General features: G+C 39.7%; 31 protein-coding genes, 4 long non-coding RNA genes and 1 other non-coding gene across 117 annotated transcripts in view; 19 read left to right on the forward strand and 17 right to left on the reverse strand.

The window, feature by feature from the left end:
- Nucleotides 1–20,258: 20,258 nt before the first annotated feature.
- LOC108002185 (UDP-glucosyltransferase 2-like) lies at nt 20,259–33,327 on the forward strand. Its single transcript, XM_017063718.3, has 8 exons — nt 20,259–26,889; nt 28,241–28,311; nt 28,385–28,483; nt 28,820–28,959; nt 29,307–29,620; nt 30,624–30,843; nt 32,465–32,684; nt 32,776–33,327. Exons 1-8 carry the CDS (start codon nt 26,710–26,712, stop codon nt 33,104–33,106), a joined length of 1,575 nt encoding a protein of 524 aa, XP_016919207.2. The 5' UTR covers nt 20,259–26,709; the 3' UTR covers nt 33,107–33,327.
- Nucleotides 33,328–42,141: 8,814 nt separating this feature from the next.
- On the forward strand, nt 42,142–54,836 carry LOC108002041 (dicarboxylate carrier SLC25A8). 4 transcript variants are annotated; one of them, XM_062087178.1, is made up of 8 exons: nt 42,142–42,365; nt 43,593–43,780; nt 43,895–44,101; nt 47,018–47,583; nt 48,205–48,326; nt 50,436–50,545; nt 52,191–52,406; nt 52,836–54,836. In XM_062087178.1, the coding sequence occupies exons 4-8, from the start codon at nt 47,464–47,466 to the stop codon at nt 53,213–53,215; spliced, it is 948 nt and encodes a 315-aa protein (XP_061943162.1). In that variant the 5' UTR covers nt 42,142–42,365; nt 43,593–43,780; nt 43,895–44,101; nt 47,018–47,463; the 3' UTR covers nt 53,216–54,836. The 4 variants fall into 4 exon arrangements, with proteins under 4 accessions (XP_061943162.1, XP_061943163.1, XP_061943164.1 ...); XM_062087179.1 differs by lacking the exons at nt 42,142–42,365; nt 43,593–43,780; nt 43,895–44,101 and adding an exon at nt 45,607–45,746; XM_062087180.1 differs by lacking the exons at nt 42,142–42,365; nt 43,593–43,780; nt 43,895–44,101 and adding an exon at nt 45,646–45,821.
- Nucleotides 43,099–43,172, forward strand: Trnai-aau (transfer RNA isoleucine (anticodon AAU)). The gene has a single exon. It is a non-coding gene; the product is annotated as a tRNA-Ile (tRNA).
- Nucleotides 54,837–56,884: 2,048 nt separating the features above from the next.
- LOC108002038 (cytosolic carboxypeptidase 1) lies at nt 56,885–89,122 on the reverse strand. Of its 10 annotated transcripts, none has more exons than XM_017063398.3 (20): nt 88,675–89,122; nt 86,983–88,354; nt 84,964–85,109; nt 82,430–82,512; nt 81,625–81,736; nt 81,329–81,471; nt 80,616–80,760; nt 80,380–80,511; nt 80,080–80,223; nt 79,532–79,703; nt 79,196–79,262; nt 78,859–79,034; nt 78,174–78,765; nt 77,522–78,028; nt 77,187–77,365; nt 59,160–59,412; nt 58,347–58,471; nt 58,102–58,254; nt 57,855–58,006; nt 56,885–57,125 (listed from the first exon to the last, which is right to left on the reverse strand). In XM_017063398.3, exons 2-19 carry the CDS (start codon nt 87,078–87,080, stop codon nt 57,880–57,882), a joined length of 3,354 nt encoding a protein of 1,117 aa, XP_016918887.2. In that variant the 5' UTR covers nt 87,081–88,354; nt 88,675–89,122; the 3' UTR covers nt 56,885–57,125; nt 57,855–57,879. The 10 variants fall into 10 exon arrangements, with proteins under 10 accessions (XP_016918887.2, XP_061943135.1, XP_061943133.1 ...); XM_062087151.1 differs by having other exon boundaries at nt 86,983–87,125; nt 88,675–89,061; XM_062087149.1 differs by having other exon boundaries at nt 57,855–57,991; nt 86,983–87,125; nt 88,653–88,787.
- LOC108002040 (uncharacterized) lies at nt 68,303–77,125 on the forward strand. Of its 3 annotated transcripts, XM_017063408.3 has the most exons (6): nt 68,353–68,480; nt 68,589–68,932; nt 70,626–70,979; nt 73,155–73,512; nt 74,189–74,344; nt 75,244–77,125. In XM_017063408.3, the coding sequence occupies exons 3-6, from the start codon at nt 70,934–70,936 to the stop codon at nt 75,953–75,955; spliced, it is 1,272 nt and encodes a 423-aa protein (XP_016918897.1). In that variant the 5' UTR covers nt 68,353–68,480; nt 68,589–68,932; nt 70,626–70,933; the 3' UTR covers nt 75,956–77,125. The 3 variants fall into 3 exon arrangements, with proteins under 3 accessions (XP_061943158.1, XP_016918897.1, XP_061943159.1); XM_062087175.1 differs by having other exon boundaries at nt 74,189–77,125; XM_062087174.1 differs by having other exon boundaries at nt 68,303–68,480; nt 68,589–70,979; nt 74,189–77,125.
- An 18-nt stretch (nt 89,123–89,140) lies between the features above and the next one.
- LOC108002043 (uncharacterized) lies at nt 89,141–92,932 on the forward strand. Its single transcript, XM_017063413.3, has 4 exons — nt 89,141–91,066; nt 91,628–91,789; nt 92,280–92,402; nt 92,514–92,932. The coding sequence occupies exons 1-4, from the start codon at nt 91,061–91,063 to the stop codon at nt 92,640–92,642; spliced, it is 420 nt and encodes a 139-aa protein (XP_016918902.2). The 5' UTR covers nt 89,141–91,060; the 3' UTR covers nt 92,643–92,932.
- Nucleotides 92,933–93,331: 399 nt separating this feature from the next.
- LOC108002039 (uncharacterized) lies at nt 93,332–95,236 on the forward strand. Its single transcript, XM_017063407.3, has 2 exons — nt 93,332–94,408; nt 94,607–95,236. Exons 1-2 carry the CDS (start codon nt 93,332–93,334, stop codon nt 94,940–94,942), a joined length of 1,413 nt encoding a protein of 470 aa, XP_016918896.1. The 3' UTR covers nt 94,943–95,236.
- On the reverse strand, nt 94,657–102,929 carry LOC108002042 (uncharacterized). 2 transcript variants are annotated; one of them, XM_017063412.3, is made up of 3 exons: nt 102,587–102,929; nt 97,516–100,070; nt 94,657–96,146 (listed from the first exon to the last, which is right to left on the reverse strand). In XM_017063412.3, the coding sequence occupies exon 3, from the start codon at nt 96,144–96,146 to the stop codon at nt 95,457–95,459; it is 690 nt and encodes a 229-aa protein (XP_016918901.1). In that variant the 5' UTR covers nt 97,516–100,070; nt 102,587–102,929; the 3' UTR covers nt 94,657–95,456. The 2 variants fall into 2 exon arrangements, with proteins under 2 accessions (XP_016918901.1, XP_061943169.1); XM_062087185.1 differs by having other exon boundaries at nt 97,516–100,357; nt 100,481–102,800.
- Nucleotides 102,890–106,110, forward strand: LOC107995258 (protein phosphatase methylesterase 1). Its single transcript, XM_062087177.1, has 8 exons — nt 102,890–103,804; nt 103,975–104,167; nt 104,232–104,341; nt 104,414–104,647; nt 104,890–104,955; nt 105,036–105,361; nt 105,440–105,572; nt 105,664–106,110. Exons 1-8 carry the CDS (start codon nt 103,731–103,733, stop codon nt 105,680–105,682), a joined length of 1,155 nt encoding a protein of 384 aa, XP_061943161.1. The 5' UTR covers nt 102,890–103,730; the 3' UTR covers nt 105,683–106,110.
- Nucleotides 105,740–109,880, reverse strand: LOC108001992 (kelch-like protein 5). Its single transcript, XM_062087173.1, has 9 exons — nt 108,570–109,880; nt 108,261–108,422; nt 107,846–108,159; nt 107,664–107,759; nt 107,382–107,571; nt 106,931–107,318; nt 106,648–106,860; nt 106,322–106,493; nt 105,740–106,230 (listed from the first exon to the last, which is right to left on the reverse strand). The coding sequence occupies exons 1-9, from the start codon at nt 108,793–108,795 to the stop codon at nt 106,153–106,155; spliced, it is 1,839 nt and encodes a 612-aa protein (XP_061943157.1). The 5' UTR covers nt 108,796–109,880; the 3' UTR covers nt 105,740–106,152.
- A 282-nt stretch (nt 109,881–110,162) lies between these two features.
- LOC108002158 (mucolipin-3) lies at nt 110,163–113,260 on the reverse strand. The gene is made up of 4 exons (XM_017063669.3): nt 113,109–113,260; nt 112,764–113,025; nt 111,940–112,219; nt 110,163–111,812 (listed from the first exon to the last, which is right to left on the reverse strand). Exons 2-4 carry the CDS (start codon nt 112,901–112,903, stop codon nt 110,346–110,348), a joined length of 1,887 nt encoding a protein of 628 aa, XP_016919158.1. The 5' UTR covers nt 112,904–113,025; nt 113,109–113,260; the 3' UTR covers nt 110,163–110,345.
- On the forward strand, nt 113,255–204,221 carry LOC108002058 (BTB/POZ domain-containing protein KCTD16). Of its 2 annotated transcripts, XR_009833431.1 has the most exons (4): nt 113,255–113,410; nt 113,608–113,795; nt 168,533–168,638; nt 201,460–204,221. XR_009833431.1 is itself a non-coding variant. In XM_017063448.3 (2 exons), exon 2 carries the CDS (start codon nt 114,626–114,628, stop codon nt 115,376–115,378), a length of 753 nt encoding a protein of 250 aa, XP_016918937.1. In that variant the 5' UTR covers nt 113,272–113,410; nt 113,608–114,625; the 3' UTR covers nt 115,379–120,358. The 2 variants fall into 2 exon arrangements, 1 of the variants encoding a protein (XP_016918937.1); XM_017063448.3 differs by lacking the exons at nt 168,533–168,638; nt 201,460–204,221 and having other exon boundaries at nt 113,272–113,410; nt 113,608–120,358.
- Nucleotides 149,483–157,851, reverse strand: LOC108002057 (DNA damage-regulated autophagy modulator protein 1-like). Of its 2 annotated transcripts, none has more exons than XM_017063447.3 (7): nt 157,435–157,851; nt 156,415–156,766; nt 155,609–155,730; nt 155,029–155,255; nt 154,414–154,552; nt 154,147–154,298; nt 149,483–153,650 (listed from the first exon to the last, which is right to left on the reverse strand). In XM_017063447.3, the coding sequence occupies exons 2-7, from the start codon at nt 156,498–156,500 to the stop codon at nt 153,639–153,641; spliced, it is 738 nt and encodes a 245-aa protein (XP_016918936.1). In that variant the 5' UTR covers nt 156,501–156,766; nt 157,435–157,851; the 3' UTR covers nt 149,483–153,638. The 2 variants fall into 2 exon arrangements, with proteins under 2 accessions (XP_016918936.1, XP_016918933.1); XM_017063444.3 differs by having other exon boundaries at nt 149,483–153,654.
- LOC108002056 (DNA damage-regulated autophagy modulator protein 1-like) lies at nt 157,458–163,071 on the reverse strand. Of its 3 annotated transcripts, none has more exons than XM_017063441.3 (7): nt 162,649–163,049; nt 162,080–162,175; nt 160,834–160,955; nt 160,514–160,740; nt 160,055–160,193; nt 159,819–159,976; nt 157,458–159,548 (listed from the first exon to the last, which is right to left on the reverse strand). In XM_017063441.3, the coding sequence occupies exons 1-7, from the start codon at nt 162,756–162,758 to the stop codon at nt 159,477–159,479; spliced, it is 924 nt and encodes a 307-aa protein (XP_016918930.1). In that variant the 5' UTR covers nt 162,759–163,049; the 3' UTR covers nt 157,458–159,476. The 3 variants fall into 3 exon arrangements, with proteins under 3 accessions (XP_016918930.1, XP_016918932.1, XP_061943167.1); XM_017063443.3 differs by lacking the exon at nt 162,649–163,049 and adding an exon at nt 162,247–162,408; XM_062087183.1 differs by lacking the exon at nt 162,080–162,175 and having other exon boundaries at nt 162,649–163,071.
- LOC108002055 (monocarboxylate transporter 2-like) lies at nt 163,840–215,079 on the reverse strand. Of its 5 annotated transcripts, none has more exons than XM_062087159.1 (9): nt 197,494–200,009; nt 194,960–195,564; nt 168,541–168,726; nt 168,054–168,201; nt 167,662–167,938; nt 167,265–167,508; nt 166,963–167,100; nt 166,568–166,855; nt 163,840–166,386 (listed from the first exon to the last, which is right to left on the reverse strand). In XM_062087159.1, the coding sequence occupies exons 2-9, from the start codon at nt 195,294–195,296 to the stop codon at nt 166,001–166,003; spliced, it is 2,004 nt and encodes a 667-aa protein (XP_061943143.1). In that variant the 5' UTR covers nt 195,297–195,564; nt 197,494–200,009; the 3' UTR covers nt 163,840–166,000. The 5 variants fall into 5 exon arrangements, with proteins under 5 accessions (XP_061943143.1, XP_061943141.1, XP_028524640.2 ...); XM_062087157.1 differs by lacking the exons at nt 194,960–195,564; nt 197,494–200,009 and adding exons at nt 172,491–172,666; nt 173,125–175,722; XM_028668839.2 differs by lacking the exons at nt 194,960–195,564; nt 197,494–200,009 and adding an exon at nt 212,277–215,079.
- Nucleotides 215,080–220,039: 4,960 nt separating this feature from the next.
- Nucleotides 220,040–229,515, reverse strand: LOC108002048 (uncharacterized). Its single transcript, XM_017063425.3, has 3 exons — nt 225,662–229,515; nt 221,684–221,963; nt 220,040–221,190 (listed from the first exon to the last, which is right to left on the reverse strand). The coding sequence occupies exons 1-3, from the start codon at nt 225,795–225,797 to the stop codon at nt 220,083–220,085; spliced, it is 1,524 nt and encodes a 507-aa protein (XP_016918914.2). The 5' UTR covers nt 225,798–229,515; the 3' UTR covers nt 220,040–220,082.
- Nucleotides 229,516–229,691: 176 nt separating this feature from the next.
- On the reverse strand, nt 229,692–282,148 carry LOC114578070 (uncharacterized). 2 transcript variants are annotated; one of them, XR_003698681.2, is made up of 5 exons: nt 282,079–282,146; nt 281,663–281,779; nt 281,314–281,418; nt 281,038–281,087; nt 229,692–229,997 (listed from the first exon to the last, which is right to left on the reverse strand). It is a non-coding gene; the product is annotated as an uncharacterized LOC114578070 (long non-coding RNA). The 2 variants fall into 2 exon arrangements; XR_009833432.1 differs by having other exon boundaries at nt 281,038–281,418; nt 282,079–282,148.
- Nucleotides 282,149–282,182: 34 nt separating this feature from the next.
- LOC108002049 (uncharacterized) lies at nt 282,183–365,695 on the forward strand. Of its 2 annotated transcripts, XR_003698682.2 has the most exons (6): nt 282,183–282,318; nt 282,763–282,973; nt 324,407–324,547; nt 325,045–325,209; nt 361,549–361,812; nt 365,215–365,695. It is a non-coding gene; the product is annotated as an uncharacterized LOC108002049 (long non-coding RNA). The 2 variants fall into 2 exon arrangements; XR_009833433.1 differs by lacking the exons at nt 324,407–324,547; nt 325,045–325,209.
- Nucleotides 299,794–318,189, reverse strand: LOC108002047 (glutamate receptor ionotropic, kainate 2-like). Of its 8 annotated transcripts, none has more exons than XM_062087163.1 (16): nt 318,129–318,189; nt 304,712–304,795; nt 304,322–304,480; nt 304,061–304,242; nt 303,671–303,828; nt 303,475–303,616; nt 303,055–303,357; nt 302,736–302,966; nt 302,443–302,649; nt 302,268–302,352; nt 301,906–302,182; nt 301,593–301,791; nt 300,606–300,831; nt 300,423–300,538; nt 300,189–300,338; nt 299,794–300,070 (listed from the first exon to the last, which is right to left on the reverse strand). In XM_062087163.1, exons 1-16 carry the CDS (start codon nt 318,172–318,174, stop codon nt 299,888–299,890), a joined length of 2,748 nt encoding a protein of 915 aa, XP_061943147.1. In that variant the 5' UTR covers nt 318,175–318,189; the 3' UTR covers nt 299,794–299,887. The 8 variants fall into 8 exon arrangements, with proteins under 8 accessions (XP_061943147.1, XP_061943144.1, XP_061943146.1 ...); XM_062087160.1 differs by having other exon boundaries at nt 303,671–303,900; XM_062087162.1 differs by lacking the exon at nt 318,129–318,189 and adding an exon at nt 307,375–307,628 and having other exon boundaries at nt 300,606–300,849; nt 303,671–303,900.
- On the reverse strand, nt 310,022–501,387 carry LOC108002046 (glutamate receptor ionotropic, kainate 2). Of its 4 annotated transcripts, none has more exons than XM_017063419.3 (18): nt 501,247–501,387; nt 459,624–459,810; nt 456,614–456,769; nt 409,064–409,248; nt 386,445–386,602; nt 352,618–352,759; nt 341,615–341,782; nt 334,395–334,415; nt 333,771–333,923; nt 328,914–329,135; nt 325,862–326,153; nt 325,055–325,193; nt 324,227–324,364; nt 320,880–321,078; nt 319,676–319,907; nt 318,961–319,076; nt 318,129–318,284; nt 310,022–313,385 (listed from the first exon to the last, which is right to left on the reverse strand). In XM_017063419.3, exons 2-18 carry the CDS (start codon nt 459,694–459,696, stop codon nt 313,191–313,193), a joined length of 2,745 nt encoding a protein of 914 aa, XP_016918908.2. In that variant the 5' UTR covers nt 459,697–459,810; nt 501,247–501,387; the 3' UTR covers nt 310,022–313,190. The 4 variants fall into 4 exon arrangements, with proteins under 4 accessions (XP_016918908.2, XP_061943153.1, XP_061943154.1 ...); XM_062087169.1 differs by having other exon boundaries at nt 310,142–316,293; XM_062087170.1 differs by lacking the exon at nt 324,227–324,364 and adding an exon at nt 322,651–322,788 and having other exon boundaries at nt 310,142–318,284.
- A 1,107-nt stretch (nt 501,388–502,494) lies between these two features.
- LOC108002045 (glutamate receptor ionotropic, kainate 2-like) lies at nt 502,495–597,019 on the forward strand. 3 transcript variants are annotated; one of them, XM_017063415.3, is made up of 17 exons: nt 502,495–502,631; nt 529,499–529,603; nt 556,962–557,075; nt 581,910–582,065; nt 583,006–583,217; nt 585,220–585,519; nt 588,494–588,601; nt 590,637–590,810; nt 590,993–591,211; nt 591,357–591,572; nt 591,651–591,735; nt 591,822–591,960; nt 592,191–592,328; nt 594,547–594,745; nt 594,824–595,052; nt 595,137–595,402; nt 595,787–597,019. In XM_017063415.3, exons 3-17 carry the CDS (start codon nt 556,970–556,972, stop codon nt 596,021–596,023), a joined length of 2,784 nt encoding a protein of 927 aa, XP_016918904.1. In that variant the 5' UTR covers nt 502,495–502,631; nt 529,499–529,603; nt 556,962–556,969; the 3' UTR covers nt 596,024–597,019. The 3 variants fall into 3 exon arrangements, with proteins under 3 accessions (XP_016918904.1, XP_016918903.1, XP_016918905.1); XM_017063414.3 differs by lacking the exons at nt 502,495–502,631; nt 529,499–529,603 and adding an exon at nt 548,925–549,208; XM_017063416.3 differs by lacking the exons at nt 502,495–502,631; nt 529,499–529,603; nt 585,220–585,519 and adding an exon at nt 548,925–549,208.
- An 18,484-nt stretch (nt 597,020–615,503) lies between these two features.
- Nucleotides 615,504–639,071, forward strand: LOC108002181 (palmitoleoyl-protein carboxylesterase NOTUM). Of its 4 annotated transcripts, XM_017063706.3 has the most exons (9): nt 615,504–616,437; nt 616,641–616,892; nt 633,950–634,316; nt 634,770–634,830; nt 634,926–635,149; nt 635,226–635,435; nt 635,625–635,901; nt 636,231–636,538; nt 636,894–639,071. In XM_017063706.3, the coding sequence occupies exons 2-9, from the start codon at nt 616,875–616,877 to the stop codon at nt 637,229–637,231; spliced, it is 1,803 nt and encodes a 600-aa protein (XP_016919195.1). In that variant the 5' UTR covers nt 615,504–616,437; nt 616,641–616,874; the 3' UTR covers nt 637,232–639,071. The 4 variants fall into 4 exon arrangements, with proteins under 4 accessions (XP_016919195.1, XP_028524656.1, XP_061942202.1 ...); XM_028668855.2 differs by having other exon boundaries at nt 615,504–616,892; XM_062086218.1 differs by lacking the exons at nt 615,504–616,437; nt 616,641–616,892 and adding an exon at nt 626,272–628,001.
- Nucleotides 639,072–639,766: 695 nt separating this feature from the next.
- LOC108002169 (PI-PLC X domain-containing protein 1) lies at nt 639,767–643,288 on the forward strand. Of its 2 annotated transcripts, XM_017063687.3 has the most exons (7): nt 640,185–640,212; nt 640,499–640,619; nt 640,756–640,929; nt 641,204–641,435; nt 641,500–641,850; nt 642,191–642,378; nt 642,559–643,288. In XM_017063687.3, exons 2-7 carry the CDS (start codon nt 640,568–640,570, stop codon nt 642,918–642,920), a joined length of 1,359 nt encoding a protein of 452 aa, XP_016919176.1. In that variant the 5' UTR covers nt 640,185–640,212; nt 640,499–640,567; the 3' UTR covers nt 642,921–643,288. The 2 variants fall into 2 exon arrangements, with proteins under 2 accessions (XP_061942238.1, XP_016919176.1); XM_062086254.1 differs by lacking the exons at nt 640,499–640,619; nt 640,756–640,929 and having other exon boundaries at nt 639,767–640,212.
- Nucleotides 643,289–643,442: 154 nt separating this feature from the next.
- On the forward strand, nt 643,443–645,580 carry Accmgst2 (microsomal gluathione S-transferase 2). The gene is made up of 2 exons (XM_062086257.1): nt 643,443–644,302; nt 645,100–645,580. Exons 1-2 carry the CDS (start codon nt 644,186–644,188, stop codon nt 645,442–645,444), a joined length of 462 nt encoding a protein of 153 aa, XP_061942241.1. The 5' UTR covers nt 643,443–644,185; the 3' UTR covers nt 645,445–645,580.
- Nucleotides 645,581–646,319: 739 nt separating this feature from the next.
- Nucleotides 646,320–651,466, forward strand: LOC108002062 (NPC intracellular cholesterol transporter 1). 4 transcript variants are annotated; one of them, XM_017063458.3, is made up of 10 exons: nt 646,320–646,477; nt 647,425–647,535; nt 647,613–647,859; nt 647,943–648,016; nt 648,121–648,562; nt 648,950–649,195; nt 649,307–649,609; nt 649,698–650,262; nt 650,351–650,833; nt 650,926–651,466. In XM_017063458.3, the coding sequence occupies exons 2-10, from the start codon at nt 647,435–647,437 to the stop codon at nt 651,327–651,329; spliced, it is 2,865 nt and encodes a 954-aa protein (XP_016918947.1). In that variant the 5' UTR covers nt 646,320–646,477; nt 647,425–647,434; the 3' UTR covers nt 651,330–651,466. The 4 variants fall into 4 exon arrangements, with proteins under 4 accessions (XP_016918947.1, XP_016918948.1, XP_061942200.1 ...); XM_017063459.3 differs by lacking the exon at nt 646,320–646,477 and adding an exon at nt 646,833–646,926; XM_062086216.1 differs by lacking the exon at nt 646,320–646,477 and adding an exon at nt 646,855–646,926 and having other exon boundaries at nt 647,010–647,535.
- LOC108002061 (plexin-A4) lies at nt 651,348–914,440 on the reverse strand. Of its 7 annotated transcripts, none has more exons than XM_062086171.1 (13): nt 913,780–914,440; nt 912,004–912,979; nt 859,834–861,074; nt 734,587–734,769; nt 659,933–660,664; nt 659,680–659,805; nt 659,138–659,599; nt 657,293–658,971; nt 657,010–657,223; nt 656,722–656,905; nt 655,937–656,647; nt 655,705–655,850; nt 651,348–655,613 (listed from the first exon to the last, which is right to left on the reverse strand). In XM_062086171.1, exons 3-13 carry the CDS (start codon nt 861,010–861,012, stop codon nt 655,440–655,442), a joined length of 5,790 nt encoding a protein of 1,929 aa, XP_061942155.1. In that variant the 5' UTR covers nt 861,013–861,074; nt 912,004–912,979; nt 913,780–914,440; the 3' UTR covers nt 651,348–655,439. The 7 variants fall into 7 exon arrangements, with proteins under 7 accessions (XP_061942155.1, XP_016918946.2, XP_061942149.1 ...); XM_017063457.3 differs by having other exon boundaries at nt 914,283–914,438; XM_062086165.1 differs by lacking the exons at nt 912,004–912,979; nt 913,780–914,440 and adding an exon at nt 886,539–886,807.
- LOC133667456 (uncharacterized) lies at nt 904,018–917,949 on the forward strand. The gene is made up of 3 exons (XR_009832991.1): nt 904,018–904,478; nt 910,256–910,447; nt 911,543–917,949. It is a non-coding gene; the product is annotated as an uncharacterized LOC133667456 (long non-coding RNA).
- Nucleotides 917,950–918,492: 543 nt separating this feature from the next.
- On the reverse strand, nt 918,493–920,659 carry LOC108002154 (putative GTP-binding protein 6). Of its 3 annotated transcripts, none has more exons than XM_017063657.3 (3): nt 920,277–920,659; nt 919,018–920,062; nt 918,493–918,940 (listed from the first exon to the last, which is right to left on the reverse strand). In XM_017063657.3, exons 2-3 carry the CDS (start codon nt 920,023–920,025, stop codon nt 918,512–918,514), a joined length of 1,437 nt encoding a protein of 478 aa, XP_016919146.1. In that variant the 5' UTR covers nt 920,026–920,062; nt 920,277–920,659; the 3' UTR covers nt 918,493–918,511. The 3 variants fall into 3 exon arrangements, with proteins under 3 accessions (XP_016919146.1, XP_061942226.1, XP_061942233.1); XM_062086242.1 differs by having other exon boundaries at nt 919,018–920,099; nt 920,277–920,613; XM_062086249.1 differs by having other exon boundaries at nt 919,018–920,099; nt 920,183–920,287.
- A 46-nt stretch (nt 920,660–920,705) lies between these two features.
- Nucleotides 920,706–925,287, forward strand: LOC108002153 (dynamin-binding protein). The gene is made up of 9 exons (XM_017063656.3): nt 920,706–920,845; nt 920,946–921,123; nt 921,234–921,352; nt 921,467–922,891; nt 922,991–923,140; nt 923,238–923,858; nt 923,929–924,111; nt 924,238–924,843; nt 924,919–925,287. The coding sequence occupies exons 1-9, from the start codon at nt 920,756–920,758 to the stop codon at nt 925,105–925,107; spliced, it is 3,561 nt and encodes a 1,186-aa protein (XP_016919145.2). The 5' UTR covers nt 920,706–920,755; the 3' UTR covers nt 925,108–925,287.
- Nucleotides 925,288–926,620: 1,333 nt separating this feature from the next.
- LOC108002132 (uncharacterized) lies at nt 926,621–941,255 on the reverse strand. 2 transcript variants are annotated; one of them, XM_017063624.3, is made up of 3 exons: nt 941,131–941,255; nt 929,839–930,564; nt 926,621–929,126 (listed from the first exon to the last, which is right to left on the reverse strand). In XM_017063624.3, the coding sequence occupies exons 2-3, from the start codon at nt 930,552–930,554 to the stop codon at nt 928,709–928,711; spliced, it is 1,134 nt and encodes a 377-aa protein (XP_016919113.1). In that variant the 5' UTR covers nt 930,555–930,564; nt 941,131–941,255; the 3' UTR covers nt 926,621–928,708. The 2 variants fall into 2 exon arrangements, with proteins under 2 accessions (XP_016919113.1, XP_016919112.1); XM_017063623.2 differs by lacking the exon at nt 941,131–941,255 and adding an exon at nt 931,141–931,507.
- Nucleotides 941,256–942,792: 1,537 nt separating this feature from the next.
- LOC108002155 (huntingtin-interacting protein 1) lies at nt 942,793–950,850 on the reverse strand. Of its 7 annotated transcripts, XM_017063658.3 has the most exons (20): nt 950,725–950,850; nt 950,339–950,618; nt 947,990–948,174; nt 947,812–947,875; nt 947,327–947,684; nt 947,171–947,232; nt 946,217–946,491; nt 945,890–946,086; nt 945,677–945,815; nt 945,516–945,603; nt 945,307–945,395; nt 945,011–945,214; nt 944,750–944,930; nt 944,387–944,674; nt 944,083–944,324; nt 943,809–943,961; nt 943,616–943,716; nt 943,324–943,553; nt 943,087–943,247; nt 942,793–943,013 (listed from the first exon to the last, which is right to left on the reverse strand). In XM_017063658.3, the coding sequence occupies exons 3-19, from the start codon at nt 948,032–948,034 to the stop codon at nt 943,087–943,089; spliced, it is 2,877 nt and encodes a 958-aa protein (XP_016919147.1). In that variant the 5' UTR covers nt 948,035–948,174; nt 950,339–950,618; nt 950,725–950,850; the 3' UTR covers nt 942,793–943,013. The 7 variants fall into 7 exon arrangements, with proteins under 7 accessions (XP_016919147.1, XP_028524659.1, XP_016919148.1 ...); XM_028668858.2 differs by having other exon boundaries at nt 944,393–944,674; nt 950,339–950,837; XM_017063659.3 differs by having other exon boundaries at nt 950,339–950,837.
- A 2,076-nt stretch (nt 950,851–952,926) lies between these two features.
- Nucleotides 952,927–955,149, reverse strand: LOC108002172 (ras-related protein Rab-2). The gene is made up of 4 exons (XM_017063691.3): nt 954,853–955,149; nt 954,086–954,225; nt 953,576–953,932; nt 952,927–953,478 (listed from the first exon to the last, which is right to left on the reverse strand). Exons 1-4 carry the CDS (start codon nt 954,896–954,898, stop codon nt 953,377–953,379), a joined length of 645 nt encoding a protein of 214 aa, XP_016919180.1. The 5' UTR covers nt 954,899–955,149; the 3' UTR covers nt 952,927–953,376.
- Nucleotides 954,221–954,977, forward strand: LOC133667483 (uncharacterized). Its single transcript, XR_009833044.1, has 2 exons — nt 954,221–954,580; nt 954,718–954,977. It is a non-coding gene; the product is annotated as an uncharacterized LOC133667483 (long non-coding RNA).
- A 579-nt stretch (nt 955,150–955,728) lies between the features above and the next one.
- On the forward strand, nt 955,729–967,008 carry LOC108002143 (tyrosine-protein kinase Abl). Of its 8 annotated transcripts, none has more exons than XM_062086370.1 (16): nt 955,729–956,130; nt 956,877–957,030; nt 957,167–957,276; nt 957,432–957,730; nt 957,804–957,945; nt 958,035–958,165; nt 958,271–958,533; nt 959,324–959,495; nt 959,572–959,827; nt 959,898–960,020; nt 960,196–960,331; nt 960,577–960,704; nt 961,113–961,324; nt 961,432–962,486; nt 962,580–963,077; nt 963,249–967,008. In XM_062086370.1, the coding sequence occupies exons 1-16, from the start codon at nt 956,004–956,006 to the stop codon at nt 963,757–963,759; spliced, it is 4,317 nt and encodes a 1,438-aa protein (XP_061942354.1). In that variant the 5' UTR covers nt 955,729–956,003; the 3' UTR covers nt 963,760–967,008. The 8 variants fall into 8 exon arrangements, with proteins under 8 accessions (XP_061942354.1, XP_061942367.1, XP_061942360.1 ...); XM_062086383.1 differs by having other exon boundaries at nt 961,161–961,324; XM_062086376.1 differs by having other exon boundaries at nt 960,577–960,683.
- Nucleotides 966,240–969,740, reverse strand: LOC107992645 (NTF2-related export protein). 5 transcript variants are annotated; one of them, XM_062086426.1, is made up of 6 exons: nt 968,411–968,606; nt 968,263–968,310; nt 967,588–967,674; nt 967,364–967,508; nt 967,188–967,233; nt 967,030–967,128 (listed from the first exon to the last, which is right to left on the reverse strand). In XM_062086426.1, exons 1-6 carry the CDS (start codon nt 968,438–968,440, stop codon nt 967,116–967,118), a joined length of 369 nt encoding a protein of 122 aa, XP_061942410.1. In that variant the 5' UTR covers nt 968,441–968,606; the 3' UTR covers nt 967,030–967,115. The 5 variants fall into 5 exon arrangements, with proteins under 5 accessions (XP_016904148.1, XP_016904147.1, XP_016904150.1 ...); XM_028664240.2 differs by having other exon boundaries at nt 967,030–967,233; XM_017048659.3 differs by lacking the exons at nt 968,263–968,310; nt 968,411–968,606 and adding an exon at nt 969,676–969,740 and having other exon boundaries at nt 966,240–967,233.
- LOC108001991 (PHD finger protein rhinoceros) overlaps nt 969,088–979,183 on the forward strand; it is a 17,182-nt gene continuing 7,086 nt past the window's right edge. For 5 of the 12 annotated variants that reach the window (XR_009833011.1, XR_009833008.1, XR_009833010.1 and 2 more), the window contains exons 1-10: nt 969,088–969,265; nt 970,875–970,924; nt 971,001–971,515; nt 971,958–972,114; nt 972,431–972,583; nt 972,661–972,948; nt 973,039–973,212; nt 973,450–973,622; nt 973,700–973,823; nt 974,237–979,183. The exon at nt 974,237–979,183 is cut by the window's right edge. Coding sequence is in view for 8 of the 12 variants with exons in the window: in XM_062086304.1 (XP_061942288.1) it covers nt 971,058–971,515; nt 971,958–972,114; nt 972,431–972,583; nt 972,661–972,948; nt 973,039–973,212; nt 973,450–973,622; nt 973,700–973,823; nt 974,237–979,183 (6,474 nt within the window). In the remaining 4 variants the exon portion in view is untranslated. Of the gene's footprint in view, nt 969,823–969,850; nt 970,178–970,874; nt 970,925–970,990; nt 971,516–971,957; nt 972,115–972,430; nt 972,584–972,660; nt 972,949–973,038; nt 973,213–973,449; nt 973,623–973,699; nt 973,824–974,236 lie in introns of those variants that run through there. The other 7 variants (XM_062086354.1, XM_062086330.1, XM_062086315.1 and 4 more) reach the window with 7 other exon arrangements.

The raw sequence follows: 979,183 nt of genomic DNA on the forward strand, positions 1-979,183 counted from the left end.
AAGTTGTTTGACGTAGCAAAATACGAATCTAAATAATATTGCTACGCGATGTACGTTAAGGGAAATAATTTATATATTTGTTAATATTGGTTTTAATATATTAAAATAAAAAATATATGTATAGATTTCAAGTAAATTTAAAAATTTTCTGATAACGATTTAAAGGTTTAACGATTTACGGAAAAAAATGATGAAACTGTCTTTCATTTTTCTATTCGAATCATTTTTCTATTCGACTGTGTCTCTCTACTTTTAAAAATATCTTCGATATTTGAGATATATTTTTCTTAAAACATTAAAATTGTAAGAATGAAAGTATCTTTTCGGCAGGTTTCCAAACTTTGTAGTGGAACACGAAACGATATTATAAAATTTAGTCGATATATATATATTCATATACCTTATTACTTAGATCAACGATCAAAGTTCATCGTTCACCATCGTAAACTTTGCCTCGAGAATCTATTTCATTTTCATTTTGCACGGGAAGCAAAATTAAACAGTTGCAAATGAAAGGATACAAGGAAAAATATGAAAGTGGTGTAACATGTCATCATCCGATTCGATCAAATTCGACCTTCGCAAACATTACGTTAAAAGTTTCATTAAACTTGTGTTATTATAGTTGGAATAATATATGCCTTTCCAGAATACGTATTCCACCTCATTATTCCCACACCTTGATTAACCCGGGGTTTACCTAGTCAGGTTGACACAGCCATCGTTCAAAAATCGTCACGTGTCGCCATTACATCGCTCGCCGATTAAAATTTCGAATGGCCAAACGTTATTGATCGCTGTCAATGTTTGCCAACGTATGACGAACCAACGATAAATAAAAAAACTTTCATAAATATTGATTCTTCCATGGATCATTTGTTTCGTTTATACCGATCAATATTTATATCGAATAAATTATTCATAGCGAGATTGCCACGATTGCCTCGATGAACATTCCAAACTCGATCCCGCAAACTTCGAAATACCGGTCTATCGATAATAAAATCAAACGTGGCAAAAGTTTCGACGGAAATATCGAGACCGATTTCACCAATGACCAAAGATATTCGATGATCCAACGTGTTCTGGAAAGTGCAACATCTTCCAACTCGTAATCCACGATGATAGCGGCATAACAATGTCGAGCACACGCTCATCCGGTTTGCGCACCCGCATCCTCGATACGCTTCCCCAGCGCCGATCGAGCGTAACCCCGACTCGTAAGAAATTCCTTGATACCTACCTACCTACCTACCTACCTACCTACCGAGGAAAATGCTTCGCCAGCAGTCCTCCACGAACCAACAAAATTCCGAGACGTCCCCCAGACGCGTATATTTCGCGATAAACACGAAGCAACGCTGCACCACCGTGCAATGAAATAGCGAGATCGTGCATCCGCGCGATTCAGAGATGATCGTGTCTTCCGAATTGGCGCATTTTCTTCCCGGGCTCGTCAAATTTGACCAGGTTTAATTGAGCGATTGATGAAAGAGATATCTCGATTCTTTGGTAATAAAAGATGGGATGCTATCGACGAGATATCTCGCGATGTAATTTTCGTTATGCGATACTACGGGCGAGATACTTGGCATATCTTTTATTTAATGCGTATATTTTGAGAAAATATCTAGTTCCCGTGTTGTCCGTTATTTTTGCAAACTGCACACACACACACATACACATTACTGTTTTGTCGAGCCAGCTTTTTTCGTGGGATGATATTTTAGTTTGGAAACAAAAAAAATGTTTCATTATGTGTTATGTCGTATTTTTGTACAAAATGAAAGTAAAAAGAAATAATTTGTAAAAATATAGTTTATTCTTTTTGATTCTTCCTCTACGAAATGTTTCACAGAAGAGAGGCCGTATCTAGTTTTCGCTAAATATTAACACTTTTACGTGCAATGACGAGTGAATATAATAACAACCATTTTATTATATAATTATATTTTTTAATCTGTAAATTCAATCCGCTAGCAATTATAAATTAGAATTAGTATTTATCCATCCTCTCCTCCTCTATATTTCTGTCCCAAACAAAAAAATATCTGAAATTCCTAAATATATCGGACACATCGATAAAATATGAATTTATTTATTTCTACTATAAAAAATTTGAATAAAAATTTTCTATTTCAACGGGACTAATTATCATTTAAATTTGAAAATTTATCAATATCTCGCCCGCATTGTTGTCCACGAACGCAAACATCCGTGACATATTCTCCGACAACGAAAGGGTTAATTTTCAGAACCAAACTCAATTTCCTTCACACAATTACACAACTGCTCTTTAAATCCTCGACAAATATTATTTCAATTTATTTTCGAGGCGAAATAGTACCGATAGAAAAAAATATTGCTTCGAGAAATGTGAATCTTCTTGTGTTTATTTTCGCACGGGGGTGGTTTCATACGGGACGAACGGCGCGGGATTTTCCCTCGAACTTTCGCGGTGATCGATGCCTTTCGTCAGCTTCGAAAATTCTCGCGTTGAAAACGCGCTCGCCAAAGTTGCAAGTTCGATAGGGGATAGATATCGGGGGGAGGAGGGTGCGGGTATCTTTCTATTTACCCAGAAATTCTCCTCCGTTCCCGTTGTTCACGCAACTTCACGCGAGAAGAAGAGCGGAATATATCTCCTCCTGGGCTCTTCCACCCCTGGCGCGGCCGCGATATCGTATTTATCCGCCGTTGAAAATTCGCCTCGTCCCGATCTTCAACCCGTAACCCGAATAACGGGTAATACAACTGTGTATAAACATGGATACGTATCCTTTATGTCGTTCGCATAATAACGTTTCCCCGCCGCGCGAGACGAGACGCGCTACTTTCCTTTGAATTTCCTCGTTTCATTCGCGAATCCTCTTCATCCGAACAACCAGTCCCGTAAGGTATAATAAACACGAGTAGTTTTGCTAGTTAAATATCCTCGATTGATAAACTTTGAATGTAAATCTTATTATTATTATTATTAAAGGGTTCGATGCGTTAAGAATGAAGGATTGTGAGAGAACTGGATTTCTTATGGAAGTGGATATAAAAAATAATAAATATAAAATACATCGATGGTGATATTTGTGATTATTGTATTACTATCGAATAATACTTGTATGGCATCCAATGCATAATGGGCTGAGGATCCGCTCTTCGTGCGCAAAATTGTAAAAATATCTTTGTACCGATATTTTTCAACGATATGATTAACCAATGAATCAGTAAGTAATCAATATAGAAGTAAAATATTATATATTTATTTTAATTAGTATTGATTTTAATTCTCAATCGTTCAAGTATATATATTCTGAATCAATATATATATATATTTATCCAAATTTTGTTCATTATCAATTGATGCTATTATAATTGTAGTAAATATATGATTCTAATTTAGCAAATAAATATTTTATCATACTTGTTTTCTTGCATTTGTTTCTTCTGTATCTTTTTCTCAATATGTTGATAAAATACAATGATAAAATATATTGCTTTAAAATTTGTTTTCTATGTATTAAAATTTTACGTATAATATGGGAGCATGAGCATGAGTACCATGGACATATTTCCTTAAATATTTTATCAGTGTGAAAATAGACTTTCAAACTTTTTTAAATATACACTTAAGAATGCAATCTTCTTTTTTACAATTCTTTCAAGTTTTTATGTGAAAAAAGTCACATCGCTCTTAATCATATTTCTATATGAATCCTTTTCAAAATTGAAGTTGTTTATTGCCACCACAAGCATCGAAAAATACTCGTTAAAATTTATTATTCGATGTTCCATATCGAGTGTTTAAAGTAGATAGTTTCGTTTGAAATTTCAAAATTTCAAAGAATTATCTAAAATGAATTATATTCTGAATTTTGAAGCCTTGGAGGAATCATTTTATACGAAAGAAAAATGTTCCAAAACTTAACTTTCGACCACTCGAAAAGCTGGATTTCAAATCCATTATGCATTGTGTAATCCCTTACATTCATCTTTATTGAATGTTGATTAAAACGTGCTCTCGAAAAATCAAAAGTTTATATAAAATCGAGGTAACAAAATGTTTAACGATAAACGACGTTTCCGAGGTAAAGAACCGTGAAATTATTTGAAAACGTTGGAAAGAATGGGTTTCCAATTGAAAGGCGCGTGCCTCCTCGTGGAGCACGTATTCTCTAAATATACAAAAATAGAAAAACGGGAGGAGGACTTAGAAAATCAAAGGTGTGCAAAGGGTGGGCGAGGTGGGAAAAGTTGCGCGAAGAAATTCAAGGGGATTGCCAAGTTTAATTGGAAGAAGAGGATCCAAGTTGTTCCGGCTAGCGCGAAAATGTATTACGCCGTTTTAACTGACGTTGCAAGTACTTAAAGTAGCATTATCTATTCATCTGGAATAATGCGCTAACTACGGAGAGAAACCTTCAAAATGATTGATCTTTCCTGACGTCATACATCTTTGCATAAGTCCCATCTTACAAAATTAATATCGTTCGGCTAACGATGATCCGTTTTAGAGATTCGCCCGCGTTTCTCGATTAGAGATCCCCGTTTCACGCGTATCCAAAATACACGATTAAATAATACATTTCGCATTATATCCCGTATTATATACCTTTCAATGCATGTTTTAACATATTCATATTTTATTTCGCGTCATAATTAATAAGTAGTAAAATATTTGAATATCCAAATACGTAGAAGCATGTTATTTTTAAATTATTTTAAATTACACGTAACGATATAATAAACGAAAAAACAGATTTCGATTAACACGCTGGCATGCAAGTTTCATACATCTGCCCTAATTTCTGAAACACAACTCCAAATTTATTAACAAGTTCGTATTTTTTTTTCATATCGATAACGCGTTCATCTCGCCGATTCGATTACTTTTAACGATATGCTGTTCTTTTCGAAAACTAATTTGTATAAATGTACATCTACGTTACAGAAATTACAGAAATCATACGAATCCTACGTGTTCAACGTACAACGCACAAATCGCAAATCACATCGATGAACAATATTTATCGTCGACAAATTCGTGATTCCTAAATGAAACGTGAAAACGTAGTAGTGAGACACGGGACGAATGATGGAAAGTCGCTGTGTTCCGGTATTTGGTAAGTAGTAAAACCCAAAGTTCGAGCCGACAAGCCCCTAAACCGCTCGTAATTATTTCCTTCGGAAGCAAATTGCCTGTCACAGAACCGCTTGGTTCAAACCTTAACGCGCACAATCGCATCAGGTATGCTGGAAGCACTTGGAGACACTTCTCTGGAAATACCGCGTGCACACCTGGCTCTGTGTCTACGTTCGCAGCGGGTAATGCCAATTTGTGACACGTAATCCTTGCCTCTCCCCCTCTCCACCGCTTTCTCCCTCCCACTCTCCTCCCCCGTGCGTAAGCACGCGACGCGACACGCGGAGGAAACGGAAAAGCAACCGACGTTTGTACGTGTCTACCGCCGTGTCTCGACAACGTTGCCTCGGACTCGGTATCTGTACACCGCCGTGCACCACGCGTTGCATTCAATTCAAGACCAGGAGAGAACGTGTATGTATGTATATATATATATATATGAGGCTTGTAATGAACGCGGCTTCATATACTCCAACTGCAATTAAATCTCGAAAGTGAATCCCGCGCTCAAGGATGAATTAGATGAGAAACCGAGTGCCATTGTCGATGTAACGTGATCAATGTTAATTCGATCGAGAGAAGCGAGAACAAAAGAGATTGAAGGAATCTAGTTGTTCGAATGGATTTCTCTTTGGATCGCGAATTTTTTAAGAAATTTTTCAAGAAATTTCTCTCTTTTTTCTTTATTCCATCTTTGAAAGGATCGATTAAAAAAAGGGAGAAAGATTTGAAAAAGACTTATCCGAAAGCAATTTGCCATAGTCTTGATCCAATCTCTATTAAAGAAGGTACTAATTATTGGATCCATCTAACGTTCCTATCCAACACGAGTGGCTGTCTGGAAATTCTCAAAGGGTCTGCGTGTGTACTAATATGAAACGAGGATAGACAGCAAGTTACGCAAGTGTTCTTGAGTACGATTTAATGAGATCATAATTATTACGCGGCTTCGCTGGGCCAACGAATTTCGTTTCGACGAGGCGAATATTCTATTCTTTCTCTTACGATATCTAATTTACATATGGAAGGAACTGGTGTTCGCAATCTGGTGTAACAATTTCGTGGGAAATTTCAAATGGGAAATCACAAATATCTCGTATGCGCAAGTCGGCAATTTAAAATTCTCGCTCGTTTCGACTACGCGCACGCGATTTAAATCAATTTAACGCTTCCAATGGCCAAGAACCGTTCATTACCGATCGTTACTCTTTTCGTGGGAACCGTTTTACCTGTATTCCTTGCAACGAATTTTCATTCGTCGAATGAAAAAACAGAAGAGAAGCCATTTCGAGCTTCTTCGTTCAACATATTTTCATTATTTCAATGCATTAACGATGCGATGGCGCTGGACTATTTCCAATCCTTTTTTTATTTTCGTAAAAATTTCATACCGCGATCAAGAGAATCTCGAGAATATCATGCGATTAAATAATATAAGCGTAACAGACTACTCGAAAGAAGTAAAATTTTATGTAACGACGACTTCGTGTATCAGAATTAGAAGAAGCAAGAAAATTGGACGATTATAACTCATGATATTAAACACACAATCGTGAAATCGTTATTCTAAATTCTATCTTCGATCAGAAGATTAAAACTTAGCTTAGTAAATAGTTGATATAGGTTGTGCGTGTCTTGAATACCCAAGAATTCATATACTCCAAAAAAAAAAAAAAAAAGAAAGAAAAATATTGTCCTTAAATGAATACTTGGCAATAATCTGTCTACTATCGGACACGAAAAATTGTTCAAAGTTATTTCGCAACCGTTCGTTCATCGAGGTCGACCCCTTCGGAGCAGCAAAGGTGTAGAAAATTTCGACCGTTTGTCGGCCATCGAGCAACCCTCTGTGCCATTTCAGACTCGGTCAATAATTATACTGTCGAGTAATTAGCTGATATGATCTAAGGAAGATAGGTCGTTCCAACGAGACAAAAGAATGTCAAGTACTCCATTATACGTTGTCACTCCTCCTGTTTAACCCATTATTTTTATATCACCTCGTAAACTGTAGTCTCGATTGTTTCACTTTTATAAGAAGTACAATGATCGGATGAAATGACGAGAAAAGTTTCTTCTTTCTTCTGGAGAGGCTTCTAATTTCAAAGCAACGACCCCTACTTTCTACGCTTTCCACGAAACATGTCGCAAAAATTATTCAAATATTTCGTAAATTTCGTAATCGTAACGACAAACGAAATGTTTACGATTCTTCTTAAAAGTTTAAAAGGAAAATGACTTAGGAGACTGGTCTGCCAATCTTAGTGGACCAAGCGTAGTCCAAGTTAAAGATAATAAAACGAATTAAGATTCAAAGCGCATGTCTGGAGGTGAACTCGAGGCGAACTCGAGGCGTAACTATACATTGTAGTTTCCACGAGTAGAACACGAACCACCCCAAAACCTGACACCCTTACTAAAATCCTACGCTAATTTCAGATCTTTCTCTCACGCGCCTACTGAAAATTTTAACAACTTCGAATATCCTCGTCCAACTATCCGATTCGTAACGATTAATTATGCGTGAAGCGAAACCTTTTTGGTTTAAAACGATAGAAAATAATTATTTTAATCCCTCGAAATGCTCGAAATGCTTAAGTTCGACACATCTTGTGTATTCTCGAGTTTCGATAGAACTCGATGCAAAATTTACGATATTCTCTGTAACGTTATTTTCCACGTAGCGCGGATCAACGAGCATGAACAAATCCACGAATATTTCCATCGAGATCGGAATATTTTTTTTAATTTCTATCTAAATCAACGTACAAAAGCTTCGATGCGTTTATACGAAAGAAGAACTGAAAGAGATTGATTTCATCTCCTCGAAGAGATTTCTCGTCGAGAAAAAAAAAAAATTGCTGCTTTATATATTCCGCACAAACTTTCGTTCAAATCAAGAATTTTCGGGATTAGATGAATTTCTCTCGCGAAAAGTAATGTCCAAATATTTTATATAACGAATTTCGTATGGAACGACGCGATTCGCGGGGATGACGCCTAATAGAACAACGAATAACAGGATGGATGTTAACGATGGGAAGGAGTGGCGTTCGTTAATTATTTACAAGTTTATCGATGCATCGAGTGCAGCGTCGCGTAAACTAAAATTGATACACGAGTTAAAAATTGGCAACTGCGAACCAATTTCTTCGTTCTGCAACGATAATTTTCAGATAAAGCCAAGTGGGGGATTGGCGTTGAATAAATATAATAATTGAATCCAGCTTGACAGATATCGTTCCACTTTTCCGCTCGAGAAATTTTCTTTCTTTCTTTCTTTCTTCTTTTGGTATTTCATTCGGAAGGGATCCATTTATTTGTCTAAGACGAAATGATAGAAATGGCGAATGCTAATGCTTTTCCATTGTTGAAACGAATATTTATCATCAGGAGGAAGACTTCGTAGCTACGAAAGTGAAATTAATATCGCTGTGACGCGGGATACAGCTGATGGAAGTTGAAGGAGGAGGATAAAGAAAAGTGAAAGAAAGAAAAGAAAAAACAAAGGAAGCGGGGAGGAGGGGGGGAAAGAGGAGGAAATTCATAGGATGAAAAATGCCGAACTGTGCGGGTTGTGACGTAAAGCTGAGGCAGTCTTCAAAACCAAAAGGCCGTGGTGGTTGCTGACGTTGTTATAAGTAACAGATAGGTCTGGGTAATTGCTTCACTTAACGAGAAACACGTTCGACCCTTGCGTTCGTTCCCGTTCCAACAGAATCCAATATTAACCGTCGCGCTGTTTGATATAGTTCGGTATATTCCGTGCTGCGTGCATTTTGTAAGCTCTTTCGTCGTTCCTCGTTTGTCTGACTCCTCCTGGCCTCCTGGAATGTTCAAGGGTCTTCGTTACGTTCAAGGAATTCCTCCTGTGGAACGTGCCCTTTCGCTCTTTCGAAATCTCGCGATGCACAATTTTTCCTCATCTTCTTCAACTTTAATTATGCACGTAACGCGCCGCGATGGAAGCGCGAGAAATTATTTTTCACGGTTAACATTCTACTCGTGAAAAATTGACGAGAACGTGAAAAGCAAGAGAATACAATACCGGTTTCGAATTAATGAAAATTGTTTTAAAAGCTATTATATTACGCTTTTGAATTGTTCTAACAACTACGTTAAGAAGAATTGTTGAATCGCGAGAAATACCGGAATATTATTATAAAGAGAATAGAGAATATGATTTTATTTGTACGATAACGAAATAAAACCGATATTTTGAATCACATGATTATACAACTATTCGACGAACGTGTATATAGAATTTGACAAAGCTGTCTAAATTAATAAACTCGCAATGCAATAAGCTATTGACGCATGTAATAAAATATATATTTACAAGAAAACAGATTCGCGAATAGCAAATTTTAATAAATAAAAATAGAAAATTTAGTAAAAATCAAAAATTAAATATTTTATTATTGATCTCTATTTTAATTTCTGTTAATTGTAAAATAAATACTCGCTAACCCTCTTTCAATTTGTCTCTTTTTATTATTTTATTTTATTTCCCCGAATAAATATAATCGCGTTAATCACTGCTAATTACAATTTTAATCGTGATTTTCTAATAATAAATTTTAATCGAACAATTCGGTTTTCGAAAACAGCACTCAACTATGTAATAAATATGAGAATTACACAATTCATAATCCATGAATTAAATCGATCGCATTAATATTTTTGAACACAAAGACATAAGGCATTCGATACGGTATGAAATCTTCAAGCTGATGTTCAAACTCATGTTCAAACTGATTACAATTGGCATCGATATAGCCTAGTATTCTCTTGCCTATCCGATAGCTTTCAGTTCGTTAACATGAACGGATATAGGTCCTCCTTCTACCTCGTTTTAACAGAAGCATCTCAAAACCGTATTGACCTTTACTCCTTTTAAAACGATCTTATGATCCATTAAATATAATATTACTGAATAAAATCCAAACATATTCTTTCTAATATTCTAAACTTTTTCAATGAATGAAAATTTTTCCATCGATCCAGATCCAAAACAATTTATCCTCAAAAAAAAAAAAAAAGAAAATATTACGAAATAAAAATAAATTTCTTATTTCCACGAATTAATTGTACCTTCTTCTGGAAAGAACAAGAGAGCATCGTCTAATTTTTAAGATGGAATATAACTCAAGAGAGTATATATAAAAATTTCATTTAAAAAATTTTTAACAGCACCACCACTAAATCTGCATTACGTGCAGGGCCAATCTGGTCCCCATCTAGGCCAGATTTCTCGATTTCCGCAGTAATGACGATAATGATCTAACTATGATCTCTCTTCTCTGAGCGAAAGGCATCATGGATCGACAGGATAACATTTCATCCGGTTCCCGTACCAGAGATCGAAAAGCTCGAACGGCAACTGAGAAACTTGCAGCGATTCCTGCGAGTTGAAAGATATTCATTTGCATTACTTTTCCTCGATCCAATCTTCAGTTAACATAGATTTTTTAATTAACAATTTCTTGGTTATTTCTCAAGCGAATGATTTTCGAGTGAACTAAAGAACATTGTACATTTATTTGTGCATTTATATCTAGCGCGTTTTCACCATTGTGCCATTATTCGAATAAATTTATAATAACATCAAACGCAAACGTTATTTTATCATTGATAGTATAAACTATCTTTCCTTTTCATAGGTAGAATTCTAAAATAAATTTTCTTTCCTGTGAATTTTCTTTTCCCCGATACTGTTGGCGAAACTGAGCGCGGTTGCATGCGATTTTGCTTTTAGAATATTAATGTTAATACTAGGGTTGCAAGATAAATATCATGCATCACATTTTCTCGCGATTTTTCATCTTTTAATATTAATATCAGAGAAATCATAATGCATCGCGCATTTATTGTAAATAATATTGAATGAATATGGAATTATCCAATTGCTTTTTTCACGTGTACAGAACGAGCATTATTTTCAATTAATATTATGATTAACCGTGATCACTTGCGATATTATAGGATACATCATACTGTCCATTTATGAAAGGAAACATTATTTACTGAAAAATCCATTTGTGCTAATCAATATAAATCTTGATGGTTTCCATTAACATTTTCAGAAATAATAACTTATACTTGCAGTTATCTCTATTCGTCTAATTTTTTTCTTCTTATTTGCTATATTTTGTTCAAAAAATAATGTAAGAATGATATTTAATTTTTTTTATTCAAATCCAAATTTAAAAAATTAGTTGAAACGTCGACAAAATATCGAAATTTCTTGGAAATTTGTCCAATGCTCGATCAAATTATATCACGTGCACGCAGATTTATGGTCAATCGCAAATTGTTATGATTGTAGACTTGGGATATTATACTTCTTTAGACTTATTTAGATCCCACTAAATTTAGGACCATCATACGATTGCAAACTCATTCCCAGCTCTTATCCTCTAATTTCAGGTTAAAGCCGGATTTTCCGGTTTGCTCGCGCAATCCGTTTTGACCTTATTTATGCAGTGTAACTAAAATTGATTTATTTAAATTAACTTTTCCATGATTCCATGATTCTGGTTAAAGAATAGTCCAGTTAACAGGTTAAAATTAGAGTTGCAAATTAAATAATGAGTATGATGGTTGTTCGTGATGTTTTAAAATTAAAGCTGCAGATTTTGAATTGAAATTTATTCGACCGTTCAATACAATTTTTTCATTTCATTATTATATATCATTTTCATTTTTTAACGTTTCCAATGAAAAGAAAGAATAAGTTAAGAATATCGAACCTAATCTCTTCTTAATAAAGGAAATTAAAACGAAGTTATGTTAAACCCGCGTAAATGGATAACATTTAACATTTCTTTTCTACAAATTCTAAAATTAATATTCCTCCTAAGTGCAATTTATATTTAAAACACTCGTACGTATAATGACTCGTATCGGTTTAAGCCTTATAATGAAATAAAATTTTATTAAAAGAGAAAGAGATGAAAGGTTATTGATATTCTATTCATCGAGAAAAAAAAAAGTATTTTATTTATTTTAATTAAATCTATCTGAAATATATATATATATATATATATATATATATATATATATATATATATATATATATTTAAAAAGTAAGAGAATCGTAAATATAATCGTTAATATTTGAACATGTTGAGCGATGAAGTATAAAATTTATCATTTCGAACTCTTTCATCGTTGTTCAACGTTGGTAATTTAAATAATTTAAATAATCAGTAATTTACTCCCAGGAGTAATGAAAAAACAATTTCTATAAATTTTATTTTCATTCCCAATAAATTTTGGTCTTTAATTCTATTAATTTTGCTTTCAATTATATCTTATATTCCAGAATTAAAAATAACACGTATCAATTTCGAATATTTTTATCTCGCTTATTAACAAAGCTGGAGGAAATTTGAAACAAATACTAAAATATTGGACTATTTCCATATTCGAAAATACTATTCCATTTAATATCTAAATCATGGATCACTTACTATTTAAATTGGATTCGACATAAAACATTTTATTCCAGTTTGATGGAATCGAAATAACTGTCGAACAGGACTAAAATAGATTGAGTTTTTTTTTATACGTTATATTATATACAATAATATATATTTTCAATATATATATATATATATATAAAATGGAATTTAAAAAAATGATACAAATTTTTTTTTTTAATGAAACTTTGGATTTCTTCGTCATCTTATTAAGTATACGTAACTTATTTAATTTTCTTATTAGTTCATCATCGATCAAAGCTTGTAAAAAAATAAAAGTATATCGTATCCTATTCCATGTGTATCGCGCATTAAATCATGGATTATTCCTTGATACCTTTCGAATCATTTCTACAAGTCTGTTCTGGGATGTTCTGTTCTCATGGTCTGAAAAGTGTCGCATTTGGCGCTGCAGAACGTTCGAAACATCTTGACCATAGGGTTAACCAAAGGCACTTGATACTCATCCACAGCCACAGTCGATTGGTATCCAACACGACGAATACTCGACTGCGGGTAGTCTTGTACATTGGACACGCCTGCGGTTAGTCCCCATGGGACGGTCCATTGACTTCTCGTCCTTAGAGCACTGTGCGTCTTTCCACTAGATCTCGTCAGGTGAATAAGTACTATTCCAAGATTTAAACTGCCTGTCCTAAGTGTTTTCTGTAAGATGAAGAAAAAATTTCTTCTACGGAAAGAGATTTTTCTCTCACTTTTGTCAACTCTTTTCTGACAACTCTTTATTATCCAGCGTATGGTCGAACGACTAGTTTTCACGTCGAAGCAGATTTAACTCAGAATCGTGCAGAGATTTTAAGAAATTTCAACGTGTATCGCGAGTGATCTTAATTCTTCCTTATATTCGATCGCATACGCATCTTTTCGTTTCATCTTGACAAATATCGCTTGAAATCTTTAACGAATTTAAATTACACAAAAAAGAAATGAGAAAATAATTTCACAGACAGATTGTAAGAATCGAGACGTCGAACAGCCGACCAAGGAACATGATAAAACCGTTACATCACGTCAATGCAATTATATTTCTCGTCCAAGAAAGGGATCCGACTCTGGAGAGTGGAGTGGTAGCATCGCCGTGAACGGCACTGATCTGGAAGTAACTCGGCAAAAGAGGAGAAGCCTCGTAAACATATGTCCCTCATGGGGTATTTAATTCAGGAACACAGACAGAGCTCGAATTGCCGAGTTGGCCCGCCTCGCCGCCGACAAAGGAGGACGTGGGAAAATATAGAGGGGTAGGTGAAGGAAGGCTGCCTTCTAAAGGAGCGGCCACGATCTTCCGCGCCACCGTTGCTTTTTCCTCGGACGCAGTAAATACTGGAAGTGGAGGCTACCTCAGGGACTTTGCTGCTACTCCGCTGAGTTTACAGACCCTTCCACCTACTCCTTGCTCTTTCTCCCTCTCCCTCTCTCTCTCTTTCCTCCTCTCTTTTCCCCGGCTGAACCGATAAGGAGTCAAGAAAAGATTTTACACTTGGACGGAAGGTAAAAAGCGACAGGAGTTGGTACGACGGTCTTGTTGAACCAACGGAATCCTTTTGTTAGCACGGCTTCCATCACCTTCCGTTACAACTTCGATCCGATAAAACTATCGTTGAAATACATAAACCACCAGCTACAATCGTTCGATTCAGAAGCCATTGGATATCTTCTTATATATAAAATCGTGTAATCGGGATTTTCCTCCAAAAATTTAATTTCACCTTCTGAATTATCTGCTACATTTTTATCCCCGTCTACTCTGTTAATTCTCCGTACGGTTGTACAAGTGACGATAACTAAAATTAAAAAAGGACATTTATCACGACACGTTCTTTCTAACCTTGCACCTACTATTTAAATTTAAATTTCGATGGCTTTGAATCCCGCATAAACGGAAAATCCAATCTTAATCGAAACCGCTGCTCTTCTTAAACGCCAATAAACGTGTCTCTATCCCCCGTACACAACAATATCGGGTATCCAATCTAGTGGCACGGCGGCCTATCTGGGGGATCGAGAGATTTGTGTATCCTTACGTGTTCCCGTCGCACGATCGAGCACGTGGACGTGCTCGCGCGGGAACCGAACCTTCGAACCTGGACCCCTCCCTCCCTTGTTGCATATATAAAGGCCGGGCGCACACCCGTTTGAGCGAAGGGAACACAGTCGGCCAAAGAGGGGAATGATGAGAGCGGAAACGCGGCAACAGAGGAGGGGGAAGGGGGTAATAGTGCCCTTAATACCGGAGCAGGAGTTCAAAGGTGGACCCCGCAACAACGCATCTAATTACTTGCTTCCTCCGTGGTCCGTGGCACAGCGAATTTACATCTTGTTTGTTCAAGCACCTGTAGCAAGCTATACCATCACCATCACCACCACCATCATCACCACCATTCATCCACCCACCCTATATCCCCCCTCCTCCGATCTAGATTGGATACTGCCTATAAACAAGCAATTGCCTTTGACTCTGAATGCCCTGATAGCTGCAGAAAGTCTAACCACCGCACAGTGGAGTAGCAATATCTTGGGCAGTTTCGTGCCCGCCAATTACCATCGTTCTATACACACTTTTAGGCCTATCGTGAGATTCGTGATCCGATCTGAGCACGGAATAGCAATATTGTGGGATGCGTGGCCTGTGTCACGTTATCACGGGGTCCTCGCGTGATCATGATCGTTTAATTACTTTGGTCACGGATTAAATTCAAAGTTCAAGGGCGAACGTCGCTCGGGCCACGTTATTATGGGCAATCAAGATATTTCTTTTCGTCGTGGAAAATAAAAATGTATATATAAGATGTAATAAGATGGGGAATCGTTTGTGAAAATCGTTGTTCCTCGGCTGATTATTCATGATTAAAAAAAAAATTGATGATGGATCGGAAGAAGGATCCTGTCTGAAAAATGCAAGATACGTTAAATGAAAATTATTACGATATAATTCCTGTTAATCTGAATAATTAACAATTTTTAAAAATAAAAAATGGAGAATATCGAGAAGAATTTTTTTACATCTCGACTTTGAGCAAAGAATTTTACCATTTCTTGTACCGTTTCTTCTCTTTGAATCGATTGAAACTAAAATGTATGTATGCGTTTATTTATAATAACGCTTTGATATATTCGAATATTCGAAAATATCGAAAAAAAAATTATTATTTCACGACTATAAATAAATTTATAATAACGCGTATCGATTACGGACGAGTAATTTCGATTTAAAAAAAAAGATTACGAGAAGACGGTGTTTTGATAATATAGACCGCAAATGAACAAAATCCTTATGCCAGCGGCTTATTTTCCGACCAACCCTTTAGTTTCGCCCCTCAAGGAACGGTGAAAGCTCTTAGCAAATGTAACATCAATGAAGCTTCACGCTCGAGCGAAGACGCGCATTTTCTTTATTTCTATATCTTTTTTCCTTCTTTCTTCTTTCTCCTCTTCGACGAGAAAGAAATTATTCCTAGCTACGTGAATATATATATATATATATATCTTTCTTTCGTTTCTACGATCATAAATCTCCATAAGTATATTCCATCTGATCTATTCAACTTATTACTGGCTTCTCAACGATCTATCAATCTCCTCATATTTTATAATTATTATTTCCATGAGCGTAATTTAAAAACGAATATTTCCAAATAATATTATTCAAGTGAATCTTGAAACGAATCTGTTTGCAATTTTTAATTTAAACATTTGCCGCAATCGAAGCTGCAGCTATTATTACGTTTCGTCATCAATTACGAAGTTCAATGGAAGGAGGCGGCGAGTCTCGGATTAATATTCCTAAAGAGCAACTCTTCGCAGATCAGAAGGGCAGACTAACAGCGCGCCACGCTCGGAGACAGAGTGTAATCAGCGTGAAATGTTTCTTTCACGACGATCTTGCTCATACATTTGATGCAGCCCATGTACTTTTGTCCGGTGAGCGTGACAGTGGCGTAGGCAAAAAAAATGGCAAAAATAACAAAAAACCTTGTATCGATTCCCCGATCATTATCGTCACGCGTTCTTTATTTTCGTTCCATCTTCGAATTTCAATAACACGCGAGCGCGAACGAATGAAATATGACGAGGCCAAATCCAGTTTCAGGGGGAAATCTGCGTTTTCGAATAACGGGGTCGAATAACGGGGGAATTTAATAAAGAGCGAAGGAAAAATAATCCGGCATTAACTCTCGAGTTTTCTTCCAATTCAAAACAACAGCCGCGCACTAAACGACTTTCTATCGTGCCTCGATCGATGAGCGTATGGGCATACGGGATTTATCGAGTGGTGTTCGAGCAGAAACGTATACAAAACGTGTACGGTTGTTCGATAATGTTATGAACGGTTATCGGCGTTCCCGACACTTTTTATGCCAACGATCCGCTTGATTTTACCTCCTCTGCTTTTTTTTTTTACATTCGACGAATCTGCGATCGACTCGCATCGAGTGTAAAAACCTACGATGAATAATTGAGAATTTTGCGACAAGAGGAGACGGATTTATTTTCGATACTTTTTGAGTTATCACGCGTAAACTGTGCGAAAAAAAAACTGTCAAAAATGGATCTGCCTCGCGATAAAAAGTAACTTTACATCGCATGGCGTATAAGCTAGATTCAGATATCGATAGAAAACAAAAAATTTATTATAGATTTTTCTAGTAGCTTGTTTTGTGTACAAAAATATAGATGCACTCCTATTTTTCTCTTGCGTTTAAGAAAGAAAATTATATTTTTAATAATACGTCAATAAACCAATAAATTGTAAATTTTATTATTTATCGTTAATAAAAAAAAAGTAATCTTTCCTTTTGATATTTCGATATAAATTGAAGACAGTTATTAAATTTGAAAATCTATATTTTATAAAATATTCATAAAATATAGAATTATTAATTATTCTTTTAACAACTAATTATTCCTTTTCAATTATCCATTGTTTCAATATTTTATAAACGTTACCTTTGAATGCAGGCTACGCCAATGCCCAACTACTACTCTCTCTCTCTCTCTCTCTCTCTGTTACATTTTTATATCCCGAAAATGTAAATACGCGTATTGGACGTGGCAAGATGCGGTCACTTCCATTAGACCAGGCGCAGAAGTTGCAAACTATTAACGAGAAAAAGTTTATCTTTGATCCGTTCTTTATCTTTGATCCTTTCCCCTCTTTCTCCCCCAGCTGCTTTGAAACGAGTATGAAAAGAAGAGTAATGCTCGATAAGCCACTTATCATTTTCTCTGAAGCCTCTCGTCGCTTTATGCTTAATTTTTTAGCATGTGTCCGCGTTAAAAGTAGAAAAATATGCAAATTCATATCCGGGCCGGCTATTAGCAACGAAAATTAGTCGGCGTTACACCGACGCGTGTGCGAACGATGAGCCCATGACGGGGAGTTACAGTGAAATCATTAACCTGAATTGACTGCACGAACGTGAACTCGATTCGGCCATAATCTCGGCCGGCCAAACACATGACTTCCAATCACATTAATGCAAACGGGGATGCACCTAAATCATTGCAATATATAGAATAATAAATTCCAGAACGGTCAATGGATTTCGTTTTCCATCGAGAGGGGTCACACCGCGCGTATTTCTAGAACGACTATAAAAAAAAAAGAATATCACAAATTTGACACTCAGGAAACAGTTATTTTTCATTCGTGTTCAACGTTCGATCGTCCTTTCCAATTCCAAATATATACGACCGCACGTATGATATTTCGTCGGGGCTAGAATTCAATTGTCATTCGTTAATTAACGCGAATAAGTAATGACTTTCTCTCTTTCTCGAATGAATATTGTATTTAACCTGGGACCGTTCGAATCGCGGGGGTGATATTTAACGAACAGACATTTGGGAAAGGGACGTCGCGCGAAATGGATGAAAAAGGTGAAAGGTCAGAGAGATGGAGGGGAAAAAAAAATGAAGAAGAGAAAGGTATACGTAGATGGAATGCAAAATGGAGTCCAGCGGCGGAAATTATGCAATATATATTACCTAAACCGTTCCGCGAGACGCGTTAACCAATTATCACGTATACGAATTATCATTTCGTATTTTAACACTTTCGTACGCACGCGATCGTATTTTCAAACAATTCGACGAAAATAAAATCGCGTTGGATCGCGCCACCGAAGGAATGATTAAATAATTCTGACATGATTCTAAGCGTATTTGCGATAAATTTTTACGATTTCATAAATGAGAAAATAATATCGATGCTTTCAAGATAATGAATCTATTTTTCATTGGATTCGTTCATTTATACCTTTCGAAGTGATCGAAAAGGAAAAATGTACATTAGAGATACGAGTTTAGGACCGGATTGGCGATGAACTCGTTTCAAGTTAAGGTTATACAGAGCCTGTATAGCTTTACACTTTGTTAATCGATCATATAGCCGCAGGTTTCGATTATAGTTTAAGTAGATCATGCCTATCATGCACAGACGCAGCGTACGATGGAATAGAACTTCGTTTATTAGTACGAAATTTTCGTTTTAGCTCCATTAACTGAATTCTCCTGATCATCGAATCCACTTATCTCTTAACGCGAGCTTCTATTATTTGAACGAGAAATTGTAGATAGTGGTGGAAATAATTGAATTGCTAATGCATTCTAAAAACAAAATTCGGAAGCTTAAATAATCATCGATTATCGATGAAACCAGCTCCCGATTTCCTCGAATTAAAAACGAATTAAAAATACAAATTACTCTCGATTGTCATATCAATTCTCGCAACAGATCATTCTTTCGAAAGTTTGGATTTCAAAAATTCGAATCTCCTCCAATTCTTTTCCTTTTTTGTTTCACATCCCCGATTTTCGCGTTATAACGATTTAAAAAAAAATTACGGGACAATTAAACATTACACGGTCAAAAGAGAACCGGTATTCCAAAATTGAACAACGCGCCGTTTTAAATATCTCCGCTGCAGGACGGTAATTCTAAGATCGATCGTCGGTTAATCTGATTTCCACGCGAAACGATATTTCATTTTCCAAGCGAGTGGCTTTCCGCGATCCTCTTCGGCGCTCGCTCTTCCATCCGTCGCTGTTGAATTCTAATGCGGAAACTGACACGCGAATACGTCTGAAGAAGTTCCACCGCCCTGGAAGAACTCGGGGAGTTTCGTTGAGAAACGGAATTAAGACGTTATAGAAATGGATTAAGGAGTTTAATTAAGTTGATTCAACGAGCGCGCCACAAAATTTCACGTCCCCTCCCGATGCCAGAATCTACAGATTACTTCTTATCGCCGATTTGTCGCGTATCTAGAATTCTACTATTCACTTTTCTACCGTTAAGATTAACGGTGTTTCGTTCCTTCATTTTAAGAGGAAAGAAAAGGAAACGAGAATATTTGAGAATCTTGCAGCATATGGGACAAATTCAAAAAAATTGCTTATATAAAACTATCTATTATTTTTAGCTTAAAAAATTGTTAACATTAGTTAACAACGAATAATAAACAATGAAATATACAATTGATCCATTGTTGTTTTATCAATTCTGCGAAATGCGAGAAAGGAATTGCATTCTTTCGCACAAAACGTTTCAATTAGTTTTCAAGTTACACGTAATAACTCAAAAACTATGAAGAAAAATAAAGTGGATCCTAGTCCCCCTTTCTGTTGCAAGGTCTTCGCCTATTTTACGATCGCCATCCTTTCCTCTCTCGTGACACGTATATCCACGTAAAACGGTTAAATGCGATCCAACGAAATTACAATCGGAATGGCTGAAGGAAGGCAATTTCGGCGATCTCGTATCAAGGTTCCCGCGATACATACGTTGTAGGCTTTTCGTCTATCTTGCGTGACGTGAAGGAATATCTTCGACGTTTGGTTCGAAGCTAATCTAAAAACGATGGCGATGCTACCGGTGTAACGATCACGGATTTTCTTTTCGGTTTCCCCGATTTACCGGCCGTTATATCCTCTCCCTGAACGATTTCATCTTATATCCACCGGGATTAGAGAACCTCTGTCCCTGACCGTTTCATTACTCATCCTACACGTTCCCTGGAAACTCTACGTGTTCGTTCTGTTTGTCGCCCGTTTTCTCTCTCTCCCTCTCTCTTTCCCCGACCCGTATCATCACTCGTCGTTCGTTCTCCCTTTCTTTCGTCCTCCTTTTTTTCTTTCCCGTTTTTCTCTTCTCTCTTTCTCTCGCTCTTTTTTTTCCTTTCCTTTTCTTTTCTTTTTTTTCTTTTTTTTTTTTTTTATATTCCACGGTTTCTTTTCCTCTCTCCGACTTTTCCGCGTCACTCTCTTTCTCTCGGTCGCGCCGACAGTTCGCAATATTGTAATGCGAGGCACAATGTGATGCACCCGAAGAGATACGATAAAGAGTGGGAGTGCATCGAGCTTAGAGAAAGATTAAAAAAGGGAGTAATATGTCTTGCGGGATATTTCGCGAATAACGAAGCGAGAGGACTGTATACACGAGATATTTCTTAAGTGAAATTAATTGATCGATTCGTTGCGCAAACGATCCTTCCTCGCAGTTTAATGGCTATTATGGATATTAAATCGACCGTTATCTTAACGGTCTGAAAATTGAAAAATTGGCATCACGGAAATATAAATATGCTTTTTTTAATACGCACTTTCCGCGCACGGTCCAAACAAAAAACGTTAAATTAAAAGTAATTCGGCATAAATTGATTCGATATGAAATTTATAAAGACATATGAATTGATAGATTGATCGTACAATTGTAATTCTTTGAATAATTATGTACGTCACAATTTCGAGATTCGTTCTACAGTAATTGCTTATATTTATAAAATTCAAATTTATATATATATATATATCTGTTAATAATCCGTTGAAGGATTTCCTTTTTCTTTTTGCCCCGTTTAAATGAATAAATTAAACGAAGATTAATATTAAATTAAACAGCGAAAGATCCTTCAAGAAATTGTTTCCCTGTGATTCGAGACTCGAAACACTCGAAAGTTGTTCGCAGGAAGGAAGTTTCTTGAATAAATCAAAATTTCCGCCAAGAGACAAACAGAGGAGAAAGAAGAATAAAAAGCATGCAAACGGACAAATCCTTTAAACTTGATTTAATAAACCTCTCGACAGGGACGGACGAAAGAAAGATGAAAGAATAAAGGAAATGAGCAAAAGGAAGCTATGGGATAATATTATTCCTTTCCGATTGTCCCCAACGTTTTCTAACGACGTCCAACAATAACAACGTTATACCGTCTTTGCAACCGATGACAATAACGATTCGGGTATCCGAACGGGCATACACCCTGAATTACAGAGTGCGGTTTCCGCTCTTGTTTCCTCGTTGCCGTTATCGTTTGCCCCAACGGTCTTCGTTCCCGTAACGTAAGAATCGTTCCAACCACATTGCCCGAGTTTAGACATGGTTTACAACAAGCAACGATATAATGATGAACGAAGAAGAAGAAGAAAAAGAAGAAGAAGAAAAAGAAGAAGAGGCGTTCCATCGATTTCTTATTTTTACTTACGCCAAAGAGATAGCTCATCCTGTAAATGGATCAAGTGCACGGAACGTTTCCTTCGATCCAACTAGTATCGATAAAAGTTCGACACTAGTTGGAAAGTTTGGGTTGCGCTTTCTATGCTGCGCTCGAGGCGCATCCCTTTGAGATTTGTTTCGTTTTCTGATTAGAGTCTGGCGCACAGGCGAAAGTAGCCACTTTAAAAGGACGAAATCGGATCGATGTATCGGAGGAAAAAGGGGAGGGAACGCGACGGATAACGAAGTTTTTCGAGGACGACGTCGAACGCGATCCCGGTGCTTAATAAACCATCGAAAGCACGGAAAGTTGGCGGATCTCTCGAGGAATCTCGTCGTCGTCGTCGTCGTCCCTCTTTGTCCGTATTCGAACAGGTTTAGAAAGGAGCAAAGGGACTGTATGGAATACGTAAACTCATCCGGGGGAAAATTTCTGGATTCGTGATCGTGTCAAGGAAAAATGTTGGCGCAGTGAAGAATGCTCGAACTTGGCGGAAATAAATTAGGAGAGGAAGGAGTTGGTCAAGTGGTGAAAAAGGAAACGGGGAGTTTAAAAAAGCAGGGAGAGCGTGGAAGCGAATACGGACGGATGGTTTGCTCGCAATGGGCCCGGCAAAATTTGCCAAGCGGCCAGGAGAAAATCGCGATGATTATACGGGTCGCGCGGCGCGATGCGACGCGATGCGCGAGAGAAATGAGAGAAGGGGGAGGGGGAGAAGAGGGGAAGAAAGGAAGAGGGAAAAAATATTCCATAAAGCGTAATGGAGGGCTCGCAAATATTTATCTTTGGGTAGGTCGGGAGCTGCGGGAGAAGCGCAAAGAGCCATGCGAAAACGTTCCAAGCCGGATGGCTCTTGTCGCGGCACAGAAACGTGGAAAGTTCTCCTGACACGATTATGGCGCTCGGTGACCAGAAATAATTTCATTAGTCGCCCCGTAAACTCATCTACCAGTTCGTAAAGAAACCATACGCGTGGGAAATATGTACTTGGGCATATATAATCGCGTATCCGCGGACGCCTTAAGCCCCTTCCACGCTCCCACGAGAACTCTAATCACGGCTACTTAAGTTCCCGTTGAATGTACACGTGTACATGGAGAACGGGCGCCTCTATCAGCATCCGCGTCTACTATGCGAGTGCACGCCGCCCGTTCTGTGTCGGAGATCGAATGAAATGATTCGCGCCACTGAGCATACTTGTTAATGAGCGAAACGACGCTTTCCACGCTTAATGGGATATATCGTCGACGGATATTTCGCTTGACATCGACCTATCTCCTCACGCCGTGGATTGTCCGAAAAAGAAAAACGTTGCTCCAACTTTTCTTCTCTTTCTTTCGAGCTCTCGATTTTTCGAAGAAGCAGCAAGATAGAAAATCGAAAATTTGTTCACCTACGGAAAATATGTAGCGCAATATATCGAATATCCGCGCGACGCTAATCTTCCACAGGAACAAGAACGAGAAGAGGTGCAAGAAAGACGGAACAAAATTTCTGACGAGCGAGCGTTTCTTCGAGGCTCGTTGCGGTTACCGAAGTTAACCACGGATATCCTAAATTTCGGTTGCATAAGCTTAGTCGCAAAAACTCTCCCTCTCTCCCTCCCTCTTTTTCTCCTGTTCCTTCTGATCCTTCTCCCCTAACCCAGCTGGATGTCGTCTAAAAGGAACGACAAGGAAGAGAGAGAAAACAAAGAGGATTAAGGCAAGAGATCCGCAAGTGGATGCTGTACAATCGTACGATAGAGTACAAGGGACAAAGAGATCGTAGACACTGTTCTGGAAGGAAAGAGATCCGAATAGGGGAGATAGAAGATACAAGAGAACCGTAGAACGTAACGAAAAGAGACGAGAGAAACCGAGGAGGAGGGATCTTGCAAAACATAACACAGCTGAAGCTGACACATCCTCCGCCAGTCTACTGGCTTTTCCGGAAGGTAGAAAAGGACGAGCAAATCTAGACGCTTACTTAGTGACACACGCAGCATTTTGCTGTCGGGGTGAACTCTTCCCCCCTCTCTCTCTCTCTCTCTCTTTCTTTCTTTCTCCGAAAGCCCATTCCCTTCCAATCCCCTCTTTCACCGTGTTAAGCCTCTATTTCACTCTTACCACCATTCTCGCATTGTATTAAACCATGGCTCGTGTTGCGACTTGACACGAGTTATCTTGCCTTCCTTCCATCCCACTCCCTCCCACAATGTTCCCCTTTAAGCTTCCATTCTCTTTCTATTCCCTGTCCATCCCTCATCTTCTCATATATTTTACTCATAGAATAGATAGAACACGTTGGATTATTCGGAGAGCGATTTAAACTACGGGTCACAAATTTCCCAAGTGTTTCAAATTGATCGATCATCGATGTCCACCGAATTTCCATCCTCGGTCGCACTATCGTTTATCATTTCGTACCATTGAATAGATGCTAATATCCTCACTCACGATAACATCGAGCATCGCGCGTCCAATCGGCCCCGTAGATTCCCTGAAAATAAATCGTTCGCGAATACCCTTTATATACCCTCCAACATTTGCCTCTCACGTGTGTCTTACAAACCCCCTTTTATACGCGAACAGAATTTCTCCAAATATGGATTTTGACGCGGAGAAGTTCTTTCAAATCCTTTATTGGACTCTGTGTCCTCCGTGCGCTCGCCGTGACGAGCCCCTTCCTCGTTTCTGACCTGTTGTCGAGTTTCAAGATGAGCTCCCTTAACTGTCAGCAACCGTTTTCAACCCTTATCAGACGCATCTGATTCTGACACGCGATTCGAATTTTCCGCCTTCCCGTCGCGCCGTCGTCCGGGATGATCTTTAAGATCGTAACGTAGCTTATTATACGCGTTCAAGAATCCCCAACTTGTCAACATTCACGAGCACGGAATCCCGGACCACTTGCAAAGGAAGAAGAGAGCGGATCGTTCGGAGGGGTATTTTGTCACCTTGTCGGTTAACGAGACGTTTCGCAACGTCTTGCGAATGTCGTTAAAATTAACGGTTGAGAACGATTATTTATACACGAGGACGGTTGTAAATAGGAAGGGGACCGATTAAAAAGACGAATCCTCGTGACTTTTTCAGCCGGCGCAAACTATGGCCACCTTCGCGATGAGACGGTGCACACAATATCTCGAATTAACGAGGCTCTTCTGTGTATACAGGTATTATTACGACTCTAAGTAATGCGATGCGTTTAAGCCCGCAGTTACGCCAGCCATGCAAAAATCTTTTGTTTTCGCCCTCAAGCGTTTATCTGCGCGGCGTTTAATGACGTAACGTTTCAAGTTTTTAATTAACGATTACGAGATACATTTACACGCCAGTGAGTCAATTCTTTCGTCCGTTAATCTTTTCTTCCTTGCCTATTTTTTTTATTTCCTTTTCAATTTCTTTTTCTTTTCTTCATTTCTTTTCTTGCTTTTTTTTTTTTTGAAAATTATGAGAGCAAAGTTGCAACGGATACAACAACTGGTCGATGGCACGTAAAACAGACGTTGCATACGATCGTCGCTTACGTATTTATATGCTCGCGATACTGTGTAACACGAGCGAAATCAGCAAGAAAGAAAAAGTGGCATAGTTCTCGCGAGAACAGATGATATTTTTCTCGGTTGGAACTTTTCTTTAGAGACGGTGGACCAATTTTTCTCCAACCCCATGCGACCGCATCATTCCGTACGCTGAACCGAGCGTTATTCTCTTGACGGTGAGGCAAAAGCGTACATCGAAGCTAATGGCGCGATTCTCGGCGATTCGTCTCCACCCCGACACGTTTTTCCTTCTCCGCTTTTCCTTTTTTTTTACCGCTTTCCGCGCCGTATTTTAATTTAAACGTGAATTTCGAAACGTAAAGTTCGAACAGAAAAATCCCCACGATGTTTACTCTTTCGCGAACAATCGATTCCTTTATGATCCTATCCTATTTTTACCAATTAAACTTTGGCCCAACCCATCGTTTTATGTAATTTTATTTTTCGCCAAATTACGAATTCGTGCACAGATTCCACTCTCTTCGAAACATCTCAGTTATCAAATTGTTCGCAAAAACAAATACTTCGTTAAATTCTTATTGGCATCATCTTGTACGAAGACGTAACAATATTATTACGCGATATATACGACGACCTTGAAAAAGAATCGCCATTTACAACGCATTAAGCAAAGAGATAAGGGAATAGATTCTATGAAATGCTCCATAATCTCTGAATAACGCCTTTATGTTTCATGTGATGTATAAAAATATCTGTCACTGGCCGAAACGGGAGGGTTTGCATTATTTCTCCGGCAACCCGTGCGAGAAACACGCGACCGATGCACAAGCGGTTCACTTATTTATCGTGGCCCCGAGCAAACTGATCGTGAAACATGTTGTGAATTTTTCACGGGAAGATCGTTCTCTCCAATCCTCCCTCTTCCACCCCACCCTCCGCTCCATCCTACCACATACCTTTAGAAATTCCTACAAAAGGCGTAACACCAGCAACCTCGATTCTCGTTTAAAAAATTGAAAGACTATTTTCTCCGTGGTTCTCGAGTGCCTCTCGAAATACACGTCGGTTGAACGGTTGAAGCGGAGCAAGATGTTGTCTCTGCCGTTGGTGCTTTTACTCTTTCGTCAATTCTCGCCAGCCATTGGGTTCAACATTCTCGGAATTTGTCCCAGCGCGAGCTACAGCCACCAGCAACCCTTTCAAGCATTGATGAAAGCTTTGGCGGCCCGTGGACACAACGTTACCATGATATCAACCATTCCGTCAAAGGTAAGTGCGATTTTTTCCCCTTCTCCCTTTCTTCTCTCCCTCTTTTCTTTCTCTCTGCATTTCATCCCCCGTCGTTCTCCGCGTCGTTTCGTCTCGTCGTTTTCCCCAACGACACCACTTAATCGATCTTCCAATCCCCCACATTTTCGATTCTTCTCTCTCTCTCTCTCTCTCTCGATCGGACTCGAGTGAACGGAGAAATTTTAACAGTTACCGAGTTGCAAACAGTTTTAACCATTAACGGCAAACTATGGCAATTTACACGCAATACAATCGCGTTACAACTTGCGTCATTTATCAGCGGTAGAGAAAGTTGGTAAGAAAAAAAAAAAAAGGCGCGAAAATACTTCTAACAAGATTATAACGACGGTTTAATAATTCAATAATATCACCGTAGACCGTGGAGAAAAGTTGGAAAAGATATCCTTGGATAGGTGTTTGACTCCGTGCTCCACTTGGGCCACGCGCACCTCTCGTGCCTTCTTCCCACGTTCACCCGCCAGTTCATTTTTACTTCTCTTTCTCTTCTTGTCTCGCTCTACTTCCACTTTTTCCCAGACCCGATCCCCTTTCGTGTCCCCTCTCTTTTACCTTCTCCATAAACTCCGGTTCAAAGTTACGCAAACTTCGTTCGGCTTCAATTTACCCTTACTAACATTTCTTCTCGTTAAACGCATCTCTTTGTGACCCGATGCTCGCCGTTCCTCGCTCCCTTTTTTCTATTTTTTTTTTTTCCTCCCCCATTCGTCCCTGCCGAAAAGAAATCAACAATTTGACGATAGATCGAGTAAATCGAGAATATACGAGAATTTTCGAAAGAGAGAGAAAGAGAGAGAGAGAAACATTGGAATTCATGATTTTACCATTAAATACAGAATTTATGATCGCTAATTTAATATGCTATAATTTAATATGAGAATAAGAATTGGAAAGTAGAACAATCTTTGAACTTTTTACAATAAGTGTGGCTCGTGAATTTAAGAATATTCTGTCGAATCGTATGCATTTTTTAAATTTTCTTAAAGCTACAATTCCAATTTTGCCACTGTAGATCTGATCAGCAGAATTTGTGATCAAATCAATATGTCAAAACGATAATTTAACCCTCGACGAATATTTCCAAACGACAACCATGATCATTTTGATCTATTATCAAAAGATTCGATTTCAAAGCATCATGGAAAATAACTAATCGTAACTATTGAATTAATTATTGAATTAACATAATCCGATATGATTGATGATTAATATTTTTATTAACACCTAATAAACCAATCGGATCGCTAGATTAAGAATCTCGTTTGTTCAAAGAGTGGCAACCACAAATAAACAAATAAACGTAATCTTGCAGAAGTCAATAAAGAATTACGAGGACGTCGATTTGTCGTTTTCCTATCGAAAACGAGATTGCACCGGTCTAAGGTAAGGTTATTTCGCACGTTACAAGAGAAATATCCCGTAATGCTAGATCCGTTCAATTATCGATGTTTCACAGGCACATGGGGGCGTTCACCCTTTTGCACAAGAACATGCGAGAGGCGAACGAGTTGTGCGAGGAACAACTGTTCAGCACGGCCATCACGCACCTAATTTCGTAATACAAATATTCTCATTCTATTTAAGACGGTATATAGTCGGTAGGGCGTCGACCCTACTACGAGAACAAAAACATTCATTTCGTAAACTCGTTAAAGCTGGTGTAGTAGTCGAAGAAAAGTGCGCCAACGCAATTTTCTGCCTTGAGCCGTAGGAAATTACGGAGTCGCATCGACTGTTCCCCGCCATTTCCATTTACGCTTAATACGGAAAATAAAAACTGCATCGAACGAAATTATAGTAATTCCATCGCGTTGCAACTTTATCGATTCGAAATCATCTAATCACGAAATCAATGGAGAGGCGTTCTTTCTTCTTTTTTTTTTTTTTCCAGAAGAAACAAAACCTTCGACGCTGTGATTATAGAACAGTTGTGGTACCAGTGCTATTACGCCCTCGTCAAATATTACAATTCGCCGGTTCTAATCGGATTCTTGAGCGTCGGCAATCTTCCCTACGTGATGGACTCGGTTGGTAAGCGTAACACTTCAATAATACAAAAAAAGAAAAGAAAAGAAAAAGAAAAGGGAAAAAGTTAATCGAAACGGCAAAATTCGAATGTTGGAGTAGCAGAGTGAGGCGAACGATCTGACAATCGTTCTGCTCGCTTTCTCTACGGTTTTTGTGCCCTGCTCGGTCGGAATGTCGTTAGTGAGCCGGAAATTGACATAAATTGTCGATAAAGTAGAAAATGCGAGCAATCGGAGGTGACCACGCGTCGTAGAAAAGAATGGAATACCCCGATAGTGCTTTAACCTGTACCGATTTCGTATCAGATGAGAATTAAGGAGATACATTATCCGACTATTTCTTATTTTTAGGGAACCCGGACGATCCCCTGTTAAATCCCGACATGGCTTATCCTTTCACCAACAAAATGAGCCTGAACGAGCGTATTTGGAATATCCTCTACACAACGTGGACCAGGATATATTATAAATACTGGCATTTGCCTAGGGCGCAGGAGATCGTTAACAAGTGGATGCCTGACGTTTCGATCGAGGACATGGATAGAAACTTCAGTCTAGTGATATTGGGAAATAACCACGTATTCGGGTACCCGAAACCGCTGCTGCCAAATGTAATCGAGGTTCACAGCCTCCAAATCACGGAAAAAAGCGAAACTTTGCCCAAGGTAATCGATCGTATTCCTAAATTTCTCCATCGAATTAAAATCGTAAGAGCTCGATAATGATTTGACACATAACCTTTCCAATTCACGTATCACCCCTATATTCGCGGAATATAAAATAACACCGCGGTTTGATTCATCGATCGTCCGAAGGGCGGATCAACAGACGATATTGCGAAACTTATATTCAGTCAACGATTACAAGTATTACTCCTTGCGGGACGCGGCAACGTTATTTCACGCAGTTTTACCACGGCAGGGGATTGAACGCTATACCGCGAGCAAGGAGAATGATTTCTCCGGGGGAAAATACGTAGCGCTCTCGCAGGGTAACCGATATAGGGGAAAGTTTACCTACGGCTCGACATTGCGACGCGAAAGTAAAGGTCATTGCTATTTACCCTCGCTCTACCCTCCACCCACGTGACTACGAGGGAAAATATTTTTCCACGGGTATTTTCCAGCCTCCCCCGTCTTCTTTCCCCAAGACAACAAATATCTTTCCGGATCTTTTCCGTGTCGTTCCTACGCCACCTACGACGATTCTTTCCGCTTTGCCTAACTAAAACTAACTAACCTAGACTGCCACGATTAATCATGAAACATCGATCAAAATTATATATCCGGACGAACCTTGTTCGGATGTTGGAACATGTTTTACACCGATATCTTCCGAAATGGAATTGCACCCGCGTCACGTGGAATTAATGCGAGACATGAGACGCAAAACGTGATCGCAGTGCCACGTGCGCGTCCACTTCGCAGGAGAAACTTGCGGTTCTGCGCAATTAATGTGTAACAACGTCTTGTATTCCACGTGAACTGTACATAGGTACAATTTAACGTGAATATTCGAACCATTTATATCTCATCTCTCTTTATATTGTAAAAGAAAATCGATCAAACCGAGCAAACACGCGACGATAAGAATAAAAATACATTTCACTCCGCTTTCATATATCGTTCGAAAGGGTTAACATCTAAATTGTCGTGTTCTTGATCGCAGGATATTCAAGAATTCCTAGACAAGGCGGAGCACGGGGCGATCTATTTCTCCCTAGGCTCGAATCTGCAAACTCATCAGCTGTCAATCGGCTCTTTGACCGCATTGTACAAGGCGCTCGGCTCTCTCAAGCAAAGAGTTCTATGGAAACACGGCGAAGACGTGGCCATTCATCCAGCCAACATCAAATTTGTGAAGTGGGCACCCCAGCAAGCGATTCTCGGTAAAGTCATCCAAGGCTAACCCTTCGCTTCCACGCGGCTCCTTTGAACGGAACATAGATTGACCGCTTCGGGATACGTTCATTTTATTAGGCCGCCTCTTGGAAATCGTTCACGTGAACGCACGAAGAATCGTTATTACCCGAACGATAAAACGCCTCGATCCCCGTTAATGTGGGAATAAAAATGAAACGACACGGTTTAGTCGCGTTGTAACGAAAGAGAGAGAGAAAGAGAGAAAAAGTAACATCTCTCGATGAACTTATTCGTTTGATAAACCGATGAACGATGAATTGTGCTCGCTATTACATAATGCTTTCTTTGATTTCTTCCTCGAGAACGGCGAGATACAAGAATTTTCTGAGATCATGATGCTTCCTCCCCCCTTTTCTTCCTCTCTTTCTCCCTCCTTACTTTTTTCTGTCTTTCCAAGATAAAAAAAACTTCTTACGTAATTGTCCTCGTTGCTCCTAAGTACGTGTTTGTTCGTTAATTATCGCATTTTCGTTTGATTTACATACACAACTCGTCAAAACTCGTCGCGCGACGGTCTGTTCGTTAAACAGGATTCACAGGTAAGCAGAGGTTGGTGCAAATACTTAATGAAGTTGCCGCCGACTTTGCAGGCCCTTTCATTTGGAATGGATGTTAATTTTCTCGGGCAGCCAAGTGTTCCATAACGACCTCGTCCACGCTCATTTTTAAATGATCAAATGTAAAGTGTGACTCATATGCGATGTAATTTCATCGCGCATTCTCTCTCTCTCTCTCTCTCTCTCTCTTCTCTGTCTCGAGTACAAAAATTTAATCCTTTAAACACATTCGTGATTCCAGAAATGGAAATCAACGGTGCGAAATATAGAATGCGGATAAAAATTTGTATCGATTAATTGGGAAACGAAGCGAGAAACAAGAAAAAAAAGTATATGGAGCGATATCGTTGTTACAATAGTTAATTGGCACACGTGCAAGCCGGGACAAATCTTCGATAGTTGGAAAAATAAACGATGCTCTATTGATCCGGCTAAAGGATCAATTTAAACAATTCATAGAGTAACGAAAAGATAACTGTGACACGACGGGAAAATTCTCTCGGGAAATTTTGACAAACTAGTCCACATCGTTCGCGCTAACGCTCGGTCTCGATGCAAATTCAAGCAAGGGAAAACTTTTGTATACATTGATAGACAGTTTATGTTCGCCATTCTATTCGCCCTGCTCTAGAAAATCTATTAAAGAGGTACGAGAAATAGGATATAGAATATAAGTGGACGCCTTACAACAAATAATGAAAATTTCGATTCGATTATCGCGTAGTTTTGAAATTCAACGAATGAAACATTCCTATCACCGTTTCAATGACAGAATTTAACTTGAAGAAATTTTCCACGTGAAATTATACGATTATATATCGATATTGTAACTGTACTTATATATCGTTATATGCTAAACGAGATGATAAAATACGCGATTCTTGTTTCAATGCTATTATTCCACTGTTTACTTCCTTTGAAATTCCACTCCCTTAAATCTTGAAATTTGTAATAACTCTGGGGAAAGGATAATCTATAAGGGCTTTATTTCACCCAAGATCTGCGATATTAACGTTACTTTTATACACAGCACATCCGAAAGTGATGGCCTACGTGATGCAAGGTGGATTGCAGTCATTGCAGGAGGCAGTGCACTATTCTGTGCCGGTAGTCGCCATCCCCTTTTTCGGAGATCAACTTTTCAATGCGCGTAAAATTCTAGATACTGGTATCGGGCTTACGTTGGACATCGATACCATCACTGAAGAATCCATCGTGCAAACCCTTACCAACGTCATAGAAAATAAAACGTGAGTGTAACCCGTTTCATAAAGATTTATGCAAATTTTCATCGAACGCTTTTAAAACAACGGGAAAATTTAATTGATACTATTTTTACAGATATTACTATAACATCAAAGCGATGTCGGAGATTATAAGAGATGAATTGATAAAACCAATGGATCGTGCTATTTGGAATGTGGAACATGTGATTAAATTTTCCAAATCAAAACATTTTCGTTATTACGGTCACGATATCCCGTTGATCGATTACTATGGAACAATAGTAATCCTTAGCTTGTCTTTAATTTTGATAATAAGATGCTGTTATTTGATAATTAATGTTTTTCGATTTAAATATTTCTCGATTAAATATATAAGAGACCGGATTAAATTTTTTGTAAAATCGAAATATTCGAATAATTATGATATCCTCGATAAAAATAGATAATTATATTCTAGAAATTTATTATTACCAAGTTCAACGTATTCTTATTTTTTTTTAAATTTTCGAATGAATATTGTTAATAATCGTTTGTAAGAATTCTATCTTATTATCTGTTGTTAAAACATTCGGAATGATTCGGAATGTTAAAAATATCATCAATAGATAAGAACGGAAAATTTGTCCAAAGTTACCATCATACGAGAAATAAAAACTATAATATCGACTATTTGAAATTATTACTACCCATAGATGAAAAATTGAATATCTATTATTCCATATAATTCTCCTCATTAGAAAGAAAGTTTTCATTATGAATCCTGATGTTGACATAAATCATAGATATAAGATAAATTTATAATATCATCTTATAGAACTTTGTCTTATGTATTCTGAAATACCGACTTTAAAAAGAATTAGAATTCTTATACCCTCTGTAATTTATTACATTCAGCATTCCTATCTTTCATTAATTAGAAAAGCAAATTTTTATCTTCGATAATTTAAAACTTTTAAATTACAATTTATTAAACCTATATAAAAATTAAATCCCTATTTATCAAAACAGTTTGATCTAGAAAATTAAAACTTGATTTTATCTAGATGAAAATCTTCTATAATGGACAACTTTTGTTAATAAAATTTTTCGAAACTAAAAATAACGAAGTATTCCCCTTTAAATGCTGTGTCCTATCCTATATCCTGTATACAACGAAAAATCTAACTTCGATCATTTCTAATATCTACCAGAAACCTAGTTTTTGCATGTAAAAAACAAACTTCATAAATTTCAACTAAATGTTTCTAATAAAAAAATAAAAAAATTACAATTTCATATATTACAACCTATAAAATGAAAAATAAGATTTCATACCTTTTTCTTTGACGTCTGATTGGTTTCTGAAACAAACTAAAGAAAGATTTAATAGAATTAAATAGAAACAAATTTGATTTCGTATGATATATGGTTCTTTCTTCTTTTATTTTCTTCACAGCATATCTGTAACAACTCAGATATTGGATTAATAATTAAAAACTAATTTATACTATATAAATATATATATATATATATATATATATATATAATTTTAAAAAAAAAAATTAAATTATTAAAACATTTATGTAATTCATAAATGTTTTATTCATTTATACTTTTTTAATACCAAAATAAAAAAAAGGAATCAATTCTACAAGAAATAAAATACTCATCAATAAAAAGCAAATTTATTTTTTAACAATATTTTTGAAACAAATATTTTGATAATAGGGGATATTGAAAGAGAGATGAAAAAAAAGAAAAAGAAAAGATCGAATCCAAATAATCATCCACTCAATCCGAAAAAATCGATAGTGGAATATCTTTCTTTTTTCACGTTAAAATATTAAATTCACAAAGTATTTTATTATATTTGCAAATCAAAGAAAAAAAAATTGAAAATATCCCTAGTAGGATATTTTGCTTATTGCTAATAATTAATAATTATTAATTTATACTCACTCATATTTCATTAAATATATAATTATATTAATAATAAAATTGCAACCATGTTGGAGGCTGCTGTCATAAGACCACGGTTCTGCAATTCTTCTTCTGTGGGTGGTCCAGGATATATTTCCACAGTTTCAGTGGAAAAATTTTGGGCATTCTTTCAACGCAATACTATTATAAAAAACGCGATAATTTATTAACGCAACACTAATTGAAAAAACCGCGATGTAACAATATCGCAACACTAATAGGATGAATTTAATATAAATTTATGATGAAAGGAATGAAAAGTTACTTCAAACTTATTGATATTACAAATAAGAATAATAAAAAATTTAAAAAAAAATGAAATTTTTCTAATTCAAAATTAAATATAATTAAAATATTTAAAGATATATAATCGCGATATCTTTTACAAGGCAACATTATAGCAAACGCGATTATCATTTTATCGCAACACTAATTCAAACCGTAATTTCTTTATCGCAACACTAATGCAAAAACCGCGATATGCCCATGATGACTGGACGAACGATGGGCCAGCATGCAAATTGGCCAGACGATACAACATATACTACGTATTATTAAAACGAGCACAATGACAAAGTAGTAACAATGACTTCCCATCCTTTGAACCCTGAACAAGATTCAAAAAATGAGAAGCCATTCGTTGCAGCCCTCTTCGTGACAGTTTGTCGGGCCTCTTCGGTCTTCCTCCTTCGGGCGCAATGCCCGCTGAAACTTAAATCTAGGCTCGAGATTCGCTAATCGTAAGTCAAGAAAAAAAAAAGAAAAAAAAAAGTCTAAATCGCGGAAACTAAATACACATGAACGACCAACGATCGCAATGATCGTTCTCCGTACATGTGCGAAATCTCGAGCGCAACGTTCGTTTCGAAAGCAAATCACGACCGCGACCGCGAAATTCAAAAAATCGATGAGCGAAGCCAGAGACGAATGGCAATAATCGTCCATTCGTCTCAGCTTTGCCCTCGATTTCTCAAATTTTATTTCCTGAAACAGATTGTCACGCGAAAACGCGCCTACCCGACCAGAGACTGTGACAACCCGCCCGGCCCTACCTACTTATAATTAAACAGACACACCAGAAGTATACTACCTATCCTACCTAACCCTATATTTAAAAAATGGCAAAGCAGGCACACCAACACACTCATTCCACGATTCTCACGCATAATACTCGGGCGCAAAATGCCTACACTAGGGAAAACGTCCCGGGACGCCTCCGACACCCGAGCTTGGCACGCTACTTTCATACTCTAATTTTACGTACCATTTCTCTGAAATCAACTGACGATAGTTAGCGACCATTGCGTAAATCGTGTTAAAGCATGTATCTCAATTATTTATTTGTATCTCATTTCTAAAGAAATAATTATTGGACTAAATGATATGAAAATTTGATACCATTGTATAATTTAAGACTATAATTTAATAATAAGAAATTATTATTTATAATTGGCATTTAATAATAGATGAAATTATTACTGTAAATTTGTTATTGATTATTGTGAATAGGATAATAATTGAAACGACGCATTTCCACAGCCTAATCACACACACACATAATGTGGAAAATACGTCGTGCACGATACACTAACGCATCGTCAGTCGCTAAATATTTTTATTAATTTATAAACTAAGATCATCATGCTCATTGCCTTTCTTTCACCCAAGTAACACCTAGGTCCGTGAGTGAATTCCTGGCAATGAGCATGGAAAGGGTTAAATCTGAAAATCCTGAGCTAAAAAGAATATTAATAATTATTAAACGAGCTAATGTTCTTTAATATCTATTTTGTTTCAATTATTATATTTTTTATTTCAATTTTTAATAGATCTTTGAGAATCTAATAAATTACTTTTAATATTAAAAAATACATAATATTAAATATTGAATATGTTGAATATTAAATAAGAAATTTACTTATGATAATTAATAATAAAGAAAATAATTGATTCTAAATAAAATATTAATAATCTCAGGCAATCTCTTCATCAAAGCGTATTTTCGAAAATAGTTAAAGCAGGATTTAAAATTTATTGCTTTGATTCAGAAATTTATCTGTCGCGAAATGTCTTCTTGCACAATTATTATATTTCTGTACGAAAGGACTATAAAATGTCTTTATAATTTAAATCAAATTTAAATTTATAATAAAAAATCAAATAATTAAATTATACAATTGTATTACGATGAAACAAGAGTTAAAATTAAATATTGTTCATTCATGTTTCAATTATCAATATCATTTTGTTAAAAACGCGATGTGCAAGAAAACCTATCCTTATTTAATAGATAAAACACAGAAATATGAAATGTTACTACTCACGAGTATAATAAATACCCGTGGTCATTGTGCTCGTGCAAAATTCTACGTATACAACCAGTCATTCGTGTCGATTCGGACCTTTCATCCTACGACATGATTGAATGACCAGAGGAACAGAAATGCATGCGACTCACCATTGATGCGAAGAATTTGCATTACCATCTATGGTATCGTGATTTATAAGATGTCATCATGTAAGAAGATGTGGAAGCCTTACAATATCTGTAACAAAAAATGGAACAATAATTTAAAACATAATCCAGATTATTTAAAAAAATTCAAGTAAGAAAAAATAAAACTTTATTAGAATAGATAATAATGATAACAAAGAAATTCTAGTGAATATTAATAATAATAAAAATTGAAATTTGAAATTTAACAATTAAAAATGTAATAATTCTATTTCAAAATTTGAATAAAATAATGGATAATTACCTCTTCGCGTGATGGATGATCGTTTATCTTCTTATGAGAAACACTGACTCTAATATTTTTAGCAAAAGAAATATTTAAAAAAAAAAGAAAATAAAAGACTATTGTGATTTATAATTGGCGAACAAACACTGATTCTAATTTCGCGAAAAATTATTATAATTAAATTTTAAAACTATTATGCACTAAACAATGTTAAAAAAAAACTATTACGAAGCAAACACTGACTCTACTGATCACATTGCGCGCGATCACAAATATTCTCTGAAATTAAAATTGAATTAGAAATAAAACAGAAAAAGAAGTAAAATATTTTTTTTGATATTTTTCTTCTTATTTCTATTAAACATATTGTTCAAAAATATTGTTATTTTTTTTAGAATTAATTATCAACTAATTATTTGAATTATAAATAAAAAAATTATAAAATAAAAAAATTATTTGAATTATTATGAATCATAAATGAAGACATATTAAAAAATTTATTAATATTAATATTTTTTATTTCTTTTCAATTTAGTATTTTCAATGATTAATATATTATTTAACAATGTATTATTATTAATTGTTTCAATAAAAAAAAGAATAAGAATGTACAAATTTAAAATTTTACCACTTCTAATAATGGCGTCCATATTGAAATTTTTCCCACTTTGTACGTCACTCCATAATCAGCTAATAATTTCTATAAAAAAAAATTACAACTTTAAAATAAAAAAATAAAATTAAATAAAATATGATATTAAAATTAATTGTATTAAAATAAAGTAATAAAGCTCAAATTCTATTTTCTAAATTCTAAAAAACTCGTGATATAAATTAGTTGTAACATTAACCTTCAAATAAATGAATAAAGAAAAAATTAATAATTAACATTTAAGCGACTGTGATAATAAACGAATCAATTGTAATAATAAACAAATATTAATTATATGGTAATATATGAACAATAAAAAATCACTATGAACATACTTAAACAATTATTTCACAGAAAATAAATCACACACCTCAAGAAAAATGACGCGTCCGAACACTACGAATATCGATAGAAGAATGATACTCTCGTAATAATTTCGAGTATCGAATCGTGAACTAGAGAGGGGATATGTTTACGTTCGATACAAATCGAATGTGTATATAAATTTTCGGAAAGGTCGTAACGAATGTTTACAAGAAATGTTATAAGAAACGTTACACGAAACGTTTCTGAATCATAACATAAGTGAAAGACAGAAACAAATATATAAATACAATAGTACGCAATATAATAGTACGAATTTAGAAAATGTATTACCGAAATATTTTAATTGAAATAAAATTAGTTTTATTGTTCGTTCGTTTCAATATCAATAAAAATGAATAAAAATCTAATTCAAATGCGTATTTTTTTATGAAAAAAAATAAAATATTATCAAATTTGAATCTTTTCGATATATAAATTCTTGTACTACGTGCACGAAAATTATCCATAATAGAATACGATAATCTATACATAAAAATCGAAACAAAAACTATAAAATAAATATATAAAATTAAAATTATATTAAAATAAAATAATAATTCTTTGTTGAAATAGAAATCTTTGTTGAAAAGCTCATAATACGATACAAGTTATTGGTAACCTCAAAAATCAAATAAAACGATCAAAAAAGAAACTCAAAAAATTAATTAATTTTGTTATCCCAAGATTTCATTATCAACATTGAATTATTAAATAAACGAAGCTAAGAATAATTTATAAATGAGATAATAAAAAACGAATTACTTACTGCGTAATAAAAATCACGAAATTCAAGCCGATGCAACTTGTCACGATGACTCCTGCAGAAGAATGACACCGCAGGATTATTTAGGAATTTTCTAATTGGCTGGAACGGTATGGTTCCTATTTACTTAAACCGCGCGAAAATCGAACTATTATATAACAGATTTTAATTATCTTATAACATAAAAAGCCTGTTTATTAAAAATACAATAAAAAATAAATTATCAAAATTAATTTAATATAAAAATTAATTAGATTAAAAAATATTTAAAAAATAAAAGACTTTAAAATAAAAATTATCTCAAAAACTATATTCATATAGAAATTAAATGTCAAAAAATAAAAAAATGTACTTAATACAAAAAAAATTAAAAATTTAATAAAAATAAGTAAAATCTAAAAAATCTAAAAATAAGTAAATCTAAGAAATATCAAATATTTATATAAATATCAAATAGAAGTATAAATATGAAAATTTTAATAAATCTAAAAAAGTTTAAGAATAAAAAAGAAACTATATAAAAATTAAAAACATATATATATAATAATTAAATCTAAAGAATTGAAACATAAAAAAGAGATAAAATTAAAAAAAAAGATTGAAATATGAAAAAAAACAAAATATAAATATTATTTGAAATAAAATACAATTAGTCTTTATAAAGAAATCTTTTTCATTAGATGTATTTTTTTTACCAATCTATGAAATGATAATTATTTATCTATTAAATCATATTAAATCATGTAAAATTTTCTCATAATTATAATAAATGCAATATTTATAGTTGTTCAACATTAACCTACAATTTATGATATTGTCTCATTATATACATGAATGAGTGCATAAATATAATCATATTTGTAGAATAATTTAGAATATAACAAAAAAGCCAAAAAGAATTTTGAATTTGAATGAGAATTAATTATCAAAATTAATTTAATATAAAAATTAACTAGATTAAAAAATATTAAAAATATATTAAAGATTTTAAAATAAAAATTATCTCAAAAACTATATTCATATAGAAATTAAATGTCAAAAAATAAAAAAACTTAATATAGAAAAAATTAAAGATTTAATAAAAATAAGTAAAATCTAAAAAATCTAAAAATAAGTAAATCTAAGAAATATCAAATATTTATATAAATATCAAATAGAAGTATAAATATGAAAATTTTAATAAATCTAAAAAAGTTTAAGAATAAAAAAGAATCTATATAAAAATTAAAAATTAAGAATGTATATAATAATTAAATCTAAAGAATTGAAACATAAAAAAGAGATAAAATTAAAAAAGGTTGAAATATAAAAAAAAACAAAATATAAATATTATTTGAAATAAAATACAATTAGTCTTTATAAAGAAATGTATTTTTTTTATCAATCTATGAAATGATAATTATTTATCTATTAAATTATATTAAATCATGTAAAATTTTCTCATGATTATAATAAATGCATTATTTATAATTGTGTTCAACATTAACCTACAATTTATGATATTGTTTCATTATATACATGAATGTATAATGTGTATAAATATAGTCATATTTGTAGAATAATTTAGAATATAACAAAAAAGCCAAAAAGAATTTTGAATTTAAATGAGAATTAATTATCAAAATTAATTTAATATAAAAATTAACTAGATTAAGAAATATTAAAAATATATTAAAGACTTTAAAATAATTATCTCAAAAACTATATTCATATAGAAATTAAATGTCAAAAAATAAAAAAATGTACTTAATACAAAAAAAATTAAAGATTTAATAAAAATAAGTAAAATCTAAAAAATCTAAAAATAAGTAAATCTAAGAAATATCAAATATTTATATAAATATCAAATAGAAGTATAAATATGAAAATTTTAATAAATCTAAAAAAGTTTAAGAATAAAAAAGAAACTATATAAAAATTAAAAACATATATATATAATAATTAAATCTAAAGAATTGAAACATAAAAAAGAGATAAAATTAAAAAAGATTGAAATATAAAAAAACAAAATATAAATATTATTTGAAATAAAATGCAATTAGTCTTTATAAAGAAATATTTTTCATTAGATGTATTTTATCTATGAAATGGTAATTATTTATCTATTAAATTATATTAAATCATGTAAAATTTTTTCATAATTATAATAAATGCAATATTTATAGTTATGTTCAACATTAACCTACAATTTATGATATTGTTTCATTATATACATGAATGTATAATGTGTATAAATATAGTCATATTTGTAGAATAATTTAGAATATAACAAAAAAGCCAAAAAGAATTTTGAATTAAATGTACTATTATTAATTTTATTTTCCACAGAATAATTTTTTCAGAAGAAAAATTATCTAAATTTTAAAGGAAATTAATATAAAATTATTATATGTTCCAATTATTATTGAAAACATAATAAAAAAAAAATGGAGATAAATATTAAGACTGATAATATTATTTTTACATTTCTTTATATATTTGTTAATTTATTTACTTATTTAATTGTCAATTTATTTATTTTTTTAACTATTTATTCATTTATTCATTCATTCATCTTTTTATTAATTTACTTTTACTATTAATTATTTAATTATTATTATATAAAATAAAAAAAATACAAATAAAAAAATAAATGAAAAAAGATAAAGATAAGATGTTATAAGAAAATTTATTACTATTAATTTCTTGCATAAATGACAAAAATATTTCTTTGCAAGATAAAATAAGAATTAAAGATAAATGCCATCTTTTGAATATTTTCGAAAAGATAATCAAAGATACTTTTAAAATCTTTCAAAAGATGGCACTGATGATCAATTCTTAACTTCTCTCTATCTTTTTCTTATTATTTACTATCCTTATCTATATTTTAGTTTCATTTACGGCACACTAGAGATGGCGCTGATTTCACAATTTTTACCATATTTCTATCCTTCTCTCATTGTTTGTTTTCTTTGTCTATACTTGCTCATGGCGCGTGATCATAGATCAGATATGGAATGTTAGTTAAATATATTTTTATCATTTTTTTAAACTACAATACACTTCAATCTTTGATAAAAAAATATAGATATTATATTCTTAGCTTTAATGTAGATTTGCGACAGTAACTTCGCAAAATATAATATGTATACTCTAATGTAGGACGTGGTTTTTTAATGCGAGACACCGCTCAGCAACAGCGATGGTATGTAAATAAACGAAAGCCTGGCCTAGCAACAAAGGTTAGAGGAAAGAATTTTTTTCTATCGAAAAAAGATGCTAAGATTCGTTTGTCGAATCTTGTTTAGCATTCCTAACGCATATAGTTCATCGTTTAAACATTAATTGTTATTATTAATTGTTATATATATGATAACAAGAATAATGAAATTGCTTTTTCTTTCTTAACAGCTCTTTATTTTATCTTTCTTTATCTAACATAAATTTAAATTGAAAATTAAAGTTTTCATTCTCAGACTTTATAACTCCGCAAATTAGTAAATATAAGATAATATTTATCATAAAATAATTGGAATAGAGTAATGGCCTTTTATTAACATGACAAAGTGCTCTTGTTAACATATCTATCGATGTATATCATAATATTAATATTAACTCCAATTGGCTTTTTTTCTTTGTCTATAAGTTTAAACTCTGTGAATACAGTTTAAACTATAAAGTTTTAAACATTTCATTATTGTTTCTCATAAAATGACTTATACCATGCAATAAACAAAATATTTAGTTATTGAAAAAATTATATTATAAAAAAAATAAAAATTATTATATATACAATTATATAATGTGAATTTAAAAAAAAAACATTTAAATTATAAAGAAGAATTATTAATTTATATTATATTTATATAATAATTTATATATTTTTATAATTGTATATATTTAAAATAAATTAAATTTTTTAAAAAATAATATATTGAAAGAAAAAACTTCTAAATTAAAATGTGCTGTTAAGTTGGCCCATTAGCTCAGTAGGTTAGAGCGTCGTGCTAATAACGCGAAGGTCGCGGGTTCGATCCCCTCATGGGCCAAATTTTTTTTTATTATTACAAAATTATATATTTAATAAAATTTTTATTCTCTTTCTATCAATTCTTTCATATAGTAATATTAGTAATATTATCGAAGATCAAGATCACAAGATGAATTGCACAATTTATTGACTAATTATTATTAGTCATATTAGAAGAATAGATAAAAATAGTTATACTAAATCTTTATTATTAATATCATTATTAACAAAGTGATAAACCTATCATAACCTTGAAGTAATAATACTTGTTAAATCAATAAGTATTCTGGAAAAGTCATAGACATCAATCAAATAGCTTTCAATTGCTTATTTAATTCCTATCTTAGATCTACCATGACGGCGGAAAAAATTTTATTATAGTATTTACGACAAAAAAAAAGGGATAATAAACGATTTATTGAGAAATGATCATTTACAGAACTTGTGTGCAGCAACTAAACATACAATGAAACGCATCGATCACACACTTGGACAAGAACACGTTCTCGAAGGACATTCTTTCCTTCAATTGTTCATGAAGCGAATCGTATGCGGTTAATTGCAGTTTGTTATTGCAAAAAATTGTAATGAATGCGATAAAATACATTTATTCCACAATGAAATATGGTAATTTCCTATGATTTAGTATAATATATTCTTCAATAACCTTCTCTCATTGAAAGGGTGTCGAGTGTATTGCGCCTGTCCTAAACCGGTGCATATACGTGTGTCTGTATGCAGCTATGGGGGCATTATACCAAGCATGTTCCTGGAACTTATCGATCTGGCCGCAAGCTGAGCTTCCTTTGGCTAAATCTGACGTCACAAGCGGCAGCTGATAGGTAGAATTCAACTGTGGGCGATCCGCATTGGTCGACGAGCCGGTATAAACGATGCTTTCACGGTAACCTGTTTCAGTTGTGTTGTTATCCACTCACTGTACACTTGGTAAGTACATTTTGCTCCAAATTTCATTGTTTTCCTTTGTTCTATCATTATTTATTTATCATTTTTTTTTACATTTTTAAATTTTATTATTTTTTTTTCATTTATTCGTGAAAATTTTCAATAAATTTTTAAATTATTTAATTGATATACAGTTTATAGTTTTCCAATCAATATAATATAACAAAGCAATTGTTAATCTTTTTTTTTTATTAAATTCGACTTAAATTTACATCGTGAATATTTAAAAAATTTTACATGAATTATTTTTATTCAAATATTCTATTAATTTTAACTAAATTTGAAACATTTGCGTCAAGACAATCGTTATTATCTTTTATCATTTTACATAATATTGTATAATAATAAATAAGAAGTAACAAATAATAAATTATCGTTAATCGTTAATCAATTTAATGCAAAACTATCGAAAACGCTTATTTCAAGCCAATAATTATAAACTGTAATTGTAACCATCGAATGTTATAGCATTTACATAATACAACAATGTATAGATTCAAAAATAATTTCATATTGTCATATTAATATTATTATTAATGGAACGAATGGAAGTTTTAACATTTTGCTGAATTATATATGTCCGATGCGTTTGACTGCAGTCTGTAGGTGCAATGCATATGCGCGAATAGTTAATGGTTGGTAACATCGATTTGTCCTTCGCGATACCTGCTAAAAATTATTATATTTCCACGAAGACTTAGTTAATCTGTTCTTCGTTCAAAAACTTAAAAAAAAAAGAATTATACGAAAATTAACGAATTTGAATGACAAAAATTCGAACGTGTTATTATTTTTATCTTTAATTATTTATTCATAATATTTTTTTAAAATAAATCTTTTGTTCCAAATTCATTATGTAATATAAAATAAAATATACAATATGTAACGATTGGCTCTGGTTTGTCGAATGCTACACTGCATTCGTGTTGAATATAATCAATATATCAGGACCTTTTTAGTAACTATCTCCGTGCGCAAGGATATCATAGGACTCCGCCTCCTCAAGGCGTCAGAAATCGTTAGAAAGGGAGATAGCATACTCGAGATATCTTGTTTACATTCTTGTTTCACAATTCGTGATTTATCTTTTCGCATTCGACTCGGATATTTAAAAAAAACCTTTGAAAATATGAATATTTCACTGGATATTTAAAATATTCGATGTTCGATGGAAAAAAATTTAATTATTTATTTATTTAATCAACGATTAATATTCAATTATTAAAAATTATTATTACGAATAATAAAATAGCAGAGCATGATATATTGATTTGCAATAATATAAAAAATAATTAAAAAAAAGCTATTCAAACGACACATTGATTTTAAATTTTAAATCTTTTAAATAATAATTTATAAGAGAAAAGATTTTTGAAACTTGATACATATATATACATACATATATATATATATATATATATATATATATATATATATATATAAAAGATATGGGTGCAGCAATTGGTGCAGGCGCATGGCCGAAGTTTGCTATCGATCGCATTGTTTGCAAGCGCCTTTCATAGTCTTCCTACACAACGGAGTGAATACGTATTACGCATTCGATGGAGAAATCGGGCATCAACGTGTGGAATAAATCAAAGTTTGTAATAGAAATCAGTGATCGAAGGTTAGAACGAGTGTTTTTCAATGTTTATTATTGTAAATTTTAAATAATAAAATTCATCATGAAATATCGTCAACGGTAAATCCATCGATTCTTTGTTCTTCTTCGTGTTAAGTTCACCTCTAGTCTGGTTTAAATTTTTTACTCGACAATTGTCAACTGAAATTACTCTGTTTGAATAATACAATTATCAAGGACAAATCTATCGATCTTTTTTTTTTTTCTTTGCCTCAAGTTCACCTCTAGTCAGATTTAAATATTTCAATCGACAATTTACAATGAAATTACACATTGATTATATTCGATAAAAATAAAAATCGTAGAAAATTAAATCGTTTCACAAGAACGACGGGAATTTAAAGAGGAAAGAGCAAATGGAACCTGTGCTAAATCACGACACGGACTTTGCCCTGGTCGAGTTTCAGCCAACGGTACTCTTCTCATTTTTTTTTCTTCTTCGTATAGAACGTTCTTCGTATGTCTGGGCTTACGGATAAAAATCTAGAGAACAAAAAGCATCGTTTTCAGGCCCAACCGCTTGAGGTCGTTACCTGTACAACATTTCTCTTTAGCAAAAATAGCCTCGCCTGCCTTACGGCCGCAATAAAGCGTTACAGATATAACTGGTTTCGACATTGCGTTTCGAGCAGAGCTCTTCTGCTTGATAAAAACGGAAGATGAAATAACGTTATCAATCATTCCAATGATGTTCTAATTTATTCCGGATATATAATAGGCCGAAAATTTTATTAGACGAGATGAAAGACCTAGTAACATCTTTTCGCATCACTGGCCATCTTCCAATACTTATCTACACGATCTATTTTCGCGTTATTTGGTCCACGATACACTTCGACTGCCCACGTGCATACGTCGGATAAAAAAATTGTTTTTTGTGCGAATTTGCATGTGTAGCTGCGTAAAAAATGTCGCGTAAAAAATTATGACGCGATGAATTTCACAGACTAAACAATTTTATTAGTCGTTCCGGCGTATGAGTCGTCGTTCACGCGACTGGGCCGTGTTTCGCAATAATCTCTCATGTAATCTCTCGTGTATTCGATAACGAATTAATTATTTTTTATTAGTATCTCATGGTGTGATCGTTGACTGAAACCACTTAAAGTTCACTCGACCATTGAACTTTGATTATCACGATATTTTTTCCGAATTTAATGACAATTTAAGCGATTGTACATATACTTGTGTTTCCATGAAACAGAAAAGAAAAAAAACATTTCTCATTTGTTCCTTCATTCTTTCGTCTGTTACAGAAGAATAGTATGTATAAAGTACTTCACAATCAAGACATAAAACACGAGTGCTCGCGGTCAGGGGGACTGCACGCTTATCCTGATCATTTCAGGGAACCTAAAAAGCTTTACCTCTAAACCAGCCGTCTGCTAAATGATCATTTAAAGGTTCCTGTCCTCTGGTAGGACTTTGTATATAGTGTAAATATCGCTTTTCTAACAAAGGATCTCGCTCAAATAAAAAAAAAAAAAAAAAACGAGCAAGCTCGAAGAATCGAAACAAGTCACGCGGGGATTTCAAGGAGTCGAGAGAATTCGAAAGATTGCACTATTCCAACTCCCATACATCCGACGCATGCATCAACTTAGAACGCACTGATCAGTCAACTAGTTCAAAACGCAACAAAAGAAAAAAAGAAAAGAAGAAGATTGTTGGAGAGAAAGAGAGTGAAAAGAACGAGAGCACGATGAAGCAACAAGCGTCGGAAGAATTCCCTTTATGGATAAAGTTACTTTCCGCAGGCACAGCAGCCTGTATCGCTGATTTAGCGACGTTTCCTTTGGACACCGCCAAAGTCAGAATGCAGGTAAATATACGCATGTTTAATTTATCGATCGAAACGATAAACTTTTGTTCTTACGAATAAAAATTATGTAATAACAATTTTCAAAGTGTAGAGATCTAGAGATATTCTTCATGTTACTTATTGCAACTTAAGTTCAAATATTTCATTTAAATATTTAGTATAAATTTCTACGTTTTATTTGTAGTGTGCTTGCATAATTACAATATTTTTCTAATTTTCCTTAGGCTATAGTATATTATAAAACAGTGTAAAATCATATGTGGCGTATCTTATATCATTTTTAAAATTCACGTTTGATTATACGTATTAATAATCTTGATATCCTTTTTTAGAAAATTTCCATTGTTCCTTACACACGATTAATATTATCATAAATGTATCGTATAATGAATCAAGCCATTTCTTTTTGAATTCGTTACATCTTTTCAGGATTCATAGTGGAAAGAATGTTTGTACAAATATTCCATATGCCTTTTGTTATGTACATAATATTTGTACATTGTGAAAGAGTATTTCTTATGTGCGAATAAACAAAGAAAGAGATGAATAAAATATTCCTTGAATATTCATTTGATTTAAATGTTAAACTCGCGTAAAATATAAACGATCTATATTTTTTAGATTGCCGGAGAAAGTCGTCCTCTTCTATTGGCGACTGCGGATAACTCCATGCTCGCGATGCGAAATACGCAACCAGGATTATGGAGGACAGTAAAGAACATCATCAGACTCGAAGGAGCAAGGTACGTTATTCATGATCCTATCCGTAATTTAAGAACAAGGGGTAGGTAAAAACCGATTACATTATTGTACATAAATAATATAATTAGCGTATATATATACATATTCTTCCGATTCGAATCAAAGTTTATATACACGGCGGGCACTTTTTCATGCCCGCTCGAATGATAATTATTTGATTACGTAATTACTTCAACTTGAAAAAAAAAAAAGAGAAAAAGAAAAAAAAATAGAAAAAGAAAAAAGAAAAATTCCGTACTGGCTGATCATAGGGCTGTTCGTTTAAATAACTTGAAGTCAATCGCTAATTGAATAGAACGCACATTAACTCTTTCTGAAAGAGCTTCTTGGCATATTCCATGACTCGAGAATTTCTTTAATTCTCTGCACGTGGCCTCGCGATTCGATTGTTCTTTCGATCTCTATAACTATGCATTGGATCGATCGATGCCATCGACGTCGTTGCCGTGCACCGTGAGCTAAATCTAATTATAATCAAATGCACCGCACGATCTTTAAAGATCATGGTACGCTGTTCGTTTCTATATACTTAATTGGAACCAATTGAACGAAGAAAGTACATTGATCGAAGTTGTATAATTCTTTTTTTTTTTTTTTAAATTTACATAAAGAGCATCGACGACGACGACGGACGAGGATCGAGATAACATAATGGAAGTATTACGATATCGCGGTTATATAAAATATCGAAAAATCGCTGATGCATTGGCATTTTACTTATCATATCTTTACTCTTTTTTCTAATGCTAATTGGGTTTACCTGTCTTTTTTCTTTCTTTTCTATATACGTATTTAGCTTCGGTTCGATCTTATCGAGTGCTATACATTGTTCATTGAACTAACACGTGATTGCATAATCAAGCACGTGCTTGTATACTTGATAATTGTATTTATTCGAAGAGCGAACACATCTATGGCACTCGCCTCTGTACTTTATTTTTATACTTTCTCTCTTTGACACGAGATGCCTTTCCTATGCTTGAACGAAGTCGACAATAAATAACGATTATCCCTCGTAATTATTACTTATTTATCTATTTATGTAAGATCAATAATTGCCTTTGAATACACGGTAATCGATGTTACGATCGTTCTTTAATGTCGGATGTCTCCCCACAGGAAAGGAAGGCATCGCGTGACCACTTCAAACTCCCCACCCCCCCCGTGCAAAACTTTTTTCTTTTCTTATCTCTTATTTCGATTTTCTTATTTTTCTCTGCTTCCATTTATTTTGCCTTTGCTCAGCCGCAGTTTTCCTTTTTTGAAAGATTGAAAATAAATAAAATAAAATAAATAAATAAAATAACATAAAGTAAAGAAAAAAAAAAGCAGAGTGGCGTCTCGCATGGTTGCGCCTCCTCTGCGAATACGATTTGTCATAATCGTGTCCAGCTCTCTCAGCGCAAGCTCTCTCCCGACTTTTCTAGCTGATCTTTTCTCTCGTACTCCTCCGATATTGTCGATCAGAGACTCTATTGGCTTCCCTTCCAATCTTTTTACATAACGAATGTTATAATTATATAACATTTTCAAACGAATGTTTTTAATAACACGATACCCATCTTTTTTTATCTTTTTTTTATCTTCTTCAATTAAAAATAAGAAATAAGGGAGAGAGAGAGAAAAAGAGAGAGACGAAATTCACCCTTTGCTGACTAATATTCTTTCAAAAATAAAATGCATTCGATAATTATATTTTGTGTACTTAATTGCATTATTAAATATATCGATATAACGATTATTCCATCGTCATATCGTTATTAGTAGCTGCGATTTTTCGATAAGCAAGGATCTAGTTCGCAAAGGGTTAAAGAAAAAAAAAAAAAAAAAGAAAAAAGAAAAGGAACGAGAATTGAATTAAGTATTCGAGTTTTTCAAAAAAAAAAAAAAAAATTATTCGATTCATTCGAAGGGGAGCAAATTAGAGAAAAAAAGAGAGCGAGAGAGAGAAAAAAAGAAATCGAAAAAAAAAAGAAAATAAACGAAAACTTGTAAAAGCAAAACAAATCAAAAAAAAAAAAAAATATTACCCTGGGCTACGTTTGAGGGTAAATTGTGAGGGCGGTGAGCTTGAGCGAGGGTGGTTACAGGAGCCTGTACGGAGGTCTGTCCGCGGGACTCCAGAGACAGATGTGTTTCGCCAGCATACGGTTGGGCCTCTACGACGGGGTGAAGTCACGCTACGCTGGAATCATCGACGGTACATCCAACAAACTCCTAACTTTTTGATTACGTAATCCTCCTATACGATATAACCGGGTATAAGCGCGAGCGCGAGCGAACGAACGCCGCGCACGTGCTCTCCATCTCTCTGTTACATGAATGAGTGACACACGCGTAAGTAACGGCTGGTTGGTCGATCATCGACCACCATCGGCTACCGCGTGCTTTTTACTAGAAGAAATTATACGAATTTTATATATATATAGACTTATATATATATATACATATAACAAGAGAAAAAAAAAAGAACTCTCGCAAGGGTACCCTGTCGAGTTACTTTCGATATCGCGAGTCAAAATGCAGCAGTCTCGGATCGTGATGCTGTACCGTATCTCCTTTTCTTTCAATTTTTTTTTTCGTTTTTTTTTTTTTTTTATGCCATTCAATCAATTAACGCAGATGTTAATGTAGACGTCTCGCATCGCTGATCGCCGTCATTTCTACGATCTAGAGTCGACCGTCGAAAAGGAAGTAAAGGAAGAAAGAAGGCTTACAGATAATCACTGCCTCAAGAGTAGTATGTCGTTTGTACTCTTCTCCTGCAATTTGGATTATTTGTAAATTAATTTTATGTGCCACTGTTATTTATTGCGTGTACACGCGGACGATCGATATTTTTGTATCGATAAACGGTATTTTTTTTTTTTTTAATATTTTTTTTTTCTTTCGAAATTTGAAAACGATAGTAAAAAAAAAAAAAAAGGAAAAGAAAATGCGCAGTTCGATCTCGTGACCGATACAATTTCCCAATTGAATTCCATTCTATTAAACTTTTTGCTAATCGCGTGTAAACTAATACAGCATTATATCGATAAGAAAGCAAGCATGTATGTTTCCGGTATTTTTCATGTATGTATGCGTGGAGTCGATCGTGATAATTTTATTATCGGTTATTTATAATTAATCTCTTATCGAGGATAAAATATCTTAATCAGAAGTTAAACGGTCGTAACGCGAATTTCGAATTTGACCCTTCATGGCATGTTGTAAACTATTTCCTTGCGTAACTTATCGGCGTATTTGTAACCGAACCTCTTAAACGGATCATTTTACTCGAACCAAGAAAGTTGCTAAGATCGTATAAAGTCGATGACGCAATGATACTCGAGATCAACAATACATTTCCATCATATCTTTGCGGACAATACACTTTGGAATACACTTTTCTTTTTTTCGAAAAAAAAAAAAAAAAGAAAAAGAAGAAGAACGAAATAACGAAAAATAAAATCGAAGTATACCATTTATAATAATTATAACGTATTCATCGTTGATCTCGAGTATCAGCTTCGTATCATCTCGTATCAGTACTTGACCCAGTTTTTATCGCAACACATTGTACTCTGGTAGAATGTGAAATCGTGGTATTCCGTTTGAGAAAAACCCTCGTGACGTGAAAATTATTTAGACTGAGCGTTGATTGTAACGTGATGATAATCAATGAGCCAATAAACGTGCTGTTACCGCGCAGAGCGCGATCTTGTCCCACCCTGCATCCTAATTACTTTTTTATCGATTTGAGAACCGTGAAACGCAAAGCGTGTAACGTGCATATCTCGAAACAAACCCAGACAAATAAACACCGGGACGAGCCGTTTTTTCACCGTATTCTTTTATCTTGACAGGTAATAACAGGAGCGCGAGCGGATCGAAGAGTATCTCCGTACGAATCGCCGCTGGAATCACGACGGGCGCCCTGGCGGTGCTCTTTGCTCAACCGACCGACGTCGTCAAGGTACGCCTACAGGCTGGAAGTAATGGACGATCGGTGAGATATAGCTCCACCCTACAAGCGTACAAGAATATCGCTGCCGAAGAAGGAACGCGGGGCCTTTGGAAAGGTACCATCGTTCAAATTGTATTACTCCAACTTACGCGATATATATATACGATATTCTTTCGCTCTAGGCGAGTATGCGGACTCGTTGCGAATTATGATCTCAACATTCGAAACATAAAAAGAGAAACTTTGTATGCAGCGTATACGTTGATTCGCAGTTGATCGAATCTTTGAAACAGCCAATAATGCGCTTTAAGCGATAAAAAATAATTTATATTCTCCGATTGTATTTTCTAACCGTCGTAAAAAAAGCATAGCAACATGGATTGATTTAAAGTTTAAATTTTTATTCGCGAGCTGCATTGATAGAGAAAAATTAATTAAATATTTCTAGCGGCTTATTAATCGATTCTAATTTCGAAAATTTCAACACGAAACTTTCTCTCTAAAGATCGATTTAAAATTAACCACGAATTGTCCCTTCATTCAGGAACTGTGCCCAACATCTCGAGAAACGCGATCGTGAACGTGGCGGAGATCGTTTGCTACGACATCATCAAGGATTTCATCTTGGAATACGGATACCTGCGCGATGGGATTCCCTGCCACATTACGGCCGCGGTGGCGGCAGGGCTGTGCACTACGTTGGCAGCCAGCCCTGTGGACGTGGTGAAGACTCGTTACATGAACAGCGCCCCCGGCGAATACAAGGGCGTCAAGGATTGCGCTGTTCGTATGATGATGAAGGAAGGGCCGTCCGCGTTTTACAAAGGCTTCGTGCCCAGCTTCACGCGGCTCGTTTCCTGGAACATCGTTCTCTGGATCACCTACGAGCAGTTCAAAGTCTACGCGAAGAAGCTGAACCAGTAAACAATCACACATCCCTCTACGTCGATCGACTGGGGTGCATCGATTCACTAAATACACATACACATACACACTTACGCACACACAACACTTATACACACACGTATACACGCGCGACAACCGTGTTTTAATCAAACTGCAGCTTCATAATCTGTATTTCGATCGTGTAGCTTAGGGATGGGAGGATGTATGTAATCGTGTATCGGTTTAGATTTGATCGTTTCGAATCGTAGAGAATATCTTAGCTTGCCGTCGTTCGCATTATTTATTTACATATTTCACGATAACACTTTGACGCGTATATACATATATAAGTTTTTTTTTTTTGTTTCTTTTTTTTTTCTCCCTAAGTAGATAGTGCATGTTACAGATTCATCGAGCGTTACTTTGTATTACTTTGTATTATCGAGGGTAGATCGGGTAATTTTGATAACGTTTTAGGGATGTTTGTATCTATATCGCTAGTTTTTCTACCTAATACGTATACGTATGTAACGATTACTCGTAGAGACTCTTGCTTATGCATACGTAGAGGGTGATTATGATTTATGATAATGAAGCTGTTGCTGCTGATATTTTGTAAGATGTAATTAATTGCTCGCACGAAATTAGATGTATATTAGTTATTTTCTTTATCTTTACTAAAAGATTTAAGTCTAAGACGATTTATAAGCACAATTACGTTGATATTATTATAATAGCTTTGTTGCAAACGACGGCAATCAATTCTCCCATCATATCGTTGTATTTTCACCTTTCTTTCCGGTAGATACGACCGCTCGTGCATTCTAATTTGAATAAAAGAAAAAGAAAGAAAAGAAGAAAAAAAATCTATTGAAAAAAAGTAAAGAAACGGAAAAAAAAAAAATTGTCCGTCCAAATTGTTTGAAACGCGAATTCGAATATTGCACTTGTAATTGTAATTGATGAATTTTTAAAATTATCGATCGAAAGGAAAGAAATAAAAATAAATAAAATAAAATAAAATAAAATAAAATAAAATAAAATAAAATAAAATGAAAGAGTGCACGTACGATCGAGAATATCTTTAGAAATCTGTCAATAATCCATAATGAAACATTTTTGGCTACGTAAGTCAGCTTTAGAAACATTTAGTAGGACAATAGAGGAAAAGAAATTTCTCCCCTGATAAAAATACTTAATATAAAAATCACGCGCATTACGATACGCCAGACAGACAATAAGGTTTCAAAATTGATTTCGAGTATTTGCGAGATCTGTTGACACGAGCTACACACATGTACGATGATTATTCGACTGATTTTCATTTTTAATGACTACGATTAATTCTTCGATATGCTATAATAACAAACGCCGAGCTAAATATCCTCAGCTATATTTGTGTGTATAATTGTAATTCGTTCTTTTAAACAATTATGTTTACGCGAAATTTAATTTTTTTTTTCTTCCAACAATTGCTAGAGGTATTTAAAAGAAATACGGGCGGATATTTAACAATCTGATTTCGGGTCAATTAATATTATATACAGGGCACAATTTTTATCGAATTTCGATCGACGACTTGTAGTCTGTTTTTTAAAGCTATGTTATCATCTATTGATGTATGTTTCACATTAAAGAGCAATTCTTATTATCTTATTAATTCCGATTGTGTCATCTATCCATTATATCGTTCTCTCTCTCTCTCTCTCTCTCTCTCTCTCTCTCTCTCTCTCTCTCTCTCTCTCTTTCTCTCTTTCTCTCTCTCTCTTTTTTTAATTCATACTAACAATTCTTACTAACTTATTAATCACGTCCATCGGTGAAACGAAATTGAATTTCTTATTTCATTCATCTTTTAGACGACGTACAACTTTTTAACACAACACAATCACATCGATCTTCGTGAAATCCGTAACTGTAGCTCGGGTATATCATACAGTATTACTTATTATTATTATTATTAGATTTAATCAATATCAATTTAGACCACTTCGTTACTATCGTTACGTCATTTGATAGATACAATTTTCTATTGGAGGAATTTCTCTTTTAATATGTATACTATGTAACGAAACGATTTTTACTGCCTCTTATATATTGCGTAACTGAGAAGCTGCAGAATTGGATGAAAATATCCAACCGAGAATAATATTTACCGATTTCAAGAAGAACGTTTATTATTATCTCTATCCTATATATATATATATACTTTGTATTAAGTCTATAATAAGTGTCTTTAATTGTATAACGAAATAAGTATATTCCACGATGGGCACCGCTTTAAGAAGTATTTTGCATGTGAATGTTCTGATCGTAGGCGGATTACTGCGCAATTATTTTATAAGACGTACTAAAAAAAAAAAAAAAAAAAATAAGGGAGATACGAATTAAATTGCGCGTTTCACAATTTGTTGAGCTGGTTTGTTGCGCGCGTTTAAATTTAATTAACAACTTCATGGCATAGGTCATAGACTAAATTATCTTTTATTACGCCCATGAGAATTTAAATAGATCTGATAAAAATATTGCTATCGCGCGTTTTAATTTTGCGCGTTTTTGTTAGAGTTTAGAAAAAAAACAAGGAAGAGAAAAAGCTTTTTCTCGATTATTCTTTATTCTCTTCGTTCTCTCTTTCCTCTGTTTTATTGCAAAAATTTTTTTCGCGAATTGCAAAAAAAAAGATGATTTCTACTCTTTCTTTTCTCTCTTTTTCAATATACTTTCTATTCGATACGTTGCACGCACATCCCATCGATCGAGCTTCGATTCAACACAATTGCGTCGAGCGCAATATATGTTTTACCACGTTTTTAAACGAATCCTCTCTTTATGTTTCCGTTTTCGGTAATTTTTTAGATTGAAGATTATATTCTGATATCGTTCTAAGCATTGTATATGTATCGCTTGTATGCAGCTTGTATTAAAGATTGAGCAACACAATTAATTAAATTTGTCGAATTTGGTAAAATTTTCGTGTAATGAACTAATTAAGCGATTAATGACTGTATCTTAACGCCTTGTAGAAGACTGAACCAATTAATTAAGGATTAGAGATTATAAAATATGCGAGAAAGGATGAAAGAATTTCAAATGCTTGCGAGCTTTGGATGAAAATTTATAGCGACGTATATTTGCTGTATTATAATAAGTAAGCTTTATTTTCTATGATCACATTTTGATTAAAATATCATGTAGAACATGTAATGTAAACAGTGAGGTATATATAGCGAAACAGGACAAAAGTTTTTTGCTTTATTTGAATTATTTAATTTCACGCTTTAACTAAACACGTTCGTAGTTTTTGCAAAAAAAAAACAAAAAACAAAGAAGTCGAAATCATTTCGACGATTTAACTTCTTCGAGTTACTTTCTTGAATTTTTTTTTTTTTTTTTGAGTCTTCTTTTGAGTTATTCGCGTCATTTAATTTCGAAATTAATGAATTCTCCTTGATTTGTTCTTGGCGTTAATCGTTGCTTCATCGAACGAAATTCTAAGAAGTGGGCGCACCTTCCGCGCATGGTGAGATTTCTCGCACGTTTAACATGCTCAAATTTAATAGAAGTTTCAATTTACATTTGTGGCAAGCGAGGCGTTCATTTTCGAAATTATATATACAATGGAAGAGGGGCTTTAATTTCTTAGATAGGTTCTTCGTAGGAAATAGCTTGACATTTGTTACGAGTTTTAAATAAAAATTCTTCAAAGTGTACAGAATCCTTTGCCCGATGTTCTTTCGTTCTTTTTTTTTCTTTTTTATTTCGCAGCCAAAAACCTGTACAAACCTTCCGATCTATTTATAAAGAAACTACGAATCGTCGATATCGTTGTCGAATCCGTAAATTAAAATTTAATTAAGTCTCAAAATCAGATTCGTCTGACTCGCAGCTAGACGAAATGTCATCTTCCATGCATCCTGACTCCTCGGGAATACCTTCTCCCATAGGAATCCTACGGAAGAGAAATAAATATGTCATGGTAAGAAAATAATAATATTTTAAAAGTTTTCTAATATTTGTTATTTGTTAATTAATTGATTAATTAGTTATTCGTCGTCATTAGAAAGGTGATCAGGTAAGATTTAGTTTGAATTTAGTAAAATAATAAGTGTATTATATACATAAATTTTCAAAATACGAAAGAAATATTAATACGGATTGTTTTAAAATATTAAATGTTTTTTTTTATTGAAATGAGAAATATTGAGTTGACAAGAAATTGCGAATTTTTTATTTTCAATTTTCACCAATATTAACACAATGTTCGTATTAAATATATTTAAAATAAACGTAGCGAGTGAATTTTACATATTAATAAACGATCAATAAAAAAGTTCTATTAATCTTGAACAATTTAATTACGATTCGATTTTAAGAAATTTTAAAAAAAGTTTAAAAGGAGATAAAAAATTATTTAATAATAGAATGCTCGATACTTGGATTCTTTAGATAAGAGTTAAATTACGTAAATTCTTGGCAAACATCTCGAAAGATATATAAAAAAAACACCAATGATATTTTCGAGTGATTTTAAAATAGAATGTACGAACACATAATAATAAGAATAAATCGATTTATAAAAGCAACGATAATTTCTAATCAACTCAACAAAAATTCAATAAATATCACAGCAGAGTTAGTCGTATAATTTTTATACATAAAAAATTCTATCGAATCTTGCCTCAAATCGTTTGTTTAACCATTCGTTAAGGAATTGCGGCAAGATGAAGGGCCGCAGGCTTATCCTGAATACATTTAGCAACGGTTTTTGATTTCTGCGAAATGCATTTTAGCGGGCAACATTCCTCTTCCAACGACCTGCGCTCACAAATCCTTCACGTTCATTTACATTTATCATTATACCTCCTCTTCCAATCAAATTTCCCGCAAACTTTCTTATTACCAAGATTATTCATCTGTCAACCTACTTGTCAAGACTCCAATTCTCGGTATAATCCTTCATCATCGACAGAGCCTGACAGAAATCCTGGCCGATGGCGTTCAAGTGTTTCGTGTCCAGATGCAAACCCGCCAGCAATCCCTGGTCGCATCCGCAGAAACTGCTCTCCATCGTGTAACTTCTGCGCAAAATCGCAGAGAAAAGGGATCGAGTTAAATGCAATCTAATCGATCTTGAACGAAGATAAATCGGTAACAGTCGTGTATGCAATACCTCGAAACACCTAACTGCCGCCATATGGCTACCCTAGCAGTGGACTCCTTGTGCCTCTCGACCTTGAACGAGCACAGTGGCAATGCGAACGCTGGAGATATTTTTTGCATGAGATACGGCAACGTCTGAAACGTGTATTGCGGCAGATATATCTCACGAGAAGATATTTATTATCATCATATATCGTTTAAGATTTTAACGATAAAATTATAATTAGAATTCGATGCGGATGCGATTGATAAAAAACTTGAGGTTGCTGAAAACGTTTCTCGAAAAACCCGAAGAATATTCTATTTCTAGAAACTTTCTTGAACTCAGGCTTAAACTCGATGTATAATAACAACAATCTTTCGTTATATATAAAGATAAGATTTTTACAATATGATCTATCTTGAAATTATTCAATTTTTATTAACTAAATAAAATATTCATACGTTAAAAACTTCGACGAGTTTAAAAATTCCGATGCCTTAAAAAAAAAAAAAAACAGAAAGAAGAAGAAGAAAAAAAAGAAAGAAACGTTTCATTAATCGAATCGAAGCGAAGGGATCTTCATTTTCGTGGGGAATATCTAAAATTGGAGCACACGGAATCGATGTACCGATCCTGTCCGCCGTAAATTACATCGGGCGAGGCGAGTTTCGCCTCTGATGCTTCCCCTCTTGGCGGAGAACCGCTCGCTCGTAAATTGACTTCGATAGATCGCGCTAGATTACCGTTCGTAGTTCTCGTTGCCGGTGCATGTAACCCGTACTACCGCGCGTCTAAAAATAATACCCTAGGCTTCTCCTCGCTCCTCTTTCGTCCCCTTACCAAATACTGAGACGGCTGGTCCGGTTTCGCCCTGTCCGCGGCACTCCAAGAACCCGACCTTGAGCAACCGAACAGAAACACATTCTTCCTCCGTGAATGGCCGTGATAGTCGACGAAAACATAGGGAGGCCTTTGCAACACCCTCGTGCAGTACTCCATCAGACCCTTCGTGTGATAGATCACAGGATGGAGAACCTGGTTCGGATTGCTCCACCGCCTGTTCAGATCTTCGTTCGTCAATCCGTATCGATTACTGTAATCAATCGAAAATAAACGCCTTTAACGCACTGTTTTTTCCACACACTGGATCCGAATACCAATCGTTCTTTATTATTATTATTATTATTATTATTATTATTATTGTTATTAGCTTCTTCTTATTTAGATACGATCAAAATCGTATCCTCTATTTATTTCTCTTTTTATTATAAATAATACGTTTATTACGGATACGAATATTTAAATTTGAAAGTTAATAGAGTAAATGAATATGTTATTAACACTCGTAAATTTTATATAATGCGAACGAAATCTTTGCTTTCTTTGTTCTCAATCATTTTCCACAACAATAATGGAGAAATTCACGGGATTAATATTTTCGATAAATATTTTATATGTAGAAGGAGGTAAATAAACATTTAAGATTTATCTTAAAGTATATGTAATAATAATTTAATTACTTCCTGTTTCTGTTGTAATTTTTTTTGAAAAATAAACTAATCGTCCGGTTCTAACTGGACCGGTTCGCTCCGTAATATATAAGAAACTTCTGAGAAGCACGGTTTTAGAATTTCCTGTCAGTTCGCACGTCGATGATGCACGTCGAGAAGGAGAAGGGCCTTGTCAGAGATCGTCTTCATTTAAGGATTCAGCCGCGGTTAGAAGGACGTTTCCGGCGACCGGAAGTCGGGCCGGAGGAAGTTACGCCTCCGCGTCTCGCATAGTTAATAGTGGGACACTGTGGACCCCCGGCTTACACACCGAGACCGCCATTTTGCTTCTACCTGTCGTTCTAACATTGTTTCGAGATGTACACAATGCTAGGTACTTGGAATACCAAATATATATATCCGTCAGACGTGTCCAAATATTTCTTCCAGCTTGCTCTGCCCGAAACTTGAATATTTCACGCTTGAACTCATGACGCAACGAGATTAAAATTCAAGGTTTCCTCGCATTTTTCCAGCTTTATTCTGCTAGCAAAACTCGAGATACTCGTAGATATAGAAGGAGCAATAAGACATCGAACGGAAGATCGAAATAGAAACGAAATAGAAATAATTAGCGGTTACAACAAGTCGCTCACCGTGGGATTAAGAATCGGTACACGCGTAACCCATGGACAGGAATCTTCGATCGTTCTTCCGATCCGAGACATAGGCCACGTAATACAAACATTAGCAATTTGACGCCTCGTAATCGCTTCCGGTCTTTAAGGTAGTACAGACAGACGTGACACGGGCTCAAGATAGCTACGTAACGATCGATATCTCGCGACCGGCAGATGGCGAGGAATAATAAGAATAATGGATAATGGAGGAGGGGGAAGGGTGACGGTGCACCTGTGTGGATGACGGTACGCGAAGAAATGTTGCTGCTCGTCGTTGCTGACATCGTTGTCGTGTCGTGTCGTGTCGTCGTGTCGTCGTGTCGTCGTCGTCGTCGTCGTCGGGGAAGGGGAGAAGGAGGAGGAAGAGGAGGGGGAGGACGTTCACCGGCGGACATTCGCAGAAAGCGACGAAAAACAACAGTCATCGGAGATAATAGATTTCGTCCGGCGTGGCACGAGAAGGAACGGAAGAGGGTGGGAGGAGGGAAAAAGAGGCGACGAAAAAAAGCGGCGAGAATTACGCCCGAACGCGTATTAAAATGAAATCATCGTTGATGAACGGCGCCGACAATGTTGCTCCGCGGACGTTAAAAACACGGAACTCTAATGCTTCTCGAAACTGCCACGGTGCCGTTATTCCTGACTATTTTCGAGAATCTCGAATTAGAGTCGTTGGAGGAAAGAACGCGATCATTATCGTGAGAGACTTCTTTCTTCTAGTTCTTTAATCGCGATGTAACGATCCTCGCTATGTTTTTTCTCGAGGGTGAAAACGGTTAAGTCAGTCTTCTCGAGAAAAGCGTGGGAATGGATAAAATAATCTATCCGCGTAATAATATTTTCGAGTTTAATCAAGTTAAACTCGTCTCTATATCGATCGAGATATAAATAATTGCAAGCAACGAAACTCCCTGCAATTACGTTTATTCCGTCGAAATGACAAATCCCCTGTGGAACGACGATGAATCTTTGAACAATTCATCGGCACTCACAGCAGAGAAGAAAACGAAATGGCAGGAGACGCGACGTACACGCGAGCGACAATGAAGCAATTGTACAACGAACTTCTTTGCAGTTTTATTAGCAGGCCGATGTAATGGGCAACATCAGTCTGTTCGTGCTAGCAAGCGATGTCAATGACTTGAACGGAGGAGCCTTGACCGCGAACTTCTCTCACCTTCTCGGAGATCCTGTACAAATTACACTTAACCGGCCGCTCATCTCGAGCTGGCTGCGCGCCTCACATTTTCAAAGGTGCACCGCCGCACTTCGTACACCTGGCAATAGTAAAAAAATCACACACGGCGAATTGCACCGCTCGATTGGATTACGATTAACGAGCATCGATCGTATAACGATTTATATCGTCATAATGCGACGATCGATCGGGGAATTTCGTCCGTTATTTTCCTTCCACGCGCACGTCTTCTCGCCGCCGATTCTATTCGTCGACCGTTTTTCACCGAGCCTTCCTAAAAATCGTGAATCGAATTCCGACATATCTGTGACAATGCTACCGCACTGCATTACCGATGCGGCACGGTGCAGCTGCGGTCTCGAAAGAGATTACATCGAAAGTGGTTGTACGTGTTCTCTTTGGTTTCACTCTCGCCAAAGCGGACAGGACGATTATCGTGCCACTAAGGGAATCGAAAATGCGTGCGAATCGAGGAATTTAAACGTGATCGAAAAAAATCTCGCTCGACGAGTCCTCTCTCCCATTGGAGCGCGCAAAAAGACGAGCAATTCCTAAGATGACGTCAGAAACAGGTTATTTATACTCCTATGCTATAAGTCCCTAAGTCACCAGACATTCGCTAATTTTCACATTAACCTAATATATATATTTTTTAATATACCACGTAGTTCGTTTCTACCTTAATTTCAGACAGATTTTCAACAAATTATCGCGCAATCCGAGCGTTAAAGAGTTAAAATGACAAACTTTACCTATCCTATCGTGCCAATTGAAATTAACCGAGATGAGATGCATTGTATCGTAGAGAAGCGGGCGGGCAGATGATCGATCCCGTTACGCCGTAATTTTTTGCCACTTTATCACCGAACGATTCCGTCGTTTATCTCGTCCTAGCGATGGATTGCGCCGTTCGAGAGGAAATATAGGCAGAAGTCACGAATACTTCGGGGAAGGAGGCAGGATCGAAGAAAAGAGGCGGAGAAGCGAGTAAGAAAAATTGGCGGATCGTTCTTGCAATCGTAAAGCGAAATCCTTGGGCACCTTGGGAACGTTGGTTTCTTCGTGGTCGCCTTCCACGTATCACGCGTTTCTTCCGTGAACTTTACTACTATCCTTGCCCGGCTTCTCCCTCTATCTTTGTTTCATCTCTTCTCGCCTCTCGCGGCATTTTCTTCGAGGTTATCCCGGGGTTTCGATCGTGTAACCGCCGCTTCTGAACTCCTTTTCCCCCTTCGCCCCCTCCCAACAAATCTATTTCCCCAGCCTCCAGCCGCGTTGAAATATCACCGAGCACATCGAGGGAGCTCGCGCGCGGTTTCGAATCTATCTTCGCGCCGTATTTTCTTTTAAATCGAAACGACGATCGAAACTTGTTCCTAGCCTATCGCGCATCTCCGTTTCGAGCAGTTCCGTTGCTAAATTTTTCTCGGGGGAGAAGAATCATGGATAAATAGGAGAGGAGATCAGATACGTGAATTTGATTCGGAGCTTGGTACGCTGTAAACGCGCGAAATCTACATATCTGCGACGAATGTTAAATTTGTCACGATACATCCTCTTTAAAACGTGCGAATTACCACCTGGTGCACCTTGTTGTAAGCTGCCGCGCTTATCTCGAATGCCTTGGCGCGGCGGGTATGGAGGGCAGCCTTTAAGGCCTCCATACGTCGTCGTTTCGCGCAAAACAACGATACTAACGACCAGCAGCTCCCCGGTATCTTTATAGCGTCACTGATATCGAAGGGATGTGTGACGTTCGTTTCGCCCGATCCCGGCCGGTCTGAAGGGCTCGGAACGATCGCGCATTAGAATACTCGTGACCAGTCCCCGATTTGCATTCCTTCGCGAAACCAACGTCTCTTTTTCTTTTTCTCCGCCTCTAAATCTCCTCTCTCTCTCTCTCTCTCTCTCTCTTCTCCTTTCCCTTTCGCCTCGTTCTTTTTTCTTTCCTTTTTTCTTTTTCTTTTCTCTCTCGTTTCCCCCTCCCCTCCTTTTTCCCCTCCTTTTTGCGTGCGTCGAGGAACGGTCGAGAAAAGGGTGAAATATTCGCTGATGAATTCTCGGCTCGCTGACGTTTCTTCTACGCCCTGAACGATCGTTTCTTCGAAGCTGATGCGGCAAAAGTAGCCCTTACGCGGCGCGGCGTCGCGTAGGTCCCTTCCACGAGGAGGAACGAAACGAAAGAATGTCCATGGAGCTTTTTACTATAATGTAATTCGTCGCGGTGAACCTCGGTCCGCGGGTCTCGTAAAATTCGCGTTTCACAGCGTGTCGTTTGCGCCATGCGTAAATAGAAACGGCTGGAACGACGGATTATTGTTGGATTAATAAAAGACCGACTGGTATGTAAGTACATCGATTCTGATAGATTATTGTCTTCTTGCAACATACATGGCATTTAACTCGTATTCCAGTCTAACTCGTATCACTGTATTACCTCGATACCCCCCTCCTCCTCCCCCAGAGTATCTTCCAACTTTTCTTCTCCATTTTCGTATAACGATATTTCTGAATTTTCTTATCTTTAAATTTTGTTTTATTTTATTCGCCATTTATTATACGTTATTATTAATTAATATGCGATGAATTGTAATTTTTTTCAGTAGTAAATTAAATTTTTATCTCGAAAGATAATTAATTTGCATAACACGCAAATACCGAAACGTATATTCGTGTATAACTTATTCGAAAAAAAACTTTTAAATCTTTCGCTCTTATCGTCCGAAGAGAGATAAAGATAAAGTTCGATCACCGATTCGAGAATATTTTGCCAATTCCTTTGCACGATTTCGATCGACCAACAACAACAAGTAGCAACGAGACAATAAGGAGAACGTGATTAACGGTATTCGTCGATTCGACGAGAACGTTTCAAGGACGAGGGACCAGGAAATTATCGGATGTTGGTCCGTGAAGGAGCGAACAGCGATTTCATGCCTACGTCATCCCTGCTCTGTCATTGGAAACCGATTTATCCGATATGTAACTCCGATGCTTCGCCGATACGATGCAAAATATTCATCGTCCAATCTCGCTCCTGGCTAGTCCAATAAATTTAAAGATTTAATTTCGCGATTCGACCGGAGAAAGAGAGAAAGAGAGAGTGTGTGTGTCTCTGCGCGCGCTGGGAATAGATTTCTCGCCTATCCCGCATCGAGATTTAATTTAGAGGCTTGGCCGGCTGGTCTACAGGCATAGTTCCCTGGAATCCTTCCTGGTAACTACACGCAATACCGAGAACCTATACAAACCGACCGTCCAAACGGAATTAAGCCTCGAAATGGGATAAGAAAGAGAAACCGAAAGGAATAACAAGATCCGAACGAGACGAATTTTTTTTGACGCGTGACTCGAAGATGGATCAAATTGATAGCGACTGATATTTGGGAGGAGACGAACTCGAGTCTCTTTTCTCTTTTTTTTTAAATCGTTGCGCCTCGTTTACGGAATAATAATCTCGAAAGAGCGCGTGGCGATCATTAACGATCGTTTTCGAAACGAACGTTTTCCCTTGGACGACGACCACGAACAACGTTCTCTCCACTCTGTTAATAATGTAAATCAACGCGTCGTAGTCCACGAATATTAATGAATTTCCACGTAACGAAGAAGGTATGTAAACTCAGTTAAACTCGCGCCGTTGAATCCACGTTTAACTTTTGAATAATAATTTCCAACGTTGGTTAATTGAAAGCGCTCATAAGAGATGTACTCATTCGATGATATTTCAATATCTTATCTATACGTCTTATATTTAAAAAGAAAAATTCCGGACATTTCATAAAACGCCATTGCAGAGAAGAGCAATCGTAATATACATATTATAAAAGAGAAAAGAACTTTTGGAAATAAATTAATGGGGTCGAGAAATAAGGCATTACTCTTCCGCCAACCCAATAAATTCGGTAATCCGGTAAAACTGTCGAAACGGTCGTAAATCTGGCCGCAAAGCAGCACGGTCAATTATATTAAATACAACGGGCACGCTTGTTTCGAGAGTGTGTAACCGCAAGCAGAAGCAGAGGTTCACGGTTTCAGGTTCTAGGTCAGGCTACGTCGTGGCCGGGGCACGTAACAGCGGCAAGAACAGGGGGCCCAAGTAAAACGGTGGGAGCGCAAGAGGCGCATTTAATGGTCGTACGCCGCCACGGCTGTTATTATCATCCATTTCTGCATTCTATCGGCGATCACATGCACCACGAGCCGAGTCCATGATTCGTTCGTTCGCTCTCATCTCGGGAATCCAACCACAGGGGACAGCGAGAGAAGGGGAGAACGAAAGGAAAGAATGGAAAGAGCTGTGTACGGTCCTCCCGATGACCATATCAGATGATTTAGGGAACGCGTTAGGATTACGTGTCTCAAGCGACACGAGTTTCCTACGGCGATCCCTGAAATCGTGTGATCGCGTTACATCCCAAGGATACGCCACCGCGTTTAAATATGTGTATAGACGGGAGACATCGTGCGTATAACAAGGCGTGGGTACGTAATCGATGAGCCGCGCATACATCGAAGATACGCTCGATAGCTGAATCGAGTTCTCAACCCTTTTCCCGTCGTTTCCAACGATTCCAAGGAATTCGTTGATCGTAGAATCGACGAAGGGACATCGCGTATTCGTCATTTCAATCGAGTTTCATTGCACGAGGAAAATTCGTTCGAGCGAGTTACGATGCTTTAGTATCGATTCGTACAAGGATACGATAGGATTTTTCGTTTCGACACGTAACGATTCGATAAGGAACGCACGTATGGTAAGTGAGGATCACTGTTGACCAAATGATCTCAGACTCGGAGGAAACTGCCCGGATGCTAACTGAATTATAGCTCTGAACGGTGAATCGGAAAAAAGTGTGCAAGGCCGTTCGACCCTTTCGTAGTACAAAGTCGCTTGACCACTTTGCGCGGATTTAATTGGATTCTTTAGAAAACGGGCGGAATCGTGGATATAAATCCTATAAATAATCAGGAATTCATATTCCCTGCGTGGTGTAACCGCGCATGGTGCTCGTAAATCGTACGGAAAGATCGGATAAATGAACGGGAACAAAGTTTCTTGTCAAGAAATTGCATCATTCGAGGAGAGCGTGGAGTTGATACGGAGAGAATATTGCCGAAGAAACAAAGATTTTTCGACGACATTTAACGCAGATGTTGTATAACGTGGTATAGACGGGAACACGGACGCGGACAGATATATGACGTGGGTAGAGGCAGAAAGTGATGAGGATCACTGTCCTAGAAATGGAATATCGAAATGGAGGAATCGACGGCGTAGAAGGGTCGGGGGTGGGGGCAATATGGCTCCTTCGATCGTCTCGAACGTGGAGGCTATTCGCGGGTTAAAAACGGAGAGTTGGTTCCATGCCCGTGGAACGAATGAACGAAAGAGAAAGAGAACCTCGGGTGAAAAGGGACGAGGGTTAAGCGGCGAAGAAGAGAGGAGCGCTCCTTAGGGAGTGGAGAGAGAGATAGAAAGAAGAGGGGCCTTACATAGCGATTGCTGGCAGGGCCTGAAATAGACCTCGAGAATCCCCCTGTAGCATCCTCGCCTCTCTTTCTTCGCCTCCTCCACCACCATCCTCCTTCTCCTCCTCCTCTTTCCACTCCTTCTCTTCTACTTCTACTTCTTCTTTCTTCTTCTTCTTCTTCTTCTTCTTCTTCTTCTTCTTCTTCTTCTTCTTCTTCTTCGTCCAACAGCAAGCATTGCCTCCAGCTCTCGAGAGCCTTCCTTCTCTTTGCTTTTGTTTTTCGCAAAAAAGGACCAAGTGGCTCGGCTCGGCTGTGAGAAGTTGTTCCTAGCGTCTCGTTCACGCAGATAGGACCAACGCGAAGGTGGGACGGAGAAGAAGGAAGAAGACGAGGAAGGTGGTGGAGGATCGGTTGTTTATCCAGGATCGAGCTTCTGCTTTCGTTTCACCCACCGATATATGGCCACGAACGGAGAGACCCCCGTAGGCATTGCCGGACCTAAGTGCACTCTCGGCTTGCATTCCCATGGGAATACGCCGTTCAGAGAATCCGACCTGTTAAACTGACCTGCGCCAATGTACCAGCAAAACGTGACCCACGCAACCAAGCTACGAGCACGCCTCCAACATACTAGATTCGAATGTACCGCCTGTTTTTTATCAGCCACCCGCCCTTCTTTTCTTTCTCTCTTTTTCCAAATCTCGCGAAATCCTGTCTCGTTTGTTAACGAACCGCCTTGTCGTAGTAAATTCGAAACTGCCGCGCTTCGAAGCGATAGAAAATTGTCTCGCGAGTGATTCGATACGACGAATGATGTCACGTTCGATAAATTCGTTAAACGGGAGAATTCCTCGCTCAAACTTTGTTTACAGGATTCTACAAACGTAAGAAGAAAAACTGATCGGCAAAGTTGTGAACGGGGAACTTATGAGACTCTTTACGTAACAAAAGGTTTAAAAGTAACGAGGCTCGGTACTCGTAAAGTAATTTAAAGGCCAAAGGAGGCAAAGGGACGACAGTAATTAGAGAGGAGCTCACGCTAAGCTCAAGATGGATATTTTTAGTAGGTTGTGTAAATTTAACTGCGTAATTACTCATTTCTATATACGATCGAGAGCCGGCATTGGCCTCCCTCGTGATAAAGCACGCCACGATATTCTTCTTCTACCTGACGCAACCGTATCGCGGGGGAAGCTTTAAATAGATCGTGGTATACGGCTCGTTATAAACGTAGTGAATTCGTTTAAGCGTGGCAGATCGTGGCGCTTTCGTGCGAGCCGAGGAGACGAGAAGAGGAACGGCGATCGAAAGGGACGCGGTAGGTCTCGGATGTCACGCGAGTCCCTTTTTGTTGGACTGGTCGCACACCGCGTAACAGAAATAACACGTCGCCATATAATGAACACCGATCCGCCAATGGTTACAGGATATCGAATCGATCGGATACGGCCCGGACAAAGAACAGCTAGTGGAAAAGAAAAGAGGAGAGAAGAAAGAAGAAGAAGAAGAAGAAGAAGAAGATGAAGAAGAAGAAGAAGAAGATTCTTTACTGGGATTTCGCATTGGAGATTCTTCTTCTTCTTCTGGTACCGGTTGCGTATCGTAATCGAAGTAACTGGGCCTCGACGGGCACGGACAATAACCACGTATTCCGCAGAAGCAGGTGATCTCTCGCGCGAGAGCAGAGGACAGGACGTTCAGAAATCAAGCCTACCTTGAGAGACGAATCTTTTTGCCTTGCATCGCGCCGCTGACAAGACACGATCCCCGGTATATATATATATACACGAGAAATCTCTTCCAGAGATATCGCCTCCTCGTTTTAAAGAGTTAATATCTGTTCGACGCATTAAGACGAGCCTGCCGAGAGATTCTCATAAGGATCTCGAAACGTTTCGTTCCTATCTACCTTGGTCGGGTCGTGGTATATATCTCGTAATAGGCTCTCCATGACGCGTCGATCGAGGTAATTAAGGTGGCGTACGTCCCGCGAAACATGTGGACGCTTTTAAAATGATATCCACCTCTATTTCTCATGACGGTAGGTGAGCATTAAACTGGTTAAAAATAGAACCGAAGCGTATTTGAAAGCGTATTGTGAAGCGATTACGAGTTTTTTCATTATACGATACGGAGGAGATACTCTCCCCTCCCTCTCCTTCTTCCCTTACTCCCCTCCCTTAATGGGGGCCGGTCAATGTCGGTGCAGAAAAAACTAAGCGCGGAAAGAGCGAGGAATAAGAATAGACGGCGCCAAAGGCTTAACAAGGAAACCGGTTCAAAACCTCCTGCGCCTGTGTACCGACTTTCATGAGAGATTCCACCGAGTCACTTCGACCACCGTGCGCAATATATTGGACGTGTGTATGATTCCCGTAATTCCTTCGACTACGATCGCAACCGTGCGTTCCCTTCGCCGGGCAATTAGCTATTTCTACGTCATGTCAAGAGGTATTGGCGAGTCGGAACGAACGTTGAATCTTGACCTCTTCCCCGGAGAAGAAGGAGGAGGAGGAGGAGGAGGAGAGTCGAGAAAGAGAGAGAGAAATTCGACGAAGAAGGAATATGTATGTATTTCGAAGTAGGAAACGTTCGCGGTCGATTCGAACGGCGTCTCTCAAAGCCGCAATTTACGTCCATCGGCGACAAACGGCAGATACGATAATGCAGATACGATCCTCGAATAGAAAATGGTGATTTTAAGGGATGGTATGCGGCGCGTTCTCGCAGCCACGCTCAGAAATGAAGTCTACCTTGAGGTCGGTGTCTTTTTTGCGCCTACCCGTCGATACAATTCCATTCAGGACGATGAAGACCGTGAAAAGACACCAAAGAGAAATTCCATCCATTGCGACCGTCAGCGTAAAACAAACTAAACGATGGAACAACGTTATTAATAGCGTGTACCGCCACTCGCAAATAGATCGGGACGCCGAGTTCAGCGACAAACCATCCTGACCGCTGTCTGCTTTCGCGCTTCGTTTTCCGTTTCCAATACTTCTCAAATCCAATCCCATAATTCTTGCTCCAATCTTAAATCCAATCTTATTCCAATCTCATCCCAATCTTCCGTTTCGTTGTATATTCGTTGTGTATACTTTGACGCGAAAAGGAAAAAGGAAAAAAAAAAAAGAAAGAAAAAGAAAAAGAAAATTTTTATTATTCGCGTTTGCTCGATTCTCGTTAAAACGAAGCATCCGGTTCGCCGAGAATCTTTCCTCGATAAGGAAAAAGGAAGATGAGGGAGAGAGAGAGAGAGAGAGAGCGAGAGCGCACGTTGGTACGCTCGCAAGTGTATGGTGAAAAGTTGGCCGAGAGAGTAAAGTTCGCGAGGGGAAGGAAGGAAGGAGAGTACGGGCGCGAGAAGCCGTGTCAACGAACGCACCGCATCATCCTCTCTAACCCTCCGGCAGCGCGAGGGTCTATTGTGGCTAGTTTTTTCTCTGACCTTGTCACCTTGCAGGTTTTTTGCCGCGGCCAAGTCGATTACATTTCGGATCAGTTCCTCCGTATCCCCCGTCCACGTCTCGCGCTATCCCGCTCTCTCGTGCCCGCTCGTCCCTTCGTGGGCTCCGCTCGTCCTGCTCTAGGTTAGTCAGTGAATCATCTTCAACGACCCCCTCCTCTGGGATCCGGGCAGAAGACTCTTAAGGGGGCCCACAGCGCAGCGCGAGGCCAGTCCGAGAACGCGACCCTAACACTAACATCCGGTGTATTCCGAGAGTCGGAAACGGAAACGGCTGCTTGATCGATTAATCGACACACGCCACCATGAAGATCGCTCTACTGCTGCTGCTCGTCGCGGCCTTCGCCTCAGGTTCGTAACTTTATCGATTATCGATTATCCTTTTGTCTCTCCGATATTATTTCTCTCTGAAAAATTCCCATTTTCGAAAGATCTGCACCCGTTGCGATTTATAATTAGGGTGTATATGCCGATATACGCGGTGTATTGGCATCGAGTATCGCATTATGCTTTTTTTTTTTTGATTTAGAATTAGATTATTCTCGCGTTAGATCTTCTCTCGATAATTGATTCGACAAGGATGGATTGGTTGGAACAGTGCCAATTCTTTTCTTTTTTTTTCGAGGCTCGAGAATTCGCGTTGATTCGTTTTTCAACGAGTCTTCTTTGTTCGTCGACGCTTCTCGTCCTCGCATTCTCGTTTCCTTGGTGGAAACGTCGACTACGACGTCCGGTGCATTCAAAAGGGAATTCGCGGTCGCTGATCACGCACGCGTGATTTCAAGATCATTCGTCCGTCATTCTCGATCATTTCTCCTTCGTTTTATCTACGTTCACTGGAACGTTTTCTCGCGTTTAAAACCGGATATAATAAAAATTCATATTTTAATGAAAAATAGAATCGTTCGATTCTATCGGTCGCGTTTTCGAATATTTTTCAATAAATGTTTCTATATGGCGTGGAAATTTTTATTCGAGAAATTTTTATGCGGCCAATACGAACCGTCATTGAGCTGCTCGCCATCATTGCCACGTTAATTACGATGCAAGTGGCGTAATTCGTGAATGGAATCGCGTCTCGTAGCAAGCGTCTTCTTTCTACAGAACGTTGGCGGCAGACGTCTCAAGGTCTTCAGGTCGTTTACCACCACCTGCGCCGCCGGCTTCACAAACCGGAGCATTTTTACGCACCCTTTGAATCTCTCGTGCGTCAAACCACTTCAAATTATCTGTCTATGCTTTTCATTCGACGTTCTTCTTCCACTTGAAAATTTATTTATTTATTTATCTATTTACTTCTTTACTTTTTTGCTTCATCTTATTTAAAATCACACAAAAATCTCAAAGAGAATTTTGATTTTTCAAACGATCGACAAATCGAAATGTGAATCCGATTTTCAATAGGCTCGAGACGAAATTTCTAGATTTTTCACAAATAAAACGATCACTCGCGTCGAGACTATTCGGAAGCCTAAACCGGTCACAACTTAAAAGTACAGTTAACCAAATAATCGTAAAAAGTCAATGAACTCGCACGGTGAGTATCGTGCGAAACGGCACTTCCAACAAAATACGGAGTCACTCTGTGAAGTTAATTAAAACGAACGGTACCGATGATGTGTAAATACTTTACACGTTCATAGATGAATTAAAATCGCGTTGAAATGATTTACTACAACTGTCAATTAAGCCGAACACAATCGACCGTTACACAATATAACGCTTCGATCTTATTTACGATTCTTTTATTATCGCAATTATTATCGCGCTTCATGAAATTTAATTAAGAAGGAAAGAAAGGAAGTGCTGGAATACAATGGAAATTGGTAGATCCAATGAACCGGATTTCGTTTAAAATCATTGAAGAGCCATAGAGTTCCGATGTGAACGTTCGTTCGATAACTCGGATGCATTTTTCTTCCGTTTGCGTTTGCATCTAGGTATTAATGAATAATTAAAATATTCATAGGCAGATATAACGGTCTGCCCACAATGACGTTAAACTGGGACATCGGGTAGATTAGAATTCACGGGATGATTTTTCCCGCGTCCTGAGGCGTCTTGCCATTTGTGGTCTGGTCGGAAGTCAATGGCGGAGACGTGCCTCGATGAGATAATACGAGAGCGAGAAAAGGGAATTTCCTTTTTTATTCATCAATTTACGCTGATGTATAACTTTTTAGCATTTAAATTGATAGGAAATATGTTGATTAAAAATAAAATATTGATTAAAAAAAAATGGGTGGAATATATGAATACTTAATTTCGAATTTATTCAAATAAATTCATTCCATTGGTATATTTTATCTTGTTAACGCATAAAAATGGAGATGGATCGTTTAGAGATGGATCAATTAAACCTTTTGTTATTTTTATGATTTAAAATTCGATTTTTTTTCGAATCTTAAAAATTAAATTTCAATCCATGTTTAAAAAAAAAAAAAAGAATTACAAGCATCAGAAATTTTTGGACAGGACATTGTCTGTGTTCGTCTGACGAGTAAATTAAATAAAATTGATTTACAGGCCAAAGGATCACGACGATTCAATTGGATGGCGTGCAATATTTCGTTTCAAGGATGAATCCCTACAGTCCCGAATTGAACTATTTCCTGGCATATCAATATTGTCGTTCACTGGGTCTTCAGTTGGCCTCTTTCGAGACAAAGGAAAAAGCCGACACGATGACGCAGTATTTGAAAAACGCCGGCTACGTTAAATACGACTTCTGGACGTCCGGCAACAAGTTGGGCACGGACATGTTCCTGTGGATGAGCACAGGTCTTCCCTTCAATGCCACCTTCGACTACATGTTGAGGCGACCTGGCAACAGACCTGCTGACGTCCCACCCGGCACTGAGCCTCAACGAGTGGCGCGTGAAAGGTAATATGCTCTTATTAATTCCTTCACAATAGAATTGTACCGTAATATAATTGTAAACCATATTAGGTCATCTCCTTTTCATCTCGTTTTTTATTACTATTATATACTTTCGGAACATTGATTAAATATTTACAAATTTTCAATTTTTCACTGAAACTTTCGCTATTTCGTCGCGTTCCAAAATATCTTTAATTCATTTCAGAAAAATACTACTAATTAATTCAAAGAATCAATTTCCGGAATGGAAATTCATCCAATACAATGAATTACCTTTCTACTAACTTGAATAACCACGCGATTGAAAAAAAGAAAAGAATTTCCTCCCGTGTCCTTTCCTTTCCTTCGTTAAAAAAAAAAAAAAAAAAGAAAATATCTCATCAAAACCGGAAACCGCACAGAGAGAAAAGACACGAAGGGAAAGGAATGAAACGTCACGTATATATATTGTCTATCTGAAAGTCAATCTAAGACGAGTAGAAAAGCATAGCGAACCTTGTACGAACCGATGAGGAAGACGACGAGGCCCAAGATCAATTCGTGGTCACGAATACTATAATTGTCGGCATCCCTTCCGCATCCGTATGCTCGTATCCCTACCCGGAAACGCGTGCATCGAATCGATAAACGAGCGGCCAACGATTGAAATTCTAATCCCGGAATTTGTCCTTTCCACAAGCGGTGACAGCGGGAGCGCGGACGGATGCGTCGCCATGGTGGCACCCACGTTAGCCTGGGAGGCGCAAGATTGTACCCTGGTTAAGGACTTCATCTGCGAGCAAACAAGATGCTACTACTACAACTACGGAAGCATTCCAGTCTCTGCGACTCAGGGGTAAGAGGTGAGATAATACTTGTTACAAAAAAAGAAAAAAAAATACACGAAACCGCCGAGAAAAAGGGGGGAAGAAATAAAAAGAAAGATAAAGAGAGAGAAAGAGAGAGGGGGAAAATGAGATAGATAGAGGCAGGCTATTGTCATGTAAGACGTTTCATTTCATCGAGGTATAGCGAGGTGAATCTTAAAATGGCGCACGGACAAAAAAATAAAGAATGATAGAGAAGATAGAAAAGACACGATGATATTGGCCCATCCGCGATTCTTAATACTGGTAGCTATATTTCGAGTGCAAATCATGTGATACTTCCGTCAATTATGTGAATTTATCGATTCGAACGTTCAATCATCGGTTCAACGATTCAACGATTAATTAAATGGATTGTCGAGAGATAGGCATCGAGTCCCCGGATGGATTGACGCGTTGGCAAATTTTTTTCTCCGTGCAGTATACACGAATTTAACGAAACAAAGTGATATAAATAACGCTTCGCTGAATAATTTAATCCGTATAAACGAGTATAAGATAAAAATGGTAATTGGGGAAATCTCTTGGTGTCGTTCGTAACGCTTATCACGGCTTGCAATTATTATTAACGCATTCTCTCGCAAATATCAGACACACATGAAAAAGCTACTACTACGATTTTCTTTTTCAAAAAGAATTACACGTACCTCTCTGAGCTGAGCTAGTGGTGCCACACCTTTTCCCTTCAACGTCTCTGCTTTCAATATACGCACAGCCGACTAACTAATTGCCAACTAATCCACACTATAAGAAACACGATTAACTTGGCGTTCTCTCTGAATAACGAATCTCTCTAATCCCATTCGCTTCGATACGAAAAGAGAATCGACGACGAGAATCTCCCCTGAAACCAGTGCGCGATTTGCAGAAATCGCAGACCCTATATAACAACGACCTCGGCGCCAGCCAGCGACGACCAGGTCGACGAGCACGAGGAAGGCAACGCCGGCAAGAACGACGAGCAAAATGAGAGTAGCGTCGACGAGAAATCAACACCGGAGGAGGAGGAGAGCTCCTTTGAAGAGAAATCGCCTGAAGATCCGGTCGTCAGCAGGCTCATTACCACGGCCGTTCCCGCGTCTGACAAGCAACAATCCGCGTTGACACCGTCCACGCCCTCGCCCGCCGTCACCGAGGATCACGAGCAACCGACCGACGCCGATCCGGACAACGCCAGGCCCGAGCATCTTCTCGACATAACGAGCCTCTTCACCGATACACCAGGCCCCCAGGCCAGAAAGGACAACGTGTTCGAGGGGCTTCAAACCCGCGAGGTTCACCGCTCCTCTCTACGCTCGGCCTCCAACATGAAGGCCGAGCATCGAGAGTCACCGGATTACTTCGAGGTGCGCGGCGAGACCGAGGCGCCCAACAACGGATTGGAAGACGCTCACACGGTCGGCCCTTACGACAGCGTCCAAGATTACTACGTGAACGACCAGCCGGAGGCGGGCGAGTCGTCTATGATGAAAGATCAGGACGACGACAGCAGCACGATCCTGCCAGAAGCGGAACCGGCCTACAGGTACAACATCAAAGTGCGCACCAACGGAAAAGTATTAGACCCTCCGTCCAAGTAACGCTTTACAATTTAGGCAATCGTCACGATTATTCGTTGATAAGTGATGAATAAGGGAGATTCTCGAAGGAACTAGATATATTAATGTACGTTATTTTATGTGTATATCGCGGACAAACGAGACAATCGCGCGACCCCGTCGCGGTGATTGGTGGGGAGGCTCCGTTCGTCGCCATTCATCGCTCATCCATTCCGTTCTGATTTCGAAACGAATTCCCGGTAGTGCTCGTCGGATTTCTTTCACGCCACGTTCATCATCGTCGTCGGGGCTCCCGCTCGACAGAAGGAAAAAGACGTTTTTACATTTCGTTTTCGGGGATACGTTCGTTTGCTGCTCTCTTCCATTCTCTGTTCAAAACAACCGTGAATAATAACGATTACTTTTTCTAAAACGAATTTCGACGAAACGTTAATTCTTTTCCTTCTGGCCCCGATCCCCGACGATTACCGACCGACGTCGTTCTCGCAAGGGCATTCACTCCACTCCGTTCAATTCGATCTTTTAATCGTCCACGAGAGTGGCACCGGCGGACACGTAACGCGTGACGGCTCGCGCTCCATTCTCCTCCTATCTCTTTACCCGTCTTTTCCTTTGTTATCGAGCCACGTATCACTTAATATCGACTCGCCGTCGTAGACGATAATAACGCGAACGTGAGGAGGGGGATCATCCGCGTGGGATCTCAGGCATTAAGCTAGCAATGGAGGTTGAATCATCGTTCTTCTCTAAGGGTAATAGAATCGTCATCAATCATGTAGGCTTGGTCCGCCAGTGTCACGAATAATAATTTCATTATTCGTATCGGTGAATAATCATCTTAGTTCTAATGTAATCATATTCGTACGTCCGCAAGATGAAACGTTTCGCGTTCGAAAGCACGGCTCCTCTTCGTAGTTCGGGTTGAATGGAATGTAACGGAACGAAGAATATCATCGGAAAAGGGGAACGAAGGAATCGAGGAGACGCGTTACGAGTCGCGTAAACGTTTCGGTCATCCAGACGTATGAGAATTGGCAATACGCGTATATCAACATCTCGAAATGATTTTCTAACTATTACGGTAGGTATCATCGACACATGGATCTTGAATATCATTGCGTAAATACGGCGCGAATGTTCAACTTGTGTAATTGAATATTAATAAAGGTAACGAAACACATTCTTACGACAGTCGAGTTCTTTCCTTTTTCTCATCCCTTTCGACGTGCCTAATTTTAGATATAATACTTACCAACCGTTCACCACACCCTCGATGTTCAACATCGGCACGATTTTGAATATGTAATCGTCGCGTAGGCCCGTCACGTAAGGATTATTACCCAGCAACGCCTCCAAAGTGCCGTTCATCACCCACGATGCGTTGCTCTCGCCCGGATGAACCCTCGATGTCAGAAATATCACTTTGCGATTCTGCAAGAAAGATCGGTAGAATTTCGCTTTTCAAGCCCAAGTTATTCCAGAGAAAAGGAAAAGGAAGAAGAAAAGGAAGAAAAGAAAAGAGATCCTTTCTAAATAATTTTTTAAACCCTTCCCCTCATCTTCCTTATCCTCGAGGATGATCCTCACCTGTATGGGATTGCTCTTGGAGTCGAGAGACGTGATAGTGAGCAGAGGGTTGTCATTGCCGTTCAACGTCTCGCAAAGGGTCTCAACTCTGAAATACGTATTGGGTGGCACCCTCTTGGTCCACTTCCAGATATTGGTCATCAACAGGCTGTACGTGTAAGGGAAATGGTAGGCCAGATAGCAGACGTCGTACGCGTGAGGGAAAGTGACGGTGAACGAGGTAGTGAGATAATTCTTCCCCTTGGCGGGCCGTTGATAACAGTTTCGATAATAGCATATGTCCGCCCCGGTTCTCACCCAACCCGGCCTGCCAAGCTGGGCCTCCGTCACGCTGAACAGGATCGGTTTCATCCCGAAATTGAACTGCGAATTCGCTTTCTCGCAGTTGATAATGTTAAACGTATACGCCAACGCCTCCATGTTCGACACCTCGAAATAGAACCATTGGTGCCTGGAGCCGCTGTTCACGTCCGGCGTCAAGATCAGATCGTACTCTCTCACGCCTATCTGTAAGGAAGCGAGTTGGAAAGAAATGACGCAGATTTGCCGCGGAAACGGGAGCCGAAGGAAGCGCGCGTCCATTGTTTGGTAATTTAACAAATAACTTTCTTTTTTTACGAACAACGCTTGAAATATTCATAGAGTTTTGTACCTGAATAACTTTTCTCAGGTTCCCGCTCTCGAATCTGGACTCGAAGTGCAAGTGTTTGTTGTCGAAGGAACGCTTTCCTATCCTGTTCTCATCCCAGTTGCACAAGTGATGGTCGACCAGTTTCTGCTCTTCCGTGGACGCGTTGCTGGACGAAGTTATGGCGTCGAGATCGTACACCACTTCCGGCGTCAACAGGCTACCGTGGAGGCCACGTTCCACGCAGGTGAGAAGTTTCGAACGGCAGACCCTTCTGTCCTTGCTGTTCAAGGGCTCGTCCTTCCCTAGGCCGTCGCCACCGATCAGATCCGGGTAAGCCACCTTCACGAAACCGATGACGCTTTTCACCCTGCTCGCTATCACGCAATAAGCCTGCTGATCCGTCAAAATCGAAATATCTTTGAATATTTTGATCATCGTCTCGCTGTTCGTCATTTGGCTCGTCTTCGATATCCCCTCTTTCAACAAATCCTTTATCTTTGTTCTGCTACACCCTTTCGTATCGATCGTATCGATGATCTTCTCCGTCGATAAATTTGTGCCGCATATTTGATGATGTCCAAGGTTGTCCAATTCTTTGAAAAAAACGTTGTATCTAGAGACGAATCGGGGGTCATTCATTGGTCGATCAGGTGGAAAGTTTGAAAAGGAAAAAAATTCGAAACGAAGATCTTGGAAAATAACGTACTCGGCCAACTCCTCCTCCGATCTTTGAGACGTGAATACACCGGCAAAGAACTTGCTCTCGTCCACTTCGTCGGTCGCGTTCATGGTTTTCGCATTCGTCCTTGAGTGCTGGCTTTCCTCTTCGTCGCCCGAATCAAGATCGCTGTACATCCGTCCAAGAGAGGCGACGCTGCAGGGCTGCGAAACAAATACATAATTTTGCACCTCGCGTTTTTCTTTTTTCTCCTCGCGTCCATGTATTTAAACGATCGGAGAAAGTTTTTTAAAAAAAAGAAAGATATATCCATTTTACGATCTCGAATTACGTTACATCATTCCGGCCGAGGAAAAATACACACCTGACTATCGATGTCGCTACCACTTTCAACGCTGTTGGGCCTGTTCGTTTCGTTCGGCAGCACGAATCTGTAGCAAAGTTCGAGTCAAATTGGCACGCTCGCTCTCCGGTTACGTTATAACTTTATTAATTTTTTCACGCGTCATCGAATATCTTGTTCAAGAATCGCGAAGAATCGGTTTCTTTTCGTGAGAAGAACAAGTTTTTCGGATCGAAGCTGTTTTTTTCTTTTTCGAGATAATTCGATCGATGATAAAACTACCAAGTGCGACAAAACGAGTCGAGCTTCGATCCGGCGTTGAAACGAATTTCGAACGACCTTGAATGTTTCGTTCACCTTGCCGGAGACATTTCGGGCACCGGCAGCTCCTTCTTCTCCAGACATTGATTGATTATCCCGCAAATACGCGATAGCAACGAATCGTATGACTTATCCTCCGGGCAATTGTTGCAGAACCGGTACAGTAGTTGCAAACCATTGTTCAACTTGATAGCCTTCCTGCCGGCCTCTGAAAAGGACAAAAAAGATCAGCGTCGTAATGGCGACGTAAAACCATCGTCGTGGTGTAACGTGGACATAAATTTACATACGCGATGTTTGTTCTAAATAAGGAAATGGTTACGGGACAGGGAAGAAGAAGAAGAAGAAGAAGAAGAAATTTGTATAATCTTAATTATTAACTATAGTTTGAACAAAAAAGTAAATAATCGAAAAACTAATTATTTTTCTTTCTTCACGAGCAGGAATAAATTAATAGGAGAGAGTGGAAGATGAATTTAAAATCATCGGCGTAGAGCCGTTCTACCATACCCTACAGTATCAACTTCCGGCCGGTTATTATCGTTATTATAGCAACGCTTAAAGGTCGGCACGAATAAACTCACTTATGACGCATAAGTGTTGTAACGTGATCAAAGTGGAATTGCAAATCTTCAGTCTCATCGGCCCGTCGAATCGGTCCCATCTCTCGAAGATCCTCATCAGCAGATATACCAGACCCACCTTCACGAATTTCATGCAACAAACTTCTACGAGCAAAAATTCGTACGTTCGTTGTGTAAGTTGTATATATATGTATATATATATATATTTATATGTATACGTGAATTAATATAATCGTTTAATGTTCGATTCGTTAGATAGGCAATTGTGAAAACGATGAACGAGAATGAAAGTTTACGTACTGCTCGTTGTGAAATATTTCAAACACTCTAACAACGATTTGAGTTTCAGATGAGGCATGTAACCGATACTGACGAATGTTTTCTCCAACGTGGAAGCTATACCGTCCTTCATCAATATCTGAAGCGAGAATGCTGAAAACGCCAAAAAGAAAGAAAGAAAGAAAGAAAAAAAGATTAAAATAGGTACGACATATATCGAGATTTTTTAAATTTGTCTACGAGACTTATTTACTCACAATTTCTGGCGAGACATTTGATGATCAACAACAAAGGCAACAACGTTTTGCTATTATTGTAATGTTGCTTCAAGAGCGTGTGGAACACTTTAACGGTATTAAGCATCTTTATTTTTAACACGAACTTCTGGTCCCTTTGGGCTATCTGCAAATTTTATCGATCAAATTCGAAATTGTTTGAACGAGATTGTTAAAAGTTATGTCGGTTTTCATGTCTGTTGAGAATAAATAATTGCAATTGGTTCATTCATTCGTCATCGTATAATAATAATAATAATAATAATAATAATAATAATAATAATAATAAACGATAGTGTGCCAGAATTCTACGTTTACAAAATATTTTAACAATGTTCCCATAAATATTTTCGTCTCAAACAATAAACTTTAGAACTTGAAGAATGCAGATTTAAGCAATTTTAACTCGTTAGACGTGAGACAAAACAATTCACAGTATTTTCAGTAGCTGGTATTATATATGAATGTTAAAAAATATATAAAAAAAGTTTAAATGCGATTGTTTTTAAAAGGAACGATTATTTCTTCGTATCATCAAATGGCGAATGATAAAATTATCAATAAAAATGAGTATCTCGAATTTATTCAAAATTCGAACGATTTAAAAATTGGATTTATGAGTAAATTATAACAAATCTATTTTCGCAAAACCGACATTACTTTTCCAATGAAATAAAAGGACAACTATGTCTCACCTGACCCAAAAGCCAAAGCACCTCTCGCGTGAGGGCCTCGCTCGAAATACTGTCCGTGTGTTGCAGATTAACTAAAAGTTTAATTAGAGCTTGCGTGATTCCTAAATTGATCAGCTGCATCACTGCCATTCGGCTGCTGGATACTGAAAACGACAATTATCGTACGCTTTCGTCAAAAGAATTACATACTTTAGACAAAATAGATTAAAGTAAATTAAAGCTTCCTTAACGACACATGTGATAAAAGCATATTTTTCTCAAAGATTGGTCGAAAGAAATTGAAAATTGTTCGTTACTTGTGGCACTTTTGTTCTTGTTCCCTTTGGTCTTCCCCTTCGCGTTACGGGGTGATATGCACTCGTGTAGTATGCTGGCGATGCTGTAGTTTATCACGTGATCCTTGCAATTCTGGGAAACAAAGTTTACGAAATAAATTACGATTTTAACGTGTCTCGAATTATAGTAGTTGCTCGGTGTAAACGAAGTTCGAACGATCGAGAGATTTTCGATTCGCGCAAAATGCCACGGAAATAATTATTCTCTGTTCTGCGTGCGTGCAACACTTAAAGGAAAATGGGACGAACGGATTTCCAGTTTTGCATGCGGCAGGAAGCCCCCGTAGACAAGACGTACGATGGGGACCGGGCCGTTGATGCGACCTAGCCACGCCATTCCGTGCAAAATGTTAATCGTGACATGGTTATTCGCATCCTTAATTGGATCCACAATGTGTCGATTAAATGTCCGACCTCCCCGAATACACATTGTTCAGTCACGCCTCTCGAAAATCGAGTAAGAGAATCGTTACCACCTCCATCTACGATTTTAACTCATCTAAAGGATCGAATCCAATTTTTCCATAATTTGTTGTATTTGATATTGTACAATTGTTGATCAAAATATATCGTTTCTGTTGCATATTTATTATTTTTACTCGATCAACGAAATACGTCACGAATAAACGAAATATCAAAGTTGGATCTTAATGGTTGCATTTTAATGATAATATCAATAAAGCAATAAAGAAATTCGATTAAGAAAGAAAGTGGCAAAGTTCGTTCCGTTTCACGACTATAATAAAATCTTAAAAATTCAACTCACCTCCAATGTTGCGATGAACATTTCCATCGCACCGGAATTCTTGCGCCATAATTTGTCCAGCGTGCGTTCGCGCACCCGTCGATCTGAAGAAATATCAATTATTTCGTTTTTTAATTGCGCAAATGAACAATGAAATTGTAATTTTACGAAGCTTAATAAGACACGAAGGATAATAAGACAGATTTACGAATGATTTCGCCATGGCGAATCATTAATTAAATTCGCGTTAATGCGCGAGAACAAATGTGCAATTCGAATTTTAAACGGATGGCAGTTTCCTGGTAACAAAGGCTATACGTCGTTGCCATAATGAGTAATCCGACGAACAGGTGTGGACAACACCATCTTCCATACGATACCAAACATACTTGGGACATTGGCAAAATGCGTGGCTTCCATTTCAGAATTGACACAAGGCCAATCGTTCCCAATGCCATGAACACTATCCACAAAAAAAGTGATACTCTAATGTTTTGGCCCAACACGATAACTTGCGAAATGAATCGACAATGCGACATTTGTGCAATTATTTTTCCCTGAATCGAAATTTATTTTAAATTAATGATCAAAAGTCACTTCAAATAATTATTATAATTCGAGTAAATAATTTTTATAAGAGAAAATAGATTCTTAATTAAAACAATCGAGCGATAATTTATCTCATACGTTGATAAATAAATCATTGACAAATAAAATTACTATTCGTTTAATTTATATCGAAAAGTGTAATTCGAAAAAAATGAATCCTGTTCAAATACAAAAATATACATGTAACGCGAGCATAGCATTCGGGAAAAAAAAAGGTCATTTGAACGCGAGCCAGTTGAAAGAATCTCAACTTGCAAGACCAGACACTAGGAATCGAGCTATTCGTAGTATTTACTTTCTTGAGCTAAAAAAAAAAAAATTCAACGTGCGATCTATCATGATCTATCGTAAGATGACAGCGTAAAAGTATGAGAGAAGAACATTTTCCAACGAATGGTTATCTTGTTGTTCGAAACGAAATAATTTATTAGTGCAACGACACCACAGGCGTCTCAAAGTGGAGAAATATCGATCGACTCCTTATCAAATTGGCACGGCCGCGATTCTCTTCGAAGCGATCTAACGTTATATCGTTTCGGCTTTCTTGGATTGTTTCCAAAGCCGATCCATCAGCGTTACCGAGACCTCTTATGTAATCGAGTGACAAGGTGGTCGGTTTTTCGAAAATAACGAATGACGCTCAACGTTCCTCGGATAGCACACCTGTTCGCCAATATACGCGGCTAAGAACCGCTATCATCATAAGCGGTTGTCGTTCGTGTCGTGGAAAGGAAATATCCGTCCGAATGAAACATCGATCGCGCGTTTGATCGAAACGTTCGTACATGTAAAACCGAGTTTAGATTCGTTGCACTCGATAAAACGCTCGAGGGTTGATCGTTTGATAATTTGCTGGCATGCATGGGAATACTATCGTGAACGCAACGTGTTTATCTAGAACAATATTTCCCAGCAATGTTTAATGGAGATCCTCTTATTACGATAATCTAATAAAAATTGTAACGATCTTTCTTACGCAACTACAATGCGATATATTTTTAAAAATAAATGTTCTTCATTTTTATGCATCCAGTAAGACTGATCGAAATATACTTAATATTTGTAATCCCAAATAAAATGAATAATAGTAATAATAGGATCGAGAAACCAATTTGCGACATTTCTTGAGAATGAAGATTCGACGAATTGGGAAACACTGATCTAGAATCGTGATCCAGAATCGCGGATACGATTCGTCTTTCGCGTCCGTCACGTATTTTTTCCCCGGTTTTAATAACAATTTTTCTCTTTTCATAAGATAAAATGTAACGAGGACAAATATATATATATTCGAAAAGGATCTGAATTTCAATTCGATGTCCTATTTCCCCCTCTCGCACGAGCATTCTTTGTCCCATTCTCTATCCTATTTCTTGGATCAACTTTTCGTCACGAAAGTCGAAAAGTTCCGTTTTCGTCTGGATCCGTTCATGCAGAAGAGGTGCAATTAACAGCGGTCGCGAAAAGAAATTGGGAAATCGAAGGGACGGAAACGTGTGGAGCGTTTCTGCCGACTTCTGGCCAAGGGGTGGTCGCGCGAACAACAACCTCCCTCACCAAGCGATACGAATAATAAATTGTGCAAGTTTCTGGTGATTAGCCCGATGAAACAGGAGCCAACGTTCGCGGTAAAAATAGCAATTTACCGGCACAAGCCCGTGTCTTAAACTGTCCAATCTTGTTTCGAGTCGAGTTAAAAACTTTGTTGCCGATATTCGAGACTCGGTGATCGTCTCCGAAACGAGTATAAAAAGAGAAACCGTGACAAGGGGCATCCGTCTTTTTAATATTCCGTTCGCAAAACTGTTCTTACGTGTCCGCTCTTCGATTCTGCATCCGTCAAGCTTTCATTGTGGAAAAATGAAATTCTGAAGAATCGTGGTGTGAAAAACCGAGTCATATGTAACGCAAAAGAAGTGAAAGAATGGGGCATGAACGTGGGTTACCTGTGGACGTGACCCGAGCATGTATCTTAGCTGCGATGTTTCTGAATGTATCGACCTCCTGTGGCTTGGACACGCAATTTCGGAGCTTCTCCAACAACGCATCGTTTACAGTCTCGTCCGTGCCTTTGCTGCTCGGTGACATCACACTAAACCGACAAATAACCGACAATCAAATTTCAATTAATCGGCCAGAGTTAGAGGAGGGTTACGTACGAGCGTGAAAGGTTTTTCTAAGTGAAACGGCACGCCTTTATCTTGGCAAACCGGTGTCGAGCATGCAATCTCGTGCTACCAAAATGCTACGCATAACAAAGGGGGGATCGCACGAGCCGAATGACGTACATTGTACCGATGATTGGGTGACAAAAAAAAAGAAAATATATATATAGATATACGCGTAAACGATAACTCGCATCGTCGAGAACGAATGTTGTTAATTTATCGATCGAAAGGGAATTTTTGAATTTTTCTGTCGCTCGACTCGCACGAAATCAAAGAAAAGGGTAAAATTTATCATCATCTTTGTTACGCATCTGTTGATGCGGAAAAACACAAAAATCACGATTCAATTTTTCACACTTGAGAGGAGAAGGAACTAGAGAAGAGAAAGATAGTACGCGAGAAACGTAGCGTCATTCACAATCAGGTATCATCAATCGACTGTCCATTGGCATTGCGCCAATTTTGCGCGGTGCGTAATGCGCATTAATCTCCTTTCACATTCAGTTGGTCACGACACTGTTACCCAATGTCGTAGAAATGAAAATCGAACGTCGCCTCGAATTCAAGGTTAATTAACACGGCCAAAAAAGCAAACGGTACTCGAAATAAACGGCGCGTGGATCATGGTGAAAAACAATCGCGCGGACTCGATCGATATTGTCGTTAGCGATTCCACTTCCTCTCTTTCCACGATATATCTTTCAAAACGCACGATCTCTTATTCTTCTCGAGCGTTAATTGCAAGTTTCGTTTCGTCTAGAATCAGTTGTCCACCGAGCTCGAAAGTGTCAGCTACTCGAGGCGTTAAATTTAAATCGATAAGAAGATAAAATCTTGGTACGAACAGAAAGAAATTTATTTTTAGAAGATTATTGTGGAATTAGCAGAATTTTTCTATATCTATAAAGCGGCGACAATTAAAGCTTGTTATTAAAAAAAGTGTAGGTGATCGTAATCGAATCGATAATGGTTTAAAATTTAGAAGGAGAGATTTCCAATCGCCTACACCTTTTTCACGGCAACTACGACTCGTCCACGTTCTAAAGACACATTACAGAGCGCAATTAATCTCGTAAAATTTATTACCCTCGATCCAATTGTGAACACCACGAGATCTAACAATTTCACATTCCGCAACGAGGAGTTTATTGTTTATTTGGCAGGAATCGTATCGCTCTTGGTGCCAATGCGAATTTTGCGATTGTCTTTCCAATTTCTCCGCCAAACAACAATGACCAATCGTGCTTTGCGAGATCCGATATCGAGTTACTTCTTCTTTCTTTCAAAAAAGGAAGATTGAAAAGAAAAGAATGGATCGCTAAGCCATTGAATCCGATGAGATGGTACAACGTGTACATGTACAAAGTGGAATCGAAAGTTATGTACAATCGATGTTATTACTTAAATTTCATTGGATTGTTCGAGTACATCTTTTAAAGGCGATATCGAGAGCATTGCTGCATTTACTATCGAAGAAAACATTCATTAAGATGAAACAAAAAAGCACAGAAGCAAAATTTTTGTTTGCTATTAATAATTTGTAATAGCAAAGAAAAAGTTGCAATTATTTCCTCAAAAATTAAGCTTCCCGATGAAAAATTTCTGTTTCTCTTTTTAACGTTCAATCGTATCCTGAATACATGAAAAAAACAAAAAGGAAGGAAAAAGCGTGCGAGCATCGAAGCGTCTCGAAATGTGCGATCAGAACGAGGACCGGAAACCTGGCGCAGAGCGACGAACACTAGCAGCACGAAACGCGGAGGCAGGCGTTTTTGTTAGTGTGGTGGCGATTTTTACTCTTCATCCTTGGCATCTTGCGCTCTTTCGTTGTCCCCGTGGCAGGTATCCATCGGCCGTTGGTTCTCCTTGTCGTGCTTTTCCAACACACTTTTCATTTTATTTCTCCTTGGATTCCCAACCCTGTCCTTGTCCTCCCCCTCCTAGTTGGAAAAATAAGAAGGGAATCGTCGAAAACGAGAACCAGATTGGTTCTTCGATATCTTATCAACGAACGTTCAAAGTCAATATCGAATTATTCCTTTTCTTTCCCTCTTTTTTTTCCAAACGTCCCTTCAAATCGAAATTTCAACACGTTTCATTCGATTTCACGTTGTCGACAGACTTCTCTATTTCGCTCTCGTGACGAATGGACAAAGGCACGGATAATTTTTTTGTTTTCTTTTCTTTTCTTTTCTTTTTCTTTTCTTTTTATTGCGATCACACACACGGTGTCACATTTTATTCATGGATACTTTGTAAGATGTCACGGTATTTGGATCGGGACAAATATTGCAGAGAATGTCCGGCCAATGCTTGAATTTCGCGAAACGATCCACGCGCTTTGCCACTCCGAGGCGGTTTGACGTTTCGCGCTGCCAAAACTATGTTTAAAAGCATAGCACGCACGCATGAGGCGCCTCTATTTATAGTGGCGGCCGCTTTCCGAAAACCGTCCCCCTTTTCCCACATTTTCCATGCCACCCTCCTCGATCGCATCCCTCGATCATTAATCGATGCATCGCGAAACCTCGTCACTCGAAAGCACAAAAGTACACGGAAGAAGAAAAACACCGCCCAATTTCTACACACTCGTTAAATGTAATTTTTAATTTAGTAGTTTTCAATTTGATTAATTTTCAACCGAATATGTTGTATTTCGTTTTTATTCTCGTTCGTCGCTCGTGTCGTTTGAGACTCGACGATCCACTTCACTTTCACAACGCGTTTGTAATAATCCATGAGAAATTGAGAATAAAAAATTCACTGACCATGTTTAACTCGCTCGATTGGGAAAGAAAATTTTTTCTCTTTCTCTTTCTCTAGATTTTAACGAGATTATGTTTCGTTTTAAAATATGGGAACTTGTTTCGAAATTAACGGATTTCAACGCGCAAACGTGTGTCGAAAGAGCGTGGATTATTATAAAGATGGCAACACCGGAATCCGTTTGCCAAAAGATGGAAAACGTCGTTTCATAGTCGTTTTATATGAGATCGTCAATCCAATGGAAATCTTTGGACGCTAAATTATAATAAACGGACGAGTTATTATAATAGTCTCTTTTTATGTCTCTTTTCATGAGAGCGATGTTTACGGCACGAACACGAAGAAATTTTCAAAGACAATTTCGAAATATATCCTTAAATAAATCGGCGTATAAATGAAATCACTGTAAATATTAATAAAACGTGATTGAAGAAGAAAAAGAAGAAGAAGAAGAAAAAAACATCATCCAATAAAAACGGATATATTTTTCATTCCAACGCAATTGTTTGGAATGAAAAACGATATCAATAAATAAAAACGACAAAAGAAAGAGAGAACAAGGAAACAGAGCAAGGATTTTAATAATATCCTTCGCTTAATTATCTCGCAGCCCAGCTCTCTAAATCTTAACCTCTTTCTAATCAACTTATTTCTTTCACAACGATACGATCTGATCACGAGAACATAAGAAAAAAAATCACCATTGAAAAAATTCATAATCACCACTGTTCGTCCTCCAGCTTCAGGAAAATCTCGCGAAAAACAAGGCTCGGTGAGGAATCAGCATCGTGCAACGACACGACGATCGCGGCGTTATTAATAGTCGAATAATTCCAATGAACTCACGGGAGCGAGAAAATGGAGAAAATGGTGGCGAAAAGCGAGGAGAGGAGGAAAAGAAGGCGGAAATATCGGAGGAGGAGGAGGCGGATAACCTTCGACGACGACGACAACGAGAACAATCGCACGATATGTCACGCAGCGAAGCGATGGCTGCGCGAGGACAGGACGGTTCGGAGTTTTAGCCTCGTCATACTTCGACGCACGATTCGAGACGAGCACCGATGACGAAAGGGTTGTGTTGTCACCCGGATCGTGGTGACGATCCCCGAACGAGCCCGTGCATCGTCACGGAAGCTGACGCGAACAAGGCCAGGTGTATGCGGCACTTGTTGATAAACACGAAACCTCCCGCGGATTGATTAGTGGCCGTGCGAACTTTCACGAGCGTAGTCGACGCCTCACGAACTTCTCTCTATCGATTTTCGAAAAGGCGCTTTCGTTCAAACTTCGGTCCACCGGGCTGCCTCCCCTAGATTCGCGCGGAATCTTTCCCCCTTTTTCTATCCGTTCGAGCATCCCTGTTTTTGCCTTAGCTTGTAAATTATCCTTCTTTAAAATCATTCGAAAATATCGTGATCGAAATTAGAAGGATATTAAAACGATTTGAATCGCAATACGCACGTATTCGCGCGTGTATAGAAATTTACGAACGCACGCTTTATATTTGAAAAGAATTATGTATTAAATACGCGCGTCGAAAAATGAAGGAACTCTAATTTTTTACGATTTGATCCAATGATCGATGATTTGATAATTTTAGGTTTACTCGTGGAGAGTGCGTATCGCGTTGATTTTTCGTTATTCGAATAAATAAAAGGAGCATTGTTTCGCCCGATAAAGATATTCATCGTAGAGCAGATTATATCGAGCGACGTATTTTCATGAATGGAAACGAATGGAAATATCGGTTCAAAATAATATAACCTATTCAAAGATGGATTTAAACGTGGATAATACATACCTCGAAACGTTGTCGGCGTGACATCTATTCACATCATTTCTACTGGCTTCATTGTCAATGCTACACTTCGTGTCGTGGCACCTCGCCATCGGAAGTTGTCTTTTGCATTTTCGGTTAAACAATCTTGAGAGCCATTCTTCGTCATAAGCCATAACCAGACCGAATCACGGCGAAGTTAAATACTTCCGATTTCGTGAATTACGTTGGGCAACCATGATTAAGCGGATAAAACTTTGCCAACTCCGCGATTTTTATACCAAAATTGCCAATCGTGCGATAGTGAAATGAGGTTACTTGTAAACTTTAAGAGAAATGTCAAAAACATTTTGACAGGGACACCTTGAAGTCAACCTCATGTTCCTCATCCATCGACGTACGTACTGTACAGTTATCGTTTCGATTACGTATGTTCCAATAACGTATGCGTTCTTTCTTTTTTTTTTTCCTTTTTTTCAAAGTAATTCCATTTCGATCGAAGGAGGGAGGAGAGAGAGATCGTACGTGATTCGCGCTGTTCCCTCGATCTCGATTTCGATCTCGATCTCGCCAAGAGAAACTCGTGAATGGGTCACGTTTGATATTCCGCGTAATCTAGAATCAAATCGAAGAAACGGTGACAGGCGCGCGAGAACATTAGAAATGTAGATTCGGGTGTCAAAGCCGAAGCAGGCCACACCCTTCATTCATATTCTAAACAACAATTTGCCAACGTTAACCGGTTCACGTATATCTGTCCTTCAACGATCTCACTTCGTCTTGCTCATTCTCCTCGAGACGACAAATAAATCTCACATTTATACCGTATTTACGGTATACCGTGCTCGACCGTGTTGTACCAGATACAAACTCGTACAACAATTTTCTTCCATCCATTTTTCAAGCTCCGTTTCGAGAAAAAAGAAAGTTTTCGAAAAAAAGAAAGAAATTCTCGTGATTTTGAACTTTTATCATTTCCTAATTTAACGATCGAAATTGCAAAAATTGCATCTTATAAATTGCTCGCGAGTTGGATTTGCGAACAGAACAGTGAAAACAGTTTTGAAGCGAAACATGACGAAGCGTTTGTATCGCGAAAAAATATCAGGTATCCCGTTGTCGGATGATCGGAGAGAAAACGACGGAAGAAGAATTGAGCGTAGGAGCAAGAGAAAAGAAAAAAAAGAAAACAATCGCAGATGATATTGGAGGAGAAGGGTGGGAGAAGTTTACTCTCCACGAGGAATATATAAATGGGTGGGCAGGGCTGAAATTTCTAGTTGGTGAAGATAGTTTGCAAGGCCTATAAGAGAAGTTGTGTATCGCACTATGCAGGTAAGCAATAATCCGTTCGTGTCAATTACTCATTCGTAAACTTTACGTTTGCGAGTTTGCATCGGCAATTATTTCCTTTTTTTCTTTTTCTTTTACACCTTTAACAAATACTTACACAATGCGGGATGGTAATAATGAAAGGTTAAGGATTTAATATTTTTAAAAATTTCTTTCTCTTGCGCGTGAAAGCAATTGGGCAGGCTGGGAAGGGTTGAAAGAGTAAAGAGAATCGACTGGTTTTATAAATAATTCCCAAGACGCGAATAACCGTTACATCTCCCGACCAAATCTCTTTCCGTGTTGCCTGCGAATTGAGATCATTGATATGCGAGCCACGTGATACTGCGCATCGAGCCAAAGTTTTGTATTATCAAAAGCCCGAGCTACTACTTTATTCGACGCAGAGAACGATCAATCTGTGACTAACTGCCGCATTGTTCCTCGTATACGAATTGAAGTATTCCTCTCGAATTGCAAGAAATTCCTATTGATTGAAATTCATCGCAATCTTTCTACAATTTCTTTTCTTTCTTTTTTTTTTCTTTTTCTTTTTTTTTCAAGGTCCACGTGACGTCGTTTGTCTTCGCTGTGTTGCTGATCGCTTCGATAGAATCGAAACCACTCTGGCCAAGCGTACGTTCGGACAATCGATACCTTTCTACAACCACCAACGTGGACAGAGGATTTCTTCAGTACCATGATTTTCCTTATTATGTTTATAACGTAACGTATTATGCTAACACGTAACGCACAATGTACGAAATAATCGTTCTGTTGTACTCTTTTCATAATTATACGAAGATTTATTTTTAATAGTTTAAAACAAATATAAACATTTAAGGTATATTAATCAAGCATAATCTGGCGAGAATATTAATAAAATATTGTGTGAAATATTAAAAATCTATCATCGTAGCGGGCATAAAATATTTATTATATGATCATAATATTTTTCGTAATAGCTCATAAATCACTTTTATTTATTCTTTTATAGCTATATCGAAATAAATATGTTCTTAAATTATCATAATCGTAAAAAGAAGTATAAAAATTATAATTGGAAAAAGGTGTGGTCAATTCAAAAACCATTTCGTGATTTCGTTGCAAGTTGCGGTATACAAGTTGGAAAAAAACAATTGGTTTAATGAATGTAACGCTCTTTCATACTCATTTATTCACTCATAATATTTGATATTTTCGCTTATCTCGTTAGGTACATTCCGAGGTAAATGCGGCTCCTATCATAGCACATGGGAAACTGCCTGCTTCTCATTTACCTGTTTATAGCTTTTATTATGGAACCCCGACTTACGACTTCCGGCTACCATTGAATCCGGTAAAAAGAAAAGAAAAAAAAAAAAAACATCGACTCGTTTTGATTAAAATTGAAATTTTAAAATTCTTCCATACAAGATCGATTTCTATTTTCGATTAATTTGTTTTTAAGGTGTATCCGTTATTACCTGCTCCTCATCCAGGAGATCAACCAACTAGCGCAAAACCGATCGATGAAGATGGTGATGGTATCGAAAAGTTGGAGACAAAGATCGAAGAGGGAAAAAAGGAGAGGAAATGAAAAATTAAACGGAGAAAGCATCGATGATAACGTTTATTGTATATTTAATCGAAATAAGTTTTGTACGTGGTGGAAAGAAATTTTCCGAAATTCTTTTTATTTTTTATTTTCATTAGTTCTTCTGAAATCTGAATTTGACAAATCTTTTTTATACATAGTGCCTCGAACCATTTGAAAATTCAATGACACTTCATAGTCGTTTAATTATCGAGAAATTTTTAAGAAATAACGTTTCCTTCCTGTGTAAAAATTTAAAACTTTAATCAAATAAAAACACTTTTATATCGCAATTTACAACTCATAATGTAATTCATCCTTACGACTGTTAATTTTAGATCGTCTACTTATTGAACGATTGTACTTATTGTACGTATTTCGTTACAAGTTCTAATTATGTCAGAAAATACGATAAAAGCAATTGCAACTTTTCTTCCGAAGGCGCTTCGACTACAAAATAATCGATTCTCGACAGAAGGCAAGCAATTAGTCCACTTTCGTGAATAAATCTTATTAAATGATTTTCTATAATTATGCATCAGAAGGAAAGAATCGCTCGTCCAACCGATGAAAAACTCTCCCACCCTACATAAGCATAAGATAAACCGGGGTCAAAGATACCGTGTACGCTGCGTATTCGAACGTGTTCATTTCCTTTCTTGGTGCTCGGATCGTTCGCATCGATCGCGAATATGAGCGTGAAAAATATTTGGTCGGTCGGTGTTTTCGTACTGGTAGTTTTCGTGATAATCGGAACGTCCATCTTGCACGAGAAGAAAACCGTGAGACGGGATTATCAGGTAGCCGTCGAACCGTACGACGTAATTAAGATGAAGGGATTGAAATTAAGAAAAATTGAAACTACCGATGGGAAGGATTCTCGAATCGACGATTTCGAAATTAAGGCAGCGCCAAGTTTCAGGATACCTCCCCATCGAATGTGGCACGTGGTTGGGATACATTCTCCTCGTGATAGGGAATATCGTTCGATCGTGGAACGTGAAACGGATAAAGGGATCGATGGAGGAGGTTTATCGTACAGGGGCGCAGCGGAAAGAAACACGACGGAAGTATCGAACGAGTTGAAAGACACGAAGAAAAGCTACAAGAAATTGAAACTGATCCGAACTCGGGCTGATTACAAGAAGGAGTGGAAGAACAAAGAACAACAGTCGACCTACTCGAACGGTGATAAATCCATAGGCGTGACGAAGAAAACAATCGGCCGGCGTCAAGCCAATTATTATTTCGCGAATACGGACGAGGAGCGAATAAACAGGTCGAGGCGTTGCGCGATGCACGCCAAGAATTTGAAAGATGACAAGTCCGATTATTACTCGATGAGGAAAGCGGTTATGGACAAATTTTACGCTCGACAGAAAGAGATAGCGAAGAAGTACGCGAAAAGGGTAACCGCTGCACCCACCATTACCACCACTCCCAAGTACATATCCTATAATTTACAAGAAAAATTTAATAAAAGTAGTACAACTAAAATTGAAACGAATGATATTCAAAATGTATCCGCTAAGATTCCAACGAATAACGTTCAGAAAATTAATAAGACGCTCGACAAGGGTAGACGAAATTTCGTCGATGACAATGCCATTTTAATTCTTCCTACGACAAAAAGTAATAGAACAAAAGTAATAGAAACGTCAACGATATCTAATGATACGGATCAAGTCACAAGTGACACGTCAAACGTATATTACGTAAATCATTTGAACGGCGAAGTTGACAACGAAAGTAACGAAAGTAACAAAAGTGTAAGTACGAACATAGCATGCATATTCGACAAACTTCCATTATATTTTCGCTACAAAATACTTAACAAAATTAAACTTAATAGAATCAATATTCTGTTAGAGATAAGTTGCAAAAGATGAATAAAAAGTTAATAGCGCTCTTAAATTTCTGTTTCTTTTTCAAATTGATTTGATAAATAACCTGAAAAATATTTTCAGGACAAGAAAGAGAACGACAATGTTCTGAAATGGGGTACTTGCTCGGGTAATTTAATATATCAGCACAATTTAATCATCAATATGCAAAATTCGATACAGAGTAATATGGATTTAACAACGACGGTGGAGGGTTCAGTGTGCGTCACTTGCATAAGAATCATACCAGTGAAGAACAGAAATATCACGCTGAATATCGATGTAACTCGTAACAAGGATGGCGGTATAAACTCCTTAATATTTATCGCTGAGGGGTTGACGAATATGGAATTTTTATACGTGATAAAGATCTGGGCCGTGAGAAAGATAAACGATCGCTGCGATCATGTCGAAACATAAATCTATATATATATTTTCTGTAATGTTTCCTGTAACTTTTTTTTTCAATACAATTGCCTTTCTATAATAGGCAAATTAAATTTGCGACTCTCTCTTTCTCTTCTCGTATAAAAAAATATATATTTTTAATAAAGCGAATATAATATTTTATTTCTAGGGATGTGTATGTCACACGAGTAAAAAAAACCGATAAAATAAATCTGCCATAGCGAATATAAAATATATATATATATATATAAAATATTAGATATTAAGAGCATAAGTTAGTTGAAATAAAATGTCATTCATAAATAATCGTGGAAATAAAAAAAGTAACTGTGTACCATCCCTCCAAAATCATCCTTATCTTGATCGATCCACGTTATTGCAATTTATATACAATGATCGTCGAACGGATCAAATTAATCGTCTCTCGTTAACTTCACTTCGTCTATCTCGTGGTCTCGAGAACTCTATGATGACAATCAGTCTGATCATGGGCTTCAAAACGTGACCTCGTCGGACCGGTTCCGCTTCAAGAACTTTTCGGCACAGCTGTTGGAAGAGGTGGTGGCGGTACATCCGGTATTTTCTCCTTCTCATCCTTTCCAGGGAGTTTCTTCTCCTCGTGATAGGCTGGGAGCAGATGTTCTGTGAGCCCGTTTCTCGGTGTGGTTGCAGGGATAGGTTCGAGGGTGCCGTAGGGTTGATAGTCCACGTAATAAGTGCCGGGAACCAGGTGAGGATTGAATCCGCTGTACGTGTAGAAATAAGGGTCGTAATACAACGACTGATAATTGGGATAGAAGCTGAGAGGCTCCTGGTCCCCGCTCTTCCCCTTCGATCCCGAGACACCTTTATTACCCTCTTCTTCTTCTTCTTCGTCGTTCGTTGGATTTGTCGATTCCGTCTTGTCGGTTGACTTGGACCGTTCGATGGACGACGAGGGAGCGGTTTGAACGTCGTTCGGCTGTTTCGACACCCGTTGAGAAAAATGCACCACTTCCGGCCCGGCTAAGTGAGGCGCCACTTGGGTGTAATAAACAGGTGGCACGTAACCGATCGCCGTCCGATGAATCACGGGTTGAATTACCGGGTATGCTCTGGACGGGGATAAATTTTGATTGCTCGTGATCACGGCGTTGTACACTTTGGGAACTCTGAGAAGCCCCCCCGGATCCCCCGACGCCAACTCGATCAAGGCGAGGACGAGGAATAGATTCATCTGAAAATAATTGAAGCAAAGTAAAGCTGGTGGAGTGGTGATAAATGGAGGGAACAATGAAAATTTAATGTAACGTTATTGTATATCGACGTATAATTGAAACGGATATGCGATGCCGAGTAAATGGTAAGTGTGACGGAGAAAACGATATGTAGTTCAAAGTCCCTTGTTCGGGTTCACAGCCGATAAATCTAGCACAAGCACGCGTGCACACGACAATAAAGAGATTTTAAAACCAACGTGCGAGAGACAGTTGCGGCTATCAAACGTTGATGCAAGAACAAAGCTATGCAGAAATACTTATATATTGGGTTAGTGGAAAAGCAATGTCGGCTTTATGAGTGTATAAAATATATCCGTTTATTACGATATGTCTGCGTATACTGTTTTCGAATCGTTTAAATTTTGCATCAATGTATTAATCATCTGATTACATAGTCTACTGACAATTTCTTTTTTTTTTATTTACACGTGTTAAATCGAATTAGAATTCGAAATTTAAAAGAAAAATAAACGAACAATCCACCTTCTTTAAATTCATACAACGTAAACGATTGCGAAGTAATTATTCTCGTAAAATGAATTTAACATAAACTCGTCGCCAATTTAAATTTTAAATTTGTTATCATATTAGAATCAAAAATCAACGGGATTTAATATATAATTTCTGAACGGGGATATAATAATATCTCGTAAAAGTTTAAATTCCGCTTGATTTCTGGTTTATTATTTTTAACTTTTATTTGTGTTTGAGTCTCTTGAGAAGAGAATCAATCACAATTCATCCAAGTTTCGAAGAAAGGAACTCGCATGATCCAACCGCGTGTCGATCAACTGACCATTGTTTTTACATGGAAACGTAATTGCCATCCACGAGTAAAGATCTCGCGTGTGCTCGATCGAACGATCGCATACAAAAGAGGCGAACTACGCGTGCACGGAATAAGAATCTTGACTGTTTTCTTCGTAGGTGTGTAGCCACAGTCGAGTTGTCGCGCCTAGTGAAATTCTTGCGTTCCTCTTGATCTTCAAATAATCTTTAGAGGGAACAGATCTCACCGACGAAAGCGGTTACTTCCGATAAAAAAAAAAAAAATAGCTAGTCAAAATAAAATACCGTTAATAAACTTAATCGCTATTGCTTCGACGGAAATAAAATATCTTTTACATAGATGATGCAAATGATTCATCTCGTTAACACGCGCGAATCATCGTATTTTTTTCTTTTATCAATTGTGTTCTTTCTTTCGTTCTTGCAAAACAAAAGCGATACCATTCTGACGAGGAAAATGGATGATTTTTCATGGCGTAGGTCAGAACGCGATAAACGATGATGATCAACCGATGAAATGAATGAAACGTCGCTTACCTTTTACTAGATCTGTCCTTCCTCTCGATGGATCTCCCCTGTGAAACAACAAGGATCGTCGAGAAGCTGACACTAAGTAGCAAGAGAGCTGCATGGAACCGTAGTATATATGGCCCATGGGTCTCAGGGTTCAAGTCCTACCTCCCCCACTACACGCCACTTGGCGAAAGTACTCCGCGATCGGTACTGCAATGTTCAACATGAGGCCCGTCTACATCAACTACTGAACTGGAGAAGGACAGGCATTTACCTGTGCACAGGATCCGTGCGATACACTGTGCACGATTGATGATCGAACCGAATGCCCAATTGTTTAAACACTAAATAAATTTTAATAATTGTTAAATTTTAAAAATTTTTATTGAATACATTCTTCGGAAATATATTCTTCGAGGTGGATAAATAATATCTAGCTTTTTATTCGAGAATATTTCAGTTCTCTTTTTTTTAATCAATATTATCGTTCCTGTATCTCAGAATTTCATTAGAAAGTTAATTAGATTCGATATTCAGTATATTCAATTCTTTGAGAAATGAATTTTTGATTCTGTCAGGGAAAAAATATTGCTTAAGTAATAAATAATGTATTAAAAACCAATAATGGTGATAAAAATTGACAGTGAGAATATACTAACGGTTCTTCTTATACAGCTACAAATGGCAAAAAAAGTTGGATAATAAAAGATCTAAACGTGTCCTATATATAGAGGATACTCTTTCATCGATCGAGCATTTATCAATAAATTGATTGATGATACGTGTGCTCAGGTATTCGTAACTATGAACTACGTTACACTATTTTATTATCTTTTTTATTTTTCTCGTGAATGTGCAATAGTTAGAAATGTGCATGGCATTTAGTAATGATCGTGGAACATAAATTCCCCGAGTTGATTGAAACCTTTCGACGAACGAAAAATAAAAAAAGAGGCATAAGGTCTTCGATCGTTATTAAACTTATCGATGATTGGCCCAACAAGTGACGTATGTTACTGTATACGTTTCATGTATGTACGAAAGTTTACATCAACAACTTCGAACTGACATGTATTAATTATCCAATCTGGAATCGATCGTAATGTATCATTTATGAAAAAATATTATATGAAAAAAATAATTCGACCACGATAATTCCAAGAAAAAGAGGCCAACAAGATCAATGGTGAATGTTCAATGACGCATATTCCCGTTTACGTAAAAAATATGAAAAAAAAGAAAAAAATTAAACAATACCTGGAGAAAATTTGCGAGACAATCGCTCTTCTCAGAAACAGTTCGATCTTCGCACGTTTGTATGCGAAAAATGCTTATCTTATGATAAACCAACTTAAAATGACGTCAGAATCGACAAGGTTGTCTCTCGAAATTTTCACGATTTATACTTTGCGAAACTCTGTTCCCGTTATGTCGGTTTTACATATCGGTTCTTTTACTCGTTTCGCGCGCGAATCATGGCGAAATCTTGGCAACGAAAGATGAAAGAATCGTGAGAAGGAAATAACCAATTGAGGATTCGAATCGTGTGCGAAAAGTTACAACTTGGAATACTAACGGTTCATTTATAAATAAATAGAGATTTTAATGTAAAACGTTTTATAATTAAATTCTAGTTAATCATGCAGGATGTAGGTACTTGGTTATTCCAAGATACATCGTAATTTTAATATAAAATGAGAATATTTGAGCGATACGAGTGATGCTCCTAATAAACTTAAATACACAAAATTATTAATTAAAAGTTACATATCGATGGATGTTGACTTTATCATTAATTTTGATTCGATTGAACAGTGTGCGGAAAATATGTATACATATATAACAATCAGTATATTCCATTCTCATTGTCATCGGTATCATCCCGCACACCATATTTTCTTACAAAATAATAAAAATAATTTCGTAATTATTTTAAATTTACAATCTCTGAATGCTCGGGAATATAATTTAAAACTAACTATATAATTTTATAGAATCATCAAAGACTATCGTAACTCTCTTCGTTTATTGTGCTTTCGAATTTCACCTTTTCCTCCAAGAAGCAATTTCTTCTACAATTAGAAGGATATCGAAATTCTTTCTGCATAATTTTGTGGTTTCGAGATTTTACAATTATCTTCCTTGTTAAAAATTAACTTACTGACCTTCTATACCGTTGTATAAAATTCTAAACACGATAAACTTAACGAGAGATGTACGATCTCTAAGAAATGAACCTCGAATCGATGAACTCGATTTCGTCATATAGATTCTATCGGAATATAGCACATTCTTCTGAGCAACAGTATCGGGAAATTCGGTAGGAATACGATGAAAAGCAGCACCAAGGGCGACAGCAGCAGCAGAACACTGGCGTACATCACCAACCACCATACCGTCGATATTCCAAGAACTGGATCCAACATCGTGACTCCTCCTAATTGGCCAAAATGTCAGGCACTCAGAAATTCTGAAGCATCTGCGCCTCCTTCGGATAATTCGATTCCACGAATCCAATACGTGTTTAGAATCATGATTGATATATTCCTTCGTGTTTAATTGGTTAAATCGAACGATTCCTAAAAATAGAAAAAGTGTAAGTGAATGTGTTCAATTGGAAAAATAGAATTTTATGAAATTTCTATTCTAAGACTCAAGCTTATGAATATTTTCCTTTTTTTATAAATCAAATCCTGATTCTTGAATACATTAAACGACTAACTGTCCACTGTATTTGTAAGAATATCGATGATATTCAGGATAGCGCACGTGACACTTCGTTAATCGGTTAGGTTTGTCTTGTCTTTTTATGACGCTTACTTTTCAACTGTTTGAAAGACTTCAAATATATAAGAGCCTGGACATCCTGCATAATAATACATTTTCTTCGTTTCAATATATTCAAGTGAATAAAAGTTTAGTAGAAGAAATATTTTTTTTTCAATTTCTTTTAAGATAACTCATTGTTGAATCTTCTTTCTTGTCTTACTTTTTATTTGAAAACAGTTTTTCTCTTGTTTGCAAATAAATGAATATTCCAATCCCTTTTCTTCCTTATTTCTTCAAGTAAGAACATTGTGATTTTTTCTTGAACTGCGTCACTGCATCGTTTCGAGTATTAAGAATTTCAAGGATCTTCATCCGTTACATCGGATTTTATTTTTCATAATAACGAGTTCTGTTGGAAAGGTGATCCACTCTTTCGTACGATATGCAGAACAATGAATACCGGATTGCGCAGTTAAACTACAGCCGACAAAACATTGTTCGAATCGATTATTTTTACACTCTATTGAAACAGAGAAATGAAACAATAGAGATGACAGGATAGAACGAAACGTAAGAGCAAAATTCTTTTGTATTTAATCGCAATTTCTACTGGATTTTTAACAAATGAAAATTGTCTTCTACGGTAAAATCCATAAAATCTGAATTTAATCAACAAATTTTTCAAGCTAACGCTTTAAAAATTATTGCTTTTACCGATTTTATAATAAAAGTTTTTCTTTTTACTACTAAAAAAATAAAGTCCAATTTTTTTCATTCCTATTATTCAATGCATAATTATGTCTTAAACTCGCTGTATGAACGAATTACGTAGTTCATCCGGTTATATCGATTGCGCAATCGTATATAGCATATCATTTGTGACTGTTGTGTAATCCATTGTGATATCTTGAATTTCATACATAATGAATAATGGAAATAAAGAAGAGACTCGATTCAACTCATTCTCGATTCTTTTAATCGAAGGAATAAAAAAATATCGTAAGAAATTTTAGAAATTGTATTTCCCTCTAAATTTTTGGGATCAAAAATAAGTTCCAAGAGGTGCATAAAGACCAATGTATCAAATTCCAAAAATACCATCCATTGCTGAAGAAATGCCTGCATGCAATCTTGTATTCGATTAAGTACACTTGTTTTGATTGGCCTCATTAGTTGACCGAACAGTGTCAAACGAATCGGATAGTCAAATAAAAAAAAGAAAAAAGAAAGAAAAAAAAAGTATCGAAAAGAGAGAGACGATGGGAGCACTAACGCACGATAAAAAAATCCACGTCGATCTAAAGGTAACGCGTATACGCATGCAAGCGAGTTTGCTTGCGCGCGCGCGCGCGATCACACCGCGGAAAGTGAAATTTTCGCGATTGCGTAATGCTAGCATAATAGTATTATCCGACGAGTAGATCGTGAGCTACACTATTACGAAGTATACCTCTAACGAAGGTATACGATTGACCTCGGTTGCGGTTCTTGAACCTAATATCGAAATACTTGTAATTCCTCCCTCTCTCTTCCCCCTTTTTTCGTAAAATATATTTTTGATCGTATTTATGGTTTTTATTAGTAACGTATCGCATAATTGATTTCATTCTTTGCATGTATACTTATGTAAAAGTTTCAAAAGAGATCGGTAGCATTCAAGGTTCTTTAATGTTCGTACATATCTAAGATGGAATGTGAATTTTAGATGTTGTGTTTAAACACATCGATACACATCGATATTCGTGATAATTAAATTATTCGTGGTAGAAAAAAAAACTCTTAGTTGTTAATTTGAATTCATTTTTTAGGTCAAAAGAACAGAATGAGTATGGTTTGTGAAGGACTTCCAGATTTTCGATCCCTTCTCCGATATCGTGACGTCCTTGTTCCGTGAAAAATCTGACTGGTATACACGGTATATCGAACAAAATACACGTTTATCTTATATCTTTAACGTTCCACGAGGTTCCTCGTGAAATAAAATACGGTTTATTTCAATCTCCGTTATGCAAACAAAAATATCTTCTATCTATCTAAATTTTTTTTTCTTTTAATAGACTTTGAAAAATTTTAAAAGTTTGATTTTTCAAAAAAGTCACAACAAATTCCAGTAAAAATTTAACATAAATAATTCCTGTTTGATCGTTTGATCTTCGAATTATTAATCGTTCAAAATTTCAAACAAAAATTTCAAACGGTCATCGATAACCGGTTAAATATAAAAAAATGTATTTCAAACAGAAGATGTATAACATGTAATATATATTATAAATATAGAATATTTACTAGAAAAAATTAATAAAGATAGACGTGAATCGTTCCTTACCATTTTTCGATCTGGCATGATCTGCGTCATAGAAAAATCTCACCGATCAGGACGCAATGTCCTACGAATGATAATTCCAGCAGTGCACACCACGAATCTCGATCGCGATTTCCACGAATACGCGACAGATCGGAGGATCGTTTCTCGTATGCGTTCAGTCGCTTTCCGCGGACTGAGAGCATGCTAGGCTTCCATGCTTCGATGTCTCGGGTACTTTCCCTTTCTTTCGGCGCTTTGAAACCGACGTACGCAAGTTGAGTCACCAGGTAAGGCTTCGTCGACAGCGGATGGCCCCTCCGCTTGTGCGACTATTTGCGCGTCTGTCATAGTCGGATTCTCGATGGCATTGACGATTTCCAGTTTCGACCTCGGCTTCTTCGTTTCATGGACAGGAGGTTGGGTAAGATTTAAGAAGAATAGAAATATTGCGTCAGGTCAGGTGATGGTTCAAACGTCGATGGTTCAAACGAATATTCTCTAAATTATTTTTTTTCGTCGTTTTTATATATTCTTCTAAAAATATATGAAATTAAATGAATTATTTTTATTTTTGATCTCTCAAGATATCTTTGACAATTAAATTTATCGAATCGCCGAATTGATTAAATTTTTTGAATAATGACAAAAGAAAGGATTAAAAAAGGGAAATCATGTAAAATATATATAAGGTTATTCATTTGATGTGTTATACGATTAAAAATTTTAATATTTTGTTTGGCAAATATGAATGTATAACTCAATAATACAAAATTAAATATTTTTTTTCTTTTAACGCGCCATAATTTGTTGTAACACAGTAGTGCCATGCTGTTAAGTTTAACCGAAGCTCTAACTCGTGATGCTTTAATCATTTGAGTCTGTTGTATATATCGACGTAAGATAACATTGCACAAGAGTATCGATAAAAAAGAGGGAGACGCTGTATCAGCAATAAATTTTCATCGGAGCGCTTTATATCGAATATAGAAATACTGAATTCAGGTAGTAACAAGCTAAAGCTGTCAGAGAAGTTTTGGTATTCCGTTAATTGTGAATAAAACAACGATACTATAATTTGTGATGTATCTATAAAAACAGTGAACATAATTATAATTGCAAATAGTATTATTAGAAAAACAGAAGAATTTGTTGAATACATACTAACATGTCTTCCCTCCAAAAATCGATTTTGAAATCAAAACTACCACCATCGGGTGTCAATTTTGGAATTAGCTCTAGGTTAGTTTATTATGACTTATATAAATTTAAGTTATTAAATGAAATCCTATTAAAGTCAAATTTTTTTCATAAAAATAATTTAATAATACGAACTTTTTAACGTGGATTTTTAATAGAAAATTTCTAAGTTTACTGTTAAATATTTTTTTTTTTTTTTTTGTAATGAATAGGATTAATAAATCAAAGGGATTTCAACGTAAGAGAGATTATGATCCAGTTCAATGGACTCCATATTTTGATCATTCTCAAGATGTGAAAATAGGAGATGACATATTTCATATTTATACTAAGGGTACAGATGGTCCGACATTAGTATTGTTACATGGGGGTGGTTACAGTGCATTAACATGGGCAGAATTCACTGTAGGTATTAATTATTAAATATTTGAAATATAAATTTATAATTCTCATATCATCTATGTTTCAGAAATCAATTATGACTATGATAGTATGTAAAGTTATGGCAATTGATCTTAGAGGACATGGAGATACTCAAACTTCAAATGAAGAAGATTTATCTGCTGATACCTTAGCAAAGTAAATATAATTTTTTTATAATTACAAATATAAAATCAAATATCATATTATTAATGTTTTTTTAATTTTTAGAGATGTTGCAGAAATTGTAAATGCAACAACAAAAAATAATCCTGTCATCCTAGTGGGCCATAGTATGGGTGGTGCAGTAGCTGTTAGAGCTGCATCATTAATCACAAATTTATGTGGATTAGGAGTTATTGATGTTGTTGAAGGGACAGCCATGGATGCATTAGCATCTATGCAAAGCTTTCTAAGATCAAGACCGTCTAGTTTTAGTTCTATTTCCCAAGCTGTGGAATGGTGGTTAGTACTTTTAAATTTTAAAAAAATATAAAGTAATTAAGTACATCTTTCTGTGTCTTTCATGTAGTTTTTATCAGTCAAGAAAACTTGCTATTCTAAGTACATTTTTCAGAAGGAAGGCACATTTTTGGCTGATCCTGTACAAACTAAAATGTTATTTACTTCTTTAATATATTACATATTTGTGTTGTATAATCAAAAACGAGATTATAGAAGAATGTCTCTAATTATCCACATTTTAGTGTACGAAGTGGCCAAATCCGTAACATACAATCAGCTAAGGTGTCAGTTCCTGGACAAATAAGAAAGTTAGTACATATCGATATATTCATATGTCATCACTGCTCAGCTCACTGTTCTAATATACTATACTTTTGTATTGCTGTAGCATCGAAACTAATAAATTAGCCACTCATGATATTGATTTGTTGTCACAATCATCAACATGCCAGTGTATTTCTGAGACTACAATCCCACGAGAAGATATTATTCAAGAAGAGGAACCAGTAAATATGCCACCACCATCTACTCCAACCGGTACTACTGCTACTAGAAAATATGTTTGGAGAATAGACCTATCAAAGACTGAACAACATTGGCTTGGATGGTTTAAGGGTTTGTCAACAGCATTTTTAAATGTACCAGTTCCAAAAGTACTATTATTAGCTGGTGTCGATAGATTAGACCGAGAACTCACTGTTGGACAAATGCAAGGTACAGTATTATCGATATTAAATTGTATATTAAGTATATTAAATATTTCTAAAGTTTATTTTTTTCTTTTTTTATTAGGTAAATTTCAAATGCAAGTATTACCAGCATGTGGACATGCAGTACATGAAGATGTTCCAGATAAAGTAGCAGAAGCAATTGCTACTTTTATGGTTAGACATAAATTTGCAGAATCAGCATCTGATTTTCCACGGTAAATTTAATTTTAATTATTAAATTATGAGAAGGAATAGAAGATCACAATACGAATTTTTACATGAATTTATTTTTTGTATATTTTTCAGAACATTTCCTGCTTGTTAGGATTTTATGAAAAATAACAGATATTTGTCAAGTAACATGATTATAAAATTCGATAAATTAGTTAAAATGAGCATTTTATTTATTTAAAAATATGTTCACAAAATATATATGAATACATATGTAAATAAAAACATTTTGTCGACAAGAAAAATAAATTTGTTCGACGTAAAAAATGTATTTGTTAAAAATAAATTTGAATATGTTTATACAAAAGACATAGGTATAAATATGTACAAATTCACGATAGTATATGCAACGTATCAAATGGAGTACAAACATTGCTTTGTCTGTGTTGAAACACTATGTTTTAAACATATATTTATAGACAAAAATAATGTTACTTTTATGATATAGTAACATCTGCAAATATCTTCTTCTGTATCTACCTTCTGATGTAAGATTTTTAATTAAAATACTTTGAAGTTCCATACTTGCTTTTGAAGTTCCATACTTTGTGCAGAATTTTATCATTAATCAAATCCGAAACCTGTTACGTTTTTTATAACAACACATGGAGCTCCCGCACGACCAGCATTTAAGGGAGCAACCTTAAAATGTATTAATTTTATGATATAAATAATATAAATATCTTAAATTTTATTTTTTTTTAAATATTTTATAATTAAATAATATTCTTACTGGTTCCCATTCATTAAGATGTGGATCATATGCTTCAACAAGAGTGAGATATTGTTGGCCATCATAACCTCCTACAGCCATAAGTCTATCACCAAGTACACAAACACCAACTGCATCTCTTGGTACACTCATTGGTGCTACCATAGTCCATGTATCTGTCTTAGGATCATACCTATACAATTGTAATATTTATATTATAATCACTAACGTTTATATATATATATATATATATATATATATATATATATATATATATATATATATATATATTAGTCTAAAATTAATAAATAAATAGACTATTATATATTTTTTAAACATATATATACCTTTCAACACAATCAAATCTGCTGGCATTAGGATTACTGGAAGGTGCATCATGACCACCTAATGCATAAAGACATCCATTTACGACACCTACACCTACACCACCTCGTCGTTTTGACATTGGTGCACAAGGTGTCCATTTATTTGTATGGGGATCATAACATTCCACAGTATTTAAACATGAGCTTATATCTCTTCCACCTACAGCATATAATCTGAACATACACATATAGGATATATAACAATAATAAAACGATTGAATACATACCAAATTTGAAAACTTACTTATCATTTAATACAGCAACACCAACTGTGGATCTTTGTATAGACATAGCAGAAACTGAACTCCATTGACGTGTGGCTGGATCCCATCTTTCAACAGTATCTAGAAAACTCCAACCATCATGACCACCAACTGCATATAAAGGTCCACCTAATACAGCTACTCCTAATCCATGCCTATGAATATTCATAGGGGATAATGTACTCCAAGTAAAGGTTGAAAAGTCAAAACATTCTACTGTATTTAATGTTTTTAATCCATCTCTTCCACCAGCAACTATCAATTTTTTATCAACAACAGCAGCACCAAATTGAAGTCTTCTACCACTCATTGTAGCCATAGATTTCCAAGCATTATCACGCAAAGAAAATGCATCTATTGAAGTAGCACCTATAAAAAAAATATTAAATATATTAAATATCCATTTTATCATTTCATATTCAATTCATTTACCTTTATTAGCATCCATTCCTCCAACAGCTAACATATGACCTACAGTAGCTTTTCTAGGTTTTGTACGTCCTGATTGAAGTAATGGTCTACGCTCTGGTAAAAGGTGATATTTTAATGCTTCCATAACTAATTCTTGTGCCACTCTTTGATCTTTGAACATTTCATTACTTTCAATATTGTCTGCTATAAACTGTGTGAATATAATAAAGTTTATAGCAAATAATTACATTATTTTCTTAATATAAAATAATATTTATTTATTACATATTTACTAATACTTACTGCAGGAGATAATAAAGGTAACTTTACAAGGCTTAATAACTTGCTTGCATCTTTCTGTCTATTTTCTGGATCATATTCCAACCATGTCATAAGTGTCTAAATTAACAATATTAGTAATATAAATCAGTAGAAATTATATTAAATTTTTTCTAATAATTTTCTCTATAAATATAAAGTCTTACATGAAAAATAATTTCTTCTGAAGGAACATTGAGATCTTCTGATTCTAAAAGTTTGGCAACTTCATTTGCAGATAATAATAAAAATTCTTGATTCTTTGTAACTTCCATAAAATGTTTAGTTGTATATGCATGAGCATGATCTAATAAATCTGAACAACCTTGTGTATCAGCAAACATTCTTATTCCTAAACAATTACTTGGATGAAGTTGTTTTCTAAGAAATTGACAACATGCTTTAACAACTGGATTTAACTGTAGTAAACGTGCTGTTGCTAAAAGAGTTTCTACACTATCTTCCCTTAATTCTATGCAACCTATTTTGTTTAAAAATATAAAAAAGAAAATTTTCAATATTCCCATAATTTATAAAATATATTTAAAATTTCTTACATTTTTTTTTTTCATAAAATTATACCTGTGTAACAGTAACAGACTAAAGTCCATAATGCATCTCCATCTACACCCATTAATTCAACTTCATTTTGTGCAGATTCTCTTAAAGAACTTGTAAACATGGCAGCAAAATATTCTGAACTTGCACTAAGTACTAAACGATGTGCAGGAATGTGTCTTTTTCCTAAATAAAAATTGAATTATTGATGTAATTTGTATATTAAATAATTATAAGTTTAAATAATTATAAATCTTTTGTTTTAATTTAGAATCAAATGATTCACAGTTGATTAACTAGTAGTATTTGAAAACAAAGAAATTCTCTATTTACCTGCAATTAAAATGACATCTGTCAATTGTTGTTCATGTAAATATTTTTCCATAACTCTAAGACTATTTTCCGCATGCTTCGACACGCGAAAATTTTCATCTTGTGAAGAACTATTAGATACCATACTTGAAATACTATGTTCACTGGCAGACGCTTCTTTGTTTGAGAACAAATATTCAAGCTCAACTTTATTCGATCCTACTCCGGTATGGCTCGTTCTTGACATTTTCGTGCGAATAGGTTTTGACAGATATTTTCGTAAGAACACTACGTTTTATTTTCACAAGGCACTTTATTTTGTGAAAGTATTTTAATTCTCATACGATCGACACTCTATTGTGCACTCAAGCTTGACAATAACGGAGTGTTGACGCCGCGCTTCACCTTGACAGTTTGAGATGTAAAACTGGATGTAAACAGTGATTCGCGTTTAGGTACGGTCAGTGACCAGCTCTGTTCGTTTCTTGGGTCAGCGTACTCCATTTACCAAAGTTCTATATGTGATAAATTCAAATAAAAAAAATAATAATATACTTCAAAGTAATAAACGAGCCATTTATGATTAATACTGTAAAATAATCATGTATTAATATCTTGTACATAAATAAAATTATATTTTTTTTATTCAATAAAAATAAAATGAAATAAATAGCATTTCTTTCGTAAAAAAAAAATATAAGATATTTCGATGATTAGTTTATAAATTTAAAAATAAAAAAAATTTATGTATTTTTAAATCTATTGATGTTTATAGAATTCGTAAATTTTTATATATAATTTTTAAACACAAGTTTTAGGTTATAAAATTGTTATATTTTATTTTATTATATGCACAATATTTTAAAATTCATATCACATATAAATAACTGTATAAAAATAATCGATTTAATTTATTATTAACTATCATATTATAGGGAAAATATAAAAAGAAGAAAATATTAAATATTTAAAAAATTACAATTTTATTATTTTTTATATTATATTATAAACATATTTCACTTAATAATTATATTTGTTTTTCCTAAATGAGGCACGTTTTTTTTTAGAGATCACATATAGATATTACATAGAATGCATATAATATAAAATATACAATATTGGAAACATGTACATTAAAAATTTTATGACATATGTTAGTTATTATATTTCCTTTTTTTCACAACCCTAAATTTTATTCTATTGCATTATTAACAAGAAAGTAATTTTTTTATATTTATAATTATATAAGTTTAAAATTAATTTTATCTAATCTTTTCAAAAAATAATTGTAAATTCTTATATATACATATATTCTTATATATGAAACTGTGCATTATTGACTTTGGCATGCTATAGTTTTGTTTATATATGTAAATGATGTTTAATAAGAAATACGTGTTAAGTTTATATATATTTTATATTACAAAAAGTTACTGACAGGAAAAACACTTTAATTATTTTTTATGCACTAATACTTTATATACATAAACAATAATAACGTCATTGCTATTATTATATGTCTAATTCTTAAATATTGACATTTTTAATAAAATATTCCATATATATATATATATATATTATATATATAGAGAGAGAGATAAAATGAATCATTCATTTTTGTTAGTATTTACATGATACATAAAAATGGTAGCATTTAATTGTAACATTTAAAAAAAAAAATGCAATGTTGCATTTGTACAAACAATACTTTACATGATAAAATTATCATTATAATAATACCGTCTATCTGCCATAGAACCATAATCTTTATTCAAAACATTATTGTCCTTTAATGCACTATATACAGATTGCTCCTCCAAACGTTTGTTCCGATTTTGTTGAGAATTTTGTACTTGATTCTGAGAATGACCCATAAAAGGGTCTTTTCCGACAACAACAAAAGCGATCTATAAATTCTGATAAATCACTATCTTCAGAATCATCTTTATAAAGACCACTAGACGCTTCGTCAGTACATGCCGCAATAAAAGTTTGCAAATCATTTTTTGGGAAACCATCGCGATAATAAATTTTGATCGTATCGTAAGCATCCATTATCACAGAAATAAATAAACTTAAAACCACATATATATATAATGAAATAAATGTATATAAATACATTCTAGAATACCACCATAACATCGGTGATTTACTGAATGACGTTGCCGAAAATGTAGCAAACATATCATCACCATTAATGAGTGCGAAAAGACATTCGGAAGTTGTAGCAAGTGATCTAAATTTCATATGATATGGTCCTAAAATTAACCAACCGCAAAATGTGAAACCAGCATAAATAAGAATTGCACATATTAAAAATCGTGCTACTTTAGGGGCTGCTTTTTTCAACGTTAGAATAACAACATTATATGTTTTAAAGAAACCAAGATATCTTAATACGCCGAACCAAACGAGTAAATTTCCTGTACCAAGAAATATGCTGCATATATTCCAATGATCACTGCCAAATTGTTTTCGCTCAATTTGTTCTTTTATAGCTGAACCCATAATAATTAAGAGATCATTCACAATTATCATAACATACCAGAGATTTAAAAATTCTAATCTTCCTTCAAGACTTAATATTTTACCATATGCCTTTTTGAAGAAATTCATAGTTTCAAATTTTAATAACTGTGCTCTATATATTGCTCTTGAACATAATATAAGAGATACAGTACAAATTAAAATTACAAATAAATTTAATAATGTTCTTACAGCTGATTCAATACGATTATCTGTTACATAACGTGTATCACCTTTACATTGCAATCTTTTTGGTTCAGCATCTAATGAAAGTAACATTTGTCCATCAAAGTCACGATTGTCAAAATTAATTTTAATATTAAATTGATAACAATCAGGAGGTGTCATAGGTCCTGCAGCTTTTAAATTAACTGTTTTCAAAGCAAACATTAAATGAGCTTTAACAAGTGCTGAAAAATTCACTTTAATATTTTGCTTAAATAATAATAATTTTGATTTACTAGATTCAATATAAGTCTTATTAGTTATATTTATGCAAGTTTCAATGATTTCTTTATCAAAAACATAACTTTCATTAAAACCGAATATAATACCTTCTTTATATTGATATAAACATAGAATAACTGGACCAACTGAATTGTCTTCTGCAATGTATGAATAAGATCCAACTGCGTTACTAACATTATAATAACCATCTAAAGCATAATCAATCGTATTATAGAAATCATCTCGCTTATAAATTGCCAGAGGACCTGTTACTGGTGGATAAACAGGTACCTAAAAATAAAAATAATCAAACATATAATTTTTATTTATATTTATTTATTTTTATATAAATTTATTAATATATTTTAATATTAATTTTTGCAATATTTAAAAATAAATAGATTGAATAATATCTTACCTCTAAAGAATTATCCCATCCTCTGAGAAATAGATGCGAGAAAGCTATTCGATTATCCCAAGTATAATTTACATGAATGTAATTATTATGTGCAAACAAACACAGTTGTATCGTAACTAACAAAATTTTAATAACTTGTACGATAAATTTATATGGAAAACGACGCTTTGCTTGCCACTTTTCAATAGGATTCATAAAGAAAAATTTTAATTTTCTACGCATTTTTTCTTCGGTAAACAGGGACATATTACTGATAGGCTGATCTGTTATAGTTGAATGACTATAAATAAAAAAGATTTTAATAAATATCATGATCTTTATAATTTTAATATAATATAAAAGTAATATTCACTTTTACATAATAATTTTAGTACAATAAATTTCTAGCACAAAAATTATGGAATTAATAATTACATAAAAAATATAAAAAATTTTATATAGTTATTATATAGTTTATTATATTAAAAGTATAAATAAAGTAAAAATAAAATTCTTTTTAAAAAATACTCTTTATTTTATCGATAATGAACATAATTAAAAGAAAATATAGATTTTATTATTACAAATTACATTTACTGAATTAAAAATAACTTTTCAAAAAATATCAATATGATATATCGTGCAATATTGTATCTAGAAGATATGATACAGAATGTCTCATGATTTGTACAACAGATAACAAAGAAAGAATAAAAAAAAACATAAGAAAAATAAAGAAAAACAAACAAACAAAAATAGAATAAATCTAGAAAATAATGAACGAAATTAAAAAAAATAATTATTATAAAGAGCGTATCTAGGAATAGTGAGATAAAATTACGAACCTTGAACTGACTGCTTCATTAAGTAATTCATTTTCACCAGCTTGTTCGTTTTCACTGTCGGATCCATTACTCCAGGAATGATTTTTAAGAATATTTCCTCTGGATTCATCTTTTACAATCCTTTTTCGTGGCTCCGACATTTCGATTGTTTCTTGTCTCGACAGTTCGATTTAAATTGTCGATTAAAAATAATTTATCCCGCGGGATTATCGTCCCAGTTTCCGAGAAATGATGAAAGGGAAAATTGTTCACATACGTTGATCTGTATAGCAATACGAATAAGATTATTATATGACATCAGTTTTTTTCATAGAACTATGAATAAAGGAAAAACAGCGTATATACCGATTTATTACACACAATGAAAGACAATAATCCGTCGTCGTTAACAGTGGCCATCGCAGGCCATCCAATGCATGCACTCAATTTGACTGATCAGCGCGCTATTTCGGCCATTTGTGAAACCAGCTGATCGTAGTAGTGGGGATAGAGAGGGCGCTAATCGTTCAGTGGTAAAGTGAGTGTTCATTGCAAATATTCGACGTTACATTTTTAACGTATTTACAAGAGTGTATAGCTTTTATTATGTGAAAAAGTGTGAAAACATGTGGGAACAATAGAAAATATTTGAATAAACTGCTTACAAGGTTGGTAAATATTTATCGATAATTCTTATCTATCAATAATTACGGCATAGCCAACGTACGATATCAATCTATCTAAACAATAAAGTATAAATTTACTTTAAATATCTATGTACAATGTACAAAGTTTTATCACTAATCAAATAACATAGCAAACATTCGTGTAGAAAACGTATAATTAATATCTATATGGAATTTAGGTTTACAAGAGTGGGACAATGAGCAAGCATTTTCCCGCGCATTTATCCGGTCATTATAACAATATGGCGGAACTTCAAAACACGAAGAGAGAAAAGAGGGAGGAAGAAGGAGTGATAATCAATTATCAAAGGCCGAGAGAAGAAAAATGTAATCATACGGAGGAAGAAAATGGATTCAACGTTCAAAGGTAAGTCGACGACGATATTGTTTCTTCTTTTTCATATTACATGGTTCGTTCGTGAGCGAAACAAATGTGCGATACACGATTGGCGAAAATTCGAAACGATCGAAATAGCTATACCGAGTATGATGAGATCGAATCGGGGCACGAGTGGAAAAGAGAAATTTCGTTGGTATCGTAACACGCGGACAGTCCGCGTGCAGTGATCGAATGACGACAGGGGGATGGTGCGCGCGTTCCTCCGTTCGAGAATCGGTGCGCGTTGCACCCTTCTGCGCCAGCGTATCAGAGTTCGCAACACACACGAGTAGCGTGTCCTGCCGCGCGCGCCAAGTGTCTAGGAGAGGAAACGCAGCGACGGAGCCGAGCTAAACTCGGCTTTCCTCGACCGAGCGTAGGCGCAGTCTCTCATCGTCAGTCTTTCTCGCCCCCAGCTTCGAGGGAGCACGCTTCCGGAGTCAGATCTATCTTGGAGTGTGTCCACCTCGTCTCAACCCTTAGCTGTCCTCGGTCACTGACCCGATACACATATCGGCCCGTTCTCGCAATTCACGCGATCTCTCACAGTTGTGCTGCGTGCAGTGTGGTCGCGAGAAGTGTTGTTTGCGGGGTGCTGCATTTTCGGTATCGCTGCACAGGCAAGAATAAATAGAAAATATTTCGGTGCGAATATACCGTTTTGTTCCCCCTTTTTTCCACTGGTCGTTGTCATTCCGTTCGTACATACCACCCCACTCCGAACTTTATCGTTCTCACGAGTCGCACGATTATCGGTGGCTCGAGTCGCAACGCGCGACTGTACGCGAGACGAGTCTATCAGAGAAGCGTCGGGAAGCATGGTGGATCAACAGCAGCCGGAGCAGCAACAGGAAGCCGTGCCAAGCGTGGTGGAGTTGAACGTGGGCGGTGTGTTTTATACCACCGCTCTGACCACCCTTACCCGGGAGAGCGATTCTCATCTGGCCGCATTGTTTTCCGGGAAAACGCCGGTAGAGAAAGATGCGAAGGGGAAATATTTTCTGGATCGAGACGGGGTACTGTTCCGTTACGTGCTTGATTTTCTGCGCAATCAAGCGTTGGTTCTGCCGGAGGGGTTTCGAGAGAAGGAGAGATTGAGGCAGGAAGCAAATTTTTACGGTCTGCCTGGATTGGAACGTGCCATTCTGGAGAACGGCAAGTCTTCCGGTTCCCTGACCTCTTCCGGGAAGAGAGCATCCGGACACATAACTGTCGGTTATCGCGGAAGCTTTGCATTCGGTCGCGAGGGTCTGGCGGATGTAAAGTTTCGGAAGCTGTCGAGGATCCTTGTATGCGGTCGTGTGACCCTTTGTAGGGACGTGTTTGGGGAAACTCTGAACGAAAGCCGTGATCCGGACCACGGCACTACGGATCGTTACACCTCGAGATTCTTCCTGAAGCACAGTTCCATCGAGCAAGCTTTCGACATGCTTCAAGAGCAAGGTTTTAAGTTGGCCGGTAGCTGCGGTTCCGGTACAGCTGGCGGCAATTCGGAACAACTCAAGCCTGGAGTGGATTTTGAGGAGAATCGTTGGAATCATTACAACGAGTTCGTCTTTGTCCGCGAGTAAATAGCATACTTCGTTCTTCCTTGGTCTGAATTAGATGAACAAGTGGGAATAGTTGTTGGGAATAGTCGGTTGTCCTTTCGACACGATCGACCAACATCCAATTCCAACGAATCGAAATAGAATTCTCCGATCTTCTCCGTCGCTGACGACGGCAAAGAGGGAATTGGCTTCCTCCAGACTTTTCTTCCTTTTCGAACCGAGATCGCAACCGGTAGGATAAAGAGTAGATGAACATTTTTTTCGTCGTCAACACACGACCATTGTGCATGTATTATTCGAATTCGTCGAGCTATTATTGCAACGATAATGCCAATCAATTCCTCTTTCAAATGTTCTTCCACGAACGAGATATGGAAAGGATGTTGATCAAAGAGGCACGTAACGTTATACGTGGATGGAACCGAACGGATGAAATTCGTCTGCGAGCGGGGGAGTAGAGATCTTTATTGAAATTAGCAGACTCGTCTCTAACGCGTGTATTTCGACGCGTGGTGTTGAACGTCGGTTGAAATACTTTGGGGAGGGGTGAAACAAAGCGAAGTTCACTTTGCTTAATTTTGCGATAATTGGCGGTAGAGACAAAGGCCAAAGAAACTTGGAAGACTACGAAGAGAATAACACCGGATCGTCGGGTTTTTACAAGTTTCGTTTCATCGTTTCGCTAGTTATAACGAAGAATGTATAAATTTTATCGATCTGTGAAAGATCTCTCCTTGTTGCATCGAAGAGGAACACGAAGGATTTTGAACAATAAGGAAAAATCAATATTTAATCGCCAGATTCGGAAAAAAGTATGAAACGAAAATCCCTTCGCTCTTCTCTTCCCCGTTTCTTTTTCAAGATTCAAATATATTCACTACATATTCTACGATTCATTCTTCGCGCTTAATCGTTCGCTCGCTGAATATTATATTCTCCCAGATTGAATCGAAAAAACTTTTTTCCCCTCGAAAAATACGATCTAAAGTTTGGTATTGATGATCGGAGAGACACGTTGAGAATGCATTCTTCTTCCTTCATCGCTCGAGAAGAACAAGGCGGGATATTTCCAAGGATAGAACGGAGATGGAATGCGTCTTTTCCGATTTTCCACTCGCCACCGATACAAATCAAAGAGGAAATTTCAAATAAGGAAAATTTTAACAAGACCAAGTAGCGTAAAGCCAATCGATAAAGTATCTCACATTGAAATTATTTTAAAACGGGTATCAAAACTTGTTGTACGAAGAATTGTACGATTCCAAGAATTAACAGGGTGTACACCTTAAATTTCTCTACTAAATGATAAAAAAAAAAACAATTCATTCATCTCTATCGATACATACTATTATCATCTCGACAAAGCTGAAAGGAGAACGGAGGAGGATTGGATTGAAGATTCAGCTTCAGACAACGCTGGTCGACTGTTCGAGGTTGAATTTGATATTGGACAGTTTGCGGGTGTTATATTGGAACAAGCCTCGTGCAACGTAAATTGTGTGTACGTACAAGCCAGCAACGGTGTTGAACACATGTCGAGCGATTTCGAGTAACGCTTATATCGAGAACGCATCCCTTCAATATTCGTTCTTTGTTAGACTCTTTATTACGCGCGACTGGCCTTCGTTTTCGCGTGCATGAAATTGTGCAGTGTAAGTAACACAGAAATTACACTCGCTTTCGACATTTCCGTGTAGCACGTATTTATTTCTTACTTAACACTTTAGACAAACAATAATTGAATTATTAACTTCTTAGGCGGCGTGTTTGCAAACGTGTTCTCGCGCCTACGATCGTGCAGAAATTCGATCGAATTCGTCTCGTCTTGATCAGAAAACTGCTCGAACGATTAATTCGTAAGAACGCTCGATGATCGTTTTTTGAACGAGTTTAGCGGCGGGAAAAAAAGAGAAACGGAATTATCGTCGACAAGACGTATGGGCGGAACTTTGATTTTTAGACGAGTTTTCCTTTGCTTCTTCTTGCGGTTTACATTTCGTGAAACGAGTTTTAACTTAGGAAAACCAAATCTTCTGCGTTTTATCGACTAGTCAGATTTATTTAGTTAGTTAGATTATCGCGAAATAATTTCTAAAAGGTATTCTAATATTTAAAAAAATTCGTTCACTGGAATGAAAACAATTTACGAATTACGTATTGGAAATAAATTGAAAATATTTTTGCTGGAAAAGAATTCTGCGTTTCCAGAGAATTTCGCAGAAAAATTGTAAAGTTTCTGGATTGGAAAAGATCGAAACGCACAGGTATTCTTCGAAATTCTTTCGAAACGGCCGCAATTTTTCAACATGAACGCTTGCGATCGAGTCACGATTAAGTAAATTCTCTCCGCCCGAAAGGATTCAAATGCCGAATCCATCCGAAGATTCGCAAAAAATTTTTTTCACCCTTCCTCCTCCTCCACCCATTTTCCCGTTTTCCATTTCAATCGGCACGCACGCAACTTGAATTGATCACAGTTTCCGCGCGATCGTTTTCCAGCGAGACAATCTTATCGCCGACTCACGCGAACACAGATTCCTTTCTTCCGACACACTAGTTCTTATTAGATTCCGGATAGAATTATTTACGACGTCGTGTTGCGTTCGCTTCAAATCGACTGCTCGCCACCACGGATGCGAGTAACGGCGCACGGATCGTTTAGATAGCTCGAATAGATTTGCAAAATGGTAGAACGTAAAACCGGATATCGAGAGCTCAAACATTTCGAAGTTAAATCGGATAGAAAAGAAAAGAAGTAGCGATCGATGCGATTCGTATGTTGATTTATTATTAACCCATTTTTTGTCCTCCTAGGATATTTTAAATAATTGTCAAAATAAATCCAACAATATTACGCCGCTATGTAAAAATTAAAACTGCGGAATATCGGGTTAATATTTCAGAATTACTTAAATCGATCTCCCCGCTTCGAATATTTTACGCCCGCCATTACATTAAATCGATTTTCGAGATTTTCTTTTCCTTCTCGATTTTTCTCGACATTGTAACCCTCCATTCTCGATACCGCACAAGTTCAGTTGCACGTGGAGGCCGCAAAAAGCCTCCGCTTTCGGTACGCGAGTCTTTCACCCGGAACATCGAAATTCGGCAAGAACAAAGACGATCACACGGTTGATCGGCAACACGGCGTGTCAAAGGACGCAAAGGCACGGGCGGCCGAGCCGAGAATTGGTACAATTCGACGAGGAATCGATGATGTAAATCATCGGCTCGCCGCGAAACGCGAAAACGGGGCCCCGTCGCTCTCCACAAATGCAAAGTGTCACTTGCACGCCCGGATAAACCGCCCGCGACCATTCATGAGAGGATCGATGAAATGGCACGCGTGCACCGAACGTTGTTTTTCGTTCGACGGGACGGGATTCGTCTTCCTGTAGGATCCGCCTTTTTTTAAACTTCATTTCGTTCGAGACGAGAAACGTTCGCGCGAAATATATAACAGGCCAGCTGCATCGGAAATGTGAAATGTCCAAAGTATAGGCGAAGCTACGTACTCAAATTTGACATATCATTGTCGATCTTTTTATCGGATTTAGTAGGATATTAAATTATTAGTAATTTAGCGTTTAACGAGATTGACGTAGTTTCGCGTTTGATCGAATTTGGAGTATACAAAGTATGCATCGATTTTGGAAAAGTAAATTTTTATTAGCGATTGTCTTTGAAACATTCGAGAGAGCGTGGATATTTATGTGTGAGAAATGAGAAATTTAAAAGTATATATAAAAAAAAAAAAAAATAGAGGGAATGCACGTAAATACGTATAAAGTATTTAAAAGGAAACAAAATTTTGAATTCATTTTTTCGAGTATATCCGGATAAAAATATGAATTTACGTAAAAGAAAGAATTCATTTCATACGAATTAGAAGCACCATCATCGATCATTTATCGTTTAAAATTTCGTTTCTTTTGTAGAAATCTCTACAAATTTTACGTATAACGACGTATGATCGATGGATAAAATCTAAAAAGGTACGAAGTGGAACTTGAGATAGGTCAGTGGTCAGATATCGCGCGGGGAATTCCACGAATCATGCAAATCCAATTGGCCACATTCTCAATCCTGATGTACCTGGCGTGTCGGGCTAAGCTCGAAGGATCCTCGAATACATCTCGACGGTATCGGTTACCTCGGATTTATCTCGTTCGAGCCGTTTCCGTTCCATCAATTTTTGCAATTCAAAAGTGAACGATCTGGAACATCACGCGGATGTACGATCTTCCGACGAAAATGGACGAAAAAAATCAACGAGGAATTGAAACTTCTACACTAATTCGTAGATTAAAGGCGGTCTACTCGAAAAGAAGTTTCGAAAACGAGTAAATCTAGAAACAATGGTTCAACACGATTCTTGTTCGCTCGAACGTCTCGTCTCTTCTTTCCTTCTGGTCGAAATAAATTCATCAAGTAGAGAAGGATTGCCTCTGACGAACAAACGTGAACGCTCGAGTGGTACGCGAATTTTATTGCACAATTATTACGAAGCCATGTTACGTTATTCGACGGACATCCGTCGATCAAATTTTTTCGTAAAATTTCAATTTGGAAATGGCGTAACGCTTCGAGAGATATATTTAAATTTATGGCTCGTCAAACGAAAATTGGAGGGGTCGGCCAAGATTAAATCGAAAATAGAAAAACATCCTATCCTTACATTCTCTCTCATCCGATCCCTTGATTGATCTTTCCGTCTCATCCACGTGTTAAAAATCAAAGAAAAAGAAAAAAAAACACGCGATGTCTTCGATTGAACGCCATGAAATTCGCGTTTCCTCCTTTATTTCCACCTACGCTTGTTTGCCGACGCGAGAATCCACTTTCGAGCCGCGTTTGTTCCTCGGGAGAGTATTGCGCGGCTTCACACAAGGATGTTACGGATGTAGCGTGTAAGACGGATGCTACGTTGTGACGATACTGGATCATTGTACATGTATATATACACAAATCGAGAGAGGAAAAATAAAAAGAGTAATACGACGAGCGAGTGGAATTACTTCTCCTCGGGATTTGTCCCTCTTTCTCATTTGTCTCCCTCCCCTGCTTTTCCTGTGGATTCAACGTAAGCCGGATCGTGAATTAGAGTGGATGATAACACTTGGTACTTGTGCTACTTTCAACGTATGGAGCAATTTCAAACGCGATGAGGGTACCCATATGCTCGGATATATATTCTTAGTTTCAATTGTTACTTTAACTTGCAATCTTACTTACGATTTACGATCTTGCTACGATGTTCAAATTGGAATAATAACGCCGCTTTAATTAAATTTATTTTAAAATATGAATTATATTTATAGATCGATTGATCTGAGTTAAAGTTATTTATGCGTATTTTTTTATTTTAGATAATAAAATAATTTTCTGCATCGTTTACTGTACGCTAATCATAGAGAATAAAATCATTGTTTGTGAAATAAACATAATATTATCTTTAATGGTTAACTAAATACCAAAGATATTTCTATGGTAATATGATTATTTCGTTTTATGTGCTTCATTCATGTACAATAATTTTTCATTACACTTTTATTTAATTCATTACATCACGGGCGATTTCACGCGTTAATAGAATTTTCTTTCTTTTTAAAATTATTTTAATACATCGTAATATCTATTTCTCCTTACCTTTTATTGATATTTTATAATTAAAATTAAATACGAAAGCAAAGAGAATTAAAAATATTATATTAAAGAACGAATTGTCGAAATATTCAAAATAAATACTCATAATCTGTTATAATTATATTTTTAAATCGCAGTTCAATATTCATTCGTTCATTTTTTTTTTCTATTGAAATAATTTAATGTCTCTGTCGAATATCTCTCTGCAAGAAAGAATAATCTAGAATTTCAATTTCACAGTAATACGCACGATATTGAATTATCGAGTGCGAGTGCAAAATGATCAATATCTCTCGGAGAAACATTATAACTTAATTAAAAAATGGTAAACTCGACACGTTTTACTATCCGTAAAGAAAATAATTTCGATCCATCGAAAATTGGGATTAATTTCTAAAAGAACGTAGCATTAAAAGTTTCTATTATAATAAATGCAAAATTTTCAATCGAGATTTCTTGAGTCCATTTCTCATAACTTTCTTCATATTATCCGACCTCTCTATTATCCTAATCTTTCCATACATTAAGTTACTAATTCCTGAAGTTTGCTTTGACAAAGCGTTCCACCTAAAACTTTCATCGTTACGCATAATTCTAAGCTCTATTTAGCTTTAGGCGATAATTACTTAACACTTTCTGCGTCGATGCTTCTAAAAAGTTAAACAAAAAAATAATAACTTTCTAATTCCTGTACGAGGGAAACGAAAAAAAAAAAAAGAAAAAATAGAAAATTATCAAGAATAATTATATAACGTTCTCGAATAGTTACGTAACGTTTATTAAGTGACTCGATTCCATTATAAATTAAATCTAGAGTTGTGATAAAGAACATTGTATATAAAAAAACAATTCTCGTTTATCTTCGTATTCCATAATTAACCCGTTTCCAGATTTTTCTATCGATACATTTTCCTACATCAACCTTCCTAGTATACTTTCACCACGAATAGACAACCCTCGTTGATCATTTGTCCCGTACGACGCTTGATACAGCCTTGAACTCTGAAGAAGGGGTTGGCGATGCGAAAATATCCTTCTCGCGGCGAAGGATAAATCGTGAAAGGGGAGAACGCGCGTTAACGAACGACTCGCATGACGGTGTAACTCGGATGTAAACTCGATTGGCTTGTCTGAATGAAACGAGGCAGCCCATGGTGTAGACTTTCTGAAACCGTGGCTCGCGAACTACTGGAAGCAATCTGTTGCTTATGCTTCCCATTCACAAGTCTAGCGAGTTCCACGAGAACGGAATAAATATCATCGACGTATAAATGACACGAGCAAGCTCAGGATCCTTTACAACGGTCATTAGTTGACTATTGTGTTTGCTTCGAATCGAGCCGGAATATTTCCCGGTTTTACAATCGACCGACTCGAGATTGCAACCAGTTGCGTTAAACAAAAGCGATTCGCTTTCTCTCTCTCTCTCTCTCATACGCGAAAGTTAATAAGGTTGGATCTGTTCTTTACCGATGATTCGACCAATTGTTTTCCCAGTTTATCCCCTTTTGTCTGCTAGATGTCTGTTTACACGTAATCGCATGAAACCCTTTGACGAGTGGAACGATCGATGTTCGACGTGTGATTAATTAAACTGCACGCGAGAACGCTTTTTATTTTTTTCACTTTTTTCCTATCCAATATGTTATACGATATCTTTATTTTCGAATTATTTCGTTCGACCGTTCATCGTATCAAATTTTGTTCAATCAACATGGGAAAGTATTTATTAAATTATGAATTGAATATATTTGGACCAAATTAATTAGCACGTAAATTAATTCTACAATAAATGCAATAGCGCATAAGTACTTTGTAACGATTGTTTTGTAATTACTAAAGAGGAGGGATTAATATGCGCGATTTATCGAAATTGATCGAGTTTAGCACAGAGGAAGGGAAATATTCGATTTTTAAATCTTCTTATAAAATTCGGAGGAATTTTCATAGATTAGGGATGGATCTGGTGATGATCCCCCGGATCCATAAAATTTATAGCCGTAACACCTTTGGCACGCCTGCGGCCAAACAAGATTTTATACCGATATAATAAACATTCTCGAATTACCAATTTCACAAAGTAATATCGCACGATGTATATAAACAATATTTCAAAGGAATGAGCGGAAGTTACGGTAATCAAAAATCGTGTTACGTCATATAAACATAAGGATCAATATTTTATTATCCGTCAATTGGACAATATTCTATTAACAAACCGTTATACCCATTATCAGGTTTATCCTTGCGAGCGTTCAGATGCGAGCTCGCAGATCGGAAGCGAAATATTCGAAATTCCATTTCTGCGGGTACCCCCGATTCATTACCTCGAATTTCCTTGGTCGATCCTATATTATCCCCTTTGGTATCTCGAATGACGTCCCACGCTGTTTCTCCAGCTGTGCGCATCGATCGAATCGGATAATTATATCGGTGCGGTTACCGGCTGCGGTTCCAACGACGATTAAGACGATTAAGAATGTCGTGGGTACAGCCCCGGTACAACCAATAGTCGTACTCGCTTAATTAGTCATAAAATCGTAGTTATTAGTTAATCATTGGAATAAACTCACGTGCGCGAAGTTACGAACAGCGTTTATCTGAATCGAATCGATCGATTTTCCTGTGTTAATTGGCGCGACATGCACGTGGATCAGTTCCGTTTCGCGCGATTGTTCCATTCATCCGTGATTTAATTGGGATGCGCATCTCCATTCATATGTTTTTCGAGTACGTATGTAACGTCGAAAGGGCATAGTTTATGGATGAAAATAAGAAGGAAAGGGTGATATTGATATTTTTCTGCAAAGATGTAACCAGCGATAGATAATTTTATTATGACTTAAATTAAGACACGATCAATATGTTATTTATTTATACGTGTTCTATTTATTTCATAGTTTTATTAACGTTTTTTATCATGTTTCGATTAAACACGCGAGTTTTAGATCGACTCGCGAAGATTAAAATTCATTCGCATGCTCGATGAAAAAAGAAGCGAGTATTAGTTTATTTTCAACGATTTTTCGATATTCGCCATGATCGAGAATATATGAATTTTCATCAAACGAATATATAATTTTAATCTCGAGAAAGAAAGAAGAGAAGAATTAACTAAAATTCGACTCAAATTAAAACCGTCGCGTTATTAATTCCCGATAGATTCAAATTAAAAACTAGAGAAACGGGATAAATCAAATTTTTATTTTTTCCCCGTTGATTCTTCACGTACGCGTCACAGGCCAGTTTTCACGAATAATAATCACGGAGAAATTGGTTGTTCAACTGTGTCCCCGACCAAACGATAAATTATCCTCGGGATAATTACATTTACTTTTGACCAGCATCGCTTCGTTAATCGCAACTAAAAAATTGGCGCTGAATTATCGCGTGGGCGGTGGATATCATTTCTTCTCTCTCTCTCTCTCTCTTTTTCCTTTCGTTCCCTATTTTCAAAGAGAAATCAACTCCGGTTTTAACATGGTTTGACGCGTAAAAAAACGGGGACAAAGGTGTTGGCCGGGAAACGAAGGCCGTAGGGAGCGAAGCGTGCATGAATCTAGAGAGGAAAAGAACGGTGAACGGCGGGTTGACGCGTATTGTCGTAGAAGTAATTGTGTTTCGGTTTGCTGGATCCGTCTGGTTCGATGGTTCGAATCAGACTGAATGTTCGTTCGGTTTGATCAATAAAAGTAACGCGCAAGCGTGCTCGTCGGCTGGCACGTGAAAGCCTGCGAGTCCTTGCCCCTGCATCTGTGTCTGATCAGGGAACGAGTAGATGATAAAGAAGAGGGTGGATCACGGCGGCAAGGGATGATGCACAGTGGTGGATGATGTACAGTGGTGATGGCCGGGGCTGAAAGAAAGAGGGATCTTTGACGCTATCGTCGTGCAAGAAAAAGGTTGCTTGATTTCTTTCACATTGTCTTATCACTGTCGGTGTCTCTTGTGCCTTTTCCATTTCCCACCCTCCTCTGTTTCTTTATCGTCCATTTTTTTTTCTTTTTACTTTATCTTGCTGAAAAAACGCGGTTCGTTTTATCGCCGAAAAGACATTTTGTTTATATTTTCGCTTTATTTTTTCTCTATTTTTCTCTCTCTTTTCGTCGCGAATACTAACGACGAGTACCGTGATATCACAGTTAATAATATCGCGGCGAGTTTTCATTAAATTTTTCAATAAGAATTCAATTTTATTTCCCGTTTTCCTATTTTCTCGTTCTCTGTTGAGAAAATCAACAACAATATACTTTCATTTTTTTCCATTAAGAAGAGGAAGAAGATTGTTGCGCGATTGTTATATATTTTTATTTCAACGATCCGTAAAGCTTTTCCTTCATTGTTCAAGTCGCGAAAATTCGAGGCTAAAAAATATTCGAGACCGCCTGGTGACCTTCTAGAAGTTCATTTATCATTCAGAATACTTCCTGCTAAGTTTCGCTCATTTATTTTCCCTTAATTTAACTCTGTTTCTCTTTGTTTCATTCTTTTCTGGTACTCTATTCCAAAAATGTTAATAAAATTATTTACCAGCGGCACGCTCATCTGTTACAACATTTCTAACTGAAATTAAATGTCGCTGAACTTTCGTTCCATACCAACTAGCGACGGTTTATTTAGAATATCAAATCTGTTTGCAAGATTGCAATTTCGCTTCTCTCCAGTCGTTTGGATTTTACATTATCCTATTTCCCCTTCCTCTTGATCCTTATAAATACTCTCAACTGCGAAATTATTAAAACTGTACATTCGTCATTACAGGAAGAGATTATATGTATAAACTTTCATCGAACAATCGGGGAAAAGTTTCTAAAAAAATCGCGCGCAAATTAAAAGTAAATAAAAGTTCTCGCGTGAAATAAATTACCTTAAAAAAAAAAAAAACAAAAAAATAATAAACCAAAAGTAAAAAAAACACACCCTCCAAATTGATATTACATAAGTTAAATAATAAATTAAAATATTGATCACACCGTGGCGGTACTTTAACGAACTCCGGTTAAAATTGAGCATACACGATTGCCCGCCGCGATAAAGTCACTCGATGTAGATAATCCCTTAATTATTTTCGTCAGCTTGGCTCGAAATTAATTAACCGGCCGGTCGATACGGTTTATAGTCGAATTACCGGTTAATAAAATTTATATCCAAGGAATCCATCTGCAACGATGGACCCGCGAATTCGCGCAACGAGCGAGTGATAATTGCAGCGGTTGGATAACGGGTGGTTCCATTCACGCGGCTGTATTCATCCACGCGTGATGGCGATCGATGTTGATAAAAGGATTGTTGATCGCGATAGGGGTCAATGGTTGACAATCGACGCAATGGAGCAACGAAACCACGCACGATCATCCATCTTTGCGCGTTTCCACGCATATATTTTCGCCGAATTCCAGCTCCTCTTCGGCTTCGCTCGATCGGGCGGCTCGAGTTGTCGCGTTATTTGCCTCCGCCTCGATGGATGTTGACTTTTTCTGTAATTCCGCGCTCTGTTGAACCGTCGAGATATTGAAAGGAAGAGGGCGCCCCTTTCCGATCCGCTGTCACGGAGACAAATTCCAAAGAGATCCGCGGAATATCCAACTTTTATTAAAAAAAAAAAAATCTCGCTCCCTTGCTCCCCTGTCGAAAGTACATTGTTGTCTGACTTCGGGGACAGGTTGCAATGGGAGGGGCAATTAGGAGGGGAAAAATGATCAGCGATATTATGCATGAGAACGAAAGTCGAATAGAAAGTTGCGCGATTGAATGCTGGGGGCATTTTAGAGGGATGTTTTACTCACGTTGATGTGTGAAATGGGATTGATGGGTAAGATTGCGATTAATAGGATAAATTTTGAACAGCTTTAGGGCATTAAGAGAGTGTGAATTGGTGATTTGATGAATAAGTTCTTCTTTGCTCTATTTATTCGTCATTCCGTTTATTGCGTTTAGTCGTTGAACCAATTATGAATAATAACGTTTCATTGATACGAATGTGGACTATAATATTTGAATACTCATATATTTAACAAAGTTTTATCAAAATTATCTTTTCTCTAACGCGATATCGTTAATATCAACAATTCAAAATAAATATTTGCAGTATCAAAGTTCGGTAAAATAATCATCCTGTTCCCCAAAGTGCTGGTCAATTAATATTACAACAGATAGAATATTGTTTCTCGCTTGCAATTATTGATTATCTGTCATAAATAATATCTTTAACCTGTTTAGATCGGCACACGATAAATAATAATCTGTTAAATCGTGCTTACGAAGGGGGAATTCAGTTTTGAATCAAATGAACCGCGTCGAATCGATTCGATAAACGGAAGTGGATGCTCGGTTTACCTCGCGAAGCACGTGGATCGCGTGCAAATGGATGCCACCCCGAAATGAATAATAAACGTATCTACTACGCTCCCATTATTGCAAAGATTTGCGACGAGATCGTTCAACGTAGAAACGTTTTCAATGTTCGAGCTAAGGATCGGACAAAGTGCTCCGTTGGAATGAGCAAACCTCGTGACTTCGTTTGATCGATTTTCACACCGGTATCCCATTTAGATGTGCTTCGACGTTTCCCCTCAAATTCTCTCCCTTTTATCCATTCGCGCTTGCTTCTTGAACAATATTGAACGTTATATAACTGAATCTTTTGCCCAATAATGTCTCGTGCAAAGCTGATTTTTCATAGGAAAATCCTTCTTTTTTTTCGATACGATTCTTCGAGACGAACTTAATTTCTGAGACAACGATATCGATGGATTGCCGCGCAAATGTTCGATCAAAGAATTTCTTAATCTAACATATCCACTTTATATAAATCGATCTGAACTTTTCTTCAAAATTTGCTCGGTCGAGGCATCGAGTATGAGACATCAGAAGAAAGGTGGAATTTCTCTTAACGAGCAATCCCCCTTATATTTTCCATCCGCGTCCGGAGTAAATTCAGAGAGAAGTAAGATTAATTAAGACGATTAAGGTAAATGCGAATCGATGAAACGGACAAGTTGAAGTAATTTCGCGAGACGGAGCTGGATTGCAATTTCTATGCCGACCGTGCTAAAAATGAACGTTATCTCCGCGAATTATTCCCTGTCACGATTAAAATCCATCCCGATATTTTCCATGGATCTGATTTAGGAAGAAAAGAAAGAAGGAAAGAAAGGAAAAAGTAAAAGGGAGAAAAAAACTCGGTGGGCGAAATAAATTTTTTAATCCCTCAAGTCGTGATGCTAAGCTTCAGCTTGCTTCTCCACCAGCGCGCATTGTCCCTCGTGTAAATTACTTTCTTCGTTTCCATACCGTGTTCTAATGCCTTCGGGGGTATATAAATAAAGAAGTGTCCGAGTGAAATTGACGTGAAATGTATTTTTAACACGCTTCCCTTATTATCATATACTGCGCCCCAAACGTATATTCCAGAGTTACACATTTTTTTGTTTCATATAATCTCTTTTTGAAGACATTTTTTTATTTGGCGGATTTGGATTTGGTATTTTGTTTCAAACAAAGAATAGAATTAAAATTACGAGATATTAGAAGCGTGCTTCTTTTATTTCATAAACAACTCGAGAAAAATAATTATATTTCGTAATAGAGTTATACGACTGCTTCTTTTTTTGAATCGATATTAAACCATTTCAGAACACATTTATTCAAACACGAAATATTAAATAAAATTCGATTACCAAATAATTTAAATAAGTCATTGTTCAAATAATTAATTTATTTTGTTTTCTCGGGCGTAACTCGATGCAATTCAATCCATTATCTCGAAACAATCTGTCAATTTCACACAACACGTGCACACATTGCATAACGTAGACCAAGATAAGCGTTGCTTCTACGATTTCAGGTTAATGCTCGTTACAAATTAATGATGCACTGCGTGACGTGATTAGCCTACCCTATCTACATTATGCCACCTGTTTAATTATTTGAATGTCGGTTAATGTGACGTGACCCCAAGAGTAAGGTTCTTCAGCAAGTTTACAATGCTCGGTATATTTTAGTCACACAATCAAGAAAATTAATTCATTTGCCTTGGTGATGAGCCAACCATAATGAACCGCGCTCAACTTCTTTTCCCTCGATTTATATTACTAGGGCAAATACATATATTTAAATAAACGATCCGGGATTGTGGTTATTCCATGGTGAATGTTCACATTTAACGAAATGGTCGATAAAAGAAAAGGCTCGGATCTCGTTTTTCCTTAACCGAGTTCACTTCACGAAAAACAATGCCGCGTCGCGTTTTACTAGGCTAGATTATTCAATACGACCTTTATTTTATTATTATTCGTGGATCGTCCGTTCAAATTTTTACAATCGATTGAAACTAAAATCGATACTTAAAATCTTTTTGTTTTGTTAAATGAGATTTAAGAACGAGGATTTAGAGCGGATTTTACGATGTAAATCAGGGACAAATGTAAAAAGACAGGCGTGGATACTCAGTTGTCAACATATGGGTCAACAGGTATCGAGGCGAGTGCTGTGGCCTCGAAAAGGAAACATTTTTTCATCTAATGAAAAAAAGATGATTTTACTTTAAAAAAGCCGGATGTGTCGGATATCATCACCTCGACGAGAAAAGAAAAGAATTTCAATCGAATTCCATCGTAAATAATAATAAATAACGTAACAAGCATGCCTTGTATTTCCAACCTTATTTCGCGGAATTTAAAAGAAAAGAAAAAGAAAAAATCTCATCGATTGGACGAAATGTCCTCATAAAAATAACCATAACATCGTTATTACGGTGAATATTTTCTGTTTGGAATTTTTCCAACGTGTTATTCAACGTGCTTCCTTACCTCGTCCCATCGCCACCGAAGTCCTGAAAAACTGCAATTCCCTTTGAAAATTGGCGGAGGAAAGTGTCGTCTCGTGTCGAGATCAAACTTTTAACCTTCGACGTTCTTTGTGCTCGTCGACTTTTAAACGTTGCGAAACCACGTGTTAAATTCGCGAGAGTCGCCAGAGCATCCAGCGCGGGAATCCTTGAAACGTATGCAGAGTAACCGACCAACCTTGCGTTATTTGCGTCCTCGTTGTTGCTCGTTGCACATGAAAGAAAAAAAGGGAGGAAAAGAACGAAAGAGAAAGGGACTAAACATAGGGAGGAAGGGGGAAGGGAAGAGAAAAGAGACAAAAGCGAGAAAAAGATAATGTACGGGCTCGCTGGCAGGGGTGGTTTTTATGTAGCTGTGGCTGTGGATGATTTACGATTTTTACGCGTAACCCATTCCGCTCGTTGCATGACAGAAACGTATAAAAAAAAAAAAAAGAAACAACGCGCGGCTTTAAGGGCCGTTAAGAAGTTGTTCACGGCGACCTACATTATTTGATACGAGAGGGATCGTAAATGCCGTGCTTTTACGGAATCGTCACGTATATCCTTCTTTTCGCCCGCGAAACGTGAAGTGGTTCGCGATGAAGTCAAGTGTGGCCATAAATCCCGCACCCGTAAGAAATTTCACATTCTTCAGATTTTTTTTTTTTTAGCATACGTTAACTTAATTCGAAATGCGGCGATGGTAAATCGAAATTCTAGAATCGAGAATCGAGAAACGGATACGTAGGGCGAATGCAATAATAATAACTAGGAGGAGGAGCGAAAGAGGGATGAAATCGAAATCGATGTTGGTTCCCATTCAAATAAGACACGGTCGATCGGGTTGCGATGACTGGAATTTCTGTTTCCACGATTCGATGCACGCTCTTTTTCGATATTATTTACGTGAAAGCGGATTCAATTGGACGGAATGCCAGTCTTTACAATTAAAAGCAGGGATCGCGCTTGAGTCGAGAAAGGGCGGATTGTTTTTGGATTCTAGTTTTGCGAACTAGTAAATGTGCTATTAGTTAAAAGGGGAAAAAGCGTTATTGAAGTGGATTGCACGTTTGGGATTGAGACGGAACGTTACAGGTGTTCGACGAATAATGATAGCTCCGAGTTTCATTATGGAGAGTAATTTAGGAGAAGAAAGAAGCGTCTCTCGAAAATTCGCGTGTCGAGAAACGCTTCAACTTTAACAGGGGATATTTAAAAAAAAGCATTTTATCTTTCATTAATCAAGATCCCATCGTGTTCTAAATAAACTCTCTCGAACGAAGATTATATTTAATTACAGTATTTTCAGTTTCATGTTTCGGATCAAAGTAATGAAATTTGTTATTAAATGTTATGTTGGTATATTACGGGTGTATTAAATTTAATGGAGAAACGTATGAAAATCTGTTACATCGAAGATAACTATCTTCGTAATATATAGGGTCTTGTAATAAATACCGCGGAGCTAATTCCTCATACTGCAACTTGTTATGTTAAACAGGAAGGTTTCGCGTGATATATTTTCTTAACGGTAAATGTAAAGTATCTTCAAATTCGTATATTTTTTTATATATTTAAAGAAATATTTCCACTAATAGTATAATTACTTAAATTCCAAATTTATGTTATTTCATTCTAACCAATTTCCACGTACAATATTTCCTCAATGACAGCATCGCTTAAATTCATCATCATTCCCGGGACGAATACTTATTTCGTTTCTCTTCTCCCGATCGGAGGGCTGTATCCGATCCAAGTGTTTTAAAATCCAAAAAGGGACGAATAAATCGCGCAATTGGAATGCAAAATTAAATCACGCTAATTCGAGTCTGTTTCACGAACGCTCGATACGATGATGGATTACTCCCCCATTCTCCATTTCCGATAATGCGTCATAATTCCTTGGACGTGACGTGCAGGAATCCTCCCCCTCCTCGTGCGAGTCAATTTCCCGTGAAACTTGAAATACATGGCGAAAATATCCGAAAATACCCGAGGTAATCTGTGTAAGAATCCGAGCCGCGGATGTGGCGGTGCGGGGAGATTGAATGCACATCGATTTCCTATCAACGGAGATCGAGTGGATCCATGGAGAAATATCAGAAATATCGTGCCATCATCTCTGAACATCCCAGGCGAAGGGATGTAATCTCGTAATGGGGCCATCCCAGTTTCATCGAGTATCCCTTTCGTTCATCGGATTCAGCCGATCCGATGTTCGTTTGTCGGCCCTCGTTCGCCTATCTCGCTCACTCCAGTTAACATTATTCTCCCAACCTCCGTTCGATCATCTTTTGGCAGTCGTCGCCACCGCTTCGAGGACTGGCCAGTTCGAGGGCCAATTTATTTCTCGATCGAGCGACCAGCACGGGATTATTTTCCACGGAGGATTTTCTTCCAACATGGATCCCGCTTTCGTTTCTTCTATACACACCTCTCTACGGGAGCTCGGCTATTATTTATCAATCTATCGGTACACGGTATATACTTACATGCATCTGTTGCAGACGAGACGAGGGGAATCGATCTTTCTTCTCTCTTTTCAATCTTGTCGTGCCCCGTTTCGTTCGTTTCATTCTAGAACCGGCTCTTCTATAAATCACCGGATCTCGTTAACTCTCGTCCTCTTCTTTCCTGGCTCGTTTGCAAACGTCGATATTGCGAAGTCGAGCTTGCTAGGGAGGGACTGGTTTTTTTTTTCTTCTTTTTTTTATGTATCGTCTCCCTTGGTCGAGTATCCGTGTCGAGTAAGTAGGTATGCCTTCTTTTGAAACACGAGGGATGGTAATTTGCATAACACCGCTCATGTAAGAAACTGATTGTGAACCGGGGAAAAGTTGAAAGACTCGCCGACGCAAAGTCTGGAACTTTGAAGTTTCACATTGCGCCCACATTGTTATCGCTTGAAAGTTTCAGCTTAGGGGGAAGATGAGATGTTAATCAGATGGGATGTTGCTGTTAATTTGAACCCGTTCCGCGGTATAGATTTTTCTTCTTCATTATTTAATGCGCTTATGTTTGCATTGCATTCAGGATATATTTGAAATATAGAGAAATCTTCTATGAAATAAATTCATTTGTTTTCCGAGAAGTAAATTAACGTTTAATATTATTTATCTTCTAATATTTTTTTGACCACTTTTTGATATTTAATTAAATCGTTTCCTCTTTTTTCTCGTTTTTTTTTTTTAAATCAATAGATCATACAAAGCGTATCTGAAATGAAAAAAAGTAAAAAAAACTCAAGCGGAAGTTCTTAGAGAATGTAATAATGTGATTGATGTATGAGATTGAATTAATAATAAAGTATATTCTCGGAATATTAGAAGCGTTTCGAGGCTTCATCGATTGTGAATACGTACAGGAGGAAATCATATTCGTATTTTACATCGAATTTCTCTCGTTTCTCATTTTTCTAGTTTCATTCGATCCTCTGTATTGTATAACGTTCGAATAATAAACGCAAAAATAAATATCCAACTAAAATATAAAAATCATTATATTTCATGCCAGATTGAAGGAGAATTTATCACGATTTGTACATGAATGAACGATGAAATTCCTCGTTCGTGAATGGATTCGTGGAAAAGAGATATCATACTTGTCGTTTAATAATATAATATATATTATATAATCCTTTCACTTTATTCACTTTTAATTTGCCAGCCTTTAATTATCGTCTCACGTTCCCTTTCTTCTCATTCAGTTGATATTTTTGAATGCAAATTGGTACTGTAACGTGGACATTGTCCAGGAATAGATTAATAATGAATTATGCAGAAATTTAATCATTTCTCTCGCAATGGTACAAAAGTGAATTTTATTGCTAGGAAAGCACTGTGGAAGGTGCACAGACAATACCGCGAGTCCTTAAAAGGATGAATTTTCCTCCTTTGTACTCGTTTTAATACTTTCCAACCGATTTCGCTAAGCAGTGTCATTTATTGTCGATGTATCTTATTTTATCGTTCCGCTTTAATTTTCTGCTTGCGAATTATTAATCGAATATGTTTACGTCTATATACGTAGTCACGTAGTTATCACGCACGATAAAATTTATTATTGGCGCATGCGAAATTTGTAATATTTTGGGTAAATTATATCACAATAATTTGAAGGAATTTAATTTAACTAACCAATTGACTTATACGTGTACAATCGATATCTATATAGCCTGCTATAGTTTGCATTACAACGGTCAAAGATAATTTCCATTTTAATCTTCAATTATTTTATCGATCGCTAATTTTAGTATCTGCGTTCAAGCAAGTTGATTCTGTTATTCACACACGTTTCAACAATAAACGAAATTAATCTGTTTGACGGATAAAAGTTGTGGAAAGTAGATAGCAATTTTATCGTTCGCACATATTTTTACAAGCTTTCCAATCCGTCTCACTTAAATTATCGAATATCTTTTGTTAATTATCTTATCATTCTCTCTTATCGCCTCTTCCTCGATATATTTCACAACGAATTGTACAAATTTCATTCTATCCGTTCAATCTCGGAAGCTATCCCTCTCATATCATCCTTTTATGTCTCGTTTTATCGCGATTTGATATTTGATATTTCATCGAGAGCTTACCACTTTATTTATTCTTTTCACGCTATCGCGCGATTTTTCTTCTGTTCATCGCGATTCAGGATCCCACCTCCTCCTCCTCCTCCTTCTCCTACAAGCGACTCGATATCTCCGGTTTAATCCGGAACAATGGAAATCGGTCACGATAACGAGCTGCTAATGAATTTTCAATATTAAAGTGAAATTTCCAGGATTCGAAACGTGGCGCGGCCGACGGATAAACGATACAGAATCCAGACGAATTTCTACCGGTCACGTAGCACCCATATGCGACGTCCATATTTGGACAGCTCGGTTAGACTATTCGATAAATTCTTTGGGATTTTATGGAACTCGATCCTGTGCAATCAGACGATTATGGACATTCGAGAGATTGCACGCAAAACGGAAAACGTGAATATTTTGCGACGTTTCGTATTTTTGGATAATTCTTAGATGAAACGAGGAGATTAATATTGTATTAGGTTTAGCAGATTTTCTTTTTTTTTTTTTGAGAGGGAAGATTTAAAAAATGATAAAATAGAGATTGGTTAAGGAGATCTTAAGTGGAACGAATTTTATTAGTTATTATTGAGAGTTAAATTTTTCTTTAATTCCAAAGTTATTTGGAGATATTCAAAATCTTGTTCGTAAGCGAATTAAATTCGAGAATTTATCGAGTACGCGTGACTTTATTTGATAATTCTAATCAACTGTAAATTGCAAGTGATTGCAATTATATAAGACGAACAGTAGCGATAAGAGTAGAGCGGAAAATTGTTAATGATAGCGCGGTATAATGTCCTTGGAAGAAAGGGAGTGAGATAGTGGTTAATGATAAGTCGATAAGTCTAAATTTGTGTAACGTGAAAGATAAGGCAAAGGTCAATCTGAAAGAGAAATCATTTGATTGAAGAATACGAATAGGTCAAGGTTAGCTTGCAAGAACAGATATATTAATTTAAAAGGAAATTTTATGATTCATCGACTCGACTCTCTTATTGCTTCGATAAAAAGAAAGAGAAATATCTAAACCTTGTCATACAAACTTGTCATTCTCTTTCAAGTATACGACTATCGTACGAATTCGATACGATTTTTCAAGCAGGCCTGTGTTTTTTTTTATTGCTACAATTTCTTTTTAGAACTCTCTTACACCCCTCCATTTTATATTACTAAAATTTCTCCTTTTATAACCTTCTTTTACTGCTAGAATTTCTTGATATTTTGTTTTTATCGATAGAATATCCTTTTTAGTATCCGCTTTTATTAGTAGAATTCCCTCTTTCCGGATATTCTATCTTTACTCGTAACAACCTCTTTTTCAATATTCTATATTTATTAATAAGATTTATTTTCTTCGATTCTCCAATCTCCTCGAAAAGTTTATTCCATCCTTCGTAGAATTATTTTTCTCCACTCCTGTAACTGTGGAAATTTTTCTACGAGATCCAATTTCTTGTTGACAGTTTATTTCCCACCAGTGATTTACGACGATGTTGCGTGTGAAATTACACGGAACCGGAAGAGGGAAACTGTTCGAAATAATCATTGGACACGATTTTGGGGAAAGGAGTAACTGTCGTCGACTGGCCGCAGTTGGTCGACCGGAAGATAGTTAAGGACGGTGTTGTTGGTTGGATTCGAACACTTCTCTTACTCGGGGAAATCGAAGGCGTAGGAATTAATTAGAACTCCTCGTGAAACATGAAACAATGGCGAAACACCCACTCCTCTGTAAACTTCACCGATGTTTAACGATGTTTAATTTGGAATACCAACTGCTTGTCGATAGTCGACTTCGAATTCGTGTTCGATTTTAATGAGATAGATAGATAAGAATAATATTTCCTTATTGGATATTTGATATCGATAATTAACTGTATCATCTGATTTTTTATGGTAGAAAGATAAGCGATGTAATAAGTTCAATCATTAAATAAACCATAAATCTCTCTATTTCTACGAAATTTAAAATTCCTGCATACGAATCCGCAATTACAAATAATTTAATAAAAAAAAATAATATTCGCGAGTTAAATCTCAATTTTCATTTCAATCGATCAAGACACTATTAACAACTATTCCTCGACTCATCGTTTTAACATACGTCACGTGCAAGAGTACGAATGCAAATTAGCCCGACAACGTCCCTCTTTACGATTCGCTCACCTCTCGTTTTATTTACCCGTTCCGTGTTTACCGGTTAACTACGAAATTTCTCGGTACGTTTCGCGGACAGTGGTCCAATTTGGTATGTGGACAGCAAACTGGGGTTGTCAGGATGAAGTCACGTTGCAATAAGTGTATCTGCGTTGTTCTCCTTGTCACGAGAGCAAGAGGAGGAGGAGAAGGGAAAGACAGAGAGGGAGGGACGAAGAAGAAAGGGGACGAGAAACCTGGTTTTCGTGGCACGAAGCCCTGGAGCAAGTGTTACGTGAAATAATGCAAAAGGCGGCTTTCTTTACATTTTACATGGGTGAACACGACCACCTGCAGGCATCCCTCTCGCGCATTGGCCGCGCTTCCGCCCAACAGAGGATAGGAGATGAATGGATGCGCGACAGAAAGTCTCAAAGCACGGGCTTCCATTTTTACGGATCGATAGATTTGGAAACGAGTTAACGAGCGGCGCGATCGAGGCAGAGACGAAAGTCACGATTCGAGAATATCGTTGTGGCAAAGGGTTTCGTGATTCATTAGTCGTGGCAAGTGCGTTGATTTGCACGATAGTTTTACGAGTTATTAGGAGATTGATTTCGATTTTCTAAAAGTGAATTTTCGCTTCTGCAGGAGAATTTCCTTCTACTATTATTATGCTCGGAGATCCTTCGAAATTTGATGGTCGTCTATCGCAGCTGTGCATCGAGATATTTCAAGATATTTCTCCCACACAAATGACCAGAATTAGGTCACTCGATCCTCGGTCCTTATCATTTCGTTTAATTTAATAATCGAGTTTAATAAATTCCTCTCTCTAATTATCTCATATCACAGCCGAGAAAACGCGTTCCTTCCTTTTACACGTTATTAATTATCATCCCGATAAACCGTTCCCCGATATCGAACGAATCAAACCGGAAGCGACTGTGCATCCAGTATGCGATATATCGAAACCCGTTGATTCCACGTTTCGTTCATTATCTCTCAGTTCTGAACAATATATTGGCTCCGTACTCGATATCCTTGAACTTTGGCGTTCCACGTCATTCAGGTTTAGCAGGGGCCATTTGTGCACGCCTCGTGCTAATTGCCGGAGCAAGGTGACGTATTTTAAGGAACGTAAACGTACGGATTATCTGGGAACGCGCGGCATACTCGAGGACGACTCGAGAGCCGGAAGGACGAGTTCCACGCATTCTTCGAGAGTTTCTTTACTCTTCCGATGGCTGTCCTCCATCCTGTCTCCCGTTGCGCGCCAACGATTTCGTCGCTTCCGGCATTCCTCGTCCTCCTTTTCCGCTACCCTCTCCCTCCATTATTATCCGACGAGAGACGAAGGCTTCGTTTTCGATGAACGTATTCCTCTTCAGCTGCCCCCTTCATCCCCCCGCCGAATCGTCCATCCTCGTTTTTTAATTCGACATCTCGTCGCGATTTCCCGTTTCTCTTCCCCCGAGGTTAATCGGCTCGCTTCTCGAGGAAGGGGACAGGTGGCAGGCAATTAAGGGGCGGAAGTGTAATAGAAACGGCCCTTGCGCCTGTTCTATTATTGTAATTAAAGTCTGGACGAGATATCTCGCGACGCAATCCTGTTCGCACCGTGTTTTCGGAGAGATGTCTCGCGTGTCTCTTCATTAAACCTTCGCGTTGTGTAATTAGATTGAGAAGCCTTGAAAACTAATTTTAGAAGAGTTTCTTAAGCCTTTTACGGGTTTAACGGCACTCGACGTTCTTTAAAAGCTTTTCCCAATTTGGATATATATATTTTATATAGGTATTCTCTAAATACAAAAAATTTAATAAATAGAGTAAATTTAAAAAAAGAAGAGATAAAGTTATAATAATCTCGCTGTAAATAAATGAAGACCGAATTGATAGTCTCGTCACACGTTCAGTTCAAAAACATTCGGTCGAAGTACAAATAATCCTTCTTTTACAACATTTACAGCTTCTGTAAACTTTCGTCTAATCGAATAAAAATATCGCGGGTGTACACATTTCCCCTTTGCAACTATGTTATTTATCAAGCCATTCTCGCGAGACTTGCTCGCCTTGTCTTTTCGATACCTTTTCACTTTTTTAACTTTCTTTCCGTTTCACGTGCACGGGAACAATTTCCAATTTTAACGTCGATTTTCCCTGGATTTTCCTTACTCCTCGTAAACCCGTGAAAGGGCTCGCCCTCCTCGACCGGTTTTTCACCATTGTTGAAGTTTCGATTCAGGATAGGAGGGCAGAAATTTCATGGACGTCGTTGAGGGAACGTCAGGTTGAAGAACGATTTTAGCTGCGCTTCGTGCCGGGGCATAAAGCAGGCTCGAAAATATGCGTCGTAAACACTCGAGCGGCTCTTTGAAAGGATGCTGCGAGCGAGGGTTCTCGTCGTTGGATGGCTTCTTACCGTCCCTGAAGAAGGATCGAGGCTTAAAAGGTCTGCGGGTAACCGGTTATTATGGGCCTCGTAAAGGATCGTAATCTGTGCTGATTGCAATTCAAACTTTTTTAATTATTATCCCTTTTCGAGATGGGCAACGGTCGATTTCATCTTATTCAAAAGATTCGATATCGGGTCAATGTTCAATGGATTTAATTTAAATAATGTTTGATCATTGATTAATATTTCTGTTAATAACGTTAATGTATTAAATTTAACGTTAAAAATTACGTTTTATGTATCGAGGATAAAGGGAATGGAATGACACAGGATATTGAGTGTACTTTGATATAGAACCGCAAGAGGTCAACCTCTTAACCAGAGAAGACGAATTAATTGGTCACCCAGTCTTGCTAATATCTTGTACCTAATTAGTTGTTTGTCCACTGACCCACTTATAATTATGATTCTGTTACGCTATTAAAAATTTTTATTTACTTCTTTTTTTTCTTTTTTTAATGAAATTTTACTTTACGAGTTTGTAAAAATGTATAAAATGTTTGCCTTCCTCCTTTTTTTAATTTACGTTAATTATTCTAGTTTCGTATAACGCTCTAATTACGAGAATATTGCATACTTTCTCTCTTGTTACGCGTATAATAATAATAATAATAATAATAATTTATTTTGTTTACAGTGTTCATTTATTATAAATTTATTGCACGAAATTATACACGTGCGTATAATTAAAGATTATATTAGATATTATATTTTCTATATGCAAAGTGAAAAAAATAATAATTACAACAACAAAGTAAAAATAATTTTATTTAATCAAGTGTAAATGAATCTAAAAATAAATTCTACCGTAAACTGTAACGTACTAGTAATCTAAATAATCTACTCTAACAGCTGCATAAAAATGATCAATTAGACGACATATGGCTGTCGTGTGACGATATATAACACTCGATACGAAACATTCACGTATCGATATTGTTGGGAAATCACGAGAACGAACAATGTACAATATGCAGAACAATCTCGTTCTTGAGGTAATTTCACAGAATTACAAACACTTTCGAGCAACAATTCCAATTGTGCAAAGATGTCTGATAAAAGACATGGAACAATTATTCGCAGCTTTAGCAACTCGGACATTCTTGGCTGCGATGAAAGGATCGAACCGCTTATCGAGCATCATCTCGCTTTAAATATATCGTGCGTGTTCTACGTTATATCGATTGGAAAAATATATCTCACTGTTTGCCTTCCTCTATATCGTGCTTTTATTTTTTATTTTTTTTTTCAAGAATGGAAACGATTCCGTTTCATTATCGATAAGAAATATAATCTTCTTTAAAGCCTTTGTCGAAGGTTTTTATATACGAATGCAGGAGATTTCGATCCTTTTGAGAGGGATAGACTCGTAGTTCGATTAAATAAATAAATAGCATTCTATTCGCATCGCGCGTCGTAAATATCTTGTATGAAAAGAAGATTGGAAAAAGTTTCTATTAAAACGTTCGATAAATAAGTCAGCTCCGTTTTTTTTTTTTTTTTGATAAAATTGATTTTTCACTTAACTGCAAGAATAAAATTCAATTTTTCAATCTATTCGATTTTCCCACTGGTGCAGAAATTGACAATTTGATATCTGCATAAATTGTCGAGTGTCGATTGGCGAGATGTACAATTTAATCGATCGAAAATATAGAAAATGTTTTTTTCCCCTTTCTTTCTTCGGTACATGTATATGCAAAAATGCCGCAGAAAATAAATGAACGCAAACAAATTTTCGTGAAAAGTTTTTCCCATACTTCGTCTATATACAGCTTTTTTTTCCCTTCCCAAAGTTTTCATTAACGTAGCTGATTGCTCGTTCCATTGAACCGTTCAATTTTCATCGATCCTAATAACACTCAAAATCCTTTATCCCGACAGTTTTAGTTTTTAAAATCCAATTTCCCTTTGTACAGCGTGCGCACGATACGGCTCGGCTTGATGGTTTCTGTCACAATACGCCCATCGAAACGATACCGCGTCACGTGAAAAGAGACTGGGTCATTATTCAAAAGGTTTCGAGGCTCTTTTCTTGTCGGTCATTTTTAAATTAGTCTTCCCTCAATGGATGCGCATATTTTAACGCAGAAATGCATTCGTCGAGGGAAAAACGAGGGCTGAAAATAGTCGGAGGGAAAATCGATGGAAAGTGGTATCGGGAAGAAATAAGGTATTCGCGGCATTATTGCGATCATTTAAATAAAATCAAGTTCTCGTACATATTGTAACTCTTCCTGAATTCGCGATTTTTTTCGCGATATCCCCTTCTTCCTTTCTTGCCTTTCCTTTCGTTTGTTGATAAGAGTTATCCATCGAGATGTCGGCGAAAGCGTGTATCGATTTCGTTCTTCGGTCGTTAACGAGAACTTTTCGTCCGTTTTTTTCTTTTGTCATTAGCCGGAGCGGCGTTGAAATGACACTTTTTCCATGGTAAAAGAAAAGCTGCCCACGTAAAGGTAAATGAGAATCTCAAAATGAGCGAAAAAGAGAGAGAGAGGGAGAGGGAGGGTAAAAAGAGATTGAACGAAAAAGAAGAAAAAAAAGAAAGAATCCGAAAGCTTTAATTCTTTCGATACCTTTTTATTCCTTCGATTTTTGCGACGTTCGTTTACTTCACTGTTGGTTGGATGATTAGGTAATGAGATAATGAATTGCAAATTTTAGAAAATCATGAATAATGTATCTTGATAAGGTGATTTTAGGAAAATGTGGTAGAATGGCTATCGGATAATGGCACTTTGAAACGATTCTAACGGAATCTAATTTCGATATTTATAACGGTTACATCTGGTGTTCCAATGTAGACACGTGTGATAAGCCATGAATAATCGATCGTGTAATAACGACGCATAAATCATCATTAATATTTCATTATTATTTTTTTCCTATTGACAAGTTGACAAGTTTAAAAAAAAATCGCATTTGCATTTGTATAAAAAGTAATATATCCAATGTAAAAGTTCAGCAAGCGACAAAATCATTAAGAAAAAGTGTCACCGAGAATTTCGGAGAATTTTGAAAACGAAACGAGAAAAAAAAAAGAAACTCAACGTTGTTGAAGACGATTAAACGTGATAATGCTTTCAACTTGGCGAACGACCATTCATCGAAGAGAATAACGCGAATTTATCAGCGTAGCTTTAATTCTGCGAGATTTCCAGCATACCGATGCATGTTGGATGCATGCATGCATGCACGGAACGGTTGCAACAAAGTATTCTCGGATACATGCAATGACCGGACACACTCGCATTCCCTCCCCTTTGCAAAATATTTCGGTTGGTTGTCGCGGCTATGCTCGTTATTTCATCCGTTTGTATGCGTCATGGGCACAACAATTGGACAACGAGACGAGAATCACGATCCTGGCAAAGGCAAATGGTAACGCGAAATTAGAGCGGATGCGTTAGAAAAGCGGGAAAATTTTTAATAAAAGAGATATTGAATAAGGTGGAGAATTAAACTTTAGACGCGAGGTGAGGGAAGGCAGAAAATGAAGGATATTAGATTGATTTACGTGAAATTTTGTTTCAAAGTTTTAATTCGATAATGCTATTATTAAATTTTCTCTCGTTGAGAATTGCATTGATTAAAACATTTTTTATGATACTTTATTTGAATATCTTATTATAAGGTCTATTGATCGTGCATTTTTAAATATATATTTTTCATCTTATATATAAATCAAATTCGATTAAAAAATTACGAAAAAACCGTTTGATTAATCAATATAATTAAAATCTGAACCGGTCGATTAAATAAAGAAAATCCGTTTTACGTCAAACAAAAGAATTTTTAATTTAACTACTAATCTTTTTATACTCGATATTTTTTTCGATCGAAGTAAATATAACTATTAGATAATTTATCTTAAATCGCGATTAGAAAGATGCGTTAAAAATCAGGAAAAACTTTGAATCGTTATAACTTGGAAGATAACGAATTTCGAAAAAAACGTTTTTTGAATTATCTTGATATCACTTTCGATCCCCAAGATATCGTCGTGTAAAAAAAAAGGTGATTTTTAATCGTTTACCATCATCGTCCTTGCTTCTTACTCGGGCCTCTCGCTCGCACCTCGTCTCACTGACCTATCCCAAACTCCAGACAAGCGATTCTTAGAAAAACATAAGACGCGATTCTCGGAAGGACGTAGACGCGTTTCCAGGAAAAAATGTAGGTCACTCGATTGCCCATTCATAATCCTTGCCTACGTCAAGCGCCATAAGATCTTTGAATCCTTATATCTCGACAATTGATCGAGATATCAGGATGAATCGAAAAAAGATTTTCATGGTATGATTTTCTCTCTCTATTTCTTTGATATCTTTTATAGAAAATCAAAGTTTCATTCGTGACTTTGTGCGAATGTATTGATCTGTTGTCGCGAGTGTAAGATATCTATAAATCTACGTGATTTTTCTTTATATATATTAGTCGAATAATAAGAATATTATCATTCGTGATTTTCTTGTATGAATTTCATACGTTATATTCGTAATTCTATAAATTGGTATTCACTTTGAGAATTCTGAGGAAATGAGAAATCTCTCGTTTTATAATTTATCGTATTTTTTAATTTTACCTATTCCTCCATTTATTTCCATTCTTTGACTCTTAATTTATTTTTCTTGAATTTTTATTCTCTAGAGCATTATTATACTTTGTTCCATTAAATTATTCCATTAAGACATTCATTGTGTTCTAACCGCTTTTGTGAATATATAATGTATATGACTTCTTGTATGATATTCTGTAATTCCATACTTCACTGAATTTTGTCGCGTTGCATATTATTTCGTGTAGTTTGTTTCTTCGGCTGAAAAGATCTTTGAAAGATAATATCTTTCATTTGATACCCGATTTCTGGATTATACAGTCTGGATTATACTCGAATCTCACTTCTGATAATTCTTTTTTAGCTTAAAGACGTGAAAGGCTTCGATGAAAAGTTCTTCCTTCTTTAAATTCCTTCTGTAAATGATACAAACAACGGGGAATGAAAGGCAGGCCGACTTTGATCACAAACGTCTTTCTCTATCTGTGATATCAAGATAGAGAGGTCGTAAATTGTTCTTCTCTTAAAGATTCTCTCATTTTCTCTTTGTGAATCATTAATGAAAACGGGATTCCAAGTTTTATATATCTAAACTCGGATGCGAGAAACCTATACTTATTAAAATTTTCATTTCCTTGATAAATTTAACAATCTATTTACATTTTCTTTTATAATTAATTATTTCAAAAGGATTGCAAAATTAATATTCTCAGAGAATACAATAGCAATTTCGAGATTGCAACAGCTTTGCTTTTTCCTTTCGCACGTTCGATTCAGAATGGATAATGGTACGTCGGAACGATGCTTCAAAAATTGCTCTCTCGCCAATTTTCGCCAACTAATTCTAGCATCTGAATTTGTTGCCAAAGATGCTTCCTGTTAAACGAGCAAATATTTGCACCGTGTAGCGAGACTCTTTAAAAAATATAAAAAAAGAAAGCACCATCTCAATTACTCCGTTAAACAGCAACCATGCGAAACATCAAAGTGTCTCATTCATACATTTTTTTTCCCCTCTTCTTCAATTTCTCTTGCTGATCGACTTTGAAAAGCTTGATACACGAGGTATTTCTTTTTTATTTTTTTTTTTTTTATTTTCTTCCTCTTCTTATTTTTTTTAAAAGAAATCATTCATCGCTTTCCACCTTCAATAATGCAAAGAGTAAAATGCAACAGAGACGTTTTTCTCTGATGAATATTGCAAAAAAACACAATTAAAAGAGCTCGATGAAAAACCGATACACGTCATATATGCATCAATTTCAGTTCTTGGTATTTTATTCGCTTGTTCATTTCACAATCTTCTAGTAGTACAATGTCGTGTATTTTATTGAATTCTATTATTTTGATTGAATTTTTTGAATTTGCTTTCCTCTAAACTTCTCACGAAGGCGTAAGCCTATTTTACTCGACCACTTATTTGTTTTTTTGATAATTCTGGAGGAAACTATCTTTTGAAAATAACATTTTCAAAAGAGGAGAAAAAGATTGTATCTTAATATTGTTCCTCTACAATCTCGAATCTAGAGAAAATGTATTTTCGCGTTTTACACAGATATGTATCTCATTGGACTTTGAAAACTATTCTTGCGAAACACTATTGCGCTTGTAAATGTATAAGTACACCAGTTTGCTATCAAGTTTGTGCATATTGTACGCGTTACGAGCTGCTCGTTGTAATTTTGCAACCACTATCGTTGAAGAATTTCTTCGAATTACTCTTCTAAGTTTCTAAATGTGTTATAACAACACTTTATCAGAATGAGAATCGTCAATTTATTAATCGAATCTATTAAATTTTTTGACAAATTGCTTGTCATCGAAGATAAATCTGTTAATTGGATTCTCTTGTCTTCATATCTTTCAATGACATATAAAGAATTATATCTGAAGTATCTCTCGTAAATTATTTATTTATTCAATGATCTAGGAAATATTTAAGATCCAGCTTAAGATTAATTTTTAATTTCACGTGGAAAAAAATTTTTTTGATCAAAGAAACGACGAAATTTGAAGACTGCTATCTTTTTTTACCGAGATGTGTAGTCAAGTTTTAGGCTTGAAAAAGGCCTATGTGAGTCATGAAAAAAAATCTATTTTGAATATTAAGAAAATTCTATTTTTTCGATAATTAGAATGCTCGATTCAACGAATTTTCTTTTTGACATGAATATTAAATATAATGGTTATTTCCTTCTAAAATTACTGGTTTAAGTTTTTTTAAGTTTCATGCAACACTAAAAGGCAATTTATTTTAGAAAGGAAATTCCCTTTTTCGAATATTTACATTCCTGAAACTACGCATCCGGGATACATTTTTAAGCTTGAGAGAGTATCAACGCGTAAATCAGCCCAGAAACAGGAAAAAGTAGAACATTTCCTAGGAGGAAGAATATTTTTAAATTGTGAATGTAAAGATATCGATATTACTCGCTATCTTGTTACGTAATATATGGTTTGCAACTCAATCATATCCTCAGTTCAGTTTTTATAATTCTCCGTATTTTAAATTCATTTTTTATCGTATTACAATTCTGAGTATTATAATTGCATTTCTATTATAAATCATGAATCTATTTCCTGGTCAAAAAAAAAGATTCTGGAATAACAATCGCGCACCTTTTACCGTTTTTTTTATTTATATAATATATAATTTCGATATCAAACATATTAAATATAATTTATGATTCTCCTTTAATTAACTTTTTAATTTATAGAATGCGAAATGGAGTGTTGTCGATAGCAAGTTGAAATCACGGTGGAGTGGAATATATTTTGCATCGCATAACGAAATCTCCGCGTTAACTAATCCCGCGAAGCTATAGATTATAATTGAATAAAATACGCTTTGATTCGAGGTGGCGAATTCTCGGGTCGAGCTTAACTTAAAATTGGACATATATAGTACGGGGTAAAAAGACTTGTTGGGTAATAACATTTGAATAAAAATTATATTTTTCCAACGTAGAAATATAATTTGAATTGAAAATCAATTGGTTGGAAATATAATTTTTTCTAAACACTTTATAGAATAATTCTTAACATACGTCTCGCTAAATAAATTTCCAGTTACACAACAGGATACACTTACTTATTGTACATGTTGCTCTCTAATGACTTTTGCGATAAGCTCGTTTGAACTTCATCTTGAATCGTTTAATCAATTATTGGCGTAGAAATTACAAAATTCCTAATAACTAAAAGAAAAGAGAGAGAAAGAGAGAGAAATAAAAAAATATAAATGAAAAAAACGTTATATAACCAGCATTTACAGCCAATTTGCAACTAGTTGCAAACTCTGGAATGCTGTTTGCATAACCGATCGTGCAACGTTTTCCAGCTTCGCATGGACGAAACGTAGACACAAACTTTCATCCTCTTAATCACCAAGTCGGTCGAGTTGAATCGGTGCAATCAACTACCAAGCCAGATGATAAAGATGTCTTAACTTAAAAAGCATATCTCGATTCGGGCGCAACAACTATACAAACGATAACCCCGAAACGCACGACTAATATACAACCATACACATTCACACGATATTATCTTTCACAATTTTCGAAACAGTTCAACGGTCAACTTTAAACTATATTAAATAATCGAACGATATCGTTGCACCTCCTTCATCAATATTCATCGTAGGTATCTAGCTTTCCAAAATATTCAACAATCGAGGAATATCTCGATAATCCATCCGAGTTTTACCTCGATCCCATTTTCCATTTTCACGACAGTCATCCTTATTCATTCTCTCCTTTCTATCACAATTTCCAAAATACCTCGCGCTGCAAAGCATCCAACGTGCGTTTTCTCGAATCCGGAAGCCCGGAAGCTAGACATTTGGACGTATGTACTACTCGCTTCTTCCACCACGATTTTCGCTCGTGATTTATCCCCAAACGGGAGCTTCGATTTTATCGTATACACCGAAGCTATATATTTCATCGTTACTCGCTCCCCTCCCCATAAATGCTCCCTTTACGTCGCTATCACGAATCCGCGAAAACGTATCGCACCAACGTCCTCCCCCTAAACGATTGATACTCCACGGGGAGGCGAGTGCTAAGAATATTATTTGTCCTTGTCGCGTCGACCACCGGTAAATATCCCGGCGAAAATGGCCTCCCTGTCACGGACGGTATCCGATATCCAAGAGGAATAATCGAGAGAAAAAAAAGAAAGAAAACGATCGAAACTGAAACTGCTTTCTCGCTCTTCCTCTGTTCTCGCGTCCAGTTTTTTAACGTATTCACCGCTGCTCCTCGAGTTACGGATCTTAATTGAAAATTCTAGCGCGAGAGGTGGTCCGCATGAATATCAACCCGTCCCGCCTTTGCCCTGATCCGAATCCAAACGTGATCGGATTACTGTCCAACTGTTTTCCATTTTCCGAAAACACCTCGGAACCGCCTCCTCCTCTCCTCTCCTCCGAGGATTCGATTAAGTCCCCTCGGATCGATTAAAAAGCTGGCGTGTCGAAGAGAACGTGTCTCAAAGCGGGTCGATCGTTTCTCATATGTTTAGGATATCCTTTGGCTTTGTTCCGAGGGTGTATATCGGTAATCGTTGGTGGATTGAAATTAACGATCTCGAGGACAAGGGAAGAGGGAATCGACGGGAGATCCTCGGGAATAGGATGGGTGAAGGAGAATGAGCGCTATGCGGGGAATGTGTGGGTGTAGGAGTTCGATTGCCACAGCCTCGACCCCCGTTGTCGAACGAGATGAGCGGTTTCGCGATCGATACGCGGCTCTTGTCCCGTGCGTCCCTTGTCGTGGATGCGAATTGGCAGAGAGGCTGTGTGCAGTCACGCGAGCTCGTACGGGATGATATTCCCGTGGCGACGAATCGGGGGCTGGTTCTCTGGCGGAGGTAAAAAGACGCGGGGGTAAGCGATCCTCGCTCAGGGTGGTGGACGGAATTCCGACGGAATTCTGAGACCAAATGTTTTGGTGGGTCCTTCTAAGATTTTCTAACTGATGTATAGAATAATGTGAATTAGAATAGAAAAATTCGACGATCAAATTTTCCGATAATTTCATATGTATTCTATAAAGTTTGATTAATGAGATATATATATATATATTTATATATAAAATTTGATTTAACTGCTTATCATATTAGGTCGATCTTATAAATAATATCGCCGTTTTGAGATTAAAACACAATGGAAATTATCGTGATAAAAAGAGAGGATAGTAGGAAAAATTTTTAATTGGAAACGAAAGGGATTGATTCCCCAAATTATATACATCATCGAATAGTTTTAATTCCTTGATATCGATATTTAAAAAAGAATTCTATATTATATAATCCAATAAAAATTAAGATATTTAAAATATTTATTATTTATTAATAACTTATCTCACGTCACTTTCCTCGGGAGGACGATTCCTTTTTTTTGTGCGGCTACGCACGAAAGAACAAACGAAACGGTTCTTTGGTATTCCCAAATGTATCCCCTTTCGACGATTTTCAAATACACCGAACAGGGTTTAACTTTATTCGAAAAGTAGATTCGCGAATTCCTTGAAAAAGTTTCTTATTAATTAAACTCTCTGTTGTAGAGAAATTAATTTTGCCTAAACTTCGGGTCTAAACTTCGACCTTTAACGCCTCTCGCCATGCGGAACGATAGGAAGGGATGAGAACTAGGGGAAAGGGAGAGGGGGCAGGGATGAAGTGATTCACACACAGAGAAGCGCATCCAAACGCGTTTCTAAGCGTTCTCGCCAGTTCTTTTTTTATTTTTTCCTTCGCTTTCCTTTATTATTTTCATCTTTTCTCTTTCTTTTCTTTTTTTTATTTTTTTTATTTTATTTTATTTTTTCATCTTCCTCCTTTTTTCCCGGCTCCTTCCTCCCAGCAACGTGTTACACCTTGAAAAAACAGGCTTACGATAGGGATAGTAGTAAGTAAGATATAAGTAGCGTTAAATCGTTAGATGGAAAGTTTTAATCAATTAGACAAATATGCAACTGCAACTCGCGTTACGCGACGAGTTTTTTTTTCTTTTTTCTTTTTTTTTTTTTCTTTAGGCACTTTAGAACGTTACGTACGCGGTGCTAAATACCGTAACATGCTTAGCCCGTACTTTGCTCCATCGATAAGACTTATCTGCGAAACTTCTTCTTTCTATTATCGTGCACTATCGTTTTCGCGCGCTACGTCATCGTCGTTTCTGGCACATACCCGTCTAGCGATCCGTAAAACATCTTCTCTTGGAAGCTCGTGAAAAATGTTTCTCTTTCTCTCTCTCTCTCTTTCTCTCTCCGACTTCGTCTCATCCACGTGACACGCTTTCGTTTCACGCGAATTATTCGCGTCTCGACGGTTGCACGCGGTAGCACCTTTTATATAAATATGTATATACACATATATATATATAAAATAAATTCTTGGCGATGAATTAAAGAGTAGAAGAAAAAAAAAAAAAGAAAAAAATAAGGAAAAATATAAGGAAAAATCGCACGTCTCGTTCCTACGCCGTCATCGTTGCGATTCTCTGTTAAACGATCTCCTTATAAACGAGATACTGTGTACAAGTAACGAGTGTGTGTACTCCTCCCCTACGATTAAACTTGTTGTCTTTTGGTATTGTAAGCGTACCGTGTGTAAAAAACATAATCGTGGGTCGTAAGCAATAGCGTTTATCACAGACATCAGCTGTAGCTTGTGGACGTTTACGGTTGCAAATCATAAGTTCCTCGGTGATCGGATGTCTTTGGATGAACTTGTTTCCCCCTTGTTTCGCGGCCTCCAAGAACCAGTTTCATTAGGCGCCTTCTGAAAAGGTGACCTCGGTTAAAAAAAAAAAAAAAAAGAACGGAGCGCAAGAAGAATCGGTGCGGTAATCGATTTTTTATGTGTCGTTTAATTAGAAAACTCGGTACTCGAAGAAACATTTATGATAATTGTTGAAAGTGTCACGATTATTATATCTTTTCAATTCACTGTTTATCTTGGTAATAGAATCGCGTTGATCGATAATGTGGAACGACGTTCTATCTATTTTATTGTTCCTCAACCGTGATTAATTTCTGTATCACGTAATCATATTTATCAATGAACGATATTATTCTTTCCAAGTATACATTTTTCTTTCGTATTATTCGTACGATTAATTATTTTTATACTCGAAGAGAGAAAAGAAAAAATATTCCACGAGTTACTGCAAGCCCTATTATGAATCAATTTTACGCACGAGAAAGAAAAACTTAATCATCTACAGATTGTCAAATCTCTAGTCTCAAATATGAAATCCATTGCAACGCTAATATCCAGAAGAAAGAAAAGTTCTGGAATCGGATCAGAAATTTCTCATCTGATCAAAAAAATGTTGAGAAAAATTCTCTCGAATCGGTTGAAATTGCGGCCACCTCGACAGAAATCTGGTCTTGGACGGGAGACGGTACGTATTTGAAAACGAAGTGGGAGTACAGCGAAGAAAAATAATAGTAATAATGTGTGTGTGTGTGTGTGTGTGTGTGTGTGTGTGTGTGTGTGTGTGTGTGTGTGTGTGTGTACGTGATTAGTGCCATCTAACGTTACCATTCATACGCGATAATCTCGTTGGTTGTTGCCACGTTCTGAACGAATGGGGTCTCGTGCCGGACGAGAACCGTTCGCGGATGCAGCGTTATTGCAATAGGCCGCTTCTGTCGCAGTTGACAGATCTGAACGCGTCCTCGACGAGGTCCGTAAGACACCTGACCGCTTGTAATAAAGCCGCGAGAAGAAGAGACAGCGAAAGAGAGATCAATTTGCTAGGCACTAACGCGTTCTCCGAGGAACTTTGACTTCTGCTCGATATCTTCTTCCGTTTCCTCTTGTTGTCCGTGCATTTCCCGGACTCCTTGTCCTTATCTTGAACCTTGTCCGCGGAGATCGTGCCTCGCCTCGTCCTGTTCGGTGACTTTTCACGAATCGGGCGTGGCGCGTTCGCGTTCACCGATTCCTTCGAAATTTTCGCCCTCTTCTGCTCGTTCGACGCGTTCGCGAAACGACGACTCGAGGAAACGGGCTCGAGCTTCCTACGAAAATCCTCCGTTTTCGCCTGTTTCTCCTTCGACTTTTTTCTACTCGCGTTGAAGCATCTGTTCCGAGGCGTCCGAGGCAGCATTTCCTCCGACCTTGCCTTCCCGGACCGATCGAATAAATTCCCGTTCGCCGATTCGAACAGCAAGTTCTGCAAAGAGCTTTTCCCCGTCTCCCGTTTGTCGAACGAATCGAAATTCGAGAACGTGGAATTTTCGTCCAACGAGTTCGTCCTGCTGTGACACTTGTCGCGACAGAACAACTTCTTCTCGGCGCAGGTGGTGTTCAAATTGTAATCGACCGTGGTCGACTCTTCGGGTTCCGAGGAGCAAAGTCTGATATTCTCCTTGGCTCCGTCGAGAATGATTCTTCTGGGCAAGGTTTTGTTTAAACTGTTCGGGATGAAGTTCATGGTCTTTTCGTTGCAATTCGGATCGACGGATACGTCCTCGTGGAAGATGGTCGAGCCGTTTGTACAGTCGGTTGTCGAACAATTGTCCACCGATCCCGATCGATTGTTCTCGTCTATGTTAGCGGTGTCGGATGATTCCTCGTTCGAGGCATCGAAGGTGCCAATAGCAGCGTCGTCGTCTTCGTTGTCGTTGTCTTTTACGGTTATGTTACGACCTACCCAAACTTCCTCCTCCTCCTCCTCCTCCTCTTCCTCTTCCTCTTCCTCCTCCTCTTCCTCCTCCTCCTCTTCGTCCTCTTCCTCGTCTTCGGATATAAGAGTCGAGGATTTTCTCTTATTGATTACAGGAACAATACCGTCAGCGTAGAGGAGGTCCTGAACCTCGTAGAGACTTTTCTCGATGCTTGGACTTTTGTACAAAAGATTCCTCAATTCCGGTATGTCGAGGTCTTGCACGTGAAGCAAATTTTGTTCGATGTTCAACAAGCTTTCCTCGATCTGGACGAGGCATTGCTCGATGTCGCATGCTGGTTCGGAGCCAGGATCGCTTTTCGCCTCCGACCGACTAGTTTTCGTCGATTCATCGTCCCGGACGAGTTGCCCTGCGTTCTCAGATTTCTGCTTCCGCTCCTCCACCACGTAATTATTGGCCATTAAATGCTCCCTCCAAGACTCTATCGACCAGCCGCTCGTCCTCAACAATTCTCTCTGCTGCGTCTGACTGTCGTAGAACACTCTATAATTACTGTGACTGTTGGCCACCTCGTAATTCGTGTGCTGTCTCGTGTCCCAAACCGATTGATCGTTCTCCGCGTTCTCCCTCAAACTTCGTTCCCTATTCTCCGACGACACGCTGTGATCACCGTGGCTGTTGGCCACGGAATAATTCCCCATTTCTTCCCGATTCCCCTCCAAATAATTCTTAACCGCCAACTCGGAATACAACTCGGTGTACCTCGTATGACTGCTCGACTCTTTGTAAGCGTTGCCGTGACTGTTGGCAAGCGGATAGGTCGAGCTTAGATCGAACTCCTCTCCTCGAAGCCCTCTCCTCGAGATCCCTCTCTTGGCGATGCTGTAAATCGAGCCATCGTCCTTACCGTGGCTGTCCGCGTCCTCGTTCTCCTCGTCCACCTCTACGCCCCCCTCCGGGTACGGAAGCTCCTTCGTTTCGTCCGGTATAACGCCGGACTCGAGGCACGAGTCGTCTATCAGTATGTAACCGTCCAACACGTTCTCGTCCAGATCGATCCAATTCCTCGACCGATGATTCCCCCCCCATTTCTGCACTCGCTCCGTCTCGTCCTCCTTGTCCATCTGTCTTCGTCTCTCGCGTGCCGAGGGGTCGTGCACGTGTATCTGTACAGGGCAGAGGACGTCGGTCCTTCCCTCGATGTCACAGGCGGCTGGTGGCGTGGTCGCGATCAGGGGCGCGGCCTCGTCCAATAGGGGTTCGCGGGATTCACGGTACCTGTAACCGGGACACGGGGTGTTCACTGGTGAATGCGAGAGGAGGTTGACGTAACCACCGGCGCCTCTGCCTATGAGCGATCAGGTGATCGTCCTTGCGCTTTCGTTCTGACCCATCGAATCCTGGCTCTCGTTCAACGTCTCGTTGCTCAATCTCGTTCGGCTCAGGGTGCACACTATCTGAATCAATAGATCAATGTTTCGAATGTAAAACAATCCGATTTACCCCATCTAATTTAATTTCTTAATCAGTATCCGTACTTTAACGTTACGTTCTTTCTAATCGCGGGGACCATTTTCTTTTACGATTTTTTCGAATTTTTCAGGGGAAAATTGTTGTTGTACAATCTTTTCTACAATTTTCGATCGACGTATTCGATAACAGTGTTCGAACGGACGGATGGATGTTAATTTATCGATCATTGATTGGATGCAATTGAAAAAAAAGTTGGTTACTTGATTGACTCTTTTTCACCCCTTATATTTCTTGGACCGTACCGTGCTGTGGGATAGGAAATATTCACGATCCATCATCCGCAACTGAATATATATTAAATAAGTTTTATTTCGGGATACGATACGAGATTTGATGTGTTTCATATTCCACTTATCTTTGTCACTTAGGTAAATTTTATTACGTTATCTAACAACGACACTTTTCTAATCATCTACCTTCGGATGGATAACTTTGACATCGCGAAATTCCTCGGAGAAGGTCAAAATGTACACGGCGAATGCACCGGCGCACAGCCATTCCGTGATCGTGCTAGCCACGTGCAGCTCCCATCCACCGTCCTCCCTGTACCATTTTCGGGGATTCGTGCCTGCGAAACGAAACGAATGATCAAGATGTTGAGAAAATTGAAGAAATTACGCGAGAGGGTAGGGGGAGGTGGGGGAGGGGGACGCGAAGGGAAAGAGGAAACGCAACGAACCAACCCTTGTAAGCCAAGCGTGCCAGCACACCGGTGATCAGAGTTACGACGAAACAAACGGTGCAAAAGGTTGACAATGCCGTTCGTATGTGAGCGAGTCTCAACGAACATCCGAGCGGATGAAGGTAGAACGTGCACACAGCCTGGAAAAATAAAGCGCGCGTGGAATTAGAACAACGCGTGAGAAAAAACGAGGGGGCAACGAGGGACGATATATTCTCGTGGATAAACCAGCAAGTGGTTTCCAAGAAATTACGCAAGCACAGTTATCGGTTTTCTACAATTACGCGACGTTTCATTTCGCAATCGATTAAGTAATTTTAATTCCCTGGTCACTCTTTTTCTTTCGCAGGACGAACGTTGAATTCTTTTTTTTTTCTTTTCTTTTGAAAGTGAATTTCGATTTCTAAAAAAAAAAAATCGAAAGTTTTTAGAAAGTTTTTAGAAAGAGTTACACGGAACTAGAGTTACGTGAAATTTAAATTTGTTGAATTTTTAATTTTTAAAGGAATTAAGTAAGTACGTATGTTTTAAAGATGTAGATGCGTTTCACGATTGCGTATACTTTTTTTTCCTGTTTTTTTTTTTTTTTTATCAAAGTAACATTTGTCTTGCATACCTGTGTCCAAAAATATGCGGTACCACCACCGAAGCAGAGCAGAGCGCCGATAAAGTGCACCACGAGAACGGAGGTCTCTTGAAAATTCGCAACGACCGATAGGCCAAAGGTCGACAATAGGCCAAAAATTAAAGCCCAATGATTCCATTTTGGTAGGGAGGTTTGCAATCTAAAAGTGCTCGAACATTCTTTTACTTGGGAATACCTTATATAGACTACGAACGACACTGGAATAAAAACAAAATTAAACGATCATCAATTATTATTAAAATTATTTTCATCTCAGTGATTATACGATTATATCTTATCAATGATCGATCGATTAAAATTATCTTTATATCAAACAAAAATATTCGATGTTTGCGCAATATTTGAATAACGTTTTATCCTCTTCTTTAAATCCAGAAAAACAAATTTAACCACGTCGTTCTTCCTCGAAAGCTGCTATTTTTGCCCGATGAAACTCGCTTACTTCCAGTAGAACGTAAATCGAGGTAACTGTACTACGTGCGAAATGTCAATCGATTCTCTCAGAATAATACAAAATTTTCATATACTTTTTTTTTTTTAATACACTCACTGAGCATCGCGAACATGTTGATAAATTGAGAGAATATACAGCTTTCTGGTGCATAAGTGGCTGTATCCGAGATGTAAGGAAACCCGGCTTCCACGTGGCCCAACATAACCGCTATTATATAACTGGAAAACGGGAATAAATGTACATTTGTACAATGTATATTTGTAATAAGTATAATGGAAAATGGATAGCGTTTATTGTACTTAAAAGGGAAATGCAATAAAGAGGAAGGTAAGCTTAAGTTATGAATGCAAGAAATCTGTTTGCATATTCAAAAGTATATATGTAAATTTACTTTACTTGGAGGATCAGCAAATGCTAATTCAATATTTTATCTGCTTATATTATAACGATCAAACATATAAATAATACATACATTATATTTTTAATTCATTAAATCATCAATTTTAACAGTTTGACGACTATCTGTTATGTCTTTGATATAAAATATTTTTATCAATGTGAAGATTTTTGTTAAACATCGACCAGATAGGCGGTATTCACATCTTGCATTAAAGTGTAATGTAAGCATTCGCGGTTTATTATGCAAATTAGATGCAATTTGCAATCCAAATTACGAATCGAAAGATATTTACTTTGCATACAATCGCAATACTTTTAAATTCTTTGACATTAAAGGAAGAAAGCACTTTCGAATATCGAATTTAATTTTAAACATTGCAACTAATCGCGTGCAAACAAAATTCTTTTCCTTAGCGAAATAAGTAAACTGAAAGAATACTGCTTTCTAATTAAAAAAATACATGTATATACGCATGTGTGTGTCGCACAAAAATTTCGCTTACGTCAAAATAAAGACGGAAGGCAATGAAACGAAGAGGAAGATCGGTAGATAATGGAGGTTGACGAGCACGTCTTCCTTGTCCACCATGTTTCCAATGTGCGTTTTTAATTATTGTCGGCTTTCCCGCCGGAACTAATGACGTCAGACGACGACGTCCGCGGCAGACGCCGCTATCGAGAAGAAACACGCGTCGTTGCACGCGTCCACGAGCCACGAGCACTCATGCTCGTCTGTTCCAAGAGGCTGGACCTCTTATTCCACTTCCTTCCCAGGGGAATCACCCGCTACGATGCATCCAAGCCGCAACCGCACTGCAGTTCGACTCCCATCAACGTCCCTCTTCGATTTAATACCTTTAAAGAAACAACAATCATGAATCACGTGGTTGGATCAAATGTATTCCGCTATCTTTCATCATTTCTATATCTATCGTCATGATTCAGCTATTATTCGAGATTCGAGATTCGAGGATATTATAAATAATTTTAAATAAGTCCATATATACGTATATACATTGTTGTACAGTATTGTTTTAGAAAATTCGAAATTTAAAAAAAAAAAAGAAAAAGAAAAAAAGAAGAAGAAGAAAATTAATCAATTCCAAATCGCATATCATATTCGCAATGATATAAAATAACGCTTGCGACGATATTTTTCTTCTTCTTTGGAATAATGCAAAAATTCCTTTTCAACGAGAAACACTTGGCGTGAAACGGAATTTAATCCAAGCAAGCTGCGCGCCATAAATATCGTACGCGATACCCGAGCAGGAAAACTGCGGCACACACGTCACCGTGAATATTTGTCCACGGCAACGAGCGACACGTTTCGAAACGTTTTCGCGAGAAGTCACGCGCAAAGCGTGCGACCATTCTCACGCGGGCGTTGTCTAGGGACAAAGGAAAGGGAGACCCTTGCAGCGAACTGCAAGCCTGGAAGCCCCACTGCGTACTTAGCAACGGCAAAGCAGTCGCAAAACCGAGCAGAATCGATCCGATAAAATGAAACAAATTGTTTGTACCTTCGACGTTTTATTTCTCGCCGTCTCGTCAACGCTCGACGAATCGTCGTCGACGAGGTCGAGCCGTCGACGCGTTCCACCGAAACTGGACACCGTTTGGAAAGGGTGCTGCACAACGATTGAAGGTCTTCTTATCGTGGACAACGCCGAACCGCACCGTTTGCAATTTCCTCTCCTCTCGATGATATTTTCGAGCAACGAAATCCACGAAATCCCACCTAGCTTCGTTCCATCGCGATTTTGTTTGTTCCTGCGCAATTTTCGTGCTTCGGTCCGCGAGGCCAGGGTGAACAACGTACCGAGTTACAGAGGTTATGGCCGACTGTGCGCGATCGATGTTGTGCCAACGGCGCTCTCAGCAGCTGCGCCACGAGACTGACGCGGACGTCGTTCCTGCCAGACGTTCTCCAAGGAACGTTTATGCCGATATTTATGCCGCGAACGTGTTTCGATAATATACGTATATACGTGTACACAGTTATCGATACCGGATTACCGCACCTTGCTCAGATAATCGGTGTTCCGCTTTACGACCCTGCACGATGAATTTTTTTCTTCTATCGCATGTTTACGCTTCTTCCTTTTCGGTTTCTCTTAATTTTCCTTCAACTCCAACTTCCAAATACCGGAAATACAGTGTTCAAATTAAATCGTACTTATTACAGTGATACGCCTCGTTTTCTCCCTTGATATTAAATTGTTGGTTTAGAGAAAGCTGTTTTTTTTTTTTTTTAACGAATTTTAGTTGAGTTACTTTTGAGTTAGTTTTTAGCTACTAACATTTTTGTCCCCTCCATGGAATACGAACTAGAACACGATGAATAGGTTTGATACGTTAGTTTCATTACGTTAGTTTGGTTAAGAAGATTTTTAAATTCGGTTAGAAAAACTATCGATTGATAAATATCGACAACGTCAGGAGTGCAACTCGATATCTTTGCATACTTCAGAGAAAAGGATTCCAGACCAGACAAATAAATATACGTAGTTGCAGATTTAGCTTAATATTTCGTGAAGGAGTTGCTAATCAAATCTCTGAATCGTTCATTCGAATTTGTTCACGTTAATGTAATAAATTTCGGTTAAAATTGCGAAATTTTATTTATTTATTTTGAGACAAATCTATCTCGCTTTTTAAAATGTTTTCTTTGTCGTTGACGCAAGTAATAATAGTATTTTATTAATTCAGCATCCAATATCGATGATTGCACGTTCAAAAGAAAATTAAATCTAACAGATCGATACAAAATACGTATTATTAGTCGTCTCGTTAATCCAAGGGCTTCTTAAGATTTGTGCAACGCTTCTGCATTTTTCAAAGCAGCTTCGATCGAGCGCTAAGGAAGATAAATCACGATTCTCGACACTGTACCATGCACTTTGAGTCAAGTTTCACTTTAATAGGTGTTACATGTTATTTCTCGTATTTAATTATTAACTTATTTCAAAGTTTGTTCGCGTGACTCTTTTTTTTTTGCAGAAATGACACTCGTACGTCGATCAATCGGGTATTATTATTATACGCTTTAGGTTTCATCGATCGCAAAAAAAAAAAAGAAAGGACGAAACATCGACATTATGCATGGTAACGAAGGTATTAAACCAAGATAATTTTCGAGTAAAGAAATATCTAGACGAAATATTATCTTATTGTTGATTATCTTTTTCTTTATCTTTTCAATTTTTGGTAAAATCAATTGATTTACATTATCTTAAATTGAAACTTGATATTAACAAAATCTATTAACAAATTATTTTTAATAGAAATAAAAAAATTTTGTTTTTTTTTTACAACAAAGAACGTAACACGGTTTAACTGGAGTAATAATCGGCAGATAATTAAGTAAAACTAAAAGATAAACGTAGAAAGGTACGCGTACTGTTCACTGAATAACTTTTAAGTGACTCGAAAACGTGATATCCGACGAAGTTATTATTACATTTAAAAATATTATTACTTGGAATAATCATTATGATGCATACTTTTCAGAAGAAATATAATTTAAATACTTAATCTTTAGACTTTATATATCCGAGGGATCTCAAGACTCTTGAACTTGTGAGCTCAGCTTGTGCGACAATTTCAAGTCTTGGTCCTTGTCTAGATATATCAGCTGAAAATAGAACATTCGTGTGTCATTCGAGAAATTGATTTAATCGGTGGGCTGATTTAACTCCGCCAAGATAAGATTAATCGAATTGTAATCGACTCGTAATCGTATTGTCACGCGATCACAGTTTGAAATTTTAAACATTCCATTGTAAATTATGATTCAACGTATTATTGATGTATACGTGCTATTAATTACCCTTATCTTGTGATGTGACAAATACGCTTATAACGTTATTGCTAAATTATAATATTACGTAGGAATGCGCCGTACCGTAACCACTGGATCCTCGAAGTTGATCAATCGAAATTCTGGCACGAATGTGAGGAGGAAGCAACAATAAACAATGGCCAGAACCCACTCGGAAATCGCACTAGCGACGTGCCAACCCCAACCACCGTCCGTTGGCAGCCATTTCTTGTAATCGTTACCTGTTCAATCACATTGGGAAAAAATCGAATCAGTCGTCCATATCGTTTTCATCCTAAAGATATATCGAGAAATCTCACCTTGAAATTCTAGCATTGATATGTAGCCAGGTATGATGGTGGTGATGGTCAAAATTAACGTTAAAACTGAGAGTCCTGCGCGAATGAAAACCACGATCTTTCCGTTCACAGCCGGTACCATTTTGTAACTCAGATACGTCTGAAAAAAATATCAAATATCAATTATCAACGTACATACGAGTCATTTTTTTTTTGTATAAATTTTATAAAAATGTTTTACTTCTACTTCGAAAACTACGCTCGTTAAAACGGAGAATAGTTCCGTTCTCTATTCCATTTTTCGGTTTCTAGAAAGTTTCTAAATTTTCCGTACAACAGTTTGGCTATTTAGCACCGTTTACAGATCGTATTTCTAGAAAGTTTCAAATTTTTCCAACTTCTCCCTATTCATCGAACTTTTCCTCGTTCCACGATTGTGCGCGCGAGCGGATGGATGGTAATCTCGGCAGTGTCTCGTACCTGAAGGCAAAAATAGATAGTTCCAGCCGTGAAGCATGTCATTGCCCCGATCATATGAGCCCCTACGACACGGGCTTCTTGAAAGTTGGCCAGAATATCGAGACCAAAGCAGGCCAGAATACCGCACCACGCCGTCACAACAACGATCCTCTTGCTAACCAGATCGTTCCCCCTTTCCAATTGCCATTGGGAAACTTGTCGATGTCTGATGTACACGCAACAGGCGACTAAAATACACGTTACTATCGTTAGTCGTGGTCCCATCAATCCCGATATGGTTTACGTTTTTTAAATGTAAAATAATTCCAGACGAAATTTACGGAGCAACGCGGCTATATTAAGGAATTGGGCAAATATACACGATTCCGGTGACAATGTGCCTGTTTCCGATATGTACGGGAATCCTGGCACCACGTGGTCCCACTGCACCGATATAGTGTACCTGAAATGCGATTAATATGAAAGCGAAAGCATGTCAAGCATGTTATTCTATACAGAGAATCACAATTATCACGTGTAAATTTCGTGAAACGTTCTAAAATTTCGATTTTAATTTATTCTTGTTATTTAATTCTTGCGTCAAGTTTAGTATCCAGGTAAAATTTACAACTTAAAAGTTTTGTTAAACCTTCCTAAAGAAAAAAAAAAAGTAGCAAAGGATTATTGGATTAAAAGAAGATGAATGTCGAAAATTGTATCGTAAATGTTCGTTGTAAAAGTAAAAAAGTGGAGAGAGAATAATAATTCAGAATCAGAAATTTGAAACAAATAACTGCAAAAAACGAAGTAAGCGATTAATTAAAATTGATCGTCGATAAAAATAATTGTTTGCACATTATATTTGCAAATTGAATTTAAATCCTCGACGTGTCGGTTTAATAATAATAAGATTAATGCATAAGATAAGATAAATATCAGATGCGTAATATCTGGATTAATGTTTTCTATAATTAATTTCTAACGAAAAAAGAGATTTCGAGCCTTAGTACGCTGCATTTCGACGTCGCGAATCATTCAATCGGTGATCCACGATTGAAAGCAATCTTATTTACAGAACAACGATTCCCGCGAAGCGTACACAGACGAGTATAATGAATCAAACTAATCGTGATTTATATCATGCCACCAGGAACAGAATTCGCGTGGCAGTCGTTGTTTCTTATTAAATGGCCTTGATCGACCGCAGAACTAACCGACAAGCATTAGTTTTCCATTATGATTTAATTTTCTCTCTAATTACTTCTGATCACGACCTCACCGTAAATTTTCCAATCCGAATCTCCGATCATTTTTTAATTAATTTTTTATTCTTAACAAGCTCGAAGCAAGAGATGAGAAAGTTTTGAAAAATTTTTATCAAGAAATGAATTTCACCTGGTTACGCGTAATAATTTTTGAAAACGTGTAAAAATAATTTTAATTAGAATTTTAATTGGACACAGTTAAAGAATCGACGCGACAAAATAGAAGATGGATGATGGCAAGAAAAAAGACAATCTGGTAAAAAGTGTTCGATGAAATTTGAGAAGAAGGAAAAGGCGGTTTTGCATCGACTTGCAAACTTACGTAATTAGAAACGTCACCGGGATCAGGATAAAGAGGCTCAATGGAAGAACGTGCAACTTTCCGTAGGGCATTCTCGTACTCGTTTGTCCCAGAGCACTGAAACGTAACGTGTTCCTTATCAAATGATACTTATCGCATTCCAGGCGTCTCGATTTTCATAATCGTACAATTGCCCACGATTAGGTTACTTTCGAGATGAAACCCAAGCGAAAGCAAAAATGCGAATAAATCGCGATACGCGATAAATCGGAAGTTGACGGAAATAAAAATTTCAAAAGATCATTTTCTCTCTTCCCCCTCCCTTCTTCCTTATGAAAATTCTTCTCCTTCGAATTAAAAAGATTAAAAAAAAAAAAAAATCAAACGCAACAATGGCAAACGCGTTGAAAATTCGATACGACGCGTCCCTCGTAGAAATTAAATCATCAAATGTCACAATGCTGAGTTTCTAATGGACACACCACCATTTTGAAAACGATCGGTTCGTGGAACAGAAAATGAACGGAAATCTAATCCGTTTCACGAATGCAGATTCGCTATCGTGTTCAACGAAATCGTGATAATCTTACCTCGAGAATATGATAGCGCCGTATGTATTTGTTATGTGATAAGATGGGAACGCCAAGGGGGCACCTTCATGGGGCGCCTTGGAGCGACTGTTCGTAAGTGCTGCTAACATACCTCTTGCCCTACGCAACCTGCCGATCACTGATTAACGCACACGATTACGTTGCACTGCAATTAACGCACCGTCTGATCCCATTCTTAACTTCGTGCTCATTTCGTTTTCAAATCGAATCGATTTCCTTTCCAAGAAAAATCACTTTGTATTCTTCGTATTATAATAGAATCGTAGAATTCCACACACTGATTCGGGGTTTTTTTCCCCCCCTCCATTGAAATTCGAATGTATTATGTATAATGAATTTGTGAAATATTTCTTCTCTTCTTTTTTTCGAGAAAAGAATAATCGTTTCAAGTTTATATATAAATTTATTTAAACGACTCGAATAAACTCTACTCGATTCGAACATTTCTCTCACAAAATTATACGAATGTAGTTTTACTCTTAGTTTTTCTTTTTTTTTTTTTTGCAATCTCAAAACTCATCGTCAATATTTCTCGATTCTTTCTATCTGTCAAACGACTTGATGAATCGTCGCGTGAAGATCGGAAGAAATAATTAGAAAATAATTTCAATACGAATCGTATTCGTTGGTTAATGGGTATCATCGAATCGTGACTAAAGCGAATTAGAATTTATCGATAAAGTATGGTCGGTGCATAGTGGGCCGCGCTCGATATTTCTCGCATGCCAATGCACGTAACAAACGTTCAACTGTTGGTTACCAAGAATTCGTAATTAATATTGCATTATCAGGGTTACGTGAACCGATGTCGTAATGGAACATTCGGCGATACGATAATTGTATCTAATTGTATAATTGAAACTTCGAACGTAAAACTTTACGATTGGAAAGAAAGCGGATTTCTTCTCCACGAACGAGAGAAATCTTTTACATCTTTTCTTTTTTTTTTTTTTCTTTGACACGTTTATTCGTTCATTTATTATATTAAGAAAAGTATCTGTACAAGTCAATTAGATTAATCATTTCGAAGATCTTTTCTTACAATTTTATCTAAATTTTTTGAACGATCAAAAATTGTTTCTCATCTTTTATCGTCAAAGGACATATTCTATCGTTGTTTAATCTCAAATAAAGTGGACGAATCAGATTTTGAAATAATTGCAACGCATATTTATTTAACGTCTTTGATTTATTTCCATTAATTAAAACATTTTAATTAAAACGAGAATATCAATGAATTCGTTGACACAAGATTTGCACGTCCCGTTTTGATTCATTGTGTAATGACTTTGGAACACAATTGTACGAGTGTTAAGAGAGATTATACGAGGAATACGTAAAAATAGTCTGAAGATATAAAGTCTAGAATCATCTTCCATTCTAAGAGTTTCTCAAATAAGTCACGTAGCTTTAGATGTTTGAAGAACGAAAGATGTAATGTATGTTTTGTATCTCGAAAAAAAAAAGTTGCAAGTCTTTGTGCAACCTTATCTCGGAAGTTAATTGCGAAGAGAAATGTGTATGGATGAAGTAGGTTAATGAAGGAAAATATAACTGCGTCGAAAGGACATCGTTACACATTTTGATTCTTTTTCTTTTTGTTTCGCGAAACGTGTAGTAAAAGAAACGACTAGAAATTATTTGATAAAATCACATTTCTGTATTAACAACGTTACAATATTACAATATATATATATATACTATATATAGGCAGTTTATTCGTGTTGTATCTTTTACTGTGGCGTGTAATAAATTTGTAAGTTATTGTTCATTCGCGTCGATCGAACAACGCTTTCGACTAGTAGCCATCTGTTATCATAATGATAACAATAATACGATAAATATAACTTAAACACGTGGTTACGTAGGCAAGTGTCGAGTCATTGGGAGTCATGTCTGGTTAAAAAATAATTTATGATTCATTTTCATCTTCGTCAAATTAAATTCGCGAAATTTTTATCTCCATCTTCGATTTATCGACGCGATCGGCATATTTTTCAAAAAAAAGAATTCAATGATTCGTAACACCAGTCTAGTTTCCCTGTACAAATATTCTCTTCGGTATTCGATTAGCTTCAAATTATAATCTTAATCGACTAATCTCGGAGCATCTTAATACTAATCTACGTTATAACATCATACGCATGTGTATACGCCTTACAAGTGTATATGTGTATGTGTATATGTACATGATATGCGTATGAATAATTTCTAATATAAATAGTTTGATAAATAAATAGTGTCGTTATCTCTTTGTGTTTTTCTTTCTTTTTTTTTTTTTTTGTACCGGCCACGATCCGCGCTCGAATCATTGAAAGAGAATAATATTCGTCTCGAAATGCCTCGAACGACGGTACAAGGATAAATTACTCTCGTGTGCTAATATTTCCACGTATCGTTATACTATATACCATTTATCACTGCAATACGAATTTCGATTCGGACTAGTTTCAGTATCTTTAGCTAGCAGTGCCTACGTAATAAAGCGGTTCCTTCGATAAAGGCTCTAGATCATGACTTTTACATGGACGTGAACCGGACGATCTTCGTTTCCTTTTTTTCTTATTATATACATTTCAATTGGAAATTAATAAAATCGATTTCATGATTTATGACGTTCGAAATAAATTGGACATTAAAAAAAAGAAAAAGATATTTTTATTTTGAAAAGGAATATTCGATTACGCGATATTCGCGCGATAATTGAAAGATCGTCCGATTCGTGAATCTACGCGTGGCAGTGAACTAGCACGAAGCTTAAACAAAGACGTCGACGGGAGTCGAGGTTATCTCCATGTGGACGGAACGTTTCCGTGGTTCCTCTCGTCGAAAGCCGACGTTATTGTCCTTAATTGCACCGCGAATTAAGTGACCCAATACTGGACTCTCTTACGCTTCTATGGGAGCCAGATTAATGGGCGCCACCGTGTTCGCTATTATCGTCAACAACCATCTCTTAACAATATCTTAAATCAAAGGCCAACAAACGAGACAAAAAAGAGAAAAAAGATCAGCCTCTCAATATAACAAACTCTTTCTTTCCTAATTCATGATTTCCATCCATTTTGTACTATTCCGCATAACCATTCCTAAAATTCAATCCACGTATAAAATTCATAAAAATATTTTTCCAATTTCTTCGCACTCGTATTTCATTTACGTAAGAAAAACGTTTGCTTCTTCTACGCTTCTTGCATATAAAATTGTGGTATAGCTTTGTTAAAAAAGAAGAAGAAAAAGAAAGAAAGAAAGAAAGATTGATTTAAAATATCCATTGAACGCACAGGAGTGTTCGATCTACGAGGATCTCGCGATCTTAGGTACGATCGAGCTACGTGCTTGCCTCGTCGATCACGGTGATCACCCTGTTATTAGGAGGCACATTAGGAGCCGCGTGCCATTTAGGCTTGGCTTCGGTCTCCTCGTTTTGAGGTTGTGGCGCTGAGGGACGATCGAGGTTCGATTGGCCACCTTTCGAACGAGCCAGGGACCACCTTCGACCTCGGCGATCCGTGATGATCGGTATTTCAGCTATCAGATTGTTCTCGAACTCGGACAGCATCAGATAGTTCTCGACCTTGTTGCACGAGGTTATACAATCCCCGATGTAATCGAGGTCCTCGAGCATGTTGTCTGGGAGGTCCATGTCTGCGATCCCCTCCTCAGAGATGCACGTTAACTCGGGTTTCTCTGGGGCAAGACCGTCGACGTATTCGCCTGAAACGAGATTTTTCATTGTCCTTTTCTCCTTGTCCTTGCCGTACAAATTTTATTCGAACGGTTGGATTTAAAATTTTTTCCTGCTTAATTTAAAGACACGATGGATGAAGGATCAAGCAATCGGATCCTTTCGATTCGATCTCTTGCGAATCCATGGGTAATAAGATATTAAGCACACCTTGATTCGGTGCAATTTCAGCACCAAGCACGAGGGCGGCTGCAGCAGCCCCGGCAGCAGCCACGTGCGGCCCATCGTTGTCCGGTTCCTGGCTGAACGACAACTTCCTCCGTTGCGGACAAGTGTCTGAGACGCAGAGGTGCTTGGTCCCGTTAGACCTGACGTGTTTGTGCCTCGACAAATTTCTTCTGTGAAGATCTATGAAGAAGAGGGTGAAGCTGCCCACCAGTACACAGGTCGAGCTGAAGTAGTAACCAGCTTTCCCGCCACAACTGATGTTCATGTATCCTGCAAAATCTCTCGCACCCTCAACTTTCTTTTCTTCTCGTTAACACTTCTTTAATCCTTAAACCTCTTAAAAACATTTTGAAACGATTCGAGGCCCGTTCTTTTACCTGAAATTGGGACTCCAATCGCTATTGGTATGGCTTGGGAACATTGAACGAAACCCCACGTTCTCGCGAAATTCCTCGCTCTGACTCTCTCGTATGTGTACATTTTCAGGCTGTAATGGTAGCCGCCGCAGAAGATGCCTGTGAAACCACGATTTCTTAATTTCTTGGTTAAAAATTAGAATCTGGGGGTTTCAAATTTCATTTGTTAAAAAATAATTGGGAAAAATTCGGGATTCTTATTTCGTAAGAGAATATCTCGTTGTTTTCGAGAACGCACGTGCGTTTTTATATGGATAACGTACCGTATATCCAGGCGAACAACACATATCCGTGATAATTTCCTTGAACGGCGGTGAGGGCCAGAATGCACAATCCGCATACAAATACCGCCGCTTGCGTGAGATACTGACGCGCTATCCTGCATTCGACGCTGCGATGCACGACCAAAAGGCCAAAGGCGACACAGCCGAGGGTCCAGGCCAGACCGAGATAAGCCTGAAGCAGGATCACCGTGTCCCCAAGGCCTTCTTCTTCGGCTTGGTGCGCCTTAAAAAAAGACTTTTTTTTCGCAACATCCAAGGAAAATTAACCGTTTATATCGTGTCTTGAAAATATATACATATATAATGTTTGTTTTAAGAACAACCGTAGATATTTAAATTTTCTAAGGTAGATGTTTTGTTTCGTGCTGCATTTTACCAGGTAAAATATCGGAGTGTTGATCCCGAAGGCAGATATCCCAGTGGACACGAGCAGTATTCTCACCGTTTTGCTCTTCAGCGTACTGAAGTCGAAGAACGGTGGACCATCGTCCGTCTTGTTCTTATCCTTAATCTTACGCTTTTGATTTTTCAGATGTAGAATAGCTCTACGTTGCGGATGATACAGGGATGCGCTTCGATAAAAAGTGCCTAAGATGAACGTGAGGAATACCACACCGGTCACTGCTTGAAGGCCTAAGCGCCACCCGATCTTGCTGAAAATATAAAGAACGTTTTTCAGTTTTTTAACTTTTTTTTAAAAAAATTTTCATATCACGTTTGATGCGAAAGATAAAAATTTATATTATACATATTATATTATAACGTTACCTAATCATTCCCTTAATGAAAGCCGACATGACAGCGATGCCAAGGCCACTTCCGGACACGATGAAAATCTCGACCAGTTCTCGCCTCCTCTTAAAATATTGCGCCACCATTAAAGTACTACAATCCCTGGTCATGCCGACTCCTATACCTGTGTAAAGTAGTTAATAAAAACTCCATAATCTCATCGCATTATCCCAAACATTTAACGTTTTTGTTTAATTTATATTTTTAATTATATAATAATTTTGAGAAATCGTACGAATCTAGCGAATCTCGTTTCTTTTCAAGATATTTAGAGATAGACGTGCGTAAAAAGTCCAATTATAATTGCGTAACTGAGAAAGAAAAAAGGTGAATGATGATTTAATCCATTAAAAAAGGAAACGTTTCTACAAATTATGTTATGCAACCTCTTGTTATTAACTCTTCCCTTCAAGAAAAAAAAAATTGAGAGTAAAGGAATTGATAATATTTTACAGTGACTCACCGACAACGGTGCCATAGCTGATGAACAATTGGTGGAACTGCGAGGCGAAAGAAGTGAAAAGGCAGCCGAGTGCTGTAACGAGGCCACCCAAAACCGCGGTGAGTCTTGTACTTTTTCTCCGACAAAACGCTATTGTTACCGGTGAAACTAGTAGAGCCACTCCTGTCGACATTGCTCCTAGCCATCCTATAAATAGATCAAACTTTCTTAATCGATTTTTCATACGTTGTTTCGATTCAATTTTTGATAAAAATAGACTACAGTTAAAAAAACGATGGATAAATATTGTTATGCCTTGCATCTTGAGTGAACCTAATCTCCTCTTTCGATTACTTCACACTTGTTAAATTTTCTCGAAAAAGAAAAACCGTCTCTGATCGATGAGAGGAATAAACACGACTCGAATATGTCTTGAAAAAATCAACTGAGGATTCTTTCGAAATCTTCGCAAACTCGAAATCGAATCAAATCTCCCCATAAGTTAAATCTTTATAAATGGATTTTATCGTGTTTATAATACCTGATTTAACTGTCTAATTATATAATTAGATAATATTTAGTCGATTAACCAAAACGGAAAGCACTTCACGCCTCATTGTTCACTCGATATTCAAATTCTCTCGAGCTTCATTTGCACCGGTTTGCTGTACGATTTATACGTTTCATATGCCGGATTCGAGTTTCACTCGCTCGTCGTTCAATCTCTATCCGGCCATATTTCACCTTTCTAGTTTGCGATCGTAATAAACGTTTCACGTAACCGGGCTTCCCCTCAATTAAAATCATATCGCGGCAAGATCGATATCCCTATCTACGTGTTTCGTCCTAGTCATCCGTATTTCCATCACACTGTATTTCTCTCTTCGTCCAATTGGATCATCGTTAAAAGATCGAAATGATAAATTGATTTCGAGTTGGCCAACCTACTTGTCACTTTCCTCTATTTTATACAGATACTTATTCGGATACACCAAGTGGATAGAGAACATATGTATTGATTCTAAGAGATTAAAACGAACAAAAAAGAGTACACAGATGTACAAAAATTTTGTACGATCATTCAAAGTTTGATCTTTCGTTGGATGAAACGAAAGATCTCGTTTCATTTTAATTAATTTAATTTAATTTAATTTTGCGCACAAATGGATAAAGCGAGGCCGTTTCATTCACATCCCTTTCAGGACAAAATTAAATAACCTCGTGTTTGCTTCAATTCCTAAAGTTATCTCTTCAATTTTTCACCTAATTGTTTGGAACACCGGGTATACCTTCGCGATCCTTCCACCCATCCTCCCTCTTCCTCGCGTATTCTTTCACCTCGGTCTTCTTAAGACCGCCTATTAAACACCATACCTATTTTCTGCTAAACAGAAGTCAGACTTCTCTATCGAGGTTAAGACCGTTTTAATTACAAACAGCGACGAATAGCCAGGCCTAGTTGTTGCAGGCCTGCCGCTGGGTCGTTTAATTAATTTTCACCGTTCCACGCGAACGGAGCCGCGGATGCTCGGGCAAACAGACTCATCGATCAAACGGAGAATGCCGTCCATCGCTGAAGATGGGGGACGCAGCGCCGCTCCAAGACAAAGGGAAGGCATTCGAAGGATAAAAAGAGTGGTTATTAATCTCTCGCGAGTCGCTTTCGACGGATCTATCGTGGAACTCGAGGCTCGAGTTACTTTGATTCAATAAGTTCGTTGTTGGGTCGAGGTGTCGGGCTTTTTTGCTTTTATTGAATTAATTGAGAATTGAGATTTTTTTAAAAGAGAGTGAAATAGGACGTTTAGAAAAGGATCTTATTATTATACAAATGATGGAACGGAAGATTGAATGGATTTTTATATAAAGGGAAGAGATATCAAAGGATAAAGAGAAATTTTTTTTTTTTGGTAGATTTGGAGGAATAGAAAAGTAGAAGAGACGAAGATTTGTTCCATAAGAAACAACTGGGACGAATTTATCGATCATCCTGTCCAAGTAATTTTTTTTACGGTTTAGTTACAGAGACGCGGAGTGGATGACAAAAAGGTTCGGTTATCAATCTCAGTTGAATAGTCGGAGGCATGATAAGCGTTTAAATGTCCCACGCTCGTCAGGAATAACTTATTACATTCGCGGGGAACTGTCTTTTCTTTTTCACTTAATTCTTCCTTTTATTTTCGCTCTGCGTGACGATTTCTTTCTGAAATTTTAGCGGATATAAAGGAAGATATGTTTGAGATTAATTAAAATATACGTTAGAAACAAGTGAAATGATTCTATTGAAATTTTTTTAATAAATTTTTCCCAAAGAAAATATTTTAACATCTTTAATTTCAAATTAACTTGAAAATTTTCTGGAATTTCCTTCTTTCTTCACTTTATAGAAATAAATTATGTGATTATATTAATATAGGAAATAAAAGTAGAGAGGGGAAGACCGTCAAGAACTTGCAGATCGTTCGATACACAATGCCTTCCCCATTATGTACCGTTTCCTCTTCCATACTCTCTCTCCACCCTTATCAGGATCAGGAGTCTCCAACGAGAATCCTCAAGGGTACTACGATCTCCACCCTTGAATTTCGTTTGAAGCGAAGAAACGAACGAGAGGGAGAGTGAATTGGCGAAATAGCGGGTCAACGGCCCTTTGAATCGTAACCTCGTGACAACTCTATCCAAACGAGATGCTAGACGATCCCTAGGGGCAATGTCAACCAACGTTATAAAGTTTACGATCGAGGATAGTTGTCTTCTTCTCTACAATTTTTCCAACGTTTTATTATACCGATAAAACTATAATGTGAGAAAGAAAAAAACATACGAAGTTTGAACAAACATCACATCTTTATCTCTCAAAATTCAGATGTTTCCTTCGTGTTCACGAATTCATCTTAATCTAAAATTAACCTCCGCGCATCCTCCATGTTCACTCGATGTTATTTAAAATTAGCAGCCTAATGTCTCTCTTGGAAATTCCGCTTTTTTCCTCTTCTTCGATAAACGCGATAAAACGAGAAATCTCGGGAGGTCGAAAAAAATTCGTTACAATCGAAATGTGCTTCGTTTCTAAAACAACGGCCCTCGTAAATGAAGGGCGAGAAGAGAGAGGACGAGAGCTCGTTAGCGGCTCGAGGTGACGTGGCGAAGCGAAAGCGTGGGAGGAAAAAGAAAAACAGAAGATGACGGTAACGTCAGAACGGGACGAACTCGGTTTTACGGGAACGGCGATAAAGAGAGGCGTGGTTCTTTTTTCCTTTTTCAGGATTTTTGCTCGTTGAATTATAATAACGCTCGATAACAACTCGTTTGTAGCGAGACGTTTCTGGCGTACGGTTATCGTTTCGAGGCAAATTGTCCTTCTCTCTTTTCTCCGTACCCCTCCCCATGAAATATTCAAGCGATATCGTATTTTTCTTCTCGTTGTCAAGGCGCCCGCCTCACAACTTCAGACTCGATGAGTTTCTCCGTTTGACGCTGCTTGTCCGCGATAAATTTTTAAAAACGAGCACCGAGCACAGAAGATCGGATTTGTATTCTCCCTGCAGATTTAGATACGACGAGTCGATATGCTCGGTGCGCGGCGCGATGATTTAGAAACGTGAGTTGAATCAGGGCAGATATTTCTACGAGGATTTAAATATGCGTATGAATTTTTTTAATAGCCCATAATAGCCAATTTTACGACAATTGTAGCGCTTTTTATATTTTACGTATCCCTTTTCTCGTTTCCTTTACTTTGATTTACCGAAGCATTGTGAAATTAATTTTGAAATTAAAATAATAACAATAATAATAGCGTCGTGATCAACTCAGCCTCTCTATGCGTGTTCTTTTATAATATAGAAGGGGTACAGGAATGCGAGACGTCACTCGTATCTTATATCGAGCGATTCAGAGACGAGATTGAGCTCACGATCAAATATTGAAATTAGAAAATGGGATGGTCGATACCTCGCATAATATCGTACCTACGTTAAGGGGGGGTTGACGATATCGTTTCGATCCTTCCAACAGCAACCACACTCCAACAGCCCCGTGAATCCCCGCGGCAAGAATTTGCACCATAACGCCGGTCACTACGACCACCCATCCCCAACCACTCTCAGGGTAGTAATGCTGCCTTATGGTGCATCGCGCGATGTATCTACGGACCATGAAAACCAGTTAGACGAGAATAGAAGAACGCTTGTTTCGGTCTTACCTGGCTCTACTCGTCTGGCATTACGCTATATTCGATTTAATAAGCTCGGTTAGAATTGAATCAATGAATGGATACGACTCGAACTAGTCTCTATTTGTGTGTAAAAAAAATATTTCGAATTTTCAGTTGTTCCACGAACCGATTGATTCCAATTAATTTAGAAATTGTTTGGAAGAATAATCTTAAATTCATCCTCGGACGAATTGATTTCCTACTTTTTACGTATGGGAAAAAATATTTCGAATGTTCGATCATATATTCCTGGATTCCAGTTGAAAATTTAAAAAATGAATTTTATCTTTTACCACATTGAATTAAAGTGAAATTTAGATGGAAATGAAATTTTTCGACCTTAAATTGCCAATTTAAGGGCTACGTAAATTGTATCCATAAAGTCAGACCTAGGATCTTGATTTTCATCTCCTTCGATCCCCTTTGGTCCTCTTGTTTCTCGCAGACAAACGACTCCCTCGCACTCTCCCGAGAACGAAAGTTCACCTATATCGCCGGAAGTCGCTACCCCACTGTCCTCGTGAGTGGGACTGAGAACGACAATCTTTTCGTCGCAGTCTCGAGACTTCATATCTTGACCGATTGTCACCAAGATACACCGTCCATGTTTACTATCTTCTCCCTCTCGTTACACCTTATTATAAATTTATTTTAACAATTTTTTAAAACGATTAAGATTTGCGCGTTGTGCGAGAAATTTGCATCTCAATTTCAATCGATTGTGTATTTTCAAAGTATTTACAAAAGAATTACTTTTATGCTTTAAACGAAAATTGTAAAATGTCTTTATCATATTTTACAACATCTTTTCGTTTCTTTTTTTTTTATACTAGAAGGTGGATAAATATGAAAATATATTCGGTAAAAACTCGAGGGACAGATGAGGAGAATGATAAAGATACAGAGATAGAATGTTCGTTTAAAAATTATCCTATATAGAAATATTCCCCGGGGAAGATTCATCGTTTTAGAACTAATCGTGGGCACTTCTTTTTCTACGTATATTAATAATAAAATCGAAATTCGAAAGATAGACGAATTTTAGAGATACAGGAAGTTTTAATAAAATTCTTGAAAGGAGAATAGTTTCAGATCTTTCGATAAGCATGTAAGGTCAGAATGTAGAATTATGTCGGGATTGAAAATATATTCTGAACTTTATTCCAGTCACGGTGGAGATTAAATTCCATAGCTTGTGGCAGATGTAAGATAGCCACGGATAGATAAAGTTGGCAAACCGGAGTGTCCTTTCCATTCTTTTATTCCGAAACTTTCGCGGGGAAAGTTTTAAATCGAGTCAAAAGTTCCTCTTCAAAACAAAACTGAATTCGAGACTAATGCCTTTCTTCCACCTACCATCTTCCACACTTATTAAATGAAATAGAATTAAACGATACTTTTTTTCATTCCTTTCTTTCTCTGATCTTAAGAAAAAGAATTTAATATAAAATCGTTTGAATTTAATATAGAATCATTTTGAATCATCCTTTTTTTAAATATAATAGCAATATGGAGAAAAGTATCGATATAAGTATAAATAGAGTGATCACAGGACAAAATTGAGATTCTTCTAAACTCACTCGTTTAAATCTAACACGTGCGTATCCAGGTCACACGAACCAGTGTTTTCGTTGAATTACGTTAAAAGCTCGATAAACAGGGGAATGCGTAAATGTGTGTAGAGATTCATTGTAATTGAGTGGAGGAAAAATGTTCAAATAAACGAAAGTAAAAGCTCGTGAATATATGAAACAACAGAATCCCCGCCATTTCGAAAGATCGAAACGAATCCGTGACAATGGAGCCAATATAACAATAATCTAAAGCTTCTTTTCTCGTATTTCATTTTCGAATAATTTTTACGGAAATTTATTGCAATATTTATGTCGCTATAATTTAGAACGAAACAATGAACAAATTTGGTTTAATCGAAACTGGAAGATTTTTCATTTCTATTCGTGCTCAATATTACCGTAAAAAAGATTCATTGTTCGTGTATTCTCTATTTTCGGTTATTATTGATTTTCATAACACAGAGAATTTTCTCTGGAATTTTGATAGAAATTTGTCCACTTGTCGTCACGAGGACCACGAGATAAAAATTTTCCAAAAATAATAAATATCCGAGCGAAAGGGGGTCAATACCCGTTGCTTGGAATAATTGAAAAATTAAAATACCAAAAAGTATCGCATCCTCTTCTCATCTTTCCCTCTTCCTCTACCCTTCTTTTAAACGTCAATTCCTCGAAACCATCATTTTTACATTCCTATATAATTTTTCCTATCGACTTCTCCTATCATCGACAATTACACAAAAATTAAAAAAAAAAAAAAAAGAAAATTTTTTTCCTATGCATAAATTCTCCAACCAAAAATGCAAAAGGAAGAACAATGATAAATCAAACGTTCGCCCATCGTTTGTTGTCTAAATCACCGGTCGAAACAACACTCGAATCCACGTGCACACCGAGCCACCTGCTTGCTCGAAATAAATCGAGCGCGATTCTTTCCCCCGTTTCGATTGAAAACTTAACTGATTGTTCCGTGAGAGGAATCGACGGTGGAAAAAAGGACACAACACACGAAGGCAGACGAAGGGGGCGCGTTGTCGAACGCGGACTGGATTCGGTTAGGTGGTTCAGAGAAGAGGACCGTCGCAAGCTGAGCTTGCGTAGGGGAAACCGATGGGCCAATCCCCTCGTTTTCCAACCTCGCCACGTGCTTTCATGGCTGTACAGTTTTGCGTTTCGATTCGTGGTCGGTGAACAGATAAATCGTATTTGAGAGTTGATTGTACACGTGTTGGTCGAACCGCTTATCGGTTTTGCATACACGAATTGGGGAAGAGAAATCTCGATTTCTTAGTGGGGTTGATTGGGGTGTAGATTGTTTGAGATTGTTCGCCCTTTTTGGTCGGTTTGGAGGGTGATAAGAAACGAGTCGTTAATGCTTCGTATCGTATAGGTTTAGTACAATTGTGCGAATTTAAGATTTTGTATGTTAGAGAATTTTTTATTGGAGAATTTATCCCGTTTATTGGAAATTTTCAATCATGAAAATCATTCAAGGAACTTTAAACTGTTAAACGTAATACGTTTATTATTCAATATTTTTATATCTTAATATTTTTGTTAAGAAGTGAATTGATATTGAAATTGAAATTGAAATTTTCGATTAAGAATTGAATTAAAGTCATAACTTCGTGCTTTCTATCCGATAAGCGAATCGATAAAACGTTTAACCGATCTCTCGCGTAACTATAAATCAGTGTCAAGCGGAAAACTCGAACGATCGTGCGAAAAAAAAGAAAAGAAAAAGAAACTGAAGGAAAAGAAATGGTAATGGAGATAAGCTCCAAAAATTTAATATGGCGAAACGTGTGCGCGGTAATAATTGGTAGATTACGAGTTCTAACGTAATTTAATATATCACTGTCGACTCAACGATATTTCATTATTTTTCTTCTCTATCGGATTATTCTGCAATAATTTGCATATCGTTTCGTAACACGAACGATTTCATCCTCGTATATTTGCACTTTTAATTTTCGTGGTAATTTAATTATGAAAGAATTACGAAAAATATAGTTAAATTTTAATATCTTTATAATATAAATAAATTCCTTATTTATTTATCCAGAATGATAAATATAATAAATTTTAATCGATATCGTGGCGTTTTATTAACTATTTCGAGTATATAATTTGAAAGAATTCATTTACTCTGTTGCATTGAAAAAAATATTGTACTCGCTATTGTAAATTTATCACGATTTATCTCGAGTTAAATCAAAATGAAAGATGGAATTTCAATTTTCGGTCGTAAATTCGGAATGAAAAATCGAGGTCGAAAAAAAACTGCACCGTTGCGGGAAATTATGCAGATAAGGGATGTGAATCGTTGCAAAGCTCTCCTCTAAGATAAGGCGCGTGAACTGCTTTCAAATCGTTGGTTGAATACAAAAGTAGAAATAAATCTACCGTACAACAGAGTCAACCGTCTTCCGAAAGGAAGTGCTTTATTTTCTTCAATGCGCAACGGTAAGCGAAGTTTTCGATTGAATCCAAGAAACATTCTTCGAAGACGTCACGTAATTCCTCTAAAGCTTCCTTAACTCAACAATGATCGATATATTTATTTATTTTGACAAATTTCTCTTTTCGTCTTTTTTTTTTAAACTACCATAATTGCATCGCAATCAATATATTTATCGTACTTTGATCGATCGAACGTTTCTTTATTAAAATTTTAATTCTCATAATCGTTGAAGAGTTGAATTGTTAACTGGAAGAGACACGCGAATATTCGACATCGAATTTCGCGGAATCGTGTGTCGTAAACTTAGGTGTCGCCCTATTTTTATCGTGCTCTCCGTGTTGCAGCTGTCCAATCGTCAAATGCATATAAATCTCAAACGCGATCATCCACAACATTTTAACATAAACGGTGTTATAAAATACAATTTGGAGAGATATTGAAAATAAATGTGTAAGCAAAATTTGTAAGGATAAAGTCGCAGCTTGTCTGTGACATCGCTGTATCCCGAATTTTCGAATTTAATCGACTTGATGTAATGGAAGATTCGTGTTCCATACGATCGGCGTTGTGTCGCCAAGGACGAAATATATAACGGCAGATACATTGCCATCCAAATTGTCCGAAGTCGTTCTTTTGGACAAATGGCTCCGGTTAGTAGATTGCTCTTCTACTTCGTCTAACCAATTTTGTCGAATTCGTCGAGTAAATGATCTATAGAGACAAGAGACGATCAAAACAATTAAATTTTAATTGAATGTGAATTTTAACGATTACTTTCTTGTACGATAAAAGATGAGATTCCAAGATCAGAAAATCAGAAAATTAACCTCATCAGCAAGTGAAAATAAAATGAGAAAAGGAAGAAGAAAAAGTAAGAGGCAAATGATTCTTTAAATGTGACTCACTCGTGCAGTTTTTATTCTGTTAGAGAAAGAAATCTCAATGGATTCTAATTTTTTTAATCTTTTGCTTTCGATTAAATCATTCTTAATGAATTGCAAATTTTTTATCTTAATATCTTAGTCACTAATTAATCAAATTATATTAATAAATAAAATCAAATAAATAACAGATATGATTTATAATATGATTTATAATAAGTAGATAAAAATTGAATGTTATAGCAGATAAGAAAATTGCGGATATCGATACAAGGAAATATATATGTATTTGACCATTTCAATTCCAACAATTCGTGTTTACTGACATGAAGAATAATGTTCTTAATTTGCCAAAGAGAAAAGCCAAGAATTTCGTTTATTTGTGTTTGTTACATAAGAAAAGCTTCTTTTCGATGTTTGCTCAACCATTTGTATAGCTTTCAACCCGTAATGTAGATATCCTTTGTTTCGAGATTATCGATTTATGCTAGTTCGTGGATTAACTTGTCACTCTCTCTTTCGTCGTAAGCAAAAGTTTATCGAACAAATCTTCTAAGTCAAAGGAATTGTTATATTGTCATTGATATTAGAAAAAAAATTATCAATCTAACAATTAACAATATAAGGATGAGAGAGATATAATTAATAAAATTAATTAACATGATAGAAAAATCGTTTATTTTAGCATCAATTGTATACTGCTGCGTCATCTTTCGAAGACAGCAGTTACAGTCTATATAAAGATTGCGAAATTGCAATGCGAACTCATTTATCGCTCTGATTTATAGACGTATCGGAGGAATCGTGAAATCAATTAGATCCCGAGATACGAATAAGATAGACAAGAATTATCGAGCCTGGGATATTAGCTAATAAAATTAATTCTATCTGCCATAAAAATTGAAATAAAAGAGAATTTTTAATTATTCTTTATGATAATAATTATACAGAGAATCGATAATCGGCAATATTTTCTTTAAAAAGCAACTAAAATATCGTAATCTTATTACTGAATCGATAATATTGAAAGCAATGTTGCTCTATCATTAAACAAAAATATATTGTTGGCAGTGTTTCACGTATCTCTCTCCCTGCTAAATCTGAATATGTTAAACTTGCGAGCTTTTACTGTCGATAAAGAAGATTTCTCACGTTGATCTCTGCTTTTCAAACTTATCTAAACCAGATAAATCTCCGAGGATAGATATTTTACCGAAAGCTGGCATATCCCCCTTCTTCTCTCATACAACAATCTCTCGATCAATATATATATTTTTAATATATCTACAATAAAATTATTATCGCTCTAGATATTTTCAAAATTTTCAAAATTCACTTTTCCCGATTAATTTCAATTCTCCTCCAACTTGACGAATAAAAATTACCCACATTTCCAAACTTTTTATCACGCAACCAATCTACCTTCTATATCTATATCCTCGCCAAGATTCGCCTTCTAAATCCAAGCACGCCTATCTTCCCCGGACGGATGGAAACATCGTAAAAAAAACTTCTCTCCCTTCGTACGGAGAGAGAAAAAAATTTACGCGCCGCGAGAAAAAAAAAAGGAACTCTTGTATAACAAAAAAATCGATGCAACTTCTATCTCATTCCACGAGGACGGTTTTCCACGGAGGAAAAACTCGCTCGGATGACTCAAGCCGCGATTTCCACGGGGAACCAACCGGTTGTTCACAGAAGGAAACTCCCCACACTCGTTCGTTCCATTCAAGGAGCTCTCGAATCTTTCTTTCGCGAAAGAAAACGATGACTCGAGAACGACTGACTCGTCTCGTTTACGCGCCGAGTCTGATTGCCGAGTTCCTGCAGATGAGAAACGGCTGCGATCCTCTCTGTCGATGACAGCCACGAAAAAAAAGAAGAGGATCCTCGCCCACCTTTTTATTCCTTAGGCGCTCGAGGGTCGCGCACGCCACTTTTTGCCCTTGATCCTTGATCGGCGAGGGGAAGAGTGATAGAATGCTTTTGACAGAAGGCGTTCGTACCTTATGTACATTCGATGACGAAGTGATCTGGTAAGGGGAATCACGACGATACGGGGAATCCCCTTCGATTCTGACCGAGGAAGATGCTCGCTCGTGTGATATATCGGCTATGGGGGAAGGAAAAAAAATTCTTTGATAATTTTAATATCGTTTTTGTGATAATGGGAGGAATCCCCCAAATGCCGCCAGTATCTCTTCTTCTCAAAGAATTTATTCGTGATGATAAATCGCCAAGATTTATTCTTATTCATAATTCTATCTTTTCTTTGCAATTGTATTCTCTATTGCGGGTGGTTGACTTTGGGTTTAATTTTAATGATTTCGTTTTTGTTCTGTTTTTTTTCTTAACTAATCTGACTACTCAATCAATTGATCGAGAAACAGATCTTTTATTTCTTTTGCCAGACATATTATTAGATATAATATTTAGAAAATTAATTTTTAAATGTTGCAATTTAAATGTTGTACATTAAGCAATATCCAATTTGTTGATTTAATTCTATAAAATTTTTCGATTTTGAATCCAACTTTCAAGACAAGATTCGACAAGATGTTTTGTACTCTGGATTCTCTAATAATAAACTTCTTTAACATTTTTTTCCACGACACAATACATACAACAGCAAACGATCTATTCGAAATTAATTTGTTCGGGAGAAGAACAGCCAGTTGATTCTAATACACTCAAATATAAATATCGCCAAGCAAATTCTTCGTGTCGACGAACGAAATCAGGGAATGAATCACTGTCAACCGAATAAGTTTTCCCATTTCGAATACGATCTAAAATTATAAACACCATTCGAAACATACACACATGATCCGCTATAATTACGCATCGTATTTTTCATTCACGAGGGCACGAGTCCCGTAATCGTCGAAGCTTGTCCGTCGACTTTCCTCTCGGTTTAACAGATCAGTCACTCGTGAGATCGATTTTTTTTTCTTTTCACACGATCTACACCACGAGATACATCGTATCGAGAATTTCACTTTCCGATTCCGTGTTCTTTGTAGATCACTCTTCGAAACTCGTGTTTATATTCATCGATGAGAAGCAACGAGATGGTAAAGAAAAACCATTAAAGAAAAATAGTTGCATTTTCAGTTGCGTTGGTTACAAATATTTATACGTAAAAAGAAATATTCGTTTTTGTTATTAATTTAGAGAAAGGAGAAGAATTCGTTAAAATTGCATAGATTGAATAAAAAAAGAAAATAACATTGTGTTAACGTTGGCCTTTAATAAGATTAAGCGTACGATTCATACTCCCAATGGAATTAACTCCATGAAAGAACGAATTTCTATTTCGAGATTCGTCAATTGGAGCAGTCAATGACGTCGATGTAGATACTTGTGTACTTCAAAGCGTATCTTCAATAGTGTATCTCCTTTGATCAATATACGTTTCGTTCTTTACGACTTCTTTTATCAACTTCGAAACGAGAAAGAGAAGTATTTTTAAATTCGATTCGATAGAAAAACGTAAGTTGAAAATTCTTCTTGCTTCTTCCTGATACCTGTGTAAACATTAATTTTTACAATGTAAAATTATAAAACTAATTAAAAAAATACTCACGAATATTATCCACCGTTTCTCGACTCGTTTGACTCAATTTTGTAATTTTTACACGGAAAATAATTCAAAATGAGCGGAAAAATCGATCGATACCAATTGCCGTGGTTATAATATTCCGATATTAACAACGTTTCGCCTTATCCAGGCAGGAAGGTAAGCGGCAGGGTGTAACGATGATAACCGGAAATAATACACGGAGACCGGTGGTAATCTTCGTAATGCGTTCCAATTTATTTAAAGATACGAGCACCTGGGTGCATCGAGAGGGAAATTTTAGTATTTCACCGAAATGAACTTAACTACACTCGGGAGGACAGACATAATATACCAACGGTGGAAAACTATATTAAAAATTATTTACGAGCAAGGGCGGGTAATAAACTCGGCGAATGTAAATCGAGTACGACCGTGGTAAAGTGTATAAATGTCAAAGGGAATAAAAATTCGGTTTATCACGGTTGACGGCCATTTTTACGGCGTTTTAAAAACGGAGGTGAACCGTTCGCTTGATACACGAGTACTCTCTGAACGACGTCACTGTCTCTCAAGCGTGTTTTTCTTTTCTTTTCTTTTCTTTTTTTTTTTTTCATCTCAGTTTTTTTTCTCGCCATCGTTTTAATCCAGTTTTATTCTCGTTCGAGAATGTAAATCAACGATGTAATTCCCGGGAAACAAACTCGATTTCTGCGCTTTGCAAATCTGTAGGGCTTCAATTGCGAAGACAAGCAAGATATTTTAACTGCGATTTTGCGATCGCGAGATCTTGGTTTTAAGATTGGATTCGGGTTAATTAAGTCAGATTAGTCAGTGATCATCAGATTAAAATTTGAAGAATTTAATATTGGTTTCTTATATTCTCTTTTTCGAATAACACATTTCTCTCCTTTCACACTTCCATTTCCCCCAACCATTTCCAGCTCTTTCCAGAACTTCATTTTCGAGTTCTTCTCTCGCAAAAGCATCACGCTTCGTTTAACGAAGGTAGCTTACGAATATATGATCGGAGGAAGTCTGGAAGGTATACTTACAATTAGTTTAAAATCAATTACACGGTCGCAGTTGGCACAATTGTCATTAGATCGGGTTCCAATTAAAGATCGTAGCCCCTTAATATGCTCACATTTGCGAGATTCTAGATTGCAACGAAAAGGAAACTTGCGACGAAGGAGAATTGCGATACAGAGATGAAAGAACGAGAGCAGGAAAGTGGGCGAATGTTCTTATGACTGGCAAAAAAATAAAGAATTCGAGCCAAGTCTGCAAATCGTCGAAATTTGAAGGATTTACGAATGCCTTCTATAAATGGACGCATCTGGCCAGGATGTCTCGAGTGACAGGATGTAACTTTATATTTCTTTTTACGACGCCATAATAGAATTTTATTTCCATATGTCAGTTAATGATAAACTTTTGTTATTATTTTTCTTTGCAATTCTTAGTTTAAAACATTTTCAATTCATTCTTCGTTCGATTATCCGAATTTAATTATTATTCCGCGATAAGAAATTTCTTTTAACCGCAAAGTATTAAAAAAAATAACAGAACAACAAATCCTTCGCGTAAGTTTTTGTTCGTCGATCCGAGCGATCTCGAATATTTCCCTCGTTCCAAGGGAAATTTCAAATAATCGCGACGTCTCGCGTTTCAACAGGCATTTCCAACGTTTCTCTCCGCCGGTGTAGCACATCTCTTCGCACTCGAACGCCAATTTTTCTCGTCATCTTCACGCCCGTTCCCCGATAAATCTGCCTCCCTTTCTTTTTTCCAAACGACTCCTCTGTTCCATCGCAGCCTCGATTCTCCAACAGTCTCGTCCCTGATATTTTTGCGCCGCCCGTATCTCTCATTATTTTACGGCGGCCAATTTGAGCCGCGAATATCGCGCGTGTGCATCGTCGTGCGCGTAACCGTTGACGAGGAGAAAGAAGATAATGGCCGCTAAATTATATCTAACAAACTTGATTCGATCATACGTTCACGATCCTCCGCGATATCCCGGTTGATGTTCACAGTTGTCAGTAACGTCGTCGCGATACACTGTGAGTATATACGGTGAGTATACGTTACGATGTCAGAAATTATGCGCGGATAAAACGGAGCGATCGTTTCGACCGTGAAAGTAGATCTGGACGAAAATGTGCGTTTAGACCGGTCGGGGAGGAGAGACTCGTTTCACTTTTGAATCTACTCTTGAACGTAACGTTTCTTTCAAAGATTTTTAGGTTAAGTTACTTTTTTTTGCACGATATAAAGATAGTAAAAAAATATGCAAAAATTAATACCTTACACTTTTTTTAATACGCATTATCATCTTCGTTATAATGTAATAAAATTTCAGGAAAATCTGATATTTGTCATAAAGAACGCGTATTGATACAATTGAAAGTTCTGTTATTAAATAGAAAATCAATACAAAAATCCAAAACTAGCCATCTGAAAGTAATAAGTTTTCATTATAAAACCTATCCAATCGTTTTCCAATCTTCGCTCGTCCCAGTACTTCTTACCTTCAAGTTTCTCTATCAAATTCGCCTCGAGATAAGGAGACGCAATTATTGCAACTCTTTCCTCCTTCGAATCTTATCTACCAAACCTTATCCACCATTTTATAGTACCACTTCTCCACCGAGACCTAGAAAAGCAATTTCGCTTTTTCTCTCCTTCGCCTCGTATCGTATCGTTCGCAACCAGTGCGACGGAAGAGCAATATTGCGAGATGGATCTGTGCAAGAAGCGAGCAAAAATTCGCGAGAAGGGGGGAAGGGGAGAATGGATCCTCAGCCAAGAAGAGATCGAAGAAATTCCCGACCGATTGTCAACGTCCTTGGTCGAAGAGGATGCCAGAATCCTCTTAGCTCGGATTCTCTTTTCTCTCTTCTCCCCCTATTTTCTTTATCTACATTGTTACAATAATCCTCGCCCCCTCCTCGAACTCTTCACGAGGCGTTTGAACCTTGGAACAACTCGACTCCTTTAACAAGCGGGAATTTTCAAGGAATTTTCAACGCGAAGGAGGTCGAAAAATCAGCGAATCACTCTCGCGATAGAGGGGCGGTCTCAGAGAAATTTTATCGCCCTCTTCTCATCTTTCCCCCTTGCTTATTTATTTCGTTTCGTTCTTGGCGGCACTTGTTTCCTCTTCGTGAGAATTTCAACAACGCGTGCGTCTCATCGAAAACGATTTTTGATCGAGAGAAGGAGAGAGGATTTAAGAGGGATTTTCAATCTGATATCTGAATTTTAATTCGAATTGAATGCAAGAACTTATTTTGCACACTTTTAATATCGAGTATCAGTGTTAAGTTATGTCAGACTATGAATCGTAATGAATTACGTAAAATTATAATACTTTTTGTATATCTTGTATAGATTGTAAGTTCTTATTTTGTTTGTTCTCAAAGTTTCACTCGTCTTATTGAAATCTTCTTTCTTAATGCTCATCTCCATGATACACTCGTACCTGTCACTCAACTGTTCTGATTTTCCTCTAACTTTCTAAATAACGTGCTCGAAAAACTCTCTCTCTTCAATGATATTTACGATCACAACGATTTGAATGAGATCGTTTGGATAATCTTCCACGGAAATTAAGATTATTCGATAGAATTTTTTTCGTAAAAAAAATAAAAAAGGATGAATTTGTATAATAATCTTGCGCACTAAGAGAAAGAATTTTATCTGAACTAATACCAATTCGATTATTTTTTCGATGAAAGAAAGAGAAATCTATCAGAATCAAAGACGAACGAAGTTTCCATGGATTCGGTAATTGATCGAATTCGCGATCGAAGTTTTTCTTATAACCTGAGCTGGCCTATCTAAACCCATATACTTGTTCCGTATGTGGTTAATACTTCGACAAAGAATGCGACAGCCTCGTTAAACCCCGTATCGTGTATTTAGATGCGTGCTCTTTTTCCAAACTAGTTCTCGTTACGTGGAATTCGGCGACAGTTCCGATATACGAACTCAAAAGATTTTCGTTCCACGCGATTTGATCGATAGTTTTGAACGCGCGTGGGTGGCGATCTGTCTACCCGCGTCGTGAAAGTTCTCGATATGATGGAATAATAATGCCGAATTAATTTAGCTATGAATAGGAAATCGTGCGAATCCAACCGATGAATACTTGAACCGACATTATTAGCGATTCAAATTAACTCGTTTGAAATATTACGAGTCTTTGAATTTTCTTTATCGAAGAGAAAGAATATATCATTCCCAAAATTTCCATATCTTTTTATCGTTCCAAACTCTAATTATCTATCTATATATCTATATTATATAATTAATTATTTTAAACGTATAAACATATCGACCATTAGCCTTCGTTTTCACAATGAGATCGCGTGGAGCATAATTGAAAATAAAGAGCAAAATCATAATTCGTATTATCTATCTCTCATTTAATTTTCTAGATAACGAATGGATCTATCTTTCACGAATCTCGAACAAAGAGCCGTGGCAACCAATCGAATCGACCCATCGAATACCCATTATCGATTTTTTTAGTTCTGTCCACGAGCAGGAACTTGGAAGAGATAATCTTTTATACACCTGCTCTCACGTGTCCACGTGTTCTCTCGACCTGGATCAATCTTCTACCGTGACATCACTTTTAAACAGTAAATCTTTGAATCGTTTCACTGGAGTACGATGCAAAGATAAAAGAGAATTTATTAATTCGTATTTATTCGATGATTCGCAAATCAGATCCAGGAACGAATAAGTAGTGAATAAAAATTTCACGTGTAAAATCCATATCGAAGATCAAGTTCGAAATTCTCTCTCGACTCGGATAAAATTATCATTGTTACCGATCCAACATGTTTTTGTTGTGATCGACTTAACGCGATAAAACGAATACTCTGAGAATTGCTGTCAATTTTGAATGAATTTGAATGAAGGAAGAGCATAGGAGGCGAAGTTTCGTTTCAGTTCCTGTCCGCTTTACGATAATTGAATAGCCGACTGCTTTCCAATTCGGTTTTAGCTACTGTTTCGATAAGGAAACGGCCTGCTTCTCTTCCGAGAGATAACCGGGCCAGAAACGTGTGAGAAACGCTACAGGAACAACGCCGCCATCTCCTTAGAATTGCGAATATTTTCCAAGGATTATTAGACCGGCCGGCACCATCCTTGCTTTATATAGATTTTCCCAGCGGTTTCGTCGAGACGTCGCTTACTAAATTATATTGGGAAATTTCTGTATATCGATATACAAATGGAGTATATTCGAACACGAATCTAGATAACAAAACGTTAATTATAATTAATTAATCGACAATAATCACGATTATTTTTATTTTTCATTGTAAGATCCATTTGGAGATTCGAATTACTTGCGATAATCAAATGTCTTATAATTAATAAAATAAGGAGTTTATATTACTCCATATTACTCTTTATTAATTATTAATTTCCTGCGAAATTTTGTTGACTGATCACGTATATTAAAAAGAATAGTTAGCCTCATTACGCTTTTTAAAAAATTTTAAAAATTTTTAAATTATTTTATAGAATGTAAATACATTTAAGAAAGTTTGCTTGAACCAAGATTGCATGCAGAATTTTACACAAAAATGGTATAACTATCGTTTTTTCCGCTTACAGTACAAAAATACAGAGGGAAATATCGAACCAATCGTTCCCCCATAAACCGCGACTATTCCACGCCAAGTGCAGAAAAACGCAAACTAAGGACACTCAGAAATGATCCCACAGCGGCACAAACTACCCGCTGTTATAACGGGCCATATACTGGCCGTGATAACTCATCCGAGGCTCGTGAAGTTTACCAGCGACAAGGGTGGAATGCTTGCCAAGTGGCGCTTCCACCCTTTTCCTCTATAGCCGCTGTAACCGCGAGAACCGAAGTGAAATCCTCCCGCGGGGGAGGAGAAGGTGTCTCGTATAATTAGCGCGATTCGTATCTCGTTTATTGGGCGGCAGATGTAAGAGTATTGGGAAACACCGGCGTCAGATCTGGCCCTCCGCCAGAGAGATGGTGATATCCGCCACGAGAGGCGACGAAACGAGGGAAACAAGCGGACAAAGCGATCGAGCGTGAAAGATGCATTTCGCGATTTCAGCCTCGATTTCACACTGCTTCCCAGCTGACGCTCTTTAATTTCACCGACCGATCCCCACGAAGGAAATTCCTCTATTCCTATTTCCGCTCGAGCCGTTTCCCGCCCTTTTACGAGATGTTTCATCGAAGAGAAACCTGGAAACTGGCGTGGGACAAATTTTATCGACGATCTAAATTTAAACTTCTCGTTCTTTTTTCTTTTCTTTTCGAATTCCTCTCTGTTGATTCTAATGTACGTTTCGAATATATGCTAGAAATTTGTGATTTACAATCACGCGATGTATCGAGAGACTTTCTATGCTATCCAATTTTTTGGAGAAAGATCGTATCTTGTCGGTATTGTCTCATTTGCGAGATTATATTATTTTTTCTTCTTTTCCCTTCCTTTTTACGAGCATTTCTAATGATCAGGTACGCACCTGTGAATCAAATCCTGGGAGGAAAATCGATGTTACGAGTAGTCGATCGATTCGTTACGCAAATGGTTGATCAAATTCGACGAGCGGAGGATTATGTATTTGAAACTTGTCGATAGATACCCGTATATCGCTCCGTGCTAACACGAGGTGGTGATACGTATCGTATCGTGTTTGAATAGTAACAGAACTCCTGTTTAAAACACGTGCACGACGGTACACGTGTTACCAGAGTATTCAATTTGTAAATACGATTTGCGCCGATTTCTCGATTTCTCCGGTAACACGATACCATGTCGAGCGATCCGATCGTAACCACCTATATATATATATATAAATAAAATAATTTCGAAGAAAATCGAATCAAAGTTCGAAAGAAAGTTCCCTGCACGACTAACCTGTCTCCAAGTAAACGCGTTGCCCAAACTTGTCAGCCACATGCCGCAACAAGATCCCGCTGGACCCGTGCACACCGTGGGACAGCATCTGCACCAACATCCCTACGAGCAGCACGACCCATCCCCATCCACCCTCCGGATAATAATGTTGCTTCAACGTGTGCAGTTGCCTGAGATCGGCCGCCAATTGTTGTTTCGAGTTGTGATGGCCGGCGGCGGGCGATTGCTCGTTCCCGCTGCACGCGACACCGCTGTCGTGCACCGACAACCGTGGCAAAGATCTGCTGCGACACAGCAACGGGGGTACTGGGCTCTCCTGCTTCCTTCCGAGTTCCCTTCCGTTCGCCTCCCTCCCGCGTTTCTCCTCGCACTCCACCACCCCGCAACACTTACGCGGATAACTCTTCTCGTAGGAAGAAGGACGAGGGGGCTCTCCGCGGTTTTCCCAATCTCCCGTTCGATGTTTTCCAACTTCGTCGCGGACCGAGGATCGAGATTCGCCTAGACGAGGGCTGCCCGTTTTCCAAAATCCAAGATCTCCGCAAGAATCGAGTTTACGAGGCGCTTCCGCGTCCCGAGAGGTTCCGTAGCTGGGTACTATCCTCGCGTCGACGACGATCAGATTCGCATGATTTTCCGATCTGCACCTGTGTGGCGAAAAATCGCGCCGTTGCTTGTTAGAAGGAGCGACTAGCTTATAGATCACCTTGGCAGAGATCGATCCTTGCTTGATGTCCGCTTTCCTCCGTGTTTTCGCTTTCTTAATCTGCCCGGTGTCGTCGGAATCGACGCTCGCCCGCTTTTGATCGGCCGAGCACTCGTACGCGTCGTCCCTTTGTTGGAAACTTCTCGCCCCCTTGATCCCCGCGTTCGAAGTTTTCGGTTCCCGGCTGATGTTACTATTCTTGCTCGTCTTATCTCGAACGGGGGGGAGCGATTTGTTCTTGCAAGTTTCGTCGGCCGTCGATTTTCGTCCTTGAATTTCTCGCTCGCCGGCCACCCTTCCCGTCTTATTCTCATCGTTGACGATCTTTCCTGTCGGTTTGTCGCTGACGACACTCGAATCCTGGAAGGAGGGACGGGTGATCGGTGACTTGGCGGTCGTCGTTCGATCGTCGCCGATCCCCAGATCCCCGCGGGAGGCAGCCATTATCCGGCGTTCTCAAGCCTCTTCTTCCCATTCGCCTCCTCCTCGCCGTCCTTTTCGCCGTTTTCGTCCTCGATTCTCCGCCTCCTCCGCCGCCTCTTCCATTTCCTTCTTTCCTCGGGGATCTCGATCCGTTTCTCCACCGGATGACGAAAACGGGCGGTTAAATCTCGGCGATGGGGTTAAACGGTGTCGAATCGCGACGATTGTTCCACGAGTCTCATCCGATCGAGGATCTCTCGACATGGATTCGCTTAACCTCGTCGTTCCACGATTCTTCCTCGATTCTCCAAACCGTCGTCCCTCCCTCCTTCACACCACCAAACCTCGTACCACGATTTCCCCCATTTCCTCCAACTCCGATTTCGTCGAATGAAACTGGCGAGCAGAGATGCCGAGACATCGTTTCGAAACACGAGACAATCAAGTTATTACATTCTTAACGAGCTACGACGAGTTCCCTTGTTATTATATATTACACCGTCCGGAATAAAGAAAAAGATTCCCTCGTTCCAAGGAACAGCGAAAAATCGGGACGACGAAATTCGGCGTGAAATGTCGCGAGCTCCGTGTCTGTATGGTGGCGATCTAGGCGATCCGTCAGAGGACAGGACGAACGACAGGGAAGGAAGCAACCGAGCGCGGCACGCTCACCACGCGAACTGGCCAGGAGAGCCCGCGTCGGCCAAGAATCGTGCGGCTGTCCGCGCGGCCACGCTCGACAGCTGCGCTTCTGGACCCGAACCCGATGGAATCCCTCTCTCTTTTTCTAAACCCCTCCTCCCTCCTCCGCTCCCTCGTCCGCACACTTTGTTCTGCCCGCGTAAAATGTGTCCAGGTAGGCCGTTGTTCCCGATCCCGAGACCGATCTCGAGAAATGCCGCTTTTTCGGATCGGCCATTGTTGCATAAGTGACGTTTGCCGATTTGTTACCAGGCAACGGTGCCGATTGTTCCTTTGAAAGCGTGCTCGAAAGAGTTCCGTATATTCGGGAGAGTTGGCCGAAATTGGTAATTGTAGTCGTTCGTTCTCCCCTTGCCGATTATTTGGCATTGTTGTTTAATTAATGGAGTTAATTGTGGAGGAGCGGTGTTGGATAAACGGTTGGCGCTTGCTCAAAGGCTGAATGACGTTGGATGCGTAATGTCGTTTCGAGATGTAATTATTTCTTCTCAAGGTATTCGAATGATTCGTAGAATGTGAAAGTAGATGGAGTAATTGTTTGTGCAGTTGGTAAATTGTTTTCTGTGTCTTTTGCCTGTTGGATAATTTATTTTATTTGATTGTAATTTTTATCGAAAGTCGTTTTCATATCGACGGCAGGAGAAATTTTTTCCCCCGTGGGAAAAATGTGCGTTAATTGTAATTGGAATAAAGGATCCCGTTTATATTTTTTATATATAATATAACGCCATGAATATCTTACCTTAGACTATGTCTAATATCCTGACTGATCATTAATTGCTTCAAAGATCAATTTTAGTCAATTTTGATCTGTAATAAGTGAAATGAACGTGAATAAAAGGAGATTGAGATACGAAATACAATGAAAAATAATAATAATAATTATACGATAATTAATTTGGTCGACGGAAAGATTGGACATTGTGGGATAAGCGCAAAAAGTTTCTCTTCTTTCTCAAAGAAGTGTATTTAAAGTTACAGCCGAAGCATAGATAAGATATCGCGTGGCGAAAAGTTTCTCCTTCGACTCGATACATTCTTTTCACGTAGCTGTACTTCGATTACTGGATACATCGTTAGTTGATATAGTCTTTTCTTGCGATATACTTCCTTAAGAGAGCGTGATGTAGCTTGTAAACACGTTCTAGATGCTTTACACACTCCAAATATACTTTGACTGGTAACGTATTTTATTAAAATTTTCAAGCTTGTTAATGAAAAGAAACGAATCGCAATTTTTATGGAAGAAACACCGAAAGATCAATATCTTAACGAAGAATAGAATTTTCTTTCGCATAAAATTTTTAATTTCAATTCTGACTTTAATCGCAAACTAAAAATGCAAATTGTAAACAATATCTCGATGTTACCATTCAACGCTGACGTCAACGTCTGCAAAAAGATTATGGCCATCAAATTTGTGTGAAAAAAAAATTACAACGCAACCAACATCCTCCTTAATTTGCACCATTTCATCAAAGAAATTTCATCAGAATATTCAAATACGCGCGATACTACTCTTAGTACATTCCTGCCAATTCCTATAATTTTCCACGTTTCTAGCAATGCAAAATTGCCGAATCTAAAACGAAACATCATTCCTTCAAAACACGCTCATTTGGCCAAACACTCGAAAGCATCTCACTCGACTTTAATCTACCCCGGATAGATCTCGCCCAACCCCCTAGTCTGCCCTCACTATCATAGAATTATGCTAGGATGTCTCGGAGATCGCGAGTAATTTTGTCAGACTGAGAATAAGAGAAAAAAAAAATCACCGCGATGATCCTAATTTTTTTATTTTCCTCGGAAAGCCCTTTCATTTCGTGGCACGTCCCCTTTTCCTTGCATCCCAAAATCTCTATTCATTATAATCATCTTTATTCGCATCATTTCCCTCTCTTCTTCTCTTGTTCGCGTGTACACATTTCATAAACGATAATCTTTGTAACGATTGATTCAGGATATTAATTATCTGTATCAGGATGTAAATTATCTGTATTCTTCTCTGAAAAGAATCGATGTTAACGTGTTAATAATCATCGCACGGTATTACGATAGAATGTATTTTGTCTAAAGAATTTTTTTTTCTTTTTCTTTTTCGACGATGCGAGAAAATTTGATCGTCGAGAGTCTTAAGGGATTTCTTTTACCCGGAGTATAGTTTCCAGAAATATTTTATTTTAGAGGAGAATAAATTCTCTGAGAATAAATAATCGAACGAGTTACATACATTGCGAATAAAAATTTTTCATACGAATATAGATTAGAATAAAAATTATAAATAACAATTCGAAATGTTGGTTATAATTTTTTTGATAAAGCCAACGACTTTTCTTACTTTCTTTCGTAATAGAGAAAATATTACGCGTATATCACGAAAATATATATTGATTAAGTAACTAAAGACGTTTAAATTATAATGCACGGTTCATTGAATTACAGTAGCTTTGCATAGATAACCGAAGCTGGCAATAGAGATAGCGATCGATCAACAGATTATCGATCGACGGATAATACAATGCCTCGAGATACATATATCCTCAGTATGTAATTAATGCTGTTTGTAATCTGTATGCTGCCAGGCCTCGAACGTTGCTCCGATTTTCATGCTCGAATCCATATACAACGGTATCTAGGATTAAACGTCGATGTAATATGAGCGTTAGGCAGGGCCGAATCGTTCGATCAATGTTGGCCGATACCATCGTGAGGAAAAGAACCGGCTGGTAGCTATTACACGTCAAGATGAGGTGTTCAGCAGGTTTACAATCTTTGCAAAAAGTCGTTCCAGATTTTTGTCACGGGTTTCACAGATTATCGTGTCAACGATGAAACGATACAGTCACGGTACATTATTTGCTGGTTTTTTCAGTTCTTATTACTTTGATAAAAATCAAGTCGAAGTTTGTTTCGATTGCGCGATAGATGAAAATTATTAGAAAATTTGGAAAATTTTTCTATCGAGATTCCTAATTTTTTTATTCCTTATTCAGCGATTCTCGTATTTTATTATTCGCGAATATAAATGACTGACATTTCGGTAAGAAGGAAACCATATTTCCAATCAGCTAAAACTTTGATCCCTCGTAAAATAAATATTCCGTGATTCATCCTTCAGAGATGTTTTATTAAAGGACGAACGTGTAGAGAAAGTTTTTCCAAATCGGAGAAAACTATGGACAAGACGCGAAGCAAAAAATTGAATATAAATATAAATCTAAAAGCAAATTAATGAAAGATAAAATTTTTCACTCTATACCGACTGTTTTCTTTGAATCGTACACGATTCAAACCACCATAGAGTGCGCTATGATGTTAAGTCTGTCCTAGTCGGTAATTCAGATTGAAAATCGTAAAAATTCCCTAGAACGTTTAGAACGTTGAAAGATGTCACTAGACTGTGCCCGAAGCGATAAACGCAACGGGATATGAATGTTACCGCGGGCTATGAAACTTTGTACGAATACTCAGCGTTTATTTTTAGAGACAAAACAGTCTTTGCATTTACTGTGTCGTAATATTATACGAGCTTCTAACGCGTTTTATTGCTAAGAAAAAAAAATATTTTTATTATCGACTTGAACTAAATATGGGATTATTAATCTTTTCGAATCTAGAAGAAAACATTATCTTAATTTTTCATGAGTAATGATTTGATATTTTTCTTGTATTTCTGATTGCATAAGACGCTCGTTCTTTATCGTGCTGATTGATTCCATAGTATTAACGCTAATACACGCGATGAAGTTTGAGAAGTGTGACAAATGCCTTTCATAACTGCTGGCGTAAGTTCTTCCCATAAAAACTCTCGTTTCATATGTTGCCTCTAGAGCATCTTGAAGGAAAGATATGTTGAGAAAAGAAAGACAAATCGATATGAAAAAAGAAAAAAAAGGAAAGGAAGAAAGAGTTTTTATCAGCTCGAACGAATATTCAACGAATAATCAATAAATACATTTAATGTATCAAGTATTTCAAAATATTTAGAAACTCGCTGCTATATCATAAATTGTAAAAAAAAAATTGAAACTGCTGTGAATTTTCGACTGTATACAAGTATCTTTTGGGATCGCAAATTCTCAATATCGCCAAAGTTGGAAAATTGTATCGTCGGTATCCCAGATTGGAAAACCACGTTTTCCAACTGTCTATTAAATTCTACCAAGAAACAGAAACGCGATCGCGAGGACTTTGCCAATTAAACGACGGGAAATTGTACCCCCAACTTGATCAAAGTTGCGTAACTAGCAAAACCATACGTTTCTCGTAAATTCTAAATAATATACTTCAAGCTTGAACTTTCATAAAGAGATAGCTGTCTCCTTTCATCTTTCCTCGTCAAACGCAAGCGAAACGTAGCGATAAAATAGATCACGCCGAATCTCTCTAATTAAACATTTTTCGCGCGTTGGAACGATACAGGCGGTCCAATAAAAGGGAATTTATGAAAATTGCTATTATCTTTGCGCCGCGAGGAAAACCTGTAACGAAAACGTACGCTGTACGTCAGAAACATTACCACAAACTTCATCGAAAATACCTCTCGGTTGGTCCGTCCTACCTCCTATTTCATTGCACACACAATTTCTGGCTACACAACACCGTTTGTGCGTATTATCTTTCCGATATAACCGCCATAAAACCTTAAAAAACATTTATAGCTAATGAATATTTCAATACGACAACGTAGAATGAATTTAAATACATTATTTTAATAAATATAATCGTATTTCCTACACAAAACGGAAAACTTCCATCTCCCTTTCACCGAAACGTATTCGTAACGACCATCGAAACACATGGAATTAACATAAATTCCATAACATACATCCCTGTTCCCCTAACTAACTCTATCCCTCAGTCATCCGATCAACCTCTTTTACGATGAACCATCGTACCATTTGAAAAAAATCTACGAACGAACAAAACTCCCCATATATATATACTTCTCTACGCATTCATGCGTGCAGAAAAACTCACCGGCAGTGTGAAGAGGATGATGATAAAACTTGACGGTTGCCGGGAAGGCGAGGGTCGCCGGGATGGAGAGTTGCAATCCCGGCCCGAGCAAGTGCACCAACGTGCCAACCACCGTCACCACCCACCCCCACCCTCCTTCGGGATAATAGTGCCTGGACAAAAATCGTCTGGCCTGCACCTGAGGGCTGCCGTTGTGCGGATGGCAGGTCTTCTCCTCTTCCACGGCCTTCTCCTTCTTCTCCCCCTCCTCCTCGCTCCCCAAACGATCTTGCTGTTCGCGCTCCTGCTTCGCGCGCGGGTCCAGAAGCGGCCAGGATCGCGCTCGCGATATCGACATCACACGCACGCTCCTCCTCACCCTCGGGCAGACTACGTGCCCGTGTCGTGCACGCTCGTTCCTCTCGCTCGGCCAACCCTTGCCCCGTGCATCCGCGATTCCACGGGCCACCGACTCCCCGCTCTCGTCACAACCATGCTGTCGATCCTCTCGAAGGCAGCGTACAACCTTGTCGCTCGTCTCTTCCTCGTTGCAACACGCGCGCCGGATGACTCCTCCTCTTTTCGAATCGCAACACCACCACCTGTCACGCCTCACCTCGATTTATCTGTCAGGATTTCCAACCCTTTTCAACCTCTCTTCGCGCCTCTTTTTACGACGGGATTGCCCCGAGACCGGTCTTTTACGACGATCCTCGTTCCTGGCAGGTTTCTGGATTTGGAATTTCGAAGGATGGTCAACCTCGCGACGAGGTGCTGCTGATGAGTTCTCGAGCGGGGAAATGATGGAAAGGATGGTTTTTCTTTCTTTCTTTTTTTTTTGTTCGGATAAGAAGAATATGAAGAAATTCGTGGAGAGAGGTTGGTTCGAATTTGACGAAATTTCATATTGATAATAAACGTTGGCTTTTAAGGTATCGTCCATTATGGATGGATTCGTCATTGCGTCATCGTGTTAATTACATATGTATTCCATTTCGGAATCTCTCGGATCTTAAGAAATTTTTTACTCCATTCGAAAATGAATCGAATTTTATTCCCCCTGAATTTTTCTCCAATTATGTACACTCTCGACGAATTTGCGAATTGAATTACGTGATATTACGAGTCGAGTTGCTTTATCTCGACATTTTTTTATCGATGTTGATCCTCGTACAATGTTGAATGCTTTCTCTCGAAACGTTTCTCTCGACCGACACTTGTGCAACTTATCTTGCGGTTATCCTTTACATTACAGAAAAATTTCATTCTACGCTCTTTTAAATTACAGAATTGCGCAATTGTGTTTCTCCTACGCGTCCAAAAAAAAAAAAAAAAAAGAGAAAGAAAAAAGGAAACGTATCTACCTTTATCAATTCGCAATGGAATATTTATTCCCCAATGATTAAATCCACCCCGATTCCCGTGACAAATTCATTAGCATAAATCATAATAACGGCAGCACGGATTCGACTCACGCACTCGCCAACCTATACTCGCCGACCGAAACGAATAAAGGAGAAGGGCATATCGGTAATTTGCGCAATACTGCGGAGGAAACTTTTCGGGAAAGTTGCAAACGTGAATTAACCGGCCACTGTCGAAACTGTTGCCGTGGTAAATTACGTTTCGTGGCGTTACCTTTTGTGTTGCATCATCGATCGGCCAATCCAACCGATGATATTAATATACGCACCGATCGACTAATGTTCGATTTTTAATAAATTCGTTTCGTTTCGTTTCATCGGAGGGAAGAGGTGAGGACACGTGAGATGATTTATCGTTTTTCACAATGGAGAACGTCGGTTGTTGTTACGGCAAAAAAAAAAAAAAAAAACACACAAGTGGCAAGCGATGAAATTCGCGAAACGAGTTCTGCGCTGTGAAATCGAATCGAGTAATTTTCCTGATCGTAACGAATTGATATGTATTCCGTACGAGTGAATATCGTAAAAATTGGGTTAATCGACGAATTTTCTGTACGAGACTCGAGACGATTGAGTTTTATGAAATTAATGAAATTAAAGAGAAGTTTTTCTTCTTTTTTCCCCTTCCGATAGAAATTATTCATCTCTTGATTTTGTCGCCTTAATGTAAGAAGGATTTATATGGAAAGATAACGGATGGAATATGTTTTTGGGATTTTCAAACGGATGATTGGATAGCTCGAGTCGTTCGCATTTTCGAGTCGCGTTCATGAATTGCGTGTCGAGGAAATATTTAAAAAATTTGAACGCACATTGCCACGAGGATCGTGTAAATCCATTATAATTTCGATTATCGACTGGCAGTTTTCGATTATACAGGAAAATTTTTAAAACACCAATAATACGAAAGATTAATTTGTTATTCTCTACAATTCGCTTCAATTCGAATTTTTCAAAGGAAATCACAATCACGGACACAATTTTCCTCCCAACTTTCTTCCCAACCACGATTCAAACTATCCCACTGAAAACTGCAATCGATAGATCCTTACATAAACTTCGATTCCACTCGTCATTCCCCAATAATCGACTTCCCCCCAACTAACGATAAAATAAAATAAAAACAATTACTCGTTTCTTCCAACTTGTTGCTACTTCTCCGACTTCTCAAAATTCCGTGGATACCATTGTCCTCGACTTCTCAACCCCGAATTCTCCAATGATTCGCGAAATACTCGGATCACGATCGACGCACGATCATTCAAATTCGTTCTCGAACTTTCTTCTCGTTAAAAAAACAAAAGAAAAAAGAAGCAGAAAACTAGCTGAGGTTGTTACGAGGCACGAAAACGAGACTAGAGGTACGAGATAGAGCGCAGTGTATCGCGCGATGCCGGCAACTGATGCCACCACGAGCGAACCCGGCCTCTCTCCCTCCCTCTGTTTCCATCGTTTGCCCCTTCTTGTCCTGAGCCCGCACCACCGCCGCCCGTTTGCCGCCTCCGTCCTCCTGATCCTTGCGTGGCCGCAGGTATCGTTCGCCAATTTTGCACCTGTGCCCCCCTCCCCCTCGACAACGGCCCGATTTTCCACTCACCTTCTTTCCAATCGCGTCGCGGGTGCACCGCTCGCCTCCAGCGATTGTTTAACGATCCCCGTTGCGGTGACGGATCATCGTTCCGTGATTGGTTGTGCGAGAAATATCGAGTTGTGGATCGATACAAACTTTTCCTCGTCGAAGTGAACATTTTTGATTGATATAATAGTCGGGAATCGAGGGGAAAATATTCAGTTATGGCTTCGATAGAGAAAGTGTGTGTGTGTGTGTGTGTGTGTGTGTAATATTTACTTTCTTTTCGTGTTAAAGTCAATTCTTTCTATATTTCTTATAAGCTTGTTGTAAGATTATTAGAAAGGATTGTTAGAAAGAGCAGTAGTGCGATCAAGATTCGAATTTTCAAGGAACGAAAGGATTCGAAGCGTGAACGATATAATTTCTTTTTTTTCGTACCAAATACTCGAAACAATTTTTTGATATCGAGGCTGGAGATCGATATCAAACCACGTAAAAAAAAAAAGAATGTATAAAAATTTTGATTCATCGAAGCTTTAAATGAAAGGCAATAAAATTCGAAACTTCTTAAAATAGCCCGAAAAGTGAAGTTTCGCTTTAAACTCGAACAACAACCCCTTCCCAGTATACCTCTATTTACAGAATCATTCCCCGTTTCTTGTCGAAAATCCTCTCTCTGAACTCGTCGCGCAAGTGATTTTTCGCCCGTCCCAGTTTCCCTTGGATTCCAACGCGCATTCTTCCAGACAGCGAGCAGCACGATACTATTTTACATCGTGGAGCGCACGAGGGAGGAAAGTCCATCATCGGGCGGATCCCGATGGTGGCGGTGGACAATTAATAGATCGGCGGCGCAGGAAGGAATCGGCGACGAGAGGTGAACGGCCTAGCTAAGCGGCCTAATTCTATACTTTTTAATCGTGTGGCGAGGTATCGCGACGAAAGAGCCGCGACCGACACGTCGTACGTTATATCTTTGCCCGGCCTTCCTCCTGTGAAGAGAATCGCGCAAAGAGAAAAGGAAGAAAATGAAATGAAGGGGAGGGTGGAAAAGGAGGCGGGTTGAAAAATATGGACGTCGCTTCGTAATTCGTTGCTCGTGCATCGAACGCTTTAACTCCCCGGACGAGCGGGCGAGCGATGAGACGTGTCCACGTCGTTGCAATTTCGCGCGACGTGACATCCTATGTTTCTAATGGGGTAGATCGGTACCTCTTTCCTTTTGAGAAAAAAAGAAAAAAGAGAAAAAGGAGGAAAACATCACTTTGAGAACGAACGAGAACGACATTGAAAAGTGAGGGAATCTCTTCGGATCTTACCCTGGATCGTCAAAAATAGAGATCGGGATCGAATCGAAACGGGAGTTTTTAACGAAGCGCGATTTTTGGAAATTTATTCCACGTCTCGTCTTTATGTCTCTCTGTAGGATCTCTAGGATTTAGCTATTTATCTTTACGGCAGAAGGGGTGAGTCGGCTGGTGTTGGAAAAAGGCGGGAAGGAAGGCGACACACGTCACGGAACAGTCACCGTTAGCTTTCCTCTATGGTTATAACTGGAATTCTTTGCTCTTCTTTCGATGCTCGTTTTCTTTTCGTAGCGAACCACGCGCGCACACACACATACACACACACACGTGTGCCGCTTGATGATCTCCATGCACAGTTGGGTATCCCAAAACGGTTCAGGAATCGAGGTGCAGGTTGCTAGCTTCTAAACGAACCGGAAGTTGCGCCCAGGGTGGTCTTAGAAACGTCGTGGAAGATTTTAATGTGTGTTTCGGCCGAGAAAATTGACAGGAGAATCCTAACGCGTTAAAAGTTTGATTAGGAAACATTTAGATCGTAGATTTTAGGATAAATTTTTATAATTTTAACGTCTTCGAGATATTCGAGTAATAATATGACGATAAACGAACTTTTGATGCGGAATATACGATGAAATTGATGTAAAGTATAATCTAAAAGATGACGTGTAAGAGATTTTTAATATATCTGATTACGCAAAGATAAGGAGCAATTAATCGAGGATCGTTAATGATAATACAAGCGAGAGACTCGTTATTCATCAAGATTTCCCCGTCAATTTGAAATTCGAAAATTACGCGTCCGTAAATTTCTTCTCGCCACCGTTCAAGATAAACATCTTGTATAAATCGAACGAGAAAATCGTATTGCATCCTCTCGAGATGATCTCGATTTTTACTCGTTTACATCAATTATTATTTCGGCGTAAACGTGTCTCGCGACTATTAACGTCTCATAAATATACGTACGATCGTTTTAAGGTAATTGCGTGCGTGCGTCTGAATCATCGATCGTCGATGATGAAATCGTACGATCGTACGATCTCTCGATTAGGGTAAATCGATCGCAGGTTTGGAAATAACGCGTTGTAGGTGAAGAAAAAGAAATATCTGGATATCACGCGTGGTCGTGGTCGTCACGGTTTTAAACAGTATCCTGGTTAAGAGGCGAGTAATTAAGAGAATGTAGTTTTAAGCTGTTTAAAACCAGTTTCAGAAACGATTTTATACGAATTTATTATCCATTTATTAAGTATGTAAAGAGAATTATATCGCAAAGAAAAGTATCGTAGAATTGGAAACATAGTGTTCCTTGGAATTCGTATTCGTAATTTTTAATTAATTTTCGTCTTATTGTAAATAACCCGTTGTAAAATTTTGTTCCACGTATAAGTTTGTGAGAGTTTTCTGATCTAAGAGATTTTCTTTTTTATTATCTCTAACTCCAACTTTGTTTTCATCTCGAATAAAATAATAATAAATTAGGGATGTTTCGTGGATTCGTCTGTATTTTAACAAATCCGTTTCCGTGAAACGAGAGTTTGAGTAACTAATGGGTACAGTTTCTTACGAAACGGTGAACCCGATTTCGTTCTCATGGAATGTCAAGCTGCCATTTGACACGCACGAATTCCCAAACTTTGAACAAGTCCAAAAGTGGAATTCCCCGTGGGTAGAAATATTTAATACAAACTAACGAAACATTCACCGTAAAAGTTTTAATTCCCTTGGATAGCAAACGATCAAAGTATTACCTTTTCATTCACGAACTACAATGAAATCATATCTAGATAAATCTCTTACATTTCTATTTCAAATTTATAAATAAACTTATACTTTGTTTGGAAAATAGATCATTTATAGAAAATTTTTCAGATAAATCCACGAAATATCACGCACTATCCTATCTATCATCTAGAATTCAAACTTTCTATTCAAGCTTGATTTCCATCCCCTACTATCGAGGGTTAATCGCATCCTCGAAAGCCTGCAACTTTATTCCCTTCGAAATCTCTCTTTCTAAAAGACAAGCAACCACTTTTTGATCTTACGATCGTTGTTGTTGTGACTCAAATCATGGTTATTTTTATCAATTTTTAAAAATTTTCTTTAAATATTAAAAAAAAAAATAAATAAAAATAGCGAAAGAAACAATTCTATTCGATCCACGCGAACATCGCGAAACAACTACGAAAGTTTCATCATCTGAGATGCTTGCAGGTAAAGCAGAGGACCCAGATGGAATGAAGATTTCATCCCAAAGGAATTCGTCGAGCGGATTTCATCTAAAATCAAATGAGCCTTGGATTAAGTCGTTTTCCGACGCGAGTAATTAGTAGCATTGCGTTACACGTATTTGTTTACGTTTCTTACACGTTGCTTCCGGTTTGCATCTCATTCCAATTGTATCTGATCTAGATTAGACCAGACTGAAAAGACCAAACTATAAACTGATAAGAATTTATTTTTTTTTTCTTTTCCTTGAAATCCATTTATTAATTGTACTTCAATCGCAGATTTCTAATTTGCATTAAAATTAAATTTACATGCGAGGTTTGTTTGTTGTAGTGATAAATTTGAAAGCAGGTGTAATTGCGTGTATAATTTAATGGAATTTTTTTAAGAGTCCAAGTAATGGTTACGTATTTAATTATACCTTTAGGTATTATCGGTTTAACCTTGTGCTACGGTCTTTAAATTTTTATGTTTCAATTTTCGTTCTTGTTACGAATATTAATGTTTCAAGAAAAAGTTTAACACGGATATTAAAGCGGAAAATCGTGTTGATAATTTTTCTTTTTTTTTTTCACTTTCTTTAAACATTCTGAAATTCTCTTAATATAACGATAAATTATACAAGTTAAAAGCGACACGATTGTAAACACGATTAAGGTAGAATATATAAATTTTCTAAATTTCGTGGGTATTTTTTTCCATCTTCCATTGTAACTTTCCTCGTTTTATTATCCCCTGTAACGTGGCACGTCGCAAAAGCCTTAAATACCCGTTCAACAACCTCTCGATAAAATTTCTTATTACAAAGAATCTTCTCAGATCCGAATCTTCTTTTTTCTTCAAATTTCATCTTCAAATTATCGTGCATTAAAAGAACACGATTACTTCATTATCTTCGGTCGAGAGTTAATTTTACAAATATTTTAATCGCAACTACCAACTACCTTCCGCGATAACGCGAAAGACAAATCTTCCTTTATCGAGATAACCAGTTTCCGTGGTTAATCGTGGCTGATTCTCCCTTCCAATTCCCTTCGATGCACGCCTCAATGAGACCAATTTAGCCGCGTCGCGACCTAATCCACCCGCTTAATATTTAACCCAGCATCCTCTCGCATTCACGAGCCGCGCGGCGGACACGTATTTACATTTCTCGCCTGATAAAGAACTCAAACTAGAGGAGCGTAATAAAGAGCAACGCTTTATTGCGATTCGCGCGCTTGATACACAGCCTGTTATGCTCGTAAACGAAAACGAAGGAAGGAAACAAACGGCTTAACGCCGAGAATAAAAAAGAAAGGAAGAAAAGCAAGAGAGAAGAAGAAAAGAGGCAAGAGAAATAAAATGGAATAAACATATATATATATATACATACGGAGAGAAGAAGGAGGAGGAAGAAGAAGAGAAAGAAAAAAGAGAAGAAACGTAACGCTCACTTACTTGGTCGGTGAACCAATAAGGAAAAGAGGAGAGGAACGAGACTCGTCTCGAGGCAAAGAGGTTCCACCGAAACGAGATGCTCGGTGGAAACGACTGGTCTGAGAGGGGTTATGGGGAGAGCGGAATAAGAATAAGAAAAACGGCGTACGTCTGATAAGCTGGTGTTCCTCGGCGTCGGACAGCGGGAGGGAAGTGGGGTACCGCGCCACTTTCACCCGAACGAAAGTAAAACTCGATTCACCCAACCCACCGCGGAGGAGGAACGCTCGCCGTGCAACCGTAAACTTTTTCTCCTGGATGGCGGCGCGTGCCTGCGCGTGGAATGTCATTAACCGACCTCGCCTCCGCTTCCATTTCATCTTCCTGCTCCACGATCCAACGTCTGATAAAGATTCGCCTCGGATTTTACATGACGTAACCCCCTGCAATTCCCACGGAAGATTATCGTCCGTTTGGGTCGAAATTGTTCCATCCGATCCCTCGCGAGTTTTCGAATATTTTGTTTTCCGGACTTGTGCCGATTGTTTCGTCGATTAATTTTAATTAATTACATTTATGTCGAGCGTTTGTTGCGTGGTGCACAATTTGTAATTTGCGAGCGAAAGAAATGTTGGGTTCAGAAGCATAGCGAGATTCTAAATCGATCGGTCCCGAGTAAATATCTCCACGTCTTCTAGAAAAGAAACGAATGTGTACGTTGAAACCAGACGCGCTGTACACTAACAATCAGCGGATGTACGTTATTTCCAGCCAGTATCGTGTCGTTTCGCAAGGGCATGGAAAATTTACGAGGATTCCCGCCATGGGATCGCCTAAGTCGCGTGAATCGATCGTCGTGCATCCTCGATGAATGGATTTTTCCATTTAAATGCGTGGAATGCTGCAATTTCTTTTTTTCTTTCTATCCTTCTCGATTGAGAAAGTTAGTAAGAGGTATAAAAGAACTATATCCGAGCGTTCACTATTCTTGCTTCTCTCATTTCTGCTTACGATATTCGAGTTATTATTATTATTTCGACCGCGCGTTTGATTTTAACGGCAATACTTGAATCGATCAATATCTTCGTCTCATCGTTGATTCAAATAAAATATATTATCAATTGTCAATTATTCTGGCAAATTTAAATTAATGGATGAAAATTAATTTGTCCGTACAATAGCAGCGAAGATCGATTATCTATACCGATAAAAATGGATACTAATTTTATTAATAATGGCAAAATAATGAGAAAATCTTCAGTTTCTCGAAACCGTTTTTCTTTAACGAATTTGTATTATTCGTATTAAATAAAAGAAATTTAACGAGATCTCCATCTATATTGCAATCTTAGTTTCTTCCTTTCGACGTTTGAGCCTTCCTCTCCCCATCTCCGAGATTCCAATACTAGAATCCTTTCAAAGCCACAGACAATGGCTTCTGTTTTCCCCGCAAATCTTGCGAAAGGGAGAACTGTGCCCTCGGGGGTTGTGAGTGCATCCACTCTCCTCGCCTTTCCAGCCACCATCTCGAATTTTTTCCAACCACCTGACTCGTGGAAGCAACGATACGGGACAAGTTGCAGCGGTCTCGGCTGTTTCGAGGATGCTGTCTCTCGGATGTCTGTGACGCACGGTCGCCCCTGGACCGTAAAAATCTATCTTTATGGTTTACACCTTGTGAAAGAATCTTATTCGCGTTTTATTACAGCTATTATTAACTTTGAATTCTTTTTTTTTTTTTGGATAAGTTCGATAGAATCAGAATCGACGCGAAATCGACAGTTTCGAGGCTTTGATTGGGTGAGTATTTTTAAATGTATATTTTTATTTATATTTCGATTTAATTAAAATTTAAATATTCGATTCTTTTACTCTTATAAGTATTCACAAGCGTGGATAAAATTATTTAATTAATCTGTATCGAGTTATGGCAAATTCGATCCTCGAGAAAATGAGATTGTTCGAGCTCGTTGATCGCGTTTCTGCGAAACTAGAAGCTAGAACTAGGTTTATTTCCCCCGGCTATTTTGCATTCATGCCGACTAAACGGCATTTGTCACTCCGTGATTCGGTCAAGTCGAACGATTTATCGATCTGTCGAACGGATACGCGATTTTCTTACACAAAAGCATTAGTCACGTACGTAATAAGATTCTCGCCAATTCTTTATATAAAACCATCTCCAATCGAAAATCTACATTGCTCGTCACGAATTTCAATTTCAAGCTTCTTTCTTCAAGCTTCGACTAACTAATGTTTTAACGTCTCCTTCATTTTAACTACTCGAAGTGAACACTGTCGATTCCGTTTTATTGTTTAATTTTTTAAAAAAATATAGAATAGAAATATGTTGGAAAGAATGGTGGAGATCTTGAAACATCAGGGAAGAAATATGACGAGCGAAGAACAGTGAATAATATCGTTGTTGCGGCGAGATCCAAATAAGGATTCGGATTCACGTATTGCAGACGCATGGAACTCGGTGTAGCGGAGAATTGCAGTTTGGTCTAAGAAAGCGAAGCGATGTAACAGCCCGAAAAAAAAAGATAGAACGAAAGCTCTCTGGTGGCCGGAGGATTTCATTCCTAGCGTGGAATTATCCTTTCCACCGAGCTGATAGCGGTCCTTGCCCTTTGCCAGTGGCAATCGCTTTTTACGGATTTTTCGTCGTGGCCAGAGTCGCAGTGAAACAATTCGTATTTTTCTGTCGCCTTCCCCTAGCGAGACGCGATAGATGATATCGATAAGATAAAATTTCTTATTTCAATAATTTCCCTATAGTTTATTAAAGAATGATTTCATCTCTCTGTCATGATATTTCTTATATCCTTCATCGTTGTTGATTAAAGCTTGAAATTTATGTTATTATTACTATTTCTTTCTTTTTTTAATTGAAATATTCCACGTACATATTATTTTCGACGTAATTACTTAGTCGAGTTGAAGTGAAAATTGTATTAATTAAATTGCAAATAAATAAAAATATTTCTCCGATATTCATTTTATTAGCTATTGTTTAATGTTTAAAGATGTATAAAAGTATACGTGAATGTGAAATATACAAAAAGAAAATTTATTTATATTTATATAGAATATATGTATTTGATACGATATATTCGATAAAAATTGGAAAAAAAGGTTTCGTTAAGATTTTTAATTAATAGGATAAATAAAAAAAAAGAAAAAAAGTAAATTAATCAAGTATCGGAATCGTTTCTTAACGCGTGTATTCGTAAGCTAAGGATAGACAAAGAAAGTAAATAGTGCGAGAAGGACAGAGATAGGACAAAATATTGAAATCAGCGCCATCTTCAGTGTGCCGCAAATGAAACACGGAAAGGAAGGACAGCAAATAATAAGAAAAGGATAGAGATAGAATAAGAAATAACTTTTAGCGCCATCTCTGAGATATTCTTCGAACTTCTTTGTTGTAAAAGTATTTTTAATATTCATAAGATGGCACTGACGGTTAATTCTTATTCTATACCGTCAGTGCCATCTAGTGAGTACTAAGGACATCGTTTCAAAAATAAATTCCAAAGGTATTTAAGAGATGGCGCTAGCAGTTCGTTCTTGTACTATTTCTATCCTTTTCCTATTATTCGCTGTCCTTTTCTTCTATGTTTCATTTACGGCACTCTGAAGATGGCGCTGATTTCAATATTTTTATCATATCTCTGTCCTTTACCTACCATTTGCTCTCCTTGTCTACATTTGCTTTTGGCGCGTGATCTCATACGGGATATGGAATATCAATTGATGATCACGCTTTCTCTTTTAATAATAAATATTACAATGTGTTAATCTTTAATATAAAAAATATAGATTAAATTCTTCGTTTGACGATAATTTACGTATTCTAGATCTCTTTCTAGATACATAATTTCTAATTACGTATGAAATTTGATAAATTCATTTACAACGTTTTCTCATTTGCAACATACGCTGCAATATCCAATATCCTTGAATAAATTTAAAAATAATCAATTAGAGTTAAAAAAAATAAATACATAGGACATAAAAGCTAAATCCTTTGAGAATTAGAAATAAATTATACAAAATTTTTTTTTTACGACTTTTCAAATGTGATTTCGGCTCATATAATCGTCGTAAAATACGTTCCTGATTTTCCTGAAGCTTTCTTAAAAATTGGAATAACTCATTTTCCAGATTTTTATATCTTCCTATAAAAGATTTCATTCCATCGATTCTGCTGCTACAAAGAAGAAATATTGATCCTTCGAATTTCTTCCCAAACAATTTTCTATGTTAAATTTCATCGATATATCACCATACATATCGACACTTATCGATCTGCATTTTCATTGCTATCAATAATTACGCTAAAAATCTCTTCAACGTTTAAACACTTCGAAACGAAAGAATAAAAAATGATCAGATATCTCGAATCGATCGCCGATGGATTAACTTTTTTTCTCCGAGAGAGATAGAAGAGGAATGGAACAAATTCTCGAGGTTACGGTAATTCTCGAGATTCTCGTGTTCGATCGACGCGTGTTTGTACGAACTCATGTAGGTTAAGAGTGTACGGTCGCGTGCAATATAGAACACAGGACTCGTGCGCAAGCCGCGAGTGCGAGTTACGGTAGGTAAGTACCGTTCTCCGGGACGACAGTTGCCGTGCAGGTGTATGGAATCGCGGACACTGCGCGTATCTCGATTCTCAACTTCCTCGTCCCGGTGAAAAGTTTCGCTTCTTATCGAATCTTGCCTCGTCCATCACGTCCGACGTTTGTCGTTTAATCCCTTTCTTTCGAAATTTCCAGTTCACGATAAATCGAGAAATAAGTTGTTTCTTGTCTTTTTGCGCGAAATGTTTGAAATCCATTATACAGAAATGTGTAAATTATCAAAAATACATATATCCAAGTTCAAGAGTTTCTTCTATTCCTCGTAAATTTGTTTTCAATGGTCGCAGTCATACGAAAAGAAAGAGGTAATAAAATCCCATTCTACGCTACTTCCAGAGCAACACTTCAACGACTCCTACCTGTATGCTTCGCATCGCGCGGAAATCGTTCCACCATCGGATCGAGCAACACGCCCGAGCCAAGTTGAACTCCGTGGCATATCAGTTGGACCAGAATCGCGACCGACACGATCGCACGCCCCCACCCGCCCTCGGGATAATAATGCCTCCTGAGAGTGATTCTCTTGCGAGCGTTCGCCGCGGTGAGAGACTCCTCCTCGGCCCCCTCCTCCGCTCCCTCAACCAGATCCTCGTAATCTTGAACGCTACCCAAACCGCCCTCGAGTATCAGCTGCTCGGAGAACCGTCTCCTCATCATTTTCGGCGTAATATTCACGCTGCTCCTACGACGCTCCATCGAGGACTCCCTCGAACTTTCCTCCTTCCTCTCCCTCCTCCTCTTCTGCCGCCACTCGCCCCAACCCCCGCCCTTCTCCACCACCTTCCCTTCGATCAAAGCCTCGACCCCTTCGCTTCCTCCGTTCTCCAAGGATTTGCACCGAGCTCTTCTCGGGCCTTCTCCATTCTCCGCCGACTCGGAGGAACGCGGGCACGTTTTAAACGCTCTGCCCTCTTCTCCGCTCCTCCCAGCTGCTCCCTCGACAACTCCCCCCAACCCTCTGGCTAACGTCTGCTCGGAGAATCGGCGATTATCCACGCGGCCGATCTTCGATCCGCACTGGGATTGACTTTGATCCGAGTGGCGACGCCTCGCCACCTCCTCCTCCTCGTCGAGCGTCCCGCGTCGAGGACCCGCGTCCTCCTTGATCTCGTGGAGCAGACTGGCGACCGAGTTCCTGCCGGAAGAGGGTGGAAGGATGCTCTGGCAGGTGGACACCGAGTGGCCGGAATCCTTCCTCTTGTAGCCGAGGAACGCGTGATCCCTGCTCGAGCACGTGGAGATCTTGCGACGATAATAATGGCACTGGCTGCACCGACACTGGCAGAGCCACTGCCACCCATCGGGCGGTTTCGCGGTCGGCAACCACTTACTGGTCCCGAATCTGGCCCAGAGTTCGGGATGGGACAGGGAGATCTCGACGGGTATCTCTACGCTCTCGTTCCAGGACCTGCTCGTGTCCGTGGACGAGGTCCTGGTCAGGTCTCGTCTCGCAAACGCGCAACTTTCCACGGACCACGTTTCACACTGGTCGAAATTGGCCGAGTCGTCGGGCGATTTGGACTTTTTTGGTCGGGCGGTCGGCTGTTGAGGTTTCGCTGCCTCTTCGCCCTTTTCCTTCTCGCCGATCTCGGTCTCGTTAATCATCGCCGCGCTGTAAGAGTCGCGACGTATCCTTCGATACGTATCACCGCCGTTCCAACGACTCGACGAACCAGCTCCGACGTCCATTTCGAGGGAGGGTTTTTCGAGATGGAAATTACGATTAGCCGAGGATCGATATATCGTTATGCACTCTCGTACTTGGCGTCGAATAGGGGTTCACCGCGGGCGGAATAATTCGCACGCTATTATTCTAACGCATTTTTACAGGGACCAGTCTTCGAAAGGCGTTCTCTGATGCAGCCTCGATTAGGAGGAGGAATTATCTATCCCGATTCCACGCCGGTAGTTGGCGAATCGAACTATTCGCACATCACGAACATCTCAGAAATGGATCGCTCTAAAATCCGTGCACCGTTCGAATCTTGGTGCGAGCAACCGGAGGAAGGAAATCTTTCGAACTGGCCCACGTGTGCGCACGATGAGAGGTTATATTAGAGCAAACTGATACATTGACAGATTACACTAAAATCCATCTACGAGCACTATCTTCGAATCTTGTCGCGAGCAACCACGAAGAAGATGTTTCCTTCGTTTCCAAGAGAGAGAGAGAGAAAGAGAGGAATTTCTCATTTGCACGATCGTTTCGCGGACGCGGATCATTTCGAACTGGCCCACACGACGAAAGGCTATATTTTGTCGGTGGAGAGCGAGCAAATTAATGCTCGTCCCTCGAAAGAAGGCTCATCGGTCCTTCGCTAAGTGCATCGTGATGCCTTGCACGTGTTAAGTCGTACGTGAGGCTCTTACTACGCGGCCAGACTGTCGATAATACACCATCGTCCCGATTTTTCCTCTTCTCGGCGTCGCCACACGTTCTCGTGCCAAATTAAACAGCTCGGAGTTCTCTGGGTCCGCTCATAGTCGGGCCCCGTCTATTTCATATTTCATTCCCTTTCTTTCCTTCCCCCTCCTCTTCTTTTTTTTCTCCTCCTTCTTTATCCTCGATCAGACACGTAATCTCGACCGTCTGAAATATTCCGCGCGGCGTCGATGAAACGAAGCGAAAACGTTTCATTTGCATGCACACTCGAAGGAGTCGAGAAACCTGTAAACGCCAACCCTACCGTCGTTTCTCTCTCTCTCTCTCTTTCTCCCCCTCCAAGATACGAGAATCACCTTGGCCCGATATCGGCACCACCGATTTATCCCTTTTATTATCACCATGGTGGAGAGCGTGCGAAAGATAAGTTGATCACCGGCCAGAATTATTGACCACTCGATTCGTTTCGCGAATCTGATAGCTGGGTAAGAGGGGCCAAAGCGAACCGAGGACGGTATTACTTTTTTTAAACGGGTCTCTACTCGAAACAGATGATCGGTGATGGTGGTTAAAACGGGGTTTCGAGGACCGTTGATTGGGAGACGCGACGAGTTGTTTATTATAGTCGTCGTTTCGTCTCGTAACACCGTGCTCCCTCTCTGGCTTTGAAAAAGAAAACGCTTTTATCTCTCTTTAACGATACAAATTCCCATTCCCGGAGACCTTTAAACTGGAACGTTGCTCGACTTGATTTTTCGAAAGCTCGTCCTTTAAAGGCTCGATCCTCGAGCTTGAAACCCGTGTTAATAATAAAACACGACCAGGTAAGCAATCCATGTGTGGGAATAATTTATCTGTTTTCGTGATCGTTGTTACGCTCGTTGAAGTGCGAGAGAAAAAAAATAAAATTGTGCCACTTCTTTTCGACGAAGGAAAAAGAAGAAGAAGAAGAAGAAAAAAGGATACTTTCGGTTTTAAAAATCATCGCATAAAATTCCTCCTTACTCTTACTTCGAGCATCTGCAAAACTCGCACAAGGTCGAACAACTTGCACAATACGTGGATAAGTTTCAAGATCTCGAAAGCGTGAACTTAAATATTTGGCGAAACCATGTTCGCCATTTCGAGTCAAGAACAAAACGATTCGTTCGAATAAAGCTATATTACTTCGAGCGATTAAACGATTAATCTTCCGATCCGATTAGCGTCATCCAATAACCTCGTTGGATGAATTATCTTATCTATGAAACTTGAACAACAACACACAACGCGGACAGAGAAATCTGAAGAAATCAACGACTCGCCAACAACGTGACTCAACGTTTTCAAATTTCACCTCCACCTCTTTCCAACCTCCTCGCCTTCCCTAACCCTTGCCTCGACAGGATCGCCTTAACGAAAACATGACTCAACGTATCTGAAATTGCCAATCCGAACAACGCCAACAATCCAACCGCTCCACAACACTCGGCCACCACCTGTCGGCGCGCCTTATCGCCAAGCCTCAAAGGGTAATTTCGCATCTCGAGGCAAGCCTACAGGCCGCGTGCATACGTAAAATACGATGGGAGCCGATCATTGGCGCCGACCGAAGGGAGGAGAGAGAGAGAGAGAGAGAAAGAAAGAAAGAAAAAAGTAAAACGTTTGATTTATGAACCGCCGCCCAAGATCGTATCTTGGGACAAGAGGTTTTCATTTAGCGCAATCGGACGATTGGTCGGCTCCCGAATTCGCGAGGTTAAAAACAACCGCCGTTCCACGATATCCACCGAATCGACGTCGCTTCCGATTAAGATAAACGATCCCCGGTTTTCGATTTTAAGCAACGGCCAATTAAGGACTACCGGGCGAACGACGCTGTATCGTTGCAATTTCGTATTCGATGTCGCATTTGCACCACGGTTTCATATTTTTGGACGGAGTCTTATTTTTTTTTCTTTTTCTTTGCGCATCGATGTGAAACGTTTCTTTTTTTTTTTTTTTTTCGAAATGTAGCTTCTGTAGTTTCTGTAGTATCGGAGATAAATGCCGAGATTTTTGGCATCGGCATTCGGACTATAAATAATATAAGCTCGCTATATAAATAAAATAGAATTTATCGCCTGCGAAGAGAGAGAGGATATTTGGCACGAGAGATTTCCGCTACTCCCCCATTCGCTCGAAATATAAATTTCCCTAATCACGGCAAGATCATCATTGCTACAAAGCGCCATAACAAGGAACGAATCAACGAATCTATTGAAAATGCAAATCTCGAGCTCAACCAAGCTTGGTAAAAGTTGGTTACACTCGTAGCCGGATAGGTCCTCGACGCGAGGCGAGGATAGAGAAAAAAAGATCAAAGTTACCTGCGCTGTGAAGGGCAGGTTGATGGAAGACGAGCTCGGCGGTGAGATACCAGCTGCCAGGCGCCGCGAGCTGCAAACCGATCCCGAGGAAATGGACGAGCGCCGAACAGGTCACGATCACGTATCCCCAGCCTCCCTCGGGATAGTAATGCCTCCTCAGGGTGGCCTCTTTCCTCACGTCGTTGATCGGCCGGCAGAGAACCGGGTTCCTCCGCCCGCTCTTCTCCTTGTTCCTGCCGCCTCCAATTAGACCTCTCGCTCCTATTCTGCGCCAGCTGTTCCTCATTTTCCCCTCGCCCGCTGAATATTTACGGCTCGTTTCCGGTTTGTCGCCTCGGCCCGCGATGCTTTTCCTGCTCGAGGCCGGGGAACGAAACGGGTCCACGCGTTCACGGAGCAAGCCCTCCGACGTGCACTTGGGACACGCGTGCTCCATTCGAGCCGGATGACTCGTCACATCGTCGTAATCCACTACCTCGATCTGGGGGTTGCCCGCCCTTCCGGCGACAGATCGTTCCGACGAGCCGCCCGTTTCGTCCACTCGATTCCCCGCTGCCTCTATTCTCACGACAGCCTCGAAAGGAGGCAGAGAGGCGTCGCGGCTCGTCCAGCCTTCTCCATCCATCATCCGCACGGTGGACGAGTCCGGCAACGATCGCTCCCTTTCCTTCGATCTCGTTCCGAACGTTTCGTTTCTCTCGCGCTGCGCCGCGGAACCGCATTCCTCGCCGCTCGGACAGAGCTCCGCTTTGCTTCCCTGCTCGGTCGCGTGCCGATCGTCTGGACGAGTCTCCACGCACGAGGAAACTCCCGGAGGCAATTTTCCCTCGCTTTTACGAGCCTCGCCGTTCCTTCCATCCGAGTTCACCGCTGTTCCGCAAGTTTCGTTCATAACTTGGTCAGGTGGCAGGGCGCGCAGTTCCAAACTTTCCCCTAATTCATCGTCGTGGCCGTTCCACTCGATTGGCCTGGTGCCGTCCACGAATCGTCGCTTCGCCTCGACCGAGGACCCCGTCGAGGATCCGCCATGATCGAGGAGGACGATCTCGTCGATCCAGTCGCTCGAGCCGGACAACAACGGGTGCAGCCTCCCGCCAATCGCCGGGATGATCGTGAACGCGCGCGACAACGGGTCCACGCGCACTTTCACCGTCTGCGGCGCCCGATCCGGCCACGAGCTGCTGTGTCTCATCTTCTTCCGCTCCCCCTCGCGCACTCTCATCTCTCCTCCAACGTTTCCTCATCGAATCGAGTCGACCATCTGCCTACGACAGACGATCGACCGATCTACGCATCTCGATCCCGCCCGATCTCCTTCCGATATTCTCCCCTTCGACGATCACCCATCTCGAAGATGAAAACGTTGTTTCTTCGTCCGTACAAATTTCCTCCGCCTCGAAACCGTTATTCTTCCCGTAATCTCTGTCTGCGTGAGAGAAGCTCTCGCGGGACGACTGCATTTTTTCCTTTCAACAGCTATCCCCGATTTCCACGGAGTTGTTCCACCTTCGCGCCCGTTCGAGATTCGAGGCCAACGATCGCGAAGAAGAATTGGAAAGAAAAAGAAACGAGAGGAAGGGGTCGTGCTCCACTGGACTGGTTAATCGAGAAGAAATGGAAGGAGGTATCGGCAACACGGAAGAGTAAGATCGTTTGAAAAGGAAGAAGCGGTCCTGGCGAGTGCGCCAGGATGACTGCTACGCACGTGCTGCTCACTTGCGAGCAACCCTCACCTCTCTCTCTCTCTCCCTCCCTCTCCCTCGCTGTCTCCCTCTTCCCAATGGCGGGCGCATGCGATATTCGACGAATCGCGAGGCCACGTAGGGTTCTCTCTATCGTGCGTCTCGACCACCAATTTCAAACGATCGCGTGCCAATCAGAAAGAAAGAAAGTTAAAGAATCGGGGAATGGAATTTTCTTTTTTTTTTTTTCTCAATCTCTGCTTTTCGTTCGAATCGAAGTGAAATCACGACGCGGAAGATCGTAAAAGGAAAAAAGACGCGCGTTTCGCTTCCTTCGCGATCGTTTCTCGTCGCGCGAGAACGTTTTCCACGATCGTTATCCGCTGTCTTTTATACGTGTTTCCGAGGGTATCAACGGGATATTTCCGGCTTTGACGAAGTTCCGTGATTCGCAGGCCAAGTGATGCTCGAAGGAATAAAGTTCGTATGTAGGTTTAAGATTCGAGATCTTTACGATCCGAGCGATGCGAGGCGCTCTCCGTTTCGTGAGATTGATTTAAAGGAATTGAAGGTGGTAAGAAAGTTTTAGTATCCCCAGTTTAACGACTGGGAAATTAAATATAGCGAAACGGAATGTAAATTGTGCGAGAGGAATGTGTATCTCCCGTTTCCTTTATTATTCTGTTTATTCATCCGTATATTACGATCATTAAGTTAAAGACACGCGACGAGAAATAACATCCGTTACCCTTCTACACTTTTTTCGTTACACAAATTTTCACCATCTCTTTTCCTCTGTCGAACTCTCGCGCCACGACTTCGAATCGAACGTTCATCGACGAAGAAAATCACTTGTTATGTATAAAATACGCGATGCAAAATCTTTTGATCGAATTTGACCGAGAATCGAAACGATTCATAGATCAGGCGCGACGTGAAGAGAGGTTGAAAATCGAACGGCGGAAATCAATCCGTGCGTGCACGATCGATTACGGGATTCGCAAGAGTGGATCCGACCTGCCCTCAGGACTCGTGGCTTGCTCGAGGGCGGCTACCTACTCGATTCAAGAGTGGGACGCGGCACGAGGACAATGAGTTATGAGAGGGGAAGGTCGTTCCTCGGTAAATGAGGCGAAAGAGGGTGAAGAGAAGATCGACGTCGAGAAGACACACGCCCTCGACATCGAGCGACCTGGATTTTTAGTGGAAAAGTCGTAAAAATTCTCGCCCGCCGGAAGATTGGCCACGATGATCTTATCGCAGTTTTAACGTTTGTTGTCGTGCGATACGAGTTTGATACGTTGCTTGATCTACAATGACGGATCTATGCGAAAGTTTTATATGGATGATTCCGCGAGAATAGTAAGTGTTGTTGAAAAGTCAATTTTTAAACGAGGATGCGACTGGAGGAAAATTAACAAACGAGTTGGGTGACAATGATTTTCTACTTTTCTAATTAAGCGCGCCATGTTGCCTCGCATGATACGGTGGTTGCGCATTATTTAAATTTCACGAGAAAGAGAGAGAGAGAGAGAGAGAGACACGATATATTTCGCCAAGAGACAAATTGGAGAATAATGGTTCGGACGATATAAAATTATCTAGACCATCGCAACGTATAATTACCGTTTCTATTTAACGCAGGAGGTTGTGATTAAGTACGGTGGTTTAGTAAATTGCGTGACTCGTTCTCCTTTAATACGTCTTTTCCTTTAACGAACTGAGTATTTTATATTCCGTCACGTCCTATATTCTCTTCAAATCCGTTAAAACGTAATTACGTATAATAAAAGTTGCATTGTAACCTCTCTCGAGGTCGTCATCATCAAGCTGCTTCCTGTAAAGCTGCGCTATAACGTGTAACACAATTGGACTTTTCACCTTCTCCCTCCATTTTCTTTCGAATTTAATTAAATTTAAACAAATTGATAAAAAAAAAAAAAGGAAGAAAGAAGAAGAAAAAGAGAGAACAAAAATTAACTTTCTTCCCCCGCTACGAAAATTCTTCATTCAAAATATTTTGACGAGAAAACGAAAAAATCGAAATACCTTTATAAATTTTCCACCTCCGGTATCCCCCTCCCCCCGCCCTCCAACTATCGTTTCTAGAAAGACTTCCCACCGCGTTCAAATTAAAAATCGTCGCGAAAATTACGATCGTTCGAAGCGATAAACGATCTCTGGCCAACACATTACCGAGGCTTGATGCATACGAATTCCACGTGTGATGATGCCGCGTGAAGAGAGAGAGGGAGAGAGAGGGAGAGGAGGGAACGCGAGTTCGAAACACGCGGGGGAAAAGAACGGACGTCTGTCGCCGGTGTTGCTTGTCGTAAATTGGCGCTCGCTATGCTGTCTAAATGCTCGTAACTAACGCGACACGAACTTACGTTACGGAGAGGGAAGAAGAGGGAAAGGGGGAGAGAGAGAGAGAGGGCACAGCGCGACTCGTTTCCTGCTTTACGCATCGAGGATTGATTTACGCTCGTATTAATTTAAGGAGGGCCGGTTCGGCGACGAAACGCGCGTATCTCAAAGGAATTCCTATTAAATTGAAAATGATTCATAGAAGCAGCGTGGCGGTCTCGTTCGTAGCCTGTTAAACGGTTTCGTTTGATGCGAGGACGCGATTCGACGATTGGTATCGCGCGGATTTGCCGCGCGGAGCTGGAAGCAATTTTGGGAGGATGGCCCGAATTTTTTTTTAGCAATTTAATTTAGAGAGAAGAGGGAGAGAAATAAGGGAAAATCGGGAGAATTCTTGGTAAAATCGAAGGAAATCTTACGCGATTATAATCTTAAACGATTAAAAATAAACGTCGGTTTGATTAATCATGGATAAGTACTATGATTTTCCGAGTATTTATCTAGAGGAAGATTTATTACGATCCCCGTGGCGATATTTCAAGCCCGTTTTCTCGCTCGTATAATCCACTGATCGCCTTTCTAGATTTGTTCTCCATCCTTTCGGGATAGCAACTTTTCCAATATAATATCCCTTTGTCGACCTTCGTAGGATTGTTGTTTCTCGTCACTCGGTGATTAATTCCCTTCTTTATTATCGCAGACTCGTGAAAACTCGCGATTTAGTTGCGTTGAATGTTTAAACAGTTTTGTATCGAAGCGCAACTACAGAAATACTGGAAAAACCTGGTTCATCGTTCCTAATAGAAAACATAGTTGCGGCATCCTCTGTACAGCTCGCATTATACACAGCGTCACGAAAAACGCGTGTGATCCGTGCGACGTGATCTTGTCAAAGGGTTGATCAAAACTCGAACGAGTCCGCTCGAGGCTTATCTGGAGGCGGGCAAAAATTAAGAACGGGATTTAAGAGAGCGTGCGCGCGTTAACCTGGCTCGCGCGTGTTACCCGTCCTCTTTTTACCTGCTATCTAGCGGTCATGGTTACGACCGCCTCGATAATACGTTATCCGGCCAATCCGTTCCACTTGCTGCCACGGAATCGGGTCGATCTTGATGCGTGCCATTCTCTTAACTCTTTCAATTTCCCAACAAAACTTTGGACGAAACGTTTTATCGATGAATTGCAGAAAGAGACGTTGGCAAATGGTTCTAAGATTTGTTCAGGATTTTTTGAATTCGTATTGAAAATAATTAAGATGGATAAACGAAAATGAACGAAAGATAAAATTTCTTTCCGTCCCCTTCTCGTGTTTATCGTATTAATCGATGGATGCGATTTTTTACAGTTGATTATTTATGGATTACGCGTATATCGAGAACGAAACGTGAAATCCATCGTAATGGAAATAATTAAGATGGATAAAAAAAAAAGTAAAATTTTTTTCCATCCACTTTTCGTGTTTTAATCAGTGGACGTGGTTCTTCGAAGTTGATCGATTGTTTATGAATCATATGCGTATATCGAGGCATTAAATGAGTCTAAATTGAAGCGTTGACGCGGAATAAACACCGAGGATTTATCTACTATCTTCTTCATTAGTTGGTACCGGCCATCACACCAGGAACGAGAGTAAATAACTTAGCTTATCTCGATAATGCGAACTAAACACGTAGCGCGTGTAACGTCGTTGCTTTGTAACGATATGCCAGAAACATCGCACAAGTTTGTCGTACATGCATACGCTAGATCTTGTCGCACAGTTTTCAAGGGGCGCGCTTGAAATGATAACTCTTCCCTTCGAATATAACATGCTACGTGTTCCCATGATAAATTACGCGCTGTCGCAGACACGTATAAAAGACTATTCTTTCGTTTTCTCAGATTCTTACATATTATACTCGCGATAATTCTAACGATTGTATCACTTGGAAATTGTTTCCTTTCAAATCACCTTCCTTCGATAAAAACGCCTCAACTCATTTCTATTCACCGGAATAGAATATATTTGCCTTTGGTCAATTTCACTTGAAGAGAAAACTCATCGAAATCAAACACCATCCAAAGTTCGCGTCAAATTGTATTTTTTTCGTGAAGCGTACAACAACATCCACCCTCTAATTTCGCGCCACAAAATTTATACTCTCGAGTCCAATCGGTGAATATCTCTAATCCCAAAAGGATCTCCGGCATCTTTGGTCCACTCTAGAAATTCTCGTGTAGTATCCAACGATGAAATGAGATAGAGTGAGAGAGAGAGAGAGACCGAGGGAAGCTCGAAAGTCACTTATCTCCTCGCCGAATAACATTCCCTCCTCTTATCTACACCTCGGTCTAACAACCGAGCAGGACACGCTTTGCTCGTGAACTATTAAACTTCGTTATGACCTTGCCGGTGCTTCCAACGTCGCTTTATGCGCCTCGTAAAATTTATCTGGATCCGTGGCTAGCGCGGATTTCGAATTCGACCCTTGTTTACCGCTCTCTAAACGCTTGCTTTCAAGAATAGCGAGAAGCGCTCCCCCTCCTCCTCCTCCTCTCCACTTCCCGACCCGACTTCTCGTGTCGCCGTTTGAAGAGATTTCGTTGGGAATGCGAGGGGGATAGGAAAAAAAAGGAAAAAGGAAGCGTGATAAAGGGGATGATTTTTATTACGGAGGGACGTATATTCCTGTCTACAATATCGTTATAGCTCTTCCTGGCACGCTGAGACGAGTCGAAAAAATTTGATTAGATAGTCCGCTTGTTGTCAAAGTATCGAAGGCTGAATTGCGAATGCCAGTAATTATTATTATTATTATTATTATTATTATTCTCGTTATCGATTCGCTTATCTTGCGTTGTATGATTTCTTAGAGTCGATGAAGAAACAATAGGGATTTCCAGGTGAAAACGTCGTCAGATGGATGAGGCATCGAGATGATAAATAGAAATTCTTGTGCGCGAGATAAAAAGTGTTAAGGAAGAAGATCGAGTGGAAAGTTGAAAATCTGGATACGCGATAAAGTTTCGTCGCGTCCTCGTCGATGAGAATGAGGATACGGGGATAGATTCGCCCGTTTTGGTCTGGCAAAGAAATTATAATTGGAGCACATTGCGCTTAAATAAGGCGACGGGGCATATCCGCGTATACACGGAGGAAATTTCCCACGAGCGCATTTCATTATCGTATCACCGTGTTGTTGTTCGCTCGGAAAGCTAAGTGTGGAGAGCTAGTTTTTATTCTAATTAAAGTTGATATTTATTCTTGAGAGCGGTGTATAAAAATGTTGTTTACGCCGCAAGTAGGCTTCGAAGAGCGTTTGATCTTTTTAGGAACGACCGCGATTTACAAGTTGCAAATACCGCATTGTCCTCTTATCTTATTTCCCAGAGGGATAAAAGCGGAAAGTGCATCGCTAAAATAGCTCGTACGTCCTCTCCGGTTTTATGCAATCTTCCGTTTTAATTGCACAGATTTAATTTCGCGGTAACATCATCCGTTAACGTTTAATGTTTATTAATTTAAATAGCAGCTGTACTTTCCATAACTTTGTATAAAAATGCAGAAGGAGGAGAGAAAGAGGAAAAAACGAAGAGGAAACTTTTCTCACGGAGAAAAACATAAATCCAATTCGCTCCATCCCCTAATTTCCTTCTAATAGGAAGGAAAAGACTTACCGCGTCACGATCCTCATCTGAAACAAAGGGTATGTCAATTAATCACACTGCGATCGATTTCATCCTATTTCATCCTTTATTATGTACACAAGTTGTCCGGTTACGCGAATGTTCTCAGATCGGCGAAAACCACTCTCATCCTCCTCTTAAGTTCGCTCGAGTACCTCAACGCGGACTCGTCGATCCTAACGTCCTCCATCAAAGCGTCACAGTCCAAATGCGTCTCGTCGCAAGCCCTGTGATGATGCTTCAAAACGTCCCCCGGATCGAAATGGTGCGCCCGTCTCGTGGACGGGTTCAACGCGGTCAACGCGTAATGATTGTGCACCGTCAACGCGCGCCTGGTCGAGACGAAACTCTTCACCGAGTCGCCCTCGGGCGAGATACAGGCCGTCCTCACCGTGTCCAGATAATTCAAGTCGGTTGGAATATCGGTGGAATTGTCCTCGACGGTGTCGCCACCGTAATCGCTCCTGTTCCTCGCCTGCAGCTCGGGGAAAAAGTAAGCGTTTCTCACCGCGTAAGATGCGAAATCCTTGAATCCCCTCCCAAGCTTGATCCTCTCGTCGAGCAACAACTCGTGCCAGCTCTTCCTCCTGGACGGGACGATCGCCTCGTCGATGTCGATGGGCACCACGAATTCAGATCGATGAAGATTGTCGTAGAAGCAGTGATTGTACGGTATCAGCTCCATGCGTCTCTTGATCCAGATATTCTCGGATAGGAACCGCCTCCTCGACACCTTCTCGTTCGGCAGATCGCCGGGAAGCGTGAGATTGAACCATCTGATCACGTTCGACCGCTCGTACAGCCTCAACACCCTCAACACGTTCTCGTGAACGTTCAACACGTAGAAGTAGAAGAGTTCGGCGCCAAGTATGCGGTGGAGCTCGACGAAGGCGACGATTTTTCTCGAGATATCCTCGTCGAAGTCCAGACCCTTGATGCACAGGGTGAATTGACGGCGTCGCGCCTCAGCTTCGCTCCTGCTGTCCTCGTTCTTTATCGCTAAACTATGACTAGCATTCTGGTGGCAGGGCTCCAGGCCTACGTACACCTTGGACGGCTCGATCGCCGCGTCGGGTGGTAATTGACAACCGACGAGGATCCCCGCGTAACTGTCCACCGTCTCGCCCCATTCCTCCAGCCAAATCGTGGACACCAGTGCCTCCACGCTCACGGCTCTGCCTCGATCCTCCTCTTCGTACCTGGTCGAAAGAAAATATTTCACGATCTTAATAAATTTCTCGAATGCGGTTAAGTGCGATCGAAATAGGCCGAGTCAGCGTTTCTTCTTCTCCTTCTTCTTTTTTTCTTTTCTTCGGTAAAAGCATAACCCGGTTTCGCGACTCGATTTGCATAATCGTTCGAATTATGAAAATCGGATGCTTTAATAACAGGGTATAAAGAAAATTTGGCGAGGAACTTTGGATAAGAAAGTTAGATTAAAGCGACCGCTCTCGAAGCAAAGGAACCTGTCGTTAACCGAATAAAAAGCCGAAACGTTCTCACAACTATGTTTCGTAAATTTTTAATCACAAGAATACTTATACCTGATATTTTTAAATTCTCGAGAAGAAATTCTTCCAGGATAGAAATTTAAGAAATGAAAAAAAAAAAAGAAGAAGAAACACGAAGATACAAGTATAGAATACGAAAGCGAAGGATCGGGGGGGGAATCGAAGGGGCGAAATGTCTCACCAAACGGTGCAGAAAAGGGCAGAGGTCGGAAGAGGTCCACGTTTAACGCCAATCACCCTGAGGCTTGGATAACCGGCCACTCTCAGGTCCAAGTGGGCGCTGTACAGGAAGAGCTGTCCAGGGATTGTCTCGAGCCACTTCTCGTCGGCTAACTTGAACGTATTTAACGTCGTTCCGTACGTTCCATTACCGTCGCACTCCTTGGAGGGTCTGTAATCGAGTGCCAATCTCCGCGCCCACGAGTAAGCCACGATGCTTCTTGTGCCCGGGGGTACGCCACCTGGAAAATGTGTCAGAGAGATTGAGACCGTGCGATAGTCGCGTGACGCATTCTACGCTCCGCTCATTAACAAGGAAGCGGCGGAGCACGCTTTTCGGCTAATTAATTCGAAGGAACGAGGAGGTGGGAAGGAGGAGGAGGAGGAGGGGATACCGCTTATTAAAGCTACGTCGCGTGAAAGGCGGACAGACATGGCACCCATTCTCGATGTTCGAAGGAACCGGGAAATCGTATCCGCCGGTGGATAATTGGATTCAATCTTCAATGTTTAGATAATGTTTACGGATAAAACGTTTTAGTTTAATTCTTCGAATGTTACGCACACGAGTTATATTTGTGCGCGTATTCAAATGCGTATTCAAATGTAGGAAAATATTTGTATTTTAATAACGCGATCATTAAGGAAGTTTTCGAATTTTTTCGACTGTAAAGATGGACGGTACATGATACAGTTAATATTTTAATTGTTGGTAATTACGTAACGCAACTGTAACCTTCATTAATAAATCTTATTTTCCGTTATTTTCGGTTTTTATACACGAGTTGTACGAATTTTATTTCATGCTAGGTATCGAAAGTAGAGACGTTGTCAACCGTATCGAATCACTGGGAGCGATAATTATTGGTAACGCGATCGTTCGCTATGAATAGAGCCTAGACGACGAGGATCTTAAACCGGACGGAAGTATTACGTCACGAACGAAGCCGGACGTCGTACGTATCGTGAATACGTTTACGTGTCAGTGGACGATCGTGCCACGTTCGAATCGTTCTCTCTCCCCTGTAATTTCTAAGCAATCTCCTTAATCCCTCCTCGGTCCCAAGAGACGTCGAAGCGCGTCACCGGCCGACCGAGCGCGCATTCGATTAGTTACGTTTACAGGATTTCAATTACCTCGTTTGTTAATCACCCTCTTTGGCAGCGAACACGGAACAGAGAAACTCGTTTCCCGCGTAAAAAAAAATCGCAAATGATCGGGAGTCACGACCTGGTGCGCTCACGTATTACGTATAATATTAATTCCTTTCACGAGACTCGTTCTTCCTAGATTTCCTTCTTATCGCCTTATTATTATTTCGTATACGCCTATTATTAATCGAACCGCAGTTGAAAATCTTCTTCCCCGATCCCCGAAACTGTTTCGTAATTTACGACACTCTATACACGGGGATTCCACTCTATCATCGGAATAAATACGTTGACAATCGCTAACAAATCCGTCCACTCATTACAAGCATTAATCACCGTAACCGCAAAGCCCGAAAGGCAAAGGCGAACGACACGTTTACAGCCGATATTTCATTCCTTTCCTCGAACCCTATCGCTCGCTTAATCACGCGCAAGCCTCCAATTTTTCAACCGCGCACTCGCGCGCCCATAAAATATTAATTTTTCGTTAATCCTCGAATCAAAGCGGCATCGATTAAATCCTCTCCCGATCTTCTTTTTCTCCCCCTCCTTCTCGTGCAAAACAATTTGTTCCGATCGAGCGGAACGCCGCACAGCCTCCACGCATCCTGCACACCGTATCCTGCCCGTCCTTAAAAATTGTGTCTACGCTTGACCCAACGACCAATCGTGTTATGCCGATGCCAATCTTTCACCATCCTCGCTTCCTCCTTTCCCTCCACGATTCCACCACAGGTTCACGAGAAAGAGAATCTTTCTGCGAGAATGAAGAATGAAGATGGTGGAAAAATTGTCGATGAAACGTGCGGGCAAAAGTTTTATATTGCTCGAGTTTGAATACTTTTACGAATAATGGATTTTCAGTCGGGTGGTCGTAAGTTATTGCTCTCAAGAGTCGTTTAAAATATATATATATATTATTTTTTCAAATCACTAAGCGAAACATATTCGAGGTAACATATTAGTTTCCATTACATAAATTTTCATTAATTATTTCCAAGATTCAGGGTTTAAGAGGAGTTGGAAAATAAGGAAATGGGCAATGTGTACGTGGCATTACGTGGAAGTCGGAGAGCGAGATCGGTAGATGAATCGAGCTGTAAATTACATCACCTAATGAAGTCGCTACCGCCAAGGAACCGTGTAAAGATTTGTGTCCACGATAAGCCCGTGTCACCGCACCGCGGTTGATTTATGGTCCGAGGTGGGGTGAGGTTTTTGCACGCGATTCCAGTCGACTCGATTTCGACGGTTTTCTCCTCGAATTACCTCCACCACTCGACGCGATGGAATAGTTGTTCTCCATTGATTTCAATCGGTCGACGAGGTGAAACGAATTGGAAAGACACGATTTAAAAAGAAGGGAAAGAAAAGAAGGAAAGAAATTCTCTCGCGATATTAAAATCGGTTAAATGTTTAAAGGATTGAAATTTATCTCGTCTCTCGGAATAGAAGAAAGTTTAGAATTCCTTAGGGGGATTCCAGTCGTTCGACCACATTGGTCGTGAACCATAACGTTGAATCCACACGTTCAACTTCTCGCGGACGTTTCTCTCATTGGTTACAAACCGTAACGTATTATACGAGCCACGTTCGCATCCTTCGTCGAACAACTTATTCAAAGGGAATCCAGCGTGTAATTCGAAGAGAATTACGCACAAGCCTCGTTAGAATTGACGCGATTAAGCGTAATGGTTCCAACTATGAATCGATGGTCGGCACGCTTGGAATTTTCCTATTCTTTGTCGGCCGCGTCCAACATTGGGAAAGTATTCGTAGACGGGGAATAGTAACGAACAGTAAAGTACAAATCTTCTTGCTTGGAACTTGGAACGAGCAAAATTATCACTTGTATGAGCACGCGAGAACGATCCCGCTGTTTCCTTTTCTTATCGATCGGTCTGCGAAGAAAAATTTTCTCGTCGCCGTTCCTCCTCACTTCTATTCTCGCTCGAATTTTTCTTCTTTTCCGTCGTGTCACTTCAGGGGAATACCTCCCTCTGAAATTATGGCTGGTAATAAAATGTTTACGATTTCATAAAGACGGTGAATAATTACGTTACGACTCGGATGTATAAGAATGTGATGCGACATCGACGTCCCATAAAGTTGCATAATATTTTTAATAGAGAGACTTAGAATTTATTAAGAGTCGGAGAGAAAGAAATATTCTTGCTTTATTCTATTTACGAATGACGAGATAATATCCAACATTTCTTCGAGAAATGTTACGCAAATCTTTAGATTAAAAAAAAAAACGATTCGATTCATCAACTTAAAATTACTTCGTTCTTCGAGTCAAAGATCTTCAAAGAGAATCAATCGATAAAGAGACTGCAGATATAAATCTCTCATAATTTATTCAGCTTTGATATACGCAAATACGCGTATATAAGGAAACGATAATAGGTTGAAGCTGTTCAATCAACGATCTTTAGATCGTTGGATAGAAAATTTACTCGACCTTCGCGTTAAGTTCTCGAATGAGAGAGCGAGCAACGAAGAAAGAAAAATGCTCTGTCCACGTGTATCGGATCTCCTTTGTACCAAAAAAAAAAAAAAGATCAAGAAAAGATACAAGATCAGACGTGTCTCTAATCGTTTTCCGCGTAACCTATCTAAGATACGAAGACGGAGAAGGAGAGGACAGGGGAGAGGAGGAAATAAAAGCGGGCATTGTTAGGTGGCAAAGGAGCTGCGGGTTGCGAACCGTTGAGCGATAACGAAAGGGCAAAGGTCGCGCGCTGCTGGAGGCGAAGGAGCGCGGGCAGCGGAGAAAATTGCTTACCAGGCGTGGGAGGAGGATCCGCCGGTGGATCCGGGAGTTGTGGCGGCGAATCGAGCAGAGTCAACACGCACAACGCTGTGACCAGCACCGCGATCAGGCCCACTCTGCACAGCCTCCTCGTTCCCGCGACCGACATATTTTCACTTCGTCCCTTCGTCCACCCCCGCGTGATCGGCCGGCCTCTCAGCCGTTCCACTTTCGATCGCCTTCCTCCTCGAGAAACTATTTCTCCAACCTATCCATGCCCCGATCCTCGCGATTCGATCCTCGATTGGGGATCCTCCGAGCCCGAGGAATCCCTCCTCCTCTTCGATGGACAATCGAAGATCTCTTTTGTGGAAAAGAAAGAAAGAAAGAAAGAAAGAAAGAAAGAAAGAAAGAGGGGGAAAAGTATTCTCCCTCCTCCTCCGTTTGGCCTAGAATCGGCCTAGATTCGGGCCAAACGAGACGACGACGCGACGCGAAAGCAGGAAGCGTTTAACGTCATTTTCCGATATCTTGCACTATCTCGATAGGCATGCGCGAGGTTCAGGTTTCGAACGTCACACGATCGTTGGCAGATCCGTTACAGGAATGAAATCGATATCCGCGCCCAAGTGACGCATCACTCCTGGCTATCGCCTCGAATTCGCGGTGAATCGATCAGCGGGATCAGGCTTTTCTGGTTCACGCTGCTTTGCATAACACGCTCCGCTACACTTTCATCGCTCTTAACGCTTCTTCGCGCTGCTCTAATGATCCGCCGGAAAAATCAAACGACACACACACGCACATATGTATATATATATACACGTGGCGGACTGGTTCACTGGAATCGCGGAAATCTGGAGTTATAGGATGGTCGTTTAAACGCGATGTTGGCGTGCGTAGCGGTCGTTCGACATCCGAGATTGAAAGTTGGCACGCGATTCGACTCGACGCGTGGCTTTCCACTTTCCACTTTCCACGATCGACTCGAATCCTCGAAAACTCGAATTATCTTTCTCCTCCGTTCGACTTTCTTCTTCTTCTTCTATCTTCTATCTTCTGTCCTCCATCGAGAGCTGGATCGATCGATGGACGACGAACTCGTTTCGCTCTCGAAATCTCGAAGATCGGCGATCATCGAGCGTACCGCGAATCGTCAGGAATGGTAGGGATCTTCTCGGAAAAGTGATTCCCGCTCGTAGATCGACAGACCGGTACCAGGACGTACGGGACGAGGCGCGCGACCAGCCTGTTTAATAGTCGCGCCCGCGTGTGTGTGGCTTCCCCAAGGCGAGCACACGAATCTGTCCGTTTCCAAGCTGCGTAAAAACCAGCGTGGAAGCTGCACGACCTCCCACGCGACGCTCCCCCGCTTCTCTTCGTAGAAACGGTGGACCATGTATGGTCGCGTTGCCTATCCCTGCCGCTCCCCTCGCTCCCTCGATAATCTAATTAACCTGGTATCTCCGTCGCTTCCAACGTTTTTTGCTGCCGCCACCAAGTTTCTTCTCTGTGTCCCGTCAATCCTCGCTCCCCTACGCTTTGCTCGCCTTTTTACTCCCTCCCTCCCTCTCTCTCTCTCTCTCCGTTTTCTTTTCGCTCAACAACCACCGTCAGCTTCTTTCCCCGCCGCTTATTTGTACCACGGATCACGGGATCAATGGATCCGTCTCCAGAAGGGATCGTTATCGAGTCCGTGGACGGAGATGGAGGGACGCGTATCGCGATTCAGGCTGGCGTGACCATTCCAAATTCATTCGACATCGGTCGGGTTCGCCTTCCCCGGAACGATGAACGTGCAACGATGGCGATGAGATTGCGTTTCTTTGTCGCTCGATCTCTCGGTTCCCCCGACGCGTTATTTCGAACCGTGAGAACCGATCGCTTGATCGACGTTCCTATTTACCGACCGAACGAGGTAACGGAGTAAAACGTTCCCTCTCCCAGCTCTCAGCCTCTTCGCTATTGACCACGCGTTCCGGCGCGTCACGTATCTGGAACAGTCCCTCCTAGTTAACCAACCGTTCCACAGAGTTTGAGAGGCGTCGTAATATTCGCGTCGCTTGCCGACCACTCGTCCACTCCCGTTTCCCGTCTTCTTCTCGTTTTTATCGATCGACTCGTTTCCCGATCGGGACGAACGTCGACGGCCAGAACAACGCCACTTCCGCTCTTCATAGTCTAACGATCGGAGGATCTAAACTCCTGTGTTTTTCTTCCAACCACCACCACCACCACCGGTAAAATCGTATTCCGTATTCACGGTAGCGGATCGCTTTAATGGAACCGGCACGTTGGGCGGAGCTGTGCAGCGAGGAGCGTTTTATTAAAATTCACCTTTCTGCCTGTGGCCAGAACACCGACGCTCCTCGTCTTCTCTCGTTCCCTCGCCTCCTTTATCGACCGCTCGTATCCTTCGCTGCTTTTCCCACTCGCTCGCATCGCATCGCGATTGGAAAGTTGAAACTGGTATCGCCTCTCCCCGCGCGATCCATGATCATCGCGAGCAAGAGGAACGGTACGCGGGCTCGAAATTAATCCTAGATTAATACCCGCCGCATCGCACCGCGAATTATATCGTCGTTCCTCGATCAAATTTCCTCCTCGCGATCATCGCCCCGCCGTAGTTAACAACCGCACGCTCCGTCCCCATCCTCCTCCTTCAAATTAACACAACACGGGGATCGTTAATTATAATCACTGTCCGTACGACGAGCCGAGTAACCTTCGCACCTTCGTAACCCTTCTCCCCCGTTCCACGATCGAACCAATCTCAACCACACACCTCGTCCCAATCCTCGTCCCAATCCTCGTCCCAGCGGAAAAGCGTAGAAACGGACGCCGCGAAAAGCGGGTGTTGGAGCGGGAGAGGGAGAGGGGAGAGGTGGAAAGAGAGAGAAAGCGAGAGAGCACGTGGTCCAGCCCCAAAAAACACAGCCGATGTAAACGTACGTGGGCGCACGTGGTCCGCGGATCGACCGAGCGGATTGGTGCAATCTCGCCTGCGCGAGAGTCCGGAGCGTACTGCGTACGAGCGGGAGGTGAACGCGCCACCAGAGCCAGCTCGAGTCCCGACGACTTTGGACCCGTTGCCTCGCCGTTTGCCAACGCCAATGCGCCTTCCCTCGCCCCATCCCTACTCGCCTCCTCGCCACGGCTACGACCTACCTCTTCCTGCCTCGTCGTCGTCGTCGTCGCAGCCGCTCCTCGGCCTCTGCCTAGCTGCTGCTGCTGCTACTACTACTCCGTTCTGCTTCTCCTCCGAGACCGGATAGTTAGTTGACTTTACCTTGTCGCAGCCTTGCGAACCACGCCGGCGAGCCTCCTTCGAGCCTCCGTTTCCTTTTCGCGTATTCGCGGTGCCGCCGCGGCTTCAAGATCCGCCATGCACGATATTAACGCGCGACCATAACGTGTGTCCACGCGATCCTCGTCTCATCCTCTCCCGTTTTTTCTTCTCGCCGTGCAAGTGCTTTTTCCACGGTTTCTCCGATGGTGTAAATCGATCGGACTTGCGCTTTCGCTTCGGAAGTCGGTGAAAGTGGCTTGCACAGTTTCGACAGGGGGGACCAAAAAGTGAGTATGCAAAAATTACGCCTCCGAATATCTCTTGCCACTCTTCGAGCATTCTTCGGTTGTTGTGACCGAAAGTTGGCGAGGCAAGAAACGATCCTAGAAATACTCCTTCTCCCGTCCGAGAATGATGGAAAGAAAACACGTTAGACCGATGAATTTGGTAACACCGGGGAGCGCGCCCGTATACGCTTAATCGTTCCCGCTTTTTCCCATCCGCAAACAAACCAGGGGATCCTTTTTCCCTCGGTGTCCCTGGTGATCGACCTCTCTCGCTAGATAGCTTAACGTCTCTTTTTTCCACCGTCTCGCCGACCACCGTGAAGCCACTTGTTGTACTTGTCAAAGCGTATTGCACGTTGACCGATGGCAGCTGTGGCGGCGGCGGCAAACCAACCGATCGAGTTCATTCCCAAGCCGTTCCGATGCTGTTGTTCGTATACGCGGACAACACACGGTGGCTCGAAGAGAGAGAGAAGGAATGCTGCGTATATATATTTTTTAATAGAATAGAAATAGAAATGGAATGTTGAAAGGTAGGGCTTGGAGATAGTTGGAGATGGAATACGCGAGGGAGTTGATTTCATTGGCCAAGGCAAATGAAATTCGTAGGTGCGAACGATTTGGCGGAGCGGTTGCCGCTTAATGTTTGCTCCGCGAAAGAGACTGATGACTGCAAGAACGATTCGAGACGGTTGTCCGTGAGCAGCGTAATTATTCCGTGGCTACCCGGGGACGGCGAGGATCCGTGTTTCAAGGGCATGGAAATTGTACTACCGCCATTAGGATTTAAATCCTGGAATTATACATTTCACGCGTACTTGCCTTACTTTCTTTTTGTTGAAAATAATTAATGTTGGTGAGATATTAAAAAAAGAAAAAAGAAGAGAAAAAAATAATCTGATCAAGCCAACAGAAGAGATTTAAAAAATTTTAAAAAATTCCTTTCGAGAATCTTTCGTATTCTTGATTTCTTCTTATTACGTTTCTTCTGAAAAAAAACTCGAAGGTAATCAAAATTTTAAAATATGTTGGAGAGAAGATTCGTTCCCCGCCAGCAAACGAACTCCGTACAGCGAGTAATTCGAGAATAGAGTCGACTGAAGATAGTGAAAACAAATGGAGCACCCTGTACGCGCAACCAGCATCCATACACGCGCACGCCAATTTATGAACTACAACTATAAAACAGGTCTAAAGTCTTCTAATAAATGACGTGCATTCGAGGCATCAGATACGATCGTGTCATCAATCCCGGATGAAAGCGAGAGGTAATTAATACGACATAAACGTAATCGATACCACGTACCATTTGCACGGTTTCATTTTCTGAATGAAAGAAGATATAACAGATGCAATTTCCTGGATCTGTCGTTCCTCGTCGAGCGCTCGACGTGTGTACGTGCTCCCCCGTACGATACGATCGTAATCATCGAAATGGGCCAGGAATTAACCAGTCGGGGATACTGATCTTGGAGAAATGAAAGGGCGTGATGCATAAATCATGAAACGGGAACAGGAGAAATCAATCAGAAGCGGGGGGATCGATTTCTATGTTTGCAATTACACGTTGGTTAATAGATAACGTTTGCAAATGTCATACATAAGTTTTCTTAAACTTAAAATTCTTAGACATTACGACATGCTCGTGAAACACGAATACATACTTTCTTTTTTCTTTCTTTCTAGTTTTATTTCAATTAATCGCATGGTGTGCATACGCAAGAGAAAGAGTAACAGGTTTCTTCTTCAGGCAGGAAGAATCTTTTCAAAAAATAGGAATTCGAAGAGTGTCGAGAGCTAATGAATTATATTACCTAGAAAATTTCTGTTAAATGGAAGATCGATATTGCTTTGTTTTATTACACTTTTAAATTTTTTAAAAAATTTCCAAACCACATCTACAAAGAGACATTCAACATTCCGTTCTTTCGAATAGGAATACTTCCAACACCGGTTCTCAAATATTTCGAGAACTTTGCCTCTCACGGAAAAGCAATTACGTAAATAAAGCGAGAACGTCACTCCGCCTCGAGGTGCGAAATAAAATTGGTCCAAAGAGTCTTCCTTCCTTCTTCCTTCGCCTAGCCTTCCTTACGTCTCTTACACTTGCTCTTATTTACAAGACGATAAGTAGAGTTGAACCAATAGGGCTCGGTCGCCTTGGCCAAGAACACGATTGCGTAATCGAGCTGGCGTAAGATCCGTGGAACGACGTGCGAAGAGGAATCGGTGACGGGACACTTGTTTCTGTTCACGGTGATGGTAATGCACCACCGTGCGCGCACGAGAGAAAGGCGCGCGTCGCGTCGAAAGAAGCGGGCCGAAGCGGGCCGAAGCTGTCTCGTAAAAAAGGCTGCACGCATCGGTGGAATACAAACGACAATCATTCGAAACTTATTACAGCATGTAGAAGAAACTCATAAATGCTTATGACTTTCATCCCGCTTTTTACGCGGAGCTTCGAACGATCCAGTTAAAGGGTCATTGCGTTCTGATTGAGTGCGGTCGAACAGAAAGAGAAACAGAGAGAAAGAGAGAGACGAATAAAGGTTTGTTCAGTCGCGTCGTTTGAATTTCTATCATATATTTCAAGCTCGAATATATTTCAACTCTTTCGCTATTGCCGTTCAAGGAGATTCGTACTGAATCCATCGCTTGAATCGATATCACTGAATATCATTGACAACAAGAATTTTTTTCTCGATCGACGAAATCGTTACGAATCAAATCGTTACGATACGATTTCAACAATTTCCTTGAAACGAGAACAAACGAGATGCTCGCGTTAATAATCGAAACACACAACGATTCAAACGATTCAACTTTCAAACTAAACATTTCTCGAATCGACTGATCTTCCGTGTAACGAGAGCAAACTCGAGAGGACATTTCGACTCGGCCAACTAACGAGTTCGCATCGCTTCCAATTTAAATCGGAATCCTCGGGAATCGGACGCGAAGCTGGGACTAATCTGAACGAGGCTTAAGAAAGAGTTACGAAGGGAAAGGAAGAAAAATGCATAAGGCGAGGGGGAGGGGGAGAAACGACTGGAAACGTCGTCGGGGGAGAGAAAGGAAAGGACAGATGGAGAGGCGCAGATAAGAGCGAGGGAAGCGAACAAAAGGAAGAGAGAGCGGTCGCCGTGGCTTCTTCTCGACGTCATTTGTAATACCGAATGGCCTAATGATGGGACTGGTCGTGACAGGACGGGGAGTATAAAAGTGGAAGCGTGCGATTGCAAGGATTGAGCGCGGAGATGTCTGTCCGTGCCTTCTTCTCTCTCCCTGAGAGAGAGAGAGAAAGAGAGCACGCTCGTTCAGCCGTGGCCGATGATTGTTAAGGGCCCAATCTCGGTGAATACTCGCAGGCGCATAATGGTGATTCGCTCGATCGTAGAAACGGAGGCACTCCACGCGACTTAATCGCGAGCAATTTTTGCACGCCGGTTATTACCGGAGGGAGTGATCGAAGGGAGTGCACTTACGAATACATATTATTCTTTGGAGAACGTATCAGGGGCTTCGAGTCGGTCGAATCGTTAGCGGAGCTACTTCATTACGATGTCAAGTTTTTCTTTTCTTTTCCTTCTTTCTTCTTCCCCTCTTCGCGGTTTCTTTTTGGTAAGGAGGTAGGTTAACGAAGAGTAATTTTACCGTCCCCCCGCGGGATACGTATTTTCTTGTATTTTTCTGATTAAACGATCGCAACAGGCTTCCATAAATTTAGATGTTTCGCGCAAGAAATTCTTCGTAGGACGTGTGACCGGGAATGATTCCGTTCTTGTTTAACTTGCAATTACACGGTTACGGTTAATCTTTTCTTTTGCCCTTGTGTAATTGCTCGCTCTGAATTATCAGTTTAGTGGTATGGAAAAGAAAAATAGATGTGTACATACATATCGTCGTAAGTAAGTTTTACGCGTATGCGTAGGAACTGATCCAATCGAGATTTAACGAAATTGAACGTTTATTAACTCTCAGAATTAATAACGAGTTCTAAGAAAATGATTTCGAGAGACATTGTAAATTCATTGTTGAAGATTCGCGACGTTCTTTCTCGATTATTTAAAAATCACTCTTCGAAAATCTTTCTCACACTACTTTATCAATTCTTTATTCTCTCACCGTAATATATTACACTCTCTCGACGAGTTATAAATTGAAATTCGTTAGAAAAAAAAAAAAGAAAAATTCATCCTTATCCTCGACATCGAAGACTCGCAACAAGCGGGGAAAAACGAGCGTGAACGATCGCGCAACATCTCAGCGCCGAAACTCTCGTTGCAACAAGAGCAACGCGATGAAACACGATGGCAAGCATTATCGATTAAGAATATCAATTCCACTACGCACCGCGGGAGATTCAGTGTCGCGTAAATCTCTGGCAAAGTAACTCTGTTGGCCAAGTGTAAAAAGAACACAGTTCGGGGACATTATTCACTCGGTAATCCGGCCTTCGCGCTCTAAAACGCAGGATTTATACTTACAAGAGGCCGCGTGTCAAAGCAACGCGAAAAGAAACCTGCCCACACAGGTAGTATCGGTAAGAGATTGCGCGGTATGTTTTACCGTGTCGCAGCGTGAAATTCTACGGGCGGCGAGGCGGGCACAGGCGAAACTTGCCAATCGCGAGAAACCTCGGGCAAAAAGGCAGCCGTGCGCCAAACGTGGAACAAATCTGAGAGTTTCTTCCGGTGCGAGGGGACAGTTTTCTCGCTCGAGTTTACGCCAGTTTTGCAGCTATAACGCTGTGGGAGATGGCGTAATGTCGAAGAATCGAAAAAAAAAAAGGAACGTCGAGAGTTATAACGCGAAACCACGGAATTATTCTGAATTTTATTGGAGTATCGGAAAAGAATCAAAGGGAAGGAATCGAGAGGTCATTTTTTTGAATGTGAAATTATGAATTATTCTGAATTTAAACTTCTTGAACCAAACTTTCAAATACCGCGAGATCGATCGATTTTGAAAAACAATGCAAGAAAGGAAAATGAATAATCCCCGTCGAGAAATGATTTATAATTTTAAGAGTTTTATTTATGACTAGGATGTTTAAGTAGACGTTCGAGTTTCGATCGAATTTTACGCACAGCAATAAAAACATACTTACGACATTAAAGAGCGGATCGAGGTTCGCGTCAAGTCAAACTCGTTCAAACATTTAATTACATGATCTTAAAGCTCTTTTATCTCGTAATATACCTGGCTATCTTATAATCGGGATTAACCATGAATCAACAATAAGTTATCCGTTAATATTCGATCAGTCAAGAATGATTTATATTCAGCTTCTCGTACAAGGTATGCAACAATCAATCTCCAAGTAATCTATATCATAAGAGATTGGACACGAGTCCAAACAGACCCGACTGACTGCACACTTCGACAATATCATCCCCCATAAATTCATTATAGTAACGAACCGAGTTAATGGTAGGAAAGTCATCTTGAATAACGATCCTGACACGAGTGGCTATATTTTACGCAAAATTTTGAAAAAAATTTTTCTCTTTATTTAGAGAAATATCCGTGCCACTATTCTCATTTTAAACTTCGTTCCGAGAAATATAAAATGTTTTTATTTATATTTTGTGCCTTTTAACGACGTTCGACATTAGAATTTAAAAATATGAATTTTAATTCCGATACTTCTTTAAAAAAAATGTACATAATCAGATTTTCTTTAATAAGAAGAATATTTTAGGATAATTTTATCATTTGCACAAGCTTTTTTAATGAATGATCAGCAATGCTACTGAATAATATTGTTGTATCGCAACGTACGATTAAGATCTATGATAATAAACTGAATTAAGCGTATAAAATTCTTATGCGACCAATAACTTCTCCGACATTTACATACATTCGCATTTCATATGCATCTCATGTGCATATCCCATAACGATGATGTATACACTTTTACAATTCCAATGGTATATTCCGATTAACCCGCTCTCTTCTTCTACGTATCGCCATATTTATATTATTCAAAAGCGATCCCTCCCTGAGAGAAATATAATCTCCTCCCTTAGGGAGATAAAATCAGTTGTAAAATAAAAGAGAATTATGATCAGCCAGAGGACAAGATAAAAAACGGGGAAGGAACAAACAGTACAAAGCGTCTCCTCGGTCTTGGACTCTCCATAAATCCAATTATACCTTTCCTCGAAGCGGAATTCGTTGCTGTTCGTCATTCGTCCATTCGCAAAATTTCGTCCTCCACAACTTATATTTATTTCCAATATTAAAATTGTAACAAATCTCTTCCATTATTTATTTACCACCTTTGCTCTCCTGTTCAAACCTGTTAAGAAGTGATCTTCTCTCTATACTTATAATTCCATAAAACTGGACATCGAGCACCATTATTATTTACCTTATTCTCCTTCCTCCGCTCTGCTACTCAACCACCAAGAATTAATCTTCGCTATCTAATTACACGAAACCTCGACAACATCAACCGCAACGTCATTTCATAATCTCAACGTATTTTCTACAATGCGCCGCGATCATCTTATACATCCTTTTCTTTTCTCCTCCTCTCTTCTACCCAACCATTAAGAATTAATCTTCGCTACTTAATTCCACAAACACGACGACACTATCAACCAACCACAATTATCAACCCCGTAATCTCAATATAAACTCCTGACCACCAACAACAATCCTTCCCCAACCTCAAACAATCCGCAATCTCCTCGTCGGCTCTCCATCCACTCTCCCTTTCCCATTTCGGATCATCTAATAACTCACGCGTTTTTCCCCGCGAACAACAAGTGGTGGTAGATTAAGGACGATTTAAAAACACCACTCCCTCGCGCCAATCTTCTTCCATTCATCGGAAAATAGAATTCCAAGTCCCCCTCCGCGAGCGATCGTGACCGCTACGTCTCCATCCCCTCCACGGGCCTCGACCGCCCGTCGATTTACCATTTCGTCGACTCGTCGATACATCGGACGCAAGATGGATGCAAGCTGGCACGGCGTACCGAGCCGCCTGGCCACATTACCGCCGTTAGAATCCGTTCCTCGTGGTCGGCTACGTGCTCGGGGACGGTGAATAATGCGCCCCCATCTAGCCGACCTCCTTGAGTAGGATCCTCGGTCGGGGGCGCAAAAGGGGCACGAGAGGAGGGAGGGGCGGGGGAAGGAGACGGATAGGATCCCGTTGCGATTCTCTTTCGCATCCTACGTATCGATCCATCCGGCGAGAATGCACGCGCGTACAGAGTCGGTTGATCAACGGTGAACGATGAAATTGCGCGGAGGAAGATCGATCGCGGCTCGGGGGACCGAGCGAGCTCTTTCTCTCTCTCTCCCTCCCCCTCTTCTTTTCTTCTTTCGTGAGGGGAAACGAGGCGAGGTAATGGGACCCGACACGTCTCGACGCGATGCCAATTTGCATCGTGTTTTGCGAGGAATCTTGCAACCACCTTTGGGAAATTTCCAGGGATTTTCTTTTTTTCTTTTTTGGAATCCATGGTTGTGATATGGACGAGCGAATACGTACGTCGCTTTAGACGAGGAAGAGGAAGGAAAAGAAAAAAATCCGTGAATGTCCAATCCCTGGGAATTGTAAATAAAGGCTACCTCGATCTCAAGTGATTTTTCAAGAATTTACAAGAATCAAGAACAGTTTTCACTTTTCGCAAGCTTCTTCGAGGAGATCCGACCGTGTATCTGAAATTTTTCATTCCTATACTCTTCTCTAATTTCCCCACCTTGACTTTTTCCTTTTACCTCGCATAGATTTTTACCTTGATTTACTTGGCTTGGGTTTAGATCGGGTGTTTGTTTTACGGCGCAGAGAAACTATCCGTGCGGATAGCGATTGAATACAAATTGATCGTGACACGCGTGCGGAATAATTTTTCTTTTGACGAAAAGGGACAGAACGAGCAATCCTTTCTCTTGCCTAAAAGTAGTATTTACGCATTCGATCTATCTACTTACAAAATTGTATATACGATGTTACGTACAGTTAATGTCCCGTTCGAGGTTTGTATCCTTTCACAAGGAGCGCAACCGTTAATCCTCGCCCCACTCGATTCGATATGTCCACGCAGCATGATGCGTGGCGGTTTATTAAATATGTGCTCGTTCTCGAGCCGTTCGATACCGCAATTTATATTGCTAATTAAGTAATTGAAGAGGAGGCGAACGTTCGAGGATAACCGCTTCGCCTTACGTCCTGATAATCTCTCCGATCCCTTCCTAGTTTCCCGTCTAACGTTACGAAAGTGTAGAAAAGGAGAGGGGAGGGGGAAAGGAAATGTGGAAGACGAGAAGAGAAGGATGAAACGTGGGAGGAGCGTAGAGTAAGTACGTGACATCGGTTCACGATTTAGATAGCCTCGTTGTAACGAACCTCTTACATCAGCCCTGCCAGATTTATGCATCGGTAATTACTCTCTGTATTACGATCGGGATAATAAGCGATCGTGGCGAAGGACGAATCGTTTGGTGGTTGGATGGAGCACGATCCCGATCTCGTGGAGCGGAGTGTACAAGGCCGCCCGTAGCGCGATATCCATTCGTGTGCCGAGTGATAAAACGGGCCGTGCACCTGATAATCACGGCCACGATTAATCGACGTAGATATCTGGAGCTCTATCACGGAACTATTTTGACCGAGGGATATCGAGATAACGAGGCCAACGACGCCTTTCGTACCAGATACCCCTCGCAGCGATGATGGTATTACAACGTTGTTTCACGTGATTTATCTTTTTCCTTCCCTCCTTTAATTGGGTCCAAGATTTCTATTTTTATATATATATATATTTTTATATATATATATAGAAAAGCTGTGCAGACATTTGTACCGTTTTAAGGGGAGTTTTAAGAGGAGTTTTTCTTGGTTTAACCGCGTTTTCCATTCAAAATGATCGCGCTCATTAATATTTAAATTTTTGCCGACGGTTGAATTAAACCCCTATGAAATTATGATGCGAGGAAAAGTGAAATTTCTACGAGTGAATAACCCACTCGAGGAGCAGGAATTCCTAGGATGAAAACGAGTTCTATATCCTTGGAAATATCCCGCGACTTCGAGAACTATATGCCATACATCAGCAATTAAAGTATAATTAAAGCACAATTGTGGACTGGAAGAACAGGCTGTAATAAATTAGACTCTCTCTCTCTCTCTATCAATCGCTTTGCTACACTTATCACTTCTCGCATCGAATCTTAAACTTTATTTTTTGCATTTTCTTTCTTTCTTCTTTTCCTCAACAAAAATATACCGTACGCGGCGCAACGAAAACTGGGTACACGCAAGAGCAACTCGTTCCCTCGCTCGAAACCTCATTTTCCACGTACGTAATATCGCGGCCGTGATTTTTTTTTGCCTCTAGCGTCTCCCCCCAAGCGTTTATTAAGACGCGATAAGTAAAAAAAAAAAAAGTTATCAAGGTAATTAAGGGCCACTCCTTGCCACGCTAGACGCGTTGTATTCAATTAACTATGAATGGTAACTACGAACGTTTCTACGAAGTGGAACTCCGTGAATAGAAAAGAAATAAGTAAATATTACCCTTTCGTCGAAGAAGGGGGTGAAGAAGGGGTTTTCTTTTCTTCACGAAATCGAATCTTGCGGTCGTCTCGATACAAATTTAACGCGGCTCGCAGGATATAAGTATCGGCCAAGCCTCGGCCACGCCTTGTCCAACCACTCGAAACGCAAAAACATGTCCCATTATCGACCCTCCCTTGCGCTTGTTTTCATTCGACCGATTTTCATGTTTATTTAAATCACGCGAGAGAGCCGGCCGATCTGTGGGCGGCGGATGGAGAACGGGACGGGCAAGCAGGCTTCTTTATACGTTTCTTCTGTGTCGTTAGCTCGAAGGGGGGTTGTTAACTATTTGCGTGAAATTTGCGGAAACTGGCGGAGCAGAGTATCATCCCATTATCGATGTTCGTACACAAATATGATAATAAGGATAAACAGAAATAAAGGGAAATTGATTTGAAAAACGACGATCCGCGCAGAATAGTTCGACGATGCATTTTATATATGTAAAAATTATTGAGTTTATATATATGCAAAAGTGCGACTCGTGTATTATTACTGTCGTGACGCGATCGTTGATTCGATTCTGCGTCGTCTGTTCCCCTTTTTGAATCGCCGTGCGACGCGACATAGCGTGCTCTCTCAACGTGGTAGGACAAGTGAGGTATCCACGTAATCCACGTCTACAATAACATAGTTTATTCCTATTTCCTTTATTAAATTTTATATTCTTTCTTGCTGTTGTTTTTCGTCGAATCATTTCACGACCTAATAAATGTATTTTTCCTTTCATGAAAAATAGAAGCACGGCGATGAATCGTAAAAATTCTATTTCGTATTTTTTCTTGTAGTTTTCGAATCGAGTCGAAATTTCTGAATCGAATTCTGAAGGTTAAAGATACAGAAGGAAAATTATTCTAAAGGAATTCTGAACATGGTTCAATATCTATTTTTAGTTAAAAAAGTATTCCTTCTCGCTAACAATTTCATTTAAAAATTAAAAGGAAAAAAAGGAATTTGAATATCAAATCGAAAATTCATTTTCAACAGACTTGGAAAAAATTAAAATTCACGCGTATCCCGCTTTTATCACTCCATTCAATGAAATATGGATTTGCGTGGGACTGACGCGTGTGGGAGAGAGCGGAACACGAGAGAGAAGAACAATAACGTGTAACACTTAAGGCAGAACGGAATAACGGTGTCTATTTTTATCATTTTTTCTTTTTCTTTTTTCCAGAAATTCATCTCTCGACAAAGTAACTGTAGTGTCAAGCGTCTCAGCTTCGTACAACGGTTATAATTATTCTAATGTCAAGCGTAACCAAAGCGAACCAAAAGCAAAGTCATGCTAGTTATCGAACATTGTAATCGTAAAAGTTAGATCGATAATTGAATTCGTTTTTCTTTGTTATGAATCTCGACATGCGTGCGAATTTTTATTATTACGCGAATAACTTTTACCAACACACCGTTAAATTTATTGCGAATAAAAACCACCGTTCGTTCGTTCCGTCCAACTCGATCGTTTGCAAATAGAAAACGACGCACCCGTGTATAATTCGCAATATCGATTACTTACACGCGAGGAATCGCACTTTTCTTCTAAATAAATCGATCGATAACGAAAGAAAGAAGGGGGAGGAAGCAAAGCAAATAATCTACGCACGAATTTCTAACAAAGATTTCTAATAAGAAAGAAAATATAGAGAAGATAAGGCATATTGCGAGAGAATAAAAGGTCGAAGCGAGTCGTTCCAACAGCGATAACGAAAAAGTAGCAAAAGTAATGGCGATCTACGCGATCCTCTGATGTGCGTGATATGTGGGATGAAGAGGGAGAGGAAGAGAGGAAAAAAAACAAAGAAGAAGCGAGATATCACGAAGGATGAAAGATTCTTGAGAAACTTGAACAACAATGACGAAAATCTGATCTGTATGCGAAGAATGAAATAAGAAAAGGAAAGAAGAAAGGGGATATTACGAAGAATAAAGGGCGAAGAGCAGCGGGGTTGAAACGAGACGGAACGAAAAAGGTATTGGATCGACAGGCTCGATTTGAAGAGATCTCTTCGAGCGTGTAACAATGAAATCGTAATGTGGCTCGGTTACGCATTCAACAGCCTCAATGATGACGCGAGATTGTTGCGGTCGGATATTGTGTGCTTAAAAGTAACGTAACGTGTCCGGTATCTCGATCATTCGACAACCAGAACGAATCGAACGAGGAGCGGAACGAGGAAAAATAGAAAGGAAAAATGAAATTCTCTTCTTACCGATGGATATTCCATATTTCATACTCCCCTCTCTCTCTCTCATACCTGTTAAACATTATGTTAATGCATGTTCACGGGAAGAAATCGCCGTTTCTTCCTTGTCGCAATTTTGTTTTTCGACGCGTTTCCATCGAGACGCTTCGATGAAAGCGTAGAGTAGTTCGCGTTTCAAGAAGAGAAACGGGAGATTAATTTTAAATTCGACCTCGTTCGCGTTATTCGTCCGCGGGCATTAAAACGATTCTAAAATTCTGAGCTTGCGAGAATCAGATTTTCGTTAAATGTTCCTCACGAAATATTATTCCGTGAGGAAGCGGTTTATATATTATAACGAATTAGCGATTTGGCGGCAACTATAAATGCGGGTCGAAGCGGGTTGAACCTTGCAAGCATTGCGAGAGTCAAAGGTTGATGGCTTACGATCTCGGTATCGCGCTCGTTACACTCGCTCTTTTCCTTTCACGTTTTTACTCACGAACGAAAGGAGGGGAAAAAAGGGCAAATACGAAAAAATGAAATCGGCGAAGAAAGAACGGATAACGATATTTCATATTAAAGCGGAGAGATGGATAATCCTCGGTCTCTCGGGGATGCGTTGAAGTGCGATTGGCGATGATGGGCGCAACGATGATGGGAAGAAAAATGCAAGAATAAAAGGAGGTAGGTAGTTGCGAGTAAAAATCGACTCGAGCGTACGCGTAATCTCGCGCTGCTCCCCTCTTCCTCGAAAGAACCGTCGAACGTTACGAGCGCGAGCGTCCGTGCGCGCTTCGCTGTGCCGGGTGATTACCAACTGACAAGGCCATTCGTGGCTATAAATTTCCAACTACAAAGGTATATACGGCCGATGCTTACGACCTTGGGCAATTCGAGCTCGGGGATAAAAAGGAGGATGCACGATGCCACGCGATGCAAATGCGCTTATAAAGAGTGCTGCCATGTATGCGGGTGTCGTTGTAAATCAAACGCGTCATTCCCCCCTCCTCTTCCCCCTGTAAAGGGTACACGATACCGTACACACAACGGGTAAATAATGGAACTTTTTCGAGCGAGATGTATCCTTCGATGGGGATCGCTTCGTATAACGCTGCATGCGTTTTCTGTTATAATGTTCACCGACTTATGGGGTTTAGCAAGGGGATTGCGCGTGTAAATCAAAGCGATTTACCCGTTTTGTCTTGCGACACGGCCACGTTTAATTCTTGCGACGTGGATAAACGAAAATTAGATTTATATCGCGACGAGAGAAGGATCATCGTTTTCGATTATCTTTTTCTCACGAATTTTTAGATTCATTGAAACGAAAGAAAATCTACAAGTTTATAAATCTATTGCTATATTGTTGGTGTTGGGAAAATGTTAAGCTAATTCGTTTGAGATTCGCATCGACTCGATCAAAATAGGGGATTAGCTCGATAAATTGTACAACTTGGATAAATATCTTGGACAAATAGGGTCGAAAAGTTGGTCGAGATAAGATATTTCGAGTCGGTATATAAATTACTTCGAACGGAGCTGGTGCTCGATCGAAGACAATCGACGATCTAATTTGTTTAATGTATCGACACGCCATGCTACGCGCTCTGTCGTCGAAATCAAGAAAAGCAACCGGTGGCCAGTGGTGTTCGTTCTGCGCTTAGAAAGCAATCGGTGGTGGATCTATCGTTCCAGCCGAGCACGTTTCGGCCCTCTCGAGCATTCTCCCCCTCCAAACGATCCAAAGTCACGATAGTAATTCAGCCGATTCACGATTCGCGATTCACGTCCGTCCTTCCACCGTTTCCTTCTTCCACCGATCGATCCACAGATCCAGCAACGATACACACAATTTCCTCCTTCCTCTTTCTTTTCTTCCGCGGCGTTGACTCGAATCGGGATCCTCCTTCGCCTTGCCCCCCATCCAAGAGGAGGTTTCTCTCCGTTGTTCAGCTTCAATGTGAGCCACGATAGAGTCTACACGGGTAATTTATGATGCGAGTATCGTGATTTTGCGGTGGATAATCGAAGAAGCGTTATCTCGGCGGCGATCTCGCGTGTCGTTCGTCCGAGAGGCAGAAACGCCCCTTACGATTCTTTATTAATTCCCGTTCCCCTTCGACTCTCTAAGATCGATCGTAGATCTTATCGGCGAATCGTTGCTCGGCTGATAATGCTTCTTTCGTTTCGCTTCGAGGTGTGGATGCTTCGTGTTCATCGCTGGACGGGTAATGTATTCACGTATTTTTATTAGCGGAGAACGTTTGAGGATCGGCGCGACAGACCTCTTTAAATTACGCGTTCGCGACAAAGAAAAATATTGTATAATTTATCGTTCGATGCAAATGATGGGGCGCGATGTTGGTTTCCGCCACTTCCCAGTAAAATGGATGAAATATATTTGAAACACGCTCCTTCTCTTTCATATGTACAGCGGCTCGTTGTAAAATCATTGCGGTGGAAAGGGTAAAAATGTTTCGTTCGCCGTGTCATCAAATGGCTGTGACGAGGGGGAAAAATATGTCGTGGTATTTATTCCCGAATTTGAAAATGAAACTCTCGAAATTAATCCATCAATTATAAATTCTCTCCTCTCCTCATTTCCACTGTAGACCACCCACGAACAGCCGGCCAACTGCGTAATTATTTTTCCGCCAGTGGGCGAAAAAGTGGGGAAAGACGTACGAACGCCGTGCGGAGGAAAGACTAAGTAATAATTAAACCGATGGTAGCTGGTACTATACTTCTTGCTCCCCTTCTTCCCTCGATCTCTTCCTTCCCATCCAGCCATTCCTCTCTCTCTTTCTTCGCAGCCAATCTTCTCGCGAAGGAAGAACCTTTACCTTTCCTTTGTACAAAGAAACACGCCTATGGGACGCGCGTAATCGTCGTGCTTTCGGTCGAACTCGTAAATCGCGGTTCGTTGAATACCGTAACAACGGGAGAGGCAAACGTTGAAATAATAAGAGTGTATATACCTGAAGAGAGAAGAGACGGTAGAAATCGAAACTGGTGTTCGGAGAGGAAAACCCGCCTGTTCTCGACGGTGGATCCGTAGCCGTTGTGAGTCGGTGCGGCGCGAAACAGGGCCGCGGTCGGATGGAAAACGAGAGATCGAGGAGAACGAGCGTGTGTGGATGGAGGAGGCGAGGAGGTGTAGAGGGGCGAGAAAGGTTGGCGCACGGTGGCTTTAAGCATGTAGAACGCGAGAGAGCGGCCAACAAGTAACAAAACCGCTAAATTATCGGCTTGTCCCGCTTCTTTCAGAATGCTGAGCATAGAGAGAGAAAGAGAGAGAGAGAGAGTGAGGGGGAGGGGAGGTCGTTTAACGCGGAGGATAGTGGTAGGTTGGAAGGTTTGGAGAACGGGTAAGACAAAGTCGGTCCAGAGTTTCCAGATATCCTGTAATTACGGGACAAGGGGGATGATGGGGGACGGGGGAGGGTGTTGAAGAGGGGGAGGAAGGGGAGGTAGAGAGATAGGTTCAATTGCTTTCAGCGAGTTTCTATTCCCTGTCGTTCGCTCGGTTCGCAGCAAGCTTGGTTTTCTTTACCAACGTGAAATTACACGTTCCGCGATAGCGGTCGCTCTCCGCGCACCGTTTTCAGATCGCGAGCACTTGATTACATTCTATACATTGATTTGTTTGCCGAGGATCTACGCGTCCCGTGTTATCCAGCCCGTATTGTTGTAATTACGGCCACGGCTTGTTAACTCGATGCCCTCTCTCCCTCCCCCCTCGTTGCCTGTCGATTAATCCACGTTTTATCCTTCTCCCTTATTCGCGTCGGATCAGTTTTTTGCCTTGTTATATTTTCCAACGATTATTTACGCGCTCCAATATATCCAATATATCTTTCAATCCAAATTTATGAATAAATGAAACACGCACAGGACGTAGAGTAGAATTTTTGCACTCGAACCCAAAATTTTGTATCTCGTACATCACACGCTAATTCTATTAATTCTATACATTCTGGCGTTCGAACGAATAACTTGAAAATTTAAAAGAAACCGGAGTTATCAGATTAATTCAGCAAAACGAATTCGAGGTCGTAAAATACTAATTTTCTTTCAGACTGTAACATCTGCATGAATTTATCGAGCGAGGCGCGATCGTGCGCGTTGTTTTTCGAGGCGGCCGATTACAACGCGCGTCTCGATGCCTTTAAACATCCGCCGTAATGTCAGCCATCCACGAAAGTACGATCATTTATATCGCGTGTAACTGCATCCCTCGATCCTTCCTCTCGACGGACGATCGGCTCGTCGAACGTGTCCGACAATTTTCAACCGTGGCTCCCCTATCGCGTTTCGTCCTCGTCACCGGTCGGACGTGCGACCCCTCGATCGCGGCAATTCTCAAGGGATTACTTAAGCAGGCATCGTGTCTATGACGGCAATCGCCAAGAATCGTGACGGCCCTCGCGTTCAGTCGTCAAGTCACCGCGTAGTAATCTTTGATGATTCCCTATGGGACGTGACTTTTGACCGAGCTGACGAGTCCACCGTTTCCGCGTATTATCTTATTCTGGCCGAGTGTTTTAAATCCGTGCCACTCGGTTCTGTTCTCCAAAAAAAAAAAAGAGGGGAGAGTATTCAAGCAATACGATGAGAAAATGGTCAATTGGGAAAAATTTAACAGTTAACTGTATTATATCGTATTGTATTTGCAGAAGAAACAAGAGATACGAATCGTAATGATACTTGATTGATTTCGCGCGATATATTGTGTAATTAGTTAGAATGGTAAACACCTTTTGCTCACGAAATTTCACTCTGTTGCGCTATGTTCCATCCAGAGATATCGTTCGCAAGTTGATAGCAATAGATGGCAAACCATAAATCTAGATGATGAAACGTGTCTCGATGAGTGAAACATGATCTACAACCGAGAAGATTGTCGAGCAGATGTCTCTCGAGCAGGAAAAGTTTCTGCCGGACGTGTTATATCGCGACAACGCGATGATCGTGCGTGATTTAATTTTTCTATCGATGTATACAACGTCCAAGACGAAAAAAAAAAAAAAAAGAAAAAAAGTCGTGAAGCGTACGTTTGATATGCGACGAAGGGATACACTTTCCTTCATTTCTCACATATCGATGCTACCTGTTGGCACGAAGAAGCGCATCTTCGAAGAATCATCGAGGCAAACAACGTGCGTACCCGCCGTTCGAATAAATTCCGCAGCTGAAGGGTGAAAATTAAAAATCAGGAACCGACCAAAGCACTTTTCTTCCTACTCGCTTCGCTGCTTGCTTTTCCAACTTACGAGGTGCATGCTGGAATCAATGACTCTTTCTTTGTCAGGTTCATGACTAAGCAGCATTCGAGTCTCCCCTTGTAAAAATCAAGTATATACTCGAAAAGTATCGCGGTACAGGGTGTTCCATGGAGAAGAATCGAAACGAAAATTTGTCGATACGCACAAATGCAATTTTCATCGACGATTCAGAACAAATCCTCCCCCTTTCGCGTTTCCCCCGCGAATCACGAATCTTAATTCGCCCATCATTATCAGGAACGAAGGGGAACTATCACGATCGGCTTACAAACAACGAGACACCCTATACACACGTAAAATATCGTTGCGAACGCACAGTTTTATTACATCACACTCATCCCACACCAGCACCACGTGCATCCTCCGCAACTCATCCACTCGTCCTAACGTTCTGCCCGGCCGACAGCGTTCCGACCGTGCTCCACGGAAAGAGAATTTTCCATTGCAAACCCCGCCCAATCGTAATCCTATCAGAAAACAGCCCGGGGGATAAGCGAGGAGCGCGAAGCGAGCAAGGACGGAGGAGAGGCGGCGGATCCTCGAGGAGGAAGAGAAGCCTCGGCCGATTTTTCCGTTCTCGGGACGGAACGATCGTTTCGATCCCCAAGGTTCCCCGTCAAATGAATATAATTAGAGCGGGAAGGTCAGCGTGGCTGGCGTGCAGCGGCTCGCTCTGCACGCTAATAACCACCGAGAGAAGGGTATCGTCTCGCGCCTGGACGCGCATCGAAGGGCACAACAGACTGACGGGCTACGCGGCGGCGGCGCTCGATTAATTGGCGGATAACCTCCTTCCCGGCGGTCAATGTCATTTGCATGAGAGACCGCCGCTTCGTTCTTTCTTTCTCTCTTTCTCTCTCTGGAGACCGATCCCCTTCTGCTCGCCAAGGGAGAAGAAAAGCCCTACAAACGAGGCGGGGACAGGAGACAGCCGCGGAGAGCCCATTAAAGCGCCCAGAGCCGACCGCCATGTCGCCACGTCACCCTTTCCGCACTTTCCGTTTGTACCGGCCTCCACTGCTCCAATAACTGCTCCTCTATCCTCCAGATTTTGCCATCGGGTTTTCTTTTACTTTCTTACCTTCGTGGGAGGGAAATTTTTTCACTTCGTCCATCATTGTCATCGTTTTCCTGATTCTTTCGAGTTTCCAATCGAAGTGAAAGATGCCAGCGGATTTTTGGCGTGTTTGCAGATTGATTGAAACGATTAAACATGGGAGCAGCGACGATGCGTGTCGCAAGGTCGAGGAACACGGTGTTGGACGTTGGACGAGAGATGGCAAGGTCGCGTTTGCATAAACGCACGGGTCGTTCGACGTGGAACAAGTTCGATGTTGCACGCTCGAGCCTGTGTTTCACCCGTCGCTGAGAATAAAGGGCCTCTCTTGTTTTATTGCCGGCTCGAGCGGACGAGATTCTCGCGGCGCGGCGCACGATTCATTCGAAGCGACAGTTGTCCAGTCAGGGATTACACGCTACTCCCTGCGAAACTCGATATCGCGCCGATAACACCGTGACAGGGTGATGAGAGAATCGGGAAGCGGCCAACTGACTCGATTCACGATAACTCGACAATTTATCAATACCATTAGTTAAATTGTGTTTCGATCTCCCTTCATTAAATATTTCACCAATCTTTCACGAACCTTTCGATAAGACAGATAATAACGAGATAATAACGTCACTTGATCGATAAATTCGTTCGTTCGTTGAATTCACTCTCTAGACTTTCGAATAGACATAAAAAAAAAAAAAAAAGAAAAGAAAAGAAAGAAGAAAGAAAAAAAACCCCACCCACGGCGCAATACTTCAGCAGAAGGCAAAAGGGTATTGTGAACGAGTCGCACGCGTAGTTTGCTTATCGAGCGTGGCGATCTGCGTCGCGTTCGCGCCGCTTTGTTCGGATTATTCCTCGCGCGAGCACGGCCGACGAGGAGGACCATTGGCCGCGTATACCGTTTTTACTATTGGTCGAAGGACGCGTTGTTCCGGCGCTGGAAGAACGGGATAGCGGGAGGAGGGAAGGAACAAGAAGCCGGGAGAAGAAAACGCAACGATTCGACACGCGGTTGGACGCGATCGTGGCACGATCGATCCGTGGAGGATCCATCGATCGGGACCTTCCTTCTTCTTCTTCTTCTCTTCTCTCTCTTTCTCTCCCTCATCCGTGAATAACGTCGAGAAAGCGACGAACCGCGACGCTCGGCCGGCCACGTTCACATTGAATGACGTCTTACGATCGGCCGATCGGCCGGCCCCGCTCGCTTTGCATACAAGGAGCGGCGTAATAACGACAAGATTAATTAAACTCGTTATACCGGGGGAATATCGGGTACCGCGTGCATGGAAATAGGATGGGAACGCTGTGGGAAATAAAAGTAGAATAAGCAAGAACCGAGAAAGTTCGCGGAACAAGGTTGGGGGCTCGATGGTGGACGGGTGCCCGGTTTAAAGGATGATAATGAAGGCGTTTTCTCGGGGAGTGAGGGACATTGATCGATGCGCTCCGTTTCTGATTCCTGTTGCTCGCTGTTCGCGAGGCTAGGGATTCGGTAATGGAAGTTGTTCGGAAGCGTGCGGAGAGCGAAGTGTAAAATTAATCGAATGTTGCAACGAAATTTCGATTCGACGATTCTTGGACGAGACGTTTTTTTTTCCTCTCTCCAGGAAATTTGTATTCTGCGTTCCACGATATTCATTATCGATACGACGTATGCGGATAACATTTAATCCGTACGGAGCCGAGTGTCGCGCCAACTGTGATATTCGATATCGCGTCCAAAACGTCGTATCAGAAAATAACACCTATAAACAAAACGACATTGCGTATTCAGGATATCGAGACAGGATCTCGAGTGTAAAAGGATCGTATAATGGTCGTATCATCCCTTCAACTCGTCGACCCTTCTAATGTATATACATATATAACAATAACAAACGAAATCATAAAATTGATCCATCTCGCCAAACTTCTTCTGCTTCCAAAACACGAATGGAAAAAACTTTATTCCTCGAGACGGAGAGAAAGGATTTCTGGCGCGTCGAAAAGCTGTCACTCGAGCTTCTGCTCGGCCTCTTATATCTCTTCGTTGCGCGTCTTCCATCGCATAACACGGGCTGACGTTGAAATATCGATACACGAGCCTCCCCCTTCGAAACTTAAAATAACCTCTGCCTCTGACCAGACACAAAGGCGGCCCAGAAGAATTTCCGCGGCGCCGCGGTTGAACGCGGCAACCACCGTGGAATTATCCACGCTCGTACGCCGTATGGCAAATTGATTTATCAGAACGACTAATAGGTATAAATCGCGGCCCTGATTAATGCGCCCGCGTGGGAAACACGCGTAACCGTGTAAACTCGCGACGAGCGTATACGCATACATACATCTCTCGGTTAACGGATATCCCCTTGGACGGAGGAATCGAAGGGTGGAAAAGGCAGAGAGGGAGGGGGGAACGTATATTTATTCCTGGACGAGATACGAATCTAGTCGGCGGTGGTACGACAAGAATGATCCGCATAATTGACGAACGTTGCTCGGCCTAATAGCGAGCCAACCTGGAAAACTTGGCCGCTCGATCGTAACATAAATCCCGACGATAATGAGATGGGTAAATATCGGTTGCCACGCACGTTTAACCGGAATACCTTGGAAACTTTCTACCCAACCACTCCGGTACTTGAGCCAGAGTTATTGAATCCGTCCAGTCCCGGTTAAATCGATCTAACGTGCCTACTTTTTCTCCCTCCCTATTCTCCTTCTTCATTTTTCTTCGCTTTCCAAGCATCCTTCTTCCTATCCTCTTTATGCTCCCTTTTCTCTTTCCAAATAATTTTAATCCACGCCAAGGTATTATTTCGCGATTATACATTATGCGAGCCGATTCCGAGGATCCCGAGAGTCTTATACGCCTCCTTCTTTCCTCTCCCTCTCCTTTCCTTTCTTAATGTTTCATTCATATCTCGGGACACTCCTCTACTATTCCTTCTTCTTCTTTTTTTTCTTTCGATTATCATACGTTCCTCTCTATTCCCCCGTTGCTCTATATTTCCATGCACCCGTGTATTGTCGTGTCCCCGCGTATCCTCGTATCTCTCTATCGCCTCGATTCCTCCTTTTTTTCCTTTTGTCTTCCCCCCCTTGTCCTCTGTATTCAACGGTCCCCGCGTGTTTTATATTCCTCTACCTCCCCTCCCTATTTTTCGATATTCCAGCCACAGGTCCAACCATCTTTGTGCCTCTCGTTTCTGTACGGCCTACCTGGTCATCCTTGCACCTACCTTCTTCCTTCCTCTCTCCTAAAATCTCTCGTTCTCCCTATGCGTACACGTATATATTCCACACTCTTCATCCGTTCTCCACCCAATCCTCGTCATATTTATCTCGCATAAATTTAATCCGACTAGCCTTCGACTAGCCCCATATACGTTTCATTGCTCAATTAAACGACCCACGCGTATATGTACACGTGTATACACGATGAATTCTGTCGTCGTCCAGAAGGCAAATCGAATACGCGTCGGACACGATACTTCGTAAATATGGACGATCCTGTCCAGATCACAGAGTGCACGACCGACGATTGACGAGTTACACGAGACCTGGATACGCGATGTGGGTTGGATCGAGCTGGGAGACTGGAAAAAAAGACAACTCTGCAAGCTCCACCCAATCGTGAAAGGGACGTTTTTTCCTCTTCCACCCGTTTCGTTATCGTTGCAATTACCAGCAATGATCTCGTCGGTGATCTCGATTCAGCTAAGTGATTTGCATCTCGATGCGGATGGATTTTTCGACGTTTCACCGTAGCCTGGAGCCCTCCTTCGAGGAGAGAGGAGGAGAGAGAAGGGGGGTTGTCGTGAAGCCTTAAAGGAAGAAAGAAGGGATAACGCGGCGTTCGAAGACGGTCGATTAGAAATATTCCGCTTAACCCGATTCCTTCCTGCAAGGTTTAATATCGCGGGCCTATTTCGATGTATAAACGCGCGGAACTCTCCTCTGCGAGGAACTCGTTCGGCTCGGAAACGAGGTTAAAGGCAGTTTTATACACCCTGCAAGACAAAATTACTTTGCTAAACGAGATTGTGCGGGAGGGAGGGAGGAGTTCGAGACTGGCCCGTGGAGGATTTGCGACGGTGGATTTCAACGTGGAAAAAAAGGAAAAAATAATAATGGACGGTGATTCGGGGCAAATTGAATTTGAACGCGCGGGTGTAAACCGCCCAAGGTTTTATACAACGTGATATCAGAGTATCAAAGTGGGAATCATTTTTCGAAATTAAAAACTGCTTTACGATCTTATCGTTTACCCGATATTCTTAACATCGAAGGAAAATAGTTAGGGAATATTATGAAATTCTTTGGAAAATTTTTAATTCTCGTTTGAACCGACGATCCTAAATTTTTATCTATTTTACACAAAACTTCAAGTAGCGACAAGATTGTCGCCATGCATATCGTTATCCTTGAGCGATATAGTGTATCACTGTCGGAAAGAAGTACGACAAGTTGAATTATCGTTCGTCGCAAGATACGGATCGTTTTACGGAACAAACATCCTGTCACAAAACGACACGCGTTTCCCCGTTTCGAAAAAATTAGCGAATAAGGTTCATTCGTCTCGGCCACGTAAGCGAGCACACACCGGCACTTCCTGTTGTAGTTGCGTTAATTAACGCGTCCAAGAAAACTGGTAACTGTGTTCCCGGTTACCGTGTCCCCGATAATACACCTGTTTAATTTCGTGGTCGAGCCAGTTCGAGCCAGTCGCGACTTAATTCGAGACGATTACTCTGCAAAATAGACACACCGGCCTCGTTACGCGGCTCGTTAACTCGTTCAATGTAAATCACGATTATTATGTCCCGGGGAACGGACCATTTTATTTCGAGTGTGTTATTAAACGAAACGAACAGCGATGCTCGCTCTCGTCTATCTCAAATGTTTCAGACTTTGACGTGGCATCCAGCCTTCTAACGATCCGGTATAATCCAAACAAGCTTGAGAAAGAAAAAAGGGAAGAAAGAAAGAGAAAAGCGTTCGGAGGAAGGAAGGGCGAAGGGAATTAACATCCGGGAATTTTAATAAAACATGAATTGAAATTAAATTTTCACGTGTATCACGTGTATAGTCGGTCTTCGGGAAAGAGAAGTGAAAGTTGGTAAATTTTCTGTTAACGTTTCGGTAAAAACGTTTACACGTATCATTAATCACGAAACGAGTAAGACGGACGTTTATTGCGTCCATAAAATTAACTTGCTAAAGAGACAGGTAATCAAACGTAATTTTCCAAACCTCTTGATCATTCTTCATTATACGCGACCGATATTTTATTTACCGTTTCGACCAATTTTATTATTTCTCCCTGATCGAGCGAGTAAGATCGAAAGATAGGAAAATCTTGGGAACGAAAGCATTCTGAAATCTCGATTATTCTGAAATCCGATCCAAACTTAATTTTTTACCATTCGACGAATTAAACCTTCGAGCCTTCCTTCCATCCCAACTTCCTGTCCATCATCGAGCCCAAGCACGCACCAAGATTCGTCCAAGCGGAGACAAAAGCGGGACGAAGAGGCCGGCGATGGTAGACACGCCATCTCGAACCCCTTGATGTCATAATTGCTTCGTATAATCCAGGAATATAACCGGTAATTTGCCACGAGAACCGCAGAGAAGACAGAAATAACGAAGACCGTTAACCTCGGAACGCGTGTCGCGAGGCGTCGTTAAGCGTCCTCGAGTGGAACTTTACGCGGCTGCCTTCGCGAAATCTCATCTCGTGTCCACAACGACGTTTCCTCGTCGGCCCCTTTCGTGATGGTGAACGGGTTTACGATCACGGTGACGCAACCATTTCCGCCGGTTCCAACTGTTTGCGAATCGTTTCGCAGACTGGATTGGAGAATTTTCCAATTTTTATTCGAAGAATACTTCGAAGGAAACTCTCAACCCGAATATGAACGAGACAGGGTATTTTGGCAAATATATTGATCGAATAAAAATCGACGAGTAGATGTTGACAGAGGCAAATTCAAATTAATCAAAATATAAATTAAAATGAAATAATTCAATTTTTTTTGAGAATCGTAATCAATCAACTACGATTCCAATGCGTGTCTTCATTTTCTTGGATATTCTTGGAAAGAAGTTCCAATTCTCGCGCATGCCTTAACTGCACCAAAAAAGACCAGATCTTTTACGAAGTGGCATCTTGTCGTCTCTTCGTCATCGATGACAGTCATTATAGCTTCGGTTCACTGTTACGTCACGGAGGTGAATCGGAATTAGGAGAGGGGGAATGAATTAGCCGTGGAGGGGAAGGAAGTGGAAGGTCTTGATTGCCGGTGAATCGTGTTTAGGGCGCCGACATTTTAGGTAAAAAAGTCAGCCGGCGGGAATTCCGTTCCTTCGTCACCGTCGCGGTGATGCAATTTGCGATTGGTTCTCAAGGTTTTTGCCTCGACCACCTTTTTGAAGAATTAATGAAGGGGTTTTGTTACGGGGCGAACAGGCTTCGTGAGAGAGATATTCGTGGAAACGTGCAGGTCCGCGAGGACAGGATAAATTCTCCCCGGTGATTTTAATTTAATTCAATTACCCTTATTATGGAGAGGAAAAAATGCAAAGTAGAATTTGATTAAGGCAAAACTCGTTCGTTAAACGGACGGGTATCACGGGCAGAGCAAATCCGTCGGACAGTTCAATTATCAGAATTCAGAAATTCGATCGTCCGGATTCTTTTTGCACTCGCTTGAAACGCATTATTATCTATCACTCGCGGTGACAACGAAAGGAAATTGTACCACTTAAACTCCAACTCGTGCATCAAACTTGACTTTACGTTTCACTTTTTTATATATAACACCTTTCTAACCTTTCTACATCCAACTTGGAACGTTAAATTTAAATTTTAATTCGTAAAATAAATTAACAAATAGGGGAGCTATCGTTATTACAAAATTTGTAAAAAGTACGTTTCTTTCTCGACAATAGATCTTGACCGATCGTGTCCGCTATACGCGTCCTCGATCCCAGACGAACGATATTTCCAGATTCCAGACTTGATCCAGATTTCTCGCCACGAATCTCACACGTTTCCATCCATCTTTCGAAAACATTTTCTTTGCTAAATTTTCCAATAAGTGTAACGCTTCGTGCACGCTCGCACTTTTGCAATCGCGCGAAGTAATATCGAAAAAAACAAAAAAAAGGGGAGGGGCTCGAAACGTAAACATCCGTAATACGAAGACGCGACGGCGGCGAGCGGAGAGGTTCGAAACGCGAAGGATCGATCTCCGAAGGCCGTTCAATTATTCTTCTTCGAGCGAGTCGATTTCTTGCGGTGTTCGAGCGAAATTCGCGAAATGGCGGAAACGCGATGAGAAACGGGGAGGAAGGAACGGTTCGTACGCCGATTGTTTGTCGAAGATTACGTCAGTCGGCCCAAGGCGGATCGTAATAGCGAGTGACAAGAACGCAGTGACATGCCTAATGTCATTTTCCATGCTTGGAAGGCGACGTGCAATGCCTTGGACCCGGGGCAGCCTGTACATTCGTCTTGGCTTTTGTCGTCACGCGAAATCGCATCTTCGGTGTTCTTTTTCTCTCCTCTTTTTTTTTTTGTTTTTTTTTCCTATTTTTCACGTTTCCGACTTGTTTCTCTGTTTGTTGTAGAAATATGGATGCGTTAATACTGGCAAGAAGTTAGAATGTTCCGTGGCGAATCGGTTGGAACGTAAAACTCGGGGAATTTTACGAGTCGTCGCCCGTCGAACAGCTCACTCAAGAGTTTCCGATGTTTGAGATGGTTTGACGTGTGTCGTTGGTCATGGTGCGAGGCTAACCGATGAATTTCTATGTTTCTAAGTGAGAAATTTTCGAGAGTAATGTTTTCAGATTGGATTTGATAAGATTTGTAGAACGAAAGTTTATAAAATAGTTTAACAAATTGTTAACAAATTGTCGAATTAGTATTTTAAATCGTAATTAACAAATGAAACGGATATTTATCCTGGCCATCAACGAAACATTCAATGTATCTCGATCCTTTCATAATGCCTAACTTTTCGAGAGTAACGTTTTCAAATCGAGGAATAAAATTTGTAAAACGAAAGTTTGTACAAATCGTCGAATTATTATTCTAAAATATGGTTAAAAAATGAAACGAATATTTATCCTGGCCGTCATTCGATGTATCTCGAGCCTTTCACAACGGAGAGGATATCGGAGAGGATAGCTAAATTTGCAATTCCACAGGTTCAACGAGAGAAATATCGAAAAGATTCTGACCGAGGCAAGTTAATGCGTTTCCGATGTACATCCGTTTTCTAATCGACACGCGAATCTTCCATTTGGCCGAGATTCGCGCCGTGAAACTGATCGAAACTCCCTTGCGAGAGAGTTATTCTCCCCTGAGCAGCGTAACTTACGGTAACGGCATCGGCTTCGGCCATAGATTCACGTGTAACCTTAATAGATGGACATACGAGTAAGGAAAGAGACAAAGGTAGCTTGTGTAAGGAGATTTCAGCCTCGATACACCGAGCTGAAATAGCGCGAGAGACGTAACTAAAAATAGAAGAGATAAAATTATTAATCCTCGATAACTTGAGTGTGTGTTTTGTACGTTGCGATACGTTTAAAAACAAATAACTGAAGAAATATGAAAGTGTGATCGATTATCGGAACGAATGACACTTGGTGTAATTGGTGAAACGAAGTTCAAAAAGACGAAACTTACAGACAGAAGAAAAGAGAAGAAAGAAAAAAACGAGAAACTGGAAGCGTATAGCCAGGTGTATCCGTAAGACATCTCGAAAAGGGCTGTCTGGAAAAATAGGAAACACGGTATTCCACTTATTTAAGACGCTATCAACCGCGTTTTCGCCTTGGAAATAATAAAGACGATAATACGAAAAACCGGCACGCTCCGTATTACTTGGCCAACATCTGACACTTTTCTCGAATCATATTCGAGCAAAGTTTTCAAAATGCAGCGGAGCATATCTCCAGCAAAGGGGGAAAAGAAATAAGACTGAAAAAGGGGTAAAAGAGGGGGTAAAAAGAATCGTCGAAAGATGAGCATCAAAGGCACAATGCTACTGCTAAAGAGAGAGAGAAAAGGACAAACGTAAAGCAAGCGAAAAGGAAAAAATGAGAAACACGATATTGCACTCGGAATAGTAGGATCCCTAGGCACGATCAGTTAAGAAATTAGAACCGATTTAGCGCAGCGTAGGCCGACAGGGGTAGATGATCGGTGCGCCACGGATGTTGCGCCTCCTCGTTAATTGAGATTAATGCAAGCCGCGAATTCTCAAGGATAAACGGAAAGTTTCGCTTAGACGGAATAATTACGCAGATAGGAATCTGCTGTACAACGGTCTACCTTGTAGATAGACCCCGTGTACTTTAACCACTCCCCGGGACGAGGACTGATAACCGCCTCGAACTCGACCGGGTATTCCGGCCCGTGTATCTTGCGTTTCGTTACTGGAACATCCCCCTCTGCCATCCTTCTCTTCCCCTCTTCCTTTTCTTTCGACAATGTCAAAACCCTCCCTCTATTTTCCTCCTCCTATTTCGATTTACCGCCGCGGGTCAAAGCGGAGATCAAGCGGATACATCGACGAACTGGTTCGAAGAAGGGAACATCCTTAGGAGATTAGGCGAGGAAAAAGTTCGTCGTTTATTCATGGATTTCTCTTATGTGATCTTATTTCAGATAACTGAGGATGAAATTCAAGTTTGACGATTGATTCGCGGCTTCTTGGGAATGCGCCAATATGCGAATATAAGAAATATTATAACTTTTCTCGAATATATTATTTCTCGATGAACGATATATAATATCATCCCATAATATTATTACCTTGACTCCTCGGATATAATATGATATATATTTTTATATCGTAAAATCTTGCACACGAATCAATCTTATTCAAAGTATATATTTCCATCGTTCGAAACGATCTCGTTCCATCTTCGATTTCGCGCCAAATTCCAAAATCAATCGTGACCCGGCGAATCATCCTCCGCGCATATATATGTATAAAATGTATAAATAAGCAAGTTCCCTCGATGGCTTGTTGACCGCTCATGTTCCCAAAGTATTTACCGTTGCGGCGCAACATCGTGCATCTACACCCCCGCCACGGCTCCTCTCCCTCATCCCCCCGGCCGGTTCGTATGTTTGCGCACCAAGATCCAGCGTCCGCGATTTAATCGGTAATCGCAGCCCGCCTAGCAAAGGCCAGCAATCGTGGGTCACGATTCTCCCGGCTGGCATCGCACCACCTTCGCGGTGCTCCTCCTTCTTCTGGCAGCTTCCCAACACCGAGCAACGGATCCGAGAAAATCGGCTTGATTAATAGCCATTGTTCGCGACTCAGATTACGATTATGATGATGATGATGATGATGACGCGATTTTCCACTCGCTCTTCTCCTCTTTCAAATTCATTTATTATACATTCGGCGCGTGACCGTATCTATATTTTACGACAAGGAGGAAGAATATTTCATAGAAATACTTGAAAGAGTTTTCAAATTTACTTTTAAAAATATAACTGTATAACTGAGTCTGTATAACGAGAGATATCAACGAGATTATTCATCAATGTTTATCGCGCGAGGTGACGTTACACGACAAGCCGAGAAGCAACGGAAGTATAAAACGAGAGGAGATATTAATTGGATGCAAACGAATGCGCGCAACGTCACCCTCGGTCACCCATGTCGCATCTAATTACCAATAATTACCATCATACCGTTCCTTCGAGGCATACCTTTGGCGATGACTACCAGCGAGAGAGACTAGCGGTTCCGGCAGTTTCAACGCGGATTCTAGGGAACCAGTTTTCGACCAGGACAAAAACTAGTTTATTAATATGGGTAGCACGTTGTTCGCAGTCTTAGCTACTCCTTTCGAGGGAGCGCCACACCGAGCGCGCGATTAGCCGCAGCGGTAAAGGACGTCGCGTGTATCTCCACGCCTCGAGATATCGGCCCGCGGATACCTTGATAATTTTTTCGTTTAGGCTCGATCGATTTACTCGCCCGGAGAAATGAATTAGTGCGCGAGTGCACGTTCAGGAACACAGACCAGGCCAAACATTCGTTGAACTCTGATCGATGGAATCTAACGAACTCTTGAGCGGCACGGAGAAGAGAAGAACGAGCAAGAGAACGTTATGGAACACGGATGTAGCACTTGGATTCTTATGGTAGAATTTTCGTGATTCGAAGAATTTGAATTATGGAAAAGAGCAAAGTGGTTACTCGAGGAACCTGAATTCGGTCAAAAATCCTACAGTCTCTTTATATTTTCCCTAATTTCTATATAATTCAGAAGTAAGATAGAATATAGGTAGAAGAATCATTAAAACGATGGTCGAATTAAGTAACGTAGAATAAGAATAAGATCGTATCGATTTTACAAGAACGATCGAAAGGGAATTATTTACAAGCTTTTGATTCCGATTCTTCGTATCTTTCCTACGTTGAGGATTATCCGATTCGACATATTCGAAGAGCGAGGATATCGAGATATCGCGAAGCGACGAGGAACGATCGAAAGATGCAGGAGACGTAGGCGGTCGACTCGAGATTAGCTGATTAGAAGTATCTCGAGTATTTTTTACCCACGTATTTTCCCTCGCTCCTAAAATATCGAGCGCACGTCCGATCGCATTAACGAGGCAGAACATGATCGCGTGGCGATCAAGTGTCGATGAGTTGCGCGTAGCGCGAATTTTAATCTTAGAGAACGACGGGATGGAATGATCGAACGACGATCGAGGGAATCGAGACGTGAATGATTCGCATTTCTCGCGTTTATTACCGTGACGACTGTGTCGGCAGCCTTGATTGATTTCTTCCGCGATTGATTAAGCGATGATTGCGGGATCTTGTTTTATCGAGATTTGTTTTGCGACCCGCTAAGAAACGCCCTTTTTTCCTCTTATTTTCCCAGGCTTAGAGCTGTTAGACAGTTTTTGCGAAATTACGGGACGGACGGCTACTAGAGCGAACCAGTATTTCCTTTTCTTTTCTTCTTTTTTTTTCTTCTGCTGTTTCTCGAAGAAAATGATAAAGGAAGATTAATACGTACGCTTCGAAACATTCTACTATTCGTTTGAATGCGTATTCGTCGTTTCGTTAATGCGATTTTATCCAAATATCATGGAATAAAATTAACATCATCAAATAGACGGTAGAAAATTTAGAAAAATTTATCAATTTTTAATTCGTTACTATCTATTATAAACTATATATTCGCCAAAATTTTATGGTAAAAAGAAAAAAAATTTAAAAAAAAAATAAAAAATTTACGAAAGATCGCTCGATTATAAGTATCTCGATCTACAGTAGCCGGGACAAATTAATTTTGACACCAGTTGTTCGCGATACCGTGCACCCAGTTCGCGTGCCCAACTCGTGTAACAACGTTCGTTATTCACCAACGAAACAGTAAACTTTGTTCAAACACGCGTGTAAAACGTGTACCTATCTCTGATGGAACATTAGCAGATAATACCTGTTCCATCATTGATAAATATCTTAAAAGCTAGCCACCACGGAGATCCGCGGTGTAAGTAGCTTAAGGTGAGATGGTATCTGTGACCGGATATCAAAATGCGGAGGAAACGCGACCAAACAAAACCCGTTTACGCTATATATATATATATATACACTATATCGTCAACAACTTACTCTCCTAATCTCGTCCAATCCCGTATTAACGAGCTTGGAACGGATTACACGCTGTCCACGGTTATCCTTTATGAATAACGTTGCAATTAATCATCGTCATGGTTTTAAAAAAAAGAATAAAAAGAAAAGATAATAAATAAATAAAATAATAAATAAAAAAGACTGGTTAATAAATGCACGGAAACAATTGTTATTGACAGGGTATATATAGTATAGAGGAGGTAAAGACATAAGGTTGTGTCTTTCAATTTAATTTTAATTTTGATCGACATAAATTTGACGAAATTCTTCTCCGATTTTTCTTCTTCAACGATCAGAATCTGTATTCCACGAAACGTTGAAAATGCTTGCAAAAATGCTTGCCAAAAGCAATCTGTCACATTCGATAAACGTGTTCCCCAACCGAAACAATCGAAACGAGCGATCCGCCTCGATTCTCCAAAACGGTCTCACGCCAATAAATGTTTTTAACAGCGACGCGCGAACCAGTGTTTCCTCCAGTGAGATTGCACTTTTTGCCAGCTGAAACGGCGTTAACGCGAAACTGGCACTCGCCGCGGTCGCATTCCGGCACCCTTTCTTCGAGGAAAAGGAGCGGCTCCCTGGGAGGAAAAAAACCTCGATGCGAATCGCATTTTACACGAAACGTCGAACCACGATATTTGCAAAGCCGTTTTCTCCTACAACGTGCAAACCATAAAACTGATCTATTTTTCCTTCGTCCTTTTTTTTTCCCTATTATATGGTTGTCGATCACGGTCACGAGGATTGTAGGAGAATCTTCTCCTGGTTTATTCCTCGAGAGATTTTGCTCGAATCTTCTCTCGTTTATGGTCCAGACACGTCGATTTTCATAATTATTCGGAATTTAAAGAACATTGGTTCGTAACAGCGCGAGTCATGACGAAATATCCACTTATCCACTTTTTCTCGATCGTTCTAAATGTAATCCGATCTCTATTATTTCAATTCTACTTTCCCAACTACATCCTCACCGAACGTTCTACCGCCTTGTTTCAGCAATAATCAGCGTAATTACAGCTGATTTCACCGAGGCTTGAAAATATACCGATACTTTCGTAAGACGGAGCCACCGCTCCTCCATCGCTCCTCCATCGTTATTCATCATCGACTCGCGCGCGAGATCACGTCCGTGCATTACCACCATCCCTCTCCTAACCTTTTCGAAGTCGAAATTAGTTTCATTAGGGCGAGAAAAAGGCAGCGTTGCGGCAATAAAGTGTTCCAGATGCATCCTAGGCCATATCTCCGGGTTGAATGCCCAAGGATTGCAACGATGGACCACCCGCGGCCCGGCCAGTTGCAGCCGTTATTCATCCAATTTTTTCGCGCGCCAGAGAGGCGCAAGATTGCATCGTGGCGATGTTATCAGGTGCCAGTCGATCGTGCACCCGTGTGCACGTTTAATTTCCGGCTCCTCGATAAGCGAAACGACAAGAAATTCACCTAGGAAAAGGACACGCCAACGCACGCGAGAGGAGGAGGAGGAGGAGGAATATCGATTCGTGGGATCGATCGCTTAATTCGCGAAATCAACGGAGAGAGGGGAGGCGTGGAGTGGATTGGAACGGAATGGAATCGGTTGGTTGATCGGTGATTAAGAAGAGAGGGGGATGAGAGGGGAAAAAATTGTGGTAATTCAGACTAACTTCCTGCGAAAGGATAATCAGCGTGTTCCCGACTCGAATGTGTGTATATATATATAGCGAAAAGTAATATGATTAAGGAAGGATGCGTTTTTTCGAATTAATCCGTGCATTCTTGAACGATTGGAAAGGCATCGAAGCTGGAAGGTTGTGACTCGAAGCTTGTGTGCAGACTGCAATCTCGTGGAAAATTGGAGTAACTGTGTTTCGCCATATTCCCTTCCTCGGAAATAATATCGCGCGAACATCGCCGCGAAATCCGTGCGTTCCGAAAGGCAATGAAACTTGCTACTCTTGCGCTCCTTTTTTTTTCCTTTTTTTTTTTAATTATAGTTTCTGCGGGGATAATCAAGGATACCGTATATTTATACGGGGATTTCGATTTAACGAGTTCATAAAGTGTATCGAAAGAATATCGAGAAAGAAAGAAAGAAATTATGCAAGGGATAAATTGGACGATAACATTTATTATTACGTTCTCGAGCATAGATTAAAAAGCGAAAAAATTCTTGTAGTTGCGATCAGAGGAAAATTATCGCTATACGAGGATATATGTATATATGGAGTTTATAATTACTCGATAAGAGAAGAGTTTGTTATGGTTTCACTACGTTTTTTTTTTTATTACAAGTATAATTTTCTTGCTGGTATTAATTTACGGTCATTGAATTAGAGAAGAGCGTTCATAACTTTCCGTTTCTTGTCCGCGAAAATTGAAACTTTTCCCGATAATGGCCGATAACAAGATTCATTAATTATTAATACATCGTATACACTTGTTAATAACTTGTACTCAATATCCCTCGTTTCACAGCTTCCTATCATTTTCAACTAACTAATATTCCCCAATACTTTCCCCGTGTTTTCAATATTTATTGTCAAATTATTCATCGATGTTATTTTTTATCGACGAATAATTAACGCAAAACGAGTAACAACCCAATGGCTCTCCATTAAATTAATAACAACACACGGTATCACCTCAATACCGTGGCGACGCAAGCAGAGCTGTAATAATATTCCAACACGGAATGCCCATAAAAAAAAAATACACTTCCTCTTACTTGGGGAGGATATTTATACCCACGCGCTAACATAACACCATATCATAATATGTTGGAAAAGTCGGCGGATGTAACGCGTTAACCGCCGTTTATTCCGCGCGAAACATTTTCTAAAAGAGCACTTTCGTTTTAACACCGAGGCCACCAACGGAATGATAAACACGAATACGGAATCACGCGGACTCGAGCCATGAATCACAGCGGTATATCGCGAATACGCTTAGATTCGTCATCGCCGACCCATTACACGCCTAGCATACGAAACATTCCGAAAACATCCTCGGGTTCTCAGGTGTCGGCCGTCTGTCGGCCGATATCGAAATGGGGAAAAATGCGAGTTTACGCGGGCGCAATTTACACCGAGCGTAAGCCACGGCCGACGGGATCGAGTAAATCATCGTAGGAAGCTGCGTCGAGTGTTTTACGCACAAACCGCGAGCACGAATTTACGATTCTTCCTTGGCAAAGATAACCGAAGATACAGCGTACGTACGTACGTAGGAAAAGAGAAGGAGGAGGAGGAGGAGAAGGAAGACGCGCAGACTCGTGTCCCACAGACTTATCTCCGCGTACAAGCGTACGATTATATTATATACACTTTTACGTATACACGCACGCCGGCTAACCATGCGCGAGTACGCGACACGTTGTATTCGTGCGCGTGTGTGGGTAACTAGTTGGCGGAGTCGGTAGTAGATAGGTGGGTTCAGAACCCTGGACTCGCTTTGTGCTACTCCCCTGGGTGCAACTTGGCTCCCACGAATCCTGCATCCGTGGCAAGTGTAATAAAACGCGAAACCCGTCGATCGATCGTAAAAAGCTGACGGGCATTTTCGCGGTGCAATTTATCACCACCACTCTGGCCAACGCGGCACAACAGATTTCAGAGGTCTCCGGTGTTAAATCGACTCGATATCTCGGGGATATTTCGTTTCTTTTTTGTCTCAAAAACGGTTCACGAAGCGTGAGATTTATCGATTTATCGAGGAAGGGAGGGGCATTTTCGATTCCTTCTCACGAATAAATTTTTAATCGAAGGTTAGCATGTGTAAAAATGATCGTAACGTTATTGCAACGACGCGTATTCCTGTTTCGGTGAAGGAAGAAATCTCTTTTACTCGATCTCGAGAGGTTGTCGACCCGCTCTATCCTTTTTCAGCGATGCCTGATATATTTTTTTTTTCTTTTTTGTTAACTGTAGATTTTCCTTCAAGAACTCGTGCTTCCGCGATCAACCGTTGCCTTATCTATGTATATATATATATATCCTGACGTATTCGAAAGTTGATCGTTTACATTTTATTCTTTACACGCGATCGTTACTACAATAACGTAACGTTGTAATAGGATTACACGAAAGGAAGGAAATAACAAAGATAGATGGATGAATAAGTTCCGCTTTGTCGGGAATGAAGCAATCATATTACTCGAGGACACGTACGAGGAGTCTCTCCTCCATCTTCCTCGCGCCGATCTGATCCGTTTTATTCCACGGGAGCGAATAACGCAACGAATAGTCGAGTCGTGAGGAGAAGCCTGTAGGTAATTGATATAGTTGCGCGATTAGTGAGAGTTAAATGACACGGTATATCATTGGGCGAGGCAATGGACCGTGAGGAATTCCAACGATCCGACGTTCATGCATTATTGCCATCCCTCCTCGCATCGTATTGAATCCTTAGTAATGGAGAACACCCCGTAGCCTGACCCGGGATCACGACTCACGAATAATATAGCCGAGGCGAACCTATCCACGGCGATACATCGATCCCACGATGAGTACACGTACGTACGCAGAGATTGGCGCATCCTTATAAGTCGTACACAACGTAACCCAGGTCCAGGAAACTCATTACCCGCCACCTAAATCGCTTACGTTCGATACGTGTTACGTGGAACGCGAGAACGTCGTGCGAAAGGGTCGAAGGTCCGGGACGAAGTTGTTATCGTCACGTTCCATTCCCTTTTCCAACGATGCATACGTTTCTCCTCGCTTTTCACCTCGACAGAACAAAGTTTCCTCTTTTCTTTTCTCTCGGAGGAGCCTGCCCATCCACTCCCCGGGCTATCCTTTCGAGTAAGTCTACACTAGAATTTTCGTATTACACGTTCGACGAGTAAATGATTATTCGATATCCGATAGTGGATGGTCAGTTTCGAAGCGCGACAATTTTATTTGACGGATTTTCGATGAAATTTGCGTAAACGCGATCAACGCAACGTAATATTCCCGACATTCCCACGGTAATTAGGGTCGGTAGAAAATTTGATAGGAATTCGTGCGGTGAGGAGGATAACCGTTGGTGTTCTACGAGCACACGCGAGACGTAATCGTAAAGGGGGAATCGATGATTCGCCCTTCGAGGTAAATACTCGATTCCACGGATTCTTGGGAGTTAGCCACGGAAGCTGCGAACGATCGTAGGTCGTGGGTTGAAATGGAATTCTGCATCCATGGGGATGCGTAATGGCGATCCGGGGTCGGGAATCGCTTCGCGTATAGGAGGAACGAAGGGAGGGGAGGAAAGGCATTATGCAGAAGGATCGGTGGCCACCGATATTCGCGTTCGGGGTGAAGTTTAGCCTCGCGCAAGGTCGGCAATCGACACTATTTTCTTTCAATCTTCGCGAGGAAGATTCGAGAGAGAGAAAGAGAGAGAGAGAGAGGGTAATGCATTCCGACGTGAAGCGCCTTTCCGCTCTTCTACCTTCTTCTCCCTGAAATTGCTATCAACGTGTGGGATCTCGGCGAACAACTGACCGCTCTACGGGCGAATTCAACCGTTTTTAACCGCCTCGCGCATTCCTCGCCTCCTTACTTGCTATCGTAAAAAGAATACAGCTTGACACGAATGATGCTGCGAGGAGTAGCGATGCTAGTGGCCTGCTCTACCATCTCGAACAGCTTTTAAGATATCGAGATAAAATGATCGCGCCGCGTCGTTATTCTACATCATCCTCGACCATCTATACGGGCTACGAGCAAAAATTGAAAACGAGCCGTAAAAATACTCGCCTTCCATCTGATAATTATTAATTAAAGCCATTCGTGTCGAAATAAAATTCGCGTTAACGGTCTCGTATCGGATCGATAGACGAGAATTAAACGCCACCATTGTAGGTCCTGTACCGGTTTCGACCATCTATCCAGGATCCATCTTCAGATTTCAGAAATGTAATCAGATGGGTCAAGGCTCGAAACGAAGGAACAAAGGAAAGGGCGAAAGAAAAGAAGGAACAAGGACGCCTCGTCTCGTTTTACGTTAAACCACGAATCACGATTGTCACCTTTCCAAGTGACAGCGAGCTGCGTGGCACGGTCCAGTGGAATTTCACGATTTTACGCTCGACTGCGGAATCGTGATCGTTACGCGTCCGGCTCGAGAATAATATCCACGGTGTAGATAGCGTGGTAGACGATTCGCCGATACCAGCCGAATAAAGAGCGCAGTTACGTGCAATGAATGTCGAGATGAAATATATCCGGTTATCGGGCTTAAACTCGTTTTTCCTCCTCCTATTGACATCAAATCATCTCGTATATCGCTCTCTCCTTGACACGGAAACGAAGTCCCTTCTAACGAGCGCCGATCGATTTTCATCCTTCCTTCCACTCGAACGATGGCCGAGCCACTTTGTTTTTCGATATCGGTGAATGGAAACTCGTGAAATTTCCATTCGATCTTCTTTATATCCCTTCCGAAGGAATTCTTTCTCCAATTATTTCCTCGCAGTCAAACGAACATCTCAAACGTCAAATAGAATTTTACAAATTTTACAATAATATATATATATATATATTTTCTCACATAACTGCTCGATTTATCGCGATAATCGTTACTCTCCAATAATTTACAATACTCGATTATCCTCTCCTTCTCCTATTCTTGCTGCTCTCCATCCTCACGCGACAGGCAATTATATCAACACTCGACCGATTACGTAGGAAATACCATTTCGCTGCGCACAGTCAGTCACGCGATACTCGATCTAGCCGCGCTCCCCTAGCAGAAAAGATCGAAAGCATCTCTTCCCACGTGGAAGCCACACACCACACAGCCTATACCATTCAGCGCAGTTCATTATCCTCGCGATCTCGTCCATATATATATATATATTTATATATACACGAGGTACCGATTTCACATGGCGAAGGTTAATACGTACATCTCGACAAAATGATTCATCGGTTACGTAACTGTTCAGGCAATAACCGTGGCCTAACTTGGCCGTCTCACCGTGATTTCATACGTGTTCAGCCAGCTGAAATGTCGCGGTCCGCACGGACCCCCATATACAGCCGGTAAAGAGGCGACGCTACGAACTTCTTCGACCTTCTCCGCGTCGAGGGAAACTTTTGGATAGAGGATTCGGTTTTCAACGGGTCGCTCCCCCTTCCAATCCCGCTTATTCGAATTCGATGCGCTCGAATCAATTTTTAAATCTTTCTTAGCTTTAAACTCGAGGGAGAGATTCCAAGAGTTTTTTTCTTTTTCTTCTTCTTCTTCTTCGTGATCGATTGGTCGAGACCGACTCCAGTGAATATTAGATAGGGATCGTGGTTCCAAGGTATGTGTGGTGTGGCAACGTGAGGGTACGAACGAGACTTTATTTTAAATAAAGAAGATTTTCGTAAGTAGCTTGATGAGAATAAAATTGATTTATTCGACTGAATAGAAATTATGGATTGACGCGATCGCACGATTTTTCCTTTCTATAGGCAAAAAAGAACGTTACCTGAGGCGACGCGCCTACGACTCTTTAAAGAAATCGATGCACTAAACCGTGCGGGTAAATATATAAGGATCCCTGCCTGGAGGGATTCCAGCGCGGCTTCTGTTCGCAAAACAGAAACGATCCCCGCAGCTGACAAAATGGCGGCGACGGCTAACAAATCTTGCAAGTGGTTCGCGGCCGGATTTACGCGCGGCAAGAAAATTATTGCCGACACACGTGAGTTACAACGCGCCACAGGTTACTCGGGTGTCGAACAAGCGGTCGATAGCTCTTGGCGGCAAGCGAATTCCATTCGTTGGATGCCTCGATCCTCTCGACCTTTCGATCACTTTCGATCCAACCTTTTCCAAATCGAACGTGGTCAATGTCGTTCTCGTGGCGCGCGAGCGAAAAATCCGTCCTCGAAAATGGCGTAGATGGCGGACATTTCGATATCGACGGAGAAAGGGGAGAAAGAACGAAGCCGGATTGCCTCGATCGCTTTGAATTCCAGCCCGAGTGAATCGCATCAGACTGAATTCCTGTCCCCTTTTCGGTTCCCAGGCTAAATGGAAATTCTCGCTCGCGCCTTCCTCTCGCGTGCCAAAGAGGGATGAAATTCTAGAGTATTAATTTCGCCTACGGACACATTTCTCTCCTTTTAATTGGAAATTTTCAATGTCGAGTTTTAATTTCCCCTCTTCCCGTTCTTAATCGAATCTATCCATATCCGCGATCTTCCATCGATAAAATTTAATCAGAGATCTTGGATAGAATATTTCATTCATATTTTCTCCTTCCCCGACTCGTATAAATTCCGTTATAAACTGTATTCAAATTCTTTTCAGATGAGAATTCTTTTCGAATCGTCCATCAATTCCATCATTCGTTAAATACATCGTTAAATACATTCTCGCCGAAGCGAAAAAAGAAAAAAAAATAAAATCCAATCTCTCCAGGACAAATAGTTCCCCTATCTAACGACCAGCTCTTTAAACTCGGCTTGATTACGTCGTCTTCATTAGTCTAGATTTTCACTCGAAACCCAACGAGTGAATACCCGCGGCGCGATAATTCCTTTTTTCTTTCCGCGCGGTAAATCTGCATCGCTAATCCTGCCCTCCGTCCGGAACGGTGTCATCCGCGGCTTGATAACGGGTCGCAAAACGACGAGGCAAGTATACACGTAATACGAGCCTAATTGTACGCGCTCTCGAAGTAGAGTGAAGAAGCCAGATCGCTCAATCGTGAAACTACCTACGCTCGTACCGTCCCTCTTCCTCCCGCGTAAACAGCGGATCTCTTACGAGGCCGTTCCTGAAATAATCGTAGACGGTCGTATAAATGGTTATCACCGTGGTAGTCGTTTCTCCCTCGTCTCGACATCACGCAACACGCAACGCGCGGCGGCGAGCCCCGTTTCACCGGTTTCCATTTTCCTTTTTCCATTTTTCATCTCGCGTATTTCGCGAAATTCGCGTGTTTTCGTTCGCCGCCTTATTAACTCGCCCCGATCGGAGAGAAAAAAGGAGGAAAAATCGTGCTAATGGTAATCACGAATCACGCGCATAAGCAATAGCGATGGTATCGAGCGTTCGATGTTCGATTGAAAATCGCATCGATGAAATCGTCGATAAAATCGGAACGACTCACTCTCGATCGACCGTTCCATCTTCATTTACAACGAAATTAGAGAAGAGAGAGAGAGAGAGTTTTGAACTTTTCACAAGATATACGAAAGTCAAGCGAGCAACTTCGTTAAAAACTTGAACTCCGAGAAAATCGAAGAACCGTATTAAGATTGTACTTTTCTCTCGAAGTATTCGAATCTAGTAATGGTTGCATTTGTAACGTACTCGATCCCATCGCTAGGCGACCGGTGATACTGGCTCTAATAACGCTTCCTTCGAAGAAATCGCGACATCGCAGTCCCTCACTCAGATCGCCTATTAACGAATCTTCTTCCTTTCGTTTTTTCTTTTCTTTTTTGGAGGAAGAGCGGGGTCGAGAGCGGGGGGGAGGACGACAAATAGATCGGTCGTTCCGTAGGTGGCCACTCGAGGTACCTGTTCCGACGATTTAGAAAGGCACAGATGACACCGTACGAAGGCACACATTTTGCTCGTGTTTCGTTAATCGTTAAACGTTGTCGCGGATCGGACGGCGACTTGGACGCAATAACGCTGTCTCAAGGACAAGCGCTTCGCCTCGGAGAGAACATCAACGCGGAGTTGCCTCAGGGGTTGAGAATGTTGCATTGAATTAACCGTTGGGTAGCTTGATACCGATTTATGCGTCCTCTTGCAACTTGTTCGACTATTGTTGCGACCAATTTATCGCGTGTAGTCGATCCGACAAAGTAGCAAATGTCCATGGGGTTATTTACGAGGTCGTTGCTCGTGAATGTGAGTTTGGAATATCGGTCGAATAACAATAGCGTGGCTAGGGTGTTGAGGTAAGAATTTTGGAAATTTTACATTGGAATATACTTTGACAAATTGTCAAATGATCGGAAAGATGAACAGGATCATAAATCTAAATTCTTCTCTATCTGAATCCTCGTATTTATCGATTTATCAAAGAGATCCATGAAAAAAAAAGAAGCGAGCTTTTTATCTTTTTATTAAATTGGAATGATCCATCATGACCAATGGACCCACGCGAAAACGGACGCATATCAATATGCATACGAAGATGATTCTTCTCCTGAAAAGGAATACTACGAAACGATTCCATTCCACGAAGAAATAGTCACGAAACGGCTATTATCGCAATTTTCCATTCGATTCACAGCATAATATACGGCACATACACAGCTATCGCGTGAACGAAACCAGCAAAGGCCTTCCGTAACATGCCTTCTTGCAATTCCTTCTCCAATTCATTACTGCTCACTCGAGAAACGAAAGAAATCCGTTATTAAACCGATCCAACCGAAAATCTCAATCATCGAAACTCGATCGCGCCTCCCTTCGTTCCCCTCCATCCTCGTTATCCCCGCCGTGAAATTAATTCGAAACGAGACACGCCGGCGCGAAAAAGGTGTATCCAACCACGGATCCCCGACACCGAGCCACGCCACCGCAGCCCAGTCCCATAAAGCAGCGCGATACAATGCGCTATCGTGCACGTTGGATCCGCACAGCTGGTACAGGGAACACGTACGTAGAGGCGGGCAGGGAATAGGCGACGTGGCCTGTGTAGTACTTTCGTTCTTTTACCCGATCAAAGAAGAATCGACGTGCTCGTTTGTACGTCCCCCATGTTGATACACCGTTCCGCGATCCGTGCACCCCACGTTTACAGGGAAACAATAACGCGAGCCCGTACATGGTATACGGCGGATCGTGGCCAGTTCCCCACGGCGAGGACGATACGTACATTCGGTGCTCGATACGCGCCTATATAACTTGAATACCGATTCCATTTGTATTCGATCCGTGTCCCCGCGTCCTTCCATTCGAGGCCCCCTCGCTCGCGTCCTTTCCAAACCGTCCCTTCTTTACGTGTACCTTACGTGTATACGACACTTGCAACTGACTCGCCTCGCCTTCCCTTCCCTGTCGTTTCTTCTCCCGGTTAGTCGAGAAACTTTAGGAAAATCGATGGCGGATCAAGCAGGAGGAAGGAAAGTGATCGAGCTCGAGGAATCTTCTTGCCTTTTTCGCGAGTACAAAGTCGAGGGAAAAATTAATTGGAGGTTTTCGCGAGATATTTTTAGCTGGGTTTTTCTTCTTTTTTAGAGTTTCTTTCAATAGTCGATTATAAATGTGCTTGGCGCGGGGGATTTTTTTTCTCGCTTCAGTTTTCTTGCGGAGATAGAACGCGTGTACTCTGATAAATTGCCGGACGGGTGAAAGAGACAAGAGTCTCTTTAAAACCGCTTTTAACAAGTCGGATCCTTGAGAAAAGTAGGGTGATACCTACTTTCGTCCAGAGATAAATGAGCGCCATCCGATCAAAGAAAATTCTTCGTGACCCGGATTCGTAGAGCAAGCCTGGTTTCAATGTCCGTAAATATTTGGGAAAATGAGGCGATCATTTTTACAAGAAAATTTTAACAAGAAATGAATTTAATTATCGCGCAAAGAAACAACCAGAGACATCATCGAAACCTCTTACGCTAATATTTCTCTAAATTTGCCAACGAAAGGAACTTTTCTAGATTCTTCTTCGCGGATTAAAATCGTTTTAAAATTTTAACAAGAAATGGAAGGAGCACGGGCACGAGGACGAGGCTAACTCACTTCTGAATGAGATTTCACGCGTTAGAAACGGCCACGTGCGCTCGTTCGGGCGACACAGTGTAAACTGTGAACCGTTCCAGACGAAGGGGGAAAGGATCGAGGTATCGAGAAGAATGATCGCGAGGACGGGCGAAAATTGATGCCCCCGAGAGATTATCGTGGAACAAATCTATGGAATCACGATCGAGGCCCATTGGCGAACTCGTAAATCGTTCATCTTTTCCACGTCCACGAGGCGTTCCTAGGGCACCTCAATCGGCATACGTTCAAGATTCGCATTTACCTGTAAATAACCAGCCCTTGGCGGCTATTACGAGTGAAACTTATGCAACGTATTTCCGTTGGATAGCGAAACTGACTCGCGTACACCGAATTACATGCAGTATCTTCTCGCTGCATCACTACGCCTCGAGCTTGACGAATTTTATTTATTTTATCCTGTGAATAAACGTGATACATTGTGTCTGGATAGATTAGGTGTGTCAATTGGAATCAAGCGGAACCATTGAATTATTCGTCAGGGATAAAGCGTATGGAACATGGCTTAGGTTGTTGCTGTTATGAAAGTACTTATTATACGTACAATTTTACGGTTTCTCCCCGAGTTTCTTGTTCTCTTCCAGGTTTTTTTTCTTTTTGGATGGATAGTTATGTAACTTTGTTATTTTTACATTCCCTTTTCACGAAGAAAAGAGAAACAATTTTATGGTATATAACATATTAATTGAAAACAGGAATCCATATGTGTATATATATATATATAAATATAAGTACGACATTGATACGCCATTTGTTTCTTTTTACTCGCAGACATTATCTGAGAAGATGCGAGATTAATGTCGCGCAACCATAATCGCCGGTATTATACGTAGATCGGCCGATTAAAGCCATGGTAGAGAAAGGATTAATACATTCACCACTCACCACGGATTTTCATTACCTTTACTCGTATGCTAATAAATAACTTTCCTTACAAAATATTTCTGTGTTATAAAATGTTGCGTCTTAAGCTTTGTACGATTTATCACAGCTCGCAATATTTTATTTGTCTTGTACAGATACGAGATTATATCACGCACTCTCGTTTTCATTATAATCTTACATCTCATTTCGTATTATAACCACGTATTTATGTACTTTTTTCCTGCAATTATAAAGACTTTTGCGATATATCTTATTTCTCTCTCGCTCTCCGTGGTAAGATAAAGATAAAATCAATTTGTTTCCGCGCGTTTCACGTTGTTTCACCGTGAAAAACCTTTTCTATCTCTATCAGAATTCGATCGAACAGATGCATATCAAAGTTGCAAAGTTCTTTCGTTAAATCCTTCTTGAATTTCGAAAGAATAGGTTTTCGTAAATAAAGTATTAGAATCGCTCTTCCTAGTTATTTATGACGGTGCACTGGTCCCTTCGTAACGTTCAGCGATGACTCACGTTTATTTCCACGTCGCTCATCTCATATCTCTTACTTTATTCATATTTCGTATCTTTTTCTTTTTTTTTTCCATCTCGAGATAAAAATGGAATTACTAAGACCGTCGAACATTTCTTCTAAATTATTATCCCGTGTACCGCTAAACACAAACCACCCTCCTCCCACCTTTTCATATTTTACGTTTCAACTTATGGTTAACCAGCTTATCGCAAACAAATAGCATGTGACAATAAATACACTCGCCGGAAATGTATCATTGTCAACACCCATTCGAAACACCTATTCGCAAACAAGTTTTAAATCAGGCTAGCTGTCCGCCGGTAGTACCATAAATTTTATCACGTAAACCTCTTAAGAGATGCAAACTACCGCAACTATCTACTTTTGCTTTTCTCTTTCGTTTAATGATTCTAAAATACGCTCGACATTATCGCGAATAAATATTCAAATTACCATGTACATACAAAATCCTTTCGCGAAATAATTCATTTTAATATCTAATCTCATCTCGCGCTACTGTTTTTAACACATGTAATAATAATTTCACGAGTCCCTGATAAATTCCTGAACATTAAAGGAATCGAGAATTTTTATCAAAAAGAGAAAATCAATTTCTATTCTCATCTATATCGATTTCCTCGCCATCCATCTTCCAAAATTTCCTCCTCGTAATCGGTTCAGAGATTCGAACGAAAGCGAAAGGCAACGGATCGAAATGACTCGCAATCACTTTTTATTATTCCCGTCGTTTGCCATTTTTCCATCCGTCCCCGATGTCCTCGGGGACATTTATCTCCTCGGTTGGCGATATTATAATCCTCCATAAATTTCTACGACCCTTTTAAACGGCTAAAAAGACGCAAACATCCGACGAGCCCACGAGCCTCTCTTTCATTCCAAGCCGCGTTTCGTTCTATCGAGATCGCTTCGTCTCACCGGATCCCTCATACTAGCAGCTATCGATGCAATTAACGAACAGCTTCTCCTCGGGACTAACATTATGAAGTTATTTGTCGTTGCCTCGCGTGAACGCGCACGCAATATTATTGTGCGTATGTGTGCATAAAATCGAATCTTGCTTGCTTGCGACTTGGCCAATGTCGTCTGGATACACACAGTGATATTTTAGTGTCAATTTTTCCCCGAATATTACGATTTCCTTTTTCAAATTAATATTAAATAACGTTGATCTCGAGGAAAGATTTAATTAACTGTAGTCATCCACCGGTGTGCCTTCCAAATTGAGGTGAATTATTTCGTTAAACATTTCTTTTCCGTGTACCTATTCTATTCTTCTCTCGTTTCCTCGATACGAAGATTAAAAGATTCACGATATTTTTTAAAATCTTATTTACCTCCATGCAAAGTGACTTTGTTCTTCTATGAAGTCATGGATTCTATTAATTATTAATAAGTCACGAAGAGTGCTATAAATTTTCATTATAAATTTCGGATTCTTTATGGTTGTCACAACGATGTAAAAAACAAAAAAAAAAAAAAAATAAGAAAACGTTTTGACATCGAATTCTTCGAGTACACGTCGTTTAATTTCATTTTTGATTACAGTTCGCAGCTTCGTTTTATACTATCAAATTTTTCCTTTCATCGAATCGCGATCGTGATCCGAGAACAGCTTCCACATAAAAGAAATTTTAATCTCCCCGATTATCCGAGGATGATTATTCTGAAATCGAGTTTGCCTCGTTGTTCCATTTTTCAAACTCGACGATATTAATTGAAAATCTTGGCAACGATTTATTTGAATCGTAGGGCGGGGAAAATTGTAATAAACGACGATTGTCGGAGACAGAATCGCAAGACGAGAAAGTTCTTCGGCTTTTGAAAAGTTTGAAGCGAGGAAATTTGAAGCGAGGAAATTTGAAGCGAGGAAGTCAGGATTATTCAACATTGTAAAATTATGATACAAAGAATTGGCGAGTGAGGAACGGGACATTGAGCGAAAAAGAAGAAAAATTTTCCGCGCATTCTCCATACGCGGTCAGAACGCATGGCGTGATTAGCTGGTATTGTGGCCGGAACAAAAGAAAAAGGATCGTGTACACGCACGAGAGGTGGACAATCATTAGTACGATCGTTAAATTGGCCGACGACGCTCTGTTGCGGAGGAAGACACGCGACAGGATTGCACGCATCGCATTTCCTGCATTTCCTTTGAAATTTTAGCTACGCTTACGATCGCTTCCTCGTGAATGAATTTTAGAATATTTAATCAAAGAAATAGACTCCCTTTTCCTCTGAATTTGAATTTTCCTTTTTTAAATACCCGGAAGGAAAGAATTAAATATTTAATGTGGATAAATAGAGAAAATAGTTTATGATTTTCAGAGATAAATATAAAGCTAGCTATTTTATCTGCAAACTCTACAAAAAATGTCAAAAAGTAATCTCTAAAGTGCAAACAAAAATTAGACAAATATACATTACTACGCTAAAATTAACTAACTAAATAGCCTGAGAAGAATATAAATAGCCTACGTACGTGGCTGTGATGGGGAAAATTTAATAGTTGAGGTTACTTGTAATAAACTTACTTCCATAAATTATTTCATTGTTCAAAACGTAATAATAATTGCGAATAATTATAATGGCGAACGATGGCGGAGATTGTATGAGAAACGGATCGACTATAATACCTAATAACGAATAAACGTTACTCAAGCATTTTAATAAGTAATTACTTTAACTTTTTCGAAATTTCTAACCAGTTACTTCTTCAACGGATTAATATCCAACTCTGATACGCGGAGTTAACAACGAGAAATCACGCGACGTTTCTTTCGATAAAAACTTGGCACGACGACGTTCGAATCTAAAATTAACCTACTTCTCGACGCTACTGGTCCGAGACCATTCCATCATTCCCTTTGATTACGTATTTTTATATTATACTCAAGGCTGAATTCATCAAAAATTTCTTCAACGGTCGTATTCATCTCTTTGTTATCCTCTCCTTTGTGACCACAACCACGTATTCGAAACAAGTCTATTATCGCAAGCGTAGGTAATATTCTGCCAGGTTTCCGAGCATCAAGACACAAGGTACACCGACCTCTGATCTCACCACGTGTCGCGTCATGTTCGTACATTGGTGTCAAAGAACGTAGAAGGACCTGTGGCGTGTTGCTCGTGTCCAGAGTGATTAAGCGAACAGGGAAGTGAAACGTTTTCAAAAATTCCCGATAGAATCGAAGGATACGTATTTTTTTTTTCTCCATTTTCTCGACGATGATTAAACGTTCTTTGGGATATTTTTATTCGTGTCGAGCAATAACCATTATTCGTTACGTGCGATAACCAATTCCTTGAACCGGAAATCTGTATTCGGATGATCGATCGATTTTTCACGAAATTGAAGTTTACATTGAAGTTAAGTGAAAGAGAGGAGACGAAAAGGGATAATTGCTCGAGTTTCTATAGAATTGATATGTAATAATAATTGATATATAATACGTAAAAGTTGAAGGGATGCGTGGAACGAAACCGAAATAATAGTAATGTTTATTTAATTTTTCTGCGGAATATTCATAATAAGAATAAAAGTGATTTTAAATTATCTTTTAATAAAAATATCTTCCAATTTTGAAGCGGTTGTCACGAATGCTTTAAAATGAATGGGATTAAGGTTGAAGCATACAACAGGTGATTGACTCGCGGGCCAAAAACTTGAATATCTTACGAACCGGTTAGTTCCGGGCATGTGTATTAAAAAATATTCTTTTCTTTCCTCTCTCTTTCTCTCTGATGAATCCCTTTAAACGATCTTATGCTTACAACTTTTTTAACATCCCATGTATCCATTAACGCATTCTTCCCAAAGCTAATAGCTTTTTAATATCTTCCGCGAATAATGATTTTGCCATTAAACAAAATCAATTAAAATCAAAAGGAAAACGAGCTTTAGGAATAAAATCTAGGAAACGAAATTCTCTAAAATCCCTTCCCTTCGAGCTATCAAAATTTAATTCAACCCTCGATACACTTCCGTGTATTTTCTACTACGATGAATCACATCGATACAAGATCCATCGAAACATTTGCACGATTGACAATTAAATCACGAGAGAGAGAGAGAGAGAGACTAAAGAGAGAAAAACTATGAGACACTTTGGATCGGCATAACTTAGAACCGCACGTTTCTTTTCGTAAGAATTCAATTCCTTCCGAGTCAATCACCACGGGACACTCGTTTAGAAACGGTACCAAGATTTTTCCCCCTTGGAAACGATCACGACGCGATCACTGCCCGATACCACGATGCTCGATTTTAACGTTGGGCAACGGAGTCGTGCGAGTAATTTCTATTCAGGCACTGTCTCCGGTACGGTTAGACGTTCACGACGTGGATTGTTATCGAGTTATCTACCTTGTTCATGCCAGTAATTATTGTAAAACGATGCTACACTGGAAATCGATTGGAATCTAGTCGCATTGACGTTGGAGAAAACCACGGCGTACCGTACGTTCGAGGAGTTACAACAAGTATCTCGGTCGGAGGGAAGACGAGAAGAATGAGATTGCATTGTAGAAATGGAACATGTTCTGACGTGTTCTTTTTTTTTCTTTTTGTCAAAGGCAATATGATCCTATGAGATAAAATTGATGGGATGAATTTATGGAGCGAATTAGATGTTTTGTTGAACGCGAGGTATTAATGGGAAGTTGTTTTTTTTCTTTTTTTTTTTTTTCGAAGAAGACCGAGATTGTAATAATTCGTCCGGCTTGATGATCTTAAGCAACCTCGTAAATCAGCGTAACGCGTTGATTAACTTCCTTTTAACCATATCTTTCTTTTCGATGCAATTATGATTTCGTCCGTTTCAACAAGATTTTACAAGATATTAAGTTTTGAAGGAGAAAACAAAACAACGAAACGATTTCTGGTAAAGTAAAATCGATGAAATTGGGAAATTGAAAACGAAGACAATCGTCGAACAAAGAAGGAAGAAAAAAGAGACTAGAGACGCAATCGTTATGACAGGGATAATATATTTGGACCTGATCGCGATTTAAATTCTTTCCCCCGTGATACGCTCGCCAGGTAGCAATTAGTAGCTACTAGCTTGTTTTTGCTTCGCACACGATTAGGCTTCCGTTCGACCCGAAATCGACGATGGCTGCTCGCCCGGAGCTCTCCTTGTAATTTACGACCGTTTCGCTCGCTATCCCACGTGAACGTTTCTCGTCATTGTGCAATTCTTAAATATACACCGTGTTCGAACGTTGTACGATGAAGATAAAAAAAAGAAAAGAATAATTCATCGCGTAAGAAGCGACGCGTTATGAGATGAGATATATCCTTTAATTGGAAAGAAAATGAAAAAAAAGGAAAAAAAAAGAAAAAGAAAAAGGATGCATTTCAAGAATTCGTATTAAATATCTTGGATAAACGCATTGTACGCTTCTTACTTCCGATTAATTACTTCCCAGCATACCATTCGAATACTTTGGTTACTCTTATGGCGCAATACCGGTTCCGAAAACAAACAAGGATTAGACACGGGCCGTACGTTTTACACTCGCTGGTCTCGCTCGGTTCGCGTACGACCGATTATCGAGTAATAAAATTCAAGAAGGTCGTTAATTGTCCGGGCAAAAGTCAATTAAGCGAACGGGCCGTTAATTATGATAACAACCCCTGGAAGATAGGCGATAGCCACGATTGTATAGTTAGCAGGCGAACACCATGGAACCGAGCCGACCGAGTCACCGTGTCAACTAGGGGGCTTAAACTTCTTGCAAGCGTTACGGGATCTTGGGATTCCGAGCTGTGAAAGAAAAACGACAACGGTTGGTTCGCGTGCACTCAATCAACGCCTACGGTTCTCTCTCTTTCTCTCTTCTACCTGAACGAAACGGGGGATCGATGACGAAACGATAACGACTCATTGTCCCTCGCGTATCGGTTTCAAATGATCTTCTCGTCTCGCGTCGCTGCCTCTAGCGATAAGTAGCCGCACGTCTGATGTATGGCTTTTTTTTTATATATAGATAAGTATTATAAACTAGGTATAATGTATGAAAAGTTTCACGATTCAAATCGAATTGGATTCTGTTAGATTTTTTAATTTTTTCCTTTTAGATTTTACAATCGTAACGCGAGAAAATGTTTTCGAATCTGTTTCTTCTTCCCAAGTTACGAAATTTTCGAAGTAATCGTGTAAACTTAACGGGTTTGAGTCACTTATCTGATTGGAATTTTTGCCGTTTCATTGTCTCTAATTGATCTTTGCTTTCAACATTTTGATCGAACATCGAAACGTGTGAAAGTAAAGAGAATAACAATGGTTGCCGCGAAATTCCCATTCTAACGCGACTCTTTGCATAAATTTGCTCTATTAAACTGAAAGGTTATTTAAATTCCACGATACAAAAGCTGATAAAGTTTCTTGATCGAAGTAATTGAACTATCGATGCAATTATATTAACATTGAAGTTCTAAGGAAGCTAGAATTCAATTACTCGCGTCATATAAAAACTACTACTACACGTAATTCTTTTTCAAGATTAACGAGATTCTACGAAAAGAAAAAAAAATGCAAATCTTTCGGAAAATTCTATTTACTCAATTAACTCAAAAAATATAATACGATGGTTGAATTTTCCATCTTCATTCAATTCATTTTTTAAAGAAAAAATCGATTCTTAAATTATATCCATATAAGGATCTATCTATTATTAGAAAATCTTAATTACTCTCAACAACTCTCAAACTTAACTAAATTTTTATCTCGATCAATTGAATCAACAACTCGTAATAAATCGTAAAAATCGGTAAATTCTATTTATACGAATCGCTAGTTTCCGAAAGATTTAAATATCGGCCAATTTCATAAATCATACTTCATCAAAATCTTATTTATCGTCAAATCACGTCTCGAAAACGATCAATTTGGATCACAGAGAGAAAAGATCGGCGAAAAATCTTAAAGGACAACTATACAGAGATTGTCTTCTACGTACCGGAAGTCGTTACTATCGCCGTTCTTGCGAGTAGGTCGATGGATTGCCGACCGCGTTTTCTATCGTGCGGTCGGCCCGTCGACAAATGAACAGTTACCATCGTCCGAGATCCCAGATAAGAAGTCACAGCTAGTGATGGGATCAAGTTCTAAAACTTGTAAAACTATTGTAAACTTGATGTAAAACTACGCACTTGTAAATTCAAATCGAATCCGATGCAAAAATATTCATTTCATAGAGAATTATTTCTTTGTTTCGATCTTAAAATGGATCGAATCTTTAATAACAATCGAATTACAGAGAGTGAAAAAGATATATTTCATTTCACATTTGCGATATACTTGATCCCATCACTAGTGACTTTCGAGCATGCAATGGTACGCGAAGAGTAACTGGCATCAAGCAAGATTTTGCTCGGTCCCCGTGACGTTTAACGGCACATAAGCAGCTGTTTCAGATGGTCGCGGAGGCGCGAAACGTCACATCCCGGGATTTACTGACCCGTGAACACCGGCTCAGACGCGGACGAGAGAGATACGGATCTTCTCTCGGTGAGAATTCCGTGAACTGTTAGAGAAAATTGTAGATTGCGAGACGGACGTGCATCATCCGTGTACGATTAAATAACGATTATATTAAACGCGTAGATTGGAAAAAAAAATTGGTGATATTTTGTGCAATGCGTAATGGAAATATAATTGCTTGGCAAATAGTGTTTCTATTTGAAACACTATTGAGTTGGATAATTTGATTGATTAGTTTGTAAATTTTTTTAACTAAAACTTTTAGATTTAGTTGAGAATATTACATGTTATTGGAATGTTAAATTACAGATAAAATATTCTGTAAATATTCTGTCTGTAATTTAATATCTATCAATGATTCGTGTTTTGAAGGTTATAAAATAATACATAAAATAAATTAAAATACATGCAAAGATAACTTACATTTCAGAAGCTAGGAACATCGTTGGATCTTCTTGAGAGGAGCACTGACTCTATGTTGCAAAGAATATTAAAAACGAATTCACATTATGTAAGAAAAAAAAAATTTCTAACATATTCATTCAAATTACATGTTCAAATATTTGGCAAATATTTCTAATTTCATGTATGAGCACTTGCAATTAAACTTACATAAAATTAGAAAAAACTACTTTCAATTTTGAAAACTTGTTCTGAAAATTGTTATAAATACTATTAAAAAACAATATTTCTACTAACTGCATTGCGCGCAGTCGCACACGCGATAGATGAGAAAAAGAAAACTATTTTATCTTCATATTTCTTCAATTTTTCTTCTTTGCTCGAAAATGAACAGCTATTTTCCTGAAATTATCAATTAATTATTAGTAATTTGTCGTTGATAAAGAAATATGATAATTAATATTAAGTTTGATTGAGATCATTAACCTCAATATTTAAAAAATGAAATGAAATTATATATACAATCAATTATATATATACAATCATTTCTCTTATAACAGTTAGTTAATTCGTTTCGTATTAACTGTATCCTAGGACGAATACACACGAAAGAATATAAACAAATAATAAATAAATAGATGGACACCTGCTTAAATTTACGTCGAAACGTTCCCATGAGTCATGCTACGAGGTTGTTTATAAAGGTTAAGTGACGACGCAATATTCCAACACGATTATAATATTCACGATTGAAATTCAGCATCTGAAAATATATAATTAACAAATCCACATTGCACGATGAAATAATTCGGTTAATTTATTTAATTTAAGAAATAAATAAAATCAAAATGTGTCTTAAAAAATTATTGAAATATGAATTAATACTTTTTATAGTTAACTATATCTAAAATATATGAAAAATTTCAACCAACATTTAATTTTATTACAATAATGTTTAATAATTATTAAATACATGTATAATAATTAAATAAGATTAATTAATAATATAAAAGTTATGATAATATAACAATAAAAATATATTACGCAGTTGAGTTCACTAACCTCGAGCGGGATGATGGGCGTCCTGTCACCACGATTTTCGTCAGCAGAATGACATCACGTCATGCGCCACGGTTTACCGCGCAGCTTTCCAATTAGTTGGGATGGCGCTATGCGCAATTCTTTTTCCATTTACGCGGGAAAAGTTATTGAGTAATGGCGTCCTAATACTTTCTGTGTTTGACACGTGCTAAAATTCCATAATTATTGTAAAGAAGATTCCAAAAAATAATTTCATACGCAGTGAGTATTGTATTTATTTTTTAATGTGTAATTTCTATACAATATTTACCTAGAAAAAGAACTTTTTTAGTTACTTAAATTTGTCAATATCGATTTTAATAGAGAGGTTATATTGGTATGATTCCTAATTTCATTGCTTTAAAACGTAGAAAGCACAATAGAAATTTTAATTTTTAGTACGATTAGTAAAATATAGAATACGAAATATCATAAAATCATTCGTGATGATAAAAATTAATAGTAATTCTTTATGGTTAATAAGAATCTGGAACTTTATTATTTATACATGATAATACAAGCTATTCGTAATTTATTTATATTTTTAACTTGTATAATCTCTGATGTATCTTTTTGATATTTTTTTTTTATTAATTTCAACTTTAATATAAAAATGTGAAAGAAACAAAAGAAATCAAATAATTCATTTCTGATTATCTTCTACAGATTCAAATCTTTCGCTGAAACAGTTCATCATGTAGACAACGTTCACATTCGAGCTATTTACAAGAAATTAATACAAAATCAGGACACAATGTGTGGTGTAAGTGTTTCTTTTATCAATTAAACGCGAGATTGGAAAACTACGTCGTACGAGTTTCATCCAAACTAGATGGTTTTAACCAACACGAGATTGACTAAATATAGATTGAAACAGGTATGTCTTTCTTTTTATTCTTTCTTCACGTAGATTTTAATTATTGCGTAATTAGTAGTAATGGATAAGCATAAAAACGTATAATTTGATATGTCCAACTTTTTAGAAATCATTAAGCATTATTTGTGGCTTTAAAACCGCATATAATTGGTTATTAATCTCTTATATTGCTATGAATTGCCTTATCGATTGATTTGATTGTCGAATGCTAAAATTAGAACGAACGTTAGTGGAACACGAGTTTCTTTTGACAAAAGTTTGATTAAAATACGTTATTTTTTAAAGCGTAGAAATATCTGTTACTTCTATTTTTGTTCGATTAGAATCATTTTATTGCAATAGGTGAGATAAGTGATTTTTTCGTTTGAAAAATTGCAGGTAAAGATTGGTACAATTTGAATGTATCAAAAATTGTACACAGATATCTTTAGATTCTTATATACAGATTACCATTTAATAAAGTTGAAATTATTTGCATTAAAAATGATTTATGATATTAATCATTTAAAAAAAAGGAAACGTATATTAATGCACCTCTCAATGTACAATAAATAATGTAGGAGGTTTTTTGTAGAGATCATGGAAATTGATACAATCTTCTCTGTATATGTATTTATGTATAAATTATTTGAAAATTCATTTATTTAAATAAAAGTAAATTCATATATGAAGATTAAATTTTGAAAATACTTTAATTCACGTTTTTGCTAATGTATTAGCAAAATAACGAGAAGATTCTTATTTTTCCTCGATTTCTTTCAATTGCAACTTGATTTGCTTCATTTTCGTTAATTTCCATTAGCCAAGCTAAGATAATAAGCGTGACGTAACACAAACAGTTTCTTTTTAAGCATTAAACGCCTATGCAGAAAAAAAGACTTGGTTAGAAAAGTGTCTTATCTTAGGCAAAAGCGTCCTATTTTAAGCATGCTACGAAGGAATAAAAAAAAGAATATTTAAATCGATAAAAAAAGGGAATTTTACCATCGCGTACTTTACGTTTAAGAAATTCATTATAGATTTTTATCGTATAATCAATTTAGTTCAGGATGTTGTACTTTTGATCTTGAAGGTATTCTCGTACGAGATATTCTTCACCCTATTTTTTATCATCTCGCGCACAGTCTACAACACAACAATCAGCGGTATTCTCATTTCTTATACAAACTTTCAACTTTTTTCACTTCCTTCGCTTCGATCAATAGACGAAGCAACTATAAATTTTAAATCACTTAATATCCATTAAATTATAATCTGATCACGCCATATATTCTCCTTTCATATCTCAAGATATCTCTGAGATCCAACCTCCAAGCCTTTCCCATCACCGACTAAAAACATCCGCCAAAATTCCCCCTCGCCATCCTTCAATTTTATTATCCTTAACAGGAAGAATGACTCACGCATTCCAGGACCAAGTCACCACACGAAGGCAGATTCATACAAGACACACCTCGGGTACCTCGTGTACTTAACCCATCCTTCCCCCTTGTCCCATTGTTTCATGGCATCGTGCGGACGGGCATTCACGGGCCTATTTAAAGCTCGCGCGACAGAGTGACTCGTGAGAAATCGCGGCGGGAAGTCCGATCGAGCAAAACATCGCATTTAATTTTCTAGGAAAGATTGCCGCGGTGGTGCGTGGTACACCAGCGGGCCGCGGCCTAATATTTTATTGCCGTCCCGCAAACGTGTTCTTTCACGCGCGACCAGCACGCCGGTTTCGAGAACCGGAACGACGTTATCGCGTAGAATCGGCCGACGACACGCTCTACTCTTCTTGCCGCTCTTCTTACTTTCGTTCCCGTCGTCGTCGTCGGCCTCGAGGGAAGATTCTTTCTTTCGCCACGGGACAAGACGGAAAGTCGAGGGGGGCAAGGACACTCTGATCCTTTCTTTCCTCCACTTTCCGCTCGGACAATCTCTGCAACGTTTCTCTCTAGAGTCGCGGTTGTCGTCAATAGAGGTAATCAAGACGAAAACTTATTCGTGGACGTGCGAGAGAGGCGTGTGATCCGGTATGAAAATTGTTCGACGTACTCGCGGCTCCGGTGGAAAATTGTTACCTTGTCTCTCACGTGTCGTCGTGTTAAAATCTTGCTCCTCTCTTTTTTGCATCTTGATTCTTCGTTAATTTGTTCGACCAAGTTGGATCGACGCGTTTGCGTGTCTCTGACGGCATTGCTTTCTTCTTTTTTTTTTTTTTTTTGAAATCCTGCAAAAAGTTTTCTATCTACTTCTGTTCGTTTTTATTTTCATGGTTTTAAAATTTAAAATTGAATATTCGGATCGTACATGAAAAAGTTAGGAGGAAGTTAAAATTGGTGTAATTTCATTCTAATTGTTCCTGTATTCCGATCCTCGAGGTAATTTCGTAAAATAAGAGTAAACGATAAGTTGTTTACTCTTGGCGCTCCAGTACTCGTAAGAATTCAATAAATCATACTTATCGTTTGATATATGATCGAAAATAACGGAACATCGCGATCACGGGATTAATCGAGTCCAACTTGCGATAAATTCATAATATAATATAGGGAACTAATTACACGGACGCCTGGCTATCGATGATTTACATGTCATGATAGCCTCGTTAATCCCCCTTCCCCCTCCCTCTCGGTTTCCGTCGTTTGAAATTTTACTCGGGGAACGAAATGGATCGATGGAATATAACGATCGTTTAAACACTGAAAAATTCTCGCAACGTCGAAAACGTAACGAGCATCCTCCATCCTTGATAATTGCGCCCATCCTGCGTGCTCTCAATTTATTATTTCCCTCTATGTCGTGCCCGCGCTCAAACGGAGCATATCTCTTCCCTTTCTATCCGAATAAATCGGCCGGTTCGACGTGTAATTACGAGCAATACGATCGGCCGTTTGAAAAACGAGTTTTTCGAAACTCGGGGAAACGGAGAATAAATAGAGATGTGATGATCTCTCGTGGGTCGAAACGGACGAATTCGCGTTTCGACGAAAAACCGGACGAGACAGGGGCGCCGGGAGGGGATCCATTTTGATTCTTTTCTACGCGGCGCGGTAGCGTAAATGAAAAGGCAAGCTTATTGTAACGCGGTACCTAATTTCGGTTAATTGTATATTATTACGACAGGCTCGGTATCCACGGAAATTTGCGGCACAGGCGTGTGCAGGAACGCGCCAGCTCGCGTCAAAAGGCTTCATAAAACGAGCCGCCATTTTCATCCTTCCGTGGATCGGCCAGGCCACCGTACGAGGAAAGGAGAGGGGAATCGTAATTGAAAAATAAACGACACGGCTCGGATTAATGAATCGATATTTATCGTGCGAATTAACGTAAATCAGAATAATAAATTGCGCTCCGTGTTACAATATAATATTCCCCCTGTTTTTCGTACAGGAGGAACGGCAAGATTGCAGGGGGATGATATCATTTACTCGCGTGCGTAATTTTTCATTGATCTCTCTAACGCGCGATGCGCAAGCGGTGAACACGAGGGGCCGGTGTGTATAAATTAATAAATGAAGACCGATAAACGAAGATGCGTAGGATGCGCCGCATTTCTCCCGTTTTAAAATTCCTCCATCGCGATGTACCTACGACGTTTCGAAAAATATTATTACACGTACGGTCTACGTGTACGTCTCAATTATTACGTTGGTAACCGAAGATTATTAGTCTTTCCTAATCGTCGAGCAACATCGAGAAAAAGTTTATTTATCACCCTTGATACGATCTTCTAAGGATGTTTCTAAATCGTAAAACCTATACGGTACGCGATATCTATCTGTTCTCTAGGATTCTGCCATGTTACTAGAAAAAACCTCGTTTGCAAACCTCGTAAAATGAAACTTATAGAAGAGATAATACACTTTGCCATAATTCTCCTCTCATAATCCTCTCACAAAAAGAAAAGGAAAAAAACATATTAATTTACAAGCGTCTTCGTCCCTTTCATAGTAAACTAAATTTTTAGAAAATCAAATTTAACATTTTTCCCATCTCTCCGTTACCAGTCGACAGCCGGCCTCGCGCACTCTCGAGACAACTTGATAATCCGACCGAGATAAAATCGATGCTCGGTGATCGAGCTCGCATACACGAACGAATCGTTGGAACAGAGGTGAATCGTTTCCCACGACCCTTCGAATCCCGCGCGCCCAGATTCTGTTCCGTGGATAGACGCACGAAGATTCTCTTACGTTCGATTCTCTTATGGAACGATAGAGTGGGTGCCCGATAGAGGGAACGCCGATGACTAAGCCTCCACCGCGAATACGACCATGTAAATTCGCTTCCCGTGCATCACAAACGCAGTCGCATTTCGCAATTAGCGTGGAATGCGACGGCCAGGGAAGGGGGTGGGGCTAAAGGAGGAAACGAGGGTGAAGTGTAGGCGAGGAGAGACGATCGATGTCGTTAAACCGCGAAACGAGAGTCGAAAGGAGCAAATCGAGGGAAGATGCGGCCTTCTTCGAAACTCCTACGCGCGGACGATTCCTAATTTGGTATTGATGTGCTCTCCTCCGCATTCGCTGTCACCCGTTACGGAGCGCGTGGTTCGAGGTTAATTTCTGGCAGGATGTAGAGAAGGTTTTTAGAAAGGTGTCTATTGATTGTGCGAGCGTGGGTTCGATCGTTGGTAAAATTGGAGAGAATTTTCGGTGGAATTGTTTCGCGGTGATATCGAGTAAACTTTTGAATTCTCAGCATGAGTTTCAAGTTTGAAACAGAAGCAGAGAATACTCCTTCTAGCGAGTAGGTTCTCTCGTCTCTCGTTATATTCATGAATACATATAGTATCGAGCGCAGATAATGAATCGAAATAATCAATTTATTAGACGTCTGGACGTCGTATCCATTTCTCATCCTATAATAATATGTATCGTTCGATCTAAAATCCCGCTTTAGACTTTAAAAACATAGAATTTCCTATCCCTGATAAATTGTATAAACGCGTATCGTTGGTTTCTCGATCCTGGAATCCTGTTGTAGATTTTTAAAAAAACGTACAATTTCCTACCTCTCGATATAAAAAATATTAAACCTGTTCCTAGATATTTCTCCCGTATAACAATTAAAATTTCTCCCGCTTCGTATCCACCTCTCCGCGCTACGAGGACCGTGCACAGTTTCAAAAGTGGATTTTTCTCCCGGAGGCGACAGAAACCGAGGCATTTCGTCAACGGAACCGGTTTACTTTCCCCTCGATCTCCTCGCCTCGATAAATCAATCTCACCACGGCCGAGAGAAGCTGGCGTGCGTCTGCCAGGTCCCGAGTTCGGGCTACCTGTCGGCGGATGTTTCAATTTGTAATCGGAAATATCTACATTTATTATGCGAGTCCGACCGCGCATTACATCCGGTCAACGTTAACCACGTACGCCGCCTCGTTCGAATGGCGCGATATTAATCATCGCCGATTTAATCCAGGACCAGTGACGAACCAGTTTCCCCAAGAATCTCGAGTCGAGTGATTAACTTCGCGCCAATTTCGCTCCCCCTCCCTCCTCTCCGCCGTTTATACACTTTTAATCGAAGAAACTTGCCCGTCATCGCGCGATTTCGGCCCGCGTGCAAAAAAAACAGGGACGAGGCTTCGCGTGGTGTGCTCCAAGGTGTGTAAGCTCGAAGCACCGTGTAATTTATCGCGGCATTAATTTCGCCAGATTTCACGCTCGAGCGTGTGACTTTATTGCCGCGCGGGACTGGGTCATTATGCGGCCGGTCCTCTCTCCAACTTCTCTTTTTAACGCGGCCAACGCATATACCGAGGCCGATTCGAGACCTGTATTATACCCCAAGTGGGCCCGTCCCCCTCCCCGATGGGTTGCGAAATTTACAGGTGTGTGCGTTTCGCGATGTTTAAAGGGTTAGTTCGTAAGAGTTGGCTGGCTTAGAGGTACGAGTTTGTCGAGTTTCAATGGGAACGTAGATCTCGGGGAATAGGTTGAGAAGGTTAATTATACTCGTATTCACGTTACATTCTTGCGCAGGTAGTAACACGCGCAATTAAATCCGGTAGTAATTTTAACCCTTCACCGATGTACGTACATGGCATAGATCGGGGCCTCGATTCCTTCGCGTGTCGTCGTTTGACATATAAGTGTATCGTGCCAAGAGATACATTTGCAGATGCATTTTTTTGCCAATAACTTTTTCCCTACTTTTTTCCAAAACTTTCTCTCTTTCTCTTTCTCTCTCAGAAGCGCGCGTGTTTCTCGACCAGAGGAATTTTTGAAATCGAACGTTCTCGATACGAGCTCTCTTTCGCGCATAAATTACAGATCTCTCGGTCCAACCGCGAGATCGATAAGAAATATATTTATGCAGGCAGTTAAACAAAAAAGACAACTCGGTCAACAACTTTATCTCTTACGGTCGAGAGATTACGAAAGTTTGATAAACGCGCGCGTGTAATGCGCGATTGAAAAAGCGTCGTTTCAAAAACTGACCGTAATAACAATCTATCCTCCGCAACGTCGGATTCAATACACTACGCGTCCCAGAAACAACGAAGAACGAAATCTCAAAACCTCTACTTCGTAAAAACTCCCTCGAAAGGATCAGTGGCTACAACTTCTTTTCCCCAACTTCTTTCCCCAATCTACATCTTTCTCTCCCAACGAGAAAACCTATCCATCCGGCGTCCATCTATCGACCACCCGTCACCACAAACCTTTCTCCCTCCCCCAATTAACCGCTCGCAATTAACTCCGCCACCATCTCCCTCGACGTGGACTTATTATACACGCACCGATCCACGCTGTCTCCGTAAGTAACCTTCCCTGGATGGAGAAAAAAGAAGAAGAAGGAGAAGAAGAAACAAAAAGAAAGAAAGAAAGGAAGAAAGAAAGAATGAAAAGAGAGGAACGTAGGCCGTATAATTCCGTCCACGAAACTCGGGCCGGTGCACGATTCCGTGGCATTGTTCGTGGTATGGATCCGCTTGAAGGGGAATCGTGATCGTCCGTCGTCGACTCGGGGGAAAAAAGGGCAGCCGGCCGGACGCGGAGGAGGAGGGGAGATATCGCGAGGCGGAGATTGCAATGCTGCAACGATGTCCGTGCGCATCCAGGCCGAAGGTTAACTCGACTAACGTTCGGGCAACCACGGAATATAGATGCTCGGTACCGTTCGCCGCTTCATTTCCTTGAGTTATGGTCAATTACGGCTGTCTTATCTCGGCTGGCCTGGGTCCACGACTACCGTCCCCTGGCTGCCGCGGACAGGGATAATCTACTGACGGTCTACCTGAGAAAACGTTCGAACAGTGGTCCTCCCCTTCCTACGTTCGCAGATGTTCCATTTTCTTTATATATGGAACCGAATAGAATATTTTTCTTTCTTTCTTTTTTTTTTTTTGGAGAGAATAATTTGATTTGCGGCCTTTTTGAGGTGTTGGGATAAGACCTATCGGAAAATTTCGATTTATCAAATTAAATTCAACTATTTTAAACAAGAGATAGTCGAGTATCGAGATATTAAAATTGTTCTCGAGTTACAATAAAATGTATACACAGGTCTCACAATAGTTTCGTTTTTACTCTACGTAATCTGACGCTGGAACGAGGAAGAAAAAATAAAAGAAATGCATTCTCCCCCATCCATAAGCTGTACCATATCTTATTACGGAACGATCCAACGATTCTTGAACACCGCTGGCCGACTCGTTTCCTAATCCACTTGCATGCACCACGGCTGAATTTTCGTCACGCTTCCGCGATCGTGGCGAACGTTCGAAACGAGATTGCAACGCGAACCGCGATTCCCTTCAATTTCGTTCGAGGCGTTCGAGCCAATCGAGATCCTTGTCCTAGCTTAGGTTTCGTGTCTGCCAGCCGTCGAGCGCGTGTCGTTCGAGCGTAATGAACGGCTGTACGCCAACTTTTTCGTCCAACAAACTTTGTTTATTGGGAATTACATTACGGAAATGACGCGCGACCGTTGCGAATCCGACGGTTCCGCTTGCCCACGTTTTACGCCTGTTCACTCGCTCGCTCAAACTTGCTTATCGAAGGGATTACGCGCTTACTAGAGCGAACGTGGAGGATGTTTGGATGCCCAGAAAGACTTTTGCGAACCGTATATATATACGATTTCCGATTTTTGAACTTTATTTATCGAGGATCGCGAGCGAAACTTTGTTACTGGATAAAAGTTCCGTCTCGAGTAGCGGCTCTCTTGAAAAGAATAGAGTTTTTACAGAGGGTTTTTCTACGTGAAGTTTTGCCACTCGGAATGAGTTCGAAATTGCGTCGAGGATACACGGGTTTCGAATCGTTACTTCGGGCAAAGGTAGAACTTGAATTCATCTCGTCGAGAAGTTATCGTTGATGGTATATCGTTCCGTTGACGTTTCATCGACGTCTAGCTAGCTCAGCTAGCTGGCTTCATCAACGGGCTCGCGCTGATATTGATGCGTATTTTACGCTTAATCATTTATTTCAGGATATCTATGCGCGCTTCACGGATCATTGATCACCAAGTCGGGGCCTTTAATTGGCTTGATCAATTAAAAATGGTAGGAGATCGACCGGGATAGCGTTTAAATAATGACTCGCGCATTCGTAGCTGTTATTAAGATGTTTCATTAGTTTCGTTGCATTTTTCGCTCGCCGGCCGAGCGTCCTTCTGCGGTTTAATTAATTGAAAAATGATTTGTATCTCTTGCTACTTTTTTTAATATCGTATCGCAATAAAATTTGCATTATATTAGCCGCGCCTTCCTTAAATCGTTCGCAATTTCATCTCTGGTGAAAATTCTCTTCGCTTTTTCGGTGGATATTTACTTTTAAAATTTTTAGTCGGAATATCTATATATATATTTTTTTCTCTCTTTACAAAAATTTTGCATCAATCATTTTCCAACTGCGCTTCCCACGAATCTCTTCCGCAACGCTTAACCGAGACGATCCTCCTCTCCCCGCGCGTTTGTAACGATCTTGGAATGGAAAACGAGCCCAACGATACAGCTTAAACGAGCCAGTGAACTATGGTCGTAAGAGGAAACAGTACCTGTAACGTGAGTTTTCACGACTTGTTACCAGTCGTAGGATAGGTTTTACGATCGATCCCCAATGGGCAGAATTTGCATTTCCACGCATTGCCAACAACGAGATATCCATAGGCTCACTTACTCGATCCGTCATACGCCCAAGTTTGACGCGTAGCAATGAATTCTCGCGTTAAATCGTTGGCGAATTAATCGATCGTAGGTGGTTACTACCGTTAATCACACCAGATTTAACACCCTACGAACGCCACTCTGGCTCGAACGTCAATCCTGCTTAACCAGTGCCCGTGTCTCCAGGGTTAAAATCGATCTATTAACTGGTCTTGTCTTATATCTCTTCAAAAAAATCGACCCGAATTCTCAAACGCGTCGGGAATTCTATTCCAAGTGTAAGAATTTCGATGAAAGGCCGCGATCGCGTTCCATTTGGCCCGGTTCAAAGAAAAAGAGAGAGAGAAAAAAGTAAAGAACACTCGAAGAATGAGTAATCGTTTCCCTATACCGTCGATACGTCACATCCGGAATGTGGAGTGTCATGCGCGAGTTATAGATGGATTCTGGTGCAGACCGATGTCGGCGCAGAGGAGGAAATCTCGTCGTACTTATTTTTCGCGCGATCGATTTATACAGTTCGACCTTGTGACGCGACATCCGTGACAGCCTCGTTGCTCACGACACACGTCGTATTGTCCGCCGCTGCACCGCCACTTAATCTTGTTCTACCCTTCGAGAATCTCTCTCTCTCTTTTTCTCTCTCCGTACCCCTCCCGGCCTCCTCCCTCCCCCAAGTCGAAATGGTCGCTCGAATTTGTTGGCCGTCCGTAACCGTTTAATTTCTCTAGCCACCGGAACCGGGGGGACGCGAGACACGAGTTGGCAACGTCAGTCGCGGCTGTCAAGGATCTCGTGCGCGGAGAAACGTGCTGCGTCGTCTTCTGCTTGTATTCTTTCGGGATTATTACAGTTGTGTAGCACGGTTGGCCGGATTGGACGGGTTCGCATGTGGCGCGTTATGCAATGAAAAGGTGGGCGAAGGGAGCGAAGTTTTAATTTCGCCCGCCACGAGGGGGAGAGTTTATAAGGTTATGTCGACAAGTTAACTTTAAGATTAAATATTAAATGATTTAAGAAAGGGCAAGGATGAGAAAGATTTTAATACGGAAGAGAGGAGGAGGATCGTTGTTTCGAATGATTTTATTAGATCCTCCTCCCTTGATCGTAACTCTGTTTTCGTAATAACGATTAATGATTAATTTGTATAAAAATGGCGTCCCTCTTCAGGTAAAAAGAATCATCGTTTCTTTCGTACAAGTTAGAGAGGGGTCTTAATCATACGGTTTATAAGATGCATTAAACGCGAATACGATGTTCAAATTGGTAATCGATATATACTATATACTATATACTACTATAGCTTATCGTGGAACGAGTCGGTCCTTTCTCTCTGGATAATTAGAATCGAAAAGGCGTGTTGATCCGGACCCTTTGTTATTAAATAAACAAACGTCCTTCGGAGTAATCACTAACATTATTTAAATTACACATCTGGTGTGCATCGAAATTGCAGAACAGAAATAGTCTACCGGAGATAATAACTACTGACTTTGATTTTTTAATAAACGGAACCATTAAAACAATTGAACTGCAGACAGGAACGTATCGCGATTATCGGTACGTATCGAGGAGGAGAAATAGGTCGTGCGACCTCGACGCCTCTTCTTTTTTCCCCTCTCTTCTTCGTCTTCTTCTTTTCGCCAATTATTCGATTTTCGATGTACTCGTATTGAAAAAAATCAATCGAGGTCGGGATTATTTCTTAATTGGATATTCATTTCTTCCTATGCAAAACAGCGCTCGTTAAAGCGCAATATTCATGGGCCTCCGTCAGATCTGTTTTGTTGTCTCTTAGTTCTTCTTAATCTGAGAGCCAGAAAACACATCGAAAGGGAAGAGGCAAGGTGTCGCGTTACATGGAACGTTGTTAACTCGGTGAAATATCGTGTGTATTAATTTTTATACCGCGGCTAACGCGGCACGGAGAGTACAGTGGAAAAAACTGGTTTGGTTCTCGCGCGCCACTTTCTGCGCGCGCAGATAAATCGAAGTCACCGCGACACGGACTAAGGTTTAAATTCATTACGCGCGTTTCGCGTGACGAAGATACGAGGTTTATTTTTTTTTTTTTTCAACTTTTTAAAAACTTGTTTTTCCATCCTTTTCCGCCTTTTTGCCTTATTTCCTTCATTCGTATCATCGAAATAAAAAAGAAAAAAGAAAAAAGCGATTATAAAATTTTAAGTTCTCGTTTGAATTTTTTTTTATTTTTTTTTTCTTATTTTTTTTATCTTTGGATTGAATGAAAAAAGATAGAAATAGAAGTAGAATATTTATTCCCATAAATTCTATTGTTTCCGGATTAATCATCGACTCCGTTAGATTTATTTTATTCGTAACGTTTTGCAAATATACCATTTGTAAAGTCATAACGAGATAAATAGTCAATTTTCCGGTTCCTTCATAAACATCTAACTTCTTCGACGCACGTCCATTCCCTCGAACGTTTCATTTAAAACTTACACGATTTAAAAGAACGTTTACTGCTCGTTTCACGCTATTCCATTTGCAATCTTTCCAAACAACATTGAAAACGCTACGTGACGCAAATCTTTCTTCCTATCGTTCGACAATAATCCTCTCGGAATAAAAGACGAAACGACAGTCATAATCCAATCCGTTTTTATCCCAAAATAAGCTATCAATTTTAATACCTATCCTAAAGGAACGCGTAGAAACCTTACGAGAAAAAAAGGACGTAGAGCGGAATTATTTGACAGTGTGTTGAATCATAAAACGCTGTAACGACGCAAGAAACGCTATACGATCGGTGATTTTGCGATGATCCAGCTTCTTTCCGTGACACAGTAACTTAACCTTCCCTCCCCCACTCTCCTCCAGCATGTATTCAACGCATCCGTTTCTTAGCTTATTCGCGAATCGCTCGAGGCACGGAGGACGGAAAAATCCTATTAAACGAGGCTGTGCGCGCAAAAAGTACACGCACCGATCCCGTCCATCCACCCGTAAACGCATTACGCTAATTAATAAAAAGCTTCGATATTCTATTCCATCCGTACGAAGAGTGCTTTACGACCGTGTTAACTCTCCCCTTTTATTACGTCGCCCTCCGTTCTCTATATCGTTTCCCCTCTTTCCTCCAACTCGCGTTTTCTATCCAATCGCGAACAAGTTCCGAGATCCTCTCGTCGTCGAATCGGGACGAGTATATATAATACAACCTATGAAATTCGTGCGGTTAACGCGATGAGTTTTCAAGGAACGACCCTAGCTATTCCATGGAAACATGACACGGAATGATCTAAAATAAGCGGACAATAAAGAACCGGATAATCTGGATATATCTCCGGTGTCCTCGATGCAAACGAGAAACCTTGGTTACTAAAAACAGACGCGCGCCTTGTTTCACCAGAATACCAGCAGAGTCTGTGCATTTCGTAGAGATTCCGGATTACGTCCGGAATCTCGTGGACAGGAATCTCGGGAGGATTCGTCACAGGGAACTGAATTCTACGTAAATCTTCCCTAATTTCCCCCCCTCCCCCGATCAAAGCTTTAGACTATCCCTCGTAATTCCTGCTCCTTCGTTGTTTTATCTTTCCAAGGACGATGGAGAAGGAAATTTTCGTCCGGGAAATTTTTTCGTAATTTCAACGAGAGGTAGAGAATTAGAAATAGAAATTTCATTGTTTGCAACAAGAATGTATTGCGAATAAGATAAGTAACGAAGAGGAGAGTGATGAGAAATTAGAACAGATGGGTGCGCTCGTTGAACCGTGCCGAAGTATGCCAGACCGGCTGGCTACTTCGAATAGAGCCTACCTCTTTCCAAGAATTATAATTCTCGCTGGCGAAGAGAATCGTTGATCTCGTGAAACACCTGTTGTACTCGGGTTGCGCGCAGGATAAAATAAAACGGATTCTTGGAAGAAGATAAAATTCAACGATACAAAGGGTCGGAAGAATTTTTCGAAAATTCGAATCGAGATTGCTGTCTGGATTTATAAGTTGATCGAAAAAAAAGGAAAGAAAGAAAAGAAGGCGTCGGATATCTCGCCCGGGAACGACATTGACGCGAACGACATTGAACAGGTGAGGCAGCAAGCCTCATCCACGTGGAAAAACGAATAAAAAGAGATACCTGACTACTGCGAAGGTTAAATCCGTCCCACTAATTGGACCAACCGAAACAGGCTCTCGTATGAGCCTCCGAACATCCAGTGTCCAGTTATCCGATATCGATTAACAGGGGAGAAGGAGGATCATCTCGGCGCCTGGAGCCATTAACCCGGCCGGCTCGAGTGTTCCGTGACTCATCAAACGCGCACCATAGATATCGATCCGCCTCTCTCTCTTTTTTCCTTTCCCTTTTTTCTCGATCGGTGACCAAGTTGAAGCGCCGCCCGCGAATTTTATCTCGCGAGTTAAGGTTAAGGAGAGGGGGGAGCGAGACTTGGACAGAGAGATGGAAAGCGTGCGAGCGAAAAAAGAAAAAGAAAAGGGTGGTCTGGCAGCTGGTCGTTCCATCTGGTTTTATTGTACGAGGCGGTGGTAAGTGGTGGTGGTGGTGGTGGTGGTGGTGGTAGACAGGCGAGCAGCAGTTTCGTTTCGTCGGCAAAGCAGAATCGCCAAGGGTCGCGCGCATACGCACAAAGCCATATGTCATGTCGGCCCGGTTTAATGGCCTTTTAATACTACCTCACGAGCGGCACGTATCCCCACCCGCAAGATGGTACCTTTGAATAGGCGCCTCGGAGGTGCGTCTATAAAGGTGGGCCGACTATGCTCGACACGGAAAGTCGTGCCGACACCACTCTCGCCAACCCTCTTCGGATTCCTGAGCGTCTGTGTCATCGATCCGGATCCTCGTAAATGTAAGAGGCGTTAAACGAGAGTTATGGTGCCGAGATCTGGGGACAGTTAAGGGAAATCGACGAATGGATACATACGTTCTCCTGATTTCGGTGATGAAATTGAGGACAGTTTAGAAGAAAGCACAGGAATGTGAGCAAAAGTTGCACGAATCCACACGGTTTGATTTTTATCAAATCTTGGTAGATTTCTTCTTCTCTTTTGGTTGTCTCGCGTGGAATGTGCGAGATTATTTTCGCACATTTCGCACAGTTTCTTGCTATCATCGTTGTAACGGTGAAGGAATGTCTTTTTTGGAACAGAGATATTTTAATGTGCAGCCAGGTGATTTTGGGAAAGAGTTGTTTGGGAAGTATGCGGGACAGGTTCGAGTTTCATGAAATACTTGTACACCGATCTGCGATCTTCTTCGAAATCGTGGAAATATTTTTTGTATTTCTGCTACGTATATATATATAAATATATATGTTAGTGGAATCTATTTATTATTCATAGCTTGGTTCTTAACGGTTTGATATTCCGCATACTAAATAGATTCAGTTGTTAAAAGTTCAGTTAATCGGATGGACTAAAATCTCGTTCCGATAAATGCACCCTCTGTATTGAGCGTGCAATCGAATTTATTCTATCTACTAGGCAATCATATTTTGCATACGATTATACGCTTAAAAAAGAAGAAAAGTAAAGAACTGACAATTTCTTCATAACTGAATCCGAAAATATACATCCGGGAGATACCTGAAAATTTATGTTTGTTTCAAAAATAATAATAACGATTTGTTTTCACGTTTTATTTTTAAATTTCAACGAAACGTATTTAAACGAGTTTCATACTATTTTATATTAAAATCTTACGATGCACTGCGTATTATTACCACGATTTCGTTCGAAATTTTTCTAAATCTTTTAATGCAATTTCTAATATCGACGAGCAGATGCAATTCTTAGGCACTGGTCTTGCACGTTTAACGCGATATTTGCACGCCAAAGGCTGTTCACCAAAGCCAAGGTTTATAAAGCGTTCAAGGGGGAAAAAAGGGCATCGAGAGTCGGCCTTTGTCTTCGTTGAAATTCCAGCAAAAGCGGACGATGGATAGATGTGTTTTACTTGCCACCAGTTGGTCAACTTACTGGTCAACCATTGGCTTCTTCAAGATACTTCCGACATCGAGGAAGCGAGTGTCTTTCACTGTAATACCGTGCCTCGAGGACTCTACCGTCTGCTGTTTAACATACGGATTCGTTCGTTCTGGCGAACATATTCTTCCAATTAAGCAAAAAGACCTTGAGCTACGGGAATGCGCGGTGATCGAACGGTTTTAAATATTTGTCAAAGAAAAACTATATAAAAAAGCGAGATAAAGGATGCCGTGCTTCTTGCCAGATTTGAACAGAAAAAAATTACCGTTATTGGACCGTAAAACTCTCTTCAAACTGTACCAAACTTCATCGATATTCTTGGGAATCGCGCCATGCATTGAAGAGAATTTCAATTTCATCGATTTCAGATTCGAATTTAACGTAGCTTTCTGAAAAATATAAGAGTCATATCTAAATTTTAACTCGCTCGATCATTTTTATTTTTATTGTAAGTTATAATGTATTTTAGATTCTACTATTTTTCAATCTGTCAATTTAATAATCATATTCGAGCCACATCTTTTTGTATATACGTTATTCGTATCGATCACATTGCTTCGAAAGCGGTTTCTTTCGCTTCAACGAGCGTGGCCGTAAAACGAAATCGTAACTTTTGTTCTTTCTTCGTCGCCGATCCATTACATCTTTCCTTGGATTTCTTCGAACCGACTCGGGGGATACGAGTCGTAATTCAATCAATGACAGGAGAAATGTGTCACGCTGCCACGGGATGATAAACGAGTCATAAAAATTTATTTATAAAGACACGAATAAAATCGCAAAATCTATCTCGGGTTTGCATCTCCTGCGGTGAAATCGTTATACCGTATAGACGATCGGACGTACTTCCCACGTAATGAATAATTCATCGGTTGATCGATGGTTTTCAATTCCGGTCTGATTATCGTTCGAGTAGCGTTCAACGGCTGGTCTTCCTCCGAATCGTATCGTCGTCGATTGAGAACCAGATTCGGACACTACCTTACCGATCAAAGTTGCAGACGCTTCTGCATCGTGTAGGAGATAGCAGCACTCTACTCGCGTTCTTGCCGCCAATTATTAAATTGGTCGGATGCCTTGTGATCGGCGAACATGGACGACAGATTGAAAAGAAACGTTATAAATGTTATATAAAAAGAGGCGAAAGGAAGGGAAACTTCTCGATCGACGAATAGAAATAATAATTTAATCTTAAAATTTCACGTATTGACGATTATTTCAATTTATAATTGTAATGCGATAGGCGACACGAGGTGGAAACCGGAAAAACCAGAATATCGAGGCAATCGTGAATTTCCTTTTACAGCCGTGTTTATCGCGCCGATGGCACCAACAACAAAACAATGTTTTCAAGCTTTAATCCGAAACGGTGGCCGCGAGTTTAATGTGAATCGCGCACATCGCTCATGCCACTTGTCTCTGGAGCACCAGTTTAATGAAGTGATATTACTCAGAGTAATTTGCATATCGGATTCCGATAATTCCACGGATAATCGATTACTATAGGCGTCTCTATTTGTGATTATTCGGAAATCCCGTTAACAACGTATTACGAGACGTATCATCGTGGCATGATTCACTATTATTAATTTGCGAGAGTAACGATTTATGCGATTTCTTGATCTTATTGCGAAAACAACGAACCGATTAATGATCGATTAATTAAACACCTATGGGCTATGAGAAAGAGTGTTGCACATTTTAAGATTCGATTGAGGTAAGAAAGGAAATAAGTTGATTTTAATTGAAAAACTTTCTCTATTTTCTTTCCTTCTTTCTTTCTTTTTTTTTAATAAATTGATTTTTCTTTCTATAAGTATATCGTTCCCAATTTATTTGTCATCGGAACTGGAGGTTCTAATTACTGGTATAAATCCATACGGTGGTGTGCAACCCCTCGTACTGTCCTCCCCGCTTCGATTCGACGAGCCTTTTCTCCTTCTTACAGGTTTAGGCGAATTGTCACATTTTATAATGAACTTCACCTCGGCCATCAATTCCTCCTTGAAGGAAACCTGCAAAATATTTTGCAAGCGTGTAAATTCAATCATTTCAAAATTAATCGTTAATTGTAATATTCATCGGTACGCATCGGTATGGACAATTATCGTAGAATGATTCGAATGCACCCACGTTTTCACGTAGAGACGTGCATCCAACGTCCCACAGTAATTCGCATATAGTGTAAAAGAAGGAGGCGGCAACGCCTACGGTCAATACCAGGAACACACCACCCACATTATCGAGATCCAGTTCCTCCGCTTGGCTCTGACCACCGTCTTCCTACGTGCATCATTATAGAGAATCTATATACAAGTTTCAAGTTCTCCTCTCTTCTTACCAAGTTTCTTCTATCTGTATACGTACTCGACATGTTCCACCCCCGCGTTTCTGTGTCCACCATTTCTTCTTCAGTTCCGTGATCAGACCGCTTTGCTGCAGCTTTAACACGGCAGTGTTCAACGAATGGCGATACGGCGAGTCTAGAATTTTTTTTTTTTTTTAATCTTTAATTTTCGAATGAAATTCCGATGAAGGAAAGGAACTCACGCTTCTTCATAGCAATTCCATAACCCTTGGCATCGAGAAGTCCACCGATCTGCGTCACGTTGCAGTATCGTTCAACGATGTATTCTATCGAGCTCGACTCCATCAAAAACGCGTAATCCTCTCTGAGCACCTTTGTCAATCCGGCGTCGTTGTCGGGAGGCAGCACGTCCGCCGCGTTCTCGATCATGTATTCGTACATCTCCTTGTACGTCGAGTAGTTGGAATCCTTGGAATGGGCATAATTCTTTCAAAAAACTGAATTAGAACGACTCCAAAATTTCGTTTGCCTATTCTCTCTCTCTCTCGTTTTTTGTTTTCATCTTGTTAGTAAGCGGGGAAAATATTTTTCGACAATTTAAATCTATTATTTATTGGGCTATCTAATCTAATGTAAATTGATCGAGGGATGTTAAAAATGTGTTGAATTCTAGTTTCTAGTTATCAAAGTTTGCACATTTGTATTAATTTTTGCAATTATTATATATTATTGGTGATTTTATCAGTATCGAAGGAGATCTAAATGTAAACTGGTAGCAGGCTAATTTCGATACGATCGAAAACACATTCGCTTAAGCATTGTATTAAAAATGATTAACAGGGTTTCTATGATCCGTGTTCTACGATAAAATGTTGCGATGGAATTCAAAAAAATTGAAAAAGGTTTTTTTCAAAACTCGGGCCGAGAGATATCAAAAATATTCAATTGCTGTTAAATGTTCACAAAAGAGGAATCTCTCGAAATGACTCGTTAATTGTAACATTTTACCAAAGACAGTTAATGATACAAACTCAGTAAACAAAGCGTTTTTACTATCAAACGTTTCTTACATTTTGAAACAATTGGGAGGCTGTGATCGTCCTGTAAAATTCGTTGCTACTGACAACCGTTTCATCATGTTTTACTATTCTACACACCGTAACTCGATATTCGTAACTCGATATATATTTTGTAAAAGAGTAGGAAGCTTGCAATAAGTACACACTCACTTTGAAGAACATGAACGTGGATCCTCCCACTTTGGCTCCGTATTTAATAGTCCGCTTTTTGGCTAATTCTTCCACGTTCGAAAATGGTGACACCACCGTTTCCACTGTCAAGAAAGCGGCCAAGTTGGCAGTGTAAGATGAGACCATGATGAGGCAGAAGAACCACCAGGAAGCGGCCATCATTCTTGTCGACAATCCTCTGATATTGAAATTGTACAAATTTTAATATTATCGATCGTGTGCAGTTGGAATTATACAGAAATTTCGAAAACCAAAAAAAAAAAAGAGAGAGAGAGAGAGAGAACTCACTCACATGGGCGCAATCTCGGAACCTTGCTGCATAATACTGCCAATGGTGAACCAAAGAGAATTCTTAAATGTGAATTGATTTTCGAGCACTTCGGGCTCCTCGATGCAAGGATACGGATTGTTCCACTCAGCCGGGCATATCCTGCCGATTATGAATAGCACTACGGATACAAATATATAAGCTCCGATCAAATACCACCAAACTCCGGCCGAAAATGGAGAAAGGAAGGAGAACAAGCTCGGCGGTGTCTTTGTCGGTTTTCTGTATAAAATGCTTATTCCTGTAAAAAGAAGGGTTTCGTCTTTTATTTGTGTACACAACAACTCGATGAATCGAAAAATAGATCTCCTCGTGGATCTATGTACCTAAATTCATAAAAGGCATCGTGAAGTCCACAGCCCCTTCTCTCTCGGACGTTATGGTTAAATCTGTAATCGCCAGATCGGCCTCCTGCAACGCAATTTCAACCTTTCGAAATTATCTGTACTTCAAATCTTATACTACTTCTGATCTTATTTCCTTCTATGATAAGTAACTAACACCGGCTATTATTTTCCCGAGCATCCCCGTCCATTTTTTCGTCTTCTTAGAATACGATCCGTACACGTTGTCCGCCTGCACCTCGAACGTGTAATTGAAACCCAACATTTTGCTCAGCTCCTGAATAACATCGATGCCGAATCCCTCGTACCGATCATTTCCAGTCATCGTGTCGGCCGACTTCTTCAACATTCCATAGGGATGACTCTGTAAAGATAAAGACAAAGCATCATATAGATTTATCAGAGATTTTTTTTCTTTCTAATCTTCTTCCATCTCTTCGTTGTTCTTACGATCGCGATTAGAATGATAAAAGTTTTATTCTGCAAGCTCAACTCGACGTCAAATTTCGGAGGTTGAGATTCCAATAGCCATTCCACGCTCCATTTAGAAGCATTCGTGCTCTTCCATATCCCGATCTTCTTCAGCCCGTCCTCCGTCACCCTTACGACATCCAATTGGAAATTGGTGCGAAAGCCAGCCGTGTCGAATTTGATCAAACCGGTCAAGCCTTCCATTTCAGTCTGAAATATATATTCGTAAAAATGGGATATCGAATATTCGCTCCTTTTCTCCCATCGGATTCGATTAAATAATCCTTGTCCAACTTACCACTCTCATAAAATTACTCAGACTATAACCGTGCTCCCAGTTAATGGTGTCGTTACAAGGCAATTTCTTCACGTCACCCTCGATGCTGTCCTTCAACTGTTTGAAAGCTCTGGCGAAAAGTTGTACGGCGTCGTACATAAGCGCGGGTTCGACCCTTAATTGACGGGGATTGTCCAGGCCCCACTCCGCCTCGTGCATCTTCACGATATCTAACACGATGGGATTGTCGGGATCGATTAAGCGCACCCCCGTGAAATTCACCCCTGAATATTGGTACGGTTCTAGATCGATCGTTTGGAGGTCCTGAAAGGGCAGTTGGGAGCTCGTTTTAATCGTTTCGAAAGAATTTTCGCCAGAATTTCAAACAAAATTCCCTCCCTTATCTCGAGATGAGAACGAAAGAAATCGTTTTATTATTACCAGGGAAGTAACTATAATTTTGTTCTTCTCGGACATGATGCCCACTTGCTGCGCCTGTCGCAACACTTCTTCCAATATGTCAATGGAACAATCGATGATTATGTTCTCGAACTCGGCGTCTTTTATCTCCTTCATTACTTTCCTGCAAAATTTACCAATTACTTTTCCAATAGGAATATTCGTTTGGAATATGCACCTGTAATTCGGCCCAGGCCCCAAATGGTACAGAAATATCCCGTGCCTCTTCGGATCCTTAATCTCCAACAATCGGTGACTACGGATCAAGCTATCCGTTCCCTCGTACAGTATCGCGAAAATTTTCCACTCGAAATCGATTATGATTTGATCGAATATCTGGCATACACATCTGTCATTAGTGAAACGAAGCGAACACCTTTCGAAGCGCTGTTTTCTTTGTATTTTCTGCTACTCGAAGAGAATTCTGAATTTTATTCGCGGGAAAGTGTCGGTATCGGATTTATTTAAATTCATAAACACTATCCGATCCGAAGCGGAGGTTTACGGAGGAAATGGAAATAATTTTTCAAAACGGAGAGCGCAAAATATCTTCTCGTATTTCACGTACCATGGCGAGTGTGTCGGCATGTGGGAATAAATTTATCCCTTTGCCACGAGGTTGAGAGGGTTCCCATCTACCATAAATATGCGGTATTTCCTTGGTGTCGCATATACTCTGCACATGTTCCGAGGTGAACCTATTTAACGGACCGAAAATGGCGGCCACCCCCGTGCCCATCAATTCGCATACTGAATATTTTTTTTCCAAATTAAAAATCATAATACTCTAGAAACGGAGAATACGTTTCGTGATGGTTGATTGAGATACCTTTCTGCGACACCTCGAACGGATCTGTCCCGACCTCGTTCGATTCCGCCATGAGGAACACGTTCGAAAATTCCTCCTTCACGTGTCGCTCTTTGTTCACCGCCTTTATAGAAGTTTCGAAAGTGCGCCGAATTCCGGCCTCATCGTCGAACAAACCTCCTAAAAGAAATTACAGTGAGCACGTGTCGCGCCTGTCGAGGACGGTTCCTATTCTATTAATATTTGCGGAACGCGAGCTGGAAACGGTGACGATGATACGAGAGAGAATACGACTTTGACAACCGGGGATATTAATACGATTAAACGTTTAACAACTTTAGAAACACTTTCCGCGTCCAACTCGTCGTTCCACAAAATTTATATACACCTTTTTTCTTTTTTTTCTCTCACCTATGTGGACTTTCTTAGGGAATCCCAAAACGCAGGGGAGGAAGATCAATGGAAGATATTTGACCAGCATCTTATAGTCATTATCTAGGGCGTAAGTACAAATAATGTAAATTAAATTAAGAACGGGATATCGACAATTTTCTTTTTTATCGGCGATCTTGCGAAGAACGTTTAACGCGTTTCTTTTTGCGAAGAATCACAAATTCACGAATCGAACGGGTGCGCAAATTATTAATACGAATAATTTTGTCATTCGTACATTAAAATTCTCTGAACCGATACGATAATAATTTATCGATTCTCTCTATCGCTTATTATAATTTAAATATCGGTAGTTGAGATAATTCGATCGATTAATTTGATTAATCAGAAATCGTCGTTTAAAATCCCGTTTCAATAAATAATACACCCCTCAGGTTCAAGTAATCGAAGATCGCGATGAAAGCTGTTTAGAAAAAACACGCTATGTTGTTTAACACGTCGTGACGATTCCTGGCCGATAGTTTTAACGATAAACAAATCCTCGACAAAACAACGGGGATTAACCGAATCTGTCCGGGCAAAAGCTGGACCCCATGAAACCGCGATTAGCTTCAAAGACAGGCAGACGAGGCGGGCTGACGCGAATTTATTTGCAATGAGATTCGTGTGTACACGCGAATTCATGGCTGGAGCAGACCGCTGGGATTCGAACGAGCACTTAACCACGCGACGTTGTGTAAACCAGCCGGAAAGCATATACACCGCTCGAATTCTCGACGCCGCGTAAATATTTAGAACCGTCTAAAATCAATCCTTCGATATTCAGCCCGCCTATTTATTCGAAGCTGCCAAAGGAGACGTATCTCGCTTCTGACAGACCCTCCTCCCTCGAGATTGATTTTCTCGTCCCCGCGGATTTTGATTTAGTACGTTGGAAATGATTATTGGCCGATTATTGAGAGCTTGGAAAGCTCGAGAAACCTCGAATTCGAGAAGAAGATTCGAAAGGATCGATTTTCCACAACCGAGAATTGCGATGAAAGATCCACGATTAAATATTATCCGCGAAAAATGAAATATCCCGAGGCAAATCGTAATTTTTCGATTTCGATTCGAAAAGGTAAATTTTATTTTTTTATTTTTATTTTTATTTTTTTTTTATTTTTTTTTATTTTTTAACCTGAATTTTATTCCAATTATCGAGAAAAATTGGAGCACGCGACTTATTACTCGGTCAGCCATCTTAGGGGGATAATTTTAGCGGGATAATTTTTCCGCTGCGTATTTTCTCGTCACGAAGCGTCGCGGCGCCGAACACAAGCGTCGACGTGCGATTTTCGAGCGTCGCACGATTGTCCCCTTGCCAAATGCACGCTACGCTTGTTCGTCGTCGTCCTTTTTCATTCATTCATTCATCCCACGAGCCATTCTCGCGGTCATTTCGCGCGTATCGATGCACGCGAACGCTCACCAATAATCCGTCAACGCGTCGACTAGTGATGGGATCGAGTATATCGCAAACATGCTCGAATATTGACAGACTAGATCAAATTTATTAAGTGTTGGACAGAGAGAAAGAGAGAGAGAGAAAAATAGTGAGTGAAAATGTCTGAAAGTGACTCAAGGAATATTCCAATCTTCTATAAATACATCATTTCCAAATACGATTAAACGTTGGTCGAATACTCGACCATAGTTTCAATACTAGAAATTCTTTCAAAATCGTTTGAAATCAATTTGTATCGATTAATGCGTTGAAAAGATTATTTCCATTCCATCGAATTTAATTCTATCCGCGATGCCATCGTGTCAACGTGCCACATCCAGGCGGCCGTAATCGCTCGAAAAACACACGAAAATCTTCGAGTGCGCGTTACGACGCCCGTTATATTTAGACGCGAAGCGTCGCCGTCACCGGTGCTTAAGCACTGTGACACAATTTCCATCGAATTGCAATCGGCCAGTGTTTTCGAGAGATCGGCCTCCCTCCGTTTCTTCGTGCCATGCTACACGACATCGCGACACCGTTTCCACCAAGTGCCTCGTTTTCCACGTGCCACCACTCCCCATTCGCTAAAAATTCCTTCATCGCTATTAAAAGACAGGACGTTTCTACGATTGACCTCCTCTTCTTCGAGGAACTTTGATTTTTCCGCGAGCTTACATTTTTGTACCTCTGCCAATATTATTTTCCTTTCCCTATTCATATCTAACAAAAGTAATAGTATGCGGTAAATAACGATAATAATAACAAGAGACATAATGGTGGAAATAAATCTTCGTGGAGTGGCAACGTTGAATGCCTCTAAACATTGTTAAACATCGTTAAAACGAACGATGAATCGTCATTGAATCACGCGCGTTCGTACGTGAAAAATAAATTTGCAAAAAAAAATAATTATCTCGCGATTTTAAATCCCGAGTCGTGAGAGTTGAAAAGGAAAAGAAGAAAGAAGAAGAAAAAGAAGAGAAAAGAAGAAAGGAAAGGGGACAAAGTTGCGGAATTATAATTGCAAGACGCGAATCGTAAGATCGAAGATCACGCAATGAGGAGGAAGCCGTAAACGTAGCACGAACGAAAGTTGGTTTCATGGTCGAACGATAGTTAGAGCGATGATGATCGGGAGTTAAACCGGAAGGACAGAATGGTCATGCGACAAGCGTGAAAGGGAGAGACTTACCTCGAAATTACGATTACACACGGTTTGGTTACCTGGAACAGAAGTTTGATATACGAGCTTTTCAGAACGAACCTCGCGGCATGCACTCTAATTCCGAACGCCGCTTCTCGACAGCCTTTTCACTGCGCACACGCGGCCTCCCTTCCAAACTACTTGGATTTCATTTGTATATCGTAACATGGCGGTCATCCAGGCCCTCGAAACTTAACTTATTGTTAGACGCAACGCCGCTACTTTTTCGATCAAACATAGTTCAGACGTGTTGTTATTTTTATTAATAAAAATTTATTGGTTTCGTCTCTCTTCTTCTCCTTCTTTTCTTTTTTTTCTTTTTTCAACGCTGATTAAGAGAGGAGCACGATAATATGTTATATATTCCGGAAGTGGAACGTTTGCATCGTCAAGTGTGGAAGCGGATATAGCTTCCGTTTAAACTTTGTGCTACGATTTGTCGCGTTTAGTGCGGGAATTTTTGTGGATGTGCTTGGACGCACATATAACGATGAGAATACATGGAACGCGTCGTCTGGATTTTATTTCGAGTAAATTTATTTAGATCTTTAAAAATGGATACTGCGAAGAAAGAATTTTTAAATAATGATTTTGCGTTAGGATTTTTTAATTCTTTTATTTGTCGCGTCGCGTAGTGAATTTTATAAAAAAATTTATTAGGAAAATTTGTTTCCTGTTTTTTTACACAAAGTTAGTTTTTTAAAAATACTGAAATCGCATTAGCATTTTTATCGTTCCTCTTCTCTTCCCCTTTTGTGCAACGATAATTTTAAACAATTTTTTATTTTCGAAACGTTTCATGCCAATTCATTCGAAATTGCTTTCATAAACCGTTGAAATCACATCAGCTTTGTTTTTCCAGCAGAAACAGACCATTAAGGGAACAAAGTTAAAGAAATCCCTAGGCACAGTGTTGTTGTCGACAATGAGGCTACCGTGAAACGTAGTTAAATTCTTTCTAAAAAATTAATACACGACGTGAACATCATAATATAAAATCGGAGAAAATGACTCTTATTTTTGATAAAGCGTACCAACTTCTTCCAGAAATGTGCTTTTTTTTAAAAGCACGATTCGGATTTTATAACATTTTTTTTTTCAAACAAAAACATGATTCAAAGTTTTTTTTTTTTTTTGATATCTCGGTACTGAGAATGATGATTCGAACACGTGCATCCATACTTTCAGCTCACAAATCTAGAATATGTTTTATATGAAAACATAGAGCATAAAACATATCTCGAGAGTTACGACGATATTGATTTTCGACGTAAAGATCCTTCTATTATTCAAGTTACTGTCGAAGTTTTTATCAGTTTCGTATAAAATCTCGTTTCTTCAAAAAGTTAATGAAACGACGCAAAAAGAAATTTTAAACCCGGAAAAAAATCTAATCTCGTTCAAACATTTAAACGATTAATCACTCCACCTATTTTATTTCTCTTACAAACTCTCTCCATTTTTCTAATTTACCTTAATTCCTTTTCTTTAATTCTAATTTTCAAAGCAATTAATTCATCCCCTAAGTAAGTGCAAGTGTATGGAACGAGGAACGTTTATAAAACGACTTTGGATGGAGGAACGGAGAGAAAGGCGAGCGATTTAACGAACAAAAGATCTAGATACGTAGATCGACGGTAGAAAGAAGACGCGAAGGGAAAGAGGGAAACGGGGAAAGAGAGTGAAACACGCGGAGTCTTGGAACGAAGTAAATTAAATAGGTACATTAGTGTTCTGCGGGGACAAAGAGAGAAGGTAAGAGTCGTGGAAGTTGGATACATTAGTGAATGAGTTACGTTAGCGGTTTGGGATTTAGTTCACTAATCAAGGGAACGAAGAGTGAAGGCTGGGGCAATTGATGTAAAAGTAGAACTTCCCGGGGACCAATTACGTGCCCGTGGTTAACGTAGAACTTCTCTGTCGTAATCAACGAGGGGATTATGACGCGGGGTTTAAGTATATTACGCGTGGAATAATTTTCTGACTGAGACAGGATGAACGTTACACCTGGATCGATCGATCGTGGAAAAATATCGACATCAATTTTTAAGTAAGCGAAAATTTTAACACGTTTTAATCAGTAAAATTTTTGCAACTTTTTTCTTTGGATTACGGGACAGAAAATGTTATTACGCGTATTACGTTTCCGAGTGCAATGGAACATGATGAAATGCGCGTTTTCAAAAAAAAAATTAATTTCGATGGAATTTCCGATCGATCAAAATTTATAATAAATAAACGAAAATTTTAATACCAAAATTATCGATGATGTTATAAAATTTGGAATTTTTGGGATTAAGGCGCGGAATAAATGTATATCTATTGGAGCAATTTTTTGATCGCGATGGAATACGGGGAACAAATGTTTGAAAATAAGCAATGGATAAAATTTTAAGTGTTCGATGGTCGGATATTTTTAAACGAATAAAAATTTCGATGAATTAATTATCGATGGTATCGTGAAATTTGGAATTTTTGAGTGGTTGAAAATCCCGAATATTTCGAATTTTTATACGATTTACAATTCTACGTATAAAATATTAGGGAATGTTGAAATAAATTTCAATGGATATTTTATAGGATATGAAAGTGGCCGGTTTAGGTTATTCTATAAAATTAAAATTTCTCGATCGAATTAAATTTTATCGTTTATAAAGTTTATTCTCTTAACTTTAAATTTACGATATTTTAAATATATTTATGTTTCAATTGACATCCACGCTATTATTTCCAGATAATAAACCAAACTCGTCCATTGAGAATTTACAGACGATGATTTTTATTCACGTACAATATTATGCTCGTAGTACACTTTTATGTAAGAAGTATATAATCAATTAGCTCTTAACAAATTCGTTACGTCGTGAACGCAATGAACGCGATACAGACAATATTTACAAATACGTATGTATATTATACGCGATTGATATCGTGTATATGCGCGTGATGAATGTGTCGGTTTCATGCGGGTTTCTTTCGCAACCTTTTTGTACGTATGTATTTTAAAAAACGATTCCATTCCGGTGTACACACGTCGACATTACACATACACATAGAAAAATAAAAAAGGAAGAACGAAAGGAGGAGAAAAATAAAAAAATCGAGGGGGAAATAAAAAAAAAGATTCATCGTCATTGTGTACATAGCGTTTCAGAAATGGTGCACAATCGCGTGCCACGTGGAAGGTATATTATCGAACGTTTCGAATCTCATCGCTAATCTCGTTTCATTGATCTATCTGCATCAGGAAATTGATCATTTCGGAGTGGTTGGTCTGGCATCTGTGCATGTACGATATTCGCGCGTGTTTACGCCTTAGGAGAGACGGAAGACGGAAATTAATACTGCTCAGTCCGTTCATGAACGCCGATGTACCAGTTGCAAACAGGCTTTCCATTAACTCCGTTAACCAGCTTAATCCCTCGAATCGTTGGACGCTTAAGAAAGGAACATTGTTGCGTCACGGAATCCATCGATTGAAATTTGCCTCGACTCGAAGGAATGAGAAAATTTAATCCAATTTTCAATTATTTTTTTTTTCTTTTTTTTTTTTTTTTATTTGGAAGAATTATTCGAACATTGGATCTCACATCGATCGTAAAGTGTTGAAAAAAATAAAATTTATTCTTTTATTCTGATTTTATCACATAGTTTCAATATACGTATTTTATTTGCAGGGAAGTATTTATATATGATAATGATTTTTAATTAACGTACGGATTTCAAAGGATTAATACCGAGCACGGAATTAATGAATATGCGGAGATGTGGATAGACCGATGAAATTCTGCGATAACGAGATACTGAAATTCGAAATCTCACGGAATAACGAACGAGGGTATACGTTTTTTAGTTGATCGAAAAATGTCCAGTTACGTTAAACATTTGACGTGTCTTTTTGCTAAATTAAAAACCCTTTATATCTTTATCTTAATCCAAACGCGACTTTATTCCGAAATAATATAGTATAATCTTTGAAATTCGAGTAGAAATATAAATTCAACCGGATATTTTTTTTTCTACGATCAACTGTACATAAAACAAAAATGTAAAATCGCTTATCCTATCTACATTCGATGAAACATCTACGACGCTCGCACGCATGGACACGTTTATCTTACAGCATCGGAATATTTAAATGAAGACGTATTTTTGTGAACAAATTTTCCCCTTTCTATGATACAATCCCATAGAGTGGATGGTTTAATTCTTTAACGATGAGTGTGATTATTTACATTAAACGGGTGCATGTCGAACATCGCCATCTAACAGACAGAGATATTTATACAATTGTTAATCCTCTTTTTTCATTTCTTCGATGTATTTTCTTTTTGAAAATGAACGAAATACTTCGACAACAACGAAATCGGTTGGATTTAATGTTCCTTTGTTCGCGTCGCATCGATATCGAACTCACGCTATTCGTCTTTCCCCCTCGTCCCCTTTTTTACCATCTTTCTCGCACATTCGTCAAAAAATTCATTAAATTTGTCACGATATCGTGCGGAAGATATCGACGCGTGATTCAATCTTTACAATTTTCAATATAATAATGGAATAAATGGCGTAAAGATAGATTACATCGATCTTTAATATATTTGGGAATATATATTTTACAAATAATAAATAGAGAGATCGCGGGGATTAAATTCATGGAGCAGAAACGAAGGAAGTACAAAAAAAAAAAAGGAAAAATATTGTCCCATGTTGTGTGCTTCGTAATATAATTTAAGCAAAGTGTTAGAACGGAATATATATTTGACAAGGATTGTTATTCAACAATAGAATTTATCGGCGCGAGCGAGCGTGGAAAATAATTATCAAGGATACCAGCAAACGATGCCATTTCCTCTGCCTCATACCCGTTTCCAATATATATATATATATATATTAATCTATTTGAAATGAAATGTTTTCGAATCCCGAAAGCAGTTGAACGGGATTCGTTCAATGGAACGTGGAAATATTCGTTGCGCGAATATTTCAATTCTTGAATGAATTAAGACTGGAACGATAAATTACGAATAAAACGATCGAGATTAACGCAAAAATAAGCGTTTAAATACCGTTCAATCAAAATGAAACGAATTATCTTTCACGATAAAATTCTATATTCCTCGATTTACAATCTCCCTCCCTACCACCCTCCTCCCACCCCCTTTTTTCCCTCTACTTTGTCACAATCGGTCGTCCATAATCGGAGAAACAAGAATCGGAGGAATCATCGTCGTTTCGACTTCGAAACGAGAGAGAGTTTACACCGCGTAGTACTCGTCCTCTTCCGTTCACCAGAAGAGACACCCTCTCTCTTGTCACGAGTGGCGCAACGAAAGACAAAGGATCTCGAAGCTGCTCGTTAATCTTTCCGCTCAAACAGCGCGCGCCGTTGTCTCCCGCACGGTACGATAAATTCCAGCGAGCTCCAATTAACGACTGAACGATTGTACACTCTATAAAGTATTAGTCGAAGAACTGCCATGCTCGTTCGTTCGTTCGTTCGCGTCACTTGCAAAGACAAAGAAGAGAGAGAGAGATAGAGAGAAAGAGAAGAAAGAAAGAAAAAAAGAAAAAAGGAAAAATGGAGAAGAGAAAGCCAGTCTTGTACCACGCGTGCACACGTTATCGAAAGAGAAATAGATAAAGGAACCGGTAAAGGTGGATGGTTTCCACGTCGCGCTAGACTTTCGATTCACGCCTCGTTGCCTTCCCTTGTTGCACCCCATCGATCGCTTTCGCATCGTTCGTCATCGAATCCGCGACTCGAAAATTAACTCGATCCTCTCCTCCTCCTCGTGATCCAGCCTTCAAGTTAACGGCGCTTTACCGACGAAGTGTCTGTACTTGTTGCACGCCGGATATTTCCCCTCCTCGGACACGATAGACAGGTTCGATTGCTGCCTCTCGCGGCGGCACAGCGTCTTCTTCGCGGGCTTTTTCGTCCCGTTCCCGCAGTCCAGCGCGTAACGCAGCTCGCTCGCCATCTCGGAGCACACGGATTTCTGGAAAGTTCCAGCAAACCACGCTGCATCCTCTTTATCCTTGCTTCCTTCGCGGAAGGCGTCGTCAGCCATATGCGATGACGCGTGCAAACGTTCGCGGTGTCAAATTTTTTCTTTTTCTTTTTTTTTTTAGATGAGATTATACTTGGTTGAAATGCGTCAACTTTCCATATCGATGTGGAACGCGTCGAGTTAGAATTTATATTGAATTTTATATATATATATATTGTTGGTAATTATTGGTATTATTCAAATGTGAAGAGAGAAGTAAAGGGAATTATCGTTTAATGGAAATCTTTATGCGATCTTTTTCTCGATCTTCTTTCGAAGAGAGAGGTACGTTCTATTGGATCAATTGCGGAGTTAAAGAATCAATGATTTACGTTGAACCATTACCGAACGCATCAATACGTAAAGGGTTAAAGACATGGCAGTCGATCATCGTCCAATTATTTTAGGGTTATAGGATCGATTAATAAATGGAGTCGCTATTATTAAAAATACCGATCGAGAGTTGAAGTGTGACTCGGTACGATAGAAGGAAAATTTTGATTCAGATTGAAAGATCGATTTGTACGACGCGTCATGGCACGAAGCTGACATTGTCGAGATAAAGAAATAATCCGTTTAAACACATGCATGCGACATCGATTAATAATATTATTTGAATAAAAGCTGTGGATAAGATGAGAAAGAAAGAGTGTAAAGGATCAAGCAAAATATGTAGACAGTATGTTTCTTATAATTATTCGTGCGATCTTTTCAACTCAAATAATTTAATATAACAACAGTTTGCACATTTTTATTTGAATAAATCTTGAAAAACGAGACATCCAAGCTGTAAACAGGCAAAATGAAGTGATAATTAATTAGAAAATTCAGTTCGCAAAAAAGGGATAACAAAGGATTGAAAAAATGATTGTAATCACATCATACTTGCGCAACAAGAATTACTTCTTTTTCTTTTTTATCCTTTTCAATTAATAACAGTGAAACAACACCGATGGAAATGGAAACACCTCTCTTTTGATAAACTTCTCTATAATATATATTATTCGTTTAAAATATATATATATGTATATAACAACAGATATAACAACGTTTAAACAACTTTAAACAAATCAACCGAATCAAAGATAAATTTTTATCGCGTCTCATAAAAATTCTCTATATCTTTAATAATTCCATTTCCATCATTGCGGTATTATATATATATCGAACGCGACAAAAAAAGAAAGTATCGTTGGTTGGGGAAAAAATATATCTCATGCTCTACGATCATCCGTCGATCGGACCAGTGCTGTGACACAACGAGTAGCAGAGATAGAGACAATAATAGAAAAGAGTTGCTCACCTCCTGCGTATCCAATGGCGGGAGAGAAAGAGAGGCAAGAAACATTGCGACACAACTAACAATGTCATACTAAACTGTCACACGTCGTGCGCGTATCCAAAACATGTTTAACGTTCTTTAACACCTACGTATCGATCGCGACCACTTTTTCGTGTACTCTTTTCCTATCGTTTCATATCGTACAAAGTTTTTTTTTTTTCTTTCTTTCTTTCTTTTTTTTTTTTTTTTTTTTATATATGAATCGAGACATATAGAATATCGTCTATCGCAATAACGGAGTTCATCCTCGATCACCGAGGAGTGTGCAGGCTTGCTTCCGGTGTGCATTGGAAAAATTTTCTTATATATACACCACGTAATTCGATATTCAGGCTTGCCGTTCCCTCATATTTCACTTACATCTTATATTATTCTCATTTCGTTCCTCGTTTAGAAATAAGCGTGCACGCTCCCTCGCCAAGCATCGATTCACTCCTTTGAGCTACGCAATATTTACATACAATAAAATGTTATCAATCTGACGCTATACATTAATTAATCCTAGTCGGTATAAAATCGGTGATTGTTCGTGTGTAAATAGTTCGTTACTGTGTAAATAGCACGATGATTCAGTCGCGATCGCGGCGAAGAGTCCATTAGAAAAGGAAAAAAAAGAAGCCACGCCGCGTCTATAATTTTTCCTATCCTTTTCTTTCTTTTTTGCCCGTTCATTCAACAATCCGTCCGAGATATCATTTCCATCTCGCTGCGAGGCTTCAAGTCGGTCGTCAATTAATCTAAAAAGGTTTGATATGAGCAAATGGCAAACGCGTTGACCTTTCCAATTTCAATATCTGCACCATTTCACCATCGTTAATTAGGGGAGGTTGCGGACGAAAAGAAAACGATCTTTCTTTTTTGTTCTTTTTTTTTTTCCAAATCAAACGTTCCTTTCGAACTCTCTTCTCTTTCTTCTTCTTTCCGTTCTCTTTTTTTTTCTTCCTCATCTTTTTCATCTCATTCCTCCTTCATCCTCTCTCTCTCTCTCTCTCTCTCTCTCTCTCTCTCTCTCTCTCTCTCTCTTTCTCTCTGCTTAATGAAATTCCAACGACACCGTACGTTATCCGATAATATATATCGATTGGCCAGTGTTCCATCGATAAGATTGTCGAGATTTTCGAGATGGGAGGGGGATAAGAGAAAAAAACTGGAAAGGTCGAGGATCGTTGCTCCTTCTTTTTTTTTTGTTTTTTCGTTTTTTTTTTTTTTGATTATTTCGTTTCGTTTTAACTTTTCTTACAGTTTGTTTCTGTCAGTTCTCACACAATTTTCTCGATCACTTGTGGTGGAGTTCCTCCTTAGGTCCGTCGGGTCAGATACGCTTTTCTCGGGCATAGGAATCAGTTTTGCCAGTTTCTTTTTCTATCGTTTCGTTTCTCACTCTCTTTCTTTTTTAATATATATATATTTTTTCGTTTGTTATTTTGGTTCAAATCAAACGTATCCCTACAAGTTCGTCCGCTAGTGTAGATCGGTAAAAGCTTCGCAGATCGGTTTCCCCGAGGATTTCTGCTTCTAAAACAGAACACGAAAATACTCGGGTAAGATTGCGTTCTCAGGTGATATCTAATCGATTAAGTCGCGTCGAAACATTGCCTTCCCTCTGGGAGGAGGAAAAATGAATTTGAAAAAGGATGGCTACGATGGATCGATCTGTCTAATAAACAAAAACTGAATATTATTCAAAAGTTATTAACAATAGAAATATAATATAGATAGGCGATCGACAAAGAGACCAACTAATATCCTCGACTCGCGTTCGCGCCCTTTTCTATTAGCAGGGATTCGGGGTTAAAGTATCGCGGCTACTACTCTGCTGCCACTACTCTGAAGTAGCGCGGGCTCCAAAGGAGTACAGCAATACCAGACGTTTGCCGGCTGATGGAATTGTTTGCTTACGAGTACACGAGGTCACCGGCGCAAACCTGCATATCCGTATTTGTGGACGAGTCCTTCTCAAATACTTGCCTGTTTGCCTACCGCTTGAACGTACGCAAACGGCAGCTCGAATACATATTGTAGACACGCGAGATTCCGTACCAGGTTTTCGCGCTCGAGTTTCTACGAAACCGTGTCTTAATTTCATCATCCCGTGGAATTTTTCCTGCCTTTTCAATCTATCGATTCGAATTCTATTTCGTCGTAATTGAGGAACAAGATGCACGGGAATGCGCGATTGTGAATGACGTGTGAAAATAGACACGATGGGATTTTTTTTTTTTTTTAGGAATAAATTGAAAAAAATTGAACGAAGTTTTTTTATACGAGTTTTAGTTTTTGAGAAAATCGAGATTGGAAAATGCGATATTCATTGGTAAAGTTGAATATGGATGAGACGAGATATATATATATATATTTTTAATCTTTATTATTTTACAATAAATTAACACCAATGGTCTTTTTTACTTTTGCTTTCGCAAAAGGAGAGTTTACAGTGTTTACAGTTAAATTGTACATATTTTATATTTATTCGAATTTTATTGCTTGTACACGAATTTCCTCTTTATTTCACGGGAAATAATAAAATTCTCAAGCGCCCTCAGATCGCTGCGATCATTATACGTTCTCACAATTTTCGTTACACGTAATTCATTTAGCCAATAACAATCGCCCATTGAAATATCACGGACACCGTTATAATCGAAATCTTCGATACCTATTTATCACACACGAATTGCATTTTCATTTCGTAACCATAAAATACACTCCGCGTAACCCCATTTCTACCCTTCAATTTCCATTTCCTCGAATCGTAACTCGAATATCCAATTCCAACCGTTCAACTACCTCTCGGACTCGAATTGAACAACACCATTATCTGATCATATCATTCCGTATATTCCTCGATAAGAAGAAAAAAATGAAAAAATATATATATATACATATATACAAACATGATCGAAAACTTGGAATTACTCTGGAACAAATTTGGAAATACTTGGAAAAAATTTTCCCTCCCGATATCCCTCCTTTCTACATTTCTTTCATATTCACGAGATGACGAAGAACGGAGGACGGAAACGCGAATTAACCCGCAACCGAATTACGAGCCGAATTCCAATAAGAAACACCTTTTCGCGGAAAATCCTGCTCGATTTTCTTCCTCTCCCTCCCATCCCTCCCATCGTGAGACACGCGTACTCAACGCGAGCGAGAAAGACGGATCAGACCCGAGTGGTTTTGTGGGTGCACCGTGACCATTAAAGAGGAACTCCACCATCGCGCGAACATCAACTGATGTATTCGCGCGGCATGTCTGGGTAGATCGCGTCGGGATCGAGGTGCGTGTTAGACGACGTTACTTCAGGCGCGATCACGCCCTCTTCGACGTGCTATCTGACCTCACTCACCCGTTCCTCGATGGCGACCTTCCGGCTTTTCCAGACGAACTCGCATACCGCGATCACGCAAGCGATCCCCATACCGCCCATCAGCACCACGAACACGCCGCCGACGTTCGCCAATCCCAGCTCGTTCGCCGTCGAGCTGCTCTTCGAGATATCGTCCTGTTGGCAGAACAGACATTTGTTTTTCTTTTTCCTTTTTAGCTTCTTATTTCAAGAATTTATAGAATTTTTTTATAATAGAGTATATATATATATTATAGGTCGAAAGGAGAAAATGGGGAAAGGAGAAGGGGAGGCGAGAGTCTTGTTGTTGAGGGGAGGGAAAAAATTCGATTTTTAAAAAACAATCGAGAGAAGCACGGGATTCCAGAGAAATACCGACGAGACTTTTTTTTTCTTCTTTTAAAAACTAACCGCGCAACTTTACTTTTCAAATCTCCACGAGACGATCTTCAACGAAAAATAAGGGGAGAGATTTTTTTTTTTCTTTTACATTCTTCGAACAACCGGTACAACGAGTTCCATTTCAAGTCATTCTATCCAAAGGCAAGCTTGGTGGGTTTTAGAGGAGAAATTTTGGACGACAGTCGCGGAAATTCATCCGGAATAATACAGATAGAGGTACATCGTAATATCGAGGTCATGATTTAACGATCTTTTCGCGGAATTCTACCAATTTTTTGTCGAGGCTCGCACTTGTTGGGATGGCAAACTCGAGGCAAAAAGTCGAAATACACGTTCGAGGGGATATCGGAGAATTTGGTGGATGTGTTTGATCGAGTGCATCTCTGCGACTCGTGTAAAAGAGTAGAGAGGATCGTGTTTGCATGCTCACCCTACAAGATCCTCCGCCACGTTTCTCCTTCCACCACCGAGTCTTCAGCAAATGTAACTTCCCCTCTTCCTGCAGCTTCAGTATGGCTCCGCTTATGGCCGTTCTGTACGGTGAATCTGAAGTTCCAAGGTCGTTTTGAGCAACTTGTTTTTATCGCGGGTGTGAAAACTTTTCGTCAAGTTTCCTCCAAGTCTTGTCGTTTCTCGATTTCGATCGATCGATTTCTATTGGATTTTCTTGCAACAACGCTCGAAGGAAACTTTCTCGAATTTTTGAGAATGTTTGCATATCTACGATTTACGAATCTTGTGAAATTCGCGAACTGAAAATCAGATAGATCTCTAAGACAGAAATTAATCGCGATCCGTCAAAATTTCTCTTGAAAATACATCAACGACATTATTATCGCTTGCTCGTTCCTTTCGTTCGCTGTATTTACCATAAAATGGCCGAAACTTGTACGAATGCTGACCGATATCTTTCTAATTCCCCTATAAATCCATGGAACGAAGCGGGAAAAATAATCTTTCCGATTCGACGGCGTTCACGAGCGGACCATAAATCAAGAATATACGCGTTGATCGGCCGAAATAGAGCTCTATCTTCTCGATGAACTAACCCGACCGCGCTTTAATCGGCTAACAGGTCCGTCCATCCAACGATTCCGTACGTTCTGGCTGTTTATATACGCCGGCGAGATAGGTTAATTACTTACTCGGGGGCATGGCTATCCCGTATCCCTTCGAGTCCAAGAGGCCACCGATTTGGGTAAGATCACAGTTTCTCTCGATTACGTATTCGATGGAGGTGGATTCCATTAGGAACGCGTAACTGCCTTTACCCTTGATCACTCGTTCCATACCCTCGACGTTGCTCGTTGTAAATACCGACGGCTTTGCCGAATCCATGAAGGACCACATGCGCTGGTACGTCGAGAAATTGGAATCCTAGATCACGCGAGGAATTTCATGGTCGAGCACGCGTGCCATTAAACGATGGAACGTCGAAATTGGTTAATCTTCAAGGAGGCCTATTACGCAACCCGCAGCCGCCTCCCTGCGGTTCCTACGCCCCCCGTTCTCCCCCCATCGCGACGATCGATACGCTCTCATGCGTCCAATCTTCGTTTATATTATACGATTATAGAAATTTCCTCGCTCTTCCTCGAAGATTAACCGTATTGCTTATTTATTTCGATCGCGGAAATAATTCGTGCTATTTTCGAATAGGAAATTCTTAGGTAAAAGATTTATTTATCGAGATCTCTCTGCGCGCGAACGAAGTGATATTTAGTAGGAGGAGGAACAAGTTTATTATTACGTATTGTTTTCTTTTTTTTTTTCTTTTTAGTTTTTAGGCAAAGAGGAGTTGATAAAAAGTTAAGAGAACAAATTTATATAAACGAGGGTGCTTCCGTTCTTTCCCCTCCTTGGGCGTAATCTGTTGTAATAAAGTTTCATAATACCGAAATTAAACGGGAATTAGCGTTAAGTAATGGCCGCCATGTTTCCTCAAGCAACACGCTCTTCCTCTCGCGTTTCTTCTCGTTTCTCGGGAAACTACGTTTCTCTCTACCCCCGTGGGGCATTTGCCGATACAATTTCCACATTCTTGCACCACCTTAACGCGCTACCTCGATACGTGTACGCACGCTCGTTGCTAAATGAAAATGGAAGCGTATACGTAAGCAACACTGCCGCTCCAAATTACCCAAATTCCATTTAACCTGGAATATTGTACCGATTATTTAAAATTATATAAACTTTAATTCGCAACCCATCGATTCTACGCATTTTTCTATAATATAATTCGGTAATTCGTCATTAACTTGGTACATGGAATATTCACGAGCGGCAGCGTATTGATAAAAAACGATTACGTGGTCGTAAAGCTCTCGTGAGTTATTCATCCGATCTTACCCTGAAAAAGGCCGCGGTGCTGCCTCCTTTGAGAGCTCCGTATTTGATTTTCGTCTGCTTTGCAAGATCCTCGGCGCTCTCGATCGGCGAATCCATCCTCTCGACGGTGAGGAACGCGGCCAAGTTGGCAGTGTACGAAGAAATCATGATCAAAGTGAAGAACCACCACATGCCTGCCACTATCCGCGTTGACACGGCCCTGGGAAACGAGAATTCAGCCGGTGCAATCGGAAATTTCCTTCGGAGACGTGGGTCAATCGGAAACGCGTTTCTCTGATATGAATTTAAAACAACCGTGTGTATTTTCTCCAAGATGGAATCTCGATCTCTCCGAACGTGATTCGTCCAAGTATCGCTTTTGAAAGGATCGATTGTGAGGTGGAAATACGTATTGCTACGTATATGCACGAGCAGCTTCCGAAACAAACGTGCCGACACTGATTTTACTCTACCCTATTTTGTAATCATGTTTTCGATAATGTCATCGAGATGAAATTGAACACCAGTATCTCGACGAACATCTACTTTATCTAAATATACATCGAGAAACGAAATAAATACATCAAGCTTCTACCAGCTACAACGATTTCATGCATTTCAAATAATCTTCTGTTCGATTCTAGTATATGCATAACAATAATTAAATGCAAATATGAAAAAAAAAGAAAAGAGAGACTACAATAACCGTTTCGAGGATAGGGGCCGTATCGTAGGAGGTATACAGACAACGAACGATGATCTCTCACCAAAGGAACGGTGAAAGTGTTGGATGATGAATGAAACGAAATTGTTGCTGCTCTAAAATATTTATCCCGATCTGATTTCTATTTTACGTATCCATCGATTCAAAATTTCATCGCTCCGTTTCTCCTTTGCCAACATATTAATCGTTGCCAGAATCACCGATTTCGATTAAATAATGATACGTGGCTCGATCGATAACCAATTTATCAGCTCTTTCAGAGGGTTACTCTGCGAATATCAGTTTTACTCGTAGAGCAGAGCAGCAATAACTTCCACTAAACGAAACGTCGCCGTCATCGTCGTGATAATCGTTTTTGTCGACGACACATAACACTAAAAAAATGATAGCAAAGCACGGTGGTAAATTTCGAGAATTTCGGTTGCAGCAAGCCTACGATATAGCATATCCAGGCTATCGTTACAATATCGTTAGGTAGCATCTACGGCCCCGAATCTCGTTTTCCCTATCTCATCTAAACTTCTATTATCTTGGAAAGTGAACCACGATTGCGAATTAAAAAGAAGCGAATCGTTCCGCGTACTTCGAACTTCGGAAAAATTCGGGTAAATTCGGGCTGAATCGTTCTCTGCTCGATACTCGATACGAGATAGAAGCGCGAGCGGCTGTCTTCGGACGGAGTCGGCAATAATCGAATACGATCGGCTGAATTCCGAACTCTTTGCCCGATCGCGCCCGATCGTTGCCGAATCGAGTTTCAATTTCGGATCGAGTTTCGAGCAGGAAGGGTGTGCCGCGATCCAGCTCAATCTAAATATCATTTTCGAAATTATTTCAAGCTCGTAATCTCGCAATCCAGCGCGACCTGCACGATTATAAACGATTAACTACGTTTCGAGAATCGTTATTTTCTTTAAATCTTTCATTAGTTTCGTAATAATAATGTTTCTACGACGAATCGAACGGAACGATCGATCGAACGAATGTAAACACGACACGTAAATACAAAGAGATAAACATTACGTTGCTAAGGCTGGTTTTCCTTCGTGTTTTCTTCGTTTCACTTACTTCGGCGCTATATCAGAGCCTTGCTGCATGAGCGAGCCTATGGTGAACCAGAGCGAGTTCATCAGGGTGAACTCGTTCTCGAGGACCTCGGATTGTCCGTTGCACGGATGGGGATTCTCCCACTCGTAGGGGCTGAACCTGCACACACGTGAAAGGAGAAGGGAGAGGATTAGACCTCAGAATCGCAACACGCGCGCGAAATACCATTCGAGCAGCACCCAATCGATGCTGGCGACCCCGAAATTCGAAGCGTCCGATCGGTCATCCGGCACCGGTTCGCCATTCGATCATCTATTTTTGGAACGATTCCATTGCTTTTTTTCTTTTTTTTTTTTTTTTTTTTTCCTTCTTTTAAATTACAGACAATATGCTAGAAAATTTCGAGAAAAATCGTTAAAGTCGCTTTTATTCTCCTTCTTTTTTGGCTCGTTTTACCTTTCCTTTCCTCTTCAAAGAATATCGCGTGTATTTTTTCGTTATCTTATCGTTTCAAGTTCGCTACCGTGAAATAATATTAATAGTAATTAGTAGATATTATTCGCGAATCCACGAGCAATTAGCAGAATAATATTATCGAAAGGAGAAATGTATCTCTTCTGGAGAGAATTTCTTACGTGCCATTCTCTTTTTTAAGTCCTCTTTGAGAAATATAATTACGAATCTAAAGATCGTTGCCTCGTTAATCGATATTCATTCAAGGCACACGTTCTGTAAAGAGAGACTAAATTCGAAACTGTATTCGAACAACTTACGCGACAATTGTCAAACTTTCTTGCAATCTACGATCTATACAATCTCCTTTCGCAATATAATCTCCTAGAAATGAGAACATGGAATTTTTTTTCCCCGTTTAATGAAAACTTTCCATCCCACTTCCTACTTTCCCGTTCTAAAGAGATTCTAGCACCACTACTTCGACTTCTTACTTTTAAGTTTACTCGACTTCTACTTCTTAACGCATTACGGGCATTATATTTCTTATCGTAGTCAGCAGCCAAGTTATTTTCTCGTTTCGTTTTACACCGTAACTGTACACTGCTTTAAAATATTCTAAAATCTACCTTCAAGATTTTCTCGTCTTAACGAAAATATTACGCACCGGCGAGATTCGATCAATCTCTCGAGCATCGCGTAAACCCGAAACAATCGATTCGCAATGGAACATCTGAAATCGGCCCCAACGAAATCGTTTCGTTGAATAATTCATCCATTCGTGGTCGTTCGCGAGACAAGGCGGATCCGGGGCGCTGTGCGTTCCGTTCGTAACGAGTAAATCGTTACCAAAGTGGATCGTCGGTTACCGATTTGCATGCACGATTTGCGCACGATCGACGACAGATCTCCGCCTGGAAGGCGGAGAGGAGGACAATTTCGGGATTGTCGTACACAACGAAATCACAAGCTCGACACGATAAACAAATTTGGAGAGAAGATTATGATCGAAAGTGAAACGGTTCGAAGAACGATTGAAATAAGAGAGAAAAAGAGACAAACGAAAGAAGAGAAAGGAAAAGAAAGAAAGAAAAAAAACAAAGGAAAATGATGAAGCGACCGTGATGCCAATCTAACGGCTTACTTGGGCAGAATGTCAGAGCCCTGCCGCATTAAGGATCCGATGGTGAACCACATGCAGTTGAGCAGCTTGAAGCGATTCTCCAGATGGTCCGGGTTTTTGTTGCACGGATGAGGATTGTACCACTCGTACGGGGTGAATCTAAACTGATCAACTCTAGACAACAGTCTGAATCCTTTTCAGATCGGATGCGCATCTATCTTCCATTCGGGATTCGTTCGCCATTTACGTATGAAGATTAACCGCGTCGACAGCGGAGAAAAAGAGGTCGGATGGAATGCGACAAGCCGGCGCGTGTAACTACGTATGCACGACTATCCACGTGTATGTATGTCTCTCTTCCTTCGTTTGTGTATCTGATCTTACGTTGCTTTTGTTCGCGTCGCCGGACTATCGTGTTCGACTCGAACAGTCGACCGTGAAATTAGACTCTCTCTACCTTCGAGAGAGGTAGGTACTCGACGAAAGTTAAACGAAAAAAAAAAGAAAAAAAAGCGACTAACAGAAATCTCTACGATATTTATTTTTTTTCTTTTTTGAGAGAATCTCGATCTCGTTTGGAACGTGACAACGTAGTATTCGTAGAAAAGATTTCTGTGAAAATTGTGATTATGAGGATGTCTTTAAAAAAAATTTCTTCTCGATGGATTATTAATTTGGTGGAGGAACGAGTGTTGGTTTCGCGTGTGAAATTTTTTTACTTGGCAAATTTCGCAAGTCGGATACACGATGGAAGCATACTAAGACTCAGAGATTTTTCGTATATCTGAAATTTCACCGGTGCCGGTAGAATATTTTTTATCAGAGTTTTTGTAAAATAGGTTCACTTGCCTGGCTAGTATGAAGAGCAGCACGGATACGCCTAGATAAGCTGTCGCCATATAAATCCAAACATCGAGGCTGAGCGGGCTGAGGAATGAGAAGAGATTCGGTGGCTGCTTTATAGGCTTACGATACAGTATGCTGATCCCTGAAAATTTCATACGGTATGTGTAAATCCATCGTGAAATTGGAACGCGAGGTGGGAAAAATGTATGGATGTATCATTTGTTAGACGTTATTGGGTAACTTATCTCGAAATGAAATTTTTAAAATATCGGGAATAATTTTTGAACCTCCCCCCCTGACGAAATTTCCCATATTAATCTCCAATTTGACAGCATTCAATGACACGTGACACGTTGGACTTTATTTTAAAACACATTCTATTAAAAAATTTTTCAAAACTGTTCCATCAACTGTTCCATAATTTGCCGCGTGTCGAATCTTTTTGTCGAACCATTGCGACAAAATTTTTTTGTATTATTAATCGCTTTGATTCGACGGTATCGAGCGACGAGAAATAAAACAGAGCAATGAAATTGTATTTTAAAATACATCAATCCTCTAGAAAAACTTTATCGAGAAACTATCCAATATTCCGTGCTCCCGCTGCTTTATAATTCCCGAACGAAAAATCGAATCTTTCCCCAGAGAAGGTACGACGAAGATATATATATATTTTTTTTACAAACGAAGAAAAAAGGATCACGGGACCCAATCAACCCTTTTTCGCGTATACAGGATTTCACGATCGTTAAACCAATTTAAGAGGGGGCGGTGAAGAGGGAATCGTAGATGAAACAGATCGCTGCTCACCCAGATTCATGAACGGCATGGTGAAGTCGACCGCCTGTTCCCGATCGTACGTGATGGTCAGATCCGCGATCGCTAGATCCGCCTTCTGATCCAACAGTTCTTTCATCATACCGTCCCACTCTTTCGTCTTTTTGTTGTAGGATCCGTAACGTTCGTCCGGCACCAGCCGGAACGTGTAATTGAAGCCGAGGATCTTCGATATCTCGTAAATCAAGTCGACGCTGTATCCCTCGAACTGTGCGTTTCCGACCAGCTTGTTGCTCGAAACTTTCCTCATGCAGTATGGGGCGCTCTGTATGGGGTAATGAGCTAGCCAATCAATAAATCGAATTCTCTCTTTCAGGCTGTGTATATCGTGTTTCTCGCGCGATACATAGAATTGGTTACGAATATTCGTATGAGGAAAGGCGGGGATGGCGATGAATATCGTGAATACTTTAAAAATGTGAAATGATTTTTTTTTTCGTACTTTATTTTCGAAGTTAAATTCGTTATCTTCACCGATCGATTAAACATTATCGAGTACTCGAGTGAAAATATCAAATAACGAGCAAGTGAGTAGCAGTAGAATATCATGCACGATATCATGTATCGTGAGAATTCAAAGTATCATCGCGAATAGCCTGTCAACTTGTAAAGAAACGAGACCCGTCGAGAAACTTAAATTGCATTCGAAAACGAGATTTCGAATATAAAAAAATTGTGAAGCGATTCCTTCTATGCCTGGTCGATACAGATTTACGGTACAAGGAGCAAGGATTGAAATTGATCGCACGAGCGATTGATTGCTCGCGATTGAAAGAGCTGTCGCATCGACGAAACTCCTTTCCCCGTGTAAAAGGATCGATGGAACGATAACCTGTGTGGAGAGTTGAAAAATTGCCGAGTTATTCGCGTGATTACGCGAATGCGCGGGTTTAGAATTCCGCGTGTTGACGCGTGTTCACGAGAGGCTACTACATGCCGCCACTCGCGTGAAATTTCGGCGGTGAAATTCGTGGAGGTTCGTGGAAATTGATGTGACGGACGTGGCGTGGCGTGGCGTCGATTTTTCGAAAAAAACTTGGTTAAAAAGTTGGCAACGCGAAAGGGGAAAAGGAAACTTGAACGTGACCAAAGTTCACGAAACTAGGAAGGAGTTTGTAAAAGTTCATTTATTAATATTGTCGGCGGATTTTCATGACGGCGCATTGTATTTTGTGAAACAAAGAGCAAGAAACTCTTCTTTTCCTTTTTAAAAATGGACATAATTCCATATTTAGAATTGCTAGATTATACATTTATTCCCGTAAGTAACTCGCAAGTTTTCTTCTAAATTTCATCAATTTCTCAAGATTCCGTCGCTCCTCCGGGAAATCTATAAAAAGATCATGCCCTCGTTAGCTTTTAATATCTCTAGGCCATCTAATGGCAGATTTAATGACAATCAGTATCGCTATTAGCGCGTCGAAACTTGAGCGCGACTTTGAAGAGGCAAATTAACACGATCCGTTAATTAAGTTCGAAGAGAAATCCGATTAATATTGCCGTAAATAAAGCACGCTTATTTTAAAACGGCCAAGTTGCACATTATTTAAAAATGAGAAAACGTTTCAACGATTCGAAAAACACGAGGATTTAAAGAACAAGTGATTTATTTTCCCAAACGTTCCTTTATAAAGAAAAAAAGAAAAAAAAAAGAAAACATGCACTTTTTCATCGAATCTAAAAATAATTATTCGTCCGAAATTTATCTTCCCGTATTATCGCGCTCTACACAGAAGTATAACTTGAGATTTCTAACTTCTATTAAATCCAAATCGGTTCAAAAACTGAGTCCAGTAATTAAAGGTTAACTCCTCGCCTCTTTAAACCCTCAACGACCACCCTTATCATCGCTCACCGTGAAATTCGACGTTTCCTTTAACCCAACGCTCTTCCCCTAAAAGGAACATCTGCCCGTTTAATATATTCGCGAGTACTGCATTACTCATCGTCGCAATTAGCCCGGGAATAAGTAAAAGCCAACCGGCCGACTCATCGTGAAAACTTCAATTAAATCGCGTATCTCTTTTCGGTTTCTCCTTCGTCTTCGCAAGAACAAGAGCAAGCAGAGAGCGAGAGAGGGGAAGAAAGGAATAGAGGGCAAGAGAGAGAGAGAGAGAGAGAGAAAGAGGAAAAAGCTAACGAGTTGGCGAGAAGGCGGCGAGAGAAAAAGGAAGAGGAAGTTACTCTCGGTTCCGGGTGGCGTTCGTTCGTCTCTGTTCCTGTTTCCTTTTCATTCCAGAAAAACAAATAGTCGAGATTTTAACGATACGCGAATGATTTACGCGGCCGCCACGTTGAAGCACGTTGAAGGACGTTGAAGAAGGGAACAAAATTTTTTTCCTTCTCTTTTCTAAATCCGATCTGGATGTGGAAAGCGGAGGAGACAGACGGGGGAGGAGAGAAACAGGGGAGATTGGAGGAAAATTACTTTAGTTGATTGAAACGAGGCTGAAATGTCGGGGGGTTGAAAAATTGAGAATTCCTGTCCGTGAATCCTGAAACCAACCGCGTATGTATTTTTCTGTTAATTCGCGTTTATTCAAATGTGTCGCTCGACAGCGCAGAGTCGAGGATTTGTATTCTATGGAAGAAAGAATATCGGTGTTACCATATATCTACACGTCTAGGAGGAATGAATCTAAGTAATAAAGTTTTTAATTAACGAATGGGTAATTAATTTAGCTATGAATGTAGAAATCTCGGTTTAAAAGATAGCGAGATAACGAGAATGTTACTCCAGCCTCCTAGATTTACGTGTAACCTAGATTTTTCTTTTGCGCCCCGACGCGCGGCGCGGGAGAAAAAATTTATGAGAATTTTTTTTCGTATAATAAATCTGGTACGTCATCTGTAATATTTAATTCTGGAATTATTAACACGCGCGAATTTTCTATGTGAATATTATGGTTTTCCGTGTTAGCCGAGGATAATTATTACATATCGTAATAATTATTTTATAATTAATTTATTAATTCTAATTTTAATACGTGACGTGTTTCGGGATTTAAAGTTTCGTATCACTCACCAGTATAGTCGTTACGATAAAAGTCTTATTTTGAAGATTCTCCACGATTTGAGTGTACTCCTCCTTGTAACTCCTCGTAAAATTTATTCCCTTCGTGCTGTTCCAGGTCCCTATCTTCTTCAACCCCTCTTTGTTGTTCAGCTCGATGATGTCGAGAATAAAATCTGATCGGAATCCCTGATGATCGAATTTGATAGTCCCTGTCAACCCTGTCATTTCAACCTAAAAGTATTTATACGTTTTATTATGTCTTTCAACAAAAAAAGGGGGGAAAAAAGATATTGGTAGAATTATTATTTTCACGGCGAGTTTTTACGCTGTTTTTCTCAATTCGAGTCTCTCCAAAAGTCAACTAGATTTACTCTATGTTTCTTTTAAGACGTATATATTTTATTACTCCACGAAGGCAAATATTCAGTTCGATATTTACGAGGTAAAGCAACTAGAAACGTTAAAATAAAGATGACAGGTTGATCGAACGAATACAATACGAACCACACGTTGACTATTCCGTATAATTAAACGTGAAATTCTAAAATTAGATTTAATCAACGAATCGCAAGCATACCTCGCGATTAAACTTTATACGTGATTTCAATCGTATTTTCCTTTTTCACTTTCATAAACTGAAGAAATCTGTCGTTCCCCCGATCTCAAATTTTCGAACAAGACACGATGTTTCTCATCGTCAGTTCAAATAACAAAGCAGTGCTGAATACTCTTCCAAAAATAACAGATCCTGTATAATTCGAGTCTAATTACCTACGATCACATTTCGCCAAACGCAGCCAACCAACGCGGCCTATCCATGTCTGAACGAATAGCACAAATTACCCATTATCGCGCGAATCGTTGTGTAACCGAACCTGATCGAATCGCGGCACGGCGATAAATTCAAGCGCGTAGTCAAGCAGCCGTACAAAATTAGCTAGAGGTTGCCATTACCTGCATAATTACCGGATCAGCTTTGATACGAATTTTCACCGGCAAATTGCATCTGCTTCGCTTTGGGCGGGAAAATGGCTCCTGTTCTCGGTTACACGCGGTATAATTAGCAATATCGAAGGTAGTGTCGAGGCGACAGTTGACAAGTATTTTTCTATCCGAGCGAGCGTTATTATATTCGGCCCACGCGAAACACTTCTGCTTCTGTTTTTCGTGAATTGCGTTTCATCGATAATAAAACTGACGGGAAATAGACAATTTAGTTAGTGCAAATAAATATAAAAAAAAAAGAGGAAAATACAGGTATTGCGATCGCGACTCGTTATTGGCTCGATTTGATTTTTTACTTTTTCCGTTTCATTACGCTATTAATTATAAGAATATCATACAAAATGTGAGAATTCTGAAAACGATATTTTCCTTTACAACAACGCTTCTTAATTAATTAACAAAAATCCAATCGAAAAAGTACATAGAACGTGTATACGTGTATGCATAATAATTGCGCTCTATATAGGTTCATCGTTCATTTCATATTCAAATCTCATATTTTGGATGTAATAACATGATTTCATAACATTGACGCTATTTATTTTTCTTTTTTTCGTTGAAAATTTCGTTGAAAATGAAATATACGCAATTATTCGAATTGGACGGAAAAGGATATCGGTTCGTTACGCGATTCGATTCGTAGAGAAGAAATCGGTTTTGCGCGCCAGGAACGTTTTCGATTTTCGTTTTATCGCGCTCCCAATTAAAATTGCTTGTTAGACAACAACAAAGCGGCGCAAAACTTTAACCATCGTTATCTCGAAATAGTTTTGGTGGCAAGCACTCGTAAGCTGAATCGTGGTAACTATTCTATCAGGAACTTTACGCTTAAGATACTGATGCTTTAAGCGATTAGGCTGCGAACATTAACGATATTCAAAACGGCCAGACTCCTAGAGTGCTGCATTATAGTTAATAATGCACTCGGATAGCTGTGTAAGCTCGTTAAAGATCATTTGCTACGTCAATTAATTATTATTTTCTGAGCGTTTTTATTTGTTCTCCTTTTTTTTCGAAACTAGATGTAAGTCGTTAAAAAATATACTTGAAATAAATTTTGATTCATAAGAATAAAATTCGAAAACGTCTCTTTTTCCATTCGAAATCGTTGTTTCGAAGTAATTTCACGGTCCGTCAAATTTCAAATCTAAATTCTCGATACTGCAATATTCCGATATACCAAATTCCAATATTCCGAAAGGAATAATCATCGTCTTCCAATTAATAATCTTGCTATCACTTCCGTCCAAGAGGGTTCAATTCACCTTCTACAAGTTCGGGTTACTCGGTCAGGATTTGAACTTCGGCCAACCGTGTCCCTAGTAGATTCGTAGACGTCACGAACGTCATCATAGATTCACGGTCGCAAAACCACCAACCATAATTTGTCAACGGAAGGACGGCTTCGTTTAACCCGGAACGTAACTTTCCATTGTTCGACGAACAATCGCGAACAGTTGGAGGGAAATGTCCGTGTCACCCTTGCGATTCTCCTTAATTCACGACTGAGAATCCTCTTTCTTTTTCCAAGAATAACAAAATTACTATTTCTTCTTCCTCTTTTTTTTACTATAATAATTATTCCAACTATATCCGAGTATAAACGCAAGATGTCCGGAATCAGATGAAAGTTAAAAGAAGATTAAAGAAGATTCGTCGCAAATTAATCGATGATAATTTACACGTATGGAGAGAAGATATAATATCTTGGAATTAAACGACACAAATTGTCGTCACAGTATTCTCCGTTCTTCCATCAACTGGACTTTCGATTAAACTTCTAATTATTCGTCTAATCCTTAAACATATACACTCATATACCGGTCCAATCATCCCCCGTTCCTCTCGATACACTCTCCAATATTTTCCACGGGCAAATAAGTTTCTCAATTTACCAAATACACATCTCGAGCCAAGTGTGGCGCGTGGATAGTATGGAAAGGCACACTTTCCATAATTCCGCGCCGTGTTTGCATTTACACACGACGGTATTCGCGGCGTTCGTTAATAAACACAGGATCCCTCTCGCAGGCAGAGAGGGACAGTGCGATTAAACATATCGTTATAATGGCTTATTACGTTACCGGGACGGTCGATCGATGCCCACAATTCCGCGAAATTAATTTCCCCCTTCTGCGCGATAAACCTACTACCCTCCTCTTCTATCGCTCTCTCCCTCCCTCTCGCTCTCTCTATCCGCGTTCGCATCGATAGAGAAACGCAGCAAACATTCGCAAGATACTTATCGATAACGGAACGGAATTATTGCATATCAATTTGCGCGAATACGTTTTTGTCGCGATGAGCTCGGTTTCGAAACGGTTCCCACCACCACCGACAAACCTCTAATTACGCGGCGGTGCAATTAGGTCGGTCGCACGCGGCTCGACTTGTATCCCTCTTTGCATATTTCGTGCCAAGATTTTTTCTCGCCCGGGAAAAAGATGTCTCGATCGTACGTGTTGACCGTTCCAGTGTATATATATATATATATATATATATATATATATATATATATATATATATTCTCCGTTTTAATGTCAGATAGGTGTGCAGATATGCATTTTTCGGAAAATAGTTGGACGTCGCGGTTCACCGGTTTCAGATCGCGAGGATGATAACGGAGAATGCATTGGTTACTGTGTTATAGAATAGTGAATATGTATGAGGTATAGAAAAGAGTAAATTGGTGGAAGATTCTTTTTTTTTTCTCTCTCTCCTTTTTTCCCCCCCAATGTTTGCATTGCGGTTTGGTTCGAATCGGTTTGGTTTTTGGGCGTGATTGATTTTAGAATTGATCTTTATGATTTTTTTATATTCGAACGAATATTTTTTTGTGGTTCTCGAAAAAATATATATAATTATGCAAGGGAGAATTTTTCAATAGCATCGATTTTTATTGTTAAATTAATTTTATATTATTTCTATTATTGTAAAGAATATATTATATCTAGTTTCGAAATATATTTTGATTGAGGTAAATCCAAACGAAAAAAGATAATTAAATTACGTGGAATAATGTAAAAATTTTAGTGAAAAAGATATAAAAAAGAAAAAAAGAATAGCCGGTTAACGTATCAATTATAAATTTAAATATTCACTTTTTTCCCCGCTGAAAAAATCCCGATTTCGATAAAATACGAGAAACGAGATAATAAGTCATAAGTGGCGAATGAAAATCTCAATTTACACGAAAATGGTTTGAGCGTGACAAATTATCTCTAATTTCGCGAAATTAAGTGATTTCGTCGCAAATTGCGTTTTTCAATTTTGAAAATTTTACCGAGATTTCATTATTCCCCGCGAGAATAATGCGATGGTTTGAAGAGTGTTATAGCAAAGCCCGCGAAAAAGGAGGGAAACGGGCGAAAAAATAAATAAAAAAAAAAAAAATAGCTGCAACGTTCGAAAGCAACCAAGTTAATCTGAGAATTTCCTCGTCCCATTGCACCATTTCTTTTTTCTTCTTCTCTTTACGCCAATTACGTCATAGGCTCCCATCGGAACGTCATCGTGACGTGAACATCGTTTCCTGGACCATCGTTCCACTCGTTTTCAATTGGATCTTTTCCAACGATATCGCGATAGAATTAAGGCACCAATGGAATTTTCTCCCCCTATACTCCTTTTCACATGCGACATCGTATAAAGCAGACTCTCTTTGAACGTCTTTCTCGTCGAACAATCGTGGGAATATCGCGACAGATTTTTCTTCCATTTTCCTTTGGAACAAATGGAACTGAAGAGAAAAATAAGATTCCTCGCGCACGTTAAATCTATTTCTCATAGATGCGTTTTAGCTTTGGCGATGCTACGTGATTTTTGATGATTTTTCACGTATCATATCGCTTAAATACTTACGATTTTCATATAATTGATGAGCGAATATCCGTGAGGCCAGGTATCGGTCGACTCGCAGGAGAGTGGCTTGATGTCGATTTGCTGGGACGTATCCAAATCGTGCAATGCTTTCGCGAATAGGTGCACAGCGTCGTACATTAACGATGTTTCAGTCTAGAAAACAAACGATAAAAAAATATAATAATTTAATAGCTTAAAGATGAAATAAAATGGACAATCGGATAGGAAGTATTTTTCAATTTGATCGTAACGAAAGCTTTATCAACGTTTAACTTTCGTTTTTGTTTCCAAGCCATTTAAATTGTTTCTCGAATCGTGAATTAAAAAAGCCACTTCACGTTATCGCTCCGTTTCGGATATAGGCAATATTTTCACAGGATTTTACGAGAGCATTCTACAGACATTTATCTTTATAATAGATCTGGAAAATCACATCTATTTCGCGCGCATGTACAACGAGATTGCTCGTTTGATAGTTAAGGCAAAATTAATTTAAGTTGAAAATTCCGAGGAAAAATTTTCAATAAATCTTACGGATAATTAACTTGGAATGTCTATGAAAATTTATACTATTTTCTTTTATATTTATGGTTCTACTGCATAATATTAAATAATAGTTCTTACCTTTATGCAGGTGAGGTTGTTCTGCTCCACGTAAACATGAAACAAAATATTAATAAATATAATAAAATACGAAATATTAATTTTTAAAATAATTTGATTACAAAATCTTAGTTTCACAACTATTATTGTAGAATTACAACTAAAAATTCATAATAAATATTAATTTCTTTAACCATTCGATTATTTTAAAATTATAAAAAGTATTCTTCTTCTTTTTGTCTCAGAAATTTGTATTTGTTTCTTTAATAAATCTGCATCATTGTAAAAAAGCACATTCTAAACGAGAATATTCTCTCGTTCAATCATACTATTGTTAAAAAATTTCGAATCAAAACTAACCGACAGTTTTTATTATTGTTATGAAGAATGAGAAACATATTTCATTCGGAATAAATCGAAAAAATGTTAGAAATAAACGATTGTTAATTTTTTTTGCGCATTCGATCAAGGATTAATTGCCTTTCGATGCGAGTAATCGTGAGTAGAATGCGGCAAATGAGAACGTTTATCATGGAAAATGATCACGAATCGTGGGATAAATACGACGAATAACAGACATTTCCTGCCTGTACTTAGAATTGTCGATAGCAACACGCGCGTACTAATTTATCAGTAATTCGACAAGATACACTGATCAATTGTCACGTGCACACGATCCTATTTAATTAATGCGATTTTGTTAAATTGGCGTCCTCGATATCCGAGTAGACGCGAAAATCGAAACTTTCTAAAAATTATGTATTTGTAATGACATCGATTTAATATTGGCCGTTGAACTGCAATTTGATGCGACATTTGCATTTGAAATTTATAATTTGTAGGAGACAGAATTCAAATAGATCGTAAACAGAAGGGGATTCGACACACGTTTGAGAGAAAAAATAAAACAAACGACCAATTTTATTTGTATTATTTTAATTTTGACAATTCGTTTCGTTACAATAATTCGATCGTTTTGTTTCGATATTATTACTTTTTACACACTCGCTATTTCTTTATTATCACAAACACTGTTACAAACTACTACTATTTTCCTTTGACACCATGTTAGGTATCGCTTGGAGAAACGAGTTGCTTGAATTTAAACATCGACGTCAAATTAAATAACTCGTCTTGCGAGCACCATCGACTAAAAGACAAGCAACTTGACTTATAGGAACATCGCGAAGTCAAATAAGCCTCGATTAAGTTGAACGATAAATGTAATAACAATATGTAAAAATGTTCGAAACATTGGAAATGGAAAGAAGCTTAAAACGTGTAGTTAGCACATCGAACATCGGTTAGTTCTTTTGTCGAGCGAGCAACGTCGTATCGACGTTACACAAAAGGTAGACCAATAGCCGATGGTCATAAAGGAAATTCGCGGAACAGTCGAAGGGCAAATTGAATTTGGCGGGCGTCGATACACCGTCGATCGGTGAATAGCGAGAGGTGAATCGAGTTCTAACCGGCGTGGAAGCTTCCACGAATTGTTCGATAAAAAGGGACGAGAATTTTTATCGAAACAATACACGCACGAAATGCACGCGGATTGCTTATTATCGGATTCCATTCGGTTCAATCGGTTGGCCTACGCCGTCACTCTGACAGCTTCTTTTTTATCGATCGAGCGATCTAAATTCCGATCAACTTTTCCAGATCCGTCTCTGTTCGCGAGCATAAGTGGCCTCGAGATTTATTTGCCATGTATTCGGAGAAAATCTTTCGTTATTAACGGTCACTGAACCCCATTAAACCAAATAAAAAAATTCTAGGATGATGCTGACTAGATGGCTGCCTTTGATGTTTAAACTCTATATATATTAAGCTATCCTAGCCCAGCAGAAATGTAACGTGATCTTAAATCGAAGGATGAAATAATCAGTCTCTGATTATCATCGAATCTTTATGCGATATTGACCACTTTGATTCGAGAGATTTCCTCGAACTTGAGGATATCGCGAGGACCCTTCATTAAAAATTAAGGAAAAATCTAATTAAAACTTCGCTGTGAACGATTCGTGATACTTTGATCGCCGGATACGACAAATGGATAGTTTCTTTGTAACAACGTATCTGACACGATCATCTACATTACGAGAGATCCAGTTCTCGTACAGACACGCGTACCCCACTTGTAATGCACTTATCGTTAAGAAAATATACCACTTGTTACGACATCTGTCGAAGAGCATTCTACACACACACTCATCGAGTACCACCAACAACACTATCGCGAGCGCGAACAGCGTCTATCTGATTAATTTTCAACGATACTTATCTCGACTCTCTGTTCATTGAATTACATATTGGGAAAATAATTACAATGCGAAAAACAATTCTCGCGAATTAATTTTCCGAGACTATTCAATTATTTCGTCGAGATGAATCGACTTATCCCGACGTCTTATCCATCCGATGAAAGGGTTGAAATATATACGAGTTTACCTTCGAAAACAATTTCCACTTTTCTGAAAGAAAATTGTTTTCCTTTTATTAGACCAAGTATCGTAACTGGTTACCAAGCAAGCTCCTTCCAACCGCGATCTCTCCTCTTTCGACGCTCTAAGATCGGTCACGTACCATCATTTACTCACATCCGCTCAATTTTCCCGCATCCATGTGCACGTATTTACATACTCGTCGGCGCTCGCCTAGCCGGCGACTCGCGCGGAATCGCTAATACCCTCTCCTCTCTCGCTGCAGCAACCTTCGCTGCTCGTTTTCATCCACGATCTCCGATCCTCTTCTTCCCTTCTCTCGATCCATTTTCACCCCTCCTCCTTAGTTTCACGAGTAACAACTTTCTGTTACCGTGTAATTGAACTGAATTACAGCGAACAATAATCGCGATTTCGTATTCGCCGAACCATTCGCCCTGTTTCTCCACGCCGATCGAGATCCTCTTCGAATCGTGAAATTAGAACGGTTTTTATTACTTTTATATTTTCTTCTTATTATCATTCTTTTACTTCTTCTTCTTTTTCTTTTTCTTCCTTTTTCTCGTCTTTTCGAACGCGGATCTTTAAATCGGAGGCAGCGTGGAAAGGATCTTTCTCGCGAGATAAATCGGGTTAATTGTACGTGGAAAGAATACAAACTTCTTTGGTTCTCTCTCGTCACGGGTGGAGCGGCAACTTTCTTGAATGTTCAATGAATAAATCAGTCCAGTTATGAAGAGTAGCTCTCTAACCCGAGACAAGTTCGTCCGAGGACTTCCACTTGAATATCCTTTTTCGCGGAGTTTTCCACGGCGGGAACGTGGCCTGGCCCTCTTCCCAGCAATAACGGATGAGATGTCGGCCGGTGCAAATTATTTCCTCTTTTCTCGCAACGATGAATTTCAATCGCGACGATTCTCGAGCGGAGTCGATGAGTGTTGATCGATCTTCTTTCTCTCCTCTTGTGCGATTAAAGGAAAGGTACGGAAAATCCATATTTAAAGAAACTGGATCTCCTCTCCATTAAAATTAGTTATAAAAAAAAAAATCCGTCCAAAGCTAGAAATTAAAATTAATAATAAAATTGAATTGATTTTGGAAGATTGTATACACGAGGAAAGAACGATTTCTTATCTCTATCTTCAAAAGAATTACCCTATTTCTCTTCCATCCTGCTAAACGCGACCCGTAATAAATTCTTTCGAGGAAGAATACCCAGCCTTCGATTGCCTTTTCCCATAAGAAGAAGGAGTCTTTGTAAGTGACCGCGACGTGGGGTCTTTTTATCGCGGCTTCCGGGTGCGTGGCATGAATCGATATCCACTGCTGTCCCGTTGACAAAAGGATGATTCCTTTTCGAGAAAGAAGAGAATAAACCCGATTCGCTCGTCGAAAACGAGATTGTCCTCTTCGAAGAAACGATTGCCGAGGCGCCGAATTTTTTTAACGAAGTTTTGGACGGGAAACAAAAAGAGAAAGGGAAAAGAAAGAAAGAAAGAAAGAAAGAAAGAAGGAAGGAAGGAAAGAAAAAAGGGCATCCTCAAGTGCGCGGCCATCGGTGACTAGAGACTTCCGTGGGGGGTCGTTTTCTTCGCGTTATGAACGGGTCAGGGATCAAACAAGCGTGCCTCCACGGGGGAAAGAAATGAATGGAGGGTATAGGAAAAGGCAGAAAGGCCGTAGGTAAAAAGATATAAAGCTCGGCAACCTTAGAATCCCCCGGGGTGCCTTCCAGCGGTTCCAGAGAGCCTCCATTATTTAACCCCTCTCTCACACTAGCAGCCAGGCTCCGGTGATCTCGTTCAATTGTTTGCGCTTTCATAGGTGAACCTGTGTGATCTTATTTTCCGCGTTTCCATCGCCGATGCCCGGCCTTATCCAAAGGGAGCCCTCCCTACCCAGTTGGGATACCTTCGGGGTATTCGTCTAATTGAAGAAAGAGTGATATATACATATATATACGAAATTTTTGTTTTTCCATAATTTTGGATTTGTCTATAGAAATATACATGTATCTGCGTTTCGCGATCGCGAGATGTCAGATCGTTATCGAATCTTTTAATCGAAGAAAAATATATATATAAAGTTTTATATAGATATGAAGTGATAAAATTTGTGCTCCCTGTGTTTTTAAATTTGGATAAAATTGAATCTATATAGAAAAAATATATATCCTTCTTACCATACCGAGATATTTCGTCGTTGATTCTTTCAATCGCCATGCTCGAGGTGATGTGCGAACGAAATTAGATTTCGAAGAAAAACGTTAAGATCAAATCCGCATCTGCCTCGGTGTATTTAGAGTAGTCGGTTGCAAAAAAAAAAAAAAGTTTGGCTTGGAAGTTTGCGAGAACGTGCGAGAGCGCCGATGCAATTTAACCTTTTTAAGGTGGTGGAACGCTCGCGACAGATGTTGCTTCCCACCGGGATGCCGAACGTCCAAATCCGCTGCTCAACTTTTCCGCGGTTCATGCCAGATGCGCGCAATGATATAATCTGCCTTCGTGATGCCGGCTCACGATTCGTCCGAACAACCGCCAATTAACTGCGTAATCCGGAACTTGTTTGCGTTTCGCGCCTGATAGTTGGAAGAAGAAATATCCTATGTGTTGCGACGAAAATGAAACGGATATGGATGTGGATATGGGAGGGAGTAACTGTATAATTTATTATATTTAATATATATATAACTGTATAACTTATATAACAGAAAAAGAAAGAAATTTTTTTTATAATTGGAAAGCGATGAAAGAGGATATATAAGTGTGAACTATTAAATTTTTATTTACGTTTTGTCTTGAGAGAAATTTTTATCACCGGATGAAACAACGTAAAATACCTCTTTTATATGTATATAAAGGACAAATTTTAAAATGTTTTTTATTTTTTTTTTCCTTTTTTTTTTTATGAAGTAGAAAATTCTCTCGATAAAATGTGAAATAAAATGTCGAATAGGGGAGCCACCATTCTTTCACGGACAATTGTATCATCGATCGATTTTAGTAATTCTCCTCGTCGCATTTCACCAATCGAAGCAAACAGAGAAAATAGGGGCTATCTAATGGGAGTACAAGCGCATGAGTACATACGTATATGTATATATATATATATTACACATTCGCACACGTACGCGTAATTCGATGTCATTTCGTTAGCGGGTTTATATGTGGCAGAGTGAGGAACATACTAAGAGGAAGTAGGTAAATTGCATAGGCAATTTCCGCAACGAAACTCTCAATCGAGTACCACAATTGGCTACTGGAATTTCGATGGTCCACAGAAGTAACAAAATGCAAAACGCTATTCTTTTTCCTTAATTTTTCACAATCGTAAAGTATTTCGCATACGTCGAATATATATGGAAATAAAAATTTTACAAAATTATCGAAACGTGGCAAACTATATGATATTCTCCTAAATATGCATTTTTGCCTATATAAAAAAAAGAAATTTTTCTTCATCATTACTAAGGAAAAAATAAAATAAAATAAACGAAGAACGAATCGTTAAATTGCTCTCGATAGAATTATCGCAATTTCTCGAGGAGAAGAAAGTCTTCTTACCACTTATTCTTCTGACGATAAAGAATCGAATTCGAAAATTCAATTGTCATTTCATCTTACCGATACTTCCACTCTTCTTGTACAACATCCCCTTGTACACTTTACGAGAAACTCAATTTCCCAACCGACGCCAACCTTTCAACGCGTAATATCGTATTACAATATATATATATATATATTCGAAAGATCCAATCGACTTATTCCCGGTCAAATGTGAGCGAGGAGGGAAGGGGGTGCAAGTGGCCCGTCTCGAAGAAGGATCGATGCTGGTGTCAAGCGCGGTTTGCGCGAAGAATGTGAAATTAGAGCGTTATTATAGAGATATTACATAGGTTTGGTGTAAAGCGGGCAGCGGCAGTTTCGATTCGCGATCTTCTCATTTGCATGCATACGGGCGGGCCTGATGAGTTCGCGTAGGCTCGTTTAACGAGAAAATTACATCGACACCGCAACCCTGTAACCGTTAAAATCCTTCGCGTTGACGACGTGTCGCGGCGCTAATTAAGTTCGCACGCGTGCAAATTTTGCGCTTCCGTTCCGCGGAGAAAACAAACAAACCCCTCCCCGAGAATGTCGAATCTCTGCGCTTCTGTTAATTCTGTTTGAGAGGGAATTAAAATCGGTAATATCGCGCCTTAAAATAAAACCGAAAATTAATAAGGGAGTGTTTGAATAAGGAGAAAATATGAATTTTTGCAGTTTGTTGTATTTCAAACGAATTTTTAAAATTTAAAAGGTTTAAAGAAAAAAGAACGAACGAAATCCGATTCTATATGCGTTGAATATTGTTCATAAAGAATCATTAATGTCGTTCGGAATAAGATTACGTCTAATGAGAAACTTTTCAAACACTTTCTTCAATTTTATATGATGAATCGTACGAGATTAAAGAAGCTCGGATCTGCAAATGTAATTTATTAAGATTAAATCGTCGTTAAATTCAAATAGACGTAATACGTACGTTATATCGAACAGAGGAGATCGTTTATATAATTACTAACATCATATTTCAATAATTTAACTATAATAGGAAGTAATAAATTAATGATAGAAACTGATTTGATAAAAATTGAATAACCATGGAAATTAGTTTTAACGCGAATTCGAGAGGGAGGCGCGTGGAATATGATATACCTGGAATATTCGAAAATCAGTAACACGGTTAATCGCAACGACTGTGTCTAATTAATAGGTAATATGAAGCGACGTGCATGTATATAATATTTCATCCTACCTTGTTGGAGCTCTGCCCCATATCGAGCTCACGATTATAACGCTTCTCCCCGTAGATCCAATCTTGCACGACTTTTTGTATATCCTGTTTCTCCGGGTCCACTAATCGAAAGGCAGTGATATTGGTCCCGCCGTGCTTGAATTCCTCGAGATCGACGCTGTGTAGATCCTGCACAAGGAATTCAGTTCACTTTATGAATTTCTCCAATCGATCGATTGCCCCCCCGACCTTTTTTTTTTGCACGCTGTTCGGCCAAGAATTTTTTATTATCATCGCGCTACGAACGTTTAATATCACGACGTCCATCGACGTTTATCAGAAATACTGAGATTTATAGAACGCTCTATATGTATCCGGGAATGGAAAAAAATTGTCGTATATCTTGCACATCGAATTATTGGTTTGAAAACGAAGGCAATTTATGTGGAACGTTTTTATATCATATGGAGGGAAAAAAAGAATAATTGTCTGAAGGTAAAAATTAACATTGACCTTAAAAAAAATATAAATTGTTTTGGAAGAACGGAATTTTATATATACAAAAGTCGTGATTAATTCTAGAAAAATTTCCAAAAAATTTCTTTTTTCCCCCCATTTCGCTATCCGCATACAAGTCCCGAAATACCGTGAAAATTTAAAGTTTTTCTAAAGAGAAATAGAAAGATAATGCATCAGCAGAGACGCTTAAAAACAACGCGCATAACCATAAATTTTCAAGGGAGCGCAAAGCGAATCTTTAAGTTATCCACGTGCAAAAATAGCCGAGCGATCACCATAGACGATCCTCGGCCGACGATTGAATCGGCTTTCTCGCCGATGGTAGTCGAAACCGTGAGCTCGTCTCCGAGGACAGATATTACTTGGACGCGCGCCGCGTCGCCTATCAACGGAAATAGAGATATCTCGTGATGCAAGGAATGGGGAGAGCGGTTTCTCCGCCTCTAAAGCTATCTACATCGTGGTGGTAGCGAGCGTGATTTAAAGTCGGTTCATCCTCAAAGCGCAACTCCGCCGCCGTTTACCTTTTCGAATGCTCAAGCAGCCAGCCACAGCCATTTATTATCCTTTGTCCTGTGTCCCATGCTCGGGATAGATAAGTTTCCCTATCCGCTGTCCCTTACAATCGAACAGCCTAGCGATACACGCGAGCCCGATCGATCCGCAAGGTGATCGATCATCGCCTCGCCTCCAAGGATGTTCCTTCGCGTCGCGATATTGCTTCTGGCGATACACGACTCTTCCTCTTCTTCGCCCCGGTCAATAAAGGATTTACAAAGATTTCGTCGAATACGGTCTTTCGTATCTGAATCGGTTGGAGAAGAATCTTATTGCGAAGAAAAAGAAAATGGAAGATTTTTATTTTGTACTGGATTAAAACGATTGCGTACGATCGATTTCGTCCACGATTATGCGAGCTACTCCCTAGAATTACATTCTAAATCTTGCTATACGTCAGGGGAATAGCCTCCATTGTCAAGCAACAATGCTTTAACCACGACACACGACTTTCAGCAGACGTCCATGACAAATTTTCTCCCCATAACCTAACCTCAACGCCTGCTAACTTCACGCCTCTAACGGCATAACCTCAGAATTATTAGAGCTTGAACTAACTAAAGAACCATTAACCATTCTATGGATAATTTAATCTCCTCCCCCGTTTAATCCGGACGATTAAAAAACAAGGCAAAGATTCGTGGAGAAGAGAGCGAGTCGAAGCTCGAGCGAATTAACGTCGGTCTACGAAGTCCACCGATTCTGGACGCGGAATTATGACAGGATGGATGCGCAGACACGGTCTCGCATTTCCAAGCTACAAATTTCATCCTGACCCACCGAATCCTACGACGCCGACGTATTATCGCATCCTGCTGGTCATTACGGTTATTATGCCTGTTACGGCTATGATGATTGTTATCGTCGTTATATATATAATACCGGTTCCCATTAAGCTTCTTATTACGAACGCTTCGAGAAACGTAACGTCAACCCATCAACTCTTGACTCCTTATTACCGTCGAGTCATTTAATTCATAATTCACTCCTCTTATTCCATTTTTTCTCAATTTTAAAGATTCGATTACGTGGTGCAAATCGGTTTCCATTATCGATTAATGAAATTAATTTTTTTTTTTTTAAGATATACGCTTAATAAGTTGATATCGATAAAATTGGAAACCGGAGAATCTTATCTTGAAGAATAGAATCGCTGTCTGTTTTTCTTATTTTATTTCAATCGTGATAAACGAACGGTGTAGAGAGATACAAATTATGATTCGATTATTTAATTACGTGTTATTTAACTACGTATTTATCGATTAATTGAATTATTTGATCGGTGTTATGTATTATTTTTCTTTGTATTAATACCTCTTCAAAATAAACGAGTCTATTGTTCCGATGCAAATCGTTTCATAATATAACACGATATAATATATACATAAAATCAATTTTCGTAACACAGTTTGTGATTCTTTGCGTGATCAAAGTAATATTCAACGTTTTACTCGAATTGACGTATCGCCCGCCGATTTAAGCGCTTTATTTATTTATATTTTTTTATCGCAGTATTGAAAAATAATTATTGGCACGATTCGCTCAATTTAAACGTTTAAAATTTTTAGATACTTCGTTCCGCGATATTCGTTTTCGGATGATATTCAATAAGATATTTATCATGGAACATACAAGCTAATCGTAATTACCTAATAAATTAATTCGTAACGTCAAAGAGCACGCTTTCGAGCCGAATTAATCGAAATGTAATCAATGTATTCGTGCCAACGTGTGCTCTCTTCTCCTTCTCATTGTCATCGCGATGATTAGACCCCGATATAATAGAATCACCATGACTTTGTCGATAATATATATTGGTGTATAATACACGATACTGTGTTCAATGGACCCGTCATCAAAGCGCGATTACAGCTCATTGCACGAAACTTATTTACGCCAAGGGTTTCGATTATTAATCCATTACACGTAGCGCAGCATCGTTTAACAACCTTTGTCCACCGTTTCTCATCGTGCTTTCCAAAGCCTCGTTACGAAATATATATACCCGATCCGCGTGTTGTAACAGAATAAAGGAGGAACGACGAATTCGTTTATATATCTCTCGTTAAATAAAAATAAATTCTTCTATAATAAGAAAATAACCATCTCTCGAAAGACAATAATTAATCTAATCGCCTCGTCTCCACCGCCAAGTATCCACTCGTTGTTCAATTATAATCGTTTTATTATTCCCTGATCGACGGATAATGAACTGAATTTCGCATAATTGTTCCCTAATCGGCAGAGGACGAGCTCAAATTTCAGCGAAATGTCAGCGATATGAAGTTGCAATTTCAATGGATCAAAATAATGGAACATCGATCATCCGATTTAACGAAAACGTGGGACGAGATCCGCTTCATTGGTGGAAAAATTCAAATAATTGTTTCGAAACAGATATACGCATACTCGTTACCGTATAATCGAACAGAAGTAGGACAATTGTTTGGCTTAATTTCTCCACTCCTGGTATCCTGGTATCTCGAACGCAATAACGTAATGCAACACGAGTATGCAAATTCAACGTCTCGTAAATATAGCTACGCCTGACTCTAACTAAACGAGTTGTAACGTAAAAAAGAAAAAAAAAAGTGATATTTCCTGGGGCGGAATTGGTTTTCAAAGCGTCGTTCAAGGCCCGATTCACAGACGCGGAACCGTCATTCGACGCGACTAAATAGCACCGAAACCGTGACAAACGAAGAAAGGGGCGTGTTCCATGGGTAAAGTTTTCACGCGAGCCGTGTATGAAAAGGATACCAAGGATGCGACTGTCGAGCGAACGTCGACGATCGATAGCTATCGTTCCCCTTGATTTACACCGACCCACGCGTATCACATACGTAATTCCCGCTTTTCTTGCCGCGAGACATCCTCACGGGTTAGATAAAAATGCCGCGTACACGGTTTGAATGCGAAACGCCGTGTTCTCGCGACGCGACGTGATGTCGTTGACGAAAAAAAAAAAAAAAAGAAAAGGAACGTTTCGATGGTTGTATTGCATATTACATACTCGTACATAAATTTACTTAATATTTTTGATCTATCTTGGTTGAATTTTTAGTTTTTTTTTTGGACTTTATAGACCTGATGTCCTAATCTCGATACAAGGAAGGTAGATTCGATACTCGATAAACGAATTAATATTTCTGATGTAAAGTAGATATAGGAAAAATCAACGACGAGGCAGTAACTCGTTATATTCTCGTGCGAGAAGAACAACGAGGTGTCGAGTTGGAAAATAAAAAATTGCTTTAATAAATTCCGTAAATGGCGAACGAGTCGGAAGTTGTTCTCTGTCATGAATTTTCCGTTTGAATTAACGGCCGCGTAAATTTGCCCCGGTGGATTTTTATTGGAGTGGCCGCTGTGATAATAAAGATCCCCTGGTATAATAAAGGGCAATTAAATTCATTTTTTATTTATTTATTTATTTATTTTTTCAAGCATTTTACATGGAGCACTCGACTCGATGACCCCGAAACATGGTTGATTAGAGAGAAAATAAACGAGTTACTAATGAAGAGGCAAATTTCTGGCGAAAACGAAGTATCCTCTAATTGAAAAACAACCTATCGAAAGTCGCGTTTTTTCGTTCAACTTTATTTCGTTTTACGTTCAATCAACGTCGAAAAAAGGAAAAAATATACTCTCGATTCCAATTAATCATTGGAATCGTGATTAATACAGAAATTTATTCCAAGTAAATGAGAATCTTCGATGATATATAACAATTCCTATCCCCCTCTTCCTCCTCTCCCCCCATAAATTTATCGTTCGACGAACATCGAATATATAACTCGATCACCCCATTGAAATTGAATACTATCGTCTTCCTTAATAGACTTTGTCGATCTACCTACCCAATAATTAGAATTTCATTAATTCTGTTTATCGTTAGGTAACGACTGCTGTCACCTGAAACGTTCATTCGTTTCCTCGAAGGAGATCAGGTTGATGGATGAAGATCCATGTTAAAAGACCAGTTAAAGGATATAAATGAGAAGAAATAGGTTCAGGAGACGTTCCCATCGTAGGCAACGTTTTATTCGGCCATTCGAGCGTATTCCCGATATTCGTCATAATTAATTTCTTTGCTGTCCCCCGCGAGATGGAATGATACGGCCGTTTCGTGATTTCGAATTTTTTTTATAACTTTTAAATTAATACCGAATACCACTTTGAACCGATCTTTCTTTCGTGACGGTCCTTTTGAAGGAAAAATACGCGACGCACTCGTGGGAATTAACTCCTCCATCGAGTATTATCTGGCTCGAGTTAAACGATTTAACGAATCACGAATTACCGTTCGATTTTCATTCCCCTTTGATCTATGTTACACGATATTATCAACGCGACGAGAAAAGAGAAATTTATTCGACGCTGTGAACTTGCGTTTGACAATCTCGTTGTTTATAAATGGGATCCAATTTTAATAGCGTTCGATGGGAATATCGGGAACGAGAATCGTATCAAACTTCGATTAAATTTTTTAATATCGGAATGTATCTCGCGTCCCTTAGTTTTCCCTTGATCGGAAAATATTTAACATTTAATATTATTATTACCACTCGATATTCGATAGAAAGTATATCAAAGGCTCTAGAATTTTTTAACTCTAAATCTACTCGATCTCGTGGCAATTATTTCTCTCCTATTTATCCATCGTGTCTACAAAACACGCCTGCACAACGGTTAATCCACTCAGTCGACAGTGGACAACGAGACGCTATTTTTCCACCACCGCTGGGACCAATCCGTGGAATAATTAAAATTAGTCACCTTCTCCCTATTTTTGATTAATTTTTTTCCCTAAATCGAGCACGACGAGAAATGACATCGTAAATCTGGATCTATTCCTAAATATATATCTTCCTAAATAACGAGTTCACAGACGTGACAACCGCGTTAAACTGTCTAACTACTCGATCGTTATCGATCGGTATCGCTTGTCGAACGCGTCGAGGCTCGAGTGGTGTTATAGATGGAACAAGATCGACTCGTTTCTCCTCCTACTCTCGCGACAAATTATGCGATTACGGGTACGTTTATTACTGGTCGGCAAACGAGCAAAACGGCGTAAGAAAAAAAATCGATGGCCAGAAAAGGGTTGCTCCCTTGAAAGCCGTGACAAATCTTCGTCCCTTGTTCGGTGAACCCGAATCACCCCCGGAGGGTTAGAGGCATGGAAAGAACGTACAGGCCTCGGCCTGTCTGAACAAATACGGTCTCTAATTTACATTTTAATGGATCTAAATTGAAATCTGTTGGACGCTAGGCTTAAGATAAATCGTCGGGGAGGTTACTCAGGCTATTTACTTTTTATCCTTGGTTTGCTGACTGGCGTGACCATGTTCATGTCTGATTTCTTTCTTTCTTTTTTTTTTTTTTAAAAGTTGTTCTTTCGAACGCGTGTCGAGGATATAATTATCAGGTAAGCAGGTGAAAGATGCAGGGAATATTAGGAAAAAAGATTTTAATTTCTCGATGGGAAAAAAGATTATGATTTTGTGTGAAAGTGTATGATTTAAGATAAATGGAAATTCATAGCGTGTTTATTTTTTATCGAACGTTTGTCATTATGTCTCAGGAATGTTATTATGATTCGTTCTTAAAGTAATTGACTATCAACGATTAATGATTTAAACATTACGTAGTTGGTATGCATTAATGTTTAGTAAGTTTCTGACAGCGTTATAGTAATTTATTAATAAGCCGCAGAGGAAGTTCGATAGGGCATTCAATGTTTAACAAGTTTCTAGTTTGCACGTTTTAATGAATTCTAATAATTAACAACCTCTGATATTATAAATTGTCGATAAAATTTTCTATATAGCACGATCTTTAAAGCGTCGTATCAAACGTACTGAATCGATTATACTCTCGCAACTTTTAATTACGTTGTTAATTATCTTATCTTTAAAATGTCAATCCTCTCTCTGGATGAGGATAGGACGAAATAGAACAGAAGATCGATAAAAATTAAAAGTTTTGCATTGGAAGTTTTAGAAAAATTGAAGAAGAAGGGAAAAACTTAGAAAAAAGTGATAAAAGTATTCTCGGTGAAAAAAACTTTTCGAGTATAAAATAATTATATACCGTTTGCTTGTTTTCGAGTTCGATGTCATCTGCAATTACCGGTTCTGAAAATGACCGGTGACGAGAGTAATTAAACGAGGGGAATATTCACGCGATATTAATTGCAATTAAAAGCATAAAATCAGCGGCAGGCACGGATAAACATAATTTGCCGATTCTTATAACTCAGCGAGACGACTTATATACATCGGCGATTATTCAACCGGGTCAGCGATACCTCGAAGAAGCCCGACTAACCGTGGACAACGATAAATTGCTAATTACTTCGGAACGGCTCTCACCCTCGACTACGACGAAAGCCCAGAAAATCTCTTCTCCCTTGGCTAAGCGTTTTTCACGGAGAATTGGATAAAGCTGAGCGAAAGCGATATTTTTGAAGCGTTAAAAACGTCAAGATAAATTGTAAATAATTTCTCTGGCCTATCTACTTATCAATTAAAACATACAATTACTTATAACGTAACAAATAATACCGAGGAACGAAAATAATTAAATTGTTCTATAAAATTAACAAGGAAACAAACAAACAAAAATTTCGAGCAGAAAGAAGAGAAGCCTCCTCGAGATCAAATTTTCTCAGATAAAATAAAATCCAGATTCATGGCCAAAATGCTACACCAGTCGACGATTAATATTATTATTATCCTTGTACATCCATATCGTCGTACATAACTGGAACGTTTCGCAACCTCGTCTCTGCGGTTCTTCGCTCCAGAACAGAAGATCCAGTCCGATCTCTCGATCGATGGCCTTCGAAATGGATGGATCGAAATCATTTGGCACGCAGGCCGGATAAACAAGATATCCGTCTTCATTTAGCGTAACGCAAGTTATTTATGGGAGCGATGCTGATAAATGCGCGCGGCACGAATAAGAAATACCCTTGAGCGAACGAATTTTCCAATTACAACGAGCGACCCGCGAGAAACTAACCGCATCGGGAGAAATAATTCCTGGACGTGGTGGTGTAGCGTGGCCACGAGGACTCAGCGGAGAGCTGTTCTCCCGCCGCCGACTCTTTTATCCCTCATTTCTGATCGCGGCGTGAATCATTTTCTAAAGGCATCCACCGAATAATTGCGATCCCAACCTCGTGGGGGGACGAGGAGAGCCACAAATTGCCCCCTGTATTACGAGTAATTTATAATTATAAGCCACAAGGCGAACAATCTGCGCCGCCTGTTTTTCGACGCGCAACCTGTTATTTCAAGCTCTACTAAATACTTCTAGAACGACGGAGGAAAAGGAAATAGCTGCTGAAACTAACCGCGACTTATTTTTATGCCGCGTCCACACTGCCACGAGAGCCGATAATTTTTCACGAGTTTAATAATTTTTCTGCGAGAAACGAGATTCAACGTTTAAAATAGAGAAAAGTTTTCCACTACGCGCGCGTTCTACTTGCGAATTTTCTCACTGGACAATCGTTTGTACGTTTTTCCTACGTATGATAAAAAGATATGTCGATTATCGGAAATCCCGTTCGATTTTTGACACCGCATCGAGCAGCGAAAGTTTCGTTTCGATCGATGTGAACGAAGCATTACATCGCGCGAAAGTGAATGGGAAAGGAGAAGGGATGCACAGAAGAGGTCGTTCGGATGATCGAATTCGAACGTGTCTCTTATCCAATTAAGCGTTTCCTTTTGATTCAACTGCGTTTAATATCAGTCAACTCGATACTGGACAATTAAGGAATGATAGGATGTAATCAAACGATGATAACGCGACGATGAATGCCGGTTTAAAACGAGATAGAAACTATTAAGTACGTGAGATCGCGTATGATGATATCGTTTCGGGAGAATTGATGACTTTCGTTATGTTCTACCATAAATCGTTGATCGCACTTTTACACGCGCGCTTCCTCGTCTTCTCCTCTCGATTCAAAAGATAGGGCTCGTCGAGCAACCGCGCTTTTCACCGGTAATTACGGAAGATGAAGTAATTCAGTAAACCCGGCTAGCAATATCTTTTTGTCGAAGGGATCTCCGTAAAATCTTCTCTCGCTTTTCTCAATTTATCACAATGCGTTATTTTATTGCGAGAGAACAAGTTGATTAACTTATACGAGTTTGAAAAATAGTAGACACGCTTTTTACCATTCTAATGGATCTAATGAGAATTATTAACTTATCTCTCGTTGTCTCGCCTCGAGAATATCATCGAAACGATCGTCTATAAATATTCGAGGATGATTTTGAAAAGGGAGCAAAACCTCGAGAGAAACTTTGATCGGCAAGGAAAGATTCCTGTACAATTCCTATCTCGCAAACTGGGGAAACTAGTAGTAGTGGTGGTAATAGAATCTCGCGACACGGTATGTCGATTCGACGCGTCATCCATCTCTGGAAAATTTTATTCCCTTGCCCCGTTGCCTCTCAGTTACGCGCCATTGGGAGCGAGAAAAGTTTCGTAAGAAGGAATATATCGTCGATATAGGGAGCGACGATCGGTGCTGCCTCCAGCCATTTCTTGGCCAACACGTACCGATCATTTCACTCCTCGCGTACAATTTTCCCTTCCGTACAATCCGAGTCAACTAGAAACCCGTGCAAACTACCCGAGAAACCTTCAGGATATTCCCTTTCTCTCGAGCAACTGCAAAGAGGATAGAGGGTCTCTCACGTGCATTAATGCAGGAACGTGATCGAGGAAATCGAACGGGGGAATCGTGTTCCGTGTAAACACACACGCGATCACCTACAACACGACCTCTCTCTCTCTCTCTCTCTTTCTCTTTGGAACTTTAAAAATGTGGAAAAATGCAGGCGTTTCGCCTCCAATTCTCAACGTAGCGCAATCTCTTTTGTTTGTTAAGTCCGTGTCTTACGTCTTAGCTTTATTTCCCTTTTTCTCGGCCAGTCAATGTGTAAGGGGAAGCGAAACGAAAGGGAGGAGGACCGTTAAGTAGCAGCGAGAAGTCTGTGATTACTCTAACGATCCCTCTGATAGTTGGTTTTCAGGAAAATTAGAGAGAGATCTTTTGAGGATTAGCGCCGACAGGAAACGAGACATCAGTAGTGTTACGGTAATGATAATTATTCCGGTGTGGAAGTGCTACGTGTTTGGAGTAGTATTCGTTCCACGGATAACCTCGGACTTTTTCACAGGTTCGGAACGAAATATAAATGAAAAATAAATTCCACGTCGAATATCTGTTCATCGGTCAGAAATTTAAAATCGTTTCAAACATTTCAGAAATCGATCGGAAAATTACGTGCATATTTTCGAACGAGGGGAAAGCTGGGCGAGATTTTTTTACCCGAGAGAACGAAATTTCGCGAAATTCGCAGCGATACAATAGATCATTGCAAAGCTCGGTAAAACACGAAAACACGTGTACAGGGTAAATGATAAAGGCGGGCAACCCATCTCTCTCCCCCCCTCTCTCCTCTCGCGTGTCCGCGCTCTCTCATTTTCCTCGATTGTGAAAGAACAAGCCGCGCAATTCAGGTTTAACAAAACGCGACCACGTTCATCGCGCGGCTCCCTCAAAGTTCCATTAAACAAGGGATCAGGGCGGTGTAAAACTCGTGTGGAGCATTTTTACAGAAGTCGATTCCTTCATAACTTTCCTCGACTCCCGTTTACCTCGGTTTATCGATTCCAATCACGAACGCCACCGCCCCCGCTCGAAAATCACGAGGAAAATTCGAGCGATGGCGAAACGAGGCGACCCCGCGAAAATTAGTTTATACGCGTAACCCGCGTGACAGTTCCAATTTCGGGGGTGGTCGGTCGGCGGTGGGTGGTAATAGCGGTTGATTTTCCAGTTGTTGGGAGAAAAGCGTACGTGACACAGGAGCCAGACATTAATTGCATTCTCATTTAATTAAAGGACTCACCAGAGAGGTGATGAGGTAGCTGTGATAGTCGCTCATCATCCCTATTTGCTGCGCCTGCTTCAACACGTCGTAAATCCTCTCCGTGGAGCAATCCAGTACAATGTGCGACTCGGCCGAGTTCTTTATCTGCTTCAGCAGCGGCCTGAAAACAGAAAGGGGAGGCACTAGGGTTACGTAACATTTTATTTTATTCCTTTCACCGCGTCTCGCCGGATACACGTCGTTGTTGATTTCCGCTATTAAGCGTCCTACCGGGGTTTCCAGACATATTTTTACTCTTCTTCTTCTTCTTTTTTCCTTTTTCCCCTTCCTTTTTCCACGCAGTTCAAGATATTACGTAATTTTCGAAACATGATGTTTCCGAGAAAACGATGATATTACGTCGTTTCGAGGGAGGAAGGGGTTGATAGAATATTCTATTGTATTCTCGTTCCCGGGATCCGTATAAGAGGGAGACGCGTTTCGTGTTTGCATAAATCAGGATAAAGATACACATTTTTCTTCTTCTTCTTTCTTTTTTTTTTCTCTCGATGTTTCAATGGCCATCGAAGATCATCGACAAGATGGAATCGCATTCGGAAATATATTTTTATCGAGGGAAAGACGAAAATCGGGCTTAATCGGGAATCGGGCAATTGACCCGTTGGCAAACCAAGTTTTCACGCATTCGTTCGCAACGGGCCGCCACGGGATCGGGATAACTTCCAATTCCGGACCCCACGTACACTTGTGATCAAAATTTCATATCTCGAGTATCCTCTTTCCGACCTTCCGCTCGCCTCCGCTCATCCAATATGCACGATAATGCGAATCTCCTTATGCGCCCTGTGCAACTTGGACTGCCGTTCATTGCGCGAATTTTTCATGGGCCGCTGTATAATTCAGAGGGAAAGTCTCTTTCATTCGCCGTTCCAGAGCACCAGCGATGCCCACCACCGACTTTTCGTCGAATCTTTCATACGACAATGAAAACGCGAAACGTTGGGAAACATTTCGTTACGTGCGTAGCGATGAAATACCGGCACAACGAATCGAAACTCGAATTCCGAGGGTAAGCTCAAGAAAGGAATATTTCAAATTCTTCCATCCGAGATTATAAAATCCAACGTTTCGAGTCTCGGTTTAAAGCAGAAGTGTTTGTTATCCGTTCACTTTTTCGTGGTGACAAGTTCGTTATATTTCTCAAAAAGCTGGTGGTGATACAGTTCATCTCATCGCTAGTTAAATAAAAAAGGAAGAAGAAAGAAGAGCGGAGGGAATGTAAAAGCGCGGTTTTTATGGGGTGGAAAGTGTAGGACGGAGAATAGTTCATGATTGGCTGAATTTATAGGGGTGTATCGCGGCCTCGTGGGGCAATGCAAAGTGGTAAGCAAGATCTATTAGGTTGTGAGATGTAGCATCCGAGAGCGTTTTACGACCCAAACTGCTCCTTTGTGCGATTCGTGACCTATTAATACGGCCATTAAAAAGTTTGAATAAGAATGATAAATCAGAGGTTGAAGAGGTTTCTTTGTGCCTGCTGGTATGTGCTCTTACATAATCTTATAAAATTTCGTAGAATTATGGTGGAGAACGACGGCGACATTACGATGTCTCGTTCAAAGAATGATTTAAATTTGTACGATATTGTTCTCGAGTATTTTTTCTTTTCCTTTTCCTTTTTTTTTTAACTATAGAAGCATAAATTATAGAATTACAGAAAAATGAACGTTGGAAATTATTTGCTCGCGTTGTTACGAGATTGTAAAATAAATGTACACAAAATAAGGTGTATTAAACGATTTCGAAATTTCGTATGCATATAATATTCATCGAAATATCTGGTAAATGTATTTCGTTATTTTTTCCCTCTTTGATAGAGTAGCTATGCAATAACGTAAATACTGTTTTTCATCGTAATTCGATACAGTGCAATTACTTGCAAACTCTCCAATCATGTGGAAAATAGGAGATGATTGAACTTTTTGCGAAGTTATTCGTTGGTCGTTAAATACGAAGATGGATATGTAATAATCTGTAATAAAAACTGAACGTATCCTGTATACATCTCCTGTCTATTTATTTGCGTTTGTTTCCTGTTGTTGAGTATTTTTCAGCCGAAACGAGATACCGGCAATGTTACGATAATGTATGATTATAATAATGGTTAATTAAAGGATGAAAGATAAACGTTGAAAAATTATTCTTCGAGATATAAGATATCTTTCTTTTATTTTCAATTAACAAATCTATCGTTATTTAGTGATTTTTTTAGAACGTTTATATTTCAAGAATTGAATAATCTCGTGCAATTGAGAGATTAGAAACAATAGCTGTCGATTTTCAATTTTAAAGCATTGTTTCATATATGATAAATCTGACGGAAATACATTTCGTACAAATGTTTCCAATTTTGTACAATAGTAGTTTCTGCAATAATGTGATTTCTCTCGCGAGGGCCATAGAAGTTTCAAAAGCTTTATAAAAATTCGTTATTATTGTTTACGCGAGTTCCATTGTTGGGAAAAATGTCCAAAGCCTCGGAAAAATGTGAAATGATAATAAAGAATTTTCAAGCAGGTTTTTTTCCGTCGCTTTGTAACCCCGTAAAAATATTGTCAGAAGAAACAAACGCATAACCGATGAGATAATGTATTTTGTCGTGACGTTTGACTACGAGTCAAAAATATTTGTGAATTGTTTTCTTTCACGTTAAAATTCTAACGTGTATATAAAATGTAGGCTTGACGTTGAATATATATATATATTATAATTATATGATTCGATTCAGTGTAATATTCTCCAGATTGAAAACGAATAAAATAAACTTCCATGATATGTATTTGCGCAATCTTGTTTGTTATCAATTCAATATGAATATTTTAATAATTCTATAAATCTGGGTAATTGCAAAATGGATTTTCAAAAATTCAAGTTTAATAATAAATACTCGTATAGTTCATTAATATCATAAAATTTACGGTTTGTTAATTTTGATGCGTATCATGAATTATTCGTTGATATTTCGAATCAAGAGATTGTCATACTGCATTACTATATTTAATATTGTTTCTCGTTTTATGAATCGTACCTTACTTCATCTCGACTCTAAATCACGACTCTAAATCTTCAAAAATCTCCTCCTTTCCTCCTCCTTGATAAACGAGGAATCTCTTTTATTCATTTCAATCAAAAATCTATTTCACGTCTTCTTACCCAAGCATTCCAGAGTTAGACATTAACTTTTTAAAAAAGTAGCTAATTAAAAATTTCGTTCATTCGTAGCTATTATAATCGACCCATTTCTCGTATAATCTCGGCCATTTGCCACTACAATTATTCACTGCAATTATTATTATCGTTTTGAACGAATTATTGAAGTAACTTACGAAAGTAAATTTTCCCCATCACCGAATGAAACCGTGTAAATAAACCGTGAAATCTCCCAACCGACGAAAAAATATAATTGATTCGAACGCCACAAGCAACGCCTTTCTAATCACTTCTTAAAACCGATCACTCACGAATCACGCGAATTCCTTTTGATTCGTCCACCGTATCCCACAACCTGAAAACGCAATACTACACGAGAAAGAAAGAGAGAGAGAGAGAGAGAGAGAGAGAGAGAGAGAGAGAGAGAGAGAGAGAGAGAAAGAAAGAGAGAGAGAGAACTTAAGAAATTCCCTTTGAACCGTGTACGTGGGCCGTCAATTAGCCGGTGTCACGACGCGGTGTTACGCTTTAAAAATGCACGTCCACTTTGTGCACGCTGCGCTCGTTTAAGCATCGAGTCCAACGTCGTCCTCTTTTCCTTATTCAACAGCGGTTTCACGCTATCCTGGTGGAATTGTCGCCAACCCCGTGCGCGTACAGCCACTCCTGTGTCTCTCCGCGGAGTCACCCTGGCGCCGGCCTGACTATTGACTTCCTTTCTTCCTTTCTTTTTTTTTTCGTTTTTTAGAATTTCCCCTGGAATCCAGTTCTCCGAAGAGAAGCTGCCAAATACCTCCGAAAACAGCCTCGAACAACACGCAACGGATCGTTTCGCTTTACAACGCGAATTCTCGTAAAACGACGCGTCCTCGGGAAACGAGCGAATCTCGGGATTCTTACACTCTCCCCTCCTCCTCGGTGGACCGATCGATTCTATCCAGACTGCAAACTTCTACGAGGGGAGGTAATCCAACATCGCGGGCGCCCAACTTGTTCCACGCGATACCCGAAGAACGCACGGCTAGATATAAAGTTTGCATCGAGAATGATAAGGGATCGATACGATTTTACGGAAGAGGAGAAACGGAGTTTACACAGGTTTTCGATGCACTTTCTCTCTCTCTCCCTTCTCGTCGTTCTTTCTCTCGATTCAGAGCTTCCACCCTTCTCCCTTTAACTTAATACTATCATCGAGAGCTTTAAGGAAAGGCTCGAACTAGGTCCTGCTACGGAGTGTAGCGGAGCCGAGCAACCTCTCTTATTTCTTTTCACAGTGTCTCCACTTCCCTTCCATCTATTTCTCTCTCCTCCTTCTCATCTTCTTCTTATTCTTTTTCTTTTCGGATACGTAGCTCTACCTTCTTCTGCCACTTTACTCGGCTCGTCACGGTTCTGGATGGCTTTCGAGATAGTCGTCCCTTCTGAGAGGATAGGCTGCCAACGAAAGATACCACCGCGGAGTCGTCGGCGACAGCAAGCAATTCTTAGAGAATTTTTTTAATCCGGATAGAGGAATCGACCGATAGTGAAAGAAGGATGATTATGCGAAAAATGAAATTTTTTTCTCATAATCGAAACGATAATTTTTTTTTTTTAGAAAATTGTCTTTTAGGAAATTAGTTTTGATTCGTTGGGATAATTAAAATTAGGTTTAACGAGAGAAGAAAGGTCAGTCCACATAATTACTTTCATTCGGTTATCTTTTCTCCCTTTATTCTCTTTTGTTGTTCCTTTTAGCTAATTAACCCTTGCACACATTGCTCTCTACCCTTTGTTCTCTCACGCAACCACGTTATCTTCTTTCTTTCCTTCTATTTTTGTTTCGTGATGAACTTATGTCTACAAAAAAAGAAAGGAAAGGAAAGGACGTATGTTCTTTACAAAAAAAAAATTTACCAAATTCATAATTGCTCACTTCCCACCACCATTTTGCTAGCTTCCAAAGTCATTCACCTAACATGAATCCAAATGAATCCACCGTACCTCGCTTTCACTAATTCCAACTCGGCACGAACTTCTTCGAATATCCCGAATTTGCACGAAATTTGCATCAGCATACATCACCTCGTTCGAACTCGTTCTACAAACCATTCTATCTGAAACTCGCATTAATTCGTTCCAATCCTTTTCAAGACTCCCGTCCGTCTTCTCACAAATCCAAGAAATCGATCAAACGAATCAACACAGGTTTAAAGGGTAAAAATGTAGCACACCCTTGAACTTGATCAATTCTTCGAAACACGCGTTTCATCGTTGGATAAATTTTCTCTCAAGAATCTTCCATTACGCCTCAATAACGATCACTCGCAATATCATCCCGTTTGCACTCGCCTGTTAATTGTCCTAACGTTATTCACGATGGCCATGAATTATTCACGAGCCACCACATTTCAATCATGCGTCGAGACACGAAACGTCGGGGGTTAGTATAGCACGGTATGAAACCGAGTATGGAAACGTGAGCTCTAACCGTGACGAAAACTCGGTCACGCAACTCGGTCCGACAATTCTCAAATTCATCCCGTGCTAAACTTGCCAAGAGCGAAGTTAAATTTCGCGCATATTCGTCCCCAGAAATTTCTCTCGTTCGAAAACAATCGTTAGGACGGATCCCCTTCTCTCAGAAACGAATTCTTCCGTTCTATATTTTTCTGTTTCGAGCTTTTGAAATTCCTTTTACTCACCCGTTACTCAACAGAAAGTTAAATTTCGCGCAAAACAGTCGTCGCAGCTTCCTTTCCTGTTCGAGGCGAATTCTTTCATGATGAAATCGACTGGTCGATGGGAAGCAAAACTTTCGAAATCTGGAATTTTCTTAGAAAAAAAATCGATCGTCGATTTAAAATTCGCGATTTGAAAAACTTATTGTCAAAAAAAAGAAAAAGTTAAATTTCCCGCGGAACAATCGCAACAATCCACCGTCTTTGGCGATGAAGTGGAAGTTTTCGAGGCGAATTCTTCTTTCGATATCGGGTCGCCTCCACTTTTCGGCGAAATCGATATTCGTCGATGGGAGGCAAAACTTGGGGAGGGCAGAGAGGAAATATAGAATTACGGCGGAGAATGGATCGTGCAATTTTACGTAATGGAAAACGGTGGAGTTGGAGCAACGTTTAATCGTCTTCGATTGTCGGCCACGCTTGATATACGATTCGTTGCGGCCACATTTAAACTTCTTCCATGTCTTCCGTTCTTTTTTAATGCGCTCTCACCGTCGCTGGAACTCGGCCATAAGTAGATTCGGCCATAAATTCGAGTGACCGAGTGAACGTCGGGGCTAACGTCGGGGCGTTGGTCAAATTCGGGAATTTTGGAATTTGTAATGTTGGTCCAGAGGTAGAGTAAATTTTTAATTTTTTTTTTTCCCCTTTTTTGCATTTTTTTCCTTTTTTTTTTTTTAAGTGAACCATCGTGTAAAATGCAATTTTCCATAATACAATTTTTCAATTTATGTTTGCAATATGTCAGTGAATATATTATGATACGATAAATTTAAACCGAGTTGGTTCTATCAGCAGAAATTCCGTTGCTTTATAATTCATCGCGCGTCACGATCCAATATTTACAATAATCCGAAACAATTTTCTGTCATATTTTTTTTTTTTTTTTTTTTTCTTTTTTATTCTTCCGTCACATACCGTTAAACACATTTCTCGATAAAGGACAGATGGAATACGTGATTAATTCGTCAATAATGGAGAGAGCGAAAATTGAATCCTATACCAATATTTCAAATCCCTACGTTATTTTATCAAACTATATATAGAAATACGATAACTATTCTCAAATCATTTTTCATTCGTTCGCCGTAATATTTTCACCTTGTCTTTAATATTTCATCGGAATTCAGATCCCTCCTCCCCCGATCATCGAAACTTCTATTATTTCCCGGAAATTCTCGTTCAATTCCAAATCGTCGCAAGAAAAACATCGATACACGGTCTGTATATTTCGTTCGAACGATCCGTTAAATGGTTGATAGTGTGGACGGTAATAAAACGTCGTCCAACTACAAAGAACTCTTTGGATTGACACGGAACAGGGGCGCAGAATCGAATAAAACACGACACAGAACTTCTCTCTCTCTCTCTCTCGTCGTTTAATTCCGTCCGATCGAGCGTTCAACAGTTTCGCGGTTTGGCATCGATCTGACTAGTCGAAGCGTTATCAACGTCCTCTCGAGACGGGCACGAAGGGCTCGACAATAGGAAGGACGCGGGCTTAATTATATCGAGGACGAAGAATCCCCGACAAGAGCGAGTGGATCCACTCGAATATTTTAGCGAAAACTTTCCGGTCTGGCCGTGAATCGATAGGAGGAGGGGGCGGGAAAAAAGGCCTCGAGACGAGGCGAGGCGAGTCGAGTTTGAATAGGAATCGCTTTGGAAACTGATTCATCGAGAATTCTCGAGGTCTACTTGCGACGGAAGTTGGAGGAAGTTGGTTTTTACGTATAAGGAGGAACGTGACCGATCCGATATTTTTTGGATTAAGCACTCTTGTCTGCCGCGAAGCGGTTTTTAGTTTACTCGTTTTGTTTTGGCAAAGTTTCCCTCCCTCGTTCTTTCTTTCGTCCAAACGTACAACGAGAAGTGGCTCTCGTGGATAAGTGATATGATCCTTCGTGGATTTAAATATCTCTTCAGTTGCGATTCATAAATGCGATTTTTGAATACCAGCGTTGTGATCATATTTCCGTTTAAAGTCTTTTCAGGGACATTGAACGAAAAAGACTTCAAGATGCCGTTTCCAGATTCCAATTCTAGAAAATCCTAAGTAACGTTAAAAATCTTGAGTTTAAAATCCGATCTAATCCGAATTATAAACTGTGAACGCGTGGAATCTCGCGGAGATTCTATTTGAACCGATTTCCATAATAATTTTATCCGCGATATTACAGGAAATTGTAAAAAAAAATCTAAACCCTGTTTCGTACTACGCATATGCACGTGGTAAAAGGCATTTATCGATCATTTCTCTCGAAAACGATTCGAAACGAACGATGAAGTTTATTTATCATCGAAAACGTACCTCCTATTTATTTTCAATTAACTCGTTTACCGAGAATTACCACGTCACGTACCATTAACGAACGTTCGCCTTCTTCCTCCATCGATACTCGTTTCCTCCCCGTTCGATGAACAGAGATATCGTCCTATCTTTCGAGTGAAATTTATGCAAAACTCCTCACCGGCTAAATGAGCCGGTACGAGATTATCGACTGGCGCTAGGGAGCAAGGAGCAAGTAGCCCCTCCAATATCGGCCGGATTCTCACGTGCATGTCTGGTGGAAACTTAATTTCCGCTTTCTGACGCCTGCTAAGAATGACCGCTTTACGTTATCGAGTCTTACGTTATGTGTGTGTATGTTGGCGCCAAGATTTAAATGCTGACTCTTAAGATTCCCGATTGCGAAGTAACGTTGTACGGTTGGAAATATCTGGCTCCAACGATTGAATATCGATTCTGACCGGAAACGAAGCCGTGCGAAAATCGCCGCGGAAATGAATCGGTGGATTGGTTTCTCGTCGCGTCTCGTGTCCTCGATGGATTTCATTAATTATTCCCGAATCGAAACGAAAATTTCTGTTTCTGATCTACTTTCGAGATGGAAGAATTTTATTGTTGATGCGTTTTCGAAGTTTATGAAATATTTCTTTTTTTCTTTTTAAGTCTGCTTTATCGTAGCATAAGTCCACTTTTGATCTCGATGAATCGAAACAAGGATTCTTTCGACAGAGGAACAACGGAGAGACTAATCGGATCGCACGTGAAATAAACCGGATGATTCGACGCTCTGGATTCCCGACAAACAAGGAAACACCGTCCCTGTTGTTTCCACGGGATGAACCGCTCACGGTTCCATCCAGCTGGCATTAATTGTCCTCGCTGGCCTCCCCTTGTTTCACCCTTCATCGACGCGACCGTTCCCAACGGAGTGGATAGAGGTTTCGACGCGAGACAACCGGATGGGGAAAATGAAAACAGTGGGACAGAGATAGGGTGAGTCCTAATCCTCGAGTAATCTTTGACTCGCTCAGAAATCAACGAAACATAGTTCACCGTTCGAGCTAACAGCTCTTCTATTTGTTACATACTTCACTACGTTCGCGTCGTCGTTCGATTTCCATTTCCAAATTTTCATTTCAAATCTATCGAACTTATCTGAATATTTTACGATAAGAAAAGAAAGAAAGAAGAAGATAATAAAAGAAGCAAGACCACACTTCAAGAGACGTTCAGAACTGGCGCAAGTCGGTGATCAAGCGGACAACCACTTTCTCCCTCTCGCTCGACTTCGCTTCGACCAACTCGCAATTCTTGACGCGAATAAAACCGCGAGAACCAGGCGAATAAAATCCCCTGGGCAAACGTTTCCGCGGCATGGAAAAGGGATATTTATCTTCCCGGTTCCCGGCCTGAAAGTTATGTAAGGAGAGGGAGAAAATTTTGTTCGCCAAAATTTGTTCCACGAGGGAGAGAGAGGGGAGCTCTTTTTATTATCGAACACGTACGTTCTCATCTTTACGTTCGTTCCAGAATCTTAATTCCGAGGGTCCCCGAATTTTCCATCCGAAACAAACAACGAACATCGTTTCTACTAGATCATCGCTATCCACCACGGATCTACTCGGGACGATGTTCTGCATGCTCGTAACTTTCGTGAGCCTCGAATCTTGCGCGCGATCACGTAACCGGATTCTTCTGTTTAGAGAGAACTCGAGATGGTGAAACGAATAGCGAAATTGCGGAATAGTGTTTTGAGCGAGATGGAATAATTTCGTTTAAGAAAGACGTTAGAGAACGTTCGTGAAGATGGCTGGAAATATTTTTTTCCTTTTTTTTTCTAACGTGAATATTTGCGAAGAAATCACTATCCTGTTTTTATCGAGTAGAACGAGTCGTACAGTCGATATCGAGAGATTCTAAACGAGAAGATTAAAGCTCCCGAAGTTCTTCGAAATTATCTCGAGTGCATACTTTCAACTTTATCTCTTTAAACTCTTTAAAGGTAATTATGATCACAGTCTATCCAGGTTATAATGAGCTGTATACAATTTTTAGTTATATATCTTTTAGCGAGTTTGCTCGACAAATCCTTTCTACAACACTCTACTTTGACGATATTCGTTTCAATCAATGTTCCCGAAGTTGGCGAGCTAGTTTCGATTGCATAGACCGGTCCGTGTATTTGCGAATGCAATTCGTAAAGTAATTAGATAGGCGGACTTCAAAGCACGTTACATGGAATTTTGATTTTCTCGTTAACACGAAATCTGAAATTTCAACATTTGTGATATTCGCGTCAGAAACTTGGTCCAACTTAATTATAAATCAATTAGCACGTTAAAATTAATACACCGCGCGTGTCGCTTGGCGATATAAATCCCTTCAAAAATTCCCCCGCTCGATTTTCGAATACTTCCCCTTTCCCCCTCTCCGAAAAAACTCATCTTCGAGAACCAGTTCCGGCTCCTCGAATCCTTTCGTAAAAATGAGGATGAAATGACGCAAAGTGGCGGAAACTTTCGAGCGTAAAATTGCGGAAATTGTGGAACGATTTGTAAGTTGAAGCCGAATAATGGCATTCGAAGGAGTTCGAATTAAATCCTTTCCCCCCCAAGGCAAGCCACGTGCAAGCCTGTTTTCGCAAGAGTCACTGCGAGTTAGAAATTACAATCCCCCTCCGCCTCGTAGTCATCCTTGCGCGAAAGCGGATTACCATTCGTAATCGCGCAAGAAAAATATGGGGCTCGGAGGGGAGAGGGGTGCCGTTCCCAAGCCTAGGTCGGACACGAGTAATTCGCGCGAAAGTAATGTTATTATTATTCGGCGCCCCCTTATCTCGACATTCGCGAAGGAGCGACGCACGATGGGCTTAAGAAGGGCCAGGGACCCGCACGATATTTTCAACGAGGGAGACGAGCAACGTGATGCTTGGACCGCTTGCAGCAGCGATTGGACCGACACCTCCGCTTTGGAATGTCGGGGTGAACAATTTCTGCACGTCTTAATCTGATCTGGATAACTCGTCCAGTTGGGTACAGGAACAAAAGTTGGAACGGATTATTTATTTGATCGGATGGTGAATGTTGTAAATGCGCGAGAAAATTTTTCTCCATATTTATAATTCATTTTTACAGAAGCGTGAAATTAAAATAATTCTACTTGCACAATCGTGGAAAATCTCAGATATAACTTTAACTTTTCGTGTAGAAAGTTGGGTGGGAAGAAAGTAAAAATTATTCTGATATTTCGGTTGTTATATCGAGATATGAGGATTCAAAGTTTCTATGGCGTTTGACATGGGCGGACGAATATATCTTTCCAAGAATCGTTACGTTTTTCCAGGAATTGCGTCTGGACTTTGCGATAGGTCAGTGAGACGAGGTGCGAGCGAGAGTTTCGAGCAAGCGAAAAGGACGAAGATAATAACCGATTAAAAATTATCTTTTTCTTTACACGACGATATCTCGGAAATCTGAACTCGTATCGAGATAAATCAAAAATAGTTTTAAAGGGTAAGGTTCTGCGTTTTTAATGATCGTTCTTCCGAATTATATAAGTTTATAATCGAATTAATTTTAGTCGAACTTCAAGCTAAACTTGGATAGATATGTTTATTTCTGGAAAATTGCTCGTAACAAATTTAACGATAGCATGTTGAAGACTTTAAATTGATTTAAAAGTTATCCCAAGTTCTTTAAAATAAGATTTAAGAATTAAAAAGTTAAAGCGCGATGGAAACAATTAAACCGATTCTAGAATTCAACAAGCAGAATTTAATTTTGTGAGTTGATGTTGTACATATTATCCAGTTTTATACTGTATGTAGATACAGGAAGCATGGTATATAGTACATTTCGTGACTGAATTGTATAATATTGTTATCCCTCCTGTGTGCAACTCATCTTTCTTCTGCTACTTGTCCGTATTTTCGTTGTTTAATTTACATAATTAAAAGAGCAGGGGCAGCAGATAACTAGAGATCCATAAGATATATTACGAGGTTAGTTATTTTGCAAGCGAATCTCTGATGCCTACATAGCAAGCAAAAACGAGCTTCTTGAATATATCAAAAACTCGCAGTACTCGTCTGAAATTATACACACTTAACTTCAAGTATAAAAATAAAATAAAAGAATTGGAATTTTCGTTTCTCCTTTCTATTTATTTAAAATTATATTTTTTTTCCAATATCTTTTTTTTTATCAAAATTATTCTTTCTCCTATGGTTTTTCTCTTTCATTCCGTGTCAAATCTTTCGAATTCTTTCTGCCAATATTTTTATAAGTTCATGGATCAGAGATCACAAAATCATACGAGCTTCGATATTCGCAATTTACCGTTGATTCAAGTGATTCAAGCCAGTAGACCATTGTAACGTAATGTTTGATATTTCAGAGTTCCTTCTGCCAACGTGTAATGTGATAAACGAGAGGGCCTGGTCTCAGTGTCGTCTTTATGCAGGTGCACGTGCCTCCGCTTAACTATGGCATAACTACTGGGTCGGCGAGCTTGTGACAAACTGCATCGTATAAATACATCGCGTGAATGCGTGCGGTTATTTTTTACCGGATAAGCTCTTTCGAGCACGGACGCTCGTGTGACTGATAAAATTTATGCGTATGAACTGGTCATGTATTATTTATTATTACTGTTTATTCGAGATTTCTATATGCTGTGTCCAACAAAAGTTATATCTGTGATGATTTGTTAATATTAAAATTAGCTTCTTAAGAGATCAAATAAGATTCTATATCAATTTTATTATGATAATTAATTTGAAATTTATAATATTTTGCAAGTGAAGAAATTGTAACTATATGTTATGTTTTAATAATTAAATATATTGAAAAAAATATAAATATTTTTTCACATTGAATTGACTGATTGAGAATTACTATTGATTGACAATGATTGATCATTAACTGACTCCAATTTTAGAAATAATTTTAAAATTCCCTCCACTTCATTTCTTCCTTTTCCTTTTTCTCTTTCATTCACTCATATATACCAGGTTCTTACACAATATTTATTCTGGAATATCGCTTGTTTTTAGAGATATAAAAAAATAATTCAAGTAAACGTTGAATGGTTTTAAGAGGCATTTAAAACGATGAAATTAGTTTCTTCATATGTAGTTAAAAATATATGAATAATTTTATTATTTTAAATAGAATGATATATTTTTTAATATATTAATAGATTATTTATTACAGCATTATTTACTATAAAAAATTATTAAACTATTTATAGTAACTAATCATTAAATATTTCGTAAAGTAAGCATTTTTTAACTTACTTACCTAGTTAAAAATTAGTTAAAATAAATTGATTTATATGTTAAAAGACATATAATTCTCATTAAAAACGTAAAGTTGATCTTCTCAAGTCTTTTGCGAAGAAATTAATAATATTCGTATAAAACTTCTTAAAACCATTTAATTTTTATTTAAAATATTTTTTAATATTATGAAAAGCAAGCGAGATATTTCCAGATATCCTGTATATATTCCATAATCCCTTATTAGATTTATGTAAATTGTTAAAAAAATGATTAATTCTTTACAATATAGAAGTAAAAAGATAAGTACACAAAGGTAAGTATAAGATAGGTAAGTATATTAAATTCTAGAAAAATTTCGCGTACCATTACCGTTAATATTTTATTTTCCTAAAACATAAAAATTTAAACAAAAAATTTGTATCTCAGAATTCCAGCAATATTTGGCAACAAAATTTTAATACAAATTTTCGACTTTGTACTAGGAACACAAAATACAATAGGATGTAGCACGTGAAATTTTTTACAAAAATCAAACTTTGAAAAATTTTGGCTAAAATTTCGATTTTTCATTCAGGAGAATATAATTCTAGAAGAGGTGGCATAAGAAAAATCAATTTATCAAAGATATTAGTTAAAAAAATTAGACTTTTTATTAAGAGCATATGATATATAAAGAGGTGGCCCGAAAACGATTCTGGCAAAAATCTTCGACTTTGTATCCGGAAAATATAACTTGATAGGAGGTCGTACGAGAAATTTTTCCAAGAATTTCAACAGTTCTTCGAAATGACGCCAAATTCTCGGAATCTCTAAAATTCTTGGAAATGACGTCGAATTCTTGGAAATTTCCAAATTTCTTAAAAATTGTTACTTTCTGGCTAAAATTTTCGATTTCGTATTAGGAGAATATGATACGATAGGAGAAAAATTTTTCCAAGAAATGACGCCAAATTCTCGGAATCTCTAAAATTCTTGGAAATGACGTCGAATTCTTGGAAATTTCCAAATTTCTTGGAAATGACGTCAAATTCTTGGAAATGTCGAAATTTTGAAATTATTAATTTTTGATTAAAATTTTCGACTTTGTATCAGGAGAATATAACTTGATAGGAGGTCGTTCGAGAAATTTTTCTAAGAATTTCAGCAATTCTTCGGAAATGACGCCAAATTCTCGGAATCTCTAAAATTCTTGGAAATTTCGAAATTTTTAAAAATTGTTACTTTTTGACTAAAAATTTCAACTTTTTATTAGGAGAATATAATTTCGATATTAATAATTTGTTCGTAAATGGACGCGTAAAGAACATATGAAAATCAGGCTTGTTTTTCTAAATGGTATCGTATATTTTTTATACATAAAACCATGTATGTCAACATTTTCTGAAAATTATTAGACCATTCTGTATCGAAAAATTATTAATTCAAAAAATAATTAAATATAATTAAATATTTTCTAAATTAATAATTATAGAAAATAATAATTTGATTACAAATATTAAAATAAAATAATGGTCTTTTTACAGAGAACGTTGTGTTGCATTTAGTTATGCATTAAAAAATATACATACAATTCTATTTAAAAAAACAAAGCTGATTTTCGTATAATTTTTACGCATCTAAGTATAGAGAAAATAATCGTATTATGCCTCCCTCGAAACCATTCAATTTTTATTTGAAACGTTTTTTTAATATTTCTAAAAGCAAGCAATACTTCGGGTAATATTTTTACGTAGAATATCCGGTATAGAATGCCGGATACGTGGAATAATTTTCTATTCTATTAAACACATGATTTTCATAATTCTTTCTCTAGATCTTACGTGGCCGAACGCACAGAATGCCAAAGAGAATAGGATCGTTTCGAAGAAAGTTTTTTCCAAGAATGTTACGTGATATGAGAAGGATTATACCGGTTGAACGTGATGAGAAAATCACATTTATCTTTTATCAGAAAGTGGGATATTTTTTTCTTTAGAAATAGAATCTTCGTAGAAATATCAATTAAATCTTTGAATAAAAAATAAATTCTACGTCAAATCGTACTATTAAATTTTTTTTATCATGAAAATTTTTCCTTCTTACAATCAACTATTTAAACGAAAAAAATAAATAAATAAATAACAATATTCTATACATTTCCTTTAACAAGACTTTGCAAAGCTTTTCAATTTTCTTTTAAATTGAAAAAAGGAAAAATTTATATTTTACAAAATAAAACGAAATGAAAAAATTGGAGAAAACGTTGTCCAAGATGAAAGCTCGTCGTCGAATTACCAATTAATGCGTCTACGTATCTTCAAGATATATTTCCAATCATCGAGGAACGTAATAGATAAGATGCAAAGAAAAAAAAACAACATCCCTCCTCCTAATACGAGAGAAGAAATTTATTCCAGCAGTCTATTTTTCTCCAAACGTCTCGCGATCACAGCAGCTAGTTATCCTTCCGCAAGTTTCGAGAATCGTTAAGAAAGGAAAAGAAAACAAGGAAATGTTTTACCAAGTTGCTCGCATCCTACGTTTGCTCATCATTATATCTCGATATTTTTCGTTCTTCCTCTATCTGATTTATGTTGACTCTAAAAATCGCTTCTCCTGCCTTATTTCCAATCTTTTCCTCCAATTTGCCAGAAATAATTTGACAGCCTTCCTGAATGTATTTGATTTTCGTTGAAAATATATGAAAGATACGAAAATAATAATAAATATGTATATATATTTCTATCCTGTTCAGCTTAACGGTAATAAAATTCTTTTATACTCGAACATTAATGAAATTACACACTCATACAATAAACATGGAAAATTATCCCATTTATTCATAATTATTTTTCAATTTCCAGAATCACTTTTTAAATTGAAAAGAATTTCGAATATTTCATTTCTACAATTGTTAAAAAATATAAAGGTGCAAGATCAATGTTCGATTATATATATATATACAAATCGGTAGTTTCATTAAATAACTTACGATTGGAAACAGCGTGAAAAATGATCCGCGAATAAATACCGATATCTCGCTCGACGTTTCCCTTAGCTTCGATCAGCCCGATATTATTCTTCACCTGCTCTGCATGGCACTGCACGTCGTCTATATTGAAATAAGCAAACAGTCTCCCAATGGGAGATTACCGGAGAGAATAACTGGTTGCAGTCTGTCGGCCGTTTTGTCGAATATATCGTAACGTACGGTGAGCTGGCTATTGCGCAATAAATATCGTTCCTCTCGAGGAAAGTGGCGAAAAAAATTGATGCAATTGACATTCACATCGACGCTATTCCTGATTTTAACGATTCGTACAGATTTGATAAATCGAAATTAGTATTGAACTGGATATGAAAAATAATTTTTAGATCGAGATATCGAGACGGTAAAAAGGAAATATTCCATTGCATTTCAACGAGTTAGAATTCGCAAAAATAACACTCGTGTCATATATCTAAATATGTTTGATGATTCCTTCCCCCTCTTTCGTTTCACTTCATTTCGTTTCGATTTCGATCAATATTTCACTAGTAAAACGTAATGAAAACGAATTTGTTCTGTTCGCGGTGATCATGTTGCAAAATTTTGCAAAATGAAACTCTCCAACTATCGGCATAACGACTTTTCATTTCTATTTCGAAAGAAATCCCAAGCTTCCCATAGAGCTCATCAACGTGAATAAATACGTGTATAATTAAAAATCCATGCTCGACTTGGAAATTGAGAAAATTTATTTCTCAATCCAAACAGATAATAACACCTTCTCCAATAAAATATATAAAATTTTACATGAAATTATACGAAATTCGGAATACTCGAACTGTATACTCACCGCGAGTAAATTTAAATATGCAAAAATATACAAAACGTCGAAAGTTAACCAAAAGAATTAAGGAATTCTCCCTTTATTAATTCAGATTCCTTAAAGTGGTTACAGTTAGAAATTAGAATTTCAACGAGCGCAAACATCTAATCACCCTCTCCCCTCACCTTCGAAAGAACGAATCGAAACGAGCCCGTCCTCCCCTTTGGATTCCATTTGCCCCGTTATCGTGCCACCTGCACAACATTCCGGAAACGGTACAGCTCAAGATGACTACGTCCCGAAATGAGGTTTCCATCAGTTAGTTTGCAAATTTGGAAAAGTTACTCTTCCGGCCGAGTTTCGGCTCCGGAAGGGCCTCCTCGCTCAAACTCGCATTAGCGCGATCAGGAAGGGAGTAAACTTTTCCAACGGGATTTGCTCCCTTATCTTCGAAGCTGGCACGGTAAAGGCATTCCATCTAGGGGGATGAAAGACATTTCTTCTTCTTTTCCGGAAAACCAGCACGTGTACGGGTTCGCTCTTCATCGTTCAGCTAGAACTCCGCGTGTACATTCCTGCCACTCTGTCTTCCCTTTCGATCGTCCCCTTACACGATCTTTATCCTTGAACCTCGATGTTTCTTGGGCCAACGATCTTTGCCCCTGCACTCCTCTCTCCTAGCGTTGCAGAGAACGATCCCTTTGAATTGGAATTTGTTGCTCGTTTCGTGCCTCTTGGGAGGCGATCGAATAATTGGAAAGAAAGAATTTTCGTGCTGCGCGGCGAATGTTGCGAGACTTTTCTTCGAAACTTCGAAGAAGCGAGGGTTTTTTGTCTCTTTTTTTTTTTCCTCACTTTTTAATTAATGAGGTCGCTTTTAAGAAAGGGGAAGTTGATATTTCGGCGAGCCAAAAATCTTTGAAAAACATCAAAGACTATAATTAAAAAGTTTCGTCAGTGTGACGTTGGTTAAAGCTTCGTTCTTTCGTCAAAGAAGAAAATCCTCGTTCGTCTTGTCCCCTTCGAATAAATAAATATTCATCCAATGGCCACGTGGAAACGTGCGCACAATGTATTCGTGATTTTATTTCAAAAGGACAAGTGAAAAGGTGAAATTAAAATGGTGATTAAAAAGCAAATGTCGTCGGAGCAACGTTACGCTTAATTTGGATTTACGTTCAAAGAAGACGACATTCTCATTACGCGAAAGATATTCCATTTGCAAATTTACCGTGCAACTTTTACTGTGCGATACGTTTGATATATTATACTTGTAATTAACGTATTGTCTTGTTCGAGGATTAAGAAACGCGACTACGAAACGATAATTGACGAAAGGATATTGAAACATGGATCGATTAACAGAGATCGATTAATAATATCCTTTCTCAAACGTTCTATGAACACATATTGCATCAACAGAAGAAAATGTATTAATTTTATTCGTTTCGGTTCATCTCTTCTCAAGAGAGACAGAAGAAGAAGAAGAAGAACAAGAACAAGAATAAGAAAAAGAAAAAGAAGAAAAAGAAGAAGCAGAGGCGGTTAACTCGAATTCCTGTGGGATCATAAATCTGGACAGGCAAACACGTGTCGATGAATAAAATATGATCTTCGAGTGTTTGAATCTGTCAAGCAGACACTTTGTCGAATGAACTCCTCTCGAGAATCTTGAAAAGTATTTTATTATATTTTATTTTATTTCTTTTAATATTTCTCGTAATACGAAGTTTTCTAATAAATTATTACATAAAAAAGAAAACAATGACTTTCTCCTTTACGAATAAAGGAATAAAGAAATTGATATTTAAAATTTGATGTAACGGATATTGCAATATTTTGAATAGTTAACAGAAGATGAAGTTTCCAAGTTTATACTGGCGAAAATACGATATGTACATGATATTTTATTCCAGAATCTGCGCGTTCAATATGAATGTCGTGTAGGAAGCTTTTTCCGATAAATCATGAAGCCAGCAGTGTTTCGATGGCCGAATAAACCTTGGATTTGTACTGTGTATCATGAACAAATTTTTATCTTCCTCCCGGCTATTCGAAGGAGCCTTTGAAAAAGAGGATAATTAACTTTGTAGAGACGAGGATATCGATGGATAATTAAAACGAATACGATTTTAAAAATATCGTGTTCGCTCGAAATCATATTCGTTTCAATGTCTTTGAACTGGCCTTTTTATTCGCTCATTATCGTTTTTAATTAAACTAGAACGATTTTTCTATAATATTATTCGAATTAAAGGTTTTCTAGTTGTTTTTCATTTCAACTAACAATTTTTATAAAAAGAAAAAAAAACATAAACCATCTTTTGAATGATTTTTTCTTAATTTTTCAAACTTGTGATCAATGTTTAAAGAATAGCGCAACCCTTATCTGTAGATATAATAAATCTAAAGATAATGTATTTGTACTTAACGAATATGAAAAGTTTAGAAATCAATGTAAAACGCTTCTTTGATTGATTTCTTATTCTTCAAATTTTCAATTGACAAATTAATCAAGTCGTAATACTACGAATTAAGCAATTGAAATTGTTACTTGATTAATTTGTCAATTGAAAGCTTGAAGAAATAAAGAAACTTTTTAACCCTCTGTATTATTTTCAAATACTTGACTCAACGCTATTTTCATTTGCTCATATCAAATAAAACACTGGAATATGAACACCCAGTTTTTCACGGCAGAGAATCTTCACGCGATATCAAGTTTAAGCGCGAATCGAAATGGAGAATTATTGCTGACCTGTCGATCGTGCAACTCGATATCCCAATAAAACCTAGTCTTTAACCTCTTTTCCACAGTTTCCACGATATTGTTTACCCCTGACCTTTTCCGCCGCGATGCATTTCGAAGCGTCGCGTTTCGCATCGAAAATCTCTCGATTTCTCCAAAACGACCTAGCGCCTCTTAGCTACTCTCAAAGCTTTAAAATTTTCGGATAAATTTGGATAATTCGAAGGCGACGCGAGATCGACGAAAATTGGAAATCGTCAAAACACGAGGAGGAACTGCGATTCAATTTTATTTATCGGTATAGAATATTGCGCATCATAAGTTTTTACTTACAGTCGGATGAAGAATGTTTGAAAATGGCGGATGTAAAGTGGGTCGCAGAGACATTTTCACGGAGGAGAATTCTTCTCACTGGCGAAGACAAACGAGCGTTTCGACTCCCAGTTTTCGAGATATTTGCGAGTTGACGTGAAACGTGAACAAGAATCACACGTGGTGATGCATCGATTCTATTCCGATGCATCCTTGGACGTCGATGCTTCGTGCAACAATTTATTACACGAGGTTTCCATCCTCTTCTTGAAGAGAATGGATGTCTGAGACGACGGTTCTCCAAATTATGACGCGATATCGGTAGTAATAATCTATTCCACATTTTCAAAATAGAATGAAAAATATAGGAAATGAATAAGAACAGAAAGAGATAGCATAAGAGACAGTATAAGATATAAGAGTGATTAAACGAATGAGAATGGAGAAGCAAGCTAACAAGAATATGCAGGAAATGCATGGAATCACGAATTTTTAAGAAGTAAGGAAATGGTAACTTTAGAATTTCAGCCTCGATCGAAGAATCGTAACGTTTTCAAATGAATTAATATTTGTAATATTATAACCATAATTGCGAATAAAAATGTTTAATAATTTTTTCATGTTTCAACATTCTTTTTAATATTCTTTTCGTAAGTAAAAATTCTACGCGAAGGGGAAAGATTTATAATTTTTTTCACAAACAATCCCAAAGTTACACGATAGCTGAATTCGTACACATCTTCATATATCGAATACAAAAGTGATCGATTTGACATGGAATGATTCGATCACGTCATTAACCCTTTCAATCCGTATTGGTTTTTAAGCCATATATCAATATTGACGGAGTGTTTAAAGGGGCGAGGCACGCTCGTAACCTAAATTCGTTTTAAAAGCTTGTGAACAAATAATAAAAAAAATAGCCTTCAAAGGATTGGAAAGCTCTGGGTACGGAGCTCTGAACGTTAAACCATCTACACCAATTTTCACCTCCATCGATCTTCACGGGATAATATTGGGAACCAATTTCGTCCCTGGATTTTTCCTTTTTTTTTTCCCATCATGTACGCGTTAACAAAAATATAAATTCCAATTAATTTAAACATTTAATTTTCCAATTTAATTGCGAAACAGAACCCGCTGGAAAAGAAAGGTAACAGTAATCAAGTTTTTTCGTTTGAAAAAATATTTCATTGCAAGACTATTATTAACACTCTTAATCGGTTTTCGAAATTAATCGGATTCGATAAATTCCTTTGAGAATCGGATTCAAACGATCCGTCTGAAATTTTTATTTTTATTTTCATTTGTTTATTTATTTTTTTTTCAAAACTCTTCCTTACGAGACTCAACCAAAAAAAAAAAAAAAAATAACACCTTTTTACACTTTTAAAAGGTGTTATGTAACTAAACAGGCGGCGTGAGTTACAAAGAAGCGTGTATGACAGAAAATGTCGGGTATGCCGGTGAGTGCATTCGCAAAGACTAGTTAGAACCGGATGAACGTTAGAAAAACTATCTCATTAGCAGAGATACTTAGAGGAAAGAAACTGCTGCTTCGTATATCAGCCTCGTTTTTTCTTCCCCTGGAAAACGGAAGAGTTATGTAGCTTGATAATTATTCGCATTTTTGCAGTCAGACGTGTCATTCGGGACTAGTGTTTATCATGGAGGGAAAAGCTCAACGTTTTAAATATTTCCTTTCGAATAAAACTCCACGAATCATTCTTTCTTAACGTTTTCATCGTATCTTGTCGTTTCATCTTCTTTGTAAAATTTTTGAACTACTCTATTCTTTTACTTAATTCGCCACGAACAATCGATATAAGATATAATTATAATATTTCGAGCGATATTTCTGACGCTGTACATTTCATACCAAATATATATATATATATATATAAATATAAGTGTATTAAATTATTTAAGATACGAGAATTCACGAGGAAAGATCAAACGATATGAATAAAACTTTTACCTGGTCATGCATAAATCATGAGCGAGGTCGTCAGAGAGAGAAAGAGACTCTTCTGCCAAACAATGCTAATTACCACGTTCTTCCATGGCTAAAAAGTAAGTCAATTATCAACGACTCTATGGAACTGAGTCCCTATATACTTCTACTTATTTATTTATTTTGGCGATAAATGTAAAATACAAGAAAAAGAAAAAAATAATTGACAGCATATATATATCAGAAAACTTCAAATTCTCAAATTTTAAATCGCACAACTTTCTGCTTTTTCGAAATACTAAAAAAAAAAAACTCTTATTCATTTAATCGATTTCCTCGACGCTTTTTCTCGAGGAGAAGACTGCGAATCTTACGTACAACGAATTACATTCGCACAAATCCAATAACCGTTTAACGGAACGAAATCGACTGTTTGATCGTAATTTAAAATCAACGCGGGGCAGAGACCGTCTCGCTGGATCAGCCTCCGAGAGAAAAGTTTTCTAATTAATCGAACGAGTCGGTGGATAACACCCCCTCCCCTCCCCGCCGTTGAAAAATTCTATCGCGCCTCGATCGCCCCTGGCGGAAAATCCAAAGATGTTGCGATCGAGATTACCAGTCAGCCGATAGGAGATTACGGGCCATATAGCCGGATGCGAGGTGGAGGGGAGATTTCTCTCTAAATCGCGCAGCCCTGCCGCTAAATCAACCCTCTATATACCCTTAGGTCGCAACCTTTCGAGACGCTATCGAGAGCTCGTTAAAAAGAAATTGCCCTATCGTAATCGATACGGCCGGAATTCTTGCAAGTTCGCGACGATCTCGATCTCTCTCTCTCGGGGATTGGGGTTATCCAGAGAATAGGATAGACTCTCTTGTAAATTAAGAGAACTATAAGGGCGAGGAGGATGGAAACGGAATCCTAACGGTCGGAAGGAATGAATTTATTCGTCGATGATGAGCCGCGTAAATTGTAAATTGTAAATTGTCGTTAAATTACAGGGAGAGGGATCGTGATTATTAATTTTCACGAAATAATGATGAATCGTTTGGATGGTTGAAGTTGAACGAAAGAAGAGGAGTAGGGGCGAATTTCATTATGGATGGCAGAAATTATGCATTATTAGTTGAAGAAGGTATTTTCTTATTACCAACTTTTTCCAACTTTTTTCAACTCAATTCTGAACACCGTTAAAGTTTCACAAACGACAAAATGCGAAAATAAACTCGCCTAATTCAACTGGAAGGGATCTTATATTCTCTCGACGTAAATAATTCTTCTTATTTATCTCTTTTACGCTTTACGTATTATCACTCGTGGATTCGTTCTTCATTCCATCATTCGATCACAAACTTTTACACAATCGACGAATCACATAGGATAGATTTAATCAATATCAAATTCGACTCGACAAACTGTCGATCATTTCTCATTCATTTCGATTCTCCATACGAAACAGTAGACTCGCAGAAGGATGCGTGAACAGGACGTCGAGGCGACGGCCAGAAGAATTCATTCGACGTTGGATAACGGATGAGGCGAGAAAGTTTGCACGGCAATAACTCATCGTTCACGCCTTATTTATCCAGTCGACCGAATATCGTCGCTCTTACGCCTCGTCAAATCCCCGCGATTGAATTTGAAAATCGTCGAAAAGAGAAATCGAATTCAACGAATCGTAGTCGAAATCGTAGAAAGAATTGTCGATGATTACGATGCGTGCTATTCACACGCGTTTCTCTTCGTATTTTCTGTGATTTCTACGATTGTCCAAAAAAAAAAACGTATCTCATAACACATCGTTTAATTTACACGATTCTCACATCGAAGAATAATTAGATTCGAAAAGAGAAACGAGGAATCTTTAACACCGTTATTGAATTAAAAGTTCGACAAGAGTTTCGCGACAGAGTTTCGCGATACACGGGGCATGAAATGGTGGCGGATCGATGGGAAGTTTCGTTGGAAAGCTCGAGGATACACCACCGTTTCGAGACATTGGTACGCTAATGGTAATTGATTTATGGAGGACAGTTCGGACTTGAGATTTGTGGCCCGTGCACGTGATACACGAGACTGATGGATCCTGAAATTCGAGAGCGCGTTCGTGGTAGCCTCGAATAGTATGCAAACCGTAGTATGAAGGTAGATCGAAAGTAATCACGGTTCGTTAGGGAAGTGGATTGGACACGGTCAATACGCTTAATCTTTCATCTTCTCGATTGCAGTTGATGGAATTTTCCACTGTTACTCCACTGTTGGAAAGAAGGACGTATCCACCGGTTTGTTTGCCCCAAGATAATTAACATGAAACTTGGACATCGCGAAGATTGAAAGTCTCTTCCGAGAGAACACGTTGCCACATTCCGGGAAGAAAGTTGGTAAAGTAATCGGTAAAGAAAGACTTTTTCAATTCACAGAGCAGCGATTCCGATTCGTCGGAATGAAATTTAATTATCCAAATGACTCCTTCTTCCGAGCTTCTTCCCCCTAATTTCAATCTCGACTTTGATTAATCCACGTTGACTCGTTTTCGCATTGTTCCTCGATTGACAGTTCTATCACAGGATTGACACGGGGGTGTATAAGCCACGAAGTCTCGTTGATACACGCGTGCATCAAGGAAGAATCGGTTTCTCGATGAAACCGAGCATTGATAATACAAGCTTTCAGGCATTTTCCTCTTAATTCAGCGTGTCTCGTTCGATCCACTCTCGTTCCTTTTTTTTTTTGTTCTCCAGCGAAGAGGAAGAAATGAAGGGGAGAGAGAAATGAGAGAATCGATGGTTGTGTAACACTTCAACATCGATGCGGCTCCTCGATGTGTGAAATTGAAAGAGAGGGGAAAAAATCTACCACGACGATGTTCTTTCTTTTTTTTCCTCGATTCGCGAAGAATCGAAATGTGGATGTAATCGGATAAAAAGACATTTATTATTAATATATATATATATATTTATGATGTTTTTCCAATACTGCTGCTTCATCATTCATGACAGAGAATATTTCTATTAAAAACTGCGCTTCGTAAAAATTCATTCTACCGTTTATTCAAATATTCCAAAATCCACTATTAACCAATATCCCTTCCATCACCTCTTAATCCCATAATCTTTCCAACGCACCAGTGTATAAAATCTCCTCGCATAATTACGCTCTCTCGAAAACGGAGACCTCCAACTAACCAACCAACCAACCAACCAAGCGTAACTCAACATTCCTGGATAGTATTTCCTCGCTCGAAGAAGGGGCGAAGCCGTTCCGCTTATCATCCACCCTAAAATTCCAAATAAATCTCTATAGCCCCGAAGCTACTATCATCGACACAGCCACCACTTTAACGATAAAATTACTCGCCTCGAGAGTCGGTTTCTCGTGCTTGTTCCGCGATTCTAGGGTGGGTTAACCAATACAAATAAAGGGGCGATGATAGCAAGATGGGGCGGCGGCAGGGGCGATGGAAGGCAAGAACCCCCTCTGACTGATTCAGTGTTCCGGTTTAATCGCTCCTTTTGTTTCGCTTCTGGCGGAGTAGCGTGCCCTCCTTCGAGGGAAGGGGAGGGGAAGAAATGGAACGAGACAGGGAGACAATTATATTGTTGCGGGGGAAACTGGGTCGGTTAAAAGTTATATCGAAGTTAAACTGTGGATATAGCGTGGAATAATGAAAATACGATTCGATTGAAAACGCCGGTTTTCGCTCGCGCGTCTTTTTTTAATAAAACGGATCTCGCCTGGATTCTCGGTCTTTTCATAACGTAAAATGTCTCGTGTCCAGTCATAGTTGCCGTTTCTTTGCGCGTCAACAAATTATGTCAAAACAATTCGATGCTGGATATCCTATCAAAATACGATATTGAATAGTAGGATATACGAGAAAATTTATTTTGAGTTTGCAATAAAAAATCTATGATTAGTGCGAAACGGTACATAAATTTGCAGTAGAAGTCTTTCTGCAAATTATATTTCATTTAGAATAATTAAAAAATAACAATAACAACAACTAAATCTGCGCATTGTAAAAATCCGCTTGTAGAATTTTAATCGATCTCGCTATCCTTCGCCCTCATTTTAAAAAATGAAATTTAATAACTCGTTTTAAATTTTCTCTACACAAATATTAATTCGGGCTAATTCAAGGGGAGTGTGCGATAATGAAAATTCTTTTGATCTTATTTCAGGGAGAGAAATTCATCGTGGCAGGGAAATCGAAGCCTGGTATACACATTTCGACCATGCTTCTTCCCGAAGACACGCTTTCTCTTGGTCACGAGTTTTAAAAAAGGTGCAACGTTTGGGTGCATCTGCATGTTATGAATAGGTATGAAGTGGCGGTCGAGTGGCGCGGGAGCGCCAGGATCTAAATCTTTTTTATGGAAATTGCGACTTAGATCTAGGGAATATTCAAGCGTGGGGAAAAAATTCGGACCGCTTTCGTGGAAACTCGAATACGAAGGAAGAAACGCGTTGTGTACGCGTGTGCAGGGAGAGAAGGGAAAAATCGAGAAGCGAGACGACAACGGATGGAAACGGAGAGGTTAATCGACCTCGTTGTTACGCTTCGGTTAACGAATATATTCGAAAGCGTTTTCTTTCTTGTTCCGCTTGATCAGCTGGCCGTAATTCAATCGGGATCCCCGTTTTAATCGAATAATCCAATCAATTATTCATCATCGAGCAAAACATTTAAGACATCGAATATTTTTTCCAAACGAATCTTTTCACACACCCGATTTCTTCTTCCCGTTTTCACCCTTCACGAAGATCGTGACCGTCAACATCCGACCGAAATTTTAACGATTTCCTCGACTTTCCAACAACTTTTCCATTTCCTTCGTCCCTATCGATCCTAGAATTGAATTTTCCGGAAACGTTATAATGCCGGAGTATTCGAGTTTTAACGACTCTTTCCCCCGATTTCGCAGGTTTTTCGACTTCGTTCCATTCTACGCCGAGTGTACATTTAAATTTCAAGCCCTGTTAAAACCTGAGCTCTCCAACCTTTAATCTGGATTTTTTTAACTTGAGCGTAGATATTTGCGATTTTTTATTTTTCTTTTTTTTTATTTTCGCGATGCGGCTGGAAAATTGAAATTTGGAAACGTTGATAGTTGAGCTTGCTTTAACGAGTTCTCGTAATCGTAAATTTTAATTCTGAGCTCGTTCAGACTTGAGCTTTCGAATTTAAATTATTCTATACCCTTGCTTGCGTGTTTTTCTTTTCCTTTTTCTCTACGCGCACTTAATACTAATGCACGATTCAACGAGCTCTGAGCTTTCACATGTTTTAACATTTCCGCAATCTTGCGGATTTTATACCCTTCTTCTTACCAATATATGTAATCTTCCAGTAGAAATATAAAAATTGGTAGAGTTAATCTATTTACTCCTGTTTTACAGCAAATAAATTATTTCTTTCTTCTTTAGATATGTACAAAGTTGTTATATATTTTTGATTTCATTTCGGACTTTTTTCGAAGAAAACAAAAAGATCCTCGCGATAGAATTCAAGGATTGATCGCGATTCCTCTATCAGAATTCCCTTCGTCCTCGTGGAACGATAAACATTAGTAAATCTTTCTCGATACTTTCACGGAGCTTGATAAAAAGACATATTGCTAAAGTTTGGTCGGAAAAGAACGTGGATAACTCGTGAGAGTTGCATCGTCGAGAAAAGGACGATCCCCACCTCCTCGTCGCGACGTCCGCACAACGGCATAAATACTTTTGCTTTCTTCGATGGGACTTTTATTACCGCGGGGAGAAATTATCAGAAACTTATCGCGATCGTTAAAGCAGCGAGGAGAAGCGTCATTAGCGATTGTGGGATGCCCGATGCCCGATAATCGAAAACGATGACACAACTTTTACGACGAATATCCTTTTCTGATCTCGTATCGATTTCCTGTTACGGCACCGCATTATCTCCTTATGGCCAGAAAAAGCTTGCGTGGAAGAAATAATGAAATACCTCTTGTTATCTAACTTTTTTCTTCGTTTATTTTCTACAAATTCGTTTTTCCATTCTCAGATCGAGTCGCAGGAAAGATTTATTCTTTTTAAACCAGTTTTCCGGTTTCAAAATTTTCCATACTTTATAATACCTTTAATCTCGTAGAAAACATCTCTCGGGAATAATCATAATCGAGAGAACATAAAGGATCAACGTAGATATCGTTCCTTTGATATTTCAATGATTTTCTGAACATTCAAATGGCAAGAGGGGAACTGTTGGGCAATTTTTCAAATCAATGGGAAAGAAAATCGGGGAGATTTTATTGGCCGGAATGCAAAGGAAGATTTTAATGGGGAGGAATCGAAGCGATCCAGTATAAATAATTGAAACGTTTCGAAAAAGAAAGAAAGGAATTCGTTCGATCCCTGTTTCGACATAGAGCCGGTACGGCCATTACGATAAGCCAAGAGCAAAAGCTTCAAAGGACATACCTATTCGAAGGAACTTTGCGGCTTCGAGCTTAGAAACGAGGAAAATGGCCACCGCCTGGTCGAGAGCAAGTCGAAAGCAGCGTTTCGACTGGTCTACCGCATGTTACGTCACATCCGTGAAACGGTGATGGTCTGATTGATCAAAGAGAACACGGATGAGTGTTCCGACCATCCATACCTTTCGTTTCTCTTTATTTTTACTATTTCTCTCTCTCTCTCTTCTCTCTTTTTATTTTTCTTTTTTTTTATTTTTTTTTTATTTTTCTCTTTCCTCTCTTCTTTCCAGACCGTTCCTGACCGGTTTTCCGACGTCGATTACGCTCATCCACAGTCCAAAACGAAGGTACTCTTCTAGGCAAAGTTTTTTCTATTGAGAGAAATGCGCATCCTCCTCCCTCCCCATCCCCGCGGATAAAGACACAAGACAAATTGGATTTACTACCGCCACCATCTCCGACTCTTTTATTTTGCTCCCATTACGATCTCGAATAAACGAGATAAGACCTTGCGATCCATTTCGATGGATCTCTTTTCGAGGAAATTATCGACCAATCGAATCGTACGAATTAATATACATTAAAAACTTATTAGAGACTCGTGTGGGAAAAAATGGATACGTAAAGAATCGCGAGAAATCGAGCCACATCGATAATCGATTCGAGGGAAGCGATCGATTCTCACGGAATGGCATTTCCAGTGGAATCGGTTTCTCGAGCTTTCCCTCGCGCATCCTATGATAAAACACCGGTATTGTCTGGTTACAAATATGGTCGGGATGTTTCTCGATTTGATGGACATTGTTGATTCAACGACAGCGTTGTGTCCCGCCACTTTCGATTGTCCATCCACCTTGAAACCGCAACCGCTATCCAGAAACTACGTTATTTTCTCGCGCGATCCACGACCGCGAATTCACCGTGCGCTCGCGTCATCATTCTGAACCATTCTTGTTCGCGGGTTAAAAGTTCCGATATATATGCTCTTTGCTTTCGACCGTTATTGGAAAGGAATTGCAATTTTTCGCGTGTTCGAGTAGTTTCGCGTGAAATTTTTCGAAATTCTTTTCCGATCTTCTTATCCTCGACGAGAAGTTTCAAGAAAAATTTTCGTAATCGTGGAAAAAATTCGTTTCGATGTTGTTTGATTTGATTATGTATTTGAAAAAATGCGTTATTTTGTATAAATGCAGAGTGTATTTCGATGGAGGATACAATGAGAATATTTAAGCATTCTTTGTGAATCACTTGTGTATAACGTTTTCTTTAAGTTCTATTTTCACGCTTATTGTTCTTTGTTAAAGTTACACTATTTTTTCCTTTTTTTTTTTTCTCTGGAATTGCGAAGAACTTGAATAGGCGGTTTTCAGGAATGAAAATGGAAATTCAAGCAAAGTTCCGGGTGAAAATTGTGAAAGTAAAGTAGAACGTACTTCCACGATATTCCACGTTTCAGAATGGTTTCCGGGGAGTTCATATATCTAAGAATTTATTATACTTTCATTCAATCTGCTCCGAGTTTAACAATACAAACGGTAGCTACTTAGAGGTATCATATTTTTCGAACGTCTTTATCATTCTGTGAAAGGATAATCTTTCTCTTAGGGCGTTCTCATGAAAATCGATCGTGAAACGACTCGACAAAAGGAGCGAGAAGCCACCTAATTTTCAAAGTTGCGCCGCGAATGAATGAACGAATGAAAGAACGAAAAGAAAGGGGTCGAAGAGAAAGGAAATCTTATTTTTATCGAATCTTATCCTCCTCCAGTATTCTGAGAAATCGAAACTTTCATTCAAATCCTTACAAAAGTTTTAACAAGCCGTTTAAGACAATGGTGTCTTCTAACCAGTGACAGAGATCATTGTGATGAGTGAAAGGAGAGACAATTGAACGTAATATTAATCGATAATAGTAGAATCCCTCGTCCTTCGTTTTCTCCAGAAAGAAATTCAAAATTTTTTATCCATTAATTTCCAACCTTCTTCGGCGAAAAAATTCCACCTAATAATTTCAACCTTTCCTACGTATCCATAAAAAAAGGCGAGCCATGCGTAGAAATCGGCCGATCTCCCCAACTTCGCAACGGTGAGAGCTCCCTTTCACCCCTTTGGACGGAACGAAAGCCTCCCCCCAAAAAAAGAAAGAAAAAAACAATTTCCCCGCGATGCATCCGATATTAGCGCAGCAGGGGACGATTAATTTCCCAGTGAAATGGATACGTCGCGTCTAACCGAATTTATTCAAATCCCCGTCGTTTCGTGGCCGCAATAAGCCACCCCCTCCCCCCGTACACACCCATGGTTTTATGAATAATGCAACGCGCGAGGGGAACCTCCCTTCTTTCGCGCTTAGACATCGAAGCCAGTCGTAAGAGGCGTAAAGTGAGCGCACGATTCTTCTAAGAACTCGTATCGGTGACGGAGAATGGCGGAGATGAAGATTTGCCTTATACGCCGCGTGAAGCGCAGTTGACACACTTTCCATCCACCGATCGATACGTCACCCACACCATAGACGCGTAAGAAGATCATTGTGGGCTGTCGACAAGATGTAGCAGAGAGAGAGAGAGAGAGGGAGGGAGGGAAAGGAGGTGGGGAGGAGACGAGGAGTTTAATTCGTAATGGTGTATTCTCCGGGAATGGTACAAGTATCGATCGTGACAGAATCGCTGTTGCAGGTCGCCGCGTTAATGCAACGACAACGTCGATCATCGGAATTGCTGAAATTTCGACAAGTGGCTGCTTCGAAGAGAACGATTATACGATAGATTGTTTAGCCGACACTTTCATGTCGAGGATCTTTTTCACTCTACTTTTCACGGTTTTGAGACATTTTCTTTGTTGCTATTTGATCACTGCAAGTTGCAAGTTTTGATTCGTCGATATTGGGACACATTTGATGTCGGGGTTTAATGAAAAGTTCATTAAAGCGATTGGATATCGTTTATCGGATCGTGCATATTTTAGAGATTTACTTTATGGGTCGGGTTATATGCCCGGGTTATATATTGATTTATCGATATTGCGCGTTTCTGTTGCGCTGAGTAATAAACGGGAAAATAACAATGTCATCGAATAATGAATAAATAAATTTGTAATAAGCGATCGTAATAAATAAACGAATGTAATTGAATGCAACAACATGACGATTTGTTATTACGACCATGCTCTGGCAAATATATATCATCAACATGTTCTATATATAGATAATGGCAAAAAGTCATTTATCAATTATAAAACGTCTATTGTTGCGAATTAAAATCTCCTTCGAAGCGTGCAATATATATAGAACGCAGATATATACGTAGGTTTCAATCAATGGCAAATACAAATGAAAAGCAAAACGTTGTACAAGCCTCGACCCTCTAAAATCTGCATTTACACAGGCAGTTATGTTGCACGACGCGACGTTTGATAGATTGACTGCATTTTACGCGCGATCTTGATGGATCGCCTGGCCGCCGTCTCCTCTATCGTCCAATTCACCACGGACGAGATCCTCTTGCGAAATTCTTCGTCTAACTAACTCGAGGAGGACGTTGCACGGATCGTCGCGGGATCCGATTTTTAAACTTAACGACAATCTTAACCGTGGAACCGATTAATAGAATTTCACGCGGATGAAAATTAGAAATGAAAATTGGAAATGAAAATTAGAGAGAGAGAGAGAGAGAAAGAGAGAGAGAGAGAGAGAGAGAGAGAGAGAGATTTGGCTAATGACAGAAATCGAGTGCATAAAATCTTCGAGCTTACTAAGTTTCTTATCCTCGTTTCAAAAGTATTCAAAATTTTTTGTAATTCTCATAATCTATAAATAAATTTCCAACTTTTTAAAACCTCTTCGATTTGTAATAATTTCCATTCAGTGAGAAACGTTTCAATAAGAAAGAAGGAGAAGATGACGATAAATCTTGAAAACGATTCCACGTTTTTCAACGAGTTCCAGTTCGAGACGTTAGGATGAAAGTGCAACGTATCAATGATGCCATATTGAAATCGATCGACAATTTGATTTCAAATTCAATGGTTCTTTCATTCGTTCGTTTATTGATATTAATTTTCCATCAAGTGTCACGAAGATTTATATTAATAAACGGAGGAGATTCGATAAAAATTAAAAAAAAAAAAAAAAGAAACAAAGAGACGAGAACTCAAAGAAGCTAGAAGCTAGACAAAACTTCATTAACGCAGATTAAATAACGAGATTTGGTCTTGGGGGCTTACCTTTCACCTGTGAAAGGTTCCTTCGAGTCCTTTTATATTTAAATAAGCGTGAACTCAACGCTTACAGTCGTCCAATCGGTGAATCACTCTATTAACGAATAATTTAATTGCTATAACGTTTGGAGAACTGGGCTCGGATAAGAAAGTAATTCGAGAGTTAAGTAGAGATTAGTCGTTACCGGAGGAAACATCTGATTTTAAGGTCGAGGCGGTGGGTAATTGCAAGATTTAATACCATCTTTGAATTTGGAAATTATAGATTTTAATTAAAACTCGGTCCGTGATTAAGAATGTCTTTGAAAATGTCTTTGAGAAGCTTTAAGAAAAGAGAACGTTGAAAACGTTATTTAAAATTAAAACATTTTTGCGGTGGTGTACCATTAAAATCAGATTCTTTTTTTTGAATTCAAACGAAACGAAAAAATCTCATCGATCGATTAATTAGATCCGATTTTATTTTCTTCTTTTCCATAACTGATGAATCCCTCTCAACCCGCTCTGCATACATTTTCCCCAAACGCAGCCAACTGTATTTACCACGAAAGTAATCGAACGCTTATCCGTCAATCAATAAAAGTTAACTATCGACCTCTGCGAATATTCGAGTATCTTTCTATCTTTAAACCAGCGTCTCTCAACTTCTTCTTTTATTATCCCTGTATACGTAATAATAATTTTTATTAACACAAGATAAACATTTATAAAACTTCCTACTCCAAAATTATTACTTACGAATATCGACAAGTATCCAATAAAAAATCTTATACAATAATAAAATCTTTGCGAGATTTAGATATAATCCGTATTGACGCATTGAGAAACACTGAAAGCAAGTAAAAATCAGAAAAAAAAAAAAAAACAACTCACCGATATTCAGAGCCCTCGCTGAGCTGCCTGACCGTAATAGGAAATTCACTGGGTCCGTGTGCCTTCAGTAACTCCTGCAAACGCACCAGCCCTTCGTTATTCTCGTAGATGATGGTAAAGCTCTTCCAGCCCCAGGCTTTCACCAGATCAACGTACGCCTGAAACACACGCACACACGGGTCGCTTATTAGCCGTGATCGTAACCCACGAACGACGATCCATCGTTTCAAACAGGGGATATGTATGTATACGTATATATACTTCACTTTCAGCCTCCGGCGATATTTATTCGATTCCTCTAAACTCGTTTGCGCACGGATTCTCGAAACGCGACTCGAATTTCAAAGGATCGATGATGTAATGGATCGATGAGGACAACAAATGGACAACGCTAAGCAAATGAGGCCAGGTTCTATCGCGGTTGATTGATCAATTCGTTATTAAGAAAGATTGTTGGATTCACTCAGGAATGTTTCGATAATACTTGTGGATCTACTTATTCGATTCTGTATCTCGAGAAGAGATACAGAATGTGTCACGATTTTTTTTTTTTTTAGATTTAGAAAAGATTCGGAAATTCTATCTTATGTTCGCTCGTCGCGTTATGGATTTGAAACAATTTAGAGGGTCGAAATTAATTGTGTATGCGCTTAATGGATTAAAATATAATCCAAGCCCGATGATTCATTATTAACCAGTTGGATACGGATACTCGCAGCCATGGAAAATTTAAAAGGGAATACAGGGAAAGCGAATATTATGCAAAAATGCATAAAATATTGAAGCAAAAAGCACTCGTTATAATTTTGATTTATGTACATCCCATTTCCTTATTCGTATAAAAATATAAATCTTGCACGAATATCTAGCGTTCATTAACTGGTAATACTTTTCCAGCTTTTCTGATAAATCATTGATGATTATATATATATATATATATATACTAATTTCAACACTTCAACGACAAATGTTACAAATTTTAATCCGAGTTCGCTTTCTCGTTCGCCTCCGTTTGCCAAACTCAAATCGGTCACAGTGATTAATCCCAACAGAGGTGATCAGGAGGAAGCATCCTCCAATTTACAGTTTTCACTTTAGATCCCATTAGAATGTTAGATTGCAATCTGACCCGATGAAATATCGATAACGTTACCCATAAATTGGAACTATCACGGAAGTTCTATAGACGCTATTATCGCTGTCATGAAACCCTATAAAATATCACAGCCATACGCGTACCACGTTCTATCTTCGTGTTAGCGATATTTTTAATCATTTTCCACGCTTCCTTCTTTCCCTCTGTTACAAAGACGCCTGATCATCAACCATCACGACCGCCAATTTTTCTCGATTTTTTTTCATTTCTACGAAAACGAAGAAGAATCATGGGGAGAGGGGAAATTCGTTTCCAATTCCGCGGGATCTATTTCTTTTCGCGTAACAATTTATATTATCTTTTACTTAAATTTCCATTCTCGAGTATCTTGGAGCGGAGATGAAGTTGTATCGAGAATTCGAAATTCGAAGACCGTGTGAAATTACACGTGGACCGTTTGTCCAAAACCATTAAACGAGCCAAGGATCTGAAGATATTGGAATATTAATTTCAAGGATACGAGAGCGAGGAGATGTTAATAAACTTTCTTGTGCTTCAGTTTCAGCTATTTACTCGTTGATATAAGATCAACTATTCTACGGAGAGGCTTCCGAGAAGAGTTTTCTACCGAGAAGAGGCGAAATTATAACTCGGGGAGGATAGAAGTGGTGAAAGAAAAATGGAAAAATGGCAAAAAATTCTCGCCAGCTACCATTATCTTCCATTCCACCATTCGTGGAATCATCATCAATCATCTAAAAACTCACTCCTCGCGGACCGTGTCTTTTTTCCCTTCTCCTGATAAACAGACTGCCAACTACCATTATCTTTCAACTTATCTTCGAATGGATTCCACGTATTATTTCGCATACGGTTAAAAATCGGCCACCGATATCCTCTACGTCCGTACGCAACAACTAACAATGATAAACGACTTAAATTGCGATATTGTCGAAGGGATGACAATCGTAATAGCACTCGATTATTTTAACACTTGTATCGCTTATGTTAAATATTCCCTCCGTTGATCTAAAATAAAATTCTAATAGAAATCATCGATCGAACTTAATGAACGTTCGTTACAGCTGTACAACTTTTCTCCTTTCCCTCTGGCCAACAACGGAAAACGAACGAATTTATCCACGATAATATAACGATATTCTTGCTCGAAACTCCGTCTCTCGAGCAGACCTCGATTTATACCCAAGTTCCGTCAGAAATTAGAAAATTCCTTCGTTTCGCTGATATCGATCCAAGCTGGGAGCAGTTTCCCCAAACGAGGAAAGCTTGCTCGCCAACTGGCGCGACCGATGTTTCAAAAGTTAGCAAGGGCACGCGGCCATAGGTTTTTCCACCCGGGAGGGGAGGGGCGGTTCGGTTTCACGTGGAAAACGACTATTACGGCCGAGCCCAGCCCCCTCGACCAACTTCTCCACCGAGTTTCCCGCGAGGAGATCCGCGTAACTCGCGTTTCGAACCCGCTTTCCCGATAATCCCAACTTCCTGAAAGCGCCGCTGTATATTTTCCGCCGAGTAACTTTCGCCCTGCCGTGCTCTGCCCGCCTTCTTTCCCACCCCCTACCCTCGCCTATCCATGCTCTTGTACTCGTGCAGGGCGCAAGCTCGTTTCCAAGATTTCATCTCAAAACGGGTCAAAACGCGCGTGGATTCGAAGGCCGGTGAATCTGGAAGCATTGATTGGCAATATTAGAAAGGGTGCATCGATCTTCCGCGGTTTCCCTTGTTGGGGCGAGACAACTTTTCCCTCCGCTTTCATCTTTTGCTTAAGCTTAGCGAGAGAGCTAGCTTCTTTGACCGAGCTCTAACTTGTTTAATGGAAGGTTACTCTTCTTCCGGAGGAGTTACTTTTCGGGAAAAAGCGCGCGCAGGGCGGGCCGATTAAACGAGATACAGGACTTGTTTTCTTGCAACAGTGATCAAGAAGAACGCCGCGGGGGATCTAGAAAAAGTATGTACGTGCTCTTTTCTCGGGAATGTTCAATTTCAAACGGTCCTCCCACCGTAACGAGGGACCAACGTGACATCTTTTGGGCGATTAACTAATAGATTCTCCGTTTCGAGTGTTATTATACATTTTCTATATTTTTTTTATGGCCACAACGCACCAAAGGATACACTCGAACATTTGATAGAGACTAGCTTGTTTAATTAAATTTAATTTTTCTGAGTAAGTAAAAATTCTGCTTGCTTAAACTATATGCATAAAAAATTATTTATACGAATTATTTGTTGGAAATTTGTAATCGAAATTTTTGTCATTCATTATTGTTTTTCATAATTATATTATGAATATATGGGAATAAAGAGTTTAAGCTGTTAGCGGATTTACAGCAATTTGTTTCCATAATTTAAGTGTTCAATTTCAAACGATCCTCTCACCGTAACGAGGGACCAACGTGACGTCTTTTGAACTAATAGATTCTCCATTTCGAGTGTAATATTGTACATTTTCTATATTTCTTTTTCTCTTTTTTGTAGCCACAACGATGTGCGCACCAAAGAATACACTCGAACATTTGATAGAGACTAGCTCGTTTAATTAAATTTAATTTTTCTGAGTAAGTAAAAATTCTGCTTGCTTAAACTACATGTATAAAAAATTATTTATACGAATTATTTGTTGGAAATTTATAATCGAAATTTTTGTCATCAACTCATTATTGTTTTTCATAATTATATTATAAATATATGGGAATAAAGAGTTTAAGCTGTTAGCGGATTTACAGCAATTTGTTTCCATAATTTAAGTGTTCAATGTACACTGTAACTACGGGAAAGTAATAATTACACGTACGGTATCGATCGGTTTCGAACGTCATTATATTCGAGCACCGATAATTAGAAAACAAATTAACGCAATGATATCGGTGGCGTATTATTTTCAGAAAATGGGCCAGGGCCATTCTGATCGAAAAAAATGCTTGTCGAGAATACGTCATAAACCTGATCGCGTTTAATGAACGCGTTCCACGATCTGCGCAAAGACTATTAAATTCCTCCGGCGCCCATCGTTCGTATTTTTCACGTTTTTATTAATATTTAAAAAATCAATAACCAGATCGACGATACTCTTCCTCGAATTAATCCGATTTTATTATTAAATTATTAATTAATCGGGGGGGAAAGTTTGCCGCTACTGCTCGAAAAGAGCGTTTTACAAATGGAACCGTAGAGCCAATATTTGAAACTTCACGAAAGACAATCAAACAACAGGAATATTTTGAAGGGTGCACGAATGCAGGAAAATTGACTTCACGAAGAGAAGCTTTCGCCAAGTTTCGGATCTATCCCTTGTACGTGTGTAAAGGGATGGACAGAAACAAACGTTGGGAGAAAGTTGCAACAAAGTACGACATTGTTGAATTTCCACACAGTATACACACACACAGGATACACCTGAGAATTCGTCGAAAGAGACGCGGAATATCTACATAGAAATTGGCCCATTAACACCGAGACGGAAATACAAAATTACCAACCCGAAAATATTTAATACCACAAACATTTATCATAATAACAAATTCTATTATCTCCAACAACCATCCGCTCCCGATTATCCTTTTCCCGCACGCTCCTTTCATCGATTCAAAATTTAATAATCCACGCCACGTGTATCCATTAACGCACGATTCCACGAACTGGGACCTAACACCTTGCAGAGCACGGTGTACGTATCTGCGAAAGCCCGCCTACAGACACCCGCCAACCGAGCTCAAGCGAAACCATTTCGAGATCTCACCACGAGACTTACTTCACGTTTTCTCGAAATTGATGTAACGCGACTCGTGCACGCAGGCGATATGTGAAACGCGAAAGCGTTTCGTGTTCGAAAGCGTGTATGGGAGTGGAGATACGTGTGTCTCGTTTCCGCGGGAAAAAAGGAACAATGGACAACAAACGAAACAATGACGGTGGGCTATGAATCGGTGGGGGATCGGGATTATTCGAGGGCTTGCATGCCACGCGTCTCCCGCAATCGTAGAAAATACGCTGTAAATCTGACCGCGACAACTGTTGCCCACCATCTCTCGCTCGAGCGTGTTCGGCTTTCGAGTTGGGCGCAGACTATGCGCAAATCGTGAGTCGAGCCTGGTCACGTTTTCCCGCTCCCGATACACCTTGTATTTCCACCCTGGTAACTTGGTAGACCGACATCGTCTACCGATGCTTAATTTATCTTTCGCTGCTTTAAACGCTCTCGTTCTACGGACAGATCCAAAGCTTTGCACAATTATTTGATTGGGCCCTGTTCCACGCGGCCTGTCCTCGTTGCGGTTTCCTTCCAAACTTGTTGGATAAATTGGTTGGATAAATTCATTTTGCTCCTTCTTTGGTGAGTCGATATATTGGGAATATTGTTCGAAAGAGATTAATATTTTATTTCGAAACAATGAATTATGAATATTGATTTCGTAAGAGTGTCGATGGTAATTTAATTTTTGTTTTTAATATCGTTCCTCGGCGAGAGGAATTTTTCGTTAGCTGTTGAATAGAAGAGAAAAAGAACGAACAGAAAGTTCCCTTTTGTACGAGGTAAAAAATTATTACCTTCGAATATTTAAGAAAACTTTCATATATAAAAAAAAAATAAAATAAAATAAAAGTTGTTTCATTGAAATATTTTCCCCCGGATTTGGATTATCTGTTAAATTATCTTAAAACTCGGTAATCATCTATTATATTACACTTTTATAATTATTCAACTCCATTCTCATTTTTCATAATCTCCTCACATATATCTCTCGCGATTACTTAATTTTTATCCGTTAAAAATTAGACAAATTTCCTGAAAAATTCATCGTCCCTTCTCCCACGGTGATAAGAGAGTTTAACATTCGCCAGAGGCGTATCGCGGTGGCAATTCGTTCGAGGTGTCACTCTCAGCGCACGAGGGTTAAGTTAATTGTTAGGTGCATAAATCCCCAACGTTCGTCGCCGGCAAGCGAATCTTTCGTTCCGAATATTTTACCGACTAATCTGAATAATCCTTCTAGCCCGCAATCTCGGTAATCCCTGCAACACCCATTCTCATTCCGTTTCTATATTTCCCCTCAACCCGTTCTTTCGAAAATAGCCCGCCATCGCCCGAGCGAGATTGCCCGCGTTTCGTTTAATTCCAACCGATAAATTATCGCCGGGAGACCAATTTCGCTTAAAGGGGCGTCGAATCTCAAAATCGAGTCGGATGCTAACTGCCAGCGCTTAGATACAGTTGAAAATGCATTACAACGAGGTCGAACAACGTTCCGTAATAAAAGCGGTGTAAAGCAAAGTAAAGTTGCAGTCTTTATACCATGGCAAATAAAAGAAGAGAGTTTGTAATTAAGACGCGCGAAATGGGATTGCCTTGATCTTTAACTACACACAGTTACGATGCTTTCATTCCTCGTTCCCCTTTGTCTGCAATAATTAAAATTTTCTCCGAGTTGAATTTAATAAACGATTTCTACTTGTTATTAAGATATTTAATTGTTAAGATATTAATACACAAAAAGAGAGATATTATTGTAACAAATATTAATTTCGTATTTTTAGAAACTTGTTAGGAGATATATTCTGTAAATTTACAATAATAATATATAAAAATAATATATAAGATGCACGTTGGATAAAATTAAAAGAAACAATGATAATAATAATTTAAAAAAATAATCTTTAGTCAAGCATATGATGCAGTGGCGCAATTTCTTAAAAAAGTTGCGGCCAAAAAAGTTCGGTAAAAAAGAATTCGGGCGCTCAGCTGATATGCGGAAGCGTCCTCTGCAAAACGTACTTTGTCCCACGTTAATATCTCGATCCGTTGCTGAGATAGATGGAGCGGCGCAAAAGTAAAATGTTGAAAACGCGCGAAGAATTGAATGACAATTGAGATTCCTGGATACTTCGTGACCCACTTCTTTTTTTCCTGGAAATGCGTACGCAGCGGTGGCGCTATGAAAAAAACCGCTGACACAGCTCTCGTCACTGACCACGCCACTGGCGCTCCTCCTTTGGCCTAGGTCAGTGACTGTGCGCGCGCGCGAGACAGAAAGAGAGAATCCGACCGCGCGAGAGGAACAGAGATAACGAACGCGTCCGAAACTATGTTCCACTTTGGACGATCGTATCTTCGAAACGAAACGCCCTATTAACGCGAAACAAAAAGCATTTTGAAGAGGAAGAATCCTTGCTTTTAACTGGTATTGATTATCATCCGTTAGAATCGCGTATTTCGTTTCGAGGGACAAAGAAGCGTCTCGCTTAATTTGATCTGTTCCGTATCGTGTTGGGCGGATTCGAATGTGTTATATCGGAGATATTGATCGAAGATGTTTGAATTCATTCATCGCGTTTAATTTTCGTGACAAGAGGAATTAGTAGAATTAAAATAAATTATTAATTTATCGAACCTGGAAATTTATATCCCCTTCGAAGGATCCGTCCTCATGATTTTATCAGACATTAACGTTTACAGAAGTGGAATACGCGTGGTGTAGAATTCATCGCGAAAATTCGAAACGTGTCTCCCAGATACGACACGATCCCTGGTGCATCGATTCCGTTCCATCGGTCACGTTACACGATCGTTGTCGAGTTTCGTGATACGATCAATGGATAATTCGTAAAACAGGAGAACCGTTCGGACATTACGTATTCTCCGCGTGACGCGTGAACGTGTAAGAGGGCAGCAGGTCTCGCGGACGATGCAAATTGCGTGGAAATATTTCAACGAAGACACTGTAACTTGTTTATCGAGGTATCGATGGAAATTAAGAGCACGATGACGGGAAGAAGAGATATTTATCGTGATTATTATTATTATATTTCGAGCGTTTCTGACCGAATATCTCGTACTGTATTCGCGGGTTATCTTACCAAATCTATATCTATATCTATATATATGTATGTAATGTGTCGCAGCTCTTGCGAAAATGCACACACGCTTTTATCTTTCACCGCGACCTGACACAACTTTTCATAATGAAAGTCCCGTCAATCTTCTTTCGCCCTTTACCAACGCTATTTCTTTTTCCCTTTTCCTCATTTTTCTCCTCCCTTCCTTTTTATTTTCCACAACTCCTGTCGCGAATTCGTGACACCGACTGATGAAAGTGTTTCGTGCATTTTGGAAAAGGAGGAGAAATATGCATAACCCGGGCAGAAATTGCATTTCCTTTAATCGAATAGGTGATGAAAAAATATATAAACAATGCGTGAAATGAGAGAGAAACGAAGAGTTTTGGATAGATTTATTATACAAGATTGTGTGACGAAGAAGAAGATTTAGTTCCGAAAGAATGCAAAGTCCGTTTTCAAGTCAAGATTTCGGTGTTAAATGGAAACTGAAAAACAATGCCCTACAACACCTTTTGTAAAAATACAGATAAAAGTACGGTAAGAGAATTCTACGTTAATGACAATCCTTTGTCTCCCCGGAAACCTGGGACGAACAATGGCCCGGACGAGTCAATTGCACTGTCGAAACAAATACATTTCAAACACATTCGAATGTAGGTTTCGCGCTAATTTGAATAAATACGTAGCTTGCTTTGATTGTCCTTCCCCCTTGTTTTGTTCCAACGTTTCAATTACGACTTGGGTGAAATTGATCGACAAAACTACACGTTTGCTTAACGCGGCAACGGAAAAAATTATATGAATTTCGCAAACTTCTACGTCTGAGCTGGCTCCCTTTACTTTTATCTTACTTCGAAATTACGAGATGTAACGAAGATAACGAATCTTTATTTAAATAAAATCAAGATATTTTAAATCTTCTAAACGAAACTTTCTACATCACAATCAACTCACAATTTTCCTAAATAATAGATTCCGTCAATTTCCAATCTCTCGATTTTAAGATTATATTCTCTTTTAATTCTAATATATCGATTAAACATAAAAATTACAATCATTAATTGAGATATATTTTTTAAAAAAACTCGATATATTATACTCAACGAATCTTTTCCATTAATAATTTCTTCTTTTTCTTAACAGTTTTTTCCTTAGTTCCATCACCATTAAGTACATCCTCGCACGTTCAAACCGAAAGTATGTCACCTTGTTAAAAGGATTGAAAAAAATTTCTCATTTCGCGAAGAGTACATATTCTACGTATTCTTCTCTTTGTTCCTTTTTTCTCAATGCGTGAAGCACAGTCGTACCGTTAAGTTTAAACGCTGTAATCTCGAATCACGGTTGTACTTTATCCCTTTCGAAGCTCCAACAGCTCGTTAACGGTCAAAATTCTCGATGAACGTTTATCCTACATTTGCCCTAAAAATCTCGGAAGAAGAGAGATCGATGCTAAGATAATAACAATTAATGACGAAAATCTCTTCAAAGATTTAGAACGAATAGAAGAATGTTCGAAATTATATAAATAATATTTTTGAAATATCTTTTATTCCTCGTAGAAAATAATCGGTCGCAACGAATCATCGAGATCATCGGGTTCAAGGCACCGACGCGATGTTCCTTTGTCGAAATTTCGTTTCCACGGAGTGTAATCATCGCCATTCAAGAGAACGATCAACTCTCCCGCGTTGGTGACAAATAGGGGGACGAATAAAAGGGTCGCGAATAAGGGGTGGTGCGCGTAGAGAGGGAAATCGTACGAGTTAGGAGCAAACGAGCGCTTTCTTTTTGCGACCCTCGTCACGAGAACGTTGCCAAGGGGTTCATTAGCAGCGAGGCAACGATGATGTGTCGTACGCTGTTACATTACGTTTTATACACCAGCGTAAAAGCATAACACGATCGAGGTTAACGGCTCGCTTTCAAAGGAACAATGCGTGGAGGGAGTGGGATGTGCTTCCAAGGAATCATCCACCCTTTAATCTCCTTTAAACTCATAAACACACCCATCTTTCGAATTATCCGAGTGTCGAAACGAAAATTTTGTGGAAAAATTACCCCTGCCAAATTTTACACGCGTCGTTACACGTGAATAAACTAGATAGAAAATTTTCTAAAAATGCGTTTCCATGCAAATTAACGCACATTTTGTAAATTAATTACTCTTACAATAAGCATTATAATACTTAACAGATTCATCTTTATCATTCTCCTCATTTGCAATAAACGTTTAATAATTCGCGTTATATTTCCACGTAACTTTGCCCACAGAATTTTATCCGAACTTCCACTCCCAATAACACTTCACCAGGAACAGAAACTGGGCTCGATCATACATATGCAATATTCCAAAATATACCGAATCGAGCCACGTCTCGGAAATTCCACGAACAATTTCGCCACGTCGTCGTTAAGGTGACGAACACGCACCCACCGATTGGCTTATGCCTTATGCAACGAAAACGAACAATGCAAGAAATAATATTGCATGGATGTGACAGGGAGCGAAATTGCAGGCGACAGGATAATGAACCGTTTAGGGAGTAGCGCCAGTCCCAACGGTAACTTCGCATTAAGATACATCCACTTGCCGCAACGACACACCCTTCCGTAACAACCTTCGCCTATACGTGTTACGTTATTGGGGAGCGACGCACGTTTCCATCCCTAACCTCTGCTTTTCATTCACCGCCTAACTTCGTCTTTCGCCTATGAATCCCTCGACTGCCGCCTCCCACTTCGAAGACAATTTCTGACTCTACTGGAGAACGATGCATTCGCAGTCTGACTAAACGTTCACGAGATTGCTTGGCTAATTTTCGATCGATCCACTATGTCTCTAAGATTTAAATTAATAGGAATATTAGAAAGACTTGAAAATTTCTCTTGCACCAATCTGTTCAGGAAGAATTGCAATCGGCAAGAATCGTATTCCTCGAAATCTTTTTAGAGATTTCAATGTGTCGTTTTTATTCTCACTTGTAAATGATCGGTTATCGATAAGAATAAATTCAATTTCTTTTCTTCCTTTCATTTCGCATCGACGCGTTGTTCTTTGAAAATATCACGAAAGATGGATTATTGAAATGATTAATAAAAGAAATCTTTCACGAAAGTGGAAAAATTCCACGAATTTTAAAATACTAGTCTGGAAAAATTGCGAACGCGTATTTCATGGAGACCAAAAGTTACGTTCGGTTTATCTTAAAATAAATATCAAGAGATTACCTTCCATTCGATAAAAATTTCTATCGAATTACCAAGATTACCAAGAGGGATTATCGACAAGTACCGTCGAAATCAAGAAAAAAAAGAGAAGAAAAGAAAAAAACGATTAACGTTTATTCAACGTTTATCAGGCACGCGCAGATCAATAGGAAGAAAGTTAGCAAGAGAAGATGGAATTTGTACACGTCCCCATCCGATTCTCGATTCTTTGAATTTCAACGAGAAGATGTACGTTTCCTTGCTACACATATACGTGGACCACGGTAATTTCGATGCAGGGGGCCCTTTACAGGATTAAGATTAACGCGTGCGATCTCCTCTTTTTAACGCGCTTATCACACACACGAGACTCGTATTTCGACAGCTGGTCGTATTTTTCGTTCCCACGACTGAATACGAGAATCTCCAGATTTGACGCGCATCAACGATAAATACGTTTGCCGAGGGAAAAAATTTTAATATAATGCGGTAAATAGGAGAGGGAGGAAGGGAAATAATAGATTAAAAAAAGGATTTCTTTACAATGGAATGGGGGATGCGGTTAAAAAATTTCGTCTGTTGTTACGGTTATAGAGAATTAAAATGGGAGGAGGAGATTAACGTAACGACGTTGTATAATTTTTTATACTGAATAGGAGGAAGATTAACATAATAGCGTTATCAATTTTTTCTTTTTTTAAATAAAAACGCGAGGAAGATAAAACGCAACGACGCCATGAATTTTTAATTTGGAATAACAGAATAGAGAAACGTGGTACGGAATTTTTAAATTATCGAGTATGAATCTTATCGAAGTGCTGAAACCGTGAAATACATCGGAACGAAAGTTATTTCTTTTAACCAGTTTGGGACCAAGTAAATGCTTCCCTAATATGTTTTGCCACGGTCAAAGCGAAATTCGTTATCCATTGTATGGTTAAATCGAAGTTTCCTGAACAAACAAAGTTGCACGGACTGTTGAAGCTGTTAGACAGAACGTTGGGGAAAGTTCGAGGCCCTTATCGTCCCTTCCGGACGCGGGCACACGTGTCAGAGTTTCACCAATATTTCCGGAAATAGCAAGTTGGTGTCAACCGGGATGGTTCGATTATAATTTTCTCCGTTTTCAACAATTTGGACAATTTTTCTACCTCTGCTCCTAAATTTTTCTTTTCTTCTTCACGCCTTTGTCCCCGATTTCGTTTCGAAAACGAGAGAATAATCGATCGAATTATTATCGAACTACGCTATTTCCATCGATGAAAATGAATTCAAACAGATACGTATAAGCGTTATTTCAATATTTTCAATCTTCTCGATTCTTTAAAATGTTTACTATTTATCGCTATTAACTTCCCAATTTGAACAAGGTAAATTTTACAACGGTAAAAAAAAATTATTCGTAAAACAACAATTGTAAAAAAAAAACTAAACACGAGAGTCATAGAAATAATTTTTTCCGGCATTTTTGCAATCTAGTAAAAAATAGTGGAGAGGCTCGGTGGTGGTAATCTTTTAACCTGTATCCTCCAGTATCGTAAAAAAAAAAAAAAAAAAAAAGAGGAACACGAAAACACCGTTCATTTTTTTCTGCAGCTTTTGCAGTGGAAAACGTTGGAAAACGAGGCGGTCGATGACAGCGTGAAAAGAGGGCGTGAATTTATATCGCGTTACGCGGATAATTTATTTTTCAAGAAAAAGAACTCTTCCGTTCGCACGAAGGGAGAAAGGTTCACGGCTCGCGGAGTTTATCGCGTTAATTCAAATTTATCGGGTTAAAGTGCGGGTGAACGGGGACCGTTCAGAAGTTATTCGGCGTAAATCAAATCCTTTACGGCCATCAGATGCAAAAGTCGTATTCTGAAACAATGCCCTCCAAGTAATGTCCTTTTATTCGAATCCCGATAATGCCACCGCGGGAAAAATCCGTTCCGCATCTGCCTCGTTGCCATTTCTCCACGCGCCTCTCTCTCTCTCTCTATCCTCCCCATCTTTTCTTTCCACCTTGTCACGAATTTACACTCTATCCACTAGAAGACACTCCATCCGAATTCTTTAAAATATTCCTGACGACGTTCGAGCGAAAGTGGAATTTAATTTTCTTCTAACATTTTCTTCTCTACGAGAACGACTCGAGTTCTAAAAATCAAAAATCTCGAGTCATTCGATGAAGCCCACCAAGAAGAAAAACCACTGATTCGTTCTATCTCTTATCTCGAAAACCCTCCCGCTTATCCTTGGCCTAGGAGCGAACTTGGAAATCGAGGGAAGAATGGGCTTCTTTTTTCCCTTCTTCTCCTTTTTTCAATTCCAATTCCTAGCACAATCCCGATTCTTCGATTCAAAGAGATCGTAAATAATGCATTCGCCTGTTACGTACGGCCGTTTAAAAATGCGCCAATGTTGCCGCATTGGAGGCGCGAGCGTGGGAAAGGCAGCTGCGCTTTCGAGGAGAGGAATCCAGAGAAAGGCGAAAAGCCGCGAGACAGCTGGCGGGGATGATAGTTTCGTATCGTATACGCGAGATTATCCACCGACATCTGACGATACGGCTTCGATGTTTTGATTGTGACTCTCTTTCACCCACATTGCGCCCCGCGGTCTATTTAAGGGTTGAAGGGGGATCCGACATCCGCTTTTACGATAAAGTTATTCACTCGCCAGGGAGTGAAATCGTTTTCGATATAGAGTGGAGTTGTTGCGCCTACACGCCTGCGCACTTCACACGAGCAGCGATGATAACACTTATCCAGCGTTCCTGTTTTATCTAAACACGTTCTGGAAAATTGTATCCTCCAATTTTATTCGATGGAAATATTTCTTTTTCTGGAAATAATTCTGTTGGAATCTTGCAAGGTGAAGATTTCGCGAGTTTAAACAGGATTTGAATATCTTGGTAGGATATATTAATAAAGATCAATTTCCGACTAGTTAAAAATTTCGAATAGAATTACTTTAAGCAATTAATTATTGAAATGTATAAATATATACATTCTTCTTTTCACACGTAACTTAGGTTACAATTATTTGCAATTATTATTTCCGAACGATAAATTATCGAAGTTAATTTTATTCGTAACTTAAACCATTAAATTTTCATTGGTCAATTAATATCTAATCGTGTTGACGTCTGACCATAAACGTTCCGTTTCCACTGCGTCGCATAATCCGTTTCTTACTCAATCCGTTCAAGCAACGAGTAAAATATTCATTTGTTTTTATGTTTTGTCCAACCTCTAACTAATGATCGCGCGAACTGCAAACGATATTTTGTGCGGATCTCATGCATCACAAAATATCTTTCCTTCTCAATACAGAAGGTAAGCGTTTACTACGGCTAACAAGATAGTTGATTCTATGGAAACTTGGATAAGGAAAATGTAGAATAATTTACCGAGGAGAAAGTTGATGGACGGAGGTATGGTGTTAATCCGAAACGTGTGAAGATACGCCTTCTCTTAACCATTTCGTTCGCGACCTGCTCTATTCGCGAGTGGAACACGCTTCGCTCCTTATTCCAAAGTAATCCCATTTACGAAGAATACGTTTATTTCGCGACAGCTAGTATGGAAGTAAACGGTGCGCTTTAACCCATAAACATTTTGCCCCGCCGAAAACCTTGCCCCGTTTATTATTCACGGAACGAAACATTTTCAGTTTCTAGACGATTTATAAACTTTTCCTTCGAGGGAGCAAGTTATCTAACCGATAAAGAAGTTTTTAATGCCGGCCTGTTCTCCTCCTCGGCTAATAGCAACTTTAAATAGCGAGCGGTATTTATCAACGGTTATTTGACTTTCGATGTAGTTACAAATATTTCCTCCAACTTTTTCCATTTCTAAATCGAGCGACGAAAATGCAAATTTCCTGCGTTCAAAATATCTTACCAATATTTTATTCCTTACCGTGGACGATAATATTTTACTTGTGTCAATTTATCGTCGAATCCCCCTTAAAATTAATCCTCTCGATTAATTCGGTCAAGTTGTTAAGTCGTTATAACAGAATTTAAAGTTATTTTAACCGAGCACGAGGCTCAACTTCGGAAGACCTTTACTTTGTTGAAAGTGGCACGTGCATTGGTAAATTCATCGAATTCCTTTAACGGAGCTACAATGTAGATAAAGGATTGGAACGAGCAAGAAAATATCATAAATCACGCTGATGTTTCGAAAGAAGCATGCTAATGTGACAATGAACAGAAGAAATACGGGGAGGAAGAAACATAGCGTGTATAAACTACTATCCATAACTTCGCAGCTGCAAAAGGTAATTGCTGTCCACCATAAAAAAAAAAAAAAAGAAAAAGAAAAAAATTGGAAGATTTACCACGCTCCACTATCATCTTTATGATTCCATTCAACGTAATACCGCGACGTAACGTTAATAAACGAACGAAAGTTAAATCGTTGGTTACATAATACGTTAGAATATAAACTAAAGCGAATGGAATTTAAAGGGATTCGAACGAAGATAATAAAAATCGCGGCGAGGACAGAAAAGCCCCGTCGAAATGATCGGCGAATAAGCCACGGTAAATGACTAGCTCGCAAACTATTCCCCGGGGGATAGTGGAGGCAATCGGCTTTCAATCGAGGCCACGGTTGCTACGTGGTTCGTGTTCACCGCGTTCAATGCCGTTGATTAGTGACTACTTTCGAAAATAAACGAGAACAGCCCTGTGCACGTATCTCCTTTTCACGAGTGAAAGGAAGAAGGAGGAGGGGTTTGGAGGCGAGAACGACGACGAAAGGGGACGACGACGAGGCTAGAATGGGAAGGACTACAATATATAGCGGTTGATAGGAGAGAGAGTTGAAAGGAAGAAAAGGAACCGAAGGACACGATGCACCCTCGAGTAGCAACCACCTTTTCCACCGCGCACAAGTAACCGAATCGACCTGAAAGTGCTTATCGGTGGGACGCCACCACGTACACCACCGCCGTCGCCACCACCACCACCGCCAGCAGTGGATGCTGCGGATGTGTACGAGGATGTGAACCCAGTAACGAGCAAAGGCTCGAGTACGAAACGGTACAAATTCAATTTGAACGGCAACGTGCCGGCTGATTCGAACGATCGCCGGTATCCAAGGGAGGAGGAGAGACGGTCCATTATCGGGCAGAAGGAGAGCATCGTTAAATCATTGGCACCGGCCACCCGCCAATTCCGCTCCTCTCGTGGTTCATTAGAGCGGCGCGTGGATATATCGTCGCGCTGCGAAGCGGTCGCTGATTGTTCGTCGCCCGACAATCAGATTATCCTAACTTTTAACGGCCTGCAAGAACATTTCCGCCATCGCTGCCTTCATCTTCGCGAACGTTTCCTTCTTCGTTCGCCGCGAATTCGTCTCCCGTTTCGGGGTTGCTTTCGAATCTCGTCCAGGATTTTCCGATTGTCCGGATACGTTTTAAAGGGATTCGAGAGACATCTTGTAATTTGAAGATTAGGAGAATCGGGAAGATTTATTTGAGAAATTTCTAGGGTAAACTTTAATCCTCCTTTATTTCTCTTTCCTTTCCGTTGCTTCCTGTACTTCTCCAAGACGAATGGATGCGAGCGTAAGTAGCGAGGGGAGAAACAATATCAAATCCAGAAGGTAATCTCAACGGTCCACAACTGTGAAATTAGTGCAACGCGATTGCAAAAATCGGTGAGACGATGCTTTCCTCTCTGCCCCAACTGTTCCCAGGGATAATTATTAATTATTCCCAGGCAGACATTCGCGATATTCGCGGTCAGGATCGCGTAGAATTTCCAGCGGCGAAAGGTCGGAACGACGTCGAGACAACGTCGAGACGAGAAATTCCCGTGGAGATGAAATTTCGGTGTAGAATTTAAAACGGTTCGTTAGCACACCGCCCGGTTTTCGGCTGAATCTGCATGTGAGCCACGAGTGCTGCAAACCCACACACGGCTATACGCCGCTCTTGCTACTGTAAACACGGCTCCGAGTGCACTCGAGCGTAATACCGGACGATAGTCGATCATGTCAAAGGAACTTTCTTCGTCGAAAGTCTTTTGCCGGAAAACCCTGTTTTCCTCGATCGAACCCCCCTCCCCGCGAAACTGATTGCGTGGACGATGCCACTCGACCGGTATTACGACGGAAGAGGAAGTCTAATAAGCCGCATGTCCGAAACGCAAATAGCTTTGCCCGCGGCAAACAGTGGCGGCCAAGATTTTAAGACGAGGCCAGCCTCTGAGGCCAGGATAATATCTTAACGGCGATCGCGATGCCCGTTTTCATAATCCGTTATTTAAAAGCCCGCCAAACGATGTATTTTCCACGTCGTCTGGATTATCTGGAAGATACGTTGCGTCGAAAGTATTAGGAACGAATATCGATATTTGGAAATTAATTGAGCAAATTTGCACGCTCAGAAAGAAAAGAGAAGGAAAGTATTTTCTTTCGAGAGATACATTCTAATTAGGTTGAACCATATCCGATCGAACCATTTTTTTTAAGCAGATTGTAACGTGAAAATCGAAATGAATTATGTAAAGATGGTCTATCCGATTTGCGAAATTTCTCGCGCAAAAGTTTCTCCAAGTCTCTCGATTCTCTTTATGAAATTCATAAGCACCCATATTCGGCGAATTCTCACTTAAAACTTTTTTAAGTCTTAATATCCTTTGCGAAATTCTCGCTCATTGTTCTTTATTTCCCGAGTTTCCATACGCCTCTTTAATGGGAATATTCTCTCTTTTTCTTTTTTATCTTCTTTTCGATCTTCTCCGTTCAAATTCTTAAACGCTCTTTCCTTCCTCGCGATCTGAAGCGTTCAGATTCACACGTTCCGTCGATACAGAAATTCGAGTGATATCGATTAAAATGAACTCGTGAGATTGGAATTAAAAACGGAACGCAATGCAAAGTGAATAAAATAAAGGGTGTTCGCATCGCATTGCCCAGGATTTCGTATATAATTTGATCTTGTTCTCGAAGAAATTTCAATTAAGTCCGTCGGACGTTTGTTCCCTAAATCCTTATCCGTGAGACAAAGAAAGCGAAAATCACTGGCAAAGAGGTTTCAAACTTCAGAAAGGTTTTCAGAAAGAAAGAGAGAAAGAGAGGAGAGGGGGAGGGAGAAGGCGACAAACAAGCGATTCGTTGTTTGAAATCGTCGAATGCAAATTGCGCATCATCTTTTTATCTATCTCGAAAAGAGAATGCCCCTCTTCTAAGATTAACTTTCATCGAACATCACGCTCCCCCCTCCTCTCTTTAAACCGCATTACCGTTCTCAATTCCATCCGCAAATATTCCGTCAAATGAGCGCAAGAACTTCTTTGCTATCCCACTTTCCATCAACCGTAGCGCTTTTCCACCAACTCGAAAGCAACTACTTCTCTTCCACTCCCCCTCCACCACGGTCTAACATCTTAAGGGGGAAAAAAAGTGATTGGAATTACGTCGAAAGGGCGAGGTTCTTTTGGAATTAAAGGTGGGTAGCGGTTTCTTTCAACGTCTTCACTCCACTACAGAATATCGCGTTACCTTCGATCATTTCGATTTCTCCAAGTGCTTCCTTCCCCCGAGTGAAAAACATTTCGAGGGTCGAAAGGGGAGTCTCAACATCCTCCACGTAATCACGGGGAGCTACTTTCTCCCCGTTGAATTTTATATTTCTGTGGCAAGCTCCAGGAAGGAAGGAAGGAAGGAAGGAAGGAAGGAATGAGGGGGGAGGGGAAGCATCGACTGAGAAAACACGGTCAAAGGAATCACCTTGGTTGAAAACACCGCCAACATCCCACGAAGAGCCACTTCTCTCTTCCCTCTTGTAAACTTGCGAGGCCGCCGACCAAAAACGCAAAAAATCTGGCCGAGGACCGGCTACGAATAAACTCTCTCTCTTTCTCTCTTATTCGATTCCTGCCACTCGTTTTTTATCACGAGCCTGTTTCTTTTCTCGAGTCAAGGGAGAGCCGTGTTTCCAACGTAAACGAAGGACTTACGGCGGATACGATTTTCATAAATAGTCGAGGAGCCGGCAACCCAGGGAGTTGAATCCACCGACGTCACGTTTCCGGGACTTTTAATCTTGGAAATTTTAATCCTCGATTGATCCATTTATTATGCACTGTGCCGGCTCTCATTTGATTCGGAATACGCTTATGGACGTCGACGAAGTGAAGAAAAATATTAAAAAGAAGATGTATATTGCAAAATTTCTCTTTTCCAATGGAATTCTCTCATGCAAAGAATCGCTTTATTATTATTTCTCGAATCAATCTTTTACAAACTCAATTCCTTTCCATATTTCCATCGTTTCCCTCTCACAATTCTTTTTTTATAATCGTAAATACGAAAACAATCGTCGTACGAGAATTTTTTCACTGCGCGCTATTGTTCCAAAAAAAAAAAAAAAAATAGAAAAGATACAAGTACCAAAAAGGGGCAATGAAACATTCGCGTGCGACGAATAACGAAAGTGCTCGTGCAAAATGGCTCGGATCCGACAATGCTGGGAATAAATATCTCGCGTAAAGACTCGGTCACGAATAAATTTCGCCATATTCGAGACTGGAAATTGAAAAGAGATCGAATCTCGAAATATTTCTTAAACGTTGTATCCGGGAACCCGTTTTATCGTGCGGGTATTCAAAGAATTCGCGGTGTCGTTGCCCACCGTGCGTTGCGCGTGTTCATTCACCGATGTCTAACGCACGGCCAGAATTCAATTTCGTCGCGCGATGCGTTTAGGCTATAATTGAAATTCTTACTGTAACGCAGTAATTTGTGCGCTCTTTGTGCCGTGGCATTGCTCTCTTTGATCTTTCTTCTTCAAAGTCGGACCACGCAACCGGAAATCATCATTTATTGGTTCACGCTGCGCTATCGAAAATCGAGCCGCGTGGCAGATTAGAAATTTTTCCCTTTTTCCCACTTTGTCACGTACAAAGTCGGTGTCGGACAGAAACTTGATTGACCGTGGAACAATGCTCTGCTCTTCCCCCTTTTTCTCTATATTTTCCGTGTAATCATCCTCTCGAAAACGACTTTATCACAAGACATATATATATATATAGGAGGAAAAATAATTAACCCCTTCTTTCTTCTTTTTTTTTAATTTCCAGTTTCGAGCAACGTTTGATTTAAAAAGTATCGAATTTCAATTTCCCGCTCTTTCCAACGGTTTATGATTGTACATTTACTCGCTCGTCAAAAAGTTACACGCTACGTCGACTTTTGCTTTCGCAAGCAGCATCGTTCGTCGAAATTTTAACTAAAGAAAATCAGGAAAACTTGAAATAACGAGTTACAGATAAACATAGCGGCAACATCGAGATTCAATTTTTCTTACAAACATTTGTCAATAATTTGTCTTTGATCGCGCATAATATTCTATCTTTGGAAAGGGGGGAAGGGGAAAAAAAAGGTAAAAATGTGTATGAACACGAACGTGATCGCATAAAACGTTACAAACGCGAGGATAAATGGCTCGACGAAGGAAATAGCGAAAGAGAATAAATATTTCTCTACGAGACAGGATATATTTTATCGAAATATCGCGTTAATTTCCACAATCACGATCGGCCGTCGTTACCGCAACAGTTAACGTTAAGCTCTCGTTATTACTCGCTCTTTGTTCCATGAATATTCGTTTTAACCCATGTTTCAAAATTTAAAACATCCTGTTTTCACGGTAACATTCGGTTTTCACGGTAAAGCAATGTCAATGTTCAGCTTCCCCGTGTTTCGCCTGGAGATTTATATCCGCGAGCGGGTGTATTTCTGGTTTCGACTAGCGGCAGAAAATGCATAACTATAGAGAGAAGGAGAGAAAGAGAGAGAAAAAAGAGAGAAAACAGAGAAATAACAGGAAGAGAGAAAGAGAGGACGTCCTTTTTATCGTATCGTTTACATTAAAACGATCACCGTATTCAAGCCGTCGTATTAATTCTGTTTGCGTTCCACTTGTTCTCGTTGAAACGAACCTCGGCTTTTCGAACTTAAAACAATGATACGAGAGTCGATTGAAATATCGTTGCTCATAAAGAGATCGAATTGGAGCGAAAATATTCTATGGATGGAAGAAAAGAGGAAAAAAAAAAAAGGGAGAACTGGTGATAATAGTTCTAGTTATTTGTATCGTGTAACAATATTGTACGGTGGTTTGACAAAGGAGAGGAGAGTATATTTGTACGGTACATCAGTGGAGGCAGAGTAGAAGAAAGGATCTTAAGCTGCGAAGCTTAACTCGGATAGCATCGTCGTAAGCCATCATAAAGACCGAAATACGCTTTCTCCGAGTTAAAACATTTCTCTCTTACTTATTGCGCGGCTCGAAATATTTCTTTCTGATACAACTTTGCGTGGAACGAGTAAAATAAGATCACGCTCGATCCTCGAAAAGTTTAAAAGTTTACAGAAGGTAGACATAGACAGGTAAGTAAGAAAAGAGAAAGATCGCTTTTTGCTTTTTGCTTGCCGAAAAAGCGGGATCGTGATTCGAGGAAAGGAATCAATGAATCAAAAACGGAAACTTTTCGACGAGCATGTTGATGATAATTTATATAAAAATTGTCGATCGAGGAACGAGAAAAATCTTTGAATTCTAATTAGATGTTAGATTTTCCGATTGAACAAACTTTCTTTCAACACGCGGAAAACTGAAAGCAAGGACGAAGTCACGTCTCGTCCATAAACCGGTTTCCAAAGTCTTAACGTCGCACACGTTGCTTGTTTTCGCGGAAACTCAAAATGTTTCCATCCACGTTCGAATTACAACTTTCCCTTAATATCTTTGACAACCTCTTACGTCCACCAAGAAAATAAGGCTTCGAACTTGGAATATTCGATGGCATCGCGGGGAGGGAAATCTTGACCGGATGGAAGAGACAATAAATGGAACAGCGATGAAACGAAGGAGAAAAATACCACGTGGCGGGAATATTTGCGAATGGAAAATTTAGGCGAGGCTCTTTCCAAGATTTCGTACGCGGACGAGACGAGTAAGTCTCGTTAAGTCGAGAAGTCGCTTTCGCCAACTTTCCGTTCCAAACTTTCCGTTTATTAAGAGAAATTTGGAAACTTCTTCTTTTCTTCCAACTTCCTGTCAACTCGCATTTGCATCAACACGACGTAACTACGAGACTACTACCGTCCCGTTCTCAAAAATTCCTCCTTTCTCCATGTCTCCTTTAAAAACTTGTCCCATCTTCCACGATCCCGAGTTTTGCAAATTCCAAAACTTACAAACAATACGAAAACATAGATAGGAATAATCGTAATCAAAAATTACAGACGATAAAACGAAACATCGAACGAGTTTCATTGAAAGGCTCGAAAGAAAATCTACTCGCGGAATTAACGCAATTTGTGAAACTCGAGTCAAAACTCGACCGCGTTTCTCTCGCGTCGCGCTCATAACTCAACGAGAAACGCAGAAAAGGGGAGGATCTCTCCTCGAGGATCTCCCTGATGAGGGTATTATTCGGTGTACGTACCTTGGAGAGGGTGGTGGGGTGCGGGTAGAGGTTGACGAGACAGCTCTGCCGTCTGAGCCGGTAGTCCCAACGTGTCTCCAGATGCGGAATCTCCATGGTGTCGCAAATGCTCTGCACGTGGGAGGCGGTGTGCGCGCTCTGCGGCCCAAAAATCGCCGCCACCCCGCTTCGCAGCAAGTGGCACACTGAAATCAAACAACGGCCACCGTTACGCACACTCGCGCTCTTTATTTCCGGTTATTTGCAGTTTCCGTTTGCGCTGGATTATAACGATTTTCGGAAATTGGTCTGGAAAAATTCGATTTTTCCAAGGGACTTGCGGATTATAGAGTTGGGTGAAGAAGGGTGAGGATTTTTACTTCACCGATTTATTTGGAAAAGGGTAGGTATTTTTTTTTTAGTTGATAGGATAATTTCGAGAAGTTTTGAAGTGGAGGTAGAGCGAAAGAATTGGGAGTAATGATTAAATACGAAAATTCCGAATATTTTGAAACTTGTATTAGATATCGAGAACTTTTGTCAGAAATTCGAGTAACTTGGAAAATGTTCATCATAAACCAACCCATTCCGGTTGGATAATCCTTTAGCAAGCAATATAGGGGGGAGGAGGAAGGGAGAGGGAATATTTGAAATCGATGAAACTGCGTGAAATTTTACCGTTCGAAAGAATGAAATCACAAAATTTCAGATAGTAGCTATTCACAAAAATTGCTGTTTCAGCTCCTAAAAGGTTATATCGCGCAGCAGTCGAGTACTAAAATAAAGAGAACCATTCGCGATCGTATGATACCGAACCGAAAGATCTGCACCGCAGAAACGCATAACGTAACTACCGCTCGACCACCATTATCGATTAATCACCCAAATTCACGAAACTTCTCTCGTACAAACTTTCCCCTATATTCCGTTCCCCATCGAGTTGCGGAATTATCATGGCGTGTGGCAAACGAACCATCATTCAGATTATCCACCGATTTTTCCCTCCGATTTTCAATGTTGATTGCTTTAAAATAAATTAAATATTTAATTTAAACAACGCAATAAAGATATTTCGGATTAAGTTATTTGATGTTTCAAGTGTTTAATTTTTCATCGAATACTCCATTTCTACATTACAATTTACAGATTTCGGAAAATGCTGTCACATTCTTGTAAAATTTAGGACAGTACTCGTTCTGGGATTAAAACAAAAATTGTTTTCGAAATTTACAACGGTAAAAGATTGTACTCGAGCAAAAACAATTCAGTTTGAAAACAAAAATATCCGCTCAAAATGAAAAGTCGGTATTTATTGGTAATACAATCACAAATACGATTCGATCCTTCGAACCTTTCTCGAGCTCGACATACCACTCCTGATATGTTTTATTTTCGCGACACCTGGAAAGAATACTCCTCGATGGAAATCGAGGCAGCGTTAATTAACGAGGTAGCAAGGTAATCACGTTAATGCGCAACATGTTTAATACGTTTCATTACGCCGGCTACGAGAAAGCAGATTATCGAATGCCAGTCACTCGTAATTAGTCGCGACAGATAATATTTTATAATTGGATTCGTTCCACGCTTCCATTCGCTCTCCTTTCCTTTCCTTCCATTTCATCCATGCTTCGACTCGATATTTCCGCCCCTCCCCCTTTCAATTTTCCGGTTCGTTACTCGCGTTAATCTTGCAAGATTTCCTCAACGGCCTCTCTTTACCACCGTCTTGATTAATTATTAACACGCAAAGCCCGCTACGTCCCTTATTCAACTCCAACTCTTTCACCAGTCCTTTTAAAGATCCGAAAAAGGACCACGGTAATCCGCTATTAATGATAAACCAGTTTCATCTTTGCCGGCCAAGTTACTCGTAAATTGACAGATCCATTGAATTTTTTTTTCACAATATTTATAAATAATCCTCGAATTTTCTCTCTTCGTAATTTCGGTGCAATTTTAAATAGAATAGATACGTTGGAAGAACTTCGTATCGTTATATCTTCCATATTTTCAAATTCTTCAATTTGAATTACAACATAATCTCTTGAATACCTGAAAAACACAAATCCTATTAACAAATGCAAATAAACACTTTTCCGACAATATTCAAACCGTTCAACTTCTCGAATTACAATTACGTCCTTTTTCCTCGATCAAAATTCACGCGTTTGATCCTCGAAAACGCGTGAAAAAAGTGATTCCCTCTACCTTCGACGATGGGGAAAAATGAAGAAACGAAGAAGAAAGCAGATGGAATTTGAAACGGGCTCGAAACGAACGCAGCCCGAATCACGAAAACGCACACCCATGTCATCAAACGCTTTACCCATTTCTCCCCCGTTTCGATCATTTATTCGTGGAAAAGCCAGCTAAAGGGTTCTCCCCTGCAGCTCAGATTTCCACAAAAGGATCGATCAAGGTCTCCCCGTGGTGCTTACGTACCATCCTCTCTATAATCGCTCCGCAAAGTCAGCTTCCGAGGGGATAAAGGAAGGGGAGGGGAGGGTAGATATAAAGAGGAAAGAGAGAAAGTCGAATCCTCAAAGTAATACCGGACAACGCTCGAGGCGTTTTCAAAGTTGAGCCACGATATACGCGGCCCCGTATTGAAATTCTAGATGGAATTTCATTGGACGAAACCCCCGGGGCGAAATTCGCGAATCTGTGTACACTGTGTTCGAAAAACACGTATGGGGGATCCGCGCGTATTCGCTTCTCGTGTATTAATCGAAAAAGGGAGAAGTTTCGCGTTTATATTATCCCGATTGTTCGTTACGGGAAAGGGATAGATGGTTGGAAATGCGAAACCCGCGTTATATCTGTATTTATACGGAAATATACCGATGTATATTCGAGTCGACGGGTGGATTTTTCTCTTCGAAATGAACGATAAATAAAATATTTAAAGAGACTCGAATTGTTCCACCTTTATTATTATTATTTCTTTCATCATCAAGCTTCGAATCGATCGAATCAATGGCACAATTCGAATGATAATCTTTTCAAATATTTTATTCAAAGAATACACCGAGCACGGTTCATTGGAAATGTACACGCGAATTTTCATTTTCAGGGGGAAAAAGAACTTTTTCCCTTGTTCCGGAATATTTTCCTTTTTATACGAATAAATGCAAAGTATGGAGGGTGTTCTGTGTCCTTCGGAAGGGGAGGGAAAAAAAAATATTGAAAGAACAAACGGAAGAAAAGTTTCCAAGTAACTTTCTTTGCTCCTGAAATATTCCTTTTTACTTTGAGTATCTTGGAGAACTTGGAGAACCATATCTCGAAGACAAGGTGAAGATAAAGAAAAAGGCGTTTCAACGCGTGATCATCGTTCGAGCACGCGCGCCGAGGAAACGAACGCGATACCCTGATATATGCATTTTGCAACATATCCGCGGAAGAAATACGATACAGCTCGGAGCCAGACCACGTATTTCCTGGTTGGATCCAGTTGGTATCATCCTGGCTTTGCGAGTTGATAGGATTATCGCTTGCTAATGTATCAAAGCCAGTTGGCAAGCTGCGCGCAGCCTGAGACACACACCTACTCTATCCCTTTTGTTCCCCGACCAAAACTCCAGTTCAAATGCTTCTAACTCCTCGGGTTTCCCTCTAAACGACCAACCATGGAGTTGGGTAATTACAGGTGAACGATTCGATCGTCCAACTTCCAATTTCGCTCGTTTTAAAAAGAAACGTCAGGAAAAACGAATCATCGACTGGACACGGAATAATCGGGATGCTGATATCCTTATCCAAACGAAAAAACATCCCCATCATCTGAAAATAAGATACAATAGATAACAAAGGAAAAATTCCAAAATTACCTTTGAACTTGCAAAGATAATTCAATTCTCGAGAATAAAAGAGAATAAAAGGGAATAATTGGTAACAAAATTGCAATGTTCGAGTATCTTTTCTGAAAAGCACACATTCCCAAGAACAATCCGATAAATCGTCATCTCTCCCGCGAATATCATCGTGAAATGGCGTAAACTTGATCGTGTCGAATAATAATTCTAATATGTAATCCGGTCGGAGGGAGGCGGTGTTCGTGAATGGAATAAAAGGGGTGGGGTGAGACCGACGGCGAAATTATTACTTCCTGTATTATTCGAGCGGAGAAGGGACTGGAAAAGATACAATCCTTCCTGCCCAGGAAACGATACACGCCTTTATCCTCGGGAGGCTTCTCTCTCTCTCTCTCTCTCTCTCCGTCCTTTATCCATTTGAGTGTTTCGCTATGTCCGCCGGCTCTGAAACTCGTAATTCCACCTGCTTTCCCACCCATGGAACGGACCAACTCTTCTTCCTTATTCAAGATTAGGCCGTCCTTGTGTGCGTGCTCACCAACTCCAATCCTTACCTCCGTTTATCCTTAAGATTTTTCCGTCTTCGTTGATCCTTCCACTTTACCTCCCTCCTTCTTCCATCAACCATCCTTAAACTGGAGTACTCTCTAATTTTTATTCAAAACGGGCCGCGATTCGTACGTCTCTGCCGTTCGTTCCGTTCGACCGCAACTTTTCTTCGGAGACCACGAAGGGGAGAAGGATTTGGTAGATAATTAAAAAAAATTAGCGCCAACGTAGTTTCGACTTACTTTTGAAATTAACGATTAAGATCAATCGATTGGATTCTTTCGAGAGATTTAAAGCAAGTTCTGGGAAATGTCTTCGAAAATTTTCTCGATAAAATTTTGCGGCGTCTATCTTCGTAAAATCCTTTAAATATCCGTAATAGCGAACGATACGACCACGAAAACATCATCATTCCCTGGCCAATGGATTATATAGCGCGGTTAATAGGGTAGTTCATTTCGCGTGATGGAAAGAGAGAGGGGGTAGGGGAGACAGGAAAGGGGAGAAGAAAGAGAGGAAATGGAAGGGTGAATGAGCGGCCGTTCCAGACATTTATAGCTTCTACCCTATTGAGTCTTGATCGGTAGCTCGATTGGAAAAGGTATCCCCGATCGAATGCACGCGTATTCGTGCCTTTAAAAACTCGAAAACTTGTTGTCGTCTCGGAACAACTGTGCATCGACGTGAAACGGCTGATCCCCTTTTCTTTCCAATAAGCAAAATTCTCCGTAAGAATAATCATTTCGAAATGCGTAAATCTTTAAACGCGAGGCGAAAATCATTCTCTTTCCTCTCTCTCTCTCTCTTCGCTCATAAACATGGATTCTTTTTACATTTTCGAGAATACATCGTCATCCTTTTTCAACCAGCATCGTTCGCAACCGACTCTGGCATTAGCTAATAAATAATCGAACAAAAGAATGTTTTCTCTTCGACCTGATTAACGACCAATTACTATTCCCGAGCAATAACGAACACGAGCAGCAACGATGAATATCATATCTCGTCTCCCCCTCCCCCCATGAGTTTTCGCTCGACGCAAGAGGGAGCCGCGGAAAATGCAAACTGGGTCCACCGACACACAGGTGCGACTCCGTGCACCGCCGCAGCATCCGCCGTACCCTCGAAACGTATATGCGCGGTGCGGTTTATGGAAATTTACACATAAAACCGCGATAATTTTGTAACACGCGGCACGAGGGGGAGGAAGAGAATGGGGGGAGGAGAGTTGCCTAACCGAGGACTTCCGGCTATCGCCGTAAAGTTTCGCCAGCCCATTTCCCCTCGGCCATTTACCGGCCGACGAGTAAATTCTGATTAAATAATAGCAATTAGCAGCGACGATTAGATCCCTTCAAATTTAATACGGCGCATAATTAATCGCGCGTTATAATTTTCGAAGAGATCGAATTTACGATTTAATTCGTAACGAGTGAAAAAAAATAGTTTTCTTCTTCGTAGATTCGTATCCCGTAAAAATTGGATTAAAGAAGAAAAGAAATTGTTACATAAGTTTTGATTCAACGGGATATACACGGATGATGCTATTTCACGTTTCCTTTGATCGAAAGCGTTCAAAATTTCACCACGATGTGCTTTAATAGATTCGTTTGATTTAATTCCGTAACGCGTTTAAAATACGTTGGTTAAAAGAAATTTATTATATTTTATAATTTTTAATTCGATGTTATCTTATATCCCATTCCCCTTTGACGCTCAAATTTGCTGAAAATGCGTTTTATCAAATTCGTTTAATTTATGCCGTACACTAAGAAACAGCGCGCGATCGTTATTGAACTAAACAGGAAAAATTATCGATTGAATATAAAATTTTATCTGCCCGATAACGTCGTTTGTCTCGCGAGTTTCGTGCGATCCTCGAAAATCATCATCCCCTCGTTTTATTCGAAACATTTTACGCTATAAATAAATCAAGCATCGAGAAAGATTTAGGAAATTACTCGATCGACGAGGGAACAACTCCCTCGATCCAATTTTCCCCTCACGTCAGAGAAATATCATCGTTCGGGGATTAAACGATCGCGTTCCCGCCTATTACCGTGAAAAACGTGTTCTCAATTTTCAGTAATGCGGTGAAATCGGCCCCGATGCGCACAGGATAGTCAACATCGATATCGAGAATGAGTTCTCGTAGGAAAAATTACACCTTGAACGCGTCCGAGGCAACGAGAACGCGATATCTTTCCGCACGCTCGAATAAATACACTAACCGCGGAATAAATTCAATTCCCCATTTTGTGCCGTTCACAATAACCGGCTCCATCCAATTCCCGCGTCTAAGATCTATTCACGTTGAAAAACTTGATTCCTGGCTATATACCATTTCGAATCGATCATCAAAAAAAAAAAAAATCGATCACCAAGCAAAAAGAGAGAGACAACTTGCTCTCGTCACGACCGATGCGAGGGAATCCTTCTTATTTATCCACGAGACAGGAGCTTATGCTAATTCGAGCAATTGAACGATATCCGGTATGATATCCATTTCAGTTTAAGTTGAAAGGGGATGCCATAAACAGTCTCGAGAACTGTGCGTTTAATCTCTTCGCGACGAGTATCAAATTATCCTTTTAATCTTCCTTGCATAACCGACTATTGAAACGAAACAGCGAATTGTTTCTTTGCACAGAGGCAGAAGTCTGTTCTTGAGCGATGGATATGTAAATTTGATCCAAGGATCGATGAAAATTCTTCGAAAGATATTTTTTCCTTCTTTCTAGACGAAGCGTGATACGAGTATCATACGAGAGATGATTAGATAATACGTAATAAAGAAAATGAGAAAGACGTTTCGAAATGGTAATAATAACAATGAACGTTTCGTCTCGTACGAGGAGATTTAATCGCGTTTTACGAGAGAAAGACTTGATTAAATGGATTTACGTTCAACCATTCAGATTTGTCGAGTTGCTCGAGACGTGATACGGCTCCTTGTCACGAGCCCACGGCTTGGATCGATAACGCGTCTTTCTTAAACGAAGCGGCCATTGTCACGCGAGGACGTGTTTTATCTTAGAGCGATCCCCGCCGATAAAGCAACGCGATGAAGGCAGGGAAACGAACGAGGGGACCTCGAGGACGAAACTAATTTCCTCTCGACGACGCTGTCAGGAATCAATGTTTCGTTTTTCATCCCGTTTAACGGTCCCCTTCTTTTTCAAAGAAACTACAATACAAAACTCGAAAGATGGAGAAATGGGAAAGCGAATCGCAATTTGTCGAGTCGTTCCATTGGATCGTAGCAACCGATACACAATCGAGCCGAGGATGTTTGATGAATATACTTGAAGAAATGTATATGCACGATGTAAAAATTAGATTAGAGCGAGGAAAACAAAAACCCTAAACGTTTTCCTGTAATTTCGTCCGAATTATGTGGTTTGTCTCCGAAGCGAGTGAAAAAGTGTAAAATAAAGGAGAAAGAATTTACGAGTGTTAAGATATATTACGCGGAAGAACGTGCTCGTAGAAGTTAGACCGGTGATAAAAATTGTCGAGGAAAGTCACGACTCGTATTTTTTCTTTTTTTATCCTGTACAAAGATATTTTATTAATAGAGGAACGTAACCAATCCTTTCTCCCTGTTTAATTATTTTCCATCGTTACTCTGCGATCGCCAGCAACGCATCGACAATTCGAAACCGTCGCATTTCACCGAACGTCACGTATCAAAATTACAAACTACGTCCACGTGTTTGTGAGTAACGCGCACGAAGAACGTAACGTAAAAAAAAAAAAAAAAAGAAAAAAAAATATGAATGAAAATCAGTGAGTACCATTTTCCTGCTATGATTTTATATGTTAGAACAAGAGGGAAGCTTTGACGCGCGGATGGAAATTAGAGCACTCTTTCATTCGAAATTAAAAAGAATTTTATTAAATTTAATTCACCTTTGAAAAGCATCCTTCTCGCTCTCTCTCTCTCTCTCTCTCTCTCTCGGTATTTGCCGAGTAAACTTGAAATTTTTCCAGATCTAACGAATAATCCTCACGTTTTTAGCCGAATTACAGAGTGAAACGTGTTTGACAAGGATTTAGCTAGACACTTTTGAAAGGGGAGAAGCGCGTTTATGCGGTCGAAGAAAGGAGACGTTTTAAAAATCGCTGCCAGCGGGTTCACGAATGCGGATACACGTACAAACTTCCACTCCCTCTCCCCTTTCTCTTCACTTTCACCCTTTCCTCCACGTTCATTATGACATAAACGCGCACGTTACACGCTGTTGTTTGAAATTTCGAAATTATCCCAGCTTTCTTTTTTCTTTTCTTTTTTTCTTTTTTCTTTTTTTTTTTATCCCAGCCTTTTCCCGACGCGATAAAATACGGCTCGCCTAGCATTGTAACGGGATAATTGGCCGAACAAGCGCGACAAGTTCTACGAGCGTGATTTCTCGATGAAAGGGATAAGAGTTGAAGGCACAGTAACGACGGTTGATAGCTATTATTCGAAAAATAAGAGGAAAGTTTGAAAGCTTCTCTAATTAAAAAACTTCTGATTAAAATATATCAGTGACGATGGAACGAAGAGGAGAGGCTCGTAAGTGGAAACGGACCAACCCTCGTTTATTTTTTAACATCCACTCGATAATAATCAAAACTAAAGAGAATTCATCGAATTGATTCGAGCTCTTTCTCTCTCTTTCTCTCTTTCTTTCGATCGAACGAAAATTTCTTTCAAAATTTACGAAGCGACGCGACACTTGGCACGCGATTTCACTTATCAGAATCTCTCCAGAGAAAATTCCTTCTCCCGCTTGATTCGAGCCTCGTAGTGATGTGAAAACGTTCAACGATTTTCTCGGAAGCGATCCACGGTGAGATGAAAAAAGGAGGGGGAAAGAGAGAAAAAGAGAGGGAGAGAGAGAGAGAGAGGTGGCTCGATGTTCCATTTTCCGTATAAATTCAACTACGATAAAAGGAGGGAAACGTCGCGTGCACGAGAAACGCACAAAGAAAAACACGCCCAGGGCTAAATAATATTACGATGACTAAACTTCATTCCGTTTCCATATCGCTTACTTCGTCAGAATTGCTTCACGGACAAGCTAAGTTTCTCCACCGTCTTATCGCGGAAACAATTTAATTCTTATCTGTTCTATTAAAGAAGGTTGGAACTTGATCCCAAATTTTCCTTGAAGGAGAAACAGGATATCATCGCGTACTGTCTCGATACTATTGAATGAACCCATTGCTCGAGCATTCTTATTAATTTCTCGCTTTGAAAAAACGAACAAGGAACGTTATTGAATCCAGATATTATACGCGTATCGAAAACGTGTGATGCGTCGTATTGGGAGAAAATTTTGGAATTTTCGTACGAGCGTAGAGCGAAAAATGATTTGTATTTTGATATTTCGATCGAGCATGGAATAAAATGGGAACGATGTAATTGGGAATGGAACGTGTCACAATTATTGCCTGCAATTGGTATTACTGCCCCGGGTTTATATTTTACTCAAGTTAAACTTAATTGCTTAAATTGATGTGGATAATTGAAAACGAATTCATTAAGAGACAATGCGTATCACCGGTAGAGAAAAAATTTTTATATGACTAGCGGAACATAAAAATATGGGAAAATTATTTCCTCGTATAAATCAACGTTAGCCAGGCAAGTTATTTTAAATGTCACCGTATTTAGAATATAATTTCACAGAGAACTTCCCCACGCGAAATTTCGACGTACAAAAATGAATTTCCGCTTATTCTTTTTTCATTTTTTTTTTTCTATAAATCTCCGTTACAAAAACTATCCTGGATAGACGGGATTTCTCCCCCTCCCCCCCTCAAAGTTTGGATAAACTGAAGCCGGTCCGCGTGTCAGCAACAGTCGATCGTAATTTAATTTCCAAGATATAATTCCAAACCGTGAGAAGACGATCAAAACTTGAAGGACTTGGACGAAACAACAAAAGTTCAATTAACCGGAAACTTAAGCTCTGTTTTCTCCGCAAACAGAGAAGATAACACCGTTCGATAAACGGTCTCTTCATCCTCAGTTTCAAACTCGCTTCTCTCTCGCAAACGAGATTTCTTTTAAAAAAAGGAAGAAAGAAAAAAAAATGATTCCATATATGTCACCAAGTTTCCATAAAATCCATCTTCCATCTACTCAACCGCGAATCTTCTCCTCCTCGCGACTGGTCAACTCTACGAACGACTTCCACTCTTATCGAGAGCACCTGGGAAGAATGTCATCTCGAGCCAATTTGCATTCGAACGTGGCCGCGAATTACGGGCCTCTTTCCGTCCCCTCCTCGACCGCGACATCATCTTTGGCGAGGGATATCGTGAAACGTCGACCGGTGCTCAAGTGCTTCTCAATGCACCGATATATACATACATATATATATATATATATACCGGATCCCATAAACGGCTCAACGTTACGCGCCTCTTCCTCCTCCTCCTAGTAAGAATGGAATGCGCCAGTTTTCTTGCAACGATCTCTTAAATCCATTGGATCCGCTCGAAGCGGAGAACCAGTCGCCACTATCAACGTCTATGAATCGAGAAGGGGAAAACGATAAAATCGTGAGCGATGAGATAGTGGACGACGCGTCGACGACGGAGGCGGCCCTCGTTTACGTTTCGAGATTATAATTCGGGAGCCATGTCTCTCCAACCATATGGTGATTTACGTGGCGCATGGTTGGAGGATCTGCCTTTTTCTCTGCCAAGAGCGTGCCATTTCGACGCGGATGAAAGACACGGGCGTTTCAGAAGAGCGGACATCAACTCGACCCGCATATGAGAGTACATAACTCAGCACTTGTGCACGATCGAATCGGTATTGAATTTTCACCCGTCCTTTTTTCTTCATCTTGGAACTTTGATTGGACAGGTCTCCTTAAATCGCGCGAGAAATTTTGAGCAATTAACGGGAGGATTGAATTAAGTAATTTTTTTTAATTTAGGATATTGATAATAGGAATTTTTGTTTTTTTTTTTGGAATAAGATGAGACTACGATATAAGGTACAAAGAAAATTACGGTATAATTTGTGGGGTATTTTTGAAAATTGAGCAAATCTCAAATTTTTCTCGTTTCGTAAATTTTTCCTGTGAATCAGGAGAAGTGAACGATAAAGATTGGATTTTTGGGGTAACGTGGTGGGTTTTTGTATCGGGGAAGGTTGAATATTAAGGGTAGCAAGACGTAACTTAAAGAAGTTACTTCCTCGCGTCAAATATGTTCTTCTTCCGGAAACGGGAGAGCTTTAATTTAATTCGTTCGAATTGGTTTTCCCTTTTCTCGAGGATAATATATCGCGACTTTGAAATTGGAAACGGTTTCCTCGAAACCGTTCCCCTTTCATTAAATTGCACAACGTTGCTTTTAAACGAAACTATAGGTGGTCGTGGAATATTTCTTATCTCTTACGTATATACCAAGTTTCAGACAGAAACGTTAATCAAAGTGCAACTTCTTTATCTATATACCCAACCCATATTACGTTCTCTGATTCAAATTTAATGAATCGTGTTTGCGCATATTCAAGAATCTAAAGAATCCAATTCGAAATAGTTTCCTTGCTTAATAAATTATCGAGTAACATTTCGATCGCTTTCAATAAAATCAAAATTTATTTATTTATACATTACGCAATCTTGCATACGAGAGGCCAATTTTTGCGCGAAATCAAAAAAAAAAATTAATAAAATCCAGGCGTAAAAGAAAAATTTCACGTGTGCCGATTAAATTGCATTCGGCCAAGAAAAGTTTCGAAAGAAAAAAGAAACGAAGCGATCGACTCGCGCACTCTCGAAACAAGCACAATCAGAGAAAAACAAAGACAAAGAGGTTACTTATCGCGATGTGTCGTGCGCCATCCTAAACCACCCTCTCCACCCGTTGCCTGGCAAACAAGGGGTCGCTCGACTGCTGTTGCGAGTCCATGAAATAAAGACGGTGGATCTCGGTGCTTGCCTCTCGTAATTTCTTCCCGCAATGGCCGAAATGATAAGATTTTATTGGCGAATCGTCTCGCTCAATGCTCCCCACTCCCCGTTACGCATCCTCGTAGCATCGTCGTCGTCGATGCAATTAGAATAAAATCCTCGTTAGAAGCATACGGACAAATTCTTCGGACCGTGATTTCCGATACAATGGCCGGCGATAATATCGGTGGAGGAGAGTGCGTTCAATCGACCATGTAGATTCGAAGGAACACCGCTCGATTATACCACGTCTTGTGTGTGTGTGTGTATATATATATATATATCGTGCAGTGGCTATTGAATTTGAGATCGCTGAAACTTTTCAATGTTTTCGTAATGTAATGTCGTAATGTAGATTCTTGAGAATAGGGGGACGAAATGGATGAAAGGAGAAGAGCGTTCTTCTAAAAAAATACACAATTGTTGCCCAAGATACGGTCTCCTTAATTCTATCCAACGATACATTTAACGCTACGCGAGGATAAAAATAATACGTAAAAGTATAAATACCGCTTCTTCTCGCGCATAATCGGTTTCGTTGAACAAAATTTCGCGAAAATTAATAATAAGCAAAGATATGACACGCGCGATAGATCGAAACAAAGCAAGTCTTTCAACGATAAATCCACGCTGATAACAAAATTTCCCCACGTTTCTCGGGGACTCGATAACGAAAGACTGGCTTCGCAGTGGCAAGCTCGTGCTCGACAATCGAACTACATCGTGTTAAAGCTCGGCTCGTCGTTTTCCAGGGGAAGAGGAAAATATGCGAAAGGAAGAACGAGACGGAATAACAGTCGCGTTTCCCGGCACGACTCCCAGGAAGCAGGAGTAACGAGCACTTGCACAGAGCGCTCCTCTGTTCTTAGGATAAAGTTCGTCTCCGACCGCCTCTTTATTTCCACTTGGCTGCTGCCTGTCTCGGATACCGCCGCTCCGTTGCGCTCTCTTTGCAAATAGATGTCTAAACGCGCGTACACCGCCGCTGTCGTAAACAGTTTCGACCCAGAGAGAGAGAACTCCACGGGTGAAAAGGTGCGATATTTGGAGAGGCTTGGGTTCTTGAGGGTTCTGCATGTCGTGAATCGAGCGAGTTGCACGCGGCAGGAGGAGGGAAGTAACGGTTTTGCACGAAATTGCTGTTTCCACGGCGCGTTGCAGCGTGAAGAGAAGAAGGCCACCGGTGGAATTGGTTTCTTTGATTTTTCTCAAGCTTGGAGAATGGTTTTTGTCTCGAATTTATATACGTTGAAATTGACGAAATCTGCTCCTCTTAACGCGTTGAAGTATTCGATTAAAAAATTACTGCGTTTTTTTTTTAAACAAATTATCCAAGCGTAATTCGGAGAAAGAGTTTTAAAGCTGCGTCGAAACGATAATCCTGTAATATTTATAACGTATCGAATCTGTCGCTTCGACGATAAACGGGAAAAGCGAGATTGACGCATTGACAGGCGAAACGTCGAGGCGAGAACACACTCGTAAATCGACGATTAGAACGAATTTAAAGGAAAGGAAAGAGAAGTTTACGGGAGAAATTTATTCGCAGTTATTGAATCCTTCCGTTTGAGAGGGATCCAAGATCACAAGTGAAATATCAAAAGTATATATATATATATATATATATCTCTGAATAAAGTATCGAAATCAAAATGGAAACGGCTCGAATAGTGTATTTCGAGGGAATAAGAGGTTTACGCTCGAGTCATATTACAGCCGGTGAATATTCAAAATTAAGTTTCCATCACGAAGAAAATTCCATCCCCGAGACACGTCTCCCTCGCTTGGTTTACATCGTTGAATTTCAATTTTCGCGAGCTATATTGCGGTTTAATCCGCGTTCGTCGCGTATTCTCTCGAAAACTCCACCACCGACGAGCACGCCGCAACAAAAAAAAAAAAAAAAAAAAAAAAAAAAAAAAAGAAAACAAATAAATAAAATTCAACAATTGGAAAAATAACGAAGAATCGAGGGGATCCAATGGACGATGATAAATATAAGCCGATGGTGAAAGATTTAATGAAAATTCGACGAGACAAAAACGCGAAGAAAGGAATGGTATACGGCTTTTTTCATATTCTTCGTCCTCTTGATCAAACCTGCGCCCCACATTTCTCGTAACTCGTCAATGGTTAATAACGTGTCGTTCATTCTACCGTTCGATAAATCAAATGATCCCCGAAATGGAAACTTCCACCTGGACAAGTATCTAACTTTCGTTCTTCTCGTTCCAGCATGGCTGTAAATTTAAACTGCAATACTAACCGATGATTTATTATTATATTCGCGAGTTTATGCCCTCTTCAATCGCAGTTTCGGATATTGGACAGATGCTGGCACGTATTTTTCAGTTTTAAAAATCTTTGCACCTTGATCCAACGAATGATACATGCACAAACGAATCAATCACACATTATGTATATTTAAATTACGACTTAAGAGACAGTTTTATATATTTACATGTCTGAGACGCGAAGATCGAATTTAGGACGAGAATCGAGTCAAATATTTTGCCAACAAGTCAAAAGCGTACGTATTTGAATGGAATTCGTTCGATGCCTGCACCGCGCCATTCTACGAATGTTTGAATAATAATGGCGGTTATGCCGAGTATGCGAAGGAGGATGAAAATTAGCAACATCGGAACAGTCAGCAGTATCGGTTTTCCAATAAGCACGACTGTGATGCAGCAAAGCTACGTTTGTTACCGCATGTTGCCAGCCAGTTGTTGTTTTCTATACAAAGGTTTTCGGCTTTGATAAACTGTCCCCCATATACAAAACGCTACTCTATAATAATTAATGCAAATTTTGACACACATCGTTCGATAAATCCAAATCTAATTCATAATAACAGAGATGATAAATCAGTTATACGAAATCAGTTTTGTATCTTCCTTCCTTTTGATATACGCGCGTATATTGTAATACATCATTCGTTTGATTCGTAACTACGTACCCATTTGACGATGCACTAACGATAAATGTTACTGGTAAGTAAATCATTGACGAAATTGTCTCGATACTGCTCGTTTCTATTCGTGGGTGTGTATCATACAGAAAAGTGCGTGTAAAAATTGGCAAAGGCAATACAATATATCCTCTCTCCACGAAATGAAAGAGGGCGAGAGATGCTGCGTACGCGTTTATGCGGAATTTTCACGGTTGTTGCCGCGACACGGACTATGGCTTATAGATTTTACGAGCCGAGACTCGTACAACATTGTAAGCAGAGTGCTTATTTACTCCACGGCTCGTTAATTCTCGTTCGAGTAAAATATAAGCACGGCCATCGTGCATCTACGACCGATACTGCCTCACAGTTTCTCTATGGCCGCGACGGAATTACAATATTTATGCGCGTATCGATAATTTTATATCGGCATAGGTAGCATTTTCCTTCGAAACTGGCGCCACGTCAAAATGGCGGCTGAAAGATCCCAAGTCCAACCTTTTTATTCGCGCTTCCCAACGTTGGTAAAGCAAATTGACGTACGTACGATGATGCGTTTGATGTCGAAGTACGTCATCCGTATTTTTTCTTTTTTTCTTTTTTTTTAGTTAAATTTGTTTTAAAATTTAACCACGTTCGAAGCGTGGCGTAAAGGCGATATGGATTCTCTTGGAAAAAAAAAAAGTGGAATTATGAAAAATCTGATTTTTCTTTCGCAGTTACAATGTTCGGTACAATGTTCCCATCAATGCGTGCAATCATTTCAGATTTCGCACGTTTTTCACCAATACGCAATATTATATTTGCTAAAAAATCGATATCGGGGGACTCTTTTCGATTTTCGACGTTGAGTGCATTAATTCGGATGGGTGATTTTTTCTTTTTTTACAGAAAGATCTTTTTGTAAAAAAAAAAAAAAAAATCACAGCGCGTATAGTTCCGCGAGTTTCATTGTTGCACAAACGCGTCAACCGGGGAATTATTCGTTTACCGCGATATATTTCAACGCGAGATTACGCCCTAGTTTGGGTTCTACTTTTTCCTGTGCAAATTACCACAACATGGTTTCACGTATGTATTACCATACCATACGAAGAGGAAGGAACAATGCTCGTCGGTGGAATACGTTCCTTCTCCTTTTTTTTCTTTCTTTCTTTCTTTTTTTTATCGAGTTGTTCATTATTTCGGGAATTAAGTTTACAATTTACGTTACGACGATTTCATGATCTACGGATTAAAACATGCAGACGAGATATACGCGCGGCAAGCAGCAATTAGAGGTGCCTGTTAAAAGATCATTAATCAGCTCACTGGAATCGGCTTACCGTAATGCTTGATACAACGAAGATTATCTTCGTAATTTCCACTTTAACGGGGGAATATTTACCCGGATCCGAAACGTGTCTCGTCCCAATTATCCTCCTTCTCTCGTTTCGCTCGGTCAAAAATCTGTCACGGTTATTAATCAAACCCTATTCGTCGTTTCTCTTCAGAAGAGGAGGCGACTCTTTCACAAATCGTCGCTCGAGCAAAGATCTCTTCCCTCCGACTTCTATTCGACGTAGAAGGCAACGTGAACGTGCACACGTCACGCGAGAATTCCCCATTCCGCGCAATAAACGTCAATCCAAAACAAAAAGAGAAAAATACACGGAATAATTTTTCTTTCCATTTTTCCTTTCCTAACTTATTTCTTTCTTGTTACGCGTCGAAGAAGATCGAAAGTCCCATCGTTAAAAACACCGATCCCTTTCGATATTTCCACGATTTCCGCGCGGCGGGCAATTAAATCGAGGGAATCGAGGGAAATTTATCGGCGGAACGAGAAACGTTGTTACACCGCATCGATTGTTCATTCTCGAAACCTGGTTAAAATCTGACGATCGATCGATCAGAGGAGGAGGAAGAGGAGAGGGGAGAGAGAGTACGCGAGAGAGCACTTTTGCCGCGATGGAAATTTATTCATTTGGAGCGCGACCGCGGAACGCGATACGAATCCGGGCGGGGCAGGATCGCGCGATTTATCGCGTTTTGCTTCGAGTTTCCGTTTTTGCGAAACCGTGGACGGCCTCCTCCCTCCCTCTCCTCCTCCTCCTCCCCCTTGATCCGTCACCCGCGAAAACGCTTTTAGCCGCGCATTAGCTCGATTCCTCGATTATCGATACCTCAAGCGACACATCGCGTGGCCCCCGTTATAAACCGGAATTAAAACCGGATCCACCGAAACCAATTTACCTCGACCAGGATTTCAATTCCCTGGCTGGTGATCGGATTCATTGGAAAAAAAAAAAAAGGAAAACGAATTATTTCCGAGGATGACTCGTCGAAACACCAGATCCGCGAATCCTTTCGTTTCTCAAATAAGCATTCTCGTCAGGGCAGACGAATTGGAAGCCTCGAGTTGGAGGGGGATTGAGGATTTTGAGGATCGATTGCGACCGTTGGATTTGTATCGTCGGAGATGCAGGAAGCGAGATATTTATATCTCGATCTTTCTTCTCTCAAGATCTTTTAAATTTTCGTTTAAAATATGCGATAATTGATCCAACGATACGAAGTTTTTGTCATCTGAAATGTCTGAAATAATTCAATCTTAAAATTGTCTGTCTCCATCGAAATGATGAAATTTCGTTCCAAGTTTGAAAAAACGATCGCCACTCGCCTCGAAAGGAATTTATTTGAACAGATTTTGCTCGAAAAATGTTCCAAACTCGTAACTTCCTCAAAACTCCCTCAAGGAAATAAATAAAATTTTCTATAATAAAATCTCTATAACGAAAATATCAATTTGACAATATTCTCGAGATATAATCTTTGTCGAGTACTCCTTCTCGATTATCTTCGAAAATAAACACCAACATTTCCCTTCTCTGCGTGCCATTAAAACGACACCCGCGCTAAAAAGTTATGCGCCCGCGGCAACATTGGATATTTGACAATCGCGCGTATTCGTGCTCGAAAGAGGGGAAAACGTGGAAAAAACAAAAAAAAAAAAAAAACGGGGACACGAATATGTAGCGTGTCGAGGGGATGTAAAAGATTTACGAGGAATTACATATTCAAAATGCCGGTACGGACCGATTTTTGATCGGGCGCCGATCGAGGAATGGTTTTCCAGCAGAGTCCGCGGTATGCAAATAGAGGGGAGTGCGCGGTTATATTTGCATACGCTGAAAGGTATGACCAGGGCTCAACCCTCGCGTGGGCATACTGCCTTTCAGGAATCGATATACGTGTTTCCTCATCAGATTTCCCGATCGAAAATGCGCATCGCAAAATCCCACAATATTTCAAAATATGTGGATCGACGAATTGATTTTTACCACACTGGCTCCATCCACCTGAAAACAGAGTTTGTGAGAAATATATACATAAGCTTCGTGCGTTGTTTTTTCAGAATTGGATTACGATGTTCCTCTCGAACTACTTTTTTCTACGTTAAAAAATGTATTTAATACTAAAATTGATAAAGGTAGCCAAATTGTTCCCACCGTTTTCATATATAATTATATGGATCGACGATTGTGAGACACGCGCGAATGCATATGCATAAGCGTATGTCCGATTAATCAATTATCCCATGGTTCTTTAATAATCATTAATCTTCCATCGTTGATTGCCACGTCGAATCGAATTAACCAAGATCCCGCTCTCCTCTCGTACATAGTCAAAGATTCAACCAATCTTCCCGCGGTTAATTATTTATGCAACTTTAACACAGGGAAAATATTATACCGCCAACGCAATTTATCCGTTAAAATACTTAACGCGATAATGCGCAGAGATTCTATTTCAATATTCATAATACGATCAAGCATTTCCCCCAAGTATTACACGTGCTGGTAGATTTATGCGCAACGCGTACGCCCTGCTGCATAATAGTTTAATCCGTGAAGCATCGACGATCGATATATCGCATCGAAAAACGTAATGGGAGGGAGCGGCACTTTGCGGCGATCGAGACCCTCGTCGAGTCGCCACTCTTCGAGGCGGCCGATCGTTCGGCACACTGACCGAGCCCGTGCTCCGACTCGATGATGCACGCATGTTTGGCCCGCGTAAACATCGCCCTCCCTTTATTAAGCCCGGTCCCATCCATGCTTTCTGAAATCGTTCGAACTTTTCCACCCCGAACGAATCGCAATTTCTACTACAATCGGCGCACAAAGCCGTGTAAGTCAATTCGATTTGCCCAACGCTGAACGCGTTTGTTCTTCCATTCACATCCGAATCGACGGATGTAAACGTTTCCATCCAGCCGGCGGGTGGAAAAGGGGTGTACAGAGGGAAAAATTGTTCCGATTCTCGATCGGCGGTAATTCCGTTTCGATAATTTCCCCCATTTTCCCCAAGGATAAAAATAAAACAACGACGAAATAACGCGAATCAAATTTAACGCGAAAAGCTTTAAATTCGATTAATTCGTTCAATAATGGTGGGAAATTTCGCGTGGAACGCGCGCCGATCGCCGATCCCTCTTCGTTTCTCCCGTAGAAATCGTTAACATCGAGCGAGATGTCGAGAAATAAAACACGGATGGATACGGTTTTCCCGTTTCATTGGAAATCCCAGCTGTCCGGCCGCGAACGACCACTCGTCGGTGACGAAAAACTTGATTTCTCGTTGTGCGTCGATCGGTATCGTTTCGAAGGCACGGCCCAAACGGTCCAAATTTCGATCCAACGAAAACGACCAATTCGAAGTGGCGAGATTACGAGAAAAATCGACGCAAAGACTACAGCGTTTCCGCGATTTACAATCAGAATTCCGTCTACAAGACGATCCTGATGAAGGCCTTCTTTCAACCTCTGGAACAAATTGCATTTCAGCCCGAGAGGTCGTCAAAGAATGAGCCGGTTAAATTGATCAAGAGCAGTTTCACCGTTTTAATTACACCACCTTTGAAAGTTGCACGCGTGTCTACTTTAACGCGAGTCCTCCTGCCATTTCTCGTTTATTAGTTTCCTGCGCCGCGTCCTTCCACTGGGAGGGGAAGATCGCTTCGCCAATTTTCGACGAACCAGTTACTTTCTCGAAATATAGATCGAGCGTGTCATTCCACGCTTTCGATTCCCCGTTTTGTTAACAATCAAAATCAACTGCGCGACGATAAAACCTGACGTTCTTCCCGTCGATCGAACGAAAATCGATTCTTGTCGCGTGTATATCGTTTACGAACGTCGAACAACGTGCGAATATCGAAGTTCGCCCGAAATTCACTCTGGCTGGAGAGATCGAGGGATCGCCTCGTCGTGTTATTGAAGTTCGGAAGCGCGGAATCAATCTTTTATATAGAGAGAGAGAGAGGAACTATAGTTGCGAACTTTGAGATTGCAAATATCGAGAAGAATAATATATCTTCTGAGAGCGTTCTTGTATCGATTTCGTCGAGGGAGAAGGAAAAAAAGTATTTTTCGAATTTTACACGCAAAATTAGAACAAAGACGAGGAACGAGCGATAAAAGACAAATCACAGCTGGCTCGCCACCACACGGCTGATATTAAATCAAATGTAACGGCCACAATTCTACGACGGCAAACTGGGTTACACAATAAATTATAGTTTAATATCAGTTTGCGGTAATCTGACGTTAAGCCACCTGGGCGCAGAAATTTCGCTGCCCCCGGAGTCTCCCGGAGCGAGACTCGAATCAAGGTAGTAGACGAAACCGTTTAATTGGCTTTCGGTTGATCAACCGAAATTCTCCATGATTTTCTTTCAACGAGGGGGAGGAGGGCTTCCGCCTCATAAAATAACCAACCCTCGGTTTATAACTTGTCTATGAACTTCCTTGGAACATCAAAGAGCGTTTAATCAAAGAAAGATACACCAAACTTGCTTATTCCTCCTTATTTTTTTCGATAAGGATTTCCGCTTCCTTGTCTCTGCGCGTTTATTCTATTTTACTTCATCCGATGTAAGACGAACAGTGTATAAACGTGGACGTAAAACTGAAAGTTCAAACAACACGAAGAAACTTACGCGTTACGAACCGTGAAGACATTACCTGGATACGTTTCGAGCATTTAATAACGACCCTATTGGCATATTTGCAGCGCGGCAAATATTAAAATCCTCCACGATCATTTATCGTAAAATTTGCTGCTTCGTTTTGAATAGTAAAAGTGGAAGTATATTTCTCGTCTTCTCACATCCAGCTCGCGAGAAAATACCACGATCTCCACGCGTGATCCTATCATGTAACATACAAAGAAATACAGATTAGAACTGGATCAAAGCTGAAAGAATTGATCTAATTGAAAACCGAATTGATCGATACACAGTCTTCAGCGATTTGATTCATCCCTTCATATTCTTCGCGACGAGATCCAAAGAAATCGTTATCTTGACCCGTTTGTTATCGCTTCGCAAGAATACCAGAAGTAAAACACGAAGCACGCCGGAACGGAACAACAACACTCGAAGCAATTTACAGTTAATTAAACGTGCGAACTCGTTAAGATAATAATCGAAATTGTTGGACGTAGTTTCCCACCGTCCATTATCGTCGAACTTTCGGCGATTTCGGCGGCGAATTCGGTGGAGGGAGGGGGGGAGTGCTTGACAACCGAATGAAGAGGTCACAGAGGTAATCGACAATTTTCGAGAGGCCTGGAGCGGCAACGGAGGCCTATATACGGTCGTTAACACGCGTTGTAATTAAACTGAAGTCTATAAGCCGGGAGTGGAGGTAGCGTAGATGAAGTGGGTCGGGTGCAGACACCGTGGATTATTACGTGGCATCCGCATAGTGGTTCCGGGCGTAGCCACCGTTCTGCCCACATTGTAAGACAACGTCCTCCCCTATCTATACACCCTCTGGTTACAGGTCTCAACGTATACTTCACGCGTGGTTATCGAAAATGATACTCCCTATGATGATCGTCGCGCCGCCAATTTACGACTGCGTGTCGAAACAGGGCCCGTGTTTCTATCCAATATTTACAATATTTCCGTTCTCGTCTCGGACGAATATAATAATATTTATAATCGAGACGAAGATATTTGAATCGTTTGTGTACGTTTCCTGTTCCGTGTGTTCAACATTCGTTTACAAAACAATAAAACGTAAGCCGAGGTAAAATGAATGAGGTATTATTACACGTTCGAGTATTATACAGGCAATGCTAATGGAACGTGAATTATAATAATAATTTAGGAAGTAGAAAATCATAATTCTCCATATAATTTAAGATTCTATTTCTTCCATTCAAAAAAATGGAACATTCTTTTCGGAAGAAAACCACGTGGAGAGGATACAAAAGCTCATCCATGTGGAAAATTCTCGTTAGTAATTATCCGCGTTGAATATCTTTTAAAATCTCTACAAAAAAAAAAGATAAATAAATAATAATAAAATGAATAAGTAAGGAACGACACCAGGGAATATTTTTAATAAGCAGCACGGTTAACCATCGTTTTCGCGATTCAGAATCGTGGCCCGCCACGCTGGAGGCTCTTTGAAAATTGTTGGCGTTCCAACAGACTCTGTTCTTACCCCCGTCCCAGAATACAAATATCCCAGAAGCATTCGAGGCGAAGTTGAAAAATATTAAAGGTTCTTCGGGACTTGCATACCCATTCGTATCCGGATTCCTGGCTCAAGTATTCATATTAAATCCACGGCCTTCTAGCCGGGTCAATGTCTCAGTTATATTACCGGCCTGCTCGAAGGAAAGAAAGATGGTCCTTACGCGACATTATCCGAGTATCAGGACTCTGGGCCGCACGTGTTCTCGTTCCATAGGGGAGGGGGATAACGCGGGGATAACGCAGGGAGGAAATGGAATGCACATATTCGCGCAGAAGAAAGGGGGAGTTTGTTCTGCCTCTTGATGTGAAGTCGCATTACAATCGGGATCTTTTTGTGGTACGTAGAAATGCCAGGGGAAAATACAGATTGTGTGTATCCTCGATATGGGCCAATCTCGCTTTTAAAGGCGAGAGAATACCGCGAGAAATCGTGCAAATAACTCTGTCTGTCTGATTCAGTAATCGTAGAAATGTTTTGTAGTTTTAAGAAAGTATTACCGTTTATTTTGTCGATCCACCGTTTTCTTCTCTTTCCAAATTAAATTAATAATTAATTTACATATTTTGTTATTATAAGATCGATTATGGATGCTTTAAAAAGGAGAGAATCGTGAAATTCGTCTAATTTAACAATCGAACGATGACCAGTCAAATAAATTTTGTAAATTATTCGTACGAGAAATATATATATATATATATGCATGTATATATATATGTATGTATCGTCATTTTCCCTATCAAGACATGTATATGTATGTCGTGAGTGCACATGAATAGAATTAACGTCACAAGACATTGGGAAGCCTAGGTTTATAATGGCCAATTAATGGTCGAAGCTGTGACAAGGGAATGGCGTCAATCGGCCAAATGATCATCAACCTTAAGTCTAGTCTCAAATGATTACTGTTCGATCAGGATAGCCATCATTTTCGACTACATGATAAAACAATCATCCTGATATTATTCGTAATAATCGAATATTATTTGAGAAACCTCTAAGCATCCAAAATCGATGAAACGATTTGACGAGGTCATCAAGGTAGATTGTGTAAAAGTACCTCGATTTTCTCCATTTTGTTCGGCGAATTCACGAGACACGCTCGTTCTTTGAAATTGCGCTCGTAATATCTTTGACGGTGGTAGCTGTATAAACTCTGCTGAGGATTTAAGTGAACTGATACGTTTCCACCAAGTGTCATAGTACAATTTGTGGACGTTAAGGTAAGGAGAAAAGCGATTTTGGATCGAGAGAAGAAATAAAAATAGAGAAGAAGTTAGATTGCTTCAACAAAAGAGAAAAAAAAGAGAGTTTCGTTCAAATAATTTAAACGAATATCTGGATTGTTAGCGTGTAACCTAAGATGCAGCCAAGATCGTAGATGGAGATGGAGAGATCAGCCGGAGAATGTATGTATTCAAGGATAAATGGTTGTGGAAAATGTGCACCAATTACTCGAGCAAGAGTAAGAGATTCAGGGAGGAAGAAGGACGAAAAGATTTCCCTATTTCGAATTGAAAGCGCTGAAAAGCGCAAATTGTGTTTAAATAATCGTTAATAATTATCGTTACTATTAAAAATTACCACGATTTCACATCATCTTGACCGACATGTTGAATAAACATTGAATAAACAGAAAGATTCGAGTAGGCGTTAAGTAAAAGCAGGAATTGACAGAGCAACATTTTAATAATTGGAACGCCACGGTGATCAAAGGAGAGAACATCCGTTCGTTTCCGATGTAATACGGAAAATTCGTGTTGCGGATCGATTATCGAGTCGAACGCGAATGAATTTTATCGTGGTACGATTAAACATTAATATTTGTAAATATTTATTACACGGGTCTGTTTATATTTCAGTTGGAAACATTCGGCCGTGATGGTATAAAATAGAATTCGGTCGGTACTTCCCCTGTGTACCTCGTTTCATTAAACAACCATTGTTTGTGGTAATACAGGAGCATTTCGGTTTATTCCTCTTTAAGGAATAATCTCTCTCTCTCTCTCTCTCTCTCTCTCTCTCTCTCTCTCTCTCTCTCTCTCTCTCTCGTTAAAATTATCATCGCGAAATTCTCGTAAAATTACAAAACCTCCGGAAATTTCGTTTAATTTCACTCTGACGTTTCGCGTGCTTTATCACTCGGCCATAATCAGAGTTTTTCGACGCACACGAGGAGGATGGAAATTATAATTGATCGATATTTCTCCTCGTACGAGCAATTATCCACGATTGTGATTTACGTATGGCGCGATGGTAAAGAATTGATGTAAATTTTATCTGTCGCGATTCGCGAATAAAAAGAAAAAAAAAAAGGGAAGATATTAAATAGCCGTATGTATCGAATCGAAATGTCGAGTTGCACATAGGAGGGGTAGAGCAAATGAAAAAAGACGGAAGCGCGAAAGCGAATAACAATGGGATTACACGCGTTTCGATTGAAAACGCGTAACAAAAGGTTCACCGATCCCTCATACTCCGATGGATCTCGATGCGATAACGCGCGAAAAGAGCGTGTGATACAACCCGATATGGTTGTGTAACAAAATTACGAAATTTCCACAACTCCAAGTTGCTCGAGTTACTTACGTACAACGGATAATATCTCGATTCCCGGAAAGTCGCTCGAAGGGAAAATCTAATCGAATATCCCCGTTACGTGATAATTTAATTTTCGAGATCTTGAAGGATTAATGGGTATACGTGTACGAATTCAATTGGCGCGAAGTAAGTAAGTAAGTAAGAAAAAAAAAAAGAAGAAGAAGTGTGGAGAGAAATTGGTTAGGAAAAGGAAAAGGGATTACTCGTTTGTCGACACGCGGACGTCTAAGACGTAAATTGTATTAATCATCGAAGTTTCGCGAAACAGGTGCGCAACACGGAGGAAAATAACATTTTAATTATCGTATCTAACGCCCACCACGCCTTCTTTCCCTTTCTTCCACCGGTTTCATCTTCTTCGATCCTCGCGAAAGTTCGCCGTCCAGTCTCCAACATCCGAACGACGCAGAACTTTCGCCAACATTGGCGGATAACTTTCGATGAAATTAATTCGAGTTACGTTACGTCCATCGCTGCCAACAAACCAGAAATAACACCGTGGGGAGGGAAACACCGACAATTTCCAAGGGAAGAAAATTAATAGAAATTTAATCGCCGTATTCTCTTATTATCGATAATAAACGGGTTTCAACATTTACTAAGAAAAGAAAATTCTCGACGGATAATCGACGCGTCGTTCGATCCTCATTTGCCTAAATGCGTTTAATTTCTAATCGACAAACGATGGTTAATCGAGCATAATCGGCACGTGTGTATATATAGTATCGCTTGTACGATGCTTCATTCGAATCGATCGTCATTTAAATTTGATAGAATAGCGCGCAAACTGTTGCTTTTACGCGAGGAGAGGAAATCGGTCGAGGGGCTCCCCTTGTTTCGCAAGATCCGCCGCCACCCCAGTCGCTGACATGCCACATTAACCCTGACCCTGTCTCGAAACTTAGCTACACACACGCGGGCCCCTTCAACCCTACCGTTTATCAAACACCGTGCAACGGCGTACCCTGTGCAAATTAATTACGGCATACACGTTTGCTGCACGAGATATGCGCTCTAGTTAGTCGCACACGCGTGTCGATAAACCAGTAGCACAATTTAATAATATTCCCGATAAATCTTCGCCGTTCCGTTCCCTTCGTCATTTTCGTATCGTTTAATTGCAATCTCTTCACGATCTTCGATACAAATTTAATAATCGAAATTTATTTAATCGTTGTAACGAAGACTGTAACTGTATATTTTCGTTGAAGAAATAATGGCGAAGCGACGAGGGTTGGAAATATAGCGAAATATTAGAAAAAAAATATTTAAATCTGAATGTTTGAATACGGGAACAGGTATTTCTCGCATCAAATGATTTAAATTATAAAGGATTATCTTTTATCCCTCCACCTTTTCTTCTTTCTGTTTAAACAAAATCCTCAAAAATATCTTCCATGCGTTCATTTAATTGAATTAAACAGATTAAATTAAACGGCGTTTGTAATTACGGATACTTTTATTTGCGAAGTGGAGAACGGGATTGAATTTTCGAATTTAATCTCCATTTAAATTACATTTTTTCTTTTTTTTTTTTCATTATTTTCATTGATTCGCAACAACTCGTAATTTCGATCGAGCGTTTCTCATTATATACCCTCGATGATTCGTGATTGTTATTATAACGTTAAAGTTGCGATAAAGTTCTTTTATCTCTCGTCTCTACGTTTCAAGCTTTAGACATTATAAAAGTTTTAAGCAAGGTACAAGAATAATCGATAATCTTTCGATAAAAATTTTTATACAATTTTCCATCGGAATTCTCTACACGGAACGAGAGAGACGAAATTATCTTCCACTTATCCATTATCTTACCAATTACTTCGCTCGATCGTTTAGTTATGTCGAGCAGTTATGCATCTCTAAATTTGTTACGTATCTCTAAAATTGGAGGGAAATTGCAGCGAATTTCGCTTCGTTTCCAAAGATCCAAAATTTATGCACTTTGAAACTGTGTGACGGAGCGTAATCGATAAGTTTTCAATCACGATATAACCATAAAGGGAGACACGAAACTATTAAGTCAGTTTCATCACCCGTTCCATCCGCCGGTAACTATCTTCTTAAAGTTGCGGTCGAAATTACGTTAGCCCTTTGCGTAATTCGAGCTTCAGAAATTGTGGAACCCCAACGAACAGAAAGTCGAACAATTATTCACAGTTTGCGCCGCGGCCTTTTTCTTGAAAAATGGACAAAATGAAATTACGAAAAAGAATCTCCTCCCTTTCTCCCTTCGATCGACGACCCCCCTCCTCCTCATTTGCATTATCGATTCCACCATTCACCCTTTTATTATCCCACGATTATTATCCCATCAACGTTGCGATAAAAACTTGATTCCCTTAAGCCTCCAATATATTCAGTCCCCCAATTAACCTAATTAACCCATTTAAAACGTAATCAGAGTTGTAAAAAAAAAAAAAAAAAGAAAAAGAAAAACCAAATTGCCATCTCCTTTTCCATTTCTAAAATTATCCATCCCATTTATTGAACGTATTGGAACAATCTCCTTCCTCCGATCATTTGACCGTTCCCTTTTAACTTGCCCGATTTACTCTTCCCAAGAAGAAACTTTATCGAGTTTCACCGATCTTAATCGCGGTAATAAACTTTTCACAACGCGTTACAATTTCCCTGCAAAAAGGAAAGAAAATCCTCTCATAATCGAATTTCCCTTCTCCTAAAATCCTATCAACCTTGCCTCACTTTTTTCAAATATAATCAAACCTGAACGGACCGGGTCAATTGTCCCACTTCCGTTTCACAATCAGTATTCTCGAGTTGCTCGTGAAACATCACAGCCACTCGGTTGCCTACTTACGTCTTACTTTCAATTGCGTCCCGTGTATCCGAAGTGTCGCCTGTGCAGTCGAGAGACGAGGCAAGGAAGCCTGGCCACGATTTTGCCGTGCTGTTATATCGTGGGGCGTGTCTCGAGGATCTGACAGTCCCTGGGTGTATCGTAGGTTCGAGGTATCCGACTGATCCTTCGGGGCAACTTCGTCGAGAATTTCATGCCTCTTCTCTCTCTCTCTCTCTCTATCTATCTATCTTTCTTTGTCCCTTTTTCGATGTGTGCTCGACACCGAGCAGACGAAAGTATCTTGTTTGCTTCTGACAGGATGTAATTTGAGTATGGAATTACGGATAACGGGGCGCGTAACGATTTTATTCTTTGCGCTCGTTACGAGGAGACGTCTGCTATAAAGATCTTCTCGGTGTATACACGTATGTATTGGTTATGGCGTTGTCGCTTGTAATTGGTAAGCTTTGTCGTGATTCTATGTAACTTTTAATAGCTCGAACTTTTGAGTTTTGAGTACTTCACGTGAGTTTAAGGTGAAATTTAAATTTCGTAGATCGATTTGCAGATGACGAGAATAATTTCTTCGAATGATTGATGAAACGAACTCCAAGTTTAGAAATAAACGTATAAATTCTTATCTTATTTTACTTTTCACAAGATGAATTTTTGATCGTCCAATTTTTACGGAGAATTTTAAAACCTGTAATTTAATAATCCAAATAAAACAACTTGTAACTCGTCCATTCTCTAATATTCATCACTTACGATAAATTTTCGAGAAAAAGAAATAATAACAATTCTCTTTCGTGTCGTTTAAATTTTCCAAGTAAATTTTCATCCTCACATTGGTTATTTTCATTATACTCGCCACGAGTCAGGACGTTTCAAAATTCCAATGGAAAACAGAAGCAATTTCGCAGATGCACCTACATATTTCACACTGAACGCGATTCAGGTCGCGTTGCCAGAAGACGAGTTACAATTCGGATGCAAAATCCATCTTCCCAGTTCGCGACAAGGGCGTGCGTCTGGAGGAGGAACGCGCACAAATGCAATACAGTGTCGAGGGCGACTCGATCCAACTGCGCGCGAGGAAATCGCGTAGAAACTTGCCGGGAATTTCAATGGATCGGATCGGATCGAATAGGTCCGAAATTATTAATGCCAATAACGCCTTTGTCCCGGCCGGGGAAAACCGGAACTTACGACGCGTAACTCGATAAAACTTCCTCGAGGAAACGTTCCACTTAACGTCCACGCGATATGCTTGGAACGAGTTCGATGCGCTCCGAGACGATTCGTAGAACGTAAAATTCGGTTATTCGATTTAATCAGACGAATGGATTACGGTATACGCCGCTTTATTACTCTCGTGAATAATCTTTACGACATTCAAAATTTTCTTCGACAAAAACCTCGAATATTTTCCGATATTCCAAACGTATTCCTTTTCGAGTCCTTCTTCTGACGATACTGACATTTACAATAGTTGCCATTCATCAGGTAATTTCTATATACGTCCTCCCGTGTTTATATTCGGTTAGATGGTAAATTCGGGGAAGCAAGCTGTTTTAATTTTTTTTATAACTCGAAACCAAAGTTCGAAGCCGAGGTTCGAAAGTTCGGGGAAGGAGAGGGAGGGGAGTTTTGGGTATTAAACTCGGTGGAAAAGTTTCTACGATTTAACCATCGTCGCATCCTCGTCATGTTCGACTCTTCGACTCTGCGTCACACGCAGATCAAACTCGAAGAACTGAAAACCAGACGTTGAAGGGAAGTTAATGGAAATGTCTATCGTCGAGAATTTCCTTCGCGAGATCCTTTTCCGCGAATCCTTATTAGAGGTTATCGGTTTCGTGTAGCTTCGATACTCGCCCAGTCTCGACACTCTCGCGCCGTAAATTTCCAAGTTTCCTTCGAGAACCACGTTAGATAAAACATTAAAACGCGTTTCCCGGCAACGGTGGAAGAACCGCGAGATTCGCTTCGATGAAAATCGAGCTAAGGTTAATAATATTCGCTTGCAAACTTTCAAGTTTGCGATTAAGCAGTTGACGATTGAATTACCAAAGATGTGACTGATTGATGATCATTAAATAGGAATCGTTCCTCTATCGATATCGATGCAGAAAAAACGTACAAAAAGTCAAATTTATGTATGTTTATTTATTTTCTATTCGCACATAAGTTTGAAATTCCTCGTTTTCGATCATGTTGAATATTGAGTTTATGTACGTAAAGGTGTATGCGTGTGAATTGAGTGGACGCCGATCGCTGTTTTGTCTTTCTGTTTTCGAACTCTTTTCGAACTGCAGTGAACTCAGTGTAACAGAAAACAAAGGTATTCCTATTTCCTTTATTAAATATATCCTTCTCTATTTTGATCAAATCATCTTCGCAACGATACTCCCTATGATATCGAAACTTTCGTATACTGCATTTCAATTTTATCGAAAAGCTCGATGAAACGAAAGAACGACTAATAACTCGGTTTAAATTTTATCCAGCGGACAACATCGGTTTCAAGATCCAACATCCCAAAAATTCCAGGAAATGACTTTATAATAAAGCTCCGGCAAATCTATTAAAAATTCCAAAGTCGGCAAGAAGAAGCTGGAAGGGGGGAAGAAAGGATCGGAATCCTGGTTGCGGCGCGTATGCAAAGCAGGGAACGGGGGTCCACGGGGCTGTAGCTTAATGAAAAATCGATGCTCCCTGTGGCTGTGGCCGCGTGCAAGTCGGGATGCGTTCCTTGGTCGTGGTCAAACGCGAAAAGAGTATGGCGACCGAGAAGGGGAGGGTGGATGGTATCCACGCGCGATAAAAATCCTGCGGCTATGTAAATTCCACGTCGTTGAAACCCAGCGGAAGATTAACAGAGGCTCAAGCTCCGCTTTTTCCCTCTCTCTTTTCCCTTCTATTCACCGTACCTCGCAGTGTATATATATATATAATACCGCGAGATTTCGCATTCTTCCCTCCACGTGCAGTGTATATACGTGGAAGCGAAAGAAATATAGAAGAAACAAAAGTAGAAATAAAAGTGTGCAAGATTTTTCTTTTTTCTTTTTTCGTTTGCTTTGTGATCAAGTATTACTAAGAGTTATGGGTCTGTTTTCGTTCCACGTTGTTACGTAGACTGATTTGGTTGTTTGATTTAAAGGAAATATAATGAAACGTAAATTGAACGATTTTTAGTACGTTGTAACTAGAGAAGGATGTTAACTCTCTCGAATATTAACTTTTCTTCTCGGAGAAGATTAATCGGAAATTTTCAAGGGACGATTATTAAATAATATTCGAAGCATTCACTCTGCAGACAATTTTTGTAATTTCTCAAATATTAACGAATATATTTCGTCTCGCTGCTCGCAGATTTAATTATCGTATCCCACTATTTGTAATAATTTGCATAATGCATCGTTGATGCACCGTTCCACGGGTAATCTGACATCGAAATATCGCAAACGCGAGACCGTGTTCCACAAACAAAATCTGTAACCTGTGTTCGTATTATAGACACGCTAAAATCACGGTGGATTCGGTGGGGCGAACGAAATCGATTTTTACACACCGATAATTGCAAATACGGTGTTAAATCTTCCCGTTGAAACGCGAAAATTATACACACCGATCCGACGAGTTTGCCTGTAATTTAACTTTACGGATAACTGTTTACAAGTAATTTTCACCCGTACTAGAATTAACCTAAATCATCCTGTATACGCGGTGACGTAAATTCTTTTCAGCGTATGGAAAAGTTATTGTTCGAGTTACTAATATGGCAATAATTCTCCGGTAATAATGGAGTTCAATCAACAATTGTTGATTGTTCTCCTCGCGAAACGAGGAAGCATTAGTAAAATATCACGAGAAATAAAATTGTGACCTAAAACTTGTGACTGATTGTACGAACTGTAATAAAATAATCAAACTGGAAAAACTGGAAAATTTCAAAAGACGTAGCTGACGATAACGGAAACCTCGTCGATCAACGTAAATCATAGATCAACCAGCCAGGATTAATCGTCGCAAGAAACTAAAAAATTTACCTGCGTTCTAAATTATTAAAAAGCCGATTCTCAAGCCGAATGGGACATGAAAATTTGCAAAAAAAAAAAAGGAAAGAAAACGATAATGACCGACCTTGGACAAATGCTCTCCCCTTTTAATCGCTCTCGTTTTTGCTCGTTTTTTCCCCGCGTCCGCGACATTGATTTGCAGGAAGGGGTTGTCCCTCCTTCCATTCTTGCCGCGTCTCCCGCGGGAAAATGCCGCCGGTTATAACCGCGGTGGCCGGCATTTGCATCGGAAAATTGCGGATTAACGGCGCGCGCGCGCGCGATTGGCCCCATTCCCACAGCCTTTCCAAACCCGTCACAGCGCAGCCGTGGTATCCTTTTGTTTCTTCCATTGGAATGCTTTAACGAATCTCTTTCTCCCTCCTGTTTCTCGCGACAACGCGCGCCAGTTTGCGCGGAATCTATCATCGGGTTTATAAATGGGAAAACGGCGGAGAGGAAATGCGACTACTCGTATATACAGCCTTTCCAGAGATGTTCGCCTCTGGAAGATAAAAAAGGGATTCGTTTAATAACTTTTCAACTTATTTACAGAGTGTCTCGAGCAATAGAAATTTCGAGAGAAATTGCTATTTAAATAGAAAAAAGGAACGAAAATTATACGTAACGGCCAATTGTTTAAACGTGATCTTAAATATCGCTTTCTCGTTCAAGAAGAGAGTATGTATCTCGAAGCGATGAAACGAAGAAGATTGTGGGACGAAAAGAACGTTCTTGATTGGAGAAAGTACTTGGAAGAAAAGTAGCGTTGGAAAGGGAGAAAGATCGAGGAGACAAGATTCGATGGAATCGTTCTCTCTGAACGTGGCGATAGCCCTTTGAGACGAGTAAGGTTTCCCGATTTATCGTCGAGCACACGTTTTTCGGAACTGGATCAAAGCCTAGCTTGTTAGTTGGTGGGAAATCTTAGGTAGACACGGAATCAGTTGCGAATTCACGAATTCGATAACAAGGATAAGGAACGGACGTAACGTAACTCGACAATACGTTACAGTTGCGCATTCTACTAGCTTACATTTTAAAATTTTGTATCGTAACGAAGAATATGGAACACGAAATATATCCGAAAATCTTGCGTATACTCGTATATATTCTTACGTTTAGTTTATTTACGGAACATTGAAGATTCAAAATGCGTATTCAAGGCCGTAAGACTACGAAACGAGGCAGGAATACGCACGAAATACTGAAATTTCCCATATATTCCCATTATGGCCCATAAAATTTCGAGCGAGAAGGAAACGACGTCCCGAAGATATTTCAGAATCTTCGAAACCTGAGACCTACTCGGTTACATCTTCTTCTTTCTTTCTTCTTCTCCTTTTTTTTTTCGATTCACGATTCACTTACTCTCGCAACTTCTCTCTCAACAAGAGCATCTCGAGCATCCCCTTCTCGAGGATCGATCGATAGTCGTAAAATAAATCAACGTTCGAATCTCGAGACACGAGTTCCATCAGGAGCAAAAGTAAAAGACAAAGGAGGAGTTTTCGAGAGTTTTCAAGAAGTCAATGCTCTTAGATGTTTACTAATCAATGTTGACTCGATATCTCTTCCAGAGGATCTTATTGTCCAACTTTCTTTACGCTTCCCACCGCGAAATCCGATTAACTCTCCCTCTCCTCTTCCTCTTTTTTTGGCTTTCCTTTTAAACTTCGTCCTCCTATTCTCCTATTCAGTTCTTCGTCTCATCGTCACGCAATGCGTAATTCGTTATTCTCTTTGCGAAAGTAATCGGGACGAGGGGAAGAAAAACTTTCTTTCAACCGCTTTAAGAAGAGGGGTGTAAGGACAAAGAGAGTGTCGAGAGACCGGGTAATTATGACCATTGTGAAAGAAATTAATCAGTTTTCAACTTCACCGACGGAGAACGGACTTTGTTTGTTGAAAATATTTTTTTTCCTTTGATCGAAATAATTAGACGAATGCATAAGAGTTTAAGAAAAATCGATTCGATATTAATCTCGAAGAAAATTGATATTCCAATGAATATTATCGGGAAGGAGAATTAAGATTAATGTAAAAAAATAAGTAATTATTCTATTAAAAATTTTCCGTCAGATTTCTGTCAGAGAAAAAGAAAGAATTATGTAAAAAGTCTTTATTACATTGTTGACTCGAGTATACATGGGCATGGAAAATCGTAGTGGTAGTTGTAAATCTTTGACGAATTTTCTGGATAATTTTTCCCCCAACCAGAAAATATTGAAGCTCGTTCTTTCGGCCGTTGGTAATAAAATATTCCAGCCATAGTTGAAGAATTGTCCTCTCTTTCTCTTTTCTTCCCCCTTTTCATTAATTTATCGCTCGCGATAAAACGCGTGGAAGAAAGGGCATGGATATCTTCCTTCTTTTGTTATGGTAAGCCAGCCTTTAATAACGTCCAACTCCACTCGAATAAATTGTACAGTTCGTGCCAAAATTTGGGTATCGTACAACGCCAAGAAGAAATTCATCGCACAAGAAATAATAAAGAAATTTCGAGATATCATTTGTATCTCTTCGAAATATTATATATTACTCGTGGATTGAAAATTCTTTATTGCTTCGAAACGATTTTTCTCCTCTCCTCTTTTTTTTTTTTTACATCCGAATTGATAATTGCGTAATAAAAAATCGGCACCAGAGTTTTCCCCCAGATATTTGTCAATCGGTCCATTGGTTTCATTGGAAATATTGAAGGAAGAGTGTGTACGAAGCGAAGGGATAAAAAGAAGGGATGCGAAAGAATAAAGGGAGAAAATTTCACGCGTTGCGGGATTATTCCAGGGAGGCGGGCATCAACGGAACTCTGACGATTCCGAGTCATTGTTATGATTGTTCTCTTTTAAAGAAATGTTCACCTATCGATTAAATTTCGAAATTTGATGAATTTATTTAATTAGAAGGGAAATTAATTATTCAAATATTCGGTCACATAAATTAACATTCGTACGAAAAAAAAATAATAATAATAATAATTTCATTGCAACCGATTTGTTATCTGCAACCGATTTGTTATCATGAAATGAATTTCATGAAAATGGAAAATTTCAATGAAGAATTATGCGCATAATTTTGAATGAATTTCTGGTGTATTATTTGTATTTTGCATTTTTTACGATTTGTATCGAAATATATAATAATGTAGAATAAAAAATATTCGTGCTTACATTCAATTTAACTCGGTTAAAAAATATATATATATTCAACGATTTCTGTTTTCTGAGAATACACACTGGTATCTCCCGAAAATAAAAATTCCTTTTTTTATCAACGAATAATAAAATAAATCCGGATAGAAAGGAAGGAGAAGAATGTTTTTTTAAAAAATAATTTCAGCGCATTGTACAAATCCATCTCTCAAAGATAAATTAAGAAATATCGCGTCTCATCTGTCCTCTTATCGCGCCTGTTCCCAAGACGGATTTCACTTTATATCGTACAACAAGGCGGATCGATGACGCAAACGAAAATGAAAAAAAAAACGAAAAAAATCAATGATATGGCGCAAGAGCAAGAGACAAAGAAAAAGGGGGGGAAAAAGATGAAAAAAACGCGTTCTCTCGTGAATTCGAGATTTTTTCCGCGTCCAATAAACACGAAAGGGCTCACTCCCATCGAATTTTCAATGCGGCCAACTCTGCCGAAGAAATATCACGTGAATGACGCCATTTGAATAACCGTGTAATTGAACGTGCACGATCGGAACGATTTTTTGAAATATTCGGACGGTCGGGCGATCGAGGAGGGAAAAGAAATGCGTTTCAACGAGCGCATTGAAACAACGAGAAAGCGTGGGTGCATCCTCTTATCGCCGTGAATCGAAATTTCGTGGCGAGAACTAAAGTGGTAGGCTCGAAATAAAAACAAGAATCGAGAAAGAATAAATAATTGAGAAACTCGAGTAAAAAATTCCAATAACGTTAAAATATTCACGGATAATCGATCGGATATAACGATCGTGGCGATATTGGAGCGCGAATTTTGAAACTTGCCCGAATAATGAAACGAATAATTGATCGGGTTCATTAGATGGCCAGTCACGCCTTATTAAGGCCCCGTTTAGATATTCCGAATCGTTATTCCGTCTCTCCGAACGAGAACTCCTTCTTTCTTTCGCTTATTGAGATCCGTGCCGTGGAATAAATCATCGTCTGTATTTATTTTCGATATGTCGGGCCATTACGAGTTACGATCTCTTCTCCCTTTCCTTTCGCAAAGCTATTTTCTCTACGAGGACCATCGAAGAAAAGAAGAAAGAAAGGAAGGGAAAAATAGACGAGACGACAAATCGTTCGGAATCAACGCATCGTCGTATTATCCATTTCGCGCAGTTAATTACGACAAACGTGATCGCGATCTGCACACGGGGGCGAGCCAAGTCACGCGGGCCTCGACGATTCATCGATTATTCCTCCCGACACAAATGGCGTGGACGTGCCGGAAATAGTGGGAATTCTTCGGCTAAACTCGCGCCATCAAATGAACCTCCCCTCTCGCGCTCCATCAACCCTCCCTCCCTCCCGTTCCCGTGTCTCGTTGCGAGTGAAACGACGAGGGCCATCGCGAGAGAAACACGCGGGACGTTTGCTGCTTACCGAGTTTCTAATCTCGAACTTGAACCTCCAAAGATCTCTCCCTCCTCCTCGGTTAATCGAGACTCTGCAATTCCAAACTTCCCTTTATCGAGCAGGGCTTCGAAACGGCAACTTGCACGATAAACCGTTCGCGTGCATCGCCGAGGATTACGCGAGTCACCCGTTGTTTCAGACCCGAGCCGGGACGAGAAGGCAAGGGAAGAGAAAGGGGAAGAAAGGTCCCGCGAGCGTGCAACTTCGCCAGGATATAAATTAATACAAAAGAGTGCGGGGAAAGTTTTGAAAACTCGGCGAAAACTCGTATCCCTGCATATTTCACGGGCCTGTTAATTAACAGACAGCTTTCTAGGACATGGAGTTCGCAACGAGAATCCCTCTGGGCCGCGCTTAAGCGAGGGGGAGGAAGGCATCACGAAACCCTTTTATTATTCCCCCGCACAAATATTCCGGACCGCGTTGAAACGTCTGTCTGAAGCGCCGTGTTCATCCGTTGTGGATCGTGTTGCAAACCGTCGCTTCAACTACGAGAGACGTTACTGGACGTGGCTGGCTGGACGCGATATGACGCGATACGATCCGAAAGTGGCGGCTCGCGTGATGCGGCGTCCGTCGTAGCCCGTAACAGGATGCGATGCGTCTTAGCAGGATTCCCGTAAGCCGCTTTGTAACGAGTCTCTCGGAGCTCGAGAGAACAACTTCATCCTCCTGCGGCGAGATCAATTTTTCGTCCCTACGTGTTTGTAACCGTGTCGCGGGACAATCATTTTGTCGGATAAAACGCTGTTTCACTTCGACGTCGTTCCTCGTGTTCGAAGATTAAACTCGTCACTTGGAGAGATTCACGAACGCGAGATTCTGTTTGTTGCCTCTATCTATGTTCGCGCCGGCAGTTAAGTCGAATGCTCTTTCTTCGATGAGCCGATTGTATCAACTCAAGTGGTTACAAGTGACGCAGGCGTGTCTATAAGAGAATAGGTGTCGTAATTACGAAGAAACTATCGGCGAGCTGTTCACGATGAGACTGTCTTTCGAGTGAGGCTCAGAAAATTGTTATTAGTTTATGATTGGGAGGATAGTATCCTGTGAAGGTGAGGCACGATAATAAACAATAATATTAGTGCAAATTGAAGCAGGTTATTAAGAAAATTCTTCGAATTAGAATGATTAAACTCTTCTCGAAAATAGCAATTTCAACGTCATCCTTTGTTTACAAGCTTAACGGAGATTGGCAATCGATACAATAATAGAAAAGAAAATTTCCATACGAGGAATTTCTTCGAATAAGCTGTTTCTAAATCTTATAGCGATAAAACTTTCCATTCACTTCCTATTTATCGAAGTATCACGGCTATTGGAAATATTATATATAACCGTTGCGATATACTGAAAACAGATTTGAGAATTGGCGCAACGTCAGGCCGCCACGAAAGGAGTATTAATCGAGAAAATTGCGCGAGTTCACGCGTGGAAAAATGTAAATGGAGCGCGCGCTTATCACGGATGTCTGGGGACGGTAACGAATAACATCCGCATATACCGCATCGACCGCATAAACAGCGAATTCGAGGCCCTCCCTCCCCTTTTGTTGCGACCGTTAACGTTGTTAATTAACAAACAGCAACACTGTTCACACCGCTATTTCCATTACAAAGCGATACGACTTCATAATGCAGGATCAGCCGGGCTCATATTAACCCGCAAATGGCCCCCAACCCTTCCTTCCGTCGCCTGGGGTGGGTCCAACCGCCAAGAATTTCAAGTAGGTTTGCTAAACAACGAGAAAGACCACCCGTGGTGGTCAAGGATGAACTTTCCATCGTCGTCAAGTTGTTTTAATTTCTTTAGAGGGGAAAAGGGACGCCTCGTGGCGGAACGAAAATAAAAAGACGACGAAATTCGGGGGGGGGAGACGTGCGGCTAGCCAGCGTCGGATTGCGAGTGAAAAAGGGTAGAGCAGGGGACTTCGAGTAGGAGATGCCACAAACCATCTAGTGCTGTGCAGCGACTAAAGTGTTCTTCGAGTATCGATTTTCTTTTCTTCTTCTTCTCTCTCTGTCTTCCTGACCGGACAAAATTAAATCGAATAGATTGTAGATTCCAGATCCCACGAATCGATCGACGAAGAATTTCGAATGAAATCGACGTAATCGGTGAATGATTCAACAAAATATGATTGATGAATAATTCATCGAACCGATAAATACACCGTACCATTTATAATTATTCAATTATTAACATGAGCTTTACGGAGATCGATGAATTATTATACCGTTTTTATTACGTGAATTATAATTTTATATCAAATCCGAAATTATCGAAACGCCACCGCTCGAGTTAGTTGAATTTCCAATTTTATATCAATAATATATTATACGGAGATAACAACGAGGGAATAATCCAAGGAAGCAGATTCGAGAGCTCATCTTGCCAATTAGAGGGTAGTAAATGTCGTCTGTCGGCTTTATTCGGCCGCTATACTCGAGGCATCGTTGCATCGACGGATCAATGGAAAGAAAATTCCTGGCGGAAGGGGATACGACGGATCTCCGTTCACGTCTATTCGATCCACGCTCGAGGGCAATTGTTTCTTTTCCGCTCAGATTTCACGGAACGTCCCTCCCCTCCTCTTCCTTCTCCGTTTCCCGGGCTCACGTGTACACGAATCCCGAAGAGAAACTCCCGGAGATCCGATTTTATTCCGGGATAGGGTTGGAAAACGCGCGTGGCAAACAGTTTCCGGTAAAACGTTAAACGCTCGCGTGTCGTCGAATTCGCGCGACACGTTTTCTAAACCTAAACGTGACGAGAGAGAGAAAGAGAGAGAGAGAGAGTGTGTGTGAATACCTGGATCGTGGATATAGGAGTCGTGCAAATATTTAAACGTCGAATGTTCAATTCCGCGCGATATCTCGTTCCACACCCTTGGTCGATCGTTGCAGATCGGCCGGAGAGACGTGACGTCTTAACGGAAGTGAAATGTGATTTCAAGGAGGATCGCCGATGGATCATCGCGCGTTCGATATCATATCGCGAAACGAAGAGATATCTATTTTTCACGCTAAAAAAAGAAACGATGTTCATTCAAACTTCGAGTTATTTCGAGAAATAAAACTATCTTCATCTTCGTTCTCGGGGCATACTCGAAATTATTCGTTACCAAAGTTGGAGAAATTGCGAAACGTTCGCATTGAAGAAACGAGGAATAATTGCGCGCAACAAAAACAAGGAAACAACAACAATAACAACAACAAAAACAAGGACGACGGGGAGCAAACACGGCGCTCGTCACGGCCCGATAAACGTATAAACAGGGGGAGGGGAGAGGGTTAAAGCACGGATAATTTGAAGTAATTGGAACGGCAGGGAACAAGAACGATAGAGCGGAGGAATCGGAAGAAAAAGTGGCGTTTAATTATTTTCTTGAATCCTATGGCCTCGCGGCGTTTCCCGCGGTATAATTGAAAAGCTGAAAACCGTAATTATCGCGGCGCGTAACTGCAACTCGCGTTCACACGTCACGTAATCGCATGAAAGGTAGGAAAGTTATGGCGGTTAAAGGCCACGCTTCCGCGATGCATCCGAACTAAAAGTCACCATCCTGCGACTGTGGCGACATTTTAACAAGAACTCAAGGCTCACGCGAGTCACGATTTAATCGAATAGCTTACACTTTCCAACGTTTCTCGCCTCGGTTTAATTCATCGCGATATTTACAGCGTTTAATTTATCTTCCTTCCAGCTCCATAAACGAATTAAGAAATATTTGTAACAAAAGTTGCATTTTAAATCCCGCATTTGATTAATGCTTTTTTCCCTTTTCCTTTCTTTCTTCCTTTCTTTTTTCCCCCTTTCAACTCATAATCCCATAAACGTCTTCTAATTTGCTTACCCTTGTTGCAAGTCGACGATGGAACAACAACAGCAGCAACAACAACGAGAGTCAAATTGAGAAGAATTAATTTTTCCCGTGGAAGCATCGAACTTTGCGTATAATTTATCCTCAATTATTTAAATTACGTAAAAGTTTTCAAAAAATTCGAATCGCGCATTTCTGAAATAAAAGAAAAAAAAAGAAATGTATAATATCTGTCCCGTAAAAATTAAATTCCCTAATCTCTTACAGATTCATCTTTAATCTTCAACGATAATTGTAGGTAACTTTGATTTAAAGCATTTTTTTTTTTCATTTCTACCTTGACTGAACACGAAATCGAATCGATTTCTTTCTACTTTTCTAACCTACCCCCTTCCTCCTCTCTCTTCAACTACTCTCGTAGTAAAATTTTCGCGAAAACATTTATCGTATCCGGCAACTGGGTGGAACAACGTTCGAGCCAGAGCTGTTCGCCCAGGTCGAGGTAAGCAGTCTGTTCAAACTTTGCTTATTAGCCGTACTCACAATCATCTAACGCGATAGTGGCATATTCAGAAGCAAGCAGGGCCGACGTTGTTCCGCGAGAAAATCGAATATCCGCTGGAAGCTCGGTTATCCCTTGTGGCTGCACCTGAAAGCGTCTCAGACAATTTCCGGCAACGGTAGACTTCCTGTTACGCGCAACTCTCTCCTCTTAAAGCCTCCCTCCGTTTTTATCCACTCACTCGCCTACTTATTTCCTTCCTTTCTTTCTTTTTCATTCTCCTCTCTCTCTCTCTCTCCTTTTTTATCTCTTTTTCTCCGCTTCAATCCATCCAATCCGTATCGAGATATCCGCCGCTCTACTAGCCTCCGTGTCCATTCGAGGGAATAAAAATAAAAAAAAAAAAAAGAAACAAGAAAGAAAGAAAACATTTCGCCATCGTGAAAAGCCTTTACATTATTCATCGTTCCATCGTTACCTACTTTACTGCCATCTTGCTTCTTATCCCCTGATATCCCTATTCATGTCGACGAGAGCTTCGAACACGTTTTTTTTCTTTCTTTTTTTTCTTCTATTTTGAATTAACGAAACGTGACCATGAGTTGTGAATAAAGATTGCTAGCATTCGTATATGGATTATGACATATATTGATTGGATCGAATAGTTTGAATGTAACGAAGAAATCACTCGAAGAAATTTCGACGATGGTCTCGAGAATAATAATATATAGAAGAAATACCGATTTTATTGATTTCATCCACGAATCATGAAATATTTAGGATACTTGAATATCAATATCATATTTTATTGTGTGTACAAGAGACGAGCAAGCATGTCTCATTGCGGTTTAACCACCGGTTCAACATCATTATGATTCGGCAGGTTTGTGGTTCTAATGATACAATGCTCGCGAGAGTTGTTATTATGAGATGCGCTTCACAAATTAATTTATCGAATTGTACACACGAAATCGGGATCTATCGTTGACAGAAAATTGGCGATTATCACTTATTCAACATTGCAAACATTTTAAAACCAACGATGAAAGATATCTACAAATATTTATACGCATTCTTTTCTTTTTTTTTCAACAATAACCGCACAGCAGCAAACGCGCATGCACATCGTATAATCTTTTTCCTCTTCCCATTTCACCGCCGTAATCGTCAACGTCGCCCCGACCAACGAAATTGAAAAGGTGCGCCGCAGAAGAGGACAAATCGTCGCGTTTAAACGTCGCCGGTTTGCTCGCGCTGTTTGCACGCTTGCTAATGAGTATGCCACCTAGTCGTCGCGTAATTACTCACGGGATTGCTCGTGGCCGTGTTTAATCGTTGCCCACAAATCGACGAGCTGTTAATCGAGAATAATATAAACGATGGAGTAAATGTTCCAAAACCGTGTGTTCCGCGCCGATACACGGAATTACACGCGCAACCTCGAAACAATTGGGATTATCCCTCCCTGTCGATAATTCTTTCCCACCGATTTTCACCCGATTTCATCTCGCCTCGAATTTATCCTCGATCACGACCTTCGATTCCGATCTGATTAAGCCTCGTGCTCGATTATTTCGTTCCATTTTCTTTTCTTTTTTTTATTACGCGCCCCCATTTCTCTCGTTTTCTCTCTCTCCCTCTTCGTTCCCTTCCTTTCGACGTCGTCGACGCATTGTCCACGGATTGATCTCAAAGACGGAGGATGGAAGAGCGCGGTTCAATGTGGGGGAGGCAGTAAACTTTGATTCGCGGTCAGAAAATTGTTTGAGGCCTGTTACGTTTTAATTAAACCAGCTCGAAAACTACTCTGCCAATTCTAACGATCGTGGCCGATAAAGCTGATCAACGAAATTGCGTTCACGCGATTCCATTACAGGCCGTTTTACCCGATTCTCTCCTGAAAATCCATCAGTAATTTCCGTATATTATAATCCATCGACACGCCGATATCGCGCCATACAACATCGACGTTAAATTGATTTCGATTCCTCGTAACTGTCCGACAATACACCTTCAAACTTGCAGAAAGAATAAATACCGCCGTATGAGTCTTATCTTAAAAAATTTCCCGGCCAGATAAATAGATAATCCAATTTCGTCCTCCCCTTCCTCCTTATCATTTATTTCTACTTATTTTTGGACGTTGGAAAACTCCAAGCACGCTGCAGCGCAAACAAATTTCATCGAAAAATCGATATCCACCATCCACTTCGATTTTCTATACCCCGTTGAACACGGTTAATTCAATTTCGACTCAACTACCCTATCCTCCCGCCCCTCCATCCCGATCGGTATCCTCCAAAGAAAGGAAGGAAGGTAAAAGAGAGAGAGGAAAAAAGGTAAAACAATATCGTATCGTGGCGGAAAGTTAACGAAGAAAAGCAATTTCGCGGGGCGAAGACGACATTCTTGGGAACGCGCGCGCTATCGCGCGCAAGTTGAGGAGGATCCAACGCGTTATCGTCCTCTCGCGGGTTCCAGCGTGTAACAACACGGGGAACGATGTTTTCCTTCCATTATGCTTAATTGGACGGTGTACAGTTCCAAAGGGAGGGACAGTTCCGCGGTAAGCGAAATCGCCGTCAGCGTTGAGAAGTTGCGAGTCGCCCAATATATCGAACTTTGGCCAACTACGCGAACTTGAGGGAAAGGAAGAGAGGTTTAAAAGTTAGGAGGGAATTAGGAAATTAGGAGGCTCGTTTCTTCGACCAACTTTTTCCGCCTCTGCGAAAGAATTATTTTTGGATTGGCCGAGTAATTGGAAACGAAACGAGGAAGGAACAAGCACTTTAAAATTTGCATTCGACGGGAAATATTTCACGATTCCAAGTAGTCCAGTTAACAGTTAATTCTTGCCTCGGTCGCGTGGTAAATGATAAATGGAAAGGAAGATGACGCCGGGAATACGCTTGTTTCACGATTATCGTGGCAATCGATCAAAAGTAAGATTATTTTTTTTCGGTGAACAGGATTAAATTCTGGGAGAAAAGAGATCATAATTTGATGAACTTTCTAAACTCCCATCTATCTATCCAAGATTATTAACGATTTTATATATAAAGTTTATAATTTACATTGGATGAATTTGTTACTTACGAAAGCCAGCTTATAGGCGAGTGTACAAAATTACCAACTTCGTTATCTTCGATAGGAAAAGTAAGCAATAAAAATGTTTATATCTTCACGTACGAGGAAATTGATCATATCGAGTATGTCACGTCTCTAACATGGAACGAATAAAGATAATAAAATAAGTATATCCAAATATCCAAGATCGATCAACAACTTCTCGCTATAATGATTTCTTTCCCTCCTCCACCCGCATTATTGCATTATGTATCACGATCAGACGCAAGTTAAAGTCCGGCCGCGAATAATCGAATCGCGTGTCCCCGTCCTTCCCTCCTCCTCGCCCATTTTCCAACGGAAAAAGCAAGGAGAGCAGAACGCCAGCGAAGAAATTCCGGGATAGAGGCGAGCAGGGCCATAAAACTGTATTACGCGGAATCGCGCGGAGGGGGGACACGGAAACAAAGGCGCCGACACTCGGTCGTGTTTCTTCGTCATATCGTAAAAACGCAGTAAAGGGAAGGGAATCATCCGCGTTTTCTGCCTCTCCTCGAAACGAAGAGTTCGTTGGCCGAAACGAAGCACCGGATCGAAACCGATTCGCGAATCCACTCTTCCGCCAAATTCTCTATCAACGTTTATATATTTTTCACCCCCTTTTCCTATTTCACGAGAAACTCGTGAATTTTTGCCTCGAAAAGGAGAAATTCGCGATGCGCAGGTTCTTCTCCCGCGTATAATAATTGTCAAAGTTGGAAATTGAAAGGTAGAAGAAATTTCTGATCCAAGGGAAGTAGCTAGATCGCGTCGAAGAATTCCGAGTAGTTTCGCGACGAGAAAGGGCGGATATCGACGACAGCTACGTAGTACGTCGCTCTATCGAATCTAATAAATTGGATCCACTTGGGTTACGCGAAGAGAGGGTTTAATGGAAAGGATTCTTGATAGGGCTCTTTTACTCTTCGATCCACTCTGCGTCACGAAAGTTGTCACTTATCTTGTCAGAGGGAACGGTATCGGTACGGTATCGTTAAGTTTTCGCGTGCACGCACGCGCGCACAGGAAAAAAGAACTTGTTTGTCCTCTTACGCGAATAATATCCCCATGCGTCATTTATGACAGTGCATTAAAACGATATATCGGTCTGCTTCAACTCTCGTGCACGCCCGGCTTTTTACAGACCGCGAATCGTTGTCGTGTCACCGACAAAAGAGAGATTTGTCAATGAGATTGCCCTCGGGACTGGCGCTCGTGGAACGGCGCCAAAATCTCGATCCATCGAGTAACAACGCGTGTACGCGTGATTTGTCCCGTTTACGGGTCAGCCAAAACGACTATGGTGATATACATATATATATATATACATGCGTGCGTGTGCAAGAGCTTAATAATTTGGCTTAATAAATTGAAGGGCTTAATTCGATAATTAGTCAGGTGACGATCGGGCGACACGCGAAAATAATTATCGCGGCGGCGGATTTCTGCAACCGATTAATAACCGGCCGCCGACGTTTCCCGTTTCCAACGATTTCCAACCCACCACCTGCCATTGTGATAACAATTATTCCTAAGCCATTCGATCGTATAATTACGTTCGTTTTCGCGATTGCCTCGGCCCGATCCGCGCTACGATACAATCAACGCCCAAGGAAATTAACGATATTTCCTTTCAATTAGTCACATTCGATCGTTCGACTCACGATCAAATGTTTCCAACGTTTGCGCGGAAACGAGCATTTTTCATCGAGAATAATTATAAACTGATACCGTCTATAATTGTCCACGATCAATTCGTATATGTATATATAGAAATAGGACACAATAGGAGAGAATAGTGCGAGGAAAATATCCCGCGATGTGATTTTTTTAATTCGTCGTAAAGACGAGAACAGAGGGGCCAACGCAGGAGACTGTTATCGACTCGGCGGGAGACAACGGTGAACCGAGATAACATTGTTAAGAAACTTTTCTTGGCCGAGGATACGCGACATTGACAAGAGGGGACGCGAACTGACACGGGAAATCTGCAGCGAGGAAACGCAAGTTTATTTTCCCATGTCGGGAAAGAGAGGAGGAGGAGGAGGAGGAACTTGGAAAATAGTTCTTGTAAAACGGAAACTCCAGGAGAACGCGTAGGGAAAATTCTATGGAAGTTGGATTATCTTCATGGTGTTTCCCGTTCGGAAAGTTTTGGAAAGCGTGCATGGTCTCCAACGCATAACCATGCAACGCTTCCAAAGTAGTTCCCTTGTAATTTACGAAAACACGCAGCTTATTAGTTATTATTCTTCCCACGAAACTTTCCTCCCCTCTTTTCGATTCGAGGACACAGAGATTCGATTAGAAATCCGCGGTCTGACGACATCTCACGCAAGAAGATGCCTATTAAGAGTGCGTAATTACCGCGTTACCCGATTAAACTTCTACCAAGGATCAAAGTAAGCCAAGAACTCGAGGTGTTTAACTCCTCGAGCCCGCGCATATTCGACTAAACCCGATAATGAAACCCCCAGTCTATTTTCCGCTTAACGATTATCGAATTTACCCCTTTTCCTCGATGACTTCGCAAACACGATCATCTGTTAATCGGAAAACCGTCCCCGAGTCTATTAATTACGATTACGAGTACGATAGCGGGACGAGTTTTTCTTAAACCACTTTCTCGTTAAGATAAATAAAAAATCAGGGAATGACGATCGGTTTAATGGAGAGCTTTTTCATACTTTATCGCGAGAGCTCCTGATTCGACTCGTTCTTTTTTTTTTTTTTTTGATTAAAAAACTCTGTTTTTCCATTGTTATACATCACAACGGTTCATATTAGTTTCGGTATACCGTGATTGGCTGATGTATGTTTGATAGAGGTGGTCCTGCCTGTTTTTGCCTATTGGTTTTTCGCTTTGCCCGTCGATGTCACCCGTGAAAAATATAACCGTATACACATGTATATCCATAGTTGCAGAGAGCTCCACGATCCGATCGATAACTGCGCGAGTCGATATTCCACCGAATAACACTAATTTCCCCAAACCATGTCTCTGATCCGTAATTCCCTAAATTAAACCGTTGAAAACACGGCGATTAGAGGAAGTAGAACGGCGGATCCGGTTTATCCGGTTAAAATTGAGACCCTCTCTCCCTTTGATGCGAGTCGAAAGACGTTAATGGACGAAGAGGGAGAGCGGTTCGGAGGGTTGGTCGATGCGAGGGGAGAGAAGAAAAACGGGGCCCACACGCACGCACACACTCGCTCGCTCGCTCACCTCGCTTCGAAGCGTGGAAACTGTCCTGCGGTTTTATCTGCTCAATCTGGGCGCTGAGACGGGACTTGGGCAGGATATCCCGGTTGGCGTTGATCTTTTCCACGGCATAACGAAAGGCCACTTCTTGCTTGTCGTCCGACGGATGAAACAGCCCACCTGGGAAATCACGCATCCGTGTTAAAGCGTTACTTTTGACGGGAGCGAGGCGTGAATATTCCTTACTTTTTCCCTCGCGCGGGGATATCTTCCTCCTCCTCCTCCTCCTCCTGCTTTCTTTCTTTTTTCTTTTATTTCGATTTTACGCTACGCGGCGGTTGGATAACACCTTCGCTAAGAAAATAATGGAATCTAAAAGTTCACTCGCCTCGCGAGCATCTACGGCTATTAAATATTGATAAATTCTTTCAAAGAACACGATTCTTTTCCTTCCTTTGCGAACGAAGAAAAGATTTTTTTTCTACACTTTCGTGGACACCTTCTTGCTTTCGACGAATATTTCTTAATAATAATTCTTCTAATAGAAATCGCGTGGACAATCGATAGGATCGTAAGGAATTGTTTGAGGATGGGTCGCCCTTCCGCGAAAAAACATCGCAATCGTCCGGTGTTCGAAGGAGGAAAGATACAGCTTTCCCAGGGAAAATGGGGCGAATTGCCAACGAGGGAGAATGGCCGCGTAATTCTCGTGACGTTAATATGCAATGAACGTAAAGAAGCAGATAAGGCAAAAATAGGTCACTAAAGAAAAGAAAGAGAGAAAAAAAGAAAGAAGAAAAAACGGAAAGATAAAATGAAAGAAGTAGGGGATAGGACGTTGAAACTTCGAACTGTCCATTATTTAAATCTTAAATAATTTTCAACGTTTTTCGTAAAGTTTTAATAAAGTCAAGTAAGAACGAAACAAAATTTCGATTTTATCAATCGAGATAATACAAAATTGTTATCCGAATCTCGGGGGGGAAAAAAAAAGATTCTCGAGGAATAATTCACGCGAAGCAAACGAACGAGAAGTTCTCATCTCGGACTCTCATCTCATCGAGCGAGTTCGATTCGATCGAATTCAAAGCGGAAAGGAATTGGCGCCATAAATTGATTTTAATCTCGCGCGCGTCATAAAGTAACTTGGCGAACATCTGCGCCAACCTGACTCCGCAATTTATAGAATTCACGCGATAGATTTACGTCTCTCGTTAAGGATGGGCATCGATTAATTTCCACAAGTATCCACCAGTCCAAAGTATCGGATCCCGATAAAGGGAAAGGAAAAAAAATAAAGAAAAAAAAGAAAGGAAAGACGGTAATAAAGACACTAGAAATCCGGATTACGGAGAGAAGAGAGAGGGATCGTAAAGGGACCGAGAGCGAAACAAAGCGAAAGGAAACGTTAATCCTCGCGGTTATAAATCTCGGTCGATTTGGCACACCACTGAGTCGAGATAAACCTTAGAATTCACCGTAAAATTTTACCCCTCCGATGGAACTGGTTATCGTTACGTTTCTATCTATATTCTCCTCCAGCCTCGAAGAGTATCCTCGGCGAGGAGCGTTTAATCGCGCGGAGATCGAGTTATGATCCGGCGTAAAAAGGCCGTTGATATTATCGATTTAAAAAAAAAGGAAAAAAACGAGGTTTCGCTGGGTAATTTATTTCGCGGGTCGATCGAGTGACGCCTTTCCTTTTCACCTATCTATCTAGCGCTTCGTCGAATTAATAAAAAGTTTGAATATTCATCGATTGTTAATGAATTATTTCGCGTACGAAATAATTCTCTGAAACAGAAAAAAAAAGAAAAAAGAAAACGATTGATAAATTGACATCGCGCCTCGATACGTCGGCAAACGTATTCGTATTCGTGAAACAAGGGTTTAATTACTCGAGGGATTCATCAACGAGCGGGGGACACGTTTTCTTCTCGATGGTAACATTGATCGACGATAAATCGGTAACGAATAATCAGATTTCGCGAGTGAATTTAAAAAGAAATATCGTTATTTCGCACGAGGTATAATTGAAGAAAGCTAATTAGTCGGATATTCTATGGCACGAACGATTATTCAAAGTTTTTATTAAAAGTTTGACAAGTAGTTGCGGAAAAGTGAAGTAGCGTGTTCCGCGATAAAGCGATACAATAGCTGTTCAACGAGTCGCGCAACGACACGCTCGTGGTTGAAACTGCGTTGTTAAGCTGTTGCTATCGTTTACACGAATCGCAAAAGGTGATTCTATCACTTGAACGACCATCTACCGACAAGCGGTACTACAACGTTGTTCGCATTCCCAGGATTCCAAGGAGAACGTTTCGCTTTGTCATCCCTGTTGCCTGACCGTGCACCGGTGTTACTACTTACGCGACGGCAACAGACATTACGCGTGTGGCATTTTGAGGAGAGGAGATATTGCAAACTGTGCCATTAATCTTTCGTATGTTCGTGAACGCGAACAATATGCGAAAACAAATATTTACGAACAGCGAATAAACGTGATAATTCAACAAGATTTATCTCGTTCTCTGGAACGAGTTGATATTATTTAAATCCTATTAAATCCTCGCCTATTTTATCCTTTCTTTTTTTTTTTTTTGCGGAGACCTGTCCGGGGTTGAAGGGATAATATCTGCTTAACCTTTCCGACATGACCTCCCCTAAATTTGACAAGGATTACAGAAGTTAAAGCCTATCAAAGACCCCACCTATCGAAATAGTCCTCGTTTAATTTTTAAAAATTACCTTGAATTTTTTCCTACAAGGATTAAGCAATGTAATACGAGAGGACGAGTGGACAAACTCGATCGTGGTGAAATCTCTGATCGATCGAGATCTTCCTCTCTCGAAAGAACGTATCGATTTCAGAATTTCGTTTCTCGATTCTGAAGGTGAGAAACGTGAGACGTAGAAAGGGATATAAAATGGTTGAAAAAGGGGGAGGAGAGAGAAGGTGAGAGGGAAAGAGAGAGAGAGAGAAAGGGAGCCTTTTAACTCGAGAAGGTAGAGACTGTAGAAAGATACTCACCTATCCTAATGATATCAGGAAGAGCCGCGGCGTGGGCGGCGAGGAGCGCCAGCAGGAGCCACCTCGCAGCCATTTCCGGTTCCGGTCCGCTCCACCGTCTCTCCCTCCGCCTGCGACGCCACCGCCACCCCCGCGCCTCCCCGCGGGAGCCTGCGCCTCCTCCCTTCTGCCGTAGAGACTCACACCGCTGGAAAACAAGATGGGATGGCGAGTTCATTAAAATGCGCCGCGCAAACCTTCGCGTCCGGCCCTCGAATATATCCTCTGGCGAGGAAAAGAGGGCGGAAAAAGGAGGGGGCGCCTCTGTGCGACGATGACACCGTAACGACCGGCGTGCCACGGATTAGAGAAGTCGACGCCTGCCAACCGTTTCGACTCTTGTCGTCCAACGGAAACGAGGGCAGCGGATAATCGGATAATAAGACGCGATTCGATGATAATAACGACGACGACGATCGAGAGAAATTTTTCCGAAAGTTTTTCTTCTCCTTCGTTCGTTTCGAAGGTATCGAGTGACGCATTGAAATTTCGAGTCGAATTTATCCTACGCTTGTTTTGCATAGCGTGGGTGTCATTGATTTATCAAATTTTAAGCGGGCAGATAAATTGACAAAAAAAAAAAAAAAAAGAAAGAAAAAATCGTTACGAACTCGAGAGGTAAACATCAGTTTTGAAAAATAATGATAAAAAATAACTGCGGGCCGATTTTTAATCGTTTATAGAAACTCGAAACAGTTTAAAATACACGGATACGCAACGGTAATTGATTTACTCTTCCGATATTTGTGTATACGAATCCAATATTTCATGTACGTGTTATTATACCTCGTTCAATGGGAGGACAATAAATGAATAATTCGTTGGGATAAAAATTATTTCGTAGAGAAAGTATTTGTGGAGAAATCGTAAGGCGGTGAGAAGGAGCGTCCCTTTCATCGTCCTGTGCGACGACGACGACGACGACGACGACGACGACGACGTCGTTTTATAAAAGAAAAATGGAGGAAAAAAGAAATCGGTGTCACGCAACAGAAACCAGCCCACGCGACGATGTCGAAGAATAAGTAAGACAGCGTGGAATAAAACCGTTGGAAAATAAAAGCAACCGCTGGCGCGTTTTTTTTTCTAAGCTTCAGCCTCCAGGCTGTTTACGCTCGCGCAACCGCTGCAAACACACAACAATGTGTACAGGCGCGAATGTATATGTCTCGGCATCGAGCGTGGAAAAAGTATGGCATCGTAACGCAACACCCGAAGAAAATGGAACCCGTGAATGCTGAATACGACCGCGTTCAAATCTCACGTGGACACAGGAGGGAAAAATTTTTTCCATTTTTCTCCTTTTTTTTTTTCATTAATTTTGTCTCTATCTCCATCTCCCTGTTTCCTTTCCTTTAATTCGATCCACGAGCAAAACTTCACGCGGACATTTCGTGATTTTTCCTGTTTGCGCAATCTACAATTTCCCGGCCGGATCTCCCGTTTCGGAAAAATAATAATTTTTCGCGACCGATCCCTTCCAATCGGAAATCCTCGATACACGGAGAACGTGGCGCAAAAAATCATTCCACGATCTATAGCCCCGGTGATTGTAACGTGAAACAAGCGAACCGAAAAAAAAGAAAAAAAAAAGACGTATAAGTCAAAGTCGCGGATTGGATTTTTTTCGGATTTTTGTTTTTTCCTTTCTTTCTTTTTTTTTTCACGGAACGAGGACGAAAAAATCCGGTGAATACGCGCACTATTGAGTTTGCTCCGAGTTGTTCGGATCTCTCTGCGAACCGATACTATTTGCGTTCGCGTATCATCGCGTATGGGATCGCGAAATGGAATAACGCGACGAGTTTAACGCGTTCTTAAACGCTTACGCAATCGCTCGAGCCCGCTCGCGATTTTGTTTCCACGGATGGAGTTTCGATCAAAATCTGACTCGATGTAAAATTTGAAACATTGAAAATTATACAAATATGTGCGCGTACGTACGTGTGTATATGTACAGTATCTCGCGACCGAGATAACTCGGCAAATATTGACGGACGGGATAAAACGGTGGAATCAAGCTCGAATAATTTCGCGATCCGTACGTACGTGTAAATAAAAAGTGGTATTGCGTGGACAGAGATAGCTTGTCGGTGTGGATCCTGGTAAAATTATGCGTTCCATTTAAATTTCTCGGGGCGGAGAAAAATTTATATCGCGCGCGGGGGATCCTATACGGCCAGTGAACGAAAATATTCGGACGCTGAGGTATGGTTGACTTTGACGCTCTGTATATTTGTTACCTACGGAAGAAAATAAAGTTGAAAACCTTTTCGTTTCCCTCTTTTTTCCCCCATTTTTTCTCCTTTTTCATCGTTCGATTCGATGATTCGTGACTCGAGTGTTTCGAATAAAACAAAACTCGTATCACTTCGTACAATTATTTACAGGAATATAAAATTATTTAATATTTACTCGACCATCGTCCCCAAGATCCAAGATAAGAAAGTCTTAAAATCTTAACCATATCTGGTCGTCGAAATGCCGAGTGATTTTGCTCTAACTTATTCACCATGTATCCCCTGCGAGGAATCGAATCGTAATCTTATTCCGAATCGAAATTTTCCAGTAAACATGGGGCGCAAACACGTAAAATTGGAAGGTGAAAATTTAAAATTGCGCGGATTCCTTCCTCTACGACGAACAAGTATTCGAGCATCGGAGAGCGCGAACACCTTCGAGACATCGCACGACCAACTTTCCCACCCCGGTCGGTAGCCAATTCTCTTTCTACATAATTTATCATTCTCTCCCTTCGTTTCTTCCTCCCAGCGCGAGGAGAGAGACGTTTCCACCGAGTGAATGGAGTGGCTCTCGTTCACCGAGATACACTCGTAAATTTTCCAACGCGAACAACAACGATCAATGATATATGCGTATGTGCATATACGCACGCGTTGCGATGAATCGTTATCACAAATTCGAAAATTACGATTCACCATGAATCGCGGCTGACACCGCGAAAGATTCCAAGGGACGCGTATCGGCCGAGCCTTTTAAAGATTGCGATGGATCGCGGGGGAATTTATGCGCTGGCGATATTTTTATGAGAGACAGAAAGAGGCATCAAGGAAACGGTAATAAATAATTCACAAGTGGATTATTGAATTCAAGATTCAGACATGCGAGTTCGTTTTATCGAATACGGGGCGATGTTTCGCGTACATATAGGGACAAGATTGGAATTCAAGTTTGAAAGAATACGTGGAAAAAAGTTTGGATCGTTTCAACAGCTGCCTTTTTTTCGACGAGTTTGGGACGACTTCGAAATTTTACCGAATTATCCTTGTCGCTCTTGGAAGATCGTATCGTTTTGTTTGGACAGACAGGAGTAGATAAAAGTTGGAACATCGTATCTAGAGGATAGGATGAACGGACGAGATGAAACTCTGGCACAGCGAATCATTGCTAGTATGATACTCGTGTTGATTTCACCAACGATGGTGCTCGACGATTCGCTCTAACTCGAGCTCGAAATGAAATTACGCCCAGCATTGAAATCCCCGCGAGGAATCAGAGTGAAACGATTCTTGACTTTAATCCACGCGTAACGAACGAGCCAATTATCACCTAATTTCCCACGTCTCGTGACCCATTCCCTTTCCGCATAATTAATCGATCTTCCTCTGCGAATCACGATGCGTTCTTCGTTCACCACCGTGTTTGCGGCCCGGGATGACGTGAGCGTATCCGTGAAATTTCCGATACACACCCACGATCCCACGATATCCCGTGTAATTCGGCTAGTATACCGTGAGGGACCGTCATCCCTCTGACACGCATTCCCCATTGATTTCCGTCGTTTCACCGAGTTCCAACCGATCCGTCCCTCCAAGCGGCCGCGTCCAGACATTTGCTCGGCCAGATGGCAAACGGTTGCACAGATGCGCTTTAACATACGTTAGAAACATCTTATTAGATGTTGCTCGTCGTGGAGTGGTCGTGGAGAGGGGCAGTGTTTCGAGAAGGAAGGGGTAACGTTTCCCGATAACGAAGTCAGTTCAAAGCTGCGGATCGAATTCTAATGAATTTCCTTTCCCTTTGTCCCACACTCCTCCCCCTCCCCCTCCTCCTTCTACTTCTTTGGTGCGTGAAAATTTTTATGCAAACACGTTTCTTTCTTTCCGTGGTCCTCCGTGGCCACTTCCATCTATCTATCGTCATCACCCGGCCATCTCGGTAACGAGGTTTACGTCTCGACGCTTCTCTTGATCACGAGATAATAAATTCTACGGGGAGAGGGAGGGGGAGAGAGATGGAGAGAGAAAGAAAGGCGACGGGAGAGTAGCTACTCTCGTGCCACGCCTCGATGGACCTCGATATCGACGAGTTATTTTTCGAGGCGGCTCGAGTTCGATGAACTTTGTCGGCAACTACTCGTCGATCAGACGAGTTGATTAAAACGAAGGGCAACTTTCCGGTTTTTCAAGATTGGGTGGAAAGTTGGGAGGAAATTTTCCCAGCTGGAATTCGATTATCGAGTTTGAACTCGATCGGCGGTGAACCGATCTCGAGTTAGAAAAAAAAAATTAATGCGAATCAAAATGCAGGAATGTATGTATATTCCTCTGGTTTATTTTGATTTAACGATTTTCCGCCCTCCCATTTTTTTGGAAGAATCTAATTTGCACAGAACAAGGATATTCTTTGCGCATTCGTAGCGAGAGATGCAAACTCCTTTTTCCTTCCCTCGAAAAAGGCATCACTATCCTTGGCAAGGATTTCCTTCCTTTCCTCCCCCTCCTCCCCCATTCTCGTTTGCATCTCAACCATCCCCGAACCATGATTTCTCCACCAGCTTCCTCGTCGAGAGTTACTCGCAAAGAGAATAGAAATAACACTCCGCTCGAGCATGGAAGAAGAAAAGTCCCGAAATTCGATCCTGTTACTATCTACTACGCTTTACTATTCGATATATCTATTCTGAATAATTCGTACGGCTTCCGATCGTTATCGATTGAAGCGAATAACGATCGTCGGGATTAAGTCGGAAAAGAAGGAAGAAATAAACAAAAGAAAAAGAAAGAAAACCAACGCAATCAGGATTCCCTGATATTACCATTTTATAGAAATGCATGGTATGTGCGTGCTAGCTTATTTAAACGGGACGTTGTTGCGGTCTTCCAAACTTTACGTTCCGTTTAAACGGCGCAAAATAATTACTCGGATGAACGAGTCCACCGACCGACAGCTCACAGATTTCGTTGGCGCAACACTGTTAAATGGCGCGAGGATTTGCTCGATTTTGAACAGTTCATTCCCTTAATCCCTTATCCGTTTGCCAACAAACCGTACGGAAAGACGACCACGAATTCGCGCATTCACAATGGATTCGTTATCCTAGGGGACATCACGCTTCTGATCATCTTGATAAATCCAATTCTCTCTCTCTCTTCCTCTCTGCAATTGACTACTCCCCTTTTGTTTTTTCATTTATTTTTATTTCGATCATTCGAATCACACACAGTCGAGCAAGATTGTTTCCAACGTGATTCTCCTTCGTGGCTCGCCACGAAGTTTCGAGCTATAATTTACGAGTCTCGATTCATCAAAACGAAGATCGAAGGGATACGTATAAAGTCAAAAGTCAGCCTTACGGAACAGTGGACGATTTACGAGTGGAATAAGCCGGCCTGATGGACCGCGAGGGATACAGAGTTGAAACGAATTCACGTCTTGTATCGATTGTCTGTACCGATCGTGCATTCTGCAGAGATTGTGGACTCCGCGCCAACAAAGCGGCCGGCTAAGGCCGATAACCCGTCACTGACATATATTTTATTCTACGCCCGATTGTTCGATCCGGCAAGGAAGGAAATTCCTACGGATATTTCGTGAAATTCGCTTCTTTCACCCGGGACAAACGGGACGTTATAATATGAATGAGAAATGATCCTGGTATACGAAGCGAGCGAGCCATTGTCCATTTTCCTATATCAATTTAACTGTTCGTTTAATCATTTGTTATAACGGTGGAGAGGTATTAATATACGGAGGTACACAAAGGTGAATAGAAATTGAACACAGCAGGAGGGAGAATGAAATATTTTTTTTTCCCCCCCCTTCTTTTTGTTTCTCATTCGCGAGGGAACGATTTTTAAAATTAAACGCGAAAAAATTTTGGGGATATTGGTATTTTCTTGAAATAAGGAATTTTTTCTTCGTGTCGGTTAATCACACTTTCGACGATTAAAAATCAACGTAAATTAGAATAATCAAAATTTGTTTAAAGACGATAGAAGAAAAAGGTTATCTGAGCAAATATATTTAACAGACTTAGACTCTTTATTTGATATTTCTTCCAAACGTTAAATCTATTATTATTTTTTTTTATAAAATTTCGTCTGAATTCGATTTTCTTACACAGAATTACGTATTACTGTCGAATCACTTTCAAATCTTTTGCAAGATTCATATCGAGAACGAGATATTCGCAAAATCGAGTAAAAAGAGAACGTAAACGACTCGGTCGATGAACAGTCGGTTTTCTCTGAATAACTCAGGAGACGTCGTCTGAGTGATGACGGGGAAGGAAGGAACCTTTGGAGGAATTTTTATATCAACGAATAGTTCGACACGTTGCACGTCGAATCGGCGAGAAACCTTGTAAAATTGAAGATACAACGTACGTCGATGACGGGTCATAAAACTCGATACATACAGTTTAGGTGTGTATGGACGTCCCTATGTGTTCGTGCCGCCATTACAGGTGAAAGCACGAAACTCAGCTAGCACGTACCAACCTGCACTAAGTTTATCCCGAAAAAGCGAGGATCGGTATGGAGAACGCATGCTCCGACTTTTAATATCGAAATATCGAAAATATAAAATTTTAAATTTTAACATCTCGTGAAATCTAAATTTTAGAAAAAAGAAAATATACGTAAACACGCACAGAGTCCTTATTTCTAAAAGTATATATTTCTTTCACTTTTACGGATTCTTCTACAAACATCCGTTTTAACATTCCTTGTATTTCTTTACAATAATCTTAGAAAATTTTACATTTCTCTACGTTTTCCTTCCTTGTTATCATTCGTTATGAAAACACAAATGAATGAAAAAAAAAATGTATTTCATTTATTCTCCGACAACACTTTATTAACCGCCCTAATCAAGTTTCCTGGAACGATAACGAGACAGCGGACACGCAACTAGGGCGTTTCCAGGAAAAGGGCGTCGAAACCGTGTAACGGAGGGGAATTCAATTTTTCCACGACTTGTTCGGCAACGCGTCGCAAGTTGCGCCACTAACCATGCCGCATAAGTCTGTCGCATACGTGGCTCGACTGTTCCTTACAAAATCCTCCGTCACCCTCCGATAATATTAGAAAATTCCCTAAAACGAGCTCGAATAAAGAACTAGAAAAAGAAAATATTGAATGAAATAAATTCATCGGCGAATTTAATCAAAGGCAAATAATGCCCTTCTAACGAAGTTCGTCTTTTTTTTATTTCCCTTCTCCCCAAAGAGTTTAACAATTAATTTACCTTTAATTTTTAAATCGAAGTAATCTCTCCAAAAGTGATCAAATATTTCGTTCGTACCAACGGACGAGTATAACGAACCAATTCGATCGCGTTAAATTTCGCGTTAATTAAATTAGATCAAAGCGATTTCGAAAAAAAAAAATCACGAACGTTTCCTCCGGATTAATGTGTCAAAAAAAAAAGAAGGAAATACACGTTTCATTCACGCGTACCGGTTCGGATAACCGGTACAATCCGGTTGCGTGCGCGTTTCTCGTTCATTCGTCGTTACGAGAGATCGATGTGTGACGTCACGAGTGAAGTAACAGTCGCTAATTGGACGCGAGCGTTTTCACGGGTATGGATACGGGTGCGTTCGTTACGCTGATTAAACAACGACCGAAAATAACCTAAGGACGAGGAAATTTGTCATGGGTGACGCCATCTAAATACGCGCTCTCCCTTTATTGGCCGGAAAAATGGATTGCGCCGCGATAACAGTTCCGCGATTTTGCGCCAGGCTGTCGATAAAACGATTTGTCGCTCGGGAATCACAAGATAAAAACACGTCAACCGTGTTCGGGGAGAGCGATGCTAATTTTTCAAAAAAAAAAAAAAAAAGTATCGGCCAATTGCATCCATCCGTTTGATCAATCGAATACGTTTCATAAATCGACCAATTATTATGAAAAAAGAAAGAAAGAATTCTCTCTCTTAAAAAGTCACGATCGATAGTGTGCGTTCTTTCTTTTTTTTTTAAATTCTATCTTTCATCCCATTGAACGGGCGTATTTTTTTATCGTCATCGCGATATTTTTATCGTTACGATGCTACGATTGTGCAACGGTACGCGTACAATTGTTATCACAATGGCGCATAACGTAACTATAAGGAAGGGGAGAGAAAAAAGACCAATTTGATAAAAAGGGGAATAATTCTGCTGCCCGTAAAAAGCGCGTTTTTCTCTGTCTCTTAATAAAAAGGCAGTTACTTGCTCCGCCGATATGCGGACGATGCAGAGCTGTGAAGCATTATGCAACCAACTAACAACTGGCCGACAACAATCGGTGTAATTCAATGGAACTGCGATAGAAATGGGCGAAAGTTGTTTCACAAACGTTTCAACGACCATACATTCTCCGAGCAAATAACGATTTCAACCTCCGGTTACGAAACGACAATCATTTTCATCCGAATCATAGAAACTGTTCGATGCGATATTAGCAACTAACTTTTTGTTACGTAATATACTTCGATTATCCTTCCATCGCTTCCTCCCCGAAATCACCAATTCTGTCCAACCTTTTCCCACGAATTTCCCCTTAAACGTGTTCAAAAATCGTGATCAAAAATCTTTTGCCGCATTATAACGTCGAACATCCTTTGTCGTGTCATTTTCAATCGTGAAAATCATTCTCCTTTGTCCGTTTGTACGATGAAATATTAATCACGATCCATTATTTTTATTTCTATTTCGATTCTATTTCCGTCCAAAATATACGCGTCGTCAATTTTATATCAAACTTATCGTACGTTCAATGGAACGTCAAGGAATAGAAGGAGAATTTTCGGAAAGTGCATTTCTTGGATCGACGAGAAGCATCGATCGAGGCGTTTTTTAATAAATAACGAATTATGTACATAACGCGAGAATGTTTCAGCAAGCGGAAACAATGTCTCTGATGAAAAGCACGCGGACAATGCACGCGGGTACATACATCTGCGAAGTTTCACCTGCCGCGACAACGGCGCACTTTATTGGTCGAGCGTTCACGTAACGTGCATTAAATTCCCCAGTTTTATATCTCTTGGCCGAATTTCTCGTCGTCCCGTACGAATTCCTGGGGACTCAACCGTTCAGCGTCGATTAATTATCTCCCCTTACATTTTTTCGCCCAATGTGCAAAGAAACGCAACTATACGCGCTACAAAAACAAACGATAAACAGCACCTATTCGAGACGCGTCGTCGCTTGATCGCCATAATTTTCTACGAGCAACTTCCAGCAAATTGGCCGTTGCAAAATTCCTTCCAGTGTTGAGCTTCGACTTCGTTCTTCCAACTATTGTTCTATTCTGGTTGAATCGCAATTATTCGATTTAAATAACAAACTGTGATCAACATGGAGAAATATGCGTCGTTTCTTTGATCTTTGGATGAAACGTTCTCGATGTTGGTGATTTTTGGGAAACTGTGAACGTCTTCTCTTTTTCTAAAGTTGATTGGCCATTGTCGAAAAAAAGACAACTGCTTCGAGAAATATCACCATTAGATATATATATTCTTCCGAGAGGAAGCAAGTAGTATTCGGAAGTACACAAAATCTTCGAATTTTTCCAAAGATTACATTAGATAGATTGAACGTTAGATAGTCTTAAAGAGGCTAACATTTCAAAGATTCTCGAAAATGATCATCCTTACGATCCCTTTCTATAACAAAGATCCAATCTGATTCTCTGTGGTACGTGTTCGAGATTCTTCCGTACGATCAGAGGAATCTTGTTCGTCCATCTGACGCAACGGCTGGAGAGACGCGCGAAATTTCGAGGTCTGGGAAAAAAGAAAACGCATCGACGATCGATCGATGTATTCTCTCTTGAAGCATGAATCGAGGCAATAATTTGCTCCCGTTTAAAAACAATTACTCCACCCGATTGTTCGTTCCTCGCTGTTCGAAAGCCGAACGAGTAGTAGTAACAGGCCAAGCCCTTTATAAAACGACCGTGATGTTTGGATCGAGAGAAGAAGAAAGAAAAAAAAAGAAGAAGGAAATCGCGAGGGAATTGGCGCGCAAAAAAGTCTGCAATTAAAGCACACCGTGCCACAACGAAGAAGGGTGTAGTATTTTAAACGATCTCGTCCCTTTATCGTATTTCCACTTTACTCCCACTGGCGGGCCAATTTTACCATTTTAACAGGGATGGCGAGAGGGGAGCGAGAGGGAAATGCAATTTGGGGGAGAGGGAGTCGGCAATGGGCCAGGGGTTGCAAGGGGTTAGTCGGTTACGAGCGTAGTGTTCCACGATGTGGGTCGATGCGCGTTCCACGCACGCACGTCGGTTAAAACGCAGCACGCGGCCGTATAAAAACATTTCATCGTTCGACCAAGCATTCTCCATGGTTTACACAGAGGAAGAGGGGCCCCGGCCGTTCGATCCGAATTTTTCTCACCGCGACGCGTTTCCGCCCACTTTCACGCCGGCTGGAATCGAGCGTTGCTGGAAAATGCTGCCTCTGCCTTTATTCGCCGCCGATTTTCCCCCTTTTTTTTCTTCTTTTTCCTTCTTTCGATTTACGAATTAAATAATTCGTCATCGAGTTAAATACAAAGTCGTGTTTTTGTCGATTTAACGACGAAGCGAAAATATTTGAAACATTCGATTAAAATCCATCGTGGCCCATTGTCGATTGTGTTATCGTTGTTCTTGCAACGGATGATACGATCGGCAAACGATATTAAAAACGATATTAAAACGGATAGGTCAAGGGATGAATAATTATCGAATTTTATCGAAAAAAAACGAGACAAGGATTAATGAATAGAAACGTAACGAACGTTTAACATTTCATAATGGTAAGTTGAACCGCCTCGAGCCGGGTTTTAAATAAATTAACTAATTCACATTCGTTCGAATGAAAGAACGCGGGGTATAATTGTTGGATCGAATCGAATGAAAAATCGGATCGCGGCCTTTTTCGGACGAACAGACGCGGATGAGAGTTGTTCGAAACAATTACACGGTGGATTTTATTAGAAAACTAGATACGTTCCAAATTAAATTCCTTCCAACCGATTTACCCGCTTAATTTCCATCTTCGTTACTTTCTTAATTGCAATTAATCACCTTCCAACGTTTCCAACGTTTCTTGCCTTTGTACCACGGGAATTTTCGCGATTGATACGATAAACGTATTTTGTGTTCATGATTCAGCGCAGGAAGCTGCTCCAACAACGCGCTAACGCGAATGTTGATCAACGAGAATTTCATGCTCGAGGAAATTTCACTCGATTCCAATTTCAACTCGTAATTTCTTTAAGCGTTCTTACGAATCGCGTAAATAACGATACAAATCGCGCAACAGTCGGAGAATTTCACTTCGGGAATCAAATTATCCCATCTTTCGCGAGGAAAGTTTTAGAAGAATTTACTTATTCGAACCAACAAATATATCACCCACTTACGAACCAATTAATCAATTAATACTCCATGTTTTCTTTCAACTTCAAGATCGACGGGCATAAACGACATTTCCAACAGGCACAAATCTACTTGCTAAAAATTGTCCCAAGAAGGAAGAAAGGAAGGAACCATCTCCCAAACTCGGAACGACTTTGTTTCCGTCCAACTCGCCCCGTTCTTCAACTCCAACTTGGACCATTCGAGGAATAGTTTCCATTACCCGATTCCGAATCGGTAAGAATACACCTTCCCTCTAATACCTCCCTCCTCCCTTCTCTACCCGAATAACAATCGCTACGAACATCTCACCGACCATTCCCCGTAGCCGAAAATCGAAATTATCGCGCTGAAAACCCGGGGTTCCATCCCCCTGGTATTCGAAAGTTTCGCTAATTGCACAGCTGCAGCTCGTCACGCGGATCCCCGTATCGTATCACCTTCCTCGCCGCACAATAATATCGCAATCGAACGGGCGGATTTGCAACAACATCTCCCCGCCATTAATAGCGCGCATCCATCCCTAGCTAGCTCCACAACTCCATAACCCGTTGCACCGGCCACAGTTTCGAAATGATGGAGCGGCCGTAATTGCGATCTCTCTGTAATCTTGTTGTTCCAATTCCATCACCGCATCTGCGTTAAAAAGTCGAATCGACGGGGCCGTGCGCTTCCAACTTTCGAAAGCGCATTAGCGCCGCGCAAAATAAACAGCGATTTTGGGAGTCAGGAGTGATTTCGAGAGCGAACAATCATCCTTGGATAATTGGGCCTCCCATTTTCGATGATAAAACTATCCTGACGGACTAGTTTGCCGATATCCGCGATTTTTTCTCTTTTTTTCTTTCTTTTTTTATGGGGACGTCACGTCCCAATACGGCTCGACGAGGACACGCGTTGTTTGACTCGTGTGGACGACGACAGGTATCCGGCCTGTATATAATAGATGGCCAGATGCGAGCAAACAGACGAAACGAAGGGGTGGATGGGTGATTCGACGAGGAGCGTATGCAGCGTGTTCGTCGCGAAAAGTGTTGCTCGAGATATTGTGGACCAATTCTGGCGGAGGATTTCTTTCTTTTGTTTTTCTTTTTTCAAAGAAGGTCGAAACTTTTATCGATCAGCGAACGCCGCGTCTCTCTTCTCGTCGCGAGTTGTGGAATATCGACTTCGTCGAGGAACAAATTTGATGAGAAGAGATGTTGGAAATGCGAGGAGTCCCATAATAATTTAAACAAGAGGGAACAAGAAAAGGCGAGGAGGTGTGGCCCAAGTTTGTCAATTAACCGTGCAAATACTCGAGAACACGCGTAATCCGATCGACGCGATAGGTAATTCCTTCGAGACTTTATTTAAAAAAAAAAGGAATTAAAAACTTCGTGTCTACCGAGATGAAATTTCTAATTATCGAGCTATCCAATCGATATTTTTGCGAATATGGAAGCGATTTGATTTTCGAGGGGAGGGGAAAAAAGTCGTGAAAAAGGGATGATCCTCGTTTGTTCCGCGAAAGTTGGCTGTCAAATAAATTGATCGACGGTCAAGCGGATAGACGAGCGCGACGAGAAAATGCGGAAGGGAAAAAGTGTTGACAAGGTGTCGAGGGGAAAAAATGGGTTGCGCGACATCGTGGAAATTCGCATTTAAAGCCAAAAACCTCTTCACCGGGGATTGAAATTAAAATTTAAAAAATCCGAAAGTGTCGCTACGTTCGTATTCCGATGTAGGAACGGGAATAAAGAAATGAACGTTGAATCTCGATCAACGAATCGGAGAGTTTGATCCTCGCGCGACAGTGAATGAATTTTTATTAAAAATAAAGACCCAAAGACGTTTCCTGATAGAATAAAATTCGTCGAATAATTGAAACGTGTAATTAAAACGTGACGCGTAAACGCGAATACGAAGAAAATAAATTTCTTCCTCGATATTTCAATTTCCAACGAAGGGATCGAAATCGAGAATGTTTCGTATATTTACCGTTCACGATAAAATACACACTTTTTAGAGACACGTTGGAATATTTAACCGTATAATTACAAACGCGAACTCGAACTCGCGCATGGAAACGGAACAAGAAACGGGTAGGCAGTGTATATCTGAAACGCAGGAAACGGTGTTTTGCCCCGAAGCTAAATAGAAATCTGCGCGCGTAGCGAACGAGGAGTAGCGGCAACGAATTACCATAAATTCGATTAAATTTCACGCGGGTTAAACAAAACGATTCGAAGTGGCGGGTCAAAGACAAACAACCGTCGTCGATGTCGTCCATCTTCGAGCCACGGGTAAAAAGTTCTTCGTACCCTGTTTCTGTTTATCCAAAAGCGATCCGAAACATGAGACGGAGGGAAAAAAACTGTGACGAACTGTCGCCCGTAACTGCGAAGGTCGTTCTCCGGGGACCAGACTCTGCGCGATCGTGGCCACACAATAAAGGGAGACAAAGATCGTATGAAAACTCGTAATCGTGTCCGTTCAAGAGTCTCGTCTCACTCGTACAGTTTCAAACGGGAGATTCCAAGGTGATTTATAAATAAAATTGGACGCAGTCGTATATCTTCTTCGAAAAGTAAATAGTGGAACATATACGTTGACAAAAAACGGGCGAGTTTGAAGTAAATGAATTCCCTCCGCGTCGTTTCTCGTAGTGAGTCGCTCGATGAAACGGAACACTGTTTATTTTTATCCTATCGTAGATGAGAGAGAGAGGAAAATTATAAGTCCTGTTGGAACGTGTCGTCTTACAATAATATCTAATCACTACAAGGAAATTATCTCGAGAAATTCGTATTTATAATTTTCTCCTGTTACCCGGTTAATAATGTTTCTGTATTTCGTTTTCTAGTCGATCGAATTTAGACTTCTATCTATATAATCTATATACTCGAGGAAATATATCAGAAAGGTCCGACAAGATTGGACAACGCGTTATCGGATTCGAACAGATTAAAATAATGGAAAGTGAATCGAATTTCTCGGTCGCTTACAAGGTCGATTGCAAGCCCGAACGAGAAGAATCGATTTACGTGGTCCGCTCAATTAACGGTTCAATAACGGATAACATCTTGTCACGGAGCATGAAAATCGCGGTGATAAAAAGTTGACGGGCGCGGGCGTTCTTTCCCTGCTGCTTCAACACGTCCCCAGAACACGTGCAACGCGATGGAAACGGGATCCGCTCGACTTTTAACTCGTTCTCGTAGACCGCCACCTTTTTCGAACGCTCCTCGATATCGATATTCGATACGTCTGCGTGTACAAATTGCCCCACGACCGAGTAAATACATAATTCGCAACGATATTTATTCCGCCGCGTGAATAATAGTCCTCGAGTTATTCCGCGACGCTTATTCGCCTTCCGCCAATATTGATTTAATACGCGGTTTCCGGTCGTACGAATCCATAGATCAACCGTGACGATTCGTTGAATCGATTATAATGCAGAAATGAAATTTCACGTATCTAGGATCAATCGAGCGATATTTCACGTATTACGAGACTTAATGTGTTGAATTTGGATACATAGAAAATTACGTTGAGAATATCAATCTAAATTGCGTAAAATTATGTGTGTAAATTTTAAGGATAATTTCATCCGCGTGATTTTCAAAGGAACGGAATATAAAGGATAAATTGTATTTTGAGCCAGTCATTTTGTAAAACGTTAAATCCCGTACGAAAATTTCGTAGCTGAAATAAAAGTTAATCCCTTGTAGTAGTTTGAAACGATAGAATATAAAAACGGAAAAATATAGAATACAGGATGTATTAATAAGGATATATAAATCTTTGAAATGAAAATACATGTATGTATATATAAAAATATCATTGGAATACTCCGATCCAAATTAATAAAACGATCGTTATAAACTTGCTCGATATTGTTCGAATTACGATATTGATTATAATTCATTCTAAAAAAGTTTCGAGGATACTGTCTCGAAGATTGCTCGTTACAACTGTAAGCGATTCCGATCCTGTATTTATCTCTCAGAATCTATTCACCCGATTGTATACACGGGCAATTAAAAGTTTAGCGAATAATGAAAAGGATTGGAACGAGCCATCGTTAAGCCTCTCTAAATGGCATAAGAGAAGAAAGAGAGGATAGACGTTGGGCACATCCAAACCAGAAATGGAATCAAACTTTTAATGAATTTGCCTTGACTCGCTTAAAGCCACAAGGAGTCACTTGCCATCGTACAATCCCTCGACTATCCGTAATAAAAATCCACGCGTCTTTTTTCATCTTTTATCTTATTTTCCTCTTTGGATTACCCATTTCATCAAAGCTTCCTTTGACGTTTCAATGAAACTCGAAAAATCGAATACAAAACTTTCTCCTCTTCGCTCGCATAAAGAATGTTCCCAGTAGAATCGATATCGAAGTCACCTGGAATTATTATCATCGACTCGTGTTCGACTCGCTGTATTTGTCACGAAAAAAATATCTCGAGATATCGCGTTGTGGAAAGTTACGTGGAAGATTTATTATTTCCGCGAAACTGTTTAACAAACGCCTGAATGAAAAAAGTTTCCTTATGAAAAGCGTCATTCGATAAATCTTCTCCGTCGCAACGTTTAAATATTTTCGATACGATTAAACAAAACTTTGATCATTATCTTTATGGATGAAAAAAAATATATATATCGTAAAAAGATATATGAATCTCTAAAAGGTTAATTTTATTATTCCACGTTGAACACACCTTTCTATGAATATCTACGAATTGAGAAGAAATTCCGAGTTCAAATTCCAGTTCCAAAATCATAGCAAACGCCTCGATTCGTTCTAACTCTTCAAATCTTCGATAATATATATCACTCTTTTTTAAAAGCGAGTCGACACGCGCGATTCTCTATGCGATTTTCCACTTTCTTGTACGATTCCAGAAGTTGTGGAAATTGGACGGACGACAAAGAAGGTTGTAATTCCCTTCTTGACGGGGCCATCTGTCTCGGTATTTTCAGTCGGTTTAATGGAACGGTTCCAGAAGAGAACTGGCACTCAGTTTTTTACGATCAACACGCAACCGGTCGAGCAACCGGGAAAATTAAACACGGAATGCACCGAAAATGTAAGCTGAGGAGGCCAGTGGAGAAGAATGGACTCGAATCGAGCCTCTATCTATCTAATGCAACCCCCTTCCTTTTCCTTTCGCCTCTCTTTTCTCCATTCCCAACCCTGTCTCGAGGGGCCATTGTTCCAAGTACGTGCAAGTATTATTACCCTGAGGAATGACGATGAGGAATCGCGCGTCACGCGCCAACCTTATTTAATTTGTTCCACGCGGTTCAAGTGTCGTGGACGTGCGAATATTTCCATGTTCGTTTTCGATGGACTCGCGTGACCTTTGATTTCGAAGAGTTTCACGAAGCAGGGTGATCGAGAACGAAGGAAGGAATTTTTACGTACATTGTATTTGCTGCTGCGATTCATTGTCGAATTTTTTATGTTCAAGAGAAGCAACTTGTATGGGGAGCAGGTAGTTTTGCTTATTACGAATTAAGCACTCGAGGAAATCGAGATAGGTGAAACGATAGCTCCGTAAATCACACGGATTTATCAGAAAACGCCTATAAATATTGAGGTGGATATCGAATCAAGATGTGCAGCCAAACGTGATACAGTGACCCGTATCGCTATGTGCGCGATACTTTATCTGCTTTGTCCGAAAAACGAATATAAACGAACGACACATCGCTTCTCCACCAGGATTTTTCCATTTTCTACGCGCTTCCTCTTTCTCGTGTGTATTCATCTCTTTCTCGAAAATAACAATCGTATCCATTTTAATTCGGCGATCTGATAATTTTTTACAAAGAAACAAAAAGCCCCTTCTTTCCGAAGGATCGTTAATTATTTCCTCCTCGTGAAAAACAATCCACGAAGAATTCGTGAAATGGGCGAAATATCCGGTGACGAGAGCAACGCGGAATTCAGCAACGACCCCGTAATTAATACGATCCTCCGCCACCCGATACAAGGATTAACAGGCAGCCTTGATGGATAATAATAACCCGATAGGTGAATTATCATTCATTCCGGAAAACAAGACCGGGTTCGAAATTACGTTGATTTATTCCACTTATTGATTTCATCCAGTCCTATCCAACACTCGACGAGCCCGACGAAATCGTCGAGAAAGTTAATTCCACGAATCAGCCATATCCCCTTTCGAGCTCCCTCCAGAGATAATCTCTTTGAGCTTCGAGATCAAGAATACAGATTGCTTCCTCTCCCTTCCCTCCTCTCGTCGCGAATTCCAATTAAAAGTTAAACAGTTCCAATCAGAATCGAATTAACGTCCGCATAGGTAATCAATCGACGCATTACCCAAGATCGATCATGCCTGGAGGGCGATGCCGATCTTATCTATTTTTCCACGTAAAGCTACGGATCTTTTCAAGCACGAGAGGAAAAGACGAGGGTGGAAAATATGGTTTAATTACGAAGGATTCTCGATTCGTCTTCATCCGAAGACGAAAGGGAAAGAGGATCGGGTTAAGGGAGGCAATTTCAATTAAATTAGCAAATAGCTTTCGAAGAAATTCAAGCGGCGTCGTTTTCTTGACATTATCGCGCGCAAACGCGAATCGCTCGCGTTAAGTTTAGGCAGAGGAGGGAGGGGGAGGAAGGAGGAGGGTACGATCGATGGTTCCCTAATCAAAGCGCAAGCAATTAACGTAAACAGTGGAGATTGAGGGTACTAAATCAGATCAGATGTTGGGTAATGCATCATTTACCACAGCATCGCCGCATCGATTCTCTTTGGTCTCCGCGATTTCGCATTTCCGTTAAGGCATAAACGACCGCAGGTATATGGAACGGCCGTTGATGATTCGCCTATTCACCATACGAATATCTCGATCCAACTACTTCCTAATTGTTCTTGCACCCTTCTAGGTTCGCCTAGAAGAAGATTGAATTGCCAATAGTTTCTAACCTCTATGAAGAATAGTTTAGAAATCATCACAATACAATTTTCTCCAATATTCTTCGAAAATTTTCTTATGCCATCGTGTAATAAATATATATTAAGCAACTTCGGGACGAATCATCATCGACATACAAGAGCTCTTTTGATTTCTGAAGAGTTTCTAAAGAAGTTCGAGCACTTAGTTCGATGTAGTTCTAAAAAAAGAAAAAAGAAGAAAAAGAGAGCGCGACGTTTTTACCCGACCATTGAGACGGTTGTTTATATTCCTCGAAAGCTCGTGGACTCGTTTAAAACGAGAAATTCGGATGGTGGAGGAGCGCATCTTAAACACTGGACACGAACAACCTTACCCTACCCTACCCTCGTAGGTCCAATAAGAAAACTATAAAGCGCGGTTTAAAAGAGAAACAGCACACAAACTCATCCGTGTATCGGCACATCCACCCAACCTTTTATTGTCGTTCCACGATAGCAGAGAATCGCCGACATATTGCACCGACTAGGGCATCCCCTTTTGTTCCGAACCGTGGAATTTCCTTCTGTTGGGGGAGGGGGAAGGCTTCCATCCCTACGGAAAAATCTGCTCGGACGAAAAAAGTTTGGAGGCGGCAATCGTGCGGAAGATTCAGTAAAATGAGACGGTGGACCGTGTTCCAGCTTAGAAGGGAATTGAAATTGCGATCGAGGATCCGTGCCGCTTGCTCTCACCTTTCGACATTTTATCCAAATTTCCCCCCCTCTTTTCCATTCCGTTAAATCATTGAATTCTAAGTCGCTTGAGTTTCTCGCGACCCTTAAGTAATTCTCTGCAGATTTTAAAAAATGTTTTCACCACGATTAAACGAATCGTCTCGTCCGGAGATAAGATAGGACAAGAAAGGGAACACGATTTTACGATCCTACGTAAATTTATCGATACCTAAAATTCGATAGAAAAATTATCAAGAGATAAAAGGATCGAATCGTAGCAAAATCTCCCGACTAAAACTTAACTGCTCTATATATACGTACATATATGTAATTAAGAACGAGGCAGCGACGAAGAACCTCTTCATCCCGACCACGGTTGCGCGGCAACGAATAAAGAGAATAAAGTGGTGTTGCAGTAAAATTGCGCCGACTTTGAAACAGCAAGAGGATAAGTGACAAGAGTCGGTTTATTAAAAGAGGAGGAATGAGAAAGGGTCAGAACGCGGGGAGAAGGCGGCGACCCGCTTCGAGATTCCACTCGCCTTCCTCTGCAATAATAATTACTCACGCCGTTTACCTGCGCCTCGGAATAACTTCGCCCCTCGCCGCTGGAAATCGCCCCCTCGCTTCCGTTCTATCGCGGTCGTCCGCAGTCGTGTATAATCACGCGCGGATTCCACGATTGTTGATTCCATTCTATCACGGTAAACACGAGACGAATGATTGCCGATATCGCTCTACGCGGCTATTAAATGCACGTCAAAATCAAAATGGGAGGGGCGGACAGAGAGAGACCTAGCGAGCTATTTACAATACAAACTCGAAACAATTTCTCGCGTGTACACAAATTGCTATCGTCCCTTTATTCGCTTACCAACACAATTTCGACCGATCATCGTGCAACAAATGACGCGCGACTTTCCATCCACTATTTCATTCTTCCCCTCCGAATTCCGATAATTCTCGGTTGGTGACGGTCCTTTGGCAACGCTCGTCCGACAATTTGTTCGAGAAATCTCGAAAAATTCTTCTATCCACGAAAAATGAAGTATCTTATCGAGTCGAGTTCCGTATTATTCGCAGGTTAGTTAACATCTCCGATCGATTAAACGATTATACACCGTTGAATCGGAGGAAAAACTGGAACAAATAGTTGCGTGGAATGTAATAAATTTTCCGATAACTTGCAAAATTGCACGATACAAACTTCGCACAACAGATTTAGAAACGATCGGCCAACTTGCTCCGCCCGGAACACCGAGACACGGAATACAGTTTCTCGTCACGGCTTTCACGCGCAATATCCTCCCCGCTTGGTGGAGAAGGAACAATAATTCGACGGCGTTTCTCCTCTTCTCGCGAACACACAGCTCGCTTTATCGCCGCGAACTACATCCCCGCGTACATGGCCTACCGCGGAAACGGCCCTCTTCTTTTCCGACAATGGCGTCGCGAGAGGGCGGGCGTCACAATTCCAACAAATTTATCGCCCGACCTTCCGCCTCCACGACCTCTGCGACACTCTATTCCCAGGGAAAGATCCACGAGAAAGCGAAATCTCGCCCCGCTGTTGTCTCAATTGGCAACGGAATTCGCCAATGAATCCAATCGATCTCGCTCCTCCTCGACACGGTGAGACTTGGCCACATTTGGTTTAAAAGTGTGTGGAAATATATACGAGGCAACGAGTAATATGTCTTTTTGATCTCCTTTTGGAACTCGCAAGAATCGTGGGAGAATCGTGGTTTTGTTTTCAGAATATTTTCTATTTATATAATTGGAAATAACGAGAGAAAGGGGAAGGAAGTGAGAGGAATGAACGATAGTAGAGGAGAGGGAGGAAAAATGAATTTCTTGATCCTCGTCGCGAAAAGTAGCTTGGAATCGTTTCTCTTCAAATTTTTAACCCTTCCATTCTTACGTTTACTTCTATCTTGGAATAATCGGTAAAATATCGCGTTCCTCGATCTTCCTGCTCCCCATAATTCAAAATGTCGTTACCCTTTTATTACTCGTTTCCACGTCACGTTTTCGAGCTTCACGGTCCATTATCCGGGGAAACCGCTTGATCAAGCCAAGGAACGGATGAGAACGGGTGCGAAGTTGACCGCTATATTTCACCAATTAATCGAGTTCACGCGGTATCCCGATAAATATTCCATGGCGTGTAAGATACGGCCCTGCCTCTCGGTGGGTAAGCTATCGCGAGTATACTTAATTCCTGGGGCAACGGCTGCCAGCCAACCTCGTGGCCGAATCGACCGTACATCCGCGATAAATCAAACGTAACGGTCGTAAGCAGTTTCCCGGAAAAATCTCGGTTGCGCTCGGTTGCGCCCGAGGTTATATCGGGTTAACCTTCTTTCTTTCTTTTTTTTTTTTTCTTGGAAGATGTATCATCCAATTTCCGAATTACGTCGCGTACCGGCGGGCATAACATCTCCGCGTTTCCATATCCACGTCCGGCTGAGAGAGCTACTTAAGTAGCGAAGAGGTTGTTATCGATCCATCTTGGTTTTGCCGGGATTTTACTGCTATTCCGACTCAGCCGACTCGAAAAAACTCGAATAAGATAATGTTTCGTAGTAGGATATCTTTACGAAGCAAGCTCGAAGATTCGTCTATCTATCCTCTTTCATTTTCCGAAACCGAAACGATCGATGTCCATCGCGATCGAACGATTGTTAAAATTGATTTCGGTTGCCACTCGTTCGAAGAGTTTAATTACCAATCGTATCTAGAATGGCGCGTGTCCTTGATACGGCGTTATTTTAATTAATCGGGCTCCCTTCAATTTCGCGCAAATTTTTCCGCGCGTGTACACAGATATACAGAGTGATGTGATTATCGTTGACATCGGGAAAATCGAGTTTTTAAGGGGCAGTTCGGGGCCGAAAATTCCCGAAATTTCGGCCATCCACCACCGTTTCCGTTGCCACGCCGTTCCACGTTGCAATTAGAACAGTTCATCGTGCTCAATTATCGTGAACTTTTAATTAATTCCAACTCTACAGTGGCCTACTTCCACCCTCCGTGTGCGGTATCGTCGAACAACAATTATTTTTACTCGAGACGAAAGAAATCCGTTTTTAATTGACTTGATCTTAAAAAAAGGAAAAAAAATTCAGCGAATTATTTCTCCACCGCACAATATTCATTCACGGCGTTTCCGATTAAGCAAACTTATATAATCTGAACGAACGGGAGTAAAAAAAAACCACCACGGAGATTTCTCTCCGTTTTCAAAAATAAAAATCATTCCACCTCGACCGATATTACGAAAATCCCCGGTTCAATTTTTCCCTCCGAGTACAATTTATTCGAAGGAACCACCCCGAATTCGAATTCGAATCGCGTGAATTTACACACCTCCCCTCCCTCTCCACAATTGAAATTAGTAAATCGGCGTAATGATTTGCCGCCGTGCCAGTTAATTCAGTTGTCGGCCAATTCACCGCCCCGACAAAAACTGGCCTCGATCGAATAACAAAAGGAAAATCGCTCGCCTACCCGCCAACGGGTTAACAACATGATTCCCCCTTTCATTCCGATTCCCCGCAATTAAATCCATGCACACAGATTCCATGGCATATCTGTATACGCGACGATCCGATATAAATTCCGAATGCATCTTTCCCAATGGGTCGAAATATCGTTTCGAATCACGTTATCGACGCCTCGTGTCTGTTGGACGAAAAGGGAATAAACATTGGGGAGGAGTGGGGGATAATGGACGCCAAAAGAGGAGCGATTTCCAATCGGGCGAATGGTCGATTAAGTCGAATTAATCGGGAGAAGAGAGAGAGAGAGAGAGATTGCAATTTTTGAATCACAGTTTGGCAAAGGTCGGAAAAGTTTGACTTCGATTCAACCGAACGTGAAGGAACACGACGTATTGTGTCCGAGTTTTATTCCAATATTTGAACGGTAATGCGATTTAAAAGCGGGCGGCGCATTGATTTTTGTGCGAATTAAGTTTAAAATAACCAAGTGGCGGAGCGAGTATTCATCCTGGAAACTGTGATTACTGTAACTTGGATTCGAAAGTGTACGGATTGTATGCACGCGACACGGTACCGTGCGGAAACACAAGAGAGTCGAAGCAGATTACCGGCACGTTGCGAAAAGTGGATAAAGAACGCGATGTATACGTGCGTGTGCGTGTATCTCTTGATTAATTAAAAGTACATATCGCATAAATTACAGGATTAGGTGGAACGAAAAGAGAGAATTTCGATGCCGGTGACACGATTTTCAAAGTTGATGAAAGCTGAGAGAAGGGCGCCACGATGTAAATTTGTTGAGGCGAGATATACGGGGAGAACAGGTCGATATTCATCGAGGGAATTCATCGAAGATCCCTTTTCGTGTGTGTTCAATTCATCGTCCCGTTAAATCGTAATCCATCGTTATCGGATCCATGGATAGATTTTAAGATCGTTGTTAAAAGAAAAACATTGTTTGTCTTCAATTTCCACGAGTTTCCAGTTTACCTTCTTTCCCATACATTTTTTCAACTTTACAGCATCATATTCCTTGCATCGCGAGGAACCCCTTCGGTCCCATTTCCTTCCTCTACTTTTCATAAGCCCCAAATATACCGCCGCTACGAGGTCCAATATATTTTGGGTCTCGAGTCGTTATCGTGCACGCCAACCCACTGTGCACGCATTAGCCACGAAAAGGACAATGGGTAACGGATCTATTTTATCCGCGCAACTACTCGCTATCTAACTCCCTTACTCCGCAAAATGCATACAAAATATAATTTGCACCGGTCGTTATCGCTACTTTCACCCACCATCCTCTCAAAATTGTTGATTCAACTCATAATTCGAGAGCGCACGAGTACGGTGAATAACACTGATATTTGGATTCTGTAACAATCCTTCCCAAATTCTAATCTCAAATATCAAGCATTTTCGAAACTCGACTTATCGTATTTCAAGGCTAAAACATTACGGAATAGTTTAGATACTTCAAACGTGTTCGAAATCTCGTTGAACTAACTTCCACTCAACATTGTTTCGTCAAGCACTCTTTATTGACAACTTATAGATTTTAAACCCATAATACCTATTATTACATTGAATTTTAATAATACCGCGTATCTCGTTATTTCCTAAATTAATCCAAAACCGGCTCACATAAGATTCGTTAGCGCTAATAATTTCGAGCGTGTGTTTAATCCCATTCCCCCGTTTAATCTTTCACTTTTGAGAAACACCTTCGAAACATCCCTTTCCACGGCCGTTTCACTTTATGCGCGAAAATACATTTTATAATCTCGTGTTCTCACATTATCGATCATCCACCTACAACTCTATTCATTACAAACCGGGGGCGTTAAACGCCCCAATTATAAATTCGAATAATTTGCTCGCGCGTGCCATTCTCCGCGCAGCTTTTCGATTCTCCTCCTCCTCCTTCTCTTGCAAATATGCGATTAAACGGGGTCAGACGGAGGGAGAAGATCTCGTTTCGAAATTCTGTTTAAGGAATGCGTCCAACTTGACGTACCAAATTTCCCGCCCCGTTTTATTTATTAAACGTATCGTGGTCGCGCGTCAAATATGTAAATGGACGTTAAATGCGCCGCCGGAAATCACCCTCCCTCCGTTCCTCTCCTCGTCAATTTCGAATAGATCCGGTTGCACAACGTATGCACGTTCATATCGTCGCCGGGCAACGCTTATTCCGTTGCTCTTATTTCTTGTAAAAATTTATTATGGAACTCCGCTTCCTCTATTTCGACCGGCATACTCAGGAGGATTATCGCAGGCGCAATAAACATGTCGAATGTTGTAGTTACAAAGGGGCGGGGGTGGAATCGATGCCGATACCTCCAACGAATAAAACGTCCAGAAATATATCCGGACAGAGCATCGTGTATCATCGACATATCTCACACGATGTACCTTAGGATTTTCGATGAAAACGATTTTCTTAATCGGCTCGAAATGCGATGATCCACGTGTAATTATTCTTCCTCGATGTTTTACCTCGATCCCAATTGAAATTAACGAGATATTCCTCGGATAATCGGTACGAAATTGGAGAGGCGAGGAGATTCGCAACGATTTATATACCGATGAGAAACACCTTCGACTTGAATTGGATATTGATCAGGTGTGGATCAGGTGTGGCGGTCGTAAGAAAGGGGGAAAAAGAACGAAAAAAGAAACGCGACGACGGTACAGTGATGGTATTAACGATACTCAAACCGACATACATAACTTGCGCGACGGGTATATTGCCGTCCGTAATTTATATCGCGAGGGGATCAAGGAACGCGGAATTGATGGCGCGATATTCTTTTAATTAAAATCGGGGATCGCGTCGCGGCCGATAGGAAATAAAATTGCGGCGCTCGAGGAGGTCGAGGGAAGGGAGGGGAGTCGTAAAGAAGGGAAGATATCGCGGGGACCGATGGAAAAATCGTAGGTGTATACGTGGGTCAACGCCACTGCGTAACCTCTTGTCCCCTCTTGTTCTCCCGTCGATTCCGGGCGGAAGGGGGGAGGAGGAGGAATGTAGCGGGTGTTCGGAAACACCGAGCGACGGTATCGAATCGGCGGATCGCGAATCGGCGGATCGCGAATCGAGGGCCGGAATGGAAGCGCCGGAATGGACAGAGAAAATCCGAGTGGATGGACTCGCTTTGGCCAGCAATTCCGTGAGGAGACGCGTCGAAAAAAAGAGGAAATGTTTTACGTTTCGCACAATATTCACCCGGATCTGTCTCCAAGTTCGTTTTCATTCCTCCGCCTCGTTTACATTTATCGACGAAATGTAGCTTCCCCGTTTTTTCGAGGCGCAAAGGCAAATTAACGGGGAAAAAGAACGAGCGATATTCCTGCCGTTTGTTATTTGGATTCTTATATATACCATTGAACAAGAATTATTTTTTGTTGTAGAATTTAAACTTCACTGGAATTCATAGTTTTATTGTTCAATGTTGCTAGCAATGCCACTGCTTCATAGTTGGCACCTATTTGTCTTTCTTAGATACGCAATCACGTGTATATCACGTATAATCAAAATATATTCCTTCAGCAAAACTCATATATTTATGTTTATTGTTTTCACTGCCAGTCAACATTTTTATTTTTTCGACGTAATTCATCTACGCGTCCGAGTATTTAAATTTTCCATAGATAGTAAGAAGCGAACGTCTGTTATAATTACGCGGAAGAAAGTGGTAGAAATCTTGTCTCCACGAATCCCCTTGCGCAGTAATAAGCCCCTCGCGTTACAAGGATTAGCAACCGTCAAAGTAGATGTAAATTTGCTTTACCTGGGTGAAACTCGATATTCGATCGACGGCCACGTTACATTGTGTACACGGATGATCGTTCATTAACGGCCAATACCCTTATAAATTGGCAAGATCGATTCGGGTCGCGAATTTGGCACGGATCACGACGGTGAGCCACCTCGGTGAGCTCGCCTCTCTCTTACTCGCTCGTTCATCCGTTCATCAAGCGCTTAAAACCGCGGAGCAGTGTAAACTCGTCACACCCATCTTTTCGCCTGTATTTTCCTGTCCGTGGAAGCGTGGAAATATCGAGAGAGGAAATATACGAAATATCTATTGAAATATCTATTGTCGTCTTCCTTTCGCAAAAAACGTCGCAAGATCAGTTTATGATTAACGAACAATGGTCTTGCTATCTTTGGCACGCTTCTTTGTTCCTTCGCGCACCCTTTTGGAACGGATCTCCTCCTTTATCGATTACCATCAAACGTTCCATCCCCTAGACAACTTTCCTCGTTTCTTGCTGTAAGCGTACTTTTATCTTCCTGCCTTCCTTTCGAGTTGTATCGAGACCGCCATCTGTATCGTGTTATTATCATTCGGGGGAAACGTAAAATAGAATCCAACGTTCTGAACATTTGATCCCGAGATCGTTCTTAAATCTTCAAAGTAAATCTTCTTTCGGCGTTAAACAAAGGATAATAAAAATTTTCATTTCGAAGTCGTTTCTTAATTGACGTGACCATGTTTCGCGTGCGATTTAACAATATCGACAATATAAATCAGGGCGATGGCGTCGAATCTAAGCCTTACAACACCATTCAAGTAACGCTACACTCTCGGTGGAAAAGTAAATTCGGTTGATGAAGCTCTCGAGGCGCGACGAGTCTGGCAAGATTAATCTTGCCTGACCACCACCATCTCGCTCGGATTTCTCTGTAGGCATGTAATCAGGCGCGACCCTGAAAAGGAAGGAAGTAGTAACTGGAAGCGAGTGGTTCGTCGTCGTCATCTAGACAAAGCCTCTCCCCCGTTTATCCTTGGGGGCAATTCGAGCGGATTCTTTCCACGTTACCTCTTGCCCCCGCTCTTTTTTCCGGTTCACATGATTCGAGACACGGATCAACTCGCCGAGTAAAAAATAGTAAAAATGGGAGAACGTGTTGTATTCGCGCAATTCCACAATTATTACCAGGAAACGATATCGATCGTCGAAAGTAGAATGCAAAAAACTTTGCAACTTTAACGAGTTTCGCTCTCGAAACTCTGTTCTCTGCATTTTCGGGGAATAATACTTTCATCCGGTAATGTTTACGTCCAGGAAAGATAAGAGAGCGCAGCAAAGTGAAGGCAAAATAATCGAGAGTGATCCTCTGAATAGAATAACTTCCCTTGGGGAAAATAATCGAGTGCATTTCTTAGAAAATCGATAAGCGTGCGTAAAATAAGATTGAAAGAGAGAGAGGAAAGGAAAAATTTGATGCGGATGACGGAACGGAAGACTCGAGCGAGCGGAAGTAATGTCATAAAATATTCATGGACGATTTTTCGAAATGGACGACAGGAATTACGGTGGAACAGCGTTGGAATCGCGTGTACAATTGGCCCCGGAAACCGCGCCGTTTTATTTATACCCCAGCTTTTCACCAGTTAATTCGCGGCCCCACGTGCTTGTCTGCCTGGCACGCCCCACCCCCTTTATTTCCATTCATCCCGATCCCCCCTCCTCACCGTGTCTCCTCATTGAATCTAGCCTCGTTTTATTTCGACGAGATATAGCGCGGATATTCCGTGCACGCGTTCGCAGTGTGTTCGGCCCCACACACGTATACGTGGCACGTATCATCGGGGAAAAATGAGGCCTCGTCAGATTAATTTACGTCGCCATCCGCAATCGCCAGATACACCTCTCGTCCACCCTTTAAATTCTATCGACGATTCTCTCGCCAGCTTCCCTCGTCAGATTGATCGACGCTCTTCTATCCAACGACATAATATCGAACGAAAGTTTCTCGCGAGTATTATATATGTACGTTCTATTAATTCCACAATGATAATAGAAAGGAACTGTTTTATTTAAATACGGCGATTTCTTTGATCAGATAATAGGTTGCATAATGGAAAAACATTTTTGACAAGAAGAGAGACAAGCTCGAAAAAAGAAAACAAGATCGTGGAGGTAAGACATTGTACGTTTGGAGGGAAAACTCTTGGGTTGGAAATGGAATAATTCTCGGCATGGTTTTTCACTCGAGAGCTTCATCTTCGGGAGTAATGAATAATCGAGGGCGGGGAAACAACAAGCACGCGCGCTAAAACGTTTCGAATATTCCATCCGCAACAAGGATCGCAGCCGGGGGTATAATAAATTACGAGTCCGAGTTACGTTAATCGCGTGGATATGTGCCGGTAAGCAGGGACAATACTGCTCTGTCTACGCGTGGTGACGCGAGTAAAAACGAAACGTTCTGGTTGAACGAAGAACGCGCGAGTTATTAACGAAAATTATCATCACGGAGGGGAATAACGATTTTTCCGTGCGATTTACGCGTTTTCGAAATCGTTATCCAAAACAAGAATTTTATTTCGGAAATAAAGGAAACATCGCAAGGGTTGAATGCCTTCTGCAAATTATCATCAATGGCCGCGTAAATAAGTAGATGTGTGTGCGCGCAATTTTATAACGAAAGAACAAGGCGCGTCGTATCTCGAAATAAAGCACGAGTGGCGTCGATAAACGCATCATCAGACGATCAGAAGAAAGTAGAATCGGATCAGTATTACGTAACGCGCTTGAAAAATAGTGTTTGTGGAATGTACCTTCCCAATTATATGCAACATAATTATCATCAGCGAGGAAAAATACCGAGATGATTAATCGTTCACAATTTAATGTTTCTAAGGAGTCGACCCGAATTATTTGTAATAATTTTACTCGGCGTATGTTTATCTAATGTAATTCATTTACATGCTGATAATAATAATAATAATAATAATAATAATATTCATGCGGATAACAATGCTGCGATATATTTCCGTCGTATTTTTACAACCATCTCCGGTGTATTCGGGAAAATGTACGAGGAAAAAGCATCAATATTTTTTACGAGTTTATATTCTCTTTAATAGTGGCTGCAAATCGATTCACGTATGGTAACGCGTTATGCATGTATTGGAAAGACATTTGGACCAAGTATAAGGGATTCGCGGCATTGAAAACTCGTTTTCTTTAGACTTTAGAATGAAAGGGGAAGCCGCGAGAAGAATGGAATGCCATAAATATTCGTCGCGCGTTGCGACGATCTCATAGACGAATTGCCACGTGTCTAGAAGAAAGTTTAATAAAAGTACCATACTTGTTCCAATATTATACTCTACGATAAAATTTATACATATATGTATATATACATATATATTTACCATCCCATAAATTTAACAGGGAAAGATTATCAACCTCGTGTTTGACGATAAATTAAATATTATTTCCTCCACTGAATTCACATAATTTCTAATGGTTTCTTTATCGCGACGAAATTACAACTTCTCCTAGAGACGAAACGAAATTAGACCTCTCTGCAAACTTTACAGAACAGAAATGAAATCGAGCAATTTGCTGTAGGATCAAAGAACGAGATACTTCTTTGTAACCTAATTTCGTTCACGTTGGATAAAGAAAGAATGCTACACGATCCTTTGTAAATATGTATATAAATTGTCGCGTCGATTCGAGGATTGGACGTTTCTTAAATATTCAATTAAAAAATAAAAAAAGAAAAAAAAACAACCTGGAGCAACGATGAGAAACGCGCGAGAGAAAAAAAAAGAAACTTCTTCGAGAGATTTCTCCGCGAAACTACCTTTATAAAAGATGTGACAAACGCGGCAAAAGAACAGGTACATCAATTATTCGACGAATGACAAACCTAACCGACCGCTATATTATTTCCCAATAGGGAATTCCTGACACTACACCGCCATAAATATCAATCTTCCCTTGGGGCTGACTGTACAAGGCGTATTAACGTACCAGCCTATCAACGTGCCACCCTACCACCATTAACGAATATTCGTAAGAGGGGCCGAGATAAAAGAGGAAAACTTTAAACGAATATTAATATCATCGTTTGTTAATCACCCAATTTTCCATCGAATTTTCGGGGCCAATATTGAAACGCGGGACCGTTGCGATTTCATTCGTCCTTTTTCAATATCGTTACGTTCCTCTCCTTCGTTATCATTTCAATTCGTTTTAATAAAACCAACAGCGCGACGCCACGGAATATTGACCGATAAATCGAAGACAGTCTCTCCCCCTCTCTTTCTCTCTCTTCGCTTCCTTCTATAAATTCAATATCACCCGAGCTTCCATTTCCCGTAGTTGGCGCGAGCGAAGGGGCTTTTACGAGGCTTCAACTGCCGCAATTCGTTGCGCAATACAACTCATCCTTTGCCGTTGTATTTGTCAGAATCTATGGTTTATGAACCGATGAAAGCTGCTACATTGTACACGGAACTGATACATATTTACAGGCATTACGTAGGTAGGGGCTTCGTTTCCTTTTTCCCCTGCAATTTCTCATGTTCCGTTCCACGTGTTGTAACGTGTTCGATAGTTGTTTCGAGTCTCTCGAAAATAGGTCCTCTGAGAGAGGGGACGAGAATGTTGTTTTCTTTCCTCCTCGAGAAGAGAAGATGCATTGTTTAAATGATAAAGCAAAAAGGGGGAGGGAAAAGGAAAATGTTTCAACGGCGCGGTAGGTAGGTGAACTTTCGAGGGAAAATGAACGAAGGGATGAAGGTTTTGAGAAGAGAAAGAATTGTTCTCGAGATATTTCTTCCTCCAAGTATTAGTCCTCAATTTGCTCCTTTATTAAAAAGTTTTCGAAGACGCGCAGCTGGAAAACTGCGACGCAGTAGGAAACTAGCAGATGCTTCGTTAATAATCGGAATCCTCGCCACCACCGTCCAACTCTCGAAATTTTTACACCGGTAAAAATATTTTCCAGTCGCTTCCGATGCCTTCCACCTTTTTGATCGATCGCCCCGCCCCCCGACTTCCTTGTCTCCCCACGACGAAGCGAAGTTCATAAATTAAGAGCAATTCGATACCGCATCATCGATCAATTTTCAAAGTGTTTGCCAGCCGATTTCCATCGAGCACGGCTAAAAACACTCGAAACCATTAAAGGGAATCCGCCCGACGGTTAATCCATATTCCAACAACATAACGTATTCGCTCTTCATTAATTCCGCCACCTACAAGAGGGAAGGGGGAAAAAATGGCGAAAACTTCCATGAATCTAATTAAAGTCTGAACAGGTAGATCTTGTCCTTATGAATATTCAAATCAATCGAGCGGCCGTTCAACGCGATTCAATTCCATTCAATTTTCAAATCGGAATAACTTTTCTAATTTATCTCTCAGCCGCCACTTTTAAAAACCGCCTCTTCGTCGTCTCGTCGCGAAATTTCTCTCTCGCTTTTGTCACCTTTAGTCGCGCGCATATTTCTCTCTCTGTCTCTCTTTCTCTCTCTCGAGCTATTTTAAAAAACGTAAACAACGAGACGTGTCTTCGTCGACGAGGTAAAGAAAAAATAATTTCTTTTCTAGAGAAAAAGCAACTATGACACGGTACTCTCTTTGTACCCGATACGCAGATCGAAAATCCTTTATATGAATCCTTTAGCTGAATAAAGGATTAATGAACATTCCGCGGTGAAAATGGATCAGTATCCTTTATTCGGTAAAAATCATCGTAACCACGGTGAAAAGAGTAGATTCGTTATTGTATTCCCGATGTACATTTCCCTTCGCTCATTTCCTCTTCGTTTCTCGTCTCGCGACACTTAAAACAAGACCCTAATTTATCTCTTCTCGCCAATTTCCCTCGAATTACTCTTTCCGAGATAAAAATATCTCTCTTTCGATTTTCTCGATCGCTCTTCGAAAATGAAAAGCCAGAGCTGTGTCACGAAAAGATCCTAAAAATAAAAATATGATGAAAAAAAAAAACAATAACGTAACAAACGTTGTTTCCATATTCGAGATCATCGTTTTTACAATATACGAAAGATTTATCGAAAGCTTCCATCCGTTCTCCACCATTTTTTCCCCTCTTAATGATCGTCTGATGCGTTAAAGCTGAAAGCAGCATAAAACACGAATTTCCCGTTTCTCCTCCCCTTTTTCACCCCTCGAAACGAAAAATGGAGGAAGACACATAGAATCGCGGGGAGAGGTCGAAATTATGATCAACGGATGTGACGCTGCCTATTTATGATTCATATAAATCGCATTGTACTACACGGCTTGCGGTATAGGGGGAGGGGAGCGGGGGCTGTATCGCGGGCTCGGTCCATTATCTCGCGTGTAACGTGAATACGTGGCTTCCCGTGGCGCGTTATAACAGTCGTGGCCGTGAGGATAAACCGTGTCGTGAATATTTATCTACGGGTATTGCAAAATAAACGCGCTTCTCGAAAGCGGTGCTCTCGTGCGTGCTGGATACAGCCAGGATACTAGCTGTAACGAGAGAGTTGTATCGTAATTTCTGCTATTTTCCAAGCTTCCGCGCGACATTTACACGCGCCGATTCCCGACAATTTTCGGCGGCCATTATCGGTTCGACGCGGAGGATGGCCATATATTTTTCTCTAACCCGGTGAAAAACTATGAAAAAAGAAAAACGATTCCCTCCCCCTTCTTCGAAATATCAGTCCACCCTTTTCGCTTTTACATATTCCTTTCCTGCCTCGTTTTCATCGTGACATTTATCAAGAGGGTCGGTGAGAAATTTTCTTGGAAACGGTATTATGACGGTATTCTCAGGGTACGTAATACCCGGTTCGATTTCGAGTTGAAAAAAAATTTAATTTCGAAAAGTAGAGATATACTACGGTATAGAGGAGGGAGCATTGTTAGTACATGCTCGACTCGATTTCAAATAAATGGAAATTCGGTTTTAAAAAAAAAAGAAAAGCACATTCGCAAAAGCGTATTCAGAATTTCATGTTAATGAAAAATATTTCTAGAAATACAGAATAAGCTTTTGTTAACGCTTAGCTTGATTTTCGACGAAACTTCATCTTTCTAATGCATTAGCGCAGCACGCATATGAGCTGTAACACGCGGTACATGTATATGTACATATATCTGTTAGAGGAAGGGTTACGTCGATATTCCAAATTTCAAAATTCATCGCAGTAAGCATTGCGGCAAAACTTTAGATAGCCGCAACAGGGTAATGCAAGAGCTACTAATATCTATTACATTCCGTTTTGCACGGGAATGCGACAACGGTTCGCAGCACTTGACGCCTGCGAAATTACAACTCATTTTCCTAAATACGCCAAAGTCACGAGTTTCCTGAATTATAAATATGGAAATCCCGAATCGAGTGGCGGTAAAATCGAAACAGAAATTATATAAGAGCGAACAGAATCGAATCTAATGCTCAAGGCTCGCAAAGCCTTTTTTTTTTTTACGAAAACAGAGAGGAAGAGGAACGTTGCGATGAGAGAAAGCTTCGCGAACCGAGAATGATATATAAACGCTACGAGTTCCTATGGACAGGCTATCTCGTTGTAACGCAAATATACCATTTTGCCATCTCCACGATCTTAAAATAAATCGAGCAAACGAGATAAAATTGCACATTGCCAGCCAGTATTCGCTTCTCCGATAATTTGCATCGATGTTATCCGTAATCTATAAACCACAACTAGAACACTTCAAAGATAAATTGAGGATTTTTTTAACGCTTAAATTCTTCCAAAAAAAACACCTAAGTATTTTACACTTCGTAGAATAGATATTCTAGGAAAATCGTGGAATGAGAAACGACCCGGATATGGAACGGAAGATGAATCGCCTCGCCGAAACAATGTCGAGCAATGTTTTAATCATTTAACACGCGGGCAACGATTACACTAAACCCGACAGTTTCCAGTTCCTCGAGTAAACTTCTACGGTAAATCGTGGAGAGGTATTGTCCGCCCAGACGGTGTTGGAATTCGGGGGGACAACCGGCGAGGAACGTATGAAATTCCTAGTTGACAGATGGCTCATCGGCGAGGTCGCGTTAATAGCGAAAGCATGCATCAGATACTTGAACAGATTCGGTCTGTCGCTTTGTCCGCCGCCGATAAACACGGTCTCAGAAACGGTGACAGAGAACGGTCAAATTTCCGCCAGCTCTCGCCGATCCGCCATTGTATTCGGCCATCGAATATCACCGACCGAACGTTAGGTCAGAGTGGAGATCGATGTTGTATCGGGGGACAGTGATTTATATAGTTAAACTCGCCATTATAATTATTAATCTCCACTCTGTCGAGAAACACAAGTTTCCGCCAATTTCCACGACGAGTAAAGATGACAGTCCCTTTTGTACGCGAAATGCAGGATCGAAATAGGTCGCGACGCTTCTGAGAGAGTCGTTCTGCTCGATCGGCCGATTCGCGGAGAACCGTGGCAGGGACGACGGTGCCAAGAACAAAATGTGGCGGATATCGTGGATGCAAAGCTGTGTGCACGACGAGTTCTGCCGTTATGGATGGATAGGGGAATGACGATGTGCTTGGTGAAAAGAAAAAAGGCATCGAGTATTTGTTATCGTCGGCGATACGAATGTTTGCTAGAACTCTCCTCTTCCCTTCGGAAGATACTTATTGTACTTATAGTATTTGCTTCAAAAGAAATTCTCACGTTATGAATTCCCCAAAAGTTTCCAAGAGAACTTTTGCTTCGTATAATTTTCAAACGCACAATTCTTTCCCTTGAGTTAAAAAAAGTCGAACGAAATTTTTAAATAATAAATATCGTTTTGCGCATTTATTATCGACGTTATCTTAGTTTTGCACGAATTAGGGGAGAGGAAGAGAAGAAAAATGGGGCGAGATGAAAAATCAAAGCTGAAGAAGCTTACATTTGAACAATACATTTGCGCCAGTTTTTGTTTTTTCTTTTTTTCATCCGTGCACACGAGGGTGCAAAGTGCAAAGTGTCGAAAGAAAAAGGGCCGGGCGTGACAATGAGCATCGTTCCTCCGACAGGAATATTTTCGACAGAGATGAAACAACAGATGGGAAAAGGAGGGGGAGGCGCGAAAAAGAGTTGATTTAAGAAAAGATGAAAGAGCAGAAGATGGAGGAGATGAGAAGTGTGGAGGATATACGCTCGCATCGTATCTGGAATACGAGCTTTGGCTTCTTAATTTCATCGTCGTCCGTGGAATGAACCGTGTTTCGCGACATACTTTCACTTCCAATTCCCTCCAAGTTGGGGGGAGAAAAAAATTAAACAAGTCTTTCTTATGTCGTGTATCCTTCTCGCAATCGAGCTTCTTTTCCGAGAATATTTTGCCGAAGGATTAACGCCACCGTGGAACAATTTGCTTTCTTGATACTCGGAAGAAGAAACGTTACTACTACTGATCAACCATTTTCTGAAAACGAATTTTAAATTCGGATTTCACGGACGAATCTTCTTGGAAGATTGTAAGATTACGAGGATATTCGAACTTCATAGAAATATACAAACGAGACACGTAAAAGGGGATCAACTTAATGAAAGATTAATCGTTCTTCGTTGATTTTTGATGAAACCGCTATTATATCTAACTTTTTTAATCTTCTTTCGATAAATACGTTTTAATAGATATTAGCATAAAAGTATAAAGTATTAATACCGCAGCCAAGTTTTCAACGAGATCAATATGCAAATATCGAGCCGGGCTGATCCCATCTGTGCATCGATCGCCCCGGTTCGATGGCCCTTCTTCGGCTAAAAACTTTCGACTACGAGGAATTAAGACGCCGTAATGGCCATTGATCGAGTCATCGATCAAGCTGCTATCAGTGGCAAAACTTGGAGGACGCATCCGACATGCGCAAGAATGGATTTATGGATCGTGACGAGATCTAACGGTATTATTCTCGTATTTAATCGGTACACGGGATGATAATATCGTGATATTCGTTGTATTCATCCGTTATATCAGGGATACAATGACGTGACAATTATTAGTATCTTGACAGTTACATTGAACGAAAACTTGAATTATATTATATACACGCAAAACTGTTTTTGTTTTTGACACTCGTTAATTAATGATATTTCGAAAGCAGGAAGAAGATACTGGTAATTCGACGAATAATGAAATGTAACGTTATTCGTGATTAAATAATGTATAATACGAATTAATTATAAACTATTATTAATTAAATTATTTGATGGAAATTAATTAATTTGACGAGATAAACTATGTGTAACAGTGTTATTTATTTGATTGCGATGATGCACGAGTGTAAAATTATGAATTACAAGTAAAACTAATTATTAACTACGGTTAATAGAGAATATTAATATGATAACAATGCCCGATTACTTTCTGTCGATAAACAAAATTTTACATTAAAAAAAAAAAAATTCATCGATCCATCCATACTTTCCAATATTTCAATTTCTTGAAATATTCCATTCTCCCCAGTGAGACAATGCAATCCAACTCTATTCACACGGATATACAAAATTACTCATAATAGCTAAATCAAGAGACAAGTAACATAGAACCATAGTTGACCATAATTCAACCATTCAAAGTGAGAAACAAAGCAGAGAATTTCTCATGGTTAATAATCTGCCTTCCAAAATCTGATCTTATTCATTGTCTCGTAATATCCAGAACCATCAATCCTTCAATGCATTTCGCGGTAACACAATGTATTATTTCGATACAATACCAATTGCTTTTCCCACAACTACTCGCCTAAACATAGTTTCAGAAATAATATATCCCGACACGTGTTTTCATATTAGATGGTAATCCGTTGCGAATCGAACACAATAGCATCCTACATACGAGTGCATGTATCTACTATTGTTCCACCGTTCGAATTATGTGCATTTCAATCATGACTTATCGAGTCTATAAAATATCTAGACTCGTAGGAATTGCAATTGAATAATAAACAAGGAAACAGAATCTGGCCCCTGACGAGCAGAATCTCGTGTTTCCGGTAATCAATTTGCGATAAAATCGATGTCGCTGCGCTCTAAGACGCGATATTCTAGAGAAGGAATCGAAACTAATCTCGATCGTTTCACAAATCGTATCGAAAATCGATCTATCTATAAAAAGATTAGAAATGCTTCTATTAATCTCAAATTTTTTTGTTAAAAATATTTGTAACAAAATTGATTCATTTCGCGCGGAAACGCAAAAATAATATTCGTGAAAGTAAAAGAAATGAATTTCAATTTCCCCGATACGAATTTTCGTGTAAATTTATTACGAGAACGATACGAATTTTTCATCAAATTCGAAAGGATGAAAGGTAGAAGTTTGATCTTGAGAAGAGAGAGTAGAATAGAGGTTCGATCCGTGGATTACGAAACGCCGTTGTTTGTTGGCGAAGATTTTTCACTACGCGCACCCCACCACTGGGAGAAGCCAGTTCGCGAGAAATAAAGGGGACGAATGAAGTAGCGTAAATTTTTCAACACCGTTGGCGACACGAGAAATTTTCTCACGAAGAATCTACTAAGTGGTTGGAAACGGGCACTACATCAACGAAAGATAAGCCGCTTAATTTCGAACGAGATTAGTCTGGACGTTCAATCTCCTATATCGCCCTCTCTTTGGCACGTAACGGCGCCAGTATCCCTCGCCGAGGTTAATCTCGGGATTAATCCGGAAACGAACTTTCCTAGTGTGTACCATTTTTCCATGGTCGTTCATATTTCCGATTATATCACCGATTATGCGAATTCTTTTCTAAAAATTCTCTGCTGAAAATTGTGCGTCTCGTTATCTTTCCAGTTTCGCGCTAAAAACGAAAAAGGGAGGGGGAGGAAGAAATAAAAGAGAAAGAAGAATACGGAACATTGTTTTAGTCGAAACAAAACGGTTCGATAACTCAAGTGTAAATTGAATTTTATACGGCTCCAAGAAAATTTGATATATCATGTATATCAGATATATCGAATGAAGAAATTTTTAAAGGATAAAATATCGACGAATGCGCGATGCAACTTGATCCTATATGAATGGTTGAATAATTTCCCAACTCTGTGTCGTATCTCGCAATTCTAAGCTGATAATTTCATGGTTTGCCAAGTCTATAAATTAGGGTATTCGATTTACGCTCTTTGGTAATTCCTTCATTCAGGATTTATTGCATTTAGCACGACGGTATACAACGAGGCGCGACGTCGTTCTTTAAATTATAAAAATATAAATGTATTCGTGCAATTTCTATCGCTTCACAATTTCGCGGATAACGTGCGTAACGTACTTGTTCAACATTTAATAATAATATATCATCCATTTTAATATAACGTCCATTCTAATTTAACATCCATGTCAAGTTTAATATATGCAAATGATGTAAATGATATTATAATCATATGACGAAAATGATAATTCTAAACTCTCGTTAAAACCTGTAATCTAATATAGCTGTGCATATATCTGTGAATTAAAACTGTCTGCATGATATAATCCATTCGAGATTGTAAAATCTACGATCAATATTGGACGATATTGGAAGTATCTGATCGTTGGAAAATAATTTTTCTTTCAAAGAGAGAAGTCAATTCATTTCCCGATGATTCTTTTTTTTTTTCACGATGAAAAGATGTTACGGAATGACAAATGTTCCCGCGAACTGAGACAAGCCACGTGATTCCTTTGTGGTAAAGTAAACGCGATTCAACCATAGAAAGCGCGAGAGAGGATGACAAGTGCTGTGAATTCGCAAACACGCATCCTCGACACTTTTTCATCCCCGAAGAAACAACTAAAACAACCGACAAGGATCCTTTCTCGTCGTCCTTTTACGAGCAAATAAATTTCTCACTTTGGATCGAACTTGACCCTGTCCCCATTCAATATATCAACCCGTGATATAGTGCATTGACTTAACCTTCGACCCTAACTGGCGAAAAATATGGGGTAAACATTCTTCCAACGTAAATACCGTTAAAATATTTTATACATGATGGAAATTGGAACGAAATATTATCGTAAAAAATATAACGATGACTCGATAGCTGATGGATTATTTCTAATTATATATCGAATAAAATTCGTAAAAATAACGGGAAATTTTAGCGTAAGCTCGTGAATTGATACGTGAGGAATACGTAGATCTATCGTGTAAATCGAAAAATATACTTTAGACATTGGATTTCTTTTCAAAATGACGTTTTTCTTTCCGAACCTGTGAGCAAATACATTTCCCTTCGTAAATATAAAACGTAGCAACTAATGAAAATTATAGCAGTTCATATTTAACTGGCGAGTCTAGAAAAAGCAATTTTAGCAAAATTCTTGAAAAATCAACTCGTCACTTTAGAATTTCAATGGTTATTTCCTGTACCATTTTCAACCTTGCGTCTTTATAAAAATTAAAAGAGCGTAAACAAAGTCTTTTTACTTTTTTCCTACATTCATGTTGCCCTGTTATTCAACATACCTTTTTGTTGCACTTTTAATCTTTAGAATTCATAAAACCAGACGGAAAAAGCACATTTTTGTGCACGCGCATTACACTGTCGATCTTTCACCTATGGAATGTCGATGGTAACAAACGAGAGACAAAAAAGAGTTTCGAATGAAAAAGATGATTCGAGATAAAAGCTATAAATTCACGATAAACTATCCGCTATAAGATGTTCGCACTCCTTTCTTTCTTTGACCGCAATTTGAGGAAATTGTTGGCGGTATTTTCGTAGGATATCTATATCCTCTTTTCAGAGGAATTGCAAAGCAGATGTAAAACCGTCGCCGACGGGTTATGGCTTAATAGGACCGCTTTGTACTTGTCGCGAGGGAGAAGTAAAAAAAAAAAAAAAAGAAAAAACACTCTTGAGGTTAGAACGGTGACGAGCAAAAACGAGAACGAATCGCGGAGGGTCGATTGTCGGTTATCATATCTCGAGCAGATACTGGTTGAAAAAAATCTGAAGAAAAACTCGAGAATAACGATCGAATAAAATTTTGTGCAAAACATGCACTTATAAAATATAAAAGGAACAAAACAAGTGGTAAATCATAAAGGAAGTAAAAAAAAAAAGAAAAAAGAAATTTACTTTAAGATATTAAAATGGATGATATAATCGGGTAAGTGGTTCGAGTCGGTAATCTGATTAACCGATTATTTTTCCATCCATAAAAGTAATAAGAAACTGCGCGTATGTCAAAGCAAATAAAATAAACAAGGAAGCAGTTTTAGATTACCTACAAGTACGTAAGTAAATAAATTTAACGAGACTTAACGGACTACATCTATGTCTAGAGCAAAGTGCGTAAACATCGAACGTGTTTTATGAGTAAACAAAATACTGGGTATCTCGCTTCTATTTCTATACCCCTTCTGTACCCCTATATATACGAACAACAAGAGTCGCCCGAAGGAATATTTTTTTCTCCTCCGACTCGACGTTCCATTTAAAACGCACCAAGTGATTTTGAAATAACAGTGGGATCTTGGAAAAACAATTTTTTCTCTACCAATATCAAAATTTTAAGAAATAGCTTACGAGAAAATATATTACTTTTCTACCATAAATTGTTATAGCTATTGTATTATATTGAAATAAAATGTATAACTTTTATTATGAAATGTTCGTTTTTAAAATCATTGTGTTTTTTATTCAACGTTGGAATTCAAATATTTCCGTATAAACCATATCGCGAAAATAGATTTAAATCATTCAAACGAACATTTCATATTGCCAGTCTAAAAAAACAAAGATACAATTGAGAAATTGCAAATTCCGATATTTAAATGCATTAATTTCAAAAATATTTTCTATTATCTAATTTCTTATGTCTAATCTCTCTATTTTTTTTATAATTTAATAATGAAATATAATTTTAATTATATTTCAATTTTTTTAATTATTTACTTATAAATATGGCTATATAAAACTTTTTTCTTAAATTTTTAGGAAAATTATTTGTTTAAAATTTTTCATTGTTTTTGTAGACCGACAATATATCTTACGTATATAATATAACAAATATGTACATATAACTTACGCATCAGGGAATATTGTCCAACATTTTCGATAAATATTTTCTCTCGATTATTTTCCTTTCTCATCCAATCGAAAACTTTCCTGTCAGGAATCGTAATCCAGGCGGAAGTAGATTCGCCGCGTAAAATAGAAGATAGAGAAAGACAATAGAATTTCAAATAGTCACATCTACCTACACACAAAGGCCACTGTTTCCGCGGTGAAGAGGATATACAAAGACAGTCAATCGATGCCAAGACTCGTCGCCAATCAGCCATCAGTGTATAGCGTTACTGGGGCATGGCGTAATATTATCAGTGGATGAAGCCAAAAAACTTGCGTTCGCGATCACGAAGCTTGCGAACAATCACTGACGTTCTCTGTGCTTTCACATCTAGTTATCCTCGTCATGGTTATGAAACGAGTGGTTACGCGGCACGTAAAACAATTACGTTTCCGTTCAACGGACAAAACGGTTTCTTTAATCCATTTACGTCGCGACCAAATACCTCTCTCAAATTTGTCACCGTTCCATTCCCTTTAAGGATTAAGAGTCGCCTGGCGAAACACCGTTCATAACGTTCTGTACGACAGTTCTAGCCGGACGTAAATGGGTTAATGGCCGTCGTAAAACAAAGCCGAGGGACGTTCTCGCGATAAACAGAGTAATATTCTTATCGTTTGATGCCGGAGAATTCGCGGGAAAGTAAGCTGTTACAGAAACGCCCTCTATAACACCATCGATTCTAACACACCTTTGAGACCGGAAACAGAAATAAATACACTACCGTTAAACGATATGTCGCGTCACACGAAAAAACGATAAGGTTAGAAACACGTTTGATCGAAATCTTGTTGCACAATACGCGTCGCGATTCACACGTAACACATATAACACAAAATTCAACTACGATTGAATAAAAATTACGAAATACTATCTGCGAGCTGTCCGAGACAGACATGTTACACCGTCGAATGTCGAAAACGAACTGCGTATTAATTCGTTCGAACACAATACGAAACTCGACACGAATACAAACGGAATGTTTATGTCGACCGAGTAAGGACGTGGAACGCGTACTTTGATTGTAAACAACAAAATTGGACGAATTCGCATGAGCACATGTAACGCCTTCGAAATTTATATCGATACTTGCATCGCTGACACCTAGTGGCTACTCGTGGTAACAGCATCGATTGTCAAAGAAGGTATCGATAGTTTTACCGCCAATACTGGCAATGTGGCGTCGCATCGTAATTCGCAATTCATCGTGTCGATAAAAATTGTGTTAAAATTAAGATTTTAGTGCATAATTGTTGGTTGTAAAAATATGTGATTATTGTTTCGTTATCAAGAAACACTGTGAAATGGAGGAAGACAATTCTTCGGCCGATTTCTTCTTCGAGGTAAGTATAAGAGTAATATTATACATATACATTTATATGTATATTCCATAATTATTTGATGATTACATTTTATTAAGCTTATCAAGATTAATAAACTCATTATCATATTTTTCATTAAATTCATTGTCATATGATGAAATTTCAATTCATTAATGATCATTATCGTTCATTAAAAAGAATGTTTTCTAAACTAAATAATGTAATCAATATTTAATTAGAATATATATAATACATGTATATATTTATTCAATAAAAAAAATATAAATATTTTATTTTATTTCTCATTAAAAATTTTCTATTTTAATGTTAAAAACGTTAAATTTTATGTAATGTTTGTTATTTATATAATGAAATAGCAAACAATACGAGACTTTGATTTAATAAAGATGAGTTAAAACGTGAGAAATTCGATATCAAGAGATTCGGTTGCATAGGACCCAGTATTGGCAATTCTAGACTCTCAGATCTCTATACAGATCATCTTGAGTCCTTGCAACCTGAGATAGATGCATATAACCTACTACATTCGATGCACTAAATTCCGTATTTAATATAGATAATGGCCAATAGTATTAAATATTAATCTTAGATGTAAAATTTCGTGAAACACGATACGTTCGAATCCACATTCGATTCAAATAAAATTCGATTCATTCGATTCAGTATATTATACTAAATATTTATTTATTCATAATAAAAAACAAGTGAAATTATCTAGCTATTAATAAAAATCTCGTAAAATTCGAAATATAAATCTAGAAATATTTATAATCTTTTATTTCTTATAACTTTTAAAAAAAAATCTGCGAATACGATTCTTTTTATAATTTTATTTGAAAATTTATTTTAATGTATCGAGGAAATTAATATATTGATCATTTCACATATTTGAAGTTATAAATATTATAATTTGATAGAGTATTGCTCAGTCAATTTTCCAAATTGTTTTGTCCTTAACTGGGATATTTTGAATTCTTTTTTATTCGTTCGTTTACATCATATATTATTCCGCGCAATAATTACAGAGAATGGAAGTACAATTTCCATATAAATTAAATTTATTCGTACTTATATATACATTTGTAATGACGATTCTAAAAGTTTGATGTTTTATCCGAAATAAATTTTACTTTACACGAAACATAAATATTAAACGTGATCAAATAACAGTCACATCATTGTTTAAAATTCCATAGTATATCTACGTATCAAATGACTACTATCAACGGGCCAATTTTTTTCAATTCCATAATAAACATTCAATGTTTCTTTTGAAATACCCGTATAAAATTCTGTAAATTGCGCGTACAAATTAGTCATCCGACCCAAGAAATACCCGTCGAATGCTCTCGAGTACACGCATAAATATGCATATGTGTACATACATTTATGCATATCTGAATCTGTGTACTCTCCCAGGTATAGTGATAGATGTATACGTAACCGTGGATACATATATATCTAAGCAAGCCAGAGCAAATAGCTTATTCATCTTGATACAGACTGCTTTAATTGACAGTATTATGAAAATAATGAAATTGGTGGAACAAAAGTACATTCGATGTCGAATGCACATCGAATCCAGGTGTCTTCCTTCTTGTGTATAGCGTAATCAATCTATCGATCGACGTCACCTGCTACGTCGGAGGATACGTAACATTCTGATCTCTAGAGGAATTCATGTCTCTATTCATGCTAATATACGTCACTAATTAATACACGTCACTCGACAAATATTATGTATGCACGTCGAGAATGAAACGTTCGTTCATAAGAATATTATTAAGCCAATCGATAATGCACGTAGATAGAATTCATCGTTGCTCCAAAAAATCCAAATTACGTAGTACAATAAGAATGTAGATACGTCGAGGTCGGAATCAAAGTTCAAAGTTTATCACTTTTGGGATGAGGAATTGAAAAATTGAAAATTGGATTAATAGATGGTTGATAATGGTGGTGGATGGCGGATTAAGGATAGATTGGTTCCATAAATGAATTAGTCTATTTAATTAAGAAAAAAATTTCGTAACGGTTATCAAACAGATCTTTCATTCGATATGTTATACTCTTTGTTCCATAATTTAATCATTAAACCGTGGACAGAATAAATTTTTATCATCATATGTGCAAAATATAATTAAAATAAAATATATTTATCAATTTTTTATATAGTTATTCAGAAAGATTTATATAGTAGTAGAAAAAAATATTCCTTTTATGCAGGATTTAATTATTTGTGATTGAATAAAATTTTTTTGATTCACCTACTAGTATTTCATCCTTTGAACAAAATAAAAAAACTTTTTTGTTACAACTAAAGCTAAAAATCCTGTCTGTGACATTTATCAATTATTTTTTCCCCGATGAAAATGTACAATATCGTATCTAACGATCCACTCGAAAATTTTTTACATATTTGACTGCGTGCGTTCCAGTTCTCGTTTATATATATATATATATTTTTACGAATTCTCCACTAACGAACAAAATAAACGATACCTGTGTGTCTAAAAACGTTGTTCTAATCAAACCGGCAACAATAACAACGCTCAAATAAGTTAAAGCATTTATCTCTTACGTCTTAAAAAAAAAAAATAAATAAATCGTTAATATTTAATTGCTCTTGACTTTCATATCTCAAAAACATTACCATTTTTTACTTTATCGTAACGCTCCTCTCTCGAAAAACAAAAGGGGTCCTTTGCACGTACTGGCTGCGAATTTACAAGTTTCACACGTGAAAACAAGCAAAGAAGCGAAACGTAAAAGAGGACGAACCATGCGTAACGAGCCATAAATTGGAAACTGCTTGTTAAATTTTTAATCAAAAAATATCATAACACCGTAACGAAATCTTGTTCATCTTCTTTAAAAAATACACAATGTATATATATATATATAAAAAGAATCTGAAGCGAAGAAGCAATCAATTTCCTTTGTTTATATCCTTAAGTCGTTCAAACACTCGGCTTGCACATCGTCGCAAGGGAGAATCACACGAGACATACGAGAGGGTTGACCTAGATGTATCGCGCATGCATGCAGTTTGTCGTGCGTCAAGCTTTCCTTCCTGATCGACAACACCGGTGATAGCTGGCAACTATAGAGCTACTTGGGCACCTCTCGATGAAACGCACACAAGAACGCGCTTGCGGATACATCTGCGGATACATACAGGGTAAACCGAGTGAATACAGTGCACAGGTGGCGAACAGTAAGAGCACGCGCCACGTTGCGCGTCTATAAACGCGAAACCCTGATCTACCGATCGATCTCGGTTACGCGTTTGCAACATCGGTGGAATTGTACTGTGATGCGCCGCCCGTTTCTCTCCGATCCTCGTGGGAACGTTTAAACGTGCTTAAAGATTACCCCATGCCCCCTCCCCCCTCGCTATTTTCTCAGGATATCAAGGGAAACCGCATCTAGGATCCTCTGTAGGGAATCTTCTCCCATAGCCGACTTTTTATTCTATCCCGATCATTCCCGATCTGAGCTTTCACGCGCCCGTTTCTTCACAATGGGGAAGCAGGAGGAGAATAGATCTTCTGAATGTTTTCTTCAATAATAAATGGAAATTTCTAAATCTTTCTCGATATTTCGAAAAAAATATATAAAATTACGACGAATCTGTTGCTCTATTCATTACTCGCAAATAATAAGAAAAATCCAATCGACTTTTATCCCAATCTTTTCTGTTTAACGTTTCTGTTCTAACACGCGAAAAGAAAACACGTAAAAACAATTGTGAATCGAGTGAACGAAGGCAGAAATAAATAGACGCTTTTGGATATTCAGGGCGAATCGTCCATTAAAAGATATCGATGAATATTTAAAGCGATCGCGACTTTTATTGTCAATTGCGTATATAGATGCGCACTCGATTTTCCATTCGAGAGAACATCAGAGTCGAGAAGAAAGAGTAACAGAGAGAGAGAGAGAGAGAGGGAAATAAGATTTGAATAAATTATTTATCAACCTGTAGTAGCCTGTTTCGAACTGTCGTATTTGAAACGATGACGATCCGGTGGAGAGAAATATTTTGACGGTTTCGAGGCTCGACTCTGTTTTTCGATAGAGAACGATTTCATAGCCTGCAGATATATCATCCCCTGTTGACGAGAAAGCCAAATCGTCGGGACAAGGCGCGTTTGACGGTCCGACATAAGCCGTGATATATCGATGGAGCGCACCGAAGATGGATAGACGGGATAAATACGGAAGCTTCCTTGACAACTTAAAACAACAAGAAGAAAGTTTCACCCTATTTTGCGCGCGTATCGCGTAATCGATGAAAAATGCCGAAGCTAAACGGTAACGTTGCCACTACAGGGAAAAACTTCACCGGGGAAATCTATGCAAACGCTTCGAAGTGCTCCCGGTAAATATTACACGCGGCTTGGGAAATGATTCTTGAACTTTTCGAAGGGAAAAATAAGAAAAATCTTGGAAGAACAACTTTTTTAAAAAAAAGGAACAAACGTTCGTTCTTAAGTAAATCTTCTAAAGAGCATCCAGAGCTCGATGGCTAGGGCAATCGAGATATATGATACGTATGTGTTCGTATGTGTGCACTTATACATATATACAGGTATATTTAGGTAGACGATATCCCGGAAACTCGTCGATTCATCGATTTCTCGGCCGTTCGTAACTTCTTCCTTCCTTGGAGCACACATAGGAAAGCTTGGAACATAGGTGCTTGGAAGATCGGAGGAAGTTTCCTTCCTCGAATCGTTCCTCTTTTAGACATCCGAAACACTTCCGACCGACCACTTTCATCGCTATAAACAACGTAACCTCTAACCTCCCCTGCACCACAGGGAACCAACCTTCCAACGTTTCACAATTAATCGTCTGGCAATATACCGTTGTACAAGCAATGTAATCCAGCCGGCGAAATGTCTTGGCGTGTTAAATTTCATTCCGTGCCAAGGATTAAGCAACGGTACGTCGTTTAATACCGTAGAACGTACGTACACGTACGAGGAGTAGAATGGACGAGTGAGAGAATCGACGAGGAGAAGATGGTGCGGAAGGAAAGCGTGAGCGTTTCGTTCTGTTTGTAAAATGATCTTGGATAAAGAGAGAGAGAGAGAGGAAGGGATATTAGCGGCGGATTAATTTCCACCAACTGAATGAATCATTGTCCGTTTGAGGATACTTAAACGCGGCTGTATCGAGAGGAGGACCGCGTTTCAGGCGCGGACACCGTATCGAGACCGCCTGGACGATTGTACGTACGCCGCGAAACCTGGCAATCCTCTGAATAATTGCTCAATTCAATACGTAATCATGCTACTTCCTGTTCGCAACCCTCCGTTCATACTGTCTGCCTTGCACGACTGCCTGCCTGCTTCCCAATAGGGATATATAATCCCGTTTAAGCCGGTTATAAGCATACCCCAGTACGAGGTGGAAGTACATTATGTTCATGGACCTGGTACACGTTCGAAGACTAGGCGCCCCTTTTAAGCCACTAGTAGTACGTCTTCCGGAATTTCTCGCTAATAGGGAATTTCATTAATCAAACTTGCCGTAGTATTGATTGAACGTCACTTTGTGAATTAATGTTTCGCGACGGATGCGGCAAATTTCACGGAAAAGTCGATCGGAAACGAGAGTTCGAGAAAAGAGACGTGAAAAATCTCTCGGGTTTTTTTATTTTTATCGTTCGATTGTTGTCGAGAAAGAAGAGAAGAAAAAGAGGGAAACGGTTGCTTGTAAACGTGGCAGCAACTGTTTGATGTATTAATTCAGAACGCCGTATCGCGAAGCCTATTAGAATCTGGGTTAACTACTCGACTAAGCTGTTTCTGTGTAACTTTCAATTAAGAATGAGTAGCAACAACGTATATAGAATCAGTGGTAAATGGCTTAGTTTTCGTAATGCGATACGGTTGCCTACGGTCAAAGAAGCTTGCTCAGTTTAATTATCGATTACGCATTTCTGTCATTTTCGCGTACGTACATGGAACAATAAAAAATCCATTAACAATACGAGCGCGTTATCCGTGACTCGCGGCATTGTTCCCGAACCGCTTTATCAACCACTTATCACAACTTTGAATAATTAACGACTAATTGAATCGCTCTCGAACGCACAAAAGGCGAGAATGATTAACCCATTGGACGAAATAACTTCCATTCCTTAACAAGATTTTTCAAAAATTTTACCTTCGAAAATACGAATTTATAAAGAAACGTTGAATGAAAGATAAAACACATCTTCGAAACGTTTTAAACGTCAAAATGGTTATTTACAACTGCGAGGAACGCCGCTAGCCATTTCCAATTTCGCTCGTGAAAAATACGTAACACGGTTTAATAATACGTTGGAAAGTAACGACATCGTTTAATACCGAGAAGGAAAGCGTTGTCGCACACGGCCCGCCCGATTTATCGATGCTGGAACCGCGGGCAGCCGTATCGATTCGATCGTAAGTCAAAGGGAAATTATACAATGGAGCGAGCACGTCGAGCTAGAGGGGTCAACGATATTGGAAGCTGAAAGTTCGCGCGCGGTTCAAACCGTAACTCGATTCAGCGACGACGTTTCAACCGACCGCCAACTTTCGCCGCGAATTTCCAACCGATATTTACACGCGACCGAAGATTTAATAAAACATCGAATTCCTAGGAATAGGCGTCTTAGGAAAACGCGCACACACACACACGTTTCACTATCGAATCGATAATATATGAGCCGAGGAAACGCGCCGAATTGAAACTAGTTCGATCGGATGAAAATCCTATTGCTAGGATATTTCGCGGCATCTGCCTCCCTCGAAAACTTTCTGCGTGTCCGTTGAATGATATTACCAGTTCTTAGGTGAATGGAATATCGTTAACGAAGTTGGAGGAGAAAAATCGTCGCGAATAACCGAGGGAGCGATCGAAAAATTTCCATTAAACGAAAGTGAAATATTTATCGCGTATCTCGCGAATCTGTTTATCAGAACGAGATACATCTGTGTTAATCTGTTGATCTCGAATTCACGACGAATTTAATCTGTATGATACATACGAATACATCGCATCGCCAAATCGGAATGCTACGAAGAAAATGAAATTGGGATCGATTTGGATTTTTAATTACCTAAAGATATTATTTTCTAGATTTAATTTCGAGGTTGGAATATAGAGATATCGGATATGAGAATTAGAATAGGGGATATCTCGTGCAAGTTGGGAAATTCGGTTTCACGATCTTGCTCGGATACCGTTAGCACGGTATGAATGGTTGACGCTCAAGCTCGGACATCCCTTACGGCGGTTACGGCTAACAACCGATGCATTCGATTTACAAACAGGCACAACGTACCGTGTTATTGGACACGTTCCTATCTGTACCCATTATTCGTCACGTGCGCGCGCGGTGCCCGAGCTGTAAATTATGCCACCCGTATAATGTCAGCTCGAATCCCTAAATCGAATCAAAATCTCACGTAGCGACGATCGGCGGCCCGGCGTCTACAAATATTTGCCTATGCCAGTAACGAGAATGCTATCGAGAATGAGCGACGTTTGTCTCGTCTCGTCATTCAAAGGAAAAAGTCAGCGAGGCGCGTTCGTCTTTCGTGAAGAGCTCTTCTCGATCGGTGAAACGGATGAAAGCGATGGAGAGAGAAATCGATGATGTTAAACAAAAGTAATGGAAAACGAGAGATTTATATATATTTCTGGATGATCGTCACGAGCCCTCTAAAAATCCTTTTTTTAGTACGCGAGTCATCGATATAAATATGAATTTTATTAAACCCAATTGTTTGTTTTCAATGTGGAAATTCGTATCCGAGAACCTTGAGCTTTTACGGATTCAGACGTACTAGTATACTATTCATCATCGAACGAGTCTGTCCTTCGTTCCTTCGTTCGCTGTTTCTATTTCGAGGAGGAAATAGAACAGACGTAAAACTACAGTAATTTTCGAATTCATCATCCGTCATGAGCAAATCTGCGCGAGGGAAAGACGTTCCATTTAAAAGGGCTTTAACGAAAGTTCCATTTGCGCAATTAATCGCGCGACAAGACAGCGCGATAAGCAATTTCCTCGGAACACGTCCGCTTGCTGCTAATGAATTATTATATTTTCATTATCGTTTGGGAATCGAGACGAGTTCTCTCTGAAAGAAAGGCGCGATACGATCCGATAGGGCGCCGACAGGAAATCGGGCGCCCTTTTCTTAGCGAGCACTCCCGCTCCATTAGCCAATAGCTGACTTAATGCCCGATCATTCGATTACAGGGCGTCGAGACTTTTCCACCGTTCCCACCGTGAAAGTTTCAACTTCCGCTCCACGATTAAGTTAAAATGCAATTTTCTCATCTGACCCCTGTCCCCTTCTTCTTTCTGCGCCGCTGTTTCTACCTTTTATTTCCGCGCTGCTTCTTCATTTTATCGCGGTGCTCTGATTCAGGAGAGAAAAAAGGAAAAAGGGAGGAGGGGGAGGAGGATTCGAGAGAGAAAGGAGGGAAGGGAGGAAAAAGGGGAACGACAAAAAAAGGAAGGAATAAGCAAGGAACTTTCGTTGAGGCCGGTAATCCGTGCCGATGCGACGCTTATTATTCTTTTATTTGACGGAATCAGGGCACGAGGGGACTTCGTGGTTGCAAGTAGATGAGGACAATCAGGCCTCGTGGCCGCGTCGAATGAAAAAGTTGCGTCAGTGCCGGTGAAAATTGCGCGGTTGGCCATGAATACAATAAATTCAATTCTTCCCTCGAATATCGTTCACCATTCTCTTTAATAATACCTGCTCCAACAATTCGTCCGTGTGTTCCGCGTCAACGAATCTCCATAATTTGTCAGGAATTAAAATAACGATACGAATTTATTTCGTTGGATGATGTTTCTTAAAAATATATATATATATATGTGTATAATCTTCGATGTCGTAAATCTCTGACTCCGTAACGTCGCCTAAGTCCCCAGAACGAAATAATACGATAAAAGGTGAACGTAATTCAAAAGGGAGAGATACTATCCGCGTAGTTGGGAAGACGAGATCGTCTCGGAGGGACCGAGGACGACACGATGGGGCGAGATGAGGATTTATGAGGTAGACATTAATATGGACAACCGGTGTTGTCTCTCGGGCCGAAAATGTAATAGAGAGAAGTAAGAAGCTCGATGAAAGGAGGAAATGAATGGAAACGCGAAGAATGAACTCTGTGCGGCGAGACTTTTCCTTTTTTCTTTCTTTTTCTTTCTCTTTTTACTTGACGCAGTCGCGTGAAATAAAATAATGAGGATGAGATAGAAAGGAGGAGAAGGGGACGTGAGAGTGAGAGAGAGAGAGAGAGAAAATGAAAGCTGTTCGGATGAACGATACGATTTCGAGATGCACACCTTGGGACGCATTATGTTCTTATTACCCGTGGATGGAGGCATTCTCTCTCGGTGGAAAGAGCATTGTTGTTATTTTCCAACCACGTCGATCCCGGGGTCACGGCTAAATACCTGCTAAAGAGATTTTCAGATTAACCCCCGGAGGTTAGACGCGAAACCGGGGAATGCAGCAATGTGCCGAGCCGGCCTCTTCCTCGTATAATTATTTACACTCGTACAACCCCTTCTCCTCCCTCTCCTGTCTCGTCGCAGAGACAATGAATATTCAACGTGGCGCGGCCGAATTAGCGAAGGTTTCGATACGTTAATGAGAGCGCGTAGACACACGGGGCGGTGCTCGAGGAAAAAACGGGGGACAATGCCGCGAGACGGAATCCGAATTCGAATCGAGCAACCATGTCGACGATGGATAGTTTTCGACGATGGATAGTTTTCGACGATGGGGAGATAGTGGAAACGCGAAATTCTGGTCGTAAAAAATAAGAAGAAAATAAATAAAATTCGTAGTCGAGGAATTACTCGACGTTTCGATCGCAGATAACCTTCTTCTTTAGCTTCTATTCCTCTGTTAAAAAAAAAAAAAAGAAAGAAGAAATTAAAATTACGAGGATATTTATACGTTCAATCATCGAATTTGATTTCGTCAAAATATTATTCCGTATCTTCCACGTTTCGATTCCCTTCCCCTCCCCCTCCGGAACCAATTCAACGTGTCAATTCGCCACATTGACAGGTTCTCGTTTCAGGCTAAATACATCGCGCGTGTATCCCTTCTATCGCTGGCGGCGCGTGCAGAGGGACTAATCGACTCCCATGCGTCGTTACAACTCACTGCATCAAAATCGCGAACCGATCATTCCGTCCGACCTATCGCCGATATGCTTATTTAATCGTGAAAATCGTAATATCCTCGCAGATAGAATTACCTCCGTCGTTGTTTGTCGTTGTTTCGATGCTTTCGAACGAAATAACAATAACGGTTGTCGTCTCTTATTAACCACGCTCAACTAACGTCCATCGAAACTTGCCATTTTTTCTCTCCCTCTCTCGTCTCCCAGCTGATCATCCGTTGCGTTTCCCATCGAAACGAGGGGCCGCTATCGCACCGAAAGAGACCGAGCACCGAGGTGATCGTGGCCCAAGTGGAAATTCAATATATCGAGTGCTCCGCTTCTGCTCGATTCTGCCCGCTCTTTCTCTCTCACGCCGCCTCCTCCCCTCTACACACCTTTTCACTCTCCACCCACTCTCGCCCTGTCCACGGCCGAGCGAGTGGCCGCGCCACGTTGTGTACGTACAGTATCCATCCACGCATTGTGCACGAGTCGCGGCCCGCTTTATTGAAAAACCGCTTTCTCTCTCGCGAGAGGGCCGCGCCACAACGGAAATTGCAGGTGAATTCTTTGTGAGCCGGGGCCGCGGTATTCACCGTGTTCACGGGCGAGAATCTTTTTTTCCAAGGGTGGTGGGATAAATGAATGGAGTTGGCGTGCGCGTCGAAATGTTTTGTATGGGCAGATTTGCTCGATGATAGGAGGATGGGGGAGGGGAGGGGGGTATGGAGCGATTAAGGCGATATTGGGAGGGGAAATCGTAGCGAAAATTGGGATTAAATCGAACGTTGAAAAGGAGGAGGGATCTTTTTGTATAGAATTTATTATAAAGGGAGTGTTTTTTGAATTGGATATCTCGCGTAGGGAAGAACGGTGAACGGTTTAATAAAGCGAGCGAATAGAAGAGAGGTGAAGAGGGAAAGATTGGATGAAAAAAAGGAAATGATAATGAGAGGGGGAAAAGATACCGATGATAAAAAGAAAAAATGAATAAAAAATTCGTGTTTCTTTAAAACACGGTTCCCATTGTTTAGATATCCCAGCAAAAAAATATAATTTAGTTAGTTGAATTCAGTTGATTTTATATGCAAAACGTTTTAATTAATCCGTGAAATATGCAGTTTTCGTAACGCGAAAGTCGGATTCGCCCGACTATTTATCGAGAACGCCTAATGAAAATGGAATTCTAATTGTATTTTTTATACGGGACTGTAGAAATGAATAGCATAGTGAATAACCATTTTCCGCCTATTTTAATTAATTTCTCTTCCTCTAATTTTTTCTTTTTCCTTCTTTTTATTAATTCATTCGGTTATTTATCAGTTACTTATACGTATGTATAATGAAAATTAAATTATACTCTCGAAGGAAATAGGCCGTGTTTATTTTCAATTTTCAAATTGAATAATTCGATTAAAATTAAAATTAAATCCCAGCGATATCGGAAAAAATTTTTATTCGTATTTTTTCTTTTTTTTTTTTAATCCCATGAGATAGGAACAGAAAAAATGCGTTACCGGAATGTGATTAATGAATAGAAGCGTGCCGTGTTTTTTTTTTTGAATTTTTGAAAAATATACCACGTTATTTTCCTTTGAACTTTGGTGGCCAAAAAATGTAAATACACGCATTAAATTTTATAATAATGTCGGTAATGATTTGTGTACAGAAACGAGTTGTCGGCTCGTTGACTTTTAATAAATGATCCCTGGTTAAGAAAAAAGGGGGAAAATCCATCTTTCGTAAAGAAAAATATGATAACAAAAATACGATAATTAATAAAAGAGTAGAAACGTGATATGATAATTAATAAAATAGAATTTTCGAATTTGGACGCATTTGTTATGATATTTAATTAATACGGATATAATAAATAGGATTTTACATTTTCAAATTCCTCTTGAAAATTGAAATTGTAATGTTATTGTACAACTGTTGTACAATATTATTTCATTCATTCGCGTACGCTTTGTGCTTTGAATCTGTATACATACGTACGTAGATTTGTGCATAAAGCTGCATCGATATCGCGATATAAGTTTACTCTGATATTGCAAACGATTTTTCCGTTAAATACACACACAGCAAATATTCTTTTATACTTTCTGTTATTCTGTATTCGTGAACCACTAACGTGTATTCAGCAAACTCAAAATCCTAAAAATCCCTGTTCGATAAATATTCAAAACGTTAAATGAAAAAAAAAGAAGAAAGAAAGAAAAACAATAATTTTAAATATAAATTTAAAAACTTGTGGCTTTCCATATTTTTATAATGAAATATTGATGGTTAGTTGAGTAGTAGAAAAAAAAAATGATTTTAATATCGTTTAAATCTTCGTTCGGAATGATATTCAAAATTTTGAACGAGCCAGAATTTTCACTTTTCTTATTGACAAAAATGGACAGATATGCATATTCATTACCCAATATGATGTGAAATTCATATGCAACGTGTGAAAATCAATAAAGCCTACACCAAATGGATTCATTAAAGTCAACGCACTCAGATTATTATTTCAACAATATCGATCGGGATAATGGTACATTTAGCAACGGTAATCTTTGTTTTTCTTCCTGATGGAAACGCAAATATATGTGCCATGATATATCCCTGATAACTGCACGATCGACAGTAACAAACGAAAATTTATAAAATTCGTAAATATTTATATAATCCAGACACCATATGATCGTTACGTTATGGAAATGACACCAAAAATTAACGTTATAAATTTCAATAATCGGCGGATAATTCATCTCTAATATTACACCTACTTATTAATTATCATCGAATGAAACGCTTGAAATTATATTTGTCAAGTTGCACCTTTCGAGGATTATATTTAAAATTACGACGTTGGGATAAGGATATCGAATATTTTTGTATCCCGCATTAATTAAAAGCGGAGGAGGAAAGGAGAATTTGTTTAATTAAAAATCAACACGTATTTGATTAAATGTAAACGAAAAAAGGTATGTTTGTGTACCGTTCTACTAAAGGTTCCTTCCTATCTATTTTCGTGTTTGGAAAAGGGTTTTCCTTTTTTTTTTTGTTTCGTTTTCTGCAAACACGCGTTGCACAATTTTTTTATGTATACATACTGTAAGAGCGATTTCCGCGTTGCCTCCAAAGTCGTTGATGGATTGCATTGATAAATATTTAGCGAGGGAACGTCGTGTCGTGTCGGGCACAATTATGACAACAGGCGGCAACGTCGTGCATTCGATGGATTAGTTTATGAAAAATTCGATCGTCAAGACATCGATGACAGTGAATGACAAATTGACATTGCAATCTGAAAAAGAAGCATTTCCGTGATACGGACGTTTATCCTCCAGGGCAGAATTACTTACGTATTCACCCATATTCATCCACCCGCTGTTGCGTCCGATTTTTTAATACATTTTTCCTAATACACATCCAGTGGAAAATATTTTTTTCGCATTAAACGCGGCGAGATATTTTTTTAACGAAATATTAAAAGCGTCACAATGCGATACGCGTAAATTACGAAAATGTACAGGCTCATTTGTACGTATCTGTCCAATTATTTCGAAACAAGTAGCTTGATGAATGCTGATCGCAAGTTCTCTACGTGTCGTGTAAAAATATCAGGAAATATCGGACGCGGAGCGGTTTGTCGCGTAGAAAAATCACGTTTCACCGTGTTATTTTACAGTGAAGTAACAGGAGCGACTATTTGGTACTCTGCCTTTCTCTACAATCACGCGGATGTTTCACAGAGGGGAACGAAAAAAAAAAAAAAAGGAAGGAGAAATAAAGCCCGTTGGAACATTTGAAACGAACAATCAAAATAAATCTAGGCAAAAAAAAAACGGAAGAAAAAAGGAAAAACGAAACGATAGACCCGATGAGAATGCAACTAATCGTTCGACAATTTCGCTCAATTAAAACGATTAAAACTGATTTATTTGACACGCCTGCACTCGCAAAAAAAGCGAAAAGAAAAAACGGAACAAATTGGCGAATCAAAGGGGGGAGGGGGGCGTGACTTGGCGCCTTCGTTCTTAATTAGCAGACGTGCGCTCGATCGTTTGCACAAAAGGGTTCGACATTCAGACAATCAAACGGACCCGTTTGTTTTCCACTGATTATTTTCGAGGCGGTATACCGCTCTTAACAACCCTTTTACGATCCACGGACGCGTTGATTACCCATCCCCCTCCTCTCCGTTTATATCACTGTCGCTCACACTTGCTTCTAACGCGCTCCACACGCGTCCCACCCTCTTTCGCCCCCTCGATATCGGCTACCAGCGCCAATTTTACCATCCAACGACATTAATTCCCCCACCGAGAAGAGAGGTGTAACCGTGTTTCGCGTAATTATAAATCGAGCAATAAAAGTGGTACGCGAGCGTTGTGTTGTAATTATTCGAGGGGACACTTGGAAAATCGGTCGCGACTCGTTTTAACGGTAATTTCGGCCCGTCGACAGGCTTCATTGACGCAAATGAAAAGAGGGTGTTGGTGAACGATGGTGAACACGATCCTCTCGGTTTTTCCGGCCCCTGTCGAAATCGATCCCGATGACACTCGAAATCGATTAAATCGCGTTATCCACCTCTTTCCCCGCCCTCCGTGCGCGAATCATTCTGGAGAGTGAACAATGCCTTCGATTCACGGCTGATGAACCAATTGAGGAGCTGAGAAGAACGATAAATAAGTTTGGAAGGTTCGATAGATTGTTTTATTTGAAAGGATCGATTATGCGAAGGAATCGGCTCGTAAGTTTAAGACCGATACAATCGTTTAATCGTGGCGGTAAGTCAAGTTTCTTCGACGAAATACGTTATGCTTTTTCTTTTTTCTGAAAAAATATTCAAAACGCACGACGACGACGACGACGACGACCTCGTTTACCCTGTCACCGTAACTGGTTACGCAATGCAACCTTTCTCGAAACTTGAAAGCGGCATTTAGCAGGCAGCAGTCGGGAGTGGCGCATGCAACCATTCTGTCAGAGTTTCTAGAAATAGGCAAAGCCAGCGGAGGAGAGGGAATAGTTTCGCATTTTTTCGTTCCAGTTACGTGCCACACAATTCCTGCGGTCCCATAAATCTCTCTCGTTTCATGTCGGCTGTGTACGCCACTCGGTGTAATCGTCCATTTCGTGCTAGACTCTCTTTCTCTCTGTCTCTCTGCCCAACGACGATAGTCCCTCCACCATTCTCGCCAAAGTATATATCGAGTATAACATATACTAGCTTTTCTTCATTCTTCGAGTTTTCATTCCGTTCCCATTTCCCGCAAAAATATACGATCCAAGTTTTTTTTTCTTGGCGCCAGTCAACGAGCACACCGTCACTCTAGCACAACCAATGATAAAGTTGTTTACACGTCCTGTCCTGTATTTCGTTATTCCTTTCCTTCGCGTTCCTTATTTATTCAACCAGGCCAGATTCGAATATATATATATATATCGTTATCGAAACTTCGTAATGGAAAAGAACAGATTTCTTAGAAAATCTGTAAACGAAATCGTTCCCAAACTGTACCGTACATACAATTTCATGTCCCCGCAACAACACCGCAAAACGATTAAAGAATCTTAGGATAAACTCGTAGGGGCAATTGTTCCAGGCCATTTCGTCAAAAATTTAATCTGGTTGTGGAGGGGGGGAGGGGCTAGAACACCAGGACTGCATTAATTAGACCCACAATTACGGTAATGGGGGAGTTGGTGCATCGCAATTATCGTAGCGCCGCGAAGGCAGTTAATTAAGAGAAATTCAATTAAGCTCTTTCGGCGTGCGCTCCACGCTCCGCGCGACGATAAAGGGCCGGGCCAGATTTTCACGCATCGAGGCCGATCCTCGTTTTAATCGGTAAAAACTTCTTTCCTCTCCCTTTTCAAAAAAAAGCGCTCCCTTCTTCGACTCTTTTAAAACGAAACGAAGAAAATGAACTCGATCTTGATCCCCTTCCATCGTCCTACGACTCCTTGCACGCTATGAGAGTAAGAAGAAGCGTTAGTCGCGGCATCACGACTGTGTTAACCGTTTACGAATAATCCTGGCTATCCACCTAAGCTTAACGTAATTGAAACTGTCTAGCTACGGGCCCACGTAACAACGCATCGAGGGATAATTTCGAGAAATGAGAAGGGAGGGAGGGAGGATGGTGTGCAACGCGGACGGAAAATCGATACGTTGTAGGTTAGAATTATAGGGATCGACCTCGGGATTAGCCCACTCGTTTCTCGGCCGAACATTATCGCCAACAATTCAGCCACCTATGCCAAGTTTCCACCCCGAAATATACCGCATCGCTTTATTGTTCCTCTTCGAATCGTTTTAAATGCGTGTATCTTAATATCTTCGAAATGGAGACGAAAAAAAAGGAAAAAAAAAAAACACCTGACTCGTTGGAATCGGCCATCCACGGGATTACCAGCCCCCACTATATCCATCACCAACGATAGCAATCGGTATGACGTCTAGGGGAAAAACAAGCCCCAAATTGTGGCGTGACAACCGGGCTGCTGGATCGGGTGCAAAAACAATTTCCATCGTGGCGGCTATCAATGCGATGAAAACGTCAGCACGAGGCAGGAAATATCGGAGGAAGGGGCGTGGAAATCGGGGAGAGGCAGCAAATAGCTCGTTAATATCGTGACGCGGGGTAAACAGCGGTTGATGAAAGCGGCGTCTCGCTGGATCACGTTATTAGAAGGCGTGGGCCCCTCTTACAAAAACCGGCGGTTTTCGATCAAATATATTAATCCGCCGAGTTGATAAAATTTTCCAAGCGTTTTCGCGTCGGAAAGGGGAAGACGGTTATCGCGAGTGGCACGCTTTGATCGCGTTCTCCCCCCATTTCTCGGGAGGGGAATTCTCTGCGAGGGAAACGCAACAATTTCCGATCCGGCTCGAAATTACCTCGATGATCGGGTCGGATAGGCGTGAACTCTTGCCTGGGCGAAACTATACGGGCACAATAGCGCGTGAAATTCATTAAAGCTCGGCGAGGAGGACCGCGTTTGATTCCCCGCGTCACTCTCTGTCATCGAATTGTTGCGGTTCCGCGTGGACCAGATTTGATTCGTGACCCCTTCGTCTCCTCTCGCTAGTACTCGTATAATATTGACGAAAAAAGGAGAGGAGAAGTGAAAAGATGCTTTAAGAATGTTTCTTTCTTTTTTTCACGTTTCAAAATTCGATTCGTTTTTGGATCTTTTCGTAATTTTTCTCAAAATTTGGTGTATATTTTTTTGTACATACGGTGTACATGATTGTTGCGCGGATTGTTGAGAGGACAATTCGTTTTTCGCATCTGACAGGTAGCATAGAGAGAGAGAGAAAAAATTTTCGAATCGTTTTTGTTTTTTTTCACAACGGGTGGATCTACAGTTAGTAAAAATGTCGAGTACCTTCTAGTGATAACAATGGTGCAACGATTTATATAATTTTATCACGGGTTTATCGATCATTAATGGTTGTCTCATCTCTCTCTTCCAATTTTCCAAAAAAAAAAAAAAAAAAAAGAAAAAAAAGGAATGTAATTTAATCGACTAGAAATATTCCAGTCAGAATTTTCCAGTAGGTAGAAAAATGTCGTTTTCCGCTTTTTAATGTCACGTGGACCGATGTGGACATACGTCTGTTTCACGCGGCGATTCGGCACACAATCGATACGTGACGTTTCGTTGACTTTTATACGAATTTAACCTGCGCGCCCATAATTGAACGGTATGAACCATGATATGATAGATAATCGTTTATCCGTGATATCGACTGATTAATCTGATCGATCGGTTAATGCACCAGTTGCGATGATAAGCCCATTGAAATCCACGTAAATTATGTATTGAAATTGCGAGACGGTGGCTTTAAAATGTCGGCCAGATAGGAGCCGACAGGTGCGCGTAATCGACCGATATTCTTGAAGCATTAAAGAAAAGTTGAGAGTGGAAACTGATGTTCGATAAATGGAAAATAGATACCTTCCACTAATTTCTTACAGTTCGTTCTCGTATTATCGGCAAACGTGTCGAGATAATTGTAGCGGTTTTTGCATCGATGAAACCGCGAATCGATGATGCGATAACACGCATCGATCGTGATAAATTTCGATATATATTTTCCTTGTCTACTTGCGAACTAACGAGTTCTCGACTAATCACTTTTTTTTCGATAAAAATTTCAACTTCTTCGCTTTCATAGATCCACGATTGTCGTTCGTTGATTGAAAAAGAGAATCGTGACACGGTTATCCGATGAAACAGCATATTTGACAAAAGAGTAATACATTTTAAAACATCGACTCTCGTTATTTTTCGCTGCTAAATATGATATGAATACATGGTTTCGAGTATAGCGATTCTCGACAACTCAAAATTTACTCTCGGATTTTCACCAATTTGATACTTTAAAAAAAGAGAGGAAAAAAAGAGTGGAAAATTGAGAGAATCGAAAGAATAAAGACTTTCTAAATTTTCATTCGAGGCACGTAGGCACGAAGAAAGTTCAGCTGTAGAGAGAATAGAAGGTGTATTCCCAGGTTGATCTCCGATCCAGAAAATCCCAACGAGACTTGTGAAGTATCTAAACTACTAAAAACTATTTCACGAATCGTAAGTATATCGCGCGCTCGTGTATGTGAAAATGAATGTATATTAATGAGAATTGGCCTCTGAAAATTTCTCCAAAGTTACGAACTACAGTTGAACACTTTTCGCGCCGTTGGAACAGTTTGTTCGAGTTCCAATTTACGTACAATAATTGCGACCGATTAATATTCATTGAAATGGAAAACGACCCTGTAAATCCGGAATCAGCGAGCGAGATGCGTGTACACGCTTTACACGTCCCAAGAAAATAACTATATATTTTCTGATTCCGCACCTGGGGCCACTTTTCATCGTCTATGATATGATGTATCCCGATTCGTTCGTTTATTTGTTTTTTACGCTGATAGATTTTAACTGTGGGGTTGATTTGCGCGGGGATGAATTATCGATGGAAAAATAGAAGAAAGATTCAAGGATGAGTATCGAATACCTTCGAGTTTCTTCAAAGGTAATTAAGATTGGTTAAATATAACTCGTTTCGCGTGGATGATGTCAGAACGGTTCACCTACGTACGATTAATAGGACAGTTTCACTCGTCGATCACTCGTTGGATCTAATCGATGGAATATCGAATGTTTGACGAGTTTTTTCGGTGTACGTGGAAAACTGAATTGAAATGAAATACGTCGGAAAACCGTGTCAACGTTGACGTTCGAACGAAATAACAGAACGAAAAGGACGCGCGACAAAGAAGTTCATCGACCCGTGTCTGCTTCGAATTGCACTTTATTTCGAAATTCGCGTTTTTATTAAAATCACCGTGATTTCTAAGGGTCGTGGGGAGACAGTCGGTCGCAGAGTGAAACGTTTGAAACCAGGAACCGTGACACTACGGAAACTCGGAGCATAAACTTCCGGCAGTTTCGCGAGAAGTAAAGCGCGACCGAGCTGTCCGATGCGGGACGGAGAACAATCGTGGAACGATGAATCACCCGACGAATTCTACGAACTCTCGTCCGTCGATCAACAAACAATCGTTGTTTTCTAGTTTCTCCTACGTTATTTATACATTTACGCAGCATCGAAATAGAGGAACAAAGGAAACACCTCGTCCTTCTCGCGTATAAAAGGAAAGATATGACGACGAGCGCACACCGAATACAAAAAAATCGCCGCAACGACTCTTAAATAATTACATCCCGTACCTTTACGAGATCACGTCGACCACAGGAACCACTGACGAATGTACATGAATCTCACTCGGCTCCCTCCACGGGCACCACGGACCACTCTTGCTCAACAATCGGGAGAAACAATCGCGGGAGAAGGAGGGAGAGGGGAAGAAGGAGAAGGAAAAGAAAAGAAAAAAGAAAAGAAAAAAAAGAGGTCGAAAGAAAAATCACCCCCGTGTCACCCTTTCTCTCACACCGCGATTAATCCACCACCGCGAGACCGTCTTCGTGTGGTCGTATTAGTCCCACGCGAGTTATCCATTCGGCCTCGAATCCTCGATCGAGGTGAAAAAAAGGAAGGACGAGCGGCACGGCGATTGCACGACGTACTGTTAAATGGGAACGGCACACGGCGGCGATTTACGGTATCGATGTCGCGTCGTTCACGGGTCGCAGCATGGGTCGGTCGCGCGAGACGTGGCCTCGTCTACGCGGTACTACGCCAAACGAGAGCGGAAGGCAAACTGGACCGAGCGGCGGAGTCTGGCTTTGGGTGCTGCGTGTACGGTCCGGTGCCGCTTTAGCCGGCAACGAGGACGGCCACGACGACGACGCCGACGCCGACGCCGACGCCGCTCGTAGCAACGATGGCGCGAGGCGTAGGAACCGCCGCGGCCGAAGCGCCCTCATCTCGCTCCGTTCCGCACCGATATTCCCTCCCCTCTTCCTCTCGCGCCCCTCCCGCCTCGTCCTTCTTTCCCACTTTCAGCCCTCTTCCACCATCGCTCTCCCTCTCTCTCGCTCGCTCTCTCTCTCTCTCTCTCCATCCCAGCTCGCCGTCTCTCCGTCTCACTCTCCGGCCGCATCTCCCCACTACCATATCGATCCTACAGGAAAGGCCCTGTGTGTGCCGCGTTCCATTTGCTTCTGCCGAGCGGAGGCTACGAATCGCTCTCCCGCTTCGCTATTTTGCCGGTGAAAAGATTCATCGAGACATCCGATGCCTCGTCCCCATGCTTCCTCCTTTAACGAGATGTTCCTTCGCCGGGATCGACGGCTGGATTTTAATCGTTGCTCCCTCGTCGACTCCGACGCTTTTCAAACGCGATATAAAAAAGGAGAAGAAAATGTTTTGTAGTGGGTAGTTTCGCAGAGACGGTAAAGTTTGCTTGGACGCGGGTCTCAAGCGTTCTTATTCTTACCGAGAAATATCTACATTGAACGATTTTATCATCGGAGGAGGAGGATTTCTTTAGAGTTGATTATGATTGTTTGAAGGGATGGGGGAAATGAAACAAGAGGAAGACGGACGATCGGCAGTTTCGGCAGCTGTCATCACATTTGATCTTGACACTCGTCGAATCGATCGAGTTCGTTCTCGAGAAAGCTCGCGGTTCCGTGGGATCCGAGGAATATTGTCTTCTCTTCTCAGCGCGTGAGAACACTTGTCCAAAGAAGTGGTACAAATGGACTGGAAGAATACACCTGAAATAAACTTTCGTTATCCCTTATACGCGTTGTTTGCTTTCGCGTAGCTGGTTTACGTACCTACTAGTATTTATACGATTCTCATTTTAAACCATGAAAATGGATAGGGGTCGAGTAGGGAGAGTATTTTCCACGAGCTATTCTACTGGTTGGACTATAGGAATTAGAACGGAGGAATTAGGCGGAAAGTTATCTTTAATAGATCGCGAGCTCGTTCTACGAACCTGTTCCTCTGATAATGCTATTATCGTGGATTCCACGGGTTACACGGGTGAAGATTACGCTCTCCGCGCTCGTAAACGTAATTAGGGGATGATATTTCCGTTTTTTTTTCTTTTTCTATCATCTCGATCCGAATGAAACACACGCCAGCCCGATCCTCCACGGATGAATGAGAAAGAGTTTCGAGGGGGAGATTCGAGTGTACCTCGAATGAATCTGTTCTTTGGAGTGGCGCCGCTTCGTCAGCGGGGGAAAATAGACGAAAGATTTGAAGCATTCCACTTCCTGGCACGGAAATGAGAAAAATAATCCGCGCGGATGAACAGAGGCTACGAATTGCTCTGGCGCCGCTGCACAAAGCCGAAAAGGAATAGTCGAGGCCGAAACGCAATGCACTTTGCTCTCTCTCTCTCTCTCTCTCTCTCACCCCCTTATTCTCTTGAGTACTACGCATCATTACGCGAATGGGGAGCTTTATTTTTCCTCTCTTTTCCCCCCTCTCTTTGTCGAAGAAATTTAATCGATCGAAAGGTCGAAAGCATTTCATCGTTATATATTCGATGATTATTCGATTTTTTATTCGAGTAAATTTTCTCAAAAACGGGCTATCAAACGAACGACAAACTTGATTACATTTTGTTTTTTTTTTTAATATTATTTTTCTGTATTTTAATACTGGAAAATGAAGGTTCAAAAGAGTGGTCATCCACAGGTAATTATCGGAGCCTCTGTATAAATTTAATTTTTATATCGCGTCGTTCACAGGGGAAAATTGAAATTTTTTTTAGATACACGTGCAACGCGGATTTATAAATGACCAAGCGATACGGTGAATTGGCAAAACGAGAAAAGCTCTCGAGGGGATAAAATTGTCGTGAGCTTTCGAAACGAGCACCTGCCTTAAAATAAATCTTGGCAAAAATCGCGACGAAGTCGGTATAGAATTGTTCAAAGGTTCCGGAGATCGCGCATCGTAAAGTAAAGAAAAAAAGAGAGAGAGAGAGAGAGAGAGAGAGAAAGGGAAAAGATCGTCGAGCAAAGTCGTGGATCTGTTTCCTCTGAAAAAGAATCGGATGCTTCGGTAAGCAATGAAATTCAGCTGTTTCGTAGAATTTCGGGGAAAGGAACGTTCTCAAAAATTCTCGCGCGGCGAAAATCACGAAAATTTAGCTACGTTGCCGATACCTTGAAAATCTATCTTTATTTTTATTTAAATATACACACATATATATATACATACATGTATCATTGATTGATAAAAATGTATAAAAATATTTTTATAATTGAACTGAAATGTATCTTCCACTTGTTCTATATACGCGTATAGAAACATTCAATCTTTCTTACGTCACGTTCGGTCCATTAATCACCGCGGATACACGCTCTAATTATTGCTCTTATATTAATCAGTTCACTTCTATCAATTTTTTCAACGCCCGATGAACGCATCAGGGGAAAAACTGGAGCAGCTCGAGCAACGGAAAACGAATAAACGAAAAAAATATTTAAGATCGAGACTGAGACTCAACAAGTCTGCGTTTATCGAAAATGACAATCGACGAAACAAGTTTGAAAAACAAATTGCTTTTCGCGTAGATCCACGAATTAAATTGAAATATTGGATAAATAACAGCGTAAGACGTATTTAAATATTATCATATTAGCACCGTTTGGAAAGATAACAATTTCAAAACCGATAATTTGATGTTTGGTCAAAAATTCATAGGATCAACGAATACACGCGCGTAACGTCGGATCTTATTTATTCGAGAAACGATAGCAAACGTCCAAAGCCCGATCCCGTCGCATTCCCGTCCTCGAAGACGTTCTCTCGATAGATAAACCAAAAGCTTTGGGGGAGGAAACAGATCTCGAAATTTCCGATGTTTCGCCCGCAATTTTCCCTGGCTGGAAACCGATTCGTGGCGATTCAATTCTGCGGAAAGAAAGTTGGAACGGCGGTGACGGTAGAGAGCGTCGTCCTCTTCGCGTCGTTGGTTGGTTGGATGATCGTATATATATATATATATATATATATATATATATAGAATAAGAGGAATCGAGCGAAGAGGGAGAGGATGAGGGGTTGACGAAAGGAGAAGGGTCGAAGTTTCGCGAGAGTGGAAAGTTGGATGATGATCGTGGCTCGAGAACTCGTGGCGTAAGATCGTCAAGAGGTTCGGGCCTATTCTCGACAATTTGATTCCGGAAGAGACACTTCTCCCTCCGTTGAGCGCTCCAGTGTCGAGGTGATTGCACCGCGACGCTCTGGGAATCCGACGTCGATGCCTGGCGACTATTTAACGTCGAAAATTGATCGGATATGCCAGAAGCGGAGCAGAGAGCTCCCCAAGATCCGTTTCCTCTCCCATCCTGCTTTCCAGTCCGGTAATATTCCACCTCTATCGCGATATCGCGTGAAAAATCTAATAGTAGTTCGATTTCGTATCCGGCTAACCCATTGTACGGTTTAATTAAATTCTCTCTCTAACTCTAACGACCTTGCATCCTTGATGGATCGTTGCTAACGATCACTCGATCTTAATTAGAATCTTAAAGGGAACCGCGTTACGCTCCTCGTCTTTGCGATATTTCTCTGTATATATCGTGTCAATTTCGGCGACCACGGGCATCAAATATCGTTCGTTCGAGTGATATGTCTACATTTTACGACGTTGTAATTAATCGAGTACGAGTAACTCGATAACTCGAAGGATAAAATTTCATCGCGATGGGAGCGACGAGGATCGACGTTACTCGTTAATGGATAATCAATTTAAGAAAGGAAGAATTTTCATCGAGAGTCGCAGAGAGGATAAGTAGAAATCGGACGTTATCGTTATAAAACACGCGTGTCGAAAATTCCACACGGGAAAATGGTGCGTCGCGTCAAAGTCGACGAGGCGGGTAACAGGCTGACCCCGGAGGACACTCGAATAACTCCTATATACGTGTAGAGTTTCGGGGAGGAGGGGAGGAGATCGAAGAAGTTTGGAGGTTCTCTCTTCGAAAGTTGCCTCCAACCAACCCTGAGAATACGACCACTTGCTGCTCCACTCTCTGGCTTCTCCTGGCTCAAAGAACTTTTGCTTTTCTGCCAACGGCATTACCTTATCTTCTTCATCCACTGTCCCCTCATTTATCTCCCTTTCTTTGCTATCCCTTCCTCCTCTAACTCGGTGGAACCCGATCTTAATTAGCCAATTAACACGCCAGAAATAACACAGCTTGCGTTCCGAAAAAAATTTTACGGAAGAAACAAACCGGGAAATCGTGGCGAGAATTAATTTAAACTCTTTCGGTTTAAAAGTTGCCGCCGTTTCCTTTCCCTCCTTTCTTCCTTCTTCTTTTTCTTTTCTTTTTTTTCTTTTTTTTTTTACCTCGTCTATGATCGAGAAAAGACCAAAAAAGACGCGGGACGAGATCGTGTCGGGATCGGTGTTTGGTTACGTTAACGGCCAATTTCCTCCTTCCTTGTCCACGGTGTTGTGTTTGATTAGAAAATTCCCGTTCGTCGATTAACTGGCTCGTCTGTTCCAGCCTCATTAATAGTTAAAGCGAGGCGATTCGACCTCAGGCGCAGACATCAAACGGAGTTTGAATTCTGCTTCCTTCCCTTGTAACAGATTCGTCGAACAGATTCGTTCGCGTACACTTGCCGACGAACTTCACCCTTGATTTTGAAGTACATGTATATATATATATATATATATATATATATTTTAAGCCGCCTAGCCGAGTTAACTGTCTGCCGCAGAGTACTCTTTGATCTCGAAGACGTGAGCGCAAGATTCGGTGAGTGAATCGTTCGAAGTCAGAGAGAAAAATCCTCATCGGGCATCTGTCACCGTGTTTTTCTATTCAGATTAAAGTTTTCGATCGCGATAATACTCTCAAACTGTTCTCAAGTTTCCTCTAACCGTTTACATCGATCTTTCAACGTTATTTTTCGGGAAAGTGATACGTGTTTAACGAGCTCGATGAAACGCGATATCGCGAGAGGTACGATCGAAATATTTACGCGAGCTCTCGCGTAAATATATTTTATAAAATTCTAGAAAAATATTTATCAATATTGGATTCATTCGGGATATTTAGGAATAACGAATAACGATATAACACAATTATTATATATAATAAAAGAAATATAATATTATTTAACTTTGCGTGAAATACGTCGAATATTTCGCGGTTCGTATTCTCGCTCTCTGCTTGTCTTCCCAGGTATAACTTTTGCATTTCCGTTTTTTGTATCGGCATTGATTGGAAATTACCTTACCTCCCATCCTCCACACTCCAAATTGTATCTCTATAAAAAAAAAAGATGGAATCGAAGACCGCGCGTTTACGAGTCTTTTTCAATACTTTCGAATACTTACAAATCAGTCTCATAGAAATATATTTCATCTCTTAGCCTATATCTATACAATAAGAAGAATAGACGCGAGAAAGAAGGAATATCGTGGAAGAATGGTAACTCGTCGAAAACTCTTCTCTCCGCGAAATATCGTACGATACTTAGAATGTATCGTTAGAAACGTCTGAGGCAGGGATCCTCGTTCATCATTGAGAAATCGATCGTGGGCTTCATTATCACGGGGGACGAAGAAGAGCGGCATCGCGCATCCTCGCCGGCTCTTAGCGATGAAAACTTTTCAACGCCGCCCGCATTAAATATACCTCGACAAGGTTTCAATCACGCTAATTGAAAAGGACTTGTTCATCTTCCTCTCCTCCTCGATATCCCGGCGCTCGCAAAATTGGAGCGTCAACCATCCTTTCCATCCTTGTTGTTGGACGTCAAATTGTTGGCGTTGATTGGCGACGACCGGACGCGAGAAGTCGAAAATTAAAACTTAGTTAGAGAGTGCCGATTAAGGGGAGGATAGCCTCGGCGAGGATCTGGCATTACGAAACAGATCGGAACACCTTTACGTTTAACGAGGGGGATAATTAAAACTGCGAAGCGAATAAACCGGCAAGATTAATTGCTTTAAGACGATGATAAATCGATCGTGACGAGCCTTTTTTTTTCGATCTTCTTTTCCTTTCTCTTCTTCGTCACTGGTTTTTTTTCGATAAGAACGCTTTATGATAATTCGGTGGATAATCGTATAGAAAAAAAGTTTGTCATTTCGGAAGATTTATCCCATTTGGAAATTATCCCCCTTGATTTTTCTCATCTTTTCTTATCCTAATATTCATGTTCATTTTCCACAGCGTGCCGTAGGAATCCCAACTTATCTCTACCATTCTTACAGGTTTGGAAACTTGAAGAAGTTTCGGGATCATCGAAAGTTCCAAGACCGGAAAAACTCGCGGACTTTCAAGGTTCTGAAACGGCTCGCCTGAAATTTCTCCCTCCGGTAAGTGCAACGTATCTATACGTATGACGTCGTAAAAATGTTTAATATCCATTTTAAAACTATTGGATCTAGAAAATCCCTAACTTTTTAATCCCCCGGAATATTTAATCGGAATATCCGTTTCGGAATAGAAACGATCCACCAAAATCCACCGGAACGATTTTCTTTATTTCTCGATTCACTTCATCCCTTGAGGAACGTTCGCGAATAAAAATAAATAATCGACTTATCGATTTCGATGGAAAAAAGGGGGGAGGAGGGGGAGAAATCTATTCCACTTAAGATTTCGCGTTCCGACGCATTTCTCCCCGACTCGACTTTTCCTCGTAGCTCGTAGCTGGTACGAGATTTAAGAGGGGAAAAAGGAAATCGCTGTCCAACAGCCTTTAAATCTACCCCACTGATTTCTCCGAACTGAAACAAACGATCCCGTAATTACGTTTCTTGTTCAACCTCTCGAACGTGATATAGGAAACGGCTTCTTTTAACCACTGACAAGACATTTCACCACGAATCCCTTACGAAACTCACTCACTCGCACGTACACACACATTAATATATTTTTAAAAATTCCATCGTTTCATCCTTAAAGTGAAACGCCTAAAATGAAAAAAATTTATATCGAACGTCAGAAAAATCAACGAAGAAATATATATACATATATCTCGCTTTGTTAAGTTATCGCACACATGTATCAATATTTCCATTCTTTTTCTCCTTTCTTTTCTTTCGTTCTTTCGTTCAAATATAATCGTTAAAAAAAGAAGAAGAAAAAGAAGAAAAAATACGATTCCACGTCACGTTTCCACGAATATAAAAATTTCCCTTCAATTCACCCTCCCCCTTAATAAAATTAATGAAAAATAGAGGACCCATTGCTCTTAATATCGCTAGGAATTCTCGAATGACAGGTGAATCGCGTGATGTGATCGGCGTAACGCGATTTTCAAAACTATTCGAAACTATAAAATTCCGCGGTCCACGGGAAATCGGCTTTTGCACGCGAATTAAACCGCGGATTCCATTACGCAGAATTTTCGCTGCGAGGGGTTCACCCAAGTCCCGTTTTATTACCGTTGGCCGGCGCACGCCTCGAGGCGCTCTCCTCGCCGCTCCCTTTATCTCCCATTTCGCCTCGACGAGTCCCTTCGAAAAGAGCGAGAACGTTTTTTCAACAGCCCGAAGACACTCGACTTTCTGCCGATACGAGCCGTTTAACCGGCGAGAAGTGGCCGCCGAGACTTCGCTTAGTCGGCGAGTGTGTGCTTTGCGAACCGATAAGTCGTGTATAAAACTTAGCGAAAAAAATTACCGATCCAGTTCACGTAACGAAACTGGCCGGGTGAGACGGAACATCGAAATGGAACGGAAGGACCATGATATTTAAGGAACAGGAATTAATCTTTTCTTGACCTTATTTTTTTTATTCTCTTCTTTTTACAGAAGTTAGATAGGATTTGAAAATAGATTATTAATAATTCCAGTATTTTTACTTCTTCGTACTAGAAACCTAGAAAGTGAGAATTTTAAAGAATTTCCGTCTGTGATATTGTAACAATAACTTAAATGATAATTTTCAATTTCACGCTGGAGCAATGATAATAGGATTGTATACAGTGTGTAATTAAGGAAAAGTTCGTTTTTCTCCCCCTATTTCGTTCATTATTTCGTATAATTGGTCGTAAACAATCGTGAATACGAAATTTTCACCTTCGTTAAATATAACCGCGAGTATAATTGCACCGTTTTTTTTCCTTCTTTTTTTTTTTTTTTTTTTTAAGCGAGAAGAATGAAATTTCGAAAAATAAATTTTGCAATTATACAAGTTGCAAAACGAAGCAATTACGCGAGCCGAAATGAATGACATTTAATAACACTAGTTTGGAACTTTGTTTGATGAATATCCCATCCCATCCCTCCCCCTCCCCTTTCGTTCACCCTATTCGTTTGCTCGATGAAAATAAGGTAACGCGCATGATATTTGGCGGCATTGTTCGAACGGCTGCGTGTTCCACGGGGGTTACAATCGGGCGCATTGATCGGGGACCATATATGTGTTCTACGCCTGTGAAAAATATTCCGAATGCTTTTCATTCCGGTGAATTTATGACCGACACGTGGCCTCTTCTATTTCGCCCACGTCCGAGAGTTCGATGAGTACATCGAAGTTTACTTTATTGCCTCGTTCGCGCGTATCACAGCAGGGAATCGCGAGTAACCGGAAAAATAAAATTTATAATACGTTAATGCGTATAAGGGGAGAATCCTCCCGGAGAAAGGATTCTCTTCTAAGTAAATGAAGAAGGATAAGATGGCCTTTCGAGCGAGGATCGTTCATCTTTTAGAATTAGAGATATTTTTATAATATCTATAATGAAATAATAATATCAATAACACGATAATTCGGTCCCAAGAGAGGACAAAAATTTTGAAATTTTCGTTTCGTTTGAACGACAAATGATGGATTATATAAAACAATTACGCAAATCCTTACTTATTTATTAAATTATTTATCGAAGATTATGGAGATTATACAATTTAATTAATTTCGATGTAATAAATTTTAATTGCATGGATATATGAATATAAATTCGTTAAATCAAATTTCAACTATGATTTTCCAAAAAAAGTAACAAGATCTCGCTTCCCCTCCCCCACCACCACGCTGCATACCTCGTCTGTACGGGGAGAAAGCAAACAGGCCGATCCGTCACTTCAACCCCACGAAACGTGTATAAGCTTTTAACCGATCGCGGCAAAAAAGAAGTAGCTCGACCTAACCAACAGTCTCCTCCCCTCCGGGGAGAAGGAAGACAAACACGCGTCGTCCGCGAAAATCTTCAAGAGCCAGAAGAAAAAGGGACTTGTTCTTTCGCGACGAAGTCCCTCCAGGCCTCCCGAACAACGCGAAAAGAAAGTCGTCGAGGACTGCAGTTGTATATATAGATATATATGCTCGCTGCTTCGACAGTTGACGAAGACAGTTTCGCGTCCATGGAGAGGAGACAATTCTATTCCAACGAATCCAGAGTGTCCTCGGTATATCTCAACCGGTGTTTCGGTTATCACGCTTCATAAATCTTGGCGAGGCGTGGAACCGATGCGAACTGTTCCTCTCCAAACTGCCCTCCCCTCCTCCCCTAACTTGAGCTCTCCTCTTCGAACACTCGCCTGTGACGCGAATATCTTCCGCAAATAGATGAAGAACCGGGCCTGACTTATCGCACGCCTGTAAATCCGCTTCGTTTCGAACGGTGTCGAATCCGCAACACAGAAGGAAATACAAAGAGGAAAATACCGCGTGTTTTCGTTGTGGTCCTCTTGTTCGAATCAACGGTATAACTTAGTGAAACTGTTAGTTAATTCTTTCGAGAAAAGAGGAATTTTGTGCCTGAATATTTGAAGAAATATTTAAAATTATAACGGACTGTCTCTCTCTCTCTCTAATTAATTGATTAGTCTTCTTTGAAAATTAAGCGGAGAAGTGCATCAAGGCTCGTGAAACGTCCATTGCCGTTGTATCGAGTTTTTCGAAGATTCTACATTCTGTGAATTAACGAATTACAAAAAATTATTTAGAAATTATTCAGAGCTATATCACAAATCTTCTAGCTTCCTCGCAATTCATATTCTAACACGTGTATTTCGATGCGTTATATTAATCGTTTCGAGTCGGGAAAAAGAGCTTCGCTCGACGATAGATTGCCGAGCGTACAATAAACATTGCGAAGAGAAAGAGACTCGAGGGAGAAGGATGCACGAAGATGCCAATGGATAAGTTCCACGGAATTTGCAGATAGAGGATATATCGTCGGTGAGGAGCATTATCGAGAGGCTTTCGTATGGATCAAGCGACACGGTTCGATTACATTTTTCGCGTTAAATTTTCATCCGGATACGAGCGTTGCGTACAATCGTATGTACGCAACGGGAGAAGGAATAGGAAGGGATACGCGCGGCATGAAGATGTAAAAAAAGAAAAAGAAAACTTGGATATCGAGTATCGTCGATAACGAGATGCGAGAAGTATTTCGATGCACGTTGCGGAGCTTGTTGCGCCGCAAATATTATAATCTCGCGTTGAATTGTTGAAGGATGCGAGCGTATGGGATGGAGTATTGATACGATGAATCGGAAGGGTTAAGCGCGTGGAGATCGTTAGAGACGCATGCACGTATACGGGAATACGAGATACGTGGATTTTTTAAAATTTACTCAAATATGGATATGCTGTACATCTGTGTTGGATAATATGTATAAATGAATACGTATTTCTATTTTTAATACGAGTGATTGACGATGTAAAATGATTCTTGTGCGAAATTCCACTCGCGCTAAGTGTGGAAAATTCGAGGGAAGTGAAAATTCTGATAGTTATGAGAAACGTGTCGATTCATATTTTATTCAATGTCAGTTCATACTCGTGTAAAAAAAAAAAAAAAAATGCAAAAAAAAAACGCTTTACGCCATGAAAGTATAGTATTTTAGTTAAAAATCGAATTTCCTTTTAGAAGGATATAGACTTTCCATGTCTTCGTGGCAGCGTAACATTTTATAACTTTCATAAATCGTTGCACGAGCAATCGGGCGAGGTCAAACCAGCTGTTTCACATGGCGATAAAAATTTTACCCGAGCCATTAAAATTGGCGCCAGTTACGAGGATGGTTTTCGTAATTTTCTTTCCGAAAACGGCGTTTAATTTCAATCGAAAATCATTTCATTATATGACGTTGCAATTACCATTAACGTGAAAGAAGATATATAATTATTTATTCGTGATTCGAAGATAGAATTATACGAAAAGCCTTTTATCGATTATCGACGAACGGTTACTAAATCGAACGAAAATTTTATTCCACGAGGTGGAATTTTTTCGTATCACGTTTCACAATTGAACGCCATATCTTTCTACGACATTTTCGAAAACTTTCCATCAATTTCCTCGTAAGTTCTCGACTGAGATCGTATAGATCAATTCCGTGTTATCTAGAGTCGTCTCCCCGATATAAACAATCCATAATCAACGTTGTTATCTATACGATACCGTAAATATCGAAGCACGCGTATAATACGATTCGTACGCGTATCGCATAAAGCAGAAGCTACGAAACAAATTTACACAGCTACAGAGCATCGACTCACTTAAAGGATCGGACACAAACGCTCTTTGGAGTCAGAATTATCGGATAATTCTCGTTAGGATACAATTATTAACAAGGTTAACACCAAAGGCCATTGTTCTTCCTTTTCTTACAAACCATCTATGGCTCAAACGTTTCGAAGCCAATAAATTGGCGAGCCTTGAAGAGCAAAGAGCAAGAAACGCGAACTAGATTTCTTTGTAGCTTTGCTTTTCTTTATAATGCGAGATCTTCAGACGACCATAGCCTTTATCTCTGAGAAATTTCCCCTTACTTTTTTAAGGGAGTTAAGTAAAAAAGAGAAACAAATAATACTGGTTCTTACAAAAAAGACAAGCCTCAAAGAGCATCTACGCTTAACTTTGAACAATGAGTTCCTTCCAACTCTCTCTTTCCCTCTCTCTTTCTTTCCCTCTCTCTCCTCGTTACTCTCCTCTTTTTCTTCGATTTTCACTACGTCTAGAGAATATTATACAGTTACAACGGTACATATTATTACTTTCTGATAACTGCATTTTCGAGACTACCTTTATATAACTGCTTCGTGTTTTCGATTTTTATCGCATCGAGCCTCTGCTCTCGCATGCTCTCATACATTCGTGCACATCGGGCCGATTCCAAGTTGTGAAACTTCTGTCCTGGCGCCGATGAAACGCATTTGCGTATAAAGCAACGACGATTCAACGATGGTGCAGCTTTCACCCACACCCATTGCTCGTGCATCAGATAAATATACGAGCGTGCCACGAAGATTAACCGCGTTCGAACGATTCTCCGCACTCGGCTCTGTTTAACGCGCGCTTCGGCTTATTCCCCGCGACTCACTCGTCGCGTTCAACCAGGGACATTCGCGACATTTTGGCCTAATGGAAACAAACAACACGGTTATCCGTTTTGACCTGTTTCGATCGACCACGAAAGGTTATTACGTCGTCTATTTCTTCTACGGAAAGAAGAGAAGTATCGCTGGAATATTTCTGATGGGATAAGCCGATATTTCCTGTTCCAAGGATCCATGCACAGAAATATATATTGCACATTTTACGCCGATGATTAATTCGTCTAATCTTCTCGCTACTTTTTTGACGAAACTACTCAGACGAGGTTGTATCTCGTGCTTTCTGATATACCTTCTGAACTTTTTCCCCGCTTCTTTTATCAAATGAAGAGCTCGCTTAAAAACTGGAAAAATAATGTGAAATTTTATCGTCGATTTACGTATCTTTCTGAATACGTTCGGTCTAACGAAGAAAAAAAAAAGTAGAGGATTGTAGAGGATTCGTCCCTTCTCATCTCTTCGGATCGTATTTATGAAAGAACACGTTGACTAATAATAATATCATCCACCGTAATATCATCCTTAAAATCGCTTTATGGAGGAGCGACTAAGGTAGCAGATTTACTCTCTTTTGTATTATTAAAAAAGAACTTTTTGAATTTATTCTCCATTTATTTCTCTTTGTGCTACTTTACTCTTCGAAAATTTTAAATTAAAAAAAATCTATTGTTAATCTAATCGCGAGGAAGATCGAAGACCCCCCTGCTCCTCGAAAAGTTCTTGGGCCTTCGGGAAATTTTATATCGGGATTTGGAATATAAAGCGGGAAAAATGGAATAGGGCGTTTTTATTCAAATCTCCGCAGTAAGGAAGGAAAGTTCGTAAACAATCGCGAAATGTGCGCGTAATATTCCTATTCCCGACGAACATCGAAAGACACTTTCCTTTTAAAAAGAGGGTCCCTTAACATGTTTCTACAACACCGTGTTATATCCTGTTTTCAAACTTCTATGAACATTAAGAACCACTCTACTTACCGATGAGGTAATCGACCAATGAGTAATAGGAGAAACGTGTCGGATGATACGTTTTCATTTCTCCGCCGAAGTAAAAAGTTAATCGACTTAATCGATCAAACGACGGAAATTGGAACGGATAATTTAATTAAAATATTTCGACGAGACCAATCGTATCTTTACGATAAAAAATTCAAAAAAGTTTATCGTCACAATTATTTCGAACCGATCCATGTCGAGCATTAATCGAAGTTCAATTTCACCGAAAATTAGCGAATTAATTTATTTAATTCGACCTCGCAGTTAATTAACCTCTCAGATCATAACCTAGCGTTTATTAGATAAATCGTTCGTCATCGATGCGCAGGTGTACAAATTTAATTAACACGGTAATAACGAACCTCTTCCACGAAGCTAATTCCGCGAATTATCCAGATTTTCGCTAATACGCGCGATGCTCGTAATAAAACACCGAGATTGAAATCGTCGAGGAATCTCGGCAACCGTTTGTTGCTTTCGACGTCGCACTTTATTACATTCCACTCCACCTCTCGAGGCGGAAACTATCCTTGAGACAATTGTTCCCTGTCTATAATAATGTCTGTTGGAATTTCTCCTTGGACCAGTGTCCCCCCTCTCCCGAAAAATCAAATTTCGTTTGCACGCGCGATCGAGTTACTTTGACATCTCGCTCAAATGTCGCGATATTGTTCCTCTTGGTGAAATATTATTTCGATTAATCAACGTATGTTTATTTCGTCAATGATCGCGATGTCATACAATATTTCCTCTCGCTTCATCCTGCGCGAAAAAACATTTTATCTCTCGTGACGTAATGAAATCACTCTTGCTATCTTTTACCGGTGCGCTTTCCTAGAACGTGTTTCATGGTTGGCGAAAGGGACGTAGCGGAACGGAAGTCGTATTTTTGATCGCTTTCGTGCTCCACTTTCGGCAAACTTATTGCGCCTTCCGTTCTTATCACGGCCCTGTAACTCTGTCAAGATTCCACGAAACTATCCATTCCTCTCCACGATACGAAATGTATCATCCAGAGGCTTATATACAATTCGATATAAATAATTTCATCCATCCCGATAAAAGTAACGTTCCCCCTTTAATATATCCGCGGAATAATTACGAAACGAATGGAATAATCTATTATCCCACGGTGTCACAATTTTCCCCTCGACGAGTTTAAAGTTACGTGTCAAGAGATAGGCGTGTCGCGTTACGTTTTCACGGCGAAGGAATTCACGGTGGGCGAGACGGTTAAAGGGAGACGAAGCGGTTTAATATTCGTGCGCTCGGGCGGTTCAAGGATGGCTGCCATGTTGAATTTCGTGTCGAGTTTGGCGGGTGGAATTCGGCGGCCCGCACGCAAAAGGTGGGGAACGAGGCGAGCGAGAACGATGATGTATTCGTTTTCCCGGACGCGGATCGTCGATTATTACATTTCGTATCCCATGGCGAGAAGATACTTGGAAGATATTGGCTTTCAATTCGGCCGGGCCAAAAGCTTGGTTCGTTTTCGCGGTATATCCATGGAGTAGCGCATTCCTCGACCTCCGACGGTCGACTGGAATAGGCCGGAATCCAGGGTGGAATGCGAGCGGGGGATATTTTAAAGATGGACGCCCTTCTCCCCCGAATAGACGGTTAGATACTAGACTTGCCGAGATTAATCGAAGCGCTCCACCCTTTTCAGGTATTTTAAGTCTCGTTAACACGCCGAATTCCTTCCGGGCTGGATCTCCTTCCTATTACCGAGGCTACATCGCTCGATCGAAGATTTTTGAGAGGAGGGTCGATTGAAGCGGAACCTCTGCCCTTCCATATCTCGCATAACTTTTCGCTGATTGTTCAATCGTGCCTTCGTTCTCTCTCTTTCTCTCTCTATGCAAAGTATATACGACAAAATTATACGGGATTTGATTCCCTTTACGAGATGTTGTATAATGATCGAACTGTAAACAGTATGCACATCAGAGAGTCAACGCAATATTCAAACTTTAAACACTAAACGTGTATATGTGTATATATGTATCGGTAGAGTCAATAGAATATTCAAATCTAAAACATTGAACAAGCATCGGGAATCAACACGACGCATCAAATATTATTCGTGTCGATAATCGCATCAGCAAAAATACAGAAAATTTAATTAGACGCGGGAGAGGCGATAATTCCACTTTACGTAGCAGAAAGAATTCATTCCGTGATAAATTTTCGTTGTCGCTTCGCAACATACCAGCAAACATTTTTAACTTCCAAAGAGAAAAAAGGAAAAAAGGAAACAAAACGATTCGAATAAACGTGAGGAGAAAGGGCTATTCGTGCAACGACGATCCAACGACGATTTCACTAGAATCTTAAACACGTATCGGTTGACAACCCCTTCGTGGGATGTAACGGAGGGCGAGCAACAAGGAGTGCAACGTTAATATTCCTTTCTCCTCCCCCCTCCCTCCAATTTTGCTGCAAATTGTACGCCTGTACTTTTTTATTCCGAATCGCCGTTGCGACTGAACAATAACTCAGTGGCACGGAGCCACTCAATGGCTTAAAAAATAATGGCCTCGTCCGTCGGGTGGGCAGAAAATCGCGAAGCGAATGGACGGATGGGTGAGGGGAGGAGCGCGGAAAGAGAGCATAAAGGGAGCGGCGTAAAAGGGAACAGCGGGCATTTACAACGAGCGACAACTATTTAGACTTTGAAAGGTAACGTTACTCACGCTTTTCCGTTCAATTTCCGTGGTATCGAGTCTGCTATCGCGCGCTCGTGCGCGCCACTACGTGTTCTTCCCGCTCCTCCAATTTTCCTCCTTCGTCCCCGACTATAAACATCGAATACGCGCATTAATGTAACGACATCGGGCGGATAAGGCGGATTCGAGTGAGCAGTCGGTTGGAATTTTTCGCCGCCGATGGAACGCCATTCTCCCTCCCCCTAATCTGCACATCAAACTTTGCCCCAACTTGCCTGGATCCAACTTGGATCCTCTTTCTCGTCTATTATTATTATCTCCCTCCGTGGATTTTTCCGATAAAGGATAAAGGACAGGGTTGCGTATCGTTGGTTGAAAAAAGATTGTGTATATGTTACACGTTTATAACGAATTTTTAACATTTTACGTTTCTCTCTATACAGAGAAAGAGTAAACGCTGGAAACTATTTGGTAACATGTTAAGGTGTGAAAATCGAATCGGATACATCTTCGTCAAAATAGATTCAAACATCATTGATGAAATATATATATTGTTCGGTTCGGTTATATAGGAGAGTGTGCGATATTGTACGATCATCGATCTTAAATTCGACACTTATATAAAGACAAACCGTAGCGAAAGGTACAAGGTCTAAAGATAAATCGCCGAGACTTGTCCGCGAGGAACACATATTTCAAAAGATGCAATTTACTTGCAGCTTTAATCTTTCAGCTTGTACACTTTATTCAAGGAACCAACGGGTGAAAACGTTGCAATTTATTTTGTGGAAACAAAGCAACCGACCATTCGTCTTCCGTGTATAAAGAATTATTAAAATTTCCCGTTCGCTCTTCGTTATATTTTTTTTTTATTGTGTCGAGATGCAGAACCGCTCGAAAAGAAAGAAAGAAAGAAACGTATAAGTCGGTAGCATCTCATCATTTCGTCGAAATATCTCAACTCTCACGTTTAACTAATTACATGATATCGTTGCTCGTTATCCAAGAATCTATATGCTCGTTTCGTTTTGCCGTATCCTCCGCGCGCGGAGGATTTAAAGCATGGCTCTAAGAAATTTAAATTGGCCGCGAAAATATCGGGACACGATCTTCAGCGAGTTTCATAACGAGGAAGAATAACTCAGTTTTAATTTTAAAAAAAAAAGTCGAGAGCCGGTTTCGAGTGTTTTCTGTATCTTCTTCTCCGCCATCAATGCTCGTATAAATGCGCGACTGTGTACACAGAAAATCGTATATAATCGTCCGTTTTTAAGAAAGAACCGCCCTTCTCGAAGCTGCGTGTAAAAGAAACTCAATCTTCTCAAAAAAGGATTTCTTTAAGCCTCTTTCTTTTTCGATATGATAAATCAGGAAGTAATACTCGGGATAAAGAAAGTTTTTTTTTTTTGGAGATAAGTTAATTGAACAAAAAAATAAACTGAATTATTCTCTGACGAACTATCCTCTGGATCAATATTGCGAAGCTTATGAATTCCACGTGTTCGTTTAGAGCGAGAAAATAAAACTATGCTTCTTCTTCTTCTTTTTCTCTTCTCCTATGAATTCTCGATGATCTCGTTTCGTTTCGCTCGAATAACAACAAAAGAAACTGTGAAAAATTTCTTAATTTCTTTATATAAACAAAAATATAAACAAAAATTTTGAACGTGCAGATCTTATTTCGTGGAAATAATACGCACGAGATAGTTGCAATCTCGGTTCAAGATCATGATGGAAGAACAATGGCAATGAGATATAATTATTTGAATATTTGTAATTGACGAGAGCGTTGAATTTGGAATATTATGCAAATTTGGTTGACCACGCGTTTATATTTCGAACCATCTTATCATAATTTTTACTAGTCGTTCACAATCGACACATCGAATCTTTGGATCTTGGGAACGATGATGCGAAAACTAATAAAAACCACAGAGTATCGGAAAATGCCCGCAGTTAGAGGTTTTTATGGATTCAAGAGAAAAACTTTATGGCGTCGATATCGTTTTTCCTTGCCTTTCTTTTTTTTTTTCATTTTATTTATCGTACATGCCGCCCGCGGACGAATTGGAAAATATAATAAAACATGGTCAGTTTCTTTGTTACTTTTACTAGCGAGAATCGCGTGAATCGTAAACGCAATGTTTGCAATTCAAGATGATGCAAGCCTGCAGAAAAAAGACGTCTTGGATTAAACATTTTTCACGAAGCAACACATACGTATACGCACGTAATATCGTGATCGAAATTTTATCTTTTCGTTTTTTCTTCTTTTTTTTTTTTTTCGTTTTCCAAATTCCATATTAAAATCCGTTTACAGAGTTACGGGAGGAACGGGAGGAAATTAGCGCAATGTTATGACTCTTTAATTAAACGTTTATGAATCACGCAAATAGTGAACGAAACGGAATTCGATGAACACAGTGCTAATGTAATTAACTAATAAATTTGTGTCCGAACGAACATAGACACGGAGCTCGCATACAAGAGACGTTTGTTGCAACTGCAAACGTGTACATTAATTGCTTCACGGTTTAGTTCGCTTTACATAATTATTCCTGCAATAAAATATCAACGTAATTGTTGCCAGTACAATAATACGGTCCCCGTTGCGCCGATCGTTAACGAACTGCGAACCGTCCACGGTTGTACGGGGATGGCTGTCTTTCATAAATTTTGAATGACAAAGATACCGGTTGCATCCCGATAGAAATCGAACTGTGACGTATCGTGACTTTTTAGCAGAATTCGCGCTACCGTTGCCGCGATTTAAATAAACCGTTGTGCAAAATTATTCCAATTTGTCCAATTTATCCATTTTTTCATCCCGTTCCCGAGCGTCTGTTACGTAAAACACGGTGTTAACTGATTCGTATCAAAAGTTGGCGGTACCGAACTTCTTATTTTCGTACTCGAAGAAGTCTCTTTCTTTCTTTCTCTCTCTTTCTCTCGGGATATGCAAAATTAAACGAGCGTGAAATGGTGTTTTAAATACAGTGACCCGGTTTTACAAATTCTATCTCAAGTGGGATCACACTTGTACAACCGCGTATATTATTTCGCTGAAAGGGAGATGATCGCGCGAAAGGAAAAAAAGGGGAACGAAGGGAAAGCTTACACCGTGCTCGAATACGGTGTGGAGAAATTTTTTTCGAAAGGATAAATTCGAGGGAATTTATTCGGGAACGATCCCTAATCTCTCTCGATAATTCCAAATCATCGATCGTTATCACACGTTCCACGTCCTTCCCCCCGTCCCTGTAATCTCTCTAGATTCGCCTTTCATTTCGCGCTCGCCGTCGAAAAACGATGTATCGCATTTTCGAGGCGATCGATCGTTCGATTTCTACAAACACCGATATATTCGATTCGATTATAAATGCTTAAATAACGCCGATCCCCCATAGCAACGCTCGTATTCCAACATGTTAATAATCCGTCCCTTGATAACTCTCGTGATACCGGCATAATAGACGCACAACGTATTTCCCCGCCCTCGCTTAAAACCTCCCCCCCCCTCCCCTCCCCGTTGCGAGGAGAATAATCCGCGCGGACTTTCCACTCTCTCCCCTCCCCTCTAGCGCACGGAATCATAGAAGAAACGATAGAAATTGCGGGCAGACGCGAAATGTCATTTCGCGTCCAATTTCTCGTTAATTCGCGCGGATCGTCCCTTCCCCCTCTCCTCTTCTTCACAATTTCTCAGCTCGTGGAATAATTGCGGATCCCCGCGAGAAATTGCGCCATTATCGCGCAATAATTTTTTTCCCAGCATCGAGACCGTCGTCAAGACGGAACCCAAGACCGGACGACGAGCACGGGTCCCTCGTGTCGTCCAATTCGTATTTCCCCTCCCTCCCTATAAATGTACCGTCGCTTGGGCGAGAGGAAGAACGATTTCGAACAACAGTGCGTTTTGAGCTGAGCGCGTTTCGAAAGGAGCGAGGAATGTAATAAAAAAAGAGAGAGGAAGAAAAGGGGAGAGGGAATGGAGGAGGGAGATGATTTTCGTTATTAAAAGCCACGAAAGCGCGAAGCGCGAGTCAATCTCCTCGTCCTGGCAAACTTTTGCCCGGCAAAGCGGAAAAATTTCCACCGCTCCACTCCTCTTTCACCCCCGGGCCTCGCCGCCGTTTAAGTCGCGCACATCAGAAGCTACGACTATTAAGGAACAAAAGGCGGAAAAGGAAAAGGGGGCCGAGGCGTACTTGGGTGTATGGAGAGAGTGGAAGGCTGGGCAGAGGGGGGAGGGCTGGACAGAAGGGGAAATGAAGGAACGGGCGAAAGAAACTCATTGCTGTGAAGGTGTGGAAAATGAGGAAAACGCGAGAGGAGAATCGAGGGAGGAATAAGGATAAATATTAAATGGAAGTGTAAAGGCGAGAGGAGGGAAAGTGATAGAGATGGAGGACGAAAGAAGAGGGCCGGTGACGATGTAAAATGTATCTGAAGTAACGAAGGAGGAAAGTGGAGGATACGGCTCGTCGTGTTAACACGAAAAAAGAAAAAGAAAGAAAAGGAAAAAGGAAGAAAGAGAAGGATAAGGATGTGGAAAGTCCGATGTGATTACCGAAGGAACAAATATACGCGTGGAGGAAGGAGAAATGGAAGGGAAAACGTTGTTGAATTAGCGAGTGGGGGGAACGCGAGCGAGACGAAAGGGAACGAGAGGGAGGAGAAAGAGAGGAAGCCATAAAGTCTGGTCACGGGAATTTCATATTCCCCTTCTTCTAACGCCACTAACCAGAAGGAAACTCGAGGGCGAGTGCGAGGATCTTAAACTCGAAAGTTTACCCCGCTCAAGTGGTTACCCTGTTGCGATCTATGCCCTCGCTCGCAATTTACAAGTCTTTAAATCGTGCCTCGTGCAGGAGAGAAGGGTTGTTTCGAGGTGTTGAACACTTTGCCCCTACCTACGAGTTCCGTTTCTCCGTATTTGCCTTTTTCTCTCTATTTTTCCCCCATTTTCCTCCCCCTTTTTTAATCGTCGCGGTATCGTGAAAAGAAAAATCTGAGAAAAAGGCGAGACATCTTGACCTCCATGGAAAAATATATAATAACGAGGAAAGTTATTTAAAAAAAAGCTATTCCCTTGCTAATTTTTCCAATTCCAAAATTTTCTTAGCGATCTCTATTAAAATCGTTTCGAATATTCTTTCTCTCTTTCTCTCTCTCTCTCTTTCTCGAGATAGTAGCAATTAGAGGAAGCTTTCGTTTCAAGCGAAAAACAGAGCATTCAATCATAAATTGTTTCAAGCTTAATCCCATTTGTTTTATGAACTCCATTTTACGAAGTGGAATTAACTGCTGTTGCTATCTTAATCTGGGAAATAAAATAAAGCAGGCTGAAGTCTCAGCGTCTTTGATCGATCGCGACACAAGGGGATCGATCAGGCGAGATCCGGAAGGAAAGCGTTGGACCATGATTGATAGTCAAAAAATAGGAACGTGTGTTCGCACGTGGCAAAGCTATTAAGGCGGATAGTTAAACGAGATTGTCCGTTCTATTATGAAACGGAAAAGCTTTATCCATCAATAAAACGTTAAGTTCAATATGCAATATCCTTAATTTTTCCATGGACGTAATTCGAAATTATTTCCATTATTTTTCCTTTTCTTTTCTTTTTTTCGCTTATAAAAATATAGACGCATAAATCAAACGAATCTCGTGATAAACAATTTTCACCGATACATAAAGCTGTAAAGCTTCGATTAACCAATGATGACGCGAAAGGTGGTCGATCCGCTGAAACATTATCCATTTTAAAGTTCATTTTTCGCTCGGCATGCGAATTCGTTAATCGTGAATTATTAATGCATAAACAGAGTTCCGATTCAATTGCATTCAGATTTATTCGTACGATCCGCCGATGAATTAATGCTTTTACAAACACAGTCGAGTAACCGAGTTTCTGTAACTCTACGCGCTTTTCAAACGCTGATTATCACTGAAATATCCTCTTCCACGTGTTGTTCACGCGATGATCAAATCGGATGAATTCGGTTATATTTCTTTCCTTGATATTCCCTCTCTCATTTCCATCGCTCGCCCCCTCTCCTTCTAATCCTAAACATCGACAAATCGTGAAATCGTTGTTAAAATCATTTTCATTTCGTTTAGAGCGAAATAAGCTAGATTTTACGTTTCGATTCGAAGCGACGCGAATCCCTGAAATTCGAGGAACGGATAAGATACAATCGGATCGAAGGAACGGTGTATGCAATTTGCGTTGTAAATACTAAATACGTGCATTATGATAAATTCAACTTACTGTCGTTGGGAGTTCAACTGTTTTCCACTTCTCGCCAAATTGAACGGCGAATAAAGGATAAAGTGCATAAAGTTTCAGACAAACGAGTACTGCGACACTAACCAGGTATATTTTGAAACAACGGATTATCTTGACCGGATTATCTTAAAACAATGTGTGAGAAATATCGAAGCGGTATTATGAAAAGAAAGACGTAGTACACGGTGTACGATACGATGATAAATTCCATTCATTCTTAATAATTTTCTTCAACATTCATCGTGACAATTTCCGCAGTTCAAAATTAATAACATCTTCATTGAATTAAAGTTATATCTATCTCAATAAGAGATACATGTATTCATAATCATAAAACAAAATACGAAATTCTCTATTGTTGCTTTTATTAAGTTCGATTAATTGATAATCGAATCTAATATTCATCTCATCGAAAATTTCATCCCATTCTTCTGATCACATCAAACAATTTCTCTCCTCTTCCTTTTATTTAATCGAACATTTCCACTCTTTCCCCCTTTCCTTTCCCCTCGTTTGCCTCTCGGCGCACGAAATTACACGGAGAAAAACTTGCCGCAATCTTGCCGCAAAAAACTTTGGCGCAAGAATTCTGAGCCGACCTGTGATATAGTGCGATTGAGCTTTAATTTTCGTGGGGTGGCGGTGTGCTCAAAATTTCCATCCAAGTTTTACAATTCCTGGGGCCGCCCCTTCGGCCCCTGTAACCAATGTGAATCACGATGAAACAATCGAAAAGTTAGCGCTGGTAACTACCCCAACCGAGAAAATTACGTTCAGGGGAGAAACTTGCAAGGTGTTGGAAAAAGAGCGTCGTTGTTGCAAATTGAACTATACTGGTGCGACAACGCGGGGATTATACGTAAATTCGATAAGTTTCGATAAAGCGAGATTAAGCTAGTGGGTGCGGGAGAAACTGTGTACTGCATAATGAACTTATAAATATTATTAACGGCGCTTCTATTTTGAATCTACGATTGCGTACTATACTATACGTACTTTTATTAATATTTTCTTGGCACTCTAGTTCGATAGGTTGATACGATAATTTGTACGTAAGTTTTATCAAGAAGTAACAAGAAAAAGAGTACAAAAAAAGACCGATCTTACCAGAGCTTATTTCCAAACAAACCAACCTGTGTTATGAACGCGCAGCGTTTCCCAAAGGAAACCAGAACACGATGCTGAACGTAAAATCCGTGGAATAAATATCGTAAAATATCCGCGAAATTTCATTTCATCTTTGTCCGTGGAGAATAATAATAAAGACAAAGAGAATTAAGCGAGTAACGCTCATGTCGGTTGAACCACACGTCGAACCAAGCCGACGACGCGCGCGTCGTCAGAAAAATAATTTACATTGTCGCTGGGGGGGTGTATACACGCCTTTGAGAATGTTTCCACTCCTTTCCCCCCGACGCTTACGAAAGTTTTCACTTAAAGGCGAGACGAGACCTCCACGTGCCACGCGGAGAAGTTGAATTTCCGCCTCCGACGATTTTTTCTTTTTTTTGAAAAGCGTAATCCTCGTTAAATTATATTTCCTCGCACAGGCTCCCTATTAAAAGGTCAAAGTTACGTTAACTTTGACACACGCGCCACGGTTAATGGAGGACCACAACTTGGTCTGTAGAGAGTAATTATAGAATAGCCAACGCCTGCAATTAACTTGAGACTTGCACCGGTATAAACGGTCCACGGGCACCGCGCATGGACACGTTTGTTTTTGCAATTAACCAATTAGCCGGAGTGTCTACTGGCCTCGTGCCCGAAACAATGAAGATGCAATTAACCGTCGCGTAAATAAATAATAGGAAGGAGGGGCCGGTTGTCGAATGTATAGGGAACTTATCATCGGGAATTTCCCGTAATCGCGGGTTAATTACTCCCAGATGGCGCTTCCGCACCGCGAAGCACTTTGGCGAATTGATGAACTCTCCTCTCGTTTCGAGAGTTGCCGAGTTTCTCCTCCCTTCCCCATTCAACGATACGTTCCTTACACGCAGCTTTGAATTTCCACGCTTGGCGAATCTGTTTTGAATCGTTTTCATGGGAGGAAACGTTTTATTTAGAATTTCGGTAGAATTTTAGAATAAGATGTATCCCTATATCGATCTGCGATCGACTAAACTCGAATCTTGCGAATTTTATTTACGTGATTGAGGAACTCGGTTTATCGCACCATGTGACAAGAGGGTGATAATGTAACATTTTTTCCTCACCTTATGCTATACTTGAGAATCGTGTGTAAGCTGGCTAGGTCGTTTTAAAATATAGGCGCTGATGTTCGTATTTATTTCAGAATTGTGTTTTCATACCATTTTTCAGTGTGGTTCGGATACGATCGCAGTTTTTCATATTTTCGTTCCCACCCTCTCGGGCGTCGTCGTAACACATTTGCGTTTCATTTTACAAGTCCCTTCTACTTTCAATTTCGTACGCTTTACACGTCCAATAAACGGCGATGGTACGTTACTCATCCGACCGTCAAAGATAAAGTATTGCCATACTTATTCCCCCCACAGTATAACATTTTAGCAAGTTAAATTAATTACACGATCAAAATACACATCCCATTCATCGTTGACGCATTTTTTATTATTCCATTACTGTCTAAAATTTGCTCAGTTCATTCACTACACTTCCATCCTAATAATAGTTTCAATGAACGTTATGAGACTTTGTTAATGCAGTTTCAATGAACTATTTGGACACGTTCCAACGTATTTAGACACCGAGGAACGCACCGATTATCCCAATCACGGGATTTAATTTAAAATATCGGAAGAAGAAGATGGAATGAACGAAAGCCTATCCTACCCAACCCAGCCCCAAACGCGACAACCCGTCGATAACATATTTTTAAACCGATCGAAGCAACGATTCAACTACTCGCCACTATTCCAAGCCGAGAACTCAACTCAACCAAAGCGTGGAACGTGAAATTGGACGAAAATAAATACGCCTCCGCGCGTAAGACGACCACGTGCCACCGCCGTCCAATTAATCCGAAGGAAATGGTTTCTTTTCGTTCTCTTCTCCCTAGTCTAGGGGAATGCGCAAAAAGCGGCCGGCGCAATTTATAATTCAATGACACGGTAATTTTACGTTGGACAAGTAAAAGCACTCGGCACCGCGATAATAGTTTCGTAATTGGTGCGCCGCCGGCGTGGAAATTTTTTAATCCAATTTCCCTTCCCGATCGAGGGGAAGGCGAGGCGCGAACTCGGGCATCGAGCGGGCGAGAAGGAAAGAAAAGGAAGAAAGGAAGAGAGAATCTTCGCGACGATCTTCCGCGCGATTGGCCACGATGCGAAGAGGATCGCGAGCGTGTCGAGGCGTTCCTCGAGGCGGGCGACGTCGACGCGCGTATTTAGGCTGGTTCCACGCTAAATTTAAATCAGTTCGTGGCGGGGCTAGCGAACACAGCGATACTCCGCGCCGCGTTCTCATCGATTTCGACGCTCTTCACGGTGTCTTCGGCTGATTCGAGAAACTTCTGCTGGGAACAATCGCTGGACCACGCTGCGTGCCGATATCCCCGGCTATTGTTCATTTCGGTTGGTGCTTCGACTTCGTCCATCGATCGGTTCATCGCCGATTCGAGAGATGGTAGAATGAAAGGGTGTGCGCGTTGGGTGTTGCTCGTTGCGCGAATCGCTGCAAGTAATTAGGTGAGTGGTGCTCTCGCGGATCTTCCGCCGTCTCGGATACACGATCGCTGCTGCACGGCGGCGTATTCGTGGCACGATACGCGTGAGAATCGGGATTCTCGGCTGTGAACGCGCGTTCCTTATCGGTTTAACAATTTCAACGGGCGAAACGAAGGCCGGTGTCCAATATGGCAGCCGTGAATATGGCACGGAATGTCCACGTCCAGAACGAAATTTCGAATCGGAACGGGATCGTTGTCGCGTTGGGGATTTATCATCGAGAGAATCTGGCCTCGATTGCTGGCGCGGATCGCGCGCAACGATCGTGTAATTTCGTTTCGTTTCGGAAGAATCGTCGCTTCGTGGGGAGGGGGAAGGTTTTAAAAGAAGTCGATAGCGCGACTAGAAGACGAAAATGTTTATAACTGAAAAATATTTTCGAGCTCGGTTCTCGAACGTTTGTAACGTTGTTGTCAAACGTTGTTGTTTGGAAAGAGAAAAGTGTTATGAAATCGGAACGACGTCGAAGCGTGATCGTGGTTCGCAGAGGTTCGCCACAGAAAGTCGCGTGGACGTCGATCAATAGCTGGGAAATTTTCTCTCGGGGCTTCTTTGCTTCTTATCACAACACTTGACATCTTGTCTTTTATTCCTTGATATTAATTAAATTTCTTAATTTTATTTCTGTGATTCCACTTTTAATTGCCGCAATTAAGCTTTAATTCGATCCGTAAGTGGCGCATCTAGACCTACTATTATCGATAAATTTATAGGCTATCGATGTAAAAGAGCGGGTGGATTAGTTAGGGGGAAGATAAATGTAAATTATCGAGTATCCATTGATCAAGGAACGAGGGAGGGAAAAGATCGATCGAATTGATGGAAGAATTTGTCGTATTTGCGGTGAAAAATTAACTATCGATGATAGAAAATCGCGAGTAGCTTTTTAAAGAATTTTATTGCGACTGAAATCGAGACTGGCAGAGCCTCGAAAGATCATAGATCTTCAAAAAGAAAAAAAAAAAAATAACTTGGTTTCCAGTTCTTTGAATTTATAAGCACGGCTTGCTTCCCGTTGCGCGGCAAATTTCGTTCAGCCCAAACAAACGAGCAAGAAGAAAAATTTCATCCGGAAAATTTCCCCCTCTCAAGCGAAGACCCTATACGAAAATTCTAAATCTTCGTTCCAATTACTTTCAACCCTATCCCCATTATTAAAAAAACCAGTTCCCGTGCGCTGTGCATCGGCTAATTGGAACGTTTCTAATCTCCTCCATTCCTTCCATCGTTTTCGAGCTCACTGACATCGCTAACATTTCCAATTTCATCCACAATTCACCACTCATATCCCACGATCAACCATAAGAAGCCTCCCGAACCTCGCGCCTTCTCTCGCAATTTTCTCCCTTTCGACTCGCACTCGACTCGAGTTTACGTCCCCTACGAGCTCCACGAACCGTGTTTTTCCCCGCCAGATAGAGGAGGCCTGATATATTCGCGCGAAGCAGCAGCAGCGACGAAAAGGATGTGCATATTTGTGAAAATCGAGGGAAGGATGAACCTAGACCCCTAGATTCGATCGCTATCGAATCGAGACTCGAGTCAATGACCGCCCCTTTTACCCAATTTTTGATCCGATCGAACTCGAATCCAAGCCGAGTTATCTCACGCCGGATTGGAAACGCGAGTGAGCGTTGCGCTCGCTACGAAAAAAAGAGGAGCCCGACTTTATGGTAGTGCGCGCATCAGCCACCTGTTTTTAACCAGAGTGTTCCCATGGCTCGGATATTTTCTTGTTTCGCCGTTTTTTCCTCCCTTATTTTTCGTGATTTCCTTTCGAGCGGTGATTCCTCGCCGGTGAAAAATAAATTAACCAAACGTTCCGTGTACGCTAAGTTTCCGTCTTCGCGCGTATTATTGTAAAATAAAATCATCGAGCATTCCTTTATTCGCGAGAATCCGCTTTGAACAAATAACGAACGAGTAACGCGACTCGTGTAATTAATTTGTCGATCTCGAATTCGATAAAAAACTTTCTCTTCGCCCGGGAACGGAAACAGAAAAACGGGTGAAAAAATTTAATTATGGCGATGGAGGGCTGGATTAAAAGCAATTGAAGAGGAACGGGCGCATAAACCAAGAATAAATCTCGTCAAAGCCGAGTTGTTTCATCGTTCATACCCCCCCGAAAATCTTATTCCCCAAACATTTTCGAAAGCGAATCTGTGTAAAAAAATCTCTCTCGCGATGCAACATTTCGACTCGTTAAATTATTAAACGTTGGAGAATACAAGGCGACTTGGATTTTTCGACGCGTAAGATTTAACATCGATCCGGTGTGGAGGGGGAGAAAATAGGTGGAAGGTGCGAGCGAACGAGTCAGTTAACACCCTTTAGACCTGACTTGGAGCACGCCACGAGGAAAATATTGCGAGTGGTGGTGTCAAAGGATTGAAAACGGTAGAAATTTCACAGCCGTTTTCGCCCCGTGTAAAATGGTGCGCGTTAGAGGTTTGACTGGCTGGTTTTTAGGAACTGCCTGTGAAACGAAAAATGGTCATGCGTTTGTCCGTGTTCGTGTTCGTGTTGGAAAGTTGCATTTTGCGTCGAATTTTCACGCGAACGATAAAAATATCCGCGATACTCGGATCCCGTCTGTGAATCGTTGCGTATCCGCTCCCTCGAACCGGAAATATTTCGATAACGATTCCATCGATTAAATCTCACCGTGTAAATCTCGCCTGGATACGTATCTCAAACAGCGGGCAAATTTTATTTTTCTTCGATTCGCGGAGAAGTGGCCCGCTTATCCTCCATTTTAACCCCCCAGAGATTCGATGATTATTATTTACAGATAAATCCATTCTGCTCTGTTAACCGATATTATACTAATGACTCGTGAGAGATTTTAATCCGTCGATTGGAAAATCTACCATTGCGCTATACACATTCACTGCTCGTTTTAAACGGGGATGGGAACCGGAGATTGGATTAAAAAAAATGCAATTTTTCTTTTTCTCTTGTTAACGCCGATTTTCAATTATCAACTATTCAATCGTGAAATCGTTGATTTTGATGAAACGATCAAACGATGTTTCGAAGGATCGCATTCTTTTTTTCTGAAGATAAAGAATTCGCGCAGAGAAAAAGAGGACGATGAACGTCGATTTTCACGCGTCTCGAGTCCATCGTAACGCGCCATTCGTAAACAAGTAAAATACAGGGAAAAGAACTGAGTGAAAATAGTTCTTTGATCAGTCACAACTACGTTCGCTATGGCATCGTGTTCTTGGAAGCGAACATGGCCGAACGGTTCGCTCTTACGAATTTTGTTTACAAGCGAAATTCATTGGATTTATTCGTCGTATATATATATATCTTTATCTTTCTAACTAATTTATTTAACTTGGTAAAATGTAAGCGTAGCAAGCCTGTGAAATACAATAATTTTCACGAGACTTGTACCACGATAATAATACACTCTCTTCCACCCCAATTCATATATTTTACTTTATCGTCTTCTATTTATCCACAATGTCTGCAATACCGGTATTATCTACATTATATTAGCACGTCGGTTTGTTCTCTAATGTTCGTGACAACCGGGATTTATTTTCACCAAGTTGACAACCACATTTTTTTTGCGACCATCCATTTAATATTTGTAACTACAAACTCTTATTCGAGTTAATCTCAAAATATAATAAATTCAATTTAAATTTAATTTATTATTCAATATAATTGATTTAAAAAAGTTTTTTTGTGGACAAGAAAGAATTTTACCTGGGAATTGTAAATCGGAGAAGCTATGTATAATCGTGTCTTTGAACTATTAAAACGAACAATTTATCAAAAGTTTCGATCGGAAATTTTCAAGTCGTTACAACTCTTGTGAAACTTTTCTCTATTTTCTTTTTTTTTTTTTTGCTGCATTCGAAAAATACGTTGTTTTACATCGTTTTATTATTAGTTACGTTTAAACGATCAAAACGATTCACACAAGAAGGACAAGAAATTCAATTTTTCGAAAAAATTCTTACAAATATTCTTACAATAATAACACGTTCTTACATCGATTCTTCTCAAAAAAAAAAAAGAAAATTGACACACTTTCCATGCGATACATAATCACAGTGAAGAAAACCAAGAGGTTATCCGGCGAGAATTCGATTTTTAACGAAGAACAGACATTTCTACGAGTAACACTGCAATTAACTTCGATCTCTCGAATACGTCGAAATACGAAGAATGCGTGAGAAGTACACACAACGTACACACAATGGTCGACTGCCAATTTCAAGTTTCAGAACGAGGGTTGGTAATTGGAGAAAGAAACGAGAGAAGTTTTTCCGTATAAATGTTCCGAAAAAAACTTCAATTTCATTCAGCTAAAATTCGAGATAAAAGGAAACGAGCAATTAAGAGAGATGGAACGATGAAATCAACGAAATAACCGGGAACCATCAAATCTATTTCTTGATACGGTTCAATTCATTTTCATTTTCCAGGTGTAACGTTTTCTTTTTTTTTTCTTTTTTTTTTTATCACAAGACACATCGACAATGACTTTTTGTAACGAAAGAAAATAAATAAGAAAATGGGGAAACGAATGTTAATTTTACGAGGATACGAATTTTTCATCGTCCAAATCGCATTTGATATAAAATTCAAGGAACAAGGACAAAGGGCGCTGAGAAATTTCGCGAATAATTATTCGAAACCGTGGAATTATGATTATACGATCGTTAGACGGTTGAATACGAATAACATTAATTTATTTCGCGTGAAAAAGAATTCACGCTCGTCCGTTCGATATACCAATTATTATCTCACGACTTGAAAAATCTACATACGAATGATACGAGGAAAATTGAAAAGAAAGAATTGAAATAATTGCGTATACATATAAGTTTCAGTTTCTTTCTAAATTACCATTAAAAAATATAATAATTAATTAAATAAAAAAGAGCTTCTTTTCAGAGGAGGAATCGTTGAAAATTTGTTTTCTTATTTAACAATCATTTCTCAAAGTATCGTAAAAAATGTTTGACAAAAACAAAGAGCAAAATAATCCAACAACGACATATTGTACAATATACATTTATTGTGAAATTCTTTTGGAATTTATTGCTTTGTCTGTTAATCCTAAAACTTTCATCCAATTTTATTCGCTGCATTAATTACAATCTTATCTTTGGCACTCTTGAATTTCACTAACTAATAATAATAATGAATCAACATTAAGAATAGCTGACGCATGTCGTAAATTTTAAACGATGTAGAATTTTTATATATCATCATCAGAGCAAAGAGAATTAATATTTCGTGAAATTTCACTATTAATTAAAATAATAATATTAGTTCAATTATATTTGGAGAATCATATACTTCGATCAGATAATTCGATTCTCCAATTTCTCGTCTTCCAGTACTTCCATCTATATAATCCAACAATCCGTACGTATCCACCCCCAAAATTTAGAACAGAATCAGTGATTCGGCTTCCCTCTCGTTTATCTACGAATACCAGTCCAATTCGCATGCTTCGACGAACAAGAACTTTCATCGTTGAGAACAACTATTAAGGAGCGGAACGTCAGTGATGATAATTGCGATAAAGATACGGAGGGTGCATCGACGTATTTAAATGTAACCGGTAGCGTTACAGGACGGACGGCAACGATACAGGACGAAGCAAAAATATTCGAGGGGGAAATAAAAGTGTCAATTGAATGAATTTTTTTATAATCGGATCATTATAGCTTCCCGAACCGATGAAACATCGATTTTAACCGAACGTTGATACAGATTTTTCGACGAAGAATGTTTCTGATGAAAATCGAGAACGTTTCTTCATCTTTCCTCGTCTTGATTTTTCTTTTCTTTAAACTCGAATCGATTCGTCGATATGGAAAATAGCTAACATTTTCCAGCAAAATAAACTTTTTGAAATTCGTTGGTTATCAACTTAAAATTTATTCGTTCTTTTATTATTTCACGTGTCGCGAAATATTTTGTCAAGAACAGAATATCCAGTTTTATGGAATTTGGAAATAATAAAAGGTGGAAAATTAAAATTTTCAAAAATATATATAACGAATAAAAATCGTATACACGCGATTAATTTTCGTTCTTTATTATAAATTATAACATCTGTTGGAATTCTTTCTGATCGGGAAACGATCGAAATTTTATAAAATCTTTTATTTCCTCTTTCTATCAACATTTAATTCAATCGTTTCGTTTGATTTCCGTTATTTGATTATAAGTATAAATTTTTAAAAATGGATATTTCGATGAATTTAAATGCGATAGATCTATTATCTTATTTATTTTATAGATGAATTTTATACGTGTGTCAACAAGACAGTTCAAAAGTGATTTTCATTTTATTGATTCCGATCTTGTGTTTACCGTCGAACTATTTATCATCTATTATCGTTGTAAAAGCGAGGATATAAAGATCAGTCGTCGAGCGAAACTTAAAAGATTACTATCAATTGCTTTTCACTTTATTACTCGTGCTATGAACAAAAATAAGAGCACGTAAAATCTGCGATTCTATTTGAAACGTGGGATAAACGTGTTAAATGAACTTTCGACGTATGAGAAAACTTGTTCAAAACTACTTGCAATCTATTAAAATTTCAGAAAAATTCATGACTTTAACGATAACTCTTCTTCTTCTTTTACGATTTCGAATTTATCAATTCTTAAATTCTTTTTTGATCGATATTTTGTACTCGCCAATATTAAATATTAAAGTATAGGATCCAATTTCGAATCGTTCCTTTGAAGAAAAACCCAATCTCGGATCATTAGATACGAATAAAAAAAAAAGGAGAATTATTTGAAAGTAAACTTTTGTTGAAATCCATTTCTGACCGAATATCAATGCACGGTACAATTTCCCGATCGCAAATACAATTTCAACAAAAAATTTAAATAAAATTTTTGCACAAATTTTAAATTTTCGAATCAAAAATCTATTCCAATTTTAATTTCATTTCTAACGAAAAACACTGCTATCTCCGATCTGAATCGACTACCATTCCTTTCGCGAACTCCTTGATCGCGAAAATTCGAAATAAAAAATCGCGCTAAAAACTAATTCAAGTCAGCTTCTCATCGTCGGCCATTACGAAATATGAATTACTTCTCCACTCGAATCCATTCGTACGTATTTCCAGCTGCGAGCACAAGTAACAAAGTTGAACGATCGGATCAAATCGGGAGAGTACAGATGATGCAACTGGTTATTTTTAAGAGAGTCGGCCCACGAGAAAACTTGTCACGCGATCGCGTCGTTAAACGATATATCAGTATTAAAACTATTAGAAACATTCTTCATTGCGAAATGTTCTACTGAACGCTATATCGTGCGATTCAACTCGGCCCCGGTTCCGAGTAGTCGTCGTTTCGCCATGGCGCATCTCTATCGTGTTTTCAGGTTGCTCGTCTTCATGATTTACGATTGCCAATCGAGATATTCCGCGATTCGTTCGATACATGGGGTAAATTAAAAATAGAAGTGATGGAGCGTAGACCGGAAGTAATTCGCTGCTGAACTCTGGATTAATAGGAGGGAAAAAAGTGGAGGAGGCGAAGGAAGTCTCGAGAGAAGTAAAGTTTAAATTCTTGAGCTAACTGTCCGTCTGGGGAAAGCTATTTCATCGGAATTTTCATCGGACGACGAGAATTACGATGTTGAGTTTAGGAGGATATCTCTTAACCACGATATTTGCATTTTCAAACAAGATTCTTTTTTTTTCAGGTTACGCTATGGCCCTCAAAATGAACGCAAGGCTGTTCGCATCTGTCCTCGTCGTGCTCAATTTATTCATAATCGTTCCTCGCAGTTGCGGTGCATTGCGTCCAATTAAGATCGGTGAGTAAGATCGAAATAGAAATCCACACCTTTTTCTATCGACTTCTCCCCTCCCCAAAATTAATCCAACTTATCTCCGCGAGAAAAAGAAAAAACATTCCCCTTATTGAATCTCCTCGCTTTCCCAATTTGCAATTGCCGAAAACGGGAAGAGCCCCTGCAACGATAAAAACAAATACAAAAAAAAAATCTACAACAAATTTTCGCTTTCGACGAAATAAAAAACGTCGAACGCTACGAATTTCGTGGAAAACAAAAGGGAAACGAGGGGGGGAGGGGAGAAAAGGGGTAGAACATGCTCGCGCGCAAATTAAATTTCTACCTAGGGTGTCGAGACAAAGCCATTCCCTGCACCTCCCCCCTCGTTCACGATCCGTTTAAAAAGATGGACGAACACCGGGGAAAAAAATCTACCCTTTGCGCGAAAATATTTCCGCAATAATCGTGACTCACCCCACGTGTTTTTCACACGGAAGACACGACACCTTTCAATTCCAATACACCAGCTAGCCAACCTCGTTCTCCCCCTATCCACCGATGTTCATTTCCATCCAATTCGAATAATTCGCGATGCGACTCCCTTTCTCCTCCCCTCTCCCCCTCCCTGTAAATATACGCGCGCCACTGGCCGAACCGGAAACGGACGCCAACTTTATAGACAGGCGATAGGTCACGTTACGACGTTCTTCGAAAGTCACGTACAAGTAGCCCGCGGGTCGCAAGAGGCGTTTGTCACGGAGGGGAGGGGGCAGGAAAGGAAATTCACCCTTATGAAAATGCCCAAATATTTAGATAGGGGAACGGATGGGTTTCATAAGAGCTGTCTGCGCAGCGACTGCATTTACCGCACCGATGTGTACACACACATACGCGCCACGTTTCTACGGATTGGTGACTGTGAATGTGATGTGGTGAATGCGACTGGGAGGGGGGCACTGGATATTTCGTTGATTCTCTCCTCTCTCTTTCTCTCTTTCTCTCACTTTTCCAACTCGTATACGTACACACGCCGTGGTGTTGCGTGTGCACGCGTACACATAGTTGATTCGAGTGACGGTGATAGTAAGAATTTCCTTCCGGCGTGCAATTATTTATAAATTTCTCTTCTGAATGAGAGAGTTCGTGTGTGGGAGGAGAAAGGTGTGTATATATATATATATATATATGTATGTTTCATTAAAATTTAATAGAAAACGGGTGCAAAGGATCGTGCAATTAAAGGAACGGAAATTCGGGTTAAGTTTGAATCGGAGTGTTTCGAAGAAGGCGGTAAGGTAAGAATATGAGGTTGTTAAAGGAGGTAAACCGGAATTTATTTTCGTGTTATTTGTTATATATCGCGAGGAAAAAGTATAAATGGAAAATGTATTGAGCATTCGAACGTTGGATGAATTTATTTTTCTTTTTCTTTTTTTTTTTTTTTGCGGAATATGTTGCAACGATCGAACATGAACTCGATATTTGGCGAGCTTTCCTTTTCACGTATCGAGCATTCTCGATATCCATACGCGTCTGGTCTAAAAATGGTGCCTCCAAGGAAATCAATTTCGAGTCGTCATCCTCTCTCTCTTATCTTATCTTTTTTCATCGCTCGTGTCGTGGATACGTTTGGTCGATTAAAATTCGGAATAAAAATTCTCAACTCGAGAAGAATTTCCTCTTTCCAAGGATGATTATATACTTTCTTATTTTCTTTTCATCCCGTGCCATTAAAAATTTATAGCTCCCCGAATTCAGGCCGATATGATCATCATCAAAGGTAATTACGTTACAGAAGATAAATTCGAGATACGAACGAAAAGTAATACGATCTTTTTTATCATCGTCTTGTTAAAATGGCGACAATTCATCGTTTCGAACCCTTGTGACTCGATCCATTCTTCCCTCCCTCCCCCTTTAAATCACCCTTCGTTCAATAATTAATCGGAACGCTTTCGAGATATTTTAAAATCGCGATTCGAGACGCAGATAAATAGAAGGCAACCACCGCGGACCGCAAATACGAGCAAACCGATTCCTTGAGCCGAGCGAGGCTGCATTCCGCGTGGCTGACTATGAATGGGCCATTCTACTGCCTCAAGTCGAACGCCATTCATCAGTCGACCGGTATCGAACGATACAAATAACGAAATATCCTAGCGATGATGCACGATCGATCGAAATTCTACCGCGATAACAATTTGTTTTACGACCGGTATGTAATGTAACGCTTGCCGAATTTACAATCGACGAGATTCTCTTGCGTCGATCATTTTTTATTATTATCGTTCTAAATTATTATGCAATTTCAGGAATACAGAATATCGGTATAAATAATATCGGTAATTGTTCCAAGTATAATTACCGGCCATTTTCGTTTTACCGATGGTGAATATAATCATCAAGTGTTTTAATAACTGTAATTATCCATTAAAATTCATCAACGTTTTATCATCTCTTACGCGTACGGTTTGTATAATTTACATGGAAAAAAGAAAGAAAAAGCTCGTTATAATTAATTTTCTCTACATACAACTTGGAACAATTCACTTCGATTTACATGAAAATTAATAGAGGGAAGCTGATTAAAATGATTGACAGATGAACATATTAATAGCGCGCGGCCGATCGTATTTGAGGTAATTAATGACCGGTATAATGCTTCGTCAAAGACAGATAGTAATAAATCGATCGAGTTGTGTATACGAATACGATGATACCGTCTACCGTTTATTAATAATATTCCATCGAGTTTGGAAAAAAGAGAATAAGAAAAAAAAAAAAAGTAGAAAAAAATAAATAAAATTCCGATCCATCTTCTCCCGTGAAAAAAATTAATTATAAATTTTCAATAAAATAATTCATGCGAATTTGCCGATAACTCATAAAAATTCCATAAATATTCAAAGTGCAAAGAAGTGCAAAAGAAGGGAAGAAAATACGGCGTGTAAGCCACGATACGAGCGAAATACGTGACCGGAAACACGCAGTCGCGAGTAATTATCAATATTTCTTCCGGCTTCGAAACAGTCGACAAACTCGGGACGACACGGCGCACAAACAAGATTGAATTATTGGCGAACAAGACACGTAAGCTCGGGCCATGCAAGGCCGGCCCTCATTGCTTTACGAGCCACCACCCAACCGGCCACCACGCGTCGCCCCCTCTTTTCCTCCAAAGCTCTCGTTGTTCGCGAGAATTACAGGTCATTCGAAGGGTGGTAAGAAAATCCTCGGTGGCCGAGCCGTGGAAATTTTCCACGGTGCCAGCGCGATGTGACTATAAATAAGGATTATATTCGCGTACGACGTGTCGCGCGTATAAAATTATACGCCCCGTTCAAACGGACAGGTTTACGGCCTGACTCGTAATTCCGGTCGAACGTAACAAACAAGCGGGCCTGGAAATCCCTCGATATCGTTCGCGAGGATTTTAATCAGATTCTTCTCGATTTAGCCGTTTCTCGAACGTTCCATAGTATTATAAGCGAATTTAAATCGGAGTTTGAAAATAGAATCGCATACATAGGATGCATACAAGGTTTTCGATTTCATCGAGTAACACTTTTCGTGGTCGCGATGGATAATTCGAATTTCGTTTCATGCGTGACGCGGGTAAATACAGGTATATACGAAAATATACAGGGAGAGGAGGAGAAGAGGAATGGTATCAAGATATTTATCAAGGTTTTTTAACATCGACACTCCCGTGCAAAATTCGTACAAAAATTTCGAACCGATATTCGTAATGCTGTTTGTCGATTGAACTTGAGCAACGTTTCGACGCGTTCACTGCTCCAGGCGTGCAACAATATTATTCCATTTTCATCGCTCCAAGAATTCGAATCGTTTTTTACATTACATCTTCGAAAATATAAAATATATGAAACGAAAACGTCGTGCGACTCGTGCAAACATTCTTGCATCGATAGCAACGACGAAATAGTCCGTCATAGTTAACACACCGATGACCGATCAAAGATCTCTATCGTGATTGAGTTCGTTCGTCCCGTTCGATGTTTATTATACATCGAGTAAAAAGGAGAGGATGGAACGGGGAGTGAAAAGAGGGCCGTTTTCACGAGGAACGATCGGAGGAGGAACGCGTGGCTCGCCAGCCCTCTGGCATCGTCGTGGTAGAAATCGTCGATTTCCCGTTCCGCTTCAACTCCGTGTGGCTTCCAGGCTTCCGCAGACCGGAAGAGACCCAGGCATAGCAACTTCCTTTGCCTCCTCTCCGCACCAAGGCAGACCGCTCTTTTTTTGCTCCGCATACCATCGCGAAAATACCCTTCCCCACCGGGTAAGTGATTACTTCCCTTTCAAACGTGTAACCGGATCTGGTACGCGTGCATCCTCCCCCAGATCGTTCAATGGGAGGAGGGAATGGCCTTTTCATCGGCGTTTCGCCGTGGAAAACTCTTTCTCCCTTCTCTTTCCTGCCTTCGGTAAACTTTTGATAACGTTATTAGAAGTTGTTGGGCCGATCTCGATGCGACGATCTCCGTCTTCTGTGAAACGATTTCATCGCGTGGCTCACTTGGGGGAAATAAAGTCGGCCGCGGGATAAAGGAAGAGGAGAGAAATGGAAGAAAAGGTGAGACACGAGGGCGGGCGGACGGGTTGATCGATATTCAACGGGAGATAAAGGTGTGATGTATCGCCGCGGTGAACGTGGGAACGAGGATGCAGCTGGCATCGATGACGGATGCCGCTGTTGTTGGAAATGATTTGTGGATTCTGGCCGAAGAAGATATCGGGATGAATATGTCCGATGGGATCGGTTCGAACCAACTTGTTCGAAATCTATTTAGGGAAATTATCCTCTATCCATCTTGTAATCGTTCCATTAATTGGATTAATTCTCTTGCCGATCATTTGCAGGCATCGAACTTTGGTATTTTTAATATTTCCAACCTGGCTCGCCTTTCAACATTTTCCAAATCCCAAAGAAGTTGAAAATTGTTGAACGAGAAGCCTTCCTTTTCGTACCGATTACCAGCTCGAAGCTTGAAACTTTTACAACACAGTTGCTGCACAGTTTCCAACAGGGTTTTTGTCTGCCGCGTTGCACGGAACGTGTAATTGTTCGAGAACGATACAATACTCGGGATGTACAGTACTTGGTCGAAAATATCGGATCACCGACCAATCTAGAGGGAGCAAAGTTGCTAATAACAGTTTGGTCGAACCCCATCCTCCTTGGGAATTGTAATTGTTCGGGAATAATTCACACAGCCGTTGCATATTATCCCGGGGACAAGAGTTGATCATGCCACCCCTAATGAAGGATAATGATTAGTCCAATCACCGACTATTCACATCGATCTGGATCACAAAGGGAATACCCTCTTCGTGCGAATACTCCTCCGTCTCGAACAATTTACCAAAATTTCCCGTTCCACGCCCTGCTCCTTGAAATTCTTATTTATAAGATAATAAAGAAAAAACGTTCGTTTGATCACTCGAATTCAAAACCACCGACTGTTTTTACGGAAGATAGATATTTTTCTCCCGAGAAAATGACGAAATGTAGAATATATGTCATTTGTCTGGAATCGTCACGCGTGCACAGTTAAAGAACGAAGTAATTTATTTTTATAACCGACCAGTTATGCACACGTAAATATTATTAACGCGTACTACTTCCAGCAACCGTGAGAAATCTCGTTAAGAACAATTTCTCTGAAATTTTAATAACGAGAACAAGAATTTAATTGTACCTTGTTTTTCTTCCTCTCCATTTTTTCTTTTCTTTCTTTCTTCTTTTCTTCTCTTTCTTTTTTTCCTTACAATTCAAACACACAGCCTCCTTCTATCTCGATCTCGAGACAAGCAAAAAGGGGGAAAGGGGCGAGAGATCACGGGGCGTGACGAGGAAAAATAATATCGTCCCCAGCTTTCATTCTTTTTTCATTATAATTCTTTCGCCGATATTATCGTCGAAGGAGATACGGAAGTTACCCGTTTCGTTCTTATATTCCTGCCGCTCTTTACTCCCTTTGCGTCACTCTATTGCTGGCCCGATAATAGCACGGCTAAGCTAAGACTTTGTGGATAATAGTTATAAGTTTAATTAAACCAGTTCCTCGTTACCCTCCTCGTTGCCCTCCACCATTCTTCCTCTGGGATATCGCGCGAAGCGAGGATGATTCCCGTATCAAAGAAGAAAAATTGCAGGACGCTACGCGTCTCCTATCCCTCCCTTCACCTCCTTCTCGAGGATTTCCCTTTGAAAATCGTAGCGACTCCCCTTCTTGCGAATCTACAAAGAAATTTTAATCGGCCCGCCAAAGCGAAAGATACATCCTTGATGCTGAATAAATCTTGGTAATATATACGGGAACGAGGACAATATCGTAAGAAAGTGGATCGTGAAGGTAGAGAAGATGAATCGAATCTTATTATCCTCTTTTTGGATCAATCGTTTCCGACTTCAGAAATACGCGTGCATAAAAGGGAGGAAAAAAAAAAGTATTTGCCGATTAATCAGAGGAGAGGATTGGAGCAAGAGAGGGTAAAAACATTAGCAATTTCGTTGTTCCTTTTTTTTTCATCGTCGGCGCGTTTCGAAATGAAACTTTCCTTCTGCAAATCCATTTTCATTCCCCCTCCTTCTTTCCTGATCCGATACCAAAATATCCCTATCGTAAATGCATCGCAACCAGTTTTAAAACATCGATATCCAACACCTTGGTAATCATTCATCGATGAAATTTCCCCCTACCTCTCTCTTTTTCTTTCTCTCTCTCTCTCTCCTCTCGAAAAGAGGAAAATATCGCGGTTGGCAGACACTCGTTACATATTCATGGGAGTCAGAGTGCGATTCGCGCTCTTTTTTTTTTTTGCCTTACGCGTAAATCCGGAGTTGCGGTCCGAATAACCGACGGCAAATCGAAGTGAGAGAGAAAAAGAGAGAGGTGAATAATTCGGTGAGAAAACATTAATGAAGCTCGACCATTCGTGTACAAGGTTGAGCTGAATCTCTGGTCCGATTTTTTTACCGGCTGGGCGTCGAAGTTTGAACGAGTGGCCCGTTGAAGGGAAATATTTTTCCTCGTCCTCGGGCATTTCGGACCGCGGCAAAAGGAGTCCCCGCGAAAGAATCCGCGAGAGGGAGTGGAGTTTTTTCAGGGAATGGAATTAAACGAGTCACGGAGAACGAGCTCGTTTGAAAGCATACTTGCCCTCGCATTTTTGCGAGAGAAAGAGAGAGAGGAAAATGGGCGTGTGACAAGAATTTTTCTTCTTCTTCTTCGAGAAAGAGAGAGAGAGAAAGAGGAAGAATACGTTAATAGCCACTACAAGAAAAGCGGAACAACCCTGATCTTCTTTTGGCCAAATTAAAATTTTCGTCTCGCTTCGAAACGACTGTCAACCCATTCTTCGAATTATCACGTTTAATCTCTCGATAAAATTCTCTTCTTACTTCGCCTTTCAAAATTCTTATATGTATTCTTTCTCGTTTTAAATGAACATCGCCGTATTATACTTAATGAAACCTTCCTATCCTTTACCAGAAGACGTATGCGAACGAACCATTGAAGAGGGAGTCTCTGACGAGTGCTTTAGTTACTTCGTTTCAATTTTCTCGGGCGTAAGGAAACGAGCGATCATCTCCCGAAGAGTCCCCCTTTGATCCATAATGGAGCGTGCTCGCTATAAATCAACGAAAATAATTGGATTACCGGCGAAAAAAAGTCGAGCAATCTTTCTTTAATGCCGAACCCAGTTTAACGCACCATCGAAAGATATATCTAACTTTTGGAACAACGGACGTTCGTTGAACGCCATTAGATGGAAAAGTTTCTGAAAGTTCAAAACCAACTGTCCAAATTTTTTCCACCGTGATTATTTAATCGAACGAAACAAAGCTGATTTTTCGCCTCTCTTCCCTTTCCCTCTCCCCTCCTCCCCCACGTTTCCTCCTTTTATCCGCGCGATTCTCTCATTCATCGAGTTGAACGTTTTTAAGCGTGAAACGAATCGAATGAATAGAGCTGAGAAGAGGACACAACCCGTCATGAGATAATGAGAATACTCTCTATTTATTGCGAAGACTTTTGAGCTCCGATTTAACCGGAAGTTACGTACCCTATTCTTCTCTTTTTCTTATTTTGTCCTCGATGCTCTTTCTTTTTTTTTTGATTTTTCGATAGGATAGTAAAAGCTTAGCCGAAAGCTCTTAAAAACGATTATTATTACCATTTAAAAATATTGCTTCGATGTTTTCTCTATCTCTCTCTTTTATATTCGCAAAGATTTCGTTCGCAAATGGCGGAAAGATAAAAATCTCGGCTGTTCTTAGCAAAAAGTCATCGCAGTTTCGCGCGATACGGTCATTCGGGAAGATTATTTCGCGAACGCAGTGATAATCAAGATTACGACCGCTTTAAAAGTTTATGTTTAGAGTAACGCTTCTCCTATTCCCCCCCGCAGGGAATACCGCGATTTTCACGATTTTAAATGTCCCTGCACTCGCAACATCTCGCTAATGAGACACCGACTCGCCGGGGATTATCTTAATCTTTCTTCATCTCTGGCAAGGAAAATATTTAAAGGCGTTCGCCAACACCTCTGTTGATGTCCCCTATTACGCGCGAATGGAGGAAGGTATGGGAGAGGAGATAGGAGGATATCCCCCTGAAAAGGATCAAGATCGTAAAAATTCACGAGGAATATTCGCAAACGGTGCACGTTTCACCTGTCGTTGCTCCACCTTCCCTTGTCTTCCCATTAAAGATTCAAGGTGGACACGGTCAGCTCGTATTAGATTACGAGGTCAACCTCGTATGTATCGTCCGATTACCGCTTGAATTTTAATGAAGTTATAAATAAAGCCGGACACGGGGGATGATTATCGCAGGAATGGCGACCGCCCATCCCGACTATTCCGGATAATAACCCGGCCCATGTTTTACAATTTGCCCCATTGTAACGTCGTTTTAATTGATGAAACATTAAATGGGCCGGTGTACCGATGCGAAATTGTATTATCTCGATCGTTCCCGAAATACCATCGCATAATAACGTTTCCACGCTTTTTCGTCGACGAAAATCGAAATAGCTCTCTCTTTCTCTCTTCTTCCTGCGAAAGGAAGAATCGATTGAAACGATTGACGCGTCATTAAAACGTCCCGTTTTTGGACAAATTCTGGGATTAATCGGTAATTAAGAACGACCAAGTGTTGGTATCGTTCGACGGGGTAAAATTATCGATGGAAATTGTGGTATTTGAACGTTCACCCCTCTCGCTAATTATCTTCTCGATCGTTTATTTATTTATTTATATAAATTTTTCTATCCTGTTTTATTCACGTTGCATTCCACATTCCAATTATTCGAATTATAGCGATTCATTTAGTTTTAAATTAAATTGACCACAAACACGAGCATCATTTCGGCGGATTGTACAACTTGCGCTGTTTCGCGTTGGCCTCGTGAATTTCCCCCGCTAACTTAATAGCGTTGAACAGGCGATTCGTTACGTGACGCGGTGATTATTGAGTAAATAGTTTTAGTGTCGAGTGGTGTCGACACTATGCGAAATGTGTCCCGTTACGAAACGAATCTCCTCTTGCAGGAAACTAGAAAAACTATCCACTAGCTATCGGAATAAAGAGAGAGGATAGAAAGACTACGTTTCTACGTGAATGAATCGATGAACCGAAATTCAATCCGCGAAATATCTGTACAGGATTCATCGGATAAGACAACCCTCGACAATCCCTCTTTTCATCCATGAACACCACATTGAAAGATTCCAGTCGATTGGACGGTATCGATTCGACGATCTGGGCACAGGCCAGCTTCTATTTTGTTTTTCATCTACACAACTCCTCTTCCCCCCCCAAGAATCCTATGAAAGGCAGTTGGAACGTCGTTGAGACCTTAAAGTGGTCCTTTTGCGGACACAATTCCGGCTTAATGCACCGCGACATTTCAGCTGGTCTCACTTCGTTGGCCACTGGCTTTCACCAGTCCTCGCCCATTATCCGCTACTATTAACAGTCTTATGCAAATTTTGTTTGCCACCGACCGACAATATTGTATGGAGGGAGAGAAGAGGAGAGAGAATTGTCGACTGTGCGGAAGTCGAAATCGGTATCGAACTAATCGCCACGTTGAAATTTCGCCGGAGACTCGTGGATCCTGTTTCTCTTTCCTTGGTGTAAATAATAGTATTTCGCTTTAACGAATGATTCAAGGATGATTTTATTTGTTCGGATACGAAAGCAAAATATACTTTAACGTACCATCGGTTTGCGTTTGACGAAGTTGGATGAAGAATAATATTTCTTCGTATAATGGATTTGGTTTGATGATATTTTTCGTTTATCACTGCAAGATTTTCTCTACATTGTATCATTATTAAATGAAAATAACAAGAGAAGAAAACAGAATAATTCGTGGAAAATATTTTACGGCGTTTATCTGATAATTTTGAGAAAAATAAAAGATTTTCTGTTAGAAAACTTTATTATTAAAAACATTGGTAAACCTTAATGGAAACTGGACTTCTTCTTTTTTTTTTTTTTTTCATTTCTCGCTGCTTTTCTCGAATTTTAACTCGGTATTTTTATTCATTCGATGTAAAAACGGAATTCTCATTCATAGAATGTTGTTTTAATTTAAAGTATCGTTGATAAAAATAAGAGCAACTGACAAAATTTTTAATCGTGAAAATGGTTCCAATAATATCAGTTATAAATACTTTTCTTAAAAAAAAATTTAAAATCAGATGAGAAATCGAAATAATTAATCTTTCCTTTGGACATAAAAATATGGACTTTTGCCAAGTAATAAAAATATGTTAGCTTTTCTATCGTATTAAATACGTATATAAAATAATATATAAAAAATAATTTTTTTTATAAATAATCGTATTAATATCCTCCAATTTACGAAATGTCTGAATTTATTATTCCGTGTGAACGAAAAATAATAATGAATGTCATTTTACTGGGGATAAAAAATATAAAATAATTATTTTAATTTGTAAATACAAGAGTAAATTTTTTATATTTTCATCTCGCTAATATTTGAACATTTCACGAAAATTTTGTTGACAAAATTTTTTTCAAAAATCTGAGTTTAATATTATCCCGTTGTCCAGCATCCCAGTTTGTTTCATTTCGTTTAAACGCTCGAAATAATTTTTTCAATACATTTTTTTTTTATTTATTTTATTTTCAAAAACCATTATAAAAACATTTAATGTGCGTGTTATTAATGTACGAGTAACCGTGTATACGGGTTAATACGTGACAGTTTAATTGAAAAGTTTAATGAAAGGAAATTTTCCTTTGGAAGGCAGCTCACGACAAGGTTTGTTAAAATTTTATGAAATATATTTTACAAGCAACAAGTGCCGCGCCGTCTATTACTGGCGATTTATTTATTCCTCTCTGTCTCTTTCTCTCTCTCTCTCTCTCCCTCTCTCTCTCTCGCTCTCTCTCTCTACTCAGTACACGCGGAACAATTCACTTTTGTTTGAATGGTTTTCAATAAAATTTATACACAATGTTGCCGCCAATATTTATTGACTGTTTCGTTCGAAAAAAATTTCAATTAAAACACGCCGAGACAATATTAACATCCTTCCTTACCCTCTCCGCATTATTATATTACTCTCGCATTATTTACCGTAAAAATAATTTCATCCTCTTTTTTTGCGGGTTCTCTTTTCTTTCCGGTTTTTATCCATTTTTCAAATAAGAAATTCATTTTATTCAAATTCCTAAATATGTTCACTTAATTTCCTATGGCGAGTGAAAAGCATCGTATAAAGAATTTAAACATGGCCGCGCTTCATCGAAACGACCAACCTAAACTGAGCAAATCTCAATTCAATTTTATGAATATATATATATATTCACGATTCATGGAATTCGGTATCTAAGATCACATCCCGTAACGTGTAAATGATTCGCAGGTATAATATAATAAAAAAAAAAAGATAATACGGGGAAATATTCGTAAATTTCATGGCGACGAGATTCATAGAAACGATTTTCATATCATCGAAACTCAAAAAGACAATATCGATACTTCGATATCGATTTCGATGCAAAAGAAGCAAAAACTTGTACACGCGAGATGTCCATTTGATGATTACTCCACTTCACTCAGATATTAAAAAAAACACGCGATGTCATCAAAATTTTGACGAGCTCGATAAGAATTAATAAATAGAAGGGTTTGGCAAAAGGTGTACGGTCGCAAAACTCGTTCGACGCAGATCCAACGCACGATTAAAACAAACTCGTGGCCGTTATTCAATCGCAAAACAACCGTGCAAACTCTGGGAGATTCCATTCCGAGATCCAATCCCAATTGCCTCTTCCATTTCTCGTTATCCGCTTCACCCTTTGTCGGCAGACGACTCGCGGCGAGAGACAACCGTCAGCCCGGTGTTCGTCAAACCGGCGCGATTGAGCCCCTCGTCTGGCGTTAACTCGGCTTGCTTCTCGATTAGATTCTGTGCACCGTCGTGAGTACCGTCGACTTGGAAACTCGGTAATCTACGCCCGGATAAGGGCTTAGCGAAACAGAGGACGAGAGCTCAAAGGGGGGTTTGGAAGAAGGAGCGTGGTGGTGGCCACGTCGCTTATCCAGACGTGGTAATGAACCGGTCGCCCCTCCCCCTCACTCGACGCTGTGTTATCGCGGCAAAGCAACAATTACACGCCACGGATCTAATTACACCACCTATTATTCCATCTACTTTCGCGCGATCGCGGCTTCAATCTACGATACTACCCTCTCCTTCCTCCGCCTCTTCGTCCAATAAAGAATTCGTGAGGATTAATAAAAGGGGGAGGGAGAGAAGGAAAGAAAACGGTCTGGTTTGTTTCGTCCCGATTAATCACGGGTCTGGAAGAAAATGAAAAAAAAGGGGGGGAAGAAAAGAAGAGAAGGTTTGATAAAGGTTTATATAAGTTCTATTGTTCGATAAATGGATTTTTTTAGGGGCGATTTAGTCGACAATGAAAATTGAGCACGATGGTAATGCGTTTCCTCCTCGCGATTTATCTTTAATTCGATTCGATCTCCACTTTCTTTTTTCAACTCGCCTTCGATTAATCCCCCTATTTTTCATAAAAATCTTTATCTCAACGCGTACATCCGCTCTTTCCTCTCATTTCCCCCTCCCCTCTATCTCTGACAGAGATCTCTCCGCGGTGGGTTATTAAGGGCTTCTAATCGATATTTCAAATTTTTTCCTAGATGACCGTATTACAGGCATGGAACAGATTTCTCAGGTTATTGAATAAAGATAATGGAAAACGGGTCTTGTCTTATCTGGTTGATAATGAGAGAAACAATTGCACGGAAGTCGAAAGTTTCCCGGTTAAATTTCCAACAGCCTCTTCATACAGCGGCACCAATTTTCATAATTTCCATTTCCCGAATAATTACGCAGCCAGTTATGAAGTGTGCGCGAAAACTGTGTACAGGGATGTTAGGAGAAATAACGTTCAAATTCGAGGAGCTTTGTTGTTCCTCTGGATTTCCCGTTTAACAAAAGATTACCATTGTACGCTGCGTTTCCGCTCAGTGTTTCCTCGAAATTAATTTTCTCTTTTAAATTTGATCGAGTTGAGCTTCGCAAAACCAACGTAACTTGACAAATAATTGATTAAAAGAATCGCGATTACGCGAATTACGATCCATATCCCATGTTCGAAGGCATAAACATTTTTATTATCTTTGCTGTTCTTCCATCATTTTTTACAAAATATGCGAATGATGTTTCAAAGCAAAATTAACAGAGAAGATCTTTTGTGAGGATAATTCTCGAGATGATAAAGTCTCCAAAGTATGTAAGCTTAGTAATTATTAAGCGGCACCTACAAGTGCGAACAATTCTCAGGCGTGGAATGGAGATGACAAGCGTGTTGGAACGGAATCGAGTTGAAGTTTGGTCCCCAGTGAAACACGTGTGTGCATAAATTCGTATATAATTGTAGGAGGAAGTTCCAACATTAACCCTTTATTTATTATTGTCTTCGAAGAAGAAACCTTGTTGCAGAAACTTTCGTATTGACTCGAGCTAAACAGATCGTCTCAGATCTTATAAATAAATAATTTTGTCGATATTACAAACATATTACGAATATTACAAACAAGAAAAATTTCGATCGAAATTTAGTTTACTTTGGAACAATATAATAATTTCTAAAATAATTGTACTTGCCTTATTAACGATCACCGCGCGAGAAAAATTTAACGACGCGATTCATAAAATTTAATAAGAAGGAGGATAAAAGAGCGTTGAAAGTTGGGTAAACTTGGTAAACTTTATACAAGTTTATGAAAACAGGTGCTCGAAGCAAAGAGGTGTCACGCGTGAAAGGCGCGACATTTCATCAAGAGTCTTAAAGTGGTGCGAGTCAATGGCAGCGGCGGCAGATAAAAGCGCGGCCCGCTTATTTTCAATTTCTTCTTTCACAGGACGAAAAACGGCGAGGGACGTGAGACAATTTTCTTAGAAAACTTCCGTTTAGTTTCCCCGCCGTCACCAGGGAGGGCTGGTACGTACAACTGGAGAGAAAGACCGGGCCGTAAAGGCCAGTCTTTCTTAACTCTTTCCCTCCGGAAGGCGATGCAGTTCCAATTTAATGCAGCCGTAAACTCGCCGAGGCAGCAAATTATTAAACTGGATCGTAGATTATTTATCAGGGTTAACAAAAGTCTCTCGTATCCTTTGCCGTACGCTTTGCGCCTTTGCGCCTTTTGCGACCGGCTATTCCACGCCTATAATCCACGAAACGATGTTTGCGAAACGCTTTTCGAATATTCTAACGCGAGCATTACATTGTCGCGAGGACATTTCGCCTGGCATTCGACGTTTTATTGTAACAACGATGTTTGCAGAAAGACTTTATAACGCGTATATAAAATCGTTCTACGGAGGGAAATTGAAACGTCTTAATCAAGATTTAGAAGTCGGGTTAGACCAATGAAAAAGTTTCGCTTTACTCTTAAATTACTTTATTCTTGCCTTACCTTATTTCTTCGTTCTTTTTTTTACGACGCAAAACAATATATATAATAACGAAAAGGTTCGAGATGAAAGGAAAAATCTAGATACGTTCCCTCCCATACGACGAAAAAGTTTCCTCTTTTCATTAAAAGGTAATAAAATATGGTGACACGTGTGAGTTGGTCGTTCCCACGAAACTTTATCTCCGCTCCGTTTGGCAAAAGTTTACCTTCTTCTTTCCGAAAATGTTTTTCTTCTACATAAACGAAACCCTAATCACTTGTTACTTTCCTTACGTGACATCGAGAATTTCTTTCCCTCTCGAGGACAACTCTCTTCTCTCATTCTCGAAAGTGATCAATCGTTGTCTTCGATTCGATTCGTTTAACCTTTCGACAGATTCGAAGAAATACGTTCGGAAAATATCTCCTTTCTCGCGAGGAGGAGCAGCTTTCTCCCGTGATTAAATTTCAATCGATTTCTTATAATAATAATTAATAATAATAATCGACAGAGAAAAAAACGTGGATGGCAATGACAAATATTTTCATCGTAGATGGCGGATCGATCGAACGAGGGTGGCCGTATTTACCGGAAGTTTTCCACCGGTGTAAAAATATGGGCGGATATATATAGAACGATATCGGATGTGGTCGATTTCCATAACAGAGACGGGGAATCACGCGGATATAGATATCGATCATTCGATTTTTCGAGACACTCTTCCTCCTCCTCCTTCTCCTCCTCGGTATAATATTGTTCCACGGATGAAAAAACAGGCGGGAAGTTGTGTCAAGAATCCATATCCGTACAAAGGTGGATTACAGTCGAAAACCTCGATGAGAAGAAAAGCGCGATGATTTCGTTTCTTGGTTCTCTCTCAACTCATTTATTACACCTTCAGAAGAGTTTTTCATTTTTCCCCCTCTCCTCTCCTTTTTTTATTATTTTGCGAACGAATATTCCGTTTAATTAACACGGCACGGCAAAAAGAGGACGAAGAAAAGGAGGAAGGAGGGAAGAAAATGAATGGAATGTTTAATTACTAAACAAGCTTTTAACGAAGGATGCTATTTTGTAAGGATGTACGAAGTTATAGAATTTTTTAACGATTCGAAAGAGGAATCGAATTCTGCCAGATTTCAAAAGTTCAAAAATTCGTTTTTGGATTTTTCTCTCTTCTTCTCTTTTTCTGGGATGCTGGGTGAATTATCGTTGTGGAGATATCGGTCGCAGTTTTTATTATATCGGGATAAAATAAGAAAAATTCGACGAATCCATCGAAAGACAGAACGGGGGGAGGTTTGTCTTTGTACATTTCGCGGATCTTCTTTTATTTTTGAAACGCAACAACGAAACGTGATCCACCTCTGGAACAAGATTAACCTATTTTTCTTGTACGAATATTCACCTCGCGTGAAACAAAATATTCTACAAGTGGTACTTGCTGAAATAATCCCGAACAAGGGAGGCATACTTCGCGTCGAATGTATCTTCATTATTTTCACTATAACGGTGCGAGCTTTGCGCCCCGATATTGATGGTTATTTATTCATGTAATCACGCTTGAAAGGATAAAGAAGTCGTTTAACGTAGAAGAAGATCCCTTGCAAATTTCTTTGCTAAATCTTTACAGCTACAAAATGCTACGATTTCGATGATTTATTGATATATCGCCAAGATAATATTGAATAATTTTGCTTTACCTACCTTTACTTTCTCATCTCATTTTAACAAGTTTTACTAACTTAACCTATACTAGAAATTAAATAAAATTCATATTTAACTATTGATTTTAACAATTTGCCATATCGAATTTAGATTAGCTAACTTAACCTAACTTAAATCGTTTTCCCTAGTAAAATCTTCGCAACACTATCGAAAAGTCATCAAGAGTCATCAAGAGTATCTTCTCGTAAATAATTCCACGTTATCTTCATTCATACCGTTCTAAAGAATTGGAAAGAACAATCTGTGCAATTCTCGAAAGAAGGTGGACAGACACGAGGTATAATTCGCCTGGACCTGTTGAACACGGCGTCAGATCTTGGACAGGTGCATCTCGATCGGGTGGAGTCCTCCAGCCACGGATACGTCACGTTCGTGGCATCGATTTTCCATATCGCTCGCCCACCGGCCCCAACTTTTATCACTCGATAGGGGATGAAAGTTTCGCCTTTCGGCAAAAGTGAAACGAAGACAAAGGGGAGGAAGAGCAGATCGATCAAGCCCCCGTTTTCGATTACGATTGGGGACTGAAACCGTTCCCATCCCTCCGTTCTTCGAATGGAAAAGTTTTTCCAGGGATGGCGGGATTCGTTTGAAACGACGCGACTCGGCGACGCGGGTCAAACGGAACACCGAATGAAATTCGCGTTTACCCGGCGTTGCTCGCGGGAGCGTCATTGTTCTCCCTCTCGCGAGAATAAATTTTTCCAAAAATTTTTCTTCCTCCCTCATTTTCGCTGGATCCTCCTCCTCGGAATCATTTATCCGGTTTCGTTAAGGGATAAATTCGTTATTTATTCGTATTTTATATTATTTTTCCCCTTGCGTTGTTTTATTTACTTTTTGATTTTTAATTTTATATTTCGCGATTTTATATCGGTTTATTTTATATTCTTTTTTATCTGATTCGTAAATAAAAATGAAATTTAAAGATTAAATGTTCTCGATACTTTTTTTTTTCGAAAAAAAATTCCGAAACATCGAATTTAATTTAGTTTGTGAATTGCAAATTACGAATTGCAAAGTGAAATTATATTTTAAATTTTAGATAAAATAAGTTTATCGTAATATATCACGATAGACTTGTATAATATGTATAATATAATAACAGAAATTGATATATCGTGCGTTAATTAAAAATTGATCATTTAATTGTACTCCCCAATCCGTGACACTAAAATTTCACGACACGACGCGGAGAATTATATAAATTATTATAATTCTAGTAATTAAATATTTATCAGATTCGACGAACTCTGAACGAAGTTAACAACTCATTAAAAAAAAAAAAAAAGAAAAAAAAACTGAAATTTTAAAGCCGCGTCGGTGTCATTTCAATGGATCGTGAATTATTAATTGAATAAAAATATTCTATTTTAATATATTTTCAAACGTGGAAATTCTGTTGCGTTCCATAAATTCGTTTGTTACGATGATTATATATTCATATCAACAGAGAGGATGAGAAAACAATACGTACAATTTCAATCAAATTTACATGGTTCGTTGATGAAATTTCACATGTAAATACATATTATTAACTATCATTATTTATCATTCCGTTCCGTATTCCCATATCGTCACCGACGAGTTTTAAATAAATCCAAGTTCGATGATTTCTATCGGAAGAAAAATTGGGAAAAAATTCTCCCTCAAATTTTTCTCGTCTCCATTAGGATATAACATATATATATATATACTTCTCGCGTCCAGATTCGTAGATACATCGTCGATTGGTTGAAATTAATCGATCTCGAGTCGATTCACGACCGATCGAATGTCGAATCGAGGAGGAAATAAAGGAAGTGAAATAAAGGAAGAAAAAAAGGGGAATGATCGATCGCTGAACGATACGCTGGATGAATCGAATGGTATCCAACCAGGACATCGAGCACAAGTACAATTTAATGCGAATCCGTAAAAAATCGTTCCATCCGGGATTTTTCTTCTTTCGTTCTCTTTCCAAAAATTCAATTTACTATGAAACGTTACAGACGTTATCGTAAGTTACACGAGGAACGTATTTTTTCGAGGAGCGCGAAAGAAGATGTTTTAAAAGATGTAAAAGTAAAAGGGTATACGAATAATTTTTGTGTGAAAGGAAACGAAAACAAAAGCGCATCGTTTTCTTTCATGAATGAAAAGATTCTCGATTTCTAAATTATTAACGATGTTAATTATTACGATACTTTTGCAGCAGAAAGAAAAATTATTCCTTGAATAATAAGAAAGAGGAAAAGGAACAATCAAAAAAATCCGATCTCTTCTTTCTTTATTTTTCAAAATCTTTCGAAACTTGTCGAACTTGTTAATTCAACTAAGAATTTTAAACTTTAAACACGTTTATCCTATTCGACGTCGTAAAATTCTTTCTCCCCTCGGAACAAAATCTTTATCGCATAGATCCAATCGATAAATAAACGAAGCTCGCCAATTACGAAAATTTATTTACTCGATTCGTTTTTTTATTTTATTTAGAATTTTACCACGCACAAAGAACATCGTATCCTCATCCACGCCTCTTATCTCGTGAGCTACAATTACAATTCGCCCGAGGCGTTACTCGTTTCCTCGGCCACAACCGTTGGAGAACAATTTCCGGGATTTTAAAACGTCCCAGTAAGTTCACTCCACCGTAACCGGCTCGACCGTCGCGATCAACGATTTCGAATGGACGAAAATTTAAATTTTTCCCTTCTTCCGTACAATATTGACGGCATTTAGATCAATTTTGGTCTGCGCCAAACAAACTTGGACACCGAGCTGGACAAATAGAACTCGAAACCAAGTGAATTTGCACGATTCCCTCTCCCTCCCTCTCTCTCTCTGCTTTGGCTGCTTTGCGGTGTGTTTGTTACAAGGTGGGGCGCATAAATGCTAATTGATTCGTCCTGACGTATAAACGGAATTGATCGTAATAAATTTGATCGCGTTTGATCAGAGGAATTGAGGGATTGTATTGCTTCCGTTTATATATTAATTTTTGTATCCGAGTATAAAAGTAGAAAAGTGTTTTTAATTTTGCATTTTTGAACGGTGACTCTCAGGCAACAATTTGGATTTGAAGATTCGAATTTTTTAGAATAGAAGAATCCTAAGTCGCGTATATAATCTTATGAATTGTAGAATAATATAATAATAATCAAATAGGTAGAGTTTCTTATCTCAAATTAGATCGTGATCGGGCCGCATCTTTGGTATTTAGTCCAAGTTTGATAGTCGTGGAAATAGAAATGTATTATTTTCAAAGTTTTTGAGTTTTTGCAAGCACATAGAATGAGGTAATAATTAGTTCGAGTTTGGTTTCTCGTTCGTTCTATTCGTAAAAAAATTCATAAAGAGAGCAGTGATGAAGATGGAGATGAAATAATGAAGAGATAAGTAAAAAAAGGGGTGAAAAATAAGAATAATAGACGATGAAAGCACGTTAACAGGAGTTAAGAAGGATCAAGAAAGATGAAAGAACATTTTACCGTGATACTTACTGTGAAATTACCTAACAAATCGGGGATATATCTCTATAAAATATCGCACAAAACAACGATACGGAGTTTAATATTCAACAAATTTTCTCTCCTTTATACGTAAAGATATATAAAATATTAAAATATAATATTAAAAGTTTCATACGTTAATTTGTGCGTGTGAAATGTTGAGTTAAAAATTCATTCACCATGTTGATTCGGCCGAGCGAGAAAAGGCTTCGAGCGCAAACGATTGGCTCGTGTGCCCATTGTTTAATGAAATACTAAATATTAAAAAGTACATGCGTCCGTTTGAAACGATTCGAAGAAAACGAGAATGGAGTTTGCCGCTGAATATCGGGCTAATTGGAGTATACGTAATCGAATGATGACTTTGACAGGAAGAAGATATAGTGGCATCGCGTATCGAGGATGACGGATAAATGTCGTGTAATGCGGTGTAATGAATTTCTCGTGATTCATGATGCTCGATACACTCGAGATTATCGAAGAAAAGCAATAAGATTTACAGTGGATGATAAATGCCGTTATTGTCGAATCCAATCAAAATTAATTAAAACATGTATTATAGATTTTGAAATGAAATGAACGTTTATTCAGTTTAGTTTTATCTATTTATATCCGTATATAAATGTTCTAATTTATTAAACAACATCAAGCAGCGGTCACGTTTCATTGATTGTATACGATATGCGGACGAACGATATTCGAATTTATGGCGAGATATGATTGAGAAGAGCGATATATTATACCGTGCAAATTGAGACAGATTATTATCAAAGTTTTCGATTCGTCATGCTTCTCGTAACACCTTTAATCCCATGGAAATGAGATTACATCGAGGCCACGTACCGTGGAATCTCTAAAAGGAAGAACAAACAACGGTTTCCCTGTTTTGAATTATCCGTACTCATCGTGAAATTTCTAATGCATATTAAGTACGTAAGGAATACGGTGGCAAAAAGCGATAACTCGATAAAGGAATGGCGTGAAACGTGGCCAAGATGCCAATAATTTTTCGAACAGAGTTAGAATTTTGTTATTATATACACTTTCGAACTGGGAATGAATATTCACGATCTATTAATAAATAATATCGATATAATATATACGGTATCGAGTAATATTAAAAATAAACGTGCTTTTGCCATTTTCATTTGCGAGTCCAGTCCATTTCAAATTGGGCGATAACCCAAAATCATTTTCCCTTCGATTTATCGCTACACGTTCTCGCCATTACGTTTTATTAAAAAATCTCGCGTACAAACACACGCATCCTTATCGATTGATTTTCGATTCCATCTCAAATATATCCTGATACATCCCGTCTTAATCCCTCGATGAAAACGTAAATGCATCGCTTATTGATTTCAGAAGCCATTATTATCCCAACATAGGCGTCGAATCGTCAAAGCTAGCCAGAAATTATCGAGAAAGAGAGAGAGAGGCAGAGATAGATAGACTGTGTGTCTAAGTACCGATATGAAAGCTGGACGCGGAGCGGGCTGCCAGTCAGTCAGTCAGGTTTGACCAGTGGCCGATGGCCTCGCCGCATAATCCCGTGTTAGCTGAATGATTGAAATTATCTTCATGACCGATGTCGAGATCAACCCGTTTATCAACCCTATTTCTCTGCAAACTGGCATTGTACACAGGATACACGCGCGTGTATAAGTCCACGTTTCGAGTAACGGGCGCGCGCGTCAAACGTGTAATTAGCATGGCAAAATATGCATTAAACATCGCGTTTATTATTAACGCGGATAGATTTCGGGCGAGAATCGGGATGGGACGTAGAGTTTCGATCGAGGCCAATACGGTTTCGAGGCCCGGTTTTATCGTTGTTATCGATATTCTTCGATGGATTTGCATAAAATTTGATCGTGGAAAAAGATGGGGAGATATATCGCGGGAACGATCGCGACACGTCACACGTCGATATCGAGGATGGAATATATTAAAAATCCGTCGTTCGTTAAAAATATCCTTTTTCCTTTTTTTTTTTTCAACGAAACATTTTCGTGCGGAAATTCGGAAATGATTAACGTGGAAATAAGCACGTTTCGAGATACACTGAGCCGAGAGGTATGAAATTTTTGCGAGGATTTTTCATTTGGGGGAGGAGAGAGGGAGCGGGAGGGATTGCAGTTACTTCGATTAACGTCGTTATCGTATCGGTGTGAAATTTTCGAAATCGAAATTCCATGACAACCGTAACGAAACAGCAAATAATGGGGCAAAGGACGGGGCTTAATAAATTCGTTTTAATCGGGAATGTTTAATGAAACGAGATTTATCGAGTGTATATATACAAATATGTTCCATATGGGATTAAAACATTGATAATAATGACGACGTGTCTGTCAGAAATATTCGTCCATAATAAATTTTTTCAAATTTCAGGCTTCATTTTCTTTCTCTTTCGTTCGAAATATTTTCTTTTTATTATTAATATTATTATTATAATATTCATTTATAAAAAACACGAACAATTAATCGAGATTATATTTTCCTCGTTTTGTTTGAATTAAAATTTTATGGGAAACGAATCTATCGCCGATAAGAGAACGATGCCACGGCACGATATAAAATTCGATATTACAATCCCCTGATTTAAAAGAGGACGCATAACTGAACATCTATTTGAATTGTTTCGTGGAAACTAGGCGATGTGATTTTTTAACGCGTGAAAATCCGCGTTGACGCGCGTTCCCCATTCGTAGCCACTGACGCGTGATATTTTTTAATACGATTTACACGGTAAGACATTCAAAATTGCACGGTACACGAACTTGTGTACGATGAAACTGTACACGTTGTTCGTGTCGTCATTTTCACAGAGACATTTTAAAACGAATAATGACGAATAAATCTGATGATATTGTACGCGTATCTAATTTTATTCGTCTAATCTAAAAGAGGAAGAAAAAAAAATAGTTGGAACTTTTGGGAAAATAGTTGAAAAAGAATTGGAATCGAATTTTATCGATTCGAAACGATTAATTAGAAAGATACTAGACGAGAAATACAAAATTAAACCTTTTTTTTTTAGTACACTATCACCTACACTATGAATTCTCAAATTTAATCGAATCGTTATTATTATTATTGAAATATTTCGTACAAATTTAAATTTATCCACCAAGTTTGGAATTACGTTATAGAATTGATTGAAATCAAGATTTAAATTCACATGGATATAATTGTACGATGAATTTCGATCGATCGAGTCAAAAAATTGGCAAAACAAAAACTAATTAAAATCCTTCGATATCTAGCCGAAATCTCTCTTCATTCGAAACGAAAGGAAAAAATAAAATAAAATAAAATCAAGCCCGCTTCATTTACATTTCAATCGCAAATTGCAAACCAGCCGAAGGTCAGCCAACGATTCACTTCTGGCGAACGTCAACGTTTCTAATTAAATTTGGTGGACGTGAAACGTGGGGAATCGTTCCGTTTCGTGGCAATGCGACGAATTCTCGTTCGAGGAAAAGACGAGGGCGATCGGTTTTTCTCGCAACTCGTTTCAACGTCGTTTCACCGAACGACGACGATGACTTTCGAAGTCGCTCGAGCATACAAGGAAAAGATTGGCCGAGATCGCGATCGAAGGCGGAAGGTTCGACGAGATTGGACAATTTCTCGCCGGTGGAATCTCTCTCTTCAGCCAGAAATTCACACGATGTGCGAGGAGGAGGAAGACAATAAAAGAAACAGAAGTTTGAAATTATCCTGTCAGGCAGCTAGAGGAGCTCGATTAATTCGCGTTAAATCGGTTTCGTGGTTTCGTTCCTGTTACTTGCCGATACAGAGATCGATTTCCTATTTTTCCACTGAAGCACGATGAATTTTGGAGATTTTTCGCGTGCAAAGACAGAATTTGTTGCTCAATTTTTTTTTTTCTCTTTTTTTTTTGCAATTCATGATTTGATAAAGATTTGATATTTCAGGATGGATAATTAAAAGAAACGCTTTTAATGATCGAACAGATATCTTGCTATCCGTGGAGTATGCCATTCGCGAAACGATCAACTCGATTGTTCTTCGATTTTTATCGATCGCTCTGCTTTTGAATTGTTTGATTGAATTTTTTCACGTTCATCGAGTGAGCTTGAAAACCTCGAAATTTTAAAATACCTGATATGTTATAAAACTAGAAATCGAGCTGTGAAATTACAAAGTTTTATTATCGGTTAAATTCTAATTGAAAAATTTTGATTCCTTTCTCCCTCGAAGTGAAAAAAATTTAATTCATAAAAACATTTCGCAATTGAAACGAAACCATTTCCATGTCCAGCCGGATCTTTCTTTGCCTTTCTTCCTTTTCTTTATAAACAACCCCCGTAACAAGGTCTCTCCGAGACGTAACAAGACTCTCATTTTATACACACAACGATACCAACCGGAGTGCAAACCCACTAACAACACTGACGTTTCTGCAACATTAGACGTCGAATTTTATTATGAAATTACCCCATTTTTTTAAAATTTTAAGCTTGTCCATTTCGTAATGACCACGTTCGTTAATGTTACATCATCGAATGTAATCCTTCACGTAAATCTACAACACAGATCACTTTTCGACGTCTCGATTTCTGCTCTCTACAAAATAAAAGTGTAAAATTTTCTATTTTTTTCTATTGTTCCTAGGTGCGATCTTTCATGCAGGGGACGAAGAGTACATGAATGCGTTCAAAAAGGCGGTGATCGAGACGAAATCGGAACACATCGCACCCTCGTTCAAGGTGGAAACTAGTATAAAGCAAGTAGAGGTTAATACTGACAGCTTCAAAACCGCCGCCGCTGGTTCGTATGAATATGTATACATTTTTTGCACACAAATTTTAAAACTAACACATTCTATTGACATATTTTTCATTATAGTAGATTTCTTTTATATATGTGCATAGATAAATTTTCATTTATAAGTAAGTTCAGCTGACAATTTTTAAAACAATTTTTAAAATAGTTTTCGAATCAAAATTTTATATTTTTGATAGATACATTCTCTTTCGCTATCTAAAAACGTTATTTATATTTTTCGATATTCCTATCGTAACAACGAAAATGTGAAAATATATAATTTTCAATTAATATTCGAATTGCACGAGAGGCAAAATCATTCGACCAGAAGATTAAAATTGCTAATGAAGCAATTAACGATTGAACGCGCACAATCAATTTCGAGGAAATTTAACGTTTAATAAGTAAAGAAAATCGCAAGGAAACGATCGAATCGAATCCATCGAGCCACGTTGTCTCTAGTTTTCTTCCCATCGAACTTCTCGATCGACAATAAATTTCGCGTTAAATCCTGCCGCGGGAGAAACAAATCGAAGGGCTGGAGCGATAATAAAGCGTAATTGGACTTCTTTGTTCCCCAATGCAACTCGATATTTAAACGGTTCCTCTTTTTTCCTCCCCCTCTATCCCCTTCCAATTGAAACGAATAATAAGATTATCTTCCTCTCGAGTACCATTCTTTCTGCATCGAAAATGGAATATCGATTAATCTTAGTTCGAAATATCACGGCAATTCCATGACACGATTTCACGATGGAATAGTAAGAAGGATTTTGAGGAGTAATAGGAGTAGAAAATCGATCAAATTCTTCCAATTTTCAAGATTTCCTCGAATAATAACTTGCACGTGATCATTCTCCACTCGTTCCTCGATCTCGAGGAACCAAGCTTCGTGCATTCGCGATTTATATTATTTTATGGAGAAGATTAACACGCTTTGCAGCTTGCAAACTTTTGGAGGAGGGCGTGGCGGCGATCTTTGGACCTTCGAGCCCCTACACTTATGGAATCGTAGCTAGCATCGCGGCCAGGTTCGATGTGCCTCACATCGACTATTTCTGGAGACAAAATGAAGAGCTCCAGGCGGATCAAGAGCCGAAAAATCCGAAACCGATGACTATCAACTTCTTTCCCGACAGCGAGATGGTCGGCCAGGTGAGTCGAAGCGATGCAATTTTTACAAAAATTTTTAAGAATCAAGCGGACCCCGTTTCATCGTAATATCGTAGTATGAATTATTTGTAACACTGTAAAGAAACAGAGTTCGCTGATCGTCATATTTACAAGTTATTTATAAATTCTGGATCGATATTCGACAACTGATCTTCGAGAACGTCGATAACTCAATCCCGATCGATCGAAATTCCCATTCGTATCCATCGAATGAGAGGAAAGGAATATACGATCTTCTATATTTCTCTCGAAACAAAAGTACCGCAAGATGGCGCCACGCGACCTACCGCCGTAAATTATCCAATTGCACGCAAATATTTATATTTCCTCCTCGGATTGAAAACCGGTCGTGGAGTGAAATTGATTCGAATTAATCGGCTACTTTTTTTTTTTACACGTACAACGACGCACAAATGCGCGACACCTTTACGGGTCGATGGTCGGGGAAGGAAAAGCGTTTAAAGGAAAAATGGCGAGGCGCGAGGGGAGAGGGGAGGAGCGAAGGTGGCGCGTTTCGATGCAATTTTAAATTACTCGTTTAACGAGGCAAATCGAACGGGTTTGAAGTAGCTGGCGCATTAAACCGGCTAGTCGAGGCTAATGAGCGCGATCAAAGACCGAACTTCGACGGCTAACGACGGCGGCCGGATGAGTTTTTATTCTCCCCGCTCTTTTCACACGGACGCACGGAGCGGGAAAACAAACGAAAAGCAAGTTGAGACGAATCGAGCGGGGTACTTCCCCCGTCGATTAAGCTTTAATTAAAATTGTCGACGAACGAGCGTGGCGGGCGTAAAGGATTACTCGCCGTTTCGATCTTTATAGAGCAATTAAAGCGTTCCTCCCGCTGTGTTAAGGTTAGTTTAAATCCTGTGGTTAAATTGGCGCAACGCGTGGCGCTCGCTCGCCCCCCCCTCTCCCCGTACACCATGCGTAAATATGATCGCGTCGAAGAGCGGGAAGAAACGGGAAATGAGAATATAAAGGAGGCGTTACGCGCGAAATATGTGGAAAGAAAAGTTATTAACGATTATGTTATCCTTATTATATATATAGACGATCAATAAGAAGATTACATCGATGCTCGTTATAAGCCTCGGCCTAAGAATATTAAGAATATTAAAACCTTCATTGTACGCGGATAAAGGCTGGCGAATTATTTATACGATGCGCGCGTCGTATCAAATTTATTACGCGCTTCTTCAAATCCTTGCCTTCTTCAGGGAAGGGACACGAGTGGCCGACGAGTTTTAAATTAACCAGATTTTCAAACATATCGAATATCTGTCAATTTATCTTCGTATTTAATCTTCATCGTCGCAAATATCGTAATTTCACGCACGCCAATTTCTTCCCTCTCGCTCTTCGAACTGCGAAATATCATGATTTTATCAAAAAAAAAAAAAAAAAATTCTTCCTCGCTGAAAAAACGTAAAAATATTTCAATATTCCCCCATCCCCTGTCCATATGTCCTTTGAAGATTTTTTTTTCACTTCGTTCGATTTCCCTCTCTCTCTCTCTCTCTTCTCTCTACCTCTCTGTTTTATTTTGGTGGCAACGCAACGCCTATTTCACGCCATTTTTACGCCGGTTTCGCAGAAAGAAATTTCCATTCGTCGAATTTTCGCCTAACTCGGCTTCACCGCTCGGTCTTCCCTTAATTTATCGCGTACACCGCGGCGTTCGACGTTCGTTTTCTCGACCGACAACGATCCGAGTGTATAACGAATTCCCCCACGATTTTCCCCAAGTTTAAAAGCAAATTCACGTTTGCATAAACTGATTTCTCTCTTTCTGCCTCAACTTGCGAATGTGAATTTTATAAAAAGAGCGATCGTTGAAGAATATCGGCCCACTTTCGTAATAGCTTTGTATCTTGCGTCTTCTATCATGCATACATCATGTATTATTAAATTAAGTTTAACAAGCCTAGCCAAATAGATCATCGAATATCGTTGCATCAGAATGATGAAAATTTTTCAGGCGATCGCCGACGTGGTCGAATCCATGAAGTGGACCACTTTCGCGGCCGTCTACCAAAACAACGACGGCCTGTCGCGGATTCAAAAGGCCCTGTCTCTGAGACGAAAGAAGGACACTGCGGTGACGATAAGAAGGTTGGGGGAGGGGCCGGATTTTCGTCCAATATTGAAGGAGATTCGCGCCATGTCGATCTGCAACGTGATCATCGACGTCGAGCCGAGGAACATCATCGATGTGCTCTATCAGGCGAAGGAGGTCAAGCTGTTGGCGGAGTACTGTAATTTCTTAATTACTTACCTGGTATTACGCCACATTCTACTTTATATGCGTATGATCTCCTCCTCTCGGAAACTCGATTCATCTCACGAACGGCCAATCTACCATAATTTAATCTTAAGAACGGTGGAAAATGGATCACGTTGGACAAACTTGGAGGAATATTCGAGATCGATGAAATCCCAATCTGCTTTGTCTCCTTTCGTTGTTTAAAACGAGTTTATCTTCGCAACACGCGCGAATATTTTATTCCCCCTCCATTCGTATTTCGCCTCTCCAAGTAAACTCTAAACGCGTTTTCTCGCGTTTCACAGATTCATTTCGTTTCATTCCATCTTTTTTTTTTTTTCTCGTAACGAGCGAGCATATTTTTTGGAAAATTCATTTGTCCGCGCGTAAACGTAACGAAGTTTAAACGATGGAGGGGAGATTTGCGAGTTTGAACAAGCGGGGGCATCCATACGAAAGTGGTAGGTTCGTATTCCGCGACATCTGTTTGACATTTCCTCTCCTAACTTCACGGGAAAGCTGGGACAAAAGCTGGAAAATTGAAAATTCCGGTGGGTGGCGTAAAATTCGTCAAATATGTTTATGCGTGATATGTAAAAAACTAATTCGTCCCAAAAATTTAGATCACGAATTACAAACGAACGAAAGAATCGAAATCAAATATAGAAAAATCGAAGTAACCAAAAATGTCCATCCACCCGTAAAAAATGTTTAAAAAAAATCCCAAGATAAATCTTTCGAGTTTGGACACCTCGGTTAAAAATCATCGCAGCATTCGAGAGCACGTCGTCACCCTGCAAGATTTTCTCGTCGAGGCGGGCAGTTAGCGGAGATAACGCTCGCGGTTTCCCCGACCGCGGCTTTTCCAAGGGAATTTCATTAATAAATCCATGGAACGTGTCGCGGTCACGTTCACCCCAGGCGTAGTAACTGCATTAGCCGGTTACAATTGCCAGCCTTTTTATTAAACGTACCCATAAATTGCTCCGAGTAATTGTTTTCAACGATACGCCGGTAATGGCGTGCCGTCTGAACATTCCTTCGTTCACCACCGCACCCTGGAATCCGCTTTTTATGACGCATTACCACCGGGCACGTACAACAATACCTTCATAAATAACGACGTTCGCGGCGAGTCGAGGGTTTTCGCGCGAGGCGTATCGTTTCCTTTTCTCTCTTTCTCTCTCTACGTATGTCTCTCCCTCTTTTCTTCCTTTTTTCCCCTTTCCTTTTCTTTTTTTTTCTTTCTTTGTTTCAAAGCGGAACAACTCGACGTCCCCCGGGTGACGCGTAGAAGCGCCCCTTTTGTCGCGTCGAAGCGCGCGTGTACCCAAAGACAATGCAAAGTTACAGGGAACTCGTGCGATTTACGGGGGAGTTGGACTGGAAAAGAGAACGAAGGCTGTGTCCTTTTAGAGCTACGTTCGAAGAAGGTCGAGGGCTTGACGCCGCGATCGTTTCGATTCTATTATTTCTCCGCAGAAATTGCCACGCATATCCGCAGAGTGTTACATTTTTCGATATATATATATATCTTTAACTTGCGTTTCAATTCATCTATTTCTATCCGTATAAACGAGTCATCGAAGCAGTAAATCTTCTTCTCTCCTCCATACGTTTCGAGACACTTTCTCATCCCTTCTCTTTCCAAAACGTTTTAACGCTTTAAGAAAGGAACACTTTGATCGCTTTGACAAGAACGTTATTTGAACGTTTCGCAATGCGCTTCGCAAATATTCGAAATTTGTCCTGTGTGTACGGAGAAAACGAGGCGGGAATGGGAAGGGAAGGCGTGGCGTGTCGTATGGATTCGCGTGGAATTTGCATCTATATTTGTCCGAGCTATCGAGAAATTCGTGGAAGACGCGGCTCGTCGAACGATGTTGGAGAACGGGCCCGCGTCAACGTCAACGTCCCCACGATTATATTCGATAATCCTGAAGCGGGGCGGACTTTAACGAGTCGAACGCTCGTTTCAATTGTGTCGAGGGAAGGGGGTGCGATCGAAGAAATTTTAATTGAACGAGCGCGTATACAATGGTACATTGTAGACGATAATTAGTCGTTAAAGAGGAGGTTATATTTTCGGAGAGAAGAGATTCTTCTTTGAACTCTCTTTTTACCACGGATTAAAAAGATTGACTTGATAAGTTCGGACAGATTGCAACTTTGTAATTGGGGGATAGCTCGTAGAGCGCAGGTAGATTGAAAATTAGTGTCCAAACTTTGTTACGCCTCGCAGCAACAACTTTCTTCCCATCATATATTATATTATAGCTCGTTCGTAACAATAGTATTCGATAACCGTTGCTTTACTCCTCCCTGATTTCTTCCTCCTTTTATTTTCCTTGGTATTTTAATCCCGTTTTTGAATATTGTCATCTCAACGGAACAGAACACGTTTAATCGAGACGTTCTCGTATAAAAAAGGATTCGTATTTCCAAATAAGAGAAATTGGAGAAGCGAGTTCAACGAACCATCGAGTCACTTCCGCAGATTCGTTCGTTTGCAGACACACTTCTTATAGTTAGCGCGGAGTTTCAAAGTTATTTCCCGCTTGTTGCACCAACAGACAACAAGAAGACGGGAAGGCGAACGACCCCTCGAACGATGGATCGTTCGCCGCTTAACATTCCACGTTTCGTGTTCTCCGTGCGTTCTCGAATCCGGGTCGATCCTGTCGTGACATCGTGTATCGACGATGACCGATCTTATTTTTGGTGGTCAGGAGAGAAAGAGAGAGCGAGAGGTATTCGAGATAGATGACAGATCGGCTCGAAAGCTTGGCTTCGTCGCCAAATAGAAATGGGATGCGGCTGGCGATCGACACTTTGTAAAATTATGTCTTGGATAAAGATGAGAATCGTACTTGTGCTATATATGTATAGCTTGTGTGAATAATGCGATCGCCTCTCTGTTATTTTTCTTCGTCTTTGCTTTATGTTATAATATTGTTGATTAAGAATTTTTTTTACGAATTTATTCCAGGATTCGGCAAAATTGTCCTTGTGGGAGGTGCGGGAAGAATCAACGATCAATATTACTGGACTGAATTTGCGAAACGAGGAAGGAAACGAGGTGGAAGGAATTAATTGGGTAAATATAAACGTATAATTCTTCCGATGAATTTATCTTCCATCCAATTTTCCCTATAGGGATATATAATTAAGATAGATAGATAATGAAATAATAATATTTCCTTCGCATTCGGTCCGCCAAGTGGCGGACAAATATTTCAACCGGTGCTTTTGGTATTTTTGGTGATGAACGTGGATTATAAAGCGAATCTCCACGAATTGGTACTTAGTGGACATGGTAATATTTCCTTTCGAATGAATCGATGCGAATAATAAATCTCGTGAATGATTCATTTACAGGAGAGCATGGTCATCCTCGAAGATTGATATTGTAGAATAGAATGATCCGATTCAATATTTTTCGTTATAAATTAAATTCGTCGTTCCTTTGAATTTTCCTTCTCTCCCTTCGTAATATTAAATTCCATGTAAAGAGCATCGATATGATCAATCGAGTGATCGAATATTAAAAAAGTAGAAGATAAACGAATCTTCGATATTATCTTAAAGAGGATCCCTCGTTTTTCTCGAATTAAACATCTCTGGAAGAAAATTCTTTTGATCGAAAACATTGGAAGATTGCAAGTTGTTGGTAATTTCTACATTATAATTTTACAACAATCTTCATTTTAATAAAATTTAAAAATAAAATTCTTGCAAAGTAGACGTTTCTACATCCTCCAACGTCGTTCTCAAACTATTAATTCGTATCTTGTTCCAAACGTTCCTTGCATTCTCAGAATCGTCTGAACGGAGGACCACGAGGTCTTACAATTATAAGATAATTTCTTCATTAACTATCCGATATAATGAAGTTGCACTCCCGTGTTCGGGGATCCTTTCGTTTTCCGGAAAATCTAGCCGCGACATGATACTTAGGAACACCTGACGGCCTCCCTTAATTTCCGTTTCATTAGCCCTCGCCGATTCGCTTTGTATCGTGGACCGAGTGCACGAGCGCGAGCAATATGCTCTCTCCTATATGCAAATGCGTTGCAATGAAACGTTTAATCGTGTTGTTTTATAATTCTGGAAAATTGGACGGCTTAACGTTTCATTTCTCATTAGAACGGATCGTTGCAAACTTGTTACTTCGTTCGCAAACGAAACGAAAGATCTGGACTGGATTACGAAATTGCGAGCATATGTCGGATTAAGTAAAATTCCCTGTTCCAAGGTATGGAATAGGGATTACAGGAATCTTCGTATTCAATTCTTGAGAGATTAGTTAGTGGTCGATTATGAGCGGATTTTTGTGTAAGTTAAATTGTTCGAATATTACGTAGAAAACATATGAAACATATTTTAAATTACGTGTCTTGCATCATTAACAACAACCCGTTGCAATCGTGCAAAGTCACAAACGAAACCATCATTTTTCGTGTAAATCTTTTCAAAGGAAAAGGAATAAAAATTTTGCCATCGAAACTCGTTCAAAATAGAGAAAATGCCATCCAAGTTTTTTCCTTTATATTTCAATTGGTTGTTGAAAGCATTCGAAATTTCCATAAGCATTTAATATAAGCAGAAATTATGAATGGATCGAGTGATGTTTTTTCCTGGAAATGCGTATTATGTCTTTCTAAGAATCGCGATTGTTACTCGTCTGGAATTTGGGGTAGGTCATTGAGACGAGGTGTGAGATCAAAGTAAAAAATGATATCTCTCGATGAAAATCATATATCGAGATAATTCAAAAAATATTTTAAAGGATAAGATTCAACGTTTCTAGAATTATTTATTTATTGACCGGAAATCATTATCTTCGGAGTTATAGCGGTTTAAATTTTTTCTAATTTCAATAGAAATCAGATTTAATCAGGTAAATTAAATGATAAACGTGCTTATTTCTGGAAGAAACAATCTTGCTAATAATAAATTAATTGAAAAATTTGTTTGATTGAGATGAATTAGATCTTAGATCTCTATACAATCGATTGATTTGACTTAATTATGAATTTTCTTGAAATTGTTTGAATAATCGTTTCAGTTTCATGATGTCATGGTGAAATCGTTTAATTTCGCTGTAATTAATTAGATTTTATTTTAAAAAGGTGGAATCGGCCATTTTATATGATTCCGTCTTCCTGGTGTATAACGCGTTAGAAACTTTAAACGCAAGGAATCAGGATAACACAGAGGGTGAAACTATTGACCCAGTACCGCTCTCTTGTGAAGGAGAAGAGAAATACAACGCAGGTCCCAACATTACCAACGTGATACGCGAGGTAAAGTTTTCTTGAAATTATTTTTCTCGCAACGCGAACACTTTAAAGCCTAGTTCAAATTAACCGAGCTCGAATTTGAGTAATTTAATTACAATTTTATTTCGCTCGTAAGGAATCATCCAAATATACCTCACAAAATTTCTCTGTAAATAAAGAAAGAAAATTGCTAATGATTTCTACAGCTATCCAAAGAGGGAAAGATCACGGGGCCGATTACAATCGACGAAAATGGTCAACGTCAATTCTTCAAGTTAAAGATCATAGACGTGAGACCAGACGAGAGCGTGGAAATAGGATATTGGGATCCAGAGGGTCTTCACACGGCCGACAACGAAAAGGAACGGGAGAGTTATTTGTACAAATCTATCGAACAGAAGAAATTCAAGATTAGCACCAAATTAGTGAGTAATACACAATCAAATTAAAAAATTATTACTGATTAAGATATATCGACGATATCTTGATGAGAATTCGAGTTAATAATTTTTACGACTGGAAAGAAATTATACCGTTATTGATCGATAATAATTAATGGTAATTGACCAGGGTCCACCGTACGTAATGGAAGTGACAGACAGCGCGACTCGAGGAATACTGATCGAACAAACGCGTTACGAAGGGTTCTGCATCGATCTCATCGAGGAGATTGCCAAACTGTTAAATTTTAAATATGAGTTCGAGCTGGTGCCGGACGGCAATTACGGCACGTTGAACAAGGAAACGAAACAATGGAATGGCCTGATTAGACGTTTACTGGATCATGTACGTAATTGTTCCCGAGTATATAAAGTTTATTTTACATTCGATTAAGCGGAATAAGGATGCAGGGATCCTTTTCAGGATGCGGATCTGGCTATTTGCGATCTGACAATTACGTACGAGCGCGAGAGCGCGGTCGATTTTACAATGCCGTTCATGAACCTAGGTACGGGCGTTTCTAATTCCTTATCGCGCGCCCCATTTACACGATAAATCTGACGACAATGCTATTTTATCCGATACGTTCGCTAGGTATCAGCATTTTATACAGGAAACCGGAGGAGAAGGAACCGGATCTGTTCTCGTTTCTGTCGCCGTTGTCAACCGACGTCTGGATTTACATGGCGACCGCTTTCTTAGCAGTTTCGATAATGCTGTTTCTACAGGCCAGGTAAGCTTTTAAGACAACTACGCGAGAAGATATATATATATATAATATATATATATATATATACGTATCTCGATGAAAGTTTTCCTCTTCGAGGAAGAATATTTTTTTTTTTTTTCTTAAGTCTGCTCAAAGTACGATAAAATTAAATTCTCGAGAATGTAGAAAAAGAAGAAAGTTGAACAACTCGATAGCATTTGAGGGAATTCTTAAAGGAATTTCTTTATCTACAGAATGGCGCCAGGCGAATGGGACAATCCGCATCCGTGCAACCCGGATCCGGAGGAATTGGAAAATAATTTCGACTTGAAAAACTCCATGTGGCTCACTGTCGGCTCCCTCATGCAACAGGGATCCGATATACTTCCCAAGTAAGTCCGGATCGGCAAACTTAACAAAGCACCTATGCGACTGCAACCTAGCCTACACTCGCGCGATAATAGCGAAACGGAAGTCGCAACAGTGCCCGCAAAGAGATGCAACCATATCTGTTTTACCTCGCGCAATTACTATTCCGGAATTATTCGTGAAAGTTCTAACGAAACTGCGTTCCATTTGCTAATCGCCCGGATTATAAATTCAAACCGGAAATTTTAACTTTAGTTTCTGCTGGATGCTGTTCCGCGCAAAATTGAGAAATTACCTTCGATCGTTTGTTCAAGATAGAAAAAAAGAAAAAAAAAAAAAAAGAAAGGATCGTACAACGCGGATACAGAGAAAAAGAGAATTGTCCAAATTATCGAAAGAATTCCAAATTTACAATCGGATATTTTATTAAAGCCGCTACCTCGATCCGCTATCACGAAAACTTTATGAATCCGAACGAAGTGAACAAACGAAGAACGTACCGATAAGAATCTCCACTTTACACAATCGCTAAATCACGAAATATAATTTAAAATCGCTGGCGGGAATCTTTCTCCGCCGCCGCGTCCCGTCCCTGAAATATCCCCCGTATATCCTCTCCCCCTCCCCGTTCATTTGGGAAATTCATTCGCGTTGAAGAGGAGAGAGGGAGGGGAGGGGGGGATAAAAATCTTGGCGTATCTCATTATTCCGCTTAAGGAAATATAAAATATCGCGGATCGTTTGTAGGAAAGTCTACAAGAGACGGTGCCAAAAGCAGACGCGGCACTTTTTCTTTTTCCTCTCCCCTTCCCTTCCCTTTCCCCCTCCGGTTACCCGCTCCCCCCGTCCCTCTCCTCTCCCTCCCCGGCTATCCTCTTTTTTTCACGACAATTAAGCTTAACGAGCCGCTGTTTGCCGGACATATTTGAGGCGGCTTCCCACTTATTAGCGCCGGCACGGCGCTAACTCTCCGCTCGTAACACCGCGCATGTTTGCTCGCTACATACTGACGACGATGGTTCCGACTAAAGGCGGCGGCGATGACGACAACGACAACGACAACCATGGTGACGACTAACAACCAGGAATCCTCCTAACTGCTTCCTCCTGGCTCCTCGTTTATGGCCCTATGAAGGAAAACTGAGTATTTGGACGTTCGAATTAATTTCGTCGTGTGTTAATTTGAGCACACGATCGTCGTGATCCAAGTACGGATATCTCTTCCTCGTTTTGCCAAAAGAAACGTTTCGTTTTTTAAATCTGTTGCGCGTAATTTAAATATGTATTTAAGGAGGAAAAGAGAATACGTTGTAATTTGCACGATAAGATATGAATTCCGATCTCCCCCCCCTGTTTTGAAGGAGGAAACAGCGCACGAGGATCAGATTTCATTTTTTTTTAAAAATGATATTGCGGATAATCTCGACGTGTAATATCGAAAAATTGAAACGAAGCGAAGTTTAGTATGGTTATTTAAAAATTAAAAAAAAATTAGGAAGGAGAAAAATTCGAAAATATCGCGCGTAGAAAATTCACGGGACTGTGATATCGCTTATCGATATCGCGCGGTGGCAATTTAATCGCGATCCATTTGTCGATAAAGGGCCCCGGCTCACGAGGAAACAATGTCCTTTGTCTCTGTTTACTCGGCGTCCTGTGCACGTTCGCGCGACACAAAATATATTATACACGCACGCGCGCCATGCTCGGTAAACAGGCGTCATTTGCATACGCGGCTCTTTAGCTCGCGCTTAATTAGGAAAACGCGACGCATCCTATCTCTGCCCCCGCTTCCTACGCGCGCGTCTCGACGAGACGCTTCCATCCAGTCGTCTCTCAAGTACCGGACGATTTATCTGCGACGACGTACACCAATTGTGGACGGAAATCGTTGGTCGTTGTGGTAGATAATTCATCGGCAGTGAAAAGAAATGAAGAATAAAGAATCAATTGCCTTCTCCCTCTCTTCTTCAATTTATATTCCTCCTCGATCATTTTCGAGTCAATTTTCTCCGATTGTAAATTTCCATCGATCGATTCTAATTCATTCATGTTCGATAGATCCAATTGACCAACTTGCATCGATCTTTCAGCTCGGTTCAATTGTCTACTAGTATAGATTCACTTTGACCGATTGAAACTCCGTTTGATTCATTTCTAACTTTGACACAATTCTAACTCACGATCCTCTATGATTTAATAAAAATTAGACTTTATTTTATTCGACTCGTTCGAATTTAGAGCACCCTCCATCCGAATGGTGGCCGGTATGTGGTGGTTTTTCACCCTGATAATGGTCTCCTCTTACACCGCCAATTTGGCCGCCTTCCTCACGGTCGACAAGATGGACAATCCGATTAAAGGTGTCGAAGATCTCGCTAAGCAGACGAAAATCAAGTACGGAGCCGTGGCTGGTGGATCCACGTCCGCTTTCTTCAGGGTGATTTTCCATCAATGTTTCACGCTTCGAGCGAGAACGTTAATTGCGATATTAATTGATGAAAAAATCGTTTTCAAGGATTCCAATTATTCGACCTATCAACGCATGTGGGCGGCCATGCAGGAAGCGAGGCCGAGCGTGTTCACCAAGAGCAACGACGAGGGTGTCGATCGGGTGTTGAAGAAACGCGATTACGCTTTCCTCATGGAATCCACCACGATCGAGTACAGAATGGAGAGGAACTGCGATCTCGACAAGGTCGGAGGGCTCATCGATAACAAGGGATACGGTATCGCGTTGCCGCGAAGTAAGCTCCATTGAAATTTCGATTTCAAGTTCCAATATACTTTGGAATAAAAAGAAAACGCGATTCTTTGTCTCTCGATTCTAGATTCACCGTATAGAACGCCCATAAGCGGGGCGATACTGATGCTGCAAGAGAAAGGGGTGCTCCAAGATCTGAAGAAGAAGTGGTGGGAGGAGCGAGGCGGTGGTTTGTGCTCGAAAATCGAAGTGGAGCCGACATCGTCCAGCGAATTAGGATTGGCCAACGTCGGTGGTGTCTTCTTGGTCCTTCTGATCGGATGTTGCGGCTCGTTCATCATCGCCGTCTTTGAATTCCTGTGGAATGTACGAAAGGTTGCCGTGAAGGAGAAGGTGAGCCCCCTCTTTCTCTTCCCGCTGCACCGTTATCTCACCCTTGGATCTCTTTTACCCCGAAACCGAGTGATAAATATTCCTCCGTGTCGCGTGCATAGAAAAGCGAAGGAATAATTCTTCCTTATAAAGACCGCCTTTAAATTCTCCCTTCCGAGGGAAGACAAATCATAATCGTTCCTTTTATTTTTATTTCCATCTCTTCTTCTTTTTTTTTCTTTTTTATATTTCCCTTTCTTAGCCGTGTATAGAGGCTAGAAATTTTTTAATTAAAATTCTAATAACAGTTTTATATCATCGAATTTGAGCGGGGAACATGGAATTAATGAACAACAGAAGGAGGGGGAAGATCCGTGATCATATTTCGTCGGCGTGTTGTTGCAGGTTACGCCATGGGAGGCGCTGGTAGCAGAATTGAAATTCGCCGTGAATATTTGGGCGGAGACGAAACCCGTTAAAATCTCTAAAAGCAGCGGCACGAGTTCGATGGAGGATGGGATCGGTCGGGCTGCCTCCACGGCCCGCTCAATCGTCGGCTCGTTCCTCCGCCTCGACATCCTCGACAAATTCGATAAAGATAACAGTACCAACAACCGCAGTAACGATCGCAAGATCAATTAAAATTCCATCCACCATTGTACTATTATTATACCGATTAAGATCGTTACGTTTAACAAATTGGGAACTGGACGAGTTCACGCTTCCGCTTCTAGATCATTTGCCACATTTCTTCAAACGTGACGTTGAAGCACGAAATATAGTATAATTCTATTTTCTATAAATATCGGATTAGCGATTTAATCTCATCTCGTAAATTACGACGTTCATTTATTCTTCTTATTATCGAATCGAAGTGTAAGCGTTAATCGAGAAAAAAATAAGATAAGATTTGTTGTTCTGTCGACAATTACAGGAAAAGAAAATATTATTTAGACCAAGATCTATTCTTTTCCTTTTTTCTTTTCGCAATTAGAAATTTCTTCGCTCGTATCGCGAATATTAATGACAAGTAAAAGATAGAAGGAAAAAAGAGTTCGTCGGATAATTTGAAAGGCGGGCAACGGACGGAAAAAGAAGAAGAAGAAGGGAAGGAAATCTTGTTTCTCATGGCACCGCGCATAAAGTCGTCAAGTCTTCTACGATGGTCGCAAAATGGCGACGTCATGGAACGGCAGAAATCTCCGCTGTAGGTCCGGTAGGAAAGGAATCCAACAATATTTGGACTCCGGTCACAATGGCGCTAACGAACCGTGGCCTTGGTTTGGAAGATTTTCGTCCCGAGAGATCAGCTGCGGGATCACCCATGTGTACCAGTACCCTGCCGGCATCTTTGTGTCATTATTATCGAGGGACGTTTCTAACCGTTTCGATCGCCGTCGACAACACACTTTCAACTTTACCGCCACTTTGTCGCCCGCGTCGAAGTCGAACTCGACGATCAACAACTGGTCCCCCCGATGATCTCGTGATTGATTCGATCGATCCATCTCTCCTCCGTATTTTCATCTCTTTTGGGAAACTCGAGGAGCGTTTATTTAATGCCCGATGTGAACCTGTCGATTATTAGAATCGATTTGTCAAAGATTTCTCACGAATAAAGATTCGTTTCTTCGTTTTCTTGGGTATTATATTATTGCATCGTGTTTTTAATTAAGGAAGAATTGGTTGCTCGATGAATGGATAGATTCGTCGTCGATGGGAACAATGACACGTGAGTAATGTGTTTGAACTACGAACCGTTCGTCTTGGAAGGACCGATCACTATCGAAGGAGTGTAGTTCAATCTTCACGATTGCACAACTTATATTCAATTAAGATTCCTATCATGAAGCGAGGAAGCAAGGAAGATGCGTCTAGCTTAATCCTCGAGAAAGAGGACTTTCCATCTTTCTTCGAAGAAATTTCAAGAGGTTTCCAATCTCCTTCGGTCGTTTTGGAAAATATTGGGTAAGTAAATTTACGAATGCCACGCCTTATCGCGTTTAAAAACCTGGGAAAGAATTTTACCCGCTCGAAACGCGGGTATTAAGAGGAAGCCTGTTCAGGGACGAAGCTCGAGAAATATAGGAAGTTTTAATTCGAGGAAGGCGGAAAGTCATCGAGGTTAATTAACTAACGAGCGTCACGAGCGAAAAGATTGCGAGGTATGAAGTCATACACGAGGTTGTCTACCTGTTCGATGATAAAGGTGTAAGGACATCGATTAATACTTCGTTTTCATGGCGGCAATAAAAGTTGGTAACACGATTACGGTGAACGTTTACGGGAGCCGAACGAGCTGTTAACTGTACGGTATTTTTGCCACGGGACGTTCATAATCGCGACCGTTTCATGAAACGAAACTTTCGTCTTTTTTTTTTTACGGCTGCCTCTTTTACGAGCCACGCGTGTTTAGACCCTGATATGGTGGCGGGCGTATTACTAACTAAATTGTTGCGTGTCACGCTTTTAACCGAGCATACCGAATGTTTCGCCGAGTTTGCTTATTTCGCGATATTAAAGAAACAAGAAAAGAGGAATTTAAGTGGATATGCGAGAGTTGTTTCCTACTTCAATACCGTTGCATCAACGGTACATTAAATTAATTAGCATTCCAAATAAAATTCAAGTTATTACCTTTTACGTCTGATTTTATATTGCCTATTCGACCTTACAGATTCGAAAAAGCCAATAATCAGACAGATATATATATATATATATATTAAGAAGTTCGTATATTTTTCATTTCTTTTCAAACTTAATTCCAATATTCTTCGTTAATCATTTCATTTTCCCTCATCCATTTATCCAATCTCGTTTAATTAAATCAAGTATCAACCTCCTCTTATTAACGATTAAATTCGTGATGATATTGAGATAAAAAAAGAAAAGAAACGTCATTTGCTTGCCAGTGTAGCGGGGTTAGTGAAACGCATGCGATTTAAAACGAGGGAATTAGCAAATTCGGATTATCGGTGGATTACCTCTTAATCGACGCCGGTATAAATCGTTTCGAGGAGTTAATTAAGTTTTACAGTTCCGTCCAGTTACGCAGGTGTACGATACGCCGCGTTATCCACGGATACATCTTCATCCCCGAAAAAAGCCTCCTCCCCTGGTGCTCGCGCCAGGACGATCTTATCTCGTCGTCGCGGCGAAGAAACAACAGATGCACGAAATCACGACGGCCGAGATCTACCCCGGGCGTCGTACTCCCGTAGCCCTCGTAGCTGGTTTTACGAGCGTGGCGAATTTCAAATAGGATCGTAAAGCCGTGTCCTCGCGTTCGACCGACCATTTCGGACCTCGTTGTCTCGCGTATCACGGATAGAGAACGTGACATCGATTTCGAATGCGAGTTTAAACGAATAATATCCCTCGTCGATTCTCCTCGATGAATCGGATGCGAACGATCGGTGTTTATACAGATGTGAAAATTCCAACTGAATTACTCTTTTCTCCTTCATCTTCCGTTTTCCGATTAATCGCTTCCAAAGTTCTTTGTACCAATTTCATCGCATCCAACTCAACTCGATTCCGACTGTAACGAATTCATTTCTTCGCCAAACGCTATTGCTTCTTAAACAACGTATTCTTGACAAAATACGTACGGAGAAACACATCGAAGGGAGCGTAAACGGAAATGAATTAATTTAAATTTTAATACGCGTCCAATTGTTATTAATCGCACTTTCGAAAACCATCCCATCCTCTTCCAATCTTGACACCTCTCGACGACTCTCTCTCTCTCTTCTCTCTCTATAATCCTCTGTACGATTGGAAGAGATTCGCGAGATAGTCGGCATACCGATCGGTCCGCGAATAGGCTGTCCGCATAAAATCCGAAGGTGTTAAGCAAGGGGAGGCGCGCATGGAAGCTGGGACGGTGGTTGTCTCAAAGGGGGAGCCGCGGCCGGCGCTCGGTCGCCGCCTCGTAGGAATTGAAATTGATTTCGGTCCACTTCCATTACTCAAAGAGGACCGAGGAACGAGCACCGACAAAAGTCAGAGGACCGATCCTGCGTGGATAAGAGGGGGAGGGGGGCTTGCACCCGTGGCCAGGACAACCGGCCCCTGTTGTGGAGCGGAGGCTGTGTTTCCAGCCCCTGAGATTCCTGGCGAGTTTGAACAGCGGGAGCGGGCGAGGAGGGGGTCGAAGATTTTTCTGACCTTTCTCTTCTCTCTCGAAGCGGGAGGGGCGCCCTTCCGTCACCCAGTGTCGAATCGATCTTTATCCCCTCGCGGAGCAGAGTTGGCGAAGGCCCCTGGATCCTGGAGGGGTAGTTTGATGGTTCTCGTATTTTGAAGGGTTGGAAAGAGAGGGTGGGATTAGATGAATTGTTTATCTTGTTAATAGAGGTTTATGCAGAAGTCTTAAAACTTAGGGTTCGCGTTAATCCTTCGCGGTTAAATAAACTGTTTTACGAATCGATCGCGTCGATGTATCGAATTATATTTAAAAAATTAAGTAAAAGAATGGAACGATATTTCTCTCAATCTTTTCAGATATTATATCATAATTTTCTTGGAATTCCAAGTTTTTCGAGAAATTCCTTTACTCCACTCTGCACACCCTCGCGTTTCAGAGGCGCATCCAACGAATCCCTCCCCCCTAGCAATCTTTATCCTCATCGCGAAGAATTCCCTTCGTTGACGCGAGAAGCAAAGTCACTTTCACGGAGTGGTGTATGTAATAGCGTGTGTTGGTTCACCAGCCGCGGAATTCCCGATGGACTCGTCAGATTTCTCCATTGTGTCACCGCCCTTTATGACTGACGACGGCAGTCGTCGGAGAAGCGAGGACCACCCGGTAGGCACCGCTCCACGACTTCCGGAATCTTTCTATACTTGGGCTTCTCGGTAAGGGAGTTGGACTCTACTTCGGGGAAGCCTACCTGCCGGAATCGTCGGGGGATTCAAGAAACTTTCGCTCGAATTCGTGAGTGCGCGGCCGTTATATCGGTACACCAACCTTTCGACGAAACGGACAACGAACCGAGAGGAACGGGAAGAACTCGAGACCGACGGCTCCAGCTTTATTTTCCTTTCTTTGTCAGACGCGGGGAAGATCGTATAAACTACCTTTCGTACCGTTGATTACTTTGTGAAATGAAAATGTTCGCTTTCTTTGCTTCTCGAGGAAAAAAAAAATGTGAATCAGCGACGAAATGAAAATCGCGCTTCATTACTCTACCCCAGTGCCAGTTTTGTTTTCCCCCACCAAGGATCGCTGAAATTGAACTATCCGCTGTTAACATTGATAGAAAAAGTTAAAGGAGATCTCGTTAAAAATTAATTATTTGATCTCGTGATCAGAGTTTCGATATGAACTCAAGATATCAAACAATTTGAGTTTTAGGAACCGGTTCCATTAACCGGAACCTCGCGAAACGATTTCCAAAGTTAAACATAATATACCGAAACGTTAAATTTAGCATAATGACAATGATATTCTCGCGGAATAGAATATCGCAGAGAAAGAGCGAACGCAAATTGTGTGCAGTTTCGATATATCTCTCGAGTATCAAAGTTTCCGGCCAAATGTACGGATAACGAAGAATCATGTTCGGATTCGCATAATCCACTTTCGTTGTTCCAATAAATAATTTTCCACGTAAATGACGTATTCGTCGCAAAGGGGACGGTTGCATCGACTTCTGCGTCCAATCGAAATATGTTTATAGGTGTTGGAAATGCTTGGGTGACGCCAATATGTCCGTGATGCGTTCCCTCCGGAAACGGAAGGTCCACTGCGCATAGTTTACGCGGATCCACGAGAATTTCAGCGTGGATGGTTCACGCGGAAACTACGGAAATACGTCGAAACTAAAATTGTTTTATAATTTAGAGCGGCAGCTCATTTGGACCAAGAACAAGACGAATGGAAATTCGCCTTTCCCTTCGGAATTTCTGATTGTTCAACGTCCAAGTTAAACACAACTACGCGAATGTGTGGATACGCGTGTTGATTTTAAACGCGTGTTTAAGCGAGTTGTTGTTGTTGTGGAGAAATGGAAATTAGGGAAAGTTCGTATCGACGGTTCGCCTCCAAGTTTTTAATTTTCTTTCCTTTGAGAAAAACCAAATTACTTACAGACTTTCATCGTCAGAATCTTTTTTTCCTGAAACGAAAAACACTTCTTCTTCGTTAAGATGATAATTGTCTCAATTTCTAATCTCGCGACAAGTTCTTCGCCAATAATCTTCCTTTCTCGCGAAATTTTCCAAAAGATAAACAAATATTGGAATAAGGAACAAAATTGTTCTCGAATCGGAGAGAAATAATTTTTGAGAGAAATTCTTCGCGTTAATTTCCAGATTTCGCAAAAAATGTTCGAAAAGAGGTATAAAGTAAGAAAGAAACAATTTTCCTCGATCTCTAAACTTCGCAGAATTTTCGAATGGACGAGTAACGCTGGAAAGAAATAATTTTCCAAGAAAAGGACAAATTGTTCGCCTTTCCGGGACACGCTCGACGTATCCGAATTTCCCAAAAGACAGATACAAAGGCGGAGGAGGAGGGCGCGTTCGCGACGGCACAAAGAGATAAGAGCGTAAGGCAGGAAGCGAAAGGCAGAAAATTTTTGACCTGTGTGCGTGTGTGTGTGTGTAGAAGAGGCGGCGGCGGAGACTCATTCATAGTTGACGATACGCGTTTGGAATCCGAGCGTGGGAGGCGTCCCGACGCGGCGGCACCGCGCGCAGCGGTATGCAAACCCGGGGAACCGGGCCCACGATGGTATCGCCGCTTGTTAAGGGGACTCCAGACTATCGCAGCGGGGTGCTTCCCTCGGCGGCGAACCTCCAAGAGAGCGCGAACCACTCTCCTCTACCCGGAGAACCACCAGACGGATCGTTAAAAAGTAAGAGAAGTAATGGCCCTGTGCCGAAAGTGGCGTCGCAACCTCGCACAACCTCTCGTGCACCGATTTCGAGACGGTAACGGCTCGCTCGAAAACTCTTTCTCTCCCATCAAACGTGTGCGATTAGAGGCGATCCTCTTTTTTTTTTGTAGGTGCGCGGTCCAGGAAGGTCGAGAGGAACATAGTTGAGTTTGAAGATAAATTCGATCGGATGGAATTTTTTTTCTTTTAGGAAACGATCGTGGAATGGCGCACGATTTTCCCTCCAAGTTCAATTGAAGTGCTATTTCGACTACGAAACTTTTTGTCGTTATTATAATTGGACGAGGAACAACTGTTCGTCGAAACAGGTTGGAAGTAAAAGGTGGTATAGGACAGGAATTTTGCACCCTTTAATAAACGGCCGAATGTTAAAAATCCATTTCCAATAATCTGTCCGCTATTAACAACGATCAACGCGCAACTCTCGTTCGAGTTTATACTCGAGCAAAAATACAAGCTTAAAAACTCCCGAAACTAAAATAAAACTGAACGATATCTCAATTTCCCGATATTTTCTCCCTCTCCAGAGTTAAACTTCTTATTAACTCCGCGAACAAACTTGTCTCCATAATTGAAAATCCAAGTTGACCCAAATAGCTCCCCTTTACCCTTCCCCTCCCCGTTCCGGAGAAACAAAATTATCCCCCGGTTATCCCGGGACCGGGATAAGAAGTCGACCGATAAGCAACCCTTCGATTAGCCATCACCCTCCCTCTCTATCTCTCTCCCCCTTCTCTCGTCCCTGTCCACGAACCGAGGCTTCTATCGACTCGATTATTATTTCTCGTTCCTCCTCGCTCGTTTTAATATCGCCTCGTAAGAGAATCGGTGGTCGATTTTCGGCGAGGCGGCGAATCCCCTGAAAAAAAGTGAAATATCGTTTTATGGTAATCCACGATGCATCGTATATCAGAACCCTCTCGTGTTCTCTCTTCCCTTCTCCCTTCTTCCTTTTATCCTCGGACATCCGCTTTCGGCCGGGCCGTAACACCGGGCCCCTCTATATAAGAATATATATTGTATATATCGGTTGTGTTTATTAGGGAGGGAGAAAAAAAACGTGTGTCTACTGTGGTGCTCCACGGCCTGGAGGCGGCTGGACACAAAGGGAGGAGAAGCCAAGACAAGGTAGTTTGTTGGGGAACCAACACGGGCTACTTGTTTGCACGAACGGTCACCCACGTTTCACGTTTACACGGGCCGTACGGGAGCCGTATGCCTCTTATCGGTCCATCCACCCTTTACATCCACCGTTTATCGTTATTAAAATACGGCTAACCGTCTCCTTGTAATCCACCACCGGGGTTTCGAGGATTTTTCGAAGGCTTAACTCTTGCGCGACACTTGTTAGTTGGGGTTCTCTTCTTTCTTTCCTTTTCTCTCCCTTTCATCTCTCGTTCTCGAGCCGTGCGTTGCGGAGGTCTCTTCGAGATCTCTTCTAATGCTGTTTGCATGCTCGTTAACGAGATTAACGGATCGAGTTGGAATATTAGGTGTGTCGTGACACGCTTTGAGGCTTGTTCCAAGAATTAGATACGTACTCGTGTAGCAATACGTCGAGTTGTGTCAAGTTTAACCTTAATCCGTCTTTTTAATCCCGACGTGACACGTTGAGAGGTCAGGTTTATAAGTTTCTTTTTATTAGATATACTGGTGATCAGTTCCAACTTCTGCGAAAAAAAAAATATATATATATGTACTTTATAACAAAAATTAATAACGCTTGGAAAATTGAGCGAGAAACGAGTTTATTTAGAATTTTTCGGAAGCGTGAAGAAAAGAGGGAAAGGATTAGCTCGAGAGGTCGATTTATGAAAGAGCACGCGCGCGTAGCCGCATGCGCGGCGAGAAAGAAAAGGGGGGAAACAAAGAGGAAGAAACAATTTAAGATCGTTGGACCGGTTATACCGAACGACAGACAGCGAACAATGGCTGGTGGATAGGAAACGCGGGGGCTTAATTACAAAGTCGCAGAGGCATTCGGCCCCGTCCGGTGCGGGTCGCGGTGAAAAAGCCGGCTACGCGTGCAAAAGCATCGAGAGATAATCGCTGCCACGTGACCGCCGCCAACCGGGCCCGTTTTTGCGCCCATTACGTATCCCTAATCCGGGCCAACAGGCGCCATAATTGTTTCGCCCCCTTGTGTCCCCAACCTCCGCCACCGGGCGTAATCCGGGTGAACTTGGTCCAGGAATTTTGAAGGTAGATTTAAACCGATCGCATGGCGCGCGCGCTTCCCTTTTTATCCGTCCTGAAATTCCGCCGCCTTCCCGACCCAACGTGTTTTACTTTCGCCGCCATGCAGTTTTCACTTTCGACAACGAGCGGCTAGAAAACGGGTAAATGTAATTTTCGATGTAAATTACGGGAACTGGGTAACCGATCTTGTTACGAGTATCAAAACACTGTTCGATTTGAGAGATGAGCTATTTTAATTTCGAATCGATAGAAGTATTATATATTGAGCTTTTAGTCTTTGATTGACGCGAACGAGTTTGATAAGTCTTCTTATATTGTACATTTAAGTAAGTGCAATAATAGTAGTTCTAGTAGTTCATCTTTTTCAAATTAACTTGAAATTAAATTACAACGCTATATAGTATATTCCGTTCTCTGATTAAATTTAATCTTGAATATAAAGCGAAAATGTGAAAATTGTTGAACGAACAAGTTCAACAACAATAATATCCCGCAGAAATATTCGAATATATATCCATTCGTTCTGTTCCATATCTGCTCCATAATAAAATAATTTTTTCAAATTAAATTAAAAATAAGATACAATGTTTCTGCTCTCTGCTTAAATTTAATCTTCAATATACAACGTGAAAAGTTAGTTACAGGTTCAACAACAATAATAATCCAGGAATATTTCAATATACCGGTTGTACATTCCCAATAAAAAACTCGACAAGAAAAAAGTTAATTTCTACGAGAAACTTGTTCTAAAAATCCATTCGATACTTGTCTAAAATAAAATAAGAGTTTTTTTAAATTAATTTAAAAATAAATTTCAACTATAGTATTCTCTGTTTAAATTTAATCTCCAATGTACAACGTGAAAGCTATTGAACGAACAAGTTCAACAACAATAATATTCCAGGAATATTCAAATATACCGATTATGCATTCCACGATAAAAAAACTCGACGAGCAAGAAAGTAGAAAAAAGTTAATTTCTAGGAGAAGCTTGTTCCAAAACCATCCATCCACTCGATACCTGTCTAAAATAGAATAAAAGGAAAAAAAAGAAGTAGGTAATTAATTAAATTCTTTTCTACTATAAAAATCCAGTTCCTCTCCGGCTCCCATTAATAAATTTAAATAATTCCCGTCGCGTAACCTTTCGCGTATTCTTCGGAGGCTTTTGTAATCGGTCTCGCTTTTGTTTTGAAGCGGCGTGGACCCAGCTATCGTCTGATCTCGGCCTTTAAATCTCCTTCATTTATAAGCGCCTCTTAACGATCTCTTCTCCGCAGGATCCGCCGATTTAGTGCACGCGAATGGAAATGCCTTTCGAACGAATTTGTCGGCCCCAGATCTGACGGAGGCCGACAAATACCTATCACGGGGGACGTGGACATTTCCCTTATCGCAATGGCTTTTTAAAACGAGCCCCTTATCAATTTTACAAACCGGTCCTGTAATCTTTATTAATTGGATGTTGCTCACTCGTCGCTTCCACCCCTTTTCTTCGTTATTGCGGCCGTGTTCCATTATTGGCCACGATTTTGGCTATCTACTCAGCTTGAAAGATCTATATTTAATTTTTGTTCCCTTTTTTTTTTTCTCAGGATTCGTGGAAGCTTTATGATTCCGCATTTTGTCCACGCGATACGTGATATATACTCTCCTCCACTTTGCTATACCATAATTTTCGCGTTGAAATTTTTTTTAAAAATTCTTCCGTATCTCGAATATTCAAAAAGTCGTGTCGAAGTCACGGACGAATAATAAATTTTGTCGACGATCTAATTCGAATTTAGAAGCGCTCATTTTCACGGACGAAAAAGTTGGTAGAAAAAAAAAAAAAGAAAAAGAAAAAGAAAGAAAAATGTTGGGCGAATGCAAATAAAAAGGGACATCCACAAGGATGGAATAATCCAGTCCGTGATCAAAGCACTGTTTCGAGCGGCCGACGAAGCCGTCGGCTAATTAAGCGCCGGCGGATTTCTCGATGCGGTTGCCGGGTCTCGCGAAAACATTACATGATCGGTCGTCGTATACGATTACGTGGTTTTTATCGGTGAAAAAAGAGTCGGAGAGCCGTATTCGTGGCCGTTTCCATGGCCATGCCGGGACACATCACAGCCAGCCTCCTTCCGATCTTTTGAATATTCCCGCTCGCGGATCCGCGCACACGCCGCGCCGTGCCGGAAGAATCTTCTCCTTATAAGAGCCCCGCTTTTTAGCGCTTGCTCCTCCGCCGGGATTTTTAATTAGATTTTTGCCGCGCACTCGCCGGACGACAGATTAGCCTTGCTCTTTGATCCCCTTTGTTAACAAATTTTTTTACCAAATCGAAATGGAAAGAAAGAGGTTGGTCAACAACCTCCCCCCGAAAGATTATTATTAAACAGAGGACCGTTAAGGTAAACGATTCTCTGCGTAATTTTATTCTTAAATTATTCCCCTCAGCCTCCCTTTCGAAGATTCGTCCATGTTTGAAACGAAGCGTTATTCACCTTGGCGAAGATCTCGAATACACACGATCCTCTGCCGCATTGAGCGAGCATAACCGATCGGGGCCGAAATCGAGGCGCGCGCGGTGCTCATTGGCCGTGACAGCGCGCAGCGGGGTGAACGGCGGGGGATGTGTAGTGGCGAGAGAGGCCTGGAAGAAAGAGGGACGTCGGCACGGTTCAAAGAGGATGGTGACATGTGACCGGCATTGTGAGGCCACGGAGAGGCCTCTCTCTATGCCTGCTCGGTTATGCGCTTTTCTATTGCCACGAAAACGGCCTCTCTCTCTCTATCTCTCTCTCTTCCCCGGCTTTGACGACCGCCTCTGCCGACGTCTCCGTCTCCGTTTCTCGGGGGCAACGCCTGAAAACCGATTCGCATCCCTTAAAGCCCCTGTGGAACGATCTCGCGCGCGAGCGCGCCCCATCAGCCTACAAACGTGGTTACTTTCGCGCTGCCTCAAAGTGCGCACCGCGACCAACCACTTTGTAACGGTGCTACCTCGCTCTCTGCCTCCTCTCTTTCTCTCTTCGCTTCTGTCTGCCTTTTGGCGCGCGCGCGTGTGTGCAAGCATCGGTTGGGACTTTGTAGCTTCGCTCGGTTAGTGACACGCTTTACACGCCAGTAGCGTATTACACGTGTGCACACATCGAAGGATTTACCTCGGGGAGATTTCAGTTTCGCATCATCTTTCGTTAATTCCGCGAGGCGGATAGATCAAGGAAAGATCGTTTAGGTGGAAGTTTCTTTGAGAAAACGTGAAAATGTTATATCCTTATTTTTCTTTTTCGATAATCTTACACTAGAAGTAATCGCGCACTACGGCCAAGTAGTTTCACTCGTTGTTTATCGATGCGTCTTACGTAAACTGTAAATCGAGGGTGTAACAGAAGTGGAAGATGTTGGCGAGAGGCGCGGTCGCGTTGCACGACTCTCGGCGGATCGTGCAACGGGTATTGAAATGGGTTTGCATTTCAAATTAACACGGTTCGCGGATCAAAATGAAGCATAATGACGCACTTTATACTTCGACGTGTAGCATTGCCGGTGAGCATTTCGTGCTTCAGCATAAACCGTGGTAACGCGTTTGGACATCAAAGCGTGCCGCGATACCTCGCGCCGTGTTTTCAAAGGATCCGCGTGTTTTGCGCCTATTCTGAATTCGACTTTTATTCATTTGCAGAAACAAAGCCGCGCGTCGTCGGAGGCGCGTTCTTTGAAGCGCAACACGTGCAAACAATGTAACATGGATCGTTTGAAAATTATAATATAACTTGCTCTTTCCTTATCCCCCTCCCTCTCTCCTGCCCTTTCCCTTCCGTTCTTTTTTCCAAAACCAAACGTTTTAAATAAATAAATTTTCTCCTTCTTCTCGCTCTGGAACAGAATTAAAGTACTCGATCGCTATGAAATTCCTGTAAAAATCAAGTGGATAATAATTTGATCGATAATACAAACTTCTTTTTATAATTAGATCTTAAAAATTTGAACGAGAAAGGAAATTGGTACACGAGGAGTCGAAGGTTGAAATGATCGTTTGGAAGAAACACGATCATCTGGCATCTACCGCGCGTGGAAATATGGGTCGAGGATTGTTTTGAAGATGGACAAAACAACGTTTCGGTGCGGGTAGCTAGAAACAACCCTCGCAACCGGTCGACGGAGCAAAGGATGTTCGATAGTGGACCGCTTGGTCCAATTCGTGGAATACAGAAGACACGTATCGCCGGCGATCTAAAGACGAGGCAACGATATTACGGGGCTTGGGCCACGAAAGGGACACGTGTTCCGGACACGTGTGTCCTCCTCTTGTACTTATCTAGTGGCCTATCTAACCGCATTGTATCCTGGCCCATTGTAGGTAGGGCCAGGCTTCCTATGCGTTGTCGGCCATCACCAAACCTCTCCCTGTAAATTCAGATGAAGGTTAATGAAACGAATCGCTTCAAACCCATTTTCCCTCCCAACCCATTCGTTGGAAAATTTGATAACGCGTAATTTACCAATTCCGTGGATAGATGGAAGATTTTCTTTTTTGAACAACGTCGAAGGAAACGTGTGACAAAGTATTGAAATATAAAAAAATGTACGCAAACTGCGTATTTTTACCTTTTTCTTAATTTGTTTAATCGATGGATTACATTCTCGGATTACATTTTTCATCCTACGTTAGCTCGACGCACAGCTTTACACAATTTTACTTTTCAACATCCAGCGGGTATAGATCCAGTATTTATCGTTCTCGTAAACCAACCGTGTATTGCGCGTGATAAGACGGTTGTATAAAGTTGCAACTTTATCCCCTTAACCGTGTTTCCTGCATGTTCTTTTTTCATGGATCGTGAATCAAAGGATTAACATATATTTAAACGCAAAGTTAATTAAATCGGACAACAAATTTCGGATACGTGCAATTCCGTCCCGCGTATCCCATATTCGAGAGCTTACAAGGGGACGATGTTCGAATCCTCCCAACCGAGTCCCTCTTCTCGACCAAGTTCCGTTAATAACAATGTCGCGAAACCACGGCTCGCAATCGAGTCGAATTACAACTTCCCAAACTTGGCAGGATTATCGCGTTATTTAGCGAATTCACGAGACCGCTGCAACCCTGGCGAACTTCAACTTACTTACCGCGACGACCGCCGAGTACCTCTCGTAGTGGTAATTGAAAAGGGTAGTATCTCTTGTAAAATTTCTCGAATCAAAAAGAAATCGTCGAATCGAAAGTCGAACAGGTTATCCAGAGATATCGTATCCTCTCCAATTCAATCTTCCAATTATGCGTCATCATATATACGTTTCGTTTCGTGCAACGACCGCTTTACTCGATATCCAGCGTTTCGAGACGTTGAAAACGCTTTATGGAAAGAGATACGGAAAGACGGATATCTCGTAGCTCGTGGACGCGTTAACTTATCGAATACTTGGGGATCGGAATACATAGCAATAACAATAAAATAAAGGCTTATGGGACCGCAACCTGGGACAGTTGTCGCGAAAAGGCACCGAAACGGCATTATCGATATTTATTTAACCGCGTTCCCTTGTAATATTCCGAACGATCGCGTTTAAGAGCGTTCCACGCCACTGTAGGTGTCCGCCCATGGGCCAATGAAATATTTTCGCGCAGGCGCTGTAACGCGCCACCGCGCTCCATCGTCGAATAGCAATTAGAGGACCCATCGGCGCCGGTGGTCGCGCTTTTATCGTAACTCTTCGACCCTCTCGCCCCTTCCTGTCGTCTTAAAAATGCTTTATCCCCCTACGATCCTGGAATCGTAAACGATTCGAGAACAAAGCAACGTATGGGTACAGATATAACCGCGATTTGGAAATTTCGTGCGGTTATGTAGAGGATAGCGTTGAAACGAGATACGACGAGCATCGATCTCACAGCGTAACGGAAGTAGAACGGAAGAAGGGAAGGAACCAGTCGATGGTGTTAATTCAATTTCGAATTTCAACGTAGAAATTACAGCGTGGCCACGGTATTATGGTAATACGGGCTGGCCAATCCGGATGGCTGGCAGCGAGCTGTCAGAGAAACGATAAATTTTCATAAATCACGTTGCACGCGAGCGTCCGCTCCGCGATATTTCATGCTAATTTCGCAAATTGCCAGCTTCGACGGCTTTTTGATTCTGTAATCGAATCGGTTTAGCCACGAAGAGCGGCGAGATGAAAGCCACCCCGATGTTTACATAATGGTAGAGGCTTTGCCAAGACCCTCTTTCCCGTCCCGACAATCCCGGATCGGTCACTCCTCTGGATTTTCCTACGCACTTCCAACCATTCCACTATCGATCTTCGTTTCAGTTCCCATCCTTAAGCTCTTTTCTTACATTCTTTCCTCTATTCGGTCCTCCATTCTATCCCCTTAATGACCACACTGTCTACCGCTGTTCTCTCTCTTATCGATGCACTCCTATCTGCAAACCAGATCAGACCGTCCGCATCCTCCGAGATGATTGCAGATCTCTCGCGCGTCTCTTTCCCATTCGAAAGAAGAAATCCTTTCCTTCTCCCCGATATTCCGAAAAACTGCCTCTCGCCACCTCTTCTTCGATTCCACCCTTTTCTCTCCCCCTCCGCCCTAAAACAACTCTTTCCCATCGCCCTTCTCACCCTTTCGTTCCCCCAATTTCGCCACACTTCCCTCTTCCGGCTGCTGCCAATCCTCCCCATCCCCTTTCCGCGCACACCTTCCAACCCCCACCTTCCACGGTCTATCCTTGGTCCTTGGTTCGAGCGCGACACACGCATCCACCGTTCCCGCTTGGCCAACATCAAACGTGCCGACAGCCGCAACGTGCACCTGCCTCCGTCACGCGTCCAGGTAAACGGCTCCTTCCATCCTCTTCCCGCCCCTTACACGAGCATTCTCATTACTCCCACTCCGCGGCGCCTTGGTCGCGCCAGGTCCGTACCCTCTGCGGTGCGCCGCCCCGGACAGACTTTCGCCTTTAATCCAGAACGAATCGGGGAGGGAGCGCCTCGTTTAAAAAATAAAGTCTCTCGTTTTCGGTTGGTCTTCCGGTAACTTTGGGATTTGTTCTTCTTTTTTTCTTCCCTCTTTCTTTTTTTCCTTTTTCTTCAAAGCCCGTTTGCCCGTGTCGTTATATTCGACAAAGGGCCCGTGATAAAGTTCGTGTTGGAATAGCGGTGTTCTTTGATCCAAGTGGTGAAAGGTAATAGGTAAGTTGGAGATTCTTCTCTACCGTAGTCCAAGTTTACTCGAGTTTCCTATTATCGTAAATGATCGAATCGGAGATCGTTCGGCGAAATTCTAATGGTTGAGATTAAGAATTGTAGCGGGAATAAATGTCGTTGGATGAATTATTTTGAATATTTATTATTCGCTATTTTACACTTATCCAAAATTTTAATTAATTTCTCATTTGTCCAACTCTGAAGAAAATTATGAAAATGTTTGGAATAGTTTGACGTGATTAGATTTAAATAAGGATATTTATTATTATTATTTTTCTTTTCGTTGGAATTAATTTTAGCTTCTATTATAAAATACTTCGAAAATTAGACGGCTTCGTCGCAAACTTTCGTCACCTCGTTGACCAAGTCTTCTTCGATCGTATTTAAAAGTTTTGTCATGGTTAAACGTTTTAATGTAAAGTCTCTAGAGTGAAAGTTGGAACGCAAGACGGTCTGTTTAGATAGAAAGATCGATGAGGTAGCAGTTCCACGAATAAATGGTTAAGTGTTAAGGAATCCAACCAGGTTCTCGTCAACCAGGTAGCATAACGAGCATCCGGTTGCTTGTTAATTAGTAACAACGCCAAGCACGAACGACGTGGCAATCGTTAACGACCACTCTTTTGTTATTCCTCTTCCACGTTCAAAGAATCCTGAAATATGTATCATACCACTTAAAAAAGATCGCACAAACCGCGTTTCAACACCATAATTGTATCAATATAATCAAAACAAACATTCGTTATTAAATAGATTAAAAAAAAAATGTCTTTAATCGTCGAAAATTTCGTCCAAATAATTATTTCTACATCCTAATTATCTTTGGTAACATCCATTTTTCCGCGCACATGTAACTCCAAATTTCGTAAAAAGTAAGGTTTCTAAAAGCAAAGAATCGGTGAATAGCGGTTCTATCCTGACCATCTTTTTTTTTTCCAACTATGAACTTTCCAACCGCGAACGGCATTCGAGACAGGATTGTAAAAACATAATTATCATTCGTTCTCACTAGTACGATGGAAGTATCCGTGCGACACAAGGTCGAGAATTAATGGTAATAACGCTCCATCCTCGTCTGTAAAGAAGGATCGACAGCATCCTTTCCAACCAGGATCCCTTTTTCCCCCCAAAAAGACGAATTTTCCTCGAAGTCCCTTTTCGTCGAGAGATATCAGTTTCCACGAAACGAGGAGCGAGGCAGGATCGAGAAAGGCGAGCATTACCGAACGGCCAAAGGGGGAGGATAAGCGAGAAAAAAAGAGATAAACGAGAGAGAGAGAGAGGAGCGACGAAGGGGAAGGGATGAAAGGCGCCGACTTGCCCTCCGTGAGATGCTCCCCCTCCTGTGGCTCCCCTTTTCTCGATTACACCTGGTCACGACGCCATTCCCGTATCCCTGTTAGTGTCAAATCACCGTGTTACGTGTCCTACTGCCAAGTCAACGCTCCTTCCTCGAGCCTCTCCACGATTCGAGCCATCAAAGATCCACGAACCGAGACGTGTTCCGCTTTTGCGAGCTGACACACTTTAACTTTTGATCTTCTACCATAGTCGGATAGGCTGGCTTCGCTCGATCACCTGTGACCGATCCGTGGAGAAGAATTCACCAATTCTTTCGTTCGAGTCGCTTACCTTTACGCTGCGTATTCGGATTTATCGACACGCGATGCGCGAAACCGATAAAATGGACGAGGATTAATATCTCTCTCTTTTTTTCTCCGCGTCCAAATTTTTTTCCAACCGAATTTCATATCACGCAATATCACGAAACACGTCCATTCCATTTCTTAATCTCGAATCTTGGGATCTCGGATCTCGGATCGCCGATTACGATCGCGGCCAATACCATATTTGTCCCTGCCGATTTCGCGGCTACACATGTATAAACACGAAGGAGACGAGAAAGGTGATCAGATTTGAATCGATACGAAACCGTTTCGGCTTTTTCTGCTCGATTATCGTTTTAAAGGGCCGCCAAAGGCCCGATCGTCGTCCCCGCGATCGGCCTCAATTGGTATCGACCGGTTCGCCGATGACTCACACCCGTAAGATTCCCGATACGGAGCCGATCTCTCGCTTATCGTTTACTCGGCCACGATAACATCCCGGCGTCACGTTCTTCGTTAATAACGTCATTCCGGTCGCCTCGAGCTGGCGACTCCGCAAACAAGCCGCTGCTCCAAAGATCGGCAAAAAAAATATCCGCTCCTCCTCTCTATATCCCTGGGATATATCACTCCCCGTGTGTACGCCGTCCAATTTACGAGTGTATATATTTCCTTTGCGGTTTCCTTTGTTTTTTTCTTTCTCTCTTTCTTTCTTTCTTTCTTTCGCAACCCCTGCAAAGGGTTGCGAAATAAAACATGTGGAAGTTTAAACTTGAAATTTAAATCGCGAGGAACGATAATCGAAAATTTATTTGAGGATGGAAAATATTAGCTCGCATAGACGAGTATACAAATATTGGCGTAAGGGCGGAGCTCGTGCCAATTGTGCAACCGTTATGACGATATCTGTTCTCACCACGGAATTCAATTCACGTTAAAGCTAACTACATTGGAGCGAAAGCGGACGAGTTTACACGTTTCGTTACATCGGCTAAGAGTTCGTATCAGAACCGCAGAACCGCTGTTATTACGCGAGCGGAGCGAAAGATTTGGAGCCGAAGCTTCGTTCCTCGAATCACGCCGGTAGAACAAGCGGATATCAAAGCGAGTATCGCGCAGCCTTCCCGGCAGGCAGGCAGTCAGGCAGGCAGGCGGCATCTAGCTAATGATCGCGGTGTACCGTAACGTGCTACACGATTTCAACGATAAACTACAGAGCACCCGCCACCACCCGCGGCACCGCAAACCCGTTTTTCGAGCAATAGGCTTTTTCTACCCGCCTTCTGCCGCCGAACCGAACCCTCATCGTTCGATAAGAAGAGCTAACGACGCGTATCGATCGCGCCGAGACGCGCTTAGAACGCTAGATCGTGAAGAATTTGCGCGGAGACAACGAGATGTATCACGTCGTTTAACCAGGGATCGATTGTTTTATTGTCTTATTGTCGTTGAACGCAGTGTTAAATAAAATTATAGAATTGGCAACTCTTTGGAGTGAACACGATTGGTGAAAACAGATTTTTAGGAGAGAGAGAGAGAGAGAGAGAGAATAAAAGATGATCACACTCTGGGATCTTTCTCTGGAAGAATCTTTTGATTTGGATCCGGCGGAAAATCGAGAAAAAGGACGCAGGTAAAAATTTTGACTAACACTTTTTAGGAAACTGTAAAGGTGGTATTGTAGATAGTATTGGAGGGATACTTTTTATAACGCGGGTAAATTTTATTAGCGATTCCGCGAAAATGTGAAAAAAATATTGGATACAAGGGTGTATTCATTAGGGTAGGAAAACTTACAAGTGAGTGAGTTTATATAACGAAGGAAAGGAGGACAGTTCGAGGCAAATGAATCAATTTAAATATATTTTATACTCTGTCGCGTTTATATCTTATCATCGCTTTCCCTTCTCTTTGTTAGAATCGACGTTAAGAAATTCAAGTGCAATCGTATACGCGGAATAATTTTCGTTTCTCAAAAAAGAGAAAAAAGAAATATCAATCTCTCGTCGAAGTTTCCAAACTTTGTCCTCGTCCATGCGAAAAAAGGGGGAAAAAAGAAAAGAAAGAAAAGAAAAAACAATAAGAAAATTTCGAAATGAAAACAACCCTCCACGTGGCACGGTCTCCCCCGCCCTTTATCCCTCTCTGCCCGATTCTCTCTGACTCGATGCCTCCCCTTGCCCTTCCACACCGACACTGTTGTCTGGTTACTTCGCGCGGTTTAACCTGGCCCGATTGTCAGTCAGTGCCAAGCTCCGATGGCGCAAGGAACCTCCAGCCACTCGGAGTAGCTGTATTCTTGTAGTACCTGAGAATCACGTGAGACCATTTCCAACTTGCAACGAGGGCCTCCAACTTTCGGTGTACCTGAGAAAAGAGGATCGCCTTCCATTCGCGTGTCATCCGCGAACCAACGAGAAGCACACGAGATTTTCATCTCGAGAAGAAGTTTAAACACGGTTAAACAAAATTATAGAATTGGCGACTCTTTGGAGAAAGATCGGAGACGCGTCGAAAAGCATCCATTCTACGCGCGTCTCATCTTAAACGCCAGAACCATCCACGCCAAAAATCGTGCCAAATATCGTCGACTTGGAATTTCGTTGCGATCATCCTTGGTGTATATCTCGATATCACTATCGATCGATCGAACCGTTGGTTGAAAATCGTGAAAGCGGAGTAACAAAAGAGAAGGTAGAAGGAATCGTGGGGAATTAAAAAGAGGGGAAAGAGAGAAGAGAGGCAAATCGATAGAGAGTAAGAGGGGGTTAGAGAATTTCCTCCGCCTCCCCTAAAACTCGGCGTCAATTAATCTTGGCCGGGGCCGGTCGAATCTTCCGGGTCTGAAAAAGAGCGGCGCGGAGGCAGCCGTCAAAGAAAACACCCACAACAAACAAGCGGGAAAGGAGCAAGAAGAGGGCCCCAACAAAGCGGGCCGACGGACAAGAAGAGAGGCAAGGAGGCGAAGGAGAGAAAGGGTGAAGCGCGAAGAAGAGGAGGTGTTCCTCCTCGCCGGCACGTGCGCGCACCGGCTCTCCTCGTGACTCGGAAGAAGGGCTTGGATCCGCAGGAAGGAACGAAGAAGGAGAAGAGAAGAGGAAGCGTGCAAAGCGGAAAGTGGCGGCAGTGCGCCGCGGACCGTCAACGGGTACGTGTATCGAGCACACCGGCTCGAGACCTCGACCCACCACGTGGTCTCCGCTTCCACCCCCGCCTTCGCTCCGTTTCTCTCCACCTTTCATTCGAAAAACTCGCTCCCTTGCTCCGCGTTAAATTATCTGTATCGCGTCGGATTATATCCAGTTGGGACTGGAATTATATATATATATATATATGTATATCCATTGATAGGCCTCGAATGCTTGAAGGAAGATCGATCATCGATCTTGGTGACGTTCCCTCGTGTTGTTGACGAGAGCAAGACGGATCTGTGATGTTGATCTGTGAAGGAGGGTGGTGGAGAACGTGAGAAGATGATCGAAGGGTGATCGGGAAGAGGAAAGTAGGTTTGCTTTGGGAAACTTTCTTTTTCCGAGTGGTGGGGATTGTCGGATCTGGAACCCGGTACGGGACGGTGAAGCGAAGATGAGAATGGAGCTGCAGGTGAGTTTGAAGTATTTTTCTTTTCCTTTTTTTTTTTTGGTTTTTTCCTAACGATATCGTGGCAATTGTTTATAAATATTTTTATAAAAGAGTGGATTAATTTAAAAAATTAATTTTCTGCTCGTCTCGCGGAAAAATAATAATAGGAAGATACGAAAATTCGGAATTGTAAATAAGGAAAAAAAAAATTTTTTTCGAAAGACATCGATTTTGAAGGATATTTGTCTCGATGAAAGGACGGCGCGTGTATATACTTAAGTGTAAAACGGGTAGCGGCGAGACAACCCGATCCTCTTTTAACGCTCTTTGATCATTTCGAGCCTCCTGTTATGCTTCTCCCTCCATTCCTCACCCCCACACCGCCCTCCGTTCAAATCCTTTGCTTACGCTTTCGGGTTTTAACTTTTAAGTACGATTTAACCGAAGCCTTTGAACTTTACTCATCACGAAAAATTTCGACCGCGGCCATTCAACGGTCGTTCGCCGATTCTTTGCCAACCTCTTTCTTCCTTCTTTCAAATATTTCTTCGCCTTTGTCCCCCCTGCCTCCCCATCTTCGCTACTCTCTCTTTCGATTTTCCTCGAAAAGAACAGTCTGTTTGAACTTGCTGTTATTCGATATCGCTCCATCCAGTCCAATTCCACGATATATAAAACTTCAAACGTTACTTTAACCGAGTTACGGTGCGAGAATGAGAGACTCACTTTACGGAGAAATTTCTTCTCTAGGAAAAAATCCAATGAAAAGTATCTCTTCAAAGAAACAAAAGACAAGAAGGAGGGGAGAGAAGAAGTGAAATATAGCATCGGATGAGAAACACGATGAAATTCGTTCGATCGGATTAAAAGAGTTGAGAGATCGTCGATACGATCGAATCAAAGTTTCAAAGGGGAGGGGAATGGCACATGCGTTTAGAAGCCGCGCATGGGGGACCGCACGCGATCCTCGTAATAAATCACGGCCGCGAATCTAGACGCATGCGACAAACCGCGAGAACGAACGACTCGCCAAAATTTATGGCCGTTCTTTGCCCAAGCCCACGGGACACTGGATGGTGTCGTTGGTTGCGCGATCGGGTATGTGGCGCCAAAATCCTCCTCCCGCCATTTCTATCCCTCGATTAATTGCGTCCGAATTCCTCGAGTCATCCGGAATCGGCAACGTTTCGTTTCAAAAGTGAGGACATCTCATCGTGATTTATATCCTGGTTATTTTGCCTAAGATTTTTGTGAACAATCCTTTCTTTTTTTTTTTGGTGAAATTTCTTTTAAGAGAAAAACGGAGAAGATGGATGAGCGAATGTTGGAGAATGGAGATTGGTTTGTATTCTGAAGATTTTTTAGGGGATTGGATTTGTTTATCCTTAAAATACTTTTTAAACGGTATAGTGATGATTGAATTGGCAAACTTTCGCGAATGATCGCAGCATCGAAATATAACGAGTTACTTGATGCGAAGAAGAATCATCTGCTCAGTCTCACGCTTTGGACGCTTCCAATGAAGAGAAAAATCTGTCTACGGTTCGTTCGAACGAGAGAACACGCGTCCCGTCCAGCTAAGAAATTTCTTTCCAATTTCTTTGATGTCCAATCCTCAGATCTCTGACCTCCTACGGCTCGCCTTTAAAATACGATCGTCGAGAAACTCAGGCCTTGTGTAAATTAATAATCCGTTTAAAAATTATTCAATTTCAAAAATTTAATACCGAAATATTAATACCCTTTTCGTGTCGTTCAAAGATCCCAATTCTCAGCATACGTATTTTTCGAATCGAAATAATTAAAAATCTTCCTCCAAAATATCAATATCCTCTTCAAATCAGCTCGAATCACAAAAATCCGAAGATCCCAAATTTCAAGCGTAACGCGTGTCTCCCGAAATAGAGGATCGAAAAACGGTCTCGAGGAACAAAAGGAATGTACGAAAAGGAGGAAGAAGGTAGCCCGTTCTCCGCCCGCCACCTGCTAAAAGAGGCAAGGTTAATGGCACGCGATGTTTGCTCGGATATCCTTTGGCAACCGTGTTCCAAGCCCGTTAATGAGTCCAAATTGATTTCGAGCAGTGCATGACCGACATCAAAGGGTAGACGAGCAACAAGTACTCCTATAGAGAGAGAAAGAGAGAGAGGGAGGCAAAAGACAGAGATTACAATTTAAGCCTGTTTATGTCGGGATTTCATTTCTGTGATCACGTGCATAGCGTTTGCAGTCGATCCTCCCTTTCTTCGTTTCTCTTCCCCTTCGCTCGTTAAACTCCCCTCCCATCTCTTATCTATTCGCTGCATTTGCCCCCGTTTTGTTTCGATTCCCCAAACGTGGATTTTCGGTCGGATTTGCGGTTGAATCTGTATTCGTGACCGTGTTCGGGCTACCAGTGGAATGGATGCTTCTTTGTTTTTGCGGTTTAGACCGGCGGATAATTGGGATGAGTGTATAATTGATTTTATAAGAAAGTTTGCGGGATAATTGGGAAATAAACGTGTTTGCTCGTTCCTTTTAATCGTTTAATGATCTGAAAATTATGAAAAAAAAAACGAGACAATTATCAAAGGAAAATTTTCGCTTTTCGAAAGAAGTTTTTAAAAATTTTTAATAAAACAGGTGGAATGAATTTTAAAAGGTATTATAAAGAGTCAGGAGAGAGGACGAATAAAAACGTAATTTTAACTCGTTACATAATTACGAACACGAATATAGATCTACTCTTGATTATTATCATTTTAAATTAAAAAATATCTATTGACCAAATTACGGTCGTAAATCATCGATTAATTCATTCGATTACATTCAACGGGAGAAGTTTATTACCCCTTTATAAATTTATCCGTCGCCTTTGAAACTGGTTATATATTCCCCCTCCCTTCCTTCGTTTCGTTCGATTGTTCGGAATAACCTCTCGGGTTAAAGAGCCTCCGGTTTTCGCAATAAACTCTCACTCGTTCCGCGTGTCTTTCTATCCAATGTCCTAAATACCGAGTCATTGTCTGGTTGCAAGACGGGGAATTAGCGGTCGCGCGTTTTTCCTAGCCGGGGAGATTGTTGTGTAGTCGGAATGTGAACGTCAAAAATGAGAGGAGTGGCGTTAGAGAGGCTCGTAAAGACTTCTAACTGTACACCGGACGGGTAGGCCGGTGCAGGTTGTCGCCAGATGAGAAATCTTTTCACCGTTTAATCCTGCGGAAAAAGTTAAAAGGAAAAAGGCGTAAAAGTACCGAGAGGAAAGAAAGGAATACGAGTAGAGAAGAAATTCTCAAAGGGTTAAACCGATTCCCAAGTCTGGAGAAAAATTTTTCCAGAAACGGTTTCAATTCAAAAACTACTAGCTATTTTTATTACGACGAGATATAAATATTATATTTTGGCGAAATATATATAAAAAAAAAAAACGCTAAATCCTTTTTCTTCCATTCCAATCGACGCGAATCCTCGAGGAGATTAATTACGTAGTTGCGTATAGGTTAACGCGAGACTACTAGCGCCACGATCCCGCATACACGGTCAGAACGCGACCAACCTGGCGTTCCTGCGGCTACGGAAAACCGCTTGGATCGCGTCGTTTAACCCGGCTACCGAAGTCCATCCGCATCGACTACCCAGTGCACGCCTCCTGGCCAGGATATTAGCGGTCAATCCACGTCGATGTCCGGCTTAAAATCCTAGTTCTTGTCTAGTTCGTTCCTTCGAAAGAGCTCTCGAATCGACGTAGCTAGCAACAACAACAATATCGACGACGATGACGATGACGAGGACGACGAGGACGACGACGACGAGGATGACGACGACGACGACGACGCTTCTGCCGTGGGGCGGTGAGCAATTAGCGACACAGCGCGGCGAGATCAGAGGCTGAGGGCGGGGTGGGGAGCGGCGGCCTAATTACACACGGTACCGACCGACTTCAAAGGAGCCGACAGCTCTTCCTCTCCTCCGAGCCATCCCCTCCGAATGGCGGGCCCAAGAACAACGCTCCTCTTCCTCGTATACCCCAGCCGTCGGCGACGCTGACCTGACTAGCCCCCGATGCTCCCTTTCTCTTTCTCTCTTTCCGCCTTTCTCCTCCTTCTCCTCCCCGTATCGCCTCCTCCTTCTCGCTCGCACGCTCGTGCTACGAACTCGTGGGTCACGCGCACGGACCCTTCCACGTTAACCGCTACCCTATCGATTATCAACGTACGCTTTTTCGTCTCTCCCTCCCTTTCCCTCCCCTTTTCGCATCCAGGGATGACGCGCGTCGAGGCAGGCTGGACTTTATCTCCCCCTCCTCCTCCTCATTATGGGATGAAAAGTGTAACACGATCGGATTTTTCCGGACCGATGAACGATTTATGTTCCGCCGGCGGGGGGATACGGTGCTGAACGGATCGCCGTTGCGTGGCGAACGCAGCTCCGTGCGAAGTGTAATTAATGGTTCTCGGGTATGGTTATGTAAGCGCTAGGATGGTTAGCTAGGACAATGCCTCGGGATTCGTTTCCTGGTAGGAACGTATGCTCGATCGTGTGCTTGGCTTTGGTTTCTTTTTCAAACCAATAATGTAGATGAAATAAAGAATTTATCGCTTTTTCTTTTATGGAGAATTATCATTTCTACAAAGGATGTGTATGCGTAATTTCGCGTAGCTCACACGAGTAATAATAATATTACATTGGTTGCCAAATTTATCGAGTGGCGAAGAGAACGATCTAGATTTATGGAAAGTAGGAAAGAAGGAAGGAGGGCTCGCGATCTCGAAATGGGAGATCGAGGCCCGAAAGTGTTGAAGGGGGAAGGGGGAGGAATCCGAAATGCTGGTTGGACACGCGAGTAGGCACGCGTCGTTCGCAGGAAATCGGGATCGGCCGCTAGAACAGCGGACCATCGGTCGTACGTGGACCGTCCTCTTCCACTTGTTTGCGCCGTCCGTCCATCTTCCTCGACGTGTCTCCCTCTTTCCTTCTCCCTCTCCAAGTGTCCCCGCTTGTCCCTGGTTCGCGGGGCCCGTGTGCGCGGAGTCGTCGTGGCCGCAAGTCATCAGTCAAGTCTTTGAGGTCGGCTTCAAGCTCTCTCGGGGCCCGCAGAAAAAGGCCTTTTGCCGATCTGCCTTGGCGGTGAGATCAAACGATTTTTTTTCTCTCTTTCTACCTCCCCTTCCCCCTCCCTCTCTCTCTCTCTCTGTCGCGCTTGGTACTCGGTGAACCGACTCGGTGAAAGATGGGGGTGGAACGATCGAGGGTGAAACGCGATGAATTCTTTGGAGGATAATGCGAGAGATTTGAAGGGGGAGGAAAATAAATTTTAGATATCAGGTCATCCCGAATATAATGACATTTCTCTCTCTCCACTTGGGGATTAATATAAAATATATGTACGTATGTTTATCTGTTTTTGTTTAAAAACATCGAGATAAAATATATTATAGAAATTGAAAACAGAAGAAATTTCGGGGAGGAAGCGAAGGAAATTAGGATAAGGATAGGTAGAGAAAGTGAAAGTGACGAGGCAAGAGTGGATGAGAGCGAGAGTGGGAATCGGTGAATTCGACGAGGGTAAAAGGGAATCGAAAGTTTGACAGAAGATACGATTGGAGAAGATACGGAAAAGGGAGAGGATCGGATCGAGGATTCGTGGATTTGATAAGGGTCAGAAGAAGGCGGTTCAAACAGGTTGAAGGTTTGACAGAAAGGAGGAGGAGGGATAGAATTGATATTAAATAAAAAAAAAGAAATTAAACAAATAAATTCTAAGAAGGAGAATGGATTAAATACGACAAAAATATTTATGAGATGCGAGTTGTACCTCGTTTGACGAACGGTGGAAAAGAATTGTAGAGAACCGAATCGAAAACTCCCAAGAGAGGAATGGTAGCGTGACAAGAAGAGTGGTCGATAAAGAAAGGAGAGGTAGAAACCGGTGGAAAGAATCAAAGGAAGGGACTGGACGGAGAAGACGGTAGTGACGCCAGGGGTGTTCGAGGAAGTAAAGAGAGACGAGCGGCTGAATAAATACGCGTGCCCTCGCTAACCGTTTGCAAATTTGTCGAGGCGCTTCCTCAAAAGCCCTTTGACTCGAAGCAACTCTGAAGAATCACTTCTACTTTCCACCACGAACGAGCGAGTCGAAACTTTGCTCCCAACTTCGACAAATTGTTTGTCACTTTTCTGATAAGAGGGAACGAAGAAGTTGAAAAATATTTGTATGGTAATTAACGAGATAGGGAAAAACACGCATCGAAGTTAAAACACGAACGAGTTTCAAAAAATTTTCCGTTTTCTATTGGAAAAGAAAAAAAAAATTAAATCCGATCGAACAGCAGCTACGATATTTTCTCGAACGGATGAATAAGATAGGAGCGATCTATCGAGGCGAGGAATCTCACTTTTTGGAAAACGGTAAACTCGGAATAGCAGGTACCATTAGATCCTCCATAGGCTCTCACCGATCACGCATACAAAAGGCTAAGGCGAAACCTCGTCACGGAACAACTATGAATCGCATTATCGATTTGTACGGCGGCGCGTTGATCAACGCCGGGAGAAGCTTTGAAGTGCGCCGAACTTCGTGGGGGCTTCCGGAAAGCGTAAGGATCCGCGGACCCGAGCACGCGTGAAGAATGTCGGTGAGGAAGGAGGAGAGTGGACGAGCAGACGAGATAGAGACGATCGAAATAAGCCTCCGTAAAATGATTGGGCTAACGCAACCGCTACTATACACGTTGGGTTCGATTTCGTCTAACTCGCCGTCCAAATTCTCTCCTCTTTGTTATCGTGATTTCTTTCGATTCGAATTTTAATATTTGTAGAACGTTTATCTACTGATTTAAACGGCAAACATTTTTTCACATTTGACGAATCTTCGTCATAAAGATTATTTATCGTTCGTCGTTTATCGATTAAGAAAACTTTCTTAATCTCTGGGGGATAAAATGAAAAAACACTGGAATCGAATGTTTCGAGGGAAAATATTCAGTTCCTTGGCCGGTAATACGATCGCGAAAGGAAGCTAGGCGCGCGTTGCTTTACGAAAGAAAGATTCATGTGCGCAAAAAACGACATTTCTGCTGCGGTCGATTCCTCAAACGACCGGCGATAATCGATCCTCCGTTTCGCATCGTCTCGTTTCATCTCCGAATCAAGGCCATCGTCTTTCGACGCTTCCCCCTTCTGTTCGCCGATTTTTCCGACTCTCGTTTATTACCAGCCACGAGCGCAAGCCACTCGGCGATATAACGGCAGAAAAAGCAAGAACGAGGAGGAAGAGAGAGAAAAAGAGAGAGGAGCGGAAGAAGAGAGGAGAGGTTGGCGCAATGGCGATAAAGGGAAGGAGAGGACGAAGGGGAGAATGGAAGAAGGAGAAGAAGGAAGAAGATTTTTGCCAGGGAAGAAAAACAGAATCCGGCGCGGTCGGCGGCGCGAGAGTTAGCAAGAACGCGGTGTAGGCGGCACATCAAAGGCGCACCTCGGGCGTGAACGAGCGAGCGGGCACGCGGCTCAAGTAGAGAGCGGAAGACACCGCCACCAATCCTACCACCATCCAATATATTTACTCCGATGGACCACCGCTACCATTGCCATCACGGCCACTAGCCACCGCTAGCACGGACCGAGCCATTGCCACCAATCCCACCGTCGTTTCTACCACCGTGACCAAACGCCACGACCACCGTGCGATCGCCACACTCTCGTCGCAATTACTTTCCACGCTATTAGCCGATAGATTTATGTTGGGAACGATCGTGGCGAATCTGGGATGTCCCGGTTTCCAACACCAGCGTTGGAACTTGGTTTTACGTTGGCTTACGGATCACGGACCGAGTGTGTGAAAAATATTTACAGGGGACGAAAAGAATTATCGATCGTTACACCAATCGTTGGGACAATCGTTGGGAAGCTTCGATCATCGAAGCTTCTTTCAAAGATTCAACAAGATTCAAAAGGGAGGACGATCGATCGAGTAGTCGGAGACTAAGCCAATTAGCGCATCCAGGTCGATGGCACGACATAAAGGAGAAATCTTGCTAGAATATAAATGTCCCCGTGATTACGTGACGTAATGAACCGTGAAGTCGGAGAAATGATCGGGAGAGAAACGTTTCGTAAGATGATTTTAATTTAAGAGAGGGAAGAGAAAGAGGGAGAGGGAAGACGGAACGTTTTCATCGATATTTTTTCCCCTTCCGTATTTACTTTATATCTCCTTTTCCTCGGATGTCGTCGAGATTTCGGCAATTTCCTACGGCCGGAAATCGGGACTGCGTTTGCGGTTTCGACGCTACACACCTTTTCACCAGCTTCTCGCGCAAATTGCGGTTTCGAAGCAATTACCGGGTTGATCATTGCGTGGAACGTAATCATCATTGTTGCAACCCATAGAGAAAAAGAAATATCAACGATCGTCCCATCCCTTGTAATTTCGCGCGATTTCTTTCCTCTCTTCGCGTTCTTCGAATATTTCTCCATTTCGAACGGAAATCTCTCCGAAATCACTCACGTTCGATTTACCTGCAAGACGCGCTCGTTCAACCCCACCTCCCCTCACCTGGCCCCCCTTAATTACGTTCCCCTTCGCCTCTCTTCGCGTCATCTTGCCGATCGTTGCCGCGTATTATCGGAAGGGAGAGGACAGTCAGTGACGTTTTCGAGAAACACAGAGGTAAATCACGATAAAACGAGAAGGGTTTCACGAATCACGACGAAAGTTCAAGGGAAGTGCGTTGATCCCTGGCCGGGAGCGAAAGGGAAAGAGCGGCCGATAAATTAGTCGGGGAACGGATATCTCATTCGGTTTTCCATGGTTGGTTCGAAAGGCGCACGGCGAGGCGAGGTAGGGCAAAGGCAGTCATATTTCAGCCCTTGTTAGGCCGAGGGGCCCCCGCCGAGACGGGATGGGGAGAAAATCTCTTTGACTCGCCGCTCCGCGCCTTAATCCACTGGCGTATACCCTATCTTGCCACCTGCTCCCTCTTCCTTCCTCCCTCCTCGCATCTTCCTCTTCCTCCCTTCCTCCAATCCCCACCGCCTGTCCTCTCTCTTTCTCTCTCAGGCCTATCCGCCTTTATACTCTTCCACTTTCTCTACGTGTTGCGCTCGTACGAGACGCCTACTGCCGTACCTCGCCTCCTTCTCGCTCCTCCTCGAGTCCTTCGCAATAAATTACAGGGGATATTACGCCGTGCCTCACCTACCCCCTTCTTACCAGAAACAGAGAGAGAGAGAGGGAGATGGAACGGTCTTCGCTTTTTACGCTTATCTTCGCTTGTTCCGGATGCGCGTGTGTTGCGGGGGTAGTATGTTTACATCCTCGTTCTCCACCGATTTTTTAACTTTTAGCGTCCCGCTTTGAACGTTTGGAAATTTCGTCGATATTTAAATATCGGTAATTTTACATTCAATTTCTCTCGTCTACGAGCGTGTTCCAATTTCACGGCTCGTTCGGTGATAAGACACGTTCCAAAAATTATTCGCACGTTACGGAATCTATCCAGAAATTTTTCGCGATTGAACGTAACCGATACGAGGATCGGTAGTGAAGCGAAGAAAGCACCTGCCGGTTATCTCGTCGCGAGATCTGGATGCGGGGCACCGGTGCTCGTGGTCGTTTCGCGAGGAAATGATCGTTTCGTTCGGTTTCCGTGCTTCTCCCGTCTCCCTCGTAACCTCGGCTTAACGAGGCCATCGACATCTCTCATCGAGGAGTGCGCGCGCGCGCGCGATCGACGCTTGGAAACGTATCTTTGCCACGGATGACGGCGCGTTTGAGATGTTCCGCGCGCACGTTCCTTCCTCTCCTTCTTTCTTCTCCTCTCGAGCGACCGTTGTCGGTCTCTTTAGCGGCGTGCCGCCCTCTTCCGCCAGGAGGATGCGCCGATCGGCGGACGTGCCGCTCTCCATCGATTGAGCCGTCCACGGGGATAGGATGTCGAACGAGCTTGGACACCGACTCCTCGTCCTAAACTCGCCCATCTTAGCCTCTCTCCTAGCTTTCTCCTCTATTGTCCTATGGAAAGGAACGATTCCGTCGCGCGGATGATTTACCGATTTCCACGATCTATAAAGATTGGAAAATTTATTTAAAGTTTATTTAAAGGATAGGGATCAGGGGAATTGGTCTGCTCGTGTAAAGTTTTTAGAGAGAGCTCGACTCTGTAAAATTTCATTTTACAAAGGAAGATTAGATTACATAGAAAGGGCGATTTTGATCCGTTGTTCGTCCGTTGCGGAACGAATGGATCTCGAAACATCGTGAATTAAACCTCTCGGTTCAGATTGCAAATTTTCGATCTGCTGCTATTATCGTATATATCCATTCGTTAATAGACCGTGCAGGTAAGCTCGGTATAAATCATTCCGCTGATACGGCTTATCTTCCACCGTGAATCAACACAGGAAATGCAACGCGTTACATATAATAATTCTTTTCATCGTTAATTCATTCGGGCAAATAGCTTCCCTCTACACAGATAGATAACACTATGATCCGTAAAATTCGTTTCCAAAATAAAAAAAAATCTGCTACGAGAATGAGAAACGCATCCTTTTCAATCTTGATTGAAACAAAAAAAGAAAAAATTCAAAAATTATTGGCAAAAGGGAATTTCCATCCGAAACATTTCGACCGGTTAGGCGTGTCGCGAGACGGGTTAATAGAAACGGGAGCAAACGACGTTAAACCACCCTCCTTAGGGACGTTGCGGGGCGAAGTAGCGCTTACAGCGAGAGGAGGGGGAGGGTAAGAGATGCTAAAGGCGGCTGACAATTGCAGTCAATCTTAGCGGGGCAAGGTAACAGGTCCCCAGGCGGTAAAAGCGTTCGCCAAGAGCGCGCTCTTGGTAAGATCGTTAAACCCGCGGTTAAGCTCGAAAGCACGCCACCAAGAGCTTCTCCCCTCTCTCCCTCTCTTCGCCGCTCCCTTCTTTTCCTCGTTCCTCGTTCGGTGGAAGCCCCGAAGAAGCGGCCACGGTTCTGTGTGCACGCGGTTATGGTAATGCGAGGTTTGCGGTGCGTGTTAGCCGGCTGCGTGAGCGGCCCTCGTAATGGTAACGAGACGGTCTCTCACCATCATCATCAACATCCGGACGACGAAACACGATGCGAACGATCAACGACTGTTGCGGGTTCCGAGCCGCGGCCTCAAAGGTGCCGACCGCGATCCGCTCCACGGCTATTTTTAACTTGTTTTCGCGTCCACTGAGCGAGTACAGAGAGAGAGAATGAAAGAGAGAGAGAGAGAGAGAGGAGCGCATCCGTGGCTCCGTGCATTCGATGGAATGCCACGCACCACCGGCCACTCGAGGATCCGCGAAACGAATCGACGACCTGTTGGAAAAAAAAGGAAAAGAAAAGGAAGCGAGATTAGAGAAGACGCGGACGTGGCGGAAATAAAGGGAGAGTTGAGAGAGCGTGGTGTGGATTTTGAGAATTGTTTGAGAAGAAGGAGGGATTCGATTCGAAGAGGGTTGATTTTGGGGGAGGAGTTTGTAATGGTGGAAGGTGGTGCGAATTCGATGATAGTTGGATCACCGGGAGAAAGTTGAAATGTCCCGTCGAATAGCTTCTCGATTTCAAGTGTCTTCTCGGGAAGTGAAAGTTGCAGATTTAATTGTGGTTAGTGCGAAATAGTGATAAAAATCACGGGGAAAGATTTTCCTGAACGAATGAATGATTTTCTTAACGGTAATTAGGATCGACGAAGCCTTCATTTCCTCGCAAATGGCACGGTATTGTGTATTTGATTACACGGTTTCTTAACGCGCAATATGGAGAAAATCGAAAGTAGAAAAAAGAGAGATGCCTTTATACGTTGCAAGAGAATTCCTTTGGTTTTACGGCGCGTCTTCTTCGGAGTATACGCAAAAATTCAATTTTGTGAATGAATTATTTGCATATACATTGGTGAAGGATATGAAAGATTCTTTATGGATAAGGGGTTGAAAGAAAGGATAGAGAAACGGCACAATGGAAGACGATAAGCGGATCGAGAGACTTGTGCGTTGAGAAATTCGATAGCGATACGAGGAAATCGGGGGATGAGCGAAAAGGATTTCCGAAATATATCGACAGCTGTCGATTGTCGAAGCACGCTTTTGACACAGCTATTATTAAATTCTTTCCATTCAAAGAACAATATCTATAATCCATAGTGAAAGCGTTAATCCATAGCGAAAAATCTGATTTTATACATTTGTACGAATTGTACGAATTAACTCTCCCAGTATACTTTTTATTTTTAATAAATTAACCAAATATTAATTTATTTCATTCGTTCAACGATAAATAAATAATTTTAATACGTTTTATATACGTACGTGACACGTGTCCTTTCACGATGAATATTGATTATTAATTTTGCAAATTTTATTGCATTCAACGAAGGTAAAAAGAAAATGATTAACTACGCTTACACTTTCATATATATATATATATTTTTTTATATCATGTAAAATTAATACGATCGAAAAATGTTTCCTCTTTGAATAGTGTTGAAAGACCGATTTGTCTTAAAATTTATCTCATGGAAAAAGAAAAAAATTCTTCCATCGAAAAATCGGGATCAAAGCAGCAGTAATAACCCGTTAAAAGAAAGGATCGATACACGTGCATGCTCGCACGAAAACAGGCAAAAGAGGAGACAGAAGCGGCAGCGGCAGAGTGTGATCCTCGGGCCAGGAGTCAGTTGAGCCGCGTCGTGATTCATCTATCCGGCTCGGAATCTTTAAACGCTTTACCTGCTACCGGAATCTTAGCAGGTTGGATAAAGGGTGGCGGCCAGTAACAGCCGTCACTTTGTCGGCCTTTGTCACGGGGATTATGCGCCGTCTGGCAAATTATGACGGACACCTTCACGCCCAGAACACCCTCTAATGCGCCGGATACGGAAGGAGAGAAAAGGAGCAGTCGGGGTGGGACCTGTGAGTGGCGAAAGAGGAATAGAAGAGGAACGAGAGGAAAAGAGAGAGAGAGAAAGGTTTTCATAAGCACCGGGACAAGTTCTTTGAGAGGCAACCGAATTATACGCGGATCCAGAAGGATTATAAATTTAAAGGGGATGAAAGTGGATTACGGAGAGTACGAAATTCCATCCCTCGTGAAAATTGATCGGGGGACGATGATTTATTTCTTTCGAAAATCGGATTAATAATTGAATCGCCAAAGTTTTCAAATTAATAATTTATTTTTAACCGCTCTTTTTTCTCCATATTCCAAAAAGAGTATCTTCGTGACGAGAATATCTTACTCGCGGATCGCGTTACAGACTTAATCTCAGCTTACCGGGCGACTGTAAGTCTTGTCGAATCGATAGTTATTATACGTAGCTTAAGCTCGTTCTCATTATTGGAACGACAAAAAAAAAAGAGGAAATAATACGATAAAAGGGGAGAAATGCACGCAACAATGCAGCCTCTTGCATCACTTTTTGCAACGTCCATAACCGTGCGAAATCAATAGTACGGGGGAAAGTATCGTCGAATCGAAGCGACACGATCGTGTATTCGGATCGTCGCTATCGTCGTTTCCAGGTTAAAGGGTGTTCCCTATCCGGGGCGAGATTTTCCCTCTCTTTTTTTTCTTCTCTTTCTTTTCTTTCTTCCCTTCATTTCACGAGCATTTCCACGAACGCGGGACAGTGGCCGTTCCGGTAACGGGTGTTCACGCGCAGGGACAGCTTGATTTATGGCATAATAAAGCGGTTACGCAAAGTGTGGGAGGGACCAGGGTCGTGAATTTTATTTACGATCTGCTCGAAAGTTGGGATTCGTCGCGGTTTTTCGGCGGCGCTTCGAGCCTGCTCGTAAAATCGAAAGGGGAGAGATCGAATTCAGTTTAGTTTTCTTCTCTCGAAGAAGGAAAGGGGCCGATTCTACACGGGGAAGGGAGTTTTCAGTTTTTCCCTACTTGATTTCAACGAGTGTCGTTGTACCGTGAAACGTTCTCCTAGGTCGAGGATGAGATTTCCTACCTTGCCGCCGTTCCGTTGTAAATGATATTTACGACCGGAGGAGGTTGGGTTTCTACGACGACGCTCCACGGATTAGCCGTGGTTAACGGAACTTTGATATTCTTTTTTCTTTTTCTTTTTTTCGTCTCGGCCAGCCGAGGCCACTTGAGGATAATTAACGACGCCACGTCGTCGGCGAGTAATAAGGATCGGATTTAACAGTTAAGAAAGATTTTACGAAAGGATTAATGCGGCCTCGTATATTCGACGAGGAGGAAGGATCGAAAATTATCTTTTTACGTTATTATATATTACAATAATGCCCGTTGTGAGGAATTTTTTACGTAATTATATTATAAGGAAATAAACTCTCTTAAATCAATATTCTACTCGATCGAATTTCATCCGACGAATTTTAATCAACGTTTAATTCGAGACTAATTCCACGAGTATCGGAGATACGGAAAGAAAGAAAAAGAAAATGTTCATTTTTCTTTGATAAATTCGTTGGACGTTCGTTTCGATGATGGGGGAAAGGGAAAAGGACGCAGAGGGCACAGGTTAATTTCGTTGGACAAGTAGCAAAAGCCTGGTCGAAATCATCCACTTTACGGTGGTACCTGGGGCTCGGAAAGGGGCTCTTTCTCGCCGGCGGCGTGTTTCGATACGTGCTCCAAAGGCGATCCGGTGTTCGCGGCCCATTATATCCGATCATAATTGCGTCGCAACAACGTTTCTCCTTTCCATCGTCCACAGCTGGGCGGCTTCCTTTCATCTCGTTCTACCCGCCAGAACGAGCTTCTGTTTCCGAGGTGTTTCCGCCGCCGGCTACCGTCCTGAAACCTGGAACTTGATCCTAAGTAGCCGGCATCGCGATAGAACCTGGCCTGGGACTAACAGAAAGAGGCGGACAAAGCAACTGTACACACGCGTGCCTGTGTGTATAAGTGTGCGTATAAAATAGAAGAAAGACAGGAAAAGAGAGAGAAAGAGAAATCGAAGAAAGGTTACGGCGAAACCCACGAGTTCTCTTATACAGGGTGTTCCGAAACAATGAGTGGACAGTGTAATTTTAAGTAACTGAAAAAAGAAAAAAAAATAATGAATTTGGTTCTTGACTAGACAAATTGTTAAAGTGAAAGTTGAATAGCAATTCAATGATTAATCTTGCATACGAGAAGAGGTAAAAATAATTTTGAATGAATAATTATGTTGCAAAAATTATTAACTCTTTGATGAAAAAAATAGAAAATGTATATATCGACAAGTTTTCAATCTTCAATCTTCTCTAATTTCGATCGATAATTAAGTTTTAAACGAACGAATTTTATTTCATATTTTATTTTTATTTTTTTCTTTTACCGTGTAGAATTATCTCTTACCAATTATTATTCGCATCTCTTCTTTTTCGACTCATTTTTTGCATATACATAAAACCGTTCCCTGCATGCAACGTTCTGGGTTACCCTGTATATGGGACGAGAGGGTCAGAAAGAGAAAGGGCGAGTGGCGCCGCGTATGAACGACGCTTCCTCCTTTTAAATTATTCTCTCGCGGCCTGGCGCTCGTTTGTTACCGCTCGGTTCCGACGTTGTTATTGCTTTCTATGCCCTCGATGGTGAAAATCCCTGTCGACGAAGAAATTACAGGCCTGCGAAACAGTGGGCAGGGAGAGAGAAAGAGGGAAAGGGAGGGAGGGGAAATTGGCCGATTTGAAATTGTTACGCATGGTCTTTCAGGAATGTCGTTGTAACGAGGTTGTAATTCGCGTATGAACGTGGATGAAATTTGAGAGATGGTTGCGAACGGCCGGTTGGACTCGAGGTAGATAGGATTGTTGGATCGCGACGCGTGTGATTTTGCGATTCGGTGACACACGGGTTTGCGTTTCTAATGATGGAATACGAGCTTGTAATGGGGGGATCGTGGTGTGCATTGCATCATTAGAAATATAAACCTGCCAAATCGCGCATCATCCGCGTTAAATACCAACTACATCGTTCATTCACACTCCAGTGATTCGAAATTTTGGCACAAGATTATGGCCGATGTTAAATCGTCCGTGAATTGAAACACGGTATCTAGGTGAATCTTCTCGTGAAATTATCATATATTGTAGATAAAAAAAAAATTGTAATTTCAATTTCTCGAACAATTAATAATTACGCTCCGAAATTTGTACTGTAAAATTGAAAATTTTAAAATCGATCTTAAGAATATTAATATATTACTATGCAACGAGGATCTAGTTAAAACTGATTCATCGAGTCAACGAATTTTTCAATATATTCTACGTTGTCGATAAGTTCGAAGTGATAGCTCGGTTTACTCGTAAGACGTACTCGCCTAACAGGTTGAATAATGGTCATTTTCAAACTAGGTGGGAAATGAAGAGCTTATCTCCTTAGCTCTCGCAGTTTCTGCTCACTCAGCCACGGTATCTCCGGTAGCTCATTATCATAGACTGTACGGTGATTAACGTACTCAGCTAGCGTTTCCAGTTTATAACTCGGTTCCGTGGGACGAGATTCTCGTCCTTCGTTTAATTCGATTTCCAACCACGTGCCCGATATCGGGATGTTTTACGAGTAAACGTGTCGCGAATAAAATTTGTCCACCTTAAAAAGGATTCTTTTATGAAGCACGTGATTCCAATTTGCTTGCCTGTAACGAATCTTTTTACCATTATTGGACTAATCTTTTCATCTCGTTGATATATTTTTCTAAAAAACAAAAAAAAAACCATTAATTCTTCGATCAACCATCGAGATACGAATCGCTCTTTTTCAATATTTTTTCCTTCCCTCTCCCCTATTCTCCATTTGCAAAACAAAGCTTCTATTTATCATCCCCGTCTCCCTATTAATCTTTCCATTATCCACAGCGATCATCCATACAAATCACTATTTTTTCCAATATTTTTCACCTATCACACCTGTTCGAGAAAATTATTATTATTATCGCCGAATTGTTTACAACTGTGAATAGAGATCGATATCAAAATAACAACGGTTCGTAAATTTCATCCAACTCATTACAAATTCTGTCGCGCGCAATCGTGACGAAAGCTAATCCGTTAAAAAAGAAGGGAAAAAGTGCAAAGCACGTGATAAAAAAAAAGAACCGATCCTTCAACGTCGATTTGCAGATCTCTGTATGCCTGACGGCACTCGTGTTGACGATAGCCGCCGAGGAGAGGCCGAGGAACACCGTCTCGGTGTCCTCCGGCACGGCTTCGATCCAGAGCAACACGATTCAGAAGCTGATCAAGATTCTGGAGAAGTACGGCCTCGAGGAGCAGAGGGGCCTGAAGAGGGTCTACCTGAGCAACAGATCGATCACATGCAACGACGGATCCCAGGCGGGGTTCTACCTGCGGAAGTCACACGGATCCAGAAGGTGGATCATTTTCCTGGAAGGTGGATGGTACTGCTATGATCACAAGAGTTGCAGGAACAGGTGGCTCAGGTTGAGGCATCTGATGACGTCGACACAATGGCCTGAGACACGCGACGGTGAGCAAGCTTCCGCTTTCAAAATTGCGCGCGTTGAGCCAACATTTTTCTTTTCTTCGTCCTCGTTTGCCGTAGATCTACGCGATCTACCGAGTTTTGTTGATCGTTTGACGCGACTCTCGCGGTTCGTGATGGAATTTTTTATCCAGTTTGAAATGGATTTACAATAGAGTACGGTAGCAATCTCGGTTTATTATCACGCGGAAGAATCTTCGCTCATTCACGATCTTTATCTGGAATTCCAGAACTTGTGGTTTAGCGAGCGTGGAAAAACGTGGAATAGGAAACAGATCCCGCATCTCGATTTTTCCAATTAGTTCTACTGTTATTTTCAAAAAAAGAAAAAGCAAAAAGAGGAAAAGTAATCTGGTTAAAAAATCTTGGAAGAAGATATCTTTTCCCTCACTATTTTTTTCATCGAATGAATAATCTTGGAAACGTTGACGATTACAGTTGGCGGCCTATTGTCGGCGAACCCCGAGGAGAATCCATATTGGTGGAATGCGAATCACGTGTAGGTATCGTCCATCTTGGCAAGACGTTCGACGATTCTACAGTAGTTGCAATTTTTCTGTAATGAAAACTTCTAACTAAAATTCGTTCCCTCAGGTTCGTTCCTTATTGCACGAGCGACAGTTGGAGCGGAACCAGAGCTTCGTTGAATGATATGTTCTCCTTCATGGGGGCAGAGATTGTACTGCAGGTGGTACGAGATCTCGTTCCACTCGGCCTCGAGAACGCGAGCTCCCTCCTTCTTGCTGGTAGCAGCGCGGGTGGAACCGGTGTCATGTTGAATCTGGATCACGTGCACAATTTGGTTCACCACGATCTAGGTAAGACGAATATTTTTCTTTCGTTACTCTATCATTCGATCAAAATTTTAAGTATTGATTTCCATCATAAACGCAGGCTTGAAGCACATCGCGATAAGAGGCGTATCCGACTCAGGATGGTTTCTCGACAGGGCTCCGTATTCGCCGAATGGTTTATCACCGGTTGACGTTGTTCACAAGGGAATGGAACTTTGGAAGGCCCGAATGCCGCACAATTGCGTCAACAAACACCGTAACGAACCGTGGAGATGTTACTTCGGCTACAGGCTGTATCCAACGTTGACCGGTAAAGCAAAACGTTTAACTTTGTCCAATTAATCATTCCGTAATCTCGTGTCATCAACGATTCAACAAATTGTAATTGAAAATTTCATCATATAGAATTGGCGGAAAAATTATTATGTTTAAATAATCTTTTTTAAAATTTCTCGATTCGAATTCTTTTCGAATCTATACTCACACGTTCGATTCGTAGCCCCCTTGTTCGTTTTCCAATGGTTGTTCGACGAAGCTCAGATGTCGGCGGACAACGTGGGTGCACCGGTGACCAAGCAACAATGGGATTACATACACAAAATGGGCGACAGCCTGAGACAGACGTTCGAAAACGTTACGGCGGTCTTCGCGCCAAGTTGCATCAGCCACAGCGTTTTGACGAAAAGAGATTGGCAATTGGTCAAGATAGACGAGGTCTCTCTGGCACAGGCGTTGCATTGCTGGGAGCAAATGCCAATTGGAAATCATCGAAACGTGTAAGTATCGAATATTTCTAAAAATACATTAAAAAAAAAAAACATTATTAAGTAACATTAAATTTCAAATTTAGAATAGAAATGAATATTTTCGAGAAACAAAATCTCTTAAGAAAACAAAAATGTATAATAAAACAAATATGTACGATGTACACAGAGACACGAAGAAAAGTCTTGTTTTAGTACAAAAGAAGAAGACGAGAAATTTCCAAACTCAGGATACGCGATATGCACAAAGTGCTTCTTGTTTCGTTTTCTCCGTTCCGTTTGTTGGAAAACTGTTGTCAAGTTGTCAGCGGACTGACTTCGCCCCCCCCTGTTAATTTCAGCACTCGTTCGCCAATTGAGACGAACCAGCCGTGCACAAAGTCGTTGCGGAAGCTGGTGCGTTCCGGGTTGACGAAGGGAAACGGAACTTCATCCGAGGCAGGAAGAAGCGGGAAAGGCGAGTCCGTGGCGGAGTTGCAGAAAGTCAGGAGCCCGTTAAAATCGGTCATGGGGAAAACGTCGTCGAACGCCGTGGTGCAGGACAAAGAGGGGAAGAAGAGGAAGAGGCGGAAGCACAAAGGGAAACGCAGAGAGAGGAACAAGGAAGCGAGGTCGAGGAAGGAGAAGCACGAGCGAAGAAAAGCTACGGGTAAATTTGTTCGTATTAAATGTAAGGAACGAATAAAAAACCATGATGATTGCTTACCATGAGACGATTGTCTGTCATATAAGATCAGGCATATTTTACATCGAATAACATAAATTCGTTAAATATTTATTCGTTCCATTTTTCCAATTTTCTTGATAATTACAATTTTCTCTATATTACATGTCATATGCCAATCTGATTATTAATCCTGATAAGCAGGAAAAAATTCTATATCCCAATAAGTTAATCTCGGTTGGATCGTACCCTGCAATCTTTTTTTCGTGGGAAAATTTCGACGAAAGAACGACGAATCGTTGGGAAAGCTGATCGAGGCGAAATTCGGATGGAATTGCAGGTCGGCGTAAGGGTAACAAGCAGAACAACGACAGCAACCACACAGGCATGTTCAACGGGACGAGGCCGCAGCGGTCTGTGATACCATCTGGCAAACGGAAGTGTGTTCAGGGCTGCCACTTCCGGTTAATCGAACGCTGCACTTGGCCGCAATGTAATCACAGCTGCCCGAAGCTGCACAACCCGTTCACCGGTGAGGAAATGGACTTCATCGAGTTGTTGAAGAGCTTCGGTCTCGACATGAAGAGCGTTGCGAACGCGCTCGGCATAGACATACAAACGTTGAACAGCATGGATCACGACGAGCTGTTGAATCTTCTTACGCAACGGGCGAATTAACTCGTCGCGTGTTAACAATATATAATTCAATCCGACGATGACGAGGGAGCGAAGAAACAGAAGAGTTCGATGAAGAGAGACTTTATTGAAATCTTTGTATATCTTGTGTATACTCGATATATCTCGATCGATTGTTTCTTTCGTCGCGTTGAGACGAGAGTGAACCGAATTTTCTTTCGAATCTTCTTCGACGAGGAAGAGATCGAAAGAAGAAGATTAAGAAAAATCGGGTAGATGTTGAAACGCGTCTCTGAAAACAGTAGCACTGCAGAGACTTTTGTTTCAATTTTTCGGATCCTTGGGAGTATTTCGAGGAAGGGATCGATTGAATTGTACATATACATTCATTTGTTAGAATTTCTACGATACGATACGATATTTGGAAACACTTGGTCACACTTGGAATCGAGTCGATCGAAGTTTTTTTAGATCGAGTTCGCCTTCGGCCAAGTTACTTAATCCAATGAGAATTTCTTCTTTTTTTTTTTTTGCAACGATTCTCGTCGTTCTTGCGTGTGAAGCGATATATTTCACACCATCCTCGCGAATAGACAAGTATTTTAATTATTTATTTCATAGTTCGTAAGGCAGAGTAAACGGGCATATAATCATGTTGTTACGAATTAATTTACTCGACGATCATTCGTCGAACGATCAACTCTGATCAGCCATGAGGCTTCACTTCCCACTTACCAAAACATCTTTCCTTCTTCAACATTTGTACCTGGTCAAATGAGAGACAACAGCATATTCGCGGAACAATTTTTTTTTTTCTCCACTGGTAGTTTCACGGATCCACAAGCGATACTTGTTCGTGTACCTCGTTCGATATCTTTGGGATATCTTATATTGTTGGAGAAATGTTGGAAAAACGAAATCTCGTTTCAGTAATCGAACGAACCCAAAGATATTGAAAAAAAAATAAACAGAACTTAGGTTTAAAAGATTCTTGTACAACTTTGACCAAATATTCTTGGAACGTTTCTTGATCCGATTCTTCTTTGGAGGGGAATTTTGTTATTATTATTCATTTTCATGTTTCGAAATTTGTGAAACGATTTAAACAAATATCCACACGTTTTATGTATACGTTCCGTTGTTGCAACAAGCACAGCGAAGAAGTTGGAACTCGAGACGTTCACATTGTCCGTCAGAGTTGAACAGGATTAAACAAATTAAGTGAAAATATTCAGCCTGATTCGATGGAACGCGCCGGAATCGAGTTTTGCGAATTGATGCCAATAACGAGCAAATCGACCGACAAAGCAGCTTCATAGACTGATTAAATTATCTACCTCAACGAATCAAATCGTATTAACGTCCTTCTGTGTACTATAAACGCCGATTAAAAGAGTCTAACGCGGCAAAGGGTAATTAAAGAGTAGGTCGCGCGCGCGAGCGTGAACCAATTCATCGTATCTAATTGTATTCAAACATTGTGTAATATACTATATCGAACTAATTATTATTTATTTGACGGGTGAGAAGGTGGTTCGCGCGACGATCGATTAGAAAATAATTTCTCCCAGGCGTTTAATTTATTTTTCACGCAAAACGATCGAGATCGATCACGATCATCTTCGACGCTCTCTCCCCTTACGAGGAACAAGAGAGAGAGAGCATTGTTACTTTATATCCGCGTGAAATCTTGTAAATAAATTGTATATCTGTTGTACTAAACCGATCGTTATTTCATTTCATCGATTTACTTTTCGATTCTCTTAAATTGTGATCCAGAACAATTGTGAATTGATTGAAACGAATAAGTAAATTGATTTGTTCAAATATAACGTCGATCAGAATTTATTCGGAAAAGAAATAAAAAGTATACTATATCTAACTGATTTTATCTTTTAATCAAGAAAAGACGATTTTAACGAGATCCTCAACGCCAATATTTCCACCAGCCAACTACGCACGATTGACAAACAATTAATCTCCGTCAAACACCATCTTCCAATTTCCGGGTCCAATTATTCCAAAAACAAGCGTCGCGGATGATAAACAGTTTCTGGGAAGCGAATCGCTTGGATCAAACACGGGACGGTCGGTGATCGGCAAATATCATATCGAACGGCGAGTAACGATAAATCGAGTCGCCTCGTTGCCCGCACCTGTACCTAATCATCATCCTGTTAGCTCTCACGATCCTCTCCCCTCTCCCCCTCCCCCGTTGCCCAGCCACGAGCGACGAGGGTGATAATTCAATGTAGAATCAGAGATCCGTCCCCCAAACCCCGGAGACGGATCCATCGACGTCGAAGCGCGTATACGCTCTCCCTACGCGTACGTCGTTGTCTCGAAACTATATATTCCATGGCGTACGCAGGAAATGGTGTTTAATGCCGGCGGGTCAGGCCGGGTCTGACCCCCCGGTGGTGGACGGCGGTCGATAGGATGACCGAACGGTTGAACAGAGAAAAACGCAACGTGGCCGAACGGCTGGAAGACGAGGACAGCTACGTGGTCCCCACCGAGCAATTGACGTGTCCGAGGAAGTGATGGAAGGATGGCACAATGTGCTTGAATGTCCTATAAGCGAGCGGGTTCTATATTAAACTGGTCCGGTCACGGGTCGGTTCGGTTCTCTATCGTTCAGTCGCTGGACTGTCTCCGGACGGCCGGATCCGTTCGTTTTCTTTTCTTTTTTTTTTTCCCCCCCCGATCCCGAGAGAGGCCCGAGGTCGTGTCGTGGCTCGATCGGTATCGATCGGTGGCCCCCGCGCTCTCTCGCTCGTGAATCGATCGTGGGTACGGACGATGAGCGGTCGCCGATCGTGCGGTACGCGATCTCCTTGAAGGCGAAGGAAAGGAGAGAGAGTAGGAAGCGATCGAGGTTCGAGGTGGACGGGGAACGAAGCGCGACTGAATGCTCGATCGGCCATCGACGAGCCGAAGGAGAGAACCAGGACTCGAGGAGGGATTCCTGGCGATCGACTCGCCGCGTCAGCAAGTGGTTCCCGGAGTGCGCGCGCCCACCTGTAAGTGCTTTTGTCCGTCTACCGCCTCTGCTCTTCCTCGTTTTCCCACAACTTTTTCTTTCGCTTTCTTTCCTCTTCTTGTCTCTTCGTTCGAGCGGTCCTAATCTTACATCGATTTCGTTCTTGCTCTCTTATTACCATTAACGTGTTATCGTTATCGATTCGCCCCTTGATTTTGTCGAAAGAATGATGATTCGATCCGTTTACTTATTGATGATTCGTCAATCGAATAATGTATATGTATATATATATATATATAAAATTTTTATTTTTATCGTCGATGTAGGTAGGTGTTTAGTGACGTAGGACGGCACGGATTTGTACGGGAAGCTTGGATAAATTGGCACATTACTCGATGATGCTGAAGGGTGAAATATTGCTGCTTCTTCACGTATTCTGCGATATCGGTAAATTTAAATCTCGTGGTTTATTACGGTTTTCGAGCACGCTCGAAAAAAATTTTGGAACAGTCGGAAGTGTGTCGTCCGCATGATAAGGGATTGCTGACGATAAAAAAAAAGCAAGAAAAATTGGTGATTTCAGCATTGGCAGCACAATGCGGAAAAGTATGGCTGACAGTCTCCTCGCTGTGGAGACCAATCGCTGCCAGCGACAAGGTGGTCGACGCTGAGCTCGAAGTAAATTGGGACCTCGATTGTCCATCGAGTACAGGATATCCAGATACCATCAAGGTGTTCACTGCTGACCCAGCACATAGTAATAAGTTTTGTTTGCTTCTATCGAACGTCGTAACTAAATATTCAACGCTTAAAATTACATTTCGAATAATCACTTTTTTTCTTCCATTCAACTTTATTTCAATTTAAGCGCGTTCCAATGATAATTATTCTTGCTCGAAGCATTCGAGCGAGCAAAAACACACATACACACACATGTATATATTTTTTTTCAATCTCATCGAGGTCGTAATTTATTCGAAAATAATTTATATCGATATAGGCCGACGCAACCATTGACATCGCGTTTTCAGATAAAACGGTCAAGCCCAAGCTGACTTTGACTTCGCTGCAATACCCACGGGGTTACTATCGAACGAACATCACCGTTGGACGTCCACCGCTTCCGGGTGGATGGGACACCAAGGATGGCGCGACGCTTCCCGGTCCCCATTGCCTGAAACACCACGCCGCCCTTTACAAGGATGGAGTCATCCTTACCAGCTCCTGTTTGCAGATCTGGCCAACGTGGATGTACGATTTGAGGTAATTACGTTCTTAATCGAAAAAATTATTTCAAACTGATCGTCCAAAATGATTTTTCTCCCAGGAGACAATTAGGAAGACTTCCGATAGGGAGTTTAATGATCCCGGGCACGCATAATTCCGGATGTTACAAGCACGGCGACCTGACGAGACGAGACGCGTTTCAAAGGTACCTGTTGACGCAGGATCGCGACGTGTGGACGCAATTAGTGCACGGCATAAGGTATCTCGACATCAGAGTCGGTTATTATCCGTCAATTCCCAACGGCACGGCCATCGAGGAGGGCAATCACATAAGCAGATTCTGGATCAATCATGATGTCATCCGGATCACCCCCCTCTCGGCCATCATCAAAGACGTGAGAAACTTTCTGAACGTCGCTAGGGGAGAGGTGGTCATCATGGACTTTCATAGGTAAATTGGCATACGTGGCGGCATAATGCAACACTGCCGATTCGGATGGATCGATAATGCTGGGAGAACGATTCGATGCTTGTGATGCAAATTGATTTCAAATTGCTATGAAATTGAGCGCGGTGGCCCGTTCGTCTACGTACATCTCCAACTTAATCGGGCATATTTAGCTATTGGAAACTGTACGATCCTCTCGTGGGAGAAAGATGAGAAAGAGAGAGAGAGAGAGAGAAATTGATATATAATATTTCTCCACGTATCGATGCATGAGAGTATCGTTACAGTGTATTATCGTTAAAATGAAACGATATTCAACGGTTTAGAGTTATGTTGCTTGCAGATTTCCCGTGGGATTCGAAGATAGACCTAGCAGGCATCGTCGATTGGCCATGATCCTTTTACGAGAATTCGAAGGACTGATTCTGAAACCAGATAGAGGGGTCGAAGGTCTGGGTCCGACCTTAAACGATATTTGGACCGGGGGGAAACGCTTGATAATTTGCTACGGCGATAAGCATACCGTTAATGGTAAATTTGACATTATCTTATCACAGGATGAATGTAAGAAATGTGATGGAATCTATAATAATCTAATAATTTCACTTCATTGGATTAATTTAAATTCAAATTCGTTTCATCGATATTTTCTTATTTTCGATTAATATACCGTTCCGCTTTATTTATTTCAGCAACTGTGTCTCATTTCAGAATACGATTGGCTTTGGCCAACGATGTCTCAAGCCTGGGGTAACCAACAGACGGTGGAAGGACTGTTCAAATACCTGGACAAAGTCATCATGGGTCCAAAGAAGTCTCGGAACAGTCAAAATCCGTTGTGGGCGGTGATGGCGGAGTTAACACCTTATCCGTTGGACATAATCTTCAATTTATCCGGCGGGTTGCGGCAGATGGCCGACTCGGTGAACAGGAATCTCACGTACAAGTTCCAGGAGGAGTGGTGGAAGGAGACGAACATCGTCGCGACGGATTTCTTCCTTGGAAATAATCTGATCGACGTGTCGATACAGTCGAACATAAAGAAGAGTAACATCGCCCAGTGGCGTTTGTAACGTGACATTAAATATCGCATAATCTACCAAAGATTTCACTTTAATTAGCTACTTTGCCGATGGGAGAAAATCGGTGTGGATCGTTTGAAGTTTGCCGAACTTTTTTTCTCTAGGAACGAAATATTACGAAATGCCGAGAAGTTCGGGGTAATAAAATTGACAATAATTATTTTTCTCTTTTTTCCTTCTTCTTCTTTTAAATAATTATAAATTACCGATTAATCGTTTCTTAGTAGATCGATTTTTATCGATCGACCGTGATAAAGAATCTTAGGATAATTGATGTAACAGATATGTAAATTAAAACCTTTTAAAACGAAAGCATCAATACATGTACCGATGAAAATATCACGTTTTTATCCCTCGTACAGTGTCAAAAGTTTTTCAAACCTTTGAAAAAATTCATCTCAACGATACAACGAATAAACTTGCATCATAGTCGAATAACTGTGTATCAGATTTCTAACTGGATATCGAATTTAATATTCTAAAAATTTAAAGATAGACATCTACGTTTCTTATTTCTTATCATTTATCATCGTCACCAGATAGATGGCCAACTTGCCGCAGGGAAGGCGAAAACTTTTTCGTGACGTTCGCAACATTTATCGACATCGACACGGGCTCGACTCGATCGAAATACGGCAAAAATACGTTGCGCTGCCAACTACGTGTTTTACAATTCCCCAACTTTTTTAACGTGTCCCTGTTTCCCGTGTAGAAAAATAAACGAGCCAGCTCGAAACAAATGCCGCTACGTTTCCCGAAACGTGGCCCGGCCCCAAGAATCGGCGTGGCGCTTGTCGATTTGACTTCCAAATAGGGCTGTAGGACTCGAGATCACGTTCCAGGGACACCGGTTTTCGAGGCAGTCAGTCGTCTGGTAGCAACGAGCGACAACGAATCCATGCGAAGTGAATTTTAACGCGATTCCGCTCTCGACAACTTTCCTTTCGCGTATTCGCGCTCGTGCTAACTTTCTAACACCTCCCCACCACCCTGCTTTGATACGCCGTTCCTTGCATTCTCCCTCCTTTTTTTCTTTTATTCGCGTTTTTTTCCTTTCCTTTTCTTTTTTTTCTTTTCTTTTTTTTTCTTCTTCTTTCATCCGCCGTTCTTGTTCCGTTATCGCGACATTGATAAATGATCCACCTCCCGCGTGTTGAGAGAATGGCGCACGCGACTAAACGAAAGAAATATTAAGGGAACAACGAGCTACGCCCTCCATTCTTCGAGTTTTTCTTCTCGTTACGAAGCCAAGAACAATGGAGAGCAATCTTGCGAGAGAGTTGTGGGCAGCTTACGCCTGGTGGTCGTGCGTTCTCGTTCTGAAGATGAACGCCTTGACTTGGTTCACTGGGCGAATTCGAACGACCAGACAGGTAAAAATGGATCTTTTGGATATCTATCGAGAAATTGTTTCTTAACAACAAGCAGACTCGGGTTTTAATTATTAACGATGTTTTGATCTTTGGTATAAGTTGTAAAGTATTAATATATATGGATAGGAAGTTTAGAATAAATATTTTTATGAAATACCGTGGAATCTCATTTAGCATTCAAGGTATTCCAGTTTTTGTTGATACTTACTTTGCCATCATGGGTTTAATTAATTGAAATCATGATCATAATTCTTGTTAAATAGAGAATGGGAGGTCAGACAGATAAATCTTTTTGTTACATTTCGTTAAGAGAATTATCCATATATATTAATACTTTATATAACGCTTACTTCTTATTTATATAAAACAGGGTCAAAAAATGGTATATTATTTTGTAAGTTCAAGATTTATTATTATCTGTTAATGTCATGTTTTTCTTGTTATCACGAGTGATACACAGTGAAAAACAAATGTTCCGCTTTCTTATCAAATCTCAAACATGATCAGTTGTCATAACTTTTTAAAAATGATTCCAATTCCGTTTCTCGTATTATAATTACGGAAGAACATGTCGATTATTTATATTACTCCGTCGTTTATCACGATTGAGGCAATTCCCAATGAACTTAAGTATCTGTTTATGTACAAATTTATGTTTCCCCGCAGAAAATTAAGACTGATTATTCAAGGAGAGCAATTTTAAAACTTGTTTCGTTCGATAAGAGATTTTTTCCTCCGATATAATATTATTTACGACTCAGTAATTGGAACGCCTCGGTTTAAACGATTTTTCTCAGGTGATCCACAGCGAGGAGGATAGAAGATGGTTGAAAGGTACCGATATAATTTTATGCCCGACAGGAGGCGGACACGTGGACGTGGATCGCATTCGAAATGCACATCAACATGATCTCGAAATCGTGCTCCCTTATCTGTTAATTGCACCGATATGGTTGAACACGTCACCGTTGTTTCCTCTAGCTAGAATGATTTTGCCCGCTTTTGCAATAGTCAGCATATCGTACACGCTGCTCCACATGAGAATCGTGAACGTGCATCGTTATTGTAAAATTGTTCTGTCCACTTTGGAACTTTGCATTCTAATATACATGTCTGTTACCTCTCTTATTCATTACGCATGATTTGTAAAAATATATATTCTTAGAATATATATTCTTAGAAATACGTTTTTATATTATATAACCTATTCACCTTTTACAAATGAAAAATTATGATTTGTTATGAATGAAAAATGCTGAATAAAGAGATGAAAATTAATACTGTATATGTGAAAAATCTCCTTAGTTCGACAAATAATTATATTATATTTATATTTCCAATGATCTGTGCTTATTCAATCTGTGTAAAAAACATTCGTCTTCGTGTTCAATACATATATAATAATATTTTATGATGACAAGAAATAAATCTGGTTAATAAAATAATAATCGGATTTTTTAACCAATCTTTTTAATCAATTTGTAATCTAGAATATTCATTTTCATTACTTCTTGAATAAAAAAACAGCATAAATTAAATAAGGAAATTCATTTTACGTAACGATCATTAAAGAAGTTAAATCTTTAATTCTTTCCAGTTTATAACTATTCATTACATATCATTGTAACTATCAATCTCGTGTTCTTGACCAGTTACAACATTATAACATGCTATTTTTTCAACGTGAAATGAATCAACAATCGATAAATTAACATACAATCATCCATAAAAAAATTTTTCTCTTAAATACGTTTGTTTCATTAATCAACGAAATTAAGAGGACACGATGCGCTTTGAGGAACATGAGTCGAGAATCCTTCTGGTTTCCAATTCATAATTAGACATGAAAGAAACCGCAAAAGAAATTAATTATACCCATTGTTTCGCAGACAATGTATGCACATTGAGCACATGCATTGGAACGTGTTAATCGTGCATATCGAAGATTCGAATGGAAATTGAATCGGATATCATTGGTGTTTAATATCTTCGTTATCATTGGATTTAATTGATAAGTATTAGATTTCGATAAATTACGACGCTTCGCTACATCAATAGTTGGTTATTAAGTTAATTTTGAGTGAGACTTGTTCGGATTCGTAGAGCAGCACAGCAGTCGTGAGTTAATCAGTGAAGAGGACGGTTTTAAGGTCTCGTTCTTATAAGGAATTTATGGTATATTTTTATCTTTTCTTATAATTTATATTTAAGAATAAAAAAATTTTGTAGAAATAACACATAAAACTTTTTATAGAAATTGTAAACGAAATTATATTGATTTTTTTATGATCTCTTTGATTATTTTTATGAATCTTTTGTAAAATTTTGAAGTGATATTATCAACTTTTTTTAATTAATTTAAATTATGCTAAATTTTAATTATAATTACAATTTCAATTTTACATTTTTTTTATTATTTATTATTTTATTTTATTTTATTTTTTTTTTTGGAAAATCAAATATTTTCCAAAAATTGTTTGAAAACGCGTCTATTTGAGAATAACTATTTATAAAACAAAAACCGGTATATATATATACATACATCAATTTTTAGATCTAAAAAATATATAAGTACTTAATCATTTGTAAACTTGATCTTTCGACAAAATCAATTCGCAGAAATGGTAATAGATTTAATTTTATTTTTCTCTTAAATAAATTAAACATCTTGATAAAATATTTTGATAATTTTATTTTCTTATAATAGTTTATATTTGATAATAATTACGCGCGCTGATAGTGTAATGTCTACCATGCGTAATCTGACAAAGCAAAACGCACAATAAGTTGAAAAGACTCACTATGGATAGTGACAGTCGATTGTTCGCGGAGCTGGATAAAAGTTCCGTGCACAAGTTGCTTCAAATGGAAGTATTTCTTGATTGCATAATCTTTTTCACGTTTCTATGTTTATTCATATATTTATACTTAATTGGTCGACAAATTTAGAGGTTATGTGTTCGTTGTCTTTTACCCGTTGCGAAGGACTGTTACTAAGACTGTAGATTAAATTGCAAACGGAACCAATTAGGTTCGAAGTCATTCAATGGGACTTACGCAAATCGCGCTTAAAATTCAATCATGATACGAAAAGAAACAATAGTACTGTGATTCAATTTCAGCGTTGAAAAAATGGAGATAGAAGGGAGAATCGTTCGTAAGCGGACTTTTCGAAGCTTTGTGCAACATATACCACAACGTTTATCAGAAGTGGTCGAACATTTTTTCTATGGGTAAATATAGTTTTTTTGTGAATAAAAGAAAAATTCTTTGTTTTTGATTATATAATTGAATATTGTGGTTTTTTCAGACTTGGATTGCGAATTGCTCGAAGCCCATTGAAATGGATAATTGGAAGTGCTGTGATAGTATTAATTTCCCTTTCTGGTCTTTATTTTTTTCATCAAGAGAAAAATCCTATAAGATTATGGGTTCCGCAGGATTCGGAATTTGTTCGTGATACAGAATGGATGTTTGAAAAATTTGATCAGAGTTTGAGATTAGAAAATATGATATTAACAGCGGACAATATATTAGAACCAGAAATACTTGCAAAGGTATTTATTCTTATTTCTTTATTTTATTGTAACAAAAATATACAATGTAATATTAAAAATTTAATTAATTTAAATTATTTTAGTTAAATGAAATAACAAAGCAAATTATTTCTATACAAACTCCTGATCAAATTGCATGGACAGATATATGTTTCAAGTAAGCGTTCTTATTATTGAACAAATTTTATAATATATATAAGTAATATAAATAATATAAAGTCATTAAAAACCATAATTAATTTCTTTTTGTTTAATAAATAGAGTACCTGTCATATCAGGTATTACACATAGAAAAAAACGCAATGATCACTCTGATGATTTTTTTGAAATTGAACCAGAAGTATTAATTAATAAAACAATATTTGAACCTGCAGTTCATGCTAATCCTGAACTCTATTGTAATATAATTAATAATTTACCGAAAGCTTGCCTGTTAAATAGTATTTTGGATATATGGGAATATGATACTAATGTGATACTTCATAAATCTAAAGAGGAAATTATTAAGGATATAAATAAAATAAAAATTAGTCCCACTTTGGGCCATCCACTAAATTTTACAGAATTGTTGGGTGGTATAATAAAAGATGAAAATGATAGAATTATTTCAGCCACAGCTGTAAAAACACAATGGGCAATTATTGTAAACTTTTCAGAAGTGGATATGCATGACTTTGGCAATGATGTTGGAACAGCTGATTGGGTAAGGTAAGTTTATAAAAAGGCCTAAATCATAATTTTTAATAAATGATTTTGAATTTAAAAATATATTTTATATAACTATTATTTTCCATTGAATTATGTAAATTAATTACATATTTTTTAAACAATTTGTATGATTTAGGCCTTGTTTTCTTTTTTGCAAAATAATTTTGTCAAGATCATCTATAAAATTATTTGTTTTTATTAAAAAGATTAATTCATTTTTCTATAAATATATATCTTTTATAAATTTTGTTGATCTTTGACAAAATCAGAATTTATTTTTTCATTTACGCATATATATATATATATATTTTTTTTTATGTGCATTATAAATAAATGGTAATAATATTCGAATAACGGAATAAACGAAATATTTTATTTTTAGGCAACAAAAGATATATTACAATGGGAATTATCCTATTTGAATGTATTGGATAGAAATGCAAAATTGTTGAATAGTGAAAAAAATGTAAACAATACATTAGCTATCTGGTACGAAGCTGGGAGAAGCTTCGGTGATGTTACGTTTGTAACGATGTTCGGAAATATTGGTATATTATCAATAGGATTCTTTTTGATGTTTTTCTATGTTCTAGTCATATCTTCGGAATATAATTGGGTAGGATGTAGGGTAAGTTATTTTTGAAGATTTAAGTTAGATGTTTTTCAAAAAAAAAAAAAAAAGGTATATATAAAAATGTTCAGAAATGTTTATATCTATATATAAAATACTTTTTTATAGGTTTATCTTACAATTGTCGGTCTTTTATGCGTGGGTGGTGCTTTTATAGTTTCAATTAGTGTATGCTCTCTTCTTGGTATTTCATATGGGCCTGTACATACTTCTTTACCTTTTTTATTATTGGCTCTCGGAGTAGACGACAATTTTTTAATAATGGCATCTTGGAAAGAAGTACATGCACAAAAGTTGAATCGAAATAAGCCATTAGAAAAAAGAATAGCATTAATGTTAGGACATGCTGGTTCTGCAATTATTATTACTTCTCTTACTGACGTTGTGGCTTTTATTATTGGTGCATCTACAGTAAGATTAAATTAATATTTAATATTATGTATATATTTAATAATTATATAGATGAAAGATATATAAATAATATTATATATATTTTTAGATATTGCCATCTCTTCAATCATATTGTATTTATGCAGCATTTGGAGTATTATTAACGTTTTTATTTCAAATTACATTTTACGTTGCTTTTTTCTCCATTGATGCTCGACGAATCGAGAATAAAAGAAATTCAATATTTCCTTGCATTATTCATGAAAATTTTACACAGAAATTCATCAATCCACAAGAAGAATTTTCTACCAAGTTGATAAATAAAATATATTCAAACATAATTTTAACAAAACCTGGAAAAATAACGATAGTATTAATAACAATAGTTACAGCATCGGTTGGAATTGTCGGTATATTACAATTGCAACAATGGTTCGATCCAACATGGTTTATACCAAACCACTCATATTTAAGCAAATATATCAATGTACATCGTGCTGAATATCCTGATCGAGGTTACGAATCAATGATTCTCATGGGAGATTTTAACTATACTGCCGAGTTTCCAAAGTTAATAAATCTATCGGAAAAATTTGCAAATTTATCAACAATACAAAGTATAAGTGCATGGCCTATTGATTTTACAAAATTTGTTTTAGAATATTTTCAAAAAGGTTAATAATATTTTTAAATATTTTAATACTAATAAATTAATAAGTAATTATAAAATTAAATTAATAATAATATTTTTTTAATTAATAGATTTAAGAAACGTAATACTGGAAGATACAGAATTTCAGAATTATTTATCCAAGTTCTTATTTAGCCGAAATGGAGGCAAATATCAACGGAACTTTCGTTTCAAAAAGAGTTTAACATGTGGTCAAAATACCGCACCTATTTCAGTAGCCACTATAGATTTTATTTTTAAACGATTCTATGGTCCTCATCAGTGGATTCCAGCAATGGATGAAAGTAAACAGGTTGCACGTGAAGTTGGAATCAATGGTTTTGTTACAGTTTGGAGCGAAATTTTCAGTTTGTGGGTCACGGACAAATTGATCGCCCAAGAAGTTCAACGCAATGTTTTGTTAGCTTTAATTTGTGTTATGGGAATGACAGGCTTGTTGATTGCTGAGTTACAAACGTGCTTTTGGATCTTTTTAAGCGTACTCCTCACACTTTTGAATGTTTGTGGATTTATGTATTTCTGGAATTTAACAATAGATATTGTATCTTGCATTGGTGAGTTTATTATTTTTACGAAATAAATTGTTGATAAATTGTACAAATTTATAACATTTGACAACATTTTATTGCATAATTTCTTTTCCTAGGTTTGGAATTGGGTATAGGATTGTGTGTGGATTATGCTGCTCACGTTGCACATGCATTTATAAACGCTGCATGTATAGATGGAAGTGAAGATCGTACTAAAAGAGCGCATATCGCAGTAAGATATATTGGTGCAGCAGTTGCATATGGAGCTGGTTCAACATTACTTGCGCTTTCTATGATGGCATTCTCAGAGAGTTATGTTTTCCATGCGTTTTTGAAAATTTTCGTTTTAGTAATATTATTTGGCCTTTGGCATGGATTATTTCTTTTGCCCGTTATATTAAGTACTATTGGTCCACGAAGTCTACGATCACACAAAACTCCAGAATCTCTTGAAAAAATGGAAGATACGGATGATACTATCATCAATCCATTAAATAAAGAATTAAATACAGAGAGTTAGACAAAACGTCGAAAATAATTCTTTATCAATAATATTTATTTTTGGTTCAATAAACATACAAAATTATTACACTATCCGTACTATTAATCACACATTTATACAAAAATAATAATAATAAAGATCGGATAACTTAAAAACGGCATTATTTATATATATATTTTTTTTATCTAATATATTAAGATTAAAAAAACAAGTACAAAATAATGTAGCAAGGTTGATATAGATTTATTAATAATAATTATTGATCGGAAAGGAACATGACTATTATAAACGTAACGTAATTGTGTTTGCTGGATGCATTATCTTTTTTTTTTTTTGTTTTATATGTTTAATCATAATTAATGTTTATGACGTAAAAATGAGCGGCGAGGGAGCGACCCTGGATTGATTGGCAAGCTCCCTCCGCTGCCTCTCTCAGTCTTGCACAGTCCACAAACACTCATGCAAATCTTTCATTCGAATGATCTGACATTCATCAATCTTCTTTATTTGTCATCTCCCTATGTATCATGGCCTCATTCCCTCCTTTTGTCGAGGCTATGTTTGACATTAATTTAAACTCACCTCTCGAGCAGAGACAAGACAAACAAGAAGACTCAAATATATGCTCATACGTACACGATCATCCTTCGACAGAGGCATTCGATTTGAGGCGTACGTTCTCTCTTCAGATACGATTCAGCACACACGGTAGTAGACTGCCGGGGCAGCAAGCCACGCACGAACGATACGGCGATACACATCTCCTTAGTTCGAATTTTACAAATCGGGATCGTACATTCCATAATTAATGAGGAACCATCGATACAATAATAATATTTACTTAGCAAAACGTGCCGATCGGTAGTGTGACGAAGGACGCGTGATGTGTGAGCACAGTAAACGCGTTATGAAGAAGGGAGGGGAATTTGATGATAATAACGATGATATTGGTGGTGGAAGGGGTGATAACTTGGCGCAGGAGGACGTTGGTAGAAGGGAGAGGCGGGATTTCCTTCGTTTCAGGGATGACCGGGGAAGAAGGAGGTTGCTTGAACGTTTCATGGAAATTGCACGTCTGCTTGCCAGGAGTTTCAAGGTACACGCACTTTATAGGGATACACCATGGGAAAGACACTCAGGGCAGACACTGACATAGAGACTAGGCTACCGACTATATGTATATCTTATCTAAATGTGTAATTAGCGTACGCATTGCGTACACCCGGTACGCCCGCACTCCGCCCGTTTTTCGGGTTATTTTTTTGTTATTATTTCTTTTGTGATTTAATAAACAAGCACGTGTATATGTTCATTACACGCGCTCCTGTCCCTCATTTTCTATTTGTTTTTCTCTCTCTTCTCTCGCTCTCTCCTTCCCACTCGTATTTCAATTTTTCTTTTTTCTTCTCCCCTTTTTTTTTCTTCTTTTTTTTTTAATTATTATTATCATCGTTTTATTACAATCAGCGATCGCGTCGTAGTCGTGCTTTTATAATAAACGCTATGTAGTCTTTATTACTCAAGCTTATGCCCAAAAATCTACCAGAGGCACTTTGGGTTTATTAGTACCATTTGAAGTCGGCGTGCGCGGGGGAGGGCGCTACGAGTCCTTTGTCTTTTTATATATTTTTTTTTTATTTATTTATCTTTTTGTCGTTTGCAAATGATACAGCGATTGAACGACGTGGATTTCTTTCGCTTTTTTTTTTTTTTTTTTAGTATTTCTCGACTTGGCGGAGTACCCTGTCTGTGATCCATTTTTTTTTCTTCATCTTCATATTACACGTACGTTCACCGCTTTTATTTACGTATCCATCCATTCCCCTCCCCCGTTCCTTTCCCGTAGCCTACCAACTCCGCATCTTTCCCTGCTGCCTTACCTTTCCACACACGGTCTTCCGATGTTTTTTGAGCAATAAATACTTTCTCCACTGACAACTGCACATTGAATTGACGCACGGGACACACTCACGCATACACGAACAATATTCATTCGCTACCAGCCGTCCGCATCGACAAAACTCTGAAGGTTGCTCCAATTCGAACACCTTCGACGATATGAATTCTTTTTTCGATCGTAATATCGATATTTCGTAATATCGATATTTCGTAAAATCGAAATTAACCTACGCGGATTTGAAAAATCTTACGTAACTTTATTCGGTTTCGATGTGCGTTTGTAATATTTCATTTAACGTTTGTAAAATACGTTAAACGTACGATTAACTTGGAAGAAACGTAGTGAAAGTTCTAGTGAAATATTTTGGAAAATGATGATACCATTGTTGATCCCTCTTTCTATGATATATATTATAGATTAAAAACGAACATACGATTCGAGATTCCATTGAAAATGGCGCGTAGGTAAAATGTTCCTAGAACAAAATTTATTTTTGAGTGCTGCTTATCGCGAACGGCTTTCGATCATTCTCACTTGCATCAACCGTTTTAAACTTTCATCCATACCAATATAGCTACATCCACAAAGTTTAATGTTACGCTTTAATTAATGATTATCAATTCATATCAATTCAATATCAATGTATTACAATCAGACAATACTCAACAGTGATCGTTATTCATTATATATTACAATAATTAAGAGTGACAACAACATGACGACGGAGGCGTTGAAGCATTACAAGGGAGAAGAGAGAGTGGCACAATGTGATTTTTTAGGAATGATGAGAAAGAGTAGAAGAGGCGTCGATAGTGGACATCTTTACTACATGTAATACAAAGAGAAGTAATGATGACACGAGGACAATGGGAAATCTTTTTCTGATGAATATGAATTGCGCGACAATGATCAAGTGAACATCAGATGATGGATGCACGACGATGAGAACGAACGATTAATGATAAAATGGAACAATGAGCTGGAGACCAAGGAGGGGAAGCACGCACACTCAACACAACCGTCACATCGAGCTGGCCTCGCGCGCGGCCATAGTCCATAGATTAATACCTATCAACTAATACACAGTCTGTCTCCGATTTCGCGGACGACTCCTTCCTTTTTTTTTCGTTTTGGATGCATGTAAGTATAAATAATACGCGTAATGCATAGCGCACGTACAGTATGGCGAACTAATCGATCGACGATCGACGATTGAAATTTATGTTTACAAATTTGGACAAGAATCGTATTGTTACACTTCTGTTTCTATATTTTCTTTTTTTTTTTCTTGCTTATTTCTTTCTTTCTTTCTTATACAACAATCAATCGTCGCGAGAGAAATATCTCGGAATTAGCGCCAATACTGTACGCGCGCTCTTTTTTCGGATACTGCATATACATACACACATACTTTTTTGCGCCAGTATAAAGTGTATATATGTACACATATACATACGACATACCATCCATGTATATATAATATACCCATATGTTTAATTAATCATCGTTAATCGTTAATTATCTTATTTATTAAAATTCGTCAGTTCGTAATTCAAAAAAATTTCAGCTAGTAGCGGTGGATGGAAATGTTTCTTCGTTAAAAATCGCCGATCTCCGATAGCGGCGGCAAATATTGGCCGTTTTAAACACATTTACAAATTATCGGGTTGATCGGCTGATTCGTTCACTCACTTATAACACTAATGTTCTATTATTTTCGTTTGTTTTAAAATCCTATCCGCCGAACGTGGCATATTAATCGACGCCACGACGATATCATAGCGCGCGAAATTTATCAGTTTTCATTTTGTGTGATTGTGGCCGCCAGAAGGTGTGGATGCACGTCGATAATTCTATTACAATTAATCGTGATTTTGGTATTTTATGTACAATTGTATGACAATGTGCTGTGTGATTATCGCCACACCTGGTATCCAGCGACCAAATTCAGAAGACTTTGTCACAAACACTTCAATCCTTGTAAATATTTCAAACTTCTCCTCCTGTCGAGCATTTCAGCGGTCCATTGTGCAATTTCTTCTTTTTAATAATAATTCGCGTACTAAGCTGAGATAACTGGCTTGCACGGAAACCTGAGACGATCGATTACAACATAGGCCAGTCCTCTTGGTGCTTGATTAAGAGTACCTAACTGTTTGGTTGAGTATTCAGCACGGTAGCTCTTGGCGGGCGGGCTTTGTCATATGCTTCATAGAGTTCATGGTACATCAGGGGTTATCCGCCGCCATTATATTGTGTACTTGTTCAAGTTTGTATGCCAATCTCTGTTTCTGCGAGAACTCATCCTCTTCCAGAGTAACTATCAATTGTTCGTTGTATTTACCCGCGTACGTGTATAATTCGTAAAGGGCACAATTCGTGTTGAATTCCGTCGTGTGTAACTATAAAAAAAAAAAAAAAAAATGAGAAAACGATAGATAATAGTCATAATATAATGATTAAAAATGCAATCATGGAAAAAATATATAATACCCTAGACTCTTCGGCAAGCATGGCATTCATGTCTTGATCGGATATGGCTGGCATCACTTTGATATCTGCATAATAACGTTCTACCCACTCTTTGTACACTGGAATGTCCTTTGCATATAGTAATTTAGAACTTGGCGAGTCCTTACCTACAATCACAAGGATTAAACAGTTTCACCAACGTGTCCAAAAATTCAAGAAAAATCTCATAAAAATGAATACACTCGATACGTACCTAATCTATGATCCGAAGTGGAACAACTGTCCATAAACGTTTGCGCGACGACAGACAGACACGAGTCCACGATATTCGACTTATGTATATCGAAGATAAAGTTAGGATTTTTGATAAGATTCACCCAAAACCTGAGCGGAAGCGAATTACTCTTCCATGTATGAACTACTTCGGGATCAGATATGCCGTGTTGTAGCGCTTGATCGTCCATGAAATCGAACATGTATTTGATCGCGAGGGGAAGGGCCGATCCCCGATGGGCAGTGCTAAAGATTGTTTCGAAAAGGTCGTCCACGAATTTTTGAAGGGTACCCTTCGTCGCCAGTAGCCTCGTCAAATAGATTTCCGACACCATTTTGTTTCCACGATCTCCTTCCTTCCTTGCATCGGAATCGTGGTGTTTGACGAGATGCCAGCATTTCAAACCGCCGTCGTGATTCTGATTCAATGGCGATGTGGCACGGGAGAGCGGCGGGCTGGCTGAACTGAATTTACTAAGATTCAGGGTTTCGTATTTGTGCGATTTGTCCGTTTTCTCGGAGAGGATCGATAGATTGTAGATCGACGATTGTTTGGAGACTAGGTTGAGCGACGCTCCATCTGGTACCCTGTAATGGTTCAACGTGTTTCTCTTCTTCCATTCACCTTCCGTTTTTGTAGTCGAGTCTTCGTCGTAGAGGATCAATCTGCCGGATGCCCCAGTTCGCCATTCTGTTGAAACGGTGATGTAGATTAGACATACGTTATTCGTAGACGACGTTCGATCGAAACTTTTGAAATCTCACCAAGATCAAGATCATCTTTCCTCGGTCTTTGGCTGTAAGGCGTGGCTCTGTAAATCGTATCCAATGCCTTCTCCTTCACTTGAGATATCGTGTCACAATCGAGAACCTTGACTGGAACGTTCTCTGTGTTTGGATCCATACCACCGACGAAGACCGTTTGTTGGGATATGGATACATAGACCGTCTAAAAGTTCAATTTTAAATGAATATATAGAAGGATTAATCATAGTGGAAAGAAGAAGATTTCGTCAATTCTCGGTAAGGATAAGGATAACTTAGGATAAATACCATTGGTTTGAAATCAATGGATTGTCTGATCAGTTTCTCTTCCGACAATGAATATCGCGCTTCGGATGTAATAGCATCGACTGGACCCTTATCGACTTGCTGTTTCACTGCACGAAATAGCACGTACAATGGTTCACCGGCGCATTCTCGCATGAATTTGTACAGAAGGAAAGTGAACCAAGCTGACAACATCTTTTCAGCGACGCTTTCCGTTCTGAAAAGACAAAACAGATTACAGAACCGTTTAATAAATAATATTCTTCCCTTTTACTTTTCAACTTACCGTCTAAGGAAGAGTTTCGGATGGCTCTTTCCCTCTGTACATTTCTCTATCAGTTCCGCCAAAAGAGTCTTTAGGATGTCCGTACAATATTCCATTTTACTCTGAAGCGTGACCATAATAAGACTAGCTACGTTCACTCTATCCCTCATGGAGAAGTAACGATTGCTCTCGAGAGTTCTTACAAAAAGTAGTAAAAATGTCTTATTCATTATCAACTGTCCAAACAAACGCAGTCCTTTCTCTTTGCGCGCCAATTCCGGCCTGTCCCACTGCAACACGGGGCTATTGTCGTCGCTTGGGAACAGTATCATCATGGCGTAGGTTCGATAATCCAAGAAAGGAATCCCTCCACTAGTCAGGTCACCCGTCAAATCCGTCATCTCCGTTTGCAACTCGGCGAATGCCTCCTTACACTCGGCCGCGACACGAAGTTCCAGAATGTCCATCTGCTCCTGCATGTTCTTCAACACCCGATTGCTCTCCGTGGACTTGCGTCGATACGCGATAAGAAAGGCGATGAACACGACTACTAGGATTACTATAGCGGCGATCACACCGAACAGAGCAGGTTTCGATAGCGGCCCGTTTAGACCTGCTGGCAGTGCGTAGCTCAGTTTCCCTATATTGTAACGAAGTGTGCCGCCTACGATCACTATCACTTCGGGCAGTTCTTGCTTGTTGGGAAAACCGTCGGAATCGATGGCCGGCGGTTGCGTCAAGGGTGGCCTGCAGGTGAGCTGCTGCCTGGACAGCGAGGTCACGTTGCAGAACGCATTTCCTATTTGCACCGTCACGTCCGATTCTTGACAGGCGCGGTCTAAATGTTGGCCATTGATGGTCAAATAGTCGCTCTTGTAATACTTGATCTCCTCGTCGAATACCTCGTAGATCGGATTCGGATAGAGTAGAAAGTGATTGAATCCGTGTTGCGACAGATTCTGTACGCCCGTCACGTTGTCCATACGGAAACCGTATTCCAACATGGCTGGTTTCTCCGCGTCCAGGACAACATTGTCCGGAACTTCGATAGTCGGTGATTTACAGATCATGCTCTCTTGGCTGTGCACCTCGCACTGCGAGACGAACATCTTCTCGTCGTAATACACGTACATCTGCGGGCTCTGTATGTAGCCCAGATTCTTCCCGGTCACGGAGATCTTTATTCCACCTGCCGGGATCCCTTTCGGGATCTTCATTTGCCCGGCGACTCCGCTCTCCACGCTCTCGATCGTTGGATCGTCCGCGTATTCGAACGTCCCGCTGTAGATTCGAAACGCGCCGTCGAACGTCATCTTCACCGTACCGTTCCTCTTGTGATCGCTGGCGCTGGTCATGCAGAGCGCCTCGTTCATCTCCGCGCTGATTATAGAGCACGACAGCTCGTCGATGAACGCCTTGATCGTGCTGCCAGCGTTCATATATTTTCCCGTGATCCTAACCGTCGTCCCGCCGCTCATCGGCCCGTATTTCGGCGATATCGAGAGGATCTGTGGATCCACGAACTCGAAGTTGTACTCGGACGTCCCTCTGAAGTCTTCGATCTTCACGATCACCGGTCCCCGTTTGCCCTCCGGTGTACCTGGACCGTCCACCCGACACACTATTTGCTTCGTGCGCATGTACAGTTCCTCGTACGGCTGGCATCGTAATCCACCGACCATCACGCCACGATAAATATCCTGAAATCAATCGTCACATTTTCTTTCCTTCGCAACAAACATATTTACGCAAATATTTCTCAACCACGTGGACAATAACATACTAACATAGGATAAGAATCATTTTTCTTCCCCGAAAAGCGCATAATCACGAAGAGAGAAATATTTTTATATTCGCGTTTCTCACCTTGAACGTCTGGCCCAAGTTGATGCCGCGTATCGTCACGTTCGTGTTACCTTCCCAAGGACCCATGACCGGCTCGAACGAGTGTATCTCGGGGTTCGGACAGGTCTGATTGCTGTTCAACCACATGCCGATGTTACGCTCGCAGTTGTCCTTCACCTCGCATCTGTCCGTGCTCTGACACCATCCGCAGTCGTACTTGGGAGCCAGGGTCAGGCACATTCCGCAATTGTCGGCCATGTCCCGGCACCGGTATATCACCAGATGTATGTTGTGCGGATTGTCCAACGGTTTCGAGCCGCCCCATATCACGGCGAACGGCACGGTGATGTTGGGGGCGCGGGACGTGTACGAGAACTCGGTCTCCTCGCAGTAAATCGTGTCCGCGAGCAGTCGAGCGTTCACGATCGTCACACGGCCCTCTATGTTGAACTGGCAGACGAAACGGGTCTGCACGATGAATTGCTGCAAGGATCGTTTCGCGTTAGATTTCGCGCGTCGATCATCTCTCCATTCTTCGTCGCGTATGACTTGTTGTTACCTACCCCGATGATGTGCACTTTAACTCGTATCACCTTCTTCACGCCGGAAGACACCAAGATTTCCTGGGAATCGGTCGCGTTCAACGTCGGGCAGAACGCCGGCCCGCTTCTGTAGCTTGGACCAGTTCTCTGCGAAAGATAGGAATAAATTTTCGATCGATCGGCTTTCTGGATGGGGTTATGCGTTTCGAATTGGGGTTATCGATTTCGATGGCCAATAACCATCGTTCAGTCGTTAAATCGAATCTCAACTTACGCTAATTCCCGTGACCAATATATCGTTCCGGCAATTCTCAGCTGTGTCATGCGTGCACCTGTGCCCGTCCACGCACCAGTCGCAGGGGAAACTCGATGACACGCACTTTGTGCACGAGCTGTACGTGTTGCAATCGAAGAAGGTGAAATTCGTGTCGACGAGGTCGGGCCCGTTCGTCATTCTGACCGAAAGTTTCGCGGTGAAGTGGTGCTGCCCCTGGGGGATGGAGGGCAACAGATCCGTCCTCGGCGTGGTGCAGTTCACTCCGAAAGATTTTCTCGAGGCGTTCGTGATCAGCGTCTTGTCCAGGGTCGAGAACGCGCAAAGAAATTGGCCGGAGAGGGTTGGCAGGTTCTCGATGACTAACTCTAGGGTTCTGGCAGTCGTGCGCTGCAATTGATCAGGTGTGACGGTCGTGATGGTCGTGCATCTGCCGCTCTTGTACGAGATCCAATACAGGGGATCTTTGGCGGCGTCCTGGCAATCGCTGCGCAGATTGCATTTGTTCTCCAACGAGCACCAACCGCAATAAGGATCCTTGGCACCCAGACAGTCCAGACAGGTCTTGTACACCGAGCATTCCTGCACTTTCACCTTGGACACGGTCTTCTGCGTCATCACGTACAGGTGCATCAGCTGCGAGTCGAACAGCAAATCCGGGTTCACGGGGGAACCTGGATCGATCTCCAGATCTCCGTATTCCAGGGCCAGGGACGAGCTCTCCACCACAACCTGCGAAAAAAGAAATAATTCTCCATTAGAGCCGATGTTCTCGATTGCGCAACGCTCGATATGCCCGAGATACGCTCGAAACTCGACAACCTTGCGTACCTTTTCTCTTTCATCCTTTCTCACGGATAATTGCGAAAGTCGAACAACTGGCTTTCGCTATACGCCGAATATAATCGCGATGTAAAATCGATCCACGAAGGATCCCTTCTATCTTCCCGTCGATTCGTAACACCATTATACGCAAATACCGTGATACCGTTCGCTTTTATGATCGGAGATTTCCATCCACGAGGGAGCGAGGATTTTCGGGGCCGATAAATCCGAGCCACGGGACTCTGGAGAACTTCGTTGAATCGATCCTGATCAATCTCCTCTCCGATTTAATTGTCAGGGAGCGGAGTCGATAAACTAAACAAAGAGCGGAGATATCGCTAACTCAATTCTCCTCCTTTTTTTTCCCCAACCGTTTCTTCCAGGCTGCTAATTCAATATGGTTTATTCAACGAAACGATGATACAGGCTGATATATACCCCGACGCGATGAATGAAACATTTACAAGGGTTTCATGGAAATGAACGCGTCTCGTTTCCATGTTTTTTAAATATTAATCGCTTATCACCGCGCGCAACGTTCAAATGCACGCTTCCATCTCTCCAACGCGCCATCTCCTCTGTTTATCTTCTCGTATCCCACCCACGGTTTCGATTCGTTGTTTCATCCACGATTGATTCGCGCGCGTGAAAAAAAAGAAACAACTTTAACAACTTGGTGAAATTTACGTCCCATTATTCGTCGAGACGTTCTCTCGAGGCAGCGTCGAGAAAGAGAGGCTCGTTCACAGTCGCGGCGAGTTAAACCTAATACGAAGCCGACTAGATTTCGCTCGGGCGACCAGCACGATGATGGAACGTTTTCCCGCTAGAATTACACCCGCTTGTCTAATAAAAAGACCCGGGTACATCTCCGGGACCGTGGCGGTGAATAACAGTAATCGTCCGATGAAGATGATAAACTGGTCGCAACTTGCTCTTAAAGGGCTTCTAAAGATTCCATCGTTATACGTATTGTGATCGAGCACTTATTTTGAGAGAAGAGAGAGAGAGAGAGAGAGAGAGAGAGAGAGAGAGAGAGAGAGAGAGAGAGAGAGAGAGAGAGAGAGAGAGAGAGAGAGAGAGAGAGAGAGAGAGAGAGAGAGAGAGAGAGAGAGAAATGGAAATTATAGCTTCGCGAATAATACGCGTTTAAACGGATAATATTCATCGCTGAGTGAACCGGGTATTTACCTTAGGATGTTAAATTTTGATAAGTAAATTCAATTATTTCTTATCGTATTGTAAAATTACGTCACTTAATTGGTAATATGTTTCAGATGTTTCGTTATTATCTTAAATCCATTCGCTTTTCTTCGATCGATCGTGATTCAGCTTAATCGATAGCTTTGAGAGGATATAAAATACTGTTATTAAAAAAATATAATTTAACGGAATCGTGTATTCGAAATTACAGAACGATAAATCAAAGAGAAGAGAGAAATCAAAAGAGTTTCTTCTTCCTCTTCTTCGATTGCGTAATCTCGAATTAAACGGGGAAACTTTCTCACGGTCGATTCTTATTTTTTTTTTAACGCATAGAAAATAACCGTTCTTTCGCGGCCGTTGTCCCACGGCTCTTTCTCTTTCACGTTTCAAATATGTTATCTCTCACTTGTTACGTCTTCACGCTTTGAACACTTTCTCCCTCAATTACGTGCTCCTCTCGCCCGATTTTCTATACCGCTTCCATCTTTCTTCCTCCTCCATGCGCGGTTCATTCTATTTTAAAACACAGGCTTTAAAGCGGTAGTTCAACAAACATCTTTATTGAAACTCGTACGATATTCATTAGCTTTGTTCCACCATTATTAAATTTCTCTTCCTATTTTTTAATAAGGAATTTCAAATTAATTGGAGTTTTATTATTTGAAATTTTAGCTCTTAGCTCTTAGATTGCGAATTTTTATTATTTTATATTAAATATATTTTACTTTACGTAAGAGTTTCTGAGCAAGTATTTCTTATTTAATTACTTTTTACAAATTTGATTAAAGGGAATATCAAAATTAAGCAAACTTTAAACAGCTATAACTTCGAAGATAACAACTTCCAATCAATCACTCAACGATCATTAAACGCGCAAAATTTTGCTCTTTAAAACGCTTTTTGAATTATCTTGATACGTCTTCCGATTTTCGAGATATCGTTGCATAAATAAAAGAATAATTTTTATTCGTTTACTCGGAACTCTCGTTCGCGTCTCATCTCACTGACCTATCCCAAACTTCGGACAAGTGAAAGACGCGATTCCTGGAAGGACGTGGCACACATTTCCAGGAAAAAATGTAGGCCACGGGCCCATTCATAATTTCTGTGCTGTATTGTAAACACATTTATGAATACTTGGAATCATTATATCTCGGCAGCTGATCGAGATAACGGAATGAACCAAAAAGAAACTTCAATAATACGGTTTCTTCTATATTTGAGTACTATTTTTAAATGATATATAATATTTTCTCTTAATTAAATATGTTTTAATTGCATAAAAATCTATAATCCAGTAATAAATAAAGAATTAATTCATTAAATGTTAAACAATATTTGTTTTATATACACGAAAGTTCACAGCGGAAGAAATTAAATAGATAGTTACCATATGAACTTAATTATATCTTTCAAAGTTACATAAACAAAGTTTTTATATCGTTCTCTCTCTCTCTCTCTCTCTCTCTCTACTTTAATATAAATGCTAACAAGTCGAATAACAGAAGAAGCTTTGTTATAACTTGGTGAACATTTTAATACAAAATTTTTTGCTTGTTAATTATGTCGCGTTGACTTTTTACCGACCACTTTTTATCGTGGGTATTTTTTCTTTCTCTTTTTTTTCTTCGGGTTACACATTCCTGAGACACGTTTGCTTTTCAGTCGAAAAGAAGGACAAATCCGGAAGGTGAAATTAACGGGTACCGCCCGCGTCGCGACCTTTTGGGGCCGCGTGTCGACGTTTATACCAACAATCTCGGTTTTAGTTCCGCTCTTTTTCAGCCGGGCTCGAAATTTAATTCGCAACTATCTAATTACGTCGCGACGCGCGATCTAATTAAGCTGCAATTACGAAACCTAATTACGTTGCGATATTTAATTACAGAAAATTGGCGGACCGACGATCGCGCGAGATTTCTGTAATAACCGTGCGTTATTTTAAAAAATACCGTGCAAAAGATATTTATTAATCTTCCTCGATTCGTCGCTACAAATATATATATATATATATATATTTAATACAAATTTTCTCTCACTGAAAAACTCACAGATCAATTTCCAGACACGTCTCTAGCCGTGAAAAAGTTTGTTTTTCGGACCACCAGGAGGATAACCGAGCGCGGAAAAAAGAACTGCTCTTGTGTTAAGAGGTTAACGAGCGGCGTCGACCACCCGCTGGCGGATCGACCACGTCGCGGCACCGTGGAGGGAGGAAAAAAGCAGCGGCATCGACCTCGAAGGGAGGAACAAAAAAAAGGGGCGAGATTCGCGCACCCGATCCTCCATCTTGCCCCCCTCTCTGCCAATCCGACTACCAGGTAAGCGCATCGCATCCTTTCGTATCCTTCGATCACGAGTCTCTATTCCCACCCACGCGTATACGCGCCGCGCCTATTTATCGCCGCGAGCATGGAAGCCTAGCGGCCAGCCTTCGCTTTCCAACCGTTTAATTGCACGATTCGCATGCATCGGCCCCGCCGATGAGCCGCGCCGATAGAAAGGAGACAAAGTTCAAGACCGCGGAGAGGCTTGGAACAGGGATCGGGGTGGAGAACGGTCGTAGAAGGAAGTCCTCGCAGGGGAACGGTGACCTCTGCCCCGAATAAACGAATCGACCCGGCCCGGACGCACCGCCTCCGTGCAACTATGTTGCAATCTCGCTTGCAATCCCCCATACAACCGTGCGGTAATAATAACAATAATTATCGGGCTACCGCGTGCCGGCGATGTTAATTGTATGCCTGCCCTCTTCTCAAACTACTCGAGAGATTTTTATTTTCGATCCGAGAGAGATCCCAGCTACGATGCCACGCTATTAGGGTAACCGCGTCTCTCCATCCGTTGAGAACATTTTTCTACTCTTTTTCTTTCTCTTTTTTTTAACCCTTTCGCCATTTCTCCCACCAAAAATGTGCACGGTAAAGAGAAAGATCGTTCGGCATTTTCTTTCTTTTTTTTCTTTTTGGTGATCTTTATTATCGGGTGAGAAATAAATGATAAAATTAAAATACTATATGCTACATTTCGAGAGAAAGATGTACGATAACTTCAATCGCTCGTCGTATGTACGTGGCGTTTTATGGAGAGCGATTATAGCAAAAGGTTAAGATCGAACGTCTATTTTTTTATAACGGGCGTTCGTTCGTGAAAAAATTGGAATTGTTTCGTGATTTTGAAGAGTTAAATGGTGAATTTGATCGAATACATTCGATACGTCGAGGAATCACAAAGTTTCGCTCGATAGCGGTGTTGTGTTAGCGATCAAATATCGGACGGGCATCAGCTTTGTCCACAGCCATCTCTGCGGAAGATAAATCGTGGTCGATAATCGTGGTGGAAGTCGGTGTGTTGTTGTCGAGAAATGTGTATCTAGGACGATTACTTCGAGGAAAATTGGTTGACTTTGAAATTCTGCTTGGAATCTGTTCATCCGTGAAAAGGAATCGATACTAGCGTAGACGAGAACTCGTGGGAATAGGGATTGATAAAACGTTTCTCGGATCTGCAAGCTGCACTTTCACAATGAAGATGTTTTAGATGAAAGTTACGTGAAAGTTAGAAAAGAAAAGGGAATAGATCCGATTCCTTTCCAAAGATCGGTAATAAATTTGAATAACCTCCCTTTCTTTGCTTCCTCCTCTATTTCTTATTACACCTTTTTATATTCTACCGCTTCGTTATTCCCTCTCTTTCTCTCTTCCCCCCAAATCCTTCTTTCACAACTCCCATATAACAAACTACCTCGACCTAAGAACTATTTCATCATAAACCTTTTCCAAAGTTCAAACGCACGCTCCACTTCGTTCGTTCCATCCGTTTCTCATTGTTTGCAAAAATTGCTCGTCCGGATGCTTTATGTCTCACGGGAAGTCGATTTAATACATTCGATGCAGCGTTAAAAATCAAAACATCGATTTTTGATCAAGAAAATGGAACGAAATTCAAAACAGGTTTGAAAGGAAGAAGCTCTTTTTCTCACATCTTTCTTGCAAAAATTCATGATCGTACGTATCAACCCATCCTGAATATTTTTAATTAGAAATTGCACTCATCATCTACTCTCAAAAAAAAAAAAAATTATTATCGTAATAAAGAAAAAAGATTCTTCGAAGTAGCAAGATGAAGCATAGTTCGTAAAAAATTACACGGAACACTACTCTAAATAACGTATAGATGGCGAAGGAAGTTTGGAATGGTTCGCGAGAGAGTCAACGAGGTTAAGTCATCTCGAAACGAGAGGCGGACGTTGGAGGAAGATATAAGAATATAATCAACTCGTTTACGAGTGTTGTTCACCCATCCGAGATCCTGGCATAAAAATCGTTCCAGTCATCGGGCTACCGAGACAGCCGGACGTTTTAATTACTCCTGCTCCCGTGTGCGCCGCCATGTTTCTTTTTTTCCCTTTCATCGTGAAACGACCTGAGAACCGCTCCACGTGGATGCAAGTGGAGCGTCGGAAAAGCTTCGCTATCCTACTTTCCCATGATTACTCCATCGAGGAAGGAAGGATTAATCTAACGGCTTGTTAAATATAATAAATATAATTATCACGGCGGATCTCGCGGATCGGCACCCCTCCATTATCCGACTATCTTCCATCTCTCGCCAATGATAATGAAATAAGAAGTCTCGCGAGTTGGTCTTGGATGGTTTGCGCGTGAAGAACGAATTAGCGTTTCTTTTCTTTTTTTTTTAAGAAAATGGAACACGTATCATCTATTTTTCTATCTACCTTTCAATATTTTTTATGACGGAGTTTCGAAATATCGAATGATCAAGATTAAGTTTCTTGGATGTAATTTGTTCGAGACGTCGATAGATTGGTTTTTTGGAGAATCTTTGTAGCATATATTCAAATAGATACGTGCATATTAATAGTTGCAAACTTTGCTATTCTCTTCGTGAAACTTTGCTCTGAAAACAATATACCTGAAGGATGTGATACACGTTACCAAGTAAAAATATCAATCTTGTTTTACCATTTCTCTCTAAAGTAACGCGGTAGCAAAAAGAACATCCAACGCGATTATCCCCCGAACATCTGAACTAACCGAATATCCAGTCGATTACAAACCAACTGGATTGGAATTGGATCAATCCCGAGCAAAACAAACAGAATAGGAGGGGAGAAAAAACGAATATACGAACGAATTAAGCAGTTATTGCAAATCGTATCGATCTATCCATCCTCTCGTCTCCTCTTCTCTCTCTTTAAGACGACCGCAAACCTTCCCCTCCTCTTTTTTTTTTTCTTAACCTTCAACACCGGAGAGCGGCGCGATTAAACAGCGTGCAATCTCCCATCGAGCGTGCAGAATCGTGGAGAACCGTAACCTCAACTCAATAATCACGCGACTACAAAGAAGAAACCGGGGGAATCAATAAAAGGATCTCTAGGATAAAAAGAAAGGAAGAGAGGAAGGGAGAAAGGAAAGGAAAAAATAAAGGTGAAAGAAATAAAAGAGGGGAGAGGCGGTGGTCCGAGCCTTTTTATTCTCGCGAGATACAGGCTCGACGCCGATCGAGCCGAGACACAAAGAAACTAATAACGTGTTCGATACAAAGCTACCAAGAACACGGTGGACGTCTTAATTACTCCGTCCTTCCTCTCCTCCCTTTTTCGTTTTCCCTCTGTACGATCTCTGTCCCTTTTACTCTCTTTCTCCTTCTTTCTCGCATTCCCGCCTCTTTGTCTCCGCCTTGTAGTACGCGCGAAAGCGTTGGGCACCGAGCCGATATCGGTGTTCGACACCGACGAAAAAACGAATCGAGCGTCGACATTCCTGAATCGATTTCGAACCCGACCGTGTGCTCCCGTGTAAGGCTGCATTTCCAACGAGTGGTGCACAACGATCGGTTGGGTGGAGTCGAGCAGGGAGGGAGGGTTTTAGTTTTTGGTGTTCCATTTGGGATGGATGTATTTCAGAGGGATTTTAAATTCGGAGCGGATGGATTAAACCTGCCGGCCTGCCGGTATTGATCATACACATTGGATTGGGATTGAAGCTCGTTTTGATATAATTTCGGCTTTATTAAAAAACCGGTTAAAAAGAACGCGATGAAAGAACGTGATATTTAAAACTGTTAAAATTTTCGTAATCGAAACTGAACTAGCTCGAAAATATGCTCGAAATTAAAATCGTGTTTTTCGTTATATATGTAGTAGTATATTGAGTTTAAATATATGAAAGAGAAATTTATACGTATTTTTATTTTGTTATGGTTGTATTGAAATAGTTTCGGTGGAAATGCAGCTTAACCATCTCGCACGTTCAAGCGCATTAATGGCCGCTCGAAATCCGGCTTAAGCGCGTTGTACGCTCGATGTTCCGGCAATTAGTTCGCCCTTGGTTCGTGATGGGAAGGATCCAAGTACCGGCGTGCCAGAAACTTGGAACCCATCGAACGGCTTATTTTCGAAACGACGTCTTAAATCCATTATTCCTCTCCGCTGTGAAAATATTTGTTAAAAGAAAAAAAAAAAAAAAAAGGGGAAAAAAGTCGAAGCATCAAGATGAATAATTCAAACTTCTTCTTCGCGAATTCTACTTCCCGAGAAAAAAATCTTCGGAGGCCAATAGTTTTTAATTATCCACCGTTGGAAAACTTGATTCCATGAAAAAACTCGATTAAGCGCCACGTGAATATTCATAACTGGAAATAGGATTTACGAATTTTTAATCGAGTAAATCGAGAATCCAAATTTTTCTTTCTAAAGATTTTATTAAAAAGGATCGAATTCGAAGTTGGGCAAAATTGATCCATATTTATTTAACTTATCGTTCGCATCATAAATCTAGTTGCATCCAGCGACTCGTTTCGATCTTACTCGACTTACAACGCCGTTATAATCCGAACGTTGCCTGATTTTCAAACTCGAAACGAAAAGGTTGGAGGCCAATTTCGACTGTATTCTCAATATTTCGCCATGGCGATATAAATACATTTTTAAACCTGTATTTCCGCCGAATTAATGGCTCTCGCTCTTCGATCTTTGCCCGTGGGGGTCACGCGTCAATTTTATGCAAAAATTACATTCTACCGGGAGCGTGATACGACGCTTTCGTTGAAAAATTGATAGAGACTGGCCGGCCACTCGATTCACGCCACCGAACAGAATTACGACGGAATGAAACCTCGTTGTACGCTCGAATAAAACGGGGGACGGATGAAGCGGGTTTGAAAAAGTTTGTTTAATTCGAAAAAACTGTTGATCAAAACGGTACGGTATGCTAAAGCGCAAGGCGTACAAGGCTTTATGGAGGACATAATGAAGGAAAATACATGGTGCGCACGGTTATCGATCCTGCGTCAAATTTTAATGTTCCGTTCCACGAATCGGAAATTTAAAACCGGAAACGATTCCATCACGAATCATTCACGATACTTCGTTCAGTTTCGTATCGAGCGATATTTTAATAACGACCATCTTATACATAGAAATTTATAAGTTGAATATTTCATGCGTAAATTCCTTTCCGTATAAAATACAAGATCGCATATAGATAGGAATATTCTCTTCTATCGATAACAACGATTATTCAAAATATCCAGAACAATCGAATCCCCAACAATCTTTTCCCACGTCTCGATCGAAAATTCAATCACCTACAACCGAACTTTCGCCTTATTATCCTACTATCCGATCAATTAGGTGAAAGTTCATTACACTCATTCTGTTTCTATGCAAAATTTCTACGTGAAACGGCAGATTTACGCGACCCCCTCTCGAGAAAGGGATGATCCTCTAAAATCAACCAAATTCCACCAACCACGTACTAACAATAATATAAATCGTTCCAACAGCAAACGTAGGACAAAATCTCTCCGTAGAATCTCTACAAAGGAGATATTAAAAGGAGAGGACGGCCCAATAGGAAAAAGTTCGTCGTAACGAATGAAAGATTAATCGTTTCTCCTTTTCATCTAAACGCGACACGTTTCGCGTGCATACGTAGGAACGATCCTCGCATACGTAGCGAGCGTTACACGAATGGAGGGGGAGGGGGAGAAGGAGGGGGCGAGCGGTCGGTATTCCGTTGGAATTTTCAAACGCATTCTCGGACACGGTCGCCGTGGAATTCATCGTGATTTTTCTGCTCGAGTGCGCTCTCGAGGAAAACCGAAAAACTGAGTTGCACCAGGGGGACACGGGTATTAATACGTCTCCAAGAATCCGAGAAGAATTTTATCTCTCTGGATTCGCGCACGCGCGGATAATTCGCGGGCATAAATAACGCGAGCAAACAGGGTTGGAGAGGGGAGGGGGGAGGCTTAATCTCGGTCGAATCCGGGAAACTGCGTCGTGAGGAAGCTTTGGGAGGGTTTCTTGATGAGGTTGAAAGTTTCTCGGGTTGATTCATCGCTCGCGGCGGGTTTCATCGTTGAAAAATGGGCTCGTGTAATGGAAATAAATAGACGCGATAATTGGTATGAAGAGAAACTTGAAACGGATTTTCGGAAGACCTTATGAAACTTGGAAGGAAGTTTGGATTACAAGCGATATTTCATTGTTCATAAACGCGATGCGTTTCTTGCCCCCCGCGCCATTCTAATTTCGTTTATCCATCCTTGGTTTATTCGGCTTTTCCGAGTCGCTTCGCGGATGGAAAACTTTTCTTGCGTGGCAACAATTAAAACTTTTCAACGTTCGAAAACTCTCTCTGACAACTCTTCTTACAAATCTATTCCAAAAGAATCTTAGAATCTTAGAATCTTTTCGGAATGATTTCGTGAAGAGATCTTTGAAGATGATGGGAAAGAAGAAAAAAATTTCTTCTCTGAATTAAAAACAGATAAAAATTACATCAGAGCGGAAAGGAGCGGGGATAAAATAAAAAAAATTGCCAGCGCCAAAGTTCGAAAGTTCGACATCCCCCCTTTGCCTGTGTTCCTCGTTCCTTCCGAAGCGAAGAAAAAAGCCGGCCGGCTATCCATCCGATGCCTCGCTCTTTTCTCTGGCTTAAGCAACTTTTCAAAAAATCGAACTTCGACAGCATTATCGAAGGAGGGAAAGCCGCGATAACGCTCTCCTGGCTTTCTTGCGCAGTTTCGCGAGAGCTTTGCCACCGTGGCGATAACGGCATAACGCGAATTCGTAACGCGTGCGAATAAAACTTCTCGGCCCCTCGCTCTTTATCGTACCCGTCCAATCGAGATTAATTGCCGTCGAATCGACGAATGGAATCGCCTTTGAAGCCGGCATCGTGAAAAGAAAGGAAGGGGAAACTAGTCGAACGGGCTTTCTCCCTTTCGTGAAAACTAATTAAATCGCGAAATCGTAATGATTTCTAGGGGCGAAAAAGAAAAAAAAAGAAAGGAAAGAAAAACGTTGGATTTCTTCGACTCTCCTTCTTCTATTTTTTCCTTTGTAACGTCGCGAGTGCGAGGTAGAGAAAAAAAGATCGACGAGTTTGTTTCATCGAAATTGAAAAATACAAGGAGCGTGAAAATCCTTGCCTCGAGGAGAAATAAAAGAGATCGGGCGACGTAGTAATTTTTCATAGAGACAGATTATCCAACAATTTTAAAATAGCTCGAATTATTGGATATCGATTTCCTCGAGGAATTCTCTCGTATGAAATACACGTCAGGGAAGTGGGCGTCACATGGCTTACAACAACTACGTTTATATTGCGAATTTGTCGCATTACTCTAAGAGGTATCTCCGGATGATAAAACTCGTATCTCGACCTCCAACTCTCCTTCTCGAATTGAATTCAAGACGGTGGTGCTTCTGCTCGAACGCTAATCAATCGAAAACGAGGAATAAAAATATCCCGTAATTCCGAACCGCTTTATTAACGATATTTCTAATATCATATCCGATAAAATACTTACTCATCTCCAATTTATCACGGGCGAAAATTCTTACAAACCCGATTCCCCTCGTACGTGATATCGGATGGATCAAAACGACTAAGAATTCGCCAGACGTGGGATTAATACGTCCAACAATTTTTCCACGGGGGATTAATTCGTTCGAGTGGAAGCGAGGAGGTGGAATCGCAAGGAGAAGGGATCAAACGGCGGAGGCGAGCTCGAAAGGCAGAGGGTTAATCGGATTTTTCCCATAAAATCGTGCGATGCCTTCTCTCCCCTCTCCTTTCCTCGATTTCTTTCGCCTCTAACGATCTTACGATGGAGAGAGGGAGGAGGAGAGGAGACGGCACGAGGCGCATCGTGAGACTGCGCGACCATGAGAGAATCGCCGCCGTATTCGATGGAAACTTTTCGAAAGATAACGAATTTTGCCTGGAACTCTTGGAACGAGGTAACCCGTCGTTTATAATAAACACCGGGCTGGAGGAAAGTTGCCGGTTATTTCGCCGCAATAATGTCTCGTCGAGGGGTTCGTTAACGGGACTTTGCCCGCCGAGTTTTTTCCCATTTTTCAACCGCGTGAGCGCGCTTCTCTCACCGATTTCGATCATATTCTAGCTGCACCGCGATGTTTCCCGATTATGGCTCGGGTCGCAGGGGAAATCAGGCCTTACATCGATTCATTCCGTATTTCTATGAACGTGGCCCACCTTCCCCCTCCTTCTCGTCGAGAAGATTTTTTTACTTTAATCCAAGATTTTTCTATCAAGATCGTCTTTACCTTGCAATTTAATTTCTTATTCTATCCGACCGAGCCACTTTTACGTTTTCACGCAGAAAATCTTCGCATTTATATCGCATTTCCGATTGTGTTTCGCCTCTCGTCAACGGAACGAATTCTTCTCATTTTTCTTTTTCCATGAAATTTTATTTTCAATTTAACTCCGGCAGGAGATCAGACGGAAAAATCATGCTTCTCTCGTTCCTCCATTCAATTCGTATTTTTTGTCTATTGTGCGTTTACATCCCCCTCCGCCCTCCCCTGTAAGTTTTTAAATTTAATTCTTATCCACACCGGTTCATTCCGCAAAGAAAGAGAAATTTCTTTTTAAATTACTTCTTGTTGCGAGTCGCTCGTTCGCGATAAATACGGTAAAATGTTTTATGAAACAGGAAATTGTAAGAATAATTACTAAATTGAAGGGCTAAGAACGTAAAACGTTTTTATCGTGGAGAAGCGATTTCGTTAAGGACGTTTCACGTTGTAGTAAATTTTCCTCGACGAAGCGAAGCACGATAGGATGAAGTACCGAGAGGATCGCCGAGTTAACGAACTCTGAAAGGGAAGGGAAATCGCTCAGCCTCCTCGTATTTCCGGTGTAATATCGCCGCGTAATATATTGCTGTTCACGGGTGGCGCGCATGAAGTCGGCAATTACCCATCGAACGACGTAATAGCGTAACCTTATTTATATTCCGGATTTCCAATAATGCAATTCATTAGTCTCAGGGCAACTTCGATCGAGAGAAACAATGCCTCGAGCTTCTATGGCTGCGAACCACCCTCCCCTCCTTTCCTCCCGTTTCTCTCTTTTCTTTTCTCCCCTTTATCTTCGCCACTCGATATTTCCCATTCTTTCCCTCAACGCGAAACGTTGTCCTTCCAAAACAAATTTGTTAAAAATATCAGTCCATTGTAATTTTACAGCCAGATATAATATAAAGTATTCCACGAATTCGCTATCTATTCTCACTTTTACTATTTTTAAGAGAACGAAAATAATAAGATAATATTTATTTAAGAGCGTCGAATAATACGATACGATACAAAGTACAAGAATTTCTAGGGTACAAATCGAGAAGTGATAATTCTTATATTCCAAATTCCGGGAAGATCTTTCTAACTCTGTGGAGAGTCGGAGAGTCGGACTCTTGTAGAGGCACACACCGTTTTTATTCCTTGCTACTTTGCTCTAATCCTCCTACTCTTCCCTTCCTCCTTATCTCCGCGGTTTCTTACTTTTTTCCCTTCCTTCTTCTTTGCAATCCTCTCCATTTCGCGCAACCTACAAACACTCTGCCTCTTCAAGCAAGAAAAAAAACAGAAAAAAAAAGATAAAAAAACCAAAAAAAAAAAAAAAGAGAAAAAAGAAAACAGAAAAATCCGGACTACGTGCAACGACACACTAATTCTCATCTCTGTCTCCCCCGCTCCCTTCCTCACCTCCCCTCCGCCTATTTTTCTCCTTTATCGTTATCATCTCCACCCTCCTCCCTTCCCCTCACCCTATGCCTGTGATTTTTCCTGTCCTGTTCATTTTTCTTTCCACCGAGCTTATTCTCTTATAGCCGGCTCGGTTCCTTCTTTACAATCCGGCATCTATCTCCATCTTTGTGGCCGCTTTTCTCATTGAAAGCTCCGGACGATGCACCGGCTCAAGACTTCTTCATTCGTTGCAAGAAAATTCTCTCCGCTTTTCTCTCTCTCTCTCTCTCTTTCCCTCTCTATTCCTTCCTCTTCGCTTTTATTTATATTACTTTCCACCCCTTCCCTTGCCTTCCCTGTCCTACCCTTCTTCCCTTCTTCTCGTGTGTCGTGTACGTACACACCCTCTTTCATCACGCTTCGTTCCTCGATCTTTATTTCACGCTCCCTCGAAATCTTCACCGCGTTCTTCTTCTCGTATTCTCGTACATATAGAGATTACACGCGCGGCTAAGATTTTCGCCAGTTGGCACGCGAGACCGTTCAGTGTCGGATTAAACGTCGGGATCTTTGAGATCGGGGAAGGGGAGAGGGCCTCGAAGCGGGCAAAAGGCGAGGGTAAACGAGTTCGGCCATTGTTTTACTCGGGTTTAATCGCACCATCCCTCCTCCTCCTCCTCCTCCTCCGGTCTTTTATATTCAAATCAACCCCTCGTTACCGATGACAGTGCTGACACTTGGCGATAAAGAGAGCACATACTCGCCGTGTTCTCGATACATGTGAAATGTACCCCTCCCCTCTCATTCCTCTTTTTACCGAGCATCGATTCAAAAAACGAAATATCCGCGTTTCGCTTTAATTCGTCAAGCGATCGATTTATCCGTCGCAAATGAGCAAAAATATATTTACCTTTTTTCTTCTGTCAGTCGATCCGAATTAATATTGAATTAATTATTGGATCCTGTATTAATTGTTTACCGAACGCAAAACCTATATCACGCATAATTAATTCGACTAAAAAATTTCCCCTCGATCGATAAACCTTCCATAATGGCGGAGTGCCTCGCATACAATAAAACCCGGGTAATTACGGATTCGAAAAACGTCGTCAATTCTCTCTCGATTCACGTCGGGCCAATATCTTCTGGTTTTCGAGTCCACGAAGGTCCACGAATCGAACGTCCATCTAATCTCGATGGAAAAAAAAAAAATCTCACCCTCCAGATATTTTCCTCGCGAGGAACGTTCGTCGTTCATTCCGGTTTATTCTTTCCTCGTCGACGACGGCTATTCCGCGCCATTCCAGCCAGATTATTCTTAAATCTGTCGCTCAACATCCCTTCTCGCTACCCTTTCACCCTTCCTCGCGCCCTTATTGCTCATTTCACCCTTCCACAGCGGAGGGTGGATGGCCCAGTGACTGCGAAATAATTTTACGATATCTCTTTTTTATTACATTCGGCATGTCGTGGCCAATCGTCGATCCTTGATTAATCAGGGCGAATTTTTAAAGACGACTCTGGAAAGTTTTTATATTTTTATATTTCACGTATCTCTGTTTTCGCGGAAATACACGACGATTTTTAAAGATCGTTGTAATTTCAATCGTGTTCAATCCAATTGCGCGCATATATTATCCATATTTTCCAAATATTTTCAATAAATTGGACAATAAAATTTCTCAAAAAGTCCTCTTCCCGAGATTCAGGCACAATTGCACAGTGGGAAATTTCCACGCAACACGCGATCGACGAGTTTTATTCAAAATTCACGCAGGCCATTCCCTTAACCCAAACAGAACACGGGACGCAAATGTATTTCCGCGACGAACGTTGCTCCCAGAAAATTGCGACGCATCCTCGGTTCCCTTCCCAACCGAGGGAGCTGCCAACGCCACGTCATCCCCCTTGCACATCATGCTAACACCATTCCCCCTCGAAATGGCACTACTCCCTTCGGATTCAGCACACGGCCGGCAATAACGCCGGCTCTAGAAACAGAGTGGCTTGTCACCTTGTGGACCTCGGCCACGTATCGAGTGAGCCACCGGTGCCATTTCAAACGTTTATCGTTTCTCGGCACGCGTGCATCCTCCGTGTCGCGCGAAACGATGCGAAAAAATTCGCGTTTGTTGCGGACGGCGATGGATGTGCACGAGGAAGACGGCGCAGCAGCGAGTGGATAACACGTGACGTTAAACGACGATTAAACGCCAATTCCGCGCGCCGTTTAATGGACGCCTATTTCGATCGAAGAACGAACAATAATCGTTAATCGGCTCGGACAATGCCTAAATCACAGCGGTCATTTCCTGTTGTCTAATTCGATCGTTTCGAGCAGCGAGGACGGTGTCGGCCGAGAAAGAAAACGAACAATCGCGCGATTTAAGTTAAACCGTTGTTTCTATTGTGTGTTCGAGCCGAGGAATGCGATGTTAGATAGAACCCAACCTTTCCAATTTTTATTTCGACCCTTGCGCTGTTGGTATAGCGTTGGATCATAGCCTTTTGTTTAAAATGGAATTTACAATTTTTTTTTTTAATCTTTCGTATCCAACCCAATGTTTGGAACTCTAAATACATCGTTAAGATTTTTATCGTCGAAATCAAAAGTTTATCGGGCGATATTTTGAATTTGGTTATAGTGGTTGCGAGCTGTTAAATGATCAAATGGTAATAACGCGGCACGAGAACAATCGGAGTATTTATCGGAAATTGGAAGGTTGAGTTTTAATGGATTTATCGAGGAGAGTTTAACTGTTAGAAATTACTTGGTAAGTTTCCTTTAGGTGGATCCCCTGGTACAGTTTCCCGCGTTAGGAATCGAACAAACTTTCCTTCCGGATAAGCGATCTTAAGAGTTCCTTCGGTCCTTTATTACCGTGTGTTTCGAGGAGCGATCTTTGAAACGAGGATCTTTAATCCACAAGACGAGGAATACGATAAAAAAGCCTACTACTATCCAAGTAAATCTAGAATCTTATCTTAAATTACGTTTATCCCCATCCGATTCAACATTTAACATCCGTGTACGTTACGTAAGGAAACGACTTGTTAAAATCGCGATATAAATCTACCTTTTAAATGAGACTTCCTCCGCCGCTTGCTCGATTCCATGAAAAAAAAAAAACCTTCTCAACTAGATCCATAAATGATTTCCCGCTACGATGATCCCATTACTTCCCATTTAACGGTGCAAATATATCTCGGGGGAGAGAATCATTTCCCGAAAAATTGAACTATCCTCGATTCACTGAAAAAACAACCGTCGATCGTAACTCTCCGTTCTACAAATTCTACAAATCTCTCAAGAAGGATTGATTCGCTCTCCCAACTTTCGATCCCGCCCACAAAACAGATCTACATAAATCTCGTCACAGATTTATTTCCCTAATTCCCTTTCCCCGATAACGCGGCAAACAATGTAACGCACAGGAGAGTCGGATAAAACACACGGCCTTTCACGTGTTAATCATCGCCGCATCCATTTTTTACCCGCCCTCCCCCAACCAGCCCATTACCGGCCATTACACGCGCGTGCACGCTCGCAGCGGGAGACAACACGAGCCTCTCCCTCTCTCCCCCTCCCCCTATTGTTCCACCCAACCGATTAGCGTCGTCTCGCGAGAAACACCTGGCCCCTCCCTTCTCTTCGTTTCGCTTTACGGTGGTCAAGATCGAGTGAAAGTGAAAATCGCGTGAAAAAAAAGGAGGATGAGGAAACGCGCTATCGATTCGCTTCTCCACTCGAGGAGAAAGGGGAAGATTCGCGATTAAAGATTCTCAGACGCATGCCCCGCGGTTCGACTCGCAAAACCGCTTGCCGTTGCGCAAAAGAAACGGCGTGATAATTGCGTAAGCTCGTAAATAGGCGAGGATGAACGAGCGTCTGCGCGACCCTGTGACGCGCTTCACCCTTCGAGACGAGCATCGATTTATTTAACGGGCCGTTTCTCCCCCGTTTCTCCTTTTATCGGATCTCCATAAATTAAATCCTCGCGGGTCCAGGGGCTATTATTTTTGGGAATTTTCTTGTCCGTTTTCCTCCGCCATTTCGGGGACGCGATTTGAGAAGAATCGGGCTGACTGAGTGATTCGACCGATGAGATGAAATTCCAAGATGACCGAAGATAAATTTAGAGAAGGATCGGTGAACTTTAGCCGATTTATCGTATATAAGAAATATTTCTTTATTAATTTTGGAATGTTGTTAGGATGACGTGAGAGATTTGGAAGGGGGGAGGGGTGAAATTTGAAAGGAAAAACGACGAATAAAAAGTGGGATTGTGGTAAGAAACGTTGATAAAAGGGGATCTAATACCATTGTTGAGTCGTTTTCTTCTTCTGCACGATGGAACAAAGACCTATAAATTTTAATCACGCGCACGAGCATCTTGCGATGCAAGATATGTATGCGAGTTTTTCTCCGTGTATGCGAACGCGAATTAACTGATACAATTTAATAAAAGCGTATTAACCCAATGTAAACTGACTGACTGATGGGAAATTTTTGTGGAAAAGGAGGACGAAACTCGTCCGGACGATATTAAAGGCGCGTTTAAGGTGAAAAGGACAATGGCGGATCTTTTTATAAATATTAATATCTAATGAAACAATCCCGTATCGTTAATAACAATTCCTTCATTTTTCCACACAATGCGCAATTAAGTCAGTGGAACGTATGAATAAAATATTGTTCCATATCCTCGAGTTTTGACACTGGTGATTCTTCTGCACGCGATATAAATTGGATTGAAGTCCTTTTTTCATCGACATTCCGCGGAAATATTGAATAACGGAGTAAAAAAAAAAAAAAAAAGAAAAAAAAGCGCAGTTTCATGCATCCCAGTTGATACGTCGAACGCGAAACGTCGTCCTGTTAATAAATCACGAATTGTAATTTAAATGGATTTTCCTTTTTTTTTTCCTCCGTCATTTATTTCCGAATCCTAATTATAATCCGCCAGTTCGTACATCTTTAAATATACATAATCAGGATTCCATTTGCGGAATTAACTTTTCATCTGGGAGAAAACAAATTGGCGACTGAATGGGATGAAATATATATATATAGGTGACACGATATAGGTGTATTTATTTAAAAATTTTCATTCATTTTAATAATTATTATAATACATGAATTTCTACCAAATCAAACGCATGATCAAAACGAATCCATCCAAATTAACCCAATATTAAATAAACGAATATAAATAACGAATTTAAAAATAAACGCAATATATTTTCCAACTATTAAGCTTTAATTCTTAGGGAAAAAAGAGATATCGGCGAGTTTACTTTTAGATAAAAAAAATATTATCGATCCCTCTTTTTCTATCTCTCGTGCCTTTTAAGAAGCGTGTCAAACGATAATTAAGCGGCTCGCGTGTCTAGCACTCCCGCGAGAAAAACCGAGAATCTCGAATGAACTTTGAAAACCTCGTTCGAAGGCTTAACGTAGGGACCGAGGCTTAAGACTCGTCCAGAAATGTCGAAGATCACGAAATTTTAATAGCGGCTTGATCAACGCGACCTGATTATTCCATAAAACGAGGAAATTGAATGGGCCCTCGATGGAAACGGACGTTCGTTACGTTGAACACGTATTACGCTCGATCACGAATCCTCTTCCACGCTCTTCAAAACGTCGTAAAACGATGTAAATAATTTCGAAACTTCGTGCCAACGCGTTATACCTCATCAATTATTATCCATCACGAGTGCAAGATCGAAATACGCGTAATAAGAAAGAAGAAAGACCGCACGAAAAAGACTCCACGCTCTTCAATTTTCATGCTATTTGCTAGGGCAAAGCAAGTGTTATCTCTCATCGTTTACCTTGGAAATAGTTAGTAGCCCGTTCGAAAGACGTACCCCTCGGAATTAGGGTGTGTTCTGAGAGTCGTAGATCACCGAGATTCCTTAGGGCGGTCGCACGAAGCCCAAAAGCAAAGAGAAAAACGTTTCGGTGTAAACGGAGCGAGCCACAGTGAGGACGTCGACGACGACGACGACGACGACGACAACCCCGGAGGGTTGCACGGCTCTCGAGTGGCGGAAAGTTTGGCAGGCCTGGCTTTTTATCCCTAGACCAGACGTAAAGGGGCGTACTTACACACTCCATACCCCCTGCTTTCCAAGTCTACTCTTCGACCTGCCGCCCCTTCCTCTCGACCGACCCCCCCAGAAACCGATATAGTTATATCCGGCCAGAGTTTCCTTTCGTCTCGTCGAGACATTAAAAATCCCTTGCTTTCGAGACCCTCGAAAAGGGCGCGGTACACCACTCCTTCTCTCTCTCTCTCTCTCTGTTTCCTTCTTCTTTCGTTTCTGGCTACATTCTCGAGGAACACGGATGCCGCTTATCGAATAACCCTCGACGAAAAGTCGCGGCGAATGTCGTCGTCCTCCTCTTTAACGAAGAGTTTTCCTAACGGACCAAAGCTTTTCTCGCGTCGAGACGCCACTGGCAAAAAAAGAAGTTTCTTCTCGTCCTATCGATGCGTGATTTACCGCCGCACGGGAGGGTTAGTCGTTAGGGGAAGGCCGATACAACAATGAGTGTGCACACCTGTCAATATAAGGGATGCTTTGGAATCCTATTCGTGTCTTGGAAATCCCCTCCTTGGATCGCCTTTTTTGGTAGCAATGGAATAATTGGAAGATGTATCGTTGGGGGATGTTTTTGGGGGAGCGGTCGTAAATTTGGGTAAGACTTCGTTATATTTGTGGGGTTTTCGATGAGAAATGTAGGAGGAATGTCGTTGGTATTTTGGTAATATTCGAGGATTTCTCAAAGGAAAAGTAACCAAAGCGATATATTTGCGATGTTTCATAATTAATAGAATTTTGAACAAGGAATGATCAAAATTTGGTTGAAATTTCGATCGTTTACGTATTCGTGAAATTTTGAACGAGAAATGTTAAATTCTAATTAAAGCTTATTCGAATATTTTAATAATTATTCGCATATATTTTGAAAAAGGTGTAAAATAACGCGTTCATTGTACGAGTGTAAATAATGCATTGTGTCGAATTATTATTCTTATTGTGAGAGAAATAAAATTATCCCACGTCTCTTCTCTTCTTTCAATTCTTCTTCGAAGGGAGTTCAACGTTCTATTTCGAGCGTTGACGCATTTTTTTTCCCTCCGATGGTACAAAAGTAGCGGATTAAAGCATTAAGAGATTCATTAAAGCATCACGAAAGATTCATGCACTCGGCACTAAGCATCTCCTTTCAGAAGCAATTTACTGTCTCTTAACACCGCGAGGGGAAGTTTAAGGGGAAGGATTTAACGATAATACTAGAAAACGGCTTGACACCGAAAAAATTCTCTCGCGTTAATTTAAATTCCGACGCCTTTAGCGCGGCCATCAATTGTGTGTCTGAAAAAATATAACGATCTCGCTACAGTATTCGACTTAAGTGTCATAAAATAAGAAAGATGCATCATTGTGTCGATATATTGATTATTCAAGAAATAATAATTTCTAGCTTCGATCGATAAATGAAATTTAAATTCATAATTTATTAAACTAATGTTATAAACTAAATTTATATATACACGAGACAAATATTCATTATTTTCCGTTTAAATTAAGAAACGTTCAAATTTCATTTACGATATCGTCCTTAATAATTAAATTAATCAAAGTTACAGAAAAATTCCAGGATTTCATTGAATTCTGCAACGAAAAAATTTATCTCGAATAGCAAAATTCTTCGCAAATTTTGTACTTCGATTCGAAATACCCAAGTATCCGAAAATTACCCATACGTTCTTCTTTCACGAGCACGATTCTCGTTTACCCGTTTTCCCATATTTTCCGCGAATATTTCATTCACGAAACGAAATTGTGTTAGATTTTTGGGTAAAAAGTTTCCAGTTTCGCTTACAGCCGGTGGTATTCACCGGTGTTACATGATGTAATAACAAAAGGGGGGAAGGGAAGGGAGAGGGAGAAGCGTAATAAAATAAAAAAAAAAGGAAAAAAAAACGAGGACGGAGCAAGAGTTAAACATCCCCCAACTTTGAACTTCATAACTCTCCCTGTACTTCAGATACCATCCAACTTCCGCCTCAAAATCCCAAGGCAACTCGATTCCAGGCATTCCAACCATCGCACAAAAACACGTTCATACCTTCGAACATTTTCGGTTCACCACCTTCCAACCAATTTCGCGAAACTCTCTTCTCCTTCCAACATTTTCTTCCGAGGATCGCGGAAACGAGAGAGAGAGAGAGAGACAGAGGCATAGTTTGAACCTACGTGTGCGCATCGTGCCGAGGAAATTACAGGAAGTTTCAACGGTATTTCGTTTCCTGGCACGTCGAACGCGGCTTCGTGATCATAAGACTTCATCGCCGAAAAAGAGGAGGGAAAAATAAAGGAGAGAATGGAAAAAAGAAGGAGGAAAGAAAAAGGAAGAAGAAAAAAAAGAAAAAGAAGATAGCGCGAAACAAGGAGAGAGAGAAAGAGAGAAAAAGGAGGAGAAGCGAGGAACGCGACCCGATTCCCCTGGTAAACAAGGGGTACCGTTAAGGGTTCCCATGGGTGAGGAATCGAGTCAAGCGTGGCGTACCACGCGGAACAAGGCTTGTAATCGGAACATCGTGGTCGATCGGTGTATCCTGATAATGTAACGCGCGGGATCATCTTCCGCGAAACGCCTCGCATTCCTCTATCTGTAATCGGCCCCTCTGTTTCTCCGATGATCGCTCGTTCCCCTTTGTGAATGATATATCTTATCGAGCGGCCAGGTTTCAGGACGGTCGACGATAATGAAATAAATTTGAAAATTTTTCTATTTAAATCGTTTAGTCGACTCAGAATTCGTCGATTCAGCGGGTGACGTCCAAATGAAATGAATTATCGCTACCGATTTCGACGATAAGATAAAGATCGAATTACCATTTCACGGGTGAAAAGAAATATCGACGCTGACACATTCGCTGTCGAAGCGAGCGAGAGATTATCGCAATACTTCGTCGACATTTTTTTAATGGTAAACGGAGGAACGTAATTCAATACGATATTATATCTTTGCCGCATCAGAAATATTGTTGGCGTGGGAATATAGTTTATCTACAACAAAAAATAAATGGCGAACGTATTGATTGCAAAGGGATTCAAGGCTACGAATTATTCTTAAATCCATCGTTAAAAAATACGAACGTTTCGTTCGTAAAAGTGGTCGCTCGTTTCGACGCAGCGTATCTCACGTAGCAAGGTCGTTGGCCGGATACGTATCCATGATGTAGCTGTGCTCTCGAGATGGATGGTTGCGCTTGGTAACGATTTAACCCCCGCGGAAAATGACAAGCACCGATCGTCATGGGATACTTGGGTGTCTCTTCTTGCGAGGTTCTGCGAACCTCGTGGTTTCAGAGTCGGTGTGTTCATTGTTCGGCCGCGATCACGTGGGAACCGGTGGGAATAATATCGGTTGGACGATGTACATCCTTGAACACCGGTGATTGTTGCGTTCTTCCTTTTTACGAATCGCTTCGTTCGAGTCGTTGGGAAAGAAACGATCGAGAAAGTGATGGGAACATTTAGATCGAGTCTGTCCACCTTCTTTTTCAAAGTGAATCGAATTTTTTTGAAAATTAAATTTTTAGGCAGATGCTTCTTCCTCCGTTAATCCTCGATTCTTTTAATTTTTCGTCAACGTCGGATTAAAATTAATTAAAATTCTTCGAAACGCAAAAAAAAATCGAAGTTAATAAGACGAGGACATTAGGAAGACTGGAGGAAGGTTGACAATGTTTTGTTTACTTATTCACGAAATGCGCGGCATTAACAAAAGTCGCGTTTAATGCTGCGATTTAATCCGAGGCAAAAGTTAAACTTTCCTTTGAAACACCGTGCCAAAGTTATAATTATCGCCCCTCGTATAATGCGCGTTAAGTGAAAGGGTTCCTCGGGTTCCTAATGTTACTTCGCGAGCTCGACACTCGCGACTCGAAGAACGAGTAATTGTCTTCCACGAGACAATCGATTCAACGCAAGTTGGAACAAATCTCTCTCTCTTTCTTTCTCCAATTCCGGGAATCCGAACGAGGGAAGAAAAGAATCTGTAAAAAAGCCAGTGACAAATATCACTTACGGTGAATCCATCCGAAGCGAACGTTTTGTCATTCTTCCACTTCGATCCTTTTCTTAACCGTATCCTTTCCAACAACCGTTTCGAAACTCTGCCTCTTCCTCATTGTAATCGATTTCTCGGCTGGGACCTAACAAATGGTAATTCCTTCAAGGAAGGCTCAAGGGTGTGTCTCGAATTTCTGATTTCACGCCATTGTTTCCTCTAAGTTTCTCGCTCTTTTTATTCAAAACCTCTTAAATCCCAGAATCTCAAAAAGATCGATATCGTAATAGGCTACAAAGGGACGAATATTATAATCATAAATTAATATAATCGATCCGAGCTGATCAATTCCCACGACCCAATAATTCGCTCCGCTTAAACGCAACTCGATCCAACGTACATCGATCGCATTCATAGATACCGATCCACGATCATTTATCCCGCGTCACGATCCAACTCTCTTTCCAACTCTCTTCCAACCAGAGTTAGTATTCAAGAGGATGAATTCATCGCCTCGTCGCCTCCTCTCTTTCCCTCTCGGAGGGGACACCGCGCTCGTGAGAAATCCGCGCGAGATAATCGAGCGAAAGAGAAAGAGAAAGAGATTTCTTCGAGCCGTGTTCCACGCGGTATTGTTCCACAGCTGACAAAGCTTCTTCTATCTCGACGCATTAACGCGATTAACCGATGTATCGCTGTACAGGGAAGTGAGGGGGTGTAACCTTCGAAGTTGGCCCTGAACGTAGCCGTAATGGCGCCTCGAGAGGGATCCCAGCTTCTTCGAGATGATACCGAACGGTGTCGTAATTAGTATACAAAAGTATACTACCAAGTATAAAGTATACCGCGTAATTAACCGGCCGAGCAGGCGGAACGATGAATCTTTGGTCTCTGATCCATTTGTGCCATCCCTTTGGATGCCTCGAATTTTGTTGCCGTTCTATTCGAGCTATTCTTCGTTTCGGGGGGAAGGGATTGGGAAGAAACTTTGACGCGTATATAATATGGGATGCTAAAGAGATTCTCCATGGATATGACGGGATGAATTAAGAGGTCGTTGGCTAATCCTACGAATGGAACGATTATTATGTAATAACACGGTGGCTAGGTTTTATAGTAGCGATTATAGGGACCAGTTTAGAGGATCGTCGTTCCAATGTCGTTAATGTGAATTAACGAGTTAATTTGGATAGATGTAATCCGTCCCGTTGTTCGATTAATCTTTTCCTTCCTTGAGCGAGCTATTTTATTTATTTATTTATTTATTCGCGTTGGTATTGAAATTAAATTCTAAATGGATATTAATTGGGCGGGGATGATCATTGACTTGGTTTTCCTCTCTCTTACAAATTCTTTCCCTATTAATCTATGGTAATATTATACTATAAGTACAGCCGTTCATTTTACGAAGCAGATTATCGAGTCGTATTTCCCTCTTGTTTTCTTCTTTTTTCTTCACCGTTGAGATTATTAATTTTCGCGCAATCCTCTCTTCTTCTCTCAGCTCTCTTTTCCGTTTGACAATTAGTATTATTTTCAAAAAAAAAAAGGAAAAAAATTGAAAAAGATTTATCGAATTCGGAATTTCCTTCCCAAACAAACTTCTCCCCATTGTTCCGTATTAATATTATTTTTAGAAAACTTGCTCATCCGTCATTCAACTATTTCCAATTGGATATTGGTCAACGACTGAACAGATTGAAATCAATAACAGCCGGGGGAGACCCGGCCCCCCTCGTCCCATTCGTCCACCATCGTGTCCCGCGAATCGGCCATAGCCGATATTAAAAAATCCCCGTCGAAAAAAAAGGAAGGAAAAAAAAAAAAAGAAGGAAAAAATCAAACGCAATCCCGTGACGACAACTCAGCCAGGCAAAAATCATCCTCGCGTTATACCATTTTTTTTTCCCCTCCGTTTTTCACCGGCCAGAAACGAGTCGTCGTTCCGGCATTAATAACCACCAAACGCACCATCCACCGCAACGATCGCGAAAATCACTATTTAATTTGTCATTGTGTTTATGGCTGACACTAACGAGATTCTCGCGGCAACGCGATAATGACATTGTTTCCGGGGGGGAATTACTATTTAATTTGTCATTCGACGCGTGATTCCTGTGCGCGAAACTGTCCCCTAGATTTAGCCAGAGTCGGATTGTGGATAAAACGATTTTCAAAATTAGCGTTTGAAGATATATATATATATATATTTGCGACGACGTCTCCACGGAGGATTATTTTATTCGATGATTCCTGAACTGTCCCCCATATTTGAGTCTTTTCTGTGGCTATCGAGGAACATCGTAAATTTCTTTAAATTAACACCATACGCTTTCTGCACGCTCGTTGCAACGATAACTAGTTTCCAAGGAGGATTATTATTCAATTTGTCATTCGACGCGCGATTCCTACGTACGCTATGTAACTGTCCCCTGGATTTAGCGAGAGCCCTCCTCGTTTTCCGTCATTCTCGAGGGGGCGTAAAACAATTTCCAAAGGTAACGCCGCGAACTCGAGGATCATTCTATACGGCTGTCCTTTCTCGTCCGCCTCTCGTTTTTCTTCCTCGCCATCCTTTCGCTACATTCCTTCGCGACACACCTCACGTTCGTCCGGAGTCATCGCGGACCTCGCAATTTCTCACGGTGATTCCCGTTGAAGGGCAGACACGACTCGACAAGAATCACCCGGACACCTTTCTCCAGAATTTCTAATCTAATTCCTGTCAAGTTTCTCGAGCGAGGAAATTTTCCTGTCGAGTCGTGGCCAGAAAGTTCGTCATCGATTCATCGAGGGTCCTCCGGATTCTTTTTCTTTGCACGTGAATCGATTTTCCGAATGGAATAATATTCGGTAAATTTTGGGTACAGCCATGTTCGGGAGAAATAATTCTCGAGAGCGAAAATTTTACTCCCATAAATATATATTCGCACCGGGATATATTAAATAAAGCAATACAAAGGCGCACTCTAGAATAGAATAATTTCGATATTACAAGGATAAAGTGATTTTTTCGTAATTTTCACATACGAGTAAATTCGATTCCTTTTGTTTTCAACGGAACGGAATCATCGTGGATTGTTCGTCGTTTTAAAAAATTATTCTTCAAAGGGGATGTTATCGTTAATTATCGAAATCGATTATCATATTATCGAACGAACTCGTTCGTCGATTTTTACGTTCGTTAGACACGAAATTTACGAGCCAGACGTCTGCTAATTTATCAACGTAATCGAAGCTGAAAATAATAACATCCGTAATCATCAGATCTTGTTAAACATTGACGATCATCAACGTTGCGATACTTTCATTTCGTATTCCGTTATAATTCGTTTTCGTTTCAAATCGATGAATTCGGGGATACGTTGGTATATTTTATATTTATAAAATACGTCGTAATATATATTATCGGGATGAATCACGAATAAAAGAAAAGTCGACAAAAGAAAGAAAAATATATGGATTTTTTGTTTCAATTCGATCGATCAACGAGAGAAGCAAATTTTTCCTTCTCTCAATTTTAAAAATAAATCAATTTAAAAAATAAAATTAAATATATTTAACATTAATCGACTTTTATATCGATGTTCCACTTATTTCCTTCAACCGGCTTCAATTTCGATTTAACACGTATACGTTTAAAACGATCGATTTTATGAAAAATACAATTCTTGAAAAAATTACTATACCCTAAAAAATTCGATCTCAAACACGACGAATAAATCGTACGCAAACGATGCGACGCGCCATTGCTTCCGACAATTCATATATTTCCTCCCGGCTCGCGATTCCATTCCCGCAACCAGAACAAACGACAACGAGAGCAGAGAAATTTTCGCGAGCGAACACCCTCGGCTCCATTTTCCTATTTACTTCAATCGTCGTTCCCGGCTCTCTTTCAGCCGGCTGATTTATACCCCTGTCCCCTGTTTCAAATCGTTCAACGGATTAACTTAAAAGCTCCTTGATAGGGAGACTCCATATTCTACGTATCTGCACTTGCCAACCTTTGCGCTCTCGATTTCGATCGAGTGACCGCATCCGCGATTTCATCCAAATCCTCGTACGCAACTCTCGAAACGATTTCTCGATTCTCGAGTAGAACCAAGAATGTGGGAGAAAGAGGAGGAGAAGAAGAAGAAGAAGAAGAAGGGGAAAAAGAGCAAGAAATTTAACCACATATTAAGAACACGAGGGGGAGGTTCAGCGTGTTCTTCCCATACAAATTGGCGCGTGCTAGTTGCCGAGGACCATTCGAGGGGTACTGAAAGAACCCTTGCCTCTGTTGCCCCGCGTTTCACGAGAGGCAAACTACTGAATTATGACGCGCTACCCCGAGGGACTGTATCCCCCTTCCGTTCAAGAAGTCTAGACATTTTGATTTTATAAACGGGGTCTCCATCCTGTGTTTCGGATATTTAACCCGTTCGAGGGCCACCCTCTCGACCGAGGTTTACCTTTTTTTTTTCTTTCTTTTTTCACAGGGAATAGAGGGAGGGCTCGTGTATACGAGAGATTTGCTTTTTACTCGAAACGTCGTCCTCGCTCGAGTAGATTCTTGCGCGGTCCGTCATAATTGATGGACTGCCCCCTCCCCCCCTTCGCGATTCTTGAAATCGGCGGTTTTTCACGTTGGATTTGTTGGACTTGTCGAGGGTTATTCTCGATACATCGACGATAAGCGAAGAGTTGACGTTGAATTCGTGATAGGAATAGCAATAGTGGAAGGTAATATACAAGATGGAGAAGATCCAAGATTTATATCCTGTAACAATGTACACATTGTAATAAAGTGTATAAAATGTACATTTGAAAGGGTTTTATTACGAATAAATAAAGAAACGCTTGTGCACAGATGAATTCGTGATTAAGTTTCATTTTGAAACGATCTCTGAAAAGTCTGAAAAATGAATGGAAACACTCTTGCCCAACGATAAATAAGAGAAATGGGAGCCGCAAATGGGATTTCCCATTGTCAAAAAAGAAAATTCCTTCATCCCTCGTGAACGATGGCTTAACGTCAGTTCCAGGAACGATCGTGATTCGTTTGAGGAAGAGATTGCAAGAGGATAAGTGTTTCTAAATCGTCACGGTTAACATAATGCGCCATCATTTCGCGTATTTGTCGGCGTCTGAGTTTTACAATTGAGGATGTAGCTCGTGTTGCTCGCTTCTTTCGTTTCAATTGGTCTACCATTGTCCATTATTCTACATACACATACGAGATTACGGCACGAAACTCTCTAATCCTGCCCCATTCACCGTCCAATATTTTTTCTTTATATAGAACTATGTAAAAAGTTCGATCGTTCGACGAAACTTCAAACTAAACGCCATTTATTTCGATCACTTGAACTATCCATTTTTGCGTAGGAATAAATCTATCTACGCGTTAAAACAAATTTTTTGATTCAGACGAAGAAGCAAAGAAGCGAGAATTTATTTCGTAAAAAAATGACAGATTCAATTTGATGGAAGATGTTTTTACGAATATCAAAATTCTCGCATAAAAAATGGAAAGTCGTAAATCTTTTTTTGAAAACGTGAAAAATATCGAACGTTCAATTTATCGTGATATACACACACACACATTCGGATAAAATCAAGATAAAGTATCGATTCTAAATCAGGATAAAGAATATTGGAGACAAATGGAAACTGTTCGTTATCGAATCATAAAAAAAAAAAAGGAAACAATTTCGAATTCAAATACATAAAAAACGTGTTAACGATCATTCGAGGATACTTTTATAGAAGCAGTCGTTTCATTTTATTATCAACACGAAACGGGATATTAAATTATAGGAAATAGAAGAGAAACGTGACGTATCCAAAAACTTCATCGCGAAACCTGCAACGAATCTGATCATCCTGGCACATCGAAAGGGCTGCCACCCTTCGTCTTTCCTCTCATTTTCTCCTTCATCCTGCTACCGTTCCATTCCTGCCTACCATTCTCTCTCCCTCTCTCTCTCTTTCTCTCTCCCTCTCTCTCTCTTTCTCCTTTTTTTTTGTAAGTACCATTCATCGAGCGAGCTCTAATTGAAGCGAATTCGCCCTGCCAGAAAGAGGGAATATCGGGAAAAATTTTTTTCGTTTCGCTGGCCGACAGTGATCTCTACGTGCCGTATGATCGATATCCCGTGGAAGTGTCTGATGCTGTGATTGGACGTAAAAAAAAAAGGAGAGAGAAAAAAAGAAAGAAAGAAAAGAAAAAAAGGAAAGAAAGGAAGAAAGGAAGAAAAAAATAGAAAAAAAGGAAGAGGAGGGAAAAAAAGAAGAACAAAGGAAGAGCGAGGTTTCGAGCTTGGTGTGGCGTGGAAAGGAAAAAGATTGGTGGAGGAAAGGGGATGGAAGCGGAAAAGAGACGGACAGAAGGCAGGGAGAGACTATCGTCGAACGACGAATTAAATGACGTTTTCGTATTCAGTCGCGAGGACAGCCATCCACCCCCTTCCCCCGGAGATGAAAGGGATTCCTATCCGTCTCCCTTTCTCGTCTCCCTTCCTCTTTCTTCCTCCGCCACCATCCCTCTCCCGCCCCCAATCGAGTTTCTCCCTTTGTCCATCGTTTCCGCTTCTATCCGTCCCGTTTATCCTTCTCCACTCCGCTGATCTATGTTACAGTTTACAGGGGATTTTGTCATTTAGCCTGGAAAAAAAGAGAGCTTTCCAGGCCCAGACCGCAGCCACTAAATCGATATCTATGAAATATTACTACACACACGCCTCTCTTTTTCCGCCACTTTTCGAAACTTGGCCGATCGTTTCCAACCGAGTTACCGTTTTCTCCTTCGTCGTCCATCCACCATCCACCCGTGTCCTCTTCCTTTTGCTCGCGATCGATTTTACTCCTATCCTCTTCCCCCCTTTTCCTCCCTCAAAAATGGCAAAAGGATGGCTGGAGCACAGGATTTTTCGATTTTCGACCGAACGAAACGTTTTCATTCGGGACGTCCACCGGATATAAAGTATATTTTCCAAGGCCAACGAGAAACTCCCGATTGAAAGCCGATTTTTTAACACCGAACACTCGCCAAACTAACTTCGATTCCCCCATAGGAATGACGCGTCTTATCGATCGTTTTTACACGGACATCAAAGAGACTCGATTTGCCGGTTTGATCGGTCCCGATTGCCGATCGCTTTCATCCTTTTCTCCACGATCGAATCTGAATCGGTTGATCGGTTTTTTCAACGGAGTGAAAATTTAATGTCGCGCGAAAGGGGGATTTATATAAGGGTGATCTCGCAAGGAGATTTTGAACGATGACGGTGTAATAATATTATAAAGAAGCGTTATCTACATTGTCTAGACGAAATGAGATCTCGAGAACGATGCCACTGTTGGAGGAAATTGGATCGAAGTTCTTAATCCCGTTGGATTATCGAAGCCTTCCTCCTTCCGCTCGAGCTAACACCCACACAGAATTTTATCGGACAGAAAGCCCCGTTATATATTATCGTTGGAGAACAGTGTACAGTGTGCCGTGCCGTTGAAATTAGAATTTGCCCGTTGTTGTTCCAAATCAATTTCGAGAATCGCGCTTTTTTCAACTCGAACGCTTCATCGTTTGAACCAAGCTATTCCTCCAAAAATATCATCCCGCGCAATTCGGCGCGTTTCGCGGCCATTTCATCATGTATGCCATATAATAATAATACAGTTGCTCGGTAAACGGCAAATATTTCACAGTATATGAAACCGGCTTAATACGAAGGGAAATACACCGGGCCTGTTTAATACAGGGGACGAAATTAAAATACAAAATTCGACCGCGATGGACACGATTTCCCCTTGCGACGCATACGTGTGGGGGCGTGCGTATCGCATTATGAATCAACGGTGTCCCGCCACGGATGTGTCCCGATATTCATCTGTTTGTCTATCTGTGCAAATTTTGCGCCCGGTCGCTCTTCCCATTTTCTCTGAACAAGCTCGGCGCGGGACTCGCCGCGCAAATAAACTACGGCCTGATAAATTAGAACCCGCCCCCTCCCACCACCACGGGGACACGTACATCGCGGTTATATATATATATAGATACAGTGTCTCTCTCTCCTGTTTCGCCGTTTCACGCGTGTGTCGACGAATTGATTCGGGAGCGGCGCGTGCGGCCGCCGCGAATTAACGTAATGGACGGTGGCGGGGCGGCCGGCTTTGAAAGCGGCCCTCGAAAATCCTGGCTGTCGCTCGATTTCTCTGTAAACAACGATTAAAAACGCCCACCAAAGAGACACTGTCTGTTTTCCACTATCGATTCTGGGACCGATTCGGGCGAGGATGTGTTATTGTTTCGACTGTGTCGAGGAAAATTCTTCTTATTATACGGAATATTTATTTTATTATTTATAAACGTATACGCGTACGTATTTTGTCTAATTCTTCTCAGGTGAAATATTTTGTTGGACGCGCAATTGTGCGTGTAATAGGATGAAAAGTTTTATTACTATTATTATTGTCTTTAATTCGTCGTAAATTTTTATTTTCACAAACGTTGTCGCAAAGATTTATTCAAGATTAATTCGCGTAAATGGAAATGTGTTGAAAAAGTGGTTTGTTACTTTGAAAAGGGTTGAATAATTGAGTTGTTGAGCCGGGGGGGTCTGAGGCCGTATTTTTATACGCAGAAATTGGTGTGGTAATTGAGTTATTTCAGAGCTCGACGAATTACTTCCTTTGAATCTTTTTAATCGGGATAATTGCCAATTATAGATCACCTGTATAGCAACGAGGAATAGAATAATGCTGTTTTAAACGTTGAAAAATATTCAATTTTTTAAAATAAATTAAGAAAAAAAAGCTGATCACAGTGAATAAGATTATAGATGGAAATAGAAAACGATCTTCTCCTTTTCGTTGCAAAAATTTGCAGGGGAACGGTTTGCCAACAAAGATATCGAACCAATTACAAATTATTGCTTCTTTTTTCTTTTTTTCGACCACGTTTTCGAAACAGAATTTCATTGAAAGCGGGGATATCGGAGAGAGGGGTAAAACAAACGGTGATCGTTCTCAGACTCGGCCGCGATATTAAATCTGCGTGTAAATAATGAAAGCAATTCGATGCTCGAAATGGCAATCTCGTTGCTAAAAGCGCACGCGATATTTGATTATTCGTTGCTTGACCGTGTAAAGTGTTTGAACGATATTAATCTCCGCGTTGCATTTAATTGAAAATTGTTTATTCCATCCGTTTCCAAATTCTCTTTAAAGAGAGAGAGACGGAGAGAGGAAAAAAGAAAGAATCCGAAATTAATATTAAATTCCGTTTTAACACTTCTCCGATAAATACGAAAATTTCGCCAATTTCAAACAATTTCAATCCCGTTTGCCGTGCTCGAGATTTTTAATACCTCGATAAATAAAGATTCTCGTTCGTGCGTTCTATTTACCGTGGAGTAAATAAAAATCCGTGGAAGAGGAGGAAGAGGAGAAGACGCGGCGGAAGAAAAATCCAGCCTTGGAGAAGCTTGAAACGCGAGATCCCCAAGTAAAATACACCCGCGACCGTCGAGCAGACTTCCGTGGAAATCATTTCCGGTGCGTTGTGGGGAAGATTTGAGAGGCGACGGGCGATGCACAGGGCGAGGCGACGTTAAACATACTGGCGCAACCACCGACCGAGTTCGTTGCTCGACTGCGTAGTGCGTAAACATCGCACTTTAAAACGGTTTCCCTATAAGTGAGTTTCGTTTTTCTCTCTTCTCGACGTGTGGACGAATCGTGGCTTCTTTCGGTATGATAACAGGTTCTCCTGGTCGGTGGAGGGGGATAGCTTCCTTTCGAGACGCCGCGACAAGGGGAAAGTTGAGCGCTGATGGCAAAACGAGGACGCGATAAACGATGGTTAAGCGTATAAAGTTTGTAACGAGCGGTGATTGGAAATTTACCGCGACGAGTGTCGAAATTGGCTGTCGATCATTCGCGACGATCCTAGAATTTTATTATTATATCGATATCATATCGATTTTACAATTCGTATTTCGTGTTTAACAGTTATTTGTTTTCTACTTGCTTGAAAAATTATTCATCACTTTGTTACAACGAAACTTTTGTTCAAAAATTTTCGTTTTGAATCAATTATTGAGCAGATTGTGGATATTTGTACACTCGTGTACAAAATACATGCGAGAGGAATATAAAACTGTATTTATTACAATTACGTTTAACGAAAAATGTGAGTGTTCGTTTGAGTGATTTCTTTAATCATAAAATATTCATAAAAATCTGATTTTGTGATCATGGAAAACAGGAAGAATTTAAAGAAATCCAAACTGGAAAAAAAATCATATTTACCACGAAAATACAAAAGAATTGCGAAAATCAGGTCGTTCGTTTCATCGATCGAAAAAAGAGAGTGGGAAAAATCCAGCCTAAAAAAATTCGAAATTAAAATTCACCTCTCACGGGTGAAATGAATCGAATCAAACCAAAAAACTATCCAATTATACAGATCATCCTCTGAAAAACAAACAAAAGAAAGAATAAATATAATGCAGATTAAAAAAACAAAAGGAGATCTTTCAATTTTCTTCCAATTTTTAAAAAATTGATCGATCCAATCTACCCCAACAAGAGTCTCATCGATCCACGAAGCCTCCAGCCATAAGATATCGAAAATCTACGAGAATTGCCTTTCGTTTCCAGTACGCGAGCTAAACAATCTCCAAAATCACAATCGACGACTTCCGACTCCAATAAAACTGTTTATATAGATTAATAAGACTCTCCTCCATATTTAATATTTTTTCTCGATGCCTAGTCTCATCGATTCGTCAATCCACGCGAGTCAAACGATCTCCTGTATTCTTCCAATTTCAAAAATTGCATTCAGAAGCACGATCGATGACTTCTCTCCCCTAGAACTCTTTTTATTCCTTCTAAAGTTATAACGAGTATCCGGATAATAAGTGGCCCAGTCTCTCCGCTATATCCAATATTTTTCCCCGTCCCCTGGAGTCATCGACACGCGAGGCCTCCACCAGCCACCGAGATATCGAAGATTCACGAGGATTGGCTTTCGCGTACGCGGGATGTCGACGCGAGCTAAATAGCCTTCTAGTAAGTGGTTTTCGAGGCCCCGTAATACGACTCGTTAATCGTGTCAGCCGCCGATTTGTCGCTCGTTGGCGCGGCCGCGTACACGGCACGTACAAAACGAGCGCGATTACGCGTGCACGGGGGAGAAGAGGAGGAGGAGAGGACGGGCAGATTTATCGGTCGGACGCAGCTCGCAAGAGAAACGATCCGATGAACCGACGACGCCCCTCGCGTGTTTACTTCTTTTACTCGGGAGGGATCTTGGAGGGAGAGGGAGAACAGCAGCTACCTCGCCACACGCCTGGAAAAATGCCCCGTTTCGAGCAGATCGGTAATTTATATCGGTGTCGCGATGCTGAAATGGCGAAGGAGGGTGATGATGGTGGTAGTGGTTCGCTTCGAATCTTGGCTCGGCCTTTCCTTGGTTCCATCTTTTGAGAATATATATATATATTTTTTTACGTGTTGTGGATCCTCACGCGATCTTTATGGAGATACGAAAGAAGAGACAGAACGAAACTGGGAATCGTTTCGTTGCTTGTCGATACCGATTCGAACGCCCTTCGAACCGAATTAAATCAACCGCTTGAGAGTTTTAATTAGCGAGTAAAGAATGGAGATAAAAAACGAGTTGGTATATCTAAATAACGGATGAACTCATCCCGGGCAATTAGAACGTGAAACGGGATAGGAAATAAAAAGAAATGGGACGTTAAATTAGAGTTTCATTAAGGAACCCGTTTCCAATCTTCTCGATATAGGTAGCACGCGTCACGCCGCGATTAAAGGGATGGATCCCTATGGCGATTCTGAGAAGATTCCGCGAATCGAGAAACGCGAATATCGGGGAGGATAACGACGGCGAAAAAACGCGGTCGCGCGCGGATCGTCAATCGTGGCGCACGACGTATCCGCTCGTGGTTACATGGACACAGGAGTCGGGGAAAGGTTTTAATCGAGGCGATTTGTCCCCTTTCGTCGGCACGATCGCGATTACGCTCGCCGCGAGAGATGCAGATTTATCGGTGGAATCCCGATCGGCGGAGAAACCGAGCGAGCGACGGCCACGTCTCCTCTCGATCCACCACCTCCACCTCCGCCGTCGACTTTCCTTTTTCATTTCGATCGTCCTCCTGCGCCGGAGGAACCGGTTCTCGCCGCACGGAATTCCAGCCTTCCCAGCCTCGAGAATCCTCCTACCAGAACGCGACCGTGCATCGCGACGTCCTTGCTGCTGGACGACGTCCTGTATCGAGGAATTCGTGTGTCCTCGCCGACCCATTTTTCGCTTTCGTCTCCCCGTCCACTTAATTTTTCTTCGAATTTTCGAATTTTCGAGAGGGGGGCGATCCACATTTTCTAATATTTTGAATATGTTCCGCGCGTTAATGAGCACAGCGATTTCGAACGATTCGCCCATATTCTTGTAATAAGGATTTTTTTTAAATTTTTAGCGCTTAATTATCGTAAGCCCAGTGAAAAATGAAATTAAATACGATATTTGTATGGGTACAGTGAGATATTAAAAATTAATTTTCTCCGATGAAACTATTTTACAACATTTCTCGTTCACTTTTTTTCTCCTTCTCTATTTACGTTAACAAAGTAAATGAAATATTCCGAAAGGAAAGGATACGTATTCCATAATCAAGTTTTCCATTCCAAGAATAATTTCACTTCCACTCCACTCCCCCTCCCCCGCATAATTCCCTTTTCCTCTTTCCAAAAACCTCTCTCAACAAATTCCAAATTCCTCTCCAATTTTAATTACACCCTTGGCTCCGTCATCCACCAAAATTCTATCCCTTCTCTGTCCTACCTCTCTCAAAAAAAACCCTATCCTCTCTAATCCTTTCTAATCCTAAAAAAAATCGCAGACGACGTTTAATTCGATTAATTGGATCTCAGCTCGTGAAGGGCGAAGACGGGAAGAAGAAAAGAAAGAAAAAAAAAGGAGAAAAAACGAAAAGATGATTTCAATCGGGGAGCCAATGACCCGAACGAAACGGATCCGGGGGGAACGGGTAGAGAGAATCAATAGGCCGCCACGGATCCCGGGGTTAATTAAATTTCATTCAGATTTTTCGAATTATCCGGTCGCGGCGCGGCACCGGGTGACACGATTTCCACGCTGGACCGACCAACCCGCGCGCCATTACCGAAACACAACACGCGTCACGGTGGAATTCGTTATACCGTGCACGTTCTCGGCCGCGATACCAGTGCGCCGCACCTCGTTTTTAATTGCGTTACGGCCGCAAAGTGTTTTTCACGCGGTGCCCGCTTCCACCCGGCCAAGTTTACGCGAGCTCTCTTCCTCCGCTCCGCCTCTCTCCTTCCCTTCATTCCAGCTGTTTTCCAATTTTTCGAAAAAAAATTCGGGGGCGCCTCGAACATGAGCCAAATTGCCTTCGATGGCGGAGGAGGGGATGTCGCGTTTTCGGGACGAGTGGATATTAGTCGAAGGTATGCGGGATAGATTCGATTGGGAATATCGGGAAAATTTGATGGAATCGGATTGAATTTTTTTTTTGAATATTTTTTCCTTTCTCGAAAACTTCCCTGTAAATTTATCCCCTATTTCGTTTTAACACGACAAAAACGGAAGGAGAAAGAGGAGAAATCGTGGAAAAGTCGGCGGAAATTACTTTTAAATTCGACTCGTTTATCGTTTCACTCGATATTTTACGATCTCATCAAGTTTTTGTGCATAGGCTCAGTTTTCTAAAATTCACGATTATCTATCTCTTAATCGCCTCTAATCGTATCGCCGCTCGTAATAAACTGTCTCGTAAAAACAATTCTTATCTCGATAATTTTCTTCTCCGCAATACCTGCTCCAATAACAAAGATCTAAATTCCATCCCAACGCTTCATTTATCCGCCTCATTTTCCTCCCTCGATACACACCTAATAATCTCGCTGACAAACGTGGTTACCGGCCATCCATTTAAACGATCTCTCCTCTATGAAAACCGTGCTCTCCCTTGACAAATGGACACGCGTATTATCTCGCCTCGGGAACAAATCACACGTACCCAGCGTGGAAAAATTGCGGTTACTAGCACCGCGTTCGATACGATTCGGTCCTTGTCGATGCTTACTACAAATCGCGTCATGAATCAAAAGCAACAGGCCGTTCCCTGAGAAACTCCATCGAACACTGCCACCTTTGCATAATACCACCTTTTCATCATCGTGCACTCGTTTTAACATTCTCGGTTAATATAGAGAAGGATATTAAAATTATCACCACTCGTTGATGGGATCATCGATATTCTCTTCGAGTTCTTTTGGATTATCGTCTCGAATTCTCTATATCTTTTTTCTTTCGTGTGTGAATTTCCCGTCCAATTTTATTTGCACGTGGATTTCTTGCAAAGCAAAGTGATCAGACATCGATATCTTTTCTTCGATTCTCTGGATCGTCGTTCCGTGGAATTCGACTCTCTCTCGATTCTACGTCTCTGATTCTTTTTCCTTTTCCTTTTTTTGCAAATTTTCTTCCAACCGGTCCAACCAACCGGTGTTTTCGCGTATTAATGACGGTGCATTGTATATCCGCGAATTTCTACATCGGAGAAAATGATTTCCTGCTGCGAGGAGACACGTGTCACGGTTTGACGAGCACACGCGTATCCTGGCCCCTTGGCGTAACGCGCAACCGATCACGAGCGCAGAGATCTTATCCGATTCCCGTTCAGCGTCAACATTTGTCACGGGACATGGACGTTTTACGAGCGAATCAAGAGTGGCTTTCCTTTTTCTCGCCTCGAATCGCCACCTCGAAATTACGACCGATTCGATCCTGAGGATAATGATAGTATTGATGTACGCGATTTTACCGATAATCCGTTTTGCGATCGATTCGATTCCGATCGAAGGTGAGATTTTGGTAATCGACGAGATTTTGAGAATGGAAGTGGAATTTTCCAAGGGATAATTCTTTTTCGACGGATCGAGTTTTAGGCAGAAATTTTTAACGATAACCATTGCCGCCATTTTGCGATTCGTTCTCTTGGACGTTAGTCGAGTGTAAGTATATAGAGATATTTATACTGGTTTGCGTGTACGTGATCGGTATTGGTAGTGAGTTTAGAAACGCGTCACGGTTCATAAACGGGCGCGTTGGTAAATGTTTGTCACGTGGATGGGAATTAACCGCGGGACACGGACTCGCTTTGCTGTGTAACGACGTGTGAAACGGCATAAATTAAGGCGACGAGCTTATAAGGTGTCGATCTGTAATAATAGAGGACTGCATCGCGCGTTGAATGAAACTTACCCGTCCTCGATAATAATCTTTATTAATCCCGACGCATTTCCGATACGATCTCCTCGTATATTTTCTCGAAAAATGTAATAAAAATATATCCACGGTCGAAGAGGAAAAGGGAGCCCGATTTTTTTTTCACGAATTTCTCTCGAAAAAAGAGATGGAAAGTGTTTAAATAAGCCATTGGTAGAATGGATGGAATGAAAAAAGTGCACGAGCGAAAAATGCAACTGGCACGGTACAATGCGAGAATACAATTGCGGGGGAGCGATAAATCGGGAAAAATGTAATCGTCCTGCCCGCGAAAACATCGGAGGCGAACGTTTCTAAAGGGTAAATTCGAGGAACGGAATAAGAACAGCTTCGTGTAAACGCGTTTTGATATCGCATTGTCCTCGATTTACAATCTTTTGTGAGACTGTAACAATCGTTGCTCGGGAGCGGAGATAACGCGGCCCTGGATATTATTCAATTGTTTATCGCGCAATATTCGCCCGGTACATTGAAACGCTTCGTTTAGCTGGTCCACGTTTTATTGTATCTTCAACAATGCCACTGCCCGTTCCAACTCATTAGTCAACCTTTGGCGAGGCTGTTCAAACATTTTGAGTGGAGTTGCTTTGCGAACAGGCCCGTGGAATTTCAATAAAGGCCCGCAATATCACCGAGAGAACGAGGATCTTTTTAATTTTCGTTTCTCGTGCTCTGGACCAAATGTCGTCCTATATTCTCGAGTATAACACTGCAGAAGTGCAGAAAACGGATAATTGGAATTAAATACCGGAATATCCTCCATATCGAGTGAAAATATCGCGAAATTAGACAGCTACGTCAACTCCAAACTCCCAGAAAACGAATTTTCCAACGAACGAAAATTCCAAAATTCCAAAATAGATCTTTCGAATCCAAACCTCTCCTTCCAACTCCGTCCAACCCATCCAACGTGATTACACGCCGATCTTTCGATCCCGATGGAACGTTTTCACGATCCTCCAACGACTTTCACTCGGCAAGAAATATGGATGCAGTTGAAAGATTGCGCGAGGATAGTATAAGATATACGTCTCTCTCCTCGAGAGAAGGAAAGAGCGAGGGAGAGGAGGGGGAAAGTGTAAAACACGTCGGTGTTAAAAAAGCAATTTGTATGTCAGCGGCGTAATGGTGGTAATTGTTTGTCGCGCCGCGGAGAATTCTGCTCGCGTGAAAGTTCGTCCTCGCCAAGTATGAGCAAAATGATCGCGGTCTCTCCCCCTCCCCGCGTCCTTTCCACCTTTCCTCGTCCCTCGCGTACGGCTTTCGGCGCAACACTGATCGGTACTTATATGTCCATGAACGCGTGACACATGGCACACACTCGAAGCCGGAGAACGTTTTCACAGACGGCTGCACCGCCATCCGTCCTTTCGTACAGAAGATCCAAATATTTCGGGATTTTGGAAATTACTTCTCGAGTTTGCTTCTTCCACGTTTCGTTCGATGAAATTTCATCGGATTTGAATAGATATTCATTCGAGGAGATATTGATTTCTAGGCGTTAAAGGAGGATAATGCGTTACAGGAACGCGATGATATATTATTTTTGCACTTCGTTGAATTGTATATTTTTTCGATTCTCGTTGTTATTATTTATTTATTTTATATTTATGTATATTTATTTATTTGTATATTAAAACGTTTGAAACTTCGATAAGAAGGAAATTTGGAAATTCGCTTGAACATTTTCTTGAGACGGTCACGTTTCATTCGCTCGATGGAACGCGAAAGGTTTTACAGAGATTCCTCGAGATATTATTCCGTCTCGAGAATCTTTGTAAACACGTTGCTAAAAATAGTTTCTGGGGGAAAATATTCGGGTGGAACGATTTGTTTCGACAGAATTAAAAATATCGAAATATAATGAAAACTGAGAAGGAAAGATGGAAAACGAGAGAAAATGAAAGAAAAATAAATGGTGTCGGAGAAAGTGGTCACGTGAAAGATTTCGCAGCTGTGACGGTTTAACGGACGATAGATTTTCTTTTTTCATAAATTTGAATAAAACGAGTGCAGCCTGCGAGTTGTAAATATTCGTTGTTCGTAAAGAAGACGTGATGTTAAGTATTATTGAATTTATAACGTAGGATTAATTTAATTTTTCCATTCGTTTCAAACCCCCGTCACACCTGACGGGAATAACTCGCCATGAAAATGATTTACACGCGGAAATTTAATCAGCTATTTATCCAACATAGACACAACGTTACACAAAACTCGTTTTCTTACTTAGATTGTTCCTTGCGTCACTCTTGGCTCGAGGAAAATCATGAATACGAAATATACTCGCACACCTTATAAACCAGAACTATTCTAGCTCTACATTCCTCTCCGCGAGCTAACCGGATAAATCCAAAGAACGCGACAATCCGTCGCGTAAATCGACCAAATTGGTTCGAGAAAATAGCTTAAGCGTGGAAAACACGATTCAGCCGGGATCTTCTTCGAAAACACAATCAAGGGACGACGAAGAGACGACGATTGGACGCGGCAATCTGTTTCATATCACTTTCACGACTCTCCTCGAGAGAAAAAATATCGCGAAATTCCTAATTTAATCCCCATTCTTTGCCCATTCTTTTACATCGGTTCGTCTCTTTCAATTTGCAATATATATATCCCAAGATCGTTTAACATTTATTCTTTCTCTTTCTCTCTCTTTCTATATATATATATTTTATTTTTGCTGTATCAATTTCGCGATGCTTGGTCGAGAAACGTATTTAAAAAAATATATCAAAGAGAAAATACAAGGATTTATCCGGATTTCAATCGGAAATCGACGGCTATTTCGATCGGATTAAGAGACGATAAAAGCAGGATAGAAGTCAGCAGCGCTGCTCGATCACGATCGATCGATCGATCGGCGTGAAAGCGCGATGGTCCACGTTGGCTGATTGCTCCTCCTCCTCCGACGTGGAAAAAGCACCGCTTAGAGACCTTGCCGATTGCTCGGAACGAAAGTAGGTTGGAAACGAGAATGATCGGTGGCGATCGGCCGGCGCCGAGGTGGAAAATCGGTCGGAAAGTGTCTCAAGGAGAGGTGTACGGATCGCCCCGGGGTTGTAAAACAACGACACCGATCCGAGAGGAAAAGGAGGGAATGCGGTTGCTCAATATTCTCGGCGCCGACTGTCGTGTTTGCCGTTTCCTCTTTTATCTACGTTTTGCCTCCGCGTTTTTATTATATATCGTGGAAATTCTTCGCGATATATCCATCCCTCGACTCCTCTTTGCGAGAGATGTTGCAAGAATATTGCGAATTAACGAGCGTTCCCTTCTCTCTCGACGAGAAGAAAGATTCTTTTGTATTTTTTCCTTTTTCCCTCTCTTTCCCTCATTCTCTTAGAAGGCACTGCGATTGGAAGATTATTATTCTCCTTTCGATGGAATTCGCTATTTTTCTTTATACTTTATCTATATCTTGTCCCAGGTTAAAAATTGTTTGCGTTGCGATTCCTCGATTTATCGAGTGTAACTTTCGAGGGTAACGACTCGTTCATATATCCATACGTATGATGAGCATTATATTACGTACAGCAATACAAACGCAAATCAAATCAAAAAGTGTAGAATCTAAAAAGGTGGAAATTAATACAAAGATCGATAGCTCCGTACCATCTCTGCATCTTACGAAACAAATCCCCATTTAGATTCCACTCCTCGGAACCGTTTCCATAAAAATACGAATCTCCATAAACATCCGCTCCAACACAGGGCAATTTCAATATTATCCAATTCTGCCCGCATCTCGTCCCATTCTCGAAAGAAAAGCCTCTCGCGCGCCGTCGTCCTCTCCCTCCTTGCCCGCTCGTCGCGAATCGTTTTCAACCACCGGTTTTCGATCACCGACAACGCCGCCGCACCGCTGGAAATAAATGAAACCGGCGGTTTCCAGGGGATCGCCGCGAGAATCACGTCGACCGCCAAAAAACTAGAACAAATCCGAGGCGAGGAAGCGACACGCAATTTACCCTCGCCGCCTTGATCGCCTCCTCTCCGATCTCTCCTCCGCCACCCCCGCCGCGCACACCGCAACCACGCGCGCACAAGGAGAAGAAGAAGAAGAAGAAGAAGAAGAAGAAGAAGAAGAAGAAGAAGAAGGAAGAAAGGACATTACCATTCCCCGTAGCCGTGGTTCAGCCGGGAGCGTGAGGGGGCCATTAAAAAATTCCAAGCCACTACTACGGTGGAAAGGAAGGAAAGACGGACGATGCACAGCGTTCCCCGCGGGCGTCGATTCCACCTCGATAAACGACACTCGCCCGGCCCAAGTGGTGTGCACGCGCGCGCACACGCGCGACGAGGCGGAGCGGAGTTACGCGCGAAACGTGCGCGACGCCGTCCATCGCCGCGGTATAAATAATCGTGGCGGGCCAGGAATGTCTGGAAACCACGGTCAGAGCCGCGCGCGCCTGTTTTTCCTCATGCATTATTCACGATCGCGTATATGAGTGACGCGCGATCTCCGGGGGAATCGCCGTGCCACCCGGAGGCCCATTATTTCCACCCCCGCTTCGACCGCAACCGGAAGCCTACGGCGACTCGCCAATCGCGCCGTTCGTTCGTCCATTTCCCCGTAAACAAAGCTGGCTAAGAAAGTGATACGATTCCCGTGAATTTTCTTGCGATTATCAATCTACAACAGGTATATAACGGAATATTTGATGAAAAGGAGTAGGATTGGATTAGAAGAGTTTAAAGAAAGGGAGAAATTCAATTGGAATTTTTATCGATTATGCTGCGATATATTTATATTATATGATAATTTATTCATGGAATGGAAATACATATTCACGAGTCGTCACGTGATTTAAAGGAAAAAATTATGGATATATTAAAATATAATTGGAAAATAAAACAACGAATCGGGAAGAATAATTGGAATTAGTTGGAATTAAATAGAGAAAATACAAATTGTTAATATATCAAATATATCGCTCATTTTTAAAAAATTTTCTAAAAACCTGATAAATCTCAATTAACATTATTACGCAGGAACATTTAATATACCTTAATATAATAAAACGAATAACGAGCGTTTTTAAAAGTTTGTTCAACGTTGTTTCACGGACGGTTGTAAATGACTGTCGAGGACCGAAAGTTGGATTCCTGGTGAATCGCATCGGAGGGGAGGAGAAAAAGAGAAAGAGAGCACGTGAACGCGAACAGGGAGCAATTATGTGGATAGTTCGATCCGCAATTATCCGTATTGGCTTCGGTATCCGCGGATACGGTGGATCGATTTTTCATCGGTGAGCATCGTTTCGGTCCTTCATTCTCCTGTACATATACACTCGACTCGATGTTCGACTACACCGGTTCTTTCCCTTTTCTTCTGCTTTTTGTACGGGCGTACAAATTGGACTCTGTCTGCCGGCGTTGCCATTCGCGCCATCCTCCCTCTTTGCTCTCATCGTTTATTCTCTTATTCTTCCGCGCCGTATTATTTAAATTTCCAACCGCATCCTTCCGCTCTCCGCTACTTCTTCGAATCTAACGCGATACCGATGTCGTTTCCTCGACCCGATTCGTTCCGTTCCTCGTTTTCTTTCCCTCGAGAAATTGAGAATTTTCCCTTTGGTTAACCGGTAATCGTCGCGGCAGCACGTGTTGCCAGCGAGAGAAAATCGATAAGAAATTTTAGCGACGCAAAACATTTGACGAACAAAGGTGAAAAAGAATCGAAACGAAATTTAATATCCGATCCGACGAGAAAAAAGAATTTAATACGAGAAGTATCTTCGATACCTTCCTTCTTTCCTTCCTTCCTTCCCCTCGAACGTATTCCCCGTTTAAAATCCTAAACCTAAACCACTCGATAAATCGGCGTCCACCGATAAAACCGCAGAAACTCGAGGATGATAATTCCTAATCGTAACTCACGTCCGGATACGATCTCGCCTCTTCGTAAAAGAGCAAAGCTTGGATCGATCGAAGATGAGGATCGGGCGAAGGCCATCCCGGTGTGGATCGGCACGCAAGATCGGCTGCCAGCTCCCGTCGTATTTCTCCGCTCGTTCAGGGCCCGTTTCCGGCACCGTTTCCTCGCGCATTCGGCGCGATAGCAAATTGGACTCGGCTGGTATTCACGGGCGGGCGCGGTTGACGTACGATCTCTCTGGGAAACCGCGTGGGTGGAGTTCAGCCGGTTTGTGTTCCTTATTTTTATCGGATCAGACCGCCACGTTTCCTCTGCGCTCGCCTCGCCTCGTCACGGCCTCGAGCCGTGTGTGCGCGTCGTTCCAGAATGGCAGGGAGAAGAGGGATCGTTATAGTCGTCCCCGAGGTACTCGCCAATTTTTAAACTTTCTCCAATGTTATTGTTGACAGAGTTTTCAATTTTTATCGCCGTTTCTGGGAATAATTTTTCGAGATTTTTCACAGACTTTTTACAATCATTTATTAATTAAATTGGATTTACGACACATCCGTTCGTAAAGATTCGTTCGTCAATTCACATTTCACAAACTATCCTCCTTCAATCAGGAGTCTTCTTCAAAAATTGATCGTTCGTTCCTCTCCTCCTTTTATCGATAATTCTATTATTCAATTCGAACTATTCTCGTCCCAGCGCCTCCACATTTATACACACCTTCACGCCAATTATTCCCCTTCTTTCAGGGTCGGCGTAAACGCATTGATCGAAACGAATTGTCGCGAATTCGGAAGTGGAGAGAAAAAAGAGGGGAGGGAAAGAAGAAAGGACGGATGAATGGGAGGAGAGCAAGATTAGGGAGCGGTTTTCGCGATATTGGCGGGCGACGACGAGGAGCGCGCGAGGTTAAGTTAGGTCAGGCCGAGCCGTTCGACTCGCCAACAGAGTCCACTGGCCTGAGAACCGTTCCAACCGATAAACCACCCCCTCCTCCTCCTCCTCCGCCTCCCTGTGCCCATGGCTCGCGAGGATTCGACGCGGATACACGTCGCAAGAGGTTACGTCGGGTCAACCGAAACGCCGGACACGAAGCAACCGACGCACGCGAGAACGGCCATCGCTCCTCTTCTCTCCATCCACTCTTCTTTCTCTCCAATCCAAGAAGGATTCCTCATCTTCCGACGATTGATCGATCTAATCTCAATTCTCGTTTGCGGAGAAAATTTTTCTGTCTTTTTGAAAATTTTTTGCATTCGATAGTTTTTGGATGGATTCTGAGGTTCGATTGATTGATCTTCGGATTACGATTTGTTAATGATATTTAACGGAAGAGGAAGAAGAAAATTTAAAGGATATCGTATTTGATTCGTGAACATGAATATAACTTTATTATTGGTATAATGATAGAATTTAATGAGTATAAACGCTCGTAATATTAAACGAATGCGTAAATTGATGATGAATTATTTTCCAACAGGTTGAATAAATCAACTTGTTAAATCGAACTAATTATTACACCTTGTCGTAATCGTGCCAAGAACGCAGTCTAAATAACAACAAAATCCAAGTGTGACCAAAAGTGAAACCGTTCTCGTCTTCTTCGTCAAGCGAAAGAAAAAAGAACATCTCCGAACGATCTCTCGCCCCTCTCTCATACTTCTTTTTCCCATCATCGGCCAAACAAGCGTCCGAAAATTTCTTCGCTCGAATACACCCATTTAACGTATTCGAGAAGATGGTATCAGAAACGCATCGAGAATTCCTCTCCTCCCAACGTTCTAGAAAATACTTTCCTTGGAAAAGCCACGCTCGAAAATGCAGCCGGGGTTTCACCGATTCTCGCCACGCGAGATTTCATCCCCTCTCCCCCTACCATTCACGGAGAGAAAGCTTGCTCGTATTATTTAATGGCGGAGCGCTGCCTACGGAGATGAATATTGCGCCGTTGTAGTGGCCGCGATAAAATCGAACGACGAGAATGCGGGGAAAAGTGCGCGTTCCGGAAATTCCGCGACGCGGGGAGGGTGTGGCGATATGAGAGCAAGAAATAAAATTGAATTTCGTAAAGGTGGGGAGGGGGGTTGGTTGGACGCGTCAAAGAAACGACGTTACTGCGTTCTCCCTCTCTCTCTCTCTCGTATCTCTGTTCCTTCGATCCAGGAATATTCGGCCGGATGAAATTCGGTTTCGAGGTAAATCCGCTTGTCCGAAATCAATCGCGACCACATCGCATTACAAGGGTCGCCACGGAAAATGGCTTTCGAGATTTTAAGAGAGTGGTGGAATTGCGTTTCACAGAGGGAAACAGGACAGGAGAAAAGGGAAAAGGAATTTGGAAAATGCTCGACACGCTGCACACACATGGAACGAACGTGTATCGTGAAATTTTCCGCCCACCCCCTCCAGACAAAGGCGAATTTCATCCACGCTTGTCGTTCGGGGCGAACGCTACTTTCCACGACGAAAATTCGATTTTTCAGGAAATCGACGTGGGTAACTATTTTTTTTCCCCATCTCTCTTTCTCTCTCTCTATCTCTCTTCTTACGAGGATGGGAATCTTGTTTTGGGCGAGAGAGCGAGTTTCCCTCGACGAGATTGGAAATCGATTATGGAATCGTATTTTTATTGTTGGAATTTAGCGGCGATAGTGAGATTATTTTATTCTATTCTCGAATATTTTATTTTATTGAAAAATATCGTATTATATATATATATATATATTATATATATTATATATATATATATATATTATAAATCTTCGATAGTCAGGTTTTATCGAAACGTGAGAAAAAAATCGCGTGAGGAAGCTACGTTGAAACGGTTTCCCTCGGCAAGAAGGGCGAGGGTTTTATGCTTCCGCGAGGAATTTGAGTCGACCATGCGGAGTTTCCACGACGCCGTTAAACGATGGGGATACGGCTATCAACAGTAACGAAAGCAAGAACTTCTGCGACGAGCGTTTAGCTTGCACAGAAATTGCGAGTGGAATATTGTCGGAAGTTTAATTGTCGACGATGTTTGTTCATAATGATTGAAGGATGCAAGAAATATCTTGAATTTTAATCGGTATTTTTTTTTATAAATTTCATCACGTGCGAAAAATTGCCGTATATGGATAATATTTCTCGATTATAAAATCGTTTTCTTTCCCCTTTTTTTCTTAACAACACAACGTAAGAATGGATCGAGTAATTTTTTTAATTCGTCGAGATGGGAAATAGATACATACTTAAAACGAAATTAATTATGCATTAGTGAAAATTAAAGAGAAAATATTTTAATTACATCCCTAAAAGAGTAATACTTTTTTTTTTGATCAAAATAATTACTGAAAATTTTCGTTGCGTGATTGTCGAGTATCCACGTTGTTCGTAAATGAACTTAACTTCAAGTGGAGCTTTTTTTTCCAATTAGGGAATATAGAATAAAAATAACGAAATAAAATATTATCTGGAAAAATGAACGAAATTATAATATGTATATAAAAGGGATTAAAATATGCAACAACAAATTTTTCTCTCCTCTCAGAATCTACGTCGGTTCTACGATCTCTGCAGCATCATTTCCGGGTCGCGTGCGATTCCGGAAACGAGCGATCGACGTGCGAAAGCGTGGTACTTGAACGCATCTGTCGCATTCTTAAATTCTCGACTTTCCGGGGAAAGAAGTTGCGCTCGAGCGAAGAAAAAAAAAAAAAGAAAAACATCCCATAGCATGTGGCGCATAAATCTTACCCTTATCGCGGATCGTGCGCTTACGCTACGAAATCCTTCGGGCGCGAGTCGTTCGCGTGTTAAATAAATTACATATTCATAGCGTATAATAAAGCTGCCGTTCGATAGGATTTTTCGAACTCGCCGAAACGTTCCCAGCCAACCTAACAATTAAACCTGATATTTTATAATTCGGCAATTATAACATCGAACCGAACTCGCTGGATTATTTAAACTTTTACTTCTATTTCACAGCTTACCTCCCCGCGTGTAAAAGGAAAAGAACCGAATAGCGATTGAAAAAAGGAAATGAAAAATATGGAAATATAATTCTTTTTCCACATTTCGCTCGTTCTCTCGTTTCGCGAGAGAAAAAATTCGATTTGAAAAATTCATCCTACGTTCTCGCGTGTTTATAATTCGATAGATAAATTAAAAGGTTGATAAGTTGCGCGATATTTTTACTCGCTTTATATTTTCGTTATCGCGAGGAGTGGAATAATTTTCTCATCGAGAAATATAATCAAGCGCGCGTACGTAAACACGAGAGAGCACAATTGCCTCGAAAACGAAGTCTAATGCGAATAAATATTTTTCCACATTCTCGACATTTACTTTATCCGCGAGGAATCGATCCTCCCCTCTCTCTCCCTGAATCGTATCAATCGCTCGATACCGACGCTACGATACGACAAATAATCCCCGTAAAACAAAATTAAACGCGACGATAAAATGATCGATTTTTCGTAGCGTCGATCATCGAGTCAGTCCGATCGTCCGTGTTCGCGTTCGTGGAAAAAATAAATAAATAAAATAGAAAGAAGAACGTTGTACGATCTCTCTGAGGTCGATTTCTTTTTCAACGAGGTGATGGCGGGCAGAGGAGAAAGAGGGGAGGGTCGAAGCATCTCCTTTTCGGGCCACGAGGAGATTCGTTTCTCTTTTCCGCGGAAAGATTGTATTCGTCGCTCTCGGAAAATTCTGCGCGACGACAGAAAATTTTCCGGAACGGAAGGAAGGAGGGAAGGAAGGAAGGTTGGGGAGGGAGGGAGTTAGCTGTTGGCAAATTACGTTATTCGCTTTTGAGGCGAAGTGCTTCGCGTTGTAAGAGTTTCAACAAATATTCCAGTAGCAATATCAGCCTATTCTATCTCTCTTTCCTTTCCGCCACACCCTCCACACCCCGTTAATCCTGCTTGGACTCGTGAATTCCTGCGTGCCAAGCTCCCGGAGGGTCTCCCATAGAAATTATGAACGAGGAGGGAATATTCGTCGGGTTGCTCTGAATTAGAACGAATGTGTTGTCCTCTCCGTTCGATCACTTTTCTTCCGCTGTCCTCTCTAATTTATTTATTTTATTCATTCTCATTTTTATTCGTTAATATGGGATCTAACGACGAATCAAACAAAGATAATAATAATAATAATAGTCCAATAAGGGAAATTTTAATTCCCAAGACTGCCTTCGGAGTTTGCTCTGACGAAGGATCTCGTCGCCATTTTTCCGACCAATATCTAATTTTCCGAGCGAATGAAATTCAGGCTTTGCTTTCTGGGAAATTTAGTTTCAAAATTCATGAGATACACCTGTATTAAATCCTGGATGGGCAAGCGAAACTGGAGGGAGACCCCAAGCGAAATTTCATCCTTGAATAGAAGTGTTTTAAGACGTTAGGAAATTTAATATAATCGAATTTAATTAATTAAGAATAGCGGCATGGAAGCGCGCTATGAATTATCTGTTATCAAGGTAAATTAATTATCATATGAGCTTTCGTGTCCGGAGAGATGAAATATATTCGTCGTAACATTAGCGGTGAATTTATCATCATCCTCCTTCGTTGAATTATCAAGAAATTTCGGTGTAACAATATATTTTTAATTATATTCTTAACGTTGAGAGAGTTAATCGTTATTATTTCGAAAAAAAAAAAAAAGGTAACGAAAATGGTGGAATAATATACCGAAATGTAAAATAATTCCTGATATCAAATTGAATTATTAAACGTTGTAAATTATTACAAAATATTAGGCGAGAGACAAACAAAATTATCCGATCTATAAATCTCGTAACTCTGTCCCATTAATCTCGTATAGACTGGGGGATTTTTATCCCCGTACCTCCTCTTAATTGACGACCACGGATTACTATTATTTATTCATTGAGCAAACTAAATATCGGGTGAGCGATATTTTTCAAATAAATCGATAAATACATATCTAACTTTGAATCGTTCGATAAAAGAAAAGGAGAAAAAGAAAAAAGAGAAAAAAAGGAACCGTTTAAATACCGTCGAACGAAGTTTCTTCTCGAAGGAAAATCGGCGCCGATTTTCGATCAAGCCGATTCTCATTCCACGTCGAATCGAACACGTCAACAACTATGCACAAAAGTGTCTAACGTCGAGACAATGCGACTCCTCTGATGGAGGAGAAGAGGATCGAAGAATCGCGGATAGTGAATCGCAACAAAAGGCAGAAAAGAAGACAATGCGTCGCGGAATGGATGGAAGAAAGCTCCGGAGAAGACAGAGAAAGAAAGAGAGGAGAGAGCGCTTTCCCTGGAGAGCAAACAACTCGACCGATAGTCGTGGATGAGGATAGCAAAGGATCAACACACGATCCATCCTTCCTTCCTTCCTTCCTTCCTTCCTCCTACTTTTCCTCTTTCTCTCGCACGTTTTCAATCATCCACCGAAATCCCGCCACTTCCGGCCATCGTGGTCCACAACCGGGTCAATTCTCCTCTCTCTCTCATTTTTCCTTCACGATCATTTCTACCGTGCGAATAGATCGACCAAACCTTCCATACACCACCGCGTCATCGTGATCGACAGAGATTCGAGGATGCTTTTCTCGATTCGGATGCATCGAAGCCTATCGAGAGAGAGAGAGAGAGAGGAAAGAAGGAAAAGGAGAAACGCAAGGGCGAAGAGGGGAAGGCAGAAACCGGAAAAAGGAGCGGAAGGCCGAAAATAAGAAGCGGGGTGGGGGAGAGAAGAGGGAGAGACAGACGTAACAGACAGATAGATAGATAGATAAAGAGGGAGAGGGTTTTCGAGAGAAATGGAGGCGTCTGGTTCGACACGCCGAGTGCACGGGTATTTCGAAAATCCGATAAATCTCGTCTTCTTCCCCTCCCTCTCTCCCTCTCTCTCTCTCTCTCTTCACCCATACACATCGAGCGACCGAGCGATGAAATTTCCTCGTCGTCCCAATCTCTCGTTATTCCCAGGGCATTCTGGGTATACCATCCGATATCCTCGGGCTTTCCTCTCTTCAACCTCTCTCCTTCCTCTCCTCTCCACACCCTTCCATCCAAATCTAAGCCTCGCTTCTCCTCCCCTCCTTATCCCACTATTTCCATCTTCCATCTACCTATCCATCTATCCCTCGCCTTCTCTACCTGTCCTCGTTCATTCCTTGGCTTCGATGCTCCTCCAGCAGAGACGCGATCCTTCTTCTTCTCCTCCTTCTCCGCTGACACGCGGAGGAGAGCGGGATACCGCGAGATCAAACGCGGCCTCCCAAACTGGCCGGAAGCGGAAGATCTCGGTTTCGAGCGATGATGACCGAGCCGATGATTCGTTTTCCAAACGTCCGTTGAAACGACGTTTCGCTTGGTTTAGAGCGCCGCTTGATTTCGGCCAATCGATTGATCGTGGACGAAATGCGGATATCTCGGGACCTGACATCGACCGGTCATCAGCTTTCCAACACTTTGATCGAGTTTCGGTAATGGTAGCGGAATTTTGGCAAAGCGTACCTAAGTAATTACGGATATATCGGGTGAGTGGGAGCGGTTAGATGCGGTAGTTGGGGTGAATTATTAAATTATTAAATTATTTATACACACGATTTGTGAGCATCGATCTATCGATTTTCGAGATAATTCCTCGGCTCTATTTCAATTATGAAACGATTCTTAAACTTTCACGATAATGAAATTAAAAAATTAAGGACAACGGAGAGATTTGATTTATTATTAACGGAAGATCAAGAAATCGATATTTTAATCTCCTCGTCGCAAGAAATTGGCTGATAATGCCGAAGTAACGAGACAGAGTAAAATTGGAGATCCGTGCTCGTGTTGCGTATCCATCGATAAGTGGAAGTTGATGGAACGATAGTCGATAAGAGTCACTGACGCGCACGAAAAATATTTTTCCAAGTTTCTACGAGGGAAATTATTGTTTAACGAGTGTATATACCTTTTTCCTTATTTGCACCCGCGCAAAAATCCTTTTTCCCTCCCTGTACATCGATAAACATTTCGTATCGCGAGACAAAGAACAAACGACAGTTATTTCGTATACGGTAAACAACTGTGTCGTTGCATCAGCGATAAACAAGGATCCAACGACGATAACAATCTTCGACGTAGGAAAACCTGATCCAATTCCCTCTTAACAAAAAAAAAAAATCTCTGTTTATCGATTAATTTTCACATTATGATACGAGAAGAAAAAACAAAAAGATTGCCTTATTTAAGTTAGATAATCGAAACGAAGCCATTCTTTTTAATCCATGTTTCAAAGAAAACTTTTTAATATTCGAGTTTCTTCGAATCTCTATGCTGCGAAATAGGAAATTTTTAAACGATCGTTGAAAATAAAAATTTCTCAGAAGCAAAACTGGAACTTACGTAAAATGAAGACGTTTTAAAAAATTTCTTGAATTTAAACACAGACAGGCAATTTCTTAAAAAAAATTCACTTCTCGCAAAATTAGAGATTCCCCCAGATTCCCTTCCCTAACGAAAACGACGAGATCAAAGGGAGGAGAGGATTCTCGATAGAAGAAATTTCCGTAGAAAAATTTCTTTCTAAGAGGAAATAAAAGTATCGCTTATTAATCGGTAATTCTTCTCGCGCATACGTGAAATCATTTCCGGTCTAAGAAAAATCGCTGATCGAGTGGGCGACGAAATAAAGAGCAATTGGGATATAGCGAGAGGGGTATAAACGCGAAGATCTGCTACGTGTCCGGTGTGACAAACAATCGCACTGTTGCATCGACGATAATAATAGAATCGAGGCGAAACGGCGTCGATAACGATCGCGACACCGATACACCGATTTGCGCGATCCTTTCTCATCGAGGAAGGAAGAAGGGAACGAAGGGAGAGTTAGAAAAAAAAAGAAAGAAAGAGAGAGGTGGGGGTTAATAGGCGTTCGAAGAATGGGGCCACGGCTGGCACAGGGAAGAAGGAGAGGCATGAAAGCGATCGATCCGCGATCTGGATCTGGATCACCAAGAAACCACGGTGGTCTTTGTTAACTGAGGGATCAGAAGGAGCAGAGTTTTTTCTTTATTTTTCTTCGTCGGCCCCGCGGTCAACCTGGAACTCGATAGGGCGAAAATTTGAGATCTAATAGAGGGAGTCTAGCCTGTTAAATTGTTTTTCTTTTTTTTTTTTTTTACCTTGTTTTTCGTTTCGAGGGATCGGATGAGGCGAAAAATGAGTATTAGGAGGGAAGAAGAGGGGGAGAAGTGAAGTGTATCTAATTCTGGCGAGTGTAACGTTATCGGAGGAAGGGTGTTTATTTGGGTATTGGGTATTGAGTATTGGATATTGGTTTATTTGACGCACTTGTTAAAATTGTGGAGATGTAAAGTAGGAAAAATTTGTAGGAAAGTTTTGTCTTTTTCTTTTCTTTTCTTTTCGTGGACAATTTTTTATTGTTAGAATTTTTTTTTAATGTTGGAATTTGGAAAACGTTCGTATTGAATTACATTTGAAATTAATGGGTTTAATAGATTCTACAGTTGTTAATTTTAACTGTGCCACTGCTCTACGCAAAATATTTTGACGTATTATTTAAATTTATATAATCCGTTGTTTGTACAGATGTAACAACATCCCCTTTAATAATTAATGTGTCATTAATTTACATATTTTAATACCATTCGCGCGCTGTTTCTACAAATCAATAATAATAACGCCCGAATATTTATATTTTGACTGTGAATATTTGCATATTTATCTGAAATTTAAATTTCTGTACATTTGAAAATGCAAAAATAAACGAAATATCCAATCTACACGGGCAGACGTGTTCCGAGTAACGATGAATTACAATATGTAGTCTTTCGCGCGTTACGATATTTAACTGTAAAAAACAAAAAAATTAAAAAAAATTACATAAAAACTCATAATCTACCTATATATTCCTTTTTATCTATTTAATACAATTATTATCTCCTCATATTTATTCCATTATATTTCCCAATATGGTCGATATTCATCGATCAATATCTCTCGTTCGTTCGAATCCTCTTCATTTAAAATCGTAGATCACGCAAATCCTCGATACGATACGGGCAAAAGTATAATGAAAGGTAGCCGTGGAAAGAAGCAAAATAAAAAAAAAAAAGAAAAAAGCAAAAGAAAAAGACATTGAAAAAAAAGAGAAAAGAGGAATCGAAGAGCGAAGTAAAATTAATAAACGGCCACGGATCGAGAGAAATCAGCAGGGAGAGTTCGATCCGTGGAAAGACGGACGAACGTCCCTCCCCCCTGAAATTCTATTCAAGATAACGGGCATCGTTTTCTCTTCCGTGCCTAGGCTCGATTAATTAATTCGACCACGGTTAGGTTATAGGCATTGCCAACGGGCCAAGGATTACCGCCACGTTGCTCTTCGATCTTTGCTTCGATATATGGAAAATCGGCAGAGAAGCACAAAGAGAGGGGCGGATGAAGGGATAAAGGGAGGACCGTCGGTTCGTTCGTCTATCGTGGCCGGGCCACAAAACGATAAGATCATTACTGTTAATTGGAATTTTCAGATGATCGAAACACAGGATAATCCAATTGTCCCGCGGGGGTTGCGCGTACCCCCAGCGTCATGGCCGAATTATTGCGTACCGTTATTGCGCATTAACGAAATAACAACGCGGAATCTCGTTTATGGACGCTCGAATTCCTATCCACGGTCGTGGAATGTGCTTCCCTTTCTGCCTACAATTTTTTTTTTTTTTAACTTCTCTCTTCAAGCGATTCTTTTCGACTCGTTTTTATCTCTCTTTTCAGACGATTGTAATCGCAGAGACAACGAGTTGATATAGTTTTTGCGAAAAAGTGATTAATGCTTCTATCGATTAAATTATCTTTTCAATGGTAAATTTAATTCGATTATTTGTGGTATTTGTAGTCGATTGGATGCTTCGATGGATGAAGGAGAGATGAAGAATTAATGTTCGTATCGTGAAATAAAAATATTTTCTGAAATGAAAAATAAGAGAGAAAAATAGAGGTAGATTTACAGAAATGTACATAGATATATACGTTAATATACGTGTAGAGTATTTCACAGATTTATACAAGAAATTTTTACAAGCATGTTTCATGACTAAATGACTAAATATAAAATTGTCGTAAAAAAATTTCTTATTCGATTTATTAATTGTAATAACACTTTTTACCCATTCTCCACGGTAAAATTAATAATGATACGTAAGTCGTAAAATAATTATGTCAAGAACATGGAATAACGATAATGGTTTTATGCTTAATATAGTAGAGAGAGGAAAGAATGTAAAGAGAGAAAAAAAATAAATGACATTTATGTTATCACATTAATGCAGATTTATCGTATTTAACGTTTTATCCTATAGTGTGTTAATTCCAAGTTAATTCAATACAAAAACGAAAAATATATAGACAATTTATCTAATTCGATCGATCAACTTAACACGTAATAAACAATTTCTCACCTTCATCTTAATTTTTTATACTCATTACAAAATTCTTGATATTTTATTCATTTCTTCCTGCTCCTGAGATATCGATCTACGTAATATTTCTAATCGAAAATTTCCGAAAATACCTTGAACTTTCGAGACTCTATTCTCTATAGAAACAAAATATCACGAGCGAAAATTCCTTGCGCATTGTTGAAAAGATATTTACGAAATTAAATAACAAACGTGACGTGTTCTGCGAAGCAAAACCTATCCATAAATCTCCTCGTTTCTATTTCAGTTTGCCTCGAAGGGCGAACGGTTCGTTCCAACAGGCACGCGTCGCGATAACATTGAGGCATTGAAACAAAATAGGAAAAAAAAAAAAACGCAATTAAATGGAAGGTATAGGAAGAACAAATCACACGGTCAGATAAGTGAAACTCATTTATCCGGGGTTAAGTCCTTCCCGTATCTCGTGCGAGAGAGGGGGGAAGGAGGAGTGGCCGTGAGTTAAACGCTGGCATTATACGCTCGTTATACGTTTAAGAAGAAGGTAACAATAGGCGTTCGAAGGGAACTAGGCTCGGAGAAAAGATAAATAGACAAATAGATAGATGGGAGGATAGAGGGTTGCACGGTAGGTAGATACAACGCTGCGATAGAGGAGCGCCACGAGGAAAGACGAGAGACGAAGAAACCAGAAAGGAGTTCCTCACCGGATTACAGATTATAGGTCGAAGCGATCGAAAGAGGATCTGAAACGGGATCGAATAAACGTTATACGTTTTCCGGATCGATAAAAAAAGGGGTTGGTTGGCTTTGTCGAGGCAAAACTCTCTGTCTCCTCTCTCTCTCTCTCTCTCGAAACTGATCGCTTTGATTCGTCGAAAACGTTATTTCGAACGAATTTTTTCGCAAATAAAAGTGGATGTTGGTGTTCCGAGATTACAAACTCTTTCTCGTGTGCGGGAGTGGAAAAGGGAGATTCGAGTTTTCGAGGAGTGTACCATTTCTCTTGGTTGAAATTTTAAAAGAAGAATTATTTATCGGATGGAAAGAAATAATTTAGAAGAGGAGTTTATATTCGAAGACGAATTCGAGTAGCGTTTTTTTCGCTATTTTGAACAAAGAGGGATATGGCCATTTCAGAACTTATTTCGATCCTCTTTAAATGTTATAAGATATTCGAATATTAGGAAAGAGATAATTGTTTAATGCCGCTAGAAAAATTCCGTGAAAAGACGGATCTAAAGTTATAATTCATGGGAAATAAAAACCAACCGCTCCCCTCCCCCGTTGAGAGATAAAAATTTATCATGGATGATATACGCGCAATATCTACCAACAGCGAATCAGTACGTATAACTGGGAAACTGATATGCAAAAGCTCAGTGAAAATAGCTTATTTTCTGGTGCGGTTTGAGAGAGCACTTTCAACGTGCATCGATCATAACGTGTAAATTATCAGTCGCGTGTAGTTCGTGTCATACGTTCTCATACGAGCAACTTTATAGTTCGACTTCGTCCAGCCTAAACGTGTCATTCTCGGATTTCTAACAGTTATTCCGTAATATTCTAGAATATATTCTACGTATTCTACGAGAAGATCGAAGCGGTATCCTCTCGATCGAGGATATTCCAGAATCTGTTGTTTTCGACTTTATTTTATTTCTCGTGCCTCGTTGTCATTTGTTCTCCTTTTTTTCTTTTTTTACTTTTTTTTTTTTTTATAGGTGCTTTTAGTACCGATGCTCCCTCTTCATTTTCTTCTCCCGTTTTATTATCGCTGAAATTTTTTCTTTTTCGGTGCTCTTGTATCGTACTTTCTACTGGATCGTACAACTCCTTTCCTTTTACTACTGGAATTTCCTTTTTGACATCTCCGCGCCACTTTCTTTATTACCAGAAATCCTTCTCTCTTGCCGTTCTCTCCTATTGTTTTTCTTTTATCGACCAAGATTTCTTTCTTTTCTTTTCTTTACGCTTATATTCCGCTGAAATTTTCTTTTTCAACTCTTTGCACCACCGTTCTTTTATAACACTCGAATCTCTTTTCGATCTAATCACGTTCCTCTTTTGCTTTATCCGCAATCTCTTTTCTTTTTACCGTCTTTTTATTTCTTTCTTTCTTTTTTTTATCAAATTTTTCCTTCTTTCCATCGTCGCTCGAACTTCTTTAAGAATCTCCCACGAAAGTGTTGGAAATTTTTCTAAATCCTAATTTCATCACGGTGAAACGTATTCCCAGAGAGCGATATTATTAAAGGGAATCTCGTAGTAGAGATAGATTATTTCCTATCCCTAATCTTCGATCGTTAATTAATAATATAGCAGAAAAGTTAATCAGCTTACGTTTCATTCTTTACGCGCTATAAATTGAATTTATCGTTCTAGAATGAAAATTCCAATACGATATTTTATTCTATTAATCTACCTCGCACTATATATCGATATTATAAAAAAAAAATTGATCAGAAAGAGCAGCATAATAGAGGTGCTCCAAGTATTCCACCACACGATACTTTCACACTCGATTCGACTATACTTTAATAAGCCGCATAAACGTATATATATATACTCATCATTATCGATTTCAGATCGTGAATGCGCGGCGTGACAGGCTACATTCTATACCCTCCACATTGGAGAGCCGTTCGTCGTGCATAACCAGCCAAATAAATTGATTTCCTGTTCTTTCATGAATTCCAAAATCGCCGATTCAATTAATTTTATCCCTGTGCATCGGCTCGCGTGCGCCGCTGTATCCATAATTTCATATTTAACCTGCTTGGCTGAATCCCTCTCCCTCTCCCTTTCTCTCTTTCTCTCTCTCCATCGCGAGATTACGCGTAGGGATATTCGTCGTGCTCGATCCATCTCTCTATTTCGCCGTTTCGTCTCGTTTACCGCGCTCCTTGCGCCTCGTTAACATGCAAATTCGCCGAGCTTTTTTTCTCTCTCTCTCTCTCTTTCTCTCCCTCGGCCAACAACCTCGATCGAGCCGAAATTCGGGATAAACTGACCGCCACCGACCGCCTCCTCCCCAATCCACGCGTCGCCAACGTTAATGCCAATTAATTAACCGGGAATCTCGGTAGCTTAAGCCATTAGAGTGTAACCAATGCGTGCGTGCATATATATATATATGTATATATTATGTATATATATATATATGTATATATTATGTATATATATATATATTCCTCGGCGTCCTTACGCGCCTCCCTCCTAGAAACGCGCAATAATCAGCCCTTCAACGTACGCTGATCCCTCTTAAAGGGTCGTTTCTCTCACCGGGACACATCGGGGAAATTGAAACTTTCTCTCTCTCTCTCTCTCTCTCCTCTTCTCTTCTCTCTTTCCGCGATCCGATTAACGTCTACGATCTACCGAATTTCCCGGAGAGGAGAGACTACGGAGGAACGATAATTTTTGGGATGTTGAAGTTTGACGGGCGGTAATAGGCCGCGATTATGAAACATCGCGGTTCCTCCGAGCGTGGAAATTTTCGGTAAAGGATTTATTCATTTCGGGAGAGAGATTAGAGATAGTTGTTGTTTCGCGCACAACTTTGAAAGGGGATTGTTATATTTGTAACATCTCTTTTAATTCGAAAAAAACTTTAATCGTTAATTTTATTTGTATACATTTAGGTAAGATGAATCGAAAAATTTCTATCTATCTTATTCCATAATAAGAACTCTTTTCAAAAATTTTACCATCGAACGTTTCTGTACGATGTACGAACGGCATTTGGATAAAAATCGGGCCAACTTTTCCGGTAATCCACAGAACATATATTTATATATTTCCAAAGGATTGGAAATTGAGAGAATGCTAGCTAACCAACGCGACTCCAAAGTGCACGAATAATTTAGAACACGGTCGCGGTGTGTTACACCGATACCGTTTTTCTTCCCGCAGCATCCTGGAGCCTCGCGGCGTACGCTGCCTTCCGAAGGCTACTATGCCAGGCTTCCATGGACTTTCCCACGGCACGTAGCCTCGGCCTTTGGAGAGCGTGTTCTCGCTCGCTATTCAACGAGTTCCGCATTGACAGTGATGATACCGTATCGGGTTAACTGTTATACCCAGTCGCAGATGAATATCTGCGCTAATGAAATCAATCGAGAGCCTTTGCCGCGGTGACAACTGCGTGTCTCGTATCTTGCGAATCGAGAATATCGTCGAGTTTCAAAATGAGTTTCCAATATATACGATCAAATTTGTCGCGTCTCGTCGTTCTTTTCTTTTCCTTTGATATTCAAATTTACTTCCAAGAACGTAGAATGGTGTGGAATTTTCGCCTAGGCGAGTCGTTTCAAGAATTTTAAATCTTCGTTACTTTCGTAACGTTTAAATTCTTAATTCTGGATGTATTATTTCCGTTATAAGGAAGAATGTAAATTCGATACGCCGAGTTTCTTTTTCTGCTCGGTTTCGGCGCCTATTTCTATGTGTGTTATACGTGAAATGTGGTACAGGTGGTGTTTAGATTCTTCATTTTAATTTCATCGTTGTACCGCGCGAAGGAGGAATCAGTCCATGACGAAACGTGTGAACAGCGGTGGCTGTAATTGATTTAAATGTATTCCAATTTATTCCACGCTCGAGTTCGTACGATGCCCCTTTTCCTTTGTCCGTAGGGTACGTAAGGTATATTCGAAAGTGAATAAAACGCAAGGAATCGAGGCACACTCGATACCGTGATTTACAACACGTGAAACTATTAGCACGTTCACGGCTAATAATCGTTCATTTCCATATCCCGTAGTACAACGAACGAGGAGCAAACTTTTCCCACAAAAATATCATTCGCATGCATATACGTACGCACGAGCTGAATATCAGCTTATCCATCGAACCACGTGCCACCACCACGCTCCAATCCAATGCGCGCGTTAAATCAACAACAACGAGTCCACCATCGAATTTCAAACGGAACGGATCTATTTAACATCTGTTCCATCGAATCCAAACTAAACCTGAGAATCTGTGCCCCATTCCGCCGTGATCGTCCATTGAACGTTAACCGCGTGTAATCAATTAACCAGGATTAGAATGTTCTTAGAGCTCGATCAGGAGACGCTGATGGAATTGGTATCGATCGAGGGAGAGGGGGACGTGGCGGCGGCCCCAAGAATGAATGAAAGAGGTTACTCGGAAGGAACAATGAAGCTTTCGGTTGAAAGGGAAACGGAGGGAAGACCCAGAGAAACCGGCGACAAGAGGGAGTAAGAAAATCGATGCAGTCGCCGATGGAGGGCCAAAGAGGGCATTGTGGGGTGGAGAAATCCGGGGATTGGACGGGGACGTTGCATTCAATCCCTCGTCCTTCGCCCTTTCGATCCTACTTCGCCCCGTTTTAATATAAAACGACGTCCCGTAATCTTTTTTTAATCCTTGCCTATATCGGGTCCAACGAAGAATGGAATCGATGACCGGCCGCCGCGATAGTTTCTCTTCCACCTGTTATTTCTCCTGTATGGGAAATTTAAATACACGGATCCGGACGTACTTCAAATATTAGACGGAAACTGGGTCGAACGATTGCACGGTAAATATATATAGGAAAATTGCGATTTGTACGAAAGTTCTTTTCCTATCGTCGTCTTCCTTTTCCTATCGCGAATCAACAAATTTCATCATTTTGGACTTTCGATAAAATTCGCTTTTTTTCGCGAATTTACTCGTCATGTTATCATATCGAAAAGAAATTTTTAACATATTTAAAAGATCTCGCCAATCAACGATGCGTATGCCGATCGATCTATTACGTACACCATCGCGCCAATCAAACTTCGAACCCACACGATGCACACGGGCTCAATCACGCTTTTTATATATATATATATATATATATATATAAACTAAATCCTTCGAAACGCTTCATTCCGTTAGAGCCGATTAAATCCAACGAATCGGCAACAGTCCATGGGAATCCTAATATCGAAACGAATCATCGTGCCGCGGATTAATCATCAATTTTCTATAATCATTTTAACCGGCAACTAATAATACCCCGCTAATACCTACCTACCGCCACCTCCTCCTCCTCCTCCTCCTCCCATACACAACCCACCTCCCCCCGTACATCGCGGGAGAGGCTCGCATTTAATACCAACAACGCTCGCTCTCTCGCGGTCTCAACCCATCGAGCCATCGGTATTCGATAATCAATTTCATTGGATTATTACTGTTACCATTGGAATTAGTCCCACTAGTCGATGCGTTGCTAATAGACGCGACGCCGATCTTCCCCGATCATTTTTCCCCACTCCTATTAATACACCCATCCCCATTATATAACCGTCCGTTATTATTATTATTATTATTATCATCATCATCATCGTTTCGATCGACGTAACGGTCGGTTGATGAATCGCTTATCAGTTTATTCGATGGATCGTTCTGATCGAATCGAAGCGGAATCGGATATGATCGAGGAAACGCGTCCTCGAAAACGTAAACTTCTTTCGCGCGATCCGTCGATCGATCGATTACGATAATTATTAGATCGAGGTTTCTATGATTATTAATCGTAATATCGCTCGTTTGACGGAATTAATCCATCGTGCTCCCCGTCGATTTTCGCGAAATGGATCAATTCACGGTGGTATTGTCGTCCACTGATATTTCCACGCGAATTTTCGATCTGGTTTAACACGGAACGATCGATGGAAAAAAATATTTCGGGACGAAAAAAGGTGTGGAGCATTCTCAATTATTTTCGATCCACGTGTTGGTAGGTCTTTTGTATATCCGTGTCAGAATATTGTGATAGAATATTAAAACGTTAAGTGTCTGTTTGGGCAGGAGGAAGAGGATGAAGAGTACTTTTCGAGATCTGGAAAAAGAAGATAGTTCCGGAAAGGTGCTTGAAATTATGAGCTTAAGAGATATAAAAGTAGAACGAGTTCGATAAACCGTGATCAATTGTTGATAGAAAAAAAAATCCGTGTCTATCTGTCTAAAATTTACACGAATATCAATTTAATCTTTTACACGTTATTCAAATACAATGATTCAAGATCGATTCGAAGTCCCTCAACAATCGATTAGAAGGTTTTATTGACCTTGAAATTGATCTCTACGCGTATTAAAAAGTTCTTTTCTATCGTCGCGATATCTAAAATGTTTGAAAAAAAAAATAAATAAATCACCATGAGAAAAGTTGATTAAACTCGCGCTCGAAACGGGCTGAAACGTAAAGTGAAAGGCGAAAGGGGTTAAAGTTTACAGTGGTGGCTCGCGTTTCCTTTGTTTCACGGGTAAAGAGATATTCCGGTGGTTTCATTTGTGCCCCGTTTCCTTCAATCTTTGCACAGAAGGAGAAGAAGGAGGGGGAGGGGGAGGGTGGGCACATTCCATCGTTTCTCGCCAACTTTTATACACAGTCACGCGGAACGATGAAATATTCAGTCGCGCACGCTCGACTTACAGCGGACCTCGTTAAGAATAGAATCTTTATTTCCATAAAATTCATAAGGGTTGCCGGTTCAACTTCGCCGTCTCTCCCCTTTTTCGTTCTTCTTCCACGCGAGGAAAAAGTTGGATCACGAACCGACCGCGAAAACAAACACTTTCGCGGCGTGGAAAGTCGAGAAGGGGGGAAGGGGGAGAGGGAAAGATACTTCGCGGGGAGGAGGAGTGAACTTTTCAAGTGAACTTTCCACAGCTTTGATTCTATATAAGTTTATGGTAATGGGAGAGAAGGAGGACCAAAAACCCTCGAATATTTCATCTCGTTTAACTTTGCGTTGGTCGGAGCGAAATAATCTATAGAGATATATCAGTCTTTTAATTCTGATTTCAGTAGTATATCGATAATAAAATTTCGATGGATATATTTCTATTAGATGTAATCGTAAACGATTCTTAAAAATCAATTGTTCGTATTCATTGACGATAAAATCTAAAATTTCGTCAAAGAATGGAGTCGATCGGTTCGAGTAGTTTAATATTTCATCATCAAACGCGCGTATCGTACGAATTACGCAAAGATTGAAAGGATACCTGGTTATAGTATATCTGGTTTCATTTCCATAATAATGGATCTATTCATCGTATCGTTGCACGAGAATTTTTGGTCACCCGGCAAACGCGAATCCGAACGTTGATCCGGTGTATTCATTTGATTTAACACTTTATGATTACTTCCTATTTCGAAAAGTGAATATTTCAATGAAAAATACAATTCAATTCTAGAGCGGATTGGATTCTGGCTAATCTATCCTATCACCGATTCATCGTATCGATGAAAAATAAAACGAACGATTATTTATGTGATCAATGCTTTTTCAATACGCAGTTCGCGATCTCGTTATCTCTTCAAAGATATATATTACCATATATTGATCATCTTGTGATTATTTCCCTGATCAATTTCTACCTTCATTTTTCCTTTAATTAACTCTTTAACATCTCTACGATAAAACGGACAAATCTTCCATTCCTTTCTGCTACAAATTTATATCCTTTTCCTATCCGCCTATCGATTAATCAATCATGCCCATAATAATAATTTCCTTCTTCTCACCATTCCAATCCACAATCCTTCCAAAAAATTCGCGCGAAAAACAAATCCATGAACCGAATTTCCGCCGAGTTTTCGATACAAATTTATCAGTTCCCTTCTGAAAAAGGGGGTTGGATCACCCTCACCATTCCGTTTCCATTTCCGGAAACACGAAGCCCATTCCCGGCATCCTTTGTGCCTCCTATCAACCCTCCCCTCCTCCTCCTCCCTCTCCTCTTTTCCCTTTCGCAACAGATCTGGTCTGAAGGGCGGATCGGTTCAATCCGATCGCGAAATCTCGCATTGTTCGATATCGAAACGCACGTGCGTACAACACATTGCGCCGCTTAATTATCCACGGTTAACGAAGGGTCGCGGTTCGCCACTGGATCGATAGATCGATCGATTCCCTCTTTGCCGTGCACACCGGCACCGTGTAAGACGCGCATTAATTAAGAGATCGGCGGAAGACGCGGCGGCAATTAGGCAATCGCGATAGACGCGCGGGAACCCGCTTTGTGGATCCTTAATTGAATAGGATTATAGCGAGGAGTAACTAAACTGTCTCTGTCATCTCTTGATTGCATCTCTTCGCTGTTATCGTCTCCGTTTTTGGGGAGAGTATTTGTTTTTTCCTTTTTTAATTTTTTAGTTTTTGGTTTTGCTCGTCAAACGATGGTTTTGGGATAAATATCGATCGTGATAGTTCTCTTAGGAGAAGATCGATCTTTTTACGAGTAGATTCTCCGAAAAATAATCATCCGTTTATTCTTTCGATCGAGAATATAGAATTAAATGATATGCGATGCTCGAAATACTCTGGAGTTTGTCCATTAGAAAATATGTTATTTTTCAAATTCATAAATTATTCGAAAGCGATTCCTCTCAAAAAATATCGTTAAGAGGTATTCGAAGATGCGATACTCCCGATTCTATGTTTCTCTACCACGTGTTCACCAGTGTTTAACTATCGGTTGATTTACTCGCACGGACTGGTTCGAAAACGAAGCCGACCGTCGACCGGTTCCCGCGGTCGGATCACACGACAATCGAAGAAATAATCGGAAGGGGGCAAGCATCGCCCGAAGACGTTTAAATACCTCTGGGATAACCTTTGCTGACCTCGAGCCTCGATCGTGTACGCGTGCAACGGTCTCTCGATCATTAATTAATACCTTCCGGGACGGGGCGAGTCATGAATCAAAGACGGCGTGGCGAACGGCGTGGCGCTTCTTTGCGCCTGTTTTCCTTCGCCCTTTCCCTCCGATCGACAATGATAAACAGCTCGTTGTGGGATCCCTTATCAATCATCCTGACCAGTTATCATGGCCAATTAACGCGCTGGAACTCTAGGAAGAACGAGCGATCTTCTCGGGGGACGTAGGGATAAGAGAGTTTTAATTTCCTTGAATAAAGAAAATTGGAGAATTCAGTGATCTTCGATCAAAAGTTATCTTTAGAAAGTATCGAAAGAAACGAGTTGACGAGAGTGTTGTTCTAAGATTATACTCTTAAATTCCTTGCAAAAATATAATAAGAACGAATTGGTCGAATCGTGAGTGATACACTTTGATCCTGAACATTCGAATTGGACTTGAATTTGTGACTTTGGCAACGCTATGTATGTGTGCGTCGCATTTTTCTTGGACGTGACAGAGTAATAAATAACGACTTTAAATTTAGAATATTTTCAATGGGAGAAAGAGGAAAAAGCTGGATCGTAACTATAAAAAAAAGGAAAAGGTTGTTATTACATTGTTCTTATTTCTTTGTAATGAATACTCTTGGCAATAACAAATTTCGAATATTGGAAATTAGAACGGATACGTACGCCATCAACTGTGTTTGTCATGTAAATTAACTGCACGATGCTTGTTCAGCATTCCTCCCAGAAGGACTGACTAGGGAAATCTGTATATATATACGTCCAAGTGTCCAGGACTGGGTTGCATCGAAGACGACGATACAATCAGGAAGAGCAATATCGATATGGGTTACGATATCGATGCGCCAGTTCGCTACGAGGCTTCAACGGGTTAGGAAACTATAACGAGATAGATGGGAAGGTGTCGACAAATAATGTAACTTCGTTACCTGTTTGTCCCATAACGTGATCAAGTAGACAGTGAACCAATCGTTATGGGCGACGTGAATTTCGTCGACGTGATTTGTCGGTAAAGGAAGCTCGGAATTCTACATTTTTTCCCATCGTGATGAAATATTTCTCAAAAAGGAAACAAAAATATCCCCGATCAATCTGCATTTCTATCAAAACTTTCCCTACATTTTACAATATATACCAAATTCAATTTAATATCTACTCCAATACTTCTACAATTTAACGTGCTCAATCCGATACCTATCTCAAATCTACTTTAATATTCCCCCCAATTCTCACGAACTCGATTACTTACAAATCTCAAATCTAATACTCTCGTAATTCGATTCCACATCCGAAACCTAGTCCAATATTTTTATAATTTATCCGCACACCAACTCGGCATTCAACATTTTTCTCACCATTTTCTCACCGCAACCAACCCTCCACAACCTCCCTTAATCAAATAAGATTTAAATCTCCGTTCTGACGTCGACTAATTCAGAAGTATATAACCAACTCGGATATTCGAAAACTCATAATTCCAGAGAAAACACAATCCTCTAAAACCCTCAATCTCGAAAGTCACTCCCAACCAAAACTCGGCTAAAATCCTCTCTTTAAACGCGATACCTCGAGGTATATATACCTGCTACTCCACTCCATCCTCGCCCCCCTCCTCTCTCATCCGACCTCTCTCCCTGCCCAGGAGGAAAACGTGGGCCGAGAACCATCTCGGGATCTTGAAGGGTTATCGAAACTCGGATACCGAATTACGTTGCTGACCGTTCCACGCTGCGAAATACCTTTGAAATATTCATCGAGGAAGAGTTTGCCAGCCGAGGCGATAAGCGCCACCCGCTATAAAACTAACGGAGATCGGTTACAATAAATATCCGTTTTAAACGTTTCGCTATCGGAAGGAGCGTGGTGGAATCGACGGGAGCCACGCGAGAACCGTGTCCCAGCCAGGGGTTGGAGGGGGTCGCGCAAAGCACTCGGCCTTCTCTCCAAGATTACTTAAAAATCGTGGGTCGTAAATCCGCCGATAAACTCGACTTCGCGCACGAGCGAAGGACGTGGAAATTCCGCGCATTTGAAACGGGCGTTTGTTGTTCTCCTTTTTTCTTTTTTTCTTTTTTTTTTTTTTTGGAGCAGTAGAGCGAACGAGTTGGGGTTAATTGAACGGGAATCGGGAATCGTTGGGGTTCAATTACTCGCGACACTGACGAATTTTAATGCGGCGAAATTGATTGGTGGCGGGATTCAACGTTGATGACGAATCGAGGAAATATTGTGCGAAGCATATTTTTTCATTGCAATTTCTTTATTACGATGGAATTATAGTGGTTTTTGGACCATTTCAATTCTCTCTCTCTCTCTCTCTCTCTCTCTCTCTTTTTAATAATTAAATATTTTTTCTCGCATTAATATGCACGTCCAGTCCATTAGATTTCATTTATAACTGTGTAAAATTAATATCACGTTAGTTGATATACGGTAATTATAGTAATATAGATACATTACCGCGAAGCAATTATACAAATTGCGTATTTATAAAGCAAAATATATTAATTGCTATCCAATAATATAAATCTTTTATTACGTTTCACGATTGGATAAAGATAATTTTAAAAAAAATTTTCTCGTAAACTCCTTCAAAATTATTATTACACTAATGATAATAATAATTTCAACTCCAATTTCGATAGCGTTTATCGATATTAAAAAAAGAAAAAAAAAAGAATGATAGAAATAATTGTTGTAAACACCGCAACACATCCTGCTACAAAATTGCTTGCGGTGAATTTTACACGCGAACGTTTCGCGAACATTCGTGAAACTTCAAACCTCCTTTTCCTCGTCCCTCGCTCCCGTCCCTAGACACCTTCGACTTTCCAGCTCGATCAATACGATTGAGCCTTTACTCCCGCTTCCGAGAGGTTAATCGGTGTTAGATACAAGCGCGGCTATGACAGGAGAATCGTGGCAGGGAACGAAACGAAAGGCGTTCGCCGTGAAATCGCGGTTACTTAGCGCGGATATCGCCGAGCTGTCGACGTTTAGAGCGTCGAATATTTAAGGCAGGATCGTTGGAAAGGCCGTGGGCGACGAACGAATGCTCGTTCCGCACGCGCGTGCATTGTAAACGTAACGTTAAATTTTAACGAATTGGAACGGACGGTGTTAGAAGAGATAACGCGGAAATGGCGGAAGTGTAATACGATTATCGTGATCGTTCTTTCTCTTCATTTTTATATACAAATCGTGTTTCTAGTTCTTGCAATTTTTCTCTTTCGCTTCCGAAATGTAGACTCGATTTAAGAAAACGGAAGAGGAAGATAGGATAATATTAATTTTAACCAAGATTCGAAAAAAGAAATTGAAAGAATCCGGAGAAAGATTGGAAATAAGAGAGGAGTCGAGTTGCAAGTTTTTTTGATTCTAATTGATTTATCATCTCTTTTCAGGATAGTTCGTAATTAAGTTAGATTCGAAAGAAGAAGAAGATTATTGAGAGCGAAGGTTATGAGACCTCGAAAAAGTTGGGGAGAAAATTACTTTTCCAATTTTAATTGATTTATCATCGGTCTTCGAGGTATATTATAGTTAAGTTAACTTCTTAGAGAGGGACGATTATTGGCAATCGGGACTAGTAAAGTTGAATGAATTGGCGGTTAAAAATTACGATCGCGATTTTAATTGATCCATCATTATCCTCCAAGTTAATTTCGAGGAAGGAAAGACGATTATTGCGACTAGAAAATACGGAAAGTTTGTGGCGGATTTATCCGCCCGTGTAATCGTAAATTCATTTTATTAACGTATTAATGGTTCCCCAGAAATTTTGACATCTTTATTTATCGCTTTCTCTCTTTCCCTTCAATCTTTCAATCCGTTTCTCCTCATCTCTTCGTGTTTTACATATCTCCTATTATTTTCCCTACCGATTTTTTCGCTACTTTTTTCGACACCTTTTGCCTTTCCTTTCATTCTTCGTTCCATCGCGCCAAATATCTGTCGTTCTTTCTCTCTTTTTTCCTGTTCTCAAACCATTTATATCATCCTCCTCTCATCGTGTTCCATTTTCATCGCGTTCATGCTCGAATTAATTAGTGAGAGAAAGAGAGAGATCTTGTTCGAATAGTCTTATCAATTAGAAAGTTAGCGGGGGACGTTATTTATATTAAGGATGGCGAAACGTCCCGAGTAAAATGCTTCTATGTTGCGCGATAAAGTAGCAAAGTAATAAGTAGGAAAGTTTCCGTGGAGAATGGAAATCTAATTAAAAAACTTCCCTTCGGTCCCCGTGGAATTTATATTATAAGAAGCAGCGAGTATTGTCAAAAAAGGAGGGGGAAAAAAAAAGAAAACAATCAAAAAAAAAAAAGTGAGAGAAAAAAAAAAAGAAAAATTTCTTTTTTTAAATACACGTTACGGTATTGGGTCTAATTGGGTCAAAGTTTATTCGTTTAGGTAATGGCACGGTATAATTGTATCTGCTCTGATCGCGAGTATAAGGGTGTTCTAATTAGAACGTTTACCGCGAATTTTGCTTCGAAGGAGAACGAGTCTTCACGCTCCGGCGATCGAATTGCAACATAATTGCCGGTTTAAATGATATGAAAATCATTTTGTTGCCGACGTGTTCTGTGTACTTTAACAACTGGAACACAATCTCCGTTTAATAATTCTGGATAGGAAAATTCCAACATCGTAACGTATCAACAAACGTGCAAGTTAATTGCCGAGCAGGATTAACTGACCCGTTACCTTTAATATTCTCAATATTCAAAAATCCTCGCCAACGTGTTCCTCTTCGGATTTACGGAATAATTTAATAAAAATTCTACGAAAAAAAAAGAAATTTCCTTCAAATCGATTCATTCTGCGAAAGAAAATTGAAACGAAGAAAGGACGAGAAGAACGAGGCGGAGAGATAAATTCCGTCCGTAATTCGAAGGAAAAGCAAAGGAATAATCGGAGAAATATTCATCCCGGGCAAATCTTCTCCATCGCGGGGAGGGGGAGAGGGAACTAATTGCGTCGAGTGGAAGGAGATCAAAAGCGAGACGTTGAAAACCAACCCCTTCGAAATCTTAACCTCTCGAAATTTAATACACACTCCATGGTCGAAACCATCGATCGAAAGATGGTTACGCGCGCGTGGATAAATTTTTAATAGGTCGGATCGCGCGGGGAGAGACTCTTTTGGCCGAGTCTCCAACGATCCGGCTCCCCCCCTCCCCCGTGGTGGCCTAACGATCCCATTCTCAATGGAGGAGAGCCACGGTGGGTGCTCCTTTCAACGAATTTACACGGCGTATTTGCGCTCGTTCGCGTACCGCTTGTTTGAGTTTCGCGTTTGCACACGGATAATTATAATCGAAGGCAGCGGTGGCGATTCCGCGGCCGCCATCCAGAGAGGCCCCGCTTTAATTAATCACGATGAATAACGGTGGAGGCCGCGCCAAAACTTCGTTAACTTGCAAATTTTCCCCGCAAATGCTCCTCCAGAATAAATCCCCTTCCTCCCCCACCCTCCCTTTGATTTTCCACCGCGCGATTTCGCATGATTTTCTTTCTGGGGACAAAAATCCCCACCGGTTCGATTTAACGATCGAGAAGGCAGGGAAGAAAGTTAATTAGTCGGTAAAACGGCGACTGGGGATGGTCGATTATAGGAGGAGAGTCTTGTTTTATGGTTGCACGATGACGAAACTCGTCGTTGCTTTTTATGTTAATCGTATCGATGTCGGGTGATTATTTTTTTAACACGTTTCTTTACAGCTTTTACTTTCTTTCCTTTTTTTTTTTTCTTACGTTATTGAACGTCTTAATACACGACGGTCTATCAACACCGACAGTGGTTAATAGCCCGGTTTTACATAATGGAATAGGTTATTGGGGTGGTTAATTTGCGCGTTCGATTATTTAAACAGCGGATAATTTCAGAGGATTTCGTAATAATTAGGAAAGGGGGGCAAAATTTAAAACGAAAATTCTGAATTAACCACGATTTAACGTGAAATCTATTCCACGTTAAATGTTCGATGGAAACAAACGCGGAGAGCAGCACGAAACCGAAGAGCTTGGTTATCATAATATCTTCCAGCATAAACTCAAAGAGAGAAAGAGAGAGGGCTTGATCATCGACCGTTCAGCGCGAGGAGATTGCAGAACAAATTGAAGAAGGCTTCGGCCCGGTAATTGTGATTAATTGGAAGAAATCCACGTCGTGATTTTCCTAGAAATTCAACGTGGTGGAACGATAGCTGGGAGAGGTAACGCCATGAGATCCATAATCTCACGATTGCAACAGCGTTTCTTCTTCAACCGCGCCGTTTCGAATCACCTAGGACAAGGTCCAACTTCTGAAGCGAGATTGCGGAACAAATCATCGAGAATTCAGCCCCGGCGTACGTGATTAACCTTTACGCCACTAAGAGGTGACTATAGCCCCTTGTCATTAAGGCCTGGTAAGGAGGAGACCACGCGAGATCATCGGCCGAGATTTATAAGATTTATAAGATGGATTGTTTCGCCTTTCGTTGAGAAAATGATTAAACGATGATTTCTCGTTCGAGTCGACTTAATCAAAAACTCGTTCGTTATTTAATTATTCCTCGTGTAACTATTTCTAATTAATTCGATTGATCTTGAACGGATATTTCGAATATAATTATTGATCTTTCAAAATAAATGTAGATATATTTTATTTAATTCTTCGCAAATGAATATTCGCATAGGCCATCCGCGAACCATTTGATTATACCGTCGTTTTGAATGTATACACTTTTATTTGCCTCTAAGAAGTGTTTAGAGCGTGCATTCTAAAAAAAAAAAAACAAAAACAATTTAAATAATCGTTCCCAAAATCCTCCTCCTTCCTTCTTTCCTTCTTTCCTTCCTTCTTTATCAACTATCAAGAATCCTGTAACGAAATAAAGCAGCCAGAGACGCTTTTGGAGGTAGTTAGAGAACCGGAAGAAATCGGAGAGGATTTAAGCCAGGATAATCGTGATTAATCACGACAGAGAGGGCCAGATATCGCTGTTCCTGGAAACCGCATCCAGTGGATAACGATCAACACCGACTCTTCCCATATTTATTTATTTCCACGACGAATGTCTCCGCGACATTTCCCTCCCAAACGAATTCCTTCCCCCCTTTCCTCTCCCAATTACTCGAGACTCGCGCGTGTTCGATCGCTCGATTAATCGCGCGATATTAATTCTCGATATGGACGACGCGTTTGGACGACGATCGAGAGGGAAGTTGTTCGGGCGAGAGGCGCGTAATTTCCACGATCGCTCGATGGGGCGCCCTCGATAGAGTTTCGCCGCTCTGTCGAAGTTCGCGAGACGGTCCACGGGAACTCCATTAGGTTCGTTAAGCGTTAACGCTTCGCGGCCAACGATATTCCGTAATGGCTACCTTCGAGCCGGGGCTAATGGAACGCGGATAGCAGAAAGCGGATTTCGCTGTAACCCCGATTCTGTCGTTCGCATTAATATCTATTGTGATTACTTTCGCCGCAGCCGGCGAATTCCGGATTAATTATTGCGTCGAAAGAGAGCAAGAGGCGGAGAGAGGGTGGGAGGAAGAGAGATCCTGGAAATGGAATGGGAGTCCCTTCCGCGATTACGGTTATTTCGTTGCCTCGGTTGCTTCCATTCCGAAGCTGATCGGCTTGTTAAGGATATTTCAGGTTGAGTCTGCTATTTCGATATTTCGAATTTAATTTTCACGCATTCTTCCACGTATTTTTGTGCGCATGCAGTTTGCCAAGATTGTTGCGCGATGCGTGCTTTCTATAAATTTCGTGTTTAACGCTTACGAAAATTACGCAAGGATTAATTTAAAAGACAAAAAAAATTATCCAACGAAATAAATAAATAAATGCATCATTTGCAAGAAAAATATTTCTGAATCCATATTCATGCCATAACAATAGCGACTCCGCATTGAAAAAGGGTTTACAAAACGAGCTATTCATGCCAGGAATATCAAGCTTCGAGGGAAAAATAGAACGTACGCGAGCGAGACAGAGAGAAGAAAAAAGAAATCCGACTTCGGCGTAAAGAATGAACGCGTTCCGAAAGGGCGTTAAAAATTAGATCGCGGAGAATACGCAAGGAGAGGGTACAAGGCTGGGCCAATGAAACAGAGAGAAAGAAGACCTCTTTTTCGAGCCTCTTGCTCTTCTTCGATCGAGGAGATGAAGAGTATAGCGCACTCACCTTCTTCAGATGACCCTCGTTCGTGCCCACGAAGACGACCGTGTAGTCCCCGGTCGAGGTGGCGGCAACAGCCGTCAGATGCGTATCGAAAGTGAGCACGGGGGTCCCCTCCATCGGGTCCTCGCCCCCAAGAGGCGTGTTCACGTCCAGACCGCAGAAATCCTCGCCGATCGTTTGCAGTTTCTGTAATCAAACGGGGAAAACGAAATCGTCGGTTAGTCGGGTTAGTTCGGTTCAGATCGTCCGGGTGAAAATTGAGAGAATTTCAACCGCTCACGAACTATCGGATTCCGGGGCAGACTTTTACGGAGATGTGTACGAACGAATTTGGGGAGGGAATATATGAAAATTGGGCGCAACTCGAATATTTGGAGATGCTCGAATTCGATAATTTCAATTCTAAATTTCCTAAATATCTAAAAAGAAAAAATATGGAAATATTGAAGTTTCGAGATATACGCGGAATGTTTTGAAACTTGACGATTAAGAAATATTTGAATTTGACAATTTGGATGTATCCGAAATTATCGGATATTGTGAAATGATCGAATTCAAATGTGAAAGTTTGAAATGTTATTGCGCATGACAATTCGTTATAATTTGAGATTTAGCGTACTGTTTATATAGTTTTAGATTAATCAACTTCTCTGTGAATCTTTCCATCATGGAACAGGTATATTAATAATAATTACAGAATATTGTTATACCGTCGGTGAACGATGAAACCGGTGTACAGCTATTAACGGTAATGCGCACTGTTTACACGCGACAAATAACGCGAGTAATGATGCTCGTTGTGACACGCGTTTCTTATTTTAAATTTGAATTAATTCACGTGCATGCAGGATGCAACGTTACGCAACGTGAATATTTAAAATTTGTATCAGCTATGCTCGTGCATATTTAAACAAACTCTCGCAGTTTGCGCAAATATCACAGTTTTACTTTTATATTAGAGCGTTTTACCAAGGGACGATGAAAATAAACCCTTTCGTCGACGATATCGATTATCGATTTTCAAAGTTTTTGTTTGGATATCGCCACTCTTCCAAGTTCCCGACATGTCAACGGCTATTAAAAACCAGCAAGGAACTTCGAGTTTACCAAGTTTTAATTAAGATCCAAAGTCTTCCTTCCCACTCATGAATATCTAAATCGAGAAGTAAATGAGTATACGTAATAAACTGAAAATCGCGAAAGCGGGAAAAGAGTCACGTCTCTCTGTCGCCAACTTTGATTCATTAAAATTAACATTAGATAGTTTCAAAGCTCGAGCAATTTTTCTCAACCAAAGTAAGAAAAATTCCTCCTTTCTTAAAGTAAAAATAATTTCCATAATTTACGAACACGAATATTTCATATATCGGCTATTATCGCAATCCTTTAAGCACTTGGTAAGCTCATTACGGTTCCGTAAATTCCTAACAGTTAATCCATCCGACGAATCCGAATCTAAATTCCGAATAATTGATAATCCTGAATACATATCTCTTCTATCCTCGAATACTGACGAGTCCAATACTTGAAAAAGAAAATTTACTCCGCTTCAAAAATATTGAAAACGAATCACCGAATTGTACGCGAAATTTGACCATGTTCAGAAGGATTCACAAATTTTCCCACCGCCCAAAACGGTATTACAAACTTACTCATTCACCGTCTCGAACACCGTTTCGCAAGATTATCAATCCACCTAATCAATTTTCCCACATTAACCAAATCCAAACCGCAAATCAAGCGGCATAAACCGCAGATTAGGTTCCGCGTTCCTCAGGAATAGAGACATCGTGTACACATAAATACCCTTTCCGCTCGTGCCCTCTTATCTCCTTCATCGAAGTAACCTCGTGCCAAGGTTAAACCTCGAGATGATAAGGTCACGGCGCCCATCGTGCGAATACTCTCCCTTTTCCTCTCCCTCGCCTTTTCATCCCGATGCGTTTCTCTCGAAACAGCTACCTTCAGACACCGAATTCGCCGTCATTTCCAGATTTTCGTTGCGAGAGAACAAGAAAGAGAGAGAGGAGGTTATCACGGGTTATCTCGCGCGAGACCACGAAAAGTATCCAACGCTGGTGAAATATCTCGGAGAGGCGAGCGCGCGATAAATTATCGCCGCGTCCGCAATTAATTCTTGCGGCTGAGAGGCGATTAATCGCGTCGCACACCACACCAGATGCGATACTTTATTGCCCTTCTGCCGAATCTCCCTCCCGCCGTTTGCTCGCGTTTACACGCCGCTTCCGGTTCCTTTCCTCCGCCTTGCTCCTCGCGGAATCGCCACCGTATTTTCTTCAATTCAGATTCAAAACGCGGTGCTCCTTCTCACGAATCATCCCGGGTTCTGGACGTTGATTCTATCGATCAATAATTGCGATTAATTTCGTGGAAACGGATGCTTTGGGACTTTGCTTTTTTCTTTTTGCGATCTCAACACGATCGTTGCATTAAAATAGAAACTCGAAACTCGAATCTCTCCTCTTCAAAATTTCAATAATTAAGAATCTCCCGTATAATTTTTCATTCTATCGAATCAAACGGAGAAAATTTCGTTTCACCTTTAAGAAGAATTATGGAATTAATGAAAGTCAAACCGGGATTCGGTTGATTCAGGAGAAACTCTTCACAGGAGGATCGTTCTATGCCGGGCAAAACCAGGGGAGGAAGGACGCTAGCCTTTCCCTCTGCCTATCCTCACACGCACAAATGTCCGTGCGAAAATGTAGGTGCAGAGGAGAGGTCAATACGTCGGGGGAAAGGCTCGGTTTCGGCCACTCGGAGTCGGCTCTATTTACATTCCAGGAAGCTTTCGCCACCCTGTACACACTGCACCGTGCAATTATTTGCATTCCTGGTGCTAATACGCCGCCGATGTTACGCCGGAAAGGGCGTACACTTTCCTTTCGAAACACGGGGCTCCGTCTTCCATCACCACCGCCGACGACGCCTCCTCTTCCTCTCGCTTTCGTTAGAAAAGAGACAGGGCCGAAAGGGAACAATGGTTATGGCAAAACAACGAAGCACGAGCCGTTGCTCCATTGAAAACGCGACTAATGCGGCCATCAAGACTAAATGGTGGCTCGTTACCAGGCGACTCTTTTCTCCACCCTCCTCTTCACTCCCCTCCCTCTTCTCTCATCTTTGAGCTCGTCTTAAGGTCGTGCAACGGTACAACACCAGCTTCGATATATGTATCGATATAATTATCGTTTTACCTTAATAGCACGACCACATTATCTGATTACAAAGGAAAATTTCAAGGATATGTATATATATATATATGTTTGAGAGTAGAATTATCAAGAATTGTTCTCGGCTTGTTATTTTTTTGCTTATGAATTTATACTCGTGTATTAAAGTTACATAACGTTTCGACAACGTTCTCTATGCCGTGTGAGAAACCAAAAATAACTTTTGATCGGGAATTTTACTTTTGGATCGATTCATTCCCTAAATTTTTACTATTGTTAATAATTGTTAATAGCCTATATAGTTATAGGTATAGTTTTCAATATTTTATTGAAAAAAGGGAAATTAATAAAATACTGCTTGTAGACATATAAAAATAAGAAGATCCAAGTTAATCAAATTTTAAAGTACAGTTTATATACTTGTCCTTTGGAAAAAAAATCGCTTCGCGAAAAAGCCGGATAATTTTTTTTCTTTTTTATTTTTGCGAACGAGAACGGTGAACCAACGCATCCCGTGTTCGCAGTGATTAATTTACGCGTTTCGTGTTTCAACGGAAATCGTTTGATTACGAGCGGTCGGTGGTTCGCACGTTTGTACGCGGCTTTTCATTAAATACGATGATCCGTTAGAGAATCCTCGATGGTTGCCAGGGATATCGATGTTAGGATACCTTGGTCTGCGTAAATCGCCTTTGCCCGCACCGTTTGTGCACCGTTTTCCATCGTTAATGATTCACGCGAGTGACAAAAATGAGAATTTCATTATAATTGATCAAGTATTTGATCGATCGAGAGTTTAAATTTTGATTGTCACTGCGCTGAAGATTATCGATGAATGAGAATTTTTTTATCACTATTGGGATATTACTTGTTTTTAGACGCGTTAAAAAAAATATGGGTAATTCTAGATAATAAATGTTGAAATATTCCATCTTTATACGAATTTTTGATGGAGAGAGAAATTGGACGGATAGAGATACCCGAAATGGATATAATAAATGAATTATCTATAACAAATCTGTTTATCTATTTCGCGGTAACAATTTTGAAAGTACAACTGCGACGATATTAAATAGGAAATATTTTGCAACACGCGATAATATTGGATATTAAACTTTGCATACACCGAACGCGGGGAATGGAATATATTTCATGACAATCGATCCAACGCGCAGCTTTATATATTTTCTGTCAGATTAATATTCATTAATGTAATGAATTTGTATTTCATGCTACAATTAAACTCACCAGCGAGGAAAGATGATTTGCAAAGTACATTAATCAAAATAATTAGAACCACCCCTATTTCTGTCCTCTTCCCGCGAAATATTATTATTTAAACGTGCGCACACTAATCGAAAATAATTTTTCCTCGAAAATCAATCTAACCCCTATCTCGCGATATTTCTATATATTAAAAATTTGGAAATTGGAATTTCATGATCGATCATCGCTAATTCGATCTCATTTTTTTATCAATTACAAAACAGATATTCCCTCGCTCCTCCCCGACACAAATTTTTTCCCACTCGTTTCATTTAAAAAATAAAACGCGAATCGAAAGCGCGTTATTCGAAATTTCAACCCTTATTTCTACCATATCCCGACATATCCTATTTTAGAACCGGGATAAAATTACCAACGTCGAGTTCGTTTGCAGTTCCATACACAGTATCCTTACATCTTTCTGCTTTCCAACAACAAAATGGTGTAATTTCACCGTCACTGGTTACCAGCATCAACCCCTTGAAAAGACGTATACAATTTCACGTCAACAGTTGCAAACACGCCGCCGGCAAAAATCTCCCGTACTTCTTACCTTCTATTCCACCACTTCGCTGCATTTGGGGGAGGGGAGGGAAGGAAAAAGGAAAAATAAAAAGAGAAAAAGAAAAAAAAGAAAAAAAATTATTACACACAATTTCTGGATCCTCTAATTATTTCCAACAGTATTACGCCGAACTCGACGTCGAAATCCGATTTACCTGTAACCGGCAAACAATTCAGCTTCGACGTGCAGGGACTTCATTAAAATTTAACGAACGCCGCTCATTTGCCGGTCTCTTGGCGTGCGCGTGCCGTGTGAAACTGTGTCGAAATAAAAGCGGATGGGTGAATCGAGCGTGTCCTCCTTCCCTCCGCGACACACTTCCTGCTACCCCTGTATCGCGTGGTTGATAAAAAAAGGAGGGAGAGAAGAAAGGAGGAAATGCATAATCGACAACCGGTGGTAACTGGAACGTGGTCAAAGGGATCCATCGGGAAAAGGAGGGTGCAATTAATACGACGCAACAACGTGGCCGGTCGATTAAACATCAGCAAATTCGAAACTACTTACTATTAGTATTAACTAAAATTGCCGCGATCAAAGCACACGATGAAATATTCGCGACAAAGGAATTCTCTTTTTCTCTTTCACTCTTAACGGAGAGAGAGAATAATCGAATAAAATTCGTTTCGAATAATAACCTGTGAACACCCGATGAAATTCTTTATCATACACGTTACAAAATTTTAATACGGACATTAAAACGGAATGTTTCGTTAATTGATCGCAAACGTGCTTGGATTTAATTTGACGTTCTCTCGTCACTTCTTTTTCCAAGCGAATATATATATATATGTTTGTGTGTGTGTATTTTTGTAATCTACCAATGGTAAAGGAACTAACCGAGAGAATGGATTGGGATATTTTCCCGCGCGGAAAAGCAACGAGAGGAAACAGGTCGGTGTAGTTCCCGCGATATTCGTATATCGAAACAATCGAAAGGGTCGGTTCATTAATTTTCCCGCCCTCATTTCCCCGCTCCACCCCGTTCCGCGGCAACGAGCCAGGCTTTCACAAATTCCAGCGCGGAGGTGGAGCGCAGTTTTCGAGCTGTCGTTATTTCGTTTACGTCAAAAGCACGTTCAAGTGCAAATTGTGCAAAATCGACGCACGGAAAAAAGACGAGGAGAGGGAGAGGAGGAGGGAACAGAACGAAGAGGGGAAACTCGTTACAAAACGAGTTGCGAGTCGTAATCAAAGTGGAGGTCGGAGGGATCTAGAGATGGTTGAAAGAAGGGAAAAGCGACAGGACGGAAAATCTGAAACAGGTTCGAAACTTTTTAATTCGCCGCAATTGCGTTAATTGAATTGCCGCGATACATGCCGTGAACCACCCGCGAAAAACGAGGGTAAAAAGGAGAGAGAAAGAGAGGGGGAGGGAGAGGTAGAGAGAGAGAGAGAAGAAACAGAGACAGAGGAGAGAAAGAAAAGAAGGAGAAGAAAATGAAAGAGAAAGGGGAAAGAGAGAATGGAATGAGAGAAGAATGGAGAAAAATTGATACGGGGTATGTAGTAACGGGGCTCGAATGAAAGCGTTGGAAATTCCGGCGAATTTATCGCGCCGTTTTTCTCTTCATTTTCCCGCAGACTATCTTCGTTTCCCCCGCCGTTTCCACACCAAGCGGACAGAAATTCTGCTCGTTGGGGAACGTTTCAGATTTGTTTCCGTGGCCGTGGAGGGGTGGAAGGTTTTGTAATCGAGGATGCGGTTTCGAGAAAAGCGTCTGTCACGCGCACGGATCGATACGCTTTCCCCGCAATCTTCTTCCTCCTCCTTCTATCTTCATCGAGTTCTTCCGCTTCTCTCCTTCTTCCTCCCCCTCCATTCGTTCGCGAATCGCTGTCATACACGCGGCACGTCGATATTTCCAAACGGATATCCGGCACGCGGACAAATTTTATCAACACAGATATCCGGCGAGTCCAATGACAATGTAAGAGTGTCAGTCCACGTCACGACGAGGAGGGAGCGGAGAAAGGGGGAGGTTGGAACGGCTGTCTCTCGTTCGCGACGAGAGACAATTTTCACCGTCGACGTGGGATTATTTATCAGCCCGTGATTTGTGTATCAGCGTTCTTTGTGGTTTATAAATAGTTGGCCGAGACTTATCGAATTTTTCCTTTATTTTCTCGCGGAGACCTCTCGTCGAGGTTTCGCGTTATCGCGTTTTGTAGCTCGGAGAATGGGTAGGGATTATCGCGAAGAAAAAAACATGGTCGATGATAAAGATACAAAAAGAAAAAAGCTCTTTAGAACAACTAACGATAAATCGTGTATTATTATTAATAACGATTGGAATAATATGTTTTCACGATATTTGTTATTTCGAATCACGGCCGAAAGGAGTGCAAAAAGGCTTTTCGTTCGAAAAAAGATCTTCAGATCTCGCTCTCTCTCTCTTCTTTCACTCCTTGTTAATAGTCCATTCTATTTCCTAGATAGAAGAGACAGAAAATGGAGGGAAATCATAGGCGAACAATCGGCTTTTTATATTTCGGGAATATTTGCTCGGCGATGTGACAACTGAAAACTGATACCGCCGAACGTTCGATACAGGCCCCCTTAAAAAAGGTGTGTTTCACGTGTTCGATGTTTGTTTAGTCAACGAATAAATGGCTTGACCGGGGGTTATTTACCGAATAGTCTCCATCTCTCGAAAATTATTTCCTATCGGCTGAAACTCTTTTAAACGGAGGTAAATAAAAATAAAATAGAAGGGAGGGGGAGAAAAAAAGCGCACACCATCGATCGTGGATACATGAGCCCGCATATAAAACGCGTAAGTACTATACTTTACGCGTGTGCAAGCACGCGTACGATGTTTGCGTAAACCGAAACGCAACGCCAGACGCATAAAATGTTGATTGTTGTTTTAAAATCGCGTCTCGTTGGGGGATTAAACGAGGCCACGAAGGTCGGACATTTTTGTTGGGAATTAAGCGACGTCGCGACGTGAAACGATTATGAAATGGAGGATGGACGAAACGATAGCGAGGAGAAAACGCGGTTTCCTTCTCCTTCTCTTTAATTTAGTTTAGTGCGGTGAAACAAACGTTAGCGATCGAGCGAATGAAAGTGAGCGATTTCAATATTGTTTTAAATAAATCGTGGAAAAAAAAATCTTTTCGTTTTTATAATTAATATTGTCGTGAAAGCGTGGCGCGTTTTCGCTAAGAAATCGATCAAATATGTTGTCGGATTTCTAAAAAAAAAAAAAAAAAAATTAAACGCTTGATTCAGATTATTCAAACTATTCGAATTACTTTGAAATGATTACGTATCGTAATACATTTTGCTTAACGATCCTTTAACGCTCGCTCTCGCTCGTTTACGAAACTTTTTCAAACGAAACCATCAACCGGTTATTTTACATATTTATAAACACGCGAAACACATCCATCCAACATATTTCTCCATTCCATCGAATCGTATTCAACGAGCACTATTTCAAATCGAAACGATCGACAAAGCGGTCGAGTCGTAGAAATCTCCACTTCCGCTCGGTTTTTGCTTCGAGAGAACTGGCAATATCCGCGTCTTCTGGCCTGTCGTACACCGCTTTTATATTTGCCTCGATGAAAATGCGGAAATAAGGGGACTCGAAACGTCGAGTACTTTTCGACGATTATTCTATCTTTATCTTTCGAATTCAAAGGGCGGCTTTGACGGACAGGAAATGAGCCAGCTATGGAAATACGATTAATCGTTCCGCGATTATTAATAAAATTTCCCAACGAATTATTTTTCAATTATCTCTCTACCTTTTTACGCTTAAGCTCTCTCCTTGGGCCCGTTTCAAGTGGAAGAATTCCGATCCTCGCCTCGAACGGAAGCGAAAGAATAACGACGGGCAACAGGCAAGGCCGATGCTATTTTGCAAAACGATAAATACTTTCGCCATATACTTACACATTTACCATAATATATTTCCAATTACCGGCGGTTACTTTACGCATGTTTCATAATTCAGTCCCTCTTTGAAAGCGTTAATAGGAAATAGTGGGCACGCTCGTAAACCATATTTACCGACTCTCCGCCTCGGTTGTCCGTTGCGAAGCCGAGGATTCCAATTTCGAGGCCGACGAAAGAAATATCGCCAGCCTCGTGCATCCCGAGGGTCATCGGCATCCGAACATCTAGCACACCAGATTTAATATCTTCGCGCTCGAGGACTTCTCTTATCGTTTTTATATTTCCACCAAAAACAACGTACGTACAGATTCTCGCGAAATTACGTTAGACATCCGTGTTTTTCTTCTTCCTGAAACTAAGTATAAATTTTACTCGGAGAGGATGTTCGATAATTAAATAATTGCTTCGTTTCATCCGATTGTTGAAAATTTAAAAAAAAAAGATACATGCTTTGATCTCGATGATTTTTTTTTTAACATCATTAAGATTATTATACTGGATTTAACTTAATCCAACATAAATCAGAAATTAAATTTTTGTTTGACACGAATTAATTTACGTTACTTCCAAGTTTTTATTTAATTTTGATTCGAAAGTGAACTCATTTAACTCATTAATTGATTTAATAGTTTGTATTAAGTATGGGCTAAATTTCTTAATCAATTTTTTATAGCAATAAATCCAATCTAATTTAAAATATTTCAAAAGAAAGTTTTCATTAGAAGTTTTCGTAACTTTCTAACGAACGATCCAACAAACAAATAGAACGCTACTTATTACTGATGACTTTGACGATGCATTAAAAAAAAAATCATCTGTAAATATTACTCGATAATCTCTTAAATTTGTAGTATTTATTTATAAATATACGAAGAAAAATTTGTAAACAGAGGATAAATGAAAGTTTGTCAGTTTCCAGACCGAAATCCGAATGAAACTGGGAAATTGTTATAATATTGTCTCATAGGCGAGTAGAATTCGGCGAAATTAACGCCTGGAGATCGCCGAGACGCCAATAGCGATTTCGCCTGGAGAACACGAGCGACCAGTTATTAACGTCCTTCTCGATCGAGTGACAGAGTTTGGCTAAACTATGAACAGCGTGAATAGCGACCGGTTCGCGGTTAGTCCAGTGAATGCTTGCATCAAACTTTAAACCGGGAGCACTGGCTCCCCAAGTTGCCGTAGTTTCGCATAATGTTCAACGTTCAAAGCCAGAAAATTGTCCCAACGCTGAGAGAGCGGCGATCGAACTTTTTAAAAAATAGATCGACACTGGAATCCACTTAAGATCCAGTTTTCTCTCAACTTTTCGTTCTTCTCCAATCAAATCATCAATTTCTGCGACGTTCCATATTGACTTTCTAGCTTTTAAATTACTCTTTAACGAAAACAAAAAAGTTGGGAAATTTTTAACTTTTAACTCTTTGAGGAGCGAACGAACGAAATTAGATTAAATTTTAATACATTCAACGTTCGCTCATTAATGATAAAATTTTCATAAAATACCTACATCTTTTCATACAGAAAGTATCCTCCAATTATCGAGAGAAAATCGTTCGTTAATTTTGAAATTTGAAAATGATCAATTTCATCCCGTGTCTAAACGTTCCTTTAAAATGAAATACATATACGTTTCAACAAAAGGCGCGCATATCTCCCGACCACACGAATTATTGTGATATACCTTACTTCTTATCAACCTTGATCGAGGAAAAAGGAAGGGGAAAAAAAAAGAAAAAAAGAAAAAGAACAATTTTCTCCCTTATCGGTAAGCACACCGATCCTCGATAGGAAATATAAACCGGAAACGAACAAACGAGACAATCGGCCACCGTCACGAAAGCCATTCGCGCGTGTTTCCATAACAATTCTCGTTCACCGAGCTTATCAACGCTCCAACAACTTACTACCACCATCGTTTCCGGATTACTATACTCCACCTCGAACTCTCCCCACCCGATACACCTCCTCCACACCTCTCCTTCGATCGTTTCGACTCGAATCGGCCATAAAAGGCGGGCGTTGAAATCCGACTCTTCGCTCGACGATTCCGACGATTCCGCCTTGTTAAATATTAATAGACGCGAAATCCGCGCGCTCGAAACGTTTTCCAATAACAAATTACGCCAGGACGAATCGCGGCACCGGATCTCGATAAGTCGCAGCTCGCGGCCAATGAACGGGACAATGAACGCGCGATAATCCACGGGGGAGAAAGGAGGGGAGCGGAAGGGAGGGGAGGAGATGGCATCGTCGACAAGGTGGTAAATTACCATAACACTCTCTATGACGCTGTATCGCGTGATCTCGTGTCGCGGCAAACGCGATCGTCATTACGGATGGCCACCGAAGACATTTGTATCCCGCCGCCACGGTGATGGGTGTTGAAAATTCCACGGAACTGACGAGTTGTTCGTGCTCCTTCTGTTCTCCCGATTTCGATAAATGATCCATTTGCGGACAATCAGTTGAAACGGGATGATCTAAATGGGATTCGTTCGAGAAACTATTGACAATGGTTGAGTCTATATTTTGGGGCAGAGTTTAAAATAGATGTTTATTTAATTATTTTGAATAAATCTGGGAATTCGGTTAGCCGCGATGGAAATATCGATCTTTGATAAGTTTTGGTAATTGCGATAATTGCGAAAATTGAAAAAAATAGTACTCTTATTGCCGAGAATGATTAATTTTCTGACAGTTTGGAGAATAAGTAGGACAACGGGCATTGTATCGATGAAATTTGTTGAAAATAAAAATAGGATAGTCGAGACAAAAATGCGGTGGAAAAATATTTGAAGTGGAATACTTTCTTGTTAAATACTTTTGAAAAAGAACGATACGTTAAAAATGTATAATTGGTCGTGTGAAAAAATGGAATGGGAAATTAGATGGATATCGCATGGACGATGAGGGAAAATAATTCGGGAGAAATCGGGTTAAATTAGGTTGCGAATAAATGGAAAGAGATTGTGAAGGATCGGGGCCATTTAAATCGTGGAAAGTTCTTCGGTGCTGCAAGAGCTTTTGAAAAATTCAGCAAGGCTGAATTGAAAATAATTGGAAAACCATAGAACAAGTAATGGGTTCCATTAGATGACTTCGACGAAGGAAATACGCTGTTTAAACCGCTTTTCCCTCGGATAAGGTAAATTTCTCTTTAGTTTAAAATTGTTGTGTTTGAAGAGGTAGTGCGGGTAATAAATGGTTTCTAGATGAATATTTCTCTTCTCTCGTTTCAATATCCCCCAATTTGATCCAATCCAACCGAAAAACAGTTTAATCCATCAGAAAGAAGAAGGAGGAGAAGAAGAAGAAAAAGAAGAAGAAGAAGAAGAAGAAGAAGAAGAGGGCGGGATTACAGAGCGGTTAACTTTCAAGAAAATTGCCGATATCGAGCGACCTAAAAAATTCAGAACACCGATATCTCGGTTACGAAGTTCCGGCTTGAATCGAATCCGCGTATCGTTCACCACCCTTGTGCGTCGTCGAAAACCACTTCAATCTGCACCACCCCTTACCACCACCACATTACCACTATTCCTACACGCCACGGGAAAGAAAACGAAACGAGAAGAGAAAAAAAAAAGAACGAGTGATAGAAAAAGAAGAAAAAAAGGGGGGGAAAAAAAAAAGAAAAAAGGAAAACGAAACAATTAATCGACTGGCAGTTACTAGCGTTGTTTGCACTCGATTTCACTGCTCTCTCCTGGCGAAGGGCTCGTCGTCGACGGCTCGAAAAAAAAAAAAAGAAAAAATTCCAAACTCCGATCGACAGAAAGGGGGTTGGCATTCGTCGGCTCGTTCGCGAGTGCTCACAAAGCCCCCATGCTCGCAAACAGCTCGTATTATTCGTCGATACGACAGCTCGTAGCTCTCGTAACCTCGAGAGTTTTTCAACGACAACGTTAATTTCGCGATCCACCCCTAGCTCCACGCGCAGCCCGCCGATTCCCTAATTAAAATCGAAGGCCTTCTCGAGTGGCGATCCCCTCTTATCCGCTCATCCCTCTCTGATTACCGAATTCCCTTTGAATGGGAAGGACACAACAATTTCATACCCCGTTTCGCGCGTAATTCCGAAACGAACCACGAAACACGCGTTATTGTGCCCCCCTCTCCCACTCGAATATCCTACTATCCTTTTCTTACTCTCTGGAGGGGAGGACGAAGGTACGAAAGGAATCATTTTTCCCGCGATGTTTGATTATCGACTGTAGTCATAAGGGAGGATAGGTTTCTGCTAGCTTCGATTCAGAGTTTCTCGAGCGTGATTTATACTTGTTTCTTCCAGCTGGTCGAATTATTAGAGCATTTGTAGATGCTAATCTTAGATAGTTAGTCTAATAATAGGTCGGCCTGGTTGAAAGGTTCCTTTGCTTTGATACGATTGCTTTGATAGATTTTGGGGACTTTTGTAAATGGTAAAGATGGTTGATATTGATCGTTGAATCATTGATGTTTCGCGACGAAAGGAACGAAACGATCCTGACACGTGAATTGAAGTTTTTAAAATTACATCGTACATGTATCGAATACGATAAATTGAAAACGAATAACAATAGCGATAAAAAAAAAATTAATGTCGGCAATGAAATGATGTAAAATCATCTATTCTGTCCCCTCTTATACACGAATGGACTCGCGTCGATTAAAGGACAAAAGGAAGAGGCGAAAACAAAAATGGAACGGAAGATGGAAGAAGAAAGGGTAACGGAAGGAAGGAGGGGAGGGTAAAAATGTTGCACGCTCGCCGGGGCGTTTTCTTGCGCGTGCTGTTTCATTTTTATTGGCCCCAGGAGAATTTACCTCGTAGATTACTTTGAAATACTCCCGGGAATTTTCAATTTATACACGGACATGGGTAGGTGGTTGAAGAGGAAGAGAAGAAAGAGGAGGAGGAAGAGGAGGAGGTATGGCCGGCGTGAACGCAAGCGGATATTTAACCTGGGACTTTAACGCCGGGAAATATACGTGACGATAACAATAATTCCGGAAGAAAATTCTTGTTGTGCCTCGGTCGGCTGCCTGCCGGCCGGATTTTAATCGAACGCCCAGGCGCTCCTGGATTATACCGTTATTTACGAGAAGAAGCCCGCGGTTCCAGAACCTCCTATCGGGCGCAACATCGATAGAGAAACGCGAATCGATAGACTATATCGATAGCAGATACTTCCATAAAGAAGATAATGATGGACCAATTTTCGATTTTACGCAATCGTCGTGCAATTCTTCCTACCTCGTTCGATTCCAATTCTCGGAACATCTCCCGTAGATAGTAGAAAATAATACCAAACAACGATCGCGATTAACTCGTTCTCACCATCAAGCGACCAACTATCTCGAAAGAAAGTGAAACAACGGATGGTAAAAGCCACGGATTCCTTGGAAAAGGCGGATGAATTACACGGGAACGGGCAATGGAGAAAAATATTTGCCCGCGGCTAGGGATTACGTAGCACTCTTTCACCTGTGCTCCGGCATCAATGAACACTGACACCGAGCGCGATGGTCCACTCATTTCGAGGCTTTTAGCTCTGCATCGACGGCAACGATTAAAGCTTTCACATCCCCTCTATCCCCCGCACTACATCCATGCGTCCGTCGCACAAACCTGTCGTATCTCTGTGTACGTGAACGCTTTTTCCTTCGTTTCTCAGTGCGTCCTTATGCCCGGTTCGCACGGGTTACACGCGAAACGGCGTCGCCGTTCCTCAAAGCAGCGTCGATAATGAGGGTAAAGGGAGAAAAAAGGAACGTGTCGTCCTACCCCTGGAAACTCTGCGGGCGATACACCTTCCACGCGTTCCTCTCTACACCTTTCCAACCTCCCCTCCGTCCGCACACGCTCGCACACTCGTAAACTCGTTCACCCTTTTGGATATGTTTTTCGTACGCTTGGCTCTTTAAGCGAGTCTACCCTCCTACGCCACCCCGCCTACGCTTCTTTCTCGACCCTCCGGGACTCTGTGTGCGTGTGTGTGTGTCGGTCACCCGTGCGTCTGGCCCTCCTCCTCTCTTCTTTCTCCTTGCGCGCGTTTTCACCCCTTCCTCTGTCTCTCTCTCGAATCCCACGAGTGTCCACGGAAGTACCGTACGTGGAAATGGGGGGAAAGGCTCTTGAATTTTTTGCCCGTATTTTATTATTCCGGAAAGCTTTCGACGGCGTTTCAGGCTCGCGCGTTATACGGGCGATTTAGGTAAGCTTTCGAGGTAATTCGTTTTTATGACGCGTCGATTTTAATTTTGCCCGATAATTTCAAACAAAGTCAGAGATTTTTACACGGGTATTATCAAATGTTACTTTATTTCCACGTGGACGAGTTAAATTATTTCCATTGAAAAATTTATCCACTCGTCAGAATTTTTTGCGTCTTTCGAACTTGCCTAAACTCATTACCTTTTCCAATTGACAATAAAAATCACAAAATACTTCTCGAATACTTATCCGAACAGAAAAGTAGAGCAATCGAGAAGACGGTAGACACAAAAGGGAGGTCGTAACCGGTCGATTAACCGTGCGTAATTGTTTCCGAGGAGGACCTCCTCCTCCTCCTCCTCCTCCTCCGCAGCAAGGCAAGAATCGAAGCAAACGGCGCGGCCCGTGACGTTTAGCCGCGATATCGGTGGAAAGAGAATACAAAAGAAGACGGAATATAAAGGGATTTCGACGTCGCTTGACAATATCTGAATTCGTTAGCGGCGTCATCGATGCGTGTAAAACGCGTCTAGGCCCCCCACTAGGCTTTCCACAGGGCTGAATAGGGCCAGGGTTGAAACTGTGTTGCCTCTCGTAGCCCCGTAGTATCTGCAATTTAATTACCGCGATGGAGTAATTACAAACGACGTCGCGGCACCATCCAGTCTCTCTGCCCTCCCCTCCCCCCTTTCCCTCCTCGCAATAACGAGCAACGATCTATCCGACTAAATTCTGATACCTGCCACAGCTTTCCGCCGCAATTAAATTCTGGCCATTTCCGCCCTGTCACAAAAGCACGCCTCCAAACTGTTTGATCGCGGATTTCGAGATGGTGGAATCGCGGGATGGACCGATCCCGGCACACTTCGACTACTTAAAGGGGTCGCGAACGCGTAAACCGGAAATTGTACGGGGGAAACAGGGATGGGATGACAGTTGGGATTCGAATCGAAATTCGAGAGAAGAAAAGATTGCGAAGATTCATCAATGTACGATCATTTTTGCCAAGATCGTGTCATAAATTTGATGGAGAAAGTGATAATTCATCAAAATATTCGTGAAAACAATTTCTATTGGATCAATTTTTCTCTTCTCTTGATAATGTGCGCAAAGATAGAGTGAATAGAAACTTAAAAGCGCCAACATTTGTCTTTTTGATACAACTCAGACGAGAGATACGATACAATTCGTGAAGTACAATATATTCGTTCCTTCCAAGCATAATCTTGAAGAATAATAAAAATCCAAACACAGAAATGCAAATAATTACATCTCAAATGTATCAGTCATCATCCCACACCCATAACCCTCCAATACGCTAACATTAGACGAAATTTTTGTCGAAATGTTGAAAAAAAGAAAACGCTTACACGAGAAATAGCAATTAGAAAGAAAAAGAAAGTATCAGTCGTTATTTCATCCCTTTGGCGTCGATTTACGATCTGGACCCGGCCAGAAAATGCAAAAACGAGCGGCGTATTCCCGCTTAGAAAGAGAGGGAAGACAGAGAGGGAACGAGAAGGAGGTCCCAGGGTGGAACAATAAGAAGATGGTAGGGGGTGGGAAACAGAGTGGAAAAGCGAGCGACCGAGGTACTAGTCGGGACGCGCACAGCCGCCTGTGTAAGCGTTATGCGATTTCAGACAAATGGCGCGGCCGTGAGCGGAATCGTGACGAGGAAAGAGCGCGTCCACTTGCGAGCCATCGCCGGAGTTTACCTTCTACTCAGCTAACTTGCCCCCCATCGAGATTCGCAGGAACGATGGCAGCTGTCCTCGAGAATGTTTCCACCGCCCTCTCCCCTCTATTGCACCCCGGGACCGGTCGCGGGAAGAAAAATACGGCGTGGACGGGGACGAAAATCCGTAGGAGATCGCCGTTTCCTACGTGAGCCTTCCTTGCACGCGGCGCGCGGAGAGGGCGTGAACGCGTGTATCACTTTGCGGATAGCTCTTTTCCTTGTGAGAGGTGGCCGAACGACCGGACCGACGAGGAAAATATTGCTCGCACGGGGAAACGTCGTGACTCGAGCTGTAAATCCGATCCCTCTTTCCACACCCCTCTGCGAAGTTTTATTTGTTAACCGAGCGGTAAGCAGGTGTATTGCTTCGTCTTTTGTTGTCGTTTGACGGAGGACTGCGAAGGGTGGCGAAGAGAGTTTTCTTTTCTTCTCTTCTTCTTAAAACCTTCTTGGAGGGTCCTCTTCATTTTTTTTCTTTTTCCAGATGTACGTTGGTAATAGGTTTTTCGGCACGTTGAATAGGGGGATGCGAAATGGAGTTTCTTAGATTCTTCGAAATTTGATAAGTAAGAGAGAATTGGAGATCGTAAAGTGCGAGGGTTGAAAGAAATTCTTTTCTCTTTCTATAATTTATATTTAATTTTTCATTACGATACGATAGATTTCGAATGGAAAATATCGTTAATTTAGAATTCAATTTCATTTCTTATAACGATGAATACAGTGTTGAATCAGAAATATTAAGTGAATATCTCCCTGGACATCGTGAGATCCATAAGATAGATTTTCGAGTTTAAAATAGAACGTTTAATATTATACCGCGTAAAATGTTATATCCCGATATAATGAATATTGCATTATCGGAAATATTTGCTTATCACTGTTTGTGTTTAATTAAACGTAATTGCGTAAAGAGGAACGATACAAATATTTATGCATCTGCCACGTGATCGTATGATCGAATTTTATTATCCCTGTTTGCGAAATCGAGTTAATTAACGAAATCGAATCGATCAAACGAGAGAGGATCGCGCGTGTATCAAAAAATAGAGAAGTACAAAGGAATACGTGCTTTAAAAGTTTCGAGCGGCGAGCTCGAGTTGAAAAAAGGAAAAGGGGAGGGGGAAGGAGCAGGAGAAAAAAAAACACGAGAAATTCTTAACATCGATTATACCCGACACTCGGCTTCCTTTTAAATCTCCCGGACACCGGTATTACCGCGTGAAATATGCTTCTCACTTTGTCCACCAATTACCTCGATGACTAGTTACGTGTTAAAAGTGTTACGAAAACGTCGGAATCGCGTGCAAACTCTTCCGAGGTGTCTTGCCGGCACGAAGTCGCCCGATAAAATCCCTTTCTCCATGGATTTCCACGCGATATTATATCGTCGCATCATGCCTGTAATGTTTACATACGAATAGAAATATCAAATGTAAATATAAATTTTCAAGCTTAACGATAGAACAATTAATTAATGAACTCATAACATATGTACAAATCGTATAAAAATTCGTATTTATAAAAGAAAAAAACGAGTTTCATCTTATTTATTATCTTTATATTTTTCGGATTAATCCATAAATATTACATCGAAACGTAAAATGCAACACTTGAACTTAACATCAATTTTTAAAATTCATAGAACTTATTAAATTTCCAATTTCACGATCAATCGTACGAGAACGATACCGTGATCCAATCGAAATCGAAGAACAATAAACACCTCCGCGCACGTTCACAATCGAAAGAAACTTTCGTCAAAGTCAATGGAGCCAATCCCTACAAAAGGGAGGAGAGCCAAGTGGTCGTTGCACCTCGAAACGAAGCAAGGGTTGAATCAGGATCCTATACTCCTAGCCCGTGTTTCCGATAATTTCCTCGTTTAACGCGTTCCCGGCGCGAGATTACACACCGGTATCGACGTCCACGCGCCGACCACCAACGCAGCGCCCCCTATGCCGATGGACAGAGCGAGAACGGGGCGTAGACGGGTAAAATTGGAGGTAGCAAGGGTCGTAGGTAGCAGTGGTGGTGGTGGAATCGGAAGGAGGCGAGGGAGAACGATCCGGTGTCTCTTTCCCCGGTTGTGTGCCGGGCAAAGTAATTAATTAGCGTAATGATTCGTTCGCGTAAGCTCTCGTTTCGCTCGCCTGTAACGAGTAGAGTTTCGCAAAGTTTCGCAGACTCGTCGCCGATGTTGCTCCTCCCTCCCTCCTTCCTTCGCCTTCTCCCTCCTTTTTCTACCCCGTCGCCCCTTTCAAATATTCGTATCGAGTGATTTTAATGAGCGACGCAAGTTGGCCAAACACGCGGGACGAGGGAAAAAAGAGGGAGCACAACGGGGGAGAAATATACGGTTTCGCGATAATAGGGACACATCGTCCTCGCCAATTACGCCACGTCTCGAGAACAATCAATTATCGATGACTAGGAATAATTAAAATCGACGGAAGCAGTGGTTTCGCGTTAAACGGGTCATGGTCTTTTTCGAGGATTTGTTGTTGTTGTTGTCGTTATAGGCGTGGTATTATATTTAAGACGATCGGAAAGGTTTATTTGGAATGGATGTGTAATTGGACGATTTGACGAGAAGCGGATTTGGAACATATATCGGTTAAGCTTATAGATATTATATTTATGGTATAAAAGCGGACCATACGTCGTTAAATGGGACGAAAAGATTTGCTTCATCATTCGGCAATGCGTTAATTTCGCATTTCCGCTTTTATATCCAATCGCAAAACACATACACGTCAAAGATAATTGACCCGATATTTCGGTGAATCTTTCGAAGAGATACAGAGAACGAGCAGAGATTGATGATCGGAATATCGCGTTAACGTTATTACCTACACCATCAACTTCGCACACGATAAACTTATTTACTCTATCGAAATTGATTGATGCTCCCTATCGATGCGCGTTTTCAACTCTTAATTTCTCATTTTCGCGTGCCGCAAAATTAGATGCAAAACAATTTGCCCACTCCTCGCAATTCTGCCAAATCATTAAACACCGTTAAAACAATATTTTACGATATTCCGATTCCCTTCCCCTTTCGAAACAAAATCTCTCTCTCTCTCTCTCTCCAATTATCCTCAAATTTATCAACCACCAATTAACCGTAACCGTTTAATACTCTTCCTTCTTGCATCGCATTCATAGGACTCAAATACTTTAGCTAGCATTAATGGAAAACGTCAAGCGAACAAACAAGCGACTCGGAGAATGAATTTATCGTCGGATTTATCCAATATATCAACCGTTCCGAGCAACACCGTTCCTCGCTAAACATCCTTATAATAATTTTCCACCAATGTTGGAGCGTTCGCCGCGCCGCGTAAAATTCGAATTCCTTTTTTTTCCTTTTATTTCTTTTTTCAAAAATCGTATCGAAGACGTCGCGTCGAAACGGCGAGGTGCGGAGCGAACGAATTTATCGCCGGTCCGGGGGTCACGAGACAAACTAAATTGCCGATCATAATACGTCGCGCGCGGTGTTCCCTCTATAATTCATCGTCTCAGCGGCTCGCGTCGTATTAATAACCCTGTCGTCTGTATAAACTCCACTAACTAACTTATAAGTCATTCGACTCGTTTGAGCGACAAATTCGTAACATAAATTTACGACCGACCCCTGACCATCTGTCAAGCCGACGTTCCTCACCGAGGCTAAGCTCGACGAGATTCGAAAGATGTATATATATATTTTATGTACCCGCCAATAACCTTCTACGCGCTGCGTTATTGTACGACTCGATGAGCAATTGTGCTCTATTTTGATATCGACTGACTGGGTAATAACGAATTTCCACGATGAAATTCGTTATGCGGGGAAGGAGATGGAGGGATAGATGTAAGAATCGAATTTTCGATGGAGATTCTAGATAGAAGTGGTGATGGTTTAGAAATTAAAAGTGAAATTCATCGTTATATAATAATCGTCGAAATAATAAATTCGAATCCAGTTCTTGAAGTCTTTGGAGATTACGATGCGTAGACTTGTTTTCTTCCAAGAGGACCATTGTGTGTCTCAGAGCTCTGACAGGCTTCTGTTTACTGTGGGAAAGTGAAGTGGTGTGAACGAGGAAAGAAAGAGTTAAGGTTAAGGTATGCATTCCTTTCTTGATACTTCTTCATAGCTCCCTTTTTCTCTCACGTTTTTATATCGGGTGCTTATGTGTAAATTGTTCGATTCATCGCATGTATTCCGCACGAATTACTCTGATTTCTTAATTTTTTGAAATTACACGTATTATTCCCAATTTCTACGCGTCTCGAAACAGAGATAAATAAGAAACGGAGATAAATAAATGTACAAATGTTACGTCACTATCTGAAATATATATATATATATTATCTCGATTAAAAAAATACACGCAATTCCTTCTGTAATTCGAAATACTTCGCCCGTATCAGCGGATACATTTAAATAGACGAAACCAATTTTACACGGTCCCGACAGGAACCCAGACGCAAGAACGAACCACGTTCCAACAAAACGAGGAGGAAATACGTCGCAAAATACAGGACGAATCCAAGTAAAAACGAGCAAAGCTTTTAACCTGATTTCATTTCCGCTCTAGACAGAAGACCGAAATATCCTTGGTCGGGAGAATAATCGGGAGAAAAATAATCGGGAAAAACGGGAGAGCGTAGAAAACGTTGGGAGAATCGTTCGACGATCCCCTCCGCGAAACGTTAATATTTAGTCCATCAATTACGAGGCATTCGAGATTTTCCGCGGCTCAATGTCCCCGGAATAACGTCTCGCCGAGATATATATTTTCCACTTCTTCCACTTCCCTTTTCCACCCTATTTCCTTCCTCTCTCTCTCTCTCTCTCTGTTCCCCGCATCCTGCTCTCGCAGTTCCTCGTCTCGCAGGGAGAAAGATCAGTTTTAATGGAGTCAGGAGCGGGATGGATCCGTCTCCGGGCATAAAGGGAAGATCGTTCCTTCGCATTAATATCACTCCACGCGGGACTTCTCCCTCCCTCCTCCCCTCCTTCCACTTCCCGCCACCACTCCCACTATTTTTCGCATTACGAGACTTTCCATTTGCGGAGATGGACAGCAGCCGGGGAACGCAAAAACGGCGTCCATTAAGTTCGAATACGGAAATATTGGAATCTCTCGTTTGTATCGTTTAAACCGTTTTACCTATCTATCTACTACCTTCTCCCTTCCACAGCACGCGCTTTAATTCGCGATCGATTCGCGCCTCTGCGCGGATATAGTAGAGATAGTAGATTGGAAAGTGAAACTTTTGTATTCAACGATATTTCTCGCAAGTGAATATTGTCGTTATTTTAAATGTGGCTCCATGATCAAGATGAGATTGAATGACGAACACGTGACTTATAGTAACAGTACGATAATTTCATTTACAATCAACCAATAATATATGTATTTGTTGAACAAAATTATTGAGCTAATAATTCTTCGTTATAACTGTGTTACGAATGAACACAAGAGACAACGTAAAGAGTAGTCTCGATATCGACTAAATATCTAAAAAAAAAGAAGGAGAAGAAAAAGAAAGAAAAAAACGCAAAGCTGCTTCATCTCAAAATCAAAAAAGAGGTAAAGAGAGAAAACTCTCTTTATTCTTCGAAATCCCAACATCCCATTTCCACTTTCGACCGATTACTCCCGTGAATGGTACAAACGACCATCATGATCAAAAAGAGTCCCGCTATTGGCAATGATGACGCGCCGGTAAAGATCTCGACTTTGAAAAAAAAAAGAAAAAAAAAAAAAAAAAAGATCGGCTGAAACCACGAGGAGGGAGGGAGAGGTTGACAAAGAGGCGCGCTTCTTCGAAAAAAAGCGTACAAACGGCAGTGGCCGAAGTGTGCTCTTGTTTCAAGATTTTCCAGGAGCGGTAAACTTTTCCTCGACTCCGACCGGCTCGATATTCGCGCGCAAATATCGGCAGTCCCTTCTCTTTCTCTTTCTCTTTGTCCCTTCAAAAGGAAGGTACACGGATGAAACGTCGCCGCTGTTTATTTCGATTTATGGAGAGAAATAGAGAAGAAAGGAAGATAGAAGAGAAAGAAAAGGGAGAGAGGAATCCACTTCTCTTTGTGATCGAGAGACAAACTATATAGAAGTAGATTAAGTAGTTTAAAATGTTTGTAAAATGTGTCTTTGATATAAAAAATAAAAAAAAAAAATATGAAGTATGATTCTATCTTCGTAATATCCTCATAAGAGTTTAAATATTTATTTTTCTATCGTGAAAATATCTTGTTGATTCACCACCGATTGAAATCAATTGTCATTTGTCCAAGATTGAAGGAGAAAGCGAGGGGAGATGAAACGCGCGTGGGCGTGAAGAGAAGAGGAGACCAAGAGATGCATGTATAATTACGGAAAGAGAGAGAGAAAGAGACAAAGAGAAATCGAGGATACATTTAGGAAGGAATTAATGAACATCGTGTGTAAAGCGAAACTTCTCTCTCTCTCTCTCTCTCTTTCTTTCTCGAGATTCGATCGATCTCTGGATACACGCGATTTAATTAGCCGAAAGCAAATGCTACCGGTACAGTATATATACAGAAAGAAACATCGATTGATGGAAAGATAAGATGGAGAGAGAAAGAGAGAGAGAGAGAAGAATCGTCTCCAGGAACATAATAAAGCACCGTCTCATTGTCTCGTTCCTCTCTGTCTCTCATTCTTCTTCTATGCCTTCGTTTCCACCGGCTTCTTTCACCGTGTATATCTGGGACAATACCGTGTGCCGATTCATCGGAAACTTTCCTCTCTCTCTCCTTCCCTTCTCTACTCCCACCCTAAAATCCTGTATTTCTCTTATCCGTACAAAGAGACGGAAACTTGGCTGAAGCGAATTCGCGTTTTCGAATCCACTCTCTTCGACAAGGGGGGGAAATATCTCTTTCTCCTTCTCCTCCTTGCCTCTGATTCTTCCTTTGGTTTCTGTCTCTCTATCCCATCCCGTGCTGCGACTTCGGTGGCGAATCGCATGCGTGCACACGCTGCCACTTCCGTCGCCCTCACTCAGACTCTTTCTCTTGCGATTGCTCTTGTGAATTCGTGAATCGTGAGGTAAAGGAAATTGGGGATGAGGAGGAGGGTGGAAAGAAGGTACTTGGAAGGTAGAGGAAGGAACCAGGATGCGCTCGAGGATCGAGAATGCGGACGCTTGTTCCAGTGGAATTGTTCCGTGTAAATTTTTCAAAGTTTCGTGTTTCGACGTTAAAATTCCCTCCCCCATTTGAATGAACGATATCGGTCGCGTTTATTAATTAAAACAGAGAGAGAGAAAGAGAAAAATCGAAAAAAAATATCGAGTAAACGAACACATCGTTATAGATTCTCGGTCAAAGGAAGCCACATTCTATATCGATTCAATCCGTATTGAATAATTCATCCCTTTTTACCTATACTTCAATCAGATATGGAATCATGCCAAATCTGATATTTCCGCGGGGTGTATTTCGTTGGAAACTTGATGATCGAACTCGCAGTGGGTATTGAATCAATCTTTACGTTACACGATCAAATATCACCGTTATGATCGATAATTCAATAAATATCCAACGTTGAATACCTTATTGCCCGATTTCGAAAATAGGCCTCCCTTGTTCATTTTCGTCGCGAAAGAGAGTTGCACCTCGTGCTTCTTTACAAAAAAAAACCAACACGAGGTATATTCTCGACGAGGAATTAACAACGAAAGAATCCACAGAAACGACAAGCATTCGAAAGGAACAAAGGGAGGAGGGCGGCGCACGACGACCAAACTGCAAAGCGATAATCGCGCGGATAAAAGGGAACAAAAGGGAAAGGGAGCGTGTTACAAAGAGAGAAAGAGAGAGAAACGAGCGCTCTGGTGTCGGGGAAAAATGATGTCCGCGGATGGAGAAGACACTCTTGTGCTTGTCTCCGAATATTTTCACTCGGAATATTAATTATCACCGACGTACGACATACGTGTACGTATTGCTTGCATATACACAACCACCGTGGTGCACACACACACACACCGTTGTACAGATAGAGACAAGCATGAATGGAAGGTATTAAACGTCTGTTCAGAGACACGTGTCAACACGGCTCCGGTTTTCGTGTATCCCAGCAACATGGACACAATGTTGCAGTGAGGTAAGCGTACTCGCGCACACCGTTCGAAACACCGTCGCTTATTACTTTCTTCCCCGCATACAACGTAGGCGAAACGTTACGGCCGAGCCACAGCGCAAGGTTGTACACAAGGCTCCGCGCACGGGTGTCACTTTGTTGGAGCGTGGGCGCGTGTTCAGCATTCCTAAAGGAATTGCCAAGGACGCGGGATCCGACCGGCGATGATGGGATTAACAAGTATTCGGCGCGAGTCGCCGCTTTTCCAGTCGACGAGGAGATAAAGGGAATGCGAGAGATTCCTCGCGCGAATGGTGGCCTTCGTTTGCGAGAAAGGGATGGGTGCGTGGGACGGGTTACGAGATAAAACTCGAAAGCGATAAAGGAGATTGTTAATTCACAGTCGCAATTTTCCAAACGAATATATATTTCGATATTTAACATTTTATCGAGATGGAGATAATCAACGATTCCTAGGATAATATTCCTAAAGCGTATCTCGAGATGAGAGAAAATCTCAAACTCCCTCCCCTTAGAATTCAAAGGACGCGCGCGCGACAATAGGCGGAACGTAAGGCGGAATTCTCAGGACGGAAAGGAGGAAGGAAAAAATCGGAAGAGAAATAGAAAACGTGGTAAGAAAAGCGAGCGGAGAGACGGTCGAAGAACGGAGAGGAGGGGAAAGAAAACTCGAGGTTCCCTCCATTTTCGTATATTCCAATATCCTGTTCGATCCTGTTCGAAGTGTGCACCCGAAACTGGTATAGGAATAGGTTTGGATCGATGTAGACGCGCAACGTGGCGGCGCAACTTGGCCCGGGATCGTAATTATGAAGGAATATCGTGGAAAAGTTGGCCGACACGAGCCGATAAAGTCTCGGGGGAAGGAGGGAGAGCAAGTTTGCGCACACCCTCGGACGAGATGCATGCGATTTCGGCCGTGATCCAAAGGTGTTTTCCAAAGTGGGAAAGAGGGCTCGCAGGAAGTTGATCCTACGCGAGTTCGGCAAGGAGGGTATATAGGTACGATTATTTCAAGGCGATATTGCCCTCGAGAAAATATTTAAACGATCGATCCGTGGATGGACGGAGAGAGGGGACGAGGATAGATTGGAACGCGGCAAAAGCGAAATTGTTGACGGGCGAAGGGGTTGGCGGAGGAGGAAAGTATCGAGTAGACTCGTTTTGTCGTTTGCAATCGATAGTGGGGTGGAAAGAGAATGGATGGTGGAAAACGCGTCTTGTTCGAAAGTCGCGGATGGTGAAGTTACTTTGAATATCAAACTTGGAGGAAAGGGGTTGGGCTCGATGGATTATTCGATGATTGTTTGATTAACGAACGAGGGGAGGAAGGTATATATATATATAATAATGACGATAATCGAGAAAAAGAACTTGAAATAAACAGAAGTTTGCCCGTTTGACTTTATCATCACATCCGGGAGATAGGGCGAAAATCAACAGGAAAAGGACATGATGCATAGTGATTTCTCTTATCACTGGCGCTAAAGAAGAAAAATTTTATTTATTTTTATATATCGACCCGGATACGTCTCAAAGCGGTCCATTCCAATAATCGTATTAAGTTGTAAAATTTCTTACTTCTTTCTTCATTTCGTTCGTTTATTAATTACACGAGAATTGGGGAAAACAAAAATCGATATTTTTCAAATTCAGACGTAAAACTCGATCATCAGACGAAACAATACGGGTCCATGAATTTTTAATTCGATTTAACCGGCGCTCTTTTCATTTCACCCGTCAACCTTTTCGCGCCAATGAATTAAGAAATCAATCCTATTACGACAATCTTCCACGACCGATAATTTTTTTTTTCTCATCTGCGTTCCCCATCTCGAATGTCGCGATCGAGGCAAGCCGTTAATGCGACTCGATCATTCGAAGAACTTTTTCTGTCATCCACGTCCGCCTTTTTTCCATCCGTCGACCCTCCTTCCAACGAGACGAAAGCAATATTTCATTATCCATCGCTCGATAATTAGGAAAATCGAGCTGTGTTTAAACACTTTTGTGAATACGTCATACGCGGTCATATTTCCCTTCGTGGCTCGTTAAAACCTCAAGAACGATCGTTATGATAAACACGAAAAGAAGCGATAAGAGAGACGAAAAAAGAAAAGGACTCTGAAAGGAAATACGAAGGAAAAACGAGGGGAGAAAAGAGGGAAAGGATCGTTCGTGAAAGAGCGAGAATAAATAGCGCACGCATATTTCTGAAAACTCGTTTAACCCCTTGCAGTTGAAAAGAAACTAATTTTTTTATCGTCATATTTCTCAAGAATCTCAAAATATATAAAACACGCCTTTTAACGATTCGAGTTATAAAAGTTTTCTTATCGTTGAAGCAAAATCAAAATCTAACAAGCCAAGATTAAAATAATCTTCGCCCACTTTGGATATTAAATATTCAATCACTTTGCTCCGTGCATTTCGCATACGCGAAAGGGGGGAGTTAACTTACTCCACAACGTGGCTTGGCAATCGGTAAACGAATAAAGAGGCTTCTTTCTCAACATTGACGTCGAGGCGGCCTTGACCGTGAAACCGCCCCTTTGTTCCTCGACGGCACACATATCCTGGCGCAGAGAGAGAGAGAGAAGAGAGAGAGAGAGAGGGGGGGAGAGAAAGAGAGAGCCTTGAAGCGTCGTGATCGTCATCGTCGTGACAAGACATCACAATGCATCGTTTCCATAACGCCGAGTAACAGCGTGGGTGGATGCGTTGTTCGCGTGAAACGAGCTAGCTACGAGAGATTCGTATTCGTCGACGATCAAGATTGCGCGACGGGGAGAAAAGAAAAGGAAGAGGACAAAACTGGTGCTCTCTAATTAACGAACCAGATTACTCCGGCCTGCGATTTATTTAATGTCACCGGTTCGATTCAATTTCCCGTCGAATTAATTCGGCGTCGCTTTAAACGTACTTCAATTAAACCTCTCCCCTACCCCCCTTCTCCTTTCCTCCTCTCCTCTCTTCCTCACTTTTGAATGCTTTTTTCCTCCTCCTCTTTCCTTCGAGGTTAAGAGATTTACGTAAGGAAAAGTTTCCGATTGACGTTGATAAATAAGTCGTCGAAAAGGGGGATGATCGATCGTAGGTTAGTTAAAACGTATCGAGGTACGAAGGGTTGATTCAAAGAAACAATAGCCCTCTTTCGGAGGAGTCGTGAACGTGAGAAAGTTCGAAGCGAGAAGACGGAAGCGAGTTCTCTTTCGATCGATCCGCGGAAGTAAAAAGGAGGGAGAGAGAAAAAAATAAGAAGAAGGGGACAGAAACGAAGAAAAAAAGAAAGAAAGAAAGAGAAAAGAAAAATAGAAAGAGTTGGAAGGAAGCGAGCAAGCTGGAAACGGCGAGTAACGAGAAGAGTCTAAGAGGAAAGTGGAGGTGGAAAGCGTACGGGGAAAACAAACGGAGGGAGCCTTTTCCCTCCCGATTCCGGTGACAGTCGGCCGGGCGAAATTGCGAATATCGAATTTCCCTCGAAAGTTCCCTTCCCCTTCCCTCCTTTCCCTTCCCAAGGGGGAAAACGAGATCTTCTCGAGCGAGTTTTGAACGCACGAGGGTGTAGGCCGGTAAGGGAGGGGAGGGGAGGGGAGGAAGGTGGGTCAACGAGGGCGATCATTCGAGCACGCTGATTAAAAATACATATCAGGTCGGCGCGTTTAGGGAATAAGATGGCGATAAGGGCGGACGAGAAACGGGCACCGGGGTGCAATAGGGGGTGTAACATCTTTATACGCAAACGGAAACAAGCGTCTCATCCCTCTCGTTAATGTTTGATTCCGGGTTTTGGGCGGGAACGCTGTGTTTTTTTTCCCGGGGAATCGAACGGTGAAACTTTCATGGATTCTCCTTTTCTCGAGATGAGACGAGGGGAGGAGGAGAGGGAGGTGGTGATTCTCATCATGGGAAATTCGAGGAAACTTAGGTGGAAATTTAGACGAAAAATAGAAATCGCACGGTGTGGATTCTTCTTCGATGATTTTCACACGATTTTGCGCAAACGTGAGAATTTGCGGACGAGTGGAGGGAAGGATACTGCGACGATGATATATGGAGCACCAGTTTTAAATCCGTGGCTGTTAATGCGAAAAAAAGGAAGAAGAACAAGATCACGAAATAGAGGGTCGATGAAGAAAATTATGAATGATTAGATTGGCGAGAAATGGGAAATGGAACGAACGAATGAATTTGATCGAGTGGAATCGATTAAATTATTAAATTATCGCGCAATCGTCCGTTCTTGTTTCTTTATAATACGAAACAGATTGAATTTCCGATGTTACTTGTGAATATTTTTAAATAAAAGCAAAGATATTACGACGTGCTGACAGATCTGTCAAGTATATCCTTCCTGTCTATTTTTCACGTTTCATATTTATCATATTTTTAAACAGACCGATTATCTTTCGAAGCACGAAAATATTGCTACAAATGTTGTTCCAAAGCTAGCAGGAAATTCGTTGTTTCGACGAGATTGGAATTAAAAAAAAAAAAAAAAAAAGAAATAGGGAGCAAATAAATATCTCTCATATTTCATTCGGTAAAAATACACTGATCACGACGGATGGTTTTTGATGGAAAAAAGAACGGAAAATAAAATACCTCTGAATTATAACAGCCGAAAGATCCGAAAACGCCAATCGACCATTTATTTCCCACCAATCTAATAAAACAAAACTGATAAATTTGAAAAGTTTACACGCGAAAAAATCAAACAATACCGATATTTAATCCAAACATTGTTAAAAAAAAAAAAGAAAAAAAAACATTGTTTGATTTGTAAGATGTTTTTAAAATAAATGAAAGTAATTAAATCTGTTCGAAGCCCGAAAACAATGAGGAATTACGAGGAAAAAAAAAAAAAAAAAGAAAGTATAATTCGTGAAATGAAAAATATTTGTCTCCCTATTCATTGAAATTTTTGTACTTTTCCCCGTGAAAAATGCATAATTCCAGCTATTCACGCGTTATGAACATCGATACACACATTACGCGTGATGTAATCTATAAATAATTGCATAACTCGCGATACAATTCCATTTCTGTCAATTTTCTCAGTTTTATTGATCGTCAATATTTCGAAACAAATTTACGACAATAAGTAATTAACATCGTGACGATTATTTAATATTTTTGGAATGACGAAAACGTTGAAAATAATTTCGGGGATCCATATTTAATCCGCACATCGAATAAAAAACAAAAAACACCAAGTTTTAACAACACCATCGAAATTTTAAATCAACGTTTCGTCCTTCTTTGTATTAAACGAAATTATAAAAATTATAAAAACCTCGAATATCCTCGAATCCCCTTCTTCAAGGCTCGAATAACACGGCGAATGGGACGATATTTCGCGAAGCGGTATCGTCCGTACGATTCCACGGGCGAACGTCGAATGAATATCGTTCAACGACTTTCGCCGAAACAAAAACAAACTCGCGCGATACCTACTCGTCCGGACGAGTTTACAATATCGTGCCGCGTTAATCCGTTCCGTGGCGTCGTATAATACAATATAATAATACAAAGTACGTTATTCTCGTCTCGTCCACGATTGACGAAGCTCGACTTATACTCGCGTTCGAATCGAAAACGAATTCGTATCGCATCTTTCGAATTCTCGCGGTGATTCGCCGAAAGGGTTGATAAACCCCCTCCTCCCCGATAAACGTCGTCGTTCAATCGACGAATTCTCCGACGGACTCGCCAATGGGCTTTTTTAAAACTCCGCCTTTCTTAATCTCTCGCGAAAAGTTTCCACGCCGGGAATAATCGATAAAGGTTCTCGAGATTGTTCGGACGTGTTTTTCATCCGGCGAGAAGTTAAGCCCTCCCCCTCTCCCCCGTTAGAAAAGACGGCGGAATAATTTCATTATCCTGATAACGGATCTTTGAATATTGGCGAACTCTCTTGATTACTTCCACCGTTCAATTCTCATTTCGCTGAGTTGATAAATTTAACGATGACGGGAAAAACTGGGTCGTTGAACGATCATCTCCTTCCTTTTTTTTTTTTTGCTCCATCCCTTCTCTCTCTCTCTCTCCATTTCTCCTCTCACCGCCCCCTCGTTGTGTCCCTTTGCGCCCAGCTCTACCGATGGAATAACAGTGCCGATAGCTCGGCCGGAGAGGGAGAAACAGAGAGATAAATCTGTTTCTACGTATATATCACAGGATTTTATACATTGTGCCCCACTTTTGCGTAAAAATCGTTCGACTTCGCCCCGGAACAATTGATTCAAAGCTTTTGTTCTAAACAATCCAACGCTGATTACGGGGCATTCGATGATTACACCTGCTCGGCCTATTGTTCCTTCCAAAGAGGTACCGGGTGTGTCTTTTCGATAATAAAATCGAACGTTTCGCCGTTTTTTTTTTCGTCGTATCGAAGTTAAGAAGCATGAAAAATCGGGGGAATCGTACGTTCGAATGTAAGTAGTTTAATTTTATTTCCGGTTTCGTTTTAATTATTCCAGGAATATAGGTAAGTGATAAAAGGAAGAAAAGGAAAGGAGTGTGGAACAAGGATTCATTCCATAGGATATCGTAGGATATCGCGTAGGGGATGAGTGGAGGAGTGAAGTTTGAACGAGGTCGCGGCCAAGATTAGTCTGGCGTTACAGGGGAATTCTGTTCTCGTTAAAATAATGAAACTCGAGGCTCGGGATTTTTCACGCGGACGAGTTGAAAAAGAAGGAAATATTTTCAGAGAAAATAGGCTCGAAAATTTGGACTATCGACTACCGAAAGAAAAATAGAAAAAATTATCGACTCTCCTTCTTTCCTTATTTATTTCCTTTTATTTTTTTTACTAGTGATATTTCGCTGAGAGTTCCACAGAAGAAGAAACGACAGTTTGATCGGTCATTTCCAATATGAACGTAGGAAAGAAATAATTATTGGTTGAAAGTGTCACGAATTGAGAATAGGAAAAAACGAGAGTAATATCAGGGAACAAGTTTTATCAAGGAATGTAATTTTAGTTACTTTAATCGATAGCCAGAAAACAACATGCAATGATTTAATCGTAAATTTATACGTCACAGAAAAGAATAATAACTCTACCGATATACTATCGGTACATAAGCTAAAATTAAAAAACGGTATTGCGAGAATAATCAAAAAAAAGATCTATGCTTTTAAGAAATAAGAGTATATTTAACAATTCCAAATTTAAAAATAATTTGATCAATCTCCTAATTCTGACCAATCAATTTTATTGTTAAACCTCTTATCTTCTCGCAGGACAGAGCGATCAGTATCCATAACCCTTGTCACAAGATTTCGAGTAAAGCCCACGCACCACCACCACCCTTTCACATCCGTCCCTCCCCCTTTCGTCTCCCGTAATTGATATCATTATCGTCGTTGACTAGCCGCCGCGGTTACAAAGGGAGGGGGGAGGAAGGGAAAGGAAAGGAAAATAAAAAGGAGAAAGAGCACCTTTTCTTCCCTCGCTCCATTGTGCTCGAGGATAAGAGACGCGAAACATAAAGGCGGCCTACCAGCCCCACCCGTGGCTTATAAACCCGGCTTAACCTTCCACCCTCCACGCCCTATCGTCTTCCTTCCTTCCTTCCTTCCTCCACCCCCTATCCGTGTTGCGAATGGAACACAAAGTAAGGTCAACGTTGGCCAGGTGACTGATCGAAAATTTCCTACCCGGATAGCCACGAGAGCAAGGATAATTCAAGGGGGCCTCCCCCTTCGATGTCTGCTGGTAGCGGGATTTTTCCCAGAAATTGTTTCTCTGAACTTCTTCTTTTCTTTTTCTTTTCTTTTTTCCCTTTTTTCCAAGGATTTTTTTCCCAGGGATGCCGTGTTTGGGCATCCGGTGATTGCGTTTCGAGGCTTTGATGTTTGTTTCTTGAGCGATACTGTGGTATTGGTTTAGGTCCGGAATCGGATGGAAAATTGTTGGGGATTATTCGGGGAGGAAAAAAAGTTCGATTCGTCGATATTCGAGGTCGGAATTATGGATTATCTGAAAGCATATCTGGAATTGTTTTTAATCTCATTCGGATATCTATATTTTGCAACGTTTCGTTCTGTAAAAGTATGCATTTTAAATAAAGTTTCGCGGTATGGTTGTGAAAAAGAATGTGGTTACATAAATTTCTTTTTAATGTAAAAAAAAGAAAAAAGAAAAAAAAACAGAGTCGTTGAACGAGAGACACGTTTTTAACTTTATTAACACGATTGCTTAACTAGAAATGAATTAGTTAGGGATAATTTTGTAAGTTATACATAAAAATAAAGTTGATAAGAAAACAAGGTTGGTTATAAATAACCAGTTTTACAATTTTTTACTTTGATTCTTTCGTGAAGAGAAATAATATTTGTTTCTTTTTCCTAATTAAACATATCCAAAGAACAATGGAACGTCGATACGAGGTCTTGATAATTTTCCTGAACTCTGAACAACAGAAATATTCAACGACAAGCCTTCGAGCGAGGAGACGGTTTCGAAACGAGATCAAAGATTCAAGTATTTGTATTTCGTGGAAATTTAAAGAAACATGGAGGCTCGGTGAAATAACTGAATAAATGTATGCAATGTTTAATGTAAAAAAAAAATAGAATGAACGGTTCGTTCATTTAATAAACATGGACCAACAACGAAATCAAGTTATTAAATATGAAATTTTACTCTCTCTCCTCTCTGCGTCTATCGATGCGTATCTCCACGCGGCAAAAGAATACCCTTCTATTCAAAGCCGATCAATTATTAACCTTCCTAGTTCGAACTTTCCTTATCCCGTCCTATCCAAGAAGAAACAGAGTAAACTTGGGAAACATCTTTCCCAATTTTTAAAAGAATACTTAAAAAAAAAAACTCCATGTATACTTTTAATAATTAAATATCTTCTTCGAATACTCATCATTTCAATAAGATTCGGTAGCTTTCGATTACATCTACTCAAGGTTCGAAGAATTCGAGGATACACGTAGAATTAAAAAGAATAATTTTCCTTATATTTGGTTAAAAAAAAAAAATACGATCTCGAGATCCACGTTCAATTCCATCCGGAGGCTGAATGTCGTGGAAAGCTTCATCCAAGTGGTTTCCATCGATGAGAGAAAATTTTTCATCTACGATCCATACCCATCTTCGAAAGTACAGCGTAGTCGAACAAATGCATCCGATGTACATGCACGCGTTCACATCCGGGATCAAATATATATCGAGGGGTTTCGGGGAAATTACAAGCGGCGCACGCTCGTCAGATGCTACACGCCAGAAGGAGGCTAACACGGCGAAATGGACGGTGGAATAACCGTCAGTTCGATTCCATCAATTTGTCGAATAAATTCGTTCCACAGGCAATTTCATCTCTCTTCCACTCCTCCCGAGCAATCCATCCCCGATGCACGCTGTTTCCATTGCCTTGCCGCGTTATCGACGCCGAGAGTAAATGTCGGCGGACGTAAAATCACAAAACTAGCCGCGGACACCGTCGCCTCGCTGATAAAACCGTAATAAATACCAAGTTTGACGTTGCAAATTTGACAGAGGACGACGTTCTCGCAACGTTCGATTCCGCTTAACGCGATTAATCAAATCACCGTTTCAAACTCCTAGTCGAAACAAATCCCTGCTTCCCCAAATCCCTGGAGATTTGATCAATGGAGATCTCAGAGATTTGTTCGATGTAAAGAATTTGGCAAGAATATTGGAAAATTATCCCAAGATGGTTTGTTTTTTTCTCTTTTTTCTTTTTTATATCTGTAGCGCGACAACAACCCGTCGATATAACGATACTGAAGACGTTTAACCTGAAGAGAGATTTTTATATTTTTTAATGCTCTTCTTTTCTCTTTTTCTTTTAAAAAAGAATCCTCTATTCTCAGTTTCTTAAAGCTTTGGAATATATTTGCGTAAAATTTCCTCCGCGATATTTTTCGAATAAATATTTCTAAAGGTTAGAGAATTATTACCGAGTTTATTTATACGTTTAACACGTATAATTTTGCCGGTAAGTTAGGTAGCGACGAAAAAATTTTAATCAGCGCCATCTCGCGTTTGGACGCCCGAAGCTTCGACTTGTTATTAGGATAGCAGAATGTGTAAGGAGGTATTCGTGACGTCACGAAAAAGGAGAGCAACATTGTGCGAGAAGGATAGATAAACGGTCACGTGACCAATACCACGTGACCACATTTTTCATCATTTCGGAGACACTACGTTGAAAATTACTTAATTACTCGTTTTTTACTAACAATTTACATACTTTTAAGCTTTCATCTCAAAGCTAAGACCTCAAACAACTTTCACGTATAAATTTTATTAATAAATTTGCTCTAATTAATTATTTATTAACGATTAATGCGTCATACGTGGATTGACGCTACCGACGCGCAATAGATTTTTCATTAATTTCTTATTACTATGACATATTTTGTGAATATAAATGTATGAATCTGAAGCTATATTTCTTTCTCAACATTCACATATAGTTTTCGATCACAATTTTATTGTTATTAGGACGAAAAAATTGATTGTTTAGTGCTCGGTTATGGACTGGAAATACCCGACTGAAACACTCCTTATAATAAACGTTAATAAAGAAATAATTAGAACGAATCTATTAACAAAATTTATATGTGAATGTTGTTTGAAGTCTTAGCTTTGAGATGAAAGCTTAAAAGTGTGTAAATTGTTAATAAAAAACGAGTAATTAAATGATTTTCAACATAGTGTCTGCGAAATGATGAAAAATGTGGTCACGTGGTACTGGTCACGTGGTATTGTCACGTGACCGTTTATCTATCCTTCTCGCACAATGTTGCTCTCCTTGTCACGATGTCAGGAATACCTCCTTACACATTCTGCTATCCTAATAACAAGTCGAAGCTTCGGACGTCCAAACGCGAGATGGCGCTGATTAAAATTTTTTTCGTCGTTGCCTAACTTACCGACAAAATATATTTTACGTTAAAATACACTTATGAAATCACAAGAACAAACGTAATTGATTTAATTATAATTTAAAATTATTTGAACGAGAATGTATGACAATGCAAAAAGGAATAATAAAGAAAAGAATGAACGTCTTATTTACGTTTTAAAAATCTTTTATACATATTTTTGTATTTTTATGTTTCGTACATATATTTTTATATTTGTATATACCTTATGTACTTTATGTATATTTTTCTATTTCTATACGATTAATTCGTGAAAGTACGATAAAAGGATTAATACGTAAAAATAAGAATAAAATAAATGAACAAAAAATAGATAAATAAAAATTAAATTTGAAAATTTAAAAAAACTTCCTTTTCGATTGTATTCTCCTTTTGGTAAATCGTAATTTTGAAAATATTTGGAAAATAAAAAAAAATTTTTTTATTCGAATTTCAAATCTGTCTAATTAGGAGATTATAATCGGAGAAAAAGTGGCACGCGAGAAAATTTCCCGCGATTCCCAAGTGGGGGAAAAAATTCGTATACATTTTCGAATTGGAAAAACTTTATTTTAAATGTGTATTCAAGTGTACGCAATATATGATATTTTCGTTAAAGTTAAAATTGAGATAACGAGTCGTGGATGATGCAAATTTGACGCGCTCCCAAAAGAGGGGCGATGATACTGTCTCATGCATGGAACTAGCAACATTTCGCCCCCCTCTTTCGCCAGGGTTCGACGCATGAATTGAGCAAACGACAGGCAGAAGTTTTAAATTACGTATGGTAATTCAACGCGATTTCCAGAATTTCGCGGGTCAAGCGTGCAAAATTCATTCCCGTTAAATTTGATTCGGTGAATGGTGATTCGGTTCACGACACGTTCCCGCGACTTGATTAAATGTTGTCTAATACCGGTCGTGACAAATGCATCCAGTAACACGCACTTTCCCCTCCCGTGGAATTTGCCAATTAACCGTCGATTCCATTCCGAAACTCGGCGACGGATAATGCTCGATTAATAATCACTTTCTTCGAAATCGTTCGAGTTTAAACAAATTGTCAAAAAAAAAATAATAATAACAATAATAAAAATATTCTCATACAACGCCGCGAATCGTCCCGCCTCGAGGGAAAGGTACAAAATCCATTTCAACCTCCGGTCCGTAAAACCTCCAATTAACGGATTTTTAACTTGCTTGCTCCATCAATTCCTCGGACTTGCAGACAATCGTGGTCAGGTCGTGAGGAATCGATAAACCGGGGATCGAGCCTCGGTTCCCTCCATTCATCCTATTATTATACGTTCCCGGCGAATCGTGCTCGATTAAAAAAAAAAAAAAAAAAATAAAGAGGGGGAAAGCCATTCGAACGTGGAAAATTCAGATCAAAGCATTAGCGGAATGAAAATATCGACGCGTGCACGTACATACACGTCTCTCTCCCCTTCTTCCTCCATCCCCCCAATCCATACATCTATCAATCTCTATCCACCTTTCGATGAATCCGATTGACCGATCATCGCAGCGATCGCTGCGACTCAGGAACGGAGGGAGGGATCTTGGATGGATCCATGGATCGGATGTTTCTCTCTCTCCTTTTCTATTCGCGCGGGGATGAATTTTCTCGCGCAACCTTTCCCTTTTCAACATTTCCCCCGCGTATTTCCGCGATGCGTTTTCACGTATCGGTGGCCACCGTCGATGGTGTAATTTGACTGGAAAGCACGGGGTGAAACGATATTCGGTTTATGGTCGCGCGAGCGGCGAATGAAAGTTGGCCGGGAAATGTTTTCGATGCATTGCGACTCGATCGGCCGGCGAATAATTCTGACGAGAGGAGGGAGGGGAGACGTGGAATTGTGACGCGGAAAAATGCCGATTCTCTCTCTCTCTCTGTCCGCGATATCAGTTTTCAGCTTAATATTTTGCGTTTTATTTACCCGTATCGGCGATGAAATACAGAGAGTCAAATAAGTGGAGGGTGAAAATGGTAATACGTAGTTCGGTATATTTTTCCTTTTATATTCATACCTTTTGTCTCTTTTTCGCGCCAAAGTAATCCGCATCGATAGAGAGAAGCGATGAATTTCGTTCAATGGGGGAGGAGGAGGTGATTATTACGAAAACTTTCTCTTCTTGTTTAAATTTTTCGACGAAATTTTTTTTTTTTTCCTTAGATTTCTTTGTAAGTAGATGGACAGATAGGTTTTTAACGCGAAGACAGATTGTCCCATACTTTTCTATCTTGCACGCTTTTTCCACAAATTAAAGATTTTATCACTGTGCGTTTTACCACACTCGCTTAAGATTGCTTCTCCAACAAGATAACAGAGTAATCTTTCAAAGAGGAACTTTGTTGAAGTTTATTGCCGTGCAATATTTAAAAGACAATCTTCCCAAACGTGTCAAAGTCTTGAGCGCCATTAATTTCCAATATCCACGATCTTCTTATATCCAGAATTTTCCTCCCTCCGTTATAAATGTATCTTACAACAGATTACTACGATTTCTCGCTTCCTTCGACGATACACAAACAACTCTCAACAAAAAGAAAGAAACGAATCACGCAAACAAAATCTTCCATCGAAGCAAATCCATCTCGCTGAGAACCGTCCGCAACGCAGTGTCGCGACAATCCTCGATTTTCCCCGACAATTTCGAAATGGGAGAAATCATCCGTTCCTCCACGAATCGAGCAATTTCCTCTCGTCGATAATTCGGTGGACGTATTAATTTTCCTTGGAAGATACGAACGGAGGCGGATCGACGCAAGCGTGCATCGCGACCATTGTCCTCTGCGCGGCGATCCGATTGATCGAGGCCCGCGATAATCGATCCACGCGCTCCTAGTAGTAGACAAACCACCCTTCCACTCCCCCTCTATCTATCCCCCTATCCATCCATCCATCCATCGTTTCTTCTCTCCTTCGTTCCATCCACGAGCTACGCTCTGCTCTGTCCTCCTCCGCGCATAAGTAATTACGCTTCCGGCCATTAAATCACAGGGAGGAGACAGGCGCGGTTCGCGCGAGAAGATACGAAAATGAGAAGCGAGGAAAAGCTGTGCGGGCAAAGAGAAGAAAAAAGGAAGAGGCGGGAGGAGGAGGGAAGGAAGATGCGAGGAGAAGAAAGACAGGTTGGTCGAGGAGAAAGAAAGGGAACGTGGCTCGAAATTAACCGCAACGTGACTATTTTCCACCAGACTCGCGGTCCCTCTCCATCCAACCCCCTCTCCCCTCCTCCTTTGCTCCGCTTTGCGAGCGAGCGGCGTTCATTCAGGGGCAGAACACCGAGAAAACGGAGGAAGAGAGGTAGAACGAGGAGGGAGGCGAGGGAAGAGAGGTTTTGCCGGTGGTTATGCGTGCACGCCGTTGGAAAACGAAGCGGAGCACGCGCCGGTACGCGCGTCTATCCGCCTAGCGGCCGATGCCTGGCCTGGATGAAAAAGAGCCGCGGATGAAAGGGAAAGAGAAAGAGAGAGAGAGGGAGGGAGCGTGTGGCCGACGAAAGGGAGAAAAAACGAGGAAAGGGGAGAATGGGAGCGAGCAGAGCGTGTACTAGGGGAGCAAGAGGGAGATGGGGGCATCACGCCCCGAAATCGCTCGATTCGGTTATCGGGTATCTTCGATGCGATTGATTGGACGAGCGTGGAAAACTGAAACGGTACGCATTGTCCGTTCTACGACGTATTCCGTGTTCGAGAGGAATATCACCTCTTTTTGCCCCTTTGCTTTTCTTGCTCGCTGATTTATCGTGGATCGATGATCGTTGAGGTTGAACGGCACTGTCCGTTCTACGACTTCTTGAGTTACGAAATAATCTTGAATTTAAGATCAACGAATCCGTTTCTTTTTCCTTTCTTTCTTTCTTTTTAGATTGCAAATTCTTGGGGTTCACACGAATTGAAATCACAGGGAAAAATTGCAATAAACGCAAAGATTCCGAACTAGTGGCTGAGAAAATTGCAACGACGTCGCGTGTACGTTCGTATCGAGCCTTCATTTGCCACGAAATTGGACATTTTCACGCCCGTTGCGCTATTCTGTTTTCTCCCATTGTGCGCCTTCGTATCGGTGTTAATCCCCTCCCCTCCCCTTTTTTCCCCACCGATGTTCTTCTCCAAAAGATCGTCGAACTCGAGAGCGTTTCGCCCCTGTGAATGTACAGGTATAGTCGATCGTTGTGTTTGAACAGTTCGCTTGGAAAACCCGATAACGCCGGGGAAAAATGTTTTCCCTGCGGATTAATGCTCGTTGATCCCCGCTGCCTCGCGGCCTGGATGGGTGGGTCCCACCTCGAAGAACGAGATTTAGAGGTACCATTTAAAGGTATTGCGGGACGATGGTGATCGGTTAGCCAGGCTAAATTTTACCTATTTTCCCTGCTGGTATAAGGGAAAACGCGTGCCACAAATTTTGATGGCGGTCATAAGGATTAGCCCGTCGGGTCCCAGTTCGGGGAGTTCATAAAGAGAAATTTATATTTTCGCGGCGTTATCGATCGCGCTTCCCCTCCCCCGCAGTAGAGGACTTTTTTGTATACGAAAATAAGGAAATTCTACTCATATTTATATTTTTTGTTGAGGGTCGATGAAGATATACAAATTGAAGATTAAATTATAACTCGATTAGAACTCAACTTCGTTCAATTCTTTGAGCTATTACGAGCGAATCGTCAACGATTAGTATTAGAAAATTTCGCACGACTGAAAGGTAGAACAATTTTTTTTTCGATTCCATCGAATGTAAATACGAGTTTTATTTCGTTCAGATTTGGAAACTCGCGTTGCTCGATCAGTGGAGCGTTTCCCAAATTCACCTCGATCGTTTGTAGAAGCAAGAACAAGTGAGGCTTGATAGGCTTGGATCTCGGCAGCCTCGAGCGGATAACCCGGGCTAATCGGTGGAAAGTTTCGCTAAACAAATTCGCCTCTTTGAAATCCACGTTTGTTCTCCCCCAATTACCGCAGTCCCGCCGATTCCACGTGGGGAGCAAAAGTAAACGGCTCGATCCACGTCCACTCTGTGTTTCCCCCCTCCCCAAGAAATCCGGCTAACTTGGCGCGGGAAAGCTACGGATCGAATCTAGTAAACTCGAAGAGATTAAAAAAAAAAGAAGAAATCGATTTTAGAATCGAATCTAGAAAAATCGAAAATTTGAGTTTAATTGCGTTCGATACAGCGTTAAATTGAAGAGGAAACGAGAACCGGTTCTGAACCACCGAGTCAAAAAGGGGATTGCCTTTATTCCTCATCCCTGTGCAAGATTTAAAAAGATCTTTTCGTTTTTAAAACGAATATATAAAAATCTTAAAAATCTTCGAGCTACATCGATCCATTTTTTTTTATAGACTAGTAAATCCGTTATAAACGCGAAATTTCAAGTTTAACTCTCTCTCGCAATTTTTGCTTCCCTGTAACATCCGCCCTCTCCATCTAAGAATCGATCCTGGTTTAAGTGTTCCTGTATGTGTATATATATATATATATATGTACACGCTTCTCTCCATGCGTTCCGCGTGCGAGGTCCTTGCACCAGAGATGGTGGTATCCGGCCAAAAATTCCGTCGTAAGCACGGCCATGCGGAAAATCGAACTGGAATCCCGCGGACTCGCACAATCTACGGCTCAAATGGCCTGGAACGATGGAAATTTTCGCGGGTGATTTGTTATTGATTTCCCCGGGTACAGGTGCGCGCGGGTGTTCGTCGGACAGGGGGGCTATCGTCGGGGGTGGCCGAGGAAAACAAAATGAAGAGGGAAATTGGGGAGAGGATGAGGAAAGAAAAGGGAAAAATCGCGGGCACGAATAGTATATTTTCTCGGTAAATAATCGGGGGAGGGATGGATGGATCCCCTTTTGTTACTCGATTTTTTTTAATTATAGTTGTTCCGAAAGGAGGGGGTAATGGATCCAACGAGGGAGGGATGAAACGAGAGGGTAATTAAATTCAATTGTTAAAGTAAAAATGGGAGAATTTAATATGGATATCTAGTGTCGCGGAAATTTGCAAAATGGGAGAGGAGAATGGGGAGGGGAGAATGTAATTTTCTCGGTGAATTGTAACACGGGGATGATTTTTCGCTCTTCCCGTTGCCTGATCCTGAAAAACGAGAACGCTCTATCAAACGTTAGAATCGTTTCGATTTTATTCCTATTCTATGTTTAACGGAAATAAAAGCTTTCGATGCACGACGGATTTAACGTTGGAACAGAAGATGAATATCGGGGATATTTTTGGAATTTCGGTGCGTTATAACGGTTGTTGATATTCACCAATTTGTTAAAAATTCGCATCGATCCGGTTTGACTGTCATTGGGAAAAAACCGAATTTTTCTTTCTTCTCTTTCTCTCTCTCCCTCTTTTAAATCATTGCTGGAAATTCGCAATATTCCACGGGATTGTTTGATCAGAGGATCAGAGGATCTCCGGTGAATTGCTGCGAATTAATTTTCATCGCGATAGCTCGGGCTCGTTGCTGGCAGATTACGCGGCCCTGATCGTGTAATTCGAATCCCCGCGGAACACCCTGGTCCCTGGATAAAAATTGAAAAAAATCAAGAGGAAACGAAACTCGTTGCCTTAATTCGATCGATGAATCACCGTCCAGTGTTTTTTCATTAACAACGTTTTTCACCTTACCTTACGTCATAATTCCACCGTAATTTTAGACAAATTGTGCGATGAACGCACGAGATTTTCAAGATTTTCGAATCATCGTTACTCATTGCACCAGGCATCTAACTATCGATTTACGTTTCAAATTTGACCATTATCCTAAGCATGTGAAAGAAAAAGATAAAACTCGATGGAAACAAATGCAGCAAAAACTCGATCAACGCCAACGCCAAAAAGAAACCTATGTTATCGATCGCGATCGAGAATGGCTCACCACCAACAACCAATGTGACTAATCCAATCTTGCCGGAAGAGGGAAGAAAATCTCTGTGGAATTTATCCGGCCATAATCATTTAATTACCGGCGTAACGGCGATGTTCCGGTGAAACTGGAATCGAATCGGCCGGCAAAAACCGGCATATCGCGCGCCGAGTTTCGTATGTATCGGTCCCCGCGCTCGGTCGGCAAAAACGCGGAAAACGATCGCCGGGGCTCGAGTGATATCGGTCGATAATTGGCACGGCGAGTAAGAGGGCAACGAAGAAGGGCGAAGAAAAAGCTTGTCGCGTTAAAGGGAGAATTTTCTTCTGGTCCTCTCCTCGTGGAACAACAAGTAAGAAGGAAGATCGGCACGATGCACCACCAATTAAACCGTCCCGCGAACGTGGAAACGAGGCTCGATTGCGCTTTGTAGATTGGTTTCGTTTATTTGGTGGAAAGGACGATGTGTCTGTTCCATGTCGGCTCGTTTCACCGTTAGATCCGCGATTGATGGCTTGTTTCGAGGTATTGGTGTCGTGTCATTGTGCTGGCAAGTTCGCATGCAGGGTGGAAATGGATGGTGTGTGGCCGTTGCGGAGTTTGGTACGTTTGTTGGTAGTTAATGAATTTAGTAGGTAGATTGTTAACGATACGTTTAGATAATGTAATTCGGCTAATGAATATCGCGATCCTCGAGGTTTAATTCTACATTGTGATTCTAAAATTTTTTGCATCGTATTTTTTTTTTTTATTTTCGCGAATAAATATTATGAAATTCAGATTATAATATAAAATATAAGATTGAAATATGTTGTTAAATATTGAATTGTTTGGAAAATGTGTAATGAAATTTGAGAGAAAATTATTTTCATAGAATTTTTATTAAATAATGTATGAGCATACATTATTTATTTTTGTATAATAAATTTCGAGCAAATATTTTCCGTTCTTTCTTTCGTATTGCAATTTTTTGATTACTTTTTGCAATCCTGTAATATTCGATTCTTTTTTGTTCAAATAATATTGAGAAGACTAAAATAAACGATAATCGAACGTTGAATGGAACGGATGGAATCGAACATTTCAATATTAATTAACAAAAAAAACCAATATTGTCTTATCGAAAAACAATAACTTCTCTATTGATTAATTACGTATATTTCTCTACAATCGCGCCATTTAATGACCAAATATGAATGTATATGTACGATTTCTGCCTTTCATTATTTAATAAAAAATCGTGAAAATAATCATTTATCGATTTCATCGAACTTCGATTATCAGAAACCTTAAAAAAATTACGAACAATACCGTTCTTAAAATTATATTAAACTTTATTCAATTATAAATATTATAAATATCACAATGGAATTAAATTTTAATTTTAACAATGAATATCTTTGACTTAAACGAAGAATTTTTTTTAAAGAAAAAATTAATCCAATTTTAAAGATTTTTATATAACATAGATTAAAAGATTTTGGATAATATCGATAAATCGGATTGAACAGGCCGAATAAATGAACATAACGTATTAAACAGAGCTTAATCGTTGATGAAACGAGAATCGAACTTTATTTGTCGATGTCCTTTACGTTTCAATCCGATTTCCACAATAATGCACGTGCAAATTTCGCAAAAGTAATGATAAAAACCGAGAAATTTTTGTTATTCTTATTTACACCCATTGATAAATCTTTCTCAAATCTGATATATTAATAATATATTAAATAATATATTTGAAAATAAACATTAAAAATTTAATAATTTACTGGCCTCCATAAACCAAATCATTCATCATAGACCATTCTCTATTCTCTTCTCAAAATGTATATAAACCACAATCTGCCTGACAGATTTTACAATCTCAAAATATCGCTTCTTCGATTGCCAATAATCCGTAATATTATCTCTCGACGAATTTCCACCAAAATCAATATCAATCGTACGATCTCGATCATCGCCATCTTAATCACCCATCTAACTCTTTCTCCTCTATTAAAAAACAACCACTCGAAACGAGGCGATCGTAATATCCTATAACCGTATATAACACGAACGGAGCATCAGTAGCTGCATCGACTCGACTATCAAATCAACCTCATAAGAGCCGATAATACGGCTGGCTCGAAATGAAGGAGGGGAAGAGGGGGGAGGGGGAGGCATTTTGCCAAGGCTCCGTTAAAATGAATCGTTCGAACCAACTATGGAAAGAAACGAACGAATACGAGCAGGCACGGAAAGATGAGAATCGACAGGAAAAGGAACCATCCTCTAGTACTCTACCCCCATCTCTCCGACTAAATATCCGAGGATCGAGAGTTTAAACGAAGGGAACAAAGGCCGGTGCAATGGGTTGCATGCAGGAGGAATCTTGCCAGACGAGCCAGTTAAAATAATAAAATTGTTAAACCGAATTTAAGGAAACGGTAGAAGAGAGAAGCCTAGCCGATGAAGAGGACATGATGTTCCTCGAGGGAGGAAACTTGGAAAACGCGGTCCAAACGCGGAAATATGATATTCCACGCAGCTAGCATAGACCCATTCCATGGATCCATGAAAGGATGATGAAAGTGGGACATTCCCTTGAATCAATGACAATGTTAATTCTGTTGTACGCCTGTTCTTCGACCTTCCATTGTTCCTCCCGGATGGTAGCGCTGAACGGTTGAAGAGGAGAGTCGTCTAAATTGATAAATTTCATCTTGGAAGGGAGCGAGTTGAATCGGAATTGGAACAAGGCTTTGAAGGCTGGTGAATGCGGTTCATTCGATTCGTCTCTTGGCACTTGGTATTTTATTCAGAGAGCTCTGAAAGAAATGCCTCTAAGAAATTGTCGAGGTGAAGGTTAATCCCGTGGAATTTGGACTGGATAAGATAACGATATGCAGATATTTTTTAATCTTTGCGCGCGTTTTTAATTAGAGCGTAGTAAAATTGCGGTTGTTTAACAGCGATTTGGAATTTTGTAAGAATTTAACGTTCCCCAAGCGAACGTTCGTCGGGAAATTAAAAAAAAAAAAAAAAAAAGGAGAGGGAGGGAGATGTTGTTGATGTACAAGATGGACGAATATAACGGGGGAGGGTCGGTGGTATGTAAAAATAATTAATCCGTTAAAGAGCCCGGTGAACGTTAACCTGAAATTTATGGTTCATTAGCAAAGGGTTGCTGTTGATAAAGCTAAGAGGTATAAACCGTACCGGAAAAGGGTATCCTTCGACAACCGACTAGCCGATGAGTTTTTTAAATTAAAAATACGCGATGGTGGAATAACGAAGATACAGGATATTTACGAAATAATGTGAAAAATATTATCTCGAAGACCAATTTAAAAAACGCAATAAAATATAATTAAAATGGCAATGAAGAGAGAGAGAGAGAGAGAGAGGAAAGGGGTAGAAAAAATATATACGCGCGAGGAGGAAGAATTTTAATATTTTTCTCTGACCTAATTCGGTTGATGCTTCTGGAAAATAACGTGGGGAAAGAAAATTCTTTCGTTTTTTTATGTAAATATCGTTGAACGTTGCGCTAAAAGGGAGATTACCTTCCCGGTTAAAAGAATTCTTAATTTAACACCGCTGACCTTTCTTTGAAAGAAAGAATCTTCCGTTGAAATTTTCTAGACAGGTTTTATTAACCGAAGACTTTCCCCACAGGATCGGCAATTCTCGGGACAGTAAGCCGATGTTGTGCCCTGGAAATTCACGGTTCGTCAGGCGAGGGGTTCTTTCACCCCACTGCCTACGTAATTTATTAATTGACGTTTTCCCAAAATAACTTTAAGCGTGTCAATATTTGAGTCGCGACTTAATTAACAGCGCTGGAGAGATTGATAAAATCGTGGAAAATGTAAACGTTGCTCTCGCAGTATCATTAGCAACGAACTTTCACTTCCACCAGCAGATCCCGAAGAACCTTACGTTGGTTAATAAAGCGGAAAAATAAATTTTCATTCTTTCAAATCTCGATTTTTTCCCCTTATTTCCTTTTCTTTTTCTTCTCTTTTGTTCAAGAAAATTTCTAACAACAAAGTTCTTCTTCGGTATCTCGTGTATGCGAAGGCGAATAAGAATCTTGGTTCGTGAAAACCGAAAGTTAAGAAAGATTCCACGGATATCCACTCACTGTGTTCAGAGAGGAAGTAAAGTTGGTAACGTTTCGAGCGATCGAACACACACGTGGATTTCAATTCCCCGGCCGGCTATACCGAGAAACACCTTTGAACAAATCCTAAAACCGTAGTGGAGTGAAGGGAGTGGGTGGAGGAGGGCAGCGGTAATTTCGAAAGCGAGGCGAAAGACCAGGAAGTTTCGGCCAGGAAAAAGAAGGGATCTCCGGAGACAGTGAAATCCTCCTCGGGCGTTTCGAGCCCCGCATACCCGGGCTTCCTATGATTCCTTTAAACTTTTTCTCGTTTTCGCGACGCGGGGGTGGCCCTCTGTATCCCCGGCACGTCGAGACCACTGCCTCCACGACCTATGGAATCACGAGCGTGGCAATTGCGCTACGAGATTTGCATCGGCGCGCCGATAATGTGGAACGGCTTTGTTATTTTCGCCTTCCCTTTTTTCTTCTCTCTCCAGTTTCCGTGAAATGAAATAAAGGAGGAGATTGGAGATTTTTTTGGGGAGGAGGAAGGAGGAGGAGGAAAAAAAGATCTCGATAAATATGGAGAACCGTAGATTCTAATTTAAATATGATTGCAATCGATTTGACTACGAAGAGAAAAATAATGATGTTGCGAGATTTTTCTTTTTTTTTTTTTTTTTTTTTTTAAGATTTCGCGCGAGTAACTTTAATTGATTTATTTTTACATCGTGTCTTTCCATTTATATTCATCGATATTCCTACGATTATCGATCACCTTAATTTTCCCAAATCGTAACAAAACAGTATCTACTTCAAAAGCTGGCCGAGCAACGATACGTTACACCGATAACATCAACTACAAACAGTGTCTCTACGCTGTTCGACGATCAAAGCTACCATGAACAATTCGATCTCGATCAATTGATCATCGAAATTCCCTTGTCCATGTGTAACGAGCCGATGCTGCATCTCAGACACGGATCCTATCCACCAAACCTATCCACCACTGTCCACTTAAGTGAAGGAATATTCCATCGATGTATCCGATCCATTTAACTATATACCCCTGGACGCGTAACACCTTTAAACATTAAGGCATAACAAAGAATTTTACGCGATTTTTAAACCGAAGGATCGTGATATCTTCATTTTTAAATTGTATCGAAAAAACTTTATCACGCTTACAAAGACTTCACAGACTTTTTCCTCCGTCCAAATCTACTCGAAAACAAAAAAAAGAGAAAAAAAAGAAGTCCTCGATATATATTTTTCCACGCATATTTTCTTTCACGCGCAGAGACATTTCCCCCTCGTATATCCTGCCGCCAATTCGGCCTTCCACCATACACGGCGTTCTCAAATCATATTTTACGACTCCATTCAAAACACCCCGTGTCGCCACCCTCCGCGCGTATCTCACCCTGCGCCGGCAACACTGTCATCTCTCCAACATCCCATAAAACGCATTCATCCGCCATTCACAATACGAACCGACCACGTGTCCCCATTCACGGGGGCCAAGGGAGAGTCTCCGCTCTAATATATATATATATATATACACGCGAGAACGAAACAAAGGCGCCGCCCCGTGGCGCGAAAGGCTCCATCGAGAGATAGGGCCCAGAGACGGCGGCGTCCGTTCACCGGGGCACTGTGCCAGCGACACGTTATTAAAATAGAACGGGAGAGGCCTGTGCACGGGTCAGAAGACGGAACGAAAGAGAAAGGGGTGGGTGGTTGGGGAAGGAGAGGAAGGGAGAGGTCAGAGAGCTATCAATGGGTCGACGCCTGAAGGGTGCTCTTCCGCCCTTTCCCTTCTCGAGCTTCTTAGCCGGAATACGAGCTAGCCCAGTAGATACGCGTTACTTCCGCGGGCGCAGCCGCCCCTGCGCGGACCAAACGAATTTTAGCCAGGCTTAGCCCGGGGGTTGGCTCAAGCTTTGGGGATTGGTCGATTCTCCTCTTTCTCTTCCCTTCACCTCTGCTCCTTTTTCCTCGAATATATATTCCCTTTCTCTCTCTCTCTCGCCTTCGTTGCCAAGTCTCACCTGTTCCTTTGCTTCTACGAAAGAATAGATTTGTCGAAAGGTATTAATTTCTTTTACGATTATTATTTCGGAAAGATTTATGATACGGTTTCCAAGATGACAAGAATTTTTGGTTAACAGTTTATATTTCGTGTTCTTTATTACTTGTCTTTATAATGCGTTAAAATATGATCGAGTCTCGAAGTATTGATTGATCTATAGATTTAAGAATTCGTTATTGATTATCCAATATATATTTTTTTTCTTTAAAGTAACAGCTTTGCAGAGGATATTTTTTCCAGTCTCCAGACATAGATCTCGTAAAAAAGAACTCGTATAGTTTATCGTAAAGTATAAACTTGAAGGAAAATTTATGCGCGCGTTAAAATCTGTAATATGTAAAAAAATATATATACGTATGAAAGTGATTATTATCCATGTCGTGCGTTCACTTCGCATAAAAATTTTTGCAGAAACATTAATTAATTCTCTCAGGGACACAACTGAGACTAAGGATCTCGCATTGCCGAGGATCGTGGTTTATGCAAACACGCCTCTTCAGAGATTCCTACCTAGTGGAGGAATAACTGTTTACGAAGAACGCGTTTCGATCTTAGGGGTTGATCCGCAGCGGTTTAACACGGATCTTGCTTATTCTGGCGGAGTTATGGCGGAAATTCGAAGCACGATGCTTGTGTTCCGCAGGAGAGCAAAATTCGGTTGCGGAATCTTGAAAAGGGGTCGTTTTTGGCCGTCGAAGATAGCGAATCCCCTGGGTGAACATAGTTCTAGAGCACGGTGAATATAGTTAGAGGAGTTTTGGTCTGGAATATTGTTTCTGGTTCTTTGGGAATTGAGATACCGTGAGTGTGACGTCTCTTAAAAAGAATTCGAAATTGAATGCAAAATAGAAATAAAAAAAATGAACGTAGAATAATTCTACAAACGAAACGGAAATAAAAGAATCTATGTAAAAATTTATATATAAAAATTGTAAGGAAACCGTCGTTATTGCGTTTACAATTTTGCCTCGCTCGTGTTAAAGGGAATATCTATTTTTAATTAGAAAAACAAACTCGTACGCGACGAAATTCTAAATTCAACCATTCAAAAAAGATCAATCATAAAGACGTTAAATCCTTCACACGTGACAGCGAGTAGACTGCGCGCAGTTCCATGCACGCGATATATTTCACGGTTTTTCGAGACGACCCTAGTATATTTATACTCGCTGGCATCGGCGACGACTCTCTCGAGACGCGAAAACTCCGAAGGGAGAAAGTTTGGTGCGAGCAACGCGCGGAAAATTCTATGACACCGGATCCGAGGACTCGTACGCGGTCGAAAAGAACATTCTTCGAACGAGCTTCTTCGACAATGCATTTTTCTTTTCAGGATACGACGTCGCTTCTTTGTTCTACTCGTGTTACGTTGAACCTCGATTACAAAATGAATATTATTTGAATATATATAAAATACCGTGTATAATAATCGTGTCTTGTGAAAAATTCTAGAGAATAATATGAAATTTTAGAATTTCAACAAAGGGCTGAATAATTAATATCTCTATTGTTACTTAATTGAACTTATGCAAAAAAAAAAAAAGGTTTTCAAACTTATCAATTCAAATTAGAAATATTTAAATTTAAAATGGAAAAAAAAAGAAACGAATTTACATAAATAATGGATATGTTAAATAACTTAGGAAATTTTTCTGTTACTTTCCCATGTATACGTATATTGCTATTTCTTGTAACTGTCACAAAAGTAGGGCTCACATGTTGCAAAACATTCCATATACGCAGAATATTCTAATAATATCGAAGCATTCGAAATATGCGAATTATTTACCATAATGAAAGAAACCGAAGAATTCAACGCTATTTTATAATAAACAGGTTCTTCCTTGAGATACGAAAAAATTTTGGTCTCTTTCGTTCAAGATCGTTCAAATTCCAAGGATTGAAATGTTTATGTGAAAAAAAAAAAAAAGGAAGAAAAAGGCAGAAACCTCCGTGTTCCAATCTAGAAATCGAATACCAAGTATGAATTTGTTCGATTATTAACTCTAGAAACGATGAATTTACCGTAATTGAATTTAATGGAATTCCACGTTCGATTCTAATATGCTGGAATATAGTAAGATGGGACTGTTGAACTTGGTACAAGGATCGGTACTTAACCGTTCAGAATATAATTACGCTATAACCTTGTCTGGCGAGTTGCTGTTGGTCTTTATGTAAATGTACTTAACTATACACGTACTCCGCCAGGAGAGACTAATTGATTATGATCAAATAACATCATGTTCAACTTGACGAATCTAACGGAAACTATTCCCAAAGTTTAGCACAATCAAATTTATAATGTAAAGACAAATTTAAAATTAATAAACGCGAGCTATCTATCCGCGAATATATATATATATTATATATTTCGTTCATTACTTAATATCCACGTCAATCGAAGATATTATTAATACATCGAAATTAATGAAATTAATTACGACGAATTATGACGAAACAACTAAAGTGTCGAACAAGACGAGAAAGATTAATTCACGTTGAAGGAAGGGATGGTAACACGTAAATATCATAAGAGTACAACCATTCCATTGGTTCATTACTCCGACCATTCATCGTGGACGTTGTAAGACGACGCTCTCGACGCGCTCGACAATGCACTTTCCCACCCCTCCTCCCCCTGACAGATACTCAGCTATTGGGAAAACTGTCGTCCCGTGACCCAGAGGAGGGGGAGACCTCTTAACCCACGATCCGGTGACCTAACCCGGTCCAACTGTGCAAAAAGGCGCGGCCACTCGGCCGTGGACGATAAATTAAAGGGAAGGGAAAACACGAAGAGCGCGGCCGATCGTCGAGGAAAAAGACTGGCGTTTTTTACCGGGAAACAATAAAAGAGAGAAACGATGGGGATGATTATTACGATATCGCGGTACATTCGCGGTGGAAAACAGAGCCGAGAATTAAAATTATTCCCTCCTTCCTTTCTTCCTTTTTTATACAGGAGTGAGAGATATTACTGACGATCCCTCCAATTTCAACCCTTTCGTCCCCCATCACGCTCAATACCCCGTCCGGAAATCTCGGAGAGGAAGAAAAAGATCCTCCGACAATCGAATATCTCCCCTCGACTATCCTCGAAAAGCAACGTTTTGGAAAGGTGGTTTGGCCGGCGCAAAGAATCGAGGGTGGGAAGGCGTGCACCCTTCTTCGTCGATCGGCGAATCCCCACTTTGTCCGTTTGTCGTCATCGTCGTCGTCGTCGCCAGTGGTGGTGGTCGGTTCCTCGGGATCCTCCGCCACGGCTCGGTCGTCCTCGGCTCGTGGCCCACTGCCGCCCCCGCCTTCCGACCCCGTTTCTCCACCGCAAGCTTCTGTGAAGGCTCGGCTGCGCCCCGAGCAGCCGTGGCGCGCGCGGACCGAACCGAGCCACGGCGCCGTGCCGCGACTACGCACTATTGATTCGCATGGGAACGAACCAAGGAGCCGGAGTCGAGTCGGGGAGGAGGGGAGGTGGAGGAGGTAGGGCTCGCGAAGGGTGGCGGGCGAGTTGTCGGCTGGTCCAGGGACGGCGCTCATCGCGCCGGGTCACCCGGCAAGGGCTCGGCGAAAAACGGCCACGGCCCTGATCGGGCTCCGCGCCCCCTCCGTGTGTCAATCGAAATCAGGTTTCCGGGCGAAACTGTTTCCTAAAGAAGAGGATTCAGCAAATATGTAGGAAAATGGTTTCGTTCGCGTTGTAGGGTCGTTTCGAAATAGGGTTATTTTTTAATAAATCAAAAATAGATTTAAGAAAAAAATCGTAGCGTTTGAAATTGTAAGAAGTTGGAAAGAGACGAAAATATCGAGACGGGATAATCGTTTATGATAAGTGATAACCAAAGGGGGTGGTGTCGCGGAGAAGACTGGTGAAAGAGAAACGAGCGGCCACGACTCGTCTTAAAGACGGAAATGCAAATTCGAAAGAGGGAAAACGAGACACTTGTTCGTCCACTTGTTGGACCGTTCCGAATCCGGCGTCTAGACGGCGAGATGACGTTGCAACGTTATAAGTTCCTTCCCTTCCACCCTCCCCCTCTCCCTCCTCTCTCCCAGCAACGTCTGAGAACGCGTTTTCCCTCTCGGATATCGCCAAGACGAGCAATCGATCGAAGCTAGAGTATATAAATGGGCTTGCGAGCGAAAAGAAAAGAAAAAAGAAAAAAAGAACGTCGTGCCTTCCTCTCCGATTCTTTTCCCGACCGCCACACATGTCGAGAGAACGGGAGTTACGATCACGAGCATGCTCCAGTTACGTAGGATCGTCCGCGATTCTTTGTGTCGTTTCTTATTATTCGAGCACGTGGGTGTGCTCCGCCCACGCGAGAAGCTGGTCGATGCGGTGCAAAGCTCGTAAAACTGGCTGTTTTCTTGCCGGGCAACGCGTTAAAAAATGCAGGATACCACGAGTTAAACGAGAAATCCACGAGTTTATTTCGCGAACACGGGTATTTCTTTGAGAGGATGGATCGAGCTTAGCTTCTTTTCGGATGGGAAGGATCCTTTGGACGGTTGCTGAGTTTACTCGAAATTAAGGTCTTATGGGAGAGAATGGAGGAAGAAAAGCGTGGATAAACACGGTTTATTGGAAATTCACCCGATAGTCTTGTGTATCGTCTTTGATCTCGATGGAGTAAGATGCGGTAAGAAAGTTATTAAAAGTCGAAAATTAAAGGGGAATTATTTGGTGGAAAAAAGAAGTGCTTGTTCGTTATTCGATTTTATATTCCATTATGTTCCGTTATGCTCCTTTTTTTTCCTTCGAGCTTTATCGATAAAGCGTTTAGAGTGGAAGGAAAGAAGTAAAGGAGATGGTGAGGGAAGAGGAAAATATTAGGCTCGTTTTCAAGAAACGATTACGCTTATGTATAAGGTGAACGAAAGAACGATTAAGGTGAAAATGGAGTGGCAACGCAAACCGTCCCGACACAATAATAAGGAGGAATAATAAAGACGAGAAAAAGGAATACCAACATAAAACAGCAGCAACGGTAGAATTAACGAATGGCTGCTGCCTTCACGGCGGAAGTGTCGTTTCGAGGAGGACACGCGGCGAGTATACGTCGTCGTCGTTACGCTTGTGACCGCAGCTTGTGACCGAGCACATTCATACGAATTGCCGCCACGCTCGTTGCTTTGTTAAATCGCATAAGAGCCAGATATCTGAAACTTGTCGCGTGTGATATTAACATACGTATAAATGTTGTAAAAACGTGAAAAAAAAAAATTGTTAATTTTTTTTCCAATAGTTAACGAGTTAACGACTCAGATCGTTGCAAAGAATGCAAAGAATGCGCATCAAATATTGGAACAAAGGAGGAGACGTTAAAAAATACACGCAACCAATAATCATTCCGTTCATTTTACGAGCAAATAAACATATTTTTCAGTATCCAATTCCCATTTGGATTGAATCCGACGAAGAATCTTGCACGATCCTCGTCCAATGATTCATAAAATCTCTCTTGTTTTAAACATCTTGTACAAAGAGCACACCAAACGTTGGCCTGTGGTAAATCAGTACAAATTCCGTTACCGGTACAAACTCTTTCAACCGCTTTCGTAATCGTGAGTACCGTTTCACCGCAGTCAGAAGGACATCTTTTCACCGGAAAACTTGTATCTATGTAGCAGGAGCAAGCACCGCGCCGAATTCAATTAGTCCGCCTCCCCACTCGAAAGTGGCGCTCTGTCTATTAACTTCGACCGAGGGCGACCTGAAATTTTAACGAGCCATTGTACCGTGTTTCAATACATTCCAAGCTTCCCCTCCCCCCTCCTCCTTTTTTTCGTCCTCTTGGTCAAACAACGACTCGATTCGTTTCAAGGTTGCTAAGGTACATTTACAGTATTAAGATTTCTTGTGAATGGAAAGAAAGAAAAAAGAAAAGGAACGAAGAACGAAGAAAATACGAGCGCCAAACAATGGGACGGATCTGAAATATCCAACGTTTCAATTAACACACAACTTTTTGTTTCGTCGTTCGATTACACCACGTCACAAGGGCGTCCTCGCGAGGATAATTATTTCCACGCGTCTAAATTCTCGCGCCTCGAAAGCGTCGAATTTCGCGAGAAAAACTGTTATCCGTTATCGTCGAGGCTTGAAAGGGGGACGAGACGATGTAAGGTGGAATAACGATTTCTGCGAGTAATTTTAGACGAGACTTTCAACCGCGTAACCAGGCTACGCCATCATCAACAGGCTTCTCTCGCAATCGCGCGCATTAACCTTTGATACGGCGCGGTAATTACGCGAGTATTACTTATTTACGGCGAGGAAAAAGAAAAGAAAAAAAAGAAGAAAGAAATAAGGAGAAAAACGAATTCCGCACGGCGGATGCATGGATGAGCTCCACGTGGAATGTGATAGATACGTGGCGCATAACTCTTGCCAATATTCACGTTTCGTTGACTTTCCACGAATTAAAAACACAGATATGAAATTGATATTTTCGCAGATATCAGGGGAAAAGTGAAGGACGTGTTTAATTTAATTTATTATTATCTGACTTTATGACAGTGCCGTAAAATTTTGGAATGTCGAAGAGAACGAGTCGTAACTGGGAAAAGATCCAGTTTGACTGGATCCCTGAATACGAGAGTCTATTCAATGGAGAAAGATTCGAGTGAGAAAAACTCTTCGCGGCCAGGTGAGTCTTTTGTCGAATTGTTGGCCCTTCTCCTGATCGTAAACAGTAACCACGAGAAATACACCAAAAAGTCTGGAATAGAAATTGCGAATATTAAAAAAAAAATGGCTGAAAACGGACATGTCCCGATCGAATCTTTGATCAACTTTCAGAAAATACGAACGTCACTGCCACGATGATAATTATCTGGCGAACACCGCCCGAATTAATACCACTGGCCAAATCGATAACCCGAAACCATTTATCTCGGCTAGAAAGCACGAAATATATCAATTTTCATCCGAGTGAGCTGTGCATCGAAGGGAAGGAGACAGAAGCAGTAGTAGCAGGGATTGTAGAAATTACTTGAACCGATCTCGATTAAATTAATAGCAGATAGGAAAATAAATTTGCGAAATTAAACAGCCGGTAAATTACTCTTTCGGCCGATACCGGGCGGCCGCCGCCGCCTCTGCCCGAAGTTAATTAATACCGGAAGTCATTAATACCGTTACGATACAAATACACGTGTAACCACGGGGAAGAAAAATTATTAATATCAAGCGATATTATAGCGGCACCCGTGTGTCCGTTTCCGGGATGATTTGCACGCGGAGTTGCAAGAATGGCGCGGGATTATTGCGCGCGCGCGCTTGTGACAGAATTCACTATTTCGGTAGGAGTGAGTCTGACAGAGATTCCGGGGGATGAAGTGACAGATTGCGCAAGTCTCCCTTTGAATTTACGATTAATGGCACTGATTTAGGGTGACGTGGAATTACAATCTAAATTGTGAGCGAGTGCGATAGAGAAGATGTTATTGAGAAGATTAAGATGAAGATTTATTTATTTTTTCTTTTTTTTTTTTTTTTTTAAGGGAAAATTTTTAAATCTAAAGAAATTTATTAAGGGAATTTATTAATCGTCTGGAAAGATGGAGCAGTTATTTCGTTTACATCCGTGTATATTCTCTTCTTCGTGTCTAGATAAATTTTAACTTCGTACGATTTGGAACAGTGAAATTCGAAATGATGCGAAACTCTTTGGATTTTAGCTTTTTTCCAGAATTGAAAAAAAAAAAAACGCTCGAAGAGAGCTCGTTTTTAATCGAACTCCAATGAAATCAAGGCAATAGTAATTTTCTTTGTCAGAGTTAGTTTTGGAGAGAGAAGGAAAAAAAAAAGGTATCGAACGAGCGATTATATTATATCGAAAGATAAACACGATATTTTTACTGTTAAACAATCGTACTTTCATTTCCTCTTTGCTCGATAATTGCTTTCATTTCATACGAGATATACGACGACGAGAGTTCATTGCTTTTCAACCGATCCTTTCGATAATTTGATCTTTTAAATATATAAATATCCAGAAAACTAAATTTTATGCAAATAAGAGAAATAGGTGGTTAAATTTATTTACCTTTAACCGCGAAAATCGAGGAAACGAGGAGACAAATCGTCCATCGATCGATCCGCAACAACATCAATCGGCCATATTCCTCCGCCAATTCCATTCGATTAATTCCACCATAATAACGAAAACCACCGTATAACGACATAATCTCAACGGAAAGAGAGAGAAAGAGAGAGAGGCAACATGTTGCTTCACTCGATGTATCAAGTCGTGGACGATAATGAACGAAATTATAAATGAAACGATTCTCGTCTCATTGAATCCATCGATTAATGGCGTTCCGATAGAGGCTCGTTAAAACCGCTCCTCGCTACAAATCTAAATTCCAAAAAAAAAGAAAAAAGCGGCCACGAGTTTTCGTTACACATCCGGAAACCTACATCCGTCCGAAAGAGGGCGAGATATTACGAGAAGAAAGAGAGAGAAAGAGAGAGGGAAAGAATTCGCGTTTATCTTGATATATGCGAATAATATGGCATACATCAGCCGTATTCTTTCCTATTTTTATGGAGATGCGCGTTTATCGGGATGTGCAAGGGCGAGGCGAGGGGCCTAGGGAGAGGAGAATATTAAAACACCAACGTCTCTCTTTATCATCGCGCCATGAATTCCACCCCGTTTTCCCTCCGTCCAAAAAGCTCGTATTTAACTCTTCTTAACCGTGCGACTATATACTATCGACTTAAGATAGGAATATTCGAAAGCAAAAGGAAGTTCCCTTCCTTCCTTCCTTCCTTTCTTTCTTATCTCGTTACACTCTTTACGACGTTTTTTTTCTCTACGGCGAATCGCGAGAACTATCTACACCTCCCCATTGACTCGAGAGAGATTTTATGGAACGTGTATATTGGCGAATGATCGATTACCGTTTATGATTTTTACGATCTATATTCTCCCTCCCTCTTATATTCTTCGAGACATCGACGAGGATAATAATATTATGTTTCCAAACGAGAGAGATATCTTCGTATTTACATTTCCTTTCCAAGGAAATGTTCGAATACGCGATCCAACGTGACACATATATGGACAACGTAAACAAAGGTCTCTCTTATCTAGAACACGCGCAAAAAGGTGACCCACTTGCCCCGTCACATGCGGAATTACGCAGAAGCGATTGCCACGTCTCCGTGTTCAAACGTGTTTCACGGCGCAGAAACCTCTTGGACGAGGAACGAGGAGGAGAATCGCGGTTGGAGATCGGGCAGAGGACATTGGCGGCGTGTCTGGACGATGGCGGAGGATCGATCGGCACCTCGAATCGAATTCCCGTTCGTTCGTTCATTCAGGATCACGGTCATCAATGGAGGCACGGATTCTTGGAATCCGTGTCAAATTCCAATTTCGGCAGCCGGCCGAAATATATCCGGGATCGTCATTCAAGATCATCGACGACGACAGGGACACGTCATCTCGACGATCCAATCCACCGGGAATTCGCCTCGTGGAGGACGAGCACCGCCAAAATAATTCGACGCACGATCGGCAGCCTCGAGCATTCTCTCCACGACGAGCGATCGAACGTCGACGAATTCCCCTGGACTTGGTTTGCTAATCCAGGTAGGGAAGAAGAGAGAGGGGGAGAGAGAGAGAGAGAGGACAGAAGGGTGGAACGTCCCGCTCGAAATTAGGTCGGGGGTCGGTGTACTACAGGGGTTGGATCCTCAGAGGAGGAGGCGAGGAGTCCAAGTGGCTCTTTTTTTTCCCCTCTTTCACCCTCTCCATTCCCTCTCTTAGAGGTAATAGACTCGTGGGTATTCCGTGTGCGGCGAGAATCAGCGGAGGTCCTGGCTATTTGACGTGGCTTATCTCTTTCTCAAGTTTTCGAAAATAAATGGTGGAAACATCTCGCGGGGTTGAGTAGCTTGTAATAACCTACGGTTCCGTGTGTGTATGTGTGTGTATATATATGTGTATGTGAATGATTGTTACGTAACAAGGAGAGAGGAAGGGGAGGGGTAGGTCGGTTTGGGAAGCTTGAAAAATAGGTGAAGTGTACGCGTTACGCGGGTAAATGGATGGGTTGTAGTTTGATTAATCGGGGGATCGGCTCGTGTAGTATGTGAGAGCGTTTCGTGTTTTAGACTTATTAGGGAATTTCGTGCAAACGACGAGTGAAAATAGCGGTTGGCGAGCCAGCCAAGGAGGAATAATATTTTTTAAAAAACCGATAAGGGAGGGTACATTACCTCGAGAACGAATAAATCTTTATCGATCTCGCGACAAAGATAAAGCGTTCGGTTGTAAACGTTTCAAAATCGAAGAAATTTTAAATTTTACAACGGCTACGGTTAGATCGTTGTCGATGAGGAAATAACGAATAAGCAACGAGGAGAGACGATAAATCTAAAAGCTTGTGGATTACGCGAGGAATATCAAGATGGCCAACAAAGGATGTTCACGTTACACGATAGACGTTAACGGATATTCATTTGTCGATGCTCGAATGAAGGAGCATAGGATAAGCGCGACAGGGTGCTCGGATATTCAGATAACGGGATATCCGGATGCTCGCAACCCTGCCCGGTGCCTCTGTCCCTCTTGAACGCTGCGAAGTCTACTACCTCTACGAGCGTCGTTCAACCATTCAGTAGTCAGATAGGATGTTCATTGTACGCGATAATTCCTTCGAGAATGAAAAACCTTCTTTGTTCCGGAACACCGTTCTCGCTGCCCGTTTCGATCATTTCAAGACGTCACTCCGAAACGTCACTCCTCGTTTAAACCTATTAAATTTAAACGTATTGATCAATTTGAAATATTTGATCGCGAAATAACGATTGCCGATTACAAACGAAACTAACAATCGCTCCGCTCAACCCCGTGAAAACTTTTCAATTCCAAAATAATAATTCCAAATTCCCTTGAAAAGATTCCAAAGTTTAACCTCCACGACTCTCGAATTCTAAACATTGGCAAAGCATACTCTCCCGATAACAACGCCCCTCTCGTCCCTCGCAACAAGAAAATTTACATTCGTCCCATTTCACGTGGTTATGAACCAGCGCCCGTCCAGCAACCCCTCCTCCCAATCCCGCGGCCCGACGGCAATCCAATCAAACCAAAATCCCGTGTGACGCACGCCACCCCATCCAACACCCTCCACACCACTCCGATCGCGACGCAGACGCGTCCCTTTTCCCTCCCTTCTCGGCCTTTCTTTCAACCAACTCTCCTCCGTTCCGATCCTCGCGGATTTGCAATCCTCCTCCCCTCCTCTCCGTCCATCGATAAATCTCTCCATCCACGGAGAGAGGTTACACGCTTACGCTCTATCGTACCCCTCCCCCAACCCTCTCGCTTTCGAGGCAACGACACACAAGCCGGACAACCCCCTTTCGAGCGCACCTACCTACCCTCTCCACGCACTCACACGCGCGCGTGCAATCCTCCTCCCCGCGTTTCGCTCTCTTGGGTCGTGTTCGCATGTCAAGCCCAACCGCTCTGACACGCTTTACGCTCGAGAGCCTCCTTTGTCGCGGCTCGTCGCCGTATAACTCGCGAGTGAGCGCGCGCGCTTTTGCTTCTACGTTGAAACACGCTTATCGCGCCTGCGAGGCTAGATACCAGAGGCTCGTTCACGCTTCTGACACCGTGTCACCGGGTCACTTGGAGACTTTGCAGGGTGGGGGGAGAAGGTTGTGCGATTTTTCAACTCGGCAAGTCGGATGGAGGATCCCACGGCGGGTGGTGTAATGGGTTTCCAATTGTTACTATAGGGAAAGGAATAATGGGTGTGTCGGGGACTGTATCGACGGACGGTCTCGAGGGATTTTACTCGCGTGGCGGGGAAGTAAGATATTTTGCGTGGAGAGCAGCGGATATGGGTCTGTCCGCTTTGTAAACTTGTTGACAAGGGATGACAGAAGACGAAGATATCGCGCGCCGTTGGATCTTTCGTCGAGCACGATATTTATAAATAGATTCGCACTTTCTTGATTTTATAAATTTACCTCAGTGAATTCCAAGTCCGAAGAGGAACGAAGTTGCGAACTCTTCTCGGACAGCGTGCGAAAGATTGCAATTTTTCTTTTAAGATTTGGTAGTTTTAGCGTGCTTAATACACGAGAGAAAAAGGATCGTCGAGAAGGGAGAAGAAAAAAAAATTCATGGTTATAAATCTACAGCCACGAATGGTATTGCGAAGAATACTTATTATTGTCTCGAACTGAAAGGAAGGTCTTCGAAATGCAACGAGCTGGTTGATGATAGGGTCGTCCCGTATGGGTCCGTAAATTATGGTGCTACATGTATGGAAGTTGCCGCATAACTACGTGGAAAGCTTGCTCGCCGGATGATAGACCACACGCAGACCCTTTCGTATTTTTGTTAAAAACATCCGTTCAAAACCGGCGGTCGAATATATAGGATTGGAGGAATGCGATTGCTTATTGCAATATTGACTTGGTTGCAAATTATCATTGTAAAGTGACTCGAAAAATCTCTCTCTTTTTTCATCGAATCGAATCGTCGTCGAGTCGCGAACGAGTAACAAAGGAATAATCGAAGGGGAAATTGTTGAAATTTTAAAAATTAAAGAAATGGAATTAAATAGAATCAAAATAGACGAAAACGCGTGCTCGACTCGACAAATTTTAAATTTTCACGAAATTGTGCGATTCGTGAAATTCAATATCCAATTCGAACGAAATCAGAACCGAGGGTGGAAATCCCTGTTTCAGACTTTGTTGCAATTTGCTCGCGAGACGATCAAATAGACGTCGAGATATCGACAAGAATCGTGTATCCGCTAAATCGCTTTTGGAAGTAGCGTTCGATAAAAGGAGAGTCGAGAAGAATTTGAAAAATAACTTTTCTCTCTCGCACGACCCACGACAAATGTTACAATCTCATCCATATTTTATTAAACAAAGGGACAAAGCTTATTTTTCCCAATTTTCCATTCTTCCTATTAGTTAATTTTCAAAAAAAAGAAAGAAATTAAATTACTTCGCGATTGAAAAGAAAAGCAACGAGATAATCTTACAAATTCGCGTCAACTGCGATATCGAAGAATATCCGTCAAATCGGCAAAGCCTTTGGAAATCCACACCCCGTACACGATAAAATACACAGGGCGTTCGTCATACGGTCGCGGCCATAAAGCAGAATTTTCGAAAAGGGAAGGCAAAACGATCCATTCACCGCCCCTTTCCTCCCTCCCGACTAATAATTCCAAAACGATCCGCTTTATATTTACGACGCGTACACGTTTATAAACGACACTGGCCCGTTTGATGCTCGCTTTATTTTATAGTTTCCCTCGCTCGATCGGTGCACCTTCCATATTTTGGTTGCACCAACCGCCTTGGATACACTCTCGAGAAACACGAGTCGTAATTTTTGGTGGTTCGAAGTGGAGGGGAAAGTGAATTTTCAGTAATCGAGTCGCAAGTTTCGTGCCCTCGACCGCTATGGTCCCATAGTTTTCCACTTAGTCCGAACGTGTGTTGGGTTTACGAGGTTATATCGACGTGGCGAGGTAGTTAAAGGTCCTTGGAGCTGGTTCCAACAACCAGTTCTCCATCGGGGAACGTTAGTTTACGGGGTGAGGAGGGCGGGGCGCGTACGGATCACCGATGATGGAACCAAGTTTTCGATCGTTCCAACTGGATTATAAAAGCGATAATCTGGTCCAACCTCGCGATCGGATATTTTTTTTAGAGATCGATAACAAGTGTAAAGTGTTATCTGCGTATTTATTTTATAAGAATATTAAATAAGAAACGCTGACTCGTGGAGTTTGTACGGATTCGTTGTACGAATCCTTACGCTGGCGTTATCCAAGCTTTACTCGCGGATTAAGCGGACAAAGTTCGCTCCTGCGTATTATTTCCTCTTTCAAGAACGAGGCGAGAAAAATAGGAAAATTGATCTATTATATACCGCAACAGAGTTCTCTTCAAATAACAATCTTAGATCGAAGAATAAAAATTTTTCTAATTCAGGTATAATTAAGTTCAATAGTATAAACAGAACTGCTAGAATAATTGGTGGGGCAACATTTGGGAGACAAGAGGGCCCAAGTTGTGGACTAAACAAATAGATTTCCGGTAAGAGAGAACGAGGCGGGGACGCAGTTTCCGAGATTCTGGCGCCTCGATAGGGGCGTTTAATAGAAATTCTGGGCAAGATAGAATCTCGATTGGTAACATTATTATTATGTCCCCACTCTCGGCAACAAGGGCCCCGATCTGCGGTTTCCAAGTGTCCAACTCGCAAACCAGCGGTAGTTAGCAGAAGCTGTTAAGGACACCGTGAACATTGAGTATCGCCGCATCGATTGTCCTCGAATTCGGCATGCAAGGAGTTCGAATTACCAGATATACCGGCCAAACACGAGACAACTACGAGATACCTGAAATCGACCACCGAAAGGACACCTGATTCCGTTTCAACCGTAGCCTATAAATTTCACGATGCCGCGATAGGTGATGCGAAAATTAACGTAAAATTGGAAAATGGTCGAATAATACGCTTCAGCCGATCGTGGGTCGATACGTCAAATAGTTAATAGATAGTTTGCTGGCAGGAAAGAGAGATCACTTGCCCGACGCTCGAAAGACAATAACCCAGAACCACCGTCCAATTTTCCCTAGGTTGACGCCAAAACACTTTCTTTCGACCAAGGAAACCTCGCCCTCGGGCAACCGCCAACTACCCTCGAAATCGACCCGGAGAGTTTCGTCGACGTTCCTCGTTTACCCTAATCCAGCGAGCGAGCAAGGATCGATACAAGGAAGAGGAACGAGGAGGGCTCGATCGGATCCGCGCGAGTTTTTTCCCCAATTGCCCCGAGCAATTACTCCAAATCGTTCCATTCTCGACTCCACGGATGATTTCTTCACTCGCGGGAAGGAGGAAAAAGGAAAGGAAAGGAAGAAAGGAGAAAAAGGAAGGGTGAACAAGCATTCGTTAGCATTAGCATCGAGAAAGAAAGCATCGAGGGGAAGATCGGTAAAATCGCGAGTGGTCGAGACTTGGGTGGAAAACTAGGAGAGCCGACCTGGAAGGAGGAGGGGGGTCCAAGTTTCATTAACTTCTGAAAACGCGACGCGTCGATCGATAGCGTGGCCGCGGGAAGCTTGGTTGTAACCCGGGCAAAAAGCTGCGATGAAGCACGATAATCCGGCGCGCAGAGACGGCCGATATATATACGGGGAAGCCCGTTGGCTGGTCGGTAGCCGACTCGAAAAACAAGTGGGAAGGGGGGGAGGGGTTGCGGTAGGGGGTTGGAGCAGAGGCGAGAGTAAATGCACACGGACAAGGGGAGCATCTAGGATGGTATCGTGGGTTTATTGCGCGTTTTACGGGTCCCCGACGCTTGTATAATTGTCGAGGGCGGAGGGTTGGCCCATTTTCGAGGGGAAATATGGCCGCGACTCGAGCGACTCTCGCCGGCAAAAGTCGATACTTCGGCTCGAGAGTTCGTTTGCTCCTCGTCGTCGTAGTCGTCGTCGTCGTCGTCGTCGTTGTCTCTCTTCCATCCTCTGTGAAAAAGGCTGAAAAGCGGCACCGGCCTCTGCCAGCCTCTACGAGCTTCTAATCAGCCTACATCTGTCCGTTGTGCAGATCGAGTGAGGGGGCGGCGAGAGGAGCGCAGGAGGGAGAGGGGGAGAATGGGGTGCACGCGCGCTCGCGTTCGCGCACGCGGCCCTACGCATCCCCTTTGTACGCGCACACCTGACGACGAGCTGGATGAGGGTGGTGGTTGGTTTCTAGCGGAGGGGAGAAGAGAGAAAGAGGGAGGGAGGGAACAGGGGAATCGAGATATCGATTCTACGCGCGATACCGCCGGGTGTTTCCGGGCCTGGTCGCTCGCTTCGAGCACCTTCGACAACTTCGACAACGCTAATTACAGGATGACGAACTAACCGTGGTCACACCGGACTTCCGTTCTCTGCTCGGAGAGAAAATCGACGTGAATGGAGGAGGCGGAGGAGGAAGGGGAACAGGATCGTCGTCGATGGGATGAATGGAACAAATGGAACGAAGGAAAGAAGAGAATGGAGGAAAGTAGAAATTTTCCGTTCCTTTCCAACGCGTTCGTGACACGCGTCCCTCCCTCCCCTCTCTTTCTCTCTCTTTCTATTTGTTCTCAACCGTGATGATCGTTTATCATCGTTCGTGAATAATAGTTTTTAAGTCCCGCGAAAAAATGGGCTATCGATAGAGAGAGGCCGGTTATACGAACCGCTTGTGTATCGACGAGCGCGCGAGCGTCGGTCAGAAGCTTTGTGAATGGGTAAAAGGAAATCCGGTTGATTAGTTTTGGATAGCAACGATTCGAATCGGTGAAACTTCTTTTAATTTCGCATGACCCGTTATTTAGACCGGTTTGCATGCTGTTGACGGTAAAAAGCGATACCGGAGGGTAGGTGAGGGAGAAAGAGGTGAGGGTGAAATGCTTTCCAATCACGGATACGTATACACGAAGGACAAAGAGCGTTTTTCAATTATTGAAAATAAGTCGTGGGAAAACGGGTTATTTTTTTCTATTTCCTCCTTTGTGTCCTACTCTATTTTTTTTATTTTTTATTTTTTTTTTTTATTATCTTTTCATTTTTTTCTTTCTTTCTTTTCCCTCTTTTTTTTTTCGGTTGAACGTTCCATGAAAATCGGTACCCCCTTTTCTCATCGAGCGTTTCTCGTTTCCGACTTTGAATACCTTTTTTCCGGCCGATCGTTTCGCAACCTGGAAATACGAAACTCGCGATCGACAAAGAATTCAACGCAATGGACTACATACTGATACAAAGGTATCGTTCGAATGGGGAATAATTTAGGTTTTTCGATAAAAGAGATCACCTTTTTGTCCTGGCCCATTCTAGGGGAAGAGACATGCTCCAGGCACAAGTTTATATTTATATTTTCGCGAGATACGATAGAAACATTGGATGGGCTTTTCGTTCGAAGATGAGTAAGTTTCAGTGTTCAGAATTATTATATGTACGTAATTTCTATTCTCTATGTATATGCGAGAATAACCTTTGCCTATCCCGTTTCTTTCTATCGTTTGCATTTCTCTTTCTTCGTTCCTGCAAGACGTGTCTCCTCGTTTCGCTATACAAATAATAAAATACACGAAAGGGAAAAAATAATCGTTTAAGTAATACACGCGCATAAATTTAAAAATTACATAATCCCTCCCAAACCCAACTCTCCCTTCAAACGTTTCAACATTTTTTTTTTTTTACAACAAATCATCGATACATAAATCCAGTATACATCCCTCCACAAAAATCAATTCCCGCTCTTAATCCAAAAATACGGCCTCAACATCCCCCTCAAATCAAACCCACGATCACTTTGCGCGACTCCCCCTAAAATGTTCCTCGATCTATATATATAAAACACACACAAGCCAATCGAGCAACGTCGAAGATAAATCATTACAACGACTAGAACCCTTAAGCCATAGTATCCTGTCGCGCAACATAAGCTGGAAAAATCGAGACCACTCGATGGAGGGCACGTGAACCCCGTAACAATTGGATCGAACGATTTTGAAGCGAGTGAAAGAAAGGGACAGAATATCTGCCGGAGAATAACTTTCTTCCTCGTCGTTGCCGCCCTCATCAGTGCCACCATCATCTTTGGCGCTATTGTCATCATCTCCATCGCCGTCATCATCGTCGCCATCATTGTCGTCATCGTCATTATTGTCCTCATCGTTATCACCTCCTTGGTCCTTCATTGTCTACCATTGTTATCATTTTCGACACCATCATCATCATCATCATCATCATCATCGTGGTCGTTTAGATCGACGTGACGCATCCCCATATCGAGTGATGGCACGATCTGCGAGAAATCCATTCCTCCAACCATTCCTCTTCCGATACGATGCGAGGAGGATTGGAGGATCGCTACGAAGACGACAGCAGATACGTCTCTGTTGGGGCGACAGAGGATGGACGGTCACGCTTCGATCGTTGAGAGAAGGTGGCTGGCGGGCTACGTGGCTGGCTTGCTGACGGATGGAACGAAGAAACTTTCTTTCGTTTTCGCGAAAGGCTTGATGAGGAAGAGGCGAGGAAAATAATATCGTGGGCCGGGAGAATTTCGAAGGTGATGAATTGCGCGGACAGATTTCGATGAGCAACGAAGAACGATTGTTCTCGAGCGCGTTTTATAGTTGATGCGAATGGTTCTCTATTTATCTGAAATTTTTTTTTTAAGACAGTGATGAAACGATGAAATTGCCCAAGTTGGGAAAATTTCTTTTCGGGAGTTTCAGATTTTTACCACGCAATTTTCCTCGGAATCTCTCATATACCAATTATGATGATGCAATAACAAAACAAATTTAATCGATACGGAAACATTAATAATTTATATTTATTATAATAATATAGCAAATTTTAAAGAGAGGATGCTCGCGGTCTTTTCATCGCGTTTAATCGTAAAATTAATCGAGTAATAATTTTAGAGGTAATAAAATTGTACCCTTTGTCGCGCTTAAACATTTTAACGCGCGGGTGAAATATACACCGCGGGTGAACAACGGACCTGTGAAATTTATGCAAACGAGGATAGTAAAAACTGTTTCGTCATACGGTAAATTAAAAAAAAAAAAAAAAAACAAAAAAAAAATATCTCCGCAAATATTGCATACCATTTTGTTCAGAAACATGATTGTGCCTATAACGAATTCGTTATTTTTGCTTGAATCGTGCAAATCCAATCAGGATTCCGCGATTCATTAAAGAGGTATCGATTTTTTTTTCTTTTTTTCTTCTTTTTTTTATAATCTTCCCAAAATTGTATCGAGCCACGAGTATCCTATTGCATATAAATTATATTAATTTCCTTTTTTTCGTTTAATCGTTATAATATTTCTTTCTCGACGGCTTAGTTGAATTTATGATATTCGTTGGGATACCTAGATTGTCTCTAAATTCATTTTATATAAAAAAAAGCTAATAAACCATGCGATAAAAACTTTACAAACACTCTATCACGCAACGATGGAGCTTTCTTTCTTTTTTTTTTTTTTTCACTTTATTATTTCAAAGCTTAACATTTTCCGTTATTTAACGTTTATTTATCGCCATGCCGCGTTTATTCAAAACCCTCTTCCTCTTAATTCATCTTTCTTTTTTTATTTGAAAACTAACAAACACGCGACTTTCAATTATTCGAACGAAAAAATACAAATTTTTACAATTGCCTTCAATTTTCTATCAAATATAATAAATATATCCCTAAACTTTTTAACACATCATATTTCTATAATAACTTTCCATAAACACTGCCATTCAGAATTTTCTCATCATTTTCCCTTTTCCCTTTTCCTCCCAATATGTACCTCTCCATCCCTCTCAATAACAAACTCCATAACAAATCCACAGAGTCTAGTCTCCTCGCGAACCCGTTACAAATCCAGATAGCGGACGATAGAGCACGTATAAATGGATCATCCATCCCTCTTATTAAGCGGGGTAGACGGAAAAATAATTAATTAAATCAATTAGACTCATCGAGGGGATGAAACGTACGTAACGATCGTAGATATGTATATATATATATACGTGTTGCACCACCATCTTGTTAACTTAATCGGGAAACATTCATCGACCGTGTCTCATCGTCGAATTTAATTACGGAATCAGAGGTCCAAGTGTGTATACGATCACACGCATAATTATGCGCATCCATGATTAACAGGTTATCGAGAGGCTTTGACGGGGTGGAATATTTATTTGGTGTCATCGAGAGAGAAAGGACGACGAGTCCAAGTGGCTCGAGGAGTTGGAGATAGGGGGAAAAATTCACGATCCTTAAAACCGTGGCGATTAGAAAAAGGAACGGGTATATAGTGAAATTCGAGTGAGTTTGTTTTTTTTTTTTTTGTACTTTTAAGCCGGTTATGAGGAGTTTATAATAAGCGTTAAGTAAGACAAGAGTTATATTTATAGAGGTTGGCTTCGAGTGGATTGTTAAAGGTTAAGCGTCGATCATGATTGAAAGGTGCTATTAATTTTACGATTAGTTTCATTAATAACGTGGCGAGGCGCGGTTTAATTGAGAGGAAGTCGAGGTGGAATAGGAATTGGCGAATTGTTATTTTGGAGAGAGTGTGAGGAGAAATTGTGAAATCAGGAATTAATCGACATGTTCGTTGCACGTGTTTGTTACATAAAGTTTCCTTTTCAGGCAGAATGTAGTGATATAATGAAATTCGGGAGAAAAGAAATGATTCGGAAGATATATTGCACGAAATTAATATAAATTCTTCTTTGAAAGGAAAAATAAAGAGATAAAATTAGGAAGAAATTTTTGAATTGATGATCCTGACGACGAAAAAAAAAAATTTTCCAAAATCTTCGTAACTTAGAAAGATCTTAACAAAATTTACGCTATTCCTCGAGGATAAAACTCGATAATCAAAATAATCGAGATCGGAATTCGATGGAATTGGATGCATTTTAAGGTTGAATGGTATTTGGTATGATATTTTTCTCCTCGTCGCGAACTAATCTTCCACGTTCGACTGGCCGCGTGTGCACACGCGCTCATTTTCTCCTCGATGGGTTGCGTTACGGTTGTTCAGAGCCACGGAAAGCGATCGCGTTGCATTCGATTCCGGACTCGGCGTGGAGGGCTGCATTCATGGGGCTTGAGGGCAATCGCAGGAACACTCAATTGCCTTTCAAGTAGATCGATCATGCTCTTTACTTGGGGAAAAGTCGCAATCGACAATTGCACAATTACGTCCGAGGCATTCATAATTTTCCAATCAAACCCTGCCCTTGGTCCGGAATTAATTGGAGGCTCGAGCGTTAAAAAGATCTCCCACAAATAAAGGAGATACAAATTTTTTAATAAAGGAGATAATTATTATTCGGCCGAAACGTGTCGTTTAATTATCGAAAATAAGAAAAAATGAATTTTATATTTCGGAAGAGATATAACGGAGGCTCGTTCGATTCTTTTCTTCTTCTTCTTTAAATCGAAGAATAAAAAGTTTTTCATCAGCTCAAATTTTCATTTCCGTTATTTAGGGGAGAAAATATATAAAACTCGGTCGACACTCGTTTCAACGACGATCGAAAATATTCTTCCATTCGAAATTTTTCCTCTTATCATTTATTTTTTCAAACCAGATGCGATAAGCGGTTCGATAACAACGTTACGAATATATTAAAAAGAAAAAAAAGAAAAAAAAAGAAAAAATCGAATCGGATGTTAGTTATTTCATGAATAGTCGGATAAAAATATTCATCGATGGATGGACCTTAAAAGTGAATAATATCAAAAAAAAAAAAAATCGATAAAAAAGTAAAGGGGAAAAAAAAATTTCTCAACGCGAAAAGGAACTATTGATTTCCCCGCGCTTTCGTATTTTATTTTATTCATTCGAAAGCTCAGGGCTTTCAGTAACGCGATTTTCTATCGTTCGTTCCCTGTCCACGCGTTGGGACAGATGTCATTCCCGACTCGCGATACCGTTTTAAAAAACACGCGTTTTAAAGGCTTACAATACGGCGGCTAGAAATTCCGAAAAACAAGAAGCGAAAAATAACAACAATAAAAAAAACAGAGAAAACAAAAAAGGAAGGGAAACCGGACAGGGGGGAGGGCGAAGTGGAAAAAAAAATATATATATATACACACATATATATATGTTGGAGTTCGCGCAACGGACGCGTGTAATACGCTCCCGTGGGGAGGGGGTTGATACACTCGACGAAAGCAATTTTCGAGCAACGAACGCCCGATGGTTTTACAAAGGCAAATGATGTTTGAAAAAGTTAGAGCCGGTCCGTCGGCGCGAAACTTCCTGCCCGGGGGTTGGAGAGGAGCGAAATGAGAACGCGATAAAAACCCGGCTGCAGGTGACTTTGGGAAAGGGACGTTGGGAATAAAAATTCATGAACTATGGATTTCAATATGGAACGGGCTAGGCTTCCGATTGATCCGAGCTTCGTCAACGAAAGTGAGACCCTTGGGGTAAATAATACGTCCCGTCTCTGGATATGATTTTGCGGATGATTGCGCGCCCTCGCTAGTTCAAGCGAGTCATTTTGCGAGGAGAATTATTTAAGTAAGGAGTTAATTTTTTGTAGAAATTTAGAAAGAACAGTTTTTTACCCCCCTCTTAGAATATCTATTTTCTAGAATTCTATGGGATGTCTATTACGACAAGGATTTATATCTTTATGATCGCGTAGGATATCTCGGTAAGGCAGGTTTGTAAATTTTGAATGTTTGGAGAAGGGATGAGCATCGATTATTCCAATCTATTCGAATCACAATTGCATCACAGTTTACACGCATTAAGCACTCGTATCCCGAATGATCCTGCTCATTGTTCCGACAACTCCCATAATTACCCCGATTACTTCGACCACGCGCATATCTCGAGCACCTATACGATTTGCTTTCTTTCTAAAGAGAAAAAAAAAAAATATGCAGCTGTTTTAGAAACGCGCGTATCTCGATGATCTTGTAATAAAATATCTTCGTGAATTTTGTAAATTTCGTGAAGAATTGGCATTGATTTAAAGAATGGATGACGATTGACGACCTACTCGAGTCGCAATTGCGGCCCAACAAGTTTACACGCGTTACTACGCTCGCTCGCATTCCGAATGATTTACTCATTGCTCCAACAGCCTCCATAATTACCCCATAATAATGCCACTTCGACAAACTGCACACGCTCGATCGGCAAAAACAAGAGGAACAAAACGAACGAGCTCGTGGAAGACTCGTGGAGAGTCTTGTTTAAAAAACGGAATTATTCCCCCTTAATGAAACCATTTCCTGCTTGTTATCGGGCAGCAAGATATCGAGCAGCAAATTGCCGCCGCGGATTCCCATCGTTTCTGAACGGGGAAAGACGGGTTGCAAAACGAAAGGCGAAAGGATTTTCCCACGAGAGGACAAACTTCATTCATAGTCGATGGACCGTGTCGTGGAAAGATAATCGAGCGAGAACGCGAGCCTCTGCCTCCTCGTTTGCCGATCGCGAACCGCTAATTGCGTCGTCGCGTTCGCCAAAGCTCCTCTTTGCCCGACTTTTCTTCCTCTTCTCCCTCCTCTCTTCACCCTTTTTCCAACGCGTGACTCCAAGGATTAACGAGGCTGGGTCTCGTTGCGCCGCCTCGCCTTCCAATGGTACGTCGACCTCCTGACTTCAACGTCCACTCGAGTGTGTATATACCTTCGAGTCGTCACTTATCCTCCCATTTGCCCGAAATTACGCTCGATGCGCCAACTCCATCCCGTTCGTCTCGTCTCGAAATGAGATTCTGAGATGCGGAAGGATTTAAGGATCGCCAGAGAATCCTCTTGTCCGTCTCTTTTTCTATTCGATTTTTGACCCAGTTTTCGTTTCTTCGCGCCGTTTTTAGAACGAGCGAATATTTTCCAATGGAACCGTCCGGACTTTTATCTTTATTTTCTTCGAATTTTAAATAAAATCATCGAATTTATTAACGTTAATATAAATTTATTAAAATTGTATTCCGATGTTTCGTTTTCGCTTTCAGTAAAAATAGAGATTCCGATTAAGTAGAAGGATTTAAGAGGAGTAATTTGTTTCGAATCGATTTGCGACCCAGTTTTATTTTTTTTCCTTTTTTGGGGAGGAATAATTTAATTGCAAGATGATTTTCGATAAAATTGTTAACTAATTCTATTTAAATCCTTAGAATCTTTGATTTTTTGTACGAGCTTCAAATTTATGATTCACGAATCACGAAGTTAACATACCTTCCTAAAAAGTTAATTGGATGTCAACAAATATATAACAAAATCATTTCTAATATAATAATTTATATTAGAAACAAGTTTAAACTTGACAATTAATATTCCCCAATTTTTCAAATCGCTCCGATTATCATTCTTACTTACTTATTCTTACTCTTTTACTCTTACAATCTCGCTTCACGCGTCCAAAAAAAAAAAAATATATTCTCGATCGAATAGCTCCGCGCGACAGATCGATATTTTCGAAACGTTCCATTTATCCTCTCTCCCCGCGAAATAAGCAGCAACAAGCCTCCTATCTCACCCCTATCTCACGAATCGACCTCCTCGCACGCGACCCCTCTCTCCATATCCATAAGTGTCTTACGATACCGCCCTCGACGGTAACCCATTCGCGGTTAAAACGTTAAAAGCTGCGCGTAGGAGGGTGCCGGCTCGCAACAAGTGAAGTTGCGCCGAGCGGAGCGAAACTTTCCGTCACCGACTCGTCGCCGTCGTCCTCGAGCGCGCCGCGAGCGATAAGCAAAGGGAGAGAGGGGGTTTGCAGGCAGTGGGGGGCGGAAAATATACGCCTGCCTCTCCACAGCCTGGCGGAGAAATTCGCGCAGTCTCTCACCGCTCGCGATTACCATCTTCTCTTCGTCTTTCCGCGCTATAAATTCCCCTGGTGTCGCGCGTTAATCCGCGGATTAGCCGGTGACCAGGGGGGAATTCCGGAGCGGAGGAGCGCGTGCTCCAGGAGGAAAAGACGGGAAGGAAAGGAGCGGCTGGACGAACCTGTTTCGCGGGATTACGGATTAGAAGGCGCGTTCAAGGGGGAGAGGGGGAAAAGGACCAGCGATTCACGAGAGCTTCCTCCTCTTAAGTTACGATTGTTACGATTTCGATCTCGCAAGGAGTTTATCTGATCGAACCGTGGCTTCCTTCCTTTGTGATTTACGGTATAAGTAAGCCGGAAAGAGAAATTTTGGATTAGTCGAAGGTTATAAATTTTTAAGATTCTTTTATGTTACGTAGGAAAATAATATAGTGGTATATTTGAAAAGCGTAGTGAAAAGCGGGAAAGGGAAATTTTAATTTTGGAATAAAACGATAAAACTTTTATGCGATAATTTTGAATTTTCGAAGAATTTTCTTTTGTATCAGTTAGGGGAATATAATAGTGCATTTTTTTTATTAATTTTTATAATTTCTTCTTCTTCTTCTTGTAATTACGTTATTTGGGAAACGAGTATTTCGAGCGATTGGAATTGAGAGTTTCAAGTATGGACCGCGTAAATTGTTTTAAAGTTAGAGGAAATGAATTAGATATGTATACACTCGGTCTAATCAAGCGCAAACACAGTGTGGGAAATGAAAACTCGCCGTGTACGTTCGGTATACATAGTTTAAATAATCCTGACCCATTAACACGCGAGATTTGCTAATCCCTTAAATCAAGATTTTACTTAGCATCTTTTCATATATTTCTCTTCCCTCCCCCACTCTCTACCCTCCCCCAAAATATTATCAAACGAGGTGAACTCTCTCAAATTCCATTTTATAAATTCTCGTAACACAAACTTTATTAAGTGAAAAATTTTGTTCAAAATAAGGAGAAAGAAAATTTCTTTGAAAATTAAACGTTATTAAAACGTAACAGGTTCTTTCAGGCAACCTTTGAATTAATAAATACGTTGTGTGTGAATTTCCAGTCGCACACAACTTTGTAATTTACGCGACGTAAATTAAAAATGGCGAAATATCGAAAATATTTTCTAATTTCCTACGTCTTTAATTCCTACATTTTTATAATTCGTGTTATTTTATTTCAAATCCATTACCCGACCTAATAGATCGATAAACTAGTTTGGGCGGAAATTACATCGCTGTCATTATAAAAAGAATCCATGTTTTCTTTCTCCTGTTATCAAGATACGAAACGGTAATAAAACACGAAGAAGATGGAAGACATCGAAATACGCTACATTTCTCTGAAAATACAAGTGACCACGTATCTTCCTATCGAATTTTATTCCACGAGGACAAACGCATTTCCGATCTACGCCGAAAATGAATTAATAACGTATCCCGCTTATCGTATCACGAATAACGTTAAACGGCAATAGACATCTGTTACGACAGAATTAAGCCATTTTCCATCCAAATCATCGCATCGCGTGCTCCCCTCCCATAATCTACATCTTCGTATCGAATTTTACAACAACTACTTATCCACGAAAAGGAATTAATATCTTTTTACTCTTTATTATTCACGGACGATACTCAAGAACGGAAGAAACAGACGTCCACGATTCCGCGAACACATTCACCTGTGCGCAACGCATCGTCGTTTCTCTCGCCCCCGACAAATGGCCGCATCTTCGTACCAAATTTTATCCCGCTCGCCCATTCATCCACATTGATGTACGCGCGGATAAGGAAGGAACAAGTGGATATCCCCTCCCCCCGATCTTTACTCGGGCATGGACGCGCGTTATGTGCGTGTCCGTTCGATTAAGTAATACGAACGACCTTCCCCGGCCGCGTGGCGTGGCCGTAAAACCTGTGAAACGAGAGAGAGAGAATGCCACGAAATTGACGATAAATCTTCCCTCCGCGGTAGCGAAGCAGCTCCAGCTCTTCGCCACTGTTTATTTCCCAGCCCTCCCCCCTCCGCTCTTCTTCCTCCACAGCCACCGGTCCACAGAGGGAAATAACTCTGGGTCCCACCCGGTTTCTAAAGTCACGTCTTGTATACAGCGTGCATTAGTTGGGAGAAAATCGCGATGGAAATATTGCCACGCGTTACGTGAGCTACGACGTGAGCCGTGAGACAAGCGAGGACCTTCTCTCTCTCTCTCTGTCTCGCTCTCTCTTCTCCTCCTCGTTTCGAAAAGGGGGTACCAAAGTAAGCTTGGTTCCCTGTTAACGAAGTTTACGAGCAGTTCCAGATGGTGGGGGAAGAGGGGAGGGGAAGGAGGTGGAGTGGGGGATGGATTTTGACTCGGAGTTTTGCGAGAGTTACGCGCGGCGGAGCTTGGAAATTTCTGTTCCTTGGGAGAGGGTGGCAGGTTGGAGGTATTGAAACCGGCTTAAGTTGATTTTGTCGCGTGTGAATTAGCGAGATTGTCTTTCTCGATCAATCTTATAATCCTCTTTTAGAGATTTCAAATTTATATATATATATACAAGGTGAGTATATACTCGGACTAGATAATTTTCGATTTTTTATCATCGATCGTCGTTGTCTAACATAACATCCCGATATTAGATGCTTTAGATGAAAAATGCAACGAGATTGCACAATTTGATATTCTCTACTCTAAAAAAGGAAAAGTATAAATTAATTTGTAGAAATCAAAGTGCGTTAATAACATTCTCGCCGTGCGTTGTGTCTATTTGAAAAAATTAAAAACATCGGAATACGTCTTTCTTCAGAACGGCATAAACAAAACGATAAGCACATGTACGTATCTTCGATCCATACCAATTCCACCCACACACACGTACGTGGATATACGCGCGCGGTTAATAGAATCGTTAATCGCCACATAAATAACGGGGGGTCCATAAATTCTTCAACCGCCTCTCCATTAACACCCCTTCGACCATCATCCCGATTCCTATATATATATATATATGTATTCCACGTTAAGGCAGATCAAAATTACACGCAGAGAGTCGAGGTCCATCCCCTCTGTTAGTTTAACATTGACCATCGGCGGTCGTAAACGTCCACCGGTACAAGGGTCGTCGGTTACAGGGTTGAGACCCGGGTTCGTAAAGGTATCCCCCAGGTGAGTGGGAAAGCGAGGAACGACGAGTCCTCTGGGTGTCTCGTGACTCAAGGCCTCGTAAATGCTCGGCGAAATTACGCGTCCCAAAATTACGCGTTGCAACAACAGCGAGTGCAATGCGCTTAAGACCCTCCCCCCGGAACAAAAGATGAAGAGTTCGACGGCAGATTTTAATCGCGCGATTTCTCGCGTTTCCGCGAGGTTAAACGAAGCCTCATTTGAATACTTGAATTTATACGATATCCAGGCTCACGATAACGGCGTGACTCTCGAACGGGAAAGCCTCAGAGGGGGGGCTTCTTCCGCAGGTTTTAGGTTTTCGATTGGACGCGTGAAAGCTGGTTTTCGTCCCCGATCACGTTGAATATTCATCCGAGTCGTGGGCGACTAAAGGGTTATTCGTGTTAGGATCTATACGGCGATTGTATACGTTTAATTATCGACTTGGATAGTGGAATTATTTATAATCGGTTTGCAATAATTTGCAAGTAAAGGCGACTTGAGACCGATACGTAAATTACAAATATTTATAAGCATTTATAAAATTATTCTTTTCTTAAATATTAATTTATACGTATACATAAACTTCTACGTGATTACGATTGCCGACGTGTGTGAAAATTCTGATGGTTTCAACGATTCTCTGCAAGATTCATCCACGCTCGTGAACCAGCCAAGTTAATCCGAACGACAGCTCATCCGACCGCCAATTAATTACACAAACACGAGCGAGCATTCACCGTGGAAGGGAGCGAGAACTGCATTGCAACTCTCGGTTCGCTTCTTTCACATAGGAAAGCGCGACTTGCCACACTTCTCGCCCAACAACAGTTTCCAATTACTCTACGTTAGTCAGCGACCGGAAGACATCGAGTTCCAACGTGTAAACCGAGCACACCTCGACAAAACAGATATTCCATTCCGTGGCGCGCAATTCACGGACGGACGGGCCGGAGTTCTCCACTTTTCTATCGCGATGGGAACAAGATAGGGAAAAGAATGGACGGGGCAATGGGCGATAACGTTTCCGCGATATGTCCATTGCCACCTTCACCTTCGATTTTCCTCTCTTCTCTCGCGATAGGGCGATCACCATCTTACGAGAAGATTGAACTCTTGTAGGATCGTTCCATCGACCGAGACGAGTCTTGAAAAATCCGCGTCTTCCAATTATTATTTATCTTTGCAACACCTCGACGAAACAATGTCTAGACAGTGACGCGTACGTTTCATTGAACAGAGGAATCGTGTGTAACAGATTGGCCAGACGAATCGATCACCTTAAAGGGTGCATGCACTCTCTATTTCCAAGACGCTATCTTCTCGATATATAGAAATTACGTATTTCTAAGGAAAAGAGTTCCAAATATACGATCATACATAATCGAGCCGAATGTGGCCCAATACTTACTTTTCCGAATGATTCATCAACGATTATAGAGAGAGAGAGAGAGAGTTGTTTCAGCGAATCGATGGAAAAACAACCGCAACATCGCATTGTTTCGAAACCTTTGTCTCGATGGTTATCTATCCAAGCACCGAGCAACCGATCATCTTTCGTGATATGCCAACGCCGTGGGGGTCAGCCCCACGTAGAGTAATTGCACGCCTTCGACGAGCCGCTCGTCTGCCACGATTTCCCTTTTTCAAACGCGAGAAGAAACGACTCGAGGCGCTCGATCCATTTAACGCGTTATTATCGGGCCGATCTTCGATCGCTCTCGCGCCTTTCGCGTCGACGGAACGTTCTCCAAACCGTTGTCGTCGTTTACCTTTCCAGCAAAAGGAAGGGGGGAAACGGTTGGGAAATTTGTTGCGCGCCGAAATTCCACTCCTCCTCGCTCGAGATTTGGCCGGATATTGACTCGACACCGCCGCGGCCATCTTGATATTCGCCGGCGTAGGCTCTTTTCGTTAATGACACGTTAGATCGACAAGTTTCGCGGAAATTCCACGGGAGTAAGATTAATTTTCTGTTTGCCAGGGGGGTGGTGGTAAAATTAATTTTGCACTCTGGCTCTCTCTCTCTCTCTCTCTTCAAGTGGAAGTTTTCGTAAGCGCGGCGCGTTTAGAGACGGCGGAATTCGGTTTGAGCGTCAGTCGCAATTACCGTTGGAGGATGTAAAGGGAATTATCTTGGATACGGCGGCCCTTTGTAACACTCGGAATAACTATGCTTTGTGTATTTTTAAAAAGCAAGGGAGCATTACCCTTTGACACGCGGCGGATGCAACAATCTCTTCCCCCCTCCCCTCTCTCCCTCCCTTTATCGAGACTTAATGGAAAATTTAATGTAATTTTGCCCTTTCCGTTTATTCGTATTTACTTGCGATTACACTCTTTTTTGCTAATCGTATTATCACAGGTATAAACGACGTTCCGGGCGACTGGATTTTTATCGTTCATCCCGATGTTTTAACGCGAATAACTCGACACTTTATCTTTTATCCCATATTCGACGTAATATTCCGATAATATTATTATTCGTCACAATCTTAATAATAAAAATCCTCCCCTCCCGAAAGTCGTCCTATGCGATCCCAATCTTAACCCGTTTACGTTATCTCTTACTTATATTTCGCGTATTCCGTACTTAGCAATCGTTTGGAATATTTTTCTCGTGCAATCTATACGTCACAATAAATTCGTTCGAATATACCGAATATATCTCGTATACAACGGGAAAATGAGCCGAGACCGAAAAGAAAATAACTTTTCTCTCGATACTACGACGAAACTGGAATCTTGAAAATCTGGAATTGGAAAATGCAGAGCGAAATGGAAAATGCACGGTTAGTGATCGTAATGGCGCAATATCGATGACACGAGAAAAGGCGAGAGTCAGCTGAAAAGCGAGCCAAGGCGGGGGGCCCGAGAAGGCGTTGCGTTATTGCGTGCGGCGATGAATTTTTAACAGTCGCAGCGAGTGGCGGGCGACCAAGGAACGCGAGAGAATTCCCCGGGAACAAGAGTATGTATAATAATTAAAAGAGTCCGGGGCCGCGGGCGGCGGCGCCTTTGAATCGAAGTATGGCGCCAGAATAATCAAATTAGCGGACGTTTTAACGGGGAAAGCTTTCCAACGAAAATGAAAATCTCGTTGAAAGAAACGCTTGCTTCCAGATTCATTGTCCCTCCCCTCGCGATTGTTTGACGACAGCTTTTCCTTCTCCCTCAATTCCGGATTCCGTTCGAATTTCGAGATTTAAATGGAAAATCACATCGAGACGAAGAAGGAATTTAGAAGGAAGTCGTTACTTTTTCCTAAGTATTTTCGTAAGAGAAAGATATTGCACGTGTAGCGCAATATCGTGTTTTCGAGATCGATTAGATAAGTTTGACGTTTGAGTTTGATCAGATATCAAATATACATTTACATCGTGTTCGATATAGTCGATGGAGTTTAGCTTCCGCGTGGCTTCATTTCAGAGTGATTGATTCTGATGACACGACGAAACGATGATACGAGATATTTAATATGGAAATATCGTGTAATTAGCGCGGTGCATAGTTGGTAGCAAAAGTAATATAATCTACTTTATTAAGATCATTAGGTAAATAATACGATATTTATTTCGACGATAAAAATGTAAAAAAATAAAAGTCCGTGTATTCATTTCTATTTTTACGACATTACTAATATTACCGACTATGCGACTAATGATGCAAATATTATAAATAAAAATCTTTACTCATCCCTGTAACTTGTCCCCACAGACATACATCCACGTATCGCTTACCTAAACAGAAAAAAGAGAAACGATTATTCGTTAAATAATTCTTAGAAATATTCTTTGTTATTGGAACGTTATAATAACTACAACTACCATTACTATTACTGCATCGAGCATTAAACACGGTAATAACGGTGATATTAACGACATCTCCCCGACACACGGTCCATTCTGTCCGGTTACCCAGAAACGCGATCTCAAAATTGTTTGCCAGGACGCGTGGAATGAATATACATCGTGCTCGCGGCCAGTCAGCGAGATTGTAGGAAGCGTTAATTGCAACGTCTGAATGAAATCAGTTACGCTAGCTCGAGAGTAGAGAATTATCGAAACGCAAAGAAAGGCCGGTTGTAACGTTCCTTCTTTCCCACTTCTTTTTTTTTCCTTTTTTTATCCGTCTAATCCGCCTTGGATAACTCTAAAAACCGGAACGAGCTTCTTTTACGAGATAAAGACTCTATTAACCCGTTTTAAACGTAATTCTCGTTCTTTATCCCGCGATAATTCGAGAGTTTACGATTACCTCTCTCGAAACGAGTGAAAAATAAAATCTTCTTCGTGATTTCTTTTCTTCTCCCTCTTCGCTAATTTTAAAATTTACAAAAAAAAAAAGAGAGAGAGAAACGAAAAGGAAATTAAATATCAATCTACAAATTTATAAATACACTCTCCCCGTATATAAAACGCACAGTTTTACCTCGTGCGAATGATCATGGTGAAAAAGCATCGTCCTCGTAGATTCTAAAATGCATCGAAGCACATCGCCCTCCAAACGCCCTTAAATTCTAGGAAACGATTCCGAGAAATTCTCCTCCCTCCCTCCCGAGGATACGCGAAGAAAAATTAGCGGGCAAAGGCTTCATAAAATAGCCGAGCGATTCGCGAGAAAATTGTCGAGGTAGAAGCTTGAGCACGAGCGAAATTACACGCTTGACCCGACAGGTTGGGCCGTCGACTGGTCACGAGCGTGTTAACTAATCGCCGCTGACGTTAAACTTAACGACCCGATGACGCTTACCCGGGGACAGGGGAGATAGACAAAGGGAGAATCGGGTTGTCGCGGGCCAGCAACGCGCGCGAAGGGGGATGGAATGAACGCGAGCCTTTCGGAGGACGAGGAGGAGGGGGAGGAACAAGCAACGGCAGCAACAATAACCGGACGAGGAGCGACGCGTAGGCTGGCGCAGTGGTCAGCCGGAACGAGACGCGAGTTTAGCCGCAAATTATCGCGGCGCTGGGACGATAATGGAAATCCGATTGAAGCCGTCCATTTGCGACGCGTTATGGGACTGTTTGGCATTTTAATTGGGAAATTGCAATTAACCGGGCCGCCTGTATTATCGTTCGACCGTGGACGCGTATCAAACACGACGTGGCTCGTTTCGCGGGGTGACACAGGTTTCTTTTCCACTCGCCTTTTTTTTCTAAAAAGTTGTTGCTTTCTTTCGAGATCGATCGAAGCGATCGTCCCCATTCGCCTTTATTTCTACCTCACTTTCCTCCCTCCGAGCCCAATCTTCCGTCGAAGACTAACGACATCTTCTTCGAAAGATAAGAATTTAACGATACCATCCTCCCCTGTTGAGAAGCTCGCGAGAAGTGATCCCGCGTACCACTTATCGGGATCAAATTGATTCGAACACCGAGCACGGAGAAAATATTTGAGGGTGAAATTTATCGACGACGAACGATTCCTCGGTGAAACGAAGCGGAATCCTCGTCGTCTCTCGAATCCAACCTCCTCCCTTCCGATCGCTTATTTATCACCGTAGCGACTCAACGTGAATCTTTTTCCAAACCTTTTTTTTCCTTTACATATACGCGTGTGTGTACCTTGGAAGAAAATTTTGTTTAACCAATTCTCGATAATTAATTATATCTAACGTCGCAAGTCCGGTTTATATTTATATCGCAAATAAAAGTACATATCTCTTATAGATATTAAATAAATTAAATTTCACGATGGTACTTTTGATCAGTGATGAAATTGCTATCCCCGTTCCCCGATATCTTTCTCGAGGTCCGATGAAGAAGCATCCCTTCGACGGACCTTTTAATTGGAAAATTGTAATTGGCCCTGTCTACTCGTCGTAGACTGCTCCTTCAAAGATATTCCCCACGACATTTTGCTTCCTCGAGGGACCATCGCTTCTTCCGCGTTTCCCCTCTTTCTACTCGAGATTCCCTCTCTCTCTCTCCTTATTCCCCCTTTTTTCCTCTCTTTCAAACTCTCTCTAAATGGTCTACAGCGTCTACTTTTCCTATAATCGAGTTGAGCGTCCAGCGCGAGAGGAGCAGCGGAGCCCTTTTCGAGGGCCCGATACACGGCTTCAACTTTTTAATTGGCAAATGGTAATTGGACACGCGGACACGCACGGATACTCAAGGATCCGGCGGTTAACCGGAAGCGGGAGTAGATAGAGCATCTTTCCTTTTCTTTTATTTCGTATAGGTCGAAGGGTAATTCATACTCGTTAAAAGTTTGATTCGCATGGGTAAATAAGTTATTTAACCGCGAATGGATGCCGCATCGATTGGAAAGTGAGAATGATTTTTGGAATTTTTGTGCGAGCAAATATCGATTAACAATAGGATACGTGACGTTTTCCCAACTTTCGCAGCATAATTTAATAAAGGGACTAATAACAACAATTTTTCATCTTTCGCCCTGTTTCAATAATTACACGAAGATTAAATTGAAGAAACTGTAGCCGGGGACGGGAAAGAAATTGCCCATTAACGTTTCATCCGCGAGGGATCGAAAATTCCGCGAATCGCGTTTCATCACCGATACACCGTCAGAAATTCCAAGGGGAAACGAGCTTCTACCGTTGGAGGCACGCGCTCGAACGTGTATCGCGTTTCGACGGGCGAGGGGAGGAGGAGGAGGAGGAAGGCGGGGAGTGGCGAAAGTCGGGGAATTACGGATGTAACGCGATTTCTTGATGTCGACGCGGAGGATAATTCGCACGGAACGATTCTCTGTCTCCTGGAGGAGAGCTTGGGATCCTGTGCCGCCTTTGCCGCCTTAATTGGAAAATGCTAATTAGCATCCAACCCCGGGCGCGATATTCCCTGTCGAGCGAGAGACACCTCCTCCCCTCGACCTCACCCTTCCTTCCTCCCTTCGATCCTCGACGACGAAATTAAAGCTCGCGAAGGAAAATTCTACTTTGCTCTTTCTCTCTCCCCTCTCGCTCCTCCTTTCTCTCCTCCTGTAGGAAAAGCTTGATTTCGAACGCGCGATTGATCAGAAGTTTGGGATGGGAGAAAAGAAGAAAGGGAGGGAGGAGGAAAGAAACGGCTCTGTCGGGAAGGGGAATCTTGACGATGAAACGGGAATGAGAATGTCCATTGTCCCGGAGAGAGCCTGTTTGTCTTTGGAGATATTGAAAGCTCGATCAGCCGGAACAGTGGACAATTAGAAATTGAGGATTCGACGGGGAGACAACGTTAGTACCAGTTTCAGATTAGATTTCTGGAAACTTACATATCGAATTGAATTAATCAACGCTTTTTCCATCCGTTCAATCGTCGAATGAGTAAACGAATAACGAATGATAATAATAATAATAATAAAGAACGTGATCGAGAACGAGTTATTATTACGCGATTCGAATTTCTTAATCCCGAGTTGCGTGCAGATTATCCTACGGAATCACGGTTCCCCAGTGTCAACATTTGAAATCAAACAGATCCGTTGGAGGAGGGGGTGGAAAGTGAAACGGGGCTGGATAACTTCTTAAGGGCGGACACGGATCGGTATAAGTCAGCGACACTTACAACCCTCCTCCCTCGATTCGATCGCAAGGATTGGACGGGAGGAGGCGGCGCGACGATAAAGATAACAAACGGTGGAGAGAAACGGTGGTGGAACGGTAACGAACGATAATAAATCAAACGATCGTTTTCCCGGTGAGCTCGCCTCTCTATCTCCGATTATCCGCTATAAAATCGAATCGATTCTGGCCCCGCGCATTCGATTCGGCCCGCGTCTCCTTCCTACGCCGAGGTAGAGTTGCCTCTTGAAAAATTCAACGTTGGCCGCACGTACGCGCGTATTTCAAGCGGAAATTCGAGCGTGCTCCCCGGACACGCCGGATCCACCCGCGATAGATCGATCGATCTCTCTCCCTCTCTCTTTTTCTCGTGTAATTCAATCTCGAGCCCGGCCAACAAAAACAGACGGATAAGCGAAACCGTTAGACGCGTCGTTTAACCCTTTCACTCCTCGCACCGAATTTACTCGCAGAACTGTACGCCTCTCCTAGTTACTCATCGCCTGCTCGTAGTTCGTCGAATCTGCGTTACACTAGTTTTGTGTATTTCTTCACAGTAAAATATTTAATCCTTTGCCCTCGACGAAGCAGCGATTAGATGATTTTAAGAGGCGCGTTACAGGTACGCATAAAATGATTTTGTATAGTTCGTAATATGGAGATAAGAAAGAACCTAAGGAACCTATTCGCGAATCAATACCGCGCTCTTATTAACTGGAGGTAACAAAATCCATCCGTAAATCGGTCGAGTTGCCGCATGAAACGTTGAGACGTTTCAAGGATAAGGCCGAACAAAATTATTTTTCTCTTATTGATTTTGAACTTGTATGGAGATTCGATTTTTAGAAAACATGCTTAGATGAGAATAAAAAGAACAAAACAAGATTACAGTTTTTTTAAATATGGACTATCAACGTTAAAAATATACTAGTTTTATTCACCATTTGAATCCAAACACAAACTGAGTGAGATTTGTGTTACAAATTGTGTTACAAGACGATGGAATCTATAATATCGGAGGAGAAAAAAAAGTAGGAAACGAGCGCGGAAAGGGTTAATTTGAAGAATCGTCATGAAAAGAAAGAGAAGAGAAATTGTCTTAATAAATAAAAGAAATAATTAACAAGGGAGCGACTGTTCTTCCCACGATATATATTTAAGAAATCGGGAAAGAAACGAAGAGTAGGATACACACGCACAAGGATGCATATATCCCCGCCCATATATAATCGCTTCCCATTGCGGCGAACAAGTCGCCGGTTAATCAACGAGCGATTGTCAGCTGATGCAAAACACGGATAAGCTGTGCCGGCGATAGTTCTGAGGGAACGTCTGCATCGAGGCAACTTCCTCTAAGAGAGGAAGGAGGAGAGGGGAAGACGAAGCCTCGCCGATAATGCACCGTGAATCTCGTTGATGCGCGCGATAATCGATCCTCGATAACCGGCGTCCACAGACCTGCGTACCTACGTGTCTTGCCGCGATCGAATTAAAAACCTTCTCTTTTGCTCGAAGAGAGAAAGAGAGAGAGAGAGAGAAGCTTTATATATATAGCCTTAGCTATCCGCCGATTTATGACTTCCGTTTCGATGAATTGGAAAAGGGAAGAAACAAGGGTAAAAAAAAAGTGCTCGAGCCGGTATTCTTCAATAGATTCCATTTGAGGAATGATGATTCGAAGGATAAGGATATATCGATGGATGAGTCGACGTTTAAGCGTTATGGGTTAGAGAAAAGCTAATTAGATTTCTTTAAAAAAAAAGAGAGCAAGTAAGATTGGGCGTTGATTGATAAAAATAATATTCTATCGTTTTTGGGGATGACGAAGAAAGTTTGTTCCGTATATGGGAACAGGTTTGTTCGTTTCTATACGATGCTTTCGTATCGATGAATTTTTCCAAGGATTATTATCACCGAGTCGAGTAATTCGAAACAGTATAAAATCTCGTTGTTTCGACTCGGTTCGAAATACCTTGTCAAGTTTCAAACGAAGTTTAAGTTCTTTCAATTGTTGCTCGACCCGAGTAGAACAATGGTTGCTAGTTAATATAATATTGTCTCCACTTTTGCGCTGACATCAAACATCGTTGCTCGAGAGTTACTTCGTTTACTTTCCGCGATTCATCGATCGATATCCTCAACTATTCTCTAACTAAAAAATAAAAAAATCAACATTTTCTCTAATAAATACGATAAACGCATTGTTTTATCCTTTTCAAATATCGTCGGATCAAAGAAAAATCCCTACGAACGAATTTCTCGAAAAGAAAGGAGAAGAGAAGCTCAAAATTCGATTCATTTTCATTCCTTTCCTTGCGATTCATCGATCGATTATTCTCCAGAAAAAAGCAAAATAAGATAAAGATTACCATTTTCTCCAAAACACGATAAACAAACTCTTGAAAAGGATGGAGAAACAAATTCTCCTTGTTCAAGAAAGCGGGAGAAGCAAAAAGGGGAGGAAAGGAAAGTATCGCGCAAAGGAGGAGCGATTGGTCTTCCCTTTATTGGTTCTTCCACCGTGCCGATCTCGCGCGAAAGGTCAAATAAAAGAGGCAAAAGGCGCGGAAAAAGGCGCGTGCGTATAACGACGAGCAGATCGGGTGTATCCTCGTCGAGCGTTTAACGCGAGGAATCGGTTTTATCCCGCTCGCCGTCTCTCCTCTGAATAATTCATGCCGGCCCGACTTCTCCGCGCGTTTCCACCCGCTCGTTGCAATTCTTTCCAGACGGAGGAGGAGGAGGAGGAGGAGGAGAGAAAAGTTGCACCCCTTGATCGGTTGCGTTGCGAAAGATTAAACTTTATCCCATCCCGTGATGCACTTACGAAACGATCCACCATCTTCTCCCTGATTCCTCATTCTTCCAACCACGAACTTACCCAGCTTATATATATTTCTCCCCAACAAGAAGAAGAAGAAGAGAGAATTCTCCAAAACTCTTGCTATTTTTTTTAAGATCTCTTGCTCGAGTCTTTAATTTCAGTCACTTTATGGATAATGTGGAATATAATTTGTAGACTAGAAATATAAATAAAGTAACAACGATCCATCCCTTTCACTTTCACAATTATGAGCATAGTAAATGAATATAATTCCACTCTACTGAAAGAGAGCAAAATACACAATATTCCCTTACAACGTCGAGTCGCAAAAACCAGAGAAACCTCAGGAGATATCAAAAAAAAAAGGAAGGAAGAAAGAAAGACCAAACGATCTCGTTGACACGATTAAGAGAGGCGTCGCTCCCAAGATAAAACTCGCGACTTCCACCCCCTATATATATATACACATACACATATATAAAGTAGCGCAGAGGGATATGCAGGCTATCGACTTTTCGTCGATCGGCCTAAGCCTTGTTTATTTCGACTCGTCGGTCTGGAGAAATAAATTCAAACGGGGGGATGCGTCGAATCCGTTCCGCGGATGTGCGCGATTTCCATGCCGGGCGCCGGTTGAAATTAAAGCGCAACTTCGACGCCGTTTACGAGGCCATCCATCAACCAGAGCCACGATAGAACAAAGTTACGGCCGCGTGCCGTGCAATCGGTGTGTCTTTATTTTTTTTATTTTTTTTTTTTTTTTCACGCACGCGATCCCCCTCGTGTCTCTCGTTGACCCCGGTGGTCATATCCGGTCCCGGCTGCGCAAAAACACGTTCGAACGCACATCCATCTCCTTCCATTCTTTTCTTTTCTTTTCTCGCTCTTTTTTCTTGAATTTTTTACTTTACTTTTTCGTTTATAGTCGAAATTGATTTTTGTATCGCGTTTTTTTTCACCGATCCACTGTTAGCTTCTCGATAAGACACGCGAAACTTGAACGGACGCAAAGTTGATTGGCTTGGCGGGGATGAAAGGGAGGAGCAGAACGAGAGTGGAGTGTTTTGCAGCAATGGAAACTCGGTTTTGAGTTGATTGGATTGGGTGGAAAGAGCGATTGGGCTTTTTTTTTTGGTGAAAAAAGGTGTGTTCTCTTCTGGATTTTTTTTTCTGGATCGGCAAATTGATAGAAGATGAGTTTTATACGCGTAATTTTCGGTAATAAGGGAATCGTGTCTTTATCGAACATTCTTCTAAGAAATTTTTCGTTCGTTAAATGAAATAGTTTATTGGCGGAATTAAGATAACTTGTAAGATAACGTAATTTTCGAGTATTATTCCACCAAAAGATAGGAGAACAATATATTCAAAAAGTCGGAAACACTTGAAAGTTAACAAATTAAAATCGCGAATCGCTCTTCTACTTTGAGAATCCTCTCTCTTTACAAAGATATGCAAATTCGTAAGATCCCCCCTTTCAAGAATCCCAGAAAATGCTCGAAACATTACATAAAAAAAAGAATAGATTAAAACAACGACTCGTCCTATCTTTCGCGAATCGAAAGAACTAAAGAAAGAAAGAAAGAAAGAGAGAATGAAAGAAAGAAGGAAGGAAGGAAAGAAATCGATATCCTCGAAGAAGGAGAGCCCTTTAGACTCTCCTTATACACCTAATATCCGCTTCGTTGTACGGGGTCCCGTGCACCACGATTCGATTCACGAGACCTCCCATGCAACCAACACGAAGTACGCCAGGTGAGACACGAAGACCTCGAGACCTCTCCTCCCCCTCCCCTCATTGATTACGTCCGAGTATTTCAGGGTGTAACAGATGAGACAAGAGAAGATTTGTGAGACGACGATACGAGGGAGAGGCCGGCACGACGGATGGAGAAAGACAGGCGTACACCACCACCAGCGCACCACGACCACGTACGACACACGTAGGTAAACTCGAGGACAGGCAGACGGAAGGATAGAGATAGATAGATGGTCGGATAGATGGATAGAGAGAGAGGGAGGAAGGGGAGGATGGAGGGTTTACAGTGTATCTATATGCACAACGTGGCACAATCCCGACGGTTCACGTACAGGGTGTTCGTGATTATCCGACATCCCGAGCAAGCAATTTCTCATGGTCACTCGAGAACCGCTAGGTAATCTCGAGCCACTCTATGGTAACGTACGGCGCACCGCGACAAAGGGATTCTCCAAATTTCTCATCTGGAGGAGGAGAAGGAGGAGGGAGAGGGGCAGGGTGAATCCGCGAGACATTGACAAACAGACGAAATTCGATCTCACGAGAAATTAGGCGACGCGTGGGAGAAAAGGGTTGATCGTCTTGGTTTCGTTATTAAGAGAGGCGGATAAGAGGGGGCCGAAGAGATCCCTGCTGGAACATTTTCACATAGGGATAGGGACGAGATGGATAATTGAACCAACGAGTTAAATCCGTTTGCCGAGGACATCGTTGTTCTAATACCGTGGATCGATTATCGATAGTAACGAGATCGAGACAGGAATTTTATCTTTTATAATTAACTCTCCTCTCCTTTCTTTTTTTTCACTTTATTCATATTCAAACTCGATTTCGTAATCGATCCTCCGGCTTCGATCATCGACCGAGAGTCATGGTGGAAAAGCATGGATGTAGTGCGAGACGGTCGCGTGTGGAAAAATGCGTGTTGCTCGAGGACAGTGACGAGCGTCGGTGAAAGGAGCGGAGGGAGAAGGAACGAATCGCAGAAGAGTGGAAGCGCCACTTCGCTCGAATAATGCTAAACGATCGGCATAAAACACTCGGTGGAGTGTATGCCGCGGCGATTGCGTAGGCATACCGGCGGCCCTATACACGCCAGCCTTCGAATTATGTAACAAGCTCGGTGTTGCTCTATCGACCACCGGCGGGAACCGTACTTTCCACGCGATCGGCGTTCCTCGCGATGCCCCGAGAGTCGTGCCGCAAATAATTCACGCGACCCAGGCGCCTTTCGACCGCGATTAGCTCGCCAGATCGTTCCCCGACCAACTATTCTCGTCGAGTTTCTTTCTTCCTCTTTCTTTCTTTCCTTCTTTCTTTCTTCCTTTTGGAGAATTAAGTATCGGTTGATTCGATCGGGAAACGGGTGTTGCGATGATACAGAGATCACGGTGTTTCCAACATTTTGGATGCAACATCGCGATCCCCGGATCGATAAAAGAGAAATTATCCTCCCTGGAAGGTAAGAAAGACGTATGAACGAGTTTCGTTCGCCGCGGCTCGAAATTCTTGTATCTCGATCGCGAAATTGCGAATCTTGGTGTAAAAATAAACGACCTTCTCGGCGAAATCCGCGCTGCAATCCGACCAAACACAAGAGTTACAAATACGAACGCGTATAAATAAATATATGCGGTTGATGTACGAGGCGAGTGATTGACTCTTGACACCCATATTCCATCCCACCCCCTCCCCTCTCCCCCGACACGCGATATAACATCATTACGCAACATTGTGCGCGTAGAGATAGTGGGGGCGCATTAAACCCCGTATAATAACCGCAAAATGGCAGGGTAGGTACGAAGCACGTATCATCCTCCTCCTCGCCAACGACTCACCACGATGACAAACGAAAAATCCAGGATTAATACCGTCAAATAACACGTCTCTCCTCTCCGAGGCCGAGTCCCGACAGCCTCGCCTTCGCTCGCCTTTCCCATCGGCCGAAGAGAGAGAGGATCCCTCCTCCTCCGCCTCCCTTCTTTTTTACCCCCGCCCCAAACAAATTTCGAACAACGATCGGCCGGCCAGTCGATAACGATCTCGTTGCTTGGTCACCCGTTAGAGAGAGAGAGGACTGAGGGGGGCCAGGGGTCTCGCGGACGTTCGTCGTGGCTCGAGCCTTTAGGATCCGAGTCCCACGCGTTCCCAGACATTCCAGCTAGTAATTGCTGGCTGCCGCCTCCTATCTTGCCGGCGGTTCGCTCGCTTCTTCTCTCAACCCGGTCTTCTCTCTCTATCCCCTCCCCATCTCTCTTTTCCTCCTCGTAACACGGCTGCCCTCTGCTCGGCCCCCTCCCCCCGCGCGATTCTTTGCATCGCGATGCTGCCGCTGCTCCTCCTCGAGACTCCTGCTCGTTAGCGTCCGGGAAACGGAACGAGCCACCGGTATAAAACCCGGCGCTAACCGCATCCACCAGAAATCGAACGTTTCGCCATCGAAAGGATTCCACGAGCGGTGTACACGAGCGGATGTGCACCTATACGGATCGGACGCGGAAACCTCGGTGGTAGGTATCTTCGCTCGAATCTTTCCCTTCTTTGGAAACGATCGGGAGCCTCGCTTCGGCCCGTTTAACTTTGCATTTTATAAATTCGAGTTAAATAAAGCGCGAAACTCGGTAAAATATGCATACGCATAGCAACGAAAGAAGAGAAAATTGCTCGTTTCGTTTAATTTTGGAAGAGAATTAATATGTGGCAAAAGTGTTTGCTCTCTTGAGAGAGAATTATTCGACTTGAATCATTGTACGTGCACGCTGCATCGTTAACCGATGCCGTTTCCGTCGTATTTCTGGAACCGGCGATCCCGCGCAACGATATCTTCGTTAGCGCCGCCAGTGTTTAAGAGGAAGGACGATTAGATGCTTACAACGTTCTCTAATTAGGGAAACACGGCAGGGCGCGGAGGATCATTTGAATTTTCGTGGCTAAGCTAGTTTGGGTGCTTCGTCAGACGTTTTTAACCTGGGTCGATGTAAACATCGTTGCCTGGCTGTTTTATTTTCGTGTCCCTCGTGTTTGGATTTAATCTTTACGCCGGTTAATTAATTTCTCTAATTATTCTCGACAACGTTCCCCCTAATTTCTATATTCCGCGATATTTTCTCAACGCGATTTTATCTTTTATACGCATTAATTAATTAATCGATTGTCGTATCCTCGGATCGAAAAGAAAGAGAGTAAATAAATAAGGACGATATGGGGAGAAATTCGATTCGAATGGAGGAGCAGAAATTTCAAAGCAACGTAAAAGCAAACAGAGTTACATTTGCATTGGGCTGACTTTAGGGTCGACAAACCGAGTCGATCCAGTTTAAAATCCTTCAAAATCGGTCGTGCAAACCAAATTTCCAATCCTACAAAATAAACGATTCCGGGGGGGTCAATCGACCCACTCTGCCAACTAAATTTTACCTAATGTAAACACGCTTTAAAACCCCTTTTCCGCATTTCCACTTCTCGTTTCAATGCAACCGCACAGAGTTCCTTCTCTTCTCGATCTTCCATGTCGCGGATAATTCACGAGTAGCGATAAATCTGTGCCGATGAAGCCGTATTTCGAGCTGCGCGTTCGATTCGAGCGATGACTATTATCGTAACGCAATAACGGGTGTAATAATACGCCAATTTTCAACGCTTTCGTGACCTCGCGCGTCTAATTTGCATCCCAACAGGGATATTGCGATCTCGTGTCGTCACCCCGGTTAACGAAGATCCCATCGTAGAACCATTCTCCCAATTTTTCTCCTTCTATTTCGTCTTTCGTTAATTGCTTCCCTCTCCCCTCAAACGCGGAAAAGAAATAAATAATTTTTCGTATTGGCGTTGCGCCTCGTGCTCACGTGCAATTATAGTCATTCCCTGTATAATTTTATACCACTATTATTACGGCAATTACTACCACTATTATCGATATTACCTCGCCAGTTATTATTATACTATCGGCTACGGTTATCTCGATGCTGCACGGTCCTCCTAAATATGCACCCCCTTTCCTTCCCATTTCGTTTTGTTTCGTAATCTAATATCTTTTCAATCGTCGTCAAAAATATGGAGAAAGGGATAATTCGAACGAGATAATCTCTCGTGTAATGAAATTATACCTGTCGTTACACGTCGGATGGAAAAATATCTCGAGAGCGAATCAGCGTTTTAAACCTCCTCGATTAAAGCACAACTGATTCCGGCTGAGATGGAAAATTGTGAAATATAAAAATAAAAAGAAATATATAAAGGAGTAACAATGCGAAGAGAGAGAGAGCGGGTGGTGAATGGGTTAAAAATTCCGGGCGAGAAAGAAATTTTTCGAGATCTAAAATAGGCCTCGAAAGGATTAAAAATAAAATTCGAAAAGGCGGTTTATTTGACATCAAGTTTATCCACCTGCTGAAAAAAAAAAATTCAAGTTCACCTTCCGGCGAAACAAGAACGGAACGGAGTCTTCTAAAATAACACGGTCCGCCCAAAAATAAAGCTGAATTTGGTAGCCAGTGAAATCCAGGATTAAACTCTTCAACATCAACACGGCTAAACCCGTTCCCCATTAAATTCATCGAGCTGTAATACCGCTCTCCTTAAAATCGAAACATTCCATCCTATTCCCTTTCCCCCTTAAATACCCCACAAATTAAACTCGTACACCCTCCTCCTCGATAAGAGTCGTAAGAGAACGACACTATTACGTTCCTCGAACATTTCAAAATATTACAAAAAATACTCTCTCTTCTCTCACACACAAAACGTATCGTATGAAATACAACACGTTGTGGAAATAAACTGCAAACACTGTTCCAACCAAGAAGCACGACGATACACGAGGATCCTCATAGAAATCCTCATAGACTGGCTCGAGCACAAAGGGTTAATAAAAGAGAGGGGGCGAAGAGTATCTCGAGAGCAGGATGATCAAGAATAAACAAACGATCGTAACGTCTATCGATTCGTACAGGATACGCACACGGAGTCATTAGGTAGAAGCGAGAAACGTATGGGATCGCACGTTTGCCCCGGACAGCGAGTATATACGGAATGACGTTACACAGCGAGGAATGTCGGGGTTGGATCAGTTCCAGACGTGCTTATCGTTTGATTAACCGTCTTAGTTTCCGGCCCGTGTACCCACGTACGTGATGGAAGGAACGCTGGGACAATAATGCCCCTTGCCCCGGACCAAATCCTTGTCAATTGCCCATCTAAATTCGGGAATTATCCCCGCGTTATTGTTATCCGACCCTCTCCCCTCCCTCGTTATTGTTATCTAACTCGCTATTACGGGAAAAGATGCCTCCCCCCTCTATCTCTCTGTCCTCGAGAAACTCCATCGAGTCAACTTCCGTTGAATTTCCAAGCTTTCAGAGGGACGATGTTGTGGTGGTCGAACGGGACGTTCGTTGAGCATACGTTGATGTACACGGCAAAGTGTTTCGTTCTCGTTTCGAAACGAAACGGGGAGAGGATGATCGTGTAAATTTGACGATCGATGGAGTGGAGCGGTTGACGAAGAATTAAAGACGGCGAGTTGGTGGTGAATCATGGCTGAGGTGGATTATGGAGTTTTCGAGTTTTCGTGGACTGATTCGATTGACGGGCAGGGAATTAGATTTCGAAACTCGAGAAGAAATCGATCATCGAGGAGAAATTTGGGATTATGCCAACTGCTTTTTCCAGCTTGTTTTATTCAACGAATATATAAACTTCGGATTCGAATCTCACCAAATTTTTTGATCGGGATAATCTGATTTTTGGAGTTGTGTTTGGAGTGAATGGAATAAATCCATCTCGGGTCAGGTTTCTATTTCGAATCGTACAAGTTCGAAGCTGTACGTTTTTAAGCGTTTTATCGTTAATTCGTAATACAATTGAACGTGTGGATCGCTATTGTTGAATTATTTAAAACAATCCGTCTAAATATTTGAAAATCTTTTTAGAAAAAGAGAAAGCTCCGTTCGAAATCCTTTCGGATAATATAACGAGAGCAGTTTACATTTTTTCCATTTATCACATCGAAAATACGATTATTATCCAGTATTCGTCGCGATACAACAATCAAAATGAACCAAATAACGAATTGGAATATAAACCTATTCGAAGAAAACCTTCTTCGACCTTGGATCCCCGTTAAAACGAAATCGTCGGCGATTTCCCACGCAAAATGCACTCTCTCTCCGCCCGTCTTACGAATCCACTGCACATCTTGTATCGACTCGCGTCTCCGGCCAACCGTTAAATTGCGTTCACCGATAGCGAAGTCAATTACTTGACACCTACAGTCGTGAACCGATCGATGCTCGCCCGATTTGTCACGCGTTTCCAACCTTCGCGCTGTAATCTCTTCCTCGCGTTTCCCTTCGATTGGGCAAAAAAGAGAACAAAAAAGAGAGGGAGGAAGGGGAGAAAAATGGACGAGAAATGGAGAGAGAAATGTTTTGGCGAGCTAGAATTATGCGGCAGATGTTCCTTCTACTATGTAATCTGGGTGAAAAGAATTGTCATGTTTTGTAATCGTGCAAATGTGATATGTAATTTCGAGCGAAAAAGGAAATAAATATAATAAAGGAAATTTCTTCTATTCAAGTGTAGATATATATATATATATATATATATATATATATATATATATATATATATTGTATTTATTCAGAAGATTGTAGAAAACTTTTATATCTAGGATATATAGATGTACATCTATATTTTAGATCTGCGTTACATATAAAGAAACAGAAATTTAATATTTCACGATAGACCGATTAGAATTAATTGAATTTTCGATAAAGGAATCGTAAACGATGGTGCCGTCTATCGAGAAACTATATCGAAAAGATGTCGATAGACTATCTACAAATAATAATCGTTTCCTCTATTTTTTTCAATTCAACGGCGCTCAAATACGTGACGCTTGCGTTGAGAAATAATTTCTGTATCATTTTCCTGTATCGGTGCAAAGAGGGGAAATAATATTTCAAAAATATTTCGTAAAGAAACTGAAACTGAAAATAAAGGGTTTAAGAAAGGCACGATACGACTAACTCGAAAGATAGAAATTTCGCGGGGATAAATAAAATTCCCACACGGAGATTCTGGACGATCGAGGAAAAGAAAATGGTGGCTCGAATCGTTCGATAACAAATTGCTGGACGGATCTGCCGGTATCGAAGGAAAAACTTGTCCTCGAGCGATTTCCCCCGACTTTTCTCAACCTCGTCTCCCTTCGTGCGCTTCTTTGTATCCTTCTTCGTCCGGTTTCTCCACCGTTCCTCGGCTCGAGGAGGCAAGGTATAGTACACCTTCGAACGACGACCGCCTCTTTTTCCACCTTTGGACGCGATTCTCGGCCGCTGGCCTGCCTCCAACGCCTCCGGCGCACCGTTGCCTTAAAGAGACGGGTCGCGAGAGACCCGCGACTGGTTACAACCAACCGAGAGACGGTCTTCCGCGCCAGGAACGACACATTTTTCCTCGTTTCTAATTTTCTTTCTCTCGTCGAGAACTAAATGGAATCGATTCTCGCGCAAATTGGAAATGTTTCGATACCTCGTATACGAAGATCGAAATATTCGTTTCAAATATATATAATAAGATTATCGCTTTGGAAGCATTCGCGAGTTCCCTGAACAATCGTTCTGAACAATCGTTTGAAATTCGCTCGCCTTGTAAAAGGTTTCGCGAGAAAAATTTAAGAAGAAATGCTTCGAAGAGGGGAAATTAAACGAAACCCTGGCCGTGTCTCGACGCGAAAAATCCAAAGAAGCAAAGTTCCGGGACTAATAAATTTCCTAGGGTTCTCTCCGCCAAAGTGATCCTCCCTTGGCAGGCGGGATTTCGCAGATGTTCCGGAAGATATGAAAATTTTAATTCGAATCCCCCTGGAAGTTCTTGTACCGTGGCATAGGTGAAACGCGATAGAACGCGTCTCCCATTTGCATTCCGTTCCAAACTTGGAACGGTAGGTGAGAGCAAACGAGACGGAGAGAGAGAGAGAGAGAGAGAGGTTTCTAGACTAAAAAATTAATAAAACTGGTCCGTGACACAGGCTGCACACTCCACGGGGAGTGGATTTCTTTTCTTCCACGGCCAGCTATCGGACTTTTACGCTGGCTGCTCGCCTGCTTTCCATATCTGCTTACCGTAGGCGTGTCACTAAACGTCAGCTTTTCGCGTTGGATACCGAGAAATTCGATCCACGATCGCTCCCATACCGTGTAACGAATACAGAACAGGGGCGTATTGTGAAAATTTCGAGACACGCGGAGGGAGGAAACGCGATGTTCCTTCATTTCGATGGAAAAGGGAGGGGGTGGAGGCTTTCTTTTGCCTCCCCCGCCATCTTTTTATCGCCGATGTTGAATATGCGCTCGCGGCAAGAATATTCGCCCGAGTGGATGCATCCGACGTTAAATACGTTCTTCGTCGAATCGAAATTCACGCTTTTAATCGAGAACCTTTCCAACATCCAAATTTTAAACTTGAATTTATTAAATTTAATCGAAAGTTAACTTCAACCTCTTCGATCATCGGTGCAATCTATCTTCAACAATCGTACAAATGCTTCGAAACTCAACGTCCTATCTGATAAATTGAGAAGGAAGCTTACTTGAACTTAAATTTTATCCTCGAAATTTCGGGTATGTCGCGAGCCAAGTGGAAGTTGAAGAAGCTGGAGAAATCGACGCGCGAGAGGCTGATCTATCTAGAAAAACGAAGAGGAAGAGGTCGAATTTCCCTCCTCCTTTTTTTCTTTTATTAAAAAATTGCTTCGCCGACTTTGAAGCCGTCGCAAAGCTAAGCAGAGTTTCGCTAACGAGATTTCTCGAAACGCTCGTTAGACTCGTCGCACACACGGACGATTTGCAGGAAAACCGTGCGGCGAGCCGAGGCGAGATATTAATCCGCTTTGCGGATCGCAGACAGCAACATTCCTAGGATGGGAGGCGGGCAACGATTAAAATATTACCGAGCCAACTGTTATTACCGATGTTATACCCGTCCAATCGAGAACGAAGGCGGAATACGTCGACTTTCGTCACCGCGTTTCCCGTTTTCCGTTTCGATTACACCACAGCGTGCCCCTCGCGATCCAAACTAGTCGCGTTATCATCGCGATGCTTTTCTTTTCTCCATCGAATTCCCTCCTCAAATTGTTCAACTTTTAAACGCTCCACTTAATTCCGCTCTCGTCGAATCAAATCTTTACAGCGGATCGGATTAAAGCGAATAATAGAGAGAAGCAACGGTATCGGCAAAGTAATTTCCTTTGGGCCGATCTTTCGCGCGACTGAAAAGTTTTTTGCGACTCGCCAATCATTACTGAAAACCCGATTGAATCGTTTCGACGAGGGAGAAGAAAGAGAGAGAGAAAAAATAATATCTCGGCTCCGAGTATCCTTTCACCCGGTCGAAGGAAATTCCATCGGTTCCGCTCGCGAAAATATTTATCAGCCCCCTTTAAATATGCAATTACCGTTTGAAAATTCCCGATCGAACGGGTGAGGAGGAGCGCCTGCTCTAAAAAGCTGCGAGGAGGAGAGGAGAGGCGGGGACAAAGCCCTTTCCGCGTGAAAAGAGGAATCGCGTCCGGGATTAGAAATTCATGAGAGGCCGACAAAGAAGCCGGCTTTCCAAAAATCCTCTCGTAAAAAACGGCCTCGCGAAGGAGGTCCAGGATCCTGGACGCTCTCCTCTTCCTCCTTCTCTTTCCGCGATTGTCGCCGTTGTCTCCTCGGATTGTTGATATATGTATATATATATATAAAGTCGATGGATCTTTGATCAATTCTATGAAATGATGATTGAATTCTATGAAAATTTTATTTTTGTATCCATAGAATAAGCATTTATATTAACTAGAATGGATAATTGCTAAATCCAAATTCGATGGATTTTCGATGCTAAAGATAGACAGGAATCGTATGCATTTCGAAATCTTGCACCGCCATTTGTGCAAATATATTTATACTAATTTAATTAATTTAAGATAAAAATAAATAGGAATCGTCTCGCCCTACAATTCCAATAGAAATTGCATTCATATGAGCTGAATAAAGAGATAGAATTGTTTGCGCTTAAATAAGAGATAAATACACTGCTGAGAAATACACGTTGAGAGCAATTTCGCGGTGAATATAGCTTGTAAAATTTGTAAAATTCACTCGTTCCAGAACTTTACTCGTTCTGTCGCCAAACTTGTTACGCGAGACAATTTATCACCACTGATAACTCGTAACTTGTGACTCGTAAAGTTTCACGAATGCTATTATATTATGCGGAAGAGTCGTATTGCATAATTTCATGAAAATTCTAATTAACGACCATAGTCGAACACGACTATGAATATTAAAAAAAAAAAAAAAAAAATTAACTCCTCTTCCCCTTTCAATATCCATCTCAAACACGATTCCTCGCTGAATTTCATTAATTCGATCTAAAGCCGTATCGAAGAAATCCAGGGAAAAGTGGCGAGCACGCGCGTGAAAGAACCCATAACCCCCCCCATAATGGATTTCCACGCTACACCACCTATACCATTTGAACCTAGATTTACTATATCAATCTCCTCGTATATATATTACCTCTGCCTTTATATCCTCGATAATGGTTATGCAACTACGTTATCCGACTCATCCCAACCAACCACCTCGCTATTACATATTTCCAACGACTTATTTAACCTTTTTCTAAACTCCATCCCTGCCAACTTTTCGCGTATCGAAATCCTCCTCCCCCTCCCCTTCCAATGGCCGACGCGTTAACGCACGCGAGTTACAGAGTCCGATAAGGGAATCGGCGAGAGATAAGGCGTGACACGAACTTAAATCCCGGCGTTTAACGCAACCTCGTCCCGGGTAATCTCGAGATGACCGAGGTGACGTCATCTTCGACGATCCCACTTCCGCCTCGATTGCTCGTCGCAATCTTTCGCGTTGACATTTATTACGAGAGGGGTCTCGGTCGATCTAATATAGCCTTTAAGAAACTCGGTCGAACCGCGTTAAATCACGATCGCATCATTAACCACGATTGCTTAAACACGTGTCGCAAGGATCGATCGACTGGCAAAATCCTCCTCGACGATTTTCACCTCTGTTTTCTTGGTAAACGCCTAGTGAGCCTAAATTTCTTAATAAAGTTAAGAAAGTTGATAACAAAGGGGGCGGCGAGTTTGCCGAAGAGATGGTCGAAACGTATGAATCACCATCAGGGACCCGATTCCCGTTTACAACATCGGTTTACGTTGAAAACGATGCGGTTACAGGTCGTTACTTCGACTGGTGTGTGTGCGTGTTTTTTTTACGGCCACGGTGCATATTTCCAGCGAGGCTACGTCGCCCTCGGATTTGAAACGTGTAAAGGGAATAGCGGTTGGGATAGAAACGTGCGAAAGAAGGAAAAAGAAAAAGAGAGAGAAAAAAACGAAACGTTGAGCGTGAATGGCTTGGACCACCTATGTCACTGTATCTCGTAAATGAGAGGCGAGGAATCTTATCTTTAAGGAAATCTTGTTTTCGTATTATATCATATTACGCGGAAACGTAATCTTTGATTTCTGTTAGATTCGCCGAGTTTTTAGAAAATAAGTGAATCGTAGAATTCGAAGAGAATCGTTTGGGATAACGTAAGAGAGAGTTAGTGCAATAAAATATGGTTGTTTGTAAATGCCTCGTTCGACTTTATGGGAAATTTGTCGAGGTTGAAATTGGTTACCACTAATTTTTAAATTCTTGGACATACCCTAAGAATAATCATCGTTGGAAGCCAAACGTTATTCGTCTAACGCGCTGATAAGAAATCAATTGGTGGCTCAATTTGTCAAACAAATTTTTTTCGCATTCGTGTATTCGCTTATTTCATTGTTTCTAAACGGTGAATTCATTCTTAAACCAGTAATCTATTCTAAGTATCTCGTACATATTCAATTCTCTCTTTCTCTCTCTCTCTCTGCATATGCACACAAACGTTTCGATAGAATCTGGTTGTTACGAACTGAACTAACTGGAATACGCTCGAATGAACGGGGAAAAAATATTTACTCGTATTGAAATATACATATATCTGCGTATAAAACTGAACTAAACGAATAGTACAAACTTTGCCTGTTGAACCGGATCACTTTTACAATTTTTTTTTTTATTATTTTTTTTTTTCTATTTTGTAAAAACGGGAAACGTGAAAAATATAAATCCATTAGCGGAATCCCTGATCCTTAAGATTAAAGGAAAAAAAAATTGTTTTAATCTCGAAAAGTTTTCCTCGATATCATTTCGCTCTAATACAGAGTTTCGTGCCATTACCGGAATCCTTTGGAACGGATTTATTATTTATACTTCTAATTTGAATCGGCGCGTAAAAACAACGCGTCGTTCTCTCTGCTCTTCTCAAGAAAAATATTGGCCGATATCATCTCTTCGTCAGGATTCGATTAAAATCGATTCGATGGAAAGAAGAAAAGAGAAAAATTGCTCGCTAGTTCCCGTCTCATCTCGGGGTAAAAAACTACTACGTTTGCTCATGTTCGAAAAAAATTTCCCCCGATAAAACTATCTTTTCGCCCTATCTCGACGAGAAAAGCGACTCCTGCTCGTAATTGCGCCGCGCGAACCGCGCGATGGGTAGGCTCGAAAAACCAGATACACGAGAAACCAGTTCGATGATCCTACGATGCCGGATAAACCATAAATAACGGATCGAAAGTGGAGCCGTGAAAAGTGAGTGGTCGCGGCCGCGTATGCATCTCTGGATGTATAGGGCTCGTGCCGAGGCAGTACCGATGTTTCGCGTAGGAGGGTGCTTAAATCGCCTCGCCTCTTCCAGCCCGTGTTCAACCCCCCACCCGATATGTCGCTAATCCCGGCCCTCGTTTCCCGATCGAAATGAAAAATATCGAAAACGGATATACACGCTCGTCCACGCGCGGCGGCCTCGAAAAATTCCGATAACCGGCTATTCTCGCGAGGAAAAGAGGATAGAGAATTCTCTTCTCCTATCGCGTTACCCGCCTCCCTCCTATCGTTCTTTACGATCGACCGATCGATCCATCCATCGCGCTTCGATTCCCCCTTCGATTGTTTCTCGCGGGCTCGAAGCCTCGAGTCGAGTCGAGTCGAGTCGAATCGAATCATCGGTAAAACAATCGACGTCGAAAACGTGGGATAGGATAGGGTTGGAAAGCGCACCCTTTCTCTGCCCACCGCGTGCACCCCTTCGAGGCAGCTGCTTGTCGTGCCCTACCCTCCAGCCTCCCCTCCCCCAATATCGATTTGTCGGACATTACCGCGAGCTGCCGATGGAAAATGTTATCGACAGTGTGTATCCGCCCGGCCGAAACGACACTCAAATCCTGTGGAAATCCTGGGGGTATCCGGGTTCGATCGAGAAAGAGCGAGCGAGAGGGGAGGCGTGTAGGACGCGCAGATTTACGCAAACAAATTTTTAACCCTTTTTTCGCGGGGAAGTAACGAGTCTTATTATCGCGATTTAAAATTGTTCGAGTGAAAAAAAAAGGGAGAAAGAATGGGAGGACGATACACGTGTATAAATTATCCCGGCAAAGGTATTGCGTATACGGTAACAAAATACTTTTCGACGTCGCGATTTAAAACGATTTCGGCTCGATACCCGATCGAAATCTGTCCAAAGTGAAAAACACGTGTACAATTGTAGCCGGATCAAACGGGCTGTACGTCGAGTGGGTGGAAAACGTTTGAGGCCCATCCCTGAAACAGTTCGTGCATATAGAATAAAACGCAGGTTTGGAATGCAGTCGAGGGAGGAGGAGGAGGTGGTAGAGGCGGTTATCCGAGCGCTAATACAGTCGCGAAATTGACAAGCACGATGAAACAACGGTACGTATATGTATATATGCGTGACACACCGGCCGATGTTCATCGAGAGCGTGGAACAAACGCGATGCTTCCCTCCTCCGCGCTCCACTGTAACTGGAAACGAGGAATAATTTCTATTGCATTAGCCGAGGAGGGAGGTTGCACGCGTCCCGGCGACAGGACGCGGACTCCCACCGATGGGAGTTACTTTTTATTTAATTTTGATTCGTACCCTCCACCCCCGCCCCCTCCTCTGTCCCCCGTGCGAAACTCCGTTTTCACGCGAATTAACCTCGTCGGCGCGTTAAATATTTCAAACTACGATACGTATCGCCGTTTATGAATGCGGAAATACGAGAACTTCTTTTTTTTTTTGTTTTTTGAAAAAAAAAGATCCAATTAATATAACCGATATATAATACAGACGATCGTTGCGAACGTGATTATTTCGAATCGAATAATATAGATAAATATGATTCCTTTTCTTTCTTTTTTATTATTATTTATATTATTATTATTATTATTGTTGTTATTATTATTTTATAGATATACACATTTGGATTGGATCGTTATTGCAATTTGAAAAATTAGTTTGACCGGGTTCGTGGAGGAAAATTATTATACCGGGGATGGAATAACCATTTCCAGGAATTTAATTAATGACCGTTCGGTCGTTGAGCGCAGCTGGTATTATTCCAAAGCCCCGTTGCCGCCGGAAACGGGGGATAATTTCTGGTGCATTGCCACGGGCTTGCCGTGGCGGCCAGGATATACTACTTACGAGATGCAATTGTTTTCGGTTCTATCTCCCTCTCCATCGATTATCCTTTGGATCGCGAAAAAGCAAGAACAAACTTTCTCGTTTTTCCTTTTGAAAAATAATCAAGCGATAGGGAGGGGGAGGAGGAGGAGGAGGATAATATTCACGATTCTTCTCAATTTCGCCATCGCCGCCCCCTTCGATTCGGGCCCTCAGATTCGACAATAGAATCCGAGTACGAAGGTACGAAGGTGGTGGCCCCGGTGGTATTGTCATTTAAATGGCGTTTATATAAATTTTTCAATTAGTCATTGCTATGTAAATTGAAGATGCGGAGCGTGCATCGGGCCCGCCGAAAGACTCGCTCGAATTCAAGCGTATAATAAGGAACCGGGTAATTCAATACATACCAATTTGCTTTGCTCATCGTCCCTTTTGTCCGCGGTCGCATTTGCACGCTGACAATAAAGCGAATTAATCTTCCCTTCGATCTACCGGGAGAGGGGAGGGAGGGAGAAAGAGAGAGAGAGGGGAGAGCATTGCAATCACGAACTTCGTTGACCGTTCGCTATCGGAATGACACTCAGCCAGCCAAACAATTATACCTCCTAGCATATAGTGCGCATTGATAAATGCATCGCCTGATAACTTCGAATTCACCCACTCCCTCTCGTTCCTCCTGTACGCGATGATGAATCAAGGATATCGAGCATCGATTCTAAAATTACGTTTAAAACCGTATGTGTCTCTATCTACTCATCTCTCTCTCTCTTTCTCGCGATTCGATCGATAAGACGATCGAAGATGGCGGATGCTCCGACCCAACCTTTTGTCAAGAGAGGTTAGAGCTACGCCTCTGTTAAGTAGAAAAGAATCTCGTTGGAGAGATGATCGGATACGATGGCCGATTGTGCGTAACGCGTGCATGTAAATATCTTTCTTCTCGACGAGTACCGTTAAGATGGATCGACGCTCTATCTATCCGTTTCTTATCCGACGTGGTTGATTTTGCACGCGCTTATTCCGAGAGACGATATATCAATAATAATCCTTCTGGCGGGGAAATAATTTATCATCCATTTCTATCGACATTTGCCGTTAGAAAAAGAAAGTGATTACGCACGAAAATCGAACGAAAATCCACCGCGATCACCGATTCGAATCGATCCCTGTTTACTCCCTCTCTACCGAGTCGGCAATAAACTTGGCGAATTCCCTATCAAAACCTGCCCATTATAAACCCCCGAAATCCCCCGTTCCCATCACGGCTCGAAACGAGCACGTACACGGTGCAGCAGCAGCAGCACGCAAGCTCGCCTCGTCTCTCGAGTTCCCACGAAGAAAGCTCGATAATCGAAAAGCAAAGGAGGAGCAGAGGCTGACGTTCCCCGAGATTATCGCCCGCTCGATCCGAAGGGAGTGATCCCGCGAACAACGAATCTCAATCGAGACCACCGCCCCTCCCTTCCCCGCGGCCACCGCTCTTAACCCCCTATTTATCCGAGATGCCGCGGGTTCGCGTCATTTCCCATCGGATACCTGCCATTTCCCTCGCGTACCACAATGACCCCTTCTCTTCGTGTCTCTTCGTGTCTTCCTCTTGCGAACGCACGCACACCCTTCGTCCCGGGCTAATAACCGATCGACTTATCGCTCGCGGAATTCGTGCTCACAATTCGTGGCGGCCGAACAAACTTTCCTCGAGGGGACGTGCTCTCGAGACTTTTCGGATATATACGAAATTACGCACGAGATTTCCTCCACTTAACAACTGTTGGACGTACTTGTGTCATCCTCGAAGGGGAACGTCTCGTGGAGAATGCTTTTCGAGTGCACGAAATTATAAAACGATGCGGCAATCATCTAGCAAGCTCGTGCACGGACTATTTCCAGCCCAAGTTTCTTCGACCTGACCACCCTCCGCTTCTCTTAGAAACTTAACGACCCCGTGCTTGGCGTGCACTTATCCCGCCGTGCGATCGTGCCCACCACCACGTCGAACCACGACCGAACGCGATAAACGACTGAATAACCGACCCACAAACCAGTCCAGGTCCACCATGGTAGGTAAAGCAGTAGGTAAAAACCTACTCGTCCCTCTGTGTTTATATATATATATATATACGAATACCAGCAAACACGTATCGCACAAGCGTTTCGCGTTCTTTTCATTCGTGGTTCCGAAAGCTCGATCATTAGGCAGATAGGTCGGCGCAGCTGCCGTCACGAAACCCTGACAGGTTTCTGGTTCGCGACCGACCGCGATAATTTCGCGCTGTCACACTTTCGCGTCGCCATCCTGTTATCCTATTTTCGAGCGTCACCTTTTTTCCCTCCCCCCGCATCGTGGAATCCAGGCTACCAGGGGAGGAGACTGATCTCGTTTCGAAGGAAGGTAACCGCGACAAATATACGTTTCGTTGGCCCTGTTGAAAGAACGTATGATTCTGAAACGCAATAAATACTTGAAACGAGAGAAAAAAGTGTAACGAAAGCGTATATTCCGACGTGTATAAGCATCGGCCAAGTAACATCGTTTCGAAACTGACGGTTCCACGCGATAAGCTCATCGACAAGCTAATAAGCGTGGAGACTCCGTGGATTGGAAAATCTAACAAACCGTCCAGAGGGAGATCGTGATCCCGCGCTAACGAGACCAATAATTATACACACTTTCTCCTGAGAAAGATCGGTCGTGTTTCTGTCGTCCTAACGTTCGATTGCATCGTTATCTAATCGTGGCGGCCATTAATACCGGCTCGAAACCAAACCACCGACCGACTATTAGCATCCCACGAAAGAATAAATTATGAAAACAAACGGTTACTGCGGTCGTTCGTGATTCCTTGCTAACAGAATATCTAACGATATTTCTAGAGATCCACCAGAATGCCTGGAAATCTATCGAAAATCAACCCTGGCGCGCTGTTTATTAATCGATATCGATTCGATACCTCTTCGAAATAAAGCAGGGATTAAAATTATTTCTCTGTAAAGCGTGGAGAACTCGAGAAAACGATCGGATTTTTCGATCGCGATCGGCCAGGCGACGAGTATTACAACAGTCGTTGGCGCGATCGCGCTACGTGCAGTTGATCTCGAGAGAGGGGGGGGCCGGATTCCCAGGGTGCATTAAACTATCTATCAATCCATCTCGGGCACAAGAGACGCGGAGAACACGCGTGTAGCCACGACAGCACGTGCATCTGTGCGATCTCTCCCGTAGAACGCGGCAGGCACGCCGATGGACCCACACACGTACCTCACGATGAAAACCGTCGTTGCATCATACGCATCTGCAACCTACCAACACAGTCTGCATGCGTGCACTCGTACGTATCATAACGCGTGGGCGGCGTACGCGCGTACTCTCCGCCGCAAAAGTGAACTCTCCACTGTGTAACGATTTGAATTCGGTCGGAGAATCGAGAAGGAGAAGGAGAGGGAAGGAATACATCGACTATATATCGAAGAAGTCGAAGGATAAATCGATAAATCCGTTTATCCTTCGATCGAGTATCCTATCGAAGTGTGGAGGGAGGTATTGTCTCTGCGGAACGTTGATTGTTTGATTAAGTCGTGTACAGGAGCGCGTAGCAGAAGTAACGAGTAAGGTGATCGAAGAACTGATGAGAAGAGAGTTGGATGAAGAGTATTTAAATAAGGGAATCGTTAATCATCGTCTAACGCAGAGATTAAACCACTTCGCATACATTCCTTCTATCGAAAAGGGAACGCGTTGAACGTGTTTTAAGCTTTGTACAACAACATCGGGCAAATGGATAAAATCTTTCGAGTGAACGGATGCGTCTCTCTCTTTCTCTCGTAAAATTAATCAGCGGACGAGGATGGCCGATTATTATACCATTTCCCCTGATGGGTGGCCACACGCTCCAAAAAGCTGCTACACTTTTGCCAAGGAATGTAGCGCGTACGGTCCGCGTACGCCCTACCAAACAAGGGAATGGTAACCCAACAAAGGGAGCTCTCTCTCTTTCTCTATTCCACCATGGCACAATGCTATCTGTTCGACGTACTTCCGCCCTGTTGCGTTTTTCCGATTCTACCCGAGACTTTTTTCCACCCCTCGCCCCCATATCATCCATTCGTTTCAACCCCTCGCTCCCTTTCTCTCCCCTTTCTTCTCCCCATCATCTCTCGATACTTCCAACAATCGCGGCGCAACTTCGTGGCCCACTCGAATCTTCGAAGACCCCTGCGAAGCCTTTGGCCGACATATGTTCTCGGGAGGTGCTCCGCTTTATCGAATCGCGTACGTTGGGATCGTCGATGATAACCAGGGAAAAAAGGGAGAATATTTTCCAACGATATTTTAGAGAGATTTTGTTCCATAGAGCTATTCGCGGATCTGTGCAGAGCGTCATCTTGATTTCCTCCGATATTTTTTACCGGCAATCACATCGATCGATGTGCAAATAAACGAATGTCTAACAGGCGTGTCTAAAAATTTTCGTCTATTAGTTCGTTTCTTCGAATTTTAAAATAAAATTTGCTCATCGGCCGAGCCGTGCGAAGTAGAACGAAAAGAACAAAAGGGGGATAAATGTCTATAGTGTTTTATACAGGAGCAGTATCGGAACGAGTCTCGTCTATTTTTCATTCGCTGTAACAAGCCCGGTTACCCTTAAAGTCGGCGCAAACTTTTCGCAAACACGTTGTTGTACGGCATAATGCAGAGAGCGCAGGGGCCGGTTATTTAAGTTGTTGGAAAGAATCTGAACACTTTGTATGAACTTGGCGTTCTTCGCATATCTATGTTAAATAGATGCCAGGGAACGGATAAACGTACGAAGAAGACGAATTTCAAAGAGTCCTCGGCGACCAATATTCCCCCTTACGGTTGCGCCAACTTGCCTACTTAACCTCCACTCAAAGACCGATTTCCGCGTATATATCTCTCCGTCTCCCTCTCTGCCCAAGTTTGCGTTCCTCGCATATCCATGCTAAGTAGGCAGCATTGTACTACCGACTTGCCGCCACCAACAAGACAAATTTTGAGGAAACTGCGCGACTACTCCGCAAAGCAAAGCGAGTCAGCTATTTTAACCGTCTTCTCGACCATCGTTCTCAACGTTTTTCGCGTATCTATGCTAATTACCCTTGCCTGCCAGTAGATCTGCCGTCGATCCTCGTTTCGAACTCGATTCGAATCCCGATTTCTCCCATTCATCGTGGATACGAAATTTTTCCATTCTCCTCCTTCGCGACTAAGTATTATATTAAGTTCCAATAACGAGATATAAATCGTTAACAACCCGCCAAGACCCAATCCGCAAAGTAACGTAATCAAGAGCGAGAGGGAAGAGAGAAAAATAAGCGCACCGTGAATTTCACAGAGTCCCGTGTAACGAAGGCAATTACTCCAAGGGACAGGGGCGGAGAGGGGGGCAAGCGCGTTCACGGTGGAAACGATCGAAGGTCGTTACCGCGTCGAGTCTTCAAGCTCGATACTAGCTCGTAATCCACGTCGAAGCGGTTGACGAGAGGCCGGCGAAATTTACTTAACCGCCTTCTTTTCCTCTCCCTCCCTGTTTTCTTCTTCTTCTTCTTCTTCTTCTTCTTCCCCTCGCTGGCACGCTCGCTCGTTTCATGGTAACCGCTGCGAGCAAATAGGTTAATGCAACGACCTCGTGCAAGCTAATTTTTGCCCCGTAAACCCGATCTCTAAGATCCACCTCCTACGAGTCGTTAACCCCTCCCCGTGCTAATTAATTAACCGACCGAGTCCCTTTCTCCTGCGGAACGTCCTCGATCGTGTTCCCAACCACGAGGCCTCCATTCTTCCCGCCAACGATCGACGCGTCGATCGGCCAGTGACACGGATACGCGGATAAGATCGAGAACATCCTCTCCAGATCTTTCGTGCGACTATGTCACGATCCGGCTGCTACAAATAAATTAACCGTGGAATTGCCAAGTTTGGGAATCTCGGTAAATAACTTTTACGATCCCATAATTACAATTATACGCGTGTATGATTCCTTAAAAATCCGCATTGTTCCCTCGCGAGATCATCATCCCAGGATATCCAACAGCCTCCACGCCTCGACGCATTCTTCCTCGCGAGATTCATGCGCTGCGGTTGACTCCGTTCGATTCCACGGAGAAAAAGAGAGGAGAGAGAGGAGTCGACGTCTTTAATTTTAATGAGGATCGGATCGAGATTATAAGGAACGAATCCCGCATTTGGATACCAAATCTCTCCTAATTCTCCGCGTCTTCGTTGCCTTCTCCTCAACCTTTCTCGACGGATTAATCGAAACTACGTCGAGGCGAGTCCACCGATTCTCCAACATCGAGTCGAGTAATCCTATTTACTCCCTCTCTCTCTTTCTCTCTCCGTCCGTGAACGTGGCTCGAGGAAACGTGGCTCGATTGATCCCACCGTCCATCCGGTTTCCACCGTGGAAATAATCGGGATAATCAATCGACAGAGGAGGCGGCGAGTTGAAGCGTTTCTGGACGGAGGATCGAGGGAGCACAAGCGTCGAAAAACGAGCGCGGTCCCGTAATTTCGAGTTAACTAGCACTTTGTTCGACTCTGCGGCGAGGGAACTCGTTTCGTGCGGTGGGGTATATTGACGATCGGTGAAATCAATATGCGAACGTTTCGTCGCTCGATTTTGAATCGGGAGCTTCGATCCGGATATTTAAATAATATTGGTGAATATTTGACAAGACGTTGGATTTGTATTCCCTTCCGATTATCGACAGATTTGTATAAATTTGATCGAATTGGTCGATTAAAGGAAGGCTAAACATATCGATGGAAAATGAGACCATAATTTCGGGATCGTTATTTTAAGTTAATTAAAGGTCGATATCGAGGCGGAGGATTATTCGCTTTTCTTTTTAAATAATTCGAACTTGTCTGGATATAATAATTTCCGCTTATAATGCTCGACTGAAGTTGGAAACTGAAAATTTAAGAAAAATAATTCGTATCTGGACGAATTAAGCTGCGTAAACTTAATATCATAAAGAATTATCTGGGACTATCTCGTAAAGGGAAACAGACGCGCGAGATATCGTATCTGTAAGATTAGGCGCGAATTGATTTATATTATTCGTGGAAAAAGAAGAATTAGAAGAATGAAGGTCGAACCTGTTATTCGAGCGAATTTAAAATCGAGAGGGAGTTGATTCGTCGAAACGCGTTGCCAGACACCTATTCGACCTTACGTTTAATAATCCCAACAATTTCTACGTCGTTACCCACTTGCCGTTGCAATTGTGCAAGCGGATCAGACGGATACCACGCTCATCCTACGTGATTCGTAAGTATTACGTCAACGTAGAAAATGTCGATGAAGCGGGGCAGTACGTGTCGATGTCTGGAATCAAAATGAGCAACAGTGGGCTCGTAGAGAGCTTGGAATTTTTGAAAATAATAAATTCTTGAAAGTATCATCAAAACTATTTCAAAATTCAAAATTTATCGTATTTTTCGTATCGATTACTGCTCATCCAAAAAAGTTCAAAGGTTCGAATCCTTTCTTTGAATACGTCGAACAATTGAAACCATCTGAAGAGTTTGAAAATTTATGTTACATTACGTTAATGCTCGCTCTTTATCCGCGCAAAAATATAATCAACGTAGTTCGATGGCGAGAGAGAGAAAAAGAAATAATTCCTCGCACGATGACGATGGATAAGGACGAGGCCACCCCTCTCTCCTATTATTCTCGCGCAACCCCAATTTTCTTCCCAATGCGCCCTCGCGCATGGGGTGGCCGCAGATTTTCAATCTGCATTTCTCTTCCGCTTATCGCTCTCTTTCTCTTTGCTTTCTACCTCCATCCCTGGATTCCGATCAGATACAGAGAACAACGACGCGTGTAGGATCGATAGAAAGGGAAAAAGAAAATAGGAGGACAGTGGAAGAAATGTATAAATTACTTTAAAACTAGTAGAGAATTACAATACGACAAAATTAAACAGCTGGTAATTAACAAAATATCCAGGATGTTTTCGATATTTCATCCTGTTTCTCGGGGGGGGGGAGCGAATGGTGGATAAAAGGTTGGAGGGATAGCGTGAATTTCCGGCATAGACGAGAGGGGGAGAGAGAGAGAGAGCAAGCAACGGGTTTAAAAGTGTATTAACCGAATCTAATTTTCCTCCAAAATGAAATTAGCCCGCGCGCCGCCGCGAGAAAATCACCCGTGAACGCTTCTTCTCTCCTCGTCTCTCCTCTGTTCCGCTCGCTTCTCTGTTTCCCTGGTTTCTCTAAATAAATTTAATACGCGTATTAAACGAGCCACTCGAAACCCTATTTCCGGGGCCAATTGTTGTTCCCTGTTCCGGACGACGACGACGACGACGACCGCGTTTCCATCTTCCCTTGGAAACAAGACGGCACGATTAGTTTCGAGTAATAAAACGATACCATCTACCTAAAACGATATCATTTACGTTTTATTCCTTCGGGCGCGGACGAACCGATGGAAACGACGCTCGCAACGGCGGAAACTCTCTTCGAGAGATCCTATTTGCTCGTCTCGATATTGTTTCCGGCCTGTTGCATTCCCACTTACACAACTATCTTCCACGTATCGAGAATATATTATTACAGTTATAACGTATCAACGATTTCTACCTTGGCTAAATTGACCGCGAAATCAAGATATATATATATATCTTTTTTTTTTAACTTCGAACGAAAGTCTCCAATTTTCAGAACCTGCCCGAAAAGGGAAAGAAGAGAAAGAAACGATTACATCCGACAACTAAATCGGGATTCATCCCCTCCTCCGTCCGATCGTTTCAATTTCTCCCGTGGATCGCGAGATATACCGTGTTGATTTTATGCTCGATATCTCGGCTCAGCCTGCTCGAAGATAGCCTTTATCCGTGCAATTAGATCTCACCGATGGGTCCATTAACCGGCCATGTTTCTCTCCGGTAACCGTTCGAACGGCCGCCCATTAATTCGCCAAGAGTTGTCTGATCCGGCAGGGTGACGTAATAGGTGAATCGCGGCCGCGATAGATACGCCTCTGTCTTATCGCGCATTTGCATATTTGCTCGCGCGAGGTCGAACGTTGAGCGTTCGCGCCGACCATTTTCTCTCCGGCCATAGTTGGAGGCGATCGTAAACGTCCTCGGGACGAGTTTGACCGCGCTACGCGCCTCGCCTCGTGTAGATTATCCCGCGATTTACTTTCGATCGGACTCGATTTTCAGGTAAACGAGCGACGAGATCTCTGGAGCGATCTCTGAAACGGCGACCCCTCCGGGGTGTAATAAAATTCGAAACGCGGCCGCCGAAAAAGGCGGTCTCGTCGCACCGATCCCCCAAAACGTAAACGTGTCATTTTAGGAAGAAGAGCGTAGAAAACGCGAGTGAAATATACAGCGTCCCTCTCTTTCCTTCGCCATTTTCTTCCGCTACAACTCGATCGAGTGGCAAGATCGGCGCGATTAAAGTTTTCGCCGATAGATTCCGCGCGCAATTCGATAAAAGGCGTCTCCGAAACTTCGTTTCCCGACGTTTTTCCATTATCTTGCCGCGATTCCGATCGATCGTATCGAAGGCCGCGGCGATACGCGCAATTTCGCCACCCGAGACGCTGATTAAGCGGCAGATTATTTCGCGACCCGGGGGAAGAAAGAAACTTTTTCCTTTCCTTCCGTTTCTTCTTCTCCTCTCTCTTTTTTCCAAGCCCAAGCTTCGATCCAAGTTTTCCAATCCTGAATTTTTGCCGATCGGATAGGAGAACGGGCCTGAATAATTTCGTTCGATAAGAAGCTTCCAGAGCTTCCGTGTTTCTCCTCTCCTTTTTTCTTTCCCCTTTCCTTTTTTCTCTTTTTCCTTTTTGATAATTCGTGATTTAAGAGAAGCAATATTCCCCCGACGCATAAATTCCTAGGGGGGGAGGTAAGGAAGGTTTCCCTAAAGATAGAAACGAGCCGCGAATTTGGAGAGCGGAGGCTTCAGAGCGGAAGGGAGGTGGAAGAGGAGTCCTGGTGTCTGGGAGGCGATCAAACGGGGGGAGCGAAGATGGAAATAAATCAACTTTCTGAAATTGAAATTACGCTCTTCTCCTGGCACCGTTCCCTCGCCGTTTCCACGGACGATCGAACAACCTGCTCTCCCGTAATCCGTGCTTATTATTATTTCGAAACGTTGTACAACTCCCTTTCCCTTACGTACCCGACCTATTTGGAAACGACTCGTACTCTTTCGAACGATTCTCTTAACTAAATTCCACCGATTGATCGATAATGTATGGATCGTAATCCAGAGAAGCTCTAATCGCACATTTTTACACGAGGCATTTTTAAGCCCGTTTCATTAGCGAATTACGAACAATAGCCTGCCATTATCGAACAACTCGTTGAAAACTCGCAACGGCCTCTCCTTCCATATAGATGTATAGATAGAGATCGATCGATCGAGCCTCGTAATAAGCCTATATTTTCCTGCAGGCTCTAATTGGCCCTGTGGCTCGAACCAAGAGAATTCCCGCTAAATCCTTATTTATAGAAGTCGAGCAAGGGACTCGCTCGCTCCTCGAGCGAGCGAGAGAGAAGAGGATCTGGTCTGAGCCAGCTTAAGGGTTCGCGGGCAAACGATTCGATTGATTTACGAGGCGCGTCCATCGACTCGGATAGCGGAATTTTCACATCCTTCCCCCCCCCAACTTTCTTCTCTCACGCGGATCAACCCTGTCTAGTCGGCAGACTTTACGCGCGGGATGTTTATTACACGGCAACGGGATATTCAGCGGGGGAGGAATTAAAAAAAAGGATGAAAGTTAACGAGGATGCATTTCGAAGCAAGAGTATAATCGTGGTTCGTAATTAGATCGAGAATTATTTGATCTCGATGCGATAAAAGGATTAAAAACTTGATCGATCCGAGCGCTTCGACGAGATCCAAAACGAGTGCGCGTTTATATTTTTTCCCAAGAATCAATTCGTACGCTTCTGATACGAATGATACGTCGAGATACGAAGATTGAAACAACAAGGTACAAAAGATAAACTATATATTGAGAAGGAATTAAGAGAGAATCGAAGTGTGAGATTGGCGAGATATAAAAATCCTCGAGAGATTTCGACTATCTTTTTAACTCGAGGAGAGAACTTCACGGGCGGCGAAAGCAAGGAAACGAATGCGACAACGATGATCGAGAGACGAGAAGAGAGGTTCGGTCGGACGCTCGTCCTTCGCATACTTTGGATTCGACGCGGGCGGACAAAAGAGACGAAAGATAGACGATTCTCGGGATAGGAAAACAGGGGCAGCGTCGTTTTCCCAAGGGCAAGAGAAAGCTGTTGCCCTGGCAGCGGTAACCCAGTTAGAGCGGTGCGTATCTCGAGCGTATCTGCTGCGAGGCGAGCACTCGGCCGGAAGTCTCGGGCCGCTGCCCTTCCTCTCCTTTCCAACGTCCTTCGAACTCGTGCCGAGGACGACGACCGCCTCGAGAAAGCCTCGAAAAAACGACCGATCGTCGAGATCAATTTTATGGAAATCGGAGTCGGAGATCCAGTGGTGTAAATTTTTCGAGGCGTCGGGTATCCGGTTTTAAATTTACATTTAATGCGAGATGAAGATTTCGTGGAAAGTTTCGAGGGGTGGATTAAAAACACACCCCTCCCCTTCGACACAGAACCTTTAATTTTCCCGCCGATTCGAAATCAGGACCGCGGCGGTTGTTCTTGGAGGGGCGGCTTTTTCGATAAAAGCCTAAGCTTAGTCGCGAGCTTAATGGATTTGCATTTGTATAACCCCGAGGCGCGGCCGACGAGGCGCGAAGTGTCGAACGAAAACCTCAACGTTCCGCCCAACCGTGAATTTTGCCTCCCCATAATCCGCCTTCGCAGGGGTGAAAGGAACGATCGCCGTTGAATCAACGAAACGAGGGATGGGGGGAGGGAAAAAGCAGAAATGCAAAAAATCCATAACAGAATAGAATAAAATCTGGTGTTTAGTGGCCAACGTCCGTCGATTCGTAACTGGAGTAAAATGGTAGGAAAAATTCGTAAAATTTGCATACCTCGGGTATCGGATCATCGGATTCGAATCGTAATGGAGAAAGGAAAAAAAAGGAAAGGGAGACAAGATGGACGAGATAAAAGGACGTACAACTGGTATCGATCGAACGCGTTCCACTCGAAACGATACGACACGGTGGCGGCAAACTTTACGATTGCCTCGAATCGACGAGTTTTCTTTCGACGCGGCGATAAATAATGGGGTATATATCGTGTATACGATACTCGTGTTGGCCGATGAAAAGACAGAAGGAGGAAGGCGGAGGGGATTGGGAAATCGGCAGAGGCTGCCGGATATTGGCTCGGCTGGCCGATCAGAGGCGACACTGAATAATTTCGCTGTTTATCCACGGCACCGATATGCCAATTTATCCCGTGGACGCGGGGTTATCGATTTCATTCGGCCGCTCGTCGTTACGCAACGGGCTTTTCTGACTTCATTTCGCGCACGAATAACAAATTGCCGCGAATAAAGTACACCGAGGCGCATAAACAATCGCGGATTCGGTTACGGGGAGGGGAAATTGAATTACCTTAAACCGCGAAACCGAGCCGTTCGAAAGTCGAACGATCGGTAATTCCTGTTTGCCGACCATTTGCTCGCCTTTTAAAACTTGAAATCTTGCTTTTCTCGTTACCGCGTCGCGGCAAACTTATGGTAAACTCGAATCGTGAGAATTTTAATTTTCCATCCATTCCGTCGCCTTCTTTTCTCGATACGATGGAAACCAGTTGTTATATCTCTCCATTCCTCTTCGCAGGGCCTTTTTCAACTCGGTTTCCGCCACTTCCTCTCCAACGACTCAAAAATATCGCTTTCGTCCGTAGTTGTCGCCCTGACCCGAATCGTGCCGTTCCGCGAGTAATCTCTTATCCGAAAGAAGAATTAACGGTTACAGTTGAAAGAAACGTCGATACCCCGTGGACGAAAAAGCGCTACTTGTTCCCCATCTTCGGCTTCATCGGGGGGAAAATTCGCATCCGCAAAGGTCCGTGATAAAGTTTTTTAATAATGTGATCCACCGGTTGGAACGCAATCACGCCTCAAAGCGTTCATCGAGAAGGAAGCAGAGGTCTCTCTCTTTCTCCTCCCCCTCCCCTTGACTCGCGTTATCGCGGTTCTCGACGCTTGTTTTACAGTTTGCCGGCCACGCAGAACGAGGCGAATCTCGGAAAGAGGATCGACGCCAACTCTCTACGAAGTTTCGAAAACGAATTTCGTGGCTGAGAACGGTCGGCCACGTAATTACAGAGTTTTTCACGTTTAGGCATCGTGTTGAACGCCGCCATCGCGGCGGATCGATTTTATCTTTTCGTTAACTTGCATAATTCGCGATAATCTCGTTTCATTTATTTCAGAAATTTTCTTTTTCTCCGCCTAACAATTTCCTTTCTACCTTCCGCTTCCCCCTTCCGACCCTCTAAAATGTATCCGCTGGAAAATCGAAACGATGCAATTACGAGCAATCGACGCATCGATTCTGATACACGGGAGGGGAGGAAAGTCTTTCTCGCCAAGTCAATCTAACCTTTCTCATCTTTTCGAACCGGATACAAATCGTTCCTTCCGCGTTTCTCTGTTTCTCTGTTCCCTCCTTTTTTCATTTTTTTTTTTTTATTCCTTTTTTTTTGTATACGGCTCGACTCGGAGGGTCGGTCGGCCGATTCAACGCGGCGATCGGTATTTTTCGTCGCGGGCGGAAAATTGAACTTCCATGTATCCACTTTGGTCGGCGTGCCGCGGTGCTCGAGTTTAATGGTAACGAGGACACGAGTATCGAACGAACCGGCCCGATCGTTATTTTATAATATTCTTTCCCATCGTTTCGCCGGGATATTTCGCGAAAATATTTTTCCAGTTAGGAAAAAAGGAAAGGAGGGGGGAATGGAATCTGGAGAAAAAAACAGGGATTCGAATCGGGAATCTCGTTGTTTCACCTTCTCGCTCCTCCTTCGTTTCTTTCTCTCCTTCGTTCAATCTCCCTCTCCTCTACCCACGAAACGAACTCCGCGCAGGGAGTTTTTAAAAGTGGAAACGTTCGCCTTAGCAGGTGCGCAACTTTTGAAATTGAGCATAACGGGGCCACCCTCTCCCTCTCTCTCTATCTCTTCTTTCTCTCCCCTTTCGACTCGTGGACGACACCGGTATAAAACGGCCTTTGCCTCGCTTTCAAACTCGCGCTCATATTCTCCCTTCTCTCTCTCTCTCTTCTTATATTTTACGCCATCTTTCACTTTCCTTTGTCTCCATGCCCCACGCGTACGTGTACACTAGCTCGTCCATCGTTATCCAGTTTACGGAAGTCGAATCTCCACCCGCCCGCCGTGTGGACTAACAACTAACCCTCTTCCCGACCTTTTCGTCGCATTATCATCATCCTACGAATTCTTTCAGCTCCTCGAGTAGACACATTTTTCCTCCTCTTTACTTTGAACTCGAGGAAAGCTCGAGTATGGGGAGGAGGGGGGCAGCATCATCCACGACGTATCAGAAGCGACCGTGGTGCACGGGTCTGGTAGGAGAGAGGGGGGGATATAACCGTGGGGATTTTAAGTGAAAAAAAAAATTTCCAACGTATCGCGGCCGAGGCGTGCTCTTTTCTTTGAGAAGCCCATAGAAAGTCGAGAAGTTTTTAATTAGTGTACCTCATTAGTACCCGGCTGTATTTCGTCGGGATATAATTCTAAGCTCTTTTTCCCTCCTCCCACCCTCTTTCTCTTTCCACCGTTTTGTTACGCTTCCTCTCGCGTCGTCATTACGCGCCGATTCTCGTCCACGGATCATTTTTGCGCGTGATATCATCTCTCGACGAGCGTTACGTCGGACAACGTAGCGGGACGTTGGTTGGAACGACGTATCGATGAGATCGGATGTGTCAAACCGTGGCGGCGCGCCTCATTTTTAGATGGAGGCCGGTGAGGTGGGGCGGAACGCGAAGTCACGAAGCCGGTATTAAGGTCGGCACGGAACGGTGATTCCGTCAGAAATTACTTGGCTCGTCACCGCGGCCTCGAAAAACGAAACGCTGAAACTTGGATCGAGAAACGAATCTCCTTTTTTTCTATTCCTACGATCCGAATTCGAATTCGGTGAAAAGAAGAAACCCTCGACAGGATGAACCAGACCTCCCGGAAAAAGAAGCTATGGCGACACTCGTCCCGTTAAGTCGCTTTGCGATCACGAACTCGAAAGAGGAAAGGGATAAAAGGGAAGGAAAGAAAGAAAGAAAGGAAGGAAGAAAAAATTGGTGAAGGTGCGCAGATGTCGAAGCAACCCTTTCCACCGATGCAATTTCTCGCCGCGGCATTCTCCCCTGACACCGTGAGACAATAACCCGGCACGGGGCCCGCGTGGAATGCGACCGACGTGAAATAACCACAGCCGTCGATGCCCGCGTTTTCCAAAGGTTCGCCTCGGCTAATACGAGGGCCGATGCACTTGCATAATTCGCTCTCGGTCTATCGCCTCCCGATCCATTCGCGCGACCCTGTTCCGTCATCTCTCTCTCTCTCTCGAAAACTCGTTTCCTGGAGAAACCTTTTTTCCACTTTTTTCTTTCTTTCTTTCTTCTCGTTCTTTTTTTCATCGACGCACGTTCTGACGTCAGAGGAGAACGGCGCGCGTAAACGGTCTAACTATTTCGAGAAAAGGAAAGGTGGGACACGCGTTAACTGGACGAGCCGAAAGTTGGCGATAACGAAGGAGAGAAAGTGGGGCGCGGATGACTGGAAAGAATTTCTACGTTAACTCGATCGAACGATTTTCGTGATCCGTATATAATCCAATATATGTATGTATATAATATGCTTGGAGAAACGAATTGATATCTCTTCCGATTCAAAGCTCGTCATGCCGATTTAAGGATCGATCCTCGTGAAACGATACTTATAAAGGGAAACTGGGGAGGACGGTTATCGAAAGTTAACCGATATCGGAAACTTTTGATAAATTCCGCTGATCCCAGGGATTATCCCTCACCCGGTTTCGTCCCGGCAAGAATTTTAATCTTCCGCCCTCTCGCAGTCTTTGTCGCGGCGATCGAGGCGATAGAGATCGATCTCTCCGACGTGCAATTAATCTCGCTACCGCCGTCTAAAAAGCGGCCGATTACGAGCATTTTTTCTCTTTTTCTTTCATTTTTTCCCCCCTCCAGACGACGTGGGACCGAGCGTGTCTAACGAGCGAATTGCCTCAACGATATTGGCGCAATCGGCTTCGTTTTATAACTCGGTTTCTCGCGGACGAGGATACAGTATACCGGGGCTTATATTTAATTCCACGCTCCGCTTCTTTTCGTCACTGTCGCCTACGGCGAATACGCAACACGGTGCAATTAGACGTCGTATCCGTCCTTTTTCCCCATCCCGGTCGCCATTTACACGCGGCTTTAACAGAACTGTTATTGTGATACGAATCGAATCTACTCCCGGATCATCGTTATTTATAACCGCGAGACTGGGCAAGGAACGGTGATGACGATCGACCAGGAAAAACACGTTTCGCTCGAGGAGCAAATTTTTTCCCTTTTTTTTTCTTTCTCGATCGAGCTTCCTATTGTGGAACTTGGTGTTGGCAATTTTATCACGGGTGGAAAGTATTTGAGAACGAAGCGGGGAGGGAGAGCCTTCTTCGCGTTCTTCCACGCTTACATCCGCCCGTTCTATCCGTGATAATACGTATTTCATAGTTGAAGAGGAGCATAAAATTGACATCGAAACGAGATATATATATATATTCTGGAACGATCAATCGTTGGAAAATACGTTTTCTCGTCGACGAACGTTTCGAGGTCGAATCGCGGATCAGTCGCGCTTGTGGCGACGACAATGGAGAACAGATCATCGATGAGAATCGCGACAGGAAGCGGTCGGCCAATTCCGATCGCGAATCCCGCCCTTCGAAATTCCGCCTCCATTTCGAAAAATATCATTTTCCGCTCCACCCCGTTTTCCCCGCTCCACGCGGCGGGTATCCATAATCTCCATAAATTACAAAAAGAGGAGGGAGAGAAAAACTCGGATATCGAATTTCAATCGGGGGTCCTTTTAATCGCGTTTCACGCTCGACCTCGTAACGCGATTTTTCCTCCTTCTGTAAATCCTGCCGCTGATTAAACTCGATCATCGAGCTTCGCGATTCGATTCCCATCTCCTTCCCCCGAGGGGGATGAGGTGAGGGGCCGAGAAAAAGGGAGGACCAAGGGAAGGAAGGAAAAGAGAAACAGGAGCACGAGGAACGACGTTTTAAATTTTAAACGATTAAAAAGGAAAATTGAGAGAGGGAGAGGGTGAAAAGTAGTTTGAAAAATCGGTAAGGGAAACGATCCTCGTAGGAAGAGGGATGATTAATGTATCGTTCGGTCAAGCGAAGTTTACAGCACTAAAGGTGACTTGCACCCCTTCACCCGTGCAAGTGTACGGATGATAAATTTAATTTTCTAGACTAGATCTCCAGAATTGAAGTTTCGTTCGAGTTGTCTTGGGCCTAGTCGTCCAAGATTCGAGTCTAACGCAGAAAGAAAGTATCGATGAAAAAATGAACGAAAGGAAAAAAGAGAGCCGCGGCGAGAATTCGGAAAGTTTTTAATCGCAAGTCTCAGTTTGGTCGAAGCGAGGCCGTCCAATTTGCACGAATGGGATTTTTCTTGAACGTGACGCGCCGATCCTCTCCCGTCTCACCGCGTTTCGAACCTCCGCTTCCGCCCCAACCCTCCTTCCTTCCTTCCTTCCGCAGTGTACAGCCCCGTTTCGCCCGTTTCCGCGATTCTTTTGTCACGAAAAAATTGAATTCGAGCCGCAGAGACGTACACCCACCCTTTTCCCATTCTCGCTCGCCCTTCTCTCTCCCTCTCGCCCACCATTTCCATCCACCGTCCGCGTCGTGTCCCGTCCTTTCTCAACGGCGCTGCCCGCTCAGTTTTTCGGGTTAGCTACAGCTCCATTGTCCGCCAGTTTTTGCACATGCCAACGGCAGAGGTTACACACCCTCGACTCCTCTCCAACCTCCCTCTCTCCTCTTTTGAACGGTGTCGGCCGCCCGATATACCTCCCCGGCTCAAAGGACCAAACTGCGAATCTGTCGATAGAAAGAATGGCCTGGCTCGTAATCAGCGCACGGTCCATTGCATTCCACGCGCGTATAAAAATGCAATCTCGTCCTTCCCCCCTCTCACGTTCGACTATCCCTCCGACCGATCGACCCACCCCTTCCTCCTTCACGATAGCTATTTGCCGAGTAACGTTTGCGTTTTCATTACGGTTGCGAGTGGTGGACAAGTGGATGCGAGGGAGGGAAAGGATCGTTCTTCCCGCTCTTCCCATCCTCGTCGTGCCTCGATCGAATATCGACGCCAGGGAAGAATCCGGACTTGGAACTTGGTTCGTTGTTTTCGATGGGGGAGAGGGGACACACTTCCATCGAATAACTCGAGTACTGCTTCGCGATTATTTACGATCGATGGGATAATTTCGAGCGCATTAAAACGGGCAGGTGGTTCCGTCGAGCGGTTCTATCTTTTTTTCTTTTTACGAGTTTTAATATACAGTTTCTCTCTCTCTCTGTCCTTTTTCTCGCGATAAATCAAACGGTATATTTATTCCTTCTCTCGTTACTTCTCTATCTGTTCCTTTACGTGATCGTGGGTTAAGGTAACCGCGATGCGTAGTTGTATCATTATGGATCGTATTCGTATTTCAACTGGTTTAGATAAGTTTAAGATGCAAAAAAAAATTGTAAAATGTCGAAAAGAGAATTATGCTCGGCTCGATATTCTCTGTTTTTTTGCAAGCGGAGCAACGAAAACCGTCGTCGACACGGACGGTCTTAATTGGAGCTAATCGACGGCTCACGCCACCTTTTTCGCGCCGCTTGATGGCCTTTTTTTGTACGGTTCACCGAGGATCAATGAGGTTGAACGAAACGAAAAAATCATCCGCTCCAATCCCGTCGAATAATCGACGAGGAATCGTGAAAAGAACTACGATAAATTTCTTGCTTCGCTTCCACCGGCCAAACTTTTTTTTCGAATAATTTGAGAAACGTGTTCTTTTTCTTCTTTTCTAATAATCATCATCAATGTCACTATGTTACAGTTTAAGCCGCGATTAAACGAGGATCGATACTTTAACGAGCAATTTGTTATCTTTTACGGTCACAAAGACTGGCATTGTACGGGAGATAATTTCTTATCGTGGAGATAGCGTTATGTATCGTTAATTCCTCTTTTGAACACGTGCTTCCAATGTGTCTACACAATTCTATTAGAAAAATTCGAATATCTATATAGGCTACCGGACGCATTCTCGAATTGAACAGCGTTTGCGTTGCAGAGAATCCGAAAATTGTACTCGATCGAGGAGAATATCTTGAAATACGTGCATTTCTTTATATCTCGTATAATTCGCACTGGTCACTCGTAACAACGTGTACGTATGATAAAAATAACGCACGCATCATTCTCTCGCAAAGTGGATCTGTAAATCTTCTCGAGCTCGAAAAAAAGAAGAAAAAAGGAAAAGCTAAAAATCGAAGAGACAAGGATCGAAGTTCTAGGAAAAACTACTCGACGGAACACGTAACGATCGAAGAGCGAACTTCTGGGCGAAATTAAAGGAAAGAAGAAGGAAAAAAGGTAAAAATCGGAGTAGAGAACGGAGTACGCGTGGATGGAACAGATGGAACGAAGCTGGAAAGGGAAAAGGGGGACAAAAAAGAGGCACTGTCCCACGGCAGCCCAGTTGTCGGCCGGACCAAACAAACAATCTTTATCTCCTTTATGGTCGTCCTTATCTCCGCCAACCGACTCTTCTCTTCGGCTTTCCCGTGGCAGGTTCTGCCTTTTTCTCGCCCTACGTACGTGAACAGATCCTTTGTGTTCCCCGCATACTTTCTCACCGTGTTCGACGCGAGGGGAACGAGGGAGAGAAAAAAAGGAAAAGAAAAGAAAGAAGGTTAAAGAAATAAGAAACTCGGAGGGAGGCAACGAAACAGAGGAAAGAAGAGACCTTCGGAAGGGAAAAAGAAGAAGAAGAAGAAGAAGATTGTAGCCGTCTAGCTCCACGAAAATTTGAATAAATCTCGCTCTGAATATCATTTCGCCGCTTTCCAACAAACTATCCGCCCTCGTTGAAACTGAAAATGCCGGTAGCACCGCCGACTTTACTTTCAATGAACCGCCAAGCTTTTCCACCTCTCTCTTCTCTCGCTCTTTCCACCCCATTTTAACGTTCGCGGTAATAAAGTTTGCCGGCAAACGTTTTATTATGAGTCATTCGTGGGAACCTTTGACATTAAGCCTTATGACGCGAGAGACTTGCGTGTCGCGGCGCTTCATCGATCCACGATTCGTGAGACTTTTTTTTTTTTTGTTTAAATAAAACCCTTTTCCCTAAGAATCGTTCAAGATAGTCGCGAAAGTATCGCGCGAAACGATACGGCAAATTGCAATTACTTACTTTGACTATTTAATTCGCAATGGTCGTTGAAGAGACACGCCAAATTTGAAAGCAAAGAAAATTTATTTTTCAAACGTTCTTTTCCAGAACTTCCGTTATCCTGAAAAAGCAAGGAATTCGAGTAAACGTAACGCGTTTGTCGACTGCGTGTACATTGCGGAAGATCGTTCTATGGATCGGAGAAAAATGGCGCAATGGCGAAGGAGACACATGACGCTTTGTGCGCGATCTCTTTGCTTTCCCATCATCCTCCGTGTTTTCGATACCGCCACCTGTTACGTAAACACGAGCACGGAGACACGGCCAATTGATTTACGTCGTAATGGACTACGAGGACGAGTCGCGGCCTTCCGAGACAGAGAGAGAGAGAACTCTTTCTACCTGGCAACCGTTCAGCGAATCATCGACTCGAGAGCCGACTTCCGTCTATCTACACTGCTCGCTCGATTATCTCCCACGTATTTCAATCCCACCGATTTCTCTTCCTTCCCTCTTTCATCCCTTCCCCCTTTACGATTATAATTTACCCAAAAAAATCCGTACTTAAATTCCTCGAATGAGATAGAAGCAATTCTACTCCGCGTCGATCTCTCGTTTCTGTTCGTGGACCCAACAAAAGGAGAGCGAAAAGAAAAGAGAGGAAAAAGGAAGAATCGAGTAAAAATGGATGAGAAAATGCGCGGTTATCTGTAGCATTTAAATCTGTAGCGAACACGTGGAAGATCCGTACGAATTGAACAGCGGCAAGGAGCAACGCAAAAGTTTGCTTTATATTCGAGCGTACGTATGTAAATGAGAAACGATCATTCAGCCGGCGCGGCGGTTGTAACGTCGCGGCACGAACCGATCGTGGGTGCACGTGTAAAATCGAGCAAGAAAGCACGCGCCCTGTTCTCGTGTTTCTTTCCTAGGGGGTTCCTTCCTCCTTCCAGCCCCCATGCGGCGCTGTCACGCGATAAACCGTGCCCCGATCCCGGTTCACCGATTACCACCACTGCCGCCGAAGCGAACGTTCCTCGAATGCAAATCGACATCGATGGACGGACCGTTATCGAGCTACGATGCCGCCCGAGAGAGAGAGCAAAACACCAAGTTGGCGAAGAGCGAAAATCCATTAAAGAAATGCTCGAGATTGGAGCGTGGTTGGGGGAGATAGGCCAGCTGACGCGTGTTAGATTTCTCCACGGATACAGCGATTGCGATTCGTTGAATCGATCCTTGGATATCGGATATCGTTTGCTAAATATTATCGAACGGCCTTACGAAGTGGCGCAAGGTAATCGGAGGATACTTATTCTTTTCAACATTTTTTGCAAGTATGTACGGGCGCGTATCGATCACGAAGGATCAACAGAGTTATCTCGATTCGAGAACAATCGTTGGATCAATTATTAATTTTACACATCGAATTATTCGCGGTCATCTTGGTTCTCTCCTTTCTTTTTTTCAGCTTCGACTTTCGCTTCTTCCCCTGTTCGAATCTCGATTCATAAGTCGGGGCGAAGAACGCAAGAGCGTAAGACGAAGAAGACGAAGAGAAAGAAAGTGGGATTAACGCTCACCGTTAAGATGCACTTGTGGCTCGGGGAGATGTACTCCAATCCCCTGTGTCCCTCGCCGCTGAAGCACTTCTGTATATTGGTCATGAACTTCCTGCGGATGGCCTTCAACGAGTACACGCACAGAGCCGAATGGTTCTTGGGTATGTCGCTGCTGGTGCTGTTGCTCTCGGAGAAAACGGCGAACAACACGTCGTCCTGGGCGGTGATTCCCAAATCGCCCGCGAGGACCGAGCCCGCCTTGCCCACGTAAGCCGCCTGCACCAGATTGTAATACGTGCCGTCGTTGGTGCAGTTGATCGGTATCTCGGTGTACGAATAGTAATGCTCGTCGTCGTGGCAGACCCGCACCAACTTGGATATGAACACGGCCGTATCGGTGTTCTTCATCTGCGTGGTCATGAAATAGCTGAATCCGCCGCTGCTGAACCCGTACACGTAGTTGATAGGGTATCTCTCGCGCGACAACGAGTTCACGTACATCCTGGTCCCGGTCGTGACAGCGGCCTCGGCGATGTTCAGCATCCTGTCCTTGTCCAGCGACCTCGAGCTGACCGCGGGCACCTCGGATCGGTAGGGCGAGTTGCCGGTGAACGTGACGCCCACGTACATCACTTGGGAGACGGGGGGGTTGGGTGGGCCGGGGGCTATGAACGCGACCGTCGACGCCGTCGCGTTGTTCGCCACCACGGCCTCCTTCACCTCCTGCACCACGTCCGAGATGTTGTGAAGATTTCGCACCCTGCACGTGCCCTGGGACAGGCTGCCGCACGAGATCAGCCTGGTGGTCGTGTAGTCGATCACCAGGGCTTTGTTCACGTTGTCGACGAGCCGAGTCGGCGTTTCCCTGGGACAGTCGATCATCGAGCAAGCGTTCGAGTCCCCTTTCGGCCCGGTCACCTCCTTCACGACCACGCTCAGGTCCGGCGAGAGCTGATAAAGCCGGTTCACCGCCCCCACGTACACCCGCCCCGTGTTCTTGTCCACCACCAAATGGTTCATCCTCTTCACCTCCGGGTCGTGGAACCTCTGCACTATGTCCGCGGGTGTCGAGCGGACGGGGAGTCGGGGCGACAACAGAACCAGGAACGAGAGGAGAAGGCGAAGCTGCTGTTGGTGCGACACCGTCCATCCCATCCTCGCCGATCCCTCGCTACTCCTCCTCCCCGGGAAGACCAGCATCGTTCGTCTATCCTATTTCTTCCACCTCCTCGACTACGATCTTCCTCGAGCCTCGCCCACACCTGGACACAAACCAAACGAGAAACGGTTTATAATCGTATCCACTTCTCCCTTCGCCTCGCCATTTCCGTTTTACACCGCGTTCCAACACCGCGTGGAAACGCTATTGATTTCCATCCGATCGAAACTTTCGAAATTTCTCTCCCCTTATCGTTCACGGCCGTTCGCTCGAGACACGAGCGTTTAAAACGATCGGGTCGTAAACGGGACGGAAAACGCGGATGGCGGACGGATCGTGGAAAACACGTCGCGTATGAAGACGTCTTTTAACGAGGGACGCGGCGTTAAATCAAAGGCAGACGTGCCATCGCCCATTTTCGCGAGACTATACGCCTGCTTAACGACACCCAGCACACCTCACAGATAATTGCCCGGATTATCTCCTCGTTCGACCCGGGCGAAATCGAAAAAATAAACCCAAGATTAATTTCTAATGCGGAGGATCGAACGGCCGTGGATTCGCAGCGTCCATTTTGATGGTAAATATACACTTGGAGCGATATATTTAAGTACCATCTACCACGCGATAATTCCGTGTATTTGTTCTGGACAGTCGAAGTGGAAACTTATCGAACCGATCAGTTTGCTGATAAACAGAGATTGACTGTACTGCGGTTTATTTAAGGGAATCCAGACTCGATAATATTATCGTATCGACGCCATTCCTCCGCTGCTGTATCTTTTATTATCTATCGCGATAGAAAAAATATATATGTCCGCGATAATTATATCGCGAAGCATGGAAAAGTTGCTCGAACAATTTTCCAAAAAGTCGAAGAAACGAGGGAAGAGAAGGACAAAGGGAGGTGAGAACGTTGAGCGTGCGAAATTGCGGCGAAAGAGGACGAAAATCGAAGGGGAGAGTCCCTGACAATTTATCGACTAGGGAAACAAGCCTGCCTTTGAATCCGGAACCCCAACGCGCACTCCCTCTTAACGAAATGAAACGCTTGACTTTGCGCAGGAAATACGTGAACAGAGACAGAGAGAGAGAGAGAGAGAGAGAGAGAGAGAGAGAGAGAGAGATAAGAAAAAGAAAAGAGGAAAAGAAAAATTTGTACGGCAAGGGAAAGGAAGAGCGGATGCAGAACGGCCGGAAGAAAAAGGTGTTCCTCGTGCTCGTTCCTTCTTATCGTGACGGAGGGTAGCGTTCAATCGCAACAAAAACTTTCCTTATTTTCCGAACACCCATTCCCGGGAAGGGACCCCGTCAAGGCCTCCCTTCTGCAACACGTCGATTCCACTTTATGGGTGGAACTGTACCGAAGGAGAAACCCAACCCTCCCCCCTTTCACTCGCAATGTTTTCCTCGTAATTGTAATTGACGACCGTTCCCGCGTGATTTCGATCGAGAAAAATACATGCAATTTTGGAAATTCTCTTTTTTTGCCAAAAATGGATCGTGAGGAGAAATCGAGACATGGACGACGTTATTCGCTTTCGAGATAAAAAAATATCGAGGAGAAAGGTGAGTCATTGATTGGCGACGAATCTAATCCGTCGTTACGTTGAAAAGTTGAATCGCATTCCGACGAGTATGACGTTGCTATTATCGAAGCAACAAGCGTAACGATGGATCTCGGTTTGGAAATACATCGGGCTCGAATATAACACCTTTGCTCTAAAATTAACGCTAACGTGCCAATCGATACTGCAAATTGACATCGCGATAACTGTAACCGAACACGAGCACGAGAAACTAGAATTTCCGTTCCTTCTAGAACTAGATCGATCTTTCCTTTCTTTCGTCTCTCGAGACCCAAAACCAAACACAAAATTGGGAGTGAAAGTTTGGAGGCGAAAGTTGGACGTAACGTGGATATATTCGCAATGATGACGATGAAGTATTAAGTAATGCCGGATTTAAAATTAGGAATGACGATATAGCGGTGACGAAGAGCAAACACCGTTTACCCCACCCGATCTCGCGCTCCTTAACTTACGAATAATTCCTCGACGCGGAAAAAGAAACGAGAAAGAGAGAGAGAGAGAGGAAATCTTCACCGAATCTATATTGAAACGCGCAAAAATCTTCCTCCTCCTCCTCCTCCTTCTCTATCCATCCAAACAAAACGACTTCGAAAGCGATTCCCCGTGGCGTGAGATTTAAACACGCCATAGGAACGCGGTAAACGATCCAACGAGCTCGCACGCAGTTCTCTACCTTGCGCGTAACATCCTGCACGGCGTCGCGTTTCGTCCTCTCGTACCTTTCGTACGTACGAGATGAAGGTAAAACGCTGTGTTGTTTCGAGCCTCGTACGTACGTAGAGAAGCACGCAATCCGATCGAGGCGGGGGAATCGGTGGAAAGAGGATCGCGGCGGGTAACCGACAAGTAGATAAGCATCGGGAGATATTCAGGAACGCTTGATTCCACGTAGAAGGGGAGCTCGAGTCCGCGTATGAGTCGAGCAGGTATGCGTGCAACGAGCACCGTGTGTTCCAGCTGCGCTCGTGCGCGCGCCACGAAGATCGAAGGGAAAGATGGTCGCGGTGCGCTCGAGACGCGATGCTTCTCTTCTTTAGTGCGCTATCTGATTCAACGCACGCGTGCCTTTCCCCGTGAATTGCCGCTTCTGCTGCGACACGCGCACCTCGTATGTAGGTTAACGCTGTAATTAATAGGGATAAGCGAGATCGTCCCGTCGCCGAACTTCGGATCCCAACTTCGGCACGGATCGGAAAATTTCGGCCGGCGTCGGCCGCGAAACGAGATATTCGTGAGCGACGCGAAGTGGGATGGAAACGTTCGGCTGGAAACATTGGACGGAGTCGCGAACACCGATACGAAAATATTAATACGACGTTTCGAGCGAGATCGCGATATTTCCGAGGTAGTAGGGAAGTATACCGAGAGCCACCGATCTTGCCCGAATTTTTCCGACGCGACCCGAACTCGTAACCCCGCGTATCTTTGGTAATTAACGACCGTTTTTATCGTTCGTTTTCTTTGCGGTATTCCAACGATTTACAACTCTTAGATGACGTAGCGATAGAAAGAACGCTGTATCTACCCGCATACCGCAGGGACCACCTCTCTGCCAGGGAAATTCAAACAACCGTGAAACGACACTTTAATTAGCGTGTTTACCGGCCACCGGTAAAGAAAAGTTTCACGGATTAATCCGGAAATGAGAAATCTTAACCTGGCTCCGTTCCGATGAGAGATGCAAACATTTCTCGTGACCTTGCAATTTTTTATAAATCTTTACGCGATTTTACTCCACGTTCGATCGTTATCGAGATTTCCATGCAGAAACGCAGAAAGGAAGGGGGAAAAATCGTAGCGGAACGATTTCGCAGATCGATTCGCGGTACGCGGAGTAATTTCTGTACGAAAGCCTCGGGCAAGATGGTCGGGCGTTAATTTTAATTACAAAGTACGCGCTTTAATATGCACGTTTATTTTAATGGAAAACCGACGGATGCTTCCGTGCGATGCAGCACCGATAGAGTGCACTTCCCTACGCGGCGGCTCCCTATATCTCATCATTTCCACGGAAACACGCGAGATGCCGAGGGCTTTTGTACCCTTTTATTTACTTGGGCCGTTGTACGTATGTGCTTTTCGCCTCGTTTTACCAGTCGAGTGGGATGTTCCCCGATGGAAACATCGGTGACCCACTATCCACGGAATGCGCGCGAGAAACTTTTAAGAAGCTTTTCTCCTCCACCCTTCCAACGTTTCAAGAAGCTACGTGTATTATCGGAGTTTTATAGTTGGATATATATATATATATATATAAAGAAAACGCGTGGAAAGATGCGGTAAAGTATCGGGAACCGGATAAAAATATCGGGTAATTGCGTATTTCTGTTGAATGGAAAGAACGATATTGATTCCTGATTTTTTAGATTATTCTATACGAGATTTCACGAGAATTGACAATCAGAATTTAAAAAAATTCATTTCGGAAACGTAGAGAGATGAATCATCGATTAAATGGGGCGAGTGATAAAGTAAGAAAGTATCGAATCATCGGCAGAGAGAAGTTAAAAGAAATACGGCGCACGATTTCGTTATCGCCGAGTAAAGGATTAAATTTAACGCGAAACGCGGTATAAATAAAGCCGATGTTGATCCCCCAAAGAATTCGAATCGTTCGAAATTAGGTAGATGGAGTTGTGCGAGAGCTCGATTAAGGCCACGTGAAACGCGGAGAGCGAGGGAAACTCGGTTCGTCGAACCTTCGTGAAATCAAGGTCGTCTCTGGAACAGATTCGAACCTGAAATCGGGCCAGAACGTTGGCTTTGATCCTTCGATTGCTCGTTAGAAGGGAATGGCATCGACACAGATGTTGCCAGGTGAAACGCGATCGCGCCAATACCTTAAGAATTTTAAAGAGAGATATCGAGAGAGAGAGAGAGGGGGAGAGAGTAAGAGAATGCAGCTCGATTCGAAGAAGGACGAGGAAAGACGTGGAATTTAAATAGTTGGACGAGCAGGAGTAAATTACGAGGCCGGGAGTCACGTATGGGTTAAAGAAGCGACCCGTTACCGAAGCGAGAGAACCCGCCTTAAGGGGGTAAACTGCTTTTCCAAGCCGCAATTCCCCGTAACAAATGCGATCATTTGGTAAACCTCGAGTCGGGACTTTTCACTGGAATGGAGAAAAAGAATGGAGTCGAGGAGGAAGCGTGGGTGGATAACGGGGAAGGGACCAAAAGGGGAATGCAGCGATTCTTTTAATGCAACTTCAACTGCTGTTGCGTATTATCGTTTTTATCCTTTTTTTTTCCTTTTTTTATTAATTAAGATTCGAAGGATCGAACGATATAATTTAATTAAATCAAATGTATAAAATTAATATTAAAGACTCGAGCAGAAGATTGAAATATAAGATATCGTTTTAATCAATTGAATGTAAGTTGATAAATGGAGGGAATGATAAATAAATAATATTGTGTGAATATATACACATATATATATAAAATATAAATTATATCGATCATTTATATCCATCGTCCAATACCATTATCATCGTACGATATTATCTATTTCATCATAACTTGATAATTGTTTAAAAAATTGTGATGGTGATTCATCGGAAAAAATTCGTATAATAGAAGAATAGAACAAAAAGAACGTGATTAAAAGCTGAATATGACTCAGGAGGGAAATTGTACGTGTAATAAACGTGCAATCGATATAATCTACGTGTAAAAAAAAATTGCTCGATAAACTTTTCACTCTCTCACGTCCCCCCGTTTCGACTCTTTAACTCGAGATTCCTCGATTTCCCGATCCGTCGTCCATTTCACGACGACTGGACAAACAAAGAGAACAAAATTACTCGATGACTAAGCGCTCGTCCTCGGGAATCAAGGAAGCAAAAAGAAAATAAAAAAGGAAATCAACGAAAAAAACGTTTGTTAAAAAGATTCAGTAACAGGTGTGCGCACACAGCAACGTTATTAGCCTCAGTGTCAGTTATCAGAACGAATTTAAAACGCGAGGATATCCGAACGAGGAAAACTACCTTGCTCGAACGTGGGAAATATCTCGAGCTATAAACTTCTTCTTAAAGAAAACTTCCACGTAACGAATGCGATCGTTCGCGACCAAGTTGGATCGATCTCAGCTGCGACGAAGAGAGAGAGAGAGAGAGAGAGAAATAAAAGAAAAAAAATAAAAAGGAAACGAAAGAGGAAGGAAAACACGTCGCAACACGAGATATAAGAAGGGGGGAGAGAGAGGAGAGGAGGGGGATTGAGCCGAAAGAAACGACGCGCGCCTCTTTAAATCTTCTTCGTTGGAAAACTTCCTCTGATTCCTCGTTAAGTAAATGGGGGGAGGGGGTGGAAAAAATCGTGGAGAAGAAGTTGGCGAGTAATTTAGAAAGATATACAGGGTCTTCGCTTTACCTTCGATCCTGCACCCTGCGAGATAAGACGATTAGAAGACGTACAAGTTCTATTGTCTAAAAGATCTTCCGCTTAACCCTTTGTTGTCTGAACGTATTTGGATTAGGAAAAATCTCGAAGAACAAAGGAGAATTTTTCGTATGTTACGAAAAGATGATAACCTTAGATGATGCTTGAATTATTCTCTCTTGTCTTTCGAAAGAGTTTAGAATTAGAAAGATATACTCTGATGGTTAAAAAAAAAAAATCACATCACACGTGCGCACTCGAGAGGTGTTCAAAGTCCAAATCACAGGTTAAAGAACTTTTGACACGCGCGGTATGATTGAAACAATCGCAAGGTATCGCGTTAAAACTAGAATTAAAGAGACATTAAGGGGATCGAAAGTTGCAGCATCGAATCTCTGAACCTGGGAATCTCTGAACAACGCGCATACCCGATATTCTTCCTTTCCCAAGAAAGGGAAAGAAGCGAGGGGAGAAGATAAACCGACCGGTTCGAAGGAAGCTGCATCGAATGCGATTGTCTGGGAAAGCTTGAATTAATTTACTTTCGATAAAGAAAAGAAGACGAGTGAAACGAGATAGGGAGAGGGGGGGGGAGAGAAAAAGGAGGAGAAAGAGGGGGGAGGTCAGGTCTGACTACGGGCGCAACATTTCCCCGAGTGCAATCGGCTGGGTTGCGGGTCCTAATGGCTCTTTAACGAGTTAAACAATCGTTAAGAGTTTAAACAATCTCGCCGAGAGATTCTACTCGACTTTTTCTCTGTCTTCCACTTTTTCCCCCGTATATTTTTTTCTTTTGTTTTTTTTTTTTTTTAACGACCGATTTCCACAGAGACTCGCATCTCGCAACTCGACCGAGTCCAAGAAGCTGAGTTTCGGTTTGCAAACACTATGAAACTTTTCTTCGCTCCTCTCTACCAGCTCAACGAGATCCAACCCTCTCCCTTCCCCCTTTTCTTTTCCACCTCCATCCTATCTCGTCGGTTTGTTCAACGCTTCGGGCCGCACGCTTCCGCCAACTTAAGTCGAAATTAAGTATCCGGAGAATCGAGCGCGAAGGAACGCGAAGAAGCCAATAAAAATGGCTTCTTCCCTCTTTCGTTTCATCGATCGCGCTTATATCATTCGAGCATCCAAAGATGGTCCTCGGACGATCGTCCGCGGATCCATTTTCGAACAATTATTAACGTTATGTTAAGCGTATAAATTAAATCGAAAATACTCGTGTATCTGAACACTCTATCTCCGATCTCTCATCGGTCTACATCCGCTTCGGAATAATTATATTAACTTAATAAACGAACGAATGAAATCGAATGGAAAATAGCCCGTGTAGCTAGAAAATTAATAGTCCTGGATAACGACGCAAAAGCAACTGAGAATCATCGAAAGCCTGTGATCTCCGATCCCCGGGGATTCGGTAGCGTCGAGCAACCGCCTGCCGCATTACCGATCTTCTCGTGGAGCAAGACCGTCGATCAACACGGCCACGAACACGAAATCGTTCCACGCAGCAACGATACATTGGAAGAACGAAATGCAAAACCCCGGCTGCTCTTCGGAACAGAGAGAAACAGCAACGCGGAGATACCGGTGTCGTTCGTTCGCCGATTTTTCCAGCTACGATGAGGCCCCACTCCCCTTCTCCCCTCTACGTCCAGAGGTACACGCGGCTCTTTATGAACGCAGTCGGGCTATTATAAGGGGAGAGAAGGTGAAACCGAAAGAGAGGAAGATAGAGAGAGAGAGAAAGACTATGGAGAATCGTGGTGCCGGTCTGCAAAGGCCATTTACCGGTGACAGAGACAAATAGAACCGGGTACGTTCTAGGGGGTCCGCGTGAGAGAGAGAGAGAGAGGCCGCGTGTCGTCCAAGCAACAGAAGCGGGAGGAGGCGGCAAGAAGGAGAGGAGAGTCTGCCTCGCGAGGTGAGGGACGAGGAGCGGGGCATAGTAGGAGGAACGAAGCGACCCTCGGTATACGAGCACCGCAAGACGATGAATTCCGTCACGGCCTGGCCCCCAGTGCCGTGGCGAGCCGAGCCACGGCCCTTTCCCTTCCGTCCGTTTTTCCTTTCCAATTTCTCCCCCAACGTCGTCCTCACCCTCCCCCGATACTCGCGAAGAATAGTCTCCAGCGAAACGTGACACTGTGTTCGTTAGGCGTAAGACTTTTCTTTCAAAAGTGACTCGAAGAAAATTAGAAAAAAAATTGCATCGCATTCCCTCGTCTCTTCGTTTCAGGATCGCGAGGTTGATTAATAATTTCGCAATTAACGCGTTGAACGGAACTTTTGCCCGGTATCGGGGGAGGCAAAAAACCTGTGGTGTGCCGGGAGGGGGAAGGAGGAAACGAGAGAGATCCGTCGGGCACGTACGCGTTCCTTCTTCTCTTCCTTAACCTGAATATGGAAGTGGATGGGGAAGCGCACGGCTCGGCGGGAATGCGGCCTGCCCGTTGCACGCGAGAGAACGTTTTAGACGCTTCGAATCATTGGAGACGTTCGGAATCGAGATCCATAATTATCTTCCACAATTTTCGAAAAATTGAGAACAATTCTCTTTTAAACACTTGCACTTTTGTCACTAATAAAATTCTAACTCGGAAATATAAATCGAGTAACGAGACAAAGATTAAGGATAAAAATTCCAAGGCAAGATATCCTATCGCGATGCACATATTTATCGTTTGCAAAATCGAACGAACAGAGAAAGAGAGAGAGAGATTCGTATCGATCCGAACGTGGAAGGAAAACGTAGATAGAGCCGCGTGTAGTCCTGTAGGAAACTGCATTAGATAAAGAACACACCAACGCAGGGCAAAAGGGACGTTTGCTGTTCGAGCTGGCATGGACCGACACTTTCGCCAGGCACAAATGCCGGTGTATCCATTCGCTCGAAATCCCGCGCGGCTCGTTCTCGCCCCCTCGTTTTCTATACCCCATTACCGTTCTCGTTAAACCGCCCGTCCGAAATCCGACTCCCCCTCCCCCTCTTTATTACGTTTTATTACGATTAAGAGTCCCGTTAAAACGCGTCGTGCAAACGGATAGACGACGGGGAGGAGGAGGGGGGTCCAAGGAGGCAACGCGCACCGATCACCGCCGGAGCAGATGTTTCTCGGGGGCTGAAATGGGGCTCGAAACTCGAAAACAGAAACGCGCAGCGCGCCGTCGAGGGACCCGCCGCCGTCCAAAGAGACTTATGGTTTAAGGGTAGAAACGGACGGAGGAGACTCGTGGGATGGATGGGAAGGGGGAAACGCGGACGGGGTGTGATTCTACGTCGCTCGGGGGATCGATTCGTTTCCATTTAGATTGAAATTAAGAGGAATGATTTACGCCAATTGCGTGCACGAACGTTGTATACATCGTGCGTTGTATATATAGTTTGGAGGAATTTTCGAGAGAATGGAAAGCGTTTAACGGGTAACCGAATACGGATTACATCGTGATGGAGAAAATTCCGCAGCCTGGTGGGACACCCCGTATACAAGAAGAGGGAATCTTACGCCGTACAAGGCTCTCGGTAAGCTCGATGCCTGTTAAGTTTCTCCTGTATTATATCGTGCGCCGAAGCCCCGAGGGACCGCGTCCAAGGTTCGGGGAGAGGATCGACCCGTAGTGCTTAAACTCCGCGGCGGGGAAAGAGGGAGGTAAACACCCTTGGAGGGTGTCGAGGGAGAGGAACGAGATGGTCGCCGGGACAGGCGACGAAACCGAATGGATTTTCGCCGAAAATCCAACGGGAACAAAGAACGTTGTCGGGCCCGAAATAATCGCGCCGCTGCCGGCCAATAACGCGGCCGGACGCCTTCTCTTTCTCCCCAGCCATTTATGCACCGTTTATACCCGTCTCCCGAGGGAAAGAAGGACGCTCGAAATTTTGGATTCGTTTTACGTCCAACGAATCGAAAGCAAATTCGATACGATCCGAATTCTCCCGTATCCACGACGAGGAATCGTACGACCCGTTCGAGCGGAAAATCTTTTTTCATCCGAGTAAAAAGGAATTCGCAATCTCGCCAACGGATGGACGATACGTTTCAATTTTTGACGGGAGAGGAGGAAGGGGGGAAAAGTGGAACGCGTGTAAACTGTTCATAATATCGGAGGAGACGAGGGCCCGTTAAAAATGCATCAATCACCGTTAACGGGCCATCGAGAAATAGTAAGCAAAAGGAGGAACGGAGTGTCCGGCCCCGCATTCAGGATGCACCGGCTCGGCGACAGCTTGACAGTTTGTGATGAATCGGTCGTGCACGCCCCTGAAATGATAGCGCACCGGCCGGGAAAATGGGCCAGCCATCTCGCCGGCTATTTACCGAAACGTTCGAAAAGGGGGGAAAAAATTGCTGGGGGGTTAAGAATCTTGACGGCCGTCTCACGAGGAGTGGGTGGCCGCGAGGATACCGGATGTCGCGGAACGTCACGCGACCTCGCGACTTTCCGTCTCGCCAAACTCGGTACAACGGTTTTCCATCAACGCGAGACGGAGTTGCGAACACCAGGGATAACAAATCATCACGGATATGACGCCTCGTCACGATTTTCCTTCCAAAGGATTTTCGTTCCCGGAATTTATCGTTTCTCCCGACGTGTGATTTCTTCGTTTTCCAATTCTTTTTCGCCAGGAATCTTCTTCTGTTCCTGAAAAATGGATCGTGACCCGTTTGTCTCGTGGTCCACGAGGATAGAGATGATTACGCGAAATAGGATAGAAACGATTATCGAGAACGGGGGATTTTCCGTTCGAAAATGATAAACGGGGTATCGCGAGTTTAAATGGACATTATTCGGTTGAACAAGGTTCGCGTTTTTTCAACCGTCCGTTTATTTAACGCGTTTCAAGAGACTTTTAAATGACTGGCGGGCTTCGCGCTGAGCGCTCCGAGTGCTCGAACAAGTTAAGGCTTTTCCATCCACCTAATCCAGTTTTGATTATAAATCACTTAAAGCCGTCGTTCTGACGACGAAACGAAGTTTTCGAAGGCTGCTCCGACAGTGGAAGCGGCTATATTTACCGACTCGCCAGCCCCCTGTAATTGAAGGATTTATCCAAGGAAAAAAGCCCCGCACCGCAGAGAGAGAGACCAGCCATTTCCCCCGTATTTTCCCCGTATCGAACCAGAGTTCGGAACGCCAACTCCGTCGGTGGAAAAGTTGCGTGCCCCGCCTTTTTACTCCGTTTTCGAAGATAATAAATCTTCGAAAGTTGCCACGCGAATTATCTTCCAATTCGACGCCGCGTCGAATTCATATACGTACATATTTATCTTCCGATTCGTCGCGTCCAACGGTAAGCGTTTAATTTTCGAGAAGCGGATGAAAGATGGAAAATATTCTCGTTGCGGAGAGGATCGAGCTCGAATTGGCGCGTCGTCTTATCCGCGAATTAGAGGCAATTTGCACGTCTGGTCGAGAGCTGCCGAATGCATGGCAACGTCAAATAACAACAAGTACATTACGCGAGGTTAGCATGATTCATACGAGATAACCACGGTGCCAAGATAATTACGGTTGTTACGGGCAAACAAAGCGGAGGCGCGCCAAGCCGCCCGCCGTCTCTCTATCGACCGGCTCGAGTGTACGCACGCTTCGACAATCGACGCCACGATCAACGCTCGATTCAGCCTCGCGAGCGTCCGCATATCTCTCTCTCTCCAACCGTCGGCCTATCATCGTTCTTATAAAAAACGGCCGGAAATCGCGTTTGACGTATCGTTACTGGACACGTATCCGATAATCCTTCCCTCCTCCCCCGCCCTTTCTATCAGCGCGTGTGTCGATTCCAATCGACGACCCTTCTGGACAACGGATCTTTAAATAAATTTCAACGGAACAGGTATACGAGCTATCTCGACGCGTGTCACCGCCGCTTAAACCGAAATCCATGAAATTACACGCAACAGCGTCCGACAGCTGCGTTACTCGAGGATCGGCCGATATATTATATTTTTCCATCGGACACGAACAGGAATAGCGCGATATCTCGATAATGGAGAGAGAAAGAGAGAGAGAGAGAGAGCGGTTAAGAGGTCAAGCGTTATCCAAAGTCCAACCCACGGTCGATGTGTAATTCGCCGTCCGGTTTTTATTGGGACTTTAAGGCTGGTAAGCCACTTAGATTTAATGGCGCGGCCGCGTTATACGGTCGCTCGTATGTCCGGGCTCTGGTGTGTGGAGAGGGGGAAAAAAAGTGGGGGCGATTCGGAGGAGGCGGTGAAAGAAAGGAAGACCGTCGGGACGGAAGCGTTAACGTTGAGCGAGCGAACCAACGTCTCGTGCACGCTTATGGATGGAAAATGGAATACGTGTGAAAATCGTAACGTTTCGCTCGTAGTCGAGGCAAAGGTGAGAACGAATAAGAAAGAAAGAATATAGGAAAAGGAAAAAAGAGCGGCCGGTTCTCGAAGAACGGAGAGGATGAAAGAAAAAAGGTAAAAAATGAACGGGCGAAGAAAGGAAGGAAGGAAGGAAAGAAGCAAGAAGCGAGACGAAGGAAGACTAGAGAGAGAGAGAGAGAGAGAAAAGGAAGGCTCGATTGATACCGTAGGAAAACGGAGGAAGAAGGACAACACGGAACGGAACGGAACGGAATGGAACGGAACGGAACGAAACGAAATTCCTGACCAACCAGCGTACCGTGGTATTAACCCAGTTCAACCTGGGCATTATTGATTTCGACGCCAGCCAGACGGTGTGAACCAAGTTTCATTCTTAATACTTTTCAACCGTTCGATGTAAGCTCGCACACGGTGTTCCCTTTGCCAGCATGCGACCGAACCAGCCAAGGGGATCGATTATCGGGCGAAACCAACGGCGCTCTACTCTACCGCGATATACTTACACGTACGCGCTACATGCACATACGTACGTGTGTGCGGGGGTGGCAGGGGTCTGGCCCGGATTCTGCTCCCGCCAAATCTCGCTCCCTCTCTCTCTCTCTCTCTCCATTTCTCTCCTTCCATCTATCCCCCTCTTTCCGTCTTTCTTTCCCTTCCTTTTTTCCCCTCCTTCCCTCTCTCCCTCTCTCTCCATCGTTATTCCCGCGACCTCGCCAGCGCGTTACTTTATTATTATTTCGTCGTTATCTCGATTGGCTGGCTTTCCAGCGAACGACGCTTTTCCCTGCAACGACTGAAATCCCGGTCGCGGTTGTATCACCCACGCGAAAATTACTTTCCCGACGAGCGGTAATACGCGACGGTTTCGAAACCTGGTTTCCACGAATACCTGGACAATTGGCGTCCGACGAATATTACGTTCTTACGAAGAAATCGTTTCGCGGGAATGTGATCCGGATCCGGGGAGGGAGGAGGGGTCGATAATATTTGAGAGGGACGGAGCATGAACGGTCGGATCGGGCAAGGTCGTTCGGAGAGCGGCGACGGCTGCTGGCGAAGGAAGAAGCTTCCCGGAGACAAGGAGGAGAAGAGGCGGCGGTGGGGACGAGCGAGAGAGAGGGGTGTATTAGGCTCGATCGTCGCCTTTCCCTTTCTAATTTAATTATCATACTCGATTATCGCGGTCCATTTGCATTAGTCACGCGACACCGAATAACGCGGAGTTGACCGATTTCGAAGGAATCTTCGGTCAAGAAAGGAACTCGTTTTTCTTCTCTTCCAAATCAGAGATCGCGTCACGATCGATCCATCGATAATCGAGACGCGCTTCCCCTATTTATCGTTAATTCGAAAAGCAATCTATTTCGTGGGTATTTCTAAACCGATTCGAGGGATCGACGAAGCGAACATTTTCGACAGGTGGAGAAATAGTAGTTTTTTCCATTGGAAGGAGAAAGCGAGATGACCGAGTCCGTTCATTAAAGATTATATGCAAATCGCATGCAAATGGCATGCAAATAATGTTGCACGCTTTTTCCAAGGCGTAATGCACACCATAACGGCGGGCGCAAATCCGATGGAGTCAGGCTTCGCGGTATTTCCGCTGAAACTCGGCAACGAAATTACGCGGTAACGGAGACCACCCCCTATCTTTGCAAAAATCTTGATTCTCTTCCTCCTCCTCCGCTCCCCCCTTTTCCACTCTCGCGCGAAAAACCGCGCAACCGAGGGCTCGGCTAAAACCGCAAGATATCCACCGTTCTCGTTGTAACGCAACTCTCAAGGTTGGAACTAAGCGCTGTGCCATCGTCTCATTCTTTATGTAAAACGTCTCACCGATGACGCCGGATTCCATACGGTCTTAGCGCGGAATCTCAACCGATCTCCGCGATTATTTCCAGCATCGAGGTTATCTGCTTGCGCGTTAATTTCCAATGATAATTGCAAATGTCGCGGACGGGAAAAGTTTTCCCAACAGAAGAAAACTTCGTTCGAAACGATTCGATTATCTCTCTCGCCGCGTCGATTCGTCATCCACGCGTATTACCTATAATTAATAAACCTCGATTATTGGATTATGGTCGAGAAATAAATTGGAACGTTTAATCAACGGAAAATTCGAGCAGCCAGTTATTTAGGTAGAAAAAAAAGAGTCGAGGAAAATTCGTCTAATGTCGGCGATCGTTGGAAATCGCGATAACACTGGAAAGCAGCCCTCGGGTCGGCTCGAGAATAAGTCGTTAGCTTCTTTCCTTTCTTCGCCTCGATTGGCCGGGCCCTCCGAGCCGTGGTGGCAAGAAATCACGTGGAAAACGCGTGCAAAAAGCGAGCGCGATGCTCGACGATGAAGCTCGAGGGTCGTACACGCGGTCGAGAAGAGAAGGGAACAAGAAGGCCGGGCAAAATTGAAAATTACACCGACAGACAGCGTTTATGGTAATGCGCCGTGTTATTGGCGGGGATAATTTTCAACCGATTCCAGAGGCGAAGGGACACGCGATGCGTCCGCGTCACGCGCACGCCGTGCCTTCGAAAAATCGAATGGCCGAGTTTCGTCGCAAATTGTCCCGGTGAATCGATCGACTCCACTCTCCGCGTTCTCCACTTTGGACATTCTTAATGATCCAATCCCAGCATACGTATTCAAACGTATCGAAGATGTTCCAAGCTTTGTAAAAAGTTTAATAAGCTTTCGTGTATAAGTACAGTCGTTATCGGGCCGAGAAGTGGTTCGAGCTCCAATTACGAATACCAAACGCACCAAAGATTATTATTACAAATCCTTTTACGAAAATTATACATATATGATGCGATTCGATTCGAATATATATATACATATATACTTTCCCCCCCACTGAACTCGGAGTAGGAAAGAGTCTGGAACAGAAAAAGCGGGAAATGGATTGCGTTACGTTGATAAATATCCCCGATATCAATCCCCCGGCTAATCACAGGCATCGATTGCACGCACGGCATCGACTTTCGCAATCGGTGTTAATTCGCGGTGCCGCGTTCTTAAAGCGAGCTCCACGAGCAAATGCGCGGTGATTAATCGACGAGCACGTATGGAAGTCATAATCGCCGTTTATGTCACGCCGCTAATAAATCTCTTTTTAAAACGGAGACACCGGGGGCCGCACTTGCTCCAACGAAATCGATTAATCACAGCGGTGAACAATCCGACCCAACAATGAACGGTGGCATCGTTTATAAACATAAATCGTCCACCAACGTTTCGCGAACGGCCAATGGATAACTCTGGACCATTCTGGGCCGGAAGGGGATTTCTAATAACGAGATAATGTATTAATCAAACGGCGTTGAGCAATATCTTCGCGGTAGGTACGCATCGGGAGAGGAGGGATTTCGAAGACTGTTAACGAGACTCGGATATTTCTATTGCGGATAAAATGAGATAACTACAGAGACGGTATTATAAATAAAGAAGGAATAAGAATAAAAATAAAAGGAGATATATTAAAAGTTTCGATCTTATTCCTCGTTCGATTTCCAGTAACATATTGACGAAAACACGGACTCGAGAATCAGAGTGAATCGATTGGAATGAAAATGCAAAAGATGTAAAAAAAGAAACGAGAGAACGTAAGATTCGAAACGGCGAGTCGGCTTCCATTCGCTTCCTGCGTCCCAGTGCCCTTATGCCGCCGACTTCCGGTTGCCCCGACTTGTCGCCACGAAAAAAGAAACGAACGACACGCGATTCTTTCCACGAACGATTCGGGATCCCGTCGCACCGAGACCCGCGACGATGCTTTCGAGCCAGGTTTCCATCGACGGTATGCGCTCGTTAATTAAATCGGATTCCGCGTATATCCTATTACACGCGAGATATTCATCTCTCGCGGCTTAATTGACTGGGAATCGATTAAGGAACGTGTTCGACAACGGACAGGGGAGAGAAACTTTACGCGTTACTGGGTCACCGGGTATTCTCCGAGGCAAGTAATCGGATATGCGAAAATTGTCACTTTATGTAACGTAAATAAGAATCTTCGAGTGCGAAGTGAAGAGATTTTGTGGAGAGAGAGAGAGATGTGGCACTCGGAGGGGGCCGCGATCACGAGAGCTCGTACGAGTGCTCGTAAAATTAGTCGAGCACAAAGCACGCGAGGTATCAGATTTCAGAAGCGAGTGTTTTGACAGATTTATGAGGAACTTGGAATTTTTGAATTTTTGGGAGGAACGCAACACGCTGTCACAGTGTGCTACATTTGTTGCCAACTAATCCCTAACTAATCTAATCAAAGTATATATGAAGATTTACATTTTTGTGAAATGAGAAGAATGAAAGCTTTTCGTAAAGAAAAAAACAAAGAACGGAACAAAGACTCGCCGATCGGATATCTATTTTATCTTTGGGCCGATACAAGCTGATTCATCGTTCGGAATGGGATGACGAAAGCCATTATAAAAAGATACGATACTTAAAGTGTTTTTCACCGCGATACCATACGTAAATAGATCACCGTCCGAGGATTAACGAAATCGAATGGAGAAAAGGAAAGGGGAAAAAAAAAAGAAAAGACCTTTCATTAACGAAATAGCCCATTGTTTCTCGAATTAAAAAGAAGAAAAAAAAAAAGAACGCACAAAACGATTGACTAAACTCGAGTTGCGCGTTGTTATACGTTGGCAGGAACTCGCGCATACTAATTCCAAAGAATTACCGTGGCTGATCTGGTGAACGGTAGGAAAATAGCGGGTGCACGCGGCGAAACGAGACGAAAAATTGGCACGTAACACGAACCAATATCGATCGCTTAACGATCCTAATGCCTGTGTGTATTTGGTAATCAGCGAAACTAACGCGCCGATGACATCGAGGGAACGACATCGAATTACACCGAATTTCTGCGGTTGTTAGTTTGTTGTAATTATGCGTTGTTAACGAGAGAGAGAGAGAGAGAGAGAGAGATAGAGGAAGAGAGGTTTCCAAAGCCACCGCTCGTCCTCGCTCTGGAATACATATTTTGTTACATATGGTAAACCGGTGGAAGCGTAATACGAGCATCAAGGCAATCCGGACGATCTCGCTCCTGTTTTTTTTTCTTCTTCGTCTTCTTCTTTTTTTTTAACCCTTTTCGCAAGATTTGAACAGAATGATCGTTAGCTGGATCATCTGATTTAATCATTTTGATGATGTTAAAACGAGATCGTATGAGATCGAATCGTAGGGGGGGAAAAAAAGGAAAAATAACAAAGAAATTAGATCAACGTACTTAGATTATCGATTACGGTCGCTTAATAATCATCCTTCGTATCGATATATAATGATACAATAATTTCGAAACGAGGGACGAGATCGATCCGTCGATCCATTCGATCGTTGAAAATATCTTTTCAAAGATCAACGATCGTGGGAAGAAATTTCTTGTCCATTTCGCGAGGGGCAAAATGGTAAAAAAAAAAAAAGAAAGGAAGGAAGAAAAAAGCAGCAAGGTGAAAAAGAAAGAAACACTCATTTTCACGTCGTTTCTTTGGCCAGAAATTAAATCCGGAGGAACAATGCTGCGCGTGCAGTTGCGTCGCAGCCGCGCGGAAAATTATTTTTTGCAGACGTCCCTCGGATTATTTTCTTCGAAGCAGAAGCACACGGTCCCCGGCTCAAAGGCACACGGGTTGGTCAGGACGAGGAAAGAGAGAAATAAAATGAAAGTCGCGGGAACCGGGCTCAGAAATATAGAAAACGTTTCTTTTCGCGCGCATGTGTGCGCGCGCGTTGCGACAAGAAAGAGGAAGGAAAAGAAGGAAAAATATATTTTTGCCCTTTTATCGTGGCACCCGAGCGTAACCCGTTTTCCTTCCAAAATAATTGTAATTCATTTTACTCTACTCGCGAGAGTGCTTTCTCCGAGTTTCGTCCCCTCTCTTCCTCCATCGAAACAAGCCTAACCCCGGGGAAAAAGACAAAGGACTGGAGAGAGAGAGAAAGGGAGAGAGAGAAATACCACGCTCTGAAACCGAGATTCTTACCCTCGCGATACGATAAGGCGTTCGGAGTGAAATTAGACCGTCCAAGATCTTTTCCTCTCTCTAATACCCAGGGGTCGTTCGGATGTTATAAAGGGAACGTGATCAAATTTACGATTCCATCTTTGGAAAAAGGGCGGAGAAAGTAGGAAAGGATGTTACATATTCTCGAGATGTCCCTATTTCTTATGTATTTTGTATTAATTCGATATTATCTACGGGAAAAGAAAAAAAAAAGAAAAAATTGACAATCCTTCTCTTATTTCACCTTTTCCAAATTTACTCGCCCCTTTATTTTGCCCATTTCGCGAGATGCGGCAAAGAGCGAAACTCGCTTTCAACAACGTTAAAACGAAATAAAAATTCTCCTCCACCTCTCGATTCGACGCCCGTAATCTCGCTCCAAATACCCTCCCCTCCCCCGGGAGAAAGAAAAACCAACAACAGAATCGATCCCAGGAAGCCATTATTTCGTTCAAAGGTGTAATGATTTTTACCCCGTTTGATCTTTCCGCGGCAATTACTCTCCGTCTCTCCGCCTTTCCCTCTCGTCCTCGAGGCTTCCCATCGAGAGCGAGTCTCGTGAAGATGGAGGAGAACGCGAGAAAGAGGAGGGAAGACGAAAGGAAGGAGGAGGGTTGGGCGAAAATGGGCGAAAAGGGAAGGAAAACGAGGAAAACCGCGCGGGGGTGTAACGCGAGGCCAGAATGACGGCCTCGTATACGAGTCCCCTCGTAATAACGGCTCGCCGTTTTACAGCTGGTCGACTCCTTTATTCGAAGGATCCACGTGGATGTGGAAAGGATACCGTTCCACGCCAGAATTTCCCACCCAGAGGAGGAGGAAGGCATTTTCCGTCGTGCAATTTGCTCGACGCGTGTGTGGCCGGGCCGAGGCCGTTTTATCGGCCGGGTAAACTCGTCGGATCGAGGGACGAAGCGCGCCCGGTGTCGCCGATGGAAAACCGACCCCCTTCGAAACTACACCCCTGGCGCCAAAGTATCCCGCAGGTGATACTACGTGCTGTGGATAATTCTTCGTGTATTCTCTCCTCTCTTTCTCTCTCTAAATCGCGTCTCATTGGTCGACGAATACGCGTGTATCCGAATTTCGAGAGAGAAAGACATTCGTCGTGCGTAAGAATTATCTCAATTTCCGTGGACGATCCCCTCTGATAATATCGGCCGATTTTTAACCGAGCGTAGGAGGAAAATCGTAACATTTCCACTCCTTCCTTTAAATTGTATTGTACAATTTTTTCTTTTTACAATTATTTGCACACCGAAACGAAATTGTCCCCGAGCCCCGTTAAGCCATATTCTCTTTAGCGTTTATTGCGCTGCGAAAACGGAAACACGGAAACAAGTAACAACAACTCTTTTGTTACGATACAGAAACAAAGAAGAAACTTTTTCCAAGAAACATCATTGTCGCTGGGTCCACCTCCTGGAACACGACCTCGTTCATCGATCCAACGCGGAAATCTGTGGCCGAAAGTTGATGAAAAATTTCACTTCTCGCGTAAATAACCGCGGTCCAATTACGAGGCTCGAAATTTCGAGCGCGAATTGGACGAGGAGAAAGAGTGAAAATGGCGAGTTTGGCGTGAAAGTGGGACTTGAAAGGAGGGGGCTCGGGGAGAGAGAAGGTCGAGAACAAAACGCGTCGGGGAACGCGATCGTTTGGAGGCAGGCCTTTCCTCGGTGGCCGATGGTGGCGGCGTTGAAAGCCGATGGGGCACCCGAAACGAGTTCCAAGAAGAAAGACAAAGAGTCCCGTAATGACGGGAAAGAGATCCACGCAGCTGGTAGGGACAGGCCGAGGAAGGGTAGAAAGACGTTCGCCCTCGGCGAAAGCTAATTTGACTTCGCACTTCCATTCGACGTGTTCCTGGCAACCTGCGAGTCCTCGATTACAAAGAAGACAAAGGAGGAAACGGACTTTGGGGAGGAAAGGGAGGGGAAAAAAAGGGTTCGTGGAACCGAAGCTAACCGAAGGTGAGAAGGCTCAAGGTCAACAACCGCCGTCAACTTCTCGCATCTCCGCCAAAGATTTTCCAGAGATTAGAGCGAGAACACTGGATTACACTATGAATTTGAGAAACCACTTGTGGCTTATATATATATACGACGTTTCGTTATCAAGATTAATGGATCTTGCCGATCTCGACTTTCCGATCGTAAAAAAGAGGAGAGCTCCCTCTGATACTAATTGTCGGGGAATATAGGGACAACCGATGATCTTGAAATATCATTAATCCGTTGTGTTGGCGCTTCGTCACGGTGGTTAAATGGCGATCAAGTTAATGGATAGAGTCGAGGATGCCTCATTATGCGGCTCGGTGAAAAGATGAATTATTCATCGTGTGATAGGCGTGGTACGGGAACCGTGGCAAAATTGAAAACAATTCTGTAAATCTGTTCGACATCGCGTCGAACGGAAATTACACGATCATTTCGTAAGATTCGAATTCGAGAAGAAGGAGATATTGGAGATATCGGCTTTCAAGGCCGCGTAGAGAAAACGATATCGTAGCTCGATTTTGGAGATTTGGTGGAAAGGACTCGATTCTTCTCTCGACGTTCGAGAATAAAAATAGCGTGAAATTATGGCCGGGTGTGAATATTCATTGAAACGAAACGAACGCGATGAGAATGCAGCGACGAAGCGGAAGGACGAGAAACACGTGCTGTTATTAACCCTTGCTACACCAAGCTGGAATAACGATTACGTTGATTATAATTAAGATAGGTACGATAAAAATAAATAAATGTAACGATACATCGAGGATATTGCGACACGAATAAAATACGTTTTATCATTGGAAAAAACGTAATTACATCGATATTACATAGTATTCGATAAAAATTGCACGATCGATTTCAAACGAGATAAAAAACAGATTTTGATAATTTTAATATTAACAAATTTTAAAATTTGACCGAAAAAGAATTACGATCTATAATTAATCACGGAGAAACGGAGCAAACTATCTTCGATGATTTGTTGAAATAAACGTTCCACGCATACCGCGCTCGTGAGCCACATCACTTGACAAATATTTGTCTAACTACCACGCGCCTCAGGATTCCTTTGTGTCCCAGTTAGATCCCCAGTCGCGGAACTCCGTTTCTTTCCTCTCGAATGGAACCGTTGCGAAACGCAAGGCTGCGCGTCCAAGGAAAGCGAACGTGGCGTTAAGTCACAGCGGGAGGGACGTGCAACCGAAAGTATATTTCGCGTTCCTCGAACGACTATTAATAGATGGAAAAAGCCGCGCGTCAACCTGTCGCGTGGAACGTCGAAAAATAGCAACAACCATTGTCCGACAACCGAGATTCGAATCGTTTTCGAATGCCGATCTCGTCCAATGGACAACGTGCCTACCATTGGAAATGCGTATGAAAGGGGACGGAGTAACAAGGAACTGACCGAATCCTCTTACGGTCGGAAGAATTCGCGTCTGAAACTGAATTCACGCCCAACTTTTCTTACGAATCGTGTATTCTTCCCATCTTCCAGCCGAACGTTAAATTGCGCGGTATTTCGCGATAAATTTCTTCTTTTTTTGCAACGAACGAAATCCTATGTAGAATAAATCTCGTTAAGGAAAGTGTTGTAAAACTATAACTTATGGAATAACGATTTAAAATTACGTTAATTCCGATCGATTTTAACGATTCGGTCGTTAAAAACAGTAATTAAAGTTTGAAAATAATTAAGTCCTGGACAGGATCGTTAATCGTGGAAATTCGATGGATATATATAGCGTGATAAAAAAGACGAAACGATAGTAATTTATGCTATATAGAGGGGGTGTAAGGGGATTTTTACGAACGCTTGAAAATAACGGCGGTCAGTTTATTCGATTCCCCGCATCCGCCGGTGGCCCAACTAAAATATAGTGGGACAATTAACGCAACTATTAAAATCCCCGGCGGCTATTAAGGGCACACTCCATTAAAAATGGATTAACGTTTTATATTCAAATTACTGTAAATTATACGGAATAGAGGGCGCGGCTTATCGGAAAATCGATCGTAGAGAAAACTGGCAAATAAATAACTCGAACCGTTCTCGATCGTCTTCTTCCACTTTTCTCGATCGAACGCTTAATTACGATGTTTAAAAATGTTTAAAAATGCGGGGGAGGGGAGGGGGGAAATTCGACGACGTGAAAATTCGAAAGAAAAAGAAATATCGGAAATGTATCGTTTAATGGGTTACAAGGAAAACTACGAACGCACAATTTCTCGCAACGGCGGAAACAAGGTAGCAAAACACGCGTCATTCGGGACGAAAATCAAGTCGGCAATCGCGGCGGCACACCATTGCGCACGCTACACACGTGCAATGGTTCGCTCGTGCAAACCCAGCCTGTGGAAGAAATGAACTGGGACCTTGCACGAATGACTAGTCACTGAATCATTCGCACAATGACCATCCACGCGGTAGTTTGTACGAGATTCACTCGACCGTGTGTCGTTCTCGTCTTCGTTCCGCGTACCTTGCGTCGCTATGTATAATAATATGTGATGATAAGTTTCGTGCGAAACGATACGAATGATCGGTAGAATCTAATAGTTTTCTAAATCGATCGATCGAGTTTTTTTTTTTTTTTAATTTCTCTTTGTTCGCGGAAGACGGTGGAAACGTTTGGAAAAGAATGGAAAATTTGTACAGCATTCCGCCGTGACGATAAATCCGATAGCTTTCACGACGAAGCTTCGATTATCGAGGCAAACAGAGCGATATTTCTCCATTTATAAACGCGCTCACGGCTGTGTCGCCGGTCGACGTATCGTTGAACGTTTTGTATTGTTGGCTACCCGCTTACTCGTCACTTGCAATTGAAAATTTATACTCACACACGTGTACACTGTGGCACACTGCGTCGCGGTGGACACGGTTACTAGGGACACGCGTTATGCCACGATTGTGCCTGGAAATTGATTAGCCCATTCATACTTTCGGCTCACCCTGCCAACCCATTCACGCTTGCTACGTGCCTCTTCGTTTAATATCCCTGACCACAAATTTTGACTGCAACTGTACCCGCGTACATTACGGATCGAAAGTCCGAGACTAATTTTTCCATGCGAAAATACTCGATAAAATTATATTAAACTCGAATGGGAACGTTAAAAATAAATAAATAAATAAATTGCTTGTAAAATTGTTAATGCAAGAACATATACCACTTCGATCCAACTGATTCATCCGTTTTATTTTAAGAAAACTTTTTGTTACCTACGTAGTAGCAACAATTCGATCAACGTTTACTCACGATCCTTTTTTAATCATCAACAGGAATGAATCATATTCATTTAACGAACCTTTTGTTACTTTAACGATAAATTATTGCCATTTTATACAAAATAATCGTATTATTTCTTAAATAAAATCGTAATATGTAACAATAAAAAGAAAAATGCTTTAATATTTTTCAAAAAAAGGATTCTTGCGTTAACGATACGTTATTTTTTTAATTGTATAACGTAAAACAGGCCAATTAACTAACAATATTTTGAATCAACCCTACACTTGAATATACAAATCGAATATAACGTATATTACATCAATGCTATATCCGAAGTTAATCTTCTCTCTTTTTAGTATTATGAGATCTGTTAGTTTTCAATTTGCACACGCGTAAAATACACCAACGTAAATATGATAGATGCGTGGAAGCAACTACGAATATTTATGCTAATTTCTTAAGCTCCTTGATAGACGGGTTCAGGAGGGAACGCGGATAAACCATGTGAAAGCGTGACAGAAGAGAAACAGCGAGCACATCGATCGTTGTACGGATTATCGTCGTAATTCTCGCATACAAACGACTACGTCTCACAGTTTTACCCGCAATCGGAAACTTGAAAACTCTCGTCTTTGATAATACCGACTACTTGCTATATAGTTTCGTTAATTCCACATAAATCCTTTTTCGAATGTGCTAGTGAATTTATATCGATGAGATGAAATCATCCATATCTATCGAAATTGTTACTTTTTCCTTTCGATTCAGATATGATAACTTTATGATGATATATTTTATCTTTTTAATTAAGAAAGATTACAAAATAATTTATCAATCATAAAGTTTTCATTTATTGCAAATATTACGTTGGATTAAGTATTTATTCGAATAATATGTTAAATCGTTAATTAAAAATAAAATATATGATATAGCATTATGATAAGAAAAATTTAAAAAGAGACTCATATATATTATTATTAATGTTTTGAAATTGGATTGAATTTTCTCCTAATTTACGTTCGTAAAATATTTCAAACAAAGTAGTGAACATAAACAACAATGATTCAAAGTTTTCAAATTGCAAATAACATAATAAACAAAATTCGTGGAATAGAGCTCCTACATACGCGTATAAACATTTCTCGGAATTATCTATGCTCAATCACTCGGGACACAAGATGGTGAAATAACAACATACGTTTAATATGTTATCAAAAAATAACATATAAAAAAAAAATGATGAGATAATTCGTCATGCCTTACAAGATAATATGCGTTTCGCGATTCTTCAAATATATGCTTGACATTTAAAAAAAGAACAAAAAAACGCGATCCATCTCTCTAACGATGATAAAATTTACTTATTTTCGTTAAAAAGAAAAAAAAAATTCGAATTATGGAAATATAGAAAATATTTCACGCAATCATCATAAATTTCCATTCGCCGCGCGAAATCAAAAGCCGAAGATTTCAAGGCGTGGTGGACAAGCAAGAAAGACACTCGTGCACAATGATAAACGCTCGAACATTCCTGCCAGGGCAAACGGAAGCGCCACTTCGCGACAAGGATAAATGCGCAGAGAGAAGGTCACGTGAGAGTTGGCCATTCGAAAATCGAATTAAGAAAAATTAACGTTTTAACAATTGTTATAGATATTTATATCCGATAATCCAACTTTCCAACGTTTTTTCCCTTTTTTCCCAACCGTAAAATAAGTCACGCGTGCGATCGAAAGTACGTAATTTTCGTGTAGGATAGTTTTTAAATTGTTCAGGGTAACATATCGTTGCACGGTTCGTTTACGCCACCCATCGTTCGAAAGAACGAGTTTATTAGACGCTCGTGTAACCAATACTACCGAAACACGACATCCAAAGAAAAAATTTCGATAAAAAAAGCATAAATGCACGAAAGTGAACAATATTCGCAAGAACATCTCACGAGAAATTTATCCTTCCGTAGTTTTTGTCCCTATGAAATTGAGGTTATGTTTTACCTGTCACGCGTTCTTATTCTCCTCGCTGAATTTCGTCTTACTCCGTGCAACCTCGACAGCCTTCTCGGCGGCACACTTAAACATTATCCCTCTCACCACTACTCGATTTATATTCTTTTTTCAATGCACTAGCACTACTTTGACACATTAATTCCAAAGTCACAAGATCGTATAAAATAGCTATTCACTCATATGATCACAGAAGAGCACACGCGCACGCGTCCCTCATGGAACGACGATCATTCGGCGAACTGACCCAGACTGTGATTCAGCGCGCTGGAGAGAGTCGTTCGGTCGTTCCGAACTTAGCCGAACAAAAACGAACATAGTCGAGCCTGCACGAAGGAGCACGAGCACGTCCGATCAAGCATGCGCTTAGCCGACACCACGCTGCCTTCGTGGTTCGAGGGGTGTCGCGTGACCACGAAGTCGCGAAACACTATACTGTCTGGCACGAAGGCTATTGCCGTTATCTTTTTTTCTTTCGTTCTTGATCGTGAGATTTACCATAGGCTGTAGAGCAGTGGAGAAACGAGAGCGCGATCGTTCGCCTCCCTTCACTCTCGATCTTCTTCCGAGCGTGAATTCCGTTTCTTTTTTCTATCTCCTTGAATAGCAATGAACCTAAATAGAAGCGAAAAATATTTCCGAAACAAACAACAGGGAGTTTCACTGAAAGTGAGAACGTATAACCTTCTCAACACGGACACGGATACCCGTTCTCACGTATTTTTCTCTCGTCGTCGTGTCGAGAGAGAAAGCTCGCGTTCAGACATCGATGGAATGCATACCGTAGGCAGTAATACGCCCGCGCTCTCCTCGTTCACGACTCTCGTTTCGACTCGTCGAGGAGGATACGACGTACCTCGCGTCGAAAATGCGCGTACCGGAGAAGTGCGAACGATACATCCTAATCCAACGAGTATGATATCGGCCATCACACTAGCGCATGTGCATAAATATATACGAAGTATATATTCATCTATACCTTCGTTGTCGAAGCGTCGTTCCAAGCCGCAAGAATTGCACTCCTTTGTAGATCGAGGTGTTACGCGATACGAACGTGTAACGCGATACATCCTTCAACACGAAGAAGCGGACAGCAGAGTGCGCAAGCGTCTCTGGTCATCGAGGAACTCTGTCGGGTTGCTCGCGCGTGAAGCAAAGGAATATCGCTTTTCGTCGAGCTTTCCTTCCTCCCGCTGTCTCGCTCTTTCGTTCATCTTTCACCGGCATATGGAAGAGGAGAGCTTGCGCTAATCTGCCACATTCGATTCGCTCTGCGACGCGAAAGATTCCTTCGATACTTCGAATCGAAACTATTTTACATATCGGGACCATTAATTATGCCCTCGAAACGAATACCGTCGAATTATCTCGATAATTGACTGAGTAAAATTAATTACGTTTATTGACCACGCGAACGAACCATTTTCGCTTAACGAAATACATCGAACTAGCAATTTTGTTTATCTTTTGACTGGCGATTTATATGTACTATAAATAATGAAACAAACAAGCACGGGTAGCCTAGAGCATAATTGCTGTTACCGCGGAATTCGAACAGGACATCGATCAGAACATATCGTATATATATCTAATTTTGAGTTTTCCTTTCGTTTATCGGACACACGTTTCTTTTTTAATACGATGCATCCAGATAGCAAATACGATCACGTCACCATCGTGTAGCGACGAGCATATTCTAAGAATACCATTATCGTAATATCCGTTTCAGTGGTTGCGTTTGATAAGATAGGTTATATACATCGCCTACATTCACCGGATGAATGAAAGTTGGACCACTCATTTTCTCTCTCTCTCTCTCTTTCTCTCTCCCTTCTCTCCGATTTGATTTAATTTATTTGTAACATCGTGAAAGTTTTACGCGATAATTTATCAAGGAAAATTGCGCGAGTCCAAAGTACAATATTCGCATTGCGAAAGCACGCGTTATTCAAATCAATTACAGAGATTCATAACAAGCGGAATAAAATATTGAGAACTTTAATAACTAGAGAATAATCGATAGAAACTTCCGCGTGCATAAGAAATTTCCCGCCTTTTATCTTTAAAAATATATAAGATAACGCTTTAACTAGAAAGTATGCGATATTATTTCGTAGAGATCGCGTTGCGAGAAAAATTGAATAACGATTAAACCTAGCCAAACAATTACTCGAAATAACACAAAAATAATTGAAAACTTTCATCACGAGGAAAGAACATTCCTCGCAATATCGTAAAAAATAATCGAAATGCCGAAGCGGAATTCAACAAGATCATTAATATCCCTCTAATTAATTCTAAATATTCCAATACACACTTTCTCCCGAATTCCTCTCCAATTTCAAAATTTCCAGAAAAGAAACTTTGCCTTCCGATCTCTATCCTTTGGCGAATACTTGCCACCAATTTTCTCCCGAGTAAGGATCAAATCCTCCAGTTTTGGAATATCTCGTCCCTAATTACGCGAGGCAGAAATGAAAAGAAAAAACCTCCTTCGAAATTATGAATCGCAGGGGGGGAGAGCTGTACCGCGTCGAAAGGTGCAAAAATTTCCCTCCCCCCTGTCTCCCTCCGGTCAACAGTGGCAAGTCAAAAAGGCTCGTTTAAAAGGCGTCCAAGGAGCTTTATGCACGTTTCACGTGAGTTTACCTGTACAACGGATCAAAGAGAGGTGGGTTGGAAGAGCGGAGGTTGGCCGGCGAAAGAGAAAGGAGCGTAAAAGACGGAGAGGGGGAGAGAGAGAGAGAGAGGCGGCCGACTACAGGATAGGTAAGAGAGATACGGTCGTTGGCCGGTTCGGGCAAGGCTGCTGGCAAGGAAAACCAGGGCTGTAGTTGCAAATAAAACACACGGGTGCACTCGGCATCGACACCGGTGTGTAATAACGGAGTGTACCTTCGATAAAATATACCGCGCGAGTACTTTCGTTGTTTTCCAAAGTAGCCGGGTGAACCGGTTTCCTGGATGAAAAAGTCTCGCTCGTTTATACCGTTAAAAATCTTCTTACCGGAGAGTACTTTCGAACAAAGATAAATATACATATATAGAAAGAGAGAGAGAGAGAGAGGGGGTAATAACAAAAGGGATGTGTCGCGCTAATCGTTTGATTCACGCTTACGTATTTAGACGGAGATAGGCATGGGTCGATGATAATAACCGTTGGTGAATACCGTTTATTAAGAGACAGATCGTAGAAGCGGGATGATCATCCGTTTAAGCATCGAAATTATCACCAACGAGATCGGATTAAACCGAGCATATGCATACGCGTGCGTCGTTCTGTCGGAGCGGATCGTGGAACGGAGGCGCGAAATTGGAGCGCGCGTTCGAATCAAAAAAAAGAAAAGAAAAAAAAGAAAGAAAGCAGGAAAAATAGCGACGCGTACAAGGATGATGCAAATGGTTCCACGCTCTCGCGATAAAACGCTCGTTGGCATTAATCATACCGTTCGCTCTTAATCGAATCGATTTTACTTACCGAGCTCTTCCCTGCTATTCCCCCCACTCCCGCTCTGCCCGTGATCCAAATTTGTGCCAATTGATACGAATTTCCTCCCCCTTCGATTTGTTTACGGAAGGGGGAGAAGATAAGCGGGAAAGCAAGATGGAACGCGGTCATAAATATCAGGACGGAGTAAGATATTTCGAGAGTGAAAAACGGTTGGAAGGGGCGCGTGGCAAAACGGGCCGTTACAGCCCTGAGAACAACTCGTCATTGCCGTTTCGCCATATAATTCCGAGACGCGGAATTGTGCGTTCGGCCCTGCGCTACGCGAGTATCCGAGTACCGAGAAGAGAATATCGGTACAAAGGAACTGGAAGGACAAAAGGATAGGTTGACGCGAGCGCGAACAAGCGGTGGAAGGTATATCCTTTCCTTAAATCCGAGGTGAAATCGAGGTGGAAGCTCAAATTGGTGGGCGAAAAATAAAACAAAGCGGCGGAGAGGAAAACAGAGGTTGAAGCGGAGGGATGAGGTCTCGGGGCGAGATAAATCGATAAACGGCTGCCACCGTGCGCGAGAAGCGGAGGAGGTTCAATTAATGGAATAATAATGTAGAATACGCGAGGGAAGGAGGGAAGGAGTTCCGTTACAAGATATCGGCTCTGGAATTTAGCAAACAACAATTATCTCCGTTCACTCGTCCGTAACTTTCTCGTTGTCGCGGCGTTGTCTCCTACCTCCGGTAACTAATTCTCATATCACAGATGGTACATCGGTTAAAACTTTGTAGAGCGCGCGGTCCGAACCAAGTTCATTCGGGCTTGACTTTCGACGATAGCGCGGCGTAACGGCCGACACGGAGCGGAGAGGCAGAGAGAGACAGGGAGGAAGAGGAGGCATTCTGAAACTTAGACAAACGGTGACCGACCCAGAACCGAACTGTAGCCGAGTCAACTGACCTAGAAACATGGAGAAACAGGGGCCGTCGAAATAAGGCAGAGCGCGGAGAGAAGCATCCAGGACTGGGAACGCGCCGTTGCTTTTGTCCATCGAGAGATGGAATTCAGTTAGCAGGATTGCTCCACGCTGACCGTTCGATTTCCTCTACAGGAAATTGAGAAGAATTTCGAGTCGATAAAGAGGTCGACCGGTTCACTCCACCTACTCTCGTTCGGGCACGCCCGATGGCGAAAGGCCATCGTAAAAATTGGTAATTTTTTTTTTTCAGAGTATCAGAAACGTGGCATTTATCAAGGGAGCGAATCGCGGAGAAATTATGCGGCCATGCGCGATATGAAGCACGGGTTTTGGATAAATCGCGAGAGCGAATGAAAAAAAAGTAAAAGTTTGGAGAGATTCGAAAAGGTATCGTCTGGAAAGTTCAATAACTCGCGTCTCGTTGATTCGAGAATTTGGATCAACGACACGCTTTGAAACGCAACGACCGATAATAAAGAAAGGGAAAAAACGGATTTAATAGAAGCGACGATGATCGACCAAGTACAAGAGATTTTAAAAACGAATCATCCACGCATGGCATAAGATTGTAGAAAGTCGAGGGGGTCGCCGCGCATCTGTTCGACGTTGCAACGAAGTTGAATTAAAAATAATTACTGTACGCCCGTGAAACGAACCGATAACGATTCGATTACGATCCCGGGAACGATGCCGGGATTCAACCGACCAACCTTTGCATCACGAATTTCCATTATCGAAATCTTTAATCTAAATCCGCATCGCCTCTCTTTATTCCCTTTCTCCCGCTCTCCCGTTTTTATCAACGTGCTCGATTTCATCTTTACACCCTTCGAGCATTCCGTTCCTGCGATTTAACCCCCGATAAATTCGCCTTGTTATAAACTCGATCGCGTCGGGAGGGGAAAATAAAAATTTCGAATGCAAAATGATCAAAAGAGCAGAAAATAATCCCCTCGATTCGAAACGCTTGGAATAATGACGCGTTTTCCTCGTCCGTCGTTGTAAAATACCAATAAAATACCAATGTGTTTCTGATCTTTCCACAAATCCCGTCTGTGCAAAGGACAAAGAAAAAAAGAGAAAATTTCTTTCTTTTCTTCCTTCGAGAAGAAAACGAAACTAACCGTTGGAATCGCGATTCCAATTTCACTCGGTTTAAATTCCTCTCGACTTAAGCAGACAATTGCGATGATTTCGAAATTTAGTAGAAATTTCTAGCCTCGTATTTTCTTAACGACGATAATGAAGCCGCGGCCTCCTGATGCGATCGTTTCTCTTTCGAAATTGTGGCCACTGGCTGAAAGAAACAACCAAAATGAAGGATTTCTCGAACTCGAATTAAATATCGTGTACACGATTTTTTTCGAAATTGTTTAAATTAATTGAGTTGTCCAACGGAAATTTTCGCAACGCGTGACATTTCACTCGAAACGTCGATTTGACGTATCTATATTCCAGATTTTATGATACTATTTAAGGTGTGGAGACTTTTCTGTCACGCGTTATAACATAGTGCCATGCGCAAATTTAATAGGATCGTTAATACCGCACAGAAAGTAGATATTATGTTCCACGTTATATTCACTCCTATAAATCGTTCCTGTGATAATGTCAATATACTGCTGCGATAAAATTGATTTACTTTTTTGGGTCGACTGAAATATTCACCAAAGTCGTTATTTACGGCGACATCTTTACAAGTAATCGCGTTATTTTCATTGTTCCTCTGTTATTACCACTTTGCCGTTACAACATCCTCATTACAAACAATACATATTATTTTCACCAACATTTATCTTCCACTCTTTCGTCACAGTATCCTGCAACTCGAAAGTATTTCTTTCCTTTTTCTTTTTTTCCATATCTAAGATACGTTCAAGGTAATTTTTCTTCGTTAACGGAAAATTAATAGAAAGTTTTTTTCTCTTTTTCGCAACAAAACGGGCGTGTACTTGGCGTGAAACTGCACGATTATCCGCGAAAGAAGAGATTAAAGAGAGGAGGAAGTGGCGAGAAGCGACGGATCGATCGGAGAAAATTACGCAAACAAATAAATTAGGAATACGACGTGAAAAAATAATTTCACGTAAAATGATGGAAGCGCGTATCCGTCGATACTGTAGGTGGGTTTACGCGAAAGGAACGACAGTCGTCCGCGCGCACGATGCGTGCGACGATTACAAAGCGGGTCGCGTTATATTCGCGGCACGTTCTCCGCGAGAAATTGTCCCGAGCGAGAAAAGAAACGCAACGTTGTTACACGGATCGCGGAAATAGTTAATAGACCACGTTTTGGAACGTGAAACGATATTTTTCGCCGTTCCTTCTTCGGATCGCGAGAAGGACGAACGAACGTATATCTGTAAATGGCCACGATTATTAAAACTGGTTCTCTATCGAGTTTCCAACCACAGCGTCCGTGCTTTTGGACACCTCGCCAATGTTTAAAGCGGTGAAACGTTTAATGGATTTAAAACAAAATTACGGATATGTACGAGTAATAAAGAAAAACTTACGTTTCTTTCTCCGCGTAATAATCGTCCCGCGGATAAACGACAGTGCAAAGGGTTAACAGTTTCATTAACCGCGTTTATATATCGAACCGTTTCTCCGTCGTGTCGCGTTTATACGAATTAATATCCGTTGATACGGATCAGGGAACGATGGTGTTTCGAGAATCGGCAAATGGAAAAAAAAAAGAAAAAGAAGAAGAAAGAAAACTCTTACTTTCACCGGTTGGATCAGACTTTTAAGAGGAAAAATCTTGGCCCACTGCCAATGCAGCTGGCCGAATTACCTACGCTTGTTGTTGCAAGTATGTAGTACAGATATTATTGTCTCAACGGTTCCACGGATCTTTCTTCTCGATATAAGAAAGCGAGCGACGATCTCGAAGTGAAAATTACGCTCGAAATCGATTTCTCTCGCGGTTCTCTCGAATCGTCTCGAGAAAAGAGGAATTTCAGGGGCGTAACGTGATTTATTTCCAAGGCGAACCGGTGAAAACGAAACGAAGGAAAAAAAGCGACGAAGGAAGTGGATACGTCGCGACGTGCAATTATTCGCTCGCGCAGAGAAAACATAATTACCCGTTTCGACGGTTGTTCCATCGACGGGACAGAATAGAATCTTAGGGAGATCCTCTCGGTTGGTTTATTTTAAGTGATCGGCAACACGGTTTGAAAATTTTCCAGATGTCGGGAGGACAGGGTCCTCTTCTTCCTTCGCAACGGAGAAACTCGCAACACCGAAATAGAACTTCGCGTGTCCCTTAAAAACTCATATCGATCTTCCTTATTAATACGCCCTCTAACCGAGGATTTAAATATTCTGGGGCATTCGTTTCGATAAATTATTCCGCCTATAGAAAGGAAGCGGGAAAATTCGAGCGAGCCATTTATGCGGAAAAGCATTCGAAGGATGGATTATTAATCGATATTACACAGATATAAATACACCATGATTCTATTACGTTTTTACTTGCGATAAAAGTTGAATAAAATTAAACTACGCTCCGGTATATATTTTAATCGCTATAAAAATTTTCATTCCAAACAATCCCTTTTTATTTCGTACGAAAAAATATCCTCTAGACTTATCAGAATCGAAGTGAAATTCGAAAATTCGTTGGTTAAAATAAATTCTAGTTTCAATCGACTTTATTTATTCGTTAAATTTATAACGAGGGAAATTAGAGACGATAATATTAAACTAAATCCCCATCGTACAGATCGTCACCCTTTACGAAACGAAACACGATATTTTAGCGATACACGTTCGCAAAGATTGGAGAGGTCTGAGAATTGAGAAAGTTCGGGAAAGCCAGCTGTTTTGAACAAGGTCGGTCGAAGGGAGCACAGAGAGAGAGAGAGGGAGAGAGAGAGAGAGAGAGAGAGAGAGAGAGAGGGAGAAGAGAAGGAAGAAGAGGAGAAGGAGGAGGAGGGAAAAAGGTCGCTTTACCTTTTTGTGCACACGGGGTGGCAGTTCGCCTCGCGTGTCCCTCGCAGCGCGTACGACACAATGAGGAATCAATAGTCGCGACGGAAACGCCCTGTACGTATGTTCGTTTCCCCAGTTTGCCGGTAATTCGTTACATCCGTCGAGACGGCTTTCCACAGATTCGTATCTGATTTCTGAAATGATAATTTCGGAGGGAAGCGAAATTCTCTCGGTTTTCTCGCCGAGGAAGTGGAGGAGGAGGAAGGAATCTGTTAATTTTTTTCTTTTCTTTTTAATATCAAGTTTTATATATTATATTAAATACGTTTGTAATTCCACAGTTTTACGATGCCATAAACTGGTAAATAGTTTGCGAGTTGCTCGCGAATTACCACTAATTTGCCGTTAATGCAGGCACTTGTGCGATGAACAGATTGCAAACTGTGTGTCGTGGAACAAAACTTGGAGTCATCACGGTCGGATTAGAACTGCGTGGAAGGACTTGATAAGTGGCCAGTAGATAGGTTAGATAGAAACGAGGAAATGCAACCAAGATAAAGTTTTTGTTTTTTTGTTTCATTTTTCCATTTTAAATAACATATACTCGTGCAATTTCGAACAACAGTTACGAGTATCTAATTAAAAAAACAAGAAAAAGGATAAGATAACGAGGTTAATAGAATTATTAGGACGTATTTCGCGATTAATTAATATATTGTAACTCGAATTAAATAGTCAATTCCTTGAAATCGTTTCCTCTTTCATTTTATTGTCTAATTAACAAACTTGTGGAGTAAAGAACACTGTCTTTTGATAATTCGTCATCGTGTTGAATATTCGTTAATTAAATTTTCTATTTGGACGAAATTGAAGATAGGATTGTAAAAATATATACAAAATTCGAGATAGTTTGGATAATTAAAAAAAAAAAAAAAACAGTTACAAATCGAAACAAGATTCGGATAATCGTAAATGCGACGATAAAAACGGCCGTGAACCACGCTTTCCCCCTTACTTGTACTTTTAATCACACAGTTACGAGTTTTATCATAATAAGATCGTTCGATTTTTATCGTGCTACGGTTTTATTAAGCTTCCGCTGTTCCGGAATATCGCGAATGCGTATTCTTCCGTTCGTCGCGTCTTATTGACACCGATAACCGTTATCCGATGATTAATATTTAACGGACAGCTTCCTGTTTTCCAACTTTTCTCCTCCGCTCGTGAATTAATACTCCGTGTTTAATCGAGAATCGATTTTGTTTGTCTTTTCGATTGAAAGTCAATTGATGAATCGGGAAATATGCTACGTGCATTCATAGATTGAAAACTGGACGTGTAATAAAGAAATGATAGGCGCGATTTGAATTTAAAATTTTTTCCATGAAAAATTTCCATATTTCGTGTCTTCCTTTTTCTTTCTTTCTTTCTTTTTTTTTTTTTTGATTTCAAAAACGAAAATAAACGTTGACAAACGTGGAACGAAATGCAACGAGACATTCGTAACAGGAAAAAAATGGATCGTTCCATCAATATATATTGCACACAATGATTATTAAAATCTATTCGATGCCTTGAACACTTTCTCTCTCTCTCTTTCGAACTGAAAACCCTTGTCTCGTACGTTTCCTGCGACGAAATAAGTGAACGAATCCTTCAAAATCGGTTCGAGAGCAAGAGGATCCAAGATCACGAGAAGGAAGAAACTAGTGAAACTTAATTAACAGGATCATACGAGTGGAATAATAACATTTAATAACCTATCTGGTTAAAAGAAATAATCGAACCCTGCAACTTTTGCGACTATCGATGTATTAACGAGCCATTCTCCCTCCCTCCCTCCCCACCTCTGGAACCGAGTATCGAGTAAAGAGAAGTTTACCAAGTCTAGTAACTTATAATTAGAGTTTTATAGAGACAGGGAATAATTGAAACGCCATTAACAAGCAACGTAAAACGTGGATCTTTCGAGTTCAGATATATATATACGATCGTTGTTATACTCGAGGTGGTTAAGAAAAATTAATTTTATCGCTTCGATAAATACGAATTTCTCGTCGACGTCGATTTAAATAAAAAGAAATTTATACTGCAAGAAAGAGAAAATTATGATCGGTGAAAGTGAAAAGACGATAATAATATTGAGAGCGTATCGGCGGTGCGGATTATGCTGCTTTTTTCTTCTTTTTACGCTTCGAAAACTGCGTAATGTGATAATACTCGGGTCACGAAGAATTTGCAAATTTCTCGAAGACAGAAGGAGTCACGGATAGGACGGATATACGCAGAGGCAAACGTCGCGAGAACATTGCTCTCGATTCATTGCCTCGCTCCGTCAATGAAAACGACTCTTCCTCCCTTCGTTCCTCGACTCTTCCCTTCCTCCTCCTCCCTTTCGAACGGCCAGCACCGTACGGCTCCCACCCCGGTCCCGGGGAAAATAGAATTTCGAAAGAGGAAGGGTAACGCGTCCGCGGAGCAAAAAAAAAAAATTCTATTTTGCTTTTAACCGATAATTGGCCTGATAATTGATTTAATAACCGCTTTCAGGAAGCGGGACGAATGTTATAAAATGCCTGGGATAAAAGCGAAATGGAGCGTTAAAACCTTTCATCGAATTCGACATTTTCGCATACTAATGGGCCGCATCAAAGACGAGATTTTATACATCATTTCCGTGCACGTCACTGCCAATCATCCGCCCGTTACAGGTATATAGAGAGCGGTGTACCGGCGGCGATGAAAATGTCGATCAAAACCCCCGTCGATAATCTTTCTATTCTTCCGTTCCTTGTACTCCCCCTCCCCCTCCTTCCTCCGACCGTTTCCCATCAATCGGGACACGCCATTAACATTAACGAGCCAGGTTTGTCGCACGGTGTTTCGCGATTCGCTTTAAATTTTCCTCCTCTCTTTTAATCGCATCTTAATTTTATATATAATCGCGTTTTACCATCAATTTCAATCGGTTTCTCGAGAACACGATGAATCTTCTTCTTTCTCTCGGGAAGAATTAATTTTTAGAATACAATCCGTATCCTTAAAATAGTTTTTAACATCATTTGTATTCTTCAGACTGTTGACAGAATTGGACAAGGGATATTATATTATATCTAAAGCTGTGCTAATATTAAGCTGTGCCAAGATCGAAAGACGTAGAAGTGCTTCTTTGGTAATTTCGATCTGATTAGCCAATTATCTCGTATTAAGAAAAAAAGGGAGGAAGAAAGAAAGAAGGCGTTGGCTTGTTGAAAACAAGCTTGAAGAAATGATGTTTTAGCGGAAACATGGGTAGAATTTTTATAAGAAACAAGGGTGAAATAAGGGGGAAGTCTCGTGAAACAACATCGACGTACAAAGTGTATTGTATATAAGTAACAACTATTAAACAACGATACCTGATATAACGATATAATTAAACGAGCGACTGGGTCAAATGCGAACCATCTCTTCCCGTATAATTAATCGACGAGGTAGAGGACCGTGTCAAGTACGCTTAACGATCTTCTATGATCGAAATATATATATATATGTACATATGTACGCTTAACGTAGCTGCCGTTAATTAACGTGTTCCAGTTTTTTTAATCGTTAGATCTCGCTTACAAAACTCGCGCTTCCGTCTGATTTTAATCGAAGGCTACGGTGAAAATTTTCTCTTGCTAATTAAAATTCGCTTTCTCGCGGGAATCGCTGACCGTTTCGTCGATATATTCGATTGAAACCACAGAGGGAGGGGGTGAGAGAGAGGTGTACGCGCTTGAATATTGAGGGGATGGAAGTAGGGGAGGGGGAAATAAATAAATAAATAAATAAGAGAAAAAAGAATTTTCATTAAAAAAAATTGCGGGGGAATCAAGGATGAAATCGGTTTTGAAAACGTTCAAACGTTAACGAGAATAATAATATCATTAAAAGCGGGGAGTCGGGTAAAGCGGCGCAAATTAAAAATCGGATTCCTATCCATACGGGAGAATCCCGTATTTAACTCCGAGTAAATAAAGGAAGCTGCGAGAAGCAATTAAATAAAATGTCGATTTTCCGCCCCGTTTAAGCAACCGTTGGATTCGCACGGGAGCGAACACTTTAACCGTGAAAAAAACCCGTGAAATATCTAAACTACCTACCGGTTCATAATTTTTCGACGTCGTTCAAACTCGACCGTTCACCGGCTCTCAACAATATGAATTACGAATATTGCGTGCGGATCCGCTATAGCCGGGCATAACGCGATCGTGTAACAATCGTATTTCACTTCGTTTCGCACGGAAAAGCGTGGAGAATTGAAGAGAGCGCGTTAGAAATTTGCTTTCCACGTGGAGCGCGTACGCATTTAGCGTCTACTAGGAAGCGTGGTCGAGAAGAATTTTGCCGAATCCGCGTCGCGTATCGCGAATTTTCGTGGATCACGGAAATAGGATTTCAATTAGGATCTTCAATTCGTTAAATTTCCAAAGCACGATCGACCGATAATTAACCGCCATTATTCGATAGCCGAATCCATTAGGACCTTGGAGAAGTTAATTAAATGCAGCTGGGGCCGGAATCACGATTCGGGGAACAATACGATCGATGAGAAGTCGCGTTAAGCGGAAACATCGACGGCGTGCAATCGATACGGTTACGCGATGCCGCGGATTTAATTAATTTTCACAGCGAAGAACGAAGAATCTTTAACTAATTTATACATATATATATATAAACCCCGGATCAAACGAATTAATGCCGCGTAAGTGAAAGACGAATCCAGATTCCGTGGATCAAGGGGCGAGTTCGATTGCTCGCGACCAAATAACACAATTATTAGGATCGCGAACGTGGGAACCGGTGTGGACGACAGCCGTAACGCGAGAGCCTTCTCTCGTTAAACGAAGCGTCGCCTCCCTCGCCTCGGATCCAACCTTGCCCCACACTCGATCGAATTCGTTAATTTTGCAAGCCGACACCGGAGAGCGGAGTGGAACCGGCCCGCTCCCGAATTTTCGCCCGTCCTCGTTGTCGACCGCGTGCCACGAAACCAACGTCGCTCCTCGCCAACTTTGAAAACGAGGCTTAACGCGCGCCGGGGGATCGAACCCCTGCCAACGCACAGCCCGAAGGGGTTTTCCAACCCCTTTTCGCGCGGTAGATAGCCCTCCCTCTCTCCATCTCCCTCTCTCTTCCTCGTTCCAGAGTGTATACTCCCTGCAAACTTCACCTGAATCATCCAATTCATTCGGTACTCTTGAAGGCGAGATTAACACCAGGCTCGCGTGACAAAGAAAAAGAAGCCACCGCGCTCAAAGAGGAAGCCGGCGGATCTGAGATTTAAAATTCGTTGTTGCTTCATTCAGGGCGCGCGAATGGTTTCAAAAAAAAAAAGGAGAGGGGAGGGAAAAAAGGAGAATGGAACGAAGTTTGGAAGAAGGAAAGCGTTCCATCTTGCGAAATTCTCGAAGAACGAGGGAATTTTCTTTATCGAGAATAACGGATTTCGATATATTGCGAGGAGCAAGAAGAACGAATATCGCGGCAGAGGATCGTTAGACTGAACGGTATTTCGATCGGAAAATGCTACTACGCGATCCGTTATTTAATTCTTGTTGCTCGGTTGAACGTTTAAATTCCTAGCGTGGTGTTTATTCGAGAAACAGGTTAATTTCGAGTTGCTACAATAGGAATTATTCACGCGTATACGTAGAAATGGAGGTTCACGAGAGCGGATCGTAGCGTATTGTTCGAAAATTCGGGGAACGTGTACACGTGTTCCCGAAAAAAGTAGGTTGGTTCGAAGAACGAAAATCTGTCGCGACGATAAAAAAGAAAGAGAGAGAGAGAAAAGAAGCATGGTATCGTACACAACGACGATGTGAAGGATACTCGAAAAATTAGAAATCTAGCGAATCTTTTGAACGATCGTCCTTTGTCGCGGAGAGCCAAAGTTTCGACCTTTAACCGAGTGGAGAGAGATCTACTCTCGACATGATTTCATTACGTACTTGCGAATGCCGAAAAACACGACGCTCCATTGAGAGATGATCAAAAGTGGCCGACATCCCAAAGGGTCGAGTTCACCTCGAAATACCCCCCATTTTTACTACGTGTAATCTTTCTCCACTTTCTTTTAATCGAATTTCGTTTCGTTTCCTTAAAAAAAGTGCCATCGGTGGAAAAATTAATATAAAATAATTTAAAAATCGGAGCAATTTAACGTAAATATAAGGGAATATAAGGGAAAAGTTAGCAAACAAGATTAGTCGTTGTTCGTTAACAGGAGACACGGGGAAGAAGGTGGAAAGATTTAATTTAATATGATCCTTCGGATCGAGCCACGTTCCTCCATCTTCACCCAGATAGACTTATCCGTTCGCAACTTGTCGACTTTCCGAGTCATCAAGAGACGCGACACGCTCTCCGTCTCCTCATCTTTTTCCATCGACGTAATTTAACGGGCGCCCCCTTCGGAGATAAAGAGGTAAATATACCGGCAACGATGCCCGTTAACCTCGCAGCCTGATTTTACGACATTCGTTACGCTAATGGTCCTGGACTTAGATAATGAAGAGCCACTGGAAGTAGCAGTCTTTGCGCTTAAAGCGTGTATTACGCGACGCTCGTGTGCGAATCTATCTGCGATGCTCTTCTTAAAGTTTCCATCAAACACGATAATTGATTCTTCGAGTGATCTTGCGAGAAGATCCACGCGTTAGAAATCGATACAACGACGATTTTGATTCGAAGATAACAAAAATTTCGAGTCTCAAGTATGAAAGATAGCTAAAGGAATATTTATTCAATTACTCGTTTGAGCTCGTTTCGCTCGGTCGATTTCGTTGTTGAAAAACGGAGGGATGGGATAGAAAGTAAGTATTTAGATGTGAATATCTGGAAATCCTAAATTAACCAGCGGGGCTGTTTTCAAATTCATGAGCCAACCCTAATGTTCCACGTCGTTATTACTTAAGCGAGAAACGCGGCCAACGATCGGTTTTCCTTATCTTATGTTTCATTCATGACCATGAATGTAAATCCTTACCGGCTAGCCGCCCGATATCATACTTTTAACGTTACTTTTAACCCCTTAACATTCCTCCACAACGATCCGAAAATTTCGTCCAAATCTCTTCCAACAATCCTTACTTTCCTTCCCAAAAATTTGTTCCAAAAAAATTTACTATACTCACCCCATACACAACTTGCGTCATTACTTTAAAAATTCTCTGTTGCGGCGAGAAGAATCTCTGCCCTAGTCGCGCGCAAATAAAAGAAAAAACGACTCTGGCAAATCCGTAGTCGCAAGCTGTCCCAACAACCTCCCCCTAGTTTTCACGGGATTGTCGCCAATCCTCTTCTGCACGTTGATCGGTCCGAGTTGTGCGGGGCCGTTGCGAGGAGAGAGACGCGTGTGCATGTGTCATTTGCAAGCTGCGTGGCACGCGCCGCTTTCCACGAAAAAAATAAACAAAACTCCGCTCCGCTCTGGCGCCGCGTCCACGGATCGACGCGCGTTCTACGTCGGGCCCTCGGTCACAGGGGAGGGGGAAAGCGGAGAAAAAGCTCGGGATACACGCGTCGGGCCCCGCCTTTGTCGCCCTTGTCCGCGTGCACGCGCGCGGAAAGCGAGATTTGCCCGCGCCTCGGAAACCGACAACGTGTAAAACACGGCCCCGACACAAAACCGACGTGGGGGAAACCTCGGGATTAAGGAGGTTCTCTCGTGCCGGGGCTTACGTCGCCATAAATTAAAGGGGTGTGGGGGAAAGGAAATGGAGAGAGAGAGAGAGAGGAAAATTGGATGGAGGAGGGAGGATTTGCGAGGGAACGGGATTGCGATTTAATTGGAGAGTTTGAGAAAGGGAGGAACGTTTTAAACTCGATCTTTTTTCGGATGTGCGCGAATTTGGAACAGGGATCTTTTTTTAACGTACGTTAAAAACCGTTACTCTTCCAGGGGGTGGAAGATGGGCCGGCTCTCGCGTGTCTAAGGTAAATTTGGTCGGTGATCGTTTCAAAATTTGCGAGAGGAAGAAGAAGAAGATATCCGTGTAGAGGCGAATCGAGTATACTGAGTTGGATTTTATCTAGCTGTTTATACGGCCACGTTATATCATTAACGATTTCTTTTTCTTTCTCTCTCTCTTTTTTACACACAATAGTTCCCGCGAAACAATTTTTAACGCGGTTAACACACTTGACCTAAACAGTAGGTACGAAAATAAATTACCATCGGCATTATATTCATCGTTCTCAGCATTCATCGGGCCGGTTTTTACCCCAATTAATTGCAACGTAAACAGTTAGGCGAATTACGGGAATCCAGCTTGAATTCGAAGGAATGTCACGGCCACTTTGCATCCTGGTTTCCTCGTGCCCCGTCCGGCCAGTCTCCTCGTTCGAGAGTCGATTAAATTTACAAACGGAGTCGATTCGATCGTAAACCGTGTCTTATAACAATAAAAGAAGGACAAACGCACCGTGGATGAAGATGGTACGGGTAACACGTGTCGACGAGCGTGAATTGGGATTAAGAACGAAGTAAGACGGGCTTACGTTGCTATGCCGCGAAATAAAGAAAAGAAGAAAGAGAGAGAGTGAGAGAAGAAGAAGAAGAAGGATGCAGGAATCGAAATCTCGTGGACAAAAGCGGTCGTCAAGTCGTAAAGGTATACCGAAAAGATTTTACAATGTATGACATATATTACTATGGAATTTCATTACGAGCAACTTTTTCTACGATTATAAACGAAAGACCTCTTTTACCTTTCTCATTTATATTATTATCGCGTATTAGAGATGTGACAATTCCTTGCACGAAAAGAAACGGTTCGTACCATTAACGGTATTTAACGTTAGAAAACTATATTCGCTTTCCTGATACATACGATACATACGTATAAAGGAAATAATGATTTCGAGCAAAAAATTACATTTCTAATCCCCAAAAATTTAATCACTCCGAGAACATTACGGAAACTTTCACCAATTTCTCCCTTTTAACGATCCACGCTCGTTCCATTCCACTTCTTCGAAACGTGTCACGATTACGAAAAAATAAACGCGAACTCGTCGAACGCGGAAGAAGAAGAAAAAAAAAAGGAAAGAGAAAGAGAAAAACAAAAGATATTTAACAAAGCCGCGTATAATTACAACCCTGGTAAACGTAGACCGTGATCGAGATCGGTCATTACAGGTGGAAGGTTACTCGACGAGGGCGAATTACCCGGTGGATAGGCGTTTCCCGAGAAACTGGCCGCAATAAATACACCGCGTTAATCTTTTGCTCGAAGAAAGGAGGAACGCGAGGAGGTCGAGTGCGCTCCTGAGAGGGAGATGGTCGAGCTGTTTAGCATGGAGGAGAGAGAGAGAGAGAGAGAGAGTGGAGGGAAGAATAGGAGGGGAAGGTCGGCGTAACACGAGCGCGGTGTCATCGGGAAACTGCCTCGGGGGAGGGTGAGAAATTTTTCAGAAAACGGAAAAGAGAGGGGAGAGACAGAGGGATAGGCTTCTCCCTTGCGGCCACAAATGAAATTTAAACGGATCAAGAGGTCTCGAGACACGGCGCAACGATGCCGAGGCGCAACTTTGCAACTGTAAGTAACTCGGGGAAGTTCGAAGTGAAATCTATGACGAAAACACTCCGTTCCCTCCATTTTATGAAAGTAATGTTTCGTATCATATCTCTCCTAGATCATCCCCCTCCAAGAAAAAGATTTCCTATCCGTTATAAAAGCCCGAACAAACTCGAATAAATGTCTCCCCTTCCACTCTTTCTTCCTCTTCTTTCCCTCCCTCGTTTTTTCCTATTTATCTACGAATATAAATATCTCAGATACAGAAGAAGAATTTCCATCCTCGAATCGTTGCATCGTGACGGAGGATGCGATTCGAGCGTGCGATCCTTAATGGATAAAAAGTCGAAATTCTGAGGCAACGATTTTATTTTCCTCGAAGAAGAAGAAGAGACAGAGGGAGAACGCTCCGATGCAATCCCTAACAATCTCTGAATCGCGAAACGAGCTTCACGCTAATCTCATCGAGCAAACACGTTTCCAATTTGTTCGGTTTCCTCGATCGTACGTGTACATCGAGCGTCGTTAACGCGGAGCAAAGGTGAATCGAGGAGACGGTCCGATCAGAGGGTCGAACGCTTGCGCAATTTCGTTGAAAGAAATATGATTTCCACGATCGAGGGAGTGATCGACCATCGGTGATCATCTGTGAGGATAAATCGCGGTTCCTCGCCACGATTAGGCCGAGACTTCTCCGCGAAAAATGATATAATCCTGCGGCGCAGAGGTGGTGGTGCCGGCAAACTTTTTCATGGCATACTTTCCTTCCCCGAACTTCGATACACGGTTTTCCGTTTCCGCGGCCGAGAGTAGCACGCGAAGAGGAAACTGTTCTCGGCTGGAAAACTACGAGAAAACTACGTCCTGGCGAAGAAGAAGGAACTTGGAGCGCTGTGTACACGCGGTTCGCAAACGTCGTTACGAGGTATTGGAAGGAGGGAGGGGGTTGGTGCGACGTGGGTGACGGATCTGATCGAGAACAGAAAGAAGCGAGATTTTATTCGTCTCGTTAAATGGAAAAATTGTCGGCTTATTTGTCGAGATTACAAGATGGCGATAATGAGATCGGCTCTAAATCTTTGCGTGGCAACATCGTGCAAATTGGAGGAATCGTTAGGAGAGGCTCCGATTTTAACGCCGATCGAAAATTTAATCTACATTGCGGACCTGGACGTTGCCCGTGTACGAGGCAAGGATATATCGAGAGCAAGTTAGTTACATCGGGTCGAGCGGGCAAAGCGTGCTCGAGTATTTCACAATCGAACGAGCACGGTGTATCGAGATCTCGGGGAAGGAAAAGAATGCTCATTAAATCCATTACCCCAAGTTTCGTGGCTGGGGAGGTCGAAAGATGAGCGGCGATAGGGAAGAGATGCCGACGGTTTCTGCGCTTCGATGGATCAGTTGTGTTTCGTCTTAATCGCCGAGCTTCTCTTTCCGCGAGGAGATGGAAAATTAAGGGGTAGTGGAAAGGACGAGATTCGAGGGAGGCGAACACGAATGGATAGACGAAGGAACAGAGTTGGTCGAGTATCAACGAATGCATTTATATATGTGTGTGTGTAGTTTCGTCCGAATCGTCCCTTCGGAGAGAATAATTTTCAAGCTATAGCTGGGCGGAATGCGGACGACTCGAGAAGAAGTCGAGAAATCAAGAGGGAGCAAGAGGAGAAAAACGGAGGAAATAAAAAAAGAAAATAAGGAAAGAAAAATAAAAGGCACGTCGAGAGAAGGTTACTGGCGAGAAGATCCCTTCTTCTTCTTCTTCTTCTTCTTCTTCTTTCCTTACCTCCTCCTTTCAGACACGGGAGAAGATGGTGAAGTTTGGAAAGCCCGAGGCGACCGAGAAAGACCTGGTAGAAAAGGAGAATCTTGTGGAGGGGCACGCGAGAAGTTGGAGAAGAGAGAGGTAGAGGGGCGAGAGGGGAGAGAAGGCCCCGGGAGGACGTAGCGGCGAAAGAAGAAAGAGACAAAGAGACAGACGCTGACAATGAGAAAACGAGGCACGGCGACTCGGTTGAAGGAAGCAAGAGATGGAAGAAGGATGGGACAACGCGTGAGGGGAGAGCGTAGGAAAGAGAGAGAGATAGGGATCGGAAGAGTGGGCGTAGAAGAATACCGACGGCCATCGAGGAGAATACGAGAGGACCCAAACTCTGCCAAACCGTTCGAAGAATATTGGATAGAATTTTCGATATTTCGAAGCTGGGGAAACGATATCGTCTCGAGTTTAACAATTCTTGTTAAACGTGTATCCTTGAACAAATCGAATAACAATAACAGATACGTATCGATCTACAAAACTCGACTGCATACTTTTTCAATTTCATATTTCATCGGGCAAAAATTAAATAAAGCGATGACGATTAACGAAAGTGACGTGAAACTTTGAAACGTCGAGGCGAAAGATAACTAATGGAAACGGATTAGCGTGTTACCTAATAGCGTGCGACTCGTTTCTCAACCTTTTCGGTACGGTATGCTCCGAGACACGCCTTTCTCGTCTCTCGTGCCGGCGTTTGCACGAAATTCCGTCACACGTTAAACGATTCACCTCTTGCATTATAGAGTGGAACAGGAGGGGGTCTCGTGATTCGCAGATTTTACGCGCATTATACCACCACGGATTGAATATATTTCTCGCTCATCGCATAAACACGAACCGATCCCCGTTCCGGTTAAAGAACCGGAATTCCAATTTCGAGCGAACGATTTTTTTTTTTCTTTTTCAAACGTCGAGGAACGCGTAATCGAACGGACGAACCTTTCATCGAGCATAAATCATGGGGCGAGCATCAAGACCTTTGAGAAGTGTGCAGAAACGAGGAATGCCGTTGCATATTGAAGGAGCGGGCGGGCGAGCGAGTGAAATCTGGCCGAACCGGCCACGATCACGTGGTTCATTCGATGCACGATCAAGACGTGCCATTGTTTCGTCATTACGTTGCCGCGGAACAGTCCAAGATAAGCTTTAACCCCGAGTCCTACCTGATGATTCTGCACCCGGTCAAGCCGGATTGTAATTCCAACCGTGCACGCGTTTCCACTCCCGAGAATATCGAAGAACGATTACAGACGTTTCGATCCTCGCCGCGGATGCATCGAATTTTTCCTTTTCTCGATATATATTTTACAGTCCTCAGACGTATTCGTGAATGCTCGTGGAATTCGAAAAAGCAGTGGATGAAAAAGAGTAAATCGTTTCGAATCGATCGATATTCCATCGTGAAAATTGAAGGATAATCAAAGATGCAAAGATCGAAGTTAAAAAATCAAAAAAAAAAAAAATTCGAGATACGCTGCTCTCGTAATCGTTAATTCCAAGAGGGATACGCCTAGAAAGATCGTTTCTTAAACACCGCGTGCGCAAACGAAAAATAAAGCGGACGAAACAAGAGTCAATGGTACGTTGAATAGGCACGGTGGTACAATAATGTTTTGGTTGGGAAAAGGGGGAAGAAGCGAGGCAGCCGAAAAGGACGCGGATGAAAGAGAACGAAGACGTATAGGTGGAAGATGAATTCCGATGGAAAGAAGAGAAGAGGGGAGAGAGAGAAAAAAAAGATAGGAAAGAGGGATGGAGAGAAGAAGGCTGGACAGAGGGGTCCGGTATTGGTCCACTGTTGGGGGAGAATGAGAGACGGTGGAAACGAGAGTAGCGAACAGGGGAACAGGTTGAGGTCAGGTCACTTAGGTATCTTAGATCTCTGGTCTTTCGGACGGTTTCCTTTGGAATTCGTCGAACACGCGAGGGATATTAAAACGAGTCGAGTAATTCCCTCCGGAATTCTTTCCCGGTCTAATTAAACTTTATCATTCTCGATCGATAAGAGGGACAAACAAAAAACGTCACTTAGCGCGTCTACGTGAGAGGCGAGCAGTGTTTTATCATCCACCTAGCGTTGTGGACGAAACATTATTTAAAAAAAAAAAAAAAAATAGAGAAATTGTTCGAAATTGTGAGAAGAGAAAAGATACGCAAAAGACGCGGAATTAAACGAATTCGAACGGAGGAGGATTCGAAGTGAAACGAGAAACAAAGGAGGGGAAAAGAATTAGATTCGTCGTAATAAGGAACAAGAATGGAAGAAACAAGATCTATTGAAATGGGAAAAAGAGAGAGATAGATTTGTTGCTCGGAGGATAAAAGGGAGAAAACGAGAAGGAAGAAGAGGGTATAGAGATGGATGCATTGGAAAGGATTGGGCCGAGAGAAAGGGGACCGCGGGAGAAGAGAATCGTAGAGGTGAGGCCCCCCCTCCCTTCTAACCGAGATAACTGAGGACACTCCAAGAGGCTCCGTGGGACTCTGGTGTGCTGCGAGTTTCTTCCTTCTCTTCTCTCTCACGGATACGAAATCAAGAGAATCTAGGACTCGGCGTGTATACGCGGTATCTATATATATATATATATATGTATTATATATATATTATATACGTGTATACATATAACTGACTATGGTCGAGAGGCACGTCGTGCACGAAACATGCTCCTCTCGTTCTTCCTCTCGTGCACCACGTTTTCTATAAGGGTGCCGTGCCCAGTTGCATCATTGTGCGATACAAGCTAGGCGGTACAGGTTGTTTCATCTGTACTTTAAACGAGGCGCCTTGTTCTCTCTAACGATTTGTGTACCTTTCATCATTGCACGTTCTGTTTATGTTCTACACGCTTTCTATAATAGTTCATTGTTCGTAACGTGGAATGATATCGAGGATGGATATTGCCTAAACGGTGTAAGTGAAGGGGACAATAAAAGTTGATTTTTTTAACGATCGGATAGAATCGATCGGTTAACTCAAATTTGCTTTTATACAATTTCAATCGATAATTTGATCTCAAGTCATTCGACGGCTTCTTTGATTTTTCTTTGATTTAATTTTTAATAAATCGTTGCGCGTATACGCGTCAAATAAGAAAGAAAATCGTGTTTACAAATATTTGAAGAATTCTGATACTCATTACGTAAGAGTCATAGTGTTCGAGCGGATCTTCCCGTCAAACAAACGCCGTTCGATCTGTGAGAATGGTAACAGTTCCCCGCGAGCTCTAGAGAAACAATTTACGAGTGGAACCCTCTGAACAAATACATCGAGTAATCCAACGAGCCCTGCTGTTATTTCAGGTACACTCCGACCCTGAATGACCCTGTCCATATTTTTTTCTCCGATCGATCGGATTAACGCGAGGCGTGTATTTGAAAAGGATTTTCGCGAGCAACGTTTTACAACAAATCTTTCTTTTGCTTTTTCTTCTGTATCGTTGAAATTTTTTTTTAATCCCTTTATATCTTTTTTTTAAAGTTTTCTTCGACTACAAAAAAAATTCTGTCTCTTCTTTCTTTCTTTCTTTCTTTACAAGATATTCCTTTTCCCAGTGGCGATAAAACAAAAAGAAAAGGATGATTGGACGATTAAAGAGTCAGCGATTATCAACGATAAAACGGTGGCCTGCTTTCGTTAACGACGCGCGCAACACCTTTTCGATGCAACTGCGAAACGAAAGAAAGTAAAAAGGACGACGAGGTGCCTATACGCGGCCGACCTCGTTCCTCCGCTATCCTTCCTCATATTCTCCAGTGAAATTGCCCAGGGTAGCCGACGGAAGGCCGAACTATAGACTTTTTGAGGTTAACCGCATCGCAGTACGGCTTTTAATGGTCAAAGCCACGAAAGCTGCTCGTATTTTAAGCCCCCGCTCATCGTGATCCCAAGCGAAATTCTTTCATCGTCGATTAACTTCAAAACGAAATACCGGGCAACCGCTAACGAACCTGTGTAATTACGAATTTCTTTCAGACTCTGGAGGAAGGAGAAGAAGAAGGAGAGGAAGAAGAAGGAGAACGAGAAGGAGGACGAGGAGGAGAAGAAGGGAGGAAAAAAAGAAAAAAATACAGATTCCAACCATCGACCAGAGCGTTTCCAGAAATGATTGCAACGAATTCACAAAGGGGTTCTCAAAGGGGTGGACCCAGGCTTCGTTTCAACGAGGTGACACCCCCCGCCGCGTATGTTTTTTACCCCGTGTATGTCCATTCGCGAGAAACATGGTAGGAAAAACGGTCGTAGTTCGAGTATTGATCAAAAGTCGACTGGTACTCGAGCGTTGTATCAACGGTAATTGAATTTCAACGTTGCACGCTGTCAATCAATTATATTTGAAAGGGGAAAAATCGAAGGTAGAAGGGGGGAACGAAAATAAAAAACAAAAAAGAGAGAGAGAGAGAAAAAAAGGAAAAAAAGTGCCGAGACATTCGCTAAATATGTAATCCGACGAACGCGGTCGCGCAAACAGCGCATACTATTTGACGTCAATCATTTTGAAAGTAATTGCACCGTTAACAAAAATATGAATTCTGCCATATTCGTTTCAACGTTGAATTTCGTTTCCTCCATTAAAAAACGGGAAAAAGGAGGAGAGAGGTAAAGAGGGAAAAACGATTGAATAAAAATTCAATCGGCTCTGAAGAGCTTTCCCGTAAAAAAACGTTTCCTCACACGAAGGAATAATTGAATCGAACCGTACGTTAAACGAATATCATATATAAATAAATCAGGTAACCGAAATCGACTAACTAGGTTCACGAGCACACGAGCTTAATTCAAGATTCCTCCAAAGTCGTGGTGCACGCATTAAATTAACCGCATAATTCTCGCAAAGCTTATGAACGCTGAAAATGATCACCTTAAGTAATGATACGTGTTCATGCGCTATAAAATCGCGATACTCGTGCTAAACCGTGTGTGACTAAGCATATCTTATAGAACTCTCTATAACGAGAATATATCACGGAATTATATTCGCAATAATAAAAAAATTTTGTAATTCGTTATTATTTCGTTATTATTCATTCGAATAATTTAAATAAAACCCAAAAGAAAAAATAGATATAGAATAAAAAAAAATAAATATATTGTTCAAGAAGGATTGCAATATAATTAACAGAGTCAAGTAACAGAGTTCTTGTTCGCAATTTTGGGACGGAGATTGAGCATATATCATAGATACAACGTATATACACATAATGAAATTGGAGCTAATAGTATTTCGGTGGCGAATAAATATCGAATTTTTCTTTTTTCCAGCCAGGAACAAAATCTGCAAGATATCTGGATTGTACACGACGGAGGGCGGATGAACGAAAACAAAGAGAATAGGGGTACAGACAAAACACTTAAAGAAGAACTATTCTCTACTTGAGCCTGTTTGTTTCTTACTCCACGCGAACGAGAGAGCAGGCCAGGAAGTGAACGCAGCCTGTTACTAAGCGTACAATGAATTCCGACGCGACATTGTACGTTATCATAATGTTCACCCGACCTCAGAAGACAAAAAGCTATTCCTCCCACCCTCCAGATCCGAGAATTCATTTCTTTCACAATCTCTCAATGCCGTATTTCGTTTCGTTTTGTAAATATAAATGATTTGCATTTGAATAAAAAAAAAAATAAATATCAATGAGACGCAAAGGAAAAAAAAATACGATGAAATTGTAGATATACGTATACAAGCGCGAAAGAAAAAAAATTCATGGAATGTGACTCACCTAAACGGCAACGTTGTAACGTCGACGAAAAATTGACTTAACGACGATGAAGTCACAGTTTTAGACGATAGACAGGGGGTAGGGGGGGCAAAATCAGTCTCACACGCCCCCCCAATGTCGCTCTGGACCCCCCGTCCTCGATATTCTATTCCTTTGCAACGTGCTCCGTTTAGAGCACACACTTTCTCGCCACGCACCACGGACCACTCACAATCGTCACCAATTTTCTATTCTCTTCTGTTTTTATTTTCTCTGGATCTTCTCCTCTTTATTATATAGCTTTCTTTTTTTACGTTTCACTCGTTCTTTTTTTCTAATTCTCTTTTTTTTCAAAAAAATTTTATCACTTCCTTTTCTGATCTTCTATCGATGATTTAATCGATAGACACTCGCGAGAGTCTGTTAATCGATTACACTGAGAGCAAGCACTGATCATCAGGGATTGAAGAAACGCATAACATAAAACAATAACATCGTTCGTGTTCCTTTCACAATTAGATATATTTCTTTTCCACTTTTTGTCATAGATTGCCAGTTATCACTCGTTTTTTTATCCACTACCGAACGTGATAAATACAAATATACGCAAATTCTTAATTCGTCGTGTATTTCTTTCCACACGTTTTATCTGTCCTATCTATCTCTATCTATCTATCTATCTATCTATCTATTTATCTATCTATCTATCTATCTATCTATCTATCTATCTATCCATCTACCTATCTTGCTCCCTCTCTCTTGTGTATTCGGTATTCTCAGACGCGCAGAATCATCATGCGCGCCTGTTCGATTCCTCCGTATGTAGTTGAGTCTTCCACGGGTTTATATACGCGGCCAGCGATGTGGTTCTAACGTCGTCGTAACACCACCACTGATTCTTCTTTCGCCGTCATGAAGTGGAAAACAGGTCCGTCGATCCGAAAGGGAGAGGTGTCTGCTCAGTTCCGGCACAAAGACAGCCTATCGTTGTACGTACCTAAAAACCATTTGCGATCGATCAGAGGCTTCCATGCGATATAACGAACGATCGACGACTCGTAAACTGAATCAAGAATGTGAGTGAGAAAGAAAGAAAGATTGCCTAACGTGCCACGAAAACTACCGGAGAGCCAGTATGGCGCCGTCCTTCGTTTATCTCTTTCTCTAACCCCTTTCACTCTTTCACACATACATGCATACACTCTTTCCTTCTCTTTCATCGCTTTCCATCTCACTTTTTCACTACGTGCGTGCCACCCAATTCTCTCCCTCTCTTTCTCTCTCTTTTCTCTCTACACTCCGATCTTCATTCGTCTCTTTTCATTATCTCTCTCTCTTCCTCCGTGTTCGTTACATTCACATGTATGCATCTTGTAAATCTCACTCTCACCAGCACCCTTTCTTCTTCCTCACTATTTCGAATTAACCACGCGCATACACGTTCGACACTTGACTGTCACCGGCGTGCATGAGATCGTTGATTTAATCAAAATAAGATTTCATTGAAATTGCGCTACGATGAATTCGAAATTTCACTGGTATAACCAAGACATCGAGCTTTTAAAAACTGTTAGTTTTGAAATATTATTTCACTGATGAATGTGATGTGACATTTTTTTAACGCATATCTCAAGCAACGAAATAGGAAAAATTTATATATATCCAAATTAAAATGAATGATATATCCACAAAGTAACACAAATCAAGTGTTGGAGCAGAGACAGAGATGGACAAACATAAAACGCAGTTTACACGACACGAGATACACTGAATATATTCTAATCGACGCGCGCTTACCACTTTTTCCTTTCCTCTTTTCTACCGTTTCGCATATTCGTCTCTTCCAAAACACAATAAGATACACTCGCGAGAAAAGTCACTAAAAGAGCCACAGCCCATGAACAGCACCACCATCCATCGTGTCAGGGCGCCCCGTTTCGTCGCCACTGCCGGCATGCATACCCGGTGGTTCTTCACTGCCTCGGCGCTAAAATGGCGATCGAAGTGACAGCTCTCGCCTCCTCCTCACCGGGTTCGGTCGAATAGCCGCTCTTTCGATTCATACTAGTACGCACCGACTATATTCCATCTTTCTTTCTTTCTCATTCTCTCTTTCCTTCAATTCCCTCTCGCCTGTATCTCTCTACATTTACTCTTTACATCTTTCTAACCTTTCTTTTTAACAGACACACGCACACTCACATACACACTCTTATAACACGCGGTACAACAGAATAAGGCTTTTTTAGTTCTCTGAAACAATAAAATCAACCACGAATCGAGCCGGTTTTGATGCGTACCACGCGGAACTGACGATTACACGTAAACGCACAGTCACACCGTGGAGATACTTCTTGATGGCGGCTCGAAATCTCAGTCCCGGACGACGCCTACACCACCACCACGTACTACCTTAATAGCTGTGCTTGCCCGGACTCACGGGACTCGACTGGGCTCCGCCAGGCTACGATATCCCCGCCGCACTTGCGCCAACCGGCTATTGCTCCTACCCTTCGCGAAGATATACTAACCGTTCTCGTTCTTATGCTCACCCCCAGCGCAGTTCTATTACCCGTACAGACTAACTGAACCCTGCAGAGCTCCCACGCCCGCGAAACAGCCAATGCTGGAGCTTGTCGGCAGGCCCGTCTAACTTCATCCAAGGGCGCCAACCTAGCGAATATTTGTGCAATAAACTATGATTAAAATGTCATTATAAAAAAAGGAATGATAACTAATATTAATCGTTATTAAAAATATCAATAATGATATAATTAAAATTTTATTATGTAATTAAAATTGGAAAGATGTTTTTAATATTCTAAAACAAATATAATATATTTTTAGTTTCGTGGAATTAAAATAAATAAACTTATATAAATAAGTAATCAAAAACTTTAAGCACTTTTTATTATAAAAAAGTATAAATTTTTTTACAAAAAAAGATATACCCGCAAAGTGGGGGGCCTAAATTCAGATTATACGGATCTAACTTTCGCCCCGTTAAGTTGAGTTGTGACTGCATAAACGAATAAAATATTCTAATGGTTTACGTTCATCTCTTTTCACTTGTTTCTTCGAACTTACAAAATAAACGACAATTATATCATATTTACAAGTTACATTTCATCGTAATAGTCGATAAATGTGGAAAGAGATCAGTGCCGAATCATTTGATGAAGATATTCACTAATATGAATATCTTTTATACGGGATTGAACATTCAAATTCTTCTCTATTTTTTTAAAATTATCGACTTCGTTATTTGTTTGACTAATATCCATTTTGAAAACATCGATAATGTCACATAAAAAGCTTCACTTGAGCATTGATTTCTTATTGCGAAACATTGTTCGACGACTTTAACGATGCAATTAATTCTGGAAGCTTGATCACTAGAATACCCTGTCAACAGACGAAATATATGCCTCGTCGAACCGGTATGGTGTCGTGTGAGTCTCTTAATTAATCATCACACGATAGAACTTAACGACTTAATCTTAAGGTAAGGTTATGTACGAATTGTTAAACACATGAGTGTCACGTCGCGTCGCGTCGCGTCGCGTCATTAACATTATGTGATGGAAGATTCATTAAGAATGAAAAAATGTTAAAATATTGTATATAAAAACATTGCATAAATAAAGGAAAATATTATCGAAATAATATTTAATTAAAAATATGTTAAATAGAGAAATCATAAGAATCATGACATATCATTTTTGTTATTTACACGAATAGTCAACTTTAATTCGATTTCATGACCAACGACGGTTGGAGATCAAAGTTCTATTCAGTCGATTTCGGATCGTTCAATCGGCGGTGCAAAATATCAAGCCGTGGGAGCCGTAATTGAATCTGTAACAGCAACCGAATCAGCGCGACAGCCAATCATTGCATTATACGAGTCACTCACCGATCGACATTCGTTAGTCAATCGTTCGTATAATTGTTGGGTTACAGTTGCCCAGTTAAGCTACAGCTTTGTAGTTGAAGTATCAGATAAACGTACAGTGTTAAAACGGCGAAATGACACGTTGAATGAAAGGAATACAATCATTGTTAATTAAAAGATGAAATTCAACAAAATGCATAAAAGAATTTTTATTATACAACAAGTATACATCAAACAATATGATAATACGCCATTGATACTTTTATTTATCATATTCTCATGAAAATTATATTCTTCAGAAAATTGCGTTCAAGATATTAGGAAACCATTTCTATATTTACAATTTTTAACAATTATTTCATTATCTCATCCTTGATAGTTCCTGACAAATATAAAATCTGAAAAGCACAAAATGATGATGACAAGTAATGATACATCTGACGCGTAGACATGTGAAGATTACAGAGATTAGAGTCGTCCCATAGGTTGGGAGCGGCGGGAATGTAAAGTTGTTGCTTTGTTACCTCGGTAAACAGTAGGAAAGCGGTGGAAATTAGTCGTTCGGCTAGAGCCAGTGCCAGGAGTGGCACCACGATAATTAGGTTTCACTTGGTTCGCTTTAATAATCCAGACAACATGCAAAGTGCATTGCTGGGATCCTTGCATCCGTGAAAGCATAGCATAGCGAAGTGTCTGGTGTGCGTGACCAACGTTACGTTACCACGGCCTGGCCGCGGTGGGTGACAAATTTTGCAAGGACAGCCGGAATTATTAATGCCTTTTCCGCGGAGAGGCCGAGACGAGGCGCGAAATTAGCAAGCCCGAAAGCGGTACACGGTGCACTACAAGCGAATTCCAATCGAGATAATGAAAATTAACGACGTTAAAGCGACGTCACGCTCGTAATTAATTATCGCGGCCCGTTTCCTAGTTGTCGATCGGACTCTTGCGACATCGAATCCTTTTCGTAGGGAAGAACCATATAATCGCGATATCAATCCTTCATTAATTCCTTTGCTGAAAAATAAACTCATATCGAAACTTTTCGCAACAGTGTTCGCGATTAATTCTTCAAGACGATTTTTTATATCTATATATGCATGAATCACTAGTTCTATGAATTATACTTATATATCATATCATCAATATCCTTCCCGTAAATTTTCTTACAGCGAATAATCGTGCTTTCATTCGACAAGAAAAATAAAATAAATAAACTTAATTTCTAATAAATATTATTTTTAAAACGGTTATAATTTTGATTGAAAAAAAAATTTTCAAATAAAAAAAATTGTTCGTTAAATATTTATTTCATTGTTAAATATGTATTTCATTATCCATCTATAAAATTGAATTCTGTTTAACTATCATCTTTCTTAATAAAAATAAGATTCTTATATGTACATCAAACTATATTTGATTGAAGTAAGTTGTATGAGTAATATCAATCAACTTTGTTATCTCATTTATCATTTATTTTATATAATTTATTTTCATACAGATTATTTTTATGCTTTGATTTTATTCTTTTTTAAATTTTATTCTTCGATAACATGAAATTATATACATCTTTTGCAATCCATTTATCGCATTATCAGTTTATAAAATATTGCTCAATATACTTTAAGCATATGTACTTAACTAAAAAATATTTCATGCAAAGATTTTATTTTTGAGTGATATTTATTTTGAATTTGTAATTAGAATTTCAAATTATTTCTATTTTAAAATTTTTTAATTTTTATTTTGAAATAATATATGTTGTGCTATAATTATAAGATTATAAAATTATAAGATTAAATGCAATGTATATGAATCATTGAAGAGCAAATGAGAAATATTATTCAATGCAATTTAAAAAAAATCTAAATATATGTAAGAAGTTACAAATAATTTTTATTTGCATATGATAAAAATATATTTATAGGTGTTACCTATTTAAGAAGAATGCAATTGAAATCGCATTATTAATCAGAATTGTTGAATATTATATAAAAATAATTATAGTAGACACTGATTTTGAAACATTAATAAAATTATTTTTTTATAAATAAAATAGATTTTTAAACACTCGATTTTAAGATGTTTTTTAGATTGGTTACTCATAACGAATATGAATATAATAAATAAATAAATAAATATGAGCATAAATAAATATGAGTATATGAATATAAATAAATAAATATAAATAAATACATAAATGAATATAATAAAATTTTTAATCCATTTAATGAAGATAAATATAGTTGAAATTTAAACTTATATATCATACATCTGGTATTCAGAAGTACCGACTGTAGAGAAACACGTGCGACACACGTGTACGAAATGACTACCGTAAAAGGAAAAATTGAATTAAAAAAGATGTTTCAATCTGAAAAATTTTAAGGTAAATTCTCTTTTATGTTTTTTAAATAATTAATAAATTAATTTAAAAATTATTTAACATAATTATTTATTATCAATAATATTAATTAATCAAATATTGATTTTTATTTTTATTTATTTATTTATTTACTTACGTATTAATTTGTATTTTATATTGTTGAATGAAAAAAATGGATAGAATAAAATAAAATTATGAAATAAAAAAAAATAATATAATAGAAATGAAATAAATTCAAGTAAATTTATTTAAACATTGAAAATTCGTTTAAATTTATAAAATATAGGTGTTGTCATAAATACATCCATTATTAAATATTGTGAATTTTTGGAATCAGGTACAACATTTAAAACAGTCGCTTCTTTGTATAACCATGATGCTTCTGCACTTCCATTTCCTACTTTAATACGTTTTTGTATTAAATTAGCAGCATGTATAATTTCTTCTTGTATTTTTGATCGTAACAAATCAATGCCTTTTAATTTGATAGCAGAAATGGTAAATGTATCTTCAGGCAAAATATCTTCTATCTCATTTTTTTCAACCATATCACATTTATTAGCAACATTAATTATTACTTTATTTTCATCTATCATAGGTTGTATTGTTTTTTGAATATGCTGGATTTGAGCTTTGACATCAGGATGACTTATATCAAACACATGAATTAAAATATCCTGTAAAAAATTAGAATTATTTTATACATTTTTATTATTAATTAAAATATAACTATTAAAAATAAAATTGTACATACTGCACTTATAGCATCTTCTAAAGTTACTAAAAATGGCTCTAATAGAGTTTCCGGTACATCCTGAATAAAGCCAATAGTATCAATATATAATACTTTCAAGTTATTTGGAAGTAATCCTTGATGTACTGTTGTATCTAAAGTAGCAAATAGTTTGTTCTCTGGTTGTAATGAAGTATCTCCTGTTAATGCTTTTATCAAAGATGTTTTACCAGCATTTGTATATCCAACAATAGCAATAGTTGGAAAACCATAACTAGATCTATGACGTTTTATCATTTGTCTATGTTCTTTCAATTTCTTTAATGCATTTCTTAATTTTTTTTCTCTGGTTTGAAGTAAATTTTTTGTTTTTTCATCAAACTTTACTTGTCCAATAAAATAATTAGTTAAATCAATCATTTTTTTTCTTACATATGGAATTTCAGCTATAGCTACTTGCAATTTTGCTTCTGGACTTTTTGCATGTTCTCGAAAAATATGAATAACTATACTATAGCGATCATAAATTGGTAAATGAAAAATGTTTTGTAATTCAGCAATTTGTACAAATTTCAGTAAATTTGTACTAATGAATATGGCTGTAACATTTGGACAATTTGTAATATCTTTTTTCAAAGTTTCAAGACCTCCTGAACCAACTAATTTGTGTTTTTGTAAAGAAAGTAATGGAACTATCTTTTCACCTACAACACTCCAATTTGGTAGAGTATTAATAAGTGTTATTGCCTCTGCTAATTGTAACTGAGGTGTAGTATTTCTTTTTTTTTTAACACCCCATTTTATATATGGTTGTATGACAAATACTCTGTTGCCACCGATAATTGGTCCTAAATAATCTTTAGCCAATTTTGAATAAGTATTTTTTTCTTCTTCAGTTTCATCATATTCTTCAAATATTAAATCAGATTTGTATCTATATTGATAAGTAATATAATTCAATAATTCTTTTTTCTTATTTCTTACATATTGTAATTTATTTAAAACTACAAATCTTTTTAAACATTGCATTATTTACCAATTATATGGCATTTAATTTTTTATATATCTATTTAAATATAACATATAAAAAAACATGTTATAACCTAAAATTTAGTAGAATATTGATAAAATAAATAATATAATTTAAAAAAATAATTCAACATTATATATATATATATATATTTACATAAATATTTTTAACTTTTAGATGTTTAAATATAAAATGTATTAATTTGTAAATATATTTCACATTATATTAATTGCAAAATAAGATACTTAACCTTACTTAATACTTCTTTTATTCAAAATGTTCAAGATCTACTGTAATATCAAATAATGTATTTTATTTCAATTATTTCAAATTATTATTATTTTATAATAATTAACAATTATCATCAGAATTACAAATTTTAATATTTGTACGTAAATTTATTCTTAATAAAAAAAAAACAGATATATTTTTTGATTAAACTTAATATATTGTATTTTTTATAATATAATATACAATAATATTTTTATATATTACATATTTATATATAATGTCTTGTTATATTTTGTATTGTTATATATTTTAAAAAATTCAATACTATTTCACATTAATGTATATTCGTGTACGAGTTAAACTCGAAAATCGCATTCAAACAGATATTTTTGCCACGTGACTAAAGATCTTATCACGGAACTGACAAAGTGTCAATTTTTCTAAAATTAGAAATTATAATTTTTAAAAATTAAATAAAATTAATTTAAATTTTTAAAAATGGAACCAGGATTATTAACAAGAGTTTTATCTGATTTTTTAACAACTATTGATGGAGAATTAAGTTTACACAAAGGAGAATATTTTTTGGTAATTTTATAAATACATATATATATTTATAAATATTTATTTATAATCTTGTTATAAATAAGTAAATAATTAAATTATTTTTTTCGTAAAATTAAAATAGATATATAGTATCATAGATAGACATTGGTGTTATGGAGAATCTCGAGGCAGAACTGGAAAGTTTCCTTCGAATCATTTACATAAAGTAGAAATTCCATCTTTACATGACTCAGAAACTTTGTTTATATCAATTACTGCCTTTCCAGGACAACAAGATGGAGATTTATGTTTTTCTCAAGGTATTTATATATATATAAGTATTATATAAATTTATATATAAATATATTTGATATTTACTTCAAAATAAAGTTATTTTTATTTATTTTTTATTATATTTATATGAGAATAGGAGAAATGATCATAGGATTACAAAGTGTTGGATCTGGATGGTATTTAGGTCAAATAGATACTAAAAAGGGTATTTTTCCTTTAACACATGTATGGCAACTTGATACCAAACTATTGAAGGTATGTTTATTATATAAACTAATTTTTTAATATATAAATAATTAATAAAAATAAACAAATAACAATATAAATAAAAAATGTAAGTGAAATCTATAAATAAATTATTACTTTTAGAAAGCCTTAGAGAAAAAGATTATAAGGAAAAAAGCTAGAATAAAAACTAGTTTAAAAGCTCAACTAGAAGGAGAACTTGATTTAGTAGAAGGTGAAATAGTCACTGTTACAGAAATTCTTGAAGATGGTTGGTGTTATGGAATAACAAAAGATGGTAAAACGGGAATGTTTCCAGAAGATTTTATATCTTATATAAATGACAATGTAGATCAATTAGACATAGCTTCTGCAGCAGATAATTCTTCATCCATAAATTATAATGAAAGTATATATAGAAATATTGAGATGCCTTCTACAAGTATATCTGTTGAAGAACCTGCACCAAATTATTATGATTTATTTCCTGAATTCAAAGCAATTTCTTCAAATGTAACAGAAAGTTTAAAAAATACAAGTAATTTAAATGCAGTAGATGTAAAACCATATGCTATAACTTTATATCCATTTAATTCTCAATTTCCAAATGAACTTAGTTTTGAAGCAGAAGAAGTAGTGCACCTCATTAAACACATAGATTCAGAATGGATACAAGGTACAAAAGATAATCAAAATGGCATTTTTCCTATATCTTATGTTAATATTATAGTAGACTGTAATGAAACAAATAATGAACAAAATTTGTGTAATCAAGAAGTAAATATAGTACAGTATAATGAATTAATGCCAGGAACTGAAGCAAAAGTAGAGTATACTTTTAAAGCTCAAATGGATGGAGATTTAAATATTTTTGAAGGTGATACTGTTAAAGTAATCAACATGGCAAATTCAGATTGGGTTAATGTTGAAGATCACTTTGGTAAAATTGGTTTATGTCCAAGAAGTTATTTAAGTCCATTATCTACAGAATCATCGGATGTTAGTACAGATATTTTTGAAGATTTTGTAATAATACCATATGAAGAAGGAGTTCCTAAAAAAACAGATGAACAAAAATCAAAAAGACTTTCAGAACCGCATAGACCAGCACCACCTGTACCTGCACCAGGTAGAACTCCTTTACAAAAAAATATGATAGAAAACATTGACATTTCAAGTAATATTAATCAACAAATTAATATTGCTGATAATGATAATTTAGAAATTAAACAAAAAAGGGCAGATCAAAGACAAAATGTTATATCAGAATTAGTTCTTACTGAAAAAGAATATGTACGTGACTTAAAGTTAACATATGAAACATTTAACTTATATAATCCAAATCAACTTGAATCTTTGGGAATAGATGTGATTATCTTATTTGGAAATCTTTATGATGTTATTCAAGTTGCAGAAGAATTGTTAGATATGATATTAAAAGCAATGAAAGGATGTGATGAAGAATTGCAAACTATTGGCCCTTGCTTTATAGAAATGAACGAAAAATTGAAAGGTGTTTATGTTAAATATTGTGGAAATCATGAAGCTGCTCTAGGTTTATTAAAAAAGGTTATTATATTTTTTAATAAACCTATTTTTAATAAATTATATTTTTTTATGTATTTTTTATATATATATTTTTATATATATATCATTTTATAATTTCAGTATGAAAATAATGAAGAAATAATGAAAATATTTAATAAAGGTATTGAAACATTACGATATCAAATAGCTTGTTTTGATATGAGTTCCATTCTTATAAAACCAGTACAAAGAATATTAAAGTATCCTCTTATTTTATATGAATTAGTAAAGGTTAGTTAATATTTATATCACATACACACACGTACTATATATATTATCATTAATGTATTATAAACTTCTTTAAAATTAAATACTTATTTTTTTTTAGTGTACTGAGGATACTCACCCTGATAAATATACAGTTGAGGAAGCATGGAAAACAATGACTGCTGTTGCTAGTCATATTAATGAATATAAACGTCGAAAAGATTTAGTATCAAAATATTTAGATAATGATAACACATTAATAAGAAAAATGGCTAAACTTAATATGCATTCTGTAGCAAAAATGTCTACTAGATTGAGTACACGATTAGCTTCAAGTCTAGGATTAACAAATATTGCTATTGATCCAGAATTTGAAGAATTAGAGAAACAATTTAGATCTGTTGAAAAATGTACTCTACAATTATCTAAAGATGTTGAAAATTGTCTTACATATTTAAGTGATGAAGCTATTTCAGGAGAAATGATATCAGATTTTATAATTCAGTATTATCAAGGAACAGTAAATATCGAAGCAAAGAAACTTAGAGATATAAGATCCATAATTTGGTCACAATTTATTCAAGACTTAAAAATATGTTTAAAAAATAGAGTTAGTGAACCAGTAAATTGTTTAGCAACTTTATTAGAAGGACCTGCTGTGTTAATAACAAAGACACATGATAAATTATTGGATTATGATGCTGCTATTTCTAAAAGTGAAAAATATAAAGAATCAAAAATTGTAAGTTTATTAGTTATTATATTTAATTACTTTTTTAAATATTATAATTAAAATATTTTATTTTTTATAGGCACAAGATGAACTATCAACAGCAAAAAGTAACTATGAAGCTTTAACACATCAATTAAGAGAAGAATTACCAATTGTCATTGATGCAGCAACAAATATATTAATAAATTGTATTAGTGCTTTTGCACATGCTAGAAAACTTTTATGTGGAAAAATTACCAAAAGATATTTAAATCTCTGCGAGGTATTTTAATTAAGAAAAAAATATAAATAATAATAAATATATATAACTAAAATAATTATATATATAAATATATAAAAACTATATAGAAATTATATAATTTATTTATATTATTATTTATTTTTATAGACTTCGACTCAATTAACATCTCAGGATATTTTGGAATCATTTTTAGTTAATCATAATTTATTATGGAATCAAATAACTCGTTTTGCATTTGCTGGATCAAATCCACGTGTAGAAGAAGCACAATCCACTTGGTGCCCACAAAGTGAAAGACAAAGAATTTCATTGAAAAATAAATATTTCAATGATAAATTATATGTTGTTACAGAAAATGTACCAAGTACTTCATCTTTGGATATGGGCGCAGCACGTGGAACATTAGTTGCAGTTATTAAGAAACAAGATCCTATGGGTGATAATTCTAGATGGTTTGTAGATAATGGAGTTGCTCAAGGATTTTTACCTGCTAAAAGTTTGCAACTTCAAAATATACCACAAGTTAAACAAATTACCAATGAAATTACAACATCAAATAAATGTAGTAATACATCTATGCCTGATTTAATTTGTATGGATTCTCCTGAAAAAGAACTCAAATCTACATTCCAATCACATTTGCAAGAATTGCTAGATCTTAATATTAATAAAGAAGTGAATAAAGAGATTCATTGTTATGGTAATATCGAACAAATTCCTAGAGTCCAGCAATATCAAAATTTAAGCTATGAGGTAATATTAATTATATTATATATTATATAATAAAAATTATTTTATTTATTATTTAAAATAAATAATATTTTTCAGTTTTACTATGCAGAATATGATTTTTCTATAAAAATACCTGGAACATTATCTGTCATTAAAGGACAAGCATTGAGACTCGTTAGACCTCATGATGAGAAAGGAAATGATGAATGGTGGCTTATGGAGGATCGTTACGGTAATAAAGGTTACGTACCTAAAAATTATTTACGTGAACCGCCTACAGAGTAATAGTAATAAATAATAAACTTACAAATTATTATTAATTTATATATTCATTTATATATATATATATATATATATATAAAATTTATATATATTAAATTGTTAATATTAATATTTTTAAAATACGCAATTTTTTATTGTTAAAGTTTTAATTAATTTATTAAATAAGAATTATTCAAAAAATTATATATTATTTTAACTTGTTGCTAATATGTTTCAATTATATCTTTAAAAATCATTAAAAAGTATTATAATATTGTATATCTATAGTACTTATATTTTCATGCTTTACGCTTAAATGTACTTTTTCAATATTTATTTGTACATATAAATATATATATAAAATATAATTAAAAGATGTGTATTATAATTTTATTTATACAATGATATATTATTTCTGTGATACTATAAGAAATCTGTGTCACTTTAAATATTTTTAAAATATTTTATTATTTAAAAATATATATCTATATATATTAATATCTACACATATTTGTATACTGTATATATTTGAAAAAAATACATTATACACATTTTTTAATTGATTTTATAAAACTTCTATATAATATCATTTATAATATATATTATAATATATTTTAATGATATTTTTGCATGTTATGTCAAAGAAGATACACTGTTACATGTCTAATACTATAATACATGTTATCTTTATTGTTCTATGTTTACCAAATATATATATGTTTATAAAAATATAAAACTAAAAATAAAATTATTATTTTAAATTATTACTAATTATTAATACTACAATTTATATTCTAAATAATTTTATTTAGAATATTTTATAATTTATATATTGCATTTAACGACTCAATATCAAATCTTATAAAATTATTTAATATTTTTATACAATCAAAGAATTCCGAAATAAAGTATAAAATTGAATAGTTTCATAAATAATTATCGATAAGTTAAAGATATAAGTTAAAGAATCGAAGAAACAAAATATAAATTTAATATCATTAATATAATTATTAATATTATTAATATAATTATAATATTAATATTATTAATATTATATATAAAAATAAACGATAATATTTTTAATTTTAATTAATTTTAATAAACTATATTTTTTTTAATTTTTTTACATATGATAATCGTGTGGTAAAATTTATATAACATGCTAATGTTCTGTATAAATTAATGATAGTTTTAATAAAAAAAAAAATTTAATCATGACACGATATATCATATGATAATTTTCATAATCAAGAACAATAGATTAACTAGACAGAAGAAAATAGATAATAATTTAAAAATCAAAATAGAATTTAATTATTAGTAACGATTTCTTGAATATTTTTTTTATGACTATAAATTAAAACATTCGCTTAATCGATTAACTTTCAACAATTTTGATTAATTTCCGACGAATTATATATTTGATATGAATGAAAAAAATATAGAATTCATATAAAAAAATATAGAGGTCTTATTGAATTATGTATCGAATTACATTCAAATATAAGACAGACAAATAAAAACAAAGAAACCAAAATTTATTTTTAATAAATTTATTATATTATCATTATAATATAATACAATTACTGTCACAATGAATAATCGATACAATAACGTGTGGATCATACTCACATCGTTAAATTATCACTTAAATTACAATGAAAAATTAAAAAATAAAATATAATAAAAAGAATAAGAGTTAGTTACATTTAAATAAAGAAAACAGTCTTTCAAAATACAACGACTTAATAACTGTGATTTGAGATTAATTACATACATTACATTAAAACGATTTTTAATGTACGCTAACTTATTCTAAATTATGTGAGAAACGAATACTGATACCTAAAGGTAAGTCACAAAAATGCCCCGAAACATTACAATGCGCAAATAATTCTTATGTCTACATTATGAGACAATTATATTTTACAAATGTTATACTAAATCATGAAATTAACATTCACCGGATCTAATTATTAACAATTGCAAAACAATTCTTTTTGCCCAATTATAATTTCATTTGTGAAATTGCTAATAGATATAATTTTTTTTTTATTTGTACCAAATCAATAAGTAGAAGCATCCTTCTTCTTTTTAATCGTGTTAATTATGTTTCGAATATATGTTCAAAATACACTCTGAATTCATTGTCATTTAAATGACAATGTTTGACGATTCATCACAATCGTATACGAATATTTCGTCTTTCCCGATTTCCTGATGAACAGGTATATTTCATATTAAAACCATAACGATCATTACAATTCAATTGACGTTAAATATTTAACAGTACCATTAACAGTACTATATTCTGATACATCAAACTTATCTAGATTAAATTCTACCTGAGGCTTAACTTGCAAAGAAAGATCGACAATTTGAAAAATTAGGAAAATTTGAAACTTTGTAAAAATATAATTCACAAACTAACGAAATTATTTTTTATGTCGAAGAACAAACGATTTATAAATATAAAACTAATTTTTAAAATGAGTTTTCATATTGTTGTGAATATTTAAAAAACTTACAACATATGAAAAAAAATTATAATTTTTTGTTTTTTCAAAATAAAAAGTAATTTTTTTAGTATCATTTGAACGATATTTGAAATAGTCTTTAATTTTTCTAATTTTGCAAGTTGTCCAACTTCCTTTATTAGTCAATTATGTAGATAATTTTATTCAATGATTGACAAGATATTCAGAAACGAAATTTGATTGCAGATTTTATTATACTTACAAATAATTGTAACCACGTTTCTTGTAATTAAGAAATTTGAACATAGAAGTTTCATTATTTTAATAATTTATAAATTAATTGTATTTCTCCTTCGTTGTTTTCATTGTTTAACTTCGTTTCATCTAAGTAAAGAATTGTAAACATTTTTTAATAATTAATATAAAATATAATATTCCATGTGAAAATATTAATGAATTCTAAGTGAAAACAGTATTGCAATAATAATGAAAGAACGTGAAAAATTCCATGTAATGCTACATCCTATTCTGTGTTAAATTTTTCCGCAATACATTCTACATTTATATCGTTTTTTGAATATCTATTTATTATTCTAAAAGATTTTACGAAATCGCTTGTATACCCGCTCGTTTCATTAATAAACTCTCCATATGGTTAAATTCCCTTGAAACGAAAGATGAGAATAAGTACTCTTTTTTACCAATAATGTATAGAGCAACAATCTATGTGATTCAAAGATAATCGTTATCATACATGCATCGTTGATAAATACATAATAATACACAGTGCATATCTAACTCTTTCTCTCGTTTCGCTTTTTCTAACGATCAATCATATCGTTTCTTACATTAATTGTTCGACTTCAAATGTTTTCCAAACTTGAAAAGAGCCATACTTCTATTCTTCTTGTACCTCTTTGTATCTTACACAAAGAAAAAACATCATGAAACGATCCTTTTGATCTCGATGATTCTGTGAAACATCAATATCAGTTCCAAATATCCGTTCAGCCCCATTGGCTGCAATACTTAATTAACCATCGGTGATCCAGTTCCCATCTTGTTCTTCCAATCATTTCAATCGCTCTTGAAATTCACATTACGTGCCGATCCGCACGGCACGTGATTATTTCTGCCCAAGAAATTTTTTAATCTGCTGGATAGAAGCGTAAAATTGCGCGTCCTTGAATTTCAGAATGACACAACTTGCGGACTACGTCGAGTACTTCCTCGGCTGGATATACGGTATGAGGTGGTGGCTCGATTTCACCGGAAGCCACCAATTCGACCAATTGGCGAAGTTGCTCCAGAGTACCGGGTTCTACAGGTCTGATATTTTGCTGCCATTCTTCGGCCCGTCTGCTGAATTTAGGCAAAAGTCGATCGGCCACTTCCTTGATTACGAATACCACGCCTCCTTTACTTAAACATTGCATACTGCGGTGAAGGCTGCGTGATGTCGTGCCGAAATCGATCACAACGTCCACATGACCTTGACAAGCATCCATCGTGCGTTCGATCAGCTGTTTCTCGTATAAATCTTCGCTCCATTGTACCACGTTTACTCTGTATCGAAAAAGAAATCTGTTTGTGAATAGATCTAAATGGACTTCGGTATGTGGACCGAGTATTGATCTATCTACTTTAATTTTTAAAATAGAACTATCTTGTTATTTCATCAAAGAATCGACCAGGATTTGAACTAAAATCATTGCAGATATCTATATATAATCTTCGTAAACACGGTATTGAAAAACATATACGTATATAAACATAAATGATTATATTATATATGAATATCAATACTTAAATTATGCGTGATATATACAAATGAAATAATTGCAGCAAATAATATAGTGCAAAAAATTGAAATATAAATACATGTGAGAAAATAATAATTAATTACAATTTTTTTATCGATTAGATAATATTGCAAAATTACTCAATTATAAATATAAACAAATTGTATCGCCTAAACAACGTATACGGAAAAGATTCGAGATAATTCAAGATTAATAATAATTAAAAAAGAGATAAATGGAATTCTGCAAAGTATCCTAATAATTTATCTAAGTTGTTTTATGATTTGGATCTTTATAGGCAATTTGTTTGTCTAAAAAAAGCCTCGATAATAGAGACCGATCAAACGTTGTTAGCTTCTCGGTTCAAAGATCAACGACAAACATTGTTGGATCTAATAAGCACCATACTATTTACATCTACCATCTACATACGAATAACCTACGTATATATATCGAGCGAAACAAAAATAACTCACCGTTGAAACTCTTGAGCCATAGTTAATCCGTCGTCTTTCAACGAGGCGATAGTAATGGTAACCCTATCCTTCATATTGCTGAAATGATAAGCAGCAATTCTGAGCGCCCAAAGAGCCAGACCACCGGTACCAACGATCAGAATCTTGCAAACGCTGTTCACACCCCTTTGTTTCAGCAATGCTTGAATGTGTTCGTGGGTGGCGAAAACAGTGTTCATGGCTAGGAGAGCACCAGCAGGAAGCATCGCAGCGACGCTCAGGCTCACATTATCGGGTATTTTTATGAGATATTTGAGATCGTATACGACCAGATATTCAACGTATCCGTTTGGTATGCCCTCATACGGGTAAAGGATCACTCGATCTCCAACTGTGTATTCGCAATCCTCGGGCACGTTCGCCCCAAGGGACTCGATCACTCCTGCAACTTCGTATCCGGGAAACAGAGCCGCATCACGAACTCCATGGTGTGGCATGGATACCGGAAAATCACCCTCCATCGAGACATCTGTGGCCAAACTGCTAGCACTAGAAACGGAGGTGAGGCTAGACAGACTGGGCGAGCGACGAGGATGATAACAAGCACCTGCACACATCACCCGTATCCGGGCTCCATGTGCCGGAACATCGGGAACAGGAACGTCGAAGCTGAACACCCATTCACGACCTGTTACGTTCGGGCTATCGATGGATACCTGCTTGCACAACTTGTTCATTTTCTTTTCCCTGGAATAGAGCAAAGAAATTGTATTTAAATAGGATGAAATAGGTAATGTTTCAGATACATATATATATTTATGATATGATGGATTTTGAATCATTCAACTTATAATTATAAATTAGATTTTCATTGCTGATAATACTATTTTATGTTTCTCTTTTGAGTATTATTTTCTAGATAAAAAAAAATGTTTTAGTATGACATAGTTAAAAAAAAGAATAAATTTGGTTATTTTTAGATTCAAAAATATAAAAATAAATGTAATGATAAAAGGAAATAATTAATCTATCAATAATCAAAATCTTTAAAAAAAAGATAAAAGATATACGCAAAAAATTTTTATCGAACTATATAATTGATTAAACTGAAATGAAGAATGGAAATTTTCGAGCAGACGCAGCACAAGCGGAAGCACGCCGTTAACCCGATCTACTGCACGTCAGCTGTTACCTCTTACACACGCATTTATCATGATACATAAATAGTTCATGTAATACCAAGATAATCGAGGCAATTTTACACTTGTGCATGCTTAACTCAAATTTCAACTGCAAATCACTAATCGAGATCAAAATGCATACCCGTTGCAAGGTGAACAAGGTTTGTGTGTAATCGGTGTCACTGATTCCAATTCAATAGGCATTATGTATTTTTCTTATTTCACAATTTTCGATTATATATGTAACGCTTTTTCTCCTAATATTTTTCTTAAAAGTTTATCTTGACCAATACACTCGATTCAATATACGATTCTAAAAAACTTTTCGATTTCGATGCTCACTCGAGTGGATTAAATGAAAATTCAAATCGAGAAAAAAGAATATAATAAAAAGAAAATGGAAAATAATGAAAACACGAAACGTTTCTCGTCAAACGCATAAAACATACTAGTAGAACGCCGTAACGCTCGTTCACTTTTATACCGTCACGAGCTTTCTCGTTCAGGCTGCGTTAGTCATGGTAGACAGAAAAGGAGCTATGGAAGGGGCTAGAAGAAACGGAACAGGTACTCACGAGCATTCGCGGACCACGTGCAACTTCTGTTTTTCTCCTATACCAATGCTTGTATGTTCGTCCAGTAAGTCGTGATAGACGCATGAATGAGGCACAGATAGGTCATGTTTTTATTTCGATGATGATTACGATGGATTTTACTGGGTTTTACTTTTCGAACATTAATTTCGAGAATTCTCGCAAAGAATTATGATTCTTATTTATAATTACAAGAAATACATATTTTAACAATGAAAATGATATACTTAACAATATTTTTTAATGATAATTATGATAATATTGCATTATAAATTATTGTGATATAATAAATTGAAGATCATACCGAGAAAAAAAATTATAAATTATTTTTTTGTCGAATTATATCATTTAATACGTTTATAATTATAAAAACTGAAATTTATTTTACATTATATTGACTTTTGAGAATTGCAGTAAAATAATAATAAAGAAAATTATAGTCATTGATTTAAAAATACTCAGATCTCATTGCAAAAATTCTAGCAAATTAAAAAATTGTTTATTCATTTATAAAAAATAATGAAGCTTTGTTCTCTTCTATTTTTCTCAATGTATCGGTTATGATAATAATAGTGAGAATTTAATATCCTTTGTGTATTTCATAAGAAGTTATGTAAAAATATTCACCTACCATCGATGTGTTAATGATTCTTTTTCTCGCATACGCAAGAAATTTTTTCAAATGAAAAACAATTTTTTCTTAGACTTTTCAAGTAATTTGAAAACTCTTATTGCATGAAGCAATAATTAATAAATGTGTAGAAATAATAAAATTTAATTTCTATATAACAATTAAGGAAAATTTTCTGATTTATTGAGATTTTTTTTTGCACAATGAATAGATATTTCAAATATGATTAACACATAAATAGAGTTTAGTACAATAACAATACTTATATACATTATCAATTTTACAGATAATATAAGAGAGATGTTAAATATCGATATTTATTAAACAATCATTTTATCAAACAGATGATGTCCTATTCTTGAAATATCGTTGAGTAATCAATATCTCATAGAATACGGTTATTTATACGTTTTCTTTACCTTTTTAAGATCGATAAACAGATTTAACGAATGTCACGCTTCATGAAGTAGCTAATTGATTGTTTTGAACGTAATTGATAACGTAATAAATATTTTTAAAATTATTTTTCTAAGAAAAGAAAAATAAATATATTTTTTAATAATAATTTTGTCTAAATTTATATCACCAAATTAAAAAAAGGAAACAATTCAATTTTTTTGCTGTTTAATCCAGTTCAAATTTATCTTCAAATAACCTTTAAATGGATTGATTGATAAAATTTAATGGTAAAAAAAAACAATAAATTTATATATTTATTTTATCTATAATTAAGAGAAAATATAAATAATCTTTTTCTGATTTTTTATCAATTCAAATTTATTTTAATCGCTAATATTTTCTATTAAAAATATATATGCATAAAAAGAAGACAATAATCAATTACCAATCTGATATGTTATATACACTTTCACCAATTCGACATATTTACATATATATAATATGATCATAAAGAATCACATTGCTTTATTTTGATTGTAATTTTTATTGTAATTTTGATTGTGTTTTTTATTTTGATTTAACATTATTATTATTGATCAGGTGATGATATCATTCTTATCAATTCTATGATGACCTTACAATGTTCATCCATTCTTATTTTCATTATACGTCATAAGAAAACAAATCTGGGAACAAATTGTCATTGAATAATTGAGATAAGATTTATCTTGATGCGAAATTAATTTTCTAGATCGCATGAGTATCACAAGTTGTTCCAGAACTCTTGCGGTTAAATCGCACAAATTGATTTTTTATTTTCTTTTTCTTTTTTTTTATTCGATAACATTGATAACGATCGATTCGTAATATTTGTATAGAATCAAATGACATGTACTGTACACGTGAAACATAAATGAAAATAAAAACATTTATATATAAAAAAAAATTTTTATTAATTAAAAACAAAAATCTTCAAGTGAAGAACAAATAGAAGATTCGATTGTGATATATTTGCACAAATAATCATGTTGTCCCTGACATAAACTTATAAATATTTCAGACGAAAGATCTTAATAACAGATTGATTTCTATTATTTCTATTATTAAGAAATTATCGAAATCTAGGTTAAACTATTCGTTTATGAAAAAAATTATTCAAGTTTCTCAATATAAGATAACAAGAAAATACATTAAATTATAATTTTAAAAATTTATTTTTCTATTTATCATGTAATAATTCTTCATCAAATATGCGAATCGTTTAAAAAACGAGAATTCTTGCATTGAGTGATTAACGATTATGTGATTTGGTTATTCAGTAGAAACGAAAACTTTATAATTAAATGGACAAGGAATAAGTACGAATATTATATGTGGTATTATTTAATAGCAATATCATTCTTTTATCTTATTTTATTTTGTTAAATTATTAAGATTTATAAAATATGGAAAATAATAAAAATTAAGTATAAAAAAAAAATACGAGAAAAAATAAAAAACTGTTTAATTATAATTACTAATAACTCTCTAGATATAAAAAATCGATAAGATTAATTAAAATCAATTTGAATAAATAAATAGTTATGATAACACAATGCAATTGCAATATTTTTTAATTATTTTATTGTTTATTTTTAAACAAATTTATTCCATTTTAATATCGTATGATAACATTAATGCCTATATTTCTGTTTTTAATTAACTAATCTGATCTATTAATATTTATTTATTTTCATATTCAATATTATTCATTGTTTTATCACTGTATGTATTTGGCATCATTATTATTCTATGAACGAAAATTGTAGTGACGACAAACACGCAGAAACAGACCGAGACAGACAGTTTGTCTAGAATGCTTATTTCATTTCAGTACTGAAATAATACTATACAAGACAAGAGGAGGATTATAAGTACTTGTATATTATACAAATAATTTTATGTTTAACTTGGGCTCATTTTTGAATGTTTTATATAATGAAAAAAAAAAAAAACAAAAAATTATTTTCTTTTGACATTTGTATTGAAATTAATAACAATAAAGCAATATGATGGCATTACGAATATTATATATTAATGCTATCGATATTTTGTTTTAATTATTTTAAAATATATTTAATATGATTTTTTTAATTATATTTTTATAATAAAAAAATTCTTTGATTTTGATATTTTTTTATCATTTTCTAAGCATCTAAGCATCAATTTGATGATAAAAAATAATTTTTTTGAAAAAAAGGAAATTAAATATGATAAGTTATTTTTACATAAAAACATAGCAAAATTAATTGTATTATAATATTGATCTTGTTTATAAGGAAGAGCAAAATATTTTATCGAGACAGTTTGTCTCGTTTAAGAAGTTATTATTCACAAGAAAAAAAAATCGTACCGTTATCAATCATTTATTATCCAAAAATTATTACATAATTTTCATAAAACTCTCGTTTTTAGAAATCTCTAATATGTTAACTATCAATTATTTTTAATCAATACGATTTATCTTTTATAAACAACTAAAATCTAATTTCTCAAAACCTCTTTTTAATCGATATTGATATAAATTTTGTAAAAATTTGTCTAACTATTTCAATGATTCAAATAACTGATAATATAGTATGTCTTGGAAATAATTTATGATAAATAATCAGAATTACAATGACATTTCGCTAGTCAGCTAAATCAATTTCTGATTAATATCCAGGTATCATACATTTCGACTTTTAGATTAATACCACTTCTGATATTTTTTTATTTGTTAAAATACTATGTACTAATGATTTTATTAATTAATAACAAATTTTTGAAGAATATTTATCGAATCTTAATCATTAGTAGGAAAAGATTTAAAATTTAATCTATCTAAATTTAAAATAGATTTCTTAATTCTTTTTACAAAGAATAGACATTCACTTATAAAGATATTTTATCGATACTCAAGATAAAATCAATAGATAGAGATTACGAGTTATAATAATTTCTTCTCGATAAAAGAACATATTAAAAATAAAATATGAACGCATAAAGAATGATACGATTTAACATAGTAACATAAGTTAAAATTATGCTTGTTAATTTTTCATTATTCGTTAATGTTGACATTTATATTCAAGAAAAAAATATTTTCAAATATATAAATCGTGCAATGATTACTAGCATTTTATCTTGTGCATATTATATATATATTGTATACATGTTTATTACAAGATAAGTTCAATGGAAAATATTGATTATTACTACTTAAAGAATTTATATGTATATTAAAAGAATCTAGTTACAATTGTTATGAAAGATTATCTTTCAAGTCATTGACTTATAATACAGAATATCCTATATGTATTAAAAAGTAAACATGCGAATAAAAATTATTTTAATATTAAAAAATGACATTTCATATACCAATAATTTTTAAAATTATCATTTTAAATTAAAATACAAAGAGATTCTTATAATATATACAATATATAATTTTTAATATCATTTATCACTTTTTTTATAATAATGTTCTATGTTCATAATCAATTATCAACAAATATTAAAAATATTTTTATTTACTTTGTTCACCATCATATCATAAATTGATTTGTACTATTCTAAATTTTTTTTTTCTAACTATATTATCGAAAATATGTTTACGATTTCAACGATTTAGACTTAACGATTTGAAAAAATTGCTTATTTTCAAAAACAATCTTGTGATTTTTCGTATATATCTATTATTAAATATTAAATTTTCTTTTAAAAATTTAATACATATAAATTCTATTGAGCAATCGTTTCTATTATTAAAAATTTAATCTCATAGGAAAAAAACAGTGAATCATAATTTAAAAAAAATAATGATTTTTTATGATAAAATTTCACTATTTTTAAATCAAAATATATGTTCATAAAAAAATTCATTTAAAAAATAAAAGTTTTTAAAAATATTTATAACTATATTACGCTAGTAAAATTTATGTTTTATAGAATTTAAATTCCAATTATAAGTTCCAGCTTATTCTCATTATATAAAACATTTGCTTTATGTTTATGTTAATATTGCATTTTAAAATGGAAGCAAAGTAACTATTTCTAAATTTGTACATGATATTTTTATACTTCATGATACACACATATTATACACATTTATCACACATAGAAAAATAAATCACATCATCACATTTAAAAAAAAATACACTTTTATTGAGAATCGATGTTTTATCAAAAAATAATTGAAATATGTAAATACAGATTTTTTTAAATAAATTTTTATTGTCATATAATAATTTGTTATTTTATTAATTAACTGAAAAATAAAATGTAATCTAAATCTCTTGAATTTCGTATTAATTGTTTATTTAAAACAATATAATTGTAACTTTTTTGATATGTTTTTTAAAGCAACGAATTATAAATAAATGTTTATAAAAATCAATCTTCGTAATCGCCACAGAAATTACATATCATCAAGATTTTATTTCCATGCGAAAATGTTCCACTGGAGAGAGCATTACTTTTACCTGTGAATGTAAGAGTGAAAACTATACATATAGCAGCATACCAGCATAGAAAACTATATATACCTAAAATCTAAATCTAACCTTTATCTTGATCGTTATTTTCGCTATTAAACAAAATCTTCTATAATCTAAACGCATAGAAAAGTAAAACTCAATCTTTCATGATATATATATATATATATATATATATATATATCATAAAACGAACAAGCAATAGAAAAAAAAATATTTACGCAAATATTAAAAATTTATATTTTTTAATTATTAATATAAAAAAATTTATATTGATTTCGATCCTATTTTTAATGAATTTTTGTCATTGGAAAAACAAAATAAGAAAACAAAGCTTTTACCATGAAACCGATGTATGTATCTACATAAATAGCATAGTGGTGTGACTGCATCAGTGGAACATAGGGAGGGGGAAGTCGGTCGATGCCGTGGAACCGTGGCACGCTAAAATCACGTGCACATCAGCAGGCATTCGCGTGTTCAGCTCGACACGCTCTCGCTTCCTCGAGTACAATGCCCGTCGTGTTTCGGATTATACTTATCTTTCCGAATATCAATATCAGTCTGCATCCGTTAGAAAATTTTATTCATCCATGAACATTCTCATTTCGTATAATAATCGATATTATATTGAAATCGATATCGAAGTTCAAAACATTTAGAAAATGCTTTCGAATTTCTCGAGCATTTTAAAAGTATTCATAAATTAATAAATTTCATGTGTAAATGAAAGAAATGTTTTTTGTTTCACGTGTAAATGAAAGAAATGTTTTTTTGATGATGTGAATTATAGGTAATACTATTTATAACGTAAACATAAAAATTTTTTTTAAAAAAAACTTATTTTGAAAGTCATGTGATATCATGGTTAGTTCTCAATTAGATAACCTAACCTTTTAGCAGACCATTTGAAAAATAATGCTAATAGCTTAATAACAGTGCTCGTTACGTGATATAAAATGTTTCACAATATTCCAGCTTAGAAAATTTGTTTAAGAAACCTTATTTATTATTATAGATATCGCAATATAATAATTACAAAGCTTTCATTAAGAATTAATTTTTAATTTGTTTCATAAAGAGTTAATACAAGAGTTTAATTATATAATATTGATATATTATTTTAATTTAATAATTGATTATTCCTAAATATTATTTATAAATGAAAATAGTTTTATTATCATTATTATCCAAATCCTAATAGTTTTATAATAAAAATTTAATTTTTATTTAAAGTATCCATTTCCATTTAAACATATAAAATGCATTTAATAAATTATACAATATATCATACACACAATAAAAAATTATAAATTAATTTACAATTAAAATTATAAATGAGATAATAAAATAAAAATAAAAATAATTTTCATGATAAATATTTAAAGAAATTATCTACAAGTAGTGCACGTAGAAAATGCAATAGTAACATCTAGAATGTTAAAGAGAAACAAATTATGCATTTGTCCTCACATGTGTCCTTGAAAAGCGCTATTTATTTTACACAATGTCGTTTCATAAACAATTTAATAATATCAGATATTAGAAAAGTGTTTCTCGAAGAAAAACATTTTTCTGTATCATCAAAGAAATAAACTCTTGTTAGAACAAGATGTATTTATTACAACTTCTTTTAATCATAAATATAGTATATTTTACTTTCAATCATCCAAGGTTTTATTATATTATATTTATGTACATATTCACTTCGAAATGACGTAACTTTATTAGTTGAAGGTTAGACTAAATTTATTTTTCTATAAAGTATATTTATAGAATATATTTATTTGAAATCAAAGATAAAATTAAAGATAAATTTATATTTTTAATAGAATTTTTATTTTGTAATTTAAAAAAGAATTAAAAAAATTAAAATAACGAACTAAAATCTTTATCTACAATAAACAGGAACCGGTAATGATAATCATTTGGGTTGGAAATATCATTTAATAATCGCAATGTTTTCATTAAATGAATTTACTTCCTTTTTTATTTCATACAAATGCATTCTAAAATGAAAATTATTAAAATATATATGTAATTTCATTCTGAATTGAACAAATCGATTTTTTTTTGCAATAATTTTCATCAAATAAATATTCGTAATTATATACACCACAATATTTAATTTCTCATGATTTATAAAAATAATTTTATTCGAAAGAAAATATTTATTATCGATTATCGAAAATATGATCGATTAATGACGTTAGGATTTTCGATTCTATCAAATTTTCAATTTTTTGTTCGACACATATTATAATTTCAAACAATTCAATAATATAATAATTTCAAAAAATTCTTATTTTATTTTAATATAATATTGTTAAGTATTTTCCTTTTTTCTTTTACGATGTAGTTATTATTCCAATTAAATAGTATTAAATAATAAATAATCAAAATATAAAAATAACTTTTTCAAAGATTCTTTTAATCTATCTATATCTATCTAATAATATATCTATATTATATAAAAAACATTATTAAGAATATTTATAGATATTTTTGCCATAATAAACATTTTTTATATATTTCATTAAATTTCATTAAAATTTTATACACTATCGAAATATTTATTGATCTTAGATAATTATCAAAAACAAACGAGAATAATATTTTGAGGTAATCTTAGAAAATTTATTTATAATAATGAATAGATTAAATGGAATAAAATGGAATGAAATAATAAAAATCAATATTCTTTGCATTTCCTATTTGACAAATAATATAGTAAATAATGATGGTAATATTAGAAAATTACAATCAATTACTATTAAATTATATAATTCTAATATAATAATAATTCTCATTAAAACTTGTACTATATTCATATATAATAAATATTATATAAAATAATAAATATTATTAAAAAAGAAATGAATGTAAAACTTTTGAAATTAACTTTTAAACTTAAAAATATTTTGATATAATGTTTCTATATTACACATCTATATTTTATAACTGCACTTTTGTAAAAAAATCTTAATAGTATCCTAATTATTATTAACATTTATATATTATTATTAATAATTATATATTATCATTTTATATATTATAATTTTTTTTCAATGCTAATGTGTTTTTATACTAAACAAATAAATTGAGTTTCAAAAATGATTAACCATAACACAAATTCTACTTTTGTTTATTATGTTATGATTGCTATCGATGATTGTCTTTAAAAAAAAAATTCTTTCGCAAATGTATCATAGTTATTTATGAAATTGAGCGTTTGTATGATGCATATTACAAAGTACTGAACATATCGTGAATATCACGATTATTTGATAATGTACGCAGTTCTATGTTCAATCAGCTGTTTAGGAAGCCTCATTCAGAAATTGGCATTGTGATAGTATTATTATGTCAAACATATATATAAACATTCATAATATATATTTTTTTTAGATTATATTTACTTCTATACGTGAAATTAAATAGATTTATTAAGTGTATATATATATATGAATATATATATATATATATATATATATATATATCAAAATTTAATATAAATAAATGAACTTGAAAATATAAATATCGATATATTAGAGTAATTTATAATCATTATATTATATTATATTATCATTTATTGTATTATATATAATTAGATTATTATTTATAAAAAAAAATTTATAATATTTTAAAATCTAAAATAAAAATGAGAACGAAAATTCAAAGAAAAAAGTTATTATTGATAAAATGATTATATTTAAAAGAAGTAAAGCTAAAATATTTTATCATTAAATATTTACAACTGACTCTTTTATCCATTTGTTTGTTCAGCATTACAAAGAAAAAGTTAAGTTTTTCAATGTTTTATTTATCTAATCATAAGATCACATTTATTTATTAAAAAATTTAGACAGTTTATATGATTTCTAATATAATATTCTACAATCTAATATCTACCATATGCATATTAATTTTTTATAAATTCAAATGGAAATTCATAAACGATTATTATAAATGATAAATTAAGGTTAACTCCTCACCTTATGAATTAACCCTTTTGATGTCAATGATGGCAGTATAAGAAGAATTGTAGTTTTTACGAAAAAGAAGTAAAACGAATGCGTAAAACGGATGATACACACCAAGTCTTTGTAGTATTCTGATAGATACCGTGGAGGGTACAATTGTATCCAGCGAGGGCGCTTTATAGGAAACCATCATCGCGCCGACTCCGAAAAGTCTGCAAATCCACTGTCAAACTACAACTCATGGAAGGGATGTCATCGATCGAACGCATATAAGGTCCATGCCCTGTAAGTAGCATCCCCTTACTATTTTTTATATCAAGATGAATACATAGATACATTTGAATGGAGAACTTCGGATTAAAATAATTTATAATGTCAGATTAATACAGTATTACTATTTATAGCTATATTACAATTTTATCTAGAATATATTAATTCTTCTATTAGTCTCTTTGATATGAATTTTATTGAATATTACATTTTATAATTATTAATATCTAAATATAATTGAATTTTTAATCTTTTATTTTAATCTGAGATTTTGATTACCGAAAACAAGTAGCAATAATTTTTCTTGATTCTTGATATAAACGAATAAAATAATATTAAAAAATATACACATATCTTGAAAGCAGTAAAATAATATATTAAATTTAATTTCGTAATCTTTAAAATTTTCGAAATAATATTTATAATATATAATCTATTCAAATATTTAAAAATCATATCTATAAAGTGATTACAAATAAAAAAATTAAATGGTAAAATATAATGAAATATATAGACATTAAATATTTTATAAATATACTAATCTTGAATTATTAAAAATAATTTGTAAATCAATATTTTGTATATAATTTTTCAGTAAAAAAAATTACTTTAAGTCTTCATTATCTCGATCATAGCGTTTATATTGTGCGTCAAGAATAAAATAAGGAAAACAAATCATAGAAAAAGGATAGATATAAGATAAAAATATTGAAATCAGCGCCATCTGTAGAATGATATAAAATAAAAAAAGGAGAACAAATATAAGAAAAAGAATAAAGATACAGTTAAAGAATTGATCAATAGCGCTATCTTTTGAGTGTTTGAAAAATTTGAATTTTGAAAAGATAGCTTTTCAAAATAATATAAGATAGAATGAGAATCTCCATTTCTTGAATATTTTTGAAAAGATGTTTTTAATATTCAAGAAATAATGTTAACAATCAATTCTTATCTATTTCTATCTCTATATTTTTCTCACTATTTGCAATTGTAGAAATTCTTCTTATATGTTTTATTTGAAACACTCTGGAGATGGCATTGATATCAATATTTTTATTCTATCTTTGTTCTTTTTGCACAGTTTGCTTTCCTTTATATTTGTTTTATAAAATTTATACATTTAAGAAATAACATCAATATCTGATTTTCGATTCAATTTTTATATATTTTATTTTTTATGTATTTTTTATATATCTTAATGATTTCACATTAAAATTTAATTTTATTTCCAACTATAATTAATTGCAATTTAATTCTATCAATTTGAAAACAATATTAAAATAGTAAAAGAGCACTGAAATTATTTAGAAACTATTAAATATTAATAATATTAATTAAATTTTAGATTTATTTTATATCTTGTTTGTTATAAAAGTTGTTATAAAAGGAGTAATAATAATTTAATTTTTGTTCAAATATTTTCAACTTTCATTAAAAAGAAATAAAATTATATTTATTACATATTAAACATGCAAATATTACAATAATTCATTTCAGTCAACCCAAATAGATTTCCTTTTCTTGTAATATATTATTTTTTAATAGAACACTTTATTCAATACTGTTCAATGCTGATGAGGAATTCTGTTGTTAAAATGAATTTTCACATTGACATTAACAAAAATCTGAAATTTTTAAAAATAAATTTTAAAAATAAACTTATAAATATATATATTATAATTTTATATTCGTATATACTCATTCTTTTTCGCCTTCAAGTTGATAATGATAACGTCGTAAAGCGGCTAAGCGTAATCTTTCAGTCTCCAATGCTTGTTCTAATTCCAATACACGTACTTGTGCTTCCATTTCCAATCGTTTGGCTTGATGTAAACGTAGTCCAGAAATATCTAAATCATCTGTAAAATATTAACAACATTAATTTTGTATTGAAAAAATAAATAAATAAAAATAAATTTTATATAACAAAATTACCATTTTCTTCAATAAGTTGACTACAGTTTTTAGCAATTGCAACAACACTTCCTGTTGCTTGCGTGACATCTCTTGATGCTTCAGAAAGAGCAGTTAAATTATTACTATTTCTACTGGCTTTTACTCTACTTGCAACTACTAGTTGTGCTGTAGATGCAGCAATCCCTTGCGATGCAACTACTAATTGTTCAAATTTACCATTTCCAGCAACAACTTTATCAGCAGCTTCTCTGCGAATAATAATTAATTTTTCATAAACAAATAAAAATTGCAATAAACTGTTTCTACTTACAGCAAGAGATTAGCACCCATTGCAACTGCTTTTGCTGCTGATATAAGTCCTTCAGACCATTGATGGTTACGTTTATAAAATTCCGTTGCAGAGGCAGTGCCCTAAAATTTAAAATAAACTTTTTCTTTCTGTTTCTCTGCAGGCACATATATACTGCAACATTTATATAAAACATTATATTGAATATTTTTACCTTTCCTTGTTCTACAATTTCTGCTTGCAACAATCGCGATTTTTTAACTAATTTTCTTATACATTTCATTAATTCTGTACATGAATCTAGAATTTTCCCATTTACTTCTAATTTTAAACCTGAATCTGCTGCACGAGATTTCTCCAACATATCCTATTTTAACGGTGTAAAATTAATTTATAGTATAAGAAAGTGTATAATAAAGTATAATAAATATAAAATTTAGCAATTATTACTAAAATATATAAGATATTAAAATATAAAACATAATTACTTGTATTCTATTTGCAGCTTCTTCTATTGCTTTATCCATACTTAATAATTCCGTTTCTACTAAACTGCCGATAACTTCAACATTGCCTTGTATAGTAGATAATGTAGTAGCAATTTCGCATACTTTCTTGAAGTGTTGTTTTACTTCGTTGATTTGACCCATAGTCACTGGTGATTTATCTCTTATGTGATTAAACATAGATAATGATTGTAATCCTAGTTGTTTACATTCGTCAGTGAATTCTAAAATATAATAATAAATAAATATATATTTTTTTAATTTATTTTTAACATTTGAAACTTACTGTCACCTAATGCAATATCAATAGATGTATTGGATGTAGATTTAGCATGAATAATATAAAGTCCCAAAATATATGCAACATGTATTGCATTTTTAATTAGCACTTTTCCATTTGTTGTATCACATATATAGCCAGTGTATGCAGCATCTAAAGCATCTAATGATTTCAAAATAGGATCTTCTAATTTTTCAAGATATTGAGGTGTACAAGTTAAATCAGATATTGCAGGATTATCAATAGTACTCAATGAATACTGCATAATATCTTCCGCTTTGAAAATACAATTTACTGAAATAAAAATTTTTTCTTATTAGTTAATAATCATAAATTATTTCTTATTATTAGATAAAATAAAGCACTTACATAACAATTCATGCAATGTAGTATCAGCATATGTATTCATTTCACTACGACATCGTTCAACTTCAACTTCTAATTTTTCAATTTTTAAATCTAATTCTTCTTTCTGTGCTAATAAATCGTGTATATCCCCTTCTAAAGCCATTTTTTCAGAAGTTATAAAATCATTTTTGGCAATCAAAGCCTAAAATATTATATCTTTACCGGAACGAAATTAAAAAAAAATATAAATATAAACTGAAGAAAAGAAAGAAAGGTATTAACCAAGTTTTCAGTTTTTGTATCATTCAATTGTTGTTTTACATCATCCAAATCGTGTTGAGCTTCAACGGTTTTTTTTCTTTCTTGTTCTGTTATAGCTTGGCCTTGTATTAATTCTTCAAGTCGACGTTCTGCTTCAGTTGTTCGTCGTTCAGATTGTTCTTGTGACATTTTCAACATTCCTAATTGCTTGTCTACTTCGACTTTCTATTACAAAAAAACATATCTAAATTCAAAATTTATTCAAAATTTATATTAAGTATTCCACATTATTTTTTTAAAATTTAAAATAATTTTACCTTTCTAATTAAATTGATATGTTCATCTCTAAATTTTGCATATGCATCTTTTAATTTTTGAAATTTTTCTTGTAAAATCTTATACTTTTCTAAAAAAAAAAGAAAAAAATTACATTATGTATATACTTTTATAATAATAAATAATAACAACAACAACAACAACAATAATAATGCAAAAATATAATAAAACAAAAATGGAACATTCTAACCTTCGCTTTCATGAACTTTCATCATCATATCGGCTTTTTGCTTAATAAAATCTTGATTAATTTGCTTTTCTTGTTCAATTTCATTACACTACAAAATTAAAATAATTATTTATTAAAATTTATAATAAAATTATACTAACAAATAATTAAAATATTTTTACTTTAACAAGTAAATCTGATTTCAACTGAGTAACATGAATTTGAAGTTCTTCAACGATTCGTTGATGATCAGTTAATACACGATGTAATTCTTGTCTTTGATGATTGTTTTCTTGCTGCAAATGATCGATGAGACTTTCTCTAAAATAATAAATGATCAGATGTAACTTTTACATTTTAAATAAATATCATATATAATTAATTTCTAAGCATACCTTTCTGCTATTGCATCAGGTGAAATTGAACCATTTCGCGTAGAATCTAACTGATCACCTGATATTGAATTGGTATCAGAAGTATCAATAAGACTATCAACAACAACTTCAGAATCTAAAGATTCTTCTGGTGGTAATACTACTATTGGTGTAACATAAGTTCGTAATTCAGATTGTACTAAAAAGTTTGGTGGATTCTAAAACAAATATAAGACATAAAATATAAGACATAAAAGATATAAAATATATTACATATCATATATAATTTATTATAAATGATAATAATTTGTATCAAGAAGACAATTTATTACAATTATTACAATTTACCTCAGGTAACGTAGGTATTGTTATAAGATGTTTAAAATACTGTCTTTGTTTAACAGTATTATAAAACTTTTTTAATTCTTGAAACTGTTTAGAAAATCTATCGCGATGTCCAGCTAAGGTATCCGCAGGTAAAGTGTTATGAAGTTTAAATAGAATTTTTACACAATAATCATAAAGCTGTGATGCGTCTAAAACGCATGGAATTAGCGGAGCCAGCCGACACTGTCCACTGACAGTCATGGAATTTGAGGGTGTATTCTTCAAAGAAGTAGTAACTGAAATATTTCATTTATATAAATTAATATCGGCACAAATCTTTATTACCGACTTGAAAAAATTTTTAAAAAGATTTTGATAAGGAAGTGGTTATTAAAAGCGATATCCCCGGTTTCCATGATGAAATAAATATATCTGGAACGAGTTTAATTGCACCTATTTAATTATTTGTGAAGATCGCAAATATCACATTCTCTTTTCGCAATTTTTATTGAATCTAATAAAAAACACAAATCCTTTTGCAGCAGATTTTTCATCGGTAATTCACGAAATAAAGAAATATTACCGTCGTGTAAATTGTTCTGTTCATCCGTCAATGACGCCTCCGTTCATATATTCAGCATGCAGATCTCGATTTAACCGGTCTGCCTTGGTTGAGTTCGATCTGGATAATCGAGATTCTAGCAGATTAATTACGTCAAAATAACAAAATCTAAATTGATACCGTGCTATTTTCGTTTCACAAGTACGATGAGTACTTTCACACCAAGAAACTACTATAATACAATTGATATAAAATAATAATAATAATAATGTATCGGAGGCTGTTACTCGTGCAAAGCGTCTGTCAGCAGAAAGTATAAGAAGGATAATCTGCTTCTTATTAATCAATACAAAGTTAAAAACTTCAGCAATTCAAAAAGCATAGTGATAGACAAGAATCTAATCCGTACCTACCTGCACGTTGTAAATTCAAAATATCGTCCATGTAATCAAACATTTCAACTGACATTTGGAAGCTAAATAGAAAAAAAAAATATATAATATGATTTAATTTAATTAGAAAATATAAACAGAAAATTATCAAATTAAAAACTTAAAATAAAAACTTACTAAATATTGATATCATTTTCTCCGATTGATTTAAGTTCCTCTGATGTTACTTGAAGATTTCCGGGTATACGTGGGTTTCTCTTATGAAAATCTAACTTTGTGATCAATAATCTTATATACAATTGAATTAATGGACCATATCCTTCCCGCAAATGTTGCCATAATTTTCCAAGATCTTCCAATCTTCCGCGATACCTTTGGGAATCCGGAATCACTTTTTCATGACCTTCTCGCAATATTTTGTGCAGCACGTGACAAAATTTCCACGCGACAATCTGATTCTCTTGTAATGGCTGTCGTAACATATACAACCAAAATACCATTCCACCTTTTTCTTGATGTGTACCTATAATCGCACCTACATTTCTTTAAGGTATATATACTATATTCTCAAAAAAAAATTTTCAAATTTTAATATGATTAATAATATATTTTATAAAAGATAATAATTATAGAACAAAAGAATTTTTTGTTAAAAAGGATACTTCGTACATGTTTTTCTTTTACAGGTGTTTCTGTAGGATTTACAGCTTTTCCTATAGAGATGCTCTAAAATTCAAACAAAATTTTTTTATTCCAAATCATTACAAATTTATGATTTTTTAAAACATTTTTCAAGTTTTTAAAGAAGCTTTTTAAAATCTTCCTATGATATTCATTTACCAACTGGTGAAGTTGTTTATCAGTGAGTGGAACGACACTCGTCATGATAATAGTATAACAGCTGCGGTAGAAATTAAAATATGTGTAAATTCTAATTGTCAATCCATATGAAAAATCATCATTTCACCAATTCATCAATCATGCCAAAATGCGTTAAATAAACACATTCGACAATGTTACATCTCCTGAAAAATTAGATATAATTTTTATGATTTATGAAAAATAAAATAATATTTAATAAAACGAAGGATAAAACAAATTATTGCATAATGATAATTATAATAAAAACAGTATATTATATATTTGTTATTTTATTAATTTTGTTATTTATTAATATATATTCATTTTAGAAATGTTATTAATATTTATTATACAAGATTTGAAACTCTCATAATTTCTATCATTAAATAAAATTGAAATATTGTATCAATATTTTATCTGATATGGCATGCTTGAAACTAATTTTAATAAAGATAAAATATTGAAATTTTTCTAAAAAGATAATGATTTTATGAATAAAATTCTATTATAAATTATTAAAAGATATTTATTTTCTAATTCTAAAAAAAATTTCTAATATCTGAAAAAAACGAAAATTATGACATTTTTAAATATGAATTAAAAAATTTTTAACCGTAATTTTGATTATTGTTTTTTATATCATAAAAGAATTTTACTTCTTTTAAACTGTTAGATATTTTTTAATTTTTTACTTGAAATAACACATTTATTATTAAAACAAAAATGCAAAATTATAATACACTGCAAAGTATAAAATAATAAATCAGAAAATTTCGAAAGTTTTTTTAAATTGTTAATTCTAAATTTTTTGCTTTAATTAAATTTTTTGTCAATAAAATACATATTTTTTCAATCTCGGAAGTCTAAATGATGGGTCTTTTATGTTCATTAACTCTTCCGAGTGGTGTCACCGCTTCAGTACTATTAACGATGCCTTGTGCCAGAAAGAGTGTCGCTATACAGTTACGTTCATTCAGAAAATATTTTACTAGTTGCACTTGTGTATTTAGATGAACGGGTGAGATGTGTATATTATAGGATGACATGTAAGTCAAAGACCCTGCGTATTGCAACTATAGCAAGAAAAACAAAGATAATGACCGAAATAGACAATGAATGACATTCGATATTTTGATATGCAATTAGAATTTAATTATGATTAATAATTAATATAAACATAAACAATGAATATATTGAAAAATATCGATATAAAAATAATATAAATATCTTAAGAAGATAATAATAATTTTAATAATTAAATTAGGAAATATTAGTTATTACGTATATAGCTACAATATATTTATAATTATAATTGAATGCTGATAATTATAGTATATAAAATATGTAAAAGATATATTCAATTTTTATATTTAAGAAAATATGATTAGCTTTTTCTATATTTCCTAAAACTTTATTATAAAATAATACATTTAAGAATATGGAAAATCTAATTCAATTTAAATTCATAGTGAAATCTATGAAGATTATATCAAATTTTTTTAATTTTTCACAAGATTGTTATTTAAATTACATATATTTATTTTTTTTTAAGATTTTCATAAAAGATAATAATATAAATATAATTATATTTAAAAAAAATAAAAATTATTAAATTTTTTATATACATAATATTTAACTAAATTTAATTATTATAAGTACTTCGTATATATAAATTCATATAATATTTCTTACAATTTTCATATAATATAAACATTTATAAATATTAAAATTCAAATATACATAAATAAATAAAGTCACATAAAAGCAAATAAATAAATAATTAAAGTTAATATATAAATTTTTTTAATTTTATTCTTCAATAGAAACAAATTTATAAAAAAAATTATTAAATATACATATCTATGCATATATAAAAAAAATTAAAAAAGTTTCTTATTCATTCATGATATCAGATTTTTTTTTTAATTATAATATAATATTATGTATAATATTATATTATAAATATTAATAACAAACAATATTTCAAATATTTTTCAAATAAGTTTAAAAATTGTATATCGAAATATAACTGTCAATAATTAAATATTGCTAATATGTACAATGTCATAATAAACACATTTCCTAACCTATAAAAGGCATTGAAACAATATACGGATTGGAATGAGGTCAAGGACCGCATTTTCATAGTATATATTTAGTTTTAATAGTTTGAAATACTTAAATGTTTTAAAATCAAAGTACTTTTATAATACTTTTACTTAAGTGACGAATATATAACCTTATGCTCGTTTGAAAGATATCAGTATATTTAAATATTTATTTTACAAATACAATATGCAGTTAAATATTAAAATTCATATTACCTACCTAAAATTATTCCAACAGTTTATGTCATTAAATCCAGATCTGTACTTTGTTAAAAAACATATAATTCTGTTAAACTCATTACTTCATCAATACACGAATTGTTTCAAAAGATTACGTAGCATAGATCCGGCTATCATAAACGGAAACTTTATAAATGCGCACTAACACTCTTTTTAAATATTAATGTATTTAACATTGAAAAGTGCGGCAAATAACTAATGAATTATTTTAACTGACTTTTTTTAATTAATAACTGTATTAAAACTGTATCGATACGTAACTGTGGATTCAATGATTAGATATGATAGATAAATATTAAAAAGATAACAATTAAAAAATTAAAAAATAACAGATAGTGTTATTAATAAACAAATCGAAATTCGTACCAAATACGAAATAAATACGTGCTTCCCGTCCGCGCGTACGATGGAATACGGTGAATCGCTTGGAATAGGAGTAGCGTGCATTTAGTATCAAACCGCTATTTCAAGCGCACTTCCAATGGCGTAGCTATATAAGTCATAAAATTCATTGGCATAAAATTATTTTTAAAATGACATTTATTTTCATATTTTACTCATTTAAATGATCTATTAAATTCTAATGTTTTTGTTATCTCATCTTTGTTTTATGCTTACTGTAATATCATTATCACTTTGTTCATATCTTACTTATCTTCTTCCGGTATAAAGTTTTCAATCTTTCTTTCTTGTTTCAAATTCCGTTCTGTTATAATTTTATATTAAAATACAATAATACATTAATATTAAATTTATTATTAAATGATATTAAAATCTTTAGTATATTAAAAATATAAATAACATTTAATACAATTATTCATTTTTCCTTAATAATTTGCAAATAAATATAAAGAAATGAATCTTAATTAATTATATCTATAATGTATTTCTATATTAATTTCTATTAGAATATAATTTTATTTCATTAATGATTTATTTTTATTTTTTATTCATTCAAATTATAATTTTTATATTTTTATTATATTTATTTTACAGTTTTTTCTAATTTAGTAAATAAAAATTGATATAAAATAATTTAAATTATATTAAATTATTATATATTATATTTTTTATTTTTAAAATTTTTTATAATTTTATTTTTCGTCAATTTAATTAAAAAATAATTAATTAATTATCATTAATATTATCGTATATTTTAAAATATAGTAATCATAAATAAAAAGTAAAAAAAAAAATAATAAATATGATAATTATATAGCAAGATTTGATAGATTTTCATAGCAAATCACTAGATTTTCTATTGCTAAAATATATGTTCATATTGTTTATAATTTTTTATAGATTCGATGAAATAAATATATATTAAATATCGTAAACAATACAAATCAAATCATTGGACACATACATTTTTTAAATAAAACGAAATGAAATATTTGATATGTATGTATATTTTGATCAAAAAATTATGTCAAATTTACTATAGACAATATCATGCATTTACAATATTTAATAATAGCAATTAATAAATAATAATTTCTTCAAAGTGATATATATATTCTAAGAATAATACAATAACTTTAATATTAAACGAGTATAAAAATTAAGTACATATCATGATAATATGTTTCAATTTTCACCTTCATTTGACATTAGACTATATACATAAACCTATGTTTATTGTAAACATCATAAAATGTTTTAAAAATAAATTTAATTGAAAATTGCAATATAGTGATATAAAAAATTTGTAATGAATAAATAAGTTTATTTTTTTATAATTTAATTTTTATATTGAAATATTTCATAGTTAAATATATTTCCATATACTTAAAAATGTTAAGCATATAATCATAAAATAAGAATGTATGTATATGATGTTTATTTTTACATTTAAATGGACAAAATATAGGTAGCATTATTTTTTTATATTTTTCATTGGTATTACTACTCGTGGTTATTTGGTTATATAACTAGAGAATTTTTCTTTACTAAAATTTAAATTAAAATTTAATTGTATTTACTAAAATGTAATTGTATTTACTTAAATATACAAATTATAAAACAGCCTAATTTACATATAATTAAAATATTGTTTCCAAAATATACCAAAAATAACAATACCAATTACATAATTGATTAAGTAATAAGATATTTAGTTAAATAGGCCTCAAAAAATTGATTTATATGTTTTTATATATTCGTCATTTCATACATTGATACATACATATACATGGTGTCACTTTAGGTAGTCAAGTGTAAATCATATCTTTGACAAATCACTTTGATTTATATATATATATATATTTATATATATATATATATAAATATATATATATATATATATATATATATATATATATATATATAATAAATATATATATATATTAAATGTAATTCATTATTAAATTAAATCAGATCAGTGCACAATACATACAATATACAATGTGAACAAATACAAAATATTAAATAGAAGTGCCTATCCTTTCCCGCTTGATCAATATCCAATTTGTAATCAATTTGTTCCTCGAATTTTTAACATATTATAACTAAAATTATAAAACTTTAAATATATAGATAATATAGATAAATAAAAATTTAATATAGAAATGTATTGATAAAATATTATTTATTTCTTTCTAGCACATTAAAAGTAAAATTATCTGTATATGCTAAAAGCTTCAACTATTTTATGAATGCAACTAAAAATCTAACATTACTATATTGCTATACAAATGAATTAAGTATACAAAGCATATGACAAACATTATTTAAAACTAATAAATTTACATTAGCCAGAATCTGTAAATTAAAACTTTATTAGGTTTCATGATTTAAGCAATATATATAACATTTTCCCTTATAATATTCCTATTTAATACGTATGTATATGTTTTTTTTTAAATAATAAATACATCAATAGAGTCACTTGTTACCTCATGATGCGACACACGCAAAAAATATACAAAGTAATTGGTTGAGAATAAAATGAGGAGCAGGAGTAAAAAGATTAATTTAAATTGGAGAAGGATGAAGCGGTGGACAGGCAACCCCCAGCCCCTAGCAGCACCCACCACCTTGCGTATTTCCTTGACCACCAGTACCTGCTAATCCACTAGGACTTGTTGGTGAATGTTGTGGTCCAATCTTGATACCATTTGCCTAAATTTGTATTATACATTTTAAATTTGTTTAATAATAATAAGTAAAAATATAATATAATAATGATTTAGTTTTTAATTGCAATTGTGATTTTTACCTCATTATTTATGTCAAATACACCTTCCTGAATTTTTTCATAAATCACTTTTGCTGTATTAATAAATGCATCTTCTACATTAATTGCTGTTTTGGCACTAGTTTCCATAAAAACAAGTCCATGTTCTCTTGCAAAAGCTTCACCTTCTTCTCTTCGTACTTCTCTTCTATTATCCAGATCACTTTTATTACCAATTAACATAATTACCATATTAGAATTCGAATGTTGTCTTGCATCTTCTAACCAAGTAGTCAAATGATTAAATGTTTCTCTACGTGTAATATCATATACTAATAAAGCTCCTGCTGCTCCTCGATAATATGATCGTGTAATAGAACGAAATGCTTCTTGACCTGCCTATAGATTGAATTTACTTAAATTAGTAATTACAATTTCTTATAAAAATTATAAAAATTAAAAAAACTTATTATCATATTAATTTATAAAAACTTAATATTATATAGATTTATTTATATTTTTTACAATTTATTTAAAAAAATAAATAATTACAGTATCCCAGATTTGAAGTTTGATTGGTTTTCCATCAATTGTAATCATACGAGCACCAAATTCAACACCTATTGTTAAGTCATGAACAGGCTGGAATCTTTTATCGGTAAATTGTAGAAGTAGACAAGATTTTCCAACTCCTATTTAAAAAAAATAATTTTTATAATAAATAATTAATATAAATTGATCATGTTTTTATAAAATTATAAATAACAATAAATGTAAATAATATATATATGCTATAAATTGTTTAAATATAAATATATAATTAAATTATATGTTAAATATATTTATTTATAGCTCATGATTTACTTCACATTAAAACAAAGGACATATTATATTTTTCAAAGACATATTATATTTATAAAATTTACAATATAAAAGTAAACAAGTCAATAACAACGTCATACAAATATTTAAAACAAATTCAATTATAACATCTAATCTCACTTTTTAATAATATTGCGTTTATTCTACAAGAGATCGGTTCTTAAGGTAAATAAAGAAATAAAACATTTTTTAAGTTGACAAAATTATTATACAAAAATAATTGTGTGTATAAATGATATATTGAATCATACATTTAGTTCGTATTAAATGTTAATGTAAAGCATATACATTGTAATCTATAGGAATGCTACAAAGATTTACGAATCACAAATATTATCATCCAAAGAAACGAAAACAATGGGTTCTGTCACGGTCGACGTAGTGTAGAATGTAAAAATCATTTAACATTTGCTTCTGTAGAAACATTAGATAATTACCTGTATCTCCAATGATAATGTACTTGAAAAGGTATGCGTACGACATTTTTTGAAATCACGTAGCAAACAAAGATATCTACACAAAATGCGGATATATTAGAAAACAGAACTTCACTTTTTTGACTGTCTTATCTCTTCTGCTTCAGCATGACGTCACTGAATCGCTTCGGCAATTCTCGGGATTTTCCGTATTATTCGTAATAACTTCGGGTTTCCGATATCGCGCTACCGTCGCTTCAGTCATTGACGTATTTTATAAGCATTGGCTGTGTTCCAAAACCATGGCACTTTTTAACTTAATACTATATACGTATAGATTAAATTATATATATGATTATAATATTATAAAATATAATTATTAATCGAATATAAAATAATATTTATGTTACAGTAATTAATATTTATGTTACTCTATTATAAATATTTTTTACATATTGTTTTAATGTATTTCATATTTTATATTTTTAGTTATATTAACAAATATTATTAAATATTATAAATAATTTCCTTTTATTATTATTTTTATGGATAAAAAAATAATATAGAATATAATAAATTCATAATAAATTAAAAATAATTTTACCAAGATAAATGTAGTAAATATATAAAAAAATAATGTATATTGATAATAAAAAGTAATTAAATTTTTTTAATTTAATATTATTAATATTAATAAGTATGCAATTGTATTAAAACGTTAATTATTTCTTTCAATAAATACAAGTATTTGTAAGCAAATAAAATAAGAAGGGAAACAAATAATAAAGAACAGACTTCGTATGATGTTATCGGTCAACAAAGCTGTTGACCAATGAAATTTTTGTTCAAGAAATTGATTGTCCAATGAGGATACAGAAATGACTCTAGTGGTAAGTAAAAGTAGTAAACAGTACGGTGCGAATCGAGCTATCGTCGACGTCGAAGCTGTCAAACATGGCGAGAGTGTCGATCTTGAATGCTGGTCAAAAATGTGAATAGAAGGTTCGCGTTACAGTGAGATTCGTGAATCTCGTGTATTCTCGTCGTCGGCAGAAGCCGGCGAGAGATGCGATCGGGAGTTAGACTGTCAAACCGAAAGTGAATGTGCCGAGTGAACGGCCCCGGCAGTTTTGCGGCCGGGATTAATCTAAGGGCATGCCAATTCGGAAACTATGGGTGCTCAACAGACTAAGGAAAGAATTGTTCCTGTCGGCTCTGCTGCGCGACAAACACGCAAACAGCCAAGAAACCTCAAAGAGTCCCGTCTTGTTGGCTCTAATATATTTACGGAGCATAGCGGTAATTCCTTCTCTTATTTTTCTACTCTTTCATTTTTTATCTTCTATTTCTTTCTTACTTCCGTCCCTTTTTCCACGTCTCTCCCTCATACTTTCTTCCCCTCTTTCCGCTAGTTTCTCTCTACGTTATGCATTTACTTGCTTTATTGCAGATTAAGAATAAAAAAGAATATAAAATAAAATAAAATTATAAATGATATGCAAAAATTATTAAAAATAATTATTTAATTATATAATTAGTATATATTTATGTTTATAAATTATATTTTTTTTTATTAAATTGATGATTGATTATTAATAATTAGTTTTTTATTATAATATGTTAAAAATGAATTTGTTATGTTATTTAATATCAATCTAATTAAATTCTTAATTTATTAATAAAGTAGAATCTATTTATATTATAAATTTTTTTTATGTATAAATTTATATTTTAAAATATAATAATAATACTTCTTTATTATATAAATTATTTTTATGTAATATTTTCATAATTTAATATTTAAAATATTAATATATTGTTATTAACTTAATATGTTTAATATATATATCTGTATAATAATAAAAAAAATAAATAATTCAAAAGATAATATTTTTTTAAAACATATTTATGTTTTTAAAAAATATTTATATGTAAAAAAAAATATTAATTAAATTTGTATAATGTTTTCTTAAAATAAAAAAAAATAAAATGAAAAATATTAAATTGATATTACATTTTATTAAATTTTATATAACGTTGTGCAGAAGCTCTTTTACAAAGCAGACCGCTACCTCACATTCCGGCATTACCAGATGGTGATCCTCCAAATGGATCCGGTATTCAACCAATTTCACAACAAATGAATATTCAACAACATACTGGAGTTTCTTCTGCTGGGCTCTTGGAGGCTGCAAATAGGTTAAATTTTATTTTTTATAACATAAAATATAAAAAATAAAAACTCTAAAAAATATATAAATTTTATATTTTTTATATAAATATATATATACATATATATATATAATCTAAAATATAATATTTAAATATATTATAGATGGACTAGTAAAGAAAATCTATTAGCACAAGAAGAAGATGATCCCCAATTATTTGTTGCTCTATATGATTTCCAAGCAGGCGGAGAGAATCAACTAAGTCTTAAAAAAGGTAATTATTTTGTATACATATATTTATAAATACATATTTATAAATTATATATATATATATTTATAAATACAATACATTTATAATTACATTTTATATCTTTTAAAAAAAATTATATCATATCATATTATATCATATTATAAATTATTTAAATTCAGGAGAACAAGTTCGTATTTTAAGTTATAATAAGAGTGGAGAATGGTGCGAAGCTCATTCAAGTACTGGTCAAGTAGGATGGGTTCCTTCAAATTATGTCACACCAGTAAATTCACTTGAGAAACATTCTTGGTATCATGGAAGGATATGTAGGAATGCTGCTGAATATTTATTAAGTTCTGGTATAAATGGTAGCTTTTTAGTTCGTGAATCAGAAAGCAGTCCAGGTCAACGCAGTATTTCTCTACGATATGAGGGTAGAGTATACCACTACAGAATTAATGAAGATAGTGAAGGAAAGGTATGACATTTTATATATTAATATATAAATAATAATAAAATATAAATAATATTATAAAATATTAATATTTTAGATGTTTGTTACAACTGAAAGTAAATTTAACACTCTGGCAGAATTAGTACATCATCATTCAATGCTTGCTGATGGTTTAATTACACAATTACTTTATCCTGCACCAAAGCACAATAAGCCTACTGTTTTTCCTCTTAGTCCAGGTATATACAAAATAATAATAATTAAAATAATAAAAATAAATTAAAATAATAAATACTATTTTTAAAATGAATTAAAATTATTTTTTTAGAACCTGATGAATGGGAAATTAATAGAACAGATATTGTTATGAGACATAAATTAGGTGGTGGACAATATGGAGATGTTTATGAAGCTGTATGGAAGAGATACAATATGACTGTAGCAGTAAAAACATTAAAAGTTAGTTTTTTAATATATTGATTATTAATTATTGGTATTAATTAATTAGTATTATTATTTTTTCTATATTTTTTTATATTATTTTAATTTATTTTTATTTTATAGGAGGACACAATGGCTCTAAAAGATTTTCTGGAGGAAGCAGCAATTATGAAGGAAATGAAGCATAGAAATTTAGTTCAGTTATTAGGTGTATGTACTCGAGAACCACCTTTTTACATTATTACAGAATTCATGAGCAAAGGAAATCTATTAGACTACTTACGAAATGAGAGCAAACATCAAATCAATGCTGTTGTTTTGATGCATATGGCTACACAAATCGCCAGTGGAATGAGTTATTTGGAAAGCAGAAATTTCATTCATAGGTATTCCTTAATAATTGAATAAAAATGCATGTTTTTGTATAATGTATTTATATCAATGTTTTTAAAAAATTTTTTTGTAAGAAAACAAAATTTTTATTGATATTTCTTTATTCTAATTTTTAAAATTTTTTTGTTTTAATTTCTAAAATGTTATTTTATTTATTATTTTTAATTATTTTCATAAGTGATTTAATCTTAATTTATATAAAAAATATATTTTGATTCTTTTATAATCTAATTCTACATATCCATAATTCTACATGAAGTGAATTTATCATATATTTATCTTCATTAAAAAATAATTATGTATTCATTTCAGAGTTTTGAGCAAATTTAAAATTTATGGGGAAAAGAAAGGGAAAGAGGGTATTTAAATTTTTGTGTATAAAATACATATTAAAAAGATATAACAAATAAAGTACATAAGAGTAATGTTCACTTTTTTACATAATAATTATCATAAACTACTAATCTTTTTTATTTCACAAACTATAACTACTTATTCAAAAATAGTATAGTTTCGTGAACAGTAAAGAATTAGTTCTAAGATAGTTTGTATTATGGCTAAAAGTAACCATTACATTTGTTACATTACAATGTATTTTTTTTTGTAAATAATTTTTAGAGAAGAAAAATTTTTGAAAAAGTAATGACAGATTACAGTAATCATTATGCTACACATATTCTGCATGAAAAAATACATTCAGTTAGTTAAGAGAAATGTTTTAAATTTCATCGTCCTCTCCTCTTAAGAAACGAGCTCGCGTTAACATCGCGACTTTCGAAACAGAGATTTAGCGGCTCGAAACTGCCTAGTGGGTGAAAATCATCTGGTAAAGGTCGCGGACTTCGGCTTGGCTCGGTTGATGAGAGATGATACGTACACGGCTCATGCTGGAGCGAAATTCCCTATAAAATGGACTGCTCCAGAAGGATTAGCATATAATAAATTTTCTACAAAGGTAAAACAATTTTTTTATAATCCATAATATAATATTATGTAATTAATCATATTATATTTGTAATTTAAATTTATAGTCTGATGTATGGGCATTTGGAATTTTACTTTGGGAAATAGCAACATATGGAATGTCCCCTTATCCTGGTGTCGATTTGACAGATGTGTATCATATGTTGGAAAAAGGTTACAGAATGGAATGTCCTCCTGGGTGTCCACCAAAAGTATATGAATTGATGCGCCAATGTTGGCAATGGTCTGCTGCTGATAGGCCAACTTTTAAAGAAATTCATCATTCTCTCGAAAATATGTTTCAAGAATCTAGTATTACGGAAGGTAAAATAATTTGTATGTAAATGTAAAAGATAAGGATAAGGAATTTATACGTGTATTTAAATTATTGTAGAAGTTGAAAAGCAGTTACAAGGAGGAGGAGAAATTCCCTTACTTTCATATAAAAAATCTCAAACTGGTAGTACTGGTAATATTCATGGACTTGTTTTAGTTTCTGAGCCATTACCTCCCTCAGGTATTCATAAAAAACTCTTAAAATATTGTTTTATTGTAATTTAATTATGTAAATAAATTTATATATTTTAATAAATAATAATAAATATGTGATTAAAACAAATTTTATTTTATTTTAGAATGAATGGATTTTTTTCATAAAGGCCTATTTTTGATATTTCATTTATTTGTTGTAGATACTACCAGTTCAGTAACGAAACTGAGTACATTCACAGGTGGTTTATCAAGCAAGAACAATAGTAGTATCGTACAAATGAGACGTTCTACAAATAAAAAAGGAAAACAAGCTCCAGCTCCTCCAAAACGAACGAGGTATGGCATTTTTTGTTTCCGGTGTGACGAAACCTCGATTATTATAACTATTATAATTTTTTTAGATCTGGTTACAGTAATAAGTAAATAATTAAATATATTATATATGTACATATGGGATATATTTTATCTGCCATATTATTCACATTAATCTGCTTCTATTAAATTTCTTTCATAATCGAGATTTCGAACACCGACGAATATTGATTATATGGTGATACGATAATATAACAATTGGGTAACAGCTTGCTGTCGTCGTGCAGTTCGTTCCGCGATTCTGCCTATCAAGAGCAAGATACTCAAAATACTGAAACAAACACCATGACTCTCGACGATGCCACGGATCTAAATGGTATTGATAAGATTCTCGAAGGTATTTTCATTCTACTTTAATCGAGCGTACTGATACGTGCACGTACTGCTTCAGTTTCCTACCGTAAGCTCTGTATCCAGCTTTTTATGCTCACTTCTTTCTGCATTTATGTCCTTTTTTAAATATATAATTAAAAAATTAAAATTCTATAATAAATTTAAAGATTAAAAAAGAAATTTATTCATTTTTATATTACATCTTTATTAATTTATTTTTATTATTTCAATGAATATATTCAAGATAAAATATTAATATAAAGAAAGTATATAAAAGAAAATATATTTTTAATTTTCAAAACAGTTTATATTTCATTATTTGAGCTTATGGAACTTGTTCGCTCTTAGCGAAAGGACTCTAAGCAGAAAGAAAATATGTACCGGTACGGTTTGTTGTTAAATGGGAACTCAGGTATTGCGCGAGATCTCGCGACGATGGCTCAAGGAACGATTGCTACAGGAGGCTGTGAAATCGAGGAGGATGGAGAGGGTTCTCAGGGTACGGCGGAACCAAATTTTATCTCTCAACCTTCAACATCTCCGGAACCTATACCTGGCTTGACCTGTTCTCAAAAACAAATTAAACCGAGACCTTATCCATCAAAAGAACCACTACCGCAAAAAGTAATTTTCTAAAAAGATTAAAATAAATGTTTCGAAAATTTTATTTATGTTTATATGTTTATATATTTTATTATGTTTCGAAACTTATATTTAAATCTAATTTTTAGTTAGTACAAGTGGGTGCATTAGAAGTACAGAACGTGAAAAGAGCCATTAATCGTTATGGAACATTACCAAAAGGTGCTAGAATTGGCGCATATTTAGAATCTTTGCGTCAAAGTGGTATGCCATCAAATCAAGAATCTACAACAGCTTCATCCATAACATCTGGTACAATGGAACAACATGAAACTATCGATAGTTCTCAACATAGATCTCTTTCCCCTCGTCAAAATAATTTACGAAGTCAACCTCAAATGACTCGTAGTAATTCTTCAAGCGGTGTTGTTAATACTTATCAGCCTCCAAATTCTCCTCGTGGTCGAGTAGTAACTGTAAGAAAGAATAATCAATCTGATGGCGTTGGTTTAAGAACTTTTCGGGTTTCGAGTAATTCTAATTTTCGTACTGCAAGTCCCTCGAGATCTGTTCAACCATCATTAGCTGATTTGGAATTTCCTCCTCCACCTGCAGATTTGCCTCCTCCACCAGATGAAATTTTTTCCAGTCAAGAACAAACTGAACTTCCACCTCCTATTTCTTGCAGTGAAATTTCTCAAATAAGAAATTCTCCTTTATCTATAAGAAAAGCAAAGAGTACAGATTGGCGTGCGAAAGAGGATGAAAATGAACAAGAAGACAGAAATGATGTTAGTAATGCAGAGCCCTCTGTAAAAGAAGCCTGTTCGAGGTTTGGAGTTAATTTAAGACGCAGAGAAACTCAAGATAGCTCATGTAGAACTATCGATAATAAAAGGACAGGTTTTAAATCCAGAATAGATACCATTGAACCTGCTGCACCACCAGAAGAAGCACCTCCTCCTCCTCCGCCGCCTCCACCCCCAGTTTCAAATTCACCTCCTGATAGTTTTGAACGTAAACCTGGAATGAAGGAAATGTTAGAACTAAAATTGATAAATGAAATAAAGCAGAGTGCAGAAACAAAACATGGTACAACTACGAAAAAAACTGTAACAAGTAGTACTCCATCTGCTCTTTTGGATCCTGCTTCACAATTACTTTCAGAACTTTGTGCTAGTTTTAATATGGATACAGGACAAAGGTAAATTTTAATATTTATATATCATATTACGTTTTTTTATTTATTTTTTAATTATTTTTAAGATATATTTCATTTTTTTTTTACTTGTGCTAGACATGCTCAAAATGAGTATGCTGTATCAACTTTAAAAACTAATGAAACAAATCAAGATCAACAGCATCATCCTTACAAAGATTCATCCATATCTTCTTCAACAACTGAATCTATACTTTCTGGTGGAAATGTCGGTTTTAAATTGAAAAGAGTAGACAAACGAAATAATCCACAAAAAGAAGAGACATCTGATGGACAAATAATTGATTTCAAAGCCAGACTTCGAAAAGTTGAGAATGCAGAAAAAGAAAGATCCTTAGAAGAGAAAAGTACTATTACTGAACAATCTTCAGAATCAGAAGAGCAACAAGATGATAAACGTAGAAGTACTGGTAGTATTAGTAGTTTAAAAAAACTTTGGGAAAATAAAGAATCTTGTGATAGTCAACCTCACAGTCCAAAACTTAGTGTTAGGGGAAATAGTGGTAAACAAGAAACCCTTGACCAAACAGAAGATTCTCCTGAAGATCATAGTGGAGCTTCAACTCGTAGTCAGAGGTACATAAAATTAATACTCATTCTTTTTTTATTTATATTATATATAATATTTATATTGTTAAATGATAACTTAAATTGTTAAATTAATTAATATTATAATTTTTAAATTAAATAGTTTTAAATATTGATTATTTAAAACTACTATATATTAAATATTAACAATATTTGTAGCTCTGGTAGTAAAAGTGATACTAGACTATGGCCACCAACTGAACCAGAAAAACCAGTGGTTCCTGCAAAACCACTAAAACCATTATCTTCTTCGACTAAACATTTTGGTTCTTCAATATATGCAACACCGAATTGTACGAAATCTCAACATGCAGAAGATGATTTAAGTAAACAGAATACAGATTCAAGAACCGCAAAACAGATTGTATTGGAGCTTTCAACATTAATTGAAAACAGCGTATTAAATTTGAAAAGTAGCTCAACGATAGTAATGACTAGCTGGTTGCAGCTTTCAGACAAGGTAGGGTTGTTACACGGAATGTGCGCTAATCTTGCAGATAGTGGTATTGCTCCACATGCGCGGTTTCAATTTCGCGAGCTTCTTGCAAGGTTAGAGCTTCAGGCACGACAGCTTCGTGCAGCTGGCACTCGAAATGTTACGGAGAATACAAGACTTCTCACTGATCTTCAAAATACGATAAAAGATGTTGTCAATACCGTGCAAAGATAAATTAGAGAAATTAACATCGTTTTCTCTGTCTCCACCCTTGTTCTCATCCTCATTTGAATCTGACACAATTTATAATTTCATATCTGTTACTCAGTATGTTTAAAACTTTACAAATTTTTTTCGAATTCTCAAATTTTATTCTTTTGAATTTTTCTGTTGAATTAAGCAATTTTATAATCTTTATCTAATTTAAATTGGTAATGAAGTTTTTATAAATTTTGATTATAATGATTTTCCTGATAATGACTTACAATTTTGTTCCTGGAGAAATACTCGAAGCCAAGAATATTTAAGAAGAAGGCCTCAAGTCGAACACGGCCTTAGTTAAATACTGTTTAATGGGAAAGTAATAAAAAAAATCTAAAATTTAAATATTGAATGAAAAAAAAAGTATATTTCAATTTTCATCAAAACATCTTTTAATATAGACTGCGATTAGCTATTTTCGTTCAGATTTTAAAATATTATTATAATAAAAGTATTATTTTTTTGATATTAAGAAAAAAAGACCATATAGTATATAAATATAATTCATTTATATTTTTTATGTATTGAGTTTCGCAAAAAAAAAAGAAAAAAAAGAAAAAAAAATATTGTCAAAAGCAAAATGAGTCTAAAAATATAATTAAGCAAGGATCAAATATATTCTGGTTCCTTAAATTTTTTTAATAATAATTTTATAATGATAAAAAAAGGACGAGTAATCGCAGTTTATTAAAATAACAAGATATATATTTACTTTATAAATGATAGACATAGAAAAAAATACTTTTTGTATACTGAGCATTTGATTCTTTTTTGTAAATTAATTATGATTACTTTAACGTCGATCCAATATGTATTCTGTATAAGTGAAGTTCTAAGTAAATCATACTCGTCCGCTATACGATAAATGTGGTGATTATAGTTGTCGAGTAAAATGTCTCGGTGTTCTTTCATCGAACTTTTTTGCGCCGTGCTTCGTAATATCGTATGCAAAGTTTTAGGCTAGATTATACATCGTAAGTGCGAAAACTTTTAAATGAGTAAGCCATTTTAATGCGTGAGAGAATGTAACAACTTTTGTATTTGTATAGAATAAGTCGAATAACAGATATGCTTAATAATACAGTAAAACTTTGATTAAAGAAATTAATCAGAAGTCCTTTTAAACTGATGAACTTTATGATTAATCAATTTTCATTCATTTTTTTTATTTAATAATATTTTTTAATTTCGTTTTTAATCCATTTAATATATTATTTTAATCATCACATTTTTTAAAATATTTGATATTTGTATATATATTTATTTGAGATAATTAAAGTTAAACAAATATATATATATATATATATATATATTTTGTTTTGTTTTAATTATCACGAATTTATTTTAAATAAAAACAATTGTTCAAAGCATATTTTATTATAATATGTATTTTAAATATTAAAGTTACAAATTTAATATTTGATAATTTAAAATAATAATTATATTAATATTGAATAATCGAAAGTTCGATTAGTATTATATCAATAATCAAAAATAAGATTTGTATATGAAATAATAATATATATCAAGGTTTTACTGTATGTATTTGTGTAAATCAGCGGGTGTAATTAATCAAAGTTCTAAATTTTTTGTTGTTTGCATATTATGTAGATGTTCTTCCACAGAGTGCTAGTAGAAAACAAAGACTCCGGATATTTTTTAAAAAATTTAAAAAAAAGTAATTATATTAAAAAGTAAATTAATTTCATAAATTTAAATTTAATTTTAAATTAATTCCATTTACTTTAAATAGAAATTACTAATATTAATAATATTAAATTAATAATATCGTAAAGGAGAGATATATAGATATTCAATCTTTAAATGAAAAAATTAATACTTGTTTTATTTTATTTATTGTTTTTCTATAATCCATATAATTCATATAATTATATTCTAATTAATTAATTATGAATCATTAAATCATTAAATTAAATATACAGATCAGGTTCAAATTGCATTTACTATTGTGGCAGTATTTTTAACTTTTAAATTATATAATTTCATTATTTTTACATTAAAATTAATAGTGTTATTCTAATAGTTCTAAAAGTGTTATTTCTAATTTTTTTTTTTTTTTTTTTGGAAGTCTTCCACTAAAGTTTCCGGAGTCTGAATTTATTTTTTATTTGATTAAAATAAGAAATATGCAACGAGAACAAAAATTTTTCGATTTCGATACCAATCAAGCCGTTTTCTCTTATAACACTGCCTATATATGGCTACTAAAATACATCGATCGACAACTTTTGTTATTCTATGATTCGAAATTTTTATTTTTCGATTTGATCCCAATCATTTCGATTCTTATTTTTTTTCTTTTTCTTTTTCTTGCATCATTTATACCTGTGATACACCGATCGACTTATCTTTTATCTTCAATAAAAACGCGAGAAAGAGAGGGAGAGAGAGGGTGGGAGGGAAAGAAAGACGAGTGATCGTACGAACGAATCTGTTTGAGAAGTTTTAAATGTATAAATTTTTAATTGGAATTTAAATCAATTCTTAGTTTATTAAAACAAAATATAAGATCGAAACATAATAAAATGTTATTTGTAAATACATATTTATTTAAAAAAATTATATAAAAAAATCACACATAACTTAATAATTCAAATTTTATATTTTTAATAATTTTTAATTTTTAAGCTCAAATATATTTTAAAGCAATTTTTAATTTTTATTGTAATCATGTATTATAAGAATCGTTTTGTCTATTACAGAATAAATTTTCATATCATTAATACATTTTAATTATATAATTTTGTTTATTCAATCATTCTAATCATTCTAATCACAAGTTATGTTAATTAATAAGAAATAAAATATAAATAAACAATGTTATGTGTGATTTTTTTTAAATTTGAGTAATTAAAGACAATATTTATAGACCATCTTAAGAAATATTATAAACTATATATTGATAAATTGATTTTGCTTAAAAAATTATATATTTAGAACTTCTTGGAATCTTATTAATCATTGAATATTTAAGTTGATGAGCCGTCAAAAGATATAAAATCGATGTTTTATACAATATGTATCATAGTAATGTTTATGTCTAAGTATTTATATCTATATTTATTTTTAGTTTCTTCTCGTGTAAAGTTATTCCTAAATGATCGACCAACGTACTGATTCACTAATACGAAAATTTTAATATCGCTTTATACATTGATATAAGACCGACGATAGAAATAAAAAGAAATATTGAATCAAAAAGATCTTTAAACATTTTAAACATTTTGTAAACAAATAATTTTATATTATCTTAATTTACATTTTCTAGTGCTTCTTGTACTCGAAAACAATCGCTTACAATTTTCCACTTATCTCCCATTGCTGCAATTAAGAAGCTTTGGTTAAATGATTTTGATGTTTTATCATCATATTTTACTTGCCCTCCAACTTTTACAAGGAATGTCAATTGATCTGCCACTTCAGGACCTAAAATACAATTATATTAAATATATTAATTTATGAATTTTCATAAAAAAATAATAGATACTTTTCTTTTATGAAAGCATACATACTACAAAAACTTAAAATGCTTATATATATATATATAAATATTTACCTGTTATTGGTTGAGCATCTAAAGTAAAAACAGAATGATCTGAAGGTGGCAAATCTGTCCAAAATTTCTGTATATTATCTTTGCCTTCAATACCATTTCCATTCCATATTAAAGTTGCAGTATCCAAATATAATCTTGATATGAGCTAGAATTGATATAATATTTTGTATTTTTATTAATCTATTATATATGTAAAATAATTATTTTATATATTTATTACTTACATATCTACGTTTATCTAAACTTTCATAATAAAGCTTCGTAAATTCTTCGGCTGTTCGGCATGCTTGATCGATTTTTGTTTTCAAATCCTAAAAAATAGAAAATTATTATACCATAAAGATGATTTTTTAATGATGTAAAAAAAATAATTTTTAAAATACCTGTTCCATTTTTAATAAAATATAAATATGGATTTAATTATCGATTAGAATAATTTTTAAGAAAATTTTAATATTTTTTGTGTAATATGAATTTATATATGTAAAACATGTAAATATAACCTCTATAATATGAACAACTTTATTACAATGAAAAGATTGAAAAAAATACTAATTATCATAATAAATTATTTTACAATTTAATTATCAATTTATTTTAAATTAATGTAAAATAATTAAAAAATATGATTTATTTTTTATTTTTCTGAAAATAAAATAATGAAAAACGTCACATTTTTTTCAAAGACCTCTGTTATTATTACTAGAGAAGATGTGTTCGATATTCGCTTAATCGTCAAAAAAGAAATAATTTTCTTAAAATTTATAGAATCTTATATTACTATTGTATGTTAATAATATATTATTGATTCCAAAAAAATATTTTTTGTAGAATATTATATTTTACAAAAATATATCAAAAATAAATAAAATTTTACTTAAACCTTTTACTGCACCTACAGATAATAAAAAGATACTGCTAAATTCTATTTCGATTTTAATAAAGTCCTATAAAAATATAAAAATTGATATTGAAAATTATTATAATAATAAATATAAGAAAAATATATAAAATATTTTTTTATAAAAAAACTATATGTATACATACTTTAGATATAAATGTTAACATGTTAAACATAATTAATTAATTACTATATATCTGAAAAAAAGAAATAATTAAAATATATTATTTTCATAAATTCAAGTATAAGTTTAATCTTCTTTGCATATAATTTAATATAATAGTTATATAACTTAATATTATCAAATAAATATAAGTGAGAACCATCAAAATTGGTTTTTAAGATTTGTATTAATACTAGTTATTTTATGATTGTGCCACCATAAAATAACTTATTAATAAAAATTCTAGATTATATAGTAATTTATTGTGTTAAATATTTTTAGGAATAAATTGTTTAAATGATAACATATACATAAGCATTTAATGTATATTAAATGAAAATAAGATGAAAAATATAAATAAAAATTTTGCTATTATATTAGCTTATTTATGGAAAAAAAGATATAAAATATGAAATACTCTAAGAGAACCAATGCATATAAATGTTATATAAAAAAAAATATTAATTTAGAAGATACTTTTTTTGAATCAAAAGAAAATTTTTTTTTATTAATTCATAATGAATTTTAAAATAAAGTGAAAAAAAATTACTACAAACACATGTAGAGATTCCACAGGTTCTTATTCTGCTCTGTTTCCAGAATTTCTTATGGCCTATGAATAAAAGTGATTGCAAGATTTGGCTGTGTCGCGAGGTCACGTGACTTCGCGCTCAGACAGTTATTTTTTTAGGCATGATGGCGCCAAACAGCAGTATCCACATTAATGTAAATATAATATCGATTCGGTGTACTGCGCGAGGAAGAAAGCCATCAGGTATCCTTACGGAGGCTATTTGAGGGCGTTGAGCGAGCTCGACTGGAGCCCTCGGCCCATGAAGTGAGTAAAACCGAGCTAGTTGCGGCTACGACTCGAATTGCTAATGAGGACATCTTGGTTAGGCTGCCGTGACAGAGGCGTACTCGGACTACTGCCATCTCGGAGTTACCGATCGAAAAATAATTCGATCTTTCACGATCAGACATACCGGCTATTATTTGTCACGTGCATCATCGCGCGCGAAATCACTCTCTCCGTCGATAGATCAATAATAAGGCATTTACTGCCTTCCGACCATTTCTATCTTTTTCTATTTCTTTCGTTCTTACTCTTTCTTGCGCGCGCGTGCGTGTTCATGTTTACGTGTGCGTGTCGAACTTGTGCTCGCGTGTTCATACCAATATCGTGTGCGTATACATTTACGTTCGTGCATACTTATGTTTTCACATTGTGTGTGTATATTTACTTACATTTGTGTGCATGTGTATTAAAATTCATCTGCGTATGCGTTCAGATGTGTATACGTGTGTATCCAGATTCGTGTGCGAGTCGATCCTGTCGCCATCTGTATTGTCAATGTTGTCGGCCAGCAGGAACACCACCAGCCCAATGGACCCGTGAGCATTTTCGACTCTCCGCCCGATCTTCTTCTAGACGTCTATTCTCTTGACCGCGAGTCTCGACTTCCTCGTGTCGAGTCATCGAAAGTCTTACGGCGATTTTTTACGATCGAGCCTCGGTGCCGCTCGAGCGTCGCCGCGGAGTAACTCCGTCGCAATGTTTACATGCCAGCCGCCACGGCGATCAGTTTCTCGAAGATCATTGTGTTTTTCCAACTACTCAAGGCCTTATAACGTTACGGAAAACCGATTTTGTTTGAATTGTAACTCTTTCTGCTGGATTGTCCCATTTATAACCTCTCCGCGGCGGCCATCGAGGATCAACGGCCGCAGACCCCCTGCAATACAATCGGTCTATACCATCAGTCCTTTTGTCCGAGTTTTATACTCTCAAACGTGTTTGCATTGTTATAGTTCTAATATAAAATTCTTAATGTCTTCTAGTTCTTAGAATTGTAAATTTGTGTTATCGAATAGTTCTAATCATGAGTGTTCTTTTTATAAATTTAGTTTGCGAAGGAATACTTTTATGTTTTATACTTATGATCTCTGTGTAATATTAATTTATTTATATATATTTTATATTTTCTTGTGTACAGAAGAACGTATTTTTTATAATTTGATAATGAAAATTGTAATATATATTATACGCTTAAATAATCATATTTCACTTATTTTTTTTTATGTAATTATTATTATGTATTGCTATTTTTTACGTATTATTTCTATTAGATTTGTCTTTTATCAATTATTTATTTGTAAAAACATTTATCAATTTAATATTTGAAACAATGCATAAATTATTGAATTTATATATTTTGTTTTGTTTTTATTTTAATTTGGTATACTCCATTTCTTATATTAAGTATAGAAATTTTATTTTATGAAAATTATTATAAAATCATGAGATTTTACAAATATTTCTTTATAAAAAATAAATGTTACACAGGGAATCATTCACAATATTAAGAAAAAATAGAAAATTATTTAGAAAAGTTTTAAATAAAAATTTTTTTTACTTTTCATTTAATTATTTTTTATTTTTACAGCTTTGAGAGGAACCAGCTTTCTAGATAATAAATACATGGACGACTATGTAGTGAGTAATTAAATTAATATTTTTTTTTCTAATATTATTAATTATTTGTATAATTTATAATAATAGAACATTTTAGGGTACGCGCGGTTTTCCTGCACGTGCCACGTACCGCTAAATCATTTGGTATAATAGAATGGCACAGCGAGGCAAACGGATAAATAGAAACGACAATGATTTGGCGTCTTGCCCAGGCGCAATCAAAAGGCGCAAATGTAGGCTGGGTCCAGCGACGGGTTCGTCGTCGCTGGCAGCTACCATGGGGCCCTCAGAAGAGGAGGAGACGATGGCGTCGTCCAGTCAAGGAGGGGCATCCTGGACCCCCAGACCACTTTGTGACATTAAAATCTCTAGTATATACAATCGTTCTTCTGCTGAGGCACCTGCAGAATTATTTCGTAAGGATTTGATTAGCGCAATGAAATTACCTGATAGCGAGCCACTAAGTCCCAATGAATATTGGGTTATTACTGATCAATGGAAGCAAGAATGGGAGAGAGGTGTTCAAGTACCTGTTAATCCAGACTCCCTACCTGAGCCAATAGTCACTATCACACAAGCAACACCCATAAAGCAACACAGTGAATTCAAATTGTAAGTTTTATATAAATATTATTGTTACATATATATATATATATAAAAATAAATAATTTTTAAACATAAACATTCAAAATTTATATTAAACTTAATAAATAATTATATTAAATATTTTCAGTGTTGTAATACTTTATTGATAATTATATTATAACAATTGTTATATTATAAGCAAATAATGCTAGTATTTTTTTTGTACATTTAAAAATTAATTATACATAATTTAAAATTTCAAAGAAGTAATAACATTTTTAATACTATAAAAATATTTTTAATATATTCCAAAAATAATTTAAAATCAAATCTTTACTATTTATAATCAAAATATTGTTTATATTTAGTAAAAATATAATTTTTTGTATAATAATAAATATTTTCACATAAGATATTATTTCATTTATTTAACTTTTAATAATATTCTTTGATGATAATATTTTTATAGACCTAAAAAATTTGTGAGGATATCTCGTGATGATTATTTCAATCCTGAAGATCATCACTTAAGCACAACACCAGCAAGAGCAGAGAAAGCTTGTGCTTATGATCTTGATGATACTGATATTGCTTGGTTGGATGTGTTAAATGGTGAACGTGCACAGGTATTTTTGAAATTTAATAATTCTTGCAAAAATTCACTAGAAAAATTTTAAACAAATCAAATAAAATATAAAATTTTTTATTATTTATTATTTAATAATAATTTTTTAATTAAATAATATAATCTCTATGATAAATTAAATATATTTTTTTATTTCTTATATTCTTTTTACTTTATATTTTTAAAATATTAAAAATTATTAGATTAGAATAAATTTAAATGATTAAAATTGTATATTATTATATATAATCTATTTTTTTAAAATATAGGAATAAATTTATTAAAAATTTTACAATATTATTATTTTACAATTTTAGACTGGTCAGTTGCCTATTACGGAATCACAATTGGAACGTGTGATAGAAGAATTAGAAGTTCGTTGTTGGGAAAGAATACAGACTATAGTAAAAAATGAAGAAGGTCTTGGTATTGAATATGATGAAAATGTAATTTGCGACGTTTGTAGATCCGTAAGTGATTAATTTTATAAAAACTAATAATATTAAAAAATAATAGTTGATTAATCAAAAAAATATTGTTTTATTAGCCCGATTCTGAAGAAGGAAACGAAATGGTATTTTGTGATTGTTGTAACATATGTGTACATCAAGCATGTTATGGAATTACTTCAATACCAGATGGTTCATGGCTATGTAGAACTTGTTCTTTAAGTCAACGACCAGATTGTGTTCTTTGTCCTAACAAAGGTGGTGCTATGAAGTGTACTCGTAGTGGCCAAAAATGGGCTCATGTTTCTTGTGCTTTATGGATCCCAGAAGTCAGCATTGGCTGTGTTGAAAGAATGGAACCTATTACTAAAATATCCAGTATTCCAGTAAATATAATATATTCATATATAAGTCAATATATTTCATAAAAAGAAAAATTAGAATTTTAAATTCATGGAATAAATTCTTACTTGCAGCAAAGTCGGTGGGCCTTAATATGTGTGCTGTGTCGAGAAAGAGTCGGTGCTTGCATCCAGTGCAGTATAAAGACGTGTAAAACAGCTTATCATGTAACGTGTGCCTTCAAGTATGGCTTAGAAATGAAGGCAATTATTGAAGATGAAATGGCCGACGATGGAGTAAAATTAAGGGTATATATTTAATAAAAAGTTATTTTCAATAATGTAAAAAAATTAAATATTTTTTAACAATATATATATATATATATATATATATAAAATATGGATTTTGTCCACTAAATTACATTTTTATTTTTAATAAATTTTTATGTTTAAATACTGATATTAAAACATTAATTTAAAGAATATTAAATTATAATAAACAATTTTTTTGAAATTTAAGAATAAAAGTGGAAATTTTATTTATAGTCCTACTGCCAAAAACATAGTAGAACAAATACAAAAGATAAAGTTCAAGGCACTGGAAGCAGTATAGGAAGTGGAGGTGACAAGGCAGGATCAGATTCCGAAGATGCGGAATCTAGAAGACGCAAGAGGAAAGACATGACTTCTGAGGAAAAAAATCAAGCACGTGCTGCAAAGTACGTTTTTAATTATTTTAAACTTTTATATTTAAATCGTTTTTTATGATGTAATTGTGCATTAATTTTTTCATTAGATTACAAGAAATTGAAGCAGAATTTGACAAACATGTAAGTTTAAAAGATATTGCTTCGCAACAATTAGATGTGGATCCTGATGGCATTGTCTATATTTATAATTATTGGAAGCTCAAAAGAAGGGTAAGTGATGTTTAAAAACTTGATATATTAATTGAAACTAATAATAATATATATATTACCAATTACATTATAATCTAACATTATAATCTATTTTTCGTTTTTTTTTTAATTGTAATTATAATTTAACTTATATTAAATAATCATTGGTATTAATTGGTAGAATTTTAATTATAGTTTTTTATTTATCCTAAAATTTATTAATTAAAATTTAAAATTATTAATTGAATTAAATATTTAAGTCAAGAATAAGTTTAAAAATAAAAATAAAAAAAATAAAAAAGAACTAAATATAAAATTTTATGTTTGTATCAAATTAATTTTTATTACGATCAAATTAATATTTGTTATGATATATATTAAATTGATTATATTTATATATGTATTTATTTGGCTTCCTTTATTTAATTTAATAGGCTGGTCATAACAAACCATTATTGGCACCTCGTTGTGGAGAACTTTCGGGTAGTGGATCCCGTAATCAAGGACAAGCAGCCGATCTCGAAAAAATGAGGACATTCGTGCAATTACGTCAAGATTTGGAAAGAGTCCGAAATCTATGCTATATGGTTGGCAGGAGAGAAAAACTATGTCGATCTTTCCTTAGATTACGAGAACAGACGTTCCACAAGCAGGCTTTAGTAATGTCAGGTCCACCTTTACCACCGGCAGCAGCTGCTGCTGTAATGGAAGCTAATCATGGACCTTCGATATATGATCGATTATATTCTCATCCTGATTCAGAAGATCACACTCATGATTTTGACACAATTGTTGCTAGAATTGCTGGTATAGATTCTCCAACTAGTGAAGAGAAGAAAACTCAACAACAACAGCAGCAACAACAACAACAACAACAGGACTTCAATGGTGCCTCTAGTAAAAAATTGTACTTCAACGGCTCCGTCCGAAGAAAGAATCTTTATGGCAGTGATTTATCATCTGTCAGTAGTAGTGAAACGGATGCGACAAAAGCAAAAACTGAAAAGTCGAAAAACTTAAAACTTGAAACTGAATCGAGTACAGAAGAGGAGACCAATGTTTCTGCAAAAACCAAATTATCACGAAGAAAGGCAAAAAAAGCTGTTCAATCGGTTGAAAAATTACACTCGACAGTTAGGGAAAATAGTGAAAATGAAAAGCTTGTGAATAGTAGATCACATACTCTCGAGCACATGGAAAAAGAATTAGGAAGTGCATCTGGCAGTGAAAGTGATGAATTGTTAACGTTAAGCGGTGGAGCAACAAAACATTTCGTTGCTTCAGCTATTTATTCAGATACAGATTCTGACTCTCAAGAGCACGCGTCTCATTCTGCAGTGTTAATTACGAAAGCAGCTGTAAAGGAATTTTCTGCGGCAAATTTATCAAAAAATTCGCAGAAAAACTTTAATAAGGATTCCAGACACATCGAATCAACGTATCACAATACAGGATCGAAGAATAAAGAGAATCAAAATAAAACTAGTGTTAAAAAGAAAGAATACATACCTTCTGCATTGATTGTTCCACAAAGACAAGCTGCGAAGAAAGCTTCGGAAATCATGCAACGCACACAACAAGGCAAAAAAGATAATTTAGTGCCTGAAACTATGTCAGAAATAATTAAGTCTCCTGTCGAGGAAATTCCAAAATCTTCCTCCTCAAAGCAATCAAAAGACAAAAGTCCTAATAAAAAACAAAGAGAAAATAAACAATCAAAAGAAATTAAAAATAATGATGTGTATGATTTCGATAAAGAATTTGGAGATGGAACAGAGATTTTGGCATATGTACCACAGAGGCAAGCTGCAAAGAAAGCTGCAGAACACATCAAAAGTGGTATGGGTAGTAAAACTACACAGCAAATCGAACAAGAAACATTCGATGGAAGATCTAAAAAGGAATCTCCAGAGACAGGAAAAAGGAAAGAATTTAGGAAAGATGATTCTTCTAGAAAAGAGGAATTATCTTCGCGAAAAGAAGAAATATCATCTTCATCATCATCGTCATCATCGTCTTCATCTTCTTCTTCGTCTTCATCTTCTTCCTCATCTTCTTCTTCCTCGTCATCTAGAAAAGAAGATCTCTCATCTAGAAAAGAAGAATTGGTTTCGAAGAAGGAAGAATCCTCGAGAAAAGAAGAAATCTCGAAAGAAAGTCGTTCGAGAAGACCTAGGAAATCAAGTACGCGAGAGACAGTGCTTTCAAGTAATAGTGATAGCAGCAGTAGTAGTAGCAATAGTTGTACTAGTTCTACAGAAAGTAGCAGTGATTCTGAAAATCCGGAACATAGGAAATTTTCAGATGAATTGATAGATGGTTCTTCTGCTACTACTTCTTCTGAAAGTGATACTGGTAACAGAACAAAAAGCAAAGCGATTCCTAGTTCAGCGAACCGAAGGCAACAATCCAGCAAAACATCACCGGAACGACAAGAAGCTGAAAGAAAATCAATTTCAGGGCGGAAACTCAAGAAGCTGCCCGAGAAGAAGCTTAAAACTTCCGACGGGCGGCGGGGACCTGAGTTTCAGCCGCCTACTGAGAGAGAGGAACCTCGTAGAACCTGCAAAGAACAGCAACAGCACCAGCACCAGCACCAGACACAACAAGAAGCAAGCGTCAAAAAGCAAGATCAAAGAGATAAGAAACAATCAACAGCAGCAGGAACGGAGGTTGATGAGGATTTGCTCGTTGGGTCTGGAGATCATGATGGGTCAAGAAATATTTTTGGGACCAGACCTACCAAAAAGTCGAGTCAAGTTGGTAAACAACAATCTTTACCAAGAAAAGAAGATAAAAAGATCAAATCCGAAGGCAGGAAGCGAAAACCAAACGAGTCCGTTGCGAAAGATGAAAAGAGTGGGAAAGAAACGGTCAAAAAATCGGAGAAACGGTTAAATGACAAACAATCTATTAAAGTAATAGAAAAGAAAGATGAAGAACAAAGTAAAAAAGATGAACAAAAGATTATCGATCAAGAAAAAATTGAGTGTACAGAGAGCTCTTCAAAGAGCGAAGAGAAAAAAGTAAAGAAGATTGGAAGTAAAGATGCAATAAATATTTTAGAAGAAGAAATGAAACAACGTAGAGCGGAAAGAGATAGCCCGAAAAAGTCATTAAGAGGACTAGACAAATTACTGGAAAAACGTGAACATCACGATAAAATGTCTAAGAGTAAAATTTCAGAAGTAAAGATTGAAAAAGTTATTTGTGATGAAGAAAAAGAAGAAAAGGAATCTATGGAAGAAATTCAACAAATAAAAGAAGTTATAAAGAACGAAGATCGTAAAAATCATATTAACGAAAGCAATAGTACTATTGAGAAACCAAAACCAGAAGAGCGAATAGAAGAAGAAATAATAAAAAAGGATATTACTGAGATATCTCAAATTGAAAAAATTACATCTGGAAAGAAGAAAATCGATCGGAATTTAGGGAAAAATCAGGAAAATGCTATTGAACATCAAAATGTTGAATTACAAAATATCGAATCTCAAACAATTTCTCTTGGAGAAAATATTCAAAAAGAAAATAACGAAGACGATAATGGTAAATCTATTCTGGAAAGAGTCGAAAATTCGGAAAAAGAGCATCAAAAAAGACGAAAATCTGCAAATAGATCAATCTTTTCACCACAACATGGCAAAGATGCAAGTGTTTCAGAATTGTTTGATTTTGATCAAGATATGTTAACAGAAGAAATAGTAAATGAAGATGGATTCGGTATATCTAGAGACGCGGAAGAACGGGGTGTACCGTTAAGTTTTTCATTCAATAATGAATTATGGTTTAAGGAAGATTCAAAAGAGGATAGTGCTAGAGAAACGTTGCATCTTGTAGAGAAACTACGTATGGAACTCTCAAAAAAGTCAAATTCTAGTCAAATTGAATTAGAGGCAGTACCTATAGATGGTGAAGTTAAAAAGGAAGAATCATCTATAGAAAAGACGTACGAGCAACATCAACAACAATCACAGCAACAGTTACCATTACAACTTCAACAACAACAACAAACCACTCAACAACAAGAAAAAGAGACAAAAATTCTCGAGCCTATCACAGAACCAGTTTTGAACGTGAAAAATATTGAAATTTCTGAAGAAGAGATATCTACTAACGAAACCCGTCCCAGCAGTTGTAAGAGTACAATAGAAGAAAAGAGAAAAACTTGTTACTCGAGTGGTAACGATAGATATGCAGCTTATGAAGAGGATCGTGAAACGAACAAAGTAAGCTTGGTAGAACGATCAAAGCTTGATCGAGCAGAGACTGACGAAAGATGGGTTCCACCTAGTATCAATAGTTTTCAACTCAGTGATGTGCAACATCTAAATGCTTTAATGGAAACACAAAATCGTCGATATGGAAACCATCAATTCCCTAATGAATCTATTCCAGAAAACGAATCTATTGCGCGTACTCATTTGAACGCACCGAGTATACAAGAACAATATCTTTTGCAGCAACCACATTCAATTCTTCACAGTCAGCAAGAATCACATGAAAGAACGATACTCGATCAACCGATATCTGAAGAGAATCCTATGGAAATGGTAAATAGACATTTAATAGGATTGCCAGCATCAGAGGATGATCAGGCTGCTGAAATGATGGATAGAGTGCTCGAAAAAGAAGATGACGTTGTCAGACAACAGGAATATGATCAAAACTCTCCGTACAATGATATAAATGGTCGTCCAGATACTAGATGGGCAGAAAGTCAAGTTTTACCGTCTCGTAGATCCACATCTTCTTCGATTACTTCCGCCTCTTCTGCAGAGGATCATTCTATTCCACCATACAAGAACGTGGCTGGTATTCCATTCCCACCATGTTCCATGGAAACAACATATTACGCAGATTCTAGTTACGGTACTGGTCCAGTCAGTCTGTTTCCGCCACAGTCTTGCGCGGCACCGTTACCTTATCCTTCTCCTGGTCCAGCCCTTTTTCCACCAGCATTTGGAGCAGCTTTTCCAGGAGCTCAATCATTATTACCCCACGTGAAGCCATTAGAAGATTCGCTTAATCTACAAGCTTCACCATGTACTGCAGCGTTCACGTCTTCCTCGCACAACATGGCGCTTACAGCAGCTATGGTCTCGCCTACTAAAATAGTTACACCACCTCCACCACCACCTCCACCACCTCCCCAAGTCACTGCTCCACCTACAGAATCCATAGAGAGAACGCAACAACAATTACAAACGCAAGTAGCCGATTCACCCTCTTTGCCAATGAATTTCTTGAACACCGTAGCACCGGAAAATCATACTAATGATACCGTTGTCGAGAGTCTTCAAGAAGCTTTGGCAGATAGTAAAAGTCAACATTCTGGGAAAAAGTCGCCTTCTAAACCTACTAGAACTTCTGCCCGTGTC

Source organism: Apis cerana, linkage group LG1 (genome assembly GCF_029169275.1).
Source record: "Apis cerana isolate GH-2021 linkage group LG1, AcerK_1.0, whole genome shotgun sequence".
In the NCBI taxonomy this organism is placed as follows: domain Eukaryota; kingdom Metazoa; phylum Arthropoda; class Insecta; order Hymenoptera; family Apidae; genus Apis; species Apis cerana.

Excerpts from the sequence above, each read along its gene's own strand:
- LOC108002042 (XM_017063412.3), bottom strand. The coding sequence starts at position 96,146 with ATGAATCTATTCCTCGTCCTCGCCTTGATCGAGTTGGCGTCGGGGGAT.
- LOC108002043 (XM_017063413.3), top strand. Across the intron at positions 91,790-92,279 it reads TTCCTTATTATGTTTATAAC|GTACATTCCGAGGTAAATGC; the intron begins GTAACGTATTAT and ends TTATCTCGTTAG. Across the intron at positions 92,403-92,513 it reads TCCGGCTACCATTGAATCCG|GTGTATCCGTTATTACCTGC; the intron begins GTAAAAAGAAAA and ends TTTGTTTTTAAG.
- LOC108002155 (XM_017063658.3), bottom strand. The coding sequence starts at position 948,034 with ATGACGAGTGTCGTTCCACTCACTGATAAACAACTTCACCAGTTG. Across the intron at positions 947,685-947,811 it reads AAAAGAAAAACATGTACGAA|GTGCGATTATAGGTACACAT; the intron begins GTATCCTTTTTA and ends AAAGAAATGTAG. Across the intron at positions 944,931-945,010 it reads ATACAAAAACTGAAAACTTG|GCTTTGATTGCCAAAAATGA; the intron begins GTTAATACCTTT and ends ATAATATTTTAG.
- LOC108002046 (XM_017063419.3), bottom strand. The coding sequence starts at position 459,696 with ATGGCTGCGAGGTGGCTCCTGCTGGCGCTCCTCGCCGCCCACGCCGCG. Across the intron at positions 456,770-459,623 it reads TCCTGATATCATTAGGATAG|GTGGGCTGTTTCATCCGTCG; the intron begins GTGAGTATCTTT and ends GTGATTTCCCAG. Across the intron at positions 318,285-318,960 it reads GTGGCGGAGGATCTTGTAGG|GACGATATCTCGAAGAGCAG; the intron begins GTGAGCATGCAA and ends TTCTGCCAACAG.
- LOC108002039 (XM_017063407.3), top strand. The coding sequence starts at position 93,332 with ATGAGCGTGAAAAATATTTGGTCGGTCGGTGTTTTCGTACTGGTAGTT. Across the intron at positions 94,409-94,606 it reads GTAACGAAAGTAACAAAAGT|GACAAGAAAGAGAACGACAA; the intron begins GTAAGTACGAAC and ends AAATATTTTCAG.
- LOC108002057 (XM_017063444.3), bottom strand. The coding sequence starts at position 156,500 with ATGGTGGACAAGGAAGACGTGCTCGTCAACCTCCATTATCTACCGATC. Across the intron at positions 154,553-155,028 it reads CCGCATATTTTTGGACACAG|GCTGTGTGCACGTTCTACCT; the intron begins GTATGCAAGACA and ends TTATTTTTCCAG. Across the intron at positions 153,655-154,146 it reads TCAAAGTTATCCATCCGAAG|ATAGTGTGCACCCTGAGCCG; the intron begins GTAGATGATTAG and ends CTATTGATTCAG.
- LOC108002047 (XM_062087160.1), bottom strand. The coding sequence starts at position 318,174 with ATGCGAGTTCGTCTGGAAAAGCCGGAAGGTCGCCATCGAGGAACGG. Across the intron at positions 303,617-303,670 it reads GGGCCTGGGCCGAATTACAG|GAAAGTAATGAAGGAGATAA; the intron begins GTGCATATTCCA and ends TAAATTTTGCAG. Across the intron at positions 302,967-303,054 it reads TGAGTAATTTTATGAGAGTG|ACTGAAATGGAAGGCTTGAC; the intron begins GTAAGTTGGACA and ends TATATATTTCAG.
- LOC108002172 (XM_017063691.3), bottom strand. The coding sequence starts at position 954,898 with ATGTCGTACGCATACCTTTTCAAGTACATTATCATTGGAGATACAG. Across the intron at positions 953,933-954,085 it reads AACTTCAAATCTGGGATACT|GCAGGTCAAGAAGCATTTCG; the intron begins GTAATTATTTAT and ends TTCAATCTATAG. Across the intron at positions 953,479-953,575 it reads TATTTGACATAAATAATGAG|GCAAATGGTATCAAGATTGG; the intron begins GTAAAAATCACA and ends ATACAAATTTAG.
- LOC108002143 (XM_062086370.1), top strand. The coding sequence starts at position 956,004 with ATGGGTGCTCAACAGACTAAGGAAAGAATTGTTCCTGTCGGCTCTGCT. Across the intron at positions 957,946-958,034 it reads TGTTTTTCCTCTTAGTCCAG|AACCTGATGAATGGGAAATT; the intron begins GTATATACAAAA and ends TTATTTTTTTAG. Across the intron at positions 963,078-963,248 it reads GCTTCAACTCGTAGTCAGAG|CTCTGGTAGTAAAAGTGATA; the intron begins GTACATAAAATT and ends CAATATTTGTAG.
- LOC108002041 (XM_062087178.1), top strand. The coding sequence starts at position 47,464 with ATGAAGCAACAAGCGTCGGAAGAATTCCCTTTATGGATAAAGTTACTT. Across the intron at positions 50,546-52,190 it reads CTACGCTGGAATCATCGACG|GTAATAACAGGAGCGCGAGC; the intron begins GTACATCCAACA and ends TTATCTTGACAG. Across the intron at positions 52,407-52,835 it reads AACGCGGGGCCTTTGGAAAG|GAACTGTGCCCAACATCTCG; the intron begins GTACCATCGTTC and ends CCCTTCATTCAG.
- LOC108002062 (XM_017063458.3), top strand. The coding sequence starts at position 647,435 with ATGGAGATAGAAGGGAGAATCGTTCGTAAGCGGACTTTTCGAAGCTTT. Across the intron at positions 648,563-648,949 it reads ATGTTGGAACAGCTGATTGG|GCAACAAAAGATATATTACA; the intron begins GTAAGGTAAGTT and ends TTTTATTTTTAG. Across the intron at positions 650,834-650,925 it reads AGATATTGTATCTTGCATTG|GTTTGGAATTGGGTATAGGA; the intron begins GTGAGTTTATTA and ends TTCTTTTCCTAG.
- LOC108002158 (XM_017063669.3), bottom strand. The coding sequence starts at position 112,903 with ATGTCGGAGCCACGAAAAAGGATTGTAAAAGATGAATCCAGAGGAAAT. Across the intron at positions 112,220-112,763 it reads AATGAAGCAGTCAGTTCAAG|TCATTCAACTATAACAGATC; the intron begins GTTCGTAATTTT and ends TTTTATTTATAG. Across the intron at positions 111,813-111,939 it reads GATGGGATAATTCTTTAGAG|GTACCTGTTTATCCACCAGT; the intron begins GTAAGATATTAT and ends TTTTATTTTTAG.
- LOC108002058 (XM_017063448.3), top strand. The coding sequence starts at position 114,626 with ATGGTGGATCAACAGCAGCCGGAGCAGCAACAGGAAGCCGTGCCAAGC.
- LOC108002056 (XM_017063441.3), bottom strand. The coding sequence starts at position 162,758 with ATGTTAGCAGCACTTACGAACAGTCGCTCCAAGGCGCCCCATGAAGGT. Across the intron at positions 160,956-162,079 it reads CCGGTGACGTTTCTAATTAC|GTACACTATATCGGTGCAGT; the intron begins GTAAGTTTGCAA and ends ATCGCATTTCAG. Across the intron at positions 160,194-160,513 it reads CTATCTATTTTTGCCTTCAG|ACGTATCTGAGTTACAAAAT; the intron begins GTACGAGACACT and ends TATTTTTTTCAG.
- LOC108002038 (XM_062087148.1), bottom strand. Across the intron at positions 82,513-84,963 it reads TGCTCGGGTCACGTCCACAG|ATCGACGGGTGCGCGAACGC; the intron begins GTAACCCACGTT and ends ATATTTCTTCAG. Across the intron at positions 58,472-59,159 it reads ACCAGCCGTCTCAGTATTTG|ACGTTGCCGTATCTCATGCA; the intron begins GTAAGGGGACGA and ends TACACGTTTCAG.
- LOC108002153 (XM_017063656.3), top strand. The coding sequence starts at position 920,756 with ATGGAACCAGGATTATTAACAAGAGTTTTATCTGATTTTTTAACAACT. Across the intron at positions 922,892-922,990 it reads CTCTAGGTTTATTAAAAAAG|TATGAAAATAATGAAGAAAT; the intron begins GTTATTATATTT and ends TTATAATTTCAG. Across the intron at positions 923,141-923,237 it reads TTTTATATGAATTAGTAAAG|TGTACTGAGGATACTCACCC; the intron begins GTTAGTTAATAT and ends ATTTTTTTTTAG.
- LOC108002181 (XM_062086218.1), top strand. The coding sequence starts at position 627,954 with ATGCGAACGATCAACGACTGTTGCGGGTTCCGAGCCGCGGCCTCAAAG. Across the intron at positions 634,831-634,925 it reads TGGTGGAATGCGAATCACGT|GTTCGTTCCTTATTGCACGA; the intron begins GTAGGTATCGTC and ends TCGTTCCCTCAG. Across the intron at positions 636,539-636,893 it reads CGAGCGAAGAAAAGCTACGG|GTCGGCGTAAGGGTAACAAG; the intron begins GTAAATTTGTTC and ends ATGGAATTGCAG.
- LOC108002061 (XM_062086171.1), bottom strand. The coding sequence starts at position 861,012 with ATGCTGGTCTTCCCGGGGAGGAGGAGTAGCGAGGGATCGGCGAGGATG. Across the intron at positions 659,600-659,679 it reads TTAAAGTGCACATCATCGGG|CAATTCATCGTGCAGACCCG; the intron begins GTAGGTAACAAC and ends CGATCCTTGCAG. Across the intron at positions 657,224-657,292 it reads CCGAAACTCTTCCTTAGACG|AACGGAAAGCGTCGCTGAAA; the intron begins GTAAGTTGAAAA and ends TTGTCTTTTCAG.
- LOC108002169 (XM_017063687.3), top strand. The coding sequence starts at position 640,568 with ATGATGCTGAAGGGTGAAATATTGCTGCTTCTTCACGTATTCTGCGAT. Across the intron at positions 640,930-641,203 it reads CACTGCTGACCCAGCACATA|ATAAAACGGTCAAGCCCAAG; the intron begins GTAATAAGTTTT and ends TCGCGTTTTCAG. Across the intron at positions 641,436-641,499 it reads ACGTGGATGTACGATTTGAG|GAGACAATTAGGAAGACTTC; the intron begins GTAATTACGTTC and ends TTTTTCTCCCAG.
- LOC108002132 (XM_017063623.2), bottom strand. The coding sequence starts at position 931,202 with ATGCCTATTGAATTGGAATCAGTGACACCGATTACACACAAACCTTGT. Across the intron at positions 930,565-931,140 it reads CCTTGTTCACCTTGCAACGG|GGAAAAGAAAATGAACAAGT; the intron begins GTATGCATTTTG and ends GCTCTATTCCAG. Across the intron at positions 929,127-929,838 it reads ATGGCTCAAGAGTTTCAACG|AGTAAACGTGGTACAATGGA; the intron begins GTGAGTTATTTT and ends TTTTCGATACAG.
- LOC108002040 (XM_017063408.3), top strand. The coding sequence starts at position 70,934 with ATGAAGATCGCTCTACTGCTGCTGCTCGTCGCGGCCTTCGCCTCAG. Across the intron at positions 73,513-74,188 it reads CAACGAGTGGCGCGTGAAAG|CGGTGACAGCGGGAGCGCGG; the intron begins GTAATATGCTCT and ends CCTTTCCACAAG. Across the intron at positions 74,345-75,243 it reads CCAGTCTCTGCGACTCAGGG|AAATCGCAGACCCTATATAA; the intron begins GTAAGAGGTGAG and ends CGCGATTTGCAG.
- LOC107995258 (XM_062087177.1), top strand. The coding sequence starts at position 103,731 with ATGTCTTCCCTCCAAAAATCGATTTTGAAATCAAAACTACCACCATCG. Across the intron at positions 104,648-104,889 it reads TCCCAAGCTGTGGAATGGTG|TGTACGAAGTGGCCAAATCC; the intron begins GTTAGTACTTTT and ends TCCACATTTTAG. Across the intron at positions 104,956-105,035 it reads GTTCCTGGACAAATAAGAAA|CATCGAAACTAATAAATTAG; the intron begins GTTAGTACATAT and ends GTATTGCTGTAG.
- LOC108002185 (XM_017063718.3), top strand. The coding sequence starts at position 26,710 with ATGTTGTCTCTGCCGTTGGTGCTTTTACTCTTTCGTCAATTCTCGCCA. Across the intron at positions 28,312-28,384 it reads CGAGATTGCACCGGTCTAAG|GCACATGGGGGCGTTCACCC; the intron begins GTAAGGTTATTT and ends GATGTTTCACAG. Across the intron at positions 32,685-32,775 it reads AACGTCATAGAAAATAAAAC|ATATTACTATAACATCAAAG; the intron begins GTGAGTGTAACC and ends CTATTTTTACAG.
- LOC107992645 (XM_028664240.2), bottom strand. The coding sequence starts at position 968,440 with ATGTTTAACATGTTAACATTTATATCTAAA. Across the intron at positions 968,311-968,410 it reads TGTTAACATTTATATCTAAA|GACTTTATTAAAATCGAAAT; the intron begins GTATGTATACAT and ends ATATTTTTATAG. Across the intron at positions 967,234-967,363 it reads AGATGCTCAACCAATAACAG|GTCCTGAAGTGGCAGATCAA; the intron begins GTAAATATTTAT and ends ATTGTATTTTAG.
- LOC108002045 (XM_017063415.3), top strand. The coding sequence starts at position 556,970 with ATGGCCCTCAAAATGAACGCAAGGCTGTTCGCATCTGTCCTCGTCGTG. Across the intron at positions 582,066-583,005 it reads CTTCAAAACCGCCGCCGCTG|CTTGCAAACTTTTGGAGGAG; the intron begins GTTCGTATGAAT and ends CACGCTTTGCAG. Across the intron at positions 595,403-595,786 it reads AGGTTGCCGTGAAGGAGAAG|GTTACGCCATGGGAGGCGCT; the intron begins GTGAGCCCCCTC and ends GTGTTGTTGCAG.
- Accmgst2 (XM_062086257.1), top strand. The coding sequence starts at position 644,186 with ATGGAGAGCAATCTTGCGAGAGAGTTGTGGGCAGCTTACGCCTGGTGG. Across the intron at positions 644,303-645,099 it reads GAATTCGAACGACCAGACAG|GTGATCCACAGCGAGGAGGA; the intron begins GTAAAAATGGAT and ends GATTTTTCTCAG.
- LOC108002154 (XM_017063657.3), bottom strand. The coding sequence starts at position 920,025 with ATGCAATGTTTAAAAAGATTTGTAGTTTTAAATAAATTACAATATGTA. Across the intron at positions 918,941-919,017 it reads TAGAAGATGCTATAAGTGCA|GATATTTTAATTCATGTGTT; the intron begins GTATGTACAATT and ends AATTTTTTACAG.
- LOC108002048 (XM_017063425.3), bottom strand. The coding sequence starts at position 225,797 with ATGTCGGTCGCGGGAACGAGGAGGCTGTGCAGAGTGGGCCTGATCGCG. Across the intron at positions 221,964-225,661 it reads GGATCCTCCTCCCACGCCTG|GTGGCGTACCCCCGGGCACA; the intron begins GTAAGCAATTTT and ends CACATTTTCCAG. Across the intron at positions 221,191-221,683 it reads GCCCTTTTCTGCACCGTTTG|GTACGAAGAGGAGGATCGAG; the intron begins GTGAGACATTTC and ends TCTTTCGACCAG.
- LOC108001992 (XM_062087173.1), bottom strand. The coding sequence starts at position 108,795 with ATGTCAAGAACGAGCCATACCGGAGTAGGATCGAATAAAGTTGAGCTT. Across the intron at positions 108,423-108,569 it reads AGATGTCATTTTAATTGCAG|GAAAAAGACACATTCCTGCA; the intron begins GTAAATAGAGAA and ends ATTTTTATTTAG. Across the intron at positions 107,572-107,663 it reads TACCTTTATTATCTCCTGCA|TTTATAGCAGACAATATTGA; the intron begins GTAAGTATTAGT and ends ATATTCACACAG.
- LOC108002055 (XM_028668839.2), bottom strand. The coding sequence starts at position 213,498 with ATGAGAGTGCGCGAGGGGGAGCGGAAGAAGATGAGACACAGCAGCTCG. Across the intron at positions 168,202-168,540 it reads CAGCTATGGCACCGTTGTCG|GTATAGGAGTCGGCATGACC; the intron begins GTGAGTCACTGT and ends TACTTTACACAG. Across the intron at positions 167,101-167,264 it reads GTTGTTCGCCTGGATATACG|GCATCTTCTGCGGCGGCTAC; the intron begins GTACGTTATCCA and ends GTGGTTTCACAG.